The sequence below is a fragment of the Schistocerca piceifrons genome, chromosome 6 (genome assembly GCF_021461385.2).
Source record: "Schistocerca piceifrons isolate TAMUIC-IGC-003096 chromosome 6, iqSchPice1.1, whole genome shotgun sequence".
Lineage (NCBI taxonomy): Eukaryota > Metazoa > Arthropoda > Insecta > Orthoptera > Acrididae > Schistocerca > Schistocerca piceifrons.
The window spans coordinates 56019754-57173186 of NC_060143.1; the positions used below are offsets into that span (position 1 = coordinate 56019754).

At 42.7% G+C, this 1153433-nt stretch overlaps 1 protein-coding gene, 1 non-coding gene and 1 pseudogene across 2 annotated transcripts; 1 reads left to right on the forward strand and 2 right to left on the reverse strand.

Moving 5' to 3' along the window:
* Positions 1-338087: 338087 nt before the first annotated feature.
* On the reverse strand, positions 338088-820109 carry LOC124803139 (neuropeptide FF receptor 2-like). Its single transcript, XM_047264319.1, has 2 exons — positions 820020-820109; positions 338088-339540 (listed from the first exon to the last, which is right to left on the reverse strand). The coding sequence occupies exon 2, from the start codon at positions 338664-338666 to the stop codon at positions 338088-338090; it is 579 nt and encodes a 192-aa protein (XP_047120275.1). The 5' UTR covers positions 338667-339540; positions 820020-820109.
* Positions 485240-485313, forward strand: Trnas-cga. The gene has a single exon. It is a non-coding gene; the product is annotated as a tRNA-Ser (tRNA).
* Positions 820110-912027: 91918 nt separating the features above from the next.
* LOC124803558 lies at positions 912028-912145 on the reverse strand (annotated as a pseudogene).
* Positions 912146-1153433: the final 241288 nt, after the last annotated feature.

Below are 1153433 nucleotides of genomic sequence, written 5' to 3' on the forward strand. Positions count from 1 at the left end.
TTACTGTTACCATATTTGCTCATCCAACGACCCAAGGCTTTCCTTTGTCTGAGAAAGCAATTTTAGATTCTTACACTTTTATCGGAGACAGCAGACGATGAAATGTGGCACTGTTTCTCGTCGGTGGATTCGGATTCTCCACTATCGAGTCCTTCCTTACAAGAAGCATGCATTATGTAAATTCCGTGTAAAAGATTAACTACAATGTCACACTTTACATACCCTTCACGTGTGTTTTCTATTGATGGCCTCTGTTCATGGCTGTTGACCATTTCCACAACAATTACATTTACGTTGTTTCCCGTCAGTTACGCGGCGAGAATGAAGAGAGGGAATAACTTTTGGGGTTCTAACTACTGTTAGGTACTATATTTCCATACATTTACTAGAAATTAAAAGGAACAACTAGAAAAAAATAATACAAGTTTTTTATTTCGAACGAAGCTTTGAAACGAGATTCCCCTTGAATGAGTGACACGCCGATAATAAGACGGCAGCACTTATTTTCCTCAACAAGGGCACTACGTTTACCGCAAACAACAGCTGACCACATATAGTGGCATGCTTCTGTTACATGAGAATTATTCCAGTTTTAATGGCTAAAACTGAATTTAAATGATTTTCTATCTGCTCTGCCCGCCATAAATGTCACTTATCAGTGAAATTCGACATTTGCGTACAATCAATGTTTCAATGTTTTCGCAACGAGAATGTTACGTTAAAGATACTGCAACAATCGACAACCAAACACTTCCTACTTCTGGCTGTGTATAACTTCAGACAATGAAAACCCCGTGGTGGAAGACCTGCTGTTATTGTACTGTTGCAGACTGACAAACCGTAGGTCACGTCACATGCCCGATGTTACATTACTTTTCTTCAATCCGCGACCTACGACCAGATTTCTGTATAGAGATACAAACCTGTGTTAAGATGTGCGCATTGAAGATCTAGTTACGAAATTAATATTCCTGTCACAACAAATGTAAATTCGATTACTGTGGCTTTTAAAACAGGACTACCGCAGTTGAACGCGTCTGAAATTTTGTGGAACAGGTAGTCAAGATTTTTTAGCTACCGCCCACTTTCTTTATCTCTGTTAGCTGCAAAATTTTTAACCGCCCACTTGCTCCATGGTACGGTGATTTATAAAGAAGGAATTAACTTCACTTTCCAAAATTTATAAATAAAAATTACAGCAGGTTAAAGTAACAACAAATACGTTTTGTTAAAATTTTATGAAAGTCTAATAAAAGTGGTTTTAAAACCCCTAGAGCCCACTGCCACCACGAAAGCTGGAACGCCCTGTAGTGGGCTGTAGGGACCGGGCTGACTAGCACATGTGCTTATCAAGTACGAATAATGTTCTATTACACAGTACTTTTAATGACCTCACTGAAACTCTGCATTTCGATTTCGATGATCAAAAGAATCATTTTGAGGTTACCTGGTGTCCAATTCAGTCATTCAGATATTTTGTAGTGTTTTACTGTACTTCCATATAACGTATGAGAAAGCATGAAGTAAAATCTTATTTCCTCGATTTACTCTCTGTCATATACTATTCACTTTGATCTTAGAACTTTAGGGTACTCTGCATAACAATTACGATAAATATGAGTCAGGAAACAAAAACGAACCTTGACAGTTAACGCTTTTTTGCTCCCTTCGCACATCAAGGATAAAAAAAAACACTGTTTAGACAAGTAAACAGTTGAATACTGTTTCTGTTTTGTGTCTCTGCTCAACAACAAAATTATCACCCCGCTGCCGTATCTACGGAGTAACGTGTCAGAACTATTAGGTCGTCTCAGTGGGATAACAGGTAGTCCCGAGCCGCTTCTGCTGGTCAGCCTCAATGCTGTTTTCATCCGCACTCGTCTAGGAACAGGTAGACTTGATAAGAGATTCCACCTCCTTTAATGGTTCACATAAACAGGAAGTATAATTTAACTGCACGTCTGCGTTAGAAGACTACTACAGGTTAGGTTAGTGTTGTTTAACGTCCCGTCGACAACGAGGTCATTAGAGACGGAGCGCAAGCTCGAGTTAGGGAAGGATGGGGAAGGAAATCGGCCTTGCCCTTTCAAAGGAACCATCTCGGCATTTGCCTGAAACGATTTAGGGAAATCACGGAAAACCTAAATCAGGATGGCTGGAGACGGGATTGAACCGTCGTCCTCCCGAATGCTAGTCCAATAAGACTACTACACACATAGAGAAGTAGTACATCGGGTGTGCAATTTGTGCCATTTGTCTCAGTGCTGCGAAAAGCAATTCGTTCCTCATCCTACCTACTATCCTCCCACCCTCTCCAATAAATCCTATTCTGACCCTAATGTTTCCATAAGGTAGTATGTTTAACAAAATAAGCAACTATATAGAAACCTTGGGTAACACAAGAAATAATTTAATTGATCGACAAAAGGACTTACAAAAATTCTCAGTAAAAGGTGTGAACACAGAAATATACGAGGGTTACTCGGAAAGTAAGGAACGATCGGTCGCGAAATGGAAAATACAATTAAAAATTTAATAAAGCTTTGCACAGATGCGTTGGGAACTGTGTCTCATCCTACTACTCAGTAGTGATTCTCCAGCAAAAGAGGTTCCTACTCAATGGTCTGAAGATGACCACAGTAGTGGTCGAAACCGGTCACCTTAATAAATAAATCGTGATCAAGACAGTTTTTAATAGTAAATATTTTTAACTCATTGATCACTGCTACTCCCATAATGTATTCAAAAGTATCTAAGACAAATGTCTAAGTCTGAGCGGCGACTGTGTAGAGAAGTAGCTGGAAGGTGTAGCTAACCGTTGCAAATTAAACAGTTTTGATTTTCACTGTGGTTACCATTTCGCAACCTATCGTTTCTTACTTTCCAAATAGCCCTCGTAATTAACTTATAAATAAAATTAAAGTGCAGGGAACCTAGAGTGAAATGGCTGCAGGCAAAATGTTTATGAGTAGAGGAACAACTACAACTGGTTACTAGCACAGATTCAGCACATAGGGAAGGCGAAACATCCTTCGGTGAAATTAAACGCAAGGGTGGCAATGTTAAAAGTGCAAAAGGAAGTCCACTATAAAAAGCTAATATCAAGAAAGAGCACAGTGAAGGCTTCTGTGAGGGAACAGAACTTGCTGATAACAAGAATGAAGAAGAAGCGGGAGTCTGAGAAAGACATAGGTGAAACAGTATTAGAGTTTGGTAGTATTTTGGAATACTTACGATCAAATATGGTGTTAAGTATAGACTACATCTCTGCGGAATTTCAGAAGCCATTGGAGGAAGCGGCAATCAAGCGATTATTAAAGTTAAGTGTGTAGAACATATGAGACTTTCTCATACTTTCGGGAAAATATCATCAACTCAATTCCAGAGATAACAAGAAGAGATAACTACGACAGTGAACATGGTATCAAGAGGCTATTATCAGTGTGGATTGCCGCGAAACCATGCTTTTACACATATCGTAAACACAACATGACACCTTATGTATTAAAGTTACCAACAGCAGTAACAGACGCAGAAGAGTGGGAAAGAAAACTGAGGATTGTTAAGTAAGAATCCGTTTTCCTTCAAGCAAACGTAAAGGTGGCGGAGAGGGGGTTCTGATGTTCACAGGATTTAGATTTATAAAAATCGTTCGGCAATTTAAACGGTGCAAGATGATCGAAATTCTCATTAAAAAGAGGTACGGTAAAGATAAAGATGGGTAGGAGACAGTCACATTAATGTTACCACCTTTCAAAGGCCTGAATAACCTACCTTTTGCAACTCTGACTGCTGTGAGACATGGAGGAAGAGAGTCAGTGAGATTCTGGACAGTACTGAGAGGGATGTGGACCCGTGCAGACTCCAGTACCGTGTTCAGCTGCCCTAGGTTTATCGCTTGAGGATCCACGGCACGAACAGCCCGACGGAAGTGGTCCCACAGAGTCTCTATTAGGTTTCAATGTGGGGAGACAGGTGATCAGGAGAATATAGCGAACTCATGCTGGTGCTCTTGGAACCACGCACGTACACTGCGAGCTATGTGACACGTTGCAGTATCATGTTGGTAAATACCATTGTGCCGAGGAAAAACAAACTGCATGTAAGGGTGAGCATGTTAACAAGGATAGAGGCATACTTGCGTTGATCCATTCTGCCTTCCCGAATCACGAAATCACCCAGATCATCCAACGAAAAGATTCCCTGCACAAAGCGCTCCCTCCTCCTGCCAGGATCCTTGTAAGATTGTTTCATGATGTTTCCTTTCAGACGCTTCACGTCAATGTCAACGCCGAACTGTCCTTGTCGCCGCTCGTAGATGTCCAGTTATAATACTGGCTTGCAGATTCTAGCCTTCGTTGGCAATGAAACCCAGTTGGCATAGGTGCATGAACCAAGCTCCTGCTGCAGAGGCCTTTATGTGTCAACTTTCGCTGAACTTCCGTTGAGGAGACACTGTTGGTAGTCCCTTGTTCGTCTGGGTGGCTAGCTGCTCAACAGTTGCAAGTCTATTCGCCCGTACACATCCCCGCAGCTGCCATTCGCCCCTGCCGTCTGTGGCTCGTGGTTCACTACAGTTGTTCTGCGCTATCCGTTTTACTAGGCGTGGTACACTTTAACCAAGGCGGCATGCAAACCGTTTACAATCTTAGCCGTTTTCGAAACGCTTCAACTCTTGGCTCGAAAGCGAATGATCATGCCCTTCATATCAGCACACATTCCGCTGCAGAGTGAAAATCTCACTATGGAGAAGTAACTTCCATTGTCCTCGAGGAAGCGGTAAGGGGTAATATATACAAGGAAAGACAGAAATTAGAATATGCCCAAACAATAGTAGAGGGCTTTGGGTGGAAGTGTTTGAGACTAAGAGGCTGGCACAGGAAAGGAATTCGTGGGAGGCCGCAACATACCAATTTATGTAGCTCCTTATTATTGTCAGTGGGTACTCAGTTGAACATTGTTACACCTACTGATGCTAAAGTTACTGGTTACTTAAACAAACAGTAAAAACAAAAGTCATCTAACTTTGTTTCTTTCTTTCGCTACCGTCTTTATCCCACATTGTGCACAGGTTCGGCATGGTTAAGTACGGATTTGGCATAGTTAATTGTAAGGGATGGCCGGATGCCCTTCCTGCTGCCACCCCATACCCCCCGGGACGGAATGAGTGTACCCTAGCTGTCTGCGTCTAGTGTAAATCGTGAAATAGTGGGAATGTGTTTCAAATGCCTGCGAGTCGTGTAACTGAGGCGGGACGTGGGAACCAGCCCAGTATTCACCTAGTAGGGTGTGAAAAACCGCCTAATCACCACATCCAGGCTGGCCGGCACACCAGCCGTCGTCGTTAATCCGCCGGGCGGATTCGATCCGGGGCCAGCGCGCCTACCCGAGTCCAGGGAGCAGCGCGTTAGCGCTCTCGGCTACCCTGGCGGGTAAAAATAAAAATAATCTAACTATTCGAAATAAAATCACTTGCCTGTCAAGCAGGTCTCTCTCTCTGTTAACCTCGTTGCACAATGATTTCCGCCTTAACGAAATACGTATACCGACCGTTCTCGTCGGGCCATTGTGCCAGTTAACCAACCTTTCTCTTGTCGGATTCATACAACACAAAGGCAATGAGACGAAAAGTTTCCTAAGTCAAAATGCGTCACAGTCTTTTCACGAAAGTGAACTGATTTGTTGAAATTTTAAAATGCACTCATGTTTTATCCAAGAAGACATATTGAGAAACGCACCTCCAGAATGTTCGGCAAAATCTTCCAACAAAACGCTGTTTAATATCAGCAAAAGAATACAAATATTCATTGTTTGCGGCGTACTGACTCATCGGAGATGAAAACGTTTAACATGAATGAAACCTAGAATCTAGAGATTCGATGGGAGAGACTGAACAAGGTGATGTATCTGACAGGGTTAAATATTAAACTTTGCATGAAAATTTTACAGATATGCGTTGAAACATGATACACTAACGTATTTTAAGTGCACGATTACAAAGAGGAAGCATAAAAGCGTATCTGCGAAAGCAGGGCTAAGTGAACTATTTTATTACGCCTCTTAATTCGAACTGAAAGCCGTCAAAATTTAGGAGTATCCTGGTTGATTGTTTCGCTTAGTGGAAAACGTCGCTTGAGTGTATCAACAAATCATTTTCAGGGGAGCAAACATGAAAATAATCTCTGTCGGTAATACCGCGGCCGCTAGTTTGTAATAATGTATAGCAAACCATATTAAAGCAAAGTATGTAAATATAAATATTTTGCAAACTTTTAATGCATACAATCTGGTTTAATAAAGCAGCATTACGATTAATGTAGTCTTCCAAACATGAAACCGCTCAGACACTTGTTGTATGACTTATAGTACTTCAAAAAAAAAAAAAATACTGCCAATGACGATCACATGATCCTGAAAATCGTCATTTTCAAAATCAATACCGCTGATGCTTAATTTTCACACTAAACAAATGCAGTATGGCTGCAGATTCGCTGACAACGTCGGGGCCGTACCAAGTGCTGTGTACCACATGCTGAAACCGCCTCTAATGGCAAGTAACGGCAGAGCAGACGACAGCAGATAAACTTCTACTTTAGCAAGTATGACTCTGTCATTACTGTGTGTGTTAGTGTGTACTGACTGAAGCAAATATTTAGGCGTAGATGTTTCTTACATAATTCCTCAAGCTTTACTCTTTTGAATCTGCTAGTCATAACTGTGCATGACACATTTTGTTCCTTCAACAGCACGATCTTCAGTTGTCATATTTGCTAAGCTCCAAACACCGACTGTTTGCAGATGCAAGAGATTGCCTAGTAAGGTGACGTCACACCACCTCCACTCTCCTCCTTCCCCCTCCCTCCCACCTCATCCACTTCACAAGGAAAATAGATAATTTTCCGCAAAGTCACTCCCCATCGTCCACCGCTAAACAAACGCAGTAATAGTTTGTAGAAATTCAGAACGGGTATTGAATTACAGCAAGTGTACCTACAGTTATACCAGTCCTACGTGAAACCTCAAACCGATTTCGTAACACTTTTAAACCTACATCAGTTCCGAACCGTTTCCACAGCTCACATCATGTGTACTTATTTGAGCAGATACGCAGTTTTAAGAATGATTGACACTGATGAGTGGTTGAACAGACAGATCTCCATATTTTACATACTTTTCTTCGGTGTTCCCGTTAAAAGTCTGGTACGACCCCGTGTTCGTTCCAAGAGCCAGATCAGTAGTTACCTCTTGCCTTTATATATCATAAGTAACTTCTTGCGAATATTGGTAACTGCAATTTCCCAAGTGGGTTTTAAGTGACTTTTACTACTAGAAAAACAATAGGCTTCGAAATGGTAAGTTTGACCTTTTCCTTCTTACAAGTAGACCATCCGACAATCGGGTTTTTGTCAAATGGTGCAAATGGCTCTGAGCACTATGGGACTTAACTTCTGAGGTCATTAGTCCCCTAGAACTTAGAACTACTAAAAACCTAACTAACCTAAGGACATCACACACATGCATGCCCGAGGCAGGATTCGAACCTGCGACCGTAGTCGTCGCGCGGTTCCAGACTGTAGCGCCTACAACCGCTCGGCCACCCCAGCCGGCGGGTTTTTGTCATTTTTAGTATTTATGGTAGGGGAAATTGAGAACTAAAATACCAGTTTTCGAAATCAGTATGATGGAACCCCCCCCCCCCCCCCCCCCAACATTCTGAAAAAAAAATCGACTTTTAAGTTTTGAAGTTTTTCGTGCCACTTCCATAAAATATAGGCCATTTTTCCCGACAGGTAGCGAGGGTCGCTAGGTGCTCCGGCACACATTCAGAAGGCACAAGGGACAACGTGCACAGCGGCTAGGCCTCGAGATACGACTCCTGCCCGCGCTGCCTGACAAACCAAAAGCGACAGTGCGAAAAAATTTAAAAAATAAAACAAAAATAAAGTGTGGTGAACGAAATGCAGATTCGCCGATGTTAGAGTTGAGTTCACGGTAAACTTTCATTTTTCAGTTAAAGCATCATATTGTATCTCCACAATGCGCAATCTTGGTTATTTCTTTCTGTTACTGTTACCTTCAATTAGAATTGAGACATAGCATGAAGTCTTACAAAAGACGTAAACTAAACGACAAAAAGGAGTAGTGTTGGAGAATGGTAATCAGATGATGAATGAAGCGCTGGTTCACGTTACGGTACGGTTCTTTTTCGTTTTTTCTTCGTTACATTAGAATATCCACATACACCATTTACATACAGCAAGTACATACTAACTGACAAATATCTAATAATTATTCTTATGACAAATGCACTTCTTGTCGTTCCTACTTCAACATAACACTAAAATTCCATTTGTATAAGAACTTTTATAAAATATCGATAATTAAGAGCTTATATTTGCAATGAAAAGTTGAATTTTGGCTTCGATATGCAATTAGAAGCAAGATGACGTGCGTTTTTCATAGAAATTTATGTTAATTAGCAAATGTTTGATGAATTTTGTAATAGCGTAGGTATTTGAAATTAACGAAAAAATAAAATGATTAATGGAACACTATAGTGAGATTCGAACCAGCGGTACTTCTCTTATCTGGTTACCACTGACTAACGCCACCACATCAAATCGACTACATTTCAGGAAATTAAAGTGCCTGTAGTTCCTCTGGAAATTTCGAAGTTGATTTTCTCGAGAATATTTGAGAGTAGCATCGAAAGGCTTTGACATATTTACATTTGCGTCTGAACGCCATATGTCACAAATACAAAAAATTACAAAAGTCCGATTGCTGGGCGGTCTACTTGTGAGTGCATGGACTCCTCACTCAGCCAGTGGCGCTGTCGCCTTGTGGTTATACTACCTCCTACGCAAGGCGTTCCGTTTGACATTCGGCATTGGAAGTGAACGAGAGACTTGTCTGTCGATAAGCGCGAGTGTCGTCTCCTCGAAAAAGGGCTCAGAGTGTGGCTGGAGAGGAGACAGATTTTAAAGGGGTCCGTTGAAAGGCTCCTCAAGTTGTTAAAGACGGCCTCTAGAAGGAGTACCGCACTCTGCGAGGAAAAAGAAACTCTTTGATGCAGTCACAACTGGAAATGGAGCGCTCAGTTGACTTCCTGTTGTAAGTAGGCTGTTTATGTTTTCTCTATGTAAGTAGGCTGTTTATGTTTTCTCTATGTAAGTAGGCTGTTTAGGTTTTTTATTGGTAACGCCACCTCTGTATGACAATCACTGGCTGTGCTGTGGGCAGTCTGTGTCTGCTTTGCATTGTTGTAATACTCGCCATTGTAGTGTTAGGCAGCTGGCTGTGAACAGCGCGTAGCGTTGCGCAGTTGGAGGTGAGCCGCCAGCAGTGGTGGATGTGGGGAGAGAGATGGCGGAGTTTTGTAATTTTTCATGAACTGATATATTTACATATGATGATATCAAGGTAAATACATTGTTTGTTCTCTATTAATATCTTTCATTTGCTAACTATCCCTATCAGTAGTTAGTGCCTTCAGTAGTTTGAATCTTTTATTTAGCTGGCAGTAGTGGCGCTCGCTGTATTGCAGTAGCTTGAGCAGCGAAGATTTTTGTGAGGTAAGTGATTTGTGAAAGGTATAGTTTAATGTTTGTCAGGGCCATTCTTTAGTAGGAAATTTTGAAAGTCAGATTGCGTTGCGCTAAAAATATTGTGTGTCAGGTTAAGCACAGTCTTGTATAATTGTTGAAAGGGGACGTTTCATATGTCGACCCTTAGCCTAGGATACCTCACTGGAATCTTCTGATTTTTTTCTTGTAGTTTGTGTATTTAGTGTAGCTTTTGTTTATTGCTAGCGCGTAATTGTAGAGAGAATCTCCTTTGTAGTTGTAGTTTTCATTATTGTAGAGTAAAACAGTTGTGGCATGCATGTAGATTTGCACCAAGTATTTCGCAGCTGCAATTAACTAGACATTATTTCCATTGCTACGTTATTTTATTTTGCTCTTCAAATTGTGTTTTTCTGTGTTGTCGTGTGAAATACTGTGACAATAATGGCGTGTGAAAAACGTAATACTAGGCTCCAAAGTAAACTGAGAAATGACAGTGAAGACGAAGGCAGTGTGTTAGCGCCGCAGAGTAATGAATTAACTGATGTTCAAAGTAGTAATTTGGTAATCGTGCATAGGGAAATGGAGCGGGCGGCAAACAATGGCACGGACAGTGAAACAATTAGTGAAGAGGGAAGCATTATCGATCGATCGGTCGGCAACAGCTCGCCTCAGGAATCCGAAATGACAGGACACAATTTCGCAAATACTGTAGATTCAGGTTTTGGGTTATCACCGTTTTCTCAAATAAGTCAAGACGCATTTTCTGCTTGTCAAAATGTGAATGTTGCCGGTGCAAATGCACTGCCGAAAAGCATAGAGAAACAGATTCCAGACACTAATACATTATTATTGCAATTAATGCAACAAATGGAACAAAATCAGAGACAAACACAGCAAAAGCTTCAAAAGTTAGACACAATGGAACAAAATCAGAGACAAACACAGCAAAAGTTAGACACAGTGGAACAAAATCTTCAAAAGTTAGACACAATGGAACAACACCAGAGACAAACACAGCAACAGTTAGACGCAATGGAACAAAATCTTCACACCACGCTTGAACAAACACGTGAAGATTTAACTACTGAGTTACATAACATTGAATCGAAATGTCAAAAAGTCTGTAATGACGTAAAAACACAAATTTGTGAGCATTTTCAACCTATTTTTTCGCGGCATGAAAATGCATTACAGAATCACGAAGCAGCCATAAAAGAACTGCAAGCCATTGTTCATGAAAATCATGAGACCTTGTGGGCTAAAATTGACTCAGTTGCATCTACCGATTCGGTTACGCAACTTGCAATAACTCAGGAAAACTTAAAGGACACAGTAGATACGATTTCAACACAAATGGACACTCTGAAACTTGGTTCAGAAAAACACACTGAGGAAATGTGTTCACTATCGGAGAAAGTAGCCGAACTTTCGGATCAGGTCACTAACTTATCTACAAAGGTAGATGATGATCTGAATGACGCAAGACCTGTAGCCTTCACTGACACTGAAGAGTGCGAACAAATTAGGAAATTCAAACAAAATCAGAATCAGATTAATACGCAACACCAAAGAGAAATCCGGGAAGTACAAGATCAGCTGACACAGTTAATACAAGAATTACGTATTTCAGAGGATACTTGCGCCCCAATACGGGAAGAGGGACTTAGAAATACGGAACAACCACAAAATAATAACACAGGACACTTCGGAAGTTATGAAAGAAATTGGCAAGGTGCACCGAATTTTGAAATGGAACCGCCGAAACGACATAACAATGACCGATATGCGACTCGCCGACATGATGACTTTGACTATAAGCTGTTCATTACTACACGTAAATTCAAAACATTTAAGAATTCTGGGAACGACATTCATCCACAAGCATGGCTCCATCAATTCTCTCATTGTTTTCCTCCCAACTGGTCATTAGAGCACAGATTAGAATTTATGTGTGGCTACTTAGAGAATGAACCAGCTGTAAGAATGCGGTCGGTCATTCACGATTGCCACAGTGAAGGAGAATTTTACCATGCCTTCCTCTCAGCATATTGGTCTCAAGCCACACAAGACCAGGTAAAACATGGTATCATAATGATGAAACATTTCGAACAATCTGAATTCTCCAGTCTTGTGAAATATTTTGAAGACATGTTGCACAAGAATCAGTACCTGTCAAACCCATACAGCCCCTCAGAACTCATCCGCATTTGCTTAATCAAATTACCTGAACATTTACGACATATTATTTTGGCAGGACGTTGCAAAGACGACATTGAAGCTTTTCAGGGACTGTTACAAGAATTGGAAATTGACACTGACAATCGCGGAATGCGGAAAGAGGAACACAACAATTACAGGTCACATCCGTCGCAATTCCGCGATGAAAGAAGTAATAACTGGACACGACAAGGCTATTCTCACAGCACATATCGTGACCAAAACAGACACCACCCGTATGACAAGCGTTGGCAGAGTAGTAATAACTACAGGGAAAGATCACCTCTCCGTGGTAATGACTATCACAGAGACAATCAGAGAAACAGACAATATGGGAACCAAAATAAATATTATCAGGGGAGACAGAATAACTTTAGACGCAACGGTCCAGCGCGCAGTTTCGATTCAGGGAGAAATTCTCCACCACGTGACCGACAAGAAAGAAACTATGGCATCTACCGACATGACGACAGACGATATGATCGTAACGATAGACCTGAACTGCATCAGAACTGGCGGGATTCAAACAGAGCAGGGCCCTCTCGTCACGGTGAATTTGTAGAAGTTAGGTCTCCAAATCCCAATAACGACGCGCGCCAACAAAGAGACAATAGGCAATGACTCACACCGATGGCAGCCACAAAACGTTCTTATGACACTAACGACGCAGCTGCCGTAGCTAGTAATTACGTAAAAATGGAAGACATTAGGGACATCTTACTCCAGGAACACGACATAAAACATAACAATATTGCATATCCTGTGATTCACATTACAGTAAATGACGTAAAATTTACGGCAGTACTTGACTCTGGCAGTCCCATCTCAGTAATTAGTGAAACAGCCTTTAGCAAATGTAACAAATCGAACGATTGCCCTACACTTCCGTTACGTAAGATTAAATTACAAGGTGCAATTTTTGGAAAAAGTGTAGATGTACGCCAGCAAACCAATTTAGAATTCTTTTGTCAAAGCCACAGCTTCTCTATAAACTTTCTTATTGTTCCATTATTGTCGACGGAAATTATATTGGGAGTAGACTTTTTGAATGAATACAAAGCAATCTTAAGCTTTCACGATGCTGAAATAAGTTTAGAGAAAGAAGGTAAGTCAATAGCTTTGAAATTTGAAGACTGGCTCTCAAACCATGACGAGGAAATTAATCGGCTTTACCTTCTGTTAGACAACAGTTCGGACTTTTCTACGGAACTAGACACTAACAATCACTCTGCAAGTACTGACAGGGATGATATCGACGGCGCATTTGGCATTAATAAGTTAATTCAGAATAAAATTCAAACAATTGAGAATTGTAATGACACTGATAGGCAGGACCTTTTTGAGATTTTACAAGCACATTCCACAGTTTTTACTCATAAAACAGGAACAATCAAGGGATTTCAATACCAATTTCGTGTTCGTGAGCATACTAAATTTTGTGTTAGACCATATGTAATTCCAGCACATTATAGGGACCGTGTTAGAACAGAAATACAATCTATGCTTGACGAGGGCATTATTGAGCCTGCAGTAAGCTCATACAACAATCCATTACATGTTGTTGAAAAGAAAAATGGATCGATCAGACTTGTCTTAGATTCGAGACAAATCAATACTATCATTATTCCTGAAACAGACAGGCCGCAGACGATGGAAGAACTTCTTCAAAATTTTAATGGTGTAAAAGTGTTGTCTTCCATTGATCTCAGATCCAGCTTTTATCAGATCGAACTTCATCCAGAATGCAGAAAATACACAGCTTTCCTTTGTTTCGGCGTTTGTTATCAGTTTCGGAAACTTCCCTTTGGTTTGAACATTTCTTCAGCAGCATTCATTCGCGGGCTAAATTCCATATTACCTGAGTTCTTAAAACGTCACATCACCTTATATGTGGACGATATTCTGATAGCAGAAGCCTCATGGGAACAACACAATCGCATCCTCAACAGCGTGTTACATATTTTTGCAGAATCTGGAATTACAGTTAACTTGGAAAAGTCTGAATTCGGTAGGACAAAGGTGAAGTTTTTGGGACATATTATTTCTTCTGAAGGCATTCAGCCGGATCCTGAAAAGTTAGAAGCAATCAGAGCCATTCCAGTTCCATCCACAAAAAGACAAGTCCGCAGTTTTCTAGGTCTCGTAAATTTTTACCGTCGTTTTCTGAATATGCAAATTCTTGTTACACCAAAACTTTGTTCTCTCACTGGAAAAAATACTATTTGGAACTGGGACGAACAAGCACAGTTGGAATTCAATTCTTTGAAAGAATCGCTACTTAACGCGCCAATACTAGCTCATCCAGATTTGTCACAAGATTTCTGCCTTAGCACGGATTCTTCTAAAGTCGGTCTTGGTGCCCATTTATTTCAAGAAGCCATAGAAAATGACACTACCGTTCAGAAAACCATTGCTTTTGCTAGCCGAGTGCTAACAAAATCTGAAAAAAATTATTCCGTTACTGAATTAGAAGCTTTAGCTATCGTTTGGGCATTTAACAAATTCCGTTTCTTTCTTTCTGGTAAGCACGTAAAAGTATACAGTGATCATCGTGCATTACAATTTCTTATGTCTTCAAAATTAAATCATGACAGGTTAAAACGTTGGGCATTGTTTCTGCAAGAATTCCGCTTCACAATAGTCTACATTCCCGGCAAGGAGAACATTGTTGCGGACGCACTGTCACGCGCACCGGCTGGGCTTGAGAAAAGTACCACAGAAGGCAACCTCGAGAAAAATTTCAGTATTCTTTACATTCAGAAAGTCGCCTTTGAAAACTTCATCACCACATCTTTAAAGGACATTGCTCATGAACAAGATAAAGATCCGATTTGGAAAGACATCAAGAGCAAATGGCATGAAAAGACACACACACAGATTCGGCATTATTACCTGGTTAGAAACAACATACTCTTCAAACGCTGCACTGTTGATGACAAGCTATGGGTACTTTGCATTCCAGACGATTTTGTTAATAAGCTCATTTGGTACATTCATTTCAGCTACGCACATTTTGGTCCACGAAAATGTTATCATATTCTTCGAACGACTTGTTATTTTAACAATATGGAAAAAAGAATTCGAAGAGTCTTGTCTATTTGTAAACTTTGTCAAAAGGCGAAACCATCTACTGTCTCACATCGTGCTCCGTTGTTTCCTATTATTCCTTCTAAATTAAAAGAATTTGCTGCTGTTGATCTCTTGGGACCGCTTGTCAGAACATCCAATGGATTTTCGTACGTTCTAGTCGCTGTTGAACTTACTTCAAAATTTGTTTCTTTCACACCGTTACGTAAAGCCACTGGACGGTCTGTATCCAACGCCTTTGTTAAAAATTTCTTACGTGAAGTCGGCCACGTTGCTAAAGTCATTTCAGATAACGGACCGCAATTTAGATCTGCTGTTTGGTCACGCATGCTTCGCAACCATAAAATCAAACCTGTTTTTATTTCATTGTACTCACCACATTGTAACCCCTCCGAACGGATTATGAAAGAAATCAATAAGCTTTGCAGGCTTTATTGTCACAGAAAGCATCAGCATTGGGACAGATATTTACACTTATTTCAAAACGTGCTGAATGAAATGCCTCATGATTCCACTGCTTTACCACCTACTCTTGTATTGAAGAATGAAGAACCACCGAACAGAATCAGAGAGCTTGTACCTTTCCCAAATACACGTAAACTTCGATACAAAGACATAATTGATTTGGCTCTTAAAAATATAAAATCTGCAGCAGACAAAAGGAGAAAACTACACGGTAAAGCAAATGCAAAGAAATTGTATATTGGTCAGAAGGTTCTCATTAAAGCTCATTCATTGTCACATAAGAAGAAACACTTGAGTCACAAATTCTTTCTAGTTTACAATGGACCTTACAGAATCCGACGTATACCACATGATAATTGCGTTGAAGTTGAAACTCTGCGTACTAGGAAGAGTAAAGGTTTACACCACATTTCTCATGTAAAACCATTTATTGACAAATAATCTGCCTTTTAACTTTGTCTTTGCCATAAAACGTTTCACTTCACGTTACTAGTATGCTTTAGAAACTGTTACCATGCAACAATGTTTGAAGTTAAATATCCAATCAAGAACCAAGAGAACTTATTTAAACAGAAATGACGAATGCATTGTTATAGTAAACAGACGTCACAGTGTTATTGTGTGTGTACATTCTTGCTTGTTTGTTGCACGATTACGTAACGACTATAAGGCTCACATACTTAGAACATTTACCAGTACTGCTAATGAGATTTTAATGCAACATTTTGGTTTATTTGAAAATACATTCTGAATTTAAAGTGCTTTCTGAGAGATACCAGATGACACAGAGGTTAGTTTATGTGACAGCTACACGATTTTTATCACGACGCTACTAATGAGTGACAATTTACAATGTTGCTTTTGCGGTGTATCTGTTTTATATCTGCACAGTTTTCTGAATTCTTCTGGAAAGAAAAACATGTTTTAGTAGTAACTTTTGTGGTATAGCAACAATGAGACAGCCTTTTTCGTGGCACAACATTACGTTACTGTACAGTACTTTCTTCATCACGCCAATAAGCATAATAACTACGACATCTATACGCAAAGCATTTCACTTTTGTTTATCATGTGGTAAGTACATTGACTTCTGCAGAACTTAGCTTTCGGAGGACGATAACTACGACACCTCCACAGAGATTATGTTGCGACAAGATGCACAGTTTAGCGCTACAGTACACGCATTTGAGTGATTAATCTTATACTTAAAACACTTATTTTTAAAGATTTTTTTTTAATTACAAAGAAAGTTTTCCGTGATACATTTCATTCCATTGCGGTAATTTGTAACACCTGGGAGTATAATTACATTAATCCTCAGGGGGGTACACGCTTACTTTGTGTACCATGTGTTTGGCAAGCACAAGGAGCCCTAGCTAATATGGTATTTGCTTATACAACTTTACACATCGGTACCATATTTCTCTAACACACAAATTACACAGCTATCTGATCATTTAACTGAGAGATAAACATTTTTTTTACTACATCAGTGACACATGTTTACGCAATTACACAGTTGGATAACTTCACACTTATGAAATTGTATTTTGTCTGTACTTTGTGAACTGTTCATATTTTTTCGGAATCATTGTGATACTATGAGAGCTTTGAATGATGTATTTGGTATGAGATCATTATTTTTAAAGTACGTTTGAGGCAGCTGACACTTTTGACATGAGCAGAGAATTTTTTTAGGCTTAGAAATTATTGGAGGATGTTACGACGATTTTGAGATTTGACTGAAGTGTTATGATGTTATTATTACGACGACGATGTGTATTATGTTGTTGAGGAATGTTTATTATGCTACGTATTTCTCATGATGAAATATTGAAGAAGTGTCGACGAATATGTATATATATAATGAGGTAAGGAATAATGAGTAGTGTTTAGGGACTCTGATTTATGAAAAGGATGTTGGAAACCAAGAAACGTACTTTAAGAGTTATGAAATGTGTGACTGTATCACAATGCTGACGAATATTTTTTTTGGACACTTATATTTATAGGATTTTGTTTCTACAGATTTGCAACGCTAATTCTTGACCTGTGAAATATTGTTAAATGAGACTGCAACGGTAGCAGAAACTGCTGTCGTAAATATTTCCGTACGAAAGTTAAGTGACCACCTGCACGTAATTCGTCGCGGGCACCCAGCTGTGTCAGACGCCTGGAGAAAAAGCCATTATTGCGAGCCCTTTTCAGCGGCACAGGTAGAAAAAAAAAAGGGGACGTGGGACGTGTCAAACACCTGGAGAACAAGCCATTAGGGTGTGCCTTTCATCGCTAATGCGGCACCCTCGTTACTTGAAAACATATGATTACTCGCACTTTGTGCTAATTACTGAAATGCTTATGAATTGATGGGAAATATTCGTACATCTGCACACCTGATTACGACAAGCGTCTTTCTACGAGAGTTGAGAGCTACTAACTTATGAAATGTCACATGACTACTGAATGATATTTTTATGCTTTGCTTTTCATAGTTGCTTATTTCATTTGACATCTGTTTTCCAGCTGTGTTGCAGCATTGCTTTTATAAAATAAAATGCATTTGCTCATGTGAACACTTTCTGTCAACAGATCTATTAAATAATTATTTTATGATCCACATTCTTTAAAAAAGGAGCACTTGGAAAAGGAAAGAACAATAAGAAGGAACTAGTAACTGCATTCATAATTTTCTTTTCAAGTAATTGGTAACTTTTTGGTAGAATAACTTCTTGTGGTGCACCACTTTAATTACTTAGACATTAAGATGTGATTATACATTTCCCTTATCTGCATTGTTGTTTTTACTGTAATATTTTTTCTGCTTGAGCTATGTCATGTTTAGATATAAGTTATTACATTTACTGCTGCTGGCTTTGCCATTTTGCATTCTTTTCATTGCTGTTTGTATTAATTGTTTTGTGCTGCTGCATTGCCTCGTCCCTTAGTTTAGCATCTGAGCTCAGTAGATTTAAGTTAGCTTAAGAGGGGGTAGCCTCTAAGAGAATAAGTTGCGATGAATTGGAAGAAATGCATTGAGAAAACAGGTTTAGGTAGGATTTTCTTGGAAATAAATGTTGAGGTAAGAAATGTATGAACATATAAATACAGAAAGCATGCTTAGGTAGAATTTTTTTGGTGGAAACAAAGGATGAAATAAGAGGAAAGATATATGAAGTTTTGGGTTGGACTGCAGTACCACATGTTACACTGAAAACGAACCCTGTCCTTTCCTATTGGTGTTATCCCACTATGTGTTTGTGTACCCTTGTGTATTTGTTTTCTTCCTGTCTCTGTGTACTGTTTCATAGAATTTTTTTCTCTTCTAATACTAAGCTATATTCACTATGAGGAGGAATACTGTTATCCTCAAATATAAGTTGCATTAATAATATGTTATTTTCTTTGTAAAGTTCTTTACAATTCTGTTCTGTTTCAATGTTCATGTGTGAAATTAATGTTTCGAAAACTATTCTCATTATTTTATGTATGTACTTATGTCACTATTTTTGTAACACTGATGTATATGTTTATTTCTATTCTTTTGTAAAGCCTGTACTACAAATGTTATCTGTATTATTATGTTTTTAATGATGTATTTTGTACCTTTGTAATTGTATTCTTATGTTATAAAATTGTAATTGTCACCAGTTCATGACATTATTAACTTGTTAGTTACATTTCACTGCACACGTTTCTGTTGGTCATAGTATGTGGACAATATGTGAGAAGTAGGGACTGTTAGTGTTTGCACGTGTGTTAATAACTCAGCAAGGGACTGGATAACAGCATTGCTGGTTCTAAGGACAATTTCAAAAACTTTGTGAGTGCACAAGTGGTGGTTTATAGACTTGCTATATTCTCCGCAAGACTCTTCGATGGTGAATGTGCACCTGCACAATCGCAACAGATGGCTGCTGGCCATCTCTACAAGGACTACAGTGGGTCTGCATCTCTGGTGGCCCACCAATACCATTACCTCTACAAGGACTACAGTGGGTCTGCACCTCTGGTGGCCCACCAACGCCATTATTTCTACAAGGACTACAGTGGGTCTGCATCTATGATGACCCACCAACGCCATTATTTCTACAAGGACTGCAGTGGGTCTGCACCTCTGGTGGCCCACCAATACCACAATCTCTACCAGGACTCCAGTGGGTCTGCTCTGTGATGACCTACCTACCAATATTCTTCCAAACTTCGAATGACTCTGCTGTGGGTTTGCTCTGTTGTGGCCCATTACCTGTCTGCATGTCGAGAGTCAGCACTGTCTTTCCGTTGGAAGGTCAACACTACTTCTTCAAGACTGCATGGAAATCCACTACTTCTATGTGCATTTTCTTTTACTGCTTGGACTTTGAGAAAAGCTCTGCATTTTTACTGTGATGAACAATGTGGACTGTCTTTATGGACTGTGAGAAATTTTGATCTTTTGACCAACATAATATTAATAAGTGTGTGCATTTTATATCTTTGTTACTGTAATTGTGAAAAATTTTTGTCAAATCTGTATTGGCCAGTGCCCAACACCATTTGTAAAAATTTTTGTGGGGAGCATGGGGGCTATGTAAGTAGGCTGTTTATGTTTTCTCTATGTAAGTAGGCTGTTTATGTTTTCTCTATGTAAGTAGGCTGTTTAGGTTTTTTATTGGTAACGCCACCTCTGTATGACAATCACTGGCTGTGCTGTGGGCAGTCTGTGTCTGCTTTGCATTGTTGTAATACTCGCCATTGTAGTGTTAGGCAGCTGGCTGTGAACAGCGCGTAGCGTTGCGCAGTTGGAGGTGAGCCGCCAGCAGTGGTGGATGTGGGGAGAGAGATGGCGGAGTTTTGTAATTTTTCATGAACTGATATATTTACATATGATGATATCAAGGTAAATACATTGTTTGTTCTCTATTAATATCTTTCATTTGCTAACTATCCCTATCAGTAGTTAGTGCCTTCAGTAGTTTGAATCTTTTATTTAGCTGGCAGTAGTGGCGCTCGCTGTATTGCAGTAGCTTGAGCAGCGAAGATTTTTGTGAGGTAAGTGATTTGTGAAAGGTATAGTTTAATGTTTGTCAGGGCCATTCTTTAGTAGGAAATTTTGAAAGTCAGATTGCGTTGCGCTAAAAATATTGTGTGTCAGGTTAAGCACAGTCTTGTATAATTGTTGAAAGGGGACGTTTCACTGTCAAACCCGATGGTATCGTCTCCATCACTACAGTTGGTACGCTTATATTAGTGCCTTCTTTCCTTTCGCGGACGGTTACCTCGGGAAGTTTTCACAAACAGCCTTTCGTCTGGGAAGAAGGCAAAGCAGAAATTATGGTAGCTGCGGAATTTTCTTCTATTGCTTCTGACGTTTCAAACTGTTAACCACGTTAATATAAGTAACATTTGAAAATAAGACAGTGAGTTAACGTAGCTCAAATTGCGTATAGCATGTGATTAATTTCTAGCCTGTGGAAGTTTCGTTCAATAGTTCAAATATTCTGACACTGCCGTAGTGGCTATAGTATTAAACTAGACACAGGCCAGAAAAATAGGAGTCCACCCTCCTCATCAGACATTATGAGGTTGAGCTGGATTGTTTATCGAGTATTTTAATTTTCTCGAGTTGAATGTACAGAGTAATTCGTTGAATTGGTTTTCCATTTACTAGGACTTGTAGTAAATTGATGTTTTTAACTGTTGGTGAATTTTCCGGGTTGTATGGCAGTAGTCTTCATGGTTGCTCCTGGTCGTGATGAGTCTTGCCAAGGTGGGAAATTCAGAAGCAATTAACACATCCAGGCACGAAAGCCTTCATGGAAGGAAGTAAAATTTGGTGCATTTGTAACATCACAACGTGATCCGATTATCAGTTAAACATATGTAATATTTTTCATCATAAAGATTTTTAAAATAGACGTTTTGTTTGTCTTTAGTTCATTGTGGATACAGGACTCCGCCGTTGTAGTTCTATATGGTGTGGGCAGTGTAGTCTCCAAAAGAATCTCACTCAAGAAATGGGCATCTGTATTGAAAATTTATTGACGACTATATTGTTTATATTCCTGCCGCCGAAGATAACAGTTATGTTCACAAGGTTCCACGCATATGCTATTTGTGTGAGGAACATCTAGGAACCTTGTCGTCGAGTATACGACGGCCCAAAGAAGCACCGATCTCGCAGTGTAATTAAAGAAATGCCAGATAAACTTGAGGGTTAATTTTTCAACTATAAGGCTTTGCGTTATTCGATACCTCGATATCAGACACTACCGACTTTAAAAGGGGAATTTTCTACGTATTACTGGGATCATTCATGCTACAGAAGTTTCTATGGTTCTAGAACATTGTGGTAGCATAAGGTTTCCCGCGCACTGGTTATTCAAACCCCTTCCGGGCACATGTGCTAACGACAGGCTTGCTGCCCGTAGCGACCTATCGCCTTCTCTGTGTGGAATTCCGTGCATGACTATTACTCATCTCGCTATGTTCCACGCAACTCTCTTCATGCAAAAAGTGAAAGAGATTTATTTGCATGTCTACAATATTGCTAATAGAAATAAGTCACTTTTAATCAAAGTCATTTCAACAATTTATGGAAGGGGGAAAACATTTATGTAATACTGGTGTTACGCATAGTTGCTAAGCCATGAATCAATATGGAAACGACGAAGTCCTATTATCCATACACCAAAAGAAAAATGGTTCAAATGGCTCTTAGCACTATGGGACTTAACTTCTGAGGTCATCAGTCCCCTAGAACTTAGAACTACTTAAACCTAACTAACCTAAGGACATCACACACATCCATGCCCGAGGCAGGATTCGAACCTGCGATCGTAGCGGACGCTCGGCTCCAGACTGTAGCGCCTAGAACCGCACGGCCACTCCGGCCAGCTATCCATACACAAATCATAACTGAGAGAGTATTGTCTTCTTGATCAAGGAATGATACCTGTGAAATTCCTACTAAACGAATTTCACACTGATACTACTAAGTAAAGATGAAAGTTACTACAGGGGACAGAGGTGTAGAAATAAAGTTGCAACTTTCTGAACGTAAGTATGCGGACGTCAGCATAGCTCTGAATAACAAGACGAAAAACGCGCTCCAGAAGAGAAACATAAAATAATAGCGGTATATGTTTTAACATAAGGAAGTGAGATGTGGATCTTCTACTCGTAACAGAAAGACCTGACAATATCAAAGTGGTGATAATGACGTTTGTAAGAAAACAAAAGAACTTTGAGTTTGAGTAGCATGAGCAATTATGCGGCACAAACACAAATACCGTTAAAATTTCTAATAAAAATAGATGAACACAGTAAGTGATAGAATAATAAAACCAACAGAATTGACAAGAGATACCTTCCCAACGATTAAACGACAAGGATATGGAGGAGACAATGATAAATGTATGTACATCTCTCTGGATGAAGACAGAACACACATTTGCCTGCACCATCAAATGAAGGAAAAAAGGGGTTACTAAAAAATACACAGACAGAAAAAAATCGCTGCACCAAGATAGGAGTTGCGCGACGTAAACGATAGTTGGAGGCCTGTTTCTACATCGGAAACTTATGTCTAGTCAAATTTCGCGCCAGTCACGTATGAGTGGCGCTACTAGCTCGACACGTGAATGCAAATCAGGTTTTCTTTATATACACGCTGTATCGGTCGTCATCGTTAGTCGCCTTCGACAATGGAGGTGGTGAGATGATGTTAGTCAAGAATGCCTTTAAGGTGACAAAGACACCATTATTAACACCTCGATGACTTCCAACGGGCAAGTATAACAGGGCTGTAAGAATGTGTATGTTTCTTCCAGCATACTGCAGAAAGACTTGACAAGAGTGTAAGCAGTGTTCGTGATTGCTCGCAGCGGTGGTCATGAGAACGGGCGCATGGCACTACGGAAAGGGAAGACCATCGTGTTCGGCGTCCGTCTCTGACACATCGTACTGCATCTGCAGCAGCAACCTGAGCAGTAGTTTGCACCTCAGCGAGACAAAGAACTGTTACAAATAGGTTAGTTCAAAGACAGCACTAAGCCATACGCTCTGTAGCATGAATTCCACTGACACCAAACCACCGGTATTTGTGTCTTCAGTGGAGTTAAGTGAGAGCTCATTGCAGAGCACGTTGGAGGTCTGTTGTGTTTTCTGATGAAAGCTGTGATGGCAGTGTGCTGATTACAAGGAATCCAGTTAAGGGCCTGCTAGAAACAATGGACCTACACCTTTACAGCTTTACACCTTTACAGCAACTGCCGCGCCACAGCGCAGCAACTGCAAAGCCTATATATATATATATATATATATATATATATATATATATATATATATATATATAAATGAAATGATATTATGGGATAAAAAGGGAAGAGATAAGGAATGGAACTTTATTCAATTCCTTTATATCCCATCATTTCTTTCTTTCTTCCTTTCTTTCTTTTTTTTTATATTCATTTGGCAGTTGGTGCGCTGTGGCGCGGCATAAGTTGTGCGGGTTGCTGTAGTGGCCCCTGCAGACCACCTCTTGTTGCAACAAGGCGGCCGCAACTCTAAATTCAAAACTTCCAGCGTATAGTGACATTATTGGTTACATACTTTTCAAATAAGTGACGCAAAGTCATGTTTTATGACACCAACTGCTATGGTTCTACGCACAAGGAAACATCGTAAAATAAGTGAAAGGGAGTCTGCCTGTGTGTATGTTAAAGGCGGAGGAAATTGTGCCAAAATTAGACTTGTACTTGTTGGTGATATTACACATTATTATAAAAATCGAATAAAGTTCCATTCCTTATCTCCTTCCTTTATATCCCATCACTTCATTCTTTTTTATTTTTCTTTTCTTTTTTTATATTCATTTGGGATGTGTAGTTGCTCCGGTCTGGCGCGGCAGTTGCTGCCCTGTGACGCGACAGATGTTGTGCGGGTTGCTGTAGTGGCCCCTGCAGGCCACCTCTAGTTACAAGACGGGGGCCGCAACTCTAAATTCAAAACTTCCTGCCGCGCCCACTGATAAGGGCTTCCGGCCAGCGCTGGGGTGCGATTACGTAGTGCAGCAGGATCACTCTCGTCGTTGTCCCACGCACCCTGACTGAAAATTTGTAGTTCATATTGGTGATACGACCTGCTGTGTTCCCATTCCTGACCAGCGTTCCAGAAGGTGTTTCCGAACAGGGTAACCCTTTTCCACATACCGCTGCTGTAACCCAGCATACTCTACAGAATTTCTACATGTTGCCTTGGCAAGGTCGATCACCAGATCTGTCTCAAATCGAGCAGATATGGCACATAATCGGACTACAATTCCAGCGTCATCCACAAACACCATTAACCGTCAGCGTATTGGTCGACCAAGTCCCACGGCATGGAACTCCATCCCCACACACTGACATCTTGCACCTGCACAACACAATGCATGCACGTTTGCACTCCTGCATTCAACATACTGACGGTCACATCCATTATCATGGTACCAGCATTTCACATTTGTAATAGCTTATCTCCTGCTTACACTAACCTGTGCTCTTGCAATGATGAGCACTTAGACATGTTACTTAGGTAAATGTATTTCCGAAATTTCTTTTCTTTTCTTCTCTCTCTCTCTCTCTCTCTCTCTCTCTCTCTCTCTCTCTCTCTCCCTCCCCCTCCCCTTCTCTCTCACCCTCTCTCTCCCTCCCTCTATATCTATGTATGAAGTGCCAAAGAAACTGTTATAGGAATGCGTATTCAAATACAGAGATATGTAAAAAGGCAGAATACGGCGCTGCCTGGCGCAGTTGTTACATCGGTTACTGCCGCTACAATGGCAAGTTATCAAGATTTAAGTGAGTTTGAACGTGGTGAACACAGTCGGTGCACGAGGGGTAGGACACAGCATCTCGGAGGTAGCAATGAAGTGGTGACTTTTCCTGTACGACCATTTCACGAGTGGACCATGAATACCAGGAATCCAGTAAAACATCAAATCTCCGACATCGCTGCGGCCGGAAAAGGATCCTGCGAGAATGGAACAAACGACGACTGAAGAGCATCGTTCAGTGTGACAGAAGTGCAACCCTTCCACAAGATGCTGCAGATTTCAACGCTGGGCCATCAACAAGCGCCACCGTACCAACCATTCAACGAAACATCGTCAACATCGGTTTTCGGTGCCAAAGACCCTCTTATGACCCCTTGATGATTGCACGACACAAAGATTTACGCCTCACCTGGGCTCGTGAACACCGGAATTGGGCTGCTGATGATTGGAAACGTATTGCCTAGTCGGACGAGTCTCGTTTCAATTTGTATCCAGCAGATGGACGTGTACATGAGACAACCTCATGGATCCATGTCAGCGGGAGAATTGTTCAACCTCATGGAGGCTCTGTAATGATGTGGGGCACATGCAGTTGGAATGGTGTGGGACCTCTGATACGTCTAGATACGACTCTGACAGGTGACACGTACGTAAACATCCTGTCTGATCACCTGCATCCATTCATGAGCGTTTTGCATTCCAACGGACGTAGTCAATTCCAGCAGCACAATGCGACACCCCACAATTCCAGAATTGCTACAGAGTGGCTCCAGGAACACCTTTCTGAGTTTAAATACTTCCACTGGCCACCAAACTCCCCAGACATGAACATTATTGAGCATATATGGGATGCCTTGTAACATGCTGTTGAGTGGAGATCTCCATCCCTCGCACTTATGGACAGCCCTGCAGGAATCGTGGTGTAGTTCCGCCCAGCAATACTTCAGACATCGTGTTGCGGCACTTCTGCGTGATCGCAGGGACTTACACAATATTAGGCAGGTGTACCAGTTATATTTGGTGTTGTGATCTTTACCATCAACGTACGACAATAGTAAAGTACAAGAGCAAATGCCTGTAATACGAAATGAGAGTCATGTTGGTAAATGTTTCTAGCTATTCACATTAATAACTCTATTTTATACGTGCTTACCTCGAAATCCAAAAATGACTAGAACAGCGTGATGGTTATTGGAATGTGGAATGGTAAACCACTGTACTGTCACTGAGCGATTCATAGCAGAGTCGTATTTCCGTCTCATTTGGCTGTTGGCGTCGTAACTGGTGTTGCCCTCCGCCGGGGCAGAGTGTGCTGTCAGTAACATGGAAACTGCGACTCGCAGCAACATGGTGAGGCATGAAGCAGCGTGCTGCCACAGTAAGAGCATGTGTGGGAGTGGTGAGTCAATATCAACTTGGTGCCACCGTCAGTTGGTCCGTAGACAGTGACAGGGAAGGTTTTGTTTTAAGCGCTGGGGTTTGGAAGCGCGCCACTCAAGTTCGCGTACGAACGTGGTTGACCAGTATGTGTCTGCGGGTGACAGCGGTCCAGGGCATATGGATGGCAGTGTAGCTAGTCGCTGGCGCCTTCAAAGGAATCCGCTGCGGAGACAGCTGTATCAAGACAGCCAGCTAGAAAGCAAACACAGCTGGCAATGTCCAATGAGCGCAGTCGACTGGGCTTGGTGAAGCAGGAAGTCGTGGAGCAAAGCTGCAGGGCAACATGATGGACTTCAGGATGGCGGTGGTTTCCTGCCGCACAAGGCATCTTACCATTCAGGAGCAGTGAATGGTGTTTAGCTTTATGGATCCAGGGAACGCACGGCGACCAGGAGTCTAGCGTAGCTGCAGTGTGTTTTCGGCTACGATGGTTAAAGGAAAACATGCCGGTTATGATCTGTGCAGTCTTACAGCGCAGACGAGTGTTTCTGGGTTGGCAAAACTAATTTACTAGGACGTCGCAAGTTTCAATTACGCCGAGGCTGCTGTATGCCCTAGTATTAAACTGGAGTGTTTTATTTTATTATTGTTGTGCTCAGTGTAATTTTAATCTATACTTGTTGCTGACATTTGAACCATGTTAGATGAGATTTCCGCTGGGATTGGTTGACTGATTTGTCTTCATAGTATGTCTGTGGGTGATAAGGGCCGGCCACTGTGGCCGAGCGGTTCTAGAGGCTTCAGTCCGGAACCACGCGGCTGCTGCGGTCGCAGGTTCGAATCCTGCCTCAGGCTTGGATGTGTGTGATGTCCTTAGGTTGGTTGGATTTAAGTAGTTCTAAGTTCTAGGTCACTGATGACCTCAGATGTTAAGTCCCATAGTGCTCAGAGCCATTTGAACCATTTGGATGATAAAGATGAGGCGTGCTAGGCCAGCGAGTGGGAGGGTGCGCGTGGGCATGAAAGAGAATTGGCTCTGCGCACGGAGGAAGAGTTTGCGAGCGTAACAGCTGGCGGGTGGGCGACTATGGTGAGGCAGCTGGGAGCAGAGGAGCGTGTGTGTGTTAAGGGAGGCACATGCTCAGACTTTCGCTAGTGTGCAGGAAGAAGACTGTATACCAAGGTAACCATCTTGTGTATATTGACGGTATGGAACGATATGGAACTTCTGAACTCTTTTGATAATTGGAAACAAGAGGACTGGTTTTCGTTTCACACGATGAAAGGTCTTGTTCTAGAACCTCGTAAAACTGTGTCGTGAAGCTGATCTACTAAGAGGGGTATAAATTTGGGCAGCACTTCTAAAGAATAAGTTAATTTGGTTTAGGGGAAATAAGGCACGAACTATAGCCTGCTGTACTGGTCTAGAAGGACCTGCTGTTCTGGTAGTCAGGCCTGAGAATTGTGGCATGGGTAGTATGAAGGCACTACCAGTGCAAGGGGTGGGTAGATATTACGTAGTTTTAAGTAAGTACATGGTACTTTGATAATAGATTGTCTATGTTATTGTAACCTCTCACTGTTTGCGTTTAACAGTACACTGGAATTTTTCTTGTTTGATGACTGCATGTATTGGCACCGTGTAATAATTAACGGAATTAGTGGAGAGCTCCCAGGTTAAAAATTTGGTAACTGTTCTTGGTGAACTGAATTTTATACGAGGGTGGGAAGTTAAATAGTGGTAACTACTTATTCACAACCGATACAAATTAGTTACAAGTTTGCACCTGTTACTGTCCTTCAAAGTAGTCACCAGCGTTGTGTAGAACCCGTTGCCAGCGATGTGGAAGGCGTAGTATACCGTTAGCAGAGCCTGTTCTGCTAACCTGTTGATGGTGTGAATGGAGAATCTCTGGAACAGTTCTGAAGCGACTGCCACGAAGTGGTTCGTTCGTCTTGGGAATAAAATCAAAGTTACAAGGACTACACTGTGGCTATGGGTGGGTCGTCGGTATACAAGACGCGCTGCTATCGTTTGCAAGTAGACAAAATCGGGTCTCTTCGGACCGCACTACACGGCTTCATTTAGCTACTGGCCAGTTCATGTGTTTTTTCGTCCACTCAAGACGTGTAGCTTTGCGTACCGCTCTGAGGACCGCCCTTTTTGAGGTACGCAACTCTGTGTGCTCATGCGCAGTTTCAATTCATAAATTGGTTCGTGGCTATTCATATTATTGTATTTATGTGATTTCATCAGCATCTTCACTAGAAGTGACTTCACCAATAATTTTAAAGTAAATACTTTCCTGTTACTGAAATTACTGATATTAATGAGAGGGGTAATCACAGTACATTACGAAATCAATTCCCTTCGCATAATGATATATACAGACTTGTTTGCATTCCTAGAGTAAATACCAAACTATGTAAAATTTATATAATTATTTCTTGTACTGTGAGAAGTTCCACAATAAAAAAGGGAGTGCTAGAGTATCATTGCGAAACGAGAGGGGATAACTAATGCATGCGACACAAGCGTCGATGATGCAATATTCGAGGTTCTGTAGATAATTTTAAAAGAACTATATATTAAAGCAAGCTATAGCATAAGGTGAATTGAGTGATGATCGAAATTTAGCTACAGGCAGGTCTGCGCTAGTGTTTCATACCCGTTAATCATAGGCCTGTAGTAGATAATACCAGTTGTAGGGGACGATTTACTTACTTCGTTGGTTGAATCTCGTTGTCCTCGATGGCGAGTGGTTCATCAGAGACAAGGGTACCGTGTAGAGTGCCCCAGGGAAGTGTGACAGAACGGCTCTTACACTTGAATGAACATGGAGACCGACAATCAGCGGCTGTTTGTTGATGATTCCGTAGTGTACGGAGAGGTGTCATTGTTGAGTGACTATAGATGGATATAGGTTGACGTAGGTCAAATTTCTAGCCGGTGTGATGAATGGCAGCTTTCTATAAACGTAGGGTAGGAAAAACAATCCCATAACGTTCGAATGTAACATTAGTAATGTTCTGTCAAGTGATTGAATGTCTAGACGTAACATTCCAGAGCGATATGAAAGGGAACGAACACGTAAGGGCTGTAGGACAGAAGACGAATGGTCGGTTTAAGTTTGTTGCGAGAACTTAATTGTGGTTCATCTGTGAAGGAGACCACGCACAGAACACTAGTGCGCCCCATTCTCGGATACTGCTTGAGTGTTTGGGACCCCGAAGACGTCGGATTAAAAGAAGACATCAAAGCAATCCAGATTTGTTACCGGTAAGTTCGACAACCACGTGAGTATTACGAAGATTCTTCGTGAACTCTTGGCGATCCTCGGAGAGAAGGCGTTGTTTTCGCGGAACAATGTTGAGAAAATTTAGAGAACTGACATTTGAAGCTGGATGCAGAACGATTCTACTGCTGTCAACGTGCTTTTCACGTGAGGACCACAAAGATCTTATAAGAGAAATTAGGGCATGTAGCGTGCCATATGGACAGTCCTTTTTCACTCGCTCTTTTTGCGAGTGGAACAAGAAAGAAAATAACTAGTAGTGGTGCAGGTACCCGCCTCCACGCACTATATGAAGGCTTGCGGTGTGTGTGGGTAAACGCAGAAATAAAATTTCTTGAATTGAAGGACCGAAGAAAAAGTAGCATCAATCCCTGGGAGTGTTTTATGGGTCGAAGAATCACGTTCCTACTTGTATGTTACTGATGCGATACCCCCTATACCTCATAAACCTCAGCGAACGGCCCGAAAGAGCTCCGTTTACGTGTAGGCGCAAACCGAAAGAGACTGTTAGGTATTCTGTGGACGTTTAAACTACATAAAAGCGGAACATTTGGTTTTAGTGTAATGGAACACTATACGACATTGCCGTTGCCAGTTTGTACAAGTAGATCCGAACATTACTGAACTTATATTGAAATTACTCGCTTTATTAGTCTCGTTAATCCGCATTGTGTTCGCGACATTTCGCTTTACGCTAAGAGCCGGTGTGTCTTAGTTCAAGTCCTTATGTGTGTATCGGAAATCCAGTAATAGCCGCTCCAGAACCACATAACGACGACATCACCGCAAGTTTACGGTGGGTCGTTTTTCACTTATATACATCACTGATTCACGATATGCACGAGACTTCACGTCATTCCTTATTGCTTCTAACGCAGGGTATCATGCTGTTCTGGGGAAATATCCGCTAAACCGATTAACGATAATCATGGACACTAATTTTTCGAGTAACTCATCAGTCACACTTTTTCTAGCAAGTAGATTTCTGATGTCCGCAGATTACAGGTAGTGAGGGTAGATTCTGACAGTTACGCAGGCTGTGCTGTCTTTGTTCTCTTTGTTGAGGGCTCTCAGAGTCATTCTGTAATCATTGGCAGAAAAAATCTCGTTCAAACAATCCAGGACCATATATGGGTTGCTATTTCCATGACATTGCGAGAGAATATCGCTGTGCTGGAAGATACAGGTCCATATCGATGCGTTTCCCTTCTACCCTATGTCCCAGAGCGACACAGAGTTTCCTTTCTGCATGAATATCCTGATAAGAGAGACAGAAGATCTCTTCAATAACTGTAGTGAATTTATTGATTCCCGATTTATCTGTTTTAAATGACAAGGAATCATTCAAAGTCAGTCTGTGATAGCGCTTTGCTGGGATTGTAGACTTTCGAGCAGGGTCTTCAAATTACTCTCTTGAGAACAAGGAAGGAGGGAAGATTGGATTTAACGTCGCATCGACATCGAGGTGATTAGAGACGGAGCACAAGATCCGATGGTGCTAAGGATGCGGAAGGAAATCGGCCGTGCATTTTCAAAGGATCCATCCCGGCATTTGCCTGAAACGATTTAGGGAAATAACGGAAAACCTAACTCTGGATTGCCGGTGGCGGGTTTGAACCGTTGTCCTCCCGGATACGAGTGTGCTATCCACTGTGCCACTTCGCTCGGTTCCTTTGAGAAGAATGCTAGTATAGACGAGACCCTTAGCCAATTGGAACCATTTCTGCTTCTTCATAACATGCACATCGGACAAAATATGGTCACTTTTCCAGAAGACACGTCTCCTTCCGTGTAACACCGCCTCAAATCTTGAGGGTAACTCAGTCCGCTGAGAAAGAAAGTCCTCAATTCTCTACGGGTGTGCCGTATTCATCAGAAGCCACAGTTCATGTTAGATCCCACAGACCTCTTAAATGATTTCTGCTTTTCGCCCGCTTTTCCAATCAATCTCAGACCCTTGTTTTGGGTTTAAGGCTGGGAGCTTCAAAGGGCCAGTCCAGGTGCTATAGCATGTCTGAATGTTCTTCGAACGTAGGAGTGAGTACTTGTGAGAATGGCTGCTATTGTCCTGGAAAAGGAGAGTGCATACAACATACAGTTCATTAAGATCGAAAGAAAGGACTACACTCTGTCACAGACAATCCAAACTAACAATAAATATCTAAAACCGTTGTCTCTGTCTGTTTGTCGTTAAACATCTACTGGACCAATTTTCATGGGGTTTTCGCAGGTAATTTGAACATAGTTTGAGGCACTGTACAGGCTTTAGCTCATCAAAATCGGATCACGGAAAAAAAGATGTCGTGATTTAAAATTTTATTAAATCTCTCTTCTCTGTCTTTCTGCCTGTCTGAATACTAGACTAATTTTTACGAAGTTTTCACTGGTAACTTCAGCATAGCTAGTGCCACCGTGTAGGCTAAATTTAATGAAAATCGGATCACGAGTGTGTGTGTGTGTGTGTGTGTGTGTGTGTGTGTGTGTGTGTGTGTGTCTTTTCCATATCTCCTCTGAAACCACTGGACCGATTTCAGTCATCCACATCGCTTACTGTCTGAAAAGAATCGCAATGGGGGATAGAACCACCACCTATCTAATGGATAGGGTGGGGATGAAAAAGAAATGTAGATGGACGCAGAGGGGGGCAGGAGGGAATGGACGGAGAGAGCGGACGGAGGAGTTGGCCAGAGAGAAGACGGAGTAGGAGATGGACACAGAGAGGAGGAAGGAGGAGACTTATTAATACAGTTGACAGAAAAACATAGCCGTACAACGCTGGGTTCTCAGCGGATTTTCAAATGATTATCCTGATTTATGTTCACAGTAACGTGAATGAGCAAACCGAAGTCATGGGATGGAGTAAGCGGCACCTTCCATACACAGCTAGTGGAACGACTTACTGGGCCATTGGTGCACCCTGAGCCTTGCATAATTCGAAAAGATACATAATCTCGCCTCGTCTGACAACAATGCAAAACTCCGATTATCTACTATCTACATTTTGTGTTTATTGGTACTTTGTAGACATGCAGCTTTATATGCCTCTATTAACAATCGCTTTTTGCAAAGTACTCAACCTGAAATGTTCCTTCGCAATGCTCGCTCAAAAAATGGTTGAGGTGGGACAGAATTCAAGGACGTCAGCGTTTCCTGTCGTGTTCCAGACCGATTGTTATCACTAACAAGGCGTGGCGTCTGCGTTCCCCGTCAGTGAAGGTCATTTTAAAAACTGCTCTTACGACATATTACATGGCTACGATGTGCTGAAACTTTAGAGACCTCCAGGAGAAACGAGTTTTTTGCTGTAGTAAATTCATTCCGATACGCTACGTTCAATGAATAATGATCTCGGTTTTATGGTGAATACTTCGAAGAACGGTCGCACACGACCCTTTATGCTGTGTAGTGTGCTTACTCCGTGTTATTGTCAGTAAAACGTTACACGAATTGATTGGGCAATGCAACTCCCAGTACTAATAAAAGAATGCAGTTACTGCAAAATACATTCAGTCCCTTAGACACTGAATCATCTCGCCCTCTTCAAAACTGATAACTTTGCTCCCTCTGCACATAACAAATAAATTAAACTGTCTCACCTCTAAAGCAGCAACGGTGGAATGCGATGTATTCCGGCCTCCCAGTTTGCAATGCTGGCCATAATACTTGAAATGCACTTGAAGTCGTTTTGGCTGATAAATGTAAACATTTATGAAAATCCAACTTCTCTGAAAAATATATGACCTGTATGACCTGGACAGTGAAGCGGTACTGATTATGGTGAATTACTAACACTCATTGTTTTAGCAAAATTATATTGCAAGTTAGGTTCGTCTCTTCAAAACATCTGACAATTGAAGTTACATTACTCACAACTGAATCACAAACAATGACATTTAAACAGAAAGTATTATTTAACTTCATTAATCCGACATAGATGGAAAGCAACAAATTACACATAGCTCTGTTAACAAATCTTAAAAGCATAAAAAAACGAAATATCTAACTAGCCGTTTTATAAAAACTGTTTACGCACATTTTAGGGTAATTCATCAATTATAAATTATCAGTCAACTCATCTATACTAACGCGCTGGCAAAAACAGGAATCATAGTTATTTAAGTCTTTACCTTGCTTACAAGAAGACTTCTTCTTCCAAGTTCAACAATATTGACATACCTAAATTAATCTAACTCTTGGTCGCTTCAGACAGCACACCACAAAAACTGACTACTCCATCATCTTTGCCTCACAGGCAGCTACCTACAACTGTGAGCCAAGTGCTCTCTTACTCCAACAAAGCAGTACAGTATCTTTGGCTCTGTGGTCGCGCACAATCTGCGATCCGCATTATCGAGCCCATAAGAGACATTCATCGTTTACAGTATTCTAGTTTCATTTTAATTTATTAATATTCTTTTCTTATTCTGGTGCCACATACAAGTATGCCCCAGCATACTCCTTTCAATCTGTATTGGCACAACTTTTCGGTTTGACACTGGGAGGTGCAGTAGATTTGCTAATTTATGCAGCGTGTAGCTTAATTCTCTTTACAGACTTTGAGGACAGGCTCTTTGCACCAAAACAAGAAAAGTCCAGTAAACATGGTCTGTAAAACGCAAATCTTAACAGTAATGAGATATGATGACTTGTTCATCGTCGCTACTGAGAGACATGTGTTTCACAGTAATGCACAGTAGCGACGATGAACAAGTCATCATATCCCATTACTGTTAGGATTTGCGTTTTACAGACCATGTTTACTGGACACATGTCTCTTCTACTGAACAAGAGCACAAAGCTAGGTATGCGTTTTAAAGCCCATGTTAACGGGACATTTTTTCTTATTTTAATCCATGCTACTTCGTCCCAGAGTATGGTAAGCGAAGAGCTTGCAGTAAAAGAGGTGTGTTACATTATATCGAAGGTGAACAAGTATTCATAGCTCTTCCGGTATCTGTTTTAGGGCCCGAGACTACTATTCTTTTTTTTTGTTTCCGCCTAAGGAACCTGTCCTCGGAGTCTGTAAAGGGATGTTTCAGCAAAGCGGTTACAAATTTTCAGGACAGATAAGTGCACCTAAACGATGAAAAACCACGTATAAAAGCATTCAGAGACATCTTCCTGTTGTGATATTGACAACAAAAACACAACAAAGGAAATCCACAAAAACGGTGAGAAAATATTTTTACTATACTTAGTACAGCAGAAGCCAAGAAGTGCGAACAAAGACAATCATCGTCTTCAAAGTAGGTGTTCGGAATTACGACCCCGCGTCGTAATGAAGACCTCAAATCTCTGGCGTGTGGAAGATTTGACTTTGAAAATAACCGGTCTTGTCTTGGTCTTCCCCAGCAGTCAGCTCGATGCGTGCAACTCCTTTGATGACGATTGTTCTCTGTTTTCGTTTTTATACCTTGGTTTCTACTGTATTAACCATCATAAATATCTTTTCTCACCCAGTTCACATCCTTGCTTTCGTGTGCTTTGTGACACCACTGCCACACCAGGAAATCGTATCCGACTATTACAATTCCTAAGTGATTTTCCATCGTCTGCGTCTACTCTATCTCTATTGAAAGTCTGCCACCGATGGGGTGGAACACCCTGTATAATGTGTATGTGATCCACCGAAACCGTGCCCCGTAAGGTGGAACACTTTTAATAATTTTCTAACACCCTTCTGGCTGGCAACCTGTGTCAGTCTACTCATCTAGGAGTAGCACTTTCACCCGTTACATCATATGATAGCTGAGAACTCGAAGTTGCCCTGCATGTCTTGTTCCAGTTCATTTCCTCCTTCCGCTCCCACCCTCCCCACCTCTCTCTTCCTCTGCCACCCTTCTCTGCCCATATTTTCTCCTCCTTCTCTCTGACCGTCTGCCCCACCCCCTCAATCTGTACCCACCTCCTCCTCCATCTCCTCCTCTTCCTTTTCTTTGCCTGTCTCCACTTCCCTCTCTCCCTCTCCATCTGATCCTCTTCCCTCTCTCTGTCCACCGCCTCCTTTCCTAGTATCTCCTCAACTACGTGCTGTACAATGACATAATTTTGTACGCACATTCAGCGGAATATGTGGATGTTGTATGCTAAATGTGTTGTGGATATAGTTAGCAGCTAAGAAGTAATGAATTTAAACGTCATGACGTCGTGCCTGATGCTTGTTCTACTGCACGTACAGTGAAAATGTTTCCAGAACTAAATTTTCACTCTGCAGTGGAGTGAGCGCTGATATGAAACTCGGGTTGTAAGTCGTTTTTGGGTAACTCAGTTGGTCGAGCACTTGCTCGCGAAGGTTGAGTGTCGGTCCGGCACATAGTTTTAATCTGCCATGAAGTTTCACTGAAAAAGTTGTAAGCCATAAACGTTTTTCCTTTTATATTTTGAGGGGACTGGAAATAAGAAAAAATTTCCTAAAGATTTAAAATTATCTGGTAAGTTTCTTGCTAGTCACTAAGTGCGCTCTTTCTCAAATACTGGATAGCACACATAGTAGCTATAAATCATGCAACGTGTGCATTATGCAACAAATAGTGTGGTAGTATTGATTAAATCCATTAAAGATTATATAAGCATTGTATTCATCACTTCGAATCGTCTCACGTTGCACATATTAAGCAAGAAAATCATTTTCACAAATATGTAAATATTCAAAACTCAAGGATTAAATAGCCGTTTCAAAGAATAAATATTTTTCCCCAATTCACGTAATATTTTCATATCTTGTACTATACACGCTCTGCAGTAGCCTGCTGTTCTTCCTCAGCGCTCAAGCTACCTCGTTACGAAATTTCATTAAAATCAATTGAATGGGTTGGTAATAATAAATTTAGTTGTCATACATGATGCGGCAGTTTTTCACGCATGTCAGCGTTTACATCATATATCCTGAACTATGTGTCGTAAAATTATATAATTTTGTTGGTATATTTAATGCTTTGTGTGAATACTGTCCGAAAATGTGTCACGAACAGAGTTAGCAGTAAAGGAGTAATAAATTAAAATGTTATGTCTGTGCGAAAATAAACAGCGAAAATGTAGTAAGCGATCAGCTTTTTACGTTTCATCATTAGTTTTGGAGATTAGGATTTTCCAAGAACAACAGACACCACATCCCAATCGCTCCAGTTTTCTTCTTTTTTGGTACATGAATCACTTCCATATAATTCCGTAGGCCTGCTCAGTATTGTTTTCTTAGGTAGTTCTAAATCAAAGACATTAGAAGACATTTTAGGGAGAAATACCGTCACGGTTTGTGCTAGTCTGCGTCGTATACTATTCTCCTGTTATTTTACTTCCAAGGCAGTGTAATTTCTTAGATTCGGCTACTACGTGGTCCCCTGTTTTTCCTTTAGCTCTGCTTCTCGTCTCATTTCTGCTACTTTGCATTACTTTCGTCTTCCTCCCATTTCCTCTCAATCTGTATATTGTGCGCAATTGTTCGTTTCATTTCACATGCCCTGTGATGCTTCTATCCCTTAACCGATGATAAAAATGTTATCAACGAATCTTATCGTTCATATCCGATGACACTGAATTTTAACCCCATTTCTGAACCTTTATTTCCTTCACAGAGGTTGAGCGGTGTAGGAGGAAGAATGCATTTCCACCTTACGCTGTATATCCGAACTATTTTTCGTGGTCTGCCATTCTTATTGTCCTTGACTGGTTCTTGCGAATTTCTAATTTTCTGGAGATGTCATCCATCTTGCATCATTCAAAATTGTCCAATACTTCTACTTTGTCGGTAAGTCGTATGAAGGTGTCTTTCTTTTCCATTTTCCAGTGCAGAGTCATAACTACCTCACTGGTGCCTTACATTGTAAAAAAAGCCCACGGTTTCTTTATTTGCGACTGAGCTGCAATACCTATCGTACTCTATGTACAGAAGGCCTGGATGTGGTTTTTAGGCGGCTTTCCACATCCGCCTAGGTGAATTCAGGGCTGGTCCCCACGTCGAGCCTCAGTCACACGGCTCGCAGACATCTGAACACATTCGCACTGATCCATGGCTCGCACCAGTCGCAGATTGTTGGGGGTACATTACTTCTATCTTTGGGGCGGGGAGTGGGGAGTGGGGGCATCCAGCCACCCTTTAAAAACTAACATTGCCATATCCGATTTTAACCATGCCGACCCTGCGTAACCGCAGAAGTGAAAGAAAGAGTGACATCATCTACTGAAGTGAGAGAACATCGAAATCATAAGCACCTTCAAACAGTACCTGTCACCTACGAAATTAGATACCATGTTTGTCTATTACTATCAGTAAGTAACAAAACATTGTTTAAGGTGAAGGAACAAAATCTAAATCGAGACATAAAACCAGTTAAAACTTTAGCTGATTGTGCTGTCCACATTCTTCTATTGACGTAAATTCTCATTTATCAGCACCAGATGGCTACTAGGACTACCATTTGGTTCCAATGTTTCAAATGGCTCTGAGCACTATGGGACTTAACTTCTGAGGTCATCAGTCCCCGAAAACTTAGAACCACTTAAACCTAACTAACCTAAGGACATCACACACATCCATGCCCGAGGCAGGATCCGAACCTGCGACCGTAGCGGTCGCGCGGTTCCAGACTGCAGCGCCTAGAACCGCTCGACCACTCCGGCCGGCATCTACCATTTGCCTACACCACTTTAGCTGCCAGGACGGCGTGTAGATCTGTTACTGCAATTTAGTGTAATATTCAGTTTCCAGGCACTCAGTCGTAGAATTTGTACCGAGCACTTGCCGCAGGAGCTTCTTGTAGCAAACAGGACCGCAGCAGCGATGCACATGTGACACAAGGAGTTTAGCTTGTGGTTGTGAATGTCGTCTCACAAAAAGTGTATCCTGCTTTGTCCACGAAAGCGATCCGATTTCTGTCGTTATCGGGATACCGCTATTTCAATGGTCGTCTCCGTGTGGGAGAAAGGGCTGGACACAGTCCAACTTTCTACGTACAACACCTGCTTGAGGGCAGAGCAAGCTGCAAACACCTCTTCTCAATCGAAATAGATCAGGCAATACCAGATTTAAAACAGTCAAATACCTATGAGTAACGGTTTCTAACACAAGAATACAGCAAAAGTTGCAACCGTTGTCCCAACAAAGCGTTTAGGAGATGGTTTGCTCAGTTCGCTATTACCACTCGTCTACGTCACACAAATGCTCCATAAGTCATAGACTGGACAGAAAATACCTCTAGTTACGTGTAAGAGTAATGAACTACGCGCGTTATAGTCTCGCAAACGTCAGAGAGACCGTGGGCGAGGTCCGTATTAGCACTGATATGAGCGCTGCCCGGCGCAGTTAACGATATCTACAGTCCAGGTCAGAGCTATGGTCATGTGACAAGCACAGAGTCGACCACTACAAAGCGACATTTTTCAGTGGCTTGATAGCAGCCCGCTTCAGAGAGCATCATGTTTCAGAAGGCCACTCAAACCTAGCAAATCCTGTTTAGTGGAAGTTTCTCTGAGGCGGGACAGTTAAGTTACAATTGCCTTATTGAGAGTTGCTTTTGATACTCGGACAACCTATTTAACCAAAAGACCATTGTAGAGAGAATCGTCGTACGCTTTTAAGTCTGATGGTCTCCCTTCTTCCTTTGAACCCACACAACAAAGACCAGCTGACCACTTTTCTGAGTAACTAGGAAACAGGCAAATGATTGTCTACAAAGTACTGTACACTTTCTGAAATCTCAGCTACAGCACTGAAAAATATTTATCTTTTGGTTTAGGAACATGGAAAAGACGTGCATTTAAATCTGCATTAAGGTGACGAAATGTCTTGATCTGAATTACTGAAATAACTCCTTCTTGTAAAAATAATTGTTTACGGAATCCTAATTTACCACATTTTGTGACACCCTTTCATATATGTTTCCCAACAGTACATTGCAAAGGAGTTTGCTTCAGCTCATGTCAGAGTTTAAAACCTCCGGACATGTGTACATGTCAACGTCAGGACGTTCGAAGAGTGCAAAAGTTACCAATGTTAACATCCTGAACACAAATCGCTATAAATCAATGTTTTGACACACTCTTTACACTAAAACTGTCACGACCGAATTGTTCGCCGTTACTATACTTCCTATTCCTTGTTCGACTTTGTTTCTTGATGTGTCTGAAATTTTGGTGTTCGATTCCCTCCTGGGTCGTCTCTTTTATTTCGCACTTTATCAGATATTATACACAAATGTACGCGCTTGCGCGTCCCCAGCCACCCTCCCCCCCCCCCCCCCCCCCCCGCTCCCACACACACACGTACATAACGATGCAACTTTCCTGGACAGCACTAATTAAACACTAATGGATCGTTTCGCACAAGAAGCGATTCGGCGTCAGGTGTACGATTACTATTATCACAGAAATTGGCCTAGATCAGGTAAACTTATTACGTGAAAGTGAATTTTCTGAAGGCAACAAATCATCGTTGTGAATGGTTGTGGAAGGTAGTAAATTGTAGAAGCGTGACTCAGGATGGTGGTGTAGCGTAATGGTTAAGATAACATTCCTGACCTGGAGAAGTTCGTAGGCATGAATTTCGTCACATGTTTTGAAATTATTTATTTCTAGGGCTTGTCAAAATGACTTTGGTTCCTATTTTTATCAATAAATTACTTTGTATGTTTTAATTTCAAATACTTTGTGACTCATTTTCATCATCGCACTGACTTCTTTTAATCCTCTCATTCTTCTTTCGTTTGAAATCTGCGTGTGTAACCTATATCCTATGACCAGGAATGCACATCGGTTGGTAACACGACTGCTCGTGTAGCCTGTATGAGGACAGTTCCAGACATTCAATGAAAGTGATAAATTACAGTTCAGTTTTAGAGCTCATACTGAAATTTTTCCCTTTTCAGTTTTCTCGTAGAAGGTAGCTTTAATCGCCGTGAACAAAGCGAGCGTGAATAATAGTTCTGCCGCCGATTGCTGACCACCTATTCTCGAATACATTGCACATCACGAGGTTGTGGCTAGTTTAGGACATGATTTTAAATTCTGGGCCACAAAATGCATCATCTACCGCAGTTCAGCGCTTAAAATCAGCTATCGATAGAGCGTCTCGCGTTCCCGTCATATCTCAAGGCGGCCGCTTGCAAAATCCCTTTGTTTTACACACTACGTAACAGCACTTGTCAAATGATACGTCATGTTTGTCCGTCGGCTCTAACCGAGCGCTAGCGGCTAATTGATGGGGCCTCGCTGTAGCGGCAAGTGACTCACAATTGGGCTATAGCTATGAGGGGAGGTCTACGACAGACTACGCGTAAAAATGGGTCATCAAGCTGTTGCCACCAGACTGTCTTCACGAGCTGCAGGCCAGCTATCTGGACTTTCTGGATGCGGCTGGCCTGGTCCCTTCCAACCGGCAGACTATAAGCCGGGAGTCTACTATGGTGGTCCAAGGTTAGTGCTCAGACGATACAGCTGCCCAAATGTCAATATCTGCGTTGTCGCCCTATGTGCCCAACCTCTGTTACTGTCTGCCATCGTCTGTGCGAGCACAAGTCACTGCTGTGAGCCCCTCGGATTCACCGTTTGATCCTTCACGCCAGGCTCATCTTTAACCAAGCAGTACATTGGCGCCAGATAGGCGCAGCTGCCTACGGTCGCCGCCGCTTGCTGTTGAGCTGGTCCCTGTCCTGTCCTGAGTCAGTGCCACCACTGCAGTGCTGCCTACATTAGCTCACCCAGTCGCGTGTCCGCAGCTCGTGGTCTAGTGGCTAGCGTTGCAGCCTCTAGATCATGGGGTCCCGGGTTCGATTCCCGGCCGGGTTGGCGACTTTTCTCTGCCGGGGGGACTAGGTGCTTGTGTTGTCCTAGTCTTTCATCATCATCGCAATCATCATTCGCGACGGTGGCTAGATTGGACTGTGTACAAATTGGACTGTGTAGAACTTGGCACTTTGTACGGGTGCTAATGACCGCGCAGTTGAGCGCGCCCCCCCAAACTGAACATCACAATCACCCATCCGCTACCCGGGTGGACGCCAAACGCCGGCTGTAGGACAGTCTGACGCTAGGCACACTTCACTGACCAAATCTATCCTGTGTCTTGAGGAAGTTGGGCGCCGTGTGGAAACACGACGACTATTGTTATTTTGACATGGAATAAGAGGAGTATTCAGTACTACTGTTTCTATGATGGTACATCAGATAACCAAAATGATATCTACGAACTTCCAACATGCTTACAGCATGCTACTTTAAAAATTTCTCTTATTGTTTTCTGCACGGTTTCACATTCAACGATTTTTCGTGCGAACATGGCATACAGTTTTGTAATACGCTCCGCATGTGGCGCTGCTGTGTATTTCTGGTCAGTGATTGAAGGTATTTGACTCTTATTGGTAAAGGTTTTAAAAAAGTTCTCCTGTTGCTTTGTTTTCTTTCAATACTATTGTTGTTATTCACATGGTTTTTACGTGCATACAACTTTGTAATAAGTGCATACAACTTCGTAATACGTGCCGTAGGTGGTGCTGTTTTGGTTTCACTGTTCAGCGGTTTTGAATAGTTGATTTTTTTTGTAATGGATTAAAAAGTTATAATTTTATTGTTTACTAGCACGATTTCACACTTAATGTTTTTGACGTGCCAAAATGGCATACATCTTTTTAACGTGTCGTATGTGCCGCTACTGTGTATTACTAGTCAATATGTCTAATTATTTGACTCTTTTTGGTAAATATTTTAAACAAGTATTAATTTTATTGTGGACTTGTATGGTTATTGTTTGTACTGTTCTATTCTTGATGCTTCGGAAAAATTTTAATAAATGAAAAGGCTTCCTATATACTGATAGAGCGTCCCCTTTGAGAGATTTCCTTACGACAGCGGAGGGTAAAACTGCCAGTGATCTATATGCACAGTAAATGTTCAATGCACATTTCTGACATCTTCGAAAATGCCATTTTCGACTTTGTTATGTAAATTTAAAACGATGTGCTTTGTATATTTGGCATATGCTTAAGAATTTGGTAATAAATGTGTTATGTATGAGTGTAAATTTGGTTTTCTGCCTTGTAGGATGATTTGGAAATGGATCTCGGTGTGAAACTAGTCATAGAATAAATAAAAAGTTAAAATTTGCAACTCGGACTGGTTTTCCGTTCTATCAAAATGATGTCCGTTACCCACAACACTGCAACAACACCTAGGGTGTGAGTAAAATTTCTAGTTCGTGTGACGAATGGCAGTTTGCTCTAAATGTAGAAAAATGCAAGTCAGTGCAGATGAGTAGGAATGAGTCACGTAATATTCGGATACAGCATTAGTAGTCTATTGGCGTGACGCAGTCAAGTCGATTATATATACACTCCTGGAAATGGAAAAAAGAACACATTGACACCGGTGTGTCAGACCCACCATACTTGCTCCGGACACTGCGAGAGGGCTGTACAAGCAATGATCACACGCACGGCACAGCGGACACACCAGGAACTGCGGTGTTGGCCGTCGAATGGCGCTAGCTGCGCAGCATTTGTCCACCGCCGCCGTCAGTGTCAGCCAGTTTGCCGTGGCATACGGAGCTCCATCGCAGTCTTTGACACTGGTAGCATGCCGCGACAGCGTGGACGTGAACCGTATGTGCAGTTGACGGACTTTGAGCGAGGGCGTTTAGTGGGCATGCGGGAGGCCGGGTGGACGTACCGCCGAATTGCTCAACACGTGGGGCGTGAGGTCTCCACAGTACATCGATGTTGTCGCCAGTGGTCGGCGGAAGGTGCACGTGCCCGTCGACCTGGGACCGGACCGCAGCGACGCACGGATGCACGCCAAGACCGTAGGATCCTACGCAGTGCCGTAGGGGACCGCACCGCCACTTCCCAGCAAATTAGGGACACTGTTGCTCCTGGGGCATCGGCGAGGACCATTCTCAACCGTCTCCATGAAGCTGGGCTACGGTCCCGCACACCGTTAGGCCGTCTTCCACTCACGCCCCAACATCGTGCAGCCCGCCTCCAGTGGTGTCACGACAGGCGTAAATGGAGGGACGAATGGAGACGTGTCGTCTTCAGCGATGAGAGTCGCTTCTGCCTTGGTGCCAATGATAGTCGTATGCGTGTTTGACGCCGTGCAGGTGAGCGCCACAATCAGGACTGCATACGACCGAGGCACACAGGGCCAACACCCGGCATCATGGTGTGGGGAGCGATCTCCTACACTGGCCGTACACCACTGGTGATCGTCGAGGGGACACTGAATAGTGCACGGTACATCCAAACCGTCATCGAACCCATCGTTCTACCATTCCTAGACCGGCAAGGGAACTTGCTGTTCCAACAGGACAATGCACGTCCGCATGTATCCCGTGCCACCCAACGTGCTCTAGAAGGTGTAAGTCAACTACCCTGGCCAGCAGGATCTCCGGATCTGTCCCCCATTGAGCATGTTTGGGACTGGATGAAGCGTCGTCTCACGCGGTCAGCACGTCCAGCACGAGCGCTGGTCCAACTGAGGCGCCAGGTGGAAATGGCATGGTAAGCCGTTCCACAGGACTACATCCAGCATCTCTACGATCGTCTCCATGGGAGAATAGCAGCCTGAATTGCTGCGAAAGGTGGATATACACTGTACTAGTGCCGACATTGTGCATGCTCTGTTGCCTGTGTCTATGTGCCTGTGGTTCTGTCAGTGTGATCATGTGATGTATCTGACCCCAGGAATGTGTCAATAAAGTTTCCCCTTCCTGGGACAGTGAATTCACGGTGTTCTTATTTCAATTTCCAGGAGTGTATATAGATGTAGCGTTTAAACCGATATTAAACGGAACGAGCACCTAAAGACGGCAGTTGAGAAAGGGAATGGTCGATTTTGGTTTACTGTGAGAATTTTGGGAAATTGTCGTTGATCTGTGGTTCAAATGGCTCTGAGCACTATGCGACTTAACGTCTGAGGTCATCAGTCGTCTAGAACTTAGAACTAATTAAACCTAGCTAACCTAAGGACATCACACACATCCATGCCCGAGGCAGGATTTGAACCTGCGACCGTAACGGTCGCTCGGCTCCAGACTGTAGCGCCTAGAACCGCACGGCCACACCGGCCGGCCGTTCATCTGTAAAGGAGATGGCATATGCAACATTAGTTCGACCCATTCTTGAGTACGGCTCTAGCGTTTGGGACCCCCTACCATGTCTGATTGAAGGAAGACATCGAAGTAATTCATAGGTGGGCAGATAGATTTATTACAGGTAAATTCAATCATAAGGAGAGTTCTACGGAGATGCTTCGGCGCCTCAAGTGGGAAGCCCCAGAGCGAAGACATTCTTTTTGTAGAGGACTACCAAGAGAATTTAGGGAACAGGCTTTCGAAGCTGACTGCACAACGATTCTACTGGTGCCAAAGTACGTTTCGCATAACGACAACTAAGACAAGATAAGAGGAATTAGTGCTCTTATGCTTCGTGTGTGAGTGGAGCAGGAAACAAAATGAGAAGTAGTGGTACAAAGTACACTACGTCGCGCACCATACGGTGGCTTACACTGTGGGTATGCAGGTGTAGAATAGGTATAGAACTTCAGGCCATTCTGACCGCCATCAGTCCAGTTGCATCACCTACCGCGCGGGTCATACACCCGATTCTACAATATTGTTATTACATTCAGTGGACTATTAACATAAAATTTTTAGATATTTCACTATTCATAAGGCAATCAAAATAATATTCCACGTACAATATCCGGTAACAAAGGTAAAACATCAGGATCTGTACAATGGTGAAGAAATGCATTTCTTTTAGATGGTACACTACAAGTGTGGCGACAAGTAATAAAAAATATAATACTCATTTCACCGACGCACTTGCGTTTGAATGTGGCTCACTCTGTATAATGTAATGAAGTACGTGTGTACAAAAAAAAATTTGATGACCTCTGATGGACATAAAAACGGTTTTTGCTATCAGAAACTACTTCAAGGCTGTGGATAGACAAACGAGGAAGCTAACTACCAATCATAAATAATTTTAACGAATGCTGTACAACGTTTTGAAGTTTATCTTCTTTTTACCTTACTTAGCCTATTGATACACCTATACAACAACACTAAGTTAGAGGATTGCTTTTATGATAGAAATATTAATAATTATTACTCATCTAATACATGGGTCCCCCCCATGAACCATGGACCTTGCCGTTGTTGGGGAGGCTTGCGTGCCTCAGCGATACAGATGGTCGTACCGTAGGTGCAACCACAATGGAGGGGTATCTGTTGAGAGGCCAGACAAACGTGTGGTTCCTGAAGAGGGGCAGCTGCCTTTTCAGTAGTTGCAGGGGCAACAGTGTGGATGATTGACTGATCTGACCATGTAACACTAACCAACACGGCCTTGCTGTGCTGGTACTGCGAACGGCTGAAAGCAAGGGGAAACTACAGCCGTAATTCTTCCCGAGGGCATGCAGCTTTACTGTATGGTTAAATGATGATGGCGTCCTTTTGGATAAAATGTCCCGGAGGTAAAATAGACCCCCATTCGGATCTCCGGGCGGGGACTACTGAGGAGGACGTCGTTATCAGGAGAAATAAAACTGGCATCCTATGGATCGGAGCGTGGAATGTCAGATTCATTAATCGGGCAGGTAGGTTAGAAAATTTAAAAAGGGAATGGATAGGTTAAAGTTAGATATAGTGGGAATTAGTGAAGTTCGGTGGCAGGAAGAACAAGACTTCTGGTCAGGTGAATACAGGGTTATAAATTCAAAATCAAATAGGCGTAATACAGGAGTAGGTTTAATAATGAATAAAAAAATAGGAGCTCGGGTAATCTACTACAAACAATATAGTGAACGCATTATTGTGGCCACGATAGACACGAAGCCCACGCCTACTACAGTAGTACAAGTTTATAGGCAAACTAGCTCTGCAGATGATGAAGAAATTGATGAAATGTATGATGAGATAAAAGAAATTATTCAGGTAGTGAAGGGTGACGAAAATTTAATAGTCATGGGTGACTGGAATTCGAGAGTAGGAAAAGGGAGAGAAAGAAACATATTAGGTGAATATGGATTGGGGCTAAGAAATGAAAGGGGAAACCGTCTGGTAGAATTCTGCACAGAGCATAATCATAGTTAACACTTGGTTCAAAAATCATGAAAGAAGGTTGTATACATGGAAGAATCTTGGAGTTACTAGAAGGTATCAGATAGATTATATAATGGTAAGACAGAGATTTAGGAACCAGGTTTTAAATTGTAAGACATTTCCAGGGGCAGATGTGGACTCTGACCACAATCTACTGGTTATGAACTGTTGATTAAAACTGAAGAAACTGCAAAAAGGTGGCAATTTAAGGAGATGGGAGCTGTATAAACTGACTAAACCAGAGATTGTACAGAGTTTCAGGGAGAGCATAAGGGAACAATTGACAGGAATGGGGGAAAGAAATAGAGTAGAAGAAGAATGGGTAGCTCTGAAGGATGAAGTAGTGAAGGCAGCAGAGAATCAAGTAGGTAAAAAGACGAGGGCTAATAGAAATCCTTGGGTACCAGAAGAGATATTGAATTTAATTGATGAAATGACAAAATATAAAAACTCAGTAAATGAAGCAGGCAAAAAGGAATACAAACGTCTCAAAAATGAGATCGACGGGAAGTGCAAAATGGCTAAGCAGGGATGGCTAGAGGACATATGTAAGGATTTAGAGGCTTATGTCACTAGAGGTTAGATAGATACTGCCTACAGGAAAATTAAAGAAAAGAGAACCACTTGTATGAATATCAAGAGCTCAGATTGGAACCCAGTTCTAAGCAAAGAAGGGAAAGCAGAAAGGTGGAAGGAGTATATAGAGGGTCCATACACGGGCAATGTACTTGAGGACAATATTATGGAAATGGAAGAGGATGTAGATGAAGATGAAATGGGAGATACGATACTGCTTGAAGAGTTTGACAGAGCACTAAAAGACCTAATTCGAAACAAGGCCCCGGGAGTAGACAATATTCCATTGGTACTACTGACGGCCTTGGGAGAGTCACTCGTGACAAAACTCTACCATCTGGTGAGCAAGATGAATGAGACAGGCGAAATACCCTCAGACTTCAAGAAGAATATAATAATTCCAATCCCAAGGAAAGCAGGTGTTGACAGATGTGAAAATTACCGAACTATCAGTTTAATAAGTCACGGCTGCAAAATACTAACGCGAATTCTTTACAGACGAATGGAAAAACTGGTAGAAGCCGACCTCAGGGAAGATCAGTTTGGATTCCGTAGAAATGTTGGAACACGTGAGGCAATACTGACCCTACGACTTATCTTAGAAAATAGACAAGGAAAGGCAAACATACGTTTCTAGCATTTGTAGACTTAGAGAAAGCTTTTGACAATTTCGACTGGAATACACTCTTTCAAATTCTGGAGGTGGCAGGAGTAAAATACAGGGACGAAAGGCTATTTACAATTTGTACAGAAACAAGAGGGTAGTTATAAGAGTCGGGGGCATGAAAGGGGAGCAGCGGTTGGGAAGGGAGTGAGACAGGGTTGTAGCCCTTCCGCGATGTTATTCAACCTGTATATTGAGCAAGCAGTAAAGGAAACAGAAGAAAAATTCGGAATAGTATTAAAATCCATGGAGAAGAAATAAAAACTTTGAGGTTCGCCGATGACATTGTAATTCTATCAGAGACAGCAAAGGACTTGGAAACACAGTTGAACGGAATGGATAGTGTCTTGAAAGGAGAATGTAAGATGAACATCAACAAAAGCAAAACGAGGATAATGGAATGTAGTCTAATTACGTCGGGTGATGCTGAGAGAATTAGATTAGGAAATGAGACTCTTAAAGTAGTAAAGGAGTTTTGCTATTTGGGGGAGCAAAATAACTGACGATTGTCGAAGTAGAGAGGATATAAAATGTAGACTGGCAATGGCAAGGAAAGCGTTTCTGAAGAAGAGAAATTTGCTAACATGGAGTATAGATTTAAGTGTCAGGAAGTCGTTTCTGAAAGTAGTTGTATGTATTGTAGCCATGTATGGAAGTGAAACATAGACGATAAATCGTTTGGACAAGAAGAGAATAGAAGCTTTCGAAATGTGGTACTACAGAAGAATGCTGAAGATTAGATGGGTAGATCACATAACTAATGAGGAGGTATTGAATAGAATTGGGCAGAAGAGGAGTTCGTGGCACAACTTGACAAGAAGAAGGGACCGATTGGTAGGACATGTTCTGAGGCATCAAGGGATCACAAATTTAGCATTGGAGGGCAATGTGGAAGGTAAAAATCGTAGAGGGAGACCAAGAGTCGAAAGATGTAGGTTGCAGTAGGTACTGGAAGATGAAGAAGCTTGCACAGGATAGAGTAGCATGGAGAGCTGCATCGAACCATTCTTAGGACTGAAGACCACTACAACAACAACAACAACAAAACTTGTGTAATTTAGGACACGGTATTTCCGAAACACAATAATCAAAATACACCCAGGCATATGCATTAATACACATATACATACACAGACATTCACTAGTGATAATTTAATTCCAAATTTTACCAAGCTTTTAGCTTGAGGAAGAGTGGCTTCATTGTTTCCAGGAGTATATACTTAAGGATCTCTTGTTTCATCTGAACAAGGCACTTAAGTTGTCGGACCGATTCCTTTCAATGTTCATGTCAGCGTTTGATTTGTACGCGGAGATCTCACGTATACATGCGGCATGGTCGGTAATATCGGGAATCACAGAATTTACATAAAAGTCCTTCTGTAAAATGTATGTCCCTTTATTTTATTCATGCCGATCACAACCATATCCGTCACCGGTACACTTTTCATAGCATACGTCGAGCGTTCCGGCTCACATTGTGTCAGACGAACATAGTTCGTCCTCAGACGAATCGGTACATGTATAGTTCACACAAAGCTAATCAAAAGAATCCGATAACCTAAATATTTTAGTACTAATTAAAGTTGAGGAAGAAGAAATAAAAACTTTGAAGTTTGCCAGTGATAGTGAAATTCTGTCAGAAGCAGCAAAAGACTTGCAAGAGCAGTTGAAGGGAATGGACAGAGGTTATAAGATCAACGAAACCCAAATAAAGGAAAATGGGATGTGGCGTAATTCGGTGATGCCGAGGGAACTACATTAGGAAACAACACAATGAAAGTAGTAGACGACTTCTGTTACTTTGGCAGCAAAATAACTGATGATTGCCGAAGTAGGGAGAATATCAAATGTAAACTGACAATGGGATGAAAGGCGTTTCTGATGAAGAGAAATTTGTAAACATCTAATGTACATTTATGTGACCGTAATTGTTTTCTTGAGCTATTTGTCTGGGGTGTTGCCATATATGGAAGTGAAACATGGACGATAAGTAGTTTACACATGAAGAGAATAGAGGCTTTTGAAATGTGGAGCAACTGAAGAATGGCTCAAAATGGTTCAAATGGCTCTGAGGACTATGGGACTTAACAGATGAGGTCATCAGTCCCTTAGAACTTAGAACTACTTAAACCTAACTAACCTAAGGACATCACACACATTCATGCCCGAGCCAGGATTCGAACCTGCGACCGTAGCGGTCGCTCGGTTCCTGACTGTAGCGCCTAGAACCGCACGGCCACTCCGCCCGGCAACTGAAGAATGCAGAAGATTAGATATCGCGTGATTAATGATGAGGTACTGAACAGAACTGAGGACACCAGAAATCTGTGGCACGACATGATTAGAAGAACGGATAGGTTGTTAGGACACAGTCTGAGACATCAAGGAATAACCACTTTAGTACTGGAGGGAAGTGTGGAGATTAAAATCGTAGAGGGTCACCGAGAAATGAATACAGTAAGCAGATTCAGAAGCATGCAGGCTGCAGCTGTTATTCGGAGCTTAGGAGGTGAAGAAATTCTTCTGTGAGAACACTTTCAGCAAAACGTTAATTTATTATTTTACTTTCACCCACAGCCATTTCAGTACAGTGAAGCTATAATTATGTATGGTGTGGATAACACAAGAAATGTTTCTCATTTTCACTGAAAATTTACAAAGTGAATACTCATTTCCGAATCCGATTTTCCTACTCACTTTCGCCTATTTTTGTTGCAAGTTATTCTCACTGCAGTTTATCATACAGAAGTAAGAGTGCTTTAATGCGTTTCTGTAACAAAATTTTGACCTACAAATGAAGTTGCGAACACCAATTATACGAAACATTTTGCGTGATAAATTTATTAATTGCCTCTTAGCTAGTGTAACTGTTACTAAGATTTCGTATGATGCCTCTCGTTTCCAGATGCGACCATTTAACTTGTGGTTTTGCAATCAAAAGTCAGTTACAGGTGTCTTCCTGTCCATATGTTAGAAAGATTTTACTTCATGTAGAATCTGTATTTATTCTGATCGAAAAGAGCACTTTACAGTTTCTGTTTATTCTTATTTCTCAGTGCTCGTTGCCTTGGTGGTGTCTTTTAAACGAATGTCAAGAGTACAAAAGCGCTTTAATGTATTTGCGTTGTAGTCAGTTGTTTCGACACACTTTTTTTTTCTTTTTTTCTTTTCTGCCAGGCAGCGGTTTCGAAATGTTCTCAAAACAGAAATGAGTTAAAGTAAGATTTTCTTAGCTGCAAATGACGAATGTTAGAAAAATAACAACAGTACCAAAAAAGACACTCCATAACGAGAGCAGTTACGGAACTAATATATAGCATCATCACCCTCGTCAACGTTACTGTCTTCCCTCAGGACCATGAACAGTTATGACAGTTCTTTGACCATGCACTTGATTCCGATCATAGCTTTTATAACGGACTCTTTTTAAAACATTCGCCTTCTTGCATCAGTTGTCGATTTGTGTAAGTCATCGACGCTCATCTTTTTGTCTACCCGGAGCTTCTCTAACAATGTTAGGTACTTATGTGAACTCTTAGAAAGACTTTTCTTTAATTTCAGTTATATTCATTCTGCCACAGGTATATTTCACCATATCGTATAATCGTTCGTTTACTTTACAGTCTTAAAAGCCCGATATTCCACTTTCAAATACTGTTTACCATCTTTCCTTTGAAAAAATAAAAAAAAACATCTGCGGTAACTGTATTTCAAAAATAGACGGTATAATTACATTTTGTGTATTATTTTGCCTCTCAAGGTGTTCTACAAATTTTCTGTAAATTTGCTGAGGCTCTAGATTTCCGACTCATGGAGCTACTCAATCCACACGTAATAATTGAAAAATTTTATCTTCAGCTCAGTATTAATCTTCTTAACCAGCATAGAGACTCTTTGACCATGCAAGTACTACAACAAGTACGCGAAACAACTTGTCCCCCTTCTAACAGCCGTGTACCGCAAGTCTCTAGAGGAACGGAGGGTTCCAAATGATTGGAAAAGAGCACAGATAGTCCCAGTCTTCAAGAAGGGTCGTCGAGCAGATGCGCAAAACTATAGACCTATATCTCTGACGTCGATCTGTTGTAGAATTTTAGAACATGTTTTTTGCTCGAGTATCATGTCGTTTTTGGAAACCCAGAATCTACTATGTAGGAATCAACATGGATTCCGGAAACAGCGATCGTGTGAGACCCAACTCGCTTTATTTGTTCATGAGACCCAGAAAATATTAGATACAGGCTCCCAGGTAGATGCTATTTTTCTTGACTTCCGGAAGGCGTTCGATACAGTTCCGCACTGTCGCCTGATAAACAAAGTAAGAGCCTACGGAATATCAGACCAGCTGTGTGGCTGGATTGAAGAGTTTTTAGCAAACAGAACACAGCATGTTGTTATCAATGGAGAGACGTCTACAGGCGTTAAAGTAACCTCTGGCGTGCCACAGAGGAGTGTTATGGGACCATTGCTTTTCACAATATATATAAATGACCTAGTAGATAGTGTCGGAAGTTCCATGCGGCTTTTCGCGGATGATGCTGTAGTATACAGAGAAGTTGCAGCATTAGAAAATTGTAGCGAAATGCAGGAAGATCTGCAGCGGATAGGCACTTGGTGCAGGGAGTGGCAACTGTCCCTTAACATAGACAAATGTAATGTATTGCGAATACATAGAAAGAAGGATCCTTTATTGTATGATTATATGATAGCGGAACAAACACTGGTAGCAGTTACTTCTGTAAAATATCTGGGAGTATGCGTGCGGAACGATTTGAAGTGGAATGATCATATAAAATTAATTGTTGGTAAGGCGGGTGCCAGGTTGAGATTCATTGGGAGAGTGCTTAGAAAATGTAGTCCATCAACAAAGGAGGTGGCTTACAAAACACTCGTTCGACCTATACTTGAGTATTGGTCATCAGTGTGGGATCCGTACCAGATCGGTCTGACGGAGGAGATAGAGAAGATCCAAAGAAGAGCGGCGCGTTTCGTCACAGGGTTATTTGGTAACCGTGATAGTGTTACGGAGATGTTTAATAAACTCAAGTGGCAGACTCTGCAAGAGAGGCGCTCTGCATCGCGGTGTAGCTTGCTCGCCAGGTTTCGAGAGGGTGCGTTTCTGGATGAGGTATCGAATATATTGCTTCCCCCTACTTATACCTCCCGAGGAGATCACGAATGTAAAATTAGAGAGATTCGAGAGCGCGCGGTGGCTTTCAGACAGTCGTTCTTCCCGCGAACCATACGCGACTGGAACAGGAAAGGGAGGTAATGACAGTGGCACGTAAAGTGCCCTCCGCCACACACCGTTGGGTGGCTTGCGGAGTATAAATGTAGATGTAGATGTAGATGTAGATGTAGATGTTTCAGTGGTGCAGTAAGTGGTTCTTGAAATGAGACCTGAAAGACATTTGAATCCTTTAACATAACTCTTACTTGTTTAGAGCTGTTATAGCGGACTTGTGATTTCATAAGCATACTAATTTCAAGCCATATTCCTTAACAACCTTAGGTACCTACGTAAACTCTTTGAAAGACTTTTCATTGATTTCATTTATAAGCATTGTGACGTAGGTATATTGCACCACATTAATGAATCGTCATTGTCCATCTACTTTACAAACTAAAAATGCCGCAATGCCTTTTTGAAGTAGTCTCCATATGTTTTAAACAGATAGGAAACATACAAGAGGGTTGTCAGACTCTCATCCCAGTTTTAACACTTTTGATTTCTCCGTCATTGGGCGTAAATTTGCTTTGTGATTTAGTTTAAACTATAAATCAGTATTCGATCTCTCGTGGATGTCAAAGTTTGGTTTGGTGTTACAAAGAGTACGGGGAAAGTCACATAGTTAAAAGTTTTGTCACTCATTGAAAAGGAAAATATAGTTTCTCATATTTGTTAAACCCATGTAAAATCACACTCAGCAAAGGTTAAGGTGTATCTCCTATCCGTTATTCTTTCCTCACTCCGAAGTTTTGTTTGAAATATTTTGAAATAAGTGCAGTAATCTTCCTCGTGACTGAAATTAGACTATCTAGTAATGTCTGCATCTCTTTGGTCTTTTTTTTCGCTGGCAATGTTATATGTGTTTTCTGTATGAAAGTATTTGACCATTGCCCACTTTTGAATGTATACTGTTTTTAAGTGCAGGCAATATGTTTACTTCATGATCCTATAAATCCTTTGGTAAATCATTTTGTAACTAACTCTTACTACTTCACTCATTATAATTTGTGTGCTTTCTTGTCCGTGAGTGTTCAGCTGCAAAGCGCACCGTATACCACGAGCAATGTTTATGCCCACCTAGTGCCGAGAGATCAGCCATGCCACAACACGTTTTAAAAACTGGACACCGAGTCCATTCGACGATGCCACTGTCGTTACGAGGGCGAAGATTTACTGACATGGCATAAAACGAAGTAATAGAATATAGTATCGCGGAAAACAGACACAGTTAAGTCGGTAGCCTGTAACTTAGCGTAGCGTGGCATCCGCCTATTGCTACGTTAAAGAAGCGCGGCAAACGCATTATTTTGCGATGAACTGAGGAACAGTGCCGTCACAGCCGGCAGTTGGTCTACGTGAGGAGAAGTCATCGATGGCGCTACTATTATTTACCAATTGATAACGTCTGTGGAATATTCGGCCCAAAGCGTGGATGGCCGCGGTTGGTAGCCCAATAAGATTTATATTGGTTGAAATCGACGTGGGACAAGGCTTTCGAATACAGGGTGCTCCACAAAGGCGTATATAATTAATACCTACAACAAAAATAACAAAAACTATGAACTTGTGAATCACATCGATGGCCACGAAATTACTAATGACGTTTTACTGTAAGATGTTCAAAACTCCTCCACCGGTAGCAATACAGCGTCTGCAACGCTGTGGAACAGATGGACACATACGTGTTATGGTTACTATTGGATTGGATCACAGTCACTACTCTTGATGAACTGTGGTATCGTGTTGCAGCTGCATGGGCAGCTGTACCTGTACACGCCATCTAAGCTCTGTTTGACTCAATACCCAGGCGTATCAAGGCCGTTATTACGGCCAGATGTGGTTGTTCTGGGTACTGATTTCTCAGGAACTTTGCACCCAAATTGAATTAAAATGTAATCACATGTCAGTTCTAGTATAATATATTTGTCCAATGAATACCCGTTTATCATCAGCATTTCTTCTTGGTATAGCAATTTTAATGGCCAGTAGTGTATTTAAGACTTGAGTCTTGTCGTTAATAAATCCTGTTACACCAGAGGCTTCCACGACGATGTTAAGGAGTGACGAATGACATCCTTGCCACAACCTCTGAGATATAGCGGACTTTCAGTCACTGAGGTCCTTTTCTAGATTAAAAGAGCTGGCGTTATTACGACTTCCGGAAGCAATATCCGCGCTACTGTGACAGGTTCGTTGACTCTGACTTCGCGAACGAGATCCTCGAAGTTATTACTGAGTAACTGTGCCAACGGTGGAAGCACTTACCACTGACCTTATCGAGAAACTGCCGGTCCAGCAACGAAGACTCGGGAAAAACCAGGAATGTGGGTAGAAGACCGATCTAAGCCGAGAGTTTTCGGTTGTGACAGCAGCACTTCTTTATCGTCATCCACAGCAGTGAAACGATTGTTCATATGTCTGTTAGCGAGATAATATGTCCACAAAAATTCCCTGGATCTTCTTCAGCAGTATCGGATATTACATGCGTCAACTTATCTCCACTGTTCTGTCGCTCTGTAGTTAATAACCTATCGTGAATAAAGATCACACAACTGTATAATTCATGTAGTTTCATAAAATCTACAGAATGTTTGAGATTTCAAAATACGTGCACAAATTGAAGAAACGGCTCCAGTGTACACAAAAGGAAAAAAACCAACAGTGTAACGGTTGAAGACTCACGGGGATAAATATTAAAACAGTCTTACGTAGACGTTTGCACATTTTAACACTGAAAACTATTAAAACAAGTCCATACAAAAATCTATACTTCCATTGCATCAACTATCAACCGAGACCAATTCATACTGCACGAAGCTTGTATTGTAAGTGGAGTGTATAGTATATAGGGAATGGAATATTTTTACGTAAAATGTGCCCATATTTTTAAATGTCGCGGCACTATACCAAATTTCTCGAGTGACTTATTTCCATACCTGATGTTTATATCTAGAAAGTCTACGAAATAAGAAACTACGGATCCCATAGCGCGTTCGGCGGAAATAAATGAAGATTTGGATTTTTCAAAGAAATCATCAAGGTAATTGTCTTACAGTTATAGTATCTACGTAAAGCTACGGAGGACTCATGGGTATCTTAGTTGCGCAATAAAACCGCAGGCAGGAAGATCCGTTGAATAAGAACAATGTTCCACCAAGTTAGTTCTTCAAACATCTTAGCTTGGCCATTGTGAAAGTATCTTCTGGAGAACCAAAATTGTCCTCATGTTGTGCAGTCTAGTGCTTATGTTTTTCTTTCACTCAGTTCGTCCAGAAGAGTGACTAATTTATTCTCATCGTGTGATTTTTAAGCTCTATAGCAGTCTTGTTTGCAGGCTAAATTATATGAATTCGTCTGTTACACTAGTAACTATTTAAATCCGAAACGCATTTCAGCACCTTGGTTCTCTCATTAATGGGTACTTTTATTCAGCTCTGTAAAAAGTAAACATGTTTTGAATAATTTGTAATTACAGTTTGCCTGTTGTGATTGTTACCATTCTTTGTAACCTGTCCATTTCTATAGGACTATCTCTACTCGTACATTATTGTGTACCCGTAGCAAGTATTTTGCAACTAAATTATTTGTTAACTAATCAACCACCTCACAACAACATCACTAAATCGATAAACGCTGTTCTGTAGAGTGAAAATATTTCGCGACCAAATTTTTTTGCGATTACCTATTGTAATATTTATTAGTATATGTCCTCACCTGCGCACACGTCCCTTGCGTAATCGTACGTTGGAATACAACACTGTGAACTTACACTTGGGAATATGACAATTTATGTTCCCGCAGTGTGGTTAGTCCCTGTGGAAGTTCACCTGTTTTCATACTCAGTTTGGAGCCAAATATTTGAACTTTTCGTTCTCCATGTGTGTGTGTGTGTGTGTGTGTGTGTGTGTGTGTGTGTGTTTGCGTGTACGTGTTCAACTCTTTTTTTTACTGTCTGTGTCCTCTTTCCTGAATAGTTCTTTCAATGCGTTAAATAATGTGTCATGCATGCCATAATGTGGTAGAGATGTTTATAACCTGTTAACCTTCTGTTAACGCGTTCTGTATGTGTGACGCTTTCTCTAGTGTAAGTTTGTGGATAAGCTGTGGCTGAATTTTAATATTTTTAATCCATGCACATTTCATGTAGTATGTAATTGTGAGCCAACTATCTGCAAATATGCTACGGCAGCTATTACTTATGAGGTATCTGAGGCCTTCTGAATATCTTCAGAATTTAAAATTTCTGCATATCTGCCCTACGTATATATAAGGTAGTATATGCCTCATTCGTTGAATTTTTCTGTGAGTGTTTCTGTGTTCCGAGTTGAGACTCATGCTCCACACATTTAACGGAACAACCATAAACAAAACTACATACAGGACGTAAAGACAATAAAACAAATAGCATTGGAGGATCTTTAAGACAGAGAGACTAAACTATAAGATATGCAGATGAGTGGAGGGTGAAGATCTTAGATATACACAAAAGCCACTGCACAACAACAAAGAACACAGAACACAATATGGCAAGAATTCACACAATTTTGGTGTGTAAGTGCAAGGATCTAAGATTTTCAAGAGCAAATTGTTCATCCGATTTGGTCGCCTCAACTTCATTGGCGGTCCACTGTAGGTGAAACAGAGTCTAACAATTGCGTTAAATACAGATCTATGTGTGTTGTGTGTTTCTTATCTGTCTTTGTTTTACAATGTCGTAGTAGTGGAGGCAATGTAATGTAGTCGAATAGTGAAGAGAAGATGGTTTGTGGCAAAGCGGAACCCAGAATAGCACGGACAAACAACGGCGCAACTCTCCACACCAGCATTAGCGGGCAGCAGCAAATAATAATATCTTGATTGTTAATGGTAGAGGAAGAAGCTGTTCATTTGCTTGGTAAATGGCGGTCTTTGGTTGAGAGATAAGTAGCTTAGTTTTGGCTAGATAGTCAATCGTTCGGAAGTAGTAGCGGGCAGTCGAGAGTTGACCGCAAGAATTGTGGTAGCACGCCGACTATATGCTGAAAGCAGCATTGCTCATTCGTTAAGTCATGTGAGACGCATAACATGCTGGTCAGTAAAGAGTTTAAGTTTCAGCCTATCAGCATAGGATGGTGTTAACAGTTTTCCGTGAGAGAGGTTATTTACATGGATGTGCATCGGAAGACGTGTCGAGATGAGGGACAATAAAAGCTTCATTTGAGAGGAATCTATTGTGATTTAATTCGGCAACTCTGCATGCATTGTGACTGGTGTTTGCCTGTTACGCCTTCGAAGAGGTTAAATTGATTTGTTGCGTAATATTTTGTTAGGCTCGGAGATGCGACTGTTTCTGAGTAATGAAAGTAGTGTGTCTGTCTAGCACGCTAGAAGTTAATTGAGTCGAAGCTTCTGAATATATTGTATTACTTTTGTGAATTTGTGGGCCCTATCTGAGAGTGTAGCTCCATTGTTTAGTTCGCCGACTTTTTGACAGACACTTCATACAAGTAGGCGGAACGTTATAACTGCCGTTGATGATTGATTTCATTTTGCGGCTCACATTTCAAGGTTTAATTTTGTCCTCACTGGAAGTGAGTAAGTAGCCACAGAACCGTTTGACTGAGCAAATACAGCTGGCCCATCCACTTAGAATACAAAGATGCGAGTGGCTTAAATTAGTGTCGGCAGTTTGCGCCATATATTGGCCCAACGCCCAAAGTAATTCTGCAGCCTAACTTGTTAAATGTCAGTTTAAATGACGTTGGCCCTTACCGGTTTATTTTAATTTATTTTGTTGATACTTATTCCGCTCTTCAGGTACTTGCCAGCCCTCTTAACATATCAACGAACAACTATGTTGTGAAACAGAAATAAATTATAGTTGTTTAAAGAAAAAAAATACGAACCTATCAATAAACTGAAACCCTTTCTACTGGCCGTTGATGTAAAGAAAGGGAAATAAATGATTAAAGAAAGCAATAACCTTAACAAAGTTTATTACTAAAAGGTAACTGAGGTTTGCCAAAACAGTTAGAAGCTTTTGAGCGTGTGGAATAACCAAATCATTAAGAAGGTGTTAGTAATAACAAAATGAAATAATTTGCAAATAACAGTGCAGAAAGTCATATGAAGTAATTCTGAGGGAAAGAGCCCGAATATTGTAAAAGAGGCATAAGATTGCGAACACTTGATATAATGAAACATTCTGTAATATAGTAAAGAAAGAGATTATCAGTAGTCAGTGTCAATGATCCCTATACTACGTGGATGTAGGTCTCTGGTATCAGAGAGCGGCATTTAGGCTGCCAGCAATTCTTGTCATTTGTATATTTCGCCATGTTTCAGATACGTTAAAAAATTTCCACCTGTCTCTACTTGATTAAGAAATAGTTACTTATTTGTGACTTCGAACATTATACCGATATGCGATGTATTAGGCTGATGTCGGAGCAGAATAGAAAAGTATTTTCATGTTACGTTTCCGTAACTTTTCCAGGCAGCCATGTTGTGATTAGGCAAGATACGAAATATGGGCGTCTTCGGACGGCACGTTCAGAAATCTGGCGTTTGACAACCAGATAGTATAGAGACCGCTGCCCAGTCTGTCAAGGGTTTTATCGCTGTCATGCGATTACATTAATCTCTGACTTTAAGCACTCTTTAAATGAGAACATGTAACCTTGAATTGTCGTATGAACAAGGGAATAAAAATGTCTCACTTGCTCTTTTAAAGTCCATTACTTTTATGGTGTAATATTTTGTGAGTATTTAATCCGAGTTTCGGTAAGTTATATGAAGTGAATCAACAACTATGTAATTCTGAGAGGATTAAAATGACGCGGTTGACAGCCATTTAAGTTTCACTTACAGTTAATTACGAAAATCTGGGATTGTTGGCTATATCTAGTCCCAAGACGGGTTCATATAGGAAACTGGTATTATTTAGGAGATAATACTGTATCATACCATGTAAACTTGCATTAACAGAATACGTTATCTACAAATTGTTATTTCATTTGTTTGGAAAATATAAGATTAATTTTTCACTCGTATGTCAGCATTCTCTAACTTTTTCAGAAGTTATTAACTGAACTGTGTATGTGTTGAAGCGCGTAATTAGCCTTGGAGGTTACGCACAGACAAATGTAAAGTCAAAGTGACCTCGGCCATTGAAATAGATGGACTGTAGGAGCCATAGCATGCCAAGGTCCTGCGATTTTCTAATAGAAAAGCAGTCAGTACAAGATTAGAGTTTCGTCCTTACGGAAGTACTACTTGCGCGTGCTCCATTTGAAATTGGCGCGGTAAGTACTCCTGTGCAGCACTGTATGATTGTAGCTGCCTCAATTGACACAAACTTGAATGAAAAGAACTTTATCGAAACACGACCTCTTGTAAAGCTCTGTTCGTTGTCATTAACTTAAGTTCACTCGCCTAGTTGAAACGAAGTGACTTAAGTAATCCAAGATACCAATTACGTACGCCGAAATGCTACACCCAACGTAGACGAGCTGTTCATTACGCTTTATTATGGGGGAAGTTGTTTTCTTAAATTAGTGTTTGTGATCAGCAAACATTGTTTCGTGCTACATTCGGTAGAAGTGTTGTCTGGTGAAGACGCATACCCACCATAATGCGCTACACATCGCATGCAGGTGTATAGCGTTCCTGTTTGCCTGTTAAAACACTGACCCAGCAACGACTCAAACGAAAATCAGCAGGTATTCAGTGAGACTTCTTAACGTGGCCACAGGACGAAAGATGAACAGTGATATTTACCGGATGTCCGACTACATTGTGCTCACATTTTTAGCGATTCATTTTCTTATCTAAAAGTGGCATAGTAGATCAGCCTCACATATCGAAAATAAAATTACGCAGCTAGATACTTGGTAACACGACATAAAAATTAAGAATTCCATTTAATTTTGAAGCCCATGGCTCTCCATCAAAATTATCTGATATGTCATCTAGGGCCGAGTCAGGGCTCATATAAGACCACTCTATAATCTAGAACCCGCATCTTGACAGTACTCCGTTCATAACACCCAGGAACTCAAATAAGGGCGTCAGGAGGTATTCATTCGTGCGTCAGTGTACTGGCATCCTCTCACGCCATCATTCTGAACCGAAGAAGAGAAGATATGAGGTTGGCACCACTGAAGGAAACTGTCTGAAAGTTTGTCCATCATACTAGCGTTAGTGATTATGAGAATCTGAGTTGTAACAAGTTACAGTTAATAGTGGAATCTGGTGGAGCAGTGTCCTAAGGCCAAGGAATCCAGTAAACCAAGGCTGACAAGGGTAGTTTCATGGAGGATCCAGTAATGGAAACAATCTTCTTTTTTTATATATATGAAATGTATACGCAGCTGCGAATACGAACAACCATCAGCTGGATAAGGGAATGACGACAACGAAAATTTGTACCGGACCGGGATTCAAACCCGTATTTCCCGCATTACGCGAGCGGTCGCCTCAACAGCTTTGGCTATCCGTGTAGCCCTCAGAGCCAAACCCAAACTTACACGTGTCGTCGTTCCTGCGCCACTGTCTGGGCTCGTACACACATTATGTAATTCCTGTACAGGGGAGGGTGGGAGGACATTTTAACTGAAAATCGTTGCCTAGTAGCGGCGGATTAATACGATATTGCAATGTCTGTGTTGTTAAGAAGAACGACGTAATGTTGTTTCGGACTGTTACATGTACCAAATTTTTACACACAACTCATTCTACACTGTCAACTGCACCATCGAAAGGCCTGGATACAACACGATATTTAAAGATTAGTGCTATACTGCTGGCCATTAAAATTGCAATACCGTGAAGAACGAACAATCGATGTGGCATTAAGTACACTACTATATCCGCGGGCAATCGGATATCGTTGCGCACGTCGGAGCTACAGAAAAAAACGGAGAAACAGAGGAAGCGGGAGAGCCACCGACGGAAGAGTAACCCAGACTAATGGTAAGCGAGCAAAACTCGTCCGACCCACTGCGAGGAAACAAAAGGCCAGGACAAGGACAAACAACCTAGACAACAACGAGCCCCTAAGTGAAGCCTTCGCCAAACGATGACGAAAAGGCCCCGAGCAACGGAAAGACAAATCGAAGACGTGACGGAACAGAGTAATCGGGTGACAAGCAAGGTAGTTATCAAGCAGTCCTCGTACAGCAAAGATAAATCTGACTGTATGCTTTTTTTTCATTTTCACATGCCATTTCAAGGGAAGAAAATCTTTCAAACGCTTTTACATAAACTAGAGACTTGGTTCTTACTCATCTGCAGGACATTTCATTTACATTCTTCAGTGAATCATATCAGCATGTGAACAGGAACAAAAGAAAATAATAAAACTACCTTTATGTAGCAGTTTACACAATGACATTAACAATTTTCTTATATAAAGCTTAACAGTACAACAATAAATCAAAATGATATAAAACTAACATTGTAATAAAGTAGTATACTTAGGAAAGTTAAATAAACATAAGAAATTGAAACACCACAACAAACTGTACTTCAACGTTTAATGAATATATTTCAGGTATTAAATCAAATTCTATTACATATACAACAGTTAAGTTGCATTTCGGTAACAATCACTTCATTTTCGTATAGTAAATAATATTTCTGTATCACTCGAAATACTTGATATATAAACTTAATACCACTCTCCCATAACAGAAACACGCAACATAATTCGAGAATAGTTCCCTCCCCCCCCCCTCCCGCTTTTTTTTTCTTCCAGGAATGCCATCTCCTAACCATATGGTATTCATCGATTCTTATCTTCTGTTAAGTGGTTAATGATGTAACTTCTGGTACCATGGACGCTCCAACTATTCGGCCTGTCTTGAAAAGCACTCCATAGTAAATTAAACAAATACTGTCGGAATACAGAATTGCTCACGATCTTCAAACATCGTTCCTGTCCAAAAGTCCACTACATTCTTTGGCCCATCTCTGAACAGTGTACTGTCTGACCTCGAAGTCAGTTCACTGTATTTATTTTACTACGTGGATTCTACGTCTCGTCCTGGAAGAATGCAATCCCCACTCCAATGCTGTGTTGTCCCATTTGAAGGAAGAATGCTGTCATTTGTGTCACCAAACCCACACTTCTGCTGAGGGACCACATATGTGAGGCGGTATTCATCCTCATCCAGTGTTTGGCACTGAGGGCATACTGGTGAATCCGTCATGTGAAACCCATGGAGTCTGGATCGGGTGACACTTTCACCATTAACTGTTGGCTAACACGTTGCACGTGCCTCTGTGTCTAACAAAACATGGTGTATCGATCGCCACACTACCTGTCAATTGATATGTAGATGACTCCTTTCGATAGGAGTGCTACATAGTTTGGTCGTTAGTATCCGGCAGATGTCGCACGTCACAGCTGGTAACTCGATTAAAAAGGAGATAAAAGTATGTATATGTTGATGTGACTGGGAAACGTGCTGGACCGCCACTAGCGCCCTCCGAGAAACTGGTGCTAGTTCATCTGTTAAGTTTCCTGTCAGACTTGTCTGATGTCGTCTGTACAGTTTTAACATTGTGCTGGTATATAGCACCATGTGAACATGCGAAAGACCCAACCAACCCATACCAAGAGGGAGGGTAAGGGCGTAGTATCTTACTTTAAATGGTAGCCCTGCACTCGCGAAGGAACCGAACGCTGCCAGTACGCGTTGTGCTATCATCGGTAGTACTTGAGTAAAGCGTGAAATTCGTGATTATAGGTAGGTGTTAACGTATGTGACCTGCTGGATCATGTCTAATGCCCTTGTGATGTTCCCTTCGATGCCTGTCCGGACTCACTGTAGTAGTCTCTTATAGCTGTATGCTGCTGTGCGACGTACGGTATAATTCCTAGGCATTTCAGGGTGTCTCTGAGCCGTAAAGGTGTTGTACGTTCTTCTGTTAATATACACCAATCTTCATTGCTACAGATTTGTTCACATTACGCGGCTGCCAGTAGCCATTCCATACTTGTGGATCCAAAGCCACACGCATATCACTTTCATTTCGCACTATCAGCACCAGGGTATCTTCATATGCCTTGCACTTAAATGTGTATCCTGGCAGAGTTAATCCGTCAAGCAATGACGAACGCCGCAGAGTAACTGGTCGAGGACCAGAGCATGTAAACCGTAGATAAGGGACATCCTTTTCTGACTTCATATGCTGAGAGATTTCATCGTCCGTCCATTTACGAGATCTTTGGAGGAGACATTGCGGAGTAATCGCATTACGACAGTGATAAATGGTCGTGGAAACGACGTGTGTGTCAGGACTTTTGCAAAATACGTATGGCTCACTCTATCAAGGGCCTAACCAAAATCGATCGAAGTTAATGCTCCATGGAGGCGGTATGTCTTCGCTAGAGCTATCAAATCACGATATTCACCAGCAGTCCTCTTGTCTCTGCCGGGCGACGTTTATTCGAATGAGATCACTTGCCGCAGTACTCTTCGGAGCGAGCTGCTAATAGCCCGGTGAATATTTTGAAATCGCTGTTAAGGAGCGTAAGTGGTCGGTAGTCCCGTATCCGTGTGCCACCCGAGGATTTATGTATCAGGACAATCAGCCCCTCCATAAAAGCCGCCAATAAAGGCACGTCAGGAGGCATTAATTCGTGGCAGACAGCATTCCCTTGGGGTGCCAACGCATAGCTAAAGCTCGTATTGAATTTCAACTGGAAGCTATCTGGTCCTGGCCATTAAATCGCGGCAGACAGCATTCCATCGGAGTGCCATCATCTAGCTAGAGGTCCTATAGAATTCCAAAGGTAAGCCGTCTGGCCCTGGCCATTAATTCACCGCTCCCTTAAAAATGGCCTTCATCACTTCGTCCTCTATAACCTTCACCTGTTGTACTTACGATTTTCGTGACCACTGCACCGCAAGATTATGTGTAACTTCACTAACGGCAGCCACATCCATCACCGCTTCAGTGTAAAAATGACTGTAATGTTTTCCAAACGCACTGCCTATTTGTTACTGCGCTGTTAGGTGTCAATCACCATCCGCATCCACGGCATATCCTAGGGCTCTTCATCATCTTTTGGTCGTTCTCCTATGACCCCGTCTAATGTCCGTTCCCTGGCCACTGCACCTTCGTGATGGCGTGACGAGATGAATATGATTTTGGCCCTAATTTGTTGTACCGCTCCTTGCTGCTAGGTCGGTGCATTCCCGTAGCACCGTGAAAGGTCTGACGTCGCCACACAGCCTCCTTACTACTAAGTGTCCTCATTGCACGGTGTAGCGCCAGTTTGGCGCAATCCACCCAGAAACGTAGGATCGTGAGATACGTCCGAAGGACGTCGTTCTCCAGATCTCCAAAGATATTCAATGGCGTCTCGATAATCTTGGCCTCCCAGGTGGCGAGTAATTGTCCAAGAACTGCGGCTACGACACACCTCCTGCCGTCCGAGGGCCCTGTGGTCTGTGTAGGGTGTAGGCCGCAATTCCACTTCAAGGACGTCGGCGTCAAGACTGCGTGAAACAACTGCGTGTAACATATATTCGATCGAGACGACTAGCGGAATGACTCGTACTACGGGTGAATCCAGGACGGAGGCCATGGTCATTCTCCCAGGCGTCAACCAAATGCATATTCTGCACCAACATTCGTAGTTGGGAGCACGGTGTATATCGAGGAAATTGATCTTTAGGTGCATATATACAATTAAAGTAGGTGTCGCCGTGGTCTAGGGGTAGCGTCTTTGATTCATTATCAAAACGTCTTCGGTCCCGGGTGCGATCCGCGCCACTGCCAAAATTTTGATAATCAGCATTGGCGGCCGAAGACTTCCGGCATAAGAAGTCAGCCTCATTTTGCCAATGGCCTTGTCAAAGAGGGCGGAGGAGCGGATGGAGGTTCAGGGCACTCTCTTGTCCTAGGGGTGGGAAATTGCCCCTAAAGGCGGAAGAATCAGCAATGATCAACGACATGAGAATGCAGAAGGCAATGGAAACCACTGCATTAAAGACACGTAACGTCTATCCACAGGAAATGTGGCCTGTAATTTATGAAGTATCATGATGATCTCTCCATTGGCAAAAGATTCCGGAATAGTCCCCCATTCGGATCTCCGGGAGGGGACTGCCAAGGGGGAGGTTGCCATGAGAAAAAGATTGAATAATCAACGAAAGGATAACGTTCTACGAGTCGGGGCGTGGAATGTCAGAAGCTTGAACGTGGTAGGGAAACTAGAAAATCTGGAAAGCGAAATGCATAGGCTCAATCTAGATATAGTAGGGGTCAGTGAAGTGAAGTGGAAGGAAGACAAGGATTTCTGGTCAGATGAGTATCGGGTAATATCAACAGCAGCAGAAAATGGTATAACAGGTGTAGGATTCGTTATGAATAGGAAGGTAGGGCAGAGGGTGTGTTACTGTGAACAGTTCAGTGACCGGGTTGTTCTAACCAGAATCGACAGCAGACCAACACCGACAACGATAGTTCAGGTATACATGCCGACGTCGCAAGCTGAAGATGAACAGATAGAGTAAGTGTATGAGGATATTGAAAGGGTAATGCAGTATGTAAAGGGGGACGAAATTCTAATAGTTATGGGCGACTGGAATGCAGTTGTAGGGGAGGGAGTAGAAGAAAAGGTTACAGGAGAATATGGGCTTGGGACAAGCAATGAAAGAGGAGAAAGACTAATTGAGTTCTGTAACAAGTTTCAGCTAGTAACAGCGAATACCCTGTTCAAGAATCACAAGAGGAGGAGGTATACTTGGAAAAGGCCGTGAGATACGGGAAGATTTCAATTAGATTACATCATGGTTACACAGAGATTCCGAAATCTGATACTGGATTGTAAGGCGTACCCAGGAGCAGATATAGACTCAGATCACAATATAGTAGTGATGAAGTGTAGGCTGAAGTTCAAGACATTAGTCAGGTAGAATCAATCGGCAAAGAAGTGGGATACGGAAGTACTAAGGAATGACGAGATACGTTTGAAGTTCTCTAACGCTATAGATACAGCAATAACGAATAGCGCAGTAGGCAGTACAGTTGAAGAGGATTGGACATCTCTAAAAAAGGGACATCACAGATGTTGGGAAGGGAAACATAGGTACAAAGAAGGTAGCTGCAAAGAAACCATGGGTAACAGAAGAAATACTTCAGTTGATTGATGAAAGGAGGAAGTACAAACATGTTCCGGGAAAATCAAGAATACAGAAATACAAGTCGCTGAGGAATTAAATAAATAGGAAGTGCAGGGAAGCTAAGACGAAATGGCTGCAGGAAAAATGTGAAGACATCGAAAAAGATATGATTGTCGGAAGGACAGACTCAGCATACAGGAAAGTCAAAACAACCTTTGGTGACATTAAAAGCAACGGTGGTAACATTAAGAGTGCAACGGGAATTCCAGTGTTAAATGCAGAGGAGAGAGCAGATAGGTGGAAAGAATACATTGAAAGCCTCTATGAGGGTGAAGATTTGTCTGATGTGATAGAAGAAGAAACAGGAGTCGATTTAGAAGAAATAGGGGATCCAGTATTAGAATCGGAATTTAAAAGAGCTTTGGAGGACTTACGGTCAAATAAGGCAGACGGGATAGATAACATTCCATCAGAATTTCTAAAATCATTGGGGGAAGTGGCAACAAAACGGCTATTCACGTTGGTGTGTAGAATATATGAGTCTGGCGACATACCATCTGACTTTCGGAAAAGCATCATCCACACAATTCCGAGGACGGCAAGAGCTGACAAGTGCGAGAATTATCGCACAATCAGCTTAACAGCTCATGCATCGACGCTACTTACAAAAATAATATACAGAAGAATGGAAAAGAAAATTGAGAATGCGCTAGGTGACGATCAGTTTGGCTTTAGGAAAAGTAAAGGGACGAGAGAGGCAATTCTGACGTTACGGCTAATAATGGAAGCACGGCTAAAGAAAAATCAAGACACTTTCATAGGATTTGTCGACCTGGAAAAAGCGTTCGACAATATAAAATGGTGCAAGCTGTTCGAGATTCTGAAAAAAGTGGGGGTAAGCTATAGGGAGAGACGGGTCATATACAATATGTACAACAACCAAGAGGGAATAATAAGAGTGGACGATCAAGAACGAAGTGCTCGTATTAAGAAGGGTGTAAGACAAGGCTGTAGCCTTTCGCCCCTACTCTTCAATCTGTACATCGGGGAAGCAATTATGGAAGTAAAAGAAAGGTTCAGGAGTGGAATTAAAATACAAGGTGAAACGATATCAATGATACGATTCGCTGATATTGCTATCCTGAGCGAAAGTGAAGAAGAATTAAATGATCTGTTGAACGGAATGAACAGTCTAATGAGTACACAGTATGGTTTGAGAGTAAATCGGAGAAAGACGAAGGTAATGAGAACAGCGAGAAACTTAACATCAGGATTGATGGTCACGAAGTCAGTGAAGTTAAGGAATTCTGCTACCAAGGCAGTAAAATAGCCAATGACGGACGGAGGAAGGAGGACATCAAAAGCAGACTCGCTATGGCAAAAAAGGCACTTCTGGCCAAGAGAAGTCTACTAATATCAAATACCGGCCTTAATTTGAGGAAGAAATTTCTGAGGATGTACGTCTGGAGTACAGCATTGTATGGTAGTGAAACATGGACTGTGGGAAAACCGGAACAGAAGAGAATCGAAGCATTTGAGATGTGGTGCTATAGACGAATGTTGAAAATTAGGTGGACTGATAAGGTAAGGAATGAGGAGGTTCTACGCAGAATAGGAGAGGAAAGGAATATGTGGTAAACACCGATAAGGAGAAGGGACAGGATGATAACACATCTGCTAAGACATGAGGGAATGACTTCCATGGTACTAGAGGGAGCTGTAGAGGGCAACAACTGTAGAGGAAGACAGAGATTGGCATACGTCAAGCAAATAATTGAGGACGTAGGTTGCAAGTGCTACTCTGAGATGCAGAGGTTAGCACAGGAAAGGAATTCGTGGCGGGCCGCATCAAACCAGTTAGTAGACTGATGACAAAAAAATACAATTAAAACCGCCGCCGAAGATAGAATGGATCGTGTCAATCTTGGAAGAGCGGGTCAATTTTCTCTGCGAACAAGCGGGAACGCTTTTGTCTCCTGCCTATACTGGACGTTGCATAGATGTTGATAAGTCGTATATGAAGCACTATCAACGCAGCTTCCCATGCCGTCGGTAGGTAGACTACATCCTCTGTCGTGATGCCTTCTCTGAGAAGTATTTTTATACCGTTGACTGATTCGGAAGCGTGTGATACGTGGGATTCGTACCCGTACGTGACAGGAAATTGTATACTTTCTGTAGGAGGGCGATGTCAGTGACGCCGCTTGTATCATATCTTTGAGTAAAGACTTCCTAATATGCTACTAATTGGTGTTGATATTGATAGACGCAAGCGGATATGCTTCTCTTCGTCCCGTCGCCTGTGTATGGGCCATGGGAGTTTACGACATCTGTTGTAGTAATGTTACGTTATGTGGTTCCACCCCGTCCGCCGTCGTTGGTTATATGTCTAGTTTGGGTGGCGGCTTCCCTATCGTATCGCCTGTTGCGACCGTCTGTTAGGCCTCTTCACAAACATCAGTCCAGTCTCCTTGCGATAAGTTTGCCGTTGGTCGGGTCCCTGCAGCTCTGTGTCGCCTCTTCTACTACCTTGGACTGGCAGCAGACTGCTGTTAGCTCTGCAGTGTCAAGCGTTTCCGGTCGCTCTTGACGTATACTGCTGTCGAGGCGGTGTTGTCGTGGATGCAACGTCTCGGTACCCTCTGTAAGGTTGCCATCCTCTTCGTCCTTTTCTTGATCGTTGAACTGCGTACATTTCAAGCAGTCGTCCGACGGTGTGAGGCGTCGTTTCTTGTGACGTTTCTGGGGTCACTGCTTACGCATGTTCGTTTCTCTTTCCAAATGTCGTCGTTTTTAGTGCCGTTCTGGGGATCGTTTTTACGTCTGTGCGTTTCTGTGCCCGGATGTCGGCATGTGCCTCTGTCGCCATTGCAGTCTGGTACGAAGGCAGCCGTTGGCACTATCACGGTTGTCGATGACCATTTTCTCTTCCGATCTCTGCATCGATCGCCGGTGGTTGGTGGGTGAGTCGGCGCTGCCGTCGTGATCGTGTCGTCATCCGCCGTTGTCAGCTTTTCGAAGGGTGAGGTCATTTTTCAGTGAGCCGTCTTTCCGGAACACATTTACATGCATCAGAGGGAGGGATGTCGCCATAGGTGTTGCTACATCTTCACCGGTCCGTTGGAGACATGCTGAGCTGACCTGGGCTTCCTGACCACAACCAGTGCAATTTTTCGGCTGACCATCGTAAATATCGTTCTGCAGCCTCTAATTGTGAGATACGACGGCACATGTTTTGACGGCTCGATCTGTATTTGTCGCATCCCCTTAATACCGGGTACGTCATGAAGGTTACCCATTTTTCTGCAATGTGACTGAGCACCCAACCACTGGGTTTCTGCGCAGCAAATACGACGTCAGCTGGAACTTCAGATGGTAGCTCGAATACTGTGACAGTTCTTAATTCAAGACAAACACATGATCAATAGCCGATCAGTAGCTACTGCGACGGCTTGGGCGTCATAATCTTTACATTTAAGTCCGTCTTTGTGGTCGCATGTGATCTTGTCACACACCCTGTCACTGATCAGTTTGACGTAGACTACACTACTTGTTGTAGAAAAGTAGATTCCAGTCATATCCTGCCGGTCAATTTTAGTTTCTTCTCGTATAAATCGTCCAAATTCCTTTGGCCGTGCTAATTTATTATTAAGGCTGATATTGCTCCTACACTTTCGGAAGGAATGAGCCGTTCTAGATCGAAAGTGCAAGCACTAGCGAAGACTAACAGGAAGTAAACAACCGCGTGAACGCAAATCTCTGGGCAGGGACGTGAAGATGTCCGACCTGGACGACTACGGACTACGGAAAGCAGACTTAATCAAGCGCAAGCACTGAACTGACCGGCTGTGTGCTGGGCGGCCGCCTACATACCGGTCACCGCCTACATACCGCCGCCGTACTCAAGTGGCGCGAGACCGTGGCTTTATCGCGTGCGAGCACAGAACTACCAGGCTGCGATGCACCCTAACGGCCATTAAGTCCACCTCCAACTGCTGGGCACTCAAACTCCGCAGCGCTCGCTACTAGATATTCTCCTACTACTTGATTTCAGTGGTTAACATTTCAGCTCAACAGCACGAAGTATTACATGTAAAGACATCAGCAGCCGGTTACAAAGAAAAATTACATAGGTTTCTCATTAAAAAATCACATATGAATGTTGCTTGTTTGTGACAAGGTCGCGTTACACACCTTGTGTAACAAGCAGAAACATCTACGAGCAAATTTCGGAATTCGACACCGGCTGCATAATGGGCTGTCGAAACCGTTTACCATTTCGTGATATTGCTCCTCACTTAGACCGAGAACCCACGAGTATAACGCGAACATTGAACCGATAGGTTCAGAATGGCCACACTCAACACCACGGAGGATTTCAACCGTCCCACGTGACTAACGCTTGACATATTGCTCAGTCGTCCGTGCAGGATCGTACAGTCGTGTCACGTACTTTCAGCCAGGAACTGGTCTCGCCGGCAACATTTATGAAGAATCCACACGGTCACTGTGATAAATGCAGGAGCACCAGGATATCACAACATAGCGACTCCTATTGTAGCTTCCGTTGACGCGCCAGTAGAGAGAAGCACACCTAATGTGGTGAATCCACTGTTGAACCAGAACATTATGACCACTGACCTATCGATATAAACCCGTCCATGTGATAGCAGCGTCACCTACCGAGGAATGACTGCTAGTCAGATATACGCACTGTGCATGTAGTGCCAGTGAGCGTGTTATCCATGTGCAGAATGGGGAAGGCGTGCTATCTATCTGAGTTTGACCAAGGGGAGATTGTAAACGCCCAGAGGTACGCTACGAGCATTTCGAAAACTGCACGACTTGTCGGGTGTAGAGGGGTGCTGTGAGCAGTGTACCCAACACGCGGCGAAACCAAGGAGAAACCACAGCCAGACGTCGGGGGGCTGGGTGGCCACCTCTCATTAGAAGTGTCAGACGTCATAGGATGGGTACATTGGGAAAACAGGACAGGAAGCGGACTTTGGTGGAACTCAGATCAGACTTTAATGCTATGCATAGTTCAAGAGTGTCTGAAAACACAGTACACCGAACACTTCTAACATTGGGTCTCCGCAACCGATGACCCGTGCACGTGCCAGTGTTAATCGGCAACTAAAACTGAAATGGGCACATGAACATCGAAACTGGACGCTGGCGCAGTGCCAGAGTGTTGCACGGTCTGATCAATCTAGATACCTTGTTCAAAATGCCAAAGGGAGGGCGCAAATCCGTCGTCTTCCAGTGTAAAAGTTCAATTACACCTGTACTGCTGGGTGGAGATAAGCTGGCGGCAGCTCCATTAAGCTCTGGGAAACACTTGGGCATCCATGGAACTCGTGCAAGACACCATGACGCCCAAGGAGTACCTTGCACTGGTTGCAGACCGTGTGCACCCCTTCGTGAAGACCTTGTCTCCCGACAGCAGTAGCATTTTTCAGCAAGATAATGCGCCATGTCACAAGTCCAGAACGTGATGGAGTGGTTCGAGGAACACAGTGGCGAGTACCAATTGATATACTGGCCTCCCGTCTCACAATATCTGAAACTGATCTAAAACATCTGGAAAGTGATTTAAGGTGGCGTCAGAGCTCTCGCTCCGTCCCCGGAATTTACGAAAATTAGATGACATGTGTGTGCAGATATAGTGCGAACTCCCTCCAGACCCTTCTTTGCTTCCGTGTCACGACGCGTCACCACTGTTATCCGTGCCAAATGTGGACATACCACCTGCTGTAGCTGGTCATAATATTCTGGCTGATCTGTTTATAGGTCAATAGGAGACACGTCGCCGTCATTTCAGACCCGGTTCGGTGACGCGACTATCATGATGGTCACATCCATGTGTCAAAGCTCTGTGCAGAACAAAAATGGCCACACTGAGTTTATCGTCGTCATGTGGACCCAGCACCTACAGTATGGGTGTGTGGCACGGTAAGCAACGGCACAAGTTGTGATTCGCATAGCCTGCAATTTGGACAGAAGGCTTTACGTTTCTCAAATGTTGAAGTCAGGTCTGCACCCTATCTCCGTGACGTTATCTTTCAACAAGTTAACGCAAGACCGCATGCTACCAGGGCCGTCTGATCTTTTTTTTTTTTTGGTCATCAGTCTACTGACTGGTTTGATGGGGCCCGCCACGAATTCCTTTCCTGTGCTAACCTCTTCATCTCAGAGTAGCACTTGCAACCTACGTCCTCAATTATATGCTTGACGTATTCCAATCTCTGTCTTCCTCTACAGTTTTTGCCCTCTACAGCTCCCTCTAGTACCATGCAAGTCATTCCCTCATGTCTTAGCAGATGTCCTGTCCCTTCTCCTTGTCAGTGTTTTCCACATAATCCTTTCCTCTCCGAACCTGCGTAGAACCTCCTCATTCCTTACCTTATCAGTCCACCTAATTTTCAACATTCGTCTATAGCACCACATCTCAAATGCTTCGATTCTCTTCTGTTCCGGTTTTCCCACAGTCCATGTTTCAATACCATACAATGCTGTACTCCAGACGTACATCCTCAGAAATTTCTTCCTCAAATTAAGGCCGGTATTTGATATTAGTAGACTTCTCTTGGCCAGAAATGCCTTTTTTGCCACAGCGAGTCTGCTTTTGATGTCCTCCTTGCTCCGTCCGCCATTGGTTATTTTGCTGCCTAGGTAGCAGAATTCCTTAACTTCATTGACTTCGTGACCATCAATCCTGATGTTAAGTTTCCTGATGTTCTCATTTCTACTACTTCTCATTTCCTTCGTCTATCTCCGATTTACTCTCAACCCATACTGTGTACTCATTAGACTGTTCATTCCGTTCAGCAGATCATTTAATTCTTCTTCACTTTCACTCAGGATAGCAATGTCATCAGCGAATCGTATCATTGATATCGTTTCACCTTGTATTATAATTCCACTCCTGAACCTTTCTTTTATTTCCATGCTATGTTGTACATATTGTGTATGACCCGTCTCTCCCTGTAGCTTACCTCCACTTTTTTCAGCATCTCGAACAGCTTGCACCATTTTATATTGTCGAACGCTTTTTCCAGGTCGACAAATCCTATGAAAGTGTCTTGATTATTCTTTAGCCTTGCTTCCATTATTAGCCGTAACGTCAGAATTGCCTCTCTCGTCCCTTTACTTTTCCTAATGCCAAACTGATCGTCACCTAACGCATTCTCAATTTTCTTTTCCATTCTTCTGTATATTATTCTTGTAACCAGCTGCGATGAATTAGCTGTTGTGCTGATTTTGCGATAATTCTCGCACTCGTCAGCTCTTGCCATCTTCGGAATTGTGTGGATGATGCTTTTCCGAAAGTCAGATGGTATGTCGCCAGACTCATATATTCTACACACCAACGTGAATAGTCGCTTTGTTGCCACTTCCCCCAATGATTTTAGAAATTCTGATGGAATGTTATCTATCCCTTCTGCCTTATTTGACCGTAAGTCCTCCAAAGCTCTTTTACATTCCGATTCTAATACTGGATCCCCTATCTCTTCTAAATCGACTTCTGTTTCTTCTTCTATCACATCAGACAACTCTTCACCCTCATAGAGGCTTTCAATGTATTCTTTCCACCTATCTGCTCTCTCCTCTGCATTTAACAGTGGAATTCCCGTTTCACTCTTAATGTTACCACCGTTGGCTTTAATGTCACCAAAGGTTGTTTTGACTTTCTTGTATGCTGAGTCTGTCCTTCCGACAATCATATCTTTTTCGATGTCTTCACATTTTTCCTGCTGCCATTTCGTCTTAGCTTCCCTGCACTTCCTATTTATTTCATTCCTCAGCGACTTATATTTCTGTATTCCTGATTTTCCCGGAACATGTTTGTACTTCCTCCTTTCATCAATCAACTGAAGTATTTCTTCTGTTACCCATGGTTTCTTCATAGCTACCTTCTTTGTACCTATGTTTTCCTTCCCAACTTCTGTGATGTCCTTTTTTAGAGATGTCCATTCCTCTTCAACTGTACTGCCTGCTGGGCTATTCGTTATTCCTGTATCTATAGCGTTAGAGAACTTCAAACGTATCTCGTCATTTCTTAGTACTTCCGTATCCCACTTCTTTGCGGATTGATTCTTCCTGACTAATGTCTTGAACTTCAGCCTACTCTTCATCACTACTATATTGTGATCTAAGTCTACATCTGCTCCTGGGTACGCCTTAGAATCCAGTATCTGATTTCGGTATCTCTGTCTGACCATGATATAATCTAATTGAAATCTTCCCGTATCTCCCGGCCTTTTCCAAGTATACCTTCTCCTCTTGTGATTCTTGAACAGGGTATTCGCTATTGCTAGCTGAAACTTGTTACAGAACTCAATTAGTCTTTCCCCTCTTTCATTTCTTGTCCCAAGCCCATATTCCCCTGTAACCTTTTCTTCTACTCCTTCCCTTACAACTGCATTCCAGTCGCCCATGACAAATAGAATTTCGTCGCCCTTTACATACTGTATTACCCTTTCAATATCCTCATACACTTTCTCTATCTGTTCATCTTCAGCTTGCGACGTCGGAATGTATACCTGAACTATCGTTGTCGGTGTTGGTCTGCTGTCGATTCTGATTAGAACAACCCGGTCACTGAACTGTTCACAGTAACACACCCTCTGCCCTACCTTCCTATTCATAACGAATCCTACACCTGTTATACCATTTTCTGTTGCTGTTGATATTACCCGATACTCATCTGACCATAAATCCCTGTCCTCCTTCCACTTCACTTCACTGACCCCTACTATATCTAGATTGAGCCTATGCATTTCCCTTTTCAGATTTTCTAGTTTCCCTACCACGTTCAAGCTTCTGACATTCCAAGCCCCGACTCGTAGAACGTTATCCTTTCGTTGATTATTCAATCTTTTTCTCATGGTAACCTCCCCGTTGGCAGTCCCCTCCCGGAGATCCGAATGGGGTACTATTCCGGAATCTTTTGCCAATGGAGAGATCATCATGACACTTCTTTAATTACAGGCCACATGTCCTGTGGATACGCGTTACGTGTCTTGAATGCAGTGGTTTCCATTGCCTTCTGCATTCTCATGTCGTTGATCATCGCTGATTCTTCCGCCTTTAGGGGCAATTTCCCACCCCTAGGACAAGAGAGTGCCCTGAATCTCTGTCCGCTCCTCCGCCTTCTTTGACAAGGCCGTTGGCAGAATGAGGCTGACTTCTTATGCCGGAAGTCTTCGGCCGCCAATGCTGATTATTTATCAAAATTTGGGCAGTGGCGGTGATCGAACCCGGGACCGAAGACGTTTTGATAATGAATCAAAGACGCTACCCCTAGACCACGGGTCTGATCTATCCTACAGCAAATATCTCACACACCGAAAATATCTGTTCATGGATTTCCGAGAGTCTGGCACGCTACTACTTGCCATCTACTACGGTTGATGAGCTCTGGGATAGAAGCGAAATGTAATGTCGTACCTACATTCGACACTCAGTCTCACTCCAATTCTATGCCAAGCCGGTTTAAAAGCGTTTGTTCCCGCCAGGTATGGCAATTCTGTGTACTAAATTAGAGAGCCCTGTATACTCTCAAATCACCTACAAATTTTTTCATATATTCTTCCTAATTTATTGCAAACGCACGACTAGTATAATTTAGTCATTTACTAGCCATCCTCATGATTTAATTTTAATGTTTAAGTGTATACCAGCTGATTATATACAGTATGTGCAGCTACTCACTGAGATCAAGTGGCTAGTGATTACCGTATGGCATCGACACGTTGTCGATATTCTACTGCATTAATGCGGACCCGGTTTACGCATGATTAAATGAGTTCCAGTTTTGGTCAACAAGTACAAAACTGGCAGTGCGAGCACAAGAAATACATGTAGAAATGTTTCCATACGTAACAGATTGGAAAAGAAACTTGGGCAGAAAAGGTCAGTAAGTGAGAAAGGCGTAAGGTTGATTTTATTATTATTCGCCGCCTATACCATCTGTTCAGTGAGAGCACCAGCCTGAGACGTTGACGTGATGGTATAGAAAGCCAGATTTGCACCTGGCGGCCAACAAAGATACTAATTTTTTCCTGTGTAAATCGGTTCCGAATTAACGAATTAGCATATCTACCATATTTTGCTGCCCATACTGGGCCTCAACGAATAGCTGTACTTTAATCACACGGAGGTGACAAGAGCTATGGGATAAAAATTGGCACATATGCAGATGTCGGTAGTATCATCGCGTACACGGTGTATAAAATGGCAGAGCATTGACAGACCAGTCAATTGTACTCAGGTGATTCAAGTGGAATAGGTTTCCGACATGATTATGTCCGCGCGACGGGAAATAACGGACTTTGAACGCAGAACAGTAGCTGCAGAAAGACACATGGGATATTCCATTCCGGAAATCGTTACGGAATTCAATATTCCGAGATCCACAGTGTCAAGGGTGTGCCGAGAATACCAAATGTCAGGCATTACCTCTCACCACGGAGAACGCAGTGGCCGACGGCCTGCTCACCTTCAGTTAAAGACCGAGTTCAGCGGCGTTTGCGTAGAGTTGAAGTGCTAATAGACAACCAAGTCTGCGTGAAGTAACCGTAGAAATCAATGTGGGATGTACGACGAACGTATCCGTTTGGACAGTCTTGAAATCTGGCATTAATGGACTATACCAGCAGACGATCGACGGGAGTGCCTTTGCAAACAGCCCGGTATCGCCCACAGCGCCCTGGGCTAGAGACCGTATTAGTTGGGCGGCTGACAATTGGAAAACCGTGGCCTGGTCAGATGAGTCGCAGTTTCAGTTGGTAAGACCTGCTGATAGGGTTCGAGAGTGGCGCAGACCCAACGAAGCCATGGACAAAATATGACAACGAGGCACTCTGCAAGTTGGGGCTCCATAATGGTGTGAACCCTGTTTACATAGATCACTGAATGGAAATGGTTATGTTCGGTTACTTCGAGAGCATTGGCAGCCACTGATGGACTTCATGCTCCCAAAACAACTATAGAATTTTTTTGTCGCCGGGCCAAAAATGTTCGCGATTGGTTTAACATTCTGGACAGTTCGAACAAACGATTTGGTTTCCCAGTATTCTCAACATAAATCCCATTGAACATTTATCGGACGTAATCAAGAGGTCAGTGAAAAAAAAAAAAAAGAAAAAGCACTCCGTCTTCAGGCCACGAGTGGCCTACCGGGACCATCCGACTGCCGTGTCATCCTCAATGGAGGATGCGGATAGGAGGGGTGTGGGGTCAGCACACCGCTCCCCCGGTCGTTATGATGGTATTCTTCACCGAAGCCGCTACTAATCGGTCGAGTAGCTCCTCAATTGCCATCACGAGACTGAGTGCACCCCGAAAAGTGGCAACAGCGCATGGTGGCCTGGATGGTCACTCATCGAAGTGCCGACCACGCCCGACAGCGCTTAACAATCAAGAGGTCAGTTAATACACAAAACCCTGCACCGTCAAATTTTTATAATATGGCTGGCTGTAGAGACAGCATGGCTCACGATTACTGATGCGGACTCTGAAATTTGTTGAGTCCATGCCCCATCTATTTGTTGCGCTTCGCCAGCTAAAAGCAGGTCTGACACGATTTTGGAGATACCACATGACTTTGTGACCACAATTTATAACCACCGGGTACTTATCTTTGGTGCCGTTCATAGTACAGGGTTCCATGTCAAAGTTGGTACCTCCCTACGGAGAGTTGCCGGCCGTTGTGGCCGAGCGGTTCTAGGCGCTTCAGTCCGGAACCGCGCTGCTGCTACGGTCGCAGGTTCGAATCCTGCCTCGGGCATGGATGTGTGTGATGTCCTTAGTAGTTAGGTTTAAGTAGTTCTAAGTCTAGGGGACTGATGACCTCAGATGTTAAGTCCCATAGTGCTTAGAGCCATTAGAATTAAGGAGAGTTGCTGCCTGACACAGGAAAGAATGAGACTCGTCGGCGCAGACACGCCCTAAGGACGTTCCAGACGCACTTACGTCAGAGAGCAGTGCTGCTCAGCTTCAGACTGCTGTCATTGCTTACGATGACAGTATCATCTTACATCAGACCCAGCAGCGCGAGTTGTATTAGAACTGTATCGAAGTTTATAGTCAGTTCAAAATGGCTCTGAGTACTATGGGACTTAACTACTGTGGTCATCAGTCCCCTAGAACTTAGAACTACTTAAACCTAACTAACCTAAGGACATCACACACATCCATGCCCGAGGCAGGATTCGAACCTGCGACCGTAGCGGTCACGCGGTTCCAGACTGTAGCGCCTATAACCGCACGGCCACTCCGGCAGGCTTTATAGTCAGTTGTACACCGAAACGATACTATCATTCGGTAAGTTGTAGAGTTCAGCGAGAGGAACAAATACATTTTGCCATCCTGTAGAGATCGATAGTTTACAAGTTAAATACTCTGTTTTGTTCAAGTTTTAATGAAGTCAAATAGTACATAGTGTGTGTTGTAGCAAGCACTCGACCTCCTTCAGAAGTAAATCTAGGTTTGCCAGAAACCATTACAGTGCCGCTACGCGGATGTCTAAAGTGTTTTGTTTCATTTCTTTTTATCTTTTTTCTTTCCTTTTTTTCGTCCGTCGCTACATTACCGACACGATAGTGGTGAACGTCGTTTTACCGTGACGCTGCTCATAAATGCACGTCCAGCGATATTGAGCCTGACGATACAGCAGACCAGGTGGAAGCCGTGTAACTACACAGGCCCCCTCTCAACGACCATGCAGCAGCCACTCGTTCCACCCGTCGCACTGAATGACGCCCCCTAGCCACAGCCGGGTATAAAAGCCGCTCCACTTCTCTCTGCTCGTGGTACTGTACGGTGTTATACTATCGACGAACTTCTGGTTCGATCTTCCCACGACGACCAACGCCCTATTCGGCTACTGGCTACAGGCTGTATTCGTCGGAATTGTGTTTGCGCTGTTACTGGACTTTCACTTTGCCTCTCGACATTCTTCAGGCAGTTTCTTGCACTGTGCCACACTATTTTCAGTGTTGTAACTTAGACTCTCTGACTTCTAATTCACGGTCACTGCATTTAATAAATATCTGTGAACTCCTGCTATTGCTACTTGTGGGGGGGGGAGAGAGTTGTTGTGGTTTTTGTGTTCACGGTTTATCATCGGATGCTCAAGGTCAACACGAGATCATTCTACTACAAGGATACTATGTCACGGAAATAAAAGGATTTTGTGGCCGCATTGCTACTCCTTGATTACCTTGATTAACCAATTCTGCAATTTTTGATAGAGAAGGTCTAACAAATTTTGTGCTGCGTAGAATCTGGACGATATACTTGAAGAGATACCATGCTAAATGAGCTAAAGTAAAATAAAATAAAATAAAATAAAATGAACGCTGTAGATTATTATACAAATAATGTGAACATAAATCTGCACTAATTCCTCATTAACATTAGCTCTTTGAGTTTACGAAAGCAAGTTACAGCCAAAAAATAGCAACTAAAATCTGAATTTTCTAAATAAATTTCCAGTGAAATGCTAAACGGCTTAAGTTCACCAAAAAAGTTTCGAAATAAAAACCTCTGGTTTTATCGTTCAGTCTTGGCACAATTCCTTGTAAAACTGTACGTGCACGTCACGTAGGTATTCCATCATATTTGTGACGTCTCCTTTCTTTTATGAAGACAATCTTTTTACATCAGCTTCCTCACTGACTGTGCTCGTTTCGAAATTTTCACTTTGCAACACTCGTGTCATTTCCCATCCCTATACTATGTCTTTTTTTACCTGAAAACCCCTGGCTTGGATTTTAATCAATGGGGCAGAAATTATATGAACCTTAGTTCTGCTAATGATATCAGGTAATTGCTCAGGTCCGAAAAGCAACTCTCGTCCGAACAACTTTTCCTCATTGTGTATTGTTGCTATGGTGGTTCCTCATCTTTCTCTTTTTTGCAATAATTGACCGATTTTGAAGTTGTCAGTTTTTGTGTTACTTACCTTTGCTTAATTATTCATAGCGTTTTCAGTATCCATTGTCCCATCATTGAAGATATGCAAGAGACAAACTACTAAACGGCTAGAGCAGTACAGCAACTCATGGAACACATTCTGTACTCATCCATTTAGAATGAACAAGTCATAGGAGTTACTTCTCAGGCCATCTACTGCATCAACCGTCATTGGAGATAGTCCTTTTACTATGTAAAATTCCTGTCCCCATACAACATAACGTAGTAGAAAACACAATTTATGCAAAACTGGTGCTTGCCCCTGTAGCGCAATAATCCTTCCATTATACCCAATTTTTTAATAGTAATTGCTCTATCAAATATTCTTCAGTGTTCTTATATCTTAGAAATTCCTTATGTAAAGCCAGTAAACTGATAAAGAAGTGACATATTATAGTGTCAATGAAATAATAGTTTCGAGACAGTTTGAGACACACGTCGAACAAAAATATAGTCTGTAGGTCCCTTATGTTTTATCTGACAGGCACAATGTAAGTCATCGATAAAAGTTTCGAAATAAAAAAATGTTTCATTATGCTTCACCATCTCACTGTCTGCAAGCCTTCAATCTACAAAGCAGCACTTTTTCGTATACATTATAGCAAATATTTCTTTTCTTTTTCAAACAGCCGACCTAATGTTTCCTATTGCAGTACGTAGGTTAAAACAAGGTCAGTCATACTGTAAATTTTTGTTTTTTGTTTTTTGTTTTTGTGGTCTTCAGTCCTGAGACTGGTTTGATGCAGCTCTCCATGCTACTCTATCCTGTGCAAGCTTTTTCATCTCCCAATACCTACTGCAACCTATATCCTTCTGAATCTGCTTAGTGTATTCAACTCTTGGTCTCCCTCTACGATTTTTACCCTCCACGCTGCCCTCCAATACTAAATTGGTGATCCCTTGATGCCTCAGAACGTGTCCTACCAACCGATCCCTTCTTCTGGTCAAGTTGTGCCACAAACTTCTCTTCTCCCCAATCCTATTCAATACTTCCTCATTAGTTTTGTGATCTACCCATCTAATCTTCAGCATTCTTCTGTAGCACCACATTTCAAAAGCTTCTATTCTCTTCTTGTCCAAACTATTTATCGTCCATGTTTCACTTCCATACGTGGCTACACTCCATACGAATACTTTCAGAAATGATTTCCTGACACTTAAATCAATACTGGATGTTAACAAATTTCTCTTCTTCAGAAACGCTTTCCTTGCCATTGCCAGCCTACATTTTATATCCTCTCTACTTCGACCATCATCAGTTATTTTGCTCCCCAAATAGCAAAACTCCTTTACTACTTTAAGTGCCTCATTTCCTAATCTTATTCCCTCAGCATCACCCGACGTAATTAGACTACATTCCATTATCCTTGTTTTGCTTTTGTTGATGTTCATCTTATATCCTCCTTTCAAGACACTGTCCATTCCATTCAACTGCGCTTCCAAATCCTTTGCTGTCTCTGACAGAATTACAATGTCATCGGCGAACCACAAAGTTTTTATTTCTTCTCCATGAATTTTAATACCTACTCCGAATTTTTTGTTTGTTTCCTTTACTGCTTGCTCAATATACAGATTGAACAACATCGGGGAGAGGCTACAACCCTGTCTTACTCCCTGTAAATAGCTTTCAAAAAATGCAGTACAGAGAAAGAAAGGGATCAGTCCATATGTAACAGGGGAATAAATGGCTTAGTCCATTAAGTGTTTATTGCCGCCCAGATAAGGAGTTGTTGTCAAACATTCTTGTAAACATGTGCATTGTTGGTGTATTAAGCTGTTCTGTGCAAGTCTTTGTACAGTGCACTAAAGCGTCTGCAATTTTCCGACAATACGGATATGGAACGTGAGCCATTAAGTGATGCCTGTAGCGAAAGTATAGAAGAAGGAAAGCAACTAACAAAGAAAAGAAAAAAATCATGACTGCTTATCTGAGGTAAGCAAAAAGGTTAATTTAGTAACTCATAAGAAGGGAGAAAACTGCTATTGAAGGCTACAGTGCCGCGACAACGTGCCTGAAGAGACCAGACAATCTATTTTAAAGAATTCAACTTTATGGAATCTGTAGATTTGCAGAATGATTACCAATGTGGTCTCATTCCTGTTTTCTTCCAATACAGCGTAGAAGACCTACGAAAGACGAGTGTGAAGCATGATTTAAGAATGCAGCCTACAAGTATAGAGTTCTGGAACAAATAGGGGGTGGGGTGAAAGAAACTGTATTCAGTATGTAGTGTCTAGTCTTCGTACTACTAAGAATTAAGTGATGAAACAGTGAATATCATTAAGCAGCATACTGCCTCCTTTCCTATTAGAAACAGTTATTAGGGGCTAAAAGATACAGGTAAAGTATACCTCTTTGAGGAACTAGGTGCAAATAAAATTATTATTCAAAGTGGCTTGCCCAACAGTTAAGGCACTTATGAAAAGTATAGACATGTTTAATACGAACCTCAATATTTCCTTTCGGTATCCCCGCACAGTTACATGTAGTATCTGTGACGAATATACAGCCAAAGTGAAATGCCTCGTACTGGAAAAACAAAAGTGCACTGAAGTAGTAGAAGTAAACGAATTGAGACTCAATTGAAGAATTTCGAAACTTAATGCGATTGTCACAAACTGCAATCCAACATCTTTTATGAGAGGAAAAAAAAGCTAAGAAGGAATGTCGAAACATTATGGAAAAGGAATCCATATGTATGGATTTTTGAAAGAATGTGCCTCTGCCTAACATTACAACTAGCGTTGTTACTATAAACGGCAGTTATCTATGTATGCTTTCAACATACACTGTTTATCAAATGCAAAGAGTAAATTTATCGTGTACAATGAGTGTGTTGCCAAAAAAATGTAGTGGTGAAGTCTGCTCAATGACTGACACATTTTGTTAATATTCCCTTGGCATGGCCGTGAAATATCTGGACATATTTTGTGGTTCATGTTCTGGCCAAAATAAGAACTACACACATACTCGATTTTTCCACAATTTAGCTACAACAGAGGAAAGATTTGACAGTGTAAAATATACGCTTCCAGTGATAGGAAATACATATTAGTAATGTGATAAAAACATGCGACCTATAAATGAGAAAGCTCGTACAGAAGTTCTCAAAGATTAGGCAGAGGTGTTCATATCAGCACCGTCAAAGCTTTCTCTACTTAACGTTGTTAAAGTAGCATCTGGAACTTTTCGCCAGTGGGCAGTATTCCTGATGCTCTTGTACAAGCAAAAGTGTCCTTCTCCTACACATCCTGTTAAAAAACTCCTCATTGGCAGAGCTCACCCAATGTTTGTATAATTCAGAACGACTAGAATGAGGCATAGGTGACCCCTGCTATCAAAAAACGGCACAACTAGTTGAAGGATCCAATAGACTAGAGTTTAATTTACCTGGGTTTTCTTATACCAGTCAGACTGTAAGATAATCTCAAAGCCTTTTGATTATTGTTACTATGATATAATTTGAAAGTATAAAATGTTCTACCTTTTTTCAGACCAACTACCCATATTTCATGAGAAGCACCTAGACCTGGAGATTTTTGAAATTTTTCTGTAGAACAGTAGCACGAGAATATTATGACAGTCTTCCTGTTGCTTGTAGTTCCCACAATCAGAACAGGCAATCTTGATTTGTTTTTTAAATATAGTTTGATTCTTACAAATACTAAAGAAATATGCAATGCTAATGCTTTGTTGAATGGATGGACTCAGCTCCTTCGTTCATTGAATAAGTTACCCTTACTCAACTTTCTAACATGTAGCAACTGACGTTTGAATAAATGTGTTATAGTACTGTCGTATATTCACAGAATATTACTCAGGGTTTGTAATTTTCTAAGGTAAGTGTATATTGTTACATAAATATACGAAGAAGAAAACATTTAAACAGAAATATTAATGTCCTACAAAATTTATAAAACTCATTCATATCCTGGACCCTCCATTTGTCTAGTGTGTAGTCAAGGACAGAAGTGAAACGTGAACGATAAACAGTTTAAACAAGAGCAGCAGGTTTTGAAATGTGGCGCTATAGAAGAATGCTGATTATTAGATGGGTAGATCACGTAACTAATGAGGAGATACTAAACAGAATTGGGGAGAAAAGAAATCTGTGGCACAATCTCATTAAAGGAAGTGATCAGTTGACAGGACACATTCGTAGACATCAAGGGATAACCAATTTAGTACTGGAGGAAAGTGTGTGTGTGTGTGTGTGTGTGTGTGTGTGTGTGTGTGTGTGTGTTGGAGGAGGGAATAAAAATAGAGGTAGATCAAGAGAAGGATACAGTAAAGAGATTCAGATGGATGTAGGTTCTTCAGATTGAAGATCACAACTTAACAAATGGTATTGTAATCAGAAGAGCACAGAGATGGTGTTCTAAATCTGTTAGGATGAAAATAATGTGGATAAGTAAATAAATAAATCGCAACACCTAATTTTTCTATGTATTTGTTTCTGAGGCGATAAGAATGAAATTTTCTGTACCACCGCAACGGCAAGAGCTCTAGATTTTGAATTACACGTTTGTCTGTCAGATAACGTAAGCGCCGTCCACAGGATCTACTGGGCCCAACGGTGGCAGAGGTCTAGGGGGTCAACACAACGCTCTCCCGGCCGTCGTCTGTTTACGTGACCTGCATGATGCTGATGTTTGGTTTGTGGGGCGCTCAACTGCGCGGTTATCAGCGCCCGTACAAATTCCCAACCTTTGCTAAGTCCAAACTCGCCACTTTCATAAATGAGGATGAAGTGATGAGGACAATACAAACAGCCAGTCATCTCGAGGCAGGTAAAAATCCCTGACTCCGCAGGGAATCGAACCCGGGATCCCGTGCTCGGGAAGCGAGATCGCGACCGCGAGACCACGAGCTGCGGACTACGTGACCTTACTTGGCCTCACAAGGCTAAGTGCACAGCGTACAAGTCCTCTCACCAAGGAAGAATCCCTGGCAGTACCTGGAATCGAACCCGAATCCTTCAACATCGCAGTCAGCCACTCTGTCTACTCAGTTATGGAAGCGGACGTATGTGCATCCACTCTAACGTAACTAATCACAAAGAACTAGGAATCTTCTCATGTAAGTCGCCTTATTAAAAAAGAGAAAAGTTAGTAAATATTTCATCTTCAGTGCATAGCGATTTGAGTCTTAATGACCCTGTCAGGGATGTGAAAAATAACAGCCGTTTCCTGTACGTCCAGTGTGAGGAAAATCGGGAATTATCTGGCGCGGCTTATTTGTCTACGAAACAGTTTGGCAGTCTTCGTCCTTCAGCTAACTTACCCGTTCTCGACAGCACGTCTGTAGAAACTGCAACGCCTTCGATCACCACTGAGAATTAAGTCTGCGCGAAGTTGCGAGAAAATAGGCATCAGATGACGAAAGTTGCCAGTGTCTCTCCTTGTGGAGACTCTTGGGGTGAACTTCAGTCGATTTTTTCTGGAGTACGGGTGTGGGAGGAAGTTTCGCCAATTCGGGTGGAGCGGAACCTCCGAGAAAGAAACACAAACACTTAGCACTTCGCGACGGGCTTTTCCGCCGCCGAGTTTCGAGTTCTTGGTCCTTGCACGCAGCTTACCAAAGACCGATGTAGTTTTCAAAAGATAATTCACATGATTAAGCCAACAACCATTATGTAGATTATTCGTTGCTATAAAATTTAAAGTTCTCGATTTTTCTACTACAATAAATTCAATCTTTCAAACTGAATACTACAAGGTTTCTTCAGTATAATTTTTGTATTGCTTTTTTTTGCTGTAACTTCAAGCTGTGCTCGTTTACATCATGTCTTTAACTTTCTTAATTACTGCAAAGCACAAGATGCCACTTCCTGCCTGACAAAACATTGTTGAAAATTAGTGTGCCTCTTGCTGTGACTTCTCATTACATAATCAGATAATTTTATTTCAATTTTTTCCTTGTAGAGTTACGGCGTTTTCATGATCTTCGTTCTTCTACAAGTCCTTGATTCTTCTGCCCAAACTTCGCTTTCCATGTTCATACTGGACGCAGTTTTTATTTTCATAAAGTTTTGTTATGCTATGTCCCCTTCCGTAATTCAGATAATACAGGACGTTTCAAAAATAGGTTTAGAAACTTTGGGCACAGGTTCCGTAGACCAAAACATGAATAAATTTTGTAGAAATCAAGGGCTCTAAAATGCATACCTTAAGAACTATGAACACTTGTTCATCGTCTATACACTATGAAACACAACTCCACTAGTGGAAAAGTTTAGAGCTCACGTTACTAGCCTTTTTTTCTTATTTTAGTATAATGTATCTGTACCCAGAGATTGTAGAAGTATTTTCGAAATACCCTGTATATTCAGCTAAAACTAAATGTTAATTTGATTGTTCACCTGCAGTTTCTGAATTGGATGTTTCGTGAACATTTATAATTTTGCTGCCCCATATGTCAATTTTTTTTCCCTCGTTATACAGGTACGCGCACGTTACCACTGGCTAAAGAAAGTGACAACTGAGCCGTCCCTTGTCACTCATATCTGTACGTTCGGTTACTTTTATACATAATGCCTCTGCAAATAGTATACTCGTCAGTTGAACTTATTTTCAATTTTAGACCCATATATTCAGTTCTGTCGTTCTCTACCATAATTTGGTAGGTGGCCTATTGATAGAAAACGAATGCGGTGAGAACAACATGTGTTAAAGTTTCACGTAGGGGTGTTCAGTATAGCAAACTGTTCATTCACACTGCATCTCTACAACACTCATACTACGCGGCTGCGACGATTCCGTTAGAGATTGTCCATGCGTGCAATAATGGTAAGAAGCAAGAAGAAAAATAAACGCAGGATTGAAAAATTCATCACGAAGCACCAAGACACGCACACAGAGGTGTATATTATCAAAAACAGTACCAGAATTCCGGGCTGTTAGTTATTCTCACAGTTTACTGTACTGCAACGCGGAATTAATCCAGAGCCAGCTGAATGTGTCAGCCATTCGAGGGTTGGATTCCCTCTCTTCTTCATCGAAGAGTTTCACTGCCTGGGCTACTCTCAGGGTGCGCCTTCGACGTGGAAGATCCCTGCCGTGTCGTCTGTTTGCCGCCGCCGCCGCTTGGTCGCCGCCTTCCGGTCCTTGCAGCCGCCGCCGCCGTCGCCGCCTGCCGGGGCTCGCCGCCCCCGCCTGGTCGCCGCCTGCCGGGGCTCGCCGCCCCCGCCTGGTCGCCGCCTGCCGGTGCTCGCCGCCTGCCGGTGCTCGCCGCCGCCGCCGCCGGTGCCCGCCGCCGCCGCCGCCGCCGCCATCCGGTGCCGCCTGGTCGCCACCATCGCCGCCGTCCTGACCCTGGTCTACGGCCGTCTTCGTCTTCATCCGTCTTCGTCTTTGTCTGTCCCCGGTTTCTGTCCTCTCCTCTTCGTTCTGTTCGTTCTTGTTTCTCTCTCCCGTCATGTCCGCCCCCACCACCACTGTCACTACTACCACCACCGCCATTGTCTATACCTCCCCTTCCGCCGCCTCCACCACTATAACTTGGTGTGCCCAGTCCCACCTCCCTCCTTCCATTCCACCTCTCCTCACTCTCCCTTCACCCTCTATCTTTGTCGCCCCCTCTCCCGCTTCTTCCTCCCGCTCCTCTCGTTCTGATCCCTTCCTCCCACTCCCCCAGCCTGTCACTGCAGCTCCAGCTCGGGTGGTGGCCCGTCGGACCACTGCCCACGCCCAGCTCTCCCCGTCACCTTCGCCATCACCGCCGCCACTGCCACCGTCATCGTCATCGTCGCCTTCACCGTCACCGTCACCATCTCCGGCGCCGACTCCGGCCCCGGGACCTGCCCCTCCCCGCCACATTCCCGTTGTTCCCATCCCCCACACCTCCTCCACCGCCGTCAAGCGCCCCGGTGGCACCCCTGCTTCCTCTGCTTCCAAAAAGGCTGCGCCTCGTCCTCCTTCCCCCACCCATGATGCCATGGAAGTCTCCCCGCCTGTCCCTGCCCCCTCATCCTCCTCCTCTCCCCCTTCCTCCTACCGCTACCTCCTCTCCCGTCCTGATCCCTCTCTCCTTGAAGCCCGGAACCTCACCCTCTTCCTTCGCCAGCATTGTCCTGGTGCCCCCATCTCCCTCCTCACTCCTCGCCGAGATTCTGTTCTCATCTCCTCCCCCAGCCCAACCCTCCATACTGACATCCTCTCCCGTCTCCCCATCACCCGTTTTGGTCCCAACGCCTCCCTTACCCCTGCTCCTTCTCCATCTCCTACCCGCCAACCCCAACCCCCGCGTCGCCCGCCGACCCTCACCGCCGTGATCACGCGGCTCAGTCCGTCGATCACGGAGGAGGAGGTGTTGGCGGAGCTCCAGGCCCATCCCACGCTGAAGGTGCGGGCGGTCCGCCGCATTTTCAACTCGGCCGGCCCCACCCGCCTTATGCGGGTTTTCTCTGAGGACGCCCCCTCCATTGACCGTCTCCTGAAGGAGGGTGCCCTCCTCTTCCACCAGCGGTACAAGGTCGACCCTTCCCGTTCCCCTCCTCAATCCCTGCGCTGCCAGAGGTGTCTGCACTATAATGCGCACCCCACAGCTGAGTGCCGCGAGGCCCACACCTGCCCGCATTGTCGGCAGGCGCACTTCCTCCGGCAGTGCCCTAACCTCCAATCCCCTCCCTCCTGTAATACCTGCAATCTCCCTCATCCCACCTACTCCCAAAAGTGTAAAGCCCGACCCCCTCCAACCACTCCTGAACTCACCGTACCTGTCCATCCTCTGGACGCCCCCACCCCTCCTGGCAATTCCCTTCGTCCCCCACCCACCGCTGAGGACATCATCAGGTTCCTCACCATCGTCCTCCAGAATGTTCATCCCTTTCAGCGCCCTCACACCCTCCAGCAGATCTCCCTTGCTGCCCGTTCCATCTTCCAACTCAAGATGTACGCCACCTACTCCAACAACCAGGCCCATTTTACCTTCTCCCGTCTTGACACCCTCGTTTAAATCCCAGTCATGGCGCGACAGCAACGTATCCTTTTCAACAACATACGCTCCCTTCCCGCCAACAAAAACCTGTTCCTGCACACCCTTGCCACCCACCGCGTGGATGCCTTCCTCCTCAATGAAACCTTCCTGCAACCCCAACTCACAGTCCACACTTCGCCCTACCTCCTCCACCGCTCCGATAATCCCCTCCCGATTGCGCGTGGCGGAGTTGCCATTGGTCACCACCGCCAGATCCCCGTTCGGCTCCAACCTCTCCTTCCCGACCCCACCGAACACCTAATCCTTAGTCTCTTCTTCCCCGGCCTTACCGTTACCCGTGCCACCATCTATGTCCGCCCCAATGCTCCTATTCCCTTCGACTTCCTCTCCCACGTCGATCGTCCCTTTTCCTCCTACGTGATCGCCGCCGACCTCAACATCCATAGTCGTTCCGCTGCCCAGTTACGGCGATGGCATCGGTTCCTCTCCACCCTTCAAGGTGACCTCGTCCCCATCCCCCGGCATACCCGTCCTGAATCCAACTCCACTCCTGATGTTATCCTCTCCTCCCCCAACCTCCTTGGCCGCATCACGGTGGATGTCCTGGAGCCTATTGGTAGCGACCATCTCCCTGTCCTCCTCACCGTTTCAGACGGTCGTCGCCCTCGCCCCGACCCTCGTACTGACCCTCCCCCTAAGTATGTCCACGACTATTCCCGAGCCGACTGGAATGCCTACCGGGATACCCTTTCCACCCATGTCGATAGCCACCCTCTCACCTACCACCACCCTGACGATGTCACCCATGCCGCCTCCTTCCTCCAGCGGACCTTGTCTGAGGCCGTAGAGGCCCACGTTCCTACTGTCGCCATCCACCCCCACCGTCCTACCTTACCCCCACAGGCCGTTCTCCTCCTCTGCGAATCCCGTCGTCTCTACCGTGCCTTCCTCCGCACGCGTGACCCGGACACACTACGACGCCACCGGCAACTCCAGCGACACGTTCGTAATTTGCTCGTGGCTAAGAAACGCCGGGACTGGCGACAGACATGCACCCGTTTAAATGCAACCCTACCAATCAACTCGTCCAAGTTCTGGTCGGCCTTCCGTCGCCTTACCAGAACTAAACCCTCCCCCTATTATCCTCTTCTCCATGATGATCACCCTTTCCCTGACTCCCTTAGTAAGGCCAATCACTTTGCCTCCTACCTCTCCGATGTATTTTCTGTCCCCGATGATCCCCAGTTCGATTACTCCCTCTTCTCCGATATCCGTGATCGAACTGACACCTCTTCCCCTCCCCTCGCTCCTGGCTTCCAGTACTTGGACAACATTACACACACGGAACTCAATGCCCCTATCACTACACAGGATCTCATTGATACACTCCGCACAAAACGCAACACCGCTCCTGGTCACGATCGTGCCACCTACCGTCACCTTCGTGAAGCTCCTGTCTCTTTCCTCTCCACCCTGGCCAGGCTCTACAATGTAGTCCTGTCCACCGGTTACTACCCCAACCTGTGGAAAACCTCCCGTATCCTCATGTTCCTTAAACCTGGCAAACCGCCGTTCGCCGTCTCCTCCTACCGTCCCATCAGCCTTACCTCGGTCTTCAGCAAGGTCCTAGAATCTATCCTCACCCGCCGCATCCACCAGCATCTCCGCCAGCACCGCCTCCTTCCCGTCACCCAGTGTGGCTTTCGGCCATCCTTCTCTTCCGACGATCTTCTCCTTCACCTCACTCATCTCCTTTCCGAACAGCTTAATTCCCGTCGCTCCGCCATCTTCCTCTCACTTGACCTCGAACGCGCTTATGACCGCGTCTGGCATTCCGGTCTCCTCTTCAAGCTCCAAACCTTTGCCCTTCCCATTAACTACGTCCGTCTGATCGGTTCCTTTCTCTCCCGCCGTCCTTCCTATGTCACCATCCATAACACCGATTCCTACACCTTTTTCCCCTCCGCCGGTGTGCCCCAAGGCTCCGTCCTCTCCCCCCTTCTGTACCTTTTGTACACGGCGGACATGCCGCCGCCGTCGCCCCCCGTCCACCTCCTCCAGTTTGCCGATGACACCGCCTTCCTCGCCCTTGCCCCCACCCTGCAACGCTCCCAACGCCTTCTCCAATCCCATCTTGACCGGTTCACCGCTTGGTGCAACCAGTGGTTGCTCAAGGTCAATCCCTCCAAAACCCAGGCGATCATTGTAGGCAAAACCACCCCTTCCTTCCGCCTCCTTGATTTCTATCTCACCGTCTATGGCCGTCCTATCGCCCTCACTCCCACCCTTAAGTACCTTGGCGTCACCCTCGACCGTCGCCTCTCCTGGACTCCCCATCTCCAGAAAATCCAAGCCAAGGCACGTTCCCGACTCCGTCTCCTCAAGCTCCTTTCCGGCCGCACGTGGGGTCTGGACCCCTCCACAATCCTCCACACCTATAAATCCCTCATCCACCCTATCCTTTGTTACGCCCATCCAGCCTGGATCTCCGCCCCCCCTACCTTCTATAAATCCCTCCAAATCCTTGAACGCCATGCTCTCCGCCTTGCCTATCGCATCCGTCTCCCCTCCCCCACGCGGATCCTGTATGATCTCATCCCCTTCCCCCACCTCCTCCTTTTCCTTGAAAGGATACGTATCCTGTACACCTCACGTAAACTTGATCCTCCTCACCCGCTCGTTTCCCCGCTCCTCTCCCACCCCCGCCCGCTGCCGCGCCTGTATTCGCACGTCCCACCCGGTCTCCATCTCTCCACCCTCCATACCCTCTCCCAAGGTGGCTTCCGCCAGCTCCCTCTCCCTGATGATGTCCTCGTCCCCTCCATCTACCCCTCCTATCAACTTTGACCCTGCCCCACCCCCCACTTCCCGTGTCCTTTCCTTTCGGCACCCTCCCTCCCTTCTCTTCTCTTCCCTTCTTTTTCCATCTCCCTGTCCCCTCCCTTCCCCCTCTTCCCCCGGGCTTCCTCTCCCCCTTCCTCCCTCCCCCCTATCTCCCCTGCCCGTGGCATCTCTGCTCTCCCCTCTCGCTCTCCCACTCCCCTTCCTCCTCCTCCTCTTTTGGCAGGTCCCCGGACTCGCACACGTATAGTGAACATTCGCGCGCCGGAGATCGTCGCCTTTTGTGCTTCGTGTGTGTGACGTCATATAGTGTTTTTGGTGTCCGCCGTCCCACTCCTACGTTCACTTGTGCCGTCGGACTCACCAGTGTTTTGTGCGCCGTGCCAACGTGTTTTCAGTGTTGTTATCGTCCCATGTGAACGACTCCGTGTTTTTTTATGTCTCTGTGACCTCTCTCTTTTGCCCGTCACTTTGTTCATTGTCATTCACCATGTTTTATACTCTTGTAAAACGCTATGGCTGAAGAGCGGCGTAGTGTGCCGCTGCCAGCCTACCTGACTTGTACAGGTTTTAAAATAACAATAAAGTTAAAAAAAAAAAAAAAAAAAAAAATGTGTCAGCGGAAGGTGCAGTATCATAACTTTCTGCGACTGCCTTCATTCTCAAAAATATAAAAACATAATAAAAGTGGCAATAAAGCTTTTTATGGCAGCAGAAAGCAATGTGGAACTGTTATGGAAGAACAGAAACGGAATACGTAACGGAAACGTAATGACGTTTCGTATGCACGTTTTATTTCAATACTTAATTCTTGATAAAGATAATGAGTACTGTTCATAAAAATAAGGAGCATAACCTAAGTCCAACAACAGGATGTCTTCAACTATACTAACAATAAAACTGTAATATCGGAGGTAACTTGAGCGCAGCTTGCTGTAACATATAAGCTTTATTTCATCCGAATCTAATTACGAAAGGATTTTTTCCCTTTATTGTTATTTATCCCCCTCGCCCCATATGGGCAGGGGATGGGCTGTCGGCGGTACAGTATTTCGCTCTTAAACCAGGAGAATTAAAAAATATAGAAGAGAAAACAAAATTTGTGGCTATTGTTCGATTTTAAATTAAAAATCAAAGACAGGCAACTAAAAAACGCAAATATATACATTTCAAAAATACGTCTCAGGAGGGTGAAATTCGTCTGAAGGAAAAAGAGCACCGAAGAACTGCACTTGTACTTAAAATCTGAAGGACTTCCACTGGGTGAGAGGTTCTGTAAGAGGAAAGAATGTGTTCCATTGAGGTTAATGGATGTGGGTAAAGAGAAAAGGGTCTGTTACATAGAGAAACTATGGAGATGATACATAGTAGGTGAAGGGGGAGTGGGAACTTAGACGCAGGGAAAGATAGCGTTTGAGGAGAGGTAATGGTGTGCAGGGGGCAGTGGTCCAAGAAGAAAATGGTAGGGGTGGGTGGAGAGGGACAAAGAGAGAAGAGCCGTGATGTGGAGCTGTATCACGGAAGAAAAAATAGATATCGTAATTTAAAATATTGTTTAAAAGCGTTTTGTATGTCTATTTGTCGGTTTTAACTCGGTGATCTCCAAAACTACTAGGCGAATTTTCATGGGATTTTCACACAAAACTTGAGTGTAGCTTGGGGAAATTTCAACATTATCGCAACACAGGTACAAAAGATATCGTAATTTAAAGTTTTTTCTAAAATCGTCAACTCAGCTTAATAATTCAGATGTATAATCATGGCGTAGTAAACCAAAAAACTAATAGATAGCACTTCTAGTTTCGTAGTACACCAAAGAACTAGTAGATTTTGCTGTTAGTTGAACTGAATGACAGATACATTTTCGGAAGTTTACGTCAGTGACAGAATTAAGCCTCTCTATCTCATCTTCACGAATACAAACAATCATTTAAATTATTTACCTAGGATATACGTATTAGCTGATTTCGCTTTGTGTACTAAAAACTTAAAGACAATGCTTTGCTTCTTGTAATAGGCTTTATTTATATTATTTGCTAGGAAAAACAAATTCATTATATTTGCTTTGTGATAAGGGTAACTACTCATCACATTCTGATTCAGTTTTACGAATAAAATGCCTAGGAATCGATCGAGTCTTTCTGACTACATCAGAACGGCTAAAATACTTACGACTATGCGGTCTCAATAACCCCATGAAGATCGTGAGACGAGACTTCCCGAAGCTCTAGACTATCAAGCTCTTTGAGAACTCCCTTCGAATTCACGGTGGAACGCGGAACTCTGAACCAGAATATCATGCATTATCTCGCTCCTGAGAACCCTTAACTCAAAGAGGCTTGAAGTTACTTCTTTCCAAAGTAACATCATACAAGCGGCAGGCGAGCAAGTTCTCATACCCCACTTATTCTAACAATTTAGCATTTCGCTTTAAACATGCACAATTCACTGTTGACTTATGTTATTCCATGACTATAAACAAATCATAAGGACAGACGCTGCTTGTTGTGGAGGGTGTACCTTAGTGTCAATTGTTTTTCACATGGCCAGCTCTGCGTGGCTCCCTTCCATGTTAGTGAGGCAAACAAGTTCTTCGCGCATGTTTCAATTTATACTACTTCAGACGTTGTATACACAGGAGTTTTATAAGTCGAAACAAACTGCACTCTTATGAAGTCCTAGGCACATCTATGCTGAAGAGCCACAGGAACTGGAAGAGGCATGCTTATTCAAATACAGAGATATGTAAACAGATAGAATACAGCACAGCGGTCAGCAACGCCTATATTAGACAGCATGTGGCTGGCACAGTTGTTAGATCTGTTACTGCAGCTACAATGGCAGATTATCAAGATTTATGTGAGTTTGAACATGGTGTTACAGTCGGCGCACGAGTGATGGGAGACAGCATCTCCGAGGTGGCGATGAAGTGGAGATTTTCCCGTACGACCATTTCACAAGTGTACCGTGAATATCAGGCATCTTGTAAAATACTAAATCTCCGACAACACTGCTGCCAGAAAACAGATCCTGCAAGAACGGGACCAACGAAGACTGATTAGAATCGTTCGCACTGCAAATTGCTGCAGATTTCAGTGCTGGTCCATCACTAAGTGTCAGCGTGCGAACCATTCAACGAAACATCATCGATATGGGCTTTCCGAGCCGAAGGCCCACTCGTGCACCGTTGACGACTGTACGACACAAAGCTTTACGTCTCACCTGGGCCCATCAACACCGACATAGCACTGTTGATGAGTAGAAACATGTGGCCTGGTCGGAGGAGTCTCTTTTTCAAATTGTATCGAGCGGATGGACGCGTACGGGTATGGAGACAACCGCATGAATCATTGGACCCAGAATGTCGTCAGGGATTGTTCAACCTGGTGGAAGCTCTGTAATGGTATGAGGCGTGTGCAGCTGGAGTGATACGGCTAGATACGACTGTGACAGGTGACAAGCACGTAATCAAATGTTTTTTATTCTAGTCTTTGATCACAATATGAATTCCTTCGACGATGACCGGTTTTAGTCAGTAATGACCATCTTCAGAGCTGTTCTACACCAAGTCCTAATATGAGAAGGTCGTAATGGCACCGTCAAAACATAAAAATATACTCAGCACAGCATCGTCAAGAGTTGTGCTGAGTATATTTATGTGTTTTGACGATTGCCATTACGGCCTTATCACATTAGGACATGGTGTAGAACAGATCTGAAAATGGTCATTACTGACTGAAACCGGTCAAAGGAATTTATATTGTGACTGGAATAAAAAACATTTGACAGTATTAGATCACTGTTCATACTCGTGACTATGTCGCAGCTGGTGAAGTACGTAATCACCTATCTGACCACCTGCATCCATTCATGTCCATTGTGCATCCCGAAGGACTTGGACAATTCCAGCAAGACAATGCAACACCCCATACGTCCACAATTCCTACAGAGTGAGTCCAACAACACTCTTCTGAGTTTAAACACTTCCACTTGACCATATCTGGGTTGCCGTGCAACGTTCTGTTCAGAAGAGATTTCCACAGCCTCGTACTCTTACGGGTTTATGGAATGCCCTGAAAGGTTCATGGTGTCAATTCCCTCCAACGAGGCATTCCATGCCATGTGCTCGTAAGGGCGCTACAGGATATTAGGCAGGTGTACCATTTCCCTTGCGCCTTCACTGTATGAATAAATACCTAGGCAATGCCGGCTTTCTCACCTAGTGTACAGAATACACAAAACGAAACGCATCGCACTGCTCGCTTGTTTTTCAATACATTGAGGTGAGTCGAAAAATTCGTAGTGTTGGTCGTATTGTTATTCGATAAGGATAATAAATACATGAATTACTCAGCAGACTTTGTAGTCGAGGCAGCCACAGCCCGGACGCATAATTTTGAAAATTCCTATATTTATAGGAACGATCGGTTTTGCAGCAGTTTACGTAATCTCATAGATGATCATATACGGTCTGTACGTTGATGAGTAGTTCGGTATACTGGGACCCTGTTAGCTATCCAGATACTGTAATTCACGGTGAGAGGATTTTGTTAGTATTTTACCTACGTGATAGTATTTTATTAGGAATTATTTCTTGTTAACTTTCATTTCTAGGTATCACGGGAGCGTTCTACATTATTTCATGTTAGACGCCCGCTACATAGAGAAAAACTGCTACGAGCGCTGGGTCATCCTATTCTATTTTATCGATTGTAATATGACTTAAATTTGTGAGTATGTTCAGCCTACGTCTACTTTTAATTTGGTTATGTTTTCTTGTCTTACGTGAGTCTTTGTATATCAGTTTGTACACACTGCACCTGATGCTGCTGCTAAAATGCAGTGAATTCGTTTGTGCCTCTAAATAAAGGACTTACAGCTAAAGCGGTCTTATCTTTTTAAAATATATAAATTACCAGAATAAACAACAGCAAAGCATGTTTCCTGAAGCCTGATTTACACCGCAGCGGTCACGCGCGAACGAGCATTAGCGAACGGGATTTACCTCTCTTGTAAACGGTAGGCGAGAGCGAGCGAACTGCATTGTCGTGTTCGATTCGCATTCGCTGGTGTTCGCTTGTGTTCCGATGGTTGCCGGACTTTTAGCGAACTATCAAAGAAAGTTCACCTTTTTTCTGTTTTGCTGCTAGCAGTTCAGAAAGCTTTCGTCTATCGTGTTATCCTTACTGATGGCATAAGTTGCTTTACCGATGGAATGATCTGAGGAAACTGTACAGTTGCTTATAGAAGAATATAGAAATGACAGAAGCTTCTCGGATCCGAGAGATTCACAGCACAAATGCCGAAGGAAAAGAAATATGTTTGGTAGAAAATGGTCATAGCACTCAACGACGTAACAAAGACGATATATTCACCATATACTTGTATAAGGCAAGAACAAAGTGAATAAACACAAGCTTTGTAGTTACACTTGTTGAAAAGGAAAACCAGAATAAATTTCCATGAAAGTAAATGTTGTGACTTGGCAAGACAGCCAAGCCACTAGGACAGGAAGCCGAAAGGCACGCGTTTAAGCTTATGCAGGCTGGCGTGAGGTCTGGAACAGTTAAAGGAGTTGAGTCTAGTAAAAAAAGTACGTAGCTTCTGGAATACTTACCTTTAATCCATAATTGGTGAACTTCGGTCTGACGGTACATGCATTACAAGACAAATAGCAATTGATAATGGCGCCTTGCTAGGTCGTAGCAAATGACGTAGCTGAAGGCTATGCTAACTATCGTCTCGGCAAATGAGAGCGTATTTTGTCAGTGAACCATCGCTAGCAAAGTCGGCTGTACAACTGGGGCGAGTGCTAGGACGTCTCTCTAGACCTGCCGTGTAGCGGCGCTCGGTCTGCAATCACTGATAGTGGCGACACGCGGGACCGACGTATACTAGCGGACCGCGGCCGATTTAAAGGCTACCACCTAGCAAGTGCGGTGTCTGGCGGTGACACCACAGTAAACAAGTGTGAGAATGTATCTGTTATGTTGAATAAAATTAAAAGTGTACGAGTACTAAAGACCTGATCATCCATGTTGCTTACGGTCAAAGTATCTGTTATTGCACGGCTGATGGGTCACTGCATTTCAGATATTTTTGATGGTTGAATAAAAATGGTTTACCCGGAGTCACGTTATCTGCCGTCTACCAAAGTAATAGCAGATTCTATCAAGTAGACCATGCTACAGGTCATATGTACATTTCACATTTCATTTCTCATATGTTATTGAAAGTACATTTGTTATATACACTCTGTGATCAAAGATTTACGGACACTCCCAAAAACATAAGTTTTTCATATTAGGTGTACTGTGCTGCCACCAACTGCCAAGTACTCCATATCAGCGGCCTCAGTAGTCATTACACATCGTGAGAGAGAGCGGAAGGGGGCGCTCCGCGTACCTACCTCACGGACTTCGAACGTGGTCAGGTGATTGCGTGTCACTTGTGTAATACTTCTGTACGCGAGATTTCCACACTCCTAAACATCCCTGTGTCCACTGTTTCCGAGGAGATATTGAAGTGGAAACATGAAAGGACACGTACAGCTCTAAAGCGTACAAGCCGACCTCGTCTGTCTACTGACAGAGACCGCCGACAGTGAAAAGTGTCGTAATGTGTAATAGGCAGACATCTATCCAGATCATAACACAGGAATTCCAGACTGCATCAGGATCCACTGCAAGTACTATGAAAGTTCGGCGAAAGGTAAGAAAACTGGGATTTCATGGTCGAGCGGCTGCTCATAAGCCACACATCACGCCGGTAAATGCCAAAAGAGGCCTCGCCTGGTGTAAGGAGTGTAAACATTGGGCAATTGAACAGTGTAAAAACATTGTATGGAGTGACGAATTACGGTACACAATGTGGCGATGAGATGGCAGGTTGTGAGTATGGCTAATTCCCGGCGAACGACATCTGCCAGCGTGTGTAGTGCCAACAGTAAAATTGTGAAGTGGTAGTGTTACGGTGTGATAGTGTTTTTCATGAAGGGGTCTTGCACCCCTTGTTGTTTTGCATAGCACTATTGCAGCACAGGCCTATATTAATGTTGTAAGCACCTTCTTGCTTCCCACTTTTGAAGAACAGTTCGGGATGGCGTCTGTATCTGTCGACACTATCGAGCATCTATTCATAATGAGCGGTCCGTGGCGGAGTGGTTACACGGCAATAACATGGACTGGCCTGCACGGAGTCTTTACCTGAAACCTGTAGAACACCTTTGGGATGTTTCTGAATGCCGACTTCGTGCCAGGCCTCACCGACCGACATCGATACCTCTCCTCAGTGCAGCTCTCCGTGAAGAAAGGCCTGCCATTCCCCAAGAAACCTTCCTGCAACTAATAGAACGTGTGCCTGTGAGACTGGAAGCAATCATCAAGGTTAAGGGTGGGAAACACCATATTGAATTCCAGCATTACCGGTGGATTGCGTCACGAACTTGTAAGCCATTTTCAGCCAGGTGTCCGGGTACTTTTGATCACAAAGTGTAAAGAAGTAGTCCCATACTTGGGTATGAGATTATGGTAGCACATAAAGTAACCTTGCACCACCGCTCATGGCGAGGAGGTTGTTTTTGTCCTCAGATTCTCAAGTGTCATTTTAGAGCCTTCTTTTATGTTCTCCGTCCATCTTCTCCTTCGTTTTCGTCTACAGCTTCGACCTTCGGGTCTCCCGAGCATTACAACTTTTTACCTCTCATGCAACTCTCTACACTGATATGTCTAAAGTATCTTAATTTTATCTGGTGTATTTTTGGCCTCCACTGATGATTTTTTTTAGTCATCAGTCTTCTGACTGGCTTCATGCGGCACGCCATGAATTTTTCTCCTGTACCAATCTCTTCGTCTCAGAGTCGCACTTGCAACTTACGTCCTCAATTATCTGCTGGATGTATTCCAATTTCTGTCTTTCTCTACTGTTTTTGCTCTCTTCAGCTACCTCTAGTACCATGGAAGTCAGTCCCTGATGTCTTAACGGACGTCCTAACATCCTGTCCCTTGTCCTTATCAGTGTTTCCCACATATTCCTTTCCTCTCCGATTCTCCGCAGAATTTCCTCATTCCTTATCTTACCAGTCTACCTAATTTTCAACATTCGTCTGTAGCACCACATCGCAAATGCTTCGATTCTCATCTGTTACGGTTTTCCCACAGACCATGTTACACTACCATACAATGCTGTACTCGTACAATTTCTTCCTCAAATTGAGGCCGATATTTGATATTAGTAGACTTTTCTTGGCCAGAAATGCCCTTTTTGGCTTTGCTAGTCCGCTTTTGATGTCCTCCTTGCTCCGTCCATCATTGGTTATTGTACTGTGCCTAGGCAGCAGAATTCCTTAAATTCATCTACACTACTGGCCATTAAAATTGCTACACCAAGAAGAAATGCAGATGATAAACGGGTTGGACAAATATATTATACTAGAACTGACATGTGATTATATTTTCATGCAATTTGGGTGCATACATCCTGAGAAATCAGTACCCAGAATAAGCACCTCTGGCCGTAACAACGGCCTTGATACGTCTGTGCATTGAGTCAAACAGAGCTTGGATGGCGTGTACAGGTACAGCTGCCCATGCAGCTTCAACACGATACCATAGTTCATCAAGAGTAGTGACTGACGTATTGTGACGAGCCAGTTGCTCGGCCACCATTGACCAGACGTTTTCAATTGGTGAGAGATCTGGAGAGTGAGAGGCCAGGGCAGCAGGCGAACATTTTCAGTATCCAGAAAGGCCCGTACAGGACCTGCAACATGCGGTCGTGCATTATCCTGCTGAAATGTAGGGTTTCGCGGGGATCGAATGACGGGTAGAGCCACGGGTCGTAACACATCTTAAATGTAACGTCTAGTGTTCAAAGTGCCGTCATTGCGAAAAAGAGGTGACCGAGACGTGTAACCAGTGGCACCCCATACCATTACGCCAGGTGATACACCAGTATGGCGATGACAAATACACGCTTCCAATGTGCGTTCACCGTGATGTCGTCAAAGACGGCTGCGACCATCGTGATGCTGTAAACAGAACCTGGATTCATCCGAAAAAAATGACGTTCTGCCATTCGTGCACCCAGGTTCGTCGTTGAGTACATCATCGCAGGCGCTCCTGTCTGTGATGCAGCGTCAAGGGTAACAGCAGCCATGGTCTCCGAGCTGATAGTCCATGTTGCTGCAAAACGTCGTCGAACTGTTCGTGCAGATGGTTGTTGTCTTGCAATCGTCCCCATCTGCTGACTAAGGGATCGAGACGTGGCTGCACGATCCGTTAGAGCCATGCGGATAAGATGCCAGTCATCTCGACTGCTAGTGATACGAGGCCGTTGGGATCCACCACGGCGTTCCGTATTACCCTCCTAAACCCACTGATTCCATATTCTGTTAACAGTCATTGGATGTCGACCAACGCGAGCAGCAATGTCGCGATACTATAAACCGCAATCGCGATAGGCTAGAATCCGACCTTTATCAAAGTTGGAAACGTGATGGTACGCATTTCTCTTCCTTACACGAGGCATCACAACAACGTTTCACCAGGCAACGGCGGTCAACTGCTGTTTGTGTATGAGAAATCTGTTGGAAACGTTCCTTATGTTAGCACGTTGTCGGTGTCGCCACCGGCGCCAACCTTGTGTAAATGTTCTGAAAAGCTAATTATTTGCATATTACAGCATCTTCTTCCTGTCGATTAAATTTCGCGTCTGTAGCACGTCATCTTCGTGGTGTAGCAATTTTAATGGCCAATAGTGTACTTCGTGACCATCAATCCTGATGTTAAGTTTGTCGCTGTTCTCATTTCTACTACTTCTCATTACCTTTGTATTTCTTCGATTTACCCTCAATCCAAACTTTGTACTCATTAGACCATTCCGTTCAGCAGATCACGTAATTCTTCCTCACTTTTACTTAGGGTGGCAATGTCATCAGCGAATCGTATCATTGAAATCCTTTCACCTTGAATTTTAATTCCACTCCTGAAACGGTTCAAATGGCTTTGAGCACTATGAGACTTAACAGCTATGGTCATCAGTCCCCTAAAACTTAGAACTACTTAAACCTAACTAACCTAAGGACATCACACAACACCCAGTCATCACGAGGCAGAGAAAATCCCTGACCCCGCCGGGAATCGGACCCGGGAACCCGGGCGCTACTCCTGATTATTTTATTTCTATCATTGAATCTTCGATGTACAGATTGAACAGTCTTAATCCGAGTATTTCGTTCTCGGTCGTCCACTCTTATTATTCTCTCTTAACTCTTGTAGATGGTGGATGTTACCCGTCTCTCCCTATAGCTTACCACTATTTTACACATAATTTCGAAAATCTTGCACCATTTTACACTGTCGAACGGTTTTTCTAGGTAGAATAAATCCTATGAACTTGTCTTGAATTTTCTTTAGTCTTGCTTTTATTATTAACATCAACGTCAGAATTGCCTCACTGGTGACTTTATCCTTTCTAAAGCCAAACTGATCGTCACCTAACGCATCCTCTATTTTCTTTTCCATTCTTCTACGTATTATTCTTGTGAGCAATTTGGATGCACGAGCTGTTAAGCTGGTTGTGCGATAATTCTTCCACTAATCAGGTCTTGTGCTCTTCGGAACTGTGTGGATGATATTTTGCCGAAAGTCAGACGGTATATTGCCAGACTCATACATTCTACACACCATCGTGAGCAGTCATTTTGTTGCCAGTTCCCCTAAAGATTTTAGATATGTAATTCCGGTTGACTCTTAATTTTATCACCCTTGCCTTTAATTTCACCGAAGGGCGTTTTGACATTCCTGTAAGCTGAGTCACTCCTTCCGAGTATCATTTCTTTTCGATTTCTTCGCTTTCTTCACACAGCCATTTCAACTTAGCTTCCCTGCACTTCCTATTTAGTTCATTCCTCAGGGACTTGCATTTCCCTATTCCTCAATTTCCCTGAACATTTTTTTACTTCCTTCTTTCATCGATCAGCTGAAGTATTTCTTCTGTTACCCACGCTTTCCTTGCAGTTATGTTGTTTGTACCTATGTTTTTCCTTCCAACTTCCGTGATTGCCCTTTTTAGAGCCTTAGAGAACTTCAAACGTATCTCGTCATTCTTTAGTACTTCCAAATCCCACTTCTTCGCGTATTGATTCTTCCTGACTAATGTCTTAAACTTCAGCCTATGCTTCATCACTACTACATTGTGATCTGAGTCCATATCTGCTCTTGGGTACACCTTACAGTCAAGTATCTGATTTCGGAATCTCTGTCTGACCATGATGTAAGCTAATTGGAATCTTCCCGCATCACCCGGCCTTTTCAAGTATACCTATTCCTCTTGTGATTCTTGAACAGAGTATTCGCTATTACCAACTGAAGTTTTTAACAGAACTCAGTCTTTCTCCGCTCTGATTCCTTGTCTCATATCCTCCTGTACCGTTTTCTTCTGCTCCTTTCCCTAAAACTGCATTAAGGTTCCCCATGAATATTAGATATTCGTGTGGTGTTACATTCTCAATTTCGTCATATACTTTCTCTATCCCTTCATCTTCAGCTTGCAACATCTGAAGGTATACTTGAAGTATAGTTGTCGGTGTTGGTTTGCTGTCGATTGTGATAAGAACAACTCTATCACTGGCCTTTTCACAGTAACACACTCTCTGCCCCACCTTCCTATTCATAACGAATCCTACCCCCGTTACCCGTTAAACCATTTTCTGCTGCTCTTGATATTACCGTATACTCGTCCGACCAGAAATCTTTGTCTTCTTTCAATTTCATTTCAGTGACCCCTACTATGTCTATATTGAGCCTTTGCATTTCCCTTTTCTGATTTTCTAGCTTCCCTATCATATTCAAGCTTCTGACATTTCACGCCCCGATTCATAGTACGTTATCCATTCGTTGACTATTCAGTCTTTCTCTCATGGTCACCTTCCACTTGGCAGTCCCCGCCCGGAGATCCGAAGATTATTCTGGAATTTTTGCCAATGGTGAGATCATCATGTCCTCTTTCAATTACAGGCCGCATGTCCTGTGGATACGCATTATGTGTCTTTAATGCAGTTGTTTCCATTGCCTTTTGCATCCTCATGCCGTGGATCATTGCTCATTCTTCCGCCTTTAGGGACAGTTTCCAACCACAAGGGCAAAAGAGCGCCCTGAACGTGTGTCGGCTGGAGAAGCCGACACAGGTTCAGGGCACTCTTTGACGGAATGAGGGTGACTTATTATGCCGGAAGGGTTATGCCGTCAAAGCTGATTATTAATAAAAATTTAAGCGGTAGTGGGTTCAAAAAACTGGATAGAGAACGTTTTGATTATGAATCAAACAGCTACTGATGATTTAGATTCTATTTTTTCATGAATCTTTGTTTTTAGTTTGCTTTTTTCGTCCATGAGATCCTAAGGGTTAGTCTCCAAATCCACTTTTCAAAAGATTAGACGTCATTGTCCGCGATTCACATCCGCACAAAACTATGAGAAACAAAAGTTACAGCCATTTTATTTTGTTTAGTAGTGACAGCTTCCTTCCCTTTAGAAATTTTCCAATCTCATTGCAGGCGATTTTTCAAGTTTTACCCTTCTTCTTACTTCTTTAACGCACGAGCTACTTCTTGTAACAGTAAATCCTAAAAATTTATACTTATCAATGCTCAACGATTCATCCTCCTGTCTCCACACTAGCCTTCATTTCTGTTGTCAAATTTTTTTTCCTCAAATTTAGCTCGAGATCACCTGTTCTAAATTCTTCTCGTGTTTGTCCCAGCAAACATTTAGTGTCTTCTTCATTGCTTGATATAGGTGTTTTGTCATCTGCATATCTTAAACTGCTGATCAAATGTCCCTGAACCCTCTTCTCCTGTTTTACTTCCAGTTTCCATTTCTCTTTTGTAGCTTGCTGCTTGCTTTGAGATGCCCTTCTGGGCTAAGCACCAGAACATCTGTCTTTCTCTTCCAAATTTAGTGACCTTTATGAAAACCATGGCGTTCTGATTCGCTTTTACTTTTGGAGTAGTTGTCTCAGCTGCTGTTTAAATTGTTTTCTCAATACATTCTGACAAATCATTAACATCACAGTCAGAGGATTCAAGTACTTTGAATTTATTTCTTGTTCCCACAGCGAAATTTTCTGAAGTATGTTCAGTATCGCACGCTAGCGGTTGTATCCCACATTTTCTTTTAATATCAGCTTTATCAAAATTTAGGCTACTAATAGTTGGTGGCCTGAGTTGCAGTCTGTGTCTGGTAATGTTTCTTCTGATTGTAAGGAACATTTTCACCTCTCTTGTCCTTACACGTAATTAATTCCATTCATGTAATGACCGTTTTGAAAGATCCACTTGTACAGTTAGCGTTTATGTTGTTTGAAGTATGAGTTGGCAACACAGAGAACATTGTCCATATAGGGGAGTAAAAAGCTTTCTCCTAATGAATTCCGTTGACATAAATCAAATTTCTCTGCAAGTCTTGTTTTTAGTGTATCTTCAACTATAGCATTTCAGTCTCCCATAAAGTCAAATATTTCTTTTGCTTTAAGTCCAGAGCTTCGTGCGGATTATTTTAGAAGTTTTCGCAGTCTCTGATATTGGCATCTGTTGTGGAAGCATACACATGGGCTACTCGTAAATTTATTTGTGCTTGTGTTATTCGGATTGATAGTACTCCGTCACACACGCGGTTATATCAGAGAACTGCGCTCCATATATTTTTCCTATGATGAATGCTACCTCAATCTTGCTTTTTGCTTCGTTGCGCGGGTAGTATGCTACAATGTCTTTTGATTTGAAGAGACTGAGGTCAGTTTTCCTTAATTCACTTAAGCCTGAAATATCTAATTGGAGTCTTCTCATTTCCTTGTATAATATCCAGCTTCCCTTTACTCATGCTCCTTAAATTCATTGTGACGAAAAATTGGGATTTCCTGATAAAGTTCCTGATTTCCTTTTCACTGTCGCTATCTTCGATCTTCGCGTCGTACATCGCAGCGCCGATCGGGATCGCCCTTCACTCTTGCCTAGTCGATATTGATGTCTTTCGTGGCCTGGGGTCACATCATCTTGTGCTATACATTTATCTTGTTCATCTTCATCAAATTTTCTTAGCAAATACGGAAATGGTATGCTGTTGCCCTCTTCTGCCATTTTATATCTTCGACACATAAGTCACTGGCTGCTCTTAACATAAAGACAAGACGGCGTTGAAACCATCCCTAACGTGGAGTACAGACGCTGCTGAAGACAGCACATCCACTATTGTGGGTACAACCTCCTCCAGCTTCCAGTACTTTGACTGCCGTACTTGTAACCCTAAGCAGCGACTCACGCGGGGTACTACAGAGTGATTCAAAAAGAATACCACAACTTTAGGAATTTAAAACTCTGCAACGACAAAAGGCAGAGCTAAGCACTATCTGTCGGCGAATTAAGGGAGCTATAAAGTTTCATTTAGTTGTACATTTGTTCGCCATTTCAGCCAATAAAGTTTTTGGTCCCTTTTTCTTTGAAGGTGCTACTGTAACTGGACTACAGCATCTGGAGATGTTAGAGAATTGGCTGTTCCCTCAGCTCGAACAAGAAGCACAACAATTCATATTTCAGCAGGATGGAGAGCCACCACATTGGCACTTATCTGTCCGTAACTACCTGAACGTCAACTACCCGAGGCGATGGATCGGCCGCCAGGCAGCCCGTGACAGAGCACTTCGTCACTGGCCTCCAAGAAGCCCTGATCTTACCCCCTGCGATTTTTTCTTATGGGGGTATGTTAAGGATATGGTGTTTCGGCCACCTCTCCCAGACACCATTGATGATTTGAAACGAGAAATAACAGCAGCTATCCAAACTGTTACGCCTGATATGCTACAGAGAGTGTGGAACGAGTTGGAGTATCGGGTTGATATTACTCGAGTGCCTGGAGGGGGCCATATATTGAACATCTCTGAACTTGTTTTTGAGTGAAAAAAATTTTTTTTTAATACTCTTTGTAATGATGTATAACAGAAGGTTATATTATGTTTCTTTCATTAAATACACATTTTTAAAGTTGTGGTATTCTTTTTGAATCACCCTGTACATTGTCCAGTCACATTAATGTGACCACCTGTCAAGTCTGAAAAACCACCTTTTACGGTGTGATGTAGGGATATGTGCAAGACGTGAGGTAGTGGAAGGTACCAGTAGGGATGTGGAGCTATGTAGACTCCAGTGCTGTGGCCAGCTGCGTTAGGTTCCTAGGCTGACGGTCCATGACGCGAACAGCCCTATTGATGTCATTTAGATTGGGCTTCAATCCGGGGGGTCCTGGTGGCCAGGGGTTGAATAAACTCATTATGGTGCCCTTCGAATCATGCACTTATATTGTGAGCTGTGTGAGAAGTTACATTCTCCTGCAGGTAGCTGCCGTTGTTCCCAGGGGTAGTATACAGTATAGAGGGGTGGACATGGTCCCCAAGGATAGATGCATACTAGTATTGATTCATTGCGTGGATTGCCATGAAAACAATCCCCAGACCACAACGCTCCGACATTCGGATTGGACCCTACCGACGATTGTTGCAACGTGTTTTCTTCCAGGCGTTCGACAACGCATCCACCAACGACCATGTGTCCGATTGAGTATAAAACTTGATTTATCTGAAATATTTTCTAGTTCAGGAACAGCAAAGTGCTAACGCTGTGTAGCGCCTGTCACGCGGTCATGGACATTTATCATTACCGAAAACCCTACAAGTGTGCCTGTAAGACGAGAAAAGCTAGACAAATTGGTTTACGAGTCGGCACATAGAATGTTAGATATCTATAATTGGAGAACATTAATAAAAGCGACAAACTGCTGGGACAGATCGTCGACTGGAAATGGAGAAAAAATGTCCTATGAATATGTGTCGCGATATGGACGGTGTGCGTGCAACGACAACAAATCGTCTCGGAACGCAGTACAGAGCTGCAGCGCATCCACGTCACAACACCCCCTACGTTGACCAGGTCTGTTCGTTTTATTTGTAGGTGTGGTGTTGGGTATTTTTGTACCTTGAGCCTTGCTTGCATCAGGAAAAAGGGACTGATGACCCTGTAGTTTGGTCCCTTTATACCTCAAACTAACCAGCCAACCGTTTCTTCCTGATTGATGGCTTTTTATCTCCTATAATTTTCATTTCTGCTAGACTTACAGTCTGTCACTAGATATTTCCATTGCTCATGAAGACTTCTTTCATCACCCGATTTGATGCCAGGACTTCAAATTTGTTATGTACCTTGATGTTATACTGGTGACGCCACCCTGGATCGTTAAGCTTCTCAACATCAAACTATCAATCGACCATGTTGTTCCTCTTTCTTTTAAAACACAGCTGTTGTTGCTTTGCTGATTTTGGCCAAATTGTGGTGTCAGAGTTGGAGGAATACAAAGTTGATGTCAATGCACTACAAGGAACTACATGGTGTGAAGAAGGGATTTTTCTTGGGAGTAAATCATTAATCCTTTGTGGAGGCTGCGAAAAAAATTGAAGGTATAACGTGGAACAGGATTTGTGGTGAGTGACCGTTTGTCAGGGCAAGTGAAGTGCTTCAAAAATGGTTCAAGTGGCTCTGAGCACTATGGGACTTAACATCTATGGTCATCAGTCCCCTAGAGCTTAGAACTACTTAAACCTAACTAACCTAAGGACATCACACATATCCATACCCGAGGCAGGATTCGAACCTGCGACCGTAGCGGTCACGCGGTTCCAAACTGAAAAAGAGAGGGAAAATTAATATTTAACAGCAGAAAAATGTTTCAAATGCAAGGACCGGCTAAAGAATTGAGGAGCTAGCTATCACTGATAAGGATGAAAATATACTAACGGGAAAACAAAAAAATTCTTGACAAGTAGAGGGAATATTTTGAGCAGTTTCCTGATGCTGAAGGTCCTAGGTAGAGGAAGAAGGAACTGAAGTAACTCAACAGGATGTAGATAGAGCAATTAAGTAAGAGATTAACAAGACACCACGAAAAGATAGGGAAACATCACAAATCTTGAAGACAGGGTGTGGAATATTTCAGAAAAAAATATACAATCTCGTAAGTGAACTGTGGACAAAGGAGGAAATCCCAAAAGAGTGCAAGTCAGCTATCGTTGTCCCAATGCACAAAAAGAACAATAAAAGGAACAGTAGTGATAATACAGGTGTTTCTCTTGTATCATCCAAAGTCATTAATACGAGAAGCTAAGGCATCGTGCCGAAGGTATGGTTAGAAAGTAGCAGGCAGATTTTCTGGCAGGGAGATCGACCATGGATCAAATTTTCACGCTGAAAAAACCTGGGAGAGGTGCTCGGAATTCAACCATTCGCTCCTGGTAAAATCTGTAGATTTCCCAAAGGCGCACGATAGTATATAGACAATTTAAGTATGTACAACATCCTGAGGGAGCTTGACATACCAAGGAAGTTGGTTAAGTTGGTGAAGGTGTGTACAGTAGAGACAAAAGCCCAGGTGAAGTACCATGGGGAGTTATCCATGTAATTCAGCATCAGAACAGGTGTGAGAAAAGGTGATGCCATTTCACCACTGATTTTTTGTTTGGCCCTGAAGTAAGTGATTCGGGAAATGAAAAGAGAAGGTCAAGGGGTAAAGATTAATGGAAAAACACAGCTGCTGGAATATGCAGACGATATTGCAGCCATATTGGAGTAAAGGAAGAGATGGTAGGAACCATAGAGGACTTAGCAAAGAATGGCACTAAGCCTGTACTGAGGATTAATACGGACAAGACTGAAATAATAGAAGTAAAAAGAGAATCCCCTAATAATTACCCTTCAAAGGGTAGAATATGGAATATAGCGAGTGTATAGTCGGTTGGTCTAAATCTTATGTCAGTCTGAAACGATGACAGCACATAGAATAAGGCTGGCAGGTCACACTGTCTGGACGCTGGGAGTATGTGGTTATGGGAAAACCGATGGAACTCGTCCCTTTGGGAGAACAAAGAAGCGATGGGAAGATGAAGTGCAGAAAGACGTTCAGCAGTTGCGTGTCCATGAGAACGAGATCCAAAGTTCGCAGGATCGCCGTCTGTAGAGGAACAGCCGACCAGAGTGGCCGAGCGGTTCCAGGCGCTACAGTCCGGAACCGCGAGACCGATACTGTCGCAGGTTCGAATCTTGTCACGGGCATGGCTGTGTGTGGTGTCCTTAGGTTAGTTAGGTTTGAGTAGTTCTAAGTTCTAGGGGACTGATGACCTCAGAAGTTAAGTCCCATAGTGCTCAGAGCCATTTTTTTTTTTAATGGAGGAACAGCGTAAGATAGGCGTTTGATCTTCAGATTTCTTGATCCCCAATACGTATACAATTGATGGTGTTCAATTTGATTGTGAAATTATTGATTTTGAGACATCTACCGTTAGTTTCAGATTTACCTGTTCAAATCAAAGAACTACAATACACACGTAATATTATAGAACTACTAAGTGATTGAGTGTCAAGGAAGCTAATAACACGTAATAAGCAATACAATTTCATTGTATATACACTGGGTTACTACAATTATTTAATGTGAGCAGTTAGGTCTGAAGCTGAGGCTAAAACCCTCAACATCGATCATGTTACAGTAAAACTGAAGATTTTTCAATAGCAGTCCCAGGTAAATTGAATCTTAGCCTCAATTTATCATACGGCTGCATTCCCGAGGTTCGGTCAACGATTGAAAGCCTTTGGTATAATTGGTTTATTGTTTTTGGTGATAGCCTTCTTATATCTGGACTTTGTGATCAAAAGTGTTTGCACATCTATTAGTGGACAGTAATATGAAGTGTAAGTCTTAAGATTCGGAAATTGGAAATTTGTGGTAAGGTCCTATGGGACCAAACTGCTGAAGACATCGGTCCCTAATCTTACGCACTACTTAAACTAACTTACGATAAGGACAACACACACACTCATGCCCGAGGGAGGACTTGAACCTCCGACGGGGGAGCCGCGCGGGCCGTGACAAGACGCCTGAGACCGCGCGGCTACCCCGGGCGGCTGAAGATTCGCTTAGCCGTTGTCACCGAAGGGAAAAATCTTCTAGGTTGTTAAGCTGTGTCATATTTCTTCTATACGATCGACGTTTCGACCCCTCTGTTCGGATTATCTTCAGGATTTTGTGGTATACAAGGCTTTTCCTGAAGAAGATCCAAACAGAGGGGTCGAAACGACGATCATGTACATGAAATACCACACAGCCTAACAACGCACAAGATTTTTATCCTCAATATGGGATGAGTCCAACTTTAGCCTTTCTGAGAGCCTATAATCTGCTAAGGACATATTTCAAAGAGGTGGCTGAATTTCGTTCTCAAGAGTCGAAACCAGAAGCGATAGTGGTGTTAGATGCCAGGATCTGGAGCAAAGTCGACGTTCTAGCTGTTCCCAAAGCCATTCCATTGGGTTCAGTTCGGGACTCTGGGCAGGCCAGTCAAATTCAGGAATGTTATTATTCACAAATCGTTACCATATTGATAGCTTTACGACATTCTGCTTATGATAATGCCGATACTAACATCGTCTGCTAATTCTTCCTCTACTGTGTGCAGTACACAATTTTGTAAAATGTGTTTATATTCTATCGTACTTAGGTTTGTCTTAAGCGCAGTAAGAGGACCATACTCTAATCACGAAATACATCCCCATATCCTAACAGAACACTCTCCGTACTTTATCGTTGGCATTACACGTGGTGGCAGGTAACGTTCACGAGGTTTTCGCCAAACCCAAACCTTTAAGTCGGATGGCCAAAGAGTATTGCGCGAGACAGCACTCCACATTACTAGTCTCCAGTCATCCATTGCCCAGAGGCGCCGCTATTTACACCAAGCGTCGCTTAGAACTGACGAGAGAAATGTGTGGACAATGCGGGGCTGCTCGGCCAATATACCACATTCTGTTTCACATTCCACGCACAGTCGTTGTGGAAGCTGGACTCCTGATAACACTTAGCTACTCATGAGCGATTCCTTTTGCCGATTTGATTTGTTTTTATTACGTTTTAATTGTAGTGTTATAGTTCCGCCGCTTTTATACACATTTCTCTCATACAAAGTTAGTACAGACGTTAAAGACCTTGATTTTGTACGACCTAAGCATCACAGTCACCATACCACCGACAGTCCAGTATGACTTTTGACTGCTTTTCCATGTATTTCGTATAAAAGGCAAAAGCTCTGTGTCTACGAGAGGCTAGTCCAGTCACATAGCGCGACTATTGACCTGTATCGAATAACAGGTTCGCATCTCTGGGTACCGTATGTTTTCCTACCACTCCAGAGCGTCTGCAGCCGGCGCTGCAGCGGCAATTACTGCCCGCAGAGCGGTCTTCGGATGCCGCGCATGGTTGTACCGCTTAATCGACCCGAGCAGACGTCTCGCTACAATAGGCTGCAGGACAGCGACAGACCGTTTGAGCAAAGTCGACGTTCTAGCTGTTCCCAGAGCCATTCCATTGGGTTCAGTTCGGGACTCTGGACAGGCCAGTCAAATTCAGGAATGTTATTTTTCACAAATCGTTACCATATTTATTGCTTTACGACATTCTGCTTTTGATAATGCCGATACTAACATCGTCTCAGCAGTCGATGTAGGCAGGCTGCGCGTATCTATAAGTCAGTCGCAATAAATTTCCAGAAACATTTGGAAGAAAGAAGTATGAGAAACGTTTAGTTGCAGAGGAATTGAGCCACAACAGTCAGCTCCAGGAAGAATTAAGGAACTTCGTCAGCTAATTTTTTAGTTTTCAAGGAAGAGCTGTGCTGATTTTCTCCCCCAAAAGCTGCTGTAACGTTGGACAAATATGAATAGCACTTAAAAGCATGTTTAAATGTACTAAGGTACTCGTAACAAACCCATTTGAGACAGCTTTAGCTTAAACCAAAATGTAGTAATGTCACTCGTTATTTATACCATTATTGCTAACAGAGTTTATTTGTTGATATTTTCACGTTTCTTCTTCCCACATAAATGCCATACATGCTGACGAAGCTTAGCACACGCTAATGATTCCAATGTATTAAGGCGATGCCCTGATCCAGAACAAATTAGCACGAAAGCCACTGCTTGAAAAAATAGGCATCAAGTCTTGTCAAAGAGATACCTGCCATGAGTAACTAAATATTCTTCATGAAATTAACATTTACTAACATTAAAAAAACGAATGATATCGCACAGTGCAAAAGGTGTCCTGTTGTGATGAATGTGTACCCATCTGGCTTTCCTCTGATGCAAATTTACATACACGTGTGATCTTCTGTGAAGCAAGAGAAAAACTTGTACACACCTTGGAAACAGGGAAACATGGTAGCAATCTTGCAACTAAGCGAATATTTTTCGTTACATAGAGTTTGTGGTATCACTTGCCGATACCACCCAAAGAATGTCTTTGAGTTAACAACGGAATTGCAGGTTTTCCGTCAGACGCCGACATGGTTGTGGGTCATGTGGTGGACCCAATGGTGTATGCCCGCTCAGCCACATCTCAAAAACAGATCTGTATTACGAGCACCCTCTGTCGCCGCAATATAGTATGGCCAGTGGCGGCAACACGCCCCACTCACGCTTGGAGCCTCTTAGTCACCATCGATGGTGCTTAGTTCAGAGAGCCTCATTGTTGATGATGTTGTGATAGCTAGAATTACACTATGTGATCAAAAGTATCCGGACACCCCAAAACATACGTTTTTTATATTAGGTGCATTTTGCTGCCACCTACTGCCAGGTACTCCATATCAGCGACCTCAGTAGTCATCAGACATAGTGAGAGAGCAGAGTAGGGCGCTCCGCAGAACTCACGGACTTCGAATGTGGTCTTGTTAATCCGTGTCACTTGTGTCATACGCGTGTAAGCGAGATTTCCACACTCCTAAACATCCCCAGGTCCACTGTTTCCGATGTGATAGTGAAGTGGAAACGTGAAGTGACACGTACAGCACAAAAGTGTACATGTCGACCTTGTCTGTTGACTGAAAGAGACCGCCGACGGTTGAAGAGGGTCGTAACGTGTAATACATCTACATCTACATTTATACTCCGCAAGCCACCCAACGGTGTGTGGCGGAGGGCACTTTACGTGCCACTGTCATTACCTCCCTTTCCTGTTCCAGTCGCGTATGGTTCACGGGAAGAACGACTGTCTGAAAGCCTCTGTGCGCGCTCAAATCTCTCTGATTCTACATTCGTGATCTCCTCAGGAGGTATAAGCAGGGGGAAGCAATATATTCGATACCTCATCCAGAAACGCACCCTCTCGAAACCTGGCGAGCAAGCTACACCGCGATGCAGGGCGCCTGTCTTGCAGAGTCTGCCACTTGAGTTTGTTAAACATCTCCGTAACGCTATCACGGTTACCAAATAACCCTGTGACGAAACGCGCCGCTCTTCTTTGGATCTTCTCTATCTCCTCCGTCAAACCGATCTGGTACGGATCCCACACTGATGAGCAATACTCAAGTATAGGTCGAACGAGTGTTTTGTAAGCCACCTCCTTTGTTGATGGACTACATTTTCTAAGCACTCTCCCAATGAATCTCAACCTGGTACCCGCCTTACCAACAATTAATTTTATATGATCATTCCACTTCAAATCGTTCCGCTCGCATACTCCCAGATATTTTACAGAAGTAACTGCTACCAGTGTTTGTTCCGCTATCATATAATCATACAATAAAGGATCCTTCTTTCTATAGGCAGACATCTATCCACACCATGACATAGGAATTCCAAACTGCATTAGAATTCATTGCAGGTACTATGACTGTTAGGCGGGAGATGAGAAAACCTGGATTTCATGGTCGAGCGGCTGCCCATAAGACACACATCACCCCGGTAAATGCCAAACGACGCCTCGCTTGGTGTAAGGAGCGTAAACATTGGACGATTGAACAGTGGAAAAACGTTCTGTGGAGTGACGAATTACGGTACACAATGTGGGGATCCGATGGCAGAGTGTGGGTATGGCGAAAGCTCAGTGAACGTCAACTGCCAAATCTTTCAGTGCCAACAGTAAAATTCGTAGGCGGTGGGGTAATGGTGTGGTCGTGTTTTTCATGGAGGGGACTTGCACCCCTTGTTGTTTTGCGTAGCACTATAACAGCACAGGTCTACAATGATGTTTTAAGCATCTTCTTGCTACCCACTGTTGAAGAGCAATTCGGGGATGGCGACTGCATCTTTCAACACGATCGAGCACCTGTTCATAATGCACGACCTGTGGCGGAGTGCTTCCGTGACAATAACATCCCTTTAATGGACTGGCCTGCCCTGAACCCTATAAAACACCTTTGGGATGTTTTGGAACGCCGACTTCGTGCCAGGCCTCACCGACCGACATCGATACCTCACCTCAGAGTAGCACTCCATTAAGAATGAGGTGCCATTCTCCAAGAAACCTTCACGATGGAACATATGCCTGTGAGAGTAGAAGCTGTCATCAAGGTTAAGGGTGGGCCAACGCCATAATACCGACGGAGGGCGCCACGAACTTGTAAGTCGTTTTCAGCCAGGTGTTCAAAAATTCAAATGGCTCTAAGCACTATGGGATTTAACATCTGAGGTCATCAGTACCCTAGACTTAGAACTACTTAAACCTAACTAACCTAAGGACATCTCACACATGAATTCCCGTGGCAGGATTCGAACCTGCGATAGTAGCAGCAGCGCGGTTCCGGACTGAAGCGCCTAGAACCGCACGGCCACCGCGGCCGGCCCAGAGAAGAGTCAGTCCTCAGCTCTTTAAACTCAGATTTAATACACAAAATGACATTTCAAAAATGTTACCACCCTCATTAGCGCCTGAGTCAATTAATACTTGTAATCCTGTCCTATAAATCTTTCAGTAATTCGTAGTCGAAACAGTTTTTTACGAAAAAGAACTACGCAAGAGTATTTAGATTTCCACAGACATGTGATGATTCGAAGTACTGTTGCCCTCTAAAGGGTCCTACAATCTCTTATTACCCGTCGATCGCTTGGCGATTGATGTTGCATAAACTGGTTAAAGAACTAACCATTTTATAAAACAGTGATTAACAGTGTCAAACGCTGTGTGAAAAACTCATCAACAGGATATCACTAGTAATTTCATTCTACTTATGATGGCACGAAGATCTACGGGCTGTTAGAGTCTCACCTGTCATCCTTGTTATCTAGTAAAAAGTGACACTAAGTACCTGTGATAACCATTAGTAGTTATTGTGCACATATTTCCGATTTAAGAGGCACGCTGAACTGTTATGTTATGGATATGAATTCAAACTCAGCACCTATAGCCAATGGTAATGAAGCAAAATGTTTTATCCGATCCATACTGTAATACCAGCACCGAACGTCATTGCTGAATAGGCTTCAAGAGACGTGAGACACCTAATTTGTGGCCTGTGTTTGGTGGCAAGCCTCAATTTAACGTGTCCACAGTTCGTGGTCTCGCTATCGCGTTCTCGCTTCCCGAACACGGGGTCCCGGGTTCGATTACCGGCGGGTCAGGGATTTTCACCTGCCTGGGTGTCTGTGTTGACTTCATCATTTCATCATCATCATGAAAGTGGCGAGACTGGGCTGAGCAAAGGTTCGGAATTTGTACGGGCGCTGATAACCGCGCAGTTCAGCGCCCCACAAACCAAACATCACCATCATCAAATTAGCATCACATAAAAATATTCGTACCGTACCGGGCTCATTTCCAGCCGCTGTTAAATAAGACATCATTCACAAGTAAAAAAACGTGAACATGTTTACATAGAAAATGATAAAACATCAAGATCTGTGTCACGGATTTTTGAACAGCGCACCTAATCGAATTGTTATCTGAGCACAGTCAACTCTTAGCTACCGAATTTTCTCACCAGTAACGAGTTATTCGAACTTGATATGACGTGATGAATTTTATTACCGTACTAGGATCCGAACGCCGTGCACATCACCATTATTTTCTCGTCTTAAATGAACAGACGTTACATGCTGGTTTCTTTAACAGGGAGCGATATGAGTGCATATTTGAAGAAGAAATAATGTGACGAAAAGTACTGTGCCGACTGGGAGTCGAAACATGAACGTATCGTCTTTTTTACACACGAAGAGACGTTAACCATTCAATTTTTTTTCCCACCATTACCCAGGAGTGACTTGTGTTAGCGTGAAATAATGAGATGAAAAGTTCTGTGGCTGACTGAGTCGAAATGGCTCCTATTGTTAGTGCTTACAGCTCATGAAGAGACGTTAAAAACACAAACAGTTAACAGCTAGAGCTTGAGACGACAAGATAAAAATCATTAGAGTGTGATAACCCTGATACGCATTTTCGTGGAGACCTTTAGAAGTTTGGAACCTTTGGGAAAAAACGAAATGATGCTAGTAAATCGTCCTGAAAGTGTCAAATACTGCGAAAGAGGATATCAGAGTTCGAATTACAGTCTGCAGTGGCGCGGTACCGTTCTGTCCTTAAGCCAGCACCTACCTGTGATCTTGTCGCAGCAGATCGCCGGAGGAAAGCCGAGCAGAAACCTACCGTACTGCGACTCGCACCAGACTGCATAGAACGTAACTAATCTATAAATCGGGAGAAATTCTAAATTTTGAAGGAGAGGTGGAAATACTGGCTAAATATAGGTGTATTCTGAAGTTTAGAATTACTAGTTCACTGCCAAGCCCGTGCTAATCTTAACACAGTCGTGCACAAACCCTTTCATTCACGTTAGCAAGTGTATGGTAACGTATTTCCCGAAATCTGAACAGCTACTAAACACGGATTGTTCTTAAATGAAAATGCTCGCAATACTATTATGTTTATCGGTTTCTAATGCTCTCAAGTTTTTGGTCACCGATCTGCTCAGAATGCAACGCCGAATTACTGTCTTTTTTCGTACATAAAATTACTTTAAAAATTCTTACTTTGTTAAAAACACCCCGGAATAAATTTGTCTTTACTAAAAGCACTCTTGAGACATGTAGCATAGCTAAAACCGGCAAACTATAACTTCCTTCGGAGCACATACTACATACGACCGTACCACTGAAAGGGTGGGCTCCGACTCTTTAGACTGCTGTAAGCATTCTCTAAGAGAAAAGACGCGCGAAGAACACTACGTTCTGATTGGTCAGTTTTCTTTAACGCCAATAGAAAAGTATTATTCACCCGCGTTAGTCCATGCTTTTCATGACCAATCAACGAATAACACACTTTCGAATTGTCCTTTCATGCGAAATAAATATTTAACATACTGATATTTTATTTATTCTTTAGGTTATCAACTATTTTCATTTGCTCTCGAATTAGCTTTCACTTTACCATAAACTTAATTAACATATTACGATACAAAATTCTCCGTCGTCTGCATTCACACTGTCTTAAAAATTTCTAACGCTATTTCGTACAGCATTGGTAGTATAACAATGTAAATATGTATTTACCTTCGACTACAAGAAAATGGTCAAATGTGGGTGAAATCTTATGGGACTTAACTGCTAAGGTCATCAGTCCCTAAAGTTACACACTACGTAACCTAAATTATCCTAAAGACAAACACACACACACACACACACACACACACACACACACACACACACACACACCCATGCACGAGGTAGGACTCGAACCTCCGCCGGGACCAGCCGCACAGTCCATAACTGCAGCCCCTTAGACCGCTTATTTATTTATTTTACATGATTACATTTAGGAAACGTGTACAAATGAGAATTTTATTAACTAAATGTCACAGCAACAAAGGTGGCATTCAAAAAGTAAACAAAAAATAAAAATGTAAATCACTGTTGCAATTCTAGCTAAAACGTTCTTCAATAAATGTAAGTGGTTCCACTTGGTGCTTCGCCATCCTTATCTGATATCTCCAACAGCGCCTTTGAAGGGTATCTGCAACGGAGGAATTCTGCTTCGCTAGTGCCTCAAGGAAAACAGCTACCCTTGCAGTTGCCTGTCTCTTGCTTCTCTCATGGATGACAAGGCAGGACGTAGGACCGTTAGTGTGATGCGGCACAGAACGCTAACCGCAGCTTGGCACTCCTCAGCTGAGTGCGGGGTTAACGAAAACGCCGCGTAAATAATTTTCGAAGTTCGGACGGTATTTCGGTGTGCGTTCGAGGGCATTGTGAGCATTTTACAGGAACCACCAGTAATCAAGCTGGTCTTTTTCTCCGTCGCTAAAGATATAGGCGACGGTAATTCCTTTGAACCATGTAAGCGCATGATATTTTGTGGCGGGAAAGTAAGATTCATCTGGACAGAGTAGGGTCTGAGGGTCAATCAAATCAGGTGTGACCGGGAGGTAACAAGCCAATATCTTCTGTGTTAATCGCCAAACTCCTGAGGATGATGCGCATGTAAAGCGATGTTCATCGGTATCCAAGAGGTGACAATCTGGGCAATAAGGTGAATCTGCCAGTCCAATACCGTGAAGTCGCTGTCGTGTGGCATATTTTTTGTTGGCGATCTGATACCACTTCGAACGCACCGTGGATGACAGAAAGTTGTGGTGTTTCGTTTTCCACACTTTTGGCCAGTGCATCGTCGACCGCTCGGCTAATCCCGCGCGGCCTTTAGACTACATTCACGCATCATTGACACTACTAAAAACATATACAAAACCGTACAAACGTAAGTAAACAAAAAAGCCTTAAAGAAATAAACGTCGGCGCTCTGGCCGAGCGGTTCTAGGCGCTTCAGTCCGGAACCGCGCGACTGCTACGGTCGCAGGTTCGAATTCTGCCTCGGGCATGGATGTGTGTGGTGTCCTTAGGTTAGTTAGGTTTAAGTAGTTCTAAGTTCTGGGAGACTGATGACCTCAGTTGTTAAGGCCCATAGTGCTCAGAGCCATTTGATCCATTTTGAACCAAGAAATAAACAGAACAATTCACAAAAACATTCTCTTGGCCTGTTTCTTGAATGTCTCTGTCGGATACTGTACTGTGGTGAATGAAAAATAGAACTACGTACTAGACTGAACCCGCTTCAGACCATCTGCCACTGTGCACTGTTCTCCCGATACACAGGCTTCAGACAGGAGGGATATACAAGCGCCACGCCTCAAACCCATTGCCAATATCTTCAACATCTTAAATTAAAATACGAAATAAGTGGCCCGTGACTTTCACGACAGTTTAATGATTAAGCGAAATAAAGTATCTGAACAAGGAAACTTGTTGATGACAGTCTTTGTAGTACTTGGATACACTTTCACCTCTGTCATGACTCAGCTTAAACCGAATCTGCTTCATTAGGTAGAGAAAAACATATTTAGCGTTGATTTCAAATGTTTAAGGCTGAAAAATAATGTATCTGAAGTATTGCAAACAAGCTAAAATCGGAGAATCTGCTAGCATTCCAATTACACATTCAAGGAAACTTACTACATTTGAATATTGTTGTTATTATATTTCCATGTTTAATTTAATTATTATAGTGTCATCATTTTATCGACCTCTATGCTTTGACTGGCTAAATAAATTATCAGTTCATTCAACTTTTGTATCGCCTGCATCAGTTGTTCCGTATAATAACACTTTTTTCTTTATTATTTTATTATTTGTTTTATTATAAATTGTGTTTTTATTTAAACATTCGCATTACATGCCAATGATTCGATAATGAGACTGAAGGATCATAAATTACAACTATTATATGCTGCAACGTTCGCTGCTGGGTATGAAGGCTAATATATAAGGATCGACACTATGACCGTAATCAGCCACAATGCAATGCAATGCGGTGGAATGCATTTCCCACTATATCTAGTTCTTAACCTCAGAGATTCTATTTAGTAAACAGCGTTAAGGGAAAAAATTTGGTCAAATGGCTCTGAGCACTATGGGACTTAACATTTGAGGTCATCAGTCCCCTAGAACTTAGAACTACTTAAACCTAACTAACCTAAGGACATCACACACAACGATGCCCGAGGCAGGATTCGAACCTGCGACCGTAGTGGTCACGCGGTTCCTGACTGAAGCGTCTAGAACCGCTCAGCCACATCCGCCGGCCTACTTTATTCGCTAAATTATTTATGGACTTTGTTTCGGTTGAAATGAGCATCATCTGGCCGAAAATATCACTAATTCATACAATGGTGTTAGATATATTATCTCAAAATCAGGTTGCCATGTCAGCATGTGGTCACGAGTCAGATCTTCAGAGATATGTGGTACTCATATGAATGCAACACATTGTAGCACATAATGTTATACAGTACTAATGTACCCTTGTTCTATATGTTATTATGAGTGATCTCGTTTAGTCTCATGCAGTATGTTGGCAAATCATAGGCGCGCACGAAAAGTAAGATAAGAAATTCAGAGAACAATTCATTTTCTTCGAATAAACAACTGAAACTGTTTGTCAGAAAACGCTAGAGCGAGGCTTTCCTCGACATCAAGAACAAATGAATGACGTTCGTTGGAGAATGACGATGGGAACAAATAAAGAGTGGAAACGTGCAACATTCTAAGTGTCGTAGATCCTACTTGTCAGAAGACTCGAAAAACTAGTCTGTCTCCTTTTGCACACAATTATTTGTACCTAAGAAACAGAGGGAAATCTTGAGATACCGGCACTATAGAATTACGCTGCTCAACTCATAACTGCAAAAAATGAAACAGATTGTAAAAAAATTTTGTGAGAACGTGCTGAGTGCCACACCATGGAACTGGTTAGTTTTAAGTGTCAATAACGAAGTTTTTGTTTCAAGTGCCATTAATAGTGAGGCACTACGTTTTATTCATGCTTATACAAGAACAGAAATACAGTAGTAATATTTTAATTTGTAGAACTGTAGTCAACGAAAACTATTTCTCAGGTCTTCTAAAATATTTACAAGAGAACAACATCATAAAATTCAGGAAATAAAGTCTCTTAGCACTCTTCCGACTCAATTCTTGTGACCAGATGTTGCAAAGTTTACTGTAGCATTCACTGTGCTGTTGAGGAAGATATGGCGACATCTTCACCAGCACTTTCCGCTTTGCAACTGATAAACATGGCTGGTAATTCAGATGAAGCACAGCGTGGAATACATCAGCCACGGTCTTTGCTCTTTTGAATACGTTGATATTTTTCCATTCTTCAGTTTCAGAGTGAGGACGTTTAGCAGCTATTTCCAATGTATAATTATGAGATATTTTGATCATAATGCCATTGATGATCTTATTTGTCCGCATTGACAACAATGCTTCAGCTGTGTCTTTGAAATCAAGGACGACACTTACATGAATTTGAATTACGTGGAAAGGTTTGACAGCTTTAGCTGACTCGACTGTCTGTTCTAAATCTAGCGGAACAAAAGTCTTGGTTATCTTTCTTCGTTTTTCTATAATTGTAAAAACTCTGCCGAAGTTCAAAGAGTTGTACCCACTCATTACAAACTCGTGTGTTACCTTCAAACAATCCCAAGCTAAACGGTAGAGACCTTCACTCTGGACGGAAGCATTGCTTGCCACAAAGACCATTGTATCAGAGTCACGATTATTTGAAACATTTTTTCAATGATTTAATACTATGAACAAGTCTAGATACCGGAGACATAACGCCGCAAACACACTAGCACCGAAAACGCCTTTTATTGAAAAATGACACTTTGACGTCTGATTGTTGATGTTTCCTCCCTTCATATATTTCAGAAGGTTGTATCACGTAAGTTACATTCTAACGCAAACACACTTATGGAGCAATTTTTTTTCAATGGTAGGTCACTTGTAAACCAAGGTACCATGTCTATTGACAGACGCATACAAGGTACGTATATATGAATGTCTACGTACGATACTGGCAACGGTTCTTTTTTAATAAAATAAATCAAATTGTTACTACTTTTTGTGCACCCTATACACATTCTGTTCCACACAACAGCCAAAGTTCACCATAATAAATTTGGAGAGTCATCGACAGATGTAGAAGTAGCTTCAGGCGTGCCCAGCGATGTGTGTTGAGACCACTGTTGTGCATGCTCTATTTGTCGACCTAATCACCAACCAGTTGCACAAGAGAAATGTTGTTCCTTTACTGGATTCAGGCACCTAGTGCCCTTCTTCAGTAGATTATAATCGTTACTAGCGTACTTCAGAAGGAAGCAGTTCCATGCAGCATATTGCTGCAGTCTGTTCTGGTGTGATATTTGCACTTGTTTGGTTTCCTTATACCATATTCGTGTAGGCACTATGATCCACATGACTCAGATATATGTTGCATAACCTGCTTAATTTGATGCTCGCTAATAATGTACTAGTTATAGTCATCTGCAGAATCGGAACTAGGTGCCTGAAACCGGTAAAGGAATAAAATTTCTTATGTGCAGCTGGTTGTTGATTATTTGAAAAAATAGAAATATATTTGCTGGAGATGAATGAAATATTTCGTGCTGTATTTTAATTTTTCGGCAAACCATAGTAACAGTAACCCCCGACATTTTGGAGGTGCTGCAGTTTTCTATAATCAGATACTATTTGGAGATCAGCAGCCCAAGTATCGTCATATTGAAATATCAAAATGGTGTAACTAATAGCAAATTGCCGTATACGTTGAGAGAGAAACAATTTTTCACTTTGGAAAAAGCAGAAAGGTGGTATCCTATGTTTACAGTACCAATGAGTCACAACTGCAGTTAGTCAACCCATACAAATTCCTATATGTTGAAAATTTTATGTACACAAGTGATTTGTGAACAATTTCAACTGTAGAATGATTACTATTTCACTGTACTCTGCCAGTCAACTGAACTCTGCCACAGGGCTTCTCTACAACTGACCATATGCGATCATTCAATTTTCTTCTTACGATATTGCTCAAGTGTGTGGGTCCTGCACAATAAGGGGAATATTGAAAATATTCAAAATAGGACGATACTCTTCATAGCATTGTTTCATTCTCTGAAGAGCGTCACGGGAATACTGAAAAATTTAAATCGGCAGATGCTTGAAGACAGATAAGAACCATCCCACAAAACCTAGTTATTAAGTTTCAAGAACCAGTATTAAATGAGGAATGTAGAAGTATTCTTCGGTTACTGATTCAGCTGGCTCCACCTATGGGTTTTACGCAACATGCTACTCCTTCGAAAAACAGACGCAGGATATTTATATACTCTCTATCACTATATGCAAACTATTAGTCCTACAGGAAAAATGAACAGTACTTTTGTCAGGAAATTTTATGTAGTTGAAATTTGTACTGTAATACGTTTTCCGCGGAGACCACTGTTTTCTAGTTGTTCAAGAGAAATGTACAAAAGTTAGCTTAGATGCGTTTTTCTTGAAAACTCGAGTACCGTGGCCTCTGGTGTAAACTTATCCCAGTACAAAATTTAGCTACATTACATCTCCTAAAAAAAGATCTTGTTCATTTTTTTGTAGTACCAATACTTTGCATATAGCGAGCGAGTTTATATGAAAATCTTGGGCATGGAGATTGAATGCGTTGTGGGTTGCATAAAACCCATAGGTAGGGGCAGCTAAATCACGTTGTTTGCTGCTCCTACCTTCAAGCGCCAAAGAAACCGGTATAGGCAGGCATATTCAAATACAGAGATATGTAACCAGGCAGAATACGGCGATGAGGCCTCCAAGGCCTATATAAGACAAAAAGTGTCTGGCGCAGTTGACACATCGGTTACTGCTGCTACAGTGGCAGGTTATCAAGATTTAAGCGAATTTTAACGTGGCGTTATAGTCGGCGCAAGAACGGTGGGGCACAGCATTTCTGATGTAGTGATGAAGTGGGAATTTTCCCTTACGATCATTTCACAAGTGTACCGTGAACATCAGGAATTCAGTAAAACATCAAAGCTCCGACATCGCTGCGGCCGGAAGAAGATCCTGCAAGAACGGGACCAACGACGACTGAAGAAAATCGTTCAACGTGAGAGAAGTGCAACCCTTCCGCAAATTTCTGCTTATTTCAATACTGGGCCATCAACAAGTGTCAGCGTGCGAACCATCATCGATATGGGCTTTCGGAGCTGAAGGCCCGTTCGTGTACAATCAATGACTGGGCCTGTCAATATTGACGTTGGACTGTTGATGACTGGAAACATGTTGCCTGGTCCTACGGGTCTCGTTTCCGATTGTATAGAGCAGATGTACCGGTATGGAGACAATCTCATGAATCCATGGACCCTGCATGTAACAAGGGACTGTTCAAGCTGGTGGAGGTTCTGTGATGGTGTGGGGCATGTGCATTTGGAGTGATGTGGGACCCCTGATACGTCTAGATACGACTCTAACAGGTGACATGTACGTAAGCGTCTTGATCTGATCACCTGCATCGAATCTTGTCCATTGTGTATTCCGACGGACTTGGCCGATTCCAGCAGGACAAAGCGACACCACACACGTCCAAAATTGCTACACAGTGGCTCCAGGAACACTCTCCTGTGTTTAAACACTTCCGTTGTCCACCGTGTCCCAAGATATGAACATTATTGAGCATATCTGGGATGCCTTGCAATGGGCTGTTCAGGAGAGCTCTCCACCCCCTCCCACTGTTACGGATTTACGGTCATCTCTGCAGGATTCATAGTGTCAGTTCCCTCCAGCACTACTTCAAACATTATTCGAGTCCATGGCACGTTGTGTTGCGGCACTTCTGCTTGATTGCGGGGGCCCTACGCGATATTAGGCCGGTGTAACAGTTTACATCTACATACATACTCCGCAATCCACCATACGGCGCGTGGCGGAGGGTACCTCGTACTACAACTAGCATCTTCTCTTCCAGTCCCAAACAGAACGAGGGAAAAATGACTGCCTATATGCCTCTGTACGACCCCTAATCTCTCTTATCTTATCTTTGTAGTCTTTACGCGAAATGTAAGTTGGCGGCAGTAAAATTGTACTGCAGTCAGCCTCAAATGCTGGTTCTCTAAATTTCCTCAGTAGCGATTCACGAAAAGAACGCCTCCTGTCCTCTAGAGACTCCCACCCGAGTTCCTGAAGCATTTCCGTAACACTCGCGTGATGATCAAACATCTTTGGCTCTTCAGTGTATATGGACTATGAAGACAAGATTAGATTAATTTCAGTATGCACAGAAATACTGAAACAATCAATATTTCCTCTGTTATACACATCACAGTGTTTTGCAAAGTATGTACGTAGACGTAAATTAGTTGTCCTTGGAGTCTTTCGCGACGGCGTACACGTATAAAACGTTCTTGGTTTTCAAGCCGCGTCAGTTCGAATAAAATCCTTGAGCTTCCGATGACCATCTCCACCATCGTCGTCAGGAGTTCACTGACTGCCGGGGCTGCTACAGTTTCTCGCTTATATAGGCATGATGACGTCATCAGCAGCCAATCAGATAGTCCAATGTGGGACCTATCTGATTGGCTGCTGATGATGTCACCATGCCTATACAGGCGAGAAACCGTAGCAGCCCCGGCAGTCAGTGAACTCCTGACGACGATGGTGGAGATGGTCATCGAAAGCTCGAGGATTTTATTCGAACTGACGCGGCTTGAAAACCGAGAACGTTTTATTCACGTAAATTATTCGACAAAATAGCATGTAGTTTCCTTTAAAGCAACAGCCTCATCAAAAACGATATTACATGATTCGAAGTAAGTTTAAAGTGATTTTATCAAATACGCGTGAATGGCAGAGCTCGGACGTGCACGGTATGAGGGAAGCATTGAGCTGCTGCCGCAGTGAACGCCTTCCCTTACGGCCAGTGCTTGCGATCCGCTTTTCTGGCGGGCGTTGTACAAACCGGAGAGCAATTTCCGCAGTAAACGACCGTGCTGCAGCGGGTGGGGAAGCGTAAACGGTGCGGCGTTCGCCGTAATTGTAAGCTTGTGCCCTGATTTGACCGGAGGAACTGACCGCCATTACCTCGCCACCGCGAAGCACACCAACACTGGCGCCCGCACAGCTAGAGGGAAAGCCGTGCTTTAGCAGAACCTCTGCTGGATAAATATTTGGGTCGAAACAGGAGCAAAATAAGAAGCGTATCTGAAAGACTTTTACTTGTTTTCCTGTGGGGTACAGTGGCAGATTCGTTACTTATTTATTTACTGAGCTCAAACTCTAGCTCCTCATGGAGGTATCAGATTTTTTCAAGCAAGCCAAATGGTAACTAGATTCCGCCACCATGGCTCTGATGTCAGCTTAGAGACATAATGTGACATGAAACAATATTTGTTTTCAGAAAACATTCCGACCGTCTGCTTGATAATGGAAGCAAGTCTCACACAAATCGAGACAGATTCTTAAGATCAATCCACCTATAAATGTTTGCGGCTGTCTAATTTGGTGCCAAATATTCCAAATTCTCAGGAGGACAAGTTTCTCTGTAAGCACAGACGGGTAATCTACAATATGTACGAGAACCAAGAGGGAGCACAGAGAATGGAAGACGACAAACACAGTACTTGAATTACACAGGGGTGTATTTTTAACCTCCACTGTTCAATCGATACCTCAAAGTATTTTTAAAGCAAATGAAATTTTCTGGAATGGGATAAAAATTCAGAGTAAAAGTATTATCAATGATGACTTTGCCATTCTCAGTGAAAGTGAGTTAGAATTTCAGAACCCTTGTGATAGAATGATTAATCTGAGAGTGTAACTAAAGGAACATCAAAGTAATTAAATCAGAAATGACTTTAGAGAAAAACTTAACATCAAACTCGCAACCACGCAACAAACAATTCGGAAATAAAATAACACATGACGGACGAATCGAGGAGGACTTAAAAAGCAGATTATAATAGACAACGATGGAATTCCTGGCCAAAATAAGGCTAATAGTATCAAATATCGGCTTTAATTCCTATGACTGTACATTTGGAGCACAGCATTGTATGGATGTGGATCGGAGACTGTGGGAAAGCAGGGAAAGATGAGAACTGAAGCATTTGAGATGCGGTGCTATAGGAGAATTTTAAAAATTAGGTGGACTGATAAGGGACGGAATGAAAAGGTTCTTTGCAGAATCGTCGACATCAGGAACGAAATATTGACAAGGAGAAAGATCAGGGTGATAGGATATACGTTAAGACATCAAGGAAAAACTTGTATCGTACTTGACGGAGATGTAGAGCATAGAAGCTGTAGGGGAAGACTGAAATAGAAATGTATCCATCAAATAATTGAGGGTGATGGCTGCAAGAGCTTTTCTGAGATGAAGATGTTAACACACGAGTAGAATTCGTATCGGGCAATATGAGACCTGTCACAAGACTGATGACGCTTGCCTCCAACCCCTACCGTCCATCCCCACGCCCCCAGAAAACGTATTGTGTGTGTAACGAGTCAATGTATGCCGTGATCCGTACTAAGGAATGATTGAGCAATGTAGCACTAACTATTTACAATTTGAAACATCTTCTTTGTAAAACAGTCAATTATGTTAATGTGTAATACGCGAATTGGAGACAGTTTGATAAGCAAATTAACTGAACTTCAGTTAAACCCAATCGAAATCAGGCAGACTGCGGAATCGCAAGCTTATGTCCAATTGCAATACAACACCCAGTGACTGCTGAGGTGTTTGGTGTCATTGGCCGGGAGGCCCCTTACGGGGCAGGTCCGGCTGCTTTGGTGCAGGTCTTATTACATTCGACGCCATAATGGGCGACCTGCTCGTCGGACGGGGATGATATGATGATAAAGACAACACAACACCCAGTACCCAGGCGGAGAAAATCCCCGACCCACGCGGGAATCGAACCCGGGCCCCTTAGGACGGCAGTCCGTCACGCTGACCAATCAGCTATCGGGGCGGACCAGGAATACGAGAGCGCGCCAGTCTGCCGGTATAGTACAATGCCGATGGGCCCTGAGCTGTCCATTCAATACTGGCAAATTCCTATAGAGACGGTGTGAGTCAGACGCTCCCCATATAAGTTTTACTACTACATCCCGCCAAATTTTTCTCTGGTAAAATGATAACTAAACACCACGTCAATTTTTTGAGCCATTCTTAAGAGGTATTTTCTAGTAGAGATACGGATCTTGAAAACTTTATGGAAAGACACGAGCAACCTCTGGAAATAATGCTTACAAGTTTTCGTCGCCAGTTCGGCGCACAGCACAATTTTTTTTTTACTTCCAGTAGTAAGACATACAGGTACAAGTCGCAAATAAAGCGTATTGCATATCAACCTCTGACATGGATAGTCCTTATGGACTAAGTACGTTTAGAAGTGGTTTTAACGTTTCAACTTACATTCGCTGCATTGAAGATGACTACACGGTGACGGAAATCTGGATGTGCTATCAACATTGTTTGTGAATGATTTCTGTAACCTTCACGACTTGAAATAAATACCAACTGGTTCCCCAGCGAATCAAACCTGACTTTCTAAAAATTTCTTTTCCAATGGTAGAAAACAGTGTGCCATAGGGGATAAAAATATGACATTCAGAATAGCTGGAGCATGATGACGTAACATTGTTTAGATGAAAGTTTGTGGAAATAGGGCATCACTACACTTGATTGGGATGGCCCCATTTTCCCTACGTTGGTGAGACTACAGCGGCATCAGCGAGATAGGGGCAGCGATTATCACGCTGGACTCGCATTCGGGAGGGCGACGGATCACATTAGACCACTCAGATTTAGGTTTTCCGTGTTTTCCTTAAATCACTTAAGGCAAATGCCAGGATGGTTCCTTTCAAAGGGCACGGGGGATTTCCCTCTCCATCCTACCCCTGTTCGAGCATGTGCACCGTCTTTAATTTCCTCGTTGCCGAAGGGACGTTAAACACCATTATTCTCTTCTCTCCTCCTCAGGTGGAGACCTCACTCTGAAGACATCTTGTTGAGACCTCGTCCGAGGACGATGCAACAGCTGTATGCCTGCAGGCGCACCTAGAGAGCCATCAGCACCATCCATAGAGAGTAACACTTCGATGGTGAGATTTTTTAGCAGCACTGGCAGTAGAGGTTGCTAAGAATATAGTAACCCTTCATAATTTCACTGTTAGGTTCAACTTGGCTACTGGGACAGGCACTGTTGTACAACAGCACATCTATTTCGAGGATGATAAGCAACCACTGTTGTTGAGGCGCGGATTTTGGTCAGCTAAAGATTATGTTAGGGAGCCGAACGTACCATCTCGTACTTCCCGTTCCTAAACTATGGCAACCATAGGTCATTCAAATTTGTTTCTCTTTGTTTGCTATTAGAGCTTATCACATCTTTAGTAAGCTTTTTACTGAAATGTTTCACAACGTCTAATCAGCTGTTGTTAATAAACTTTGGCATTTATTTTACCTTTGCATTTCATTTCACAGTTAGTCACCCCTCACTCATTGGTCTTGCTGTGCCGAAAATTAGCGATTACTGTTTCTTTTGCACAAAATTTAATTACCATGGTTCTTGGGCAGAGATCTATGTAGGCAAGTAGCTAGCATCATTAGTATCTCTTTATCGCTATTTCTATTGAAAAGTGATCGGTTTTAATGCCTCTTACACCATCATCATGTATAAAATGCTTGACTGCAAGTAGTATGTTAGTGTGAAACCAGTCATACGTTGATAAAAATGCTTTTACGTCGAGACAAAAAACTCTTATATTTCTAAATGCATTATACTTTGTAGCTAGATTACGGAGCAATTGTTGTATTTACAATGCGTAGTTCGAATATTAATTTTAAGCACTTCTCGATGCTAGTCCATCCTGTGCAAATTCTTTATCTTAACAATCCACTTCTGCTTTAAACTGCATACGTTAGTCAAGCTTTAGTGAGCCTGTACAGTTTTTAAACCCACACTTCCATCCGCTATCTAAATCTTTATAGCTCAAAATGTATCCTATCAAACTATCCCTTCCTTTAGTCAAGTTTTGTAATAAACTTATTTTCTCCCCCGTTCGTTTCAGTAGTTTCTCTGATGTTACAAGGCAGGTTATTCCACGGCGCTTGCATTGTAAAATGATTTGTTGTGGGGAGAACACAGAGTGTAATTTATGGTGAGCATAAACATGTTTGAAAATGAAAATGTGCGATTCTAGTTAATGAAAAGACGATAGCGCATAGCAGTTCTGGCTTCGGTAATAGAACACAGGTGTTTGCAAGCCCTGAAACTGCGTTCAGACACTTTGCGCTTCTGTAAATATGAAGTCTTGAATGTCGCTCCAGTGCATGAGAACAGTCGGAGTATGACAACCGGAAGTACGCTAAGATTTCTGAAGTACCGCAAGATATTTCTATGCAGAAGGAATGTGACTGAGCACGGTGGTAGCGTGATTAACACACTGACATTATCTGTAGGAGCGAGGTTCACATACAGGGTGACCATAATTAAAGTTACAGTTACAAAAAACAGAAACACTGCTAAGAATGACGTCAGATTTCAGTGGGGTATTATCGAGGAAGGGGAAAACGTTATGAAAAAGAATTACCACTGGCGGCAGAAAATGCAAAATACAAGATACGGGTTGCATGGCTGTTCCTCAGTTTGCATCTCAATGCAGGAATGCGCACTGCTGGTAAAGCTGTTTTACAAGAACGCTGGCTGTAGGCCAGTATCTCCCCAGAAGCTACAGACACTGAACAGTACGAAAAAAGGCCTTGCCAAGGCTCTGGAGCCTATGATTATCAAATTATAAAAGTTAGATTCATTTGAAGTGCATTATGGCAGAGGGAGGGAAACAATAATTTATCCGCCTTCAGTAGAAGATGTGGCCACAAATTTGCAGGAGTGGCCTCTTGCACCATCATCATGTATAAAATGCTAAATTCTACGAAACACTGCTATCCATACAATATAACCCACTTTCAGGAGTTGCTTCATGGTGACCTTGCCCGCACAGAGGTGGACAATAAATGGTCATGGAACATTCTGTGTACGAGGTGCATTCAAGTTCTAAGGCCTCCAATTTTTTTTCTCCTGACTGGAAAGAGATAGAAACATGCGGCCGCGTTCATTGTCAATACGTCCCAGAGATGTCAGCACCATACGGCAGATGGAATTTTACCGCCAGCGGCGAGAATGAGAACTGTTTTAAATACTTAAAATGGCGACGTTTTCCTTACTTGAACAGCGTGCAATCATTCGTTTTCTGAATTTGCGTGGTGTGAAACCAATTGAAATTCATCGACAGTTGAAGGAAACATGTGGTGATGGAGTTATGGATGTGTCGAAAGTGCGTTCGTGGGTGCGACAGTTTAATGAAGGCAGAACATCGTGTGATAACAAACCGAAACAACCTCGGGCTCGCACAAGCCGGTTTGACGACATGATCGAGAAAGTGGAGAGAACTGTTTTGGGGGATCGCCGAATGACTGTTGAACAGATCGCCTCCAGAGCTGGCATTTCTGTGGGTTCTGTGCACACAATCCTGCATGACGACCTGAAAATGCGAAAAGTGTCATCCAGGTGGGTGCCACGATTGCCGACGGACGACCACATGGCTGCCCGTGTGGCATGTTGCCAAGCAATGTTGACGCGCAACGACAGCATGAATGGGACTTTCTTTTCGTCAACTGTGACAATGGATGAGACGTGGATGCCATTTTTCAATCCAGAAACAAAGCGCCAGTCAGCTCAATGGAAGCACACAGATTCACCACCACCAAAAAAATTTCGGGTAACCGCCAGTGCTGAAAAAATGATGGTGTCCATGTTCTGGGACAGCGAGGGCGTAATCCTTACCCATTGCGTTCCAAAGGGCACTACGGTAACAGGTGCATCCTACGAAAATGTTTTGAAGAACAAATTCCTTCCTGCACTGCAACAAAAACGTCCGGGAACGGCTGCGCGCGTGCTGTTTCACCAAGACAACGCTCCCGCACATCGAGCTAACGTTACGCAACAGTTTCTTCGTGATAACAACTTTGAAGTGATTCCTCATGCTCCCTACTCACCTGACCTGGCTCCTAGTGACTTTTGGCTTTTTCCAACAATGAAAGACACTCTCCGTGGCCGCACATTCACCAGCCGTGCTGCTATTGCCTCAGCGATTTTCCAGTGGTCAAAACAGACTCCTAAAGAAGCCTTCGCCGCTGCCATGGAATCATGGCGTCAGCGTTGTGAAAAATGTGTACGTCTGCAGGGCGATTACGTCGAGAAGTAACGCCAGTTTCATCGATTTCGGGTGAGTAGTTAATTAAAAAAGAAATCGGAGGCCTTAGAACTTGAATGCATCTCGTACAGAAGGAGTCTATTTCCATCTCCAAGATCATGTCAATAAAGAGAATCGCGAAGTATGGGTAGCGGAAAGTCCGCTTGCACATCAGCCGGTACTGCTTCATTTGGCCAAGGTAACTCTGAGGAACGCTCGAGAAATGTAGATCCCGTCTGGTGAATGAACTTCTTATTTTTCAGTACACTAAAGACAGACAGGAATATGTGGGTTGGTCATGTCGCTCGAAGAAAAGAGAGCAAGTGGTCAAAACAATTAGTTGATTGGAGCTCAATTTACCAAAAAGGAACAAAGCGGTAGACCACCGGACAGGTGGGACAGAGTGTTGAAAAAGACTGCCGGACTGAACTGGGAACGGGAACTTCAAGATCAGCAGAAATGGTAGAATCTGCAGAGTTACTACGTTGCACGCACACACAAAGGCGCCACACCACCAAGCCATCGAATTGGCTCATAATGATGATGATCATGATAATGAGGACAGGAAAATACAAATAACTGTGACAGTTACTGTTTTATGATGCATGTTTTGCAATCTGTGCCTCTGAATATTATTGGTAAGTACCTTCTAGTCTTTAAACCTTTTTACAGAAATGTTAATAAGACTGACACATACTTGGGGTATTCCGGCGCACGAGGAACTCATCCAGCTAGTAGTATAACTGAATCTTAGCAATAACGCAGAATATGTTTGGCAGCTCTGTGGTCGACAAGTTACTTCCTGGTTAACACAGAATTATGTTGCTAAATTCAGTTGATTCTTCGTAGCTTTGCCATTGAATAATCTGAGTGATTATCACTTAAAGTGTGAGGTAATGTTATCATTTATGTTACACGTGGAAACTGCAACTAATCGCGTCTTTCATATGGCGGTTTGTCTGTCAAATGCATCACTGGACAATATGGGAGAGCGAATACTGTAGCACTTTGCTGGGTAACGTGGTCGCCTGTAAAGTAAAGGCTGCCCTGCTCGTGGCTACAGTTCCGTTAGAAGCCAGAATTTTAGCCTTTTTGTGACAAAGCTACATGCAGCCAGACCGAAATCTTAAGACTTTTTCTTCGCCAAAATTCGTCTCGCTACTCCTAGTAACCTACATAGTAAGCGCGAAAAACTCATCATACCGAACAACTGATAACGCTTGTTTTCGCTTCTACTGACATAATTACTGGTAACCGTGAACACATAATTTTGTACACTGAATGCCACATTTTCATTCTCCTTGCGTGTGACACAAGATAGTAAATATACACCGTTTTACACGCCAAAATGAGTAATACCTTAGTAATTCGTGCTGATATAGTCCTGCCCATGTTACAGATATCATACTTTATTCAAATAGAATTTCTTCATAAGGCATCGCGGTAAGTTTCATTTCATTTGTATTAGCACGGTGCGTATTTTAATAACGTTCTCCGCCGGCCGCGGTGGTCTCGCGGTTAAGGCGCTCAGTCCGGAACCGCGCGACTGTTACGGTCGCAGGTTCGAATCCTGCCTCGGGCATGGATGTGTGTGATGTCCTTAGGTTAGTTAGGTTTAAGTAGTTCTAAGTTCTAGGGGACTGATGACCACAGAAGTTAAGTCCCATAGTGCTCAGAGCCATTTGAACCATTTGAATAACGTTCTCCATTAGTTCATTGAACGCAACAGTAAACACCATAGACAAATTAATCATAGCCCATATGTGGCGTCACAAGAAGAATCGTCAGTATTGGATATGGGAGGAACAATCATTATAAACAAAAAATTCTAGTGAACATGGCTACCTCAAGAGCTAAAGAACACTTCTTCAGCCTCGATACCGTGAAATAAATTCTTTCTACTGCAGGTTCCTTGCTTTCCATATTTTGAAAGGCGCTAGTGGGTACCAGAACAAGAGAAAAATGCCTAGTAAACATGGGCTCTGAAGTGCATACCGTAAGAGCTATGATCACTCGTTCATCTTCGTTTCTGTGAAACAAATGCCTCCTACTGAACAAGTGCTCACAGCTCTTAAGGTATTCATTTTAGATGCCATATTTACTTCTCAATTTTTTCATGTTTTGGTCCATACTACCTCCTCCCCATATATGGAAAGCAAAGGGCTTACAGTATAAGAGATTTGTTGTACAGTATCGAAGATGAAGAAGTGTTCATAGCCCTTTAGGTATGAATTCCAGAGGCGGTGTTTACTGAACCTTTCGCATCGAATGGAAGGTCCTGTCATGTCCCTCACTACTGACCGTTCCTCAGAGTACACCCTGTGCATTCTTTCACATTATCTAAAAGGGTATGACAATGCCCAAGTAGGTTGTGGGTTCCACTGATTCTGAGTTAAGGCTGTCGTCAAATCGCTTTTGAACTGCATTTTCTTGCGGGAATGAGTTTTGTTAACGGTTTTACGATTTCTTGATAAGGAGTAGCAGTGTGAAACATTTCGGTACATCAGATTAGAAGAATAAGTGTATGAGGAATGAGTCCCAAACCTGGATAGTTTTGTTTGCGAAATCAGCAGAATACGTTATCGTGTAGTAACAACACTTGATACAGTTTTTTCGGTCGTTTTTCTTGCATTGCGACCAACACGTGTGTCAGTTGTTGGCAACAAATAACAGCAGCGACGGACACATCGCTGTGGAGGAGTTCGTAGTCGACAACACCCTTTTTGAGACACCAGATAAAAAATATGTCTTCATAAGAAGTTAGCATAAACGCATCACAACTCGTCAATAGTAAAAATGTTGCTTAGGAAAGCTCAGTGAGCAACTATCAACATTCAACCAATTATGCATCAACATTCAAATCTTTATGTTTTGTTGCTTTGGATTAAATCATGCAGTTCTCCTACACCCGACATATTCCCTATTGAACGCAAATGTCGCACGGCTGTTAAGAGGTCGCAGTTCATCACATATATCAGTTAGCGATACTTACTGAATGTTGAAAATAATTCATGCCAGAACGATACTTCTTGAAACAAGAAAATCCTTTTCTCATGTGTTTTGTCTGAAAGTACTAGCCCCAGTACAAAGGAATCGAACTGCCACCGCTAACTTCACACTTTATTAAAACCAAAGCGAACAATATGTCGCAAATGATGGACTTTTTCCCTCTTCCGACTTCATTTAACAGCGTTTAAGAAACCTTCGTAAGTTTCGAATATGCAAAATCCCGTAACTTCAAGATAAATTCTAAGGCTTCAGGCAAGAAAACGATACGTAATTACCTGCCATTGCCAGAGCAAAGAGCAGGTTATCAACATAAATACACCTGACAACAGTGTGTATGCTCTACTTGATATATTTGACACATTGCATTACCCATAGATTTATGGATTTTATTTTAGTGTACTTAGTGTTGCATGGAAGTGTCATTCAATGAGTTAACTTCCACCTTTTCAATGGCCAGATGGCAAAGTACCACTTGTCGTGGCTTCATAATTCACGTATCAGATGACCTGAAGATGGCAATATAACTTAGCCGAAACTAGTAATCAACATGAGAATCAACTTCGATCTGTGCAATAGACCTGGTTTCGAAGCTTTTTCATAAAGAAAATGACAGTTGACTCTCACATCTGCTTGGACGGCGCTGGATGTGAGGCAGCGAGTGGACGTAGTAGGACGTGGAAAATCTCGAGCGTAAACTGTTCTGATCTGGACACAGCCACGAGCCTTATCGCGGAACTGTTTCTGGACATTTTTGCTGTTCTTGGTGTGTTAGAAAGCGAAGTGATTTATGTTTGAGTTTCCCTCATATTGATAACTTTATCAGAGCCAAAACGCGGTTTTAAACGCAGGGGAATGGGTGGACTCGAACTCGTTACTTTGCTTCATATATTTTGACGTTTACTATTAATCCATGAGTTCTTACAGCACCGTAACTTCTCTATAAGGAGGCAGCTTTTCCTCCAGACACTTCCACATCCTACAGCGTTGCCAAATCGTGCATATGGCCGGACTTGAAATTTTGAGAGGCAGTCGGTTTCATTGACCACCTTGAATGAACGACTCGGACTTCGTCTCTGCAGCAGCCAGCGATCAGGTTTTATACCTGTCTTTATGTTAACACTAATACCGCTAGCGTTGTATGCTGTCATAATGTTGTCAATGATCAAGGTGCAGACACATATGATAAAGGAAAAGTATTATGATTAAAGTCTGATTTTAATTCTGTAAATTTGAAAGACAAAGGTACAATTAAGTTTTATTTCTCCCAGAACAATATGTCTTCTTGCCATTAAGCTCTTTTGTTTATATAGGCCGACATAAGTATATTGGCATTCATCTCTCTAGAATAGATTTCCTCTCGCATTTATACTTAGTACGCTAGAGATCCTTTTGTTTTTGGGAATTTAAAATATGGCATCTTTGACAACACAGGGCTATCGGAACACCTACAATTCACAGTAAAATGTAATTACGGAAGTTCTCTAGAGGCCAGTAGCAAACGAAGTTAAACTTGCTTTTTATATACACTCCTGGAAATGGAAAAAAGAACACATTGACACCGGTGTGTCAGACCCACCATACTTGCTCCGGACACTGCGAGAGGGCTGTACAAGCAATGATCACACGCACGGCACAGCGGACACACCAGGAACCGCGGTGTTGGCCGTCGAATGGCGCTAGCTGCGCAGCATTTGTGCACCGCCGCCGTCAGTGTCAGCCAGTTTGCCGTGGCATACGTAGCTCCATCGCAGTCTTTAACACTGGTAGCATGCCGCGACAGCGTGGACGTGAACCGTATGTGCAGTTGACGGACTTTGAGCGAGGGCGTATAGTGGGCATGCGGGAGGCCAGGTGGACGTACCGCCGAATTGCTCAACACGTGGGGCGTGAGGTCTCCACAGTACATCGATGTTGTCGCCAGTGGTCGGCGGAAGGTGCACGTGCCCGTCGACCTGGGACCGGACCGCAGCGACGCACGGATGCACGCCAAGACCGTAGGATCCTACGCAGTGCCGTAGGGGACCGCACCACCACTTCCCAGCAAATTAGGGACACTGTTGCTCCTGGGGTATCGGCGAGGACCATTCGCAACCGTCTCCATGAAGCTGGGCTACGGTCCCGTTAGGCCGTCTTCCGCTCACGCCCCAACATCGTGCAGCCCGCCTCCCGTGGTGTCGCGACAGGCGTGAATGGAGGGACGAATGGAGACGTGTCGTCTTCAGCGATGAGAGTCGCTTCTGCCTTGGTGCCAATGATGGTCGTATGCGTGTTTGGCGGCGTGCAGGTGAGCGCCACAATCAGGACTGCATACGACCGAGGCACACAGGGCCAACACCCGGCATCATGGTGTGGGGAGCGATCTCCTACACTAGCCGTACACCACTGGTGATCGTCGAGGGGACACTGAATAGTGCACGGTACATCCAAACCGTCATCGAACCCATCGTTCTACCATTCCTAGACCTGCAAGAGTCTTTCTAAACTGCAGTCGAATGAAGCAGGAAAAGATCCCTACCTCGAAGAGAAATAAACCACTCAGTATCGTTTTGCTGCGCCCCCAAGACATGTAGTTTTCATTTTTTATAGGGAAGTTATTTGCAAATATTTTTTCACCACAGAGAATCCCTACATTTAACCACATGTGTAGAGGAGAAGTAAATCTGTATTCTCAGTCCGGTTCTAACAAAAGTCTTGCATGTATTATAACTTATGACAACTAAGGTTGTCAGCAGTGGAAGCTGCTCGCCGAACTAGTGTACATCACAATGCCGTCAGACTAACATAAAACTGCTTCTACAAACGCTGATTAACATACGTATGATCTTATGAACTATCAATCTAAATTCCTGACTATATTGCAAATTTCTTGGTATTGAGGGTACAGTACATTATCGTGAATGGAGAGCCATAAATAAATCTAAAAGTTACTGCAGGCATGTCCCAGGAAAGACTCTTGTCACCATTGTAGGTCGTTTATTAATGACTGGCAGACAATATTAGTAGTAACATGAGGTGTCTTACAGATAACGTAGTTAGCTGAAATGAAGTACTTCAAACTGGATGTTCGCGGCCAAAGGAACTCTAGGAAAGGAACCAAATGGAAGAACTGGGCCCCAGGGGCTCTTTTTTCAACAACATTCACCGTTTTACCAAAAATACAAATACAACTTCATAATACCAAAAAACATATTGCGTAAATAAATATGACATTAAATAACTTAAAAGTACACTAATAACAATTAACTGGGCTAAACTCATTAATAAAGAAGATCTTAAGAGCATCTAAACATTGCAGATACACACTCTCCTTTAAAGTAAAGACAGAAGCGTGAATTTGTTACTCAACTTGGAATTAAGCTAAGACATTGAAAAATGAATAAATAAATAAATCTGTCCTTAACAATAGAAAGTTACAGCTCTGAAATTGTGAGTGAGGCTCATTTGGACTTACTTTTTCTGTAAGATGCAATAATTTGTTACAGAAGGTTACCAGGTATCCAGAGTAAAAGATCACAACAGTAATTATAGCCGCCACTGTTAATTCCCCCAAGGCTCTCAAAGATCAAGTCTCACTTAAAGATAAAAGAAAAATACAATTAACATGAATACGCAGATCAGACAGTTAGCCAAGTTAAGTTTCCTTTAGAGGCCGCAGATTAGAAGTATTAGGCCCTAATTGCAGAATACGGACCCCTTGCCACCGTTATAGTACATCGCCTGACACTTTCAATGTGTGGGTTGCCTATTCGGGTATCAACGCGCTGGTGTAAATGATGGATGACTTCGGAAGGCAGTGGTGCTTACCCATGCGGCTGCAAGGCCCGGCTTGGCCAAACATGCGACCGACGAGATTTTACCAAGCTGTCTTTACAACTATGACAGGTGCACTTGAAGTACAGACTGACTTATTAGTTGAAGTAAGAATATCGCATGCGCGCCTGAGGACTCAGTAGCCAAGGTGCAAGTTTTGATTACGAACAATTGCCCAGATTAGCCGCAAGGATCGAAAATATATATTTCACAGCAGCTGTCTATGTGCAATGACGCTGTAGCAACATTCCGTGCATAACGCTTAAGGCCAACCTAACACGGACGCCAATAAATGGGTCTAAGTACAAATGCGCCTTCAATTTAGGAGTTATAGTGGAAGGCAGATTGAATGTGCGTTGCGCTATCGAGCAACTGTGCATCGGGTTACTGATGAGACTACTGAGTCGACACCTAAGTCCACTGCCCTTTTGCCTTACGCAGGAAGCACTTCCAACAAGATCGGTCGTGTTTTATGAAAATACGATGGGTAATGTGTTTTCCGACCTCCATTTAAAACTAGAGTGCTTTTGGGCTCTGTTAAGGATGATCTTGGTTTGCACAAGGCGGGTGTATATCGCATTCCTTTTAACTGTGTCATGGTATACATTGGTCAGACTATCAGGAACGTGTACTGAGCATAAACGGCCGAACATTGTTTCGATACTGGTCACCCTATATTTTATAACAATACTGAGATACTGGCATGTACGTCCAGCTACTGGAACAGTATTATTAAGGAAGCTGTTGAGATTAAATTAGCGAGAAATCTTGTAAACAGGGATGGAGGTTTTTGTTTAAACTCCTGCTCTCTCCCTTGTCACTTGCTAGTTCGTAGTCTTTCACTATCGATACCTATGACTTTGATCACCCTTGGTGGCATTAGTGTTCAGTGTGTGTGTGTGTGTGTGTGTGTTATCTTTCTTGAATTACTCCAAGAACCGAGGTTTTAAATTTGCTTTTACATCGCCTGTCCGTCGCAGTTTGCGGCTTGAAAATGGCGGGGTGTACTCACGCCGAAATATGAGCGGTCGCTGTAAATATTTTCTGGCTTAATTCCCGTAAGTTGTTTGAAATTTGTGCAGTCTTGACTCCACTCTACCGACTGCCGAACACCTTTCTCTCTGCGACCTCGCTCTTCTCGCTTCGGCCGAGAGCCACATAGCTTCCTCCTTCGGCAGCCGACCAAAGACAATACATGACTGCGAACAGTATCATCAGGCCTCTAATGATCTGGGCAATAATGAATTGATATGAGATCTAAAACTAACAGTAACATACTAACAACGTTGCCATATATGCTGTGTTTTAATGATGTCTTAATCAATCCTAAAACAATAGGCGATAATGTTTTTTACTTAATCAGTGAAATATAGGCTAAGAGAAGTGAATGGAAATTGTATCACCAGTCAGTAACTTCCTTTATCGTTCTGTGGTGCAATATGGGGCAATTGGCACTTATTCTTAGCAAGAGTAACTCTATCACGGTACTTTGTATCAACTGTATACTGGTTAGCGCAAGGTTTGCGGTTTACACTATTGTATTCAGTTTGTGATGTAGATATGTTTCTAATTGTGTTCTCCTCGTTTTGCAGCCAGATCCTCTGACAATGTCGAAATACTGAAACACGTAACGAAATAATGAATATTGTGTGATGAGAGTTTCGCTGTAATTGGAGTACATTACTGGCACGTCTCATATAGCTTTCATGGAATATGTATCCAAGAGGTTATATGTTATTATGCCGGCTGCATGTCCGGATGAAGTAGGTTTTTATTATTCGGTTATTTACTATGGGTTTATGCTCATCTATCCCTAACAAGATGTAACCAGGTGTCACAATACTAAAAAGATTGGCAACTTATCTCTCACAGGAAATGCTGCCATTCTGAGCTGCAATATACAGCTTTTCCTACCCATATTATGAATAACGTTTGTTTCTTTTTTACCTACATAAGTCAAAAAAAATTTTAAGACTATGAGCTACAGCCAATACTCGCGATCAGTGCTATGAGTGGAACAAGTGAAAATTGACAAATGAACACAAATATAATAAATTTCCCAATTGTGAACTCTTACTGCTATTATATTGTTGCTGATACTTAAGTATCATGTACTGATATATTGATGAAAGTCGCCAAAACCAGTACATATTATTCGAAAACGTCATACTGCTCTGATGGCTGGAAATCATTTTTTTACTTCATCGCATTCGCAAGTGACCACGAATGACCTAACTATAACTGTTATCTTCCTTGGTTTAGCTGTCAAATCCGTTGGATTTCAACGTGGTACACGACTCATTCCCATAATATATAACCTGAACTTATATTGTACAACTGCAAAAACTAATATTGTTTGACAATGACATAAATATTGAATATAACAAAATAAGTGCAACATTAAATCGTTCAAAGAAGAGAGTGAATAATATCATCCACAAAATTAAACCAAAATTCCTTGTAAGTTTGTAGACAAGGAGGAACAATATAAATTCTACCTGTTTTTTGCAAACGCTTCGCAGTATCTCGTACTCACAGCGAATTAATGGCCCATGAACAGCTATAATCATTTAAGGAAGCATTTGCAGTCAGAGTTAAATGCGAGAGATAAAGCTTCTATAGCGGCAAATTTCAGGCCTAACTTCTCTATTCCTGAGTTACGAGATTGTAGTGTCCGAATGCGCGGAAGTGTAAAAACGCAGAATGTGTACTAACCCCCTTAAGATCTCCACTGTAATATACACGTCTGTCTCCCTCCTACCTTCTCCGCAGTCGATACCATTCAAGTACCATGTAAATACATATCGAATAGTGCAGTCGAGACACCGAAGTAGCAAACACTATCTCTGAAGTGATGTTTACAGTAATGCTTCACAGGGAAGTTTTAATTTTTTGGGAATAGGAACATACGAAATTGGCAAGTTGCTACAGATTATGGGGATAGAAAGATGATCACTGTCTAGGAGAGCAAATTCGCGATTTATAACAAATAGAACAGTCACGGTGTTTGGTTGCACACCTGCATTAAGCAAGAATGTGAGAAAAACAACAGTCAGATGTTCCAGTTATCTTCGTATATGTTGTTTTACACTGAATATCTATCAGCAGCACTGTTTGCCGCTAGTTGAATTATTACACCCTTTTGTAAGGTGTAGCCATTTATAAGTGTATAGTACAGTTCGTCAAATTGACATATTTATGTTACAGTCGCTGCATTCTGACAATATACGACTGGACGATGTTTTTGCTCTAGTGAAATATCTCCGATTTACGCTTGAAAACACCTCCACAGTACAAGCGGGACAGTACACAGTAATACAAAGTAAATAATATTTTAATACAGATAACCACTGCCAGTACGGTAAATGGTTGTCGTACAGAATCATAGTAATGTCGACATAAGGATAGCTTTTACAAGAAGCAAGTTACCTCTCACAATATATGCGTAGTTTGTGCAATTGAGAATGGAAGACCAAGAACGAAATGCTCGGATTAGAAGACCGGGATATAGTCTTTAGCCTCTAGTTGTCAGTATATACATGGAAGACAGTGCAACGGACATAAAACAACGGTTCAAGAGTGGGATTGAAATTCAGGTTGAGAGGAAACATTGGTGAAATATCGTGATGCCATTGCTGTTGTTGGTGAAAGTGGAATAAACTGCAGAATCTGTTAAACGGTGTTAACATTCTAATGGGCTTGCACTATGGATTTACAGTAAACCAAAGCAAAGGAAAAACAATGAGTAGTAGCAGGAATGGTCCTGGCGATAAACTCATTATAATGTGGGACCACGAAGCAGACGAAGTGAAGGAATTCTGCTAGCACGGAAACAAAGTAACACGCGACGGACGAAGCATGGATGATATAATAAGCAGACTAGCAGAGACAGAAAGGACGTTCCTGGCCAAATGAAGTGTGCTAGTATCAAACATCGGCCATAATTTGAAGAAGAAATTTTCTATATTGTACGTTTGGAACACAGTATTGTATGGTAGTGAAGCATGGACAGTGGGAAAACCGGAGTAGAAGAGAATCGAAGCATTTGAGATGTGGTGGGTACAGAAGAATGTTGAAAATATGGTGTACTGATAATGTAAAGAATACAGCGATTTTCCACACAATCAGCAAAGAACGGAACACATCGGTAACACAGACAACAGGGAGGGACAAAATGATAGGACATGTGTTAACACATCGGGGAATAACCTTCATGATACTATAGGTAGCTGCAGAGGATAAAAACAATAGGGGGAGACAGAAACTGGAATAAATCCCACAAATAATTGAGACTGTAGGGTGCAGGTGATAATCTGAGGTGAAGAGATGGGCACTGGACGGAAATTCAAGGCGGTCCAGCAGCTGTTAATTAGGCATTTAGAATTAACAGTTCAGAGAACTTGGAGTTATCCAAAAATCTATGACGTCTGTGAACACAGCATTGAAAATAATCGAAATTGAATACTTATAGTTAAACTTTTGGTACTATTATAGTGGTAGATGCACTACCCTATGACATATCAATGCTATGATGGAGGTGTAGCTGGCTGTGGCCTTTGTAGAAATGATAAGTCTCCCATACTAGTGAAATACTGAGAGACAGATGAAGACTTCACGGACCCTTCAAACGCAGACATTGAAAACAAACGTTAGAAGAATTACGTTAGTCCACTGGGCAATATCGTGCTTCGACTTCCGACACTCAGCTTTGATTAATCTTAATAATTCGTGGCTTCTGATTCTGCGACAGGGCGCCAAGTTTGGCACACCGCCATCTCAGTGAAAGGGAGGAATGTTATCCTCTTTTTCTGTCTGAAGAAGAGACCGCATTTTTCGTTTTCGTATTTAGTTATTGGTGATTCCTCTACAGATAGGAAACGGAAGATATGCCACGTCCATCTCTGTGGTCGAGAAACTGTCTTGAAGCCATATCCCCAGCGTCACTATGTATGTGGGTAAGGAGTCAGAATCTCTTTTTTACCTTGTAAATTCCACTACATTATGATCTTCAGGGTATTATTCACCTAGCGTGTAGGGAAAGACATACGTAACATACCTAACATTATTTAAATGTTTCATTGAATGGAACAGCAGAAAAGATTTTAATATTCAAATACTTGAAGTAATTTTCGCTCTGTATAATAACACTTTTAATATCGAAGTCAAGTCACAGCCAGCATAAAGCCAATTGCGCCGGTGACATAGTGACAGGTATAGGGGAATGGACAAGGTGAGTCAGCTGCAGAAAAAGTTAAAAGCCTATGGCTGATCGAGAGAAGTGACGTCTGCAGAAGGTTAGGTATTTACGACGTGTCTTAGCGGCGTGGAAATGCCTTTGCATTGTGCGTTGTAACATACTTGGTGTTTCTTTTTGTTGTCCATATGACGTTTGATATGTTACTGCTCAAGGCAGCCCAACGCAACGACAGAAGACCTACTGGGGTCATACACAGTGTGAGTAGGGGTTCTGCAAGTTTCAACTGCTCTCAAGCATATGCAGTCAAAACCTGCTCTGAAATATTTTATGCAGGAAGAGTACACTGAAAGAAGCACGACATCAAAATTTTGGCTGCTAAGACACACTGCAAGTATTTTTGACAAATATTGAAAATTTTCAAACTCGTAGCTCGCCACGCGGCTGGATTAATGTTCACCAATGGCGTAGCTGTGGCAGACAGCGCATGTGCAACATAGCGCGCACATATCCTTGGCTGAAGGCACAACGGGACAACGCGATCGTAATTTGTAAAGCGAACTCCAGTTGCCATTGACAGTTTCTCTGAAAAAATTATTCATAGTTGCTGTTCGCTCAAATCTACCACAATAATTATCAATGATTGCTATCAGCACCTGTCTTTGTACAGGTTACGATTTTCACAGGTTATGGAATCCAATTAATGTTTTAAAGCTTGCAAAGATGGCATAAAAAGAAGGTGGAATGCAGTAAAAAAGCACCTACTTCCCCTGAATACCTATATATGTATTATTTATTACTTATTTTCGTGGACATGAACTCGAATTATGGCTACATTTCGCTAGAAATTGTGGCAACGAGGAAATAACTCATACGATTAGATGAAGCGTGTTTTAAACAATGACTGCTGTGCTAATTAAAGGTCAAAACAAGAATAGTGTACCTTCCAAGCCTGATGAAAACATGTACAATAACAGCTCTCAGTGTCAAAGAAAAGGCTGTACATTTTTTCATGGAATGAAGGAGGGAAAAAAATGCTTAAACTTAAGCAGTGTGCCAAGTCAGTTTCGTTTCTTAAAATCTGAACAAGAATTATATAATTGGAAGAAAGATTTACACGAAGTAAGAAATATGAGCCGATATGAAACTCGCAAAAATGTGAAAGAAAAACTATTCTAAAGACATAGAACTGCTCGTGAGCGTCAGTGTACCGCTGCTGAGGATGATCTAAGAGACCGGGAGCTCTGAAGTGCGATGAAAATTACTGGTTTCCAGGCTTCTTTGACCTGGTTAAACAGATTCTGGAAACTATACGGAAAAGGAAGTTGCAAAATTGCAAAGTTTACACCAAGTAAAGATGTAGAGCTGGTTTAATTAACAGTTAATACTCTAAGGAAATTCGAGCTGACGTGCAGACGAAAGTTCTTGTCGTCCCCTAAAATGTTGCGTATAAAGCCAATACATCAGGTTTCGTGCAAACTGCGCTTTGTCATTTCAAGCGAAGTAACACAGAGTCGCTCGTGCAGTCGATGAATGCTGTGGGACATCTTTCTATCACAATTCCTGTGATAAGTATCAGCAGATTATTATTTTCTGTAGCTTTATACGTATATTCAGGAATGTCATGGCAAATTAGGAAAAAAATTTAAAAAATACCTGTTTACTTACAAAAAATCTTGTAATCTATGTAGCAAGATGAAACGTGGGACTTAGGGAAAAGCAGGAAAGGTGTGGACGGGGCCTAATCAGTTACCCTTGGTTGCACAGAAAACATATACACCTTATCTCTAAAAAGCAAACCTCTCAACAATCATTTTTAAAAGATTTTACTATACTGGCAGCTGAAAGCCTTATTCAAAAGAATTACTAGTTCTTGTCGGCTGAAGGCCACAAGCAATGTTACACACAATCAGCAGCTGAAGGCCTGATTAAGAAGGTTCAAAATTATTCGCCGGGTGAAGGCCAGAAGCAATTTCAAAAATACACAACGGCTGAAGGCCTGAATTACCAATAAGGTGGACAATTACACGCTAAAAATACCAGAAACCCTTTTAACAATCTTAATATATGTAACAAGTTAAAGTGACGGCTGAAGGCCTTATCAATACAGAATTGAAACTATTTGTCAGCTGAAAGAAACGGGCAGTGTTACAAACAATTAATGGCTGAAGGTCTGATTAAGAATGGATTCAAAATTATTGGGGCTGTAGGCCACAAGCAATTTTCAGAATACTCAACGGCTAAAGGCCTGAATTACAAGAAAGGAAGGCACTTGCATGTCAAAATACTAAAACCTTTCTAAAACAATCTTAATGAAAAGTAACAGCCTATAGTGAAGCCTGCAGTCCATATTAAGAGAAAATTGAAAATAATTTGTCAGCTGAAGGCCACAAGCAGTGTTACAGAAAATTAATGGCTGAAGGCCGGAATTATAAGTGGGGAAGGCAAGAACATGTTAAAAAATTAGGGTAAATTTTAAACAATTATGACAACTTGTCCGAATAAGATGGAGTGATCCACAGATTGTATTGTATTGTATCTATTGTATGTTAAGGGGGGACCTAGAAACCACGGAGAGGTCCCGTCCCTGCCGCAGCCGCAGTGGTCCACAACCCCACGACGACTACCGCAGTCCACTTCACCCCTCCGCCGCCCCACAACGAACCCAGGGTTATTGTGCGGTTCGGCTCCCGGTGGACCCCCCCAGGGAACGTCTCATACCAGACGAGTGTAACCCCTATGTTTGCGTGGTAGAGATATAGTGGTGTACGCGTGCGTGGAGAACTTGTTTTCGCAGCTATCGCCGACATAGTGCAACTGAGGCGGAATAAGGGGAACCATCCCGCATTCGCGGAGGCAGATGGAAAACCGCCTAAAAACCATCCACAGACTGGCCAGCTCACCGGTCCTCGACACAAATCCGCCGGGCGGATTCGTGCCTGGGACCAGGCGCTCCTTCCTGCCCGGAAAGCCGTGCGTTAGACCGCACGGCCAACCAGGATGGCTGATCCACAGGTAGTGCTACCTGGATCGACCTGAGGAAGCTGTGTAAGCGATGAGACAGGTAGCCAAGAGTTGTACTCACGTAACAGGACGGAAACTCACACTAGAGGTAGCTTAAGCGCCGAGCGACCGACTAAACAATCCGCCTAACGTCCGACCACAGGTACAACGATGGAATATTTTTAGGCAAGGGCGAAGAGACGGACAGCACTACTCCTTCAGGAAAACACCCAAGGCCCAAGGAAACACTAGAACCAAGGTAGACCTCCCAGAAACATATGCACAGTACAATTTATGAGGCTGTCGAACTACACGCCGTGTCAGACGCGTCAAAACGACGAGGGAAGGTACACTGTCGGAAAGCCAACCTCCAGGGCAGGTAACTGGGGCGTTAGTGGCCACAAGGCAGAAAAATACCGCTGGTTGCAGTTCACTAATAAGAATAATACTAAATCCAAACTAACATCAAGGAGTAGAAGGCGGCTAATAGCTTCTTCCAACTTAACAAAATGGTTCAAATGGCTCGGAGCACTATGGGACTCAACTGCTGAGGTCATTAGTCCCCTAGAACTTAGAACTAGTTAAACCTAACTAACCTAAGGACATCACAAACATCCATGCCCGAGGCAGGATTCGTACCTGCGACCGTAGCGGTCTTGCGGTTCCAGGCTGCAGCGCCTTTAACCGCACGGCCACTTCGGCCGGCTCCAACTTAACAGACTCCACTTGTTGCGGTAGGTCTCACTGAGCCTGGGAGCAGCAACATGCAAGCGACAGCGAGACCTCAAACAGTGGAGGTTTCAGTACTGGATATGGTTCACTCAACTTCAAACGTCCTGGGTTCGGTCGTCGGCTACAGCCCCTCGCTCGGACAGTGCCTGCAAGCCGCCAGCGGTCCTCGCCTGCCCGCGCACAGTGGACCTCCTCTCTGCTTCGCCCGAAGCCCAGAACTGCCTGACACACACACGACGACCAAGAATGCAGACAGCATACAAATAAATGCACATTTAAAACCACACAAAATACACAAGGATCGGTGAAGACAATTCCACGTCTCAGACAATATTAAAACCAGTCACTGTGGAACAACACGGACGAATTTTAAGTCGGCAAAAACACAGAGAAGACAGAAGCGGCCGGAAAACGAGATGCACATCGTCCGCTGCGACGACCGACCGAACGACCAACCAACGCTCGTCCCCACTCAAGTCAGGCACGGAAAAGATCCCTGTATAATTCGTCAATTGACAACTTATTGCCTTGAGGACACACACACGCACACGCAGGCGAAAGTAGCACTACTCGAATATCACGGTCCATTCAACTAAAATTCGCTGAATCCAATACGTGACGTGGTCGTGCACTCTCACGACCACATCCTTCCGTCGGACAGTGCATGTGTGTCGCCAGCGGTCGGGGGAGAACTGGCTTATTTATTATTTTATTTACTCGTTCGGCATCACAGAGGCATAATTTGCAATATTCTTATCACTATATACTAAAACAGAAAACAATATAATTCTACACTATATTAGATATGTTTTTGAGCCACTCTATGGCTGAGTCACTGAGTCTATGTATGTCCATGAGTTCACCACCATGGCCATACACTTTGCACACGAGTAGATGATCCATTGTCTGTATTTCACCGCACTCACATACAGCCCTGTCTGCCAGGCCCCACTTGTTCATCAGCTGTTTACATCTCCCAACACTCGTTCTGACCCGGTTTAGAGCTGTCCACACTCTTCTTGGTAGGTTGAAGCCATCAATCTTCTTGTTCGGATCGTGTACTAAATTTTTGTTCTTAAATTCACTTGCCGACCATACTTCGTTCCAGGCCGTTCTCGGCTCAAAGGCTTGTAGTTCTTCACCGATTTTCCAAAAGGGTGATCTGGATTTAAGCCTGTTTGTCGGTGTCAGATCTTGGTGGATAGGGAGGTCCAGGTTGTCTATAATTTTCCTGTAGGTTTTTAGGGCTAGCTGTGATCGCCTAATTTCTGGAGGCTCTATGTTCTCTGGTACAGGAAGCCATGCACAGGGGGTGGCCCTGAGTGTTCCCGGGATTATTCGTATTGTCTCCCTCAGCTGGACGTCCACTTTAGATACGTGTGCACTTCTCCTCCAGACTGGTGAACAGTATTCAGCTATACTGTAGACAAGGGCTAGTGCTGAAGTTCTCAAAGTGCTCGCTCCACATCCCCATGTTGTTCCAGCCAGTTTTGAAAGGATAGCATTGCGGGATTTTAGTTTTTGCTTTGTGTCTTCGAGGTGTGAGCTGTACGTTAGGGTCCGGTCTAGTTTCACTCCCAAATATTTAGGCTTATCCTCATGTCTTATGCTTTGGCCATTCGGAAAGATCTGTAATTTTCTGTGTGTCTCTCTGTTGTTGAGGTGCATTATAGTGCTGGTTGTTTTGTTGGGGTTGGGAAGTAGGTGCCACTTGGAATAATAGGTGTTCAGGACTTCAAGGTCTGCATTCAGTGTTTCGTCGAGATCGTTGTAGTTTTTACTCTGATATGCGATGGCCAGGTCATCTGCATATGCAAATTTGCGTGATTTAGTTTCTGGCAAGTCAGCTATATATAGATTGAAGAGAGCGGCTGCTAGTGCCGAACCCTGTGGCAGACCATTATTCAGAACCATGCTCTTACTGTTCGTGCCATGGAGTGAGACCTTGAATTTCCTGTTCGTTAGTATGCTCTTGAGTAGTTTGTAAGTCTGCTTGCAATTTATGATTCTAGTACTGGCTGTCCGGACCTCACCGCTTCTCTGTCCCAACTCAACTCCCTGGACACACGACGACCCTGAAATACTAGAGGCCGCTCCAAAGATGCTATCACAGTACGCTCTATCGATAAGCACTGCTGCTGCCACTCACGGACAGACAAGGTGAGCAAACGTAGCGGCACCAGTGAACACACTAAGAAAACGAGACGCCACTATCGCTATTACAAGATGCCAAGCTATGAACGGCCTCAACGCGAGCCGCACACGGCTCACAAGAACCTCAAAAAATGGCAAAATATAACTTCCAGTGTTACATTCGAAACGTCTTCTTACCATTTGCAGATAATGATTTATTGCTTCTGCTAGATTCCTGTTCTGGACATTACGACAGCACTGTATTTAGTAACGCGACAAGAAAGACTATTAATATAATTTGTAAAGCATTTTTCAGAAAATTGTCGAACAATGCAGTTTTCGACAGCTCTTACCTATTTCATATTTATCTTCGAAACAGTATTGCTAAACTTCAGTCATTTCTGCATTATCACCACATTTTACGAATTTGATCAGGTATGTCTGGTACGTAGCACAAAATGCAGAAAAACCGCAACGACAGCTTCTTACTCCATTGCAGTTCTACGTAAATGAAGCTAGTAAACACTGAGAAATGGCTTAATGCATTAACTTTTGTTTTATCGCGTCTGCCTGGTGTAAGGAAAGCGTTTGTTTTCGTCAGCCAGTACGCCTCGCATTTTTGTGACGACTACAGGCAATAAGCAAGGAACTGTTTTATTGCTAGCTAAATAAACAGTTATTCAAAAACAATCATAAGAACAGTGCTACATGAATTGTTATAAAACATTTAATTTCAACAATTTTAAAGTCCCATTTGATGGTAGTCTTCAAAATGGTTCAAATGGCTCTGAGCACTATGGGACTTAACATCTGTGGTCATCAGTCCCCTAGAACTTAGAACTAATTAAACCTAACTAACCTAAGGACATCACACGCATCCATGCCCGAGGCAGGATTCGAACCTGCGACCGTAGCGGCCACGCGGTTCCAGACTGAAGCGCCTTTAACCGCACGGCCACACCGGCCGGCGAAGTAGTCTTCTGTAATGTAACATCATATACTGCGTTGACGTTCATTTCCCTGCTGGTCACTTCATTAACAACTACATCTCCAACAGTTTAGCTCTCCATATGAACTGCACTGCGTTGATGTTCATTTCTCTGCTAGTAACTTGATTAACAACTACATCTCCAACAGTTTAGCTCTCCATATGAACTGAAAGTTATTCAAAAAATTAATGAACTGAGATATTTTTCTTATGGTTTAAGTATACACACACATCAAAAAAAAATTTCGATCACCCGGTTCCCAGAATTCCTGAAGATGATTGTGGATATTGTATCACAGATACAGTCCATTTGACTGTTTAGAGATGTTACTAAGCCCGTCCAAAGATGTAAACAACCATGCATGAGCAGCGACTTTATTAGACAGAGGGGGTTCGACAGCCGATCAGTTCCAGTCATTCCACCAGGAAGGAGGTACACGGCTCGTGTTGTCTGTGTACAACCATTCCCAGACGATAAATATCGCGGTTCGATCGTGTACGGATTGTTACTTTGTGCCAGAAAGGGCTCTCAACAAGGGACGTGTCCAGAGGTCTCAGAGTGAACCAAAGCGATGTTGTTCGGACATGGAGGAGATACAGAGAGACAGGAACTGTCGATGACATGTCTCTCTCAGGCCGCTCAAGGGCTAATACTGCAGTGGATGACCGCTACCCACGGATAATGGCTCGGGCGAACTCTGCAGAAACGCCACCATGTTGAATAACGCTTTTCGTGCAGTCACAGGTGGAGGTTCCCTGCTGTTTTGCGATGGATTATGTGGGGCCGACGAACGCCGTTGGTGGTCATGGAAGGTGCCGTAACGGTGTGCGATACATGAATACCATCCTCCGACCGATAGTGCAACTATATCGGCAGCATATTCGCGAGGCAGTCGTCTTCATGGACGACAGTTCGCGCCCCCATCGTGCACATCTTGTGAATGACTTCCTTCAGGATAACGACATCGCTCCACTAGAGTGGCCAGCATGTACTCCAGACATGAACCCTATTGAACACGCCTGGGATAGGTTGAAAAGTTCTGTTTATGGACGACGTGACCCATCAACCACTCCGACGGATCTACGCCGAATCACCTTTGAGGAGTGGGACAATCTGGACAAAAAGTGCCTTGATGAACTTGTGGGTAGTATGCCACGCTGAATAAAGGCATACACCTGTGCAACAGGACCTGCTACTGGGTATTAGAGGTACCGGTGTGTACAGCAATCTGGACCACCACCTCTGAAGGCCTTCCTGTATGGTGGTACAACATGAAATGTGTGATTTTCATGAGCAATAAAAAGGGTGGAAATGATGTTTATGTTGAGCTTTCTTCCAATGCGGCTAAAATAAGTAACTTTGCCATTTATAAAACATACTTACAGCGCGCCTTATCAGCTAAAATTTTGGCAGTGTATTTCTTTCTTTCGTATTTTCTTCTTGTATGAAAAATTTCAGGGTAGATTTGTATTGGACCACTTCCCTATCAGGTGAGATAATACAACAGGTCATTCCATTTGACTGATTTGTAGCTCCAGGAATAAAGTTTTCACGAGATGGATGCGGTACACTCGTACATTATCGTCAGGAATGCGAATTCATCATCGGAATATTGACTGTAGGGCCGAAAAATACAGGTGGCTGGCGGACTCGGTGCCGCTGTCAACACTGTTTACTCTCATGTAAACCACCAAAGTAATGATAGGGATGCGACGGTGTGCGGGGCTCCAAATTCCTCGCACTGTCCATGTAATTGTCTCGCTGCAAACACGACAATTTAATGTCATACGGTACCATCCTGCGCGGCCGAGCAGGATGCTCCTCATAGCGCTAAATATGGCGCTCATGAACACAGCGATTCCGTAACCACAGTCATGCGGTAGCGTTCTCGCTTCCCACGCCCGGGTTCCCGGGTTCGATTCCCGGCGGGGTCAGGGATTTTCTCTGCCTCGTGATGGCTGGGTGTTGTGTGCTGTCCTTAGGTTAGTTAGGTTTAGGTAGTTCTAAGTTCTAGGGGACTGATGACCATAGATGTTAAGTCCCATAGTGCTCAGAGTGTAACGCCGGAAATGCATATCCTCCTATTTCCATCTATTGTACTATTATTTTTTTCCTTGTTTTGTTACCTCAAGATATGACATTTCTGTCTCTTTATATATTGTAATTGTTTTACTGTTTGTATATATATATTTATGCACTCATGTCGATGTATAATTGGTTTGTTTCGTAAATATTATTTGTATTTTTACGCTGGGTCTTGCCTAGGGAAAACTGCTATCGAACGATTACATCGATGGGTCGTGTGAAGAATCAAAGTGTGTAGGATCTTTGGTAGTGTGAACTCTGCCGCGTGAAGCGCGGGCAGAACAGTGAGAGTCTGGCGGGAGTAGCGAGTGGAGCAGGTGTTGTGTGACGCTCCCGCGAGTTGCCGCGCTTTCGGGGTTTGGCAGCATGTAATTGCGCTCGACTCGCGATGATAGTTTCTGACATGGTGTCGCGGACGGGAAGCATTAGCTGGGCACATCAAGAGCCCGTTTCGCCTGGTGACCGTGTCGAGAAGAAGGCGCGCCAACATCCAGCTTCTGCAACAGCGACGGCCGACAATGAGTGACTGTCGCCACCTCCTCGACCGACGGCTTCAAACCTTCAATCAACCGACAAGGAAGACTGGACGCACGTAAAGTTTTAGAACTGTATGGCAGACCTCAGCTTTTAATCTTGTTCCATTTGCCTCGCAAAATTACAGCAACTTAGCATCAACCTTTGTTGCTCATTGTCCCAATTGCATTACCAAGCAGGGTCCCTTCCTTTTCCGAAATGAACCCGAGTGTCGTTGAAATTCAAACGCCAGCATTAAAGTAATATAGCTAACTCGTTTTCACTGCTTTAATTTCAAAGTTCAATTATGGCATTAATAGCTGGCTACAATATTCAGATTACACAAGCACGAATTAAGAGTGCGAGCTTTGTTACCGTATTTTAGCTTACCTGTGACTGCAGCTCAGCTTGGTACGTACTAAATTTTACTATTGTTAATTGTTCAGAATCATTTAATTCAAGTTCAAAGTTAAATCTCTTATTTCTAAATTGCGTAGATTCAAGTAGTTTTTGAAATGATTGTTGAGGTAGTCCAAGACTAACTGTATGTTACTGAATTTCGATGTGCTTCAGAAAGAAAGCTCACTATTAACTTCAGTCACTAAATTAACTTTCGATTTTCCGGTTTTATTAATTCTTTTGCTAAATTAAGTCAGGGTGTAGCGAAATCTATTACTTCTGACAAACTTTCAGTTTTCACACTACACGTGTCAACCTTCAGTTGCCACGCTTCTAGTGCTAATTATATGTGTAATAACCTTTCTTTTTCAGTTACTATAGTAATTGTCCTTAGGACTGGCGACCGTGATTTCCCCAAATCTCAAATACCTAATTACCGCTAGTTAATTGTTAATGTAACGGCTGCACATTTACTTTCTTTATTAACTTTACCCCTTTTCAAAATTAATTTCCACCAGTTTCATTAGCACATTTCCTTTCATTTAGATGTAACCCTTTCCTCCCTCTTTACCGACTGGTTAACTTCGGTGACGATTGCTTTTCCAAAACTCCCATTAGGTACACGCGGTTTCATTTTTCACTGTCATTAAGGTCGGTAAGTGGGGGGGAGGTTACACGTGGCGACCTGGTGACAGGACAATCTTTGGATTTGAGGTTGTTCTGGACACGAATTTGGCATTGTGCAAATCTCGTAACAAAGTACTGGTTACGTACAGGCCGTTACGTCAGCGAGAATAAGTAGTGGGAGTAATCCTAATTATATTTGAGATTTGTCAGTTATATTGAAAATTATTAAAATGAGTGAAGGCAACAATTGCCAAAATTTGGTAGACTTGGATACGGAACAGTCGGTCGAACAGTGGGAAACGCGCACGGCGGTTCCCATTGTTCAGGGGCAGGCGGCCAGCATGAAAGACGCGACCGCCGAAACGCAACAAAGAGCAGAAATGGAATTCCAAACTTTAGAAAATGTTTCGGAATCGGAAACGAAAATCAAATCTGTACCCCTTGATGATGAATACGGGGGAACATGTATAGAGGAACCAGCTACGGAAGTAAAACCGGTAGTCTCCGGGAATTTAACTGATTTATTGAATGTTTTGATTAATGAAATCAAGAGTCAATCGGCAGAAATTATAGCTCTGTCTGCCAAGCAAGAAGCTCAGTCTGAAAAGATTGAACGAAAGCTAGACAATCAGAACAAAGCTATTAATGTTGTTAACAACAATGTTGGAGTTGTTAATACAAAAGTTGATAAAATCAAAGAAGATATTGTTGTAATTAATACCGAAATCGGTAATCTTAAACAGGAAATGATGGGCGTTCAGGCGGAAATTGCGAGCATAAATACTCGTTTTGATTCCGAAATTAGCAGAATCGAGAAAAGGGTAGGAGACGCAGTTGCTCCGATCATCGAGAATAAGGTGACGGAACAAATTCAATTAGTGAAAAAAGAGGATCGACAGAAGGTGGAAACTTTAAAGGCTTTAGTGTCCGAAGTAGATACCAAAGTGACGAAGCAGGCTAATACCTGCGAAGAGAAAAAGAGGGAAGTGGAAACGCTTGCGACAACGACTTGCCAAGTAATTACGAGAGTGTCGGAATTAGAAAAGAAACTTGACGAAAAACAGAGCTATGTGCCAATCTATGCACATAGTTCGGAATTGTTGACGAAAGAGGAGCGGTTCGACCCCTTGAAAAAAGGCGGTATACACGCGACGGATTTCATTAAGAATTGTGAAAGAGTTTTACCCAGATCATGGACTAATGAGAGAAAAATTAATGCGGTTATTGATGTGCTGGCTGGTGATGCCAAGCGTTGGGGCTTAAACCTCAGCATTACGAACCTGACTTTTGACGAGTTTAAAAATTTGTTTCTGGCTGAATACTGGTCAGAGCAAAAACAGCAAAGTGTCTGGCGCGAATTTGTCGTATCGAGGCCTTTCGATGCGAATTCGCGCGGTTCGATGAGGGAGTTTTGTGAGGGCTGGATCCGCAAGTTGGAATATTTGCGTGATCGCCGCACGGAATCCGAAATAGTCTGGGAACTCTACAAGAAGCTTCCAGATGATGCAAAACGCTACGTAGGAAGCAATTATAGGACAGTCAATGATTTCCTGGAAAGAGTTGAGGACGAGGACAATTGGCGCAATAATCGCGACAGTGGTAGAGGCCGTGGTAACAACAACGGGTACCACCCCAACCATAACAACGATAACCATGGGAATAATGCATACCGCAGTAATAACAATAATGGTTCGGGCCGTAATAACAATCGGTACAATGCAAATGGTAACAGGAATGACAGAAACCAGTATCATACTAACGTGATACGGGCTTCACAGAATAGTAATAACGCCAGAGGGTGTGATCAGCCGCCTCAGCAGCATCCGGGGAGCGTATCTGCTGGGACGAGACAGGGAAACCATTAGCCGCGCCGGTGAGGGGCCGAGCGGGCGTGGAGAAATTTTGGCGGCCCAATAACAGGAGAAAACCCAGGTATCGTCATTATGAAAATTCCGTATGGAATAATCAACGGCGGGAGAGTGTGCCAGTGTTAAGAGAAAAGAGTGCGCCCACAAGTAGTAGATCAGCTGTATACACGGCAGTAGAAAATACATTCGCTGTCAGTGAGAACAATTTAAGTAGTGTTCCGGAAATCGATCATAAAGTGGCAGCTGTAATACCCACAGCGGAACTGGAGATTGAGTTTAAGAATGATTCGCAATTGTTGAGAGAAGATCAGATGTCGGATAAAACGTCCGTCATTGAGCGAGGGGATGCAGAGAGGGATGAGGTCTGGTTAAGGCAGTTCGGTCGCTTATACGACGAACTAAGAGATTATAGGGGTCTGTATGGGAGAAGTGTTTATGGGGAGCGCGTGCAGTATTTGCCGCGTCTCGTCCCACAGGAAGATAGTATTTGTGAAGTGATTGAAAGTTCTGGCCCTAACCGGCAGACTTTACCAGAAATAGTTGATGTTAATGGGCAGCACGAGCAAGATTCGTCGTGTTTCGTCCCGCAGGAGTTAGATGTTGAAGGAGTAACGGAAAGTTCTGGCCCTAACCGGCAGACTTTACCGAAAGTTATAGTGGTAGAAGTAGCCGACCCATCCGACGCAAACCTCCAGTTTAAACATTGCGAGAGTATTAAGGGGAAAGATTACGAAAATTTTAGTGATAGCCGGACACAATTGGTAGAAAAGCACATAGATTACAGCGTGTATGAGGTTAGAGCTGACATTATACAGTCAGACGATAGCAGTGTGGGTTGCGCAGATCCAGAGGAAGTAATTTCAGATGCTACTGGGCACATTCCTCCAGGTAGATTGGCAGATGAGATCAATCTGACCAAAGTGGAATCAACGAAGGTGACAATTAGTGAATTGATAGCAAAGCAACACTCACTAGTTGACGAGTTACAGGAAAAGGTTTCGGTATTAGAGGCGAAGCTACAGACTAAGCCTCAGGACAAACGCGTTAAAATTAAAACTGTATGTAAAGAGAGGCTGAAAAAGCCGCCAGATAAATCGGATTTAGGATCAAAGCCGGATGGTTTTTACTGGAATGACCTGGATATAGACGAGGATTTACTGTGGGAAAATAACGAAACAGTCGAGGACAAGTGTAGACAGATAGTAGTGTCTGTTAATACGCACGACCTACAACTAAACGTGTTGATTGACACCGGTGCAGAATTGAGTGCTGTATCTGGGAAAATATTTGAGTTACTGAAGGACAGACCTGGCATCGTAGTTATGCCAGTAACAGGAGTGAAAATTATCGGTGCTACTGGGAAGGCCAGTAAACCGGTCACAAAACAGATTTTTGTCAACTTCGAGATATGTGGGGCACGATTTGAACAAGAGTTTGTCGTCGTGCCAGACTTAACTGCGGAAGTAATTATCGGGTTAGATTGGCTATTAAAGTACCGTGCAGTGATTAATTGCGAAAGCAAAACTTTGACATGTACGTCCCAAGATAAAACAATAGTAGTTAGTTTTGACGAGGCAGGAGACGGTGTGCATAGGCAATACCAGCCTATACACATTGTTAACTGGCCGGATGGTATTGATGTAGGTATGAATTTGAACTGCCATAACATGAGGAATTTCGGCATTGACAAAAGTGTAGAAAGTGAATTGGAAGAGATAATCAAATTCCCTCCACGGATTAACATTAGTATTGGTGTGAAAAAAGATCGTTTGCGAGAAGTAATGAAGCTAAAAGCCGATGCTCGCATACGTCGTCATGACGCTAAAGCGCGTTTTGCTAAGTTTGCAATCGGAGACTTAGTACTTGTAAAAGCTCATGAGAAATCGAGCGAGATAGACCATGAAAACTCTAAATTTAAGTTTGTTTATAATGGACCATATAAAGTCATTGGTATGCCTCACACAAATGCTTACGGAATATTGTAGACTTGAAATTGTACCAACCTAGGATCGATTAATACCACACAATGGGTAATTTATACAGTATGTAAAATAGAGTGTAAGATTTAACGATTTGCTAGATTGCCATGCTTTTGCCTGACCTAGAGGTCATTAAAGAAGTTGTAATTAATAAGTAATTTATGTTGATTAAATGATTTAAGAGTTACTGAATATTAATCAATTTAAAAATCCAAGCTGCTAGTTTAAGTTTTCAGCTGAGTCACAGTAGATTAAGCAATGTAAATATGATTTTGTAACTAGCTGTAAGATTCCATAAATATGTGATTTACTAGTCATTGCCGATGTACTTAGACGCTGTTTTAAGTTTCAGGCTAGTACATGCGTGTGATGATGGACAGTGTTGAGTTATCCACTGTGATAGTGTTTATGGACTCCTTGAGATTACTCGGGAGTGAGTTTTTCCGAAAGAATTCAATGAAACGGACGTTCTGGAAACGCCGTCACAAGGGCGAGTGAGATCAAGCGTGCCGCACACGCGGGCGCAACAATACCGGCGAGGCGAGCCGCTGTCGGCTCTTGTGCCGCTGTTGGCTCTTGTGCCGCTGTCGGCATTCTTTGTACTTGCGAGTACGGAAGGCGGAATTGTTTTTCTTCCTGGACAGCTGAAAGAATTCTACTGTCAATATTTATGTTTTTTTCGATCTGATGTGTGTTATTTTCTTGTTTAGCGTTTAATGGACTCCCATGACGAGAATATTAATTATGAAAGGGTTATGTAAAAATGTGTATTCTATGTAATTAATTATTAGTTTGCGTATTTTGGTCTACTTGTTTTTATGACCATGTACTCTGATTAATTTTGTAAATAGTATTCCATTTCTTGATACTGTTGGGAATTTTGACAATTTTAGAATAGCTAAACCATTTTCTATGTTTTCTATGAATTTTAATATGTTGTCAACCTGTTTTATTTTGTGCAAGATGACAGAGTGGAATAAGATTAGGAGTGTCTCCACTCAATTATTATGGTCTAAAAATTGATTTATGATTAATTAGACGAATGCTAAATTTTGTTGATGTTTTGAGCATATGCATTTCCGCTGTTTCTTTTTTTGGGACATTTTCTGAGTCTGTTTACGTTACACGAACATCCTCAGACAATGTGGGGCACGTGTAACGCCGGAAATGCATATCCTCCTATTTCCATCTATTGTACTATTATTTTTTTCCTTGTTTTGTTACCTCAAGATATGACATTTCTGTCTCTTTATATATTGTAATTGTTTTACTGTTTGTATATATATATTTATGCACTCATGTCGATGTATAATTGGTTTGTTTCGTAAATATTATTTGTATTTTTACGCTGGGTCTTGCCTAGGGAAAACTGCTATCGAACGATTACATCGATGGGTCGTGTGAAGAATCAAAGTGTGTAGGATCTTTGGTAGTGTGAACTCTGCCGCGTGAAGCGCGGGCAGAACAGTGAGAGTCTGGCGGGAGTAGCGAGTGGAGCAGGTGTTGTGTGACGCTCCCGCGAGTTGCCGCGCTTTCGGGGTTTGGCAGCATGTAATTGCGCTCGACTCGCGATGATAGTTTCTGACATGGTGTCGCGGACGGGAAGCATTAGCTGGGCACATCAAGAGCCCGTTTCGCCTGGTGACCGTGTCGAGAAGAAGGCGCGCCAACATCCAGCTTCTGCAACAGCGACGGCCGACAATGAGTGACTGTCGCCACCTCCTCGACCGACGGCTTCAAACCTTCAATCAACCGACAAGGAAGACTGGACGCACGTAAAGTTTTAGAACTGTATGGCAGACCTCAGCTTTTAATCTTGTTCCATTTGCCTCGCAAAATTACAGCAACTTAGCATCAACCTTTGTTGCTCATTGTCCCAATTGCATTACCAAGCAGGGTCCCTTCCTTTTCCGAAATGAACCCGAGTGTCGTTGAAATTCAAACGCCAGCATTAAAGTAATATAGCTAACTCGTTTTCACTGCTTTAATTTCAAAGTTCAATTATGGCATTAATAGCTGGCTACAATATTCAGATTACACAAGCACGAATTAAGAGTGCGAGCTTTGTTACCGTATTTTAGCTTACCTGTGACTGCAGCTCAGCTTGGTACGTACTAAATTTTACTATTGTTAATTGTTCAGAATCATTTAATTCAAGTTCAAAGTTAAATCTCTTATTTCTAAATTGCGTAGATTCAAGTAGTTTTTGAAATGATTGTTGAGGTAGTCCAAGACTAACTGTATGTTACTGAATTTCGATGTGCTTCAGAAAGAAAGCTCACTATTAACTTCAGTCACTAAATTAACTTTCGATTTTCCGGTTTTATTAATTCTTTTGCTAAATTAAGTCAGGGTGTAGCGAAATCTATTACTTCTGACAAACTTTCAGTTTTCACACTACACGTGTCAACCTTCAGTTGCCACGCTTCTAGTGCTAATTATATGTGTAATAACCTTTCTTTTTCAGTTACTATAGTAATTGTCCTTAGGACTGGCGACCGTGATTTCCCCAAATCTCAAATACCTAATTACCGCTAGTTAATTGTTAATGTAACGGCTGCACATTTACTTTCTTTATTAACTTTACCCCTTTTCAAAATTAATTTCCACCAGTTTCATTAGCACATTTCCTTTCATTTAGATGTAACCCTTTCCTCCCTCTTTACCGACTGGTTAACTTCGGTGACGATTGCTTTTCCAAAACTCCCATTAGGTACACGCGGTTTCATTTTTCACTGTCATTAAGGTCGGTAAGTGAGGGGGAGGTTACAAGAGCCATTTGCACCATTTTTGAACCGTAACCACAAACCGAGCGAAGTGGCGCAATGGTTAGCACACTGGGCTTACATACGGAAGGACGACAGTTCAAACATGCGTTCGACCAGCGAGACTTAGGTTTTCCTTGATTTCCCTAAATCGCTAAAGGCAAATGTCGGAATGGTTGCTTTGAAAGGGCACGGCCAATTTCCTACCCTATCCTTGACACAATCCGAGCTTGTGCGCTATCTCTAATGACCTCGATGTCAACGGGAAGTGAAAACAAATCTTACGTCCTTCCTACTATATCTACAAGATAGTCGTGAATTCCTGCCCAACTACAGCAACGATATAGCCGGGGCGAATGAATTTAGGGGTTACTTTTCTGAAAGCTTGTCATTCCCTCCTTCCTAACTCAGGAGTCTGAAATTTTGCTCAAAGATGCCTGCACCCATCTTCTGTAAGAAAGCTAAAGCATGGCGCCCTGCGCCGTGGCCCTCCGTCTCGGCGACATTGCAGGAAAGAAGCTGTCGAGGTTATACTGAGTTGATGTGATATACGCACCAAATTTCACAAAAAATTTGCCCAACGCCATCGTGGTCGTGCCAGTGTGTCTGAAGGAGTCATAAGGGGCGTCAAAGAAACTACTTTGGGAAGCTCACTTGAACACATTTCGCTGTCGAAAACGACAGTCTGCAGTGCGTTGTGAAAGAAAACTACATATCTGACAACCTTTCACGTTGCCGAGATGCCTGATGATTCACCCCATCCCTAAAGACATGATGTGGCTACAACCCCACTGAACAGGATCTGGCACCATTGGGGTGTAGCGCGACTGGAATTTTTACTCTGGCTTGGAGGGGCCGTTCGGAACCATTAGACAGAATTTGATCGTGATCCGAAGCAGCAAGGGTGTTTTCGCTTTTTCAACCCCCACCGCCTCGCGCTCTCGTGTGGTAAAGGAAAGAGGTGAGGTGTGATGAAAGTTGGTGCCAATGAGACCTCATTAATCCACCTGACAGCTCATGAAGACGTCTGAGATCTGACCTCCATTTAAACGTATCTACACATTGCTGTTTGAAACATCGCTGAGCCGGAATGAGCCGTCGATGGTCGCCATGTTTTTCCACCATTAAAGAGGAAGTGTGTATGAAACTTTCAGCCCAATTTCACATTCCTTTGTCGCAATGGGGGGAGAATTAAGCTGTTTCAAAGAAGTAAATCTTTAATTCTTTTGTGCAGTTTACTTATCTTGCATTTATTGCTAATATCTCACCAACCGGAAGTCTCAAGCGACGGGAAAAATGAGCAGCAGTCTCATGACTAGGAGGGATAAGAGAGCGGAGCTGCAGAATTACAGAGCAATATCAATAACGTCGGTATCTGCGGTATTTTTCAGCATACGCTGAATTAGCACGGATTTAGAGATCATCGCTCGAGCATAAAACAGCTCACCCTTTTCTCGCACTCTGTTCCGCGAACAGTGAATGAAGGGCAACAGACAGATTACATATTCCTAGATTTCCGGAGAGTGTTTGACACAGTACCAAACCGCAGGCTGTTATCAAAGATCCGAGCACACAGAATAGGTTGTCAGATTTGCAAATGCCTCTTTTTTAAGTACAGAGTTCAGTACGTTCTTCAGATGGGATGTATTCATCTGAAAGAAAGTCGTCATCAGGAGCGTCCCAGAAAAGTGTGACAGAGCGAGATACAAAGATCAGCCAGAATATGATGACCAGCGACACACTATTGATATAAACTAGTCGAGATGATCGCAGCCTCACCTGTCGAGGAACGACTGCTAGTCAGACATACGCACGGTGCCTGTAGTATTAGTGATCTTGCCGTCCGTGTGTAGAATGGGTAAGGCGCGAGATCTGAGTTTCACCGAGAGCAGACTGTGATGGCCTAGAAGCTCGGCTCGAGTATTTCGGAAACTGCATGACTTGGGTATTCGAGGGGTGCTGTGATGAGTGTCTTCAACACGTGGCGAGATGAAAGTGAAACCACATTCAGACGTCGTGAGGTGGGCCGCCACAACTTATTACAGACGTCGAATGTCTTAGGCTGGGAAGACTAATACAACAGGATAGGTGGCAAACTGTGGCGAAACTAATATCAGACTTTAATATTGGGCAAAGTAAAAGTGTGTCTGAACGCACAGTGCACCGAACAGTCCTAACGACGGTCCTTCGCATCCAGCGACCCTTGCAAGTGCCAATGTCAACACCACGACATCGTCAACTACGACTGAAACGGTCACATGACGGTCGGCATGGTCTGATGAATCCGGATACCTTCTTCATCACGGCGGTGGGAGGGCTCGAATCTGTCGCCTTCCAGAGAAACAGCTCCTTGGCATCTGTACTGTGGGAAGGAGATAAGCTAGCGGTCGCCTCACTAAGCTCTGGGGAACATTTACGGGGGCAACCACGGGTCCAGTGGATCTCGTGCTAGGTACCATGATGGCCAAGAAGTATTGCACACTGGTTGCAGACGATCATTTTCCCAACTGCAGTGGCATTTTTCAACAGGATAATATGTCGTGTCACAAGGCCAGGAGTGTGATGGAGTGGTTCGAGGCACAGAGCGGCGAGTTGCAGTTGATATGCTGACCCTCAACTCGCCAGAACTGTACCTGCTTGAACATGATGTGATTAAACGTGGTGTCAAAACTCATAGCTCCCCTTCTCGGAATTCATGGGAATTAGGTGAGTTGTGTGTGCAGATGTGGTTCCATCTCGCTCCAGCGACCTACTAATGCATAACGGCTGTTAGCTATGATAGAGGTGGATATACCGGCTATTAGGAAGGTGGTCATAATGTTCTGGCAGATCAGTGTATATATAAACTATGTAACGAACAGACTGAACATCGATCTCCTACAGTTTTCTGATGATGCTGTAGTGTTAGTGAAAGTGTCGTCGCTGAATGCAGGAGGCTACAATGACTTTCATTAAGTTTTTGTTTGTGATAATTGTTATATCCTAGCCAGTAATGCCACCCGAGCCCGCTGCCAAAAGGTTGGCAGCATCAAAGTCCGGACGCCATCCGCATAAGCAGTGCCAGCGAGACAGGAAATCGCCGCAAGTCTGCGCGCGCCACCGCTGGCTTCTGGTTTCTTAAGCGCTGGAGTCGCGAGAGCTAGGACAGTTCTGTATTCGCCGCTCGGTTGTATACTGTACCGAATTGTGTACTTGCTAGTCAGTTGTGTGTTCATCGCAGCCGAGTTGTTGTTTGTCGTCAGCCGACGCTGACCTAGCCGCTCCGACTCGAACTAGACAGATTTCTGTAGACACGGAGTTCACTACTGTGTTACTGTATCTTCGTTAATAAAGATAAGTACCGACTTTTATTTAATCAGAGTGTTTGGGTTTTCATCTTTCTGTTCACTGTTCCAGCGGACCGGTCGGCCCGCTATTAAAAGTGTGGCGGTGACTTCGTAAGCCGTTTCTACAGCGAATTGCTTGTCGCTACGAACGCCGCCACAAAACTGGCGACGAGGACTTCCGAACTCGTGTGCAGGGCTGGTTCAACTTGTTTCTGGTTATACTAATTATAGCGATAAAATTTTGGGGGCTGGTTTAATTTGTGTTCACTATGTCTGCAGACTTACAACAGTTGATCTTGTTACAGAGTCAGCAAATACAAAGTCTGGTGGAAGCAATCGCCAAACAAGCGGCTAATCCTCCAACACAAAAGGAACAAGCACAGGCAGCACCACCTTTCCGTGCTTTTGATGCATCAAGAGAAGAATGGCGAGAATATTTCGCGCAGTTGCAGGCGCACATGACAGTCTACAAAATCACGGGTACTGAGCGGCAGCTTTATTTAATTTCCACTGCAGGCGTGGAAGTCTATCGACTACTTTGTAAGTTGTTCCCGGAATCCAAGCCAGAAGCTTTAGACTATGACGTTGTTGTTAACAAGCTTGCTGAGTATTTTGAGTCGCGAGTTCATGTGGCAGCAGCCAGATTCAAGTTCTTCAGATTAAAGAAACTGCCACATCAGTCTAATAAACAGTGGTTAACAGATTTACGGGGCCTCACCCGTCAGTGCCGATTTAATTGTGTGTGTGGAGCTTCCTACAGTGATGTCATGTTACGAGACGCTATTACTCAAAACATTGCAGATTCTCGTATTCGTGCTGCTATCTTAAAGTTGCCTGACCCGTCATTAGAGACTGTGATGAACATCATTGAAGCCCAAGATACTTTTGACTATGCTGAGTGTGAGTTAGATCAGCCATGTATTTCTCACATTGCCTGTGCTAAGCAAGTTATGTCACGCCCGCGGCCCCACCGGCAGAGTCAGACTGGAAACACTAGCCGGCCGCGTCATGTTAAACACATTCGTCAGCCGCGTGTGCAAAATGATAGAGTTAAGTCTTGCCCTAAGTGTGTTCTTGCTCATCCTCGTGAACGTTGCCCGTTAAGAAACGCGGTTTGTCACTTTTGTCAAAGGAAAGGACACATCCAGACTGTTTGTTTGCGTAAACGCAAGAACAATTCTAGTGCTGCCCAGCCCATGGATATTCATGTTCTTCAAAGCCAGCCCGCCCAGAAGGTCGCGTTTAAAGACTCTTCCACGGTTCGTGTGGGTAATAAACTTGTTCGCAATAAGCCACCCACCCAGCCCTCTGCTATGCGACCCAAGCGTAATTCAAACGCTGTAAAACGTAATGTACAGACTGCAAGTGAAGCGGGAGTTGTTGTTCCACCCGCCCAACCCACGAGTTGTCGTAAGCAGCGAACACGCGCTAAACGCGCTGATTTTGTGTCTTCCGCCTCCACTGCACTGATCCAGAGACAGTGTAATAAACTATTTGTGAAGCTACGCATCCAGGATAAGACCTTCAATTTTCAATTAGACACTGGTGCGTCTGTGACTCTCATAAATAGTGCTACGTATGCGGCTATCGGCCGCCCTAAACTTTCAGCGGCAAAACATTCTTTGGCTACTTATAGTGGAGAACAAATTCCTGTGTTAGGTGCATGTAGCGTGCCAGCCACATTCCGTGGCAATACAAAAACAGTTTCATTCACAGTGCTCCGCGCTACAGACAGTGTAAACATTTTCGGATTAGACTGTTGTGACTTGTTTGGCCTGTCTATCCAAGACAATGTGTTGCAAATTAATTCTGTTGTTGTTCCTCAAGACAGCATAACCGATTTGTGTAAACAATACAGTGACATATTTAAAGACGAACTAGGTTGTGCTGCGAACTTTGCCGCTCATATTACGTTAAAAGATAATGCTCAGCCTCGATTTTTTTCGTGCTCGTCCAGTGCCTCACGCCCTCCGGGCACCTGTAGCAGATGAACTTCGTCGTTGGCAAAACAACGGTGTTATTCAACCCGTTTCAGCGAGCCAGTGGGCTTCTCCCTTAGTTATTATAAAGAAACCGTCTGGCAAGTTACGTTTGTGTGCTGATTTTAAGTCGACAGTTAATCCTCAGACTGTCATTGATTCTTTTCCTTTGCCTAGACCGGACGAGCTGATGGATAAGTTAGGGGAAGCTCGTTTCTTTTCCAAAATTGATCTCCGTGAAGCATATTTGCAATTGCCCCTCGACGAGCAATCACAACAGTATTTTGTCATAAACACGTCGTTGGGGTTGTTCCGTTTTCTGCGTTTGCCTTTTGGTTGTGCGTCAGCTCCAGCTGTTTTTCAGCGTTTTTTGTCACAACTTCTGGCTAATGTGCCATCGTGTTGCAACTATTTAGACGATATTGTTGTGTCCGGTCGGACGCCTGCTGAACATTTCCGTAATTTGGAGTGTTTGTTTACAGTGTTGTCTCAGGCAGGCCTACGTTGCAACATCGATAAATGTTCATTTTTCCTTACGGAGTTGGAGTATCTGGGACATGTTATTAATGCTCAAGGCATTCATCCCTCCCAGTCACATTTAGCAGCTATTCGTGATTTGCCCGCCCCTCGCGATCTGCAGGAATTGCAAGCAGTTCTTGGCAAATTGACATATTATATTAGGTTTATACCTAATGCATCACAGATTGCTGCACCGTTGCATCGTCTCCGCCGTAAGAATGTTCCGTTTGTGTGGTCAGCTGATTGCCAATCAGCAATTCAGCAGCTTAAAGAGGCTTTATTGAATGATCGTTGTCTGGTGCATTACGACCCTAACAAGCCTCTGGTGTTAGCTTGTGATGCCTCTTCTTTCGGCCTCGGTGCTGTGTTGTCTCACCGAGTCGGTAACACCGAACGTCCTATTGCGTTCGCATCTAAATTGCTAAACAAAGCTCAGTGTAATTATAGCCAATTGGACAAGGAAGCGTTGGCTATTGTGTTCGGTGTCACAAAATTCCATCACTACCTCTATGGTAGACCATTCTATTTAGTAACAGATCACAAGCCCCTGACGTCACTGTTTCATCCGTCTAAACCAGTTCCTCAGCGCACAGCTCAGAGACCACAACGTTGAGCTCTTTTGTTATCACAATACCAGTATGAGATACTGTATCGCCCTACAGCTCAGCATGCAAACGCTGACGCGCTTTCTAGATTGCCGATTGCTGCGGATGATGTCTTCGATTCCTCTGAAGACTCTTGCCATCAGATTGACGCCTATGAGCATCAATCCCTCCGGGATTTTCCGACTGATTATCGTCAGGTGGCACGTGAGACGGCTACGGATCCTCATCTGAGTTTACTATTACGTTTTGTTCAACGTGGTTGGCCGTCCAAGGCAAAGGACATATCGGATCCTGTGGTTCGTCGCTATGATCCGCAACGTCATCTGTTGTCTGTTTCGCACGGAGTTTTGCTGTTACGCACCGAGAATGACCAGCTTCGTGTAGTGGTTCCCCAAGTGCTCCAATCCAAGGTCCTCGACTTGTTGCATCAAGGTCATTGGGGAGTGGTCCGCACCAAGCAGCTTGCCCGCCGTCATTGTACATGGATCGGCATTGATAAGCAGATTACGCAGATGTCTACAGATTGTTCGACTTGTGCCGAACACCAAGCTGCTCCGCCTCAACGCTATTTTGAGTGGGCACGCCCTGTCGGTCCCTGGCAGCGAGTACATATTGATTTCGCTGCTCCATATTGGAATTCTCGTTGGCTCATCGTGATGGATGCATTTAGTAATTTTCCATTTGTTGTGCCCATGCAGTCTACAACGTCTGCACATACTATACAGGCGTTGACTTCAATTTTTTGTATTGAGGGTCTTCCAGAAGTTTTAGTGTCTGACAATGGTCCACAATTTACCTCTGCTGAATTTGAAAGTTTTTGTTCTGCCAATGGCATTCGCCATGTTCTTACTCCGCCGTTCCACCCTCAATCGAATGGTGCAGCGGAACGTTTTGTACGCACATTCAAGGATCATATGGACCGCCTTCGTGCTACGCACTCTCGTCAGCAGGCCCTCATCACGTTCCTGTCGTCGTACCGGACCACGCCACGCGACAGCCCTTCGCCTGCGGAGCTTCTCCACGGCCGTCGTCATCGCACCCTACTACGGTTGTTGCACCCCCCGGATCGACCCGCCGCTTCTGAGCATCGCACGCGTTTTCAGCGCAACGACGCCGTTTTTTTTTCAGAGTTTATCACGGTCGCCGTCGTTGGGAACGTGGTACCGTGATAAGTGTCCAGGGTCGCGGTTTTTATACTGTTCAAGGTGCTACTGGGGTGCACAGGAGGCATCAGAACCAGTTGCGCCGCGCTGGCCGCCCGGATTCTGCCGCTCGTTCTTTGTCCACAGATTTGGTCCGCGGCGGGTTCCAGCCGCGCCTTCCGACTTCGCTGCCGCCCCCAGGGCAGCAGCAGCAGCCGTCGCCGCTACCACGCCGACAGACCGTCCCGTTGATGCCTCCCGCGCAGCTTCATCCGGGAGCGCCCCAGGTGGTCGCTCCGTCGCCTGCGGTCCCTCTTCAGTCGCCACCGCCTTCGGAGCTGATGGACGTCGACCCCTCAGCCGGGCCGCCTTCCCAAGCGGTGGCTGTGCAGCCTGTCCTGCAGCCGCTTTCCTTGGGCACCCCCAAGGAGTCTGACACCGCAGCGCCTTGTCCGACGCCCACTCAGCAGCCGTCGACGCAGCGTCAGGAGACGCTGCCTCTCTTCGTGGGTCCCGACGCCCCGTCGCGTCCAGTACCAGAAGCTGCGCCCGTGGTCACAGGCGTGCACCCTGACCTCGGTTTTCAGTCGGTGTTTCCCGAGGCCCCGCGCAGCCAATGCTGGGGTGCGGACCGGGGACTGCCACCGACAACAGTCTCCGCCTCGGTCTCTTCTGCTACGCCTGCGGCCAGACCCCTCCCCCGCCGTCGACGCTCGCCACGTTATTATTCAACGACGGTGCGGCGATTTGGGGGGGAGGAGTGTTATATCCTAGCCAGTAATGCCACCCGAGCCCGCTGCCAAAAGGTTGGCAGCATCAAGGTCCGGACGCCATCCGCATAAGCAGCGCCAGCGAGACAGGAAATCGCCGCAAGTCTGCGCGCGCCACCGCTGCTTCTGGTTTCTTAAGCGCTGGAGTCGCGAGCGCTAGGACAGTTCTGTATTCGCCGCTCAGTTGTATACTCGCCACCGAATTGTGTACTTGCTAGTCAGTTGTGTTTTCATCGCAGCCGAGTTGTTGTTTGTCGTCAGCCGACGCTGACCTAGCCGCTCCGACTCGAACTAGACAGATTTCTGTAGACACGGAGTTTACTACTGTGTTACTGTATCTTCGTTAATAAAGATAAGTACCGACTTTTATTTAATCAGAGTGTTTGGGTTTTCATCTTTCTGTTCACTGTTCCAGCGGACCGGTCGGCCCGCTATTAAAAGTGTGGCGGTGACTTCGTAAGCCGTTTCTACAGCGAATTGCTTGTCGCTACGAACTCCGCCACAAAAATAATAACTGACACTTTTCTCTAAATTTCGAAAAATGTAAGTTAATGGAGATAACTAGAAAGAACTCCTAATATTAAACTACAGTGTCATTGGTGTGCTGCTTGACCTAGACACGTCGATTGAATATCTAGGGATAATGTTACTTAACAAATGGAAAAAGCACGTAAGATCAATTGTAGAGAAGACGATTGGTCGACTTCTGTTTACGGGGAAAAGTCCAGGAAAGTGTACCTCAAATATAAAGAGCACTGTAGAAAAGTGTAACTCATATACAAAGCGTATGTAGCATTTGTGCGACTCATTCTTCAGTACTGCACAATGCTTTGATATCACCAGCACGTAGGTTTACTGGAAGAGGAAGACATCTAAACATCTCAGTGGCATGCTGCAAGGTCTGTTGCCGATTAACACGCGAATGTTACGGAAATGTTGCATGAACTCAATTGGTTTTTTTTCCTTTTTGTATTTTCCTTTTATACAAAGGTAGGCCGGCAGCGGCATACAGATGCCGCTCTTCGGCCAACAGGAAAACTTATAGCTAACATGGAGACATAGAAACAGAAATACATGAATATTAAAAACAGAAGAGATACACAAGAATAAAAACGAAGGCGTTCGTCGGAAGGCTCTGGGTTCATAAACAAGGTCCACAGTGCACACAAACAAAGGTAGTCAGATTTACACTTGAACGAAGGAGCATACCAAAGATAACATTGCCGCACAGAAATGAAGAAAACACGATTGCACTAAACACTGGTGATGATCTTTGGCACAGAAAACACTGAACACACGTGATGAGATGGGGGGGGGCTGCCACTGGGTGTAGGAGACAGGCAGGGTGGGCGAAGGAGGAGGAGGGTGGAAAGAAGGCAGTGGGAGAAAAGAAAGGAGAGGAGAAGGTAGGGTTAGGTGTGGAAGCCTGGGGAGGGGGAGAGGAGGAAGTGGGAATAATGGGTGAGAGGAGAGGGAAGGAAGAAAGGATGGTGAGAAAGAAGAGAGAGGGAGCGCTGGAGGAAAGGGGGGAAGGGGGAGAGGAGGATTAGATCTGGTAGGAGGGGTAAATGGAAGGAACGAGGACATTAGCAGGGAGGGGGAGTTGGCAGAAGCCACCTTGGGAAATGGTATGGAGACTGTGAAGACAGAGAACAGGTGGGATGCAACGGTACAGGCATGGCAGCAGGGTGGGGTGGGAGAGGATGGGAGAGACAAGCAGGTGGGGAGGATAAGCTTGCGGGAGGTGTAAGGGATCCGTATCCATTTGAGGAATATGATGAGGTGTGGGAAGGGAAGCAGGTCATATAGGATCCGTGTGGGGGATGGGAGACGGATGTGACAGGTGAGGCGGAGCACATGGCGTTACAGGATTTGGACTTGTAGTAGGTGGGAGGAAATCCAGATGATGTAGGCACAGCAAAGGATGGGGCGGATGAGGCATTTATAAGTGTGGCGGATGGTGGAGGGGTCAGACCCCATGTGCGGCCAGACAGGAGTTAAGGAGGCGGAATCAGATACGTGCCTCGGCTCGGACTGTCTGGAGATGGGGATCCAGGAAAGGAGGCAGTCAAAGGTGACACCAAGGCGCTGGAGGGTGGAGGTGAGGGTAATGGGGCAGCCATATATGGCAAGGTAAAAATCCAGGAGGTGGAAGGGATGGTGTTGCCTACGATGATTGCCTGACTCAAGTGGGAATCCTCTGAGGGTATAAGACGTTGTTTTCGAGAAACACTGTTGAGAAAGTTTAGAGAATCGGCATTGCGACATACTGCAGAACATTTATCTCTCGTAAGGCCCACGAAGACATGATGAAGGAAATCAGGGATCATTCAAATATGATGTACGTACACTATGTGAGCAAAAGTACCCGGGCACCCCCAAAACATACGTTTTTCACATTAGGTGCATTGTACTGCCACCTACTGCCAGGTACTCCATATCAGCTACCTCAGTAGTCATTAGACATCGTGAGAGAGCGTAATAGGGCACTCTGAGGAACTCACGGACTTCGAACATGGTCATGTGATTGGGTGTCACTTCTGTCATACGTCTGTACGTGAGTTTTCTTCACTCCTAAACATCCCTAGGTCCACTGTTTCCGATGTTACAGTGAAGTGGAAACCTGAATGGTCACGTATAGCACAAAAGCGTACAGGCCGACCGCGCCTGTTGACTGACAGAGACCATTTGAAGAAGGTCGTAATGTGTAATAGGCAGACATCTATCCAGACCATCACACAGGAATTCCTTACTGCATCAGGATCCAATGCAAGTACTATGACAGTTAGGCGGGAGGTGGGAACACTTGAATTTCATGGCCGAGCGGCTGCTCATAAGCCATACATCACGCCAATAAATACTAAACGACGCCTCCCTTGGTGTAACGAGCGTAAACATTGGATGCTTGGACAGTGGAAAATCGTTGTGTGGAGTGACGAATCATGGTACACAATGTGGCGAACCGATTGCTGGGTGTGGGTATGGCTAATGATGGGTGAACGTCATCTGCCAGCGTGTGTAGTGTCAACAGTACAATTCGGAGGCGGTGGTGTTATGGTGTGATCGTGTTTTTCATGAAAGGAGGTTTGCACCCCTTGTTGTTTTGCGTGGCACTATCATACCACAGGACTTCGTTGATGTTTTAAGCACCTTCTTGCTTCCGACTATTGAAGAACAATTCGGGGATGGCGATTGCATCTTTCACCACGATAGAACACCTGTTCATAATGCACGGCCTGTGGCGGAGTGGTTACATGACAATAACATCCCTGTAATGGACTGGCCTGCACAGAATCCTGAGCTGAATCCTGCAGAACGCCTTTGGCATGGTTCAAAATTGGTTCAAATGGCTCTAAGCACTATGGCACTTAACATCTGAGGTCATCAATCCCCTAGACTTGGAACTAACTAACCTAAGGATATCACACACATCCATCCCCGAGATAGGATTCGAACCTGCGACCGCAGCAGCAGCACGGTTCCGGAATGAACCGCCTAGAACCGCTCGGCCACAGTGGCCGGCTCTTTAGGATGTTCTGGAACGTCGACTTCGTGCCAGGCCTCACCGACCGACGTCGATACCTCTCCGCAGTGCAGCACTCCATGAAGAAAATTTTGTTGTTGAGCTGTTTGGGGGAAGAGACCAAACAGCGAGGTCATCAGTCTCATCGGATTAGGGAAGGACGGGGAAGGAAGTCGGCCGTGCCCTTTCAAAGGAATCATCCCGGCACTTGCCTGGAGCGGAGCGATTTAGAGAAATCACGGAAAACCTGAATCAGGATGGCCGGACGCGTGATTGAACTGTCGTCCTCCGGAATGCGAGTCCAGTGTGCTAACCACTGAGCCACCTCGCTCGGTCATGAAGAAACGCACCTGATTGGATATGCCTGCGAAAGTGGAAGCTGTCATCAAGGCTAAGGGTGGGCCAACACGATGTTGAATTCCAGCATTATCGATGGAGGGTGCCATAAGCTTGTATTTTCAGCCATGTGTCCGAATACTTTTGATCACATAGTGTATAACGAACCAGCTGCGTACGTTTTCCTTACTAGTACAATATGCGTTAGATGAGTATGTGCCAAGCAAGATCGTAAGAGATGGAAAAGAGCCACCGTGGTACAACAACCGAGTTAGAAAACGGCTGCGGAAGCAAAGGGAACTTCACAGCAAACATAAACATAGCCAAAGACTTGCAGCCAAGCAAAAATTACGCGAAGCGAAATGTAGTGTGAGGAGGGCCATGCGAGAGGCGTTCATTGAATTCGAAAGTAACGTTCTATGTACTGACTTGGCAGAAAATCCTAAAAAATTTTGGTCTTATGTCAAAGCGGTAGGTGGATCAAAACAAAATGTCCAGACACTCTGTGACCAAAATGGTACTGAAACAGAGGATGACAGACTAAAGGCCGAAATACTAAATGTCTTTTTCCAAAGCTGTTTCACAGAGGAAGACTGCACTGTAGTTCCTTCTCTAGATTGTCGCACAGATGACAAAATGGTACATATCGAAATAGACGACAGAGGGATAGAGAAACAATTAAAATCCCTCAAAAGAGGAAAGGCCGCTGGACCTGATGGGATACCAGTTCGATTTTACACAGAGTACGCGAAGGAACTTGCCCCCCTTCTTGCAGCGGTGTACCGTAGGTCTCTAGAAGAGCGTAGCGTTTCAAAGGATTGGAAAAGGGCACAGGTCATTCCCGTTTTCAAGAAGGGACGTCGAACAGATGTGCAGAACTATAGACCTATATCTCTAACGTCGATCAGTTGTAGAATTTTGGAACACGTATTATGTTCGAGCATAATTACTTTTCTGGAGACTAGAAATCTACTCTGTAGGAATCAGCATGGGTTTCGAAAAAGACGGTCGTGTGAAATCCAGCTCGCGCTATTCGTCCACGAGACTCAGAGGGCCATAGACACGGGTTCACAGGTAGATGCCGTGATTCTTGACTTCCGCAAGGCGTTCGATACAGATCCCCACAGTCGTTTAATGAACAAAGTAAGAGGATATGGACCATCAGACCAATTGTGTGATTGGATTTAAGAGTTCCTAGATAACAGAACGCAGCATGTCATTCTCAATAGAGAGAAGTCTTCCGAAGTAAGAGTGATTTCACGTGTGCCGCAGGGGAGTGTCATAGGACCGTTGCTATTCACAATATACATAAATGACCTTGTGGATGACATCGGAAGTTCACTGAGGCTTTTTGCAGATGATGCTGTGGTGTATCGAGAGGTTGTAACAATGGAAAATTGTACTGAAATGCAGGAGGATCTGCAGCGAATTGACGCATGGTGCTGGGAATGGAAATTCAATCTCAATGTAGACAGGTGTAATGTGCTGCGAATACATAGAAAGATAGATCCCTTATCATTTAGCTACAAAATAGCAGGTCAGCAACTGGAAGGAGTTAATTCCATAAATTACTTGGGAGTACGCATTAGGAGTGATTTAAAATGGAATGATCATATAAAGTTGATCGCCGGTAAAGCAGATGACAGACTGAGATTCATTGGAAGAATCCTAAGGAAATGCAATCCGAACACAAAGGAAGTAGGTTACAGTACGCTTGTTCGCCCACTGCTTGAATACTGCTCAACAGTGTGGGATCCGTACCAGATAGGGTTGATAGTAGAGATAGAGAAGATCCAACGGAGAGCAGCGCGCTTCGTTACAGGATCATTTAGTAATCGCGAAAGCGTTACGGAGATGATAAATAAACTACAGTGGAAGACTCTGCAGGAGAGACGCTCAGTAGCTCGGTATGGGCTTTTGTTAAAGTTTCGAGAACATACCTTCACCGAAGAGTCATGCAGTATATTGCTCCCTCCTACGTATATCTCGCGAAGAGACCATGAGGATAATATCAGAGAGATTAGAGCCCACACAGATTCATACCGACAATCCTTCTTTCCACGAACAATACGAGACTGGAATAGAAGGGAGAATCGATAGAGATACTCAGGTTACCCTCCGCCACACACCGTCAGGTGGCTTGCGGAGTATGGATGTAGATGTAGATGTAGTATGTATCGAAAAAGGCTTTACAACTTTGAAAAATTTTATTGATTTATCCATTTAACACGAGTGCATAAAAATCCTTTGTTAAGATCGCCAAAATTACTTTAGTGACTATTTGTTTCAGCTCAGATCAATAAAAATAATTACTTAATTCAATGTGTATGAGCCACCAGGCACTATAAATCGTCAGAATGTATTGAGTTGAATCGCTTTTGTTCTCATGTACATACTCAACTAGGTTGTCGTCGTTACTTATAAGGCTAACGTTCTTAATTATGTAACCATGACGACCCACTTCAGTGTGTAAATGACAACAAGAACGATGCAGCTCAAGAAATTATGTGGATGTGTAATGCCTGGTGGTTGATGCATACTGAATTCAGTAATAACTTTTATTGATATGACGATAGCTGAAACTAGTTATCAATAAAGGAATTATAGCGATCTTGACGTAGGATTTTTATCCACACATTTTGTCATAACAGATGACCTGTCTCCCGCTTTGACGACGTCAAACAACAACTTATTCATTTAACCTAGAGACATAGTTTCTGCGCAAAAGATGGCACACATCCCTTCTGAAATCGATTTTTTGCCAAATTCGCTGCAGCATATTAGGTCTGACTTTTTCAGTTGCAATGTATATTCTAGTTTTGAGCTCCGATAGGGAAGCTGGTAAGGGCTGAACAAACACGGCAACCCTGATAACCCGCCAAAATAAAAAGTTAAGAGATGTCTAATGACGTTAGGGCCCAAGCAATCAATGCGTCCCAGCCCATTAACTCACCTAGAATGCCGACGTTTAGGAAATCCCGCAAGTTTAACCAACCAGTCAAAACTAGATCTATTTTCCTTTAAAATGATACCAAGACTAAGTCTGCAAGTCGTATGAATAAGTTTATACGAATTTTCAAAGATGTAAAGTCCGCTTTGATAGGCCATATATGCAGGATGCAGATGGAGTTACTCCTTACACTACTTTTACATAATGCGGTAGGCATGTTTCACGAATCCTGCGGCACATTTTTGAGCGAGCTTGAAACTAGTGTCTCAAAGAGCTTTTTACCACGCGTGAAATGAAAGACTGTAAACCCTTTTATTAAATGAAGTGCTGCACCGAGCCGCTCTTGCTTCATTACTACAACTCGTAATAGCCCCATATCTGCCTGGATGCGTGTGTAAACGAACTTTCCTCGGTACTATGTTGCCTTAATCTTCTGCATGAAGTCTCTTACGCCTCCGCTGCTGCTGGCAAGTTTCGAGCCGCACTAACTCGCTGCGGCTTCGCCAGAAACTGCCTCTCCCTCGTTTGTTGGGACAGTGTAAGTTCTTGTAACAACTGTAGTTTGTACTAGAAGCAATCTCTCCCATTATATGTAGTAGCACGTTTCATTATCGAAAGTAACAGCTCGTAAGATTAGATATATCATAATGCAAATCTCTTTCGAAATTTAAGTTCAATAAATAAATATGATCTCGATTCCAGTCACAAATACAAGTCAACTGCGATTACGGTTCCGCATCAGCTGCAGAATATTTCAGAAAAAATGTAAATGTCTGCCGGACCGCTCGCGACTAGCGAGAAATCCGGATTCGAATCCCCGCCCTGCTGAAATTTGCATTTGTTCTGAAATATTCTACAGGTGACATAACCGCAATTTGTGCGTTCATTCCTAACTGAATGCGGATGTTGATCATCAACACAGTCTATCAATGCACTGCACTACAGCGCTTTATGCCGTAGCAAGGCAATGACGAGAGTAAACCGTTTCTGACCTGGTGCGAGAACCACGGTGATACAGTTCGAGCACAGGGGGAGTAGATACCATGACAAATGGAGATTAGGGCCGCTCCTGGAAACGTGCTAGGATTATCGAAGTGGTTAAGGCGACCGCTTGCGACACGTGTCAGTTCCGGATTTGTTATGAAATATTCTACAGTTCATGGTGAAACGTAATTGCAATTTACGAGTTCATTCGTAATAAATTAAATAAGTTACTTTGTAGAAAACTACTCCAGATAAATATACGAGTTATATAATGCATACAAGTACTTTTCTATAAATCGTCTGAATTGGATAACAACCGAATCATTCACGTAAATTACTCCTTCTTGACGACAAGTGTTGTCCATTTAGCACAGAAGGCTACGGTGCTGAAGTTGACATACCTTTTCTAAACCATGACCACTATTCAAGTACGATGGAGCGTGGAGTCATAAAGCTATATCAGATATCATCGAGGTGTTTTCCCCATCTTTACTTTAGTCTTAAGTTAGTGTCTATTTACATACAACTTCCACAATATACGAAAAAGTATAAGAATAAAAGGGGCAAGGAAACTTCTGCCCACCCAATTCATCGAAGGGAAGAGACAACGTAGCGGATGCTCATGGGCGACTCGGAGCGCACCACACTCGGAACAAGTCATATCGAAGTGCCCTTCCAAAACATAGAGTACCTTCCAGACATGTCAAGGCTGGCCACGCCGCAAACCACGTGGCAACTGCCGTTGCCCGTTGCAGTGCAGATTCAAGTCATTTTAATGCAAACTGAGGGTTTCGAAACACGCAAAGATCCTAGATGCTCCCAGAGAAAGGAGGCCTCCTTATACCTACCATCTCACCACACTAATTTTTGTGCAAGCAATTGTTTTTCAAGAGGCCGCAGTTACATGTTGGCACAAAATGACCAATAGAAGACTAACGATCTGTGTTTCGTCACATAGAGTTCGGGGAGCAGTTCAAAATGCCATAGAACAAACGCGACATCTCGCGGTACTATGCCCTCAAGTTCGGGAATCTGCATTCTCATGGGGTACTGTGGTGGTAAATGGAGCACCAGCTTCAAGTTTCGGCACAAAGCGCATAGGAGCTGGCCAGACTTTTTGGTGTAAGTCACCCGTTTGTATGATGACAGCACTGTAGACTGTATTAATATCGCTGACAGCGCTTTGCGCCACTGGCAAGAGATTCTGTGTTTGGTCGGACTAGCAGTTAGCGAGCGGATAGAGAAGGGTTTTGGCATGATTTCTTAGTGGAGTTAGCGAGTGGACAGAGAAATGTTTGGACATGATTTTCTTAGTGGATAGTGGAGACTCAGTGTTGGTAGGACATGCATTCTAAAGTGAGGATGGATGCAGTTGGTTATATTTGGATAGTGGAATTATTGACAACTATATAATTTTTGGAGCTGGATGTCCCTGAACAAGGTAAAATTTTCTAAATGCATTGTTTGCTCTTCAAAAAAATCTTTTTTTTTTTTTTGCTAACCCTATGCCTCCTAGTAGATGGAGTCTATAGTAGTTAGAATCATTTTATTTAGCAGGCTGTAGTAGCTGCTTGCTGTAATTGCTATTGTTCGTGTTACGAAGATTTTCTGTGAGGTAAGCGACTTACGGAAAAGTAGACTCTTCTAGACTCTTCTTCTCCCCACGAACTGAGGACCTCTCTGAGGTGGGGTGGCTTGAGTGCGACAGCAAAATGGTTGAAAAGGTTCTGAGCACTATGGAACTTAACTTCTAAGGTCATCAGTCCCCTAGAACTTAGAACTACTGAAACCTAACTAACCTAAGGACATCACACACATCCATGCCCGAGGCGGGATTCGAACCAGCGACCGTAGCGGTCGCGCGGTTCCAGACTGTAGCGCCTAGAACCGCTTAGCCACCCCGTCCGGCAGTGCGACAGCGATATAGACAGCCGTGCCATACCTGCAACCACTACAGAAGGGTATCTGTGGAGGGATCAAACTAATCCGAGGTTCCTGAAGAGCTGTAACAGCTTTTGCAATAGTTACAGGAGCGATACTTTGGGTGATTGTTGTGGCGTTGTAACGTTAGCTAAATATGCCCTTGCTTTGCTGGTCCTGGTATACTACTGTTTTACTGTCATATTATTAATATTTAAAGTTAATCACCATCTTTTTATGGATGGTCTTGAAAAAGAGCCCTTGAATCAACGGAAAGGAAATGCTGCTTTTAGACGTAAGTGGATGATATTTTTATCGCCTGGTGAAATTATGTATATCTTCATCATCTAAACTCTTTTCATCTTACTCAATTTACTACGGAGGCTGGGGCACATTCTTGCTCACTCTTTCTTCACGTGTGGGTCGGGAGAAAAGAAGACGGAGGGCAAACAACAAACCCCACATTGTGTTTCCCTTGAATCTGACCGACTGTTGTCGCAATATTCCTCACAAATCTTTTCTCATACATACTCACAGGCTTCTGTCGAGCCAGACAGTTTTGCAATTTGAGTGCAGCATGATCTGAGTTTTTCACAAAATATAAAGTGCTAAAAGACAGATGCTTTCAGAGGGAGCATTTAGTGCAAGGAATAATTTGATTTGATGAGAAACCGGGGGCGATAAAATGGTTCAAATAGCTCTGAGCACTATGCGACTTAACTTCTGAGGTCATCAGTCGCCTTGAACTTAGAACTAATTAAACCTAACTAACCTAAGGATATCACACACATCCATGCCCGAGGCAGGATTCGAACCTGCGACCGTAGCGGTCGCCCGGCTCCAGACTATAGCGCCTAGAACCGCACTGCCACTCCGGCCGGCCGGAAGCGATAGTAGATCCTAAAATGCGGAAAATAATTTAATACTTCCAATTACTTTTAATATATTGTATTACACTGTAATGTATACGTGTATTCCCTTCACGTGTTTAGGCCAAGTATTACGCACATTTATGCGATCGGGAATGCTCAGTAGCAGGGAGGCTACACCAACATTTGACAATTATCCGTCAGCAAGGAGCATTAGTGATAAAATCACAGAAGGCAATGTTGTGCAGCCTTACTAGAGACTAGATCCGACTATTCGGGAGTAGGATCTTACAATCTGAGACAGTGTTCCGAGACAAACTTCCGTCACAATGTCCGCAAACGTGACATCAGATCCGCAGAGCAACAGCGATCTGAACGCCTATTGGCTGGAAGTAGAGATGAGCGAAGTGTCCTTACTGGCTGAGGGAAAAAGGTGGGGTCTCTCTAGTCCTTCGGGAAGACTGGGCGAGTTAGCAGCGAGGCGCCACTGAAAACGAACGGTCGATTAACCGGGGCAGCTCTGAAAGAGCGGTCGCGAGTAAATATTCCAGTTGTTAAACATTAGACAGAGTGAAGGTTAGTTATCAATGAATCCCACGTGTCGTGGGTAACGTATATCACGAGTATGGAAAGTGACGAATGTGTTAATGTGTTGTAAAGGGTTGAATATAACGGCGGAGCTCAGAGCCACCATACTACAAATTCTGTGACGTGTGTGTCAAAGTATTTTCTGTATTAAAACGAGTATCGTACAAAACGTTGTTGACATTTAACAACTGGCATCCCGAAACACTCCACTTCAGCAGGATCAGAAAACCTACACTGAACATGGCGCCTGAGCGCTACTCCTGTGCGACGAGGGACTACCGAAACAGCAAGACACCAGGTTAGTGATACAGAAACCAGAGGAGTAAGGCAGAGTCGCTTCCTTCTCGCTCCTACAATGCTACAGAGGGCATTGTAACACGGCGCCTTCCCCCCCTCCCCCCTCCCCCCCCCCCTCCCGCCACTCACCGTCTACCGTCTTCCCAAGGTTTGTTAGTGTTACCCATTGTTTTAACAACGGAGTTTACGATAGGTTATTGGTTCAATGAAAGGTTTCGTGTATAGAAATTTATCTGATCTTTTCCCGTCGTGCTTTACTGATGGAAAATGACCTACAGGTAATAGTTTTGTAAGTAGCCTCTTTGTATGTTGGCAGCGCTATAGACTGTATTAATATCGCTGACAGCGCTCTGCACCCTCGGCAAGAGATTCTGTGGTTGGACAGACTCGCAACTAGCGAGGGGATAGAGAATGGTTTGGACATGATTTCTTAGTGGAGACTTGATAGGACATGCATTGAAAAATGAAAAATGAGGATGGATGTTGATGGTAATGTGATGTAATCAGCTGTGGTCCTGTCGAGAGATCCATTCCATAATTCTACTTCTGTGCTTTTGAGAAACCACTGAAAAACTACGTAAACATGCATGCCTACTCATCCAGAATAAAAATGTCATTTACAGGATGCTTCTCATTATATTAAAACGGCCTATTGACAACTGGAACTGGATGTCACATGGATAAGGTAAAATGTTCTAAATACATTGTTTGCTCTTCAACAAATCTTTTTTTTTGCTAGCTGTATGCCTCCTAGTTGTTAGAATCTATAGAAGTTACAATATTTTCATTTAAATGGCTGTAGCTGCTGCTTGCTGTAATTGCTGTAGTTCGTGTTATGAAGATTTTCTGTGAGGTAAGCGACTTATGAAAAAATATCGGTTATTGTTAGGATTTCGTGGAATTCAGGGCCATTCTCTCATGCTAATTATTTGAAGTCATGTTGTCACTGTATAGCAGTCTGATTGCTCTGGGCTTGTATATTGTGTGTGACTGTATAGCAGTGAGATTGGTTGGGCTTGTATATGGTGGGTAATCAATGAATAGGATAAGTTTGAGGTGTCTTTGTCAGGGAATTTTTTTTTTGTAGCCCAGTGTTTAAAATGAGAAAAATAAGGAGAGAGACAGTAGTTTCACATACTCAGTAGTTTCTGCTTCATCATAAACTGGAGAATTATTTCGAACTAGACAGGGGAAAGTATGTAATCAGCTGTGGTCTTGTTGAGAGATCCATTCCATAATTCTCCTGTGCTTTAGACAGACCACAGATAATCTACGTAAGCATGCATACCCACTCATCCAGAATGAAAATGATGTTTACAGGATCTTCTAAATTGGTTCAAATGGCTCTGAGCACTATGGGACTTAACATCTGAGGTCATCAGACCCCTAGAACTTAGAACTACTTAAACCTAACTAACCTAAGGATATCACACACATCCATGCCCGAGGCAGGATTCGAACCTGCGACCGCAGTAGTCGCGCGGTTCCGGACTGAAGCGCCAAGAACCGCTCGGCCACAGTGGCCGGCCCAGAAACTTCTCATTATATTAAAACAGCCTGCAGTTATACAGACAACTGAAATGGAGGTACAAAATAAAAAAAAAATGTATGTTATGTTCAATTATAGTGCAAATACTCTGAAAAGAAACTGTCTTGACTGGAAACGTTCCATAGTTTCTTGTGACCTAGTTGAAAAATATTACGTTACGGAAAAAGAACGTTGGCGACACTGATTAGCGATGCAAGTTGATGGGGACGGGAGGACCCTCTTTGCATTTGAAGCTAAGCTGTGTTTTTAGTCGACTTTTCGTTTTGAAAACAGTAGATTCGGGGAGAGGGTTGGGAGAGGGTTGCGCGGAAGCGAGGAGGGCAGAGAATGGGCGGTTCGAGCGCTGCGAGGGAGATAGGAAAGAAAGTTTTTGCAGGCTACTTCCACATACAAAAGACTGGCTGGGTACCGCCACACCTAATTAGAAGTGAAGATGAAGGCCTCCATCAATTCCGCAAGGAATAAATCTGTATGCGTGCTCCGTTGCAACTGTCTCCTGTGAACAAATAACCCTGTTGATATTCAGTCGTTACGCCAGGAAGTGGTAGTGAAGTGACGTGTTTTGCGATCACAGCAACCAGAGCCGGATAACTGCTTCCTTTCCGACAGACGAGAATCAAACCATTCTGGAGTGGAGGCTACCACTTGTGTTGGCACTCTTCGTACATTTTCATTTGCAGTAATGTCAAAAATTTTATCGATGATCACAGGACCAAAATGAAAGAGGTAAGACGCGGGATTGGAATATACGAGGATCAGTTTAAAAATTTTGATCTGACGAGCAACAAACTTCTTCCTCCCCCCCCCCCCCAATCCACCCCCGACCTCCCGCCACAGTGTTACAGACCATGCTAACAACAAGCTGGAACGGATGTTTACTGTTTAAGAACCTTCAACAGCGCAGCTCGTCAGCAATCGTTGGTTAATATATTAAAAAACTAAAAACCCGCCTCGATTGCGAAATAAGCACCTAGTGTTAAGTGTTAACCCAGGTTTCGGCGTGGATAACTACACCTTCTTCAGAACAAGAATAAAACCCGCAAATGCCTAAGAAGACCTTTGTCAATGATTAAAAGAACACCATAGCTATACATTTATAAACGAAAAAGAAAAGGAAAACACAAACAGTACATATGTACGAAGTCAAAACCACTACTTAACTTAACGGTGTACGCTCCACCTCATACTGGCCTATGTTCTATGGGTCATGACCCGCCATAAACTGCAGCTACAAACGGTCGCTCACTTGTTCTATCCATTTCATTTTTTGATATACGTTGATCCACGGTTGGGAATATATTGGCTATTTAGCCCCAACCCATGTAAAACTTTCTCGCATTTGTATGCTCATGCGCATTCAAGTAACTTCCCTTGTCTTGCGCATGTGCATACATGGCAGGTCAGGCTTGTAAGTGAGCGACCGTTTGTAGCTGCAGTTTATGGCGGGTCATGGCCAATCGAACATAGGCCGGTGTGAGGTGGAGCGTACACCATTAAGTTAAGTAGAGGTCTTGACTTTGTACATATGTACTGTTTGTGGTTTCCTTTTCTTTTTCGTTTATAAATGTATAGCTATGGTGTTCTTTTAATCAATGACTAAGGTCTTCTTAGGCACTTGCGGGTTTTATTGTTGTTCTGAAGAAGGTGTAGTTATCTAGGCAGAAACCTGGGTTAACACTTAACACTAGGTGCTTTTTTCACAATCGAGGCGGGTTTTTAGTTTTTTAATAGTTTACTGTTTACTCGTGCGTTTTGAAAATGTGTGACAAAATTAACGCACCCGCCCAATGTGATGTTCTTAGGGTAATAGGCTTCAGAATTCAAAAAAGTCAATCCTGATTAAATTCACAGAAGTTTATGAAAATGTGTTGACATAATAAAATAAGAGATGGTATTGTACAATAATGCTGCCATAATCATTAATTGCAGTTCATTAGCAATAGGCCTATTCCGACATTATCATCATCACCAGGCTATTTCCATATTGCATCGTGGCGATGTTGCTGTCTTATAATCTTATTGTTGCATAGGTCGTTTTCAACTGCAGCCAGGTTTTTAAATATTTATGTTGATCTCTTTTCATTGGTGTTGTTCGCAGATATAAGCTTCGTCTTTGTCCCGCTTCTATACAGGGTGTAAATTTTAAGTTGACAAACCAGAATAACCCGAAAAATAAGCTTCACATGAAAAAATGTGTAGAATCCAAAGGGGGACATCTGCTGGTGCTAAAATTAGCCCGCCACCCCTGCCCCCTTGGGTGGGGCTGGAGGCAACCTTAAAATTTCAAATGGTAAGCCCCATTTTTTATTACAGAATCAGATTCTACATAAAAAAAACTACGTACATTTTATCTTAAACATTTGTTTTGAATCCTGGTAAGTTGGCGCTGTAATTCAAGAAAATCCCTCATTTTTGCGTGATAAATAAAAAATACTTATTTACTTCGTAAATTTTGATTCGCTAAAACTAATACTCTCCCTCTCTCCCCACAGGGTGGGGGTAGAGAGAGAGGAATTAGAGTTTTACAAATGTTGACCCAAATATTAAATTTTTCCGCAGATTCGGATAAGTTTTGTTTGTTTCGTGGTCATGAGGCCACACAACTTTTAATTATGAAATAAATCATCTGACTAGCTAACTACCTAACACAACATCCTACTTACTAACGAGTAAACTCATTTTTTATTTATCCGTAACCATTTGCCACGCAAAAATGAGAACATCGATTTTCTTGAATTACAGCGCCAACTACCAAGAATCAAAACGAAAGTTTAAGACAAAATGTACGTAATTTTTATGAAGAATGTGATTCTGCATTAAAAAAATCGGGATTCCCACTTGAAATTTTTAAGTTGCCTCCCGCCCCACCCCCAGGGGGCTGGGGTGGCGGGCTAATTTTAGCACCAACAGATGTCCCCCTCGAAAATAATCATCTTTGGATTCTACACATTTTTTCGTGTGAAGCTTATTTTTCGAGGTATTCTGGTTTGTCAACTTAAAATTTTCACCCTGTATTTTTTTGTGGTTTTGACAGCTACGGTTGACAGCTACTCCAGCGATGCTGTAGGCAACCATATATCAACGAACTACAGCAATTAATAGAGAACAAGATAAGTATTGGCTACAGTCGAAAACGACCTATGCAACAGTAAGATTATGAGAGAGCGATAGCACCGCTATGCAGTATGGAAACAGCCTGATGACGACGATAATGCCAAAATAAGCCTATCGCTAATATAATTGCAATTAACAATGATAAGGACATTCTGGTACTTAACCATGCTGCAGGCCTAAGAGAAAATACATTGGAAATGTACTGAATGAAACTTACAATGGTGCATCATGTTTAACTGCCGACGATCGAATATTGCTGAAGAAGAACGGTCAGGTCGACTTAAATTGTAACTGATGGCTTCAAATCAAGGACTGAGAAAAACATTCAACAGGATAAACTTTTTTATATATGAAGTCTTGACGGGTTGTCAGCTGAGCAGCATCGTCGTTTCGCATTCCATCGAAACGAGACGACGATGCTACTCGGTTGACAACCCGTGAAGACTTCATATATGAAATTCGCCGAGAGAGCCCGCACTCGCATATAGGATAAACTTTTTATTACTGACTGACTGCATCATTTCTTGATCAGATATTTGTGGTGTTTCGGGCTACAGAAAAATAGTGTGTGCTAGTTGGTCTGACGAACGCTAAAAACAACGAATGGATGCTGCAATGACTCCTCTCACGCGGCGAGGAGTTATTGAACCACATTGTTACTTATGACAAAATCTGGATTCCGCATAAAAGTCAAGAGACAAAGAGCTAGTCAGTTGTATTGCATCGTTCACGATCCCAAACATAACAAAGTGTGGCGGAACAAAAAATGTTGTGGCCACAGAATTTTGGGATCTCATTCACGTTATATCTTGAGGAGAAACCATAAATGAAGCGTTCAACTGTTACACCATTCACCGACTGCCCCGCACCAATCATGCAAACGGCGTGGATAGTTGTCCAGCTGCACCGGATTGTTCCACGATAACACTCTCCAGCATTCTGTTGCGTTTTAGGGAGATCAAGTGGGTTGTTTCTGACCATCCACTTCATAGTCCATATTTGGCCCTCGGGTATTATCGTTTTTTTGCTTTTTTTTCAAACTGTAGGATATTTTGCACAGAGAGCACAATAGAAATGACAACAGTCCGAAAGAAGACGTTAGTGACTGGTTCATGATCTGGGTATCGACTGAGCGTGGATAATGCTTGTGAAACACTGCGGCAAATGTTTAAATTTGAACGACGACTACATATAAGATGTAAAAATATCTCAAAAATAAGTTTTCTTTTATAATATTGAATAAAAATGTCTGGAGAAATAAACGATGTCTTGTTTTAAAATGACGCTCCTGGAAGAGTACGTTCGGCTAGTGTCGAAATGATGTGTCTGTTCTTTATGACTCTATTTTAGGGTCTTGGTCAACTTACTTAACTTCATGAAGACGCATACTGAGTATGTTCAGAATCGTCAGGCTCGATGAAGGAGAATGGAACCCAATCTCAGCAGCGTTTAAAGTGCCATGAAAGGTTTTGGAACGGTTCAGAGACACGGTAAACAATGCGAAACTTAGCGTCAGATAAAATCTTCGTGCCCTACCAATGCCTTTCTCACGCAAAATTTTTATCGAGGTGTTAGGATTACCTCACGGTGTTACTTCACAACTTCAATGGCGTCGTTATCCCTCCCCTTCTTCTCTTATTTCAGAAAAGCATATCAAGCGGAAGAGATTCCTTCCGTGAAGCGTGAAGAGTAGGCCTACTATAGAGGTAACGGCAGAATTAAAGCTGCGGACACGAATCTTGAGTTTTGTGTGGCTTTTCCATGAATGGGAAGGCTCCTGAATACAATAAAACAGAGTTTCTATTAAATATTGTCCCTAGTTTGGGTTCCCTTAAAAATAAGTTCATTACCTCAGCTACACAGTGCTTGAGTTTATGAACCAATACAACGACGTAAAGGTGGAGAGTGTTTCAGCTGCCAATGCTGTTACCAACATCTCCACAAATCTACGACAATTCAACAGCAGTACAGCAACCTCAGCGATTCTTGCTGGACAACCGTCTTCATCCTTCACCGCCCCTTGTCTCAAACCACTTACTGCAATCCCCCTTGGCACTCTCAGGAATAATATTCTCGACAAAGACCCTCTGTGTTTGTCGTTTCGATCAGTTTTTGATGAGGAATCAGCTACCGGAGGTTTTGTCGGATTTCTACAGGGAGAGGCTAACGTAGAGAGTTGTTCAACTTTCATAGTTATTTCGTTTATACTTTAAAAAAACTTTCTAGCTGGTACATATTATGCAAGTCAGGTATCAACTTACGCTTCCTTACGCAAATTTTTAAAATAGACGTGTTTCGTAAATTTCGGTCAAACTTATAGACTGCAATGGTTTTCTATCACAAAAATCTTGAACGGTTAATAGAGAACAGAAAATCGTCCAAGACGTTGGAGATTAATAAGAATTCAAACTTCTTCAATTTGAACACGTAACAGATGAAAGAGAAAAACTGAATGTTTTCGAAAGAAAAGTAACGAGAAAAATGTGGAGACCTATGTTGGAGAATGGTGTATGGAGATTTTGAAAGAACAATGAAATTTACCTCGGCTAATGAAGCAACCTACTGTAATTAAGAAATTAAAAAGTAGGAGACTGCAATGGGCTGGACATGTGGCTAGTATGGAAACAACAAAATCACCAAAAATGCATTTGAAAGAAGTCTACAGGCAACAAGACCATTGGGCCAACCTCGTGCAAGGTGAAAAGTTGACATAGAGAAGGACATCGAAGCTTTAGGAATTTCCACATGGTGGAGAGAGACTGCGAGAGATAGAAGGCGGTGGAAGCAGATAGTTGATGCAGCGCGTGGTCTACAGGAACTGTGATCGCTGAGGAGAAGAACAACAAAAAGGAGAAGACGAAGCAGACGGGTAGATGAATACATATGTGCCGTTCTTCTCTTCAGAGTAATTCATGGGGTGGAATCCAAGATGGAAACATCGATAAAGAGCGCGATATTACACTAACCATGTATCAACGGAATGTGAAATAGCTGACGCTAAAGGAATATCCGAGGAAACAGTAAATTTCACATGATGCATTGACGTAAGCATGTTTGTGCAGGATGGATGGTGTGTCCGTTGAGAGAACACCAAAGCAAATGAGAAAACTACTATTCTAGTATTCATGGACTCTTTTCAAAGGAATCCAAACTATATGCTCCAATCTGATGTTGTAAACGGGACGATGTCCTACGATTTCAGACTGGAAACAAAACACCAAATTGTTGGTGCTCGTATGGTGGTGTGCTTCAAGAGGTATCGTATCGAAGATTTATAGTGCATACATAGATGGCGGAAAAACATCATCCGCTAAGCAACGACACAGACCAAAGTGCGGCGGGAGCGATCGTCAAAGAGCATAACTGAAGAGGACTGTGACGAAAAATATGAGGACGACAATTGCAAATCCCACTGCAGAAATGAATGTCGCACTAGGATAAAAAAAATAAAAATAATAAAAATAAAAAAATCTGTTCGATAGGCTTCCTTCTGAGAATTCCAGAGTGAAAAGAAATTACCGCACACCAGTTATTAAAATCCTTTAACAGAGAAACGTAGTGGACTGTGAAGCAATGGAAGGAAGACATTTGCTCGGATGAGACTTGTTTCGAACCGTGTCCAACTTCGGGCCGAGTTTGTGTCTCAAGAGTGAAATATAGGAAGGGTTCGATAATGATTTGGGCAGCTAAAGCATGGTATTCCATGAGCACTATGGGTAGTCTGCAAGTCGCATTAGGATCATGTGACCATTCTGGCTGATCGTGTCCACGCTATGATACAGTTAGTATCGCAACTGTTATGCTGCGTTCCAGGACGACAGGGCTGCTGTTCACACAGCTCGCATTGTCCAGAACTGGTTTTGCAAGCACGAAGATGAGCTGCCGCACCCCGCTGGCCCCCACCTGTTCTCAGTATTACTGAGCCTGTGTGCTCTATGTTGCAGAGAAGAGTGCGTGATAGCTATCCATCTCAGTATGGGTACCTGACCTTGCTACTATTTTGCGTGAAGACTGGTGTAAAATTCCCTTGAAAATCATTCATTGCCTGTATTTATCCTTTATAAGACAATTGAAAGCTGTTTCGAATGCCAACTGTTTTCACACTCCACATTGGTCATGGTAATGTTTTGTGTTTTTGGTGTTTACATACCTTTGTCCACCCTCCGTATAAGGGGCCATGTGTTCACAAACTCGTCGTCAGCCATTAAATTTCAGGAGTTGCGATGACAGGGAAACGTAAATACGTGGATAAATGTTGCGAAATTTTAGACGAGAGAGGGGTGTCTGTTCCGTGAGCAAATAACATTCATCTGATTTCACAGGTCTTCTACATGAATGAACATTTAAGAGACACGGGGGTAGTTACATGACTCTTTTTTTTTCGGAAACGGAATCGTAACATATGTAAAGACTCATTCAGATGGAATACTTAAGCAACACCGAAAAATGTTACGTAACTCTACTAGTCATTATCAGTAGCTGACTAACTTTTATACTCTTCAACGTGGTTGCAAAGATGGACCTCGCCAGGAGCGTCGGGAGAGAAGTTGCGCAACATGCAGCCTATTGCGCACAGTTTGAGTTGTAACATGACGTCCTGTGGCCATACGAAAAGCATTGATCAACATATTGGCGTTCCCCATGTGTCTGTCTATGGTGTTTTGCAGCGTTATTTCTGTTCAAACCATTAAGGGTACAGTTGCGACAACCTCTTTATTAAGGTCGTCGATTTCAGCAGCTGCAATCAAGCTAAAACTACATGGCTTCTTTTCCGTCAAGAATACGGCAATGCGCCTCTTCAGCTCATACCATTCGGCTATGGCAACAGCATTTCCAAGACACTTGTCTTTTGTGCAAGGGAAAATTCGCACGTCACTTCCGTGCGCTCGTTCAAGACGTACAGCGCATTCAACAATTTAGCACAAGGTCCCTAGAAACCTACTAGTCGTGCTAGACGGAACATAGCCCAACGTTTCGTCTCCGACTGCGGGAATCACCTCAGAATTCATCAACCGACCACGGCATAACAGCCCGGATAATTATAATGGACATGATATTTCCGGCCGTGAAAGTTTACATTTTAGTATCAGACGCCTCTACGGGGAGGAGATGTCAAGAGAAGTGCGACGCCTGGAAGGACTCCAGAAGAAGAGAGTGCAGCTTTTGTGTTCCCTCACATTCCTGTCTCGTTGCAGAGCCGTCGGCGTTATACCGAAGTTTCTGAAGATAAAGCGACTGCTCTATTCGGGAAAGGCACAACGCATTTTCAAACGGACTGAGGAGGCCTTACTGCGAGAGCGCATTCAGAAGACCCGACGGGACTTGGCAAGCACAAACTGTAAGTTAATGTCTCTCCATATTACGATCAGTAATAAACTGTGCAGCGGTGACTGGGATAAAATTGATAGACTACTGCATGATACCATGGGGAAGCGTATGTTGACGACGTCTAGTAGACAGAAGAAGAAGTTTGGTAATTTGCATTTAGACGTTTCCCGGACCGTTATCAATTTGTCCAAACGTTCGTTATCTGACGATGAGACATCTGTGCTTGCCAAGGAAGGAAATTTTGCTGTTAGTCCGCGTTTTGTGCCCACGGAAGAAATTATAGCCAATGTAGAAGCAGGAATTCGCAGTGTAGATTCTGTAAGAGCTGAAGAAATCCGTATAGAAACAGTGAGAATATTAGCCAATGAAAAACCGCCGAAAAGTAATATAACTGTGGGTGAGAGAAGAGCTTTAAAACTCCTGAATGACGGCGATAGTATTTTGGTTCTCTCAGCTGACAAAGGAAGCGCGACGGTGGTTATGGATGTGGCCGACTATCAGAGAAAAATTACGGATCTACTGGATCCGCAAGCATGTAGGAAGCTGAATAAGGACCCCACCAACAACGTTCTCAGAACTGTGTCGCGGTTAATAAAAAAGTCCTCCATTGAAGAGAGTGTACAGAAAGGTCTCTGCAGTTCGGTTGCGCTACCACCGAGGCTTTATGGATTGCCCAAAATTCATAAAGAAAATGTTCCGTTAAGACCGATACTAAGTGCCATTGGTTCGCCCACCTACTCGTTTGCCAAGTTTTTGACTACGCTGTTAAAACCACATGTGGGCCGTTCGGACTCGTATATAAAGAATTCGACACATTTCATCAGCAGATTGAATGGCATAGTGGTCCAGCCGGAGAACATATTGGTCAGCTTCGATGTGGTATCGCTGTTTACCATGGTTCCACTTAATGTATTGGAACAGCTGGATCGAATTTTTCCTGCCGATATTTTAGAGCTGTTTAAGTGTTGTTTGACGACCACATACTTCAAGTGGAATGAACAGTTTTATGAGCAAACGGATGGCGTGGCTATGGGAAGCCCCCTAAGTCCCGTAATTGCAAACTTCTTTATGGAGAAATTCGAAGAACAGGCCTTAGGTACTGCCAGCAAGAAACCAAATGTATGGTTCCGATACGTGAATGACACGTTTGTGTTGTGGAGACATGGTAGGGAGGAACTAAGCCGGTTCCACGAACATCTGAGCAGTATAAACTCAAGAATTCAGTTTACTATGGAGGAGGAGGTAGACGGCAAACTACATTTCCTCGATGTGCTTGTGTTTAGAAACGAAAATGCTAGTTTGGGCCACTCAGTGTACCGCAAACCCACGCACACGGACCGTTATTAGCACCGGGATTCGAACCACCACCCACAACAGAAGCGGGGTGTTATCCAGACGTTAGCGGACAGAGCTAGAAATATTTGTGCACCTGAGTTGCTCGACGCTGAGATGGAACATCTCCACAATGCACTAACGTAGAACGGATACTCGTCTGCCGAAATAAAACGTGCGTTGAGGCAGCCACGCAGAAATCAGGCTACTGCAAAATCTAAGGTTTTCCTGCGTTTGTTAAAAATGTAACGGAAAGAATAGGGAGGATCTTGACGAAGCGGAATATTACCGTAATTTACAAGCCCACCAGGAAGATACAGGAATGCCTTAGGCCTGCCAAGGACGCTCGCAAACCATTGGAAAAATCTGGAGTGTATAGGATCCCATGCAGCTGTAGTGATGTTTGTGTGGGTACCACCAAAAGAACTGTTTCTAAACGTTTGGAAGAGCACAAGGGAAATTGTAGAAGAGGAGAAACGGAACGATCAGCTGTTGCGGAGCATGCTTTCCAGCCAGGGAACCACAATATTCGTTTCGAGGAGACGCAAGTACTAGCGGCCACGAGCGGATACTACGAAAGGCTCTACAGAGAGGCAATCGAAATCGCTAAACACCCAAATAATTTCAACCGAAAGGAGGAGGGCGTCAAATTAAACGGTATATGGATGCCGGTGTTAAAGAAGATGTGTACCACTCGTCCACTACTGGGTGATGGCAACGGCGATCGACGGCGACGGACAGCGGCCAATTGCACTGACGTTTTCAAAACACGTGACGTCACGCCGCGGCGCGGGGGCGCGCGGACACGGAATTTAGCGGCAGTCAGTAGCGAGCCAGTGTGTGTGTTGGACCTTCCATCTAGCTACGGACCCCCTTGAAGATGTCTCCCGCAGTCGGAGACGAAACGTTGGGAATCACCTCAGAATTCATCAACCGACCACGGCATAACAGCCCGGATAATTATAATGGACATGATATTTCCGGCCGTGAAAGTTTAAATTTTAGTATGTTGCTCCTTTTTCACCACTAAGGCGTGAAAGTTATGAAAAGCGTTATTGTAATCACTCAAACCGCCATTAAAAGATGTTAATCAACAGATACTATAAAAATAAATGTACAATGTGCGTGCCGCTAAAACTCAGAAACGAGTCCCAGTGCGTTCAAGGGAGTTATATGATGTTGTAGTCCTCCATCCCCCATCCATGAAAAGATTTCCGGATTCTACCTGAAGGGCGTGCTTTTGAAGTTATAAGGGCTGGGAATTTACGCTCTCTAGAAATCTCTAGAACATTCCAGAACGTTCAAGGGTCTCTAGAACATTCAGGAACATTCGAGAGTGTACCACAACAGTCCGGATTGTTCTGGAATGTTCCACAACGATCCGGGATGTTCTGGAATATTCGGAAATAGTCGGAGCATTCGGGAAGATTCCATAATATTCGTAAACATCCTGGAACACTCCAGACACTGTGTAACATTCCAGAACATTCTCGAATGTTATGGAATTTTCCGAAACATTGTTCACCATTCGAAGCCTTTCTGGTAAGTTCTGGAATTTGTCACTGGTGTGGCTGTCCAGTGGTAGGGATATATAAGGCAAGACCCGTCATGGGGTCGAACGTCAGTTTCTTATCAGTGACGAAGGGAGGAAATGAACAATTTGTGCAGTGAGTGAATAAAAAATAAAATTTACTGAATATAAATCAAAAATAAAGTGTGAAAATTGTGTAAAGTGAATTTAATGCGTTTGTAAAGCCGTCAGAGAATCGCATGAGGCGTAACATTATAACTTATTATTTCTTTACTACTAACTCTATTCCGCGACCATGTTGCAGGCAGAATTCACATGTACCACTGAATGTAACTCCAACATTATATCATTATACGACAGAGTTTAGAAGATATGACGCCATAAACGCAGAGATGTGTGAAAAACTGCCGCATCGTGCATGGCTTTCAAATTCATTACTAATTCGCTACTATCTGTGGTGGCAATAAATCTTGTAGACAGTATCCACATTTGTCTCTGAATGTACCTATAGTATACAGGATGGTCCATTGATCGTGACCAGCCCAAATATCTCACGAAATAAGCGTGAAACGAATAAACTACAGAGAACGAAACTTGTCTAGCTTGAAGGGGGAAACCACATGGCGCTATGGTTGGCTCACTAGGTGGCACTGGCATAGATCAAATGGATATCAACTGTGTTTTCTTAAATAGGAACCCCCATTCTTTTACATATTCGTGTAGTACGTAAAGAAATATGAATGTTTTAGTTGTACCACTTTTGTCGCTTTGTGATAGATGGCGCTGTAACAGTCACAAATATATGGCTCACAATTGTAGACGAGCAGTTGGTAACAGGTAGGTTTTTTAGATTAAAATACAGAACGTAGGTACGTTTCAACATTTTATTTCAGTTGTTTCAATGTGACACATGTACCTTTGTGAACGTATCATTTCTGAGAACGCATGCTGTTATAGCGTGATAACCTATAAATACCACACTAATGCAATAAATGCTCGAAATGATGTCCGTCAACCTCATGCATACGTGTAACGACATTCCTCTCAACAGCGAGTAGTTCGCCTTCCGTAATGTTGGCACATGCATTGACAATCCGCTGACGCATGTTGTCAGGCGTTGTCGGTGGATACGACAGCAAATATACTTCAACTTTCCCCAGAGAAAGAAATCCGGGACGTCAGATCCGGTGAACTTGCGGGCTATGGTATGGTGGTTCGATGAGCAATCCACCTGTCATGAAATATGCTATTCAATACCGCTTCAACGGCATGCGAGCTATGTGCCGGACGTCCATCATGTTGGAAGTACATCGCCATTCTGTCATGCAGTGAAACATCTTCTAGTAACATCGGTAGAACATTACGTAGGAAATCAGCATACATTGCACCATTTAGATTGCCATCGATATATAGGGGTCCAATTATCCTTCTTCCCATAATGCCGCACCATACATTAACCCGCTAAGGTCGCTGATGTTCCACTTGTCACAGCCATCGTGGATTTCCCGTTGCCCAATAGTGCATATTATGCCGGTTCGTAAACCGCTGCAGGTGAATGACGCTTCGTCGCTAAATAGAACGCGTGCAAAATATCTTTCATCGTCCCTTAATTTCTCTTGTGCCCAGTGGCAGAACTGTACACGACGTTCAAAGTCGTCGCCATGCAATTCCTGGTGCATGGAAATATGGTACGGGTGCAATCGATGTTGTTGTAGAATTCTCTGGCGTCTTTGAGATTCCCGATTCTCGCACAATTTGTCTGCTACTGATGTGCGCATTAGCCGCGAAAGCAGCTAAAACACCTACTTAGGCATCATCATTTGTTGCAGGTCGTGGTTGACATTTCACATGTGGCTGAACACTTCCTGTTTCCTTAAATAACGTAACTATCCGGCGAACGGTCCAGACACTTGTATGATGTCGTCCAGGATACCGAGCAGCATACATAGCACACGTCATTTTGATCACAAGAGCCATACATTAACACGATATCGACCTTTCCCGCAATTGGTAAACGGTCCATTTTAGCACGGGTAATGTATCACGAAGCAAATACCGTCAGCACTGGCGGAATGTTACTTGATACCATGTACTTACACGTTTGTGATTATTACAGCGTCATCTGTCACAAAGCGCAAAAAGTGGTCCAACTACAATATTCATGTTTCTTTACGTACTACACGAATATGTAACGAAAAATGGGGGTTACTACTTTAAAAAAATTGCTGTTGATATCCGTTTGACTTATGACAGCGACATCTAGCGGGCCAGCCATAGCGCCATCTGGTTTCCCCCTTCAAACTAGACGAAGTTCGTTCTTTGTAGTTTTTCCGTTTGACGCTTATTTCGTGAGATATTTGGCCCAGTCACTATCAATGGACCACCCTGCATATCGTTGTACTGCGTATAGTTCAGGATATATCACGTCATAAACAATGAGATGTGTGGAAAAGCTGCCGGATCATGCATGACGTTTAAATTTATTACTTAGTTGCTACTACCTCAATTCGCAACACATTGTACAGGCAGTATTCACACATGCCGCTCAATGTACCTACAAAATTATACGACACACAGCTGTAAATAAATTCCCGGGCAATGCCGGATTTCCCTGCTACTTATTCGTAAAATCAGGAACATAATATCTGAAAAGTTATTATCGTTTTATGCTCCTATTTGGTTGTATACATGGAAGAAGCCTGGAGATACTGACAGGTTTCAGATAGATTATATAATGGTAACACAGAGATTTAGGAACCAGGTTTTAAATTGTAAGACATTTCCAGGGGCAGATGTGGACTCTGACCACAATCTATTGGTTATGAACTGTAGATTAAAACTGATGAAACTGCAAAAAGGTGGGAAATTACGGAGATGGGATCTGGATAAAGTGACTAAACCAGAGGTTGTACAGAGTTTCAGGGAGAGCGTAAGGGAACAAATGGCAGGAATGGGGGAAAGAAATACAGTAGAAGACGAATGGGTAGCTTTGAGGGATGAAGTAGTGAAGGCAGCAGAGGATCAAGTAGGTTAAAAGACGAGGGCTAGTAGAAATCCTTCGGTAACAGAAGAAATATTTAATTTAATTGATGAAAGGAGAAAATATAAAAACGCAGTAAATGAAGCAGGCAAAAAGGAATACAAACGTCTCAAAAATCAGATCGACAGGAAGTGCAAAATGGCTAAGCAAGGATGGTTAGAGGATAAATGTAAGGATGTAGAGGCTTATCTCACTAGGGGTAAGATAGATACTGCCTACAGGAAAATTAAAGAGACCTTTGGAGATAAGAGAACGACTTGTAAGAATATTAAGAGCTCAGATGGAAACCAAGTTCTAAGCAAAGAAGGGAAAGCAGAAAGGTGGAAGGAGTATATAGAGGTTCTATACAAGGGAGATGTACTTGAGGACAATATTATGGAAATGAAGAGGATGTAGATGAAGATGAAATGGGAGATATGATACTGCGTGAAGAGTTTGACAGAGCACTGAAAGACCTGAGTCGAAACAAGGCCCCGGGAGTAGACAACATTCCGTTAGAACTACTGTCGGCCTTGGGAGAGCCAGTCTTGACAAAGCTCTACCATCTGGTGAGCAAGATGTGTGAGGCAGGCGAAATACCCTCAGACTTCAAGGGGAATATAATAATTCCAATCCCAAAGAAAGTGTTGACAGATGTGAAAATTACCGAACTATCAGTTTAATAAGTCACGGCTGCAAAATACTAACGCGAATTCTTTACAGACGAATGGAAAATCTAGTAGAAGCCGACCTCGGGGAAGATCAGTTTGGATTCCGTAGAAATATTGGAACACGTGAGGCAATACTGACCCTACGACTTATCTTAGAAGCTAGATTAAGGAAAGGCAAACCTACGTTTCTAGCATTTGTAGACTTAGAGAAATGTTTTGACAATGTTGACTGGAATACTCTCTTTCAAATTCTGAAGCTGGCAGGGGTAAAATTTAGGGAGCGAAAGGCTATTTACAATTTGTACAGAGACCAGATCGCAGTTATAAGAGTCGAGGGACATCAAAGGGAAGCAGTGGTTGTGAAGGGAATGAGACAGGGTTGTAGCCTCTCCCCGATGTTATTCAATCTCTATACTGAGCAAGCAGTGAAGGAAACAAAAGAAAAATTCGGAGTAGGTATTAAAATCCATGGAGAAGAAATAAAAACTTTGATGTTCGCCGATGACATTGTAATTCTGTCAGAGACAGCAAAGGACTCGGAAGAGCAGTTGAACGGAATGGACAGTGGCTTGAAAGGAGGATATAAGATGAACTTCAACAAAAGCAAAACGAGGATAATGGAATGCAGTCGAATGAAATCGGGTGATGCTGAGGGTATTAGATTAGGAAATGAGACACTTCAAGTAGTAAAGGAGTTTTGCTATTTGGGGAGCAAAATAACTGATGATGGTCGAAGTAGAGAGGATATCAAATGTAGATTGGCAATGGCAAGGAAAGCGTTTCTGAAGAAGAGAAATTTGTTAACATCGAGTATAGATTTAAGTATCAGGAAGTCATTTCTGAAAGTATTTGTATGGAGTGTAGCCATGTATGGAAGTGAACCATGGACGATAAATAGTTTGGACAAGAAGAGAATAGGAGCTTTCGAAATGTGGTGCTACAGAAGAATGCTGAAGATTAGATGGGACGATCACATAACTAATGAGGAGGTATTGAACAGAATTGGGGAGAAGAGGAGTTTGTGGCACAACTTGACTATAAGAAGGGATCGATTGGTAGGACATGTTTTGAGACGTCAAGGGATCACCAATTTAGGATTGGACGGCAGCGTGGAGGGTAAAAATCGTAGAGGGAGACTAAGAGATGAATACACCAAGCAGATTCAGAAGGATGTAGGTTGCAGTAGGTACTGGGAGATGAAGAAGTTTGCACAGGATAGAGTAGCATAGAGGGCTGCATCAGACCAGTCTCAGGACTGAAGACCACAACAACAAGAGCTCCTATTTGGAACAAGAGCGAAAGCCTCAGGGAGTGGTCGTGCGGTTAGAGGTGCCATGTCAGTAATTACGCGACACCTCCCGCCTGCGATTTGAGTGCTCCATCGGGCATCAGGGCGTGTGTTTTGTTCTTAGCGTAAGTTAGTTGAAGTGGTGTGGAAGGCTAAGGTCCGCTGATTCCAGCAGTTTGGTCCATTAGAAATTCGCACACACCTGAACATTTTGAACAAGAGGAAACCGTATATATAATAGCCTCACTCCATCGCAGTGCGACTAAATGAAATATTTCTCGAGCGCTCACATTCTCCTGGGAGAATATCTTCCATTTGTCCACCGGCGCTGGAAATCACACCCAGGCAAGAATTCGTGTCACTGAATCTGAACGCTGTGTACGCTCCATCGAAGACAAGTGGAATCATTTGGCAGCATACCGCCTCTAACCTATATCGTTTTTCGTGTTTTATATTCCCTTGTGGCTTTGCTGCTCCTCTTCCCGGAACTGTGGAGACGCGGCGGCAAGATAAAAACGTAGACGGCGGTAGGGGACGTGAAACGTCACGTACGGCCCCGGCGATCGGTGCGCAGTTCTTGCCGCGAGGTTGGCGGCGCTGCTCGGCGCGGCGCGGCGCGGCGGGCTCTTCTGCGCCAGTGGTCCCAACCCAGCCGCAGCCCTGAAGAAATAGCGCGCGCTCCGGCGCCGAGATTGCCGCCGAGCTGTCGTGCGCCGCATACCGCCGTCCCGACGGCCCGCCGCTCCTCAGAAGTACGGTCACTAAAAAGGAGCGCGCGTGCCAAGGCGGCGACCGCGGGCCCTTCCCACCTCCTTGCAGATAACAGCATACGAAGCAAAAGTTCTACCCTTCGTTATTTTAATGCTCGTGCATCTGCAGAAGCACGAGCATTATGGAAATCTTCTTTTGGGTAACCGGCTTTCTGCTTGTTTGGTAAGAACATAATAAAAGCAGTTGGACAGCTCATTTAGATAATTTTTCAACTGGGAATGTCTGGCTTAAATTGAATGTCCTGTATGAAAATTTTAAAGAAAGGTACAAAGAGCTAGAAAAGTCCGAAATTTATGTTTGTGACAGACGTATGTGCGATCTATAACTACGTCCAGAGCTCGAAGAATATAAAGGGTATATCAGGGCAGATATTTTTGTGTGTGTTGCAGTAATAGGGTATATGCATACACATCCGTGTGTTGGTTATTTTTTCTCTGTGTCGAACAGTCTTGTGAAAACACGTCCCATAATTTACTACCATAAACCAGGTACACTTTGACCGATTTTTTGATTCAGGTGTGTTTATCATGAGCCGGCCGTGGTGGCCAAGCGGTTAAAGGCGCTACAGCCTGGAACCGCACGGCCGCTACGGTCGCAGGTTCGAATCCTGCCTCGGGCATGGATGTGTGTGATGTCCTTAGGTTAGTTAGGTTTAAGTAGTTCTAAGTTCTAGGGAACTGATGACCTTAGAAGTTAAGTCCCATAGTGCTCAGAGCCAATTTTGTTTATCATGAGTGTTTTTAACGCCTGTGATATTTATGTTAGTTAACATAGCTGACAAGTGCGAGAATTATCGCAGAATCAGCTTAACAGCTCATGCATCGAAGCTGCTTACAAGAATAATATACAGAAGAATGGAAAAGAAAATTGAGAATGCGCTAGGTGACGATCAGTTTGGCTTTAGGAAAAGTAAAGGGACGAGAGAGGCAACTCTGACGTTACGGCTAATAATGGAAGCAAGGCTAAAGAAAAATCAAGACACTTTCATAGGATTTGTCGACCTGGAAAAAGCTTTCGACAATATAAAATGGTGCAAGCTGTTCGAGATTCTGAAAAAAGTAGGGGTAAGCTATAGGGAGAGACGGGTCATATACAATATGTACAACAACCAAGAGGGAATAATAAGAGTGGACGATCAAGAACGAAGTGCTCATATTAAGAAGGGTGTAAGACAAGGCTGTAGCCTTTCGCCCCTTCTCTTCAATCTGTACATCGAGGAAGCAATGATGGAAATAAAAGAAAGGTTCAGGAGTGGAATTAAAACACAAGGTGAAAGGATATCAATGATACGATTCGCTGATGACATTGCTATCCTGAGTGAAAGTGAAGAAGAATTAAATGAACTGCTGAACGGAATGAACAGTCTAATGAGTACACAGTATGGTTTGAGAGTAAATCGGAGAAAGACGAAGGTAATGAGAAGTACTAGAAATGAGAACAGCGGGAAACTTAACGTCTGGACTGATGGTCACGAAGTCAGTGAAGTTAAGGAATTCTGCTACCTAGGAAGTAAAATAACCAATGACGGACGGAGCAAGGAGGACATCAAAAGCAGACTCGCTATGGCAAAAAAGGCATTTCTGGCCAAGAGAAGTCTACTAATATCAAATACCGGCCTTAATTTGAGGAAGAAATTTCTGAGGATGTACGTCTGGAGTACAGCATTGTATGGTAGTGAAACATGGGCTGTGGGAAAACCGGAACAGAAGAGAATCGAAGCATTTGAGATTTGGTGCTATAGACGAATGTTGAAAATTAGGTGGACTGATAAGGTAAGGAATGAGGAGGTTCTACGCAGAATCGGAGAGGAAAGGAATATGTGGAAAACACTGATAAGGAGAAGGGACAGGATGATAGGACATCTGCTAAGACATGAGGGAATGACTTCCATGGTACTAGAGGGAGCTGTAGAGGGCAAAAACTGTAGAGGAAGACAGAGATTGGAATATGTCAATCAAATAATTGAGAATTGAGGATGTAGGTTGCAAGTGCTACTCTGAGATGAAGAGGTTAGCACAGGAAAGGCCGCATCAAACCAGTCAGTAGGCTGATGACCAAAAAAAAAAATTATTTCGATTTCGTACAACACGGTTTCTAAAATTCACAGGAAGAAATGCAAAAAAGGAATTGTAGGTGGTCAGAGGTGGCATAGATTATGGGATACACCGACCGGCCAATACTTCCACCATAACTGTCAACTATCATACAATTTGTGATCAATATTTCGAAAACATAATGAAATTTTGATCACCCCGAAATAAATACATCGATTTAAAGCTTTCTTATGTGGTTTATTAAGTCTCATAAAAGATAAAAAACCTAAATGGTACATAAATCAAATAGCATGGTCCATAATGATAATTATGAAATTGTAAATTTGTAGTAAGTTATATGGGACTAAACTTCTGAGGTCATTAGTCCCTAGGATTACACACTACTTAACCCAAATTATACTAACTTAGGCAAACGACAACACGGACACACCCATGCCCAAGGGAGGACTCGAACCTCCGACTTAGACCGCACGGCTACACCACGCGGCCAAAATTATAAATGTGGTGAAAGTTACTAGAATGAAGTACCGCACATACAGCTCGAAATTTACTTGAGGAGTATACCTTCAATTTCATCCACCTTTGACATACGAGGGAAAGTAAGAAATTACATACATTTTTGTCATAACGTTTGTTACATTGCGAACGTCGTCTTCTGCCCTCGCACATGTTATTTTTATACTGTTGTGGTAATGCCGTGACAGTTTCATCATATTTGCGCCATTGTTCTTCCTTCTGTTGCAGATATAGCACGGCCGCTCTACTAGAAGTGTGCACCAAAGAGGAACAACGGGCGGTGATCCGATTCCTCTGGTCAGAGGGTGTCAAAGAGGCAGACATTCATCGCAGAGTATCATCGCAATATGGGAGAAGTGGACCATCACGTAAAACTGTGTTTTTGTGGATAGAGATGTTTAAAAGTGGTCGAACAAGTGTAACGCATGAAGAGGGAGCGGGGCGGCCATCAACCTCCACTACAGATGACAACATCCAGCAAGCTCGAGAGATGGTTCTGACGAATAGGCGAATCACTATCTATGAGGTCGCATCCGCTTTGAACATCAGCCATGGCTCCGCCCATCACATCATCCACGACGAGCTCTGTTTCCATAAGGTCTGTGCACGGCGGTTACCAAGAATGCTTACCGACGGCCGTAAGCTCACCCGTCAACGTGTCTGTCAACACTTACTCACTCGCTTCAACAACGATGGTGATGCATGTTTGAGCAGGTCACCGGGGATGAAACATGGGTGCACCAGTACGAACCTGAGTCAAAACGCGGGAGTATACTGTGAAAGCACCCTGGATCGCCGACGAGGAAAAGATTCAAGACGGGGCCACTCGCAGGAAAGGTTGTATTAACTGTGTTTTTGGACTCACAGGAGCCCATACTCGCAGAGTTCATGGAAAAAGGAACGACTATCAACAGAGCGGGGTATAGTGAATTGTTGGAAAAGAAGCAAACGTCGAGGTTTGTTGTCGAAGAAGGTGTTGGTGTTACACGACAATGCACCGCCACACACGGCCAGTCACACTATTAAAACCATCGACAAGATGAAATCTGAGGTATTGGAACACCCTCCCTACAGCCCAACCCTTGCACTAAGTGACTTTCACTTGTTTGGGCCACTCAAGGATGATTTGCATGGTCGCCAATTTGCTTCAGATGTGGACGTGCGAAATGCTGTGCAAAAGTGGCTTCACGACCAACCGAAAACCTTTTATTTGAAACGAATACGTAAGCTCGTTGACCGTTGGGCCAAGTGAATTGAGAAGGAGGGAGATTACGTAGAAAAATGATGTGCATTGCATACCCCTTGCTTTATGTAAATAAACGATAGAATAAAAAGTGTAGATAATTTTTGACTTTCCCTCGTAAATACTCATTTCGAAACACCCAGCGCAGTTACAACTAAGTTTATCTGTTCTTCATGTGTTGAACCAATATCTGGCACTTTTGTCCAAACTTCATTCCTGTTTCCGGAGACATTTGACATCATACACGTGTGTTAAACCCGGATCAGTGCCAGGACCACAACAGCTTCCAGTTTCAGCAATATTTGACGGACATTTCTTTACCTTAGTTGTAGCCACATCAATAATTACCAATGAGCATTCATCTATACACCGATTGTTAATGTATGTATTCCTTAGTTCCACACTGCCATTGGTATCAACACTGTTCAACAAACTGTGTATCTGTTATTCTGAGGCAACAATGACCAGTGGTCATAGTAACACGAAAACAGAGAAATCGTGCACATGAGCTCAGAAATCGTAATATACTGGCCGATGTATACATGTGAATAAAAAACTAATCACTGATCTGTTTTGAGGATTAATCGAAGAAAATACCTGATGTACTTTTAGAAACCGATGGCTTAGTCTGTCGTTTAAGATTGGACGAATTTTAAGGAATTTTAACATTAAGAGTGTGTTCCGCCCACCTTCTAAGATAAGGGCACTACTCGGCTCTGTGAAAGATGATCTGGGGTTTGGGAAACCCGGTGTATCCAAAATTAGGTGTCAATGTGGGAAGGCTTACATTGGCCGTTCAATTCCCACAGTGCATGACAGGTGTGTGGAACATCGCCGTCATACGAGGCTACAACAGCCGGAAAAATCGGCAGTAGCAGAAGACTGCTTAAACGAGGGACACAGTATGAAATTTGATGAAACTGTGGTATTTGTCATCATTTCCGGTATTTGGAACAGTGTCTATAAAGAGGCGATTGAAATTAGGTTGGCGGATAATTTAATCAACAGAGACAATGGGTATCCTCTTAGCAAGTCGTGGAATCCTGTATTATCTCGCATCAAAACTGAACGCTCTTAGATGCTGCCCTGAGTGCGATATATCGTTGCCAGCAGTGTTCTACTAAGGGCGGCGCCTCCTCCCTGTCTTGGAGGGCAGCAACCGTGATGGGCGGCGCATGCGCCGTGTACTGAACGGTGGCCTATATAGGACGTCAATTTGCAGCCTGGCGTCAGTTCTTAGAGGGACTCATCAGCAGAAGCAGCGTTCTCCTGAAGATTGGATCGCCGAAATATCGAGTCAAGTTGATTTTCGGATCCAGCAGCAAACCCGAAAAGACTTTCAAGATTTATTACGCCGGGAAAGCCTACATAGATATATGCTAACCGTTTTGTGTCCATGCATCCACACTTCAATACCTGACTTGCTGCCCAGGGGAAAATAAGCATTAATGGCTTGCTCGTGCCACATGTACTTCAAGGTACTAACCAAGCTAAAAACATACTACTCCTAATAGTTATAGTTGTTCGTATTGAAATGAAAAAAAAAACACTGATGCAATTTTTCTGAATACACTGTTCTCAAGGCACCAATAAAATTGATCTGTGCTTAATCCCATTAAACCCTACAAACACTCCAGTGACAAATATAAAAGTTTACCAGTGTCACACTAATATTTGCAGTAATTATTGCACAACAGTACCAACCAATGTATATACACGCACACTGCACATACATTCTTAACAATTGTGAGTTGCCATACAACATACAAGTGCTATTTTGTTCATCTTCTAATCTGTTGCAAAATGGAAACCACAGCGAAAACAAAAAAAAATTATTTCTAACAATTAGCTACACCTTCCTGCTACTTCTCTACAAGGTCACCGCTCCGAGCAAGACATTTTTTGTCGCGTTTTACCAACTTTCCAGAAGCTTGTTGTTGGAAGCAGACACCTGTACTTTCTGCCCATTACCTGCGCTGGTCTGCAGCTCGTTGTCTGTGTCAAAATTCCGTCCTTATAGGCAGTGTTTCATGTGAGCAAAGAGATGAAAATCGAAGAATCAACGTCCAGGACGTTTATCGGGTGACCACACTTCCCATCAAAAACGCTGCAGGAGTGTATCTCTGGCAGCTGCAGTGAGTTCTTTTAACACTGGCCCACTTTGTTGTTGTGCGTGGGAGTTACGTTATGTGTGTTGCGTGAAATCAGGCGGAAACGCTTAATGGATGACAAAATGCACTTCACACTTGGCAGGGAACTCTGTTGTTCTAGGCATCTTTATTTGCTCAGTGTGCACTCAGAACTGAAAAGAGTTGACGTGATACAATCAGCGGCCATGCTTGAGATGCATCACCATGGTTTTAATTTCGCGACATCGGAGGTTAAAAAAAAATGGACCTTGTAGCTGTGTAAAGTTCCTACTGCAACATGATGCGCACCTTTTTTTTCTCTCTCAGACACACACACACACACACACACATACACACACACACACACACACACACACACATATATATATATATATATATATATATATATATATATATATATATATATATAAAACTCATATGTAATTGTGTTCTGTCCCCTCCCTATCTCTGCACATGCACACAAAGTGCGATCTTTGATAACACGAACAAATAAAGTAAATGAGTCATCTACAGGACAAAATAATGCCTGTTGCAAAGTAAGATATCTGTTACATACTGAAATTACATTTTTGTCCTGACATATGTAATTTGACTGGCTCGCAATACATTTATTATCCTCTTTGGTCATACCCATCAGCAGATCAAACTAACATCTGAAACATATATTACGTTAACAACTGTACTCTATGTTACAGTAACAAGCTGCTTTTCCACACAGATATAGTAATCTGTACAGAGAAAATTTCGATCATTGTCCCATAATCAGTCAATAACAGACATGAGTCGACATTGTAGTTAATGGACAAGAATCGGGGATAGCATCATAAGAGAACTGAAAACTTGTTTTTCAGCGTGACAAGCGAAACAACAAACTTTAAGAGACCCATGAGGCAGGATCACTGTGTGCGATGCACTGTGCTACAGGAGCTTTACACCAGTGACGCACTGCATGACGTCTTCTACACACCATCCCAACATCTTACGTTTTCCCACAGTACAAGAGTAGGCAATGTATGGAAGCTGGCGAAAGCTTGCTTTGGTCTAGAGCGGGTAGTATGAGAGATAGCATGCTATTTACTCAAGTATTATAGTTATTTTTGCTCGGAAGGCCTATCTCAAACTGTCTAAGAAAAAGGGGTCTCAGTTTTTTACGATCTAAAGTGTTCTTCGACAAGATGGGTAGACATTACAACCCCTCCAACTTTTTACAGGCTTTTATTGACCTCAGCTATTTGTCGTTTTGGTTGTAAGTTTTCATTCATCGCTTGATGTATTTTATGTTATCTATCGGAACTGAAATTTTGTATCTATGTATGAGATTTATGAAACTGCTGGATGAAAATATAGGACAGAATATCAAAGATTTGAGGCTAACTATAACATTCAAGAATCAACATTTTCAGCAACGATATCTGAATGTTTTCAGATCTACAGTGCATCAACTGCTGAACATTTAAACTAAATGCTTGTTTCTCTTAAGATATTCATTTCAACTTTTCTTTTGAAGTGTTCGTATTACAAGTTTCTTTTTCTGCGTTTATAAGTATATGGATGCATGTGTAAACTGTTACGTAGTTCAGAGAAAAAAATATTTTAAGAAGTTGCATTATAGCTGCAGTTGTTAGAAGACTCGAGAATATATGCTAGAATCACATAAATTTGACCCAAGATTTCATTTACTTTACCGAATAAAATGTATTCACTTGATTCTTTTGTTTCCCAGAACAGTGTTTCGCATAACGTTGAGTGTTCTCGAAATAGCTACCCACAGTTACGGTTTGAGTGTTACAGATTTTTTTATGAAAGTACGGAGAAGAATTATATTTCTGCATTATATTAAAGTTCCAAAAAAATGGTTCAAATAGCTCAGAGCACTATGGGACTTAAATTCTGAGGTCATCAGTCTCCTAGAACTTAGAACTACTTAAACCTAACTAACCTAAGGACATCACACACATCCATGCCCGAGGCAGGATTCGAATCCGCGACCGTAGCAGTCGCGCGGTTCCAGACTGTAGCGCCTAGAACCGCTCGGCCACCCCGGCCGGCATTAAAGTTCCATTCCTTCTTGAAAGCCAGTCACCAAACCACCCACAACTTTTGGGGCATTACAGTTCTCAGTTCTACACGATTCAGCATTAAGAAATATCAACAATAACAAGCAAAAGAAAAAATAATCGAATTAAGCCACTCAGAACCATCTAAAGGCAATGGATATTTGCTACTGTCCCAGAGGAACTGGTACATGTCAGAGAGCAGACTTGTCCCTGATGTTAGGAGGTAATCAGCAATCAAATCCAAAGACTGGCATCAGTGCCACTTTTGAAGGAGTGTGTTGCTGATCTGTTGTTGTGACCTTCAGTTCGGAGTTTGACTTGGCACCTCAACACGCTAGTCCATCCTGCCTAAGCATCTTCCACTCATGCCCGTTGGAACCACATCCACTTGTACTTGCTTACTGTAACCATTCTTTAGTGTCCATCTACAATTTTTGCCCTCTATACTTCCTTCCAATTTAACGATTCTTTGACGACTCCTTTCAGTCAAGCCGTGTCACTCACTTCCTTTCTCCCTGATTCGATTTACAAATTCTTCTTCTTCTCACTTAATCTACAGCATTCTTCTCTAGTACCTCACTTCGAAAGCCTCAATTTTCTTTCTGCTGTACCGTTCATCGCCCACGATGCTCTTCCACACAAAACTATAGATCTGAAAAATATTTTCAAAAGGACTTCCTAATATATAAATTTACGTTAGATGTTAAAAATCTTCCATTTTCAGAAAATCCAGCAATCGTGTATCTGAATTTGTATATTCTGCACCTATGGTCTAGTGACAGCATCCCTGGCTGATGGTCGAAACGTTGTGGCTCAGGGGATCCAACGCAGTCACTATTTACGTTTTCGATAAAATTCAACAGCAATGTCAGGCGAAGATTACAGGTAGTCATCCCCGTCCTGCCAGTGGCATTGCCAAAGAGGGTCGAGGAGCGGACAGAGATTAACGCGACCTTCTTGACCGTATGGTGTGAACCTGCTATTAGAAGTAAGAAGAAGCAGCACTTATAAATGCCACGAGGACGCAGAAAGCAATGGAAACCACTGTAGTATAATCGCCGAATGTGTATCAGCAGGACTTGCGCCTAGTACCTGAAAAATTGTCTTGATATTTTCTCCTTCGGCAAAACACTGTGGCTGGGAAGTTACAAAATCTGAAAAAAGGAATGCAAGGGGCGATATAGGTATATAAGGGGCCACTGAAGTGCAGATGATAAAAATTTCTGGTAAACGATCATAGTGTAATGGTAAAAATATGAGAAAATTGTATAACTGGAAAGCAATGGTCAATGTAGGTATATAAGGGGCCACTGGAGTAAAGATATGTAGATAAAAAAATTCTGGTGAACGAAAAATGGTAAACTAGAGTGGGTTTCGTTATGAATTTGAAAGCAGGGCAGTAATAGGGCTGTTCTCATCGAAATCGACAGCCAGCGAACGCCAATAACGATAGTTCAGGTATACATGTCGACGTAGCAAGCTGAAGATGAAGCAATAGAGAAAATATAAATTCAGCGGATAATTAATGTAAAGGGGTGTGATAATCTAACAATGATGGGGGATGTGAACATGACATTAATGGAACAGATATATAGTTAAGGGTAAATATGGGCTTGATAGTCGTACTGAGACTAACAGAGTTCTTAAATAAATTTCAGCTAGTAACAATATCTACATTGGGTGTGATAATCTAACAATGATGGGGGATGTGAACATGACATTAATGGAACAGAATATATAGTTAAGGGTAAATATGGGCTTGATAGTCGTACTGAGACTAACAGAGTTCTTAAATAAATTTCAGCTAGTAACAATATCTACATTGTTCAAAAATCACAAGACGAGAAAATATACACGTTCCAGTGAGAGTAATAAGAGCACCCCCTATGTTCGACGTCAACTTGGAGGAATAACCACTCACAAACAGCAAGTGACAGCACTAGCGGTGGAGGGAATATAATGCAGTTGCGGGAGTCACAGGAAGCAGTATAGTCGTTGTCGTAATGCGGAAACGGAGCGAATTATGACTTCCAAAACGTCACGATCATTGGCTTTCGGACCAACGATAGCAGCATTTCCGAAACAGCTAAATTTGTAAACTGATCGCATGCCGTCGTGGTTACGGTACTCCGTGCATCCCAAAAATGGCGCTATCCGAAACCAGCGGCGAGGCAAATGTGGCGCATCACGGGCGATGGATGACAGGGGTGAACGAGGACTGTGGTAATGAGTATGGGCGAACAGTGCAATTGCTGGGCAACTGACCGCCAAGAAGAACCTAAGGGCTACTAACAGCGACTCTTCAAGGACCGTTTAGCGAACTTTGGTGCGTATGGGCTTCTGCAGCAGGTGCTTGCTTCATGCACCCATGCTGATTGCGGTTCATCAGCGACTAAGCCTGGATTTGCACGCTAATATTTCAATTGGACGTCCGCTGAGAGTTGATAGGTGGCTTTTTCCGTTGACTCACGTTTTATGTTCCACCGGACAGATGGCCGCTAGCATGTTCGGAGTTAAACGTCTGAAAGCAAACACACTGCATCAATCGTGGGAAGTGTCGAGGACGGAGCGGGAAGCGTTATGGCCTGGGGAATGTTTTCGTCGCATTCCATGGGTGATATCGTCATTGTGGCCACGGTGGATGAATCTAAGTACGCATCTGTCCTCAAGGACATGTGCATCCCTACATGCAGTGGGCTTTCCATGGCATGTAGGTATCTAACAGCAGGAAAATGCAACGTGTCAAACAACTAGCAGTCTACGTTCGTGGTTCGATGGTCACCAGAATGAGTTTACCCTACATCCCTGGCTGCCAAAGACTGTGAATTTAAAACCAACCAAGGGCCTGTAGGACCATCTATATCAGGCTGTTCGCGTCAAGGATCCTCAACCGAGGAATGTAGTGCAGCTGGTTATGGCACGAGAGTCGGCATGGCTTCTCATCCTTCGCTGACTTTTCCTCCATGCCTCGAAGCGGTTCGCATTGCAACAGGTTGTTTTCTGGATTATGACAGGTGGTCAGATTTATATGGCTGGACAGTGTAGTTGGATAAGGCTGTAGATTCTCCGATGATAAATACCACAGTATGCAGCTCAACTGAAGACTTATTGATGTCTTTATAAAGAGCAATCACAGATGTGGAAAGACAAAAATTTGTATTAGGAAGATCACTGCAAAGGAAACCTCGGTAATGGAACAAATACTTCAGATGAGCAAACAAAGACAAGAACGTCCAGGAACAGACAGAAAAATAGCAATGAAACATGGTAGCTAGGGAGAGGCAAGATTCGGTTTGGACAGGGCCTGCCGACCGTTGTGGCCGTGCGGTTCTAGGCACTTCAGTCTGGAACCGCATGACCGCTACGGTAGCAGGTTCGAATCTTGCCTCGGGCATGGATGTGTCTGATGTCCTTAGGTTAGTTAGGTTTAAGTAGTTCTAAGTTCTAGGGGACTGATGACCACAGATATTAAGTCCCATAGTGCTCAGAGCCATTTGAACCATTTGGACAGGGCCTTGCATAGTTACCCTCGGTTGTTCAGATTTTTTTTTTATTAGATCACATACACTTTATTTGGAACCAACTGCAAATGACGTTGACAATAAGGAGCAGTTATCAAATTTGACTATTAAGACACAATGTCCAATAAAAAAATTCTTAAGCAAGTTGTACTCACGGCTGAAGGCCTTATTGACCAAAAATTCAAATTATTTGATGGCTGAAGACCCAAATAGTAATAAGTCAAAAACAATTTGAAGGCTGAAGGCCTGGATAGAAAATTCTTAAAAATAGTAAAACTTCTCCAAGAGATACTAAAATATTTTAAAGAAAAAACAATCATCAAAATTTTACTATTAAAAGACAATATCTAATTCTTAAGACAAATTGCATTCACGGCTGAAGACCTTATCGACAAGAGATTCAAATTAAATGTCGGCTGAAAACCCCAATAGTAATAACTCAAAATTAAAATATTTGAAAAAAAAAGTATTTACAATCTGATCAAACCAAGAGAGAAGTGGGCCTCAGACAGTGCTCCAAGAATCAGCCTGGGAAAGTCGCTCAACTTCGCAACCGATGAGACAGGCTGCCAAGAGTTTTATACACTTGACGGGATGGCAACTCAAATTAGGGACAGTTTAAACATATACCAACATTCTTACAAAATTTACCCAACGTCTGATAACCAACACTATGATGGAATAACCCAGGCAAAGTGGAACCAGCAGACAGCACTGCATCTTCAGAATCCAGTGTTTAGAACATCCAGAAGCAGAAGGAACCACTATGACCAAAGCAGTCCAACAGTAACAACATATCCAAAGCACAATCAGGAAGGTTGTCTAGCTCCACGCCTTACCGGACAGGACTGGCAAGGCGAGGGAAGGTACACTGCTGCAAAACAACACTAACCTCCAGGGCAGGTAACTGGGACGTTAGCGTCCACTTGGCAGGAAAATAGCACTGTTTGAACTCCATCAATAAACGCAAGGAATTCAATGATTAATAGTGAGAAGTGGAGGATGGCTAACTAATTTCGCCAACTCCAAACACTACACTCGTTGTTCTTCATCTCAGCCACCCTGCGAGCAGCAACACGCGAAGAAATAGTGTGATCTCACAATAGTGGAGGTTTCACCACTGGGTTAATGTTCACTCAACTCAAACGTCCCGAGTCCAGTGGAGAACAAGATTGTAGCACTCGCAACTAAAGTCCCTCGATCCGGCAGTGCCTGCGTGTTGCCAGCAGTCCCGGCATGTCCTCGCGCTCCCGAACCCCACTGCTGCTCCGTCCCAACTGAACTCTCTGACACACTTCGACCCAGAAAACGCTTGACTCCTCTCCAAAGATAGTACCACGTTACTAGATATCGCTAACCGCTGCTGTTGCTACTAATGAACAGACAATGCTAGCAAATGTAGTGGCGCCAGTAAACACAAGAAAAAAAACGAGATGCCACTATCCCTGTTACACGATGGGATGCAGTGTTGGAGTAAAGTATCTAAAAGAGCTATGGAAGACTTAGTTTCACACAATGCAGAACCGATAGTTGAAATTCCAACGGAATTTCTTAAACAGTTGATAGAAGTGACAGTCAAATGACTATTCAAGTTAATGTGTAGAGCGTTTGAGAATTGAAACATACCATCACTCTTTCGGAAAACAGCACACACACATATCCGAAGATAGCAAGGAGATTCAAATAATTTTAAAATAGATATACAAAACTGACTGACAATCCATATAGTCATATATGGTCAGTCGTAAAGGAAGTTGCTGGTCTGCAGAGTCAGGTCGAGGATATAGAATCAGTGCATAGTGGGAATGTCCGTGTTACTGATAAGTCGCATATATGTACAGTATTTAATAATCACTTTCTGAATATAGCAGGTGAACTAAATAGAAACCTAGTCCCAACAGGGAATCAAATAGCGCTCTTAGAAAAAAGTGTTCCGAGACTGTTACCTGAAATGCTCCTCCATGATACTGACAAGAGGGAGATTGAGTTAATAATTAAATCACTAAAGACCAAGAACTCTCATGGATATGACGGGGTATCTAGCAGAATACTGAAGTATTGTTCTATGTATGTTAGCCCAGTTGTCAGCCATATCTGTAACTTTTCCTTTAGGAGTGGTCGATTTCCTGACCGATTAAAGTACTCGGTAGTGAAACCACTTTATAAAAAGGGAGACATTGATAATGTTGACAATTTTAGACCTATTTCTATGCCATCGGTGTTTGCTAAAGTTATCGAGAAGGTTGTATGTACAAGGTTACTGGAGCATTTAAATTCACATAATTTGCTGTCAAATGTTCAGTTTGGTTTTAGAAATGGTTTAACAACTGAAAATGCTATATTCTCTTTTCTCTGTGAGGTTTTGGACGGATTAAATAAAAGGTTGCGAACGCTAGGTGTTTCCTTTGATTTAACGAAGGCTTTTGAATGTGTTGACCACAAAATATTACTGCAGAAGTTGGACCATTATGGAGTAAGGGGAGTAGCTTACAATTGGTTCGCCTCTTACTTTAAGAACAGAAAGCAGAGGGTAATTCTCCGCAATATTGAGAGTGGTAGTGATGTTCAGTCCCAATGGGGCACTGTTAAGTGGGGCGTCCCCCATGGGTCGGTGCTGGGGCCACTGCTGTTTCTTATTTATATAAATAATATGCCTTCTAGTATCACAGGTGATTCAAAAATATTTCTGTTTGCTGATGACACCAGCTTGATAGTGAAGGATCTTGTGTGTACTATTGAAACAGTAACAGATAATGTAGTTCATGAAATAAGTTCGTGGTTTGTGGAAAATAATTTGATGCTAAATCACAGTAAGACTCAGTTTTTACAGTTTCTAACTCACAATTCAACAAGAACCGATATTTTGATCAGACAGAATAGGCATATTATAAGCGAGACAGAACAGTTCAAGTTCCTAGGCGTTCGGATAGATAGTAAGCTGTTGTGGAAAGCCCATGTCCAGGATCTTGTTCAGAAGCTAAATGCTGCTTTATTTACCATTAGAACAGTATCGGAAATAAGTGACACTTCAACACGAAAAGTAGTCTACTTCGCATATTTTCATACGCTTATGTCGTATGGTATTATTTTTTGGGGTAACTCTTCTGATTCAAAAAGGGTATTTTTGGCTCAAAAACGGGCTGTTCAAGCTATATGTGGTGTAAGTTCGAGAACCTCTTGTCGACCCTTATTCAAAAATCTCGGTATTCTGACATTGCCCTCACAGTACATATTTTCTTTAATGTCGTTTGTTGCTAGCAATATTAGCCTATTCCCAAGAGTTAGCAGCTTTCACTCAGTTAATACTAGGCAGAAATCAAATCTGCATGTAGAATGCACTTCCTTGACTCTTGTGCAGAAAGGAGTGCAGTATTCTGCTGCATCCATTTTCAATAAGCTACCACAAGAACTCAAAAATCTTAGCAGTAGCCCAAACTCTTTTAAGTCTAAACTGAAGAGTTTCCTCATGGCTCACTCCTTCTATTCTGTCGAGGAGCTCCTGGAAGAGCTAAAAAATTAAGCAAATTCCAGTGTTACATTGTTGATTTTCTTCATTTAAGCTTACGACTTGTCACCAGAATATGTTTTTTTATATTTCATTTTATCTGTTTCTAATGTCGTGTTATAATTTCATGTATTGACTCGTTCCATGACCATGGAGACTTCTCCTTAATTTGGTCCCACGGAACAATAAATAAATAAATAAATAAAATAAATAATACAACAGATCCTTAAATACAAGTGTTAAAAATATTATAATGTAAAACTGAATGAAAATGCCAATAGTCCACTGCAAACGGACTTATTTATTTACTTAAGTTGTTTAAATCCCACACAACTGGTTTCGCAGCTTTCAAGTTGCAACTTCTGATGTATATAAATTCTATATCACGTGGTATAGGGAGTTACAGAATGAGTGGCTACACAAAATTCTCAGCCCTCCTCAACTGATAAAAATTATCATCAGTGATGAATGTTTAGTCATGTTAAAATAACGAACTGTCATCAATTTGCACATTATAATATGTTCCTGTCGGCGTATGACACGCAACAGATAGTACCCGTCATAAATGATACCCAGGAAAGTAATGGTTTGTTTGTCATCATCATAATAATAATCGTCGTAGCTGACAACAGAAACTACGAGGTGTCCTCTGTGTTTTCGGAGCGTTTGCGATGCCTGCTGTCTGGATACTGACATGGAGACGTCTCACTTTTATATTTTAATAGTTTCAACAGCAGTATTTAAACATCTGGTGTATCAGTTGTTAGTCAAATACACACATCAAGGTCAGGTAAGTGCGAGATCTATCGTACAATCAGATTTACAGCTCAGCCATCCAATTTACCGACAAAAATAATTTGCGAAAGAACTGGAAAGAATATTGAGGAACTGTTGAATGATGATCAGTTCGGCTTTAGCAAAAACAGAGGCAGTTCTAACGTTGCAGTTAATAAATCAAGTAAGAACGTAGGACAATCAAGACGCTCTCATCGGATTTGTCTATCTAGAAAATGCTTTTGCCAATGTGAAATGGTGCAAGATATTGAAAAATTATGAGAACTATAGTAGTAAACTGAAGGATAAAATGGGTATTATATAATACGTACAAGATCAAAGAGGGAACAACAAGACTGGAAGACCAAGAACGAAGTGCTCATATTAAAAATCTCGTAAGATTGGAAAGCAGTTATTCGTCACAACTGCTGAATATATATGTAGAAGGTGCAACGATGGAAACAAAAGAAAGTTTTGTAAGTAGGCTGTTTAGGTTTTTTTTTTTTTTGGTAACGCCACCTCTGTATGAAAATCACTGGCTGTGCTGTGTGCAGTCTGTGGCTGCTTTGCGTTGTTGTAATACTCGCCATTGTAGTGTTAGGCAGCTGGCTGTGAACAGCGCGTAGCGTTGCACAGTTGGAGGTGAGCCGCCAGCAGTGGTGGATGTGGGGAGAGAGATGGCTGAGATTTGTAAATTGTCATGAACTGCTATATTTATATATGATGATATCAAGGTAAATACATTGTTTGTTCTCTACTAATATCTTTCATTTGCTAACTATCCCTATCAGTAGTTAGTGCCTTCCATAGTTTGAATCTTTTATGTAGCTGGCAGTAGTGGCGCTTGCTGTATTGCAGTAGCTTGAGCAGCGAAGATTTTTGTGAGGTAAGTGATTTGTGAAAGGTATAGTTCAATGTTAGTCAGGGCCATTCTTTTGTAGGGAATTGTGAAAGTCAGATTGCGTTGCGCTAACAAAGTATTGTGTGTCAGGTTAAGCACAGTCTCGTGTAGAATTGTTCAAAGGGGACGTTTCATATGGCGACCCTGCCAGGATACCTCACTGGAATCTTCTGATTTTTCTTGTAGTTTGTGTAATTAGTGTAGATTTTGTTTATTGCTAATTATAGAGAGAATTTCCTTTGTAGTTGCAGTCTTTCATTGTTGTATAGTAAAACAGTTGTGGCATGCATGTAGATTTGCACTAAGTATTTCGCAGCTGCGCTTGCAATTAACTAGATATTATTTTCAGTGCTATGTTAATGTGTTCTCTTATTTTTGATCTTCAAATTGTGTTTTTCTGTGTTGTCGTGTGAAATACTGTGACAATAATGGCGTGTGAAAAACGTAACACTAGGCTCCAAAGTAAACTGAGAAATGACAGTGAAAATGAAAGCAGTGTGTTAGCGCCACCGAGTAATGAATTAACTTATGTTCAAAGTAGTAATTTGGTAATCGTGCATAGGGAAATGGAGCGGGCGGCAAACAATGGCATGGACAGTGAAACAATTAGTGAAGAGGGAAGCATTATCGATCGATCGGTCGGCAACAGCTCGCCTCAGGAATCCGAAATGACAGGACACAATTTTGCAAATACTGTAGATTCAGGTTTTGCGTCCTCACCGTTTTCTCAAATGAGTCAAGACATATTTTCCGCTTGTCAAAATGTGAATGTTGCCGGTGCAAATTCACTGCCGAAAAGCACTGAGGAACATGTTTCAGACACCAGTGCATTGTTATTACAGTTAATGCAACAAATGGGACAAAAGCTTGAAAAGTTAGACACAATGGAACAAAATCTTCAAAAGTTAGACACAATGGAACAACACCAGAGACAAACACAGCAACAGTTAGACGCAATGGGACAAAATCTTCAAAAGTTAGACACTACACTTGAACAAACACGTGAAGATTTAACCACTGAGTTACATAACATCGAATCGAAATGTCAAAAGGTCTGTAATGACGTAAAAACTCAAATTTGTGAGCATTTTCAACCTATTTTTTCGCGGCATGAAAATGCATTACGGAATCACGAAGCAGCCATAAAAGAACTGCAAACTATTGTTCATGAAAATCATGAGACCTTGCAAGCTAAATTTGACTCAGTTGCATCTACCGATTCGGTTACGCAACTTGCAAAAACTCAGGAAAACTTAAAGGACACAGTAGATACTCTGAAACTTGGTTCAGAAAAACACACTGAGGAAATAAGTACACTATCTGATAAGGTAGCCGAACTTTCAGATCAGTTCACTAACTTATCTACAAAGGTAGATGATGATCTGAATGACACAACACCTGTAGCCTTCACTGACACAGAAGAGTATGAACAAATTAGGAAATTCAAACAAAATCAGAATCAAATTAATACGCAACACCAAAGAGAAATCCGGGAAGTACAAGATCAGCTGACACAGGTAATACAAGAATTACGTATTTCAGAGGACACTCGCGCCCCAACACGGGAAGAGGGACTTAGAAATACGGAAAAGACGCAAAATAATAACACAGGGCATTTCGGAAGTTATGAAAGAAACTGGCAATGTGCACCGAATTTCGAGATGGAACGGCCGACACGACCTAACAATGACCGATATGCGACTCGCCGACATGATGATTTTGACTATAAGCTGTTCATTACTACACGTAAATTCAAAACATTTAAGAATTCAGGCAACGACATTCATCCACAAGCATGGCTCCATCAATTCTCTCATTGTTTTCCTCCCAACTGGTCGTTAGAACACAGATTAGAATTTATGTGTGGCTACTTAGAGAATGAACCAGCTGTAAGAATGCGATCGGTCATTCACGATTGTCACAGTGAAGGAGAATTTTATCATGCCTTCCTCTCAGCATATTGGTCTCAAGCCACACAAGACCGCGTAAAACATGGCATCATAATGATGAAACATTTCGAACAATCTGAATTCTCCAGTCTTGTGAAATATTTTGAAGACATGTTGCACAAGAATCAATACCTTTCAAACCCATACAGCCCCTCAGAACTCATCCGCATTTGCTTACTCAAATTGCCTGAACATTTACGACATATTATTTTAGCAGGACGTTGCAAAGATGACATTGAAGCATTTCAGGGTCTGTTACAAGAATTGGAAATTGACACTGACAATCAGGGAACGCGGAAACAGGAGCACAACAATTACAGGTCACATCTGTCACAATTCCACGATGAAAGAAGTAATAACTGGACACGACAAGGCTATTCTCACAACACATATCGTGACCAAAACAGACACCACCCGTATGACAACCGTTGGCAGAGTAGTAATAACTACAGGGAAAGATCACCTCTCCGTGGTAATGACTATCACAGACACAATCAGAGAAACAGACAATACGGGAACCAAAACAATCATTATCAAGGGAGACAGAATAACTTTAGACGCAACGGTCCAGCGCGCAGTTACGATTCAGGGAGAAATTCTCCACCACTTAACCGACAAGAAAGAAACTACAGGAACTATCGACATGACGACAGACGATGTGATCGTAACGACAGACCCGAATTGCATCAGAACTGGCGGGATTTAAACAGGGCAGGGCCCTCTCGTCACGGTGAATTTGTAGAAGTTAGGTCTCCAAATCCCAATAACGACGCTCGCCAACAAAGAGACAATAGGCAATGACTCACACCGCTGGGAGCCACAAAACGTTCTTATGACACTAACGACGCAGCTGCCGTAGCTAGTAATTACGTAAAAATGGAAGACATTAGGGACATCTTACTCCAAGAACACGACGTAAAACATAACAACATTGCATATCCTGTGATTCACATTACAGTAAATGACGTAAAATTTACGGCAGTACTTGACTCTGGCAGTCCCATTTCAGTAATCAGCGAAACAGCCTTTAGCAAATGCAACAAATCGAACGATTGCCCCACACTTCCGTTACGTAAGATTAAATTGCAAGGTGCAATCTTTGGAAAAAGTGTAGATGTACGCCAACAAACCAACCTAGAATTCTTTTGTCAAAGCCACAGCTTCTCTATGAACTTTCTTATTGTTCCATTATTGTCGACGGAAATTATACTGGGAGTAGACTTTTTAAATGAATACAAAGCAATCTTAAGCTTTCACGATGCTGAAATTAGTTTAGAAAAAGAAGGTAAGTCAGTAGCTTTGAAATTTGAAGATTGGCTCTCAAACCATGACGAGGAAATTAATCGGCTTTACCTTCTGTTAGACAACAGTTCGGAATTTTCGACGGAACTTGACACTAACAATCACTCTGCAAGTACTGACAGGGATGACATCGACGGCATATTTGAAATTAATGAGTTAATTCAGAATAAAATTCAAGCAATTGAGAATTGTAATGACACTGATAGGCAGGACCTTTTTGAAATTTTACAAGCACATTTCACAGTTTTTACTCACAAAACAGGAACAATCAAGGGATTTCAATACCAATTTCGTGTTCGTGAGCATACTAAATTTTGTGTTAGACCATACGTAATTCCGGCGCATTATAGGGACCGTGTTAGAACAGAAATACAATCTATGCTTGACGAGGGCATTATTGAGCCTGCAGTAAGCTCATACAACAATCCGTTACATGTTGTTGAGAAGAAAAATGGATCGATCAGGCTTGTCTTAGATTCGAGACAAATCAATACGATCATTATTCCTGAAACAGACAGGCCGCAAACGTTGGAAGAACTTCTTCAAAATTTTAATGGTGTAAAAGTGTTGTCTTCCATTGATCTCAGATCCAGCTTTTATCAGATCGAACTTCATCCAGAATGTAGAAAATACACAGCTTTCCTTTGTTTCGGCGTTTGTTATCAGTTTCGGAAACTTCCCTTTGGTTTGAACATTTCTTCGGCAGCATTCATTCGTGGGTTAAATTCCATATTACCTGAGTTCTTAAAACGTCACATCACCTTATATGTGGACGATATTCTGATAGCAGAAGCTTCATGGGAACAACATAATCGCATTCTCAACAGTTTGTTACATATTTTTGCAGAATCTGGAATTACAGTTAACTTGGAAAAGTCTGAATTCGGTAGGTCAAAGGTGAGGTTTTTGGGACATATTATTTCTTCTGAAGGCATTCAGCCGGATCCTGAAAAGTTAGAAGCAATCAGAGCCATTCCAGTTCCATCCACAAAAAGACAAGTTCGCAGTTTTCTAGGTCTCGTAAATTTTTACCGTCGTTTTCTGAATATGCAAATTCTTGTTACACCAAAACTTTGTTCTCTCACTGGAAAAAATACTATTTGGAACTGGGACGAACAAGCACAGTTGGAATTCGATTCTTTAAAAGAAGCGTTACTTCATGCGCCAATATTAGCTCATCCAGATCTATCACAAGATTTCTGCCTTAGCACGGATTCTTCTAAAGTCGGTCTTGGTGCCCATTTATTTCAAGAAGCCATAGAAAATGACATTACTGTTCAGAAAACCATTGCTTTTGCTAGCCGAGTGCTAACAAAATCTGAAAAAAATTATTCCGTTACTGAATTAGAAGCTTTAGCAATCGTTTGGGCATTTAACAAATTCCGTTTCTTTCTTTCTGGTAAGCACGTAAAAGTATACAGTGATCATCGTGCATTACAATTTCTTATGTCTTCAAAATTAAATCATGACAGGTTAAAACGTTGGGCATTGTTTCTGCAAGAATTCCGCTTCACAATAGTCTACATTCCCGGCAAGGAGAACATTGTTGCGGACGCACTGTCACGCGCACCGGCTGGGCTTGAGAAAAGTACCACAGAAGGCAACCTCGAGAAAAATTTCAGTATTTTTTACATTCAGAAAGTCGCCTTTGAAAACTTCATCACCACATCTTTAAAGGACATTGCTCATGAACAAGATAAAGATCCGATTTGGAAAGACATCAAGAGCAAATGGCATGAAAAGACACACACTCAGATTCGGCATTATTACCTGGTTAGAAACAACATACTCTTCAAACGCTGCACTGTTGATGACAAGCTATGGGTACTTTGCATTCCTGACGATTTTGTTAATAAGCTCATTTGGTACATTCATTTCAGCTATGCACATTTTGGCCCAAGAAAATGTTATCATATTCTTCGAACGACTTGTTATTTTAACAATATGGAAAAGAGAATTCGAAGAGTCTTGTCTATTTGTAAACTTTGTCAAAAGGCGAAACCATCTACTATCTCCCATAGTGCTCCGCTGTTTCCTATCATTCCTTCTAAATTAAAAGAATTTGCTGCTGTTGATCTCTTGGGACCACTTGTCAGAACATCTAATGGATTTTCGTACGTTCTAGTTGCTGTTGAACTTACTTCAAAATTTGTTTCTTTCACACCGTTACGTAAAGCCACTGGACGGTCTGTATCCAACGCCTTTGTTAAAAATTTCTTACGTGAAGTTGGACACGTTAGTAAAGTCATTTCAGATAACGGACCGCAATTCAGATCTGCTGTTTGGTCACGCATGCTTCGCAACCATAAAATCAAACCTGTTTTTATTTCATTGTACTCACAACATTGTAACCCCTCTGAACGGATTATGAAAGAAATCAATAAGCTTTGCAGGCTTTATTGTCACAGAAAGCATCAGCATTGGGACAGATATTTACACTTATTTCAAAATGTGCTGAATGAAATGCCTCATGATTCCACTGCTTTACCACCTACTCTTGTACTGAAGAATGAAGAACCACCGAACAGAATCAGAGAGCTTGTACCTTTCCCGAATACATGTAAACTTCGACACAAAGACATAATTGATTTGGCTCTTAAAAATATAAAATCTGCAGCAGACAAAAGGAGAAAACTACACGGTAAAGCAAATGCAAAGAAGTTGTATATTGGTCAGAAAGTTCTCATTAAAGCTCATTCATTGTCACATAAGAAGAAACACTTGAGTCACAAATTCTTTCTAGTTTACAATGGACCTTACAGAATCCGACGTATACCACATGATAATTGCGTTGAAGTTGAAACTCTGCGTACTAGGAAGAGTAAAGGTTTACACCACATTTCACATGTAAAACCGTTTATTGAAAGATAATCTGCTTTTTAACTTAGTCTTTGTCATAAAATTTTTCGCTTCACATTACTAATATGCTTTGTCAGATTTAGAATCTGTTAACATGTAACAATGTTTGAAGTGAAATATCCAGTCAAGAATCAAGAGAACTTATTTAAACAGAAATGACGAATGCATTGTTATAATGAACAGACGACACAGTGTTGTTAATTGTACATTCTTGCTTGTTAGTTGCACGATTACGTAACGACTATCAGGCTTACGTACTTAGGACACATACTGGTACTGCTAATGAGATTTTAATGCAACTTTTCGTTTACTTGAAAATACATTCTGGGTTTAAAGTGCTTTCTGAGAGATACCAGATGACACAGAGGTTAGTTTATGTGACAGCTACACGATTCTTATCACGACGCTACTAATGAGTGACAATTTACAATGTTGCTTTTGCGGTGTATCTGTTTTATATCTGCACAGTTTTCTGAATTCTTCTGGAAAGAAAAACATGTTTTAGTAGTAACTTTTGTGGTATAGCAACAATGAGACAGCCTTTTTCGTGGCACAACATTACGTTACAGTACAGTACTTTCTTCATCACGGCAATAAGCGTAATAACTAAGACATTTATACGCAAAGCATTTCACTTTTGTGTATTATGAGGTAAGTACATTGACTTCTGCAGAACTTAGCTTTCGGAGGACGATAACTACGACACTTCCACAGAGATTATGTTGCAACGAGACGCACATTTAGGGCTACAGGACACGCATTTGAGTGATTAATTTTGTACTTTAAAAATTTATTTTTTAAGATATTTGAAGTACAATGATACAAAGTTTTTCCATGATACATTTCATTCCATTGCTGTAATCTGTAACACCTGAGGGTACAATTACATTAATCCTCAGGGGGGTACACGCTTGCTTTGTGTACCATGTGTTTGGCAAGCACAAGGAGCCCTAGCTAATATGGTATTTGCTTATACAACTTTACACATCGGTACCATATTTCTCTAACACACAATTACACAGCTATCTGATTATTTGACAGAGAAACAAACATTCTTTTTACTATGTCAGTGACACATGTTTACGCAATTACACAGTTGGATAACTTCACACTTATGAAATTGTATTTTGTCTGTACTTTGTGAAATGCTCATATTTTTTCGGAACCATTGTGATACTATGAGAGCTTTGAATGATGTATTTGGTATGGGATCATGATTTTTAAAGTACGTTTGAGGCAGATGACACTTTTGACATGAGCAGAGAATTTTTTTAGGTTTTGAAATTATAGCAGAAAGCTACGACGTTTTTGAGATTTGACTGAGGTGTTATGATATTTTTTACGACGACGATGTGTATTTTGCTGCTGAGGTATGTTTATGATTAATAAGCTGGTGCTATATAAGGAATTTGGTTATGCTATGTATTTATTATGATGAAATATTGAAGTGTCGTCGCAAGGTTGACGTGTCGACGAATATAAATATGTGTAATAAGGTAAGGAGTAATGAATAGTGATTAGGGACTCTGACTTATGGAAAAGGATGTTGGAAACCAAGAATCGTACTTTAGAATTATGAAATGTGTGTACATGTGTGAATCATGTGTGAATGTATCACAATGCCACTGAAAATTTTTTTGGACACTGTTATATTCATAGGATTTTGTTTCTACACATTTGCAAAGTAAATTCTCGACCTGTGAAATTTTGTATATATGACTGTTACTGTAGCGGAAACTGCTGTCGTAAATATTTCCGTACGAAAGTTAAGTGACCACCTGCACATAATGCGTCGTGGGCACCCAGGTGTGTCAGACACCTGGAGAACAAGCCATTAGTGTGAGTGCCTCGTCAGAAGCACAGGTAGAAAAAAAAAAGAAAGGGAAGGCCATTGTCCGCGCTACTGACATCTCCTTGTTGAAAGCATACTGTGGAGCTCGTAATTTATGATATTTACTGAAATGCCTAATGAAACGATGAGAAACATTTCACAGCTATTGCCTTGCTAGTTAAGAAAAATGCCATATGGCTTGCTTTATGTATTTATTTACACATTTTGTTTAATATCAAGTTTCTAGCTGCACTGCAGCATTGGTTAAAATAAAATTTTATAGATGTACTAATATAAATATTTTCTGTCTACAGATCGAGTATATAATAATTTTTTTCAAAAAAATGAGGGAGCACAAAGCGACATTTACATTCACAGGAACTGCATTCATAATTTTCTTTTCAAGTACTTGGTAATTTCTTTTGTAGAATAAATTGTGATGCATCACTCTAATGTTAAGATGTGACATAGGTATTAGACATGGCCATTTTAGTGTAATATGTTTTCTGCTTGCGCTATGTCATGTTTAGGTATAAGTTGCTGCTGTTTGCCAGGCATAGTGTTATTGAATTTGACTTTTGCTAATTTATACTGTAGCTTGCTTTGCAATTTTCCATTTTTTTCATTGCTGTTTATAATAATTGTTTTACGTGCTGCTGCACTGCCTCGTCCCTTAGTTTAGCATCTGAGCTCAGTAGATTTAAGTTAGCTTAAGAGGGGGTAGACTATATGAGAAACTGACTATGGAGAATAGGTAAAGAATGCATTGCGAAGTTATATAAAAAGGATTTGGGCCCAAATGAGTATTGTACAATCAGAAATAATTATTTTGAAAGAAATATGAACAGAATACAGAAAGCATGCTTGGATAAGATTTTTTTGGTGGAAGCAAAGGTTGAAATAAGACGAAAGATCTATGGAATGAAGTTTTGGGATGGACTGCAGTACCAAATGTTACACTGAAAACGAACCCTGTCCTTTCCTTTTGTGTTATCCCAGTATGTGTTTGTGTACCCTTGTGTATTTGTTTTCTTCCTGTCTCTGTGTAGTTTCATAGAATTTTTTTCTCTTTTAATATTAAGCTACATTCACTATGATGAGGAATACTGTTATCCTCAAATATAATTGGCATTAATAATATGTTATTTACTTTGTAAAGATGTTAGACATTATTCATTCTGTTTAAGTGCTCATGTATAAAGTTGATGTTCCAACAGTTATTCTGATATTTTATGTATCTACTTATGTCATAATTCCTGTAACACTGATGTATATGTCTATTTCTATTCTTTTGTAAAGCCTGTTTTGCTACAAATGTTATCTGTATTGTTATGTTCTTTAATGATGTATTCTGTACCTTTGTTATTGTATTCTCATGTTATAAAATTGTAATTGACACCAGTTTATCAAACTAAGTAACATGTAAGCATTCATTTCACTGCACACATTTCCGTTGGTCATAGTATATGGACAATATGTGAGAAGTAGGGACTGTTAGTGTTTGCACGTGTGTTACTAATTCAGCAAGGGACTGGATAACAGCATTGCTGGTTCTAAGGACAATTTCAAAAACTTTGTGAGTGCACAAGTGGTAGCTTATGGACTTGCTATATTATCCGCAAGACTCTTCAACGGTGATTGTGCACCTGCACAGCCACAACAGATGGCTGCTGGCTATCTCTCCAAGGACTACAGTGGGTCTGCATCTTTGATGACCCACCAGTACCATTATCTCTACAAGGACTACAGTGGGTCTGCATCTATGATGACCCAACATGCCATTATTTTTACAAGGACTGCAGTGGGTCTGCACCTCTGGTGGCCCACCAATATCGTAATCTCTACCAGGACTACAGTGGGTCTGCTCTGTGATGACCTACCAATATTCATCAAAACTTCGACTGACTCTGCAGTGGGTTTGCTCTGTTGTGACCCAATACTTGTCTGCATGTCGAGAGTCAGCACTGTCTTTCCGTTGGAAGGACAACACTACTTCTTCAAGACTGCATGGAAATCCACTACTTCTGTGTGCATTTTCTTCTACTGCTCGGACTTTGAGAAAAACACTATATTTTACCGTAATGAATGATCAGGACTGTCTTTATGGACTGTGACAAAATTTTACCTTTTGACCAACATTGTATCAATAAGTGTGTGCATTTCATTTCTTTGTTACTGTAATTGTGAAAAATTTTTGTCAAATCTGTATTGGCCAGTGCCCAACAACATTTGTAAAAATTTTTTGTGGGGAGCATGGGGGCTATGTAAGTAGGCTGTTTAGGTTTTTTTTTTGGTAACGCCACCTCTGTATGAAAATCACTGGCTGTGCTGTGTGCAGTCTGTGGCTGCTTTGCATTGTTGTAATACTTGCCATTGTAGTGTTAGGCAGCTGGCTGTGAACAGCGCGTAGCGTTGCACAGTTGGAGGTGAGCCGCCAGCAGTGGTGGATGTGGGGAGAGAGATGGCTGAGATTTGTAAATTGTCATGAACTGCTATATTTATATATGATGATATCAAGGTAAATACATTGTTTGTTCTCTACTAATATCTTTCATTTGCTAACTATCCCTATCAGTAGTTAGTGCCTTCCATAGTTTGAATCTTTTATTTAGCTGGCAGTAGTGGCGCTCGCTGTATTGCAGTAGCTTGAGCAGCGAAGATTTTTGTGAGGTAAGTGATTTGTGAAAGGTATAGTTCAATGTTAGTCAGGGCCATTCTTTTGTAGGGAATTGTGAAAGTCAGATTGCATTGCGCTAACAAAGTATTGTGTGTCAGGTTAAGCACAGTCTCGTGTAGAATTGTTCAAAGGGGACGTTTCAGTTTCAAGAGTGGTGTAAGTAGGCTGTTTAGGTTTTTATGTTGGTAACGTCACGTAGCGCTCTGTATGAAAATCACTGACTGTGCTGTGTGCAGTCTCTGGCTGGTTTCCATTGTTGGAATTTGCTATTGTGGTGTTGGGCAGTTAGCTGTTAAAAGCGCACAGTTGGAGGTGAGCCGCCAGCAGTGGTGGATGTGGGGAGAGAGATGGCGGAGTTTTGTGAGCGGATGATCTGGACGTGTGTCCATCAGAGACAGTAAATTTGTAAGACTGCATGTCATGAACTGATATATATATTATGACTTTTGAACAGTATTAAGGTAAATACATTGTTTGTTCTCTATCAAAATCTTTCATTTGCTAACTATGCCTATCAGTAGTTAGTGTGTTCAGTAGTTAGAATCTTTTATTCAGCTGGCAGTATTGGCGCACTCTGTATTGCAGTAGTTTGAGTAACGAAGATTTTTGTGAGGTAAGTGATTCATGAAAGTATAGGTTGTTGTTAGTCATGGCCATTCTTTTTTAGGGATTTTTGAAAGTCAGATTGCGTTGCGCTAAAAATATTGTGTGTCAGTTTAAGAACAGCCATATATAATTTTTTCTAAGGGGACGTTTCAGTGGAATCAGAGTTCAAGGTGAAAGGATATCAGTTATAAGATTCGGTGATAACACTGCAGTCAGCTGCGAAAGAGAAGAACTGCAGCATTTTTTGAATGGAATGAACAGTCTAACGGGTATAGAATATGGGCCGAGAATAAATCAAAGTAAGGTGAAAGTAATGCGAAGAAGCAGAAATGAGTACAGCAAGAAACATTAACATCAGAATTGGTGGTCATGAAGTACATGAAGTTAAGGAATTATGCTACCAAAGCAGCCAGAAGTCCATGATGGACAGAGCAAGGAGGTCAAAGCAGGGTAGCACTGGTCAAGAGGAACTCTTAATTTTAGGAGAAACTTTCTGAGAATGTATGCCTGGAGCAGTGAAACATGGATTGTCAAAGAACCGGAACAAAATAAAATAGAAGAATCTGAGATGTGATGCTACAGAAGAATGTTGAAAATTAGATGGACTTATAAGGAATGAGCAGGTTCTCCATAGAATGTAGAAAGCATAAAAAGCATTGACAAAGAAAGAGAGACGGAAACACGACACGTGTTATTAAGATTTGAAGGACTCATCTCCATGGAACTAGAAGGACCTGTAGAGGTTAAAAACCTTGCGGCTAGACAGAGTTTGGTATACATCTATCAAATAACTGTCAACGTAGGCTGCAAGCGCTACTCTGAGATCAAGACGTTAGCACAGGAGAGGAATTCTGGGAGGGATGCATAAAACCAGCGCTACGACTGATAACCCAAAAAAATTTCTTCATTTCGTTCAACTAATGTTCCAAGTCATTTCCTGTCACTTACGAAATTATCACGTCGTTGGCAAACCTCAACACTTTTCATTTCGTCTGGTTAAATTTTCCAAATATCTTCAGGTTTCTTTTATTGTTTAGATTGAAAAACATCGCGGATATACTACCACCGTACCTCACTCTCCATTACTGCCTCACTTCCGTGCTCTTCGATTGTTATACCTCCAATCTGATTTCTGCACAAATTGTAGATTAGTTTTCGCTTTAGTTAGCATGTGTGAGTATATGTCATATAAAACAATAAAGAAACTTTTGACGAAATATATTTGTGCATGAAAGAAATTGTTTAATGTGAGTTAACAATTTCCTGCGCATCTCAGTTCACACTCAAAACTCGGAGTTGATCTAAAACGACTGTGGCTGTTTCGGACGTGCCAGCGCCTTTCCATATCTGACAAACGCCACTTATCTGCTAAAATCCATTAGGAACAACTCCAGTAATCCCGAAAAATCCACTAAGTAAGCATCACTTACAAGCTTACAACAGTTAACTTACGCTAATTCTCTGAATTACTTACTTGCACAGTGAAATAGAATATCATATAAGTCTAGGTCCAAACTAAAAGCTGGTTGCGCTACAAGTAACCTCAACCTCCTATCAGAAAATCCCCGCACTTTCTCCTGCATACTAAGTGTCGTGTGAAAATGTCTCTGGAAGGCAACTTGGACGAGAAACGATAGGTAGTTTGTTGAGCACTAACTTTGTACTATGGTCAAGTTACCGGATTGAAATGGTTCAAATGGCTCTGAGCACTATGGGACTTAACATCCGAGGTCATCAGTCCTCTAGACTTAGAACTACGTAAACCTAAGGACATCACACACATCCATGCCCGAGGCAGGATTCGAATCTGCGACCGTAGCAGCAGCACGGTTCCGGACTGAAGCGTCTAGAACTGCTCGGTCACAGCGGTCGGCTACTGTATTCATTATCAGTCATTATTGTCACACATTTCCACTTACTTATAATTCTCCGTGAATCCGACTAACCGGAGAAAATGTAATTAGAGGGACATAGTTTACGTTGTACAGCTATGAGTAACATGTCTTTTTCCATGCTTAAGTAAGATGATGGTTTTATGGTTTTAAAACTGGTTGCAAATAAAATGTGTTTGGGCGTCAGTGTGAAAATCAGGAAAATATTAAGCCTCGTGTTGTGAAACAGAAGCCTGGAATGTAATTACCTCATTTGCCAATACTGTGTTTGAAGAGGTTGGTAGTTTGATTTGAAGAGTCTTCGTCCGACGGAAGAATTAGATATTTTTGGTGAAACTGGAGTACTGAAATACTCCGATAACATATGGAATGTTATATCAGCTGACAAAGATCAATGCCTACGCTGCGTAATGATAGGCCACATGATGACATTACACATACACATGAGTGTAATTAAATGATATTTACACAATACGAAGTCAACATATAAACTAATTAACTAAGTACACGCAGACAATCAGAGAGACAGAGAGAGAGAACTGAAGGGGGGGGGGACATTATCTATTCCATTTACGAAATTCGTGTATGTGGTAGGGCTCTTTAAACCAAAGTTATATGAATATTCGTTTATTTATTTGTATGTACATTTACTTCACTAGGATAAGTCTAATATTGTTCACTTCTTTAATTTATCTCATTATTGCTCAAAAGTTAGGTAAATAATTTCTACAGCAGGTTAGTCGATGTACGCCATATAATGCTTAATTATTTTTAGTATAATCGAACGTTGTGCATACAGGGTGACAATTATTGAAATATATGAAATAAAATCGTCGTAACTTCTGAACGGTTTCCGTTAGGACGTTCAAACTGCAAGATCGGCCGCAGGGCATGATGGGAATTAGCATGCGCATGCGTGGTTTGGTTTAGCGGTGAAGCCCATGTTCATTTGGATGGGTTCATCAACAAGCAACATTGGCGCTTTTGGGGGGCTGAGAATGCGCTTTTAGCGATCGAGAAGTCTCTCCAGCCGCACCGGGTGACAGTGTGGTGCGCAGTGTCCTGTCACGGAATAATCGGCGCGACACTCCTTCATGGCATGTTCAGTACCCAACGCTACGCAAAGCTTTTAGAAGACGATTTCATGCTTATTATTAAAAGTGACCCCGATTTCGACTAAATGTGGTTCATGCAACACGGAGCTCGACTCCATCGAAGCAGGAGAGTGTTTGCTGTTCTGGAGAAGCACTTTGGAGATCGCATTCCGGCTCTGAGGTATCCAGAGGCCACTGCAATTGGCCTCGATAGGCTAACCTATTCTCAGGATCTGAACACATGCGACTCCTTTTTGTGGAGCTATATTAAAGATAAGGTGTACAGCAACAACCTCAAAATCATTGCTGAGCTGAAAACACCCATTCAGGAAGTCATCAACAGCATTGGTGTTCCTACATTTCAGTGGGTCGTGCAGAATTTCGCTATTCATCTCCGCCACATCATCGCCAATGATGGCAGACGTATCGAAGATACCATAACCTAAATCCGAACATCTGCAGTGCCATTTACATGCTGAATGAAGTGTGTGCACACCGTAGTTTGTAATTAATTTACGCGTTTTTTTCATGTAGATCAATAACTGTCTTCACCGATACGGTAAAGCTGAAAAGTCACAGAAAATATAGCTTTTTCTAAGAGACCTGAATCTTCTACATCGCGTATTATATTGATGTATCTGCCAACGCAACTGCGCAAGCATCGTATTATGACGGACGAATGAAAGAAGAAACGTATTTTCACATGAACGTAAAGTTCGTAACTCACAGAATGTACAGCTTTTCCTAAGAGTATTTATTACTCCGAATTCCGCGGAGTTTTGCTCGCACACTGATCCACTCCACGCACCACGACCGAACTCCCTTACTATCTGCATGAGACCAAGGGCTATCTATCACCACAACCACAAGTGGATCGCAGTTAGTGGTCATGGTGAAAAATCTGCCACTATGCATACACAAAAACTAAAAAACGAGCCATTTCTCTTGGTCGCGTCACATTTAACTACCGCCTCCACCAGGATTATCATGGAGACTGCTACGAGACCCTTGCCATCCTCTACGCAGGTAATTTCCCAGAACTGTGGAAAACATGTGAATCTCTACTCCTTCATAAACCTGATGTAACACCTTAAAAGACCACATTCTAGCGACTCATCAGACTCACGATAGATTTCAGCAAGTTACTTGAACTCATCCTTACCTAACGGATACATTAGCAACATTCAAGCCACTTGCCTATCCTCAACACCCAATGTTTCTTTCGCTCAAACAATTCGATCGACGATCTACTTCTATAGATTATCCACATTATCTACCATCAATTAAATAAACGAAAATCCGCGATATTTCTCCCTTGATATCCAGAAACCCTTTGACTAGGTGTGGCCTTCTGGACTGATCTTCAGCTATCTACTTCGCTAATAGCACGCTTCCTTCCCCACTGTCCCTAGATATATCCAGCTTTCCAAGGTTAGTCTTACAACCTTCGTAAGTGGCTTTAGTGTCCCACCCCCTGCCGTGGCGAGAAGCTAGCTTCAGTCGAAGCTTAATGGGAAGCGACATCACAATGACAAGCACTTGTCCAGCACTTTTTCCGAGTACTACAAAAAGTTGTGGAAAGCGAGCACCCAAGTGTTATTGCTGCCCGTTCGACTCGTAGCAACACAATCTTTCTTTTTTAATCGCTCTCAAGTCACAAAATCGAGAGAAAGTTCTCTTACATATAAATGCAATGACATCGAATATTTGATAACACACTTCAATTAAATTAACAGGAACCTAGCAGAATCTTCTAGAAATCCAAAGATGAGTAGAAAATAAATATACCAGGACGTGAAACTACTTCTTTAGGATCCCTTATTCCAGGTCTGTAACTGCTACTCTAGAGTGAACACATACAGTTTTCAGCAACAGGGCTTTTAATTTCAGGTTCTCATTGTAATGTCAACGCCGATATTTTGTGTCACCAGGTATGCGACAGTGCTCAAGATTTATGAAGCGATGAATATTTTCCTAGAAATAACTTTTAAGCCTATATATGAAAACTGATAAAAGATTTATTATTATATTGTGAAATGTAAATAATTTTCAACAACAATATATTTTATTATATTTATAAACAGTTTTCTACAATGAATAATCATATAACAAAAGATAATACCACTAAACGAATATAATGGTATGGTATTGTCTGTGAATTTTTTTTCCTTCTGTTGTTCTCTTTGATGTATGAAGCGGCTGAGATCAAAGATTAAGCTAAATTCTTCCAATTATTGTAAAACGTAATCGTGTTGTGTGAGGTACAAGTAATCCAAAATATAATGTACAATTTACTAAATGGAATTCTAATGTACGGACTTTTATTTGTATCTAGATAACCTACAATGAAAGTTTTAAATTTTGTGCCCGTAGCAAACAGGAAAGACGTCATTAGCGCCTGTTAAGGCGATTCTGAATTTTTGGCAACTGATGAATAATATTGATATTGTGAACAGACAGAACGGTGTAGGATTCTGACTTAAATGCAGTATAAAGATAAAGGCTGATTTAATGATTTTCTACGAAAAACTACGTTGGTACGAATACCCAATTGCGACTGTTTTGATGCCACCATTACGTGAGCATACGGAGCAGCAATTTCAAACTGCAGAAATAATCAGACTTAATTCTTTCGTTCTATATTACAATATTTGGACTCCCAGGACAAGGAAATAATCAGAATTAATTCTTTCGTTCGATATTACAATATTTGGACTCCGAGGACAAGAACCCACACGAATTTATTATTTTGAAAATAACGTTCAGTAGAACAATGTTAGATTTTACGTAAATGAAATAACTTTTGTGGCTGGTGCGTAAGACTAATTTTTCTCGGAGTACATCATCAGTGACTTTAAAAAAATATTTACGACACCAGTGTTGTTATGGGAAGAGGTTGTGGTGTGGTATATTAATTATTTGGTGCATACATTTTAATGTCACTTACTGAATTCATGAAACAGCATTTCTATATTTATTTGTAGTGATAATGTATGACAAAATAATTCATTATAGTCGGGCTCAGTAGTACATAACTAAGAATAATCAGAGATTATTTATTTCTTTTAAATAATACAGTTTTTCTTGCTGCTATGGTTTCATATGTTTTACAATAACACGTACACATCACCACAACAACTTTAAACAAACAGAACAAAACCCATCACATAATGAAAGCTTTTACTGCCGTTGTTAACAGACATGTAATTACAACAAATAGTACCAATAGTGATGTGTCTGTGACAAATTTCCAGTGCACTATTGCTCTGAAACTGTATACTGTCACAAAAAGCGAGTTATGATAGGAAAACAATTAGTATCACAAAAATCCAATATGGCGCCTCCGAAGTTCTTCATTTGTTGCCTGCTATCAAGTTATGTAAATTTTCGAGCGACACTAGCGTCTCCCCTTAGCTCCCAAAATCCTAAACAAGTATCAGATGGCAATATTTGGTGAGGCGGCGGCCTGTTTGAGGCCCTTATCGTCACATTTTATCCTATTTGCATACTAAATTTGCATACGAGACACTCTTTCTTCATTTACTTTCAGATTAGTTTCATTTGTCGACTTTCCCGCTGTACTACGTGTAGTTTGCATGAGTGACTAGGGGTTAGCAACTGTACTGCGTGTAGTTTGAGTGAGCGACTAGGGGTTAGCATTGTAGGTAACCAACTTTCTTGTCAGAGGGTGGGTTCAGCCTTGTAATAGTTTTTACCATTAAATGAATCTGTTCTTAACCAAAGAACTCCTTTTCGCTGCGTCGAAAACAGGAGCAACTTTCGCAAGTTCTGGAAGACCTGTAGGGCATTTAGAGTGCAGGGCCTCGCGCTAGTGGGCCGCATGGACGGGCTGACCACCTTTGCAGTGATTATGCTCCCGGATAAGCTATCGTGAACAATGGGTGGCAGAACAGAAGACCGATATCCTAAATAGAAGAATGGAAAGCCACTGGCGGAAGTGGTGAGAACTCTGCCTTGTTAGTAAACTCCGGACAGAGTCCTCAGCACACTGCTAGCCGTTATGCTCTTGTGTGTGGTCTCCACACACGTTTCCTCAAGCAAAATAAATAGCCACTCCTGTAACTGCATATATCCAAACTTCGCACTTACCGCGGGAACCGTGTGCGAAGCCCAACAAAATTTCCTGAATTTCCGCGTTAGAAATCTGGACGTGGGACGGAACAATACTCGTTGGGTTGCTTTGGGGAAGGAGACCAGACAGCGAGGTCATCGGTCTCATCGGATTAGAGAAAGATGGGGAAGGAATTCGGCCGTGCCCTTTCAAAGGAACCATCCCGGCATTTGCCTGGAGCGATTTAGGAAAATCACGGAAAACCTAAATCAGGTTGGCCGGACGCGGGATTGAACCGTCGTCCTACCGAATGCGAGTCCAGTGTCTAACCACTGCGCCACCTCGCTCGGTAACAATACTCGTCTCCCGTTTCATACACACGTGCTTAGTTGGCGGATACATTTTAACTTTATGGTGGGAGCCTCCAGATCCCTTACTGGAAGAGCACTAGGGGCCCCTTATGGGACTGGCTAGAAAACATTGGGCAGGGTGCCTTTCCTAGTTCTGAAGGAAGACTGCCATAAACTGGGCGAGGCATTTGTAGCCATATTCCTATGAGTATTCTGGTTCGAACTTTTACTTGGTGCTGCTACTCTCGATTCCGCGCACGTACTTATTTTTATTGACTTCGGCCGTGTGCCAAGTCTTCGAAGTAGTCAGAAGGATGATGGGATCCACAATTCGCAGTCATATCACATCGGCTCAGTCCAGCAACAACAAGCAGCCGACGCAGTTCGGCGCACACCGACTTGTCGGCAACCACCTCAATAGTACTCGCGGTAACAACGCATTTTCAATGGACGCTCTCCCGCCTTCGAAAATCGCGATATGTTGATTGAAGAGGGGTTAATTCCTGGTTTACCATTTTTAGTCTTCCTAACTTGAACTACGCACTTCGTGCACTTGCATGCAAGCTTTCTCTGCAGTTTGATTCTTGCTTGAAAGGGGAGTTTTCTCGTAACTACTTCTGTTTTGTTTCGATGTCTGGTTGAGAGTTGGCAATACTCTCTTGGGATTTAAAGGCTGGCTACAGCGCGCATACACAAGCTCTGGAATCTAAGATATTGTTGTCACGCTTCGCAGCGCATGGATTAATTAGTGACAGTTTGGAAGCCAGTGTAGGAGCCCACCTGCTGTGGTGCGCACGTGTGTTGGGCGAGGGGTCGTCGCCGAGCTGCCGTACTGCCGTGTCCGCCAGCAGCGACACAGGATTTGGTATTGAGTTCATATTTTTTATAATTTGCAGAGCGCTTATTAATTTAAAGAAAAGGGTTTGTGTATGTGCGTAGCAGCAGACGGTAATTTTGCTAATGATAGGAGTTGAATTCTTAAAGGAAACCATTGTTAGGCGAATAGATTAAGTATTAATTTTTGTCATTGATTTCTTTTGTAACTGTCAGGGAACTGTTTCACTATGTATTTAATTGATAAGTATTTCAGTCTGTCTCAAGAGTTTGATTAATTTGTAATATTGCTTTAATGCCACTGTAGGCAGATTTACATACGAAGCGATTGTTCAAAGAGCTTCTAGCGTTTTGTTAATTGAATGAGAAAGAATCGCTTTCAGAATACAGTTTTTGAAATAAGGAATTACTTGTTTGAGTTATGATTTATCGAGTTTAGATTTGACCAAACCCTTTCTTTTGAATTAAATGTAGTTGTAGTAAGCAGCAGCAGCCGCAGCAACAGCAGGAGCCGCCATACAGAACATGCGATGCACTCAGCATGAATAATAGGTTTTTGTATGTTTTTGTTAAATAATGGAATGCAGCAGATCAAGCAGTGGCAGCAGAAAGACCAAGTAAGTTATTTGTTGCGCACAGGATCAGTTAAAAAAAAGTTTAGGCGATCTCTGTAATAGTAAAGTTAACAAGATTACAAGCTCGAGATTTTCAGCAGAAAACTCGAGATACGAGGATAGAGCTCGCAACTTTCATGGTTAACTTACTGGAATTCACCCACCTAGTGGCGTTTCTTCCCGATTCTTCCTTAATTCACTGACGTGTTGTATGATCTGTTCAAATTCATACCATATTTTTATGTAATTTTATATTGTTTCAACCACAATTTAAAGCGTAACTTGTGTCGTATGTGTCTAGACACCATCTCAAGCGTAATTACCCAGCATCATGCCTGTGGCGGCCCTAACAACTGCTCATTTTTGTTCTGGAGTAACCACAAGCGCCGGAACGAAGACGAAGAACGCAAGACCAGAGAAGGCGGTGAAACGACGTCAGCCAATGGTGCACGGAACAGTGCCGCACCAAGACAGGAGCGCCCTCTGCAAGAAGTGAATATAAGCGCCGCTCCTGCCAGCCTCGACCGCTCAGATCGGTTCAGTATACGGACAATAGTGGACCGTTGTAGACCGGCACTCGCAGAACAGATTGTAATGGTCCGTACCAAGTGCTTACTTGGACTTTGCCTATTGCGAAGATCATTTCCTGTTTGCATGTCGCCTGTCGCATGCGACACCTATCTACATTAAAGTGAAGTACTGTCAACCTGCTTTACAGAAATAAAACTACAAATGTTACTTGCATGAACTGTTATATAGCATTCCGAGAACGCAGCATCCCTCAGGCACGCTCTATGCGAGAGGAGTGGACAAGACCCAACAATTTTCTTATCAATGTTCTATTTCAACTACGTAAATTAATACGCAAATTGTTTTATATCCTCGACGTTTATTGTCCTGCGTAATTTTTATTCACTGTCTGTATAAATATTATTTTAGGAGATCAGATTCAGCTGTGAAGCAACGATCAAAGTAAATTATTTAACTGAAATGCCCGGGTCCTCTAGCAATAACCTATAGGCGAGGCCCCTGATGAGTTCGGGAACTCTTCAAATAACCTTTTCCGATGTGCGCGGCGGTTGGCATTTCAAGTTTCTTGATGGGGGTAATTTATCACTTTATATGACCTGCGGTGATAGATTCAGCACCACTCTAATCTGCATACCCACGGACCAATTGATAAGCAAGAGGTCGTGTTCATAGCACACCTGTATTCCGACAATTTTGAGTGCAGTCTTTTTTTACCACGTTACAATATGAGGTGTAATTAACTGACATTGATTATATACAGAGTGAGTAACATGAGTTCTTACGTATACTACTGGCCATTAAAACTGCTACACCAAGAAGAAATGCAGATGATAAACGGGTATTCATTGGACAAATATATTATACTAGAACTGACATGTGATTACATTCTCACGCAATTTTGGTGCATAGATGCTATGAAATCGGTACCCAGAACAACCACCTCTGGCCGTAGTAAAAGGCCTTGATACGCCTAGGCATTGAGTCAAACAGAGCTTGGATGGCGTGTACAGGTACAGCTGCCCATGCAGCTTCAACACGATTTCACACTTCATCAAGAGTAGTGACTGGCATATTGGGAAGAGCCAGTTGCTCGGCCACCATTGACCAGACGTTTCGAATTGGTCAGAGATCTGGAGAATGTTCTGGCCAGGGAAGCAGTCGAACATTTTCTGTAACCAGAAAGGCCCATACAGGACCTGCAACATGCGGTCGTGCATAATCCTGCTGAAATGTAGAGTTTCGCAGGGATAGAATGAAGGGTAGAGCCACGGGTCGTAACACATTTGAAATGTAACGTCCACTGTTCAATGTGCCGTCAATGCGAACAAGAGGTGACCGAGATGTGTAACCAATGGCACCACATACCACAACGCCGGGTGATATGCTAGTATGGCGATGACGAATACACGCTTCCAATGTGCGTTCACCGCGATGTCACCAAACGCGAATGCGACCTCATGATGCTGTAAACAGAATCCGAAAAAATGATGTTTTGCCATTCGTGCACCCAGGTTCGTCGTTGATTACACAGTCACAGGCGCTCCTGTCTGTGATGCAGCGTCAAGGGTAACCGCAGCCATGGTCTCCGAGCTGATAGTACATGCTGCTGAAACGTCGTCGAACTGTTCGTGCAGATGGTTGTTGTCTTGCAAACATCCCCATCTGTTGACTCAGGGACAGAGACGTGGCTGCACGATCCGTTACAGCCGTGCGGATAAGATGCCTGTCATCTCGACTCCTAGTGATACGAGGCCGTTGGGATCCAGCACGGCGTTCCGTATTACCTTCATGAACCCACCGGTTCCACATTCTACTAACAGTCATTGGATATCGACCAACGCGAGCAGCGATGTCGCGATACGATAAACCGCAATCGCGATAGGCTACAATCCGACCTTTATCAAAGTCGGAAACGTGATGGTAAGCATTTCTCCTCCCTACACGAGGCATCACAACAACGTTTCACCAGGCAACGCCGGTCAACTGCTGTTTGTGTATGAGAAATCGGTTGGAAACTTTCCTCATGTCAGCACGTTGTAGGTGTCGCCACTGGCGCCAACCTTGTGTGAATGCTCTGAAAAGCTAATCATTTGCATATCACACCATCTTCTTCCTGTGGGTTATATTTCGCGTCTGTAGCACGTCATCTTCGTGGTGTAGCAATTTTAATGGACAGCAGTGTATCACGTCAAAGCTGCTAGTGGATTAACCAAATCTAAAGATGGCAATCAATTGCAGAGAACGGTAATCTGAGCACTGTAGTTATTTAGCTGCCTTACAATAACAATGATTATATATATTTCTTCGAAGTTCGGTTACGGTTATTGTCGGCGTTTCTTTAAAGTTTCCACAGAACGGTAGAAAAAGGTTGGCTTGAATATCACAGTACTATACTGGGCATGGCACTACGGGAGGTACTGAGCCCTTGGATTTCTATCATTTTTGAACTGACACACCGAATAAGTCATATAGCGTTTAGTGGTATCGTAAACAGTTATTGCTAGAAATGTGAAACAATTCATTACTTAATATGAAGGATGTGTCGCAAGTTCGAAGAGAGGACAAATGCCCCACCCTCCCCTCCTAGCAGACCCATTTCCACACACCTCTACTGATTTAGTTAGGTTCCACCATGAATGCTCATGCAAATTCAAGCAGCTTCTTAACATACCTCTACGCTTTGGAATAACGAAATATGAAGTATGCCGATTATCACTCATTGCGGCAAAAGCTAAAGTTTATCAAAATAATGTTGTGATTTATAAATAAAATGCCCTACTCATATTTCAGAGAATTCCAAATGGTGGTTTAGTGCCATGAAATGTTTTTTTGTGTTACACGTGATATGAGAAATAATATTGCCAACGGACAGGTCATCTTGAATTCCAAATTATAGCTAACTGCTAAGATTTTAAGCTTTCTCTGTGCCTGGAATTTACTGAAGATTCTGCTGTACAACTCCACCCGTGTCTGTTGCCGAACTCAGTTCAGTGAAAGAGGTTCTACTTTAAAGCCTGTAGGATGTCGCAGTCGAAACGTTTCGTTTGAAACAGTTATCGCCAATGGCAAAAAAGAAAAATCACTGAAAATTCCATCTTCAATGCATTAGAAATGTACAGCCAGCTAGCTGAAAATTATAGGTTCATTAACATTAACCACGGTTTCGACGGTTTTAAAATCGTCTTCTTCAGGAGATGTATGACCTATTAAGAAGATTAGAACATTTTGCATGGAACAAAAATAGTAACATTACAATAAGCAAAATTACAGGAAATGTTCCAAAAAAGGATTTTAGAGAAGCATACTCAAGTAAACTCACATTATCGATAATCAATGTAGGAGTCGTTGACTCTGTCTACTCCAGGTCATTCATTGAATCACAATTTAAGTACAGTACACAGAAGTAGTAGCTGTCTACTGTATGGCTTTGTCTTGGAACTATTAAATTTTTTAAAAAAATATGGCATATATGACTAAGGACACAATATGAACACTAAGAGCATGCCACTTCGTAGATAGGCCGACTGGCTGAAGAACAGAGGCACTAGCTTTAAGTCAAATAGCTGAAAACAAGGAGAGGAGAGGTTAGGAGGGGGCGCCGGGGAGGGGGGGGGGGTATAAAATTTTTCAATAAACTCATATGGCTTATAAAGATTCCGCAGGCTCTCAGGTAAACAGCGTATACTCTTTACAAAATGTGCAAATCGCCTGAGAAGCACTTGTGCGTGAAAACGCAACCATGAAAGTATCATGCTAAGAGGAATGGTCGTACTCATGAAGCGTGCTATGTGAACAAATGCACTGGGTGGGGAGGGGGGTGTTATAAAATAACCAGTAAAATAGCAAACGAAGCCCGATTAACCACTGTATATGCCTACAAACTACGATGTTATAGGTAGAATAAAAACACACTAAAAATAAAAACGGTAGAGGAGGGAAAAGGTTTAAAATGGTACAGTGCACAATATCGTAAGCTTGTTAATATGTCCTAAATTTTTTGAAGAAGACGGTTTTAAAGCCGGAAAACCCATGGTCAAGATTAAATAAACCTGTAATTTGCAATTGATGGGGTGTCATTTCAAATGCACTGAAGCTCTTGCATTCACAGTTTCTGAAAGCCTACTATGTTCAAAATCTAACAGATTATATTTAGAACAGATTATATCTAACAAAATAGTGCCAAATAGGTACAACATCCTCTTCTTCATTAGACATATGGATGATATCTTGTGCCTGATATATGAACCAAACAATAAAACTGACCTGTTACACACACACATAAATTCTGTTCATGATAAGATACATTTTCCGATAGAGAAAGAGCAAAATAGGTAGTTAAATTTCTTGGACATCGCCATAAAGATTCATTTTCATGTACCGAAAACCGACAACAACAGACACAGTTATACTGAGACATCACAACATCCCAATTCTCAAAAGCAAGCAGCACTTAGATACGGGCTCCACAGCCACAAACAAAGAATAGAAAGAGAACTTAGTAACAAAGCTGAACAATAAAATCAAGAAAGAGAAAAGAAGGAGCACCCAACTGTCACCAACACAAGGACAAAATCAGACACAAACAAATACACAAAATACAGGAATAGAAACAACACAAAGTGAGAAAGAAACAGAAAGTAAAAGATGGTACACAATGACATACAACCACAAATACACACACACACACACACACAGTATATCCAATAATTTCAAAAAACAAAGTATAAAAATAGCACATCAAACCAACCACTCAATTCAGAAATACTTCCCAAAACCAAAAGGAAAAATTAATCTGTATCAGAAATCTGCTTGACAGATCGTAGGGGAACGATGCTGGAGACCTGCACTGCCTTGTAGGCAAGGTCCTAGTGGAAGTGGTTTGCCATTGCCTTCCTCCTACTGTAATGGGGATGAATGATGATGATAACGACACAACAACACCAAGTCATCTCGAGGCACGTGAAACTCCCTGACGCCGCCGGGAACTGAACCCGGACCCACATGCTCTGGAAGCGAGAACGCTACCGCGAGACCACGAGCGGCGGAGGAAATTATAATAGTTATAAATTATTCAAAGAACTGTGACCGCGCCCCCCCCCCCCCAAACAACAGGGATTTACATGCACTGAGAATAAAAAATAGCGCATCGAAAATGGCTAGCTACTAACCGAAATCCGGATTTGCATAATAAAATCTAAAAAGGACGACTGATTGCTGCGCTCTATAATTTATAAGTCACATACAGTCGCTGAGTGCATCCACTTTCCGAATGGAAGGTAACCTGATGAATTATAATACTTCCAACCGCTGTTATGTACAGGATAATCGTAACACATTACAGGAAATACTGGTATCTGTATGCTTAAATTATTAAAGGATAGGTCTTCTGTGCATGAGGTTATTCGTTCGATTCTTGCTAACTATACTTTTACTCCATTTTAGCATCCGTTATTAAATAAACATGATAGTTAAACAATGAGGTAAAGATGCGTTCTGTCCATAGAAGGTCCAATAGGCTCCGACTGACTGCCGTACCATCCTCTGCCTACGGTGTCTTCGGATGGTGAGTGGAGGAACACACCTCTCACCAAGTTGCGTTGCCTTTCTTGACTTCTGAACCACTGCCACTCATTGAGTAGCTCCTCAGTTGGCTGAGCGCACCACGCACCAGTCCTCCCACCAAGGAAAAATCCCTGGCAATACCGGGAATCGAACCATGTGTCCTTCGCATGGAATCAGCCGCACTGACCACACATCTACGGAATCGGGCAATTAAATAAAAATGGCACGCAATATTTTTTTAAAAAAGATAACGTTTTTATGCTTAATCACTAATTGCATGAAAGTAAATTAAAATTAAAATGGTTCAAATGGCTCTGAGCACTATGGGACTTAACATCTGAGGTCATCAGTCCCTTAGAACTACTTAAACGTAACTAACCTAAGGACATCACACACATCCATTTCATAGGCAGGATTCGAACCTGCGACCGTAGCGGTCGCGCGGCTCCAGACTGAAGCGCCTAGAACCGCTCGGCCACACCGGCCGGCAAAGTAAATTAACATTTGATACAGACATGCAAAAAGTTGAGTTTGTTGTTAAACGAGAAAATATATAAACATGATTAGTACTGTTCAGTCTCCAGAAATATGAGAAATATTTTATTTTATATTTGATGTTTCGCATGTTTGTACAAAATTTCTATTTATTTTGAACACTCGCATTTCCCTGCGATAGTAATAAAAAATATATAGATTTTTTTAAAAAAATAATGATTTAATATTTTTATCACTGAAGATTTTCGTTTTATAATAAATATACCATCGATAAATAAAAGTAAAAAATTTCCTACTAGATGGAATAGCTCCAAGGACCTCGTGATTATAGGACTTTTACGCTATGAGTTTTTCAAATTTTTTCACACAATTTATTATGCTCCAAGAAAATAAATTCGTTTCTGTTTTATTACAGGCTTTCAGATATCAGCGGTTGTTTTAATTTGGTATACTGCAATATTTTATAATACACCTCAAGTGAGCATAAAAATCAAAGAAAACACAAATCTAAATTTCCCGTCACTTTTGGTGTACGTATCAGCTACTCTGAGCACACTCAGTATGCAACCTGTGTCTCCCGCATGTACTGTTTTGCCACTGCAACGACGAAGTCTAACGTTGTAGCTGTTCTGCAGTACTATTATAACTAGTGTACTAAGGCAACCAAACCTTCCAGTAGCCATGAAACCGTACAGTAACATATACCCTACACAACAGACACGCACAAATCTTGCACAAAAAATTTTACTTTCTGTCCGAGACGATAAATGACATTGTCTCGGAAATGAAATGTAGTAGTTCCAGTCCCCGAATTCCAACTCAGATTTCTGGGAAGTTTTCATTGATTGTCGGGTAAATATCGGAAGTGGTAAGCCGTTCCCAATTTAATTACTGCCAAAACCGCTAAATTCGCAAGCATTTCGCTTACACAGGGTGATTAACAAAGACAGATTTAAATTGTTTATTACAGACAAACTGTGAAAGATAGAAACACATTGCGCGAGTCACTGGACAGCGAAACGTTCAGAGCTGTATGTTGGTACAGGCGCTGTATGTGCCATACACTCAACGTGAGCACCATTCGGTAATCCATTTCATTCCACAAACAAATGAACAGGTCCCTATGTATTGAATCGACAGCTTCAACAATTCGATTTATCAGCTCCATAAGAGTACATGCCATGGATGGGACAAAGCTCCTGTCTCGTAACCTGGAAGGCCAAAGGTAAGGAACAAAATGATGTTATTCACCTCTTCCGACCCTATGTTGTGGTAAACAAATGAACAGGTCCCTATGTATTGAATCGACAGCTTCAACAATTCGATTTATCAGCTCCAGAAGAGTACATGCCATGGATGAGACAAAGATCCTGTCTCGTAACCTGGAAGGCCAAAGGTAAGGAACAAAATGATGTTATTCACCTCTTCCGACCCTATGTTGTGGTATGGTGTTATTAGAATAACGCCAAACCCAAGATGAAAGATAGGGGGCCGTCATTCTGATTGCTGATTGTTGCTTCTCACTATTTCTGCAATAGAATACGAAGTATGCTGATGGGAAAAATATAAAATATCGAAATCTCTACGAGTACAGCAGCAGAACCTACAACATTCTCAGCTTTTTTTTATTTACTAACATAAGTTTTTAGTAATATATTACACTTTATACCCTCACACAATGTAATACCTTCTTGTCTGAAACTTTCTTTTAGACACTGCTGCCGTTACTGCCTCATAACTGCTGGTACGTCAACTATTTTGGTCACGGGTCGTATAGCTAACTTACAACGCAATTCGTTCGCTTCTTTCAGCCTTGGTGGAAGCCCAGCGACGCGGCTTTCGCTAACCATAAACTCCGGCAGCTGTTTTCGCCACCACATGCCGTCCCTCGCGCCACATAACTTAGGTCCGTACAAAGATGAAAGTCGAGCACGCCTTGTTTATGTAAGCCACAGTCTTGCGTTTGTGTGTTTTTGCATTTCCCCAGCATGTACGTTGAGAACAGCTAGCGTAGCTTACCGTGCTGCGCTCTGGATTGGCAAACGCCGAGATGACACATAGTTGGTCACCCGGGTACGTCGGGCGCCTATAATAAGGTTTTTAGATGGTTTCCATTAGTGTCCACAAGGGGAACGGGAGCAAGAGGGGGCAGTTGTTCCCATTCCCAGGCGTCTTATTACGACTGCTGGCACTCTTCTTCATTAAAGAATTCTCGTAGGCTTGTACGAAGACCGCCTATGGTTGAATAGCATGCCATGAACGACCACAATGTAAAATGCTACGCATTTAGCAATCGCTGTATAACTTAATTCCATGGAAAACTGAGACGTTATTTACGTTATGGTACAGCTGAAGTCAATTTAGTTTCGCAATTTTTGAATCAAATTTCTTAATATATATATATATATATATATATATATATATATATATATATATATATATATATATATATATATTGCGTAACGGTACCGACATCACAACCGTATCTACTTAGTTTCCAGTCAAATAATTATAGCTGTAAGAAGTGGATTGCCTTTATGACGTGATTGCAGGAAGACTGTTCGATGCTTCAGATTCGTCGTGCACATTGTCGTCGGCAGCAGACCCAACACGTGCAGACCACGCACTATTACACTGCGTATTGTTGGAGTGGCTCTAGAAGAACGCGTTCGCGTTATGAAAGAGATTTGATTCTTTCAGTCGCAGCAAAGCCTCTACGCCGAATCGTCAGCCGTCGAAAAGGCACCGTATGGTTTGTGAAACATTAATTAAAATTACTTTTGAATACATTACGGGAAAGGCAGTGATCAATGTCTTATAAATATTTACTATTAAAAACGGTCTTGATCACGATTTATTTATCAAGGTGACCGGTTTCGACCACTACTGTGGTCATCTTCAGACCATTGAGTAGGAACCTCTTTCTCCAACAGAAAGAGGTTCCTACTCAATGGTCTGAAGATGACCACAGTAGTGGTCGATACCGGTCACCTTGATAAATAAATCGTGATCAAGACTGTTTTTAAATAGTAAATTAATTAAAATATCTTTATTTTGCTAATAATCGTTAGTACGTGCTACATCAGTGGCAGGCATCCAACCTGGTCCCCACTGTCCACTAACATACTTTTTAAAGAGGTGTTGATGTGTAATTAAGGTTCAGAACCTGGAAATATCTGTCAATACACTCGTAACAATACCAATATATCTTTAATAACGTGGACTTCCAAGAAGGGATGCTTTATGACCATCACGAAAAGGTTGTAAAATACAAATTTCGTTAATTGTTGTTGACGTTTACTGACGACATACTTTCAAAGTAATAATGATATGTAAGTAAGGTTTGAACATGAAATTATTGAATATGACATTCACTGGGAAAAAAGATATCTACTACTAAGATTTAAAATTTTGGCTTAGCAAATAAGTCAATAACAGAAAAATTTAAAACATTTATAGAAGATGGTAGATGACGTTTTTAAAAATAATTTTTTGTTAATTTCAAAGCATAAGGCATAAGTTACTAGGCTACAGTATTTTCGGCAGATGGGCATAAGGTAGACCCCCCCCTGGTAACGCGAGGGTTAAGTGTATGTGAGCAGTGTAGATGAATGCAGTGATTGAGTGTGTATAGTCTCCTGTTTGTGTCGGATAATGAGAGAAGGGCGAGGGTGAAACCCGGTACCAGCATATAGATCACTCCTCTTGAACAGCACCAGTAACTGCAGCAAATTAAAGCATTATGGTAGCTTTTTGGTGACATATGAAAACAAATAATATAAGGAGTTATTGTAAGCTCCCTCACAGGAATTCGATTAGAGTTCAACAAATTTAGGCATTCTACGATTCAATGATAGCCGCGCATTGAGCGATAGAATACGGAGTACATACGTAGACGTACATGTACAGTGATTCACATCCATTAATCACATTTGTACGTAACAATGTCACATGTGAAGTAAATAAATCACCGTTTATATCCAAAAGCAAGATACCATACTTTTTTATTGGGAGATATGAAATGAAAAATAATTTGATATGGTTTTTGGAAACCGATTTGGCTCATGTCTCGCCACACTGTTAGAAGAAAGCCAGAACATATAATGGATATTTAGCAGTAGGAAGTGTCCTCAGAGAAATCTGCCCATACAAGTTAAATGGATATGATTGTGAAATTTCGGCTTCAGTAACTTTATACATTCAATTGGAGATCTTTTTGTACGCGATACCATCGAATGTAAAACTATACTTGGAATATGGTAGATACAGTATTTGCTTGTTGTTAAACATTACTTGCTGAACGCAAAAGTTTAAAAATCTCAAAGACTCTACAGGACGTTCCAAAACGATCTTCACATTTTTGGTGACATGCATCTCAGAAATGGGGATAGGTAGAAACGTGCAGTCCGCGGCGTAACATTAACACATACCTAAAGTTTTACTAGGCGTTTAATAAAGTTCATTGTGTGCCTCATCTGAACCACGCGGGAACTCTAAGCGCAATTTCAGTTCCTGCTGTGTCTGGCCTAGCATTAACATGTGCGATTGTGAACTCACGGTCCCTGCAGATCCGATACTGGAGTTTGGTAGACAGCGTCTCTTCCCAAAACTCCAAAGAAAAAATTGTAATAGAGATATGTTTGGAGACAATGGGGCCAGGAAATGAGTCCTCTTCTGCCAATTCAGCGACCTGCAAATAAGTCGTCCAAAGCCTTCCTAACGATTGATGCTCAGTGACGCAGTGCACCAGTTTGGTGCAGTAAAATTTCAGGATGCAGTCCTTCGACCTACAGAAACGCAAACCGTTCCCACATTTCCACATAAACAGTCTAGGTTAGGGACGAGTCTGCCAAGACAAACAGACCCATGCCAAGATCATGAAGCAGACTACACCACCCGTTTATCTTCTAATTGTCGTGCACAGTTCGTCTTTAGAAGTGTGGGTTCTCAATTTCTGTCAGTTTACCTACCCAGACACATGAAAGCAAGCTTCGTACTTGAATATCACCTTTTTTCTCTTAGACAGGGTCATCGTTGATACGACTCAGAATCTCAACTGCAAATACTGTAAGACGTCGTGGTCTCCTGACCTTCATTGCTTACATATTCCGCCCTCACAATCATATTCCGCACATCAAGACACTTCATTCGAACCCAAACTCGATAAGATAAAGTCAATGTTGTATGAATTCATGTAAACAATACACAAATAACAAGTGCGCACCGGGGTTGAAATACTTGAGGCTGGCGTACACACATACATTCCAGACACGACGGTCACAGGAGCTTTTAGTTCGGGAGAGCAACTGCACGGCAGGAGGCCGGTCTCAACCTATCTACGGCCGCCGGTGAGCGGACAGCGTTTGCCTGAGTGGAAAGGAAGGATGACCCCGTGTTCGGCTTAAAAGCAAATTCCGCTAAATTGTGTGGGAGCGCCCAGCCTACGCATTCTTTACAAATATAGCACGCAGTTACAGAGATTTTCACAGCAAACGCCAAACGCCGATGCTACAAATTTCCGGATTGGTCGCCTTAAACGAAACGTCATTCTCCCGTTTTAGAAGAGCAATGCTGATTGGCAGACGATATTCCTGAAGCCTTGAGCTGAAGGAGTAATGGAAGTGACCCAAAGATATACCCCTTCACGTCTGGCATGGAGAGGGGATGTTCCACTGTCGCTCTTGGAGCGAGAATATGTAACGAGAGCGTGCACGCTCGTACGTGTACTCAAAGAGCGAGGAACAAGTCTCTCCTCAGTACTTCACTGGGAGAACACCTGTGTCGAGAGCGAATCGGAGTGCGACTCTATATTGAGTCCTTGTGATTAAGCGTTGTTCACTGTGTTGGCCGCCACACTTATTGTGCAGTGTGAACGGACAGAGTTATAGTTAAACGCCTGCGAGCGAATTTTTTGAGTGGTATCGTGGTGGACTGGTTATCTGACCGGTGTACCACGCCAATAGTTAGACTAGGGGGTATAGGAGTCGTTGACTTCATCGAGGCATAGGAAGAGTTTGATTGGCGAAGGTCAATCCAGATAGAAGGAGAGTTATCTTATCTGTCAGCAGCGAGCGGCGCAGACAGCAGTCATCGCAGCTTACGGTATTGTGTGCTACAGCTCTTGCGAGCCGTTATTTCCTCCACAACAGTACACTTCACTGCATTTCACATGCGACAGCCTCAACTGTACCTAGCAACATTCTAACGGATAATTATTCAAGTTGAGTAGGCGCGGCTCTCAGCCATTCTGCCAAGTCAATAACAATCTTAAACTTTGTATAGAAATTTCATTAGCGAGAGATAACTTCGCATTCCGAAAAGAACCAGGAAATAACATGTTCAGTTCATAACTAAAAGTGCCATTGTGATTTCTCAGAATTTTTGCAAAATAAATAATAATTTCCGTTAGTTTCATGTTTTTCTTACACTAACTAGCACTACTCCAGTACCCAAGTATCCCACTAGTTACGTAAGAAATTTTGTAAATTTTTTTCTCTTTTCCTTACAGCAGACGACTTCAGAAGATATTTATTGCTGAAAGTTTTTCAGGCATTTCTCTTTAGAACGTTAGGAGCGTATGTCTGACTTCTGTGGTAGTGTGGGGTGGAAATTGCGTCTTGCAGGAGCCACAGGGTAAAGGGTACATCTCAGATTAATCCGTTGCACAGAGTGACAGAGTAGCATCCCCACGCTCACAATACTTTACGTTTTGGCCTTTCATCAGCATGAAGCTTAAGTCCCCTGTGCACGGTGGTTCGCAGCAGCTGCAACTGCCAAGACGATTGATGGATTGATTTGGATGAACTCCATACAAATGCCTGTTCCACCCACTCTTCATCTGTATCATTCATGCGTATACACTCGCAACTCGTGCTCTTCGTGACACTTCGGCTTCCTTGAACCTCGTATACCGCTATCTGGTGATCGGATGTGATGGGGATGTGCTTCACTAACGTGTCCAATCGTTCAGTTGGACCTTGGTTTCATATTTGATCTCTATCGACCGTTCCATATACTGTGGGGTCTGCTGGGGAGAAGTGGGGGCTTTTTCTTCAATAAGTAAGGTGCAAAACGGAAAAAGAGAGAGGAGCTTTAGGTGTATGTGAGGATTTTGCCTCAAACAGCACTTTTCTACCTATCACAATTTCTGAACTATACGTGATCAAAGTTGCAAATATCGCTTTGTAACACCCTATATTCCTTCTTGGCTAAGCGCATTTTAGGTAGTAGGCACACAGTGATTAATGATCAGAGTTTGTAAGCAGTTTCGAGTATCAGTTTTGTAAGGAATTGTGCTGCGTTTTCTTCATCCGTCTCTCCTCCATGATACAAATATGATTTGCTCTCTCGCTATTGCAGATATTATGTACGTTCTGTTCTTCAAATTATGTATTCCAGGAAGCAAGATTTCAGAATATCCTCGACGATCAAAAGTACTAAGACAATGTAAACCTGGATTAACTAATTCTAAAATTATTGCAAGAAAACTCTCTCTTCACAATTCTCAATACTATTCGCGTCAATGAAATACAACGGGCCCTTTTTCCTAGCATCTTTAGGAATCTCAGGTTGTTGTGGACGGTCATCTACATAAACTCTAGAAATATAAACACTCTTGGAGGACTGCTATTCAAATCCCTGTCCAGTTACGCATATTTGTTGTACCGTGGATTCGCTTAATTGCTCTCAGGCAAATGCTGGAACAGTTCCTTTGAAAGGGACACAGCCGATAGCCTTTGGTATCCTTCCCCAGTATGAGTTGCTGCTCCTTCTCTAATGACATCGTCGTCGACGGGATGTTAAGCCCACTCGTTCTTTCCTCTCCTATGGGTTGATACGAGGAAATTTTTTTTTGCTAAGGAGAGCAGTAATTTCGGTTAAATCTGGAAAAAATAGTAGGTGGAAGACTCGGGACTAATTCGTATTGTTCGGAAATGCAAAGACGAGTACTTATTGAAACGTAAAAGCTTGGTATCATTTGGCAAGAGGACTACATCTTCACTTCTGGTGTCAGTCATGTCACACAAATTTTGCGAAAGATAATAGCGGACATGAGAAGTGTAGTTGTATGTGAAGCAACGATACGACAAATAGCAGCTTATCTATAAAGGAGATTGTATACAAAACGCTTGTACGACTACTATTTGAACACAACTCATATATCGGTCGAACGGGGCACACGAAAAAGATCGGTAAGAAGAACGGAGATCTGTAAGACTGGAGAGAGGCTTAACACAAACGTTGAAACACAGTCGCTGAGGGATGCCGTACACTCTATGCTTAAAACAACCAAGAATTATCATTTGGGATAGAAACTATGTCTTTTATCCCCTACGTTTCTATCAAGTAGCGATCAAGCTGATCAAATTGGGCGAATAACAGCCCGCATAGAGGCGTAGAAGAATTCGCCCGCTGTGAATGGAGTGAGTACAAAGCGTACAAACATTCCAACAGTGAAAGAATAGGAAAGAAGTAACATACGCTACAGTACGTAGGGCCTTCCGCCACGCAGTCCACAGTGAATGACGTAGTAATATATTGTATACATTACGGTACTACTAGGAACTTTCTTTCCGTGTATGATTCACATCTGTGTAAACCATTCATAGACAGTTCAACAGGAAATCACATGTATTACTCTGTCGCAATGATGTGCCTCATTCGAATTACGTCATTGTTGCGTCTGTGGTTCACGTGTATTGACGTTCCCTATTTTAATGGCGTCTCTCTTTCATTTAGTGTACTTGAGTAATCGGAATAAAATACAAATGGATCTCGTTCTCTTGAGCAAGCACCCTCTGCTCGTGTGGACAGGAAATACGTGGAGAGAGCCCATTGTTGCTATAAGCGTATCCACTCTGTTTTCACACAAAACTCTGTGTCAGGGTTTGGATACCAGTTATTCAACTTCATGAATTTTCCTGGCTGAGCTCACCTATACAGTACATAATTCTGTTTCCCAGTTGAACAATTACAAACAATTCGTGATGTCGTACTTCTTTATTCGTCGCTTCAATCAGACTACATACTTCCTGTAAATTTCTCCAGGATTTTCGGTCAGTGTTGGTTCAGGTCCACTAACCTTTTGCTAGTGCCATCTCTTCAGTATCTCCGATTACATTCCTTTTCTATCACATTCGAGTCCTGACTCGTTTCCTACCACTGACCACTTGTTGGTACGCATGCGACAGTATACGTACATAATAAATTCCAAAATACGGCTTATGAAAACGGGATTTTCTGGTGATCATACGTCTGTTTCTGCTGGTGATAAAAAGACAGAGACAAGTGTTTTGGGTAACCCTTGCGCAAGGGAACATTTGTTTAACCAACGAAGAGATCGTATTAGTGTCTCTGGTCTACAGTACAGGGTCAAAGTATGAATATTACACACTTCCTCCTGCTTCGGCAAATGGAGCAGATCTGTTGGTTCTTTTTGCATTTGATGTTGTCTACGGCGAGCTTGATGAGACTTATGGAGGCACCATTAGGTCATCGGCAGTTCCTCGGTAAAACCCACAAAAAGAGACTTTTTATTGTGTTTTCGGTGTCACTAGCGGACCAAAAACCAGCCTACGACGGCTATGGACATCAAATGGCCAAAATTTTTAAGATATGTTCCTAAGATCCCGACATCGGTCATTTTTGAAAATTTTCTTGATATCTTTATCCAAGATATAGAGGTTCAAATTTATCCTACTTCTGCGCGTAAAAACTCTTATGAGACGAGATCCAAAAAATAATTTCTCAAATTGTAACGGGGTATTCAAAGTTACAGTACTTGTACACGTAAAATCCATAGTGAGGCGACAGAGCAGTTTACATTGTGTTGTAGCATGGAGATACATGCTGTAAAGTGTCTCGCTTATCGCCTGGGAACCGCATGTTGTACTATTGAAGCCAATGCAAAATTCTTTGCATTTAAAATCCGGTCTGAGGTGTAAAACTAATTTTTCGTTATTTCAATTTCACATAAGTAAACTACCTAAATTTTACAGACTAATGCATCTCTTTTTATATGAGTCACGTGCCTTGCTGCAACATGAAAAAGGAGGAAACCAGTGGAAAAATGCTTTCATCGGAGCACAAAAAATGCGAATATGTTCCTGTTTATTTCAAAGACCGGCTGAAAAATGGGGTGGCAGCGGCCTCTTTCTACCTTCCTGAGCAACTTTAAGAATTTCCCCAAAAATGTTGGCATGTGAACATGTTCGCGCTTTTTTTTATTCTGATGATGGTCGAAGTAGAGAGGATATAAAATGTAGACTGGCAATGGCAAGGAAAGCTTTTCTGAAGAAGAGAAATTTGTTAACATCGAGTATAGATTTAAGTGTCAGGAAGTCATTTCCGAAAGTATTTGTATGGAATGTAGCCATGTATGGGAGTGAAACATGGACGATAAATAGTTTGGACAAGAAGAGAATAGAAGCATTCGAAATGTGGTGCTACAGAAGAATGCTGAAGATTAGATGGGTAGATCACATAACTAATGAGGAAGTATTGAACAGGATTGGGGAGAAGAGGAGTTTGTGGCACAACTTGACCAGAAGACGGGATCGGTTGGTAGGACATGTTCTGAGGCATCAAGGGATCACCAATTAAGTATTGGAGGGCAGCGTGGAGGGTAAAAATCGTAGAGGGAGACCAAGAGATGAATACACTAAGCAGATTCAGAAGGATGTAGATTACAGTAGGTATTGGAAGATGAAGAAGCTTGCACAGGATAGAGTAGCATGGAGAGCTGCATCAAACCAGTCTCAGGACTGAAGACCACAACAACAACAACAGGGAGAAGGGGACAATGTCAATGGCAAAGAGACAGAAAAGTGATAAATACTGCAAGATAGTAGACAGTATTTGTATACAGAGGTATAGAAAGAGCGAAGGAGGCAATGCCAGTGTGAGAGAAAGAGAGGGACACAGTGACAATGAAACATAGTTGGCAGTGAGAGAACAGTGCAAGAAATAGAGTGAAGGGCCATGGAAGGGGGGAGGAAGGGAGGAATAAAGGGAAAGAGAAAGTTGAAGTGAGTGAGAGCCAGTGATAATGAGAGACAGAAATTATGACAATGACAACGAGGAAGAGAGAAATAGTGACAATGAGGAGACACAGCAGCAGTAGGAAGTGATCGAATGAGATGTCAACAGTAAGAGAGAGTAAGAGGGAGAAAGTGACAATGAGAGGAGGACAGAACGAGGGGGCTATGGCTGTAACACAGGAGACACAAAGAAATAATGAATTGGCCTAAATGAGTTAGTTAGAAAGAGTAACTGGTCGTGGATAGTAATGAGCGGCTTACAGTGATGGACTTGTGTGTGTGAGTGAGTCACAGTTAGGGAAGCTTGCAGACGTTTTAAGTGAGTTACCTGTTAAAAGAAGCGCGAATATGTTCGCATGGGAAAATTTCATGGGATTTTTAAGGATGCTGAGGAAGGTAGAATGAGGCAGCCGGTACTCCACTTTTCAGCCAGTGCCTTTCAAATAAATAGTAGCACATCTGCATTTTTTCTCCTCCAATAGGAGCACTTTTCCACTGGAGAGATAATTATTATGAATTGAATTTACCCCGTGATACAAATACAGATTAACAGTTTTATAAATTTTTCCGTTGGTTGTACTCTGAAACCACTCTTTCTACCAAATTTCACGATTCTTTAAGACCGTGTAGCACCAGGGTCTCTTTATGTTCGCCAGGAAGAAAAATACAAACGTATTATCCAGATTTTTTTCGCTTCCCATATAAAAATGAAACAACATCTAAACTTGAAAAGAAACGATGGATTGCCATTATGAAAGTGCCAACATGATAAAAGATTATACCCACGTCCATCTGAGTACACACAATCATGAGAGCTAGAAATATTCGCCTAAAACTTTAGGTAGATTTCACTTTGAGCCTTTGAATGTTTCGTCGACGTTGCTATTTTGAATGTCTTCGGAGGTAGAATGGCTTTCCGACAGCCTCTGTACGTGTCTTGTTAGCACTATTTATATTTCTTTACATGCTGCGATTAGATTAGTGATCCTACAGCTCTTTGAATTTAAATCTTTTCTTTCCTATCGGGCCTACCTTTCTGAATATTAATATCTTATTTGCATCTTGGGCAACTACACACTGAATCACTACTATATAAATATAATGCCTGAGTCAACTGATCCACTCTGAAGCATATGCAATAGACTTACATATGCTCCACTCGCTGCTGATAATTTTTCCCTAACTTCAGAGTCACAAATACTGTGATCATTGAAAATGTTTTCCTGGTATGTCAGGTTGTCTCTTCTTTTGAATGTCAAGTAATTACCTACTAGCGGTGCCTTTCCATTTTCGTTGATGACCAAATATTATTTTTCTCTGACTGATTTGCAGTTCAGCTTTCAACGCCATATGAATGCGGTTTTCATTTATTAGAAAGCGACATTTTCAGGGGTAAGGTTGGTTAAATTTACTGCTCCTGTTCTAATTTCTCTTGGCTGACATTTTTAGAATTCTGTGGCTATGCATTCTAGTGCTAGAGTGAATAGAAGTGGGTTCAAATGGTTCAAATGGCTCTGAGCACTATAGGACTTAACATCTATGGGCATCAGTCCCCTAGAACTTAGAACTACTGAAACCTAACTAACCTAAGGACATCACACAACACCCAGCCATCACGAGGCAGAGAAAATCCCTGGGTTCAAATGGCTCTGAGCACTATGGGACTCAACTGCTGAGGTCATTACTCCCCTAGAACTTAGAACTAGTTAAACCTAACTAACCTAAACACATCACACACATCCATGCCCGAAGCAGGATCCGAACCTGCGACCGTAGCGGTCTCACGGTTCCAGACTGCAGCGCCAGAACCGCGCGGCCACTTCGGCCGGCCGAGAAAATCCCTGACCCCCCCGGGAACCCGGGCGTGGGAAGCGAGAACGCTACCGCACGACCACGAGATGCGGGCAATAGAAGTGGGACTGATGCCTCTCATATCTGATATCATTAGCAATGTTGAACAGTTCAGAATTTGTTTATCATAGCTAACGTTGAAATATGTATTTTGGAAGTACAACCAGATTCATCGATTATCTTAGGGTAGATTTGAAATTCTCGAAATAATTTTAGTGGGGGTGGTGTGAAATTGCTGTCGCATAGTTAACTGACATTTATAAAGATTCTATGAATGTCGCTGGCCAGGGTGGCGGAGAGGTTCTAGCCGCTACAGACTGGAACCGCGCTACCGCTACGGTTGCAGGTTAGAATCCTGCCTCGGGCGTGGATGTGTGTGATGTCCTTAGGTTAGTTAGGTTTAAGTAGTTCTAAGTTCTAGGGGACTGATGACCTCAGAAGTTAAGTCCCATGGTGCTCAGAGCCATTTGAACCATTTTTTTCTATGAATATCAATAATCCATTCCCGGTTTCGTAATTAAGTTGATTCCTTGCACACAGATGGGCAACCTTGGGTATGTTCCCCCAGATTAGGACTGGCATTTTCTTACATTGTCATCAGCTGTTGATACTATCGAGTTCAAAAATTTTATAGCCGGTATCCAGTAGGGCCAGAAATGAGAGGTTCCTCTCCACATATTTACTTTATGAAAATGTGGTAAACAGCTATTATCTGTACACAAGTATCAGAGACTGTTGAGTCCTCACATCGAGGAAGAAAGCTATGTATCATGGAGATGAGGTCTATTCGGAGACATAACAAGATGACAGAAATTTCATTCTTCAGCAGCATGAACAGTGATTTGAAACTTATTGACAGATTAAAACTGAATACTGGAGCAGGAATCGAACCTGGAACCTTTGCCTCTCGCAGGCAAATATAGCACCTACTGTGCACGACTCACGATATTCCCTTACACGCTGTCACGCCCATGGAGAGTAATTTGATGAAACTGCAGTTTCGGGACAGAATCATCAAATACGTACTTAATAACTGTGTGTCCATCCGCATTTGGTACGCAGTACAGTAACGATCCTGTGCGGGATGGATTTGCGGCCACGTCCTTGGTAGATTTCCGGAGTGCTATCGACAGGGGATAACAAATTGATTCCATATTTCTGGATTTCAAAAAGACTTTAGAAAGCATTCCCCACAAGCGACTTATCAAGATGCGTGCCTATAGAGATCGTCTCAGTTGTGCTACTGGATTCATGGTTTCCTATCGGAAAGATCACAGTTCGAAGTAACTGACGGACTGTCTCTGACTAAAATGGAAGTGATATCTGGGGTATCCCAAGCAAGTTTTACACGGCCTCTTCTGTTCCTGATGCATATAAACGAGTTTGGGGATGATTTGAGCAGCACTCTTAGATTGTTTGCAGATGATGCTATCATTTATCGTTGAGTAAAATCATCAGAAGATCAAAACCAATTGCAAAATGACTTAGACACAATATCCATACGATAAGGAAAGTGGTAATTGACTCTAACCAATGAGAAGTATGGAGACATCCACTTGAGTAATAAAAGGAATCAAATGGCTCTGAGCACTATGAGACTCAACTGCTGTGGTCATCAGTCCCCTAGAACTTAGAACTACTTAAACCTAACTAACCTAAGGACATCACACTCATCCATGCCCGAGGCAGGATTCGAACCTGCGACTGTAGCAGTCGCACGGTTCCGGACTGCGCGCCTAGAACCGCGAGACCACCGCGGCCGGCAATAATAAAAGGAATCCTTTTAATTTTTAGTTACTTGATAAATTACACAAATGTAAAGGCTGTAAATTCAACCAAATACCTATGCATCACAATTATGAACGACTCAAATTTGAAAGATTGCATAGATAATATTGTTGTGAAGGTAAAGCAAAATTGGAAGAACACCGAAACGATTCAACAGGTCTACTGACAGACTGTCTGCACAAAGCCTTGAAACGTCCTCTTAGAAAAATTATAAATGACTGTGCTTAAACTGACACACAATATTTTTAGCGCAACGCAATCTGACTTTTAATAATCCCTACAAAAGAATGGCCCTGACTAACAATAACCTATACCTTTCATGAATTCTTACCTCACAAATCTTCGTTACTCGAACTACTGCAATACAGCGAGCGCCAATACTGCCAGCTAAATAAAAGATTCTAACTACTGAAGTCACTAACTACTGATAGGCATAGTTAGCCAATGAAAGATTTTGATAAAGAACAAACAATGTATTTATCTTAATAGTGTTCAAAAGTCATTATATATATATCAGTTCATGACACCCAGTCTTACAAATCAACTGTCTCTGTCCAGGTCATCCGCTCTCAAAACTCCTCCATCTCAATCCCCACATCCACCACTGCTGGCGGCTCACCTCCAACTGCGCAATGCTATGCGCTGTTAACAGCCAACTGCCCAACACTACAATAGCCAACAACAATGCAAACCAGCCACAGACTGCACGCAGCACAGACAGTGATTTTCATACAGAGTGCTACGTGGCGTTACCAATAAAAAAAACTTATACAGCCTACTTACAGCCTGTCCGTCCTCTGCAAGAGTACTATTGTGCGGTGTGCGATCCTCATCATGTAGGATTGACAGAGAACATCGAAAAAGAGGCAGCTTCTTTTATATTATGGCTAAAAAGGGGAGAGTGTGTTACAGAAATGATCCGTTACTTGTGACGGCAATCTTTAAAACTTGCGTTTCGTTGCAGCGCAATTTTTTCACTAAATTTCAATCACGAGCGATCTCCTCCGAAGGCGAAGATATTTTGTTGACACCCAACTCCATATGGAGAAATGATCATTGGAATAAAATAAGAGAAATCAGAGATTGCATGGAAAGATTTCAGTGTTGGTTTCTCCCGCGTGCTGTTGGAGGAATGGTAGAAAAATACTCTGAAAGTGGATCGATGGACCATCTTCCTGGCACTTCAGTGTAAATTCCACAGTAATGGTTTGGATGTAGATCAGGTATATAGCACCGGATGTCTCCGCACTTCCACCAGGCAAATTAAGTGTCCAACACACCACCATGAATTCTCTAACGTACTTCTTAAACAACTGTAGCATGAATCTTGCGTTGTTACATAGAGAGCTAACCCGATGGATTATGCCAGCGCCTTCAGAGAAGACATCAGGTATGAAGGTATGGTGTGGAATAATGTTCACATCATCCACAGTTCTCATGATGCCTTCGATTACCACCTCACATCCTAAGAATCCTATGGTGAAATTTCCCTGTAGCATAAGTGAGCCGTACTTCGTCTCGCGTTTGTGCCGTTGGCAGGAGGCGTCGTGTATTCGGATTGTGACCTCTCGTTTTCTTCGTGCCTTCACTGGCACCACTACGTTTGCTCGCTCTGTTTGTCCGTGAGTGGCAGCAGCGGCGTTTATCGACAGCGAGTACTGTGGTACTGTCTTTGGAGTGCCCTCTAGTATTTCCAGGTCGTCGTGAGTCGGGGTAGGTTGAGTTGGAAGGGAGCAGCAGCGAGGTCCGCACAGCACCAGTACCCGCTGGGACAGCTGGCGATACATGCACTGCCCGATGGAAGGATGTGGTCGCGAGAGTTCACGACCACGTTGAGGTTCGGATTCAGCAAATTTAAGCTGAATGGATCGTTATATTCGAGTAGTGAAACCTTCACTGATTTGTGGGTGTGTCCGTCCGTCGAAGTGACCTCATGGAATAAGCTGTCAGTCGTCGATTCTCAAAATGCGTTTGCCTTGTCTGACTTGATCGAGAGCGACCGTTGGTTGGTCGTTCGGTCGGTCGTCTCAACGGACGACGTGTATTTGGTCTTCAGACCGCTTCTGGATTCTCTGTGTTCGTGTCGACTCGTAACTCGTCCTTGTTGCTTCACAGTGACTGATTTTAGTATTGTTTGAGTTGTTTGTGGAATTTTTTTTTGCGCATTCGTGTGTATCTAGTGTGGTTTTGAATGAGCAGTCAGTTTAAAGCTGTCTGCGTACTGGATTCGTGGAGGTAACTTGTTGTGATTATCTCGGATTATTCTTGCGTTTGAACATGTTCTCTTGTATAATGTTTGTCTTTTTACGATGTCAAGAATGTACTCCGCATATCTGCCTGGCATGGGTTATTCTGTCGTGTATTGGGCATCGGACGTTAGGTTGATATTGCGAGAGCATTGGTCTTGCGTTTAACTGTGGCTGGTTTGAGTTGCCATCCTATTAAGTGAGTATAACACTGGGCTGCCTGTCTCACCTTACTTACGTTTGAGGGACTTTCCCAGGTCGATCCTTGGAGCACTGTCAGTGGATCACTCCCGCCTTTATTTGGTCTGATTGCGTCAATTGCTTAAAAATAATATTTCGTTTAAATTATTCCTATTGCTCGTGGCCTTCAGCCGACAAATAATTTGAATTCTTCTTAATAAGGCCTTCAGCCTTCAGTGTAGATCGTGTTGTAGTCAATTTTTTATTTGGTTGTTTTAAAAATTATTTTGGTATTTTTAACGTCTTATTGTCTTACTCATTTGTAATTAATTCAGGCCTTCAGCTGCCAGTTGTTCTGAAGTATTGCTTGTGGTCTTCAGCTGACAAATAATTTGAATTCTTTCTTCAGCCGGAAGTGTAGCTTGTGTTACAGTCAATTTTTTTTAAAATTATTGTTTAAAAAAATTATTTCCTTAAATAAAGTGTACGTGTTTATTGATCAACCTACGGTAGCTGAGTAAGGTCCCGTCCACACGTTTTCCTGCCTTCCTAAGTCCCACGTGTCAATAAGACTGCCCCCACGGACCTGTGCAGGTAACTTAATGCTTGTTTGCGCACCACTATGCCTGAATAACAGAGTATGCGGAAACGACCGTCGACAAGGTGTTACGAAAAACGTAATCCGACCAGGCGACACTTTCCATTAATACACAGTCCCATCCCCATGATCCAGTGACCTGTACAGTTTTAAATGGAGATCTACGTATGTGAACATTGGGTGAACGTGGAGACACATCGGGTATTCTCATACTGAAGTCCGTTTTCATCCAGGTTCGTTGGAAATTATTGTTATTAATATGATGATTATTATTTTTATTATTAGTAGTATTGTCTTTTTATTAATTATTCTCCACTCCTAGGCCTGGAGTATTCTGGTCGGCATCCGGCCCATTAATGATCGCAGTTCTATTCAGCCATTATCAGACAAGATGATACTGGGGAAAATGGGGGATCCCAATTGTAAATAAATGGGAGGCCTTTCCAGTTCCGTCATACGTCTTACAATCAAGGGAAACTTTCTGAAAACCTTGGACAGAACCTCAGGTTTGGGACCATACTAATTTACTACTGGGATATCTTTCTTCACTGAGGATGATATTCCAGTCAAAAATCAATATGTTGTGTAAGTATGAGATGTGTAAATGTTTTACGTCTTGTGTATGTGTTATTGAGCAGTGTGAAGCGTGTGGCACGTTGCTAAACACTTGTGAACTCGTTATGTCGTTTTCTTACCGCGACCGGAACGTTCAGTCCGGCTTGGTCAGTGCTCATATTCTTTTCTCTCATCGGTGTAAGTTCCCCTGTATACACTGCGCGAATAGTACTGCGGGAAGAAACGATATTGTGGAGAAATGGATCACCAACATCTTAGGAGATTTTATTTTCGAGCCAAGAACTGCCAACGTCTAAAGGTTACGCAGTCAATTGTAGTCTCCAGTTCCGACTATCAGAGTGCAGATATGTTCGCACTGTCGCGACTCTCCGGACCTGTCCAATGATCGAGTTCTGTGCACCATAATGATGTACGTACGGATGTGTATTGTTCATTTGTGATTCAGTTTCCTAGGATTTTGTTATTCCCCTTTTTCTTTCTTTTTAAAAGGAAACATTTATGATTATGTGACTTGAGGCTCGAAAATATGTAACAAAAAATAATTCATGTAATTAATTTACTATAATGAGGAAGTTTTAAAGGAACATAATGTGCTTTCCAGTGTTTCGCATGTATCAGTATGCACTATGGATCGCCTGTTAAGGCGACAGCGGAAATATTGCACTGCGTAATTATATACCCCAACAAAAAAAGGAAGGAAAAAAGAGAGACGCGCCACGAAAGAATTAACCGAATGGGACGGAAATCGTAGATGTGATGAACATGTATAAACAAATGATCATAATTTTCGAAAAACTGGATGATTTATTTAAGCGAAGGGCCATCATAAGTACAGCAAGTCAATAAAGCATTGGTCCACCTCCGGCCCTTACGTAAGCAGTTACTCCGCCTGGCATTGGGTGGAAGACTTATTGGTTGTCCCCCTGAGGGATATCATGCCAAATTCTAACCAACTGGCGCTTTATTCAGAAACTTGTTGGCCCATCTCTGACCATAATGTCAGCAGTTATTTGCCTTGGTATTGATTGATAGAATTGCTGGATGTCCTTCTGACGATTATCGTGCCAAAATGTGTCCAACTGACGCGTTAGATCGTCAAAATCTCAGATGTTGGGGAGGGGGGGGGACGTGTCCAAACTTTTTCAGTTGTGGAGAGATCCGATGATCTTGCTGGCAAAGGTGGTGTTTGGCAATGACGAAGACAAGCAAATAGAAGTACTTTTCGTGTGCGGGCGGGCATTATCTTGCTTAAATGTAAGCCCAGGATGGCTCACCATGAAAGGCAACAAAACGGGTTCGTCGAAATACCGCTGTGTTAAAAGGGTGCTTCTGATGACAACCATTGTTGCGAAGAGAATAATGAGGCAATTTCAGATCTACTGCTGGGAGAACTACCGAAAACTTGGAGGAGGCTTTCTCACAAGATATTTAAGCCTATGTGATGTATGTGTGGAAATTGTTGTTAGTATAGACGCGTGGTACAAAGTACATGTGTAGTGGGGTGGTTTATGGGAGGGTGTGTTGCTCATAAATTCGTTTCACAAGCTGTAATCTCCACTATACTGTGCCACGCTTTAATTCTATAATTCTAAAAAAAAGTAATTATGGGTATCTTGCGTAATCAATATTACAGTCTTACGAAATAGTCATACAGTCGAACCCTCTTGCTCTTTCCCCTTCAAAAAATTACATTCTACCGGTCAGGTGGTCATTACCTCCAGGCTGGAAATCACTGGTCTACAGTAATGTCATCCGCCACAGAGGTCGTGATGCCTGGAGCTGCTTTCCTCTTCCCCAAAATATGGCGCAGATGGACATCATTCATCAGGTCGCGGATAAATGGCGATACACCGCTCACATTCGAATGTTGCAGCTCGTGATCCAGATCGCCAGTTGCGGTTCATCAGTTCCGGTCTACAGTTATCTCCAGTCGACGCAGTGCTGCATTCGCCGCCGTTACAGCCAGCCTGTAATAACGAGTGATCTTCGGCCAGTAAACGCCATGCGTCTATTTGATATTCAGATCAGGGCCAGACTTACAAACTGTCAGATACAACAGTCTAGACTGAACTACCCTGCACTAGATAGCTGTCTTTCAATATAGCGTGTAGCACTTTCACAGCAAAGTCATGTATCATTCAACATTGAAAGCTGATTAGTGTCCACAAATTCCTTTGGTAACTGTTAAACGACAATATTATTTATGTAGTAGATGCTTCGTTCCCTGGTATCTTGAAGGTTGTTTTGATGAGTGGTACTAATTCCAATAAAATATCTGCCCGTTTTTTTATTAGTTACTTCCCAAACAAATACTCGCAAAAGCTTTCAAGCAATTAAACTGAAAGTTAATTTTTAAAAATTTCACCTCAGACCAAGATGCACTTTCGTGTGCTCTTAAGGCTGTGAAACGTTTCCTTTTATTCTTCTCATCTTCTTACTACCTAACTAATGTCCATAATGAGAAACCTTTCTAGACGGTGTCTTATTCAGAGACTGGAGGTAACGCAACAGTCGCCAAGTGTAGCTCTTTTGAGCGTTTCCATTACAAAAACAGTACGCAAATAAAGTGTCCGCATACTGAGCATTTGTAGATACCGGGTGATCAAAAAGTCAGTATAAATTTCAAAACTTAATAAACCACGGAATAATGTAGATAGAGAGGTAAAAATTGAGACACGTGCTTGTGATGCCATGGGGTTTTCTTAGAACCAAAAAACAAAGAAAGTATTGCTAGACGCGTGAAAGATCTCTTGCGCGCGTCGTGTGGTGATGATCGTGTGCTCAGCCGCCACTGTCGTCATGCTTGGCCTCCCAGGTCCCCAGACCTCAGTCCGTGCGATTATTGGCTTTGGGGTTACCTGAAGTCGCAAGTTTATCGTGATCGACCGACATCTATACGGATGCTGAAAGAAAACATCCGACGCCAATGCCTCACCATAACTCCGGACATGCTTTACAGTGCTGTTCACAACATTATTCCTCGACTACAGCTATTGTTGAGCAATGATGGTGGACATATTGGGCATTTCCTGTAAAGAACATCACCTTTGCTTTGTCTTACTTTGTTACGCTAATTATTGCTGTTCTGATCAGATGAAGCGCCATCTGTCGGACATTTTTTGAACTTTTGTATTTTTTTGGTTCTAATAAACCCCCATGTCATTCCAAGCATGTGTGTCAATTTGTACCTCTCTACCTACATTATTACGTGATTTATTCAGTTTTCAAATTTATACTGACTTGAAACTTCCTGGTAGATCAAAACTGTGTGCCCGACCGAGACTCGAACTCGGGACCTTTGCCTTTCGCTGGCAGGTGCTCTACCATCTGAGCTACCGAAGCACGACTCACGCCCGGTCCTCACAGCTTTACTTCTGTCAATATCTCGTCTCCTACCTTCCAAACTTTACAGAAGCTCTCCTGCAAACCTTGCAGGACTAGCACTCCTGAAAGAAAGGATACTCACGGGCGTGAGTCGTGCTTCGGTAGCTCAGATGGTAGAGCACCTGCCCGCGAAAGGCAAAGGTCCCGAGTTCGAGTCTCGGTCGGGCACACAGTTTTGATCTGCCAGGAAGTTTCATATCAGCGCACACTCCGCTGCAGAGTGAAAATCTCATTCTGGTTAGACTGACTTTTTGATCACCCGGTATATGTGGCATGCACGAATGATGCAGCAGCCTTGGACAACAAATTACAGTTACAATCACAGTTTAACATTAAATTATGTAAACTCACAAAACAAATCAGGTTCGATAAATAAACCTATATCTGCAACAGGAATACCTACACGAAAAATGATTCCCTCTGTAACTGGCTTGGCATCTGTAACCAGCTTTCTCTCTGTAGCTAGTCACAATGCTATACATGTTACACGAAATGCGTTATGTGATTTAGTCGATAGCACTAACTTCGAAAATATTCGTCATTCTTCCTGAAACATACTGTACAGACTGATGTAACCTTTACGCTGGACCGCCCGGCGTTTCGACAGTGACGCTCACTGGCGCATTGAGCTAATCCGTGAGCAGGAACGACGCCCTTCAAGCGTTCTCCCTTACGGTGCTGGCAGCCACCCCATCTGCGGTTCGGTCAGGGTTGAGCGACGTCTGGGATTGCGTGCCTCCGGCATTCGACCCGCTGCCCGCATTGTGATGGCGCTGGCAGTCGAGCGGTGCTGCGCGGCCAGAGAGTGAATCTGTCTGCGCCTGCGACCCATCTCACCACTGGGGCCTTACTTCCCTCACGAGGAGAACATTGGAGAGCCATAATCCGATTTATCAGAATCTTAGTTCAGTGGAAGAGGAGTCAAAATAAGCGAACACAGTTTCGGCTTAGTCGTAGACACTCGACGGTTTCTAAGGAAGTTTTCGGGGTACTTTACTTGATTTTTTATCGATAAATCGTTCAGCCGAAATGGTGGCTAGCGTCGCGGTTTAACACTCCTGTACCCAGTGTTCAAAACCCAATTATTACCTTTACTTCTGCCTTTCACTGTTCTACCCATATCCCTAGAAGATTACTACCCGAACGTTTTCCAGTGTATATTGAAATAACGTTGTCCTTATTTGTCTACTATTTGTATGCCTGGTGAATTAATTACAACAAAATAAATGATCGAGAAAATTATTTGAAATTCCTCTAGTGTATCTTTATTCATAATCAATTGCAAGCGGCAGTTTTCAGCAAACTCATCCTTTAAGTGTGGCTAGCCTCGACATTATTACCAGCGAGTTAAATCTTCCACAGTGCTATCGATGTCGCTTTTCCTGAATCAAATTCAAACGAAGAAACGCCAAAGTGTCAAACCCGCATTTGTGTGATCCTTATAGTGTTCGAATGTCTCTACGATCGGTATCTTCCAAGGAGTCTGGAACCACGCGACTGCTACGGTCGCAGTTTCGACTCCTGCCTTGGGCATAGATGTGTGTGACGTCCTTAGCTTAGTTAGGTTTAAGTAGTTCTAAGTTTTAGGGGACTGATGACCTCAGCAGTTAAGCCCCATAGTGCTCAGAGCCATTTGAACCATTTTTGAAATGCACAAAATCTTATGGAGAAGAAACATAAGGATAAAATATAGGAATAAGAATAAGTTATGAGAGTTTAACAGAACTGTAACCCCTAAAAATAAATCTATAGCACTTGCTTTGAAACTCAATTGTAATCCTACAATTTATATAATGCCGTTGTATTCCCTAACTTAATATGGAATACTGGTGTAATAATCTTCTACGGACATGTGTAGATAAATGAATAATAATAAAAATACAATAAATTACCGGTCCTAAGCCCTTGGCCCGGCTAGCAAGTGATGAGGAAGGATGGGGTGGAGTAATAACCTCATTAAAAACCCTGGGTCCATCTGGCTCCAAAAATATAAAAATAAGGCATTACTACGCAATAGTTTAGATGAAACAAGCGCAGTATCTTTGTAAGAGGTACAGAGGCGAGGGGATGTGTCGGGGCTTAAACCAGTTCACTAGTACTGCCGCCACGTCATCGTAACGCGCCAGTGCGTAGCATACAAAGGATTTCACCCTAATCTAAGAGTGAAACTAAAAACTAAAATAACTTTTCCATGCTTTGTCAGTGTTTCTTTCAGTATATTAATGTTAACATTGTTAAGTCTCACAATCTTCAACTGGATCATTTCACTAAATATATTATTTTGAGAAAAAATAGGTGGCGCTAAATAACGAAGCTAGGTAGCTAAAAACTGTTCAGAATGTGGAAATGTATGTCACAATTATTAGTTACAAGCCTCTACTTGTTCAGAACAATATTTTTGGCCAAAAATTGGGAAATGGGAAAATTGAAGGAACTAAATATGTCAGATTTTTAAAAGAACCTTTCATTATTTTTTAAGTTATCTACTAAAAACCAAATTTGGAACGAAAAGATCGTTATTCACATTAGATTGAGTATCATTTGTATATGTTATAGAAAGTTCTAACTCCAGCACTTAATTATATTCATTCAACAATACAGCTGTACCACGTTTCGAGGCTTTATTAGAAATAACAGTCATTACAAGGAATCTTAAAGAGGCCGTCAGAGATCATGTTCTCCTGTATGTTCCATTCTAAAACGTCTAGCCGTCAAATGGCTGGCTCTGAGCACTATGGGACTTAACATCTAAGGTCATCAGTCCCCTAGAACTTAGAACTACTTAAACCTAACTAACCTAAGGACATCACACACATCCATGCCCGAGGCAGGATTCGAACCTGCGACCGTAGCGGCCGCGCGGTTCCAGACTGTAGCGCCTTTAACCGCTTGGCCTCCACGGCCGGCTCTAGCCGTCAAAATTTAAATGCAATCGAGCTGAAACTTTTTCAGTAACTAAAACCAACTTAACTGTGTTGATGCAAAAATTAGGAATATAGCAAATTGTTAAAGAATAAAGTTTCATTAATACGTATCCTAGAAAAGGGTCCATTTAGATGCTGTTGCCTGTGCCTAACGTGGTTAATATCAAATGTTCCGTTCGGCAGTCCGCTGCGCCCACATATAAATACAGCCAGAGAAGCAGTGAGAAGAGACACTTCGCACCGAGATATCAATCTGCCTATGTCAGTCAAACGCCTGCGTGCCCTGTGCCTCAGATAACGTCAGAGCTAAGCACCTACCAAAAGTGTTTTGGTAAAAGTAGTAAGCGAACTCGCGAGGACTGTACAGCATCGTGGATCGCTTAGATATCATGGAAGTAACTGTTTGTCTCCCGCCTGTTGTGTTGAGAAAAACGCGTGGCAAGTGGTGAGATTATTTTCCGATTTTAAGACGAGCAATTAACTTTGGTGATTAGACATCAGGGCTTCCCACAGAGGTCGTCTCTCAGCTGTCAATAGTACCGTTTCTGATAGGGACATTATTAATAGGAATTCTACTATATTTTCTGCGTGTGAAATTTTACTGAATATATCAATCAGTTGAAAGTCAAAACTTTTATTTATAGTCACTGATCTTAATGCTGCTGAGTAAATAGAAAGTAGGAACATTTTCTGTCACTGAGCACAATGACTAACGTGGACTTGCAGACTGTAAATTAGGATCAGTATGTTCTCCAACGCTTTCCGGCTGACCGCAAAAATAGCTTTCAGACTCTTGTAAACAGCGAAGGCACGTGAAAACCATGCACAGACAATCTGAAAATGTTTTCATTAATTACATAACAAAAAATAGAGAAAAGTTAGATTATTTACCTGCCGCCTCACATAGTGCAGCAAGAATACCCACATGCAAGCGGATCCCTGGTGCTCAACTATAATTTAGATAAATCATGAGTACTACAGAGGTGAATTATAGGAGAAAAAATAGAACCACAAAAAAATATGACAACAAAACACAGCGGAAGGATTGAAAACTATGAAGTAATGCTAAAATAAACCAGAATATGGAAACTATTTCAAAAGTAATGGGAAGAAGAGGACTCATGGTTTTTGCAGATTTATTTCGAAAGCAACGCAGATGATTAACTAAAAAGAATTTCTAATAATTGTGGGGTAAGAATTCCACAACAAGCTGGGTTAATGAAGAACAAAAGGCTTTAGAAAGAAACGGTATAAGAACAGAAGATACAAATAACGAGAAGCCTTTCTGGAAAAATTGTTGAAAAGGGAAGGTTTCCAATGGCGGGTGGCTAAAATGACTCATTAAAAATGGTCTGAAGACAGAAAGAAGAAGCATATTGAACAGGTGAAAGAATACTGGAAGAAAAGAAAAGAACAAAGACTGAACAAAAATTCGAACGTGGTCCTCAGATGACATACTCGTAGTGAAATAAATAAAATAATCGGGTTTCTAAAAAGGGGCGCAAATGTGAGAGCCTGCGACAGTAGCCACTGTGCCACCATTTCATCTGAGATTAGCAAGTAGTAAAAGGCAAGTAAATTACGTCGAAAACTTAGCTTATCCCTGTTTTTTCCCAGAATTTCCAACATCTGGCACCATTTTACATTTTCGAACGTATTTTTCGGGTCGACAGATCCTATGCATGCGTCTTGATTTTTTTTTTTCAGTCTCGTTTCCATTATCAGCCACAACGTCATAATTGCCTCTCTGGTGCATTTATCTTTCCTAAGGTCACACTGATAGTCATCTAACACATCCTCAATTTTCTGTTCCATTCTTCTGTATATTATTCTTGTCAGAAACTTGGATGAATGGGCTGTTAAGCTGATAGTGCGATGATTATCATACTTGTCAGCTCTTGCAATCTTCCAAATTATGCTGATGATACCACACATTATACACAACAGTGTGAATAGTTGTTTTGTCACCACTTCCTCCCATGATTTTAGGATTTCAGGTGGAATACTATCTATCCATTCTGCCTTATTTCAATTCTGGTTCTAATACTATATACCACTCTCAGAAGTATCAGAACGCCTTTTTGCTTGTAACTTTTGACTCGATCTTTTCTAGATCAGGATCCCTTATCTCAAATTGATACAGATACCGTTTCCGTCATTCCTGAGAGTTTGTAACATCATCACGGAATCGCCCTGTGTGTGTTACTAGGAACTCCCCCGCCTTCGCACGGGTAGCAGTATCTATGGCCGGACGGCTTGTCTCGCGTAGCAGTAATGTCGTTTATGAGCCACTCCGTAGAATTATGTATCAGATTCGGAGAAAAACGTTAGGCATATGAGTATTAACTCCAAATTGTAGTAAAATTTAAACGATTTAAGCAGCGTACGGCAGGGCAGTTCTCAGAAGGTAAGACGTAAACGAGAAACGCACCTAGTCCAGCCAGTTTACATGGGATATTTGCAAATTATACACAGAAATCATTTTTTGAATCATCCTACCTGTGACTGAAAACCGGATCAAAATCCCTGCACAGATTATCCCGAACACACAGTCAGAAAAACGTGGTGACGAAATTTTATTCGCAATAAGTGTAGAAGTAGATAAACATAGATTTCTGTGAAAAATTAGGGGATGATACGCAGTGGTCGATGTATAAAACTATTTCTGAGGTTTCGTTCCCAATTGCCAGAGACAACGTCTGAGATTGTGAACTGCGACTTTTTCAGGAGGTAGAAATGAAACTGATTGCAGTCCTCGAAGATGTGGCAGAATACTATGGTAATACTATCTAAAGCTCAATCCATCCAAAACAAAGATTTTCATGTGAGAAGTAGACAAGCTAGGAAGAACTGGAGGCCACTTGAAGGGCAAAGCAGATTTAACACTGGAATACGCCTACATACCTTGGCGTAGAGCTCGACTGCACACTTACTTCCAAAGACCATTGTGTGAACATGAAGATCAAAGTTTGTAATCCAAATAATATTCGTATTACAAGCGAGCACCCTAACAGCACATAGGACGGCCCAGGGATAGGGTGGGAGGCGAATGGATCGGGGTGCAACCAAATGTTCAACGTACGTGTCAGCGTTTGCTCTAAGTTTCTCTTCGGCAGAATATGGAACACCTGTCTGGCAGAACTTCGCACAAAGCACGCAAGTAGACATCGCTCTTAACGTCTTGATGCAATAATTTACCAACACTCGTATATATTGTAGAAATTTATTTTATTTTATTAACTTCTATGTGCTACCACTTTTGGCATTACATTGATGCCATCTTCAGGCCAGACTCGTCATAGTCGTAAAATCGTTATACATGGAAGGAGCCATATAACTGGATCCGTGAATCAATCGTTCTGCAACAGTTCTTAGTGGCCAGGCGGTCATGCCCCATTGTAACTAGTTACGTGCGACCAACTCCAACTGACCACTACCTTATAGATATAGCACCTCCGGATATAAGACGAATAATAGCGGCACAGGTTTAAGGAAAAACAAAGAAAAAAAACAGGAAAATGATTCCAGGTATCCCACGTCTGGAAGCGAAGCATCGTGTCCTAGAGTGAAGTCGAGAAAGAGTTTTCTTCGAACGACAGAAGTGTCAATTTTCACTCATCGAATAGAAGTATGGCGTAACAAGGCAACTGGAAGCAATAACCGAAGCCTAAAGAAAAATCCCGCTGTCAGTTTTCTGCTACGTCGAAGACTCTGAACAGGCTACGAATAGCAGTGACGCGGTGCAAATACATTCTGTAGCAGTGGGGCTACACTACTAGAGATGCAACCTGCGGGTGTGGAGAACTTCGAGGTGCTGAACACCACTTGGACTGAAACTTCGTGGCAGATTAAAACTGTGCCAGTACCTCGTCTCCTACCTTCCAAACTTTACAGAAGCTCTCCTGCGAAACTGTGAGGACGGGGCGTGAGTCGTGCTTGGGTAGCTCAGTTGGTAGAGCACTTGCCCGCGAAAGACAAAGGTCCAGAGTTCGAGTCTCGGTCCGGCACACAGTTTTAATCTGTGCCAGGAAGTTTCATATCAGCGCACACTCTGCTGCAGAGTGAAAATCTCATTCTGGAACCACTTGGACTGCTCGAAGTTACCTGAAGTCTGCTCGCTGGAGGACCTGGTTTCAACAAATGTTCCAGAAATCAAGAGTGCCAGATTCTGGACCTCAAGTTCAATTTGACTTCTACAGAGTCTTGTGTACATACTACAGATATTTTCTGAATTTGCAGATAACGGTACTGTGCTGTCCCGGACACGAAAACAATAATAATTACCGCGCCAATGGCTGACGGGGCCCGAATTTATAAACGAATTATATACGGTAGATTTTGAATTGTGCACACGACACCACCGTCCTTCACATAACGCTGAATGCATGCGGTAACTTCCGACAGGCGACCTCATTGTCACTCAGAAATAGTAGATTGTTAGAATTACCCTTTTGGTGCAAAGTCAGTACTAAATTGTTTCATTTTACTCCTACTTCCTTTAGGTTAAAATTCTTACATCTACATCTGCATGGATACTCTGCAAATCACATTCTTCGAACCACCTTCACGATTCTGTATTATTCTAACCTCGCATAGCGCGCGCAAAGAATGAACACCTATATCTTTCCGTACGAGCTCTGATTTCCCTTATTTTATCGTGGCGATCGTTCCTCCCTATGTAGGTCGGTGTCAACAAAATATTTTCGCATTCGAAGGAGAAAGTTAGTGATTGGAATTTCGTGAGAAGATTCCGTCACAACGAAAACCTCTTTCTTTTAATGATTTCCAGCCCAAATCCTGTATCATTTCTGTGACACTCTCTCCCATATTTCGCGATAATACAAAACGTGCTACCTTTCTTTGAACTTTTTCGATGTACTCCGTCAGTCCTATCTGGTAAGGGTCTCACACCGAGCAGCATTATTCTAAAAGAGGACGGACAAGCGAAGTGTAGGCAGTCTCCTTAGTAGGTCTGTTACATTTTCTACCTGTCCTGCCAATAAAACACAGTCTTTGGTTAGTCTTCCTCACAACATTTTCTATGTGTTCCTTCCAATTTAAGTTGTTCGTGATTGTAATACCTAGGTATTTAGTTGAATTTACGGCTTTTAGATTAGACTGATTTATGGTGTAACCGAAGTTTAACAAGTTCCTTTTAGCTCTCATGTGGATGACCTAACACTTTTCGCTATTTAGGGTCAACTTTCACTCTTTGCACCATTCAGATATCTTTTCTGAATCGTTTTGCAGCTTGTTTTGATCTTCTCATGACTTTATTGGATGATAAACGACAGCGTCATCTGCAAACAACTGAAGACGGCTGCTCAGATTGTGTCCAATATCGTTCTTTATACAGATGTCTTGCATCCCAGTTCAAACTGCATAATAATGTTTTGCAATGGTTAGAACGCTATGACTCCAAACGATAACACTATGGCCTAATTCTCAATATCCAAACAGGGACAGCTGCTCAAGCGTTCCGCTAAGCAGGACCATTACATTTTATACGTACAAGTTTTTGTTAGTGGATGGCGTTCATTTTTTTCAGTTCTAAGGTATTCACTTATTTTTCTGTTGAGCACAAATATGGTTTGACCGCGTGGAGGTCAAAACTTCATCGATGCGAGCAATACTCTTGTTCACAAATAAGGGCAAAGCTTTCCACATGGGCAGCTGCTGTTCCTCTTTCGTCGAGGATTTTTTTTTTCTTCTTGCTCATACTGCTTGTTCCCCCTCCTTACTGAAGAAGACATTTTTCTTAAGAACCGATTGTAAATAATCTTCTTATAAGTGAAGTGAGTGACATATTTTATTTGTTCTGTCCATCAAAGTCTTAATTTTGGTTACATTCCTTATGGAGATATCTATATCTGTATATGCTACTTTTTACACACTTTATATCCCAAAGTTCCGTACAATCGTTTGATTACTGATACATCCAGGAAATTAAGCTGCCCATTGCTCACTTTCTCTAGAATAAACTGAATTTTTAGGCTAATGCTATTGAGATACACTAAAAAGAATCCAACTTACATTCGTTATGTCTCCGTACTAAAAACGCGTAATCCACATTGTGACATCAGTTAGCTAGAAGTTTGTAGACTGACATCCCTTTGTCGTCTAAAAGGGTGGTCTATGGCAACCCCACGAATTTTCTCGTAAATTTTACTGTTGTACTGGAGACAGATTGTAGTAATAACATGTCCACACAAATCTACTATATCCACCAGGAAAAAGATACCTTCTAAATGTCAAATAGCTTCATCTGCAGAAGTAATCGTAAATAAGAAGACAATATTGAAGTTAACAAAACCTGCACGTGAATGTACGTCATACCTTTCAATTTCTCAATTAAATTCGCCGGCTTTTAACATAACAGTAAGGTGTATCAACCTGACAACCACGGGAACCTCTTGAGAATCTTAGTCGAAATAGCTACAGGGGAACAGTTCATAATTTTTTGTGACACAGTGTTTTATTGATTATTTAACTGGAGCCACAGAATCTTTTTGGAGTATATATGCCAATTAACCCACCCTTACTGTTAGAGTAATATGTTGAGATCTATTTCATTTGCTCGAAATGTTCACACAGATGTCTAATGGCAAAAGTTTGGTTCTGTCTCTAGTGCACAATTCTCTATTATCTCTCTGTCTGTCGTCGCTCATATTTCACGTTGCAGTTTTGTGGAAGTTTGAAAAGAAGAACTCCATAGTATGAAATAAGCCTTCGTACATAAGTTTGGCTGAATTTTCGACTCGCAGCCGCTATTAACAACAGTAAAAGTTTTAATTAATATAATGTCCTTCAGTAAAGCAGTGAAATGTTTCCAGCTACTGAATTTAATTATGTAGCAGCGCCACTTTATTTAAACAAACACATCTAGCACAAAGCAAACAAAGCATACTCTAGTACTGTGTAATGAAATCAGAACACGCGCTATTTTCGCAGTAGAATTGTGCCGTCCTCATTTAGTAATTCTAGAGTCATGCTCCACTAAATTTTACATAAACTGCGAATCCTGAAACAATGCGTCACATGAATACCATGTATCAGTACTAAATGTGATGTCACTCATGCCGTGTTCTGCTTCCTTTCAACTCTCTCCTTCCATTTCTTACAAAGAATTAACTTCCTGATCAAAGACCAAAATCCCCTTTGTGCTCATTCTGAATTTTGTAATAATAGATTATACACCCATTGTAAACAGAACTGCAATGTATTTGATATTTACGCAAAACGATTTCATTAGATACGTAGGATATATGATATATGCAGATATTGCACTGAATACCCACACCTTCCTCCAAAATTTTCTGTGTAGTACTAGACATCATTGTACCAAACTGATTGTCAAATATAATGGCTATAAAAACGCCGCTAAAAATGCTTACTGTCACTTTAAAGGGGCGCAACAACAGTGGCAGAAGAAATAGACCCAAGTTAATGAGATGCAGGAGGCAATACAAAAATGAGTGATACAGTCAGGTCAAACAAGAGATACCAGCGAAAACTAGCACCACTAACGTAGCAACCTGACAGTAACACACGCAGCTATATCTACAAGTATCTCGACGAGACGTAACGAAAGAGAAAGTGAGATGATTCGTGTCACGAACAGCTTTTAAGAACAAGGATACACAGCCACGAAAATCAGTTTCAGGACCTTTTTTCATATTAATAAAGGATCTAGCAACATCTGTGGAAACTGTCGAGCACAACAGTTTGATAGTGCCATGCGTGCTTTCACCGCCGATATTAACTTCACTTAAAGCTTCCAGTGTGGCAGGCCGTGGTCGACGTGTAAAACTTTCCCATAACGTTTCTCTCCGGCTGTGGAGACAACCTCAGAGGTGAAGCGGCGAAGTAAAAGCATAACTCGATTATATAATCGGTATAGAGGGCACCACAGTCCATCACGTGACGCAGGCTTTTATGCTATCACTGGTAGTGCCACAATACTCAAATGAAATTCATCGACCGTCATTCTATCGATGCAGAGTCGACGACTACATTTTATCTAACTTTAACCCTTCCTCTTTTCTGTCAAAAGTATTACGGTGTTCATAAATCTCAATAGCCTCCACACACACGTGCGCATGATAATGAGATGTTTTCGATATGACGCTCGTGTCACTGAATTTCATTTCATGGTTATCCTTTTGGTAAACATGTTCTCCTAGGGACGATTTATCGGTATATCCCAGACGGCAATTCTTATATTCAAGCAGACGGGTGTTCACACTTCTTTTCATGGTAGCAATATATACGAGACCACACTTCAAGGAATTTTATATGCACCCGATGTAGCCAAAGAATATATATTTTGCCGTTAAGAGCAGACTCGGCTATGTATAGGAAGGCTATTCAGCTTTATAAACACGGTAATAATTTTAGCAAAAAGGGGAAGTTTTCAAATTAGACAAAATTGGATGTCGACTTTGCACCGACAGAATGACGATCGATTACTCTCAGTCGAGTATGTTGGCACTACCAGAGATAGCCTCGTACCCGGCGTCAAGTCATGGACTGTCGCTCTCTCTATCCTGCCTGTATACCCGGCGCACCCTCGAATGTTGCTTGCACTTCACCGCTTCACAGCCGACGATGTCTCCCGCAGCCGGAGACGAAACTTTAGCGGAAAGTTTTCAAAAATGGTTCAAATGGCTCTGAGCACTATGGGACTCAACTGCTGTGGTCATCAGTCCCCTAGGACATAGAACTAATTAAACCTAACTAACCTAAGGACATCACACACATCCACGACCAAGGTAGGATTCGAACCTGCGACCGTAGCAGCACCGCGGCTCCGGACTGGAGCGCCTGGAACCGCACGATCACCGCGGCCGGCGAAAGTTTTCATATATCAATCATGGCCTGTCGGCCCGAAAGTTTTAAGTGAAGACAACGACAGCTTTTATTTTTTCTTATGTGATTAGCCCGCGAGCCGAACCTGCAGGGAACCCGTATTCCTGGTGCAAGTCCTTTTAGTTGACGCTCTTTCGGCAACTTGCATGTCGATGATGATGAAACGATGATGAAGACAACACAACACCCAGCCTCGAGCGGAGGAAGCCTCCGACTCTGCCGAGATTTGAATCCAGGCCCCTTACATGCCATTCTTCGAGCTGACGCTCAGCTATGGAAGCGGATTTTTTTATCCTAAAATGCCTACGTTTATGATAAAGTGTTTCAGTCTGAAGTGTAATGCTGGCAGATTAAAACTGTGTATCATATTTAATATCACACGGGATACTTTGCAAGTGACTTCGCTATGTGAACAGTTGTGCTGGAATGTCACGAATCCAGTTCGGACTAAGTCGTCAAAAATGACAAACGTTTTGGAAACTCTGGGTCAACAAGCAACCAGAAACGGCAGTCAAGTACATCGTGACCTTGACAACAAGAGTGTAACTACAAAGCGAGGATCATGTTCGGCAATGCTGAACGTAACCTCATATGTCGAGAGGCGCGAACACGTAATGCACCCAGTAGCAATGTCGAACATGACACTGCAGTCCTATTCCCTGCACTTTTTTTCAGCTGTACATTCGAACCGAACTTCATATTTGTGAATGACAAAATGCGGCAGCATCACACTGCACTGGTCCAAGAGCTTTTGGAACGACAGTACATTCAGTGAATAGGCCTGGCCAGCTCCTCGTCCCTCCCCCCCCCCCCCCAACCAAAACCTTCCAAGCCAACCAACTTAAATCTCATCGAGGGCGTGTGGGCTGCATTTGAGGGAGTTCCTCTAGCGCATCCGTATGCACCGACGACCATCTCGCAGCTCTCAGCTGACCTGGTAGAGAAATGGAATGCCCAACCGCAAGAAATTTAAGCACGTTTAAGATCATGCACTGCCGTCTGTGGTGATCACTAACTCCAAAAACAACTGCATTATGCGATCAAAAGTATCCGGACACCCCCAAAAACATACGTTTTTCATATTAGGTGCAGTGTGCTGCCACCTACTGCCATGTACCCCATATCGGTGACCTCAGTGGTCATTAAATATTGGGAGAGAGCAGAATGGGGAGCTCTGCAGATCTCACGGACGTCGAACGTGGTCAGGTGATTGGGTGTCACTTGTGTCATACGTCCGTACGCGAGATTTCCACACTCCTAAATATCCCTAGGTCCGCTGTTTCCGATGTGTTAGCGAAGTGGAAACGTGAAGGGTCATGTACGGCACAAAGGCGTACAGGCCGACCTCATCCGTTGACTGACAGAGACCGCCGACATTTGAAGAGGATCGTAATGTGTAATAGGCAGACCATCACACAGGAATTCCAAACTGCATCAGAATCCACTGCAAGTACTAGGACAGTTAGGCGGGAGGTTAGAAAACTTGGATTTAAAGGTCGAGCGGCTGCTCATAAGCCACACATCACGCCGGTAAACGCCAAACGACACTCGGATTGGTGTCAGGAGCGTAAACATTGGACGACTGAACAGCGTAAAAACGTTGTGTGGAGTGACGAGTCACGGTACACAATGTGGCGATCCGATGGTAAGGTGTGGGTATGGCGAATGCCCGGTGAACGTCATCTGCCAGCGTGTGTAGTGCCATCAGTAAAATTCGGAGGCGGTGGTGTTACTGTGTGTTTTTCATGAAGAGGGCTTGCACCACTTCTTGTTTTGCGTGGCACTATCACAGCACAGGCCTACATTGATGTTTTGGTCCAAATGACTCTGAGCACTATGGGACTTAACATCTGTGGTCATCCGTCCCCTAGAACTTAGAACTATTTAAACCTAACTAACCCTAAGACATCACACACCTCCATGCCCGAGGCAGGATTCGAACGTGCGACCGTAGCGGTGGCGTGGTTACAGACTAAAGCGTCTAGAACCGCTCGGCCACAGCGACCGGCTTACATTGAAGTTTTAAGCACCTCCTTGCTTCCCACTTTTGAAGAGCAATTCGGGGATAGCGATTGCGTCTATCAACACAATCGAGCATCTGTTCATGATGCACGGCCTGTGGAGGAGTGGTTACACGACAATAATATCCCTGTAACGGACTGGCCTGCACAGAGTCCTGACCTGCATCCTATCGAATACGATGTTTTGGAACGCCGATTTCATGCCAGGCCTCACCGACGGACGTCGATACCTCTCCTCAGTGCAGCAGTCCGTGAAGAATGGGCTTCCATTCTCGAAGAAACCTTCCAGCACCTGATCAACATATGCCTGCGATAGTGTAAGCCGTCACCACGGCTAAGGGTGGGCCAACACCATATTGGTTTCCAGCATTACCGATGGAGAGCGCCACGAACTTAAGTCATTTTCAGCCAGGTGTCCGGATACTTTTGATCACGTAGTGTATGTCCAACCTATTGCCGGCCGAAGTGGCCGTGCGGTTAAAGGCGCTGCAGTCTGGAACCGCAAGACCGCTACGGTCGCAGGTTCGAATCCTGCCTCGGGCATGGATGTTTGTGATGTCCTTAGGTTAGTTAGGTTTAACTAGTTCTAAGTTCTAGGGGACTAATGACCTCAGCAGTTGAGTCCCATAGTGCTCAGAGCCATTTGAACCATTTTGTCCAACCTATTGTAATGTGGAAGGAACAACCGTGATTCGCGATTTCTGTGCAGTGATGGAGCTCTCCATGCTACTTTATCATGTGCTAACTTCCTCATTTCCCAATAACTACCTCTATCTACATCCTTCAGCATCTGTTGATTGTGTTCACCTCTTGTTCTTCCTCTACGATTTTTTCCACCTGCCCCCTACAGTTCCCCCCAATATTAAATTGATGACACCATGATGTTTCACAATGTGTCATATCAAGCGATCCCTCTTTCTAATCAGGTTGTGCCACAAATTTCTTTTCTCTACATTTCTGTTCAGTAACTTCTCATTAGTTACGTGATCTATCCATGTAATCTTCATTCTTCTGTAGCAACACATTCCAGACACTAGTATCCTCTTCTTTTCTAAACTGTTTGTCGTCCACATATGGCTACAATCCATAAAATTACTTTCGGGAGGGACTTCCTAACATTTAAATGTATATTATATGTTAAAAAATTTCTCTTCTTCAGAAAAGGTTTCTTGCCATTACCAGCCTACATGTTATACTCTCTCTACTTCAGCCATTATCCGTTAATTTGTTCCCCAAGTAGTAAACTCATCTACTACTTTAATTGTACCGTTTTCTAATCTAGTTCTCGTAGCATACCTTGATTTAATTCGATTACATTCTACTTTTTTTGTCTTGCTTTTGTTGCTGATCATCTTGTATTCTCCGATCAAGACACTATCTATTCCGTTCAACTGCTCTTCCCCAAGTCCTAGGCTGTTTCTGACAGAATTACAATGTCACAGACAAACCTCAATGCATTTTATTTCTTCTGCGTGGACTTGAATTCCCATTCCAAATTGTTCTTAGGTTTCCTTCGCATCGAATCGCATCGGGGATAGGCTACAGCCCTGTCTCACTTCCTTCTCAACGACTGCTTCCCTTCCATGCCCGTCAACTCTCAAAAAAGCCGTCTGTTTTCTGTACAAGATGTAAACAACCTTTTACTCCCTGTATTTTTTGCCCGCTGTCTTCAGAATTTCAGAGAGAATCTTCCCGTAAACATTGTCACAAGCTTCTCTAAGTCTTCAAATATTATAAACGTAGGTTTGTCTTCCCTTAACTGATCTTCTAAGATAAATCGTATGGTCCGTATGGCCTGGCATGTTCCTGCTTTTCTCCGGAATCCAAACCGATCTTCTACGATGGCGGCTTCTACTACTGTTTCCATTCTTCTGTAACTAATTCGTGTTAGTATTTTTCAACCGTGACTTCTAAGACTAAGATTTCGGTAATATTCTCACCTGTCAGCATCAGTTTTCTTTGGAATTGGGATTATGATTTTTTTTTTAAAGTTTATTTCGCCCGTGTCAAACATTTTGCACGCCAGATGGAAGTGTTTTGTCTTGGCTGACTCTAACAAGGCTGTTCTGACGGAACGTCGTCTACTCAATAAAACTGACATTTCTGTTTGTCTCGTTGCGTTCTGTACTATAGTATAGAAGTTCGGCCTATGCATGGTCCAAGTTTCCTGGAGGTATATTACTTGGCAGTGACACATCACGAGCAAATTAATTTCATCGATATGTTTTGCACACCTGTCTGTAGAATGGCCAACGACATTCACTGATACGAATTCCATCGGACATCTTGTCACCAGTTGAAACTGCCAGTCAAGGAGAGCTGCAGTTGAAGCCCGTGTCATCCTTTATCTGCAGTGTCAGGTCCATGTTGTTACAGCATGCCAAAGACGATTTGACCAGTTTACAATCCTCAGGGTGGAGATGCAAGATACTGAACATTACGTGGTGCTAGATTTTGATTTCACGGATGTACATGAAGTGCACTTTCGATCATTAGCCCTTATTTTGTCTGTCTTTGTCTGTTAAAGTAACTTTTTTCTTCAGTTTCACAGGGCTTATTCTTCAATTCCCTGCTCCCAGTGAACCAACGTGTACAAAAATTGGTTGTCGTACAGGCTGTGTAAAACTTTCCTCAGCAGTTTAGGAACACAGAAAAGCTCATTTCTCCAGGCACTGACATCTAGGGAGACGTGTAGCTACGTTACATTTTCCCTCAGAATCTCATTCTGCATTAGCATCTCATTTAGAAGCGCGAACTTTCTCTAGCGGACTACGCCCTGATGTGACCTGAAATAAGATGGCGCCGTCAAATCTTGTTTGCCGCGGCGGGCACATATTCTCCGCCACGGACGTGCGCTAGACGCCGACGCCGGCGCTGGATGCCGACGCCGTGGCGACCTTATTTTAAAGCAGATATGACCACTCGTACTGCACGAACTTTCTCTTTGTACGGTCCCCAAAATGAAATTCCGCACACCTGTCTAGAAAACATTGATACATTATTCTCTGTATGTGAAGGACCCCGCCTCAGCAGTGTCAGCCTACGTTACGGATTGCCTTTCCTCGTCAACGGTACATCACTAACACTTCTGCGAAAGGGCGTAGCTAGACTGATGTGTGCGACAAAACGTCTGGTGATTTACGCTCTCGTCTGTCTGAACACTTCACGGACGAGGGAAAACTGCGCCCGCGATCTGTATCGAATGAACCCCTCGATATGCAGAGCGTCACCCTACGACTCAGATGTGACAAATTGTGCTTAACAGAAACGGTTGGGAATTTAATGGCCCTGACCCATAAGTCGTGGATGTCTTAGTAATAAATGGAGCTGTAAAGCTCATCTAACTAGTTATATCAAAGATAGGTCCACTTTGGCCAACAGCTGTTGTTATAAAATTTAGAAGACAAATCAAGATATGAATTATAAATGAGATAGTGACTTCTCAAAACCAAAAATAAAATTAGGTATACAAATGTGTACAATGCATCCAACTACCATAAAAACAGCACTGAGTGGCAAAGTTCGCAGGAAAACGAATGAAAATGAATCTGGTATTAAACTAGCGCTACACCGGAATACATTAAACACACGATTCCGAATCGAAAGAGATGTTTGCATCGATCATTGTGCAGAGAAGGTAAACACATGCTCGAACCACAGACATCTGGACACAAAATAGTTAAAGACATTAGCTGCCAGTGGGTACTGATTAATATCAATGGGGAAAGTTTAAAAGTTTTGTTGCACTGGGATTATAAACCGATTGTCTTGCTTACTAGGCAGAAGCTCTGACTACTACGCCATCTGGACACAATCATCACCAAAACCACACGGTCTACTCTAGCACTCCTTCCGTCAGACCCCAATTCTCAACTTACCCCACACACTACTGATGGTGAGACCCTGCTCAATAGCCTCACTAACCGCGGAATTTCGCCGATTCCTGTAGGTGTTCGCCGGCCGGTGTGGCCGAGCGGTTCTAGGCGCCTCAGTCTGGAACCGCGCGACCGCTGCGGTCGCAGGTTCGAATCCTGCCTCGGGCATGGATGTGTGTGATGTCCTTAGGTTAGTTAGGTTTAAGTAGTTCTAAGTTCTAGGGGACTGATGACCTCAGACGTTAAGTCCCATAGTGCTCAGAGCCATTTGAACCATTTTTGAACCTGTAGGTGTTCGAGCTAGGTGTGCATCTGCACTGAAGGGATTATTGGCCGTCATCGCCTTAATTATATATGTGTTGTCTTGTATGAATACATGGTTTCGCGGCGATATGAATTAATAAAATTTTTTCTCGGGCTTCCAGAAGCGTCAGGTGGTTAAAATCCCACGAGCTTTCGACCGAGCTCTCCCCGCCCATTGTCAAGTGGTAAGACACTGCTGTGTCACCCTGGCCACGTCCTTATATAGCCGAACTGGTGTCTGTGACGTCACTGGTGCTCTCTTCCTCGCCATATACGATAATGTTGTCATCTGCGTCCGTAGCGTCCGTTTTAACATCGCGATAGCCGTGTCCCAGGCTGTGCTGAGCTGCAAACCGCCATCCTTGTTGATGGTGTTTTCAAAGGTTCAAAAAATGGTTCAAATGGCACTGAGCACTATGGGACTTAACTTCTGAGGTCATCAGTCCCCTAGAACTTAGAACTACTTAAACCTAACTAACCTAAGGACATCACACACATCCAAGCCCGAGACAGTATTTGAACCTGCGACCGTAGCGGTAGTGCGTATCCAGACTGTAGCGCCTAGAACCGCTCGGCCAATTCGGCCGGCTTTTCAGAGGTTTTTATTTCAATAGCTTCTTTTATGATGTTATCCCAAAAGTCCTTCGACTTCATAGCGACAGATGTTTCGTTGAATAGAATTCGGTGTCCATTTTCTAAGGCGTGTTCTGCCACAGCTGATTTTTCTGGATAGCGCCGGCGTAAGTACCTCTCGTGTTCCGTCCGGCGTTGCTCCACAGTGCGTACCGTTTGGCCGACGTAGTAACAGCCACACTGCATTGGTATCTTGTACACTCCAGGCGTTCTAAGCCGTAGATCGTCCTTCACAGGCCTCATGAGCTGACGAATTTTTGCTGGGGGCCTGAACGCCGATGAAATGTTATACAGGGTGTTACAAAAAGGTACGGCCAAACTTTCAGGAAACATTCCTCACACACAAGTAAAGAAAAGATGTTATGTGGACATGTGTCCGGAAACGCTTAATTTCCATGTTAGAGCTCATTTTAGTTTCGTCAGTATGTACTGTACTTCCTCGATTCACCGCCAGATGGCCCAATTGAAGGAAGGTAATGTTGACTTCGGTGCTTGTGTTGACATGCGACTCATTGCTCTACATTACTAGCATCAAGCCCATCAGTACGTAGCATCAACAGGTTAGTGTTCATCCCGAACGTGGTTTTGCAGTCAGTGCAATGTTTACAAATGCGGAGTTGGCAGATGCCCATTTGATGTATGGATTAGCACGGGGCAATAGCCGTGGCGCGGTACGTTTGTATCGAGACAGATTTCCAGAACGAAGTTGTCTCGACAGGAAGACGTTCGAAGCAATTGATCGGCGTCTTAGGGAGCACGGAACATTCCAGCCTATGACTCGCGACTGGGGAAGACCTAGAAAGACGAGGACACCTGCAATGGACGAGGCAATTCTTCGAGCAGTTGACGATAATCCTAATGTCAGCGTCAGAGAAGTTGCTGCTGTACAAGGTAACGTTGACCAAGTCACTGTATGGAGAGTGCTACGGGAGAACCAGTTGGTTCCGTACCATGTACAGCGTGTGCAGGCACTATCAGCAGCTGATTGGCCTCCACGGGTACACTTCTGCGGATGGTTCATCCAACATTTTGTCAATCCTCATTTCAGTGCAAATGTTCTCTTTAGGGATGAGGCTTCATTCCAAAGTGATCAAATCGTAAATTTTCACAATCAACATGTGTGGGCTGACGAGAACCCGCACGCAATTGTGCAATCACGTCATCAACACAGATTTTCTGTGAACGTTGGGCAGGCATTGTTGGTGATGTCTTGATTGGGCGCCATGTCCTTCCACCTACGCTCAATGGAGCACGTTATCATGATTTCATATGGGATACTCTACCTTTGCTGCTAGAACATGTGCCTTTACAAGTACGACACAACATGTGGTTCATGCACGATGGAGCTCCTGCACATTTCAGTCGAAGTGTTCGTACGCTTCTCAACAACAGATTCGGTGACCGTGGATTGGTAGAGGCGGACCAATTCCATGGCCTCCACGCTCTCCTGACCTCAACCCTCTTGACTTTCATTTATGGGGACATTTGAAAGCTCTTGTCTACGCAACCCCGGTACCAAATGTGGAGACTCTTCGTGCTCGTGTTGTGGACGGCTGTGATACAATACGCCATTCTCCAGGGCTGCATAAGCGCATCAGGGATTCCATGCGACGGAGGGTGGATGCATGTATCCTCGCTAACGGAGGACATTTTGAACATTTCCTGTAACAAAGTGTTTGAAGTCACGCTGGTACGTTCTGTTGCTGTGTGTTTCCATTCTATGATTAATGTGATTTGAAGAGAAGTAGTAAAATGAGCTCTAACATGGAAAGTAAGCGTTTCCGAACACATGTCCACATAACATATTTTCTATCTTTGTGTGTGAGGAATGTTTCCTGATAGTTTGGCCGTAACTTTTTGTAACACCCTGTATACCTTCAGGAGCCGGCTAATCTTTCCCGACACTGTACAACAGAAAGGCAAAAACACAAGTTTCTTGCTTTCTTCTTCGGTGGTGTTCTCTTCCCTGTTTGTGTGTTTCTTGCGTGTCACATCAGATATAGACTGTGACACCGGTCCTTGGCTGTACCCGTTTTCCCGGTAGACTTTTCGGAGGTGGCTCAGTTCTAGTGGCAGACTTTCTGCGTCTGAGACGACGTTAGCACGATGGACTAGGGTATTCAGAACGCCTCGTTTTTGTGCGAGATGGTGGTGGCTGAAAGCGTGCAGATACCGATCTGTGTGTGTCGGTTTCCTATAGACACTGTGGCTGAGATGCCCGTTGGTTTTCCGTCGAACGAGGACGTCAAGGAAGGGCAATGCACCATCTCTCTCGACTCCCATCGTAAACGTGATGTGGCCATGAATGCTGTTCAGCTGTTCTAAAAATTCTCCTAGTTTTTCACGAACATGGGGCCAGATGATAAAAGTGTCATCGACTTAACGATAAAAGCAATTTGGCTTAGCTGGATCCGTGTCCAAGGCGATGTCTTCAAATTTTTCCATCAAAGGTTGGCTATGGACGGAGCTAATGGGCTTCCCATAGCCACGCCGTCCAACTGGTCGAAATACTGGCCGCCATGTAGGAAGTACGACGATGTCATATTATATCTCCTTGAATAAGACGCAGTTAATTCTGTTGATAAATTCGTCAGTGTTCTTGATTTGTTGCACACAACGAACTACATGCGGTGCAAGGAGGCTGGCCAGGTGTTTTTCCACTCTATAAGTGAGTGACCCAATGGTGTTCACAATGGGACGAAGAGGAGAACCCGGTTTGTGGATTTTTTGTAGTCCATAAAGCCTAGGTGGTCTCGGCGTCTGAGGGAGGAGATTCTTAATAACGCCCTTTTTCCAGTGTTGACTGTTTTAGAAGCTCTGACGTCTTCCTCATTATTCTTGACGTCGGGTCCCGTGGCAGTTTCCAGTATGTATCCTCTTCAAGAATCAACTGAATTTTGGCGTCGTCGTCAGCTTTATTTAGAATGACGGATGCATTGCAATTGTCAGCTGGCAGAACCACGATGAGGGGGTCGCTGCGGATTGGGTGAAGACCATTTCGTTCAACCCTAGTCAAGTTCGACCTCGGTGGTTTGGATTTTGAAATGATGCGACACGTTTCGCGACGAATGTCGTCAGCACTCTCGCTAGGCATCTTACGGATTGCTTGTTTAACCCCCCTTATAATATCTCAGATAGGGATGCTCCGAGGCGCTGGTGCGATGTTAAGATCTTTCTTAAGCGCCAAAATGGCACGCGCTAGAAGTCCGAGAAAATTTTATTAATGTCTGTTGTCTGTTCTTTTGGACCAATCTAGTGTTTTCTGTTCCGTACTAGAGGACATGTCCGAAAGAACAGACACACATACAGAGATACCTGAATAACAATCGAGTCATCAAGCACAACCTAACTCCTGACAGAATCCCCTCAACTCTGGAAAAACCGCGTTTAAGCTGCAGCTACATCTACATGGATACTCTGCAAATCACATTTAAGTGCCTGGCAAGGGCTTCATCGAACCACCTTCACAATTCTCTATTATTCGAGTCTCGTATAGCACGCGGAAAGAATGAACACCTATATCTTTCGTAACGAGCTCTGATTTTCCTTATTTAATCGTGGTGATCGTTTCTCCCTATGTAGGTCGGTGTCAACAAAATATTTTCGCATTCGGAGGAGAAAGTTGGTGATTCAAATTTCGTGAGACAATTTCGTCGCAACGAAAAACGCATTTCTTTTAATGATTACCAGCCCAAATCCCGTATCATTTCAGTGACACTCTCTCCCATATTTTGCGATAATACAAAACGTGCCATCTTTCTTTGAACTTTTTCGATGTATTCCGTCAGTCCTATCTGGTAAGGATCCCACACCGCGCAGCAATATTCTAAAAGAGGACGGACAAGCGTAGTGTAGGCAGTCTCCTTAGTAGATCTGTTACATTTTCTACCTGTCCTGCTAATAAAACCCAGTCTTTGGTTAGTCTTCCCAACAACATTTTCTATGTGTTCGTTCCAGTTTAAGTTGGTCGTAATTGTAATTCCTAGGTATTTTGTTGGATTTACGGCCTTTAGATTTGGCTGATTTTTCGTGTAACCGAAGTTTAACGAATTTCTTTTAGCACTCATGTGGATGACCTCATACTTTTCGTTATTAGGGTCAACTGCCAATTTTCGCACCATTCACATATCTTTTCTAAATAGTTTTGCGATATGTTTTGATATTCTGATGACTTTAGCGTCATCTGCAAAAAACCTAAGACGGCCGCCCAGAGTGTCTCCCAAATCGTTTATATAGATAAGGAACTGTAACACTACCTTGGGGAACGCCAGAAATCACTTCTCTTTTACTCGATGACTTTCCGTCAACTACTACGAACTGTGATCTCTCTTACAGGAAATCACAAATGCAGTCGCATAACTGAGACGATATTCCATAAGCACGAAATTTCACTACAAGCCGCTTGTGTTGTACAGTGTCAAAAGCCTTCTGGAAACCCGGAAGTACGGAACTGATCTGAAATATCTTGTCAATAGCACTCAACACTTCATGCGAATAAAGAGCTGGTTGTCTTTCGCCTACCGGAGTGGCCGAGCGGTTCTAGGCGCTTCAGTCTGGAACCGCTTGACGCAACGGTCGCAGGTTCGAATCCTGCCTCAGGCATGGATGTGTGTCTTGTCCTTAGGTTAGTTAGGTTTAATTAGTTCTAGGGGACTGATGACCTCAGAAGTTAAGTCCCATAGTGCTCAGAGCGCTTTTCTACGTTACCCATGTTGGCAGCTGTTCTTGATTCGAATTGTGGAATATTTACTTTGTCATCTTTTGCGAAGGCATTTCGGAAGGCTGTGTTTAGTAACTGTGCTTTAGCAGCTCTGTCTTCGGCAGTATCTCCATTGCTATCGCGCAGAGGAGGCGTTGATTGTTTCTTGCCTCTAATATACTTCACATACGATCGGAATCTCTTTGAATTTTCTGCCAGGTTTCCAGACAAAATTTCGTTTGGAAACTATTAAAAGCATCTACCATTGAAGTCCGCGAGCTGACACGACACTTTCAACCCGCAGTCACACTTGCAGTGGAATCCCACCACATTGTTGCGGTATGAGAAGATGGACTGCACCCTAATTAGTCGCAGAGGTCGAAGTTGGCATAGCTAATGAAGAAGTCCCTTCGTAGAAGTGCCTGCCGGTGAGTAGAATCTGTTGAAGATGTCCTGAAGAAGAGAGAGGAAGAAAAATCCTCTCCTCATTGCTCTGTGCAAAGAAACCGCCAATCCGCCAGTTCTAAAAACCAGCTACCAATGGGGTGCTGTGTAACAGACCTTCCTCTCTCCTCCGATAAGTTTACATACCCGCTAGTCAATCTCTAAATTTTAAGAGTTAAACAAAATATTACAATTTTGGTACTCGACTTTCACTCTAAAACTGGTTGCATCTCAGACCAATGCAGCCAGACCCACACATCCTTTCATTGAAAAAAGATGTCTTTAATCCCACTCTAATTTTTTAGGCTCTGACCTATCATAATGCCTTCCGCTCTGTATGACAGGTGGCAGTTCAACAGTCCCCACGTCCTGGCGTCAGAAAAACGTACCGGCACTTTTTCAAAATACGAGCCGAACATTCGCAAGTCGCACACTCCCATCGATCTGAAGACGTTGTCTGCTCGCAGGCTGTTTCTTTATGACTGGCGTTTGGCATGTGGCCAACGAACACTCCGGGGTCATTTTTGATGAATGGGACAGAATGGAAAGAAACACACGGGTCCCGTGCAGTTCCAGCTATTCCTTTATTCCACACCGGCGCAGATATTTTGTGTGGACTGTCTGCCAGGCACCTGTCCAGCTTCCGTGAAAAAAATCTCCCTCCGTTGCCAAAGTAGCGCTCTGAACACAGAGCGTAGCGGGCCTGTGACTGTCCACTGTTGGTAAGCTGTCCTCTGCTGCGGAAGAGCTGTTAGAACTGAGAATGTCGGGCCGTAGGGGGGCTATACTTTCCAGTCAACGGAAAAGCTCACCGAGACCCAGTACAACACGTAAACTCAATGCAAAATTAATCTTAATACCATTCTTAGAGGAATGTTATGATCTCTGCACTCATCTGTGTTCCAACCAGCATATAAAATCCACCATCGCTTACTCATTGAAAAGAAGAATATGAGTATGAATGGTGGGCTCCATGTGGTTCCCAAGTTGTGCAGCGACCGCAAACCATAAAATTACCAAATATGCAGCAACCAGTCATGTTTTATTTATTCAGTTTTGCAAATCGATTTCAACTGATTTTGCGACTGGTTGCTGCATATTTGGTAAGAATATAAGTATTGCATGATCAAAGAGGGAATAATAATAATAAGAACGAAATGATAGGCTGACTATAGCCTCACACGTTCCAAGCTAATTGCATTTGCGTGCGTGAGCGAAACGCAGTTAAAAGCGCAATGGTTCAAATGGCTCTGAGCACTATGGGACTCAACTTCTGAGGTCATTAGTCCCCTAGAACTTAGAACTAGTTAAACCTAACTAACCTAAGGACATCACAAACATCCATGCCCGAGGCAGGATTCGAACCTGCGACCGTAGCTGTCGTGCGGTTCCAGACTGCAGCGCCTTTAACCGCACGGCCACTTCGGCCGGCCTAAAAGCGCAATAGCCGCGCGGGTAGCCGCGTGGTGTGAGGCGCCTTGCACGGTTCACGTGGCGCCCCAAGTCGGAGGTTCTAGTCCTCTCTCGGGCGTAAGTTAGTTTAAGTAGTGCGTCGGCCTAGGGACCGATGACTTCAGCAGTTTGGTCCCGCAGGAACTTACCACAAATTTCCAAAAAAGCACACTATGTGCGGTTTCTAAGAACTGCAACTGTGCAAGTGATTCGCATGGTAAAATAAACTCACTAGAGAAAAAAATAGTCACCCCTAGAGAAATTATTGTCGGCATCATTTAATACAGTGAAATTCCTCCCCTGCACTCGATTACCGCCTGGTTTCGGTTAGGAAGTGTGTCCACAAGATTACATCTCATCCATGTTAAGCCACTCGCTGAGAATTTGATAGCGCAGTTCCACCAAATTGTGGAGATGCTGATGTCGGCGTTTCACCCACTGTTATAATACAGGGTGATTAAAAAAGAATACCACAACTTTAGGAATTTAAAACTCTGCAACGACAAGAGCCAGAGCTAAGCACTATCTGTCGGCGAATTAAGGGAGCTACAAAGTTTCATTTAGTTGTACATTTGTTCGCTTGAGGCGCTGTTGACTAGGTGTCAGCGTCAGTTGATGCTAAGATGGCGACCGCTCAGCAGAAAGCTTTTTGTGTTATTGAGCACGGCAGAAATGAATCGACGACAGTTGTTCAGCGTGCATTTCGAACGAAGTATGGTGTTAAACCTCCTGATAGGTGGTGTATTAAACGTTTGTATAAACAGTTTACAGAGAATGGGGGACAGAGCACTTCATCACTGGCCTCCAAGAAGCCCTGATCTTACCCCCTGCTATTTTTTCTTATAGGGGTATGTTAAGGATATGGTGTTTCGGCCACCTCTCCCAGCCACCATTGATGATTTGAAACGAGAAATAACAGCAGCTATCCAAACTGTTAGGCATGATATGCTACAGAGAGTGTGGAACGAGTTGGAGTATCGGGTTGATATTGCTCGAGTGTCTGGAGGGGGCCATATTGAACATCTCTGAACTTGTTTTTAAGTGAAAGAAAACCTTTTTAAATACCCTTTGTAATGATGTATAACAGAAGGTTATATTATGATTCTTTCATTAAATACACATTTTTAAAGTTGTGGTATTCTTTTTGAATCACCCTATATTTCTCGCTAACAGGTTCGGGTGGACCTTAATTCACTTCCTGCTGCAGTTTTTGTAGGGTTTGGTAGTAATTTTGATTCGTAAGGCGTTTAACGCCTCTCCGGTCCCTCTCTGTAAGAACCTTGATCCGATCACAATTCTGACAATGTGTTTCGTGGCCACGTGGAACATTCTCTCATGATACACCAACAAATTCAGCAACTTGGGCGTACGGCACGAGTATTGTCAAACGCAATTGCCACTTATTGCCATTCTGTCACGTCTTTACATCGACCCATGCTTACACAAAATGTTTGCTGGAAAAAAGTCTCAATGATTGCTAGTGTCTTATGCTCATGCTGAGACAGTGCGTACGTGATTGAGCACGTGACTCGATTGCTGCGCCATCTGGGAAGGGTTAACGATTCATACGTGTGTGCACTCTGGGGTGAATAATTGTTTGTGCTATGACTTTATTTAAGACCCACGAATCTGCTACTGAGTGCAAAAGAAAGATCTGTTTCATAGTGCAACTGTCTCAACAATACTGAGTAGCCCGTCAGTACCAGCCGAGCATTCAACAGCCTCTCGGTCTCCGGACTTTTTTGCCATATTTCACACAATTAGTTGATTTCGATGGGGTGCCATTTTCAGATGCTTACTCGCATCCTCGTAAGTTTACACGATCTCCCATTGTTTGTCATGAAAGTCATCCCTTTTCTGACTAGTTTGATGTGGCCCACCCCGAACCAGTTCAGAGCAACACATGCATTTAACGTCCTCGATAATCTGTTGGATGTATTCCAATCTCAATCCACACCTACACTTTCTATACCCCATAGCTTCCAGTAGCAGCACGAAAATATATCCTTGACGTGGAACACATGTTCTTTTATCCTGTCCCTTCTTGTCGTAACCTAGCAGATTCTGCAGAGAACATCCTCTTTTACCATCTTTATCAGTCTACCTGATATTCAACATCAATCCATAGAGCCCACTATTATTTCCAGACAGAATTAAAATCGTCCAGGAATAAATGTCGATTCTCTGATTGCTCTGGCAGAGGACTGAGCAAACTAGAACACATGGGATATTAGTTCACTTTATTACATAAACGAACAAAGTATTTACTTAGCTTTGATACACATTTTTGCCCTGAAGTACTGGATAATTTACAACTCTCATGTACTAGCAAAGCGTGACTTGGTGCACTAATTAAATAACTGTTCCCTTGAGGTACAATGTTCAACATTCTGTAAAGTACAAGTTCATTAGAAACGTTAACAACTCGTTGATCCTACACTATGTTGCCGACTCCTTCAGATCAGGTCACGAACTGTGTGGAGCACCTACCTGCTCTGCTCTATACTGACCTCAGTACGAGGACGCTGCGTTGGGGAGAGGGGAGAAGTGGTCATCTGGAGTTCTTACAATTGATTGTTAGGGATTTCAGTGAGCCCTCGCTAGTGTCTGTTGTATATCGACTTTTGTGTAGCACCACGATCTCTGGACGATACAACACCCACCACAGCTCGAACGTTTCTGTTGTTTTCTGCTTTTCTTTCAGTACTTGAATCACTTCCACTGAATACTGTGTTCAAAATGGACATTCTCAGAATGTTGTTTCTGAAATTAATGCCCATCTTTGATATAAGTAGATTTCTTTCGGCCAAGAACGTCCTCTTTGCCTGTGCTAATCTATTTTTTGTGTCTTCATTCCTCCATCGATCACGTGTTATTTACTTTCAAAGGCGCAAATTTTTTCACTTCGTGGTCTCCGATATTGAATACTGTCTGTCGTTTATCTCATTTTTGCTTCTCGTCAATTCCAAATATGTGCTCACTGCACTGTTCATTTCATTCAAAGCTCCTGTAACTTTTCCTCACACAAATTCAGGATACCAGTGTATCACCATATCTTAACACTGGTATCCTTTCCTTCTGTACTCACTTACAACAGATATTGCGATGTTCACTGGAGATATCTGCTGTCCCTACAAGATTCTAGTGCTACAATTCACATGTTATTATGCAGTTCTCCTACATGTCACAATAGACGGGTTAATCTTGAAGAAATCAAGAGATTTCTCCTAAGAAAGGACAGATGAAAAACTAACTGCACTTTGAGCACATTGCCGTGGACACGGCTCCTGCGAAGCTTAGCTGCTTTTGACGTTACGTCGACGACATTTTCGTTGCCTGGTCTCATGGAGGTGGAAATCTGGGAGAATTCTTGCATCACATCAGCAGTATCCACGACAAAATCAAGTTCACGACGGAGGCAGAGACTGATAGTACCTAGACGTTCCTTGACGTCCTCGTCCCCCGCGCAGTAAATGGACGTCTCAGCCACAGTGTTACAAGAATCAACAAACACAGACTGATATTTGCATTCTAGTAGCTGCCACTACCCGTCGCAGAAACGCTGTGTTCTAAGGATCTTGGTGTATCGCTTGGAAGGCGTCTTAATTGCAGAAAACCTACCAAAGCAACTGAGCCGCTTACTGAAGGTAGTCAAGAAAGATGCCTACAAAAACCGACAAAACTCGCCAATCACGTGGATTTTAAACCACTTTAGGCGGCTGGAAGCTAAAGAGAAAATTTATTGGTTTGGTTGTTGAGTCAAATTTGAGTAAAATCTCGAACTATGGAAGGAACCGTCTACCGTTTCGTGACGAAAAGTAGATCTTGGTGGCACTTAATTGTGCATGGCGGCTGGCAGCATAACGTACACTGCCAACCAAAACCTTATATGGGATATAAATGGTCGCCATAACAGAAAATACGATAATCACTTGTTCCTGACGAAGACGGTGGAGGATTTCGTCAAAAGCTCAAAATTCTTCTCACATACGACGCAATAGGTGAACCGAGATTGTTTTTTAAATCTGTACTACTTCCCAGTGATTGCAGCTCAAATGGTTCAAAAAAAAATGTTCAAATGGCTCTGAGCACTATGGGACTCAACATCTTAGGTCATAAGTCCCCTAGAACTTAGAACTACTTAAACCTAACTAACCTAAGGACGTCACACACACCCATGCCCGAGGCAGGATTCGAACCTGCGACCGTAGCAGTCCCGCGGTTCCGGACTGCAGCGCCAGAACCGCTAGACCACCGCGGCCGGCTTCAAATGGTTCAAATGGCTCTGAGCACTATGGGACTTAACATCTTAGGTCATCAGTCCCCTAGAACTTAGAACTACTTAAACCTAACTAACCTAAGGACATCAACCACATCCATGCCTGAGGCAGGATTCGAACCTGCGACCGTAGCGGTCGCGCGGTGCCAGAGTGAAGCGCCTAGAACCGCTCGGCCACATGGCCGGCAGTGATAGCGGTGTATGAGTATTATACTGTTTGAAACTACGTGTCATACCACTCTCTATAAACATTTACCGAATAACATCAGCTTTTATGCCAGTTCTACTTACATGTGTAACAGGTACATGGTCTTATAGCTACGAAAACTGCAGTGTCGGTTTGTTTTACTCTTCTATTCCGCTTGTGTGTCATTCGTAGGTATATTTGTTTTATTGATATTCTGGAAGAGCAATGAAAAGACAATGAATGTGCTCCGTCTAAGAATTTTCTACGGTCTGTGGAGTCTCCTCCATATACTGTGAAAATATCATACAAAACTGCACTTGGGCTGAGTAGCTTCGCCCACGAAGACCAACTACAGTTTGCTGACGTGCGATTCTATCAGATCTCGTCTTTCTAGCCACAGAAATATAGTGACAAAAATTAGAGCGCACTTCTAGTACACTCAAAGAAGATCGCATCGCTCATTTCATGTCTTATATCCCTGGAAATTTAATGAAAAGGTTTTATGTGTAGCTGGCACAAGATGTTTCTAGCAACTTTTATGAAGATCTGAAAATGGTAAATTAATTTTACCGAAACCGGTTATCTACAGTAAAGTTTTTTTTCGAAGTGACCCGCAATGAATTTCTCTCCTGTGTCAACCTCTTCATCATCTCAGCGTTGCACTTGCAGCCTACGATCTCAATTACTTGCCGAATGTACCCCAATCTCAGTCCTCCTCTACAGTTTTCTCTCCTCTACAGCTCCCTCTAGTACCACGGAATTCATTCCCTGGTGTCTTAACAGATATCTTATCATCCTGTCCCTTTCCCTTGTCAGTGTTTTCCACGTATTTCTGTCCTCTCCGATTCTGTGAGGGACCTCCTCATTCCTCACCTTATCATTCCACTTAATTTCCCACATTCGTCTGTAGCAGTAAATCTCAAATTCTAAGATTCTCTTCTGTTCCAGTTTTCCCACAGTCTATGTTTCACTTCCATTAACCGCTGTGCACATTCTCAGAAATTTCTTCCTCAAATCGAGGCCTATGTTTGATACTACTAGACTTCTCTTAGCCAGGAACGCTCTTTTTACCAGTAATAGGTTGTTTTTGATGCCCTCCTTGTTCCGTCCGCCATTAATTATTTTGATGCCTGGGTAACAGAATTCCGTAACTTCATTCTGATGTTAAGTTTCTCATTACTTTCGTCTTTATTCGATTTACTCTGAATCCATCTTATGTACTCATAAGACTGTTCATTCCATTCAGCAGAACATCTAATTCTTCTTCACTTTCACTCACGATAGCAAAGTCATCAGCGAATCCTGTCATTGATATCCTATCACCTTGAATTTTAATTCCACTCCTGAATATTTCTTTCATTTCGTCGTTGCTTCTTTGATGTGTAGATTGAGTAGCAAGGGCGAGAGACTACATTCCTATCTCACTCCCTTTTTGATCCGGGCACGTCGTTCTTGGTCTTACACTCCCATTATTCCTTCTTAGCTCTTGTATGTATTATACATTACCCGTCTTTCCCTAGAGCTTACCCCTAATTTCCTCAAGATTTCGAACATTTTGCCCCATTTGACTTTATCGAATGCCTTTTCCAGTTCAACAAATCCTATGAACGTTTCTTGATATTCCCTTAGTAGTGCTTCCTTTATCAATTGCAACGACAGAACTACCTCTCTGGTGCCTTTACTTTCCCTAAAGCGAAACTGATCATCTAGAACTTCCTCGGTTTTCTTTTCCATTCTCCTAGGCACTGTTCTTGTCAGCTACTTGAATGCGTAAGCTGTTAAGCTGATTGTGCCATATTTCTCGCACTTGTCGGCTCTTGCAATCTTAGGAATTGTGTGGATGATGTTTTTCCGAAAGGCAGATGGTATATCGCCGTTCTCATACTTTCTACACACCAATATGAATAATTTTTTTGTTGCAACTTCACCCAAAGGTTTTGGTAATTCAGATGGAATGTCATCCCTTCTTCCTTATTCGATTTTAAGTATTCCAAAGTTATTTTAAATTTTGATTTTCTTGGCCAGGAACGCTCCTCGGCTCCTCTGTCTTCTTCTATCATGACATCAGACAACTCTTCCCTCTCATAGAGATCCTCAATGTACTCTTTCCACCTGTCCGTTCTCTCTCCTGCATTTAACAATGGAATTCTCGTTTCACTCTTAATGTTACCGCTCTTGCTTTTAATTTCACACAAGGTGGTTTTGACTTCCAGTCCTCCCGACAATCATTTCTTTTTCGATTTCTTCCCTTTTTCCGTGTAGCCATTTCGTCTTAGCTTCCCTGCACTTCCTTTCATTCCTCAGCGACTTGTACTTCTGTATTCCTAAATTTCGCTGAACATTTTTGTACTTCCACATTTCATCGATCAAATGTTGTACTTCTTCTGTTACCCATCGCAATCACCTTCTTTGTACGTGTGTTGTTCTTTCCAAATTCTGTGATGGCCCTTTTTAGAGATGTCCATTCCTCTTCAACTGTACTGCCTACTCAAATGTTCCTCATTGCCGTGTCTATAGCCTTAGAGGACTTCAAGCCTATCTCGTCATTCCTTACTATTTTGGTAGCCCACCTCTTGCGTATTGATGCTTCCTGATTAATCTTTTAAACTTCAACCTACTCTGCATCCTACTACATTGTGATCTCTGACTATATCCGCTCCTGGGTACGCCAGGCACTCTAGTATCTGATTTCGGAATCTCTGCCTGACCATGATGTAATCTAACTGAAGTCTTCCCATATCATCCGGCCCTTTCCGAATATACCTCCTTCTCTTGTGACTCGCGAATACAGTATTCGCTTTACTGGCTCAAATTTATTTCAGAATTCAGTTAGTGTTTTTTCTCTCCCATTCATTGTCCGAAGCCCACCTTCTCCTGTAACATTTTCTTCTGCTCCTTCCCCTGCAACTGCATTCCAGTCTCCTATAAGATTTTCATTTCCTTTTGCGTACTGTATTAACCTTTCAGTATCCACATATACGTTCTCTCTCTCTTCATCATTCGACGTCGGTGTGTATACCGCAACTATTGTTGACGGTTTGCTGTCGATTCTGATAAGAAGAGCCCTAGCACCGAACTCTTCACTGTAACATACTCTCTGCCCGACCTTCCTATTCATAACGCTATATCATTTTCTGCTGTTATTGGCGTTACCCTATACTCGTCTGACCCAGATATCCTTGTCTGTTTCCATTTCACTTCACTGACCCCTGCTACATGTAGATTGAGCATTTGCATTTCCCTTTTCAGATTTTCTAGCTTCCTGTCCGCGTTCTAACTTCTGACATCTCACGCCCAGACTCGTAGAACATCATCGTTTCGTTGGTTCTTCAATCTCTTTCTCATGATCACCTTCTCCTTGGCAATCCCCTTCCGGAGATCCGAATGGGGGCTATTCCGGAATCTTTTTCCAGAAGAGAGGCCATCATGACACTTTTTCAATTATAGGCCAGATGTCCTGTGGATACACGTTACGTGTCTTTAATGCAGTGGTTTCCATTGCCTTCTGCATGCTCATGCCGTTGGTCATTATTCCGCGTTTAAGACCAGTTTCACACCCCAAGGACAAGAGAGTGCCCCGAACTGCTGTCCGCTTTCCGCCGTCTTTGACAAGATCGTTGGCAAAATGAGGGTGACTTCTTACGCAGGAAGTCTTCGCCCGCCAAAGCTGATTTTTAATCAAAATTTAAGCGGGGGTGGGTTTCGAGCCTGAGACCGAGGACGTTTTGATTGGTTTGATTATTTGATTTTTAACTACCGCTGTACAAAAATGTGTGACTACATGATTTTTCCCTACAGTTTTTCTTCGTTGGCTGGACCATTCTTCCAGTCCACCGTTGTCGTTGTGTGATGACAGTCTAAGACGATCCAAGGAAGCAGACGACATTTCGATGCCGGAATCATTGGTGCAATATTTCAGTTATTTTATGGCACCATGCCGGCCGCGGTGGTCTAGCGGTTCTAGGCGCGCAGTCCGGAACCGCGCGACTGCTACGGTCGCAGGTTCGAATCCTGCCTCGGGCATGGATGTGTGTGATGTCCTTAGGTTAGTTAGGTTTAAGTAGTTCTGAGTTCTAGGGGACTGATGACCACAGATGTTAAGTCCCAAAGTGCTCAGAACCATTTGAACCATTTTTCCTGGCACCATTTTCTCCGATACAACTGAAAGGAATATGAGAAGCATCGTGAAAATCTTAAGAAACAATATAATGTTAATATAATGTATGATATACGTTCAGACGATACAACAAAAATTAAGACGCTTTTCACGGCAAAACAGTCGTATGCAGGAACACTTCTCATAACAGCTAGTTGATGTGTAATCTCACTTGTTTTAGTAAAGTTGTTTACAATCCTACTGCGTTTTGTACAGACTGCGCAAACATTCCTTCCGTCATTTTATAGACGCTAGCTCCATGCTTCTTTTGTTCACAATGCTGGAATAGTCGTTACTTTTGCGACTTTACGCCGGAGAGAAAAATAAAAGTTAATTCCAAAGCGTTATGGAACTTGTGAAAAGGAAATATCGCACGTCTATAATCGAGTTTGTCATTCTCTTTAAAAGGCTGCGCCAGCTGCTTTTATGAGAGGAGATGAAAAGCTATCGCTCGCTTCGAAGCGACACTGTAACGCTGCCGTTGTGCATGGTGGAAAGACGCATTCATGGCGCAAATCTCCCGGAGGAAAAACTGCAAATCAAATCTCGGCGTCAATGTATTTGGCGAAATTGGTCCTCGCGGACACGAAAGCACTGAATTGGCTTTTAAAAATATTTTTTACTTCTTTCTGCAAAGCTCTAATTGTTGGAGAAATAAAGGATAATGGCAGCCAGTTCTGTAAGAGATGAGAGGTAGCAAACTGCTAAATAACTTAAGCATGCAGCAAAAAAGTACTCAATGTTACCGAATCAGGGTAATTATTTTCAGATTGCCATTATTTCTTTTACAGTTTAATTTGTTTACTTCACACCTAATGATACGTTATCTGTAGCACGTACAAAGGGAGAAAAATTTCGGTTCAGGTAAATGGAATTTTTTTTAAAAAACTCCTGCTTATTATTTTACGGTTTGATGTGGTGATTTCAAAAATAATCATAGATATAATCTTTAGCTTGTGGGAATTTCTGATGAATTAGTCACGAAATGTCGGTAAGAAACTGTTGTCATGCTGTTCTTATCAGTATATAACCCACATCACTAAAGTTTCAGGATATTCCCGAAGTTATTTAAAAACTTTTGATTCCTGTTTTTGAAGTTTTCATGATTTTATTTAAAAAAAATCGTTTTTAAAAAAGTTTCTTAATCACTGGACCAACGAAGATATATTATTTCAGTTTTTAGTCTATAATGTTGCAAATATCTCACAGATACATTTAAAACGTACCTTTACAAATTGTTTCATTACGACTATATTAAGGCGAAGTGGAGAAAGGAGAAATTTTTTCATGTCATCTAAACTACTGTGAATTATATTTCTGCTTCCTTGTGCCGGAGAACTTTCTTCGGGTCAATCAATTTCGAACAATATTTTTGTCTCCAGGTTCATCCCGGGAGATCATTCCTTTTTAATCCAGTGCTGATGTGTATCAATGCTGTCCTGTTTATAAAAATATGTTATATTTTGTAATAAGTGTTAAAATAGTTTTTACTTAAGCGTAAATGATCCATTCATTATTATTATTCCATTCCTGTATAGTAACAACAAATTCTACATTTACATAGAATTCCCCCCGAAACACAGAGTACAGTAACTCTTATCTGTGTTCTTTACTTTACTTCACTCCCCTACTGATGGTATCCTGCTATTCAGATTTACTACGGAGTAAAACTGCATTCGCAATGCGCAAATGAGGTTCTCGCTTATTCAGAACATTGGGCACCAGCATACTTCATAAAATTTGTATCTTCTAACTAATATTGTAATATTGCTTGTCATTAATTAGTTTAACATAGGTTCCAAAATATTTTATATGTTTACCTTCCACTAGCTACAAGTATTGTGGATGTTGTCTATTATGATTTTTAGTTTTTAAACACTTATGCTGCTGCACAATCCAATGAGTATATCAAATGTCGAATTAATTTTTCCTGTGAGATTGCTTCTAAACAAATGATTCTGTTTTTGCTACAAAAGAGAAGGAAGTCTTTAATCTCTATATTGGTAGAAAATAAAAGTACTTCTTAAACTTTGAATGACTGTGTGACATTGTTTTTTTTGTTCGATATTGCTTTTAGTTCTTTCCGATGCCCACAGATACGTGAAAAGAGGTCTTCCCTACCTCGTGACTTAAAAAGAAGGCAGATGATACTGTACTCACCATATTCGCTGAAGTTGGTAAGGTAGAGAGGCACTTTCCTCGATTTTATAGTAATATATTCGTATATTAAAATAATGGGTGATGTTCTTGTGTAAAATATTGGTTTGCATCTAACAGCTTTCCTAGAAAGTACAAATAAATTCTTTGTAGCATGAGAAGCCAATATCCAGGTGGGACTAATATTTTCAACCTATTCACAATCACCGATTTTCCGTCATATTTGATCGCAACTCCCGATTGATTGTTTTAGGGAAGAGTTCTTTCATTAAACAGAAAATACACATGAAGCAATTATAAGTTCTGTGCTTTCAGGAAAAATTTTATTTTGGTTATCAATCACCGATCTACATTCTTCTGTCGTTTGCAACTCAGGCATATCTTGTCCATTCACATAAATCACCTGCAGAATGTGAATAACTTAACTACTACGAATGACATGTTATTTATTCTACCTTTATGCAGGGTGTACATCAATCGAACCAACAAACGCAAGGACGGATTCCTGACTGAAATCGAGGGAATAACATCCTACGAACATGTCTCTGGGAATGGACGGCGTGCGTGCAACGACAACAAATCGTCCCGGCACACTGTAAAGAGCTGCATAGCAACCAGGTCACAAGACACGTTCAAAGGGGCCTCCATGATACGCAATGCACGCTTTTACACGTCGCATCGTGGATCGTCGCACACTTTCACATATCCCGGGCTCTCTCCGAATAGAGCACGGGCGTCGTAAACACACTGTTGAAGGGTCTGCAAATCAGGAATTGGTTCAGCGTACACATCGCTTTTCAGATGCCCGCAGAGATGAAATTCCGGAGGGTTTAAGTTTAGTGATGTAACAGGCGTTACTAGAGTGGCAGGTGATGGTTGAAGTGTGCACTGTAGTAAATATCTACTAATACCAGTATTGCTGGCCTGTTTTGATCACAGCCGAGATAGATTCTTCCTGCACGTCGGTCAGGGGCCTGAAGGATGGTGTAGTAAAACGCTGAAACTGGCAGCCAAATAAAATACTGTTGGAAACTGAAGGGTTTTTAATTTCACATCCCCTGTCGAACAGGCGAGTCCCGCAACCATCTCTAAAAAGATGGATATACCGAGAGTTTTGGTAAAGTTTGCTTCTTTGGGAAAGAAGACTGATGATAGAAATCCGTTAACTGTTATAGTTTGGTGCAAAAACCATCGACAAAATCCTTCCCATAGAGGGAAATCCTTGCACTCGTTGCCTGTGATAGGGAGAGTAGAAGTTGTCATGCAGGATACACATAACCGTGCTTTGGCTTACACCATGTTGGCGGGCCACTTTCCTGGAGCTTGTACTATGGTTAGGATCAATATCTTTCAGATCCTGGTCCCCCGAAATCTCGTGTGCGCACAGTCTGCTGCCTCCCTGGACCTTCGTCTGTGTGATATGACCCATGATCACACAAACGTCCAAAAAGACTTGAAATGTTGTGAGATGTGATTGCTGTCTGGGAGGGTATTTGCTTTGGTATAGCCGTGCTGCCCCTGGAGCGTTTCCATCTGCTTGGCTGTACATAAACACTATCTCGGCTTTTTCTTGACTTGAATACCAGACCATTCTGCGCTTACAGTACGCTGATTCTATCACACAGCCAGCAACGGAACACACGGCACGTAGTCAGAGGGCGGACAAGTCTAGTGTAAGCAGACACTTTAGTAGATATGTTTTGCAAATAAATCGCAATCTTTTCACCACAGTATTGTCTTTATGGTCGTTCTAATTTAAGTTATACATAATTGTCATCCCTAAGTATTTAGTTAAATTTACAGCCTTTAGATTCGTGTGATTTATCGTGTAACTGAAATTTAGCGGATGAGGTGAATGAGTTATCACTTCCCATTATTTAGAATCAACATATCTTTCCATAACTACTCACTGTCCTTCAGTTCCTGCTCCTCTGACTTTATATATTAATCTTGACAGACGTAACACCAATAAAACATAAACAGCATGTGAAATTTCTGGGCAGATTAAAACTGTGTGCGCCCGCATCTCATGGTCGTGCGGTAGCGTTCTCGCTTCTCACGCCCGGGTTCCCGGGTTCGATTCCCGGCGGGGTCAGGGATTTTCTTTGCCTCGTGATGGCTGAGTGTTGTGTGCTGTCCTTAGGTTAGTTAGGTTTAAGTAGTTCTAAGTTCTAGGGGACTTATGACCACAGCAGTTGAGTCCCATAGTGCTCAGAGCCATTTGAACAATTTTTATTGAAAACTGTGTGCCGGACCGAGACTCGAACTCGGGACCTTTGACTTTCGCGGACAAGTGCTCTACCATCTGAGCTACCAACGCACGACTCACGCCCCTTCCTCACAGCTTTACTTCTGCCAGTTTTATAAACAACATGTGTACATCACTTGCATATACCTACAAGTATACGTATTTCACGTAACATAATGAAATGAAATGATCGTATGGCATTGTTGGCCAGGAGGCCCCATGCGGGGTAGTTCGGCCGCCGTATTGCAAGTCCTTTTTAGTTGACGCCACTTCGGCGACTTGCAAGTCCATGATGAAGAAATGATGATGGAGAACACACAACACCCAGTCATCACGAGGTAGAGAAAATCCCTGACCCCGCCGGGAATCGAACCCGGGACCCCGTGCGCAAAGCGAGAACGCTACCGCAAGACCACGAGCTGCGGACCACGTAACATAAATTTGACGTAAGGGAAAAGAAAGAAAAAAAAAAGGAAAGAAACATCCAAGCAAAATTCCGTGACATTACCATGGGATATTGATGCATACCTCTTGCCAGTTGCCGGCCGAAGTGGCGGTGCGGTTAAAGGCGCTGCAGTCTGGAACCGCAAGACCGCTACGGTCGCAGGTTCGAATCCTGCCTCGGGCATGGATGTTTGTGATGTCCTTAGGTTAGTTAGGTTTAACTAGTTCTAAGTTCTAGGGGACTAATGACCTCAGCAGTTGAGTCCCATAGTGCTCAGAGCCATTTGAACCATTTGAGCGTCTTGCCAGTTGCCCTTCTTTTTAATGAGTTACGGAAGGGTTCCAGTTGTTAACTTGGTAATGTACCGTATGTTAATTGTTCCTAACAATCCAGGTGTGTCGCTACGGTATTGTATTGCATTGTATTGTATGTTAACCAGGGGCCTAGAAACGACGGAGAGGCTCCGTCCCCGCCGCAGGCGTAGTGGTCCACAACCCCACGACGACTACCGCAGTCCACTTCACCCCTCCACCGCCCACCACACCGAACCGAGGGTTATTGTGCGGTTCGGCCCCCGGTGGACCCCCCCCCCCCCCCCCCCCAGGGAACGTCTCACACCAGACGAGTGTAACTCCTATGTTTGCGTGGTAGAGTAATGGTGGTGTAAGCGTACGTGGAGGACTCGTTTGCGCAGCAATCGCCGACGTAGTATAGCTGAGGCGGAATAAGGGGAACCAGCCCACATTCGTCGTGGCACATGGAAAACGGCCTGAAAACCATCCACACACTGGCCGGCTCACCGGACGTCGACACAAGTCCGCCGGGCGGATTCGTGCCGGGGACCAGGCGCTCCTTCCCGCCCGGAAGTCACTACAGTAAGTTCCATAAAGCTCTGTAGAGAAACAATGGGTGACTTATTCTTCTCTCCTCTAACACGAAACTGAGTTCCAGTAGCACATATTTTCTTTTCAGTTAACTTAAAGGATAATAGATCGGACAGACGTTTGGAAACACCCAAGTCTATGATTAATTAATTTAGTTCAACTTGTTTGAATAACTCGAGTTCAACTCTGTATACAATATCTTTAAAGTCTTGATCAGAATCCGACCCATTTCTCTTACAGAATGTGGGGTTTCTACTGAAGATTCAGTTACGTATCTGGCAACGGAGGTGAAGAGCCGATGGCAGATACTGATAACAAATTGCTCTTCGTTTTTAATGTTGAAGCCACATATACAGTTAAAGTTGCAGTTTGAAAACGCGGTACAAAAAAAGGATCGCCACTGAGAATGATTTCATATTTCAACGGATGGTTATCGAAGAAGGGAGAAGCGTTATGAAAGCAAAAAAAGGGATTAACGAAAATTTTCCTGCTGGATGGTTCTGCAAGCATCATAACATAAATGCGCTTGGCTATGGTTATGCTGCGATTAGACGTTGAACCACCGGTACTGTGCAAAGTACAGGACCGCACAAGTTTGGCATTGAGCCGTCGTGTCTCAGTTAGTTAGGTAAGCCCATCCACCAAGGTGAAGGCGTAGCACACCGTATGGAGAAAAATAGATTAGTAGCTGAGGCCACAAACCACATAAAAAGCAACACACTGACACTTATCTTGAGGCCAAAAACTGCTTAAAAACCAACAATAACACCGGCTTCTAATTTTTCTCATGTCTAAGACCGCATAATAAACAACAGTGAAATCGGTTGTTAATTGTCCTGAGGCCAAAATCTTCACAAAAATTAACAATGAAACTGGTCTTATACTGTCGTGCAACTAGCCCGTCCATCTAGCGTAAGATACTCAATATGATGTCCTCCGTTTTCTGTCGCAAGTTTAACTAGAAAAACAGCACGTTCCAAGACAGTGTGCAGTGTCTCTGGGGCAACGTTCAGAATGCATGACGTAATGCCTGCCTTCAACTGAGCTACGTTTATAATCGGAGCACTGCCTACCTTTCAGATAACAAGACAGCCAGAAGCCACACGGATTACCATCAGGTGATATGGACGGGCAGGCTGTAGTGAAATGACGGCTGATAAATCTAGCATTTATGAAATGCCTCTGGAGCAGTTGTTTCACTAGCTGTGCAAAGTGCGAAAGAAGGCTAATTTCCATAAAAATGGTTCTGCCCACACATCCGCGCTGTTGACGGGATAGCATTGACGTCCGGGACATTTCCAGAGACGTCTTCAGCATGGAATTTCACTGACTGGAAAAAAATTGTCTTCAGTGATGATCCAAGCTTCGAACAAAGCCCCGATTACAAGTGCAGACGTGTCTGGAGACGCCCCAGACAGTGGATGGATTCCAACCTGACTGTCGTCCGCTGCACGGCCTGACAACCAGGAGACCAGGAGCAATCGTCAGGGACACCGTTTCTATTCCGAGCGGAACCCCTTTGATTGTCATCCGCGGCGCCAGCCGGGATGACCGAGCGGTTCTAGGCGCTACAGTCTGGACCGCGCGACCACTACTGTCTCAGGTTCGAATCCTGCCTCGGGCATTGATGTGTGTGATGTCCTTAGGTTAGTTAGGTTTAAGTGGTTCTAAGCTATAGGGAACTGATGACCTCAGAAGATAAGTCCTGGGCTTACATTTCAGGAAGACAATGCCGACCTGCACACTATAAGAATTTCTCCTGCTTGTCTTTTTGCAAGCCGCAACCAAGATTGACCAGCAAGGTTGCCGCATCTCACCCCAGTTGAGACCGTTTGAAGCATTACGATCAGTTCCCTCCAACCACCTCGGGATTTTGACAGCCTAATGCGCCAAATGGACACAAACCTGACATCCCTCAGCAGGATATGCGCTCAAGTAATGCCAAGCCCAACAACTGCTTGCCTAACGGCCAGAAGCTGATCAACGTATTATTAACTTGTTCAGTTTGTAAAGCTCTTTGCCGGCCGCGGTGGTCTCGCGGTTCTAGGCGCGCAGTCCGGAACCGCCCGACTGCTACGGTCGCAGGTTCGAATCCTGCCTCGGGCATGGATGTGTGTGATGTCCTTAGGTTAGTTAGGTTTAAGTAGTTCTAAGTTCTAGGGGACTGATGACCACAGCTGTTTCATAGTGCTCAGAGCCATTTGAACCATTTGTAAAGCTCTTTCTCTTGAATAAATCATCCAATTTCTCTGAAACTGTGATTCTCTGTTGTATGCACATATACATCACATCAACTGATTCCGTCCCATTCGGATAATTCCTTCGTGATGCGTCATTCTTATTTTTGTTAATTAATTTATTTACATTTAATTCCATATTCGTTTTATTTATATGTAAAACACGAAGAATAAACAGCAATACAGCAGTGATAGCAATTACCACATGTTACAGGTATGCGGAGTGAAAGACCAGCTTTCACAGGAAGAGGCGAAAATGTACACTGGTGTCATGCCGGCCGGAGTGGCCGTGCGGTTCTAGGCGCTACAGTCTGGAGCCGAGCGACCGCTACGGTCGCTGGTTCGAATCCTGCCTCGGGCATTGATGTGTGTGCTGTCCTTAGGTTAGTTAGGTTTAATTAGTTCTAAGTTCTAGGCGACTGATGACCTCAGAAGTTAAGTCGCATAGTACTCAGAGCCATTTGTACTGGTGTCATGTCCCTAGATTCAGCTTACCTGGTTCGAACCATGGTAGTTTTCAGCTAAGAGGAACAGGTATGTTTGTGTACATTTCCGGATCATGAGAACACGATGCAGCAATGTTCGGACTTAAATCAACAAATTCGGCGTATTGGCCTGAAGTTAGGTCCGATAGTACATCAGTGGAATGCTGACACTAAATTCATCACTGCCACTGGAGGTAAACCAGCCTATGTTGAAGCACGAGTTTTGTCTTTCTCTCTCCCCCTCGTATGTAAATACGTTAACATAATATCCATGCAGTCTACACAGTGAATGCAACGTTGGTACGTTAATGAGGAAAGGCGCCAAGTGAAAAACGAAATGACACATTTCCACCAAAACACTGAACCTTCCCGTAGGGCAACAAAACCCTAATTTTTCAACGTGTAACGTCTCGCTATTTCGTTCCGATTTCGTGTAATGGATGAAATATTCACACGACGATCTGTCTGCAAAGTAAAATCTTTTATTAATCATGTGGAAGAGATACGGATACCGCGGTACCAAGGAATGAATAAATACGCTTGAAGCTTACTAAGGCTACAGGTACTGCGATAGTTCAGTAAGCAGTTCAGTTCAAGAGAAATGGACATCTCTAAGAAGCGCAATCATAGAAGTTGGACAGAAAAACCTAGTTACTGCGAAGAAACCATGGGTAACAGAAAAAATACTTCAGTTGATCGATGAAAGAAGTAAGTACAAAAATGTTCAGGAAAATTCAGAAATACTGTCATAAAAGGCAATTAGGAATGACATAAACAGGAAGTGCAGAGAAGCTAAGGCGAAATGTTTGCATGAAAAATGTGAAGAAATCGAAAAAGAAATTATTTTCCGGAGGACTGAAGTAGCATATAGAAATTCAAAACATCATTTGGTGTAAATTAAAAGCACGAGTGGTAACATGAAGAGTGCAATGGGAATTCTACCGTCAAACACAGAGGAGAGAGCGTGTAGGTGGAAAGAGTACGTTGATGGCCTCTATGGGGGGAAGAGTAAAATGATGACGTGATAGACGAAGATAGAGCAGCCGACGTAGTAGAGATAGAGGATCCTGTATTATAAGCAAAATTTAGAAGAGCTTTCGAAGACATGATACTGAATAACGAAGAAGAAACAACATTCCATCATAATTTCTAAAATCTTTGGGTGGAATTGCATCGAAACGACTATTCATATTGGTGTGTAGAATGTATGAGCCTGGCGATATCATCTGACTTCAGGAAAAACACCATCCACACAATTCCGAAAATTACAAGAGCCGACAAGTGCGAGAATAAACAAACAATTAGCTTAACAGCTCAGCATACAAGTAGCTGACAAGGATAATATACAGAAGAATGGAAAATAAAATTGAGGATGTGTTAGATGATGATCAGTTTCGCATTGGGAAAGGTAGAGGCATCATAGAGGCAATTCTGACGCTGCACTGATAAGGGAAGCAAGACTAAAGAAAAATCAAGACATGTACATAGGCCGCGCGACTGCTATAGTCGCAGGTTCGAATCCTACCTGAGCAATGGATGTGTGTGGTGTCCTTAGGTTAGTTAGGTGTATGTCATTCTACGTTCCAGGGGACTGATGACCTCAGATGTTAAGTCCCATAGTTCTCAGAGGCATTTCAACGATCTGAACCATGTACATAGGATATGTCGACCTGTAAAAGGCGTTTGACAATTTGAAATGATGCAAAATCTTCGAAATAGGGAAAATGTGCAATGTACAATATATACAAGAGCCAAGAAGTAACAATCACTGTGTAAGACCAAGAACAAAATGCTCGGATCAAATAAGGTGTAAGATAGGCATGTAATCTTTCGCTCTTGCTGCTCAATCTACACACTGAAGAAGCCAAGAAGGAAATGAAAGAAAGATGCAAGAGTGGAATTACAATTTATGGTGAATGGATATAAACGATAAGAGTCGCTGATGACATTACTATTCTTAGTGAAAGTGAAGAAGAATTACAGGATCCTTTGATCGGAATGAAGGGTGTAACGAGCGCAAAATATGCGTTGAGAGTAAACCGAAGAGAGACGAAAGCAATGCGAAGTGCCAGAAATGAGAACAGGGAGAAACGTAACTTCAGGATCGGTGATCACAAGGGGATGAGTTAAGGACTTCTGCTGCCCAGGCAGCAAAATAACCTAAGACGGACGGGGCAAGGAGGACATAAGAAGCAGACTAACACTTGCAAAAAGGGTATTCCTGGCCAGGAGAAGTCTACTGGTATGAAACATAGGCCTTAATATGAGGAAGAAATTTCTGAGAATGTAAATATGGAGCACAGCATTGTGTTGTAGTGAAACATGTTCTATGGGAAGACCGGAAAAGAAAAGAATCGAAGCAACAGAGATGTGATGCTACCGACGAATTTTGAAAATTAGTTATATTGATAATGTAAAAAATTGAGGAGTTCTTCGTAGAATTGGAGAAGAAAGTAATGAGTGGAAAACATTGACAAGAAGAAGGGACAAGATGGTACGGTATCTGTTAAGACATCACGGGATAATTTCCATGATAGTAGAGGAAGCTGTAGAGGATAAAAACTATAGAGAAAGGCAGAGATTGAAACACATCCAGCAAATAACTGAGGACGTAAGTTGCAAGTGCTACTCTGAGATCATGAGCTGGCACAGGAGAGGAATTCGTGACGGGCTGCATCAAAGCAGTCAGAAGACTGAAAGACTGATGACTCAGAAAAAAATGGGAGTGTTGTACAAATATGAACACCCAAAGCAGAACCTTGCGTGTTTTAGATGACATGCATCAGCGCCCATGTATATCTTAGGGCATGGATAACCAACAGGAACGTTTTATCGAAATGTGTCACAGCTGTCTGGCCAAATACGTGCAGGTACTGGGTGGATAAGTCGATCTCATCACCTACAGGACTCAAGGAAAATCCGACCTCAGGCATATCGGGTGCACCATAAATTCTTTTTCGCTTTAGGATTGTGGCAGAAGGTAGTTGTACTCGTATGTTGTTGGCAACTCTAGTGCCTCTTCATTGTGCTTATTCGTGGGATCTAAGGTATTCAGAAGCGATTGCAGTATCTAGAATTTGGGAGTAATCTCCAGAGATTCCATGAAAGCTCTCATCGTCGAGGTTTGCGCAGCTTTGGGATTACGGCGCGCCTGTATCGGGTTAAACCGCAAGGTCAGTTACGATCAGCATGGCAAAACAGGAACACTACGTGCGGCTTAGGTAGCGCAATAATACGTCGATTACAGAACATCAACGTGACTGTCAACAACCCGTAACGTTCCAGAAAGCTAAAGAGCAACTCAGACAACCGTGGATGCGCCACCATGACATACAAGAGGTGATCGAAACTTGAATATCAGAAGGCAACTGTGGTCTCTAGGACGTCCGCTGAATGGTCGTGCCAGTCTAAACAGTCTGTATCCGAAGAATTCGTGTCGCATTTTAGTGTCTAAGGTAGAAACTAAACTTTCATCAACATGAAAGTTTATTTGAAGTGCATAGCTTTCTGCTAGCTATGATACTAATGAAGATGGCATGCAGCTGCTTTCCTCCAAACTTCTAGCTCACTCTTAGCCAGTCAGTTATAATTGGAGCCTACAGTTCGTTGCGGCCTAATATTAAACAAATTACTAAATTATTTGTAATTTTTCCTTAAAGAATGGTCAGTTACTTGAACGATTAAAGCACTCGGTAGTAAAGCCGCTTTATAAGAAGGGAGAAAGGGATAATAACGTTCACAATTTCAGACCTATTTCTATCCTATCAGTGTTGTTTGCTAAAGCTATTGAAAAAGCTGTGTATGCAAGGATAATTGATCATTTTATTTCATATAATTTGCTATCAAATCTACAGTTCGGCTTTAGAAGTGGTTTAACAATTAAAATGCTATATTCCCTTTCTCTGTGAGGACTGGATGGATTAAACAGAAGGTTTCGAACGCTAGGCATCTTTTTCAAATACGGCGTTTGATTGTGTTGATCACGAAAAATTGCTCCAGAAGTTGGAGCATTGTGGAATACGGGGAGTAGTTCACAAGTGGTTCATCTCTTACTTTAACAACGCACACAATAGGGTCACTATTCACAGTGTGGGGAATGGCTGTGATGTGGGGTCCTATGGAGGCTTGATAGAAATGGGGGAGGGGGGGGGGTTGCCCCAGGGGTCAGTACTGGGACCACTTCTCTTCCTTATTTGTGTAAATGATGTAATCTCTAGTATTACGGATAATTCTGAAATATTTCTGTTTGCGGATGACTCTAGCTTGATAGTAAAGGATGTTGTGTGCGACGGTGGCTCTGTTTCAAATAGTGCAGTTCATGCCATAAGTTCATGGCTTGTAGAAAATAAACTAATGCAAAATCACAGTACGACTCAGTTTTTCTAGTTTCTATCACACAATTCAACAAAAACAGACGTCTTCATTTCGTAGAATGGGCATATGATTCGTGAAAATGAACAGTTCTAATTGCTGGGTGTTCAGATATTTAGCTGTCATGGAAAGCCCTCGTTCATGATCTTGTTCAAGGACTCAATACTGCCGTTTTTACTATTCGAACGGTATCTGAAGTAAGTGATGGTTCGACACGAAAATTAGTCTACTTTGCTTATTTTCATTCGCTTATGTCATATGGTATTATATTTTGGGATACTCTTTCCATTGTCAAAGGATATTTTTGGTTCATAAACGGACAGTTCGGGCAATAAGTGGTGGAAGTTTGCGAACCTCTTATCGACCCCTGTTCACTAGTGTGGGTATTCTGACATTGGCCTCTCAATATATACATTCTTTACTGTCGTTTGCCGGCCGCTAGTGGCCGTGCGGTTCTAGGCGCTTCAGTCTGGAACAGCGTGACCGCTACGGTCGCAGGTTCGAATCCTGCCTCGGGCATCGATGTGTGTGATGTCCTTAGGTTAGTTAGGTTTAAGTAGTTCTAAGTTCTAGGGGACTAATGACATCAGATGTTAAGTCCCATAGTGCTCAGAGCCATTTGAACCATTTTACAGTCGTTTCTTGTTAACAATATCAGCTTATTCCCAAGAATTGGCAGCTTTCTCTCAGTTAATACTAGGCAGAGATACAATCTGCATTTAGATCGCACTTCTTTAACTCTTGTGCAAAAAGGTGTGTAGTACACTGCTGCTTCGATTTTCAGTAAGCTACCACAAGAATTATAAAATCTTTGCAGCAATCCACGCGCTTTCAAATCGAAACTGCAGAGTTTCCTCATGGGTCACTCCTTCTATTCTGTCGTGGAGTTCCTTGAAAAATTAAGCTAATTCCTATGTTATATTGTTGACTGCGTTTACTTGAACTTATCGCTTGAACTTTTTTGGTTTCATAAACATTTTATTTCATCTGTTATTTCTTTATGTTTTAATTTCGTGTACTGACACGTTCCATGACCTTCGAGATTTGCTCCTTAATTTGATCGTACGGAACTAGACTTGTAAATAAATAAACAAATAAATAAATAAACCAAGGCTGAAAGAGGCGACAGAGGTAGATAAAAAGCTTGTCGTTGACTACCAGTTATCAGCCAGCTTGAAAATCAAGGAATAGCTTCCAATATAGCCTGACCTTCTATCCAACAAAGTGGTAAAATTTTAGGGTCAATTAAAACAGAATCTTGGGGACCGGCATTACAACACTGACAGGAGGGGAAATCAGCTCAACAGACAACGTTTCAGCCATCAGCTTAGAAGATGAGTTACACTGGGTAGGAGAAACTGACAAATACTATTGGCAAAATGAGAATAAGAAACAATATCATCCATAAATTGTACGGCAATGCTTGAGGCCCTATAGGAGATACACTCCGCACATCAGCAACTGGACTTGTCTCCTCAATGGCGGAATACTCCGCTCCAGTATGGATTAAAGACCGTACACATACAGAACTGATGTATTTAACGACACCATGCGCATCGTCAGCGGCACAATAAATTCCTCATCCACCGTATGGCTGCCATCTCTGAGCCATATACCACCACCAGAGATACGGTGGAAATTTCTCAGAGAATACAACAAGGTAATTAATACCTCCCAGCTGCCCATACATAATGCTACAGCTGACCTGGAGCGCAGAAGACTTAAATCGAGAAGACCTCCACTACTCATTGCTAAAAAGTTGACGACCTCCAACTTTGACATCAACAATCTCCTGAGACAATACTGACGAGAACACTGTCCACCGACATGGCAGAGCTCCACGATAAATGAGAAGCCGTCCTGCTTCAGTCAGTTACGCAAAGTGCGGACAACTTTAAATCACATACGCATTGGTCATCTAAAAAGTTCTGACACCCTCTACATATGGTGGAAGATACCAGCTCCAAACTGCGACTGCGGTGCCGAGAAACAAACAATCCAGTTCGAGCCCACAAGGGAATCTTCATCGACTTCCTAGCTGTAACAGAGGAGGCTTTCGGTTATATTCAGTGTCTGGATGTCAGTTTGCAGTTAAAGTGTTTAAGAATAGTGATATATGCCATACGATAAATAACTAAATAAAATGTGGACACTTCGCTTTGTAGCGCTGTAGTTGGTGCACAACAAGTGCCAGGTGACCGTACGATACTCCACAGCGGACTTGAGTCCATAAAGTTCCAAGTATTATTTTATTCCCGGCGTATAAGTGACGTCGGCACAGTAACTACTCTGGCAGCTTACACTAACAAATGTAAACAGCAGATGTGCATTCGACCAGTTAGCTGTGAGCAGGTAGTGTTACACAGTGCCTCCCAGTTCCGTTCGGAGTGCTTGTGTGATATTCAAAATTGCAGTGTCTTCTGGTGGCGAGCTGCGGCATTACGAATCTTGAATTTTTAACAACAGCCGTGTAGAAGGTCAAAGCGCCACTAGCATCACTCCAGCCGGCGTCGTAGCCGCGAATGTTATATTACGTGTACGACATTCGACCTACAATGGTGGAGTAGCAAGGTAAGATTGAGTTATGTTATAATTTTAGAGGCGCCGCAAGTCGTATGTAACCTTTTCTTTATTTTACATGTTTCCCCGACCAACGTCAGCATCTTCAATAATTCCGTGGCCGAGGGCCACTGGCTGGGATACTGGACTGTGCATAGCACCGCCGTCATATGTAACGAGCGGTCGTCGGCCAAGGAATTTCTGAAGATTCTCGTGTTCCAAGAGCGTTTCAGCCGGTTCAGGTAAATGCCTGTCAGCACCGCCGATATTATTTTGTGTGTAGGGCAGGTGAGATTGAGGCCTTACAATTTTCAGTTTTTTAATATTCTGGTCATTGAGGGGTAGATTTTCCTGCGATTCAAATTGAATTGCTACCTATAAGTATCAAAATACCACCTCTGTTTGATTATTAATTATAGAAATATTTACAGTTTAGCTAAAATAAAAATTGAGTGTTTTTAACTCACAAAATGGGATAAACATGTATAAAAATGGATTGTTGCGCCGTAAAAGCTCTTGAAATAACCCCTTGTAACATTGTTGTGATGTAGCCAAGTTAACCATCGCAATATTGAACTGTAATGTCTCTTATGCTTAAAAACACTTGCACCAAAATAATGGTTCAAATGGCTCTGAGCACTATGGAACTTAACATCTATGGTCATCAGTCCCCTAGAACTTAGAACTACTTAAACCTAACTAACCTAAGGACATCACACAACACCCAGTCATCACGAGGCAGAGAAAATCCCTGACCCCGCCGGGAATCGAACCCGCGAACCCGGGCGCGTGAAGCGAGAACGCTACCGCACGACCACGCATAACTAACACGTTCTTCTTCTCGAAAGAACTGTTAGTGGTGTAACCTGAAAGAGTTCAGTTACTGAAGATAAGCTTTCTAGGTACCTAGTTAATAGAGTATTTTGTTCGGTCCTCTGATTCTATCTTGCAGTCCCAGGCTCATGGTTTTCTTCTTCTTCGGATACTTCTTCGCCAAAGATGGAATCTGAGCTACTGTTATGGTGTGAGAAGTCTGAATCACTCTCTGAAGAATAATCAGCTGGCTGTTTTATCTGTTTTTTTTTCCTTTTTTCCTCTGGCTGTGATGCAATGAAACCTAGCTCATATCGTTTTATTACTATAGCAGGCTCCTTTCTTTCTTTGCCACGCCTTTCCTGCTCAACAGAAACAATTTCTTTCCCCACACATTCTTCTTCCATTCGTTCTTTATTTTGTGTTAAAATTAGAAGCACAGGTTTCAAAGCTTTTCCTGAGAGTTTCACCTCAATCTTTATTTTAGACAGTGGAACTCTATCTTCAGGTGATATAATAAAATGTAGAGTAGTTGAAATGTCATCTTGAGTGGAGGTTATTATTGAAGAACTATCGTCACATGTTGTAAATGCGGGGATTTACCCAAAAACGCCTACAGGGATTTGCCCCATTTCGCCATCTTCTGATAAACGCGCCATTTTTTATTTTGGGGAGCAATTGCAACAATCACTCGTATTCCCATGCGAATGTGAAGCTTAAATGCAGTAGCGTCAACGAATAATCCACTGGTTCTTTTTTTTAACCATACGTTATATAATTTGCAAGTGAAACATCGTAACATTTATGTGTAAATAGCAAGAAACAGACTTGCCTCATTTTCTCAACTCTGGAAAGACCTGCAGGGACTAACAGTCATGGAACAATAAGTGACAAAAAGACAAACCTGCCACCTGGTGGTCAACTCATCCAAGTCTCAAATTCAGTTTTTCCGTTACGTAGGGCTGAGAAACGAATCGTTGAATGATTGCCACATTTCCTAAAAGAGACAGAATGAAACTGTGATTCTATTCACATCACAAACATTCACTCAGGCATACACGTCATTAACTGGCTACGTAACTAAATCTCGGTTACGCTGCGCAGTTAATAAATACAAGGGTGGGTTACGTTATCAGTGGAAAGTAGAGCGAAGGAAGAAGAGAATCACTTTCCTTAGAAAAATTTTATAGTTATTTCCTCTGTGTGGAACAAAAGTGTGACATGACCCTTTTTATTAAGAAAAAACAAAAAAAGGGGGGGGGGGGGGGGACGAGAAAAATTAGCTATTCTAGTCCATTTGGGTATACGAGGGTTGTCCAGAAAGTAAGTTCCGATCGGTCGCGAAATGGAAACCACTGGGAAAATCCGATAAAGCTTTGCACAGATGTGTTGGGCAGTGTCTCTAGTACGCCCGTCGATCGTGTCGCTTCGCTCTTTTCTGTTTTGAGTGAACAGTGAGCACGTAAAGATGCGTAGGGAATAGCGTCTCCCGGCAAGTATGAGGGCCTGGTTAAAGATTTCGCCCACACAACACAACTGTCGAGCAGTTTCTTCATGCCAATTCTCGGTCGCACCCTGCAGGGGCAATGAAGACGCTCCTGCAGCATTTCCAATGCGAAGTGTTTGACCACCCACAATACAGTCTGTAACTGGCCTCCCCGTGAGTCTCATCTCTGCTCACAAGAATCGCTGACTATGAAGACAAAATTTTTCCACAAACAACGAGCTGCAAACCAGTGAAGATAACTGGCGGAAAGCTCAGGCGACTGCATTCTATGACGAGAATATTGGAAAGTTGACGCAACACTACTATAACACTCGAAGCTGGAGCGGCGACTATGTAAAGAAGTAGATGGAAGGTGTACCTAACTGTTTCAAATAAAACGTTTCTGGTTTCCATTTCTCGACCGACCTGGACTTACTTCCCGGACAGACCTCGTACTTCAACGTATACTGACACTTGGCAATTATATAATCTGTCCCTTCATGTAGGAGGGAAAATAAATCTTGCTTAGCACCAACTTTCCAAACAAAAAAATTCAGAGCTTCGATGAAATCAATTATTTTGAGTCCCTTCCTAAACCGTTCAGCCACATTCATTGCCGTCACTTTTATGATCTTCCATTCTCCGTTTCTTGGGGTTAATGGTCTCCCTTTCTGTACCGAGCATACAAGCGATTGAATTGAAGACTGTAAGAAACAGAACTCATTACGCAGTTCTTAATCGAAAGACACCAACAGAATGAAATTAGGCTTCTTGTGCACCTCAAGCTAATGTGGCAGGGTTACGTCTGTTCACAAAATGCATAAATGACTTTTGTTCGGGTGTTAGGTGATGTTCTCATTCTCAAATACTCTATTAATATATTCTGAGGTATTTACGTGCCGTGAGTTACGCTTTCTCCAGACACATACAGAGTTTCTTAATTTGACACTTGGCTTATTGCAATAAACCTTTGACGTGAGATTACACCTTCTAATTAGAAGGTTAACGTAGTACTTTAATTTCTTAAATTCAGTCAGTAATTACATGCAACACTGAAAAGAAAATTTTTATTGCTCCTGAAAGCCATTAGATACGCAACTTGCAGATGGGACTAGGTAATCGTTTTAGCTGTTTAGTGATACAGATAGTGTGCGATATTCTAAAAACATTTTCATAGACGACGTTATATTAGTATTGTAACTGGGACTAAGTTGACGAGGTTCCAGTGACGTGTGGTGTCTGTATGCACGGTCCACTAGAGTTAGTCTTTCGAAAGAACACCGCAGATATTGATTTTTAAAAAATCTGTGTGACCATAAATGAGGACGACGAAGTCTAGTGGTTAGGCAGTATTACTCAAATTGCTAGTTACACCGATCATGAGCAGCCATTTGGTGGGAGGGAGCGGAGGAAAGCAGATTCCCCGCTTCCTCCCAGTCCCTAACTCGACCCTCACCCATCACCCATCGCAGGCGTTCTTCTCAGCGGCCTGCTCTATTGGTCATCAGTCGGTGACCCTTGCCAAACTGGATTCGCGGGATTGCCATAAATCTTGAATCAAGAGCTGCACGATTTGTCAAAAATTTGTTTAGTCAGGGTGCAGGTTTCAAAAGGTGACAGTGGGAGGCATTACAAGAAAAACATTGTGCATCCCTAAGAGTGTTAGTCAAGCAATTTGGAGGGCCGATATTCCAGAATGAATCAGGCAACGTCTTACTTCCTAACAGTGGAACTCGCTTAATAGCCACGACCCTAGCTTCGGACAAAATTAGAGATTTTGGGATCATACAGAACGATGCCGACAATTGTTCTTTCCGTGAATTATCTGCGTATGAAGTAGGAAGACAGCGAAATTACTCCCCCACAGACCGTACGTTGGCTTGTGGATTACAAGCGTTGATGCAGTATCGCAATGCTATTGTTCTCTTTCAGTTACAGCTTAATCTTACTTTTTTCGCAGATGCTGTTTACTAGCATTACTATTGGGTGTTGTTTTACAAGAGCGTTAATGTTTCTGTCTGCCATAGTACTGTAACGGCCTGTCACTTACGTCCAAAAGGATCAGAGGACGAGAAAGCTCTGTCGGCGCCTGCTCTTTCATGTCTATGTCATCCGTCCATAAAGTTCTGAGACTGAAAATATTACTGGTTAAAAGCGACATCAGCACAGTTACTATGGTGGAAGATAGAACTAACAACTCTATGTAACAGATGTGCGCTTTTGGGCCGTCAAACCTCCCTCTCCATTTTTTATTAGCGCACGGATTTAGAACTACACTACTTTGAAACGTCTCAGGCCGTATAGCCATTAATAGAATTAGTGCCTCGATTTAGAACGAATAGGAGGTGTACGCCAAAAACAAGTCGACGACATACGTTACAACGAGCTGTCTGTAGCTGTAAGTAGAGTAATAACAAAGATACATTACTGAGCGGTAACAGACCTACATTCTGTTTCTTGGTTCTCCATAATCATACTCCACCGGTACGTCCTCTGTCTGTTAAAAGCTGTCTGCTCGTAACTAGTGTGCAGTAGTTCTTATGCTGTCTTCCAACTGGTGTGGCGTAGTTATATTTGCATTAAACGAACACCACTCAGGAAGACGGTCGTACACCTCCAAATAAATAACAACACGCCAAATAAATAAGAACACGCCACTCTGATAAAATCACAGTATTTTGATGGGGCCCTGTATCTTCCCATTAGCTAAGTGTACAGTAGTAGTAAGACAAGTGCAAAGATACAACTGCCATGCAGCAGAATTCCCAGCACCTATTTCGACTGACAAGGAACAGTTTTGAATTTAACTCACCAGCAACTCCCATCTGAGCCAAGCAGGACACTGACGAACACATGCCTTGATAGTTCTGAAACTGCTTGGCAACTATTCATCACTTTCTCCAAAGCGATAAAAATTTATTCCCACACTCACGACGAAAACGTCATCAGAAACTATGTAACACAAGTTTGATAATGTTCAGAAAAGGATAATACGCGTTGTCCTACTTATCATCAGCAAAATGAGAGATGACATAGCGGCAAGACATAGACATTGTTCATCTCGGTTGTAGGTATTGATACCGGAAAAAACATAACTTCAAAACATCAGTACAAGTCACTTCTAAGCAACTGTTCATATTCTGACTTAGTCAACGTAAGCTGAACGATCAAAAAGCTTATTTCGCCACTGAGGTGCAACTGCCATCTGCTATATGTCCGTGCCCGACTATAAAGCACCATGTTTTGCCTCGAACAAGGGACTGCTACCTCTGTTTATCACTTTTTCACAGCAAATGCCGTTAGACACTTCACTTTTCCCAATATGTGCACATTGGATTGAGACTGGTTCCTACAGTACCAACTCTCTAGCAGCACTGTCTGAAATAATTTTACGATCGTGCTATCTCCTCAACACCTATTTTTCTGTATGAACTACGTTTGCTTCTCCTAGCCTTGAATATTTAAGAAGAGTCCAACTACCTGTTGCTAATGGTTGTCTGCCACCGCAAGCTACGTCTGGCTTTTAACTTTTTTCCCATTACGTCCTTGCGTCAAGGCTTAAAAATCAGCGTAGCACTTCATTAAGGCGCAGCCGTGAGCGACTTTAGGTTTTATTAGGAGCTCGGTGGCTCTCAGCTTTGCAGTGGTTGGACAAAGCCGTAACGCATTCCAGCGAACTTTGATACAATCACTCAATTAGAATTCAAATATCTACCAATTCTAAGGTCACATTACATGCGGTTAACACCAATACATAGCAAATGAAACAGAGCACATGCTGGGGATATGTTCTACTATCATTCCTTCTCTTACTCCACTCACTCGGTTACTTAATGTTAGTTTTAGAAAATGAGCGTGCTCAGTGTGACAGCAGATTACTGCCACGTCTCAGTTCGACTAATCATTTCTGAACGGGCGGTGATAAGTAGTGGGCCTGTGGCCATTGTGTCTCGCGGTTTCACAATTCACAATAGAACAACAAACTGAACAATTGTACATCAAGTCTACAAGACGTTCCCTAGAACGCTTCATAGAATGAAAATTGTGTGCAATATTTGTCCTGTACACCTTGACTCGCAAACAAAAATGCCATGTCGGTGCCAGCCATCACTTGCTTGACGTGAAAAGTGTGGAAAGTTGTTTATGGAAACATTCAACACGAGTGATGAGATTTTAGAGTTATCAATAGGACACCACAACAGAACGACGAAGAGCAGAATGGGTCTCTAATGGTTCAGCAAGACCGAAGAAAGTGCGAACGTGAAGCATGAGTCCAATAACCTCCCAAAGAAGAACTTTTTTACTACTGTGATATGGTTTTATGAACGTTTTGTGGCAATAATTTCTCTATTTTTGTAATTACTCTAGCCTATAGTTTTTGGCTGATGAGGTGTGCCGCACCAGCTACTCTTAGGTTATGTAGCCACGGAAGATGCTTACAGTGAGCTCTTGCTGACCATCACATATTTCGACACCTCACGTCTACTAAAAACGACCTGTCTACGGGAAGCAGGCATTGATTCTCATCTGTTGGGATGACGTCGTCGAAAAGAAATGGGCCCCAGTGGTCTGGCTGTGTGGGAACGTACTAGCACTACGATGGTCTTATTTTGTATACAATACTAGTTATTCGACAAAAAAGCGAAGCACCCAGAAGGGAATGAAACAGAATGAAACTTCCTGGATTACTGATGTTATTTCAATGATTACAAAATCGAATGAAATTTACAAAGAATTTTGCAGTATAAGCCCACTTATCAGAATGATGCTGCACCGATGTAGTTGAGAAGAATGTCAGAAAGAAGTTATATTCTCTCGGACGTAAGATGATCATCAGTTGTAGTAACTGATCCTTGATATCCTGGTACTCGCATTGGGACATTGTTGACATACGAAAGTGTCACACATATACTCTCTCTGGGCGTGGTGTGACGATTTTTCTGCACACAGGAAGAACGTATATCCAGGAACCATTGGTACACTACTGGCCATTAAAATTGCTACACCAAGAAGAAATGCAGATGATAAATGGGTATTAATTGGACAAATATATTATACTAGAACTGACACGTGGTTACATTTTCACGCAGTTTGGGTGCATAGATCCTGAGAAATCAATACCCATAACAACCACCTCTGGAAATAATAACGGCCTTGATACGCCTGGCCATTGAGTCACACAGAGCTTGGATGGCATGTACAGGTACAGCTGCCCATACAGCTTCAACACGATACCACAGTTCATCAAGAGTAGTGACTGGCATATTGTGTCGAGCCAGTTGCTCTGCCACTATTCACCAGACGTTTTCAATTGGTGAGAGATCTGGAGAATGTGCTGGCCAGGGCAGTAGTCGAACATTTTCTGTATCCAAAAAGGCCTGAATAGGACCTGCAACATTCGGTCGTGCATAATCCTGCTGAAATGTAGGGTTTCGCAGGGATCGAATGAAGGGTAGAGCCATGGATCGTAACACATCTGAAATGTAACGTCCACTGTTCAAAGTGCCGTCAATGCGAACAAGAGGTGACCGAGATGTGTAACCAATGGCACCTCATACCATCACACCGGATGATACACCAATATGGCGATGACGAATACACACTTCCAATGTGCGTTCATCGCGATGTCGCCAAACACATATGCGACCATCATGATGCTGTAAACAGAACCTGGATTCATCCGAAAAAATGACGTTTTGCCATCCATGCACCCAGGTTTGTCATCGTGCACACTATCGCAGGTGCTCCTGTCTGTGATGCAGCATCAAGGGTAACTGCAGCCATGGTCTCCAAGCTGATAGTCCATGCTGCTACAAACGTCGTCGAACTGTTCGTGCAGATGGTTGTCATCTTGCAAACGTCCCCATCTGTTGGCTCAGGGATTGAGACATGGCTGCACAATCCGTTACAGCCAAGCAGATAAGATGCCTGGCATCTCGACTGCTAGTGATACTAGGCCATTGGGATCCAGCACAGCATTCTATATTACCCTCCTGAATCCACCAATTCCATATTCTGCTAACAGTCATTGGATCTCGACCAACGCGAGCAGCAATGTCATGATACGATAAACCGCAATTGCGCTAGGCTACAAGCCAACCTTCATAAAAATCGGAAACATGATGGTACACATTTCTCCTCTTTACACAAAGCATCACAACAACATTTCACCAGGCAATGCCAGTCAACTGCTGTTTGTGTATGAGAAATCGGTTGGAAACTTTCCTCATGTCAGCACGTTGTAGGTGTTGCCACTGGGGCCAACCTTGTGTGAATGCTCTGAAAAGCTAATTATTTGCATATCACAGCATCTGCTTCCTGTTGGTTAAATTTCGCGTCTGTAGCACATCATCTTCATGGTGTAAAAATTTTAATGGTCAGGAGTGTATAACAGCTGTAAATTGTCGTAGCTGTGTTGGGAAAGCATCAGAGCTCCCAGCGCTAATTGAAAGCACTGATGCTCAAATCGTTATAGGCACTAAAAACTGGCTGAAGCCCGAGATAAGTTCAGCCAAATTTTTTGCGAAGGACTTAATGGTGTTCAGTAAAGGTAAGCTAAAAGCAGTTGGTGGTGCAGTGTTTGTTGCTGTTAGATGTAGTTTATCTTGTAGCAAAACTGAAGTGGTAGTTCCTGTGAGCCAGCCGTTGTGCCCGAGCGGTTCTAGGCGCTTCAGTCCGGAGCCCCGCTGCTGCTGCGGTCGCAGGTTCGAATTCTGCCTCGGGCATTGATGTGTGTAATGTCCTTAGGTTAGTTAGGTTTAAGTAGTTCTAAGTCTAGGGGACTGATGACCTCAGATGTCATGCCCCAGAGTGCTTAGAGCCATTTTGATTTCCTGTGAGTTAGTATGCGCAGAAGTCATTCTTGGTAACTGAAATATAATAATAATTGGATCCTTTTACCGACCTCGCAACTCAGATGATACAATTTCTGAAAGTTTCAAAGAAAATTTGAGCCTAACTTCAAAAACATACCCGACTTATGCAATTATAGTTAATAGTTGGTGGTGACTAGTGTACTCTCAATATGTTATCGAAAATACGTGTTTAAATCCGAAGGTACGCATAAAACATCATTCAAATCAGTGCTAAACCCATTCTCTGAAAATTATTTCGAGCAGTTAGTTCATGAGCCCATGCGAGTAGTAAACGCTTGTGTTAACACACTTGACCCCTTAGCAACAAATAATCCTGAGCTAATAGCGAGCATCAAAACGTATATAGGGATTAAGGAGACAGGGTTGTCATAGCGAGGCTGAATATTGTAACCCTCAAATCCTCCAAAAATAAACGAAAAATATACCTGTTGAAAAAAGCAGAAAAAATTCACTTGAAGCCTTCCTAAGAGACACCTTCCACACCTTCCAAATTATCAATGTAAGTGTAGACCAGATGTGGCTGGAATTCAAAGAAATAATATCGACAGCAGTTAAGACATTTATACCAAATATAACTGACAAGCGACGGAGCTGATCCCCCTTGGTACACAAAACGGGTCAGAAGACTGTTGTAGAAACTACGAAAAAAGCATGACAAATATAAACGAAAGCAAAATCTGCAAATTGGTGATCTTTTAAAGAAGCTCGAAATTTAGCGCGGACTTAAATGCCAGATGCTTATAATAGTTTCCACAAAGAAAGTTGGTCTCGAAACCTGGCAGAAAATCCAAAGAGACTCTGGTCGTACGTAAAGTATGTTAGTGGCAAGACATAATCTATGCTTTCTCTGCGAGATAGCAACGGAAATACTATCGATGACAGTGGTACTAAAGCACAATTACAAAACATAGCCTTCTGAAATTCCTACACGAAAGAAGACAAAGTAAATATTTAAGAATTCGAATCAGGAACAGCTGCTACCATGATAACTTTAGGTGTAAATATCCTCGGAATAGAGAAGCAGCTTAAATCACTTCAGAGTAGGCTGATACAGTAGCTCCATACTTAACAATCGTATACAACCGCTCACCACAGTAAATATCCGCAGCCAAAGTGTGGAAAGTTAAGCCAATATTCAAGAAATGTAGTTGGAGTAATCCACTTAATTATAGGCACATATTAACGTGAATATTCAGCGGGATTTTGGAACACATATTGTGTTCAAACATTACGAATTACCTCAAAGACAACGATCTCTTGATACACAGTCAACACTAATTTAGAAAACGTTCTTGTGAAACACAACTAGCTGTTTGCTCGCAAGAAGTGTTGAGAGCTATCGACTAGGGAATTCTAATTGATTCCATACTTGAAGCTTTCCAGGCAGATTTCGACACAGTACCTCACAAGCGGCTTGTAATCAAATTGCGTGCTTATGGAACATTGTTTCAGCTATGCGTCCGGATTCGTGGTTTCCTGTCAGAGATGTCACAGTTAACTGACGGGAAGTCATTGAGGAAAACAGAAGTGATTTCCAGCTTTCCCCAAGGTAGTGTTACAGGCCCATTGCTGTTCCCTCTGCTGTTCCTTATCTATATAAACGATTTAGAAGACAATGTGAGCAGTCGTCTTAGGTTGTTGGCTGTCGTTTATCGTATAGTGAAGTCATCGAAAGACGAAAACAAACTGCAAAACGATTTAGAAAAGATATCTGTATGGTGCAAAAACTGGCAATTGACCCTAAATAATGAAAAGTGTGAGGTGATTCACATGACTTCTAAAAGGAATCCGTTAAACTCTGGTAACACGATAAATCAATCAAATCTGAAGGCCGTAAATTCAACTAAATACCTGGGAATTACAATTACGAACAACTCAAATTGGAAAGAAAACATAGAAAACGTTGTGGAGAAGGCAAACCAGAGACGGCGTTTTGTTGACAGAACATTTAGGAAATGTGTCAGATCTACTAGAATACCTAGACTACGCTTGTCCGCCCTCTTTTGAAGTACTGCTGCACGGTCTGGGATCCTTACCAGATAGCATTAACGAAGTACATCGAGAAATTCAAAGAAGAGCAGCAAGTTTTGTGTTATAGCAAATAGGGGAGAGGGTGTATCTGACATGATAAGGATTTGGGCTGGACACATTTAAAACAATGACGTTTTTCCTTGCGGCGAAAATTTCAATCACCAACTTTCTCCTCTGAATGTGTAAATATTGTTTTCAGGTCGACCTACATAGAGAGAACTTGTTGTTGTTGTTGTTGTTGTTGTGGTCTTCAGTCCTGAGACTGGTTTGATGCAGCTCTCCATGCTACTCTATCCTGTGCAAGCTTCTTCATCTCCCAGTACCTACTGCAACCTATATCCTTCTGATACTGTTTAGTGTATTCATTTCTTGGTCTCCCTCTACGATTTTTACCCTCCACACTGCTCTCCAATACTAAATTGGTGATCCCTCGATGTCTCAGAACATGTCCTACCAACCGATCCCTTCTTCTAGTCAAGTTGTGCCACAAGCTCCTCTTCTCCCCAGTTCTATTCAATACCTCCTCATTAGTTATGTGATCAACCCATCTAATCTTCTGCACTCTTCTGTAGCACCACATTTCGAAAGCTTCTATTCTCTTCTTGTCTAAGCTATTTATCGTCCACGTTTCACTTCCATACATGGCTACACTCCATACAAATACTTTCAGAAACGACTTCCTGACACTTAAATCAATACTCGATGTTAACAAATTTCTCTTCTTAAGAAACGCTTTCCTTGCCATTGCCAGTCTACATTTCATATCCTCTCTACTTCGACCATCATTAGTTATTTTGCTCCCCAAACAGCAAAATTCCTTTACTACTTTAAGTGTCTCATTTCCTAATCTAATTCCCTCATCATCACCCAACTTAATTCGATTACATTCCATTATCCTCGCTTTGCTTTTGTTGATGCTCATCTTATACCCTCCTTTCAAGACACTGGCCATTCCGTTCAACTGCTCTTCCAAGTCCTTTGCTGCTTCTGACAGAATTACAATGTCATCGGCGAACCTCAACGTTTTTATTTCTTCTCCATGGATTTTAATACCTACTCCGAGCTTTTCTTTTGTTTCCTTTATCGCTTGCTCAACATACAGGTTGAATAACATCGGGGAGAGGCTACAACCCTGTCTCACTCCCTTCTCAACCACTGCTTCCCTTTCATACCCCTCGACTGTTATAACTGCCATCTGCTTTCTGTACGAATTGTAAATAGCCTTTCGCTCTCTGTATTTTATCCTTGCCATCTTCAGAATTTGAAAGAGAGTATTCCAATCAACGTTGTCAAAAACTTGCTCTAAGTCTACAAATGCTAGAAACGTAGGTTTGCCTTTCCTTAATCTTTCTTCTAAGATAAGTCGTAGAGTCAGTATTGCCTCACGTGTTTCAACTTTTCTACGGAATCCAAACTGATCTTCCCCGAGGTCGGCTTCTATCAATTTTTTAATTCGTCTGTAAATAATTCGCGTTAGTATTTTGCAGCTGTGACTTATTAAACGGATAGTTCGGTAACACCTGTCAACACCTGCTTTCTTTGGGATTGGGATTATTATATTCTTCTTGAAGTCTGAGGGTATTTCGCCCGTCTCATACATCTTGCTCACCAGATTGTAGAGTCTTGACAGGACTGGCTCTCCCAAGGTTGTCAGTAGTTCTAATGGAATGATGTCTATTCCCAGGGCCTTGTTTCGACTTAGGTATTTCAGTGCTCTGTCAAACTCTTCACGCAATATCATATCTCCCATTTCATCTTCATCTACATCCTCTTCCATTTCCATAATATTGTCCTCAAGTACATCGCCCTTGTATAGGCCCTCTATATACTCCTTTCACCTTTCTGCTTTCCCTTCTTTGCTTAGAACTGGTTTTCCATCAAAGCTCTTGATATTCATGCAAGTAGTTCTCTTTCTCCATAGGTCTCTTTAATTTTCCTGTAAGCGTTATCTATCTTACCCCTAGTGAGATAAGCACCTACATCCTTACATTTGTCCTCTAGCCATCCCTGCTTAGCCATTTAGCACTTCCTGTCAATATCATTTTTGAGACGTTTGTATTCCTTTTTGCCTGCTTCATTTACTGCATTTTTATATTTTCTCCTTTCATCAATTAAATTCAATATTTCTTCTGTTACCCAAGGATTTCTACTAACCCTCGTCTTTTTGCCTATTTGATCCTCTGCTGCCTTCACTACCTCATCCCTCAAAGCTACCCATTCTTCTTCTACTGTATTTCTTTCCCCAATTCCTGTCAATTTTTCCCTTATGCTCTCCCTGAAACTCTGTACAATCTCTCGTTTAGTTAGTTTATCCAGGCCCCATCTCCTTAAATTCCCACCTTTTTGCAGTTTCTTCAGTTTTAATCTACAGTTCATAACCAATAGATTGTGGTCAGAGTCCACATCTGCCCCTGGAAATGTCTTACAATTTAAAACTTGGTTCCTAAATCTCTGTCTTACCATTATGTAATCTATCTGATACCTTTTAGTATCTCCAGGGTTCTTCCATGTATACAGCCTTCTTTTATGATTCTTATACCAAGTATTAGCTATGATTAAGTTATGCTCTGCGGAAAATTCTACCAGGCGGCTTCCTCTTTCATTTCGTAGCCCCAATCCGTATTCACCTACTCTGTTTCCTTCTCTCCCTTTTCCTACTGATGAATTCCAGTCACCCATGACTATTAAATTTTCGTCTCCCTTCACTACCTGAATAATTTCTTTTATCTCATCATACATTTCATCAATTTCTTCATCATCTGCAGAGCTAGTTGGCATATAAACTTGTACTACTGTAGTAGGTGTGGGCTTCGTATCTATCTTGGCCACAATAATGCGTTCACTATGCTGTTTGAAGTAGCTTACCCGTTCACCTACTTTTTTATTCATTATTAAACCTACTCCTGCATTACCCCTATTTGATTTTGTATTTATAACCCTGTACTCACCTGACCAGAAGTCCTGTTCCTCCTGCCACAGAACTTCACTAATTCAGGGAGAACTTATCATCGTAATAAAATAAGGGAATCACAGCTCGCACGGGAAGATATAGGGGTTCGCACGCTGTTCGAGATAAGGAATAATAGTGAATTATTGTTAAGGTGATTCGATGAACTCTCTGCCAGGCACTTACGCGAGATTTGGAGAGTATCCATGTAGATGTAGATGTAGACCCCCAGGAGTACCTCAACATCACGCAGATCGCTCATACAGACACCAGCCATGAGTGGACCAATGAAAAATCACATCATGGATCTATCGCATATGATAGTACGTGAGGATGTAGGATAAGTAACGTTGTGCCTTCAAAGTTTCCTCAGTCACTACCATCCGTGACCTGAAGTCATGCCAGGGCCTCTCATCACAATAATGCCTGGGGTAACATTGCTGTGCCGATTTAAAACAGAAGAAGAATGGAACCTCGCCCCAGCTCGTCGCAGTACTCATTGATTATGGTCATCCAGGATATTACGGAAAAGTATGTGTCCCCATTCTTTAACAGTACATGCTTCCCAATCAAAACACCACTCCCGATGCCACCATATGTGTTAAAGGCAATGTACACATGGGATGATAATTCCCTTGTTGTGTATCTGACATGATAAGGATTTGGGCTGGACACAATTAAAACAATGACGTTTTTCCTTGCGGCGAAAATTTCAATCACCAATTTTCTCCTCTGAATGTGAAAATACTGTTTTCAGGTCGACCTACATAGGGAGAGCTTATCATCGTAATAAAATAAGGTAAATCACAGCTGGGCTACCCCATTAAACTAACCATGCCATGCCAAATGGATATTAACCAGATTCAGCCCATGGAACCCGACCACCTAGCAGCCAGCAAAACTCAGACGTGGACACCGGGCCAAAATTGTTGCCACCATCTAATGCAGCATCTCAGTGTAATTAGAGGACCAAAATACGCTGATACGAGCCGAATAAAGACCGTCGGGTCTAGAGTAGGTTGTCCTTCATGAAACATCACGATCTACGCGACAAGAAACAGTGCGCAAAGCAGAATATAACTTCACTTGCTTACAAGAACTTCTGACCAAATCCCAAGCCTAATTACCGTACTGAAATAACAGTTAAGCTTTCAGCTTGTAATTAAATATATTTCCGTATTTTGTTTTTAAGTACATAATTTAACCAACATGCCCGGGTAGTCACGAGCGGTACAGTGCCGCATAACGACGAGGGTTGGTGCGCCGGTGAGCCTGGATGTTGTATTTAGGCGGCCTTCCACATCTCGCTAGGTGAATACAGGGCTGGTACCCATGATTCGCAAATACTTAGAAAATTTTCGCTCACTTTCACAAGACTAATACTACATGCGGACAGTTGAGATATTCATATTCCGTCCCAGGGGGTAACGGAGTGGCGACAGGAAAACGTTCTGCTACCCCATTAAACTAACCATGCCAAGTGCGTTAGTCATCATTTTGACCCCGCGGCGATGCCGGACAAATGCCGGGGGGGGGGGGGGGGGAAATGAGGGAGGAGTGGAAGAAAAAGTAATATGCAATTTAATGTATTCATCTTGTTTACCAATGTCTTCCTGTATCATACCTAAAGTGGGATCTAGTTGTGTGTCGAATAAGTATTTACCCTTTACTATGTAATCCCTGGTCTCTGTTTTCTGAAGTGAGATGCCAGCAACGACAGACCCTCCTGATTTGCGACTATCGATAATACGCTTGCCCTAAATTTTCATTACCGAGAAATATACGGATCTCCTCACTAAATGCTAAAATTTTCGCAACGTTCTCTAATTAATGTTTGTAGCTCTAGGATCAATATTCATTCAACATGCATGTAGCGGAAGAAATATATGACCCATGTGTTGAGAACAAAAACGGTATCGAATGGTAATGTCGCCCTTGAGATAACTTCTTCTATATCTATGGCACCCCATTTCAGCATATTCTAGACGATGATAGTTTTTACGTAAAGAAAAGCGTTCTTATTGCCGGTAATACCTTTATTAAGTCCCAAGCGGTTTCGGATTTCACATTCAGGCTATTTACAAGTGAAACTCGAATTAACAACACATTAAATAATGAACATATAACAGGAAAGGGAAAAAATAGTTTGATTATGTGGAGTGTAAGTATACAAAGAATATATACTTACATTGTTCCACATGGAAGCAACGTTAATTGATAAAAAAGCTTTACAATTTGATATATTAAAAATGATGGCTTGCTTTAACTTTAAGAAGAGTAATGTTCAGACATATTCCAAATTTGCACTCTGAGAAACGTAACTTTATACTCGACTTGGACGCTCCGTGCAGTGCAACTATTTTTACACATTTATTAAATCTAAATATCCCTATTGGCATTTTATTCGTAAAGCATATAACATGTAGGAATATAAATCTATATATAATTCTTAAAGCTACACCATGCCAATACTTTTAGTGTATCACAGTGTACTCTTTTTGTAATCTTAATACTCCTATTTCTCTCTCGATGTAATAGAGCACTCAACATTTTTAATCCACCTGACCTTTATTACAATTTTCATCAATTGACGCTGCTTCTTTACAGTTACGTATTTAATTGTGCAAACCTAGAAACGTTGTGGACTTGATAAAGCACTTCGAACCAACTGGAGGGTTGCAAATGACATGATTTCAGTTTTTCTGGAGGAAAATGAGATCAAATTCTCTATCCTAGTGCTGACTAATTTGATTGCTGTAGATGCCCACAGACTGCCATACATAGGGTTACATCTTATCCTCATTCCTTTCATTGTCGATTTAAGTGCTCATTCTCCGTGGCTCTAGCATTAAAAAAGTTTTAAACACTGACGTAAGACGAGAGAAGAAGCAAACGGATAAGCACAAAATTTTCTTGGCCACCCTAATTTTGAAACGGAAACATACTCATATCAGAAACAGTGAAAATCCGTGTAGAGCTCAACTGCATCAAAACGATTTTCCTGCTGTGACGTTTGGCCAGAGAACGATGCCCATCCACTGCATTATTAAATTAATGCTCGAAAAGGTCACATTTACTGACTTTACAAAACATCTGAATATTGACATTTGATCCTTTGGCGGTACGATCTTGTGCCTATAGCATTGACTTCCTGTGGCTGCGAGCTTCCTAATGAAGAAATACAGTGCTTAAATTCTCTACCTTTGTACTGTGTACCAACTCGTCTGAAGTCCGTGAAATACCATTTGGCCTTAGCCCTTTTTCCTATCCCAAGGACAAAAAGCACAACGAAAATATAACTACCGGACATCAGATCAGGGACTGAATTTCACTAAAAGCTTCCAAGTAATTCTCTCTCACAGGGTACATGATGTCAGGGATCACAGAAGGAAGGATGGCATGCCGTTATGCACATTGGTGAAAATTTAACATCCTAAACTGATGAACAGAGCATACAAAAGGGAGCGTAGTCCTGAACCTGAACATAGAACACGTGGAAAAATTCTAACACTGTGATTCCGTAGGGATAAACTGTATTAATCACAATTATTCAGCAGGACTTAGGCGTGGTGAGGAGTGTAAAATGAACGCACATACGCTCACACGCAAAGTCTCAGTCATTCATAGAATTACCGAATATAATTTTCTAGCCATATTTGAGCCGTCAAAACTGGTTGTGTCTCATAGCGGAAAGGAAAGACGAACATAATCAGGATCACAAGGCGTGAGTTGGACCGTGACTGTGTAAAGAGAAAGTTCTACCTCATCTTAAATTAGTGAAACGATAGAACCCCATAACGCTTTTAGTAAATGACTTTAAGGTTACAGAGAGTTTATATTTGTTTGCAGGTGGGAATATTTAGACGCCAGATAATTGTTAAAATTCAAATGGTGAAACCTTCAGATGTCACTTATTTTGCACAATTCGCTACTACCTTCGGTCAATGACCGTTATCAAGCTTAGCTGGCATAAACGGCATCAAAGTTATACCATAATTTTAACAAAAGTATTTTGCTCTTATAAGCTCACCATAGTACGTATAAAATTGCTCGCAATGATAAGAGTGTACGATAATTTTCGTCAGGAAGTACGAGGTCCACATCGACAGCTAGTTCAGTGTGTTACTAGCTGTCGATGTGGACTTGCTTCTTGACGAAAATTATAGTACACAGTTATTATTGTGAGAAATTTTATACGTACTATGGTGAGCTTATAAGAGCAAAATAGTTTTGTCAAAATTATGGTATAACTTTCCTGCCATTTATGCCAGTTAAACTCGATAATGACGATAATTAAAAAACAGTCTTGATCGCAAATTTGTTTTAATAGGAGTGACCGGTTTCAATCCTTAAGGATCATCTTCAGACTCCAGAACGGCAGGTTGACTTCCATGGAGCAGGCTGCGCCGATCCACGACGCTGAACTGGCTGCTCTACACTACCGCGACTGGGTCGGGCTGACGTGAGAGCCGTATGGGTCGGACTGCGAGAAAGAGCGACGGATTGGAGTTAATAGCTGTCTTACTCCACTTGTGAGGTTGCATAGTCAGTTTTTTCACAATATTACTCCTTATGTCCCTGGGGCAGTAGCGTTGTATGTTGGTCCATACAGACGTGTCACAAGTGATTAAGTGGTTCCAACAAGTTCAGAATAGGATACAAACGTCGATGAATGAGCAAAGACGTAGCTCAAGACTGCTCGTGTATTCGGTGTTATAAACATATCAAACCAACTGGCAATGAAATGGGTTGGTTTGAATTTTTTATTGAGGCAGCGGATCCACAAAGACAAATTACTGTGTAATTTTAATCATTTTAAATCACAGAATGACTATGACTGTTTTTTATCAGACGGAATTACAATGGCTCATGAGGAACAGAGCAGACCACGAAACGGTGATTAAATGGCTCAGTTCCACGATGTGAGTTACGGATACAGCATCTGGGCTGTTGATGTCGCCGAAATGAAAAGAAATATACCTGCTGTGGCTAAAGAGTTTTGCTCCAACCATGACACTAAGAAGAACAAGAGCATGTACCAAAGGAGCTCAACCGTACTGATTTAAATTGATGTAATGTAAGCTCACCGTCAGGACATTACAAAAACATTTAATAAGAATCAACACACTAATATATTGGAGTAACGCATTTTACTTACCTTGTTCGTTTTCAGCTAACTTACCTGGTTATTTCAAATCCCTTCTGATTTCAGAGACAAAAGACTCCCCATTACGATTTATTACTATTTATTATACAGGGTGTCTTAGGAGGCATAGTCAGTATTCAGGGATAAGACACGAGCGCTCATTTGTAGCAAAACACTTCACTGGGACACTCGCCATATTCCCAATGATTTCCATGGTAGAGCACAACTAATGTACATTTGTTTATGAGCTAGTGGCACGTACATATGTATCATACCCATCCTGACTCTTCGATGTTTTATTGCAGTCCAGCCTACCTCGTTGTTCTCAGCCTCTTTGCTCGGAATGTCTTCCTGTCACTAAACAAACACGTTGAACGCGCAGTTGTCGGTGGAATGTGTGAGTGAAGTAATGTGAGGAATTGCGAGTGCATCGGTTAACTGTGTTCGTGCACGCGCTGGTTAAAATGCCACATATCGACACTAACGAAGGATATGCAGATATGGCGTATTTTTCGGCTTCTGCAATGGTAGTGCTCCTGGTGGTGTGGGAGAATACCGTCGGCGCTTTCCGACACGTCGAATTCCTGATTGTAGAGTGTTTACCAGTGTTTCCAGCACATTGCGTGGAACATGTATTTTTCCAAGTTTCCATTTTTCATCTAACCGTCTACTTCAATAGTCTGTGCAGGAACGGCAACACATTATTTAAATGGTTCAGCTTAATCCTACCATCAGTACAAGGTGACTTCCTATACGAATCATTTTCCCATGAACATGTTTATGGCGGACTTTAGATGCGGAAAACTTGTACCCATTTCAGATACAGTGAGTTCACAATATCCACTTTGTGGACGACACCACGTTCCTAGAATTTTGTCACTGGTTAAACGAAAATCGTTATTTGCTTCCAGTAATACTCGTCACAAAGCCACGTTTACACGCAATAGAATCAACAACACACGTAATAATCAGCGATGGTTGCAGGAAAAACCACACGCTACATTGGAAACCACTTCCCACGTTCGTTTTTCGGCCAGTGTTTGGTGCGGCATATTCGGTAACATTTTGATAGGTCCAATTAACTTAGACGAGCGAATGACGGGACGGATTACTTGCATTTTCTGGAAAATTCTTATGTTGAACACCCTGAGGAGCTCCTTTGTTCTCGTGGACTACAGTGTGCTTCCAACATGACGGCGCACATCCACATTCTTACCAGATGTGTGGGAGATCATCTCAACCGCACTCACAGTAATCGCTTGATTGTTGGTTTTAGTACAGTTAACTGGACACTGAGGTCGCCAGACCATACGATATTACACTTTTGTTTACAGGGTCGGATGAAGTCTCAGGTGTACAAACGAAAGGTGAATACGCGAGATGAACTGCTTGGCATTATGGACGCTGCTATACTCGTTAGGGAACATGCACAAGCATCCAGACAAGCAACACTCTATGTTCTCACAAGAGCGCAAAACTGCAATGAAGCTGACTGTGGGATATTCGAATATTTGTGAACTGTACAGGTATTGTAACATAAGGTGTAAGGCAACCCTTAGAGGTGAATGTGCTACATATACGTATTTTTCAAATCATACTTTGTAAAATGGATGTTGTAATTTTTACAAACTCTTTTACATATGTTAACATGACAGTGTATTACATAAATAGAAAAAAAGGCGGTGTACGTTAAATATGTTCCATTACGGAAACTATTCGAATAGCGCATATGTTCATATGAAGTTGTTTGCTTCAGATGGTCTTTTCTGTCATACCCCTCAATATAGCAATTCCTCCTGGGACACCTTGCAAACATTCGCTCACTCCATATCTTGTCTCACTGCAGTTTTATACTACTTACCACATAAAGTTTTGATTCCTTTCTCCTTAACCCTTCATATCAGTTTAAAATAACGGAATAGTTCTCAAAACGTAGCGGCATGAATGATCGCACAATTACTAGAGGAGTAGGGTTGTTGTTGTTGTTGTGGTCTTCAGTCCTGAGACTGGTTAGCTGCAGCTCTCCATGCTACTATATCCTGTGCAAGCTTCTTCATCTCCCAGTACTTACTGCAACCTACATCCTTCTGAATCTGCTTAGTGTATTCATCTCTTGGTCTCCCTCTACGATTTTTACCCTCCACACTGCCCTCCAACGCCAAATTTGTGATCCCTTGATGTCTCAGAACATGTCCTACCAACCGGTCCCTCCTTTTTGTCAAGTTGTGCCACAAACTCCCCTTCTCCCCAGTTCTATTCAATACCTCCTCATTAGTTACGTGATCTACCCATCTAATCTTCAGCATTCTTCTGTAGCACCACATTTCGAAAGCTTCTATTCTCTTCTTGTCTAAACCATTTATTGTCCACGTTTCACTGGATGTTAACAAATTTCTCTTCTTCAGAAACGCTTTCCTTGCCATTGCCAGCCTACATTTTATATCCTCTCTACTTCGACCATCATCAGTTAGTTTGCTCCCTAAATAGCAAAACTCCTTTACAGGAGTAGGGTAGATATTGAGAAATTTCAACAAACAGATACTCGAAATATAATCGTTGCGTATCTTGCAGAAATCTACTTATAAAATGTTAACACTCAGTTTTTAGGATGAAGGGAGGGTATACTCTTCAGACATAAATGTAATGTTTCCTGTACATGTGGGAAAAAGAAATTCTTCCAGAGCTCCATCCGGTAAGGTAACAAGAAGAAACAGAATAAAAAGCACTCTTTGCCATGCACTTTATACAGATGTAGGAGTAGAGCTGCTGGAACAGGAAAGAGAACGCCTTACCTGCAAGTAGAGCACGACTTTGCAGAGGCCTGTCCCCATGAACCACGTCTCGGTGACGTCCCAGAGCACGGTGGGCGGCAGGCAGAAGAGGATCACCATGAAGTCGGCGACCGCGAGGTTCACGATGAAGTAGTTGGTGACGGTACGCATGGCGTGGTTCCGGTACACCGCGAGGCACACGAGCGCGTTGCCCACCAGCCCCGCCACGAAGACGAGCGAGTGCATCGCGATCAGGATCCACTCGTAGTCCTTGGGGTACACGTGCTGGTACACCATGTTCCAGTAGTCGATGTCTGGGATGCAGTAGTCGTTGGTGCAGTTCTGCCCCTCGGTGGCGTTGCCATCCTCGTCCAGAGAGAAGTCTGGAGTGGAGGCGTTGACCACCAGCGTCGTCGCTGTGACATTAGAGGACGATGACAGTGTCCACCAGGCCAGGTACAGTGGTGACGATGTAGTTGCCTCCGACGTATTGCTCTCGTTCAGACTGCTTTCCCATTGGCTGTAGTAGCCTGTTTCGTTCTCTGTCATTCTGCAGAAATATCTATCGACAGTTTTACAAGTCTCTACGGAAATGGTGGTACTTTCTCCAGAGTACGCCAGTAAAAACCTTTAAGTCACAGACGACCCGCTACAAAAATGTTTCTAGTTATCTCTTATTGATATGGAAGTTACTCGTATTTGGATGTACTGTGGGGAGAAGACGCCTTGGAAGAGGTAATAAGTTTTCAAATGACAAGTCTCCAGTTGCTAAGTTTCAGAATACTGACGAGTGCCTCAGTTGTACAGTGTACATACTTACTTGGAAGACATTTCAGCAGATATGTACATAATCCTACCTACTGCATGATATGCCAAACGGAGTAATATTATCTTCCTCAAAGTATAGCTTCATTTCCTCGCAAGCTGTGGAATAACATTGAGATCTTCATCACTTGGAGGACGTAAGACTTACAACAGTACGACTCATCCTCTATGAAAATATGTCTTCTTGTTGCCATTCTGTACAATATCATTTCTGCAGTCCAAGTTACTTGTGGAGAGATATTTTTTTACATTATAATGATATATAGTACCAAAAACAATTTCTTTCTGTGACATTCAATTACGGGGCATATAGAGCTCTTAAATTCACTACATTTGTCCACCTGATGACTTCGGTACAGAATATAATCTCGTTGCTTAAGTTATTTGCTTTCTCGTAACTTCAGTAAACTGTCGTATGCTGTCTACATTCAGACTGCAATGACTTCACTTTTATCGTTTCACTATGATGACAAATACACGAGAAAAACAGAATACGGAGGAATGTTTGGTAAACACATCTCTGAGTTAACGTGTTCTGGCTTCTTCAGTCAAGGCGTGATGATGCCGAGATGTTCCAGCCTCTGTAATCAGACTGCACCTGCAAATAAAACAAAACATATGTATTAAAATACTGAACAGAGGGCAAAAAATTAAAGCATATCTTACATTTGTTTCCAAAAACCGTAAGTTAGTATCATTAATACTCTGCTGCATTAGAGTCACAGGAATGAAATGAGTGTATGATGGGGATGAAAATCATACCTTTTAGCGAAAACAGATCAGCAATGCTGTACATGCAACGTAATGAATCTGTTGTGCCTAAAGAAAATTTGTACCATCGAACGACTCGTATATTTTCCGTTGCTTGTCAGCAGCCGCTTTAACTTTTGGGCTATGTGAGCACACCTAGTGGCATCCATTCATTTCATTTCGTGAATCTAATTCAGACGACGCATGGTAAGCCATGTTCCCCCAGCGTCTCAGCTCTTCCAGCGGTGTTATTAACACAAATCTCATGCAATGAACTATTGGTAGCCGTATTTGGAAACTGTGTGTGGGAAAGCTGCAGATAATGAGAGTTTCAGTTAGCCGTAGGGAAGAGCTTTTGGTTAAAGAGACTGCTGATGAAAAACAGGAAATCCAGGTCGTAGTCACAGCGTACTCTTTACACTGACAGTAATAATTAGAAAAAAATATTTAAAAATTTTAATGTTTAACGAAAACCACCAACACTGCATTACAACACATTTATTGCGGTACGCTCTAAATGTGTAATGATACTTCTGAGTCGGTTTTATTAATCATAAAAAATAGTGTCAATTCATCTGCGATGCTCAACATGACCGAGATTATACAGGATGTAAAATGTAAGTTGACAAACAAGAATAACTCGTAAAATAAACTTCACACGAAAAGTATGTAGAATCCAAAGTTGATTATTTTCGAGGGGGCATCTTGCTGGTGCTTAAATTAGCCCGCTACCCCAGCCAGCCCCCTGGGCGTGGTATGAGAGGCAATTTTAAAATTTCAAATAGGAACCCCCATTTTTTATTGCAGAATCAGATTCTACATAAAAAAAACTACGTACACTTTTACGTGGAAAACGGTTACGGATAAATAAAAAAACTTATTTACTTCGTAAATTTTGATTCGCTAAAACGAAAACCCTACCCTCTCCCCATAGGGTGGGGTTTCAGAGAGAGGGATTAGTTTTGCAAATGTTGACCAACATATTAATTTTTTCCACAGATTCGTATAAGTTTTGTTTGTTTCGTGGTCCTCTGTTTCAAACCCCACCCTATTGGGAGAGAGAGAGAGAGAGAGAGAGTTTTAGTTTTAGCGAATCAAAATTTACAAAGTAAATAAGTATTTTTTATTTATCCGTAACCATTTTCCACGCAAAAATGAGAACATGGATTTTCTTGAACTACAGTGCCAACTACCAAGAATCAAAACAAATGTTTAAGACAGAATGTACGTAGTTTTTTTTATGTAGAATCTGATTCTGCAATAAAAAAATATAAATTTTAAAGTTGCCTCCCACACCAACCCAGGGGGCTGGGGTGACGGGCTAATTTTAGCACCAGAGATGTCCTCCTCGAAAATAATCAACTTAGGATTCTACCCATTTTTTCGTGTAAAGCTTATTTTTCGAGTTATTCTGCTGAGTCAACTTAAAATTTACGCTCTGTATAGCAATAGTTGCAAAATACGTTAAGTTCTCGAATAGTGCTATATAAAACAGACACGCGCAAATCTAGGTGCTAAAATCTGCTTCTGTTATTGGTACCTGCGAATAACTATATGTCTAAGGCATATGTTGCTGCTACATCAATAACGGCGAGGGCTAGGAAAAAATTTGGTGAACTGCATATCGGGTCCTGCTGGCGTCAAAGCAAACGAACCTAAGCATCCTCCAAAATTGCCAATGATGTTAACGTTTAAATAATCCCGGAGCTGTGTGTCGATAGTTGCAGAAGTTATGTCGTACTTATACAAGTGAAGAAACCATGTGTTACTTACAGGTGTTTATTAGTTTCTAAGTTGGAGTATGCCAAGAATTAACGTATGGTAATAAAATTTCTCTTAAGTGGTCAATTCAAGATCAAGCGGGTGCAAGCGTCAGATAAAGTACTGGGAAACAATAAGGTAAAGATTTAGATGTGAAGAAAGTAGGAATATTCTCTGTAATGAAGTGACGCTTGCTGCTTTCGTTGCAGTTTCATGCATTATGGGAATATAACTCGTGCGTGAAGAAATGGTGAAGAAATTTCTTGTCACTCATTCAATATTTGTATAATGAATGACTCACCAGACCAGAAATTCCTCCACCATCTTTGGTCAAATACACTCCTGGAAATTGAAATAAGAACACCGTGAATTCATTGTCCCAGGAAGGGGAAACTTTATTGACACATTCCTGGGGTCAGATACATCATATGATCACATTGACAGAACCACAGGCACATAGACACAGGCAACAGAGCATGCACAATGTCGGCACTAGTACAGTGTATATCCACCTTTCGCAGCAATGCAGGCTGCTATTCTCCCATGGAGACGATCGCAGAGATGCTGGATGTAGTCCTGTGGAACGGCTTGCCATGCCATTTCCACCTGGTGCTTCAGTTGGACCAGCGTTCGTGCTGGACGTGCAGACCGCGTGAGACGACGCTTCATCCAGTCCCAAACATGCTCAATGGGGGACAGATCCGGAGATCTTGCTGGCCAGGGTAGTTGACTTACACCTTCTAGAGCACGTTGGGTGGCACGGGATACATGCGGACGTGCATTGGGTGTTGGCCCTGTGTGCCTCGGTCGTATGCAGTCCTGATTGTGGCGCTCACCTGCACGGCGCCAAACACGCATACGACCATCATTGGCACCAAGGCAGAAGCGACTCTCATCGCTGAAGACGACACGTCTCCATTCGTCCCTCCATTCACGCCTGTCGCGACACCACTGGAGGCGGGCTGCACGATGTTGGGGCGTGAGCGGAAGACGGCCTAACGGTGTGCAGGACCGTAGCCCAGCTTCATGGAGACGGTTGCGAATGGTCCTCGCCGATACCCCAGGATCAACAGTGTCCCTAATTTGCTGGGAAGTGGCGGTGCGGTCCCCTACGGCACTGCGTAGGATCCTACGGTCTTGGCGTGCATCCGTGCGTCGCTGCGGTCCGGTCCCAGGTCGACGGGCACGTACACCTTCCGCCGACCACTGGCGACAACATCGATGTACTGTGGAGACCTCACGCCCCACGTGTTGAGCAATTCGGCGGTACGTCCACCCGGCCTCCCGCATGCCCACTATACGCCCTCGCTCAAAGTCCGTCAACTGCACATACGGTTCACGTCCACGCTGTCGCGGCATGCTACCAGTGTTAAAGACTGCGATGGAGCTCAGTATGCCACGGCAAACTGGCTGACACTGACGGCGGCGGTGCACAAATGCTGCGCAGCTAGCGCCATTCGACGGCCAACACCGCGGTTCCTGGTGTGTCCGCTGTGCCGTGCGTGTGATCATTGCTTGTACAGCCCTCTCGCAGTGTCCGGAGCAAGTATGGTGGGTCTGACACACCGGTGTCAATGTGTTCTTTTTTCCATTTCCAGGAGTGTATTTGAGCGGAGCGCAGAAAGACGCAAGTTACACAATGGATTTTTCTCCGAACTTTCAGAGCCAAATGAAAAGTGGGAATGGACAATTGCGCTATAAAACTGATCAGAGTGAGATATGCACCTGAAAAAAAAATTATTGAGATTTATCTGCGTAATTAATAAAACTTTATTAGTAATTCGATGAAAAGTTAGTCTCTCAATTTTCCTAGGCAAACGAAGAGTGGGAAATGGACAAATTACGTCGTTTTCAAAGGTAAGTCTTAATGATATTACTATGAGTCAGCAGAAACTTGTCCAAATGGATACAAAGTATCTGATCGACATGCCTTCACAACAAGTTTGCACTAGCTTGTTGCAAAGAGAAGTTGCCCAAATACTATGTATCCTTTTGGACTACTTTTTACTGATTCATAGCAATGACATTAAACATTTGTCTTTGAAAATGACGTAACACTGAAAACCGTGGTACATCAGATAACTGCGTGGAGAATTAACTAGGTAAACTCTTAAATTTGATAAATTTAACATAAAGAAAATAAAAATGTTGGGGTACCCGTTGAACAGTAACTTCTTATAGACGCGTTTTTCCAAGCTATTCCTGAGAGGATGAGATTAAGTGCTATTGTCCGCAGAACACTAACAGCGCTCTTCTTTGTTCCCGGTTCGATGCATTCGCTACTTCTCCATTCCTAGCACGCCCCCGGGTCGCACGCGCAATTCCCGTCTTGTGCGGCTATTAATCCCACTAACTGCGGATCCTCTAAGGCTATTCAACATGTCGATAACCAATGGATTCCTCGTTACACCACGAGAACCAATAAAAGCTATAATGGTCGCCAGAAAAAATACTGCTTCCCTCGCGCTAACTTTACCGTCGAGGTGAGCGTGATACAATGCTCGGAGTAACTAATCCCCATCGCCATAACTAGAATGTTCGCAGTAACTAAATCTCCATTCCCGTAATTTCTACAAGTCAACTATAGTTTTCGTTAACTGCTATCTCATGTTTAAAATTTGTGTTCCTAAAGAAGTAGGTCATGTTTTCTAGATAATGTTCTCACTCTAAAGTCGGGTTCGAATATAGTGTGCTTTGGATTTCCGTACGCCAGTCTTGATAAATATTTCGATTAGGTTTTATAAAACCGTTCAGGGGAACATCACAATCACATCTTTCAATAGACCGCGGCCGATTTTCTTCCCAAATTATTGTGTAGGGTAACAATCTGCTACGGCACGAGTCATAACATCATCGGCAGGGAGTGTCGATATGTTTCCTTCTTTTCTTAAATATAAGTCAGATAAAGCACTGTTGTTTATTTACAGCACGCTCCATTACAAAAATGGTTCAAATGGCTCTGAGCGCTATGGGACTTAACTTCTGAGGTCATCAGTCCCCTAGAACTTAGAACTAATTAAACCTGACTAATCTAAGGGTATCACACACATCCATGCCCGAGGTAGGATTCGAACGTGCGATCGTAGCGGAAGCGCGGTTCCAGGCAGTAGCGCCTAGAACCGCTCGGCCACCGCGGTCGGCGAAGCCTCTGCCACTTCCAATGAGCGGTCACCACATATTGGTGAAAAACGAGGGGGTCCGGATCGTTGTCACACCCGACTACATTGTCAGTGCCCGAGGAACCGTACGTATCTCATTATTCTTCGTCCGTGGTAAGACACAGAAGAAGTTCTACCGAGAAAGCAGCTTCAGCAGAGTATACCTGTCGGCGAATCCAGTCTTCAAGAGACAAGCCTGTGTGGTAACGTGTCAGGTTGATAACATTGTCACAAAGATCAGTCGCACTACGACAAATTCGATGGAGGCGTTCATTGGTCGGGATCAGATTGTCAACGACCCTATACGACGACGAGGCGACTTTCATCAAATGGTTGAAATGGCACTGAGCACTATGGGACTTAACATCTGAGGTCATCAGTCCCCTAGAACTACTTAAACCTAACTAACCTAAGGACATCAAACACACCCATGCCGGAGGCAGGATTCGAACCTGCGACCGAAGCGGTCGCGCGGTTCCATACTGAAGCCCATAGAACCGCTCGGCCACAGCGGCCGGCCAGCTTTCACCGGGAGGATAGGAAGACTAACGTGAAGCCACACTATTTTCCAGGATGTCAACTTCACGGCCATTTCAACTGCGGAGAAAGCAGAAATCTAGTGGTAAAGTGTTTCATCGATAAAATGTCAGCTCCCAGAAAATTTATTATAGTACAAAATTCACGTAAGTGCCGAAATTTAGAACTGATCCGGCCAACATCGGCAGGGGGAGTCAGAGTGGCCGGTCGAAGACAACTTAAACAAGAGCTATGTGATAGAATGACTTGCTCGAGTAGCCGTTAAAACGTTGCGCCGTATAAACAATATTTAAGCTGTCACTTTGATATTGGGAAGTCCCAATCTTCCAAGGATACGGTGTCTCGCAACTACTTCATATCGAAATCGAAAAATGTGACTTTTCCAAAGGAAACGACCGGAAAACTGCATCGATTTGCTTGCCATAGTCTCGGGGAGCGAGAACAATTGTGAAATATAGGCACACTTTGCTGAAAATATAGGATATGAGATCCGCACTTTGTGAAGAAGACTAGGGGAACGGCGTTCGTGTTTACGAACGGCCCCTTGAATTCTGTTCATCACCTCCTGCCAACTGAGTGCAGCCAGTTTCATCGGGCAGCGAGCCACGATAATCCCCTACGATTTCTGTCGAGCAACCACCGCTGCCCACGGAATGAAAACGTATTGAAAACCCTACAGGAGTAATAGGATACATTTCTGTTCGCTACTGCGGACCGCAGAGTGAGAACAAAAGGAAATCCAATATGTCCTTGAGCAAGCATACGTCATCGACATGGCGTAGCAATAGCATAACATTATCCGCGTACGCTCGTATCGAGAATTTTTCTCCTAATATCTTCCAGCCAAATAATTGATCAGAAATACGGCGTAGCGGAGGTTCTAAGTACAAGCCACATGGAGGTTCTAAGTACAAGCCAGGGGGCTCCCTGGCCATAAGCCCTATCGGATGGTGATCTCTGGAGTAAGTTGTCCATTCACTACGGCAAATGCGTGAATACCAGATTGGATAATACCTGCCATGCTGAATGACTGAGACCGTTCGCCTTAAGCACCTGCATCAAGAAACCGGGACTGACCCGGTCAAATGCCTTATTAAAACCAATAATAAGCAGGACTCCAGAGACGGAGTACTCTGCATCCACCAAGACAACTTCCTGGCATTAGACTATGTAAGGCGTCTGGATTTTACGGAGCTTACATATGCTTGATCCATAACGACAGGACAATACACAATACAATGAGATCCTCAGAAAATAATGATTATATCAACAAAAGGCAATTTCAATTAATTTCATGAACCGAAAACTAACAAAGCTATGTGGACAATGGCATGCAACTATCAAGTTAAAGTGAAACGCATTTTGGAGACGAACCGAGCAGGTGGTTAATGATATCGTAGAACTCCCATTTAGCAAGAGAACGGCGACATTCAGAGCAGAAAGTGATAAGCACAGAACAATACACTATTCCTTTTAGCGCAAATAAGGCGCAGACCGAGGGTAAGTGGCTGCACATCACGAACAGGGCTAGGCTGCGCCCCAGCAAGAAAAATAAAAATGTCTATTCACCTCTAGCGAGATGGTGATTGGCTGAAGCCATACTTGGCGACGCAGACGCAATATGGAGGGGAGACCCCCATTATATAAAACCATTTTGAGACCTAAAATATATATATATATATATATATATATATATATATATATATATATATATATATATATATATCATCTCACGGCAGACCGCACAAATGTGTGGAAATAAGTGAGGGCGTTGAGAGCTTTGCTTTCCGCAAAGTGAGGACGATACGCTTCACGTGTCGTGGCGACAGGCAGCAAATGGCTCTGAGCACTACGGGACTTAACATCTGAGGTCATCAGTCCCCTAGAACGTAGAACCTAAGTAACCTAAGGACATCACACACATCCATGCCCGAGGCAGGATTCGAACCTGCGACCGTACCAGTCGCGCGGTTCCGTCCTGAAGCGCCTAGAACCGCTCGGTCACCGCGGCCGACGACAGACAGCAAAGCAGAAGTTAATTATTCCTTTGGGAATTTTAGCAGGCAAAGAAATTGCGCACGTTGCTCCAACCCATAGCGAGTGTGCAATAGCTGTTATTTCGACTAGGGAAAGAGTAACGTTCTACAGAACTCGGGAAAGTTGCGACTGAGTGAATTCAGTCAAGGCCAGAGTAGGGAATTAGCGTTTCAGATCCAGCACGGAGACAACGCCATTGCAGATGCCGCTTGGAAAATAACCATCACGCATTAGGTCACAGTAAATGTTGAGTCCAGAGTTTCCTCACTCCAACTTGCGTACGCATTGACCATTGAATAGCAAAAGCTTGGATACTAACCTACCCTCACATTGTGTACATGAAAGATTTTTTTCATCGATTCAAAAAGTAAATTTATGCTCCACGAACTCAGTGCATTGAACAGCTATGACAACGTAGATTCAAATGAGCTAATGAGGGTTTCTAATAGTCATTCTTTCCTGTGATCAAAATTTTCATATGTAGAGATAACGATCTTAATAATCGTCATTTAAATATATTCAAGACTTAAATATCTTGTTAGTGAGTGTGAAAAGTAATTGAACATGGTTGTTGTTTATCACTTGCCCCTTGAAAGCAACAGTTGATAAATTATATGTAGAATAAAAAGTGAATAGCTGTTTTCTCTTTCTAGAATAGACCCCAAACTTCCACTTCTATTAATTCATACATTCTGGGTACGCGACAGCAGCATTTCTAATTATTTTTGTTGCAACCCGCACCTGATGTTAGCTGCCTTACAGGGCCAGGGTCATATTTATTTAGAATGTCTGTCTGGCACCCTGGGCTTGAGAAGACAGTTCAGATGTTTTGTCCGTTTGCGCGCTAAGTGGTAAGCTAAGCTGTCATACGTTAGTACACTCGCTGTGTAGATACAAAATTCTGACGTATGACAACAAAAGAAATCAGAATCGTGCGTCCAGGCACACAGCTTTGGTGAACAGCCAGTATTGTCTTCAGAAGTATCGAAAAACGCCTGTTAACCGCCCTGGCGACGGTTTTGCAATCGAAATTAAGTAGTGTGATCAATGTCTGGACGTCCGGTCATGTTCGGAATTAGAACCATTTTACCAATCTTGAATGGGTCAGTAATCAAGTCCCCCGAATCACCTAATTTACAATGGTATTACCTATAAGAGGCCAGAAATGTACATAAAATTCCTTAGGAATACAGTCTAGTCCCGCCGATTTTTCCGATGGCGAACCAACAATACGGCGATATGTATCATCGAGCATAAAGTCACTTATAAATTCATCATTTAATGCGTGAGTAACTACGCAATCCAGGAGAGGAGGAAATGCATCTCGGACAACCGTATCAGTAGCAGGAACGTCATAAAGGTCGGTAAAGTAATTTTAGATCGCTCTGGAAATGTCACGTTGGGATGTCAGTACGTGACGATCGGTGTGCTGAAGGGATGTGATACATGCTCTTTTTCGACGTGTTCAATGTGCAGGAAGGAGTAGGATTTTGACCGCACCCTGAGTCTTCCCATTTGTTGTCTCCTTAACTAAGAAGCTTCGCCTAAATATGGGGTACACGCATAGTTCGTAAGAAAACGTGTCTATCCCTGTCGTAAACTGTCGCAGGAATAAAATTTCTGGGTCCGAAGGAGATCCCTCGGGCTCTCAGCTCCGTAACGCATTAACTCTTTCAGGAGAAAAGGTTTGACGTGCCCTGACCAGCATTCCGTAACAGAAGGATAACGGCCCTACGAACGCAAGCTGTGGGCGCAAACCTCTCTAACGTTAATATTGATGGAAGGCTCCTTTAAAATGGATGTGTTTAACATCCGGGACAGGCGATATAGTTTTACTGGTTGCGGCACATGATTAAAAGTTGTAGCACAGTGCTCACTGAAACAAGTGTGTATGACTTCTATCGCTACCAGCTGTCCACATAAAGAATGAGTGGAATAGACAGATTCACTCACCGCGTATTTGGGAAGAAAACACCAAATCGTCTAGTTCCTCACTGAAATTAATATCAGGGATCTGATCCACAGGACGTAAAACACAATTAAAATCTCCGCCTCTGCGGAGTTTGACGGGAAAAAAAACCGCATGGTTGAGGAACGTCCAAATCCTGAAGGGGCTTACAGAAGAATTAAAGTAAGTTTACAAAAAGTTCAGCCTGTTCCTCGGCCGTTATCAAGAGCTTCGAAACTAGTACCATTCGGTATTTCCAACCTCTAAAAAACATTCCAATTCGAGAAAGAACAATGTAGTTAAATACAAAAAATTAAGCCAGACAGAAATATAGGAGTTGATTGAAGTATCACAATTTATAATACAGTTACTTCAAATACAAAGACGAAATATATTCTCAATCAAATGGGGTTTCTATTTGGGGAGGGGGGGGGGGGGCTGTCTATCAGCTAAGCATGAACGTTTTTTTAGAAAATGTAAGTAGATATCTAATAAAGTACTATATTACCTTCTTATGTGAATGACACCTTGGTGTCACTGGATGGAACCCAAAACGATGTTACCGAAAAGGAATCTCGAACTAATAGCTTAAATAATGGGATTAAATTTACAGCGTAAAATGTGACCAACGAAAGTACAAGTTTCACAGATGTTAAAATTACGACTGTTTGTCAACTACACAAATTTGGTATTTATAGTAAGCGAAGTACACCTCATGCCATAATCCATAATAAAGTCGTGTCACACAAACATGCACAGAAAGTAGCATTTTCAGTTCGTATTGCATCAGGCGATTGCCGGTCCATTTGAAAGCCATGAGATAGATAAGTACTGGGAATTTCACAGATAAATCAAAGTAGAGCGTCATATGGCACGGAAATTACTCTGGCTATAATACTAGCTACCGATAAATTCTGAACAGAACTCATTTTTTCTTAAAAGCCTAAAGCAAAAATCGTCTTCTGTACTGACAGGGGAGCATTTCCAGGCCTAAATAAATGATATTGATGAAAGGTGGCATATACGTTAAGGGATCAAAATAATGGATTATGTACGTCTTTGTTTTCACACAATTTCACTTTTAAGGCATAAAACAGACCACATAATATAATTTGCAATATTAAGTTTAGACAGACTATCGTTGGAACTATGATATATAAAGAATGTGTCTCATATGTAAATTGAATTGTAATTAACGTTCTTCAAAACTGTATAATCAACTTTTTGCAATAATTCTAAATCTTGGAAAATACCCCACGATCATTAATTATTTTTGAAAAATAAAATCTTTTGTTACAACATAAATTAAAAGAGCTATCATGACACAGTTATCGACGTGTAATAAAGGCTGTGTCTGCAAAACCACTTTGGAAAATGAGCTGTACAAAATGAGCTGTCAGAGTAATTTCAACATAATTGATCAAAATATGTCAAAAATATATTATATTGTAATTATTTACTTTAATTTTTTGTTTCATATTGAAATAGTTATTTTGCATTTTACATTCAGTTTTCTTTCTTTCTTTTTTTGGTTTACCGTTTCACATATATATATTTCATCAACTGAAAATAATAAAATGATACAAAATCATTTACGTTATTGTAACCAATAAAGAAGTGTTTAAACATAACGTTTCTTTACACTATGCATACAAAATAAACTAAATTTCTTGACATAAAACACACAAAACATAACAAAACATAAAATAAAATGGAGGTTGATTCGTAAACTGCCGTTGGATAATCCTCTAAATACCTTGATCGGGGAACCTCGGTGAACAGAAGTGGTGTACTAATGACAGCAGCTATTTTGTTTATCAGGTGGAGACTGCTATCATAAACATTCGGCAGAACTCAATCCGAAAATCTCACAACTTCCTTCCAACATAGGATGCCACATACATCTGGAGGATGCACCTATCCTACGCAGCCTTTTGGGATTGCCAGATTAACAAGTTCCTGGTCATCATGTATGTCACTCAAAACGGTTCTTTTACGTAACCCACCCCAAGAATCTAACAATAATACTGATTTTTTCTCCTTTACTGGGAGTGAAAACTTCTGTCAAAAACCTTTAACGAGGTGAGCTGTTGTTGTTGTTCTTGTTGTTGTTGTCTCCAGTCCTGGGACTGATTTGATGCAGCTCTCCATGCTACTTTATCCTGTGCAAGCTTCTTCACCTCCCAGTACTTACTGCAACCTACATCCTTCTGAATCTGCTTAGTGTATTCATCTCTTGGTCTCCCTCTACGATTTTTACCCTCCATGCTGCCCTCTAACGCTAAATTTGTGATCCCTTGATGCCTCAGAACATGTCCTACCAACCGGTCCCTTCTTCTTGTCAAGTTGTGCCACAAACTCCCCTTCTCCCCAATTCTATTCAATACCTCCTCATTAGTTATGTGATCTACTCATCTAGTCTTCAGCATTCTTCTGTAGCAGGTGAGCTGTTAGTTTACCAGATTTTGATGCCATCACAAGAACAACTGGGGTTTCAAAAGAGATTCTCAAATTATCATTTTAAATTGTCCATTACTTTCCGTTGAAACTATGAAAGAGTATGCGGTCAGTGTGAAAAAAAAAAATTTACCATCACTCATGAAGACAAGGAACTTGTTCATCTGGTGATTCCAAAAGGCTCAGCAGGAAAGGTTCAATAATGTATCATATACACCTTTCCATGTACGAACAACTTCATGCAAAGATTTTCAGATCTAGTTCTGCTGAACGATTATGATGTCAATCTCCACTAGTAGTAGCAGTATAGTATGGTATTCTGCGTTACTGCACGTCTTGCCATGGGTTAAGCCGCTTTCACTTTTGTCTGTCCATAGCCAAACTTTTCATTTCTGAATATTTGTCTCCTTTGATATTTTCGAGAATATGAGATCTTCTTTTTCCACTTCCCCTTTTTCCCTCCACCATCCTATTCCTTCCTTCAGTAAACAGTCCCTCCTCAAACAATGTCCAGTCCAGTTCCGTTTTCTCTTTCTGATGACTTTCATCATGTTTCTTTCTTCTCCAACTCTTCTTAATACTTCTTCATTCCTTACTCGGTCTTCCCATTTGACTTTTTTCATTCTTCTTCATATCCAAGTCTCTAGTGCTTCCAATCTTCTTTCTCCTTCCTTCCTCAATGTCCAGGTCTCCACACCATACAGTGCATCACCACTTGTGAAACAATATAAATAAGAGCTGCGGTCACTAGTTCACCAAAGTTTTACGGTGTACTGAAATACACCTGATACAAATAAGGACATTTAGAGGATCACTTGCCACAGTTTGAAACCTTGCTGAGTTTTGTTCTATGTGTGTTGTCTATTGTGCATATTATGTGAAGAAATTTCGTTTCTATTACGGGCATGGTGTAAAAAATGTTAGGTGTGAAACATTTCTTTGCAGGTTATCTTTAGTGTAATGATTTTGTATGATAATAATGAGTTACTTATTATTTTCAATTGAAAAAATACAAATGTGTGAAACAGTAAGCTAAAAAACAAGAAAGATACGTGAATACAAAACTGTAAAATAGCAGTTTTAACACACAACAAAAATAACTAAAATAAACTATTGGGACAGTGTTTTATGATTGTATATTTTAATTAATTACATTGAAAACACTCAAACAAGCTCTATTACACATGGAAAGCTTGTTTAATTTATGTTATAGCAAAATTAATTAATGGTATTGGATTATTTTGCAAGATTTAGAATTATTATAAAAGTTGATGATACAGTTCTGAAGGACATTAATTACAACTCCACTACTTTATGAACACGCTTCACATATATAATGGTTTTGAAAATTGTCCCTCCAAACCTAACATACCCAATTACCTTTTGAGGTGTGCTATACTCTTGCATTATTTTGACCTCTCTACACATGCAGCAAGTTTTGTCAAGGTCTTTCATTTCCACCAGGAAATATTCGCTTGATAACGCACACAGGATAGGTGCATATGGCACACTAACAACAAACTAGACATCTTGTCAAGGTCTGGGGACCAGAAGTTTTGTATGGGTCAGACAACACGTAATTTCAACACCAGATTTAAGGAACACACTAGGCTGAGTCAGAGCAATAGTTCCAGCCTCGTAACAAATTTGAAAGAGACTTCCCACACTCTCAGTGGCCAGCAAAACATTACATATACTGAATATAAGCTAGAAAGCAACAGTTATGGAACGCACTCAAGGAAGCAGAGATATACGTAGATGCTAAAAGATAGCGAGTTTATATAATGAATGTAAAGTACCGTAAGGTTTTTCTATAATTGAAACCGAATATGTGATAAAATAGAGCGGTACGAGTGAAGGAAGCGAGTGTCCAGATAATCTTTAATTACATACAACCTACAACTTCGCCAAGTTTATGAAAGATTTAAAATTCACAGCATTAAAATGTTTGTTTTCAAAAGTTTGTCTTCATTCTTATAAACTGACTTACCATATCAACTGATGTAACCCTGAACGTATTTATGTATGCGAGGTTAAATACATATACGATGATGGTTTTAAACTCTCTTAGAAATACGTGAGCCTGATGCACCATGTCGCCAGCAAATATCGAAAGATGCGATCAACTGGGCAGTGGTGGCTCTTCGTCGGTATATCTTTTAACTGTTAACTGTAGACGGGTCAGAGTTGAATCAATTTGTGCAGAGCATTGTTCTGTAGTACGTACTGTGAACTTTTACTTTCATGTACGTATGCCACTTCAGCAATAATGGTTTTTAAATTATTGATGAGTAGCAAATGTTCCGACTGTTCTACGGCATGACAGCGTTTACGTTTTAAAATGATAGACCCTCACTGATGTACATCTACACAGGTAGGCGGTGTATGATTACCAAAATATCAGCAGTACTTGAAAATGACACAGCGCTGATATCATCTAATCGCGTGATACAAATAACAGTGATTGGGTAACAGCCAAAGTGGAAAATCGAGTAGCCTTTTAACAAATCTGTGTCTGTGGCACTCTATATGAGAAAATGGTTTGTGTATTGAAGAAAGAAATGCCTCAATCTCATAGTAGTCCTACGGCATCTGGAGAAGAATTAACCCAGAAGATCATCTGCATATCCTCAGAAATTTATTCACTATGCTTTTATCAGATAGGCTTTAAATGTAATTATAGCAAATGTAGTGCGTTTCCGGAAAAGGTACATGGGGTGTTCAAAGAAAGGTGATTTACCGTCATCCAGAGGCGGATTCACTTATGTGTTTACTGTTATTGCACTGTTTATACACGCTAATGGTGTAGTGCATTTACATTTTCTCTCTTCCACCACTTGTTGGCACTGGAATCCTACTACACGACAAGTGAAATGGCGGATACGATATTCTGCTATAGTTTAGCAAATGGACATAGTCTGCAAGCCCGTAACTTCTACTCTGAAAAGTATCCGCAACACAGAATGTCCTCTGATAAGCTGAGGTCATCTGCTCCTCATATCATCGCACCTACCGTCCTTATGCCCCATTTCCAAGTCCATCTTAACTAAAGACAAAATCACTTGTTATTTAGAATTCCACGTTGGCTCTACCTAACAAACGTGTCTTTTCAAGGTTGGCCAAAGGCGTAGCAAGAACAATTACGGCGCCAATTGAATGACAGAGCTTGTGATTGTCCATTAGGGTCAGGAGAAGTAGAAATCCTGACCTCTGCTGCTACAAACTCGAATGGAAAATTACTAGGTACCACCAGAGAGAGATTGACGATAGTGGAAAAGAGAGAGCGAGCGCCTGTTTGTGCTCCAAAAACCTGGTGCCGAACTTGTCGGAGGAATTCAGCCTGTTCTTAGAACACACCTTTCGCTGGAACTACAAAGATTGTCTCTCCTCCCATTACATAAGTCGAGACACGTCCAAGAGCTTATTTGATTTAAAGTTATTTGTTTTGCACCACCCCCTCCTGGCACCAATGGACGATACTGAACGGAATGCTCCCACGGTTAGTGAACACAGAGAAAATGGACAAAGACAATGCTTAACTGTTGTCTGGCGGCTTGTCAAAGTGACGTCAAAAGATTTCTCTTTCACTATCGACTGGAACCACCTTTGGTAGGTGTAACTAGTGCCTATTATTGTCCCAGAGAGGTGCCCTGCCCCAGGAGTATACAGTGGGACGGAGATGTCTCCCGTGTCCGATGCGCCCTTCGCAAAGAACTCACGACAGCCGGACCCCCCTCCAAATTTACGAAATTTATAAGCTCTATATCGAATAAAAAAATTAAAGAGTGCCGCTCATACTCTGTCTAGGCAAGAAATTCCTCTGCATTTAAAATCAGTGCACAGGAAAGGAGACCTTCATGCACTGATCTTTCTGCTTCCGATAAATGTAATCTTCTCGCCCAGTTAGAGAAGGCGGCAACTAAATAAATCGCATAAATAGTGACGGCTCTCAATACAACGATCCAACTGGCAATTTAGTGGGATCCTTACAAAATTATTAGATACGTTTTCCTGTTTATGCAGCAAATGACTGAAAATGGTGCAAGTTGGGAGGATAGAAAATGCAGTCCGACAACACCAAGAAAAGTGTTCCTGAAAAAGAAATATTTGCTTACATTAATGACAAAGTATTAGTATGACTTTGATGAAAGTTTTGTATTTATGTGGAGTGTATGAATTGTGTTGCTACAGAAGTTATTGAAGAATAAATGGGTAGATCGGATAACTAATGGAGAAGTACTGAACAAAATGGAGAAAAAAAATTATATTACAATTCGGCAAAAAGAAGGGGTAGGTCGTTAGGACACATCCTGATGCGACAAAGAATTGTCAACTTGATAAAAGAAGTAGACGCGCGGGGTAACAATTAAACAGAGAGCCCAAGGTTGGACTACAATAAACACGTTCAGGGTGATATAGGTTACAATATGCAGAGGCGAAGAGTGTTGCATATGATAGACTACTGTGGAAAGCTGCATCAAACCACAACTTGGCGCAACAGCAACAACCATCGAAAAAACATGTACTCCTTCACTGTCATTCAATTTGCGTGTGCCTGCTAACCACCTGGGAAGACAGAAATTGTGGTGGGATATAGGTATATGGTAAAGAGAGAAACATTTCAATAAATAACGTGCTCAAAGCTGCTTCTTCATCTGTTGTGCAGGATCGTGAAGATGTATTTCCATATTTCTTCTTTGCAGAGTGATGAGGACAAGAAGAGTTTCTACAGAATTTTAAGTAACTGCAGCTCAAACAAATAGATAGACGACAGCTCAAACAAATAGACAGACGACAGACCCACGTGAGGCTTACACGCCATAAAATTTCTTCTTTAAGATGCTGATAGGCAGGAAACGATAATGTATCATAATGAAATAATCAGATGGTATTATAGGCCAGGACACATCATCTGAGGTTTTCGGTCGCCTACTAAGTCTTTCTATTTGACACCACTTCTGCATCGGAGAAGATGAGATGAGATGAAATTATTAATGCCCAGTTGCAGAGTGAAGAAAATCGCCGACCCAACAGGGAATCAAACACGAGACTCGGCAATTTAGAGGCAGCGACTCAACCACTACACAACAAGCTACGGACAAGTATCATCATTTCCGACTAAGTAACTCCGATCCATTTGGCTTTGTAACTCTTGAACCAGAGAGTACCGAAACTTCTTTTTCAGTACGATACGCTTTTGGACGGGAGAGTATTCTACCGTTTTTACGAGGATGACCCCAGTGGCAATTACTAAATGAGCTCTGCTGAGCGCTATAACAAGGCTCCTGGGTAAAAAGGGTTGGCCATAGAAGAACGTGAACTGAATTTCGCAGCTGCCGAAGCGGCGGAGCACGATTCTGTGTGGTGGCGGAGTAATTGAGTGTGCGCTGGGGTAACGCGCCGTAATGATGACACGTTCCTGGAATTTGCCTTACTTGGTTCTTATTTCACGTTTCTTATTTCTGATTCAGCTGTAACGGTAGCGCCAGCTCATAAGCTACGTCATTTGTCATATCTCGTAATGCTGTGTGCATCGGTGGCTCGCACAGTGGTGGGAAAATCTGCTACGCTAGGTAAGTTCCGCTCACGCGCGAGAAGTACCGCAGAAGAAGAAATGTAGTTTTTTTTTTTTCCTTCTCCTTCTGTCCATCCTCTTTACTATTTCATTCGCTTCTGCTCTGAGGTATAAAGTCACGCTCTGCTAGGGCACCGCGAGGAAACCTACAAAAATTCTCGGGAGGTGCATATACGTATAGGAGAGTCTGCAGCGAGGAGACCGACGACCGCTTCCGTACGTCACCTTCCGCATGCTTCCTGGGCATTCGAGCTGCGCAACGTTGTGTAAGCAACGCATATAAGCAGCGATGAGAGAACTGCTGCTATGTCTGTGGTTGCAAGTCCGTTTAGGTTCTTTCGAGTCATCAGTCTTCTCACCAGTATCAATTAGTCCGCCACGAATTCCTTTCCCGTGCCAGCCTTTTCATCTCAGAGTAACACTTGCAACAACATCCTAAATTATTTGCTGGATGTATTCTCATCTCTGTCTTCCCCTACAGTTTTTCCCCTCTGCAGCTAACTCTATCACTATGGAAGCTATAGCCTCATTTCTTAAAACATGTCCGATCATCCTATCAGTGTATTCCATATATTCTTTTGCTGGTCGTTTCTAAGGAGAACCTCCTCATTCCTAACCTTATCAGTCCACCTGATTATCAACATCCTTATCCTCTGTTGTGGCTCTCCCACTGTCCTTTCTTAATGCCTCTAAGCACTATGGGACTTAATTTCTGAGGTCATCAGTCCCCTAGAACTTAGAACTACTTAAACCTAATTAACCTAAGGACATCACAAACATCCATGTCCGAGGCAGGATTCGAACCTGCGACCGTAGCGGTCGTGCGCTTCCAGACTGTAGCGCCTAGAACCGCTCAGCCACCCCGGCCGGCATGTGCTTTTTTCACTACCATACAACGCTATGCTCCAAACGTATATTTCAGAAATTTCTTGTTCAAATCAAGACCTAAGTTTGATACTAGTGTACTTCTCTTAGCCAAGAATGTCCTTTTGCCAGTGATAGTCCGCTTTCTGTGTCCTTCAACAGGGCTTGTATATATTCATTAGTTTCGCTGAGGACAGCAATGTCAAAAGCGAATCTTAACATTGATGTCCATTTGCCTTGAAATTTAATCACACTCTTGAACGTTTCTTTTATTTCCATCATTGCTTCTTTGATATAGAGATTGAGCAGTGGGGGTGAAAAATCCTACACCTTTTTTAATACAAGCACTTCGTTCTTCAATTCTTATTGTTCCCCCTGGGTTTATGCACATATTGCGTATTACTCGTCCCTCTCTCTACCTTATCTCTATTTTTCTCAGAATTTTGAACATCTTGCACAATTTTACATCGTCGAACGCTTTTTCCTGGTTGACTTATCCTATGAACGCGCCTTTAATTTTTTTTTTCGGTCTTGCTAGCATTATCAACCAAAACGTCAGAACTGGCACTCTGGTGCCTTTACCTTCCCTAAAGCCAAACTGAATGCCATCTAACACGTCCTTCAGGTTTCTTTTCCATTCCTCTGTATGTTATTAATGTCAGCAACTTACACTACTGGCCATTAAAATTGCTACATCAAGAAGAAATGCAGATGATAAACGAGTAGTCACTGGGCAAATATATTATACTAGAACTGACATGTAACGCCCACTGTTCAAAGTGCCGTAAATGTGAACAAGAGGTGACCGAGACGTGTAACCAATGGCACCCCATACCATCACGCCGGGTGATACGCCAGTATGGCGATGACGAATACACGCTTCCAATGTGCGTTCACCGCGATGTCGTCAAACACGGATCCGACTAGCGTGATGCTGTAAACAGAACCTGGATTCATCCGAAAAAATGACGTTTTGCCATTCGTGCACCCAGGTTCGTCGTTGAGTACATCATTACAGGCGCTCCTGTCTGTGGTGCAGCGTCAAGGGTAACCGCAGGCATGGTCTCCGAGCTGATAGTCCATGCTGCTGCAAACGTCGTGGAACTGTTCGTGCAGATGGTTGTTGTCTTGCAAACGTCCCCATCTGTTGTCTCAGGGATCGAGACGTGGCTGCACGACTTGTTACAGCCATGCGGATAAGATGCCTATCATCTCGACTGCTAGTGATACGAGGCCGTTGGGATCCAGAACCCACAAATTCCATATTCTGCTAACAGTCATTGGCTCTCAACCAACGCGAGCAGCAATGTGGCGATACAGTAACCTGCAATCGCGATAGGCTACAATCCGACCTTCATCAAAGTCGGAAACGTGATGGTACGCATTTCTCCTCCTTATACGAGGCATCACAACAACGTTTCACCAGGCAACGCCGGTCAACAGCTGTTTGTGTATGAGAAATCGGTTGGAAATTTTCCTCATGTTAGTACGTTGTCGGTGTCGCCACCGGCGCCAACCTTGTGTGAATGCTCTGAAAAGATAATCATATGCATATCACAGCATCTTCTTCCTGTTGGTTAAATTTCGCGTCTTCAGCACGTCATCTTCTTGGTGTAGCAATTTTAATGGCCAGTAGTGTAGATTAATGAACTGTTAAGCTGATTGTGCGATAATTCTCGCACTTGGCGACTCTTGCTATCTTAGGAATTGTGTGGATTCCAGTAACGCCTGATGTTTTAACACTTTTATAATCACTTTTTTAATCTCTGCATTAAAGACAGATAATGTGTATCCACTGGACTTGCGGCCTGTACTTGAAAAAGTGTCATGATAAATTCTCCACTGGCAAAAGATTCCGGAATATTCTCCCCTTCGTATCAACAGGAGGGGACTGCCAGGCGGAGGTGAGCATGAGAAGAAGCCTGAATAACTAGGGGAGTGGCGTGTCAGAAGCTTGAAGCTGGTAAGGAAGCTAGAGAATCTGAAAAGGGAAATGCAAAGACTTAATTTAGAATATTGTGGGTCAATGAAGTTTAATGGAAAGAAGACAAGGATTTCTGCTCAGATGAGTATAATGTAATATCAACAGAAGCAGGAAATAGTGTAACAGGTGTAGGATTCGTTATGAATACGACGATAGGGCAGTGACTGTGTGAACAGTTCAGTGACAAGGTTGCTCCCTTCAGAATCGACAGCAAACCACCACCGATAACGATAGTTCAGGTATAAAAGCCGATGTCACAAGGTAAAAAAGAAGAGGTAGAGAAGGTGTGTGAGGATATTGAATGGATAACGCAGTACATGAAACTCTGATAGTCATGGGGGACTGGAATACAGTTGTAGAAGAAGGAGTAGAAGAAATGGTTATGGGATAATGTTGTGGGCTTCGTACTAGGAATAAGCGAGGAGAATGACTAATTGAGTCCTGTAATAAATTTCAGCTAACAGTAGTGAATACTCTGTTCAAGAATCACAAGAGGGGGAGGTATACTTGGAAAAGGCCGGGAGATATAGGAAGATTCCCGTTAGACTAAATCATGATCAGATAGAGATTCCGAAATCAGATACTGGATTGAAAGGCGTACCCAGGAGCAGATATGGACTCATATCACAATGTTGTAGTGATGGAAAGTGGGATGAAGTTAGAGATTAGTCAGAAAGAAGCTGTAACGTCGCGAGTTAATGCGCGATAACATTCGTTGCTATATATACCGCTGTGTTGGAACTGAGGAAGCTGCAAAGTTGTGTCGTATCAGTGAGTCATGTGCACCTGCTGCTACGGAGCGTGAGAACTGCTCCTGTGTCACTTCGAGCGACTGAATACTCATGCCACCTATGAACCTAAATAAACTATATTAAATATTATTCAATCTTTTAAAAATCGGAACACTGTTATTCAGGAGAAGATTGTATAAAAATTTTAACGTTGTAACTATCATAGTTTCGGAGATAAATAAAATTACCTAAAGAGTCAAAAACCGACACTTAGGGAATTAAATTCAGTTAGGAACTCTAGCAGTTTATCTTTTGGTATAATTTGAAAACATAAACATAACTCTCAGTGCGCAGAATTAATTAATTAATTAATTCAGATTGTCACATTAAAACTTTAATTATTTTTCATTTTCGTAATATAAAATACAGGCATAATTATTATTTGTGTCTTATGTCGTTGTGGAAGTAAATGAGAGCGAGGAGATCATTACGTGATCATAGCATGGGAAAGATGTTTGTTTCCACTTTGCTGATGACGTATGTGTAAGTGTACTTGTTTTTGTAAGGAGGCTGGCAGAGTAACCGTTTTCAGAGCAATATGTTTCTAAATTTATTTCAAGTTTAGTTTTCCTTTCGTTTGGTTTTGCGCCTGAGCGGGTTGTTTGTTACTCGTCGCTCGCCGTACTGTTCACATTTAAAGTCCATCTACCTCAGTACGGCGTCAGCTCACTGTCCCTTTAATCTGCATGAAATAAACATTATTTAAATATTATACGTATTAGTATTTGCATGTTGAAATGTTGTAAATGCAACTGGGAATAGTGATTGGCACAGGCCAGTTTTGGGGCGAGAATGATCTCGAATGATGATGCTGATTGGCCATTCAAACGAATCAACCAATCAGAATTAAGCAGTTACCGCGCACTACTAGGTAGTTATACTGGGAGAGAAGGAGACAGAAGAGTAGCTAATCAGCTATCGGACGTGGAGGTCATGTTGAATGCTTCCGTCTGTATTATGTGTAAAATGAAGAAATAGTTGGCTTCTCGCGTCCAAATTGTGTGGCCGTAATAGCAGTTGCATTTACAGACAGTTTTGGGAAGTTTGGAAGTTAGGAATTGTTTTGTTGGAAAGTTAGCAGCGTGTAAACTTTCGGCCTGTGTGAAAATTCTACTTGGCGTATTCTGTATTAATTATAGAATATTTGGCGAGCATCTTTTCTTATAAAGACTACTGAAAAACACTGAATGTAAAACTCAGAGTAGCGGATCAGTGACTGTGAGACCGCGTAGTCAATCAGGTCGGACTTGTGCAAAATTCTGGCCGGCCGCGGTGGTCTCGCGGTTCTAGGCGCTGAGTCCGGAACCGCGCAACTGCTACGGTCGCAGGTTCGAATCCTGCCTCGGGCATGGATGTGTGTGATGTCCTTAGGTTAGTTAGGTTTAAGTAGTTCTAAGTTCTAGGGGACTGATGACCACAGATGTTAAGTCCCATAGTGCTCAGAGCCATTTGAACCATTTTTTTGCAAAATTCTGGCTGCTTTTCGTGTGAAGTTTGTGGTTTGACTGAGAATTGAAAATGAAAGGATAGTTTTTCAATAAATAAGGACTTGGTAGCGCCTAAATTTGTGTTATTCACTAATAAACATTACTAGTCTGAAAATATTAGGACACTTATTTCAGTCGAAATGCACCACATTACGACCAGAAATTATGTTGAATCAAAATATAGGAACTGCTACGAGAGTTATCGCGGACTTTCCAGGACAGACATTAGGCAACGTCTTTCTTCAATGTTGCTTTTGCGTCGTCTTGTAAGAACCTACGCACGGAGAGTAAAGGGACAGTGAGCTGACGCCGTACTGAGGTAGGTGGACTTTAAATGTGAACAGTACGACGAGCGACGAGTAACAGACAACCCGCCCCATCGCAAAGAAATGCGCAAAGGATATGGCAATACCAAGGAATGAAGAGATACGTTTGACGTTCTCTAAGGCCATAGGTACTGTGAAAAGCACAATAGGCACTTCGTTTAAGAGGGTAGGATATCTCTAAAAATGGCAATAACATATGTCGGAAAGAAGAATATAGTTACAAAGAAGGTAACTGCGAAGAAACCACATATAGCAAAACAAATACTTCAGTTGATGGATGACAGAAGGAAGTACCAAATGTTCAGAAAAATTCATAAATACAGACATACAAGTCGCTGAGGAATGAAATAAACATGGAGTGCAGGAAGCTAAGACGAAATGGCTGCATGAAAAATGTGAGGAAATCGAAGAAGAAATGATCGTCGGATGTGCTGACTCAGCATACAGGAAAGTCAGAACAACCTTTGGTGACATTAAAAGCAAGGGTGGTGGCATTGTGTGCAACGGGAATTCCACTATTAAATGAAGAGGAGAGAGCGGATCGGTGTGAAGAGTACGCTGAAGGCCTCTATGAAGGAAAATATTTGTCTGGTGCGATAGAAGAAACAGGAATTGATAGGAAAGAGGTAGGAGATCCAATACTAGAATCCGAATACCAGAGGACTTTGCAACACATAAGATCAAAGGAACGGATAGACAACTTTCCATGTTAAAATAATTGGGGAAAGTGGCATCAAAACAACTAAAAAAAACGTTGATGTGAAGAATTTGTGGGTCTGGCGATATACCATCTAACTATCAGAAAAATATCATCTACTCAATTCCGAAGACTGCAAAATCGGGTAAATGCGAGAATTATCGCACAGTCAGCTTAACAGCGTATGCATCCAAGTTGCTGACAAGGATGATATACAGAAGAATGGAAAGAAAATTGAGGATTTGTTAGATGACGGTCAGTTTGGCTTTAGAAACAGTAAAGGCACGAGATAGGTAATTCTGACGTTGTAGCTAATAATGGAAGCAAGACTAAAGAATACTCAAGACATTTTCATAGGATTTCTCGACCTGGAAAAAGCTTTCGGCAGTGTAAGACTTTCGAAGTTCTGAGAAAAATAAGGGTAAGCTATACAGAGATACAGGTAATATAGAACATGTACCAGTTCCAAAAAGGAACAATAAGAATGGAAGACCAAGAACGAAGTACTCGGATTAAAAAGGGTGTAAGACAGGGATGTAGTCTTTCAGCCCCACTGCAATGATGGAAATAAAAGAAAGGTCTGCCAGGCAGACTACACTCAAGACACCCCTGTGTACCATATAACACACACAAGCACTTGCGGGCGCAACCAAGAGGAAAACAATTCTCCAAAATAAGCAGAACTTGCTAGAGACTAATGCGAACCTTTTTCTGCAGAGGTCGCCTCACAGACACAGGGAAAGTTGGTGTACTCCGCCGACCTCCGCCGGCTTTATAAGGCCAGCGCAGCAGCACTACAGCCAGTTCCTCGCCGAGCTAGGACCAGCTCCAACGGACATCACCGACGCTCTTGATGAATAGTCGTCTACATGTTATTTGTTTTCTTTGTGTGTATATAGTGATCGTTCGAGAAGTTTAGTTCAGTTTCAATAAACGACATTATACTGATTGTTCTACAATACTGAGTATTCTTCAGATATCAATAATATTTATTGCTCGTGACGTTTCTATGCTCTGTGAAAGTGAAAAAGAATCCCTGAAATGCTGCATGGAATGAACACGCTAATGAGTACTTAATTTGGATTGAGAGTAAATCGAAGAAAGACGAAAGTAATGAGTAGCAGTAGAAATGAGAACAGCGAGAAACTTAACACCAGGATTAATCACAAAGTAGATGAAATTAAGGAATTCTACTACCTAAGCAACAAAATAACCAATGACGGACCATTGAAGGACATCAAAAGCAAACTAGCAGTGGCGAAAAGGGCGTTCCTGGCCGAGAGAATTCTACTAGTATCAAACATAAACTTGATTAAGGAAGAAATTTCTGAGAATGTATGTTTGGGGCACAGCATTGTATGATGGTGAAACATGGACTGTGGGATCGCCCGAACAGAAGAAAATCGAAGCATTTGAGATATGGTGCTGCAGACAAATGTTGAAAATTAAGTGGACTGATAAGGTAGGGCAAGAGGAGCTTCTGCACAGAATCGTAAGGGAAAGGTATATGTGGGAAACTCTGACAAGAAGAACTGACAAGATGATAGGACATCTGTTAAGACGTCATGAATTTACGTCCATGGTACTAGAGAGAGACGTACAGAGTAAAAACTGTAGAAGAAGACAATTGGAACAAAGCCGCAAATAATTGATGACGTAGGTGGAAAGTGCTATTCTGAGATGAGGAGGTTAGCGCAGGAGAGAAATTCTTGACAGGCAGTCTCAAATCAGTCATAAGACGGATTCAAAATAAGTAGGGGCGTAAGCAGAAAAAGTTATCGCTTCTCTTTAGGGAAAGAAAGTTTTTATATTAATCTGATAATAACACCTAGATTTATCTTCGACTGCGAGTGACAATTTACAACAATTACGAGACAATGCTATTAAATGACAATTCAGTAAAATCTCTGAGACAGCTGTATGGACGAAGTTCATATAGCCGATTTTATTGTTCCTACATTTGCAAAACTGACTGAAAGACGCATTCATTTATGTGATACTAAAGGACGAATTCCTCATTATCTCGCTGTCATTCAAAGAAGTCATTCACACACTCCCACATTATCAAATAATTTTAGATACAGCTCTGAATGCATATATGTGAGTAGTATTCCCTCCTGCTCTCCGTCCGAACAGGCTTCGGCAAGCCCAACGGTACCGACTTACCGCCGTGTCATCCTCAGCCGATAGGCGTCACTGGATGCCAAGATGGAGTGATATATGGTCAGTACACGATCTCCTTGGCGTTGTCAGTTTTAATGACCAGAGCCGCTACTTCTCAATCAAGTAGTTCCTCAATTGCCTGGGTGCACTCCGCTTGCCAACGGCGCTTGGCAGTCTAGGATAGCGCCCCACTCAAGTTCTAACCAAGCCTGAGAGCGGTGATCCGACGGGAACCGGTTTTACCACTGCGACTTGGCCGTTGACTGAGCAGTACTGGTATTAACTACAGGTATATTATGCCAAACAGCTCATTAACAAATGTGATTCTTGCTTCCCCACGATAACCACTTACCTAAGTCAAGAATGAATTCCCACCACGCTACATCTGCCCTTCTAAAGGTAAGGAGTTCTGCAGTACGGCATCAGAATGGTACTGATAAATTCACTGAACAATAGACATGAATTAGTTTACACATAATCGGTCGCAGTAAAGCCAAGAATATGAAACGCACAGAAATCCATCAGAAGTGTGAAGTGTCAAGTAATAACTTTTCAAGAGGGGTAGTTAAGTTTTTCTGTGAATCCTTTTGAATGAAGACTTTTTTTCGACTTCTTGTTGTGAGAGAGCGGTATCACAGCACGGCACGTGTCATCCAGCAATTCAGGTCAGTGCAGGTCGTGCATTCCATTCGCGCCCCCCCCAGAGTGCGTGAACATCGGCGAGCAGGTGGGTGCACCGCCGCGCCGAGGTTAGCTGTGGCTTTGCGATACAGCAAAAGACAGTTGTGAGTATGAAACTGGGGCGCCAACTTGGACTGGGAGCTTTGCAGGGCCACTGTGGGCAGCAGCGAACAAGTATCAGTTTAGTGCAGGAGCCTTGCTTCGTACGCCGGCTGAACTTGTTTTGTGTCACCATCGCCGGTTCATGGAGCTGGTTAACGGAATCAGCCACTTCTTCTGGGAGCCAGTGCTGCGTCAACATAGGAAGCAGCAGACAAATATACGATGTCTCCCCAGGAACCAGGCATCAGCAAAATAGCTGTGCTTGTTTGGTAACGGCGGGGCTTGCCCATGGTGTTGCGTATGAGAGAGGACTGGTGACCACAGGTTGGCGTGAGGCAGATATGGTGGAACAGCCAGTTGGGGTCTGCGAGTAAAAGCGAAAACTCCCTGACGGAAGCTCAAGAGTGTCTTTTGGAGTTGGAGCAGATAGCATGGCTGTGCAGCGATGCATTGTCGACAGGCAAGACTGGGTGTAGCCTCCTGTCAACAAGAAGCATCGCTGAATGCAGCAATGAGTGGTGTTAGTCTCCGTATATCCAGAAGGTATGGCAGCGAGGAAGGCAGTGCATATCACCATTTCTGTGGTGATAATGGTTGAGTCTGTGCTGGCATTTTTAAACTGTCAAGGTCTGAGTTCATGACACGTGGCGGAGAGGCTGCTGGGTCAATAATCTGTGGATCAATGCGTTGTACGATTGAACTTCATTTTGATGAAACACAATAAGGCCACTGTGAATTCTGAGAAGTGATTTATCTGATAAATTTCATGGTAAGGATAATCGATCTTGTGGTTCAAGTTTTTTTTTATGTCTTGTTAGATATACGCTTGATTAAAGTGTTACTGTTGGCTTCATATGTCTGTGTTGTCTGCGTAGTATTTGCTTAAGCTATCAGCCTTAACTGAGTCTCCTTCTGGTTGTTATTATGGTCCATAATTTGTGCAGCTTTGTACAGTTCATTGCTGTGCTTTCAACCATTATATTGGGTTAAGGTTTGCTGATTATATATTCATTCGTGATCCTTCGAAGATTCTACTAATTTTCTTTGGTCAAGAGTTTTTTTATTGAACATTATCTTTTTACATCAAATGTCAAAGCCATTTAATTAAACCGAGCACTCGTTCCAGGTTATGCTCTTACATATTGTTAGTAAAATTAATTTGCATTGGTTCAGCGTTGACGCTCACACAACCCCACAATCCCCTGGCATACTCCGCCCCCTCTGAACTCCTGTTCCGTAACCTTCCTACACTACAAATAATGTAAAATTACTCTGCCTGCATTATGGTGAGGGGGAAAAGATATTCAGATGTGCAAAATACGAAAACGTCTCTAAATATGGTATCTCTGCGGAACCTAAGAGAAAACGAAGTTTCCTAAAACTGTGTACAAATCTTTCAGATACACAGAAGTTCTGAAACTACATAAAGAAACTGAAGATCTTAAAGTTTACGGAACGTTCTCATTACTTTGAATTTGGTACAAATTATTAGAGACAGATGGGGTTGAATAGGGAAACAGAATGCTAACAGAGGCGTCATTTAGAAATTTCACAGCTGCATACAATATGAATTCGCCACAAACTGCTGTTGTTGGAGGTCTGTGAAATGGTTAGGATTTAATCTAAAACTCCATCAAAAATCTAGAGTCCCATGTTGAGTTTTAGAAGGAACGAATAAGGTGAAGCCATAAATAAAATGGCTTACAACATAGTCGTGTGCTCGACCCATTTTTATTTACTGCCTACACCAACGTTCCTACATTTGCAAAACAGACTGAAAGACGCTTTCATTTACGTGCTCCCAGTGATACAGCTAGATCTTAGGTTACGATAGGGCAACCTTTCCACGAGGAAATGCGTTTGAACAGGTGGAAGAAAATATTTCCAAAGCAATTACACTCATGGGATAATATTTCATTACAAATCGACCCACAAAATGCAAGGTTCCTGTTTCCGTCTCCATAAGAGGAAGTCTCAAGGAAACTAAGAGGGGGAATGGTAGGACGTTGTAAAAACCCTAATTACTTGCTGTTACTCAAGATAGAGAGCTAACTTTTAGAAAACTTTGTTCCAACTCAGAAACAAAATGAAACAGCAAGAAACAAACGGTAGACGTTTGCCGCACAACTTTTGGACTCAAACTGTCAGTCGTACAAGTTACTCCTTGGGAATTTTGTTCTACACAGGAGCCTTCGAGATGTTGTCAACTGTCGATTGTAGCTTAAACTACAATCTGATTAACTGCCTACCAAAGATTAATCCCAACATAACAGCGTTACTACCAGACTGACATTAGAACACAATAGGTTTTCTATTGGGAAATAACATGTCGCTCGTACACGACAGCTTCGTGACTTACAGTTCTCCACTCAGTGAGTAAAGTCCCATCTGAGTTCAGTTGTACGCGTCGAGCAACTTAGGGAGTGAAAAGGCGGCTAAAATCGATAGGTCATCATTTCATTCAGTCATAAGAAGAGTTCACAGCTAGATACAGAGAGAGAGAGAGAGAGAGAGAGAGAGAGGGAGAGAGCACGTTCACATGAGAGGACAAGTTCAAATGAGAGGACAAGTTCAAATGAGAGGACAAGTTCAAATGAGAGAGACTGAACCGACTTCGACGCTGTTTTATTAGGTCAAAAGGAAGTCTGCAAAACTCCGCTTCCTTCTAAGCACCAAGGTCTTGAATGTGGGGAAACACAAAAACAGTTTACGCATTGTGACATCCTTGGTGACAATGGTTCATTTCAGATTATTTTTGAGTCTGTATACAAGACATTTGTTATTGGGAAGACATAATTCAGTTTCGAACTACAATATTTTAGTTTCTGGGGAGAGGAGAGGGGAGGAGTGTGGTGTACGATGCAGTTTTGTTGGAAAAGTTGCCAGATGTGACGGGAAATAGTGCGGATTTACAATAACAGTATATAGATTACAAGGCAGTTGGCTAGCAGGAGGACGCAATCGAAGCCGAAGCAAAGACCACCACACAAGTAAGTGAGGTAGGCATGATATGGCTTTGTTATCACTGAATGAGAGTATGAATTAAACACGTAAAAGTTAAAACATCTCCGTAATGAGGGACAAGGCACACATCATTCCCTTTCTAAATTTCTACTTAATTTTCTTTACTGCTTGTTCATTGTATTCTTTGAATATCATGGAGGATAGGCTACAACCCTTGTCGCACTCCCTTCTCAATTTCTGCGTCCCACCCTCTCCTTTCACGTCCTTCGAATCTTACACCTGCATCAACTGAAGACATAATGTCTGCAAACGACCCGCGATTGTGCAGTGTGGTTTCCGTACAAGTTATAGATAACCATACGAAACCTATATTTTATACCAGAGTGCTTCATAATTCTAGAAAGCCGTCGGCATTAACAGTTTCACAATAGTCCCCTACTGATTATCATTTATGTACTTCTAGAATACAAATGACTCTGTAAGTTCTCACCTTTGAAATTTAACATCGAAATGTATCCGTTTACTGTGTCTCCTCATTTATGATCGTGTATATAGCTTATTAAAATAGATAACCACAGTCCTTGCAACGTAACCAACTGCCCTGTGTACGAAAGTCCCATAAACAAGTAATTTTAGTTAGACGCTTGGTAGCTCACTTCCTGCTTTGTCATTCTTGCACCTAAACATTGTAGAACAAGGAGAGATGTGGTTACACACAATAAAATCATGCGTTTCATGCTGGAACATCTTCTGCTCAAGGACCACCAAACATAAATTATCGATCAAGGCACGTAAAGTCTAAACAACTGCGTCATTTAAAGAAATTATTCAGAGATTTAGGGAAACACTAAGTGTATACTTCATATACAGCGCATTAGATATGTTTTATTTTGTTATACTGCTTGTGTCACTATCCTTTTTTTATTGTCCCTCCTCTGTTTCAGAACGTATTTCATTCCCTGTCTTACCCCATTAATTGACTATCTCAGCGTCATGTGTCGTGGGGTACGAGGCGTCCTGTGGCAGTTGTGTTTCTCATGTCGGTACTGGCCTATGTCCTACTTCGTCGCCTACACCAACAGATGGCGCTGGGTAGTTAGTCCATGCTTACGTTTTGTTTGTTAGGCTTCTTGTTACTATTTTTTTTATCATTCTTATGTAATTTTGTTAGCTCCTTGAACGTTATAAATCGGTATATTATTACTATTACCTGAAGCTACTGCCGTAGTTTCTTGGCACCACATATTGTCACTTATCCATTGCCTTTTTAACAATAAAAATCATTTCAATTACTTATTTTGACGTATTTCTTTGTTTCAAGCAACGACCTATAATATATTTCGTTTCCAGAATATATTTTGACCTCATTGGACGTTTTTCACTTTCTCTTACCCACATATTTCTCAGCTATGTGTAATGTGCCCACACCTGCCCAGATCGTGTAACAACAAGTTTTTCGTGTCGTAAGTGCTTTCAGTTTGCTGAGGACACCAACGACGTTCACATTATGAGTCTCCCGGAAATGTGGCCTGGCCTTCTCTGTATTACTGTACCTATTAGACGTATTAAACCATGTCATATCTTTCGACTGTGTTTCTTTGGATAGATCGTATATTATTGTAAACTGTAAAATGTGTTGTTGTTGTGGTCATCAGCCCAGAGACTAGTTTAATGTACCTTTCCATGCTACTCTATCCTGTGCAAGACTCTTCATCTCCGAATAACTACTGCAACCTACATCCTTCTGAATCCGCTTAGTGTATTCATCCGTAGGACACCCTCTACGATTTTTACCCTCCACGCTTCCCTCTAATACTAAAGTGGTGACCTCTTGATATCTCAGTACATATCCTACAAACTGATTCCTCCTTCGAGTCCAGTTGTGCCACAAATTACTTTTCTCCCCATTTCTGTTTAGTACCTTGTCATTAGTTACGTGATCTATCCATCTAATCTTCAGCATTCTTCCGTAGCACCGTATTTCTAAAGCTTCTATTCTCCTCTTATCTGCACAGATAATCGTCCATGTATCACTTCCATACAGGGGTAGATTCCATACTAATACTTTCACATAGGACTTTCTGACACTTAAGCCTGTACTCGACGTTAACATTCTCTTCTTCAGAAACGCTTTCCTTGCCATAGCTAGTCTACATTTTGTATCCTCTCTACTTAGACAATCATGAGTTACTATGCTCCTCAAACAGCAAAACTCATTTACTAGTTTAAGCGTCTCATTTCCTAATCTAATTCCCTCAGCATCACCCGATTTAATTCGACTACATTCCATTAACCTCGTTTTGCTTTTGTTGATGTTCATCTCATATCCTCCTTTCAAGACACCGTCCACTCCGTTCAGCTGTTCTTCCAGGTCCTTTGCTGTCTCTGACAGAATTACAATGGCGCTGGCAAACGTCGAAGTTTTTATTTCTTCACATGGATTTTAATTCCCACTCCAAATCTTTCCTCTGTTTCCTTTACTGCTTCTTCAATATACAGACTGAATAACTTCGGGGATAGGTTACAACGCTGTCTCATGTCCTTCTAAACCACTACTTCCCTTTCATGTCCCCTCGACTCTTGTAACTGCCATTTGATTTCTGTACATATTGTAGACAACCTTTCGCGTCCTGTATTTTACACCTGCCACCTTCAGAACTTGAAAGAGAGTATTGCATTAAACATTGTCAAAAGCTCTTTATAAGTTTACAAATGCTAGAAACGTAGGTTTGCCTTTCCTTAACCTATCTTCTAAGATAAGTCGTAGGGTCAGTGTTGCCTCGCGTGCTCCAACATTTCTACGCAATTCAAACTGATCTTCCGCGAGGTCGGCTTTACCAGTTTTCCCAATCCTTTGTAAAGAATTTGTGTTAGTATTTTGCAACCATGACTTATTAAAGTCATAGCTCAGTAATTTTCACATCTGTCAACACCTGCTTTCCTTGGGACTGGAATTATTATATTCTTCTTGAAGTCTGAGGGTATTTCGCGTGTCTCCTACATCTTGCTCACCAGATGGTAGAGTTTTGTCGTGGCTGGCTCGCAAGGCTATCAGTAGTTCTAATGGATTGTTGTCTACTCCCGGGGCCTTGTGTCGTCTTAGGTCCTTCAGTGTTCTGTCAAATTCTTCTCGCAGTATCATATCTCCCGTTTCGTCTTCATCTACGGCCTCTTCCATTTCCATAATATTGCCTTCGAGTACATCGCCCTTGTATAGACCCTCCATGTACTCCTTCCACCTTTCTGCTTTCCCTTCTTTGCTTAGGACAGGTTTCCCAACTGAGCTCTTGATATTCGTGCTGGTGGTTCTCTTTTGTCCAAAGGTCTCTTTAATTTTCATGTAGGAAGTATCTCTCTTACCCTTAGTGATATATGATTCTACATCCTTACATTTGTCCTCTAGCCATCCCTGCTTGTATTCTTTTTCATCACCTTCGTTTTCTGTGTTTTTATATTTTTTCCTATCATGAATTAAATTCAATGTCTCTTCCGTTACCCAAGGATTTCTACTAGCCCTTGTCTTTTTTACTTATTTGATCCTCTGTTGCCTTCACTATTTCATCTCTCAAAGCTACCCATTCTTCTGCTACTGTATTTCTTTCCCGCGTTCTTGTCAATCGTTCCCCTATGCTCTCTCTGACTATCTCTACAACCTCTGGTTCTTTGAGTTTATCCAGAACCCACCTCCTTAAATTGCTACCTTTTTGCAGTTTCTTCAGTTTTAATCTACACTTCATAACCAATAAACTGTGATCACAGTCCACATCTACCCCTGGAAACGTCTTATAATTTAAGACCTGGCTCCTACATCTCTATCTTACCGTTGTATAATCTGTTTGGAACCTTCCAATGTCTCCAGGCGTCTTCCACATACACAACCTTTATTCATGATTCTTAAACCAAGTATTAGCTATGATTAAGTTATGCTCTGTGCAAAATTTACCAGGAAGTTTCCTCTTTCATTCCTTACGCCTAGTCCACTATTTTTCTTAGTCTGCTATTTTTCCTTCTCCTTCTTTTCCTACTATCAAATTCCAGTCCCCATGACTATTAAATTTTTATCCCACTTCATTATCTGAATAATTTCTTTTATTGCATTATACGTTTCATCAACCTCTTCATCTCCGGAGCTAGGGGCATATAAACTTGTATTATTGTGGTAGGCTGGGATTGGTGCCTACTTGGCCACAATAATGCGTTCACTATGCTGTTTGTAGTAGCTTATCCGCATTCCTATTTTTTTTATTCATTATTAAACCTACTCCTTCACTGCCGTTATTTGATTATGTATTCATAACCCTGTATTCACCTGACCAAAAGTCTTTTTCCTCCTGCCACTGAACGGCTGTAGTTTCCCCTTGCTTTCAGCCATTCGCAGTACAAGCACAGGAAGGAAGTTTTGGTTCATGTTACATGGCCAAATCAGTCAATCATCCAGACTGTTGCTCCTGTAACTACTGAAAAGTAGGAATCACGTTTGTCTGTTCTCTCAACAGATACCCCTCCGTTGTGGTTGCACCTACGTACGTCTATCTATAGCACTGAGGCACGCAAGCCTCCCCACCAACGGCAAGGTCCATGGTTCATGGGGGGAAACTATAAAATATGTATAAAAATTAGTTATTCTATAATTTATTGTTTAGAGGATGTCTAATATCCAGCAGCTGGATGTATTTTGTTTCCTTTGTCTTGGTAGATCCGATCGTGATCATTATATATAAACAAATGCGTCGGTATGTTTCCCGTTTAAAAAAAAAAAAAATTAAATCGAGATCTTACGTGCCCATTCGATAGACCACATATCGGTAAAAAGAATATCGTACTACACTTATCTGGGGCAGCTCTGCCAAATAGGGACGGGAAATTTCACTTTAAAAATCATTTTGCTTGTAACGGGAAACAAACCGACGCTTTAAATCGAAGCTGGGTCTTGCTTGAAAAAGCACCAAAAACAAAATTGGAAATAGCAAATTTCTGCTGAAACGCCAAAGACAATGAGCCTAATGAGTCATAATAATGAAAGTCACTTGCAACATTGAGCGAAAAGTTGGTTTTTACAACAACGTGGCGAGACAAAGCTTTCTTTAAAAGGGCGCAGTCTTCTCAAATTCAGACACTCGGTAATTAAGTTGAATAAGTAGCTGCATAACCTTCCGGATCATTAGACAGACTGCAGGGGATATGTAATGTTTGTGTAGGCTTTACCGCCGCCTATTGTAGTAGAGGATGTAGAAATGTTTAAATATGTGTGAATTCCGAAGGAACCAAACTGCTGAGGTCATAGGTCCCTAGCCGGCCGGTGTGGCCGAGCGGTTCTAGGCGCTTCAGTCTGGCACCACGCGACCGCTACGGTCGCAGGTTCGAATCCTGCCTCGGGCATGGATGTGTGTGATGTCCTTAGGTTAGTTAGGTTTAAGTAGTTCTAAGTTCTAGGGGACTGATGACCTTAGATGTTAAGTCCCATAGTGCTCACAGCCATTTGAACCATAGGTCCCTACACTTACACACTACATAAACTAACTTATGCCAAGAGCAACACACACATCCATGCGCGAGGGAGGACTCGAATCTCCGGCCGAAGGGGCCGTGCAATCCGTGGCCTAAGTTCCCAATAGTAATCTAAGAATGCTTTTGCGGCTGACAGAATTTGGTCAAATTTCTAAAAAACGTTGTTGCTGGCGTAGATCCCGAAATCTGTAGCACAAGAAGGAAAGCCCAATGTTTACGTTTTCGTAGTAGCGTACCTGCAGTTTTTTCGATACTCCTTTTCATAATTTGCTGACGTGTTTCTGAGAACACATAAATCACTGACCTCGATATGAGCATCTAACGTGTTTGATAGACGTTTCCCGGCAAAGTTGTAGTATAATGGGCTGTATTCACCTTCCAGAAAAAAATATTGCCGATCGTCAGGATATGTAAATATGTAGCAGGTGAACTATAGAATCGGGTAGTGAGAGAATACGTGTAGCGGAAAGAATAACGCTTGATGCAAGGAGTGGCAATTGACCAACAACATAAGCAAATGTAACGCATTGCGAATACATAGACAAGAAGATCCTTTATTGTGTGATTACCACGATTACCGAACAGCCGTTAGAAGTAGTTGTTGCCATCAATGTTCTAGGAGTACACGTATGGACCGATCTGAACTGGAAGGACCACATAAAACTAATCGCGGGTGTGGGAGACGTCAGATAGATTGACTGGAATCATATTCAGAAAAAGTAGTTCATCAAGAAAAGAAGTACCTTACAAAACACTCGTTCGAATGGTACTTGAACATACCTCGTCAGTGTGGGTTCCGCATCAGATAGGACTGATAGAGGAAACAGAGAACTTCTAAATCTACATCTACCTGGTTACTCTGCAATTCAGAGTTAAGTGCCTGGCAGACGGTTCATCGAACCATTTTCATACTACTTCTCCATCATTCAACTCTCGAATGGCGCGTGGGAAAAAGGAACACCTAAAGCCTTCCGTCCGTGTTCTGTTTTCCCTTACTTTATTATGATGATAATTTCTCCCTACGTAGGTGGATGTCAACAAAATATTTTCACATGCGGAAGAGAAAGTTGGTGATTGAAATTTCGTAAATAGGTCTCGCCGCAAAGAAAACCGCCTTTGTTTCAGCGACTGCCACCCCAACTCGCGTATCACATCGCGTATCTCTCGCCCTTACTGTGCGATAACAAGAAACGAGCTGCCCTTCTTTGCACTTTTTCGATGTCCTCCGTCAATCCTATCTGGTGAGTATCCCACACCGCGCAGCAATATTCCAGCACAGGACGGACAAGTGTGATGTAGGCTGTCTCTTTAGTGGGTTTGTCGCATCTTCTAAGTGTTCTGCCAACAAAGCGCAGCCTTCGTTTCGCCTTCCCCACAATATTATCTATGTGGTCTTTCCAATTTAAGTTGCTCGTAATTGTAATTCCTAGGTATTTAGTCGAACTGACACCCCTTAGATTTGTGCGATTTATCGTATACCCAAAAGTTATCGGATTTTTTTAGTACCCATTTGGATGACCGTGCAGTTTTCTTTGTTTAGTGCCAATTGCCACTTTGCCAAGGTCTAAAGAAGAGCATCACGTTTCGTTGGAGGTTCATCTGGCAAGCGCCTAAGCGTCAGTGAGACGCTCAGCTAACTCCAGTGGCAGACGCTTGCAGAAGAGGCTATCTGTGTCACTGTATGGTTTATTGTTAAGTTCCGAGAGTGTACGTTCCTAGAACAGTCAACCAACACATTGCTTCGTCCTACATTTACCTCGCGAGAAGGGCAAGGAGTTAAAAGTAGACTCGAGCCCATACGAAGTCTTATCATGGTTCTTCCTGCGAGCACTTTGCAGCTCAAACAGGAAAAGAGAGAAGTAACACAAGAACACGAAGTACCCTCTGTCGCACTTCGTAAAATAGCTTGGGGAGTATCGAGGTAGATGCTGATATAGAAAAGTCTTTATTTTATTTACAGTTGAATACCGAGACGTTCTTTTCTCTTCCTACGTTCTCTTCCGCCTTGAACGCTAATTTCCCTTTTCCGTCTTGCAAGACAGAGTCACAAAAATACACCGACCGAGGTGGTATAGTGGTTACGACACTGAACTCGAATTTGGGAGTACGCTGGTTCATTTTCCGATCAAGCATTCAGATGTTTTGAGATTTGCCAAAATTTATTAAGGTAGATTTTGAATTTATTGGTTTTATATTCTTCCCCATTTCGAACACGTGCTCTGATTCTCACTCTTTCGTGTTCGATGGGGCCCTCATATTTCTTTGGTCAGAAATAAAGAATACTCTGTTGTCTATTTTTATGTTCATAGTTTATTTGTAGTTTTTGGGAGATGAAGAGGCTCGCACACGCTAGAGGAGCATGGACAGTTGCATCAAACGAGTCTTCGGACTGAAGACAACAGGAACAACGGCAACAGTTTATTCTTCAGGATACAGGATCCATTCAGTCAGAGAAAAAGCTGTGTACTCTTTCATTTATTTGAGACTCTTATTTTCTAAGTGATAACATTAAAAATTAAACACACAGCACTGATATATTATTAGCTGATGAGAAAAGTGTGTAGAGACTTGTCATCTGTGATGCACCGTTTCGTATCAAACAAACTATTATCATAATTATAAATTTAAATCACTGCTCGCACTAGAGGAACACCAAATCCGTATAGTATTTTGTATAATAATAGGAGATTTCCATTCAGTTAGGATGCAAATAATTGTCAGATAACCTGTCATTAAAAAAAAGATGAGCACTATGGTACTTAACTGCTGAGGTCATCAGTCCCCTAGAACTTAGAACTACTTAAACCTAACTAACCTAAGGACATCACACACATCCATGCCCGAGGCAGGATTCGAACCTGCGACCGCAGCGGTCGCGCGGCTCCAGACTGTAGCGCCTAGAACCGCTCGGCCGCTCCAGCCGGCACCTGTCATCCTATTCATGTGTATGCAGTGCAAAATTCTGTGTTCTCCTTGTAGCACAGTGGTTATCACAAAGGAAATTGCCGAGTCCATTTGCTCAATTCGTTATCCATTCGTACTGATCATTCGGCTCATCGAAGCATTACAGGCTGTGTCATCCCATCCGATGATGGTGCTATATGCCAGCAGAATGCGAAATGCATACAGATGACTGCAATCAAGTGAAAGCTAGGCAACATGAGAATTGGTTTTGTCGCTCATACAGCTCTCGCAGTGAAATTGTGGAGACATACAGCTGTACCAGACAGGAATCTAATAAGCGATAAGTGGTTCGCAGCCTCTTTTCATGTCCAAATATTTTATATACCGTTTGTAACTGAACAACAATTCGATATATAGTGACAGATTTATAAATGAATGCTAATTGTGAGAAGATTTATTCGATCTGACATAGAGTGTTTGCAAACGGTACAGTGATGAAACTCCTTTTGTGTTTAAGAACGGGAATGTGTACTGATTACCCACAATATTACATGCCAATACTGTAGCATATCTTAAAGCATAATCTATTTGTAAGTAGAACATCTTTTATAAACTCAAGCAAATCGCTTTTCCGCAATATCGTCTACTGGTCAATTGAAAATCATTAGTCCCTTTTTTATTGGTGGGACCGTAAATAGCGGCAAGTGCAAAAAATCCCTAACACATATGGTGCCACAGTTACTGGAATCACATCCCTCTGTACATAAGACAACACATGTGGTACCAACATGACAGAGATGTTTGCAGATCTCCAAAACATGACATTTAAAAATCGTTTGATCGGTGTGTTTTTGCTTTCGTCTTGCAAAAGATAACTTTTTGGTAGTCAATAAAAGTGTGCCACTATCCAAACCCATTCACATTACAGCTCGAACTTCACGTTTTACTGAACAAAGCATACAATCGTCTTTCAGAATCATTTTGAAATGTAAGCGCTATGTTGAATTTTGGTGCAATAATATCGCTTGGCGACACTGAAGCAGGAAACTTGGTGCAAACGTGACAATTTTACCGAACTAAAATTTCATATTTTTCTCAAATATTTCAGATCGTGCGTATTTCATTTTGTTTCGTATATTGTTAAACTGTCCAAGCGCTGTAGCACTAAGCTACGAGGCCTCCGACATCGAAATTATTACAAATTATTCCATGGCTTGCTGTCTTTAGAGTGGTTTGTAAAGAATTGGGGAGTGGAATCCAGCTGACAGTTATTAATTATTTTTAGAGTAATTGAAAATGAAGTGTCCCTATTCAAAGCAACCAGCGAGTTAGTCAATGTTGAACAATAATGATGAGGAAGAGACGCTTAGACAAGCCCTGGCTCCGTTCTATGCAGACGGAGAGTTCCGTCTTTCATATCTTCAAACGAGTGACAGAGGGAAACCTTTTGATTTCTCTACAGTGTCCCATGACAATTTAGCTTCAGTCTGGAACCGCGCTGCTGTTACGGTCGCAGGTTCGAATCCTGCCTCGGGCATGGATGTGTGTGATGTCCTTAGGTTAGTTAGGTTTAAGTACTTCTAAGTATAGGGGACTGATGACCTCAGATGTCAAGTCCCATAGTGCTTAGAGCCATTTGAACCATGACAATTTACTCAACGTGCAGGACGCTGTGCGTGCACTTTGTTCCCCTTACAATGAAATCTGGAACAAATTTGTCTTTTCTGATGAACAGAATTTTCTTTAAACTCTGGTCTTTCTGGCGTTTACGTGGAAATGCTATAAAAAGGAGAAAATTGCCATTCGCCATATATTGGACATGCTGAGTCGCAGACAGGTACAAAAAGACTGATAAATCAGTAAACTTTCGGCCTAAAAGCTTTCTTCTGGATTTGACAAACGACACACACGCATTCACGTAAAGACATAACCATTGTCGCAGGCCGAGACAGTGGTCGAGTGCGTGTGAGTTGTGTTTGGGCTCGGCAGTCAGAGACAGTGCTCATGTATGTGTGTTGCGTTTGCATGAATGTGTGTGTGTGTGTGTGCGTGTGTGTGTGTGTGTTTGTGTGTGTGTTTATCTTATCTAATTCAGAAGAACGCCTTTTGGCTGAAAGGCTGTTTCTTTGTCTTTTTGTTGTGCTTGTGTAGAACTCAACATCAACACTATATAGATTAGCAGTCTGTCCTGTTAATAATATTCTCATTACTCAATCCTAAATTTTCTTCTGTTTGAGTATTTATGTGTTCACATTTCTCACAATTTAAATATTCTTTTCTCTCTTAATTTTTGATGATATATACTTTTTTAAATCAGTTGGAAAGTTTCTTCATTAACTGCATTGCCTCCTCGCAGTTTATTAATGTACAAACGTTTCTTAATTTGTTATGTTTCCTCAAAGTGTGATGCCAGATACCAAGTTAAATTGTTATGGGGGCTTTGAAGCTTTCTGCTACATATCATATAACACGGCAGTTAAAACAAATCCGCGCGGGATTAGCCGAGCGGTCTCAGGCGCTGCAGTCATAGACTGTGCGGCTGGTCCCGGCGGGGGTTCGAGTCCTCCCTCGGGTATGAGTGTGTGTGTTTGTCCTTGGAATAATTTAGGTCAAGTAGTGTGTAAGCTTAGGGACTGATGACCTAGAGCAGTGAAGTCCCATAAAATTCCGCACACATTTGATATTTTTAAAGCAAAGAATAACGTTGCAGAGTAGACCCTGTCAAAGGTACACCAGTAAATGAATTACATTTTCTAGCATAACTTAGCAAAACCTGCACCTTGGCGTATTTACTTGTTCTGAATACTTATGTGGTTGCCAGTCTTAGCTGCCTCGCCTTGAATACCACAAAGCAGAGTCTTGTACTGGAGTTATGAGGTGAATGTGTGTCGTCACAGCGGAAGCAGTCTGCTCTGTACTTTGCTCGAATCCACAGCTGTCCGAAGTCTGAATCATATTACTACAGAATGGCAGAGCAGGGTCTTTTAGTGGTTTCACATCCTAGCAATGGGACTGCAAGATTCCATCTAACACTGATAGCGGTACACGGGATCTTCCGCTGAGCCATACGTTCAGCAGCTCTGGAATACGAGCGCCCTCTGTCTTCACAATATAGGACAGCCGGTGGCAGCCGCTCAGCCAAATAGCGCTTGTAGCCTTATCGCACTGACGCCTTACTTCATGTCTAGTGCAGCGAGTTTCATTCCTGTTGACATTGTGATACGTAGACTCTGCTTCTCGCTGTGTTATTCTGTAATAAATCTTCGTACGTTTGGAGAAACAAAAGTAAATGATGTATTTATTGCGTTAAAATGGTTCGAATGACTCTGAGCACTATAGGAATTAACGTCTGTGGTCATCAGTCCCCTAGAACTTAGAAGTACTTAAACCTAACTAAGCTAAGGACATCACACACATCCATGCCCGAGGTAGAATTCGAACCTGCGACTGTAGCGGTCAGGCGGTTCCGGACTGAAGCGCCTAGAACCGCACGGCCACAACCGGCCGGCTATTGTGTTAACTTGTGGCGCGGGATTAGCCGAGCTGTCTCAGGCGCTGCAGTCATGGACTGTGCGGCTGGTCCCGCCGGAGGTTCGAGTCCTCTCTCGGGCATGGGTGTGTGTGTTTGTCCATAGGATAATTTATGTTAAGTAGTGTGTAAGCTTAGGGACTGATGACCTTCGCAGTTAAGTCCCATAAGATTTCACACATATTTGAACATTTTGTTAATTTCTGGAAAAAGATAAGTTAAGTAATTTTTTTGTTTGTTGTGTTCATCTGTGCGTTAATTGTTTCTACTCCTGCCCGGCTTTCTTGCGACGACAGCTGCTGCAAAACTCTGTAGTCCACCTCTTCTTACCACTGTCCATTGTGTACTTAGTGTGTGAACGTGTGTGTGGTGTGTGTGTGTGTGTGTGTGTGTGTGTGTGTGGAAACCTTGCACAGCTGTCCAGTACCAACAGCCTGAGACACTTGTTCCCTCCAGTCTGCCTTGGTTATTGCGGCCTCCGGCGCTTGCTCTCCTGGCTCCACGGAAAACGAAACCGCAAGCACTGCGCTGCTTCGCGGCCCGCCGCCTGCACACAGTACGACCGCACCATAGCCGCCGCTTGGCGGCGCTCCAGAGTCCGGGCAGTGACGATGCGACACTCGTTATTCCGGGCACATCATCCTGCGGTGACCTGCTGTGACCATTTGGCCCTTCCACCTCACCTACAGTTTATGTGGTTTGAAATTTGTTACACAGGATGAACCACAATTCGCACATTCGGATGCCACACCGCCGCTCCTCTCGCACAACGCGCAAATGACGACAGGCAAGAGTTAGTAGAAGTTCGTGCGTCTGTGAAAAGACCTACGCGCGAAGCTTACAACAACTACCACCAACACATCTTAGCAAATGTTCTGGCCGAGAACCCGAGACAATTCCGGTTCTAAGTGAAATCGCTTAGTGGGTGTATGGCTTCCATCTGGTCACTCGTTGACCACTTGAAGATAACAAAACAGAAGCTGAAGTTTTAAATTTCACATTTAAGAAATCATTCACGAACGAGAATTGTACACACACACCACCGTTAATCATCGAACGGACTCCTGTATGGACAACATAAGAGACCGGGTTACATGCATTTGCATGTTTGGCTTCCTTTCACCGGTTATTTGCATACCCGTGTTTTAACTAAAAACTGGTGACGATGCATATGTTTGCAACATTTTAAAAATTTAGACGGGCGATCTCGAGCCTGATCTAGTTTTGATGTCTCGCAGATTGACCGCGACCTATGCAATCGCTAACAGCTCCCCCCCCCCCCCCCCCATGCCACCAACCCCAATTACCATCCGCCCCAGTACACAGTGGCACAGATACTGGACTCGCGAAAATGCACAGATGCCCTGTCAGACACGCCTCTCCCATCATGACTATGCTTACTGCCATACAGGAAGCTGCTCAGCTGTCTCCACCTCCTCTGCACCTCCATCATTGCTGCTTCCATCTCTGCCATGGACCTGTCACCACCCAGGAAGCCATGAGCTGCAAATGGCATGCATGCTTGCACCCTTCTGGCCATTAGGACGCCAACACCAACTAGGTCTGGGATAGGAGTTGCCAGTATGGTCCTTCCTCCCACATGGTAACCATCTCTGCATACCACATGATCCTTTTGGTCTGATGCATTAAGTCAGGGGGCTCCACTTCACTACCAATGACCTCACAAAGATGATGCACCATTCTGAATACCTGTTCGCCCCTCCTTGCAGCCAACTTCACCACAGGATGGTCGCAGTCCACTGCTAATAGCAATAGTAATAGTGATCCTTTGGCTAGCAACAGTTTTCTGTCCCATCCTATTAGTGACAGACACCAGGTCAGAAACGCAATGCCTCAATTAAAGTGATTGCAGATGCATTTGAGGAGCGGATCTCATTTACTTGCATAGAGAACCGAGCAGCAGGACGTAGAAATCCAACTAGCTTCTTGAAAACCTGCCTTTCAGTTCTGAAAATACAGCTCCTCAAATTGTTAACTATCCATAGTATCCCTCCACAACGTGTAGTGAATGCTATGTTCTGAGCTCACACACTCTCATTGAATATCTTTAGGAGAAATACGGCGTGGTAACGCAGAGCAGTTCATTCACTAAGTAGTTTCATGAATTCACCTTGACTGCTATATTGACCAAGTTCTGAGATGCAACTGAGAGGATCAGGCAATGCACTCCGCCGAGTACTACACCTCGATGTACATTCACATGTCTTTGATCCCATAAATGGAGAGTCCAGCTGTATCTCACTTCCTGAGGTATAGCCGCCAAGAAGGCCTATATTAAAGTCCAAAATAAAAACGACAAACAGTTTTGGATGTCGCTGAGCAACAGTCATACAATAATTTTTAAACGAACACACTGCCATTTGGCTGTATCGTCCTTTACCTATCACCCAGGTTTCGGCCTTTTATGCCATTTTCAAGTGACTGAGTCTATAACGAACCCCAAGCCAAAAATTGGCTGTAAATTAAGAAAAATACTCGTTCACCTCCAAATGCCAGATGTAAAATCATCATCTTGTAAAAAGATCAGTAACTAATAGCGGGAGCACGTCACATTCAATAAGAAAATGGCTCTGAGCACTATGCGACTTAACTTCTGAGGTCATCAGTCGCCTAGAACTTAGAACTAATTAAACCTAACTAACCTAAGGACATCACACACATCCATGCCTGAGGCAGGATTCGAACCTGCGACCGTAGCGGGTGTTCGGCTCCAGACTGTAGCGCCTAGAACCGCACGGCCACACCGGCCGGCATTTAATAATAACGGGTTTACTTTGGTATATAAACGATGAACACATGTCCTTGAGTTGTAATGATATGACCTGCTCCCACTAATATATACTGATCTTTTTTACAAGATGATAATGATACATCTGGCTTTTTTATTAATTTATGGCCAATTTTGATCTTGATTTCCTGCAAAATATGTTAATGACACAAGCTCAATCACTTTATAATGGCATAAAAGATTGATTCCTGGAACATAATCAAACAAAAAACAATACAATCAAATGGTCGCATGTTCGTTTAAAAAAAAAATTAAAAAGTAGAGTTTTGTTTTGCATGGTCACTCCTGGCTTGCAAGAGAAGTTACTGCATTGTTCTTCACTATCTGTTTTGGGATTCCGGAATATTTCTGACTCAACTAAAATATATCAAAGCTCACACGGCGATCAAAACAGAAATATCACCGAATTTGATCCTGGTTTTCCTCGGCAACATTGTCAAATATGAACATGGTCTTTCGCTTTTTTTTCTGGTGGAGACATATCACTGCCTTCCGTGAATCTTTTGTATGTCACATCATCGATACCTTGTTTGGGCTGAAACAGTGTTTTTGAAAATGCATATACATGCTCGGATAGGACAACATCCAGGTGAGTTAGCAGTGATATGAGAATTTTTCTTGGCACACTTGGATGGACCCACAATTATCGCTTGTATATTATCAAGAAGGAGTATACCATTCTTTTCCTTCTTCAGGTTTCCATACCAACACATGGCCAGGCATTTACAACGAAGTCCTTGTGACGAGGATGCTTCACCCACCTTGGCATGATACCAGCTACATCAGGTAGTGGCGTGCAATGGGCTTTTATAGAAATAAACACTTGTAATAATATGTGTAGCTACTATAGCACAATCAGTAACTTGCACCTTACCGACTGAGCTACATTAGCTACTTATCTGTACATTACAATGACGGGATTATGAAGCAAGAAAAACAAAAGTTTTATGACAATACATTATTTCTTTATTAACACATCGTCAATGGTACATAGGCTGCATTACATCAGCAAAATCTACTGGTTCATTTTTCACAGCAGCATAGTATTTCCCGAATTTTTCTCTTATTTCCTTCAAACTAAAGGAACATCACAAAACTCGGGTATTCCATCCATAAATTTCGCGTGGATGGACTCCATACCTATTGGAGCAATAGTAACTGGCTTTGGCACAGCATTGTTTCTTGAACTGAAGCACTGCTCTAAATCATTCACATGTACACTACACACATGAAGACTGTTCACAGTGTCACTGTATACACCTTGAATATATTGTAGCCAATGGCCCAGTCTCTCTGACAGCGCCATGATTAGTCCAAACAAGTTCGTAACAGTCTTTCTTTCTTTCTTTCTATCGTTTGCTTGTGCCGTTTTTCCCGCTGATACGCAGGGTCGGCATCGTTAATCGGATGTGGCACTGTTAGTTGAAGGGGTGGAAACAAGTTGGTAACAGTAGAGTCATATAAATAAATGCATAGGTCCTCAGATTTCACCCGGCTGCATCATCGTACATTGACGTAATAGATAGTATCAGACCAGCACAGTAATAGTCCAAGGGAGAAAGAGATGGATTACACTCTGCAATCATTTGAGCATTGATGTATGGCATTGCACAACATACTGACTGAGTAAACCACACTTTAACACCCTTCATCACATTCTGTCTCATCACCACATCAGTCACCATTTGCTTCTGTGCCTATATTCAGGTGCTTTGATCAACTAACAGTTGCATTATGTGGAAATAATAGTAGTGCACTGAGAACAAATGGTATCTTCTTATCCACTTCATCTACACTTCGTTCTTGCTGTATCACTGGAATGTTCTGTGGTTCAATGTATGGTGCATATGTTGGAGTCCAGTACCGACCGGCACCACACTGTCTGAGAGCCCTGGGGCACTTCTGCAAGTTATGGGAAGGTAAATCCGTGCTCTGTTTTTGGGTGTATCCATCACACAAATCGATAAATGGTACAGACTATAGCAGATACTTGTCCTCTTCCACAGACATCGCTGACACTGCTACTGATCTTGACAACATAGAGGTCATCTCTGGAGATACCGACAAGCTGGAGATCAACGCTGCAGACCTCAACAAGCTGGAGGCCGCCACCGCTGCTAAACAATGAAGAAGAAGAACCATTACATGTGATAATAGTAGCAACTACAGACAGACATGTAACATTATTAACCAGGAGTTACTTACTCTTCTTTATATTCTACTGGAAGGTGCTGAATGAACTCGACTGCTGCTGTCGATGCTACATGGTCCTTCCAACTGACTGACTTCAACTGAGAGCAGTGCCTACCCCACCCACCTTGTATCCTCAACATCACGACAACGTGACTGGATGTGGTGTTGCCAGATCGCGTTTCCCGTCCTCTGGTTGTGGTATTGTGAACTAGGTCAGTCTGTGTGGGGCTGTAAAAAAGGACAAGTTTGCTTCTTGCACTGTGAAAGAGACTGTGGTGTCACTGCCAGACACCACACTTGCTAGGTGGTAGCCTTTAAATCGGCCGCGGTCCGTCAGAATACGTCGGACCCGCGTGTCGCCACTGTCAGTGATTGCAAACCGAGCGCCGCCACACGGCAGGTCTAGAGAGACGTCCTAGCACTCGCCCCAGTTGTACAGCCGACTTTGCTAGCGATGGTTCACTGACAAATTACGCTCTCATTTGCCGAGACGATATTTACCATAGCCTTCAGCTACATTTGCTACGACCTAGCAAGGCGCCATTATCATTTGCTATTTATCTTGTGATGCACGTACCGTCCGACCGATGTTCACCAATTATGGATTAAAGTTAAGTATTCCAGCAGCTATGTACCTTTTTTACTAGACTCAACTCCTTTAACTGTTCCAGACCTCACGCCAGCCTGCGTGAGCTTAAACGCGTGCCTTTCGGCTACCTCCTAGTGGCTTCGCTGTCTCGCCAAGTCACAACAGAGACAGACTGACTCGTTTCGTCCACAGATGACTCTGAGCAGTGGCTGTGAGTGGAAATGCTGCTGTTGGTGCTGACAGCAGTCCAACTGCCAAATGTGTGTGCTCTGTCATACGTTCGACGCTCGTATATGCACATGGGTACATTTAATGCCCCTCTTTCAGAAGGTGCAGGTGGATATCTTTTCGCGATATACAGATTCCATTATCAGTGTGTAGGGTGTGGGTTTATGATCTGTAGGTGAAGTTTAGCAGTGTCTAAACGAGGTTTTTAGCTGCGCTGAGGTACTGTTTCACAATCTTTGTGATGTGTACATGATCTGTAGCTGTTAATATAGATGTTTATGATTTTCCAACTGACCTGGACAGATAATCTGTAGCAGTGTAATTATGTAATCATGGCATATAGTTGTTGGATTTCTTCCAACAGCGCAATGCCTTGCGCCTTGCTGAGCTTCTTCTCGCCGATATCTCGCAGTATTGTGAACAAGACCACACATAAGAAATAACACCTGCACATCGCAAATATGAGGAAATGAAGAGATCCTTCCAATCAACAGCTGAGCACAAACTGCGCACTTCCCACCAATTCACAGGTGGCCGCGTGGGAGAGGTGCAATTTGCATGGTAGTAGGAGAACCACCAACGATAAAGAAAGCAGTTACAGACGAAGAAGGAGAGGGGTGGAGTCAGCTTAAAAAAAGAAAAAAAGGGCAGGGGGTATAACTGAAGAACAGGAAAGTAATGCTGGCAGCGAGACGGACAGTATGGATAGTGTATTGCTTGGAAGGAGGCAAAATACATCTTTAAAAGTAGCAAACAAAAACGATAATACTTTCATTACCGAGTTGGTAATAAACAACAGAACGTACAATTCTTGTTTAAAATCTAGCAAGCATCCTAAAATTTGAAAAAAAACTACACCTACACTCCGGATCTAAGTCGAGAATTCTAATTTAAAATTCTAGCCACTGCTCTTGCTAGGCAGAACAGTTTCACAGAATTGAATTAAGGTACTTCTCCTGTATTTAGCTACAGTACCGTCAAATTTTCCTGCCGAAAATATGGACGAGACAGTTTTATTAGAGATATTGTACTGTTACTATGCTCGGATTCTCGCTGTCTATCCGACTGCGCGAGCTTCGATTCAAATACGTAAACTCAGTGGTACTGTTCGTCTACAACATTTACCATAATACCATACTAACGGTTGATTCCATGTTTCCAGAATTCCAGAGAGCCCTCAAACCCCTCTGCATCTGCTTATAGGGGACAGTCGGATGGAAACGATACACATGGACAAAACTCAAGTAAACCTTTTATTACTTCAAAAGTATACGCCATGACTGTTAATACGTCACTGCGAGAATAAACGGTCAATGGCTTCACGCCAAAATGCTTGCGTTTGCCTATGGCAGCAAATGGACGGCCACTAATATCTTTCTTCAGGGCTTCAAAATTATGGAAATTACACAGGGAGAGATCGGGCCTACATGGAGAACGTGTAAGGTCTTCCCAGTGAAACTTCTGCAGCGCAGGCGTAAGTCGTTGCCAAGATTGTTTCCACTACGCTGCAGAAGCTTCACTGCGAAGTCCTTACATGTTCTCCATACAGTCTCGACAGCTTCGCAAGCGATTCCCGTATTTTCCGAGCCATGAATTCCTGAAGAAAGACATTCGCGGCCGCCGATTTGCTTCGGATGAAGAGGTGCACCCCACGGTAAAATTATGGTACCGTAAACGTTTTCCCACGAAGGCATTAAATGCCTTCTCTCACAGTAGAATAAATGTAATAGCATTTATGGCGGTTGCTTTTGAAATAAAAGAGTTTATTTGATTTTATTCCCTGTGTACAGGTTTAATTTCACTGCCCCCAATACATACTCCGCAAGACAGAGTATGGTGTATGGCGGTGGGCACCTCGTACCAGTATAGACATTTCATTTACTGCCCGACACGCACACAGAGCGAGGAAAAACGATTCTATCGCCCATATGAGCCCTAACCTACCTCGCTTCGTGGTCCTTGCACGAAATGTGTTCAGAAGCCTGTGCTCCGCGAATAGAACGTGGTCTCCATTTCATGGACTCTCATTTGAGTTCACGAAGGATCTCCGTAATACTCGCGTACTGCTCGAACCTACCGGTGACAAATCTCCTAGCTCAATTCTGAACTGCTTCGATGTCTTCCCTTTATCCGACCTGTCGGCGATCCCAAACGTACGACCAGCACTCAAGAATGGGTGCCACTGGTCTCCTATAAGTGGCCTCCTTTACTTTCTTAAAATTTTCCCAATAAGCAGAAGGCAACCATTCGCCTTTGATACCACAGTCTTTAATTGCTCGTTCTATTTCATATCGCTTTTCAATGTTACTGCTTGATGTTTAATCGCCGTGAGTGTGTCAAGCAGCGCACGACTAATGCAGTATTTGAACATTACGGGAGTGCTTTCCTACTTGATTCCGTTAATACAAGCTTCCATGTTTTCAGTAAGTTGCCATTCATCGCACCAACTAGAAAATTTGTCTAATTATATTGTACACTCATGCTGTCGCTCAGTGACGATTCCTTCCCGTGCGTGGGGTACTCTTGACTGTACCCTTCTCTTTGATATACATTTGCCATCGAGGACAACGTACTGAGTTCAATTACTTAAGAAGATTTTGAGCCATTCACATATTGGAGAATTGATTCATCACGCTTCTACCTTCATTAACAGTCCGCAGTGGGACACCATGTCGAACGCTTTACTAAACTCTAGAAATACGGGATCTGTTTTCTGTCCTTCGTCCATGATTCGCAGGATACCATGAGAGAAAAGAGCAAGCTGACTTCCGTACATAGTTTCTAAAAGCTATGCAGTACAGTCTTAGTTGCCGGCCGGGGTGGCCGAGCGGTTCTAGGTGCTACAGTCTGGAACCCCGTGACCGCTACGGTCGCAGGTTCGAATCCTGCCGCGGGCATGGATGTGTGTGATGTCCTTAGGTTAGTTAGGTTTAAGTAGTTCTAAGTTCTAGGGGACTGATGACCTCAGCAGTTAAGTCCCATAGTGCTCAGAGCCATTTGAACCATTTTTACAGTCTTAGTTATGCTTCTGCAATTTCGTCAGAAAGGTGACAGTTCGTAGAAACTGACTAGAAGTCATCTAGCGAAACCAAAGTTATATCCGTTGTTGCATTATATCTAATGTTACATGGTCTCTGTTGTCCATAATTCAACTTCAGAAAATAAGTCACACATTATTCTGTCAGGCCAAGTAATTCTTATAGAGTGCTGCACTTCGAAGTGATATATGACACTATTTTTTCAACATAATCACCAAGTCTTTGTAAACAACGGATCAATTCCTTGGCGAAAGAAGTCCGCTTCTTGGTCACAGAGCCATACTAGAACAGCTACCAGATCACCTACATCTGTGCGGCCTTGGTCAGACTGTTGGCACTATTTCACTACGTTTGACGCGACATTGCAGTTAGTTAATATACCACCAAACTTCACGGTGAATCTGTGAGAAATTTAGGCATTTTTCCCCTCAAGAAGGGTACTGTTCAGTGTGCTTCAACTTTGGAGTACATTTCCGGTTGCTGAATCACTTCAATCACTCGTTGTGATCCAACTGTTGTACGTATCGTAGCAGAACTCTGGTGTACCGCAATATGTAGCCCACTGTCTTCCGACAATACGCCATCTCGTTGTGCAATTGTCTCAGCGTTGGACGACATGTGTGCATTACCTTTTGAAGTCACTACGTACCTAGGGATTACAGTTACATAAATTACACCATTATATAGAAAATGTTGTGGGGAAGGCGAACCGAAGTCTGCGTTTTATTGTTCCGCACCCTTAAGGTGCCATAGACCTACAGAGACTGAGGGCGCTACGCTTGTGCGTCCTCTTCTGGAGTAGTGGTCCGAGGTATGGGACTCTTATCAAATAGGACTGACTGAGGACATCGACAAGTTTAATGAAGTGAAGCTCGTTTTGTACTATCACAACAGAAGGGGGAAAGTATCAAGCATATGATACGGTAGTCGGGACGGCAATCATGAAAAGACACATTATTAGGTGCGGCTAAATATTTTCACGAAATTTCAATCAAGAACTTTCTAATCTGAATAGTAACACATTCTGTTGACCGCCACCTGTGTGGAGAGAGGTGACTATCGTTCTGTAGATGGAGAAGTCAGAGCACATAAGGAAACATTCCCAAGTGCTATTCGAGAGTTGGGCGGTATAGAAATGGTCTAAACTCCTTGTTTAACACTTAAGTGTAAATTGTATAGCAATTATGTAGATGTAGATCTAGATTGTAAACTTTTACCATAGGCCTTAATGTCCGTTTCATTTGTGTCCGCCTACTATGCAAACAAGTTTTCCTTTCAACGTCCAAACTCTTTCCGACACATTCGTGCCACCATCAGTCAGAACTCTTTTTTAAATCTGCAAATTGCACATGTGTTTTAGGTATGCACGATCCGTCCAAAGGGTTGCGAGAATGATGTATTCCTACGATATTACATAGCTTGTGTTATTCTGATTACGATGCAAAGTTTCTTTGGACACTCATGCATGTGCATTGGAACTTTTCATTGTAACTCAGGCACTGCAATATCGTATTTATCTGCCGATAACTGGCAAGCGAGTTTCAAGAAAAATGTTTGACATTTACAGGAATATTCATAATGGATGTACGAGTACAGATCGTAGATGCATGGTTGACGACGTATGGAGGTTTGGGTGTGACCTTAAAGCCGGAACGATAGCTCACCGTATTCGGGCGGAGGGTTAGCTGCTCTCTGTAATAAAAAATGAGTTACCGGATCAAAGATGAACTTGAAGGGGTGTCACATGGACGTCCGCCCCGAACAAAATGCAACAAACATTTATGAACAAAATGAAATCAACAAAAAAAGTCGGGCACGGAAAGCCAAATGGTAAGACGACTGCTCGCAATAAGCGGGAAATGCGGCTTCGTGTCCCGGTCCGGTACAATTTTCATTGTCATCATTCCATTCAACAGCTGATGGTAGTCCTTGTTCGCAATTGCGAATTAATTTGATGTTTTTTCTTTACGGGCGTATGACGTCAGTTCGGTAACTACGGCTGCAGCCAGAGCAAACAACTGTATCTCGCGGTTCTAGGCGCTCAGTCCGGAACCGCGCGACTGCTACGGTCGCAGGTTCGAATCTTGCCTCGGGCATGGATGTGTGTGATGTCCTTAGGTTGGTTAGGTTTAAGTAGTTCTAAGTTCTAGGGGACTGATGACCACAGATGTTAAGTCCCATAGTGCTCAGAGCCATTTGGACCATTTTTTGAAACAACTGTAAACAGGTGACGTGCATTTGACCAGTCAGTTGTGAGTAGATAGTTTTAACTAGCGGACTTGCGACTACAGTGTGTCAGCATTACCGTCTTACGAATCGTAATGGAGTAGAGCCTCTCAGTCAAGTTTTGAAGTCATTCTGCAGAATGTTTTGAAGAAGAGGAAAGTGTGTGTAAAATTTGTCCAACATACCTTAACTACCAGATGAAAAACACTTTACAGAAATGTAAACACGAACAATATTTTTCTGGAAAAAATCATCACAACTGACGACACTTGTTGCTAGCAGTACTAACCTGCCACAAAACGAAAGAGTGGAGAACTGCACATGAACTCTCACCGGTTTCTCGAAATAAACGACACAGAAGCCAACTTAGGGTTCTAGTTGAATAACATCCTAAAGACTTTTCTGACAGTTTTACGTGATTGCATGGACGTTCTGTGTGTTGTACTCAAGGGGCCAGAGACCGTGTAGAACAGCTGAAGCATTAAAACCACCTTATTTACATCTACATCTCTACTTGGCAAGCCGTCTAACAGTGTGTGGTGGGGGATACTTTCTGTTGCTCCCCTCCCCCTCCACTCCATTCCTGTTCCAGTCGTGAATGACTGGCGGAATGAACTGTTGCCGGTAAGCCTCCGTGTGGCCCCAAATCTCACTCATTTTATCTTCATGGTCTTTTCGCAAGACACACGTAGGGGAAATCAATATATTGGTTCACTCTTCCAGGAACATACGCCCTCGGAACTTAAACAGTAAACCACACTGCGATGCACAACGCCTCTCCTGCAGTGTCTGCCAGTGGAGTTGAATGATCATCTTCGTGACGCTTTCGCACTTACTAAATGAACATTTAACATAATGTGCTGCTCTTCTTTGGCTCTTCTCTGTTTCCTCTACCAATACTGTCTAGTATGGACACCATACTGACGAGAAATATTAGAGTATTGACCGGAAGAGTATCGTGGAAGCAACTTCCTTTACAACGGACTACATCTGCTGAGAGTTTTTCCACTGAATCTCAATCTGGTATCTGCCTTTCCTGCGATTAGTTTTATGTGGTCTTTCCACTTTATATTGCTCCTCAGACGTACTTGTAGTAACTGCTTGCAGTGTAATCATACAATAATGGATCTTTCTGTCTACGTACGCAATACGTCACATTTGCTTAAGTTGAGCGTCAATCACCATTCCCTGCACGAACCGTCGATCCTCCTGCATTGAGCTACACTTTTCTACCGTTGCGACTTCTCTGTATACCACAGCAGCATCCGCAAAAAAGAGTCTTGGAACTATCAGTGTTATCTGCTAGGTCATTTTTGTACACTGCGGAAGGTAATGGACCCATAACACTCCCTCGGGGTACGCCTGATATTACTGAAGTCTGAAGACTTCTCTCCGTTGACAGTGACATGCTGTGTTCTGTTTACTGTTTCTTATTAATCCAGCCTAGAAACTTTTTGTACTGACGTGGTAAGTCTGTCGGCTTTCGTAGCCCTTGACATTAGTAATAAAATAGTATGAATTGTTAGGCCGCGTCATATTTATCTTCAAAACTACAAAATACATTATGTTTCGATCCCTATACTGGAATTTTAATCATTTTTCTTGGGCCCACGGGCACACCAGAATAGCCTTGAATCATGAAGAAGAGTCGGCCGCGGTGGCCGTGCGGTTCTGGCGCTGCAGTCCGGAACCGCGGGGCTGCTACGGTCGCAGGTTCGAATCCTGCCTCGGGCATGGGTGTGTGTGATGTCCTTAGGTTAGTTAGGTTTAAGTAGTTCTAAGTTCTAGGGGACTTATGACCTAAGATGTTGAGTCCCATAGTGCTCAGAGCCATTTGAACCATTTTTCATGAAGAAGACTGCATCCTAGGAAACGAAATCTCAAGAACTTGATAATTTTGAAGAGGTATATGAGGGGACCCAACGAATTACATTTTACCTCCATTGCTTCAAGTAACGATTACTGAAACAAATTAAACTTAGAAACACTTCATATCTGCTGTGATTATTACCTTATTCTGTAGAATGTTAGTTTCAGTAGCTTCTATTCTGCGACGAAATGGCGTTATTCTGAAATTAGTTGTGAAGTTAACAAATCTCGCTACCTACAAACGCAATTCTGGTCCACGAATATATTTCATGACCCTATTTTGCTATCACTTACTGTGAGACGACCTCAAACGAGTTCAATAAATTTGATCACTTGTCCGAGAAAACTAAGCTGGGTTTAGTATGCAAGGTGATCCGAACAGAGGGAATCCACAGAGGGTATCGGGCAGATAACACTTTCCAATGCAGCTGGACTGTATTTGGTTCTTCTCAGGCTGGTCCAACACGCCAGGAAGTAGCACACACGACCCCTCGCCAACGGTGCCGATGGTCGAAGTAAACTGAATAATGTCCGCTCCCCCCCCCCCCCCCCCCCCCGAGATAGCTGAGTGGTATTTCTTGCAGCAAGCCCACAGTCAGGTTCATAGATGGTCACACTATCGGAAAACCTTTGCCAACTATCTTCAGGCAGTCTTCCTCGACCCACCATGCAGTTGGGATGTGCCGGATGCAGTCGGTGTGCACATTTGACAGCTGATATTGAACCTCACGCTTCTCTCACCACTCAACATATAATGCATATACTATACCATGAAATGATCTAACAGAGTGATCTTTATTGAAAATAAATAAATAAAAAGTGGTCAGCGTGACAGAATGTCAATCGATTTCCGGCTGTGTCGGAGATTTTCTCCGCTCAGGGGCTGGGTGTTGTCCTAATCAAGATTATTTCATCCCCATCGACGCGCAAGTCGCCGAAGTGGCGTCAAATCGAAGGACTTGCACCCGGCGAACGGTCTACCTGAGGGCAGGCCCTAGTCACACGACATTTATATTTCTTTAACGGAATAATAGGGAACTTTCCAACACTCGTAGTAGAAGAATCTCAAGTCCAATTTTGAGAGATAATCAGACGCTAAGGCGATCACAAGTCGACTTAAGGGTCCAGTGGAATGCATGGCCATGTGCACCAAGAGTCAATTAAGAATGCATGGCCATGTGCACCAAGAGTCAATTAAGAATGCATGGCCATGTGCACCAAGAGTCAATTAAGAAGGATATAAAGAAGTCATGTAGCGGTGAGTAGAGTGAGTATTTAGTTTCGGTATGGAGCATCCAGAGGGCAATGACGCTCCGCAGCTGCATGTGATCTAGTAGTAAATGCTTGTACTACGAGACGACGGTGATAGACTCTGGTGGACACACAGTAACTGCAAACTCAGAAACGTTTTACATTATTCATTGGAATAGTGCTGAACTGAGACTATCTGCCTCTAAGAGTTTGAATAGCGGAATTTCAGTGAATAGCATTAACAAGTCACTGCTTAGTACTTGTCTCTTGTTCGGCAGGCAAAGTGGATTGCGAGTACTAGCGAAGTAGTTCACAATTCTGATGACTGATTAGTTGGACTAAATATTAGCAGACCGAATGACAGTCTATCACTCCTCGCTGATAGAGATCCTTTGTAGTTATTGAAATCATCTGACGTTCTCATTACTAAGTAAAGAAGCAAAGGTGTTTGTTAGAATAATAAATTGACTAAGGAAATGCTAATAAATTTCTACGAACAAGTCCTGCAAACTCCACGAGACTTATCACTTACCAATCTTCTGTAACCTGACAACCCCCCCCCCCCCCCCCCGACCAAGGAGCTTTTCACCCTCTCTAATCCGCGATGAAAGTTTATAACAAAGCAAACTAAACCCACAATATCGTTAACGGCCTGATTAAGCAACGCAGGGCTAGGGAACCTGTCCTGGGACGCGACGGCTGTTATTTTCATAATAACTGTTTTCATCAGTTGCAAAAACACACAGAGACACATGGTACACATTTTTTTACTGGTCCACACTCACAAGCTAAAACTTGGAACTTTATTTATTTATATTTGTTGATGGTCATCTGTTTTCATGCTCGTTCTGTTTGTTTACTTCCCCTCGCTTCATCAAAAACATGTAATCTGTAATAATACAGCCGGTAACGGTACAACAAAATAAAAGTGCACAGTGTAGTTCCATTACGCATCCCTTCATTTCTCAACCGCTTCACAAATCTCTCTCTCTCTCTCTCTCTCTCTCTTCGTGCGTGTGTGTGTGTGTGTGTGTGTTCTTTCCCTGGGTTTTCCTTATGCATCTCAATACGAAATATGCACTATTTTCCAGTAAGAATGTAATATTATTTTCAAAGCAAAAGCAACAGCAATTTCTGAATGTCCAAAATCGTTCTGTCTATTGTAGTATATGACATAAAATCATGAAACACTTGATACAAGTTATTTTCAGTATTCCTCTGTTCATTTCCGACTGTAGGAAGTACAGATTACAATATTATATGACCAGTTATAGAATCATTAAATGTAATCAATCCCAGTTTTGTTTAAAATATTTTGACGTACAGTATATCAAAATACTAACTACTTGTATTCTTGGTAGCAACAGAAAGGTATATGTACAATGCATCATTCTGTGAAGTTGTGATCTACAGATTCATTGCATACAAAACAGTACGTCCGCAGTTTATGTCAATTACTAACATGAGAGAAAAATATAACCCAATACCATCTGCAAGCGCCAAAATATGACCCACAGATGAATTGAAAATTAAAATAACCTATACGTTTTAACATTGTTTCATACCTCAACTCAAACGCCAATAGATAAGAAATTTTACCGCTTTTATGTGAACGCAGATGTAATCTGAATATTTGACAATAAGACGAACAATATAAAATTTGTTTTAAACATTAGACATGATATTTTCTTTAATTTTTCGAAGATAAATATATACGTCGAAAAATCAAGAGAATACCGGTGACAAGAAGAGGATAATAGGACATTGTTCATTACTTTAGTCCTTTTCACGTTGCTATGGCGTATTAGCTTTTTCCCTTTACGCTTCCCTTTACTATGTTGTCATCATGATAGCCGGAATCATAAATAAATTATACCAGCATGGTGGAACGTATCGCTCGTCCAAATTCGGAATCTTTTAAATTAAAGTATGCTCTAAATCTTAAATGGAGCGTGTACGAAAATGAAATCGTTAGACACCCATTCTTACAACGTTTCTGTTTTCTTAAACCTTGTAACGGTATTGATATTTATACATAAGTGTACAGTTTCCACGGTATTTGTAAAAGGGTTCAAGGAAATGGTGAAATGTACATAGTTGTTGCAGAATCTCGGAATGGTGGTTCATACTATCAGTACGTTATACTTCTAACCTTAAGAACATCCGAGGTATTTATGCAGTTCAAAAGAAGTAGTCTACATAGTGTTGCTATCACCATTGCTATCAAAAGTTCAGGTTCCGCCGTACAAAACTAACTTTCACTTTCTCCTTTAACACCGCGTAACTTATCATTTTCACTGTCCACTCAATCAACCGACAACGCGTGGAAGTTTCAGTAGACTCCCGATCCCGTCATTCACGGAGTACGATTACTTCCGGTTTTAAATACGAATCTACGTTTATTTACGTATTCTATCAGTCTTGATCGTGTTCTAAGGTCCTGTGTTACTAAAAAGGTTTAAAAATGGCCGGTGTTCTGAGAAGCAGCAAGGTTTACGTTCGCAAGAGTCAACGTGTTAAGAGCTCTAGAAACTCTTTGTAGCAGCCATTGATTATACTACGAGAGCTGCTTCCAACTTCGCCTTTTAACACTCGCAAAATGCTTTCATTTAAAGAATATGCAAAAGAGAAGAAATGGAGAGAGCAATAATAGCTTGGAGATTGCATGTAGGAAGTTCGCATTTTTTTTCTTTCTTTTTTTTTTTTTTTTTTGTTGTATCTGAATGTTCACATGCTCTCGCAATATGTAATAAGACAAACTTTGAATAACTTCGATCCTCTCTGGAAAATAAGATTAGAAGATGACAAATGCGCGCAGACTGTGGAAGCTACTGCGATTCAGTGTGTCTCGACATGAGGACCATTTCTTCACGCAATCCAGCATTTACGGAGACGTCGCTTCTTTTCCGTAGCTCACAAACAGCATAGTGAAATAACATAAAACTTATTACTTAGCACATAAAATAATCACATTTTATAGACTTCCTTGAAACTGCTTCGTCCAAGCGAAGCACGTTGGTCGAAAAATTTACGAAAATTTGGGTAGCGAAACAAACGGAGTGTCGTAACTTTGGAAACATATACTTTTTATGGACTTCACTGTCAATGCTACTTGATGAGTGTCGCCTGCCGAATTACCCACGCTGTTCCCTTTACGAATCAATGGTGTGTTGACAACACGATCCAGGACATCTTCCTCCATGCAGATACTTGTCCTGAGAAGCACATGTGTCTGCATAGTTGGGTCCGGGGGAGAATATCGGTCGGCGATTTTTCCTGGCCTAAGTCCACAGCCTTGGTTAAGGAACTGCCCATGAATCTAGTTTTGGGGTGTGATTTCAGCAATAAAACCAGTTTGGTCTTGGATTATTCCGGACACACCTTTTCCTTTTAGTTCGCTCCTGAAGAGAAGTTTGGCCTTTGCGAATGCGCCAAACCTATTGTGCATCGAACGGTCGGGGCTTTGGCCATTGAGGCCGTAGCTAACGAGTTTGATCTGGTCCATTTCTTGCCCCATCAGGCTTCCCAGTTACGAGACTTGTTTACATTTTCCCCAGCTTCTTAGTGATAACCTGTGTGTTACTAACGTTCAACGAATGTAAAATTAAAGAGATTCGAGCGCGCACGGAGTCTTTCCGGCAGTCGTTCTTCCCGCGAACCATACGCGACTGGAACAGGAAAGGGAGGTAATGACAGTGGCACGTAAAGTGCCCTCCGCCACACACCGTTGGGTGGCTTGCGGAGTATAAATGTAGATGTAGATGTTCTTGATTACCATATCCGCCTGTCCGACGATATTCCAGTTAGGCAGTCCCCATACCACCTCTCATCCCCTAAGGTGAAGATCCTTAAGGCTAAGAAATCTCAGATGCTCCAACAAGGAGTTATTAGGCCTTCTACATCTGCTTATGCTTCCCCAATATTTCTTGCGCCTAAAGATCAGGGACTTGATTCAGACCTGTGCTTGACTACTGCCGTTTAAACGCTAATTTTGTCCTTGAATCGATACCCCTACCTGATCTCCATAATTCTTTCACTTGGTTTGCTGGCGCTAATTGGTTCTCGCTTCTTGATTTGAATCAGGCCTATTATCAGATTTCATTGGCTGAAGAGTGTAAACATGTTACTGCATTTTGTACTAATTGGAACTTGTTCAACAGAGTCTCTTTTGGTTTAGAAACTGGAGCGGCTGTGCTTACTCGTTTGTTGGATAATATCCTTGGCGATTGAAGTTAGTCTGCGTCTATAATTATTTGGACGACTTGGTTATCTATAGTTGTTCGTTTGAGGATCATTTGGATCATATTCAGCAAGTTCTTTTGAGATTCCAGGGAGCCGGGCTGACCGTTAAGCCTAGTAAGATCACGTTAGCCAAGCAGCAGGTATCTTTCTTAGGTCATATAGCGTCTGGTCAGAGTATTCGCATTGACCAAAAGTGAACTAAAGCCTTACGGGCTTTGCCTCCACCTACTCATAAGCGGGGGATTGTTAATTCATTGGCGAGGCAAATTGTTTCAGGCGTTTCGTTCCCAATATCGCTCAGTTGGCAGCACCCTTACATCAGTATCGCCGGAAGGCCGCCAGTTTTGAATGGGGACCCGCCCAGGAGGCTGCCTTTGAGCATATTAAGGCAGCGATAGCCAATCCTCCGGTCCCTGGGGTACCAGATTTTAATATTAGGTTTATTGTTCAAACTGATGCTTCTAATGCTCGGGTTTCAGGTGTTCTCTTCCAGGAGTTTGAGGGATAGAGACAGCCATTAGCCCACGCATCTGGGCAGTTAACTGATGCCGAACTCAAGTACTCCGTCTACGAGTGGGAGGCTTTGGCCGTTTTGTTTGCATTAGAGAAGTACCGCTTCTACTTTGAACATCGGGTTTTCGAATTAGAAACCGACAATCAGGTTTTGAGCTGGATGTTGGCTAGGCAGCGTAAAACTGACCGTATTGCCAAATTTGTGGTACGCAATTCGGCATTTCAGTTTTAAGTTAAAAATTTGAAGGTCTCTGAAAATATCCTTGCGGATGTCCTCAGCCGGATGTTCACCGAAACTACACATAGTAAGAAAAACCAACAGATAGAACGAGAAAGTCTTAATTGCATGGTGTTGGGTGAAACTCCCTTCTTGTTTGAAGATGTGGGTCAGCATCAGAATTAGGGCCCTGTTTGGGCCCCCATTAAGCAAAGTGTTTGTAGAAGAGCTGCCGGATGAGTATGTTGTTAAGAGTGGTATTCGGTGCAAGAGGGTGGGCGAGGACAAGCAGTGCAAGAACTGTTTGACTGTAACTTTGGTGCGCCCTGTTTCTCGTTATTTTCATGATTCGTTGGTCGGTGGCCATTTGGGTACTTATACGACTCTCCAGAAAATCAAGGAGCACTTAAATTGGTCCTCCGTGGGCCAGGATATCAGAGAAATGATACCCGAATGCCGTTTATGTAATGTAGCCAAGCCCAAGAATGTTCTTCAACATGGTTTGTTGAGTTCTGAACGATAGTCGTGTACTATGCACAAGCTCTATATTGTGAGACCTGAGTTTCTCTGGCGTATACAACTTTCAAATAATTTCCGGGAATTCAGCCAGGTAACACTTTCAGCGACCGCCGATATTTCGGCGGGAGAACACCCCGCCATTTTCAAGGCAAACTGCAACGGGCAGGTGGCGTACATGCAAATTTAAAACCTCGGTTCTCGGACAGAATCAGGAAAGATAACACACACACACACACTGAACACTAGTGCCACCAAAGATGACCAAAGTCAGAGCTATCGATAGTGAGACTATGAATTCGCAGGTGAGGTAGCATTGACTCTGTCCCTCTGTTTTTTGACAAGTGAGAGAGCCGGATTCCAAACAGAGTTCAAACAGAAACCTCCATCCCTATTAACGAGGTTGCTCGCTAATTTAATCTCAACTGCCTCCCTAATAACACTGTCCCAATAGCTGGACGTGAATGCCAATATCTCAGTGTTATTATATAACATGGGGCGACCAGTATCCAAGCAATGTTCGGCAATAGCAGATCTATTTGGCTGCTGTAATCGTGTGTGCCGTTTAGGCTCAGTACATCGGTCCTCCACGGTCCTGATAGTTTGACCAATATATGCCATGCCGCAGCTACAAGGAACACGATATACACCCGCCTTACGCAGTCCAAGATCATCCTTAACGGAACTCAAAAGTGCTCTAATTTTAGATGGAGGTCGGAAAACACATTTCACATCGTATTTCCGTAAAATACGACCGATCTTGTTGGGCGTGTTTCCTACGTAAGGCAAAAAGGCAGTAGACTTAGGTGTTGACTCAGAATTATCATCAATCACCCGATGTACAGTAAGTCGATAGCGCAACGCACGTTCAATCTGTCTATCACTATAACCATTTTGACGAAATGTAACTTCAAGATGGGACAGCTCAGCTGGCAATGTCTCAGCGTCAGAAACGACATGTGCCCTGTGTACCAAGGTACGAAGTACCCCTTCACGCTGAGCTGGATGGTGACAACTATTAGCCTGTAAGTACGAGTCGGTGTGAGTACGTTTCCTGTAGACTGCATGTCCCAATGATCCGTCATCCTTTCTCCCAACCAACACGTCAAGAAAGGGAAGGCAACCTTCCTCTTCCACCTCCATCGTAAAACGAATGTTCGGGTGGATCTAGTTCAGATGTTCTAAAAAGACATTCAAATTCTCCCTACCATGAGGCCAAACAACGAAGGTGTCGTCAACGTATCTAAAGAAAGAGGCGGGTTTCAAAGGCGCCGACTCCAATGCACGTTCCTCGAAGTCTTCCATAAATAAATTCGCGATCACAAGAGACAACGGACTACCCATCGCAACTCCATCTGTCTGCTCGTAATACTGGTCATTAAATAGAAAGTAAGTGGATGTCAACACATACCTAAAGAGATTAGTTAATTCAGCACCAAACCTGGCCTCAATTAACCGCAACGAATCAGACAGAGGAACACGAGTGAAGAGAGAGAGCACATCGAAACTCACTAAAATATCAGAGTCATTCAACCTCAGTCCCTCCAAACGACGTAAAAAATCAGCTGAGTTCCTGATATGATGTTCACACCGACCTACTTGTGGACTCAACAGAGAAGCAAGATGCTTGGATACACGATATGTCGGAGCGCCGATGTTACTCACTATAGGGCGGAAAGGAACCCCTTCCTTGTGAACCTTGGGAAGGCCATATAACCTAGGGGGAACCGCACTATAGGTATTAAGACTCTTGATAGTGTCCTGTGACAAACCACTTTTCTTCAGGAGGCTGTTGGTCTTTCTCTCAACACTTTTTGCAGGGTCAGCATCGATTCTGCGATACGCTGAATCCGATAGTAAACGTTGCATCTTTTGTACATAATCATGTTTATTTAAAATAACGGTGGCATTGCCCTTGTCAGCAGGTAAAATAACAATACTAGGATCAACTTTGAGAGAGCGTAACGCAGCCCTCTCTGCTGCTGTTACATTACTCTTGGGTGGACGAGCCCTAGTCAAAACACGGCATGCCTCCCTCCTAGCCTCCTCTGCAGCGTCAGGAGGTAGTTTGCAAACTGCCTCTTCAATTGAACTAATAAAATCAACTACCGGCAAATTCTTCGGAGTGGGTGCAAAATTTAAACCCTACCCTAGCACGGATAAGGTTGCGTCGTCAAAAGATTTCTCTGTGAGATTTATCACAGAACGTCGAGATATAACATCCGACTCCACGCGATGAAAACGTTCAAACTTAGCCAAGTGCCGGGCAGTGACGGAGTTGTATTCCCAGTCAGCTTGGGTCCATGAGGCACCGTCCAACCAACCACCAAGGGAAATTAGACACTTCAGATGCAACCATTAAATGAAAACGATACAATTCTTTGGAAACAGAATCCAAACGTCGACGAGTAAATCGAATCTGCCTCTTTCTTTAGATACATTGACGACGTCTTCGTTGTTTGGCCTCATGGTAGGGAGAATTTGAATGTCTTTTTAGAACAGCTGGACTCGATCCACCCGAACATTCGTTTTACGATGGAGGTGGAAGAGGAAGGTTGCCTTCCCTTTCTTGACGTGTTGGTTAGGAGAAAAGATGATGTATCATTGGGACATGTAGTCTACAGGAAACGTACTCACACCGACTCGTACTTACAGGCTAATAGTTGTCACCATCCGGCTCAGCGTGAAGGGGTACTTCGTACCTTGGTACACAGGGCACATGTCGTTTCTGACGCTGAGACATTGCCAGCTGAGCTGTCCCATCTTGAAGTTACATTTCGTCAAAATGGTTATAGTGATAGACAGATTGAGCGTGCGTTGCGCTATCGACTTACTCTACATCGGATGATCGATGATAATTCTGAGTCAACACCTAAGTCTACTGCCTTTTTGCCTTACGTAGGAAACACGTCCAATAAGATCGGTCGTATTTTACGGAAATACGATGTGAAATGTGTTTCCCGACCTCCATCTAAAATTAGAGCACTCTTGAGTTCCGTTAAGGATGATCTTGGACTGCGTAAGGCGGGTGTATATCGTATTCCTTGTAGCTGCGGCATGGCATATATTGGTCAAACTATCAGGACCGTGGAGGACCGATGTACTGAGCCTAAACGGCACACACGATTACAGCAGCCAAATAGATCTGCTATTGCCGAACATTGCTTGGTTACTGGTCACCCCATGTTATATAATAACACCGAGATATTGGTATTCACGTGCAGCTATTGGGACAGTGTCATTAGGGAGGCAGTTGAGATTAAATTAGCGAGCAACCTCGTTAACAGGGATGGAGGTTTCTGTTTAAACTCTGTTGGAATCCGGCTCTCTCCCTTGTCAAAAAACAGAGGCACAGAGTCAATGCTACCTCACCTGCGAATTCATAGTCTCACTATCGATAGCTCTGACTTTGGTCATCTTTGGTGGCACTAGTTTTCAGTGTGTGTGTGTTATCTTTCCTGCTTCTGTCCGAGAACCGAGGTTTTAAATTTGCATGTACGCCGCCTGTCCGTTGCAGTTTGCCTTGAAAATGGCGGGGTGTTCTCCCGCCGAAATATGGGCGGTCGCTGAAAGTGTTACCTGTCTGAATTCCCTGAAGTTATTTGAAAGCTCTATATTGATTATTTAGGACCTTTACCTCGTACTAAGAAGGTTCATCGATATGTACTAGTTATTAACGATGTGTTCTCCTGATTTACTTGGTTCCTCCCGACTCGTAACGTTACCGCTGCCACCACTATTTATCATTAACTAATATTTTCAACATTTTTGGCCCACCCAAGCAGCTTGTTAGCGATAATGCTCCTGTTTTTCTTTCGGGTCCTTTCAAGACCTTCTATTTTCAGAACGGTGTCAAGCATATCACAACCACCCCGTGTTATCCCCAGGGGTCCTTTGCGGAGAGAGTTAACCGAAGTGCTAAGTCCGCGTTGATTATTTATCATCAGAAAACCTCTAGTAAATGGGACTCCAGTCTTCCCTGGCTTAGTTTTGCCTTTTACACCGCCAGTCATGAAGACTTGAGAGCTACGACCGCCTCCTTGATCCTTTCCTATCCGGTTAATCTCCCTCTTTCTAACTTGTGGGGAATTCAAGACCTTATTCCACTCGATATTAGTTCTCGTGTTATCAAGGAAGACTGGAACCGGGCCAGGTGTAATATACTGAAAGCCCATAATAAACAAGCTGAGCGTTATAATCGTAATCTAGAGACCTTTAAGGCCAGGCCAGGGGATCAAGTTTATGCCCGCAATAGCCCGGGAAGGCAGGTGCGTCGCGGGAATGTTAGTAAATTTAATACTAGTTTTCTGGGGCCTTGCACTATCGTGAGCATTTTAGGCCATGTAAAGCTGTTGGTGAAGGAGAACAGTTCAGGTAAGCATTATCGGGTTCACGGTAGCCAAGTTAAGTTCAGGTAGCCCAGGGATTGAAACACCCCCTACCTGTATTAAGTTTGAGGGTGGGAGGGTTGAGCCATGGCTGGCTCATGTTATGTGTTGGATTAAACCTTGCTTGCTATTCTGTGTTTAGTTTCCCGCTTTTATCGCGTTTATGCTGTTATCCTCTCTCTCCGCGAGTGGCAGCAGCGGTGTATATCGACATTCGCGCCTTGTACTATCTGTGGCCTGGTGCTTATAGTTCCTGGCAGCGCTGTGTGCGAACAGTTGGTCGGTGAGCGTGGAGCAGCGAGAAAATCTCCGCAACGCATAGTATGGCCGGGGCCACCTGCGCCGTCTACGCGTGGTCAGTGTGTGGTGCTGTTCCCATTGCTACGAGGTCGGTGGCTCACCGATCCTGGACACGAAAGTTGAGCCTTGACTTAATCTACCAGCAAGTCACGACTGTTCACACTGTGTCGTTTGGCTTTCGTTGTCGGCTGTTGGGACATTCCCACGACCAACAACGTGTGTTTTCAAGTTGGCCAATTTTAGCCACCATCCGGTGGAGTTCAACTGTACTTGGTTATTTTGAACTGAGGTGCACCTGCGGAATCTTCTGTATTTAGCCGTTAACTTTCTGGTTACCTGCCCTGGTCGTTGATGTAAATTCAGGCAGTGTATTTTCCTCATCGTGTTGTCGCTGTCCAGCACGGTGTGTAGATTGACAGCTCAATGTATAATTGATTATGGGTGGCAATACCTTCTACGGTGTTCCATTGAACTCCCTGTTGTGTGCTGGTCGGGTGGAGCAGAAGTTATCTCGTCGGTAGGTTCTCGCGTCCGTCGGCCGTCGTAATTTAATATATATATTATTATTGTTATTATTATTTTTTGATTGTTGCCGACTTACGTGGTGGGCCTTAATAAAAATGATATTTAAGTTGAACAATGTAATAAACTTTTCATATTAATTTCCTCGGCTAGTCAGTTCACTTTAAAGCAAAAGATCTTTAGTTATTAATTACAATTGCGGCCCACACACGCGCGAGAGTATTTTTCTTACCTCCGTTAACCATTGTATTGTAGTCAGAGTCCTGGCTCTGGCTCTCGGCTATGGTACTGAAAATAAGAATCTTAAAGCTAAGTATTTCTGCAACATCGTGCGGCTGTGGAGACAAATTAATATTATGCTAATAGCGGGCGAGTTTTCCGCTTCCGCTAATTTTTCATAAGTTAATATCGCCACGTAATAGCGTCGTTGGCTGCATCGGCCGCTGCGATTGTTGAACTGTAAATTACTTGAATGCAGGTTAATTCAAGGAAGGCGGACATGAAATAGGGATCACCTCTTACAAATTAAAAGTGCACAATAATATTAAATCGGTATATTATATACTTAACTCATACAAATATGCTTACATTTGCCAGCACTCGCAAGATGTTGTACGTACACAATAAAGACAAGAGAAGAAGTGAAGTCGACTAAAAAATTAACAAAAGAGCGTATCTTGTCGTCTCTTTAGATCATTCTGTCATAAATTATTTCTTTGCAATCTAAACCTACACAGAGAAATTATTATTTTACGGCTACATGATAAAAATTTAGCACTGGGGACGCTATAAGGTCCATTGACTGTCTGTCGGTTGGGTTGGCGTTGGATCGAGAATGGTTAGGCCGACTGCCTGTCTCATCTAAGCAAGCGTTAGTGTTTGAATTCCAGGCCGACCCTCAGAAACTTCTGAGCGCCATTGGGTGTACTGCCTCTTCTTATTTGTTCTTGTTGTTTGTATTTGTACGGCTTCTAGCTGATTTTTAAATTAAGGTTGTTTTGCTCTTTAGGTGTCACATTGTTTGGTCCTTCAGCCTAATTGAAAGAACTGATTTAAGATAAGGCCTTCTGCCTTTTAAATTTCCGATTTAGGTTTCAGTTTAAGTTATTGACCTTCAGCCGATTTTAAATTGAAGTGGTCTTGCCCTAAAGGCATGAGATTGTATGGCATATTCAGCCAGTTATTAAGTTGCAAAAATTAATTCTGTGTTCTTTTTGTTACATTTTCTTGGCTCTTGTAATGTTTGGTCAAATAAATAAGATTGTATGTTCGAATGTAACTGACAGCAGCTTATTTTGGCCCCTTTCCGCAATTTAAACTACCTGTCCTGTCATGCGGGTTTAGCAGAGAGTCTCACTAGAGATCACAACATTTTGGCGCCCAACATGGGGCGGCCTGATTGGTAATTTTCTTGGTATCTGAAGGCACAAAATAATTTTTCGAAGTCACTATACTGAGCTCTAGATAAATTTCTGCAAGTGAACTCAAAACCAAGGCATTAGGCAGACCCCTAAAAGATAAATGTCAACTAGTTAACAAGACGGTTTATCCAAGGGGTTTACACCAAAAAATTTAAAACACAGTTTAGAATAAAGTTACATTATGTATTAAACAGAACGATAAGATTAAAGAGAAAAATCCCTACGCGAAGACAAGCCAATTAATCAGGTAAAGGCCTCTTGACCAATAGCAAAATTTCATTTACTGTGCAAGTCAGATAACGTAAGGTACTCAACTTGAGCACAGACAATCAGGACACGAGACTGCAAACAAATAGCAAGCAGGACTAGGAAATTCTCGAGAGCTATCTACACGGCTAAAAGCAAGCCACGCCCATGCGGCAAGAAGCTGCCGATATGGAATGCTCTCCCGGTAACTTATTTGGCGCTCCCAACAAACACCGAGAATAAATTTTTCACTGAATTCCTCTACAACTAGAAGTTATTGTTCGATCATGATTGCACTTATAGAAACTTTCCAATAAGGTCATATGCCTGGGAAGTAATCCTCACTAAAAACGTAATGTGTGGAGAGAACCACGCAAAGTGTGCTGTACATTCTGCCAGGAAGGAATATAAAGAAAAACGCTAAGGTCGAAACACACAAAAGTTAGAGGTCTGGATAGAAATAATATCTGAGAACACACCGGCTTCTAAAATGTACTGAAAACAAAATTCAGAAACAGTCTGTTCTCTCAGATAAAACGTTTGAAAACTAACTCAAAATAAAAAAACTACATAATTCATAGGTTACTGATATAATTATGCGTGAAAACTGGACACTGCGAGCTAACACTTTAAAAAATCCAATCCTGTTCCAACACTCTGCAAGATTCTGCTTTCTCAATTAACACGTTCCAAATTCCTATCCCGGACGAGCCCCCAGTTGCGAGCTAACATCCCATAGACGTTCGGACTCACATGCGGTTCCTCATTGTCGAAATTTCTTGTCTCATATACGTCTATGGGTTGAGCAGCACGTGTCGCATTACACGCCCTAAATTAGCCACTTGTGACCCTTTGGTTAAATTGTCTGGATAATGGCAAGATTGCGAAATACAAAGTAAACATAAGTTATAATAACAGTAATAATAATATCGGGAACTAAATTAACGACTCATAAATGATGTAGGCGACACAGTTGCGATCTGGTTAGAATAATATTTATTCAGAAAGCAAACTAACAGCGAAAGTGGTCGTATTTAGAGCTACTGTTAAACTCGAGTCATATCCTTTTGACACATTTCGATCATTCACAATCTCATCGCGAAATACAAGTATCTACGCGAAAAGTTAAGAGTTCACACCAGGCGCGCGGCTACTCACCGCTCAGAGACTAAGTCCCGCGATACCACACAACGCTACTTCCTAGCTACATAAAGGCCGTTCGCTTTCACGTCTCCACCAGCAGTGTACCCTTTGGTGTCTAGACTTACTGTACTGTCCGCTTTCGCGTCTGCACCAGCACTGTTAGAGAGATTCGAGCGCACGGAGGCTTTCCGGCAGTCGTTCTTCCCGCGAACCATACGCGACTGGAACAGGAAAGGGAGGTAATGACAGTGGCACGTAAAGTGCCCTCCGCCACACACCGGTGGGTGGCTTGCGGAGTATAAATGTAGATGTAGATGTTCCCTCTGCCGGTCCCTGGCCGCGTTTCCCGCACGCCGAACATCCTAGCTCAACTGACTAGGGCAGTTCCCTTTACTGAAGCCGTCCATCTCATTGGCTGCAGCTTATTCTACATTATTTTATATTTTAACAAATTTAAATAATCAAAGCTTGACTACTTTCACGTTCTAAATAAAGTAACAATAATATCCATTGCATAATAAATGCTAAATTATTTTACATAAAACCAATACAATTTCCTCCTTAACTTTGAATGTCACGGCCAGTAGCCTTGCACCAGTGTACGTTCTGATGAATAAATAAAGAACAAAAGTAACTATTATGCACTAATCATTACAACAAATATTCCATTACCTAATGATTCAATAAGGTATCATGCTGTCATCGTTCAATGTGTTTTGTGTGGAGGAAATGATGATCTGATGCTTAACTGAAAATACTGATAATATAAATTTACTATATCTTTTAAACAAACGAAGTTACAGAGTTGATATTTACAACATTTGTCATTTTAATGATGCGCTTCTATATGAAATATCGATCGTTAAGGTCGACTAAAGCGTTCAGATTTTAGCCTTCAGGTTTTTGTTACTGTTGTGTACATAGTTCTGCGTAGTCAGCGCATACACAACTTTCCCACTAGAGCACGCCTCGCTAAGCACAACAGCGCAGGCGTGGCGCTCGTCCGTCTCTGCACTACTAGATGGCGCTGCCTTAGAGATGGACCAAATTCTGCTTCCGCGTATTAATATGTAACACAGCCAATGAGATTGCAGCTAACGTAGAACCTTTTCTCCTCGCGGATCACACTCGCGCAGTGATACCTGAACTCGCGAGGTATTATAACGAGTCTTCATTTGTCTGCACCAGCCTGTGCCAGTCTATAGTCAAGTTTCAGTCTGCGCCTAATAAGATTACCATAATCCTGTACTTAGCCATGAAGATAAGTGTATAGACACTTTGTCAAGTATCAGAGATATGTGAGAATAAGATTAACATACCAAGACCAAAGGAACTTCAGACTGTCAATCGTAAATAGCATCCAGAATCAAGTTAAGTAATGTTTATGCTTGTTATTATTTTAATAAATGTGTGTGAAAATTAATCAAGTTCTGTTTAAAGTTGGTCACCGTCAATCTGCTACTCTAAGCGTGCAAGCAGCATTTCTATCGTCTGACCTAACGGCAGAAGATAAACACGCCACGACAAGACCACGAGACATATTGCTGACACTCGCCTACTTCGTTAGAGCGACAAGTCAAATAATCTGATGGTGTGTGTACCAAAGGTCTTACAGTACGTGCACCACAGTTACCAAACTTGTTAATTTCACTTTAACAGTAAATCGTAAACTATTATAGATATGATCAATATTCAAGTTTTATTGGGATCACCATGAAAATTTATGAAGAATGGCAGAACAAAATTACTGTGGCTTGATTCGCTGCATTGCTACAGAATTAAATAGTTTTCATAAATGTTTCCCTTTGTGGCTGATCTTAGGTCCGCTATAGTTAACACTGCTACGTCTTCTTGGCCCAAACGGCTTCTACTGGGTTTCCCTATGACGTAGATTCTCGTCTGTCTCACTCTCACACTACAGCGCTTGGGTCTCAATAGACAATAGATGACTGTGAGTTTCCCCATCTCTTGGGGAATCTGCGCCTTTTGTGGCACGTAGTCCAGGACGACAGGGTTCGTTTCACAATTCCTATAGGCTGACTCTTTCGGCCATATATTTAAATGAAAGCCAAATACTAGTTAACTCACAACACATGAGATAGTAATACCAATCGCGATGACAACGTTAACTAAAGCAAATTGCTAGGGAGAACCCTGGTCAGCAGATTAACAAGTCACTGGAAAAACACACAGAGCAGACGGGACAATAAATTTGTCCTAGAACCCCACAGGGTCAAATAAAAAAGGCGTGCATGACTACTTAATGAATATAAACACGAATATCCGTGCCAACAGCTTGCGGTGCGGGGAAATGGTGCACAGAGGCGAACAACCAGATACTCAAGGCATAGGCGAACCAAACCTTTTGCTTTCTACCTAGTCCTGGCGAAGGAGACTGAACTATGACCTGGAGAAGACGTCATGCCGATCCGCGCCGCGTGTCCGTTGCTCCAAGCACTCCTGCTGGTCCCAGCCCCACGCTGCGTGAAGACTATACTTAAACTGTCTACAATGCACTGTTCGGAGGCCTCTCTCGACGCTTTTTGTCGTGTCCCTCAATATTGACCATTCCTCCTGGGACACCCTCAAGCAGGAATGCTTTTAAGTTACTTGACGCCACAGCATTAATGCTACGTTGTGGGCACAAAATGGAGTGAATATGTAGACCACACAGCGTTTCATGGGCAGTTAAGTGGTAATTAAAATAAATTTGCAGGAAAAGTATTCATAGTTTCTGATATGGTTAACCATCAGCTGTGCAATGGACTCAAAAACAGATTTCTCGATTATCGTGAGCGGTCGCTTTACCGTAGGGCTACTCTAACACGACGACGGCCAGACCCGAACCTCTGTACATCGTCAAACATTTGTCTACAAACTTCACTCATACATTCATTATGTACACTACTGGCCATTAAAATTGCTACACCACGAAGATGACGTGCTACAGACGCGAAATTTAACCGACAGGGAGAAGATGCTGTGATATGCAAATGCGTAGCTTTTCAGAGTATTAACACAAGCTTGGCGCCGGTGGCGACACCTACAACGTGCTGACATGAGGAAAGTTTCCAGCCGATTTCTCATACACAAACAGCAGCTGACCGGCGTTGCCTGGTGAAACGTTGTTGTGATGCCTCGTGTAAGGAGGAGAAATGCTTACCATCACGTTTCCGACTTTGGTAAATGTCGGATTGTAGCCTATCGCGATTGCGGTTTATCGTATCGCGACATTGCTTACCCCGTTGGTCGAGATCCAATGACTGTTCGCAAAATATGGAATCTGTGTATTCAGGAAGGCAATATGGAACTCCGTGCTGGATGCCAACGGCCTCGTATCAGTAGCAGCCGAGATGACAGGCATCTTATCCGTATGGCTGTAACGGATCGTGCAGCCACGTCTCAAACCCTGAGTCAACAGATGGGGACGTTTGCAAGACAACAACCATCGGCACGAACAGTTCTATGACGTTTGCAGCAGCATGGACTATCAGCTCGGAGACCATGGCTGCCGTTACCCTTCACGCTGCTTTACAGACAGGAGCGCCTGCGATGGTGTACTCAACGACGAACCTGGGTGAAAGAATGGCAAAACGTCATTTTTTCGGATGAATCCAGGTTTTGTTTACAGCATCATGATGGTCGTATCCGTGTTTGGCGACATCGCGGTGAACCCACATTGGAAGCGTGTATTCGTCATCGCCATACTTGCGTTATCACCCGGCGTGCTGGTGTGGGGTGCCATTAGTTACATGGCTCGGTCACCTCTTGTTCGAACAGACGGCACTTTGAACAGCGGACGTTACATTTCAGATGTGTTACGACCCGTGGCTCCACCCTTCATTCGATCCCTGCGAATCCCTACATTTCAGCAGGATAATGCACGACCGCATGTTGCAGGTCCTGTACGGGCCTTTCTGGATACAGAAAATGTTCACCTGCTGCCCTGGCTAGCACATTCTCCAGATCTCTCACCAATTGAAAATCTGGTGAATGGTGGCCGAGAAACTGACTCGTCACAATACGCCAGTCACTACTCTTGATGAACTGTGGTATCGTATCGAAGCTGCATGGGCACCTGTACCTGTACACGCTATCCAAGCTCTGTTTGACTCAATGCCCAGGCGTATCAAGGCCATTATTACGGCCAGAGGTGGTTGTTCTGGGTACTGATTTCTCAGGGTCTGCGCACCCAAATTTCGTGAAAATGTAATCACATGTCAGTTCTAATATAATATATTTGTCCAATGAATACCCGTTTATCATCTGCATTTCTTCCTGGTGTAGCAATTTTAATGGCCAGTATTGTATATTCCTGTACGGAGGGAGACATTTTAATTGAGAAGCGCTTGGCCGTTGTCGGTGGATAAATACTATATTACACTGCCTTTGTTTTCAGAAATACGATGCAAAGTTTCTTCGGACATGCATGCATATCACTACTATTCGTTTCCTTTCCTATTCGACTCGCAAACATAGCGAGAGGAAAACGACTATCAATATGCCTCCGTACGATCATTAATTTCTCTTACCTTTGTAGTCCTTACGCGAAACGTACTTTGACAGCAGTACAATCGTTCTGCAGTCAATTTCAAAGGCCGGTCCATCAGTAGTGCTTCACGAGTAGAACGTCGTCTTCCTTCCAAGGAGTCCCATTTGAGCTCGCGAACCATCTCCATAATGCTCGCGTGTTGATCGAATCTCCCGGTAACAAATCCACCAACTGGCCTCTGAACTTCTTCGGTGTCGTCTTTCAGTCTGACGTGGTGGGGAAGCCATCGGTGCGAGCAGCACTCAAGAGTGGGTCATACCAGTGTTCTTCACGCTGTCTCGTTTTCAGATGAACCGCAGTTTCCTAAAAATCTCTCAGTAAAGCAAATTCAACCTTCCTTAGTACCGTTCTCGCACGTGCTTTCCATCTTGCATCGCTTTGTAAAATTACGCCTAAATATTTCATCGATTTTACTAACGCTGCTTTTACTGGACTGTTTTTCCTACTCATCTGCAGTAACTTATATTTTTCTAGAATTAGAGTAGTCTGCCATTCATAATACCAGCTATAAATTGTACCTCTACCGGACGTGAAATCAATTTATTATGCTTAAATCAAGCTTTACATGGTATTGCGTTTACTCATAGTCATAAGCAAACATTAACCTAATAACATTTTCTAACAAAAAAAAAAAAAAACAATACTTCTGTTCATAGTAGCAGAACGCACATACCAAGGTACAGAAATCGGCATTCCAAGAAATGGGAAAACAAAGACCAAATATTTTCTCACTGACACTCCCTATAAATTAATGAAAGGAAAATGTATACCGTTTCCTGCATTTTCGCTGTAATGCAGTTAAACTCCCGCATCAGACATGACGATTTAATTTATTACTTCTTTACTGCTAACTCCATTCGTAACTCGTATATCACTGTAGGAAACACAATTCAGGATATCTGACGTTATTCACATTGAAATAGGTGAAAAACTAGCTTTTGCTCGAAATGGAGCGTAAATTAGCAGACTAAATTCTTCCAGTGTTTGGTAATTAGGGCAGTTAGCGACTTCCAACAAACTTTAAAGAGAATTTCAAACATTTGCTACACTTCCTCAAGCTTACACCCTTAACGTCAAATATTTAACTCATTAACTCACTTGCAAAGTAATCAGAAATTTGAAGCTGCTTATTTAAACATGAGATTGCGGAAGGGGGGAGGGGAGGGAGGCGGTGTTCTACAATACACCCAATTGATGTTAGGCGTAACATCCTCGTGGTGTCAGACAGATAGCCGTCGGCCGGCCATAGTGGCCGAGCGGTTCTAGGCACTACAGTCTGGAACCGCACGTCCGCTACGGTCGCAGGTTCGAATCCTGCCCCGGGTATGGATGTGTGTGATGTCCTTAGGTTAGTTAGGTGTAAGTAGTTCTAAGTTCTAGGGGACTTATGACCTCAGCAGTTGAGTCCCATAGTGCTCAGAGCCATTAGATAGCCGTCATGACTGATCAAAAATAGAGACACTGTGAAAATACGTTTGTAAGTAATACAGTCTGGAACGTCTTTGACGTAGTTGCCACTCAAACAGTACGCAATGCTTACACAAACCTGTGTCTGCGACTTCACACTGAAGCTGACACCTCAGCGAGCGGCAGTAGACTACGCACAAAAAAGTAACTGACATCAAAGTGATAAACTCGAAGGCCATAATAGGGACACCAGAGGTTACCCTCCTGTGCTAGTTACGTCTTTGGTGGTACATAAAGAACAGAATTGTAGTAAGAGGACCTTATCTGAAATACTTAAATACCGTGCAAAGGAAATTTTATTGCATGTTTTAGAATTGCAGATTTCGCCTGAATAAAATTCTAATGATGCAAGTGTCTTACAAGTAAATGGGCATATGATTTAATTCTACGTCCACCTACTTGGTGGAAATTAAGTATGTCTTACATGCAAATGACAGCTCTCATTCAGTTCAGGAACAACGTCGCATTGAAAGGATAAACTACCAGCCGTGCTGGAAAGTCGCGGTTTGGCAGTAGAGATGTAATAGCATAAAGCGGGACACAAGGCTATTAAAGACATTATCTGACAGTAGGCACTGGTTTTTTACATGGTATCAGTGGGGCTAGCTGAAAATTAGTGCCGGACCGTAATTCCAAAAAAAAAGGTTCAAATGGCTCTGAGCACTATGGGACTGAACTTCTCAGGTCATTAGTCCCCTAGAAATTAGAACTAGTTAAACCTAACCAACCTATGTACATGACCCACATCCATGCCCGAGCCAGGATTCGAACCTGCGACCGTAGCAGTCTCGCGGTTCCAGACTGCAGCGCCTAGAACCGCCCGACCAATTCGGCCGGCCCGTGATTCCAACCCAAGTATCTTGCTTGCTAGGGAGATGCGTTGACAACTACGCCATCTGGGCACTGTGGTTACAACCACTTGTAACGGGACATCCTCCTCTAGCACTACTTCCTCAATAGTGGTTGTCGATTCCAAGTTTTATTTTTAGAATTTTGGACAGGTCAGTATTATTTCGGCCGCTTTTCTGAAAACTTTCATATAATTTCATACACAGTGTGCTATATTTCAAGGTAAAATTTATGAAAAGGAATTACTTTACAAAATATTTTGGTTTCCATGTTGTCATCGCTAAGTACTAGTTTTGAATGTACAGTCGAAATTATTTTTTAGAAACATTTGAAATTACGATTTATTTCCACACTATAAAATTTATACTATTAATTACACAATCCTGTACTGTTCACTATGTTTATTTCTAGATTCTTTTATGAAATAATAATCGAAATTAATAATGTAACTAAAACTAGTAGGAATTCATTTGTTAAGAAAAATTGTAAACCATTTGTGATATTGTTATTTCGGCAGAGTGAGAGAGTCGTAAGCTTACCTCCAGTGTGATCGGACGTATTTTTGTATAACAGGTGCGAACAATGTAATTTCGGCTTTGTTAATGTGAAAAATCAATATACTGTATGATACACTAAAATATGAGAAAATCAGCGAACAACATATTTACATAAAAAATTCTGCAACAACACTCTTCCAATTTATTTAGTTCAAACCAACCATGAGAACCTCATGTCAGATTTTCAGCTTCAGGAATCAGACACCTAGACAAGAAGAACTGGAACCATCTCAGCATGACAAGCTAAGTAAACCTGAAAGTTTATTGTAATCTTCGCTCCTCTCAAACCATCACAAAAGACTTATTAATTTTCATTTTAATAATGAACAGCCTCAGTTGCACCGTTTACCTAGAATTAACTAGATTTCAGTCGGGATAACCCAACCTTCTTCAGAATAACAGTATCTATCGTTTGTCCATAGTGGACATCGTCAATCTAAAACTACAAACTCTTGTCAGACTGTAAAACTTACCTGGTACTGCCTTGGCCCCACTTCGCGACCGCGATGCGATAGCCACGAGTGCTGTACTGGAACTTTGAGCAGTGCCAGGTAAGTTTTACAGTCTGACGATAATGTATGGATTTGTAGTTTTAGCTTGACGATGTCCACTATGGACAAACGATGGATACTGTTATTCTGAAGAAGGTTGGGTTATCCCGACTGAAATCTATGTAAATTCTAGGTAAACGGTGCGACTGAGGCTGTTCATTATTAAAGTTGAAATTAATATTTATACAGCTGCTGACAAGGCCGCGAAATGTTGAAGATATTTACTTTGCTTATTTATGACTTGGACTGGGCATTAGATGGAGGAAGAAAAAAGGGGAGAGATTACACAATGCACGGACTACCCTAGCACACCAACTGTCAGACCCAAATTCTCAGCTTATATCACACATCACTTATGTAGTGCTCCTGCTAATAAGACTCTTTACTCGCAGCATCTAGCTCATCTGAACTGAAGGAATCGTTGGCCATTATCACCTTAATTATACATGAAGTGTCTTTTTTTTTTTTGGACGTCTCTCAAAGAGCAGACATCATTTTTCCCATGCAACCACTGTGAATTAAGGCACAAAGCAATTAAAAACGTTAGCTGCCAGTGGACACTGATTTGTCAATGAGACAATATTTGCGCCGGACGGCATTCTAATCCAGGTCTCCTGCTTACTACGCAGATACGCTGGCTACTATGCCATCCCAGTGTATGTGGATGGCTTGATGGTCAGTTACTAGGCAGTAAACACACGACCTGTGTTGGAATCACGGTCTGGCATAAATTTTCAACTAGCCGCACTGATATAAATCAATGTCCACTGACAGCTAACACCTTTATCTCCCTTGTGTATTGATTCATATTGGCTGCAGATTCGGAATGGTGTCTATTCTTCCGGATGTGTCCGAAAGAACAGCTACTAGATTTATAATAACATGAAGGTCTTACTTTGATACACATAACTTGACGCTATGCCCATATACTTAATTGAATCAAGGTCGAAAATAATTCTAAAGAAAGAATTATTCATCCAGCTCTTCGAGGTTGGTAGGATGACGCCTCAATTTTGTGCTGTTGGGCAAATAATCAGTCTTTTGTGGCTGAGTAATGTGTTCTCCTCTGAGCTAGTGCAAGATTCAGTAATAGGAAATAAATGTATCTTTCCTTCTTCAGGTGTTCTACCTAGGGACATCACTCTTGTTTTCACTGTACGAAAATATCTTTACAATGCTTTCGCATCCGAAACAAAATTTTCGACCTTCCAGTCCACTCGACGACTCTCCTCGTAATTGCCAAATGTTCCGAGTACTGGAGAGAGATGGGCGACTCTGCGTACGTGCTACTGCTGCAGCGGAAATCGATGAATTACAGTAGCGGATCCATTTCGATTCTTTGTAACGACGGTTCGGTCCGCTCTTCGGCACGCAAATGGCGCACTTGACGCGCTAGACGGCGGACAGGCAATTCCCAGCGGCAAACCTCCGGGCAATTCCGCGGTTTTAATGGAATTAGCAAGTCGGCGGCTTCAGCCGGACCGAACCGTGGAATTACCAGCGCCGTGACGCCGGCGCAGACGCAGACGTCGACGCCGGCGCCGGCGCAGCTGACCGACGTTATTGGCTGCGGCCGCCGAATTAAGACCTTGCGCGCGAAGGTTAGTCCGGCAGTATATTAACTTTTTGCCTCGGCAGTGTCCAGGCCGCGCAATAAATTCACGGGTGCGCGTGTCTACGGCTGTGTGACCGTAAAACTTGGTAGTCTTTTAATGGTGTCACGCTTTGTGGCCTTCGTGTTTATAATGCCTGACGTTATTCTTCAGCGATTCGTTGGGGTGGAGCGGACATTAAATTCAGTAATTGCACCAGTCATGGAATTTCGTTATTAAACTGCGTATTTTGCTCTGTGTTGACAAGAGCTTTCAAGCCAGCTTACGAGCCAGCCAGAACTTTTCACTGATTACCTTCACGATTACCTTTTTACGGCCTTCATCATCGCTTCAAGACAATATCACTGAACTCTCTTCACTAATATACAAATTTCATTACTCTCCAGCTTGGAATTCTTAGTACTTTGTTTGAGGCACTTAGCACTGGACTTCAGTTCTTCCAGTATCATATGGATACACACTGTTTGAGAAAGATTCATCAAATTTCACAATACTTTATCCGAACTTTACATGAAGAAAGAAACTTGAGGTGAAATTTTATCTACGTATACAACTGCAAAAAAATTATTTTCAAAAGACCCATCCCATATTTTTCATGCTTGCATACATAACTTTGGACTCCGTTTAAAGTAAACCTCCACCGGATGAACTGCAATAGTTAGACGATGGTTAAACGCATGACTTACTTTTTGTGTTAGCAGAAGAGCCAACACCGTGTTACGAGTGGAGGCCGAAATGCACGCGTTTTAGCTCAAGCAGGCTAGCATGAGGAGGGAAGAACTATACTGACGTGAGGTCTGGAACATGACAAGGAATGAGAATTCAGAAAGCGGACGTAATTACTTTCATACTTAACTTTAATCCATTAATGATGAACGTCGCTCTTGACGGTACATGATTCACAATATTATGTGTTCAGAATACATTCTTGAAGATTGTACTTATAGTAACTGAATATGGCGCCTTGCTAGGTCGTAGCAAATGACGTAGCTGAAGGCTATGCTAACTATCGTCTCGGCAAAAGAGAGCGTATTTTGTCAGTGAACCATCGCTAGCAAAGTCGGCCGTACAACGGGGGCGAGTGCTAGGAAGACTCTCTAGACCTGCCGTGTGGCGGCGCTCGGTCTGAAGTTACTGATAGTGGCGACACGCGGGTCCGACGTATATTAACGGACCGCGGCCGATTTAAGGGCTACCACCTAGCAAGTGTGGTGTCTGGCGGTGACACCACATTACTTATATGAGCATATTTGGAGCTCCCAGCATGAATTTTCACTCTGCAGCGGAGCGTGAGCTGTTTTGAAACTTCCTGGCAGATTAAAAGTTTTAGTGAATCGGGACTCGAACCTGCGTCCTTCTTCCTATAACTGTGACACGTTTTATTTTAGACACAGAGGAATACAAAGAATATTACATAGATTCAGAACAATTTTAGATTTGCTAAGCCATAGCTGACTAATTAATTTAAGTCTAAATCATATATATACATTCCCTCACTTACTCACTTCCTTGTAACTACCGCGAATAAAGCTCAGTCTTTACACATTATTTTATTCCTATACCTCAACAGAATCCTTAACATTTACTTAATGAAACAGCAGAACTGAGCTTAGAAACACGAATAATCTGTAACCAAACTGATCTAAAAAGTAATAGCCACTGATCTTCAAAATGGAGATGAAATCACAAAACATATGAATGAAGAAAAACACTTCACAAGTGACTTGTTAATGATTGCAACACGTGATCTATATCTAGAGAAATGGTTATCTAGCAGTACACTTCATACTGTTTAGGCTGAAATGCAGCTAGTTTAGCTTAGAAGAAAGCTCCATCACCAACTGCTGTCTACCGACTGATTTCACGATGGCGTTTCTTGTTCACAATCTGCTCCAAGACCTTTCCTCGTGTCAGCCAGTATCTGCCAATTGCTTCATTAGGTACTCGACCCACGATACCGCTTTCTTTTAGCACCCTTCTTTCTTCATTTGTCCCACAGATCTACAACTGGTCTATGAAATCATGTCAACAGAAGGCAAGGTGTTGGCTGCATCGTCTGGCAGAATTGGTCCAACGATTTCTTCATCCTTGCTTAGCTTCTTTTCCTTTTTCTTTTACTTCTTCCTCTTCCTCTTCTCCTTCTCTCTCCCTCTCTTCCTTTTTTTTCTCCGCTTGTTTTCTTTTCTCCTTCACAGACAATGAACTTGTAATTACTGATAAATCAGTAACTAATGATACGAAGTCCGATCATGTTTCATGTTTATTTTTTCTATGTTTTTCGGTCCTATATTATTTCCTTTTCGTGAACCATTTTTTACATTAGGTGACTTTTTATTTTCTTTTAAAACAGCGTAACTTCATTTGGCGCCTCTGCTTCACTTTTAGTTTCAGAATTATTTTCACCACTCATAATACAAACTTGTTTATATACAAACATTGTGAACTGAATTGCTCCACGACAACTCATTTCTTGGTACATATATACCATTCATCCGGTAATTCGACGAAACTGAGATATCCAAGTAGGATTCACCTGCCACCTCAAAAGCTGTATTTCCTCTAGTACCTCATCTCATATCTTCGACCCTCCTCAGAAGCTCTCCTGGATAAAACATGAGACAAGCAAACAACAAACTTGTATAATTCTCGAGCGTCGACCAGGTCACTTCATAAATTTCCCTCAATATTTCTAGAAACAAGCTCGTTGCCATCATCAGATGATTTCTGAAGATAGTCATTAAGAACGACCTCAATATGGTCACAAGGCTGTTTGTAGAAATATTGTGGAGAACTTATGGTACGGTCCTGGTGGACGCACGAAAATCCTACAAGTTAGAAATGTGCCAGGAAACCATCAGATTGCAAACAGCCAAGTGTTTTTAGCGTGTTCACAAAATTGTTTGTGATGTTTAACATGTCTCAGTTTCTGCGCAAGTGGACCCCAAAAAACCTAGAGGCACCAGGACAATAAAGAAAAACGAAAATTAGTTCCCGTAACGCGACGTGGAATACATGAGTAAAAGGAAAATCTTGGGTCGCAGCAGAATTTAATAAATAAACTCATCGTTTTTACAGTCGCACTCTTCTATCAAGGATCTCTTATAAATAAAATTTATAAAACGGACAATAGTATTGCGCCACGTATGCATTAGTGGTAATTGAATCCTAGCATTTACTCTATGTAAAAATTTGGTTCCATCTTTACCACATTGGTTTTTTTGGAGTGGGAGAGTTCGAATATCGAACTTTTAGGTTATCTTTTACACAAGACAGATTTTCTTCTTTTTTTTGCAACAATTTTTTCCTAGAGTCTGTGAGTTTTACCTCCTTTTTTAACGCGTTTTTTTTGCTTTGAAGTATCTACTGATAATGCGTATTGCCATATAGATTCATAATGTTACTCCCTCTGCACATACCGTATTAGTTAAGTATGAATAAAAAACTTGTCAGTTATTTTCCAATGTTATTTGAATTTCTCGTTTGATGTGAAACTCACGGTCCTGTCAATGCTGCATTCTTAACACAAAGCACGTAGCATCCGACTCATAAGAGCTGCTTGTATTTACTGGTGACACATATGTCATGCGAATTGCTTTAGACGTCTATGATAGACTCGTCTAGCAACAGTTGTCAGTATCTAACGGCACTCTATTTGTCGTAAGGCTCTAAGACAGATTTAGTAAAGTAATGCCGTAACAGATAACCCGACTTCGCTTCGGAATTTATTCCACGTCTCGGTCTTACTCTGCAGTTGGGCGACTATAGCTTGGCCACACGCGGCCGGCCACTTTCACTAAGCTGCTTACGAGCTTTTCTTTGACCCCGACAGCGCCACTCGACGCAGCACAAATCCGCGTTTCAAAATAACGTGACATTCAACCTTAAAATCGCAGTGGAGTCCTGCAACCAAACTAAGCCGATCCATCATGCAAGAGCGAAGCGAGATTACGTAATGCACCGTAATTCTCGTTGTTACCGCAGGGATTACCTCCGAAAGTGCAGTGCGGTGTCTCAGCCTCGGAATTTACTCTCTCTCCCCCCCCCCTTTCCCCCTCCTCCCCCTCATCACCCTCCTCCCCCTCCTCCGCACTCCCCTTCACTCTCCTAATTTCGTTTTTCTTCACTCTCGAATTTCTTACACTCCAGTTTACATTGCTTTGTTGAGTATTGCTCTGCACACTGAACAACATAAATACGGGAATGTTCTACGGCGCTGTATATCAACAGGTGGAAATTTTCTGTTACAATCCATTAATCCTGCATGTGAAATATGTGCTCTACGTTTTCGATATTTCCTTCGTGGAGAAGAGAATAAATGTAACTGCGGACCGTACTATTTCACGTATACAAACAGCTGAAAATTTTGTGTTAGAATCCATTAATCCTCCACGCGAAGTATGAACGCAATGTTTCCATTGTTTCCTTCCTGGTGAAGAGAATAATACCAACTGTGAAACATAATATTTCATATGTAATCACGGCAAAATGGTTCAAATGGCTCTGAGCACTATGGGACTTAACTACTGTGATCATCAGTCCCCTAGAACTTAGAACTACTTAAACCTAACTAACCTAAGGACATCACACACATCCATGCCCGAGACAGGATTCGAACCTGCGACCGTAGTAATCACGGCACAAAACTTACTTTATAATTTTATGAAAAGCAGTGTACACATTTTTTATTCAACTACAATTACTGGTTTCGACCGAATTAATCCACATCAGAAGAAAATCTAAAGAAGAGAAGAGCAGGTGCTATTACTGACATCAGTGGGTGCCGCACCGTTACAAGTAAGCTTTGCAATAATCTCTTTTACTTCAGGTGGGGTGCTGAAGATGATCTTATTCGGCCGAAAGCAATAATTACAGTTCAGTAAAAAATCATGATTTTAAGTGTTTTGTTCATAAAATAATGTTTTGTCACTTCTTCTACATACACCAAAAATTTTTTGCATCGATTCCGAGAGTTCCGGGACCTGTACAGAAAATTGGAATAGAGATCAACGTCTACATCATTTCTGCCCTTTTTAGTGCTCATGAAAACCACACATTGCATGTTGTGCCACCATACAGCGAGACCTTCAGAAGTGGTTTCCAGATTGCTGTACACAGCGGTACCTCTAATACCCAGCAGCACGTCCTCTTGTATTGATGGATGCCTGTACTCGTCGTGGCATAATATCCCCAAGTTCATCAAGGCACTGTTGGTCCAGATTGTCCAACTCCACAACAGCGATTCGCCGTAGATCCCTAAGAGTGGTTGGTGGGTCACGTCGTCCATAAACACCTATTTCCAGTCTGTCCCAGGCATGTTAGATAGGGTTCATGTCTGGAGAACATGCTGGCCACTCTATTCGAGTGATGTCATTATCCTGAAAGAAGTCATTCACAAGATGTGCACAATAGGGCTCGAATTGTCGTCCATGAAGACGAATGCCTCGCCAATACGCAGCTGATATGGTTGCACTATCCGTCGGAGGAGGGCATTCACGTATCGTACACCATTAAGGCGCCTTGCATGACCAACAGCGGCGTTCGTCGGTTCCACATAATGCCACCCCAAAACAGCAGGTAACCTCCATCCTGCTGCACTCGCTGGACAGTGTGTCTAAGGCCTGACCGGGTTGCCTCCAAACATGTCTCCGACGATTGTCTGGTTGATGGCATATGCGACCCTCATCGGTGAAGATAGCGTGATGCCAATCCTCAGGCATGTTGTTGGGCGCATCTGTGCCGCGCTGCATGGTGTCGCGGTTGCAAAGATAGATCTCGCCGTGGACGTCGGGAGTGAAGCTGCACTTCATGCAGCCTATCGCGCACAGTTTGAGTCGTAACACGACATCCTGTGGCTGCACGAAAAGCATTATTCAACATGGTGGCGTTGCTGTCAGGGTTCCTCCGTACCATAATCCGTAGGTAGCCGTCATCCACTGCCGTAGTAGCCCTTGGATGGTTTGAGCGAGGCATGTCGATGACAGTTCCTGTCTCTCGGTATCTCCTCCATGTCCGAACAACATAACTTTGGTTCACTCCGAGACGCCTGGACACTCCCCTTGTTGAGAGCCCTCCCTGGGACAAAGCAACAAAGCAGATGGAATCGAACCGCGGTAGTGACCGTTTAGGCATGGTTGAACTACAGACAACACGAGCCGTGTACCTCCTTCCTAGTGGAATGACTGGAAATGAGCGGCTGTCGGATCCCCTCAGTCTAATAGGCGCTTCTCATGCTACATCTTTGGGCGGGTTTAGGGACACGTCTGAACAGTCAAAGGGACTTTTTTGTGATACAATATCCACAGTCAACGTCTGTCTTCAGGAGTTCTGGGAACCGGGATGATGGCAACAGTTCGCTAACAAATGAAGTCGTTACACCCAAAATCATTGCACATCGTCTTCAGACGCTCGTGGTAAAGCATATACACTATCTGATCAGAAGTATCCGGAAACGGCTGCGTAACGCAAAATTGACCACTAGATGTCACGAGAGACGCACCCGCCAGTATAAAAAAAAAGGGCTGGGAGTAGTTTGTTGTGAGCAGAGAAACAGGAACGGCTGAACTGTTCGCTAGAGGGAGAGCTCAGTGATTTCGAACGTGGGTTAGTCATTGGATGTCATCTCGGTAACAAATCCATCAGGAACATTATCCTTTTAAAGTTACCAAAGTCGTCTGTGTGTGACTGTGTGTGAAGTAGATATCCGAAAGAACAGCCACAGCTAAACAGAGTGGTGCCACAGACTTATGAGGGGGGTTATTGTGAAGGACAGCATGAAAGAATCGCTCTCTCTCTCTCTCTCTCTCTCTCTCTCATATAGACTAGATTCCGGAATAGTCCACCATTAGGATCTCCGGGAGGGGATTAACAAGCGGGAGGTTACTGTGAGAAAAGAAGGAATAATCAACGAAAGGATAACTTTCTTACAAGTCGGGGCGTGGAATGTCAGAAGCTTGGACGTGGTAGGGAAACTAGAAAATCTTAAAAGGAAAATGCAAAGCCACAATCTAGATACAGTAGGGCTCAGTGAAGTGAAGTCGAAAAGAAGACAAGGATTTCTGGTCAGATGAGTATAGGGTGATATCAACAGCAGCAGAAAATGGTATAACGGGAATAGGTTTCGTTATGAATAGGAAGGTAGGGGCAGAGAGTGTGTTACTGTGAACAGTTCAGTGACAGGGTCGTTTTTATCAGAATCGACAGCAAACCAAAACCGATAACGATAGTTCAGGTATACATGCTGACGTCGCAGGCCAAAGATGAAGAGATAGAGAAAGTATGTGAGGATGTTGAAAGGGTAATACAGTACGTAAACGCAGACGAAAATCTAATAGTCATGGCATACTGGAATACAGTTGTAGGGGAAGGAGTAGAAGAAACGGTTACAGGAGAATATGGGCTTGGGGCAAGGAATGAGAAAGGAGAAAGACCGAGTTTTGTAACAAGTTTCAGCTGGTAATAGCCAACAGTCTGTTCAAGAATCACAAGAGGAGGAGATATATTTGGGAAAGGCCGTGTGATACGGGAAGATTTCAGTTGTATTACATCATGGTCAGACAGAGATTCCGAAATCAGATAGAGGATTGTAAAGCGTACGCAGGAGCAGATACAGACTCAGATCACAATATAGTAGTGACGAAGAGTAGGCTGAAGTTTAAGACATTAGTCAGGAAGAAGCAATACGCAAAGAAGTAGCATACAGAAGTACTAAGGAGTGACGAGATACGCTTGAAGTTCTCTAAGACTGTAGATACAGCAATAAGGAATAGCTCAGCAGGAAAAACAGTTGAAAAGGAATGAACATCTCTGAAAAGGGCCATCACAGAAGTTGAGAAGGAAACAGAGGTACAAAGAAGGTAACTGCGAAGAAACCACGAGTAAAAGAAGAAATACTTCAATTGATCGATGAAAGTAGGAAGTACAAAAATGTTCCGGGAAACTCAGGAATACAGAAATACAAGTCACTAAGGAATGAAACAAATAGGAAGTGGAGGGAAGCTAAGACGAAATGGCTACAATAAAAATGTGAAGACATCGAAAAAGAAATGATTGTCGGAACGACAGAATCAGCATAGAGGAAAGTCAAAACAACCTTCGGTGAGAGCGGATAGGCGGGTAGGCGGAAAGAATACATTGAAAGCCTCTATGAGGGGAAAGATTTTTCTGATGTGATAGAAGAAGAAACAAGAGTCGATTTATAAGAGATATAGGATCCAGTATTAGAATCGAATTTAAAAGAGCTTTGGAGGGCTTAAGATCAAATAAGGCAGAAAGGATACATAACATTCCATTAGAATTTCTAAAATCATTGGGTTGGGGGTGGGGAAGTGGCAACAAAACAATTATTCACGTTGGTGTGTAGAATGTATGAGTGTAGCGACATACCATCTGACTTTCGGAAAAGCATCATACACACAATCCAGAGGATGGTAAGAGCTGACAAGTGCGAGTATTACCGCACAATCAGTTTAACAGCTCATGCATCCAAGTTGCTTACACGATAGTACACAGAAGCATGGAAAAGAAAATTGAGGATGCGCTAGATGACGATCAGTTTGGATTTAGAAAAGGTAAAGGCAAAAGAGAGGCAATTCTGACGTTGTGGTTAATAATGAAAGCAAGTTAAAGAAAAATCAAGACACGTTCATAGGTTTTGTCGACCTGGAAAAAGCCTTCGACAATGTGAAATAGTGCAAGATTTTCGAAACTCTGAGAAAAGTAGGGGTAAGCTTTAGAGAGAGACGGGCCATATACAATATGTACAACAGCCAAGAGGGAATAATAAGAGTGGACGACCAAAAACCAAGTGCTCGTATTAAAAAGGGCGTAAGACAAGGATGTAGCCTTTCGCCCCTACTCTTCAATCTGTACATCGAGGAAGCAATGATGGCAATTAAGGAAAGATTCGGGAGTGGAATTAAAATTCAAAGTGAAAAGATATTAGTGGTACGATCTGCTGATGACATTGCTATCTTGAGTGGAAGTGAAGAAGAATTACGTGATTTGCTGAACGGAATGAAGAGTACAGAGTATGGATTGAGAGTAAATCGAAGAAAGACGAAGGTAATGAGAAGTAGTAGAAATGATAACAGCGAGAAACTTAACAACAGGATTGATGGTCACGAAGTAGATGAAGTTAAGGGATTCTGCTATCTAGGCAGTAAAATAACCAATGACGGACGGAGCAAGGAGGACATTAAAAGCAGACTGGCAATGGCAAAAAGGGCATTCCTGTCCAAGAGAAGTCTACTATTGTCAGATATCGGCCTTAATTTGAGGAAGAAATTTCCGAGAATGTACGTCTGGAGTACAGCATTGTATTGTATGGTAGTGAAACATGGACTAAAATGTAAACCTTTACGGCCGGAAATATCAAGTCCATTATAATTATCCGGGCTGTTATGCCGTGGTCGGTTGATGAATTCTGAGGTGATTCCCAACGTTTCCTCTCCGACTGCGGGAGACATCTTCAAGGGGGTCCGTAGCTCGATGGAAGGTCCAACACACCCACTGGCTCGCTACTGACTGCCGCTAAATTCCGTGTCCGCGCGCCCCCGCGCCGCGGCGTGACGTCACGTGTTTTGAAAACGTCAGTGCAATTGGCCGCTGTCCGTCGCCGTCGATCGCCGTTGCCATCACCCAGTAGTGGACGAGTGGTACACATCTTCTTTAACACCGGCATCCATATACCGTTTAATTTGACGCCCTCCTCCTTTCGGTTGAAATTATTTGGGTGTTTAGCGATTTCGATTGCCTCCCTGTAGAGCCTTTCGTAGTATCCGCTCGTGGCCGCTAGTACTTGCGTCTCCTCGAAACGAATATTGTGGTTCCCTGGCTGGAAAGCATGCTCCGCAACAGCTGATCGTTCCGTTTCTCCTCTTCTACAATTTCCCTTGTGCTCTTCCAATCGTTTAGAAACAGTTCTTTTGGTGGTAACCACATAAACATCACCACAGCTGCATGGGATCCTATACACTCCAGATTTTTCCAATGGTTTGCGAGCGTCCTTGGCAGGCCTAAGGTATTCCTGTATCTTCCTGGTGGGCTTGTAAATTACGGTGATATTCCGCTTCGTCAAGATCCTCCCTATTCTTTCCGTTACATTTTTAACAAACGGCAGGAAAACCTTAGATTTTGCAGTAGCCTGTACGTCAGTATGATTTCTGCGTGGCTGCCTCAACGCACGTTTTATTTCGGCGGACGAATATCCGTTCTTCATTAGAGCGTTGTGGAGATGTTCCATCTCAGCGTCGAGCAACTCAGGTTCACCAATATTTCTAGCTCTGTCCGCTAACGTCTTGATAACACCCCGCTTCTGTTGTGGGTGGTGGTTCGAATCCCGGTGCAAATAACGGTCCGTGTGCGTGGGTTTGCGGTACACTGAGTGGCCCAAACTACCATTTTCGTTTCTAAACACAAGCACATCGAGGAAATGTAGTTTGCCGTCTACCTCCTCCTCCATAGTAAACTGAATTCTTGAGTTTATATTGTTCAGATGTTCGTGGAACCGGCTTAGTTCCTCCCTACCATGTCTCCACAACACAAACGTGTCATCCACGTATCGGAACCATACATTTGGTTTCTTGCTGGCAGTACCTAAGGCTTGTTCTTCGAATTTCTCCAAGCCACGCCATCCGTTTGCTCATAAAACTGTTCATTCCACTTGAAGTATGTGGTCGTCAAACAACACTTAAACAGCTCTAAAATATCGGCAGGAAAAATTCGATCCAGCTGTTCCAATACATCATTAAGTGGAACCATGGTAAACAGCGATACCACATCGAAGCTGACCAATATGTCCTCCGGCTGGACCACTATGCCATTCAATCTGCTGATGAAATGTGTCGAATTCTTTATATACGAGTCCAAACGGCCCACATGTGGTTTTAACAGCGTAGTCAAAAACTTGGCTAACGAGTAGGTGGGCGAACCAATGGCACTTAGTATCGGTCTTAACGGAACATTTTCTTTATGAATTTTGGGCAATCCATAAAGCCTCGGTGGTAGCGCAACCGAACTGCTGAGACCTTTCTGTACACTCTCTTCAATGGAGGACTTTTTTATTAACCGCGACACAGTTCTGAGAACGTTGTTAGTGGGGTCCTTATTCAGCTTCCTATATGCTTGCGGATCCAGTAGATCCGTAATTTTTCTCTGATAGTCGGCCACATCCATAACCACCGTTGCGCTTCCTTTGTCAGCTGGGAGAATCAAAATACTATCGTCGTCATTCAGGAGTTTTAAAGCTCTTCAGTCACCCACAGTTATATTACTTTTCGGCGGTTTTGCATTGGCTAATATTCTCACTGTTTCTATACGGATTTCTTCAGCTGTTACAGAATCTACACTGCGAATTCCTGCTTCTACATTGGCTATAATTTCTTCCGTGGGCACAAAACGCGGACTAACAGCAAAATTTCCTCCCTTGGCAAGCACGGATGTCTCATCGTCAGATAACGAACGTTTGGACAAACTGATAACGGTCCGGAAAACGTCTAAATGCCGAACAGTCTGATTAGGTAGCAAATTATCAACCTTCTTCTTCTGTCTATGGGAAGCCCCCTAAGTCCCGCAATTGCAAACTTCTTTATGGAGAAATTCGAAGAACAGGCCTTAGGTACCGCCAGCAAGAAACCAAATGTATGGTTCCGATACGTGGATGACACGTTTGTGTTGTGGAGACATGGTAGGGAGGAACTAAGCCGGTTCCACGAACATCTGAACAATATAAACTCAAGAATTCAGTTTACTATGGAGGAGGAGGTAGACGGCAAACTACATTTCCTCGATGTGCTTGTGTTTAGAAACGAAAATGGTAGTTTGGGCCACTCAGTGTACCGCAAACCCACGCACACGGACCGTTATTTGCACCGGGATTCGAACCACCACCCACAACAGAAGCGGGGTGTTATCAAGACGTTAGCGGACAGAGCTAGAAATATTGGTGAACCTGAGTTGCTCGACGCTGAGATGGAACATCTCCACAATGCACTAACGTAGAACGGATACTCGTCTGCCGAAATAAAACGTGCGTTGAGGCAGCCACGCAGAAATCAGGCTACTGCAAAATCTAAGGTTTTCCTGCGTTTGTTAAAAATGTAACGGAAAGAATAGGGAGGATCTTGACGAAGCGGAATATCACCGTAATTTACAAGCCCACCAGGAAGATACAGGAATACCTTAGGCCTGCCAAGGACGCTCGAAAACCACTGGAAAAATCTGGAGTGTATAGGATCCCATGCAGCTGTGGTGATGTTTATGTGGTTACCACCAAAAGAACTGTTTCTAAACGTTTGGAAGAGCACAAGGGAAATTGTAGAAGAGGAGAAACGGAACGATCAGCTGTTGCGGAGCATGCTTTCCAGCCAGGGAACCACAATATTCGTTTCGAGGAGACGCAAGTACTAGCGGCCACGAGCGGATACTACGAAAGGCTCTACAGGGAGGCAATCGAAATCGCTAAACACCCAAATAATTTCAACCGAAAGGAGGAGGGCGTCAAATTAAACGGTATATGGATGCCGGTGTTAAAGAAGATGTGTACCACTCGTCCACTACTGGGTGATGGCAACGGCGATCGACGGCGACGGACAGCGGCCAATTGCACTGACGTTTTCAAAACACGTGACGTCACGCCGCGGCGCGGGGGCGCGCGGACACGGAATTTAGCGGCAGTCAGTAGCGAGCCAGTGAATGTTTTGGACCTTCCATCAAGCTACGGACCCCCTTGAAGATGTCTCCCGCAGTCGGAGACGAAACATTGGGAATCACCTCAAAATTCATCAACCGATCACGGCATAACAGCCCGGATAATTATAATGGACGAAACGTGGACTGTGGGAAAACCGGAAAAGAAGAGAAACGAAGCATTTGAGATGTAGTTCTACAGACGAATGTCGAAAATTAGGTGGACTGATAAGGTAAGGAATGTGGAGGTTCTGCGCAGAATCGGAAGGGAAAGGAACATGTGGAAAATACTCATAAGGAGAACGGACAGAATTGGAGGACATCAGTTAAGATATGAGGGAATGACTACCATTGTACTAGAGGGAGCTGTAGAAGGCAAGAACTGTAAAGGAAGACAGAGAGTGGAATACATCCAGCCGATAACTGAGGACGTAGGTTGCAAGTGCTACTCTGATGTGAAGAGATTAGCACAGGGGAGGAATTCGTAGCGGGCAGCATCAAACCAGTCAGAAAACTGTTGACCATCAAAAAAAAAATCCTGTTGGCGCCATGCTTACATCGGACTACATGCGAAATGTAATGGGCTGTTAAGAAGTACCTCCAGAGACTCAGTTGGCGATTGCATGGAAACTGCAGGAGTTGCAGGACATATCCACATAGCAGAGTAGCTCTCAAAATTTTAAATCATTTCACATGTGCTCGGTATGAGCACCATTTGTGACACGGCAAAGAGTAATACGTGCATGCAGTTCATTGAAGTCTCCCACACTAATTTCCCAGGAAGGTGCGGCAGCAGCCCACTTTGGAAATCTGTTCAGTGGGTTGCATGTCTGTAGGCACAAACCAGTTTGATGCAGCAATAGAGAGCGGATGGTTTTTCTACATGCCCTAACAGTCTTGGCCACAGGTGCACCTACGTACAGCGGGCGTTACAAATCTTAACTTGGAGAGATGCTTTATCCTGTCATTTCTTTCAGATTTCTGTATGTCCTGTAGTTTCCGCACACTCACCTTCTAAGACGACGGATGTACTTATCAATAACTCTGTACAGTTATCTAGTGCCGCAACGTGAAATGACTGTAAGAAGAGATGGATTTGACGCCCCCACAACATCACTTTTCTTGAAAGGTTCAAGCTAACGTTTATACTATACGCCAATACAGTGAGGGGACACATGGGAGTCCGCAACTCGTGGTCGTGCGGTAGCGTTCTCGCTTCCCACGCCCGGGTTCCCGGGTTCGATTCCCGGCGGGGTCAGGGATTTTCTCTGCCTCGTGATGACTGGGTGTTGTGTGACGTCCTTAGGTTAGTTAGGTTTAAGTAGTTCTAAGTTCTAGGGGACTGATGACCATAGATGCTAAGTCCCATAGTGGTCAGAGCCATTTGATACATGGGATACCTTCTAATATCGTGTAGCATCTCCTTTATACTGGTGTGGTGCAGCAGTTCGACATGGCATAGACTCAACAAGGATTTGGAAGCCCCCTGCAGAAAGCCATGGAGCCGTTATAGCCGTCCATAAATGCGAAAGTGTCGCGAGTGCAGGAGTTCATGCATGAATTTACCTTTCGATTATGTCCCACAAATTTCTATAGGATTCATCTCGAGCGATCTGTGTGTCCAAATCATTCGCCGGAATTTTCCAGAATGTTGAACCGCTCACAAACAAGTGTGACACGGTGACACGGCGTCATCGATAAAATTTCCGTCGTTTTGTCCAAACATGCAGTCCATGAATGGCTGCAGATCGTCTCCAAGATGCCGAACATAAGTATTTCCCGTCACGGAGCCAGTACACTCCATGTAAACGGCCCACAACACTATGGAGCCAACGCCAGCTTGCACAGTGCCTTGTTGATAAGTTGGGTCCACGGTTTTGTGGGGGCTGCGGTTCTCTTGAATCAGACTATCAGCCCATTGTGACTCGTCTGACCAGGCCACGGTTTTCCAGTCATCTAGGATCCAACAGATATGGTCACGAGGCCAGGAGAGGCGTTGCAAGCGACGTCGTGCTGTTGGCAAAGACACTCTACTCTTGTGTATCTTGAAGTTTTCCCGGCGTGTTGATTGGTCCATCAAATTTCGTGCTTGCAGCCGGATCGCGTTGACATCTTGGAACGATATTTCTGCTAACAAACATGCAGCCATCTTCAGGTGAGTACGAGACTGAAGATTAATGGTTTTTTTTTTTCCTTATTGTGATTTTAAACACCTTATACAAAGGCGGGCTGTCAGCAGCACAATACGCCGCTCTTCAGCCTCGAGTTTGACAACAAGTAGTACATAAAGGTGGCACAGAGAAGACAGTCAAAACGGTGGGCAAAAAATGTAGACACTAAAAATCGAAAAAACATGGAGCCGTTCACGCTGGACGAGAAACAGCACTAATACTAGGGGACACGGTGCACAGAACATGGATGATGGCGACGGCATGTGAACGGTGGTGGCGTGACGGCGAACAACACTACACACAAACGAAGGCACACATACGAAACACTGACGGCGACGATCTCCGGCGCGCGAATGTTCACTGAGCGTGTTAGAGTCCGGGGACCTGCCAAGAGTGGAGGTGGAGGAGGAGGGGAATGGGAGAGGGGAGAGCAGAGATGCCATGGGCAGAGGAGAGAGGGGGAGGGAGGAAGGGGGAGGGGAAGCCCAGGGGAAGAGGGGATTAGGAAGGGGGGAAAGGAAAGAGAAGGGAAGGGAAGGGTGGGAGGGAGGGAGGGAGGGTGCCTAAAGGAAAGGACACAGGAAGGGAGGGAGGATCAAAGTTGATAGGAGGGGTAGATGGAGGGGAGGAGGACATCATCAGGGAGGGGGAGCTGGCGGAAGCCACCTTGGGAGAGGGTAAGGAGGATGGAGAGATGGAGACCGGGTGGGACGTGGGAATACAGGCGCGGCAGCGGGCGGGGGTGGGAGAGGATCGGGGAGACTAGTGGGAGAGGAGGATCGAGTTTACGGGAGGTGTACAGGATCCGTACCCTTTCAAGGAAAAGGAGGAGGTGGGGGAAGGGGATGAGATCATACAGGATCCGCGTGGGGGAGGGGAGACGGATGCGATAGGCGAGGCGGAGAGCATGGCGTTCACGGATTTGGTGGGATTTGTAAAAGGTAGGGGGGGGGGCGGAGATCCAAGCTGGATGGGCATAACAAAGGAGAAGATTAATGGTGCGCGTCGTTCTATATATACCGAAAATTGGCGCGACGGCGCCTGCGCAGTGGAGAAGGCTAATACCGCGGCCCCTATCTAATTTGGCGCGCTCTGCAGCAGAAGCGGGCCGCGCATGCGTAGTGGTGTACCTACATTTACGCTATCTGTCGTAAAGTTGACGGTGTTGCCATGGGCAGTCCTTGGCCCCCTCTGGTAGCAAACCTTTTTATGGAAGACTTTGAGGAGAAGGCACTCGTGTCGGCTGAATTTAAACCGAAAGTCTTCTGACGTTACGTGGATGACACATTTGTAGTTTGGCCTCATGGAGAAGAAAAACTGGCAGGATTCTTAAAACATCTGAATTCCATTCACAAGAATATTCAGTTTACCATGGAGGTCGAAAAAGATAGATATCTGCCGTTTCTGGATGTCCTTGTGAATCGTAGAACCGATGGATCTTTGGGGCACTCCGTCTACCGGAAGCCCACACACACAGATTTGTATTTGCAGGCGACAAGCTGCCACCACCCTGCACAAACCATGGGTTTGCTGCGTACTCTGGTGCACCGGGCACATGTGGTATCTGATGAGGACAGCCTTCCTAAAGAATTAGAACATTTGCAATCCGTCTTCAGGGAGAATGGATATTCTACACGCCAAATCCGCGCAGCTGTAACAAAGAAGAAATGTAAAGAGAAACAAGAAGAAGAAAACAAAGAGGTGGTCAGGTCCAGGGCGTTTCTTCCGTATGTGGGTAACCTCTCCTCTAAAACAGGAAGGATTTTAAAGAATCATTGTGTTAAAGTGACCTTCCGACCACCTATGAAAATATCGGCTTTGCTTGGCTCTGTGAAGGACGATCTGGGTCTGAGGAAGGCGGGTATTTATAAGATCCCTTGTCAATGTGGCAAATCCTACATTGGCCAAACTACTCGCACAGTACGGGAAAGATGCGTGGAGCATGAGCGCCACGCACGTCTACTACAGCCCAACAAATCAGCCATAGCAGAACACTGTATTTCGACGTGACACTCCGTGGATTATTGTGGAACAAAAATTTTAGCGACAACTAGATCTTTTTGGGAATCCATTATCAAGGAGTCCGTGGAGATACGATTGGCAAAAGATCTTATTAATCGAGACGGCGGCTTTCAGATGGATAAAGCATGGGATCCTGTAATTTCTTTAATCGCTTCACAGAGACATGGGTTTGCATCTAGTGCGACGGCTGACGAAAATTGATTTTATACTTTCGACTACCGCGCCTCAGCTGCGCGAAGGCGCTTTACGACAGATAGCGAAAATGTAGCTACACCACTACGCATGCGCGGCCCGCTTCTGCTGCAGAGCGCGCCAAATTAGATAGGGGGCGCGGTATTAGCCTTCTCCACTGCGCAGGCGCCGCCGCGCCAATTTTCGGTATATATAGAACGACGCGCCCCAGTAATCTTCAGTCTCGTACTCACCTGAAGATGGCTGCATGTTTGTTAGCCGAAATATCGTGCCAAGATGTCAACGTGATCCGGCTGCAAGCCCGAAATATGATGGACCACACTCTACTCTTGTCGGTCGCCTGCTACCATAGCCTATTAACGCCAATTTCACGGATACGTTCGTCGTACGTCCCTGGTTGATTTATACATTTCATGGAGTGTTGCTTGTCTGCTAGTAACAGACAACTCTACGAAAACTAGGCTGATCTAACCGAAGGCCGTCGGCCACTGCGTTGTCTGTGGTGAGCGGTGATGCCTGAAATCTGGTATTCTCGGCACACTCCTGACACTGTAGATCTCGAAATATTGAAGTCCCTAATGATTTCCGAAATGGAATGTCCCATGCACCTGGCTCCTACTACCATGCCATGTTCAGAGTCTATTAATTCCTATCGTGTGACCATAATTACGCCAGAAAACTTTTCACATCAATCACTTCAGTACAAATGACAGCTCCACCAATGCACTGCCCCTTTACACCTTGTGTAAATGATACTACCGCCATCTGCATACGTGCATATCGCTATCCCATGGCTTACATCGCCGCAGTGTGCATTTAAACATGTCAACAGCTGATAACAAGTGTGAATGTTCGACAAATGGTAGAATTAGTGAAAGATTTGCCACATAACACTGTATAGTGTGTGCTACACTCATACATAATGACACAGTGAAGTACTCGGCACAGAGAATAAGAGAGGCACATGCACAGACATCAAGATCAATACTGGGATTATTATGGCTTGAGTTCACGGAAACGCTCCTACGTCGATATAAAGTCTACTCAGAGATCATGAACAAACACATTTTCCTGGCCACCTCAAACGCCGACTCCTCTCTCTGTCTGGAGTCATTACAAGGAATACGTACCAAACGGTGGAATATTTTTAATTTTTGACTTGACTTGAGCACGTCCGCTCGTAATTTTGACTGTTGCCTGCTCGTAATGTAACTTTAAGATTGCGAAAGGATCCTATAGTCCCCTCTCCTCATCATTTTATTTGCTTTCCAGCACTTTGCATCCTACAGAACAATTCGGGTGTTTTGGTTGCTAAATTTTGCACCAGAAAAGATTGAGCTATGATTCAATCTATCTGTAGCCTATTTCTTTCTACGATTTGCAAGCACCATATAGCTGTTATGTTGGTTCTTTTCAGACTTGCGAATGAGTCTATAACGCCATTATAATTCTTCCATGTTTTTATATGTAACCCAACTCACGACTAAGATTCCATAAAATGTTTATCCCTCGTTCTCCTATTCCAAAGCTCTCTGGCATGCGTGAGTGAATGAATGTAGGTGAGTTTCATTTACAGAATGGCCAACCCACCATTGTAGTTTTCAGGTAGACAAAGAGGTTTGTTCCCTTTGGAAGTTACTGGTGCTAGGTCGGTGGCGTAAACCTCATCTCTGGGTTTTCCTCGCCACAGGATTGTGTGGGAGAAGTACAGGGTGATTCAAAAAGAATACCACAACTTTAGGAATTTAAAACTCTGTAACGACAAAAGGCAGAGCTAAGCACTATCTGTCGGCGAATTAAGGGAGCTATAAAGTTCCATTTAGTTGTACATTTGTTCGCTTGAGGCGCTGTTGACTAGGCGTCAGCGTCAGTTGATGCTAAGATGGCGACCGTTCAACAGAAAGCGTTTTGTGTTATTGAGTACGGCAGAAGTGAATCGACGACAGTTGTTCAGCGTGCATTTCGAACGAAGTATGGTGTTAAACCTCCTGATAGGTGGTGTATTAAACGTTGGTATAAACAGTTTACAGAGAATGGGTGTTTGTGCAAAGGGAAAAGTTCTGGACGGCCGAGAACGAGTGATGAAAATGTAGCATGCATCCAGCAAGCATTTGTTCGCAGCCCGGGAAAATCGACTCGCAGAGCTAGCAGAGAGCTGCAAATTCCACAATCAACTGTATGGAGAGTCCTACGAAAAAGGTTAGTTATGAAACCTTATCGTCTGAAATTGGTTCAAGCACTGTCTGCAGCTGATAAGATTAAAAGAATCGATTTCTGTGATTTTATCCTTGCTCAAATGGAAACAGATGAATCTTTCGTTTCAAAGATTGTGTTTAGTGATGAAGCAACTTTCCACACTAACGGGAAAGTCAACCGTCACAATGTCTGTATATGGGGCACTGAGAATCCGCGGGAAACAACTCAGTATGAACGTGACTCGCCTAAGGTGAACGTTTTCTGTGCCATTTCAGCCAATAAAGTTTTTGGTCCATTTTTCTTCGAAGGTGCTACTGTAACTGGACTACAGTATCTGGAGATGTTAGAGAATTGGCTGTTCCCTCAGCTCGAACAAGAAGCACAACAATTCGTATTTCAGCAGGATGGAGCGCCACCACATTGGCACTTATCTGTCCGTAACTACCTGAACGTCAACTACCCGAGGCGATGGATCGGCCGCCAGGCAGCCCGTGACAGAGCACTTCATCACTGGCCTCCAAGAAGCCCTGATCTTACCCCCTGCGATTTTTTCTTGTGGGGGTATGTTAAGGATATGGTGTTTCGGCCACCTCTCCCAGCCACCATTGATGATTTGAAACGAGAAATAACAGCAGCTATACAAACTGTTACGCCTGATATGCTACAGAGAGTGTGGAACGAGTTGGAGTATCGGGTTGATATTGCTCGAGTGTCTGGAAGGGACCATATTGAACATCTCTGAACTTCTTTTTGATTGAAAAAAAAACTTTTTAAATACTCTTTGTAATGATGTATAACAGAAGGTTATATTATGTTTCTTTCATTAAATACACATTTTTAAAGTTGTGGTATTCTTTTTGAATCACCCTGTATTAGTGTGAGATGGGCCGTCTGGTTCCAGCTCTCTGAGGGTCTGCAGCCGAGATGTTAAGTGGGCGCAACATCGCCTGGCCGCCTAGTGAACCTTTTCATCAGAAAGTACGGGACTTGCAGCAACGGCAGGTGTTGTGGAGCCTTGCTATCAACTGCGAGCTAGTGGTGTCACGAGCGGTCACGGCTGTTCCACGCCAGAGGGGAGGGGACGCTGGGTTTCCCCCAACCCTAGACTGTCGGGCAGCACAGACGGTGTGGTGCGGCAGTGCATCACCCTTGTCGCTGATCTGGGCCAGGCGCAGGCGCACGGCGCTGGGTTAGCGTGACACAGAGGAGCATCGCTCGTGCACACACGAGCGAGATTTGGGCAGTGCCCGAGGCACGACTCAAAGACATTAATACGATCTAACGACGGCATGGCTCCTGGTCTACTGACACGCAACCATCTCAGGAAAATCGTTTCACTGAGTTTCAAGGCACGGGGCGCGCCCATGCTGACTGCTACAGAACTGCACCTGAAGTGGACATTCCCTGCTTGCACGAAGAAGAGCTTATTAGTGCCTTCCCCGAGCGGGAATGTTCTGACGAACACTGCATGGCTCTACCAACCGAGCTCTGCGCAAACTATGATGATGATGATAGTGGTATGAAGACTGAAGTGATATACCCTGACATAAAGAAGAAATGCAGTCGTGGTCAACGTTCCTTGATTGCCGAGGGCGTTGCAAACGGAAGAGACATTTTTTGCCTCCCTCGGGCGGGAACGTCAAACGACCATGGTGTGCTACGACGTCCTAGCAGAATTGACACCGGCCACGATGAAGTATGTCTGTGAGGTTGAGAACTGCCGAGTAGCCATGGCGCATGGACAGTGATGCGTACCACCTAGGCGTACCACCTATGATGTCCCTCATTCTGTGGGACTACGGCGTGCACTCTAGTGGATTCGGGGGTTGTCACTGCACAGTCAGTGAAGTGCAAGTGATTTTTTCTCGTGTTGTTCGCCGCACAATATGGATGTGTGTTGTCTTGAGATAATCTATCGAGGCGTGAAACTAGCTATGATAGTAAATAAAGTGTCGACGAAAGTAGCGATGTCACGCTTACAAAGCACAGACGTAATATCTTCTTGTCTAACTGTGCACTCATGAGTTTAATCTCGTAATATTGTGATTTTTTTTTTTGTAAACCTGTATATTTTGAGTACCTTTTATGTATATTTCTTTGTTAAATTATGATTTTGTGTTGAATATCGTTAACCATTTTAATTTCAAATGTCTGCTCTGATGGCCAACTGTGGTCAGTTTTGTTACATACATTTCATGTTTTTCTCTAAAACTTTATTTGGAATGCTTATAATTTGGCTCTTGTTTTGAGCAAAACAGTGTATCACACAAGTGACAGCCACTTTGTTCTAGTGTCAGATATGATTAACGATTTAATTTCAAATGTTTGCTTTGATGACCGACAGATGTCTGATCTGTGACATACATCATGTTTTCTCTTTAAAATCTTATTTGAAATGCTTTTAATTTGGCTCTTGCATTGAGCATAATGATCAGGACGCAAGCACTGATCAGTTTATAATAATCACTTTTAATAACTGCTTAAAGTAATATTTAAGTTGATATCTCATGTTTGTTATTGCAATGAGTTGGATGATATGATGTCAACTTCCAATGTCATACATTTCATTTATCTTTAATTGTTTAATGGTAAACTAACTGTTTGCTTTGCGGACCACATGAGGTCACAACTACTGACTAAAGTCATCCAAAATCAATTTAAATGTTATAGATTAGTCGTTTCTTTTGAGCTGCTGTTTGCCTGTTGCAATAACTGTTTCTTAAGTTATGTTTGTTTCGAAGACTGTTGGCGAATCTCCTAGCATAGCTAGAAAATTCACAGCATATTCTTCTCCGGGACGTTTGGGATGATGAAAGGGCCCTACAGTCCCCTTTCATTATCGTTTTATTTGCTTTCCAGTGCACTTTGCATCCTACAGAACAATTCTGGTGTTTTCGTTGCTAAATTTCGTACCAGAAAAGACTGAGCTATGATTCAGTCTAGCCGTATCCTATTTCTTTCTACAATTTCCAAGCATCATATGGCTGTTATGTTGGTCCTTTCTAGACTTGCAAATGCGTCCATAACGCCATTATAAGTCTTCCATGTTTTTATATGTAACCCAACTCACGACTATGATTCCATGAAATGTTTATCCCTTGTTCTCCTATTCCAAAACTGTCTGGCATACGTGAGTGAATGAATGTGGGTGTGTTACATTTTGCTGTAGGGTGATTTAGTCTGCTGCAGAGAATCAGCATTTGTCTTTCAGAATGGCCAACCCTTGTAGTATTCAGGTAGCCAAAGAGGTTTGTTCCCTTTTTGTGAAAGTTACCGGTGTTAGGTTGGTGGCGGAAGCCTCATCTCTGGGTTTTCCTGGCCACGGGCTTGTGTAGAAGTTTTAGTGTGAGATGGGCAGTCTGCTTCCAGCTCTCCGAAGGTCTGCGGCTGAGGTCCCTTCGAAGAGGGGTGAGCTAATTTAACCGCGTGGTACTATGTCCCCTAGCGAGAGGGGAGCTTTTTGTAATTCAGTCTCACTGAACTTGCACCATGTGAAGCTTTTGGCCTCGCGTTTTAGCTTATAAAGGTTGTATTGCTGGCTCGCAGTAAGGATGCAGACTTTCAGTTTGATTCCTAATGCTGACTCTTGTCCGTAAGAAGAATGGCGCACCCGTAAGAAGAACGTAGCACAAAGGTGTTGCATATGTTGAAGCTATATGACGTAGGAAAAGCATCCTCGGATCAATGTGAGCGTTTGTGTGTTCAGACTGTGTGTTTACATTCTAATTTTTTCGGTATCTTGACAATTTTTGCCTCTTTGTGAATTTTCTTTCCTTCATTACTATATGTCCGTTGGAAACCATCCACGTGCATTTATATTGGAGTTTGTTGGCTCTCTGCCATTACCCTTCGTCTATTCAAATGTGTACTCTGTAAAATGTCAATTGATCGAAGTTGCGTGGTTTAATGTTGCTAAAATTTGGCCGCAGTATGTAGAAATTCTGTCTCCACGAACCACATGGCAATACAACTGTGAGCCTAAATTTCCTGTGGGCTCCTGTCTCTGTCCTAGAGTTTTGCTCAGATTTTGGAATATTAAATATATTCTGTCCGGATTATTCAATTGTATTTGTGGTTTGTGATTTCATGTTAAGCGCATAAGCGTGTATGTGTGGCCGTCGTTGAGGCGGTTTCTCCAAACCGAGGTCCAACTTTAAATGCAACCTTGATATTCAGATCTACGCTTTAATTTAATCATTTCTCAACATAGCGGAACAAACCTCCTACTTCGTTGCATATTGTTGCTGGGGCCGTCCTTGCTGTTTTTTGAGTGAATGTTGGTCTGAATGCGACCATACACATTTCTCATTTCCCTCTAATTAAGACCGCGAATCTAAATTAAGAGATTCTGTTGTGAATTGCATAGCGTCTCACAAGCAATCGTACGTAGTTTCTAGGCAGCAACAGGTATATAGATGTCTTATATCAGTGTCTTAAGAAATAAATAATTTTGTTTCAAGTCTTATACAGTGTACTGATGTTACGTCTCCTTTAACTACATCAATCACCTTGTAGTTGCCTTGTTAGCCCATCCACAGTGTTCCCATGCGCACAGGTCCAATAATCAGTGTTCCCTTTATATTTAACACAAATTCTTTTGAATATATCTTGTTTTCAGGAATGTTGCTGCAAGCTGCTCTTATTCACAGTGTTCACACACTTTTTACGTTTTTTTAAATATTTGTTTCATGTGAATAATCCCTGGATCATATTACTAATGGCATCCCATTTTCTATGAGTAAAATTGCAATGAATGTTCTTTTTTGAGCTTTTTCGTATGACTAAACTAATTAATTTTCAAACTCAGTCGAACCTCCTGCTTGTCGTGTGGCTGCAGTTGGTGGCGACCCAATCTTTAACTTTGCTTTAATGTCGGATACCATTTCCATTTGCGTGTGGCTCTTTTAGCCATCAGCACATAGCTCAGGGCTCCACTCGTTTCATAAACACCACTTAAGTGCACGTCACTTACAATATCATTCCGATGAAAACATCCGTAGAGGTGTCGAATCCTAGGTCAGTGTATTAAAAATTATTTTCAGCCGGTTAGCCGTGGTATTTCTCCTTTGAAACCTGTGAGACAGCCATGTTCAAATGGCTCTGAGCACTATGCAACTTAACTTCTGAGGTCATCAGTCGCCTAGAACTTCGAACTAATTAAACCTAACTAACTTAAGGACATCACACACATCCATGCCCGAGGCAGGATTCGAACGAGAGACCGTAGTGGTCGCTCGCTTCCAGACTGTAGCGCCTAAAACCGCAAGGGCCACTCCGGCCGGCCCCAGCCATGTTCAAAACTGTAATTATGTACTACATCAACTACGAAAATGCAACGACACTGCTGTGATAATTCGTTGAATAGTGGTATTAAATAAACATTGCAGATGCACTTTTCGTACTATAGGCAGACACACTCCCGTTTAATGTATTAATCTATTTTTAGGAATTTTCATTCGTAAATCTTAATTCAGATGATGAAATTAGGAGAATTTTGATTGAAATGAGGCAATTTTGCTATTAGACTTAGTCCTTTTGATATGTACATATGACAGGTAGGAGTTGGAACAGTAAATAAAATGCGGAGCAGCAGGGACACATTGAGGGAAGTAGCATTGTACATAAAACAGTAACGTAAAAACATTGGCCTGATGGATAAAATGGAAAACTGGGCTCTCTATTCGTGATCTAAACCCAAAATCTCTCTTACAGAATGGACATAGTTGTGCTAGGAAAATTACAAGGGCCGATGAAATATTTTCCATTCGAAGTCCGTACAGTCCATAATCGGTATGCCAGTCAGTTAAAATAGCGATGAGCATTGACGCAATCATCTCACTGAAGCACCAAGTTGAAGATATCCGTTTGATAAAACACTGTACTTTGCTGCGTGAAGAAGTCCGTAACTGCCTGTTACACATCCTCGTCCATTAGGAATTGTTAACCCCTCAAGGCATTTTCTTAAGAGACTCAAGGAGTGCTAATCGCATAGGGAGAGATCAAGAGTATAGAGAGGGTCTTCGAGTGTCTCCCATTTGAACTGACATAATTTCAGTGTTGCAACATTTGCGATATGGGAATGTGCATTATCATGGAACAGCAGCACACCTTGTCCCATCATTCCACAACAGTGTGTTTCGACAGACTTGTTGCCCCATGCACATTCTTCATTTTCCGATGGATGTCTACCGGATTAGCGGAACAAGCTTCATTCAGATGCAATTTGTTAGTGCCGGTTGCCTACATCAGGGGCAAGTATGCACTCAGGCGCTAACCAGTTGTTCTCCTTTGATTGACAGGTACTTAATGTATTGTTCTCCTTTGATTGACAGGTACTTAACGTAATGTTCTCCTTTGATTAACAGGTACTTAACCTATTGTTCTGCTAAAAAGATCGATCCTGTTCATTTACAGGCACTTAAGCTATTGTTCCACCATCCCCTCCCCCTCCCCCACCCAACCCTCAGGAAACCTCGCCCCTCACTGCTACAGGTACACTTTCACGTTTGAGTTATTGGAATAGACACTCTCACTCTTATCAATTTGATTGACTACTTAATTAAATGGGGACTGATGACCATAGATGTCAAGTCCCATAGTGCTCAGAGAGACTTAATTAACTTGATCAATTAATTAACCTCTCCCCCTCTGATAAACCCCTCCCCTCCCACACTCCCTCCTAGAAATTAACTGGAAAAAGACCCAGTTGATCGGTCATTTGGAGGGTATTTGGTTGCAGTGTGTGGAATATTGTTTAAACACTTTAGACAATGTATAGAATATTATTGAATTATTTCTGGCAGTGTATGGAATATAATTTATTTATTTAGTTACAGAATTTGTCTGGAAATCGAATGCTGTGTATGGAATATTGTTTAAACAATTATGAAAATGTGTGGAACGTTGTTTATTTAAACAATTGATAGGATTCAAGGCAGTTTAACCTATTGTTCTGTTAAGTGGTATTCCATGTTACACCCATTTCCTTAAACTGTTGTACCACCATTGATACCAAATTAAATAATTAGTTATGTCCTCCCACCATTTTCTGGTAGACTTCTAGAATTTCACATGCTTTTGAACGCCATTTCTGGTGCATTCTTCTTAGTCACCCACCCCCTTAAACTACTGTACTGTATTTTACATAAAAATTATGACAATTAACCTACTGTTTTGCACTTAACCTGCTGTTCTGCTCCATGTCACTCATACACACACACCCTCCCCCTTACTATTGTACCACTTATACCACATTGATACAAAAATTTATGTAAATTAATTAAATCGGTATTCCTTACATGTATGGGGTAGTTTTTTTTTTTAATTCACAGCATCCTATTGGTTGGTGAAATCGATGAAATACATTTTAAACTAAAGATTGCTAATAAAAAACACGTCTCAACACTCGACACGGATGACTCCGTACGCGACCCCAGGAGTTGGAGTGCACCAGCAGCCCTGCAAAGTGATGACAAAGATATAAGCTGCCGAGCCACGAACAGGCGTCAGTTCAGGTACCGCAAGCATGAGGCAGCGGCATCCATTTCATACTTGACACCTGAGAAATTCCTGCTGAAATACACTCCTGGAAATGGAAAAAAGAACACATTGACACCGGTGTGTCAGACCCACCATACTTGCTCCGGACACTGCGAGAGGGCTGTACAAGCAATGATCACACGCACGGCACAGCGGACACACCAGGAACCGAGGTGTTGGCCGTCGAATGGCGCTAGCTGCGCAGCATTTGTGCACCGCCACCGTCAGTGTCAGCCAGTTTGCCGTGGCATACGGAGCTCCATCGCAGTCTTTAACACTGGTAGCATGCCGCGACAGCGTGGACGTGAACCGTATGTGCAGCTGACGGACTTTGAGCGAGGGCGTATAGTGGGCATGCGGGAGGCCGGGTGGACGTACCGCCGAATTGCTCAACACGTGGGGCGTGAGGTCTCCACAGTACATCGATGTTGTCGCCAGTGGTCGGCGGAAGGTGCACGTGCCCGTCGACCTGGGACCGGACCGCAGCGACGCACGGATGCACGCCAAGACCGTAGGATCCTACGCAGTGCCGTAGGGGACCGCACCGCCACTTCCCAGCAAATTAGGGACACTGTTGCTCCTGGGGTATCGGCGAGGACCATTCGCAACCGTCTCCATGAAGCTGGGCTACGGTCCCGCACACCGTTAGGCCGTCTTCCGCTCACGCCCCAACATCGTGCAGCCCGCCTCCAGTGGTGTCGCGACAGGCGTGAATGGAGGGACGAATGGCGACGTGTCGTCTTCAGCGATGAGAGTCGCTTCTGCCTTGGTGCCAATGATGGTCGTATGCGTGTTTGGCGCCGTGCAGGTGAGCGCCACAATCAGGACTGCATACGACCGAGGCACACAGGGCCAACACCCGGCATCATGGTGTGGGGAGCGATCTCCTACACTGGCCGTACACCACTGGTGATCGTCGAGGGGACACTGAATAGTGCACGGTACATCCAAACCGTCATCGAACCCATCGTTCTACCATTCCTAGACCGGCAAGGGAACTTGCTGTTCCATCAGGACAATGCACGTCCGCATGTATCCCGTGCCACCCAACGTGCTCTAGAAGGTGTAAGTCAACTACCCTGGCCAGCAAGATCTCCGGATCTGTCCCCTATTGAGCATGTTTGGGACTGGATGAAGCGTCGTCTCACGCGGTCTGCACGTCCAGCACGAACGCTGGTCCAACTGAGGCGCCAGGTGGAAATGGCATGGCAAGCCGTTTCACAGGACTACATCCAGCATCTCTACGATCGTCTCCATGGGAGAATAGCAGCCTGCATTGCTGCGAAAGGTGGATATACACTGTACTAGTGCCGACATTGTGCATGCTCTGTTGCCTGTGTCTATGTGCCTGTGGTTCTGTCAGTGTGATCATGTGATGTATCTGACCCCAGGAATGTGTCAATAAAGTTTCCCCTTCCTGGGACAATGAATTCACGGTGTTCTTATTTCAATTTCCAGGAGTGTATGTGTTCACCTAGGCAGCGTTGCTGACATGATGATGCATAGCTGTGGTGTGGATCCAGCACTGAGAGATGTTTGCATAGCAGCTACAAGGTTCCCAGTGTTTTACTGATGTCACATTCAAAATTGTGTCCACCAGTGGCAGGACCCGGTCCTGGGAGTCGTCTGTGACACATGCACATACACAAACATAAAGAAAACAGAGCAAACGCACTGCAGATGTGGAATATGTGGGTGGAGACGACTGGATGCAGTCGAGTACAATACTTTACTACGCCTCCTGATCAGTGCATTTGCGCTGGGTGTTGATAGCTCTACTACATTTACAAGGAATTTTAGAACACAGAACGAGAGGTGGTGTCATGATCGCATGAGTAGAAGAGAGATAAAAAAATCGATAGAATTTCGAAAAATGCCGGAAAATACCTGTAAACTGATATAAAACACACTGAAATGTGGGGAAATTGAGGGAGCACTTTAGTGTCTCCTGGTTGGCGCAGAAGAATTCTTGTACTTGGGAACGACTATTTGACATCAAGAGGAATACAAGAAAATGTTGATATGGAAGCATCGGGAACCAGGGAAACAGTCACTTTTTCGCGTTTAGGCAGCATTCTACTGTATGCCTTCTGAAGTAATAGTGATACACATGAGTTAACTGCTGTCTTCGATGCTTTCCTGGAAAACACAGAAGCATCTGCCTCTAAACTTATTTGCATCTGTGTTAAAGAGTGACACAGAGAGGACAGGGTGGTCAGTTGAGGTGGAGTTGTAATGGAGTACAATTTAACGGTAGACTGATGATGCATTCCAGAAAGACAGAGGGAGAAGTTGCTGCAGGTCAATTTTTCCACTGTTCTGTCAGGATGCAACAGTCGCGTGACATAGCCTGCATTCGACTTGTATTTAACTGTGCGTTCTATATGGGTCTTAGAGCAGTGCCTACTTGCGATCGTTAACAGTAAACTTCTCGGTCATCAGCGGACTCATCTCATGTGTGATGAAACGTGACACAGTCCCATATCGCAATTTGGATCGTTAACAGTAAACTTCTCGGTCATCAGCGGACTCATCCCATGTGTGATGAAACGTGACACAGTCCCATATCGCAATTTGGATATACAATCAAGACTTCAGTTTCATAACTAAGATCATTCTAAGTTAGCTATAGGTGTTTGTGAAGCACTGCAATCCCTGTGTATGCATTTGCCAGACAGATGTCCTTACGGAGTTACTGGTGGCACTTCCTGTAATTTCACATGTCAAACACTTCTGCTATGCGTTTATCTGTTTCCTTCTAAGAGGTATTCTCGGTTGCTAAAGATCATTTTATATAGGACTGATGCGGGCATAGTGTAATTTCTGAACCAGGATTGGATGTGAACAGTAGATGCTATACATCTCTGGAAAGCTATTTTGTGCGCATATCACACAGAATCGATATTTTAAGGAACCAGTTTTTTCTTTTTATGATTTGCTACCATGGTTTATCGTAGACAAACCGGCAAGAAGGACTTATGTCACAAACTGGAGATATATTTCTTACATTGGAATATTAACAGTGTTGCATTCCATATGACTAATATGTCGGAAACTGGAGCGATCTAACATTATAGCCTGTTTTAAGTTGAGGACCTTGTAGCCTTATGTGTGTGTTTGTGTTCTCTCTTACCAATACCTTCCAGGTACTGATCCCAAACTATAGAGCAATAGTTTAGAGTTGATAACATGGTTGATTTGCTTAAAAATGCTTCAAATTCCATCTGCCTGGAGCTCCAACATGCACAACAAACAGCCGTTTCTTATTCTTCTTAACTCTCTGCTGTTACATCACAACACTTTCAAATCTATTACTATACAATGATCAGGGGTGCAACCTCCTCGACATGGACACATCTGGAGAAATCTTGTGTACTGGGATGGAGAGGACTCAGCTAGGTACATTCATTCATGAGGCGTGGAATGTAGCGGTCTACTTCTGGAGTCAGCTGCAGATCAGATCGACAATGGTGCTGCAGGGCAGGCTGGTCAAAGACAGTGTGAGGTGGTCTTTCAATCTCTAGTTTTATCCTAAGACTGCTACAATGCTCTGTGACTCCCATCCACATAGAGTTACATTGTAAATTATGCACTATGCTCAAGGTGCTATAAATATGTAGAGTACTGTCTGGTATATTCTGCTATACGCCTGACAACATGCATCAGCGCATTGTCAATGCATGTGCGACCATTACGGAAGGCGAACTATTCGCTGCTGAGAGGGATGTCATTACACGTATTGCCAAATGCATTGAGGTTGACAGACATCATTTTGAGCATTAATTGCATTAATGTGTTATTTACAGGTAAGCACGCTGTAACATCATGCGTTCTCAGAAATGATAAGTTCACAATGGTACATGTATCACATTGGAACAGCCGAAACAAAATGTTCAAACATACCTACGTTCTGTATTTTAATTTAAAAAACCTACCTGTTACCAACTGTACGTCTAAAATTGTGAGCCATATGTTTGTGAGTATTACAGCGCCAGATATCAGAAAGCGAAAAAAGTGGTCCAACCAAAACATTCATATTTCTTTACGTACTACACGTATATGTAATAAAAAAATCTGAGTTCCTATTTTAAAAAACGCCCACTAGATGGCAACGCCATCTAGTAGGCCAACCATAGCACCATCTGGTTTCCCCCTTCAAGCTAGACGAGTTTTGTTCTTTGTAGTTTTTTCGTTTGACACTTATTTCATGAGATATTTGGCCCAGTCACTATCAAAGGACCATCCTGTTTGTTCCTGGTTCCCAATATTCTTGTGAGTCTTGTACGTGTTTGTTGATCTGTAGACAATTTTTGCAGGGTTTATCTACAGAAAGTTCTGAGTGTAAGGTGATGTATTTTTTGTTCATTTATTCAAAGACAAGTCGAAGCAGACCATTCATCTCTGGTGTGATGCTGTCCCTCAACCTACATTGTGGTATTAGGACATCTCCAGACCAGTAGCTGTAGGTCACCGAAAATTCCAGCCATGCTACGCACACATCTCATGGCGATGCGCCAGCCCCTTGGGCAGGTAAACAAATGGTTCAAAATGGTTCAAATGGCTCTGAGCACTATGGGACTCAACATCTTAGGTCATAAGTCCCCTAGAACTTAGAACTACTTAAACCTAACTAACCTAAGGACATCAAACACATCCATGCCCGAGGCAGGATTCGAACCTGCAACCGTAGCAGTCCCGCGGTTCCGGACTGTAGCGCCAGAACCGCACGGCCACCGCGGGCGGCAGGTAAACAAATGTGCATGGCTGATGCGTCTCTTGTGTCCCATTAGGACTGCTAGAAACAATGCACTCTGAGATATTCTGGGAAGCATTGGAAGAGATTTCTATAGTGCCGGACCTGTAGCTCTGCCTCGTCGCGCCAACAACAGTAGCTAGGTGAACACGTATTTCGACGGGAATTTCTCAGGTGTCAAGTATGAAAGGGATGCCGCTGCCTCATGCTTGCTGGACCTGGACAGGCACCTGTGTGTGGCTCAGCAGCTGACCGCCGCGTCGTCACTTTGCACGGCCGCCGGTGCACCCTGACTCCTGGGGTCGCATGCGGAGTCATCAATGTCGGGTGTCAAGATGTGTTTTTTATTAGCGATCTTTTGTTTAAGCTATATTCCATCGATTTCACTGCCCAATACGATGCTGTCAATTAAAAAAAAAAACTACCCCATACATGTAAAGAATACCGATTTAATTAATTTGCATAAATTTTTATATCAATGTGGTCTTAGCGGTACAATAGTTAAGGGGAGGGTGTGTGTGTATGAGTGACATGGAGCAGAACAGCAGGTTAAGTGCAAAACAGTAGGTTAATTTGCATATTTTTTATGTAAAATGCAGTACAATAGTTTAAGGGGGTGAATGACAAAGAAGACTGCACCATAAATGGCTTTCAAAAGCATGTGAAATTCGAGAAGTGTACCAGGAAATGGTGGGAGGACATAACTAATTATTTAATTTGGTATCAATGGTGGTACAACAGTTTAAGGAAATGGGTGTAACATGGAATACCACTTAACAGAACAATAGGTTAAGTGCTGGCAGAGGGGCAAACATTAAGTTAAGACACCCAGAGGACAGTGCCGAACATTAGGTTATGCAACATGTTTGCCCCATGTAATTACTTCTACATGTTTCCAAATAGCAGAGAAGGATGAAACAGAGAAATCCAACCCCCACAAACAGATTTTTTTATAAATAAGCAATATACCCTTGAATTTTCTTTCTACAATTTCCAAGCATCATATGGCTGTTATGTTGGTCCTTTCCAGACTTGCAAATGCGTCCATAACGCCATTATAAGTCTTCCATGTTTTTATATGTAACCCAACTCACGACTACGATTCCATGAAATGTTTATCCCTTGTTCTCCTATTCCAAAACTGTCTGGCATAGGTGAGTGAATGAATGTGGGTGTGTTACATTTTGCTGTAGGGTGGTTTAGTCTGCTGCAGAGAATCAGCAGTTGTCTTTCAGAATGGCCAACCTTTGTAGTCTTCAGGTAGGCAAAGAGGTTTGTTCCCTTTGTGTGAAAGTTACCGGTGTTAGGTTGGTGACGGAAGCCTCATCTCTGGGTTTTCCTGGCCACGGGCTTGTGTAGAAGTTTTAGTGTGAGATGGGCAGTCTGCTTCCAGCTCTCCGAAGGTCTGCAGCTGAGGTCTCTTCGAAGAAGGGTGAGCTGATTTAAGCGCGTGGTGCTACGTCCCCTAGCGAGAGGGGAGCTTTTTGTAATTCAGTCTCAGTGAACTTGCACCATGTGAAGCTTTTGGCCTCGCGTTTTAGCTTATAAAGGTTGTATTGCTGGGTCGCAGTAAGGATGCAGACTTTCAGTTTGATTGCTAATGCTGACTCTTGTCCGTAAGAAGAATGTCGCACCCGTAAGAAGAACGTAGCACTAAGGTGTTGCATATGTTGAAGCTATATGGCGTAGGAAAAGCATCCTCGGATCAATGTGAGCGTTTGTGTGTCTCAGACTGTATGTGTTTACATTCTAATTTTTTCGGTATCTTGATAATTTTTGCCTCTTTGTGAATTTTCTTTGCTTCATTACTATATGTCCGTTGGAAACCATCCACGTGGATTTATATTAAAGTTTGTTGGTTCTCTGCCATTACCCTTTGTCTATTCAAATGTGTCCTCTGTAAATTGTCAATTGTTCGAAGTTGCGTGGTTTAATGTTGCTAAAATTTGGTCACAGTACGTAGAAATTCTGTATCCACGAACCACATGGCAACACAAGTGTCTTTTATTAGCGAGCTTTTGTTTAAACTATATTCCATCGATTTCACTGCCCAATACGACGCTGTCAATTAAAAAAAACTACCCCATACATGTAAAGAATACCGATTTAATTAATTTGCATAAATTTTTATATCAATGTGGTGTTAGCGGTACAATAGTTAAGGGGGGGCGGGGGGTGTATGAGTGACATGGAGCAGAACAGCAGGTTAAGTGCAAAACAGTAGGTTAATTTGCATATTTTTATGTAAAATACAGTACAATAGTTTAAGGGGGTGCGTGACAAAGAAGACTGCACCATAAATGGCGTTTAAAAGCATGTGAAATTCAAGAAGTGTACCAGAAAATGGTGGGAGAACATAACTAATTATTTAATTTGGTATCAAAGGTGGTACAATAATTTAAGGAAATAGGGGTGACATGGAATACCACGTAACAGAACAATAGGTTAAGTGCCAACAAAGGGCCAAACATTAGGTTAAAGCACCCAGAGAACAGTACCAAACATTAGGTCATGCAACATGTTTGCCCCATGTAATTACTTCTTACAAGACTGACATGTTTCCAAACAGCAGAGAATGAAGAGCAAGAGAAATCCAACCCTTACAAACTGATTTTTTTTATAAATAAACTATATACCCTTGAAATTCCTGTCATGAGATCCTTCCTCTCCACCAAAAAGCCACCAAGTTCCATATATTCTATACATTGCCTTGAATCCCCTCAATTGTTCAAATAAACAATATTCCACACATTTTATAAACTGATTAGGCGATATTCCATACACAGCATTCGATTTCCCGACAAATTCTGTAACTCAATAAATTTACTGCATTTCATACATTGGCATAAATAATTAAATAATATTCTATACATTTTCAGAAGTGAATAAATAATATTCCACACACTGCAACCGGAATTTCTCCAAATGACCGCTCAACTGAGTCTTTTTCGTGTCAACTTCTGGGAGGGAGAGTGGGAGGGGAGGGGGCTGACCAGAAGGGGAGAGGTTAATTAATTGATCAATTTAATTAACTAGTCAATCTAATTGATAAGAGTGAGAGTGTCTATTCCAATAACTCAGATCTGAAGTTGTACCTGTAGCAGTGAGGTGGGAGGCCTTCTAAGGGTTGGGGAAGGGAGAGGGAGGGGACAGAAGAACAGTAGATTAGATGCCTATCAATCAAAAGGATGGATCCTTTTAGCAGAACAATAGGCTAAGTAAATGTCAATCAAAGGACAACAATAGGTTAAGTACCTGTCAAAGGAGAACAGTAGGTTTGCCCCTGAGTGCATACCTGCCCCTGATATAAGCAACTCATACTAACAAAAAGCACCACAACAGCTTGTTCCACTACCTACCGTTGTTTCCTCTTCGACAGCCAATGAAATAATAAGAGCATGTTGATTTCTTCGGTAATAACATCGCCGTAGTCCATGTTTCCGCATTAACTGCATACACCTCCGAAAGACACGTATGACACACTAATCCGTTTCCTACGTGTCGGTGCTTATATACCTGCATCTGAGTCGCGCTAAGTTATATACACATTGCAGCAACGCCCCAAAACGGAAGCTTTTTTGTCATTCCTTATATTCACCTACTTCAGAATTAAAATAGCATGCCTAAAGTTAACATACAAAGATAATAGAACATTGCGACCGTTCCGAAATCCATTAAGGAAGAAACAAGTTATCATAAATGTAATGGATTCGACACTACTAGAATTCAAAAATTTTTCACCAAGCAACGCTTCGAGTATTCATCCTACAAGAGCAGATTTTTGTACACATTACAAACAACTGAGACTCCATATACTTAATACCGGAATTGCAAACTTAAAAACAGTCTAAACTCAGTGAGTATTTTACTTAATAGTCAACATATTCAATTTGACAAATTTGCGTATTTCGCTTTGAACCACGCAGAAAGAGAAGTTTTATGAAAGTAAAGTGACATTAATAACACTTATCAGTAGCGTAATTCACATACGCCGACTCACTAAATTGTACAAAATTCACTGCATCTCATTATGGCTGGACACGATGTACTGCAGAGATAACAGATAACGTGCAGCACGTACAGCAGGGTGGAACGTGCGAAGTTGCGAGTTAGCAGATTCGAGCGCTAATAAAGGGGAATTATTCATCGTATACGAGTATGCCTGCACGGAGTTAGGTATGCACGATACGCTCCAAATAAATTGTTATAGTACTGCAATGCTGGTACGGAACACCCCTTATTATCGTTACGAGCCTCTCGTTCATGTCAAACATTAATTCATAGTTCCATTCCGTTGGCGGTCTGTGAGTGAACTATTGCGGAATACAACGGTAACAAACGTTTTGTGCGCTGCTGAATGCTGAATTACGAGGCAGTCAACAGTCATTTTTAGGTTTCCGTAGCTCAGTCGGTAAAAACGGAACCTTTATTGGATCACTTTGTTGTCTGTCTGTCAGTTTTTCTCTCTGTCCAATTTTAAGGGGAGTTGGACGCCCTATCCCGATAATGTTAAATTTAATGACTTGGCTTCCCCGTATTTCAGGAAACACTGTAGCCATTGACATGAAACTTTTACAGGACATTTAACTGTATTTTCTGATTCTACTGAACAACAATAATTGCATTTCACGCACTGCTTTCGGAAATACAGTTTTTTAATTACGCGGTTAAATTTTTTTCTACTTTTTTGTACATTATCCGAAATAATTTTATTCCTAAGTAATTTTAATTATACATAACATTATGTTCTTCTTTTATTTCAATAGACTCAGGATGTGTATTTTATTACTCCCTGAAAATTTGAATATATTCGGAGTGGTTTCTGAGATTTAGAGAAAAATGCAACAGAAAATGTAAATTTTCAGGAACGCCTTCTAAAGTTTCAAAAGACTGTAACTCAATATATGTTTAATGTTTTTATTTTTACTCACTAAGAAGCACCCTGCACCATACTGTATATCATCCTCTTGATCTTTTTCCAAGCTTTATCTTCTTTTCTTCTTTCTGGACTCCTTAGTGGCCAACTGTGCTGCATACTCTGCTTCATCAATGCGAACCTTGTCCATCCGTTCAAGTTCTGTGATACAGTTTGCTCCAGGAGTAATTACCACATACTGTAGCACTTTCACCCTACCAATGTTGCCATCATTTAAAGCAATAACAGCATTACTGAACCCCCACTTAAGTGTCTTCATCCCAGCAAAAACATTTTTTGGTAAGTGAGTCCATACAAGATTATTGAACGACTCATTGGGATTTTGAGTCTAACCATGCAGACACTTCTTCAGTATTTCAGGATTTGCCAGGTCTCTGTAAATAGATTTTATGATGTACATGACTGTTGCTGGGATGGAGTCTTATGGGTGTACGAACTGTTTGAGTACTGGGCATTGCAGTAATTTCACCATGAATCAGGTCCAAGAGGGCTAAGGTGGTGTACCGGTTTTTCATCAGTTAACAGTCTGTGGAAGACGGTAGCCCATACTGCCTGCTTCATTTTCAACAAATCCTAAGTATTATTTCTAATGACCATCTTATAATACTGCTGTAGTTCATCAATTATTTTGTTTGTCAGCCTACCACTTATGGTTTTACCATCAGAAAGTTTCTTGTCTCTTAAACTTTATTTCAACTTCCTTAACCTGGTGCCCATCCTCTTCTGGACATGATCAACACATTCCAGTTTTGTGATAATCTTCTCACGATAAGGCTGATCGTCTACTACACTGCTATAAGGTTTTGAGTCTCCATCACTTAAGAACTTAGTGTAACACACTCCCCTTTCATTCACAGATCTACTAAAAATTTCAGCAGCTACACAGGCCTCCACAACACCACTAGTTCCTCCATAATGTATGTCACAGATACGCCCCTCTTCATTCCCTGATTTACACTTGTAACAATGTTTGCTTAAAATCTGGAAACCTATTACCTTTCCAGTTTCCACACTGCTCGATAGCAACAGAATCCTGAGAACTGCAGCTTTGCTTCTGCTAAGTGCCATCAAAAATTACTGGTATGTCAGTCATACCATCATTTATTTCAACAGCTTCGTTTGCAGCACCCTTCATTGACTCACATGCAACAGATTCCACAACAGCTCCAATACATCCTCCATACTTGTCGATTTTACAAGGTGTGTGTGGCATATTCATCACGGCAGACATTGCTTCTGCTGCAGTGTGTCCTTTGCCAATAGCTCTCAATCCATAGAACCACCTAACATTTACTTTACACTTACCAGACTTCCAAAATGAATGAGTACTTTTACAACTGGCACAATTAATTATAAGTTTCCTGGCTAGTCGATTTGATACCTCACTGTCTTCACGTAAACTAAATGGCCCTCCACATATTTCACAACACAAACATTCACTTAACACCCTTGTTAGGATGTGTAAATCTATCAGAATATAGCCTAACTTACCATTTACATCACTTTCGTTTTGAGAAAACTGTGTATCACAAATTTTTATTTTAATCTTCGAAGCACTAATGCGTGTCTCTCTAGATACTGACGAGTTTGCCTGTATTTCATTGTCTGTAACTTCACACGCCACATGTTAAACAAAGTGTTTCCTTTTATTCGAAAATCTACTGCCATGAAACCAACGTTTCTCAAAAACACTTCGTTTTGGCGTCATACTTTACTTTTTGAGAGATTTATCAATCTATTCCTCACTTCTCCTAGGATAAACGTTATCACTTCGACATGCAACGCGTGTTTATATTATGAAACGATACGATACTGTTTTTGACAGTGCTACCAATACAAACACCTAATTTAATCTTTATAACAAAGCAATCCACAGCCGCCGGCCGCGGTGGCCAAGCGGTTCTAGGCGCGTCAGTCCGGAACCACGCGACTGCTACGGTCGCAGGTTCGAATCCTGCCTCGGGCATGGATGTGTGTGATGTCCCTAGGTTAGTTAGGTTTAAGTAGTTCTAAGTTCTAGGGGACTGATGACCTCAGATGTTAAGTCCCATAGTGCTCAGAGCCATTTCAACCATTTGAGCCAATTCACAGCCTTCCATATAAAAAACTACCGATTTTATTAGATCTTGAAGTAACGCAAGTAAAAATTTTAACAATTTCAACTGGTGTAGATTATATTTAAAAAAAAATACTTCTCATGTGAGTTTATCAGTGATATATATATATATATATATATATATATATATATATATATATCATTTTAGTCGTAAAAGTGCAAATATTATAATGAGATAAAAATCTTAAAATGTGAAAAAAATTCCCTTCTAACTCCCCTTAATAACCTCTTTTCTCAGGAACAAACAGACTTACCGAGTTGAAATTTATGACACGTACTAAAATCTAAGGTCTCTTGGCACGTAGAATATTAAAGTTTCTAAGATGATGTAATCAAAATACACGGCCATTTATATTATATATTTCTATACTCTATAACTCACTCATCAAAGCCTGTTGAGTACATCCCTTTGACCTAAAATTATGAAATTTCTCTGGCAAGGTTTCACAGTACAAGGAAAGGAACAAAAAATCGTAAAAAAATTTGTTCTTCATAACACGACTGTCCGTCCGTCTGTTTAGATCCCTTTTCTCAGGAAAGTTTAGCTGCTTGCTAAATTTTATGATTCCAAATCAGCAGGAAGCACCCTTTATGTTCTGGCGATTGACTTCTCGAGTTCAAAATATATGATACAAATAGCAGTATCTTTTAACTGCATTGACTCACAAGCTTACGTTACTACACCACAAAGGCCTATAGACATTAGTGTGTGACATAAATTTCAACGACTAAACGTTCCTGAGAAAAGGTATCTTAACAGACGGACGACAGATAGACAGTCGGAACACAAAGAACAAATTTTTTTTCGTCTGACATAATTACAAATTAACGATTGTCAGATTTTTTCCTTTACTTGTACTGTTAAAAATTACGTCCAAAGAACGTTTAGTCGTATCGTTGAAACTTATGTCACATACTAAGGGCTATAGCCCGTTGCTGGTGTAGTAAACGTAAGCTTGCAAGTCAATGCAATCAAAAGATACTGCCATTTGTATCACATACTTTGACTCGAGAACTCACTCGCTAAAACCTATAGGGTACTTTCTGTTGACAATCATGAAATTTGGCAAGGAAAAATGCGAGTATTGTTAATTTCTAATTCTACTACTTAATTCTTTTACGACTGTCTACTGTTCGTCAGTTAAAGCCCCTTTTTCTCGTGAACAGGTAAATTTATCAAGTTGAAATTTATGTTACATAGTGAGGTCTAGGATCTCTTGGTGGTGTAAACACTTTAAGCTAGTAATTCAATGCAGTGAGAAGGTAGGGCCATTTATGTCATTCATTGAAACATATTGGGTACTGTTCCTTGACATAGAATCATGAAAACATAAAAAGTTTTCTGAATATCGTACCGCGTTGTAACGTAAAAAATACACTGACAGTTTCTCTCTTGTAGTTTTTTACATCATGACGTGGTACTATACTCAGATAACTTTTGTGTCAACCGACCCTGGCAGCACAAGCCTACGCAATAATAATAGAATTACGGAATTTGGTTGGAAGCAAGATTTCGCATTAAAGTAAAGGAAAAAGGCGAAAATTGCTAGTTTATAATTAAATCGCTCAAAAAATATTTCTTTCGTCTTTTGCTATCCGTGTTCAGACTTAAAATTAGAACATTCTTCAAAGTCTTGCAATTCCAGGGTCTGATATCTTGCCAGTATCACTATCCGTAACAGGCAAAAATCGTCGAAATTTTCGATTCTCGGGATGGAAAAACTGTCTGCAGACATAATTTAGTATGTAAGGAACCTTCAGAGAGCGGGCCCCACTCTCACCTGGCCAGTTTTTGTACTTGCATCCATGATTAATATAATTTTCTCTAATTAAGACATTTTTTAGAACTACTTGATTAACAGACAACAGTGTGTTGTCGGAATGAAACGTCGTGGTGGTGTTCTCTCAGGAACGCCAAAGGGATCGTTCGTGGGTCCATTATTATGTTTGCGTGATAATATTTCGTCAGTACTGTCCCAATTACATACTATTTTTATGCCGACAAGTGAAGGAATCTGTACCACAATCGTCCAGATGAATTACGATTTGTCCTCAGTGTTCAGCTGGTCGCACAACCTGAAAGTAAATACGGAAAAGTCCTACGTAATCTCTGTATCTTATCATAAATTAGTTAGGTCTGAGTACCTCGAACGATTGCCTCTTATTACCCTTGACAGTATCACAGTGAAGAACTTGAGTTTCACTCTGGATGCGTTCCTCAAATGGGCAGAAAATTCTGTTGCCACTTGTATGAAACCTTCCACTTTCATCTAAGTTCTCCAGAAGTTTCGGAACGTATTTCCAGCCGGCCATTGTGGCCGTGCGGTTCTAGGCGCTTCAGTCCGGAACCGCGCGACTGCTACGGTAGAAGGTTCGAATCCTGCCTCGGGCATGGATGTGTGTGATGTCCTTAGGTTCGTTAGGTTTAAGTAGTTCTAAGTTCTAGGGGACTGATGATCTCAGATGTTAAGTCCCATAGTGTTCAGAGCCGTTTGAACCATTTGAACGTATTTCCAGAAGATGTGAAACGCAGACTTGTGAAATTGTTCATACTGCCAAATTCCACTATTTTGATGTAAGATAAAATGCATCAAGTCATGAAAACTATAGACGAGTTCAACTATACGATAATGTTTGTGTTGCGTTAAATCTGCAAACCCGTTTTACCATTTAGTGCATCATGTGTCCTCATAGGGTTGTTGAGCCTAACAAGTTATGTGACTATCACACACTGCGTCTACTCCATACGCTCCTGAATGCACGGGCAGTAACTCGCATCAGAGACAGTGTAGCTGCCATCTCATTATAATCGCAGTGCGAAGCCTCACTCACCAAGTATCCTGTGCCATCATGTGATGTTATAAGGCCAGTACTATGTTTCCTCTTGTAAAAATCACATTTCAGTTTTGATTGAGGAAATTTTGGAATAATTTAGCAACCTAACTTTAAGCATTTGTGACAGTGACCTAACAGTTAAAGGGGCTTGTTTTTGGCACCGGAGATGTTACAACTAATTCTGGCTGCTTAATAACGCTACACTCAAGATTAATAGATCTTGCGACAATCAAGGTCATTGTTCCCAGAATGAGATTTTCACTCTGCAGCGGAGTGTGCGCTGATATGAAACTTCCTGGCAGATTAAAACTGTGTGCCCGACCGAGACTCGAACTCGGGACCTTTGCCTTTCGCGGGCAAGTGCTCTACCAACTGAGCTACCGAAGCTCGACTCACATCCGGTACCCACAGCTTTACTTCTGCCAGTATCTCGTCTCCTACCTTCCAAACTTTACAGAAGCTCTTCTGCGAACCATGCAGAACTAGCACTCCTGAAAGAAAGGATATAGCGGAGACATGGCTTAGCCACAGCCTGGGGGATGTTTCCAGAATGAGATTTTCACTCTGCAGCGGAGTGTGCGCTGATATGAAACTTCCTGGCAGATTAAAACTGTGTGCCCGACCGAGACTCGAACTCGGGACCTTTGCCTATCGCGGCTTCGGTAGCTCAGTTGGTTGAGCACTTGCCCGCGAAAGGCAAAGGTCCCGAGTTCGAGTCTCGGTCGGGCACACAGTTTTAATCTGCCAGGAAGTTTCAAGGTCATTGTTATTTGCTCGTGTAAAGTAACACGGGGTTCGGTCAAAAATATGGAAGCGCCGCGAGAAATACAAGCTTGAACATGATTGCAAATTTTATCAAAGCCTGCAGACGGCGCTGTTGTGTCTGAAATGCACCTGTGCAATTCCCTCGATACGTTGCAAGGGTCTGTGTTGGTCGGAACATTCTCTGTGCCTAGCTGTAAGTGCATTATGTCGGAGCTAAGTGAATTCGAATGTGGCCAAATTGCTGGTGGTCTAATGGTGGGTGCTGCCGTAACCAGGCTAGCCGAAGTGTTTGGCGTTTCAAGAGACACCGAATCGATGATTTTTACTGCAGGAACATCATCATTAAGGCGCAACGCGAACGAAAGTGTGTTGAGGTATCGTGTCAGACGGTCATTGAAGATGATTGTGACGACAGGGAAGAGGACTACACCCGCAAAACTCAGTGCAGAACTGAACGTCGCACTTGCGACCCTACCAGTTACAAACCAAGTGAAGGTAGCTTCATAAACTGGGAACTGCAGCGCGAGTTTGGATTCCGAAACCACATCTCAGTGAATCAAATGCCCGTAACACGAAAACGAGGTACCGCAGCCATAAAACCTGGACTATGGCGCAATGTAAGAAAGTCATTTGGTCGAATGAGTCCTATTTCACTCCAAACCTTTTATCTCTCTCGGACACACGCTTTTCCATATTGGAAGACCCCACTCCTCTTTCTCTCTCTTCTTCCAGTTCTCTTTCACACACACACACACACACATCAAAATAAACGTGAAACGTGAGTGAAACACTAAAATTGTAGATGAAAAATTATCCAAACTCATTTTTAATAGATTTTGTAAATAGCACATGTCAAGATCGTAATGTAAATGTATGTTATTTCTTCAATAATGAATATAACATAAATAAATTTATACTTAATATCACCAATGTGCATTGAAAGTGTAGGAAAAGAAGCTCTCTGCTCCTAGAACGTAACTATGACCGTACTCTTTGGGTTATTTACGTTTTGTAAGGCATTTGTAAGTCATTACCTGTGGCTCCAATTCAAAAATGGTTCAAATGGCTCCGAGCACTATGGGACTTAAGAGCTATGGTCATCAGTCCCCTAGAACTTAGAACTACTTAAACCTAACTAACCTAAGGACATCACACAACACCCAGTCATCACGAGGCAGAGAAAATCCCTGACCCCGCCGGGAACCAAACCCGGGAACCCGGGCGCGGGAAGCGAGAACGCTGCCGCACGACCACGAGCTGCGGACGTGGCTCCAATTAAATCGATCTCATAATGTGAATAATTCTCGCCACATTCAATGGTTACACGTTTCATTTATATATTTTGCCACAGCTAAACGATCCACACAACGCTAAAACACGATGCAGCAACATGCAATGCATATGTTCCATCTTGAGGATGAATCACTGGGCAACTCGAAACTGGTAAGAGGAAATAAAAATTGAATAACAAAACATAAGGCAAATGTTTGCAGTAATTTGTGGAAATCTTTTTCACACTGGCCGAGTTTACGTCCCAAGAGTGAATCATGCTGGTGATTCGGAATGACGTCGGCAGCCATATCGTGGTATTCCGTGGGTATTATCGCCAAGGATTATGTGGCCATTTTGGCTCATCGCGTCCGTCCCATGTGTGACCCTTACACATGGTACAATATTTGTTTGCCAATGGTGATGCTGTTTTTCAAGACGAGTAGGCTCCTGTCCAGGCAGCTCACATCTTCCAGGGCTGGTTTTGAGAACACGAAGATAATTTCTTGCATCTCCCCTGGTCACCATAGTCACTAGATCTCAGTATCATCAAGCCTTTGTGGTCCACTTCGGAGAGAAGGATGCCTGCTCGCTACCTATCATTGCTAGGAGAGAAGTGTGCCTGATCGCTGCCTATCACTGTTACTTGAATTTGCCCTAATTTGCAGGAAGAATGTTATAAGACTCTCATGCAAACCATTCATTCAGAGACGACTGGGAGATACACTCCTGGAAATTGAAATAAGAACACCGTGAATTCATTGTCCCAGGAAGGGGAAACTTTATTGACACATTCCTGGGGTCAGATACATCACATGATCACACTGACAGAACCACAGGCACATAGACACAGGCAACAGAGCATGCACAATGTCGGCACTAGTACAGTGTATATCCACCTTTCGCAGCAATGCAGGCTGCTATTCTCTCATGGAGACGATCGTAGAGATGCTGGATGTAGTCCTGTGGAACGGCTTGCCATGCCATTTCCACCTGGCGCCTCAGTTGGACCAGCGTTCGTGCTGGACGTGCAGACCGCGTGAGACGACGCTGCATCCAGTCCCAAACATGCTCAATGGGGGACAGATCCGGAGATCTTGCTGGCCAGGGTAGTTGACTTACACCTTCTAGAGCACGTTGGGTGGCACGGGATACATGCGGACGTGCATTGTCCTGTTGGAACAGCAAGTTCCCTTGCCGGTCTAGGAATGGTAGAACGATGGGTTCGATGACGGTTTGGATGTACCGTGCACTATTCAGTGTCCCCTCGACGATCACCAGTGGTGTACGGCCAGTGTAGGAGATCGCTCCCCACACCATGATGCCGGGTGTTGGCCCTGTGTGCCTCGGTCGTATGCAGTCCTGATTGTGGCGCTCACCTGCACGGCTCCAAACACGCATACGACCATCATTGGCACCAAGGCAGAAGCGACTCTCATCGCTGAAGACGACACGTCTCCATTCGTCCCTCCATTCACGCCTGTCGCGACACCACTGGAGGCGGGCTGCGCGATGTTGGGGCGTGAGCGGAAGACGGCCTAACGGTGTGTGGGACCGTAGCCCAGCTTCATGGAGACGGTTGCGAATGGTCCTCGCCGATACCCCAGGAGCAACAGTGTCCCTAATTTGCTGGGAAGTGGCGGTGCGGTCCCCTACGGCACTGCGTAGGATCCTACGGTCTTGGCGTGCATCCGTGCGTCGCTGCGGCCCGGTCCCAGGCCGACGGGCACGTGCACCTTCCGCCGACCACTGGCGACAACATCGATGTACTGTGGAGACCTCACACCCCATGTGTAGAGCAATTCGGCGGTACGTCCACCCGGCCTCCCGCATGCCCACTATACGCCCTCGCTCAAAGTCCGTCAGCTGCACATACGGTTCACGTCCACGCTGTCGCGGCATGCTACCAGTGTTAAAGACTGCGATGGAGCTCCGTATGCCACGGCAAACTGGCTGACACTGACGGCGGCGGTGCACAAATGCTGCGCAGCTAGCGCCATTCGACGGCCAACACCGCGGTTCCTGGTGTGTCCGCTGTGCCGTGCGTGTGATCATTGCTTGTACAGCCCTCTCGCAGTGTCCTGAGCAAGTATGGTGGGTCTGACACACCGGTGTCAATGTGTTCTTTTTTCCATTTCCAGGAGTGTATTTTGAACGTCTTGCTCCCTACACCGTATTAGGGATGGTAATATGTTGCGGTTTTGGTATTTTCCTTTTTTTTTGTACACCTCCCGGAAGTCTCAGTAACACATTTACGCATTTATTCTGGACTAACCTCAACACAGGTCCAATACGTAGAAATGTCGTTACTCTCCTCTATAGTGATGCAGGAACTTTGTTCATATTGCAACCCAATGGCCGGCGCTGTCTATGCAGGTGGCACTGACAACAATCGGCCCTCTTTATTTTGATCTTCATAACGATTTACTAAGGGTCTTTCCAAGGCGATGGGGACAAACTCAGTCGCTACCATGTCCATCCATCACGTTCCGCCACGCGATCACAACAACGACATCCCACACACAATGAGCGACAACAGTATCATTGAGGGCTTCTCGAGACTCAACGATTGATCCTTTTACCTATCCGTGGCATGTCTCGCGAATATCTCTGAGTAATGGAGGGCGAATTCCTTGCACTCTATCAAACACAGCAGGAAATTCAATCGTGCTTTCCCAGATAAAACTCATTTCCTTGTCATTTCTCAGTTAGTCACGCCACTTCCTCTTCTCCTATTTTTTGTTTCTCACATTCCTCCTATTCACCGTCTTTCCACTCTTCTCTCATGTCCACTGCTACTAGTGCTCATATCTCGAAACTACCTGCCCGTAATTTTGTCTTTACTGTTCTACTCTACGTAAGAAAATACAAACAGTGTTTTTCTGCCATAAATACAAGACGGTTTTTCTGCAGTTTACGTAACTTTAATTTATAAATGTAGGATTATATACTCGACGAATCTTAAAACATCCTTAAAACACCTAGGCACGCCAGTCCACAACAGCTCCCGAGCCGGCACAGTGCGACAGCATACTTGGTAGCTATGGGACGGCCATCGACTTGTGTCAACAACTTCAATGTAAGACGAGGACCCACAGTCCAATATACTTTTAATTCTGTTTTACTCTATGGACTTCCCAACTATTTATGATGGTATTTTGTCTTTTTAGTCCGTTTAGTTTCATGACATAGACTTTACAACCTGATGATGAGAGCATTGTCTCGTGAAACGCGTTGTTAAAATATATGTATAAGAATCGCGGTTGAATGCTAACAGTGATAACCATTAAAACATCCTTGCTCGTAATGAATGTAATTTCAAGCATGTAGAATGACTGGTTCTGTGTGAGACCTCAGTCTTGCCAGGATAAATAAATCAATTTCTTCCGCGAGACACTGCTTTTTTTTTTTCAAATGGTAATACACTTGTCTTGGTTGCCAAAATAATTACATTTGTCGTCATATCATGACTTGTTTCGGGAAAACCTCATTATCAGATATGTCAAAATCGCTACAAAGTATCTTCTCGTTTCCTACTCCATGGGTACCACCATCAGTACCTTTTATCGATAAGCGTCTTTATAATCTCAAATTTATCTGATATTCCCTGCCTGTTTATTTCTTGATATGGATGTAGGAGGAAGTAATATGAGGTCTAGATCTACTTGGAACATCGCCTGTTTGAATTTTAAGACAGACACTCTCGTGTGATATACTGCTCTTATTGCGTTAGTCACCTGAGTTCGATGCGCATCTGCTTTGCCCACTTGCGCTTACTCAGCGAACATTAGACAAAAGCCGTCCTCTTCTTATATATCTTCTCTCTCTTGTCTATCTGTTACGGGTTCCACACTGACAACTATCCCAGACATGGTGCACAAAAATTTGGTCAGTTCACGTGTTCGTGAATACATTTACTTATTTTCAATCCTCTTCCAATGCCCCGCATTCTAGCTTCTGTCTTTCCTTCAACTAGTTTTATGTCGCTCCCAACGGATACTCATAGATGGTTTACGGTTGCGACCACTGTTTCTTTCCTCTACGTTACCTGAGGTCTAAAATGTTGCTTTCATATGTAACAGTTAAGGGTAATTTTTGCAAAGAAAGTAAAGTAAAATGAATCCGTTTCTCAAGAATCTATTTTAATCGAACCTCATAGGTTATAGTCGGTAGTTCTCACTCTATTAGTATAGTTTTGTCAAGAAATTTATGCACAACATTTTAGAAGTTTACAGGTTCTCTCTGAATCTTTCCTAACGTAACTGATCTACACTCCTGGAAATGGAAAAAAGAACACATTGACACCGGTGTGTCAGACCCACCATACTTGCTCCGGACACTGCGAGAGGGCTGTACAAGCAATGATCACACGCACGGCACAGCGGACACACCAGGAACCGCGGTGTTGGCCGTCGAATGGCGCTAGCTGCGCAGCATTTGTGCACCGCCGCCGTCAGTGCCAGCCAGTTTGCCGTGGCATACGGAGCTCCATCACAGTCTTTAACACTGGTAGCATGCCGCGACAGCGTGGACGTGAACCGTATGTGCAGATGACGGACTTCGAGCGAGGGCGTATAGTGGGCATGCGGGAGGCCGGGTGGACGTACCGCCGAATTGCTCAACACGTGGGGCGTGAGGTCTCCACAGTACATCGATGTTGTCGCCAGTGGTCGGCGGAAGGTGCACGTGCCCGTCGACCTGGGACCGGACCGCAGCGACGCACGGATGCACGCCAAGACCGTAGGATCCTACGCAGTGCCATAGGGGACCGCACCGCCACTTCCCAGCAAATTAGGGACACTGTTGCTCCTGGGGTATCGGCGAGGACCATTCGCAACCGTCTCCATGAAGCTGGGCTACGGTCCCGCACACCGTTAGGCCGTCTTCCGCTCACGCCCCAACATCGTGCAGCCCGCCTCCAGTGGTGTCGCGACAGGCGTGAATGGAGGGACGAATGGAGACGTGCCGTCTTCAGCGATGAGAGTCGCTTCTGCCTTGGTGCCAATGATGGTCGTATGCGTGTTTGGAGCCGTGCAGGTGAGCGCCACAATCAGGACTGCATACGACCGAGGCACACAGGGCCAACACCCGCCATCATGGTGTGGGGAGCGATCTCCTACACTGGCTGTACACCACTGGTGATCGTCGAGGGGACACTGAATAGTGCACGGTACATCCAAACCGTCATCGAACCCATCGTTCTACCATTCCTAGACCGGCAAGGGAACTTGCTGTTCCAACAGGACAATGCACGTCCGCATGTATCCCGTGCCACCCAACGTGCTCTAGAAGGTGTAAGTCAACTACCCTGGCCAGCAAGATCTCCGGATCTGTCCCCCATTGAGCATGTTTGGGACTGGATGAAGCGTCGTCTCACGCGGTCTGCACGTCCAGCACGAACGCTGGTCCAACTGAGGCGCCAGGTGGAAATGGCATGGCAAGCCGTTCCACAGGACTACATCCAGCATCTCTACGATCGTCTCCATGGGAGAATAGCAGCCTGCATTGCTGCGAAAGGTGGACATACACTGTACTAGTGCCGACATTGTGCATGCTCTGTTGCCTGTGTCTATGTGCCTGTGGTTCTGTCAGTGTTATCATGTGATGTATCTGACCCCAGGAATGTGTCAATAAAGTTTCCCCTTCCTGGGACAATGAATTCACGGTGTTCTTATTTCAATTTCCAGGAGTGTATAAAAGCGTCGGATTCCCATGTTGAAACCGCTTTTGACGTTAACTTCATCCTGATAATTTTGGATACGGATTGTACCGTTCCTACTACCGTATGAGTATTAATATCATTAATAAGTGACCCAAATTTTTGGACCTTAACTTGGACTCTCCGTCAGGTGACACGTGTCACATGAGTAACTTTCCTTTCTGACCTGTAGGCATAGTTCTTCCCATCCATGATCAATATGTGTGCTCTAAGCCTCTGTCTTCGAATGTGGCGCTTAATTCATCATCGATATTATACAGGCCTGCTCTAATCGTGCCAGCTGTTACGTAATCTCAACACTAGGGGAAATCGCAAGTTTGTCGCTAAGGAGTAACTAGCTGATATTCACATCGGTCTTCTCGCCAATGATTCGTCAGTACTGTGCTCTGTATAGCCTGGGGTGAGGAGTAACCACCAAGGTCATGGCAACATTAGCTCTGCAGCTCTGTCAGAAGTGTCCCAAAGACGCTGAAGCCACGGTACAGAAGCCTGTCATCCGTGGCCACTGGGTGTTGTGTGCTGTCCTTAGGTTAGTTAGGTTTAAGTAGTTCTAAGTTCTAGGGGACTGATGACCATAGATGTTAAGTCCCATAGTGCTCAGAGCCATTCGAACCATTTGAACCATCCGTGGCCAGTGCCAATTCTATTTTTGGACAGTAGTTAATCACCATTCTATCCATGAAAAATAAGCGCAATTCCTTCGTCACCATTTACAGCTACAGCGCGATTCACTTACACCCGAAGCGGTGTACCACGCACAGCGCGAGAACCAATACCAGCGTGATAGTCTCCCATAGCTGCATGTGATAAGACTCGTACATAGTACTGTGCCAAATGATGAAACGGCTTTATACGAGTTAGGAATAGCCTTGAGAAGAAGTCTGAGGCAACTGTTGAGGCGTCTACTCTTCAGAGACCCATTCTAACTGAAAACCTTCATCGTAAAGGCAACACATAAAATGACCAATTGAGATACTTTTCCTCGCCGTCAGAACTGTCAGAGCACATAACACCAATGCGACTATGACAGCATTTCTAGGATACTCCCTTTATAAAATGCGGCTCATAATACTCTCGTAGACGCAATGGCGGAGTGTGCTCTACCATTTCCCTTGTATGCCGTAAGTTGGCATATCTTTGCTTGTGTTAGAAATTGACACATCTTCGCGGTGCGCATGCTTGTCCGACGCGTGCGCTATCGTGAGGCAGTAGTGCGAGGAGAGGTCGGACACGAATCAGTGAGAGCGATCTGTGAGTAACACACGTGCGACTAGCAGCAGCTGTTGGTACGACATGAGGTACGGCTGTTAAAAGGGCTGCTAGACGATATGCCCTGTGTGTTGGAAGCATTTTATTTATGGCTAAAATCTGTTGATGGTTTGACCGACGGAAATAGTGTTGTTAATGGTTTAAAGTTCCGGTACTGCACAAGTGAGGTGTGCAGCTGGACACGCAGTGGGAACGGCAGGCGTGAGGTTGTTAGTGAACCTTATTGCTGTTTATCGAACCCTGCCAGGCCCTGGTTTCAAATGGCTCTGAGCACTATGGGACTTAACATCTGAGGTCATCAACCCCTAGAACTTAGAACTACTTAAACCTAACTAACCTAAAGACATCACATACATCCATGCCCGAAGCAGGATTCGAACCTGTGTCCGTAGCGGTCGCGAGGTTCCAGACTGAAGCGCCTAGAACCGCTCGGCCACTTTGGCCGGGTGCCAGGAATTGTTAGACGACTTGTGTATTCTTATCGATGCGGAGTCACCGCTCGTAATTTGTGTTGAATTGCATTAGTGTTCATTGTAAGTGGTTTCGGACAGTGGATTTACCCTCTTTACGTTCTTGTATTACGCTAGTTTGTTGAGGCTATCGTGTGCTATTGCTGTGGCGCTTGGAGCTCCGTTGCAGGCCTGTTAAGTGTGTGCACGCAAGCGCTTGGGTGTGGAATGGCTCGAACGAAGCTCATAACGTTATTTGTAGTAAGGCTGAGTGAGTTCACCTGATCATCTGTGGACCATTACATTGTATACAAATGAGGCGACTGTTGGCGCTGATTGTATTGTGGCGGACAATACAGTTGACTTGAGAACATCATAAGATTAATTTGTGTACTGTGTACATAAACACTAATTGTGGTGGCAAGAATTTGACTGGAATGCTTGTTTCACAGTGTTCTGCATTTTTATTTAACTGCTTGGGTGATAAAAATATTTTAAAAGGCCACTCTGAGCTTATTGAACCCAGTTCCTGTTCCACTTCTCAATATGAAACACTTGGCGTAAAATAATCGTGGGTGTTTCCGTTTCTTCTTACTCCTCTGAAACGGTTTATGTAGCAAAACAAGAAAAAAAGTCTAGTAAACAAGGGCTCTAAAATGCATATCTAAAGAGCTTTGAGCACTTCTTCATCTTCGATGCAGTGAAACAAATCTCTTCTACTGGAAGCTCCCTACTTTCCACATTTTCGGAGGGGCTAGTGTGGATGAAAACAAGAAAAAGTTTCTAATCATCATAGTCTCGAATATGTGTACTATGGGAACTATGAGCACTTGTTCACTTTAAGAGAAGTGTTTCACAGTAGCATAGATAAAGAAGTGCTCATAACTCTCAACGTACATATTTTAGAGTCCATATTTACAAGATTTGTGTTCTTGTTCTGGTCCATACTATCACCTCTGAAAGTTTGTTGCCGGCCGCGGTGGTCTCGCGGTTCTAGGCGCGCAGTCCGGAACCGCGCGACCGCTACGGTCGCAGGTTCGAATCCTGCCTCGGGCATGGAAGTGTGTGATGTCCTTAGGTAGGTTAGGTTTAAGTAGTTCTAAGTTCTAGGGGACTGATGACCACAGCTGTTATGTCCCATAGTGCTCAGAGCCATTTGAACCCATTTTGAAAGTTTGTTAATTGAGTTCTGGTTCACCCTGTATAGTTCACACACCTATTAGAAATTATGGTTTGGTGGCAAAACATTTGCCCTTGAATTCGTTTTCTCGAAGACGGTGATTGGAATTCCCGGCTAGCCACTCAGATTTAGATTGTCCGCGGTTTCCTTATCTCGCTTACTGCAAATTTGGGACGAAAAAGATACGGTCTCTTACCTTTCTTATCCAACCTTTTAGTGTTCTGACTCCAATGATTTCGTCATCAGCGGGACAGTAGACCGTAATCTTCATTCCTCCCATTAGTAACTCGCGTTACATTAGTCACCCTTCGCACCCTTGCTTTCACATCATTCACACGCTCGTGATGTAACGTATGAGAACTCCAATGTCACGTACCAAGAAAAAGAGATTTTCAAGATGCAGTACTGACGCTACTTTGCAACATTTGAGTTTAACTTTGTGCAAAGCTCTGGGAGCTGATAGTACTGACACTGACACATTGGTCTGAAGTGCTAAATAGCATTCCGTCTACGCTGAAGCACCAAAGAAACAGGTATAGGTATGCGTATTCAAGTACAGATATATGAAACAGGCAAAATACGGCACTGCTGTCGGGAACGTCTAGATAAGGCGACAAGACTCCGGCGCAGTTGTCAGATCGGTTACTGCTGCTACAATGGCAGGTTATCAAAATTTAAGTGAGTTTGGACGTGGTGCTATAGTCACTACACGGGCGATGGAACACAGCATCTTCGAGGTAGCGATAGATTGGGATTTTCCCGTACGACCACTTCACGAGCGTACAGTGAATACAGGAATCAGCTAAAACATCAAAACTCCGACCTCGCTGCGGCTGGAAAAACATTTTGCAAGAACGGGACCAACGACGACTGAAGAGAATCGTTCAACGTGACAGAGGTGCAACCTTTCCGCGAATTACTGCCGATTTCAATTTTGGGTCATCAACATGTGTCAGCGTGCGAACCATTCAACGAAACGTCATCGATATGGGCTTTTGGAACCGAGGACCCGCTCGTGTACCCTTTATGACTGCGTGACACAAAGCTTTACGTTTCACATGTGTCAGCGTGCGAACCATTCAACGAAACATCATCGATGTGGGCTTTTGGAACCGAGGGCCCGCTCGTGTACCCTTTATGACTGCGTGACACAAAGCTTTACGTTTCACATGTGTCAGCGTGCGAACCATTCAACGAAACATCATCGATATGGCCTTTTGGAACCGAGGGCCCGCTCGTGTACCCTTTATGACTGCGTGACACAGAGCTTTACGTTTCACATGTGTCAGCGTGCGAACCATTCAACGAAACATCATCGATATGGCCTTTTGGAACCGAGGGCCCGCTCGTGTACCCTTTATGACTGCGTGACACAAAGCTTTACGTTTCACATGTGTCAGCATGCGAACCATTCAACGAAGCATCATCGATATGGGCTTTTGGAACCGAGGGCCCGCTCGTGTACCCTTTATGACTGCGTGACACAAAGCTTTACGTTTCACATGTGTCAGCGTGCGAACCATTCAACGAAACATCATCGATATGGGCTTTTGGAACCGAGGGCCCGCTCGTGTACCCTTTATGACTGCGTGACACAGAGCTTTACGTTTCACATGTGTCAGCGTGCGAACCATTCAACGAAACATCATCGATATGGGCTTTTGGAACCGAGGGCCCGCTCGTGTACCCTTTATGACTGCGTGACACAAAGCTTTACGTTTCACATGTGTCAGCGTGCGAACCATTCAACGAAACATCATCGATATAGGCTTTTGGAACCGAGGGCCCGCTCGTGTATCCTTTATGACTGCGTGACACAAAGCTTTACGTTTCACTCGGGGGCGCCAACACCGACGTTGGACTTTTGATGACTGGAAACATGTTGCCTGGTCGGACGAGTCTCGCTTCAAATTAGATGCCTAGAAAATAGTCTATCCCGACAAGTGTGGCACGAGATTTTACCTGATTTCATGCAAACCTAAACATCGTGTCATGCATTTCCTTCTTCGTGACAGTTCTCGGTCGCACACTGCAGAGGCAATGAATACGCTCCCGCTGTGTTTTAGGTGGTAAAGGTTTAATCACCTCCCATACAGCCCCGACTTGGCTCCCTCTGATTTTCATCTCTGCTCAAATGAACCGCAGGCTCTGAAGACAACATTTTGGCACAGACAACGAGGTGTAGTCGAGCGTAGAAGATTGTCGGAAAGCACATGTGGTCACCTTCTATAACGAGTGTGTTGGAAAGTTGGTACAACGCTATGACAGATGTGTAAGTAGGATCGGCTTCTATGTAGAAAAGTAGCTGCAACGTTCAGCTAACTGTTGAAAATAAAACTGTTTCGATTTTTACTGTGGTTTACATTTCGCGACCGATCGTTCCTTGCTTTCCAAATAGTACTCGTAGAATTGTGAAATAGGATGAATATTATTGAAATAAACTGTAGTTCACAACCGTGAGAAGCCGGATTCAGAACCACCGACGACTGAAGAACTACAGAAGGTCATCTCAGAACTTAAAAACAACAAGGCGTCCGGAGAAAATCAAATAGTGGCCGAACTATGGAAAAAGGCTGACAAAAATGCAGTTACATCCCTAAAGTGTGTTTTCGATCAAATCTGGAAAGAAGAAGAGATCCCTGCAGAACGGAGAACAGCTCTCATCCACCCTATCCACAAGAAAGGTTTGAAGACAGACCCCAACAATTACAGAGGAATATCACTGCTGGATATAACGTACAAGATTCTTTCTAAAGTCCTTTTGAACAGGGCAGAGCCGCAATTGGATCCGCAAATCGGGGAATACCAGGGAGGTTTTAGAAAGGGTAAATCATGTTCGGAACAAATACTAAACCTCAGAAACATCATGGCTTACCAAAAACCAAGGGCAAAGACATACGTAATCTCCTTCATTGATTTCAAAAAAGCATATGATTCGATTGATAGAGAATCTCTGTTATCAGTCCTAGAAGAAATGGGTTTGGATAAGAAAACAACTAATATTATAAAAGCGACCCTTACGAATACATTTTCGAAAGTTAAATTTATGGGCCAACTATCGGAACCCTTTGAAATAAAAACGGGAGTGCGACAGGGCGATGGGCTCTCACCGCTGCTGTTCAATTGTGCTCTTGAGAAAGTAGTCAGAGAATGGAACACAAATATTAAGAGTGGTATAAGACTGGGTTGCAAAAAGAAGAACCTTAAAGTAAATTGCATTGCTTTTGCAGATGATATGGCCCTGTTTGCTGAAACAATGAAAGAAGCACGGGAGCAAATCCTTGAACTAAAGAAACAAGCAGCTAAAATTGGTCTTCACATCTCCTCTGAAAAAATTAAGATATTGACAAACATCAAGCACTCATGTAAATACCTCAAAGTTCAAGAACAGAAGATTGAAATAGTAAAAGAATTCAAATATCTCGGAGAATGGATTACTTGGAATGCTGGGGAAAGCAAAGCAATGGAATCCAGAAAAAATAAACTTGAATTGGCTTTCCAACTAACAAAAAATACATACAACAAAAAATCCCTTTCATGGGGGTCCAAAATTACACATTACAAGACAGTGATTAAGCCAGAAGCACTGTATGCAGCAGAAACACTTAACATGAATTTCAAAAGCCAAATGGAGAAACTTGAGATAAAGGAAAGAAAAATTTTAAGAAAAATCATTTTGCCAAAATTTCAAGACAATAAGATTATATACATTAAAAATGAAACTCTCTACAAGAAAATTGAAAAACTTTCAGATTCTATGCGAAAAAGGAGAATAATTTTTATTGTCATCTTCTCAGAATGAATTCCAACAGATTAACTAAACAAATCTTTGACTTCTTCCGTAACCGAAAAACGAAGCCCAACTGGTTTAAAGAAACTGAGAAAGACCTAGTGGAATTAAATATTTCAGAAAATTCACTTATTGATCGAACTGCTAAATTAATTACTAAAGATGAAAACATAAGGTTCCAAGACAAATCCACACAAAAGTCCAAATCCTTCATCTCGGAAGAAGAGAGGAGAAGAAGATCAGAAAGAATGAAGAAATACTGGGCCCTAAGAAAAGAACAACGCACAAAGAAATGATTGATCCAGCGTACCCCAAAGAGGGTGAAACGAAAGAAGAAGAAACTGTAGTTCAAAACAAGTTAAATAAATTTTGTGGAGTGAGATAAAGTGTCAGAATTGCGCAGCAGAGCCACAACGTCGCTTACCAAATTAAAGAATTTGGGGAAATGTAAGACCATATTTCATCAATATTTTTCCTTACGCCCGTATGAATGTGCCAAATGAAATGAACAGTTAGTATGTAAATTTTCGATACTTGTATCCCAGGAGGTTACATCCCTGATAGGTACCGTAGAGGTCACTGTACTGACACGTCCGAAAGGGGGAGTGAATTACGGTGGCATTCGAAGAGACAGTACACCGCCCACATGGCTGCATGCAGCATAATTGGCTGTGGGCATTCGCCGTCAGCAAACATCTCATCATCCGACGTCGAACTGCCGCACTGTTTTGTGTGGGGTTGGCGCGCTGCCAATTAACGCACAGACATGCAGCAGATATTTGCACCGCGCTTAACCGTAAACGACAGGCGTTATCGTGGCCCTATTGATCACGAGTGTGTCGACCCTAGCGTCCAGTACAAAGCCGGCTCATTCTGATACACCTCATATTATCCACGTGGATTGCAATTATAAACACTCTGGTAAAAGTTGCTCCTTTACAAAGCTTATTTTCTGACTTTTCTGTAACTCAGTAATTTTGTATTTCATCGTAACACCATGAAACTAGCAGTGTGTAATTGATGTACTTGCTATAATTCTTAAACAGCTAATTTTGTACTGTGTACCACTCCATACGTAACACATGTACCTTGCGTATATGAAAGCTCCAAATTCTTATACAGTTCGCAGCTAAGGGTCTAGAGCTTGGCTGCTTCTATCTTATGGGGTCTCGGATTCGATTCCCGATCTAGCTGGAGATTTTTTCCTATTGTACTGGGTGTTGCGTTTTCCTTGTCATTATCGACGAGCCCAATTCGCCGAAGTGGTGTCCGACCTACTGAAGATGGAGTCTCGGAGTTTCCTGCCTAATTATGGCATACGGCTATTTCATTTTCCTTACATTAACTAAATTTTTCCAAATTTTAATATTCAGTACGTAATTCACTGTCTAATAATAATAGTACTGAAAATAGCCCATGTAGAATCAATTTCTTCAAAATTGATGTTAACTAAAACCATATCTTTTTCAGAATTCGAACCCACAAGCAACTATCCGTTTAAAGAGTGTTGTACATTATTTCAGAGTCCTCATTCTCTAGTTTCCCGTAAAGTTTCTGTAACTGAAAAGTTTTCGGTATTCAAAAATATTTTGTTAGGATTGAAAAATAACAGCCAAATACTTGCAGAATTAAATGTTTATTAACACTTCACTCTGGTTTCGACAAATATAAAATTGTCTTATTCAGAAGGGAATGATCTCACAGAACCATATACTGAGAGAAACGGTTGTTGAAGCCGTTCTCACATTAAACACCTATCATCATTCCACAACCGCAATACCAGATCGGATACGTCTAGCATCTTGGCTGTACCTTTACATAACACAAAATCTTTCTCCGTGTCATTCTCCATCTCAGCCATACGACTATGGAACGCGCTCCCCTGTGATCTGCGTCTTATCCAAAACCACTCAACATTCAAGAGGGAACTTAAGACTTACATATTAGGGACGGTATAGCCACCACTGTTGTGCCCCCCCTCATCTTTTTCTTTCTCCTCTCCATCATAGCTTCGAATTTTACCATTCTATTTCTCTTCCTCTAACCTATCTACCTCTTCTATATCTCTTTCACCCCATTCCATCGCCTTATGTCTCTGCTTGATGAGAATAACTTACAACCTGCAAGAATATAATGAGAAAATTCCCAACTACCAATAGAACTGACATTCATATAAGAAAAATATGTTTACTTTCATATACATAGTCATTATTATTATTATTATCATCATTATTATTATTATTTTTATTATTCTTGATTGTTATAATTATTTTTTGATTGTTATAATTATCATTGTACTACTTTTATAATCTCTATTTTTTTTTCTTTAACATTAATACTGTATAACATGTTATATGTCCTAATTTTCTGTAGACACTGAAATTTGTTGAATCTGAGTATGCCTGGTTAGGTGTAAGAGAGGGCCTGAAGGCCCTAATCTTGCCAGGTAAAATAAATGCATAAATAAATAAATAAATATGCTCTTGTCTAGTACAGTCTGCCTGTCAACCACAAATATCAACAGTAAAAATGCATAGCTGAAGGTGTTGGCCCAATCCTGTAGGGATTTGTCGTACAACTTTTAAAAATAAAACACAAGTGTCATTGTATCCACCAAAAATTTAGTATGGCTTTGTCGTAAAACTTGTGTCAGCTGAGTGCACTGGCACTTGTGTTTTATTTTTAAAAGTTTTACGACGAATCCGTACAGTATCGGGACAGTATCTTCAATTATGCATTTTAACGTTGACGTTGGTAGTTGACATGCACATTGTACTAGACAAGAGCCCCTTGGCTCCAGCATAGGTTTTTTTTTCTTTTTAAGTATGTCATTTTACGAGTCCACTACCTCCTGAAGAAGACATATTTATATTTGTCGGAACCACGTAAAAGCTTTAATTCAACAACTCATTGGCTGTTATTTTCCATTCCTATCAGCTTTCTACGTGGTCCATTCCTGAAGTACAGCTATGATTTAAAATACCAAAATTCAAAAATTTCTTATATCAGAACGTTCGAAACCATAAATGCAATCGCCGGCCGAAGTGGCCGAGCGGTTCTAGGAGCTACAGTCTGGAACTGCGCGACCGCTACGGTCGCAGGTTCTAATCCTGCCTCGGGCATGGATGTGTGTGATGTCCTTAGGTTAGTTAGGTTTAAGTAGTTCTAAGTTCTAGGGGACTGATGACCTCTGAAGTTAAGTCCCATAGTGCTCAGAGCCATTTGAACCATATAAATGGAATCAATTCCCGAATACAGTCTTGATTTTTCTGTTCCCAAAAAAAAAAAAAAAAAAAAAAAAAAAAAAAAAAAATAAATAAATAAATAAATAAAAAAAAAAAAAAACTGAAATAACCTGTTCGCCAGCGAAATACGTAAATCAGAAAATTTAACTTTGTAGAAAATTTTTGAGGGGCTTTTGTAGGTCCAAGTGTATTCCAAATCTTCCGACTCATAAAATAACACGATTACTTCTACCAATTTAAGAGGATACACCTTTTGGTTATACAAATTTTCTTCACTGCTACCTACCGTGTTTGTGTATTATTTTAACTTACTCTGTCTTTTATGTCAGGATGTGAAATATAGCAGTTATGCCGTGAATTACGGCACGCTGCGTTCATACCCGCTACGAGGGGCGTGCCCAGAGTCAGCCAGACGGCTTGTAGCCCGGAAGTCGACTCCAGTGCGGCAATCGATGGCCAGTGCCGCCACGCTGGATCTGCGAGAAGCCTCAGCGGGAGACGGCAGTGTCCGCAGACAGCGCTGAAGCACAACAAGCGAGCAAGTCCGGCGGGAGTCATCTGTATAGGCAGAGGCCATCGCAAGGCCAGGAGTCAGGGGCAGCGTAGTGGAGTCTGACCCTAAGCTGCGGTGACTTCTTACAAGGGAACCTCCCCATCGCACCCCCCTCAGATTTAGTTATAAGTTGGCACAGTGGATAGGCCTTGAAAAACTGAACACAGCTCAATCGAGAAAACAGGAAGAAGTTGTGTGGAACTATGAAAAAAATAAGCAAAATATACAAACTGAGTAGTCCATGCGCAAGATATGCAACATTAAGTACGATGTGGGCTCAGTTACGCCGTGGACTCGTGGTTAGCGAGAGCAGCTGCGGAACGAAAGGTCCTCGCTTCAAGTCTTCCCATGAGTGAAAATTTTGCCTTCTTTATTTTCGCAAAGTTATGATCTGTCCGTTCGTTCATTGACGTCTCTGTTCACTGTAATAAGTTTAGTGCCCGTATTTTGCGACCGCACCGCAAAACCGTGCGATTAGTAGACGAAAGGACGTGCGTCTCCAATGGGAACCGAAAACATTTGATCGCAAGGTCATAGGTCAACCAGTTCCTCCACAGCAAAACACCTCTGGTATATTCTATACGACACTGGTGACGGCATGTGCGTCACATGATAGGACTATGTTGTCGACCCACCTAACTTGTACACTTGGCGAATGGGTGAAAAGATTCTTCTACCTTGCCCGATTTAGGTTTTCTTATGGATGTGATAATCACTCCCAAAAAAGTGATGAAAATATAAGAGTTTGTCACATAAACTGCAACAAATAAATGCAACAGTTTCACAATCGCACAGTTTTCCCTGTGCTCTGTCAAAACATATGTTTTTAACGTTTTCAAATTCTTCCGCGTGTAGACCGTCAAATCCTGCATACGTCCAAGCAAATCTGAACATGAACTGGAATTTTGGAGAGCGAATTTGATTATGTGTGAGTACCTGAACTTTGATAATTGTCTCAAAATAAAAAATTAAACTTCTCACTCGAGGGAAGATTTGAACCAAGGACCTTTCGTTCAGCAGCTGCTCACGCTAACCACGGGACCACGGCGCTACTAAGCCAAGAGTATACTTGATGTTGCTTATCTTGCGCATGGACAACTCAGTTTGTATATTTTGCTTATTTTTTCATAGTTCCACACAACTTCTTCCTGTTTTCTCGATTGATCTGTGATCAGTTTCTCAAGGCCTATCCACTGTGCCAGCTTATAACTAAATCTGAGGGGGGTGCGATGGGGAGGTTCCCTTGTTAGCAACACAAATCTTCGGCTCTTGTTCCCGGTGAGCGGACGGCACTGCCGTCTTCACTTCAAGGAAGCTCGTACTGACGGCACACGAGCAGATATTAACAGTGGTGTGTGCTTCTGAACAGCATTACACAAGAACAGTGTTGCGGAAGGTACGATCACTGGAAACATTATTATGTCTGTCGGTGTTTTGAACCGTGTCGTTTGCCACGGAGCCTGTTTTTCCCTTGGTTTAGTCCTGTGTGGAGTTTCCGCACTTTCGTAGAGGGCGTTGCAGAGCCTCTGCCCGGTGGCAGGAGGCGCTGTCTGCCGTGCCGAGGGCGGACGAGGCAGCTGAGACGTGTTCGGCCCTGGACGACCGTTCTGCAGCGGGACGCTCGGTCCCTCTATGCTAAGTCTGGATGGGCCCAAAAACCCGGAGCGTGAGGACACAAGAGGCCGTAAATCTGTGGACAACGTTTGGTTTCCGTTCATGGATTGGGGATGCTATGATGTCCGTCTGCGTCTGCCAATAACCTCCGGATGGTGCTTCCGTCACTGAAAGTAAGATTTTTCATCTAGTCAGTGCAACAGCCGTCGTCTGGCGGGGACAGTCTCCCGGTGTTGTGGGAGTTATTAATAACTGTGTGGCAACGTTTCTCTGCGTTGAGTTTGTGACGCGTAATTGCCTTGAGTGTGTGTTACTGCCCCCTTGCATGATCGTGTACTTGTACGCCATACTAAGGCGAGCGTCGTAAAGAAACAAGCCGGCCGAAGTGGCCGTGCGGTTCTAGGCGCTGCAGTCTGGAACCGCGAGACCGCGACGGTCGCAGGTTCGAATCCTGCCTCGGGCATGGATGTGTGTCATGTCCTTAGGTTAGTTAGGTTTAACTAGTTCTAAGTTCTAGGGGACTAATGACCACAGAAGTTGAGTCCCATAGTCCTCAGAGCCAAAGAAACAAAAGAAGGAAAAATGTTTTGGCTGTGTGTAGGGAAGCAGCCTACTCACGCCGTAGTAAATTCACATCAGTCTTTCCATTGTGTGCCAGCCAGTCCGCTGTAACTAGCTCTGACGTCATAAATGTTGTGCAATACTTTTAAAATCAAGCAAATAACCTGAAACGGTTCTAGCATGTCAGGAGTAATACTAAATTAATATATGTTAAATGTCAGTTCAATAACTTTAACTATTTTCGAAATTTGGACGTTTTTCTGTAAAAATCATTGGCGCAACAGAAAAGAGCTAGAGACTTAAAAATTTATATTTAGATTCCTTTTCCATAATAATTTAATAGAAACAGTACTTTGGATCTCACAAACTAAGATTTTAGTTGAAATTCATAATTTTCTGGTTTTTGTCTTAAAAATTAAGGAAGCAATATAGATTAAGTAGGCTAATAAATAAGGCTAGGATGTTTATATTTAAGTAGAATGGAGATCCGCTATAACCATAAAGATGTGAGAAGTTTCATTTGAATAACTATAAAACTATAGCGAATGCGTATCTCCAAAGGGCAAGTTCAGAGCTCGTCTACTGCGTGCAGTGTAATTAAATTAATTCTCTCGCCAAAAATATTTAACTTAGCCACGTCAAACTTTTATTATGATTACTTACCTGTGTGCTGAATGCACATGTAAATTGAGAGCTTCATCGTCCATCAGCAAAAGAAGCTATGATTTATTCAATAACTTAATGTGGCGCATTACTAGCCCAGCGGCTAGTCAGGGGAGCCGATTTGATCAGGCGTTCCCTTAGCCGTCCGCACCGCGGTTTTATATATAAGAACGCTGCGCGAGGAAGCAAGGCCCCAGTTCTCTCCAGACGCTGAATAGCACACCATCTGTGTAGGGAGTCGCGTCGCGTCGGTATCATTGCTATAAACAGCCGCGGATGCCGTATTACGTTACTCGAGATATGCGTAACCGTGAAATCATTTTCGAGTGAAGTGTTAATTCTGGGATGACTTTAATTCTCGATCTTCAGTTTGCGTATGTCGTATTTTCACGTGCCGCCGCGGGACAGACATTCTACCATTATTTAGCGTGGCGTTTGATGAACATTATCATCAAATTATGGCGAGCATTCATTTAAATATTTAATCTGGACAGTTATAGTTGCATCAGCGCATTAGACTCTGAACTGCTCTGTTAGTCAGATTGTGTGGATTTTTTTTTTTTTTCCCCGGCGGGGTCAGGGATTTTCTCTACCTTGTGATGGCTGGGTGTTGTGTGCTGTCCTTAGGTTAGTTACGTTTAAGTAGTTCTAAGTTCTAGGGGACTTATGACCACAGCAGTTGAGTCCCATAGTGCTCAGAGCCATTTGAACCATCTTTTTTTCTTCATCTGTGCCTTTCAGAATATACTCAACTATTTTAGAAAATCGTTTTTGATTATGAATCCCAGACAATCTCAGCTATAAGCTGCAGCTATAAGTGTGTTTCTCAGATAAAGTGGGCACTAGGAATTCTAATTATAGGCTTCACTTTCTGGTTGCCAATATTGTAGTTAGAGAGCCAGTGTTGAGAACGGCAAAACAACAGCATAAATAATAGGAACACTTATATAACAATTAATTCCACCCGCCGCCCCATATATGGTTAATCAGCCGTGAAGTGTTTCAACATTCAAACATTTATACAACAGTAAATTTTCTAACCGCCGCCCCACATGTGGACCTTCAGCAAACCGTTGTTTTCCCATGGACGGTGTAGGTCAATGTTTGAATAAGCACATTGTAAAACGTTAAATAACCTTGTACTGTCTGGCGGAGAGAGAGCTAATTAATTTTATGAATGTTTAAAATGTGAGGTTACATTAATGTTTGCCAATATCTGTTCTGTTTTAGTACGTAGGCATATTTCACTTTAGTCATTATTGTGTATATATTCTTGTGTTAAGGAGTTTAGTCCCCGTGGCATTTAAGTGCTCTATTTAATTATATTTAAGGTAGTGCCAGAGTTTCTATTTGGTAATCCGCCTGGCCACCACTGATGTCGGTTGCTCGGTCTCTCTGAAATGCTAGGCCTAATGGGGAGAGACCGTTGCTGACTTTCTCTCCTCAGTCCCGAAGTCCTGTACTGATATTACGGCGGCAGTTCTGCTGGAATCTCATTTGCAGAGGTTATCAATTCTTGTGAGCACAAATAAAGCTACCTTTGCCTCTAATTTTCGTCCGCTGGCAAGCAAGCTTTGGTTAATGATTAAAAATCGCCGACTGGTCTTCATCCAACCTAGTGGCTCGTGTTAGACGAGTTCCCTTTCCAGTTCGGATAAACGTTTCCTCCTCCTGGTACACCCATCCTCTTTCCCGAGCCACGCTGGGGTAAGAGTTGCCCGAGTGTCTATTGCCGCTCAGTGTTCCAGGAGAATGAAATAAGAGGTTAATTATCTACCTACTTCACCGTTATGCCCAAGAAAGGCGAGTTAGAGTAGCTCTATATAACCTAAGTATTGTACACTATTAAGATAGTTCTAGGTTTGGAGAAGTTGCTGTTTGGTAAAATTTAGCCTTCTATGTCGGTAATCCGGCGTATCCCACGATCCAACATTGTTATATAACTGAAAGATTTGGTTTTGATAAATTTGCTGAGACTTGACTTAATTATTTGCTATTGATGTTAATTGCTTTAAATCAATCTTCTTTAATTTGTGGTTATAATTCTTAATGGGTAATGTCCTTAACGGTGTAACATTTAACGTACGTCTGATTGTCCCCTATGTCACCTACTCACTTCATTCAGAGACTGAAACGGAGATCCTTGCTCAAGTTTATGGGACTTTATTACCATTGATCTTTATTGTTTATGGTCTTACAAATGTTTGTTAAAAAGGACTAATTTTAATTTCCTATTGTTTATTAAGTAAATCTTAAGTTATATAGCAAATATTACGAGTGAAAATAGTCTCTCATTGTTACACTTGCTTGTTCTGTGGTTTACACTGAATGGTGTGGCAATAAATGCGAAATATAAAGTTAAGTGTTGCGGCAAATTAATCCTTTCCCTTATCGTTGCCATTAAAGATAACTGATTGTTTGTCGCTTGTTATTGCAACTGGTGGGAGAATAGTTTTATTGACCCTGTAGAAGGTGTACATCAGTTTCAGCTTAAATTGCACTAGTTCAGGTGTCATAATGGCGTGCCCGCTGCAAGCCAGGCGGTGTTGTGTGAAGTAAGTTTCAGTACGAGTAGATTCTAGACTATGTGATCAAAAATATCCGGACAGCCCCAAAAACATTTTCTTTTTTCATATTAGGTGCATTGTGCTGGCACCTGCTGCGTGGTACTCCATATCAGCAACCTCGGTAGTCATTAGGCATCGTTAGAGAGCAGAATGGGGCGCTCCTCGGAACACACGGACTTCGAGCTTGGTCAGGTGATTGGGTGTCATTTGTGTCATACGTCTGTGCGCGAGATTTCCACTCTCCTAAACATCCCTTGGTCCACTGTTTCCGATGTGATAGTGAAGTAGTAACGTGAAAGGACACGTACAGCAAAAAAGCGTACAGGCCAACCACGTCTGTTGACTGATAAGAAAAAATGGTTCAAATGGCTCTGAGCACTATGGGACTTAACTTCTTAGGTCATCAGTCCCCTAAAACTATTTAAACGTAACTAACCTAAGGACATCACACACATCCATGCCCGAGGCAGGATTCGAAGCTGTGACCGTAGCCGTCGCTCGGCTCCAGACTGTAGAGCCTAGAACCGCACGGCCACTCGAGCCGGCAATTGAAGAGGGTGGTAATGTGTAATAGGCAGACATCTGTCCAGACCATCACGCAGGAATTCCAAACTGCATCAGGATCCACTGCACGTACTATGACTGTTAGGCGGGAGGTGAGAAATCTTGGATTTCTTGGTCGAGAGCTGCTCGTAAGTCACACATCACGCCGGTAAATGCAAACGACGGCTCGCTTGGTGTAAAGAGCGTAAACATTGGACGACTGAACAATGGAAAAACATTGTATGGAGTGACGAATCACGGTAGACAATGCAGCGATCCGATGACAGGGTGTGGGTATGGCGAATGCCCGGTGAACATCATCTGTCGGCGAGTGTAGTGCCAACAGAAAAATTCGGAGGCGGTGGTTTTATGGTGTGATGGGGCTTTCTCCCCTTGTTGTTTTGCATGGCACTATTACAGCACGGGCCTACACTGATATTTTAAGCACATGCTTGCTTCCCACCGTTGAAGAGCAATTCGGGGATTGCGACTGCATCTTTCAACACGTTCGAGCACCTGTTCATAATGCACGGCCTCTGGCGGAGTAGTTGCACGACAATGGGGTGGCCGAGCGGTTCTAGGCGCTACAGTCTGGAACCTCGCGACCACTACGGTCGCAGGCTCGAATTCTCCTTCGCGCATGGATGTGTGCGATGTTCTTAGGTTAGTTAGGTTTAAGTAGTTCTAAGTTCTAGGGGACTGATGACCTCAGAAGTTAAGCCCCATAGTGCTCAGAGCCTTTTTTTTTTTTTTTTTTTTTGCACGGCATAACAGCCCTATAATGCCCTGTTCAGCACAGAGTCCTGACCTGAATCCTATAGAACACCTTTGGGTTGTTTCCAGAATGAGATTTTCACTGAGCAGCGGAGTGTGCGCTGATATTAAACTTCCTGGCAGATTAAAACTGTGTGCTGGACCGAGACTCGAACTCGGGAACTTTGCCTTTCGCGGGCAAGTGCTCTACCAGAGTGAAAATCTCATTCTGGAAACATCTCCTAGGCTGTGGCTTAGCCATGTCTCCGCAATATCTTTTCTTTCAGGAGGGCTAGTTCTGCAAGGTTCGCAGGAGAGCTTCTGTAAAGTTTGGAAGGTAGGAGACGAGGTACTGGCAGAAGTAAAGTTGTGAGGACGAGGCGTGAGTCGTGCTTGGGTAGCTCAGTTGGTAGAGCATTGCCCGCGAAAGGCAAAGGTCCCGAGTTCGAGTCTCGGTCCGGCACACACCTTTGGGATGTTTTGGTACACTGATTTCGTGCCAGGCCTCACCGATAGACACTGGTATCTCAGTGCAGCACTCCGTGGATAATGGGCTGCCATTCCAGAAGAAACCTTCCCGCACCTGATTGAGCGTATGCCGGCGAGAGTGGAAGCTGTCATCCAGGTTAAGGGTGGGCCAACACCATACTGAATTCCAGCATTACCGACAGAGGGCGCAACGAACATGTAAGTCATTTTCAGCCAGGTGTTCGGATGCTTTTGATCACATAGTGTATGTGGATTAGACCCTGAGAGTGCACTTGACGTTGAGGTGACAAAAGTCGTGGGATATCTTCTAATAACGTGTCGGACCTCCTTTTACCAGGCACAGTGCAGCTTCTCGACATGGCATGGACTCAACAAGTCTATGGAAGTCCCCTGCAGCAATACTGAACCGTGCTGCCTCTATAGCCGTCCATAAATGCGAAATTGTGGTTAGGGCAGCATTTTGGGCACCAAGCGACCTCTCGGTTATGTCCAATAAATGTTCGATGAGATTCATGTCGCTCGATATGGGTGGCCAAATCTTTCGCTCTACCGTTCTTGAAAACAGTCGCAAACAATTGTGGCCTGGTGACATGGTGTACCGTTCTTTGGGAACACGTAGTCAGTGAATGGCTGCAAATTGTCTGCAAATAGCTGAACATGACGTTTTCCAGAATTGTCGATTCAGTTGGACCACAGGATCCCATCCATTCCACGTAAACACAGTCCACACCATTCAGCTGCCACCAACGGCGTGCACAGGGCCTTACTGACAACTTGGATCCATTCCTTCGTTGGGTCTGAGCCACACTCGAACCCTGGCATCAACTGAAATCGGGACTCATCTGACCAGGCAACGGTTTTCTAGTCTAGGGTCCAACCGATATGGTCACGAGTCCAGGAGAAGCCGCCAACGGCGTGCACAGTGCCTTACTAACAACTTGGTCCATTCCTTCGTTGGGTCTGAGCCACACTCTAACCATGTCATCAACTGAAATCGGGACTCATCTGACCAGGCAGCGGTTTTCTAGTCGTCTAGGGTCCAACCGATATGGTCACGAGTCCAGGAGAGGCGCTGCAACCGATTTCGTGCTGTCAGCAAAAACACTCGCGTCGGCCGTCTGCTGCCCTAGCCTATTAACGCCAAATTTCGCCTCACTGTCTCAGCTCCTACGTTCGCCGTAAGTCTCACATTTATTTCTGCGTTATTTCTCGCAGAGCTGCTCGTCTACAAGCGCCGCTGTTCTCGGCCGTTAAGACTGCGTTGTCCGAGGTGAGAGGTAATGTCTGAAATTTGGAATTCTCCACACGCTTTGACACTGCGGATCTCGGAATATTGAGTTCCCTAACTATTTCAGAAATGGATTGTGCCATGCATCTAGCTCCATCTACCGTTCCGCGTTCAAAGTCTGTTAATTCCTGTCGTGGGGCCATAGGCACTTCGGAAACCTTTCCACATAAATCATATGAGTACAAATTACAGCTCCGCCCCATGTCTTCTATCACCTCAGTGGATTTTACTGTAAGTTTACCTTCCTGAGATCTAAATTGTTGGCCTTCTTTTTGATTAACGGACCAGTTTTTGTCCTTTTGCTATCATTGTACAGGTTCGTTCCGTGCGGTTAAATTGTCTAATTACTGTGATCTCTTCTTGATTAGCTGGATTTTGTATTAGTCTTGGTGATTTTGTGTGTCGATACGAGCTAGTTTCTTTCGAACTGTTGTGTCCTGAGCTTAGAGCCTAGCCGTTTTGGCTCTGAGCACTATGGGACTTAACATCTGAGATCATCAGTCCCATAGAACTTAGAACTACTTAAACCTAACTAACCTAAGGACATCATACACATCCCTGCCCGAGGCAGGACCGAACCTGCGACCGTAGCGGTCGCGCGGTTCCAAACTGAAGCGCCTAGAACCGCTCGGCCACACAGGCCGACCCTAGCCGTTTTATTTTTCATGTCTTCCTTCCAGCTCGTACAATTATTAGTGGGAGTGTTGCCTATCATTTATGCCCTCCTTCCCATTGTAAATGAACATTTATCTTAAGGGGCAGGAGGCTACTGTCTTGCAATGGTTAGACAAATTAATGTGCATTTGTTAGCATGAGCACTGGCAACTTTTCCTGTTTTTTTTAATCGCTACACACTCTGATCTGCTGAAATAAGTTATTAAGAGATATGTTTAAAAGTTGTTAAATTGTTCTTAGTACCCCAAAAAAGCTGTAGTATTTCTGTGTCCTTGTTCTGTTTTGCTGTTGCTGTTACAGAGATGGCAGTTAGGAACGTGCCAGGAATGAGTTCGCCCAGGAGGTTTCTCTTAGCAGACAGGTAACTACATACAGATACAGTGCCCGAGTTGTCCCAAATGGCTCTGAGCACTATGGGACTTAACATCTGAGATCATCAGTCCCCTAGAACTTAGAACTACTTAAACCTAACTAACCTAAGTACAACACACACATCCATGCCCGAGGCAGGATTCGAACCTGCGACCGTAGCGGTCGCGTGGTTCCCAGACTGTAGCGCTTAGAACCGCTCGGCCACTCTGGCCAGCCGAGTTGTCCCAGCAGCTTCGTCACGTAGTGGTGGAGCCGGCGCGGCGTTCCAGACGACGACACAGTCAGTAGGACGCCATAGTTGTGCCGGACACAGTACATAGAGGTTGATACAAAATTTCTTGTGTTTGGAGTTTTTGCGACATCGGTGTTGAGTCAATATTTCAGCTTAAATGTGAATGGATATTACTGCACTCTTTTATTGTTGTTATTTGTGACGGTATTACCTATAATTATTGATAATGAGGTTCATTTTCCAACGAACGTTGATAGCAAGTGCGTGTTTCTTTGTGCAAGATGGCGAAATTCCTAATATGCGATAGTATGGTGATCCAAATACTAGACAGTGTCGCATATTACGATACCTATCGCATATTTGGGGAACTCGTTCTCTCACGACTTGTTATATGTAATTTACGCAATACGGTAATGAGATAACAATATTTTATCATTTATTGTACTAAAATTTGGCGACTGCGTTTATTTTAATTCGATTAAATTATCATAAACAGATCTTATGATCAGAAACTGCATCGTTTTCGGTAACTTTCTTTCAAGGCAGTATTTTGCTCAGAAGTTGATCAGTATTACTCCAATTTGAAAGTACTCCGTTCACAGTACTTTTAAAAAATAATCTAACAAATACAAGAATTGAAGTTGAAGTTCTTTAAGAAGTATGTCTGATTATTGTATTTATTCTTTGTAGATGGCATTGTATAATAAAGACGCGATGGTTCGTGCCGTTAGATGTGACGGAAATGGCGAGATGGGTTACTTAAAAGCCTCAAAAGCTTTTGCTGTACCAAAATGTAGTTTGGAAAGGTATCTGAAGGATAAAACTCGTACACCCGAGGAGCTTGTAGGTGTTAATCTTGGTAGAAGGCCTCTTCTCTCACCTCAGTTGGAAGATGAACTAGTGAAATACTGCCTTCCAATGCAAGAGCGATTTTATGCTCTTAAATGTAAAGACATATGAAGCATGGCCTTCCAGTTAGGTGTCAGGAATAGGCTGAAGAATTCCTTCAATTCATAAAAGGCTCCAGCAGGAAATAAATGGGTCCGAGCTTTCCGCAAGAGACATCTCATTTTATCAATGAGAACTCCTCAGGGTCTTGCAGCAGCAAGATTGAAAGCTTTCACTACAGAAAATGTGGGGAGATTTTTCGATATTTACGAATCCGTGCTATCTAAAGTCAACCATAACCCGCATCGGGTCTTCAATGTTGACGAAACTGGGGTGACGTCTACGCAGCACAAACACAGCAAGGTTATTGCTATGAAACGGAAGAGACAAGTTGCTGCCTTGACTTCAGCAGAAAGGGGAAATCTCATCACAGTTGCAACGTGTATGAACGCAGTTGGCACTTATGTTCCGCCACTAATCGTCTTCCCAAGGAAGAATATGAAGCAGTAATTGATGGACGGTGCACCTGAAGGATCAATATCAGCTTGTCATCCAAGTGGCTGGGTACAAACTCACATTTTTCCTCAGTGGTTTGATCACTTTGTGAGTCAAGTAAAGCCATCTCAAAATGACCCTGTCATTTTGACTCTTGATGGGCATTATTCCCACACAAGGAATCTCGATACGTTATATAAAGCACGTGAGAGCAATGTTCGTATTGTATGTTTGCCACCTCACTCAACCCATAAAATGCAGTCACGTGACGTCGGATTTATGGGGCCTTTGAACACGTACTATGCCCAAGAGATAGACACGTGGTTGGCAAGTAACCCAGGTCGCGTTATCACTCCTTTATTAATAGCCAGGTTATTTGGGGCAGCTTACAACCTAGCAGCAACAATGGAAGCATCTGTGAATGCCTTCAGAAGAACAGGTCTCATCCCATGCAACAGAAACATCTTTAGGGAACACGAATTTTCAGTTCATCGCCATGCTGGCTCTCTTGAAGAAAGAGATGCCAAAAATAAGAATGAAACTACTGATGGTGATGGTCAAGCTGTCAGCCCGGCAGACATCAGACCTCTCCCACAAATCACAAAACCACCTGGAGATAGTCAAAAAAAGGTCAAACATCGCGTTCGTGCTCTGCTGCGTTACTAACTTCAACTCCTTACGTGAAGCAATTGCAAGATTCTAAACAGAAGGAATCAGAGGCTGAAGCTAAGGAAGCAGCCAAAAAGTTATTTGGGGAGAAGAGTGAAAAATCTTCAAATCGTAGACCTAAAGCAGAAGAATCGTCTAGTGACTCGGCATCCGATGTCCATCTTGATGACAGTGGGGATTCAGACAGCAGTAATGACGATGACGCAGAGTGTCTGGTCTGTTCTGGACTGGGCGCTTTTTTGAAGACAAACACGGGGAGAAATGGGCATAGTGCACGACATGTTATCGCTGGGCTCATGAAGATTGCGGTGTCACAGAAGACAATTTCGTTTGCCCCGGATGTCGTAAATGTAAACCTAAGCAGTGTGAAATGAGTGAAGGATAATAGAAATTAATGAACATGTAAAAATTGTGTATTCATATGTCATTATTCTGTAATAAAATAATTAAAGCAAAATACACTCCTGGAAATTGAAATAAGAACACCGTGAATTCATTGTCCCAGGAAGGGGAAACTTTATTGACACATTCCTGGGGTCAGATACATCACATGATCACACTGACAGAACCACAGGCACATAGACACAGGCAACAGAGCATGCACAATGTCGGCACTAGTACAGTGTATATCCACCTTTCGCAGCAATGCAGGCTGCTATTCTCCCATGGAGACGATCGTAGAGATGCTGGATGTAGTCCTGTGGAACGGCTTGCCATGCCATTTCCACCTGGCGCCTCAGTTGGACCAGAGTTCGTGCTGGACGTGCAGACCGCGTGAGACGACGCTTCATCCAGTCCCAAACATGCTCAATGGGGGACAGATCCGGAGATCTTGCTGGCCAGGGTAGTTGACTTACACCTTTTAGAGCACGTTGGGTGGCACGGGATACATGCGGACGTGCATTGTCCTGTTGGAATAGCAAGTTCCCTTGCCAGTCTAGGAATGGTAGAACGATGGATTCGATGACGGTTTGGATGTACCGTGCACTATTCAGTGTCCCCTCGACGATCACCAGTGGTGTATGGCCAGTGTAGGAGATCGCTCCCCACACCATGATGCCGGGTGTTGGCCCTGTGTGCCTCGGTCGTATGCAGTCCTGATTGTGGCGCTCACCTGCACGGCGCCAAACACGCATACGACCATCATTGGCACCAAGGCAGAAGCGACTCTCATCGCTGAAGACGACACGTCTCCATTCGTCCCTCCATTCACGCCTGTCGCGACACCACTGGAGGCGGGCTGCACGATGTTGGGGCGTGAGCGGAAGACGGCCTAACGGTGTGCGGGACCGTAGCCCAGCTTCATGGAGACGGTTGCGAATGGTCCTCGCCGATACCCCAGGAGCAACAGTGTCCCTAATTTGCTGGGAAGTGGCGGTGCGGTCCCCTACGGCACTGCGTAGGATCCTACGGTCTTGGCGTGCATCCGTGCGTCGCTGCGGTCCGGTCCCAGGTCGACGGGCACGTGCACCTTCCGCCGACCACTGGCGACAACATCGATGTACTGTGGAGACCTCACGCCCCACGTGTTGAGCAATTCGGCGGTACGTCCACCCGGCCTCCCGCATGCCCACTATACGCCCTCGCTCAAAGTCCGTCAACTGCACATACGGTTCACGTCCACGCTGTCGCGGCATGCTACCAGTGTTAAAGACTGCGATGGAGCTCCGTATGCCACGGCAAACTGGCTGACACTGACGGCGGCGGTGCACAAATGCTGCGCAGCTAGCGCCATTCGACGGCCAACACCGCGGTTCCTGGTGTGTCCGCTGTGCCGTGCGTGTGATCATTGCTTGTACAGCCCTCTCGCAGTGTCCGGAGCAAGTATGGTGGGTCTGACACACCGGTGTCAATGTGTTCTTTTTTCCATTTCCAGGTGTGTATTATTACCGTCTCATATTAGGAAACCTTGATCTCATTTCTACGAAATGCCTTATTTGTGAAGATTTAATATGTACTCTGAAAGATTGTTTATTACTGCAAATACGATAATTGTATGATAAAATTAAATAATGAAAGATATTACTACCATCATAAAAAATACAATTACACTTACTTTTAGGTCTTTCAAATCGGTTTACAAAAGTGTGTTTCATATTAGGCACCTTTTCTCTGCATAGCGGATGAGCTATAATACAGTTAGCACTAACTAAAATTGAATTTTTATTGAGTTCTTGGAAGGTGAAGTGCCCTACCAGTCACAAATGAAAAGGTTACATGATAGGGTAACACATTATTTGAATCGACTACTGCACTTAAGGTTTCTAACTACCAATTGAGTAAATAGTGACCTGCTGGAGATGCTACATGTAAAAGTGGTTGCAGACAACTTCTGTACAGCCTAGTGGGGCTAATTTAATCGTGGTGAAGGAAGTCTGTTGTTAAGATGTCTGCCGTTGGCGCCAGCTGTGTGACCGCTCTTTCCAGCGAAGTCATCTTTGACGGCTCGCGCTTGGATGACACTTGCTACTTAAAGAAGAAGTTGCCGTTTACGGGTAGGGGACTTTCGTGGAGAATCACGCGGCGGAGAGTGTGCCGGTGCTATCTGCGAGGGGGCTGTGTCGCTGCAGCCGAGTTGTGACGTCGCTGATGAGTACCGCTGCCGAGTCGGCAGGCAGTTGCGACGCATTCGCCGCAACGTAGCCTGGAGCTCAGCTATTTGGACGGCAGACGCAAGGGGCCTGCCTGACCGTCACCTCACCTGGATCCCTCATCTCCGCTCCATCCAATCCAAAGCCCACAACCGCCTCCGACTCCTCAAACTCCTCTCTGGCCGGACGTGGGGGTTGCACCCCTCTACCATCCTCCACACCTACAAATCCTTAATCCGTCCCATCCTCTGTTATGCCAGTCCTGCCTGGATATCTGCCCCCCCCCAAATTCTATAAGTCCCTCCAGATCCTTGAGCGTCATGCACTCCGCCTCGCCTTCCATATACGCCTCCCGTCCCCCACGCGGATCCTCTATGATCTCATTCCTTTCCCCCCTCTGCTCCTATTCCTCGAACATATCCGCATCCTCTACACCTCCCGCCGTCTTGAACCCCCCACCCCCTGGTTGCTCCTCCTCTCTCCCATGCCCGCCCCCTGCCACGTCTTCACCGTTGTGGCCCCCCTACCCTCCATCTCCACACCCTACATCTCCTTTCCTAAGGTGGCTTCCATCAACTCCCCCTCCCGGACGATGCCCTCTCTCCCTCCATTTATCCCTCCTATCAACTCTGAACCTCACTCCCCCTCCTTTCCTCTGTCCTTTCCCTGGGCTCCCTCTTCCCCCCTTCCGTCCTGTTTTCTCCCCACTAAACCTCTCCCTACCTCCCTTCCCCCCCCCAAGTCCTTTTGTATTCCCCTCCTCTGCCTGCCCCACTCCCTGTCGCGTCCGCCCCCCACCCCTCTTATGGATCATCCTCCATCAGCTCCTTTCCCGGTTCCCCCCTTCACTTTTACTCTCCTTTCCCCCCTTTTTTTGTTTTCCCATCATCTGTCCAGTTTCCCCCCACCTGCTCTCGGCTGTGGTATGTCACGTTTGCCAACTTTTTAGTGCAGTGTTCCAGTGACTATTCAGTGTTGTTCGCCTTTCTCGTGTTGCGAACAGAAACCATGCTGTCGCTAGGTGTGAATTTTATGTCTTTTGCGAACAGAATCCAGACTGTCGCTGTGTTTTTTAATTGTCTGTCTATTGTTTTACCTGTCTGCTTCGTATGTATTTTATTAGCATCATCATCCCTCTGTTCTTTGTTTTAAGTTCCGCGATTTCTTTTCGCCATGTTACTCTTTAAGTCTCCGATTTTATCGCCTGTTTTTATTATTTTATTCTCTTCATCTTTCTCACAAAGTCTGTAGGCTGAAGAGCGGCATACTAAGCTGCTGCCAGCCCGCCCCCTTCGGGGGGAATTGAAATTCAATAAAGAAAAATGGGGCCTGCCTTTTATTGCGGACCTGGGATTAGCAGTGGCCACGGTAGGAGGCGTGCTGCCCGTGGGCTATCGTTGCTACTACACGCAGATACGTCGCCTGCGGCCGTACACCGTGTCTCAGGCCTTCGCAATAACTGCGGTCGCTGGGATTTTTCGAACGGTGAGCATCTCGAGCTTGTACTGCGAGTATAAGACTGCAAAATTGTGTTAGGCATCGGTGACTGCTGATTCACGGTGTCAGTATTAGCAAGCTGTGCGTCATTTGCTCAGGAATGTTCAGACCGAATCCTCATACTACTGTCTCTCCGCGTGTGTGTGTGTGTGTGTGTGTGTGTGTGTGTGTTGCCTTAGGATAATTCTGTTGCCCGAGAAACAGGCACCTATTTACGGAAATGTTTCAAAAAACTTCTTAAGTAACTTCACTACTGCATATTAAACGTTATTTCTGACGAAACTTAAAGGTATCACTGCAAGACTACGAATCCTAATACTGCACAGTCTGTTCTGCGTTGCACTGAGTTGCAGATCAATGCATTTATGCATTCAGATTTCTAGAACCACTTGTTTCCATTTATGAACTTAGTACCCCTTGCTTTAATATCACGAGTAATTATTGGCTTGGAAGGGTTGTTGTCACTGGAGTAGTCGTGAGGCCCTCCTCACTTTTGAGAGGCACACAATGTGGCTTGCACCGCCATAAAATCTTTAGCGTTTTATTAGTGTCAATTTATTCGTTTCTTTTAATAATTGTAAAGATATTGTGTTGGTTTCTCTTAGATCTTATTAAAACTTTTTTGGCCCTTCAGGTTCGGGTGGGTGCAATAGATAAAATTCTACAGCATGTGTTCTCTGAACGAGGTCGAGGGGTTCTAGACGCTTCAGTCCGGAACCACGCGGCAGGTTCGAATCCTGCCTGGGGCATGGATGTGTGTCATGTCCTTAGGTTAGTTAGGCTTAAGTAGTTCTAAGTCTAGGGGACTGACGACCTGAGATGTTAAGTTCCATAGTGCTCAGAGCCATTTGACCCATTTTTGTAAACGTTCTGTGCCCGCATCTCGTGGTCGTGCGGTAGCGTTCTCGCTTCCCACGCCCGGGTTCCCGGGTTCGATTCCCGGCGGGGTCAGGGATTTTCTCTGCCTCGTGATGGCTGGGTGTTGTGTGCTGTCCTTAGGTTAGTTAGGTTTAATTAGTTCTAAGTTCTAGGCGACTGATGACCTCAGCATTTGAGTCGCATAGTGCTCAGAGCCATGTGAACCATGTGAAAACGTTCTGTATTCCACCGCCCTGCCGGTCTTCGAAGTCAAAATCACCGTTCTTAAGGCGTTGAAAACATTCTCTGCAAGTTCTTCCACTAATAGTTCCCTCAGCATTGGTCTTACCCAGCATTTTAAAAGCCACAGCAGGAGATTTTTTCATGTTAAAGCAGAAAATTAAAACTTCCCGCAAACGGCGAGAAATGTGTACGTAAGTAGACGCATTTAATCGAGAATAACATTATGATGCAATCACAAAACGACTAATATTTTTATGGCATTATGTTTACAGATGCCTAAGCTTATTGTATTACACCTATGACCAATCACCTGATCACACTTGACGGTACTGCGGTTTGTTGCAAAACGGCGGAAGACCAGTTGTAGATCAAATATTTTGGAATAAATCGAAATTTTCGCATATGAAACGAAACATACTGACATTATTTTAAATAAAGAAACCACTCTATAAAAAAAATCATCGAAAACGTTTCTAGTATTCTTTAAGGAAAACATATTTCTTCGCTCTGCTAACAAATATGAAACAAATCAGAAGCAACAAAAAATAGTCTTTCAACGCACACCAAAAGTCAACGACAAGTTCGTATGTTATCGTATATAATAGCTTATGCTCACTGTATACGATTGTATAAATCATAAAATTGTATTATTTATTACGTGAATATTGTGACTGGCGTGCGGTAGAAAACATAATGAACAAGGAAAGTCATATTACAATGAACTGAAAAATCACATGTACATAAAACGCTGCTATATGCATTGTAACATAGTAACTCTGTGTCATTTTTAATACAGATGCCGCTGATGGTGGGTAATGTTCGAAACTAATCCAGTGAAATAAATTAATGTCAACAAGCAGCTTATGCTAAACAATTATTAATATGATACGTCGGCTGATACGTCTCACCCACAGTTCAAAACAGTAGCAGATTCTTTCTGTCGGATTAAGATCGACTGATTTAGGGGCCCAACGACGTGGGATAGTGTACGGTCTTCGTCAAACTAGGAAGTGACACTTGTGGCCCTGTGGACACGGTAGTACTCATCTTGGAAGGGTGTCCCCAGCATACTCATCGTTTAGCTTCTGTTTGTCTGAGAGGTTTTGGCTGCGTTTAAACTTGGAGTGAAGCTCTCTTTGCTTTCGTAGTAGTTTCCTAACTTTGTTGTTGCACCACGGTGGGATTTTCCCGTCCCTCACAGTTTTACTCGGCACGTACCTGTCTAAAACGCATTTTACGATTGGTATCATGTCGTTTTTGGAAACCCAGAATCTACTATGTAGGAATCAACATGGATTCCGGAAACAGCGATCGTGCGAGACCCAACTCGCTTTATTTGTTCATGAGACCCAGAAAATATTAGATACAGGCTCCCAGGTAGATGCTATTTTTCTTGACTTCCGGAAGGCGTTCGATACAGTTCCGCACTGTCGCCTGATAAACAAAGTAAGAGCCCACGGAATATCAGACCAGCTGTGTGGCTGGATTGAAGAGTTTTTAGCAAACAGAACACAGCATGTTGTTGTCAATGGAGACGCGTCTACAGACGTTAAAGTAACCTCTGGCGTGCGCCCGCATCTCGTGGTCGTGCGGTAGCGTTCTCGCTTCCCACGCCCGGGTTCCCGGGTTCGATTCCCGGCGGGGTCATGGATTTTCTCTGCCTCGTGATGGCTGGGTGTTGTGTGCTGTCCTTAGGTTAGTTAGGTTTAAGTAGTTCTAAGTTCTAGGGGACTTATGACCACAGCAGTTGAGTCCCGTAGTACTCAGAGCCATTTTTTGAACCTCTGGCGTGCCACAGGGGAGTGTTATGGGACCATTGCTTTTCACAATATATATAAATGACCTAGTAGATAGTGTTGGAAGTCCCATTCAGCTTTTCGCGGATGATGCTGTAGTATACAGAGAAGTTGCAGCATTAGAAAATTGTAGCGAAATGCAGGAAGATCTGCAGCGGATAGGCACTTGGTGCAGGGAGTGGCAACTGACCCTTAACATAGACAAATGTAATGTATTGCGAATACATAGAAAGAAGGATCCTTTATTGTATGAGTATATGATAGCGGAACAAACACTGGTAGCAGTAACTTCTGTAAAATATCTGGGAGTATGCGTGCGGAACGATTTGAAGTGGAATGATCATATAAAATTAATTGTTGGTAAGGCGGGTGCCAGGTTGAGATTCATTGGGAGAGTCCTTAGAAAATGTAGTCCATCAACAAAGGAGGTGGCTTACAAAACACTCGTTCGACCTATACTTGAGTATTGCTCATCAGTGTGGGATCCGTACCAGATCGGGTTGACGGAGGAGATAGAGAAGATCCAAAGAAGAGCGGCGCGTTTCGTCACAGCGTTATTTGGTAACCGTGATAGCGTTACGGAGATGTTTAACAAACTCAATTGGCAGACTCTGCAAGAGAGGCGCTCTGCATCGCGGTGTAGCTTGCTCGCCAGGTTTCGAGAGGGTGCGTTTCTGGATGAGGTATCGAATATATTGCTTCCCCCTACTTATACCTCCCGAGGAGATCACGAATGTAAAATTAGAGAGATTCGAGCGCGCACGGAGTCTTTCAGACAGTCGTTCTTCCCGCGAACCATACGCGACTGGAACAGGAAAGGGAGGTAATGACAGTGGTACGTAAAGTGCCCTCCGGCACACACCGTTGGGTGGCTTGCGGAGAATAAATGTAGATGTAGATGTAGATTTAGATAATGATGTCGAAGAAAGGGCCACTGGTTCGTATTCACAGTAACCCAAATGAGTGGGCGCACGTCACTGAACGAAAAACAGCTACAAAACGTCACAGAACCAACTCTGACTTTGTATATTATCTCCACACTGTGCGGGGTAAACGTCTCGTTCTGCCATTGAAGCGCTCGATGCCTGGCGTCATTTGAGAAATGACAAAATCCGGACTGCGTGGACCGCGCTACACGTCTTCAGCAAGCTACTCACATTTATGCATTGTTCCGCCCACGCGCAACCGTAGGTGCCGCTATGAGCCTTTTACTAGGAACTCAAATCCAAATAGGCCTACCCATTACAATCTTTCTAAATGTATTGTCGGATGCTTGTTGAGACAGACCACCATTCACTACAGCAGCAATTCCTGTCGGTTTTGTAAGCGGTTGTCTTCATCGAAGCGGGAAACTGGTCTCTGTTGGTTAGAATCGTCTCTCTTTTGTGACCATTGTTCTTAACCTGTGTTACATGGATGAGTGATACATCACTCATTGTAAGACACTTAGGACATTTTGCGTTGATACGTCATAAATCTGGTACCTCCATGCACACTATCGTCATGGTCATGTCAAAACACGGTGGCTCCCTTCTGCCATCCTGACATGTCGTCACGTCCATCCACATTTCCTTCGCTAATTCCATACAACCAACTGGTGCAAACACACCACTGGTTTCACGGCGCAAAATGATTACAGCACAGCACACAACAAGCCACAAGTGTCGCTGTTCTGTGTGTGGAAGTGTGATTCAACGTACACATCTGGCACGGTTCTTCTTCAGTCAGACAAGAAATTTTAAATACCATTTATACTGAAGTAATTAAAAAAATAGAAATACTATGATTGCGTAAGGAGACCAGAATTACACTCTAATACAAGAACACAAGCCAGATGCTTTGTTGACTGAACCTGTAATGACGCATTATTTAAGACATTGAAATAATAAAAAGAAAAGGGAACTTTTTTACCTTCATATATATTGACGAAAAGCACTCTGATCATTGCAATATCTCCATTCGAACAACATCTGCTGTCTAGCCCATCAAACAACTGCATAAAACATGGAACAAGTACTCCCTACTACAACATCTAAACACCGACTCACTACTACCACATCTCGATAAGCACTCTCCACCACGACTTCTCGACAAGAACTGCCAGTGGAGGCGGCGGAATAAAACTCTTTGGCGCAATCTCTGGCGCTGTGGCTCAGTGTAGCCACCTTTCACAGTGACAGTCCGTCGTCTTTTATTACGGCATGGGTTACCTATCTATGTCTAACGAATGTGCAGAGAGATGCTAGATGGCCATGGTGTATGGAACGACGTCGCTGGGGACACCCCAGACAGTGACATCAGATAGTGTTTCCGGACGGATCTAGGTTCAGTTTTTTTCGTAAATGATGGCCGAATTTTGGTTCGTCGCATACAGGAAGAGCGGCATGACAGTGACTGCATTCGCATAAGACATGTAGCGCCAATTCAAGGACTTTGGTGTGGGATGCTACTGGGTACAAACACTACCACAGTTGGTACATGTCCAGGGCACTGTGACCAGTGTGACCTAGGTGACTGACTTCCTGCGATTCGTAGCTATAACCTTTCTGCACACCACCCCAGACGTCATTTTTCAGTAAGGCGATGCACGACCACATGTTGCTGCACGAACACTTGCCTTCTTGGTGTCACAGGATGTCAGCCCTATGCCCTGGCTCACCGTCAATCGAAAATGTATGCGATGGGTGCAGCACTGTGGCCCAGTGTCAGAGCCACCACAGGTGAGCCAGATGGGTTGCTGTATCATAGGACGCCAGTCGCGCCTTATTCGAATCGATGCCATCTCGCACAGAACAAGTCATCAAGGCCCACGGCGGGCGCTGTGTCTGCTAGACTACAGGACACATGCTGAACCGCTGACTGAAATGCTAGTAATTTCTGCAGAACATGTCCTGTGGATTTGAAGGTCTTATCTCTAGTCGTCCAAGGTGTTCTAGTTTTTCCTGAACATGAGTGTATACAATTAACACGACTAAACTGGACCTAAAGGCCCTCAGAGTATTCCCCTGGAACGTTCACCACACGCTGCCAGCGATGTGGGAGGCATTGACAGTGGACAGGCAGTGAGGTCACGCTGCAAGACAACCCAAAACCGCATAGAGCAAGTGTGTACAGTGGCAACTGCAACGCTATATTTGGGAAGAATTGGAACATCTACCGTACTCTCACGACCTTTCACCATGCGACTTTCATCTGATGCGAAAGATAAAGGAACCAGCACGCGGTAGGTGGTTTTTGACGTGAGAGGAGATTGCCAATGCGCGACAACAGATGACTCTTTTCAGTCACGGTGCCGCAAATGGTATTCGGCGCATTTTACACCGTTGACAAGGTGTGGGGAACGTTTCAGGGGACCACTTCGATGGCCTTCAGACTCACAAGGGGAGGCCGCCAATTGTGAAATTCAGATTCGATTCATACTGCGCATAATAAAAGCTCATGGCCAGAGGTGTAATGTGGCAAAGCACCAAGATGCACTTCTCAGCCGTTGTCGAGAAAATCGACAGTTAAAAGAAACTGTTGCAGTGAAATACTCTCTACGATTAATAATTTTCCACAGCGTCGTGGCGCAGCGGTAAGCGCTCTGGTTTGTAATCCGAAGGTCGCCGAGTCGAATCTCGCACCATCCAACTTTTTTTTTAGTATTTGTTTTTTGTAATTCAAATGTATATATATATATAAAATTCCCGGCAATAAGTTGCAACAATTATGCACATAATAAGTTGATGAATTTCGTTTGTCGTGGAAAAACTGGCGACTTTGAACATCATTATATTTTCCGCAAACAAAGTTGTATTTCACAAATGTTATTAATTGTCTTCATAATGTTAACCACGTATAGTTAACGGAAGACGTAGAAACGATATTCCGAAACGAATACGTATAGCGTAAGTCAAACGTTGGAATTTGAATAGAGACCCCACGAACACAAATTCGCTGTGGCAGGTATGAAATATAAACTCCGTTACTCGCTCGTTACACTTGAAGGACATATGTTGAATGGGCCGAAACGAGCCGCCGCATAACAGCGTACTTGCCTGCTAACTGCGAAAGAAGGTAGATGCGGTCCCTAGCGCAACTTATAACATCGTCGTAAATCAGTGCGGACGGGAGAGCTTTGGTACACCCTGTTAAAAAAACGGAAAAATGGAGGCGGTACAATTGGAGAGCGATCCGCCTTCACCAACATGCATAAGCAATTCATTTATATATATATATATATATATATATATATATATATATATATATATATATATATATATATATATACATACTCCTGGAAATTGAAATAAGAACACCGTGAATTCATTGTCCCAGGAAGGGGAAACTTTATTGACACATTCCTGGGGTCAGATACATCACATGATCACACTGACAGAACCACAGGCACATAGACACAGGCAACAGAGCATGCACAATGTCGGCACTAGTACAGTGTATATCCACCTTTCGCAGCAATGCAGGCTGCTATTCTCCCATGGAGACGATCGTAGAGATGCTGGATGTAGTCCTGTGGAACGGCTTGCCATGCCATTTCCACCTGGCGCCTCAGTTGGACCAGCGTTCGTGCTGGACGTGCAGACCGCGTGAGACGACGCTTCATCCAGTCCCAAACATGCTCAATGGGGGACAGATCCGGAGATCTTGCTGGCCAGGGTAGTTGACTTACACCTTCTAGAGCACGTTGGGTGGCACGGGATACATGCGGACGTGCATTGTCCTGTTGGAACAGCAAGTTCCCTTGCCGGTCTAGGAATGGTAGAACGATGGGTTCGATGACGGTTTGGATGTACCGTGCACTATTCAGTGTCCCCTCGACGATCACCAGTGGTGTACGGCCAGTGTAGGAGATCGCTCCCCACACCATGATGCCGGGTGTTGGCCCTGTGTGCCTCGGTCGTATGCAGTCCTGATTGTGGCGCTCACCTGCACGGCGCCAAACACGCATACGACCATCATTGGCACCAAGGCAGAAGCGACTCTCATCGCTGAAGACGACACGTCTCCATTCGTCCCTCCATTCACGCCTGTCGCGACACCACTGGAGGCGGGCTGCACGATGTTGGGGCGTGAGCGGAAGACGGCCTAACGATGTGCGGGACCGTAGCCCAGCTTCATGGAGACGGTTGCGAATGGTCCTCGCCGATACCCCAGGAGCAACAGTGTCCCTAATTTGCTGGGAAGTGGCGGTGCGGTCCCCTACAGCACTGCGTAGGATCCTACGGTCTTGGCGTGCATCCGTGCGTCGCTGCGGTCCGGTCCCAGGTCGACGGGCACGTGCACCTTCCGCCGACCACTGGCGACAACATCGATGTACTGTGGAGACCTCACGCCCCACGTGTTGAGCAATTCGGCGGTACGTCCACCCGGCCTCCCGCATGCCCACTATACGATCTCGCTCAAAGTCCGTCAACTGCACATACGGTTCACGTCCACGCTGTCGCGGCATGCTACCAGTGTTAAAGACTGCGATGGAGCTCCGTATGCCACGGCTAACTGGCTGACACTGACGGCGGCGGTGCACAAATGCTGCGCAGCTAGCGCCATTCGACGGCCAACACCGCGGTTCCTGGTGTGTCCGCTGTGCCGTGCGTGTGATCATTGCTTGTACAGTCCTCTCGCAGTGTCCGGAGCAGGTATGGTGGGTCTGACACACCGGTGTCAATGTGTTCTTTTTTCCATTTCCAGGAGTGTATATATATATATATATATATATATATATCTATTTTAATTACAAAAAACTAATAATAAAAGAAATCACATGGCGCGAGATTCGATCCGGCGACCTTCGGATTACGAACCCAAGCGCTTACCGCTGCGCCACGACGCTGTGAAAAATTTTTAATCGTAGAGAGTATTTCACCGCAACGGTTTCTTTTAACTGTCGATTTTCTCGACAACGGCTGGGAAGTGCATCTTGGTGCTTTGCCACATTTGAAACGTCCCCTTTTGAACAATTATACAAGACTGTGCTTAAACTGGCAACGCAATCTGACTTTCAGAAATCCCTACAAAAGAATGGCCCTGACTAACATTAACCTATGCATTTCACAAATCGCTTACCTCACAAAAATCTTGGTTACTCCCACTACTGCAATACACCGAGCGCCACTACTGCCAGCTAAATAAAAGATTCAAACTATGGAAGGCACTAACTAGTGATAGGGATAGTTAGCAAATGAAAGATTTTAATAGAGAACAAACAATGTATTTACCTTAATAGTCATAATATATATAGTAGTTCATGACAAATTACAAAACTCCGCCATCTCTCTCCCCACATCCACCATTGCTGGCGGCTCACCTCCAACTGCGCAACGCTACGCGCTGTTCACATCCAGCTGCCGCTGCCCAACACTACAATGGCAGACAACAATGCAAACTAGCCACAGACTGCACACAGCACTGCCAGTGATTTTCACACAGAGCGCTACGTGGCGTTACCAATAAGAAAACCTAAACAGCCTACTTACATAGCCCCCATGCTCCCCACAAAAAATTTTACAAATTGTTTTGGGCAGTGGCCACTAATGATTTGAAAAATTTTTCATAATTACAATAACAAAGAAATCAAATGCACACACTTATTGATACAATGTTGGTCAAAAGCTAAAATTTTGTCATAGTCCATAAAGACAGTCCTGATCATTCATCATAATAGTAATTACAGTTTTTTTCACAAAGTGTCATTAGTAAAAGAAATTGCACACAGAAGTAGTGGATTTCCATGCAGTCTTGAAGAAGTAGTGTTTCGTGTGAAATATTGTGTCAATAATGGCGTGTGAAAAACGTAATACTAGGCTCCAAAGTAAACTGAGAAATAACAGTGAAGACGAAGGCAGTGTGTTAACGCCACCATGTAATGAATTAACAAATATTCAAAGTAGTAATTTGGTAACTGTGCATAGGGAAATGGAGCGGGCGTCTAATAATGGTGTAGACAGTGAAACAGGTAGTGAACAGGGAAGCATTATCGATCGATCGGTCGGCAACAGCTCGCCTCAGGAATCGGGAATGACAGAACACAATATTGCAAATACTGTAGACTCAGGTTTTGGGTTCTCACCGTTTTCTCAAATGAGTCAAGACACATTTTCCGCTTGTCAAAATGTGAATGTTGCCGGTGCAAATTCACTGCCGAAAAGCACTGAGGAACATGTTTCAGACACCAATGCATTGTTATTACAATTAATACAACAAATGGGACAAACACAGTAAAAGCTTCAAAAGTTAGACACGATGGAACAAAATCAGAGACAAACACAGCAACAGCTTCAAAAGTTAGACACCACGCTTGAACAAACACGTGAAGATTTAACTACTGAGTTACATAACATCGAATCGAAATGTCAAAAAGTCTGTAATGACGTAAAAACACAAATTTGTGAGCATTTCCAACCTATTTTTTCGCGACATGAAAATGCATTACAGAATCACGAAGCAGCCATAAAAGAACTGCAAACTATTGTTCATCAAAATCATGAGACCCTGCAAGCTAAAATAGACTCAGTTGCATCTACCGATTCGGTTACGCAACTTGCAAAAACTCAGGAAAACTTAAAGGACACAGTAGAAAGACACATGGAGGAAATTAGTACATTATCAGAGAAAGTAGTTGAACTTTCGGATCAGGTCACTAACTTATCTACAAAGGTAGATGATGATCTGAATGACACAAGACCTGTAGCCTTCACTGACACAGAAGAGTATGAACAAATTAAGAAATTCACACAAAATCAGAATCAAATTAATACGCAATACAAAAGAGAAATCCGGGAAGTACAAGATCAGTTGGCACAAGTAATACAAAAATTTCATATTTCAGAGGACACTCGCGCTCCAACACGGGAAGAGGAACTTAGAAATACGGAAAAGCCACAAAATAATATCACAGGGCATTTCGGAAGTTATGAAAGAAATTGGCAATGTGCACCGAATATTGAGATGGAACCGCCGACACGACCTAACAATGACCGATATGCGACTCGCCAACATGATGATTTTGACTATAAGCTGTTCATTACTACACGTAAATTCAAAACATTTAAGAATTCTGGCAACGACATTCATCCACAAGCATGGCTCCATCAATTCTCTCATTGTTTTCCTCCCAACTGGTCATTGGAGCACAGGTTAGAATTTATGTGTGGCTACTTGGAGAATGAACTAGCTGTAAGAATGCGATCGGTCATTCACGATTGCCACAGTGAAGGAGATTTTTATCATGCCTTCCTCTCAGCATATTGGTCTCAAGCTACACAAGACCGAGTAAAACATAGCATCATAATGATGAAACATTTCGAACAATCCGAATTTTCCAGTCTTGTGAAATATTTTGAAGACATGTTGCACAAGAATCAGTACCTGACAAACCCATACAGCCCCTCAGAACTCATCCGCATTTGCTTAATCAAATTACCTGAACATTTACTACATATTATTTTAGCAGGACGTTGCAAAGAAGACATTGAGGCTTTTCAGGGACTGTTACAAGAACTGGAAATTGACACTGACAATCGGGGAACGCGGAAACAGGAGCACAACAATTACAGATCACATCCGTCACAATTCCACGATGACAGAAATAATATACGACAAGGCTATTCTTTCAACGTAAATCGTGACCGAAACAGACACCACCCGTATGACAACCGTTGGCAGAGTAGTAATAATTACAGGGAAAGATCACCTCTCCGTGGTAGTGACTATCACAGAGACAATCAGAGCAACAGACAATTTGGGAACCAAAATAATGATTATAAAGGGAGACAGAATAACTTTAGGCGCAACGGTCCAGCGCGCAGTTACGATTCAGGGAGAAATTCTCCACCACGTGACCGACAAGAAAGAAACTATGGCGTCTACCGACATGACGACAGACGATATGATCGTAACGACAGACCTGAATTGTATCAGAACTGGCGGGATTCAAACAGAGCAGGGCCCTCACGAGGAGGTGAATTTGTAGAAGTTAGGTCTCCAAATCCCAATAACGACGCGCGCCAACAAAGAGACAATAAGCAATGACTCATACCGCTGGCAGCCACAAAACGTACGTATGACACTAACGATGCAGCTGCCGTAGCTAGTAATTACGTAAAAATGGAAGACATTAGGGACATCTTACTCCAGGAACACGACGTAAAAAATAACAACATTGCATATCCTGTGATTCACATTACTGTAAATGACGTAAAATTTACGGCAGTACTTGACTCTGGCAGTCCCATTTCAGTAATTAATGAAACAGCTTCTAGCAAATGCAACAAATCGAACGATTGCCCTACACTTCCATCACGTAAGATTAAATTACAAGGTGCAATCTTTGGAAAAAGTGGCCATGAGCTTTTCTTATGCGCAGTATGAATCGAATCTGAATTTCGCAATTGGCGGCCTCCCCTTGTCAGTTTTATCATGTAAACTGTATATGTCCTCCGCCGTAACCATTTTGTATCAAGAAACTAGTATTGTCCTCTAAACCACCTTAATAAGTATGTGAGGCACGATGTTCGTACGTTCGTCACGTACCAACTTGTAGTTCCCTCCTCATCCTTTCATCTGTATATTTCGCATTTTCCGGCCACTTTGGTACCTGCAAGGAAAAAAAAACATAATTTCCATGACTTTTGCCCCAGCCGTCATATTTTGTCCGCGCAGTTTACGTTCCGCAGTCAGAGTACTCTCGAAGTCGATGTCTATCGGTTTCCATTATCAGTATTTCACTTATTATGTATAATTCATTTACTTTCAAGGTTGACGTGTTAACGGTGAAGAAACTCTCTGGTTCACAGTTAGATGTAAGAGTGATTGACCTTTAGCACCCTCTTCAACAGCACCGCCGTGTCTCAGTTTTCGCGACCGACCGTAAGAAACGTGCTTAAGGGCGCTCGTGCAGTCGGCTAATTTACTGCCGAGGCTGGCTGTAATTAAACGTGCCGTCGCTATTAGCTACAAAGGCAAGGAGGAGACCTGGGACTATGATGGGGTGCTTAATGAAAACAGCGTCGGATCAATAGGTTTCTTGTTTAAAGTGGGAAGAACAGTCGTTACAAACCCATGTGAAGTAATATGAAGAGAGTTTCACGTAATTGTATCCGTATACATAATGAAGAGAAGGAAAACGTTGAATAGCCCAATCGGAAAAAATATTGCTGCCGGCCGGAGTGGCCGTGCGGTTCTAGGCGCTACAGTCTAGAACCGAGCGACCGCTGCGGTCGCAGGTTCGAATCCTGCTTCGGGCATGGATGTGTGTGATGTCCTTAGGTTGGTTAGGTTTAATTAGTTCTAAGTTCTAGGCGACTGATGACCTCAGAAGTTAAGTCGCATAGTGCTCAGAGCCATTTTTGAAAAATATTGCTTCTCAGAGACAAGGATGTAGTTTCGAGTTTAATTATGTCAGGAAGTTTCAAAAAGCACACTTTACTAAAGAGTGAAAATTTCAGTGTAAAGAAAGATTACACGGAATTAAAATATAACCTGACATGACACTGATATTAAATTAAATGTGAATTATTCTTAATGTAAAAAATATACTTAACTTTAGACTTTTGTTAGATTTAACAAAAAATCGCACTAACATTAGATAAACACGAGGAATAGCCGTTTTCGATTATGTCGGCCACTGACTGCTCTTACTAGCCAACCGACGATGTGATGGATCCTTTTGAATAAAAGCATATTTTTTGATTCCATGGTGAATTTTATACACTATAATTGAATGACAGATGTGAAGATGCTTCTGGGCAGTGTGAAGCTTTTTCATACTGTAGCACGAACAGGAAACCCTGCCCCCGTTAAGGCTCTTGTTAAAATCATGAACAATTAGTTTTCATCCTGTTAATGGATTTTTGGACAGCTTTTTGGCAGCAAAATTTGGTATATAAAGGAAAAAATTTTGTTTGAATAATATTTTCCGTGAACATCAGCTCTAATGTGTGGTTTGATGCTGATAATGATGACGATGATGCCGCCCTCCGCGTTAATACTTCTCTATTCGAATCTCCTTGGGGAAACTACTCAAGAGGATGTTGTCATCAGAAGAAAGTAAAATCTGGCATTCTGCTAATTCAGAAGTGGAGTGTTAGATATCTTAACAGAGTACGCAGAGAAATTCATTGGTTGCAGTTAGGTATCGTGTGGATTAGAGAATTTTGTTTGCAAGAACATGATTTCAAGTCAAGCTAACACATGTTGACAAACACAAAATCATGTAGGCTAAGTGCAGGAGAAAGTCTGACAATGGAGAAGAAAATATGAACGCTAACCAAATGGCAAGAGTTGAGGGGCATGAAAGGGAAGCAGTGGTTGGGAAGGGAGTGAGACAGGGTTGTAACCTCTCCCCCATGTTATTCAATCTGTATATTGAGCAAGCAGTGAAGGAAACAAAAGAAAAATGCGGGGTAGGTATTAAAATTCATGGAGAAGAAATAAAAACTTTGAGGTTCGCCGATGACATTGTAATTCTGTCAGAGACAGCAAAGGACTTGGAAGAGCAATTGAACAGAATGGATGGTGTCTTGAATGGAGGATATAAGATGAACATCAACAAAAGCAAAACGAGGATAATGGAATGTAGCCGAATTAAGTCGGGCGATGCTGAGGGAATTAGATTAGGAAATGAGACACTTAAAGTAGTAAAGGAGTTTTGCTATTTGGGGAGCAAAATAACTGATGATGGTCGAAGTAGAGAGGATATAAAATGTAGACTGCCAATGCCAAGGAAAGCGTTTCTGAAGAAGAGAATTTGTTAACATCGAGTATTGATTTAAGTGTTAGGAAGTCGTTTCTGAAAGTATTTGTATGGAGTGTAGCCATGTATGGAAGTGAAACGTGGACGATAAATAGTTTGGACAAGAAGAGAATAGAAGCTTTCGAAATGTGGTGCTACAGAAGAATGCTGAAGATTAGATGGGTAGATCACATAACTAATGAGGAGGTGTTGAATAGGATTGGGGAGAAGAGAAGTTTCTGGCACAACATGACTAGAAGAAGGGATCAGATGGTAGGACATGTTCTGAGGCATCATGGGATCACCAATTTAGTATTGGAGGGCAGCGTGGAGGGTAGAAATCGTAGAGGGAGACCAAGAGATGAATACACCAAGCAGAGCAGAAGGATGTAGGTTGCAGTAGGTACTGGGAGATGAAGAAGCTTGCACAGGATAGAGTAGCATGGAGAGCTGCATCAAACCAGTCTCAGGACTGAAGACCACAACGACAACAACAGTGAATATAAACAGTACATGGTACGTATCATCACAACAAGACAGACACAAAGCCACGACCGACTTGGACGATGAGACTGAGACAACGAACGATGAGATGAAACAAATTATTCAGTATATTAATGGATATAAAAATTTAATTATGATTGGGGAGAGAAATTCATTAGTGGAAAAAGGAAGAGAGGGTAAAATAGTGGAAGAACATTGCCTGCGTGGAATATAATGATAGAAGGGGCACCTGGTGAAATTTTACACAATATTGTTATCGCTTGATTTAAGAACAACGAAATGATAAGATAGAAACCAGATTTTAAACTGCTCTACAAACAGATGTGTACGCAGGCCATAATGTATTCGTTATGAAATGAATACAAAAATTAGAAAAATACAAATAGGTAGGAAATTAAGGAGATGGACCCTTTGTAAGTTGACACAACGAGAGACTGGTCAGACGTTCAAACACAGCACCAGGCAATGACAGACTGAAGTACATCTACATCTATCAACAAGTAGGCGAAAGAAATTCAATAGAAAATATCATCTTTCGGAGATGAAATAATGAAGATAGCAGAAAAACAATTAGTCAAAGTAGGTACTTTTGGATAGCTCAAGAGATACTAGACTTAACCGATGAATGGAGAAAGGAATCAGTCAAATCGGAATATAAATGTGTAACAAACAAAGCTGACAAAAAGTGCAGTATTACAAAAGAAATGACTAGAGAAGAAATGCATTGCACTATAAGTATGCACGGTTATAGAAAATGTTACGTGCCGCATTTAGGAATTTTTTTTTAAATTGTAGGAAACACCAGCAGCTTTATGAACATCAAGACATAAGATGGCCAGTACTAAGGAAAAATGGAAAGGAATATGCAGAAATTATATATAAATGAAAGAAATTTGAAGGCAATATCACGGAAAGGGAAGAGCAGCTTGATGAAGACTGAGTTAATAATGCGACACTGTGCAGAACACCTGACTTTTAGCGACTAGCATTTAAATAGGATGAAATTCTACGTGAAGCTTTCGCGCTCACGAAGCGAACCCATGACGAAACGCGCTGCTCTTCTTTGTGTCTATTACTTCTATCAGTTGTACTCAGTAAACGTCCCAGACTGAAAAGCAGTTCTTAAGTGCCGGTCGAACAAAAACTTAGTAAGATACCTCCTGCGTGAGCGGATGACGCTTCCTGAAGATTCTCTCCATGAATATCATCCACAGAAATTTTTCAAAGTTTTCATTGTCCATCAATAATTAAGCAATGGATATCTGAATTCAATCGCGGTCTAGCGTGTACTGAAGGTCATCTGCGAGGAGCACTTTTCAAAACTGCAAGAACAGATGAAAGTATAAAGAAAATGTACAATATGATATTTGGTGATCGATAATAAATAACATACAAAACACGCTACACAGTACACATGAAACAGTCCAGTATTCTTTGCACGAAGATTTGTTACGAAGAAAAGTTGTGCAATGTGGGTGCCACATTTGCTGAATGCAAAGACGGGTAGTTAAGATACATTTCGACACATACATGTTACCAGGGATGGAACGTCTATCTGCAACGGCACGTGGAAATCGGGCACAGCAGCCAAAAGACTGAGAAATGGCGATTACCTCGAACCAAGGTAGATGAAGCCAAAAATGTTACTGTCAGCTTTTCCGTTAGGCAACAAAAATCCTCATCTGTAACAATTGTAAAACAGTATTCAGCGAAAAATACGTCTTCTGTAATAACAAAGGAGGAAAGAAAAATCTTTCTTCAGGACAAGTCACCTTTCCACGTGGATCCTTTGGCAATACTATTTCCTAGCTTCCACGAACCCTGAGTTATGTCTGTGCCTCCGCCTAGAATTTGTGACAAGTGTCCAGTAGAGGTGATACAGTATGAAGGCTGTGAAGCCCCTTTAGTTTCACTGATCAGAAATAGAATGCACTCGCTGAAATGTTGGGAAACGTGCTTTAGCTTCTAAGCGGACTGCAGCGAAAATCAAGTGCAGTACTTCGCATATCATGGGTATTGCACAACATGAGCTAGCCTTCAACACATAGCAATTCATTAATATTACCACCGTTGATGTGGCACACTGAAGACCTTTCATCTTACCCTTGTGATGGGCATCCCTCCCAGGACGTTTCTTGAAAATGGGCATGTTCTGCATCTTTATCACATGGTTTAAATCTGTTTCTTTCTCCAGCACTATGCGATGCATTTATAAAAGGAGCAGTTTCCTTCGCCAGCTATAGAACTGAGCAGGAGTCAACAGGTTCAGATGCGTGCCCTCTGTTGAATTACTTCAGTTATATTTGCGATTCTGTGATTACTGATCACCACGTTTCTCATTTCATAATCCATTCAAGAAACTGTTGCGCTGTCTCCTGTTCAGTTAAAATGTTACCGAAGAAATAATTCAGTATTTATGCCTTCTCTCTGCCAACCTTTATTTCATTTCGGAAATACCATTGCTTTTCAACATTTAAAAAATTGTGAATAAGTATTGAGGAACACTAAAGAAAAATTTCGCTATGAGTAGAAACCTTGTTCGACGCTCACTCACGTTCCTGACTATTGCTGTTTTTACGCAATGCGCTCTGTCCTTCTTCCTTTCTTTTAAAGTTCGAAACTGCACGTTCATTGTTCCTTTTCCTAAGATATCTATTTATCAGGTTCATTCGACTTCTTGCCTTCTTTTAGCTTCGGTTAACATGTGAGATATAAATGTCATTTCATGACAAAACTACATTTGGAGCTACAACGTACTTCTCACGAAGTACTACTTAACACCCATCGCCGTCATTAATACTCCTGTCCGTCACCTGAGATGAATTCGTAGTTTTGTTCAGTCACGATCATGTTCAATTATCTGTTTTATACTGCTATCATTAGCGTTATTTGCTTATTTAAAATACTGCTGCGTGTTTCGAGTATGTTTTGCTCGTCAGGTTTTTTTCATTGCATGCATATTTAAAAAAAAAATTACTGAAATAATAAATAATTAATATTTGATTGTATACAATCTGTGTCTAACGTAAACTTAAGTCAGTCGCTTCTTCTAATATTTGACGGTGACGTCGAATCAGTATATCGGTTCTGTCAGTTGACCTTTGCGAAAAGACGGCTAGCTACTCATTTGTTCACGACTGGCACTACAGGGCTATTACAAATGATTGAAGCGATTTCATAAATTCGCTGTAGCTCCATTCATTGACATATGGTCACGACACACTACAGATACGTGGAAAAACTCATAAAGTTTTGTTCGGCTGAAGCCGCACTTCAGGTTTCTGTCGCCAGAGCGCTCGAGAGCGCAGTGAGACAAAATGGCGACAGGAGCCGAGAAAGCGTATGTCGTGCTTGAAATGCACTCACATCAGTCAGTCATAACAGTGCAACGACACTTCAGGACGAAGTTCAACAAAGATCCACCAACTGCTAACTCCATTCGGCGATGGTATGCGCAGTTTAAAGCTTCTGGATGCCTCTGTAAGGGGAAATCAACGGGTCGGCCTGCAGTGAGCGAAGAAACGGTTGAACGCGTGCGGGCAAGTTTCACGCGTAGCCCGCGGAAGTCGACGAATAAAGCAAGCAGGGAGCTAAACGTACCACAGCCGACGGTTTGGAAAATCTTACGGAAAAGGCTAAAGCAGAAGCCTTACCGTTAACAATTGCTACAAGCCCTGACACCCGATGACAAAGTCAAACGCTTTGAATTTTCGGCGCTGTAGCAACAGCTCATGGAAGAGGATGCGTTCAGTTCGAAACTTGTTTTCAATGATGAAGCAACATTTTTTCTTAATGGTGAAGTGAACAGACACAATGTACGAATCTGGGCGGTAGAGAATCCTCACGCATTCGTGCAGCAAATTCGCAATTCACCAAAAGTTAACGTGTTTAGTGCAATCTCACGGTTTAAAGTTTACAGCCCCTTTTTCTTCTGCAAAAAAAACGTTACAGGACACGTGTATCTGGACATGCTGGGAAATTGGCTCATGCCACAACTGGAGACCGACAGCGCCGACTTCATCTTTCAACAGGATGGTGCTCCACTGCACTTCCATCATGATGTTCGGCATTTCTTAAACAGGAGATTGGAAAACCGATGGTTCGGTCGTGGTGGAGACCATGATCAGCAATTCGTGTCATGGCCTCCACGCTCTCCCGACTTAACCCAATGCGATTTCTTTCTGTGGGGTTATGTGAAAGATTCAGTGTTTAAACCTCCTCTACCAAGAAACGCGCCAGAACTGTGAGCTCGCATCAACGATGCTTTCGAACTCATTGATGGGGACATGCTGCGCCGAGTGTGGGAGGAACTTGATTATCGGCTTAATGTCTGCCGAATCACTAAAGGGGCACATATCGAACATTTTTGAATGCCTAAAAAAACTTTTTGAGTTTTTGTATGTGTGTGCAAAGCATTGTGAAAATATCTCAAATAATAAAGTTATTGTAGAGCTGTGAAATCGCTTCAATCATTTGTAATAACCCTGTACTTATATTTAACGTATTAAACTACGCTTAAAGCTTTCGAGTAATTTTGAGCTTTTAATTTCGCTATTTTATTTAAAGTGCTTATTCGCCCTATTGGAGCAATATTGTGAATGTTTATGTGTAGTAACAAACTGAATTTTGCAGTTAGTTTCAGAAAGTACCGCAGGAAGATTTTTAGTTCACAATGATTCCAGTAGTGAGACACAATTGTGAAATATAATATAGTGGTTCCAAGTGGAAATATCAGACAGATGATGCTTGGAACGCAGCTATCGTAAGTGAGGCCTCTGACATGCAGAGACAGTTTTAAGTATTCATTGCAACATACTGATGCAAAAATACTGTCTTATATCCAACTACGGCAATTCCACAAACAACTAAATGTAGCCCAGTTACAATAGACCTTCTTCTCGCCATCCTCCTACCACCGCAGCCGCCCCCGTTCCCCTTCACCCCAACCACTGTAGTGTCCCTTTTGCGCTGTTTAAGAATAATGCGTGTGAAGTCTGTACAAAAATTTTGAATAAGACCAAACAGACCAAACCGAAAGTCAATTGTAAAAAAATATATATATATAAAATTATTTACAAAAAATATGTTGATACTACGATAGTGAAAGACAATAACAATGATAAACAATATCGCAGTAAAGAATATGGTGAAATAAAATATTTATATCTTTGTGTAACTATAGAAGATGGAAAAGATAAGTTACTACTCGCTCTTTTTGTTCTTTCGACTAGACGATAAAAAAGGTGTGTATCAGGTTATTGATGGAAATATATGTGTAAAAGTGAGTTCATTGTATTATTTCAAGAACGTGCCAGCCACTAATCACAATGTTTTAATTGAAAACAGGGAATAATTAGTATTTTTCAGCTATCAAGAAGACGAAAGCAGTGACTGCTGACTGCCAAAAATTGGCCGCCATTACGTGGCAGTCTTAATATTAACTTTTCTTACAGCTTTCCACAAGAACAGAACTCATAAAATCATTTTAAAACATTATTTAATTTAAATCTGAATAGTTCCATGAGTTAATTTTGCGAGAGTTCTAATACTTTCAGAGATACCATTTGTCGTAGATCTGTGAACTTTGGCCTTGACTGTATTTACATGAAAACCAGTTATGATAATCTTGTAGGGAGACTGACACTCATTTATATTGAAAACAAACATTTATTTTGGCCTCCTATAAGATACTCTGCTTCTAACGGACTCACCTACGTAAAGAAAATAATTAATGCTAACCTCTTATCTTACGTAGTATCAAAAAGCATAAAACCAATATAGAATATTAAAGGAGAACCGTTAGACCACTTTTCTCACAAGAAACGACTGTATTAAGTTTACATTAGGCGTAGTTTGTAAGTTATCAAGTAGTTGACTTAGATTATTGCGCCACCTATTGGTTTTTATATGCATGTAATAAAAGAGCCTCATGAAGAGCAAAACTTGTTCGAAACGCGTTGCAGTATAGTTAATGTGGCTTATAACAGTACCAAAGATATAATTTGTTTATAATAGGTACTGTACAAATACTAAGACTCTGTTTCCACAGTCATGTTACTTACGAGATCAAATTCTGCCGTTTCTGCTGAGTTTAGAACAAGTCATTAGCCATGAAGTTTTCTATCGTTACTTACACCCTTCACAGCATATATTTGGACGGATAAACCGCTCATCTGTGCGAAAGAGACGACACGTAGTGTGTGCGGCTCGGTCGACAGAGCTGTGGCTGGCGTAACAGTTTTGTGTTGGCATTTCTTACTCGGCGGCCTTTATTTTGAGCAGTGCCACACGTTTGGTTTCCGGTCATTGACGCAGCAGTATTTCTGTTACTCAAACACAGAGCACGGACTCCAACGCGAGCACGAGGTCCGGGTAGTGCACTGGCAGCAAGCGACCCGAGCCAGCTCGTAATGACTCAGAGTCGACACTGTAGACGTTCTGATTATTTTACTTCCACGTTTACGTTCGGAGTTATTTCTACCCGCACAGATTCGAACGACGTGCGACAAGTAGGGATATCCGTGTAAATCTAGGGGTTAACCACAGGTTCCTGGAGACCCAGAACACTTAGAATATGCACGTGGGAACAGTTACCCAACTATATTGCCGTGTTGGGAGAGGTGCTTTTGAACGCTCCCACAGTCAGTGATTTATGATTGCTGTAGTTTCCCTACTATAACTTGGGTGAAATTTTTCGTTTAGTTTCATTTTATTTTTCAGTTTCCGAGGAACCAAATCAGCAAAGTTACCTGTCATGAGCGCTTCACTATACGCATAACTCCCACATTCTGACTAAAATAATAGCAATTAAAATGATATTAGCAATTTTCTATCTGTGAAAAAGTCTTAGGCACAATAAAGAGCGAATACAACATACAGGTTTTTTCGAATTTATTTTCTATAATGTTTATTACTCAAATACGTCGATACTGATGGGAGCCTAGTCCTAAGAGAATCTAGTGAATAGTGTATAATTTCTTTGTCTATGGTTCTGTTACTGAATACCACAGTTGCGGGTTATTACTCATGAATGCCAGTCTTCGCGAACTTCGCGATGATTCCGCAGATTTTTGTTACCACTCCTCCCCCCCCCCCCTTCAACCACTCCCTGTCTCCAGTTTCAACTAAAGAATATTCTTTGCTGATGAACCAAATTCCTAAAAGATATGATACCTCGACAGAAATGTGGTAAAGGGAACAATAAAATCAAGCTTTCCCCTATTCGTCCATGAAAAAGAAATTTTACATTGAAACAGGTATCTTTCACCTTCTACACAAGAAGATGAATTTATTACTTCCAATGAAGGTTGTAATCTGGCTCTAATTCAAGAAATTAAAATTCAGGGCTTTACTTACTCTTTCATAATCTTCGGAAGTATTTTGTACCAAAAATTTTATGGTCCGTGTTTCATGGCGACAATCCTTTCCCTGTAAGCCCCCCACTGATGCTACCCATTATCCCAATTGCTAAATCATTCCCATTATATTGAGTGTTATCTCCTAACAGAAATTGCAAGATTGTGTGCAACAATTCTGATGCCTTACTGTGTATCTTATTGCTAACAATAAAATTTGTTTACCTTTTGGCAACTGGGTTCGTAAAAGGAAAACAAAAGGTATTCTTATTTACAAGATGAAGAGCATTTAATTAGCATCTGAGAATGAGTGTCTTGAAATATTATCAAAAACAAGTTCCTCATGACCACATGCAGATGTGGTATGGAGGGGTACGTGGCCAACACACTGGTCTCCCGGCCGTTTTGCAGATTTTCCAGGCTTTATTTGGTCAGTCAGCTACTCAACTGGCATCACGAGGTTGAGCGCACTTGGTACCTGCCTTCCCACCAAGGAAAAGTCCTTGTCACTACCAGGAATCCGCCGGCCGCGGTGGCCGAGCGGTTCTAGACGCTTAGTTCGGAACCGCGAGACTGTTACGGTCGCAGGTTCGAATCCTGCCTTGGGCATGGATGTGTGTGATGTCCTTAGGTTAGTTAGGTTTAAGTAGTTCAAAGTTCTCGGGGACTGATGACCTCAGATGTTAAGTCCCATAGTGCTCAGAGCCATTTGAACCAACCGGGAATCCAAACTAGGTCTTTCGTAGGGCAGCCATCCACGCTGACCACTCAGCTACGGAGGCGGACTAATATAGCATATAAGTGGAATTAAATTTAAAGTATAAACAGAGCCCGAAATACACTGTAAGACAAAAGAAACGACACACCACAAAGGAATTATGCGAATGAGATGAAAATTTGTAGATGTACAGACAAACAAACGATTACTATTCCAGAATAATTGGATGATTTATTCAAGAGAAAGAGTTTCACAAACTGGGTTCAAAATGGCTCTGAGCACTATGGGACTTAACTTCTGAGGTCATCAGTCCCCTAGAACTTAGAACTACTTAAACCTAACTAACCTAAGGACATGTCATCAGTCCCCTTGAACTTAGAACTACTTAAACCTAACTAACCTAAGGACATCTCGAACATCGATGTCCGAGGCAGGATTCGAACCTGCGATCGTAGCGGTCGCACTGTTACAAATTGGGCGTTAGTACTTTTTTGACTCTTATTCAAGCAGTTATTCCACCCGGCACTGATAGACAGAGTCGTTGGATGTCCTCCTGAGCGATTTCGTGTCAAATTCTGTCCCACTTGCGCCTTGGATCGTCAAAATCCCGAGCCGGTTGGAAGCTTCTGCCCTTAATGTTCCCTACTTAACAACTGCAGAGAGACCCGGTGACGTTGCTGCCCAAGGTACAATTTGGTATGCGTGAAGATAAGCAGCAGAAACCCTCACCCTGTGCGGGCGGGCACTATATTGCTGAAACGTAGGCGCAGCATGGTTTGCGATGAAGGGCAACAAAACGGGGCGTAGAATATCGTCGATGTACCAGGGTGCTTTAAGGGTGCTTCGGATGATAATCGAACAGTTCCTGCTATAAAAATAAATGGCATCCCGCACCAATACTCCCGAATATCAGGCCGTATAACAGGTGGCAGTCTGGCTGGTATCCGACCGTTGTCCGGGGCGGCTCCAGACACGTCATTGCTGGTCATCGGGGCTCAATTCGAGGCGTCACTCATAAATGAAGACCATTCTAGTCAATGAGATTCCAGGCCAAACACTTGTCTGGAGGCGCCCCAGACGGCTATGGGATACCAGCCAGACTGTCACCTGTTATATAGTCCGACAACTAGGGATGCCATTTCATTTCATAGCACGACACCTTTGGTTATTATCCACGGCACCCTTACAGCACAGTGGCACGCCGACAATATTCTACGTCTCGTTCCGTTACCCTTCACGGCAAGCCATCCTGGGCTTACTTTACAGCAATACAATGCCCTCCCGCACCCTCCTTCTTTCTTGGCAAACCCTACCTTGGCCAACAACGTCGCCGGATCACTCCCCAACTGAGAATGTTTGCAGCATTTTTCTTACGCCAAGCAGTATAACTGTTTGCGTATGAGCCAAAAGTGAAGAATCCCTTATTGACTTGCTCAGTGTGTAAACCTCTTTCTCTTGAACAGATCATTCAGTTTTTCTGAAACTGTAATCATTTGTTTGTCTGTACATGTATATCACATATATCGATTCCCGCCCCATTCGGTAAATTCCTTCGTTTTTCGTCGCTTCTGAAACCATGTTTAATGGACTTATTTTTCTTGTTCTGATGAGCACTTCTATCTCTCAAAGAAGTCGACATTTCTTTCAACAGTATATATATATATATATATACTCCTGGAAATGGAAAAAAGAACACATTGACACCGGTGTGTCAGACCCACCATACTTGCTCCGGACACTGCGAGAGGGCTGTACAAGCAATGATCACACGCACGGCACAGCGGACACATCAGGAACCGCGGTGTTGGCCGTCGAATGGCGCTAGCTGCGCAGCATTTGTGCACCGCCGCCGTCAGTGTCAGCCAGTTTGCCGTGGCATACGGAGCTCCATCGCAGTCTTTAACACTGGTAGCATGCCGCGACAGCGTGGACGTGAACCGTATGTGCAGTTGACGGACTTTGAGCGAGGCCGTATAGTGGGCATGCGGGAGGCCGGGTGGACGTACCGCCGAATTGCTCAACACGTGGGGCGTGAGGTCTCCACAGTACATCGATGTTGTCGCCAGTGGTCGGCGGAAGGTGCACGTGCCCGTCGACCTGGGACCGGACCGCAGCGACGCACGGATGCACGCCAAGACCGTAGGATCCTACGCAGTGCCGTAGGGGACCGCACCGCCACTTCCCAGCAACTTAGGGACACTGTTGCTCCTGGGGTATCGGCGAGGACCATTCGCAACCGTCTCCATGAAGCTGGGCTACGGTCCCGCACACCGTTAGGCCGTCTCCCGCTCACGCCCCAACATCGTGCAGCCCGCCTCCAGTGGTGTCGCGACAGGCGTGAATGGAGGGACGAATGGAGACGTGTCGTCTTCAGCGATGAGAGTCGCTTCTGCCTTGGTGCCAATGATGGTCGTACGCGTGTTTGGCGCCGTGCAGGTGAGCGCCACAATCAGGACTGCATACGACCGAGGCACACAGGGCCAACACCCGGCATCATGGTGTGGAAGCGATCTCCTACACTGGCCGTACACCACTGGTGATCGTCGAGGGGACACTGAATAGTGCACGGTACATCCAAACCGTCATCGAACCCATCGTTCTACCATTCCTAGACTGGCAAGGGAACTTGCTGTTCCAACAGGACAATGCACATCCGCATGTATCCCGTGCCACCCAACGTGCTCTAGAAGGTGTAAGTCGACTACCCTGGCCAGCAAGATCTTCGGATCTGTCCCCCATTGAGCATGTTTGGGATTGGATGAAGCGTCGTCTCATGCGGTCTGCACGTCCAGCACGAACGCTGGTCCAACTGAGGCGCCAGGTGGAAATGGCATGGCAAGCCGTTCCACAGGACTACATCCAGCATCTCTACGATCGTCTCCATGGGAGAATAGCAGCGTGCATTGCTGCGAAAGGTGGATATACACTGTACTAGTGCAGACATTGTGCATGCTCTGTTGCCTGTGTCTATGTGCCTGTGGTTCTGTCAGTGTGATCATGTGATGTATCTGACCCCAGGAATGTGTCAATAAAGTTTCCCCTTCCTGGGACAATGAATTCACGGTGTTCTTATTTCAATTTCCAGGAGTATATATATATATATATATATATATATATATATATATATGTGTGTGTGTGTGTGTGTGTGTGTGTGTGTGTGTGTGAGTGTGTGTATGTAGAGACAGAAAAATAAAAATTCATGTGCTGTTTGATAGATGGTTATCGGTCTATAAGTTGGATTACAGGCGCTGCCCCGCAGCCCACGTAATAAAAAATGATATACCACTCTAGTTAGGCTTATTAACAAATATCCTTTACTTTACGTCTATGCTCACAAATTTATAAAGCAGATCAGAAGATGGACATTATAGACCGAAACCGGTAGTCTGATGACAAAAAAATTGTGACCATAGACGTAAAGTAAAGGAAATTTATTCTGTATTCGGGTCACTGTTGGATTCGCGACAATGTCGCAGCTTGTGATGTTTATTAACTTCTGAAAATATCAGGAAGAAATGAGCCGTTGAACGGTTTAAAGCAACACAGTCTCGGTAAACGTGTGATAACTTGTGGTCAGAATCAGTCTCAGACTCTTGTAAGACTGTGGGCAGGGGAAATTTTGGAGAGAAATAATTGTTGAGAAGAGAATTCGATACACCGTTTCCGAGTTATTTAACATTGAAGTCGCTGAGGGCCCAGGTGCTTGCAAGCACTAATACGCTGTAATGCACAGCACACTTGTGGGTGCATGAGTTATCACTTGATGAAATCCTCATTACCAGCTAAAATTTGCCAGTTTCGGAAGTGATAAATTTAAGCTATGTGAGCAAAAGCTGCGTTTGTTCACTTTGAGAAAACCAAATGAATAACACGTTTGGCGACTCCGCTTCTAAAGAACTGCTTAAAATTACGGGAGTGACGACCTGATTCACTGACTTCAGTACTAAATAATTTGGAAACAGCGGAACGGATCAGACTTTTCTTAACAATTCTTACTCATCTCAACCTCCACTTGTACACCGTTACACGCGTTTGAAGTCCTTTCTGACCGCCATGAATTCGTATAGCTGGTTTTGACGAACTATGTCTTGTCCTGCGCACCTACGTCACAGATTCAGCAGTGTTTCGAGCGTTCGTATTGTGAATGCCGTACCCATTGTGAGCATTAAACGTGATCGTAACGAATTATTTAGTGAATATCTATTCCATTTGTTGCAAATTGTCATCGCTGACGGTGGTGGCAAGTGACAGCTTCTACATAACAAGTGAGTGTCGGAATTTGCAGGACACAGGCTTTCTCCAAGTGCAAAGCACGCTCATGTGCGTACCGAAACTGTCACTTGGAATAGTTTCCATCCGTGTGTAACCTCCCCCTTACTTATCGACCTTAATGACAGTGAAAAATTAAACCGCGTGTACCTAATGGAAATTTGGGAAAAGCAATCGTCACCGAAGTTAGTCTGTCGGTAAAGAGGGAGGAAAGGGTTACATCTAAATGAAAGGAAAAATGCAAATGAAACTGGTGGAAATTAATTTTGAAAAGGGGTAAAGTTAATAAAGAGTAAATGTGCGGCCGTTACGTTAACAATTAACTAGCGATAATTAGATATTTGAGATTTGAGGGAAATTACGGTCGCCAGTCCTAAGGACAATTACTATAGTAACTGAAAAAGAAAGGTTATTACGCATATAATTAGCACTAGAAGCGTGGCAACTGAAGGTTGACACGTGTAGTGTGAAAACTGAATGTTTGTCAGAAGTAATAAATTTCGCTACACTCTCACTTAATTTAGCAAAAGAATTAATAAAACCGGAAAATCGAAAGTTAATTTAGTGGCTGAAGTTAATAGTGAGCGTTCTTTCTGAGGCACATCGAAATTCAGTAAAATACGCTTAGTCTTGGACTACCTCAACAATCATTTCAAAAGCTACTTGAATCTACGCAATGTAGAAATAAGAGATTTAACTTCGAACTTGAATTAAATGATTCTGAACAATTAGCAACAGTAAAATTTAGTACGTACCAAGCTGAGCTGCAGTCACAGGTAAGCTAAAATACGGTAACAAAACTCGCACTCTTAATTTGTGCTTGTGTAATCTAAATATTGTAGCCAGCTATGAATACCTTAACTGAACTTTGAAATTAAAGCAGTGAAATCGAATGATGCTGGCATTTGAATTTCAACGACACTCGGGTTCATTCCGGAAAAGGAAGGGACCCTGCTTGGTAATGCAATTGGGACAATGAGCAACAAACGTTCATGCTAAGTTGCTGTAATTTTGTGATGCAACAACTTTAAAAGTTTGAAAAGCTGAGGTCTGCCATACAGTTCTAAAACTTTACGTGCTTCTAGTCTTCCTTGTTGGTTGATTGAAGGTTTGAAGCCGTCGATCGACGAGGTGGCGACAGTCACTCATTGTCGGCCGTCGCTGTTGCAGAAGCTGGATGTTGGCGCGCCTTCTTCTCGACACGGTCACCAGACGAAACGGGCTCTTGATGTGCGCCAGCTAATGCTTCCCGTCCGCGACACCATGTCAGAAACTATCATCGCCAGTCGAACGCAATTACATGCTGCCAAACCCCGAAAGCGCGGCAACTCGCGGGAGCTTCACACAACACACCTGCTCCACTGCACCACCCCAGCCAGACTCCCCCTCTGCCCGCGCTCCACGCGACAGAGTTAACACTACCAAAGATCCTAAACACTTTGGTTCTCCACACGACCCATCGATGTATTCGTTCGATAGCATAGTTTTCCCTAGGCCAGACCCAGCGTATAAATACAAATAACATTCACAAAACAAAACAGTAACACAATTACAATATATAAAGAGACAGAAATGTCATATCTTCAGGTGACAAAATAAGGAAAAAAATTTGCAGTGCAATAGATGGAAATAGGAGGATATGCATTTCCGGCGTTACACGTGCTTCGACTTGCACGTACAATCATCTTTCGTGACAAAACGAATCACCATAAAAACTCAAATATCAATGCGCTGAGAATAATGAAACTGACAGTCCACATTAAAATAGAAAATAGCTAGAGAGGACTCCAGAAGACAAAGAAATATAGAGAAACGAAGGCAGCCTAATTTGGCAAAGGGAAAAAAATGGTTCAAATGGCTCTGAGCACTATGGGACTTAACATCTAAGGCCATCAGTCCCCTAGAACTTAGAACTACTTAAACATAACTAACCTAAGGACAAAACACACATCGATGCCCGAGGCAAGATTCGAACCTGCGACCGTAGCGGTCGCGCGGTTCTGGACTGAAGCACCTAGAACCGCTGGGCCACCTTGGCCGGCGCAAAGGGGAAAATAATAATGTGTCTGACGATTTAAAGACAATTAGTTATATATTTACTGTGTGAGAAAACGTATTTGTAACACAAAAATTCCTTTTTTGACAAGAAATGTATTTCCAGGTGAGAATATGGGCAGCCATCAGCTGTGTGATGAAATTACGACAATGAAAATTTGCGCCGGACTCGAACCCGGGTTTCCCTCTCTACACGAGCGGTCGCCTTAACCATTTTGTCTATCCGTGGACGAATCACGGCCAGACCCGAAATTACATATGTCGTCAACCATGTGTCTCCAGCCTGCATGTATGTCAGAAGGAACATTTCATTGTACTTCTGAATGACACGGGCAGTGCAATATCGTATTATTATTTTGTTGTAGCGTTTTATGTTACGTAAAATTAATACCTAAGATCAGTCTTTCTGTCTGGTAAAGTAGTGACATCCGTTATCATCTTAGTTAGCGATCTCTCCTGTGCGTGTTTAATCTTCGGCTGTAGCGGTCACTTGATATCGAAGTTACATGACGAAATAAATTCTTTTGCAGAATTCACATACAGTGTTGATTGTAATTATGTAGATTTGATGGCAGTTCAATTAAGAACTGAATATAAATTACGCATATGCCAGCCCTGAATGACTCTTTCTTCTCGCAATGAAGAGGAATTTGCAGGAAATTTTATTTCACTAACAGTCTTTTTCCACATAAATGCGTTTATTTACTTCAGTTTTCTACGTAGTTATTCATCAGGACTTGGGTCTGAACGTCAAACATGTATCGGTATCTCTTAAGAAAATACTTTAATACGATCAACAAGTGATAGGAGTGGATAGTAAGGCATATCCAGTGTGCAAATACGGTACTTTTGTTTCATAGCAGTTTCATGTAGGTTTTTTTTTTTTTTTTTTTTCACTGGAACTTGTTGAAACTCTGCAGTCCGACGTTAACGGGAAATAACAAGATTGGTGTGGCGGGAAAACATTTTGATTCGAATGCTGTCGCCAGACCTGCTTCGTTAATGTAGGTGGAAAAGGCGAAAGGGTACGTCAGCTACTCGACCTTCTCGGCAGCAGATGTCTGCGTGTGTAAACACACATTAATGGATTTATCTCCACCCGTTACTGTGCTGCTCGCGTTTACGTTCGACGTTCGAAGCTAACTTTTGTTGATGTAATTTCGAACACAGAGACGCGATATTTCATTCTCTTCATTTCTGCCTTTGTCTTGTCGGGCAAGAATCTCTCCATGCCTCCATTCTCATGGATACCACAGAGGCCTGTTACAGAACATGAAGAAGGCTTTGCGAATAGATGAAGTGGAAGGAATAAGGGACGTACTGATTATTTACAAGTAGATTGAAAAATTGCATTTGTCGTAAGTCCTTATCATAATCAGTACCGTGCGTCAGGATACAAGTGGAATGTGGTAAATGATTGTCACCTTGTTTTTTTGGAAGTTAATGGTGTCTACGAAACTACACACACTATCAAACGAAGGGCTCTGAAAACAATTGAAGCTGTTAGACATAACAGCTTCTCAAAATACAATGCGGGACAAAACGTAAGATAACAGAAGCGGCTTTAAAAATAAAGAACAGCGATAACTGTCAAATACTGAAGGCTGAAATTAATACCATCAGCGTTGACAATCATCCCTTAACGAATACTATATTTTCTCGCAGAAACTATTAACTTCGCCACGCTGAAATTCAGCATTTATTTTAATCTTATATTTTTCTTTTAAGTATTTATTTCCAAGACTCTTACACCAGGCATCGACTTAAAGTAGTTGACCTTGAGTACTGTGTGTCAAAGAGTGGTTCTTTCCTTTTTTTGATACTTCTGAGACGGTTTCTCCAAGCAGTCATTTCTTTTACTGCTTCATTGATTTTCGTTTGAGTGCAACTGGTTTTAATCAGCTCTCTTTGTCACCACGAACTACTTCCAAATAAGAGAGCGTCCAACTTCGACATACGTTCAGTAAAGCTTACCACATTCATATATTTAAAAAAGTTTTTACTTTTCGATAATTACAGCTTTACTTCTTCGAAGTTCCTTTACGCTGGAACGACTGGCGAGAGTCATGGTAGTTCTTCATGCAAATATCATAGCGCTTGTGTGTGAATATGTTCCATCGTTATTTTATTTTGGCAGATCAATGTGCTAAAGAACAGAATCCGTCTGTTTCAAATTCCAATTTTAATTAAAACATAGTATGCGTTAGACATTGTCGATTCCATCAATTGCGTGTATTGTCTTTTACTAATAGTGGGGAAACGAACTATTAGAAACCGGTTACTTGAAGGACATTTCCGAGACAGACGCCCCGTAGCGAATATTTCACTAATCTCAAACCACCGACATTTACGACTTTAGTAGTGTCAAGCGAGAGCTCATTGGAGAGCAGGGATGAGGTCTGTTGTGTTTTCTCATGAAATCTGGTGCTGCCTCGGTGCGAATGATAGCTGTGACTTCAGTAGAAGAGGCCAGTTGAGAGACTGCAGCCAAACTATCTGCGAGCTAGACGGACTGGATCTACATCTGGAGTTACGGTCTGCTGGGGTGCGATTTCTTTTCACAGCAGCACTCTAGCGATTATTGCACACACTCTGACTGCAAATTTGTACGTACGTCAGGTGATTCGACCTGTTGTGCTGCCATTCATGAACAGCATTCCAGGGGGTGTTCTCCAACATGATAATGCACACCTACATACCGCTGTTGTAGCCCAGCATGCTCTACAGAGTGCCGACATGTTGCCTTGGCCTGCACGATCACCAGATCTGTCTCCAGTCGTGCACGTATTGAACATCATTGGACGACAACGCCAGCGGAATCCACAAACGGAATTACCTGCCTACTTATTGACCGACCAAGTGCATCAGGCATGGAACTCAAACCCATAAACTGACACCCAGCGCCTGTACAACACAATGCACTCACGTTTTCATCCTTGCATTCAACACTATGGCGGCTACACTGGTTATTAATGTACCAGCATGTCACATTTGCAATGTCTTACCTCGTACATACATTAACATGCACTCTTGCACCTTAATTACTTAAATATATTACCTATACAAATTTATTCCCGAAATCTCATTACTCTATAGTAACTAATTTTTGGTGTTGCGAATTTATTCGTCAGTGTATCTTCCGTAATCGCCCAGGACACTTTATTTAAGAGTTGTTTCAATGTAATCATGTTCGTCTCTACTCTTAAGGGGCTCCGGAAAGGCTCAAAATCATGAAAAGTTCAATTTTTATTTTTTTGCGTTTTCTGAATCTGCAGACTATTACCTTTTAATAGATATATAATTTATTCAATTCCGAAGACTACAACTATTTTTAAATTTTTTTTTGAAATGTGTTCTACATGGGCGTGACCCACTGTGGCGCTGTTAAACTGCTGTCAAATGGTGTTATTATTGACGACCGTGTTCATCAGGTACATTTTAGTGATGTGAGATAAAGTATGTGTTGTGGCTAACCTGTGATGGTTCAATATATATCGCTGGTGTGATTGTCGATTGTTTCATGTTTATTTACTCTGTCGTTATCTCGAAAATATTCGTAATTAATTCTGTTTCTTGAGTCTCTGTTTTGTTGAAGTATAATAATGAGTAAAAGTAAAGTTATTAGAAATCCTCTGAAGGCTTTTAAGAAAAGGAGAAATTTTGGAAAGCCAAAGGTATGTGTTATTACTGTAAACAATAAAGACGATAACCAAGTGAGTGAACCTAACCTCTCAAGTACACCTGCCCATAGCAGTCAAAGTGGGAAAGAAAATACTTCACAGAAGAAGCTTGGTTCAATGAGTGAAAACTATGAATGTTTTATGGGCGAATCGGATGTGAATGAAATATTTGATATGTCGGTTCTCAAAGGAATTTTTTCAAACAGTGTAAGATGTATTCATTGTAGTGAAGTTGGTCTGGAACCCTCCATAATAAAGCACGTAGGACTTGCTAGTGAAATACAACTGAAATGTGATAAGTGTTCATACATGACCACCTTTTGGAACAGTGTTGCAGTAACTGCAACTGAAGAAAATGGTACCAAAATCTACGAACACAACAACGAGCGATGCTTGCTTTAGACAAGGAACGCCTTCGGGCTACAGAGAGGGCTGTAAAGAGTCTAGAAATACAAGCAAGAGTAAACAGGAGGAGGAACAAGTGGAAGCTGGAGAAGGAGTTTGCAGAGGATGAAGATAATCCATCCTATGGACCTGGAATGCACTAAAAAGTTATTCCAATCTTTGTCGCTCGATTCCCAAAACTTTTATTTTCTCATACTAATTACATGTTTTCTAAGGATCTTCCAAACATATTTGTTTCAAACTTTCAGTAAATGTTACACAGTACCTTCTGCATAATTTAACACAGCCTTTTTCCAAAAAACTGTATATTTTTGAATATATAAATAAAAAATTGCAAAAAAATGTTGTGAATTTTCATTACAATTGAAAAAAAATCATCTTTAATAACTGAACTAAAATTTTGTAAAATCCCTGTGTTAAGTTGTAGCCCATATTCCAATAAATAATCTGTAAAAAGTTCAACTTCCTACCTCAAATACTTTGTGAGGAAAGATGTAATTTATAAGCGTTATTTTAACATTGCAAGTATAGGGCGTTCCGGAGCCCCTTAAACTGGTGATACTCGATATCTTGACCATGTTATGATTGCTGGTGTAATGGGATACAGAAAAAATTATTATTCACAAATGAGCATTAGACTTGGTGTCGATAACAGTGTGAGAAACTTCTCCGACGCAGGCTATATGAAGGGCTTGTTTCATTAGTGGTACAAGTCCATTTTTGTTCATATTGAGATACAGAGTCCTAAAGTTAAAAATGAGAGCTGAAACATCTGCAGTTGAGATACCAGAAATATTAAAGTATATGGCTTCTTGTTAGAGATGAACCTTTTTTTCTGTTTGTTTCGCTCATTAATATCAGAAGCATTATAGACACAAAAATGGAGGTAATGGACTTGTACCATTATTAAAATAAGCCCTTCATATGTGTCTGATGCTCTGGTATCATATTTCACATAAAGTAAACTAAACTTTTAAATTGAAACTTGAACGAAATTAACACTAATTACACCGTTTGTTAATAGGCTTAACAGCGTTATGGGTGGTTGTAGCGTCTGTTTTCTAAATATTAACGTTATACAGCTAGGTACAAAAGTTTAGGGCTTTTCGTGGCATTGCATCCTTCTGTCATAATATTGCCATTTTAACGAGCGGTAACGCCGGCGTGGCATTTCAGTAGATTGTAGGAGGCAAGTTTCATTTTCTTACCACAACGAAACTTTTTCTATAAGTAACCTACGTTTGAAGCTGCAATTCTGTACATTCGAAGATACAAAAATACGACTAACAGAATCACTAATGACGAAGCTGTGCTTGAACTTCACAATGGCGAAGTTAAAAAGTGTTCAAAAAAACAATAAGTAGACTTTGTTATTAATTTTTCCATTCACAAATTGGTATTGAAATATATGGATTGTTCTAAATGTGATATGACTGTTAAAGGTCATTTGTCAGAGATGCAACTTTTGTCTTGGTCACGCATATTTTTCCTGGGATCTTGTTAAAAATTTTGAATAGCCCCAGAAGGAAAATATCAACTGATTTAACATATAACATTATACTGTTAGCTACCACAATATTTCGTTTTTCAACCACTACTCAAAAATTAGATAATAAGTTATATATCGTTCATTTTTCCGTCTCAGTTACAATATAACCAATTACAATATACCCAATTTCGATTACATGTGATCAATTACAGATGTATGTAGTTGTGTCGTGTCATGCGGAAACTGTACCTCAGAATAGATGTATAGTTTCTGCAAGACACAACGGGTCGTCTAACCGGTCACATACATCTGACGATAATCAAATGTAATCGAATGTAGTTGTATAATAAAAAATCTTTGCAATTGAAACCGAAAAATAAACTAAACAGCGTTTAATTCTCTCATGATTAATATGTCGGCTATATATCCAAAAATCTTTCTGCGCGCTAAACATGAATACGTTACAACCTACTAAGTAGCCTACCGTAAAATTACAAGCGGTTTCTAAAATGATCACTTCAGTTATTCTTTTACAGCTGAATTTCTGTTCTAGTTCTCCAGATGCGCCTGGAAAGAATAGAATACCATTTTTCTTTCTCATTGTTGCTTCTTCACGGCAGAAAACTAACATAAATTTCGTGCTGGCATTTTTCTCCCAGGCCGCCACCGAGGGAGACGAGGCAGCTAATTCCCTTGAGTCCATTCGCAGTGATTGTGGCGTGTAAGTTCGTGTTGGAGCAACCGCACCAGAGCCACATTTCTGCTGGAGCTTTGCCAGATAACGCCTGCTAGTGCTTCAGTACACTCGCGTTTCCTCCGCTCTACAGAGCAGCACTCGTTGTCCCATCTAGCTCCTACTAGCCTTTTTGTGCTGCAAGTATCAAAGCAAGCGACCTTGTTCATTGTTTTACTGTGCTCGAAATAATAAATTACATACATGAATGGAGACATAAAAGAATTCAGTGTAAAATAATTATGACAAGATACACAAATCACAGCGCCAAGCCTACAAGTATTATAACCGTTAAATGAATGGGTAAACGTAAGGTAATTCTGCTGTTACCTTATTTTGGTTGATTTTATGGCTGCCATATTTCACTACGAGTTACAGATTTCCAAGGAAGAATCGGTCCCTCGAAAAATGGTCTATGGCTCACCAATATGCAAACATTATACACTTTTCTTTCGGCGGGTTTCGCTCTAAAAGGCATTATTGAAAGTAAAACGGTCGCGATGTCTGTGCTGCCAAGTTCTCTTTCTAATGATTTGGGGCTTCTTCCCCATATCAACACTAGTAACCTGAAATAAATGGAAATGTCGTGTGGCTAGGGCCTCCCGTCGGGTAGACCGTTCGCCTGGTGCAGGTCTTTCGATTTGACGCCACTTCGGCGACCTGCGCGTCGATGGGGATGAAATGATGATGATTAGGACAACACAACACCCAGTCCCTGAGCGGAGAAAATTTCCGACGCAGCCGGGAATCGAACCCCGGCCCTTAGGATTGACAGTGAAATGTATTGTGAATGTATTATGAGTTATTCTCATGCGAAATAAATATTTGTCTTTACTCCAATGAATGTCTGCGTCCAATCCATTTATTGTCACATATTCATAAATTAACAAGAATCTTAAGCAGTAAGAAGTGAATTAGTTGTGTCATTTGTAGAGTAAGCAGTGCTGATTTCACCAACTGATCTATGCACATAAATGCCTCTGTGTGACTTCTTGTATTAGACAGGAATTACGCTGAATAGTTAGCAAGGTGGCATTAGTACATGCCATAGCAACTGAGACACCGACTTGTTTTTGTTCGTGCCATGACTGTAATTCTATTGTTGGCAGTTTACGCTATTGTCCAGAAATCGAAAATAAACAGAAAGAACGGAGACAGAATAGGTGTAAAATCACTGGAAGTGGCAAGGCCATCCCACTAATCGAAATGTGAGAGAGGAAAAATGCGTGTTTTAAATAGAAATCTGACTCAAAACTAAGAAAAAGCAGTTTTTTAAACTCTTCATATACAGGCGGAGTCAAAGAAAAATGCCAACAAAAGTGTATGTTTTCAGCCGGTATCTGCTATCTTCAAATCATACATAGAGCTCTGAGGATACCACAATGTCCCCAGCCATTATAGTTAATTGTAGCAGAAATTTTATCTGAATACACCGCTGAACATACAATTTCAACAAATAATTTTACCAGTTACACACTAGTTTGCGTTAAGACAGATATTGCAGTCATTCTGTAAGCAGTGTAAGCAACCGTAACGTATTAGCCTTGTTCAGGCTTTCGATGTGAGGAAACCTTTTGGTGTTTTTACAGCATAACATCACACAGACACTGCGTACATAAAACAAAATTTTATATAGGCATTCAAAATAACTTATTGACAAAACCATTATGTACATCAATCATACTGCTGAATCACTGGAAATTAAAAAGTATCACCTTTCTGAATGAAATTTATTATTTTAGCGTCAAATTTTAATTTACTGAGAGTACTGACTTTTGCATTTGATTACTAATTAAAAATAAAAGTATGTTATTTTTAAAAAATATAGTTCAGTAATTGTTAAATAATGTTTATATTTATTCATTAATATTTAATGTAAATAAATATAAAAAGACTGCAGTATTATCAGGTGTCACCTACTCCATCGCCGCCAACTATGCGGCAAGATGGCTCCACATCTCATCGTTACGAAAGTACGATGCTACAACCTCAGCTGTCGCCTACGACCCAGCCACCAGTCACACAGCAGTGTACCGTAAGTTGCCACCCTTCCAATAAGCCAGCAAAACAAATGCGGAGATCACATCTCAAGTAGCTGCAGCCGTACCAGGTGCACTAGGTCAAAGCTTTCTAGATACAAGGCCTACGCACAGCGGCCATATTGGCACGTGACGTCACAAACTGTTGGCCATCTTATCTTCAGTCGGCAGTCCAGTTGGCGTGTATGTCGTGTTGAAAGTGTGTGACACGTGATAGTGATATATATTTCGTACAGTGTTCGCTTACAGTTCTTCGAAGTATGGGATACAAGTACTGCGTTCCCTTTTGCCACGGAAATTATAAATCCCAAAAAGGCATGAAAGTGCACATGTTTCGATTTCCCAAATGTGTGAAGTTGAGAAATCGCTCGATTGCAGCTATTCGCAGACAGGAATTTGTGTCTACGCATCATTCAAGGGTAAGTCAATGACAAAAAAATTGTAGCGTGTTATTTGTTTCCATTGCACCACATTTGCCAATTGTTTTTAAAAGCAGTTATGTTTCATGAACCAGCATCATTTGTTTCTTAATTCCGGATCATTACTGCGGGGATAATACGAAGCTGGCTGTGAAATGTCTCTCATATTTGCAACTATTGTCACACAGAATAGTTATATTAATTAGTGTGACTCGAAAATGTTTAGTATTCCTTATCATTCCTACCAGAGTATTGAGTTTCCAGTAATTTTATTTGGAAGAGCTACAGAATGATTTTGTTCGGTTTTACATATACAGCTATTCGGAAATTTGCTTTAATGAATACAGTGTTCGACAGGTTAAGCAGTATAGAAAGCAAAATTTCGAGGTAAGTGCATTATCATTAAATTAACAGCACTCTGTAACACGAATTTCAATCAAGGATATAGGAGAAACAATCTTCATGTTCAAGGTTCTAAATTTCTGGAGAAATAGTAAAATAAAATATTTTTTTGGGGTTTTTGATTTATTAAACATTATGTCAAGAGGTGCTCCATTTCGTCGAATGATTAGAGTTTCGTGTGAGATAAGCAAATTTTGAAGTGGAGAGGAAAATTTACGAAAATAACCAGGGAAACAAATTCTTAAATTCTATAGGAGCTGCAACGATTTATTTAAAACCGAAAACGTCTGCTTGTTGTTGCATATTTCCGATTTTTTACTGCAAGAAAGAGTAGCTCCTGAGGTAAAAGACAGAATTTAAAATTTCAGTTTGTATTCAAGCCTAGAAATGCGTATTTAAGGCAAATTGTCAAAATAATTTTACATCTTGAAATAACATAGGGCTGTTTTGTTCAGTTACTTTACGCATTGATATAAATTTCCATACTTTCATTACAAGGACATGTAGAAGAGGAAAGCACGAGAATCTCTCTGCGGTCTCAGCTCTAAAACTCGAAGTTCGTATAGCTGCAGAGTGCTTAACAGGAGCGTTCCAATACAGACCCGGCCATCAGTATGTGACGTCACAAGTGTGCGCGCAGGCCTGTAGTCTAGGTGGTGTTGACTAGGTTCACCATATGCAGCACTGCTATCTCCAACAGTACACTCCAGGCTTCATGCAGGCGACACCCATGGATCACCAGTCGGAGTTTATTGCCTCGCATACCACATCCAAATTGCCAAATAATCGTAAGTGTACCAAATATGTACAACGTCCATTTATAAACATTCCGTGGCTATTACGACGTACCAGGCAACGTCAGGCATTATGCCAGCATAAACGGAGATGGTGCTTACGTTTTAAAAGATTGTTAGTGTGTTTTTTGAAAGAATTAAATAAATTTACAGCTTTCTTTGATTATCTGTGCACATCTATTCATTAGTGTTGCGCATCACCTACTCGGGACACAAAACTATTACTAGCTACATTTGAACCAGTAATCTTAAAAGACTTTAGTACTATACATTCAGCTATCAACAAATATGTTAATAACTCACAAATACTTTGTAGTTGGTAAATTCCAATGAGACCAAACTGCTGAGGTCATCGGTCACATTTTAGTTAACAGTGCAAGGTATTCTAATCGTCAAGGGCGAATTTATAGAGTTCCCTCGAGAACTGCAACGTACTTCTTTAGGAAAGTGATATCCAAGCTCAGAGCTTCACATCCTGTAAATATGTAGAACGTCGAAGGAGGTCACGCTCTGAGGTCCCCTTGGCAGCCTTTGACGACAGCGGAGACAGTCATTGGAATCGATTTGATCAGAATTTATCATGATAAGTTAACCGACAACTTTTATCCGCTATATCCCACTGTTTAAGGAAATTTGCCAGTTTTTAATATTCAACAGTTTGCGTACCTGTAGCGGCAAGTGGGTTAAAGAAGGGGCAACTCAAAGGATATCTGAATTTTCACCAAATCGTGGCTATTGATTGATGCTTGCTGCCCCCTATGTAGAATCTACTTGTTATTAGGTATCACACCAAAAAGCTTTAAATGAAAATGAAAATAATGTATGAAAACTACAAACACTTTTCTGAAGGCTTACATAGTAGTAACTTATAGCATCTATGGGGATAATGTAGCCACCACCCAGCGACTTTTTCATAAAGGTTATTAGCACGCAGCACAGAAAAATCACACTTCTTCGATGTTCCATAACTGTCTCCCATCCCAATGCATAAGTTTCGAATCTGGCTCAAAGGTGCCTGCTATCATCCTCTGTAATGCTGCAAATTCGTGGCGTCCTGCGACGTTACCCTCGGGCCCGGCGGTACTTCAGACAGCAAGGTGTCAACACCAGAGAACAAAAGGAAACAGCACTGAAGTTCGTGTGAGGTGTGAGTTAGTGACGTCACATTGGCACAGTTCTGCCCACAGCTATGGTGGACGACAGCCAGGCCGTCACACATTCTCTTACCCAGTATACATCCTTCTTCTGAAGCATCTGCGATGAAGATTAGAACTACAACACCGAGCTTTGGAATCATGCAGTTTTCTTGTGATTGGCTAGGAAAAGTATTTCAGACAACCGTCACGAGAAACCTTCAGAATATGGTACAAAATGTGTCTCTGAAAGCATCTTCTCACTTGGGGATCTGTTCCCCACACATTTCACTATCGGAAACGGCAGTTCATAGAGCAGTAACCAATAAGACGATCTTCTTGACAATATTCGACACTGTTGACAATCCTCAGACGATTCAATCAGTCTTTAAGTACACTGTAAGGATACAACCCCATTGAACGTAATCTGACCCTTTTGGAATATAGCGCAACCGCAATTTTTGCTCTGGCATACTGAGGACCGTTCAAAACCATTCGACGAAGCTAAGTGATGTCGAAGGGGTTGCCTACCCTCAACCGCTGGCGTAGGCGAGAGGCACCACTCAGCTGAATGGGTATCAGAATCTTTGATGGCTTCATTTTTAACGTACTCAGCTAAGGTGCCTGGGTACCACCGAGGGTTTTGCAGAATGGGGGATGTTAGAGACATCCTTTGCCGTTTTATTCATGCACATGCTTTTCCATCCCCTGCGATCACAGAGCACTAGTGCACTAAACAGGAGGGCTGAAGAAGAGTAAACACCCCATGCTGCTTCGGATTTCGATGGGATTTCTGGTTTTTATCAGACACTGGCAGTTCCACCCTGTGTACCAGAGCGAAAATGGGGTTCGCACTACATTCCAAAGGGGTCCGATTATCACGTTTAAAGTTGTTGCAGCACCACGATGTCCTTACAGTAAGGTTGAATCGTCAAGGACACGTCAGAAATGTCTAACGTCGTCACGTACTTCGTCCTGTTGCTCGTTGCAATGCAGACTGTAGTTTTCGACAGCGAAATGTGCGGAAACCAAAGCCCCAAAGGAGAAGATGCTGTCATTGACACCCTTTACTCCACCTCCTTAAGGCATTTCGTTTGGATTTTTAGAGGCGATGTGTCTGAAATCTCATCGGTCTGTCATAAGAAAACTGTGTGATTTTAACGCTGGGTGTCGTGGTTCTAACCTCAATCGTAGAGGCGTCAAGAGAAGAGGCGAAATATGGGTAAGAGAAGGTGTGACGACCTTCCCATCGTGTGACATTTCCACGATGGTGTTGAGCCGAATTGTGGTGAAATTTGATGCCAATGTGACATCGTTTACTCACATATCACTGAGTTTCAGAGCTGTGGCCTTCTTTTCTCACGCGTCAACATCTTGCTGTTTCAAGCGTTGTCAAGCTCGATGTTAATGTCGGAGAGCGCCACATTTTTCCGCCATCACAGACGAAGGTTGTAGACGAACATAAAATATATGCTTCACAACAGGAGACAATTACGGGGTTTCGAGAAAGTGATATTTTGCGATACTGTATGAAAACGATATGATTTCTGTCAACTGGAATTCTAACAACCGTAGTTAATTCGCTGTAAACCCGTAAAATCGCTTTTTCACCACAATAATTAAGCACCTCTTGTTCCTGTTCTTTACTGAACACACTCCTTAAGCTTCCCTTAATCTCTTTAGCAACTACTGCATCTTTAATTTTTCGTGTAACTTTTCTTTTCGGTGTGTTCCCTGGAACATTAGATTACATTGCTGCTGTAAAAGAAGATGACTTCCACGTTTTTCACCGCCTCAGTCGCATTTTCCATCGCAACAGGGTCTCAACCCACTTGTAAAGAAGTCTAGGTAGCTAGAACCCTTAGCACCCTACCCTCCATTCCTCTCTCCACCCTCTTGGACACATTGCAAACTGTAAGCCAAATTTGTTGTGAAAAACTTTTACCTTTTTCTGTGGCAATTTCGACTAACTTCTCACAAATATGCTCTTGTATGTGTGTTATTATGAATCAAATATGGGTCCGCCTTTGCAAGCACACAATTATTGACGTTAAAATCTTTTCGGTTGTTAGGTCGCATCAATTGACGTTTCTACCCCTCTGCTGTGGTCTTCTTCAGGATATTGTGTGTCAACTGTAGATTGCTCAATCCACAGTGGGCACCTCAAGGTTTTGTAGAAGATCACAGCAGAGGGGTCTAAACGTCGATTGTTCCAAGACATATGACGCCGCCTAACGATCCAGTAGAGTATGACTTCAGTGTCAACAGCCACGAAAGCCTGCAGACTTCCAAACACCGTTATTGTTTTGCTTTAATATCCAAAGACGTTTTACCACAGATCATACATACATACAGATTATTTTTATGTTACGAAATATGTTACATTGGATTTTGTTATTTAGATTAGATATACATATACTTCAACTTTTAGTTTACATTGTGTGCGTTCTGTGGCTGCCAATCGAAATCAGCCACGGATCTAAATTAGTACACCATGCCATATGAAAACAGAAGGGATGTTACGATATTGTCTGCATTGAATTTTTTTGTCTATACTCCAACTTTAATATCCACATTCCGGAAAACTCGTCGAATATGCCCGTTTTTTGCCTTACCTATTGCTGCATGTGACTAGTCCTGAACTGTGTCTGGTGTGTATTTGAGTACGGAACGTATTTCCTGTTGTTGTTGTTGTTGTTGTTGTTGTTGTATAGTTGGACTGACCTGTGGAAAATTTTTGCTAAGCTTTGGTATGGTGAACTATTCAGTGTGGTTTGTTATTCATGGAGCATGTCTCGATTTTGACAATGTTTACTCACGTTTTCTCCTGCTCATTTGCCAGAGATGCGTCTCATTAGGTTGTTAAGGCTTGGGAACACGTTTAACAGATGAATTTACGTTTCCGATGCGCTTTCGACTGTCGTTTGTTCCAGTGTTTTGGTTTGGTTTGACGGCCGCGAACTTTGTTTCATTTGTTATTATTCAGTTTATGGTGTGTACGTACATATATACGAGGGTTGGAACTTAAATAGTGGCACCTACTTATTCATAAACGATACAAAAGAGTTACATATTTGCAGCTGTTACTGTCCTTCAAAGTAGTCACCAGCGTTGTTTAGAACCCGTTGCCAGTGATACGGAAGGCGCAGTATACCGTTAGCAGAGCCTGTTCTGTTGATGATGGTACGAATGGAGCGGTCTACTGCCTGTCGAATCTCTGGAAGAGTTCTGAAGCGAATGCCACAATCAATGCACAGTATTACTGTTCGTTATTGGAGCATAGCCTGCGACCAGCTTTGCGATAGAAGCGGCGACACTTTCTGCGCAGCCCACCCATCATTTTGCACGAAAATGCTCGGGCCCATACAGCGCACGCTGTGGCTGCTCTGTTCGGTCGATGGAACTGGGAAGTACTGTACCATCCACCGTACTCCCCGGACTTAAGTCCTTGTGAGTTTGATTTCATTCCGAAGATGAAGTAAGCACCTCGTGGCATTCGCTTCAGAACAGCTCCATTCGCACCATCAACAGAATAGGCTCTGCTAACGGTATACTACGCCTTCCAGATCGCTGGCAACGGTTTCTACACATCGCTGGTGACTACTTTGAAGGACAGTAACAGGTGAAAACATGTAACTCATTTCTATCGGTTGTGAATAAATAGTTGCCACTATTTAAGTTTCAACCCGTGTGTGTGTGTGTGTGTGTGTGTGTGTGTCTGTGTCTGATAGTGCTGAATTGCGTTTTGTTGCAAAGTCTATTTGTCGCTGATGACTTTTTTGCCCTGTGTGATGGCTTTCTGAATGTTGTAATTTTCTTCTATTGTTAAAAAATGGCATAGCTCGAAATTCCAATATGATATATGTGCTATGTTTAAATTTTAGATACAAGTACGGTGCCTGTATCAACTTAGTATGTGCTTCTTGTTGCCTTCTTATCGCCTGCGAACGGACCGCATGTGGTAAAGATGAACTGACTGTGATTGCTTCTTACGTTGCATTCCCAACGTATTGGAGGCATTTCAACGAATTTCAGTCGTAAAGCTTACCAACATATCTACTCGAGGCTTTCTCTCTGTATCCTACTGTTTGATTGTTACGTTATCCCCTTACTAGTCCAAATTTCTGGGGCCGAGGTTTGATGGGTAACTACTGAGGAGCCCTCATGCTCATGCAGAAAACTAGTACGCGACCAGTAGTCTACAGTTAAATTAGATTTGCAAAAAATGGCTATGAGCACTATGGGACTAAACATCTGAGGTCATCAGACCCCTAGAACTTAGAACTACTTAAACCTAACTAACCTAAGGACGTCACACACATCCACGCCAGAGGCAGGATTCGAACCTGCGACCGTAGCGGTCGCGCGGTTCCAGACTGAAGCGCCTAGAACCGCTCGGCCTTGCAGTCAGCACCAATTGCACACTGAAACTTGTTTACTTTTCCACCATCATTCGTAGTTAACGTATGAGATAATACTGTGGGATAATTCGGTTCCGCACTAAGAGCCTCTTAACCCAAAATCTGTAATGATGACAAACTAAGTAGCGACAGTTATCCTACATGCTAGAAAGGCTTTGCATCACAGTGTGTCTACTCGTTTAGAGATATCTGAGTGGAAATAAGAAACTTTTTGCGGGCTACAAGAACATCCTTTCAGTGAACACAGGGAAGAGAAACGTGCTGCAGGTTCCGAGAATATTTTAGCACTGTTTGAAACTGTCTGGAGCACCCAGAAATATAAATATCACTAGTATTCCACGAAGGGTGTGAAACCCGAGTTAGGGACTGTTTCCAGGTAAAGTTCTAGTGCCTGTAGAAATACTTTAGATTCACCATCTGTGCTGTTGATTTGTAATTCCCTGATGTAATCTAACGGTAATAAGCTAAAATACTTCTAAATGCACAAATACTTTTGCTCCCTCTGACTGTTAATATGAAACTGCCCATACAATGATCCAACAATCTTGAACTATGCTTCCCGTGATTTTTCCAATTCAATCGACTCGACCTGCGGAATGGTTCCTACTAATAGGCTATGACTAAAAGCTTTTCCGTGTCTGTTACTCGAAAGCCAAAACTCCGTCCGAACATGGCTTGGAGGTCCAACGAACTGACCGACCATCGTGTCGTCCTCATCTCACGGGCGTCACTGGAAGCGGGTATGGAGGCGTATGTCGTCATCATACCGCTCTCCATGCCGTTGTCAGTTTACGAGACTGGTTGTCTGTTACACAGTATTGTAAAATGAAGCAAACTGCAAAGCGGTATACGCGGTACTGTTTTTTTGTTCGGGAGAGCCGGCCGGAGTGGCCCAGCGGTTCTAGGCGCTACCGAGCATTTGTAATAGCATACCTAAAACCTTAAGACTTTGCGAGAATTTTTCAATTCATACTACGTTTGTAGTACGATTTTATAAGTAAACTTGGAATTTTGATATATCAAAAAAAAAAAAAGGTTCAAATGGCTCTGAGCACTATGGGACTTAACTTCTAAGGTCATCAGTCCCCTAGAACTTAGAACTACTTAAACCTAACTAACCTAAGGACATCACACACATCCATGCCCGAAGCAGGATTCGAACTTGCGACCGTAGCGGTCGCGCAGTTCCAGACTGAAGCGCCGAGAACCTTTCGGTGACAGCGGCTGGCGAAATAATAAAGTTTCAAGTTTTATTGCATTGATATTTTTGAACTTTTGCACTCGTATATCGTAAAATGTATTCTATGACCTCGTCACATTGAGGCGAAGATCTGATACATTTTTAAAATACGCTAGTAAAAGCAGGGAAGGAACTTCATAAAACCAGTAACAGTCTATAGTGATTGCCAAGAGCCTGGAAGTATTAATGAATGCGAAGAGCAAGTATAAACTTGACAGATGGCCATGCTTCACAACGCAAGGTAAAGACTTTCCTAACTACAACATCGATCCTTTATGGGAATTCAGTTCTGCATTAAGAGTGACTATCTTACCGTGAATAGCGAGCGAGAACAGATGTGGAGAGCCATATCAGAAGCGTCAGCGCAAAAAAACAAGGAATTTCATATTGTGATTTGAGCGCTTCGGCTGCTTAGTGCCGCACATCTTCATCTACCTGTCTCTGCACGTATCGATTAAAGTCCTCTGACCACGAGAAAGAAGACCAATACATGGTGCTGAATGTGAATTGGACAAAACCCAACGCAAATGTTAGTGTACTGTAGCATTTTACTAGGTTATGCTTGTTCTTCGTTGCTATGTAAATTATTTTCGTCTAAGAGGTCTAAATGAACTTCTGTTATTGATTACGTACAAACATACCGTTATTTCACCATCGAACAGACTGCCGTATGGACGACATAGTCGTAAGCATCCCTGGCGATGAGAAACAACAGAAAGAGTTGAAAGCAAATAGGTCACTAGGTCCGAATGGAATACCGATTCCGCTTTGCAAAGAGTACTCTGTGGCATTAGCTTCTTAAGTACCTTGGATTTGTCACGAAACTCACACCCAGTACAAAGTCCCAAGCGACTGGAAGAAAACGGAGGTGCCTCCTGTATACAAGAAAGGCAAACGAAAGGACCAGCAGAATTAGAGTCAAATATCCCTAACATCGGTTAGCTGCAGAATCCTTGAATATATTCTCAGTTTGAACATTGTAAATTTTATTGAGATCGAGAAGCTTAATTTCACGAATCATCTTGGTTTTAGAAAGCATCGTTCGTACGAAATTCGGCTTGCCCTTTTGTCAGATGACATACTGCGAACTATGGATAACGGGCAACAGGCAGATTCAATATTTATAGCTTTTCGGAAAGCATTTGCCACGGCACCCCACTGTTGACGAATGTACGAGCACATGGAATGGGTCCTCAGATATGTGGGTGGCTCGAAGACTTCTGAAGTAATAGAACCCACTTTGTCGACGGCGAGCGTCCATCAGAGGTAAGGGTATCGTCAGGAGCGCCCCAGTGAAGTGAGATAGGACCGCTACTACCCACTACCCATAAATGATTTGGCGGACAGGCTGAGCAAAAATCTTTGATTGTTTGCTGATAATGCTGTGCTGTACAGGAAGGTGTCAAAGTTAAGTAAATGTAGGAGGATAGTAGATGATTTCTGGTTAGTGCGATAAATGGCAGCTAGTTTTTAATGCAGCAAAATATTAATTTTAAGAAAAATAAACCCTTAATGTTCGGATACAGCATTAGCAGCTTTACACAATCACTTCGTTTATATATCATTGCGTAACGTTGCAAAGCGATACGAAATGGGACAATCATGTGAGGATTGTGGCAACGAAGGCGAATGGCCAGTCTCCATTTATTGGGAGAGTTTTACAAAGTGTGGTTCATGTGTAAAGGAGAACATATATAGGACGCTAGCGCCATCTGTTCTTCAGTACTGCTCGAGTGTTTGGGATGCGTACCCGGACGGGTTAAGGGAAGACGTACGAGCACTTTACAAGCACTTCCGAGGCGGGCTGCTAGATTTATTACCGGTAGGTTCGTAAAACATGCAGGTGTTATAGAGATGCATCGAGAACTCAAACGGGAATCCCTGCAGGGAATGCAAAGTTCTTTTCGAGGAACACTCTTGAGAAAATTTTGAGGACTGTTATTTGAAGCTGACTGCAGAGTTATTCTACTTTCGTTAACATACGAGTACATTTCACGTAAACACCACATAGATAAGAGAAATTAGGGCATACATAGACAGTAAATTTTCCCTCGCTCTCTTTGCGAGTGGCACAGGAAACAAAATGACTAGTGATGATAGAGGGTATGCTCCGCCACGCACCGTTCGGTGGCTTGTGAAGTATGTAGATGTGGTTCTCAGTGTCGCGAACTGTGGAAAGGACTACTCAGTTTGCCTCTTATGCATTGTAGTTTGTCTACACTCTTAGCGTCAACTCTACACAATGAATGTTCTACCAAAATTTCATGTTCCAACGGTCAGTCATTTATACAGCTTCGACGCGGTAACAAACCTTTGAAGCCCCTTTCAGTCCCGTTTGGAAATTAAGAAAAATACTTTCTCACCGTGTGTCTCTGACACACATACATTCTCTCTAAATTTCATATCTTCAGATCCACTTGTTTAAGTTGGTAGCACATTCTTAGATTGTGCCACATTGCATCCCCCGAAACTACATTAATGGGAATTTAAGTCGTGTAGGGCCTATATTTCATAAAAGAAAATCCTTCCTCAGTGACAGCCTACGATAAATAAAATAAATAATTCCACTAAATTTCGTGTTTGAAGATCAGTAGTTTACACTGAGCATCAGTTCTGAAAACGGCTTTAAATCATCTTTCACACCCTCAGGGGCTGAAGTTTGAAAAATTCTCTCGTACTAAGCCGCAAAATTAAAACTTTATCCAAATTTCACGTTTCTAGAATCAATTGTGTAGGTTGCGCATCATTAAATTGTCAAACAGATGTACACACATAGCCACGAAATTCGAGCACGTTAATAAAAAGTATAGTTACGATCCTCACTTAGTTGTCATTTATTTCACAGTTGCTCTACCTTTATGATAGTCCATCTTTTGGAATATAGAGCATTACAGCAGAGACTATCTTGCAATTTCTCTAAGTTTCTGCAAGAATCTTATTGTTTTGTATAGAATGATACCATTTTTCTCTATTTTAACTGTTTGTGCCTGAGGGTGAGCGTTATTTCTTGTCAAATACTCTTTCTCGACGACGGTAATGGCAATTTGTAACTCTGGAAACAATTAGCGTTGATAATTTCGTTAGCGAACTTATAAGTACCGCCATTAAGTACATGGATAGTCCTTCTGGAGTTGCCAGCGATTATTACTCAAGGGGAGAGGAAGGAGGGGAAAGTAGAGAGAGACATAATTGAATCTTCACTGTGAGAGCTAACGCAGGAAATATGATTTTTCGTCTGGAGAAATAAAGCTAATGGCCTTAAAATATGACGCGGCCGGCGTCCTTCATGTTACTGAATCAGCCGATTCATCACGGCTATAGTGATGAATTCCGGAAGTGATTTTCTCTTCTGCCTGTGGGAACAAAGTGTCCATTTCATCAACCAACAGAATTCAGACTAAGAAAGTAAAATTCACCGTCGATTCGCTACTATTTTGCTCTACATGTAGAGACCAGTTGCCTCTTTGATGTTCGTGCGTTCTTTTTGTTTCACCTTATAGTGTCCTAGCCCTCACACTTACCCTCTCTCTCCTAAATTTCAATTGGTAACAAATTTAATCAAGTCCATCCTAATTTACTTATTTATAGGGTTAAGCTGGCATGCAGGTTCACTGTGGAAGTTTAAAAGCTGTAATCTTGTTCCTAGACCCCACCTATTTCTCTGTTTGGATTTACCTGCAGTCATGTCACTTGTAAGGGAATAGTTCATTTCACTATTTTCAAAATTTTTTTGGATTTACATGCAGTCATGTTACTTGTAAGAGAACAGTTCATTTTACTATTTTCAAAACAACTTAAGTACGAAATAAGTGGCCGTTTATTCGACAAACCGAATCTCTCAAACATAACAGTTGAAGTCCACAGTCACCTTCCATATAATTGAAATATATTCCTCAATAATCTTTATAGAATGTAGATCAATATTTTTCTTGACTTAAATGTGTACCATTAAACCCCTTGAGATTTAATTTAAACATTATATCTGATTAATTACCATACCATTTCTTACTGCTTCCACCTCAATAGTTTGACTCATTTTCAGTCTCAATCACAATGCTGCTTCTTTATCAGTTCCTATTGCAATCTCTTGCGACGCATAACTGATTAATTTCCATTCCTTACATCACCTTTCCTGCATTACTTATCCGTGCTTACGTATCAGATATTGTTCCATGATACATGTAACAACGCTGCTTGACTCAAACCTATAACTCACAAACTCCAGCCAACTAAAACTGATTGTATAAAGCTAAAAAACCACACGCAATTGAGTGAGAAACTCACATTTTCCAAACGACATTCCCAACGAACGTCGGAATGCTTATAACAAACACAGAGTGTTTCCAAAGGAATGATATGATTTCAAAATTCTATGTTTACTTATAAAACCATACTACAAACGTAGTATGAATTGAAAAATACTCGCCCAGTCTTAAGGTTTTAGGTACGGTATTAAAAATGCTCTGTGTGTGAACCAGCAGCAACACGAACATCTAGACGATAGCTAAACTCGCCACAAGCTTTACACAATGTATCTTCCTTTTCAGAAATTATGGTGGCTCTTATTCTGTTCTTCAGTTGTACGTCTCGGCGTAAAGGAGAAATGAACACACATTTACGTATCCCCAAAAGACAAAATCGCATGAAGCCAAGTCTCGCGATCCTGGAGGCCAAGAATGCATGGCAGTGTGTCTGGGTTGAGCTACCTTCAAATGCTGCGCAACTGTAGGGCTCTGATGACTTAATTTTCGAACAGGATGAAGCTCCACCACAGTGGCACGACAACGTACACCAATTTCACAATGATACACTGTGGGGATATGCGAAGGGAAGTGTTTTAACCTCCGCTTTACTTCGTGACGTGGAAGATGTGAAGAACAGAATAACAGCCGCCATAACTTCCAGCTATATTCCGTAAACTGGGTCAGTGCGGCTCGCATGTCGCGATCGATTCTTATTTTTATATCTTTGGTGTTGTTCTATCTTCACGGTCTTGCGTTCTTGGCCGGTTTTGGTTTTGAAATCTGCGAGAGAACCAGTGAGGAAGGAGCGCTTGGACGGTGGACGGTGATTGGGATTGTGGCAGCGAGCGTGTAAAGAGTGTACCGGGTTGGCGGCCGTTGAGCGCCGCACGTGGGAGCTAGCTGGCCTTCCGTACCGAGTCGCGGCTGTGTCGCGTTAGTTGGCCGCCTTGTGCTCGGGGACGGGCAGTGCTGTACGACACGGAGGGGATTGCTGGTCTTCTGCTGTCATCAGCTGCAGATGTAAAGGTGTAACTCGGGATATTGACTGAGTGTTTGAGGCCGCAACTGTTTGCTGGTACTGTATTGCAGCCCACGGCCGTCTTTGGCGGCTCTGTCTGTTTGAAATCAATCGGCAATTAAACTCGCTAGTTACGTGTTTTGCGTCAGGCATGTAGCTTTGGTGATCCGGTACTGCCTCGACATCTCAGCGTTAATGCTAAGTCACTTTTGTAAAGTTTCAGTCACAAGTTGTCATCAGTTATCAAACCGTGATGTCCTACTTACGGGGAATATTTTATATTACAGGCTAGCCTATTTTTAGTTGAGCAATGATCAGAATTTTGTTTTAATCACTGAGTCGTACGGCTGTTTTCCACCCAAGCTTCAAACTGTCTCTACTGTCTAAAAGCTACTTGTGCACATTTATTGTTATTTTCACTGATAGTTATAAAATAAGTTTAAGCAAGTTATTTTTTATTTACAAGTACAGCAGTTTACAAGTACAGCATTCTTTACAGACGAATGGAAAAACTAGTAGAAGCCAACCTCGGGGAAGATCAGTTTGGATTCCGTAGAAACACTGGAACACGTGAGGCAATACTGACCTTACGACTTATCTTAGAAGAAAGATTAAGGAAAGGCAAACCTACGTTTCTAGCATCTGTAGACTTAGAGAAAGCTTTTGACAATGTTGACTGGAATACTCTCTTTCAAATTCTAAAGGTGGCAGGGGTAAAATACAGGGAGCGAAAGGCTATTTACAATTTGTACAGAAACCAGATGGCAGTTATAAGAGTCGAGGGACATGAAAGGGAAGCAGTGGTTGGGAAGGGAGTAAGACAGGGTTGTAGCCTCTCCCCGATGTTATTCAATCTGTATATTGAGCAAGCAGTAAAGGAAACAAAAGAAAAAATCGGAGTAGGTATTAAAATTCATGGAGAAGAAATAAAAACTTTGAGGTTCGCCGATGACATTGTAATTCTGTCAGAGACAGCAAAGGACTTGGAAGAGCAGTTGAATGGAATGGACAGTGTCTTGAAAGGAGGGTATAAGATGAACATCAACAAAAGCAAAACAAGGATAATGGAATGTAGTCTAAGTCGGGTGATGCTGAGGGAATTAGATTGGGAAATGAGGCACTTAAAGTAGTAAAGGAGTTTTGCTATTTGGGGAGCAAAATAACTGATAATGGTCGAAGTAGAGAGGATATAAAATGTAGGCTGGCAATGGCAAGGAAAGCGTTTCTCAAGAAGAGAAATTTGTTAACATCCAGTATTGATTTAAGTGTCAGGAAGTCATTTCTGAAAGTATTCGTATGGAGTGTAGCCATGTATGGAAGTGAAACATGGACGATAAATAGTTTGGACAAGAAGAGAATAGAAGCTTTCGAAATGTGGTGCTACAGAAGAATGCTGAAGATTAGATGGGTAGATCACATAACTAATGAGGAAGTATTGAATAGGATTGGGGAGAAGAGAAGTTTGTGGCACAACTTGACCAGAAGAAGGGATCGGTTGGTAGGACATGTTCTGAGGCATCAAGGGATCACCAATTTAGTATTGGAGAGCAGCGTGGAGGGTAAAAATCGTAGAGGGAGACCAAGAGATGAATACACTAAGCAGATTCAGAAGGATGTAGGTTGCAGTAGGTACTGGAAGATGAAAAAGCTTGCACAGGATAGAGTAGCATGGAGAGCTGCATCAAACCAGTCTCAGGACTGAAGACCAGAACAACAACAACAACAACAGCAGTTCAAAATATTTTTCTCCTTATTTGCGGAGATCTGTACACATAAATATGCATATACACTGAAGCGCCAAGGGAACTGGTATAGGCTTGCGTATTCAAATTCAGAGGTATATAAACAGGCAGAACGCGGCTGTGCTTTTAGCAAGTGTCTGGCGCAGTTGATAGATTGGTTACTGCTGCTACAATGGCAGGTTATCAAGAGTTAAGTGAGTTTGAACGTGGTGTTAGAGTTGATGCACGAATGGTGGGGCACAGCATCTCGAAGGTAACGATTAAGTGGAGATTTTTCCCGTACGACCATTTCACGAGTGTACCGTGAATATCAGGAATCAGGTAAAACATCAAATCTCGGACACCGCTGTGGCCGGAAAAAGCTCCTGCAACAACGGGACCAAGGACGACTGAAGAGAATCGTTCAGCGTGACAGAAGTGCAAGCCTTCCGCAAATTGTTGCAGACTGCCACGCGGGGCCATCAACAAGTGCCAGTGTGCGAACCATTCAACGAAACATCATCGATATGGGCTTTCAGAGCCGAAGAACCACTTAATGTCTGCACGACACAAAGCCTTACGCCTCACCTGGGCCCGTCAACAACATACTGGATTGTTGATAACTGGAAATATGTTGCCAGGTCGGACGACTCTCGCTTCAAATTGTGTCGAGTCGATGGACGTGTACGGGTATGGAGACAACCTCATGAATCCATGGACCCTGAATGTCAGTAGGGGACGACTCAAGCTGCTAGAGGCTCTGTAATGGTGAGGGGCCTGTATAGTTGAAGTACCATGTGACGCCTGATACGTCTAGATACGACTCTGACATGTAACTTATGTAAGCATTCTTTATGATCACCAGCATCCATTCATGTCCATTGTGTCTTCCGACGGACTTGGACAATTACAGCAGGGCAATGCTGCACCCCACACGAGCAGAACTGCCACCTAGTGACTCCAGGAACACTCTTCTAAGTTTGAACACTTGGCTCTTCAGTGTATTTCCAGCCTGCTTCATTGCTAGTAAATTCTTGTAGGCCATCCTTTATGTATATGCACGTCATGGTGTGTCACTTGGTTACGCATTTGTCTGCGCATTGAATCATCCTTACTGTCATCCGCATAGAGACTAACTGGTGATGTGTAGATGTTACAGAGTTCAACTGTAATTTGGTTTGTGACTGTTTTGGCTCGGCGTTTGTGTGGGAATCCTAGATGGTCTGTCCGTTTTCCCACCCCGGCAGGTCCGCTGCGTGGGTGTGCTCCGGTGGTTGTACCGTACGGTGCGGTCCTCATCTACGCTGGCGGGCTGTTGAATGAACGCTTCTGGACGCACCGCTAAGAGCAGCCTAGTTAAATTATATTATTGACTTGTATTCCCCTCTTATTGTGGTCTTAAACTTTTGCTTGAGTATTAATTGCTGTAGCTACTGGAATTTTTGTTGTTTTTTTTTTCTACGACGGGTGCCCAACTTCATGTTCTCACTTTGATCTATGGCCTTATCCTGAAGATAAAGGTGGCTCCGATCAACAGGAATCGGTTATCTAGTACCTGGTTCTTGTATGGATTTATTTTACTGTTTTAATTTAAACTGTTGCCTGATTAGTATTTTCATTCTGTAATACTTGCCATTGTTAAAACAAGAATTGTACTACAATTGAATGTTCAGTATAGTTATATGAATTTATAACAACTATGTTAATAAAATGTCATGGTAAATTATGTTCTATTAAACCATCTTGGCCATTCCTTCCATGGTTCTTACTTCTCAGGCACAACCATTGTTGGTTCCTGGTGAGCTGTTAATTCTATTGGAGGTTGTACGTTTTTATTTGCGTGCCTCTCTAGGAAAGCGTTACCATAACGGTATCATATAATTTATGACGAATTTAGCTATCACCTAGATGTTGTTCGTTCTACTGTCGGTGTAGACACTGATCATTTGTAACGGCATACTTAAAACATTAAGATTTTGTGTTTTGCGATTTATCCCATGTCTGCAGTATGTTTTTATCAAAAAATATGGAGTTTTGACAACGTCTCGCTCTCTTTGAAACACCCTGTATATCAAGAAACCCACCTCAGCCTATCACAGCTCGTTGACATGACCGAGTTTCATGTCGCTGCTAGGTATATGGGTCGTGTATAGCGAAGGCAGGGAGCAGGGAGAACACAGGATACAACAGACCTCCGCTTTATCAATAAGTCAAGGTGCTGTATGCTATAGAAACCGAAACTGGGCACATACTACACCTGGTGTGAAGCCTGTGTGTCCCATGACAGGGAAAAACAAGGGCAAAAGGATACGGTCTGTTAATCTTGAGCTGTTCCAATGTACGGCGGATAATGACATCTGTTTGGCTACTGTCAGCAGGGTGTACGAAGGATCCCCTTGTTTAGTCTGTAGATGTGCATAGGAACCTTGCTCCACATATTGAAAAGGCTGTTCCAGTGCTCGTCGAAGGGACAGGGTGATACCAGCTGTAGATGGCGCCTCTTGCTGTAGCTAACGATGTCTACCGTATGGGCTTGAACGCCATACTTAGATCATTGCAGCAACTAGTAGAGAAGCTCACAAACTGCTGCGTTGTCTCCAAGACAGATCTTTGGTTTTGTGTCGTGTGGAAGCCTTGAACGACGGGATATACATATACTAACAAAAAAAAACCTCTATACATTTCCAAACTTGACACAGCGTTCGCCACCGGTGATGAGAAGTTCATGGCCAATCGTCGGGTTACGACGCCCACCTACCCCCCTGAGAAACACCGTGTCTACTCTTAAAATAAAACAAAAAAAGTTTGGCCTAAATTTTCAATTCTCGCGGTTACATAGCCGCAGTGCCTTGTTCAGCTGGAAGTCGATTATTTCCTTCCTATCTTTTTCCCATTCAGTTCCTTTCCCATTCGTTTCACCCCAGTTATCCAAATATTCTGTACCTACCGACTGTGTGGTTTTCGTCACCGTCTCGTGAAATTTTTTGATGTGTGCTGAAAGTGCGAAGATTTTGTCCTTTTTGAACTACGACAGTACCATAAGAAATGTGATGAACAAAGAAGAAGCTATGATCATACAATATGAATACAATATGGAGGAATGCAACGAATTGACGCATGGTGCGGGGAATGGCAATTGAATCTTAATGTAGACAAGTGTAATGTGCTGCGAATACATTTATCATTTAGCTACAACATAGCAGGTCAGCAACTGGAAGCAGTTAATTCCATAAATTATCTGGGAGTAGGCATTAGGAGTGATCTAAAATGGAATGACCATATAAAAATTAATCGTCGGTAAATCAGATGCCAGACTGTGATTCAATGCAAGAATCCTAAGGAAATGCAGTCCGCCCACTGCTTAAATACTGCTCACTGGTGTGGGATCCGTACCAGATAGGGCTGATAGAAGAGATAGAGAACATCCAACGGAGAGCAGCGAGCTTCGTTACAGGATCATATACACTCCTGGAAATGGAAAAAAGAACACATTGACACCGGTGTGTCAGGCCCACCATACTTGCTCCGGACACTGCGAGAGGGCTGTACAAGCAATGATCACACGCAGGCACAGCGGACACACCAGGAACCGCGGCGTTGGCCGTCGAATGGCGCTAGCTGCGCAGCATTTGTGCACCGCCGCCGTCAGTGTCAGCCAGTTTGCCGTGGCATACGGAGCTCCATCGCAGTCTTTAACACTGGTAGCATGCCGCGACAGCGTGGACGTGAACCGTATGTGCAGTTGACGGACTTTGAGCGAGGGCGTATAGTGGGCATGCGGGAGGCCGGGTGGACGTACCGCCGAATTGCCCAACACGTGGGGCGTGAGGTCTCCACAGTACATCGATGTTGTCGCCAGCGGTCGGCGGAAGGTGCACGTGGCCGTCGACCTGGGACCGGACCGCAGCGACGCACGGATGTACGCCAAGACCGTAGGATCCTACGCAGTGCCGTAGGGGACCGCACCGCCACTTCCCAGCAAATTAGGGACACTGTTGCTCCTGGGGTATCGGCGAGGACCATTCGCAACCGTCTCCATGAAGCTGGGCCACGGTCCCGCACACTGTTAGGCCGTCTTCTGCTCACGCCCCAACATCGTGCAGCCCGCCTCCAGTGGTGTCGCGACAGGCATGAATGGAGGGACGAATGGAGACGTGTCGTCTTCAGCGATGAGAGTCGCTTCTGCCTTGGTGCCAATGATGGTCGTATGCGTGTTTGGCGCCGTGCAGGTGAGCGCCACAATCAGGACTGCATACGACCGAGGCACACAGGGCCAACACCCGGCATCACGGTGTGGGGAGCGATCTCCTACACTGGCCGTACACCACTGGTGATCGTCGAGGGGACAATGAATAGTGCACGGTACATCCAAACCGTCATCGAACCAATCGTTCCACCATTCCTAGACCGGCAGGGGAACTTGCTGTTCCAACAGGACAATGCACGTCCGCATGTATCCCGTGCCACCCAACGTGCTCTAGAAGGTGTAAGTCAACTACCCTGGCCAGCAAGATCTCCGGATCTGTCCCCCGTTGAGCATGTTTGGGACTGGATGAAGCGTCGTCTCACGCGGTCTGCACGTCCAGCACGAACGCTGGTCCAACTGAGGCGCCAGGTGGAAATGGCATGGCAAGCCGTTCCACAGGACTACATCCAGCATCTCTACGATCGTCTCCATGGGAGAATAGCAGCCTGCATTGCTGCGAAAGGTGGATATACACTGTACTAGTGCCGACATTGTGCATGCTCTGTTGCCTGTGTCTATGTGCCTGTGGTTCTGTCAGTGTGATCATGTGATGTATCTGACCCCAGGAATGTGTCAATAAAGGTTCCCCTTCCTGGGACAATGAATTCACGGTGTTCTTATTTCAATTTCCAGGAGTGTAGTAATCGCGAAAGCGTTACGGAGATGATAGACTCCAGTGGAAGACTCTGCAAGAGAGACGCTCAGTAGCTCGGTACGGGCTTTTGTTGAAGTTTCGAGAACTTACCTTCACCGAGGAGTCAAGCTGTATATTGTTCACTCCTACGTATACCTCGCGAAGAGACCATGAGGATAAAATCAGAGAGACTAGAGCCCACACAGAGGCATACCGACAGTCTTTCTTTCCACGAACAGTATGAGACTGAAATAGAAGAGACAACCGATAGAGTTACTCAAGGTACCCTCTATCACACCCCCAGGTGGCTTGCGGAGTGTAGATGTAGATGCAGATGAGGAATATGAGACAATCCCCGGATTCTGCGCCAATTTAGTGCAATTAAAGGTGCAACATTTTTATAAACATTTCAGTAGTTTATCTGGAAAACAATTCATCCAGGAACGCACTTTAATTTACCACGAAAGAAATCCATATTCATCGTAGAATACTTATATGAAAATGGAATGTTCATTATGTGATATGTCAGTACTTTCAAAATAATGCTGTTTTGATCATTTGTCAATGACGTGTTGATTTAATGAGAAGAGACTGGATCTGTATCCTTCCAGAATTTCGGTGACGGAAAGCAGCAGAGAGACAATGGTGTCACTTTACGTCAAAAACCATGGGTTGTATTAGCCCTCAGACGATGTCACCGACATTTCTTTGTATTTCATCGTTCAGAACAATATCTATCTACAAATAAAGAAGTACACCACATGAAAACTTAACGGAATAACAAAATATGTGGTGTCTGTACTTCCAACATTGAAGAAAACTAAGTAGGCGAGGTCAGTTACAAAATAAAATACGTGGTTACTCATGTGAGATATCAAAATGTCACTAGTCATTCAGGTTTAACAGAAGCAGAAAGAAAAACATTAACTCTTGACATCCTAAACAGAGTTTCATGCCATCAGATATTCGCAAAATAAGGGACATTTTTATCCATTCCAAGCTGGAGCGAATTCAGCTGATCTCAAGATTCATACATAACTGAGCAATACAATAATTAACTTTCCACTGTCACGAGACAAAAAGACGGCGGCACCAGTAGTGAAGCTTGGGTAAACGAAGTTATCCACTCCTGAGACGGAAATTGTGTGTCCTTCTTATTATGAATAGCGCCTAACGTGAAATTCCGAAGATGCATGGCAGTGACTGTATTAGTATCGATGGAACTCATGAAGGTGATGGTTATTGCATTGAGTTAATTACATTTCTTGTGCTTGACAACATGGAAGAAAATTTTCCTTGTGCTTTCCTTATTTCAAACCAGTCTGATCAACATGGGTGATCATTAATTTTTAATGAAATAAAGACTGAAATAGGAAAAATATGTCCACAGGTGCTTATTTCATATTTATCTGACAAGAGGACCATCAGACATGTTAATCACGGATTTTGATGGCTCTTCGGTTTGTTGTAGAGGCACATGTCCTCAGCACCTGGCTAGCAACATGTCTTGCGACGGCCCCTGATTTGCGAGAAAGTCGATGTTGAAATTTTATATATGCCTCTTATTTTACCAAGCAAGCGTAGTGCAGCGGCTGTGTTTCATTGCTACCACACTGGCGGTAGAGATTTTCCAACCCGGTGATGTTTATTGTTACAGATAGATTAGAATTTGCACGAAAAAATTCAAAATACTCCCATCTTCTAAACAGAGAAATCGCTTTGAGGGAAAATTTCATGAAAGTATATTCTCAAATTATGCTCCAATTTAGTGCACCTGCTTTCACGGGAGTGACCAATACGCGTGTCGGCATCGGAATTGATCGAAGAAAGAACAGTCTTTTTGAATTTTAGCGAACTGTTTTCCTTTATCGCTTCCGAAAAATCCGTGTGCCTGCAAGGCAGTAGCTTTCAATAAATGTGCGTCCCACTCTATGAATTAGTGTTTCAGTTGCTTCTACAGTAAATATCTTCCGGAATTCTGCTCTAGCACGACAACAGAGAGCGAGTAAAACGTTTCTTCGATCTATTCTGTAGCAAACAGAATACACGTCTGAAGAAAGCTTGCAGTAATGATTTATTTATTACCGAAATTATTTATTTATTTATTTATTTAACCTGGCAAGATTAGGACCATCAGGCCCTCTCTTACATCTAACCAGGCATTCTACTTATTTTACATTCATACGTTTTAGTAGGCATGTTAAACTACATCTAGTACAAGAAGTGAAATAAACAATTAGAAAGGTACACCTGGAAAAATACATACATATAGAGTTTATATTCGTAGATCATAAGTACTGTTATAATTAGACATTATTGAAGAGACAAATTTTAGATAGGAGTGCTGGCAGCAGGGAGTATGAGGGAGACTCATGGTGAAGGGAGGAGAAGAATAGACATGATGAAACATAATTAAGGAAATATAAAGGAAAAGAAGATTGCCTGGCTAATAGAGATAGATGAAGGGGAAGGCATCTCAGGAGCAAGATAGGAGTTGCTAGCTTTGCTATTTGACAGATGAGAGGATTGGCCTGGTACATTAATTACTATGACGAAAATGAGTACTTTTGAAGAATTTTGCATGGCATACATTATTCGATGATATTCTGTATGGTAAAACTGAATAAAAAGTACAGGCAAGATTTGAAGGCATAATGCCTGCGTGGTATCCGTGAATTATAACGACTGCGCTACACGGCTTAGTTGAAACATAACAAACATTGCAGATATGGAGGCATGCATGAAATTCCAACATCGTTTTTATCGGACACTAGAGGCGGTCGCCATTAAAAGTTGCACACCAGATGCTTAGGACAGTTCCCTCTAAAATGGCCAAGAATTCGGCTCGCGAGCCATGCCCTTGCCCTAGTGCCGTAGCGATCAGACCCGTTGCAAATTTCCACCACCACTGCGTACGGTCTGAGCGCGAGGAGGGGGAAGATAGCGAAACTGCGACCGTGTCCCATTCAAATTGCATTGCAGCTGCACCCTATACGACTTCGTTTTATATTTCACGTTTTGCAACGTCATAGATTCGTATTATTTACTTTTGACACACTGAACATATAATTTTTATCTGGTACTGTCGGTATTAGGGCAGGCGAAGGCAATTTCACAAATTTTCGTACTCAGGTTGCCACATGACTTATTTAGCTTCATATCCGAAGGAAGGTCCTTCATACAATTTGTAGCAATTTTGCTACCTTCTGGAGTCGTGGAAACTCAACCTGAGGAAAGCAATGTAGACGTCCTAGAGCAGGGCTTCACAACATATGTGCTCGCGGAGCAAGCTGTGAGCAGCAAGGCGCGAGCACGGAGCAGCGCGAGCACCCTACCCCCACTACCGGACCAGAGCGGAGAGTGGGGAAAGTCACGTGGGGCACACAACAGCTGCCGCCAGTCAATGAAAATCCGCGGCCACCTGCAGGGATATCACTCACGAATTATTACTGCGACAAATGAAACAAATAAAGGAGAATGTACACATGCCACATAATTTTATTAGCTTAGTGTATGCCTCTACATTCGCATTAATTTGTGAACTGTTACACAATAAAAGGTGTCACTGAAGTGTCGGATTCTCGGTTATCTTGTACTTTTTGCCCTTTACAATTGCGTCTATGTTCGGAGTAATTGTTCTTGTGCATTTTAGGTGCAGCGTGCAGTTTAAATTTCGATCAGACAATGCGTTTCTCAGGCGATTCTTGTTACATTTCATTGTAGAGAACAGTTGTTCACAAACATACGTGGAACCGAACGTTGATATTATTGTAGCCGCCAGTTTGTGCAAACGAGGAAATGTCTGTAGAATTCCAAAATGTTTTTCTTGTTCTGAAATTTGTCTCTGTATTCTCTATCACACTGCAGGTCAATAATTTCTTGCTGCAGCTCAGGACGAATCTCTTAAATATTCGCTGAATATGGAGAGAACAGATCAAAATCACTGTCTAGTGCTGTCAGATCTTGAAAGCGCTGATCAACTAAACTACGTGAATAACGTCCACAGTCTTTGTGAACATCTTGCATGGACGATAATTTAGGAAAATGGGCTAGGTTTCCTGTTTCCAGCTGACTCATCCAAAGTGTCAATTTCATTTTAAAAGCTCGTATTCGATCTATGAAATGAGTAATTAGCAGATCTTTACCTTGTAGTAAAATGTTCAAAGCATTCAGATGGCTAGTTAAATCTGCTAAGAACGCGAGATCACATTCAAACGTGCGCGCGCATTTCCCCTCCCTCCCCTCCCTCCCCTCCCTCCCCTCCCTCCCTACTCCGCGACCTTGCACCTGCTCGCGAGCACGTGCCTGAGCAGACGCGAGTACTCGCGCTCAAAACCGGCCAGTTGTTAAGCCCTGTCCTAGAGTTACTTTGCAAGTCAGTTACATCTTCACCTGCACAGGTTCTCTTGCAACTGAAACAGCAAACGGTCTCGAAAACAGCTCGAAAACAAATTGAAGATCGGCAATGTCAGCAAAACGTAAGGAAGCATTACTTGTAATTCTTTCAAGGTCAACAAGAATTCTTTAAACCTCGCGTTTTCTTTAGCAACAGTAAGGTTAGGGGCTAGACTGCGATAGTCACAATTCGTCCGTTCTGTAAGGCGATTTACTTATTACATGCATCCCCGTCGCATCAGAAAGAAACGGTTTTTCACCTTGCAAGTCTTACTGTGGGCAGTGTGCTGTCAGCTCCACTTAAAATGCAGAGTCTGCAATCCATTTCGGATGTTCTAATTTTCGTTCCTGTACTCATTTTTTTCTTCATAAATTAAAAAAAAGCTACTTTTTAACTGAAAGATCGTTCCAGGCACAGCTCTTCACTTAACTAACGTACTTTGCAGTGATATATAAAGTCTCCATATTCTTCGCTCAGTTCCATCGAAAACTGTTGCAGCTGGCAATGGAACGTGGATGCAACTTCAGAAATTTTACTATTCGTATCACCAATTTCATCACGTGGTGCATGCTAGCAAGTTTAGCATGAAGTGCTTCTTGATGTATAGAAAAATGAATCCCGTCTGTCAAGCATGTAATTTTTTGCTCTTTCATTGTCAACCAAATCTTTAAATTATTTCTTTATGGTATTGTAACACTGTTGCGTAGCAAATATGCGGTACCCATTGCTAATGCGACTGCGTGATAGTTATTGAGAATTCTCACCTTGCCTGAGCCGTGATGCGGCTCGCGTTGGTACTGTTTGTAGATTTCCGCCCTCTGTTGGAAGTCAGACCGTATCCTTTAGTTGGCATGGTTGCAGTTGCTTGTCTTCTTCTCGTCTTGACTGGCGCCACTCGTTCCGCAAGCGTTGCCTGTCCGCTAGTGGCAGCAGCGGCGGTTATCGTCATATAGTAACTGTTGCTCTATCTTTGCGGCGACGTTGTTGTTTTTCTGTGTCGTGTGAGTGGGGGGGGGGGGGGGGGGGGAGGACAGGTCCGCGCTGTGCAACAACACACCGGGACCGCTGGCGACGCGCATGGACTGCCAGATGGAAGGGCTGTGGTCACGAGGGCGTAAGGCCTCGTCGTAAACCAGATCCTGCAGGCTTTAAGATGAATGCATTTCAAATTCAAGTAGAGAAACTTCCACTATTGTGACATCTCGCGATTCTCCAGTGAATTGGGTTCGTGTTGCTGCTCGTGGTGTCGCCGAGGCGAAGAGCATCGAGTGGAGTGCTTTGGGAAAGCGGATCTGATTAGCTTTCCTCGACTTCTTATTATTTACTGCATTCAGCTTCTTACAATTTGTTCAACCAGCGGTATTTTTCCTGCCTGGTGGCCGCTAACGCCCCAGTTACCTGCCCTGGTGGCGGTGAGTGCATGTAACGGCTGTGTGCGTTTCCTCGACTTGCCGCTGCTGTCCGGTGAGGCGTGTACATTCGACAGCTTTCTTGGTTGTAGGCTGTTTGTGATTCTTCTACTCTGGTGGTAGTGATTCCTTTCTCGTTCCGGGTACTGTAAGCACAATATTCTGAGGGCCTAGTGCAGTCTGCCGGTTCCGGCTAGGGCGTGTTGTTCCATTCTTGCATTTGGTTTATTGGACGTCAGGTAGCTTCAGCAAGATTATCATTAGTCATTCGTTGGACTGCCACTAGTCTGAGTTACCATCTTGTGACGTGAATGGAACTCTTAGCTGCCTATCTCAGCGCTTGCGAAAGTGTTTATTGCCAGACCTTCTCAGAGGTCGATTCCTGGGGCACCGTCTGTGACTGGTCCTTGAGGTTTATTATTGTAGTATTTATGCCATACCTTGTAATGTCTACATTAAAGGTTGTGTATGTCTAGTTAATAGATCTGATCGCTTTCTGGAATAAACCTAGCAGTGTAAATATTGTGTTACAAGGTTTACCATCATCTTATTTCACCCATTTGGTGGACAGTTGCTTGTTTCTTTTAATTTACCTTTGCTTGTATTTGCTGAGTTACAGCAAGTTTATAATTTTTTTATATAATTACCGTTCCTGGCGCGTAAGGCCTTCAGCCGTGATTGTGGTCATTTGCTTTGAAAAAAAAATTCGATATTTGTATTTTATCAGTAAGCCTTAAAACCTTATTAATTGCTATTTCTGGCGTCTGATCCCTTTTGCTGTGTTTGTGGCCACATACCTTCTAATATTTCAATACCAGTAAGTTGTAAATTGCAGCCAGTCCTTAAACGTTCTTAATTTATTGCCATTCTCGGCGTGTAAGACCTTCAGCCGTCATCACAGTGTCTTGTTTTTTTAAACATTATTTGAATCTGTATTTTATGGTGATTCGCTAAATTGTAAAGCACTGAAAACGCTATTATTTACACAGTTGTTTATTCCTTTATTAATAACGTGTGGTATTTTTTAATTATTGTTGAGTCTGTAATAACTGTTTTAAAAATAAATGTGTGTAACTGTAAAAGGCAACAATAGTAACCGATTACGGCTCGGTGCACAGTCGTAACCGAATCCTGCCTTCCCTTGACTAACAGGTTACATTGCCCCCCTCTCTCGTTCCAATTCATTTTTAAAGGTCTGTGACGACAGATCGGTAGACTACCTCTTTTTGTGCAAACATCCACTGGACGTATGAACTTCTATCATACCACGAAACAAATAGCGAAGGGCAGGCAGCGCTGACACCTCGATTCCGCCGAAATGAAGAGAACTGTGCCGACCGCAGTACTGAATGAAATGTCGTGCTGTAGCGGGTACTTCGGATACGCAACGACAAAAGATGAGACTGCCCTACAGTATACCTAAAACTTCCCTAAATCCATGATTAACAGGTCTGATGATCCCTTTGTAATCATTTTATGATGAAGGTGGAAGGACTAGTGGGGAGGCAGTATTGTGCCACGGCACGTTGACAAAGTATGGAGACAAAATTATGTTCTGAAATGAAATCGATGGAAATACAAGCTGAAAGACATAAGCTAGTGAAGAGTTCATGGAAGAAGGAGAAACTATAACTTATGAGCGTGTATTACATTTTAACGCCGATGTGACTGATTTCAAATCCTGATACAGCTGAGTTTATTCCACAGACATTACAGAACTAACAGCGGAGTTAATCCAAATACACGCATGTTGGAACAAATCACTGAACAATGAAATACAGGTATTAGCATGATAAGAATGTGAAACGTATCGACATATCTGTTCATGCATTAATGAGGTACGTCAAGAACTATTTATTTGACAGGCTCATTACTCTGACAAAGGGAAAGCTCACAAACACCGGGGTAATCGTAGGAAGCACAAGTGCAGAGGTGATCCATAAATGCGTAGTTGAACAAGGAAGAGCCTGCACGTAATGCTGTAACTCGAAATTCACTTTCATTGCATGTCAAGCCTACATCCACCAACAGACACGCTCTGTATAGGTTCCACCATAAGACGTATCATGTTTACGCATATTCGTTCTTCCTATCTACAAAAAATAATCCATCCATCCAGTTCAGGGAAAGTCAATAACTTTCACGCTCCTAATGACGATATCCACGAAGATACATTACACCTGTGTGAAGAAGGGGAATCGGTAAGTGAGAAGAAAGCGTATTGATCGAACTCAGCCTTCACATTTAATCAACAGAAGGAGGAAATGAAGCAAAGGTTTGTTCATCTCCTTCATGCAATGTCTTCTTTTCAAACGACAATTTTCATACCTGAAAGTAACATCAGTTGCTGTTGACGTCAATACAGGTCTTTATTGTATACAATCTCAGAGACGGCTGGTCCGTACGAAGAGAAGGAGAAAAATAGCGCACCATAAGCACTGCGGGAAACCATGTATAGATGAGGCAAAAGGCTGTTCTGTACCTCTGTTTCCCACCGGAGGTTCGAGTCCTCCCTCGGGCTTGGGTGTGTGTGCTGTTCTTAGCAGAAGTTAGTTTGAGTAGTGTGTAAGACTAGGGACCGATGATCTCAGCAGTTTGGTCCATTAGGAACTCACACACAACAACTGTACCTCTGTTACATGCCAGGCAGTAGATATTGAATTACACACTATCCAAATTTCTCTGACATACTTTTTTGTTTGTAATGTTCCTTAATGTGTTGCAGTTACAATAGCAGTACCATAATCTCTGCTTCCAACAACACCAATCGAAAATGTTTTATAACAGATAATATCCCTGTCGTAGTAAGCCTCCAATCCTTGCAAAGGCTTTTCACTTCCTCTCACCAAAGCAAGTGTCATCCATGAATTGCCTGGAACAACTTCATTTGTGGTACAGGAGAACGTAATTTTACAGCCAACAAATGTTATTGGACCAGACAGTATCTCCTGTTGCGAGACAGGGCTTGGTGTCTCATCAAAACTGAAAACAGTTTTATAAACTGGCATTCTGCTCCTCCTAGTGTATCTCCTACGACGGTACGGCATGGCTGTGTGCTGCGTGCTGCTGCCTGCAGTCGACTGACGCAGAAACAGGAAGCGCACCGAGCGCTCCATTCACTTCCGCCCCTAGTATTACTAGGGCCGCGTCGGGCAAAAATCAAGTTTTATCAGCGGAAGTGACGTATCGATAAGACGCTGGTGAATGGAGCGCTCGGTGCGCTTCCTGTTTCTGCGTCAGTCGACTGCAGGCAGCAGCACGCAGCACACAGCCATGCCGTACCGTCGTAGGAGATATACTAGGAGGAGCAGAATGCCAGTTTATAAAACTGTTTTCAGTTTTGATGAGACACCAAGCCCTGTCTCGCAACAGGAGATACTGTCTCGTCCAATAACATTTGTTGGCTGTAAAATTACGTTCTCCTGTACCACAAATGAAGTTGTTCCAGGCAATTCATGGATGACACTTGCTTTGGTGAGAGGAAGTGAAAAGCCTTTGCAAGGATTGGAGGCTTACTACGACAGGGATATTATCTGTTATAAAACATTTTCGATTGGTGTTGTTGGAAGCAGAGATTATGGTACTGCTATTGTAACTACAGACAAGCCTTTTTTATTGTATACCAGGAACAGAAGAAAGATTAATACCAATGAAAGAGTTAATCTTTTGTGTAAAATAAGTGGTACTTTATCAAAATATATTGTTGTACAAGGAGATGTTACTGTATATTATCATTCTTAATAAATTTTCCTAATTCCTTATCTTTCCTTCATAATTCCTTATCTCCTTTCAAAATCCTTATCTATAAACAAAATCAGCTACTGAAGCATCTTTCTCTTCTGTGGGTTGCAGGGGTCCCGACCCCTGGGGAGGTGGGTGGGTTATTTCTTAATTTCGCTGGTACTACATTTCAGTAAGTGAGTTAAGTATGAATATTTTCGCTTGATAAATTTTAAGAACTTGAATTTATGTAGTGGTGTGTTTCTTCCTCTTTACCGAAAGTTTAAGTTTCTGTTATACTCATGATTAAAACGGTAAACATCAACCATAAGCGGTTCGGGTGCCAGTGATATGGAATAAATCACAAAGGGATTACCATAGGTTTCAGTTTTGAGTCCACTCCTATTCCTTATAATGTAACTTTCAACAAGCAAATTTTTTTTTCAGGGGATAAAATGTTATAATCGAATATAATTTTAAAAAACGAAATCATTGTATGGCATTGATGGCGGGAAATCCCAACCTCGGTATGTTCGGCCTCCGAGTTGCAAGTCTTTTCAGTTGACACCACAGTGGGTGACATGCGTATCGATGAAGACCAAGTGATGATGAGGACAATACAATACCCAGTCGCTGACAGGAGAAAATCTCCGACCCGGCCGGGAGTCGAGCCTGGGAGATGCGCTGACCACTAAGCTAAGAAGAATGTGTTCCGCCTTACGGCAGATCTTGTCGGGAAGAGATTCCAGTGGCGGTTTCCCGTTGCCTTCCACTGACGATGATGACATGATAATGAGGGCAACACAACACCCAGTGCCTGAGCGGAGAAAATCTCCGACCCAGCCGGGAATCGAAGCCGGGCCCCTGGGCGTGACAGACCGCCGCGCTGACCACTCAGCTATCGGGGCGGACAAGCTAAGAAGACGGGCCATGTTATAATATGTCCCATTAGAGAGAAGGCAGCACGAGAGTTGGTAAATGATATTTTCCAAATAATTATTAAACTGTTCTCTGAGAACCGACTCTGTCCCAATTTTGAAAAAAAGGATAGAATGCTCCATGTTTTTTGGTGTACATAATAATTCTGAATACTTGACCTGGAAGATGCGTATTACTGAACTTCTCAAACAATTACTTCATCTACTTTTAGGTCTTGATGTAATTCCTGATATTGCGAACAAACGTATCAAATTGCTGACAAATTTTGCATATATCAACTCAATAATGCTGTAGGGAGTAATTTTCCGGGGTAACTCATCACTTAGAAAGAAAATATTGATTGCACAACAGCGAGCAGTAAGAATTATGCTGCTATTACCTACTGCTAAAGCTGTCAATGGCTTAGAAAGGAGTTCAGTATGAGTTCAGTATGCTGCAACAGGTATTTTTAATCAGTTGCCCAATAGCTTAAAATGTCTGAGAGGTAGCGAAATAAGTTTTTAATCTAATTTATCTAATTTAAAATCATTTCTGCTGTACAGCTCCTTCTATTCCATTGACGATTGGCCTCTGATGAATTGTGTATAATATTGGAGTGAACCCCCGCAGCGACAGTTAAGGCCTGGTGTACTGAAGCGCCGAAACAGGTAGCCATATAATAAATAACATCATAAGGACGGCTGTAGGTGTTCCATTTCATTACATTCCTAAAAAGATGTTTTCTGGACAGTAAGAGGGTTCCTTGTAAATCAAGGAGGCCAGCAGATTCTGAAACAAAGCCCAAACAGGAGTGTCCAGTCCTCATGCAGAGGCAGTGGCTGCTCTCGCAACAGCTTCGGAAAGCGAGGAAATATCTTACGAAAGTGAAATCGTGAGAGAGACGCTAATTCCCTAGTCATAACCAACTGACGCAGGGTAAAGAATTTCCACTCTGCACTAGGACGATCAGTCATTGGGCGGCACTGAAAATTTGGTTCACCAATGACAATGTCCAGAGGAAGAAGATTTCGAAGACGAACTGGCTGAAGGGGATCCGTGGTGAGAGTGCGGTAGCAAGAGCACATGGGGGCTCTTCCATCCATCGCCAGCATCCGCTTTCTAACACCTTCATGTACCTTTGGCCAAGCAGCCCACAACGGACAGACAACGCTGATGTCGTACGTCGGCCTCGCCGCAAAGACACAGGAGCAGGTGGCAGCAGCCGGTTCATCCCGCACATCTCCGACGCGACGTGCCGTACCGACGCAGCGCCTGCCGCCAACAGCGCTATACGACGAATGATGGCGAATAATGATGGTGAGACGACACATCCCCCCCCCCCTTTCAATAACTGAGTCGTGTCCACGCCCAGTCAAATTTACCCTGAGATTTCTAATATCATTTTGGTTTGTTGGGGGGAGGGTGGGGGGGGGGTGTTTGGGGAGGAAACCAGACAGCTAAGTCATCGGTCCCATCGGATTAGGGAAGGACGGGTAAAGAAGTCGGCCGTGCCCTTTCAAAGGAACCATCCCGGCATTTGCCTGTAGTGATTTAGGGAAATAACGGAAAAACCTAAATCAGAATGGCCGGACGCGGGATTGGACCGTCGTCCTTCCGAATACGAGTTCAGTGCGCTAGCCACTGTGCCGCCTTACTCGGTGTGTTTTGGTTTGTGTAAACAGGTTCAAATGGTTCAAATGGCTCTGAGCACTATGGGACTTAACATCTGTGGTCATCAGTCCCCTAGAACTTAGAACTACTTAAACCTAACTAACCTAAGGACATCACACACATCCATGCCCGAGGCAGGATTCGAACCTGCGACCGTAGCAGTCGCGCGGTTCCGGACTGCGCGCCTAGAACCGCTAGACCAACGCGGCCGGCGTGTAAACAGGACTGAAATAAATATTTACTTTTCATATGCTGACCATCTGAGCAATCTTTTACATCCATACATCAACCCCTTAATTTCATAACATTTCTGTGTGATTTCATTTAATTACTGATCCCAGTTTCGGGTGATCTCATTCGTAATTTTCATGTTATGTGATGTCACCAACAATTTCTAGGATTCACTACAGTATCCAGTAAACTGACTCGTTCGACAGCTTTTCGATAAAAGAATAACTCACATGTTCTATGGAACATATAACTAACTAACCGTTGTTGCATGTCAGGTGCAACACACAGTTCGTGGCATACGGCAGCTCTAAGCCTCTCTGTCTTCCGCCTGAAACTACCGCTGTTGGTAGAACTGCCCTAGTATACAAAAGATACTAGCTTCCCTTACGGAACCAGTACTCACCTACGTGAAACACGCACAGAGCATTAAATAACAAGAAAGGGATACATGAAAGACGCTGAATATTGCGAATAAAACGACTCGTTTCCGACCTGAAGGCTTACAACACGGACATCGACTGAAAATATGACCCCGAAAACATCGGACAATCCGACGCCGAGTTATATCTACATTTACGTTCACGCAGTAAAATTATTCCACCTTTATGATCACACACTGGCAGTTGGTAATTAGGATAACATAACTGCTTTGACAGATGGAAGGTTGACATGGAATAGCTAACGATGTGTAACATCGCATCACTGGATCACATAATAATCTAATAACGAAATAACTACATTAATCAATCACGCTATCGCCCACGCACATTAAACGCTATTCAAGGAGTAATCTAAACAACTACTCGGACAGACGAAATAGTGCACTTACTAAACTGAAAGGTTTACTGCAATGGCTGAGAGCACACTCGTAATAAAATTCCATAGTTGAGTGTAAAAATAATTTTTAATGAGTGATTGTGAGGATTGTTGAGAAAAGAAATTAGGTCTTTACACTGGATGTAATTCGAAATTCTGAGAAGGTGAACGCAAATTATTAGTTAGAAACTGGACTTTACAACTAGTATTCGCTTAGCTGGATTGTTGATGTGACGTCACTGTTCAGTGGCAGATAAATAATTCTCATACCCTTCCTTGTTTCCTTTGCTGCTAAGTTGCTGCTTATTGTACAATTTACTTATAAAGCCCTGAGACGCGCGGTTCTCGTAGGTTCGAGTCCTCCCTCAGGCATGAGTGTGTGTGTTGTCCTTAATATAGTTTCAAGTTAGATTAAGTAATGTGTAAGCCTAGGGACCGATGACCTCAGCGGTTTGGCCCCATAGGAACTTACCACCACTTACAAATCCAAGTAATAAACATTTTTCCACACGTATTACACCGATCATCACAGAACTTCGACAGTAACACACAGAACACACGCCATTGCCATAACGAATCGCCTGCGAAAGGCTACTACTCTCAAAGCTCTTACGGTAAAGAAAGACTCTGCCTAGCTAGTGCAGCTCTCGTACAAATACATTGAATGTTTTACGTACTTCATTTCTCGTTAACACGCGTTCTGCTTTTCGGTATAGTTTAACTTTCGAAATAATTGATTACACAAATAATATTCTTTGCAAATAATGAAATGTTCAGGCAGAAATGACTATGTGTGGAAACAGTTTTTCAGTCTACTAACAGATGCTGTTATTGGTTACAATTAGAGAACAGTGGCGCGTTCTTTGAAATCCCAGATCGGATTATGAATAAACTCACAAGCAAAATTTATGCTGTGCTTCTATGCTTCGCAAGTGAGTGAGTTTAATTATATGTTATTGTCTTAACATTGCTGTGTCGCTACGGGATTGCTACCTTCGTAGACAGCCAGCGAATGGTATTGTAAAACAATATTATTGTAAGAGAAGGTAAGTATATGAGATGGACCTTACGGATGCGTGTCAACCTCAGTTTCATTAAACATTCCGTAATACCGTAGAAGAGGCGTTTATTTGTTGATCTTTCGGGTAAACCAAAATCTAACAATTGCTGCATAAAGGAAACAAGAAATGGGAGATTTTATCATAATAATAAAAAGTTCATACATTTATGTAATCACAGAAATACACAAATATGAAACAGAACAACGTGCTATTTAGTAAAACAATTCGAGTACACAGTCAGTGATAAATCAACAGGGTTCAAATTAATAAGAATGACAGTGCAGACATTCCACGGAGCATGATGTGGTAATGGTGGGTGGTAAGAACAGTTACTTGGTAAGTAACAAACAGGGCTCGTACATCCTTCATTGGGCATCCATCTACTCCCCTCTCAATGACCAATACCCAGTAGAGGATTAGGTGAGACCAAGTCCAAACAACCGCGCTGCCATCTAGATTTGAGTTTACCTCGGTTTCCCTAAACGGTTATAGTGTAGGATGGTTTCTTTGAAAGGAGTTAGATGTCCTTTCCGTATATGTACAACCCGAGCATGTGCTTCGTTTTTAACGAAATCAGCGCAACGTTGATCCCTAATTTTTTTACTTCCCTTTCTTTTCTACACGTTATGTCGCCAACTTATCACAAAGCCCTGATCTTAATTCCTTCATAGTGTCCACCTTATCAGCACCATTGATCCACATCATATTGAAAACAAATGGCGATTACTCGTAGCTCCTTGCGCTAAAGTTTGAGGGGTTGGGTGGGTTGTTTTGGGGAGGAGACCAAATAGCGAGGTCATCAGTCTCATCGGATTAGGGAAGGAAGTCGGCCGTGCACTTTCAAAGGAACCATCCTGGAATTTTCCTGGAGCGATTTAAGGAAATCACGGAAAACCTAAATCAGGATGGCCGGACGCGGGATTGAACTGTCGTCCTCCCGAATGCGAGTCCAAGGTTTTGAGGAAACAGGTACATCTAGAGAGATACAAGTGAATGAAGTGAAATTTAGACCATCGATTATGCTCATAATAATACTCGAATAATGCGGTTTCAAAACTTTACATTATGTTTAATTCTGAATATTCTGTCTGATTTGAGACCCACACGTGATGCATTCAGAGTGAGCCGTGTTCACTCCGAACTATGCGTTTCCTTGGTCTATCTGCATTTGGTTCCTGCCGTTGCTGCGGTTATGCCTTGGTTCTTCCTCCTTCTACGTGTGGCAGCAGCAATGTGTATCGATATTTGCACCGTGTACCATCTTTGGTCTTGTGCATATACCGGGTGATCAAAAAGTCAGTATGAATTTGAAAACTTAGTACACCACGGAATAATGTACACACAGAGGTAAAAATTGACACACATGCTTGGAATGACATGGGGTTTTATTAGAACCACCCCATATTGCTAGACGCTTGAAAGATCTCTTGCGAGCGTCGTTTGGTGATGATCGTGTGCTCAGCCGCCATTTTCGTCATGCTTGGCCTCCCAGGTCCCAAGACCTCAGTCCGTGCGATTATTGGCTTTGGGGTTACCTGAAGTCGCAAGTGTATCGTGATCGACCGACATTTCTAGGGATGCTGAAAGACAACATCCGATGCCAATGTCTCACCATAACTCCGGACATGCTTTACAGTTCACAACATTATTCCTCGACTAAAGCTATTGTTGAGGAATGATGGTGGACATATTGAGCATTTCCTGTAAAGAACATCATCTTTGCTTTGCCTTCCTTTGTTATGCTAAATATTGCTATTCTGATCAGATGAAGCGCCATCTGCCGGACATTTTTTTGAACTTTTCTATTTTTTTGGTTCTAATAAAATCCCATGTCATTCCAAGTATGTGTGTCAATTTGTACTTCTCTATCTACATTATTCTGTGATTTATTCAGTTTTCAAATTTATACTGACTTTTTAATCAACCAGTAGTTTCCGCCTAGGGTGCATGCGGGCAGTCTGTCGGTTGGTGCGGACCAGCTGGGATATCTCCGTGCTGCGCGGTCGCCTGGGTTCGCTGGCGGCCCCTGCGCAGTGTCGGAGCGTGTGTGGAGCTGTCAGATTGCTACGAGCTCCGTGGCTCACCGACCCAGGACGTCAAAGTTGAGTGGTGTCTAGTAACCGAGCCACCTCCGTTCATATTGTTTCGTTTGTTTCGGCGGTTCGCTGTTGGGGAGCTTTTCCTGTGAGCAACACCGAGTGTTTGTAGTGGTTAAATCGAGCCACTGTGCGATTGAATTAACTACATTCGTTCAGTACAATTCAATTGCACCAGCGGAATTTGCTGCCTTGTGGCCGTTGGTGTTCTGGTTATCTGCCCTAGCCACTGACGTAAATTGAGCTAGTATTTTTTTTATTTTTTGGTGGAGTTAACTATATTACCTTATTTCAAATTCAAGTGTACCAGAAGAATTTCCTGCCTTGTGGCCGTTAGTTTTCCGGTTACCTGCCCTGGCCACTAACGTAGCTTCAAATAAATGTTCAAATGTGTGTGAAATCTTACGGGACTCAACTACTAAGGTCATCAGTCCCTAAGCTTACACACTACTTAACCTAAATTACCCTAAGGACAAACACACCCACCCATGCCCGAGGGAGGACTCCGCCGGGACCAGCCACACAGTCAATGGCTGCAGCGCCTCAGACCGTTCGGCTAATCCCGCGCGGCTAACTTAATAGCCCATCAGAAATTAATAAGTTCAGATTTCCGCGAACGGCTACCTCCTATTCTGCTCGACGGTACTCCAATACCATATCAGAAAACAGTGAAGAACTTGGTTGTAACTTTGGATGAGCATCTCAACTGGGCGGAGAATACAGTCGCAGTGTGCCGAAAGACGTCTGCTTGTCTCTATGCTCTCAAAAAGTTTCGGAACATATTTCCACAGGACTTGAAACGCCAGCTCGTGCAAGCACTCGTTCTACCGAACCTCCACTATTGTGATGTGATTCAACAAGGCATGAGTAGTGAAAACAAAAGACGGCTAGAGCTAACCATGAATGCCTGTGTGCGTTACACCTGCAACATTCGCCGATATGATCATGTTAGTGCTTCATACTCCGAGCTAGGGTGGCTGCGGCCGGACAAATTGCGTGACTACCACACTCTATGTCTACTCCACCGACTCCTCATCGCTCAAGCACCCCAGTACCTTGCTTCAGAGATTAAAAACCTGTCATGTCATCATAATCGAAACACGAGGTCACTCTTATTTTGTATCCTAACTGTGCCCACTCACAAAACAAAAACTTTTGCAAACTCCTTCTCAGTTGCCGCTGTCCGCCTCTGGAACAAACTGCCCCTTACCTTGCGCAAAATTCGATCTCCTGCTGCTTTTAAGAAGAAGTTAAAGCATTTCCTACTATCATCCTTACAAAGTTCTCCACAAAATTAATGTACAAGGACAATCCCCTCATCTGTCAAATAGCAAAGCTAGCGTCTCCTATCTTGCTCCTGAGATGCCTTCCTCTTCATCTTTCTCTATTAGCCACGCAATCTTCTTTTCCTTTATATTTCCTTAATTATGTTTCATCATGTCTCTATTCTTCTCCTCCCTTCACCATGAGTATCCCTCATACTCCCTGCTGCCGGCACTCCTATCTAAAATCTGTCTCTTCAATAATGTCTAATTATAACAGTACTTGTGACCTAAGAATGTAAACTCTATATGTATGTATTTTTCCAGGTGTACCTTTCAAATTGTTTATTTCACTTTTTGTACTAGATGTAGTTTAACATGCCTACTAAAACATATGAATGTAAAATAAGTAGAATGCCTGGTTAGATGTAAGAGAGGGCCTGATGGCCCTAATCTTGCCAGGTTAAATAAATAAATAAATAAATAAATAAATAATTTCAGGCAGTGTCCTTTCCTCAACTGTTGTCGCTGTCCAACACAGTGTGTAGTTTTGACAGCTTAATACATATTTCATTGTGGATAATCATGTGCGTAACGTTTTGTGTTTGAGTTCTCATGTACAGATTTGTGGCAAGCAAGTCTTTTTGTTGGTCAGTCCGTGACTGTCTCTTGGTTGGGTTACCGACGGATCACTTATAGTTGGGCCCACCATCTGTCTCTCCTAAGTGAACATTAATGTATCGAGGGAAGGCCCACCCCTCCCCCCAGAGGCGTCTGAGTGCCGTTGTCTATACTGTCCTTTTCATAGGTGTTTAATGGTCTGTTGGTAATCTATTGTAGCCAATGCTTTAAAAGAAACTTTTTTATTGTGTTTTATGTAAATCAAGGGCCTACACCCTGTATAAGTAAGTTTGAATTCTGGCAAGTGGATATTTTGCTGAAAGTTACTGTTGTTGTGCTATCTTTTCATTTAGTGCGCTGTCAGCCACTTAAAACTTGAAGGTTTAAGGTATTTTCAATTTCTGAAAAATCAATTGTGGGCCATCAACCGCTTAAAACCTTATTCTTAAATTTAGTTATTGTCATTGCGTTACTTTTTCATTTAGTGAGCTATCGGCTACTTAAAACTTAAAGGTTAAGGTATTTTTTTGAATTTTTGGAAAATCAGCTGTGGACCTTCAGCCACTTAAAGCCTTATTCTCAAAATTTCCCCTTAAGCGAAAACATTGCGGTCTTCTGCCTTAAAATATTATGGTAATATATTTTAAAATTTTGAAATTCAATTTTGGCCTTCATCCGTTTGCATTGCACCTTGTATACGTATGTTCTATCCAGTTTTCCTTGAGGCTTTGCCCGCATCTCGTGGTCGTGCGGTAGCGTTCTCGCTTCCCACGCCCGGGTTCCCGGGTTCGAGTCCCGGCGGGGTCAGGGATTTTCTCTGCCTCGTGATGGCTGGGTGTTGTGTGATGTCCTTAGGTTAGTTAGATTTAAGTAGTTCTAAGTTCTAGGGGACTGATGACCATAGATGTTAAGTCCCATAGTGCTCAGAGCCATTTGAACCAACCTTGAGGCTTTCAGCCTAGCTGTGATATATATTATATTTTAATTATTTTATTTTCAATTTTAACTCCGTGTCTTCAGTCACTTGAAATTTATTCTGTTGATTTTTAAGATTTCTTGTTCGGACGCCTTCAGCCGTGAAAGAATTGGATTTTGAAACTTTTAGTTGCAATGGTTCAGGACGTGCCGTTTTGGTTTAAATGTATTATTAAATTACAATAAATTACAATTTTGAAGTGAAACTGACCGGCACTTTATTTGGCCCTTTCTACAATCCTAATCATCTGTTCTACCCAGCGGGTTTAGCGGGCGTCTCACAGAGCTTTGTAACGGTAACATGATCTTCCAGACCTTTACCATTTTTCTATGAACTCAGAAAGTACTTAGATCTTTGAGTAAGAGAGCGTGACAAGAGAAAGCATTGTCGATGTACTGATCGACAACGAATGTGGGCGCTTCTTATTGAGAGCGCGTTGAAAGTCACACTCGACTGGAAGAGTCAAAAGTAGCTAACAAGGGAACCTCCCCATCGCCCCTCCCTCAGATTCAGTTACAAGATGGCACAGTGCATAGCCCTTGAGAAACTGAACACAGATCAATCGAGAAAACAGGAAGAAGTTGTGTGGAACTATGAAAAAATAAGTAAAATATACAATTTGAGTAGTCCATACGCAAGATAGGCAACATCAAGGACGGCGCGATCTCAGGAGCGCCGTGGTCCCGTGGTTAGCGTGAGCAACTGCGGAACGAGAGGTCCGTGGTTCAAGTCCTGCCTCCAGTGAAAAGTTTAATATTTTATTTTCAGTTTACGTGACAAACTCTTATGCTTTCATCACTTTTTTGGGAGTGATTATCACATCCACAAGAAAACCTAAATCGGGCAAGGTAGAAGAATCTTTTTACCCATTTGCCAAGTGTACAAGTTAGGTGGGTCGACAACATATTCCTGTCATGTGACGCACATGCCTTCACCAGTGTCGTGTAGAATATATCAGACGTGTTTTCCTGTGGAGGAATCGGTTGACCTATGACCTTGCGATCAAATGTTTTCGGTTCCCATTGGAGACGCACGTCCTTTCGTCTACTAATCGCACGGTTTTGCGGTGCGGTCGCAAAACACAGACACTAAACTTACTACAGTGAACAGATATTTTAATGAACGAACGGACAGATCATAACTTTGCGAAAATAAGAAATTGAAATTTTAACTCGAGGGCGGACTTGAACCGTTCACCTATCGTTCCGCAGCTGCTCAAGCTAACCACGGGACCACGGCGCTCGTGAACTCAGACTCTCCTAGATGTTGCCCATGTTGCGCATAGACAACTCAGTTTGTATATTTTGCTTATTTTTTCATAGTTCCATACAACTTCTTGCTGTTTTCTCGATTGATTTGTGTTCAGTTTTTCAAGGCCTATCCACTGTGCCAACTTATAAGTAAATCTGAGGGGGGTGCGATGGGGAGGTTCCCTTGTAAGAAGCACTAAGTCGGCTTTAGGCCTCGGCAGTGTTAGCTGAGAGTTCTACATTTTAACTGTTCAGTAAGTAGTGTGCTTGTACCAGAGAGCCGGCCGGTGTGGCCGAGCGGTTCTAGGCGTTTCAGTCTGGAATCGTGCGACCGCCACGGTCGCAGGTTCGAATCCTGCCTCAGGCATGGAAGTGTGTGATGTCCTTAGGTTAGTTAGGTTTAAGTAGTTCTAAGTTCTAGGGGACTGATGAGCTCACATGTTGAGTCCCATAGGGCTCAGAGCCATTTGAATTTGTACCAAAGAAATAATTAATTGCCAGTTAAGTCTATGTTAATTAAAGGGAAATTAATAAGACCTAAATTATAACTGTAACCGGCAGCAACTGAAATGAAAAAAAAAATTCGATAACCAGATATTCTTGATGTGCAAATTTTGTGAAGAGTCATATTATTTTAGTGGTTTAACTTAAAACAAAGGTTGATATTTGTCAATTTTATTTCGGTAGAGTGGTCGTGTTAGTTATTTTAAACCTGAACAACAGTATAGAGACCTGTGAAGTAGACTATTCTCAACGTAATCTAATGCGCGTTACGCACAAAAAGCTAGATATATCAGAAATTCACTGCAAGACACAAATAAACGAAGCACAACGAATGGATTATCCGTATTGCATGGAAGTCGGTAGCTGTGATGTTCATGTACAAACCAGCAAATGATTACAGTTTCACGACAACTGGATCTTTAATTCAAGAGAACGAGTTTCACAAATTGAGGAAGTCAGTACCATGTTGGTCCAACTCTGGCTATTATGCAAGCAGTTACTCGTTTTGGCATTGATTCATAGAGTTGGTGGATGTCCTCCTGGAGAATATCGTGCCAAATTACGCCCAACTGGAGCATAAGATCGTGAAAATCGCGAGCTGGTTGGAGAGCTCTCCCCATAATGTTCCAAACGTTCTCCATTGGAGAGCGATCCGACGACCTTGTTGGCAAAGGTAGGATTTGACAAACACAAACAGGCAGGCGCTATCTTGTTGAAATGTAAGTCCTGGGATGGCCTGCCATGAAGGGCAGAAAACCGGTGCGTCAAGTATCATTTTGTGCAGTAAGGGTACCGTGGATAACAATTGAAGGGCTCCTGCTATGAGAAAAATGGCACCCTAGACCATCGTTTTCGGTTATCGGACCATATGGCAGACGAAAATCACCTTGGTATCACACCGCTCTCTAGGGTGTCTCCAGACACGTCTTCCCCATGGAATCTCACTGACTGGAGTATAACTGTCTTCAACAATGAGTCTCGCTTCGAATTCAGTCCCGGTAGTCAGCACAGACATCTCTGGAAACGCCCCAGATAGCGGAGGGAGGGGGGGAGGGGGGTACCAACGTGAATCTCTCCCGTTGTACGGCCCTACACCTAGGAGTGGTGGTCTGGGATGTCATTTCATTTCATAGAAGGGCTCCTTTGGTTACCTTGGCCGACAAGGTCGCCGGATCCCTCCCCAAATTGTGAACTTCGAGCATTATGGGCAAGGCCCTCCAACCAGCTCGAGATTTTGGCAATCTAACTCGCCAGTTCGACAGAATTTGGCACGATGTCCCTCAGGAGACCACCTAACAACTCTCTCAATCAACGCCAAGTCGAATAACTGCTTGCATAAGAGACAAAGGTAAACCAACGCCGGCCGCGGTGGTCTCGCGGTTCTAGGGGCTCAGTCCGGAACCGCACGACTGCTACGGTCGCAGGTTCGAATCCTGCCTCGGGCATGGATGTGTGTGAAGTCCTTAGGTTAGTTAGGTTTAAGTAGTTCTAAGTTCTAGGGGACTGATGACCGCAGCTGTTAAGTCCCATAGTGCTCAGAGCCATTTGAACCATTTTTTGAACCAACGCGTTACTGACTTCGTCGATTTGTAAATCTCTCTATCCTGAATAAATCATCCAGTTTTTCTGAAATCGTAATCATTTATTTGTCCGTATGTGTACGGTACATCTACCGATTTCCGTCCCGTTCTGTTAATTGTTAGTTACGCTTTTTTTTAGAGTGTACTAAATGTTACAAACTGTAGGAAAGAGCTTATAGCCTCTTAATGTCGTAATGAACGATTATACGCAGAGTAGCCAGGAAGGAGGGCAGTTCCTCGGTCTCTAAAAAGATGTCCCTGATGGCTGTGCACAGTGTAGTAGCACAGCTCACACAGCAAGACCGTAGTCGCCGTGTTGGCATCCAATCTGAATGGCACTTAGGAGAAAACCTATTTTTCTCACTGAACACAACGATCATATTTATTTACACACAGCATTTCTAAGTCTATGCTTCTGGAAATATGGAGTAAAGTCCATAATGTATGTAACCCGTCCCCGCTACCACCTCTTCTCCCTCTCCCCAGTACACTACACTGTGGTGGGTAGTGAGCCATCGACACTGACACTGGAACGTCCACGCTGGTTACTCTGCTCCAATGATGAGGCAACACTAAGGAGGTTGCTGTAAGATCCATCAGGACAAGGTCACAGTCATGCCTCTTTGTGGGCACATAGCGTTGGCCCTTTTATTTCTAATTGAATTGATAGATTGAAACTGATGTCGCCCTTCTTACATCAACGAGAACCAAAGTAACTTCTTGGCAGATTAAAACTGTGTGCCGGACCGAGACTCGAACTCGGCACCTTTGCCTTCCGCGGGAAAGTGCTCCACCAACTGAGCTACCCAAGCGCGACTCACGCCCCGTCCTCACAGTTTTAATTCCGCCAGTACCTCGTCTCCTACCTTCCAAACTTCACAGAAGCTCTCTTGCGAATCTTGCAGAACTAGAACTCCTGGAAGAAAGGATATTGCGGAGACATGGCTTAGCCACAGCCTGAGGGATGTTTCCAGAATGAAAGGTCCCGAGTTCGAGTCTCGGTCCGGCACACAGTTTTAATCTGCTAGGAAGTTTCATATCAGCGCGCACTCCGCTGTAGAGTGACAATTTCATTCTAGAAACATCCCCCAGGCTGTGGCTAAGCCATGTCTCCGCAATATCCTTTCTTCCAGGAGTGCTAGTTCTGCAAGTTTCGCAGGAGAGCTTCTGTGAAGTCGGAAAGGTAGGAGACGAGGTACTGGCAGAAGTAAAGCTGTGAGGACGGGTCGTGAGTCGTGCTAGGGTAGCTCAGTTGGTGGAGCACTTGCCCGCGAAAGGCAAAGGTCCCGAGTTCGAGTCTCGGTCTGGCACACGGTTTTAATCTGCCAGGAAGTTTCAAATTAGCGCATACTCAGCTGTAGAGTGAAAATTTCATTCTAGAAGCAAAGTAATTTGCTGAGACATCTCTATCTCCTCTTACGGGTTTTAACTGAATGAACTTTGCGTAACACAGATCGACACGATAATGGGGCAAACTTTATCAGCAATGGGTTACTTAGCCTCCCAGACATACATACGAATCCAATATTAGTTTGAAGAAACCCAGAGTATGTACAAGGGGTCGATCCAAAAAGTTTCCGTTCAAATGAAAAACGGTCCAGAATCGGTACGCCAGTCAAGCAAAATCATCGTCGTGAGCATTAAGGCAATCATCCCACAGACGCACAAGACTGAAGTTACCCGTTTGGTAAAATACAGTGTCCTGCTGAGTGGAGTTGTCCGTAACTGCTGCACGTCCTCGTCCAACAGTAATAGTCGACCCTTCAAGACATTTCTTAAGGGACCGAACGCTTGATAACAACATGAGGAGGGATCAGGACTATAAGGCGGGTGCTCGAGTGTGTCCCACTTGAGTTGGATGAGGCTGGCTTCCAACATCGACCGGTGTCTGTTGTCGAATAGCGACCAGCGCGGAACTTGGCGCACTGTTGCTTGGTGGTGGTTTTCGACAAACGTGTTGCCCCATACACACTCTTCATTCTCCGAATGAAGCCTGTCGGTGTTTGTCCATCGGTGTCCAGGAAAAGAATGACAGCACGTTAATCCTGTTGGGACGTATTTGGTGATAACGTCGTCATGGTTCACGCTTCCACATTTACTGCACACACGTCAGAAAGACACGAACGCCACACTAATCCCTTGCTAAATGTCGATGCTTTTAGACCCGCTGCAGCCACGCCCTCATACAGGAGTATTTTAATCGCCCCTTATACGTATATCCCAACCTGTCGTCGTAAATCTCAACATTGTATCACCGTTCGTCGTTATTCTGCTTGCGTGTATGAAGTGTCAGAGGGTCCTGGACTCTATACACTTCAACGCAGTTCGAGATGTTTTCCCTCCTGTTACCAGCCAGTATCAAAAACTGCCAAAAATGCGTAATCAGAGAGTATTACCGTGTAGCTGAAGCTTACCTGGCTCGCAAAAGAGCAATTATCATTACATACAGGAATGTAGCTTTTCTTGACGAATTTCACAGATGCAGTCTACCCGGGTTGCCACCCGACCCGTGCCGTTGTGTTGCCGCAACGTTTCAATGCGTTTCCCAGTTTCAGTATTCAGGCGGACGGAAGGGTTAGTAACCAGCTTACTCCTTTACATTCGCTGGGTTGCAGTCTGCTCTGCCGAGGGACCAACAGATAGTCCAATCACGTGCCGCCTGGAAAGATGTGGGCAATGGGCAATGGTGGTGGGGCCCCTGGTGGGGTGAATGGAGGCCCGGACGTCGAGTCCTTGTCCTGCCTGTCTATTCCGCCCGCCGTCGCCAACACATCCACGTAAGAGTGCTCCTGACACAGTTTTGGTAATGCCTCATTCCATATGGAGTTCAGTTACAAACCACTTGTCCCAGTTGACAAGCGGCCGCTGTGGCCGAGCGGTTCTAGGCGCTTCAGTACACAAGTGCGCTGCTGCTCCGGTCGCAGGTTCGAATCCTGCCCCGGGCATGGATGTGTGTGATGTCCTTAGGTTAGTTAGGTTTAAGTAGTTCTAAGTCTAGGGGACTGATGACCTCAAATGTTAAGTCCCATAGTGCTTACAGCCATTTTAACCGGTTGACAACATAGTCCCTTACTATTATTTCGACTGCCGCTTGTTTGAACAAATAGAACAATTCATTGCCACAGCGCAGCACCACTCCCTGTTCGGAAACAAACACGTGTCCTTAGTAATGGCGCCCTCTACCACTGTACAGCTTGGAATGCATCCAGTAGCTATCCTGCGAGGTTTTGCTGGAGTGGTAAAGATTTGCATACACGTAGCACAGTTCATGTCAGTTTGACGTATGTTGTATATCGCCTACGGGGAGCTGCAGTTTTAATGACAAACAATGTCTTATGTCATGGTTGGGCAGCATTTTTAGGACCAAATAAATAATTTCAAGACATGAAGCAGTATTATGAATACACACAGAAGACAATGTATTTTCTGAAACGCACAATGCTTATTCTAAAGGAGGCACTTAATATAAAACCACGGGACCCGTGCGAAGTTAAGCACTTTTATAGTTTTAGAAAATGACAATATTTGGAATAAGTATATTCGCTGAGATAAGGATAATCGGGGAAATGAAGGGAAAACGTCTTTAAAAAATGAATCGAACGACCTGAAATATAATCTTGTATATACATTTCCATCAATCCAAAAATGTGTTTCACATGCGAAATATCTGTACCAGATTGTATGACGGGCAGAAATCAGCGACTGTAAGTAGGGACAATACTTTCAATTACAGTAAGCACGTTGGCAGTAGCAACAATACTAGGTCTGAACAGGTTTCGAAAGGACAAACGGTAGCGGCCGACCGCCGTGTCATCCTCAGTCGAGAGGCGTCACTGGATCCGGATACATGGGGGAGCATTTGGTCAGCACACCGCTTTCCCAGCCGTTGCCAGTTCGTGATGCCCTCAGAATGGCTGAGTGCACCCCACTTGCCAGCAATGCTAGCCAAGCCCGACATCGCTTAACTTCGGTGATCTGACTAGAACCATTTGCTCATACTGTTTTTTTTGGGGGGGAGGAGGGGGGGGTCACCAGCCTTCTGACTGATTTGATGCGTCCCGCCAACAATTCCTCTCCTGTGCCAACCTCTTCATCTCAGAGTAGCACTTGCAATCTACGTCCTCGATTACTTGCAGGATGTATTCCAGTCTCTGTCTTCCTCTACAGTTTTTGCCCTCTATAGCTCCCTCTAGTACCATGGAAGTCATTCACTCCTGTCTTAACAGATGTCCTATTAACCTGTCCCTTCTCTTTGTCAGTATTTTCCACACATTCCTTTCCTCTCCAATTCTGCAGAGAACCTCCTCATTCCTTACCTTATCAGTCCACCTAACTTTCAACATTCGTCTGTAGCACCACATCCCAAATGCTTCGATTCTCTTCTATTCCGGTTTTCCCACAATCCATGTTTCACTACCATACGATGCTGTACTCCAGACGTACATTTTCAGACATTTCTTCCTCAAATTAAGGCCTGTGTTTGACACTAGTAGACTTCTCTTGGCCATTGCTAGTTTGCTTTTTGATGTCCTCCTTGCTCCGTTCGTCATTGGTTATTTTATTGCCTAGGTAGCAGAATTCCCTAACTTCATCCTCTTCGTGACCATCAATCCTGATGTGAAGTTTCTCGCTGCTCTCATTTCAGTTACTCCTCGTTACTTTCGTCTTTCTTCTATTTACTCTCAATCTGTATTCTGTACTCATTAGATTGTTCATTCCATTCAGCAGATCATGTAATTCTTCTTCACTTTCACTCAGGATACCAATGTCACCAGCGAGTGTATCATTGATGTCCTGTCACCTTGAATTTTGATTCCACTCCTGAACCTTTTAAGCAATACACAAATTACAATTCAAGGTGACAGTGACTACTATGCTTGTCGTTTTGGAAAGTATCAGAGCATTCGTTAATAAAAGTTACTTATACGGCGATCAGAGATAATGGGGCTTCTGCAATGGTCACTGGTATTATCCACTCTATACAAAGTACTCAATTAAAAAAATAAAATTGTATTTTCAATGAGGTGATACGAAAAAGGAGTCTTCTATTTGTGATTACTAAACTACACTACTGGCCATTAAAATTGCTACACCAAGAAGAAATGCAGATAACAAACGGGTATTCTTTGGACAAATATATTATACTAGAACTGACACGTGATTACATTTTCACGCAATTTGTGTGCATAGATCCTCAGAAATCAGTACCCAGAACCACCACCTCTGGCCGTAATAAAAGCCGTGATACGCCTGGGCATTGGGTCAAACACAGCTTGGATGGTATGTACAGGTACAGCTGCCCATGCAGCTTCAACACGATACCACAGTTCATCAAGAGTAGTGACTGTCGTATTGTTACGAGTCAGTTGCTCGGCCACCATTGAGCAGACGTTTTCAATTGGTGAGAGCCGGCCGCGGTGGCCGTGCAGTTCTAGGCGCTGCAGTCCAGAACCGCAGGACTGCTACGGTCGCAGATTCGAATCCTGCCTCGGGAATGGATGTGTGTGATGTCCTTAGGTTGGTTAGGTTTAAGCAGTTCTAAGTTCTAGGGGACTGATGACCTAAGATGTTAAGTCCCATAGTGCTCAGAGCCATTTGAACCATTTTTTTTAAGGGTAGAGCCGCCGGTCGTAGCACATCTGAAATGTAACGCCCACTGTTCAATGTGCCGTCAATGCGAACAAGAGGTGACCGAGACGTGTAACCAGTGGTACCCCATACCATCACGCCAGATGATACGCCAGTATGGCGATGACGAATACACGCTCCCAATGTACGTTCACCGCGATGTCGCCAAACATGGATGCGACCATCATGATGCTGAAAACAGAACCTGAAAAACAAAAAAAATGACGTTTCGCCATTCGTGCACCCAGGTTCGTCCTTGAGTACACCATCGCAGGCGCTCCTGTCTGTGATGCAGCGTCAAGGGTAACCGCAGCCATGGTCTCCGAGCTGATAGTCCATGCTGTTGCAAACGTCGTCGAACTGTTCGTGCAGATTTTTGTTGTCTTTCAAACGTCTCCATCTGTTGACTCAGGGATCGAGACGTGGCTGCACGAGCCGTTACAGCCATGCGGATAATATGCCAATCATCTCGACTGCTAGTGATACGAGGCCGTTGGGATCCAGCACGGTGTTCCGTATTATCCTCCTGAACGCACCGATTCCATATTCTGCTAACAGACATTGGATCCCGACCAACGCGAGCAACAATGTCGCGATACGATAAACCGCAATCGCGATACGCTACAATCGGACCTTCATCAAAGTCGGAAACGTAATGGTACCCATTTCACCTCCTTACACGAGGCATCACAACAACGTTTCACCAGGCAACGCCGGTCAACTACTGTTTGTGTATAAGAAATCGGTTGGAAACTTTCCTCGTGTCAGCACGTCGTAGTTGTCGCCACCGGCGCCAACCTTGTGTGAATGCTCTGAAAAGCTAATCATTTGCATATCACAGCATCGTCTTCCTGTCGGTTAAATTTCACGTCTGTAGCACGTCATCTTCGTGGTGTAGCAATTTTAATGGCCAGTAGCATAGCTTCGTAAAATACGGTACGAGGCAGAGCATTCATGATTATCTCTTTTCTGAGATATTCAAGAGGCTCTTTTATGTTAAAATCGTCCGCCCCGGTAGCTGAGTGGTCAGCGCGACAGAATGTCAATCCTAAGGGCCCAGGTTCGATTGCCGGCCAGTGTGGCCGAGCGGTTCTAGGCGCTACAGTCTGGAACCGCGCGACCGCTAAGGTCGCAGGTTCGAATCCTGCCTCGGGCATGGATGTGTGTGATCTTAGGTTAGTGAGGTTTAAGTAGTTCTAAGTTCTAGGGGACTGAAGACCTCAGCAGTTATGTCCCATAGTGCTCAGAGCCAGGTTCGATTCCTGGCTGGGACGGGGATTTTCTCCAGGGACTGGGTGTTGTGTTGTCCTGATCATCTTCATTTCATCCCCATCTACCCGCAAGTCGGCGAAGTGGCGTCAAATCGAAAGACTTGCACCCGGCGAACGGCCTACCCGACGGGAGGCCCTGGTCACACGACATTTTTTATGTTAATCTTCACAAAAAAGAGTAAGTTTTAGCTCACAATCGGTGAGCGGTGTGAGAAGCCGGTTAAAGACGTTCCTAACGATATCTTACTGATCCCGGTATGTTTTGAATGTATTGAGAAAAGGGGTGATGGCTTGAGAAATAATACACTTTATCGACATTAAATTACGTTTTTGTTGCGGATACTGTAACAGCAGAGAGGGCAATTTGTTGTGGACCTACAGGCCACCTGCGGTCGTGTATTGGATTTCCGCACCACGACCCAGAGGAGATTAAGTACGGAGAGAGAGGAAATGAAGCTACTGGTACTGTGGGCAGGCAGGGAGTGAGGTGGCATTAAATTGCTATCGGAAGGGCAATAATCCGCGAGGCGGTTTCCGCGCCGCCGGAGCGCTCTGACCGGCCGCAGCGATGTGGTGTGGTGTGGTGTGGTGTGGTGTGGTGCGGCGCGAGCCCTGTGCGTGTGTGCGTGGTGGACCGCCCGACCGTGCGTGAGCGGCTGGCGGGCAGTCGCTGGGGGCCCGGCCACACGCCGCGCGAGTGTGCAGCCGCGCCTAAACACTGGGGACGCCAAACATCGCGCCGCGTCGCCACGCCGGGCAGCCTGCCAATTGCAGCCACATTCCTGCCGCCGCTGTTGCCGCCGCCGTCCCTTCTCCCGTCGCCACCACTGTATTCGAGCTGCGCTCTGAAATTTCCACCCGCGGCAGCGACTGGCCAGCGTTCGGTCGACCCTTGAAATGCCTTTGCTGGTACTAGAGTTGCGCTGTACCAAAACTACGGTTCGGCAGTTTGTGGTACACTTCATAAATAACGTAGTTAACGGTAGGACTGCCAGTAGTACATCTACATACATACTAAGCAGTCCACCATACGCTGCGTGGCGGAGGGTACCTCGTACCACAACTAGCATCTTCTCTCCTTATTCCACTCCCAAACTCAACGAGGGAAAAATGACTGCCTATATGCATCTGTACGAGCCCTAATCTCTCTTATCTTATCTTCGTGATCTTTCCGCGAAATGTAAGTTGGCGGCAGTAAAATTGTACTGCAGTCGGCCTCAAATGCTGGTTCTCTAAATTTCCTCACAAGGGAACCTCCCCTCAGATTTAGTTATAAGTTGGCACAGTGGATAGGCCTTGAAAAACTGAACACAGATCAATAGAGAAAACAGGAAGAAGTTGTGTGGAACTATGAAAAAAATAAGCAAAATATACAAGCTGAGTAGTCCATGCGCAAGATAGGCAATATCAAGGAGAGTGTGAACTCAGGAGCGCCGTGGTCCCCTGGTTAGCGTGAGCAGCAGTTAAACGAGAGGTCCTTGGTTGAAGCCTTCCCTCGAGTGAAAAGTTTACTTTCTTTATTTTCCCAAAATTATGATCTGTCCGTTCGTTCCTTTACGTCTCTGTTCACTGTAATAAGTTTAGTGTCTGTGTTTTGCGACCGCACCGCAAAACCGTGCGATTAGTAGACGAAAGGACGTGCCTCTCCAATGGGAACCGAAAACATTTGATCGCAAGGTCATAGGTCAACCGAGTCCTCCACAGGAAAACACGTCTGATATATTCTATATGACACTGGTGACGGCATGTGCGTCACATGACAGGAATATGCTGTCGACCCACCCAACTTGTACACTTGGCGAACGGGTAAAAAGATTCTTCTACCTTGCCCGATTTAGGTTTTCTTGTGGATGTGACGATCACTCCCAAAAAGTGATGAAAACATAATATTATGTCACAAAAATTGCAACAAATGAATGCAACAGTTTCACAGTCGGCGCAGTTACCTCGCATCGGACGTACGGAAGGACAGATAATACTTGTCTGAAAATAAAAATTAAACTTTTCACTCCAGGGAAGATTTGAACCAAGGACCTGTCGATCCGCAGCTGCTCACGCTAACCACGGGACCACGGCGCTCCTGAGCTTACATTATCCTTGATGTTTCCTATCTTGCACATGGACTACTCAGTTTGTACATTTTGCTTATTTTTTACATAGTTCCACACAACCTCTTCCTGTTTTCTCGATTGATCTGTGTTCAGTTTTTCAAGGCCTATCCACTGTACCGACTTATAACTAAATCCGAGGGGGGTGCGATGGAGAGGTTCCCTTGTCAGTAGCGATTCACGAAAAGAACGCCTTCTTTCCTCCAGAGACTCCCATCCGAGTTCCTGAAGCATTTCCGTAACACTCGCGTGATGATCAAACCTACTAGTAACAAATCTAGCAGCCCGCCTCTGAATTGCTTCTCTGTCCTCCCTCAATTCGACCTGACAGGGATCCCAAATGCTCGAGCAGTACTCAAGAATAGGTCGTATTAGTGTTTTATAGACGGTCTCCTTTACAGATGAACCAAATCTTCCCAAAATTCTACCAATGAACCGGAGACGACTATCCGCCTTCCCCACAACTGCCATTACATGCTTGTCCCACTTCATATCGCTCTGCAATGTTACGCCCAAATATTTAATCGACGTGACTGTGTCAAGCGCTACACTACTAATGGAGTATTCAAACATTACAGCATTCTTTTTCCTATTTATCTGCATTAACTTACATTTATCTATATTTAGAGTTATCTGCCATTCTTTACACCAATCACAAATCCTGTCCAAGTCGTTTGTATCCTCCTACAGTCACTCAACGACGACACCTTCCCGTACACCACAGCATCATCAGCAAACAGCCGCACATTACTATCCACCCTATCCAAAAGATCATTCATGTAGATAGAAAACAACAGTGGACCTGCCACACTTCCCTGGGGCACTCCAGATGATACCCTCACCTCCGATGAACACTTAACATCGAGGACAACGTACTGGGTTCTATTACTTAAGAAGTGTTCGAGCCACTCACATATTTGGGAACCAATCCCTTATGCTCGTACCTTAGTTAGTAGTCTGCAAACGCTTTCCGGAAGTCAAGGAATATGGCATCCCTCTGATACCCTTCATCCATGGTTCGCAAGATATCATGCGAAAAAAGGGCGAGTTGCGTTTCGCAGGAGCGATGCTTTCTAAAGCCGTGCTGATGCATGTTACTCCATAGTATATTGTACGGCCGGCCCGTGTGGCCGTGGGGTTCTAGGCGCTTCAGTCTGGAACCGCGTGACCGCTACGGTCACAGGTTCGAAACTTGCCTCGGGCATGGATGTGTGTGATGTCCTTAGGTTAGTTAGGTTTAAGTTGTTCTAACTTCTAGGGGACTGATGACCACAGATGTTAAGTCCCATAGTGGTCAGAGCCATTTTAACCATTTTTTTTTTGTACTGTACGTCTTTGCAGAATATAAATGGAATGTTATGAGTAACAAAAATTAGGTAATCGCATTACTTCTAAGCTTCCATGTAACCAGAGCCAACGTTTTCGATGCAAGTAAAATTTTTGTGCACAAATATAAAACAATATATTTAATAGTTGTTGTCTTTTGTACTCAACAGAACGTTCTTCACCATGATCAATGGCAAGACTTTCCTGATGTTACTGGCAGATATGAACGTTTTTGAGAATAATATATTCAGAACGAAGTACTGGCAGAATTGAAGCTGTGAGGACGGGTCTTGAATCGTGCTTGGTTAGCTCAGATGGCGTCAGTCTGCCGCGGACAGCGCTGCGAGGCGGTCTCACGCTTCAGACAAACCCCAAGCCGTTCGCGACATGACACCAGCAACAAAAAAACGTCAGATTATGAGGAGCTTTCTTGGAGAGTTTTCTAGGACTAATTAATGTATTTTGGCGTTTTATTCACTACAAAACCTTGGACACTCCAAAATTATGTGAATTAACCAGTAAAAATACAAACTGGGCTTGGGATGAGAGCACCCAAAAAGTTCGACACACTTATACAAGCCTTGTTAGATGTACCAGTGTTTTCCCACCCTGACCTTTCTCGTGACTTTTGGATCCCCACAGACAGTTCAAAGACAGCTATTGGTAACATCTTTTTCCAGGAAGTTGAAGAAAACGACATTAAAGTCATTAAAATCATTGCGTTTGCCAGCTGTGTTCTGTCACCAGCAGAACGTAATTATTCCATCACAGCATTAGCAGTCGTTTGGGCTTTCGACGAATTTTGGCACTTTTGCTGGGAAGACGTACCACAGTATATACCGACCATCGCGCAGTACAGTTTATGATGTCTGCAGAATTATTATACTATCGGTTCTGCAAATGGACTTTGTTTCTGCTAGAATTCGGTATCACAGCTGTACACATTCCTGTTACACACAAAATTCTAGCCGAAGCTTTCTCACGGTGACTGGGAGGCTCTCAAGATGTCATTTACAGATTTCTTTCAGTCTAGCTTCAGATTACTATACATCCAGCAGGTAGCTTTCGAAAACTGTTTCTTCAGCCTTACACGACATTGCCACAGAGCAAGACTAAAATGATATATGGAACTATATTAAGAAACAGTAGCGTGAGGAAACTAATACTACCATCTGACACCATTACTTTGTGAGAAACAACATCTTGTTTAAACGACAGAAATCAGACAGCAATACTTGGCTAGTTTGCATACCAGAAGATCTAGTTAGTAAACACATATGGTACTTTCACTTGCGTTACCCTCACTATGGACCACGTAAGTGCTATTACATGAGACAAACTTCTTATTTTTTTTAATATGGGAAAACGTATCAGTCATATTTTAATCAGATCTAAATTTTCCCGGTAAGCTAAATCTGATATTACTTCCCGTTATGCTCAGCTCTTTCCAATCATTCCTGTGAAACTTCGTCATTTAGCAGCTGTCGAGTTATATGGGCCAATAACTACTGTAAGACATGGTTTTCTGTACATTTTTGTGACTGTTGGGCTCACGTCGAAATTTGTCTCTTTTCCATCTCTTCACGAGGCTACTGCCAGAACAGTTTCAGGAGCTCTTGTCATAAAACTTTCTCAATGAAGTGGGTCATTTAGACAAAGTAATTTCGGACAACAGCCCCCAGTTTCGTTCCAGCCATTGGAGTTACCTGCTACTCAGTAGAAAAATTGAACCTATTTTTATCTCAAGCGATCATGCAGCTTCAAATCTGGCAGAAAGGGTCATGAAAGAAATAGGCAAAATATGCAGACTATATTGCCACAGCAAATACTCTGATTGGGACAGATACATAGACATTTTCAAGAGATCATTAATTCCTTACTGATGATTCCACGTTATTTTCCCCACACTATGCAAAAAAGCAAGCAGCCACCTGACAGAATACTTACGGGCACGAACAAATAATTGACATAGACATTGCAAATATCAAAAAGGGAGCTGAAAAAAGGATACGTACGCAGAAGACACCTTGCAAAAACAGTGTATTCAAGATAGGTCAGAAGATTCTCATCAGATCTCATCGCCCTTCTCACAAAACCAAACATAAATTTAAAAAAAATCTTTTTACTATGGAACGATCCTCTTCGGAGTCGCCGTAATGTACATACTAACGCGTTTAGAAACTTTACATACAATGCAGTCCTGTGGATTATACCATGGCACATATGTCAAGCATTTCATTGAATGACCTTTTCTCCGACTATCCAATAACCTACACATTTTTTTTCTCTTTCTTATGATGTTTAGCGTTAAGACTTGTACCAGTTGTTCAGGTTACGCATTTTTTAGCAGAATGTCTGGTGCCATTTTTCATTTTTTTTATTTTCTGCCATATGCCAATCTTGATGTATTAGAGATAACACAAGATGCCATTTTTAAAGTACGTTTTCAATAATAAGACTATGTTTCCTTTATACTTTTCCTTGCACTCTCAAGATACCACTTTCTTTTTGCATATTAACATACGTTTTTAATAAGCCATTGAACTTAGTTTTTCCTATGCAGAACTATAATACAGATCTAACACATAAGAGCGATGTACAAAGATATAAAAAAATGAATAATTTTCACCACCTTTGTGCACCATACCGAAAAAGAATTAATTGCAGGCAAGTTTTTGACGACGTTGATGATGAGCTTCAATTGATTTTAGACAATTTTATGTTCAATTATAATAAAAACAGCATAAAATGTTTTATTTTCAGGTAATTAATTGAACCAGGATGATGACATTGTAAAAATATTTGCAGATAGTCACAGGATCCTTTTTTTCCTTGCAGATATTTATTACTTAAGAGATAAGTGAATGATTGTAGAGGTTTCCGAGATGATGATGATGCTTATAATGATGATGCTAAGAATATTTTGAGATGATTATTTGGTTTTTGAGGATAATGGTATGAGGTTTATGAGGATTTTATGGATCATTTTGGAGGAGTTTTGAGTAAGTGAGTGAAGCGTTACGGATATTGTAGGGACTTCTGCTTCTTTTGCTTATAAGATATCTGTGGAGTTATTTTGGTTTAGTGGATTAATCTGAGGTTAAGATAGAACAGGGGTAGATGTTTGTGGAAGGATACGCTTTGTAGATTGAGATTTTTCTTTTCCTGTGAATGAATGCAAATTTTCTTTGTCTTTACAACACATGATTGATGATTATGACAGCTCAATATAAGTTATGGCTCATTTAAACCTTCTTTACAGCAAATATGGTTCGACCACCGCATTCTTGTTCAGTAACTCATAGTCGTCTAAGCAATTTTTTTCTCATGATGTTCAGTTACAGTTTTTTCAGTTGAAATTTAATTTTTTTCTGTATATTTATCTGCGTATACGTCTAACGTGCTACATTTTCTGATATGTTTCTTTAATTTTTCTGGGTATGCTACATTAAGTTTCTTCATTTTGTGTTTTGACTGACTGACGATGGACATTTTACGACAATTTCCTGTTTTCTTTCTTCACGACATAGGGCCCACATATCATAGTTATGTTGTGTACACTTATTTTTTCGCAGTGAATAGCTGCTATTATACTATGTTGCACTGAAACATAATGATCATTAGTTATGATGCACTTTGCTACACTTTGTTTATTGTGTGTTTTGTAGCATAACACTGCATTTAGCACTGTTACTTTCTTTGGATTAGCCGAGCGGTCTAAGGCGCTGCAGTCATGGACTGCGCGGCTGGTCGCGGCGGAGGTTCAAGTCCTCCCTCGGGCATGGGTGTGTGTGTTTGTCCTTAGGATAATTTAGGTTAAGTAGTGTGTAAGCTTAGGGACTGATGACCTTAGCAGTTAAGTCCCGTAAGATTTCACACACATTTGAACATTTTTACTTTCTTTGCATCGCATTCTGGGTTACCTTTTCTTTACAGCCGTGCGCACGTTTTATAACCTATACTCAGCTTTTACCTTGTCCTCCGGAGTAATTTAATTAGGACTAAATTAGTATCGATGAGCTCAAATAGGTTATTGTAGTTTAAGAGAAATAAAAAGAATACGACGTGCAGTGCTAACTATATAAGAGTAAAGATTGCTGTGATTAATGATCTACACTTAAGACTAGAAATAATGTTCCTATCACAGCATATGCTAGTACGGATTGCAGAATTTTGACGACGAAAGTGAAGTAACTGAAATACGTGAGTGACATTTTACAGAGGTTGAATGGAGAGAGAGAAATGATTTTTTTATGCAATGTGTTGATCAGGAAGCCTTTAATCTTACACATGAGACAACACACACATTTATTCAAAGATTTCAATCCTTTTTTTTCGCTTCCCTAATCCAGTACAATTTGTTTTCCTCGTTTGGCCAAAATTTATTTTCCGTTATTTAGTTTACCATGCAGTTTCATTTCTTGTACTATTATCAGCATGTATGCATTAAATCGTGTTTCATGTATTACCATGTGTTTTCTGTGTCTTGTGCAACTATATTATGATTATTCTAAAGCTGTATTACCACATCATTTTTTCATGTATTACAGTAAAATTACTGTAGCGATAGGTGAACATGTGAAGCAACATCTTAATGTAACTGCTGAAGCCTAGACCCGTCTCAACCCGCTTACTGTGATCAAGCTTTGGTCCCCTTAAACAATTTTAACCCCCAAATTCCCTTCAGTTACCAAATGAACAACTCCTTCATGCTTCAAGATATTTCTTCTTTTTGTCAAGATAAGCCATAAATTTATTTTCTCCACAATTCGTTTCAATGTCTCATTGTCAGTCCATCTATTACGCTGAATTATTCTATTACACCACATTTCAAAATCTTCTATTCTCTTCTTGGCAGAACTGTTTATCGCCCACATCTTACTTGCGTACAAGGTTGCAGTCCAGGCAAGTTCCTTCAGAGTAAAAAAAAAAAAAATTATATTGGCATTCGATGATAGTAAATACCTCTTTTTCAGATTATTTTTCTTATTATACGTCTACAATTTAAATCGACTCTGCTTCATTTATCTCTGCTTCAGTTATTTTGCAGACCAAACAGCAAAATTCGTCTACTACCTTCATTACCTATTTCCTAAGCTAATTTCCTCAACACTCCATAATTTCATTCGACTATATTCCGCTACCTTTATTTTACTCTTGATTTTTTTTTTTATAGCAAATGTATACTAGGGTGACAGGTTTCGGTTGATCAGGCAATCTTCAGGTATAAGGCCTTACATCGTTGCCGGCCAGTGTGGCCGAGCGGTTCAAGGCGCTACAGTCTGGAACCGCGCGACCGCTACGGTCGTAGGTTCGAATCCTGCCTCGGGCATGGATGTGTGTGATGTCCCTAGGTTAGTTAGGTTTAAGTAGTTCTAAGTTCTAGGGGACTGATGACCTCAGAAGTTAAGTCCCATAGTGCTCAGAGCCATTTGAACCACAACCACAGCCGTGTCTGCACTGATTCATCACTATCGAAGTGAAGTACTCGAAAGTGTTGTTTAAAGTTTGGAAAGATAAAAATCGGATGGGGTCAAGTCGGGACTGTATGGAGGATGATTGACAGTGAACCCAAGGTGTCGGGTTGTTGCAGATATCGCAGCGCTCGTGCGTGGTGTGGCGTTGTGACGGTGAAGAGAGGGTGCTGCATGTGTGACATAATCTCTTGGAAGCCGTGCTTTCAGATTTCTGAGGATCTCGCAGTACATCGACATTGTTACGTTACACGCCGTCATGTTACGCGCTACAGCTGGGAGCCCGCTAGCAGCATAGGATTGCAACTCTCTCCGAGAAGTGCGTAACATCTAGTACCACAACCGCACTTGAGAACAGAATAAAATTTCGGAGGCAATACTTTTCAGCACGCACTCGTTAATTTTATTGATCTTGATAACAATAGAGCGTAATAACGACTAGATGATAAAAGGTTCCCGTCAGCTGGCAGTCACCCTCAGCACTATGGGAAGAAGCGTACAAATTTCCTAAAAGTTAATTCAAAAACCTCTAAACAATTTTTAAGAATATACAGTTTTATAAAAGTATAAAGTAAAAAAACTTACACTTTTACCGTGTTATTTGTACCCAAATACTGTGTGAATCACCACATCGCTACTAAGCGTAGCTTTCTAACATCCAGACGCTGTTCAAAGAATAGCTGTTAGTGTATGAAACCAGTTGGAGACTAACAACTGCACCTGCTTGCTCTCGACCACCGTAGTTTGCCAGGTATAGCTTACAAGTGACATACAAGCAGACACAATTACAACTGTGAGAAACAAACAGAAAGGTCCCTCATTACGGTTACGCTTACGAAATTACGGATAAAATTGCAAGAACGCACATTAAATTCGTAATCCCCATATAAATATAAAATTCACAAAACTGTGTTAAAATTACGTTAGAAAAGACTCGTAATTATCAGATGATACCTATTTAAAACAAATAGTAAACCAACAAATGTCATTTCCATATTTGGGAGAAAGCTGACAGAAACGGTGTTTTAATCTAATATCAGAATTATTGTTAATCGCTAGAGGTCGTCCACTGCAGCCATGGCCTCACCTTCCTGCGGGCGTGCTTAGCAAGGCACATTTTGATTCACACTCTAATGACTAAGGTGTGTGTGTGTGTTTGCAATCTCCATGTGGAACACATTCCCGATTCGGATTTTCCTGTCTGCCGGCGCATGATATTAATTTCCTAGATTTTTCGTTGTTTAAATTAGTTCATCATAAATTTTAAAATTATCTGGTTCAACTCACATTACTCGCTGAAGATTACCTCAGGAGAATTTTCCTTATATGATAAATTATCGATTTCACCATCAGACCCTCTCCCAGAACATCTAAACCTATATTCAGCAAGTCACCTTGCGGTACGTGGTGAAGAGTGCTTTGCGCACGACTGTCGTTTCTCCCTTTTCCGATACCAGTCGCGAATGGTTCGCGGGAAGAGCAATTGTCGGTACCCCTTTGTGTGGACTCAGATCTCTCTAATATTATCTTCATGGTTTTTCCGCGAGATTTAGCAGGGGGAACCAATATATTTATTAACTCTTCTAGGAACATACGCTCTCGGAACTGCACCAATGAATCACACCATGATGCAGAACGCCTCAGTTGCAGCGTCTGCCGCTGGAGTTAGCTGAGGATCTCCAAGACTCTTTCGCACTTACTAAATTAACCCGCTCTTCTTTGCATCTTCTTAATTTTCTTTGTCACTTCTGTCTGGTACGGATCACATACTGACGAGCAATATGCAAGCTTTGATAGAACGAAGGTTTTGTAAGCTATCGCCTTTGTTGACGGACTACATTTCCTGCGATTGATTTTATATGGTTTTTTCACTCTAAATTACTTCGCGCGTATTTTTCTGTGTATTTTATGGAAGTAACTGCTTGCAGTGATACACTCGTATTTTGTACATTAAGCTGTAGTGCGGAACAGTATCTAACGCCTTACGGAAGTGAAGAAACACAGCATCTCTGAGCGCCTGTATCTACCGCCTTCTTGGTCTCTTCGACGAACGGTACGAGATGAGTTTCACGCGATAACTGTTTTCGGGAGCCAATGTTGATTCCTATAAAGGAAACTGGTATGCATGCGACAGCATGCGTACGTAATACATTCCAAAACGCCGTGCGTAAAAACGATGTTTTCTGGTGCTGAAACCTCAGGTTCTTTCGGTGATAAAAACAGTAGTGTTAAGGCGCTACAGTCTGGAACCGCGCGACCTCTACGGTCGCAGGTTCGAATCCTGCCTCGGGCATGGATGTGTGTGTGTTGTCCTTAGGTTAGTTAGGTTTAAGTAGTTCTAAGTTCTAGGGGACTTACGACCTCAGCAGTTGAGTCCCATAGTGCTCAGAGCCATTTTTTGAGTAGTGTTAAGGTCTTTGGATAGGGACCATATGTATACCTAACGTAAAGATTCTCTTAGTGTCACTATCCTACAGTACAGCGTCAAAGAGTAAATATTACAAACTTATTCCTGCTTAGGAAAGTGGAGTAAATCGGTTGGTTCTTTTTGCATTTGATGTGATCAACAATGGGCTTGACGGGACTTGCGGAGGCACTATTAGTTCACGAGTGGTTCCTTGTAAAACCAAACAAATACGTTCTTTTTTTTTACTGTTTTTTGATGCCGTTGCGGACCAAAACCCAGTCCAGGATTTCAAGACGACTGTTCAAAGAAAATTACGGAATTTTTTAAGACATATTTCCAAGTGCCTGACGTTGAACAGTCTTGAAAATTTTTTTCATATCTTTATCTTCTTTCGAGGTTCAAAGTTAACCTATTTGTAAACGTAAAATAAGCGCGAAGAAATGTGCTCAAAGTTTCTCCATTGTCATCTGGGAACCCCTTGTTGCAGTAATGAAGCATATGCAGAATATTTCTGCGCGTAAAACACGAACGATGTGTAAAATTAGTATTGCGTTATTTGGTTTCACATAACTAAACTATTTAAATTTTACTGACCAATACATTTCTTTTCACACGAGTTACATGCCCTGCTGAGGGAAAAGAAGAGAACCAGAGGAGAAATGCTCCTATTAGAGCACAAAAAATGCTAATATATTTTGTTTATTTAAAAGGAACTGACTGAAAAGTGGCATACCAGCTGCCTCATTCTACATTCCTCAGTACCTTTAAAAAACTTCCCAAAAACTTCGGCATCCGAACATATTAGAGCTTTTTTACACTGAGAGAGGTGACAGCGGCAGAGGCAAAGAAAGGAAAAGTAATAAATACTGGAAAATAGCAGATAGTGCTTGTGTTCCAAAAAGAGCGAAGGAGAAAATGGCAGCGTCAGGAAAAGAGAGGGACACATTGGAACACAGTTGACGGTACCCGAACAGTGCTAGGAATAGAGTGAAGGAGACAGTGCGGTGGGGGAGGGGGGTCATTGAGTGAGAGTAGGTGAGAGCCAGTGATAATAGGAGACAAAATATATGACAGTGACCACGAGGAAGAGAGAGAGCAGAAGTAGGAAGGTATGAAATAGTAGTTGGACAGACTCCTGTGTCACAGGAGACAATAAAATAGACACACAAAAATAATAACGAGCTGGTCTGTATGAGTGAGTGGATGGGCATGAGCGAGTTACAGCAATGAGTAGTGGAGCCTGTGGGAGTTTCATGTAAACTCCATGTTTAAAAAAGAGTGAATTTGCTAGCACGTCTAAACATTTTTGAGGAAAGCAGAATAAGACAACTAGTATGCCACTTTTCAGTCAGTCTTTTAAATAAACACGAATATATTCGAATTTTTTGTGCTCTGTTAGGAGCATTTCTCCACTGGTGTCGTGATAAACGAGCATAAAACATGTGCCAAAATTCTGTAAGGGACTGGCAAGAGAGACTAGGCATATAGTTTGTTGCGTCTGTTCGACGACACTTTTTGAAATGGCCTGTCTCTTTTCCTATCATCAGGAACACTTCGCTCATTCACATACCTGCGGTACATTGCTGCAAAAAGAGGGGTAAGTTCTTTCGCATACTCTAACTTCTTCTGTGATCCCGTCAGGTCCAGTGTCCTTTCCTCTGCTGACAGATTTCAGTTGCTTTTCTAGTCCATGGTCACTTATTTCGATGTCGTGCGGTGATTTAAAGGAGGTACTACGGTAAGATCTTCTGAAAAACAGTTTTCGAAAAGGACCTTTATCATCTCGGTCTTCTCTTCGTTGCCGTTATGGTCACAGAGTGAACAGATGGCTTCGATCCGTTTACTGATTAATGCAATATCATTTAATACGGACTTATACGGTGAACTGTCCACTCAGTCCTCAGGTCGAAGCTTAACAATCATTATGAAAGGTGAAAATGAAACTACCTTCTAAGCTCTAAGCTCTAACAAATGTAGATGGCACCAAATTCGGTAACGAGATCGGTGAGCGCTTACGTCACCGGCCCAGTCCGACGGCAGGGAAGATTCAGCAGAGTTGCCTTTAGATTGCATGGCTGCCACCAGCTGCATCACGCGCAATCTCGGCTGTTTCGTGTCTGTACGTGAAGGCTGCGTAGGCTCCTTCATTGCGGCGGAACACAGCTTGTTGTGCGAAATACCCGTCTCTATGGCGTCAACGCGCGGAGTGGCGAACCGATTTTGCTTCCAGCTTGCGAGCATAAAGTTCGTAACGGCAGGACTCGATGAACGGTTGTACAGCTGCAGCAAGTCCGTTTGCTCTCTTAGCTCCCTCTCCGTCTGGCCGGTAATAGCGGTGGTGTGGATAGCGCCTGGCGTAGCGAGAGGCAACAAACGCCCACGCGCTGCCTCCTGTAATAGGCAACGACGCCCGGCACAGCTTTCTATAGTAGTGCTGGATGTACAGCGGAGCTGTGTAATACACCCGTTCGTCTCAGTTCTCTACCACTCCTCAAGAGAAGCTGCCGCCAGCAATTTAATCCGAACACGCCCCAGTTTCCAAATCATATGAATCAGTAAATCGACTATTCAACTGCAAAAGCTGTAAGAGCTTGCTAATTAAGTCGATTATTTTTAGATGGTCCCACACCTAAAAACGCTATGTACGAGAAAAACGCAAAAACATATTTTAATATTAAGCTGTTGGTCTCAGATCAACTACCGCTTTCCATCATTAATGAATAGTATTTGCTGTATACCATTTCTTAATACTAAGGATGTTATAAGCTTACGAAGTATGTTAAATAATTGATGTCTCAGAAGAAGAAACCAATATCCACGGATAAGACAGCAACGAACATTTGCAGCAGGAAAAGAGAGCTCTAAATTACTTGCTTAAGAGCTGCAAGCACTTTCTCGTATCAGATGTTGCCAAACAAATCGCTTCTGCTGCAAGCCCGTTGCTTTCCATATTTCCAGAGTAGATGGCGTGGAGAAAAACAAGGAAAAAATGTCTAGTAAACCTTAAGAAAAAAATCGTTGAAATGGCTCTGAGCACTATGGGACTTAACAGGTATGGTCATCAGTCCCCTAGAACTTAGAACTACTTAGACCTAACTAACCTAAGGACAACACACAACACCCAGTCATCACGAGGCAGAGAAAATCCCTGACCCCGCCGGGAATCGAACCCGGGAACCCGGGCGCGGGAAGCGAGAACGCTACCGCACGACCACGAGCTGGGACTAAACCTTAAGAGCTATGAGCATTTGTTCAGTAGAAAAGATGTGTTTCGCAGTAGCGAAGCTAAATAAGTGCTCGCAATTCTTAAGGTATGCACTTTAGAGCCCATGATTGCTGGACTTTGTCCTTGTTTGATCCCTACTATTAACCATTCCTTCTGAGACACCATGTGTATATAGTTTAGCAGTGACTCAAGAACTCCTGGATCGGCCGGCCGGGGTGGCCGAGCGGCTCTAGGTGCTACAGTCTGGAACCGCGTGACCTCTACGGTCGCAGGTTCGAATCCTGCATCGGGCTTGGATGTGTGTGATGTCCTTAGGTTAGTTAGGTTTAAGTAGTTCTAAGTTCTAGGGTACTGATGACCTCAGAAGTTAGGTCCCATAGTGCTCGGAGCCATTTGAACCATTTTTTTTTTTATGGATCGAATTCTTCAGGTTTCGTCTTAAGCAAAACCAGGTAAATGCATGTTGGCTATACAGTGGATATGCAGCTTATACATATTACGACATATAGGATGCGTATTTCATTCTTGAGGATCCTCTTTCCTCGAAGAATGTCATCACCATCTGTCGAAATCAAAAAATTCCTTCATTTTCACATGTATACTGTAAATTTGTTGTTCTTAGCACTGTTATCAACATTGTGCCCTTTCAAACTGTTCTTTGTCCTTCAGAAGCCATGAAAATGTAGTATTCGTATGTCAACACCAGTTGATAGAGAGAGGCGACCAAATCATAAAATTACGTGTACACTCTTGGAAGACTAAAAATCGCAGCAATATTAAAAGCAGATGGCCCTTTCCGACTGAATTTTTACCAATGAAAATCGCCAAACAGCTGTAGATTTTGAGCAGCTATTTTATTTTAATTTGAAAACCAGTTTCGGCATTTCATTATCCCATCTTCAGGTCCTAAATGCACCTCATGTATAGACAATCAGATGTATCGATATTAACATACTGAAGCCTTCAGTACCTGGATACCGTGAATTCGTTATTCAGGGTGCCTTTTTCCACGACAAATCATCGAAGTCGACACCTTCCTCCTGAATGAAACCTTTCTCCAGCCCCACTATACTGTCCATGCCTCTCCCTATATCCTCCACAGGACGTATGCACCTGGCCCCTGAGCGCAGGGTGGAGTCGCCATCGGGCACCTTAAGCACATCTCTGTCCAGCCGCAACCCCTAATCAATAGCCCCAACAAACACCGTACCATCAACGTGTTTTTCTCCTTCCTCACCGTCACCTGCGCCACCATCTATGTCCGCTCCATTGCTCCTATTCCCTATGACTTCATCACCCACGTTGACTACACCTTCTCTACCTATGTGATTGCCGCTCCCCTGCCGCCCGTCGGTGGTAGCATCACGTCTTCCTCACGATCCAAGGTGACCTTGGTCCTCATCCCTAGCACACCTACCCTGAAAGCAACACCACCCCCGATGTTGTCATTGCCTCTGCCAACCTACTTTGGCATATCGCCATAGACATGTTTAAAACCACAGGTAGCGACCACCTCCCTGTCCTTCTCACCATAACGTCTGCTCATCACCCACCTCCGGCTCCCTGCCCTGCACCCCCTCCCAAGGTAGTCCAAGACTACCATCGTGCCAACTGGGATGCCTACCAGGAATCCATTGCCACCCAGGTCAAAAGCCACCCTCTTACCTATCACCATCCAGACGACATCCTCCACACCTCGTCCTTCCTTCAGAAGACCATTACTGACGCCGTGGAGGCCCATGTTCCTACTAAAAACATCCACCCCCCCATGGTCCCACTCTCCCTCCTTGGATTGTCCTCCTCCTCTGCAAATCTCGCCACCACTATCAATCCTCCTTGCCCACGCATGACAGGCTTACACTCTACCACCACCAGCAAATTCAGTACACCTTCGGAACCTCATTACAGCAGATCAATGGCAAGACTGGCGCCAGACCTGTACATGACTCAACGCCACCCTCCCTATAAACTCCTCCAAGCATTGGTCTTCCTTCCATGGTCTTACTGGTTTCCATTCTGTCCCCCATTACCCCCTTCTCCATAACGACTGCCCCCTGCCCAACAACCTCAGTAAGGCCAACCACTTCTTTCCACCTTTCCGAGGCCTTCTACATCACTGATGACACTCACTTTCATTATTCCCTTTTTCCCACCATCATCGAACATGCCAATACCTCGGTCGCTCCACTCGTCCCCGGTCTCCAGTACTTGGGGCAGTTACCCCCCTCTGACGTCAACATTCCAATCGCAGCACAAGGCATTAAACTAATCCTCCAGTCGAAATGCAACATGGGCGCTGGTCACGACTGTGCCACCTACCACCACCTCAGAGGACGCCCCTTCTCCTTCCCGACCGTCCTTGCCGATTTATACAACGTCATTCTCTCCACCAGCTTCTACACTGACCCATGGAGGACTTCCCACAAATTCTTGTCCCAACAAGCCGTCTTTTTATCGCTTCTTCCAATCGTCCCATCTGCCACGCCTCCATCTAAAGAATCCATCCTCCCATTGTATCCATCATCACCTTAGTCAACACCACCTCCACCCCCCTACCCAGTGTGGCTTCCGACCCTCCTTCTTCACCAATTCCTTAAGCTCGTCCACCTTCTCTCCCTCCAACTTAACTCTCGTCCCTCCATCAGTTTTGTTTCCCTGGACAATGCTTACAACTCTGTATGGCATCCCGGTCTCCTCTTTTAACTCCAAATGTACGCCCTGCCTAACTATTTTGCCCATCTGGTCACTTCCTTCCTCTCACACTGTCCTTCCTATGCCACCCTCTACAATACCAATTCCCATATATTTTATCCCACCGCTGTCATCCCACAAGGCTCGTCCTTTCTGCTCTCCTATATCTCCTGTACATGGCTGATATGACCAAGCCACACCCACCTGTACACCTTCTCCAATATGCTGATGACAGCGCCCTCCTGGCTCTCTATCCTACCATTCAACAGTCCCAACACACCCTCCAAACCCACGTTGACCAGTTCACCACTTGGTGCAACCAGTGGTTCATTCACATCAACCCCTCCAAGAACCAGGCAATCACCATCGGATGCATCACCTGCTCCTTCCACCTCCATGAATTCTACCTAACCATTTATGATCATCCCATCCAGCCCACCCCCAACCTTGGCCTCACCCTTGACTGTCACCTCACCTGGACCCCTCGTCTCCTGACCATCCAACAGAAAGCCCATACCCACCTCTGCCTCCTGAAACTTCTGTTCAGCCCGACATGGGGATTGCATAATTCCATCGTTCTCCACAACTACAGATCCCTCATCTGTCCTACCCTCTGTTATGCCAACGTTGCCTGGATCTCCACACCCCCTACTTTTAAAATGCCCTTCAGATCCTAGAACGTCCTATCCTCTGCCTTTCCTTGCATATCCCATCCCCACATGGCTCCTGTAAGACCGCATTCTCTTCCCCCAACTCCTCCTTTTCCTCCACCATATCTGTATCCTTTAAACTGTGTCTGCAGGCTTGATCCCCCCAACACCTGGTGTCCTCCTTCCTCTCCAACCCCCCGCCCCCCCCCCCCCGCCCAATTGCTGTCCATCATCGCTGCATCCCTCACTCTCTCCACCTCCACACCCTCCATCTCCTTAATCAGGACAACTTCCAGCACCTCTCCATCCTGGATGATGTCTGCCCTTCCTACCAACAGTAACCTGACCATGTTCCCCCCCTCCCCAGGGCCCCCCATTTTCCTCTTCTCTCCTTCCCCCAGAGCAGTTTTACCTCCCCCCCCCCCCTCCGAGTCTCTACACCTCTTCCTCAGCTGTTTCCCTCTCCCATCCTTCCCTCCCTGGCCGTCTTCCATGCGCCCCCCACCCTGTGTCCCCCTCCCTCAACCCCCCCCCCCATAGCACTGTCCGTTCATGCCCCCCTTTCTTTCCTTCTCCCTTGTATCCTCCCAGTTTGTTCTTCGTCGTCAGTGTTGTGTTCGTTTGTGTTCGTTACTGTTCTACAGTGACTTCAAGTGCTGTGATTTTAATTGTGTGCTGAACTTGTACATAGTGTTGCTGTCTGTGATTGTTCTGTGATACGCCGACCATCGCAACATTTATGCTCGAGCCGTACTTCGCCTTGTGTTCTTTTAATCGTCACAGTATGTAGTTGTTTGTGTACACTACTTTTTTAGATTTTTATCTCCATTTTTACAGTCACCCCCATTTTTATGCTATCTTCCATTATGTTACTCCGTTTTCATATCTCTGTTTCGCTGTATTTTCTCCTTTATGTTGTTCTAAATGTGTCCCTGTTATGTACTTACTGTCTCTTGGCTGAAGAGCTGCGCCTATGCTGCTGCCAGCCCACCTCAGATGGGGAAGTGAAATTTAATAAACAAAAAGAAAAAAAAAATCATCCTCATTACTCGTGGCATATCGCCAAGCACCGTAACAGTTCGAGAGTGGTCTGCATCTGCACTGAAGTGATCAGTTGGTCGTCCTCACCTTAATTGTACATGTCGTGTCTGTTCTTTCGGAACAGAAGACCCTTGTTCGAATCCCCATCCGGCGCAAATTTTCAAGTTTTCCCATTAATTTACATCAATGCGCAATAGCAGCTAATGTGATCAGTTCCTTTGTATATAGACTTACACTTCGCAGGAATGCCCTCTTTGTCTGTGTTAATCTGCTTTTTAGGTTCTCCTTGCTCCGACTGCTGTGTACTTGTTATTTGCTCGGAAAGTAGCAGATTCCTTTAACTTCATCCATTTTGTGGACACCAACTTTGAAGCCAGCTTCGTCACTTCCCTTGTTTCTGTTACTCCTGAAAGGTGTCTGTTCATTCAGCCCTCTCCCCCTTCCCCCTCACCATATGGACGACGTATTTTTCGCATCGATCATGGAGAGCACTTTGCCTTTGTTTTCCAACGTTGATCGATTTCGATACTTAAAGGTCCCTACACAAGCACCAATTTATCGGCCGTCCAACCAATTTCATGGCAGCCTACACACGTCGAGGCCTGCTGCAGCCAGCAATTACAGCGCCGCCCTGTTGTGATTTTTTTATCTTAGGTGCGCTGAGTTGATGTTCTGCGAGATCCCGCTAGGTTTTATCCAGAAGCAAGAACAGTGGTCTGCCTCGGCTATTTTAAAGGTGATAAGTCCCTAAAAAAAACGAGGGAAATCTGTTGGAAGGAAGTGGCTAATGCAAGGAAAGAAATTTACCCACGTTCTGTTACTTAAGCAATTGGGAGTCAACGGTTTTCGTAAATACCTAAGAGTAGATGAAGCACACTTTTCTGAGCTGCTGAACATTACCAAACCATTCTTAACGGAAATGAATATAGTCGTGAGAGAGGCTGTAAGCTGCGACAAGAGGCTGTTAACCAATGGCAGAAGTTAAGACGAGCTCAAATTCACTGCTGTTGTGTCTCCCAATAATTATTAACTAAAATGATTCCTGAAACCTGCAACGTTGACTGACGAAACACTTCAGTGTTGAGCAAAATAAATAAAACAAAAGAAGTTCACTTAAAAGTTATTAATTTATTTGTGTATGTAGCATGAAAATGACCTATAAGTGTAAGAAACTCACAAAAACTGCACATAGTGATGACACACATCATCTAATAAATACAACAAATTCATAAGAAATGAAGCATTTAACATCTGTTAAAACTGTAAAAAGTGTCCCACACTTTGCTCTTCATACCAGAGGGTTTGGATACAGACTGGACCTTTTTAACGCTTATAACAGTGAAGCAAGTATATTTTATGAATTAATGTCCATTGAATACTAATATTTCTGTTTTTAGATTCCATTTCCGATACGTATCGTAAGTAAAAAAAAATGGCTCTGAGCACTATGGGACTCAACTGCTGAGGTCATTAGTCCCCTAGAACTTAGAACTAGTTAAACCTAACTAACCTAAGGACATCACAAACATCCATGCCCGAGGCAGGATTCGAACCTGCGACCGTAGCGGTCTTGCTGTTCCAGACTGCAGCGCCTTTAACCGCACGGCCACTTCGGCCGGCTTCGGAAGTAAAACCTTAAAAACAGAAATACATAAGATCGACGGGCTTCTATTCTCTTCATGTGCCACACGAAACCATTATGGATTCGTTAAAAAAATGCACAAATTTTTGATTTCTTTCTTCTATATTGCTATACTTCTCAGAGTGCCAACAAAAACCTGCAGTTCTTAAATTTATCGAGAAACTTTTTCTCTGAAGTTTCGTCCGTCTCGCACCCTGTCATGTATATATGAACAACATTTAATCTCGCGCGCAGTGACAAAAGACGAACTTTTGTCGGGCGGTTGGAATGACACCGCTATACATGGCACAACTTGTTGGGTGGGGTCGTGGAGTTCGGCTAACCGTCCGACATCCCGACAAGGAAAGTTCGTCGATCGGTCAGTCAAAGATCCTACACAGGTCCAATGTGTCGGTCTTTAGGCTGGTGCACGTGTAGGAGTCCACAAGTTTCACTTGTGGTTTTTGAAGTCGGTAGGTCGGCCAATGAACTGCTGAGCTGTGGTCATGCCACGTCAGCACAAAGAATCGTGGGGGGGGGAGGGGGAGGGGGGGAGACGGTGGGAGAGACAAAGAGAGGAGGGGGGGCAGTTCTACGGAGTTAGCCAGTGTGATCAGACTTGGGCAGTTCAGTGTGTATTAGTGTCAGTTTGTGCGAAAGTTGTACTGGGAAATAATTGTGCTGGGAAATAATTGTTTTAAAAAAATTGATAAAATTCTAGACTAATGCCACTGCCGTACTTAGTATTTCGTGCAGGAATGTTGTCAGCGCTTGTCGTGGGTACAGAAAGTATCAGTTGTTAGTGTTACTTAGCCAATGAGAGAGCAGCAGGCACACGACGTGCTCCGAAGTAATCCATTCGGAAGTGGTTGTATCAGTCTCAGCTATTTCAAATGTGCTAGTATCGGCAAACCAAGGACACTGTCGCAACTAGTGACATATACGAAAAACAGTGAAATATTTCTCTGTTCTGTGTTACTACGCAACTGATCTGTACAAGCACACTGAGAAGGGTAATCAATATTTTTTAATTAAATCACGGGAGAAGGGAGGTGGATCGATGTTCGTAAATAAAATCATGGAGAAAGGTATTAATAAACACTGATCCACCTACCTTCTCCCAATACTGAATTAAAAAAACATTGATCCACTTACGCAAAGAAGCGGCTTCTGCTACAACTCTAGATGATTCCGCGCACACAAAGCTTTGACTTTCTATAAGTTATTTCACCACCACGTTTCATACATTTTCGTGTCTATGCAATCAATCCATCATACGTGCAGCAACGCACGATGTCGCCGAGTAGAACTGCATCGCATGAGTCAGTCCACTGTATTACATTCGCTGCCATATTCACAAATTATTTCTCTCGAAACTCACTAATACACCGAAAAAAAGGCCAAGAAGACAATAATTTCACTTTCGGAGCTAGAAATACATTGCCTCTGTTCTCGGCTCTCATTGGTTATGGTGAAGAATCATCCCACTGGCTGCGCGAAATTGGCGCGTTGACAACCTACGAGCAGTAGATAAGTATCGTTGCGACTGTTACTGGCCCTGATCTAGAATTTAGGCAAAAATTCGATGCATTGCACCGTTAGTTATGTAGCACTGAAGTTAGCCACCAAGCGTCGTGCACCCAAGTTCAAGCAAGTACAGGCGCTAAAATGTACTGCGCAGCCATCTGTGGGTCCGTGAGTTACCAGTTATTCAAATGTTCATTAAAAATTAATGTGCCTTTTTCGAAGGTAATAAATATAAGAAAGATGTGCAAAAGCTACGTTTGTTCCGTTTGAGGAATCCAAACTAACTCTTTAGCGATACTCTGGCAGACTGCTTGAATCTGTGAGCGCAATGACCTCGCTGACTAATTTCGATGCCAAATGACTTGAAAGCGGTGCAGCGTTTTAATTTCTTACACATTTTTCAGCAAAACCTATCCTGTAACACCTGTACAAGCTTTTCAGACTGTTTATGACCCCTCGGTGTGTACTGGTGGCTGTTTACGTGGGCCTGGAAAGGTGCATGTCTATACAATTATTAGACTAAACCATTAACGGACGCCACACACACTGGCATTACAGAAGTATCCGATTCCACCCTTCTGCTTTGGCCACTGACACCATCAATATGGCGGAAACGGCTACTAGAAGGGTATACAAAATGACGACATTAACGTCACTACATACACATGCCAACAAACAAGAACAAAAACAGAAATGACAATAACGTCAAGCTAATGGGACAACCGCGGAAAACTGGGATTTAGGGCGGGGACAAGCTAAATATGCAACAATAAAAAAAAAACACGGTACCATCCCAAACAAATACAAAAAAAATTAATTCAGAGCATTTCGCTACACCAACAAAACCATTGCCCGAGAGGTCAACGGATGTGTCCGATTCCTGTAGTTTTGTTAGTGTATATGCTGTAAATTAATTTTTTTATATTTGTTTTGGGATAGTGCGGTGTTCTTTTATTGTTGTGCATTTAGCTTGTCCCCGCACTAAACCCTCAATTTTCCGCGGCTGGCCTGTTAGATTCATTTTATTTTTGGAGTAAGACGTGTTAGTTTTTTGGTATCGATAGCTGCAGTTGAGCTAGTTCTTTCTTGCTTTCTTTGAAGATAGTACACTACCAGCATTTTTTCATCACTGATTTTCTTTGCCTTGAATTTTAATCCCGCTCCCGAACTTTTCTTTCATTTTTGTCACTGTTTCTTCGATTACGATGTACAGATTAAACAGCAGTTCGTTCTCGATCTCGTATCTGATTTTCCCCTCCTGGTTTTTGCAAATACGCTATATCCCCTTCCGTCCCTATAGCTTACACGAATTTTCGCGTAAATTTCGTTCATCTTGCATCATTTTACATCTTTGAATACTTTTTATAGGTTGCCAGATCCTTTGAGCGTGTCTTGATTTTTCTTCGGTCTTGCTTACATTATGAAGGTCAACGTCAGAACTACCAGTCTGGTGCCTCACCTTTCCTGAAGCCAAACTGATGATCTAACAAATCCTCAATTTCCTTTCCAAACTTGAATGAATGAGCTGACAAGCTTAATGTGCAGCAATTTTAGCATTCACGTCCCTAACTTCTACAGAATTATATGAATGATATTTTTTCAAAAGTCTGTTAAGTCTTCAGACTCAGATTCCATAAGCCAACCTCAGTAGTCATTTATTTGTTTCTTCCCCCAACGATATTAGAAATTACACAGAATGTTTCATAAGTATTGTAGTGTTCCTGCTAAGCACTCAGTAATGGCTAAAAGACAATCTAATCATGGGATGGAGAAAATTATACAGACATACAGCGTATGCGGAGAAATGCCTCCATTTAATAAATTGTCTGTGGTGGCCATTATTAATAGGATGGACAATAAAATAATTTTACCAGAAATTTGAGAATAGCCTTTCAAGAAATATACAGTTATTTTCTTACCACACGACACAGTTCAGATTTTAGTAAAGTGATGTTCGGACTGTCTGCATAAACATTTGCATCCGTCTTGTTAATGATCAGAACTATTTGCCCTTCAACCGTGACCTACAGAGACAGGAGGCGGTTGGTGAGAGGGGAATTTAGGACCAAAAATTCACACGACCATCAACTCACTGTCAGAGTAACACACGTATTTGACACCGTGTGTTCGCCCCCCCAGGGGTCCACAACACTTTTATGGATATGTGCGTGGCGATCACGGGACCCCGAGCTAGATCAGCTATCTTTCCTTTCTGGGCTGCATACCTCCTCTTCCCACATCCGTCCCTGTCCCTGAACCTTCCCCCTCCCCCTCCCCTCCCCCTTCCCTTCCCTTCCTCTTCTCCCTCTGTTTGAGAGTATGTTTTGTGTCTACATCCGGAGGCACACACTTATGACTGTAAGACGTGGTTTCTCTTCTTTTCTCTCTACACTGGAAAGTCTCTCTCCTCACTTCGTCCTTCTCTTTTCCTTGATTCTTCTCTTAACCTTCTTCTCCGTTGCGGCGTTTGAGACCTCTTCTCTTCTTTCCTTTTCTTTGTTCCTCCCTTTTTCTTTCTTCCCTGTGTGTGTCTGAAGGCTGACCCATGCATTCCCACGCATAGCTGGTGATGGGGTAACGCGTAATTCCTCACCCCGTGTAGACAATAGGACACTTATGTACTCCCTGGTAAAAGCCAGGCCCAGGGAGGGGTAGATTACCCAAGCTGATACCTTCAGAACGTGCCGATTGGTCCCTCCGTCCGTTTCTCAGGAGGTATGACCTGATGTGTGGACAGCGACTTAAGGTGGGAGTGCCCTCAGAGAAGGCCCCCTCAGAAGGAGCGCGGCATCGGAGACGCCAATAATCATGGGGGATACTTTCGCAATGGTTCCCTCTACTTCTTCTGCCCACAAGAGAAATTTAGATCAGTCTGGGACACGGACAATTCTTCTATCAGTGCCAAAGTTGGTAGATGTTTTTCGGTTTGACGAAGGTCAAGACTTCTCCACAGTCAACCCTTTCATTATTCAGATAGTTTCAACGCAATTTCTGGCCCTGTGAAGTCTTGTTCCCACCTCGTTGTTCGAAACAGACACTGCCCTCCAGGCACAAACATAACTTCCAACTACATTGCTACACACCTTCCCTATCTAGGTATAAGAACACCGCACATTAATCCATCACACGGGGTGGTTTTTATAAAATTACTTGACGAATTATCGAATGAGGACATTCAACATTACCTGTCTGATCAGGGCGTAACGGCCGTACATTGCGCCATGAAACATATTGACAAAGAACTGGTACCAACCCGTACTCTCTTCTTGACGTCTGAGTTTAGCTTCCAACATTAAAGCGGGTACGAGATCATTTCAGTTCGCCCTTACAACCCCAACCCTATGTTTTGCTATCGGTGTCAGCGGTTTAATCATACCAAGCAGTTATGTTCCACTACGGTCAAATGCGTTACATGTGTGTGGGATGCCCATGAGGGACATTGTCCACCTCCATCCCTTCGTTGCATCAACTGTATGGCCGTCCACGCTGCTTCCTTTTACAGATTGTCCTATCTTTAAAGATGAACGTATTACTCAGGAAAATCGAGTGAAGGAAAAGGTGTCTCCCTTTGCTGCTCGTAAGTTATTCGACAGTAGAAATCCCACTATGCTCCCAGCGGGTGAATATAGCATTGTCTTCGCCTCTCCCCGACCTACAAAAGAGGTAGCCACAGATACTTTCGATCTTACCTTTAGCGCCACAGTCGTCAGATCAGCCAGCCCAACGATCGCCCGTTCAACCTCTCCACTATCACCAGCTCACTCTAAGGCTCAACCTTCAACGGCTCCTGCTAAATCATGGGCCCCATAATCGGACACCCGGGCTTGCAAAAACGAGCCTACTCGCGAAGATTTCCTACGTACCCAGACCTCACAACCATCGACTCCTCCCTCTCCTCAACGTCCTGCTTCCTAGAATGCTCTTAAGAAACAAAGTTCCTCCCCTTATCCGCCATGGCGTGTCTCTTCTACAGCGCCACCCAGCAGTAGCCACACACGTACGTCTCCCGTTTCACTAAGATGTCAGCCGATCAACCAGCCGATCACTGGTAGCAGGAGCTGCCCACGAACAACCTATCGATCAGGATTTTCTGCCTTTAGCTGAATGCCATTCCGTGCCATCAGCCGCCAGTTCTCAGCAGTCGCTGAGTTGACGGCAACTGTGGTGACATTTTTCTCTTTTCTGTCCACCCTACGTCAATTATCCATTGGAATATCCGCGGAATTTGCTTCAATCGGGATGATTTGTCGATCCTCTTACGATGGTACAACCCGCTCGTCTTCTGTCTTCACGAAACAAAGCTACGTCTCAAAAATCACTTTGTTTTCCCTCATTTTGTTTTCCCTCCGGTTTGATCTCCCCTCTGTTGATGGCACTTTGGCACATGAGGGCTTATGATTCTTCTTCATGATACTATCGATTATCACCCAGTCCCCTTAAACACTTTCTTCCAAGCTGTCAGTGTATGTCTTTCCCTTTCTGGATACACCTTCTCTCTTTGTACCATACATATTCCATCATCCACACCATTGGCAAGAGCCGATCTCCTTCATCTCCTTGGTCAGCTCCCACCCCATCTATTTTCTTGTTGGGGACTTCAATGCCGACCACCTGCTCTGGGGATCTCCGCGTCCTTGTCCGAGAGGCTACCTATTGATTGACCTCTTCCACCAAGCGGATCTAGTTTACCTCAGTACGGGGGAACCTACATTTTTGTATGCCTCCAAGTTAGACTTCTCTCATTTGGACCGTCTGGTTAGAACTGTTCAACTACCTCGACGCTTTGAATGGTTCCCTCTTGCTGATACACACTAGTGACCATTTTCCAAGTGTCCTTCGATTACAGCCACAGTTGTCACCTATGAGCCCAAGCCGCTGGAAGTTTTCCCAAGTCGACTGGGCACTTTTCTCCTCTCTAGCAACGTTTGATGATAGTCCATTTCCTATCATCGACGATCAGCCGCGGAACGTTCCATACCCCGTATCTCCCCTTTGCCCCGGGCGCCCACCAGTTACTTGGTGGAACAAGGCGTGCCGTGATGCAATATGCGAGTGCAGACGTGCTCTTCGCGTTTTCCGCCACCATCCTACGTTCGCGAACTGTATCCGCTGTAAGCAGTTACGTGCGCGATGCTGTCGCATCATCCGCGATAGCAAGAAAGCAAGCTGATACTTCTTTACCAGCTCCTTTAACACATTCGCTCCCTCATCTGTAGTTTGAAGTCGAATTCGACAGTTATCTAGCACATCTAGTTTCTCCCCTATCTCTGGCTAACTGTCGCGCAAGATGCCTTAGTGGACCCAGTCGCAATCTTGCTGAGATTTCGAAATCTTCAAATTACGCGCCAGCCTATCTCCTGAAGAAACCAGCAGCAGAAGTGCGACCTCTTGCTTTCTCCTCTCGAAACCGCGAAAGCTATAATACTGTTTTTTCTATGAGGGAACTGAAATACACACTCTCTTCCTCTCGCTCTTCCGCCCCAGGACCGGATGGCATCCACGTCCAAATGTCGCTGCATTTATCATACCGTAGTCTGAGTTACCTCCTTCGCCTTTGTAATCGAATTTGCACTGACAGTACCTTTTCCAGCAGATGACGTGAAGCTATCGGTATTATTGTTCCGAAACCTGGAAGGGACAAACATCTCCCCTTTAGCTATCGCCCCATCTCTTTCACGAGTAGTGTATGTAAGGTTTTGGAGCGGATGGAAAATTGCCATTTAGGCTGGTGGCTGGAGTCTCGAAACCTTTTAAAACTGTCCAATGCGGTTTTGGATAGCATCGTTCTGCAATTGACCATCTTGTTGCTCTCTCCACTTATATCATGATATCATGAACGATTTTCTCAGGAAACGCCAAACGGTAGCTACATTTTTTGATCTGGAGAGGATATACGATAACTGTTGGAGGACAGGCAACCTCAGCAAACTGTTCTCTTGAGCCTTCCGAGGGCGACTACTCCTTTCCATTCATGAATTTGCGAGACAGCGCACATTTAACGTGCGGGTGAACACTACTCTCTCCCCTACTTTCTCCCAAGACAACAGGGTTTCCCAGGGCTCCATGCTTAGTGTTGTACTTTTTGCCATCGCCATAAATCCGATTATGGGCTGTGTCCTTCCCGATGTCTTGGGCTCCCTCTTTGTCGACGATTTTACAATCTGCTACAGCTCTCAACAGACCAGTCCTCTTGAATGAAGTCTTCAAGGATGTCTCGATCGCCTCCACTCATGGAGCATCGAAACCGGCTTCCGATTTTCTCCCAGTAAGGCCGTCTGTGTAAATTTTTGGCGTCGTACGGAGTTTTATCCGCCTTTTCTACATCTAGGCCCCGTCAACCTTCCATTCGTGGACGTCGCCAAATTCTTGGGAATTGACAGGAATCTGTGCTGGTCTTCCTACATTTCATATGTTTAGACTCGTTGTCTGCGATCTGGCAGCACCCTCCATGTTCTCATTGGTACTTACTGGGAATGGACCACATGGTCCTCCTCAGCCTATATCACGCCTTAGTATGCTCGAAATTGGACTATGGACGCATAGTTTACTCCTCTGCACGGCCGTCTATTCCTCGGCGTCTCGACTCTGCCCACCACTGTGGAAGCATCTGGAGCTTTTTACATCAGCCCTGTGGAGAGCCTTTATGCTTAGACTGCTGAACCTCTGCTGTCCAATGAGCTAGCTGTCCTTCTGAGCCGTTACACTAGTCATCTGACTTCCATGCCTGCTCATTCGGCCCATGTCCTATTTTTCACGTTTCCTTGAATTTAGGGTATGCAGGTCGCCCTTCCTCTCTACTACCATTGGGAGTCAGCTTCTGTCAACTGCTACATTCCCCTTCATTCCAGTTTCCAAGAACTTTCTTGCAAATGGGGGTACGGTGCCACGTTGGCTTCGCCCTCGACCTGCCTTCATGATTTTTGCAAGCTTCCCAAGGATAGTACCCCCCTATAGTTTATCGTCAGGCATTTGCTGCTCTATGCTCACAAATGGAGGATGCCACATTTATTTACACTGACGGCTCAAAGACCACATTTAGTGTTGGGAGTGCTTATATTGTTGGCGACACCCCTATTAGATTACGGCTTCCCGACCAGTGTTTGGTTTTTACTGTGGAGCTTTACGCTGTTCTCCAGGCTGTCCAATACATCCATCGCCATAAGCGGATACAGTATGTTATATGCTCGGATTCACTCTGCTCTCTTCTCAGCCTCCAAGCTCTTTATTCCATCCATACTCTGGTCCACCAGATTCAGCACTGCCTCCACATGTCCCCCTGAGGGCCCAGGAGTTAGAATAGGCCCGAGGTATTCCTGCCTATCGTACGAGGCGACTAAAACGAGTCTCACACCTTTCGGCCTTTATGTGATGGTCCTCTGTTTGACCTCCTTTTTTCAAAATTTTCCCGAAGAGCGAGCCAACTGGGAAAGGGTGCCTTACATCGTGCATTATGACCATCGCGTATTGACATCCTTACTCCACTTCCTCGTCGTGGCATTGCAGTCCCTATCATCCTCCCTTAAGCGAGGACACCTTCCTGGGTGCTTTTTCCTCCACCCACTATGCAGTGTCATTTTCTGCACCGACAATGACTATGGAATCCTTTGCACCTCATATCCAGCACGGTAGCCAGTACACTGCAGTGGGGCCACCATGTACCTTGTTGGTTGTAGCCCTCTGACTACACAGGGATCGCTCTGCTTATGCCTGTGCCATTAACTCCCCACATATGCCAAGGAGTAGATACCCGTTATAGGGACTCCCGGCAATGGCCATCTTGCCAGGTGGCCTTTGCTGCAGTTGTATCGCACCCATGGGGAGAGCCCTTGGTTGGAGTGGGTGGCATCAGGGTGGATGACACACCACAAAGTGTACCACATCATCACTTGTTGGTGATCGAACGCCAGCAGTCTCTAAGTGTTCCAAGTATGAGTACAATGCAAGGATGTATGATCCTAAATCGTTCCCCTCCCTGGCCACACAATGGGAGGAACGCCAGGCTAAGGATGGCAGTGAACCTTATTCACCCCAGTACCTCATATATAAAAGAGCTGATGGGGACTCCTTTGTCTCGAAGTCTCACTTTTTTGTAGAGAATTTACAGGACACGTTTGGGGAGGTGGAGGGCTCGTCCAAAATGCGATCATGGTCAGTCTTGATAAAAACGGCATCCTCTGTCTAGTCACGGGCATTACTCGATTGTGACAATCTGGGGGATGTTTTCATTACCATCACGCCTTATAAGAGCTTAGATAAGGTCCATGGTATTATATTCCACAGGGATCTTCTTTTGTAGCCTGTCGACGAGCTGCGCACCAACTGAGGTGTTCATTTTGTCTGGCGCGTCCATCAGGATCCGAGGGAGAATCAGGTTGCCATTGGTGCATTCATCTTAGCCTTTGAGGGTGACACATTACCGGGGAAGGTCAAGGTGATGGTCTACCACCGTGATGTCAAGCAATATATCACCCCCGTCAATGCGGTGCTTTAGGTGGTGAAAGTTCGGCCATATGTTTTCCCACTATACTTTCAGCATTTTACAGTCAGAAATGAATATCATGGAATACAAGACCCTGGACTGACTGACCTACACTGAGGCCAAGAGGAAATTTGAGTGCCTACATCCTGTGGCTATGACCCTGTCTTGTGCTGCCACTACAAGAATAGTTGTAGCCACGTCAGTTTTGCAAGTTCCAGTGAGCTCACAGAGCTAGAAGACTACATCTGCCCCCTTGATGGGGGTGAGGTACTTCCCTACCTGTTGCTCCTGCACCACCTGCCTTGGGACCAATGTTCTCCCAACAGTCAGGGGCACCAGTCCCCTCTTCTCAGCCAGAAAAGCATAAGTCTTCTTCAGCTCCTATCGATAGGAAGAAGTCCCTTCCTAGGTTTCTGCCCACCAGTGGCTGAAGTGCCCAAAATCAGCTGGTCTTAGGGCTTCACGATCATCCTCAGTCCCAGAGACTGAATCACTGAAACCCACCCAGCCAGACAAACCCAAGGATCAGCGAGATAAATCCCGAAAGAAGACCCCCCAAGACCAAGGGATTTGCGATGGTACCCACACCATAGATGCAAACAAGCTCTGTATCTGAGGATGAGGTGAAGAGTCTGGCGTCCGCTGAGGACCTAGATATCGCCAGACCCTCAGACACAATGGATATAGCCTGTTCTGGAAATACTTCGGTGGCAGCAGGTGACTCTGAGGTACAGACAGCCTCATTGAATGTTTCATGCCTTCCCAATCTCACCATCACGTCATCCGCCAGTGGAACTGCGGCGGTTTTTTTCATCACCTGGTTGAGTTATGGTAACTGTTAAGCTTTACACCTGCTTTCTACATTGCCCTCCAAGAAACCTGGATCCCAGCAATGCGGACCCCAGCCCTTCGTGGCTACAGCGGATATTACAAGAACCATAGCGAATATAATAGGATGCCAGATGGAGTTTGCATTAATGTCCTGAACCCGATAAGTAGTGAACCTGTGCCCCTTCGACCTACTCTTGAAGCTGTGGCTGTCAGGATATGGACGATGCAGCAAATAACTGTCTGCAACATGTATTTCCCTCCAAATGGTGCGGTACCCTTGAACATATTGGCTGCACTGATTGATCAACTCCCTAAACCTTTCCTACTTTTGGGAGATTTTAACACCCATAACCCCCCTGTGGGGTAGCACCATGCTTGCTGGCTGTGGCAGAGATGTCGAAAATGTCCTGTCCCAACTCTACCTCTGCCTCTTAAATACTGCAATATCCACACGTTTCAGTGTGGCTCATGGGAGTTACTCGGCCATTGATTTATCAGTTTGCAGCCCAGGACTTATCCCGTCTATCCACTGGAGAGCACAAGACGACCTGTGTACTTATCCCGTCTATCCACTGGAGAGCACAAGACGACCTGTGTGGTAGTAACCACTTGCTCATCTTCCTGTCACTCCCCTGGCATCATGCCCAGAGACGCCTACCCAGATGGGCTTTAAGCAAGGCAGACTGGGTAGCCTTCACCTCTTCTGTCACCATTGAATCTCCCCCACGTGGTGCCATAAATGTTGTGATTGTGTAGGTCACAAGATAATTTCTGCTGCGGAAAAGGCGGTCCCTCGTTCTCTAGGGTGCCTCCGGCGAAAGACAGTCCCTTGGTGGTCGCCGAAAGTCGCTGAGGCAGTTAAAGAGCTTCGGCGAGCTCTATAACGACATAAGCAGCACCCTTCTGTAGAGCACCTAATAGCCCTTAAGCGGCTCCATGCTCGCGTTCGCCTGCTTATAAAATGATGGAAACAGGAGTGTTGGGAGAGGTAAGTGTCGACCATTGGGTCTGGACGAAGACCAGACGTCTTATAAAATGATGGAAACAGGAGTGTTGGGAGAGGTAAGTGTCGACCATTGGGTCTGGACGAAGACCAGACGTCTTATTTGGTACCAGACCCCAACAGGTTTCCCTGGTATTAACATCATTGACGTGCTCTCTACAGCCGCAAACGCAATTGCCGAGCACTTTACTGTGCCCTATACTGTTGGATAATTACCCTCACCCCCCCCCCCTCCCACTGCAGCCTTTCGCACCTTCAAACAGCAGATGGAAAGGAAAGTCCTCTCGTCCACTAACACCCCATTTATAGAGTGAGAGCTACTCAGTGCGTTGCACATTGCACCAACACTGCTCCTGGACCACACTGGATCCACAGTCAGATGATTAAACACCTCTCATCTGACTACAAGCGACATCTCTTCGTCATCTCCAACTGGATATGGTGCGATGGCATCTTTCCATCGCAATGGCGGGAGAGCACCATCATTCCAGTGCTCAAACTTGGTAAAAAGCCGCTTAATGTGGATAGCTATCGGCCCATCAGCCTCACTAACGTTCTTTGTAGACTGCTGGAACATATGGTGTGTCGGCGGTTGGATGGATCATGATGTCACGTGGCCTACTGGCTCCACATCAGGACGGCTTCCGCCAGGGTCGCTCTACTACTGATAATCTTGTGTCCCTCGAGTCTGCCATCAAAACACCCTTTTCCAGACGCCAACGCCTGGTTGCCATCTTTTTTGATTTATGAAAAGCGTATGACACGACTTGGCGACATCATATCCTTGCCACATTGTATGATTGAGGTCTCCGATGCCCGTTCCCGGTTTTTATCCAAAATTTCCAGTTGCTTCATACTTTCCGTTTCCAATCCGGTACCTCACATAGTTTCCCCAACATCCAGGAGAATGGGGTCCCGCAGGGCTCTGTATTGAGAGTATATTTTTAGTGGGCACTAATGGTCTAGCAGAAGCTCACCATCTCTGTGTGCAGACGACTTCTGAACTTCGTACTGCTCCACCAGTACTGGTGTTGCTGAGAAGCGCCAACAGGGAGCCACCCACAACGCGAGTCATGGGCTCTAGCCCACAGTTTCCAGTTTTCGGCCGCAAAGTCGTGCGTTACGCACTTCTATCAGCATCACACCACTCATCCGGAACCAGAACTTTACCTTAATGACGATCCACTCACTGTAGTGAAGATATATCGATTCTTAGGACTGGTTTTCGACGCCTGATTAACTTGGCTTCGTCACCTTCGTCAACTTAAGCGGAAGTGCTGGCAGCACCACAACGCCCTCTGCTGCCTGAGAAACACCAACTGGGGAGCAGGTCGCTCTACGCTGCTGTAGCTCTACAGAGCTCTTTTTCAATCCCGCCTTGACTATACCAATCTGGTTTAAAGTTCGGTGGTGCCCTCAAAGTTGTGTTTACTAGAACCAGTGCACCACTGCGGCGTTCGCCTAGCGACAGGAGCTTTTAGGACGAGTCCAGTGACCAGCGTCCTGGTGGAGGCCAGAGTCCCTCCATTGCAAGTTAGGTGTGCACAGTTGCTCGCCAGTTACATTGTTTACATTCGTAGTTCTCCTGATCATGCGAATTACTATCTGGTTTTCCCACCCATGGCAGTTCATGTCCCGCATCAGCGGCCCATGTCAGAGCTTCCAATTACAGTTCATGTCCAATCCCTTCTTTCCAAACCGGAGTCCTTGCCTTTACCACCTATACTTGAGGTCCATTCACGTACACCTCCCATAGGGAGCACCTAGGTAGCCGATTCGCCTGGACCTTTCACATGGCCCTAAGGACTCAGTTAACTTCGTGGTTCTCCACTGCCACTTCCTCTCGATTCTTGAGATGTACCGAGGCCATGAAATGGTTTACACCAACGGCTCGATGGCTAATTATCAGTCGGCTTTACGTATGTCCATGGAGGACATAGTGAACAGTATTTCTTGCCCAATGGCTGCAGTGTTTTCTCTGCTGAGCTGGTGGCTATAAATCGTGCTCTTCAGCACTTCCGTTCATGCCCTGGGGAGTCGTTTCTTCTGTGTCCTGGCTCCTTGACCAGCGTACAAGCTATCGACCAATGCTACCCTCGTCATTCTTTGGTAGCCACCATCCAGGAGTCCGCCTATGCCCTGAAACGGTCCAGTAGTTCAGTGGTGTTTGTCTGGACCCCAGGTCACGTCGGAATCGCAGGCTGGCCAAACCCCTGCAAGGTTTTGCGGATTTGGGAGATGGAATGGCATAACCTCAGTACGCACAACAAACTGTGTGCCATTAAGGAGACTACGAATGTGCAGAAGACCTCCACGCAGGCCATGTCAGCTGACAACACCTGATTGGCTAATTTAGTTTTACGTTTTATGTGTGACTGTGGGTTTTATCATTCTACATAAGTTTTCGCACATGTCCTTTGTCACTTTCTGTTCTCCACTCTAATGCTTTCAGGGTGGATGTTTTAATGTGTCGCAGAGTGGCTGGCTTTCCCTTTTTATACTCGTGGTAAGTCAGCCATGGTCATCCGCTCTCTTGTTTTTATCCCTTCTACCTGTTTCTTGCTTCTCTCTGTGGTTTTCTTTTCCTGTTTTGTCCATAGTAGTGTTGGTTTTCCTTCTTTCTTCTGGTTCTTCCTTTCTCCTTTTATTGTGCTATACGACACCTTTCTTTTCTTCTTTCCCTTGTATAATTATTTTACCGGGAACAGGGGAACGATGAAATCGCAGTTTGGTCCCTTCCCCCACCCCCCCACCCCCTCCTTTAAACCAACCAACCAACCAGTTTTCAGCCGTGAAGTCATGTGTCATGCAATTCATCCGAAACCTGAACTTTGTCTTAATGACGATCGACTCACTGCAGTGGAGGTGTATCAGTTCTTAGAACTGATTTTCGACGCCCAATTGACTTGGATACCGCACCTTCGTCAGATTAAGCGGAAGTGCTGGCAGCACCTTAATGCCCTCCGCTGGCTGAGCAACACCAACTGGGATGCAGATCGTTCTACGCTGCGGCAGCGCTACAAAGCCCTTGTTCAATCCTACCTTGGCTATGGGAGTCTTGTTTACGGTTCGGCGGCGCCCTCGACATTGCGTTTACTCGACCCAGTGCATCACTGAGGCGTTCGCCTAGCGACAGGAGCTTTTAGAACGAGTCCAGTGACCATTGTCCTGGTGGAGGCCGGAGTCCCTCCATTGCGGATCCAACGAGCACAACTGCTCGCCAGTTACGCTGCATACATTCGTAGTTCTCCTGAGCATCCGAATTACCGTCTCCTTTTCCCACCCGCGGCAGTTCATCTCCCGCATCGGCGGCCCAGGTCAGGGCTATCGATTGCGGTTCGCGTGCGATCCCTTCTCTCCGAACTGGAGTCCTTCCCTTTACCAGCTCCACTTGAGGTTCATTCACGTACACTTCCATGGTGTGCACCCCAGCCGAAGCTTCATCTGGACCTTTTACATGGCCCTAAGGACTCCATTAACCCTGCCACTCTCCAGTATCACTTTCTCTCCATTATTGACGTGTTCCGGGCCTCTGAAGTTGTTTACACCGACGGCTCGATGGATGATGGTAATGTTGGCTTCGCCTATGTCCACAGAGGCCATATTTAACAGCATTCCTTGCCCGATGGCTGCAGTGCATTCACTGCAGAGCTTGTGGCCATATCTCGTGCGCTTCAGTACTTCCGTTCCGGTTCAGGTGAGTCGTTTCTTCTCTGTTCTGACTCCCTGAGCAGCTTACAAGCTATCGACCAGTGCTACCCTCACCATCCTTTGATAGCGAACATCCAGGTGTCCATCTCTGCCCTGGAACGGTCCAATCGTTCAGTGGTTGATCCCAGGACACGTCTGAATCCCAGGCATCGAACTTGCTGACAGGCTGGTGAAACAGGCTATGCGGAAACCGCTCCTGGAGATGGGCATCTCTGAAAATGACCTGCGTTCTGTCTTACGCCCCAAGGTTTTTCGGCTTTCGGGAGACAGGGTGGCATAACAGTATGCACAACAAACTATGTGTAATTAAGGAGACTGCGAATGTGTGGACGTCTTCCTTGCGAGCGTCTCGTAGGGGATCAGTTGTCCTTTGTTGGCTCTGCACTGGCCATACTTGACTCACATATGGTTACCTCCTCTGTCGCAAGGACCCACCTCAGTGTCGCTGTGTCTCCTAAATGACAGTCGTCCACCTCCTGCTGGACTGCCCACTTTTAGGCGCTCTGCGGCGGACTTTTAACTTTCCCAGCACCCTACCTCTGGTGTTCGGCGACAGTGCCTCAACAGCAGCCTTAGTTTTACGTTTTATTCGTGATGGTGGGTTTTATAGTTTGATCTGCGTTTTAGCACATGTTCTTTGTCCCTCTGCTTTTAGGGTGGAGGTTTTAATGCGTTGCAGAGTGGCTGGCTTCTCATTTTTTCATTCTCATGGTCAACCAGCCATGATAATCTGCTTTCTTGTTTTTAATATCTTCTTCCTGTTTCGTGCCTGTCTCTGTGGTTTTCTTGTCCTGTTTTGTCCATTGTAGTGTTTGTTGTCCTTCTGTCGTTCTTGTGGTTCTTCCTTTCTCCTGTTATTGTGTCATACATCTTCTTTGTTTTCTTCTTTCCCTTGGGTAATTGTTCTACTGGGAACAAGGGACCGATGACCTCTCAGTTTGGTCCCTTCCCCCTCCCCCCCCCCCCCCCACTTTAAACTAACCAACCTCCAAATGCTTCACTTGGGAGGCGTCTCTGTGGCATTCGCCTGGCTCCTAGGACATGTTGGTATCCGCGGAAACGAGGCAGCCGATGTAGCGGCAAAGCTGTAGTCTCTCTCTCCCTTGGCCTGCTGTTCGCATTGTTCCCTTTGCCGATCTACAAAGTGTTTTATGCCGTCGTGTTGCTCCTTTATGGCACACACATTGATCTGCACTTCCCGATAATAAATTACGGGACGTCCTCCCTCCTCCATGAGCTTGGACTTCTTCCTCTCGGCCTCGTCGTGTGGAGGAGGTAATTTTAACTAGAATGCAGATAGGGTACTGTCTTTTTAGCCGTCAACATCTTTTAAGTGGCGATCCTCCCCCGCTTTATTCCCACTGCTCTCAACCATGGACGGTGCAATACCTTTTACTTCAGTGCCCCTATTTTAATCCGCTACGTGCCTATTTACAGTTGTCGCCTGATATATCTTCCCTTTTAGCAGATGACATGCGCTCAGCCGATCGCGTCCTTGAGTTTGAGTGTCAGTGAGATGTCATCGGTCATTTGAAGCTCTTTTTCTGGAAAACCAACCCACCTTCAACAACAGTTTTCTAAGATTTCCTTCCGATTTTAGTTTCCCTCCTTCTCGAAATTCGCTTCCATTGCTGCTCATTTGAAATTCGGTTTTTTATCCTTCACTAAGCCACATCTTGGGCGTTTACGACCGTAGCAGTTTTTGCGCCCTAAAACCAGAACGAAATAAAAAGTTTCTTCCGACCTAGGCCAGACATATATACATCAGTCTGACTGTTATATCATTGGAAGTGCGTCGATAGATAAATCATATTTATCCGGTCCACATGTCAGTCACACCGCTGCTTCCACTAATCTATGTCATCATCATTTGCTTGAACTCTATTCCCTTGGCAATGTGGGTTCGGCCTGGTTACTATTGATTTGACAATGTTAGCTGCAGAGGGTGGCCGGATTCCCTTCCTGCCACCGCCCTGAACCCACCGGGATGGAATTAGTGTACCCCAGCTGTCTGTGTCTAGTGTAAGCCATGGAATAGTGCAAATGGTTTCAAATGTATGCAGGTCGTGTAACTGAGGCGGAATGTGGGGAAAAGCCCAGTATTCTCCTAGTGGGATGTGGAAAACCACCTAAAAACCACATCCAGTCTGGCTGACATACCGGCCCTCGGTGTTTATCCGCCAGGCGGAATCGATCCGGGGCCAGTGCGCCTACCCGAGTCCAGGAAGCAGCGCATTAATGCTCTCGGCTACCATGGTGAGTGTTTCCACTACTCTGTGTAATATCACATAATGGCCCTTCTGCTTACTAGTAGTCAGCGGCAAGCGACATAAATCCAGCTGCGTGCTGACATTTATGCCTGTTGCTGACCCAGCTTAATTACAAAACTGTAAATATTGGATCCATAGTATCACTCACATTCTACGATAGACAGTATTCAAAAAAATTCTCTGTATGTTTGTGTTTGAATGTTTTTCAATCCGAAATATTCCAAGCGACGTAGATGAGGCTGTATTTAAATAGCTCACACAGCGGGCGGCGTTATGCTGAGATGTCTCACGATCCCCGCACATGCCTGTTATCGTAGTGTGCTGGACAGCTTTTCCTCGTGACTTTAGGCTGGCAACATGCTTCATATATTGGTTTGTTTCGCTGTTTATCCGCAAAATAAACACTTCGTAAGTTGAAACTTCCATTAATTATTTGACATTCTACACTGGACTACGCAGTCGATCAATATTATCAGTTGCTTCTCAGCTGGACGTCACCTTTTTTGCCTCCATTGGAGAGATCAGAGCATTTGTGCAACATATTTGACGTCTTCCTGCAGAATTCTGAACCCTTACAAATACTGCCCCCCCCCCCCCACCCCCCCAATCTTACAACTCAAGTTTCCCATTGACTCATCTGACACGAGCACACATCATACTGTCACACTTTGCTGCTTCTAATGCCTACCGAATCACTTACATTTACCACCACAAACAAGACGTGGTTCACAATAGAAAATTGGACACGGGTTTCAATAGCTAAGGTGAAAATCTTCTGCCAGCTTCACGTTTATGACATAGTACACGGCCAATACTTGCTACGAAACTGCTGAAGATGATTTTAAACACGTTTCTGTTTATTGTAGAACTTAATTGTAAGTTTGCGCAATGAAGCACATACCAAGATTGTAATTCAATGGGCATACATCTAAATTCCTGCTCAATGAAGTTGGTGGCAAAATAAAAGTTGATACGGTTTCAGAATAAAAGAAAACATTACGTATGGGATCGGAGTTGCTCTAGGCTTTTCCTCGTCCATGTGTTACCGCGAGTAAATCCACATTGTGCTACGTGACACTGGGAAACTCGTGCGGATCTTTGAGAGAGTGAAATTGAATTTTGAGCCCCCGTCTTCGAATGTCGACATGACCCAAATCATAAATCAAATATCGGGAGACCAGCTTACCGCAGCGGTGAACGACGCCGATTTAGGTTTACAGCGCGGAAAGAGTGTTGTGAACTCTTATGGAAAATACATAAACGCTGTTGTAAAACGAAGGTACTTCAGGAATAAGTAGTTTTTCAGTGAAAAAATAAAAAATAAAAGGAACGCTGAAACACGCCAGCAATCTACTAAGTTACAGAGCAATGGTCTGCGATGCAGTAAAGATATTCGACACGAGAGCTCATACTGCAACAGCTAATCTGTTAAGCTGTATGAGTTTACAATTATCCCGATTTCTGTTTTGGGCGAAGACCATGGATCTTTCATGTATCATTCGGCGGTGAGTTGTACATGTAAGTTTGTACGCGTAACACATATATCAAGTCAACGTGTACCAGTGTGTTGCTCATTCACACTGTAACACCGAAAAAAAGGATAAAATATTTCCTGCACCATCAAAAATTTTTCGCCGCTTAATATCTGTTGGTAACTTGGAATATACTGCTATTTCTGAATCTGTAAGCCTTATTACAGAAACTTAATTTAATGCCTAATGGATGCAATATTGTATTTATTTGTACACATACATAATTGATTGTAATTACATTGTTAATATTGTAAAGTGCTTGGTAATCGCCAACGACGAAATTGCAATAGCTGTGCCGTTGTTTCTCTTTGCGTATGGAGAAAGTGCGCGCAGCTGGCGGAGAGAAGACGCAGCAGCTTCAGTCTTGTTAAAGCGTGGGGAAGGGTTTGTTGGGCGCTCCCGCAGAAGCTGTGTGCAGTCATGGTCTCACCAATGTAGGCGCACCTACTTTACTAAGCAGCGAGTAATGAGAGCAAGGCCGAAGTGGACAGGCGGAGGAAGCTGCAATTCTATCGCCTGTCCCATAATTACCCGTGGCTCTGGAGACGACTCGTGGTTGTCAACCAGCAGCAACAACAGCTGCTCACCATTGTCGTCGGCTACATTGTGCGTCGTTAGCACAGCTACATCTTAAGACTGCTGTTAACTGACAGAGTGTAACTAATATCATACGCGCACAACCCAGTGGCATTTTTCTCACAAACTTGAATGACTAACTTTCTTAAATAATAACCTCAATAATAAAAACTTGTGGGGCACCAATGTTGTCATTGCCCTCAGACCTTATTACCAAGAACATCCCTTTCCTTTTCATGCAGTCACCGAGTCTCGTAAGAACATGAAATTCATTAACTATTTACTGCCAGTTTTATTCGTCTGTTAATGACCAGTTTGTCTAAATTTTACTGCCTCAGTAGCAGTTCATTCTTGCATTCCACATCACAGGCTTAACTGATTTGCAATTTTGAGTATTAACTTCACTCACTTAAAGGAACGTAAAATTTCACTGGCAAAACTAATAACTAAAGATAAAGTACAAATTAAGAGCGCGCAATTTCATTTATTCTGTATTTGGATTAGCGAGTTTCTTCTGTTGCCTTGGTACGTATTTTATTGTTCTTATGTTCAAAGTAAATCATTTGCTCATTTGCTTAAAGTAAATTCAGTTCAATCTTTCAATAATTAACAGTAAGTTGTTTGCCTTTTTCCAAATTTTTCACTACGTTACATTAAGGTTGCTGAGTCAATCTTTACGTAACAGAGTTTGTTACAATCAGTTATTTATTTAACCAGCAACTTCATTTAACGTTGCTTTCAAAATTTAGTATTCCAGACTAAGTAACTGCAAACTCAGTGCTTCCTGATTCACTTATTTTCTCGTGAAACGTTGTGTAGAGTAAAAGTGTAACAATCTTCTGTTGGCACGCCAGTGATTATTTGCTTAGTTTTCTTTGCCATTACCTTTCTTAGGATTTAGGATATTCATTGCCCCAGTGGACTGGCGACCGTTCAAACTACCCATTTTTTGTTAATCCGTATTTTCTGTATTAAATATTAAGTGGTCTCTTATCCCTCCTATGTGTTTCGTGAGCGATAGCACGAAATTCCACCCATTTCAAAATTATCAGTATTTAGATTAGGCATACAATAGATTCTTCCTTCTGAAGGGTTTGCTGTACACGTTCCTCCTACTAACAGGTATTATTTTTCTTCGGTAACGATAATCCTACTCATTGCAAAATTGCATTTGGCGTACGCGATCACCGTCATTTATGCAGCAATCCAATAGGCCGATTAATAATTTCATGGGAAACTCTACGAACTGTGGTTGAAAGCTGTCGTTCTTCAAAGCACCAAGGTGTTAGCTTAAATTTTATTTCTTTTCTGTTAAATTTATTATGCTCAACTAGCTAGTTTCTAACGTGTGCTCATTCTTACGCCCAACTGACTTCGACACGTCATCACCGTAAGTATATAATCACATGCCACGCAAAGCTACATGATGATGGTTGTCAAGGGACCCGACACCGCAATGAGTATCAATTAATAACGCATATACAGGTGTTTGCGGTTCAGCCACTTGAGGATCACCGGAAAACGCCTTCCACAAAAAGAAAGAGGAAAAAAATACTACATCTTGCTGACCCAATGACTCGCGGTGAAGAACGAAGCTCTTTTCGAGGTGGTTCACACAAATTCAACATATACAGGGTGATTCAAAGAGAATACCACAACCTTAAAAATGTGTATTTAATGAAAGAAACATAATATAACCTTCTGTTATACATCATTACAAAGAGTATTTAAAAAGGTTTTTTTCCACTCAAAAACAAGTTCAGGGATGTTCAATATGGCCCCTCCAGACACTCGAGCGATATCAACCCGATACTCCAACTGGTTCCACACTGTCTGTAGCATATCAGGCGTAACAGTTTGGATAGCTGCTGTTATTTCTCGTTTCAAATCATCAATGGTGGCTGGGAGAGGTGGCCGAAACACCATATCCTTAACATACTCCCATAAGAAAAAATCGCAGGGGGTACGATCAGGGCTTCTTGGAGGCCAGTGATGAAGTGCTCTGTCACGGGCTGCCTGGCGGCCGATCCATCGCCTCGGGTAGTTGACGTTCAGGTTTCATAACCAACCTTTTTCGTAGGACTCTCCATACAGTTGATTGTGTAACTTGCAGCTCTCTGCTAGCTCTGCGAGTCGATTTTCCTGGGCTGCGAACAAATGCTTGCTGGATGCGTGCTACATTTTCATCACTTGTTCTCGGCCGTCCAGAACTTTTCCCTTTGCACAAACACCCATTCTCTGTAAACTGTTTATACCAACGTTTAATACACCACCTATCAGGAGGTTTAACACCATACTTCGTTCGAAATGCACGCTGAACAACTGTCGTCGATTCACTTCTGCCGTACTCAATAACACAAAAAGCTTTCTGTTGAGCGGTCGCCATCTTAGCATCAACTGACGCTGACGCCTAGTCAACAGCGCCTCAAGCTAACAAATGTACAACTAAATGAAACTTTATAGCTCCCTTAATTCACCGACAGATAGTGCTTAGCTCTGCCTTTTGTCGTTGCAGAGTTTTAAATTCCTAAAGTTGTGGTATTCTTTTTGAATCACCCTGTATAATTCTGCTAAGCACTGTGAAGTGTATGACAGAGTAATTCTATTTCTACCATGTGTTAGAATTTCTTTCCATTCCATTCGCGTTTAAAGCGCTACAAAAATGACGACTTAAATACCACCGAGCGAGGTGGCGCTGTGGTTACCACAGTAGACTTGTTTTCGGCAGAATGAGTTTAAATAAATGGTTCAAATGTCTCTAAGCACTATGGGACTTAACATCTGAGGTCATCCGTCCCCTAGACTTAGAACTACTTAAACCTAACTAACCTAGGGACTTCACACACATCCATGCCCGAGGCAGGATTCGAACCAGCGACCGTAGCAGCCGCGTGGTTCCGGACTGAAGCGCCTAGAACCCCTCGGCCACAGTGGCCGGCAATGAGTTCAAAGTCCGTTTGGTCACCTAGATGTGGTTTTTCAATCCTTTGGACATGCATGCATGTCCAAAGGAAATTTGCATCGTAATCAGAATAACACAGGCACTGCAATGTCGTATTCATCTGCCGATACCGGGCAAGCAGTTTCACGTACCTGTGCTAGAATCCACATAATGGATGTACGCATGCTTGACGGCATATGGAAGTTTGGAGTCTTGCTTTGAGTCGTGGGGAATTCCTAAGGGACCAAACTGCTGTGGTCATCGGTCCCTAGACTTACACACTACTTAAACTAACTTACGCTAAGGACAACACACACACCCTTGACCGAGGGAGGACTCGAACCTCCAGCGGGAGGGGCCGCGCTGTCCGTGACACGGCACTTCGACCCTCGCGGCCACTCAGCGCAGCTTTTGAGTCGTGCACGATAGCCAAATGGCACGTTGACCGCTCGCGAAGAGCGAGAAATCCGGGTTGAGTCCCGGCCCGGCATAAATTCCATTCTACAGCTGACGGTTGTCCTAATTCGCAGTTGCGAATTCATTTAATGTATTTCATAACGGCTGTAGTAGCCTAGTGCCTGCTCCTTTGGACGCGCATTCATATCCAAAGGAAATCTGTATCGTAATCAGAATAACATAGACACTATAATATCGTATTGGACTGAAAGATTCATCGCCGCCAGGGAAGACATTAAACTGGAAGGCATGCTGGTGGGCAGAAATAATGTTAAAGTTGTCCACTACAGTCGAATCGCAGGTGATCTTTCCCCATACTATAATATTGTCCACGTTGGCCTGGAGCATCTTAAACACCGCCACAAAAAATTTTTCGAACATCTCTTCTTCTGGATGATGACGTATCTGGACATGACCAACGAAATGGTGTGACATAGAACATAATTCATCTGACGAAGTGACCCGTTTCCATTGATCCACGGTCCAACCTCGATTATCCCATGCCTACTGCAACCGTAACTGATTTCTTCGGGTCAACACGTAGAGATCGTCTTCTATGGTGCCGAATGTTCAAAAAGTGCGCTAAACACTATGCTCCGACACAGTAGTATTTCTACCATCATTAAAATATCCCGTAAAAACTGTGACAGGTCTCGCCCTATTCTGTTTTACAGATTGTAAAAGCCGGCGACCTTCACGCTCTGAGAAAAGAAGTGCACGTGCAAAGCGTTACCATCTCTTCCTGGTTTCACCATCCTTTAACTGCCTTCCATACACGTTCACGACAGTAGCATTAGGACACCCGATCAGCTTCGTCGTTACTGATGCGTTCATCCTCAAGCGCCGCTCCATAACAATCTGAACTTCGTCAAAGTCACTTCCTTTGGTGGACTTCCTGATTTGTGTCCCGTATAGTCGCTAGAAAATTGCCAATTCGTGTCCGTTGATCTGATACACGTTCACTACGCGTCAGGTGACTAATCTCTGGCAGGCGGAATTCAGTCTTGCGCCAAACAGTGGCCATAATGTTTCGTCTTATCATAGCAGCTCCTCATTATTTCGAAAACATCTAATTCGCATGCAGTGCCTTACTCAGAAACGAGGATGGAATTCAATGTTGTAATGACAATTCTTTTCGTCTTCGTTATAGGTTTTAAATCAATACGAAATCTTCGCCAGTATGCACGAGGGTCGATTGTAAGCCTCACCGATATTTGAATGCCGACGTAACCCATTCGCACACTATGCTTTTCAAAGGAAAAGAAATAAGTCATTTTTAATATTGCGTCGACGACGAAGTCATTTGTGACCTAGCACAACGTCGTAAAAGAGCCTGGGCATTTGCCTTCGCTGATTTTAAAAAACCGCAAGGACCCTTAATTTCGATATCAGGGCGTGTATCTGAAACCCCGTGGTTCTAGTTCTGAGCACTCATATCGACTATGGCGACAACTCAATCCAGTACAAAAATATCATTTTATTTCTTTTTATTAGCAAAACTAAAACTTGGAGAAGTTATGTATGGTGGGACAATAGCAAATATGATGAAGTAAAACAGCTTGTGAATAACGGTTGGTATGACAACGACGGTCGTCGCTCGGAAACATTTCTACCTGCGCACCTGTGCAACAGTTCGAGCGGGACATCGCCACGGCTGTCGGACCAAGGGCGCGGGATTTCACCTGCCGTGACAGGTGCCAAATTTATGGAAGCGGGATTCCAAAGGTGAAGTGGAAAAAGCCGTTGCGCCCGTATGAGGAGCACTATTTGTGAGTTACGGTCCATAAAAGCATTGAATGCAAATATCTCGGAAGTCGCAACTTCTATACGTTCGGTGTAGGGAAGCAGAATAATGAACTGAAAAGATACACAAATAAAGCGTGTTGGTGCAGTCATGCACATTTAGGCGGGAATTTTTTCTTTGTGTGAGTAGGGTGCTTCAGAAGTGATGGTCAGTATTCAGGGATATCAGAGGAATGATCATTCGAAACAAAACAAAAAAGTAAAGAAAAAGGCATACCTTAAGAGCTATGAGAATTTCTTGATCTTCCATTCGTGAATCATATCTCTGCTACTGTAAGCTCTTCGCTTTCTATATTTTGGGGAGTGGTACTGTGGACCAAATCAAGGAAAAAATTTTCAGAAAACGTTTGCTTTAAAATGCGTATCTTAAGAGCTATGAGCGCTTGTCCCTCTTCGCTCCTTTGAAGCACAACTTTTCTAATGAACAATTTCTCATAATTTTAAAGATTTGCATTTTAGATCACAAGTTTACTGGACGTTTTTCCTTGTTTTGGTCCGTACTACCAGTTCCCAAAGTATGGAAAGCAAAGAACCTACAGCATAAAAGATCTGTTTCATAGTATCGAAATCAAGAATTGCTCATAGCTCTTAAACTTCACATTCCTCTCTTACGTGAGATGTAAGACTCTCTTGACGAAAAGTTTTTTTACTCACTTGTCAGTATGAAATGTGTCGGAGTTACGAAATCTATCTGTGCTAAACTTAACGTTCAATAAAATAAATCATCGGCCGCGGTAGCGGTGAGTAAGGCAGATTGCTAACCGAAGAGTTCCGGGTTCGATTTCTGGCCAGGTCGGAGATTTTCTCCGCTCTGGGACAGGATGTTGCGTTGTCCTTAAGTTCGTATCCTTGTAACTGTCAAGACAGTAGTCTCCAGTACACTCTCGTACCGTTTTTCCAGTACTGAGATGACTGAATGGACACTAACCGAAAGACAATAACCTGAAATTTGAAAAGAAAAGAAAAGAAAAGAAATCTGTAAATTATAGGGGCATTAGCCCAATCGGCACTGTGCGCAAAATACACCTGCAAAATCAGTGTAAGATAGTTAAAGTACTCATATTTGGCGTTCAAATAATTTCTATAAAAGTAAAGAGTTCATTTCTGCGTATGAGGGATAACTAATTCAAAAGCACGTATAAAACAACATGCCAAACGGTATTGCTTATATTGCATATTAAAACTCACATGACATTCTATACAGGGTATAATTATTTCAGATCTTGCAGAACAGAAGTTCCTGCAACATTTAGGGAGAACTCTACAAAGTTTGCACAACAAATCGTTTATCAGAAAAATACGCTATGCATTTGAAGGAAACACAAACAAGACTCTCCTCCATCGCTTACCCTTTTTGTTACTTATACTGACGTCATCGATATATAACAGAAGGTAACTCACAAACGTTTGAAATTAGTTAAGTTTTTGTTTTTATCAGATGATCAGTCAGTTTTAGATGGCCTTCAACAGCCTATGCTCACTGATGGAAACAGCATAGGAGAATAATTCGAATAGCTCCTACAGCAAACACAAAATTTGTGACATTTGGTAGAAAACAGCACAAACTTAGTTAAAGGGCACAGCGTAGTCAGACATGTAGGTTATATTATGTGAACAACCATTTGTACAAACTTGCGTCGTTACACTACACCGTGGCAAGTTTGTATAAATGGTTTTCTTTTGACATATGACCATGTGCAGACTTCGTCACCTACGTCAGTTACAACACACTTCAAAATTATTTAAGTTCTTTTTAAATTGTCTCTAAATGGTTCTTGGACGAAACTGTAATTAAAACATCATCATTTGAGTCGTGTGCGCAGAATTACGTCACTCAATCCAATTGGTTTGCGCAAACGTTTTCAATTTAGATGTCGTTTGTGTCTGCTCAGAAATTATATTAATGAAAGTTATCTGCTTTAATAGATATTGGGACCATATTGAATAAACTTTCAAGATTCAAACTCGTGATGAACGTTGTCAAAAATTAATAATCTTGTCAAATAAATTACGTAACATAATTCTTCATAAATAAATTCTCGGAACAGGTATTTAAACTTTTGTAGCATCCACTAGTTTATTATCTGCCTACATATAGACGTGAACCTGAGCCTTGACAAGACAGAACTGAACATTAACAATATGATTAAACTTTCTATGACGTCATTGTTGGACAAACATTACAAATTTTTTTTTTTTTTTTTTTTAGAAGCACGACGCAACAACTCGGTTTCAGGATCTTCTGTTGCTCTTCGGCTGTCGACGCGCGACGTATAGTGGCCAGCAATTTTCTCTCTGGTCCCGGCAGCGAAGATGCTGTCTCCGTTCGTTGCGCCGCCCTCTCCGCACGTGAAACATAAAAAATAAATACAAAACTGTAGACAATTCACAACCATTACAAATATTACAAAAATATATAAACAAAACAGTAAATTAACTTATATTCACCTGCAAACTGGGCTGACACTGGTGGATGGGTGACGCTTCAATTTCACGTCCCACTACAGCACCCATTCGCTGGTCTGTCCAAACCAATTTGACTCACCAGCTCAATGATACGTGCTGCATATGTCAAACGTCAGACGCCAACTCAGGACTAATTAGTTCACTCTCCTGATAAACGATATTTCTTAGATAATATGCAGTTCCGTTATTGATACAGCTGGATACTGCCACTGGCTCTTAGTCCACCACAAGTCTCAGACCACAAGTCTCACCCACAAGGAAAAGACCTGAAGTTCTCGACCAGAGGAGGACCGAAAGAAGAAGAAAGCAAAGAATCACAATCAATTTCCACCAAGCCTTGGAAAGGAAGTCGAAAGAGCAAAAAAAAAAAAAAAAAAAAAAAAAAAAAGGCTGCACGTTGTACAAAACCAATCGAACTACCTCCCCTCTTGACTATTCTGTTGGCCTGATAGCACCAGATTTTCCACACCGGGTGAGGAAGCCTCCTGTGCATATAGTAAGAGAAGCCAATCAGCGACTCAAAACCTGTCGTCTGAAAAAATATTTTGGATTAGTGAGGCGTCATTCTCACAGTAAGTATGCCCATGTTTTGGCGAAAAACGTCTAACTACATGGGACCAGAGTCCATCATTTACAATGTAAGGTGACTATAATTTCGCACCTTACAAGCACTCATCCATATACTTTGCCATGAACTACAACCACAATTAGATATCATTTGATAGGTTGTACATCGTATATATGAATATTTAAAGGAGACTGACATTGTCATGTATGCCTTGTAAATAATTGTTAACGCTTATTGCATGACGGATTATGTTTATTATCAGAACGGCGTAATGAATGATTTCCTATACTAGTAGAGGTTGGAACGCCAATGGAGATGAAACGGCAGGCAGAACTCAAACTCTGGGTGGAAGGCCCGCACAGGTGTTGGTCCTGCTTAAAAACAGGAACTAGCTAGACGGACGTTGTGGCACCTGAGCTCTGGAGCACAATAGGGTGACGGCTGGCAGCTATTGTAGCAGGACTGGAGGAATAACCGGGAACTCTTCAAATCCTGAACGCAGGTGAAAGGAACGAAGAAGCGGCACCTCGGAAACCACGCAGGCTGGGTTACTTCCAAGGATTTTTACTGAGAAGCGCACCATTGTACGGATATAGAATTTTCCTAGCAAACTTTCCGGGCTGGACGACAAAAGACTAAAATATCGTTGGTCGGCGTTCAGAAGAATCTGTAGAGAGAGAGAATATTCCGTGGTTTCGGGAATGTGATTCGTTTTCGGATTTACGAGGGTGGGGGAGCCGAGCCTAGCTGGGAAGCCAGCGGTGGGAGGGACGAGGTCTTCCGTTGTGAGCGCCCGGGTGTTACAGTCGCTCGGTATCAGCTTTTTTGGTACAGACGGACTGTTGTCTTTGCTCTCAGGAGAGTTTGTAGTTAGAACAGTTAGGCACTGTACTGTTGCGAACCTACACGATTCTGGACTTCACCTCCAGGTTGGAAGTCGTCATTGAGTACGCAGCGTTTAGTAATTGAGGGCACTTCTTCTGCCTATATTTACGTTGAGACGTAACTGAACTCCGTCCTTGTGGCTGGGAGTTCGCGTTTCTTGTCTGTAGAACACAGAGAGGAGAAAACTGTATTAGAGTATATTAGTCAGAGGACCACCTTCTGCCATCCCAGTGTTTGAAAGCGTTTATTTGTGGCTGGAGTTCTTCCATCGTCGCAGACGAGTACGAGAACCATCACTTCGACGCACCAGACGCAGTACATACGGTGATATGGCAAATTGCTTCGGCTTATTAGGGCTGTAAAGTTAAATAGCTGTGATCACGATAGTTTATTTCCGGTGAGGTTCCAGACCACCGTAGATCATCTTTGAAAGTAGTGTCTTCTAGTGTTTGGTACGTAGATGATGTCAGTCATTTCGCGTTAGTTATATTAGACCGCGCAGTCATAATAAGGGGCAGAGTTTGGCACTTGATTAATAATTCTAGTTAGGAAATATACGCAATTGTAATGGTGATTTTATTCTGTAATAAATATATTGAACAACAACGTTTATCATTGAGTAGTATTAGTTGCCTTCATCATTCATTTATGTTTGGATTGTAATTTATATGTAAAAAAGAGCATTAAGAGATCATAAGATCTGCTTCATGGGGTAGTCAGACAGGGCCAAATCATCATTTTAGCGTTTATTATTTTCCGTTGCACATATTCATTTTTACATTCCCCTGGAGTAGCATCTTGGAACAGAGAGATCTAATTTTTCCAGTCCGACCATTTACAGTATCTGATAGAAGGCTGTTAAGCTCCCCAGGTAGGCATACCAATGAAATACATGTTTTTGCCCCTCACTGAAAGAACATGGCGATCTCCAGACGTCAGAGCAGTTACACTAAACACGTGCGCCAATCACTCCGTCCGCATCGTCCCAGCTACTGACATGAGAATGCTCAAAAATTTGTGACCTACCCACCATTTGCACAAAAGCTCAGATAACATCAGTCTCTCTTAAATGGCTTCCCCCATCCACGTTCTGCGAAGTGGCCAGAACCGCGACGGACTGTCGCCTGGGCCAGGTAAAATGTTTCGCAAACCAGCGCCCTCCTCCTCTGACCCTAAGTGGAAAGAGGGGAGTGTCATTGCGTGAAGTCCCTCTGCAGGTACAGTGCTGCTTCCCGGAATCACTCACACAGCCAGGTTGCTGGACTCAGTATTTATGGCCAGCAATCCATCTTTCTCCCCCCGTCGCTTCCACTGTAGCCCATCAGGTACAAGTTCTTTACAGGCTACACATGCAGTTACAGGAACATTCTGCTCACAATTTCCTCGTGTAAAAAAGTTATAAACTACAAGTATCAAATGTAGTACTGGAGAACACCATGATCGTGACATAAAATATTAGTATCAATGTGACTGACAGTGTTATTAAAATGAGAGAGTGGTGTGCCACCTCTCAACTTCACCATAGGTCACAAATCTGTTTAAAATCTCCATCGTCACTGCTACAGGTAAGAAATATTAAAGCATCCCAAATTCGCTTCGCTTTAAGGACATATGTAAGCATTTTAGATACCCAGAGGGAAAACAATTTGCGAAATTTTAAGTGTTTTGTGACAGTCTCATGCCATACTGTTTTTGAAATGTATGGAAACTCATCACAAAGCATTCTTCTTGTGAACGTTTTCACTAATTTTCTCATTCGCTTTCTCATTCAAACTATCGCTGGTAACAGAAGGCCGCACACTCTGTGTTTAGTCATGAACATTGGGTCGTCCATCATTGAATTGTCACCCACCTTTACAGCCTCCCATCAGTCATTTAGTTTTCACCATAAATCTTTAAACGTAGGCCATGTATTTCAGCTGGCTTAACGTTCTTTGCGTTCAAAAAACTTACTACGGAGAGCACTTGACAGTTTGCAGTCTCAGACGTTGTCTTAAACATATTGAACGATAAATTACAAATTTACAACATAACAAAATCATGGTGTAATGGCGGGAGTGGAAAGACAATGAATGAGAGAGAAGAGTGCGAACGTGAGAAACTGCGACACTAGTGGTGTGATGACGGTAGAACGAAACGATACTTACTTTCCAGACACGCCTAGCAAATATCATGGCGGACGGCTCGAGCAGTTCGTGTTTCGTTGCTGAAGCCACATTTCTACCGACGCTCAGAGACAGCTGCAAAATTTTAATTTTAATAACAAACAGCCTCAGTTGCACCGTTTACCTAGAATTTACCTAGGTTTCAGTCGGGATAACCTAACCTTCTTCAGAATAACAGTAACTACGTTTGTCCATAGTGGACATCGTCAAGCGAAAACTACAAAGCCATAAATTATCGTCAGACTGTAAAAACTTATCTGAAGCTGCCCCGGCCCCACATCGCTACCGCGATGCGGCAGCCACGAGTGCTGTATTGGAACTTGTGGCTGCCGCGTCGCGGTCGCGAAGTGGGGCAACGTCAATGGAAATCCTCCACGAATGTTTTAAATTGATATGGCAAACAGTTAGTTTCTCCATCTCGTAGGGGAGAGGCAATTTTGATAACTCTTCTCAAACCAGAAAAGGAGCGCACAAGTCCCAGTAGTTCCAGGAGTTGATGACACGCTGTCAGATAGTTTTGAGCAGGAGAATGGTGTCCCTCAGGGCAGTGTATACTTACTCTGTTTGTCGTAGCCATAAATAGTATCACATCTACTGTAAGCAGTTCTATCCAGCGCTCCTTATTTGTGGACGATTTTGCTGTTTTTTGTTCCTCCTCCAGTGTTACAATAGTGTCCCGTCAGTTGCTGTTTTCTTTTCCTGCTCCAGTGTTCCAACAGTGTCTTCAAATGAAGGGTTTTAACTGTCTGCCGCAATGGATGCTGCACAGGCCCAGAACAATTTTCGATTTTGTGCATTACAGGAGAGACTGCACTCCTGCTTCGGTTTTAATGCGATATTTTTGCACATTTTATATGAACACTACGAATATGCAGCTGCATTTACGGGTGGGTCTAAACAGGCGAACTCCGGCGGTTCTTTTGTTTTCCCAGATCGTGTCCCCAAGGTCAGACTGCCTCAAGACTTTACTGTTTCCGATGCAGACTTATATCCGATCTTGTGGACATTGAAGCAGATGAGATGTTCGCCCAGTGCTGAATTTGTCTGTTCCGTTTCTTGAGTGCCCTTAACTCTCTAAAACGTTTGTACGAAGCAGATAAAGTGGCCCAGAATGTCCAGGATGCTCTCCTCCAAGTACAACTAGTGCGGAAGGAGGTGTTAGGGGAACGAAAGAGCAGGTTTAGCTCCAAAGGAGCAAAGACGTGATCCTCATATATTTCAGTGTGCCATCTCCCTGTATGTTATAGTTCACTGCTGAGATCGACAGTCTTGCGCCAGTGGGAGGATGAGTGACTGGAAATGACAGGCAACAAGTTGCATCTTGTAAAGCCCACATCGGCCGTGCTGTACCTCCTTCCAAAAATCCTCTTTACTCCTTACTCCACTCGCCTACGAGTCATGGCTTCTTGCTCTGGTGAGAGGACCCTCTAATGTGTACTGTTGTTGCGCCACATTTTATTAGACTGTGTCTTATTTTCAGACCAGCGAGCAGCGGTAGATTTGTCGACGGATCTGCCCACTATTTTCAGTGACATCCTAACGAATGTGGTTAGAGTTTTAAAGTTTTGTGAATTGTACCACACTTTTCCCGAGATTATAGGGAGATGGTTTTAATGTGTTAACAGGGTGACTTTCCCACCCATATTTTTTGTCAGTCAGCCAGTGACATTTCTCTGTGCCTTTCTTCTAGTTTCTTTATCGTTTTACCTGCTTTTTTACTCTCATGTATAACTTATTTTACTCCTTTCTCCGTAGTTTTAGCGCATGTGAGATGGAGTGATTGTGTGGTCAGTTTGAGTGAATGAGTGTGCAAAAATTTTAGACGTTTTATTCAAATTCGTTTGTTTTAATGAGTTTAAGGGTGCTGATAACCTCGCCTTTGAGCGCCCATATGCGCCTAACACGCACTAAAGTATGTCGTGCATGGTGAAAACGGACTACGCTAAACCGGCACCTGGCCAGATAAGGTGCTGAGGCGCAACACGGGCCGCAGATGACAGGGGTGAACGACGGCTGCGGAGATGGGCACGGGCTGATACACGTGCAACTCTTGAGCAGCTGACTGCCCGGGTGAAGCAAGGGGCTACGCACAGTGGCTCCTCAACGACGTTGACGCATATAGGCATCCTCAGCAGGTGCCTGATTCGTGTTGCCATGCTGATTGCTGTTTACCGGATGCAAAGGCTGGAATTTTCCGTGCTAATACAGCAACTGGACGTCCACTGAGTGGCGTTCTCAGATGAATCACGTTTTATACTTAATCGGGCAGATGACCCTTGGCGTGTACGGCGTGAAATGTCTAGAAGCAAATACCCTACAACGTCGGAATCGTCGTTGATGGAAGGGGGAGCATTAAGATCAGGGGAATCGTTTTCGTGACATTCCCTGGGTGATCTCGTTATGCTGGAAGGCCCAGAGAATCGACATAAGTGTTGATCGATTTTTGGGGACCATATTCACCCCTATACAGGGTGTTACAAAAAGGTACGGCCAAATTTTCAGGAAACATTCCTCACACACAAATAAAGAAAAGATGTTATCTGGACATGTGTCCGGAAACGCTTAATTTCCATGTTAGAGCTCATTTTAGTTTCGTCAGTATGTACTGTACTTCCTCGATCCACCACCACTTGGCCCAATTGAAGGAAGGTAATGTTGACTTCGGTGCTTGTGTGGACATGCGACTCATTGCTCTACAGTACTAGCATCAAGCACATCAGTACGTAGCATCAACAGGTTAGTGTTCATCCCGAACGTGTTTTGCAGTCAGTGCAATGTTTACAAATGCGGAGTTGGCAGATGCCCATTTGATGTATGGATTAGCACGGGGCAATAGCCGTGGCGCGGTACGTTTGTATCGAGACAGATTTCCAGAACGAAGTTGTCTCGACAGGAAGACGTTCGAAGCAATTGATCGGCGTCTTAGGGAGCACGAAACATTTCAGCCCATGACTCGCGACTGGGGAAGACCTAGAACGACGAGGACACCTGCACTGGACGAGGCAATTCTTCGTGCAGTTGACGATAACCCTAATGTCACTGTATGGAGAATGCTACGGGAGAACCAGTTGTTTCCGTACCATGTACAGCGTGTGCAGGCACTATCAGCAGCTGATTGGCCTCCACGGGTACACTTCTGCGAATGATTCATCCAACAATGCGTCAATCCTCATTTCAGTGCAAATGTTCTCTTTACGGATGAGGCTTCATTCCAATGTGATCAAATTGTAAATTTTCACAATCAACACGTGTGGGCTGACGAGAATCCGCACGCAATTGTGCAATCACGTCATCAACACAGATTTTTTGTGAACGTTTGGGCAGGCATTGTTGGTGATGTCTTGATCGGGCCCCATGTTCTTTGACCTACGCTCAATGGAACACGTTATCATGATTTCATTCGGGATACTCTACCTGTGCTGCTAGAACATGTGCCTTTACAAGTACGACGCAACATGTGGTTCGTGCACGATGGAGCTCCTGCACGTTTCAGTCGAAGTGTTCGTACGCTTCTCAACAACAGATTCAGTGACCGATGGATTGGTAGAGGCGGATCAATTCCGTGGCCCCCACGCTCTCCTGACCTCAACCCTCTTGACTTTCATTTATGGGGGCATTTGAAAGCTCTTGTCTACGCAACCCCGGTACCAACTGTAGAGACTCTTCGTGCTCGTATTGTGGGCGGCTGTGATACAATACGCCATTCTCCAGGGCTGCATCAGCGCATCAGGGATTCCATGCGACGGAGGGTGGATGCATGTATCCTTGCTAACGGAGGACATTTTGAACATTTCCTGTAACCAAGTGTTTGAAGTCACGCTGGTACGTTCTGTTGCTGTGTTTCCATTCCGTGATTAATGTGATTAGAAGAGAAGTAATAAAATGGGCTCTAACATGGAAAGTAAGCGTTTGCGGACACATGTCCACACAACATATTTTATTTCTTTGTGTGTGAGGAATGTTTCCTGAAAGTTTGGCCGTACCATTTTGTAACACCCTGTATACAGTTTGTATTTCCACAGCACGATAGAATATATCAGCAGGACTATGTAACACGTAACACAGTACTCAGTGTACGTGCGTCAGAATTAGTTTCCCATACTCTCCTGTCCACCAAACTCTCCGGATTTAAATCCAATCGAGAGTCTATGGGCCCACCCCCACCTGAGGTGGAGCCTCAGTCGAGATATACATCGCAGCTGGCCACGGCACTAGAGTCGGCGTAGCTGCACTTCCCAGTCTCGCTGACTCTCTTCTTACACGTCTCGCAGCAGTTCGTGCTGCGAAAGGTGGTTACTTAGACTTTCGATAATTCTTCACATTAATCCGACTGGACAGTGTATGACCAGTTACGTAGTTCCTCAGGCGGAAGACATACTCTTACGTGGTCGTGGGCAACATAGTTTCAGCCTCAGAACGTGTCCTACCAACCGACCCCTTCTAGTCAAGTTGTGCCACAAATTCCTCTTTTCCCCAACTCTATTCAGTATTTCCCCATTAGTTACGTAATTTACCCATCTAATCTAGCATTCTTCTGTAGCGCCCCAATTCGAAAGCTTCTAGTCTCTTGCACTGTTTATCGTCCATGTCTGACTTCCATACATGGCTACACTCCATAGAAATACTTCCAGAAAAGACTTCCTGGCACTTAAATCTGCAGTCCATGTTAACAAATTAGTCTTCTTCAGAAGCACTTTCCTTGCCATTGCCAGTCTACATTTTATATCGGCTCTATTTCGACCATCATCAGTTGTTTTGCTCCCCAAATAGCACAATTCACTCACTACTTTAGGTCTCTCATTTCCTAATCTAATTCCGTCAGCATCATCTGATTTAATTCAACTACATTCCATTATCCTCGTTTTGCTTTTGTTGATCTTCATCTCATATCCACCTTTCAAGACTGTCCATTCTGCTCAACTTCTCTTCCAGATCCTCTGCTGTTTCCGACAGAATTACAATGTTTTTTTTTTCATTCCCATGGATTTTGATTCCTACTCCAAATTTTTATTTTGTTTCCTTTACTGCTTGTTCAGTATACAGATTGAATAACATCGGGAATAGGCTACAACCCTGTCTCACTACCTTCCCAACCACTGCTTCTCTTTCATGCCCTTCGACTCTTATAGCTGACATCTGATTTCTCTACAAATTGTAAATAACATTTCGCTTCCTGTATTTTATCTCTGCCACCTTCAAAAATAAAGAGTTAAAGATTATCCTATTTTTGTTTTTGTTTTATGTGGAGAAAAGGACTAATTCAGGTTATAGGTAGATGAAATGATACTCCTTGTTTCAAAAAGACTTCTCTGCATGGTCTTCAAGAGACGTACGCTCGAAGACAAAAGAAACACCTCGACGGAACCACGATGGAATTATCCGAATGCGACGAAAAGGGGTAGATGTGGTGTATAAGTACAGAAAACAAATCATTCCAGTCTCGGAAAATTTGGTTGTTTCATTCAAGTGAAAGAGCGTCACAAACTGAGCAAGTCAATAACGCGTTGGGACACCTCTGGCCCCTTTGAAAGCAGTTTGTCGCTGCTAGAATTTTTGGATGTCCTGAGGGATGTCGTGCCAACTTCTGTCCAACTGTCGCGATAGCTCGTCAAATTCCAAAGAGGTTTGGAGGGTCCTGCCCATAATGTTCCAAACGTTATAAACTGGGGAGAGATCTGGCAACTTTGCTAGCCAGGGTAGGGTTTGGAAGGCACGAAGACAAACAGTACAAAATCGTCGTGTGCGGGCGAGCATTATCTTGCTGAAGTGGAAGCCCAGGAAGACTTATGAAGGACAACAAATCTCGGAGTATAATATCGTCGACGTAGCAGTGTATTGTAAGGGTGCCACGGTTAACAACCAGAGTGGTTCTGCTATGAAAAGAAATGGCAAGCCAGGCCATCACTCGTGGTTGTCGGGGCAAATGGCGGGCAGCAGTCTCGGCGTCTCGAGACACGTCTTCTGCCTGGAATCCCATTGACTATAGCAGATGAGTCCCGCTTCAAACTGAGCCTCGATGACCAGCGACAAGACAAACACGTTACTGACATGGTCTCTTTGTAAAGCTCTTTCTATTGAGAAAAAAATCATTCATTTTTTCTGAAGTTGTAGTCATTTATTTTTTCACGTACGTCACATCTACCGATTTCCATCCCATTTGGATAATTCCTTCGTAGTCTGTCGTTTTTTAGCGTGTTTTGAAATCAGAGGCACTCCTGTGCTTGGAGCCCGAAGAGTCCACTTTTTCTGCTTATCTGTGATGCCATTTTTTGCTTCTCTGGTCTCTCAATGACAAGATTGAAGCTACGTGATTATAGCACATCACTTTTCTTCTGTCGAATTTTTGTTCTCAAAACAGTCCGATAACGACCCGAAGTATTGATTGGTGACTCCATGTTGTCTTGTGCACTACGACCAGATCACAGGTATACTTGAAAAAAGAGACAGCAGTGGTCGTATATTTTTTTACTATTGCAAAATCGATTTTCTGTCACTGAGTGACCATCTTCAGTGCTATATTGTATAACTTAAATTGGGATGCACTGTTGTCACTAAGCTTACGGCAATCACATAGACTGAGGTGATTGCCGTAAGCTTAGTGACAACAGTGCATCCCAATTTAAGTTATACAATATAGCACTGAAGATGGTCACTCAGTGACAGAAAATCGATTTTGCAATAGTAAAAAAATATACGACCAATGCTGTCTCTTTTTTCAAGTAGACCCGAAGTATGTCAACTTACTTATCGCCTTCTCCATACCCATTCTGACCAGGCTGATTTCCATACTCATTTCGACCAGGCTGATCTACATGTGACAGGTAGAGTAGAAACATATCTTTCCTCATCTGTATACTTAATCACAAAACCTCAAGCGGTGTCTGTCAATGCCCAGGGCTATGCTAACTTCAAAGTGTGCTAAGTGTAGCTCTCGTCGCAAGAGCCCTTTATTCGTATAAATTTCAGTCTACCATAGGGCCCTATATCTACTTGCATCAGGACTCGTGTATTTGAGGGTCGGTCTCTCTCTCTCTCTCTCTCTCTCTCTCTCTCTCTCTCTCACACACACACACACACACACACACACACACACACACACACACGCAGGCACACGCACTTTCGTGCGCTCTGCGGATATCATGGGTCTAGCTAATCATTTCAGCACCGTTGCAGGGAAGCTTTCCAATTTATCGGGAAAACTGCCCAGATTCTTCCAGTTACCAAGAGCCATCGGAAAGATGCAAACAACTATATGGTTCTGTCACTGACGTCAGTCTGTTGCAGAATTTTGAAACTCCTTACATCCGAATGGAGACAGAAAGTAACCTCTGCGGAATCCACGTGAATTTCTTCCTAATACGATCGGATGAATCTCCAGCTCGATGTGTCTTTCGTGAGATCAAGGAGGCATCAGATGCCGGCATCCTCGTTCCTTGACTTCCGGAAGGCGTTTGATACAGTTCCTTACTATCAACTAAATAACAAAGTAGGAGCGTGCGGCACTGTGGTTCTATTGCAGAGTTCCTAGCAAAGGGAACTCAGCATACCATTCCTAACGGAGAAAGATTAAAATATAAATGTAGCTTCGAACTTAACCGAAGCCTGTGTTACAGGTCAACTGGTCTTCAAATATCGGATGATACCTGAAGCTACACGAGCGTGATGCTGTTCTGTGTAAAGAAATCGCAAGGCTAGAAAATTACAGCGTAATGTAGGGAGACCTGTAGAAGCTCGACGCTTGAGCACAACATAAAAAACATAATGAATTTCAAATAAGGGGTTAGAAAGACCCGTCATTTGACTATTGCTGAATAATCACTACAGACCGTCACACCAATTAGATATCAGAAAGTACGTATGCATACATAGTAATTTAGAGAGGAACTATCACACAAAACTAATAGTAGAAAAGGCTGATGTCACACTAAGATTCATTTGCAGATTACTTACGAAGTGTAGTGCGTCATATCGACGCGTAGATACGTCGTCAGATCAACATCTGAGGGTTGTCCTTACCCTGGAACAGTAACATAGGGCGGAAGAAAAAAATAGAGAAGATCCAAAGAAGAGCAACTGTTATCATTCCGATAGTGTACTTTGCTACGAACGTCAGCTAATACTTTGCTTTCTCTTTTACAGAGCTTTTCAAACACTAGCGGTGATAGATCTCGTGATGTTTGTACCGTATCCCTGCCCACGTTTGTTACAGTTCTTTGTATGTTTTAATGAGCAGTATAAGAAGATTATGTTACTGGATGCTGTAGGGCAGCTAGAATCGCAAGGCAGACTCACTGAACGACCCGCTACATGATCATAGCGCGTGAGAACGGCCGGTCGAGCTGGAGCAGAGGGAGACGGTAGGGATTCACCTACAACTCTGGACGCCAAGAAACGAATCTTTTATTATCTATATTTGCCGTTTATATATTAGTAGACACGACCCACATTGCTGGTGGCGTTACTTACACTAACAGCTCGTTAATAATAATTTCAGTATCACTCAGTTCATCAGAAAATGATAATTACAAATGTTAGTTACTGTCAGTGTTTATTTATGGAAAGGATGGACCAGTCGCAAGTGCTTCCTAAAGGCGCAGGTTCAGAACTACTGAACGGCCGGCGAGGCCACAGTGGTGTTGTGAGCATAGTATCACTCAATGGCCGGCGATAGCACTTTAGTATCTTTTGCATTCGGTTGTTTTGTTTAGGTAACAATAAGTTACACACGTCAACAAGTTTTTTTGTTTTGTGCCCTTTCGTCATGGCAGACAAAAGAGACGATACGATTATTTAGGATGAATGCGCGGGCGTCTTGTCTGATGTGCGGGATGACTTGGCCGATTAGGAAGAAGGTATTGGATACAAAAAAAAAAAAGAAAGTGAAGCAGTATCGTCGGAAGATACTGAAATTAGTCCAAGAAGAACTCGGCGAATGGCTACGGTTGCCAACTGATTTGGATGAATCAGACGAAGAAGACAGTGCACTGTCGTGAGACTCTGATTTACCGAAGACCAATAATAAATTTGAAGGATCTTCGGGTCCAAACATATTTCCCAAAGATATACAGAGCGTAGAGGATATAGTAGAATTATATACTGGCAACGATCTACTTGAATATATTAGCAACGAAACCAACGAGTACTACAGTCAAAATTGCAATAGTAGGAAACTGGATAAAAAAGTGCCAAATTTGTCGACGTTACAGGACCCGAACATAGAAAATGGTTTTGGCTTGCTATCCTTATTGGAACTGCAAAAAAAGCAATGGTCGATGATTATTGGTCAACGAATCCGTTGACAGGAACACCGTTTTTTTGCAAAACGATGTTCCGCTACCGATTCAGACAAATATTATCATTTTTACACCTTTCCTACAACAACAATAAACCGAATAATGCCGACCGGCTTTTCAGTTGATTATCTTTCCAAAAAGTTTAAATAAACAAATATTTGAAACAAATTTTGTATTTATTTACGTATGTATATTTTCGATATTTCATGAAAGTAGCGGAACAGAGTTGAGAACTTACGACAGTTAACAATGAGATTAGTAAAATTTAGCAATTTGTAATTTCCCGATTATGTCAAGAACTGTAATGCATGAAGTGTTAATGTATGAAGTGCAACTCCATGTGAAGTGCATCTCTACGTAAAGACGGGATTATTATTAAAGTTGCCTCGGAAAACACATGTGTACGATCTCATGTGTATTCTAAGATCGTGTGAAGCATTTTGTAACTTTTGCAGTGTTCGGGAACTGTTGATTAATGACAGGGAATCTTGTTATGAATATTAACGATAGTCTGGCTCTAGAAATAGTTTTACTAATTATATGATTGGATAAATAAAAGAAAATTAGTGGGCATCTTAACATTTTACGATTCTCATTACGCTTAGCATTTAAACCTACTCACTTACTACATTATTGTGTACTGTTTATTGCAGAAGAGTTATAGCTCGCGACCTACTTGAGGCAACATGTACAGATTGTTCCGAGAAGTGCGGAGAGGGAGTGACCAGTATGTGTCGGGGGAGGGGGGGGGGGAGGGGGCGGGTGGGGGGGAGGGGGGGGGGGAAGGAGGTGGACGCACGCACTGGACTTTCGTATGTAAACTACACGTAGTACCACTGCGCGTCCCCGTGCGTGTATTGTGGCAGACGATATCGCCAACATTCATTCTCCTGTCTATTGTGATAGTGTTACAACGTCACGCGGAACAACTTTTGTTGGAGACAAAATGTTCGTTGACCCCTCTTGGCGACGTTAGGCGTCCTTTAATATTTACGAGCAGGGTCTACTAACATCTGTACTGCGTACTATCTACCCCACTAAGCTGGCAGCCATTTTCATCAAGAGAACCTTAATAATGAGTGTCTCTAAGCGGAGAAAGGTATTTTAGAAGAAAATCATAAACTTTAATCTTCTTGAATCTGTTCTGTCATACAGAGTAGATGGCACACGAGTCACGCACATGCCGCAGCCCACAACGCCCTGCCACCTCTCAGAGTCACGACAGAGCGTCAGCCAATGTTTTGTCTCTTACAAAAGTTGATGATATGGGCACGTTAGGCCGTCGAAAATTCGTTCTACAACGATCGATCAATCCGGCTGGATGCCCGAAAGACTTTCAAGCAGCATATTCGCCGGGAAAACCTACAAACATTCAAAAGTTGCTCTCCAAGACGTGATGTATCACCCGTGGAAATATGATGTAAAGAACTGAAAGACCCTGTATATCTCGTGAAAAAAGAGTGAAGATAAAATTACATAGATTTGAGCTTACGTGGGGAGTTACCAACAGTCGTCCGTTCCTCGCATCATACTCCACTGGAAATGGAAATGGTACACGAAGCACGCTCCACTATAATTATAATGCGGCTTGCGGTGTGTGGACGTCGACGTATAACAGGAATGCAACAGGTTTTTAATGAGCAGCAAACTCCAGCTGTGCTACGAATTCAGTGATTTTTGACGTCGGCGAGACATTGAGGGTCTCAATTCATCCTTGCCTTTCGAAATCTATACACACACGCCGTATTTACTTGTTTACACGCAGCCCGTTAATTAACATTCAAGGCTTCTAATTAAATACCCTTCCTGCTTCTTCAGCGAGACTGTGCTAGAGAGACGACCTCACTTTATATGGGCGAAGGCGTACAAGTATAAAGCTGTACAGTTCCATCCTCTGACTTTCGCTGCTTGTGGACTGGTGAACATAAGGTTTCCGCAGCACATCCAATTCAGGCACATTTATATAAAATAAGTCGTATTTTTTTTAATATTTGAAGTCCAAAAACTTTTGTTAACACAGTGCTACTAGTGGCAATGTGACTCTACACGTACAGCATATGAATGAAAGTTATAGTGAAACAAACTTAGTTTCATTCACACAAATGTTAACTTAGAAGTAGTAGATAAAATGCAGCTACAGAAGGTAACTGGGAAAGCAGAAGCATTCTGAAGAGTACTAACATCCCTGCTGGTTTTATTACGTCTGTTTGGAGGACATCTACAGATAAAGATTATAGTAGTCACGTAAAGTTGTTTCTTCAGTCTGTGTCCAATTTTCGGCTTCCTGTGAGCTGGAAGACAAGTAGTCTGGATGAAAAGAGAAAGCTAAACAGATGATTTAGAAAACATTCACGTAATTACATATACAGAAAAAGAATGCTCCAATACGATTTAGAGCGCAATCTGTTCGCGTCAGTATCGCTGCACTATTGTCATATACAGTGCATGTAATGATAATATATTTGTAAATAAAAATTTTATAACACGTAGCAATTTTGTAACAGCTCTTTCTTTTCTTTTCAAGATTTTCTTTTCGAGATGTCTGTTACACTTAAACAATAGAGTGATCCAAATGTACTCTTCCTGGGTTTTCTTCACCAAATCCACATCAACATTCAATACAAAGTTTCTCCTCAAAGAAATAACATTAATTACATCTGCTTCTGATAGAGCTCTTAACATATCAGTTATTTCGTGTCTTTGTACGCTGAATAACATTAAAGTTGTACCGTAGCATAGGATACTAACCCTCTAAAAATTATCTGGAATTTAGCTTCGTATCAGGCATCGTCATGGTGTAAAATCCACATCTATTCCATCTTAGTGAAATTTAGTTTATGTCTTTAGCCTCTTATCGAAGAATTGTTCAACAAACTAGTAATCAGCTAAATGGACGGGCAAAATTGAGAAAGAGTTCAATCTAGGTTGCCGCCATTTCAGACATCGATCGTTATTTCAACTGTTCAGTCCGACAAAGCTGATCTTGCATTACCTCTGTGATTTATGACCCAATTACTTAGAGCGGTTGAGCTATTTGGCTATGGTTTGAACGCCCGAATTCCGCGATGCTTCCAACGACTGAACACATTTCGTGATAAAATATGATGGCTTTCGCAAGTGTTACCAATGGTATTTTATAAATGAGTGTCGATGGGAAAACGCTAATTATGTGGAACTCTGTACATAAATTTCGGCTCAGAAGGTTCTAATTTCCGGTGATCAAATAAGAACTTGTTTTTGCAGTTACAAAAACGTTTCCCAGTGAATAAAGCAAAATCGATCGATAACGGAAATACATAACCGAACACCCACTGGGATATTTTGTGATCTCTCAACGACTTTTGACTGTGTGAATCTCGAAAGTCTTCTAGACCAGCTTAAGTACTGTGGTATGAGTGGCACGTTGCACAAATGGTTCAATTCACATGCAACTGGAAGAATGCAGAACGTTGAAACAAAGAGTACAGATAGTCTGCAAAAATCAGCGGAGTCCTCTAACTGGGAAGGTATCAAGAATTGTGTCCCACAGGGTACAGTCTTCGATCGCTTATTGTTATTCATATGTATTAATGACTTGCCACTCTATATTATGAAAATGAAAAGCTAATTGTTTTTCTAAAGATACAAATACAGCAATCACACCCAACAAACAAGAATTAGCTGAAGAAATTTTAAACTATGTCTTTCAGAAAATTATTACGTCGTTCTCTGCCAATGGATCCTCATTAAATTTTGAGAAAACGCAGCACATACAATTCTGTACAGTAAATAGCATAACACCATTGATAAATACAGACTTTGAACAGAAGTTTGTTGCTAAGGCAGAAGATTCAAAAATTCTGGATGTGTGCGCTGAAGAGAAATTGAATTGGGAGAAACACATTGATAATCTGTTTAAATGGTTGGATTCATCTACTTTTGCTATTATGGTTATTGTAAATTTTGGTGATAAAGATGTCAGTAAATTTCCCTGCTATGCCTATTTTCATTTATTGTTTTCGTATGGCATCATCTTTAGTCATTAAAAGAAAAAGTATTCGTTGTACAAAAGAGTGTAATCAGAGAAATAGCTGGAGCCTACCCAACATCGCCTTGCAGGCATTTATTTAAGGAACTCGAGATGTTCCCAGCATCTTCGCAATACATATATTCAGTTATGAAATTTGTTATTAATAACCCAACAAAATTAAAAAATTATAACGAAGTACATAGCTACAACACTACAAGAAACGTTGTTCTAAATCTGACTCTGCCCCAGGCACAGATAGTGGTGAATTATGCTGCCACAAAAATCTTTGGTCATTTGCCAAATAGCGTTAAGGTATGACAGATACCCAACCAACATTTAAATACAGATTAAAAGAATTTCTGAATGACAACTCCCGATCAGCGGACGAATTTTTAGGTATGAAGTAATAATTACAAAAAAAATATATTGTGTAATGAAAACTTACGTTAAACTGACACATTCCTCATCATTACGAAATGTCGTATTCATGATCTATGGAACAAGTATTAATGTAATGTAATGTAATTTGTTCAATAACCTTAATGGGTGGCCTGAGTAAAGCTGTCTTTATTAATAAATGAACTATTACATATGTGAAGAGAAATGAAAGTTTGATGAGAACAAAGAATAAGGAAATTAGGCTGCAGTCTGCTATTTGGGTAGGATCTATGATGTGTCCCATAAAAAATTCGTTGTCGTAGTGCGGATTTTAACTTCCTGTCAACATTGGATGTGTTTAGAGGATCGGAAATTATTAGCATGACCACAGTAACTTGACGAAGTACTTACAAAGTCAGTAATTAGTATTCAATGATGGAGATGAAAATAGAATGTAAACAATTATTTCACAATTTAGCATAACGTAAAGAAGCTTGAACTCCTAGTTAAGACATAAAACGGAATTTCTTACGAATTTTGATCAAATAAAACTACTCTCAAGTATTCGTATTCATTTATTTATGCTTCCCACGCAGATGAGACTATTTCTACACTTAATATTTATGAAAATATTACAAACGCATTCAGAGTTCAAGAATGTGTAGAAATGTGTGTCGGTAATATGTGACTGCACAGTGGTGACTCACACTTTTTTTTTCTTTAGCCTTGTGGTTATTTTGAAGAGGCACGCCATTTTTTCCTCTCCTGTACCCGTCCCCTCAACTCAGTGTAGTACTAGCTGCCAGTGCCCTAATGATTTGTTGGCTGAACTCCATTCTCTGTCTCCCAGCACAATTGTGTCTCTCTATGCCTGGGGCTATGGATGTTATTCCCTGATGTCCTATCAGCCTTTAGATTTTCCTAGTTAGTGTTGATCACAATTATTTCCGCATTCTTTATGTGAAGACTCACGATTTCTTATCAGTCCACTTAATTTTCAGGACACTGTAACATAAAATCAAACACTTGGATTCCGCTCTTTTCTCTTCGTCCAACAGTCGACAGTTCATTTCAATGGACTGTCGTGTTCCAGATCACTTTTGCAGAAATTTCTTTCTGAACTTAAGCTCTGTAGTAGATACCAGTCGTCTTTCTACCAGCAATATATTTTCCTGAGGTAGTGCGCTTGTTGTATCGTCCTTGCTTCGACCACCGTGTGTTATTTCGCTTTCAAGGCAGTATACGAGTGGGGGACCCAAAAAGAAACGGGAAATTAGGCATAAAGTCTTTATTTCTCAATATTTTTACATCAAATTTTGATCACCTTCAACGCACTTATTCCAAACGATCTTTCAGTTGTTAAAAACAGTTTTTAAATTCACTTATCGAGATGTTCTTTATGCATTCCAGTGATTTTTGTTTTACCTCCTCCACAGTGGCAAAAAGTTTTCCTTCCATGTCTTTCTTGAGCCTGGGGAACAAAAATAAATCAAAGGGCGCTAGATCCGGTGAATACGGGGGTGGTGGGAGGGGGGGGGGGGGGCGAGGTGGAATATCGGTGTCATTCCGTTTTTGGTCAAAAACTGCTTTACGGAGAGGGCGGTGTGTGCCTGCGAGTTGTCATGACGGAAAAACCAGTCGCCTGTGCGCCAAAGACCTACCTTTTTCTTCCGGATACTCTCCCTCAGTCTTTTCAAAATCTGTAACTAGAGCTCTTGGTTGACAGTTTGGCCCTTTCGAACGAACTCCGCGTGCATAACACCTCAACAAACGAAGAAACAAATGAGCATTGTCTTGACGCTTGTCTTCACTTGGCGACCTCTTTTGGTACGAGGAGAGCCACTTGTCTTCCACTGGCTTGATTGCGTCTTTTTTCGGGGTCCTATGCATAGCCCCACGATTCATCGCCAGTACTCACCTTGGAAAAAAATTCAAGATCCTCCGTGAGCTGATTTTGAGCTCAAAACATGCCTGAAGTCGACGCTTCCTTTGCTCGCCTGTGAGAAGGCGAGGGACAACTTTGACTGCAACCTTTCTCGTGTGTAAATCTTTGGATAGAATCCTCTAAATTGAACCCCATAATATTCCAGATATCTCAAAGAGCTGTTCAATGGTTCAGCGACTGTCTTCACGAAAAAGGGCATTGATTTTGTCGAAGTTTTCGTCATTTATTGACGTTCAGGGAAGTTATAAACGGGGTTGGTCTTCAATTGACATTTCTCCATGTTTAAAACGTAAAGACACTAGTTGACTTTCGTTTTACTTAGGACGGCGTCCCCATATGCTGTCTTAAGCATTACAATAGTTTCAGCGGCAGATTTCCCCAACAGGAAACAAAAGTTCACAGCCACTTGTTGCTCTCGACAACCTGCCATCACATTTTCGCCGAAATGGAAAAGTTGTTTTACTAAAAAAAATTCTCGTTGGAGAAACGATGCAGTCACAGCGACACAACTTTGAACACTGACTCAGGTGGCGTGACCGTAACGGACACCAAGTCGAACAATAGGTTCCCCCATTCTCCCATCCCAACGCATCCCACTTCCCGTTACTTTTGGGTCCCCCTCGGAATTCCTTCCCCTTTCTCTAAACCCTTCGATATGGTCTTGTAAGAGCAGTTGGAAAGTAAAGGTGATGCTCTGTAGAAGTATTTTAGAACCTATAATATCGCTATAGAGCATCTTCTTAAGACAATAAGAAATTGAGCCTTCAGTTGCAAGGTAAATGTTTTTATGTTATCTAGGTTCGATGCCAATAATGGTATCTTCTTCAGAACAAAAATTAAATTATTTTGAGGGCCAAGCGTTGGTCATGTCACAGAATTAAAAAAAAATTACCTTGCAACTGAAGGCTGAATTTCTTACTGTCTGAACAATTCACAGTTGCTGAAGCGCTGCGTTATGTTAAAGATTTGCATCTTCTTAACTTTCCAACTAATCATACAGGACCTTAACAGATGTTTTACCTTCCGGACTGAAATGAGTTAGTGATAAACTTTCAGTTAATGATAAACTTAGCATCAAAATTGGGGACAACCTATGGATGTGAATATTGGGAGCTTGCTGCCAAAATTGAAATAAGCTGAGAGGTATAGAAACGAACTGTACCAGAATATCGTGTAGAATATCTGAGTGAAACCATGATTAGGGAAGTGACCCAGGTTCAAGAAAGCCTCACAAATAGGCCGGAAGAAATGGATCTCGCCTGCTTCGAATATACAATGCGAATGATGAATTGTAGATGACAAAAGTCATGCTGATATACCACCCTTTTGGAAAAAGAAGTGAAAGACAGGAAGTTGCCTGGTTAGATGGAATGAAGTGAGATGTGATAAAAACAGAAACAGAAGATGAGGAAATATAATAATATAAAAAAATATGGTAGCAGATATGTGGTATGCGTCGACAGCTTTAGGAACCCCACAAAAGAGAGTTTTGCTACTCCTCATTATTTTCGTTTTCTTCACTTCGTTCTCAATGTGATTCTTTTCAATAGGTCTTGACATTGCTATACTCTATGTATGTAAGAAACGATTATATCAGTGAATCTCCTCACTGATATATCCCCATCCTGAATTTTAATCCTAGTTCTGATCCATTTCTTACTTATTTTATTAAGATAAGGTACATACGTGTGACAAGACGAGAGAAACTAGGGCGCATACGAGGGTGTATAGACGATCGTTCTTTCCTAGCTCCATCTGGGAATATAACAGGACAGAGAATGACCAGTGGCACAACGCACCCTCTGGTATGCATTGTATGGTCGCTTGCGAAGTATGCATGTAGATGAAGTAGTAAGACAGGCTGCTGCAACGCCACACTGAAAACAATTTGAGAATAGTGCACAATACACAACAGACAAATTTTGTCTAACGTTGCAATATAATTGTTCTGGCCGTTTCGTTGTGTGAGTTACATAAAACTATAGGACGTGAAAGCGTCCTGCAGTCACTTATCTTATTGGAGAGCTCATTAGGTAATTTGTGCTTTCAAATCGCATTTCACGTCCTCTGCAGCAATGTTTGAACATACGCCTATGTTATAGCCTCTGCAAATGTTTCCTATAAATTAAAAAAAGCTGCTGTAGACACCTTTATAGCTGTTGAATGCTACTGTGGAAGAGAGAGCAGTGTTAAAAGCTATTAAAAGAAAATTCTCGTCCCGATAACGGTTTTCCAACCCGAATCCCCAGCCCGAATCCTACTCCACCAAAATCCTGCGGTGCAATGAAAATAACAGTTCTCATTAAGTAGTCAAGGATGAAATCTTAATGAAGGTAAAAATTATGTATGTTCGTAAAAAGGGCACTATGTATACATGACGACATATTATGACAATTCTTTGCTGGATTTCCAGCTTAAGGACTTGGTATGCGTCTTGCTAGTAAAAGCTAAATTGCCCCGATGTCCAGTCCTATTATCGTCATCGCTGCCGACAAGATGTTTCCCTTAACGTCCCGTCGGTTCCAGTACTGCACAGACCCTCAGCGCAAATTCCTTCCGCTCTTAACAGCCCATAGCTCAACGCTGCAACATGGAATCTCACGGAAGTGCGAATGGTCTTCCTGAGCTAAACTTGGTGCCTGTCTCACGGTAGCTTTCAAGAGAGCCACTTTCCTTTCCAGCATGGGCAAGCCCACACTATAGTAGCCCGTACCGAAGTCCGAGAGCAGACTACACCGTGAAGAAGATACTGTTTTTACGTGACTTCCGAAGAGGCTGAGTTACACTGTTACCTGGCACTGTGGTTATTGCTACGTTTAACAGCTAGTGCTACAAATAATACTAAAGCATAAGTGCCTGACAGATGCAGTTTCGCAGTATAAACAAAAGTTACAATACGCACAAAAAAACTAACTTTTAAATCAAAAAATATTTCACAACAAGAGGGAAAAAATTGCACAACTTTGAGGCGAAAATGAGTTTTAAACAATATTTTAAATATGGCTCCTCATCACACTGTGTGGCGTCTGAAATGGTGTAATTGTAGGTACATAGCCAGTGAATCTATCAGTACTCCTTTCTCTTAATTTTAGTTCTGAGATTAGTAACCTGGCCGTGAAATGGAATTACGGTGAATTGTACATGACGACGCTGACGATAAAAAGTTTTTTGTGTTCTTTAGTTTGCACTTTAACATGTACGATATGTATGTTACATATTGATAATATCCATGCAGATCTACATCACTAGACAATCTGCAAAACGATACCGAGTGCTTCGTCTGGAAACTACCAACAATAGAAGTCCGAGGCCAGACTGAAGAAGGCAATACATCAGACCTAATGGCTTTCAAAACAGACTTCCGGACGTCTCGGAATGGATAAAGACAGGTCCCGTAGAGAGAGAATCTTGTACCATTCTCCCTGCAAAATAGTGACAAATTAAGGAAAAGATTATATAGATGCAAAGCCATCACGCACCCTTCTCTCCAAAGCAGATCACAAAGGCTCTGTCATACGGAGATCTGGTGGCTGTGGCGACCGGAAGAGATGCGAAAATTGAACACCGGTCCTGGAATAGGGGCCATGTGACTGAGGGACACATAGTACCATGAAACGGACGTCATCAGCCAGAATGGTCATGTAATCCTTGGCAGTAATTCCACCGTGCAGAGTAACCACGGATTCAATGGAAAACCACGATATGCTGCCCAAACCACCGAATACCCACCATATTTCGATCTCAGGACGTAAACTCAGTCGTAAGTTAGAAACAATGTGAAAAAAGAATAATCCGACCAAATGACATTCTTTCATTGGCCCTTACTTTATAGCTTCGGCACCAGTTTCTCCTGTTAAGGACAACTGTATCACTCATGACTGGTTTTGGATTTCCGGCTCGCCCTGCAATTTCTACCTTATGCAAGTCCCTTCGTGTTGTTCTGGTGCTGACAGAGTTCGCGAAAGCGATATTCATTCAATAGCGACTTCTGCAGTTGTCGTCTTATTTGTCGTCAGTCTTCAATATTCGTTCTTCACTATTCATTAACACAGACTTTCGCCGATACACTACTGACAATTAAAATTGCTACACCACGAAGATGACGTGCTACAGACGCGAAATTTAACCGACTGGAAGAAGATGAGTAGCTTTTCAGAGCATTCACACAAGGTTGGCGCCGGTGGCGACACCTACAACGTGCTGACATGAGGAAAGTTCCCTACCGATTTCTCATACACAAACAACAGTTGACCGGCGTTTCCTGGTGAAACGTTGTTGTGCTGCCTCGTGTAAGGAGGAGAAATGCGTACCATCACGTTTCCGACTTTGATAAAGGTCGGTTTGTAGCCTATCACGATTGCGGTTTATCGTATCGCGACATTGCTGCTCGCGTTGGTCGAGATCCAATGACTGTTAGCAGAATATGGAATCGGTGGGTTCAGGGGGGGGGGGGGGGGCGTGATACGGAACGCCGTGCTGGATCCCAACGGCCTCGTGTCACTAGCACTCGAGATGACAGGAATCTTATCAGCATGGCTGTAACGGATCGTGCAGCCACGTCTCGATCCCTGAGTCAACAGATGGGGGGCGTTTGCAAGACAATAACCATCTACACTAACAGTTCGAAGATACTTGCAGCAGCATGGATTATCAGCTCGGAAATCAATGGCGGCGGCTACCCTTGACGTTGCATCGCAGACAGGAGCGCCTGCGATACAGTACTCAACGACGAACCTGGGTACACGAATGGCAAAACGTCATTTTTTCGGATGAATCCAGGTTCTGTTTATAGCATCATGATGGTCGCATCCTTGTTTGGCGACATCGCGGTGAACGCACATTGGAAGCGTGTATTCGTCATCGTCAAACTGGCGTATCACCCAGCGTGATGGTCTGGGGTGCCATTGGTTACACGTCTCGGTCACCTCTTGTTCGCATTGAAGGCACTTTGAACAGTGGACGTTACATTTCAGATGTGTTACGACCCGTGGCTCTACCCTTCATTCGATCCCTGCGAAACCCTACATTTCAGCACGATAATGCACGACCGCATGTTGCAGGTCCTGTACGGGCCTTTCTGGATACAGAAAATGTTCGACTGCTGCCCTGGCCAGCACATTCTCCAGATCTCTCAGCAACTGAAAACTCTGGTCAATGGTGGCCGAGCAACTGGCTCGTCACAATACGCCAGTCACCTTTCTCGATGAACTGTGGTATCGTGTTGAAGCTGCATGGGCAGCTGTACCTGTAGATACCATCCAAGCTCTGTTTGACTCAATGCCCAGGCGTGTCAAGGCCGTTGTTGCGGCCAGAGATAGTTGTTCTGGGTACTGATTTCTCAGGATCTATGCACCCAAATTGCGTGAAAATGTAATCACGTGTCAGTTCTAGTATAATGTATTTCTCCAATGAATACCCATTTATCATCTGAATTTCTTCTTGGTGTAGCAATTTTAATGGCCAGTAGTCTAAGTTATTGGATGATGTTATTCCACTTTCCATATGTGCGGTATAAATCTTCTACATAGTGCCTTTTGTAACACGTAACACTTTGGTTCCGTTGCTTACGGAAACACCCACCATATGAGTACCAAAAATTTGCCCACGTTTTAAGTCACTCGGTTCCGACATACTGCGATCACAACTACACAGCAGAACAATTTTCTATTCACCACTGACGCTGTAAGTAGCGTTAATAAAAGGTCGCTATGCGTAAGAAGCGTGAAGTGCATTTTGAATGTATCCTGATTGCTAAAAGAGCCACGAGCACTTTGAATAAGAGAAAGCTATCTGACATTGAAATCAACGTAAAAGATTGGTTCGCCACCAACTCTAGCCACATGACAAATAAGAGGTTGCTCTGAGTCGGAAAATTACTTAATTTATTCGTAAGAAAAACTCACAAAATATGTCCATTACAATTATCCGGGCTGTTATGCCGTGGTCGGTTGATGAATTCTGTGTCGATTCCCAACGGAGCATGCTTTCCAGCCAGGGAACCACAATATTCGTTTCGAGGAAACGCAAGTACTAGCGGCCACAAGCGGATATTACGAAAGGCTCTACAGGGAGGCAATCGAAACCGCTAAACACCCAAATAATTTCAACCGAAAGGAGGAGGGTGTGAAATTAAGCGGTATACGGATGCCGGTGTTAAAGAAGATGTGTACCACCCGTCCACTACTGGGTGATGGCAACGGCGATCGACGGCGACGGACAGCGGCCAATTGCACTGACGTTTTCAAAACACGTGACGTCACGCCGCGGCGTGGGAGCGCGCGGACACGGAATTTAGCGGCAGTCAGTAGCGAGCCAGTGGGTGTGTTGGACCTTCCATTGAGCTAAGGACCCCCTTGAAGATGTCTCCCGCAGTCGGAGACGAAACGTTGGGAATCTACACAGAATTCATCAACCGACCACGGCATAACAGACCGGATAATTATAATGGACATGATGTTTCCGGCCGTGAAAGTCTACATTTTGGTAACTCACAAAAGAACATTCATTCTAAAGTCAGTGATAAAGAATGGGATGTAATTATTAATATGATCCAGGCATGGTCCACGTGAATCAAATACTGAATAAAGTAAAGAGTGTGTGAACACTGTGCATAAGTGCAGCTTGCAGCAGCATTCCTGAAAACATGATCTATTCCAAAGCATTTGTTTTAAATGAAAAGGGACATTAAGAATTGGTCCTGTGCGCATTGAAACGGTATGGATGGGCTAACAAGGAAAACTACACTCCTGGAAATGTAAAAAAGAACTTATTGACACCGGTGTGTCAGACCCACCATACTTGCTCCGGACACTGCGAGAGGGCTGTACAAGCAATGATCACACGCACGGCACAGCGGACACACCAGGAACCGAGGTGTTGGCCGTCGAATGGCGCTAGCTGCGCAGCATTTGTGCACCGCCGCCGTCAGTGTCAGCCAGTTTGCCGTGGCATACGGAGCTCCATCGCAGTCTTTAACACTGGTAGCATGCCGTATGTGCAGTTGACGGACTTTGAGCGAGGGCGTATAGTGGGCATGCGGGAGGCCGGGTGGACGTACCGCCGAATTGCTCAACACGTGGGGCGTGAGGTCTCCACAGTACATCGATGTTGTCGCCAGTGGTCGGCGGAAGGTGCACATGCCCGTCGACCTGGGACCGGACCGCAGCGACGCACGGATGCACGCCAAGACCGTAGGATCCTACGCAGTGCCGTAGGGGACCGCACCGCCACTTCCCAGCAAATTAGGGACACTGTTGCTCCTGGGGTATCGGCGAGGACCATTCGCAACCGTCTCCATGAAGCTGGGCTACGGTCCCGCACACCGTTAGGCCGTCTTCCGCTCACGCCCCAACATCGTGCAGCCCGCCTCCAGTGGTGTCGCGACAGGCGTGAATGGAGGGACGAATGGAGACGTGTCGTCTTCAGCGATGAGAGTCGCTTCTGCCTTGGTGCCAATGATGGTCGTATGCGTGTTTGGCGCCGTGCAGGTGAGCGCCTCAATCAGGACTGCATACGACCGAGGCACACAGGGCCAACACCCGGCATCATGGTGTGGGGAGCGATCTCCTACACTGGCCGTACACCACTGGTGATCGTCGAGGGGACACTGAATAGTGCACGGTACATCCAAACCGTCATCGAACCCTTCGTTCTACCATTCCTAGACCGGCAAGGGAACTTGCTGTTCCAACAGGACAATGCACGTCCGCATGTATCCCGTGCCACCCAACGTGCTCTAGAAGGTGTAAGTCAACTACCCTGGCCAGCAAGATCTCCGGATCTGTCCCCCATTGAGCATGTTTGGGACTGGATGAAGCGTCGTCTCACGCGGTCTGCACGTCCAGCACGAACGCTGGTCCAACTGAGGCGCCAGGTGGAAATGGCATGGCAAGCCGTTCCACAGGACTACATCCAGCATCTCTACGATCGTCTCCATGGGAGAATAGCAGCCTGCATTGCTGCGAAAGGTGGATATACACTGTACTAGTGCCGACATTGTGCATGCTCTGTTGCCTGTGTCTATGTGCCTGTGGTTCTGTCAGTGTGATCATGTGATGTATCTGACCCCAGGAATGTGTCAATAAAGTTTCCCCTTCCTGGGACAATGAATTCACGGTGTTCTTCTTTCAATTTCCAGGAGTGTAGAAGGTAAATGGCGTAGGTAACGGAGACGTAACATGGGTACACTGGATGAGATTGGAGGTAAAATTATCTTTATTCCTTAAAACATTGATGCAATGCATTTATAGAACTTCTGTTGCCTGGTAACTCAGTACAATTGTTTGTGAAACGCTATACGTTTCACAACAGACTCGTGTGCCCACGTGGTTCGCGGAGACACAATGCCTACGTACCGTGGCCAAATTTTAGTAACATCAAACCACGCAGTCGCGAACAATTAACATTTTACAGAGGACACGTTTGAATAGACAAATGATAATGGCAGAGTACCAACAAACTCTAATATTAACCCATGTGGATGGTGTCCACCGGACATAAAGTAATGAGACAAAGAAAATTCACAAAGAAGCAAAGATCACCTGGATTCGGAAAAGATTAGAATGCATACACACGCAGTTGCAGGCACACAGACATTCACACTGAACCGAGGGATACCTTCTTCTTACGGATCAAAGTCAAGTCTGCATTAGGAATCAAACTGAAAGTATGCAAAAGCCTTGCATTGCTTGCTGTGACCCAGCAAATAAATCTTTATAAGATGAAACGCGAGACCAAAAGCTAAAAGCTCCCCTCTTGCAATGAGACAACGCGCCACGCCGTTAAGTCAACTCACCCTTCTTCGAAGAGACTTCGCCTGCAGACCCTCGGCTAGCTGGAAGCAGGCTAACCGTCTCACACACTCAGACGTCTCCCACGCGACCCTATAGCCAGGAAAACCCAGACAGGAGGCTCCCGCCACCAACCTAACACCGGTAACTTTCACACAAGGGGAGGAAGCCTCTTTGCCTACCTGAAAACTACAAGGGTTGGCCATTCTGTACGACTACCGCTGATTCTCTACAGCAGACTAAACCACTGTATAGCAAAATGAAACACACCCACATTCATCCACTCACGTATGCCAGAGAGTTCTATATCATTGGCAAGCAAACAAAACGACAATGAAAGGGGACTACATGACCCTTTAAACACATTCAAGGTATTGAGGATGTTGCACAGTAATCGTTCGTGGTGAAATAAAACAACGCAAATTACAGGCTTTGTAGGATCTGCATTTACGTTCAGGCACGTAGTTCTCGCGGTGTTTCCATATTTTGCTCCAACCCCTGAGCGACAATGATTACCAATGTAAAAAGAGTATAAAAAAGAAGTAGATTTACATATTCAGTAACGTAGTAGTGTAATATCTAAAGGAAGAACTCGAAAAGTTTAGCTCTGGGCATCGGAACGTAGAGTAACTGCGGTTCAACATTGGAAGGGTAATTGACCACGAATATAGTTCGACTTGTATGTAACAGAAAAATTCGTGTTAGGAGTCTCACTATCTATGGAAATGTTGAAATGTTTTGTAATGAGCTAGATATTTCTAAATAAAACGGTGATTTATCAGAGGTATTGTGACATATGGAGGCTTATCCACAGGCATTATTGCCACAAACTATACACGGTAGTAACAAGAAAGGGAAAAAAAACGATACTGCAACCGGAAGAAACGTTCGCCACATACCGTGTGCTGACTTGCGGAATATGGATACAAATATAGATTTAGATATACACTCCTGGAAATGAAAAAAAGAACACAATGACACCGGTGTGTCAGACCCACCATACTTGCTCCGAACACTGCGAGAGGGCTGTACAAGCAATGATCACACGCACGGCACAGCGGACACACCAGGATCTGCGGTGTTGGCCGTCGAATGGCGCAAGCTGCGCAGCATTTGTGCACCGCCGCCGTCAGTGTCAGCCAGTTTGCCGTGGCATACGGAGCTCCATCGCAGTCTTTAACACTGGTAGCATGCCGCGACAGCGTGGACGTGAACCGTATGTGTAGTTGACGGACTTTGAGCGAGGGCATATAGTGGGCATGCGGGAGGCCGGGTGGACGTACCGCCGACTTGCTCAACACGTGGGGCGTGAGGTCTCCACAGTACATCGATGTTGTCGCCAGTGGTCGGCGGAAGGTGCACGTGCCCGTCGACCTGGGACCGGACCGCAGCGACGCACGGATGCACGCCAAGACCGTAAGATCCTACGAAGTGCCGTAGGGTCCGCACCGCCACTTCCCAGCAAATTAGGGACACTGTTGCTCCTGGGGTATCGGCGAGGACCATTCGCAACCGTCTCCATGAAGCTGGGCTACAGTCCCGCACACCGTTAGGCCGTCTTCCGCTCACGCCCCAACATCGTGCAGCCCGCCTCCAGTGGTGTCGCGACAGGCGTGAATGGAGGGACGAATGGAGACGTGTCGTCTTCAGCGATGAGAGTCGCTTCTGCCTTGGTGCCAATGATGGTCGTATGCGTCTTTGGCGCCGTGCAGGTGAGCGCCACAATCAGGACTGCATACGACCGAGGCACACAGGGCCAACACCCGGCATCATGGTGTGGGGAGCGATCTCCTACACTGGCCGTACACCACTGGTGATCGTCGAGGGGACACTTAATAGTGCACAGTACATCCAAACCGTCATCGAACCCATCGTTCTACCATTCCTAGACCGGCAAGGGAACTTGCTGTTCCAACAGGACAATGCACGTCCGCATGTATCCCGTGCCACCCAACGTGCTCTAGAAGATGTAAGTCAACTACCCTGGTCAGCAAGATGTCCGGATCTGTCCCCCATTGAGCATGTTTGGGATTGGATGAAGCGTCGTCTCACGCGGTCTGCACGTCCAGCACGAACGCTGGTCCAACTGAGGCGCCAGGTGGAAATGGCATGGCAAGCCGTTCCACAGGACTACATCCGGCATCTCTACGATCGTCTCCATGGGAGAATAGCAGCCTGCATTGCTGCGAAAGGTGGATATACACTGTACTAGTGCCGATATTGTGCATGCTCTGTTGCCTGTGTCTATGTGCCTGTTGTTCTGTCAGTGTGATCATGTGATGTATCTGACCCCAGGAATGTGTCAATGGAGTTTCCTCTTCCTGGGACAATGAATTCACGGTGTTCTTATTTCAATTTCCAGGGGTGTATATATGAGGTGAGTCAAATGAAAACCGTAAATATTTTTTTAAGTATTATTTATTGTGCAGAATCGGTACAAAGCTGTATCACTTTTCAACATAATCTCCCCCACGCTCAATGCAAGTCCTCCAGCGCTTACAAAGCGCATAAATTCCTTTACAAAAAAATTCTTTTAGTAGTCTGCGCAACCACTCATGCACCGCGTGTCGTACCTCTTGATCAGAAGGGAACTACATTCCTCCCATTGCGTCTTTGAGTAGTCCAAACATATGGAAATCACTTGGGGCTAGGTCTGGTGAGTATGGTGGATCAGGAAGACATTCAAAATGCAGATCTGTGATTGTTGCAACTGTTGTAAGCGCAGTGTGGGGCCTTGCATTTTCACGTTGCAAAAGTACACCTTCTGACAGCAATACGCGTCGCTTTGGTTTGATTGCAGGCCGTAGATGATTTCTTTAAGAGATCTGTGTCTGATGCACTGGTGACAGTGGTCCCTCTAGCCATGTAATGCTCCAAAATGACGCCTTTTTCGTCCCAAAAGAGTCAGCATAACTTTCCCTGCTGATGGTTCTGTTCGAAACTTCTTTGGTTTTGGTGATGAGGAATGGTGCCATTCCTTGCTCGCTGTCTTCGTTTCCTGTTGTTCCCAGTAATGATTCTTAAAAGGTAGCCATCACCTTCTCGTTCAAAGCGCCGAAGAAGTTTTTCACAAGCATCAACACGTCGTTCTCTCACTTCAGGAGACAGCTGCCGTGGCACCCATCTTGCAGACACTTTGTGAAACTGGAGCACATCATGCACAATGTGATGTGCTGACCCATGACTAAACTGTAAACATGCTGCAATGTCATTCAGTGTCACTCGGCGGTTTTCCTTCACTATGGCTTCAACTGCTGCAATGTTCTGTGGAGTCACAACTCGTTATGCCTGACCTGGATGAGGAGCATCTTCCACTGAAGTCACACCATTTGCGAACTTCCTACTCCATTCGTAGACTTACTGCTGTGACAAACATGCATCACCGTACTGAACCTTCATTCGTCGATGAATTTCAATATGTTTCACACCTTCACTACGCAAAAACCGAATAACAGATCGCTGTTCTTCCCTGGTGCAAGTCGCAAGTGGGGCGGCCATCTTTATACTGATACTGTGACTGTATGTGTGCATCTGCACTATGCTGCCACCTACAGGCCATTCTGCACGCTATTTGTAGCACGCTTACTAACTTAAAGGATAACGGTGCGAAATTTTGATTTGTTATTACAAATTTAAGGTTTTCAAAAAAAAATGGTTCAAATGGCTCTGAGCGCTATGGGACTCAACATCTTATGTCATAAGTCCCCCAGAACTTAGAACTACTTAAACCTAACTAACCGAAGAACATCACACACACCCATGCCCGAGGCAGGATTCGAACCTGCGACCGTAGAATTCCCGCGGTTCCGGACTGCAGCGCCAGAACCGCACGGCCACCGCGGCCGGCATTTAAGGTTTTCATTTGACCCACCCTCATACAAGCAAACGGAAAGCTATATGAAACAATTACCGAGCAAAGTCAATAAGTAAATTTCAGGTTTTCGTAGTTTTGTTTTGTCTGCAACATGATAAAATAATACCGCTTTTTTAAATCGAAAATACGTGTATTCCCGCTCACATAAAGCTAATATTGTAATGGAAGGAGAGCACTCGAGTCAACAGACTGGACAGGTCGTGACGTGTAGCGTTCCTAAGGCAAGGATGTAAATCTGTTGCGTGCTGCAGTTTGTATGTGTGTGTGTGTTCTTTGCTGGGTGGCCTGTAGCTGTGCGCGTTACAGCAGTCGTCTCGAGCGCAGCATTAGGATCCATTTCCAGCGCCGCCTCTGATATCTCACGGAGACAGTTGAAGCTGTCGCCGTAAGTGGCTAACATCATTAGCGCTCCCACTGGAGCCGTGCCATCGCTGCGTACATAATTATGAGGGCCACTCTGTAGAGTTTCTTGCTCCTCGTTCACAAGCAATTATCTCCGCCGGCACTTTACTTTGGTCTTCCGTCCCGTGATTGTGTGTGAGCTAAGTTCTGCTGCACGATGCAACACAGCTTTCAGAGCATCATATTCTTACGCTTTTCTGTTCTTTAAGTGAACATCTCTCGATAAACATTTACTTTTATTTATGTATTTATTTCAGCTAGTAAGAATAGGGCCTTGAAGTCCTCTGTTACAGGTGTTCTCAATCGACTAAAGTTACAATGCGTGTAGTACATCAGCTATCCACAATTATATTAATATTATTAATGGAATAGTAATACTGGTTCATTGTTGGGCAGAAGAAAGACAACTGAGATACGCCGAGATGGTAGCTTCGTCGATGGTTATACACACCTCACCAGAAGTTTGGAATATCCATCTTTTTGATTTGCAGCTTCTTGTATTGGCCGTGTTTGCAGTTAAAATTTTTGGATGTGAGGTCCGCCAGTTATGCAAAACACCGTTTTTCTCAGTACCCAAACATGTTTCGGCACCACTGTCCCATCATCAGTGGGTTTTCGTTTTTATTTATACTGCAATGTGAACATTTTTGTTAAATGATTATAAAATTATGTGCATTTTTAGTTCTTACAACAGATCATTTCTTTTTGTAAATACCTTTACATTCGATGCGCATGAATTTTCTGGACCACTTTTTTTGTGTTAAGTACTACAGGTAGCTTGTCATCTGCAACCAAACGATGTTGATGAGAAAGTTTTTTGCTGGGAGTTAACCTATGTCCTAGAATGTAATTTAATTTTTCGCGCCTATTTTCGTATTTACTTACGTTTTCGTGTGGCAAGCACGTCCATTCTCCGCATCATGCTGAGATGTTGTGGTGAATACGTAACTATAACAAGTATTTTCCACAAATAACGTAGTAAAACACTTTTTCACTACTAAATTATTCACATGATTACTAAAAGAAATCCGGTAAATTTCGATTACGAAATAAGTCACACAAATCTTAAGGCTGTAAATTCAACTAAATACTTAGGGATTACAATTACAAATAACCTTAATTGGAACGATCACATAGATAATGTTGTCGGTAGAGCAAACCAAAGATTGCGATTCATTGCCAGAACTCTTAGAAGATGCAACAGGTTTACTAAATAGACTGCTTACCCCACATTTGTCCGCCCTATTCTTGAGTACTGCAGTACGGTGCGGAACCCTGAAGTGGGATTGACGGATAACATCCAAGAAGTACAAAGAAGGCAGCTCGATTTGTATTATAACGAAATAGGGGAGATAGTGCCACAGCCATGATAGTGGAATTGGGGTGGCAATCAATAAAACAAAGGCGTTTTTCGCCGCGCGGGACTAGCCGAGCAGTCTTGGGCGCTGCACTCAAGGACTGTGCGGCTGGTCGCAGAGGAGGTTAGATCCTCCCTCGGGCGTGGGTGTGTGTGTTTGTCCTTAGGATAATTTACGTTAGGTAGTGTGCAAGCTTAGGGACTGATGACCTCAACAGTTAAATCCCGTAAGATTTCACACACATTTGAACACATTTTTTTCCGAAAGGCGTTTTTCAAAAAATGGTTCAAATGGCTCTGACCACTATGGGACTTAACATCTGAGGTAATCAGTCCCCTAGAACTTAGAACTACTTAAACCTAACTAACCTAAGGACATCACAACATCCACGCCCGAGGCAGGATTCGAACCTGCGACCGCAGCAGTCGCGCGGTTCCAGACTGTAGCGCCTAGAACCGCTAGGCCATCCCGGCCGGCAGGTGTTTTTCGTTGCGACGGGATCTTCTCATGAAATTTCAATCACCAGTTTTCTCCTCCGATAGCGAAAACATTCTTTTGGCACGCACTACTTAGGGAGAAAATATTATCGCGATAAAATAAGAGAAATCAGGGTTCGCACAGAAAAATTTAAGTGCTCATTCCTCCCACGCGTCGTTCGAGAGTGGAACGGTTGAGAGACAGCTTGAAGGTGGTTCATTGAACCCTCTGCAATGCATTTTAATGTGAATAGCAGAGCCGGCCCTGGTAGCCAAGCGGTTCTAGACGCTTCAGTCCGGAACCGTGCGACTCCTACGGTCGCGGGTTCGAATCCTGCCTCGGCCATGGATGTGTGTGATGTCCTTAGATCAGTTAGGTTTAAGTAATTCTAATTTCTAGGGGACTGATGACCTCAGAAGTTAAGTCCCATAGTGCTCAGAGCCATTTGAACCATTTTTTAATAGCAAAGTAATCATGAAAATGTAGGTCTATCACTCCCATTTCCCGTCTCTCTACACTTTCTCCACACCTTAGACACTCCACTTTGAGGGACGTGAAACCGATCGGCAACGCATTGCTGTGTATGACCTGATGAAAGTAAAGTCACTATCCTGACTCTATCAAACTGTTGTACGCCTCTACCCGGCATGCTACTGCAATGCTGGACACGACCTGAATGAAGCTGTTGTTGGTACAGGACTGCTCGCCGAGTGCCGCTGTGGCAGCGGTATGTTTACATGACTGGGAAACGGCCCTAAAGCATGCCAGCAGTAAACACCACCCAGTATATGGGCTGTAGCTGGCTAATGCATGAAGTCCCTAGGTCAATGAGACCTTTAATACCGTACATTACATTTTACGACAGTATTCCAAACTTTCGTTGGGCAGTTTAGTTAGAGCTTTATATGTCTTGGATGAAGTACGGTTTTAGCTCAGTTCCTAGTCAACGGGTACGTTGTTCCAGAATCATACAGCTGAATTACAGAACATTCAGTGTTACGCGTATGTACAGCCAAGATGCTGGACGTAGCAATCCTTTCATTGAAATATGGAAGAATGGTGTTACGCATCTCACACGTGAAGAGTGGTATTGAGGACGTAGTGATTATGAAATCGATGAACACATCAGAGCATGCGAAAACTGCGCTGTGGGGTCGCACCTGTGTTACCAAATCGTTAAAACGGCTAGACTGTTACCAAGTCCAGTTCCGGATCGCCTACCTAATGCTTTCAGGGACAACAAAATTTGATTTTACTATTTCATATTATTACTGACCAAATTTAAAAACTGATAACTCTGTCATAATCTACTCATTAAGAAATATAATCTAACTTTAACGGTTTAACACAATAAGTGCTAAGAAACAGTGTATACGTAGTAAGGTAGCCTGACTCAAGGCGCGCAAATTACCCGCTCTTCATTCAGTCAGCATTTAAGAATGAGAGCACTATGCGACTTACAACAAACATTAAACATATTTTCAAACATTTGCTAAACTTTTTCTCTGTTACAGGTGCACAACACATGACGTTATTTGTCAAGTAATTCGATCCTTGAAGCTGTTTTATATGTACGAGCTAGATTCTTTAAAGTGTGATGTTACTGGTCGACACTTTCGGAGGATGGAACGGACAGACTTGATCAAACAACTTAATGGTGGTGGTGGTGGTGGTGGTTAGTGTTTAACGTCCCGTCGACAACGAGGTCATTAGAGACGGAGCTCAAGCTCGGGTTAGGGAAGGATTGGGAAGGAAATCGGCCGTGCCCTTTCAAAGGAACCATCCCGGCATTTGCCTGAAACGATTTAGGGAAATCACGGAAAACCTAAATCAGGATGGCCGGAGACGGGATTGAACCGTCGTCCTCCCGAATTCGAGTCCAGTGTGCTAACCACTGCGCCACCTCGCTCGGTAAACAACTTAATGCTAAGTACATATCTTAGGCAAGTTCCCATTATTATCTCCATTCGTATATATTTCTCATTATTTCTATCACACTGAACTAAATCATAGTACCAGAGATTCGGTTGGTCTAAGAACTAGGCATTTTTTTTGTTTACTTTATATCAGAAGATAATATTTCACTAAGTTTTTGAATTGCATATGGGTGACAGGGAGGTTATCTGCATGTTCTGACAGTGCGTTCCACTCAGTTGAAATGCTCATCCAAGATTATACGGAGATAGTTTAATGGTGTTTTATAGTGTAGCTGGACGTCATCTAGAAGAGTTGCAAGAATTGTTTCACGAAAACAATTACTGATCAAGTTCCACTGTTTGATGAGAATGAACAGTGATTTCTTAGGGTTTATTTAACGACTGGTTTTGTGCACATCGTGTTACATAACGAAGTTCGTGATTCATAACAGACGCTTCGTCTGCAACACAGTCGCCGGCTTTTAATCTGACCAACCATATTATGCCCTACCACGTCACGCATTGTCAGTAGTCTAGCAAGATATCCAAACACTATTCAAAATTATGAGCAGATGTATACGCAAATGCAGTATTTTACAATTTTATAGTTGTTTAACACGCATTATTACCTTCGCGTCGAGAACCCCGACAACGACCAGGCGATCGGTGTGTTGACTACATGCCCCTCCATACAGCATCCGATGCCGGTGTTGGCAGAAGATAACATGGCGATCGGTCGAGCCCGATTGTCCTGTCTGGGGCCAGAATGCGGAACTTTTCACTGTTACCTTGTTGCTGTAATTTTCTTACCTGTCTCCTGACCTACTACACTCTGCGTGACAAATGCCCAATACATAACATCCTAAATATTTCGGACACTAAATAACTCACAGCTGGCTCCCACCATACACGAAAACAGACAATCTGCAACTCTTCTGAGGATATTGAATGATACAGTGGAAGAAAACTGCCGCTAATTAACTTATCAAACTGCAACTAGCACATCTAATTAACAGGACTTTAACGAATTATCAAGTGTGTAGGTCTAAACTGTATGTTGCTTACCACTGCAATAACGACTATATGTATAATCTGTCCATCCTGTAGAATAACATTTTCGTAAGTTGTGGAGTCTGTAGCGATTACTCGTATTACTGCGTGAGAAGTTTTGGATAAGTAAAAAGACACGAATTTCACAAAGGCGTATTTTAACAAATAAACACTCATACGAACAAGTGAAACTGATGGAAGATATATCCATGTCATAAACCTTGAAACCATATATTCAATTACATTTGGGATGTTAAATTATTTTTCCCCAAATCGCCAGGCTTAAAATTTCGGCCTGTGTCCTTTTTTGTGCCTTTTCCTGTTAACTTTCTTGATAGGAACGAAGAAAGGCTGATTACGTGTTACGCTCCGTCGACGAAGAATCGTCATAGAAGGAGAACAGGTTTTGACGGCACAAGGGCAACAAAGAAATCAGTCGTGGGATTTTCAAAGAATCTTCCCTGATTGTCCATTTCGGTGATTTTTTTTTTTTTTTTTTTTCTTAAGTTGCTACGTAACAGCGATGTGGTGTAATACTGAAGGCAATGGACACACACTCAGTTGTGAACCTGTCACAGTATCAATGTAGCTTTTGGTCAGTCATTTAGTTCAACTCCGTCATTTTGTATAATACCGGGAGCTTATGCTGCAGCAGTGACAGAGCTGGCAGAGCTTAGCGATTGCGAAAATATTGTCTAAAATAAATGAAATTCCCTAAGCTTATCAGCGCAGTTCCAGAGATGAATGAGAGCAGCAGTTCGACAAGTTTCCTGTTCATCTTGAGGGTTAGTACTGTCATGTTCCTGAAGAAACTGGTGATTTATAGACTCTGGGGTGCACTCCGCTTCCGCTTGGAGCAGGAAGGGGGATGGGTTAGAGGGAGAGGGAAAAAGGGAAACCAATCGCATGTCCGTATCGTGCCCGCCCAATTTACTCGTAGCAGGAGAAGGAACAAAGTCATTTGTCCGAACACTGGTAGCTCATGATAGCACCAGAACAGGAAGACGATGAAATAAAGTCTGAAGTACTGTTTTGTGAAAGGCTTCATCAAACAGTTCCATAACACATTTACTATGGTCGTTGCTGAGATGCGAAAAATGTCCTTTATAAAAATAAGTAAGTGCAGGATTCTTCACGGTAAATGATAACAGCCAAACAGTTGCAGGATAAATATTTATTGAAATCCTTGCCCACGGTTTCGATATATCTAAATATATCTTCTTCAGAACTATTGACGACGCCTTTGGCACGATTGTTTTATGCATCTCCACTGCAGGATGTTATTTTAGTGTATTTGGCTGTTATCATTTACCGTGAAGATTTTCAACAGTTGCTGCTTCAACCATGTTTAAAATTTTGAAGTGCAGGATCGAAAATCAGTTCACTGTGCATGATACAGGGCAGGACACTGGACCTAACAGGGTTCATAGTAGATTCTAAAGGTTACCCTGTCTCCTTTTTGTAAAAAGAAAATGTTTCCAGAGAAACACGTTTCAAATAAAACTTATTGCCGAAGAAGGAGTCGCAAGGTAACCAAACTGGTTTCGTGCAGCCTATGAAAATGGGATAAATTTCTGAATATTAGGTCGGTCAAAGCCGTTGTTTGCTTTCCTGAACCCCCTGAGATCGTTGGCTCGCTTTGGCTTTCTCTGTTTAAATTGTAGGCCCCATGTAAAATACCGGAAAGGGCCATTATATTTATAATTAGTTTCCTTCATTATTTACTACAGCTAATTCCTTCTAAATCCTGCTTAAATAAAGCTAAGCAGCACCGTTTACAGATGACTTTTAGTAAAAGTTTGGTTCGGCTGCTTGCGGCATCCTGCATGTTCTAAGCAATTTGGCGTGAAGCTCTCTCGATCTTCACAACTTGTACCTGGTGGTTTTTGATCGGCCATTGAGCCGTAAGGCTCACTGCAGTTCTTCGCCTCACACCCAGTGCCCGCGGAGGCGTGTGTGAATTTAGGCCTAAGGTCCCTTACTGTGGACAGTACATTAGCATTAATATGACAACTAGTCAAAAGCCTGAAAAACCACCTTTCGCAGGACGACGTTCAGGAAGGGAGTCAAGACGGTTCTGGAAAGTACCTTCAGGGACGTGGAGCCATCCCAACTCCAGAGCTATGGTCATATGCAGTAGGTTTCTCGATTAAGGATCCACGGCGTGAACGGCCCCATCGAGGTGGTCCTACGGATTCTCGATTGGGTTAACGACCGGGAAGCTTGGTTGGCAGAGGAGTCCGGTAAAGTCATCATGGCTCTTCGAACCACGTTGCATTGTCCCACTGGCAGGTGACATCGCGCCGAGGAAAAAACAAACGGAATGTAGGAGTAGACATAGTCCCCGAGGATAGATGCACAGTTGTGTTGGTCCATCGTGCTTTCCAGAATGACGATATCACCCTGCAAATGGCATGAAAACATTCCCCAGACCATAATACTCCAGCTTGCAGCCTGGATCGTTACAACGATTGTTAGATGGCCATAAATACCAACGGTCATTTGTCCGACGGAGCATAAAACGTGTTTCATCTGAAAAGGACACCTGTCCCAGTGGACGTCCAGTTGCGGTATTGTCCATCAAATTCCAACCTCCATCAGCAATGAACAGCAGTCAGGATGGGTGCATGAATCAGGCCCATACGCAGTAACAATTGGTTCAAAATGGTTCAAATGGCTCTGAGCACTAGAACTAAGAACTACTTAAACCTAACTAACCTAAGGACATCACACACATCCATGCCCGAGGTAGGATTCGAACCTGCGACCGTAGCGGTCGCGCGGTTCCAGACTGTAGCGCCTAGAACCTCTCGGCCACCCCGGCCGGCAACAATTGGTGAACGGTCCTTGAGGAGAGTCTGTTAGTAGCCGCTTTGTTCATTTACGTGGGCAGTTGCTCAACATCTTCTTGTCTATTCGCCCGTACACATCTACACAGTCGTCATTCAACTAGGGGCCGTCGTGTACCAAGCCACCTCGGAACCGATTTTGGATAGCGCTGTTTTGCCGTGGACAGTATACTTTACCCAAGGCGGCACACAATCATTTTACAGACTTAGCCGTTTCTGAAATGCTTCCACCCCAGGCACGAAAGTCACTGATTATGTCCTTTTGGACGTAAGATAATCATTCCGTTTCTGTGGTTATTGCACGTTCAAATGTACTGGTCACATTAATGTGACCGGATTGTGTAATTACTTACGTATGTTTTATTCTTAACGAAATTTCCTGTGAATCTTAAAGTACCTCCGCCAGTTGTTTGCATGACCGCCTGATCTTGTTTCTTTTATCTTGTATGTATCTTAAATTTTTTTATTGGAGTAGTTTTTTTGAGTAGTACAGTTTTGTTATCTTAAAACTGGTGGGTGTTGCCGTAAGCTGGTCTTTGATGTGTAAAACTTTAGTTGAAAGGGCCTGGATGTTCTCGTTGTTTGTAAAAAAAAATTATCACCTCTATGTATTCATGAATTTCATTTACTGATGTGGTGAGCCTTCGTTCAATTGTCTTGTTTATTAGTCGTCAGTGCTTCCACTAGTAAATTGTGTGTTTTGCTAATAGTAAGGCGTTCAATTGGTTTTGATAATAAACTACTGTTTAAGCATATAAATTTTTATTCAACACGTTACCACTACTCTAACCAGCTGCCTTCTGCCGCAGTGTTTCAAAAGCCACCGTATCGAATATTTATACTGAATACAGCGAAAACGGCAAAACATCATAGGCTAAGTCACAACGCGGACGAGAGTGTGTACTGAGCGAAAGTGACAGACGGCGATTGAAGAGTACTGTGATGAAAAAATAAGGAGACGACAGCTGCAGCAGTCGCTACAGAACTGAATGTCGCACTCTCGAGTCTCGTTACCGCCAAACCAACACGAAGGAAGCTTCATAAGCAGTGAATTGTACGCCGAGCTGGAAATCCAGAACCACTCATCAGCGTCACAGATGTCCGTAACAGGAAAACGTGGTGCCGAAGTCATAAACTCTGAGCTATGGAACAACGGAAGAAAGTCATTTGGACAGATGAGTCTTCTTTCACACTTCTTCCAACTTCTGGCCAAGTTTACGTCCCAAGAGTGAAATATGGGGTGGATTTGGGTAGCCATGTAGCCGTACTTCACCGGTCACATGGTTACTGTGCAGGGTCGCGTTACTGCCAAGTATTACGTGACCATTTTGGTTCAACAAGTCCATTTCATGGTACAACGTTTGTTTCCCCATTCTGAAGATGCGTACGAAGATAACAGAGCACCAGTTAACACGGCTAGCGCAGTCCAGTACTGGTTTTGTGCCAACGAAGATGAATCGCCGAGTCTACCCTAGCCACCACAGTCATAAGATCTCAGTATTATTGAGCCTTTTGTGGGTTAGTTTTGAGAGAAGGATGGGTAATCGCTCTCCACCTTCATCATCGTTACCTGAACGTGCCACTATTTTGTCGGAAGGAAAAATTCCCCTGAAAACCGTACAAGGCATATATTTACCCATTCCGAGACGACTGGAAGCTGTTTTGAATTCCAGAAGGTTTACTACACTGTATTAGATATAGTTTTGGGTTTTTGATGTTTCTATACTTCTGTCTAAGCCCCTCTCCCCCGCTCCGCTACCCCGTGCTCCACCAGCTCATAGTTTCGCACTGTCGTGTAGTAAACAAAAGACGAGCATATGAAATATACCGTGTATTCCTCGTACCTAAAAATAGTGCGTTAGTGCAACGTACCACACTTATCTCCTATTGGTTAATCACTATACCCTGTAATTTACACTTAAATAGATGGGAAAAAGCACCTGTTCTGACACTGAACAGAAATATTTAACTATGGAATACATTTACGAAACAGAAGAGATTTTCTTATATTCTTCGTAACCGCCAGTGCCTTTCATGGGCACAGACATTAATTTCCAGTACACTGAGCTCTTCCCTACCGTCATATTGGCCACAGAAGGAAAGTTTCATTTTCAACATCCATTTCAAGTGCCGATGAACTGGCTAATGTAAAGCGGCCTGGACCGGGACGAAACAAAGGTAAAGAACGGCTGATCTGTAAGAACGCGAGACCATCCACGTCGACGGCGTAGATCAGTAGTCTTCAAACTGCTGCCATAGTAAGCCGTACTTCGTGATAATATGTGCCTAGTAGCTAACACCCGAATCCAAAAATGTCAGCTGCAGTTAAGAGCTTCTTCAGAGTTAAGTTTTCTTGCTCATGCAGAGACAGTCATTTTCAAGACGTGTTTAATTTCAATTGATGTAGATGAATTAGACTGTGAGCTTTTAAGTAGCGTGGCCACTCTGTGGTTAGAGGATGTGAGAGAGTGAGTGTCTTCTACTGTTTGTCTTCTAGCACTGGCAACTCACGGGCGGGCGCTACTCGTACCGAATTGCTGCTATGATTCGTGGCAGCGTTATAAGAAACGACCATCTTGAAATGCGGTACACATTTGCAGCAATGGATATGAAATTAAATCAGAGCTGTTCTAATACAACGCAGTGAGTAGCACAGAAATGACTTTCAGAACATTTGGTAAATACCTGTGATCGGACGCATAATGCATTTAAATACGAGTACAATCTCATCATTGTTATTAACCAAGTAATCATGCACAGACAACACAAAAACAATAATAACACAACAGGTAATTACAGTGTGACAACTTTCGGCTCGCAGACGGCCACAGCTATCTCTTAACGGAGGGCGGGGGACACGGAGCGATCGGAATGGTGCCGACTTTTTAACGATCAGAACTTGGGGGTAGGGATGGGGAAAACCGTCCGGTTAAAACGGATACCAGTACTTCAGTTTTGCGTGATCGGTATTTTTCAGTCTCCGTTTGGTCTCGGTTATATCAGTTTTTTTACGTATTGCTAATAACCGAGTAAATTAACCCAAATATCAATTTTTCATTGCAGCAGTGAAAAAATTTTTCTGTTGTCAACAAAACTTTTTAAAGAAAATGAGTTATTTGTATTCGTATAATTTACATTGGTTGCGTTAATATAGAAAGTTATGAAATATTGCGATATTATAAAAAATGGGGAAAGTAATCAGTGCTATTTTAATAACAATGCCGAGACGAGCAACAAACATGTGGCATAAGAACTGGTGCAGCATTAGTTGAGGCACTACAGTCCCTGTCGCCTTGTCTCATGGCTTCAGCTAATCTCGTACGTGTAATGTGCACGACCTCGTGAGTACGGTAGTTTCTCGCTGTCGTCACCAGACATCCGTTTTACTGCAGAATGGTACCAACCGTAGTTTGAAAATATTTTTACGAAGTAACGAAGCACTGAAGTACAATGCTTCGTTTGCTTCAAAACATTAAAGACTGTTCTGCCATTTCTATGAAATAATAGAAATGAAAATTATGGCAACAGCAATAAATTAAAAACTTGACGATTTATTCACAGTGCACAATAAAATTGGAAAGTAGCTTATATGCTGCCTGCCTCTGCGCAGTATGGCGTTATCTGCTTGTAGCCACTGAAAACGGACGAATTAACGTGAAAAACGGAGTTCTTCGACCTCAGTTATCACCCTTTAGCATCGACTATTTGTAATGCCCAAATAATGGTGTGATCACCGATTAAAACATGGTTTTTGGGGAGAGTTTCAAAAAATTAGAATCAGTAAGAGAACATTGGTGAGCTTTTGTAGTATTCAGCCACTTATGACTTTTAGAGGAAATCAGTGAATGGAAGATAAAGTTCTCTTTCATTTGCCTGTTTTATTCAGTACTTTGATTCTATGTGTCCTGAATATGAGAGAGTGAAAATTTTTCAATCTCCATTCCATTTGTACGCTTATTACAGAAAATAATACAAAAAACCGCAATTCGCTTATTTCAGAAACTGATTCATTTGAGCGGCTTTAGCAGTCAGGATGAACTGGGTTGGGGAAAAAAAACAGTGTAACCGAAAGCCAGTCGTTTCAGTAAAATTGCCATTCCTACTTCGGGGTCGGTGGCCAGCTTACCGCGTCTGTACTATAGATAAACTATTGGATGGCTCATAACATAATAATTTACGTCGGTTACCAATTGCTAGTAAGGTCGGTACATACGCGGACCGAGGTACTGCTCCATAATACCGGCATTGGCTCTTCAGCGAGAAAGTTTGAAGACCACTGGCGTACATGAACCACGAGACTGAATTCAGATATCTTTGGTAGTCGATAAGTATTCTAACTCTATGGTACTGACGTGGTCCATGCAATGTTAGCCGGCCGAAGTGGCCGTGCGGTTAAAGGCGCTGCAATCTGGAACCGCAAGACCGCTACGGTCGCAGGTTCGTATCCTGCCTCGGGCATGGATGTTTGTGATGTCCTTAGGTTAGTTAGGTTTAGCTAGCTCTAAGTTCTATGGGACTAATGACCTCAGCAGTTGAGTCCCATAGTGCTCAGAGCCATTTGAACCATTGCAATGTTAATGGAACCACTGGAAATAAACCTGACAGCAATGTACGGCCAGGCCTCAATCTGTGAGCCTGTTGTTACAAACCAATAGTATTGTTGATGTTGTTCCATTCTGTGGTGAAAACTGGCAGTTTGAGAAGTACCTTATGGTGAACACATTCTTCATGCACAAATCAGTAAATATTTACTTAAAGAACCATTTCGTTGTCGTTTTGAACCTTAGTACATCTTCAATCTTTGTACTAAACTCGGAATGCAACAACGTTAAAGGCAATACTACTTTGAAAAATATTTTTATCGCCAACCAACGTTTGTATCACGTGTCATTTATTTTAATAACCATAAAATTGTTTTTCTTACAACCAACATTTTAATATGAGCTCGTAATTTCATAACATATTTCTTATCACTTTGCAATCAAATTTACCGACAGGTACTACGACATTATGACGGATTTTCACATGAAATGTATGTGACAATACGAGGGTCTAATGAAGGACAAGCTAGGCATTCTTTTTTTTTCTTTTAGTCATAAGTCTTCTGACTAGTTTCATGCACTGAGCCACGAATTCCTCTCCTGCGCCAATCTTTTCATCTCCGAGTAGATACTGCAACCTACGTCCTCTATTATCTGGTGCATGTACTCCACTCTCTGTCTTCCTCCACATTTTTTACCTTCTGCAGCTCCCTCTAGTACCATGGAAGTTATTCCCTGATGTCTTAACAGATGTCCTATCATCCATTGCCTTCCTCTTATCAGCGTTTTCCAAATGTTCCTTTCTTCGCCGATTCTGCGGAGAACTTTCTTACCTTGTTAGTCCACAAAGAATATTAATTATTCTTATATTTACGTTAATCCTAGCGTATAAAATAACAGTAATAACAACTAAATCGCTATCTGTAACCAGGCAAAGGTAAACATTGTAATTAAAGAAACGAAATGAATGCCTTGAATAATGATAGCATTGTTTTGTCTATAATACGTACTAAAGATCAACAAGTATATATAAAAATATTTATATATCCACTGAAATTTGTGCCGGAGATTGCATCTACGAAGAAGATGAGATGGGAAGAGTATCCGCAGCCCTCGAAAGATTCTGTACTCACTGCCAGGCTAATTTGGAACAAAACTGCAGTAACACTCAGTCGCGTATCTTTCATGTACGGAGCGAGGAACCAAGGACCTATGTGAGAATGTGTGTGGGTGAGCTCTGTGACCAAAATATTTTTGGGTGAAGGTGTACAGCGTACACATCGTGGAAAGCAAGGAAGAAAACTAATAACAAGGGGAGTATTATAATAAAACTGATAAATTCAGCATAGAGGACCCAGCAGTTTCACTACAGGAGGGTATGGGAGAGTCCGCTTGTGTAAAAGGTGCTGATGTGTCTGAATCTGGAATAATATGACCTACGACTAAGCGACAGGTAGCAGAGTGGAGTGAGAAATAGATCATGGACGAGGGGAACACAATGCACCACAGAAACACTCCTGTGATTGAACTATCACTTTGTAAAAGGAACCACTCTCGCCTTACCATGTGTAAAGAGTGCTCCACATGCTATAGAGAAAATCTACACGCAAAGATGAACTACCAAAAGAAGTTCGCCGTCGACCGTGCCGTACTTGAAAATCCAATACCAAGAAACAAAATTGAGTATAATGACAGTAAGTGGGAATGTGGCGAAGAGCCGGCCGGAGTGGCCGAGCGGTTCTAGGCGCTACAGTCTGGAACCGCACGACCGCTACAGTCGCAGGTTAGAATCCTGCCTCGGGCATGGATGCATGTGATGTCCTTAGGTCAGTCAGGTTTAAGTAGTTCTAAGTTCTAGAGGATTGATGATCTCAGAAGTTAAGTCCCGTAGTGCTCAGAGCCATTTGAATCTTTTTTTTTTTTTTTTTTTTTTTTTTTTTTTTTGGTGGCGAAGAATAGGCGGATAATTAGTACCCGAAAAGAATGAACTGTTCACAAATCAATAATTAATCCTGGCAAACTAAACGATTGTGCGACACAAGTCGATGAGCGTTGCAATGAGCCTTTATACAGGGTGGTTCAGAGGATACTCAAAATTTATACTTATATTTAGGCCTATTTGAATACTGGTGACCCAACCCCACCTTCGCACGGTAGGCATTAAATATTTACGACCATACCACTAGTGCGTATTTTTTTTTTTTTTGCGCGCCATTTCGTGGATGTACGAATAAATTTCAGAGAACGAAGTTAAGTAACTGAATACCATTAGTTTCATATAACTTACGTGATGTAAGCAACGCAAGGCTAGAAATTTGTCTGAAGGTGTGAATGTTAGGCGTTCCGCGTTCAGGTGGCGTTGGGAGTGACATCTCACGGCAAGGATGGGAGCACATCGTGATGTAAGTAATATGTTTACAACCAACGTAATTACCGCATGAGAATCATGGGTGTATATGTGAGTGATTCAATACGTGTCTGAGACTCACCGAGGTTGTTCAAATAAAAGAAAAAGATAGGAAAAGAACGCACATGGTGTACATGTTTAGCTCATGTTAAAGTACACCTCTTGTGCAGTTTAGTAAGCACTGTGATTCATTGCTGAGATTCATTGCATTTCCTTGACGTGGATTCTTTATGGCAGACTTCTTCGCCGTGTCGAGTCCACGTCTAGGTTTGATTCAAGGAAAGCTGAAAGTTGAGCCAACTGTAGTAGTGCTGAAAGAACGTACTGTATGTAAATGAAGCAATGTTGAAGTAGTGTTTCGGAAGACGTTCTACTTACAGCAATTCTGGATTCGCATGTTTTGTCACTATGCATCTGTTCTCAATCGATTGCAGAGAATGTGGTTATTTTTTCGTTATTGGCTGTATTTGTTACGATGCTTTAATATTGAGCAACTCACTGCCTATTGTTTGCAGAAGCTGCAATAAATACAGAGTGTGAACTGCGACTCCTAATCTGAAAAATCGTCATCATTTTCGAAATGAACATCATTGAGAGATGAATGCTAGGTTAAGAAAAGAAAAAAAAGTGATACAGTCGGTATTCTGTCCCATAACCTTTGTACCGCTAGACCACCACACCACATGCAAATTAGATCCCTTTTGCTGCGTTCTTGTTTACTGCTGCTGTCTCGATTTAAGGAGGTTTTTCGAAAAGAAGCAAGGGCATTGTTTCGGCAGCTTAACTTCAAATCATCGTAATATAGATAATTTGTAGGAATGATTTATAAATTGTGTACCAAAACCTTCCTCGTGAATCAGTGTATCTATTTTAAATGGAAATGAAAATCTAATAGTCATAAGTAATTGGAATCCGGTTGTAAACGAAGGAGCAGAAAAAAGGATTACGGGAGAAAATGGGCTTGGCAGGAGGAATGAGAGAGAAGAAATACTAATGGAGCTTTGCAATAAATTTCAGCTACTAATTGCGAATACCCTGTTCAAGACCCACAAGAGAAGGAGGTACACTTGGAGAGGGCAGTGAGGTACAGAAAGATTTCAGTTACAGTATATCGTGGCCAGGAAGAGACTCCAATATCAAATATTGGATTGAAAAGAGTACCATGCGACAGATATGGACCCAGATCACAATTTGGCAATGATGAACAGTATGCTGAAGTTCAAGAGAATTGTCAGGAAGATACAATGCCAAAGACGTGGGATACTGAAATATTACGGAATGGAGAGTTAAGCTTGCCGTTCTCTGAGGCAACAGATATTGCGATAAGGAGTAGCTGAGTAGCCAGTTCCGTTACAGAGGAATGGGACATCTCTAAAAGGGGCAGTCACAGAAGTTGGAGAGAAAATATAGGTGCAAGGAAGCTAACTATGAGGAAACAAGAGATAACAGAAGAAATACCTCAGCTGGTCGACGAAAGAAGGAAGTCCAAAAATATTCCGGGAAATTCAGGAATACGGAACTTAGGAACGAAATAAATAGGAACTGCAAGGAAACTAAGGCAAAGTGGCTACATACAAAATGTGAAGTAATCGATAAAGAAATGATTGTCGTAAGGACTGACTCAGCATACAGACAAGTCAAAATAATCTTCGGTGGAATTAAAAGCAGGGACTGCAACATTAAGAGTGCAATGGGATTTCCACTGTTAAATGCAGAGGAGTGAGTGATCACGACGTAGATGAAATTAAGGAATTCTGCTAACTAGGCAGCAAAATAACCCAATATTCCAAGAACTTAAAAAGCAGACTAACACTATAAAAAGGGCATTCCTGGCCAAGAGAAGTCTACTAGTATCAAATAAAGGCCTTAATTTGATGAATAAACTTCTGAGAATGTACGTTTGGAGAGCAGCATTGTATGGCAGTGAGACAAGGACTGTGGCGAAATGGGAACGGAAGAGAATAGAAACATTTGAGATCTGGTGCTACAGAAGAATGTTCAAAATTAAGTGGAGTGTTAAGGGAGGAATAACGAGGTTCTCCGTTCTCCGTAGAATCGGCGAGGAAACGAATACAAGGAATTGGAAGTGGTATTCTGAGATGAAAAGTATGGCACAGGAAAGGAATTTGTGGCGGGCAGCATCAAAACAATCAAAAGACTGATGATCCAAAAAAAAAAAAAAAAAAAAAAAGCCGGCACAGATCTTCATCGATCTTGTTGCGCACTTCCGTAATGCGATCTACGAGTTTCACTAGATCTCTAGGATGTTGACTAAGACTTCCTGTGTGAATTATTCCCACAAAACATAATAGCAAGGATTACTGCACGGTCTGTGAGGTGGCCAAATTTAACCATGCTGAGGACGCTGAGGAAATTTGTAAGACAGCATTCTTTCGCTAAACGTTTCGTGTAGAAAGTTGAGAATAACACTGACAGTTCTCGTCAAGTGATCTCAGCTGATCGCTAGCATGAACGACCGATGCTTATATATATATATATCGCTGTAATAGACTGACCATGAAATAAATATCAAATGGTTCAATATCTCCCGCGCCAACCTGTACATAGATTACGCTTCTGTGCTACTGGATTTCGGAAAGTAAAGTAACAGATAGTAGATTTGGGCACAGACGTATCTTCGGTAATTTTTCACTGTCACAAAGCTTTTGTTACTCACCAACTGGTGCAACCATAAATATTATCTGTTTTCATTTCATTTCGAAGACACACCATTCAATCAGAGAAATCCGAACAGCTGATGAAACGACAATAATTACTTTCAGTTCCATCCAACAGACATGTGATCTGTCAATGATACATTAACATGGAAACAGAATGAAATTTCAGAAACCTGGTCAGCCAGTGACTCTCAGATACGACTTATGTTACTCATAATGCCAGTAGAACATGAATACGCGGCTGTGTTCTGTTATAGAGTAGATTGCGAGACACCAACTGCTATTTTAATATTATTTCTATTCAAATAGACATTTAATGAAAACAGAGTTATGAGTCCGTTGGTTTATATTTAAATACATTTATAATATTTTTGCAAATTGTAAAGTAAATTGTAATGAAACAAACCCAATGGTACAGTTTACTAAGCTTCTCTAATTTATGATGAGGAGTCCCTCGGATCAGTTCAAAAAAACGTCCAATCGACAAAGAGGCCGATAGCAGTGCAGCACAAGCTCGCGTTATGAATGAATGGCGAACGAAATCCCTCGTGCCCTTTCAGACGAACCTTCCCGATAATGACATGAGGCGGTTTAGGGAAATAACTGAAAACCGAAATTCGGATGGCCGGGCGCGCATTTGAAGCGTTGTCGTCATGAATGCGAGCCCGGTGAGATAACCATTACGCCACATCGCTCAGTGGGTCAGTTTGAAAGACACTAATCGTGAAAATATTAATTCATTCTCAAGCGAGGCGTTACGTACCAGCACGCAGTATTAAACAAATGTTTCTATGCGTCTATGTTTGTGGTTGTTTTGTTTATAGTTTGTTTTTGTTCCTCGCTTCGTGCCTTGTAGTCGGCTTATTCATTAGGACAGATCAAGTAGAAGGACGGAATGTGTCACATTAACATCGTTGTAGTAATTTCAGCATCCACCTGAAGTTATTTGCAGGAGGGAAAGGAAAACCAAAGCATCATGGTAAACTGAAAAACTTGCATCTTGCTCCTAGTAAACAGACGTTCAGCGTTCTCATAGTCTACTGTCGAGTGATGGGACAATAGACTGTTTTTAACAACCGATTTGTCAGTCGACTGTATTTTCGTTCGTCAGTTTTTTCAGTCAAATGAAACAAGCGAATGAAACTAGTCTCAGCGACCACGTCAGCAACATGCATTTTTCACTCATTCACTGTGTCTCAGTGGGTTCTTTCAGTGCGAGACAACAAGCCTTCATGTGATTTTATTTACATCGTTTAGCAACATTTTCAGTTATACATGAAACATGACTAGGATTGACAACTTTTTTTTGAGACAAATAAAATATCTTATTTCAAGGAGATGTAATAAAAAGTATATTTCTAAAAATAAAGTACATTTAAAATGTAATTATTTACTTACTGAAATACGAATTTTCGTACTCGTGGCGTTAAATACCAATTTTTGGTTTGTTTTAAAACTTTAATATCTGGAGCTACGCTGTAAATTTGTGTATATATAAATGAACAATCACTTTTAACATGTTTTTATTAGATCCATTTCTTGTTTCCTTTTTCGCTACAAATTTTGCAATTGATTTTAAACTAGTTTACCGATAAGCTAGAGACTCGAAACTTTCAACGTAGCTCCGAACTGTATCATACTGTAATGTTAATTCGCTTTCGAGTCTGGTGTGTGGTGGAGGGTACTTTGTTTTTCAGTCTGTCTGTCTCTGTCTGCTCGGTGTAAATTTTGTAACTGATTTTAAACTAAATTCGCAATAACCTGCAGACTTGAAACTTTAAACTTAACTCAGAACTGAATGACAATGCAATATTATTCGCTTTCTTCTCTGATGTGTGGCCGAAAGTAGGTACGTGGTGCACTACTGCCATTTCCCTGATTTTTTGTTCCATCACTAATGTTTCGCTCTTAAGAACGATTGCTGTTAAGCTTCCCTGTCTCCTCGGTTCTCTCTGGTCCTGACATCCGCGGTCTTCTCGCGAGATATGCCTATGAGGAAGTAATATATTGGCTGACTCATTTGAAGAGCAACTGAAATAAACCTGAAGTTTCCCACCTTTCCTGATTGTAATCTCATCAAAATGTTTGAAATCAACTGAAAAATTTCACACACGCAAGACTAGAATGCAGAAAATATCTGTTTAAATAGAAAAACGTTTTTATATAATACGGTTTTAAAAAGGGATAATAAACATTAAATAATCTGTCCTAGCCCCATACAGTTTCCTGACAGCATAAGACAACCATGAAAATTCGTACTTGTGAATTTTTGATAGCGATGACACCACCTGCAGAAGTGAAAACTTGTGGCATACATATGTAGCTAGTGACGTAGTTTTTCTCTACAAAATATTTACCTTCAATACAAATAAATGGTTGAATATTCAAATGCTTTTGCATTTATGGACGTCATGCAAACAGTCGCTAAAACGAGGCAAGGTTCCTTTCTTCTTCATATATATCCTGGAGGAGACCATTGCGCTCACCCTTGCACCCCCAACCAGGACTGAAATACGTCCGAGTTTCCCCGGATTGGTCTCAGTTTTGAGGGCGTACGGAGGCATGCTGGAGAAATTTTTATACAACTGTCCGGGGTACACTTGGATCTTTTTTCGTGTCTGTGGAAACTGGATTGACTTAGCTAAAATTCATTAAGGGCAGACCTAACTATAGATAGTTTCTTTAATCTATTAAAAACGCAGCGGCAAGTAGCAAAACTCATCTACTACGTTAAGTGTCTCATTTTCTAATCTAATTCCCTCAGCATCACCTGATTTAATTTGACTACGTTCCATTACCTTCGTTTTGCTTTTGTTGATGTTCATCTTATATCCTCCTTTCAAAACACTGTCCATCCGTTCAACTGGTCTTCCAGGTCCTTTGCTGTCTCCGACAGCATTACAATGTCATTGGCAAAACTCGAAGTTTTTATTTGTTCTCCGTGGATTTCAATTTCTACTCCAAATTTTTCTTTTGTTTCCTTTAATGTTTGCTCAATATACATATTGAATAACATCGGGGACAGGCTAAAACCCTGTCTCACTCCCTTCCCAACCACTGCTTCCCTTTCATGCCCCTCAACTCTTATAACAGCCATCTGGTTTCTGTACAAATTGTAAATAGCCTTTCGCTCCCTGTATTTTACCCCTACCACCTTCAGAATTTGAAAGAGATTATGTCAGGCAACATTGTCAAAAGCTTTCTCTACGTCGACAAATGCTAGAAAAGTAGGTTTGTCTTTCCTTAATCTATCTTCTAACATGATTCGAAAGGTCGCTAATGCTTCACGTGTTGCAACATTTCTACGGGATCCAAACTGATCTTCCCCGAGGTCGGCTTCTACCAGTTTTTCCATTCGTCTGTAAAGAATTCGTGTCAGTATTTTGCAGCAATGGCTCATTAAACTGATAGATCGGTAATTTTCACTCCTGTCACTACTTGCTTTCTTTGGGATTGGAATTATGATATTCTTCTTGAAGTATGAGGGTACTTCACCTGTCTCATGCAACGTTTTCACCAGATGGAAGAATTTTGTCATGGCTGGTTTTCCAAAGGCTATCAGTAGTTCTAATAGAATGTTGTCTATTCCCGGGGCTTTGTTTCGACTTAGGTCTTTCAGTGCTCTGTCAAATTCTTCACGCAGTAACATATCCCCCATTTCATCTTCATCTACATTCTCTTCCATTTCCTTAATATTGCCCTCAAGTACATCACCCTTATATAGATCCTCTACACACTCCTTCCACCTTTCTGCTTTCCCTTCTTTGGTTAGAACTGGTTTTCCATCTGTGCTCTTGATATTCGTGCAAGTGGCTCTCTTTTCTCCAAAGGTCTGTATAATTTTTCTGTAAGCAGTATCTATCTTACCCCTAGTGATATAAGCCTCTATATTCTTACATTTTTCCTCTAGCCATCCCTGCTTAGCCATTTTGCACTTCCTATCGCTCTCATTTCTGAGACTTTTGTATTCCTTTTTGCCTGCTTCATTTAGTGAATTTTTTTATTTCTCTTTTTATCAATGAAATTCAATACCTCTTCTGTTACCCAAGTGTTTCTATTAGCCCTCGTCTTTTTACCTACTTGATCCTCTGCTGCCTTCACTATTTCATCTCTCAAAGCTATCCATTCTTCTTCTACTGTAGTTCTTTACCCCGTTCTTGTCAGTCGATCCCTAATGCTCTCTCTGAATCTCTCTACAACCTCCGGTTCTTTCAGTTTATACAGGTCCCATCTCCTTAAATTCCCATCTTTTTGCAGTTTCTTCAGCTTTAATCTACAGTTCCTAAACAATAGATTGTGGTCAGAGTCCACATCTGCCCCTGGAAATGGTTTACAATTTAAAACTTGGTTCCTAAATCTCTCTCTTACCACTATATAATCTATCTGAAACATTCCAGTGTCTCCAGGCCTCTTCCACGTACACAACCTTCTTTCATTACACTTAAACGAAGTGTTAGCTATGATTAAGTTATTCCGTGTGCAGAATTCTACCAAGCGGCATCCTTTTTCACTCCTTACCCCCATTCCATATTCACTTACTGCTTTTCCTTTTTTTTCCTACTATTGAATTCCAGTCCTCTATGACTATTAAATTTTCGACTCCCTTCACTATCTGAATAATTTCTTTTTTCTCATCATATATTTCTTCAATCTCTTCGTCATCTGCGGAGCTAGTTGGCATATAACCTTGTACTACTGTGATAGGCGTGGGCATCGTGTCTATATTGGCTACAACAATGCGTTCACTGTTCCGTTAGTAGTAGCTTATCCACATTATTTTTTTCAGTATTCAACCTACTTCTGCATTACCCCTATTTAATATTGTATATATAACCATGTATTTACCTGACCAGAGGTCTTGTTCCTTCTGCCACCGAACTTCACCAATTCGCATTATATCTAACTTCAACCTACCCATTACTCTTTTTAAATTTTCTAACCTAACTACCCGATTAAGAGACCTGACATTCCACGCTCCGATCCGTAGAATGCCAGTTTCGTTTCTCCTGATAACATTATTTAACCACACAGTAAAGCTGCATGTCCTCGGTAAAAATTACGCTTGTAGTTTCCTCTTGCTTTCACCCGTTCGCAGTACCAGCACAGCAGACTGTTGCCCCTGCAACTACTGATAAGGCTGCTGCCCCTCTTCAGGAACCACACGTTTGTCTGGTCTCTCACCAAAAACCCCTCCGTTGTGGTTGCACCTATGGTACGGATATCTTTATCGTTGTGGCACGCAAATCTTCCCACCAACGGCAAGGTCCATGGTTCAGGAGGGGGGGGGGGGCTGTTACAACGTTAGATGTATGTGGACACCATCCCGCAAACCGCGCTTTTCTACCTATCCCAATTTCTGAATCAAAGTTGTAACGATAATTTTGCTCCCTCCATTTACCATGCTTCTTTATTGAGAAAATGAGAAGCCCCCGACAATGGGCGATCGCATACACTGCGACGCCGCTCCGTTCGCCAGACAACTGAATGTCTTAAACATCACTTGCCTTCTGTTCATCGAGCTGTATAAAACTGATTACATTTACGTTGACTTTCCTTACCGAAAATTACTACTACGTCTGAATAGGAACGTTTCTAAAATGCGCTTTCACAAATCATTGTTATTCTCATGCGTAATTTATATCTGCTGATCGGTAGGAGGTGCGTGCCTGCTGGCATTGTTAACACTGAAATGCAAGCGAAGAAACGTTGCCCTTCTCGTGTCCCCACGCCCGCGGAACATCGTAGCCTTTGGCCAACTTTTCGTCTACAGACTGTGTCCGGAAACCAATCAGATTTGACCCCCATGTCCGTGGTTTTTTAAGTACTTGTCTAGGGTCGGCAATTTAAGTGATGGCCGGCCTACCACAGTAATACGACAGGTTAATTAAGCGTTAATGGCACCTGTAACAATTTAATCCACAACAGTACATGAATAAGCTTGAAATTATGAAATGAAAACTTACCCCGTTCAGTTCATAATTACATGACATGTATCCCACTTATTTTAATTTTGGCATACCTCTGAGATACGACTTCACTCATAACCACCGTCTATCAGTGTAATATATTTTTGCTTTAGTTCGGCTAACTCAAATATTGCAGGCTGGTTTCACTCAGAAGAATGAATGGATAGCTCTGTTAGCTAAACACAAAAGAACGGTTTCAGTTAAAGGAATGAGTACATGGTTCATCCGACGGAAAAATTATTGATAGTTTTCACTTGAAAAGAAAGAATGAATAATTCAGTCAATATGCAAAGCAGCCGTGGTGCCGAATCTATTCATTCGATTGCTTCCACTGAATGCTTTCACTCTGAGACAATAAATAAATAATAATCCAACCGTCAGGTAAAACTACAACCGACTGGCACGATTCATTTGGTTGCTCCCACAGACTGGTTTCACTCGAAATAATGAATGAATAATTCAACAGATATGTACAACTACAACCGAATGAATCGGTTGTTTTCACTCCGCTGTTCTCATCACCAGTACTGTCTTGGCTGGTCGACGCGTTCCACGAGCCTTTGTTGGCCATCCGATGCAGAGTGCTTGTGAAGAACGGATTTCCGATCGACAAACGCTCTGCTGTGTACACGTTCACTAATTAAACGCATCAGATTACGTGCAGGTTACAATAGGAAGTACTTCACAAACGTCAATATAACACTTGATCCGGGTATTTACGGGAATTTACTCTCCCACGTGTACAGGAGCTAATGCCCACGCGTTCGTAGGAAAGTGGTCAGCAAAATAAGCCAGACCCATGCAGATGACACAGAAAATGCAGTGAAAAAGAACACGGACAAAAACAGAATGTAATTTTATTTGAGTATGCAGTCTTCCGACAGGTTCTATTCGGCCTCCACAATTTACTGTACTGCGAACCTCTTTATCTCAGAGTAGAAATTGCATATTCTGTTTGCAGTTACTTTCTGGATGTATTCCCATATCTGTCATCCCCTACAGTTTTCACCCTCTGCTGCTACCACGGAATTTATTCCCTGATCTCCTGTCACATGTCATTTCCCTCTGTACCTTCTTCTTGTCAGTGTCCTTTCGTCTCGAAAAACTCTGGATTCCTTGTCCACATGATTTTAAATATTCTTCTACCACACCACATCTCAAACGCTTCGAGTCTCCTCTTTTTCCGGTTTCACACAATCCATGGTTCTCTACAGAGCAATTCTGTGATTGTAATGGACATTCTCGGAAATTTCGTCCTCATTTAAAGCCAATGTTTGATACTGGAAGACTTCCATTGGCTACAATTACCTTCTTTGCCTGTGCTAATCTGCCTTTTATGTTCTACTTATCTTGCTCCCAAGTTAACAAAATTCTTTCACTTCGCCGACTAAATGGTCCCAGTTTTTATGTTCAGCTTGTCGCCAATCTCATTTCTGCTACTCCTTATTACTTTCGTCTTTCTTCGGGTTATGCTTAATCCGTATTATGCACCGCCCCCTCTATTCAACACATGCTGTAATTATTTACTTTCACTGTGAACTGCGACGTCATCAGAGAGTCTAAATATTGATATCCTTTCACCTCGAAATTTAATCGCACCCTTGAGCTTTTCTTTCCGTCATTGCTTCCTATATGTATAGATTAACAGTAGGAAATGAAAGACATGTCTCTTACATCCTTTTTAGACCGACCAGTTCGTTCTTGGTCTTCCATTCTTATTTTTCCTTCCCGCGTTTTGTACACTTGTTTCCCTATAGCTTACTCCTATTTTTAAGAATTTCGAACCTAGGCACCATTTTACACTAGTGAAAGGCGTTGCCCAATCAACAAATCCTATTAGCATGCCTTAATTTTCCTTAAATCTTGCTTTCATTATCTGTCGCAACGTCACAACTGTCACTCTGGTTCCTTTATATGTCCAAAAGCTAGCTGTCTGTCACCGAACAGATACACAATTTTTTTTCCTTTCCCCTGTATGTTATTCTTGCAACAGCTTGGATGCATGAACCTTTAAACTCATTGTAGTATAGTTCTCGGATTTACCTGCCGGTGTTCTCTTCGAGATTGCGTATTTTCCGCCAGTCTGAGTCTGGAGACGTAACTTCAAAGTCCTACGCACCAACCTGAACAGTCGCTTGGTTGCCACTTCCCTCAAAGATTTTAGAAATTCCAAAGGCCTGTTATCTAATTTTTTTCCGCAAGCACGCCATCAGACACGTCCTCCCCCTGGTAGAGATCTTCAGTGTACTCCTTCCAACTGTCCGCACCCCCTTCTGTGTTTAACAGTGGTAGTCTGATTGTATTCTTAATGCTCCCGCCCTTCACTTAATTTTATCAAAAGTTATTCTCACTCTCCTGTATGCTGAATTCGTCCTTGCGATGACAGTTTATTTTACTGTTTCACGTTTTTCCTTCATCCATTTCACTATAGATTCCCTGCACTTCCTATTTACTGCATGCCTAAATAATATATTTTTGTATTCCTGAATTTTTCTATACACTGTTGTATTTTCTTCTTTCGTTGATTAATTAAAGTATTACCTCTGTTACCCAAATATTCTCTGCAGTTATCTCCCCTGGACCTACGTTTGTTTGTCCATATGCTGTGACCGTCGCACTCGTACAAAAACACATACACGAGATCAAATCAACGGACGCTGTGGAGCTGTTTCGCAGCAAAAGATTCAGTTAGTGAAGGCAGAGGTTTCGAATTTAACTTTTCGTTGATGATATGATTGCATCTAACTCCCTGATATCACCTCAGCTGGCAAAATTGTACTAGTACGTTAAGAAATTTCGTGGACAAAAGTGTACAGTCGTTAGAAAATAAAATACTACAAGTAGGGAACAGCTCTGTGGGATGGTAGAATGACAAAAGTAAAGGAAACGAAGAAGAAATGAAAATTAGGTCGACGTCGAGGTCATTAGAGACGGAGCAGAAGCTCAGAACGATGGGGCAGGAAACGAGCCGACTCCTTCTAAAAGGTACCGTCTCGTCGTTTGTCTTCAGTAATTTAGGGAATCCATGGAAATACTGCATTTGGATGTATGCAAGCGCTTTGAACCACCATCCTCCCGAACGTAGCGTTTCGGGAGCTAATGGCCATAGCAGTTTTGCACCCTAAAACCACAAAAAAAAAAGAACGTAGCGTCAGTCGCCCCTTCCGCCCAGTGTCACTGGGTCCTTAGCTGGTCGGAGTTGCTATGAGCTGTCCAACCCACCTTCACGTTCATGAGCTGACCCTCTCTAGAAAGTTCTAGATGCTACGATCGCGCCAAAGCGAAAACTGTGCCATCCTGGGCATCAGCTTTTTTTTTTTTTTTTAATGATGACGATGGAGACAGCGGTGGAAAGCTAGAGTATTTTATTCCAAGTGACATGGCTTGTAGACGGAGGGGATTTTATTCAGGTATGGCACCGCGAAGGTTTCCGAGGACACGAACACTTTCAGTTTTAATTCTGCCCTTCTTTTACGTAGTAATTAAAGTTTTAGTTGTTCATTCTTTCCAAAAAATGTCTTTCGTATTAGAGTATACTGGATTAACAGCCCGACTTCACATTCTTACTCCCGCCAGTACCTCATCTCCTACCATCCAGACTTCACAGAAGCTCTCCTGCGAAACTTACGAGACCAGCACTTTTGGAAGAAGGGATATTCCGGAGAAATGGCTTAGCCATAGCCTGGAGTATGTTTTCAAAATGGGATTGTCATTGCAGCGGAGTGTGTACTGATATAAGCACTTGCCTGCGGCTGGCCGAGTTGGCCGAGCGGTTCTAGGCGCTTCAGCCCGGATCCGCGCGACTGCTACGGTCGCAGGTTCGACTACTGCCTTGGGCATGGATGTGTGTGATGTCCTTAGGTTAGTTAGGCTAAAGTAGTTCTAAGTTCTAGGGGACTGATGACCTCAGATGTTAAGTCCCATAGTGCTCAGAGCCATTTGAACCATTTGAACTTGCCTGCGAGAAACAAAGTTCATGAGCTCGAGGTTTAATCTGCCAGCAGTGATTTGGTTGGGAAGAGTGTCATAAAGCAATTGGATCTTCTCCTGAGGCAAGCTGGACTACTATGGGACGAAGTTAACGTCCGACTCGTTGCACATATATTCTGTCGAGGAGAGATCTGGGAATCTTAACGACCACGAGAGTATCCCAAAGTTATTCACACAGTTCATATAGACTCGTACCACGATACTGGCACACGAGAAGTAACACGTTATGACGCAGGATGTCGGTGGTGTACCGTTGTGTCGTAAGGCTTCAAAAAATGGTTCAAATGGCTCTGAACACTATGGGACTTAACATCTATGGTCATCAGTCCCCTAGAACTTAGAACTACTTAAACCTAACTAACCTAAGCACACCACACACATCTATGCCCGAGGCAGGATTCGAACCTGCGACCGTAGCAGTCGCGCGGTTCCGGACTGAGCGCCTAGAACCGCGAGACCACCGCGGCCGGCCGTAAGGCTTCCCCCGATCACTAACATACCAGAAGTCTTGAAGGTAGGAATAAGACTGAGGCCGGCCGGGGTGGCCGTGCGGTTCTAGGTGCTACAGTCTGGAGCCGAGCGACTGCTACGGTCGCAGGTTCGAATTCTGCCTCGGGCATGGATATGTGTGATGGCGTTAGGTTAGTTAGGTTTAAGTGGTTCTAAATTCTAGGGGACTGATGACCTCAGAAGTTAAGTCGCATAGTGCTCAGAGCCATTTGAACCATTTTTGAATAAGACTGAGGCTCCTCTTCAAAACATCCGAAGAATGGGACCTCCCCCCCCCCCCCCCCATGTCGCCAATATACTCGCCAGCGATGGTCATTGATGCTACTCTGCAACCAATGCTGCGTGATGATGCAGAATGTTGCAGAGACTCCATTGTTTGTTCTCGAGTGGCAGGCGCGGAAGTGACTTGGTTACGAAATGTATGGTACATCGCACGGCGATTTTTCCTTGTGGTGGTCAGACATAGTCGACTGGAACCTTACCGACGAGGGCTACACTCTCTTTCTCTTGCAGTCCAACACTGAACATTCAATGCCCCATAAATGTCGATATTGTACGATTCGACCAGCCGGTCAAATGGAGATCGATAGTGAGGCTCCTGTCAATCTCTGTCGTGTACTGATAACGCTGTCTCACTTGGGAACACGCCACCTCCGTGTTCTCCACGGTGATGACTCAACATCTGACACTGTTATCTACCTTCCCAGGCCAGGTAACAACACTTAACACGAACGTCACTAATATACTCTGTCGGCGGTTCTATCTATAACAGAGAATTGTTTCTGTAATTATATACATACTGGCTCACGGCGTGTACGTGTACGAAGTTACATTGACATCCGACTATGTCTTCCGGGTTATTCACTTTTTTTGTCAGACAGTGTACTATGACTTTCCCGGCGTACTGATTGTTCCATAAAAACACGGGAGAACTGCCGGATATCAGTAACGTCCTGCCACGATATTTCCGCGCAGAGTCTTCTGGCCATCTTCAAGTGAGTGCCACTGTCGTAGTACTACTGTAGTACTACTACAGTGGCATTCACCTGAAGATGGCCACAAGACTCTGCGCGGGAATATCGTGGCAGAACGTTACTGATATCCGGCAGTTCTCCCGTGTTTTTATGGAACAGTGTATTATAATTTATGATTGAAGTAACATAGGGGATCCACGTTTGAAGAAGCCCACGATTAGAAACAGTTTCATAAGAGCCTGGCGTGTAACATTCGTAACCACTGTTAGAGATGCGTACGTTCCGAGCGCTGTTCTCATAACACGATGTCTGTCTTCTGCTGATCTCATACTATGTACGTAAACCTCGTACTGCAATGCGATTTAAGTGTTAAAGCCACATAGAAAATGCAGCCTCTATACATTTACGGCCAGATATTCGCTGTGTCACAACGCAGTATGGTATTTTCCATATGGATCTAATGGTCACCTCTCGTTGCCGTATCACATTTACGTGCTGTGAAGATGGTTTGCGATTCTGTAAGGTTCTGTTATCGCTATTTCTTGGATATACCATAAAGCATCACTCAGCACCGCAGTAGAAAACCCCGAACTTATGACGATCGTTTTTCGAAATATGTTTCATCTGTCCTGACCGGTGCATCTCGAGTGCATCTTCTGTTCTGGTATAGCAAATTAATGATTTTGATGCGTGAACCCAGTTGCGTGTAAGAGATTTTAAAAGTGGATACGAAAGGTAATATAGCAAAGATTAATAATTGGATCGACTTTTCTGACCTGGATTTGCCTTACAAGTATCTGCTCTTTAGCTTATCTTGTGGCACGCTAACTGAGCGTAAAGGTGAGTTGGACAGCTCATAGCAACTCCGACCAGCTAAGGGCCCAGTGACACTGGGCGGAAGGGGCGACTGACGCTACGTTTGAAACTGTTGCTCCTCCTTTCCTGTAATCGTCGATCTTCTATCTTTGCTTTCACTCGATGTCCAGAGCCCAACCCATGCCTTAATAAGTATGTACTCCTGGCCTCTGTTAAAATTGCTGTGATGTATTATAGTCTTGGCCACCCCCTTTGTAACAAACTACCAATTATCTTTTCAAATTCTAGTCTACGTCCGTTTTTCAGGACTTCCATACTGTGGGGGAACGGACAGCTAGATAGGAAGTACGCTGCAGATATGTAGACCAGTGTTCCTGCCTCTCCTAACATTTAAGAAACGTTACGCCTCGTTAGAGACCACATAGCTCTCAAAAAGGCTATGTGTATGGCGCCCCCTTGCAAATAGGTCAGACTATTCTTATTGCTGCTGAATGCTGTGCGGAGCATACGCGACACACAAAAAAAAGGGGGGGGGAGGGAAAGTCTTGAACAGATGTCCGCAGCTGAAAATTGCCTGGAAGATGGACATATAATATGAAAAGGGAAGGATCTTGCCTCATATGTCATCACATACTCTGGTGCTTTTCTCGAAGCGACACTACTTGTAAACCAAGAAGAATCCATTCATAATAGTTTTTAATGGACAAAAGATTAATTCGAGGGCGTGCTGAACAGTAATGCCTCCCAACTTTTTATGTGAAAACTCTTAAATCTTTTTAAATAAAACAAATTTATTAACATTCTACAACTCTATTCTCCATTCATCATCATCATCATCATCATTTATTGTACATAACAGGCCAAAAAAGGCCCATGACAGAAAGCAAAAGAAATATTACAATCCAGAATAACACACTATACAAAGATCAATTACACAATCAGTGGCACATGAAGGAGCATTGTCCTCATCACAGTTGCATGTATTTCCGGCAGCTGTTATTCCACTTCCTTCTGTCCATTGCATGTTCCAGGGATGCTGCTCATTCTACCTTCTGCAACGTCCTCATCACCATAACTTTCCACCTAGTCCTTGGACTCCCTCTTGGACGTCTTCCAGTCAGCTGGGAACTGGAGGGGGGGGGGGGAGAGCTTATGGGAATTTGTTGGCTCTTTATAAATGTCCGAATCACTGAAGTCATCGTCCTCTGATGGTCCTACCAAGGTCAGCTTTCCCAAAACGTTGGCCTCCTTTCCCATCTTCTATTTTCTCTGTTGAATGTAGGCCCATAGATCTTTCTGCCCCCCCCATGAACCATAGACCTTGCCGTTGGTGGGGAGGCTTGCGTGCCTCAGCGATACAGATAGCCGTACCATAGGGGCAACCACAACGGAGGGGTATCTGTTGAGAGGCCAGACAAACGTATGGTTCCTGAAGAGGGGCAGCAGCCTTTTCAGTAGTTGCAAGGGCAACAGTCTGGATGATTGACTGACACTAACCAAAACGGCCTTGCTGTGCTGGTACTGCGAACGACTGAAAGAAAGGGGAAACAACGGCCGTAATTTTTTCTCGATGGCATGCAGCTTTACTGTATGGATAAATGATGATGGCGTCCTCTTGGGTAAAATTTTCCGGAGGTAAAATAGTCCCCGAATCGGAACTCCGGGCGGGGACTACTCAGGAGGACGTCGTTATCAGGAGAAAGAAAACTGGCGTTCTACGGATCTGAGCGTGGAATGTCAGATCCATAAATCGGGCAGGTAGGTTAGAAAATTTAAAAAGGGAAATGGATAGGTTAAAGTTAGATATAGTGGGAATCAGTGAAGTTCGGTGGCAAGAGGAACAAGACTTTTGGTCAGATGAATACAGGGTTATAAATACAAAATCAAATAGGGGTAATGCAGGAGTAGGTTTAATAATCAATAGAGCAATAGGAATGCGTGTAAGCTACTACAAGAAATTATTCAGGTAGTGAAGGGAGACGAAAATTTAATAGTCGTGGGTGACTGGAATTCGATAGTAGGAAAAGGAAGAGAAGGAAACGTAGTAGGTGAATATGGATTGGGGTTAAGAAATGAAAGAGGAAGCCGCCTGGTGGAATTTTGCACGGAGCACAACTTAATCATAGCTAACACTTGGTTCAAGAATCATAGAAGAAGGTTGTATACATGGAAGAAGCCTGGAGATACTGAGAGGTTTCAGATAGATTATATAATGGTAAGACAGAGATTTAGAAACCAGGTTTTAAATTGTAACACATTTCCAGGGGCAGATGTGGACTCTGACCACAGTCTATTGGTTATGAACTGCAGATTAAAACTGAAGAAACTGCAAAAAGGTGGGAATCTAAGGAGATGGAACCTGGATAAACTGAAAGAACCAGAGGTTGTACAGAGTTTCAGGGACAGCATAAGGGAACAATTGACTAGAATGGGGGAAAGAGAAACAGTATAAGAAGAATGGGTAGCTTTGAGGGATGCAGTAGTGAAGGCAGCAGAGGATCAAGTAGATAAAAAGATGAGGTCTAGTAGAAGTTCTTGAGTGACAGAAGAAATATTGAACTTAATTGATAAAAGGAGAAAATATAAAAATGCAGTAAATGAAGCAGGCAAAAAGGAATACAAACGTCTCAAAAATGAGATAGACAGGAAGTGCAAAATGGCTAAGCAGGGATGGTTAGAGCACAAATGTAAGGATGTAGAGGCTTGTCTCACTAGGGGTAAGATAGATACTGCCTACAGGAAAATTAAAGAGACCTTTGGAGAAAAGAGAACCACTTGTATGAATATCGAGAGCTCAGATCGAAACCCAGTTCAATGCAAAGACGGGAAAGCAGAAAGGTGGAAGGGGTATATAAAGGGTCTATACAATGGGTGATGTACTTGAGGGCAATATTATAGAAATGGAAGAGGATGTAGGTGAAGATGAAATGGGAGATATCATACTGCGTGAAGAGTTTGATAGAGCACTGAAAGACCTAAGTCGAAACAAGGCCCCGGGAGTAGACAACATTCCATTAGAACTACTGGCAGCCTTAGAAGAGCCAGTCCTGACAAAACTCTACCATCTGGTGAGCAAAATGTATGAGACAGGCGAAATACCCTCAGACTTCAAGAAGAATATAATAATTCCAATCCCAAAGAAAGCAGGCGTTGACAGATGTGAAAATTACCGAACTATCAGTTTAATAAGTCACGGCTGCAAAACACTAACGCGAATTCTTTACAGACGAATGGAAAAACTGATAGAAGCCGACCTCGGCAAAGATCAGTTTGGATTCCGTAGAAATATGGGAACACGTGAGGCAATACTGACCCTACGACTTATTTTAGAAGCTAGATTAAGAAAAGGCAAACCTACGTTTCTAGCATTTGTAGACTTAGAGAAAGCTTTTGACAGTGAATACTCTCTTTCAAATTCTGAAAGTGGTAGGTGTAAAATATAGGGAGCGAAAGGCTATTTACAATTTGTACAGAAACCAGATGGCAGTTATAAGAGTCGAGGGACATGAAAGGGAAGCAGTGGTTGGGAAGGGAGTGAAACAGGGTTGTAGCCTCTCCCCGATGTTGTTCAATCTGTGTATTGAGCAAGCAGTAAAAGAAACAAAAGAGAAATTCGGAGTAGGTATTAAAATCCACGGAGAAGAAATAAAAACTTTAATGTTCGCCGATGGCATTGTAATTCTGTCAGAGACAGAAAAGGACTTGGAAGAGGAGTTGAACAGAATGGACAGTGTCTTGAAAGGAGGATATAAGATGAACATCAACAAAAGCAAAATGAGAATAATGGAATGTAGTCGAATTAAGTCGGGTGATGCTGAGGGAATTAGATTAGGAAATGAGACACTTAAAGTAGTAAAGGAGTTTTGCTATTTGGGGAGCAAAATAACTGATGATGGTCGAAGTAGAGAGGATATAAAATGTAGACTGGCAATGGCATGGAAAGCGTTTCTGAAGAAGACAAATTTGTTAACTTCAAGTATTGATTTAAGTGTCAGGAAGTCGTTTCTGAAAGTATTTGTGTGGAGTGTAGCCATGTATGGAAGTGAAACATGGACGATAAGTAGTTTGGACAAGAAGAGAATAGAAGCTTTCGAAATGTGGTGCTACAGAAGAATGCTGAAGATTAGATGGATAGATCACATAACTAATGAAGAGGTACTGAATAGAATTGGGGAGAAGGGGAGTTTGTGCACAACTTGACTAGAAGAAGGGATCGGTTGGTAGGACATGTTTTGAGGCATCAAGGGATCACAAATTTAGCATTGGAGGGTAGCGTGGAGGGTAATAATCGTAGAGGGAGACCAAGAGATGAATACACTAAGCACATTCAGAAGGATGTAGGTTGCAGTAGGTACTGGGAGATGAAGAAGCTTGCACAGGATAGAGTAGCATGGAGAGCTGCATCAAACCAGTCTCAGGACTGAAGACCACAACAACAACAACAGATCTTTCTGAGCACTTTCCTTTCAAATGCGCTCTTCAAGTGTTTGTGAAGTCGCCGATGTCTCGCAGCCATATAACAGAATCGGGCTTACCAGTGCCATGATGTAAAGTTTAATCTATATGTTTTGTGAGACCAAGCGTGACTTGAATAAGTTACTGACACTAAATAAGGCACGATTAGAATTAATTATTCTCTCTTGAATCTATTTCTCAACCTCGCCTTTATTACATAGAATCGATCTCAAGTACTTAAATTTCTCTACTCGTTCAAAATTGTGTCCATCCATACTGATAGTGGTAGGGAAACCATGTCAGCGTGAGATGATCATATATTTGGTTTTCTAATCATTAACAACTAATCCCATTTTGCTTGCCTAGGCGCTACAGTCTGGAGCCGAGCGACCGCTACGGTCGCAGGTTCGAATCCTGCCTCGGGTATGGATGTGTGTGATGTCCTTAGGTTAGTTAGGTTTAATTAGCTCTAAGTTCTAGGTGACTGATGACCTCAGAAGTTAAGTCGCATAGTGCTCAGAGCCATTTTTTGCTTGCCTCTTTCATGAACCTAGTGGCGTCAGACACTATCTGATTCAGTGAGTCTCCCATAATCATCATATCATCGGCGAAGTCCAAGAGTGTGTCAGTTCCAACCATATCCATCTCCATGTCATTACCACTATCACGTCGTACCCTTTCCAATGCAATGTTGAACAACACTGGGGACAAATGGTCTCCTTGTCTCAAACCGTGTTGAACAGTGAAAGGCGCTGATATTTTGTTTCCAAACCGTACTTGGTAGCTTGTATCTGTATAACATGCTTCAATCACTTTGATGTGTTTTCTTGTGATGCCCAACTCCTGCATTATCCTCCATAATACCGTCCGATTAATGCTTTCATAGGCCTGTCGGGAGTCTATAAATATGAGGTGTAATTCCCTCTCAAATTCATAGTACTTTCCCATAAGCTGTTGTAGCGTAAACATGTGATCTATGGTTGAGCGCACTGCCACGAATCCACATTGACATGGTCCTAGGATCTCTCGTATAGCAGATTTCAGGTGACTAAGTAACAGGGAGGGTAAGTCTTTGTAACATATCTCAAGTACCGAGATTCCTCGATAATTGCCTACTTTTGTGGCATCTCCTTTTTTTAAAAAGTGGGCATACAGTTGCTCTCTACCATTCAACCGGGATCTCCTCTGATGACCAGATTCTGACAATAAGCTGTCTTAGCGTCTCCAATAAAACTCCCCCTCCGTTTCTAACCAGTTCTGCACTAATACCACTGCCACCTGGCGCTTGATTGATTTTGAGTGACTCCACAGTTGTTCTTATCTCTTCCATTGAAGGTTCAGGTACTTCCTCTTTCTCTGTATTTAACTCCCATTCTTGTTCTGTACTTCCTTCTGGAGTTTATACATTTAACAATTTTCTGAAATGCTTTCCCAACTGATCTGCTTGCTCAATAGGAGGTACCATATTCTCTTCTTCCCGTGTTAGCATTAAAGTTTGCTGTTTATAGTTGCCTCGAGCAAAACCTGCCAACTTGAAAAAGGAGTGCGGTGTTTTCTTCGATTCCTCAACTGCCACCAATAGTTTCTTCCCTTATTCTCTTTTCTCCCTTCTAATGAGCCTGTCTGTCGTCTCACGTCTGAGTATGTTGCTTGTGTATCTTCTGATGGCTGATTTAACCACTCCAATCTGTTCTCCATTGTATCTTTAATAGACGACTTGCATCCGTCATCAAACCATGGTTTGTTTTGGGTTTAGGTTGTCGTATCAGTTCTTCCTTTGCGTTCTGGATATCCACTTCCTTCAATTGTGCCCATATTGCTTCTACATTATCCGGGGCCTCTATCGACAAAAGAGAGCCAGTGACTATCTTGGTATCGCTGTCTTACTTGCTCATTTAAAAGTCTATCCTTATCATGTGGAACTATTCTTTCTCTTTTCGTTTGCCATTTTGTAGAGAGTCAGACAGATATTCAAAACTACTAAGAAGTGGTCTGAATTCATATCAGCACCACGGTTCGTTCGTAATTGCCTGATGCATCCACAATGCCTTCTATCCACCAATGCATGATCAGTCCAGTTTTTCGTCTTACCATTTGGTGATAACCATGTGGCTTTATGTATCTCTTTCCGTGGGAAGTAGGTGCTATTAATGATCATTTTTCTGAGGTCAGCAAAATTTATCAACCTAACACCGTTATCGTTGGTCACTATGTGTAGGCTATTAAGCCCAATTGTAGAACTATATGCATTTTCTTTTCCAATTTGTACATTCCGATAAACCGGGATTAAACGGATCGAATGCCGCGGTAGTCAGTCAATATTGTCCTCCAAATCAGCATAAAGGTTGTTCTTCATCTCATCATCCGTGTCCTCCGATGGTGCATGACAGTTAACAATGCAAATCTTGTACGGTGATGCCTTCAGAATCATCGCACAAATACAACCATTTTTTGAGATCCATTTACTAACCTCTGAGAACACCTTGTTCTGAACAGCAAATCCTACTCCAGAGGTCCAATCCCGCCGTCCCTCATTGCTGTTGTTAAATGTGAAGTGATCTCCGACCTTCATGATTCCTTGGGGGATTCTTGTTTCTCGTATAGCTGCTACAACACGCTTATAGTTGCCTAGTACAGTGTCCAATTGCTTCATTCCTCCTGTCATGACTGATCTAATCAAGTTCCAATTCGCAAACCAAGTATTCCATTAATCATTACATTGTCGTCAACATTTTGATCAGTCCGGTACTTTCTTCTGCCTTTTTCTTTGAATAAAATAGGTTTCCAGCGTATGAGGCTACCGGATTGTTCATCAGAAATCGTAGCACTGGCCAGTTTAAAAATCGGAAAAGTAAGATAAAGAGAACATACTTCTGTCTTGCTTGTGGAACAACATGTAAAAAAATTCGCAAAATATGAAACTCTTCTGCACAGCTGTACCAACGTCAAACTAAATCTCGTAACTGAAATTTCCCACACTTTTAAAATAAATGTGAGGAAAGTAAAAGAAGTGAAAACTTACTATATGAAATACAGACTGGGAGAAAATGGTGGCATGTACATTACAACTATCTTCGATTTTCGGGATCTTCTGCTAAACTGAATAAAATCCTCTCAGATGCAATTATGAACGTTAATATTTTGGAACACATAGCAAGTACAGTACGGTTAAGAGCATAAAAGAAGAAAATTTTGTCCTTAACATACAACGTACGCTTTTTCGTATGAGGCAGTGAACAAATGAGAAGATCGAAAGGTTCAAATATTATAGGAAGCATTTCGAGGAAATGATTTAGCAATGCAGGCCACTAAAGAAACTGTTCAGGTTGTACGTAGACCTTATCCAATGAACAACGTTTACAGTACTGTGCATATTCAGAAAATGCAGGTCACATTGTAATACAGCTCTGAAAGCATATGTCTCAGCATAATAAATTTTTAGCAGTGAATGACCAACTGAATATCAATATTAGGCAGAAGGTCTACTAAGACCCATACAAGTATTGATATTAATATACTGATAAATATATTGACTACTAGAAGAGTACCAGAAAAGAGGAAGCGGAGAATTTTTTTTTTTTTTTTCGAATTACACAATATGAATAGCAACAAGTTCTCGAACAATTAAGTTCACCTGATAAAATGTATCGAAAGCAGCAGAATACCAGTTTTGAAACAATACAAACCCAATCCAATCGAAGAAGGAGAAACCAATTTTAGAATGAAAGGAAGGTAAAGAAGAAGCAGTAGAACAATAGCAAGAAGGACCGCCAGCAAATGTCACAATGATTGCACGAAAAGGAAATAGCAAATGCGAAAAACCTGAAGCTGGAAAATGGACCTTGAGTGAAACTAGCATGCATTTCTTAGTTTCTGCAATTAACAAGGTAACACCGTACATATGCAGGATGAAAAAGAGAGAATTTCTTTTCTTTCATAGTTGAGAAAAGTTAATTTTGATAATAAAAATCCAGTAACCGAACGTTTAATCACGTTGAACAAGCATGGTAATGTGGGTCACTATACAACGCGAGTTTCACTTTCGCATCGTAGAATTCGTCTTAACAAAAAAAATTATGTGTGTACGAGGTGTGGCTAGAAAAAAACCGGACTAGTACTGGTGAAACAATAAAACGAATGCAATAAGGCTGAAAGTCGCGTGGCCTGTCACGTGACTCTCGCTCCGCCTACTGCTCGAGTTTCATCTGCCTCCTCCACTCAGTCTGCCCGTGGCGTCTGTTTTAAGTAGTTGACGTTTTGTCCGTGCGTCGGAAAATGTTGAGTGTACAGAAAGAACAGCGTGTTAGCATCAAATTTTATTTCAAACTAGGAAAATCTGCAAGTGAAACGTTTGTAATGTTACAACAAGTGCACGGCGATGATTGTTTATCGCGTTTATCGCGAACACAAGTGTTTGAGTGGTTTAAACGATTTAAAGATGGCCGCGAAGACACCAGTGATGACACTCGCACTGGCAGACCATTGTCAGCAAAAACTGATGCAAACATTGAAAAAATCGGTAAATCGGTAATCCTTGTCAACTCCTGTTAACTCAGACACTGCTCTGATTGTTAAACGGCGATCTTGTCGAACAAGTTTACCGATTTTTTCAATGTTTGCATCAGTTTTTGCTGACAATGGTCTGCCAGTGCGAGTGTCATCACTGGTGTCTTCGCGGCCATCTTTAAATCGTTTAAACCACTCAAACACTTGTGTTCGCGATAAACAATCATCACCGTACACTTGTTGTAACATTACAAACGCTTCACTTGCAGATTTTCCTAGTTTGAAATAAAATTTGATGTTAACACGCTGTTCTTTCTGTACACTCAACATTTTCCGACGCACGGACAAAACGTCAACTACTTAAAACAGACGCCACGGGCAGACTGAGTGCAGGAGGCAGATGAAACTCGAGCAGTAGGCGGAGCGAGAGTCACGTGACAGGCCACGCGACTTTCAGCCTTATTGCATTCGTTTTATTGTTTCACCAGTACTAGTCCGGTTTTTTTCTAGCCACACCTCGTATAGTAATGGCTGCAACTTTATTCACTTAAAATAACGTAAAACAATGTACCTCTGTTAATTGAAATCAATTATCTGGTGCTAGCAATAAAAAAATACAAATTTAATGCGTTGCTGTATGAAACTGCGACTACGTACTCAGAATTCGCCATAACAGTATATTCTATACTGACTTCAGACGGACCAACGAAATTTTTCACTGGCATTCAGAAGAGAGGACAAGGCCAAGCAGCAAGTTATGTATAAAGCATGGCGTTAAAGAGGCAGCGGAGACCAACCCCTCAGACATAGCAGGGAATCAAGCCGCGATCTAATTAGGTCGTGCACTGCCCATGCTGTTAGCGGGCTATAAAACCTCGCTGCGCTCGTAACATGCAACGCGGCGTGACAACAGTAGTCGTAAAAATGTCCTAATTCACAGTCTCGCCTTTCGTGTTAACAGGTTCCAAACCAGACGTTAGTTTGTTGTTATCAGTGAATGTAGGTCCATCTGGACTGGTTTCCTTGGGAGGTAAAGCGTAAGCAACATACGCTTGGTGACGGGTATCTCGCAGAAGGCCGTTGCTCGCAGCGCAGCTTAAAGCTATGGTCCAAGCACACAGAAACTGGGCAGTGCCTGAGTAGAGGCGCGTAGCTGCTTCGACGTACTGAACTTCACCAATTTTCAATTATGTATGGCGTCGAGAGTATCGAAGGCTAATTTAAGCGTCTGATCCTCAGTGTGTGGAAGGTACAGTTCAGGCTGGAAGTAGCTCTGAGGTGTTTTTCTTATCATTTGGGGCAATTCATTCAGGATATCGTGAACATTCACTAGGGCCTTTATTCCAACATTCTCGGTCACTAAGTGTCGCCCTTTCGAACGCATCATGATGTGTTCACTATGGTCAGGCCTACCTCCTAATATGTGAAGTTTTGTGTTCACAAAAATGCCAGCATATGTTAGTGGTCTGACGAGCAGTAAGCTATCCGATCATACCTCGATGGCCCGCTTTTAATCCGATCCTAATCCTAGAGAAAATTTGAGACTATTTAGAACAGCAGGTAGGACACCCCTGCTGTTTCCTAGCTACAGGGTGTCCAGCGGAGAAGTCCTTGATTTCAGAATTAAATACCTCGAAGACTATGATGCAACAAATCGTATGTTTATTGTGAAAGATGTAAGAAATTTTTAAAGAATTTGTAAGGAAGTCTCGAAATAGTTCGAAAACTGCTAATAAATGGCGCTGTAATCGCAAGTCGTAGTTCCTATGAATAGTGTATCGCAGCTCAGAGCGATCCCTTACACTGTCGAAGTGTAAAAAGGAGGTTAGCGTCCCAAACGAAGAGGTTGATATCGTGTATTAGTTGAATAACGTGTTTTTCTGGTATTGGAGTACCACATGGTAAGTAAACGCCAACAAGTCGCAGTTTTCACACAAGATTTAATAGTCCAAATGAACCCGATGCAAAAACCATCTTCGAGCTCTTCGCCACATTTCAACGGAGAGGTGGCTTGGCTATTGATCTAGCGGGAAATGTTTGTTCCAGGCAAACTGTAGCTACTATTGAAAATGTCGCCACAGTTTCTGGAATTATTCGGCAAAATCCAAGAAAATCTGTCCGAAGAATAGCAGCAGAGACTGGTTTTAAGCGTTCCAACAAGCAGAAAATACTGAAACAGAGCCTACACAGCTTTCCACTCAAACTTCAAAGCCGCCAGTAGGAGCTGTGCTACAGAGATCCGACTTTGCGAACCAGAATCTCACAGTGACTGATAATAAAGTGTCTGATGTTGGCTGCATCTGGTTCAAGATAAAGCAGACTTCCTACTGGATGGAGTGGTGAATAAACAAAATAGGCGATTTCGCGCTTCCGAGAACATCAATCACTATGAAGTAAAATCACTGTAACTTACTGCTTGGGCGACGGAATGCAGCAGAGACGTTGTAGTCAAGTGGTTCAAATGGCTCTGAGCACTATGGGAATTATCATCTGAGGTCCCCTAGAACTTAGAACTATTTAAACCTAACTAACCTAAGGACATCACACACAACCATGCCCATGGCAGGATTTGAACCTGCGACCGCAGCGGCCTCGCGGTTCCGGACCGAAGTGCCTAGAACCGCTCGGTCACAGAGGCCGGCGATTTTAGTCCTCTTTCATGCTACAAACGATCGCTAGTGAACGTTACGGTGCAGTTTTAGAACAGACGCCACACAGCTGCCTTTGCAGGCTCGACCCGGCAACGAGTGGTTCATCCAAGATGAGTAGAGACCACATGGCATCGTCTGACTCCTTGTGAGGACTTTTTGTGGTGCCCATTGACAGGCACTGTCTAGCTGATCCATCCCATGTTGCGTCGCTTGGGTAGTGAATTCAATAAATAGTGTATAACGCATAGAAAATGTGACATTAAAAATTAACAAACAATATTTTAAACGTATAGAAATGAACAAAATCCGATGTAGAAATATTTTGTGTAATTATTTCAGATAGACAATCAAAGAGATGCAAATGCAAGCAGACATATGAGAGTCGCTGCCATTGTAATTAGTGTGTAAACAGCAGCTCACGGTCAGACTCTCTCTCTATAGTAATTTTTATTGTTCGTTTGGTTTCGATCTTGTTGCTCGTGTGTCGCATCGAATTACTTTTGTCTCATTTGTTATAAGAGTGACTGTTCTTATCTGAACATATGGGTGGGTATTGTGGTAAATGCCGCCATTAAGCGGACTTTTTAAATTTCAGTATATTTAAAACCAACAGTGCACTCCGTGGCGCATCAAATGCTTAAAATGTGGAATAAATGATCCTGTTGAGTATTCAAACACAAAACTTTAATTTAAATACCAAAACTTGACGTAAGTAGAAAAGGGCAAAACATACGACCCCAGCTTGACTGTATGAAACTGCGTAAGTAATTGACATTTGATATCCAGCTGTACTGACATCGAGGAGTGAACCATTTTATGACGTTTGTAGAAAATCGTTTTATTGCCTCATAAACCGGTGTATTTTATGGTGGAGATTTTATATATATATATATATATATATATATATATATATATATATATATATATAATATCCAATTCCCCAAGGAAGTGTTATAGGACCTCTATTGTTCCTGATCTATACTAAAGACATAGCAGACAATCTCAGTAGCCTTCTTAGATTGTTTGCAGTTGATGTTGTCATCTACTGTCTTGTGAAGTCATCAGATGAACAAGACGCATTGCAAAATGATTTAGATAAGGTATCTCTGTGGTGCGAAAAGTGGCAATTGACCATAAATAAAGAAAAGTGTGAAGTTATTCACACGCGTACTAAAAGAAATCCGGTAAATTTCGATTACGCGATAAGTCACTTAGGGATTACAATTATAAACACCCTAAATTGGAGCGATCACATAGATAATGTTGTGGGTAGAGCCAACTGAAGATTGCAACAGGTCTACTAAGGAGACTGCTTACACCACTCTTGTCCGACCTGTTCTGGATTATTGCTGTGCGGTGTAGGATCCGCATCAGATGGAACTGATGGATGACCTCGAAAAAGCACAAAGAAGGGCAGCTCGTTTTGTATTATCGCGAAATAGCGGAGATAGTGTCACAAACATGATACGTGAGTTGGAGTAGCAATCATTAAAACAGAGGCGTGTTTCGCTGCGACTGAATCTTCTCATGAAATTTCAATCACCAGTTTTCTCCTCCGATTGCGAAAAAATTCTGTTGGTAACCACCTACATATGGACAAATGATCATCACGATAAAATAAGAGAAATCACGGCTCCCACAGAAAAATGTAAGTGTTCGTTTTTCCCGCGCGCCGTTAGAGAGTGGAACGGTAGAGAAACAGCTTGAAAGTGGTTCATTGAACCCTCTGCCAGACACTTTATTGTGAATAGCAGAGTAATCACGTAACTGTAGATGTACATATATATATATATATATATATATATATATATATGATTTACAGAACCTACGTGAATAAAGGGCAATAGTTAAGCTTATGTGATTTGTTTTGTTAGATACTAACAAACACGAACCATTTAGTCAGCGGAAGTGTTACCTTGGCATTAGTGTAAATATTAACCACTTTCATTGACATTCGTACGAACAAAGCATACAGTTTCGACACTGCGTTTCTATCATCTCAAACATTTTAACATAACATTTTTTTTACCTTATACACCACACCCATCATGGTGGTCGAGCTTAAGTCAGCGATCTGTCGGGCATCTGAATCGTTTTCCAATGAGACACTACAGGATGTGATGGCAAATTTCGTTGTCAATGTGAGCCACTGTCACCTTGCGAGTGGTGGACATTTTGAAACGATTGTGATGAGATTGCAAAGATTGCTTACAGAGGACGAGTTTAATTGTGCATTCTGATGCCGTACACTGTGCGGCTGGTCCCGGCGGAGGTTCGAGTCCTCCCTCGGGCATGGGTGTGTGTGTTTGTACTTAGGATAATTTAGGTTAAGTAGTATGTAAGCTTAGGGACTGATGACCTTAGCAGTTAAGTCCCATAAGATTTCACACACATTTGAACATTTGATACCGTACAAACTGCACAGTGTAGAGCGGCATCTGTTAGCAGCTTTTCAAATTAGCTCGAAATTTCTGTGTATGTTCTGCATGAAATTCTTAAACTTATGAAAACAGACATACTTTCGGATGGTACTCGTCTATCGATCTTAGTTTTCGAAACGTTTAATTCTAATATCAGAGACTCCCTCGCTGGATACCCTATATATGGGATAAATGAAGTACCGTTAACGATAATTTGGATACCGCGCCTCTTGTTATTGCTACTGCAAAGAAAGAGTAAAATATTGGTATCAAAATCGTGCCTTTTGTAATACACTATTAATCAGTACTATTACATAACGTTTCTCGGAAAATTTCACTGATGTAATCTACTCAGGTTATTGGCCGAGTTGCAGCTTTATTATAAAGCAATGCTTCAGCAAGTTTCCTATACGTGTTAAGGCAGGTGTTTTATCCTGGAGATAAGTAAGAAACTCGCTGAAACGTCGCTTCATGACAGTACTGTCACTCAGCTTACAACACCAGCAGACTTCGTCACGATTATACAGTTTTTTATAAAGGCATGATATTCTTCATTTTTCCAATCTGGTGTGTGAAAGAAAACCAAAACGTCTTGTTTATGTACCTGACAAGTTCGACTATCAAGATAACATAGTCGATAGTTTTATGCAACGTAATTTTAAAAGCTACCTCTAAAGAATCGTATTCCACCAAGACGTATTTTTCAGAAATCATACATTTACTTATTCATGCCTAAATAATTTTCATTTGGCGTTGCAATAAATCGTATCACAAGCTACACTACCTATGGTTTAACCAATGGAAAATTAAGACCAAAAACAGCCAAATGTGAATAAACAAATGTTTGATTGTTCATAAATAAAATAAATAAGTAAACTAATTGATGTTTCTAGAAATATGTGAGTGTGAAAAGTAGAATTCAAGTCCCTGATCAAATATTATCCACTCTAGTTTCCAGAAACATTTTTCTGAGAATAATTTTAGTAACAAACTTCAGAAGCAATCGCATAATATTGCATGGCTAGGCATCCTTCCTCTACATATACCAAAATGAACTACAGGTTTGTTTTAGAGTTTTAAATCTTTACTAAAATTCCAGACAGAAGAAAAAACTATCACTTTGTTGACGAGTGTACTTTACTGAAAATATGTGACTAAAAGGAAAGTAAATTAACGGCATCTTGCATCAGGTGAAAATACAGCTTTCTTTCCAATAGATGCATGTGTTACTGAATTTTTCAACTCCACATAGGAAAGACTTTATTTAACGGGAGTACCAATCAGCAGATTCCTCAGACAGTGTTACTATCCTAAAAGTATGTCATCGGTGGACTTCCACACTGCCTAAAACACTGTTCTTCTCTTTTACCAATTTCTACACCACCGTGGTGAATTTTTTTGTTTACTTTGATCAATAAACAAACACCTTTTCTGAAGGATTAATCTGTGATTTTTTTCGTACATCACAGCCAGTGTCGCACCTCCATATTTTCTGCAATAATTTCACATCTGTCAACAATATCGTCTCTGTCAGTATGACGATAGGTCCTAATGGATAGAAGCGTTGATTGAAAATTACTGAATTAGATTCATATTTATTATAACTCGACCTGTTTTTGCTTTTATCAACCACATGAAAATGTTTAGGTTTTGCTTACATTATATCTGGTCAAATGTAATGAATTGTCTTTTAGTTCGTTAAGTAGTCCTTTGCAAGACATTAAACTTCGTCTAATACTGCAGTGCAAAATAAATTTATCTCTACACTCATCACCAGAATTTAGAGATAAAACAGACATATGATGAACGTACCTATTTTCAGTATTTTCGTATCGTCTTGTATTACCTGTTCTCAAAATTCCATTTTTACAACAAATAAATGCTGCCCCATTTAACAACTGTTGAATTACAAAGGACCAACCAATCATGAGAATCGTGAAATATTTTAAATATTCAATGCGTTTAGAAAACAGAGCATATACTCACATTCCAAAGTGAATAATATTAGTATCATACTGAATGTTACTATATGTCACATTCTAGATATGACATACACGAAAAACTTTCGTAGCATCGCCTTCATCTGTATGAACTAACTTGGTAATCTCTATACACAATAACAGTAATTTTAATTTAGACTAGTAAAATTTCGGAGTGGTACTTGGAGTCGAAACCTGATTCCAGAAAAACGTACATGTAATAAGAAACAGTGCTGCAGGCTGCCATCTGTTGACTTGTTACGTTTGATTAAATAAAGCCAACGAGCTCACAGACCACCGACAAATGAGTAAATCTTCCGTAATATTCAGAGGGAACATGGAAAGCATTATAAACAGTCGGGTACAGCAGAACATTTGATTTCCGAATGGGTGTGATAAAGTACGAGAGTGATCAGAAATTGTGTTTATGATCACGATACTAAAAGCCTCAAAAGTTTTGACGTACTGCCAGGGTACACTCTGATGGCTGCACAGACACCAATGCCGGCAAGTCCAGCTCCGAAAATGTGCCCGACCAACTACATATGTGTAAGCCCGCGCTAAACTGAAGAATAACTGTCAATATCGTTTCAGCACATTAACAGATTTGGATCACTGATTATACAGTTCCACAGAGAGTTGCTAGTACATTCATAGTGTATGTGTAAGTCTTGAAAAAACTACGTCGTTCGTTATTTTAAATGAAAACTTAATTTATGTATCCATAAGACTACAAGGCGAAATTTTCTTTGCATGGCAGTTGTTATATAGTTGTTCTAATCGACAAGTTAATTACATAACCAAATACATTATTGTTGTGATACCAGACAGTAATGTTTGTGTGATATAGTTTTTCCACCAAAAACTTTAATTACAAAATTGCAGGCACATTGTACTGAACAGAATTTTTGTTTGTCAGTTCATATTCTAGATCAAATTTAATCTAAAACTCATACTGTTATTCTGGTTCCCGAAAATGCTTTAGTCCATGTACAGATAATTAAATATTTTATATATAATGAAAGAATTTTGTGTCGGCATCGCTAAGATATATTGTGAAACTAGAAGCAAAAAGAATGGCAATTTATTAACAAGTTTTGTAGTGGACAATGTCATTATCTGATTATTTGCAAAATTCAAATTAGATATTTTTAAGGAACACAGTGTCTTTTTATAACATTGATTATTTTCGAAGTCTGTAAATAAAACTTTTTACAGGAAAGTGACGTTTGGCAGGCGTTTATGTATAAAGTTTAATAGTTGTGAGTGATTTACTACACCGTCTGTCCTTTATCATATCTGATTAAAATTTCAAAAACATTGTTAATTGTAAGTAGTAGCTTACATCGTTAATAGGTCATTAGTCATGATATTATTAGCAAATAGAAATTCGTAACTAATTACACAAATTGCTCATATGAAAAATCATTAAGTAATGTAATGTAAAATAGATATGTATATCAAAAAGGTATAATATGACAACAGTGTATATGTGTCAATTAGAATCTCAAGTTTTTTGGTTCGACCTATGCTGAACACCGTCAATAGTCAGACCTCGATTGTGTGAGAAGTGGTTAGTTGCTATTTGCAGTTAGACTGGAGTTAATGGCGAGGCTGTATCCAGAATGATAATGGATCATATGTAGCCTATCAGTAACTGGAACAATAAATTAATTTTGGAATGGAAAACCTAGTTACAACGTCAGTTATTTTCGGTGACCAAAGTTTCGTCTAACTTGAATAGATCATTTATTAGAGTACATAATATTTATCAAAGCAGTTTCCGCTTTTTAAGAATTCAGCAATACGTGTAATGAATCTCATATCTTCACAAAAGATCTACATTCATAAGTTGCAATGTTTCACCAAATTACACTACATTTTTTAGCAGGTAAGAGTCAGAAGCTTTTCTTAATGCACTCCTTTTCCAGTTAAACTATTTCATCACTCTTTTTCTGTATGTAGGTTCTACTCCTGAACTGTAATTCTGGCAGAGCTGCTAGGTACTCTTTAAGTCTCTGGTTCAGAAGAGAACATTTCCCAGTCACAAATTTCTATAGATGAGAGAACATTTGGAAGTTGCAGCATGCAAAACCTCGTAAATGGGATGAATGATCACGAAGTTCTGTAGTTTCTAAACCCTCGCGAGCTGTCATTTAAAAGACTCCTTTATGTATCCAGGAAAGCACTAAATATCTTAGAGAGATGAAACAGACTTCACCCGCTTTGGTGCAGGCGTCTACCCAATGCTATGACAGTGGTTGGTTTCTGGTGCCATTTGATGGACGCAGATGGTATGCACAACCAGAGATCGGTTCACAAAATCAATTCTATTCTTCTAGATACAGTCTAAACGTTCGTTTCGTATTTTCTTCTGGTCACTATTCAAAAAGTGGAGTTTTCATTTTATAAAAAGCGTTTTCATTGCTAACTACATGTATAAATTGCACCGTAATACTCTGGTATGCCTAGAAGTCACTAAATACATTTGTATTCACTTAGCGATCGTCTAATAGTATTCTTTAAACTGTCTAAATGTTTTCATTACTGGTTGTCATTTTGAGACGTTCGCGACATGAATTGTCTTCAAGATAATCATAGGTTACAGAGAATTCGGTTACCGATTTCTCAAATGCTACAAATAAAAGATTAGCCATTATCTACCTTATACACTCGGCGATGAGTCGTTCTAACAACTTCATGCCAAACATGAAAAACAAAGTTTCATTGACATCACCGCTATTTTTATGTAGTGTACAGTGTAATACAACAAAAAGCACTGAGTGAGATGATGTCATCTGTGATCCATTATCTCCAATTCACGTTCTGTTTTCAAGTACGTAACTTGTCCTTATTAACTCCTCTTGCTCACTGTTTCGCGGTGATGTATATAGTCCGCAGAGTTGTAGCAGTCGATAGAACGCAAAAGTACCAGATTTCAACAGAACGTAGCGATGAAACAGAGCAGTATACACTGTTATCATTGGATTAAAGCTCACGAGCAGTAGTCATTAATAGAAGTATGTATCACGGTGTGCGGGCAATAATTAAGTACAGTTACACGGAAAGTTAAGAGTTCGATGCCAACCACAGCTCTTGAATGTTTTGTAAAAGGGCACTCTCCAATTAGCGCTGTAGGTGAGCATACCATAAAACTACATTTATTATAAGCAATTTTTGACACACAAAAATAATTCGTAGCCATGTATTTTTCTTATGCTATGGGAATAAAGTATTAGTGGTAACTCCCATTAAGCTATTAAAATGCTTTGGCTCGCCAGGGTAGTGTTAATACACTTACTATCTAACCGAATCGGGAGCTGTCGTCTTCATCACTATTGTTTTAGACTTGCAGATCAAGTGCGTCTCCAAGTATAGACCTTAGTCATATATATATATATATATATATATAATTTCTCAGAGGCTATGACTAAGGTCTATACTTGGAGACGCACTTGATCTGCAAGTCTAAAACAATAGTGATGAAGACGACAGCTCCAGATTCGGTTAGATAGTAAGTGTATTAACACTACCCCGACGAGCCAAAGCATTTTAATAGCTTAATGGGAGTTACCACTAATACTTTATTCCCATAGCATAAGAAAAATACATGGCTACGAATTATTTTTGTGTGTCAAAAATTGCTTATAATAAATGTAGTTTTATGGTATGCTCACCTACAGCGCTAATTGGAGAGTGCCCTTTTACAAAACATTCAAGAGCTGTGGTTGGCATCGAACTCTTAACTTTCCGTGTAACTGTACTTAATTATTGCCCGCCAATATTTTTATTTAACTTGGTGTATTTTTTTAAATCAACCAGAGGTTACTTTCTGAACGACCCTCGTATACGAGGGCTGTTCAGAAAGTAACCTCTGGTTGATTTAAAAAAATACACCAAGTTAAATAAAAATATTTTAATATATACACCTTACAACTACATCTTTGCACTATTTTTCTACATAGTCTCCATAGCGATTGAGGCACTTATCGTATCTCTTCACAAGCTTTGAAATTCCTTCTGCATAAAAATCACCCGCTTGTGCCTGGAGCCAGCCTGTGACCGCATCTTTGAGCTCTTCGTCGTCATCAAACCGCTGTGACCCGAGCCATTTCTTCAAATGCATGAAGAGGTGATAATCACTTGGTGCCAGGTCTGGGCTGTAAGGTGGATGGTTGATAACGTCCCACTTGAAGGACTCAAGAAGGGCCGTAGTTCTGCGAGCAGAGTGAGGACGGGCGTTATCGTGCAAAAAAACGATACTGGAAGTCACCATACCACGGCGTTTGTTCTGTATAGCCCGTCGTAACTTTTTTATTCTTTCACAGTACACGTCTTGATTAATGGTCGTACCACGTTCCATGAATTCAACCAACAACACCCCTTTGGCATCCCAAAACACCGTTGCCATCAGTTTTCTGGCAGAAAAATCTTGCGAGGCTTTTCTTGGTTTGGTAGGCGAATTTGAATGTGCCCACATCTTTGATTGTTCTTTTGTCTCAGGGTTCACGTACTTAATCCAGGTTTCGTCACCGGTCACGATTCTGTTTAACAATGGTTCTCCTTCGTCCTCATAACGTGACAGAAAGTCTAATGCAGAGGCCATTCTTTGAGTTTTGTGGTGGTCGGCAAGAATTTTGGGCACCCATCATGCACAGAACTTACGGTAACCCAATCTTGCTGTCACTATCTCGTACAAGAGAGTCTTAGAAATCTGTGGAAAACCAGTAGACAACTCCGACATTGAGAAATGTCGATTTTCACGAACTTTTGCATCAACTGTCTGAACGAGTTCGTCAGCCACCAATGATGGTCTACCACTCTTCTCTTCATCATGAACGTTTTCTCGTCCACTTTTAAATAAACGTACCCATTCACGGACAACTCCTTCACTCATAACTCTTGGTCCGTACACGGCACAAAGCTCACGATGAATAGCTGCTGCAGAATATCCTTTGGCTGTAAAAAACCTTATGACAGCACGCACTTCACATTTGGCGGGGTTTTCTATTGCAGCACACATTTCAAACTGCCACAAAAACTAAACTAGCGCAGGTACGACGTTCACTCGACCACGGCTTGATGCCGACTGACCTGTTGACTGCGTGAACGCACAGATGGCGTCGCTACTCCCCCCACAACCCGCACTGTGACCAATCGGAGGTTACTTTCTGAACCGCCCTCGTATATATATATGGTGCAACTGGTTTATTTGTCACTGTCGGTTCGATAACAAGTGGTCCCGTGCCCATTGCAATTGTAACTGACGATTTTGTGGTAGGGGTGGTCTGTTGCGGAGCTCCATGTTCAATCATGTACGACGAACGGTGTACTCTTGTGCGTTCACCAGCATTGTGCTCCTTCAGCGGAGATGCCTCGGATCACGTCTTACTTCTCACAACAAGACAACCCTCCGAACCCTACGTGCTGTGAAGAGTCGTGGACGTCCAACCATAAAGCGTCTAGTGGTACTTTCGCTGTCCTACCTCTTTCCGTATGTGCTCACGTCAGTAGCACGTTAACATTCGACCAGCTTCACCAATTTCGAGATACTCGTTCACGGGGCCTGCGCAATAATAATACAGTGAAGCGCCAAAGAATCTGGGATATGCATGCGAATTCAAATACAGAAATATGTAACCAGGCAGAATACGGCGCTGCAGTCGGCACTGCCTATATAAGATAACAAGTGTCTGGCGCATTTAGACCGGTTACTGCTGCTTCAATGCCAGATTATTAAGATTTAAGTGTGGTTGAACGTGGTGTTATAATCGGCGCACGAGTGATGGGACACAACGTCTCCGAGGTAGCTATGAAGTGGGAATTTTCCCATACGATCAATTCACGAGTGTACCGTGAGTATCAGGAATCCAGTAAAACATCAAATCTCCGACATCGCTGCGGCCGGAAACAGATCCTGCAAGAACGGGACCAACGATGACTGAACAGAATCGTTCAGCGTGACAGAAATGAAACACTACCGCAAATTGCTCCAGATTTCAATGTTGGGCAATCAACAAGGTCAGCGTGCGAACCATTCAACGAAACATCATCGTTATAGGCTTTCGGAGTCGAAGGCCCACTCGTGTACCCTTGATGATTGCACGACACAGTGCTTTACGCCTCAGTTGACCCCTCATCACCAAAATTGGACTGTTGATGACTGGAATCATGTTGCGTGGTCGGACGAGTCTCGTTTCAAACTGTATCGAGGGGATGGACGTGTACGGGTATGGAGACAATCTCTTGGATCCAGGGATCCTGCATTTCAGCAGGGCACTGTTGAAGCTGCTGGAGGCTCTGCAATGGTGTGGGCCATGTGCACTTGGAAAGATATGGGACGCATCATATGTCTAGATACGATTCTGACAGGTGACACGTACGTAAGCATCCTGTTTGGTCCCTTGCATCCATTCATGTCCACTGTGCATTCCCAGGGACTTGGGCAATTCCAGCAGAACAATGCGACACCCCACACATACAGAATTGCCACAGAGTGGCTCCAGGAACAGTCTTCTGAGCGTAAACGCTTCCGCTGCCCACCGAACTCCCCAGACATGAACATTATTGAGGTTATCTTGGATGCCTTGCAACACGCTGTGTTCCACCCCCTCGTATTCTTACGGAATTATGGACATCCCTGCAGCTGTCGTTTCCTTCCAATACTACTTCAGACATTAGTTGAGTCCATGCCACGTCGTGTTGCGAGACTTCTGCGTGTTTGCCGGAGCCCTACACGGTGTTATGCAGGTGTACCTCTTTCTTTGTGTCTTCAGTGTATATACGAGGGCAGTTCAATAAGTAATGCAACACATTTTTTTTCTGAAACAGGGGTTGTTTTATTCAGCATTGAAATACACCAGGTTATTCCCCAATCTTTTAGCTACACAACACTATTTTTCAACGTAATCTCCATTCAATGCTATGGCCTTAGGCCACTTTGAAATGAGGGCCTGTATGCCTGCACGGTACCATTTCACTGGTCGATGTCGGAGCCAACGTCGTACTGCATCAATAACTTCTTCATCATCCGCGTAGTGCCTCCCACGGATTGCGTCCTTCATTGGGCCAAACATATGGAAATCCGACGGTGCGAGATCGGGGCTGTAGGGTGCATGAGGAAGAACAGTCCACTGAAGTTTTGTGAGCTCCTCTCGGGTGCGAAGACTTGTGTGAGGTCTTGCGTTGTCATGAAGAAGGAGAAGTTCGTTCAGATTTTTGTGCCTACGAACACGCTGAAGGCGTTTCTTCAATTTCTGAAGAGTAGCACAATACACTTCAGAGTTGATCGTTTGACCATGGGGAAGGACATCGAACAGAATAACCCCTTCAGCGTCCCAGAAGACTGTAACCATGACTTTACCGGCTGAGGGTATGGCTTTAAACTTTTTCTTGGCAGGGGAGTGGGTGTGGCGCCACTCCATTGATTGCCGTTTTGTTTCAGGTTCGAAGTGATGAACCCATGTTTCATCGCCTGTAACAATCTTTGACAAGAAATTGTCACCCTCAGCCACATGACGAGCAAGCAATTCCGCACAGATGGTTCTCCTTTGCTCTTTATGGTGTTTGGTTAGACAACGAGGGACCCAGCGGGAACAAACCTTTGAATATCCCAACTGGTGAACAATTGAGCACTGAGTTGTTTGATGGTGATCCGTCGATCATCTCGAACGAGTGTGTTCGCACGCTCCGCCATTGCAGGAGTCACAGCTGTGCACGGCCGGCCCGCACGCGGGAGATCAGACAGTCTAGCTTGACCTTGCGGCGATGATGACACACGCTTTGCCCAACGACTCACCGTGCTTTTGTCCACTGCCAGATCACCGTAGACATTCTGCAAGCGCCTATGAATATCTGAGATTCCCTGGTTTTCCGCCAAAAGAAACTCGATCACTGCCCGTTGTTTGCAACGCACATCCGTTACAGACGCCATTTTAACTGCTCCGTACAGCGCTACCACCTGTTGGAAGTCAATGGAACTATACGATACGAAGCGGGAATGTTTGAAAATATTCCACAAGAAATTTCCGGTTTTTTCAACCAAAATTGGCCGAGAAAAAAAATGTGTTGCATTACTTATTGAACTGCCCTCGTACATTGTGGCTATAATTAAACTCTTGTTACTTGAGCCAGTGTAAAAGCAAAACTTTTTACCGTATGGGTACCCAACTTTATAGGTATGACATTAGACTTTGCGCTACAGAGTGTGCGTTGTTAATAGTGTTAGTCACAACTTGTCGTTAGGCGTCGGTACTACTACGCCGACGAAGGATTCAAACACAAGCATCATTGTGCATTACAGTTACAGTCTCGATAAGTTGCACAGGGCTCTACACGTAAAGCCATATTTTCAAAATTACAGCAACAGCGCTGCTGCTCTTCGCAAGAATTAAAGAAATACGGAGAAGTCCTCTTCGAGCACCGGAAGAACGTAACTCGGAATTTCGATTTGGAATTTGCTCACGGCAGAGGCCGACGGCCAAGTGCGCCACAAATTGTTGATGAAGTTACTGCTGCCATTGATGAGAATGCTGGAGGCAATGCACGCAGAGCACGAGCTGCGTCACGACAAATGAACAGTCCATGGTCCAATGTTCGAAGAGTGCTGTGAACAGTTGTGAAACGATATCACTGGTAAGGTCCTAGGCAGTCGTGGATGCAGATGGTCGTTATATTCTACATCTACTACATCTGTATGTACGTGATTGCTCTGCTATTCACATCAAAGTTCAATGAACCAACTTCAAGCTGTCTCTCTAGCCTTGCACTCTCTAACGGCGCGCGGGAAAAACGAGCAATTACATTTTTCTGTGGGGGCCCTGGTTTCTCTTATTTTATCGTGATGATCATTTCTCCTTATGTAGGTGGTTGCCAACAGAATGTTTTCGCAATCGGAGGAGGAAACTGGTGATTGAAATAACATGAGAAGATTCCGTCGCAACGAAAAACGCCTTTGTTTTAAAGATAGTCACTCCAATTCACGTATCATATCTGTGGCACTATCTCCCCTATTTCGCGATAATAGAAAACGAGCTGCCCTCCTTTGTACTTTTTCGATGTCATCCGTCAGTCCCATCTGATGCGGAATCTACACTGCACAGCAATACTCCAGAATAGGGCTGACAAGCGTTTTGTAAACAGTCTCTTTAGTAGACCTGTTGCACCCTCTAAGTGTTCTGCCAATGAAGGGCAATCTTTGGTTGGCACTACCCACAATATTATCTATGTGATCGTTCCAATTTAGGGTATTTGTAATTGTAATCCCTAAGTATTTAGTTGAATTTACAGCCGTCAGATCGAAATTTGGCGGATTTCTTTTAGTACTCAAGTGAATAACTCACACTTTTCTTTATTCAGGGTCAACTGCCACTTTTTGCACCATACACATATCTTATCTAAATCATTTTGCAATTCGTTTTGGTCATCTGACGACTTTACATGGCAGTAAATAATAGCGTCATATGCAAACAGTCTAAGACGGCTACTGAGATTGTCTCCTATGTCGTTAATATAGATCAGAAACAATAGAGGGCCTATAACAATTCCTTGGTGAACGCCGGATATTACTTCTGTTTTAAAATATACCAGTTTATGAGGCAGTAAAACGATTTTATAGAAACGTCGTAAAATGGTTCACTCCTCGATATCAGTACAGCTGGATATCAGATGTCAATTACTTACGAAGTTTCATACAATCAAGCCAGGATCGTATGTTTTGCCCTTTTCTACTTGCGTCAAGTTCTGGTATTTAAATTAAAGTTTTGTGTTTAAATACTCAACAGGATCATTTATTCCACATTTTAAGCATTTATTGCGCCATAGAGTGCACTGTTGGTTTTAAGTATTCTGAAATTTAAGAAGTTCGCGAAATGATGACATTTATCACAGTACTCACCTATAAGTTCAGATAAGAATTGTCACTTTTATAACAAATGAAACAAAAGTAACTCGATGCGACATACGAGCAACAAGGTCGAAACCAGACGAACAATAACGATTACTATAGAGAGAGACTCTAACCGTGAGCTGCTATTTACACACTGATTACAATGGCAGCGACTCTCATATGTCCGCTTGCATCTGCATCTCTTTGACTGTCTTTCATATAATTAGTATCTGACAAAATTACACAAAATATTTCTACATCGGAGTTTGTTCATTTCTATACGTTTAAAAACATTGTTTGTTAATTTTTAATGTCACTTTTTCTATACGTTATGCACTATTTGTTGAATTTACTACCCAAGGGACGCAACTTGGGGCGGTTCCGGTAGACAGAGCCTGTCAATGGGCACCGCAGAAAGTCCTCACAAGAAGTCAGATGATGCGATGTCATCTCGCCTCATCTTGCATGAACCACTCGCTGCGGGTGTCAATTTGACATCCCCCGCCGATAGCACTCATTTCTTCATGAGTATAAAGAGCTAGTTGTGTTTCGCAAGAACGATATTTTCTGAATCCCTGGTACTTCATAATGTTCGAATACAGTATATGTTCCAAAACCCTACTGTAAATCGACTTGAGCAATTTAGCAGTCTTTAGCTACGGATCTTTCTGTGAGCGAGCGGTTGTATATAATTGCTAAATATGGTGAAATATTGAGAATGTTTGTAACTTGGAACGTAAACATGATATGCAGTAACAAAAGTTACCATTTCATGTGGAAAATAAAATGAGCCCTCGATGGTTTGGTCGTAATTTGTCTTCCTCATGTCCTTAAAAAGGTTTTCATAAATTTTCACTTTCCTACGATCACTCTTTTCTCGTGGGAGGCTTCTTGAGTAGCGAAAGCTAGATTAAAACCAGCCTGTATTCGAGTTCCACTTTTGTAATGTTTAAAATAGCTCCCCTTTCTGTCGCTGTTAGAAGAAACACAAGTTTCATTTTTGTCAATTCGTAATGTCATCACTTGTTAATGGAATTCCATGAAACCGAAACAAGTCGTGATTTGTCATCAAAAAAATCAATTGCAGCTGGAGCTGACATCTTCATCGTTATTAAGAACCCTGCTAGACAGACAGGAAACCACCGCAGGTAACTCTTGAGCAGCAGTGGAAGTGATACAGCGTTCTGAGTAAAGAAATGGCATTCGCTGTACTATCAATTCACAGCAATGATTTCGGCCCACTCTTTTTTGTTACTGTCCTGAATTAATTAACATCCTTGCTACTCTAATGCCACACCAGTGGGCTTCTGTTGCCTGCGTATGTTAAATACAGAGATAGCTAATCGTAACAACAGATTTTTTATTCATAGCAGAATCTGAGCATTTTCTACTGCGTCTAGTTATAATTGGGTTGTGTGTAGCCAGTTTTGTATTTCAATAGTACAGTCGTATTCCGTAAAATATCCACCGAGATGCTTTATGCAGCGGCAATAGAGAGCTAAGCAAGCCTTTCAGCCGATCAGACCAAATCATGCTTCCTGTTGCATTTAATTTTTAATGTACACTGTAAAATACATAGTACTTCAAATGTAAGTCCTGTTCCACATGAAAGTTGCGTAGTAAGCATATTCAATCTACTATACCTATATGCACTTTCTACACCCTTAGAAAAATAAAATATCTGATTTGACAGCAGACTGTAATATTGCTGTTTGAAGACTCTTAACGAAGCAGAAAGACAACAAAAAAACTTTTGTCCTGTCGTAGATGAATCTGTTGCAACGGAGTTGAACACCATGTGGTTTGTCGGTATTCACCACAGCCACTTTAAGAAGAACATTGTAGATTATGTGCGTTGAAAGAAAATGTCCCTCAAGTTTTATTGAAACTATTGTCACAAAACTAGGACTGTGTCTAGCAAACACCTCTCTCGGGAAGTTCTCAGTTAGACGCAGTTCGGTTCTATCTAAATTCATACTTTCGATCAACATACAGTAGATAGTAGCTGCTATGGAACCCAAGGTATGAAGAAGACTCGAACACATAGTCCTCTGTGTATTACAGTCGGCGTTCCTCCATGCAACGCTTAAGCGCTTCATAGGCAGTACACAATTAACAATTCGAGCACTTTAATATGTTAATTGTCGCGAAATCATTTTCTTTCCATATATATATCTGGTCTTTCAGCCGAAGAAAGGAGAAAAAGAAATCTCAGGAAATAAATATTATTACGATAAAGGCTTAACAGAAAAAACGCGCAACGTAGCAAGCTTGTCTCTCTAAAATAAATAGCTCACAAAGCAATGACTCGGAAATATTTTGATCTGTTTTGATCACACTTCGAACTTCTTATTTTCTACGACTTGTGGGTTACACCTGATGGTGTCTTAGCATAATTGAATTAACTGCCCTACTTTGGGTGTGCTGCGTCGCTTTTCTTTCGGTCATGGGTCTTTTGACTGGTCTGGCACCTGCCCTCGTGTCATCTTTTTATTTTGGTTCCTATGTGTAGTTACGATACTTCGGTTCCTTGGTATGTTCTTTGTGCCCTTCCTCTCGTCACAGACCATTATCTACTCCCAGAGGTCACATCGTATGTCCTTCTAACCTGTGTGTTCTTCTAGTACCTTCCCCCTACAGAGCGTATCATAAGTAATGGCTTAACGCGTACAGTTGATAGGAAGTGATAATAGAAGCAAAAAATCCCAAAATGGGTCCGCAGGCGAACCGTCTGAGAGATACTTGCGCCTTTTGGTTACCAGACACCACTGACTGGATTCAGTGTAAACCTCATTCCGGTTTGGAAAAGGTAATAATATTGTACAACATTAAGAAAAGTTATGAAGGACACTTTAGTAGCAGCACAGGTGTTCTGTATGAACACAATAATTACGTGACTGGACTCGCAGTTAAAGGAAGTGTTCAAAGTGGCGTTCTTGTACCGGGATGCAGGCCCATACGCGTTTTGCATTGAGTTTCGAAGCCCCTCGGACGCGTCTGGTTTGTTTCGACATTCTTGACAAGCATTGACAAGTCTCTGCTGCAGTTCCTCGACCATGTTAACTGGAGTATCGCACATTAAACCTTTAAGGTGGCCCCAAACACAGAAATCCATAGCGTTCTGATAGTGATTTGGAGGCCACAGTACAGGCACTTCTCGCCCAATCCATCTTGGTCATATCGGCGCTTTAGATGTCGTCTCACCAGAGCAGCAAAATGTGTACGTGCTACATCGTGCATAAATGACATCCTCTGGCGTTTCCCTAAGAGAATATCCTCATACAATCCTGCAAGATGACGCCGCAGAACCAGTAGGTTATTCCGTCCATGTTTGATAACATGGGCGGCCCATTATAACAATCACCTAGTACCCCTAACCACACTTCCAACGAGAAACGTTGCTGATGTGGGGACTCATGCACAGCGTTTGGAGTGCAACATAGATGACTCCAGACGTGAGACTTGTGATAAAACACACATCACGAGTCAACCCTCCTTCGTCTGTAAATAAAATCTTATTGTCAATCTTAGGATTGCCTACAGCTTGTTGTTGGATCCACTGACAGGACATTAGTCTAGGATCAGAGAATGAACTCATAGGAGGTGGTACAGGTACATTCCATTGCGATGCACTATTCTCCGAACACTACTGTGGTCCATTCCAGGAATTTGTATGGCAAGTCTCCTTGTCGAGATTCCTGGAGAGTGTTCGACTGTTTCCAGTACCACGTCTCTGTGCACAGGTATAATTCGCGCTGACCTACCAGCTCCTGCAGCATGTGGAAAGCTTCCAGTTTCTCGGAGACAATGATGCAGCCTTGTAAACGTTCGAGTCTTGGTACGTCTTCATGTAGAGGATACGCGTTGGTACAAACGTTTAGCCTCCAGTACATTACCGATGGCCCTACCATACAATAAGTGCATATCCGCATTAATGTCGCTAGTGTAATGTTCCATGTTTCTCGTACAACACAGCTCTGCAAAAAAAGTGACGTCAGTGGCACTCTCACTCTGCACTGCACGGTTGTATCAATTCTGCTTACAACTCCACGTCTCGAAAATGTAAACAGAGACCACACTACTGACCGGCATGTGGCGTTCACAATGAATCACTTCAGTAGAGACTGGTAACCACAAAGTCGCAATTATCTCGCAAACAGTTCGTTTGCAGATCTACGTTTACTGAGACTTTTTTTGCTTCTAGTATAGCGTGCTTTCAAATGTATGTGTTTATTCCAGTAATTGTGATACATCCTGTATAGAGTCATTTCCTCGCCTACCGTTTGCAGTGCTCCTTAATTTCCGTCTTTTCGCGTCAATTTACTTCTTGGCAGAAGACCATTGGGATGTAGCGAGTGCTTGTTAGCTTCTATAGAGAACTGGGAAGTGCTCGCCTTGCGAGGTTGCGGCGGATGTGTTGTACATTGTAAGACATGACTCGCGCACTTCCTTGCAGCTAGCAGCGCTGCAATCTACTTCCTACTCTTGCGCGTTTCTGACCAAACATTGTCGGTGTGCTACAAAGTGAATTGCCTTTGCTATCACCCATATTACGTCACAGATCTGTCGTAAAGTTGGTACCTCACGACGGAACCATAAGCCAAAGACAGTCGCTTCTAGACGTAGTCACGAATGAGAGATGTCGACGAAGACATGCGTTCCGTACGTACATGTGCACGTAAGATGACTGCGTTGGAGTGCAGCGCCGCTCACAGTGATATTTGACTTCAATGTTGGGATGAAAACATGTTTAGTAGAACAATTATTCAGTACAAGAACTTTAAAGAGTTGCGACAATAGCAGTTTCAGGTAAAGAACAGTATATTATTGTCTTCGCAAACTTTACTACACATTATCGTCTCATTTGTGGCCTTCGGTGTCTTTTAAAGGTACGTGTTGCTAAAGTGCTTTAGTGAAACTTTTCCAACGATATTTAAAAGTAGTAGAAGTTACTCGAACTCCTCCAGAATTAAAACCTTAGAACTGTCGTCTAGGGTTGTTACGACATATAAAAGCATCCATTCATAAATAGGGCATCAGATTCAATGTAAGCAACATATCTATTTCATTGTAACTGTCTTCAGTCCAAAGGCTAGTCGGGTACAGCTCTCCATTCTTGTCTATTCTGAGCAGATCTCTTCGCCTCTGTATAGCAGCTAACATCCTTACTGACTTGCTCACCGTAACCAAGCTATACTATTCTTCTGCTGTTTTTACATCACTCCATTTGACATACCGGGATGTTATCCAATCTACTAATCGAAACTTCGGCATCTTCTGTAGCATCACATCTCAAATCCTTCTGTTGTCTTCTTGTCTTTATTATTTATGGTCTACGTTTCACTTCCATATAGAACAAATGACCTTTTCCATGGATAAGAAGAAATCAGTTCCTTGAAACCCAACTCGAACTCTTAAGACAGGCTGTCGCAAGGGCCATGGTTGAAAGAAATAATGTGGGTTCCGTACTTTAGCATTTTTGATTCAGTAGCTCCGCAACGTTTACTACAGAAAATATGTTTAACGGATATCGTAACAAGTCTGCGACTGAACTGAAAACTACTCGAATGAAGAGACATCCACAGACTGAACTGATGTCTGATGTGCTCCAGATTTGTGCAGTACGGTCATTACTCTTTACTGTTGAGCTGGCACGTGTTTGACAACTGGTAGAGTCTACTAATGAAGCGGTTTAGCAGTTATTTTTATTTTAACTCACCTGCCAGTGCAATCTGCGGTTTTCCTAAGAGAGGAAACCCATGTTGGCCATCTTTCTGTGATTCCTCTGAACTTTGTTCTGTGTGTATTTGAACAGTATGTATTTTACCGTTATGAGGTGAAGGACAGGTCGTAATTTGCCTCAGCAACTATCGAAAACCCCGCAAAAATCCCACTCAAGCTTGCCGTTGCACCGAACTCTGTAGTTTACCTGTTTCTCGGATTCCAACACGGTCGGACTCATTTTCCTATGTGCCGACCCAGGGTAACGCGCGTTTAGCCACACGGGCAAGAAAAATGTCGTCACTGCTCGTGACATAAATTAACGGTTTAAAAGGTAATTCTACACGCATTTTCAGTGTTTCTACAGAAGACTGAGTTATCAACGAGCAAGCAAACGTTTTTCTTGTGGTGTTCTACCCGAAGACCAGTTTTTCTTGCATCTCTCTACGCTCGTCTAACACGTGCAAGGCTCTTCATCACTGAATAACTTCTACAACTTAATCCATTTGAACCTCCTTTGTCTTCTTCCATAATTTTTACACTCCCCACCCCTTACTTCCCTCCATTTTTGAAACTGCTGCAAACGATGTGACCATGTTAAATTTGAAAAATGACGTTCAGCTGATCACGCATAGTCAGTACAAAAATGCAGCGATACACGTGTTTAATAGCGCAGTTGCCTTGGCTTTTTTTTTTTTTTTTTTTTTTTTTTTTTTTTTTTTTTTTTTTTTTTTTTTTTTTTTTTTTTTTTTTCCTCCAGCATTTCTCAGTCTAGAAACAGTGGCTGCTCACCTACGGCGACCTGAGTACTTGAGATCCTTGGACCAGAGGTTCCGGCACCTGGATTATTAAACAGTTTTATTGACAAAGAATAATGATAACGAGTTGCATGTCAAAGAATACCAACATTAGTCATATATAACGTTAATCCGAAACACACAACAATTCGCGACAGCTGTAATGCTATTACATTATAACCCGTCGTACACAGGCTTACCGTTTTGATTTTAAAAGTTTTTACATTTTTTCTGAAGATAATGAATAGACTTTTGGTGTCTATAACATCGACATTAAAGATTTCTTTACACGTTATTCCACAATACACAATTCTCGGTGCACAAATGAGCTTAAAATGTACTAATATCGTGGTCAAAAACTTGATTCCATCAGATTTACTTCTTGCTTCTGCTTTCGAAAACTAATTGACATTATAATCAATAAAAAGCTGCGGTGAAATCGCCTACAAGCGGCTACTGTATCACTGTATCAAAGTATTGTTTGCCAATAAATTGCACTAGTCAAAATGGTTCAAATGGCTCTTAGCACTATGGGGCTTAACATCTGAGGTCATCAGTCCCCTAGAGCTTAGAACTACTTAAACCTAACTAACGTAAGGACATCACACACATCCATGCCCGAGGCGAGATTCGAACCTGCGACCGTAGCGGTCCTGCTGTTCCAGACTGAGGCACCTAGAACCGCTCGGCCACTGCGGCCGGCACGCACTAGTCATTTTATCTTTATATTCGGAAGATAATTGTTAATGGCGGTCGGAACTATTGTTCACATTCCCTCGTTCATCACTGAAATATTAGAAGACAACGACATGGTTTATTCCCATGGAGAGTAAAAGAAACTTTTACACACTGTCGTAAAATCATCAGGGAGAAAATTAAAGTAACGTGATACATAAGTGTGAAAATAGCAAGTTACCTAAATTGGTAAACTGTAAACGCTTCACCTAAGTATTTCATTACATTTAAAATGTGATATGATTGGCGTAGAGGCTGGAAATGACAAATACTGTGCTGAAAAAGTTGTCACGTGTCTTCCCCTTTTCTTTTCCCTTTAACTCGCTTTCCGTTTCATATAACATCCATTTGAAAACCACGTCTTTTCTCTGTGGAGTGCGTTTCTGCTACTCCCACAGGGCAATCGCCTGCTAACCACCGCCTCCCCACCACCAAGAGGACAGACTTAACGATCAACGAAATTCTCTTTGTGCCGTCGCCCACTAAGCAGACTAATGAGATTCTGCGACAGAAGTGAATATCTCGTTTCGAGCTGTGTCTTGTGTTTCGCGGAAGGCAGCAGTATTTTTGTTCGCGTGGCGGTCGGGACGGAAGTTGAAAGCCGCCGGCACTGGTGTGAGCGCAAAACAGTGTGTCTCGCCGGATATTCCCGGAACTGTGTTTAGAGCGACGTCTTGAAGCCGTCATAGCAGCCTCTGTCGAGGAGAGAGAGAGGATCTTAGTCAACGATGACGAAACTCAATCCCACCAGAGCTGGAGTTTACGTCACCCTTTTCCCGAATGTTTGTGGCAGCTTTCCTGATCGGACGCTCAGCTGACAGTGTATCCTTTGCAATGCGGCTTTATAAAGATGCAGTACATTACTGCCTGGTGAAAATCGCCTGACGTACCCGTCATTTAATGACCAGTTGTTACACGCATTTTACAGAAGCTCCCCGAGCTAGGTGCTGCAGCGTTTAAGACACCGGACTCGAATCTGATGGGACAGTGGCACAAATTCACTTCCTGCCTCATAGATTTATGTTATCTATGATTTTTTCCAAATCTCGTAAGGTAACATTTCGTTTCGATTATAGCATGTTTCAAAACCTGCTGCCTATTTTAAAGAGCAGGTCGTACAGTTTATAATTTACATGATACAGTACATTATTCCATATTTCTAACGAAATTTGCTATTAGCAATAAAAAAAAGATTAAAATAATGAGTTAATACTGGTATAAAATTAACTTACTCTGTGGAAAAGAAAACACAAAAAATTTGTTTGTCTAAGAAGAAACTAAAATATGATAGATCAAGTTTTTAATAGGTTTCCTGATTGTTCCAGGTGGGAGTCCCATATGGAACAGCAATTTGCTTAGATTTAAGTACAAATTGTATTACATATTGTTAGCTACAATTTTTCATAACATATAACAAATTACAATACATTTATTATATTAATTTTACTGTTACAACGTGATTTCTAGTAATGTATTATGGAAAATGATCGATTATGGGAAATTTAAAGCTTAGGTAGCATTTGACAGTAATATGGTATTCATGAATAGTTACTGGCAGAGACACAGCTTTTCCTGTGGGAGGGAAGCCTCAGAATTTCATCGAGCCTCGCCTACTCAGAAAATTTTAGCTCAGGGTATTTATATTATGATGATGATGATGATGAAGTCCCACACTCCTTTACAGAGCGTAGGGGAACGATGCGGGAGACCCGCGCCGCCGTACTAGGCAAGGTCCTAGTGGAGGTGGTTTGCCATTGCCTTCCTCCGACCGTGATGGGGATGAATGATGATGATGAAGACGACACACCAAAACCCAGTCATCTAGAGGCAGGTGAAAATCCCTGACCCTGCCGGGAATCGAACCCGGGACCCCGTGCTCGGGAAGCGAGAGCCAACCGCGAGACCACGAGCTGCAGACTCGGGGTATTTAAATAAAGTAAGCCATTATGAAATTAAACTTAGCAATTATTTACGTGTTACTTTTCTGTACCTATAATCCTTTTACATATTCTGTCGTTGGATAATGTTCTATACATACTTTTATTTTTTCAATGTTCCATTATTTGCTATTACATTGTCTTATGTATCCATGTTGTCTAGTTCTGATTTAGTGAGGCATCCGAGGCAGTGGTTGTGCTGTCGTCGGAATTGTTCCATGTGTTCTGTTGTCTTGTAGAGTGATTCTCAATTCTCCGTTTCACGTATGGTCGTTACTGTCTGTATGATGTGTGGAGTGCTTGTGAAATTTTGTCTGTGATGGTGTTTAGCCTTAATCAATCATCCGGTTGTCTTAACCTTTGTCGTATATCATTGTCTTACTGGTGTGATCGCGTCAAAACATGTCGCAATGTAATCTGATGTATCGCTGAGGCGATTTCTCCACATGTGCATATGTCTGTGTCACTCAGTCCAACACGAGGGAGATGTTTTGGGTAAGGTTCTTGACCTGTAAGAAAGTGGACCATACCTCGTGTCGGATTTATATAATTCATGCTCATTCGTTCTCGGATAACCGGGAAGAATGCGTGTTCTGCGTCATCTGTCTGTTGGGTCCCTGTCGGTCTGCCATGTGTCATTTTGCTGTTCATTAATTTTTTTTCTTGTCAGTTATTTTTTGGCCTGTAATTGCCTGTACTTTGTCCTGTCGTCCCTCTTTCATCCATTATGATGCAATATGCTGTAGCATAAGGTAACAGTCTGGATGGTTACTTTAAAAAGCGGTCCATTTCCCCATTCTGAGCATATGCTAAGTTCTTTAATGACCTAGTTTTCGATTGTTCGTTTAACTCTAATCCACTTTGTCTCTAACAAGCGTCTTCAAAGACAGAGCAACAGACACAACAATTTTACAGGTTTATTATTAGTATGGACTAGTAACGATTATCTACAAGTACACGACTATACGAATGAAACTTTTCTAAAAATGTATGTTTGTGGTAATTTTCGAAATCCTTCTTGCCTGTAATCGGTTAATTCCCCGCAACGGCTTTGCATCACGGTGCTTCGACCACCAACAGAGACTGGCCCCACTCGGCAGTTAAGTAGCCTAGCACTGAGACCTTTCTAATGTAGGAAGAAGCAAATGGAGCAAATCACGACAGGCATATATTTTCAGGAAAACTTCATTGGTCATTTACTTGTCTATAGTTATAACGAAAACTACTAAACAGCCAAATAACAATTTAAATGCATAGAAGTTCATACAAGTACAGCTGTTTTTATTTTAGTTATATTACTTTTTAAATATAACATATACGAAATAATATGACCATTGTTGAAACGAAAATTTAAAAAAAAACAATGAGCGGATCTCGATCCAGCGATTCACCGATTACGGGGCTTTTAAAATTATTATTGTTATTATTATTATAACTAAGGAATAGGAGGTGATAACAAGTGACTCTACACAAATGATGTAACAAATGATGGACATAAACTGCTTCTTTCGGTACAAAACAATAGCGGACCGCATCTGTCTTCTTTGTACCTCATGTTGGAGCCGGACGCGTCTTCGCGTGTGATGACGGATCTTCTCTACTGTCCTGCTCCTTTCTTGTTTGGAATCATCTTGTGGAGTGGTTACACTCTTCTATCCAGTACACCAAAACTCAGTGGGAAATCAAGCAAGGCATTACCTAAAAAATTTGCGTGACGTGTTCGACATCTCGGATTTTACAAAATCAGTGTGCGACGTTCTTGTAGTAGGGCCCAAAACTCTTGGGAAATGTACAGTAAAGTCAGGCCCCGAATCCAAGTCAATTCATTGGTCTTCGTTCGGGGAAAGGATCGTATGCGGGAGGCGTAATATTGGTGGTTCAATTTCTTCTGGAGGAACTCTATCATTTTTTGGACCGAACACCACACTGCCATAGATGGCCCGCATATCAGGCGATGTTTATCTCTGTAACATTGTACTCTGGGCACCGTAGTGTGAATTGCAGGTAACGTGGAACGTGTCACATATTTCCCATTTACAACCTGATATCACAGCATACGCGTCTTTGTATCAAGGAGAAGGTGGTGCACTGTATGCCATGCCACAGGGTACGTCACAATTTGTTGCCACCCGTCTATGGCGTTACTCGGCCGCCCTCGAGTCAACATGCTATATACAGTATATCGCAAGCCGTTGCCTTCCTGGTAGTCGGTACTTCCATGTGATCATAACCGTACTCCACGAAAAAAATTCGTACATGGGCAAACGACGGTCAGATGTGAGCTGCCTTTACCAGCGCCAGACGAGAGGACAGTGCCAGCTTTCTATCAACCTGCCACTCAGACTTGTCTGGTGTCGCATCCATATCTTGATCATAGTACTTACATAGATCTCTAATGCTCGTTCGCGGACTTGGACAGGGCGAAGACCTCCACGCCTACTAGAGAGGGAGGGGATTTTATATCCGACTTTAAAAAGTATCCCAATTCCGCTATTATTCGGCGAGAAGTTGGATAAGTGTTGACAAAGGTGACCCGTTGTATCATATCTAGTGACCTTAGCTTGTGACTTCGAATACTCGAAAGAACCATTTTCAGATTATTTTTGTAGCTGAGTGCTGCGGTGTGTCGAACGTAGGTAGTGAAGATAACTCCAGAGCATTTCATCGGTCTGTTGTCTTTATTGGTGCACACTTCCCGTTGAGAGTGTTTCCCAATGTTCATCGATCCCGACGTTACCATATTCGTGCAACTACACGTAGTCATACAGTAGAAATTAATCCAATGCAAAGCTGCTCTCGCCTCGTCGCCCAACTGTGCCAAGACCAACATGTCATCTGTGATTCTTCAGTTTCACACGGCGTATTTCTTGCTCGAACAGCCCACTGGTGTATGCCGGTCCATAGTGTCCAAAGGGCACAATATTTCGGCGATCAGACACGTCGCCATCGTCAGGTGCGCTGACGAACTGAGCTTTTGAGGGTGGGCGGCCCGTTGGACACTATGGACTGGCAGTACATCCGTGGACTGTTCGAACATGTCGTCTGCTTATGTTCTACATATAAACTTGTGGTGCCGTATTGTCATTCCTTGGAGTAGGTTCCGGAGCCAGCAGAACAGAGGCAAAGGTTTCCGCTGATGTACACTTCGGAAATTCCTCCCGTGGTCTAGGGGTAGCGCCTTTGATTCATAATCAAAAACGTCTTCGGTCCCGGGTTCGATCCCCGCCACTGCCTAAATTTTGATAAATAATCAGCATTGGCGGCCGAAGACTTCCGGCATAAGAAGTCAGCCTCATTCTGCCAACGGCCTTGTCAAAGAGGGCGGAGGAGCGGATAGAGGCTCAGGACACTCTCTTGTCCTAGGGGTGGGAAATTGCCCCTAAAGGCGGAAGAATCAGCATTGATCAACGACATGAGGATGCAGAAGGCAATGGAAACCACTGCATTGAAGACACGTAACGTGTATCCACAGGAAATGTGGCCTGTAATTGAAGAAGTGTTATGATGATCTCTCCATTGGCAAAAGATTCCGGAATAGTTCCCAATTCGGATCTCCGGGAGGGGACTGCCAAGGGGGAGGTTACCATGAGAAAAAGATTGAATAACCTACGAAAGGATAAAGTTCTACGAGTCGGGGCGTGGAATGTCAGAAGCTTGAACGTGGTAGGGAAACTAGAAAATCTGAAAAGGGAAATGCAAAGGCTCAATCTAGATATAATAGGGGTCAGTGAAGTGAAGTGGAAGGAAGACGAGGATTTCTGGTCAGATGAATATCGGGTAATATCAACAGCAGCAGAAAATGGTATAACAGGTGTAGGATTCGTTATGAATAGGAAGGTAGGGCAGAGGGTGTGTTACTGTGAACAGTTCAGTGACCGGGTTGTTCTAATCAGAATCGACAGCAGACCAACACCGACAACGATAGTTCAGGTATACATGCCGACGTCGCAAGCTGAAGATGAACAGATAGAGAAAGTGTGTGAGGATATTGAAAGGGCAATGCAGTATGTAAAGGGGGACGAAAATCTAATACTAATGGGCGACTGGAATGCAGTGGTAGGGGAAGGAGTAGAAGAAAAGGTTACAGGAGAATATGGGCTTGGGACAAGGAATGAAAGAGGAGAAAGAGTAATTGAGTTCTGTAACAAGTTTCAGCTAGTAATAGCGAATACCCCGTTCAAGGATCACAAGAGGAGGAGGTATACTTGGAAAAGGCCGGGAGATACGGGAAGATTTCAATTAGATTACATCATGGTCAGACAGAGATTCCGAAATCAGATACTGGATTGTAAGGCGTACCCAGGAGCAGATATAGACTCAGATCACAATATAGTAGTGATGAAGATTAGGCTGAAGTTCCTGACATTAGTCAGGAAGAATCAGTACGCAAAGAAGTGGGATACGGAAGTACTAAGGAATGACGAGATACGTTTGAAGTTCTCTAACGCTATAGATACAGCAATAAGGAATAGCACAGTAGGCAGTACAGTTGAAGAGGAATGGGCATCTCTAAAAAGGGCCATCACAGAAGTTGGGAAGGAAAACATAGGTACAAAGAAGGTAGCTGCGAAGAAACCATGGGCAACAGAAGAAATCAGTTGATTGATCAAAGGAGGAACTACAAACATGTTCCGGGAAAATCAGGAATACAGAAATACAAGTCGCTGAGGAATGAAATAAATAGGAAGTGCAGGGAAGCTAAGACGAAATGGCTGCAGGAAAAATGTGAAGACATCGAAAAAGATATGATTGTCGGAAGCGCAGACTCAGCATACAGGAAAGTCAAAACAACCTTTGGTGACATTAAAAGCAACGTTGGTAACATTAAGAGTGCAACGGGAATTCCACTGTTAAATGCAGAGGAGAGAGCAGATAGGTGGAAAGAATACATTGAAAGCCTCTATGAGGTTGAAGATTTAGAAGAGATAGGGGATCCAGTATTAGAATCGGAATTTAAAAGAGCTTTGGAGGACTTTCGGTCAAGTAAGGCAGAAGGGATAGATAACATTCCATCAGACTTTCTAAAATCATTGGGGGTAGTGGCAACAAAACGACTATTCTCGTTGGTGTGCAGAATATATGAGTCTGGCGAAATACCATCTGACTTTCGGAAAAGCATCATCCACACTATTCCGAAGACGGCAACAGCTGACAAGTGCGAGAATTATCGCACAATCAGCTTAACAGCTCATGCATCGAAGCTGCTTACAAGAATTATATACAGAAGAATGGAATAGAAAATTGAGAATGCGCTTGGTGACGATCAGTTTGGCTTTAGGAAAAGTAAATGGACGAGAGAGGCAATTCTGACGTTACGGCTAATAATGGAAGCAAGGCTAAAGAAAGGGTAAAAAGAACGGTAAGGGTAAAAAGAACGAAGTAAGGGGAGTAGGTAAAACTCCTCAATTTGTTCTTATTCATGGACCTACTTTATTTTGTGGTGCGAAGTTAAATTTTTCTTTAATGAAAGTTTCTTCTTCTTCCAGTTTGGGTAACAGTTGCTTTCGTTGCTTGTAACAATGCAGGGAGAGCCGGTTTGGAATCCTTTGAAACTCGTGAAATCTTGGCTTACCGTTCTATACCTGTTTCTGAGATTATTATTGTTAGTTAGGGTTCCTACCTTTTTCCTCACGGGAAAAATCAAGACACTTTCATAGGATTTATCGACCTGGAAAAAGCGTTCGATAATATAAAATGGTGCAAGCTGTTCGAGATTCTGAAAAAAGTGGGGGTAAGCTATAGGGAGAGACGGGTCATATACAATATGTACAACAACCTAGAGGGAATAATAAGAGTGGGCGATCAAGAACGAAGTGCTCGTATTAAGAAGGGTGTAAGACAAGGCTGTAGCCTTTCGCCCCTACTCTTCAATCTGTACATCGAGGAAGCAATGATGGAAATAAAAGAAAGGTTCAGGAGTGGAATTAAAATACAAGGTGAAAGGATATCAATGATACGATTCGCTGATGACATTGCTATCCTGAGTGAAAGTGAAGAAGAATTAAATGATTTGCTGAACGGAATGAACAGTCTAATGAGTACACAGTATGGTTTGAGAGTAAATCGGAGAAAGACGAAGGTAATGAGAAGTAGTAGAAATGAGAACAGCGAGAAACTTAACATCAGGATTGGTGGTCACGAAGTCAATGAAGTTAAGGAATTCTGCTACCTAGGCAGTAAAATAACCAATGACGGACGGAGCAAGGAGGACATCAAAAGCAGACTCGCTATGGCAAAAAAGGCATTTCTGGCCAAGAGAAGTCTACTAATATCAAATACGGGCCTTAATTTGAGGAAGAAATTTCTGAGGATGTACGTCTGGAGTACAGCATTGTATGGTAGTGAAACATGGACTGTGGGAAATCCGGAACAGAAGAGAATCGAAGCATTTGAGATGTGGTGCTATAGACGAATATTGAAAATTAGATGGACTGATAAGGTAAGGAATGAGGAGGTTCTACGCAGAATCGGAGAGGAAAGGAATATGTGGAAAACACTGATAAGGAGAAGGGACAGGATGATAGGACATCTGCTAAGACACGAGGGAATGACTTCAATGGTACTAGAGGGAGCTGTAGAGGGCAAAAACTGTAGAGGAAGACAGAGATTGGAATATGTCAAGCAAATAATTGAGGGCGTAGGTTGCAAGTCCTACTCTGAGATGAAGAGGTTAGCACAGGAAAGGAATTCGTGGCGGGCCGCATCAAACCAGTCAGTAGACTGATGACCAAAGCAACACTTTGGAGAAGGTGCCGTGGAGTAGTCGCATCATGATGTCGGCAAAACTCTGGGGACTCTCGTGATTGGTTCACGGGCGTCGCCTCGGATAATGTGGAAGCTGCACAATATTTCGACGAGACAACTGCTCGTCATCTTCAGGTGCTTACGACCAATGAAGCAGCTACTACGTCGGGAAAGCCTTGAACAGCAGTTCACGTGAGTCATCACTTCCATAAGGCAGGCGCGGCTCACTCGGTCAAAGACGTGATCTAAATCTATCGACATCAGTACACCCAGGAGACGACCTGTTGTTGCCAGTGCGATCACATCGCAGTAGTCTCTGAGTGCCGTGTGTAAACTGAAGGGCCAACAAAACTGGTAAAGGCATGCGTATTCAAATACAGAGATATGTAAACAGGCAGAGTACGGTGCTGCGATCGGCAATGCCTATATAAGACAACAAGTGTCTGGCGGAGTTGTTAGATCGGTTATTGCTGCTACAATGGAAAGTTATCAGGAGTTAAGTGGGTTTGAACCTGGTGTTACAGTCGGCGCACGAGCGATAGGACACAGCATCTCCGAGGTAGCGATGAAACGGGGATTTTCTCGTATGACCATTTCACGAATGTACCGTGAATATCAGGAGTCCTATAAGACATCAAATATTCGGCATCGCGGTGGCCGGAAAAAGATCCTGCAAAAACTCGTGCAAGTACGAATGAAGAGAATCATTCAACGTAACAGAAATGCAACCCTTCCGCAAACTGCTGCAGATTTAAGTACTGACCCATCAACAAGTGTCAGCGTGGAAACCATAAAACGAAACATCAGCTTTCGGAGCCGAAGGCCCACCCGCGTACCCTTGATGACTGCACAATAGTTTTACGCCACGCCTGGGTCCGTCTACACCGACATTGGAATGTTGATGACTGGAAACATGTTGCTTGCTCGGACGAGTCTCGTTTCAAAGTGTATCGAGCGGATGGACATGTACGGGTACGGAGACAACCTCGTGAATCGATGGACCCTGCATGTCAGCAGGCAACTGTTCAAGTTGATGGAGGCTCTGTTATGGTGTGAGGCGTGTGCAGTTGGAATGATATTGGACTTCTGATACGTATATGAACGACTCTGGCAGGTGAAATGTACGTAAGTAACCTGTCTGATCACTTGCATCCATTCATGTCCATCGTGCGTTTCTACGGACTTGGTCAATTCCAGCAGGACAATGCGACACCCCTTACGTCCAGAATTGCCACATAGTGGCTCCAGAAACGCTCTTCGGAATTCAAACACTTCCGCTGGATACCAGACTCTCCACACATGAACATTATTGAGAATCTCTGGGATGCCTTGCAACGTGCTGTTCAGAAGAGATCTCCATCTCCTCTACCCTTATGGATTCATGCACAGCCCTGCAGGATTCATAGCGCCTTCCAGGACAATTCCGGACATTAGTCGAGGCCATGGAACGTCGTATTGCGGCACTTCTGTGTGCTAGCGGGGGCCTTACACGATATTAGTCAGTGTACCAGTTTCTTTAGCTCTTCAGTGTATACTGCTATTCCCTCTCAGCTGGGTTGATCGAGTGATATCACTGGGCGCAGTACGCGTTTGAAGCGCGCTGTAAATATCGTGGTGTTGATCTTGTAGAGGCGGCAGTGGTCGATATGCCTGTAATCCTGTACCGCCGGATTATTTGAAGACAGGGCTGATCATTACTCCCACAAAGGCGTGTGGAAGTGGCATATTGGGAGACATCAATTTGCGGTACATGGCAGTCCGTCGCGGCGTCATGAGATCTTTAAATGTCCGTTAAAACTCTAATAGAAACCCGTCGGGCCCCAGCGACATGTTCGATGTTCCCCTATCGAGTACTTCCGTTGCGTCGTCCCCGTCAACAACTGCTCGGTCAGCGTCAGTGGGACGTCATGACGTAGTGGTGACCGTATCGTCCCGCAAAGCCGTTGGCTATTTACTTTTGCGATGTCATACGGCGACTGTCCGGCAGTACGACCGCTGTATTAAGGTTCCGCGGCTACGTTGTTTTTCTGTGATAGTGTGGAACATAGACAGCGATTTTCCCGTGGACTCATTCAGAGGCCCTTGCACGGACTGTGGCCCGCTCCAGATGGAGTTGCGTTAAAAGAATTATTTGAGCCTGTGCTCGTTTCGTGGCAGCACTCCGATCTTGTGAAGGCGCTTATACAGAATAGTCGCGGAGCGTCGTGAAATGAAATTCCTCCGAGTGGCGCCTACACACCGTCTGCTCGTTTCCGTATGCAATCAAGACTCGGCGCATTGCAGGTTTAACGTACTCCAGCCAGCGTCGTAACGTCATGTCGGGATGTGTCGTTCAGATATGTGCCAAGGGTCATACTGGTAGATATTGTGATCCGTACTCCTAGCACTGATAGCATCTGTCCTCGCACTGACGGCGAGTACAACACATCTTCGGCTACTGTGCCCTCGCATAGCAACATCGCTGTTACGCTGCCGTCGCCTGTAAGGGGTCTAACGCGTGTATCGTACTGTTATTGACTAAGAAGGATCTTCACTTACTGTAGAAAGACGATGTCAACGTCCGATGCACGAAGTATGTCCCGTAGTAACTGTAACTTGACCGTTGCTCTAATTGTATTAATCTTACCAGACTATTCGATATACTTGCCGCAGCTCTTCAGTGCTTCAAGTGAACATTAACGCCACGCCCGGGTTCCCGGGTTCGATTCCCGGCGGGGTCTGGGATTTTCTCTGCCTCGTGATGGCTGGGTGTTGTGTGCTGTCCTTAGGTTAGTTATGTTTAAGCAGTTCTACGTTCTAGGGGACTGATGACCATAGATGTTAAGTCCGATAGTGCTCAGAGCCATTTTTTGAACATTAACGCTTATGTTAACCTGTGTTCTGCTGCCCGGCGACCTGTTGTTTGCTCGACCGTCTGAATCTTCATGGTCAAAATCAGGTGGATGCCACAGCAGTCGATTTGTTTATCAGCATCACATTCATCGGTCCCTTGCTGAAGATCCACTTCCGGGGTTGGTTCTCCTACCGCCAGTTCGAAGGCAAAGGCGTTACTGTGGTGGATGGAGCGTCTGCTTCCAGTGGATCTCATGCTGGTGCTTCTGCATTCAGACCCCGTTTCATGTGATTCGTTATGTACTGCAGTGAGGGAGGAAGAATCTTAAGTTGCATATCCGAATTCACTGTGTCGTCGTTGCACGCAGCTCTCTCTGTCGTGGTGTTCATTAAGCAGAAGTCCGTCGCTTAGTGCGGCGCTTCCGTGACTGTTGTCTGTGTGTGTGCGCTTCCGTGTCAGAGTACGAAGTGACTTCCGTCGTTGACGGATGAAAGCAGCTATCGGCACTACCATGGGTTCAAGTTCCATCCCTTCTAGCGATCCCCCCGCGTCGAAGAACTACATCGCCGGCGTCGGAGTGGCCGGAGTGGAGGTCGTTTCTTCCCAGGTGGCTGCCCTGCTGCAGGCGGTTGCGTCAAACTGTCAGGAAGGTGGAACTGGTCAGTCTGTTCGGAGAACGTCAACTTCCGTTACTGTCATCGTCGTCGGCGTGGACATAGGCACGGCTTCATCAGCTGTAATTTGCACAATCCTCCACCGCACTCGTTCTGGATCCCAAGTATGTTTTGGGTTGCCTGTTGTAGATGACTATTGCGCTGCATCCGCTGATGAAAAAGGAAAAGGGTACACATTGTATCATTTCTGTTCTGACCTGTCTGATTCCATTGAGAATGGGATAGGGCGTGAAGTTCGACAATTTTTTCTCCACATGGCTAAGCATTCTTCCTTTGGGATACAGTTCATCAGTCGCGAAGACAGAACATAAGCATGGAGTTCGAAAATGTGTAACCTTTGTAACTACAGCCCTACATGTTCCATAGTTATCTCGCCGACATGTCTGTCACATTGACAAAATTTGAATGATTATGTTACACATTGCAGCATTAATTAGTTTTACGTAGACGAGACTGCTCACTACGGAGAGGTGTACTAGAATAATATCGTTGAAATCAAGTTTAGCTTCGTCTTGTAGGAACTGTTAGATTTCATAGACTTTAGGTCGAGCATATTTGTTAGGAATGCAAATTTTTAGAGTCGAACGGGCATTCTATATCGATTGTCTCAAAATCGGTACACACAAAAAATGTGTAAACAACTGCGCATGAACTTCTGCAGCAGAGACGTAAACAGACGTCCATCTCACATCACTGCTGAATACAGACTGGGCTTGTGCGCTACACATACTACCACTGCCATCTCGTGTCCAGGGTCGCAGTCTAATAGTACACCACTGACGTGTAAGACTTCTCTTGCGATTTTCTTGTAAACACATATGTAATACACCATACCACTCACACTTTATCTTCTCCTGGTGGACTACTAAAAGTGTACAAAGTTTGAAGAAAATACATTTTTTGAACGTCGTGGCATTCCTTTGCAGGTTTCCAATTTTATTTAACCCTTACTTACATTCCTTTACTGAGGGCAGGCTTGCAAGGGCCAATTTGCAGCTGCTTAGTCACGCCATTACAAAATTTATAGTTTTAACATAACAAATTTAAGAAGGTAAAATAGTTGCTGATTATGACACGATGATGGTCATATGATGTGGATATTCTTTTCGTTATGAGAATGATATGATCGCAACTCCTGTATCTGTGGGTTGGAACTGGGTTGAGGGGAGTAGGAGAGAACATGTTACATGGGAAAGGGTATTGGATACCTATCTGAGAAGGAACTGTTAAATGAGATATGGGTGTTACGAGATAAGAAAGAAACCTACTGGGAAAAATTGAAAAACTGGATTAATTACATTAAAACAGGTGAGAAGAGGAGCAGATTGCAGGAAAACATCATCTTTGTTAACAGAACAGGACTTTTCTTTTAGAAACATTTGTACATAATCATTTAAAATCTAATACAATTGATTTTGTGAGTAGGTTTGTTTTTATTGATAAAAGGTGAGTCCTAACATTTCACGCTGCAAACGAATTAGAAACATTAAGAATGAGGCGAACCTGGTGGTCATATATCATATGACATAAGTCAATTTCACACGCTGAACAGAACGTCCTTAATTTTCTATGGAAGGCGAAACAGATTCTTCTTTTGATTGCCTTTTCAAAAAACTGGTTGACGCTGTGAATGACCTCTTAATAAGCTGAATCATAAATCCGTGAGAAGAGCCTTCGAATGGCAAAACTGAAATTTTTTTCTTTTACGAAGGTAACGTACCAGCTCAAAAAGACATATAGGCAAGGGAAAAATGGGTTTTAAGTTTTGACTGCTCCAACAGTATCCCAGTTCACCAAATTTGCCACTCTTATTGTTCCACTACACTCAAAAGTAAATAAATTTGCAATTCAATAACGCAATGAGTGTGACAAATACATTGTGTTAACTGTAAATGTTATTTTTGAGTTTCCACAACTTACTTCAGGAATATAATCAACATACTTAGAAACGTTGAAGTAAGAGTCAATGGAAATTAGATGCATTTTGATTACACACGCACACACGCACACACCCGCGCGCGCGCGCGTGCCAACATATGAGCAAGTTTTTGTATATTATCTTTGTTGAAATTTATCATCTCCAGTGCTAGGCAGTTCGTGACAGTTTCTTTTACTTCTCCACAACAATCATGAACTACCTATTTTTCACAATCACTACATCACTTGTTCATAAAGTCTGTCACACTCTCTGATGTTAACTCTCTTTGCATGTCATTGTAAAAGTCCTCAGGTATAAATTTAATTATACAATCAATTTATGAATCATCATACATTCAAAGACACAGTTAGTATTTCACATGAAGTGGACTACCCCATTAGGTTCATTGTCACGAACTTACGCCACCAGTCAAATACTTTTCACATCCAAATACAGGTGGCGTATATTCCTGACCAAAACTATATTACTATAGCAAACAGAAAAGAACAGCAGTTACAGCTTTACCACAATCCTTCTATAGTGGTTACTCTCCGTATGGTCTGTTATTCGATGGTCTTTATGTATTACGTTCACTGACAGGAAGAAGTTCTACAGGTAATAAAACATTGGTATATAAAGCTATAGTTGTATGAAGAAGTCAATGAAATAAGCGTGGAAGATTATACAGCCGCTGCAAAAAGTCTATCCAACAACGGTAAGCTGCTCAGTGTCATCACTCAGTGGCAGTAAGTTTCAAAATGAGAAATTGTAATGTATAGAATCAGAGCACAATACAAAGTTATAAGCGTTCAGAAATGGATCACTATAGACAATTTAAGTAATAGAATCTAGCCACTGTTTCATTATGAGTCATATGTAAGATAACTATGAACTACAGAAAACAGAATAGTGATGTACGATTAGTAATAAATATATGAAACTACATATGATATCAGGCAAGTGAATAAAAATAAGTATATTCTCATTTTCCGTGTGTTTATACATCCAGGGGTATTTTTTAATCTTTGCTGAATAAATATATACAATAAAGTTAAGCTTAAATGACTAGAGTTAAAATTTATTTCAGAGCTCTGTAAATGAAGCTTGTATGTTCAAGGAGCGTTCAATAAGTTATGCAGCACTTTTTTTTAAAAGGAGATTGGTTTCATTCAGGATTCCAGAACACAATATTATTGATCACTCTCTTAGCTACAAAATCCTATTTTTAAACATAATCTCAGTTCAATACGATGTTCTTACACCACCTTACTGGGAAGGTCTGTATGTCCGCATTGTACCACTGTACGGGACGACGTCTGTGCCAACGTCTTGCTGCATCAATAACATTATCCATGTACTGATGCCCGCGGAGCGCATCTTTCATTGGGCCAAACAGGTGGAAGTCGGATGGTGCGAGGTTCTGGCTGTAGGGTGGATGAGAAAGAACGATCCAACGAAGTTTTGTGTGCTCCTCTCGGGTGCACAGACACATGTGACGCCTTGCGTTGTCGTGGAGGAGGAGATGTTCGTTTGCATTTCTCTGGTGTCGAACACGCTGAAGTGGTTTCTTCAGCACAATACACTCCAGAGTTGATTGTTTCACCAGAAGGTCGGACATCAAACAGAATAACCCGCCGCCATAATGTTACTGTCTGAGGGTGAGGCTCTGAACTTTTTCTTTGGAAAAGAGGTGGTCTGGCGCCACTCCATCGATTGCTGGTTTCTTTCCGGTTCGAAATGATGAATCTGTATTTCATACTTTCATCACCTGTGACGGTGTTCGTCAAAAAAAATGCCACGGTCAACTGGGTATAAACACATGGTGACAGTAGAGATAATGACTACCTTACTAAAATTTTACATAATTAATCAGTATCTTCAACAAGGCCAGGAGAGATATCTACACATGTAAAAGTTAAAAACTACAGCATAACTTGGTCGACATGACAGCGACATTTTCGTGAAGGACACAAACGCGAAATCAGCATTGTAGCACAGCAGAGTAGCGGATGAAAGATGGCTTGTCCTTCAAGACGCTATACAAGAACTTGGCCATCATGTCATGAAAAGTCCTTTAGACTCAGCTATCTCAAAAAATCGAGCAGTGCGGCGACAAATACAGACATCATCCTCGCAAACTTGAAAGTCAGTAACCGCATTACAAACTGGAAGGTCTGTGAAGGACTTACAACACGTGATCATAATCTCAGTTATTTTAAAAATACAGGCGCAGATAGTGGCTTAGACGTTAACATCAAGCCCGAGTGATTATATATTCTGTGCAAAGCGAATTGGGAACTTTTAAAGGCAGAATTCAAAATGCAGTCACTCAATCAACGGATCTGAAGTTGACGCCAATGCGGAAGAATTGGTGTAAGCGTTGCAAACGGCGCAAGACAAGGCAATCCGATCATTTGTTAGCAAGTCAAAAGGGCTTAAAATACCCTGGATTCCCTGGAACCCAGCGCTACGGTCCTTACGGCGCAGAGCAAGGTAGGTAAGGGATACTACCAGAAATCATTACGCGAAGCAGAACAACAGAGAAGGCTGAGTTCTATCTAAAAATTAGCCAAAAATGAGAGGCATACATTAAGGACCAAAGGGTAACAAAATTTCTGGGTTTTCCGTACAATTCTGCAACATGCAAGGTTCGATCATTTACTTTATTATCCACCCTGAGACGATCCGATGACAGACTGAGAGACATCAGTGCAGTATCTACTGAGAACTGTGTACAGGACAGTACAACATCGGAAGCCACAGACTATCATAAGCATCCTGGCTCTGATTTTCTAGAGCAGCATGTGAATAATAGTGTTGTGATTCCATTTGTCCAGGAAGAAGTGAGGCTGGCGATGAAGAAGAAGAAGAAGAAGAAGAAGAAGAAAACACCAATTCCTGATAGAGTAGTAGCGGAAGTGCTGCATCGCTAGTGGACCAAATTTTACCATATATAACAGTGTCATTAAACGAATTTCTTTTGCAGAGATGGGTATCCAGAATCTGGAAAATTTCGAATATTATTACATTTAAAAATAAACGGGAAGCAAAGACCCAAGAGAACCGAAATCTTACAGGCCGATCTGTTTGGTAAATACTCTAGCCAAAACACAGGAAGAGCTTCTGTCGGCCGTCTTCGGGATGACTGACATGTTGTAGTTACGAGTCCCGTGAAGTACCGTTTCAGGAAAGGGATATCCACCGAGGATACGATTAATCACGCAATGAATAGTGTTATACCGGAACCAAGGTAGCCCCTGAGGGCCGGCAACCCATATTACACCATAGAGGACGAGGTTGTCTATGTCAAAGGCGTACCAAAAGAACCATGGTAAACAGCGGCTATTTACATGCAAGATAATGGAAGCAGACATTCCGAGCACTACTTTCTTGAGGGGGAGCTCGAGCCACGGCCTGCAGAAAGTATCACTACGCCAAAACCTGATTGGCTGGAAACAGCTATTTAGGGGCTAGAACCAGCCCCGAAGTTCAGTGCACTCTGGATGCCGACCTCGTGTACTTCGACCGTTGAAGATTACATCTTCGTCTCTGAATTGGACTCATACTAGTGTGTGTGTGTGTGTGTGGTGTGTGTGGTGTGTGTGGTGTGTGTGGTGTGTGTGTGGTGTGTGTGTGGTGTGTGTGTGGTGTGTGTGTGGTGTGTGTGTGGTGTGTGTGTGGTGTGTGTGGTGTGTGTGGTGTGTGTGGTGTGTGTGGTGTGTGTGGTGTGTGTGGTGTGTGTGGTACCACGAACCTTTGTGGAGAATTAGAAGTGAACTTTGAACTTCTGTTTGCCTCAATTAGGAGACTTTTACTGGCATCGTTATTGTTACCTTTCGTTGGTTGTGCATCCATCAACCTTGTGAAATACATCAATAAAAGTTGTGTTTGTGGAAATTGCAAATTCTCAGTCACAACAAATAGTGTGAACAATGCAGACGACAAGTATGTTACAGGCATAATGACTGGAATAGCTGGGGAGTTGGGTAATTTGTGGCGGCCTGCCTTCATCAAAAGTCTGAAACAAATGGCCTGTCTCAAGTGTCTTTATTACAGTGTGCGAGATTATTGCACAGACAGGCAGGCAGTTTCAATTATATTTTCCTGGCAAGAAATTGTAGAAGATATCACCGAAGGCTGCCCATTGGGCACCGTTTGTGGCCCAAAGTTTTGGGTTATTGGCATAGATCCATTACTGAACCAGCCTGCACAGCAGATCTGACAATTATAGTGTCTACCAATACAAGGACTGGATTAGAGGAAAAAAGTAGCATAGTTCTTGAAAAACTTAGTAACTGGTGTTTACCAAAGAAACTAACAAAAGCGGCACACAGATCATTTCATACGTTACCAAAGGCAACATTATCAAGAACGATAAACCCCACGATCAGAAAAAATGACCAAGTTGTGAAAGGAAAAGAAGCATATAGGTATCTTGGAATTAACATCTACGAAAAGCAAAACTTCAATACACATCTAGAAATTATTGTCAGAAAGGCATAAGAACTCTCAACAAAATAGCAGCAATTGGCTAAAGAAGTTTTCAGCTGCCACTAAGTGCAATAAGAACGTACCACAAGGCAGTCTTACTCGTTGGTGTGGCCTATGGGTCGAGTGTCTGGGCTCATGGTGCCAGGAAGGTAAGGATAGCATAGGCTCTACGGCGAGCACTACTCCTGTGTCTGACAGGCACGCCACCACTGGGAGAGTCGTGATAATCTGTCCCTTTGACAGCAAGGGCCCGTTGCCCATTGACTTTGTGGAACACGGCGTGATAATTACGCACAGCGGTACGAAGACACTTTGCAAAAATTAAAGCGCGCCATCGAGTGCAGAACCCCAGGAATGTTTAGGGACAGCTGAAGTTCCGCTGGGAAGCTGTCACACATTCTCCATACAGTCCCGATCTCTCTCCATGCGATTTCCAAATCTTTTTAGCCCTGAAGACAAACATTCTTGGCCGTCAATTTCTTTCGGCGAAGAGTTCCGCGCCTGGGTACGATTACGGTTTCATAGGCAATTGCAAACACTTTTCCATGAAGGCACTGACCGTCTTGTCTCACATTGGGATAAATATATTAATACTAACGGTAATTACTTTTGAAATAAGAAACAATGTAATTACTTTTTTCATCTGTCTCGTTTTCATTTGACTGACCCTTATACATGATTATAGGAGCTATCAGAAATTTTGTACATTTTGTTTCTCAGCTTCTGCTAAACATTGAGCGTGAGACTGATGAGGGTGGACCTTGCCTCCATGTTTTTCTCCTTCTTCTAACAAATTCAACTCTGTCAAGAAAGATCAGTAAGAACTCTTGACATGCTTAACACATCCATTTAAAAGTAACACACTTGTGTGACGTGGCCTTTTTGGTGTTCAAATTGTATGACGAGAGCTGTTATGCTCAACTTCTTACGTATGTAATACAAATTTTCATGAAGGATCCCTTAGTTATGAGTCGAAACTACGGTCAATTCGACTATAAAATCCATTGCAACCAGTGGGCTGTCTTTACTATATTAAAAAAATATTTTCACAGTTAAAAAATGGCTTGGCTCTGAGCACTATGGGACTTAACTACTGCGGTCATCAGTCCCCTAGAACTTAGAACTACTTAAACCTAACTAACCTAAGGACATCACACACATCCATGCCCGAGGCAGGATTCGAACCTGCGACCGTAGCAGTCGCGCGGTTCCGGACTGCGCGCCTAGAACCGCTAGACCACTGCGGCCGGCATTTTCACAGTTGCTGCACACAGCTATGTTTAAAGTTGTTTCATACTTTTTTCGCATTTTTGCAGATTTGAAATTCTTCAGTTACTAGGGTGCTACTACTATCATGATTTCTCAATTTAACTATGATTAATTATCGAAACATATATTTGATATACAGTGGGATTTATTCACTTCTGTTAAGAATTCCCTCATGTTACACCATGTTGTGTCGTTAACGACACATGATGTTATGATTTTAAGATGAGCTGTAATGAGGTTCCTACATATCTAGATCATATACTTGCCTTTTCCAATGATGTATCAAGAAGTCAGAGAAGCTTAACACTTGATTTCTCTGTTGTGATTCTAAACTAAAGGTTTTATGTATTTCACTTAAATCATTTTCTAAGCAATCTATTTGTACTTCAATGCTCTCTTATAAACTGCATTTTTCAAGAATAGATGTGTCCGTTCCACTTACATTATCTTAAAATGAAACTTTCTCTTCGAGTGATTCATGGAAATACGTCTTCTAAAAATGTATGTGAAATCTTATGGGACTTAACTGCTAAGCTCATCAGTCCCTAAGCTTACACACTACTTAACCTAAATTATCCTAAGGACAAACACACACACCCATGCCCGAAGGGGGACTCTAACCTCCGCCTGGATCAGCCGCACAGTACATACCTGCAGAGCCTTAGACCGCTCGGCTAATACTGCGCGGCCAAATACGTCTTAGTGGACTAGGAAGGTTTGAGCATGTTTGAGCAATGACCCTTTGCACAAAGTTCTGTTATTAAATTGAATGCAACTGCTTGATAGTACTAGTGTCGGTATGGCAAAGGACCTTCTATTAATTGCTAGCTGAAATTTTAGTACTTATATACATTCATTGATTTAATTACTGTAATTGCTATCCTTAATCACGTGGTTCATAAAGATTGATCATTTGAAACTACGCAAATGTATCACTTGTAGATGGGCCACTTTTACCGTTTTTATCAAATCACAGCAACAGTTTACAGAAATGGCCAGTTTTCTTTTTGATACACAAGTTAATTCTCATCTTTGGTGGTGAGACTTTCATTACTGTATTTCCAGTATTTTTTTGCTGGTAATTCTTATTTCCATTGACCATTTTCTAAGCTTGATTTGCAGCTGGAGCAAATTGAATTTATAATTATGTTGTTAATTTTAAATTTGTATTTTACTTAAGGTTAGCAGCCAGGCAGTTACTGATCTTACTGATTTTTGTTTTCGGTTACAGTTTGAAATACAAAACATTTTTATTGGTCCTTGCCATTTGATAGTGTTCTCTCCTAGAAAAGGCTTAAACATCGCCAAACCACTGGGATGAGTAACTTACTTAACTGAAAGTGAAAAGCTTGGCTGTTAAGAATGTCTTTTCAATTATAGTTAGCTTTTGGCAAAAATAAATAAACTTTGTCATTTCTATAAGCAGCTCCATGGTTGTTCTTTGTGTACTGTATTTCATTTCCTCGTTAGTATACCTGCAAATAAATTTCATTGTAAATTCTTCCGTTAGAATTTCATCCCGAGGACTGCTATTGTGTATTTAATAGAGCAGATCCCATGTACGTATAAAACAGTTGTCTATAAGCTCCCGTACCTCGTTTCGCAGCTCGTAATCTAGTCTACACCGACTGTGTGGCGAGGCATTCCAGTGCTGACTCTGTTATAGAATAGCTTGGTTAAAAATAACTAGCCACCACAACAGACGGTTAAGCAAGCAGTTCTCTGAAGAAGGTCACGCACAGCGCCCCTGCGAAAACAGAACAGTTCCCAGTTTGGAACACTGATCAATACGTTCGTGCATCTGTAGCGATTTCCTACGTCACAATGCAAAAATTGGAACAGATTCAATATTTACACCTGAACATATAGATTCCAAAATAACAAAAATGAACTGTAACTCGTGATGTCCTTCTATCATATGCAGCACTGTTTATCACTGTGAGCAAATGTACTGTTAACTTACCATCGTCTTCATTGTGAAGTGGTAGATGTTGCTCCCTGCGGGTCCAGAGATATGGAGTTTAGTGTCCAATGGCCACATCCAAATATCCTAGGGTGAGACAGCCTTCAACAAGTTCCTGCTATCCTTGTGATATCGACTGTGAAACCGAGACTCCCGACTCCTGTTCTGGAGGATGACGGCTCCAATTCCCGTACGGTTATCTCGATTTAGAAGCTTCCTGGCAAATTGGATCGTAATTCGAATCTGGAACCTTTGTCCTTCACGGGTAAGAGCTCTTTCGACCTGTTTATCCAAGCACCACTCACGACCTTCACTCATAAATATACATCCACCAGTACCTTTCTCCTACCTTCCAAACTTCACTCAAGTTCCAAACCAAAATTGATTCTGGAAACAATTCCCTATGTTGTGATTAGGCCATTTCTTCACTTCTTTCGTTAGTTTGTTAGTTCCAAAGCCGTTTGAACGATTTTTTTCTGTCTAAATGATGCACAAAACAATCCGTTTACAGCATATTTACTCGTGGTAGTTTTACTACATGGCTACAAGAAAATCGGTGTAAGCTCGTCAGCGAGTTCTATGATGTTATCTCCGAACTCGCGTGTCTCCGCCGCTGCCCTTTTAACTGGAAACTCTTACTTCAGTTAGTTTCCCAGTACAAACAAACTCGACTCGCTTAGAAAGAAGAGCGAGAACACGAGTTCCCAAGTACACTAGTGAATTCGTGGCACTGCCACGAAACCGTTGGGCATAACCATTATTAACACCAGTACAATAACTGTGTGTTGTTGTCACCGTTGTCGTCGTCGTCGTCGTTGTTGTTGTTGTAAGTAGGCTGTTTATGTTTTCTCTATGTAAGTAGGCTGTTTATGTTTTCTCTATGTATGTAGGCTGTTTAGGTTTTCTCTATGTATGTAGGCTGTTTAGGTTTTCTCTATGTAAGTAGGCTGTTTAGGTTTTTTATTAGTAACGCCACCTCTAGGCTGTGCTGTGGGCAGTCTGTGGCTGCTTTGCATTGTTGTAATACTCGCCATTGTAGTGTTAGGCAGCTGGCTGTGAACAGCGCGTAGCGTTGCGCAGTTGGAGGTGAGCCGCCAGCAGTGGTGGATGTGGGGAGAGAGATGGCGGAACTTTGCAATTTGTCATGAACTGATATATATATTATGACTTGTGATGATATTAAGGTAAATACATTGTTTGTTCTCTATTAATATCTTTCATTTGCTAACTATCCCTATCAGTAGTTAGTGCCTTTAGTAGTTTGAATCTTTTATTTAGCTGGCAGTAGTGGCGCTTGCTGTATTGCAGTAGCTTGAGCAGCGAAGATTTTTGTGAGGTAAGTGATTTGTGAAAGGTATAGTTTAATGTTAGTCAGGGCCATTCTTTTGTAGGGAATTTTGAAAGTCAGATTGCGTTGCGCTAACAAAGTATTGTGTGTCAGGTTAAGCACAGTCTCGTGTATAATTGTTCAAAGGGGACGTTTCATATGTCGACCCTTAGCCTAGGATACCTCACTGGAATCTTCTGATTTTTTCTTGTAGTTTGTGTATTTAGTGTAGCTTTTGTTTATTGCTAGCGCGTAATTGTAGAGAGAATTTCCTTTGTAGTTGCAGTCTTTCATTGTTGTATAGTAAAACAGTTGTGGCATGCATGTAGATTTGCACCAAGTATTTCGCAGCTGCGCTTGCAATTAACTAGATATTATTTTCAGTGCTATGTTAATGTGTTCTCTTATTTTTGATCTTCAAATTGTGTTTTTCTGTGTTGTCGTGTGAAATACTGTGACAATAATGGCGTGTGAAAAACGTAACACTAGGCTCCAAACTAAACTGAGAAATAATAGTGATGACGAGCGTAGCTTATCAGCGCCGCCGAGTAATGAATTTACTAATGTTCAAAGTAGTAATTTGGTAACTGTGCACAGGGAAATGGAGCGGGCGTCAAACAATGGCGTGGACAGTGAAACAATTAGTGAAGAGGGAAGCATTATCGATCGACCGGTCGGCAATAGCTCGCCTCAGGAAGCCGAAATGACACGACACGATCTCGCAAATACTGTAGATTCAGGTTTTGCGTCCTCACCGTTTTCTCAAAGGAGTCAAGACACATTTTCCGCTTGTCAAACTGTGAATGTTGCCGGTGCAAATTCACTGCCGAAAAGCACTGAGGAACATGTTTCAGACACCAGTGCATTGTTATTACAATTAATGCAACAAATGGGACAAAAGCTTGAAAAGTTAGACACAATGGAACAAAATCAGAGACAAACACAGCAACAGTTAGACACAATGGAACAAAATCAGAGACAAACACAGCAAAAGCTTCAAAAGTTAGACACGACACTTGAACAAACTCGTGAAGATTTAACTACTGAGTTACATAACATTGAATCGAAATGTCAAAAAGTCTGTAATGACGTAAAATCACAAATTTGTGAGCATTTCCAACCTATTTTTTCGCGGCATGAAAATGCATTACAGAATCATGAAGCAGCCATAAAAGAACTGCAAACTATTTTTCATGAAAATCACAACACCTTGCAAGCTAAAATTGACGCAGTTGCATCTACCGATTCGGTTACGCAACTTGCAAAAAGTCAAGAAAACTTAAAGGACACAGTAGATTCGATTTCAACACAAATGGACACTCTGAAACTTGGTTCAGAAAAACACACTGAGGAAATGTGTTCATTATCAGAGAAAGTAGTTGAACTTTCGGATCAGCTAAATAATTTATCTACGAAGGTAGATGATAATCTGAATGACGCAAAACCGGTAGTCTTTAATGACACAGAACAGAGCGAACAAATTAGGAAACTGAAACAAAATCTGAATCAAATTGATACGCAACACCAAAGAGAAATCCGGGAAGTACAAGATCAGCTGACACAGGTAACACAAGAATTACGTATTTCAGAAGACACTCGCGCTCCAACACGGGAAGAGGAACTTAGAAATACGCAAAAGCCACAAAATAATAACACAGGGCATTTCGGTAATTATGAAAGAAATTGGCAAGGTACACCGAATTTTGAGATGGAACGGCCGACACGACCTAACAATGACCGATATGCGACTCGCCGACATGATGATTTTGACTATAAGCTGTTCATTACTACACGTAAATTCAAAACATTTAAGAATTCTGGCAACGACATTCATCCACAAGCATGGCTCCATCAATTCTCTCATTGTTTTCCTCCCAACTGGTCATTGGAGCACAGATTAGAATTTATGTGTGGCTACTTAGAGAATGAACCAGCTGTAAGAATGCGATCGGTCATTCACGATTGCCACAGTGAAGGAGAATTTTACCATGCCTTCCTCTCAGCATATTGGTCTCAAGCCACACAAGACCGCGTAAAACATGGCATCATAATGATGAAACATTTCGAACAATCTGAATTCTCCAGTCTTGTGAAATATTTTGAAGACATGTTGCACAAGAATCAGTACCTGTCAAACCCATACAGCCCCTCAGAACTCATCCGCATTTGCTTAATCAAATTACCTGAACATTTACGACATATTATTTTGGCAGGACGTTGCAAAGACGACATTGAAGCTTTTCAGGGACTGTTACAAGAACTGGAAAGTGACACTGACAATCGCGGAACACAGGAGCACAACAATTACAGATCACATCAGTCGCAATTCCGCGATGAAAGAAATAATAACTGGACACGACAAGGCTATTCCCACAACACATATCGTGACCAAAACAGACACCACCCGTATGACAACCGTTGGCAGAGTAGTAATAATTACAGGGAAAGATCACCTCTCCGTGGTAATGACTATCACAGAGACAATCAGAGAAACAGACAATATGGGAACCAAAACAATTATTATCAAGGGAGACAGAATAACTTTAGACGCAACGGTCCAGCGCGCAGTTACGATTCAGGGAGAAATTCTCCACCACTTAACCGACAAGAAAGAAACTACAGGAGCTATCGACATGGCGACAGACGATGTGATCGTAACGACAGACCTGAATTGCATCAGAACTGGCGGGATTTAAACAGGGCAGGGCCCTCTCGAGGAGGTGAATTTGTAGAAGTTAGTTCTCCAAATCCGAATAACGACGCGCGCCAACAAAGAGACAATAGGCAATGACTCACACCGCTGGCAGCCACAAAACATACTTATGAAACTGACGACGCAGCTGCCGTAGCTAGTAATTACGTAAAAATGGAAGACATTAGGGACATCTTACTCCAGGAACACGACATAAAACATAACAACATTGCATATCCTGTGATTCACATTACTGTAAATGACATAAAATTTACGGCAGTACTTGACTCTGGCAGTCCCATTTCAGTAATCAGTGAAACAGCCTTTAGCAAATGCAACAAATCGAACGATTGCCCCACACTTCCGTTACGTAAGATTAAATTACAAGGTGCAATCTTTGGAAAAGGTGTAGATGTACGCCAACAAACCAATTTAGAATTCTTTTGTCAAAGCCACAGCTTCTCTATGAACTTTCTCATTGTTCCATTATTGTCGACGGAAATTATACTGGGAGTAGACTTTTTAAATGAATACAAAGCAATCTTAAGCTTTCACGATGCTGAAATAAGTTTAGAAAAAGAAGGTAAGTCAGTAGCTTTGAAATTTGAAGATTGGCTCTCAAACCATGACGAGGAAATTAATCGGCTTTACCTTCTGTTAGACAACAGTTCGGACTTTTCTACGGAACTAGACACTAACAATCACTCTGCAAGTACTGACAGGGATGATATCGACGGCGCATTTGACACTAATAAGTTAATTCAGAATAAAATTCAAACAATTGAGAATTGTAATGACACTGATAGGCAGGACCTTTTTGAGATTTTACAAGAACATTCCACAGTTTTTACTCACAAAACAGGAACAATCAAGGGATTTCAATACCAATTTCGTGTTCGTGAGCATACTAAATTTTGTGTTAGACCATATGTAATTCCGGCGCATTATAGGGACCGTGTTAGAACAGAAATACAATCTATGCTTGACGAGGGCATTATTGAGCCTGCAGTAAGCTCATACAACAATCCGTTGCATGTTGTTGAGAAGAAAAATGGATCGATCAGGCTTGTCTTAGATTCGAGACAAATCAATACTATCATTATTCCTGAAACAGACAGGCCGCAGACGATGGAAGAACTTCTTCAAAATTTTAATGGTGTAAAAGTGTTGTCTTCCATTGATCTCAGATCCAGCTTTTATCAGATCGAACTTCATCCAGAATGTAGAAAATACACAGCTTTCCTTTGTTTCGGCGTTTGTTATCAGTTTCGGAAACTTCCCTTTGGTTTGAACATTTCTTCAGCAGCATTCATTCGCGGGCTAAATTCGATATTACCTGAGTTCTTAAAACGTCACATCACCTTATATGTGGACGATATTCTAATAGCAGAAGCTTCATGGGAACTACATAATCGCATCCTCAACAGTTTGTTACGTATTTTTGCAGAATCTGGAATTACAGTTAACTTGGAAAAGTCTGAATTCGGTAGGACAAAGGTGAAGTTTTTGGGACATATTATTTCTTCTGAAGGCATTCAGCCGGATCCTGAAAAGTTAGAAGCAATCAGAGCCATTCCAGTTCCATCCACAAAAAGACAAGTCCGCAGTTTTCTAGGTCTCGTAAATTTTTACCGTCGTTTTCTGAATATGCAAATTCTTGTTACACCAAAACTTTGTTCTCTCACTGGAAAAAATACTATTTGGAACTGGGATGAACAAGCACAGTTGGAATTCAATTCTTTGAAAGAAGCGTTACTTCACGCGCCAATCTTAGCTCATCCAGATCTGTCACAAGATTTCTGCCTTAGCACGGATTCTTCTAAAGTCGGTCTTGGTGCCCATTTATTTCAAGAAGCCACAGAAAATGACACTACTGTTCAGAAAACCATTGCTTTTGCTAGCCGAGTGCTAACAAAATCTGAAAAAAATTATTCCGTTACTGAATTAGAAGCTTTAGCTATCGTTTGGGCATTTAACAAATTCCGTTTCTTTCTTTCTGGTAAGCACGTAAAAGTATACAGTGATCATCGTGCATTACAATTTCTTATGTCTTCAAAATTAAATCATGACAGGTTAAAACGTTGGGCATTGTTTCTGCAAGAATTCCGCTTCACAATAGTCTACATTCCCGGCAAGGAGAACATTGTTGCGGACGCACTGTCACGCGCACCGGCTGGGCTTGAGAAAAGTACCACAGAAGGCAACCTCGAGAAAAATTTCAGTATTCTTTACATTCAGAAAGTCGCCTTTGAAAACTTCATCACCACATCTTTAAAGGACATTGCTCATGAACAAGATAAAGATCCGATTTGGAAAGACATCAAGAGCAAATGGCATGAAAAGACACACACACAGATTCGGCATTATTACCTGGTTAGAAACAACATACTCTTCAAACGCTGCACTGTTGATGACAAGCTATGGGTACTTTGCATTCCAGACGATTTTGTTAATAAGCTCATTTGGTACATTCATTTCAGCTACGCACATTTTGGTCCACGAAAATGTTATCATATTCTTCGAACGACTTGTTATTTTAACAATATGGAAAAAAGAATTCGAAGAGTCTTATCTATTTGTAAACTTTGTCAAAAGGCGAAACCATCTACTGTCTCACATCGTGCTCCGTTGTTTCCTATTATTCCTTCTAAATTAAAAGAATTTGCTGCTGTTGATCTCTTGGGACCGCTTGTCAGAACATCCAATGGATTTTCGTACGTTCTAGTCGCTGTTGAACTTACTTCAAAATTTGTTTCTTTCACACCGTTACGTAAAGCCACCGGACGGTCTGTATCCAACGCATTTGTTAAAAATTTCTTACGTGAAGTTGGCCACGTTGCTAAAGTCATTTCAGATAACGGACCGCAATTTAGATCTGCTGTTTGGTCACGCATGCTTCGCAACCATAAAATCAAACCTGTTTTTATTTCATTGTACTCACCACATTGTAACCCCTCCGAACGGATTATGAAAGAAATCAATAAGCTTTGCAGGCTTTATTGTCACACAAAGCATCAGCATTGGGACAGATATTTACACTTATTTCAAAACGTGCTGAATGAAATGCCTCATGATTCCACTGCTTTACCACCTACTCTTGTACTGAAGAATGAAGAACCACCGAACAGAATCAGAGAGCTTGTACCTTTCCCAAATACACGTAAACTTCGACACAAAGACATAATTGATTTGGCTCTTAAAAATATAAAATCTGCAGCAGACAAAAGGAGAAAACTACACGGTAAAGCAAATGCAAAGAAATTGTATATTGGTCAGAAGGTTCTCATTAAAGCTCATTCATTGTCACATAAGAAGAAACACTTGAGTCAAAAATTCTTTCTAGTTTACAATGGACCATACAGAATCCGACGTATACCACATGATAATTGCGTTGAAGTTGAAACTCTGCGTATTAGGAAGAGTAAAGGTTTACACCACATTTCACATGTAAAACCATTTATTGAAAGATAATCTGCTCTTTAACTTAGTCTTTGTCATAAAATTTTTCGCTTCACATTTCTAGTATGCTTTGTCAGATTTGGAATCTGTTAACATGTAACAATGTTTGAAGTGAAATATCCAGTCAAGAACCAAGAGAACTTATTTAAACAGAAATTACGAATGCATTGTTATAATGAACAGACGACACAGTGTTGTTAGTTGTACATTCTTGCTTGTTAGTTGCACGATTACGTAACGAATATCAGGCTTACATACTTAGGACACATACTGGTACTGCTAATGAGATTTTAATGCAACATTTTGGTTTATTTGAAAATACATTCTGAATTTAAAGTGCTTTCTGAGAGATACCAGATGACACAGAGGTTAGTTTATGTGACAGCTACACGATTTTTATCACGACGCTACTAATGAGTGACAATTTACAATGTTGCTTTTGCAGTGTTTCTGTTTTATATCTGCACAGTTTTTCTGAATTCTTCTGGAAAGTAAAACAGGTTTTAGTAGTAACTTGTGTAGTATAGCTACAATGAGACAGGGTTTTCCGTAGCATAACAATACGTTACTGTACAGTACTTTCTTCATTACAACAATAAGCGTAATAACTACGATATCTATACGCAAAGCATTTCACTTTTGTGTATTATGAGGTAAGTACATTGGCTTCTGCAGAACTTAGCTTTCGGAGGACGATAACTACGACACTTCCACACAGATTATGTTGCAACAAGACGCACATTTAGCGCTACAGTACACGTATTTGAGTGATTAATTTTGTACTTAAAACATTTATTTTTAAAGATTTTTGAATTACAAAGAAAGTTTTCAGTGATACATTTCATTTCATTGCTGTAATCTGTAACACCTGAGGGTATAATTACATTAATCCTCAGGGGGGTACACGCTTACTTTGTGTACCATGTGTGTGGCAACCACAAGGAACCCTAGCTAATATGGTATTTGCTTATACAACTTTACACATCGGTACCATATTTCTCTAACACACAAATTACACAGCTATCTGATCATTTAACTGAGAGATAAACATTTTTTTACCACATCAGTGACACATGTTTACGCAATTACACGGTTGGATAACTTCACACTTATGAAACTGTATTTTGTCTGTACTTTGTAAACTGTTCATATTTTTTCGGAACCATTGTGATACTATGAGAGCTTTGAATGATGTATTTGGTAAAGGGATTATGATTTTTAAAGTACGTTTGAGGCAGATGACACTTTTGACATGAGCAGAGAATTTTTTTTAATTATTGGAGGAAGCTACGACGATTTTGAGATTTGACTGAGGTGTTATGATGTTATTTTTACGACGACGATGTGTATTATGCTGCTGAGGTATGTTTACGATTAATAGGCTGAGGCTACTATATGAGTTATTTGATTATGCTTCATATTTATAATGACGAAATATTGACGAGTGTCGATGGATACGTATATGTGTAATAAGGTAAGGAGTAATGAATAGTGTTTAGGGACTCTTGACTTATGAAAAGGATGTTGGAAACCAAGAAACGTACTTTAAGAGTTATGAAATGTGTGACTGTATCACAATGCTGACGAATATTTTTTTTTGGACACTTATATTTATAGGATTTGTTTTCTACAGATTTGCAACGCTAATTCTTGACCTGTGAAATATTTTTATATGACTGCCACGGTAGAGGAAACTGCTGTCGTAAATATTTCCGTACGAAAGTTAAGTGACCACCTGCACGTAATGCGTCTAATGCGTCGCGGGCACCCAGCTGTGTCAGACGCCTGGAGAAAAAAGCCATTATTGCGAGCCCTTTTCAGCGGCACAGGTAGAAAAAAAAAAGGGGACGTGGGACGTGTCAAACACCTGGAGAACAAGCCATTAGGGTGTGCCTTTCATCGCTAATGTGACACCCTCGTTACTTGAAAACATATGATTACTCGCACTTTGTGCTAATTACTGAAATGCTTATGAATTGATGGGAAATATTCGTACATCTGCAGACCTGATTACGACAAGCGTCTTTCTACGAGAGTTGAGAGAATTTCTACTAACTTATGAAATGTCACATGACTACTGAATGATATTTTTATGCTTTGCTTTTCATAGTTGCTTATTTCATTTGATATCTGGTTTCCAGCTGTGTTGCAGCATTGCTTTTATAAAATGAAATGCATTTGCTAATGTGAACACTTTCTGTCAACAGATCTATTAAATAATTATTTTATGATCCACATTCTTTAAAAAAGGAGCACTTGGAAAGGAAAGAACAATAAGAAGGAACTAGTAACTGCATTCATAATTTTCTTTTCAAGTAATTGGTAACTTTTTGGTAGAATAACTTCTTGTGGTGCACCACTTTAATTACTTAGACATTAAGATGTGATTATACATTTGCCTTATCTGCATTGTTATCTTTAGTGTACTATTTTTTCTGCTTGAGCTATGTCATGTTTAGGTATAAGTTACTGCTGTTTGCCAGGCATAGTGTTACTGAATTTTAATTTGTGTTACTCTGCTAAGCCAGATTTAATTTTTTTGTTTACTGCGCATTGGCTCACATTAGTTGTAATGTTGCATTGCTTGTTAATTTAGATTTGCTGCTGCTTGCTTTGCAAATTGGCATTTTTTTGTCATTGCTGTTTGTGATAATTTGTTTTGTGCTGCTGCATTGCCTCGTCCCTTAGTTTAATATCTGAGCTCAGCAGATTTAAGTTAGCTTAAGATGGGGTAGGCTATATGAGAGAACGAGTTGTGATGAATTGGAAGAAATGCATTGAGAAGCTGTAAGAAAATGGTTTGGCCAAAAAAAAAAAAAAAGAAAAAGTGTTTTGAAAGAGAATATGAACCAAAAAAGTAGGGTTTAGGGACAACAGGTTTAGGTAGGATTTTCTTGGAAATAAATAATGAGGTAAGAAATATGTGAACATATAAATACAGAAAGCATGCTGGGATAGGATTTTTTTGGTGGAAACAAATGTTGAAATAAGAGGAAAGATATATGAAGTTTTGGGTTGGACTGCAGTACCACATGTTACACTGAAAACGAACCCTGTCCTTTCCTATTGGTGTTATCCCACTATGTGTTTGTGTACCCTTGAGTATTTGTTTTCTTCCTGTCTCTGTGTACTGTTTCATAGAATTTTTTTCTCTTCTAATACTAAGCTATATTCACTATGAGGAGGAATACTGTTATCCTCAAATATAAGTTGCATTAATAATATGTTATTTTCTTTGTAAAGTTGTTTACAATTCTGTTCTGTTTCAATGTTCATGTGTGAAATTAATGTTTCGAAAACTATTCTCATTATTTTATGTATGTACTTATGTCACTATTTTTGTAACACTGATGTATATGTTTATTTCTATTCTTTTGTAAAGCCTGTACTACAAATGTTATCTGTATTATTATGTTTTTAATGATGTATTTTGTACCTTTGTAATTGTATTCTTATGTTATAAAATTGTAATTGTCACCAGTTCATGACATTATTAACTTGTTAGTTACATTTCACTGCACACGTTTCTGTTGGTCATAGTATATGGACAATATGTGAGAAGTAGGGACTGATAGTGTTTGCACGTGTGTTGGTAATTCAGCAAGGGACTGGATAACAGCATTGCTGGTTCTAAGGACAATTAAAAGAAAAACTTTCTGAGTGCACAAGTGGTGGTTTATGGACTTGCTATATTCTCTGCAAGAATCTTCGATGGTGATTGTGCACCTGCACAGTCGCAACGGATGGCTGCTGGCCGTCTCTACCAGGACTACAGTGGGTCTGCACCTCTGGTGGCCCACCAATACCATTATCTCTGCAAGGACTACAGTGGGTCTGCATCTATGATGACCTACCAACGCCATTATTTCTACAAGGACTGCAGTGGTTCTGCACCTCTGGTGGCCCACCAATACCACAATCTCTACCAGGACTCCAGTGGGTCTGCTCTGTGATGACCTACCTACCAATATTCTTCCAAACTTCGAATGACTCTGCTGTGGGTTTGCTCTGTTGTGGCCCATTACCTGTCTGCATGTCGAGAGTCAGCACTGTCTTTCCGTTGGAAGGTCAACACTACTTCTTCAAGACTGCATGGAAATCCACTACTTCTATGTGCATTTTCTTTTACTGCTTGGACTTTGAGAAAAACTCTGCATTTTTACTGTGATGAACAATGTGGACTGTCTTTATGGACTGTGAGAAATTTTGATCTTTTGACCAACATAATATTAATAAGTGTGTGCATTTTATATCTTTGTTACTGTAATTGTGAAAAATTTTTGTCAAATCTGTATTGGCCAGTGCCCAACACCATTTGTAAAATTTTTGTGGGGAGCATGGGGGCTATGTAAGTAGGCTGTTTATGTTTTCTCTATGTAAGTAGGCTGTTTATGTTTTCTCTATGTATGTAGGCTGTTTAGGTTTTCTCTATGTATGTAGGCTGTTTAGGTTTTCTCTATGTAAGTAGGCTGTTTAGGTTTTTTATTAGTAACGCCACCTCTAGGCTGTGCTGTGGGCAGTCTGTGGCTGCTTTGCATTGTTGTAATACTCGCCATTGTAGTGTTAGGCAGCTGGCTGTGAACAGCGCGTAGCGTTGCGCAGTTGGAGGTGAGCCGCCAGCAGTGGTGGATGTGGGGAGAGAGATGGCGGAACTTTGCAATTTGTCATGAACTGATATATATATTATGACTTGTGATGATATTAAGGTAAATACATTGTTTGTTCTCTATTAATATCTTTCATTTGCTAACTATCCCTATCAGTAGTTAGTGCCTTTAGTAGTTTGAATCTTTTATTTAGCTGGCAGTAGTGGCGCTTGCTGTATTGCAGTAGCTTGAGCAGCGAAGATTTTTGTGAGGTAAGTGATTTGTGAAAGGTATAGTTTAATGTTAGTCAGGGCCATTCTTTTGTAGGGAATTTTGAAAGTCAGATTGCGTTGCGCTAACAAAGTATTGTGTGTCAGGTTAAGCACAGTCTCGTGTATAATTGTTCAAAGGGGACGTTTCATATGTCACCGTTGTCGTCGTCGTCGTCGTTGTTGTTGTTGTTGTTGTTGCTGTTGTTGTCGTCGTCGTCGTCGTCGTCTTCAGTCCAAAGGATGATTTGATGCATCTCTCCATGCTAATCTGTCTTCAGCAATCACTTGCTTCTCTGAATAACTACAGCAACCTATATCCTTTTCAACTTGCTTTATTGATTTATTGATCTCCTCTAAAATTTGTAGGCCTTCTCCTCCCGCCCATCTCTCTCTCTCTCTCTCTCTCTCTCTCTCTCTCTCTCTCTCTCTCTCTCACACACACACACACACACACACACACACACACACACACACACAACACACACACACTCACTCTTCTATCCCTTGGTGTCTCAGAACATGTCCTTTCAAGTGATCCCTTCGTTAAGTCAAGTTGCGTCACAAATTACTTTTCCACGCAAATTCTATTTACTGCCTTTCATTAATTACATGATTTTCCCATCTAAGCTTCAGCATTATTCTGTAGCACCGGATTTCAAGATTTCAAGGCTACACTCCAAATCAACACCTTCAGCAAAAACTTCCTAATGCTTAAATCTATATTCGATGTTAACAAAATTCAGAAACGCTTTTCTTGCCATTTTCAGGCTACACTTCATACCCTGTCTACTTCGGCCATCATCAGTCATCTTACTCCCCAAATGGCAACACTTATTTGCTACATTTAGTGTCTCTTTTCTTAATCTAATTCCCTCAGCAACTCCTGCTTTAATTCGCCTACATTTCTTTATCCTTGTTTTTCTCTTGTTGATGTTCGTCTTACATCCCCCTTTCAAGACACTGTCCAGTAAATTCAGTTCCTCTTTCAAGTCCTTTGCTGTCTGTGACAGAATTGCGGTGTCGTCGGCGAATCTCAAAGATTCTATTTATTCTCTCTGGGCTTTTAAGCTCTTCCCCATATTTCTATGTTTCTCTTTGGCTTCCTTTACTGCTTGCTCAATGTATAGGTTGAATAACACTCGAATCGGGCAATAACCTATCTCACTCCCTTCTCAGCCACTGCTTCCCTTTCATGCTTCTTACAACTGCCGTCTGATTTCTGTAGAATTTTCGAATAGACCTTTGCTGCTTGTATTTTACGCCTGCTATTCCCAGAATTTAAAACTGTGTATTCTAGTCAACATTGTCAAAAGCTTTCTCTAAGGCGGCAAGTGCTATAAACGATGGTGTGCCTTTCCAAGGGTCATTATTGCCTCGAGTGTTTCTTTATTTCTCTGTAATCCAAACTGTTCTTCCCTGAGGTCGGCTTTTACCAGTTTTTCCATTCTGCTTTCTCTGGAACTGGAATTATTACATTCTTCTAGAAGTCTGGGGCTATTTCGCCTGTCTCAAACACCTGCCGACGATTTGATCAGTTATAACGGAATATCGTCTACTACTGCGACCTTCTGTCGACTTAGGTCTTTCTGTGATCTGTCTAATATTGCATTACAGTTCATTTCTATTGAACAGCGACTCTATATATTTCTTCCACGTTTTAGCTTTCCTTTCTGTGTTTAGTACTGGTCTTCCTTCTGGGCTCTTCGTATTCACGCTCCTATTTCTCTATTCTCCAAAGGCCTTAATAATTTTCCCATAGGCTCTATTTATCCCCCTACTGATACATTCTTGTGTATCCTTAAATTTATCCATTTTTTTATCCAATTGCATATCCTGCCGATCCTTCATTTTAGGCTTTTGTTTCCTTTTTTCCTGATTCATTTGCTGCATTTTCATCTTTCATCAACTAAATTCGATATATCCTTTGATATCTAAGCATTTCTTCTAGTCTATGTCTTTTTAACTATGTGATCGTCTGCTGCCTTCACTACTTCCCCTCTCAAAGTTACCCTTCGTTTTCGCTGCCTAATGGTCCCGGTTCCTCTGAACGTTTAAATAAACTCGGTTCTTTGAACTTCTTCAGACCCCATCTCCATCATTCTCTACCTTTCTGTAATTTCTTGATTCAATCTACAGTTCATTAACATTGTGGCCATGGTCCATATTTGCCCGTTTAAATGTCCTACACTTTAAAATCTGTTTCCGAAATCTACGTCTTACCATTGTATAACCAAACAGAAACTTCCAGTGTCTTCAGGTCTCTTTCATGGTTTTTAGATTATGCTCTATGCAACATTCTACAAGGCAGTTTCGTCTTTCATCCTTTCCCCCTGTCCACATTTAGAAGGAGCTTCTGGACACATCGTTGCCCACATACACATTCAAGACACATACCGCATACATATCGTCCTCACACCTCCCCCTCAACCCATCACTCTGTCCACTTCATCCTCCCACCTCTACCTTCCAGCTCCTCCTTTGCACTCTCTCTCATCATTTCTTCCTCCCCCTCTCTTTATTAATCTCTTGCACCCTCTTTATGATCATATCTTCCTCACCCTTCTGTCAGACCATATATTCTTTCCCTACTCTCTTTCCATCTCTTCTTCACTCTCTACTTTGTGCACTTACTGCACCTTATCCCTCTACACCATCCACCTGTCTCCTACACCTTCTCCTTCCCCTCTGTCTGTCGATCTCTTCTCCCACCTATCCTCTTCTTGCCACTCTCTCTGACAATCTCCTTTGGCACCTCTTTATGTCCATCTTGTCCTTATCCTCAATCTCTGTCCATGTCCTCTACCCATCTCTCTTCGACCATCTCCTCTTCCCTCTCTCTCCATCCATCCTCTCCTGCCCCCTTTCTGTCACTACACTCCATTCCCCTCTCTCCCCATCCATTTCCTCATGTCTCATCTCTCTTTCAGTCTCCTACTGTCCCCTGTCCCTCCACTCCTTCACTGTGTCTCTCTCCACCCCCTCCTCTATCTACCACAACCTTTCTCCAGCCATACCCATCCACACTTGCAGCCATTGCAAAACGAATGTACAAAGAAGGACAATCCTACTCTCATCATATGTCTATACTCTGCCTCTCTCCATCGCCTCCTCTATTTTCTCAACCTTCCCCCAGCCATGCACATCCACACGTGTAGCCACTACAAACAGAATCGACAAAGCAAACCAATACTACTATCATAATATGCCTGTGTGCAGGATAGTCTACAAATCATGATCTGAAAAAATCGTTTCTTGCTCCTGATGTGTAGGCTGTCCTGAAACTCACGTCGTTACAGCAGGCCAGTATCAAACCCACACAACACACTTGTCATGCAAGGCTGCCAATGCGCCAGAGGACGAGAAAACATGTTTTGGCCTCTGTGTGTGATTCTGAAAGAGCTAGGAAACTATAATGCCCACTGTGCCGATATTTGTTTTTTAAGCTGTATGTACACCAAATTTGGTTCAAATTGGGCCAGTAATTATGAGAAGATATATACTGACAGCCATGAAGCCATGAAGCTTGCTGTTTGCATTTGAAATTTGGCTGAAACTTATCCAGATGTACTGTGGGAGATCTCTGACATAAGCAGCACGTGTGTATGAATGTCTGGAACCACCTCCCAAACACACATACCTCACAAGTCCTTTCCTGTGGTTTTGCCTACATACACATTTGACACATATACTCCAAACATCATCTCCTCCTCCTCCTCCTCCTCCTCCTCCTCCTCCTCCTCCTCTCTATGTCCACATTTTTCTCCCCCCTACCCCCATTTTTCTGCCGTCCTCATCCTACCACTTCCTTCTGCCTACATTCTCCTCCTCTTCTCTATGCCCATCTCCACCTTCCCTCTGGCATTTTCACCTGTCCACTACCCCATCCACACCTTCCACCTGCTTTGTGTATGAGCCTCCTCCTATGTCTCTCTGTCCATCTCTTCCTCCTTGCTCTCTCTGTCGCTCACTTCCTTCCCTTAATTCTGTACATCGTCTCCAGACCCCACTCTCTGTCCATTCCTTCTCTCTATCCATCCCCTCCTACCCCCCTCCCTTTTGTATCCATTACCAGCCCTTCCTGTGTCCATCTTCTTCTCCCCCCTTCCTCTGCCGCCATCATCCTTGCATGCCTCTTACAAGCCATACTCAATTGCTCATGTAGCCCCTGAAAGACATGCCAATATTCCCCTCACGCCATGTGTTATACAAGGCAGCCAGAATCTCAGGGACTGGAAAACTGGTTCTTTGCCCTTTTCTCTGCACCTATTCTCACTGTGCTGACTCTTGTAGAGTAAGTAGTACGCATAACAAATTTTTTTGAAGAGATGTTGTATGCACTCTCCCTGGGGCTTTGTCTGCATTCTTTTTTGGCAGATACCCTCGTGCCTCCTTCCCATTTTTTCCCTGGCCATTTCCTCCTTCTACCTGGCTGCCATACTCTTCCTCTCACCTTCCCTGCCCATCCCTTCCTGTCCCCCACTCTCTCTCCGTCTGCTCCTCCTCTACTCCCCCTCTCTCTCTGTCCACCTCTTCTTCCCTTCCTAAACTTCCTATGAAGCTTATGTCCACGAATCGCCATGGTTTTAGAAAGCATTGCTCGTTCAAAACTCGGTTTGCCCTTTTCTCACAGGATATACTGAGAACTATGGATGAAAGGCAATAGGCAGATTCCATATTTCTAGATTTCCGGAAAGCATTTGGCACAGTTCCCGACTGCATGCTGTTAATGACTGAACGACCGTATGTAGTAAGTTCAGAGATGTGTGTGGCTCGAAGACTTCTTAAATAAATAACCCAATATGTTGTCTTCGACGGCGAGTGGTCATTAGAGACAAGGGTATCGTTAGGAGTGACCAGGGAAGTGTGATAGGACTGCTGTTGTTCTCTTTATACATAAATGATTTGGCGGACAATAATCTGCGGTTGTTTGCTGATTATGCTGTGGTTATGGTAAGGTGTCGAAGTTGAGTGGCTGGAGAAAGATACAAGACGACTAGACAAAATTTCTAGTTGATGTGATGAATGGCAGCTAGTCCGAAATGTGGAAAAATGTAAGTTAATGCGGATGAGTAGGAAGAACAAACCTGTAATGTTCGGATACAATAATACTAATATCTTGCTTGACAGTCAAGTCGTTTGATTACCTGGGCGTAAGTTTGCAAAGCGATATTAGCTGGAGCGAGCATGTGAAAACTGTGGTAGGGATTGCAACTGATCAACTTCGGTTTAATGAGAGAATTTTAGGAAAGAGTGGTTCACTTGTAAAGTCGCTAGTGCGACGTGTTCTTGAGTATTGCTCGAGTGTTTGGGAACCGAACCACGTCGGATTGAAGGAAGACATAGAAGCAATTCAGAGGCGGGTGGCTGGATTTCTTACCGGTAAGTTCGAACAACACGTAAACATTACAGAGATGCTTCGGGAACCCAAATAGGAATCCCTGAAGGGAAGGTGACGTTCTTTTCGACAGATGCTATTGAGAAAATTTGGAGAACTGGCATTTGAAGTAGACTGCCGAACGATTCTACTGCCACCAACAGACATCGCGCGTTAGGACCATGAAGATAACGAGAAATTAGGGCTCATACAGATGAGCAGATAGTCGTTTCCCGCTCACTGTATTTGCGATCGGAACTTATACTAGCATGTTCCCCATGGTTTTGCTCATGTACTCGTTAGACATATTGCACACAGTTTCTCCTCCCCTGTCATTTTGTCCACCTCTTCTCACCCTGTCTCTCTGTGCACCGCATTCTCCCATCTCTACTATTTGTCCATCCTTCTTCCCCTCTCTCAGTCAAATTACCTTCTTCCCCCTCTGTGTCTATCCATCACTTGATGCCTATACTACTCACACACATGTGTTGTGCAGAGGACGCCGTCACAGTTGTGAACATCTCCACTGAAATGCTTCAGTGACCTATAAAACACAGCAGGGGCTAGACACGCAACTCCTTCCACCACCCTTCCTTCATAACACTTCTCACTGTGGATGGGCATGCTTGAGAGAAAGAAAGGAGGTGGGAGAAGTCGAACAGAGAAAGAGGTAAAGAGATGATGGACAGAGACAGGAGAAAGGAGGAGATGAACAGAGAAGGAGGGGGAGATAATAGGGAATACAGTGTGTGGAGGAGGATTAGCCTGACAGCGTCAGATGGGCAGAGAGAGGTGCAGCAATCAGTCAAGTGTGGGAAAACTATTTCTTACCCATGTTTCGTGTTCGAACCCTGCCACTACATAAATTTTGAATAAGAATCATCAGTAATTGTAGCCGAAGACTTCCTTCGTGAGAAGTCACCCTTGTTTAACCAATAGCCTTGTTGAGGAGAGAGGAGGAGCAGATGGAGGTTCAGGGCGTTCTTTCCCTTGGGGTGGGAAACTTCGCCTAAGGGGCGGAGAGTCGGCAATGAATACGTGCATGAGGTGTTGAGTGGTACTTAAGATAGGTAAATAAATTAGTGAAATCAATGTGTAGTGAAGTATAAATTAGAAAATAAATGAAAAACGTAGTTTAGTTTAGAAAAATTACACACTGGCAAACAGCGGGCAGAGCAGCAGTGACAGAAGAGCCAATGACCATGGAGTCAGCAAGTTCAGGAGAAGCCATCGCCCTCCCCACATAAGCGGAAGCTGTCGATTCAAGTCGATTCAGCCGTCAGGGCATCGCCCGACCGGCTCACGTGTTTCTCAGTTGTCACATGTGATCAAAGGCCCTCGCCTACATTCCAAGAGCCAATGACCGACGTTAAGAAGATTCTTCGAGAAGCTTTTCAACGTGACAGAAGAGGCAATGACCGTGAAGTCGTTCACATCCAGTGAACTGAAGTGAATAAATACGTGAGACGCAGTGGGCCAAGGAGTAATAGTTTTTCAGTTCAGTTTCGGAGTTGAAGACCATAATGCAGGAAGAGACTACATCATACACAGAAGCACCAACTCCGCGGCTGTAATGGAACAGCAAGCGGTAGCCTCGCCGCCAGAAGACAGAAGTTAAAAGGTATTTGAAGTCTGATTTTTACGTACCTGGGTGACTCGTGAGGATGGGAAGAAGACGGCCTCACATGAACAGTCCTGTCAGCCGAAGACTGGCAAGCTGGAGTCCGTTGTTCGAGTCCAGGACACTGGCCTTCCCCCGCCGCACCGATCCGCTCGCCGATGCACAACACACACGGTCGTATAGAAAGAGAGACAATGGGACGCCACATCCAAGGTATCACTATCCGATTCACGACTTCGCTCTCAATAATTAAACGGGCCACAGCACGATGCGCGTCTCCAGTCAACTGGGCGAGACGGCGACACGAGATACACGCCGCCAGGAGTAATCAGACGCCGCCGCTGCCGCAGCAGAGGCTTCGCAAACGACACAGCTGCCGCTCTCCCAGCCAGAACAATCGACTAAGGAAACAGTGCACAAAACTTTCAATAAAAGTTATCTCATGTAAAAATGCTGTTTCATTCTACCTCACACCCGAGCCAAGGAAGAACCCACCCTCCCAACATGTTGTTAAGAAAGGAGAAGTAATTTATTTAGTGTTTTTCACCCTGACATAATGCTTTAGAATTAAATGTCCTTTGCGGTAATGCTCATCCTGACCCAGTTACATTTAGCGTTAGAAGTGTTACAGAGGATGCACAAGGTGATGGAAAATGTGCATTGAAGACTCGTAATGTGTATCCACAGGACATGTGGCCTGTAGTTGAAACAAGTGTCAAGATGATCTCTCCATTGGCAAAACATAGAAGGGAGAACCGATAGAGGTACTCAGGGTACCCTCCGCCACACACCGTCAGGTGGCTTGCGGAGTATGGATGTAGATGTAGATGTAGATTAGTCCCGCAACCGGCAGTCGGATCAAGGGGGCGAATGTCAAGGGGGAGATGACAACCTGTAGTAGGGAAACGAACCGTGGCGAGGTGCCTCAGAGCTCATCGTTACCCCGTGCGGCCTTAGATAAGTAGATCACGTAACTAATAGGGGGGTACTGAACAGAATTTGAGAGAAGAGAAATTTGTGGTACAACTTTACTGGAAGACGATATCGGTTGGTAGGACACATTCTGAGGCATCAAGGAATCACCAATTTAGTACTTGAGTGAAGTGTTGGGCGTAAAAATCGTAGAGGGAGACCAAGAGATGAATACATTAAGCACAGTCAGATGGATGTAGGTTGCAGTAGTTACTCGGAGATGAAGAGGCTTGCACAGATAAGCGCAGCACAGACAGCTGCATCAAACCAGTCTTTGGACTGAAGACTACAACAACAGCAATATCAGCACAAGTAGAAAATTTTATAATTTGGGCGGGATTTGTTATTAAGAGGGAAGTAAGGCAGAGAGCGACATATTGTGAACAGATCAGTGACAGTATTGTTCTCATTAGATTCCACAGCAAACCAAAGTCGACAACGATAGTTCAAGTATACATACCAACCTCTCACGCAGAAGAGGAAGACAGCGAAAAGCAGGATATTGAACGGGTAATTCAGTGCGCAAAGGAAGATTAAAATCTAGTAACCATGGGTATTTGGGACGCTGTTGTAGGGAAAGGAACAGAAGAAAGAGTCACAGAAGAATGTGGACTCTGCAGCAGGAATAGGAGAGGAGAAACGCTAACTGAGCTCTGCAATAAATTTCATATGGTAATAGCGCAAACTCGGCTTAAGAATTGGAAGAGGAGAACGTATACTTGAAAACGTTCCAGAGACAGGAGAATATTCCAGCTGGACTACATCATTGCCAGACAGATTCCGAAATCAGATAATGGACTGTAAGCCGTACCCCAGATGCAGATAGACTCAGATCACAATTTAATAATGATGAAAAGTAGATCACAGTTTAAGAGAATCGACTGGAAGAATCAGTGTGAAAGGAAGTGGAATACTGAATTACTGAGAAATGATGAGACCCCTTTGAATTTCGCTAAGGATACTTCGATAAGGAATGTCATACTAGGCAGTTAACTTGATCAAGAGTGGACATCTCTAAAAAAAGTAGCCGCAGATGTTGGACAGACAGATATAACGAAGTTTACTGCTCAGCAACCTTGAATAACAGACGAAATACTTCAACTGATCGTGGAAAGAAGAGAATACAGAAATGCTCAGAGAAAAGCAGCAACATACCTCACTTAGGACTGAAATTAACAAGGAGTGCAGGGCGGCCAAGGTGAAATGACTGCAAGAAAAATGTGACAAAATCGAAAAAGAAATGATCGTTGATAGGACTGACTCAGTATATAGGAAAGTCAACAATAGATGAACCTAAAAGCAAGTGCAGCGGGAGTTTCACTGTTTAAAGGCACACAAAAAAGTGGTAAGAGCCTACTGAAGGTCTCTGTGATAGGTAGACTTGTCTGAGGACGTTTTTGAAGGAGGAAATTGAAGTCGATATGGAAGACACAGGGAATCCACTATTACAGTGAGAGGAGCTATAAAATACTTGGGATAAAATATGGCAGAAGCCATAGGTAAAATTCCAGAGGAATTTCTAAAATCATTGGGGGAAGTGGCAACCAAACGATTATTCAATATGGTGTGTATAATCCATAGACAGGCGACGTACCATCAAACTTTCGGAAAAATATTCACGTAATTCCGAAGATGGCAAGAGTGGAAAAGTGCGTGTACTATCGCAGCTCTCGCATCCAAGCTGTTGACAAGGTAAATGTGCAGAAGAATGGAAAAGAAACCTGAGTTCAGTCGGGCTGCAGGAAGGATAAAGGCATCAGAGTGGTTGGTCACATGTTGCCCTTTGTAATGGAAGCAAGGCTGAAGGAAAATCAAGACACGGTTATAGGATTTGTCGACCTAGAAAAAGCGTTCCACAGTGTAAAATGGTGCAAGATGTTCGAAATCCTGAGAAAAATATAAGCTACAGGGATGAGAGGTGATATACAACATGTCAATAACCAAAAGATAACAATAAGATTGGAAGGCCAAGCACGAAGTTCTAGGGTTAAAATGGGTGTAAAGCAGGGGTTAGCCTTTCACCCCTACCGTTCATATTATGCATCTAAGGAACAACGACGGAAATAAAAGAATGATTCAAGAGTGGGGTTAAACACAAGGTGCAAGGTAATCAATGATAAGTTTCAGTGACTACACTGCTGTCCTGAGTGAAAGTGAAGAAGAATTACAAGAGATAATGGAAGCAGTAGAAATGAGAAGATCGAAAAGCTTAAGATTAAAACTGATGATCACGAAGAAGACGTCGCGGAATTCAGATATCCTGGGAGCAAAATAACCCATGATGGACGAAGAAAGGAGGAGGTAAAAAGCAGACTAACAGAGGCAAAGAAAAAATTCCTGGCAAAGCGAAGTGCATCGGTATCATACATAAGCCTTAAATTGAGGAAGACATTTCTAAGAATGTGCGTTTGGAGCACAGCATTGTGTAGTGGTGACTCTTGGACACGGAGCAGAAGGGAGTCGAAGCGAGATACAGAAGAACGTGGAATATTAGGTGGAGCAGTAAGGTAAGGAACGAGGATGTTCTCGGCAGAATCGACGAAGAAAGTTACGTATGATAAATATTAAGTAGAAGACAGGCCAGATGACGGTACATGTGCTAAGACATCGGAGAATAAACTCCTTACTTCTCTTTGGCCATTTGTCACTACGAACGTGGGATTCAAAAAATTACTTTGCCATTCGGAAGAGAAAGCTGGTGATTAAAATTATGTCAAGATGTCTAGCCTCGACGAGAAACGTCATTGTTACAACGATTCCCGCCCCAACTGGCTTATCAGATTGCTTACAAATCTCTCGTGCAATCCATCCTATAAAATTGCTCGACTGTGTGTGGTCCGTACCAGATAGCACTAACAGAGAAATTGAAATATACAGAGAAGGTCAGCACAAATGGTCACCCGAGTTGCAGAGATGTTGAAGACACTCAGATGGCAGGCCCTTGAAGGCAGACGTAAACTACAGCGATAAACACTGCTTACAAAGTTTCAAGAACCAGCTTTAAATAATGATTCTAGGAATATAGCATAGCTTCCTAAACATCGCGCCAATAGCGACCGTGAGGTAAAAATCAGATTAACCACAGCGCTCACAGATGCATTTTGCCATTCTTCACGCGATCCATGCCTGAATGGAACGGGAAGAAGCCCTAATTACTAGTACGATAGAACGTACAATCAGTCATAGACACCACAGTGATTTGAGAAATATGGATGCAGATGAAGATATGGCTATGGTCAGCGACACACATTCCTCTATTTAGCGGTAGTCCAAAATGAGGCGCCCTTCTTTGAACTTTATCGATGTTTTCCGTCAATCCTACATGATAAGCATCCAAATCCAGTGAATAATACTTCAGAAGAAGACGGACAAGTGAAATGCAGTCAGTTTCTTTAGGAATTCGTTGCATCGTCTGAGGGTTCTGACAATAAAACGATTCCTTGGTTCGCTTTCCCCACAACATTCTCTATGTCATGGTTCCAACTTACGTTGTTAGTAACTGCAATCCCTAGGTATTTATTTGAATCTACAACCGTTAAATTTGAGCGATTTGTCTTGTGACTGAAATTTAACAAAACTCTTAGCAATAAGATCTCAAATTTATTATTGTTTAGGTTCAACTGTCGCATTTCGCACCATACAGATGCACTGTATAATTTCTTGTGAATTCATAGCACAGGAATACCGTGATGTACGTACGGAAGCTATGACACACCAGTTGCTCAGATGTGTTATTTATTTGACACAAATAAATTACAAATTTTGACAACCTGTGCGTTACAGTTTCCGTATATGTCTAAACTATTTTGTACTTCGTTTTGATCTTCTGATGATTTTACTAAACCATAACAACAGCATCATTAATATTCTAAGAAGGCTGCTGAGATTGTCTACTAAAGTCCGCGACCTCCGCCTCTGGTTTTTATCGAATTATTGGTGGACAGATATACATAATCAATTCATTCATATTGTAGCAAACAAGCTAGACTTTTCCATAAAGATAATAATGGTTGGCAGATACCGAAACTCGTTAGTTATCAAAAGTTTGTCCTTTATGGCCACTACTGTACAAGGAAAGCAACGTTACTTTTACATACCTAATTTTTAAACTGGTACAGCTCTGAACTTACGTGTGACGTTTCTGATAAAAAAAATTGAAGTCACAAGTTCGTCGGAAAATACAGAGAGCAAGAGAGCCGCGATTAACGCAAATTACTTGTTCGGATAAGTAGGCTTGTTTGTAACTTTAATACCATTCTACTGTTAATTTGCGGAGCTGTTTATCCTAAATTTACGAAATTCATGTTCTTTGTGCATAACTTAAAATCACACAGTGCTGAATGTTTACGAATAAATGTTGAGGTATTCTACCGTGTGCTTCCTAGCTGACTCCGGCCGTCGGAGAGTTACCATATCACGGAAAGTTGAGGTCTCAGGTTCATTAATAATTAGCAGGTTCCGTGCAGCCACAGCGTCCGGTGTCGCTATTAATTCAACACCACATACGCAGCAAATGCTTCTCCACCCTGCGTTAGGTCCTACGGCCTAGGAACTGCTTTATAACCTACTATCTGGAGCATGAAGTTTATTTCAAACTGTTGAGATAGGATAGAAATCGAAAGATCACTTTCAATATTATTTGATACAAATTGCTTATTTCATTGCGAAATGAAAATCAATGAAAAAAGGTGCAGGTTAGAAAAAAAATTTATGCACGTTCCTCAGATGTACGTTTGAAATGAAGTGTGTGAGACTGCTGAAGTCAGATGTTCCAGTTACAGGGCCAGGTAAGAAGTGAAAGACGAAGACAAAATATGTAGAATACTTCAAAACGGTTTCAGGAAAGCCAAACTGTGACACATTTAATCCAGCCACCACGTTAGATGTACCCTGCCAAACAATATCATTCCCATTGACGATTACGTATATACAGTAAATTGGTTGTTAAAGCAACGAAACTAGGCTTCCCACCAAACTCACAGAACTATCAGATAAAGCTGTACGTTAATTCCAAACCACAAAAATGTCAAGTGTATGAACAATGTGGCCGAAAGTGAGAAAGACGGCCAGAGTGGCCGAGCGGCCCTAGGCGCTTCAGTCTGGAACCGCGAGACCGCTACGGTCGCAGGTTCGAATCCTGCCTCGGGCATGGATGTGTGTGATGTCCGTAGGTTGGTTAGTTTCAAGTAATTCTAAGTTCTAGGGGACTGATGACCTCAGAAATTTAGTCCCATAGTGCTCAGAGCCATTTTTTTTTTAAAGCAAGAAGGTTGACCATACACATTTTCACTACACCTGTGAAGGAACCACATAGATAACATAAAAAGAATCAAGACGATTTACAAGTGAAACGTCTCTATATGTGCAAGACAGATTCTGAAAAATCTTTATGTATCATTTATACCTATTAGATGCAGTCAGCCGTATACGAAACGCATCCGTTCTGTCATCATGAATTATTATTATCTTCATAAGCAGCCCCGAATGTGCACATTTCCCTGTTCCAGACAATCCGTCCTTTTCCTTCTTGGTCCTCACTCACTTTCGCTGTTGTTCTTCGTTCCTCACATGCAGCCATCTGTGAAACACAAACGTCTTGGTGTGGCGATCTGTTTATAGCAGATCATTAGTATTTCTTTCCTAGTGTTAGTCCCAGTCTAATCGTGTTGTCTGTTCTTGAAACATTAAGGATATGTTTTCAGTGTCTTTATGAAAGGAAAAGAGATATGCGGCTAATTTAGGAGTGAACGAGTATAGCATCACACTTACGTGTTTATGACAGCCGGCCCTTGTGGCCGATCGGTTCTAGGCCCTTCAGTCCGGAACCGCGCGACCGCTACGGTCGCAGGTTCGAATCCTGCCTCGGGCTCGGATGTGTGTGCTGCCCTTAGGTTAGCTAGGATTAAGTAGTTCTAAGTTCTAGGGGACTGATGACCTCAGATGTTAAGTCCCATAGTGCTCAGAGCCATTTGAACCATTTTGTTTAAGACACCGATATATGTCAGTAAAATGAATTGAAAAAACACTATCAGAATGTGTGACACGCTGCAAAACTTCAGGATACAATAGCAGCGCAATTTGGTGAAGAACACATGCGAGATGACTGTCGTAAAATAATAATTTAATGAGTATTTGAGTAAACTGGAAATTAAGAAGCCGCAGGTATATATAATATAGATCGGCAACGTTGTAACTGACCGTCTGTATACAACATTGGATCATGAGATCCTACACTCATGTTCATAAATTAAGGATAATGCTGATACACGGTGAAACAACGCTCTGGTGGGCGGTTTGCGGGTTTAAATCATATCGGAGTACGACTGTGCGGTGCATTTGACCTACGGTCGTCGCACCGTGGCGCTGGTAGCAGTCCACATATGTAGAGGTGTGTTGGTGCATGTCAGAGAACGGTGCAGCGAGAAAGTGTGCAGACGTTTTCTGACGTGCTAATGGTGACTGTGTGTTGAAAATGGCTCAAATAACACATATTGATGACGGTATGAGGGGTAGAATACTGGGGCGACTGGAGGCTGGTCAAACACAGAAGGTCGTAGCACGGGCCCTCCGTGTGCCACAAAGCGTGGTCTCAAGATTATGGCAACGATTCCAGCAGACAAACGTGTCCAGGCGCGACTGTACGGGACGTCCACAGTGTACAACACAGTGTACGTCCACAATAAGACCGATATCTCACCATCAGTTCCCGCAGAGGGCCACAGAGTACTGCAGGTAGCTTTGCTCGGGACCTTACCGGAGCCGCTGGAACTTATCTCCAGACACACAGTCTACAGACGACTGACCAGGCATGGTTTATTCGCCCGGATACCTGCTAGGTGCATTCGACTGACCCCTGATCACAAGAGTGCCCGTAAACCCTGGTGTCATGAACACAGTACATAATCATTGGAACAGTGGTCCCAAGTTATGCTCACGGACGAGTCCAAGTACAGTCTGAACAGTGATTCTCGCCGGGTTTTCATCTGGTGTGAACCAGGAACCAGATACCAACCCCTTAATATCCTTGAAAGGGACCTGTATGGAGGTCGTGGTTTGATGGTGTGGGTTGGGATTATGATTGGTGCACATACACCCCTGCATGCCTTTGACAGAGGAACTGTAACAGGTCAGGTGTATCGGGACGTTATTTTGCACCAGTATGTGCGCCTTTCAGGGGTGCAGTGGGTCCCACCTACCTCCTGATGGATGATAACGCACGGCCCCACCGAGCTGCCATCGTGGAGGAGTACCTTGAAACAGAAGATGTCAGGCAAATGGAGTGGCCTGCCTGTTCTCCAGACCTAAACCCCATCGAGCACGTCTGGGATACTCTCGCTCGACGTATCGCTGCACGTCTTCAAACCCCTACGACACTTCAGGATCTCCGACAGGCACTGGTGCAAGAGTGGGAGGCTATATCCCAGCAGCTGCTCGACCACCTTATCCAAAATATGCCAACCCGTTGTGCGACCTGTGTAAGTGTGCGTGGTAATCATATCCCATATTGATGTCGGGGTACATGCGCAGGAAACAGTGGCGTTTTGTAGCTCATGGGTTTCGGGACGGTTTTCTCAACTTGTCACCAATACTGTGGACTTACTGATCTGTGTCATGTGTGTTCCCTATGTGCCTATGCTATTAACGCCAGTTTTGTGTAGTGCCACGTTGTGTGGCATCACGTTCAGCAATTATCCTTAATTTATGTGCGTGGGTGTAAATTAATATTAGGTCATTAAAAGCATATAATATTTTTACTAAGTCTAGCTATTTTTATAGAAATATTGAAGTGAACTGCTCACAATAATTTTACCACATGCTCATTACTTGTATAGATACGTGTTTTTCGATCGGAAACCTCTATCTCAAAGAATGAGTTTTTCACTCTGCAGCGGAGTGTGCGCTGATATGAAACTTCCTGGCAGATTAAAACTGTGTGCCCGACCGAGACTCGAACTAGGGACCTTTGTCTTTCGCGGGCAAGTGATCTACCAACTGAGCTACCGAAGCACGACTCACGCCCGGTACTCACAGCTTTACTTCTGCCAGTACCTCGTCTCGTACCTTCCAAAGTTTACAGAAGCTCTCCTGCGAACCTTGCAGAACTAGCACTGTAAAGTTTGGAAGGTAGGAGACGAGGTACTGGGAGAAGTAAAGCTGTGAGTACCGGGCGTGAGTCGTGCTTCGGTCACTCAGTTGGTAGAGCACTTGCCCGCGAAAGGCAATGGTCCCTAGTTCGAGTATCGGTCGGGCACACAGTTTTAATCTGCCAGGAAGTTTCTCTATCTCAAAGTTCTTTGGATTAAACAACTCATTGCGTATAACCAACCGTTTAATGGCGGTAAAGGTATACGATCTATCTAAAGTACCCGGACACCTCTATCTAACCCGGAATTGACCGACTGATGTTAGAGAGGTGGACCTCTCAATATTTAAGGCGACACTAAGAAACAATAATAGCAGAACGCGTCAGCCATTAGAGATAAGTGTCTTCGATTCTGGATTAGTTATTTGACGTCACATAAGTTACAAAACTACCATGTCAACTCTTCTAAAGCTGTTCATTTCGACTGTTAATGATGCGATTGTGCAGTGGCAACGCCGGCCGGAGTGGCCGAGCGCTTCTAGGCGCTACAGTCTTGAACCGCGCGACCGCTGCAGTCGCAGGTTCGAATCCTGCCTCGGGCATGGATGTGTGTGATGTCCTTAGGTTAGTTAGGTTTAAGTAGTTCTAAGTTCTAGGGGACTGGTGACCTCAGCAGTTAAGTCCCATAGTGCTCAGAGCCATTTGAACCATTTTTTTTTATGTGGAAACGCGAAGAAACATCTACATCTAAACCATACCAGGCAGATCTCATGCAGTAATCGTATGGAGATAGAGGAACGAGTCACTCTTTAGATCCAAATTGCTTGCATTAATCCAGCTAGGTCGATAACTATGCGCATGGAATTAAAAAGAATGGGTACAACTGTCGAGCATCTCCTGTTAAGCCGCACATTTTCGTAAAAAATGAGGAGCAACGCTTGAGGTGGTGTACAGAGATATGCCACTCGACAGTGGACGACTGGAAAAGAGTTATCTGGAGTGATTAATCACGCTGTATGCGTGGGTTTGGCAGATATCTGGAGAACCTTACCTGTGTAGTGCCAACAGCGAAGAACAGAGGAGGCGGTGTTATGGTGTGGGAGAGTTTTTCTCTACTGCTATCTCCAACACCTTGGGCCACTGTTTTGCGGAAATTTCGACCTCCACCGACTACCACCCTGCCTTCTCCATCGTAAACGAATGCGTAAGGCTAGGGCCATACCTTTCTCTTCTCAGAATCATCAGTGCTACAATGCTGCCTTTACCATGAGGTAGCCAGATCATACTCACACTTCATCCCAATCCTCTGCTCCAGGGCCGGACGATGTTCACGTTCAGATGTTGCAGAACCTTTCACTTGTGGGCACTTTCATGTGTACAATCGCATCTGGCCGAAGGCACGTTTCACAGACGCTGACATGAAGCCACTGCCACATTCATACCTACGCCCGGCGAAAACAAACACCTTCCTTCTAGTTATTGCCCCATTTCTCTCACCAGCAAGGTGATGGAACGTATGATTCATAGCAGGCTGGTGTGTTCGACGAGTCTCGCAATTTACTAACCACTGCGAAGTGTGGATTTTCAGCGCGCCTTTCTGCAGTTGAACATCTCGTCACTTTGTCCACCCATGTCGTGAATGGTTTTGTACGGATATTCCAGCCTGCGGCCGTATTTTTCGATATGAGAAAGTCTACGACACCAGCTGGAGGATTGGTATCCTGTACTCTCTACACGTGGGGCTGTAGTGGCCGCCTGCCCCGTTTCCTTGAGGAATTTTTCAAAGGTACGTGTGGGTTCTGCCTTGTCGGATACCTTTATCCACAGGGATCCTTACTGACCGTCGTCGTCCTTGCTATCATCAAAAATTGTTCAAATGGCTCTGAGCACTGTGCGACTTAACTTCTGAGGTCATCAGTCGCCTAGAACTTAGAACTAATTAAACCTAACTAACCTAAGGACATCACACACATCCATGCCCGAGGCAGGATTCGAACCTGCGACCGTAGCGGTCACCCGGTTCCAAACTGTAGCTTGCTATCATCATTAGCCCTATAATGGCCTGCCTCTCGCCGAGCATCTCCGACTCCCTATTCTTTGACAATTGTGCCGTCTATTGTAGTTCTCCATGGACCTATCTCTTTGCGCGGCTCTTCAGCGATGTCTCGATCTTTACTCACGGAGCATCGACAATGGCTTTCGTTTTTCCACTAACAAAACCGATTGTATGAATTTCTGCCGAGGCAGTTGGTTTCTTCCACCGCTTTTTCCCTTAGGCCTGTTGCTCTTCTGTTCGTTGAAACTACGAAATTCCTGGGGCTCATGCTCGATAGGAAACTTGGTCCTCCCACGTGTCTTCAAAAATGTTCAAATGTGAAATCTTATGGGACTTAACTGCTAAGGTCATCAGTCCCTAAGCTTACACACTACTTAACCTAAATTATCCTAAGGACAAACACACACACCCATGCCCGAGGGAGGATCAGCCGCACAGTCCAAAACTGCAGCGCCACCGCTCTATGCGGTCCCTCAGTGTCTTACGTGTCCTCCTCAGTGGTACTTCCTGCGGAGCTGATCGGATCACCCTCCTCCGTTTGTACCGGGGGTCCCTTGTCCGTTCGAAACTCGAATGTGAGTGTTTCGTTTATGTATCTGCACGTCCATCCCTCTTACACCGTCTCAATACTATTCACCATCGTGGCCACTGGAGCCTTTTACAGTAGCCCGGTTCAGAGTCTATATGCTGAAACTGCTGAACTTCCACTGTGCTACCGCCGTGACTTTCTCCTCACCATGTATGCACGCCGTTTGTCTGCCATCCTTGACACCCATCCTATGACTCCTCCGTCGATGACTCCTGCGATCGCCAGTATGGCGCTCGTCCCTCCTCTCTGTTACCTCCTGGAGGTCTCTTTCGGCTTTTGCTCGGGTAGCTTAACTTCACGCTACCTGCCACTTTCCCGATGAATGTGAACCCTTCATCACCTAGGCTTCGTGTGGCGGCCCGTGTTCACCCTGGCCTCCATTCGCTTCCTAAGGACATTACTCCAGCCTCGCTTTATCGCCTTTAGTTGCACGACCTCCGCACGGAACTTCGTGATAGTACCTACGTGTACATTGTTGGTTCTCGAACTGACCGTTGTGTCGGGTGCGCCTTCATCATTGGTGCCGACGTTTCATTGTATCGGCTTCTGGAACACTGCTCAGTATTTACAGCAGAGCTCTTCAAAAAATGGTTCAAATGGCTCTGAGCACTATGGGACTCAACTGCTGTGGTCATAAGTCCCCTAGAACTTAGAACTAATTAAACCTAACTAACCTAAGGACAGCACACAACACCCAGCCATCACGAGGCAGAGAAAATCCCTGACCCCGCCGGGAATCGAACCCGGGAACCCGGGCGTGGGAAGCGAGAACGCTACCGCACGACCACGAGATGCGGGCCAGAGCTCTTCGCCCTGTATCGGACGATGTAGTACATCTGGCGAAACAGACTTTTCAATTGCGTCATCTGCTCCGACTCTCTCAGTGCCCTTCAAAGTCTCTGTGTGCTGCACACCGTCCATCTCTTAGTGCAACGGATCCAGGAAAGTTGTCACTCTTGATGGAGCCACTGCGGATTCTTGGCAGGAAACGAGGCTGCTGACGCTGCTGCCAAAGCTGCAGTCCTCGTACCTCAGCCCGCTAGTTCTTACACTCCCTCCGATGATCTCTGTGATCCCGTCTGTCAGCAGGTGGTGTCACTTTGGCATCACCACTGATCCTTCCTTCATGGCCACAAACGCCGCGTTATTAGGTCTCTCTCAACGCCATGGACGACGTCCTCTCGGCCCTCTCGCCGTGACGAGATCATTTTATCTAGGTTGGCCATCGGGCACAGTCTTTTTTAGCCATCGCCATTTGTTAAGTGGTGCTCCACCATCACTTCGTGCTCTTTTCCCTCAACCTTTGACGGTCCGCCATTTCCAGACGGAATGCCGTTTTTTTAACCATTTACGTTCTCATTTGTGTTTCTCGTCTGAGTTATCGGCCGTTTCAGCGAACGGCGCGCGGTCTGTCGACCACTTTTTACTTTTTTTCCGTCGTAGCAATATGGCGAAGGACATCTTTAGTTCAGTATCTCCATTTCTCTGTGGCGTATTTTATAGACCTTTCTCCACGTCCCTGCTTTTAGCTGTCTCCTCTTCCGTCGACTGGGGTTAACGTGTAGTCGTTTTTAACTCGTCTCCTTGTCTTCGAGTTCTACAGTTCTGACATGAGCGGGCATGGCCCTAGTTGATTTTGCGCCCTAAAACAAAAGGAAAAAACAATTAAGGCTCGTAGATTGTCCGAGGAGAACACGAAACATGAGCGCATTGCCTTTTCGGAGACAAGTGGAAGTGATTTACTGTCGTAGATAATATTCAACCGTCTCCAAACGATCAGTTTAGCCTCCGTTCATCAATTTAGTACAGCAACACCAAGTCACCCTAAATCGTTGTGCATGAAGAAGGGGGGTGGGGGGGAGGGGGGAGGGAACAAAGGAAGAACTGGGATGGAACCTAGATCAGTGGCGTCCGATTCTCTTCACCGGTCACGCAATTCTTGTACATTACGGGCCGCTGGTTTATGGGTGCAGACCTGACGCCCAAAAGTGTTTCTTCTATAGTGTTCATATCAGAACGTATTTGATAATCCATCCTTGGGTAGCACAATTCTGACGATATGACACAGTTATCCTGTTGGAAGATGCCAAAAATGCAAGAGTGAAAGGACAGAGTAATGTGTATTCAGTCCCCAGCTTCATTGTGCCCTGCCTTCACTTACAACCACAGGTCCCACAGACGTCCAGGTAAATTTCCTCCCTATCTTGATATTGCCTCTAGCGGCCTGCTTTCGTAGCGAAGTGCATGTCCAGATATGATCATCAACCTGATGTAACAGGAAATGTTATTCATCCGACCATGTAATAAGTTTCCATTGATTCTCGGTCCAATATCGTTGATCTAGCGCTCATTGCAATCTTAATTGACGATGTCTTTAGGTCCGCATGGGAACACACAAGAGTCGTCTGCTGAGCAGACTACGTTCAACAGCTTGGACTGAAAAATGTTGTATTGTTGATTGCGTTTGCTGAAACTTGCTGCTTGACTTTTTCCGGATTCATAAACATTTTATTTTTATCTGTTATTACTTTTATGTTGTAATTTCATGTACTGACACGTTCCATGACCTTGGAGATTTGCTCCTCAATTTGGTCCTATGGAAATTAATGTGAAGATAAATAAACACAAAACACTTGTTACTGCACTCGCACTGTACTCTGTAGTCAGATCAGCCTATTATATAAGGAACTATCAGCCTCGATTGCGGTAACGAAACTCTGGCGTTAAGTCAAGTCTTCGTGTTGACTTAGTATTTAGGCACCGCATTTTTAAAATGTGACTATGCCTGTTCAGGCTGTATTAGTTTTTATTTCTAGCCCTTGCCATCTTAGACAAATTATAGATTCAGGTATATCTTCTGAAGAAGGCTCAATTATTTGTGCTGAAACCTAGGTAAAGGTTGGTTTCATTACCGTAATCGAGGCTGATAGTTTCTTATACTGGGTGTCCCTGCTATCTTGTCCACCCAAAATATCTCTGGAACAATAACAGCTATTGGAAAACGACTTTCACCGGTATCAATGTAGGGCTGGGGGCCCATGAATGTACATATTTGGAAACATTCTAAAACGAAAGCATATGTGATTTTTAACACAAACTTATGTTTTTTTAAGTGGACCTCCTATATGTTTTCTTCAACAATCCATAGCATGACAAAGCACATACACAATGGCGTTGATTGCATCGCAATATTCCCATTACATCCCGAGATATTGAGACGCGATGTTGACGCTTGAAACACCCGACATGTGCTGTTAGCGCACGTCCTGAGGCTCAGGCGTGAACCCCATGCTGCCCGTAATCGCGATGTGATAGACATGTGTAATCACACCTCCATACTTATCAAGAGGTCCGAAACGAATAATACGGTCTGCTGCCATCAACTCTCATAAGCACATAATGGTTTCCCTCTTGCACGTTTTACGTATCTACGTACACCATATGAACCAGTACCGATCGGTGTACACCCGTCAGGTTGTCTTATTTATCCTGCACACCCAAAATAAGGTTTATCTAATGCGTTATATGACCCATTGTGCCTGTCGCGCAGGGCCTGGCTCTACCGAGTCAAGTGTCCAACGTAGTTCCCACTACTGCCACAGTTACCACTTCTCCTTGTTTATGATTTGCGACCCATGCAAACTCCTGTACTCCACCAACCTCCGAGCATCCCATTTGTTGTTGCTTTGGCGTGCAGTTTGCCAGTGTAGTCGTGCATCAGAGTAATCTAGTGACGGCACGGAGGTAGTACACATTGTGAATAAACGTTGTGTTGTGGAACTTATACTGTACAGTATAATGTACACACATGAAGCTATGGTAGAAATGCTGCTGATCTATGGAGAATGTACGTTGACGGGAAATACGTTATGAGATTGCTTGTTTGTTGGTAGTACTGTTAGCGAACATTATGATTATTAAGTTAATATGTCTGTTTTCTACCCTACTCTACATAACTGTACTGTACCCTGTTATAGGTGGACGAAATGCTGTTCAGGCAGAAAGACCGTACAGAAGACGATTCCCTGACAAGCCATCGCCTTCGCGCCGTATGTTTTTTCGTCTCACATCTCGTCTACGTGAAACGGGCAGCTTAAATCCAAGACCTCGACATCGTCCTAGAACACGCACAGATGAACGTGCTGAAGTTGCTGTGCTCGCTACCATAGCTGTGAATCCTCAAATCAGCACACGTCAAATTGACCGTGAAGTTGGTGTGTCGAAATCAAGTGCACAGCGTATTCTTAAACGTCATAAATTTCATCCTTACCATGTTCATTTACACCAGGATCTTCATGGAAATGACTTCCGCAATGGGGTAACATTTTGTCGGTGGGCTCAGCAAAAACTTCTGACTCATCCAGATTTTATTGCAGATGTTCTCTTTACCGACGAGGCATCATTCTCCAACAAAGGAATTGTCAATATGAGGAATATACATTATTGGTCCGCAGACAATCCAAAATGGCTCCGTCAGGTAGAGCATCAACGTCCGTGGAAAGTTAATGTTTGGTGTGGGATTATTGGAGATACCATTATCGGACCTTTCTTTATAAATGGCATCCAAAATGGCAAACAATACTCCAGATTTATACGACACAATCTTCCTGTTCTCTTGGACACCGTACCTCTGAACCGGAGAATGGTCATGTGGTATCAGCATGACGGATGCCCTGCACATAACGCCTAACGAGCACGACGACTTCTGAACCGTAAGTTCCCTAGTAGGTGGATTTGGACGAGGTGGCCCAGTTAGGTGGCCTGCCCGATCTCCGGACCTTACACCGCTGGTTTATTTTCTTTGGGGAGCAGTGAAGGATGCTGTTTACCAACATGAACCAACAACACCAGAGGAGATGAAGCAACGCATTGTTGATGATTGAACAGCCATCAAAGAGGAAACAGTAGCACGAAGTAGGGCATCCTTCATCCGCAGAGTGACCCTATGTATGCAAGCCAATGGGCATCATTTTGAGCATGAGATGTGAACGCTATGTTTAGTATGTAGTGCTGGTATCACAGTGGAAGTTTCTACAAAGGGCCATTTTACCCAGTGATGTTAAGAAATATTTGTTTGCAACAATTTGTCATTTAATGCATTAGATAAACATAACATTGATAATTATGTGATAATGAAACTAATTGGTTAAACATGTTTACATTCATCTTCTATGTCCTACCTGAACTTCCCAAATCAAAACATTTTTACCTAAACAACGGTAAAACTTTTAGTCCACTTGCTCGTTTCACTAAAACCAGCAACATGAATTTTACTATTACGAGTGAATGATTAACTGTCACTTGCGCTAGATCTACAGTAAAGTAAAGTTTTAACGTTGAACGGCATTACCTTTTTAGTAACGGATTAACGATAAGCGAAGTTAACTTTGTGACTAACGTTGCGGTACACAGATATGTTACAGAACCGCATCACCCCTAGCCTATGGGATAAATACCTGCTGGAATGTACGACGTTAATGCAGGATGGCAGCAGACCGTATTATTCGTTTCGGACCTCTTGATAAGTGGAAGTGTGATTACGCATGTCAATCACATCGCGATTACGGGCAGCATGGGGTTCACGCCTGAGCCTCAGGACGTGCGCTAGCAGCGCATGTCGGGTGTTTCAAGCGTCAACTTTGCGTCTTAATATCTCAGGATGTGAATATTACGATGCTTTGTCATGCTATGGATTGCTGAAGAAAAAATATAGGAGGTCCATTTAAAAAAACATAAGTTTGTGTTAAAAAACACATATGCTTTCGTTTTAGAATGTTTCCAAATATGTACATTCATGGGCCCCAGCCCTACATTGATACCGGTGAAAGTCGTTTTCCAATAGCTGTTATTGTTCCAGAGATATTTTGGGTGGACAAGATAGCTGGGACACCCTGTATATTAGATTATCGCAATTGCTGACTGGGCTGCAATGTTGAAAGTACAAAAAGATCTGCCTATCCTTCTTTACACAGAGGGCAAACGCCCGACTTCTAAGTTCTGAGATGATGTGTGGATGTCTGACAGCTTCTCGCCTGCTCGTCGCTTTACCGTCCTGCAATCATATCCCAAGACGCTCACGTCTGTAGCAGGAGAACGGCCGGCCAACTTCGTCAGTTGCGAGATCCCGGTTGCAATGCAGCTACAACCTACCCTTCGTCAGTAGCTCATGCCAGTGTGCTTCCACATTTGCATCCCATACCGTCGATAGAATTATTCGTCTCGCTCCGCTTTTATGCACTAAGCCACATAATTAAAGGATTGCTTTTGCAAAATCCCCTAATTGTCTCCCATACTTCGTTTTAAATTTTGCTAAAAGGTGCCTACAGCCTCCCTCGGTAAATGTGCAAAAGACAGATGACTCGCACGTGACCGTCAGGCTCCGCGAAGAACAGTGAAGTGTCAACACATGCGAAGTAAAGGGCAAAACTCAAATTTCATGTGAGGTGTAAAGTGGTTTAATGGTGTCACATTGGCACCAAATTTCACCACATTTTGCCCAACGCAACCGTGCTTCTATCACACGATGGCAAGCTCGTCGCACTTCCTCTTACCCACATTTCATCTCTTCTTTGACGCTATTGTGGCGATCACAACCGAGATGCCCAGCATTGAAATCGCGCGGTTTTCTTAGAGGTGGCTGAGGAAAACGTTTCAGACACACCATCGCTCAGAGTCCACACGAACAAACCTCTCGGGATGTCATACAGATCTGAGACGAACTGTGCTCTTTGATTTTCATTCAGTATTCTTGGTTCTTGTTATCTGCGCGGGTAACACTCATCTCACAGGATGTCCTGCCGACATAACGTCATTTTGACGTCACTCGCAATATCGACAACCCCAGGATTTTCCATCGAATTTGTAGCAACAAAGAATACGAATATTACTGCTCCTCTTTCCACTCTCATCAATTGAAGTCCTTTTAGGTTCCTGTCTGAACACACACTCGGAAATAGTCACGTATTCGGAAATAAACACCCAAATGTTTATGAGAACGATGGATATGAATTTTATTGCTGTTCGTTTCGGTCGCAACATTTAAAGCTGCCCTGTTCGGTTCCTGCCTAATCACATGCTCAAGAATTGCCGTATGTTCCGATATAAATAGCCAAATATTTATGAGAGGAAAGAACTTGAATATTATTGGTTCGTTTCAGCTGCAGCAATTAAAGCTGTCCTCTAAGATATCTGCCTAATAAAACACTCACAAATCGCCAAATAATTTTTTCACCCTCCATTCTCTAATCAGTCGGAAATGTAAATAACATCGAATATTGCAGAAGATATTTACTACACATTCACTCGGAAGTCCTAAAATGTGTTAACAACGGGAAGGTGAAAAAAAAAGTTTTCATATGTAGTAAGACGCGCACTTTCATTGTTTCGTTCTGTACAACACGACATTATGCATTATGCTAATGCATGGTCTTGTGACTTCAGTCTCATTATTGGTTATTATAGTTTCTCTTGAAGGCTTATATCGGTGATGCGTTACTAACTGACATTTAATGATAACGGTGACGCGTGTGTGATAACTTTCCGGTGTGCCGTTGCTTTGAGACAGCACACTGCAAACTATAATAGGAAACATCTAAATACCCCAAAATGAATATGGCGCATTGATAGCCGATATTGCGTGTGACGCAAAAATGACGTCACGTTTGCAGAAAGTTTTGCGAGATGAGTGTCACCGTTATCTGCGCCCGTTGCGGCGGAACATTATTGAATGCAGTCTGATTCCAATTCTAGGCCCCCAGTTATGACTTTTTGTACTGCTTAATTAATTTTTGCAGGGATTGTTTTATTTAGTCCCCTTATTGCGTTAGTTCACAAGAATAAAATTAAGAGAACTTTAGTGCTCAGCATCTGAGGGCATAAGACTTAATTAAAATTAAGCCTAATGTCATTTTTAAGAAATCGACCCGCCAAACGCTGGTTGGAAGGAAAAATCAGTCACAAAGAGTAATATAGAAGTGACTGGCCCTCTAAAAAATAAAATAAATAAAAATAAAAAACAAATTTCGTGTTATTTAATAATACTGATTCCACGCGATGAAACGCCCTTACGAGACCGACAGACATGTCATACCATTAAAATAAGGACATTGATGCTTGCATTACGTTACATCAGTACACTTCCGACTGACATAACACACGTTACTAGAATGAAAATATTGTAATATTTTAAAAATAACGGCAGATACAACCACTCACTGATGATGAAAGGTGTGAAATGGGCTCTGAAACCGAGAATTGCAGAAATTGGAGGAAACAGAAGCTTCATATCCACAACCGCCATGAATCCTGGAAATACCTACAAAAGAAAATTAACCGAAGTCAAGTCCTTTCTATGTTTCTATACGAGTCACAGCTGTTTTCATAATATTCCTGTAGTAAATACCAATTGTTCCGGCAAAGGCAGTTTTCACGTACATTGTACATGACAATAAAAACGGCAGGATGGCTCTAAAACGGATACGAAAAACTACGCAGGAAGTACTTTCTTCTGTCCACAGATAGCAGCAGAAAGGAGATTTCAACTCCTAGGCTGTGCTTTCATATTTCTAGATGAAACATTCAGAGTTATGCAAGCAATACAATACGCAAAAGCCCTCAGAATCCCTAAGGCTGTAATAATTGCCGACTCCCACAGCGCACTAAAATCAGTTAGTTACATGGATGTGAACGCTCTCGACCTGGCAGATCACTATCATCAAGCAAAGAAAACTGGTCAGCAGAACTGCATCGACTAAATCTCATTCTTGCATTATACACCTTTCTAGCTAGCAGATCTACCAGCGAGAGATGCATTTAGCAGTGAAAGACATATGGATGTAAAACTCCCACACACAAACAACTCCTTGAAGAAGAAGAAGAAGAAGAAGAAAGAGGCGATTCTTTCGTGACAGGAAGTAGGGAACGAAAATAAAAAATTAAAAAAATAAAGAAACGAAAAGGTAAAACCAATGCGAGTATACAGCAGTTGATACCTAGACAGCCACCGTTTGTAAATTCCCGACCTTCAATGACAATAATAGTACCCTTCGGGAGAATCCGTCTCAATCACGGATATCTTCCCCCCCCCCCCCTCCATCTTCCCCGACTTAAATAGAATGGACGTAGCGGAGACATCCTATTGTCAATGTGATGAAGTAACAACTACTGATCTATATCACATCCTGCTTCAGTGCATGTACCATGATAAAGCCAGAATCAAATAGCAATGCATAAAAAAAGGATGAAAAAATCTTCAAAATTTAAAATTTTTTCTTTTCATTTAAACATAGCTGCAATTCAGCAACGGTGCATGTGTAAATACAATAGGATACTAAAATAAATCAACCTGTTGCACAGTTAAAAGTTTATTAACCCTTTACCATTATTTCGACAACTGAATTAGTGTTCTTCAGAAAGAAACGGACCGTCTGAAAAAATTATTGCAAAATATTTACAAATATCATACAAAGAAGGAACCAAATTCAGTAAACAAAAAATACAAAATTTTTATAGACAATCATACTCACTCGTAGAATCATACACTGACAACGACGGATGTTGGAGTCATAAGGCCCTTGTCTGGTACAAAATGCATTTCAGCCACAAATGTCAAGTTAAAATGTGTAATTGAAGGAAGTAGCTTAATACTGCAGAGCTTTGTCGTAAAAAGTTTGAAAATCACTTGACATTGGGTCCAGCAGACATTTAGTATTGCACATATTGTAGGGCTTCGGCATAAAACATTTAAAATAAAACGGACCTGACATTTGATCAAACAGACATTTACCATGGCGTATGCAACGATAGTGTCGTGCACCAAGTGACTGAGGTATGCACATCCTAAGAGTGGATTAACTATGGTAGGTGGGGAATACTGCGAGAACAAATATATTCAAAGCCGCACTGCGCAGCAAATGCCCGATTCCAAGTAAAATGATTAACAGTTGGAATTAGAACAGATTGAACTAACAAGACAGGAAAAAAGAGGGGAAAGGGTGGGAGTGGGGAGACATTAAGGTCATATGGCATGTAAAGAGTGTGGTATCACTTACCGATACCGCCCCAGGAGCGACATAGTAACGGAATTGCAAGTTTCCGTCTGAAGCTGACGGTGGTTGCACGGGATATGGTTGACGCCCGTTGAACCATGCCTCTAGTGCTCTGAACTACGACCGACGGCGGCAGCTGCTCAACCCATTAGCACTTGAAACCTCTGCGCCATGACGCCATCGTTCTTGCTCAGTGCAACGAGCCCCATACTAGTTGCTATCGTATTAGTTGGATTCTAATTCTTGCTGCATTATTTATAATAAATACTCGTAAGCTTAGAGACATACAAATTAGGTAAATCTTCCGTCCTCTGTGCTAACTCGCTCGCTAATCATTTCTGCTCCCCTCCAGCTTTCCTTCAGTTGCCTCACCACTCTGTAGCCAACCTCTTCCTACCATTGTGTACGAAATGGTCCACAACAAAGAGCAAGAAAGCACAGATAAACAGTGCTAATTGTTTTCACATATGTGCATAAAGCAGCACGAGAAGAACTTGTAAATAAATACAGGAATGTGCCAACTATGCGTGTAGACTCACAGAGTAGTATATACGTAACTTGAAAGAACTGAATACTTAAAATAGGTGTGAGCAGACTACAGATAAAGTGAGGAGATAACCATGTGTATAGCATACTGAGACGCCTGGACAGCCGCGCGAGTAAACACGCAGCTTCTGGGATTCGGGGAGTCGCGCGGCCCCAGGTTGAATCCGGCCGGCCGATTAATGTGCAGCATGAATGTGGTTTTTAGGCCGTTTTTCACTTACGAATTGGTGAATTCCGCTTCAGTTACACGATTGGCAAACATTTAGAAAATGTTCGCACTTTTCCAAACTCCAGAACACTCAGGAAGCGAAACGAGTGGCCACAGGAAGGGTATCTGATAACCATCTACTCCTAACGTTGGCAAATACAGTAATTAACATGGCGACCCTGTGAAGATGCGTGATAAAGCCCAGGAAAAGAAGTAGAAGAATAAGAAAGATGTCTGCCGTAGACTGTACTCATTTCAAAATTAATTGCTGTTTCGTTCATGAATAATAACACGCATAAAGTTCAAACTTCCTGACAGATTAAAACTATGTGCCGGACCGAGACTCGAACTCGAGGGACCTTTGCCTTTCGCGGGCAAGTGCTCTACCAACTGAGCTACCCAAGCACGACTCACGCCCCGTCCTCACAGCTTTACTTCTGCCAGTACCTCGTCTCGTACCTTCCAAACTTTACAGAAGCTCTTCTGCGAACCTTGCAGAACCAGCACTCCTGAAAGAAAGGATATTGCGGAGACATGTCTTAGCCACAGCCTGGGGGATGTTTCCAGAATGAGTTGGTAGAGCACTTGCCCGCGATAGGCAAAGGTCCCGAATTCGAGTCTTGGTCCGGCACACAGTTTTAATCTTTCAGGAAGTTTCATATGAGCGCAGACTCCGCTGCAGAGTGAAAATCTCATTCTGGAAACATCCCCCAGGCTGTGGCTAAGCCATGTCTCCGCATTATCCTTTCTTTCAGGAGTGCTAGTTATGCAAGGATCGCAGAAGATCTTCTGTAGTGTTTGGAAGGTACGAGACGAGGTACTGGTAGAAGTAAAGCTGTGAGGATGGGGCGTGAGTCGTGCTCGGGTAGCTCAGTTGACAGAGCACTTGCCCGCGAAAGGCAAAGGTCCCGAGTTCGAGTTTCGGTCCGGCACACAGTTTTGATCTGTCAGGAAGTTTCATATGAGCGCACACTCCGCTGCAGAGTGAAAATCTCATTCCGCATAAAGTTATTTCCTAATCCGTTGTTTGAAGGAAACTAAATTGTGTTTCGCCAACACATTAACGTCCTTCTCAAACTTTCGTAATGTTTAGAATTGCGTCTATGGTCTAATGGAGACAGACACTTTCTGCAAGAATGTAAGAAACGGACGAAAAAATATCGCAGCACCAAGCAGGGGTCATGCTACATAAACGAAAGTTGGTAGGCGTGTTTCTATATCTGAAAGATTATATCTACTCAAATTTATTCAGGATGCAAATTAGGTTTGCTTTAAATACAAGCTGTAACAGTCATGAGCGTTACTTACCGTTGATAATGCACGTGGTGAGTTGATGTCAGTCGAGAACACCTTTAAGGCGACAAACACACCATTACACACACCTCACTGAGTTTCAAAGAGGACGTGTAATAGCGCTACGAGAAGCTGGATGTTCCTTCCGCGATAATGCAGAAAGACTTGGCAGAATTGTAGCCAGTGTACATGACTGCTGGCAGCGGTGGTCACGATACTGTACGGCCGCAAGAAGAGCCGGCTCCGAGCGACCAGGTGGCACTACCGAGAGGGAAGACCATCGTATTCGGCGTATGGCTCTGGCGCATCGTACTGCATCTGCAGCAGCAATTTGAACAGCATCGGGTACCACAGCTAACTGCTAAAAATCGGTTACGTCAACAACAGCTCCGAGCCAGACGCACATTAGCGTGCATTTCATTGACCTCAACCCAAAGCCATTTTCGGCTTCAATGGGGTCAAGCGAGAGCTCACTGGAGGGGCAAGGTAGAGACATGTTGTGTTTTCTGATGAAAGCTGGAACTACCTCGGTGGCTGTGATTGTTGTTGTTGTGGTCTTCAGTCCTGAGACTGGTTTGATGCAGCTCTCCATGCTACTCTATCCTGTGCAAGCTTCTTCATCTCCCAGTACTTAATGCAACCCACATCCTGAATCGGCTTAGTGTATTCATCTCTTGGTCTCCCTCTACGATTTTTACCCTCCACGCTGCCCTCCAATGTTAATTTGTGATCCCTTGATGCCTCAGAACATGTCCTACCAACCGGTCCCTTCTTCTTGTCAAGTTGTGCCACAAGCTCCTCTTCTCCCCAATTCTATTTAATACCTCCTCATTAGTTATGTGATCTACCTATCTAATCTTCAGCATTCTTCTGTAGCACCACATTTCGAAAGCTTATATTCTCTTCTTGTCTAAACTATTTATCGTCCGTGTTTCACTTTCATACATGGCTACACTCCATACAAATACTTTCAGAAACGACTTCCTGACAAATCTATACTCGATGTTAACAAGTGTCTCTTGTTCAGAAACGCTTTCCTTGCCATTGCCAGTCTACATTTTATATCCTCTCTACTTCGACCATCATCAGTGATTTTGCTCCCCAAATAGCAAGATTCCTTTACTAGTTTAAGCGTTTCATTTCCTAATCTAATTCCCTCAGCATCACCCAACTTAATTCGACTACATTCCATTATCCTCGTTTTGCTTTTGTTGATGTTCATCTTATAGGAGGAGGCCAGTTGAGGGTCTGCAATCAACCTTGTCAGCGTGCTAGACAGCTCAATTTGGGGTGCGAACTCGTGTGACGGAGAAAATTCGTATTACAGCAGGACCACTCTCTTGGTTATCCCATGCACCCTGACCGCCCATTTGTGCGTCAATCTGGTGATTCAAAAATGGCTCTGAGCACTATGGGACTCAACTGCTGAGGTCATTAGTCCCCTAGAACTTAGAACTAGTTAAACCTAACTAACCTAAGGACATCACAAACATCCATGCCCGAGGCAGGAATCGAACCTGCGACCGTAGCGGTCCTGCGGTTCAAGACTGCAGCGCCTTTAACCGCACGGCCACTTCGGCCGGCTATCTGGTGATTCGACCTGCTGTGCTGTCATTCACGAACAGCATCCGAGTCGGTCTTTCCGGTAGGATAATGCTCGTCGACATACCCCTGTTGTAACCCTACATTCTCTACAGAGTGCCGACATGTTGCCTTGGCCTGCTCGATCAGCAGATCTGTCTCCAATCGATCACACTCAGCGGACATCATCGGACGATAACTCCAGAGTCATTCGCAAACGCCGGCCGGAGTGGCCGAGCGGTTCTAGGCGCTTCAGTCTGGAACTGCACTACCGCTACGGTCGCAGGTTCGAATCCTGCCTCGGGCACGGTTGTGTGTGATGTCCTTAGGTTAGTTAGGTTTAAGTAGTTCTAGGGCACTAATGACGTCCGATGTTAAGTCCCATAGTGCGCAGAGCCATTTGAACCATTTTTGAACCATTTCATTCGCCAACAGTATTAACCGTCCCTGAATTGACAAGTGCAAAAGGCGTGGAACTCCATCCCACAAAACCGAGCGAGGTGGCGCAGTGGTTAGACACTGGACTCGCATTCGGGAGGACGACGGTTCAATCACGCGTCCGGCCATCCTGATTTAGGTTTTCCGTGATTTCCCTAAATCGCTCCAGGCAAATGTCGGGATGGTTCCTTTCGAAGGGCACGGCCGACTTCTTTCCCCGTCCTTCCCTAATCCGATGAGACCGATGACTTCGCTGTCTGGTCTCCTTCCCCGAAACAACCAACCAATCCATCCCACAATCGGCATCCGGCACCTGTACAACACAAAGACTGCACGTTTGCAGCCTTGCGTTCAACATTCTGGTGGTCAGACCAGCTATTAATGTACCAGAATTTCACATTTGCAATGGCTTACATCGCGCTGTACCTGTGATCTTGCAATATCAGTCACTTAAATATGTTACCTAGACCAATGAATTCCAGAAATTTCGTTACTCTACATTAGTTTGTTTTGGTGCTGCGATTTTTTTTCGGTCAGTGTAAATTCATTGACCGTTTCTATTGCTGTAATTAGTTTTTATTATCGATATCGATAGCTAATTGCTCATATGAAATTAATGCTGTATCAGTGACATCTGTTACACATGCTGACTACAAGGTAGGTGTGTAACGAATACAGAAATATAGTTTGTCTGTGTAAATCAGTCACAAAAAGTAATTATTTCGGTCAAGAACATCAAAATATTCAGTGGACAGTTCTGTAACGAATTCCAGTTTTTAGTATTTGTTTCACTACTTTTGCGCAGTGTTCAGTTTATTGATTAGGAAAAAATATAAACTGTACAGTTTTATTCGTAGTCGGTACAAAAAACTGGACTTGCCAAATACTAGTTTGCGAATACTGATTCAATAAATAGTTACATATTCCGTCCTTTTTCACTTATGTTTGCTCTTCCCTTTGGCAGGTTTATGTATGAGGGAAAAGCATAACAAATCCTCACTGAAAATGTCGCAGAATGGTGTAGTATTCGATGGAGGTAAGTGACTCATTGGAGCAATACGAAATATAAAAAATCAGAATTCGTCTGGGCCCTATAACTCACCAAACTAGTGAAAGTTTTGCGTCCACTCCTTAAATCGTATATAACGATAGAAATCTCTTTACTAACTACGAAAGAATAAGAGTGAGTATTAATTATTTTCGAAGTCTCCCGTTGCAAAACTAACGGGAGATACAAAGAAAAATACTTTCTGAACTGTATGTCAGAAGATAAAACACAGAAGAAAGAAAATTTCTACTCAGTTGTTTGATAAGATTTTATGAAATTTTCTGTTTTTTTTTCCTCTGCCAGTATGTCTAGAAAAAGTAGATCAAGACCCGAAAGTGGAATATGGACTAATGATAAAACTTCCTGGCAGATTAAAACTGTGTGCCGGACCGAGACTCGAGCTCGGGACCTTTGCCTTTCGTGGGCAAGCGCTCTACCAACTGCTCCTCTGCAGAGTGAAAATCTCATTATGGATTAATGATGCCACGTTATATATCAGTCGCCCATGTGATCCACTATGGTGCCAACTACATGCCATATCAACCACATCCATATAGAAAGATACTGATTTAGTTTAGTGGTGAAACCCGGCATTCGTCGGAAGTTATTTAGGGAAGTTGTGGAAAACCCAGATTACAATATTTGGATGGATATTACACTACAGCATTTTTTTTTTATATGTGATGTTGAAGATAGATGTGGCTTCAACTTGCGCGTGACGTGTTGACAATTTGGGATGGACAAAAAGCGTGTCTGGTTTGCCGAGGTGGTTAACGCTACTGTTTTAGAGAAGCTAAGCATGTGCGTTCGAGTTTCAGTCCTGCACAAATTTCCATCCTTCACCATTCTTGTATTTCAAATCCTGTAGGTGGCTAAAGCCCTGATTTTTCTTAATATAACTCCAGCTGCTCCAAATGCGAACGGATTTCCTTAACCGCCGCACCACAGGGTCAGTACATGACTTCGTTCGCAGAATACTTTACAAGAAACAATGGAAACGGGAAAAGAACATCACCCTACATTAAACGTAATACGTAATGGCAGGCTCTTGCTTATCACTTTATGTAACGTTTCTACTGAGCGAGAACGCACTGTATATATTCCCAATCAGTCTGTGGAAAAGCAGATGTTCCAATTCTAGTCGGAGCGTCTAGAATAAAAATTTCCTTGATACCAGTGCACACGCTACTAAGCAAAAGTTGTGAAACTTACAAGATTGTATTTCTTTTTGAGCTTCTCGTCACAACTACACATCTGCTCCATCTTTAAAAAGCAGTATATGAACTTCTTTTGCCAGATGAAAAGTCTGTGTGAGATGAAGTACAAGATGATGCTTATAAGCAAGACCAAAAACGTAAATATGACAATACGAGTGGTGGTAAGCTAGTAGAACTTACTGTTGTGAACTGGCAAGACAGCCAATCCACAGTGACGGGTAGCCGAAAGGCACGCGTTTAAACTCACGCAGGCTGGCGTGAGGTCTGGAACATGTCAGGGATATGAGACTAGCAAAAATAGTACGTATCTGTTGGAATACTTAACTTTAATCCATAATTGGTGAACATCGGTGTGACGGTACATGCATCACAAGATAAATAGCAGTTGATAATGGCGCCTTGCTAGGTCGTAGCAAATGACGTAGCTGAAGGGTATGCTAACTATCGTCTCGGCAAATGAGAGCGTAATTTGTCAGTGAACCATCTTTAGCAAAGTCGGCTGTACAACTGGGGCGAGTGCTAGGACGTCTCTCTAGACCTGCCGTGTGGCGGCGCTCGGTCTGCAATCACTGACAGTGGCGACACGCGGGTCCGACGTATACTACCGGACCGCGGCCGATTTAAAGGCTACCACCTAGCAAGTGTGGTGTCTGGCGGTGACACCACACTTACCATATCGTTTACATACTTAGAAACGATATGCATTGAATCGAAAGGATTAGTAAGGAAGATGAATGGAAAATTTCAAAATAGTTTGAAGGGGTTCTGACAGAACTAGTGCTTCCGTCTCCTATGTCGCCTACAAGAGGCTAGGGCGAGTCTTTTTGGAAACTCGCCCGACTGTTTTCCGTCCTTACATGTGAATCTGGCGGAAGACATCGAAGGAGTTCAGACATATTTTTAGGTTTGTTATATCGCTTTCAGCCACATAAAACTGCAACTTGTCTTTGAACTTGTGTAGCAGCCATTGGAAGAAAGTCGACGTTGTTTCTTTAGCGTAAATTTAGAGGACCGCTAATCGAAGAAGACACCGTAACAGCTCAATTGATTCAATTGTACAGCTTACGTAGGGATCGTGAGTATAATGGTCGTAAATAAATTGTACATTGGACAACCGACATAAAAGTTTTCTGGGTATGGTACCGGGTCATAATGTAAAAAACTATTGCTGCTGCTGAAGAAAAACCAACATTTCGGCCACGGTTGCAGCGGCCTTCTTCTGGGTCTAATGGTGAGTTCTAGCTATGCAGTGTCCTTTATATTTTGTTGTTACTGTTCACTGCGCAAGCCATTACGTCATAATTTTAAAAAGGTAGTTAGTTTATTGGTCACTTAAGGAAGAAGGAGAGGGAACTTTATTTTAATAGGTTATTGCGGTGGAGGGAGAACGTGACCTCTGTTGTCTGTTGGCTCTTGTGTTATGTACCATGGCTGGTGGTCACCGTCAAATGAGAAGTTCGCTGCCGTTTACCAAATGCTGGACGTCGGCCTCGCGGCGGCAGTAATTCGCCGGTAGTGCTCGTACCTCGTGTTGACAGTGCGGTCTGTTGGGCTCTGATTGCTGGCAGCCAAGATGGGGCAAGCCTGAGTCCATCCTCCCTGTTCATGTTGTTAGGGTGTTTAAGTATTTCGATGGCCTCTCTGATTTTGTGTTTCGTCATAATTGGCTGCTTGGCCAACACACAGGCTTCGCTGAATTTTATTTCTTCTCCGCAGTCTTGCTGATGTTCTGCCACTGCGGATTTGTTGTGTTGCCCTAGACGAATATAGCGCTCGTGTTCCGGAATGCGCGTTGCTATTGGCCTACCAGTCTCGCCGATGTATGCCTCTCCATATTCGCATTCCACTTTGTAAACGTCTGCAGTGTGCAATGTATCCACCTTGTCCTTAGTGGAGCCTAGCACGCCCTGGATCCTACGACCACTATAGAAGACAGGCTGCACTCCAACGCGGCGAAGGTGTTTGCCTATTCGATCAGTAAACATTTTTCACATAGGGTAAGCGCACTGTTGGCTGCAGTTTGTCTATTTCGTGCTTATCTTTCTTGCTTGTGTTCGTCGACAAGGCTGTGTTTATCGACTTGTGGCTGTAGCCATTGGGTAGAAAAGTTGTGCGTAACCTTTTAAGCTCAGGTGCGATGCTTTGAGCATCACTTAGGCGCTGCGCACGGATTGCCAAAGAGCGGATGACAGTTCTTCTGCGTTGGGTAGTGGTAGGATTGGTCGTGTAGATACCTGTCAGTATGTGTAGGCTTACGATATACTCTGTGCCCCAGTGTGCCCTCCGTTTTCCTGTACACTTCGACGTCTAGAAATTTGATAGCACCATTCTTTTCTACTTCCAGCGTGAACTGTATCTTCCCGTGCATGTTGTTCAAATATTCGTGAAACTTGTGTAGCTCCGTTTCACCATGAGGCCATATAGCGAACGTGTCGTCCACGTATCTGAACCAGCTACGTGGGCGTAAAGGAGCTGAACCGAGGGCCGTTGCTTCAAAGGCTTCCATGAATATGTCGACTGACTCTGGCCGCGGAAGCCTACGCAATTAAATTGTAGATTGGTTTACCTTTCGCTACATATCGATTTGATTAATAATGGCAAATATTCGTGCAATTCACGATTCGTCATGCATTGTACATCGAGTTGTAATGTAAATACATCTACATACCGACAGAAAACTGCAGCCGTAGACAATATCTCAAAGACGTTGTTCTGTTCTGGTGTTCCACAGTCACTTTGGCTCTGAGCACTATGGGACTTAACTGCTGAGGTCATCAGTCCCCTAGAACTTAGACCTACTTAAACCCAACTAACCTAAGGACATCACACGCATCCATGCCCGAGGCAGGATTCGAACCTGCGACCGTCACAGTCACTTTATCATCACGCGTAACTACTTCTTAACAATAGATATTAGGATCAGTCAGTAATAATAATATTATACCTTCTTCTGGACTGTAAATCATAAGTATTTGGACGTAAACCTAACGGGTTTACACGATAATGGTAAGCTGAAATTACGTATGAGACTTCACTGGTCAACCAGAACATTACGACCACCTATCTAACAGCCGGTATGTCCACCTTTCGCACGGATAACAGCGGCGACGATTCGTGGAATGGAAGCAATGAGGCCTTCGTAGGTCGCTGGAGAGAGTTGGCAGCACATCTGCACACACACACACGTCACCTAATTCCCGTAAATCGCAGGTAGGGTGGAGGTGAGCCCTGACGCCACGTTCAGTCACATCCCAAATCGTTTGGGTCCAGATCCGGTGAGTTGGGGAGCTAGCACGTCAATTGGTACTCGGCACTGCGTTCCACAAACCACTCCCTTACATTCCTGGCCTTGTGACACGCTCATTATCCTGCAGAAAAATGCCACTGTCGTCTCGAAACATGATCGTCATGAAGGGGTGTACGTAGTCTGCAACAAGTGTACGGTACTCCTCGGCCGTCGTGGTGCCTTACATGAGATCCAATGGACCCGTGCATGCCCACGTGATTGTTCCCCAGGGCATAGGTGAGCCGCCACCAGCTTGTCCCCGCCCCACAGTACAGGCGTCAAGGAGCTGTTCCCCTGAAAGTCTACGGATTCGCGCCCTCCCTTTGGCGTGATAAAGAAGGTATCGGGACTCATAAGATCATGCAACACTCTGACTGCCACTGCACTGCCCGCAGCTCGTGGTCGTGCGGTAGCGTTCTCGCTTCCCACGCCCGGGTTCCCGGGTTCGATTCCCGGCGGGGTCAGGGATTTTCTCTGCCTCGTGATGGCTGGGTGTTGTGTGCTGTTCTTAGGTTAGTTAGGTTTAAGTAGTTCTAATTTCTAGGGGACTGATGACCTCAGATGTTGAGTCCCATAGTGCTCACAAGGGAACCTCCCCATCACACCCCCCTCAGATTTAGTTATAAGTTGGCACAGTGGATAGGCCTCGAAAAACTGAACACAGATCAATCGAGAAAACAGGAAGAAGTTGTGTGGAACTACGAAAAAAATAAGCAAAATATACAAACTGAGTTGTCCATGCTGCGGATACGTAACATTAAGGATAGTACTACCTCAGTAGTGCCGTGGTCCTGTCGTTAGCGTGAGCAGCTGTGGAACCAGAGGTCCTTGGTTCGAATCTTCCCCCGAGTGAAAATTTTAATTTTTTATTTTCAGACAATTATCAAAGTTCAGGCACACACACACACACAAAATCAACTTCCTTCTCCAAAATTCCAGGACATGTTCAGATTTGCTTGGACATATGCAGGATTTGACGGTCTACACACGGAAAAATTTGAAAACGTTAAAAACATATGTTTTGACAGAGCACAGGGAAAACTGTGCGACTGTTGCAGTCATTTGTTGCGGTTTTTGTGACAAACTCTTATGTTTTCATCACTTTTTTGGGAGTGATTATCACATCCACAAGGAAACCTAAATCAGGCAAGGTAGAAGAATCTTTTTACCTATTCGCCAAGTGTACAAGTTAGGTGCGTCGACAACATATTCCTGTCATGTGACGCACATGCCGTCACCAGTGTCGTATAGAATATATCAGACGTGTTTTCCTGTGGAGGAATCGGTTGACTTATGACCTTGCGATCAAATGTTTTCGGTTCCCATTGGAGAGGCACGTCCTTTCGTCTACTAATCGCACGGTTTTGCAGTGCGGTCGCAAAACACAGACACTACACTTATTACAGTGAACAAAGACGTCAATGAACGAACGGACAGATCATAACTGCGAAAATAAAGAAATTAAATTTTTCACTCGAGGGAGGACTTGAACCAAGGATCCCTCGTTCCACTGCTGCTCACGCTAACCACGGGACCACGGCGCTCCTATTGTCATACCCTCCTTGATGTTGCATATGTTGCACATAGACTACTCAGTTTGTATATTTTGCTTATTTTTTTCATAGTTCCACACAACTTCTTCCTGTTTTCTTGATTGATCTGTGTTCAGTTTTTCAAGGCCTATCCACTGTGCCAACTTATAACTAAATCTGAGGAGGGTGCGATGGGGAGGTTCCCTTGTCAGAGCCATTTGAACCATTTTTGAACCACTGCACTAATGTCAGGTACCGATGATCATGTGCTCATGTCAGTCATAGTTTCCGATGTCGTGATGTTAACATGCCACATGCATGGGTCGTCGGCTGTGGAGACCTATCGTTAGTTTTCGGTGCACTGTGTGTCAGAGACACTTGTACTCTGCCCAGCGCTATAGTCTGATATTAGTTACGCTATACTTCGCCACCTGTCCTGTTTTACCAGTCTTCCCAGCCTACGACGTCCGACATCTGTAATGATGGGTTACCGTCAAACCCTACGGCATTTTGGTTTCACCTTGGTTTCGCAACGTGTTGAAGACACTCACCACAGCACTCTTCGAATACCCCACAAGCCGTACAGATTCCGATATACAGGGTGATTCAAAAAGAATACTACAACTTTAAAAATGTTTATTTAATGAAAGAAACATAATATAACCTTCTGTTATACATCATTACAAAGAGTATTTAAAAAGGTTTTTTTTCACTCAAAACCAAGTTCAGAGATGTTCAATATGGCCCCCTCCAGACACACGAGCAATATCAACCCGATACTCCAACTCGTTCCACACTCTCTGTAGCATATCAGGCGTAACAGTTTGGATAGCTGCTGTTATTTCTCGTTTCAAATCATCAATGGTGGCTGGGAGAGGTGGCCGAAACACCATATCCTTAACATTTTTTATTTTTTTTTATTTATTTATTGCCAAATTATAGACCTGTTACCTGATGTTTAAAACAGGTCGTACATCTTACAATTTTCGTTTTTCATCTTTTTACAGTTTTCTTTCCTTTTGTTTTATCTACAAAATTTACGAAGAATGATTCAAAATAACAATAATTTGAGGTTGAAATATAAATAAAATTTTGTTATTTTTAAGAAGAATATAAAAAGAAGATAGGATAGATGAGAGATTTGTTGGTACCATCACCGAGTGTGACTGACGGTGAATACCTCGGAATGGTTTCATCGAGCCGTTGACCGCCAGTCACACACACATACACACACACACACACACACACAAATGGTTATTAGTAGAGAAATGTTTCTTATCCTATTTGTTACTAATCCTATGTATTAACTACATTAGGTGCGCATCCATGTACAGCATTTGGTGTTTTCTTGGCTACATTGCCAGCAATTTGCTTATTTACTGTCACATCTCAGCTTCCTCCTCCTGTTCCTCCTAATTGTCACTATTTTCACTGTTACTGTGGGTATCGCTGTCCATTCTCTGGAGATTTCTGTTACGCTGCACATAGGCATGTCCGTGACGTCGTGTCCGCATATACTCTTCATGTGTTGTTTTTGAAATACTGTTTGTCAGTGCGTTTAATTGTGCCCATTGTTCTTCGTCTCTTATTGCTGTGTATATATCTATGTCTGTATCTGTGTAATCTAAGTGTAGTGTATGTCTATTGTTCGCGTATTGCCCGCAGAAAAAGACAGTGTGTTCTGGGGAACCTTCTTCCCCGCATTTGCATGTAGGTGTCTGCCTCAGACTCTCGCGGTTTAAGTGCGTGGCATAAGGTCCGTGCCTGGTTAAGAAATGTACCATACCGCGGCTGGGATCGATATGTCTCATTCTCAACCGCTCCCTTATGCACATAACAATCGAACCCCTCCTACAACTTCTGGATGGGGATGACAGGTCAGACGGAATTGTCGCCTACGCAGATGACCTATTAGTTGTAGTCACTGCAAACAACAGAGCCCAGTTAGAAGAGAAAGCCAGTGGATTACTACAAACAATTACTCAGTGGTGTCACAACAACAAACTCAGGATAGCCGAAAACAAAACAACATACACTTTACTGAAAGGATCACTCCAAAGGAATCCTTCGGTTAAAATTGGGGACACAAACATCAAACGAGCACGCATTGCACGCTATCTTGGGGTACACATAGAAGAAAAATTGAATTTCCGCGAACACATAAGGCTGACAACAGACAAAGCAGAAAAAATACTCCACAAACTGGTGAGGCTAAATTCAAAACGTGGGCCCATAGACTGAACGTGGTCACCAACAAAGCATCCGTCAGACGAGGGCAGAGAAGTGTCCTACTTAGGCTATCTGGAGCCTTCGGTACCACCTCAGCAGATGCACTGTGTGTGGTGCTCGGAATATGCCCCATAGATATCACGATCAAATACAGAGCTGCAAGGTACTGGTTAAAGGTGGGGAGACTAGATAAGGTACACACAATAACCGGTGTGCCCATAGAGACGATACGTCACCTTAGAAGTTGGCGTTTGGATACATGGCAAGGTGAGTGGGATGTAAGTGATAAGGGACGTAGACTCCACAACTTCCTCCCTGACATAAGAGAGCGGTTGAGAATGAGACATATCGATGTCCTTAACATACCCCCATAAGAAAAAATCGCTGGGGGTAAGATCAGGGCTTCTTGGAGGCCAGTGATGAAGTGCTCTGTCACGGGCTGCCTGGCGGCCGATCCATCGCCTCGGGTAGTTGACGTTCAGGTTTCATAACTAACCTTTTTCGTAGGACTCTCCATACAGTTGATTGTGGAATTTGCAGCTCTCTGCTAACTCTGCGAGTCGATTTTCCTGGGCTGCGAACAAATGCTTGCTGGATGCGTGCTACATTTTCATCACTCGTTCTCGGCCGTCCAGAACTTTTCCGTTTGCACAAACACCCATTCTCTGTAAACTGTTTATAACAACGTTTAATACACCACCTATCAGGAGGTTTAACACCACACTTCGTTCGAAATGCACGCTGAACAACTGTCGTCGATTCACTTCTGCCGTACTCAATAACACAAAAAGCTTTCTGTTGAGCGGTCGCCATCTTAGCATCAACTGACGCTGACGCCTAGTCAACAGCGCCTCAAGCGAACAAATGTACAACTAAATGAAACTTTATAGCTCCCTTAATTCGCCGACAGATAGTGCTTAGCTCTGCCTTTTGTCGTTGCAGAGTTTTAAATTCCTAAAGTTGTGGTATTCTTTTTGAATCACCCTGTATTTGTTCGAGTCTCCTGACCATCACAGTCTGTCATCAGTCAAACTCATTTATGTCGCGTGCCTTCCCCATTCTACACATGGATAACACGCTCACTGATACTACACGCACCGTGCCTGTGTCTAACTAGCAGACATTCCTCGCCATGTGGCGCTGCTATCGCCTGGACGGGTTTATATCAATAATAGGTCGGTGGTCATAATGTTCTACCTGATCAGTGTACGTGTCGCAGTTCTTGGTGTATTCTGTACCACAGAAAAACGAAAAGGTCTTCAGCGTAAATTCTGGCCAGTTTTCAACAACACTGGACGTGCCCTTGAAGCGCAGAATATACAGAGGCGTATAGGGGCCTTATAATGGACAATAAATTTTGACTGACACGCCTGTCACAATCTTGTGAAGCAGGATTTACGTGTCATAAGCCTTGAGAGTAATCTAAAAAGCAAGCGCACCTCCACAGAATCTGCTACGTACGCCGTCCATCTACCAAAAGTTCCGAGACCGGTTATTGTTACTGGCGTATAAGCGACGTCAGCGCAATACTTGCGGTGGCAACTTGAACTAACAAAAGTAAACAACAGGTCAGCACTCTCCAGTCTCTTGTGAGCAGGTAGTCTTTAGTGGACAAGCAACCACAGTGTGTCAAAGTTGTTCTGTCACAAATCACAATGGAGCAACATCTGTAAATGAAGTGTTCGAGACGTTGTCCAGAATGGTGTGAAGAAGAGAAAAGTGTGGGCCAAGTTTGTCCTGCACACCTTAACTCCCGAACGAAAACAGCGACCCTTGACCGCCTGCCACGATTTGATTGAAACGCAATACGCGAACAGTTATTTTCTGAAAAAAATTATCGAAAGATGAGACTTGCCATTATCGATGAGAACCTACTACAAAACGATGAAGTTCAGTGGGACACAAGATGGGTCACCGCTTTGACAACACAACAGACATTCACGCTGGTACGACTCAAGAGTTGGCGATCATCCCGAGAAATGATTTTCCTGACAGTTTCAAGTGGTTGTAAGGACGTTCTGTGCGCTGTGCTGAAGTGGAAAAGACTACGTAGAATACCAATACAATAAAACCACCATCTTAATTTTTCTGTTGTTTTTTTTAATTCAGTCTCGAAAAATTGTAGACTGACGCCGTATACTCGTATGTAGAATGGTGCTAAGTAAGGGTTTACAGAGCAGTTTATGTCCTTTGACTATTTAATGACGCAAGCTACTTCCGTTACCTCATATTCATAAAAGTTCTATAGTAAATACTGGTGACATAAATTTCACGAGTACTTCGTGCATTTCATGGTGATTGCTCTAAGATGTGAAGATAACTGAAAGGTCGTTGTATCGACCGGAGAGGGACTGGTTTTTAGTTTTGTTACCTGATGCCTATTATATTCATGTCTGATCCAATTACCAGAGATATCTGAGGTTGTGCCAGTATTTAGTGTATTCTATTAGATACATAGTGTCTAACTTTGATAGTCAGGCACAGTTTTATGTCACTTACTAATATACAGGAGAACCCGGTAAAGCTTCGCAGTTGCTAAATATGTCTGGGAACTGGTTACAGGCCCTAATTTCCTTTTCTCCCTCTCTCCGTTCTTCTTCTCCTCCTCCTCCTCCCCTTCCGCCCCCCTCCTACTATTTGTTCATCTATTTTTCCTCCCCTTCTCTCTGTTACCTACCCCCTCCTCTTTCTGTCCGTCTCATCCTCCCATCCCTCTCCACCATCTCCTCCAATCTCTCTCCATTCACCTCCTCCTTCCCCATACTATGTCCATATCCTCAACACCCTCTCCTCTTCCGACCATCTTCCTGCCCTCTTGCTGACTTCGAGCCTTGTTTATTGTTATTGCCAATAAAACTTTGATGCGAACTGGAGTCGCTTAAAATGAATAGATAAATCTGTTGGGATCACTGGTATACTGGGTATGACAGACCTCTCTTGCTGCTGGATATTTGAGTACTGTAGCTTCAATGACAGTATTTTGCGTAGTTTTAATCTGCAAACGGGCAGGACTACAAAGTTTTAGACGATAAATCATAACAAGATAGGATATAAATACAACTTACCTGTTTACTGCTAAAACCGATTAGGAGAAAGAAAACAAAACAGCTGACAGTTGCATATTTAGTTTCTATTTAAAATTTCATATAAGGATAAAGAATACGTCGGACAAAACAATTTGTTTGGTGGTTTAAATGCACTGCCACCGCAGTTAAAACTGACTATGAGAAAGAAAATGAAACCACATATTCACAGCACAACACTGCTCTCTCGCAGCCGGTTGTAATAGAAAACCTGTACATTGTCGTTTAAAACAATAATAGCCCATGTCCAACTGACTGTTTAGTATCGCATAGAAATTTGAAGTAAATCGGCCAAAAAGTTCTCCAGATTTTTACTAACGGCCTTAAATAACGATTTGTCTTCATGTGATAGCACAGATTTTATTTGTACGTTTGTATACTACAAACACAAAAAATTGTAGCCTATGTCAGTCTAAATGTTCATTAGAGTTTTGCGTAAAAATTTTAAATATATCGGCCAAGAACTTTTAGAGATTTTTGCTAATATATATATATATATATATATATATATATATATATATATATAATGTGTGTATTAAAAAATATGTAGTCTACGTTGTTAGATTATCGTGTAGAAATATGGCGCAAATCTGTCAAGAACTGGTCCAGATTTTTGGTAAAAATGTTAAACAGCGACTTGTCTTTATACAGTAGCATAGATTAATTATTAAACTGAAGAAACAGGAAGTAGATGACGGTAGCAAGAATTTCAGTGTTTTATTTTTGAGCTACAAGTAAAATCAGAATTCGCATTTTATCGTACTGATGGTGCCAAATGATATCACTTTATATTCGGTCGTCGAAGGCACAGACATCTTTTCTGTCGTTGAAATATCAGATACTGTCTCGCGGAGCCGTAATTTCTCTCCTTATAGTTCAGTGGTTGTGCTTTTATTGCTACAGCAACGTATTTTTATACCAGCTGCTGCTGTTTATCCACAGTCAAGAAAAATCTCATCCTGAAAGAGAAATTGTGTGTCTGCCAAAATCGTCATGCTCTGTTCTTCACGACAGCTTAAGCGTGAGTCAAGGAAATACTTGTATGGACATTCCCAAAAGTGCAATAAAGTTAGCAAGAAATTGGCTGTATATTCCTCAGGTAAGCAGTAGGGAAAGAACTAATTTCGCACAAGCTAGATTTACAAGTACTATCCGTGGGCTAAACTATTTTTAATGTTCAGAAATGAAGTAATAGCAGTAGTATGTAGCGCGGGGTAAGGGAATAATTACAAAAGAAAAATTTTGAAATAAGACGAAAAATATACACGAGCCAGGGTAATGGTGTGTCTTCAGCTAGATGGTTGAACGTATTGATTAAATAAAGGTTGATACCTATTTTAACTCAGTAATTACAGAAAAGTGTTCAAATTACGTGAAAGTGATACGTTCAAATTCATCACATTCGTCAATCGAAACAAATGGCACAGCTAGAGCGATTGTGTCTGCTTTGAAACCCTTCTAAAATTATCGAAATCTCAGTATCTCAGCCGCATCCATAATTACAGGAGGAATTTTAAACAGAAAAAAGAAAGCAGTAGTCATTCTTACAGAGAAACTGAAGAGCAGGTTGAAGGAAGAAAGGCTGAATAATTAACTTTAATACAGTAAATAGTTTACGGGAAACAGGGAGAATAATAATAGCAGTGCGAATAAAATAGTAGGAAAAATTGATAATCTTATAACAGTAAATTAACCAAGTGTCAGAATTGTGCAGAGTTAAAGCAAAAATTATACTGACTGACTCATGCTCAGTGTGCAAACAATATTGTTAGTTTCTCGCCAGTTTCATGTCTTCTTAGGTCATTAGTTCCAATGCAGACATGAAATCTTAGAAAAAATGGAAATGAAGTCGTCCCATGCTTCTTGACAGAGCGTAGGGGAACGATGCAGAAGACCTGCACCGCCTTACTAGGGAAGGTCCTAGTGTAGGTGGTTTGCCGTTGTCTTCCTCTGACCGTAATGGGGATAAATGATGATGATGATGATGAAGACAACACCCAGTCATCTCGGGCCAGGTGAAATTCACTGACCCCGCCGGGGATCGAAACCGGGAGCCCGTGCTCGGGAAGCGAAAATGCTACCGCAAGACCACGAGCTGCGGACCACGAAATCAACGGTTATTTTAGTACTGGAAGCACGTTCTTAGTTTTACAAGATTATTTAAGAGAGCCCGGGATGTATCCAGTTAATGCCAGCAATAGTAGAAACAGTCATGCCACTATGAATTAAACTTCAAAGACCTAACGTTTATTTATTGCTACTGAAAAAAAAACACAATCATCTGAGGCATTTGAAAGAAGCACGTTTGTGGAACCTCTTCTCCTGACTGAAGAACAGGAGTTTGCAGCGCTCTTATCTTGACATTATTTGCTCAAGTCCCATACATGCTATTTCGATAAAATTCTCTTAGAAGCTTCTTTCAAATGCTATAGAAAAGTATACACAGTGCCATTAGAAGCAAAAAAAGTCGGTGTCGCAAGTCGGCGATTATAAACAACAAAAATTACTTGCGAACGGTGGGATATTCGTCATATTGTCCGCTATATTTTGGCAAAAACTGACCTCGATATATTTATTTATTCTGGATATGTTCAGGGTGGTGTCTTAGCTGCCACACCCCGTCTATTTTCTGAAGAGGAACTCCTGATTGGAGGCACAACCACAAATAATGCACACAGACAGATTACAGTTTCTCGTTTTTGTATTTTTTTTTTTTTAATTTCTGTCAAGCCTAGCTCTATGTGGTCGGAGCCGAATGTCGATATGGGCAAACAACCGTGGGTATCGACTGCACTCCTGCAACCTCCCGTTAAAAGTCGTAAAGTGTCTTGCAAAACTAGGTGTAAATGTATACTTCTATGGTAACTTTGTCGTAATAGAAGGAACACACATATTTCAGGGCGCCCTCGCAGAATGATAACGATTTAATTTTCTCAGTTGTAGTATACGTGGTTCTTTTATGGTATCTAATATTGCACGTGGTTCACCCGTCATATGCTGAGTTACAACTGGGAAACAGTTGCCGTTTGTTCTGAAAGAGCCAAAATTTACTTGATTTCATTACTTTGTTGCGGGCGAGCTCTCCTTACATTCCTGTTAATGATACTGACGAGAAGAAATAAAAATAAAGTTCTTCTTTTTCTTTTAAGATCATTAATTGATTGGCGTTTTTTTTTTTAATTTAGTTACCATGAATACATTTCCTTCGATGTCGTTCTAACTTCAGTCAGCCCTCTCTCATTTTGAAACACTGGTGCGAGACCTTAATTGCAATTCAAGATACGATCACTGAACTACGTGTAGTATAATATAAATTATAATAAATGGGCAGTCATGTGTACCGACTGCAGAAAAATTAATTCGTCGTCAACATGCGATAGTTCACTGAAATATATCTTCTCCTCATCTCGTGGAAACCATAGGAATCTATATATACACTACTGGCCATTAAAATTGCTCCACCACGAAGATGACGTGCTACAGACGCGAAATATAACCGACAGGAAAAAGATGCTCTGATATGCAAATGATTAGCTTTTCAGAGCATTCACACAAGGTTGGCGCCGGTGGCGACACCTACAACGTGCTGACATGAGGCAAGTTTCCAACCGATTTCTCATACACAAACAGCAGTTGACCGGCGTTGCCTGGTGAAACGTTGTGGTGATGCCTTGTGTAAGGAGGAGAAATGCTTACCATCACGTTACCCGACTTTGATAAAGGTCGGATTGTAGCCTATCGCGATTGCGGTTTATCGTATCGCGACATTACTGCTCGCGTTGGTCGAGATCCAATGACTGTTAGCAGAATATAGAATCCGTGGGTTCAGGAGGGTAATACGGAACGCTGTGCTGGATCTCAGCGGCCTCGTATCACTAACAGTCGAGATGACAGGCATGTAATTCGCATGGCTGTAACGGATCGTGCAGCCGCGTCTCTATCCCTGAGTCAACAGAAGGGGCGTTTGCAAGACAACAACCACCTGCACCAACAGTTCGACGAAGTTTTGCAACAGCATGGACTACCAGCTCGGAGGCCATGGCTGCGGTTACCCTTGACGCTGCATCACAGACAGGAGCGCCTGCGATGGTGTACTCAACGACAAACCTGGGTGCACGAATGGCAAAACGGCATTTTTTCGGATGAATCCAGGTTCTGTTTACAGCATCATGATGGTCGCATCCGTGTTTGGCGACATCGCGGTGAACGCACATTGGAAGCGTGTATTCGTCATCGCCATACTGGCGTATCACCCGGCGTGATGATAGGGGTGCCATTGGTTACGTGTCTCGGTCACCTCTTGTTCGCATTGACGGCACTTTGAACAGTGGACATTACATTTCAGATGTGTCAAGACCCGTGTCTCTACCCATCATTCGATCCCTGCAAAACCCTACATTTCTGCAAGATAATGCACGATCGCATGTTGCAGGTCCTGTATGGGCGTTTCTGGATACAGAAAATGCTCGACTGCTGCCCTGGCCAGTACATTCTCCAGCTCTCTCACCAATTGAAAACGTCTGGCCAATAGTGGCCGAGCAATTGGCTCGTGACGAAACCCCAGTCACTACTCTTGATGAACTGTGGTATCGTGTGCAGCTGTACCTGTACACGCCATCCAAGCTCTGTTTGACTCAATGCCCAGCCGTATCAAGGCCGTTATTACGGCCAGAGGTGGTTGGTCTGCGTACTGATTTGTCAGGATCTATGCACCGAAATTGCGTGAAAATGTAATAACATGTCCGTTCTAGTATAATATATTTGTCCAATGAATACCCGTTTATCATCTGCATTTCTTCTTGGTGTAGCAATTTTAATGGCCAGTAGTGTACTTCTAATAACAAGCCACCTTACGGTGTTTGGCGGCAGGTAGCAGGGGTACCATCGGTTAGACGAACGTCTCTCCATCTTCTTTCCAGTAGTGAACGTTACGCGGATAAATGAACTATACTAATTCCAATCCCAAAGAAATCAGGTGTTGACAGAAGTGAAAATTACCAAACAATCAGTTTAATAAGCCACAGCTGCAAAATACTAACACGAATTCTTTACAGACGAATGGAAAAGCTAGTAGAAGCCGACCTCGGCGAAGATCAGTTTGGATTCCGTAGAAATACTGGAACACGTGAGGCAATACTGACCCTACGACTTATTTTAGAAGCTTGATTAAGGAAAGGCAAACCTACGTTTCTAGCATTTGTAGACTTAGAGAAAGCTTTTGACAATGTTGATTGGAATACTCTCTTTCAAATTCTAAAGGTGGCATGGGTAAAATACAGGGAGCGAAACGCCATTTACAATTTGTACAGAAACCAGATGGCAGTTATAAGAGTCGAGGGACATGAAAGGGAAGCGGTGGTTGGGAAGGGAGTAAGACAGGGTTGTAGCCTCTCCCCGATGTTGTTCAATCTGTATATTGAGCAAGCAGTAAAGGAAACAAAAGAAAAATTCGGAGTAGGTATTAAAATCCATGGAGAAGAAATAAAAACTTTGAGGTTCGCCGATGACATTGTAATTCTGTCAGAGACGGCAAAGGACTTGGAAGAGCAGTTGAATGGAATGGATAGCGTCTTGAAAGGAGGATATAAGATGAACATCAACAAAAGCAAAACGAGGATAATGGAATGTAGTCGAATTAAGTCGGGTGATGCTGAGGGAATTAGATTAGGAAATGACACACTTAAAGTAGTAAAGGAGTTTTGCTATTTGGGGAGCAAAATAACTAATGATGGTCGAAATAGAGAGGATATAAAATGTAGACTGGCAATGGCAAGGAAAGCGTTTCTGAAGAAGAGAAATATGGAAGTGAAATATGGACAAGAAGAGAATAGAAACTTTCGAAATGTGGTGCTACAGAAGAATGCTGAAGATTAGATGGGTAGATCACATAACTAATGAGGAAGTATTGAATATTATTGGGGAGAAGAGAAGTTTGTGGCACAGCTTGACCAGAAGAAAGGATCGGATGGTAGGACATGTTCTGAGGCATCAAAGGAGCACAAATTTAGTATTGGAGGGCGTGGAGGGTAAAAATCGTAGAGGGAGACCAAGAGATGAATAAACTAAGCAAATTCAGGAGGATGTAGGTTGCAGTATGTACTGGGAGATGAAGAAGCTTGCACAGGATAGAGTAGCATGGGGAGCTGCATCAAACCAGTCTCAGGACTGAAGACCACAACAACAACAACACCTCGAATTTCTCGCGAGAGGTGTATGGGAGGTCGTAATACGTTGCAAGACTCTTCGCGGAACGTGCGACATGCGTTCTCAGACGATGAACACTAAACCTGTCCGTGACGCACGCCGCCCGCACCTTCTCCAGTGGACGGCGAATGAGTTTCTGCGCAGTGTCGCTTGCCTAACGAACCACCGCTGATATCTTTTCGGAAGTTCTCGCTTAATGCGTCCTGGAAGAGTCTGCAAACTGACGACCGACACTCAAGAATCAAATGAACCATTATTTTGTAAACTCTATCCTTCTTGGCAGGATTTTTGTTCTGCATCTACCTTCCCTAGTCTCTGCCTTCTAAATTTCACCGGAAGCGATCTTTTCCAAATTTCACAATTCTCAATTTTTCCAATAACTCATTGTCAACAGCTTAATCGAATAGCGATGGATATTTCCACCTATTTATACACTATGTTGATCGACAACAGTAATCCCTTGCTTCCAACGTCTATCTTCTGCATGATTTCCTGCATTTCGCAACAGTTTTTAGGGCTACCACTTCTGTGTGTGCAAAAGCATAATTCACTTTATATCTTAAGGTATTCCGGTATTATCAACCACATAATATATTAATATTGTAAACAGTAAAAATCCTATAATAGTGAATTGTTGAGACGCGCACGCAGTTATTTTCATGTAATTGATGACTTCTTCCTGTTAATAATTACGTGTTGTGTTCTATTTCTTCGTAATTTCTTGAACAAAGCAAGCATAAGATTTCAAAACTTCTAATTTTTTTCAACCGGTGACAATTCCGAATTGTACCTTGTGATTCGACGTCAGAATTGTTCTCGACACGAAACACCTCCCTATGACATCCAGATGTTGCTGATTAATTTGAAAATTAATAATAGCCGTGTTAATCCTATAGAATCTTTCCTGAGCTCTAATTCCACTGCAAAACAAGAAGTAGACGGAATTACAACATAATAATTCTCGTTTAAATTCGTTGGTGTTTCTGAAACGCCCACATATTGAGATGAGAGGTGACTGGTTAATTCTTCGACGTTCTCAGCACTATCATTTTCTGAAAGTAGAGGATCCAATTTCCGTTGAAGCAGAGCGTAATTCTGAGGGTATATATCCTCATGAGTGATATCACAAGGACACTAAATGTAGCCTCCAACCTGAATTGCGACCTATTGGTATTGTTGCTGATAGTAAACTTTTTTAAAAATATTTATATATCGCTTTTTCTGATTTGGTTGTATATTCCAAAACAAATATATCGAAATTTTTGAGTTACAGCCATAAGTGTTACGCAGAAAAGTATTGCAGGAAATCCCCTCCCCAGCCTCCACGGCAAAAAGATGATTTCTAACGGGACCAAAATGTTTATCAGTTTCAACAACAATTTATCCAACATACGGTTAGGGAATTACCGGGAAACAACTACTAGATATGCCCACTATTCTGCGTGTCTTCAATCGATTCGGCAATTCACCATTAATTCGTTGCTGCTGACGAACCTAGTGTTCCGTCACATTTTCTCAGTTAAGTACAGTATGGCACTATGAGAAGGTTTCTCAAATGGTCTGAACTAGATACACAAACGAAGTGCATGTGAGTATAATGTGGAACATGACTTAATTTAATACGTTTAAATGCTTGCAATGAATTTTTCGTTTTAGTTTTTTTCACCTTGGGTGTGGCCAAGGAAAACCTACTTCGATATGGATTGATTCACTGCAAACTTAATTCTCAGTATGATGACTACAGAAAATTAAAGGAAGAGTACTGAAACAAAACAAAAATCATTCTAATGCGTACAAATAAGCGTAAGAATACAGTAAAAGGTTTAACTGATGCGACGAATTCCTGTACAGTACGAAAACAGTGTGTTTTAAAAGGGTCTTCAAACACACATTTGAAAATCTAAGTTTTTTTTATGTTTCACTTTGGTGCAAGCCTACCGAAAAATGAAAACCGTTCGATGAGTGGACACTTTGTTTTACATGATTAAGGGAGTGTTATACCAGCACAAATAATTACCTGTCCAGCACTCAGTGAGTGCTACAGTTTATATTCATGAGTATAATATTATCATTACCATCATCCACAAGTCACGCGAGAGGAGTATACACACAGGGGATGACGTCATCTGAACAACGACCTGCTCGAAGTTCAGGAACTAACTTAACAAGTAGTTATGATCGTCCTTCTCCAGAGGCTAAGAATATTCTTCGTAAGTGAAGAGGGTTTGGCAAGAGTTTCATAGTGATCACAAACCCATTTCAATTTTTCAAATTTATGTGCGATGCACGGAAATAATATGCTTTAAAATACTCGTCTTAGATGCGTCTATTATGTAATATAGTTCCTTTGAATTTAGTAGCTGTTACTGGAAAGTGGCTTACATGGGGCTGGCCTATATCATAATTAATAGCGACAGCTACATGGACGAAAGAATAAGATAACCTACGTAAAAACTTTCCTTGAATGGGTACACCATCAGTAATTTCGTGCACCACGACCACCACACCATTATTAATTATCAAAGAAAGCTCAGCGTAGGTCGTTGATGCAGAAATTTTTATTTCTATTGCGAACTGATTTCGATCACTGCGTGACAGTCATCAGTGCTTAGATAAAACGAAAATAAAACAGTCAGACAGCACTATAACATACTACTACTGTCCAACTATAAAGTCATAACCTACAGAATAAATTGTACATACAGAATAGATTGTTTGCGTCAACATACCTGAACCAAAGCCCTGTGGACACGTAAATACAGGCAGTAAAATTGTATTATCTGCACATATCAATGCAGAGTATTTGTCAGAGCGAAGATACAAACTGTAGTGCTATATTGTAGACTAAGTCTCAACTGCAGTAAAAGGGAGCAATCATTCTTCAGGTTCAAACGCCAAGAGCGCGTTATGGCAGTACATGATGTCTGTGTCACTTTTTACCTAAATATGGTTATGAGAATTTTCTATGCTGGTTTTAAAAGGTTTTAGATGATTGTGTATCTATTTTTATGTCTACGTGGTTTTTTAAACGTCATTCAAAAACCAAAGAGAGTCAAAATTAATGCGAGGGTGTTCGTACAGTCACTCCACCTAAATATGTATAATGACGGATTTATGATTTGGTTTTTTAAAGGTTTTTAGACGGTGTTACGTATTTTTATACCTACATTGTCTGTCATTTAGATATTTAAAATTTGTGAACGTAAAATTAATGTCAAAGGGCATAATAGTTTAGCAAAATTATTTTGGTTTCACTGTAAATGTGTTAATATATTGGCTGCGATACTGTGTTCTAGTAGGGTTCATGCCACACAACGTACGTTGGGATGTGGTTCCTGAAACACACGCCAGATGGCGTAATTATACAGATTTTTACGTTTAAAGTTCTTGATGAATGCCTGGATTACACTGTATTTCTTTATGTCTTCCATGTTCGTCAATAAAAGATGTTCTTACAATGATCATTAAACAGGGCGCTGTTGCATCCGATGCTGGGAGTGACCACAGCTGCATGAGCCCATATAAGCAGCTAGATCAGTTGAATTTGTACTCTTCATCGATATGTGCAAATATTGCGATTTTACTGCTTGTATTTATGAGTCCACGTGGCTCTAGTACGAGGTATGTTGATGCAAACGATCTCTTCGGTTAGTTCTTACTTGTATGGTTAGGTTTACGTAGTATGTTGTTGTATAGTCTGATTATTTTATTTCTGTTTTATGTACAACACTCATAACGGCCACGCATTGATTGAAATCGATTAGAAATAAAGACTTCTACTTCGACGATCAATGCTGAAGCTCCTTTCGTCATTAATTAATAAAAATGTTCCTCTTAACACAAGTCCGCAATCGAGCCGTTTGTGGGATAATTGCGAATCTTTGATTACGATCCTTCACCGACATCAATGCGAAATATTGATCTAAGATGTGTTTGATGTGAAAGCCTTTCGACCGCCACCATATAACTGGACACCACCTACTACCTACCCTAAAAAGAAATACAGTACTTCTTCAGCGAATGGCAATTTATTGTACAATAGTAGAAGAGACTGTTGTAGCTATAGAATAGTGTATCTAGCAACATGTGACGTATTTTCGGACTGTACTTCAGTCTAGTGGCTGATTTTCGAATCACATGAAGAAATGCGAACTAAACACCGCCAAAGCAGTTTCCGCTATTGTTTTACAGTCTTTGTTGCTGTCAGATATGAGGTAGTGTTTTGTGCAGCGTTTGTAAATATTTCCAGCTCTGTGAATTAAGTTCTGCATAAAATATTATCTCAGTGCCCGCTGCTTCACTTGCGTCTGCGTGGTAAATATAACGAAAATAATTTTATAAATATGTGCTAAGCCTGCTAAAAACTTAATGTATTAAAGAGCCGTTTCTTTTTCTATGCAATTCTGACAAAGCCGATTTGTTCTGGTGAATGTTAAATAGCTTTCTTTGATTTAGTTCACGAATTGCAAAACCTTATAAACTTTTCACTCTAATTAAGGTTTTTTAAATTCTACCTTTTGAGGTCTTATAATTATATTTCCTTACGAACTTGGATCCCTTAACATATAATCTATATTTCCGACAGAGAAGCCAAATACCAATTTTCATAGATGTCGCTTTAAAATGCTTTAGTAGTTCTTTAATAACAACCTATTTTCAAAACAAATTGCCCTACTGTTTCACTCCTTAGGGGCTGAATTTCCGCAAACGCTGAAACGTGTATTTTTTAATTTTTTACTAAGAAACAAATTACTGATTTTCGTAGTTCCAGCTTGAAAATTGCCTTAACAGCGTCATATTTTCAATAAACCTTTCGTCCTCTATTTCATCTCCTTAGAGGCGAAATTTCGAAAAATCTCTGCTGTATAAGCTCAACATCCTCTCCAAAGTCCAAGTTTCTATGCTTAGCGGTTTGGGCTAGGCGATGTTGAATCAGCGAATCAGTCATGGCATTTTCTTTTATATATAGAGATTAAAGCTATTTGGAATATACGGTTAATTTCACAGTTACAGATTGCCGTGGGAAGTAAAATCGCCTATTATTTTAAAACTAGTTATACTACGTATGTACGGTTAAGCTATACTTCGTCGGTCTTGTACAGTCGCTTACCTTGAAACCGAAGGAGGTCTTTTACCATGGAACATGTCATGTTCGCAAAATTTCTGTGTTTCGTTATTTTACAAACAATTTTACCTGCCTTAAAAATGAAAATTATATTAGCTCCCAAAAGTTTCAGTTCCAATATTTATCCAATTTCTTACAAGTCTGACAAAACTTCCGCTTCAATTGATTTCTCTTACTCATCATTAGTGTGTAGTAGAGTAATAATGGAACAGAAAGACGACTAAATCCAATATTGACAATATTTTTCTCGGTTACAACACTACTAAATTTCAGTAGAGTATTTGCTCTTCAGTTCATAACTATGTCGTACCTTGATACATGTTTTAACATTTGGAAAAACCTTAATTTTCCGGACTAATTTGCGTAATTTCACAAAAAGACTGCACACATAAAAAGTGAATGCTTGATGAAAAGTAATAGGTCTGAATTTTTTACGTGAAAACAATTAAAGCTTTTTAAATAAAACAAACTTTATTAACCTTCTACATCTTTATTCTTCATACCAACATATTTGCAGCCCTCGACCGTTAGAGAGCTCCGAATTGTTGCCTGTAAGATGACGGTGTTTAACGTAACTATGCCGATGTGACAGAAATTGTGTGCTATAATCAGTTTTCAGATTCAAAGATCACACTCTCCTTCAGCATGACAACACCATACAACATATGAGCGCTGCGACACCTGCGATAAACCGAAGCCTGCAATTGATCATCCTTCATACGGTCTGGACTCGGTCCCATCAAATTTTTATCTGTTACCAAAACTTAGAGGACACCTTCGAAGACTTCACTTTGACAGTGATGAAGCGTACAAGCAGAGGTGAGTTTGTGGCTCCGCCAACAAAGTCAAACATTCTACAACTGACGGTATCAACAAACTGGTCTGTCTTTGTGAGATATGTGTTCGTCACCAGGGTGAAAATGTATAGAATTAAGATACAGAACAGTAATAACGTTTGTTTTTTTAAAAAAGCTTTAAAATTTTACCATAAGAAATCTGGAGACATTACTTTTCAGCACCCCCTAATATTATGTTTCTATTACATGTCTGACTGGAAATGAATGTCTGAAGTGTTCCGCGGTATAACACTCTCCCCTACACATGAGGTGTTACATATTAGTTTCACAAACGTCTATTTCGCTATGATTCATGATACACGCTGTATATGGAGCGAAAGTAGACCTCAAGCTAGGGTGCAGATCGGTCTATTAGCTCAATCTTTATTTTGTACTCACATTTGTTGGCTTCGCTACCTCTCAAATAGATCGTCACATCACAATGTAAGCTAAACCCCAGACAGTGCAAAACATCAGCCTGTCATCACATCAAGTATTTCGAGAGAGAGGGTACGTATCACAGTCTAACCAAAGAATCTCCAGAATATGTAATTCCACCGGGAATAAAAATATTCAAAGTAACTATTACATGAGTGTAATATGTAGCCGACTGTAAGAGTCTTTTCCTAAGTTAAAAAAAAAATCAAGGTCCTTGAGTGGATTGGCCAATTGTGAATACATGTATTTTAAAGAATCTGCGAAATCACAGTGATGATAAAGAAAAATAGAAAGGTAGAATAAAGCTATTCTCAAATTATTTAACAATTTTAGTTACTTACAACGAAAAGTGTCTTATATGTAGAGTAAAAGTAATTTTCGCGCTACATTGTAGTGGTACATTATTTTATATTCACATTACTTGTCTTAGCCGACTTTCAAACAAATCGTCGCTTTCCTGTTTAAGATAGACTTCGGACTAAGTTTCAGATTGGTCTGCACAGCAGTTAATTGTTTCTAGAGGGGGACAGTGCCACACTCGAATAATAGAGTTGCCCAAAGGTAAAATTCCATTGGGTGTAAGAAGTAAAACTACGCAAGCAAATGTTGTACTATGTGATACGTAACTGACTAAGTGATCTTTCAACAACAAAAATTTCTTTTTAAAGCTGTCAGAAAAATAAAATAAAATACTGCAGCCTTCCAAATTCTGTACACGATGAATTCTAAAGTAGCATGGATTGAAGAGATCATTGTGATTACATGTAGTTTAAAGAAGTTGCCTAATGCACAGAGCTAATTTCAACAATAAAATAATAGTAACAAATAAAATATTAAAAATCAGGACAGATTGGACATTTAGAGAACACTTCCAACTTTTTTTCCCACTACATGTAGTCGACATTATTTTCATGCTCTAAAAAGGAGCTGGAAACATAACTAAGGGAGTAGAACAGAAACGAAAATTTCTAGGCGGAACATCTGTCACACTTCGACCATTGACTTCCCTGAAAATGTAATTTCTTTGGGAACAATAAGCGAAACTACGCAAAGTGAATATTGTTCACGAATATAATACGTAGTTGACTGTAAAACGCCTCAGCGACATAGCAAAGAAAACGTTTCTTGGAGGAGCCATAAAACTACATTAAAAAGTATTGCTGCCTTTTAAAGTCCGTACATTCTGCATTAGAATGTAGCTGGGTTTGAAGAGAGAGTAATGATTACATATAGTTCAAAGTAACTTTCCAATGGACAGTGATGAATTCACTAAAAAATAATTGTAATAAGTAAATGAAAAATAAATAATCAGGATAGAGTGGATATTAAGGTAACACTTCCGTCGTTCTGTACCAGCAAATGTTTTAGAGATTTATTTTTATCTGGTATACACCAGCTGTTGCAAGGCCATAGATGCAGCAGAGGAGTCGAGAGAACACCGTCAAATTCTAATAGATTCCCAAATCCTAGTTTCATTTGGTATAATAAGTAAAACTACGCAATAGAAATAATGTTTACAAATGTAATACGTAGCTGACTAAAGGACATCACCCACATAGCAAAGGGAAGTATTGTTTCAGAGAATAGATTTAAAAAAAAAAAAAGGTTGCAAAATATTAATTCCTTTCAATTCCGTACACACTGTGTTACAATGTAGCTCAGGTGGAAGAGACAGTAGTCATTAAAGAAGATGCCCAGTGGACAGTACTCACTAGAGAACGGATAATCAGGGAATATTTTCGATGTTCCATTGCAGTAAATACAATCGAAATTATTTTTCATCTGGTAAGTACGTGATGCCAATATATGTCACGCTTCTGCGGTGTAGAACAGGACTCTAAATTTCGAGGGTGACGCTATCAGACTCCAAACTCAGAGTTGTCCTAAGCTACCATTTCATTGGATATATTAACTGAAACCACGCGATGTAAATATTCTTTAGGAATGTAGTAAGTAGTTGACTGTAAATGAACTATTCAACATAAGAAAAGGAAATATTTTTAAAGTAGCCACAAAAAAGTTAAGATGTCTTGCTGCCATTCAAATTCCGCGTATGATGCATCAGAAAGTAGGTAGATGTAGTGATTACATACAGGGTGATTCAGCTGTCCCCAGCGATGTCGTTTTATTCAAACCGCAATGCTATGTCTGGCCTTCAAAAACCAAGCGCGAGATTTTCATATTCTCTGTCTCGCTGGGCGTGAAGTGTTAGTCCTACAGAAAAAAACTGAACTGGACCATTTTATAGGAAATTTAACGTTATCAAATGTTCTACTGGGAAATATTTTGACTTAGGCATATCATTTTCGAGTTAGTAAAGAAAAATATAAGAAACTGAATTTCAAACGTGCCCGCACTCCCACAAGTCACAATTTCTAGTATGTTGTTCATGGAAGTCCTCCGGCCACTGAAAAATTTATGACTGCACAAACTATTCCCCGCTTTCGAACTTTTTTGGATTCCATTTATTGGCCTTATTACGCCAGAGACTTAGTGAAGCATTTACAAATTGTAAAATTGACGTTTGTGTGAATTTTACCTAACAGTTTAGTGAGTTTTAACAGCATAAAATAAATATATGGTTATATTTGTCAGGCGTGACTACGAAACTACTGTGCTTGTATGGGTCGAATCGTCAGCGTAATTAGTTTTATAGTAACGTTTACAAAAGTACTTTTTATTTCGTTACTCTCAAGAGCACATTAAAGTTATTAATGTTTGCGAAATAGCCGACTATGCTGGTGGCGTAATAGCCCAGTCAGTAGAGCCTGTTGGGAAATTTTTGTGTAGTGGTAGGAGAGAGTGCGACGCACAACACAGTAGAAATCCTGTCTGGTGAAGAATGAGTGTGGGGGTGGAGGTGAGTTTGAAGGTAACTCTTGCACATTTTTCTTGAACAGTTCGAAAACCATGGCCTCCATCAAAAAAGCACCGGCTACAAGATTTAACTACATTAAATTTGCTATAAAGAAGTCCTGTTCATTTTTGCCGCAGGATTACTAATTCGCGAGTAGCTAACGAGAGAATGTGAGATTTTGCGCAAACGTTACAAAGGCTAGATATAACACAGCACGTTTCATAAAACGACATCGATAGGGGCAGCTGAATCAACCTTCATATTTCAAAGACGCTACCGAGAGGACAGTGGTAATTTTTAAAAAAATAGTTAAAAACAACTATATTTTCGACCTTCTGTGCCTGTAAAAGTAATCTAGTTTAATGTTCAAGTGGTAAATACAAGCCAGCAACCGTAGTTGCATCTCTAAGGTTGTGAAAGGGTAAAAATGACCTAACACAAGTGCAAGTGTTAGGACGACTTACGAGAGCAGGCGAGACAGCCGCTGTCAGCCGTGGCGGTTCCGGAGCGTCCGCGCGCGCCGGGCGGCGTCGTGCGCTGGCGGTGTCGGCGGCCCGCTGCCCGCGGCCCCTGTTGCCCTTGGTGCTGGTGGTGATGGGAGCGAGGCGTCGCGACGCTGACTGCCCGCCGCTAGCGCGCCGTTCCTCTGCGGGGACTGGCGCCTCGGCCGCGGTGCGCATGCGCCGCGCGCCGCCAGCCGCCACCGGATGCGTGGTCCACTCCAGCCCGGCCGCAGCCGCCAGCGTCCAGTGGCCGGTTCGTGCCGACTGCCAGCTTCCTTTTATTTTCTGTTTTGTTTGTGTCCGACATCCGGTGAAGAGTCATTCAGTCCGGGCGGGCTGCGTTTAGCTGGCACTTCTCAATTATTCCAGCTGTAACGCGCAGTATGCGAGCCCGTAAGAGAGCTCGAATCCGTGATAGTCTCTGGCGACGAACTATTGGGAAACACAGCCTTCCTCTCCATGTCTTCTTCTGCTCCTTTTTTACATGACCCCTCCTGCATGGTGAACTCTAAATCTGCCGACAACATTTCGGAGGCTGTTGTAAAAGTTTTCCATCAGGGGCGATCAAAAAGTTTCCGTTCGAAGTCCGTACAGTCCAGAATCCTATGCCAGTCAGGCAAAATCGTCGTACTGAGGCTGATATCCGGTTTCGCACTTCAGTTGAAATCCGGTTGCGCAGAACAGAGCGGATCAGGTTGTGGAAAGGAACCGATGTCAATTACTGTTAGTTATACAAGAACACACAATATTCCTCAAACCAAAACAACAAAGATCAATTCACGGCTGAGGGCCCAAGTAACTTCTCCAGAATAAGTTAAACCGATTGCTTTTGAAACACAAGGATTTAGAGTAACGGCTGAAGGCCTTACTTAAGTAAAATTACACTATCTTCTCGACTAAAGGCCGAAATAATATTTCAGATCAACTAAGGAAATTTGACTACGTAGGCTTTCCCGGCGTAATAAGTCTTGAAAGTCTTTTCGGGTTTGCTGCCGGATCCTAAAATCAACTTGACTCGATATTTCGGCGATCCAACTGTTCGCCATCTTCAGGAAATGCTGCTGCTGCCGGATCCTAAAATCAACTTGACTCGATATTTCGGCGATCCAATTGTTCGCCATCTTCAGGAAATGCTGCTTCTGCAGCATTTCCTGAAGTTGGCGAACAGTTGGATCGCCGAAATATCGAGTCAAGTTGATTTTAGGATCCGGCAGCAAACCCGAAAAGACTTTCAAAACTAAGGAAATTCTTAAAAAGCCAAGCATTTACAACTTCCGGCTAAAGGCCACATTAAGGAATAAAATTTCAGATCAGCTAAGGGAATTCTTTAAAAGCCAAGCATTTACAAATTCCGGTTACGGCCATATTAAGGAAAATACAAATTAATTCTTCAGCTGAAAACCCAATAAAAAGTTTCTTTACATAATAAAAGAGAGACTTTAAAGATAAGATACAACAGAAAAACACCTGAAGAAAACCTGAAGTATCTTGTCGGTTGAAGGCCCAAACAATTACTCAAGAACAATTAAAGACAACCTCAGCATAAACATTTACAGAACACGGCTGTAGGCCGTTTCAAGAATTGAAGATTAAAGAGAAACCTTGCAGACAAGGATGTAAATATTAAAGCCACAGATTTAGAAACAAATGCGGCTGAAGGCCTAAAAACATAGCAACAAGAATCTTAAATGAAACACGGCTGAAGGCCTAATCTTAAAATAGTTGACATGAAGTTCGGCTGAAGGATATATATATATATAACATAAAACAGACAATATTAATACGCGGCTGAAGGTGTGGCACAGTACCTGCGACCAAATAAAATGACAATCACAAACAACAAACAGTGGTACTCAGAAGTGTTCCAAGGATCAGCCTGTGGAGGAAACTCCAAGCACAGTTTAGGTGAGACAGGCAGCCAAGCGTAACACTAAACAGTCGGGTGGTAAAACGACCTAGGGACGGCTGAAGAACCAACCAGCAACCTAATCAATTCCCTTCCTCGCTGCTCTGTCGCAACCGACCGACTCGCTACTCCAGTACGCAGACAGCATTCATCTGCTCAGCGGAAATCACAGAAGATACACACAGTTTCACGTAAACGCTTGCACCAAGAACTCCGAGAATCCTAAAACCAATCACCGTGGAACAACAATGAGAAATGACAAGTCACACACACTGAGAGTTTCCATAAGGGGTCGGCGACCAAATACACGTCGTCGGGAGGGACGACCGACCGTGCGACCAACTAAGCTCGTCCCCACTCAAGTTATGAGTGTCGGCGACGGACAGGCGAGTCTTGGCTGTCCGGAGCTCACTGCAGCTCCAACCAGACTCAACTCGATGTCTGTTAGGAACTCGGAGGCACGGCGACCCGGGCACACTGGCTCGGACCCACCCATGCAGAGGGAACACTTGCCCATTGGCCACCCGACATCTCTGCACAAGGAAGGAACCGAAACACGTCTGGCAAGATGACCAACCGACAAGGCCCAGAAACGGTCAAAGACCAAATACACGTCGCCCGATGAGACGACCGACCGAACCACCAACCAACGTTCGTTCCCTCTCCAGTCTCCTTCCGTCGGATAGTGCATTTGTGTCGGAAGCAGTCGGATAGTACTGGCTGTCCGGACCTCACTGGCGCTGCGTCACGACTGCTTCGGACGCACGATGACCCGGAGACACTGGCTCGAACCCAACCATGCAGAGGGAACACTTGCCCATTGGGCACCCGACATCTCTGCACAAGGAAGGAACCGAGCCAAGTCCCGCACGATGATCAATTGAAGGGCCCGGAAGCGATCGGATGACCATATACCCGTGGCCCGACGACCAACCAACGGTCATTCCCGCTCCAGTCTCTTTCCGTCGCATAATGCATGTGTCGCAAGCGGTCGGCGAGCACTGTCTGTCCGCGCCTCGCTGGCGCTCCGTCCCCGACTGCTACTGCGTCCGGACTCCACTCTCGACAGACGACGACCCGCAAATACTAGCGGTCGCTTCACAGATGGTACGACAATGCATTTATCGATAAGCGCTGCTGCTGCCACTCACGGGCAAGCAAACCAGAAATCTAGCGACGCCAGTAAATCGAATTAAGGAAAAAATGAGGAGACAGAACCACCAAAACAAGATGACGAGCAACAAACGGCATGACCGCGAGCCGCGCACGGCTCAGAGGCAGTCAGCCCACCGACGCACCGGGCTGAAGATACCCGTTTGGTAAAACACCGTGTCCTGCTGCCTGAAGAAGTCCATATATACGAGGGTTGCCCAGAAAGCAATGCAACGCATTTTTTTCTGAGCCGAAAACAATGCCACCAGTGTGAAACATTACTTATGTTTTATTGTAAGTCTCCCGAGTGAGCGTGCCAAGTTTCATTCACTTCCGACAGATAGCGTAGCTGCAGGACAGTTTCAAAATGGCATCTGTAGGTGACGTACGTTACAAGCAACGTGCCGGAATTGAATTTCTCACTGCAGAGAAAGAAATCGTAGGCCAGCCGGAGTGGCCGAGATGTTCTAGGCGCTACATTCCGAAATCCTACCTCGGGTATCGATGTGCGTGATGTCCTTAGGTTAGTTAGGTTTCAGTAGTTCTAAGTTCTATGGGACTGATGACCTTACAAATTAAGTGCCATAGTGGTCAGAGCCATTTGAATCATTTTGTAGGAGACTGATGACCTCAGACGTTAAGTCACATAGTGCTTGAAGCCATTTGAACCAATTTGAAAGAAACTGTAGGGAATATTCACAAACGCTTGTGCAAAGTCTATCGAGCATCTGCTGTCGTGCTGTCGACAGAAGTACAGTTAGTCGCTGGGCGCGGAGAGTGAGGTCATCAGAAGACGGTTGGGTGGAGCTCCTCGATTTGCAGCGGTCGTGGAGAGCTTCCACGGCTGTCTCTTCTGACATCCCTGAGCCCCCCCTCTGACTTCCACTTGTTTGAGCCATTAAAGTATGCCATTCGTGGAAGACATTATGAGGAAGATGTGGAGGTGATTCACACAGTGAAGCACTGGCTCCGCTACCAGGACAAGGATTGGTACCGACAGGCCATAGAGTGGGATGGAGATTACCTGGAAATATAGGATGTAGATAAAACACCATTCTTTCGTGTGTGTAATTCTCATTACGTCCAATAAAGAATTGTTGAAGAAAAAAAATGCAGTGCATTACTTGCTGGGCAGCCGTCCTACCTGTAGCACATCTTCGTCCGACAGAAACGTCGTGCTTCAGTGCCTTTTTAAGGCGTAATAATCGCACGGGGAAAAACGAGGAGAAAAAGCGGGGAGGCTCGAGTGTCTCCAAAAAAAAAAATGGTTCAAATGGCTCTCAGGACTATGGGACTTAACATCTGTGGTCATCAGTCCCCTAGAACTTAGAACTACTTAACATCTGTGGTCATCAGTCCCCTAGAACTTAGAACTACTTAAACCTAACTAACCTAAGGACATCACACACATCCATGCCCGAGGCAGGATTCGAACCTGCGACCGTAGCAGTCGCGCGGTTCCGGGCTGCACGCCTACGAGTGTCTCCAGCTTGACAGGGCGTAACGTCTGCGTCACGTCATCTGCGATAGCGCGCGAAAAGAATTAACATCTATATCTTTCCGTACGAGCTCTGATTTCCCTTATTTTAACGTGGTGATCGTTCCTCCCTATGTAAGTCGGTGTCAACAAATTATTTTCGCATTTGAAGGAGAAAGTTGGTGATTGTAATTTCGTGAGAAGATTCCGTCGCAACGAGAAACGCCTTTCTTTTATTGATGTCCGGACCAAATCCTGTATCATTTCTGTGACACACTCTCCCATATTTCGAGGTAATAAAAAACGTGCTGCCTTTCTTTGAACTTTTTCGATGTACTCCGTCAGTCCTATCTTGTAAGGATCCCAGACTGCGCAGCAGTATTCTAAACAAGGACGACAAGCGTAGTATAAGCAGTCTCCTTAACAGGTCTGTTACATTTTCTAAGTGTCCTGCCAATAAAACGCAGTCTTTGGTTAGCCTTCCTCACAACACTTTCTATTTGTTACTTCCAATTTAAGTTGTTCGTTATTGTAATTCCTAGGTATTTAGTTGAATTTACGGCTTGTAGATTAGACTGATTTATCGTGTAACAGACGTTTAACGAGTTCCTTTTAGCACTCATATGGATGATCTCACACTTTTCACTATTCAGTGTCAACTGCCACTTTTCGCACCATTCAGATATCTTTTCTAAATCGTTTTGCAGTTTGTTTTGATCATCTGATGACTTTATTAGCCGATAACCGACAGCGTCATCTGCAAACAACCGAAGACGGCTGCTCAGATTGTCTCCCAAATCGTTTATATAGATAAGGAACAGCAAAGGGCCTATAACACTCCCTTGGGTTGCGCAAGGAATCATTTCTGTTTTACTCGATGACTTTCCGGCAAGTACTACTAACTGTGACCTCTCTGACAGGAAATCACAAATCCAGTCACATAACTGATATTCCTTAAGTACGCAATTTCACTACGAGCCGCTTGTGTGGTACAGTGTCAAAAGCCTTCCGGAAATCCAGAAACGCGGAATCGATCGGAAATCCCTTGTGCCGGCCGGGGTGGCCGAGCGTTTCTAGGCGCTACAGTCTGGAACCGCGCGACCGCCACGGTCGCAGGTTCGAAACCTGCCTCGGCCATGGATGTGTGTGATGTCCTTAGATTATTTAGGTTTAAGTAGTTCTAAGTTCAAGGGGACTGATGACCTCAAATGTTAAGTCCCGTAGTGCTCAGAGCCATTTGGACCATTTTTGAAATCCCTTGCCAATAGCACTCAACACTTCATGTGAATAAAGAGCTAGTTGTGTTTCACGGGAACGATGTTTTCTAAACCCATGTTGACAGTGTGTCAATAGACCGTTTTCTTCGAGGTAATTCATAATGTTCGAACACAATATATGTTCCATAATCCTGCTACATATCGACGTTAACGGTATGGGCCTGTAATTTGGTAGATTACTCCTGCTACCTATCTTGAATATTGGTGTAACCTGTGCAACTTTCCAGTCATCGGGTACGTGTCGAATCGCGACCAGCAAGGAACTAGGCACACCATTCCAGAATAGTGGGTTTCGGCAGACATGCTGTCCCGTACACATTCTTCTTTCTCCGGTGGATGTCTATCGGTGTTTGTCCTTCAGCAACCAAGAAAAGCATAATAGCACGTTGGTCGTGTTTGGCCACATTTGGTTATAACGCCGCCATAGTTCACGTTTCCGAATTCACCTCACGCACGTCGGAGAGACACCAGTCCCTTGCCTACATGTCAGTGCTTGGGTACCCGCATCGGAGTTGCACTACGTTGTATACAGGGTGTTACAAAAAGGTACGGCCAAACTTTCAGGAAACATTCCTCACACACAAATAAAGAAAAGATGTTATGTGGGCATGCGTCCGGAAACGCTTAGTTTCCATGTTAGAGCTCATTTTAGTTTAGTTCTTCCGCCTACGCTCAATGGAGCACGTTATCATGATTTCACACGGGATACTCTACCTGTGCTGTTAGAACATGTGCCTTTACAAGTACGACACAACATGTGGTTCATGTACGATGGAGCTCCTGCACATTTCAGTCGAAGTGATCGTACGCTTCTCAACAACAGATTCGGTGACCGATGGATTGGTAGAGGCGGACCAATTCCATGGCCTCCACGCTCTCCTGACCTCAACCCTCTTGACTTTCATTTATGGGGGCATTTGAAAGCTCTTGTCTACGAAACCGCGGTACCAAATGTAGAGACTCTTCGTGCTCGTATTGTGGACGGCTGTGATACAATTCGCCATTCTCCAGGGCTGCATCAGCGCATCAGGGATTCCATGCGACGGAGGGTGGATGCATGTATCCTCGCTAACGGAGGACATTTTGAACATTTCCTGTAACAAAGTGTTTGAAGTCACGCTGGTACGTTCTGTTGCTGTGTGTTTCCATTCCGCGATTAATGTGATTTGAAGAGAAGTAATAAAATGAGCTCTAACATGGAAAGTAAGCGTTTCCCGCCACATGTCCACATAACATATTTTCTTTCTTTGTGTGTGAGGAATGTTTCCTGAAAGTTTGGCCGTACCTTTTTGTAACACCCTGTATACGCTGTCTGTCGCAACGCCCTCACTCGCTAATCTTTTTGTCTCCGCTTACATTTTGGTAAAAGGGACGCTTGGTGTCTCCGGTCGTTCGATAGAGAGTAACAGTGTTTTTGTGGTTTTTGCGGTTTGACATCCGAATTACCTTTCTTTCTGTGAAAATACCTGGGCTATGTAACCAATAAAACACAGAAGGATCCCGTTCCTCTTGGCGCCTATGAATTAGGGAACACAGATTGTCCTGTCTACAACGAAATCATTACAGACGGAGCTCAGGTTCGGTTTTTTTTTATTTTTTGGATGGGGAAGGAAACTGGCCGTGCCCTTTCAAAGAAACCTTCCTGGCCTTTGACTGGATCCATTTAGTGAAATCAGAGAAAAGCTAAATCTGGACAGCCGGAGCGTATCTGCACCGTCGGCCTTCCGAATGTGAGTGCAGTGTGCTAACAACAGCGTCACCTTGCTTAGTGTGGGCGCCTATGTACAGACACAAAAGTACTGTGACATCCAGACATGCGATAGCGACCTGAAAAGTAATGCGTCTGAATATTTTATGTGAAAACTGTCAAAGCTTTTTAACTAATACAAACGTTGTTAACATTCTGTACCTTTCGTCTTCATGTCTACATATTAATTTCTCTAAACACTAACCCTGGCAACACATTTTTCCCAACGAGAGATTATTACTGTCGAATGTTTGATTTTGTTGACGATGCCACAACCTCGCCTCTGTACCGCTTCCTCACTGGCAAAGTGAAATCCTCGAAATAGTTCTGTAAGTTTTGGAAACAGCTGGAAAACGGATGGCAGGAAGTCGGCACTGTATGGAGGATGGCTGATGACAGTGAAACCAAGGCGTCGGATTGTTGCAGATCAGACTTCGCAGCGCTCGTGTGTGGTCTGACGTTGTCGTGTTGAAACTTTATGTCGGCGTAGTGTTCGAATTCGAAACTGAAGTACAGCATGCAGGTTTTAGCAGAAAGAGACAGGAACGTTAGACAGCGTCATGTTACACACTAAAATTCGGAGCGCTCTACCGCCAGCGGGCCGCAAATATGTAGACATGAAGAATAAAGATGAAGAATTTTTTTTAAAATGTTTTATTTAAAAGGTTTAAGAGTTCGGTGGCATTACTTTTCATCACGCTCTCGTGGCAATGTGGAATAAAACTATTAAACTTCATGATTCGCTGTGAAATTTACCTATTACTGATGACAATAGTATATCTAGTTCATATCGAAACAGTTTGTTCAGAGAAACATTTTACGGTAACTGCAAGAAGCCACGTGCACACCAAAAATCAGTTTTGCTGAAATTTATTTCGAGCTGCTTCTTCTTCCTTGCCTATTTCCGTTTCACTACGGGATCGGCATTGTATGGGTTTTGGCAATGCTAGTGACGACGGCTGGTGGCCGCGGATCCTCTTCCTAACGCCACCACTCTCCCCCCCCCCCCCACCCCCCCCACCCACTCTGACGTATCTGCGACTAGAGTAAACGTTACATTCATGTATGAGAGAGCCTGTGTGTTTACGTAGCGTGTATATGAGGCGAGACGTGAGTACCAGCCCGGTATTTAACTAGCTGTATGTGGGAAATCAACAAAGAACCGCATCCAGGCTGGCCGGCTCACTCGTCCCCATTGTTAATTGGTGAACTCGTGAGGCAGATTCGACCTGGGGCTGATTTACATCCCCGAATCCCGGAGGCGGCGTGATAATGCTAGCTTCTATCCGGGCGGGTCCACGTAGCAAAGGTACATAAACGAGTAAATTGACATCCACACATTATTTCATTCAACTTCATTATTGACAGTCTAATTTACCAATTACTGGCAACAGCAGGATATCTAGTTCATATGGAAACAGTTCATTTAAAAAGGTTTCTGTAATTTACGATATCTGCAAACCATGTGCACGTCAAAATTCAATATGCTAAAAGCTGTTTTCTTTCTCGACTGATACAGCTTATTTAAAATAGTACTCTTTCTTCTCTTCTAAAAAACATTTTAGTTTTCCCGAAAACCTTATATTTCTAAATTCATTTGCACTCAATATTTTCTTGTTCTAGAAAGTTCCAGTATCAAAATGTAATTCTGCCCGAACTGCAGTGTTACAGTTCAGTAACCTTGGCTTTCCACTTTCTGAAAAATATGTACTTTCTCTAGAATAACACGTTAGATTGTAAATTATTAAGTTTAGAAAATTTCATCTCCTGGAAAATACTTGGCGAACTTTGGGAATACCTGTGACCATTAAAACCGCTCTTTCATATGCGTTACCTATAACTTTTGTATTTTCTAACTATGCAGCTTTTGGTTACACAAACTTACTTCTCTGCTTATGTAAATTTCTATCCTCTATACTTTCTGTGTTCTATCTTTGTAATTTCTATAATTCTCCGTCTGTACATATGCCTTGGTTACGTAGCTAGAGTTGGACAGCTTAATCACTGCCATCGATAAACTTCTTTAAACTTCTGTTAATTTGTGTAGCTTACCGATTCGTGTTAAAATACTGAGGTTCCTTCATTTTACGAAGCTGATCACCGAAATGGAACTTACTGCGTTTTATTGGCAGAACACTTACAACATGCCACAGTTCTACTAAAGAGGCTGCCTATACTAAGCTTGTCCGCTCTCTTCTGGAGTACTGTTTTGCGGTGTGGGGTCCTTATCATATAGGACTGACGGAGGACATCGAAAAAGTTCAAAGAAGTTCAGCTCATTTTCTGTTATCTCCAAATAGGGGAAAGAGTTCCACGGATATGATATTCGAGTTGAGCCGGCCGAAGTGGCCGTGCGGTTAAAGGCGCTGCAGTCTGGAACCGCAAGACCGCTACGGTCGCAGGTTCGAATCCTGCCTCGGGCATGGTAGTTTGTGATGTCCTTAGGTTAGTTAGGTTTAACTAGTTCTAAGTTGTAGGAGACTAATGACCTCAGAAGTTGAGTCCCATAGTGCTCAGAGCCATATTCGAGTTGAGGTGGCAATTATTAAAAGAACGGCGTTTTTCTTTGCGGCGAGATTTTTTCTTGAAATTTCAGTCACCAACTTTCTCCTGTGAGTGAAAATATTTTGCTGACGCCAGTGTACATAGCAAGAAATGATCATCAATTAGAGAAATCGAAGCTCGTACAGAAAGATTTAAACGTTAAAAAAGTGGAACATTAATAAGTTCGGTGAACCCTCTGCCAGTCTGCATTTCAGAGTGGTCACGTAGATGTATATGATGTAGATGTAGATGAAGAACTCGAAAAGCAATGTCTGCTGTGTTGTGCGCATTATTTGACAACTCTTCACGAAATCTATAATCGCTAGAGGACAGTTAAAGAAGAAAGTGCGTGAGAGTTAAGAGGTAAAAATCAGAGTGATATTGCTACAATTTGGTTGCCATTTACAGCACAGACACTTTATCCATTAATATAACTATGGTTGTACTGTTATTTACTGTTCATAAACGTATGTTTTTTTCACTGTCTGTAGTAACGATGAAATTTTATGTGAGCTTTATGTAATCATGTTACTGATTTTTCCTTAGGTATCACAGATACGAATTATTGGGGAAGGAAAAGTTGTTGGGAAATCTCTCTCTGTATGAAGATGGTGTCTCTTCTTTTTGACATGTCCGAAAGAACAGATACCATTGGTGACATTGCAGCCCTCTAGAATGGAATGCTAATTAAATCAAGTCCTTATGCTGTCAGCAGGCGTTGATATACATCAACGGGGACAGTTGAAAATGTGTCCCTCGACTGGACTCGAACCCAGGATTTCCTGCTTACACTGCTGTTCTCCTGCTGTGAGTGTGCTCTGAAAAAATAGGTCTTCACTCTCGTCTGGTCTAGTCAGCAACTGTGTCCAGGTGACCACGTATTTTGAGAGGAATTTCTGAGGTACAGAGTATGAATGGGATGTCGCTGCCTCATGATTTCTGGCAGCTGGGCGTGACTTGGCAGCTGATGGTCGCATCACTACGTGAGTAGCCTCCACTGCAGCACCGTGGACAGGGGGATGCGGGCAGTGCTTCCGTGTGTCTGTTGGATTATTTTGCGAGTAGGTCTGTAGGCCGTGCTATGCGTAAATTGGGCAGTTTACGAGTTGATTTCGTGTCTGCACATCAGTGTACTGAATTATTTAGGAGCGGTGGAAAAGTTTTTCTATAGCAGGATCTGTGACATCCATATGCACATCTCTCTCTCTCTCTCTCTCTCTCACACACACACACACACACACACACACACACACACACACACACATCACTAGTGGTGGAACAGCACAATCTGTAACATCAGTATGGTCGTCACACACATCACAAGGGATGGAACAGCACGATTTGTGACATCAGTATCCATGCATCGGAGGTCTCATGAGAGGGATGATAGCGCACTCTGGTGGTGGTGCTGTATACTAGGTCGGTTGGGCCCTGGACCTTGTGGCGAACACACCGGATGGCGGTAGTGGCTCAAATTATTTAAATAAAGACTGGTGCATCATTTCGACAGTTGACAATAAGCAAGCATGTTTGCAGATTCTTTTAGTACTTTGCATGTCTGTAGGCTGTGTGACGTGACCCCAAGCATGTCAGAGTGAGTGTTTTGTATCAGTGTAACAAATATATTCCATGGCTAAATAAATTATTCCAAAATAAATAAAGTACGCTCCTTCCTCCCTCCACCAGCCCACTGGAGGCTGTGTCCTTCTACCACGAATTCCTAGGAGGAGGTGGTGACCAGGTGACTCAGGTTAGTGGAGGTAGTACATGTGTGCTTTCTTTTGCGTCATTTTCTTAGGCTATCTTACCGCCAAAATTCAAACTTGGTGCCAGTTCCTAGGATGAGGTGACAGTCAGATGACTTAGGTTAGTGGAGGTAGTCCAAGTGACCGTTCTTTCACGCCATTTCCTTAACTCAGTAGAGATACACGAATTGACCTTTCTTTGCTATGAAAATTCAAACTTGGCGGCAGTTTCTATTAAGAGGTGGTGGTCGGTAGACTTAGGTTAGTGGGGATAGCCCAAGTGACGTATTTTCCCTCGATTTTCTTAGGTTAGTAGAGATAACCGTGGTTTGGTGCATTATTCTGTTGGAATTTGAACTTCCCGGGCGAGGGGAGGGGAAGGGGTTAGGTTAGTGGAGGTAGCCCAGTTGACCTATCCTCTGGCCAAAATTCAAACTTCCCACCAGAGGGATGTGGCACTTGCATCATCACCTAACGTCATGGGCGCCATCTTGGACGACAGCGCCACCTGGTGGTAACACTGTGTACTAGGTCAGTTTGAGTCCAGACCTCCTGGTAAATACACTGTTTCCCGCAATCTTGGTTTACGTCACAGGTGAGAGCGCCCTCTGGTGGTGGTACTGTGCACCAAGTCAGTTGGAGTTCGGACCTCGTGGTGAACACACTGGATGGCCGTAATGCATGAAATTGTTTAAATAAAGACTTATGTCCAGCACTGGTCGAGTCCTTTTCCCACGAATCCTTAGGAGGAGGTGGCGGTCAGGTGACTGAGGTTAGTGCACGTTGCCATTTCTTTCGCGCCATTTTCTTAGTTTAGTAGAGATACGCGAATTGACCTTTATTTACAGCCAAAATTAAAAAACTTTGCGCCAGTTCATAGGAAGAAGTGGCGATCGGATGACTTAGGTTAGTGGAGGTAGCCCAATTGACCTATCTCCCACGATTTTCTTAGGGTAGTAGAAATAACTGTGGTGTGATGCATTATTTTGTTGGAATTTGAACTTACAGCCATTTTTTTGGGAGAGGGGAGGGGATGGGGGCGTGGAAATTTCTTTCCAAAAGCCGCCATCTTGGAAAACGGTACTTGCGCCATCTGCTGACATCATGGCCGCCATCTTGGAGGATGTCATGCACTGTTGCCAAGTCTACATACCGCCATATTGGATGACGTCATCGTCGCCATCTTGGATACATCTGGCAACAATGCAGAGTGGCAAAGAACGAAATTTGTCTCAATACTGAACACGCTTGAGCAACATTAGTCAACGCCATCATCGCTTCATCATCACAGCCAGGCAGTGCCCTGTTTCATTAGATTTATGAATCAAGAAAAGGCGTGAATTAGTATCCCGTTTGCTGTTGTCTTAATACATTTGTGGAATGTAATATTCGAGTGTTCCAGCACTGTTACTGACCTTAGTCATGTAACCTGTACTAGGACCATGTTCCTAATCGCAAACATTTTAGTAACTGAGCTGTGGCATGCCAGTCCCCTGGCGCTACCACTTGTACAGCCGATATCGAAACTGTCCATATGTCAGGGCTAGGGTCTTTGGTCGACGATTTTGTTGTTGTGTCTGGTGGGTTATGGTACCAGCAGTTAGAGGGAGGCCACGTGGCTGGCGTTTTGGTTTTTGCCGCAATCCTGCTGCCCAGGCATGGAGCATGTGAACCTGCTACTTGTTAAGTTGGTCGCTGCCAAAGTTTGACGGCTCGATTAAGTACTGATAGCGGCGAGCTGCGGGAGGGGCAGCTCACACCGCGTGCAACCTGGTCAGCAAGCACTGGGCCAGTTCTGGAGGCTTAAACATTACGACACATGGATGTCACCGGCACGGATTGGATACAATCTCTGTATTTGAATACGCATACCTATACCAGTTTCTTTAGCGCTTCAGTGTAGTAACATAAGTACAGTGTTATAAGCAACAAACATAACCAGGTGTGCCCTTATAATAATCTGTAGCCCGATGCTTACGTGACTCGGCCGTTGTGGCCGAGCGGTTCTAGGTGCTTCAGTCCGGAACCGCGCTGCTGCTACGGTCGCAGGTTCGAATCCTGCCTCTGGCATGAATGTGTGTGATGTCCTTAGGTTAGTTAGGATTAAGTAGTTCTAAGTCTAGGGGACTGACGACCTCAGATGTTAAGTCCCATAGTGCTTAGAGCCATTTGAACCACTTCGTTAATGTTGAATTAGACTCTCGATGTTCATTACGCCTCTGAATGATTGTGTGGACGATCACCAGCCAGTGTAACTGATTTTAATCTGCTTGTTCCAGATCATATTCATTGCAAGTGTACGAAGACACTCTGTTGAATATTGAGTTGATGTAATTGGGACTGTAATATAGCCTGTGTCGAAGGCAATGCACTGTTAAAGGAGAGTGTGCCATGGGTTTTGGGTTTGCAAGTGGTTGTCGTTACGGTCGTCAATTTCCATGTAACATTAAGGAGCGGCAAACTCATAACTTGTGTGTGTAGTGGTATGTTTAGCCACTTCCGCAATAAGTTAATATTTCCTATATCTTAGATATTGTCGTTTGTATCCTTATTTGGGCAAATTATTGTTCTTTCTGGTGCATGTTGGGAGGGTACTTCTGGCAGCGCGTGCCGCCTTCCTATTTCCTTGGCCTGGAGCAGAGACGTGTTTTTTTCCTTCTCCGGCGACACTTCTTTCGTCGCGCGACGTCTAGGTTTTCCCGCAGCCAGGCTCCTCTCTCAGCTGCCTCGTGTTAGCTCAGTTTAAGTTTATCTGATCGTTTTTGTACGTTCCACGGCGGAGTGTCGCCAAATTAATTTTGAAATCCTTGATGTATTCAAATATTGAGAGTTGAGCAAGCACACAAGCCTCAATGTGTGTTCAGCAAGTCCAAAGTTCCTTGTGACAATATTTGCTCTTTAACAGCTTGTTTAAATCTTCCAGGCTCTATTTTGCTAGTTCTGGAGCGTGTTGAGTTTTAAACGTCTTTACTTATGAGTAGGAACAGTTGAAAAAAAATGGCTCTGAGCACAATGCGACTTAACTTCTAGGGTCATCAATAGCCTAGAACTTAGAACTAATTAAACCTAACTAACCTAAGGACATCACACACATCCATGCCCGAGGCAGGATTTGAACCTGCGACCGTAGCGGTCGCTCGTCTCCAGACTGTAGCGCCTAGAACTGCACGGCCACTCTGGCCGGCATGAACAGTTGAGATCTTTTACCCACAGTCATTAGCTAACTCCATTCATTGTGAAATGTGCGTGGCTGCTGCCAGTTTGCTGTGATAACCGGTTGCTGTGATTTGTCACCTTTCTCGTATTTTGAGGGATTGCATATTTATGGGTGATTATTAATATTTCTGCTGTCATATACCAGCTGGGACTAAAGATTAAATTATCTGCCTACCCTGCCTTGGTGCATTGTGTATTTTATTGCTTAAGGGATTTTCTTAAGGCTTATAAATTGTTAATGGATTTCCAACAGCCACAGTCAGCGGTGTAAGGTGTTATCCTCTCTGCAATTTGGGTAACGTCTATTTCTTTAAAGTTTTAGCCATGCTTGGGAATTGTTAGTACTTTTAGTGGCAGTCGTTTGAAATTCATATTACTGGAAAGATCCAGTTCTTTGAACCACCTTGCCGTCACACCTAGTTGGAATAACTTCATACTGGTATTTGGGGACTTTATATATATTCCAGGTTTTAAGCCCGATTATTAATTGTATTAATTGTTAAAGTTTTTATTTATGAATTGATCCCGTTCAAGTCCTTTAAATTGTGGTGAGCTTTGTTATTCACTTTTTCACAAGGTTTCTAATTTTTAATCATAGTAATTGTTGCCAAGCAGGAAAGTGTATTCGATGAAGTGACAAATGACGAAATTGTTGGGTCCACCTTCCACGTGTTTTTCCTTAAAATTATTCCAATCCTTCTTGTAATGTATTAATGATGAATCTGACTATGAAAGACTATTTGATGTTGTTAATAATGATAATTTCGAGGCCTGTTCAGACAGAGTTTAGTTTTTAAAAGGTGGATCACTGGCAGCGGAAATTAATCATACGAAGCAATTAATTCGATCAAGACCGGCAGTAAATTTAATAGACAGTTCTGCAACTAATTCAAATTTTTTGTATTTGTTTCATCGTCTTTGTTTATTCCTTAATTTGTTAATTACAAAACATCTAAATGGACAGTTTAGTTGGGTCACCTTAATGTGACCACTTGTCAAAAGCCTGAATAATCGCATTTTGCAGCGGCGACAGCTGCGAGACGAGCAGTAAGAGAGTCCTTGAGGTTCTGGAAGGTAGTTACAGAACGTGGATCCATGCGGCTCCAGTGCAGTGGCCAGGTGTCTCGGTTGAGGATGCGTTGACAGTACTGAACGATCGAGGGCATCACACAGATTCTCTATTGGGATGATAACAGCGAACCAGGTGCTCTTCGAACCACGCACGTACACTCAAAGCTGGGTGACGTGTTGCATTGTCCTGCTGGAAGATGCTATCGTACTGAGGAAAAACGAACTGCATGTACGGGTGGATATCGTACCGAAGAATAATGCATATTTGCGTTGATCCATTGTGCCTTAATAATGACGAGACCATCCATGAATGAATGCCACGTAAACATTCCACAGGGAGTAACGCTCTGAAACCTGGTTGGTAGGTACTCAGAGAGCGCACAGGATAAGGTTACTTACGACTGTGGATGGGGCCGTAAACAGTTACTGTGAGTTGCACAATCAAACAACTTTATTTTTCTAAGAACCACTTATTTACAAAAATGGTTCAAATGGCTCTGAGCACTATGCGACTTAACTTCTGAGGTCATCAGTCGCCTAGAACTTAGAACTAATTGAACCTAACTAACCTAAGGACATCACACACATCCATGCCCGAGGCAGGATTCGAACCTGCAACCGTAGCGGTCGCCCGGTTCCAGACTGTAGCGCCTAGAACCGCAAGGCCACTTCGGCCGGCACTTATTTACACATTGCTTTAAAAGATCACAAATGGTTCAAATGGCTCTGAGCACTATGTGAATTAACTTCTGAGGTCATCAGTCGCCTAGAACGTACAACTAATTAAACCTAACTAACCTAAGGACCTCACACACATCCATGCCCGAGGCAGGATTCGAACCTGCGACCGGAGCGGTCCCTCGGCTGCAGACTGTAGTGCCTAGAACCGCACGGCCACTCCGGCTGGCTAAAAGATCACAATTAGACAATGCGGCCGAAGGCCTAGTTAAAGGAAACTTTAGATACTTTCTGGGCTGAAGGCACAAAACCACACCAAAAAGAAGAATAGCTGAAGGCCTTGCTTATAACTCAAAATCAGTTAAAAATAGAAGGGAAAAATAAAAAAATAAAAAAAACATGTAATTGATAGCAGTTAGCATCTGAAGGCCTACGCGACACGTCTGAAGGACAACTATAATTAAAACACATTAATAAACAATTTTTCTAACCAGGAAATTTATTTTTAAACTTACAACAGAAAGGCTGAAAGTCTAATTAAAGAAATATTAACCTATTTCACGGCTGAAGGCTACAAACAAATTTGAAACAAAGGCTGAAGGCCTGAACAACAAGTCAGAGAAATAATTTAAAATAAACCCGTTCCTTGCTATAAAAAAAAGCTCCTTTAAAGAATACATACGGCTAAAGGCCTTATTAAAAAGCGTTCACGTAAATCCTCGGCTGAAGGCCAAATGTAACACATAGAACAACTAACGTCTTAGGGCCTGGATTACAAACCATTTCAGATAGAACAAATTTTAATGAAAAAATTTTTTTAAATAAAATCAATCATCAAAATTTTAATTTAACACGGTTGAAGGCCATTATGTAAAATTTAAAAGAACCCAATTAATACACGGCCGAAGGCCTCGCACAATACTTCAAACTAAAATGAAAGTCATAATCTAAAACAAGCACAAGTGGTCCTCAGAAGTGTTCCAAGGGTCGGCCTGAGAAGGTAGCTCAAACGTAAGGTATGGTGAGACAGGCAACCAGGAGTTGAAGTTAAATAATCGGATAGCAACCAAAACTAGGGACAGACCAAGGACCGACCAACAATTTAACCAATTCCCTTTCGTCCCACCAACGACACAACGATGGAAAATATCGGCGAAGGACGAGGATATGAACAGCATTATGTCTTCAGAAATTGGCTTCTAAAAACAGCTAAGGGAACAATAACCACTCCAATCAGAATATGAACTAGCCAACGTAAGGGCTGTCGAACTATACGCCGTGTCGGACAGCATCAACACGACGAGGAAAGACAAACTGCCAGAAAACTACACTAACGACAAGGACAGGTAAGTGCGGCGTTAACGGTCACAGGGCAGAAAATACCGCTGGTGTACTTCACTGGCAAGTAACAGCCAATTTAATAATTAATCACAATAAAGGAAGGCAGCTGCAAGATTTCACTGACTCCAACGTATCAGCCCGAGCGGCCCAGGGAGCAACAACCCGCAAATGAACCAAGAGATGTCAAAATACACTCCTGGAAATGGAAAAAAGAACACATTGACACCGGTGTGTCAGACCCACCATACTTGCTCCGGACACTGCGAGAGGGCTGTACAAGCAATGATCGCACGCACGGCACAGCGGACACACCAGGAACCGCGGTATTGGCCGTCGAATGGCGCTAGCTGCGCAGCATTTGTGCACCGCCGCCGTCAGTGTCAGCCAGTTTTCCGTGGCATACGGAGCTCCATCGCAGTCTTTAACACTGGTAGCATGCCGCGACAGCGTGGACGTGAACCGTATGTGCAGTTGACGGACTTTGAGCGAGGGCGTATAGTGGGCATGCGGGAGGCCGGGTGGACGTACCGCCGAATTGCTCAACACGTGGGACGTGAGGTCTCCACAGTACATCGATGTTGTCGCCAGTGGTCGGCGGAAGGAGCACGTGCCCGTCGACCTGGGACCGGACCGCAGCGACGCACGGATGCACGCCAAGACCGTAGGATCCTACGCAGTGCCGTAGGGGACCGCACCGCCACTTCCCAGCAAATTAGGGACACTGTTGCTCCTGGGGTATCGGTGAGGACCATTCGCAACCGTCTCCATGAAGCTGGGCTACGGTCCCGCACACCGTTAGGCCGTCTTCCGCTCACGCCCCAACATCGTGCAGCCCGCCTCCAGTGGTGTCGCGACAGGCGTGAATGGAGGGACGAATGGAGACGTGTCGTCTTCAGCGATGAGAGTCGCTTCTGCCTTGGTGCCAATGATGGTCGTATGCGTGTTTGGCGCCGTGCAGGTGAGCGCCACAATCAGGACTGCATACGACCGAGGCACACAGGGCCAACACCCGGCATCATGGTGTGGGGAGCGATCTCCTACACTGGCCGTACACCACTAGTGATCGTCGAGGGGACACTGAATAGTGCACGGTACATCCAAACCGTCATCGAACCCATCGTTCTACCATTCCTAGACCGGCAAGGGAACTTGCTGTTCCAACAGGACAATGCACGTCCGCATGTATCCCGTGCCACCCAACGTGCTCTAGAAGGTGTAAGTCAACTACCCTGGCCAGCAAGATCTCCGGATCTGTCCCCCCTTGAGCATGTTTGGGACTGGATGAAGCGTCGTCTCACGCGGTCTGCACGTCCAGCACGAACGCTGGTCCAACTGAGGCGCCAGGTGGAAATGGCATGGCAAGCCGTTTCACAGGACTACATCCAGCATCTCTACGATCGTCTCCATGGGAGAATAGCAGCCTGCATTGCTGCGAAAGGTGGATATACACTGTACTAGTGCCGACATTGTGCATGCTCTGTTGCCTGTGTCTATGTGCCTGTGGTTCTGTCAGTGTGATCATATGATGTATCTGACCCCAGGAATGTGTCAATAAAGTTTCCCCTTTCTGGGACAATGAATTCACAGTGTTCTTATTTCAATTTCCAGGAGTGTAGTTGAGGTTTTATAACAGGTTAACTGATCACTCAACTTCAGCGTCCGGGTTCGGTGGCCAACAAACTTTGTCGCTCTCGCAGTTAGCGCCTCAAGATCTGACAGCGAGTACATGCCGCCAGCAGTCCTGGCCTGGTCTTGCGCCACGGAGACTTCCTCGCTGCTCCGTCCCAACCATGGAGGTAAGAATAAGGGGAGATGGCGCTACGTATCCCAGCTGTACTACGTTTTGAAGCCATGGGGGCGTGGCTCGCTGCCAGACGCTCTGACCAAAACATTGCCAGTGTGCTATAGCGCTGCGTGTATTACAGTCGCTAATTGAACCATATACGCATGTAACGTCATCAGATTGGTTGTTTCAAAGTTTTTGTTTAAAATAAAATCTCGTAAAGGCGAAATTCCGCGTTTCTTCTGATTAAAAATAGTTTTTAATGTAATATTACGAATAGCTAGCCTTCAATGTAAATTATACAATTTTGTTAATTCAGTGATAAACGTGTATCACAAACTGAATAATAGAAACTGAAAACTAAGTTAGCTATACCCTCCCTCCAAAGCCCCATAAATACATCTTGTTTATAATACGTACTGGGACATTTCAGTTACGTTACACTACTGGGAAACACTGTTCATTACCACCAATATTTACTGAAATACGGTACATAGAATGGCAACTCTACACAGTGTTCTGTTTAGGCCTATACTTTACGCCAGTTAATGTGGTGTTAGCTTTTAATTTGGTACATGATCAAGACAAAGTGAGTTACTCAACACTTCGATTATCGACGATACGTACGTATTATACTGAAACGTGAACTTGAAAACTAAGAATTTAATTCTTTGAATTAACATACCTTTTGCAAATGTTTTGGGTGTGTAGGGAAAACTGATGGTACAGCATTTTCTCGGAGCCTTACTGTTGAAAGGGAAGTTCGGTCTATGTCCTCTTCTCGGAAATGCTGAGAACATATAGTGCTCCATTTAGACGCACGCCAATTCTTCCTCCTCACGGCATTCTCCCACAGAGCTTTCCGACTTTCATTTTTAGGAAATCTAAATTCATACAGGAGAAAAACACGCTCTAGTACAAGTACCGATGTAGCACACGTCCATTCACAATGAAGTTGTAAAATCACACTTAACGAGACAACTTACACATGAAATGTTATTCCCTTCGAGTTCGCATCACAATCAGAACGATTCGTACATCCGAACACCGCACAAGTCACCATAATAGCGCAAAATCCTTCCAAAAGCGAGCGACAAGCCTACGCATACAAGCTTACAGCAGCAATGTTTTGGTCGGATTGAGATGGCTACCCTCGGCTTCACATAGCTTCACAGCTGTGACGTCACGGCGTCTCCCTCTACTCTTACCTCCATGGTCCCAACCGACTGACCACCGCACACACCACCACACCACACCAAAGATAGTACAACAGTACTAGTATCGATAAGCGCTGCTGCTGCCACCCAAGGAGGCGAGCCAGCAACTTGGTTAAGCCGGTAAGTAAGGAAGAAACAAGACGCCACTCGATGTGACAAAATGCCAAAGAACAAACGGCATGAACGCGAGTCGTGCACGGCTCACGCTGCCTCCTCTAACCTGGACCCCTTTCCTTTCAGACTTTCCACACCGCGTACTCAGTGGCTATCTGTGCGATGGAGCATGAACAGTAATTCATGTGAAAAAGCTACCTGTCGCCAGTCAGTCGCACGTCCAGTTGCAGTATTGGTTTGCAAGCTACGGCCTTCGTTGCCGATGAACGGTAATCGGCAGGCACCTGCTGCAGATGCCAATATTTGGCATGCAGCCATTACACTCATCTACCTTCCCCATGTACACGTGCAACACGACTCTCACATACACTACTGGCCATTAAAATTGCTACACCAAGAAGAACTGCAGATGATAAACGGGTATTCATTGGACAAATATATTATACTAGAACTGTCATGTAATTACATTTTCACACAATTTAGGTGCATAGATCCTGAGAAATCAGTACCCAGAACAACCACCTCTGGCCGCAATAATGTCCTTGATACGCCTGGGCACTGTCACGTAGAGTTTGGATGGCGTGTACAGATACAGCTGCCCATGCAGCTTCAACAAGATACCACAGTTCATCAAGTGTAGTGACTGGCGCATCGTGTCGAGCCAGCTACTCGGCCACCATTGACCAGACGTTTTCAATTGCTGAGAGATCTGGAGAATGTGCTAACCAGGGCACCAGTCGAACATTTTGTGTGTCTAGAAAGGCCCGTACAGGACCTGCAACATGCAGTCGTGCATTATCCTGCTGAAATGTAGGGTTTCGCAGGGATCGAATGAAGGGTAGAGCCACGGGTAGTAACACATCTGAAATGTAACGTCCACTGTTCAAAGTGCCGTCAATGCGAACAAGAGGAGACCGAGACGTGTAACCAATGGCATTCCATACCATCACGCCGAGTGATACGCCAGTATGGCGATGACGAATACACGCTTCCAATGTGCATTCACCGCGATGTCGCCAAACACGGGTATGACCATCACGATGCTGTAAACAGAACCTGAATTCATCCGAAAAAATGACGTTTTGCCATTCGTGTACCCAGGTTCGTCGTTGATTACACCATCGCAGGCGTTCCTGTCTGTGATGCAGCGTCAAGGGTAACCGCAGCCATGGTCTCCGAGCTGATAGTCCATGCTGCTGCAAACGTCGTCCAACTGTTCGTGCAGGTGATTGTTGTCTTGCAAACGTTCCCATCTGTTGACTCAGGGTTCGAGACGTGGCTGCACGATCCGTTACAGCCATGCGGATAATATGCCTGTCATCTCGACTGCCAGTGATACGAGGCCGTTGGGATCCAGAACAGCGTTCCGTATTATCCTCCTGAACCCACAGATTCCATATTCTGCTAACAGTCACTGGATCTCGACCAACGCGAGCAGCAATGTCGCGATACGATAAACTGCAATCACGATAGGCTACAATCCGACCTTTATCAAAGTCGGGTAACGTGATGGTACGCATTTCTACTCCTTACACGAGGCCTCACAACAACGTTTCACCAGGCAACGACGGTCAACTGCTGTTTGTGTATGAGAAATCGGTTGGAAACTTTCCTCATGTCAGCTCGTTTTAGGTGTCGCCACCGGCGCCAACCTTGTGTGAATGCTCTGAAAAGCTAATCGTTTGCATATCACAGCAACTTCTTCCTGTCGGTTAAATTTCGCGTCTGTAGCACGTCATCTTCGTGGTGTAGCAATTTTAATGGCCATTAGTATATCTACAAGGCAAGAGGCCAATTCTTCCGCAGGAACAACACCCTTCCGACAAGTACCTGAACCCATCCCGTGGGATATCACGTCCAACGAAGCCGTATGACATTTACGGTTCTTACTAATTAATAACATCACTGGGTCTAATCAGCACATACGTAACTGACACTGCTGCATGACTTTTATATAAAACATTTACATCTACTGTATTAATAGTCATGAAACAGATAAGTACAATAGCAGTCAGATGAATGTTCATTTTAGCCAAATCACGTGGTCTGCTAACAACAACTAGTACAATAAAACGCAAATAGTTTTTAGGTACAATGCGAATATCTGAGAGTTAAAATGTGTTCACTGCACTTGTATCTCGTAGGCTCACTTAGCGTTAAAATCTTTCTCACCCTCGGAAGTTATTGATAACGCCACCGAAGGGTCATATGCCATATCAGATGTATGCTAACAATCGACTACCAACTATTACGCAGCAATACCCCGGACTTACGCGATAGGTGGGACCCGGCGATAACCGAGTAAGTTGAATTTGCGTAAGTCTGGGTCCAGTGTTGCATATAAATACACTCCTGGAAATGGAAAAAAGAACACATTGATACCGGTGAGTCAGACCCACCATACTTGCTCCGGACACTGCGAGAGTGCTGTACAAGCAATGATCACACGCACGGCACAGCGGACACACCAGGAACCGCGGTGTTGGCCGTCGAATGGCGCTAGCTGCGCAGCATTTGTGCACCGCCGCCGTCAGTGTCAGCCAGTTTGCCGTGGCATACGGAGCTCCATCGCAGTCTTTAACACTGGTAGCATGCCGCGACAGCGTGGACGTGAACCGTATGTGCAGTTGACGGACTTTGAGCGAGGGCGTATAGTGGGCATGCGGGAGGCCGGGTGGACGTACCGCCGAATTGCTCAACACGTGGGGCGTGAGGTCTCCACAGTACATCGATGTTGTCGCCAGTGGTCGGCGGAAGGTGCACGTGCCCGTCGACCTGGGACCGGACCGCAGCGACGCACGGATGCACGCCAAGACCGTAGGATCCTACGCAGTGCCGTAGGGGACCGCACCGCCACTTCCCAGCAAATTAGGGACACTGTTGCTCCTGGGGTATCGGCGAGGACCATTCGCAACCGTCTCCATGAAGCTGGGTTACGGTCCCGCACACCGTTAGGCCGTCTTCCGCTCACGCCCCAACATCGTGCAGCCCGCCTCCAATGGTGTCGCGACAGGCGTGAATGGAGGGACGAATGGAGACGTGTCGTCTTCAGCGATGAGAGTCGCTTCTGCCTTGGTGCCAATGATGGTCGTATGCGTGTTTGGCGCCGTGCAGGTGAGCGCCACAATCAGGACTGCATACGACCGAGGCACACAGGGCCAACACCCGGCATCATGGTGTGGGGAGCGATCTCCTACACTGGCTGTACACCACTGGTGATCGTCGAGGGGACACTGAATACTGCACGGTACATCCAAACCGTCATCGAACCTATCGTTCTGCCATTCCTAGACCGGCAAGGGAACTTGCTGTTCCAACAGGACAATGCATGTCCGCATGTATCCCGTGCCACCCAACGTGCTCTAGAAGGTGTAAGTCAACTACCCTGGCCAGCAAGATCTCCTGATCTGTCCCCCATTGAGCATGTTTGGGACTGGATGAAGCGTCGTCTCACGCGGTCTGCACGTCCAGCACGAACGCTGGTCCAACTGAGGCGCCAGGTGGAAATGGCATGGCAAGCCGTTCCACAGGACTACATCCAGCATCTCTACGATCGTCTCCATGGGAGAATAGCAGCCTGCATTGCTGCGAAAGGTGGATATACACTGTACTAGTGCCGACATTGTGCATGCTCTGTTGCCTGTGTCTATGTGCCTGTGGTTCTGTCAGTGTGATCATGTGATGTATCTGACCCCAGGAATGTGTCAATAAAGTTTCCCCTTCCTGGGACAATGAATTCACGGTGTTCTTATTTCAATTTCCAGGAGTGTATATACAAATCATGTTCAGTTGGGACCAGACACTAAAGAAAACGATGTAATTTAGAAGAACAATGTTTAATAAAGTATTCAGCAATACAACATATTATATTGCCGTACTGTGTCACGCAATGTAGCATTGTTAATGGTTATCGTAACGGAGAAGGTGACATAAAATCTAACAATATCGTCTGATGAGTCTTTTTTTATCTTGCACATAAAATTTCTTCGATGCCCGCTAACAAATGTTTTATTCTTCCGTTCTGCAGCACAAATGCACAATGTGTTGGAGCCTATTTCTGCTAAAATTTGCTACCGATTTTCAACTGAACAGTGGCCGCCTGTTAAGTTCGCAACCGTCATTTGGTATTTTGATTTCACTGGGTGTAAAGAGTCAGATTTGTCAACATTTTGCTCTTGCTCACGCAATTCTGCAAGCTCATCAATTGTCAGCTTCTTCTCCTTTTTTCGGTGCCTATCCCGTTCAGATATTGGCGATCATGATGGCTACTCTTCTCTTGTCGTAGCAACACGGAATAGTTCTGTTGAAGATATGTTGAACGAGCATCTAAGCTCCTGATTATGTGTAGCCAGTAGTTCTTGAAAGTCATATCCATCCACCTCTAAATTTAATCCTCTGGCAAGATCGACCTCTTCTTCAATCACATTATCAATTTCAGTAGAATCTGGAGCTGAGTCCCACTGAGTTTCAGTGGTGAGAAAATAGGGACAGCTTTTATAGTCCCCATTTAAAGTTTTTAGCGAAATTTCGTTCCAAGATGGTCCGACAATCCCATGGGATCCAAAACACTGAATTGCCTCCAAGAGCCTTTAACAGAGAGCTCGGTGTTTTATCTCCTCGATTCGTGTAGATGTACAAACGGCTGTCTCGTGTGGCAAGTTTTAAATTTTTAACGGCTCCGCGATCCATCGGTTGAAAGCAAGCTGGCTGTATTCGGTGACGTAAATATAACTGCCCCACAGGGCGTGGCGGAACCGGTTTATAGTATTTCGTGACTTTAATTGCTTGTAAATGATGTTTCAGGTAGATCAAAGAATATATAAAACCAGTTACCTATTGTCAGCGTAACAATTCGTTTGATCTCAAAAATGATTATCCCGGCTAATATTTGTCACTCTGATAAAGAAATCTCTACTTGACGTTGTGTAGAAATGTTGTCTGTAAAGTCGTGTGAGTGGCACTAAATTGCATATCATTTATCAAATTTTACACAACTGTTATTTAAGATGGAAGCACTTTTCTGTAGCAAAAGGCATATTTAGTCACAAAATACTACCCTCGCACAACATTTCATGTAAATCGTCCGAAATAGTTAGGCTTCATGCATCACTGATATTACGTAACGTGCTGTGAGCATTATTTTTAAAGATTTAATCTGAGTTGAATTTTGTCTTTTAAAGTAGATTCGCGGCCACCGGTGCATATTTGCTTCCATCCATTTATATCTAACAACATTTATATTTGTTAAAATTCTCGATTCAAAACTGCAGCGGAGATATTTTTGCTAACATGGCGGCAGACAGATGATAGTCAATTTGTCTATTGTTATTCTCGATTCCTTTTATATCAAGTTAATATATTTAGATAAAAGTCTTTAAGCCTCTATCCTGTAGTATTTAAAATTATTCTCAATGAAAAATGTTTCATATTTTTTATACCAGCTACTAGTAAACTCGGCTGTATGTTACTAGCGCTAATGGCTGCGCTCCAATTTGCGGAGCTGAAAATTAACACTTAAAAACGTTAATTAGATTGAATTACAATTGAAATAAATACAAATCCACGTCTAGACAATAGCGACTCTATTTTTCAAATAATAATTAACAATATAGTTTTAGGTTTTCTCTTTACAGACCTCTCACGTCTCACGTCCGAACAGTTCATCGGCTAGCACAGGAAGGACAACTGAACCACAGATAACAAAAAAGATTATAATTTTCGTTGTCTATGAATGTAGATCTCTGATAATAGTTTTAATTCACACAGAAATTAAATAATTATAGAAATAATTGTCATTTTTATACGATACAGTCTTTTTGCGTAGTTTTGATTATATATTGTCGAAGTTTGTACATTTAGTTCATTTTAACATCTTTTGGCTAGACCATAGTGTCGTGGGTATTACAGGGGGTAGAAATTAGAGTAACAGAAGGATGACCTGCTCTGCTGTCGACCTTAAATGGGATCTGTTTTAATTGGCATAGCATTCGACTTCACGTATGAGGTGAGGACCAAAACAGCCCTCCAAAAGGGAAGCTGTCCCCCAAACTTTAGTCTTCGATTTCCAGCTTTAGATGTATTTATAAAGGTCTTGCATTTGCTGAGCGATAAATAAGAGAGGTTTCAATTTACACCATAGTATTTGCGGCAACCATCACTATCAATCGACCTTCGTGACTTTAAAACCTGGAAGGGTTTTCTCACCAAGCGCCACAAAAATTCTTGTAGGCATATTCTTCCAGAACTGTACTAACCTTAAACATTTCATCTTTGGCACCATCCTCAGATTCTTCTTTCAGACTCTCAAAAATCAACTTAGTTGGAGAGCACACCATTTCCCAATCAGCAGGACAATTTTTCTCTTTTACTTGATAATCATACCATAATTTTAACATTGTTCCCATCTGAGGGATAATACCATGGCGTTTACGAATGATAATTCATTTGAAAGGCCGGGCGTTTTGCACAGCTTACAGAATTTTTCCTTTACCTTTTATAATTTTTCTGACAGTTGATTCCAGTCGATCTACATCTACATGATTACTCTGCTATACACAATAAAGTGCCTGGCAGAGGATTCAATGAACCACCTTCATGCTGTCTCTCTACCGTTCCACTCTCGAACGGCACGCGGGAAAAACGAGCACTTAAATTTTTTCGTGCGAGCCCTGATTTCTCTTATTTTATCGTGATGATCATTTCTCCCTATGTAGGTGGATGCCAACAGAATTTTTTCGCAATCGGAGGAGAAAACTGGTGATTGAAATTTCATGAGAAGATCGCGTCGCAACGAGAAACACCTTTGTTTTAATGATTCACGTATCATGTCTGTGACACTGTCTCCCCTATTTCGCGATAATACAAAACGAGCTGCCCTCCTTTGTACTTTTCGATGTCATCCGTCAGTCCCACCTGATGCGGATCTCAAACTTCTTTGCAAATTCATTAATTTTTGCATCGAAGACTTTGATAATTTAAAGTTTACATTCCAAAGAAATGATTTTCTTTTCTTTTTTGATATAAATGAATTAGTTCTGCTTCTTTTGGATGGCATAGATAGAATCCATCAGTCACGCCAGCTCCGTGGATAAAACAACTCCTCACGAAACTCGTCCAAACTCGTTGTAACGCGTCACAGCGGGTGAATAGAGGTTCGCGGCGCTTAGACTGACTAATCGCGTAAAAGGGCTAGAGTAAATCGGGGTATTAGTGCACTATAATGATAAAAAAGAAAAAACGTAGTACAGCAGCGACTCGACGTTGCATGAACTCCACAAGTCCTCCGTATGTCTTCTGAGGTAGGTGGCACAGGATGTTTGTGCCAAACTAACGCATTTCCACCTAAATTACTTGCCGGTGTTTTGTGGGCGTGGATCTAGCGTGGCCAGAACATCAACATGTTCGCCATCATACTCCTCAAACCACTGTAGCACGATTCTAGCCCTGTGAGACCAACAGTTATCGTGCTGGAAGATACCATCGTCGTCAAGTACACAACAAGCAACAATGTTCACGTAGTCGACTGTTGTCATAGTGCCTTCGATTAGTAGCATAGCTACCACGAAATACTCGGTGAATTTCCACCATAACATAATGCTGTCCTCCACCCGCCTGCGTCAGTGGCCCGGTGCGTGGTTCGAGCAACGATTCACCTTGTACCTGGACTCGGCTATCGACCTGCTGTAACAAGAAAGGCGATTAATGCGACCAGGTGACACGTTTCCTTTGATCCGCTGTCCGATCTCAATTATCCCATACCAACTGCAATCGTAATGGACGATACCGCTGAGTCAGGTGTAGGAGTCATGTACATTGGAATCCGTATTAAATATGTGTCCTGTAAGGTTGCGGCTAAATACTTATGCCCGCACCATCATTGTGTGTGTCGTCAGGTATACCATTGACTATCTGTTCCGCTTTACAGAGCTGGCAAGCTTCTGGCCACTACGTTCTGTGATGAGGCGTGGACGTCCAGGAACCTGTCGCCAGCTCGTGGCTTCACCGTCCATGAACCACTTTGCACAGATGCTCATGACAGCAGCGCGCGAACAATCGGCCAGCTTCGCCGTTTCCCAGACGCTCGTTCCCGGGCGCCGGGTCATAACAGTCTGCCCTTTGTCAAAGTCGCTTATATCAGTGCATTTCCCTATTTTCTGCACGTATCTTTCGTAGAACGATTCCCCATTCGTCTCGGCGCCGATTATATGTTTTGCGTGCCATGTCACGTGCCCGCAACGGCACCGAGCGGCATTCAATTTCGAGGTGGTGCTCCGGTAACACCTCAAATCGTTTCATTTTTGTCAACGCACTGTTCGCCTTGTGCACACATATGGAGATATGTTCCAGACATAGCTTCTCATACATATTTTTCTGCAGTCAAGATATGTATTTTCAGATTTTTACAGGTGTACTTTTTTGAAAAAAGCCTTTTTTTTATTTTAATACATATGAACGAATGTATTATTTTAACTGAACGTAGAGTTTTGATAAAACCTGATAAGCCCATCAGGGTTCGTAACATAAATCAGGACTAGAGACTGAAGTGACTAAAGTCATGTGATAGCGGCAATCTAATATACAGATGGTGGTAGTGTCACATACACAATGTGTAAAAGGGCGGTGCGTTGGCGGAGCTGTCAATTAAACTTAGATGATTCGTATGAAAAGTGTCCAACGTGATTACAACCTCACGTCGGGCATTAACAGACTCTGAACGCGGAATGGTAGTTGGAGCTAGACGCATGAGACATTCCATTTCGGACATAGTTAGGGTTGGGGTTGGGTTGTTTGGGGGAAGAGACCAAACAGCGAGGTCATCGGTCTCATCGGATAAGAGAAGGATGGGGAAGGAAGTCGGCCGTGCCCTTTCAAAGGAACCATCCCAGCATTTGCCTTGACCGATTTAGGGAAATCACGGAAAACCTAAATCAGAATGGCCGGACGCGGGATTGAACCGTCGTCCTCCCGAATGCGAGTCAAGTGCGACATCGTCAGGGAATTCAGTATTCCGAGATCCATAGTGTCAAGAGTGTGCCGAGAATACCTAATTAAAGTCAATACCTCACACCACGGCCAACGTAGTGGCCGACAGCAGCGGCGTTTGCGTCGATTTGACAGTACTAACAGACAAGCAATACTTGTCAAAATAACCGCAGAAATCGATGTGGAACGTAAGACGAACATATAAGTTACAACAGCGAAATTTGTCGTTATAAGGCTATGGCAGCAGACGACGGACGCGAGTACCTATGCTAACAGCACATCACCTGCAGAGCCTCTCCTGGACTCGTGGCCTTATTGGTTGAACCGTGGACGCCTGGAAAACCGTGACCTGGTCAGATAAGTCTCGATTTCAGTTGGTAAGAGCTGATAGTAGGGTTATAATGTGGTGCAGACCCCTCCGAACAATGGACCCAGGTTGTCAACAAGACACTGTGCAATCTGGTGGTGTCTCCATAATTTTGTAGGCTGCGTTACATGGAATGGACGGGGTCCTCTCGTCCAAGTGAACCCAACATTCATTGGAAATGGTTATGTTGGGCTACTTGGCGGCCATTTGCAGCCATTCATGGACTTCATGTTCCGAAAAAACGATGTGTCATGTCACCGAGCCACAATTATTTGCGACTGAAGAACATTCTGGACAATTCGAACGAATGATCTGGACACCCACATCCCCGACATAAATCCCATCTACCATTAACGGAACATAATCTAGAGGTAAGTTCGAGCACAAAATCCTGCAGCGTCTACACTTTCGTAATTATGGACGGCTACAGACGGGAGCATGACTCAATATTTCTGCTGAGGACTTGCAATGAGTTGTTGAGTCTATGCCACGTCAAGTTGCTGCACTGTGCCAGGAAAAAGGAGACCCGACACGATATTAGGAGGTATCTCATGACTCGTCACCCCAGTGTATGATGCGTAAATATACTTGATGAGTAACGTTACACTTGCCCGCGAGAGGCAAAGGTCCCGAGTTCGAGCTCGGTGCGGCTCACAAAATGCCAGTAAGTTCCATACCAGCGTACACTCCGCTGCAGAGTGAAAATTTCATTTTGTAACCGGAGCACCTGCTTAAGTAGTATGTAAAATTACGTCTGGTTAACAAAAGTACTCATTTTCTGGGTGACATGTCGTCAGTCATTCTGAATAAACTGCTTAGTTTGTATAATGTGTTTTCCATATAAATACAATTTCGAGTAGTATTTATAAACACATTTGTCCGACAGCAAGTGGTTTATTTTAAGAAGCATTCAGTCTTCTACAGACAAAGACAGATTATGTTTTTTTTGTCTTGCAAATCTAAGAAAGTTAATAAAAAGTTTCCTTCAGTATGGCTGTCTATCATTATGAATTATCAATGACCGATCTTTCTGTTTCCGCTTTGACAAGTGAGCAGCAACGAGAAAGGTTTAAATGGAAAACGGCCTGACAAAACTGTTTGTTTCCACAAAAACCTGAAAATCTAAACATATTTGAAACAGTTTTCCCAAGTTCCTTTAATGGGCCAGAGTTTGATTATGCTGTAGTTCCACACAAAAAATCATAGCTGACACTGTGTCTCTATCGTTTAGAAAATGGGTTTTAAACTTAGTAGTGCAGGCCTGTCTTGCTCCATATAATGACGCAGTCTCGCATGAGAGCTCTAGCGGTGTTCACACTGCAGTAGCTGACCCTGGCCACATTGATTTCTCATTTTAGTACATTTCTTGGATTCTTTTGCGAAGAGTTTCTACCTCAACAATAACAACCGTTCTGTATTCGTCGTTTTACACGCTTTCTGATACCGTTAAAAACAGTGTATCATTTTATTTCATTGCTTCACTACATCGATCGACACAAGAGTTGAGACAATTTATCACTTACCAGAGTATATGCTGTAGTGTCACCGCCAGACACCACAGTTGCTAGGTGGTAGCCTTTAAATCGGCCGCGGTCCGTTAGTATACGTCGGACCCGCGTGTCGCCACTATCAGTGATTGCAGACCGAGCGGCGCCACACGGCAGGTCTAGAGAGACTTCCTAGCACTCGCCCCAGTTGTACAGCCGACTTTGCTAGCGATGGTTCACTAACAAAATACGCTCTCATTTTCCGAGACAATAGATAGCATAGCCTTCAGCTACGTCATTTGTTACGACCTAGCAAGGCGCCATTACCAGTTACTATTGATGCTGTAAAACATGTACCGTCAAGAGCGATGTTCACCAATTATGGATTAAAGTTAAGTATTCCAACAGCTACGTCCTTTTTTTGCTAAAGTCTAACTTCCTTGTCCTGTTCCAGACCTCACGCCACCCTGCGTGAGCTAAAACACGTGCCTTTCTGCTTCCTCTCATAGTGGGTTGGCTCTCTTGCCAATCCACAACATACGCCCTTTATCTGCAACAGTTAGCTACAGCTTCCAGCCACTGCTCTACATAGTCACCACTCCGACTTAAACATTTGTCGTAGCGTTGTACCAACTTTCCAGTACCCTCGTCATAGAAGACAGCAGCCTGTGCTTCCTGCCAATTCTCTACGCTCATCTATAGCTCGTTATTTTCCGAAAACCTGAAATCATTCATGAAATAAAAGGGGTGTTAACGTCTTGCGTGACTCACCCTGTGTATGCAAGTGCACGTCTAATTTACAGTACGTAGTGTGGTGAGTAACATGTTTTTACCAAATTCCATTGTACATACATACGTACAATTTGTCTAAATTTTGATATAGACTCTGATGGTCATTTCACGCTTTGTAAAAATTCACTTTCAGTTATTTGAAAAAAGCCTCCTCTTGAAGTCCTTAAATAATGTTTACTTATAGATAAAGTATTCTTTCTGTTACTAACTTGCTGCAGTGCGATATAAATCCTTTGCTCTAGTTAGGTAGTTGAGATCTTCGCGCCTTGGAAAATTACTGATATCTTTAAACGAGCTTCTCGCCCAGGTCGTGAAGGCCAAAGGCATGTCTACTGGCTGCCATGTCATCCTCCTCCTTGCGACGTAATGCAGTTGCGGTATGGAGGGGCATGTGATCAGATAACCGCTCTCCTGGCCCTTTTGCACTGCTAACTTTGCTTAGTGCATTATCTTCGCATGGTAAATTGAGACATTACATATAAAGCACATCTCTGAATCTCCAGCTGACATGAACTGCACTCTCCAGTCACATTGATTTGCTAACCTGTCAAAAGCCCGAATAACCACATTTGAAGCGAGGACGTGCAGGAAGTGAGGCAGTGAGGTTCTGGAAGGCACCACCATGGATGTGGAGCCATACCGACTCGAGTGCCACCGCCAGCTGCGCTGGCTTTCTCGGTTGGGGGTCGATGGCACCAACAGCCCGGTCGAGTTGATCCTACAGATTCTCGACCGGTTTCAAAGCAGGGGAGCTTGGTGGCCAGGGTAGTACGGTAGCCTCATCCCGATGCTCTTCGAACCACGCACGTAGACTGCAAGCTGTGTGACGACATATTACATTGTCGTGTTGGTAGACGCCATCGTGCTGAGGAGAAACTGTACTTAGGGGTGAATGTGGTCCCCGTAGACATGCATACACTGTTGACCCATTGTTCCTCCCAGAATGATTCCACGAAAACATTCCTCAGACCATAACGACCCCTCCTATCGAGTGGACCCTTCCGACGATTGTTACAGAGCGGTATACTTCAACGCCCGTCTGTCCGACGGAGCATAACTTACTGTAGACACTCAGTTGGCATCCAGTTGCATTGTCAGCTAGTAAATTCCAGCTTCCTAGCCGACAACCAGCAGTCAGCGTGGGTGTATTAATCAGTCGACTGCTGCAGCATCTCACACAGAGCAATGTTCGCTGAGCAGTCGTTGAGGAGAGACAGTTGGTTCACCGGCAGGTAGCTGCTCAGCACTCGCACGCCTATTCGCCCATACACGTAACCGCAGACATAGTCACCCATGACATCTGAGACTCGTGGTGCATGACTGTTGCCTCGGCGCCAGTTTTGGATGGCGCTATTTTTCCATGTACAGCATACTTTAACCACGGCGGCACGCGAACGGGTTACAAACCTTGCATTTTCGGAACCTCTTCCATCCTTGGCCGAAATGCCAGCTATCATGACCTTTCGATGTCACACAAATCGCTGAGTTTCCATATTGAGATAACGCCTGCACTGTTTACCGCACGCTCCCAAAACGCTTTGTATACCGTCTACTGCTAGTGCTGCAAGCTGTCGTTTTTGAATGGGTACTGGACTTTCACGTCGGAAGTAGGCGGTGGCTACATTGATGTGACTGGGCCATGTACATTGTGTAGCGTTTCTGTGCCATAGTTGTTTGTGTGATTGTGCATCCTCCGAAAGACACATTAGGAAGAAAACGAAACGATATTCGTTAGAAGAAATGTACCCGCATATGACCCACTGACTATTTGTTATCAGTTTTAGCAAATTAGTATATTTTACTCAGTTAATCATGTCATACACACAGCATATAAATAGGCGAGACCATATTCTCGTACAGAGCAGTCAGTGTAATAAAGCAAGTGTGGACATCAGATATTGGGCTTGATAGCCCAAACGAATTTATGGAATAAAATGGTGCTTATTTAAAAATATTTGTTGTTGGTTGCGTTCTCCAACAGTACTCCTTAACTTAAGAGCAACCACTAGGTTAAACAAGATACATCGTCGATAAAAATAACTATTACTTTTGCTTTCGTTGTTTTATTAATAAAAGTATTATTACAATCAGCTGACACACACTCCATTTTATTAAGTGAGCAATTCAGTTGCTATTCACTTTCAGTGACAACTGCTTTGTCATCAGTGAACCATCTAAAGGTGATTCTCTGTCGGCGACAGGCAACCCTCATTGCTTCTTCATTACTCAAATTAAATGTTAGTGCTGACTATGAGCAACCCTCCTTACGCGTGCCTTATTTTTAGCCGCTCCTACCATTTCCTCTGTAATGACTAAACCATTCTACTTTGACTAAAGGTAACGGGTAATGTTTGTGTCCCTTTAATAGATACCACAGCGCTTAAGATAGAGAACCTGTATTCTGTTGTAAATTATCAAAACCTTCCTCAATATCTGCAACTGTGGTATGTGTACAGTTTTGACTAACTCTGCTCTCTGTTATTATTTTTATTATTATTATTACTTCTTGATTGACCCTGCTAATCCTAAATGCAAATTCGTCATCTCTTAATCTACTTTCAATTTTCCCTTTCTTTCTTCAATGAACTGCTCTTGTGAATATTTCTGACGATATGCCGCTGTTGCTTTTTTCGAAACTTTTTAAAAGCTAATGGAACTACGCCAGGTACATATATTTCGTCATGAATGTCTGTAGTTCTTGGGTTTCATTTATGTTTCATCAGTACTGAATATTTGTTGCTTCAGAGTTCGTGGAAAGCTCCTTGAACTCAGAGACGAAAGTATTAATCATTTCAATCACCATCTTGCTTTGTGCCCTTATTTTTGACTAATCACGTATTTTCTGGTCAACTATAAAGCTCCTCCGAGTACAGTTTCCATCTTTGTTTTCTGCTTCCATTACCAACTTACCTTTTTCATCCTACCTCACTGTTTCAGCTAACCGCAAAGAGTGTCCATATATTTCCACACAGATTGTTCGATGTTTGGATGAAGATTCATCAGATACGCCTGAAAATTAATGAAAATGTAATTTGTTTGTATGTATGGCCACCTTCCGCAGTTTATGAACAGTTATTACTGGTGTGGGTGTGTGTGTGTGTGTGTGTGTGTGTGTGTGTGTGTGTGTGTGTGAGAGAGAGAGAGAGAGAGAGAGAGAGAGAGAGAGAGAGAGAGAGAGAGAGTGTATTAGAGATAAATTAGCTGCGATTGAGGGCGGGCGGCTGAGGGGTAGGGGGAGAGACGGTTTTCTCTCTGCCCCCGTGAATCTAATCTCTCTCTCTCTCTCTCTCTCTCTCTCTCTCTCTCTCTCTCCACGAAAAAAATTAATTCTCATATTGGCATGTAACCAGCACGGAAAGCACATGAATAAATATTGACACGGTGTTGAGTGCTGATACGTGTGATTATAGTAAAATGAGTCTGCAGTTTTACAAAGTTGAGGTGAAGTGGTATATGAAAAAATTGAATGAAGAAGGGTAAAAACTGCAGTCAACTTACTTTCGACCTTAAACTCCGGTAACAAAGAAGAAAACAGCAGTATTCCGCAGAACATCTAAATAGCGAAAAATTCCTTGAGTAAATTGTACTTCAGTGTCATGACCAAACACAAATTTTAGTCTATAAATACCGAAAGTACAGAAATATTACGTATCCATTTTTCCAGAATGGCCACACACAATGCTTTATAAACAAAAACGAAAAGCATCTGGTGTAAAATATTGTTTAATTTCACGTATTTTATCCATAATGCAAGCAGCTGAATTGCGTCACTGTTCCTTTATAAGGTGTAGAATAATAACCGCTAACAGTCACAGTAGAAGGTGACTTTATTTAACACATAACCGCTTTCGGGCTTGTGCCGATCTTCAGGTTGTTTTATTCAGGTAGGCCTACGTATTTCCACACTCAGTGTTGGAGACCAATGTTTAAACCAAAACCAAATAATATAATGGTGACTAAAAAGACACAAATGAAAATTTGAAAGTGGCTAAGTGACATTTGTTGCAAAATACTATAGAACTTACACAAAATTGGTGTATCCACGTCGTTTTCAGTTTACACTTATCACATTTTTGTGTAAAAATATTTAGTTTTTTACATGTTGTCGTCCAATCATGTCCCATATGCGCTCAGTTGGAGATAGAACAGGTGATCGAGTAGGCCAAGGCAACTTGTCGACACTCCGTAGGGCAGGTTCGATTACAACAGCGGTATGTGGGCGAACGTTATCCTGTTGAAAAACACCCGCTGGAATGCTGTTCATGAATGGCAGCACAGTAGGTCGAATCACCAGATTGAAGTATAGATTTGCAGTCAGGGTGTGATAACCACGAGAGCGCTCCTGCTGTCATACGAAATCGCACCCCAGTCTGTAACTCCAGGTTTAGGTCCAGTATGTCTAGCAGGTTGGTTGCAGGTCTTCAGTTGATCGCCTTATAATCAACACACGGCCATCACGTACCAAGGCAGAACCAGCTTCCATCAGAAAACTCAACAAACCTCTACCCTGACTTCCGATGAGCTCTCGCTTGACTTCACTGAAATCCCATATGGCAGTGGATTGGGATCAGTGGAATGCACGCTACATGACCTCTGGCTCTGCGCTATCCTTGAAGTAACCGATTAGTGACAGTTTGTTGTGTCATTTTGGTACCAACTGCTGCTCAGATTACGATTACAGCTGCAGTGCGATGCACCAGAGCCATATGCCAAGCGCGACGGTCTTCCCTTTCGTACCGCCAAGTGGCCGTCTGGAGCCCCGTCTTCTTGCGATCCTAGTTTTTCGTGACCACCGCTGCAACCAACCACGTACAGTCCCTAAAACTCTGCCAAGTCGTTCTGCAATATCTCAGCCCGTTACACGACCTCGTTCAGTGAAATTCTCATAATAGCGCCATCGTTGCCTTAAAGGCATTCTTGATTGATATCAACTCACCACGTTCAATCTTTTTTTATTTGTTCCAGTGCTTTATTCTTATTGTCTCTTTGTAGATAATGTCACTACGTGTATTTAAATCAAACGTGATCTGCATTCTCATATTGGTGCTACCAGCGCCACTCTCACGTGATTGGCAAGAAATTTGATAGACATCATCTTTCAGATGTAGAAACAAATCTACCAACTTTCATTTATGTCACACAACTCCTTGATGCTGCGATATTTTCCGTCAATGTAATTGTCATGAGAGTCTTTGTTTTTACATTTGCATTTAGTTTTGTTATCAGTTTTGTTGGATCGTTTTGTTATGTTTCTTGTGTAATGTGTACGAGACGTTACAGAAACTCTTATTTTGCTACAAGTTTTAAGGCCAAATATTCATTCTCTTATGATCAAATGTCACTAACTATATTATGATTAAAGCTGTATTGTTGACATTTCTTGCCTTATGGCCAAATGTGATAAAGTGTATTTTGAGCTCAAATGTTGTGACCAGCAGGGTAAAGTCGCTCTTATAATTATGTGTAATGTTTGGATTTAGTCTAATATTAATAAATGATGAACCGAAACTTGTTCGATAGAACCACCAGCACCTTCCACTCCTACGGTCCTTGCCGTTTGAAGGGCGATAAACAGAAATGGAGAAGTTCATTGATCATCACAGCCTACAAAGTGTTCTCCAAGATTCTCCTGGAAAGACTAGAACCATATTTAAAAGAGACGCGAAAAGAAGGCATTTCAAAATTTTGGGAATACAGCAAAACTACGGTAATAAGCATGCTGATTTTAATAAAGCCTGCAGTAGCGTAGAGGAAAGCTGTGGAGAAGAGTAACACTTTTGGAATACCGAAGAAGGTTACGAATCTTCCCTTGAACTGTCCAAGCCTCGAAAGGAACAGTGAAAACTGAAGCAAAATATTGCACAGCTTTCGGCATAAAAACATCCTAACAATACACAAACAACTGAATGCACTGTAGTATGAATAAAAGTTAATTTACTTGACTTTGCAGATGATGGAGCCTTAATCGCTGAAAATCTAGATGACCTGAAAATACTGACAAGTAAACTAATTTAAAAGAAAGGGCCAGTGGTTTGTAGTGAAATGTCGAGAGAGCAGAATTCATGAGGGTAGATAGAAATAACAAGATGAAAAGATGGGAAACACTGCAGACTGGTAACCTCATTTTGAGGACGTAGGTGAGTTTAACATCTAGGAGCTGTAGTAAAAATCAGAAATTGTGATAAACGAAAAATAGAAGCGAGCATCAAAGCGGCATCCAGAGTGTCATATACACTCAACAAATTTTTGGAAACCCAATTTACATCAATAGGAACTAAAATAAGAATATATTGGGTTGGCTAATACGTTCGGACGATTTTTTTTTGTGTAGGTTTCCACAGAAACAAACAGGAAATGAACAGCAAATCAGTCAGTACTGAATTTGTTGTTTACCACTTCCAGAGTTCAACAAGCTGTTCAGTGCCTCGACGGTAGAAATCACCTGATGTCCACTCGCAGAAGTCGACCACCCAAGCCTTCAGTTCCACGTCATTGCTGAGCGAAACGCCACGCAATGAATTCCAGATGGAGCAGAACAGATAGAAATCCATAGGTGCCAAGTCGGGACAGTACGGAAAATGCGGTAACATGTCGCAGCCAAGATTATGATGGCTTCCTTGGTGAAATGAGAGCGTTATCGTGTTGCAGAAGAACGCCATGTCACCGATCAGGTCGGGTTTGCTAGACAGCGTTGCTGAGTAGTCGCATTTGTTGAACGCAAAGTTCTGAGTTCATTGTTTGGTTCCAGTTAAGCAGTTCGTGGTGGATCATCTATGCCCTCGATCATCATGTATGTCCTGAGTCGCTTAATCCAGTTTTCAGCCATCCCAAGAAGTAGCGTTTCTTCGCCATACACTTCAAATATCTCTCAGCTTCCGTGGCTTTGGCACCTCGATTACACTCAAAAAGCCGGTGTCGGAAATGCCCTTTCGTGTCGACTTGACACTCTATTTAAACACCTGAGAAGACGAGAAACTATGTCAGCATAAAAAAACCAAGCACACAATTTTTTTTATCTCGTAAGTGTCTATCGAATAACCTAAAACGTATTGCCAACACATGTCTTTTTCACGCAAAATTTTCACTTAAAAAGGACCACGGCTTATTGGGCCAAACCAACATACAACTATAATCTGAGCAGTGTGAAGTAGAAATATAGAGGAGAAGTACTAAGAGAAAAAAATTTAAAATAAAATCTGAGAAAGATGTTTGGACCAGTTTGTAAGGAAGGGCAATTGCGAATAAGAAAGAATAGGGAACTCAGGAACATACACAATGGACTAGATGTTATTCCAGAAGCCGAGACTAAGATGTGCCGGCCACGTCTGTAGCAGAGAGGGGGAGAAGATTGAGATATCAGAGAAGAGAGAAGTAGTATAGATGACTGTGTCTTCTGCAAAAACTTTGAAGTTACCATTAATATTCTCCGGCAGGTCATTAATACACGACACGAACAGCTAGGGTCTCAGTACACATCCGCAGGTTTCACTTGAAATTAGGTCAGTTCCTCCACATAGCCGAACATATATAGCAGCTGGCTACAATGCGAACAAGGCAACGTGGACACTATTCTTGGATATCGTAAAGACTTTCGACTGTCTGTGACAAAACGGTCTCATCCGCAGACTGAGCGATGCTAGTTTCCCCAACGTATTCGTACGTCACATACACCCATACTTCAAAAAGAGTTCAATAGTGCATTCAGGGCGAACAGTCGACACGACACGTTATGCAGACTAAAGTAACAAATAGTAGTGTACTGGAGGCACTTCTGTTTAACCTTTACATTAACGACATTCCAACAAACAAATAACATGGTGCCAGCCGCGCAGCTATCTTGTCTGCGACTGGGAACCATGAAACACATACTCACGGTAACAGACTGAATTCACATGGGCAAGGCCTTAGTCATGGCCAACCGAAAGTTCATAAAGCTCAATCGACTCAAAATTTTAAATGGTACACAAGCAACTTGCCAAATGTGAACCAAAAAGATTGGCTGTGTCTGAGGGCTCCTTCTTCTCAGTTCTGTTGAGCCTTCACTAGAAAAAAAATAAAACTGTGAACACGTCCAGTACGTTTGGGTACAGAGTCAGTTACCTCGAAGTATGGCTTGGCTTGGGGGTTGACCATATACAGAACGGTGACCACACGCGAGGCTCAAACAGCTCTGACTACACGATCCAGTCACATTATTGTGACCACCGCATTTGTTCGATGTCAACGTGCAGCAACCACTTGCAGCCGAAAGGTAGCAGCACTGGCAGTGGAGGGTAAATAAAGCATGCCGGGGAGACTTGGGAAACAGTATAGTCGCCGTAAAGTGGAAACGTAGCGATTTATATCACGTCCAAAAAGCATGATCATTGACTTTCAGACCAATGGCGGAAGCGTGTCCGAAACGGCTAAGTCTTTAAACTGTTTGCGTGCCGCCTTAGCTAAAGTATACATGGATGACAAAATGACGCTATCAAAGTCATAGGCTCAGATGCATGCAGTTACAGACACACCAATCTTACCACTTTTTAAAAATAATTTCAAGGCAGAGTTATATATTTTTGTGACTGAAATCGATTTGCTGTAATAAATCACTGCAAACCTCTTACGACTGATGCTCCAGTTTTCTTGTTTACAGTTTTAATATTGCAGTCGTTGAGCAGATGTTCCGAATGGAATCCAACCTCAATAAACATTATTGATTGGCGTCTATAGAGTGCTGTGTGCACAACGACCATATACGTGAAATTAGAAGGAAGGTCGGCGTTGGCCGTAATATTGATGGTTTATTGACAGCAAAATCGATTTTCAATCACATAGTGATCATCTTCAGTGCTGTAGCGTACAAATTGAACTCATGGGCACTGGTGTCAAGTTATTATTGGATATTATTATTATTATTATTATTATTATTATTATTATTATTATATCATTGGAAAATAACTTGACACCAATGCCTATGAGTTTAATTTTTACACTACAGCACTAAAGATGATCACTATGTGATTGAAAATCGATTTTGCTGTCAATAAACTATCAATATTACGGCCGACGGTGACCTTCCTTCTAATCTCAATAAACATACTGCTAGTTTGATTTTGTTTCACAGTACTCATTTATTGTGTTAACCGGTTTTCGACTTACAAGGCCATCGTCAGACATTTAATGACTATTCTCGCCAAAGAAGTTACAATGTTTGTAAACGCACAGTAAACGACATCTTTGACAGTATAGTGGTAATGCAATGTAAAAAGTAAAAAATTTGAAGAATAATTAAATATAAATGGAGTAAACAGGAAAAAACTTCAATACAGAACTGGAAAAGCATGCCTGCATAACAGTTTACATTAATAAACAAAACCAGTAGAATTAAATGAATTTAGTTCTTGAAAAAGCTTCTTCAAGAGGTATAAAACATGGAGAGTGATACACAAGCCAATTAAAAGAAAGGATTACCAATTGTAACAACAGAATATATGAAGAACTTAAGCGCTATCAGCATGATAGACAGAAACGAGTAAATGTGGGAAAACGGAGTAATGAAAGGGAACATACAGTAAATGCCGTTTTTGGGAGTGTGGCGGTACTGAATTTTAAAAAGTAAAAAGTTGAATAATATACAAATACAAAAGGAGCAAACAGAAGAAAGATTAACACATATTCAAGAACTATACCTGTATAGTAGTCTGCATTAAATAAATGAACCTGGTAAAATAAAAATAGCGCTTGATAAGACAGCTTCAAGAGGTGTTAAACATAGAAAGTAATACAAGTACCACGTAAAGGAAAGACGACTATTTTAGCTACAGATTTTATGGACTACATAGCCAGTTTCAATAAAATAAAAGAATTCAATGAATACAGGAAAATGGTGGACAAACACTGTGGAAAGTAATGAAGAACTTAAAGGATTATATGGAATTTAGAAGAGAAGAAGTATTAAGTTGCGTCTGGTCATTTAAGATTACACCTGGACTGTGAGGTAGATGTCTGTTAATTTCCAGGGCTTCCAGCTGATTACGTTCTTGGCCTTTATTTGCTAAATGAAGGACATGGGACTCTGGCTGGTACTTGTGACCCTCACTCAGTACGTGCCCAGCAAATGAGAATTCGGCAACATTCAGCTGCGTTCATGTTCATCTAGTCTAGTAGCTATGTCTTTGCCGACTGACCAATGTAAAACTTGTCGTAATCAGAACAGGTCATTTTCTATAACCCACTGTTGGCTAATAAATGGGTCTTGTTTTTGCTTTGGAAAATTCTCTTAACATAGTAGGAAACCCTTTACTTGCAGCATTTCATTGTTTTTCCTACAAATTGTGACACCTCTCCTATATACAGATATGTACACCACTTCTTGCAGATAGTGGAAGGGGCAACAGATGGAGCACAGAGGAGGGGTATGAATTTATGTTTTTGTTTCCTACGCAAGATATACACAATCAGGACTGGATTGTAGCTGTTGGTTGAGGCAATAAATGTCATTGTCTCTACCTCTCTTTCAAAATCATCTGCAGACATGGGGACAGATATTAGACAGTGTGCCAATGAGTGGAAAGCTGTATATTTGTGGGTTGTGGAGTGTTGTGAGCATACTGTTATTAATTTTAAACAAATATACCAATAGTTATAAATTAGTTATTGAGTAAGCTCTACAAGCATGCCAAAACAGATTTCTCCACATTTACACAAACGATTATACCAGCATCCCATATGATTATACCAGCATCCTATCAACCTATATATTTATTTAATGAGATCTTAGTAGCTGAATGTTTGTAAGATAGCGATGTGACTAGCATAGGACTGCAGCGCAGAGCTGAATAAGGTATCAGGTAAGCTTGTTCCGTCCAGTTCCGTTCGTGGAGTATGAAATTGAATAACGCCAGTGTTTTCTATGTTTAAAATTAAATAATATGGTATGAGGTTGCTAATCAATCAAGGCTACGTGTTCTGTATATTTAAAATGTATAAATGTTATTATATGTCTAATCTCAAGACTGTTGGGCAAGTTGTAAGCTGCTTTACTGAGTAAGGCAGTGAGTCACATGACCAAGTTTTTAAATAAGAATGTAGTGCAGAGTGCTTGGTCTTTCATCTTCGTCTCTTGGTTGGCGATGTTGGCTTAGGTACAAAGTTTGTGGACCAGGGAGTCACTTGAGCTTAAGTGTTACTCGAACTTTGATGTGCACCAGTTCAGGATAACAAAAAATTTCTAAGTCTGACTGCCACTGGACAAAAGCTTATAGTCAGGCTAACAGTTATTGAATATATCAACTGCAGTTAATTTGTTACTGTATAAAAACGTCTAGGCACTGATTGAACTTTGAGATTTCTTTGCAGTTGTACTGGTTTAATGTACAGCTCTATTCCTTGAGTTCACATTCGTTACTGTCAACAACAGTTGCGTTTGCACTGCAGAATTGTTTTGGTTGCTTGTATCTTCACTGTGTTGAGTAACAACCAGTGTGAGAGCACCAGACGAATCAATTTGTGTGTGACTGGAATAAACGAACAATCAACGATTAATCCTTTGTTTGTAGGCCACAGTATTATTCTGTGGGATCATATTCTTAGCGTTTTTCCTTTTAACCAACATAATTAATTTACTGATTCGTTTAATTGTATCAATGATTCTCATTGCTAAATTAAGGTGCCTTATATATTATCAATGCTCCTATACGAGCTTAAAGCAACAGTGCATGAGCTACCCGTTTTGATCAGATAAGCCAATTTCAAATCTATAGTCGCGTACTCACACTCTAGTAACAGGTAGCAACGAACTGAAACTCGATGGCGATTTATTTCTCATCTCTGTCTCCGACTCCCAGTGAGGAATCAAGTGCATGCTCTCTAATAAGTGCAATTGTGCTTTTCGGGACAACCTCTCCAACTGGGTCACAGAGTGCTATAGCCAGCTGGAGTACTGACATCTGGTCAGTCGACGCACTGCCGTTGCCTTGCAAGTCTTTTGTTTGAGCTTGTGCACAGCTTTTCGGTAAATCAATCTGAAGTGTTAAATGGCGCAACATTTTTCTCAGATTTCCTTCCGTGACCGCTGCTAACTAGTCAAGTTCGTTCCCGTTTAGAGAAAACGCACAACTTGCCGTAATGTCCGAGCAATGGGCTGAAGTGTTCTGCGGTGGCTGCAACCTGCCTACGTGGTACTGCTTCCCATACAACTCCGGAAAAAACGCTTCCCTTGCACGTAGAGCACGCAATAGATGAAAGTTTATGTTTGTTAGGAGAACATGTAATTTTTAAAAAAATTGTGAGACATATCAAATCTAAATATACGTGCCACTCGTTTCAACTTATTCAACATGTGCTCTCCGAACAGCATAATGTGGGCAGGAGTTCTGTTCCTCATTCGTACACGTTTTCGTTGGTTATATCTAGAAGACAAATAATTAACCAGTGTAATATGAATCTTGGTCATGTAGCTGAATAGTAGAGGTTACGACGTTTCATTCTCAGTTCCTCCAGGTTACTTCATATAACATCTCATAGTATTCCTTTTTTTTTTTCATTATATGGATCATCACCTGATATGCTACTTTATCCTCAGCAACTTTCTTGGCTTTCGTTTACAACGTTAGGATCCTCAGTTAATGTAGTTTATTCGTAAGTATTGCCTCGGTACTTGCTTACACACTAGAATCCTTTCACCATATTACATATTTTTTTTGATTTTTGGCTCTTTCCTTAATGTAGCCTCCTTAAAAGCATCCAATGTATTTTCGACAATTTCTTTTTGTTTTAAAAAATATTCTGGTATAGCTGTACAGGACGCGAAAAATACAACAGGCCCATAAAATATTTCGTCGTCATCCGCGCAAAGAACGGATGACGCAACCAGGATTCCTTATCTTAAGGTGAACAACATATTTTCCGGGCTATTTTCGTTTTACCCAGGCTGTACAATAATATACACTAAATCTCGAAATTTTTCAGGCTGGGTCCTAGAGGAACCAAGCTGTTTCAGAATTTATTATCCTGTAACTCGACTAAAATTCGTTTCTTGTTAGAGATGATGGATCATATTACATTAGCAAATGGCAGCATTGTACATTATGTCTATTAATTTTCATTTGCTCTTTAAATCACAACTAGGTGAATCCAGGAGGTCGTAGTAATCAATCGAAAAACGGATTTTGTGTGAACCAGGCATACACGGCTTAACAAATGGGTACACGACAATAGGGTTATTGTCCATTCCTCCATAGGTCTTAACAGATCATTAAAAACTTTTAAATTGTCCATAAACAATTATGAATGTTCAAGAAAGTGATGAAAACTTTGAGAAATTCTTGAATAGCTTACTTGGTGTCTTAAATGAAACACTTCCACCTAGACTCTGCACCAATAAAACAAGAAATAAATTATATTGGATTACCCAGGGCATAAAAATTTCCAGTGTAAGGAAAAGGCAATTGCACAGAGAATTAAAAATACTAAAGATAGTGATTTCATTGAATATGTTACACTCTATAAAACCGTATTTAAAAGAGTTATCAAGGCAACAAAACAATTCGTAAATAACAGGATAATTTTAAACCATTAAAATAAGGCAAAGGAAGCCTATAAACAAGAAATTTAAAAAACTGACATTAAAAAAAGTACTATTGTAAGTGTAACTCAAATGTACTTTAATGAATTCTTTGCCAGATTTATAAAGTCTTATGTAAATGTAACAATTTATCACAACAAAGTAAAGACCTGTGGCCTAAATGAAAACTCTGAATACTTTACAAATTTTTTGAAAGTTTCTGTGGAAGATGTAGAAAATGTAACCCCAACATTACAAAACAAAAACTGTAGGTTGGGATGGAATACTCACCACAGTTATTAAAGCAGTACACAATAAAATTGAAAAACCACTAGCTCAAATAATAACTCAATACTTTGAAGAGGGGTGTTTCCCAGAGGTACTGAAATATGCTGAAGTCAAACCACCCTTCAAAAATGGATTAAGAGGGATAATGGGAAATTATTGTCCTATCACAATTCTCTCAGTCATGTGTAAAATGTTTGAAAACCTTGCTGTTGCCCAAATCCAAAACTTCATTGCAAAATATTGTATTAATTCTACATAATTTATTTGGTATTTCAACAGGAGAAAAACACCATAGAAGCTGTGAACAGTTTCATTGAGAAAATAAGTACATCATTACACAACATAAGGAATTTTCTCTGACCTCACAAAAGCCTTTCCTTCTGTAAACTATGCAGTGCTTATTTACAAACTTGAAAAGTATGGCATTAGCAGCAATGCTCTACAATGACACAAATATACTTATCAAACAGAAAACAAAGAGTCAGAATCTCGTTAAATGTTATGTACTTTTTTTTCTGGCTGGAAAAAAAATTACCTCAGCATGTTCCACAAGGCTCCATATTAGGCCCAGTCCTATTTCTCTTCTATGTTAATGACTTACCAATAAATATCAGCTCCCTGTCAGTTCTTTTTGCAGATTATACATCTGTCTTAGTTAAAAATCAGGATCTGGAAGGAATTATCAAATCTGTAACTTGATTTCAGTTAAATGGGTTGAATCTAAACTTGTCTAAGACTCACATGATGCAATTCAAAGCCAAACAGTCAAAATGTGAGCAGATTAAGACTGTTCACCAAGATATAGAAGAAAATGACTCAGCCAAGTTCATAGGTTTACATGTAGATAAAAATTTGAGTTGGCAGGCACAAACTGAATACCTAACAAACAAAGTGAGTAGCTTGGCACTTGCAATGCAAATATTATCAACTGCAACTGATGGATAAACGAAAAATAGCATATACAAGCTGCGTTAGATCCATTAGTAGGTATCTCATTGTTTTTTGAGGTATCTCGACACACATAGTGGGGACACCAGAACACAGAACAAATTCATTTGAAATAAGTGTACTGCAATATAAAGATCCATGTCATCTATTATTTAGAATATATCGACCTATATGTATGGGGAACGAAAAGTTAATAATCTCTCTCTCTCTCTCTCTCTCTCTCTCTCTCTCTCTCTCACACACACACACACACACACACACACACATATATACATATATATATATATATATACACTCCTGGAAATGGAAAAAAGAACACATTGACACCAGTGTGTCAGACCCACCATACTTGCTCCGGACACTGCGAGAGGGCTGTACAAGCAATGATCACACGCACGGCACAGCGGACACACCAGGAACCGCGGTGTTGGCCGTCGAATGGCGCTAGCTGCGCAGCATTTGTGCACCGCCGCCGTCAGTGTCAGCCAGTTTGCCGTGGCATACGGAGCTCCATCGCAGTCTTTAACACTGGTAGCATGCCGCGACAGCGTGGACGTGAACCGTATGTGCAGTTAACGGACTTTGAGCGAGGGCGTATAGTGGGCATGCGGGAGGCCGGGTGGACGTACCGCCGAATTGCTCAACACGTGGGGCGTGAGGTCTCCACAGTACATCGATGTTGTCGCCAGTGGTCGGCGGAAGGTGCACGTGCCCGTCGACCTGGGACCGGACCGCAGCGACGCACGGATGCACTACAAGACCGTAGGATCCTACGCAGTGCCGTAGAGGACCGCACCGCCACTTCCCAGCAAATTAGGGACACTGTTGCTCCTGGGGTATCGGCGACGACCATTCGCAACCGTCTCCATGAAGCTGGGTTACGGTCCCGCACACCGTTAGGCCGTCTTCCGCTCACGCCCCAACATCGTGCAGCCCGCCTCCAGTGGTGTCGCGACAGGCGTGAATGGAGGGACGAATGGAGACGTGTCGTCTTCAGCGATGAGAGTCGCTTCTGCCTTGGTGTCAATGATGGTCGTATGAGTGTTTGGCGCCGTGCAGGTGAGCGCCACAATCAGGACTGCATACGACCGAGGCACACAGGACCAACACCCGGCATCATGGTGTGGGGAGCGATCTCCTACACTGGCCGTACACCACTGGTGATCGTCGAGGAGACACTGAATAGTGCACGGTACATCCAAACCGTCATCGAACCCATCGTTCTACCATTCCTAGACCGGCAAGGGAACTTGCTGTTCCAACAGGACAATGCACGTCTGCATGTATCCCGTGCCACCCATCGTGCTCTAGAAGGTGTAAGTCAACTACCCTGGCCAGCAAGATCTCAGGATCTGTCCCCCATTGAGCATGTTTGGGACTGGATGAAGCGTCGTCTCACGCGGTCTGCACGTCCAGCACGAACGCTGGTCCAACTGAGGAGCCAGGTGGAAATGGCATGGCAAGCCGTTCCACAGGACTACATCCAGCATCTCTACGATCGTCTCCATGGGAGAATAGCAGCCTGCATTGCTGCGAAAGGTGGATATACACTGTACTAGTGCCGACATTGTGCATGCTCTGTTGCCTGTGTCTATGTGCCTGTGGTTCTGTCAGTGTGATCATGTGATGTATCTGACCCCAGGAATGTGTCAATAAAGTTTCCCCTTCCTGGGACAATGAATTCACGGTGTTCTTATTTCAATTTCCAGTGGTATATATATATATATATATATATATATATATATATATATATATATATATATATATATATATATATCTGTGTGTGTGCGTGTGTGTGTGTGTGTGTGTGTGAGAGAGAGAGAGAGAGAGAGAGAGAGAGGGAGAGGGAGAGAGAGAGAGAGAGAGAGAGGGAGATAGAGCTTATTAACTCTTCGTTCCCCATACATGAATTATTTGAAGGAAACCATTTTATTCATTCATGTGATACTAGAAATAAAGAAAATTTTATGCTCCCCTCCCACTGCCTTGAACTGTATACCCAGGGACCTCAGTACATGGGAATGAAAATTTCTCATAACTTAAAATTGACTAGTATATGTATATGAATTTAGATCCACTTAAAAAAAGTTAGAATATATGGGAAACTGAAATGTTATTAGACAGTGGATGACTTCATGTAGGATGAACAAGAAATTTGAGCTGGATACAATGTGTCATACATTCCAAGAAATATCATTATACTGTTATTATTTATCTTAGTGCTGTTATTTATCAATGTAAAAATCATTGAAACTGTAATATAAATTTTTGACATATCTCCTTTAAAAAACCATATGAATTGTAAATGTATGTGATGAGATGAACAAACCACAATTCTACAATTCTTTTCAGTTAAATTTCCGTTGTTTTGGGACATTCCTCAGTATTATGAACTTATGAAGCTACAGATGAATTGAGTAAACGAATACAATAATACCAAAAACATTCATTGTGATGACATTTAATCATAAATGAAACAACATTAATTTGCTCAACTAGCCAAAGAACAAGGGATGTAAACCTGCTGGCTATCACAAAGATTGTAAAATGTTTATACTTTACAAGCACATCCATATCCAAAATGTTGTACACACTATTTCATTGTATGGAAGATAACTTCAGTAACCCTTTTATTCAACATCTTGCTACTGAAAACCAGTGAGCATCAAATGAATTACATTTTAAATATTCGTCAATGGCTACAAGCAATGGCAAAATGCATCTCGAAAGCGTGTCTTGTTAATGTCCAGTCCAATGATAAACATTACTTTACAAATCATCTTTTTTGCAGATGGAGAGAGATAAACTATGAGCCATTACAATTTCTAACTCCATGCGTGATATCTATGAATGATGTACTGAATGCCTTTCATAGACCATTTAATTTCGTCCAGCTGGCACAGTTTTCCAAGAAACTAGGGAAGTGGTCTGTTTGTAAACGCTTGAAAAGACGATTTACGTTTTAACGAAGTTTACCCGCTTCGCTAATTAATGAGGACATTGTCATCAGCCCCCACGTCCGTTTTGTAAGCAGAAGAGGAAAGAAAGAAGGTTAGAGTTTCACGTCTCGTCGACATCGAAGTCATTAGCGACGGCGCCTTTAGGAGAACGGGGGTAAATCGACCATGCCCTTGCAGAGGAAGCCATCCATGAATTCACTAACACTGAAAATTCTAATTGAGAATCTGAAATCAATTGCACCCATACAGAGTTTCATTCACATCTCTTTTCCAAAGTAAAGCTACATAATTGTAGCTTTTGAATACATTCTTGGTAAATGCTTGATAATAGCTAATCGCTGGTGACTCTTTTACGTAAGTCTACTTTTTTATTCAGCCTTGTTAATCAATTTATGAAGTTTAGGAAAGCACTGTCAGATTTTCAAGAACAAATGAGGGACAAAGACGAAGAAAACAAAACTTTTAACTACAAAATCTTTAAGGGCAATAAGAATAAGGACAGTGATATCATTACTGGGTACAGTTTCTACGTTCATAAAAGCATTAGAGGGAATCAGACGGAATTTAAATATCTCTTGCAGACTGTCTGTCCTAACAGTTAAATATAAAACCAAAAATTACAGATTTATTAATACTGATGGATCGATATAGAAAGACATCAGCAAGAATCCAGAAAAAAGGAAAAACAGAAAAATCTTTGAATGTTTTAGAAACCGAGGTATCAAAAATACCGAAGAAAGACACCATATTACTTTTGCAGTGTTCAGATAGAGAAAATAAATTTGGGCTATACTAGGGCTTTACCCAGGCCACAAAAGAAACCAACGCAAGCGGTGTGAAACTGATCAGTCTACTTTAAGCCTCGCGCCCGAAACGAATGGGTTCTTCAGAAGGTTTCCAAGACAAGCCAAAACTTGAATATCTCCCTCCCCAGTGTTGTGATCATTTCATTTAACTCGTGCAGCTGTTTCTAAAAAAGTACTAAGGAAATTATAAACGTGAAAGTAATATGGAATGGTGAATCTGATTCTGATCATTACCTCTACAGAATTAAATATCAATGTCTAGATGACAATATTCGAAGAAAATCGCAAAAACTAAGGTTTACGGTAACAAAAGAATTAATTCGCAAATATCAAGACGAAATTCAGATAACTTCACGTGGTAACTGGTGCGAGCTATCTAAGGAAGTTAATAATTCTGTACGCAAAACTTCTGGGTCAATCAAAAATGAAAATCATATAACGGTGAATGAAATTTGCAAAGAAGATTTAACATATTGCCAAAAAATGGAAAAATGGAAATGCTCAATGGAAATTGAAGACTATGATCTATTTAAACAACAAAAAAAGGAAACAACAACGATAATTAAAAGTATTAAAAGATATTTTGAAAAGAGGAAAGTTTTTGAATGGAGGACTACTTTTATAAATGTTGTGGCTTTGCCTGGCTTAGCGGAAGGGTCCTGTGACCCATTTTTCATTAAATCCTCACTGGCAGAGGGCACTCTCGTGTTCTTGGGCTAGAAGCCATATTTAGACTAAGCTGAACCTGCAGAAGTCGTCAACTACGTCTTCTGGAACACCAAGGATCTGCACCAGAGGTGGGCACAAATCAGCTCAAGGAGCAGCGCTCCATCTCGGGATGGAAAAAAAGCAGTGTTTGTACTCTGGCAGAAGTTAACCATTACTTTGACGTCTGATAACTAAATTCCCCTTTGACTGCAACCTATAGTCATGAAGATAAAGTAAGCTAAAACAGAAGCTTATTTAGAATATAGCATAACCAAGGACCGACAAATTAATCTAGGCTAAGCACAGAAATAAATGAATAAATATTATTCACCGTCACCAAAACATAGGCTTATCTGTTCTAGTATATCTGAAATGTCATTCAGCAGAAGATGTGGAGGTGAAGAAGACGAGTTATATATGATGCGATTGATCTGGCACTTGCAATTCGCAGAACTTCCGTGAGATGTGCGTCAATCAGAGCTGCTTTTCGTGGATATTTATGTTTCTTCATCAAATAGAACAGTTTTTCACAAACATATGTTGAGCCGAACAGTGACAGCAGTTTGGCAGCCATTTTTTGCATATTTGGGAGACCTATCTGCGAAAAAAGTTCTTAAAAATCTGATAAGCTTGTTCGTAATTCATACTCAGTCTTCAGTTCACTACCACGTCGAATTATGAGCAACTCGCGCTGTAGAGAAGACAGAACGTCTTCAGTTATTACAGCAGCTGAAAAAGGCGCAGAAAACGCTTTCAGATCCAGACTACTAAATCGAATGGAAAATTCCGTACAAGACTCGGAAGAGTACCTGAAAAGGCTGCAATTGAGTTAAACTAGATTTCCGCATCAACAATTTGGCAAATAGGCTAACTCACTTTTCAACATCTGACACTGTCAAAGCTCCAACAGTTTCTTGAAAGCAGTAATGCTGTCTACAAAAAGGATGTTGCTCCCATGCAACTTAAGATTTGTGAGATATGCTAACTCATTAATTCATTTAGGATCAGTGAGTTCATGGATGGGACGATCATTCGTTTCAATAAATAAAACTATTTCGTCCAATAAATTAAACAACCGATTTAACGTATTACCTATGCTGAGCCAACGAACTTCAAAAAATGGCTCTGAGCACTATGGGACTTAACTTCTGAGGTCATCAGTCCCCTAGAACTTAGAACTACTTAAACCTAACTAACCTAAGGACATCACACACATCCACGCCCGAGGCAGGATTCGAACCTGCGACCGTAGCGGTCGCGCGGTTCCAGACTGTAGCGCCTAGAACCGCTCGACCACCCCAGCCGGCCAACGAACTTCACAGACGTACGCAATATCACCAAATTCACACTCAGTATCCTTCAGAGATCTTTAAATTGTCTATAGTTCAGTCCATGGCTCTTGATAAAATTAGCTGTTGTCACTACTACGGTCATTACATTTGGAATTGTGACGTTTTTTGCGCACGGGTTTTCTTGACAAATCAAACAGTGCAAAGGTATGAACGTCAGTTCGTGTTGCAGTAACTTGCTTCTCACACGACTTAAAAGACTGTCTACATCCGACCATACAGAGTGCTCTATCAGTGGTAACTGAAACTAGCTTTTCCCACGGTAGACCAAACCCGATAAATACATCTTCCACGCAGTTCAGTACGTCACCACCTGTCGTGGTGTCTTTGACATAAATCAAGGAGTTCCTCCCTTACTACTAGGTTTGTATCAACACCTCTAATAAATGTTCCCAGCTTGGCTCTGTCTGATAAGTCGGTACTCTTATGTATTGCAATAGAAAACACCAAGACATTCGAAATGACGTCAATTAATTGTTCCACAATACCACCTAACAAACGTTTGATCTGACAAACTCAAACTTGCGAAAGAATATGATAACTGTGGGTGTAATTCGTCTGCTACGACTTCCAAACTCTGCTTCACAAATTCGCCATCACAAAATAGTCGGGAAAAACTGGCGATCAGGAAACTTATTCTCTAACTAGCACCAACAGCTGCATCGGAACATGAGGCATCACATTCCTGTGTAAGAAATTTACGGAGTTGTCATTTCAAGGGAAAATTTGGTTTATTAGGCACCGTAATTAAGTTGTATAGTATGAAGGTACAACATTATAACTCATAACTCTAGTTTCTTCCTCGCGTAGATTATTAAGAAGATTAAGTCTTATCTCACCCTCCACACTTCCATATTGGTTGATGCGATGCGTTCTGTAATGCCGTTTTAAACTGTACTTCTTTATGCCTATTATTTTACCACATACCAAACACTGTGGACCTCCTTCGCTTTCGGTGAACAAGTAATCACACTTCCAACTAGTGTTGAACTGTAAAACAGAACGCCGCTTTACCGCCATTTCAACAACAGAACGCACTGTACCATAACATAATATACTCAGACAAGTACATTGCCGTGGCTGTGCTTCCGCCTTGACTGCGCATGTCACCATCTAGCCTTTACATGAGAAACTGTTGGATAGACGTCAGCTACTCTCGACTTCTCGGCTCTGCCAGCGCTCATGCAGGTGGCTCCCGGACCGCGGATCTCTCATTGTCCACCAATGTTCTACACTGTCACAGCACAGCCAGAGCTGTGATACTGCTCACACAGCTTTAGACTACGTGACGGGAATGATGGTTGCGCAACGACCACGCTTCTCATCTCGGCCCTGTTGTGGCATAAGGGACAAAAAAGTGATGTCATTTAAAAAAGAGCGACGGTCTGAGTTCACATAAATACCGTCCGTTTTGGGATAAGCAGTGGTGTACCATATACGAACTCTGGACAGAACAATACCTCTCCCATGGCATCGATATAAGGTACCACGTTCTTTGGTACTATGACATCCTAAACCACTGCACCAACTAACGGTAGCTATGGGCTCGTGTAGAGGCCCTATGAAGTTGACACCAAACGCTTATTCACAATAACGTGAACCCAAGCGCCTAATTACCTTCCAACATGAAGTCTGGATCGCCGTCAATGATGGCACTCCGATTAACAGCGAAAAAAAAGCAGTGCCAGTGACTACCTGGAGCCAGCTGTGGGGGAAGAAAGCGATTGCTGGTCATTGTCCCAAAATGGGTCATGAAGCCGTCACTTTTGTAGTCTTTAAAATCTACGGGTCGACCGGCAGGACCAAAGTCCGAATGCTGCTCTTTTGGTGCCTTCCAGACGAAGGGCCAGCTGCCGGCTGACTCCCATCCACTGCAGCAGTCCCTTGTGGGTTTGGGGAACATGTAGACACCGACTCGTCCTATGAGTGCAAACTCTGCTGCTACACGTTACCCCGGTAGCAAGTACTGATGCTGCCGCCCACGCTGGAATCCATAGTTCAACTCTGTGTGCCATGGCACCCTGCGCTCTGAGACGCGTATTACAACAAAAACTGCACGCGTCATTCTGGACGGAGCCACAGCTGTATGCAGGTGGGTCTGGAGTCCTCACTCCGTTGTTTCTCGCCATCATACAGCTGAAGGGTGACAATGCCACTCTGACTTGCTTACGCCTGAGGCCATCCATGCTCGCAGCGATCAGCAACCTTGACGCTCCCCAGGACTAACATCTGACTCCAGTCACCGGCCATTTCATCGTTCCTGCAAACTTATGAATATACGAGGGTTGCCCAGAAAGCAGTGCACCGCATTTTTTGTCAGCCAAAAACAATGCTTCGAATGCGAAACGTTACATATGTATTACGTGAAGTCTCCTGAGTAAGCGTGCCATGTTTCCGTCACTTCCGACAGATATCGTAGCTGCGGGACAGTTTCAAGATGTAGCCTGTAGGTGATGTACGTTACAAGCACAGTGCTGTCGTTGAATTTCTCACAACAGAAAAAGAAACTGTGGGGAATATTCACAAACCCTTGTGCAGAGTCTATGGAGCATCTGTTGTAGACGGAAGTACAGTTAGTCGCTGGGCACCGAAGGAGGGGTCTTCAGAAGGCGGTTCGGCGGAGCTCCACGATTTGCAGCGGTCGGAGAGACCATCCACGGCTGTCACACCTGACATGTTGCAGCTAGCTGTTGTTTGTGCCATTAAAGGATGCCATTCGTGGAAGACATTTTGAGGACGATGAGGAGATGATACACACAGTGAAGCACTGGCTCCGCTCCCAGATTGGTACTGACAGGGCATACACGCCCTTGTTTGGAGCTCGAGGAGGCCGTAGAACTGGATGGAGATTACGTGGAAAAATAGTGTGTGTACATAAAACACCATTCTTTCGTGTGTTCGAGAATGAATTGTTGAAAGTTGTGCATTACTTTCTGGGCAACCCCCGTACTTATGCCAGCCCTACGCTCTTGATTTCCTAGAAGGCATCCACTTGGTTCACAACCGCCACCTCGCTGCAACCACTGGTGGACAGCTGAAAAGCGTCTTGTTTTTAATAGATATACGAGGTGTGGCTAGAAAAAAACCGGACTAATACTGGTGAAACAATAAAACGAATGCAATAAGGCTGAAAGTCGCGTGGCCTGTCACGTGACTCTCGCTCCGCCTACTGCTCGAGTTTCATCTGCCTCCTGCACTCAGTCTGCCCGTGGCGTCTGTTTTAAGTAGTTGACGTTTTGTCTGTGCGTCGGAAAATGTTGAGTGTACAGAAAGAACAGCGTGTTAACATCAAATTTTGTTTCAAACTAGGAAAATCTGCTAGTGAAACGGTTGTAATGTTACAACAAGTGTACGGCGATGATTGTTTATCGCGAACACAAGTGTTTGAGTGGTTTAAACGATTTAAAGATGGCCGCGAAGACACCAGTGATGACACTCGCACTGGCAGACCATTGTCAGCAAAAACTGATGCAAACATTGAAAAAATCGGTAAAGTTGTTCGACAAGACAACAAGTCAACTCCTGTTAACTCAGACACTGCTCTGATTGTTAAACGGCGATCTTGTCGAACAAGTTTACCGATTTTTTTAATGTTTGCATCAGTTTTTGCTGACAATGGTCTGCCAGTGCGAGTGTCATCACTGGTGTCTTCACGGCCATCTTTAAATCGTTTAAACCACTCAAACACTTGTGTTCGCGATAAACAATCATCGCCGTACACTTGTTGTAACATTACAAACGTTTCACTTGCAGATTTTCCTAGTTTGAAACAAAATTTGATGTTAACACGCTGTTCTTTCTGTACACTCAACATTTTCCGACGCACAGACAAAACGTCAACTACTTAAAACAGACGCCACGGGCAGACTGAGTGCAGGAGGCAGATGAAACTCGAGCAGTAGGCGGAGCGAGAGTCACGTGACAGGTCACGCGACTTTCAGCCTTATTGCATTCGTTTTATTGTTTCACCAGTACTATTCCGGTTTTTTTCTAGCCACACCTCGTATGGCTTTAGCACCCATCATAGAGTTCACTCAGCCCCACCTTCTATAAAAAATAATACCTACGATATTCAGCAGACATTTGAGGGCAGATTAAATGGATAACAAACCCCCTGTGTCTGGTACTTAAATGAAAGTGGCAGACTTTTCTTAAATAACACTGAAACTTTCGATATTTTTTAAAAATATTTTGATCATCTTCTTAATTATCCAGAACTAATTCATAAAGTGGAATTCACAAACAAAAATGAAAATCTGTGATTAATATTTACTCTGGCTATCAAACAAACTGTAGAAGGCCGGCCGGAGTGGCCGAGCGGTTAAAGGCGCTACAGTCTGGAACCGCACGACCGCTACGGTCGCAGGTTCGAATCCTGCCTCGGGCATATATGTGTGTGGTGTCCTTAGGTTAGTTAGGTTTAAGTAGTTCTAAGTTCCAGGGGACTTACGACCACAGCAGTTGAGTCCCATAGTGCTCAGAGCCATTTTTTTGAAACTGAAGAAGCAATTTAAATCTTCTAAAACCATAACGCTAGTTGTTTTTAAATGGTCTCTACCAAAAATTTAAATAAACTATTTCTGCAAAATCATGAGAACAGAAAATCAGGATACTGTAAGGTATCCTGGATACAGCCATTGTACAGGGTGATTCAAAAAGAATACCACAACTTTAAAAATGTGTATTTAATGAAGGAAACACAATACAACCTTCTGTTATACATCATTACAAAGAGTATTCAAAAAGGTTATTTTTCACTCATAAACAAGTTCAGAGATGTTCAATATATCCCCCTCCAGACACACAAGCAATATCAACCCGGTACTCCAACTCGTTCCACACTCTCTGTAGCATATCAGGCGTAACAGTTTGAATAGCTGCTGTTATTTCTCGTTTCAAATCATCAATGGTGGCTGGGAGAGGTGGCCGAAACACCATATCCTTAACATACCCCCATAAGAAAAAATCGCAGGGGGTAAGATCAGGGCTTCTTGGAGGCCAGTGATGAAGTGCTCTGTCACGGGCTGCCTGGCGGCCGATCCATCGCCTCGGGTAGTTGACGTTCAGGTAGTTACGGACACATAAGTGCCAATGTGGTGGCGCTCCATCCTGCTGAAATATGAATTGTTGTGCTTCTTGTTCGACCTGAGGGAACAGCCAATTCTCTAACATCTCCAGATACTGTAGTCCAGTTACAGTAGCACCTTCGAAGAAAAAGGGACCAAAAACTTTATTGGCTGAAATGGCACAGAAAACGTTCACCTTAGGCGAGTCACGTTCATACTGAGTTGTTTCCCGCGGATTCTCAGTGCCCCATATACAGACATTGTGACGGTTGACTTTCCCGTTAGTGTGGAAAGTTGCTTCATCACTAAACACAATCTTTGAAACGAAAGATTCATCTGTTTCTATTTGAGCAAGGATAAAATCACAGAAATCGATTCTTTTAATCTTATCACCTGCAGACAGTGCTTGAACCAATTTCAGACGATAAGGTTTCATAACTAACCTTTTTCGTAGGACTCTCCATACAGTTGATTGTGGAATTTGCAGCTCTCTGCTAGCTCTGCGAGTCGATTTTCCTGGGCTGCGAATAAATGCTTGCTGCATGCGTGCTACATTTTCATCACTCGTTCTCGGCCGTCCAGAACTTTTCCCTTTGCACAAACACCCATTCTCCGTAAACTGTTTATACCAACGTTTAATACACCACCTATCGGCAGGTTTAACACCATTCTTCGTTCGAAATGCACGCTGAACAACTGTCGTCGATTCACTTCTGCCGCACTCAATAACACAAAAAGCTTTCTGTTGAGCGGTCGCCATCTTAGCATCAACTGACGCTGTCGCCTAGTCAACAGCGCCTCAAGCGAACAAATGTACAACCAAATGAAACTTTATAGCACCCTTAATTCGCCGACAGATAGTGCTTAGCTCTGCCTTTTGTCGTTGCAGAGTTTTAAATTCCTTAAGTTGTGGTATTCTTTTTTAATCACCCTGTATAACAAACGCAATAAACAAGGCGTTAACAACTATTAAGGAATTTCTTTGCAACCAGTTGCATATAAAAAATTTTCCAATGTTCTTCTAAACAGAGTATAAACAACACTGACTGTCATTTAGGAGTATGTCAAGGCGGTTTTAGGAAGGGCAGATCATGTTCTCAACAAATACTCAATCTGAAGTCAATCATGAGCCAAAGATTGCTGAGTTCAAAAGATATTTTAGTAATGTTTGTTGATTTCAAAAAGGCCTTGATTCGGTTAACAGAGAAACAAGGCACAGAATAATCTGAGAATTTGATGTAACGTCCAAATTAGCAAACGTTATTCGTGAAACACAAATACAGCACCTAAAATGAAATTTATATGAGAAATATCTCAGCTCTTCGAAATAAACAAAGGTGTATGACAAGGCAAGGTGTTGTGTTCTAAAAAAAGCAACGAGAATTGGGAATGAAAAACCGAATGAATATAAGACTTCTCCAATAAGGTTGGAAAGAGGAATTAAGAATGTTGTAATACACTGTCTCGCTTTGGAGATGACTTTAGTATACTTTCTGAGATGTGACATCAATTGTAATGCAAATTAATCTTTTAGACGAAATAGCCAGTAGGGTCAGATTAGGAATCTCTACAGAAAAACCAAGTTTTCAATCAAAATGAAAAATCCAATGAAATTTCTTTCTCTTTAGTACAGTCACACGGTAGTTCTTTGTAAATGGCATGAGGCTTTGGTTGTTCGGTATCGTAATTAAAAATGGTTACATCCAGTTTCTGCTTTTACAAATAATCAGTTCTCATTATTACTGAAACAGAGCATGAATTGGTCTGTGGATGTAATTCAATGAAAATTATTGGGGAAGTAGAAATTACTGCTCGTGCGCGAATATTTAGTAAAGTTGATTTTGGAAGGTAACTGCAGGTCACTAAAAGGGGTTGAAGAGTACGACATCACCCTTCACGCGAAGCGAACACAGGTGAACATCGGCCATGCTCCTAGTGACAGACCATGACCACCTACCTTCTACGTCCATTATTGTGAAATAATATACAGTATGAAGGGAGTATGGAACAGCTTTAGGAAACGTTATAAACTGCACCACGCAACACACAGTTATACTTAGCTATTATTACTTTGACAGCCGATTTCGCTCACAATTCTATCCTCTAGCTTTAGAGTACATATTTAACAGCGAATTCCACAAGTGTAGTAATTATGCCCCAGGACGGAAGGCTAGTGACCGAATCAAACTGTGGAAATAAAAGGAAAGTACAGCTGAGTATTGCATGCTGCTGTTTGTATTCACTATTAAGGTTGGAAAAATGAATCAAGATATATTCTAGTTTTTTATTACTGTTACATAGGCGAAAGCAAGATATTTACATCACTTACACATCTCAGGACATACGTTGCCAATGCCCTGTATCTTAAAATGAAAATTGTTTAAAAATTTTCTTGTCTACGAGGGAATTTTTGAATTAAAATAGGCACTGGGCATCCACATTTACATGAAATTCTCTAGTCCATATTAAAACTGTTCCATCGAAAAACGAATTAAAAACTACATAGAGCAGCGTTATGTTCAGTGAACAATATTCAATTAAGAAATTTCTGTTCAAGCTTTAAAGTTACCTATTTTCATTACCTGCATTAGGATTAGCAAAGATCTGACTGTGACAACACCACATATAGCATAAACGATATAAGCCACTATATACCATACTGCAACAGCAACAGATACAAAATATGTGGACGTTCCTCGCACCGTAAACGTATTTACAAAAACAGAAGGGAAAGGTCTTTGCCCAATGTTTTTGATGATAAGTAATTAACTTTTTAACGGGAACGTGTCAGTTTTATTACATGTAATATTGTTATTTTTAGGGTTCCGTAGCTCAGTCGTTAAAAACGACAGAACCCTTGTACAGTCACATTGTTTTGTTGGTCTGTCTGTCTTTCTGGTTCAAATGGCTCTGAGCACTATGGGACTTAACATCTGAGGTCATCAGTCCCCTAGAACTTAGAACCACTTAAACCTAACTAAGGACATCACACACATCCATGCCCGAGGCAGGATTCGAACCTGCGACCGTAGCAGTCGCGCGGTTCCGGACTGAAGCGCCTAGAACCGTTCGGCCACCGCGGCCGGCCTGTCTTTCTGTTTGACATTCTGTCATCTGTCCACCTGTTAATAACCCTTTTCCTCAGGAATGGGTAGACGTATCAAGTTGAAATTCATGTCCCATACTATGGCCTGTGGTCCCCTGACAGTGTAAAAAAGTTAAGCTTCTAAGTCAATGCAGTCAAAAGATACGGCAGTTTCTGTCATATATTTTGACACCCACAAACTCATTTATTAAAGCCTATGGGGAACTTCCCGTAAACCTAGACTCATGAGATTTCGCAAGCGCAAAGCCTCACAGCACAGGTCAACGAAGAAATCAGAAAATTGTTAATTTATAGCTATAACACGCAAAAATATATTTATTTTGTCACTTGTTATGTGGCTTAAGACTTAAAACATCCTCGAAGCTGTAATGGATATATACGTAAACAAATTTGTACGGAACCCTCGGAGAACGACTCCTACATGCACCTAACCAATTTCATTTCAGTATCATTTTTCAATGTAAAGCCAGCGCTTCGTATATATTCAGAGTGTGAAATCTGACTGAATATTGTGACTGCGTTTATTGCCCAGTGTAGATGACCAGTATCACTTCTGGCAAAAGTACGATTGTATTTTATAATGTGTCAGCACCTGGGCAGGATTGAAGAAAAAATAACAAAGCGTCTTGTCAGACGATGACACATTGTGTGACCCCTACACCAGTCCGCACAATAATATCCATAGAAACAAGTCGCTTGCTTGTTCTTCACATCAAGGCCGATAATTTACACTGACTGAGTTTAACGTAAGAAGGCCTGAAGCCGTAAGACCGTACAGAGATTATAGAGATATCGGGAGATACGACAGACTTAAGCATTATCCAGGCAATTTCACAGAGAACATCTCTTGGCGATTATCCAGTTTTTAGCGTGGGAAAGGGGGCTTTAAGCAACAGCAACGAAAGCTGCTAACAAAGAAGTCGTTCGGCGAAACGAAGAATCTTAGCTAACCAAACAAACATGAGTCTGACGCTCTCACTGCCACAACGCTTTTCTCTGTCGCACAAAATGGACACTGAGCAACAGCCACGCCACTGTCGGTGTTGTTAAGTGTGTTGACCTTCCACCCTCCGAAACATGGACGCGCAGATTTTAATACTTGATGCAGGTGCAGCGACAACTAACGCAGCTGCGCTGTTAGCTGAAACCTATATCTGAAATAAAATACGGGTTACATAGGGACCGATGCTGACCTTCTTTCTGTCCTAAACTGAAGAGGTCTAAGATCAGTCCCCTGTGAACGCACAATGATTATTAGTCGGAATATCCCTGTTGTCGGTCTCGATACCTGAGTGGTCAGCGCGTCAGAATGCCACGCAAATGGGCCCGGGTGCGATTCCCGCCTGGGTCGGAGATTTTCTCGGCTCAGGGACTGGGTGTTGTCTTCATCATCATATCATCCCCACCGACACGCAAGTCGCCAAAGTGGCCTCAACTCAAAAGACCTGCACCAGGCGACCGGTCAATCCGACGGGAGGCCCTAGCCACACGATATTTCGTTTCATTTCATTGCCCTGTTAAAAATATTCGTCTAACTATCACTATTTCAAGTTAAAGTTCGTGCCTAACCACAACCAATAAAATATAACTCAACGCAATTTATGACTTTTCCTAAGAATAATTACTTATCACGTTTTTAAATCTTCCCACATTATGATAATTTCAGCATCTTACAAGGGTTGCGACTTAAATAGTGACAACTACTTATTCACCACCGATACAAAAGAGTTACATGTTTGCACCTGTTACTGTCCCTCAAAGTGGTCACCAGCGTTGTGTAGAACTCGTTGCCAGCGATGTGGAAGGCGTAGTATGCCGTTAGCAGAGCCTGTTCTGTTGATGGTGCGAATGGAGTGGTCTAAAGTTATCGTGATTCTCGTGTACGACTGTGATGGTGTTATCCTAACGCATTACGTTCCTCCACGGCAGACCATCAATGCACAGTATTACTGTTCGCTCCTGGAGCATCACCTACGACCAGCTTTGCGAAAGAAGCGTTGGAACATTCTGCGCATCCTACCCATCATTTTGCATGACAATGCGCGGACGCATACAGCGCAAGCTGTGGCTGCTCTGTTCCGTCGATGGGACTGGAAAGTACTGTACCGTCCACCATACACCCCGGACATAAGTCCTTCTGACTGATTTGATTCCGAAGATGAAGGAACCACTTCGTGGCATTCGCTTCAGAACTCTTCCAGAGATTCGACAGGCATTCGCACCATCAACAGAACAGCTGTGCTAACGATATACTACGCAATCCTCATAGCTGGTAACGGGTTCTACACAATGCTGGTGACCACTTTGAAGGATAGTAACAGGTTCAAACATGTAACTCTTTTGTATCGGTTGTGAATAAGTAGTTGCCACTAAGTTCCAACCCTCGTATATTTAAAATCAATAACAAAAATACGTCATTTCATTTCAATGCACCAACACACTACAAATAAGAAGTCAAGAATCTCTACTGCAAGATAAGATTAACTGTGTTCTCCAAAAACAGTTACAACCAATGCGCCGTAAAATTCCTTAATCAGCGTTAAATCTTCAATTCAGTTCAATAAATACACTTAAGCTGTGGCCAGGCAAATACGTGTTCGGTATACAATTCAACCAAGCAAGTGAAATTGTACAATCATCATTTCAAGGGCTTAATATCGCTGCATTCCCGTCCATCACGCCTTGACAGCTGACATACTGTAAGCCAGCTACAACCACTCACGTTGGCTGTTATCTCTTCCAAGAGTGCACCGGAAAAACGTAGGAAACCAGTAATAGGATTTCAGCACTAACCGCTATGTGATTGATGTAATTATGTGAATCCATCAGAGGGAAAGTCAACATAAACGTGTCCATTTATTATGGATCAAGGGATACTGGTATCTCATGCAACAGGTTGGTGTACCAGCTAGCAAAACAAAGTGTGATTGATGATCAATCTTATTGTGCTTGTACATCACACACAGATTTTGTTGTTAGGGTAAAAAACAAGTCCTTCATGATAGGTCACAGATATGGCAGATCTCATAACGGTACAAAGGGAGACAGTACACCGCAATACAGCCGAGCATTACGGAAAAAAACTTGGTTCTCTCAAACCAAGCGCTCTCGACGTCGTACCATTACTCTGGCGCACATCCTGCTGGGTCACGGCTGTTCCGAGGCCTACGAGAAAGACAGACCGGGGCGCAAACGTCACGGAGGTAGTCCTGCGCTCCCTCGTTCGCTCAAATCAGCAGACAAACTACGTTTCTACACCTGTTAACTCCTAACTAGGCGTGTCCGTACAAACTAAAACTGAATCTTCTACCGAAATCCGCTATTATGAAATCTTACTGTTATTAGTCCTATAATGATGGGAAGTCCATGGGCCTGCTTATAATTTGTTACGGCTGTACTCGCGTACAATAAAATAAAATCATGCTAAAATGATTATCAGTTGCATAAAGCACCACTTCCAGCATGTAATGAATGCTGTTAAGCAGAAGAGACTAAATACTACACTCCTGGAAATGGAAAAAAGAACACATTGACACCGGTGTGTCAGACCCACCATACTTGCTCCGGACACTGCGAGAGGGCTGTACAAGCAATGATCACACGCACGGCACAGCGGACACACCAGGAACCGCGGTGTTGGCCGTCGAATGGCGCTAGCTGCGCAGCATTTGTGCACCGCCGCCGTCAGTGTCAGCCAGTTTGCCGTGGCATACGGAGCTCCATCGCAGTCTTTAACACTGGTAGCATGCCGCGACAGCGTGGACGTGAACCGTATGTGCCGTTGACGGACTTTGAGCGAGGGCGTATAGTGGGCATGCGGGAGGCCGGGTGGACGTACCGCCGAATTGCTCAACACGTGGGGCGTGAGGTCTCCACAGTACATCGATGTTGTCGCCAGTGGTCGGCGGAAGGTGCACGTGCCCGTCGACCTGGGACCTGACCGCAGCGACGCACGGATGCACGCCAAGACCGTAGGATCCTACGCAGTGCCGTAGGGGACCTCACCGCCACTTCCCAGCAAATTAGGGACACTGTTGCTCCTGGGGTATCGGCGAGGACCATTCGCAACCGTCTCCATGAAGCTGGGCTACGGTCCCGCACACCGTTAGGCCGTCTTCCGCTCACGCCCAAACATCGTGCAGCCCGCCTCCAGTGGTGTCGCGACAGGCGTGAATGGAGAGACGAATGGAGACGTATCGTCTTCAGCGATGAGAGTCGCTTCTGCCTTGGTGCCAATGATGGTCGTATGCGTGTTTGGCGCCGTGCAGGTGAGCGCCACAATCAGGACTGCATACGACCGAGGCACACAGGGCCAACACCCGGCATCATGGTGTGGGGAGCGATCTCCTACACTGGCCGTACACCACTGGTGATCGTCGAGGGGACACTGAATAGTGCACGGTACATCCAAACCGTCATCGAACCCATCGTTCTACCATTCCTAGACCGGCAAGGGAACTTGGTGTTCCAACAGGACAATGCACGTCCGCATGTATCCCGTGCCACCCAACGTGCTCTAGAAGGTGTAAGTCAACTACCCTGGCCAGCAAGATCTCCGGATCTGTCCCCCATTGAGCATGTTTGGGACTGGATGAAGCGTCGTCTCACGCGGTCTGCACGTCCAGCACGAACGCTGGTCCAACTGAGGCGCCAGGTGGAAATGGCATGGCAAACCGTTCCACAGGACTACATCCAGCATCTCTACGATCGTCTCCATGGGAGAATAGCAGCCTGCATTGCTGCGAAAGGTGGATATACACTGTACTAGTGCCGACATTGTGCATGCTCTGTTGCCTGTGTCTATGTGCCTGTGGTTCTGTCAGTGTGATCATGTGATGTATCTGACCCCAGGAATGTGTGAATAAAGTTTCCCCTTCCTGGGACAATGAATTCACGGTGTTCTTATTTCAATTTCCAGGAGTGTATAAACAAGCCGTTATACCATTTATATCGTGTATTGATCTTAAATTAAATTTTGCTGTAGTACTGATAATCAGCAAGACTTAATAATAGCAGATTCCCGTGGAAGATGCAATTCTCGTTAGTACTTACACGCCCAGCTGCGAGTTAACAGGTTTAGAAACGCATTTTGTCTGCTGAGCTGAGCGAGCGAGCGAGCTCAGAAACACCTTCGTGACTTACGCGCCGCGGCCTGCCTTTCTCGTGGGCCTCGGCTGTTCACATCTTTATACGATAAAAATTTAGCTATCTTCGTACTGCGAATTCCACCTAATATAATGCTAAGGTGTTCGCGTTATGACAGATAACGCCACAATATTATCAGGGCGTTGATAAGAGCAGGGATTCTCCAACCTACGTCTGTGACGGACCTGTTTCGGCAGCTGTCTACAACTGACTACGGCCGTATTACCCTGTTTCTGCACGAAGTGAATATCTATTTATAAGTCGGGCACAAAGGATCCAGCTTGAGAATTTGTGACGTATGGGTTGTGTTGAATGTGTGATGTATAGAGTGTATCATGAAGTTCAACAGGTATTAATTGTTCAATGCATATACTGTATATACAGTATTGTATACCAGATTTGTAATTTCTCACTCCTCTGGCTAGATGGTTAAAGCCAAAGGCAAATAAATAAAATCTCTTCCAGCTCCTCATGGTGTGTCGTGAAGTTAGTGTAAAAATCTTTCTGCGACATATTTTCCAGGAACATTAACACAAATACATTTCACGCACTCGCAGCAAGCTTGCTCGCTTAGCAGTGGTGATTGTCAAAAAAATCCTACGCTTGCTGGACATTTGAGGGTTAGAATGAATGTTGACGGGCGCACTTGTCGCTGAGTCACAGCAACAAAGACCAATAGCCACTGGATAAACTACGTAGTCTAACCACAAAAACTATAAGGAATTTAGGAAAGCTGCATGGTGGCAGAAAAACAGGTACTATACGCTTCCTAGATCCAATTATTTTATTCATTACGCATCTGGGAGTATGCCTATCTTCAGATGACCTAATAAAAATACAGTAACAAATATAAAGTTACATGGTGTACGTAAAACAGAGGTGTTTTCTTCTGTTATCCATTTTACATTAAAAAATTGCACTGTGTATATGAAAAAAATTCCTTCAATATATCGTTTTCTTTTCTTAATACGTTGGCACTAATAATTCTTAAAATTTATAAACACGTACTTTTTTCATATATCATTTTTAACACTGGCTTTTAATATGATCAAATAAGTAACTGACGATAACGATGAAATTATATTGTATAACAGCGTCGCTATAGTCACGCCATCTATTGATAGTTCATTCATCTAGCAGACACAAGAGGCCGTTCCTATCATTTCAGTGCGAATTTTCGCCGTGTTAGTTTTGATTAACCTCATTGTTTTCATGGCGATTCTTGACGTACTTGTCAAAGTAATATTTAAGAGTTATTTAAAATGACATGCATTCGTCTGTCAAATTGTTGCACAAACACGTTGTTGTTATATTACTTATTTAAGACACCATGTAACTTTATATTTGGTACTGTATTTTTATCAGCTCTTCAAGCTCCAGACCAAAGCTCTTCTCATAAAGTATGTCAGCCTCATCGCCTCTTTCTCTCCAAATGCTCGTCTTATGTCTCCATCAACTCTCGTATCTTCCATGCCATTGCAGATGTGCACCAGGATTCTATCCTCTCTCCTGTCCTACATGTCAATTCCCCTCCTCCTGTTCATGTCCTCCAGTATGCCGATGACACTCCCTTCCTCACGCTTTGTCTTACCCTCCATAAATCCCAACGATCCCGCTAGTTCCATCACGATCAGTTCACCTACTGGAGCAACCAGTAGCTCCTCAAAATCGACCCTACCAAAACGCAGGAATAATTATAGGCCGAAACACCCCCAAGCTTCAGTCTTCACGACTTTCACCTTACCATTTATGACAGTCCTATCCAGTTAACTAATACGCTAAAATATCTCCCTTCACTCCTATAAGTCCTCTTCTATGCAAATGTGGCAAGGACTTCCGCTTCTCCGTCCTTTTATCAGGCCCTGCAGATTCTCTAATACCATGCACACTGCCTAGCCTTTCGAATCCGGTTACTCTTCCCAGCGACATCCTCAACCAATTTATAAGATCTCACTCCCTCCTATTCCATGTTCAACATCTCTGCATATCCTTCGTTAGCCGCAAACTCGACGGGACCCTGCTCACTGCGCCTGACATTCTGCCGCGCCTCTACCACCACACCCTCCACATCCTCTTCCAATGAAACTGTAATCGCCTTCCTTTACATGACTATGAAAATTTCCGTGATATATGCCCATCCTACCATAACACATCTAAAAGAACCCACCCCACTTCCTCCGGTCAGGGCTCCTTTCCCCTCAACTACTCTCCACTCTGATCTTAGTCCTTGGTCCGGAATGGCATCCCTCTTCACAGGTAAGAAAAACCTATTGTGAAGAGCTATAGCAATGACATACTTCAGGGTTATACAAAAAAAATTAACAATTTTTGTGAGCTGTAAACGATGAACTGTCACTGGCAACGAAATTCGTCAACAGCCGTGTATCTTAAGATGTTATTTTATTTTATTTTGAAGGCTACCAGTTTCACCATTTCACTATGCCATCTTTATGCCCAATACGCAACTCTTGAAATAAACGAAAATGTCATGTAGAGCCATATATCTCAGGACGTCGTGAATTCAATCATTACACTAGTGCTTCACTCAAAGACTTGATAGCAAGTGAGTTGTCAACGACGACTGACTGAAAATAATCGTTAAAGTGACAGAAATGCAACCCTTCCACAAACTGTTGCAGATTTCTATGCTGGGCCATCAACAAGTTTCAGCGTGCGAACCATTCAACGAAACATCATCGCTATGGGCTTTCGGAGCCGAAGGTCACTCGTGTACCCTTGGCGATCGCACGATATGAAGCTTTACGCCTCGCCTGGGTCCGTCAACGCCGACATGGGACTGCTGATGATTGGAAACATGTTGCGTGGTCGGTCGAGTCTCGTTTCAAATTGTATCGAGCAGATGGAATTGTATGGGTATGGATGCACCCTCATGGAGCCATGGACCTTGAATGTCAGCAGGGGACTGGGTTCTGTGATTGTGTGGGGCTTGTGCAGTAGGACGGATATGAGACCCCTCATACGTCTAGATACGACTCTGACAGGTGATACGTACGTAAACATCCTGTCTAATCACCTGCATCCATTCACGTCCATTATGCATTCCAATGGACTTGGGCAATTCCAGCAGGGCAGTGGGACACCCCACACGTGCAGAATTGCTACAGAGTGGCCGCAGGAACACCCATCTGAGTTGAATCACACATCTAGGATGTCTTGCAACGTGCTGTTAAGAAGAGATCTCCACCCCCTCGTACTCTTACGGATTTGCGGACAGCCCTGCAGGATTCATGGTGTCAGTTCCCTCCAGCACCACTTTAAAACGTTAGTCGAGTCTATGTCACGTGGTGCTGCGGCACTTCTGGGTACTAGCGAGGGCCCAAAACGATATTACGAAGGTGTACCGCTTTCTTTGACTTTACAGTGTACATACTTCTGTCCCCTCTACATTAGTGTTCCCGAGAGAAAGCATTAACCGCACAAGAAGTGAATTCTTTTCCGTGCAGTTAACCATTTTATCAGGGTCATTAGACATACAGTCGGTTTCTAAGGGAGTGAGTCAATATACATCAGCAGTCAAGGGCACATTTCAAATATTCTTCTTTGACCTGTTCGTCAAATAGTCTATTGTCTTGTCCCCACACGCCAACATAATGTTTGTATGGGTGAACCCATGTCGGAAATAATTTTTTATAGTAGGGCTATTTATTTTATTGATACAGTCACACTCTAGAGTAGACAAATGTTATCAGTTTCGACCAATAATTTTTCTTGATCAGAAGATACTACATCAAGGAGCATACTACTATATTCTGTATGTGTATAAGTCACGTATTGTCATTGAATGACAGCAAATTGCTTCCGAAAAAAGGTTTAGTAAAGCTGATTCGTACTCAGTGCATGAAAGACAACGATGGGTCGGACCGGGCAGAAGGTTAAGGCCAATGGGTTTATTCAAAAAATGGTTGAAATGGCTCTGAGCAGTATGGGACTTAACATCTGAGGTCATCAGTCCCCTAGAACTTAGAACTACGTAAACATAACTAACCTAAGGACATCACACACATCCAAGCCCCAGGCAGGATTCGAACCTGCGACCGTAGCGGTCACGCGGTTCCAGACTGAAGCGCCTAGAACCGCACGGTCACACCGGCCGGCTGGGTTTATTCAATCAGTCAAATAAATACGAGAACTGTGGTGTCACCGCCAGACACCACACTTGCTAGGTGGTAGCCTTTAAATCGGCCGCGGTCCGTTAGTATACGTCGGACCCGCGTATCGCCACTATCAGTGATTGCAGAACGAGCGCCGCCACATGGCAGGTCTAGTCGAGAGAGGCTTCCTAGCACTCGCCCAGTTTTACAGCCGACTTTGCTAGCGGTGGTTCACTGACTACATGCGCTCTCAATTTCAGAGACGACAGTTTAGCAAAGCCTTCAGCTACGTCATTTGCTACGACCTAGCAAGGCGCCACATTCTTCAAGAATGTATTCTGAAATGATAATATTGTGAATCATGTACCGTCAAGAGCGACGTTCATCATTAATGGATCAAAGTTAAGTATCTAACTAATTACGTCCGCTTTCTGAATTCTCATTCCTTGTCATGTTCCAGACCTCACGTCAGTATAGTTCTTCCCTCTTCACGCCAACCTGCGTGAGTTAAAACGCGTGCATTTCGGCCTCCAGTCGTAACACAATGTTGGCTCTTCTGCCAACACAACAAGAACTATAAAAGTTCCTGAAAGTGAAAGGCACGCCAGCTTACACGCTACTGAATTTCCTCGTAACAAATTTTTGCATCGTTTACAAGTGCCAATATTTTAATTCTACACCATTCGAACGTTCCGCATTATAAACATGATAAATCATAAACTTTCAGGGTGTAAATCATATTTAATTACTAGTTCTGTGTGGTTTTGTCTCGCCTGCCGGGACCCAGGCTGATGATTTATGCTCTCGTGATTGCGCTTGGGACAAGAGTCGCAATAGAGCAGATGCAATGTACACATAAAATGCTCGTTATGTACCGTAATAATGTCAAAGCACTAGTACGTCATCACTGTAAAGTACAACAACGTGCTCACTAAGTTGCTACTGGCGCTAACGAACGACAGCATGGATGGTAAATCGTAATGGAGAGTTCATTTCAGAGTAACTGAGTCTACTGCAGAAGCAATGTAGTTAGTTGTACAACACACGGTCATCATAGGGCGTCGATTATCCTCATCGCATGGGGACTCTGAAAATGAACAGTCACAATTCATACTATATCTTTCTGGTTATTCCTATAAAAAACAATGGGAGAAATCGATTTTTGACTAAAACGGTCTTGGTTACTAAAGTGTTGTTTTAATTACGTGTTTTGCCTTTGTAGGGTATCATCAGATTATCTACAGAGATACTAAAGGGGAAATAATAGTTACCGTATGGTACTATCATAAACGGCTGCAATAAAAAATCTAAGGATTTTTTTACGAACAGTGGATTCAGATACGCTCGTAGAACTAATACGTTGTGAAATAAGCATACGTTAAGATTTAGATAACCGGGGCATGTGCCTAGACAATGATCACCAAATGATATGCAAATCTTAGAAAGAAAAAGATAGTAAACGACGTACTCTTAAGTCAAAATGTTAAAATACAAAACAATACCTCCGATACAGTCATGAAAGCAGGTACAGTGACCCAGCGATTGTACCTCACTTGCAGAATTGCACACATCTTGCTTCACTAAACGTAGTGCAATGAGAAGCATTTATCACTGTAGAAGACATCGAGCAAGCATGCAATGGAGCATGAGACTAAGAGCCGTGTAAGTAACTGTAACACATGCAGGCGACACTTGCACACGTTTTTCACGCCATGGCTAAGATTCGCAATACAAATTCCAAAACTAAGCTGCAAAACTGCTGATGACCCCTTTGCACAGGATGGAAGGACAAGGAAGCATGAGGGGGGCCAACGCACAGTAGTAATGTAACTTGTAGTTTGATTACATTTATTAAAATAACAACAAACCATATGAAACACAGTAATAATCACAGTACCTCTTAACCAATAACAATCAGTAATTTCATAAAGGACAAGTTATTTCATAGTAACATTAACAGTTCCTTATACCAAGAAAAGAAGCGAATATACTGTTAAAGCAGAATATTTCCTCCCCCTTTTTTTCTAAAAACACTAAAGTGCCTCTAGAGGATCCAAGGTGAAAGCAGTAAGGTGGCAGTTCAGGCTGAAGTCAGTTAAAAGGAACGCCAAATAAACTATGAATCCCTAATGGTTGAGAGAAAACGGGTACAGTAAAAGTACTTACATCTAAAACTCTATTAAGCAAGATGATGTGAGGGAAAGGGTACAATTCTGAATAACAACATAGGGCGTAAAATACACAAGAGAACTTAAGTTGCTTATTTTAACAGACAGCCTGAATCAATGTGCTTAGGCCATTCCCCGCGCCACGAGGCAAGGTAACAAACACCAAGGCGGCGCGTAACATCGACACGTCCCCGAGCACGTGAGGCGTAGAGAAGTCGCCCACAAGCTGAGGCTACTTAGCGTTGTTAACAAAAGGCACTAAGTAAGTCAGGGCCAAAGAAGAGATTTAACAGTTATAAATGAAGCCCTTACAAGAACATACCAAAGAGTAGCAACTTATCTTTCACACTCGTAACAAAGATCTCTATTCAAGGAAGGAAAACGTCAGAATTAAAGGCATCCTCAAGTTTTAATCAACTGGCTAGTCACAATAATAATCAGGGACTCAGCGGCAAATACAGATGATAACAGTGAGGCCATCAAGCCGTTTGTTGGCGTACATTACAATAAGGCAAGAAGGAACGAGCCTACCTCTACAGAACTGGAATTAAAGAGATTCTCATGGCCATTAGCTACTTAATCAATGCTTTAAGCAAGGAAATCTATAACACAGTTTTCATAGATATTAGACATACAAGGTTAAAAAGACAGTAAAAAGGTTACAGACAAAATAAGCTGCAGCAGAAGATACAACTAGTAAATTTAATTGACTTTGGATTCAGGTGTTCATATGCCTAATTAAACATTTCACTTAAATCAGAATTTCACCATGGCCATCCATAAGAAAACTCAAACCCAGTTACACCACAAAATTGTTTAAAGAATACTAAAGGACCAAATTTCAGTTAACAACGTTCTTATTTAAAATAAATGGTCCCCGTCAACATTTAAATAAAACAAGGCAAATCTCAAAGTAATCACCTATACAATAAAAGGATAAATACCGTTAGTTAATTAACTGCCTCTGGCCATGATAACTGTACTTAAGTGCCCAAATTACACGTGGAATAAATAACGCGGAAGGCCACCCTTAGAGAAGCACTGAAAGGCACAAATACATAATTAATAAAAAAAATTACCAAAAAATAAGAAAAAGGGGTCCAATCAGTAATAACATTAAATTGAATTCAGCCCTTCAGGAAGCCATCAAGACCGGACAAAACCAGAAGCTCTCGTAGTATGACAATTGAAAGGTATAAAAGGGGGGAGGGGACTGCCAAGGGGGAGGTTACCATGAGAAAAAGATTGAATAATCAACGAAAGGATAAGGTTCTACGAGTTGGGGCGTGGAATGTCAGAAGCTTGAACGTGGTAGGGAAACTAGGAAATCTGAAAAGGGAAATGCAAAGGCTCAATCTAGATATAGTAGGGGTCAGTGAAGTGAAATGGAAGGAAGACAAGGATTTCTGATCAGATGAGTGTCGGGTAATATCAACAGCAGCAGAAAATGGTATAACAGTTGTAGGATTCGTTATGAATAGGAAGGTAGGGCAGAGGGTGTGTTACTGTCAACATTTCAGTGACCGGGTTGTTCTAATCAGAATCGACAGCAGACCAACACCGACAACGATAGTTCAGGTATACATGCCGACGTCGCAAGCTGAAGATGAACAGATAGAGAAAGTGTATGGGGATATTGAAAGGGTAATGCAGTATGTAAAGGGGGACGAAAATCTAATAGTCATGGGCGACTGGAATGCAGTTGTAGGGGAAGGAGTATAAGAAAAGGTTACAGAAGAATATGGGCTTGGGACAAGGAATGAAAGAGTAGAAAGACTAATTGAGTTTTATAACAAGTTTCAGCTAGTAATAGCGAATACCCTGTTCAAGAATCCGAAAAGGAGGAGGTATACTTGGAAAAGGCCGGGAGATACGGGAAGATTTCAGTTAGATTACATCATGGTCAGACAGAGATTCCGAAATCAGATAGTGGATTGTAAGGCGTACCCAGGAGCAGATATAGACTCAGATCACAATATAGTAGTGATGAAGAGTAGGCTGAAGTTCAAGACATTAGTCAGGAAGAATCAATACGAAAAGAAGTGGGATACGGAAGTACTAAGGAATGACGAGTTACGTTTGAAGTTCTCTAACGCTATAGACACAGCAATAAGGAATAGCGCAGTAGGCAGTACAGTTGAAGAGGAATGGACATCTCTAAAAAGGGCCATCACAGAAGTTGGGAAGGAAAACGTAGGTACAAAGAAGGTAGCTGCGAAGAAACCATGGGTAACAGAAGAAGTACTTCAGTTGACTGATGAAAGGAGGAAGTACAAACATGTTCCGGGAAAATCAGGAATACAGAAATACAAGTCGCTGAGGAATGAAATAAATAGGAAGTGCAGGGAAGCTAAGACGAAATGGCTGCAGGAAAACTGTGAAGACATCGAAAAAGATATGATTGTCGGAAGGACAGACTCAGCATACAGGAAAGTCAAAACAACCTTTGGTGACATTAAAAGCAACGGTGGTAACATTAAGAGTGCAACGGGAATTCCACTGTTAAATGCAGAGGAGAGAGCAGATAGGTGGAAAGAATACATTGAAAGCCTCTGTAAGGGTGAAGATTTGTCTGATGTGATAGAAGAAGAAACAGGAGTCGATTTAGAAGAGATAGGGGATCCAGTATTAGAATCGGAATATAAAAGAGCTTTGGAGGACTTACGGTCAAATAAGGCAGAAGGGATAGATAACATTCCATCAGAATTTCTAAAATCATTGGGGAAAGTGGCAACAAAACGACTATTCACGTTGGTGTGTAGAATATATGAGTCTGGCGACATACCATCTGACTTTCGGAAAAGCATCATCCACTCAATTCCGAAGACGGCAAGAGCTGACAAGTGCGAGAATTATCGCACAATCAGCTTAACAGCTCATTCATCGAAGCTGCTTACAAGAATAATAAACAGAAGAATGGAAAAGAAAATTGAGAATGCGCTAGGTGACGATCAGTTTGGCTTTAGGAAAAGTAAAGGGACAAGAGAGGCAATTCTGACGTTACGGCTAATAATGGAAGCAAGGCTAAAGAAAAATCAAGACACTTTCATAGGATTTGTTGACCTGGAAAAAGCGTTCGACAATATAAAATGGTGCAAGCTGTTCGAGATTCTGAAAAAAGTAGGGAGAGACCGGTCATATACAATATGTACAACAACCAAGAGGGAATAATAAGAGTGGACGATCAAGAACGAAGTGCTCGTATTAAGAAGGATGTAAGACAAGGCTGTAGCCTTTCGCCCCTACTCTTCAATCTGTACATCGAGGAAGCAATGATGAAAATAAAAGAAAGGTTCAGGAGTGGAATAAAAATACAAGGTGAAAGGATATCAATGATACGATTCGCTGATGACATTGCTATCCTGAGTGAAATTGAAGAAGAATTAAATGATCTGCTGAACGGAATGAACAGTCTAATGAGTACACAGTACGGTTTGAGAGTAAATCGGAGAAAGACGAAGGTAATGAGAAGTAGTAGAAATGAGAACAGCGAGAAATTTAACATCAGGATTGATGGTCACGAAGTCAATGAAGTTAAGGAATTCTGCTACCTAGGCAGTAAAATAACCAATGACGGACGGAGCAAGGAGGACATCAAAAGCAGACTCGCTATGGCAAAAAAGGCATTTCTGGCCAAGAGAAGTCTACTAATATCAAATACCGGCCTTAATTTGAGGAAGAAATTTCTGAGGATGTACGTCTGGAGTACAGCATTGTATGGTAGTGAAACATGGACTGTGGGAAAACCGGAACAGAAGAGAATCGAAGCATTTGAGATGTGGTGCTATAGACGAATGTTGAAAATTAGGTGGACTGATAAGGTAAGGAATGAGGAGGTTCTGCGCAGAATCGAAGAGGAAAGGAATATGTGGAAAACACTGATAAGGAGAATGGACAGGATGATAGGACATATGCTAAGACATGAGGGAATGACTTCCATGGTACTAGAGGGAGCTGTAGAGGGCAAAAACTGTAGAGGAAGACAGAGATTGGAATACGTCAAGCAAATAATTGAGGACGTAGGCTGCAAGTGCTACTCTGAGATGATGAGGTTAGCACAGGAAAGGAATTCGTGGTGGGCCGCATCAAACCAGTCAGTAGACTGATGACCAAAAAAACACTTTGAAGAAGGTGCCGTGGAGTAGTCGCATCATGACGTCGGCAAAACTCTGGGGACTCTCATGATTGGTTCACGGGCGTCGCCTCGGATAATGTGGAAGCTGCACAATATTTCGACGAGACAGCTGCTCGTCATCTTCAGGTGCTTACCACCAATGAAGCAGCTACTACGTCGGGAAAGTCTTGAACAGCAGTTCACGTGAGTCATCACTTCCATAAAAAAAAAAAAAAAAAAAAAAAAAAAAAAAACAGGTGTAGGCCGAGTTGGATATTGTCAGGGAAGCATTAAATATCCAGTCGCACACAGCACAGAATCGCCGGAATCAGTAACTAAGGGATGTCAAGACGAATGGAACTCATACAACCGGAAACCGTCCCCTCAAAAATTGCAGCAGGCGCGAAACGCTAAAGCCATGACCAAAAAAAGCACTCGAGAAATATAGCTGCCGCTGGTAGTTCAAATGGCTCTGAGCACTATGGGACTTAACATCTGAGGTCATCAGTCGCCTAGAACTTAGAACTACTTAAACCTAACTAACCTAAGGACATCACACACATCCATGCCCGAGGCAGGATTCGAACCTGCGACCGTAGCGGTCGCGCGGTTCCAGACTGAAGCGCCTAGAACCGCTCGGCCACATCGGCTGGTAGCCCAGGCCGCTGCTCGTCCTGGTCCCCCGTCTCTTATCTCTTCGCTTGCCCTCGTCCTGCTGGCTCCCTCAGAGTTCCGCCGCCTCCTCAATGCACCGCCAGAGATGTTGCTTCACAAGGAGAATCGATACATACAGGGAAATGAGGCGACATAGACGCGTACGTCTGTAGAAGGCAGGGAAGTATCGATAAGGAGCTATCGCCACGGCTCAACAATAAAGAAAACAATAAAGAAACAATGAGTGCGACAGTACGTACTCTAAAGACGAAAAGAATTTGAAAGAAACAAATATTCCTGACCTTGTTCGATTTTATGTGGGACGTCAGCCGTAAAGGAGCTGAAGAACAAAAAAGGGTTCAAATGGCTCTGAGCACTATGGGACTTAACGTCTATGGTCGTCAGTCCCCTAGAACTTAGAACTACTTAAACCTAACAAACCTAGGGACATCACACAACACCCAGTCATCACGAGGCAGAGAAAATCCCTGACCCCGCCGGGAATCGAACCAGGGAAGCTGAAGAACAACTCTCAGACGGTGGTAATACAGGCGGACAAGGGAAATGCCACCGTAGTGTTGGACATAGTAGTTTACAACAAGCGAATGGAGGATCTTTTGAGTGAACCCATTTACCATAAACATATTGGTGATCCGACAGCCAAGATATTGAAATCGAGGCAAGCATTGCTGAAGCGAACTAGGATTAACTTTGACACGGCCCGAAGACTCATTCCACCAAGAATATATGGTGTACCAAAGGTCCGCAAAGAAGTCTTTCCTTTACGGCTGATAGTGAGTAGTATTAAATCACCGGCCTACAAAGTAGCGAAAGAACTGGCTCCGAAGCTTAGCCATCTAGTATTCCACACAGATTCATTCGTCAAGGAGTCCACCCACTTTGTAGCTCTTTTGAAAGAAAAGCGTGTCTCGGGTACGAATCAGATGGTCAGTTTTGACGTGAAGTCTTTGTTCACGAATGTACCGATGACGGACACCGTGAACATCTTGGAGGAACGCATGGCACCTGATATCTGCGCGCTAGTGCGCCACTGTATGACGACCGCTTATTTCAGGTGGAAAGGGGATTTCTACAAGCAGACGGTGTAGCTATGGGTCCCCCTCTATCGCCTGTCGCAGAAAACATTTTTATACAAGGGTTCGAGGAAACAGCACTCTAGTCCGCACCATTACGCCCAGAATACTGGCTACAGTATGTATATGACACCTTTGTCATCTGCCCACACGGAAAAGAAGAGCTTCAGAACTCCCAACAACATCCGAATCAGCAGCACAGCAAAATTCACTTGACCATGGAGACAGAAAAAAGCGTGGTATTGTCTTTTCTCGACGTGGAAGTTTACCGTAAGCCTGATGGGAAGCTTGGACACACAGTTTATAGAAATCTCACCAACACGGACAGGTACCTGCATGCATCCTCCCACCACCATCCTACGCAAACGTATTCGGCCCTACAAACTTTAACTAAGAGAGCCTACAGGATCAGTGATGAACACAATCTCAAAGCTGACCTACAGAACCTCAGGTCCATTTCTGGTGCTAATGGCTGCGACATGAGGACGATACATAAAACTATGGAGTCAAAGGAGGAGGGCAATAGGGAAACACAGAACGAAGCACGGAACACCGTCCTGCTACCATACGTACAATGGCTTACTGAACGTCTGGGCAAAATTCTCCGTCGGGTAGGTAATAAGCCGATTTTTCGTAGCAGCAACAAAATAAAAGACGTTCTGGGCTCGACGAAAGATACAATTGACAAGTTTCATGCAGCCTGAATTTATGATATCAGGTCCGACTGTGGACTGGTGTATGTAGGTGAAACTGCGTGTTCAATAAGCACAAGACTATCTGAATACGAGAGGCGCATCCGTCTCAAGAAATACAACAAATCAGCGGTGTCAAACACCAGGAACAGTGCAGGACGAAGCTCGAATTTCGAGAGGCCCGCATACTGGCGAAATAGCCGTTTAGTTTGAGGGGGAAGATTATAGAACTAGCCAAGCCCCCACAACAACATGAATAGCGAAGCCGGGCATCGACTTCCAGCGTCTTGGCCGCCAGTAGTGAAAGCTCTGCGGAAGGACAGCTCTCGCAAAGCAACAGGCGCGCGGTAGGCCGCAGCGGCGGTGGGCACACTGAGTGCTGATACGGCCTGGTCGATACTAGGCTGCTTGTAAACAACACTACGCTGCCGTCACCGCTCAGTTTCCTATTCTTCCATTTCCACCAGTAGCAAGCAATAAAGAAACTCCAGTATAAAATGCTTATTTCCGCCAATGATAACACTCAATGCAAAGACCAATAAAAAAGAACACCTAATACCCTTCCTCCTAGCCGGCCGGTGTGGCCGAGCGGTTCTAGGCACTTCAGTCTGGAACCGCGCGTCCGCAACGGTTGTTGTTGTTGTTGTTGTGGTCTCCAGTCCTGAGACTGGTTTGATGCAACTCTCCATGCTACTCTATCCTGTGCAAGCTTCTTCATCTCCCAGTACCTACTGCAACCTACATCCTTCTGAATCTGCTTAGTGTATTCATCTCTAGGTCTCCCTCTACGATTTTTACCCTCCACGCTGCCCTCCAATGCTAAATTGGTGATTCCTTGATGCCTCAAAACATGTCCTACCAACCGATCCCTTCTTCTAGTCAAGTTGTGCCACAACCTTCTCTTCTCCCCAATCCTATTCAATACCTCCTCATTAGTTACGTGATCTACCCACCTTATCTTCAGCATTCTTCTGTACCACCAAATTTCGAAAGCTTCTATTCTCTTCTTGTCCAAACTAGTTATCGTCCATGTTTCACTTCCATGCATGGCTACACTCCATACAAATACTTTCAGAAACGACTTCCTGACACTTAAATCTATACTCGATGTTAACAAATTTCTCTTCTTCAGAAACGATTTCCTTGCCATTGCCAGTCTACATTTTATATCTTCTCTACTTCGACCATCATCAGTTATTTTGCTCCCCAAATAGCAAAACTCCTTTACTACTTTAAGTGTCTCATTTCCTAATCTAATTCCCTCAGCATCACCCGATTTAATGTGACTACATTCCATTACCCTCGTTTTGCTTTTGTTGATGTCCATCTTATATCCTCCTTTCAAGATACTGTCCATTCCGTTCAACTGCTCTTCCAAGTCCTTTGCTGTCTCTGACAGAATTACAATGTCATCGGTGAACCTCAAAGTTTTTACTTCTTCTCCATGAATTTTCATACCTACTCCGTAACGGTAGCAGGATCGAATCCTGCCTCGGGCATGGATGTGTGTGATGTCCTTAGGTTAGTTAGGTTTAAGTGGTTCTAAGTTCTAGGGGACTGATGACCTTAGAAGTTAAGTCCCATAGTGCTCAGAGCCATTTGAACCAACCCTTCCTCCTCACCCTCATACCCAATACACCCTGAGGAAGGCATCTTGCAGGAGTCGCCGGAACGTTGACATAGCGGCCCCAAACCCAGAAGAATTGTATTGAATGTCACAAAGGCCGCGGATGCCTACGTTTACATAAAGCGAGAGTCACAGAGGCGGGCATATCACATCGCTAGCGATACCAAGCATTACTACACCAAGAAGTCGTTATTCCTTGATTTCAGCTCAATGCAAAACGTAAGCATCCAAAAGCGCACAGCATCGACGTGAAGGAAGACAATTCAGCCGGGGCACACTGAATGGGGTGGTGAAAACTTCGATGCAACCACTAGCGGTACAACCGCAGATGACCAATCTCCGCACAACCCAGTACCAATGGCCCACACAACCGACGGACCGTCCACAGTCCCTGCTGGCCGCATGCCACGTACGCTGACACTCCCCTCTCGACACATTCCGGCGTGTTTTCAAGAGTTCGCGCCAGCGATAACACACAAGAAACTAAGGGTAATTCCTGCCACCTAGCGGAGGGCCAGCAAATGGACGGTGAAAAAACCATGAAATGAAGCCGTCACGGTTCTTTAGCCACACCTTCCAGCTATTTCTCTACATGCTCGCCGCTTCAACTTAGACATCTGTCGTAGCGTTGTATTAACTTTCCAGTACACTTGTCGTAGAACGTAGCCTCCTGTACTTCCCGCAATTTTCTATCTTGGGCTGCAGCTCGTTTTATGCGCCAAAATGTCTTCCTCATTGCCACTGGCTCATTCAAGCGGAGATGCAATTCAGAGGGAACCAAGTCCGGGCTATATGGTGGCTGATCAAACACTCCCCATCGAAAACGCTTCAGAAGCGTCATCATTGCGCCTGCAATGTGTGGCAGAGAACTGTCATAGAGACAAAACTGCATGACACTTATGTTTATGGGGTTGCATGAAATCATGCGAAATCTCTCAGCAGGCAGCCATACATGGCTGTAGAATGAAAATCTCATTCTGGAAATATCCCCCAGGCTGCGGGTAAGCCATGTCTGCACAATATCCTTTCTTCCAGGAGTGCTAGTACTGCAGGGTTCGCAGAAGAGCTTCTGTGGAATTTGGAAGATAGGAGACGGGGAGTATTGAAGATAGGAGACAAGGTACTGGCAGAACTGAAACTGTGGGGACGGGTCGTGAGTCGTACTTGGGTAGCTCAGATGGTAGAGCGCTTGCCCGCAAAAGGCAGCGTTCGAGTCTCAGTCCGGCATACAGTTTCAATCTGCTAAGAAAGTTTTATATATGTTATATTGTGTGAAGCACTAACGTTTCCGGCCGAAACATCTTCTAATAACCCGCGGGCACTGTGACCTATTTTCAGCCATATTCAAGAACGGCTCAGCTCAAGACGAAATGACTCACGTGTTTTCCAAGTTAAACTAACGACATACAGATATTAGTTTCGCGTTTTTCGAAGATAACAACGTTTTTTTGGGTCCAGAATAACACGAGACAAATTCATACATTATCACTACTCATATATAAAAAAAAATACAAAAAAATGCGTTTAAGATTTAGATTTTCTTTGCTTTAGCAGTCCACCGTAAAATTCTTCAGCAAGACTGAAAATACGTGATGAATTATGTAATGTTCCTTTTAAAGCTTGAATGAAGCGCTATGGAACTGTTGTATTGTGTTGTGTTGTGGCGTCAAACACATTAATTTGGCACGAAGAGAACCCCTGCCACCAAAGTAGTAGTTGTTACGAAATGGCTTTCTTGTAAACAAAACTGTACAGGCTGTCACAGGTCCAAATAAGGTTAGACAAAATTTATGGCAAAAACAGATAGAAACGTGTAAGTGGTAGTCCATTGATACTGACCGGACCGAATATCTCACGAAATAAGCATCAAACGAAAAAACTACAAAGAACTAAACTCGTCTAGCTTGAAGGGGGAAACCAGATGGCCCGCTAGATGGCGCTGCCATAGGTCAAACGAATATCAACTGTTGGTTTTTTTAAATTGGAACCCCCATTTTTATTACATATTCGTGTAGTACGTAAAGAAATATTTATGTTTTAGTTGGACCACTTTTTTCGCTTTGTGATAGATGGCGCTGTAATAGTGACAAACGTATAAGCACGTGGTATCACGTAACATTCCGCCAGTGCGAAGGGTATTTGCTTCGTGATACATTACACGTGTTAAAATGGACCGTTTACCAATTGCGGAAAAGGTCGATATCGTGTTGATGTGATCAAAATGCCCAACAGGCGTGTGATATGTATGCTGCTCGGTATCCTGGACCACATCATCCAAGTGTCCGGACCGTTCGCCGGATAGTTACGTTATTTAAGGAAACAGGAAGTGTTCAGCCACATTTGAAACGTCAGCACGACCTGCAACAAATGATGATGCCCAAGCAGGTGTTTTAGCTGCTGTCATGGCTAATCCGCACATCAGTAGCAGACACATTGCGCCAGAATCGGGAATCCCAAAAACGTCGGTGTTGAGAATGCTACATCAACATCGACTGCGCCCGTACCATATTTATGTGCACATGGAATTGCATGGCGACAACTTTGAACGTCGTGTACAGTTCTCCCACTGGGCACAAGAGAAATTACGGGACAATGACGGATTTTTTCCACACCTTCTATTTAGCGACGAAGCGTCATTCACCAACAGCAGTAACGTAAACAGGCATAATATGCACTATTGGGCAACAGAAAATCCACGATGGCTGCGACAAGTGGAACATCGGCGACCTTGGCGGGTAATGTATGGTGCGGCATTATGGTAGGAAGGATAATTGGCCCCCATTTTATCGATGGCAATCTAAATGGTGCAGTGTATGCTGAATTCCTACGAAATGTTCTACGGATGTTACTACAAGATGTTTCACTGCATGACAGAATGGGGATGTACTTCCAACATGATGGATGACCGGCACATAGCTCACGTGCGGTTAAAGCGGTATTGAATAGCGTATTTCATGACAGGTGGATTGGTCGTCGAAGCAGCATACCATGGCCGCCACGTTCACCGGATTTGACGTCCCCGGATTTCTTTCTGTGGGGAAAGTTGAAGGATATTTGCTATCGTGATCCACCGACAACGCCTAACAACATGCGTCAGCACATTGTCAATGCATGTGCGAACATTACGGAAGGCGAACTGCTCGCTGTTGAGAGGAATATCGTTACACGTATTGCCTGATGCATTGAGGTTGACGGACATCATTTTCAGTATTTATTGCATCAATGTGGTATTTACAGGTAATCACGATGTAACAGCACGCGTTCTCAGAAATGATAAGTTCACAACGGTACATGTATCACGTTGGAACAACCGGAATAACATGTTTAAACGTACCTACGTTCTGTATTTTAATGTAAAAAACCTACCTGTTACCAACTGTTCGTCTAAAATTGTGAGCCATATGTTTGCGATTATTACAGCGCCATCTATCACAAAGCGAAAAAAGTGGTCCAACTGAAACATTCATATTTTTTACGTGCTACACGAATATGTAATAAAAAATGGGTGTTCCTATTTTAAAGAACGCAGTTGATATCCGTTTGAACTATGGCAGCGCCATCTAGCGGGCCAACCATAGCGCCATCTGGTTTCCCCCTTCAAGCTAGACAAGTTTCGTTCTTCGTAGTGTTTTCATTTGACGCTTATTTCCTGAGATATTTGGCCCGGCCACGATCAATGGACCACCATATATATATAGTGTGTCTAGCACCTCCGATCAATTTCAACCAAATGGCACGCGAACAGCAGGCCTCACATGTATCTGTTGGTGAAGGTTTTATAACGTGTTTTTTCCTGACCGTGGCTTATAGGCTGCCTTTCATGACAGGCATTTTGTGCGAGTAGTGTCGGCATGCTTTATTGAATTGTATTGAAGGGAGTGCATCATTCAAGCAGTATGGCTGGGAAGAGTTTGAGATGGATAAAGGACGGTTTTTCGGTCACGAAACGAAATTATTTTTTAAAGATCTTTACGGCTATCACAATTCTGATTGACTGTAATATTGATTATACGAGTTACCAATTATTACATTTTCTTTTCAGAGTCCAGCAGTAACGCATGACGCAGTGGGGTGTGGGTTACAGATTGTGAAAAGAATGTATGAGCATCTTGTTCGTGTAGTCCACTTGTTACACATACTTTGCGTCATACATCTCTAACAGTAAAACTGAAACATATATATCACTTATGTTTAAGTACCTGATGAAAATTTCTTCTAAAGTTGTAGGTAGTTCCAAAAAATAGACCAAAAATGTATCCAGTATTCACTTTGCTACTATAAATAAAGTAACTGACAGCACAAGAGAAATTATGTAATGCCCACTACATTGCTACAGGACCTACGCTGATTATTGTTAATTTTTTTTGATCGATGTTTAGTTTTGTAGGTATTTCAGTGTTTTCAATTAAAAATGAACACCGTGTACGTATGACTGTAGCTCGAACATGTAAACATATCACAATGGAAAGGTTTGGGCAACGAATAATGTTGAAAACCATAGCAAATAATGGTGTACAACAAATATGTACTACGTTGTATAAAATTTTTATGTAAAATAAAGAAGATGGTAGTCTTGGTAGAGCTATGTTTAGGTGAGGACGATGACAAAGTACTCTGATGAAGTATAGAAATATTTTGTATAAAAGTTTACGAAGAATCATACCTACCCCCCCCCCCCCCCCCATGAACCATGGACCCCCCCCCCCCATGAACCATGGAACTTACCGTTGGTGGGGAGGCTTGCGTGCCTCAGCGATACAGATGGCCGTACCGTAGGTGCAACCACAACGGAGGGGTATCTGTTGAGAGGCCAGACAAACATGTGGTTCCTGAAGAGGGGCAGCAGCCTTTTCAGCAGTTGCAGGGGCAACAGTCTGGATGATTGACTGATCTGGCCTTGTAACATTAACCAAAACGGCCTTGCTGTGCTGGTACTGCGAACGGCTGAAAGCAAGGGGAAACTACAGCCGTAATTTTTCCCGAGGACATGCAGCTTTACTGTATGAGTAGCATGGAGAGCTGCATCAAACCAGTCTCAGGACTGAAGACCACAACAACAACAACAACATTAAAAGTAGAAAAGATTTGTTCTTTAATATACTTTACTTATTTATTACCATATTGTAAATTGTTTATAAACATTTATTCATAACTTACTGTCTAGTCTTCTACAAGACACTTTTTACACCTAACTTTCATAGTATTAAATCCCTGTAGCAGCTGGACGGCGAGTCACGTAAACATCGGGCTACAGATTATTATATAAGGGCACACCTGGTTACGTTTGTTGGTTATAACACTGCACTTACGCTACTACACTGAAGCGCCAAAGAAACTGGTATAGGCATGCATATTCAAATACAGAGATATGTTAACTAGCAGAATACGTCTCTGCGGTCAGCAATGCCAATATAAGACAACAAGTGCGTTGCGCAGTTGATAGATCGGTTACTCCCGCTGCAATGGAAGGTTATCAAGATTTAAGTGAGTTTGAACGTGGTGTTATAATCGGCCCACGAGTTATGCGACACAGCATCTCCGGTGTAGCAGTGAAGTGGGGATTTTCGAGTACGACCATTTCAAGCGTGTACCGCGAATGTCAGGAATCCGGTAGAACATCAAATCTCCGACATCGGTGCGGCCGTTAAAAGATCCTGCAAGAACGGGACCAACGACGACTGAAGATAATCGGCCATCGTGACAGAAGTGCTACCCCTCCGCAAATTGCTGCAGATTTCAGTGCTGGGCCATCAACAAGTGCCAGGGTGCGAACCATTCAATGAAACATCATCGATATGGGCTTTCGAAGCCGAAGGCTCACTCGTGTACCCTTGATGACTACACGACACAAAGTTTTGCGCCTTGTCAGGGCCCGCCAACACCGACATTAGACTGTTGATGACTGGAAATATGTTGCCCGGTCGGACGAGTCTCGTTCCAAATTATATCGAGCGGATGGACGTGTACGGGTATGGAGACAACTTCATGAATTCATGGATCCACCATGTCAGCAAGGGGCTGTTCAAGCTGGCGGAGGTTCTGTGATGGTGTGGTGCATTCGTAAGTATCCTGTCTGATCACCCGCATCCATTCACGTCCATTGTGCATTCCGACAGACTTGGGCCATTCCAGCAGGACAATGCGACACCTCACACACCCACAATTGCTACAGAGTGGCTCCAAAAACACTCTTGTGAGTTTGAACACTTTCGCTGGCCACCAAACTCCCCAGGCATGAAAATTATTGAGCATATCTTGTATGCCTAGTAACGTTCTGTTCAGAAGAGATCTCCACCCTCTCGTACGCTTACGGATTTATTGACTGCCCTGCAGGATTCATGGTGTCAGTTCCCTCCAGCACTATTTCAGACATTAGTCGCTACCATGTCACGTCGTGTTGCGGCCCTTCTGCGAGCTCGCGGGGCGCTCCACGATATTAGGCAGGTGTGCCAGTTTGTTGGGCTCTGGACCCTTCAGTGTATATTGCAGATTGTTTATATACACTTGTTCATTACTTATATTCCGGTCTCATCCTAGAAGCATATTATACCAAACCAGACGTCGAGCACCATGTTACAGTAGCGCCTAGACCTAGTGTCGTATTATGCATATCTTGTTACAGGACTGCATTTATTTATTTATTTATTTTTGTCAACTGAACACTGTAATGCCGAACATGTTGCCGGTATACTTCACATTATTGATATATCTCCCTGTGCCAATGGCACGATATATATTTTACACCCAGGACTCGAGCTAATATAATCTTTTATATTCGTTTGTAATATCAGAATCTAATTCATCATAGTTACTTTCATATAGTACTTATCTCACTACATTACAAATTATTAACATACACTTATTCATTACTTAATTTCTGGTCCGATACTAGATGCTTATTACACCATGACTTTGAACGCTACATTACGTTAGCACCTATACATTGTGTTGTACTGACGTTGGACTATAATACTGTGATTTGTATGTGGTATTTTAAGAAAGCAATATTTTAATTGTTGACGAAAAAGTTCACGAGTGAAGTTTCCTCATGAAGTACGCTGGGAGAAATTGAAGGATCAGATTTTAATTGTTACTTACACATATTATGACATGTACTTTGTCCAGTGATTCTATATTATTGTTATTATTATACTTCGAGTGATCTTCTGTAAGCTTATTCAATGGTGATATAATTTCCACCTTGTACTTCCCTTATAACTGTTTTGAGTACATACCTATAGTAGACACGTGATATGTAAGACGTGTTCTTCGAAAAAAATTAATTTTTAAAAAGTAATTTTTTATTCCAGTGCACTCAGGTTTAGATTACTTGCGTTATATAACTACATACTGTAATGCATATATTTTATTGTTTTGTCGACTCCTTGGCTATAATTTTCTTGTGCTTTACATATTATGATCGTATTTCTATATGTTTAATACTACAGTGCCACCTGCTGCTAGTTCGTAACATCTTGGCTTTGACTTGTGAGCGTCAGCCTTCCTTCATCTGTTGCGTGAATATGAGTTGAGCAGGCGGTGAAATATGCATGGTATTTTACGTAAATCTTCTATTATTATTGACATGCCAATATATCACTTACTTCATGTTGCTGGAATGACTTGTTATGACCTGACACGATGTATTGTATATACGATGGAGGTATACTGAGTTGTAATTGCATAAAGTAGATTGTATATATTCATAATGTCCTTCATCGAAGCTTGATGGTTTTCCTTAATGTAGCGAATACTTGATACTGAAACGATTTTACTTGAAAAGAAAAAACTCTTTTCTGATGAGATTTCTCCCTTGCACTACCCCATACACGACACAAATGTTTCCATATGCCTCCGCTGCCTGCAAACTCTGTATTAAGTCCAAATAGATCAAAACTATGTAAATATTCGACTTTTTGCGTTTCAGACTGCGGTTCATAACCCGTAAGCAACGATCCTCATAACTTTCAAAAGTGCAAGATGCAATAAGGTTGGAACCACAACTAAAAACTGACGACTGATAAATGTAGCTATAACAACCTACATGACAACACAATAAACAAATTCTCCGCTAAATTTTCCTAGTAATGGTAAATTACATACTTCAATATGTTGCATCAACATTAATCACAATGCTGTTCTGTGAGACAAAATGCCATTTAACATGCAAAGAGAGCAGCGTGCTAGATATCTAGGCTTTGCATTTAAATTATGAAAAATTTATTACTAGACCATACATACATACTACGTCACAACAGCTCAAGTGGAAAGGAACACTTTCTTGTGAAATTTCCTCATCTAACAGAGTTGCCAGTTCGTGCAGAACACCGTTGCATTAGTTTATTTCAGTAACTAGAAAAACAAGTCGAAAGTATATAGTGGGTAGCCGATGTAGCTGGTAAAAATGTTGCGGATGAGAAAGGAAATGAATATGTGGAACAGGCTGCAACCCAACTCCAGGGAATGAGAATTCTTATTCAGTGCGGAGCGTCCTTCCGTACTACAAAACCAAGAATCAGCTGTATGTTGTCTTTTTATGCTTCAGATCTCACAAGGAACGCCTTGAGTGAGAGGACAAAAGTTTTTCAGTAAGGCTCATTTGAAAGTGTTGTGTTTACAATTACGAGAGGAAAGGTATTAGCTGCTAATGACTCACTGCACCATCAACACCGAATGAAAAATGGCGCGTCACAGTGATCACAAAGCCTTGGGCGCTACAAACCGCGCAGGACGTTCACCTAGGCATCTACTCTTAAAGAATGCGTATAGCATCGTATTGGTGTAACGCAGTGAGAACTGTGGAAAGTGAGACTGCATGCAACCGAAAGCGAAACAATCTGTCATGGAGTTCGTCGTGAAACTGGCGATCCCTTAAGGCTTAGCTGCAAATAGTGCTATAATATGGTCGGTATATGCATCACCAGACCAAGTGCCAGACTGTCATGAGTGGAATAATGGATCTCAAATTTTCCATTCCCTGAAAAATGTATTTAGTGTTCAGCTTTCCCAATTTTTTGTACCAAAGAATGGTTATTATTGTTTAACTTAGTAGTGGAAGCTCAACGTAATTAAATTCTAAACAACACGAGAAGATGCCAAAAATAATCTTCAGCCTACTTAAGTTTAGTTGCCGCTCATGAGCTTTGTTATGTATCAACAGACTAAAGGACTTGAAAGACCTTTGGACACATTATGCATAAATGAACAGTATATTATATCTAATATATCAATGGAGCTTTAGTAAACCACATGCCTTTCATAGTCTGATACAACTTTATGTAGTCACTTTATTGGAAACGAAGCATGAATAATAGCAAATTATATTTGCAAAGTTAAACATTGTTGAAAAACATGCTGAAGGTAACAAAACTGTCGTTATTGTATCATGGACGTATCTCTTCTCGATTGTTATGAAACACAAAACAGTTGCAACAATGCAAATAGCACTGAGGATTTATATTTGTTGAATTTCTTCGTGCTTTCAATTACCTCTTGTACAACGACATCAGTAGTTTCATTTTTTCCATTACATGCTCCACGAAAATTGCGAACGCCTTCAAGGCATTTCTTATCTTGCAAAGCGTTTTTCACTCTTTACAGCTTGACATCTTCAATGTCTGCACAAGAACATTTTGGATTCTAACATTCCGCACAGTTCGTATAAACTACTAAAATTTCTTTTGCTTGGTGTTTTCAGTCTTTCCCGTTTTGTTTCAAAGTCATAAACCACTGAGCAAATCAATGCACGCTGGCCATCATGGGAATCAACACTATAAAATTTGTCAAATTCTTTCCTAGCATTGTCCTCTCATACTTTTTCCAAGTATTTGCAGGGGCAGAGATAATGTCGATACACTTCAGCTCCTTTGAAGACATTTCTTTGAGTAAAACTGCCCTTGTTTCCGATGCAACATTTTTTCCTAGTCGCGCTGTCTTGGTTTTCGTACTTACGTTTCCGTCTAATTTTTGGCCTCCCTTTCAATAACTGATTCCTATCTGGTTCAGGAATGTTACTTTGTACGTAATTAGTACACATATTCTGTTGTCTGATCTCTCTACTTACGTTTATTTGCCTCTCATCATTGTCAACGTTGTTATTACCAGATCTGCAGTTCTCATCTTCATTAAAGTATGGAGGAAGAACGGAATGGGTAAGGTCTTTTTGGAGTAGTTTTGAAATTAGTCTCCAAAAGAAACTTACGTTTTTGTATATTTAAAACTCCAGATCCATTCGACATCCGTGTTACACTTTCATTAATACGTTGTGTTCTGGTTTTGAAAGCATCCATTATCGCAACTGGTAATCATAACAATCATGACGTTACAACAGTGAACCTACTATTAGGTCCATAAACACCACACAGCTCATAGAGCGAGGAAAGAAGACGTCTTGCTTGGTCTCTTCACACAGCCAATGTCGTGAACCAGCGTTGTCACTTGTTACCGTCTACCATCATTAGTACCAAACTAAGCTAAACTAAACTCCTCCCGAATGGGCCATGAAGGTCCAACGGTACTGACCAGACGTCGTGTCATCCTCAGCTCATAGGCATCACTGGATGCGGATACGGAGGGGCATGTGGTCAGCACATCGCTCTCCCGGCCGTATGTCAGTTTCCGACACCGGAGCCGCTACTTTTCAATCAAGTAGCTCCTCAGTTTGCCTCACAAGGGCTGAGTGCACCCCACTTGCCAACAGCGCTCGGCAGACCGAATGGTGACCCATCCAAGTGCTAGCCCAGCCCGACAGCGCTTAACTTCAGTGATCTGACGGGAACCGGTGTTACCACTGCGGCAAGGCCGTTGGCAAAGTGGCGCTTGGTCTACTGTTACAAAAATACAACTGGGGTTGTGGCTTGTGGATCTGTGATGCAAAACTGAGCATCAAACATAGGCGAAGTGGCACTTAGACTTTTCCAGTATTTCATGGTAACCGTTGCAACGATAGCAACTGTGTTTTTCCCCCTTAATAGATTATGTTATTTCCCAACAGAATACGCCCACATCATAAAATTTAAAGGGACGTTGCTTGGTCTAGTGATGCATAACACGGTCCACATGTTTTACAAGACAAAAATCTAGAGGCTGAATTTGTCCAGTGGTTCCAGATGGTATAAACTGCAATGTCACACGGTTTTTAGCAGGGATAAATTCCTCTAAAAGAGCTTTATTTTTATATGCAGGCCAGGAATCAGCCAAAAGCAAGATATTCTGACGAGCTATTGGCCAAAAGCAGTGCTCGTACCGTAGTTGTAGTTCACTTACGCCCGTTATCTCACTCTTACTTGGTGTGATGTAAATATTCCCTACTGCCCTTGAGAAAGAATCGTAGGAGGCAGAGCACCTCCGACTTCCCGCAGTTCAATAATTAACTTTCCAGCTAGTTTACCACCACTTTCATAGTCGGCATAATTGTATACGAATGCATTGAGGCATTGGTGTTTATTCATCTTGATACAACTCTCTTTGTACCTCTAATTTCCAGGGTTCCTCCCATAGACACTTCCTCTCTCAAATCCCGATTGGTCGGAATTGAAACAAATTCCTTTCTGAACGCCAGGATAAGTTAATTTACTTTATCTACAAATTTTCTGCCCGATTCCGCAGTTTGCTGTGCATCGTCAAGTTAACGCTTTGCTCGAAATTTCGTTATCCTACGTTTTCCAATTCTGTAGCACTATTTGAAGTTAGGCAACCATACACTGCTCGCCTTGAATAAATGCATTTTATGTCGCGCGCAATTTGATGTGTGTAACATAGTAGGTCACTATCATGCAAGTCCTATCAATTGTATCGAGAGGTATTGTAACAAGTGCGCCTATCCCTCTCTTGAATACCCGTAGTTTTCCTTATAAACGACATAGTCTTATTGCTGCAGACTTATTCGACATCTGTTCAGAATTGTTTTTACTACGCCGTGGATGATCTTTCATGTACGTAATTATGTTTAGTACCCGCTCCTTGGACAACCATTGTCCTATACTACGTTTCATTGGAGACAGGAATTGTGGCTTCCTGTGACAAGGATGAAGAGCTACATGGCTCGACACCTGTTTCAGTATCACTTTCACTTGTTAACCATCTATCGTCATCATCGTACTTCTTATGTACATTGTCTGTACAGTCGAGCGTATACGTCATCACACATTCCTCTGACTAATCTTGCAGAGACGCCAATATTTCATCTGCTACTTCTTTCTCACTTTACGAATTTACTTGGGTTCCTTTCTGGAGAACTGTCAGCTTCGGCAACTGTTATTGTAGATATAATGAAATGTATGCTTTCTTCGTCGTTGCCATTGTTCTGCTTTGTATCAACACAGCTAGCACTGTAGCACTGTTGTGGGTTACTCGTCGACTAGGCAGTCCAACTACGCTCCGTAGTCTCAAGCCGTGCTCACAGCTGTGTGCCTCCAGTCCCACCCTCTGTTCTCATTAGCAGACAATATTGTGGTTGCGTGGTAGGCAATACGTGGGGCGTCGAATGTCATGAACATAATTGGCCTTTTGTGACCTCGCACTCAAGTAGTTCCTCGTCAGTTCGATTCGCATTTAGGGCCATCATTTTCAACAAACATAAGAAGACCTTTGTCACCTCTGGTAACGCCAACTGAACAATGCAGGGCTGCGCAATGGTGCCAAACCCACATTAAACATAACAGTCCTTCGCCACAACCTGCAGAGAGCATGTGGCGGTTAGTAGAACTGTGGCACCTGTAACCTTTCTTTCATCATAAATTTTATATTATTAATGAACCGATCATTATACAAGGGCGCAGGCCGCTTATTTCTTTTTGTATTTAATCTTGAAACACCAAAAATATTGAAACTGGATTGAAATTAGAAATGAGATCTCCATTTTCACACGATTTGACCCTTCGGGACGATATAGTTCCCCCATTTCCTTGTTTCTTAAGATTCCAAACTTTTCAGTATCTCCAGGAAAGGCCTCTGTCTCAGTTCCAATTCTAACTTGGAAAAATATTTTCATTATATCATTTCAATCTGTAGCATGTGCACGCCACTAAATGTGAATAATAATTACGACTTGTATGTCTCTTCATGCTTGTAAGTAGGCTGTTTAGGTTTTTATGTTGATAACTCCACGTAGCGCTGTGTATGAAAATCACTGGCTGTGCTGTGTGCAGTCTGTGGCTGGTTTGCATTCTTGGAATATTTTCTATTGTAGTGTTGGGCAGTTGGACGTGAACAGCGCGTAGTATTGCGCAGTTGGAGGTGAGCCGCCAGCAGTGGTGGATGTGGGGAGAGAGATGGCGGAGTTTTGAGAGCGGATGATCTGGACGTGTGTCCATCAGAAAGAGTAAATTTGTAAGACTGGATGTCATGAACTGATATATATATTATGACTTTTGAACACTATTAAGGTAAATACATTGTTTATTCTCTATCAAAATCTTTCACTTGCTAACTATGTTTATCAGTAGTTAGTGCCTTCAGTAGTTAGAATCTTTTATTTAGCTGGCAGTATTGGCGCTCGCTGTATTGCAGTAGTTCGAGTAACGAAGATTTTTGTGAGGTAAGTGATTCATGAAAGGTATAGGTTATTGTTAGTCAGGGCCATTATTTTGTAGGGATTATTTAAAGTCAGATTGCGTTGCGCTAAAAATATTGTGTCAGTTTAGTGATGACCAGAATAAGTAAAGAGAGAAATGTTTGAGTACGTTCAGTTTTGCTCATCTGTTTGAAAATCAAATAACGAAAGAGGTTTACCAGCACTGTCATTTATAATTTTTCTAAGGGGACGTTTGTCAACAATAGCAATATGTACCTGATTCGACTTGCAGTTAGACAGAGAACTTTGTGAGATCCTTTCGGATTCAAACATACCATATCTAGTTACTGATGAAAAAGAATTTGAAAGTTAATATCTCTTCGGGTGTAGTCAACAACGATTACATGTATGATTTCGATGCACAGTCAGCATAGAACATTTCGTCTAACATTTCCAGTTCAGATATGCGCATATCTCACTACTGTCGAAGTAAATCGATATTTCACGTTTGTTCGTGGCTAGAAAACGATGACGAGACGTGATAAGTTCGAATCCCAGTAGGGGAAACCTTCTCTTCTCGCAACTTCAGTCCCAGTTATCTTGGCACTGGTGATGGAATTCGATATCTAATATTTGATTACACTTATTTAACAGTCAGATTAGTTGCCGGGTTCGAATCCCAGTCCAACATAAACTTTATGTCAAGTCATATCAATTTTAAATATGAGCACACTTCATTACTCTCGGCGGAAGCCGTGTGTAAAATGTTTCGTGGTTAGTTAACAGGAATATTAGTTGCTCGATAGGAGTTCAAGGCTTGGTCCAGTACAATAATTTTCCTCATGTAATTTCTAGTTGAAATTTGCCTTCGAAACATTTACTATAATAAATTTGAGATTACAAGCGTCAAAGTCTGTGACAGCTCTAATAACATATTTCCTGATATTTTCAGTATCATGGTATTAATTTTCAGCTGCCCTGATAGCCATGATGAGTAGTGCTACGTAGTGGTCTTGTCGTAACCATTTTCTATAGTCAACAACTGTACCAAAAAGGTATTACAGAACTTGCAAGGAAGTTAAGTTTTTGTGGCGGAAAGCAATTGGTGTCGTTCCAACAGTTTTTAGCTTGATACTACATGTACACCTGAAAATTATCATTAGGTCGAAATTGGCCAGTAGCGGCAAATAAAACATCTTATCCGAATAACGTGCATCCTCGTGAAACAACGGTTTCTTTTAAATAATTTAAAATTAATTAACGAAACGTTTGCTACTTAAAAGCTTAAGTTACCATCAGGATCAAGATATTTAGACCTAATTTATTATATTAACTCCTCGTTCTGAAAGAACAAATTGCCTGTTAAGAAATACCATAAAGTGATTGGTGAAATAATGAGGCTGCTATCAAACGATGTCGAATCGCACACTGATAATTGAGTTACTGGGACGAAGACATCTGTGAAGGTAACAGGAGGCTAAATTGTACAAAATTACACAACTGTGAGTGAAATCTCAAATCAAAGCACGAGGGTTTCTTCTTTTACAGACTGATTCATGTCATCTGTATTCGCAGTTTGGGGAGCTTTCGTAGTGCCATCACATGGCCGGTTGAGTGCATTGGTTTCGCTGTCTCTTCTTCGACCTTCACCTTCTCCGTCCTTGAGGATGCTTGGGAAAAGGGAAAGGGCGGCGGCAAGAATCTCGTAAAAGAAAAACCAGCTTCTCCTGGAGCGGCTGATAGCGCACCCATAACGCCTGCGTCTGAGATAGGCGCGAAAACCGATGAACAGCTCACAGGCGGAGAAAGCTGATCCAAGCCGCGGGGGAGGCGGCAGAAGAATACGGCCTTACGAAGAGATGGCCTCCTATCCTGTATCACAGTTAATGCTGCTGTGTATGAAAAGCGGGGTTGTCCCCATAATTATGCTATATTCTTTCATCCAATGAAGTGTTAAAAACGATGTAAACTGTATTGCGGTTTCACATTTATGGAAATTCTTTGAGGAACATAGCCCTAGCAAAAATTTAAATACAGACTATCGAGGTTCCAGTATAATATTTATAATTCTTTGTCTGAAGGTAGCACACAAAGCTAAAGCCGATGCACAACGAGCAATAAAATAGCATTACTATGGAACAGTAATGCTGGATATTTTTATTATTATTCTGTCCATATCAAATATTTACCTGAAAGCTTGAATCCTCCCATGATTCACCTGACTTACGGGACAGATTCAGACTTCAAGAAGGATATAATAATTCGAATCCCAAATAAAGCAGGTGTTGACAGATGTGAAAATTACAGAACTATCAGTTTAATAAGTCACGGCTGCAAAATATTAACGCGAATTCTTTACTGTCGAATGGAAAAACTGGCAGAAGCCAACCTCGGGGAAGATCAGTTTGGATTCCGTAGAAACGTGGAACACGTGAGCCAAAACTGACCCTTCGACTTATCTTACAAGGTAGATTAAGGAAGGGCAAACCTATATTTCTAGCATTTTTAGACTTAGAGAAAGCTTCTGACAATGTTGACTGGAATACTCTCTTTCAAATTCTGAAGGTGGCAGGGGTAAAAGACAGGAGGCGAAAGGCTATTTACAATTTATACAGAAACCAGATGGCAGTTGTAAAGAGTCGAGGGGCTTGAAAGGGAAGCAGCGGTTGGGAAGGGACTGAGACAGGGTTGTAGCCTCTCCCCGCTGTTATTCTATCTGTATATTGAGCAAGCAGTAAAGGAAACAAGATAAAAATTCGGAATAGGATTTAAAATCCATGGAGAAGAAATAAAAACTTTAAGGTTCGCCAGATGACATTGTAATTCTGTCAGAGACAGCAAAGGACCTGGATGAGCAGTTGAACGCAATGGAGAGTGTCTTGAAAGGCGGATATAAGATGAACATGAAGGAAAGCAAAACGAGGATAATGAAATGTAGTCGAATTAACTCTGGTGACGCTGAGGGAATTATATTAGGAAATGAGACACTTAAAGTAGTAAAGGAGTTTTGCTATTTGGGGATCAAAATAACTGATGATGGTCGAAGTACAGAGGATATAAAATGTAGACTGGGAATGGCAAGTAAAGAGTTTCTGAAGAAGAGAAATTTGTTAACATCGAGTATAGATTTAGATGTCAGAAAGTCGATTCTGAAATTATTTGTATGGAGTGTAGCCATGTATGGAAGTGAAACGTGGACGATAAATAGTTTGGACAAGAAGAGAATAGAAGCTTTCGAAATCTGGTGCTACAGAATAATGCTGAAGATTAGATGGTTAGATCACATATCTAATGAGGAGGTATTGCATAGACTTTGGAAGAAGAGAAATTTGTGGCACAATTTGACTAGAAGAAGGGATCGGTTGGTAGGACATATTCTGAGGCATCAAGGGATCACCAGTTTATTATTGGAGGGCAGCGTGGAGGGCAAAAATCGTAGAGGGAGTACAAGAGATGAATACGCTAAGCAGATTCCGTAGGATGTAGGTTGCAGTAGGTACTGGGAGATGAAGAAGCTTGCACAGGATAGAGTAGCATGGAGAGCTTTATCAAGCCAGTCTCTGGACTGAAGATCACAACAACAACAACAACTTGGGACAGATACCATCGAAGGACTGTCTTAAAGACAATTAGTTCGACAGGCTAAAGAAGATAAACGTGCCTCAGATGAGTGCGTTTAACGCAATGTGAAACATCTCTGTTTGTGTATCTGTGCACACAAGCACTTAAATATAGTTAGACTAATTTCTTTTCTGTTAATATCTAATCGTCAGTCCAACAGGATCCTAAAAGGGCTCTCCGCATTGGTTCAGAAACATCCTCCATCTCTCTTTCTGTCTGACACACACACTCATACGTGCCTATGCACACACACACACACACACACACACGTACACACACACACACACACACACACACACACACAAGCGCGAGTCTGTTGAAATAAAAAAAGCTACATGTATAGGCAGCAACCGCTGAAACGGATTCCACATTTATCTGGCTGTTTAAAATGTCAAATACATGGTCAAAGCAGTCTAAACAATTTAAAGAGTGTACACTAAATCTGTACTGAGCGACGAAACGCAGAAGTTAGTTGTTGTATCCAGGCGGGAGCACAGAATACGTCCTAATGGAGTTCACAAGTGAATCGCGCCTACTCGTCATTGTCTGTTTCCTTCAGATTTATAGTATATGTAGAGTCTGGTCAGAACTGAAAATAAAAGAAGTGGAAACTCCAGATGACCGAGCGTTTACAAAAAGTAGCTCTTTGGCGCGAGTAGGTGGAGGCATGAGCCTTTTATGTTAGCGAAATTTCCTGCCAGCGGTTGGAGCAGTGGAAAGGTTAGGTTAGGTTAGTGGTGTTTAACGTCCCGTCGACAACGAGGTCATTAGAGACGGAGCGCAAGCTCGGGTTAGGGAAGGATGGGGAAGGAAATCGGCCGTGCCCTTTCAAAGGAACCATCCCGGCATTTGCCTGAAACGATTTAGGGAAATCACAGAAAACCTAAATCAGGATGGTCGGAGACGGGATTGAACTGTCGTCCTCCCGAATGCGAGTCCAGTGTGCTAACCACTGCGCCACCTCGCTCGGTGCAGTGGAAAGATTTCAGAACGATAATCAGAGGGGTGTGACTTCTAGTCCGTGTACGGAAACTTTTTTTTCTTATTTTCAGTTTTTACGTTACCTGCACAGGAAGCAAACTGTTGTGTACATAGTTCCACGTAGTCAGCGCGTACACAACTTTCCCACTAGAGGGCACCCCGCTAAGCACAACGGCGCAGGCACAGTGCTCGTCCATCTCCGCACTGCGAGATGGCGCTGTCTTAGAGACGGACCAAATTCTGCTTCCGCCGATCCGCGTATTAATATGTAACGCAGCCAATGAGATTGCTGCTAACGTAGAACCTTTTCTCCTAGCGGATCACACTCACGCAGTGATACCTGAACACATGAGGTATTATAATGAGTGTACAGACCTCCGATTAGTCAGTCTGCATTACTCTGCATTAATCTGCACCTGTGTGTACCAGTCTACATTAGTCTGTACCAGTCTATAGTTAAGTTTCAGTCTGCGCCTAATAAGATTATCATATTCCTGTACATACCCATGAAGAGAAATGTATAGACACTTTGTCAAGCAACAGAGATATGTGAGAATAAGATTAACGTACCAAGACCCAAGGAACTTCACATTGTCAATTGTAAATAGCATCCAGAACCAAGTTAAGTCATTTTTATGCATGTTATTATTTGAATAAATGTGTGTGAAAATTAATCAAGTTCTGTTTAAAGTTGGTCACCGTCAATCTGCTACTCTAAGCATGCAAGTGGCATTTCTATCGTCTGACCTAACGGCAGAAGATAAACACGCCACGATAAGACCACGAGACATATTGCTGACACTCGCCTACTTCGTTAGAGCGACAAGTCAAATAATCTGATGGCGTGTGTACCGAAGGTCTTACAGTATGCACACCACACAAACCGCTGTACCAAGAAAATAACCCAACCATATACCGTCTAATATGCTATAACCCATTCTTGAAAACCTGCCAATAGCCTATGAACGCCAACAAGAAAGTCCTGCCTGTTCTGAACCGAGGATTCATAAACCGGTCGTTGGGTTCACGGCAGTATAGAGGAATATCGTCATTACATCGTAAAAATCTGGGAAACTTACGACATCTAACAAAGGAAACTTTTTGACTGATTTGATGAAGCCCTAGTGCAGGAGGACATACTTCTTCTGTTAACTGAGCCATGGGAAAGACAAACAAACCCACGAGATGACATAATATGAAGAAGTATTTCCATCGTACAGTATTAATATGCAAACCTGCCTTGTCTATTTTTATCGTCAGCCAAAGAATTTTATCAAAAAGCTTCATATATTCTCTTACTTCATCAAGAAATAAAAATCAATCACATCCTGAGAATACTGCATCTAAATACATTCCACCGTACATCAACCAGCTGTTGCTGTTGTTGTGGTCTTCAGTCCTGAGACTGGTTTGATGCAGCTCTCTATGCTACTCTGTCCTGTGCAAGCTTCTTCATCTCCCAGTACCTTCAATCTGCTTAGTGTATTCATCTCTTGTCACCCCTCTACGATTTTTACCCTCCACGCTGCCCTCCAATGCTAAATTGATGATCCCTTGAGGCCTCAGAACATGTCCTACCAACCGATCCCTTCTTCTTGTCAAGTTATGCCACAAACTCCTCTTCTCCCCAATTCTATTCAATACCTGCTCATTAGTTATGTGATCTACCCATCTAATCTTCAGCATTCTTCTGTAGCACCACATTTCGAAAGCTTCTATTCTCTTCTTGTCCAAACAATTTATCGTCCATGTTTCACTTCCATACATGGCTACACTCCACACAAATACTTTCAGTAACGACTTTGTGACACTTAAATCTATACTCGATGTTAACAAATTTCTCTTCTTCAGAAACGCTTTCCTTGCCATTGCCAGTCTACATTTTATATCCTCTCTACTTCGACCATCTTCAGTTATTTTGCTCCCCAAGTAGCAAAACTCCTTTACCACTTTAAGTGTCTCATTTCCTAATATAATTCCCTCAGCATCACCAGACTTAATTTGACAACATTCCATTATCCTCGTTTTGCTTTTGTTGATGTTCATCTTATATCCTCCTTTCAAGACACTGTCCATTCCATTCAACAGCTCTTCAAAGTCCTTTGCTGTCTCTGACAGAATTACAATGTCGTCGGCGAACCTCAAAGTTTTTATTTCTTCTCCATGGATTTTAATACCTACTCGAAATTTTTCTTTTGTTTCCTTTACTGCTTGCTCAATATACAGATTGAATAACACCGGGGAGAGGCTACAACCCTGTCTCAGTCCCTTCCCAACCGCTGCTTCCCTTTCATGCCATCTGGTTTCTGTACAAATTGTAAATAGCCTTTCGCTCCCTGTATTTTACCCCTGCCACCTTCAGAATTTGAAAGAGAGTATTCCAATCAACATTTTCAAAAGCTTTCTCTAAGTCTACAAATGCTAGAAATGTAGGTTTGACTCTCACTAATCTATTTTCTAAGATAAGTCGTAGGGTCAGTACTGCCTCACGTGTTCCCATATTTCTACGGAATCCAAACTGATCTTCCCCGAGGTCCGCTTCTACCAGTTTTTCCATTCGTCTGTAAAGAATTCGTGTTAGTAATTTGCAGCTGTGACTTATTAAACTGATAGTTCTGTAATTTTCACATCTGTCAACACCTGCTTTCTTTGGGATTGGAAATATTATATTCTTCTTGACGTCTGAGGGTATTTCGCCTGTTTCATACATCTTGCTCACCAGATGGTAGAGTTTTGTCAGGACTGGCCCTCCCAAGGCCGTAAGTAGTTCCAATGGAATGTTGTCTACTCCCGTGGCCTTGTTTCGACTCAGGTCTTTCAGTGCTCTGTCAAACTCTTCACACAGTATCAACTAGCTATCCACCCCAAAATTTGGTGAAATGATGTATTACGCGTGGTTTGGTGCCAAAATGTGCGATGTGAGCGAAACGTTTATGAAAGTAAACCAAGTTTGTTTTCCTATAAAATTTTTAAAGCAATCACATAACTGTAAAATGCGGCGTTTATGACGTGTGCAAGATGCCAAGGAAATTACTGCCTCCCCGGTTACTACGTTGAGTGTAACCCCGGCACATGTAAATCATCAACTGTAAAATAGGAGAAATGTCTAATTTTATTTACGAAGTTCTCACGTACGGCTTATAATAATCCCTTCCTGGTAATTTATTTCCAATCCAAAATTTTCCTTTACATTTTCTTTTCGTGCCTTTCATGAAAATATTAATAAATTCAATATATGGCCGTTTATTTGCAGTGTAAGTAACGTAAAATTCGATAATAAGAAATTTCTGTATAGGGACTCAGACGCCACGACCCTTCGATGACCGTTCTATACTCTTTCCGCTACACCAGCCACTGTCTAGAAACCACGTTAACATAAATAGCTGATGCCTCATCGGTACCGAGCCAAAAATGCTATTTTTTTCTAAACGCGTGGCCATCTGGAGCTTCCACTTCTGCCATTTTCATTTCCAGCCAAGCCCTGCACTTACCGTAACCTTCGACGAAATCGGCGATGACAAGTAGACGCGGTCCCCTTGTCAGCTGTTCTCTCAAGGTCAGTCAGTGTTTCCTAGTATCGTGAAGAAGAAATGCAGGAGATAAGGAATGACTTACGCATCGCTAATCAGAAAAGCGTCCACTCAAATGGAACGAATTATTTTTGCAATAAGGAAAAATATCAGAAGTTTCCAAAAATACTTCTGAGTTCTTTATGGAGAACTTTTCTTGTTAACGATCTACAGTTTCGTCCACTGTACAGAGTGAGTCAAAAAACACCAAATTCATTCGTACGACAAGCACCTACAACACACTGTCGTTGTTTTGGGTGAAACAGAGGGAAGGTAACTTTTTAATGAGAACTTTTTACTGTATATTCGTGTTTTACAAGAAAAATAAGTTCGCATTGATACTTTTTTTTTTCAAGTCAGGAACGAAGCCGACGTTACATGTACAACCCAGAAGGCCTGTACGGAATGTAAGGGGAAGTTTACGGCTGCTGTACCAACACTACCCAAGGGATAAATATTAGTCTGAGAAGAACTTTATAAAAAATTGTCCTACTGAGTGTGGATTTTGTCAGTTCTGCGGGACGATGTCTTTTTGTTGATGAAATTTCCTGTGCATTCATTATGCATATAGTATTTTCACTTCACTGGTACAGCAAAAAAACTTGTGGACCAAAGACTGACCCCTGAGGGACCATGTTTCCATGACGATTTCTCCACTACACACACGATCCGTTTATATCCGTCGAATCACAGTGGTAAAAAAATATGTCGAATGTTTGTTTTATTCAAAAAGTTTTGAAAATTTTTACTTAAAGAATTCAGACACATTACTTTCCAGCACGCCCTAGTACTTTGACTGACCATTAGGAGGTGCATAAGCTGGAAAATGGGATAACTGAGACAATCTAAGAGTCTTGTGCAGCTAAAGAAGTCCTTGTGTCGTGATAACTGATAGTACATTTCTTAACAAAATCCCTCAATTTTAAGGTCGTTCGAGAGTGCACTGGTACGGTATTAGACGCAATATCTCACAAGGGGAAGCCCGCAGACACAGCCAACCGATTCGGCTCATATTCGCAGGCTGCTTATGTACTCCCGAAAACGGCAGACTCTAAAACACTTTGATTCATTAACCTCCGTGTTTGAGAGGCTCCCCCTAAAGTTCATGACTCGCAATCGACTCAGAATTAAGAGAATCAATAGATAATTCAAAGCTGAGCATTTTCAATCTAAATGTTTGGGGTCCGGAATGGCGTATTTTCCTAGAAATTGAGGAAGAAACTTGTTTGACTGCCTCTTATTTAGACCTGCCCATACGGTAAGAGCTGTTCAACGAAAGCGCCGATGACGTAGCGACCAAGGCAACTAGCTTCGGAACGGAGAACCTGCCTTCGATACTATGTTGCATTTTGCATTATTTCTTTTACTTGTATTCTGTTCTGTTTCGAAGTTGATAGGCATAGGAGAGTTAATGAGGTACGTAAACCAATAGGTAATAATAACAAGGTAGGCAAATAAATTTCTCAAACGACTTGGTCATTCTACAAGGAGCCTTTCACTCACCCAGCTACGTGTCTTCAAATTCCTTCGAACAGCTGGATGGGTGATATTTGTTGCATTAACAACCGTGCAAGTCAGTTGACTCTCGTCATCTATAAACATGCCATCATATATGACGACGTAAGTTTCTCCACACCAGGAATCCAACATCAGACAAAACTTGTCATCAGCAGTGTATGGCTTTAAAGTGTTGTCAAGATATGTTTTGTGAATAGAATACTTCTTCTCCCGGATTTGGAGCTAGTGGAGAAACATTTTTTAACAAGTCTGTTAAACGTTTGATGTTTTCTATACACGAGGAGAGAATTAATCATTAGTGTCTTATAAGAACGGAAAAAATTTTGACAGCATTTTTCCAGACGCTGTGATGGAATACTGCGCAGTGTGCAAATGCATTATTTTACCTACTCTACAAACCGCGACGACTGCCACTTTTTCGCCGTTTTTGCAGTAGCTTGCGCCTAATGCTCGTCTTCGCAACATTCTTACTCGGAATTATTTTTCATACAACAACGCTTTACGTTTTAGTTCTATACTAGTCCAAATCATTTGAGAATTTTACTTGCATAATTTCTCGTTATTCCTTATTGATCTACTTGCGTAATTAAGCCTCCTTTTAATACCAGTCTTGATGTGGCAAAAAATACAAATGAATAAAAACTGCAGAATGCAACTAGGAATCGAACACCGGTTCACTGCTTCCGATCCAAATGCCTCGGTCACTACGCCAGCGGTGCTTCCGTTTAATAGTGCAGAACAGCTTTGCCGTTGAGGCCTCCGTGCCTCGGTGATGCAGATAGCCACATCGTAGGTGCAACAGCAATGGAGAGGTATCTGCAGAGAGGCCATAAAAACATGTGTTGCCTGAAGAGGGGCAGCAGTCTGTTCAGTAGTTCCTGAGGCAACAGACTGAATGATTGACTGATCTTACCTTGAAACCAGACTGAATGATTGACTGATCTTACCTTGAAACATCAACAAAAACGGCCTTGCTGTCCTGGTACTGCAGACGACTGAAACCGAGAGGTAACAACAGCCGTACTTCTTCTCGAGGGCATACAGCACTACTGCTTGGTTAAACGATGATGCTACCCTCTTGGATAGAATATCCTGGAGGTAAAATAATCCCGAACTAGGGAAGATCAGTGGCAGACGGAACAGGGCTTCTGGTCAAGTGAACACAGGGTTATAAATTCAGAATCAGATAGGGGCAATGCAGGAATAGGTTTAATAATGAATAAGAAAACAGGAAAGAGAGTAAGTTACGAAACAGCATAGTGAACACATTATCGTAGATAGACACTAAACCCGCACCCACCGCCGGCCGGAGTGGCCACGCGGTTCTAGGCGCTACAGTCTGGAACCGAGCGACCGCGCCGTGGTGGTCTCGCGGTTCTAGGCGCTCAGTCCGGAACCGCGCGACTGCTACGGTCGCAGGTTCGAATCCTGCCTCGGGCATTGATGTGTGTGATGTCTTTAGGTTAGTTAGGTTTAAGTAGTTCTAAGTTCTAGGGGACTGATGACCACAGCTGTTAAGTCCCATAGTGCTCAGAGCCATTCGAGCGACCGCTACGCTCGCAGGTTCGAATCCTGCCACGGGCATGGATGTGTGTGATGTCCTTAGGTTAGTTAGGTTTAATTAGTTATAAGTTCTAGGCGACTGATGACCTCAGATGTTAAGTCGCATAGTGCTCAGAGCTATTTAAACCATTTAACCCACACCCACCACAGTAGTTCAAGTTTATATGCCAAATAACTCCACAAATTAAGAGATTTAAGAAATGCATGAGGATATAAAATAAGTTATTGAGACAGTTGAAGAAGACAAAAAATTGATTATGATATGGGACTGGAGTTCGATAGTAGGAAAAGGAAGAGAACGAAAAATGGTAGGTGAATATTGTGAGGTAAAAGGCGAATTATGGCGCCCTGAAGACATTCTAAGTCGACGTGGCCGCACATGGCGCTCGTCAAAGCCGGGGTCCGGGAGCAAACACGTGGTGGCAAACGTTAGCCGGAGGAGACGGGCAGCCCCAGCGCGTGGTCCAGCCGCGTGGCTGGGAAGTCCGCTGTGACGAGGACGGTGCTTTGTGACAATGAAGGAGGCACGCCGGTAGTGCCAAAGATGGCGGACGTAAAGGCATACATTTCACAGTTCGTATAGAAATTAATAGTAGCCAGAATAATCATGATACTGCAAAAAGAAACACGCACATTACCATTAATTGCACAACGATTCTGTTGGTGTAATCAGATTTTCAATATCTATTTCCAAAATTTAAACGCTTCATCCGATTTCGTCGATCGACGTGTCTTTAGAGAGCTATCAGTGTAAACCTAAATTGGTATGAATTACAGGCATGTAACTTGAATAGTACATGAGTTATTGGAGGTCAAAGTGGCCGATTACTATCGATCACGTCAGGCCGTAGGTACTCCACAGTTACACGAAAAAAGGGTAGTAGCATGATTATAAAAATATTTATTCATCTATGTCTTTGTTTATATGCCATACATTCTATTCATGCAGAGATTGGTTAAGTACAGGACTATTACAAATGATAGAAGCGATTTCATAAATTCACTGTAGCTCCATTCATTGACATATGGTCACGACACACTACAGATACGTAGAAAAACTCATAAAGTTTTGTTCGGCTGAAGCCGCACTTCAGGTTTCTGCCGCCAAAGAGCTCGAGTGCGCAGTGAGACAAAATGGCGACAGGAGCCGAGAAAGCGTATGTCGTGCTTGAAATGCACTCGCATCAGTCAGTCATAACAGTGCAACGACACTTCAGGACGAAGTTCAACAAAGATCCACCAACTGCTAACTCCATTCGGCGTTGGTATGCGCAGTTTAAAGCTTCTGGATGCCTCTGTAAGGGGAAATCAACGGGTCGGCCTGCAGTGAGCGAAGAAACGGTTGAACGCGTGCGGGCAAGTTTCACGCGTAGCCCGCGGAAGTCGACGAATAAAGCAAGCGGGCAGCTAAACGTACCACAGCCGACGGTTTGGAAAATCTTACGGAAAAGGCTAAAGCAGAAGTCTTACCGTTTACAATTGCTACAAGCCCTGACACCCGATGACAAAGTCAAACGCTTTGAATTTTCGGCGCGGTTGCAACAGCACATGGAAGAGGATGCGTTCAGTGCGAAACTTGTTTTCAGTGATGAAGCAACATTTTTTCTTAATGGTGAAGTGAACAAACACAATGTGCGAACCTGGGCGGTAGAGAATCCTCACGCATTCGTGCAGCAAATTCGCAATTCACCAAAAGTTAACGTGTTTTGTGCAATCTCACCGTTTAAAGTTTACGGCTCCTTTTTCTTCTGCGAAAAAAAAAAAACGTTACAGGACACGTGTATCTGGACATGCTGGAAAATTGGCTCATGCCGCAACTGGAGACCGACAGCGCCGACTTCATCTTTCAACAGGATGGTGCTCCACCGCACTTCCATCATGATGTTCGGCATTTCTTAAACAGGAGATTGGAAAACCGATGGATCGGTCGTGGTGGAGATCATAATCAGCAATTCATGTCATGGTCTCCACACTCTCCCGACTTAAACTCATGCGATTTCTTTCTGTGGGGTTATGTGAAAGATTCAGTGTTTAAACCTCCTCTACCAAGAAACGTGCCAGAACTGCGAGCTCGCATCAACGATTTTTTCGAACTCATTGATGGGGACATGCTGCGCCGAGTGTGGGAGGAACTTGATTATCGGCTTGATGTCTGCCGAATCTCTAAAGGGGCATATATCGAACATTTGTGAATGCCTAAAAAAACTTTTTGAGTTTTTGTATGTGTGTGCAAAGCATTGTGAAAATATCTCAAATAATAAAGTTATTGTAGAGCTGTGAAATCGCTTCAATCATTTGTAATAACCCTGTATTTACTGTGTTTAGAAAGCACAGAGACATTAGGCTACTGGTCTACCTTTTGTTCTATTCCTTTGATATATGTTTATTTAATTTGTTTATATATCTAATAATGCGTGTTAGAGCGTGTTTATGGTCCAGCCGTAGGAATATTCATTTACTTTCTAGTATTTAAATGTAAATCCAGTATTTCGTATGTGCTTAAATATGAGTGTGGGTGCGTTGGTTTGGGGACACGTCGCGAGCGCTCTAGCCAATCACAGCGATCGTGAATGGGGAGACTGGATGGGAGTATCGTTTCGAGAGAGGACACGAGGAGAGTTCTGGCAGTGCGGGGAAGTTATGGGGGTACGGCACAGGACAGTACGGTGACGGACACACAGTCGCGGGAAAGACTTGGAGTGGACCAGTTTGCGCGTGATCGTGAGAGATAGAGATACTTCGGAGTGCCGACTTGTGTGTTTGTGAGAATTCCGCGGTTTCTGCAGTGAAGACGAAGTACGCATTTGGAAGTGAATATCTCGTGAGCTATGCTGTTGTTCATAACTAATTACGTGAAGTAGGAATCTATTGTCCCCCTGTTATTCAGCTCATATTTTATTTAATTACTGGACCATCGACACCAATAAGTGTTTTACAGAAGTATACCGCATTCTCTAAAGTACTTCTACTATCGTACTCATCATTTAAAGTCGTTAAGATAGTACCTGCAGATTTTATTTAATTGCAATCTTTCATTTATAAATTTATATGTTACTTTCATAGTTCGCAATAGCCGAGTGATAGAAAGCTTCGAACATTCGATTCATGTGCGTATTCTTATCGTATACTGAAGACTCAGCAGTATTTCGCCTGTAATGCGGCAACTACGTATCCCAGCCCCTAGACAACGAAACCAGCCAAAACTCTTAATATTACAATCTTGAGTCAGATGATGAGTACTTATTTTCAGAGCCCGCAATATGGACTTCGGAAAAGGAATGAAATGGGAAGGCGAGTGGTACAATTTTGCATAGAGCATAATTTAGTCATCGCTAATACGTGGTTCAATAATCCTGAAAGAAAACAATGTGAGTGGAAGAGACGTGAAGACACGAAAAGATTTCAGACTGATAATATCATGGTTAGACAGAGATTTCGGAACCAAGTTTTAAACTGTAAGACATTTAGAGAGAAAGATACGGATTTTACCAACAATTTATTGATTAAAATTAAATAAACTGCGAGAAGGTAGAAAATTAAGGAGATCTGACTTGGAAAGCTGGAACACCGAGAGGTTGTTGAGAGTTTCGGAGCGAGCATTAGCCCGCATCTCGTGGTCGTGCGGTAGCGTTCTCGCTTCCCACGCCCGGGTTCCCGGGTTCGATTCCCGGCGGGGTCAGGGATTTTCTCTGCCTCGTGATGGCTGGGTGTTGGGTGTTGTGTGATGTCCTTAGGTTAGTTAGGTTTAAGTAGTTCTAAGTTCTAGGGGACTGATGACCATAGATGTTAAGTCCCATACTGCTCAGAGCCATTTGAACAAGAGCGAGCATTAGGCAAGGATTAATTAGAGAAAGGGAAAAAAATACAGTACAAGATGAATGGGTAACTTTGAGAGACGAAATAGTGAAGGCAGCAGAGAATCAAATAGTTAAGAAGACAAGGTTTAGTAAAAGTTTTTCGATAACAGAAAAGATACTGAACGTAACTGATGAATGGAGAAAATATAAAAATGCAGCAGATCAAGTAGGCGAAAGGGAATACAAACGTCTAAAAAATACGATTGACAGGAAATGCAAAATGGTTAAGCAGGAATGGCTAGAGGACAAATGTAAGGATTTTGAAGCAAATTTCACTAGGAGAAAGTTATATATCGCCTACAGGAAAATCAAAGAGGCCTTTCGGGAAAAGAGAAGCAGCTGTATGGATATCAAGAGCTCAGATGGAGGGAAAGGTGGATGGAGTATATAGAAGGTATATACGAGTGAGATGAACTTGAAGGCAATATTATAGAAGTGAGGAGGACGTAGATGAATGTGAAATGGGAGACATGCGAGAAAATTCTGACAGAGCATTGAAAGATCTAGGTCGAAACAAGGCCTTGCGAGTAGACACCATATCGTCAGCACTATTATCAGCCTCAGCCATGACAAAACTCTTCCATCTGGTGTGCAAAATGTATAAGACAGGCGAAATACCCTCAGACTTCAAGAACAATAGAATAATTCCAATTCCAAAGTAATCAAATGCTGATAGATGTGAATATTACCTAACTATCAGTTTAATAAGTCATGATCGTAATACACAACCACTAACTCTACACAGAAGAACGGCAAAACAGGTAGAAGCCGATCTCGGGGTAAATTAGTTTGGATTCCTGATAAATGTACGAACACGCGAGGTAGTACTGACCCGACAACTTATCTTAGAAAAGAGGTTAAGGAAAGGCAAACCAACGTAGACTTAGAGAAAGCTTTTGACGACGTTGACTGGAATACTCTCCTTCTAATTCTGAAGGTAGCAGGGGTAAAATACTGGGAGCGAAAGGCAATTTACAACTTGTACGGATACCAGGCGGAGATTATAAGAGTCGAGTGGCATGAAAGGGAAGCAGTGGTTGAGAAAGTGAAAAGGTTTACAGCCTATCGCCGATGTTATTCAGCCTGTACGATAAGCAAACCTTAAAGAAAACAATATAAAAATTTGGTTGGTTGGTTGGTTGGTTTGGGGAAAGAGACCAGACAGCGAGGTCATCGGTCTCATCGGATTAGGGAAGGACGAGGAAGGAAGGCGGCCGTGCCCTTTGAAAGGAACCATCCCGGCATTTGCCTGGAGCGATTTAGGGAAATCACGGAAAACCTAAATCAGGGTGGCCGGACGCGGGATTGAACCGTCGTCCTCCCGAATGCGAGTCCAGTGTCTAAAAATTTGGAATAGGAATTAAAGATCAAGGAGAAGAAATAAAAACTTTGAGATTTGCCGATGTCATTGTAATTCTGTCAGAGACGGCAAAGGACTTGGAAGATGAAGAGAATGGACAGTTTCCAGAATGAGATTTTCACTCTGCAGCGTAGTGTGTGCTGATATGATTCTGTAAAGTTTGGAAGGTAGGAGACGAGATACTGGCAGAAGTAAAGCTGTGAGGACCGGGCATGAGTCGTGCTTCGGTAGCTCAGATGGTAGAGCACTTGCCTGCGCAAGGCAAAGGTCCCGAGTTCGAGTCTCGGGCGGGCACACCAGTTTTAATCTGCCAGGAAGTTTCAGAATGGACAGTGTTTGGAGAGGAGGAAATTAACGAAAAGAATGATAACGGCATGTAGTTGAATTAAACCAGGCGATGCAGAGAGAATTAGATTAAGAAACTGGACACTTAAAGTAGTTGATTAGTTTTGCTATTTGGGCAGTAAACAACGGATGATGGCCCAAGTGAGGAGGATACATAATGTACACGGGAACTGGCAAGAAAAGCGTTTCTGGAGAAGAGATATTTGTTAACGTCCAATAAAGATTTTAGTGTTAGGAAGTCTTCTCTGAAAGTGTTTGTGTTGAGTGTAGGCAGGTATGGAAGTGAAACATGGACGATAAGCACTTTAGACAAAAAGATACTTGAGGTTTTTGAAATGCGGTGCTACAGAAGAATGCTGAAGATTAGATATCAAGTTGCCAATGTGGAGATACTGAATAGTATTTGGGAGAAAAATTTATGGGATAACTTGACTAAAGAAGGGGTAGGCCTATAGACATTTGGAGGTATCAAGGGATCGCCAAGTTAAGTACAGTAGAGAAGTGTGGGGGTAGAGGGAGACCAACAGTAAGCACGTTATAAAGGACGTAGGTTGCAATTGTTATTCGGAGATGAAGAGTCTTGCACAGGATGGAGTGACATGAAGAGCTGCATTAAAGCAGTCTTCGGACTAAAGACCACAACAATAATATCTTATGGGTATACAAGCGGAACTCGAAAAATTTTCTTATTTCCACTTCCATGAAAATATGCGTTTGTATACCGAATAAGTGATGATGAAATACACTCGATTTTCAATCATCTATCGATCTGTTCAATTCTGTGTCGATCACGCGTCATGAATTCTCGGGTCAGTTTTCCCAAAAACGGAAGGGGGCGGGGGGTGTTTTGAGCTAAAATATCTTAAAGTTATTCATCTTTGCTCGTACACAGGCGACCTGGCACATATGAGCTGAATCAGTTGACCGTGTCTGACGCGTTCCCCTTGTCAGCCAGGCTATTGCCGTGTGTGTGTGTGTGTGTGTGTGTGTGTGTGTGTGTTGGGTTCCGCCTAGTTTCGTAGCAGTGCGAAGCAGTAATTGTGGAAGCGGTGTTCCGGCCCTGCCCTGGGCGCCAGAGGGCGCAGCAGTTTCCGGCGCAGCGGCCCACATTCCTCGGCTGGCGCGCCTTTGAGCCTCATAACTGACGGACCGCAAGTATGCCACGTGTTGTGCTTTAATCGCAACGAACGTTGTTTCCCGCTGAGCATTCTCTCTGCTAAGGGGAGCACATTAATTTTGATCTGCGCTGGACAAGGCAACCCGAATATGCCGAGACACTGCAGTACCGTTACGAATTTACAACGCTTAAAGCTGACCTCTTTGCCCTGGCACTTCGACTTTATGTTACAGTTACGACTATCCGTCGTGTTGTGCGCCTCCCTCTCGTAGTATGTGAAACTGTTTACTTGAGTTGTAGTTTCCTTTGGAAATAAACCTGTAAGTGATACGAAATCGTATATTAAGATAAACAAATTAAGCTTTGATTTATTGACACGACGCCTAATTGTGGATATATTCATGACCCAATAATCTCTTTGGCAGTGCAGTGTGAATTCTAAAATAAGAAAAGGAAATAGTCACAGCATACTGTGTGACTGCAATTGCCCTATCTCAGATGGCTACTTATTTTCAGCGTTCCACCAAAAAAGTTGATTGATGATGTGAATCGGAAGACGAAGGCTGTATACAGGGTGGGCCATTGATACTGACCGGGCCAAATATCTCAGGAAATAAGCATCAAATGAAAAAACTACAAAGAAGGAAACTCATCTAGCTTGAAGAGGGAAACCAGATGGCGCTATGGTTGGCCCGCTAGGTGGCGCTGCCATTGGTCAAACGGCTATCAACTTCGTTTTTTAAATAGGAACCCCAATTTTTATTACATATTCGTGTAGTACGTAAAGAAATATGAATGTTTTAGTTGGACCACTTTTTTCGCTTTGTGGTAGATGGCGCTGTAGTAGTCGTAAACGGACAACTACGTGGTATCACGTAACATTCCGCCAGTGCGGACGGTATTTGCTTCGTGATACATTACCCGTGTTAAAATGTTGCGGAAAAGGTCGATATCATGTTGATGTATGGCTATTGTGATCAAAATGCCCAACGGGCGTGTGCTATGTATGCTGCTCGGTATCCTGGACCACATCATCCAAGTGTCCGGACCGTTCGCCGGATAGTTACTTTATTTAAGGATACAGGAAGTGTTCAGCCACATGTGAAACGTCAGCCACGACCTGCAACAAATGAGGATGCCCAAGTAGGTGTTTTAGCTGCTGTCGCGGCTAATCTGGACATCAGTAGCAGGAAAACTGTGCGAGAGTCGGGAATCTCAAAAACGTCGGTGTTGAGAATGCTACATCAACATCGACTGCACCCGTAATATATTTCTATGCACCAGGAATTGCACGGCGACGACTTTGAACGTCGTGTACAGTTCTTTCACTGGGTACAAGAGAAATTACGGGACGAAGACAGATTTTTTTCACGCTTTCTATTTAGCGACGAAGCGTCATTCACCAACAGCGGTAACGTAAACCGGCATAATATGCACTATTGGGCAACGGAAAATCAACGATGGCTGCGACAAGTGGAACATCAGTGACCTTGGCGGGTTAATGTATGGTGTGGCATTATGGGAGGAAGGATAAATGGCAGCCATTTTATCGAAGGCAATCTAAATGGTGCACTGTATGCTGATTTCCTACGTAAGTTCTACCGATGTTACTACAAGATGTTTCACTGCCTGACAGAATAGCGATGTACCTCCAACACGATGGATGTCTGGCACATAGCACGCGGGTAGTTGAAGCGGTATTGAATAGCATATTTCATGACAGGTGGACTGGTGGTCGAAGCACCATACCATGGCCCGCACGTTCACCGTATTTGACGTCCCCGGATTTCTTTCCGTGGGGGAAGTTCAAGGATATCTGCTATCGTGGTCCACCGACAACGCCTGACAACATGCGTCAGCGCCTTGTCAATGCATGTGCGAACATTACGGAAGGCGAACTACTCGCTGTTGAGAGGAATGTCGTTACATGTATTGCCAAAAGCATTGTGGTTGACGGACATCATTTTGAGAATTTATTATATTAATGTGGTATTTACTCGAAATCACGCTATAACAGCATGCGTTCTGAGAAATGATAAGTTCACAAAGGTAGATGTATCACATTGGAACAACGAAATAAAATGTTCAAACGTACCTATGTTCTGTATTTTAATTAAAAAAACCTACCTGTTACCAACTGTTCGTGTAAAATTGTGAGCCATACGTTTGTGACTATTACAGCGCCATCTATCACAAAGCGAAAAAAGTGGTCCAACTAAAACATTCATATTTCTTTACGTACTACACGAATGTGTTATAAAAATAGGGCTTACTATTTAAAAAAACGCAGTCGGTATCCGTTTGATGGCAGCGCCATCTAGCGGGCCAACCATAGCGCCATCTGGTTTCTCCCTTCAAGCTAAATAAGTTTCGTTCTTTGTAGGTTTTTCGTTTGACGCTTATTTCGTTAGATATTTGGGCCGGTCACGAACAATGGACCACCCTGTATAATACTAAGAGTTGTTTATGATATTAATATAATGCTACGCAAGGTAATCTGCAACAGCAATACTGGAACCAGTGACCAAATCCTACCTCCCATAGCCTGGAAATCGTGCATACAACAGAGGGAGATATTCAACACTTTTAATGTGTGAGAACTGTGTATAAGCTGAAGTATTTCATTGTCTGCACTATGGTCACTCCTTGACCACAGTCTGGACGAAAGGGGCTTCTCATAACGTGTATGAGCAGGATGGCGTCACACGATGTAGCGATCACAATTAAGTACGAGAATTCAATAAACGGCTTGGGAAAGCGGAAATGAGTAACGGAAAAATTGAATTATTATTTTATATTCACTTCAGATGAATCAAATATCGGGCATTTTCCACGTGGGTGTCACAGCACACGTGAAACATGAGTCGAAATTCTAGCAATCACAAAGATATGTATTCGCTGCACAGCATCGAATAATGCACCGCATAACATGAAGTACAGGACGGAATTACGAAACTGAGTGCATAATTATTCGGACTGAATACCTATGATCCGATTCTGTAATCAGTTTCCAACTTAACGAAAAACCAGCGAGCCCTGAACATCTGTAATTTCTCACGTCTAAACCCAAAACAGATTCGCTATTCGTTGCAAATTAAACAAGAGAAAAGATCATAAAATAATTGCACGAAAACAAATAGGCGCACGAGTGGCCGTCCGCTCTGACCGAGAGGTTCTGGGCACTTCACTCCGGAACCACGCGGCTACTACGCTTGCAGGTTCGAATCCTGCCTCGGGCATGGATGTGTGTGATGTCCTTAGGTTAGTTAGGTTTAAGTAGTACTAAGTTCTAGGAGACTAATAAGTCACAGCTGCAAAATACTAACGCGAATTCTTTACAGACGAATGGAAAAACCGATAGAAGCTGACCTCGGGGAAGATCAGTTTGGATTCCGTAGAAATGTTGGAACACATGAGGCAATACTGACCCTACGACTTATCTTAAAAGAAAGATTAAGGAAAGGCAAACCTACGTTTCTAGCATTTGTAGACTTAGAGAAAGCTTTTGACAATGTTGATTGGAATACTCTCTTTCAAATTCTGAAGGTGGCAGGGGTAAAATACAGGGAGCGAAAGGCTATTTACAATTTGTACAGAAAGCAGATGGCAGTTATAAGAGTCGAGGGGTATGAAAGGGAAGCAGTGGTTGGGAAGGGAGTGAGACATGGTTGTAGCCTATCTCCGATGTGATTCAATCTGTATATTGAGCAAGCAATAAAGGAAACAACAGAAAAGTTCGGAGTAGGTATTAAAATACATGGAGAAGAAATAAAAATTTTGAGGTTCGCCGATGACATTGGAATTCTGTCAGAGACAGCAAAGGACTTGGAAGAGCAGTTGAACGGAATGGACAGTGTCTTGAAAGGAGGATATAAGATGAACATCAACAAAAGCAAAACGAGGATAATGGAATGTAGTCGAATTAAATCGGGTGATGCTGAGGGAATTAGATTAGGAAATGAGACACTTAAAGTAGTAAAGGAGTTTTGCTATTTGAGGAGAAAAATAACTGCTGATTGTCGAAGTAGAGAGGATACAAAATGTAGAATGGCAATGGCAAGGAAAGCGTTTCTGAAGAAGAAAAATTTGCTAACATCGAGTATAGATTTAAATGTCAGGAAGTCGTTTCTGAAAGTATTTGTATGGAGTGTAGCCATGTATGGAAGTGAAACATGGACGATAAATAGTTTAGGCAAGAAGAGAATAGAAGCCTTCGAAATGTGGTGCTACAGAAGAATGCTGAAGATTAGATGGCTAGATCACGTACCTAATGAGGAGGTATTGAATAGAATTGGGGAGAAGAGGAGCTTGTGGCACAATTGACTAGAAGAAGGGATCGGTTGGTAGGACATGTTCGGAGACATCGAGGGATCACAAATTTCGTATTGGAGGGCAGCGTGGAGGGTAAAAATCGTAGAGGGAGACCAAGAGATGAATACACTAAGCAGATTCAGAAGGATGTAGGCTGTAGTAGGTGCTGGGAGATGAAGAAGCTTGCACAGGATAGAGTAGCATGGAGAGCTGTATCAAACCAGTCTCAGGACTGAAGACCACAACAACAACAACAACAACAATCTACGGGACTGATGACCCCAGATGTTGAGTCCCACAGTGCTCAGAGCCATTTGAACCAATTTTGAACGCACGAGTGAAATGACTGAAATCATTGCCTATTAAACAACCACGGCAAATGACTGTAACGATGCTACCAATGCTCCAATTGTAGCTGTCACTTTCGAAATGCAACGACCTCTCGCCTCAGCGACCCTGGAACACATTGTGTGTTCAATCCCACTCGCCACCTTGAGTCTGTTCTGATATGCTGAAAGCAACCGGACCTCGCCGAGGTCCATCCGTTAACATGTCATGACCCCAATCAAAGAACTCAAGGCGGCCCGTGTGGCCGAGCGGTTCTAGGCGCTACAGTCTGGGACTGCGCGACCGCTACGGTCGCAGGTTCGAATCCTGCCTCGGGCATGGATGTGTGTGATGTCCTTAGAATAGTTAGGTTTAAGTAGTTCTAAGTTCTAGGGGACTGATGACCTCAGAAGTTAAGTCCTATAGTGCTCAGAGCCGTTTGAACCATTTGAACAGAACTCGAAGAGTCTTCATAATATAATCGATGCTGACTAGAGGACGTCTCCGCGAAAAGTTTGCAAAACCTAGTTTCGCGAGTTAAAAGAAATGAAATGTAGCGGAAATGGAAGTGTTTTAACAGGATATTGTTGTTGTGCATTAGCTTTCTTTTTTTTCTTAGCACTATCTTTTCATCTGTTGTTTGTTTTGACATATAACTGCTGCTTTTTGTTATTTTATTTTTCCCTTTATATCATCTTCTCCAGAACTGCCATTGTCCAGCCATTTGAATTGTAATTACACTTTATCCGCCCCTCGTGACTTGATACTGCCTGGAAAATATATCAGGGAAAATACAACATCTTATTGCAGAAGATTTACGATTTATTTTATTACATTTGTGAATTTATGAGCAGTTAGGGAAGGTTCTGCACTGGCCCGTGCAGTGCTCCGATATGAGATCGAAAGCGGCATATAAGCTCTGTACCTGAGTCGTTATCCAGTGCCCCCTTTGCGTCCCGCCAGGGGATATACACACTCTTTGCGGTTGTAGTTACACTTGGCGTTTGTAACTGGCAGCCGTGGCGGGAGAACGCACCGAAGCACTCGGACGAAAGCAACAGCAGTGGTGTAGTATTTCGAATTGTTTCGAATACAGTGCAGTGCTCTCTATATTTTCCGGAATGTACACTCCTGGAAATTGAAATAAGAACACAGTGAATTCATTGTCCCAGGAAGGGAAAACTTTATTGACACATTCCTGGGGTCAGACACATCACATGATCACACTGACAGAACCACAGGCACATAGACACAGGCAACAGAGCATGCACAATGTCGGCACTAGTACAGTGTATATCCACCTTTCGCAGCAATGCAGGATGCTATTCTCCCATGGAGACGATCGTAGAGATGCTGGATGTAGTCCTGTGGAACGGCTTGTCATGCCATTTCCACCTGGCGCCTCAGTTGGACCAGCGTTCGTGCTGGACGTGCAGACCGCGTGAGACGACGCTTCATCCAGTCCCAAACATGCTCAATGGGGGACAGATCCGGAGATCTTGCTGGCCAGGGTAGTTGACTTACACCTTCTAGAGCACGTTGGGTGGCACGGGATACATGCGGACGTGCATTGTCCTGTTGGAACAGCAATTTCCCTTGCCGGTCTAGGAATGGTAGAACGATGGGTTCGATGACGGTTTGGATGTACCGTGCACTATTCAGTGTCCCCTCGACGATCACCAGTGGTGTACGGCCAGTGTAGGAGATCGCTTCCCACACCATGAATCCGGGTGTTGGCCCTGTGTGCCTCGGTCGTATGCAGTCCTGATTGTGGCGCTCACCTGCACGGCGCCAAACACGCATACGACCATCATTGGCACCAAGGCAGAAGCGACTCTCAACGCTGAAGACGACACGTCTCCATTCGTCCCTCCATTCACGCCTGTCACGACACCACTGGAGGCGGGCTGCACGATGTTGGGGCGTGAGCGGAAGACGCCCTAACGGTGTGCGGGACCGTAGCCCAGCTTCATGGAGACGGTTGCGAATGGTCCTCGCCGATACCCCAGGAGCAACAGTGTCCCTAATTTGCTGGGAAGTGGCGGTGCGGTCCCCTACGGCACTGCGTAGGATCCTACGGTCTTGGCGTGCATCCGTGCGTCGCTGCGGTCCGGTCCCAGGTCGACGGGCACGTGCACCTTCCGCCGACCACTGGCGACAACATCGATGTACTGTGGAGACCTCACGCCCCACGTGTTGAGCAATTCGGCGGTACGTCCACCCGGCCTCCCGCATGCCCACTATACGCCCTCGCTCAAAGTCCGTCAACGGCACATACGGTTCACGTCCACGCTGTCGCGGCATGCTACCAGTGTTAAAGACTGCGATGGAGCTCCGTATGCCACGGCAAACTGGCTGACACTGACGGCGGCGGTGCACAAATGCTGCGCAGCTAGCGCCATTCGACGGCCAACACCGCGGTTCCTGGTGTGTCCGCTGTGCCGTGCGTGTGATCATTGCTTGTACAGCCCTCTCGGAGTGTCCGGAGCAAGTATGGTGGGTCTGACTCACCGGTGTCAATGTGTTCTTTTTTCCATTTCCAGGAGTGCATCTGTTTAACATTTTTGTTGTAAATATCGTGTTTTTTAGAGTTTTCGTTCGTTTCATGTCTTCCCTGTTTCTAAACGGACTCTAAGCGGAAATCGGTGGCGTATTTTCGAGCTTCTATTCACCGTACAATCGTTAAGTTCTGTCTAGTATCGATTGTAGTGCTTTAATTAACTCATAACTTCCTGTTAGCATCGGTTTAAGATCGTTGTCAGAAAATATCGTGATTTTATAGCTTTCATTCACTTCGGGTCTGGTGCAACCCACGTTCAACGATCTTCGATCGTGTTATTCTAAGACTGCCTGACGTCTGGAAGTTAGTTGCAAAGCTCACCGGAAGATAAAATTTTACTGATTAGTACGTTATTAGAATTTAAGCGTGTAGTAGTGCTCATTAGTTTACTGTAAAAGTGGCATCATGTGTGACAAAAGTGGACTTCATATATGTTAACTGATATGGGAGGAATATGTGAAGACTGTGGATTGCTGTTTCACTGGGGAGAATTCAGCGATGAAGATAAAGTGTCAGATGAGGCTCTTCCGTGGAGTTGTAGACTATGTTGTCGAGACTAGACATGGCAGATAGAATTTTGACCCCCGGGCAGAACAAAAAACGGGATATTTTGAATTACATAAGTTAAAGGCGGATACTCAAAGTGAGAGCTGTGGGAAGGTGACAAGGAATAGGTAAAAGGATAAAACCTTAGAAATCACTTTTCAAATACTGATTAGCAACCACTTTGACTTGTTACCTAAAGAGGGAATGAATCTCAACGAATTTTTGAACTTAGCCCTTTCATGGTGAAAATTTATTTTGTACACAAAGGATTTATAGACACTGGTTGCGATCGGGCATTGATTGGAATCAGTGGGGAAAGTTGCAGATTTGTACCGGATCGGAATATGAACCCAGGTTTCCTGCTTATCAGCCAGTGGCTCTGACCACTGAACCATTACCACACCGTGGTCATTGTAACTGCTCTGACTACCCTAGCACACCGCCAGTCAGACCATTATTCTCAGCTTATCCATACACTACACGCTGCTAGTACCGAAGATTATTAGCAAGGGGCAAGGGGCACTACATCAGTAGTATATGGATAAACAGAGTTTGGGTCTGACGGGTGGTGTGGTAGGGTAGTCCATGATATTTTAAGACCACTGTGTCTGGAAGGCTCAATGCTGAGAGCATCTGCCTATTAAGCAGGCGATCCCGCTTCGAATCTTGGTCCAGCACAAATTTTCGACTTTCCCCATTGATTTCAGTCAACATCCGATCAGAGCCAACGTCTATAATTCTTTTATATCTTAATTCATAATGGCAGCAGGACCAAAATGGTGTGTTTTTTTCAGACATGTCCAAAAGAACAGACACCACTTATATATTTATTTCCTTATATCTGAAAAATAAAACACCTAATCTGTCTCCCTTTCTGATGAATAATACACATTCACTACAAAAAAAAAAGAAATGAAAATCGGTGCAGTGGGACCAATGAGCCCCATGAACCTAACTAAATCCATTGTTTCGTGTGAACCTAAGATTTTCACAGTTAAATTTTTAGTTTTAGAATTATTTTATCATGATGGCAACTATGCAAATAAAATTAAATGAATATCAAAACATATCTATTCTTCCGACAATTAAGAACATGAAATACCATACACAACTTTTCGACATAACACTTGATGAAGGTTTTGCAATACCACACACTAACTTTTCCTACATTCTATGAAGTTTTCCTGGAGGTACATGTCCCACAACGTGCATGTGAAGTAAAAAGCAGCAGAGTTACTGAGGTGTTAGTAACGTTTCAAAACAATGCCTATGATGTCTAAGAAACCACAGTTAGTAAATTCAGACATTCTTGGACTGCAGAAGATCATGATTTTCGTGAAACAGATTCACTGTGCCACTGATAAACACGCGCCTCCGCATTTGAGCGGTCACAGCCTTCTATATACCCACCCCATAGCTCACAGCCTTCTATATACCTACCCCATTGTCTGTAGTAGTTTTCTCCAAGTTACGAAGACACCTCGCACCATGCTGGCGCTAGACGGATAGGAGATATAGACGTCGCGACGTTAAGAACGGCGTAGTACTTTAGCGGGACATATGTATCGCATTGTCCACGAAAGGGTTAATAGGGCACAGCAGACTCTTAGAAACGACTCTAAGGCTAAGTTTGTAGGAAACCCACGTAGAAGGAAAAGAAGAAGAGGTGTAGGAAAATTGCTACAATAACAGCTACGAGCAGAATACCACCTCACGAAACACAAAGTCAAAAATATTGAAAAAGTAGTTTTTGTATTTATCACAACTTAGAAACATGTGTTTGCGAGTTGTTACTGCAGAATACTTTTCTGGTAATTATAACTGTCCCATTTACCTTGAATACCCTAAATAAGAGCACAAAGGAAATTGTAGAAGAGGAGAAACGGAACGATCAGCTGTTGCGGAGCATGCTTTCCAGCCAGGGAACCACAATATTCGTTTCGAGGAGACGCAAGTACTAGCGGCCACGAGCGGATACTACGAAAGGCTCTACAGGGAGGCAATCGAAATCGCTAAACACCCAAATAATTTCAACCGAAAGGAGGAGGGCGTCAAATTAAACGGTATATGGATGCCGGTGTTAAAGAAGATGTGTACCACTCGTCCACTACTGGGTGATGGCAACGGCGATCGACGGCGACGGACAGCGGCAAATTGCACTGACGTTTTCAAAACACGTGACGTCACGCCGCGGTGCGGGGGCGCGCGGACACGGAATTTAGCGGCAGTTAGTAGCGAGCCAGTGGGTGTGTTGGACCTTCCATCGAGCTACGGACCCCCTTGAAGATGTCTCCCGCAGTCGGAGACGAAACGTTGGGAATCACCACAGAATTTGTGATCCCAGGCTCAAAGTTAATGTTGTGTTACGTAATTAGTAACGTTGTTCAAATGGTTCAAATGGCTCATAACCACTATGCGACTTAACATTTGAGGTCATCAGTCCCCTAGACTTAGAACTACTTAAACCTAACTAACCTAAGGACATCGCACACATCCAGGCAGGATTCGAACCTGTGACCATAGCAGCCGAACTGAAAAGGTTGGAACCACTCGGCCACAGCGGCCGGCAATAACGTTGTGTTTCAGTGAATGGTACATTGCGATACATTTTCGAATAGGTCTTTAGTAGAGGAAATGAATTACCGAATAAAAATACAAGGTGCTATTTAAAAATGTCATATTGCTGTTCATATCTTCGTAAAGAACAAAGCTAAAACGATGGCAATCATGCTGATTTATGTCCCCCTGAAGGCTAAAGTACATTTGCTTGAAACATTTTGTAATTTGCATCTGAACAAACAGTTATTTAGGGTGGTCAAGATAAATGGGACACCCTGTATAGATGCCCTCTAGGAAACTTTCACCTGTTTATGAGTCATCTAGCTGCATTATTGATCTACCTGTCAGACAAGAGGAAACGGTTAGCAGATTGTGGAGATTTCAATACAGATTTCTTAAAAGACACAGACAAGAAAAATGAAGTAGAATTACGATTTGAGTGTACCAATCTAATTTCAGTAGTCAGTTTTCCAACTCGTGTGCAGAAAAATAGCAGGACACTGATTGATAAAATGTTTATAGACATTGCTCAGGTTGAAACGATTAATGTGTACGTAATCGCTAATGTACTATCTGATCATGATGCACCATTAATGGAAATAAACACTAAGGCACCTTACAACCCTGAGATAGGTTCTTATGAAGCAGTGAAGTTTATTAATCAGAACAGGATACAATGTTTTAAGAGTGAGCTAAAAAAGGGTGTCATTGGAGAGGTATATCCAGTAACTATGCTAATGTCAAATTCAATTTATTACTTAGTAAATTTGTGCCAATATTCGAATGTTGCTTTCCTAAAAAATTATACAATATATCCAATACAATAAAAAAACCTAAGTTGTAGATAATTAAGGTAATTAAAATCTCATGTAAGTGGAAGAAGAAAATTTATGTAAAGGCAATAGTGAATCAGTATCCAACATTACTTGCATACTACAAAAAATACATAGTATTTTAAGAAATTGTTAAAATGTCCAGAAGTGTGTATCTCCTTACAGAAATAAATAATGCCAACAGTAAGAGCAAAACTAAATGGCACACTGTCAAGTGGGAGATAGGACAGCCCGTCACTGTACCAGATTCCATTACAACCAAACTAATGACAATGTTGTGACTGACAATTTGCAAGTTGCAAGTACTTTGAACAATGACTTTCTATATGTAGCAACAAATGTAGAATTAAATGGTTCACTTGAAAAAGCAAGAGAATATATTAAAAATGTTATTCGAGATAAGTTTAAGCAACCATATGTAACAAAAACATCCTTCACTCAAATTAATACAAGCAAAAAATTATAAAAATCAAGAGATTATGTAGAGTAATGAAATTAAGGACACAATTCTGCAAATTTATGACTTATTAAGTAATGTCCCTTATATATATATATATATATATATATATATATATATATATATATATATAATATAGCACTGGCACAAGAAATCTTTCCAGAAAGGTTAAAATCCACCTATCAGACCAATTCATATGAAAGAAGACAAGACAGGCTGAAACATTTATTGTACAGTTTCCTTACTGAGAACTTTTTCCAAACTATTCGAAAAAATTGCATACTAAACAATAGTCGCATACTTAAGAGGAAGCATTTTAGTTAGCATATCACAGTTTGGATTCCAGAGGGGTTGCTCTACTGGATGTTACTTATACATTCACTCATCAAATACTGCAAGCCTTAAATAATAGTATACTGCTAGTTGGTGTTTTTGTGATCATTCCAAGATGTTTGATTGTATAGATTATGACACTCCTTTAGAAAAACTAAAGTTTTATAGAATTAATGGCTTCATTCACAGCTGGTTTGAATTGTACTCAACAAACAGAATGCAAAATGTTTTGCTGAATAATTCAGACAATGTTGGAAACGCAGAAAACTTTAATGATAGGGAAAAACTCACAAAGGAAGTTCCACAGGGTTCAACTTTGGCTCCACTCCTATTCCCTATATTTGTGAATGACCTTCCGCTTAACGTTCAGCAAGCAAAATTGATGCTTTTTGCAGATGATGTAATGAGTGCCATTGGAGAGAAAGCATCAGAAGAGCTCGTAAATGTTATTTTCCAAATGATTAAGTGGTTCTGAAAATGGTGTCTCCCTAAATTAGAATTTAGAATTAAAGACTTTTCTGTCGATAGTCAAGCTTAAAAGTTGCGCTATAATGTTTGGACAACTAAATAAAGTGTTATGTTTGAGTGTAACTGACAGCCGCTCATCCTGGCCCCCTTCCACAATTCCTACTATTTGTCCTGTCCTGAGGGTTTAGCAGGGCGTCCCGTACGTACTTGACTGGAGACAGATCTGGTGATTCAACAGGCCAGGGCCAAATGTCGACACCTTGTAGAGCATAGTGGAATATACAGTGGTATGTAGGCGAGAGTCATCCTGTTGGAAAACACCCCTGAATGTTGTTTATGGATGGTAGCACTGTAAGTCGAATCACCACACTGACGCACAATTTTGCAATCAAGATGCGTTTGATAACCAAGAGAACGCTCTTGCTCTCATACGAAATAGCACACCAAAAGATAACTCCAGTTGTATGTTCAGTATATCTAGCATGCAGACAGGTTGATTATAGGTCCTCAATTGGCCTCCCCCTAGCCAACACACAGCCATCATTGGCAACGAGACAGAACCAACTTCCATCAGAAAATAAAACAGACGTTCACCCTGCCCTCCAATGAGCTATCGCTTGTTACCACCGAAGTCGAAATTGGCTGTCGTTTGGGGTCAATGGAATGCAAGCTACAGGACGTCTGGTTCAAATGGCTCTGAGCACTATGGGACTCAACTGCTGTGGTCATAAGTCCCCTAGAACTTAGAACTACTTAAACCTAACTAACCTAAGGACATCACACACATCCATGACAGAGGATTCGAACCTGCGGCCGTAGCGGTCGTGCGGTTCCAGACTGTAGCGCCTTTAACCGCTCGGCCACTCTGGCCGGCCAGGACGTCTGGCTCGGAGTTGTTCCTAAGTAACCAATTTGTAACAGTTGCTTGTGTCGTGCTGCCAACTGCTGCCCAAATTGTTGCTGCAGACACAGTGTGATGCGCCAGAGCCATACGCCGAACGCTACGGTCTTACTTGTGGGTAGAGCCAGGTGGCCGTCCGGATTCCTTTCGGTTTGCGACAATACATTCCCGTGACCATCGCTGTCAACTAACACGTGCAGAGGCTGCTTCCCTGCCAAATCTGCATGCAATATCGCATATGGAACTATCAGCTTCTCGTAGTCCTATTACACGGTCTCGTTGAAACGTTATAAACCGGCAATAACGGAACACCTCCGTGACTGGGGACAGCTTACCTTTTTGCAGAAAGCCCTTGTGCTGGCTAATGATTTGTCGACACGCGAACGCAAATTGTAGAGGCGACTGAAATTATGTATTTAGCAGCCAGACAACATCTGCAAAAAGGGCGGATACAAACTTCCGGCGTCCTGGCTGCCGGCTATCCCTGTCCAACGAGCTGCGAGCGCTCGCGGCACAGAAGCCGCACCGGGAAACGAAGCGACAGCCTAAACAAACTGCTCCGAGCACACCAGGAAGCAAACGTGGCCACCAGAAGCCAAGCGCTGATTTGCATTCTGTCACCAATCAATGACAAGCATGTGCTTTCCTACCTGAGACACGCGTACCTCCCTCCAGTATTTCAACGAAGGCTTAATCAGTCTTATATCAAACAATTAAATATTATATGCAGAGATAGGAAATCACGGGTACAACTGAAATAGCGCAACACTTCACTGCAATTTGCATTTATTGTAACAAATGGTTCAAATAGCTCTGAGCACTATGGGACTTAACATCTGTGGCCATCCGTCCTCTAGAACTTAGAAATACTTAAACCTAACTAACCTAAGGACATCGCACACATCCATGCCCGAGGCAGGATTCGAACCTGCGACCGTAGCAGTCACGCGGTTCCGGACTGAAGGCGCGTTAAAGAACTGGTTATGAAACAGTCACTTATAACATCAAGACAGGCACACTCCACTTAAACGGAAAATAATAGCAAGTTTACACATTGACTAGAACATGAAGGTGAATAACCGGGAAGTACATCGCCCACAACACCTTACAGCGACAGTTAACTTCGAATAAGTTCCTTTCTTTACAATATGACATTAAGTACAGCTCAATAGTAATAAAAACAAACATTTAAATTCTACCGATATATATATATATATATATATATATATATATATATATATATGATGTTGCAGCATGAAGTACAAACTCCAGAGCCCGAATATAGCCTTAACCCAAGGCACGATTAAAAACAGGTGGAAAAACAATAAATTGGAAATTGACAAATCTGTACTCAAAGGAGGCGTATTCCATCTAAACACCCAAAAAATGGCAACTTAATGGCTACCTAGAGCAACAAAATTAAGAACAGCATGCTTATAAAGTAACTAGACTAAAGGAATAAATAAGACATACGCGGCTTCTGACGGCCGACGGACTGTTTTCGGCTATTGAGCAGTAATTAATTTAAGCTAGCTACAACATACGCCAACCAGGTTGGCGGCGTATTTAAAGATAAGCGTCGAGCAAGAAATCTGGTCAGAAGGTAATGGAGCCAGTACTAATTTACAACTAACTACAGCATTGAAATCAACTGATGACAGGTTGACCATTACCGATGTGGCATACGATGGACAGTCAACAGACTGAACACTCAGCTGAAACCCACGTATAATGCTGAGGGGCGGAACGCCCAGCCCAAAGCATGTTTAGCGCACATACCTAGTTTGAGAGCAAAACAACCCTGACAACACGATGATGTTGCAGCATGAAGTACAAACTCCAGAGCCCGAATATAGCCTTAACCCAAGGCAAGACTATAGCATACTAGTTTCTCTCTCAACTAAAGTTTCCAAAACAATCAAAACTAGCGGGATTCCCTTACACGGCAGACGTGCCAACACTTTCGTACATAGCCCAGAATCAACTAGCGCAACATAAATCGTTGGCACATATCAGATAATATTTTAAAACACATACTTAAATACATTCTTTTTTACCACAAGCCTTAGTTAACAGGTTAGGCTCTGTTATTAATGCCACGCGCATAGTGTACCAAGTTAAGGTCTACAGCTTGCCATTTAACACGCGTCGTGACGAGGAAAGAAAGAACCCGGCTAATTAATGTAAAGTCACTACTTGGATTCAGTACTTGACGATGCGCTCAAAACCAACAGACAAAGGTGAGAGTCGAGTTTACACTCGCAAGCAGCACACGCAGAACACGAGCATAAGGTGAACATAAAATAAACTGTAAGCGTAGGCTTCCGCGGCCGTTGTCTTCTTCAATAAAATTCTTCAGGGTATCAGACCGCATCGTCATAATTTAAAATGCGCCAACGTTTCGGCCAGCGTTGCAGCTAGCCTTCATCAGGGCCTTACGTTAACTGCTAAATGAAGGGAGAAGACTAATAGGGAAGAGGAGAAGGAGGCACAGAGCATTGCTGTGTTACCATATGTACAAGAGGTCACCGAACGTACTGGCAAAATTCTACGAAAATCCGACATCAAACCAATTTTCCGAAGCAGAAACAAAATATCAGACATGCTCGGTTCTACCAAGGATGCAGTTGACAAACTACACAGAGCTGGCGTGTATGAAATTGGTTGTGTGTGTGGATTAGTCTACATAGGTGAGACGGGACGTCCGATTAGCACAAGGCTCTCGGAACATGAAAGATATATCCCACTGAAACAACACACTAAGTCAGCAGTGGCGGAACACCGAGACGAGTGCGGGAAACCAATATTTTTTCAGGAAGCCCGCGTCCTGGCGAAACAGCCTCTCACTTTCAAAAGGAAGATTAGAGAGGCGATAGAAATAGCCAAAAGACCCGCCAACATGAATAGAGCGGACGGGTACAAGCTTCCGAGGTCTTGGCTGCCTGCAATAGCAGGGCTACGGAGCGGCGGCAGAGCCGTGGCGGCCCAAGCAGACACGCGGAGAGCCGCAGTAGTGGTCGCGAGCACACAAAGCAATGGCACGCCGCAGCCGGCTTCTGGACAGCATGGAAACAGTGTGACGTCACAGCCATCACCTATTCGCTATTCGTCCGTCTCCTCCAATGGGGTGGATTAATATAAAGACCAATAGAAAACAGCTATTTCAGCCCATGACAGATAATAAAGGAAACACCAATAGAGCATACCTTTCACCCCTCCTCCTCCTCCTTTTACAGCCAATCAAGTAACGACACGGTTTTCTCGTGCAGCTATTTAAGGAACCAAGTGTGTTCATTTAGCAGTTAACGTAAGGCCCTGATGAAGGCTAGCTGCAACGCTGGCCGAAACGTTGGCGCATTTTAAATTATGACGATGCGGTCTGATACCCTGAAGAATTTTATTGAAGATTAAATAAACTGCTCCTTGTTCAATCATTTACACACCGACGAAACAAATAATCTTTGCCGAATTACTGCAGACGCCGGAATCCCCAGTCGCTTGCAGATGACTCAGATAATTGTCTAAACGTCTTACTTTAAGTCCGATGACATTCGTAGGATGGGAGTTTCAATGGACAACCAGACCTCATCCCCTTGGATCCACCAGCGACCAAGGCAGAAACACTGGCTGCTGTCACGGCTTCAACGATGCATCACTTCAACGATGCATCACACCTGCCACGAGTCACGCCAAACCATCAACAAAACGGCGTGGCCTCCTGTACGCTCCCAGACGTACGCAATCAGATTTTCTCCTGCCTACCGACGCTCTCCCGCAGACACGGCAAGCAGCCGGCCGCAGCTAGAGAACCTATATAGTGGGAGAGTGGCCAACCGGACGATAAGGCGGCCATTTTTCTGCCGAACTGCGGGCGGCACTTTTGAATGGCCAGTAGTGGAGTACACACTCACCGAATCAAAAGCACAAGACAATATGGCGAAATCATTCGTTAAATGCCTTTCTTTACAGCTATAATATACTCATAGTAGCCTACTACGTACAGCACAGGAAAATTTGATGCAGTGGCTGCAAAAATTATTCGTTGCTTTCATTGCAGCTTAGCAAAATTCTTACACATTAGATATACTATCCCATTTTAATTCTATGTTTCTAAGAATAATGTGTTATAATAATTTTTACACAGCCAATTTACAAGTCTGTTTTCAAATTTAACAATGTATATTGCAAGTTGTTTTATATGTAGTAAAATGCAAAAACTACTTACTTCGCATAGATAAGAGTACTTGGTTGGTTTCCACAAGGCTCCTGTTTGATTTATGTCAGCCCTGTTGACTGCGACTGTCCACTGCTTTCGTCTTTCTTCATTGCGTGGAAACGCTAACATGCGAAATCCACTTTCGCCTCTATTGGAACAACCAAATGCAGCACAACCTGGCATCGTTTACGAACGTCTGCAGAACGAATTGCAGATGTCAAAAACAATACTGTACAATTACTAACGTGTTTACTTCAAACATGTAGGCCTACCAACTTCATCACAAAACGCTTCATTATTTGAACTCGTGTTTAAGTTCGCAAACGCTAATTACGTACTAAAAACGATATACAACTAAATCGAACATGCATTCACAACGCATAACAAGTCTCTCAATAATTCAAATACCTTTTAATCGTTTCCAAAAGTCCTCTGAACTTCAATTTAACTCAAAAGCACGGAGTACATAGGAAGTGCGGGAGACGTTTGGCGCCGTTTTTCTGCCAAAGCTAATCAACCAGTCACGGGCAACTTCAACTATGGCCACTCTCTCCCTATACAGGCTCTCTAGCCGCAGCAACGCCACAGCGCCCTCTGGTTAGGGTAAGGAAACTGCAGAGGGCGGAGCGGGAATTTCAAAAGGAACGCGCTACAGACAAGGAGGAAAGGCAGAGAAGCAACCGTGACATATCGTCGCGGTGCACTACCCTCCGCCCTCCACCATGACTAGCTTATTATATTTAGAGCCAATAAAGTTTCAAAAAATATGAGATATCGACACAGATGGTTTGCAATAAATAGAGCCGCCTTTCCTCCACCAAAATTAGTCTAGCCCTGAGGGAGGCCGTTGTAAAACTGTCGAAACGTTGGTTTTTCATTTATAATGAAAATATTTTGCACAGTCACTTGATACAACAAACACAACAACTTTAATCGTCATACAGGGAGGCAGATGGCCTGGCCTGTACTTGGCCCTAGCCCAGTACAGCCGACCGTCACTCATAATCGACGAAAATAAATGAAACCTAGCTTTTGGAAACTTGTTCATTCATCAGGAAGGAGAGAGAAAGGAGGGAAAAATGGCAGAAGGAGAGAAAGTTGTTGCAGATCATCGACAACCTAGGGATAACAGGGGGAAGGTAAGCAAAAATGGACTAAAGCGTGTCAAAGGGAAGTGAAAGATGGTACATCGTAAGTACTCTCCCAGATTCAAAGCAAAAATGAGTGACTCAGAAGGAAAGAGGTATATGTGAGGTAAATAAGATGAATAATACTAAGTAAGAAGAGAAATAAAACAAATTAAATAATGAAAAATGATAAGAAATGAAGAACAGAAAATGAAAAGTGAAAAGAAGGTTAACTACACACATGAAAGAAAGTGTGTAAAACAAATAAATAAGCAAAGGACAAATGAGAAGAGAGGAGTAGACGTTAACACAGGTTGAGTTCAGGGAAGGTGGCGGGATGAAGGGATATATTGGAAGGCAAGTTCCCATCTGTGCAGTTCCCAGGGGCTGGTGTTGGGTGGGAGGATCCAAATAGCTACTGTGGTATTGCAGTTGCTTAGGTCCCTACAGATATATTGGAAGACATGCTCCACCACTGAGTATTGGGCTTCCCTCAGGCGGACAGTTCGCTCGTGACCATTCATGTGCTCAGCCAGTATGGCAGTTTGGTAGTTGTCATACCAATTTAAGATCCCCGGACACCAAAATTAGTCAGTACCTAGAAATATCACTATAAGCATTATTCAATATCGTATAATTCCGCCCCTGGAGGTGATGAATGTCTGTATTCGGTTAGGAAGTGTGTCAACGAGGTTGCACAGATACGTCATATCCTTTTAAGCCACTTGTTGAAAATCTATTCGCGCAATGCCACCTGACTACGACGTTTTGCCTGCTGTTCCAACGTGTCACACAAATTTTCTGTGGAATGCAAGACAGGTGATTTTGCAGGCCAGTGGAGATGGAAGAGTTTTCAGAAAAACAGTCACAAATCCTTTCGACCCCCTGTTGTCGTCCTAAAAAATAAGAGTGTCAATAGCATATTTATCATGCAGGTGTTATCTTAAAGTCAGTATGTGATCATTCAGAATGCTGAAATAAAAATGCTACTTCATGTTAATGGTCACCTTAGTGAGAGGTCCTAAGAAAAGAAAAACACGCCCAAAACATGGCACACCAACTTCCGGCTTGAACCTGACATTCCACACTTCCAGGATGAAATACTTCATTTGGCCTTCGGTCCATTCCACGACGCGCGTCATTTGAATTGTACCTAAAAACGTGATTCGTCAGACCACATTACGTTCCAGCAGTGAGCTTCTGCCCATGTTCGATGATCTCTTGCCCAGCTTTATGTTCCTGCGTGAGCAATGGCAGCTTGCGAGTGACCGACTCCAAATGTTCATTGTATGCAGTTCCCGTAAGAATGTTCTGACGTTAACGGGTATGGATTGACCTCACTGCTTGCAGTAACTGCTATCACCATGGAAGCGACTTTGATTCATAAGGCGTGAAGTGCGTCTCTGGTATCTCTCATACAGAATCTTTTTCCGACCACAATTCTGACGTCGTATTTCGTGACCACCACTGCTTTTATATACATTGAACAGTCCGCAGGACACACCAACAAATCCAGCAACTTCGTACACAGTATGGCCATGAGCACGGCCAAACACTATTGCCCCTTTTTCCCATCCTTTCACGTTTTTACATTTACCCATGTTTAGGTACAATGTCGGCTTGAAACATAAATGTATGCTCACGTAGAGACAGTGTGCGAGCGACTGAGCACCTGATTCGATCGCTGCATCTGTAAAGGCATAACGATTTGTTTTTGCATGCGTGCTTGGGGGGGGGGGGGGGCGACTATTCTTTCTCTGGAGAGCTTACATCAAACTGATAAATGACATGTGTTGTTTCACATGTTGTCCTGATTCGAAGAGGCTCGTACTGTTAGCCAAAGAACAGGTACTTAGAAACTGTACTTTTTGTGCAAACATAGACTTTTTCCGCGGAACAGTGCCTATTGACATTTACAAACGAAGTTATATTAGAATGTCAGAGGTGTTTGCTGTAGGATTCTATGCGAGTGGTTTACGAGGTATCGAATTTTGAAAAGTTCTCACACCAACACTTGGACAATACCTGTGGTAGTACACACTAAAGAACAACAAAAGCGCATGCACAAGTTTTCTGGCTCATGACAAGTAACGAAAAATTGAACATCACAGATAGTGTTCAAAATGACCGCCGGCGGCTGTGGCCGAGCTGTTCTATGCGCTTCGGTCCGGGACCGCGCTGCTGTTACGGTCGCAGGTTCGAATCCTGCCTCGGGCGTGGATGTGTGTTATGTCCTGAGGTTAGTTAGGTTTAAGTAGTTCTAGGTCTAGGGGCTGATGACTTCAGTTGTTAAGTCCCCGCTTAGACCAATTTGAACCATTTCAACCAAAATGTCCATTGGTAGCAGCAATACACGCTTTCAATCGGGTATGTAACGACTGCTGCACATTTGCTAGCATTTCAGCAAAGGTGTCCGAGCAGGCTCCAGCAATACGTCGTTGCATAACATCGCGTGTAGTTGACATGTTCTTGTAGAAGGTATCTCTTCAGCTTTCCTCACAGTAAAAAGTCTACAGGCGTCCAATCCAACGGTTTGGGAACAATTCGTGAAGACTTGCTGTAGTACTTCGTGCAATACGGGCTGGACAGCCATCATGTTCGTACCTCAGATTTTTCTTAGTCTGCAGAGGAACGTCTTCTAGCATACGTGGAAGGTGGTCTCTTGGGAGGATACAATACTTGTGCACGTTCAGCGTTCCGTCTATGAATAACGGTCCTATGAGTTGACGGTTCACTATCGCCACACCAGAAGCTTACACTCCATCGACGCTGATGTTACTCCTGACGAAGCCAACGGCGATTGTCAACAGACCAATTGCATATTTCGACAGTTTACGTGGCTATGATTGGTAAACGTGGCTTCATCGGTGAACAAGATACAAAATACATCTGGAGAGTCCTGTCGTAATGGCCATGTACAGAAGTTAACACGATTCTCGTAATCGTTTCCACGCAGCTCTTGATGGAGAGAGATGTGATAGGGGTGGAAACTATGTCGATGGAGGATACGTAGAACACTTACATTACACATCCCACTTCCTCGAGCGATTGCTTGAGAGCTAGCGTGCGGATCAAATGCAACAGCACATGACATTAATTTCACCCTCATCTGTCGTCACGTGTTTCCCTTGTTACGTTGTCTGTGTGTTACACTACCACTTTCACGTAACTGGTTGAAGAAGTTGATAAATAATTTCCGATGTAGTGTCTTAATGGAAAATATTAGTTTTTTTGTTATTTAGTTAGTGTCTTTTGGAAGGAGAAATTATTAAAGTCGTGGACACAAAATGTTTTTGCAAGTGCTGTACGTTGTAAATGAATGGACACAAAATGTTACTGCAAGAGGTGCGTTATAAATGTTTAAAGGTTGTAAGTATTTAAGATAAGAAAGTCTAATACTTCGTCTATAAACGTGAAAGTAATTACGTGGGTTCTTGTAAGTACACTTTTTCACTATACGTAGACCGCAGAAATAATATCTATCCACTTTTATACTCGGTATTTTATATATTAAAAGTAACTGGAGATTAAATCTTTAAAAGTATTTCGGTACAAGTGAAAATAATTAAGTCTGTCTGTGCAAGAAAAACAATCTCGCGACGTTCAGCGTCTGTGTATACGTGCGCATAAAGTATGAATTAGACACCACAAAACACAGTTTCAGTACTGCAAAATATCCTCCATAAATCAGTAACGCTGTTAAGGTTGAATATCTTCCACTTTTACACCAGTATAAACTGAAAATTAATTATTTCGCCTTATGCGTTGAGCCGTTGTCGATTCTGGACTTTCAACTCACATCAGTTCTATAACTTTTGTAGAAAAATATTTGTGGTAGTCATATCTCAGAACTCCTGTGGAACAGTAATATAACTATAATAATATTTTCACTCTGCAGAGGAGTGTGCGCTGTTATGAAACTTCCTGGCAGATTAAAACCGTGTGCTGGACTGAGACTCGAACTCGGGACCTTTGCCTTTCGCAGGCAAGTGCTCTACCATCTGAGTTCCCCAAGCACGACTCACCACCCCTCCTCACAGCCTCAATTCTGCCAGTATCTCGTCTCCTACCTTCCAAACATCACAGAAGCTCTCCTGCGAACCTTGCAGAACTAGCACTCCTGGAGGAAGGATATTGCGGAGACATGGCTTAGCCACAGCCTGGGGAGATGTTTCCAGAATGAGATTTTCACTCTGCAGCAGAGTGTGCGCTGTTATGAAACTTCTTGGCAGATTAAAACTGTGTGCCGGACCGAGACTCGAACTGTCTGTGTGCTTTAGACTGCACCGGCGTTAAGTTCGTCTCCGCAGCAGCGTGTGCTAAAAATGCTGAAAATTCAAGAATGTGGCAAACGGGACTTACAGTTCTACAAATGTAAACATGTAATCACATTTACTGCTAAGTCTCTATTTCATAATAAATCAAATTTAACAGAATAACAGATCTGTGTACAGAAATTCTGTACAACTCACATCGAGTACATCAGATCAATAGCAAGCGAACAAAACGCCTAGATAATAGCAAGAGACAGAAAACCGAACAGAACCCAGCATCATAATCCTATCGCACGATTATATATATTAAATTATAGCAGCCAACACCTACATGTTGGATTCTTCTATACATATCCTTTTCATAGTCTTTAGCAATCACAATCTAAATATTTACTAAATGTTCAAAGTTATAGATTTCACCACCGTTTCTGGTATCAGAATAATAATGCACTATTAACAAAAATCCATAAAATTTGTATATTTTATATTCAGTTACCAAAAGTGTACATGGGGACACTATACCGAGATAGAAATATCGTGTCGCATACACCATACAAGCAAACTGCATTCTTTCTACACTCTTCATGGGCCATGAGAAGGTCGGCCTTTTCCACATTCGTGCGGTAGCGTTCTCGCTTCCCGCGCCCGGGTTCCCGGGTTCGATTCCCAGCGGGGTCAGGGATTTTCTCTGCCTCGTGATGACTGGGTGTTGTGTGATGTCCTTAGGTTAGTTAGGTTTAAGTAGTTCTAAGTTCTAGGGGACTGATGACCATAGATGTTAAGTCCCATAGTGCTCAGAGCCAGCCATTTTTTTCCACATTCGTATATCGTACCGTACCGTTACGACCTACTGCCTGGATCGTCACACACGAACTGATTAGCAAATCGCAGTGCATTCAAGAAACACACAATTACACTGTACACAAACATAACATCGTACCTAGCAACTAAGCAGGTTGAATAGCACAACCAAGTATCGATGTGCAAAATTCGCACAATATGATATCTCGTAAATGACTCGTGCTAGACTTCTGCAACAAATACCACCGACGTTCTAATTTAGCCCACTTGTGGTTTGTTAATGTCAATAGGCTTTGTTCCACTCAGAAAAGTGTACGTTTGCACAAAAAATACATTGTCTATTGGCTAACAATACGAACTGTTGACTACCAATCCATTCTATGAAAACTGCTCATCAATAGCATCGTTTTAGGTGACTCATCCTGTATGTATACGTGTGACATATTTGTGTGTGTGCACGTGTGTGTGTGTGTGTTTTTGTGTGTGTGTGTGCGCCCCTTTTCACTTCCCATTTTCATTTTTTTCATTTTCATTTCTCATTAGCTTTCATTATTTATTTATTTATTTATTTCGTTATCCTTCTCTTACTTAGTATTATTCGTCTCCTTCATCTTACATATACATCTTTACTTCTCAGTCTATTTTCTTTGCTCTGAAGCTAGCACAATACTTATGATGCACTGTCTTTAATCCCCTTTGACACCCTTTACGTCATCTTTACTTACCTTCAGCTTGTTACCTCATTAAATAGGCAGATTACTTCAGGTGTCTTTTCATTTCAGTAAGTTATTTCATTTTGTGGTTCGGCTTGAACCAGCAGGTTATGAAAAAGAGTGAAATGAAGTAGCTCCACTCCCTGCATAGCAGACCGTATCAACACCAATCGCCTCGCGTGTGGTGTCTAGCTGCCAACCGTAAGGCAGACAAGGTGTAACACACGTCACATATTTTCTCGAGATTGAAAAGAGATACGTCTCCCCTTCCATCACTAAAAGCAATTTAGATCTATTAATTTTATACGCAGCAATGTATTCCATAAAATGCACCAAATGTAACTGGCCCATGACAACGTTTTCCACTGCAAATTAAGATATTCGCTGTGCTTTACTTTACTTTGAAGTTTCACAAGAACTATGGGCAATAACGAAATGAAAACCAGTTCACTGTGAAGCTGTGATGTCAGACTATAAGTTCAAGAAAACCAGTTTATTGCCAAATGTTCTCCACAAAGTCGAAAGAGAAAGACTGCGCAGGGAAGAACACGTGCGAATCCCAAAGCAGTGGATTTTAATGTTCAGTGTGATGAGTAAACTACAGAGATGGAAACAGGTTTTCTTCATCTATACACACACATCAAAAAAAGTTTTGCATCACCCTGGTTCCCAAAAACCCCTGAAGACAGACGTTGACTGTGGATATTGTATCACAGAGGCAGTCCCTTTGACTGTTCAGAGATGTCACTAAACCCGCCCCCAAAGATGTAAACAACCATGCATGAGCAGCGTCTATTAGGCGGAGGGGGTCCGACAGCCGATCAGTTCCAGTCATTCCACCAGGAAGGCGGTACATGGCTCGAGATGTCTGTAGTTCAACCATGCCTAGACGGTCAATACCGCGGTTCGATAGCGTCCGCATTGTTACTTTGTGCCAGGATGGGCTCTCAACAAGGAAAGAGTCCTGGCGTCTCGGAGTGAACCAAAGCGATGTTGTTCGGACATGGAGCAGATACAGAGAGACAGGAACTGTCGATGACATACCTCGCTCAGGCCGCCCAAGGGCTATTACTGCAGTGGATGACCGCTACCTACGCATTATGGCTTGGAGGAACCCTGACAGCAACGCCACCATGTTGAATATTGCTTCTCGTGCACAGGACGTCGTGTTACGACTCACACTGTGCACAATGGGCTGCATGATGAGCACCTTCACTCGCGACGTCCATGGCGAGTTCCATCTTTCCAACCACTAGACCATGCAGCGCAGTACACATGGGCCCAACAACATGCCGAATGGAACGCTCAGGATTGGTATCACGATGAGTGTCGCATATTCCAGCCAGAAAATCGTCGGAACTTGTTTGGAGCCAACGCAGTGAGGCTAACCGCCTTAGACACTGTCCAGCGAGTGCAGCAAAGTGGAGGTTCGCTGCTGTTTTGGGGTGGCATTATGTGGGGCCGACGTACGCCGCTCCGCTGGTGGTCATGGAAGGCGCCATAACGGCTGTACGATACGTGAATGCTATCCACCGACCGATGGGGCAACCATTTGGGCAGCATATTGTCGGGGCATTCATCTTCATGGACGACAATTCACGCCCCCATCGTGCACATCTTGTGAATGACTTCTTCAGGATAACAACATCGCTCGACTAGAGTGGCCAGCATGTTCTCCAGACATGAACCCTACCGAACACGCCTGGAATTGATTGAAAAGGGCTGTTTATGGACGGTGTGACCCACTAACCACTCTGGGGGATCTACGCCGAATCGCCGTTGAGGAGTTGGACAATCTGGACCAACAGTGCCTTGATGAACTTGTGGGTAGTATGCCACGACGAATATAGGCATGTATCAATGCAAGCGGACGTGCTACTGGCTATTAGAGGTACAGGTGTGCACAGCAGTCTGGACCATCACCTCTGAAGGTCTCGATATATGGTGGTACAACATGCAATACGTGGATTTCATGAGCAATAAAAGAGGCTGAAATGATGTTTATGTTGATCTCTATTCCAATTTTCTGTACAGGTTCCGGAACTCTCTGAACCGAGGTGATGCAAAACCTTTTTTTGATGTGTGTTTAACAACTCTTTTGAGCCACATTAAATGACTTGAGATTTGCTTCCCTATATATCATATGACACAAATTGCGTGGATCAAGCAGCAGTGTATGTCACGTCAAGCGATACGGCATAGCTACGTGTTGATTTTGTATCGCTGTCGTCCCAGGACGAAGCAGTTATATCGCTTCCACTACATTTCTACGCACGTCGCTTCTGCATCGTACCGCAAGCTGTATCGTGAATCGTATCGCATATTGAACATCATGTCACCTCAGTGAGAGCCCTACAGAAGTCGGTGTCCTACTGCAACACTGACGCCAGTTCGTGGATTAAGATCCACCTTCCAGCCGGCCCCGGATGAAACGACGCTATATTTTCAGTTGCTCTGCATATTTTTACATAACACTTAAAAACTAATCTCTACTGGTAGGCATATGCCGGCTATCTAAATTTGTAGCATGACTGATTCTGTTTTCTGTTCATCATTGAATGTACTTGGAAAAACTTCGTATTTCCTGCACAAGGTTTATTTCCTCAGACCATTGGCCACCTGTTTGATTTCTCATAAAGCTTTAACTATATCATCTAATAAGCCCCTTTGAACTCAATATTTCTCACTCTCTTCCGTGATTGTCTGGCTTTTCCTACGGCTTCCTTCATGTTATTCTCATGCAATTTACATTCTAATTCCTCAATTTTTTGCCTGTTAAAGAAAAAAATATCAAAAAATTAATTTCTATGCTATCAGTACTGTCCAGTACATCACATTGCTCTAACCAAAATAGGTACCACTGTGCTAGGTTAATATTCTCATTGTTATTACTTGCGTTAGACATTGTCACAGTCTACAATATGTATAGTACATAAAGACTGGGACGGTCACCCCGTCACTCAGTGTCAGTTGCAGGCTGCCTATCTAAAATCTCCCAGGGGCAACAAAAATATGAATGTCAGTACCTCATAGATTTATTGACCGAATTTAAAATTGTTGTCATGATCTACTCATTACGAAGTACTATCTTACGTTAAATTGTAGGTCGTAAATCTACTGTTGTTGAGTTACGGCCGTACAACAATAACCTATCAGCGACAACCAAGAGGAAGTTTGTGCAGTAAGTGAACGTGTTTGAGTGTGTGTAACAGTTCGGTTTGTTCTTACTAAGCTGTTGCTGTGCTCTGCAATTGATTGTTGATGATGGTAACAACCAAATGCGAAGAAATGCGAAGAATCAACTCATTCGGTTGTTGGAAAACAATTGTCTCATTGGGTCGTAGTTTCACGTATCGGCTGAATTATTCATTCATTCTGTTGAATGAAACTTGTCTCTGAGAGCAACCGAATAAAAATAAACGATTCTGTCGGTTGTAGTTTTATGTATGAGTTGGACTATTTTTCTTTTACTTCTTTTGAATGAAATCAGTTTGTGAGGTCAGCCGAATGAATAGAGTCGACACAGTGCATTGTAATTTTGCAAACTGACTGGATTATTCATTCTTCCCTTTCAAGTGAACACAGAGCACAGAGTATAATTCCTCTGTCGGTTGAGTAATGCATTCGTTCTTTCTACTGAAGCCAGTCTGCAGTGTTTTAGCTGACTCAGCAATTCATTCATTCTTCTGACACCAGTCTATAGTGATTGCATGGGCGAAACTAAAGCAGTCGTATTCAACTGGGGTCCACATACCCGTGGCTTGTAGCCCTAACCCCAGTGATACGTCTAAGACATCGCAGGGGGAATGTCAGACTTAAGTGTTGTACACATTCAGTTACTTAGTGAATAGATTAGTTCTTCATTCATCATTTAAAACTAATATATCACTATGGAGTAAGTTATTCCAGATACAATTAACATGTAACTAGTTAAACTGACGGATCATTCGGGGTACAAAGGTGAGCATAAGTGTTCCCTTATGAAGATGAAAATTGCAAAATTTTAGTGACTGTTTTCATCTTGTATTTCCACTAATTAAAAAACATTCGAATCTAGCGCTGAAGCACTTATTCAGCCATTTATTTGTGTGGAAGGTAAATATATTGCACAAAAAATTACATTACGAATTACGTAAGTACAAATCACACCCTTGCACACGGACCTGGAGAGTAGCAGGCATAAAGTATTATTCAAAATCACACACTGGTACTTCAGTTTCACATTTCAATCGACCTCTGGTCATATCTGTAAAAGTCTGTAACCACGTTTACACCTCTCTGGACCAGTGGGAGGGACAAATGGAGTTACCTGACACCCTGTGCATTCAGTTCTGATTTGAGAGGAAACATTCAAACATGCTGGCATTTAAATCATTATCGCTGACTGCACTCTGTTATCGCCTGTCGTTACTGTTACTGTCATTCGATATTTGCTTTTCATCGAGTGCCAGTAAGTAGCTTCTTGTTCGGTTTTTCGTCCACGTTTGTGGATAGGTGTTTGCTTAAAAGTGAACTTTGTGTCTGGATCAAAGAGCCCAAACGCTCTCCGGTATCGGAATGGAAGAAATATTTGGCTGGATAAAAAGCGATCCTCCACAAAATTCAATGCTACGTACAGAATCTGCTAAGACAACTGATATTCTGAAACTATTTTTATTCAAACGAATTGAGGGAAGATTTAACTAACATGACAAATATTTCTCGCAAAAAGAAACCTCATACAAGTGACATCACGTACTTGAAGAACACATAATTAAGTGGCCAAAGATCTAAAAAATTACATCTTATATGGTTTCTGTTCACGTCACCTCAACATTTGCCGAAAGAGAGTTATCCGTAATAGGCGCAAACCAGCAGCTGGAGAGACAGAGCTTCAACAAACCAGAATAAATCAGTAACTGTTCATTTATTTAAGCATAAATTTATAATTTGGCACCAGTTACCGACCTTCTAAAACCGACCAAAAATACGTATTCAATACCTGAGGTAGCGAAAATTCGTATTTATGTACATAATTCGATAAATTTTGAAAATATCTCGTTATTAGGTACTTTATACTCTCCTTGAAATAAGATATTTATTTCGAACAAGTTGACAACCTAGTCATGGTTTGTGTATAACGACAAAGCTGAAGAAGTATGAAAGTGAAATCACACAAAACCCAAAGACTGCATACTTTTGCCAGTCGGTTGTCCTGCTTTAACTGCAACCAATTAAAATAGGAGAGTGGGTGAAAAAATTCATATAGATGACGTGGCCGAGGAGACTAATTTCATTCGAATGAAACTACATTGTTCCAGAGACCTTTCCGAATCTCAAACGTCTATGATGTGTATTTGCAGACTGAAGCGACGAATGAAAATTTGTACTAATGCTGGTATTCCAACCCGAGTCTCCTGCTCACGAGGCACATGTGCTAACCACTACGTCACCCTGGCACAGTGGCTTTGCACAACTGCACAAACTTCCACAGCACACCTCCCTCAACATTTCGTTCGATGCCGAGATGCTATTCATATGCAATGTAAGAGCCTATGTAACGCTGCTGGAGTTTTGGGGAATACCAAGTCGAGCGAGGCGTGAATGGGATTTGCACTGAGGGAGGAGGCGTCCTAGGGCAGTCCGTGCAGTTGTGTAAAACGACTGTGCCAGTATCGCATAGTGTTTAGTGCATCTGCGAAGCGAGAAAGAGACCCGCGCTCAAATCCCGAGCACAAATTTTCATTTGCCGCTTCAGTCAGCACATATACATTATTCCATTCGATTTTTACAGTGAACTAAAAAAAACGACAGAAAATTGGAAGGCCTTACACACGGCGAAACGATGCGGCACATATATGGCAGGTCGCTTGTGTACAGCCTAAAATTAGAGTTACTGACAGCCTTGGGAGAGCCAGGCCTAACAAAACTCTATGAGACAGGTGAAATACCCTCAGACATCAAGAAGAATATAATAATTCCATTCCCAAAGAAAGCAGGTGGTGACAGATGTGAAAATTATCGAACTATCGGTTTAATAAGCCACGGCTGCAAAATACTATCACGAATTCTTCACAGAAGAATGGAAAAGTGGTAGAAGCCGACCTCGGGGAAGATCAGTTTGGATTCCGTGGAAACACTGGAACACGTGAGGCAATACTGACTCTACGATTTATCTTAGAAGAAAGATTAAGGAAAGGCAAACCTACGTTTCTAGCATTTGTAGACTTAGAGAAAGCTTTTGACAGTGTTGACTGGAATACTCTCTTTCAAATTCTGAAGGTGGCAGGGGTAAAATACAGGAAGCGAAAGGCCATTTACAATTTGTACAGAAGCCAGATGACAGTTATAAAGAGTCGGGGAGCATGAAAGGGAAGGCAGTACTGACCCTACGACGTATCTTAGAAAATACACTCCTGGAAATTGAAATAAGAACACCGTGAATTCATTGTCCCAGGAAGGGGAAACTTTATTGACACATTCCTGGGGTCAGATACATCACATGATCACACTGACAGAACCACAGGCACATAGACACAGGCAACAGAGCATGCACAATGTCGGCACTAGTACAGTGTATATCCACCTTTCGCAGCAATGCAGGCTGCTATTCCCCCATGGAGACGATCGTAGAGATGCTGGATGTAGTCCTGTGGAACGGCTTGCCATGCCATTTCCACCTGGCGCCTCAGTTGGACCAGCGTTCGTGCTGGACGTGCAGACCGCGTGAGACGACGCTTCATCCAGTCCCAAACATGCTCAATGGGGGACAGATCCGGAGATCTTGCTGGCCAGGGTAGTTGACTTACACCTTCTAGAGCACGTTGGGTGGCACGAGATACATGCGGACGTGCATTGTCCTGTTGGAACAGCACGTTCCCTTGCCGGTCTAGGAATGGTAGAACGATGGGTTCGATGACGGTTTGGATGTACCGTGCACTATTCAGTGTCCCCTCGACGATCACCAGTGGTGTACGGCCAGTGTAGGAGATCGCTCCCCACACCATGATGCCGGCTGTTGGCCCTGTGTGCCTCGGTCGTATGCAGTCCTGATTGTGGCGCTCACCTGCACGGCGCCAAACACGCATACGACCATCATTGGCACCAAGGCAGAAGCCACTCATCGTTGAAGACGACACGTCTCCATTCGTCCCTCCATTCACGCCTGTCGCGACACCACTAGAGGCGGGCTGCACGATGTTGGGGCGTGAGCGGAAGACGGCCTAACGGTGTGCGGGACCGTAGCCCAGCTTCATGGAGACGGTTGCAAATGGTCCTTGCCGATACCCCAGGAGCAACAGTGTCCCTAATTTGCTGGGAAGTGGCGGTGCAGTCCCCTACGGCACTGCGTAGGATCCTACGGTCTTGGCGTGCATCCGTGCGTCGCTGCGGTCCGGTCCCAGGTCGACGGGCACGTGCACCTTCCGCCGACCACTGGCGACAACATCGATGTACTGTGGAGACCTCACGCCCCACGTGTTGAGCAATTCGGCGGTACGTCCACCCGGCCTCCCGCATGCCCACTATACGCCCTCGCTCAAAGTCCGTCATCTGCACATACAGTTCACGTCCACGCTGTCGCGGCATGCTACCAGCGTTAAAGACTGCGATGGAGCTCCGTATGCCACGGCAAACTGGCTGACACTGACGGCGGCGGTGCACAAATGCTGCGCAGCTAGCGCCATTCGACGGCCAACACCGCGGTTCCTGGTGTGTCCGCTGTGCCGTGCGTGTGATCATTGCTTGTACAGCCCTCTCGCAGTGTCCGGAGCAAGTATGGTGGGTCTGACACACCGGTGTCAATGTGTTCTTTTTTCCATTTCCAGGAGTGTAGATTAAGGATAGGCAAACCTACATTTCTAGCATTTCTTTGACTTAGAGAAAGCTTTTGACAATGTTGACTGGAATAGTCGAATGTTATTCAATCTGTATATTGAGCAAGCAGTAAAGGAAACAAAACAAAAATTTGGAGTTGGAATTAAAATCCAACGATAAAAAATAAAAACTTTGAGGTTCGCCGATGACATTGTAAATCTGTCAGAGTCACCAAACGACCTGGAAGAGCAGCTGAACGGAACGGACAGTGTCTTGAAAGGAAGATATAAGACGAACATCAACAAAAGCAAAACGAGGATAATGGAATGTAGTCGAATTAAATCGGGTGATGCTGCGGGAATTAGATTACGAAATGAGACGCTTAAAGTAGTAAACGAATTTTGCTATTTGAGGAGCAAAATAACTCTTGATGGTCGAAGTGGAGAGGATATAAAATGTAGACTGGCAATGGCAAGGAAAGCGTTTCTGAAGAAGAGAAATTTGTTAACATCGAGTATAGATTCAAGCGTCAGGAAATCGTTTCTGAGAGTACACTACTCGCCATTAAAATTGATACACCACGAAGATGACGTGCTACAAACGCGAAATTTAACCGACAGGAAGAAGATGCTGTGATGTGCAAATGATTAGCTTTTCAGAGCATTCACACAAGGCTGGTGCCGATGGCGAAACCTACAACGTGCTGACATGAGGAAAGTTTCCAACCGATTTCTCAAACACAAACAGCAGATGACCGGCATTGCCTGATGAAATGTTGTTGTGATGCCTCGTGTAAGGAAGAGAAATGCCTACCATCACGTTTCCGACTTTGATGAAGGTCGGATTGTAGCCTACCGCGATTGCGGTTTATCGTATCGCGACATTTCTGCTCGCGTTGGTCGAGATCCAATGACTGTTAGCAGAAAATGGAATCGGTGAGTTCAGGAGGGTAATACGAAACGCCGTGCTGGATCCCAACAGTCTCTTATCACTAGCAGTCTAGATGACGGGCATCTTATCCGCATGGCTGTAATGGCTTGTGCAGCCCCGTCTCGATCCCTAAGTCAAGAGAAGGGGCCATTTGCAAGAAAACAACCATCTGCACGAATAGTTCGACGACGTTTGCAGCAGCATGGACTATCAGCTCGGAGACTATGGCTGCGGTTACCCTTGACGCTGCATCACAGACAGGAGCGCCTGCGATGGTGTACAATCGACGAACCTGGGTGCACGAATGGCAAAATGTCATTTTTTCGGATGAATCCAGGTTCTGTTTGCGGCATCATGATGGTCGCATCCGTGTTTGGTGACATAGCGGTGAATGCACATTGGAAGCGTGTAATCGTCATCGCCATACTGGCATATCACCCGGCGTAATGGTATGGGGTGCCATTGGTTACATGTCTCGGTCACCTCTTGTTCGCATTGACGGCACTTTGAACAGTGGACGTTACATTTCACATGTGTTACGACCCGTGGCTCTACCCTTCATTCGATCCCTGCGAAACCCTACCTTTCAGCAGAATAATGAACGACCGAATGTTTCAGGTCCTGTACGGGCCTTTCTGTATACAGAATATGTTAGTCTGCTGCCCTGGCCAGCACATTCTCCAGATCTCAAACGTCTGGTCAACATTGGCCAAGTATCTGGCTCGTCACAATACACCAGTCACTACTGTTGATGAACTGTGGTATCATGTTAAGGCTGCATGGGCAGCTGTACCTGTAAACGTCATCCAAGCTCTGTTTGACTCAACACCCAGGCGTATCAACGCCGTTATTACGGCCAGAGGTGGTTGTTCTGGGTACTGATTTCTCAGGATCTATGCACCCAAATTGCGTGAAAATGTAATCACATGTCAGTTCTAGTAAATATATTTTCCCAATGATTACCCGTTTATCATCTGCATTTCTTCTTGGTGTAGCAAGTTTAATGGCCAGTAGTGTATATGTATGGGGTGTAGCCATGTATGGAAGTGAAACACGGCCGATAAATAGATTAGACAAGAAGAGAATAGAAGCTTTATAAATGTGGTGCTACAGAAGAATGCTGAAGATTAGATGGGTAGATCACGTAACTAATGAGGAGGTATTGAATAGAATTGGAGAGTAAGAGAAATTTATGGCATAACTTGACTAGAAGGAGGGATCGGTTGGTAGGGCATATTCTGAGGCATCAAGGGATCACCAATTTAGTATTGGAGGACAGCGTGGAGGGTAAAAATCGTAGACGGAGACCAAGAGATCAATACACTAAGCATATTCAGAAGGATGTAGGTTGCAGTACGTACTGGGAGATGAAGTACCTTGCACAGGATAGAGTATCATGGAGAGCTGCATCAAACCAGTCTCAGGACTGAAGACCACAACAACAACAACAGCATTTTGACTGAAAACGCCTCTGCCCTCCCGACCCTCTCCCCAACTTTTTGGAGAAAAACATTCCTAAATTTCATGCGCAATCGACTCAAAATCGACGAGATCGGTCCCTCATTAAACACTGAGCAATCATAGTATACGGGGTCAGCAAACGTATATTTTCCTAGAAATAGTGGAAAGAAATTTTTTGACTTCCCCTTACGTACCCACAAAGTAAACACCGTACAATGGAATGCGCCGCTCCCCTTGTGACCAATGCATTGGGCTCATAAGCAGAGAACTTGTGTTCCATTCACAAGGATATTATTAGTTTATTTTCATTTGTCTTTTTTCCCGTTTCGAACTTGTTACAAATAGGATGGTCAACTGGGTAAGTAAATCAGTAAGGAATAATAATAGGCATATAAATTTCAAACGACGTGGATTAGTAAGCAATTAAATTTTTATGCCTCGTTATATCAAAACACTTCCGAGTAAGAGCGCTTCGAACACGAGCACTCGATGAATTTTATCGCGTAAAGGAAAAAAACTTAAGCCTTGTCGCACTTAGTAGGATACATAAAATAACACATAGCCTCTGGAAAATTGTTGCCTGATGTTCTACTGTGTTTACAAAGAACAAATGATTAATTTAGTTCTCGGCGTATAGAAGATGACAAACGTTTAACCGATTTGTTAAAAAAAGTGATTACGTTACTTGCTCCAGATCCTGTTACTGACAAATTAAATCTACAAAACATATCTTGCTAATAATAAGCTTTGTCCGATGTTGGATTCCGAGGCTGACAAACTAATACTGTCATGTGTGACAGCTTGTTTGTAGATGGCACGGATTAACTGAGCTGCAAGGTAAAAGTACACTACTGGTCATTAAAATAGCTACGCCAAGAAGAAATGCAGATGATAAACGGGTATTCATTAGACAAATACATTATACTAGAACTGACATGTGATTACATTTTCATGCAATTTGGGTGCATAGATCCTGAGAAATCAGTACCCAGAACAACCACCTCTGGCCATAATAACGGCCTTGATACGCCTGGGCATTAAGTCAAACAGAGCTTGGATGGCGTGTATAGGTACAGCTGCCCATGCAGCTTCAACACGATACCACAGTTCATCAACAGTAGTGACTGGCGCATTGTGACGAGCCAGTAGCTCGGCCACCATTGACCAGACGTTTTCAGTTGGTGAGAGATCTGGAGAATGTGCTGGCCAGGACAGCAGTCGAACATTTTCTGTATCCAGAAAGGCCCGTACAGGACCTGCAACATGTGGTCGTGCATTATCCTGCTGAAATGTAGGGTTTCGCAGGGGTCAAATGAAGGGTAGAGTCGCTGGTCGTAACACATCTGAAATGTAACGCCCACCGTTCAAAGCACCGTCAGTACGAACAAGAGGTGGCCGAGACGTGTACCAATGGCACCCCATACCATCACGCCGGGTGATACGCCCGTATGGCGATGACGATTACACGCTTCCAATGTGCGTTCACCGCGATGTCGCCAAACACGGATGCGACCATCATGATGCTGTAAACAGAACCTGGATTCATCCGAAAAAATTACATTTTGCCATTCGTGCACCCAGGTTCGTAGTTGAGTACACCTTCGCAGGCGCTCCTGTCCGTGATGCAGCGTCAAGGGTAACCGCAACCATGGTCACCGAGCTGATAGTCCATGCTGCTGGAAACGTCGTCGAACTGTTCGTGCAGATGGCTGTTGTCTTGCAAACGTCCCCACCTCTTGACTCAGGGTCGAGACGTGGCTGCACGATCCGTTTCAGCCATGTAGGTAAGATGCCTGTCACCTCGACTGCTAGTGATACGGAGCCGTTGGGATCCAGCACGGTGTTCCGTATTACCCTCTTAAACCCACCGATTCCATGTTCTGCTAACAGTCATTGGATCTCGACCAACGCGAGCAGCAATGTCGCGATACGATAAACCATAGTCGCGATAGGCTACAATCCGACCTTTATCAAAGTCGGAAACGTGATGGTACACATTTCTCCTCCTTAAACGAGGCCTCACAACAACGTTTCACCAGGCAACGCCAGTCAATTGCTGTCTGTCTGTGTATGAGAAATCGGTTGGAAACTTTCGTCATGTCAGCACGTTGTAGGTATCACCGGCGCCAGCCTTGTGTGAATGCTCTGAAAAACTAATCATTTACATATCACAGCATCTTCTTCCTGGCGATTAAATTTCGCGTCTGTAGCACGTCATCTTCGTGGTGTAGCAATTTTAATAGCCAGTAGTGTATTATCGCGTAGTTTGTGTGCTAGCTGTGTGATGTTTATTTTTATCGCCAAGTAAAAAACTTCATTTCGAGGCTTCAAAATTGTAATCTTCCTCTGTATATACATACCGGGAATTGCACAACCGCGCAGCGCAATAACTATTCACAACGTAATTTGTGATTACCTTTACCTGCTCGGCCATAATTGCACTACTAAGTGGGCTACGTGTCAGTCTTGCCACATGTACCGGAAGATACTAACCAACCTAAAACCATATTATTCCTAATAGCTATACTTATTTGTCTGCAAATGACGCAAATACTGATTTAATCTTACTCAGTACACCGTTCTCAGTTACCAATAGAAATATTTGCAGTTATACCCGTTACACCCCGAATATACGTTAGCTGGCGTTATTACATTTCAGTGCGAATGCACAACAGTATACGAACCCTTCCAAAAACACAGTTAAACTGCAAGCAAGTGGATTAATGGATAGCGGACATGGCTCTGTAGCGTGCGACAGATTTGGGTCGGACGGGGGACGTGGTTACAGCGACCACTTGCGTAAAGTAAGAAATCTGGGTTCGGTTCCCGGTTCGTCATGACTCTTCATCTGTCGCCGTAGAGTTCGCTTAATAACCCATTGCAGCTAAATGTCGGATATTTCTTTCGTCATCTGCTGTACTTGTTAGAGTAAAAGTTCATTTATGTTCTGTGTTCATTAGCAAAAATTGGAACGTATGGCTTTGGATTCTGTTATTAACAACATTCCACTTTTCAGTACCACACGCCAACTATGTGGTTGCAGTGCTGTTTCTGCTGCACAGCTTGTTATCATAACAAACAAATGCTATCACAGTGCTTTTAGCGTTGTAATCGAGCTTTACCTAGTAAACGTTACAGAAAATTCGCGTCTTATGTAAGCAGTCGCGTGAAGGAATTTAGTTTGCCCAGCTTTGGCGGTACAACTGAAAGGATTATCTTCAGCTATGTTAATTAGCAACTATGATCTATAGTATGACAGTTATTAGCTGTTGGCTGTAGTTATATGGTCGTAGTTATACAACAAAGCCTTTCCGAGCTGTGGCTACATGGCAAATTTTGCTCCATTCGTCATCACGTACTCTGCTCTGGTTGTTTTTGTCCAGTTTTGTATACGTAGGTGTAAGTACAGAGGACAAACAAATGAAATAAAAAGCTGTTGTACAGCAAAATAATTTGATCATGGGGCTACGCGATCGTTAGATGACATTACTAGCAGCAACTTTTGTCTCCTTAGCTGAATGGACCCGGGTTCGGTCCCCAGCACTTCTAGCTATTTTTCGTTGGCGGAAGGACAGGAACGAGGTGGACTCAGCCTCTTGATGCCAACTGAGGAGCTATTTCACAGACCGGTAGTGATGCTAGGTCAAGAAAACGGACGGTGGCCGGTAGAGAAGTGTGTTTACCCCACAGCACTCTGTACCACATGCAATCACACCATTAGCAGAGAATGACACGGCGGTCGGACGGTACCAAGACACCCGTCAAAGCTTATGGACGGAGTTTACGTTTACCAGTTGCATCATCAATACATTTTCAACATCGCTGTCTTAAATGTCCTGGCATCTACTTATTATGTCAGTAATCTATGCAGAAAATAATACTGGAATCAATATTTTTATTAATGCTTGCTAAAATTCGCAAAGTTCGTGATGTGTTCCCTACCACACTGCCAGTTAGCTGCCAGAAGTTTCAATACGGAAATGAAAATTTGAAAAAAACTAAAGATTCGTTTTATTATTAAGTTTATTCGTATTTTTCTTTTCTGTCTAATAGTGAACTCAGCCAAACAAAATTTCGCTACATTATAGCGCAAGGGGATCGTTCTTCATTTGAAAATTAAAATATTTTTTCACCATTCCTCTGTCTCTCATTCTGTCCCTCCTCATTTTATGATGCGTAAAAGACTTTATTTATTTATTTTATTTTTTACGTAATAAGGCGTAGCGTAGAACGCGCAGGAATGTGGAATTAATGAAGCAGATTCCTCTCACAAACTACGTCGTACAGCCTTGAGAGTCAATGCGACTTACGCTTAAATTCTGGTATCTTCGTCGCACCTCCATTCACAAGTTCTTCAAGGCTGCCCAATAAAAGTTAACCTTACTTTACGACCGGTCTTGGGGACGAACTTTCTCGCGCACATTGCCTCTGTCATGGAAAGTAAAGAGAGCTGTTTTATTGCGCTTAGTACTCTGCGTGCTACCTTACGCACTCTTAATTCAAGGTTCTTGCTCCACGCTATCTATTGATCTACCTCAAAAAATAACATTTTTATTCTATCTATATGGAGAGTTGCGGCTGTTGCTTATGGAGCAATGTAGTTGCTACACTATACTTTCCTCAACTATTATGCTTTCATATTTAGTTTACCTGGCCACGAAAAATACCATTTCCCTGTATTACTCAAAGCTATTCCGTTCCGTATACACACATCAAAAAAAGTTTTGCATCACCTCGGTCCCAAGAGTTTCGGAACCTGTACAGAGAATGGAATAGAGATCAAAATAAACTTCATTTCCGCCCTTTTATTGCTCATCAAAACCACGCATTGCATGTTGTACCACCATACAGTGAGACCTTCAGAGGTAGGTACCCAGCCTTCTGTGCACAGCAGTACCTCTAATACCCAGTAGCACGTCCCCTTGCATTGATGCATGCCTGTATTCGTCGTGGCATACTATCTACAAGTTCATCAAGGCGCTGTTGGTCCAGATTGGCCCACTTCTCACCAGCGATTCGGCGTAGATCCCTCAGAGTGGTTGGTGGGTCACGTCGCCCGTAAACAAAAATGATTCAAAAGGTTCTAAGCACTATGGGACTTAACATCTGAGGTCATCAGTCCCCTACACTTAGAACTACTTAAACCTAACTAACCTAAGGACATTACACACATCCACGCGGGATTCGAACCTGCGACCGTAGCAGCAGCTCGGTTCCGGACTGAAGCGCCTATAACCGCGTCTATAAACAGCCCTTTTCACTCTATCTCAGACATGTTCGATAGGGTTCATGTATGGAGAACATGCTGGCCACTCTAGTCGAGCGATGTCGTTATCCTGAAGGAAGTCATTCATAATATGTGCACAATGGGGGTGCGAGTTGTCGTCCATGAAGACAAATGCCTCGCCAACATGCTGTTGATATGGTTGCACTATCGGTTCGAGGATGGCATTCACGTATCGTACGGCCGTTACGGTGCCTTCCAAGACCACGAGTAGTGTACTCCGGCCCCACATAATGCCACTCCAAAACAGCAGGGAACCTCCACCTTGCTGCACTCGCTGGACAGTATGTCTAAGGCATTCAGCCTGACCAGGTTGCCTCCAAACTTGTTTCCGACCACTGTCTTGGTGAAGGCATATGCAACACTCATCGGTGAAGAGGTGATGCCAATCCTGAGCGGTCCATTCGGCATGTTGTTGGGCCCATCTATACCATGCTGCGTGATGTTGTGGCTGGAAATATGGACCTGGTCATGGACGTCAGGAGTGAAGTTGCGCATCATGTAGCCTAAGGCACACTGTTTCAGTCTTAACACGACGTCCTGTGGCTGCACGAAAAGCATTAGCGTTGCTGTCAGTGTTCCTCCGAGCCATAAACCGTAGGTAGTGGTCATTCACTGCAGTAGTAGCCCTCGGGCGGCCTGAGCGGGGCATATCAATGACGTTTCCTTTCTCTCTGTATCACCTCCTTGTCGGAACAACATCGCTTTGGTTCACTCCGAGACGCCTGGACACTTCCCTTGTTGAGAGCCCTTCCTGGCACAAAGAAACAATGCGGACGCGGTCGATTCGCGGTATTGGCCGTCTCGGCATGGTTGAACTACAGACAACACGGCCTGTGTACGTCCTTCCTGGTGGAATGACTGGAACTGATCGGCTGTCGGACCCCCTCCGTCTAGTAGGTGCTGCTTGTGCATGGTTGTTTACATCTTTTGGCGGGTTTAGTGACATCTCTGGACAGTCAAACGGACTGTGTCTCTGTTACAATATCCACACTCAACGTCTGCTTCGAGGGGTAGTCGTGCGGTCTTATGCGCTTTGCCACAGCTCACGCGGCTCCTCCGTCGGAGGTTCGAGTCCTCCCTTGGGTATGGGTGTGTGTGTGTTGTCCTTAGCGAAAGTTAGTTTAAGTTAGATTAAGTAGTTTGTAAGCCTAGGGACCGATTACCCCAGCAGTTTGTTCCCTTAGTCCTTACCACAAATTTCCAACGTCTATCTTCAGGAGTTCTGGGAACTGAGGTGATGCAAAACTTTTGTTGATGTGTGTATGATCGAGATCCTCGTTCTTTCACATCCATACATTATCAACAACAATTTACGCTAAAACAGGATGGCGAGACGTCTTCTTTTCAGAACTAATTTGTTTCTTTTATGGTAAAACATTTTTTCTTATTAATAAATCAGCGGTTTTCCACTAAGCCGTCTACCCTATTACGTGTAACGGTCGCCTGATAACTGCAACTACAGATCATAAAACGATTTATCAAATTTCGCGTAAGATGCACATAAAAGGATACATTTCTTCAGTCTGGCTTTGGACACGTTTTTGATATTTACACTGTCCAGTCACCAACTATCAAAAGCCTGTATGATCACTTTTTGTAGCGGGGACCGCTGCGAGGCGTGCAGGAAGAGAGCCAGCGAGGTTCTGGAAGGTATCGACAGGGATATGGAGCCTTACCGACTCCAGTGTCGTGGCCAGCTGCGCTAGGTTTCTCAGCTGAGGACCACAACCCTATCAACGTGGTCCCATAGTTTCTCGAGCCAAACACGTACATTGCGAGCTGTGTGACAAGCTGCATTCTGTTGCCGGTAGATACCACTGAGCCGAGGAAAACTAAAGTGCACGCAAGGGTAGGCGTGGTATCCAAGGATAGATGCATACTTGTACACTTGACAGCAAAAAAAGTGGGTCACTGCCGAATACAACCAACATAACGTAGCTGTGTTGCAGGTCCTCTAAACACCAAAACCCCGTGGGGTACAGTCGTTTGACTACACACAATAGGTACCGCAAGAGACTACTAAGAGACCAAAGGTCTTTATGGCAGTCAGTCTAAGCGTCAACTAATATCGTCATACAAAACATATTAGAAAACACATTCTTAGTGATGAGACACCCCATAATACTCATAAAATAACTTTAATTACAACAAGTGACATTCGAAAAGTTATGAGAAAACGGGTTATTTTACATATATAGTACAGTAATCCTTAGTCAAAATTAAATACTTGAGACAATATATGGAGTTACAAAGCTGTAAGGCAATTGGAAAAAAGTTTTTCGCTCTCTGAAAGGTTTTCCATCCACGTGCTGAAGGTCGCTCAACGGCGAGTGGCTCTGGAAACCGGATGTAGGACGAACCAGTAGAAAAAGGCGATTAACGGCAACAAGCACTCTAAGGAAATCTCAACATTAACAGCGAATCACCAGTAATATCATTGTTCTCGCAATACATCAACAGCTATGTGTACACAAATTTGAACTTTAAATGACATGACCAACGCCGTCGTTCTGGACCTGGATTCAAACCCAGCACCTATAGCCATTGCTAACTAAGCTAAGCTTTGTTTGTGCCTTATTGAGACCGGATCACTAGGCATAAAGAGACGTGAAGTATAGACGTTAGCACCAGTATCAGTTATCAATTCAGATCCTGAAAATAAATGACGAAAATGTTTGTACTGAACTGGGAATCCTGTCATAACAGTTACCGTCCTGAGAACTACCCCCAACGACGTTTAATATGGTGTCATTCACAAGGAACAAGGTATGCACATGTTTAAAATTGAAATGCCATCATATAAAGCTTGTGACAGGGATGCGAACCCAACACCTAATCGGATTGTTAACGAAGTACAGTCATGCTCAAAAGTATCCGAACGACCTGGATTGCATTTCGCCTGATTCCTATGCAACCCACATAACGCAGCTGTCTAGCAGGTCCTCTAATCGCTCCTTGGTACAGTCGTTTGACTTTTGAAAATGGTTCCAAGAAGTCACCACTAGAAAACACTGCTCTGTATCGCAATAACTCAGGATGTAAAGCAATACCACGATACTAAAAATATCAGGGAACACCTCATCATAAATAAGACTGTCTTTAAGGCTTGTAAGCTCACATTTATTGCAATAACTGACATGCCTGAAATGTTAGCACTCTCATTAATATGTTAGATAGGTAATGCACGTTGTAAGTTCGTCGTATTCATGATTTCCTCTTCAAAGTAACATACCATACTTGTTATTCAACACAAAATGTTATTAAAAATTTACGTTATTCACGAGCATCTAGTTGATAATATGTATGAACTTCAAATGACACGACGAACCGACTCGTTCTGCATATGGATTCAAGCCCAGGTCATGCAGGCTAGGCCGCGGTGGCCGTGCGGTTCTAGGCACTACAATCCGGAACCGCGTGACTGCTACGGTCGCAGGTTCGAATCATGTATCGGGCATCGATGTGTGTGATCTCCTTAGGTTAGTTAGGTTTAAACAGTTCTAGGCTCTAGGGGGCTGATGACCTCAGATGTTGAGTCCCATAGTGCTCAGAGCCATTTGAACCAATCATGCAGGCTAAGATTTCGTGGCCGACGGAAATTAAGTCATTCCTGACTAGGCATAAAGAGAATGATATACCTCGATTTTAGACAGTATCAGTTAACAAATATCAACTTTAAATTACATAACGTAAACATTTTTAACGGTCGCGAATTCCTACCTAGCATCTATTGTCCCTGTTAACGAACTACGAGAGATGTTAAATATTGCTGCTTCACAAGTAACTTACTTGAAATTCAGTGAGGTAAAGCTTTGTGTTGCACAGGGATTCGAACCCAGAACCTAATCGGATTGTTATCGAAGCACAATCAACATCGACATATCGGATTTTCGCGGCAGTAGCTAGATGTATTAAATGAAATGACGAGACGAAACATTAATTTCTCATTCCCAGGACTCCAACAAGGCACGTATCGCTGTTATATTCTAGAGAAAAGGAACGTTAAGTATGGGTTTGTTACACCAGTAGCGACATGTGAGCATGTTTGAACTAGAAGTAATATTACGAAGTGTTCAGTGCTGACTGAGAATCGAACACCAAACATATCGTTGTTGACTACACACAAAGATACGACACTTACCGAATTTTTCTCCACCAACAGCTCGGAATAACATCCTTGAACTCACAGTGATCTCGCAAATAGTTCTGTGCCTCACTGGGAGACAAAATCGTCAGATATCGTTAGTGTTGACAACGAATGAAAATTCATTAAAAATAAAAATTATTATCCACCAGCAGATAGGTGTTCTCATGCCAGAGCTTGATAATACATAGTGAAAAGTTTAGTGCTGGACCAGGATTCCAACCTATTCTTGCGCAATATGTGGAGATGTTGAGTAATCTGCAGTCTTGAACAAACAACAAGTTGTAGTCGTGCTGTATTGTCACGAAGGGATCAAATTCCGCGTTAAGGCCGATCTGAGTTGCATTCCCAGTTCAGAACCAATTTTCTCGACATACGGAAGCTCAAATAAAAGACAGAATAAGTGTCCTGTGACCATACACAGGGTTTGTTTCGTCACTAGAAATAAGTAACTAGTATAAGAAAGGTTACTGGTGATAGAGTTTCTACATGTCGCCACTCCTTACTATATTGTGGTTCCACCTAACGTCTACTTGGTAGAGAAGGAATATCATGTTTAATGTGATTTTCAGACCACAATGCCATTATACCTTCTTCACTTGACGTAGCCAGAAGAGAGTAGAATCTGCCTCTCCCTATCAAAATACATCGGCAGAAGTTGGAATCGAACCAAGACCACCATCATATGAAACTATGATGCATGACCTGGGTTTGAATCCATATGCAGAACGAGTTGGTTCGTCGTGTCATTTGAAGTTCATACATATTATCAACTAGCTGCTCGTGAATAACGTAAATTTTTAATGACATTTTGTGTTAAGTAACAAGTATGGTATGTTACTTTGAAGAGGAAATCATGAATACGACGGACTTACTACGTGCATTACCTATCTAACATATTAATGAGAGTGCTAACATTTCGGGTATGTCATTTATTGCAATAAATGTGAGCTTACAAGCCTTAAAGACAGTCTTATCTGTATGAGGTGTTCCCTGATATTTGTAGAATCTTGAGTTATTGCGATACAGAGCAGTGTTTTCTAGTGGTGATTTGTTGGAACCATTTTCAATAGTCAAACGACTGTTCGGATACTTTTGAGCACGGCTGTACATAAAATCAGAAGTTAAATATCAAATGTTTTCACCAATAGCGAAATGCTGGAACCTTAATTGATGATAGAATTGTTTTTGCCTGACTGGGATTCGAGCCAAGCATCTAGCACCGTCGTTTCCTAGCCAGGAGCAGACGATAAATAACTATTGTTGGTTCACCAGTAGCGAGATGGGCGCATGTTTAGCTTGACATCAGGAGACGAAAAGTTCTGTGCTGAATGGAATTCAAACCCCGCACACGTAGTCATGAAGAAACTTTATCAAATTCTTTTCCAATAATAGCTAGGAATGGCATGTTTGTACTTTCAATGATGTGATGGAAAATACTCTGCTGGCTAGAAGTTGAATTCACAATATGTCGTTGGTGATCACAACGAACACAACGTCAAACCCAAATCCGTTTTCACCAGTAGGATGGAGAGGAATGTTTGAACTTGCAAAGATGTAAGGAAACGTTTGATCTTGTAATGTTGTGATAAAAAGCTCATCGTGTGGCTGTGAGTTGAAACGAACACGTTACAGCTGGCAACGCACGAAGAGACGTTGAAAATGCAACTATTTTTCACCAGTATTTCGGAGTGCACCTGCTAGGGCTTGAAATGAAATAATGAATATTTTGTGCTGATCAGGATTCGAAAGCAGATAGGTGCCTTTCGAGGACGCCTAGAAGAGTTTGCAATTTTCGGGAACACAGTGAAATCGAATTCTAATCCCAGTCCAGCACCACAGTTTTCAACGTCTCAGTTTCAAATAAAGTAAGATCCTTGTGAACGTACATGGCCATTGGTTCATTAAATGAAATACGTTTTCTGGTTTACGACGGCTTGCTGGTGACATAGTCTCTGCCTTATGGGGTTTCTCCATCTGTCACAGCTCAAACGAATGCCCAGTCGGCAGCGAAAGGATGTTATCTTTACTGCAGATATTGAACTACGGAGCTTACTGCCGTTCTGCACTTGGCGTTACTAGGGGTGAACTAGAGCTACTTGTGTGTGTTAAAAATCTACGCCTGACGTGAGATGTGAATCTACAATTTTTATACATCAATACAAGATTAATCCACCAGACCACAGAACCCCCTGCCATGCACATAATTATGAATTGCAGAGTATTCATTTAGATGTAGATGCAGATGTCAAGGGACGCGTAACAGGAAGGAGGGCGGGATCTGGGAATGGATAGCAGTACAGAAGTGCAAAATATAAGCGTGAAATGCTAGCAAAGTTTTGCTTACTTAGATGTGTGCCACAGTTCGTTTCATCTTAGGACCGAGAGATAAGGAAGGACTGTTCTCAGAACGAAGAATGGGTTATAGGGAAGGGGAGATTAAAGAATACGGTTTCAAAAAATGGTTCAAATGGCTCTGAGCGCTATGGGACTTAACATCTGAGGACATCAGTCCCCCAGAACTTAGAACTACTTAAACCTAACTAACCTAAGGACATCACACACATCCATGCCCGAGGCAGGATTAGATCCTGCGACCGTAGCAGTGGCGCGGTTCCGGACTGCGCGCCTATAACCGCTAGACCACCGCGGCCGGCGAATACGGTTTCATAAGTGGTGAGAGGAATGATAGAGAGTAAAGACAGCAGCAATTAAAAGAGAAAATGTAGCGTCATTGGAAACCGCTAGATTTGTTTACAAAGTTTTGGGCGAGTGTAATAGAAGGGCACTTGCGGCGATAGTGTCAGAGAGAGGGAGTGTGAGAGAGAATAGAAGAGATATTAACAAAGAGTAAACATAAATGTTCAAATGTGTGTGAAATCTTATGGGACTTAACTGCTAAGGTCATCAGTCCCTAATCTTACACACTACTTAACCTAAATTATTCTAAGGACAAACATACACACCCATGCCCGAGGGAGGTCTCGAACCTCCGCCGGGGCCAGCCTCACAATCCATGATTACAGCGCCCTAGACCGCTTTTTTTATTTTTTTATTTTTTTATTTTTTTTTATTTTTTTTATTTGTTATCCGACTTCAGAGTATCCAAATTCAGCTCCTCGAAAGTCTTGGAATTCCCAGGATCGATATCTTGCCAATATCAATGTCGATAACTGGCAAGAATCATTGAGATTCTCGATTCCAGGGGTTGTTGAACTGTCTATATACATAATTAGGTTTGCACAGAACAGTCAGTGTTGGAGTCCTACTCACACCTGTCTAATGTTTTCTAAGATTCTCACGTAAGTCTCCTCTGCGTCTTTATTACTTTACTTTCCGCGTCGAGTGTGCATTCAGTCTTCTGTCTCAAGTAAAAAATGGAAATGTCGTGTGGCTAGGACCTCCCGTCGGGTAGACCGTTCGCCTAGTGCAGGTCTTTCGATTTGACGCCACTTCGGCGACCTGCGCGTCGATGGGGATGAAATGATGATGATTAGGACAACACAACACCCAGTCCCTGAGCGGAGAAAAATCTCCGACCCAGCCGGGAATCGAACCCGGCCCCGTAGGATTGACAGTCTGTCACGCTGGCAACCTTTTTTTTTTTACTTGCGGGACCAGGTCGTTTCGACCTTTTTTCTTTTTTTTTGTCACGCTGACCACTTCTTTTTTGTTATATATAAGAAATTAATTTTTTTTTTACAAACACTAAATGAAATACATCCTCTGCAAAAACAAAAAAATAAATAAAAAATCATTGTAAAACAAATCACAAATGTAAAGGAACAGGGACACAGGGATGTTATTTTTATGTATTTATTTATTTATTTTTCATAAAGATCACTCTGTTAAAAGGATCATGTAGATCATTTCATGGTATAGTTTGTGCATTATATATGGAGCGGTGAGAGAAACGTGAGGTTCATTATCAGCTGTCAAATGTGCACACCGACTGCACCCGGCACTTCCCAACTGCGTGGGGGGTCGAGGAAGACTGCCTGAAGATAATTGGCAAAGGTTTTCCGATAGTGAGACCATCTATGAACCTCATTGAGGGCTTGCTGCAAGAAATACCAAAAGTCGAGTCGCGACTTGGCAGCATCCCCATAGAGGTACGCGATCGTCCAACCTTTGACCCAGATGATCGAGTGTGATTTAGTCTCCGGAAAGTAGTCACTCTCCGGATGTAAGAAGGAAGCAGGTGTAATATGTTGCGGGGTCACACGGAGGTAGCAAGCCACCATTACAGAGTCCATCTACGCTGATTAGTTTGTAAGTATGTAGACAGGGTATAAATGAAATCAAAATAGAATACTTAACAAACTGTATATTCAAAAGAAACACTCTTGAATTAAAAGGGCAACTCAAAGGAAAGCTAACCCATATTGTATCTTTTCTGTTGCCACGCGACCTTCCACTAGCTCCCAATGAGGAAAAATAACGAAAAAGAAGACATAACAAAACATTTGAAGAACTCTAATATTTTATCCAGATTCCTTCATTGTTTTGTACTTCTATCATGCATCTTGGCGTAGAATGTACAAGCCGTCGGACGTAATAGCCTGAAGAAGCAACTTCCTCCCAGGCTTCCAGGACGCAGTCCCAATGAGCGTCCGCAGTAGTTGGTTGGTTTCGTGGCCAGTTCTCTGTTAATGTTCTGGTGACCTCAGCCCACATGTTTTCCATGGGGTTCATATCAGCACCCCGTGGCGGCCAGTCCATGACGTTGACGCCAATCGTGGAGAGCCGCTGCTGAACAAATGCAGACTTGTGGATGGGAGAATGGTCCTCTTCCAATGTGACGTCCCCTTCTTCGTAAAGCATTCGCACTGACGGAAGCATCACATTTTCCAATATGTGGGCATACTGCGCGCTGTCCAGAGTTCCTTCTATCCTGTGAAGAACTCCCGCCCCACTCGCAGAATTCCAACCCCATCAAGTAACAGATAGCCGCCACTTCTTCTCGTCGTGGTTCCATACTCGCGTCGATGGCGAGTCCCTTGCGGCATGTAAACGATTCGTGGAGTGTCGTTATTGGTGGAAAACACATTCTCATCAGTGAAAATGACGTTGTTCGACGACGCCCTCAGATGGAGCTCCGCAAATGCTAGCCGGTATAAAACGTTGTCTTCGCTGAGCTCTTGTTTCACGGCGGATCGTCGTGCATGCAGTCCAGCCTCCCTCAGCCTTCGGCGAATCGTGTCACTGGAGCCGGGGAAGTTGGTCTCCCGCCGCAACTGCTTCGCGTTCAGAAAGGGATTTTCTCTGATCCTAGACACTAGGCCCCTGTCTTCCTGCTGTGTGATCACTCTCTTCCTGCCTGAGCCAGGAGCCCTGTTCGTGGTGCCAGGAGCCCTGTTTCAAGGCAGATCCTCCACCATCTCGTTGCAGTGGTATGTGGTACGCCATACTTTCTGCAAGCTTCTCTGATGGAACATCCTCCTTCCTCAATGAGAGCGACGACTCTACCTCGGCCGGCCGGAGTGGCCGAGTGGTTCTAGGCGCTACAGTCTGGAACCGCGCGTCCGCTACAGTCGCAGGTTCGAATCCTGCCTCGGGCATGGATGTGGGTGATGTCTTTAGGTTAGTTAGGTTTAAGTAGTTCTAAGTTCTAGGGGACTCATGTCCTCAGATGTTAAGTCTCATAGTGCTCAGAGCCATTTGAACCATTTTTTGACTCTACCTCGAATAGACCTCTCCCAGTAAGCCATTAGGCAGACAGCCTGATGTGTATTTCTGCTTGCCGCTCTTATACTGATTCCAGGAGAGGAGATAAACATATTTACGTCAAACGGAGCGGCAGAGGCAGAGGCATGCGGCGCAGCCGTGCTGGCTCGTCCGGGGCTGTTGGCCCACCAACGCCACCGCCATCTCGCTCACTTGTGTCTCGCCTTGGCCAACCTGGTTGGCCCGTAGCTCGCGAGCCGCGGCTAGTACAGACACCTACAGTTGACGATTTATTCAAATATTTGACGAACAATACTTTCAAAAATACCTTCATTTTAAACATAGCTACCACAAAATATTTCACCTAGCTAGCAATAGCATGACGCAAAAAACTATACTTTCTTGTAAGCGCTGTGCATTACATGTAGCCTTAAGAAAACCTGTATTCTACCACGACAACTAAGCGGAATGACGGCAGCTTCTCCAAATAATAGTATATACTTAGTATATAATACACGTTTTGTGCACTTATAACATGTACTCAGTGTCTCTGAAACAATACGTGCTGCACGACGGAAATTACTTTCTGCTGAGGCACTTCATTTACATCTCAATGATACACGACTACTAGAGAACATTGTTCTTTACGGCGCTCAATCCATTTGTAAATTAACATCATGATATCGCAGATATTAGGCAACACGTTACTAGGGATGAGTAAGGCCTTAAGGTTTGCAACTAAACGTGCTACTCCTAGTTACTACTGAATATGAAGTTGATTATTAACGTGTCTTCATAACCATGTGTGCGGCGTTCGACTCTCAGTCAGCATAGACGTTTTCGTCACCTTATTTCTAGTTAAACGTGTGCACATCTCGCTGATGGTGGACCAACATTGGACATTTCTCGCCTGTTCCCGGTTAGACAACGACGGCGGTAGGCGCCGGGTTCGAATCCCGGTCAGGCGATACAACTTCAGTCGTCATTTAAGGTTCCAACCCCACTACTGGTGACAAACTGTAATATCTACATTCTGATTTTACGTACTTATTCAACAATCCGATTAGGTGCTGGGTTCGCATCCTTGTCCCCAGCATTACATGATGGCATTTTAATTTTAAACATGTGCATCCTTTATTCCTAGACAATGCAACACTATACAACGTCTTTCGAGGTTAATTACCAAGAAGGTAATTGTCATGTTAGGGTTCCTGCTTTCGTACAAACATTATCGTCATTTACGTTCAAGTTCAGAATTGATAACTGATACTGGTGCAAACGTCAATATTTGACGTCTCTTTCTGCCTAGTGATCGAGTCTCGATAAGGCACAAAGCTTTGTTTCGTTAACAATGGCTTTACGTTCTAGGTTTGCATCCAGATCCAGAACGAAGACGTTGGTCATGTCATTTAAAGTACAACTTCGTGTACAAGTAACTGTTGATGAGTAATGTGGACAATGATATTACTTGAGATTCTCTGTTAATGATGGGATTTCCGTAGAGTGGTTGCCACCGTTAATCACGTTTTCTTTTAACCGCTTAGTATTACATAAAGTTGATGCGAAACCACTCCCCGTTGAACGTTGAACGACGTTCAGCATGTGATGGGTAAACCTTTTAGACAGCAAAGAACTTGTTTCCAATTGCCATACAACTTTATAAATCCATATACTGTCTCAAATATTTAATTTTGCCTAAGGATTACTGAACGATTTATGTGACAAAACTAGTTGTCCCATAACATTTGAAATGTCACTTATTGTAATTAAGTTTAGTTTACAAACGTTAAGGACTGCCTGATCTCTTCTGTACTATACTGGTGTTATTTTACATCTGGACGGACTGTCATAATGACCGGTGTTCTATAGTAGTCTCTAGCGGTACCCATTGTGTATCTTACAACGACTGTACTGTGGAGGGTTGCGACTATGTGCAACACAGATATGCTATGTTGGTTGCATACATTCAGGTGCAGCCTACACGTTGAAATTCAGGGGCGACCCACTTTTTTTGCTGTCGAGTGTACATTCCAGTGTTGACCCACTGTACCTTCCAGAACGACTAGACCACCAGCGGAGTGACACAAAAACATCCCCCAGACCATAACTGTTCAAAGATTGTTGCAGGGTGTTAAATTTCAGAAGTTTAACCCCGTACATGACACTGGCCATTACGGCCAACATTCCGGTTGAGCATAAAAGGCCACCTGCCGCCCTCAGTGGACGTCCAGTGGGCTTTCAAATTCCAACCTTCGCCACCGATGAACAGCAGTCAGCATTGGTGCATCAATCAGGCGCCTGCTGTGACGGCCCATGTGCAGCAACGTTCGCTGAACGTTCGTTAAAGAGACACTGCCGGTAGCCCCTTGGTCCATCTGGGTGGTCGGTTGCTCAACAGCTGCACTTCTATTCTCCCGTTCACATCTCCTTAGCCATCGTTCACCCACGTCATCTACGGCCCAAGGTGCATCACAGTTGCCTCGGCGCCGGCATGCCCCTTTGGACGTCAAACAAATCGCTGCGTTTCCGCATTACGGCAAAGAATGCACTGATTTCCGCGTCCCTCGACACGATATATATATGTCCTCCATTGCTAGTGCTGCCACCTGCCGTCTGTGAGTGGTTACTGGACGTCGACATCAGACATAGTCGGTCGTCACCTTAATGTTACTGGCCCGTGTAAAACAGCGAGGGGCTACATCTTTGGCGTTTAATCAAAACCTCTATTCACGGAAAATATGCATCTGACTGTTCCCGTAGACTTCAGATGTCATAACTGGTTCAAATGGCTCTAAGCACAATGGGACTTAACACCTGAGGTCATCAGTCCCCTAGAACTTAGAACTACTTAATCCTAACTAACCTAAGAACATCAAACACATCCTTTCCCGAGGCAGGATTCGAACCTGCGGCTGTAGCGGTCACGCGGTTCCAGACTGAAGCGCCTAGAACCGCTCGGCCACTTCGCCCGGCGGAACAAATGTCGTCATTCTCTCTTACTACTATGAAATGTTTTATATTTATTTAGCTTCCTACTTCACTTGCATTTTAAGCGAAACGTGATTTCTAATATGTCGAAGACATTTACTTGCCTCAAGAACTCACTTCAGCGGCGCCGGTGAAGATGTGTTTTTCGTGGTGAGCGTGGCGTTTCACGAAAGTGTGGCATCCCTCGATCATTGTCACGAGTGCAGGAGCGCCACTTACTAGAGGTAACTTAAAGCTAGTGCCTCCACTCTTCAGTCAGTCGGTGCATATCACTAGCCATCAACAGAACGTATCGAGTCTTTGTAGGATATGATGCCATGTTTTATATTTAAATGTCAGTTTTTTACAAATCTTTCAAGTGGCATACTATATATTGTTGTATCCTCCGTCAAATGTGTGATATTAAAAAAAGTTTAAGTTTTAAGACAAAGCCTGTCAGCAGGTGGCTTCTACTTTTATATAATGTATTTTCATGATGATTAAGTGGATAATATGTGATAGACAGAGTCAAAGACTCCCACTTTGAGTGTAGATAATGTGCTTTTGTGTGAATACGCTTTTCTAAAAAAAATTCTGTTACATTTCCTGTAGTTGCTTATTGCTTTTTGTAATGTCACTATTTTTGTTCCATACACAATGTCGTAATCTTGTTAACAGATCCTACATCTTCTGAAGAAGACGATTTTAAAACCGTCGACACAATGGTCAATGTTTAATAAAACTGTATTTTGCAACTGGTTGGCTGTCATTTAGAATGGACCGATCTCTTCTATCCACAATTGCCGTAGCGCATCCATGTCCATAATATTTCCGTGAAATATTACTTCTGTGGGGCCACCTTCTTACGGATCTCTTCACAGTGACGTCTACAGCTAGGAATCTATCCAACGTTAAACCAAGATGGGTTGTTTTATCTGTATGTTCCAATGTGGTATCACTCTAGGTAACACTGAGCTTTCGTTTTGCCGAGATCAGCGTTGGAAAGAGTTTCTTTGAGTCATCGAACGATTAGATTTAAGGGAGTTACTGAGATAGTATTCTGACAAGATTGTGGGTGCTTCCTCCAGCTTCTGCTCTACCTGCTCGAATGTCCTCCCCTGAGCTGCGATTTCCAGGTCGTTTGCATATAGGAAACGCCTAGTAATATTAGGTGCTGATTGATCGTTAGCGTATAGGCTAAAAATGGAGGAGCGAGAACGCTTCCCTGGTGCCAATCCATTTCTTTGGTTTCTCCATAGGCTCTTCTTTCCATCGAGAACGATGTAAAATTGTCTATTTTGTAGGAGAGACTCAATGACCTTGAGAAAATAGTAAACTCTCCTTCTTTATGGAGTTTCTGGAAGAGCAGCCTATCACTGTGTCATATCAGAGCTCAGGTCGATCAGTCGAATGCAGTCTTTTTATTTTAGTACCCTTCTTCTATAATTTCTGTCAGGCACAGAATTTGGCTGGAGCGTGATCTGCCAAATTAAAACCAACTTGTTGAGAGATAAATTTCAGATCTATATAGTCCGCCATGCGGTTTAAAATGAGTCTGTCGAAAAGTTTGAACAGGTGACAAAGAAGTGATACAGGTCGATAGTTCTTCGGCGAGTCTGGTTCCTTTCCATGCTTCAGCAGCGCCTCTGCCCTTGCATTTCTGCACGTTTTGTGGATCTTATAAGTTTTGCAACAATGGCTGAAGTGTTGCGGAATCCACATTTTGGCACCAGAACCAACATGTTTTATCTACTGCGTGCACATATCATCCACCCCAGCACCCTACTGAATTTCATAGTACTGAGGTCCTGGTTGCGTTCTTTTGTAGTGAAAGGCGCTGAGAGCGTATAGGTTTCCAATTGTAGGCCCCTATTGATTTTTACTTTTTGGTGCCTTGCATTGAGCTTCTCATTCAAGAGCAATTGGTGGGCCACTTGGTTGGGTGTTACCTCAGCAGGCTGTCTGGACCCTTTTGGATAACCACCGAGCTTTTTGATAAGATTCAAGGCTATTTTGCCGTGTGTTTCATGTCCATCTTCTGTAGAGTCTCGATCCATCTATTTTGCCTCGTTCACTTGGCATTTCCATCGCTGCGGTATATCGAGTTCCCCGCCCCGACACAAAACAACAAGCGACTTACAGCAAATAGCCACACTTAAATTGGTGATTAAATCAGAATTAATTACAATATCCACACACTTTCATTGAAGGAATTCTTGTACTTTCATTAACAGAATCAGTTTTCAACTATTTAATCACACAATAACAACTGGCCTCTCAATAACTCGTAAGAATTTATGAAACTACTCATTTATAATTAGACACGTCTCTCAGACACGCTATTACTTCAGATAGGAAAGTAACAGTAATGTTATTGCAATTCACGGCAAAATATACCCAGGGAAAATTTTATCCATGTGTATCTATAGCAATTGGCCAGCTTAACTCCGTCGTGTGATATTGTGGTGTGCGTACTGTAAGACCTTCGGTACACACACCATCAGATTATTTGACCTGTCGCTCTAACGAAGTAGGCGAGTGTCAGCAGTATGTCTCGTGCTCTTATCGTGGCGTGTTTATCTCCTGCCGTTAGGTCACACGATAGAAATGCCACTTACACGCTTAGAGTAGCAGATTGACGGTAACCAACTTTAAACAGAACTTGATTAATTTTCACACACATTTACTAAAATAATAAAAATCATAGAGGCCGGCCGAAGTGGCCGCGCGGTTCTGGCGCTGAAGTCTGGAACCGCGAGACCGCTACGGTCGCAGGTTCGAATCCTGCCTCGGGCATGGATGTGTGTGATGTCCTTAGGTTAGTTAGCTTTAACTAGTTCTAAGTTCTAGGGGACTAATGACCTCAGCAGTTGAGTCCCATAGTGCTCAGAGCCATTTGAACCATTTGAACCAAAAATCATAGATATTACGTAACTTGATTCCGGATGCTGTTTACAATTGACAATCTGAAGTTCCTTTGGTCTTGGTACGTTAATCTTATTCTCACATATCTTTGATGCTTGACAAAGTGTCTATACATTTCTCTTCATGGCTATGTACAGGAATATGATAATCTTATTAGGTGCAGACTGAAACTTGACTACAGACTAATGCAGACCGGTGCAGAGTGACTAATCGGAGTTCTGAACACTCGTTATAATACCTCGAGCGTTCAGGTATCACTGCGCGAGTGTGATCCGCGAGGAGAAAAGGTTCTACGTTAGCAGCAATCTCATTGGCTGCGTTACATATTAATACGCGGATCGGCGGAAGCAGAATTTGGTCCGTCTCTAAGACAGCGCTGCGCCTGCGCTGTTGTGTTTAGCGGAGCGCGCTCTATTGGGGAAGTTGTGTACGCGCTGACTACGCAGAACTATGTACACAACAGATATAAATACAATAACCTGGCGGCACTTAGACAAGGACCAGCAAAATTGTTTTCAGTGACGGCTAAACACTGATAGTAGCAACCTACAAACAGAATGTTTCAGCACTCCAGACCCTCGTAAATGTTAGTCATCACATCACATACTGCTCTCACTAGAACATTGCGTACTAAGCAAGTTGAAATGAAACACATTCGAGGACAGACTCAGCAGGAGAAGCAACGGCCGACCAAGAAAATGAAGCCAACAGCACAGAACCCAATACTCGATTCCAGTCACAATTTACGGCACAAGCAACGCCCTTACCCTCTTGCTTGTTCGACGAAGCCAGCCACCGCAGCCCCTGGTGCCAAGAGGCATACAGCAAGCGAAATACACCAACGGCTTCCCAGTAACGTGATTTCTTTCACTCCGGAGATATTTCCTAAGGCGTCTTCAGCCGGGTAAACAGCCCCTTTTAGATGTGCTCTTCCTGCTCCCTCGCACGGCACCTGTACTGTCCGCCAGACTTCGCAAACAACGTTACTGTTAGGCGTCCCAAAGCAGAATTCGACGCTACTTGCTGGAGCTTACCGCTCGCTCCCCCATAGGTGGCGCCACCGCGCGCTCAGCGCACACCACCCGGAAGATCACCCATACTGGCGGCGGGAATATCACTGATCGAGCCACGCGGCTCAACATATACTGGCTATCTAAATTTTTAATATGGTCTATTATCATGCAGCTTTACTGTATGATTACATGATGATGGCGTCCTCTTGGGTAAAATATTCCGGAGGTAAAATAGTCCCCCATTCGGATCTCCGGGCGGGGACTACTCAAGAGGATGTCGTTATCAGGAGAAAGAAAACTGGCGTTCTACGGATCGGAGCGTGGAATGTCAGATCCCTTAATCGGGCAGGTAGGTTAGAAAATTTAAAAAGGGAAATGGATAGGTTGAAGTTAGATATAGTGGGAATTAGTGAATTTCGGCGGCAGGAGGAACAAGACTTCTGGTCAGGTGACTACAGGGTTATAAACACAAAATCAAATAGGGGTAATGCAGGAGTAGGTTTAATAATGAATAGGAAAATAGGAATGCGGGTAAGCTACTACAAACAGCATAGTGAACGCATTATTGTGGCCAAGATAGATACGAAGCCCACGCCTACTAGAGTAGTACAAGTTTATATGCCAACTAGCTCTGCAGATGACGAAGAAATTGAAGAAATGTATGATGAAATAAAAGAAATTATTCAGATTGTGAAGGGAGACGAAAATTTAATAGTCATGGGTGACTGGAATTCGAGTGTAGGAAAACGGAGAGAAGGAAACATAGTAGGTGAATATGGATTGGGGGACAGAAATGAAAGAGGAAGCCGCCTGGTCGAATTTTGCACAGAGCACAACATAATCATAACTAACACTTGGTTTAAGAATCATGAAAGAAGGTTGTATACATGGAAGAACCCTGGCGATACTAAAAGGTATCAGATAGATTATATAATGGTAAGACAGAGATTTAGGAACCAGGTTTTAAATTGTAAGACATTTCCAGGGGCAGATGTGGACTCTGACCACAATCTATTGGTTATGACCTGTAGATTAAAACTGAAGAAACTGCAAAAAGGTGGGAATTTAAGGATATGGGACCTGGATAAACTAAAAGAACCAGAGGTTGTACAGAGATTCAGGGAGAGCATAAGGGAGCAATTGACAGGAATGGGGGAAATAAATACAGTAGAAGAAGAATGGGTAGCTTTGAGGGATGAAGTAGTGAAGGCAGCAGAGGATCAAGTAGGTAAAAAGACGAGGGCTAGTAGAAATCCTTGGGTAACAGAAGAAATATTGAATTTAATTGATGAAAGGAGAAAATATAAAAATGCAGTAAATGAAACAGGCAAAAAGGAATACAAACGTCTCAAAAATGAGATCGACAGGAAGTGCAAAATGGCTAAGCAGGGATGGCTAGAGGACAAATGTAAGGATGTAGAGGCCTATCTCACTAGGGGTAAGATAGATACCGCCTACAGGAAAATTAAAGAGACCTTTGGAGATAAGAGAACGACTTGTATGAATATCAAGACCTCAGATGGAAACCCAGTTCAAAGCAAAGAAGGGAAAGCAGAAAGGTGGAAGGAGTATATAGAGGGTCTATACAAGGGCGATGTACTTGAGGACAATATTATGGAAATGGAAGAGGATGTAGATGAAGATGAAATGGGAGATATGATACTGCGTGAAGAGTTTGACAGAGCACTGAAAGACCTGAGTCGAAACAAGGCCCCCGGAGTAGACAATATTCCATTGGAACTACTGACGGCTGTGGGAGAGCCATTCCTGACAAAACTCTACCATCTGGTGAGCAAGATGTATGAAACAGGCGAAATACCCTCAGACTTCAAGAAGAATATAATAATTCCAATCCCAAAGAAAGCAGGTGTTGACAGATGCGAAAATTACCGAACTATCAGCTTAATAAGTCACAGCTGCAAAATACTAACACGAACTCTTTACAGACGAATGGAAAAACTAGTAGAAGCCAACCTCGGGGAAGATCAGTTTGGATTCCGTAGAAACACTGGAACACGTGAGGCAATACTGACCTTACGACTTATCTTAGAAGAAAGATTAAGGAAAGGCAAACCTACGTTTCTAGCATTTGTAGATTTAGAGAAAGCTTTTGACAATGTTGACTGGAATACTCTCTTTCAAATTCTAAAGGTGGCAGGGGTAAAATACAGGGAGCGAAAGGCTATTTACAATTTGTACAGAAACCAGATGGCAGTTATAAGAGTCGAGGGACATGAAAGGGAAGCAGTGGTTGGGAAGGGAGTAAGACAGGGTTGTAGCCTCTCCCCGATGTTGTTCAATCTGTATATTGAGCAAGCAGTAAAGGAAACAAAAGAAAAATTCGGAGTAGGTATTAAAATTCATGGAGAAGAAATAAAAACTTTGAGGTTCGCCGATGACATTGTAATTCTGTCAGAGACAGCAAAGGACTTGGAAGAGCAGTTGAATGGAATGGACAGTGTCTTGAAAGGAGGATATAAGATGAACATCAACAAAAGCAAAACAAGGATAATGGAATGTAGTCTAATTAAGTTGGGTGATGCTGAGGGAATTAGATTAGGAAATGAGGCACTTAAAGTAGTAAAGGAGTTTTGCTATTTGGGGAGCAAAATAACTGATGATGGTCGAAGTAGAGAGGATATAAAATGTAGGCTGGCAATGGCAAGGAAAGCGTTTCTGAAAAAGAGAAGTTTGTTAACATCGAGTATAGATTTAAATGTCAGGAAGTCATTTCTGAAAGTATTCGTATGGAGTGTTGCCATGTATGGAAGTGAAACATGGACGATAAATAGTTTGGACAAGAAGAGAATAGAAGCTTTCGAAATGTGGTGCTACAGAAGAATGCTGAAGATTAGATGGGTAGATCACATAACTAATGAGGAAGTATTGAATAGGATTGGGGAGAAGAGAAGTTTGTGGCACAACTTGACTAGAAGAAGGGATCGGTTGGTAGGACATGTTTTGAGGCATCAAGGGATCACAAATTTAGCATTGGAGGGCAGCGTGGAGGGTAAAAATCGTAGAGGGAGACCAAGAGATGAATACACTAAGCAGATTCAGAAGGATGTAGGTTGCAGTAGGTACTGGGAGATGAAAAAGCTTGCACAGGATAGAGTAGCATGGAGAGCTGCATCAAACCAGTCTCAGGACTGAAGACAACAACAACGACAACAACAATATTATGTTTGTTGCTCATTAATGAATGTCTCAGAAAGCATTATTATTTCCTAAAGCAGGGTCATTGTTCAGCTCTTTGATTTTTCATAAAGCTTTAAGTATGTCACATAAAGTGCTTCTTGAAACAGCATATTTCTTACTAGCTTCCCTGACTGTCTTTTTCAACGACTTCCTTCATGTTAATTACATCCCATGTAAGTTCTTACTTCTGCTTCTTTACCTGTTGAAGATCTAGTTCTACTTGAAACTGCTTTGTCCGATACGACTATGATGTACCGCTGTGCGAATTTAACATTCCCATTGTTATTATTTACATTAAACATTGTCACAGCCTATAATATCTGTATTACATATAGACCAAAAAATTTCTGGTTGCAGAATACGTACGTAACCGGTTTCTAGATACAACAAAAATTTGCTTTTCAGTACTTAGCATAGTGGTTGACCGAATTGACAGTTTAAAAAAATCTGTTATAAACTACTCATCAAAAGGTATAATCTTACCTTAAAAGTAAGATACTATGAGACAAGTATTAAATCTAGAAACTGCGTTTACATGAACATGTAAAGCGGTTACCACTTTTTTGGTTTATTCATTTTGGTTTTGATTTTTCATTCGTCTACGGCTTCATAAGCCGAATGAAACTAACAAATTCGGGTGGTCAATAAAATACTTCTGGCCTGTTGACCGCATTGTCAATACATACAATAGTCCGACGTTTCGGCCACTATTGCAAGTGGCCTTACAATAGTGACCGCATCGTCGGACAATTTTATGATATGACAATGCGATTAACAGCCCAGAAGATTTTGTTGACAGTGATAACGGCCGCCGAAGCCTACGCTTACATACAATCAGGGTTTTGTGTCTTCAGTCATAAACGTTTTATATGCTTAACATTTATCATGTTAACTCGTCTGAAAAGTAATCGAACGTCTGAAGCTGTCTGATATGTGGGAATTCATCTGTTGTGAAGCCATCCTACAGTTGTCTCATATTTCAGTGCTGAGAATGTTATGCACCAGTTATCAAATGTATGATATACTTACCGCAAATAAACATTTCGCGGATATGGCAACTTGGGTGTACCATTCTGAAAACTCATATAGGAGCTAGGTTCTTTAAATATTTGGGGGTAGGTGGTGGTGAGAGCGAGGGGAAGGGAGGGTTGCTGGTAGAAAACACTACCAGCTGTCATTTAAGACACACACAACAGTCTGAACTTCAGTTCGGGTGCCGAAAAAACTCAATAGAAAAAAAAACGTGCTGCCAGTCCTAATCTAACTGTTGTTTTAATGCAAAATCACCTGAGTGCTGTTCCTCTATACTTCACACTGTATTGTTACAACAGGTGCTGTCACTTACAGTGGAGTTACGAAACAGCTCTTTCCGATACAATCCGCTGTCCAATTAGTCTAGTTGCTCTGTTGGTGTCTCTGTCTGCTCCCACTATTTTCCCCTCTAGAACTCCTTCCAGCGTCATGCAAACTATTCCGGATATCTTAGCAGATGTTCCACTGATCGGTTCCTTCTTCTAGTATGGATACAGTTTTAGATTTTTTCCATTCTTACTTAATTGCTTAGCTTCTAAAATGCCTGGTTAAATCCGCAGGACAGAACAGGTACTTGGAATTGTGGAAAGGGGCCAAAAATGAGCGGCTGTCAGTTACACTCCAACACATATAACTTTATTTAGTTGCCCAAACATTACAGCGCAAATTTCCGACCTTAACTATCGACTCAACATGTCACACAATCTTATGGCTTAAGGGCACAACCTCTTTAATTTTTAAAACGGCTGAAGGCCCATGATTTAAAACACAACTACAATAAATTTTCAAAAGGCAGAAAGCACAAGGTTTTATCCTTAAACAATATTTCAAATTAGGCTGAAGGCCCAAACAATCTAAGACTTGACAAGGAATTTTAATTTTAAAATGGCTGAAGGCCCATGATTTAAAAACACAACTACAATAAATTTTCAAAGGAAGACGGCCCAAAGCTTTATCCGTAAGTAATTTTTAAAAAAGGAGGTTGAAGGCCCAAACAATGCAAGACTTGACAAGTAAAGCACTTTCAATTTTAAAACGGCTGAAAGCCCATTATTTAAAACCCAACTGAAAGTATGCAAATTCAAACCATCGGCTATGAGCCATTAAAATACACAATCAAACACCAATAAGAAAAGGCGGTACAGCCAGCGGCGCTCAGAAGTTTCCGAGGATCGATCTACACTTGAAATATTAAGGTTCGCATAGAGGAGACAAGTAGTCGGCCCAGCTACATCCGATCCGCCGGCAACGCGACCAAGAAACAGTTAACGCACCCACCGACAAGACGACTTGCTTTCCACCCAACCAGTACACAAGGAACTCCAAATACAAAACGTAAAAGGCGTAGCCGCCCACAACAAAGTATACACAAGCTGTCAAAACTACACACGCGTGTTGAACAGCGACAACATGGTAAGGAAAAGACACTGCCTGATTTTTACGTCAGCGGCCAGGGCAGGTAACCGGAACGCTAACGGCCACAAGGCAGAAAATTCCGCTGGTGCACTTGGACTTCCAATAACCAAAATACAGTTAAGTTGGTGGCCAAACTTTCGCCAACTCGAACACCCTCTGTTGCTCGCGGGAATACCCACAACAGCCAGCCATGAAAACCAACGGCACAATGTGAGCAGTCTGGTTTCGGTAATTAAATCATCACTCAACTTTGATGTCCTGGGTCGGTGATCCACGAACCTCGTAACAATCAGCTCCCACACACTCCGACACTGTGTAGAGGCCGCCAGCGGGGCTAGCCCACTGCGCCGCTCGATTTCCTGGCTTATCCACACCAACCGACCGACTGCCGCACACCGGCTAGCCGGCAACTATCAGCACCAGACCAAAGATAGTACAAGGTGCGAATATCGATACACACCGCTGCTGCCGTACGTAGAAAGAAGAAGAACCACGGCATAACCGCAATAACCGCGGGAAACCAAACGCAGAGTAACAGTCAAGGTTTAAACCAACGCATAAGCCGGGGCCAGCATGGCTCAGCTTCATTTTTAATATTCTATAATAGCAACGTATTTAAGCCGGCCATAGTGGCCGTGCGGTTCTAGGCGCTTCAGTTTGGAACCGCGTGACCGCTGCGGTCGCAGGTTCGAATCCTGCCTCGGGCATGGATGTGTGTGATGTCCTTAGGTTAGTTAGTTTTTAAGTAGTTCTAAGTTCCAGGGGACTGATGACCACAGATGTTAAGTCCCATAGTGCTCAGAGCCATTTGAACCATTCTGAACGTATTTAAGACGTGTCCGAAGTTTTCTTCTCCGAATTTTTTGATGGTCGATGTTTGTTTCATGAAATGCTTTTTCCTTGACGTATTCACTATCAAATTAAAACTATCTGAACACCACTATGTAATGTAGAATTGATTACTATATGTCACGACAGGCGCACCAGCCAGTATAAAAGGAGACGGAGCGTAATTTGTAGTCAGCAGAGAAACAGTAACAACAGAACTGGTCAGTTGAGAGAGCTCAGTGACTTCGAACACGGATATCACAGGAGTAACAGATCCATCAAACCCTTCTAAAGTTGCGCAAGTCGACTGCTTGTAATGTGAGTGCGAAGTGGAAATGCAAAGAAACAGCCACAGCCAAACCATGATCAGGCAGGCCTCATGCATGTACTGACGGATAGGGACCGTCAAGCATTGGTGTGTATACGTAGGTTGGAACTTAAACAGTGACAACACTGCTGTGGAGACACTATGCAATGGAATCTACTATTGTCGCTGATAGCACACGTTGTTGACACCCCCACCTTACCTCCGAGCAAATGGACTCGCCCGTCCCACGTCACCGGCGTGCGCATACTCGAAGTAAACTCTGTCACTTGCGAGCGAGCAGTCTAACGCAACGGTGTCACTGTGTTTTCGAAACAGGAACAACGGAGTTGGATCAAGATTGAATGTGCTAGGGATCGTACAGCAAGGTCTTCAAGAGGCGTGCGGGGAATCAGCCTTCAACGAAAGTCGGCAAACTGTGGCTGATATGCATCGGGTAGGACGTCCTAGCGTCTCTGAAGAAGAAGTGCATGCTGTTGCCGCATTAGTGGACAGTGATCGACACCAAACGATTCGTGAGCTCGCCCACGAAACCGGATTAGCGCATGCGACTGTGCTTCGCATCCTGAAGGAACTCCGCGGAATGCGAAAAATGGCATCACGATTGGTTCCTCATGACTTGGCAAAAATGCAGAAATGGATGCGTTACGACGCTGCTCAGACGCAATTGGTGCGCTATGAGCGCGGAGGAGAGGCCTTCTTACGCCGTATCGTAACACTGAATGAGCCATGGGCCACATCGTACGAGCCAAAACTGAAACGCCAATCCAACGAATGGCGTCATTATAGGACGCCGCGAAAGTCAAAAGTGCGTCAGAGCCTTAGCGTGGTGATTCTCGTGTACGACTGTGATGGTGTTAATCTAACGCATTACGTTCTTCCACGGCAGACCGTCAGTGCACAGTATTACTGTTCGTTTTTGGAGCATCCCCTGCTACCAGCTTTGCGAAAGAAGCGGCGACACCTCTGCGAGAACCACCCTCATTTTGCACGGCTGCTCTGTCCGGTTGATGGGACTGGGAAGTACTGTACCATCCACCATACTCCCCGGACTTAAGTCCTTGTGACTTTTATTTGATTACGAAGATGAAGGAACCACTTGGTTGCATTCGCTTCAGAACTGTTCCAGAGGTTCGACAGGCAGTAGACCACTCCATTCGCACCATCAACAGAACAGACTCTGCGAACGGTATACTACGCCTTCCACATCGCTGGCAATGGGTTCTACACAACGCTGGTAACTACTCTGAAGGACAGTTACAGGTGCAAACATGTAACTCTTTTGTATCGGTTGTGAATAAATAGTTGCCACTATTTAGGTTCCAACCCTTTGTGTGTGTGTGTGTGTGTGTGTGTGTGTGTGTGTGTGTGTGTGTATTCCATCCTCAGAACCTAGAATCTCAATGTTTTTTTCCTGTTATCGATGTCCATGCTGGCAAGAAATTGGTCCCAGTAATCCCAAGACCGTATCAAAATCTCTATGGTAGATCCTCAGACTAGCCGGGACACACAAAAATAAGTGAGCAGGACACTTCAGTTTGTGTATACAGATGCAGACGATATAATAAGCCACTTTTATTTGCTTACTAAAAGTACAACTTATATTTTATGTTTTCATGCAGAAATTTTCGTCTATTTGACGGCTGATGAATGCGATGTATATTCTAGAGGCAAAAAGTTATTTTTATGTGATGTAATTGAAATTGCACTATTTCCAGACTTTGTTTTACTTTACTTGTATCGCGAAACCTTACTTCACGCCTGATTTCATGATTCATGAAGTGCCCTTTAGATTTTGATGAGTGAGTTTGCGAGTATTACAATATGTGACATAAATGACCGAATCTTTTGACTGAACTGACTTAGAAGCTTAAAGGTTTTACTCAACCAATGGATCATAGACGTTAATATGTGAGGTAACTTTGAACGCGGTGCGACAATCTGTTCCAGAGGGAAAGGGGTCTTAACAGACGGACAGGCAGGTAGATGGATAAAAAATCATAAAAAATACTCTTTTCGTGTGATACAACAACTAATTATCTATTGTCGGATTTTTTCCGATAGTTATAGGCTGAAACTGGGCATCTTTGCAAATTTCATGACTCTAGGTCAACTGGAAGTACCCTATAGGTTTTGATGACTCTTCAGTATAAAAATATGTGACATACATGGTTGTTTTTTATGATTGCATTGACTTGGAAGTTTAAAATTTTTACACCGTAAAGGAACCATAGATCTTAATATGTGACACAGATTTACTTGATATGCCTCACCTGACTGTTCCAGAGAAAAACGGGGCTTAACAGACGGACAGACAAAGAAAACAGATTAATAAAAAATGACAAAAAAGTACTTTTCATTTTATACAGGGCTATTCGTTTTAAAGTTTCAAAACCGCCAAAGCGACACAGAAGACGCTGAGATACGGAATTTGATATAAGGCACATGAGGCCGCAAATGTCGGGAGATACCCCAAATGTGGACGAAAAATGTTGAACATGTGACATCACCAGATGACGTACCTCGCCACACGCGCAGCATTTGGGTTTGTCGATCCTACCCTCGCCGTTAGTGGGCAATGCTACACGTCGCTCCTCTAGGGTACTCTTGAATCGGTTTACATTTAGGGAAACAGAGTAGCCTAGTGGAGCGACGTGTAGCATTGCCCACTAACGGCGAGGGTAGGATCGACAAACCCGAATGCTGCGAGTGTGGCGAGATGCGTCATCTGGTGACGTCACATGTTCAACGTTTATCGTCCACATTTGGGGTGTTTCCGAACATTTGCGGCCGCATGTTCCTTATATTAAATTCGGTATCTGAGCGTCATCTCTGACACTCTGGCGGTTTTCAATTGTCAATAAGAATCACTCTGTATAATTTCAGATAAACAATTTTCGAGTTTTTTTCTTGATTTGAACTGCGAAGCATTGCTTCTTGCTTAATTTCATGATGCTAGGTTAACAGGAAGTACCCTATAAGTTTTGATGAGCGAGTTTGCGAGTGTTAAAATATGTTACGTAAATGGCCGAATCTTTCGACTGAACTGGCTTAGAAGCTGACTGACATCGCCAAGGGTTCATAGACATTAATGGGTGACTAACTTCGACCTTGGTACAACAGTTCGTTCCAGAGGAGAAGGGGTCTTAATAGTCGGACAGACAGACAGACGGTCAACGAGGGGATCGAACATGGGTTTCGTTTTTAGGCTTTAAGGCACGGAACCCTAAAATTGCGTGGAATCAGCGAAAAGAATCACTGGTGGGTTCCAAAGTGCTGTCAACAGTCCAGCTAGCACAATGTGCGTAGACAGTTAAAAAAACTGGAGTAAAACGTTCGCAGCTCCTCATAGGCTATGCCGCCCATTTCTGTAGTCGATAGTAAGAGACGCTTCGGGTGGTGTAAAGAGTGGATGGCTGAAAACGAGGCTTTTGGACTGATGGGTCATGCTGTACTCTGTGGCAATCCGATGGAAGGTGGTGGATTTCGCCAATGCCTGGAGATCGTATACTGAAGTGTACGGAGGAAACACCGTTACATTACGGTAGCGTTTTCCGTGGTTAGGGTGTGGTCCCATTATTGTGTTTAAGAAAATCCTAAACAGGGAAGGATATGAACACATTTTACAACATTAGGCACTGCGTACAGTAGAAGAAGAGTTCAGGGACGATGTTTATAACAATGGCAGTGCATCTTGTCATACAGCAGCATCTGTGACGCAATTAGCTATAGACTATAATATTCCTGGAACTGGCCAGCGCAGAGTCCCGACGTGAACTCAATGGAAGACCTTTAGGATGAGTTAGAACGTCGATTTCGGTGTAGACCCCAGCATCCAACATCACTACCTTTTCTGGTTTCGGCTCTTGTCTGTTATTCCTCAGCCGCGCGGAATTAGCCGAGCGGTCTCGGGTGCTGCAGTCATGGACTGTGCGGCTGGTCCCGGCGGAGGTTCGAGTCCTCCCTCGGGCATGGGTGTATGTGTTTGTCTGTAGGATAATTTAGGTTAAGTAGTGTGTAAGCTTAGGGACTGATGACCTTAGCAGTTAAGTCCCATAATATTTCACACACATTTGAACATTTTGTTATTCCTCCATAGGCATTCAGACCCCTAAGTGAATGTGTCCCCAATAGAGGTCAAGCCGTCATAAAGGTGAAAGGTGCTCACAGCCCTTATTAATGTCCAGTAACATGTGTCCGGACACTTTTGATTGCGTAGTACACATTCAGGGATTCTTCTTCATATCCATGTGACTACCTGATACCAGGAAAGCTTTTTAATGAAGGCACCTTTCTTCTCATGTTCCAGTCTACTTCTTATAACTTCCTCGAGTTGATCATCAAATGCGCGACCGCTACGGTCGCAGGTTCGAATCCTGCCTCGGGCATGGATGTGTGTGATGTCCTTAGGTTAGTGAGGTTTAAGTAGTTCTAAGTTTTAGGGGACTTATGACCTCAGCAGTTGAGTCCCATAGTGCTCAGAGCCATTTTGATCATCAAATGTAATCTTGCTTCGTAGGAAGCGGAATTCAATCACTTCCTCCGCTAATGTTTATTTCTCAATTTTGATGTTAATCAAGTCGTCACTCCCCATTCAATATGTTTTCATAATTTTCGACTTTTCTTCGTTTAACCTGAAGTCGTATCCTGTGCTAAGTATGCTGTACATTCCTTACATCAGGTTAAACCCACCGCCATATTCCTCTTTTGTTCTTTTGTTCCATTTCTTTCACTGCTTCTTCGACGCATGAGCTCAACAACAGTGATGAAAAGCTGCAAACACTTGTAGCGGTCCAGTGACGTATGTTTTTTATTCCCCGCTATACATTGCGACACGACAGGCTGCTATCTGAACAGTTTTGATGGACTGGGTAGGTAGTGGCGCGCGATCTGCGCCGAAGAGACCAGCCAGAGACGCTAGAGAAAGCTCCCTGTGCTGAGGTGTGGTTTCCCCAGTTCGGTGGATGAGCGCTGACATGCAAACGGGCCACACGCCCCCGTTAAAAATTCAGACGAGCGAATGTGATAGTTCCACCGCAAGTGCTCACAACTACCTTTTGCGTATTGGTTGCATTTGCGCGCATACAGCGCAAACCGTAACAGTTACAGTGAAGGACGATACGTCTTATTAAAGAGGGAAGCACCATGATTCTGCCAGAGTGCAGGTATTAATTATATTCAGAATGCGTAAAAAGACGCACCACGGAAAAGTCTTTTTCAGCCACAAATCAGCAAATGAATTACATTATATTGTTTAATGTACAAAGGAGCCTGAGTACTCGAATTATAGCTCCGGGTGGAGTGCTTCGATTGATGTGTTGATATGATTTGTAGCACAGTCAAATAAGCCCTGCGACTCATTTTGATTGGATTTTAATTGAAAATTGATATATAAATTGTAACAAGACAAGTACACATTCAGCAAGGAATCATTGGTTACAAACAATGTTCAACCTTCAGTTCTTAAGATTCATATTTTTTGTCGTGTGTTTCTATTATTTGTTTATAAATTTACGCAGTTTCGCCCGTAGCTTGAGAACTGTCACAGATATGAACAGTGAATTGGGAATAGGAGTAAAAACCCGTTAAGAAACCGGTGCTTACATCTGTAATTCTTGTCATATTTGACGGCGCGCAGAGTTTGAGCTGTTTCCAAGCAATGCAACCAAAATTTTGCAATTGTTTAAGCTTAAATACTGGACGTACTATTGCACGTAGAACTGAATGTAAGATATCGATTTGGATTAGAGTTTTAGGGCGGTTCTAATGGTGCAGTCAGAATTTCAATCCTGCTTATGTATCGAAAGATATAAATCAGGCTACCGAAACTATGAAACTCGTTGGGCGACGCAGACGTTGAATTTTCAATGATGAACTGAAGGTCAGTGGTGATGGCAGTTGGAGCTTAACAGCCAGCAGTGATGGACGTTAGATGTGAGTAGTCAGCAGTGATGGCAAAGGCTTCACCGTTTGGCCACAAGGCCTGCCACTCGCACGATACTGTGATTACGTGATCCGCACGCCGCGGCCGACACCTGTCGGAGTTCGCTGAGACAACATCAACAACTTCCGAGGACGCGACACAGTGACGCCGCTGGCCAGGGCGCCAACACAGAAGAGGATATGCGGCTGCAAATTTTAGCCAGTAAATTCTTGTCCCCCTAATGTTACGCCATTCGCGTCCACCCAGCGGACTGATCTGCACCACCGGACTCCACACTCCATCATTCTGACAATAGTAGAAACCACAACGCCGGCCAGTACGGTATATATATTTCTGATTTAAATGAACAACTGCACCAGTTTCTAATTTTTCATGCTTAGCACCGTATCGAGAATTTATTCTCATTTTCAAATGAATTGTCACTTTTTGTGGTATAATAATGAATTAAGGATGGATCCGCTCTTTTGCAAGTACACAAATTATTGTCTTGTTTTATCATCCAAACAGGTTTCATCACAGTTGTGTCATCCTCAGTGGGTTCTTTATCATTTTACTCATGTTTTACATTTCGTGTGAGCTGTGGCTGCCAACCAAAATCAACCACAGGTCTCAACTACACAAAAGCAGGAGAAAACGTTCAACTCAACTACACAAAAACATCTTTGGTACATAAAAACAAATTTGTCAAAGCTAAGAACTAGAAAACTACTACAGTGATGACTCAGTGTACTACTTAAGACATGTGGCATATTTCAGCTATTTTGGTTGGCAGGCACATGACATACACAATGTGAAATAAAAAGAAAATAATAACATAACTGTGGTGAAACATGTTTGGGTGATAAAACAAAACAATAATTTGTGTACCTGCAAAAAGGCAGACACATCCTTAATTCATTATTACTTTTCTGCAAGCACAGGAACTGAGCTCAAAACTGCGGTGTGATATTTTTGTGACATTTGCATGTGTGATTTGCTGCCTCTCTTGCTTTGTAGTAGTCTCCCTGAGATTGTAGTACAACCGAAAAATCGGACAAAATTAATCTTGGAATTTTTTTGTATGTCAACGTCAGAGATGGCGTTTTTGTTTGTCTACGTGGGCATTAAGCAGAATATCACACGCAGACAAGTCATCACTTACACTCTGTTTTGCAAACAAAACATGCTTCAGAAATATTATAGCACTATGGAGTCATAGAGTTTGAACGCAGTCAGAGATGATAGGTCTTCTGTGGATTATATTATGTATACAAAGTTGCCAATTGTAAAATTCATTTTAACGTTACTGACTATCGAATTATCGATTTACGTTACCGTATGCAGGAGAAGCATTTGAAAAAAATTAACTGATTCGCTATATAGTTTGCCTTTGATGGTGTCTTCTCCTTTCTTCTTGAGGTGCAGCTTTTCATCATTTTAGTCATGAATGGCATAGTTGCAGGCGTTCCAAAAACAGCGACCATGATTAATTAAATTAGAATATGTATTTTAACTCAAACGTTTCAGATGCTTATTCTTTCTACCTGTAACTTTCATATATTCTATGATTGTAGCCTACACTTCAAATGGTTCAAATGGCTCTTAGCACTATGGGACTTAACATCGGAGGTCATCAGTCCCCTAGAACAGATCTACTTAAACCTCACTAACCTAAGGACATCACACGCATTTATGCCCGACGCAGGATTCGAACCCGCGACCGTAGCAGCAGCGAGGGTCGAGACTAAAGCGCCTAGAACCGCTCGGCCACAAAAGCCGGCACCCACACCTCGCTGGATGCTATACCCTATATTCATTTACCCATTTTAAGATCTTGAAATGTTTTACACACGTGGCCCCGACATACGGGCTGTTATCGAGAATCAACATGATGACATCAGGTTTCATTTTTAAGTTAGGGTCGGAACTTGTGAAAAGTACAATGCATATTTTAATTAGAGGGTATATTGGAAAATATTCCCGCGATTAGTTGCACACAAACCGACAGCCATTGTGAACAGTCGCTAACACTACATGTGCATATTTTATTTAATAAATTATTTAGCATCGTAAGTTTTAGGAGTAATTCTTAATATTCCATGTTATGAAACCCGTTCTTAATGTTCACAAGTTGTCATTTTTTATTGTAAACTAGAATACATGAACGTTATTATAATGTCTGACATCATGTCAAATATTGTCCTATATTTGAGATAAAAACAGTCATCGTTGCAAATTTTCTTTTATTAACAACACATTTCCATTTCATGGGACATCTTCAGATTATCTGTAGGGATAACAAGCAAAAATTAGGGTATGATCCTAGCACCCACGATTCTAATCGTAATAATGAATTGTTACTGAGCATAAAATTTTCATTTAACAACGTTTTAAAAACCATAAAACGGCTCTGAACTATACTGAAGCACGCGTCAAATCCGACGAAACCGCGGAGACCTAGTCAAAAACAACTAATGTAATATCATGTAACTGCGGTATAGATTCTACAGTTATACTCGTAATATAACGACGGGAGGTAGAGTAACACGGTATTGTATTGGTAGTTTATGACTAGACCTCTGCGGGTTTGACGTGTACCTCACTCTAGCACAGAGCCGTTTTATGGTTTTTCAAAATTTGTGAAAGTAAAATTTTAAGGATAAGAACAGTTCCTTATTCACATTTAGCATCGCCGTGCTATGTTCATACTCTAACTTTTCTTATTTTTTCGTCCCTAGAGATAATGCCCCACGAAGTCGAAACACGTTGTTAACAAACGGATAAGTTGCAACCAAGATTGTTTTTAACTCAAATATTCGACTGTATTTATAGCTGCTGTAGCAGAGGGCCTAATGGAGGGGAAGACTTTTGTCGTCGTACACTTTTCGATCTATTTGTCCTATAATCTACCACCTTATACTGTGGTGTCTAAATACTCAATCCGAAAAATATTGTAAAGTCACGTTATTATTTATATATCATACACGTTTTTCCGAAATATTATCTACCAGAAGTTATAATTAAGCTATCTAGTTCTCTGTATGTGCAGTTCTGTTACATAGTGACTCTACATTTTATATTTTTCTGTATGAAATATTACACCGTTTTTAATTTCGCAAGACATCGAATACTTTCACGTAGCACACTTGTATACGTATTATTCTATATAAGAAAATTTTTGTGTAATTAAGGCTGTCACCTGGTGGGAGACTCAAGCACTTTGACATTATTGCAAGCTGTATGCCAGTCTTCCTTCAGCTGTTAACATGGACGTGGTATCTAACACGGTAGTGGTTAAATGTATTTCCTTTCAACGACTTGTAACATTTTATGTATATTCTATTCCTCTAATTACAATGGAACTTTATTTAGTGCTACTTTCACTGTGAGGAAAATCAGTTACGAACACATTTTGTAGTATTTTACATATGATTGTGGATATTTTTCTACATAGCCACCTATTTTTTATCTTAAAGTAACATTTTTATCGATTATGACGAACTGTCTACCTGGAATAGTCGACGCTACAGCGTGTGCGAATGTAGTATGTAATTCTCTTGTTCGTTTCTCTGTTTTGTTATGTTACATTCTGAAGTCGAATATTCACCTGTAGCTTACATTTCACGCATTTTCAGATTTGAAAATGAAAGTTCAAAATGGTTCAAATGGCTCTGAGCACTATCGGACTTAACTACTGAGGTCAGCAGTCCCCTAGAACTTAGAACTACTTAAACCAAACTAACCTAAGGACATCACACACATCCATGCCCGAGGCGGGATTCGAACCTGCGACCGTAGCGGTCACGCGGTTCCAAACTGACGCGCTTAGAACCGCACGGCCACACCGGCTGGCGAAAATGACAGTTCAAATTTTTAGAAAGTAGTCATCACCGAATGTCAAATAAAATGTTCGTAAACTTCATCATTTACAATTACAGATCTCCACCTGCAAGACAGTGTCAGGTAATCAAAACGTTAGCCTTCGATGGCAGCTCATGTTTCCACAGCTGTTACCAATCGTAGATTATTGAGTGATATTTCGACAACAGTTTACTTACAGATTCCGTGATATTTTGAGGGGGTCTTGTAATATCTGACAGACAAGGCAGACAGACACAAACAGGGGTTGGACAAAAATACGGACACATTACCATGCCTAATACGATGTAGGAAACCCCCTGGCATTTAAAACGCTTTCACTCCTCTCGGAATAGATAAATACAGGGTTATTACAAATGATTGAAGCGATTTCACAGCTCTACAATAACTTTATTATTTGAGATATTTTCACAATGCTTTGCACACACATACAAAAACTCAAAAAGTATTTTTAGGCATTCACAAATGTTCGATATGTGCCCCTTTAGTGATTCGGCAGACATCAAGCCGATAATCAAGTTCCTCCCACACTCGGCGCAGCATGTCCCCATCAATGAGTTCGAAAGCATCGTTGATGCGAGCTCGCAGTTCTGGCACGTTTCTTGGTAGAGGAGGTTTAAACACTGAATCTTTCACATAACCCCACAGAAAGAAATCGCATGGGGTTAAGTCGGGAGAGCGCGGAGGCCATGACATGAATTGCTGATCATGATCTCCACCACGACCGATCCATCGGTTTTCCAATTTCCTGTTTAAGAAATGCCGAACAACATGATGGAAGTGCGGTGGAGCACCATCCTGTTGAAAGATGAAGTCGGCGCTATCGGTCTCCAGTTGTGGCATGAGCCAATTTTCCAGCATGTCCAGATACACGTATCCTGTAACGTTTTTTTCGCAGAAGAAAGAGGGGCCGTAAACTTTAAACCGTGAGATTGCACAAAACACGTTAACTTCTGGTGAATTGCGAATTTGCTGCACGAATGCGTTAGGATCCTCTACCGCCCAGATTCGCACATTGTGTCTGTTCACTTCACCATTAAGAAAAAATGTTGCTTCATCACTGAAAACAAGTTTCGCACTGAACGCATCCTCTTCCATGAGCTGTTGCAACCGCGCCGAAAATTCAAAGCGTTTGACTTTGTCATCGGGTGTCAGGGCTTGTAGCAATTGTAAACGGTAAGGCATCTTCTTTAGCCTTTTCCGTAAGATTTTCCAAACCGTCGGCTGTGGTACGTTTAGCTCCCTGCTTGCTTTATTCGTCGACTTCCGCGGGCTACGCGTGAAACTTGCCCGCACGCGTTCAACCGTTTCTTCGCTCACTGCAGGCCGACACGTTGATTTCCCCTTACAGAGGCATCCAGAAGCTTTAAACTGCGCATACCATCGCCGAATGGGGTTAGCAGTTGGTGGATCTTTGTTGAACTTCGTCCTGAAGTGTCGTTGCACTGTTATGACTGACTGATGTGAGTGCATTTCAAGCACGACATACGCTTTCTCGGCTCCTGTCGCCATTTTGTCTCACTGCGCTCTCGAGCGCTCTGGCGGCAGAAACCTGAAGTGCAGCTTCAGCCGAACAAAACTTTATGAGTTTTTCTACGTATCTGTAGTGTGTCGTGACCATATGTCAATGAATGGAGCTACAGTGAATTTATGAAATCGCTTCAATCATTTGTAAGAGCCCTGTATAGGTCCCGTATGGTTTTCATGGGAATCTTTCACCATTCTTCCTGTAAAATAGTGACAAGTTCAGGAAAATTTGATGCAGATGGATAAGGATCACGCACCCTACTCTCCAAAGTAGAATAGAAAGGCTGAATAACACTGAGATCTGGTGACTGTTGTGGCAAGGGAAGATGCGACAATTCATCCACCTGATCACAAAACCAGTCTTGCACAGTACGATCTGTTTGAACAGGGGCCCCGTAGTCTTGGAACACATCATCGCCACTGGGGAACAAACATTGTACCACTGGGTGGACCTGGTCAGCCAGAATCGTCACGTAATGCTTGGCAGTAATGCGACCTTGTAGAATAACCATGGGGCCCATGGAATACCACGATAGAACTGCCCAAATCATAACTGAACCCACGCGTGTTACACTATCGGGACGTAGGTTTGGTCAGAAGCAGAAAATAATGTGAAACAAAATTCATTCGACCAAATGACTTTCTTCCATTGCTTCAAAGTCCGTGGTTTATGGCTGCGGCACCAAGTTTCCCTGCTACGGCCATTTTCATCACCGATGAGTTTTTTTGTAATTACAGCTCGTCCTACAATGCCGTGTTCGTGTTAATTCGGTGCTGGCAGCATTCACGAGCGTGAAATTCAGTTCTGCAGTGACTTTTGCAGCTGTTGTCCACTTACTTTTCATCACAACCCTCTTCAATGACCGACCGTCACTATCTCTCAGCACAGAGTTTTGTCCGAGTTGTAACTTAGCGGATGACGTTTTTCCCCTTTCCCTGTGTGCGTTATACGAGTACGGTACCTCTTGAAACACCAAACACCTCGGCTCCCTCAGTTACAGAGGCACACACCGTACGAGAACCAACAATTTGCCTGTGTTTGAATTCACATAGCTCCGACATAAGGCACTCACAAATTCACAGAACACTGTTCTGACGTCGACTGTGACTTGAAACGCACTGAGCACATTGCACGGGTGCCGTTCGTGGTCGTTTATTACGGCTCTACCTGCGGCTTTTATCTGCATTTACAGGGTGTTTCAAAAATGACCGGTATATTTGAAACGGCAATAAAAACTAAACGAGCAGCGATAGAAATACACCGTTTGTTGCAATATGCTTGGGACAACAGTACATTTTCAGGCAGACAAACTTTCGAAATTACAGTAGTTACAATTTTCAACAACAGATGGCGCTGCGGTCTGGGAAACTCTATAGTACGATATTTTCCACATATCCACCATGCGTAGCAATTGTATGAATGAAATTACCCGAAACCTTTGACAACGTGTCTGGCGGAATGGCTTCACATGCAGATGAGATGTACTGCTTCAGCTGTTCAATTGTTTCTGGATTCTGGCGGTACACCTGGTCTTTCAAGTGTCCCCACAGAAAGAAGTCACAGGGGTTCATGTCTGGCGAATAGGGAGGCCAATCCACGCCGCCTCCTGTATGTTTCGGATAGCCCAAAGCAATCACACGATCATCGAAATATTCATTCAGGAAATTAAAGACGTCGGCCGTGCGATGTGGCCGCGCACCATCTTGCATAAACCACGAGGTGTTCGCAGTGTCGTCTAAGGCAGTTTGTACCACCACAAATTCACGAAGAATGTCCAGATAGCGTGATGCAGTAATCGTTTCGGATCTGAAAAATGGGCCAATGATTCCTTTGGAAGAAATGGCGGCCCAGACCAGTACTTTTTGAGGATGCAGGGACGATGGGACTGCAACATGGGGCTTTTTGGTTCCCCATATGCGCCAGTTCTGTTTATTGACGAAGCCGTCCAGGTAAAAATAAGCTTCGTCAGTAAACCAAATGCTGCCCACATGCATATCGCCGTCATCAATCCTGTGCACTATATCATTAGCGAATGTCTCTCGTACAGCAATGGTAGCGGCGCTGAGGGGTTACTGCGTTTGAATTTTGTATGGATAGAGGTGTAAACTCTGGCGCATGAGACGATACGTGGACGTTGGCGTCATTTGGACCGCAGCTGCAACACGGCGAACGGAAACCCGAGACCGCTGTTGGATCACCTGCTGCACTAGCTGCGCGTTGCCCTCTGTGGTTGCCGTACGCGGTCGCCCTACCTTTCCAGCACGTTCATCCGTCACGTTCCCAGTCCGTTGAAATTTTTCAAACAGATCCTTTATTGTATCGCTTTTCGGTCCTTTGGTTACATTAAACCTCCGTTGAAAACTTCGTCTTGTTGCAACAACACTGTGTTCTAGGCGGTGGAATTCCAACACCAGAAAAATCCTCTGTTCTAAGGAATAAACCATGTTGTCTACAGCACACTTGCACGTTGTGAACAGCACACGCTTACAGCAGAAAGACGACGTACAGAATGGCGCACCCACAGACTGCGTTGTCTTCTATATCTTTCACATCACTTGCAGCGCCATCTGTTGTTGAAAATTGTAACTACTGTAATTTCGAAAGTTTGTCCGCCTGAAAATGTACTGTTGTCCCATGCATATTGCAACAAACGGTGTATTTCTATCGCTGCTCGTTTAGTTTTTATTGCCGTTTCAAATATACCGGTCATTTTTGAAACACCCTGTATGGTAACGAATCCTCTCCATGTTTCCATGTTTTTGTCCACTCTTGTATTTAACACACAATGAAAGTTGTTTCCAACGTCCTATTTACATTTCATTCATTCAGCTAATTTCCTCTCATCTGCACCGACTTGGCGTAAATCCGCTTATAAATTGATAGGTACAACCGATTATCCAGTTTCTCATTAAGGGTCGATCAACGAAGCCCATATTCATGTTTTCGTATTTTAGGCGCATATTAAAAGCACTAAAACCAGAAACAATAATCGAAACGTTATTAAATGACCACATGTAGCGAAGGACGGAATGTTCCATTAATAACTGATGACCGTCGTGTCGTTTATGAGCAGGTGTCCTAATGCTATACTTCCTACACTGGAATAGAAGTACATTGCATTTACAATCGTCCTGATTTCTCCCTCCTTAGGTTATACACTTCATTTATTACATCGAGATAGCTATACATATACGAACTGAGCAAGTCCATTTTTAAGACAAACAAAGAACATAGCTTTGACACACATCTTTCATAGACAAGATGATATTAAAAGTGAACTGAAAACGTACAAGATAGCAGAAATGTTATTTGGAATTATAACAGGAACCAAACAATACGTACAAAACGTAGGAACATAGCAATATATTCTACTCTTTTTTGTTCAAAAATAAGTCAAAGAGTGAATCAATGCAGATGCAGATATCTTATATAACTTGTTAGCTTACAAAATTGACTTTTGACCTGCGTCAATTTAAAATGCTGTCTTTATTTTACAATACAGGAAAATTTCCTCACACAACGAGTACTTGCAGTTAACAGGGAAGTAATAAAAAGGTAAAACTAATGTAAATGACAACTCACTGATCATATTTGCCACTAAAACAATTTAATCGACATGTAGAACATAACCAGATTAAATCTGATCACTGATGCTTCACCTAAAAAAAAAATAATCGCCCCACATAACATCCTTTTCACCAAAGCGTTCCCCACCCAACACAATAATACTCGCACTTGTATAACAGACAGACGAATATCAATCTGTATTCAGGAAAAACAACACTATAAACAGAAAACACACAGAACCAACACACATCTTTAAATAACACACTCTGATGGTAAAGTGTTTAGCTGAATTGTGATCGCAGACGCCTAAAACCGGACATCCTATTGTTCACAGGGCAACAACATATAGGTCCAGAGCGACACATACGAAAGGGAGCTCAAAATTATTTGACTTTGTAAGCAAAAAATGCTGATATACGTTTGAAAAAAAATTATTTTCTCAGCATATTCCCCCTTGAGCTCAACACATTCATGTAAACAAGCTTTCGATTGTGCTGCAAAGCACTCGTCCGCAGTCTTCCTGGCTTCCTCAGTGATCAAAAACAGTCTTTTCGTGAGATTTTTCTTGAGGTTTAGGAACAGATAATAGACTATGAGGGAAAAATCAGGTGAACAGAGTCGATCTTTGAGGAGTTCGAAGTAAAGATCTGCCTTTATTTGCTGCCTGACGGCCGCCTTTTGAAGAGGACATTCTCTTTCAGAAGCAAGATTCCTTCCCGTAGATTTCCTCGGCGTTTGTTGCTTCATTGTGTCGTAACGTTCAGCACTATTTTGGCGTGATGGTTCTACCAGTTTTTAAGTAAATAAGTAAGATTCCATTTTATCCGAAAAAATGGAAGCGAGCAACTTGTCTGCTGATCTTTGTGTTTTGGACAACTTTGAACGTGGAGATGAACTGTGTCTCCTTTCTTTGGACTATTCTTTGTCTCCATTCTTTGGACTTCTTTAGTCTGTGGTTCATAAGCGTATATCCAAGTTTCATCCACGGTGACGAGACGATGCAAAAATCCCATAGTCTGCATTGAACCATTTGACCCTTAAGCCGAGAGCTTTTCCATGTCCATATCTCGTGAATAGTATGACCCGCACGTTCTCGGAATATGGCCAGGGTCTCTGCTATTTTTCTCAGCAGTTATCCTCCGACCATCCAGGATCAGGGAACGAACAGCACCCACGGTTTCTGTAACTGTAACTCGAGTTGGCCTTCCTGGTTGCTCTTCCATCTTCAATGCTGAAATGTCCTGTTTTTAATTCAGCAATCCAGTTCCTCGTAGTAAAGTATACCAGACATATCATCAAAAATTTGTTTGGTCATGTTCTCTTTAAAAAAAGATACTTGTTATCTTTCATTGTGAGTTCTCTACGTGCTTATGAGATGTTTACTTCAAACCTGAGCAGAAAGATAAAAACCAGCGTTATACTGGTACACAATTACTATCAGATATAATGTAAAGAACAAAATTTAATGACAAACATCAGAATTATTCTGTTTTAACTACTAGAAAAAGCCAAGGACTTACCAATACCCCCCCCCCCCTGTTATATGACAACAAGCGTGTCCGGATATGCGTATATGGACACATGCACTCACCGGAGATTTTTTTTTGGTACAGCCGGTTCAAAGATGGATCTACAAGTTCCAAAATAACAGATGTCGGGCACCCTGCTCCTCCTCACTTCTCGGTCGCTAATGAATTACTCGTGTAATCTGTTTATGTATTCACTGTCCATATTGCACTTGTTACTTTTCAATCTGTGATCGAGTACTTAAGTGTCAAGATTTGCAAAAAGAAGCAATAAATGACGGCGCAGTTTGTTGAGTGTTGTAGAAATGGACCATCGCAATGATACGGAAGGAACGAAGTAAAAAAAAAAAAAAAGCCCATGTTTCGTCGCTGCCACCAGTAACGAGTAAAGGGTTTAAAAAATAAAAAATAAATGTCATAAAATATACGGAAATTGTGTTTTTCCTAGGTGGTTTTCTTACTTACTGTAAATTCAGGATATAATGGGTATAACTACAGATATTTCTATTGGTGACTGAGCACGGTGTGCTGAACAACAAAATGGCTCTGAGCACTATGCGACTTAACTTCTGAGGTCATCATTCGCCTAGAACTTAGAACTAATTAAACCTAACTAACCTAAGGACATGACACACATCCATGCCCGAGGCAGGATTCGAACCTGCGACCGTAGCGGTCGCTCGGTTCCAGACTGTAGCGCCTAGAACCGCACGGCCACTCCGGCCGGCGCTGAACAACATAACACCAGTATTTACGTTACTTGTAAATTAATAATTGTAGCTAATACAGGTTCTATGTTTCTAGGTGATATAGTACCTCCAAGAACATGTAGCAAGAGGAAGTCATTAATGCTGATTTTGCCCTGATTAGAAGGCAAGGTGTTGAAGTGTGGATGCATCGACGCGAAACGGCTAGTCTATACTGAGAACCGTAGTCCTCGTAGTGCTGGAGTTATGGACAAGCAGAAAACACCAGGTCGTAAAGTTTGTGGGAAGACTATTCCCCAGAGAAAAAACAACTAAAACATTTATGTGTGCACATACTATTTAAAAATATCTTCAGGTATACCAGTTACACCAGGAATATCCTTAAAGTGGACTATAACCGTTTTTTTAAGGTTTATTTTTCGGCGTCCATAAGAATCGCTTAAATGGTTGCATACAGTTTGTTAATCTCGGTCTGACATGAATTATAGTTACGCTTATAACTCATGGGCAGATTTCTGAAACTAAAGTCTTACCTAGCATGTCAGACAAGACGAAAGAGTCGTTACTACCACGAATTGCTACCAAGAAATGCATGGTGTTATTTAACACGAAAAAGGCAAATTCTTCAAATTAAAGTCCATGTTTTCTAGCCGAAAGCGCTGTTTGGCCTCAGTATATACCTCAAATAAGATTATTTGCATCCACGTATGTCCTTGTATTACACATTTAAAACAAGATAAAAACTACTTCCTCAAATTTCATTACTTAAACAGTATTTTAACTTTTAACTACAATATGTCTTTGCAATAATAATTATATTTAACAGTTGGTAATGTGGCTAGTAAATGATTCTCTGGAAGTTGCTTTCATTTTAAACACTGAAACACAGTTTTAGCTTGTCGAACTACATCACAGCAGATTCCACATTACAGATACCTAACACTGTTTCCATTTTGAACAGAATACTGTTTTTATTCACTGAAGCGCCAGAGAAACTGGAATAGGCATGCGTATTCAAATAGAGAAACATATAAACTGGCAGAGTGCGGCGCAGTGGCTGGCAGCGCCTATACAAGACAGTAAGTGTCTGTCGCAATTGTTAGATCAGTTACTGCTGCTACTATGACGGGTTATCAAGATTTAAGTGAGTTAAAACGTGGTTTTATAATCAGCGCACGACTGATGGGACACAGCATCTCAGAGGTAGCGATTAAGTGGGGACTTTCCAGCAACACCATTTCACACTTGTACCGTGAATATCAGGAATCCGGTAAAACATCTGACTTCCGACATAGCTGCGGCCGGAGAAAGATCCTGCAAGAACGGGATCAACGACGACTGAAGAGACTCGTTCAACGTGACATCCCCAAATTGCTGCAGATTTCAATGCTGGGCCATCAACAAGAGTCTACCTGCGGATCATTCAACCAAACCATCGATAAGGACCTTCGGAGCCGAAGGTCCACTCGTGTACCCTTGATGACTGTGAAACGTCCCCTTTGAACAATTGTATACGTGACTGGGCTTAAACTGACACACAATATTTTTTTTTTAGCGCAACGCAATCTGACTTTCAAAAATCTCTACAAAAGAATGGCCCTGACTAACATTAACTTATACCTTTCACAAATCACTTACCTCACAAAAATCTTCGTTACTCAAGCTACTGCAATACAGCGAGCGCCACTACTGCCAGCTAAATAAAAGATTCAAACTACGGAAGGCACTAACTACTGATAGGCATAGTTAGCAAATGAAATATTTTAAAAGAGAACAAACAATGTGTTTACCTTAATAGTGTTGAAAACTCATAATATACATAGCAGTTCATGACATCCAGTCTTACAAATTTCAAAACTCCGCCATCTCTCTCCCCACATCCACCACTGCTGGCGGCTCACCTCCAACTGCGCAACGCTACGCGCTGTTAACATCCAGCTGCCCAACACTACAATGGCAGACAACAATGCAAACTAGCCACAGACTGCACACAGCACAGCCAGTGATTTTCATACAGAGCGCTACGTGGCGTTACCAATAAGAAAACCTAAACAGCCTACTTACAACTGCACGACGCAGAGCTTTACGCCTCGCCTGGGCCCGTCAATACCGACGTTGGACTGTTGATGATTGGAAACATGTTGCTTCGTCGAACGAGACTCGTTTCAAATTGTATCGAGCGGATGGATGAGTACGGGTATGGACACAGTCTCATGAATCGATGGACCCTGCATGTCAGCAGGGGACTGTTCAGGGTGGTGAAGGCTCTGTAATGGTGTGGGGCGTGTCCAGTTGGAGTGATATGTGACACCTGATACGTCTAGATACGACTTTGACAGGTGACACGTGCGTAAGCATCCTGTCTGATCACCTGCACCCATTCATGTCATGTGCATTCCGACGGACTTGGGCAGTTTCAATAGGACAATGTGACACTCCACATTTCCAGAATCGCTACAGAATGGCTCCGGGAACACTCTTCCCCGTTTAAGCACTTCCGCTGGCCACCAAACTCCCCAGACATGGACATTATTGAGCATATCGGGGATGCCTTGCGACGTGCTGTTCAAAAGCGATCGCCACACGCTTGTACTCTTACGGATTTATGGGCAAGCATGCAGAATTCATAGTGTCAATTCCCTCCAGTACTTCGGACATTAGTCGAGTCCATGCCACGTCGTGCTGCGGCACTTCTGCGTGCTCGTGAGGTCAGTTATACCAATTTCTTTGGCTTTTCAGTGTACAATAAGTGGCATTCTGTTAAACAAACATTATCTCGAAATTATCACCAGTGCTTAAGCAATCTGGAATCCAGCTGTAGCTATACTTAGTTACGTGCTAATCAAACTCCAAATCCGTATAAAAAATGATTCAAATGGCTCTGAGCACTATGGGACTTAACAGCTGAGGTCATCAGTTCCCTAGAACATAGAACTACTTAAACCTAACTAACCTAAGGACATCACACACGTCCATGCCCGAGGCAGGATTCGAACCTGCAACCGTAGCGGTCGTGCGGTTTCAGACTGAAGCGCCTAGAACCGCTCGGCCACTCCGGCCGGCTTCAAATGGCTCTGAGCACTATGCGACTTAACTTCTGAGGTCATCAGTCGCCTAGAACTTAGAACTAATTAAACCTAACTAGCCTAAGGACATCACACACATCCATGCCCGAGGCAGGATTCGAACCTGCAACCGTAGCGGTCGCTCGGCTCCAGACTGTAGCGCCTAGAACCGCACGGCCACTCCGGCCGGCAAATCCGTATATATTTAAGATTTTTGTCCCTGTTTGTTTATATTTTCATATTACTCTGTAGCAGCGTTGATATTCATGCCATACGAAATAATAATCACAAAACACAAAAAAATATGTTTTTACTTTTCTTTAATTAACTAAAAACATTATTACCCGGCAGATATATTTGTTTTGCTGGTTTTCATGACAGCTGCGCTACTGGCTTTTGCTGATATTACAACATTTAACATCACTCAAATCGAGCTTCCTCTCACCAGAAATTTCTGTAACTTGTAACCTTATTACGACTGCGACTTCCTCTCTGATTATCACGTTTTCTTTCTCTGTTCTGTATCTGGGCATATTTAATAAATTTAGATAAACCGCAATGCACATTGTATTTTATTGTGCAAATTAACATGGATAACGTCGTTTTTTATCAGACATTCACGTATCCACGCATTTCATTTTGTTATTGTTTTTTACAGTCATAGATAACAAAATAATCAAACGCTTAATAGTTCTTCAACATCTCGGCTTCTAGAAATCACGTTACTAAATGAAAATACTGACTTAATTATTAACGGTGTGATGGTGGCTTCAGTGTACTAAAGAACTGACAGTATAGTATTGTGAATAAATGCTGAACGTATGGTGGCCCGTTACTTACGTGTCGGGAAAGATGCGGACACGACGGCCTGAAAGAGGGGATTTGGGGGCATCGCCAGCTCAGGGAAGGCCTTCCTTCCTCCCGAGGAATCGTTGCCCAAACTAGCTGGCAAAGAAGTCTCAGCAAATCCTGCTGTCCGCACATCTCCATATCTGCGTATTTGCAGCATTATTAACAGTAACCAAAAGTAGAAACAAATATTTATTTAACATCACGAAACATGCGCCCGTTGTTTCTAACAGTAAGATGATAACGAAAAAACTAGTACAGTAATATATTACTGGTACCTTGCAGTGGTAAACGGCATCAAGTAGTATCAAATGATGCTGATAATAGCAATGATGATAATGTCATTTGGTTTGTGGGACGCTCACCCCCCGCGGATAGCAGCACTGTTACAAATTCCCAATCTTTGCACTGTCCAGACTCACTGCCTTCCCGAATAATTATGAAATGATGACACAAATACCCAGACCCCAGGAGGAGAAAATCTCCGACACGGCCGGGGATCGAGCCCGGGACCCCCTGGTCCGGAGGCAATAACCCTAGCCACAAGACCACGAACTGCGGTCGGAGATGATAGCAATGAAAACGTTTTTCACCTACAAACGAAGAATACGTAACTCCTGTACGCCAGTGATTTCATGTCGGTCAACTCCACACTGATCATCTGCTTTAAAAGATTGCTCATACATTTACTAAAATACTCCCTAAGACAAAAAAGCGCACACGACGAAAGATGTATCCAAATGCCAAGTAAATCGGTAGATACGATGTACATGTGCAAGCAAACAAATGATACATTTTCAGAAAAATTGGACGGTTTATCCAAGAGAAAGAGCTCGACAAGTTGACGAAGCCAGTAACACGGTGGTCCACCCTTGGCCGCTATGCAAACAGTTATTCGGCATGACATTCATTGAAAGAGTTGTTGGATGTCCTCCTGAGGAATTTCGTACCAAATTCTGGCCAACTGGCGCTTTATACTATCGAACCCACGGTCTAGGGGTAGTGTTTTTGACCAGTAAATCAAACATATTTTTGAATAAAATTCATGAGCAATGGCGTCCGAAGACTTCTGGCATAAGAAGTTACCCTCTTTCCGTCAACGGTCCTGTCAAAGAGGGCGGAGGAGACGACGGAGTTACGGGCACTTTCTGCCTTTGGGGTGGGAAACTGCCCCTAAAAGGCGGAAGAATCATCAGAGATCAACGGCATGAGGATGCAGAAGACAACGAAAATCACTGCATTAAAGACACATAATGTGCGTCCACAGATCATGTGGTCTGTAACTGAAAGAGCGTCGTGATGATCTCTCCATTGGCAAAAGATTCTCGACTAGTCCACCATCGGATCACCCGGAGGGGACTTCCAAGGGGGAGGTGGCCATGAGAAAAAGATTCAGTAATCAAGAAAAGGCTAACGTTCAACGAATCGGGGTGTGGAATGTCAGAGTTTTGGGTCAACAGAAGCGTCCGATCCCACGCGTCGGCTTTGACCCGTGACGTAAGGGTGTTGTCGTGTGTGACGTCATGACGGGGCGGAGTTTGGTTTGAGTGTGGCTGTCTCCAGTTCTGTTTTATCTTATTTTATTTACTTTTCTGATCTGTTCGTTCTATCTCGTGAGTTTTTTTAAAATTTAAAAACACTTATTACTTATTTTAATTATCTGTTTCCTCCAATTTCTGTTTTAGTTTATTATATTTATCTTTCTGATCTGTTCGTTCTATCCCGTGAGATTTTTTTTTAAAAAGACAAAAAACACTAATCAGCTACTGAAGCATCTTTATCTTCTATAGGTTGCAGGGGTTACGACCCCTGGGGAGGTGGGTGGGTATTCATGCATGGCTGTCTTCACTTACACGTTGTAGCTACGCAAGGCGTCTAAATTTGTTTATATTTAGTTTGCCACCACCCAAAACACCCCATTTCCCGCGCTTGTCCCGTTAGTGTCATTAGGCTTCTTGTGGAAAGTGTGTGTGTTTGTTTTTGTTTCCGCCATATTTGTGACGTCATGGGTCAAAGCAGACGGGCGGGATCGGACGCTTCCGTATTTCCAGAGTTTTTAACGTGGTAGGGAAGCTAGAAAATCTGAAAGGGAAATGTTAAGTACATATTTCCGACGGATATGTGCCCGACAGACCAGACACCACTCGTGAAGCAGCTGGTGCATATGTTTATATGAAATAGAAAACAGTGACAGAAAGGGAAGGAGGTGGGTGGGATTTCGTGAGTTCCATCCACACAGGACATTGTGGTAACGCAATGGTGGAAGCTGAAATTTGTGGCGGTCAGGGGCTCGAACTCGGATTTACCGCTTCTCAAGAGCAGTTACATTAACCTCTTCAGCCAACTGGACACAGTCCTTGACTGATTCAAATCTCCAAGACATGTCCGACAGAAAAGACACCAGTCACATAATAGAGCGCGTCTTCTTGACGTTTGTTTCAGTACGGATGCACTAATATCGTCCGAACTCGTACATGAAGCAATGTTTTGCGCATAAGGGTTTAATGGACGAGGGACGTTGCAATACAGCGTGCGCTAACTTGGAAATGTAATGCTCAGAAAGCTTGGAAGACTATGAAAGTGGACACTGTAAAATCAGCTGATGATAGCACTTTCCTTGCCTTTTCTTTTGATTTAGGAAAGTCTCTTTTCTTTCCTAGCTCTTTCCTAGCTTATTACAAAGTAATTAATGTTTGTTTTTTTTCATTTTGGGTTGCTACGAGCTGTGATCGAAATTAGGATTCGCATACTGCTGGGATGAAGTGAAGCGGTCTCAAGGTTTCCTAGAAATTGGTGCTTGTTTGCTCGAACAGATCGGAAAAAAACCGCTATATGAAAAACATGGTAGGTATGCACTGAAGTGACATTGACCATGTGAAAGCGTAAATTTCAGTTTGAAGATGGAAAATAGCATTATTAAACTAAATTTATTTCCCGAAAATGGTTCAAATGGCTCTGAGCACTATGGGACTCAACTGCTGAGGTCATTAGTCCCCTAGAACTTAGAACTAGTTAAACCTAACTAACCTAAGGACATCACAAACATCCATGCCCGAGGCAGGATTCGAACCTGCGACCGTAGTGGTCTTGCGGTTCCAGACTGCAGCGCCTTTAACCGCACGCCACTTCGGGCGGCATTTATTTCCCACTTCCACAGATTCCACATTATTTCTAGGAATAACTACTGATTCTCTGTTGAAGTGGTGTCAACACACGAAGATATTTACAGAGTGTCATCATCATGTTATGCCCTTACGGTATTGTGATCAGTGTCTATCAGTCACTGTCTTTTAGTTACATACTACTCAGACTGTTCTGTAGCAGAATAATTTAATTTTGCAGACTTAAAAACTTCTGACAGGAAAGTTCGGAACAGACAATTTAGCACTGGGTTGATGTGTCAGTCAATAAGACAACAAGACGTACAACAAATCCAGCAAATCACGCAGCAGGGCAGACAGAAATGCTGTTGTGCTATTTAACGTGGCATTGTGAGGTAAGACTACGTAACTTCACCAGCCGAGCACTAGTTCAAAATTAAACGTAGACAGGAAAGAACCTAGCACGGCAAACCAGTATTATTATTGTATTATCACAGTGACGCAAGGAGTGCTGACGGATCCGATAAATTAGAACAAATGCTCTCGTACACTCAGAGCCATAGTGCCAGAGGTGTAGATTCCCCAGTGGCTTTCTGAGCCCAGAATGCTTTCTGCAATACTGCCATTCTGTTCGTGGCCGGCTTAGTGGCCGAGCGGTTCTAGGCGCTACAGTCAGGACCGCGTGACCGCTACGGTCGCAGGTTCGAATCCTGCCTCGGGCATGGATGTGTGTGATGTCCTTAGGTTAGTTAGGTTTAAGTAGTTCTAAGTTCCAGGGGACTGATGACCACAGCAGTTGAGTCCCATAGTGCTCAGAGCCATTTGAACCATTTGAGCCATTCTGTTCGTGATGCTAGAAACAGAGAGAATGACACACTATGAGTTTCAGTGAAAACACGACCAGGTGATCCATGATGGTGAGCCTGCTACTTCCTCGGTGACTTGAACACCGAGAGGCAGCCAACCTGATGCGTACCACAATCATGGTCTGTCTTTACTGTCACCGTGGATAGGAAAGGCCGGTGAGCGACCATCCCTCCTCCACCTCTGGGTAATTGGGGATGATCTTCAAGCTTCCACATTCGCAATGCTGGACTCGCATTCGGGAGGACGACGGTTCAATCCCGCGTCCGGCCATCCTGATTTAGGTTTTCCGTGATTTCCCTAAATCGCTCCAGGCAAATGCCGGGATGGTTCCTTTCAAAGGGCACGGCCGACTTCCTTCCCCGTCCTTCCCTAATCCGATGAGACCGATGACCTCGCTGTCTGGTCTCCTTCCCCAAAACAACCAACCATTCGCAATGACCAGGCAAGACGCGTCCGTGCAATCTGCTGACGGACATGTGAGCATGGCTGCGGCCATCCCACCTCAAGTCTATTACAAGTTCTACATGTGAGTGGCACAGCCTTGGCGTATGGCAACTCATGAGCAGACAGGTTACAAAACTTACACCGAACTGGGGTTAAATACAGTGTGAAATTATTGAACTATATGAAAAAAAACGTAACTTAGGTATAAACTGCGGCGTACACACACTTAACTCAATATGTAAACGTCACTACAGATGTTCTGATTTAGGTTATGACATGTTCTATTTGGCTGCCATCATTGGCGATGATGTGGCGCAGACGAAGAGCGAAATTCTGCATGACCCGCTGAAGTGTCGGAACATCGATGCTGTCGATGACCTCCTGGACGGCTGTTTTCAGCTCAGCAGTGGTTTTGAGGATATTGCTGTAGACCTTTAATACAGAGTCGCACTTGTTCAGAACCGGAGAATATGGCGGCCAATCGAGGCCCATGCCAGTGGCTCTGGATACCCGAGAGCCAGAATGCGGTCCCCAAAGTGCTCCTTCAGGATATCAAACACTCTCCTGTTTCGATGGGATCGAGCTCCGTCTTTCATGAACCACATCTTGTCGAAATCAGGGTCACTTCGGATAATGGTGATGAAATCATCTTCCAGAATCGTCACGTACCGTTCGGTAGTCACCGTGCTATCAAGGAATATCGCTCCGATTATGCCGTGACTGGACATTTCACACCACATAGTCACCCGTTGAGGGTGAAGAGACTTCTCGGTCGCGAAATGCGGATTCTCACTCCCCCAAATGCGCCAGTTTTGCTTATTGACGAACCAATATACACTCCTGGAAATTGAAATAAGAACACTGTGAATTCATTGTCCCAGGAAGGGGAAACTTTATTGACACATTCCTGGGGTCAGATACACCACATGATCACACTGACAGAACCACAGGCACATAGACACAGGCAACAGAGCATGCACAATGTCGGCACTAGTACAGTGTATATCCACCTTTCGCAGCAATGCACGCTGCTATTCTCCCATGGAGACGATCGTAGAGATGCTGGATGTAGTCCTGTGGAACGGCTTGCCATGCCATTTCCACCTGACGCCTCAGTTGGACCAGCGTTCGTGCTGGACGTGCAGACCGCGTGAGACGACGCTTCATCCAGTCCCAAACATGCTCAATGGGGGGACAGATCCGGAGATCTTGCTGGCCAGGGTAGTTGACTTACACCTTCTAGAGCTCGTTGGGTGGCACGGGATACATGCGGACGTGCATTGTCCTGTTGGAACAGCAAGTTCCCTTGCCGGTCTAGGAATGGTAGAACGATGGGTTCGATGACGATTTGGATGTACCGTGCACTATTCAGTGTCCCCTCGACGATCACCAGTGGTGTACGGCCAGTGTAGGAGATCGCTCCCCACACCATGATGCCGGGTGTTGGCCCTGTGTGCCTCGGTCGTATGCAGTCCTGACTGTGGCGCTCACCTGCACGGCGCCAAACACGCATACGACCATCATTGGCACCAAGGCAGAAGCGACTCTCATCGCTGAAGACGACACGTCTCCATTCGTCCCTCCATTCACGCCTGTCGCGACACCACTGGAGGCGGGCTGCACGATGTTGGGGCGTGAGCGGAAGACGGCCTAACGGTGTGCGGGACCGTAGCCCAGCTTCATGGAGACGGTTGCGAATGGTCCTCGCCGATACCCCAGGAGCAACAGTGTCCCTAATTTGCTGGGAAGTGGCGGTGCGGTCCCCTACGGCACTGCGTAGGATCCTACGGTCTTGGCGTGCATCCGTGCGTCGCTGCTGTCCGGTCCCAGGTCGACGGGCACGTGCACCTTCCGCCGACCACTGGCGACAACATCGATGTACTGTGGAGACCTCACGCCCCACGTGTTGAGCAATTCGGCGGTACGTCCAGCTGGCCTCCCGCATGCCCACTATACGCCCTCGCTCAAAGTCCGTCAACTGCACATACGGTTCACGTCCACGCTGTCGCGGCATGCTACCAGTGTTAAAGACTGCGATGGAGCTCCGTATGCCACGGCAAACTGGCTGACACTGACGGCGGCGGTGCACAAATGCTGCGCAGCTAGCGCCATTCGACGGCCAACACCGCGGTACCTGGTGTGTCCGCTGTGCCGTGCGTGTGATCATTGCTTGTACAGCCCTCTCGAAGTGTCCGGAGCAAGTATGGTGGGTCTGAAACACCGGTGTCAATGTGTTCTTTTTTCCATTTCCAGGAGTGTAAATGAAAATGGGGCTTCGTCGCTAAAGCAATCCATGCGCATTTGTATACTAATACTCATCATGCCCAACGGCCAACCGTGCAGTCTGAACGTCCTAATGCAAACCTTCCAGAAGTTATGACGATTTTATTCCATTTAGTTCAATAATTGTCACCCTGTATGTTTCCCTAACATTCGCTCTAAAAATGGGCAAATCCACAGGTTTCTGACAAATGACACCTTAAGGGTGCTACTGATGTCTCTCCGAACTGATATGGCTCAAAATAAATAGACAAAAACATTTCAAAGGTCTTCACTGAAGAAAGATTTTTCACTTGACACAACACATTGTGCTGGTACTGCTAGACGGTACTGTAGACGTAGCTTCACTTCAACCGAAGTGATGAGGTGACAGATAATTCTGACACCAGTATTACAACCCATGTGCTGAGGTCGAGTTTTGATTGAGAGATTGAGTGTAGACTGAGAGTGAGTGGTCCAGTGCACGTTCTGGTCGGCCGCCGTGGATCGACTACAGTTGCAGTGCATACTCACGAATCAGCCAGGAAGCTGCGCAGATGCGCCTCGGCTCGTCAGTGCAGGTCATGTGCGATGATCCGCCTTGACCCAGTATGGTGGAGGACTGATGCACATGTGAGCCGCAGCTGTTTCTGGGAAAAACAAAAGCAACGGAATGCCGGAAAGAAATATTGGCACCACGACCCCATTTTCAAAAGACAGTAGCACAATGCGTATACTTTGCACCAGAAACTGTAATCATGAACTGCTAAGGCAAGGAAAATCTCAGAGAAAGCTGAAGTTCATGTACTATGGCTGTGGCATTCTTGAGAATGGTATGACTGGTGAGATAGCCGGGATGAGCTTCCGCCTCCCAGCTACACTCACTGGTATGACTGTACTCCAATACACAGAGTAGAGAAACCATTTGAAGTACTGCCAACCACAGTTGCTCGACAGCAACACGTCGGTGATGGTGCATAAGAATCATGTATAAAATGTCTTCTTTTTTTAAAAAAAAAAGGCAGTACCGCCATTAGACTTTTGTTTATTTGCAGGACAATGTGTCTAATAGCGTATTTAAAATGCGACAGTATGCCATCTTAGGCACTGTATGACACTTAAAACACTTGATGATGGCACTTTGAAGCCGAAATCATGATCGTGTAAGTGTAAATGTAACACTGCAAATAAACAACAGTCTAATGGCCGTACTGACTTTAAAGAAATATATTATAACTGTGGCCCCGCATTAGAAAAAATTATTAAATGTATAAAATGAGCTGTAGTTGGACAGGGAAACAGATCATCTCTAGCCTGGATGGTAAACACATGCTGGAAGGTATCACTTTTACGTAGGATGGTGACTAAACGTATTGTTGGTGAGTGACGGCCAACATATTCAGTATTTGTTATAAAGAACTTCTTCTTTGCTAAAACTCAATTGTTATGACAGTTGCTGCTTTTGTATCATATGAAGCGCCTTCTTTTGACGTTTTGTTCACTTTTTTGGGTTTCAATAAAATCTCATGTCATTTCAAGCATGTGTGGCAAGTTTTACTTCTCTCCCCACATTATTCCATGAAGTGTTCAGTCTTCAAATATTAACGGACTTCTGGGTCATCCTGTACTTGATGGGTGTTGAGTGGCGAGTGATGGTGTTGTTGAGCAAACATCTTTGTTTGTTTTAGCGAGTCAAATTTGCGATGATGATGCAGACTTTCTAGTACAGCTTAACAAATGTGAAGTACACTTCTCTTGCCACCACCTGTAACAGCCCCAATCAGGCTCTAAGATGAGAAAATTGTGGTACGATGTGTACAGTAAGACGAGGCGGAGTTATTGAGAAACTGTCTGTCCCCGTGGTCTAGCGGCAGCGTCTTTGACTAGCAATCAAAACGTCCTCAGTCCCGGATTCGATGTCCTCTGCTGCTTAAATTTCTTATAAAAATCATAAATGGCGGCTGAATATTTCCGGTATAATAGGTCACACTCATTCTGCCAACGGCCTTGTCAAAGAGGGTGCCGGCCGCGGTGGCCGAGCGGTTCTAGGCCCTGCAGTCCGGAACCGCGGGGCTGCTACGGTCGCAGGTTCGAATCCTGCCTTAGTTAGGTTTAAGTAGTTCTAAGTTCTAGGGGACTGATGACCTAAGATGTTGAGTCCCATAGTGCTCAGAGCCATTTGAACCAAAGAGGAGGGGCGGACAGATGTTCAGGGCACTCTATTGTGATTGCCCTTGGGGTGGGGAAAGGCCCCTAAAAGGTGGAAGAATCAGTAACGATCAACGACAGGAGTATCCATAAGGCAATAGAAATCACTGCGTTAAAGATGTATTATGTGTATCTGCATGACACGTGGCCTGTAATAGAATAAGTGTCATGATGATCTCTCCATTCGCAAAAATTCCAGACTAGTCTCCTACTAGGGTCTCTGAGAGGGGCCTGCCAAGGGAGAGGTAGCCATGAAAAAGAGATTGAATAACCAACGAAAGAATAACATTCTAGTTGTTGAGGTGCAGAATCTAAGTAGTTCGTGCGTGGTAGGGAAGCTAGAAAATCTTAAAAGGGAAATACAGAAGTTCAATGTAAGAAGACAAAGATTTCTGGTCGGATGAGTGTAGGTAATATCAACAGCAGCATAAAATGGTATAACGGGGGTAGGATTCGTTATGAACAGGAAGGTAGGGCAGAGAGTGAGTTATTGTGATCAGTTGAGGTATATAGTTGTTCTGATCAGAATCGGCAGCAAACCGACAACAATAGTTCAGGTATACATGCTGACGTAGAAGGCAGAGACTGAAGAGTCAGAGAAAGTATATGACGATACTAAACGGGTGGTTCAGTACGTATAGGGAGATGAAAATCTAATAGTCACGGGGGACTGTAATGCAATGGTAGACGAAGGAGTAGAAGAAAGTGTTGCGGGAGAAGATGGGCTTGGTAGTAGGTACGAGAGAGGAGAAAGATTAATAGAGTTCTGAAAGAAATATCAGTTACTAATAGCAATACTCTGCGCAAGAAATACAAAAGGAGTAAGTACACATGGAGATGGCCGGGACAAGAATATTTCAATTAGATTACATCATGGTGAGGTAGAGATTCCGAAATCAAATATTGGATTGTAAGGTTTACTCAGGAGGAAATATAGACTCAGATAACAATTTAGAAATGCTGAAAAATAGGCTAAAGTTTATGAGACTAGTCAGGAACAATGAACAAGAAAGTGGGATACGGAAGTACTAAGTAATGAAGAGACACGCTTGAAGTTCTCTGAGGAAATAGGTATTTCGATAAGGAATATCTTACAGGCAGTTCATTTGAAGAAGACTGGACATTTCCTAAACAGGTAATAAAGGAATCTGGAAAGAAAGACATACGCACAAAGAAGTTAACTGCGAGGAAGCCATGCGAAACACAATAAATACTTCAGTTTATCGACGAAAGAAGGAAGTGCAAAAATGTTCATGAAAATTCGGAAATACAGAAATACAAGTCACTTTGGAATGAAATAAACAGGAAGTGCAAGGAAGCTGAGGTGAAATGACAACATGGGTAACGCGAAAAAATCGAAAAAGAAATGGTTGAAGGAAGAACAACTCAGCATATAGAAAAGACTAAAAAACCTTCGGCGAAATTAAAGTAATGGCGGTAACATTAAGAGTGCAATGGGATTTCTACTCCTAACTACAAAGGAGAGAGCGGTTATCAGGAAAGAGTACATTAATGGCCTATGCGAGGGAAGGGAGAGGGGGGGGGGGGGGAGAGACTTGTCTGATGACGTGATAGAAGAAGAAACAAGAAAGGCCAGGAAGGAGATTGGGGGAAGTGGCTATAAAACAATTAGAACCCATGAGACTGGCTATACACATTCAGATCTTTGGAAAAACATCATCGACACAATTTCGAAGTTAGTAGGACTCGACAAGTGCCAGTATTACCGCACAGACAGCTTAACAGCACATGTATCCCAGTTACTGACAAGAATAATATACAGAAAAATGGGAAATAAAATTGAGGATCTGTTACATGACGATCAATTTGGCTTTAGGGAAGGTAAAGGTACCAGACGTTGCGGTTGATAATGGAAGTAGGACTGAATACAAAAGGAAGACACGTTCATATGACTTGTTGATCAGGAAAAAGCATGCAAGGGGGGTAAGCTACAGGAAAATACGTTTATATGCTATATTTACAAAAACCAACAGGAAAGAATAACACCTGAAGACCAAGAACGAAGTGGTCGAATTAAAAAGGGTGTGAGGCAGCGATGTAGTCTCTCACCCCTGATGTTCAAAATGTACATCGAAGATGCGATGACGGAAATAAAAGAGAGGTTCAAGAGTAGGATTAGAATTCAGGGTGAAAGAATATCAATCATAAGATACACTGCTTACATTGCTGTCCTGAATGAAAGTGAAGAAGAATAACAGGGTCTGTTGAATGGAATGAACAACCTAATGAGTACAGAATATAGATTGAGAGTAAATCGAAGAAAGATGAAATTAATAAGAAGTGGCGGATATGCAAACAGAGAGCAACTTAATATCAAATTGGTGATCACGAAGTAGATGAAATTAAGAAACTCTGCTACATGGGAAACAAAATAACCCATGGCATAAGAAGCAATTCGGGCATAAAAAGTTATTCCTGGCGAGGAGAAGACTACTAGTATTATACATTGGCCGTAATTTGAGGAAGAAATTTCTGATAATGTACGTTTGGAGCTTACTTATCATGGTCTACGACAGCCTACGGTATTTTTACCACTCCGGTAGCCTACGGTAATTTTACAACTCCAAATCTGATTATATGCTTTAGCCAGGAACCGGTACATGGGGAAATGTCCACAGAGGATAAAAAGTCCTTAAAGTTTAAGAACGCCGGCCACCAGGAGCGCTGTTCTTTATACACTGACTTTGAGAACTTAGTAGTTCCTGTGACACGCTGTTAGTGTTCCCGTTGCCTTTCACACCACTTCCACAGAACGACAAGTATAATATGTAGCAGAGTATGACGTTTGAAGTTGTGTCCTAATACGATTCCAGTCGTAACAAATTTGAATCATACCTGGGGGATAATCCTGTGAGATGGTTGCTTTCTGAGTTTGAAGAACATGATCAGGAGACTCATGCCTTATACAAGCAGACAATTAAATGACATGTTTGTGTGGAAGTACTAAAGGGGAAGTACTGCATTGCAGCTTACAATGCATGAAACTTGAAATACAAACTGCCGCAACACATACCCCTCCTCTTCCATAATTTAAGGGAGTATGAAGCTCACTTTCTTGTTTAGCACTTGGGTGATTCTAGGTTGCAGAAAGGTAAGGTCAGCATTATTCCTGATAATGTAGAAAATTACATTTCATTCTCCAAGCCGGCCGTTGTGGCCGAGCGGTTCTAGGCGCTTCAGTCCGGAACCGCGCTGCTGCTACGGTCGCAGGTTCGAATGCTGCCTCGGGCATGGATGTGTGTGATGTCCTTAGGTTAGTTAGGTTTAAGTAGTTCTAAGTCTAGTGGACTGATGACCTCAGATGTTAAGTCCCATAGTGCTCAGAGCCATTTGAACCATTTTTTTCTTTTTTTTCATTCTCCAAACAGATCACACCAAGAACGGCGTTCCGATTCGTGGATTCCTTACAGTTCGTGCACATATCCCTTTCGGGACTGATTGAGACAAAGCTTCGAGAGGATATGCGTATCACCAGAGCCGCATACGCCGAAGATGCCAAGTTTCAGCTTGTAACGAAGAAGGGAGTCTTCCCATACGAATTCCTGGATATGATGGAGAGACTGTGAAATCGCGTTGCCTTCTATATCCGCATTCAGCAGCAAACACACACGCACTGCCCTAACAGATGCGGAATATAGGTACGCGGTGAACGTTTGGCATGGAGACAGATGTACGCTTGCTCCCAGACGTTCGTGAGAAATTCTGGAGTGTATACCCGTGGACGTAGATTATAAATCCTGTTACACCACGTCAGGGCTTCCGTTGGACGTGATGTTAAAAAAGACATGTACTAAGATCGAACTTTTGATTGACGTTGATATCTTGCTTCTTTTTGGAGCACGGGGTTTGCGGAAGACTTTGTCAGTGTATCCACAAGTTCGTCAACATAAATAACACGAAACTGAGTGAGGAGGAGTACAGGCCATCTGACGATTTGAGTTACATCTTATACTTGGATGTAAACTACCTCTAGAGACAGACTTTGCAACAAATTCTGCCGTTTAGAGTGTTTTAATGGCTATCCAAAGATGGACCTGACGGGATACCAATTCGATTCTACACAGAGTACGCGAAAGAACTTGCCCCCCTTCTAACAGCCGTGTACCGCAAGTCTCTAGAGGAACGGAAGTTTCCAAATGATTGGAAAAGAGCACAGGTAGTCCCAGTCTTCAAGAAGGGTCGTCGAGCAGATGCGCAAAACTATAGACCTATATCTCTGACGTCGATCTGTTGTAGAATTTTAGAACATGTTTTTTGCTCGAGTATCATGTCGTTTTTGGAAACCCAGAATCTACTATGTAGGAATCAACATGGATTCCGGAAACAGAAATCGTGTGAGACCCAACTCGCTTTATTTGTTCATGAGACCCAGAAAATATTAGATACAGGCTCCCAGGTAGATGCTATTTTTCTTGACTTCCGGAAGGCGTTCGATACAGTTCCGCACTGTCGCCTGATAAACAAAGTAAGAGCCTACGGAATATCAGACCAGCTGTGTGGCTGGACTGAAGAATTTTTAGCAAACAGAACATAGCATGTTGTTATCAATGGAGAGACGTCTATAGACGTTAAAGTAACCTCGGGCGTGCCACAGGGGAGTGTTATGGGACCATTGCTTTTCACAATATATATAAATGACCTATTAGATAGTGTCGGAAGTCCCATGCGGCTTTTCGCAGATGATGCTGTAGTATACAGAGAAGTTGCAGCATTAGAAAATTGTAGCGAAATGCAGGAAGATCTGCAGCGGATAGGCACTTGGTGCAGGGAGTGGCAACTGACCCTTAACATAGATAAATGTAATGTATTGCGAATACATAGAAAGAAGGAACCTTTATTGTATGATTATATGATAGCGGAACAAACACTGGTAGCAGTTACTTCTGTAAAATATCTGGGAGTATGCGTGCGGAACGATTTGAAGTGGAATGATCATATAAAATTAATTGTTGGTAAGGCGGGTACCAGGTTGAGATTCATTGGGAGAGTCCTTAGAAAATGTAGTCCATCAACAAAGGAGGTGGCTTACAAAACACTCGTTCGACCTATACTTGAGTATTGCTCATCAGTGTGGGATCCGTACCATATCGGGTTGACGGAGGAGATAGAGAAGATCCAAAGAAGAGCGGCGCGTTTCGTCACAGGGTTATTTGGTAACCGTGATAGCGTTACGGAGATGTTTAACAAACTCAAGTGCAGACTCTGCAAGAGAGGTGCTCTGCATCGCGGTGTAGCTTGCTCGCCAGGTTTCGAGAGGGTGCGTTTCTGGATGAGGTATCGAATATATTGCTTCCCCCTACTTATACCTCCCGAGGAGATCACGAATGTAAAATTAGAGAGATTAGAGCGCGCACGGAGGCTTTCAGACAGTCGTTCTTCCCGCGAACCATACGCGACTGGAACAGAAAAGGGAGGTAATGACAGTGGCACGTAAAGTGCCCTCCGCCACACACCGTTGGGTGGCTTGCGGAGTATAAATGTAGATGTAGATGTAGATGAAAATGTCAGACTGGAGAATGAGATCCCACATGCGGCTGCTGGTAGGTATATCTCCTGGAGCAAGACTTGGAATACAGCACCAATCTGAATGACGATCACAGCGACTTGCCGCTGTTTCCGGATCACCTAGTCACGCGAGACTTTTCTGTCGCCAAGCTGTTGACAACGCTGGGTAACAAACAGAGATACACTTGACACTGTAGAAACTTCCAAAAGTATCTCTGGTTGACGATGCAACATCTTAGAATCACCCAAGGCATCTATTTCGATCAGCATCCCTGGTTGATGTGCGCTGATGTTAATACAGAAAAGGGCTCCTGCGATGTAAGTTATCGAAACACATTGTGCCACGCGCAGAGTTCGATAGGTCACGCCTGGCGAGAAGAGTACCTTCTTTGCCAATTAGAGGGTCTTTAGTTTTCTCTCTGGTGGAAGAAAGGAAATATATTGTAAGAATATTTTTTTATTGTTTCGTTTATTGTATAATGTTTAGTGTACTTGGAAAGTATTCGCTCCCGGTTATTGTTTCAGGTGCCCTACGCAACATGGACGCTATTGCCGTGACCGGAGTAGGGACCTTCAAGAAGGACTTGTGACTACGGGGGCAAAGCGATAACGGTGACATCACTGAGTTACGCACCCGTGTCTAAATTCAACGGTCACGCTTCCCGTGCTCGTCACGGAGGGGCGTATAGGACAGGTTAGTACCGCGCTAGTGAGATGCTCTTCTTCCTTGATAGATTTAGACAAAAATGTCGAATTCTTGTCCGATACTATTCCCTCTTGATCGCAAATTTATTGCTTCCAAGCGCAGCCACTACTATTTTGGGAATTTGGTCAAAGAAAAATTTTGAAATTTTGTGGCATACTGAGGGCCCTTATGCTAACCATTTCTCGGAAAGGTGGTCATTAATATTTGCTTAATTTGTTTGTTTGGCCTATGTTTCACCTAAGTAGTGTTTAACGTCCCTACTTAGTCTTCTGAGCTTCGCAGCGGGCCTGTCCAGCGGCTGGGATCGCGGGGGTTTGTTGCTATTACGCACCGCCTTGGTGTTTATTGGCTGCCTATGAGGCACGTCCCCGATTGCCTTAGTGTGCTGGTTTAGGCCGTCTGTTAATAAATTTTGAGTTAAGTAATTTAATGTTCTGATCTATGGAACCATATTCAAAGTTTTACTTAAAGCTGTACATCTCCTTTGGATTATACTTGTGTTGCCCATGTTATGAATTTTGGGTAGCTTAGTTTTTTCTAGACTTGTTTAAGCACAAGGTACTGTCTTGGTTATTATCTTACGCGAATATTCCCGAATGATTTAACCGTAATTTCTAGATGGAGCCTAAACCGGGACTGTACTTGCCTTACGTGTGGACCACCTTCATCTGTTTTGCTGTTTTGACACTTGTTAAAAATTTTCTGTAAGTTTTATACTGATTTATACGGTTTTTTAGGTTACATGGCCTTGGGCAAGTACAGAAAGGGCAACAGCCTCAACGTGTGCGGGGCAAAGTCAGGACATGCGGGGACCAAGCAGCAATCGGTATTGTAATTGTCAACTGTCGAAGCTGCGTTGGTAAAGTACCAGAACTTCAAGCGCTGATAGAAAGCACCGAAGCTGAAATCGTTATAGGGACAGAAAGCTGGCTTAAGCCAGAGATAAATTCTGCCGAAATTTTTACAAAGGTACAGACGGTGTTTAGAAAGGATAGATTGCATGCAACCGTTGGTGGAGTGTTCGTCGCTGTTAGTAGTAGTTTATCCTGTAGTGAAGTAGAAGTGGATAGTTCCTGTGAATTATTATGGGTGGAGGTTACACTCAACAACCGAGCTAGGTTAATAATTGGCTCCTTTTACCGACCTCCCGACTCAGCAGCGTTAGTGGCAGAACAACTGAGAGAAAATTTGGAATACATTTCACATAAATTTTCTCAGCATGTTATAGTCTTAGGTGGAGATTTCAATTTACCAGATATAGACTGGGACACTCAGATGTTTAGGACGGGTGGTAGGGACAGAGCATCGAGTGACATTATACTGAGTGCACTATCCGAAAATTACCTCGAGCAATTAAACAGAGAACCGACTCGTGGAGATAACATCTTGGACCTACTGATAACAAACAGACCGGAACTTTTCGACTCTTTAAGTGCAAAACAGGGAATCAGTGATCATAAGGCCGTTGCAGCATCCCTGAATATGGAAATTAATAGGAATATAAAAAAAGGGAGGAAATTTTATCTGTTTAGCAAAAGTAATAGAAGGCAGATTTCAGACTACCTAACAGATCAAAACGAAAATTTCTGTTCCGACACTGACAATGTTGAGTGTTTATGGAAAAAGTTCAAGGCAATCGTAAAATGCGTTTTAGCAAAAGTAATAGAAGGCAGATTTCAGACTACCTAACAGATCAAAACGAAAATTTCTGTTCCGACACTGACAATGTTGAGTGTTTATGGAAAAAGTTCAAGGCAATCGTAAAATGCGTTTTAGACAGGTACGTGCAGAGTAAAACTGTGAGGGACGGGAAAAACCCACCGTGGTACAACAACAAAGTTAGGAAACTACTGCGAAAGCAAAGAGAGCTTCACTCCAAGTTTAAACGCAGCCAAAACCTCTCAGACAAACAGAAGCTAAACGATGTCAAAGTTAGCGTAAGGAGGGCTATGCGTGAAGCGTTCAGTGAATTCGAAAGTAAAATTCTATGTACCGACTTTGACAGAAAATCCTAGGAAGTTCTGGTCTTACGTTAAATCAGTAAGTGGCTCGAAACAGCATATCCAGACACTCCGGGATGATGATGGCATTGAAACAGAGGATGACACGCGTAAAGCTGAAATACTAATCACCTTTTTCCAAACCTGTTTCACAGAGGAAGACCGCACTGCAGTTCCTTCTCTAAATCCTCGCACAAACTAAAAAATGGCTGACATCGAAATAAGTGTCCAAGGAATAGAAAAGCAACTGGAATCACTCAATAGAGGAAAGTCCACTGGACCTGACGGGATATCAATTCGATTCTACACAGAGTACGCGAAAGAACTTGCCCCCCTTCTAACAGCCGTGTACCGCAAGTCTCTAGAGGAACGGAGGGTTCCAAATCATTGGAAAAGAGCACAGGTAGTCCCAGTCTTCAAGAAGGGTCGTCGAGCAGATGCGCAAAACTATAGACCTATATCTCTGACGTCGATCTGTTGTAGAATTTTAGAACATGTTTTTTGCTCGAGTATCATGTCGTTTTTGGAAACCCAGAATCTACTATGTAGGAATCAACATGGATTCCGGAAACAGCGATCGTGTGAGACCCAACTCGCTTTATTTGTTCATGAGACCCAGAAAATATTATATACAGGCTCCCAGGTAGATGCTATTTTTCTTGACTTCCGGAAGGCGTTCGATACAGTTCTGCACTGTCGCCTGATAAACAAAGTAAGAGCCTATGGAATATCAGACCAGCTGTGTGGCTGGATTGAAGAGTTTTTAGCAAACAGAACATAGCATGTTGTAATCAATGGAGAGACGTCTATAGACGTTAAAGTAACCTCGGGCGTGCCACAGGGGAGTGTTATGGGACCATTGCTTTTCACAATATATTTAAATGACCTATTAGATGGTGTCGGAAGTCCCATGGGGCTTTTCGCGGATGATGCTGTAGTATACAGAGAAGTTGCAGCATTAGAAAATTGTAGCGAAATGCAGGAAGATCTGCAGCGGATAGGCACTTGGTGCAGGGAGTGGCAACTGACCCTTAACATAGACAAATGTAATGTATTGCGAATACATAGAAAGAAGGAACCTTTATTGTATGATTATATGATAGCGGAACAAACACTGGTAGCAGTTACTTCTGTAAAATATCTGGGAGTATGCGTGCGGAACGATTTGAAGTGGAATGATCATATAAAATTAATTGTTGGTAAGGCGGGTACCAGGTTGAGATTCATTGGGAGAGTCCTTAGAAAATGTAGTCCATCAACAAAGGAGGTGGCTTACAAAACACTCGTTCGACCTATACTTGAGTATTGCTCATCAGTGTGGGATCCGTACCAGGTCGGGTTGACGGAGGAGATAGAGAAGATCCAAAGAAGAGCGGCGCGTTTCGTCACTGGGTTATTTGGTAACCGTGATAGCGTTACGGAGATGTTTAATAAACTCAAGTGGCAGACTCTGCAAGAGAGGCGCTCTGCATCGCGGTGTAGCTTGCTCGCCAGGTTTCGAGAGGGTGCGTTTCTGGATGAGGTATCGAATATATTGCTTCCCCCTACTTATACTTCCCGAGGAGATCACGAATGTAAAATTAGAGAGATTAGAGCGCGCACGGAGGCTTTCAGACAGTCGTTCTTCCCGCGAACCATACGCGACTAGAACAGGAAAGGGAGGTAATGACAGTGGCACGTAAAGTGCCCTCCGCCACACACCGTTGGGTGGCTTGCGGAGTATAAATGTAGATGTAGATGTAGATTTTAGCAGTGTGCTTGCCCTCTTGTGTGCTAAGGGGAGTCACATCGCCCAAAATGATAAAAGTTAACATTGTTACTTTTATGCAGATTATAAAAACATGGATATTTGTGTTTAATTGCACGAATTTATGCATTTAAGCTCTCAGTAAAGCACCTAGGGGGCAATGGAAAAGTCATTACTGAGCCTTATGTTTGAGTCTAATGAAGCTGTATGACTGTTCGACCAGGTACTTACGGTTAGTGCGATCTTGGCGGAGGTCTGTTTGTTGTTGTTTGGAGTTGTTTGGTGATCTTGCACAACAACAAGATTCCAACCCAGGGTCGTTATATAATAAACAGCGTCTAAAATCTGGGGAGAAAATGGCTCTGAGCACTATGGGACTCAACTGCTGAGGTGCAGGGGGCGCTTTCTTGCGTTTTGTATGGTTGATGCCAAGCATGGGGTTAGCCACAGGGGCCGCCACTCACCATCTTAGTAAAATTATTAATTTTTTTGGTCCTCCTGTCACGCTTGTCAGCGATAACGTCCCAGCCTGTACGTCTGACGAATCTGTGGGTTGGCATCCGTCACGTAACTACCACCCCTGTTACCCTCAACCGCCTTTTATGGAAAGTGTAAACAATAACTTAGAGTCTGCTCTCGTTACTTACCACTCGGAGGCGCCGTCGAAATGGGACTGTTGCTTCCAACGGTTGAATCTTGTCTGTAATGCGACAAATCATGTAGCTCATCAAGCTGTGGCGTCATCCTTAATGTTCGTCCACCCTGTAAATTTGGGAAATAGCGGACTTGCTTCCCGATCGTGCCAATTCAGGAGTTCTATGGGATGACTGGCCGAGGGTGAAAGCAAACATTGCCAGGGACCATCAAAAGGACATGACGTGCTACAACTGTGGATGCCGGGCTGCCAATTTCAAGATAGGCGACACTGTTTACATTCGCAATCTTAGGGATCATGACGAGGCAAGGTTCCCAATAATTTCATGCCACGTTTTGAGGATCTGTGGGGTATCATGAAGGCCCAAGTTCCGGTCTCGTTGCTGGTGAAGGACGAGGCATCCGACCATGTGCAAAGCCAGGTTAAACCTGCTATTACTGAATGATTTGTTTTGGTTTGCTGTATACTGACCTATCTACCTCCCCGGGAGTTCAGTTAACTGCGGGGGGAGGGGGGGAGGGGGTAAGGCTGCATACTGCGCCGAGATCGATAGCTCACGCCCGGCGTGTTTAGCACCGTCCTTTCCTGTTAAAGGATCTTTGGTTTTCTCTCTGGTGTGAAGCTGTTTGTGCGAGAAGGAAGGGGGCAGTCGGGAACTAGGCTATTACGGTGGATAGTGCGTCCGGTGGAACGTAGGAACTTTCTGGAGAACATTTGGTCAGCATTCCCGGCGCACCGTTTTTCTGATACGAGCGTACGCTGTCGGCGCATTCTCCGTTCACGGCGATGCGGCTGTTGACATGCCGTGCTTCGCCAACCCACTCTTGCTCTGGTTGTACTTGTTCGCTACAGTACCCGGGTTCCTCCCGGATAATTTGGGGCGATTAGGCGAAGCTCACCGGTCCTGTCCAATTCTGCACTAGATGCCTTCGCCACAGGATTTTGACGGGCACCAAGTCAACGTGTTCTTCAGGTTCCTCGCTCGAGGACTAATCCCAGTTCCGTTTCCTTATATTTATGGTGAGCGTCATTTGTATGTTCTCCAGAGACTTGTCTCCGGTGCCTGCCATTGGTTGTGCTTGATGCGGTTTGGCGCTGGTCCTGCGCTTAGGTTTTTCAATTTTTTGTTGTGCTGCGCCCTCCCATTTTTATCTAATGTGATTTTGAAAGGGTTTGCAGACGTGCTCAGTCCTCTTTCCCGTGAGAAAATTGGTTTATGTTTAGAGGAAATGTGCAGACCGTTGTTTTGGTGATGCTTAAATGATGCTTGCTGCTTTCCTCTGTTAAACCTAAAACTGTTCTAAACACAAATCCAATGAGGACAATTGAAGTTCTTGAGAACATCTTATTTGATCATTAAGCTAATAATAGGCCATTGATATACAGGGTGATTCAAAAAGAATACCCCAACTTTAGGAATTTAAAACTCTGCAACGACAAAAGGCAGAGCTAAGGACTATCTGTCGGCGAATTAAGGGAGCTATAAAGTTTCATTTAGTTGTACATTTGTTCGCTTGAGGCGCTATTGACTAGGCGTCAGCGTCAGTTGATGCTAAGATGGCGACCGCTCAACAGAAAGCTTTTTGTGTTATTGAGTACGGCAGAAGTGAATCGACGACAGTTGTTCAGCGTGCATTTCGAACGAAGTATGGTGTTAAACCTCCTGATAGGTGGTGTATTAAACGTTGGTATAAACAGTTTACAGAGAATGGGTGTTTGTGCAAAGGGAAAAGTTCTGGACGGCCGAGAACGAGTGATGAAAATGTAGCACGCATCCAGCAAGCATTTGTTCGCAGCCCAGGAAAAATCGACTCGCAGCGCTAGCAGAGCGCTGCAAATTCCACAATCAACTGTATGGAGAGTCCTACGAAAAAGGTTAGTTATGAAACCTTATCGTCTGAAATTGGTTCAAGCACTGTCTGCAGCTGCCGCCAGGCAGCCCGTGACAGAGCACTTCTTCACTGGCCTCCAAGAAGCCCTGATCTTACCCCCTGCGATATTTTCTTATGGGTGTATGTTAAGGATATGGTGTTTCGGCCACCTCTCCCAGCCACCATTGATGATTTGAAACGAGAAATAACAGCAGCTATCCAAACTGTTACGCCTGATATGCTACAGAGAGTGTGGAACGAGTTGGAGTATCGGGTTGATATTGCTCGAGTGTCTGGAGGGGGCCATATTGAACATCTCTGAACTTGTTTTTGAGTGAAAAAAACCTTTTTAAATACTCTTTGTAATGATGTATAACAGAAGGTTATATTATGTTTCTTTCATTAAATACACATTTTTAAAGTTGTGGTATTCTTTTTGAATCACCGTGTATATTAGGTTGTGGATGCTAGTTTGAAAGCTGCTTCTGCATTTATTGAGACTGTGGTGATATTGTTTCTACATTTAAGATAAATGCAGTTTCGATCCTTGTCGGGTAGCAGTTCCAAATTTAAGGCTGTATCTCACTCGAACCTGTTGTCTTTGTTAACTTTAACTAGTATCACGAGGCGAGTTAACTTAATATCAGCTGTTGAAATTCTTTTAGAGCTGGGATGAATGTTTCGTTTCATTTAACCTGTTCACTGCTTAAGAGAGCTTTGCTGTGTATGTTGTAGTGCTCTACCCATCAGCCTTTCGCTGGGGGAGGGGGTGGGGAGAGGGGGGGGGGGGGAGGAACGGCCTGGGTTCCAATGTCTACGTCTGGGGTCTGTTTTGTCGGCTGTGGGCTTGTACCCTGATGTGACGTGGGGCCACTCCATTACCATACTGTTAATTTTCACGTTTGGTGTGCTTCGACATGACTTTCAATGTTAATTATAAAGTTTAATGTTTTGATAAATTTTAGTGAGAAATCTTTAAACAACATCTAAATTGTTTGCTTCTGGTGTTTCATATTTAATGCCCTTTTTTAAGGATGAAAGCTCGGGTTTAATCTTTAATGCATCTTTTTAATTGAGCCTTCTATTGTTAATTAATATACTGTTTTAAAGAGTGTTTGGTAACAAATAATGTTCAGTAGTTTTCCCCAGCCCTTCCTGTAGGACCTGTTGCTTGTTGACGACCTAAGACACAAGCTCTTGTTGCTTGTGTCAAGATTTTTATAAATTAATGATTAATTTAATTTTGGGAAAAACCATGGTGAATATTAGAACCCATCGTGAAATAAATTTATTTTTTCGTTGGGACGACGTTGAGATGCAAGAGATTTTAAGCAGTCCACCATTTTCGGTGAAGTACTGGTCGCTGTAGAGGTGACTGGTACGAAGTGGCGTTCACAAAGCCCGACTACATCAGTATGTGTGTTCTGGACATATCTAAACTCCACATGTACTGATTACGCTACGAGTTTTCAAACATAAACTTCGCTGATATCAGGCTGCTCTATATGGACACAAATAGATTCATGTATTGGGTGAGAGGCTGCGCTCCATATGCAGTAATTAGGTACAGTTCTGAGAAATTCGACATATCAGGATCTGTGACCAACACTCCTTATCATGTAACACCTCAGAACAAGAGGGTTATCAGCCTGATGAATGACGAAGCCAATGGCTCCCCAACTGTGTTCATCTCTTTATCTTCCTCTACGATTTTTACCCAACGCTTCCCTCCAGTACTAAATTGGCGATCCCTTGATGTCTCAGAATGTGTCCTACCAACCGATCCCCTCTTCTGGTTAGGTTGTGCCACAATTTTTTTTCTCCCCAATTCTATTCAGTACCTTCTTGTTAGTTATGCGATATACCCATCTAACTTTCAGCATTCTTCTGTAGCACCACATTTCAAAGGTTTCTATTCTCTTCTTGTCTAAACTGTTTATCATCAATGTTTCACTTCTATACATGGCTACACTCCATGCAAATACTTTCAGAAAGGACTTCCTGAACCTAAATCTCTACTCAATATTAACAAATTTCTCTTCTTAACAAATGCTTTTCTTACCATTGCCAGTCCACATTTTATATCCTCTCTATTTCTGTGGCTCCTCCTCCCTTTTGTAGTCTTGCGTGGGTGCCACAGTTGACTTTATTAAGTCGGCAGGCAACGATGTCTTCAGTCTCCTGGGTCGTGATCAGTTTATTTTTATTTAAAGCTCGGAAGACAAGTCATAATCTTCATTAAAATCCCTTGAAACAGTAACATCGGACATAATGTAGCTTGGCAACGTCGTAAATTGTTTATTCACAAGCTGTGTTATTAAGCAAGCTCAGTCTAATTCGGTGAACAAACACTATTTGTTTTTAATTAAAATTAATTTTAAGCATTCAGAATTGAAAACAAATGTCGTGACACCTTATATTCGTTGTAGTTTTCACGTTAGATTGCACACTGTGAAGTCAGAGAGGTTGTTGCAATGTAGACGGTGAGATTCTTCAAATAAATGACAGTCAGCCGAGCGCTTTGTGCTGTGATCGGAAGTTAACTTTTTCATGAACATTTTTTAACTCCTGTTGAATTGAGACTCACTTCAAAATTATATTAAGGGTAGTCTGGTATTTTTAAACCAATCAGCCTCAGATATAAAATCGTAACACTTCAATGATTGCATATATTAAAACCACAAATAACGAAGTTGAACTAGAGAATACTTTTGATTCTGTATAATTTGTAACTCGTACGAAACGAAACGAAACTTCGCAAACATAAATGTAACCGAGAACTGAGAGAGAGCTAACAGAACAGAATTCTAAAACATATCCTTATACTAGTAAAAACAAAACCTTGAATAATGCGTAAGGTGTCAGGCAAATCAGACACCTTCCATGAAAACCCTGACATGATAGCAAATCCGGCAATATGTCACATAGCTCTGAATAAATCCTGACATTAAATTAACCAAAGTAATACAATCAATGAGTGAGCAAATGGAATACCACAGACTAACACAAGAACGCCTAAATGCATGTCATACCTTCCCATCGTGAAACAGATGCAGTTCCGAGGGGAGAAACGAGAACAGAAGCCGAGAGCAGAGCCGTGTAAGCTAGAAGGCCCTATGATAAGGGACACCCACATCGCCGGCCGACCGCCAGATAGACACCTCCAGAAGAACAGTATAGATCTTATGATAACACTAAAAGGGCCACACCAGCTGCAAGTTTCAACGTGAGACTATACGCGTCTCTGTTACGTAGAAAACATTAAAAACATTGCCCCACCACGAAAAGTATAACGTTTCTCATTGGATAGACAGAATTTTTTTAGGTGGAGCTTAAGGTTAACATTGAGACGGTGATTGGTCAGCTGAAAACACAGCCAGATACCTTTTTCTTAAATCAACTTCGGTAAATTGTAGTAAGGAGAAGTTCGAGAGAGTTGCTACCGAGATGGCGAGGTGTGTGGAGCTGCGCTGCCCGCCGCCCCCTGACGCTGCCTAACCACCGACAAGGTAATGAACGCGCACGATGCCGCATAAGAGTGCATAAGGCTTCAGTCAGAGCTGCAGAAGTCTCATCTGTTGCATCCCCTTTTTGCGTAATACTAGTGTCGATCGTCAATTAAACTTCGTGTTGTTCACATTTACTGCTTGAAGTTAAAATCTGAAACGCGATGATTTTTCTGTTATATAATTACTGAGAAGCCACATCAGCCACTGTAATTTGCGACAAGATAAATAAGTAATTAAAGATACCTGAGGGTCACTGTAGACCATTTTTGATAGTTTTCTCTTTTATGAAACTTAATTTAATCCTAGATTATAGATGTGATATGGCATAGGTCATCCTTCGATCCATTATAGAACTTGGTAACCCATTCAGGGAATATCCGTTCACATTTATGTTGAACGCAGCTGGTTTTTATCATCCTGTATTAAAATATTTCCTTTTACCAATAGTGCAATTTATAAACAATGTTTTGTGAGTAGAATAAAAATTCCAATGGTAAGCTTAACTGCTTTTTCGACGTTATTTTACCAGCTAACTAAAAACAGGAAAGCCTTGAACCCCTTCCACTAAATTTAGTTAGTATTAAGATTCTTTAACAGGGAGTGCAGTGGAGCTGACGCTGAAATCATTAAGTATTTGATTATATCATCGCTAGTCTCACTGAACTCTTCTGAACTCTACATGTCATGTGTGGTCTGGCGTCTCCTTACCAGCAACAGGTCCCAGGTTCAAACTAGTCAATTCCCTAAAAAACACTCTCAGAGCGTCGTTGCGCGAAAGTGGTAGGGAGACACGACTTGGAACAAACAGACACCACACAAAATGTTAGAAATGTAGTACCTACTTGTCATTTTGAAGCGTTTAGCTTCCTTGAAAGTCTAAATTATTTTATTATATTAATAAACATATAAATTTCAAACAAAGATTGACATAATATATTCTAAATAACTCAAATTAAATAATAAATATTTCAATTATTATACTATGAAAGAGTTCCTTCACTTCGACCATCATGAGTTATTTTGCTGCCCAAATAGCACATCTCATCTACTGCTTTAAGAAAATCATATCCTAATCTAATTCCCTCAGTATCACTTGATTTCGTTTGACTACATTCCGTTATCCTTGGTTTGCTTTTGCTGATTTTCATCACATACACTCCTTTCAAGACACTGTCCATTCCAAGTCTTTTGCTGTCTCTGACATAATTACAATGTCATCGCCAAACCTTACAGTTTATATTTCTACTCCCTGGACTGTAATTCCTACTCCAGATTTTTCTTTTGTTTCCTTTAGTGCTTGCTCATTATACAGGTTGAATAACATTGGGGATAGCTTAAAAATCTGCCTCGCTCCTTTCTCAACCACTGCTTCATTTTCATGCCCCTCGACTCATAACTTCCGTCTGATTCGCTCCCTGAAAGAGTATTCCAATCAACATTATCAAAAGCTTTCTCTAAGTTTGCAAATGCTAGAAACGTAGGTGTGCCTTTCCTCAACATATGTTCTATGAAAAGTCGAAGTGTTCCTACATTTCTCCGGGATCCAAGCTGATCTTCGCCTGAGATCGGCTTCCACAAGCTTTTCCATTCGTCTTTTGGTATCAATATTTTATAATCGTGGCTTATTAAACTCATAGCTTGGTAATTTCCTAGATTGTCAGGACCTGCTTTCTCTGGAAGTCTGAGGGTATTTCGCCTGTCTCGTACATCTTGTTCACCAAATGGAACAGTTTTATCATGGATGGTTTTCCCAAGGCTATCAGTAGTTCTAACGGAATGTTGTCTACTCCCAGGGCCTTGTTTCGGCTTAGATTTTAATGCCCTGTCAAATTTTACTCGCAGTATCATATCTCTCATCTCATCTTCATCTACGTCCTCTTCCATTTCCGTAATACTGCCCGCAAGTAAATCTCCCTTATATAGACACTCTATACACTCCTTCCACCCGTCTGCTTTCCCATCTTTGCTTGGGACTGCTTTTCCATCTGAGCTCTTGATATTCATACAGGTTATTCTCTTTTTTCCGAAGGTCTTTTTAATTTTCCTGTAGGCATCATCTATCTTTCTCTTAGTGATATAAGTATTTAAATCCTTACGTTTCTCCTCTAGTCATTCCTGCTTAGCCATTTTGCACTTCCTGTCAGTCTCACTTTCTAGACTTTTGTATTCCCTTTCGCTTTCTTCATTTACTGCATTTTTATATTTTCTGCTTTCATCAATTATATTTAATATTTTTTGTGTTACCCAAGGATTTTTACTATCCCTCGTCTTTGTACTTACTTGATCTTCTGCTGCCTTCACTAATTCATCTCTCAAAGCTGCCCATTCTTCTCTTACTGTATTCCCCTCCTCTGTTCTTGCCAATCGTTCGCTAATGCTCCCTCTGAATCTCTCTACAACCTTTCGTTCTTTCAGTTTATCCATGTCCCATCTCTCTAAATTCCTACCTTTTTGTAATTTCTTCAGTTTTAACCTGCAGTTTATAACTAGTCAATTGTGCTCAGAGTCCACATTTGCACCTCGATGTACTCTTTATTATGCTACATGCCTGTATTTTGCGTGTGTGTGTTGTATGATGATGATGAGAGAACGGGGCCGCCACATAGCCTACTCCTTGTGAACACCACGAAGTGGGACGCCAGGCTTAACATCCTCATCCGACTGACGGATCACTGTCAACAATGCCACATGCCCTCACATGATGAGTCACTGCGGAGAGTTTTTGTATTTAAACCAGGACACTGGCGCCAGGTCTCGTAATCAGAAACTTGCCTCCATCATTCAACGTGACAGAAGTGCAACCTTTCAGCAAATTGCCGCGGATTTCAATGCTGGGCCATCAACAAGCGTCAGCGTGCGAACCATTCAACGAAACATCGATATGGGCTTTCGGAGCCGAGGGCCCACTCGTGTACCCTTGACGCCTGCACGACACAAAACTTTACGCCTCTCTTGGACCAGTCAACACCGACATTGGACTGGAAACATTTTGGCTCGTCGGACGAGTCTCGTTTCAAATTGCATCGAGCGAATGGACATGTACGGGTATGGAGATAACCTCATGAATTGATGGACCCTGCATGTCAGCAGGGGACTGTTCAGGCCGGTGGAGGCTCTGTAATGGTGTGGGGCCTGAACAGTTAGAGTGGTATGGGCCCTTTGATACGACTCTGACAGGTGATACGTGCGTAAGGATCCTGTGTGATCACCTGCATCCATTCAAGTCCACTGTGCATTCCGACGGACTTGGGCAATTCCAGCAGGACAATGCGACATCCGACACGCCCAGAATTGCTGCATAGTGGCTCCAGGAACACTCTTCTAAGTTTAAACAGTTCCGCTGGCCACCAAACTCCCCAGCCCTGGACATTATTGAGCATATCTGGGATGCCTTGCAACGTGCTGTTCAGAACAGATCTCCACTCCCTCGTACTCTTAAGGATTTGTGGACAGCCCTGCCGGATTCATGGTGTCAGTTCCCTCCAGAACCACTTAAGACATTAGTCGAGTCCATGCCACGTCGTGATGCATCACTTCTGAATGCTCGTGGAGGTCCTACATGATATTAGGCAGGTATACCAGTTTCTACAGCTGTTCAGTGTAAAATGTAATGCAGTTCGGTACAACTGCGACAAGAACTGTGGGATTGAAATTTGGACATACCATGTAGTTCATGACATGTACTGTAATCTGTTATCGTAATATAAAATAAACAATAAAAATCATAAAAGCATGGCAACCTTAAGGGTCAGTTCAACGTAAATCCAAAGTATTAAAAAAGCATAACGTTAAAAAATGAAGCATATCTATAAAACAGAAAGACTCAGAACAAATAGTATGAGGCCACGCTATAGATGAAAGAGAATGGAAATAAGAAATGTATAAAAACTGACATAACATCTTTTTAAAATTTTGCAGGACATATCTGTATTTCAAACCCTTCTGTTCATTTAAGTTGCACTCGGGATGTTTATTAAAAGCGGCACAAATTTCCATCTCTTCATAAAACTTCATTAATCTACACTTACTAGTGACGTGTAAAACTTCCATTGACTTAAGGCTGTTAGCATTATGTGTACAAGGACGTAAGTGATTGCTAAACGAAAATTTCTTACTGATAATAATTTTCCGACATTCCCTCAGCCGAGTTCCAAAGCTTCTCCCTGTTTGTCTTACAGAATACTTTTCACAGTCATCACAGCTAACTTCGTAAATACCTGATTGTTTCATTACATCTGCCTTGTAGGTGCTCAGGCGTAAGTATCTGCCTGCCTGAGTTCGTGTACCGAGACATATCTGCACATTCGTACTACGGAACGCTCTGGCTATCATATTACAAATACGCCCATAGTATGGTAACGTTGCATACTTCACTTTGTCTCTAAGCTGCTCCCTTCTTAGTGTGATACTGTCACCGTTTTTTTTCTTTGGAGATATGTTGTTTCTTAATATGCATAGCTGAAAACATTGTACTGTCATAACCATTTCTGCGAGCTATCTCTTTCAATGTGTGTAGCTCTTTACCCACTTCTCCGGTATGAAAAGGAATGTTGGTCATCCTACTTGTCATTGCCTGAGAAAAGGCACGTTTATGTGCATGAGGATGACATGAATCGTTACGGATAACCGTATCAGTTGTCGTTGGGTTACGGTAAATTCCAAATTTATGTGTGCCCCTAATATTGATTATTTTTAAATCTGAGAAACTAATGGTTCCATCATTTTCAAGTCACATTGTGAAATTCATTTTGGGGTGTAAGCTACTTTGGTGAAAGAGCAGATTATTATTTCTTCCACTACACTATCGAAAAACACCAAAGTACCTTTTGTAATAAATTATTTTACTCGCTGTGTCTTGATAACTTGCTAATCCTTCTGTTTGTGAATAACCCGAATAACCAAACGTAAAACAGTTATAAGAAACAATAACTGTAGAAGGTCAAAATCTCCTGCAGTTCTTGTGAACTATAATTCCTTATAATTCAGCAAATTGTTACTAATTAAGACAGTCACACCATATCTGGCAGATGTGACAGACAAACTCACAAAGTTTTGTTTGTTTGTGTTCGAGGCTGTCGTGAGTGAAGCACAATGACAACGGTTTAAGAAGGGTTCGGTGTGTTGGTTCTTTTTTTTTTCAGACCAAATCGGACACGCAAGTTCAAAGTAGACACAGTATAAGAAGCAAGCATCCTCGTGGGTCTCGATACGCCGGTGGTACAGGAATTTTATGCGGACTGGAAACCTTGATCTGAAACGTCACACTGGTGAACCTGGAATAAGTGAAGCTACGGTTGGCTTTCCAACGCTCACCACGTAGAACTGTTCGGAGGGCGTTGCAGGAGCTGCAGAGTCCTAGGGTGACCGTGCACAGGGTCCTTCAGAAACGTTTACAGATGTATACATAACTGTTACACGCATTGAAAGTAGACAATTTCTGCAGTTCGCTTTGGACGTTCTTCGCCTTTTATAGGAGGGTAGAACTTTTCCAAACAGCCTAAAATTTTTTTGATGAAGCAATGTTCCACGAGTGTGGTAAGGTAAAGAAACACGATGTTCGCGTCTGGAGCACAAAAAATTCGCATTTTGTGTCGCAAGAAGTACATGACAGCCTGAAAGTGAATGTGTGGTGTTTTTTGATGGTTGATTGCATTATGGGACCATTTTTTGTCTCAGAAAAAAAACAGTCAATACTAACCCCATTACATTGATATGCGTCGGCCGATGTGATCGAGCGGTTCTAGGCGCTTCAGTCTGGGACTGATGACCTCAGATGTTAAGTCCCATAGTGCTCAGAGCCATTTGAACCTGGATATGCTGGAGGTGATTGCGTCACAGCAGGCTGACCGCAAAGACACAGTCGTTTTCCAACAAGATGGTGCACCGCCATATTGGGCTCAGACTGCGCGAGGTGTTCTCGACCAGGTGTTCGATGGACTGGCAGGGGTGATCCAGTTTCCTGGCCCTCTATGTCGCCTGGCACTACTCCGACGGACTTCTATCTATGGGAGTATGTCAATGACAGAATCCATCAAATGCCTGTCAACCACATCGATGATTTAAAGAACAAAATGGCTCTTGCCATTGCCACAGTTGATGTGGATATGTTACGCCGAGTGTGGATAGAACTTGAGCACGTACTGCATGTTGTACATTCCACCAAAAGCACAAAAGCTTCGTGAAATATTGTGTCGGATAAGCCATACATGGTGTGAGTATCTTAATAGTTTGAATGCTATAATACGTTGCAGTTGTTCCGTACCTTCTGAGACACACTGTATAGCTTTACGTGGAAGAGGAAAATACCACCACCTAAGTCCCAAAAAGAGACTACTTTTCAAAAAAATTTAACTTTGCCATTTGAAAAATAATCAGTAATTGTTTGCCACGATAAAAATTTCAAAGGGCCAAAGTTGAGGTGGCAAGAATCGTTGCCACATCGGAGCGCCTGTACTGTAAAGTGAACAGGAAGATAAATCCATGCCGGCCGATATGCCCGAGCGGTTCTAGGTGCTTCAGTCCGGAACCGCGCTGCTGCTACGGTCGCAGGTTCGAATCCTGCCTCGGGCATGGATGTGTGTGACATCGTTAGATTAGATAGGTTAAGTAGTTCTAAGTCTAGGGGACTGATGGCCTCAGATGCTAAGTCCCATAGTGCTTAGAGCCATTAGAACCATTAGATAAATCCATTGTCATATAGAAGTGATACACTGGCAGAAAATATATCGCAACACAAAGTAGCAGTTGTGCGATATTCAACGAATGTTGTTAGGCGTGTTTCTGCATCTGAAATGTCTTGTCTGTTCATATTTCATGCTATCCGCTTAAGAGTGAGCTAGTAGCAGTTACTACGAGAATACAAATCAGGTTTGCTTTGAACGCACGCTCTTGTGCGACAATTAGCTTTGAGACTGTACGCCGTGAGTTGACGTTAAGAATGCATTTAAGGCGACAAAGACGCTATTATCAGCATGACATTGAGTTTGGACCAGGTTGTGTAATAGGGCTACAAGAAGCTGGATGTTCCTTCTACAATACTGTAGAAAGACTCGGCAGGAAAGTAACCACTGTACATGATTCCTGGTAGCGGTGGTAACGAGGTGATGTACTGTCTGAAGAAGACCGGACTCCAGACAGCCACTTAGCTCCACCAAGAGAGAAGACCTTCACGTTCGGCGTGTGGCTCTGGCGCATCACACTGCATCTGCAGCAGCAGTAGAAGCAGCAGTTGACATTACACTGATACAGAGAACAGTTACGACTTCAAGGACAGCTACGATCGAGACACCCTGTAGCGTGCATTCCACTGTCCCCAAACCACCACCATTTTTAACTTCAATTGTCTCAAGCGAGAGTTCATTGGAGGGCAGGGTGAAGGTCTGTTGTGTTTTCTGACGAAAGTTGGTTCTGCCTCGGCGCCAGGGTTATAACCGTCTGTTAGTAGAAGACCAGCTCATCGCCTGCAAACAAGCTGTCTGGTTGCTAGACACACTCAGACTGGACTTACACCTGGACATATGGTCTGGGGTGAGATTCCATATGACAGCAAGACCACTTACGTAGATACCCCACGCACTCTTACGGCAGATATGTACGTCAGTATGTTCCGCTTCCATTGAACAACATTAATCCGGGGGGTGTTTTCCAACAGGATAACACTCTACCGGTGGTACCCGTGGTCTACGTGTAGCGTCTTTGTTTCATAATCAAAACGTCTTCGGTCCCGGGTTCGATCCCCGCCACTGCCTAAATTTCGATAAATAATCAGCATTGGCGGCCGAAGACTTCCGGAATAAGAAGTCAGCCTCATTCTGCCAACGGCCTTGTCAAAGAGGGCGGAGGAGCGGATGGAGATTAAGGGCACTCTCTTGTCCTAGGGGTGGGAAATTGCCCCTAAAGGCGGAAGAATCAGCAATGATCAACGACATGAGGATGCAGAAGGCAATGGAAACCACTGCATTAAAGACACGTAGCGTGTATCCACAGGACATGTGGCCTGTAATTGAAGAAGTGTCATGATGATCTCTCCATTGGCAAAAGATTCCGGAATAGTCCCCCATTCGGATCTCCGGGAGGGGACTGCCAAGGGGGAGGTTACTATGAGAAAAAGATTGAATAATCAACGAAAGGATAACGTTCTACGAGTCGGGGCGTGGAATGTCAGAAGCTTGAACGTGGTAGGGAAACTAGAAAATCTGAAAAGGGAAATGCAAAGGCTCAATCTAGATATAGTAGGGGTCAGTGAAGTGAAGTGGAAGGAAGACAAGGATTTCTGGTCAGATGAGTATCGGGTAATATCAACAGAAGCAGAAAATGGTATAACAGGTGTAGGATTCATTATGAATAGGAAGGTAGGGCAGAGGGTGTGTTACTGTGAACAGTTCAGTGACCGGGTTGTTCCAATCAGAATCGACAGCAGACCAACATCGACAACGATAGTTCAGGTATACATGCCGACGTCGCAAGCTGAAGATGAACAGATAGAGAAAGTGTATGAAGATATTGAAAGGGTAATGCAGTATGTAAAGGGGGACGAAAATATAATAGTCATGGGCGACTGGAATGCAATTGTAGGGGAAGGAGTAGAAGAAAAGGTTACAGGAGAATATGAGCTTGGGACAAGGAATGAAAGAGGAGAAAGACTAATTGTGTTCTGTAACAAGTTTCAGCTGGTAATAGCGAATACCCTGTTCAAGAATCACAAGAGGAGGAGGTATACTTGGAAAAGGCCGGGAGATACGGGAAGATTTCAATTAGATTACATCATGGTCAGACAGAGATTCCGAAATCAGATACTGGATTGTAAGGCGTACCCAGGAGCAGATGTAGACTCAGATCACAATATAGTAGTGATGAAGAGTAGGCTGAAGTTCAAGACATTAGTCAGGAAGAATCAATACGCAAAGAAGTGGGATATGGAAGTACTAAGGAATGACGAGATACGTTTGAAGATCTCTAACACTATAGATACAGCAATAAGGAATAGCGCAATAGACAGTACAGTTGAAGATGAATGGACATCTCTAAAAAGGGCCATCACAGAAGTTGGGAAGGAAAACATAGGTACAAAGAAGGTATCTGCGAAGAAACCATGGGTAACAGAAGAAAAACTTCAGTTGATTGATGAAAGGAGGAAGTACAAACATGTTCCGGGAAAATCAGGAATACAGAAATACAAGTCGCTGAGGAATGAAATAAATAGGAATTGCAGGGAAGCTAAGACGAAATGGCTGCAGGAAAAATGTGAAGACATCGAAAAAGATATGATTGTCGGAATGACAGACTCAGCATACAGGAAAGTCAAAACAACCTTTGGTGACATTAAAAGCAACAGTGGTAACATTAAGAGTGCAACGGGAATTCCACTGTTAAATGCAAAGAAGAGAGCAGATAGGTGGAAAGAATACATTGAAAGCCTCTCTGAGGGGGAAGATTTGTCTGATGTGATAGAAGAAGAAACAGGAGTCGATTTAGAAGATACAGGGCATCCAGTATTAGAATCGGAATTTAAAAGAGCTTTGGAGGACTTACGGTCAAATAAGGCAGCAGGGATAGATAACATTCCATCATAATTTCTAAAATCATTGGGGGAAGTGGCAACAAAACGACTATTCACGTTGGTATGTAGAATATATGAGTCTGGCGACATACCATCTGACTTTCGCAAAAGCATCACCCACACAATTCCGAAGACGGCAAGAGCTGACAAGTGCGAGAATTATCGCACAATCAGCTTAACAGCTCATTCATCGAAGCTGCTTACAAGAATAATATACAGAAGAATGGAAAAGAAAATTGAGAATGCGCTAGGTGACGATCAGTTTGGCTTTAGGAAAAGTAAAGGGACGAGAGAGGCAATTCTGACGTTACGGCTAATAATGGAAGCAAGGCTAAAGAAAAATCAACACACTTTGATAGGATTTGTCGACCTGGAAAAAGCGTTCGACAATATAAAATGGTGCAAGCTGTTCGAGATTCTGAAAAAAGTAGGGGTAAGCTATAGGGAGAGACGGGTCATATACAATATGTACAACAACCAAGAGGGAATATTAAGAGTGGACGATCAAGAACGAAGTGCTCGTATTAAGAAGGGTGTAAGACAAGGCTGTAGCCTTTCGCCCCTACTCTTCAACCTGTACATCGAGGAAGCAATGATGGAAATAAAAGAAAGGTTCAGGAGCGGAATTAAAATACAAGGTGAAAGGATATCAATGATACGATTCGCTGATGACATTGCTATCCTGAGTGAAAGTGAAGAAGAATTAAATGATCTGCTGAATGGAATGAACAGTGTAATGAGTACACAGTATGGTTTGAGAGTAAATCGGAGAAAGACGAAGGTAATGAGAAGTAATAGAAATGAGAACAGCGAGAAACTTAACATTAGGTTTGATGGTCACGAAGTCAGTGAAGTTACGGAATTCTGCTACCTAGGCAGTAAAATAACCAATGGCGGACGGAGCAAGGAGGACATCAAAAGCAGACTCGCTATGGCAAAGAAGGCATTTCTGGCCAAGAGAAGTCTACTAATGTCAAATACCGGCCTCAATTTGAGGAAGAAATTTCTGAGGATGTACGTCTGGAGTACAGCATTGTATGGTAGTGAAACATGGACTGTGGGAAAACCTGAACAGAAGAGAATCGAAGCATTTGAGATGTGGTGCTATAGACGAATGTTGAAAAGTAGGTGGACTGATAAGGTAAGGAATGAGGAGGTTCTACGCAGAATCGGAGAGGAAAGGAATATGTGGAAAACACTGATAAGGAGAAGGGACAGGATGATAGGACATCTGCTAAGACATGAGGGAATGACTTCCATGGTACTAGAGGGAGCTGTAGAGGGCAAAAACTGTAGAGGAAGACAGAGATTGGAATACGTCAAGCAAATAATTGAGGACTTAGGTTGCAAGTGCTACTCTGAGATGAAGAGGTTAGCACAGGAAAGGAATTAGTGGCGGGCCCGCATCAAACCAGTCAGTAGACTGATGACCCAAAAAAAAAAAAAAAAAAAAAAAACACTCTACCACGTTCAGCTGTTGTAACCCTACATGCTCTACAGAGGGTCGATAACCTGCCGTGGCGTGCTAGATCACCAGATCTGTCTCCAGTCCGGCACATATGGAACATCATCGGATGGCAACTCAGTGTCATCGACAACCATCATTAATCGCCTCTATATTGACCGATCAAGTGCAGCAGGCATGAAACTCCATCCCACAAACTGACATCTGACACCTGTACAACACAATGCGCGCAAGTTTGCATGCTTACATTCAACATCCTGCAGGTTACAGCAGTTATTATTGTACCAGCATTTCACATTTCCAGTGTCTTTTCTCGCGCATACATTAACTTGTGATCTTGCAAAGTTAATCAATGAAGTATATCACCTACACAAATGTATTCCCAAAATTTCATTACTCTAGTTTATTTTTTGGTGTTGCGATTTTCTTCCCGTCAGTGTATTTAGTTTCTTACTTTTATTTCATCATTGAAAGAACTTTTTATACCGTTAATGGTCAAGGAAGCACTTAATTTTGTACTTCAGATGTACTACTATTATGCTGATTTCCTTCTGTCGCTGGTATTTCTAGTCTCACACCTCCTTTCTCGTTGTATTTATGATGGAGGCGTTGAAATAACGTGGCATGATCGGTGCACGGTGTTGGTTGCCCTTCCGTAGCAGCTTTGCATCATCTACGCTGCAGCCATTCAGAATCAACCAAACAAATACTCCGGACAGCCATAACGTCGCCGCGTTTACACTCCGGTCTGGAACGGCTTACCGTGAACTGTCCTAGGCGTCCAGCTGCCAGCGTTGCGTACTGCCATAGCAGTCGCACAAATATTTGTCACTTTATGGTCCTCTGAGTTGACGTCACCCCCACGGTCGCTGCCCCGTCTAAAAATACTTGGGTGCACTGTCAACTGTGAAGTTTCGTTCTTGCAGTCACTGTTCACGGGGGTCATTCGGCTACATAACATTTTCTAGAAAGACTGCACTCGCGCGCTTAGTTGGTAGTTATGGGAGCTTCCACAGTACATCATCTCTACCCGAAGCTGAAAATATATTGAGACACGAACTACTCCACAAGATGGGGCAACCATAGCTAAAATAGTACATGACTGATGGAACTGGAACTTTCAAACCATAATATTTCACAAGGCATTATTAGCAAATTAGAACTAAAATTGATGAAAGTCCATATGACCTCATTAGCCGTTTTTTGTAGCCCATTCAAAGACGCACGATCGGATTCGCACCTAAAGCTACATCGTCAGGTATATTACTGTATAAAAGAATTACAGTCCTTGTATGATACAAAATCATTACTGAATTGTTTTTTTAAAAAATCTTTAAAAAACATTCACCACAAATTGTATGCTGTACAGTTACTATTACAAGTCACTGTGTCAAATAAACATTAAATAACTTTTGTTTTAACTTTTATAAACATATTCCACTTCAAACCTGATGAGTATTACGATGTTCCAAAGATCGGCTATAAACGAAAGTAAGTGATCCCTCAACGACTATCATCAAACAAAAAGGCTGTCAGACACCGATGGCGGGCGTTCTAAATAAAAAGCGTAAGCTGAGACAATGATGCATGAAGTGATTACTTGTAAGTAAGTTCACTTTCTGGCAAGACAGACATGAAAGTGTCACATGGTACTCCGCTTCGCAATCGTATTATTTCACCTTTGAATTGAACGAGAATCTTTCGTTGTTCATTTTTTATTCTGTTTAAACAAATTGCTACTGCTACATGGAAGAAAGTGATAATATATTTTATGTATATACACTGAACCGGCGAGTCAAAATTTGTACCAAGGCCGTGAATCGAAGCCGGATCTCCTATTTACTAAGTAGTGCGTTATCCAGTACGCCATCTTCGCACAGCGGTTCACACAACTGCCCGGATTACCGTGGCACGCCTCCCTCCTCGGTGCAAATTCTCACTGCCGGCCCAGTCTACTTTAAATTCCCCCTTACACATAAACAGAATTAACCTACTGAGAGTCTCCATGCTCAGGTACCAAATGAACAGAATTACTGACGGTCTCCATGCTCAGTAATAGTATCTGTACGTGTGTAACGGGGAATTTAAAATAGACTGTGGCGGCAGTGAGAATTTGGATACAGGAGGGAGGTGTGCCAAGGCAATCCTAGCAGTTGTGAGAACTGCTGTGCAAAGATGGCTTAGTGGCTAACGCGCCTGCCTAGCAAACAGGTTTGACTCCTCGCCTGAGTACAAATGTTCTCTCTTCCCTTCGGTTTATATGCATAAAATCATATCCGTATGAAATCAGTTAAGTCTAGGCGCTATAGTCTGGAACCGCGCGACCGCTACGATTGCAGGTTCGAATCCTGCCTCGGGCATGGATGTGTGTGATGTCCTTAGGTTATTTAGGTTTAAGTAGTTCTAAATTCTAGGGGACTGATGACCTCAGAAGTTAAGTCCCATATGGCTCAGAGCCACTTGAGCCATCAGTAAAGTCTCTGAATCTGTGTTATTTGGAAGTGAAAATAAGTAACTTTCTTCTGTACGGCCCCAGCCGCATCCTTCTACGGGACTACTATATATAACTATTCCGTGTACATTTCTATTGGTATTCTTTCTTCCAGTTTCATATTATCCATGGTGTTTAAGTAAAGTGACAGTTATTCTTTCAGGAGATAATAATGCTAAAACTAGAAAGAAAATTCTTTAAATAAGTCAGGTAGCAAATGGGTAGATCACATAACTAATGAGGAGGTATTGAATAGAATTGGGGAGAAGAGGAGTTTGTGGCGCAGCTTGACAAGAAGAAGCGACCGGTTGGTGGGACATGTTCTGAGACATCAAGGGATCACAAATTCAGCATTGGAGGGCAGCGTGGAGGGTAAAAACCGTAGGAGACCAGGAGATGAACACACTAAGCAGATTCAGAAGGATGTAGGTTGCTGTACGTACTGGGAGATGAAGAAGCTTGCACAGGATAGCGTAGCATGGAGAGCTGCTTTAAACCAGTCTCAGGACGGAAGACCACAACAACAACAACAACAAATTCTTGTTAATATACGGATCATTCTGTCCAAAGACAGCTGTCTGTTATCACTGCAAGAGGTGCTCAGAGCGGTTTCCACTGTTTTATAAACCCCTTAGCCCAAGTTTTCAAAGAACCAAGAACTTGTGTGAACACACTGGACTGTTCTCGGATTTTGTCACACGCGTGGACATATACTCCTGCAACGTGTGAACATTGCCGACGAGAGTGGAATACATCAATGCTTTTAAGAATTGCCGTACCCAGAAATCCGCCATAACGCATTAGACGTTTAAGTTCTGTATTGTAGTACGAAAAAAAAATGATGGTAGCCCGTCGTGCGTAAACCGCATCCATTGCTACTTGGAGGGGCCTCGCTCTCCAACAGCGAAGCTAATTTACCAGCAGAAATTGGTGATCGACAGCATCTACATCTACATCCATACTCCGAATGCTACCTGACGGTGTGTGGCGGAGGGTATCTTCAGTACCTCTATCGGTTCTCCCTTCTATTCCAGTCTCGTATTGTTCGTGGAAAGAAAGATTGTCGGTATGCCTCTGTGTGGGCTCTAATCTCTCTGATTTTATCCGCATGGTCTCTTCGCGAGATATAGGTAGGAGAGAGCAATACACTGCTTGACCCCTCGGTGAAGGTATGTTCTCGAAACTTCAACAAAAGCCCTTACCGAGCTACTGAGCGTCTCTCTTTCAGAGTCTTCCACTGGAGTTTACCTATCATCTCCGTAACGCTTTCGCGATTACTAAATGATCCTGTAACGAAGCACGCTGCTCTCCGTTGGATCTTCTCTATCTCTTCTGTCAACCCTATCTGGTACAGATCCCACACCGGTGAGCAGTATTCAAGCAGTGGGCGAACAAGTGTACTGTTAATTTGGGCAGTAAAGCTTATGGACCATCACTCATGAGCGCTACGAGTCTGTCGCCCAGATGTCCTGTCCACACACTGGTATTGAAGCAAACCTGATCCCTTTCCCTGATCGCTCAAAGATCTGCATCCGCCCACATATCTTTGTTCTGGTAATTTAATACATCTGCGTGAATTTCGTCTCAGCCGTAAATAAACTTCAAGGTGTGAACTACGTATATTGACCGCTCTATCTCACAATCGATTGGCAGAATTGCAATCTGGCACGTCCGTGTGGCGTGAGAGCTCGCGCATGCTGTAGGCGATATGCATGAAGTGTATATGCAGAACTCTTGAAAGTTCGTGTTCCGCGGCAGATACATCACACACAGTTACAGAAAACGGGGACAGATTAAACTGAATCAGTTCTTGCATCATTAAGGAGTACAGACTGCCATAGGTAGGATTATGAATATCAGTCCACCATGTACTAGTTCTGTAGTCAGTCACGAGTGCATCATGTCTTCCACGTGTAGTCAATTTCCTCTTTAATGAAACCACTTTCTAAAAAGAGTGAAAGATATAATGTAGACAATTACCTGCCAGGTTTCTTTAGAACCAATGTTTTTAGAAGCTTTTTGGTTTTTTTCTTTTTCAGAGAAACATTTCAGTACATATGCAGGATGATGCAGGACCTCACCGACAAACATTGAGTTGTGACAGTGAGAGCTGGTTTCTCAGGATGGGGCAGGCTAAGGTTACGAATGTGGATGGGGCAGTAATCAGTTACTCTTGGTTGCACAACAAATTCGTAAACTTTATGTAAAGAAATTAAAATTTTACAATTTCTTAATAAAAAAGAAAAAAAAAACAGAATTGACCGTATGACGGCTGAAGGCCTTATCATAGGACAAAAATTCCCCAATTTTAGAGCCGAAGGCAACCAACAACAACTTCAAACAACCAACGGCTGAAGACCTGAATTAAGCGACAGAAGAACAATTCCAAATAGCACATATTAAGATAAATACTTCGTTTTAGAACAAACTGTAACATGGCCGAAGGCCTTATTATAAGAGAAGTGAAATTATTGATCGGCTGAAGGCCACACACAACTTCAAATAACAAACGGCTGAAGGCCTGAATTAGAAGTCAGAAGAACACTTCCAAATCTTTCAGAACACATCTTGATGACGTTATGAGGGGTAGAATACCATGGCGACTGGTGGCTGGTCAAACACAGCAGGTTGTAGCACGAGGCCTCCGTGTGCCACAAGGTGTGATTATGGCAACGATTCCAGCAGACAGGAAACGTGTCCAGGCGCTACAGTACGGGACGTCCACAGTGTACAACACCACAAGACGACCGATATCTCACCATCAGAGCCCGCAGACGGCCACGGAATACTGAAGGTAGTCTTGCTCGGGACCTTACCGCAGCCACTGGAACAGTTGTCTCCAGACAGTCTACAGACGACTGAACAGACAAGGTTTATTCGCCCGGAGACCTGCAAGGTGCATTCCACTTAGCACTTTTAAAATAAATACCTTGCTTTTAAAACAAGTTTACTTACAAAAACCTACTGTAACATGGCTGTAGGCCTTATCACCAAAGAAGTGAAATGATTGCTCTGCTGAAGGCCACACCAACAACAATTAGAAAATTACAAATATCCTTAAGACAAACATCATAACCTAAGGAATCAGGACAAGCGGTTCCTAGCAAGTGTTCCAAGGGTCGGCCTGGGAAGGTAACTTTAACATAATGTGAGACAGGCAGCCAAGAGTTGTACTCACGCAACAGGATGGCAGCTCAAACTAGGGGCAACTTAAGAGCCGACCGACCGACCGACTAACCAATCCACCTAACGTCCGATCACCGGTACAACGATGGAATATTTTTAGGCTAGGGCGAAGAGATAGACAGCACTACATCTTCAGAAAACACCCAAGGCCGAAGGAAACACTAGAACCAAGGTATACCTCCCAAAAAATATGCACACTACAATACAAAAGGCTGTCGAACTACACGCCGCGACGGACAGCATCAACACGACGAGGAAAGGTACACTGCCAGAAAGTACACTAACGTCCAGGGCAGATAACTGGGGCGTTAGCGGCCCACAAGGCAGAAAATACCGCTGGTTCCACTTCACTAACAAGAATAATACTAAATTCAATGATGAATACAAATAGAGTGTGGTGTCACCGCCAGACACCACACTTGCTAGGTGGTAGTTTTAAATCGGCCGCGGTCCATTAGTACATGTCGGACCCGCGTGTCGCCACTGTGTGATCGCAGACCGAGCGCCACCACAAGGCAGGTCTCGAGATACGGAATAGCACTCGCCCCAGTTGTACGGACGACGTAGCTAGCGACTATACTGACGAAGCCTCGCTCATTTGCCGAGCAGATAGTAGAATAGCCTTCAGCTAAGTCAATGGCTACGACCTAGCAAGGCGCCATTAGTAACATTGCATGTATCTAAAGAGTCTCACTTGTATCGCCACAATCTCCAGATGTACCAAAAGGATGGATTAAAGTTAAGTATTCCAGAAGCTACGTACTTTTCTTTATAGCATTCATTACGTATCCTGTTTCAGACCTCACGCCATACTGCTTTAGCTTAGAGCGTGCCTTTAGGCTTCCTCTCATTGTGTCTAGGCTGTCTTGTCTAGACACAACATAGAGAAACACGGCTGCAATATTTCACCGTCTCGAAACACTTCACTCGTTGCTGCCAGGCTCAGCGACCCTGGGAGCAACAATCCGCCGACCAAGGATAGTCGAGGTTGCATTAGCAGTTAACTCTTCACTCAAACGTCCAGGGTATGGTGTGCAACGAATTCGTCGCTCTTGCAGCTACCGCTCATCGATCCGGCAGTGGCAGCATGCCGCCAGCGGCCCCAACTTGCCCTAGCGCTGCACGGACCTGCTCGCTGCTCCACCCCCAACCGACCTGATGTTCATTCGCAACCTCTCACCAAATCCAGTACGCAGACAGCATTAAAATAACTGCTCATTCAAAACCACAAGACGCACACGGATCCGGGTAAAAAGTTCCACCAACAACTCACAATACTAAAACCTGTGACTGTGAAACAACACGGACGAATTATTAGTCGGCACAAACACAGAGAAGCCAGAAGTGGTTGGAAGACCAAATGCATGTCGTCCGCTGCGACGACCGACCGAACGACCAGCCAGTGGTCGTCCCCAGTCAAGTCAGACACGGGAAAGATCCCAGTATAAATCGTCGACTGACAACTTATTGCCATGAGGTCACTTCGACAGACGGACACACACACACAAGTGAAAGTTGCACTACTCGAATACCACCGTCCATTCAACTAAAACTTGCTGAATCCGGTCCTTGACGAGATCGTGCACTCTCGCAACCACATCCTTCCCTCGGACAGCGCATGTGTGTCGCCAGTGGTCGGGCGAGTACTGGCTGTCCGAACCTCACCGCTGCTCCGTCCCCAACTCCCCTCGCTGACACACGACGACCTGGAAATACTAGAGGCCGCTCCAAAGATGGTACCACAGTACGCGCTATCAATAAGCGCTGGTGCCGCCACTCACGGACAGACAAGGCAAGTCAGTGAACACACTAAGGAAACGAGACGCCACTATCGCTTTTACAAGATGCCAAGCTATGGACGGCATCAACGCGAGCCGCACACGGCTCAGAGAGGTCACACAAAGAGAATCCTTCTGTTAAGGAACATGGGGTCTTAAACGCGACCTTGAGGTTATCATAATGAATTATCACAAAAATTACCCTTTATTGTTATTACTAGGCATGTCTGGATAGCGATTTACATTACTAGTTCAAACCATCCGCCCTGTGCTTCAATGCGTGCTGCATATCTCCGCATCAATGCCCATCCAACTCTGGAGTGCACGTCGGGATTCTGTCGGATTTGGTGGAATGCACCAGTGATTCGGACTACCAGCTCAGCTCTAGTGGTGATTGGAGTAACGTAAACCATACTTTTGACGTATTTTTTGCCTGTCTTTGTGGAAGACGGTCATTGGAACCTCGGCTGGTAAATTTTAAGTAAACAGAAGTACACCTTCAGCTGCAAGTTTCTAGCTCTATTTTAAGCTACCGGTTTAGATGTTATACTATATCGTCTCCAGGCTGCTTGACATAAGTGGATGGGACAAGATCCAGTTACTTGTAGTCATTGTAGGAGCCACAACAAGATCACCGATATCCTCAGATACCTGATACAAACGACGTGATCACTCCTTACATCTACTGAGACTCCTACAACGACTACACGCAACTGGATGTTAACCAGTCTACTTTAGTCAAGCGGCCTGATGACGATACTGTGTAGTATCGAAACCGGTAGCGTAAAAAGAGTTTGAAACTCACGGCTTAAGGTGTACAGTAGTTAGCTTCAAACTCTTGATATGTTCCGAGAAAAAGAAATCAAGGGGCGCCAAGTTAGCCAAACAGGCTGGCCACGCAACAGGTCCTCCTCGTCCTGTCCAGTGTTCCACAGAATCGACAGCTGTGTCCGCGCATCAACACTAAAGTGTACTGGGACTCCGTCACGCTGGAATCGGAGGCCTCTGCGCACAGCAAATGGTGGACTACAAAACTGTTAAGGCTTTCGTGCCCACTTGTTGACAAACTGCCTATTGGCTTCTGTCTCGGGTACTTCGGCCGACGTTCATCTAACGATTTTTCTGACGTTTCGCCAGCACGAGTGGCTGGCATTGTCTAAGCTTCACCCTCCATTGCCGGTGGTGAACTGGAGCCGAGCTCGCGGCCGCAGACTATATGTACCTGGCGCGCCAACGTCCGAGGGCTTCTCCGCGGTCATTTCCGGTGCGGTTCTCCTCTTGCTACCTGCGACGGTCGTTCGCTGCAGTACGAGAAGCCAGGATCCGTTTACCTTAAGGCTTTCCTCTTTCTTGTTGAAACTGTTCGCGTGTTTTTGTATTTCTACATCTTCTCTAAACAAGCGCGTGTGATAGTGCTTCTCTACTGCCAGAACTTCCGTGTCGGCGAATTTTATTACGTGGTCGGTCTCATTCAGTGCGTGCTCTGCCACGGCCGATTTCTCCACCTGCCCCAACCTGCAATGTCGCTTACGCTCTTTGATCCTGGTGTTAATGGATCGTCCAGTCATTCCGACATAAACTTTTCCGTATCTGCATGGTATACGGTATATTCCCGACATTGCAAGTGGGTCTCTTTTCTCCTTCGCCGATCTAAGACACTCTTTGATCTTCCTTGTCGGTTTGAAATCGTCTTTACGCCATGTTTGCGCAATAAACGGCCGATTCTGTCCGTCACTCTGGGAATGTATGGCAGAAAGGCCGTATCCGACATTTCTTTTTCTGGTTCCCTACTTCGCCGAGTGTTTGGCTCTGTTACACTTCTAATGTAATTTGTGGAGTACCCATTGCTCCTCAGAACAGTTTCCAGGTGTTGCATTTCTCGTTTGAGTTGTTGCGGCTCACATATTCGTTCTGCTCTCGTTACGAGCGTTCTAATCATGCCTCTTTTCTGGCTCGGGTGGTGGTTTGACAGTTTGTGCAGGTATCGGTCCGTGTGTGTCGGTTTTCGATACACGCTGTGTCTCAGGTTTTCGCCTTCCCTTGTGATCAGCACATCTAGAAATGGGAGTTTCTTGTCGGCCAAAGTACCCGAGACAGAAGCCAATAGGCAGTTTGTCAAATGGTGGACTGTTCAGCAGTTCTGGAAATGTGGTCTGCAGGAACTGTGAGTAAGTTGCTGCAGTTAACATAGGTGCCAGGTCCTAGAGGATGATTATCCACAAATCCCTCCCGAATATTTACGGAGAACCTTCGCAGTATCACGACATCATGAGCTAACTGACAGATCTGGGAAGACTCCATAAAGTAACAACCTCATTGGGAGCAGGTTACTAGGTGGTGGTGCACATCACGAGCATGCACAAGACACGTGAACTATGGACCAAAACCTGTATGCACCCTGACGGGAAAATGATCTTTGTGTGACTTATGATACCTCAAAGTCTGTAGGTGTGGTCCTGAAAAAGTCTGTAATTTGCTGCCAGGAAAGAAGGAATATCGACAGAAAAGATGAAGTTTGAAAGCTTTCACGACCGGATGACATATCTTCTGGTAAACCTTCCGGGATGTAAGGTCGTGGTTCATGAAACTCTCCAGCTCCTAACGTTTCGTCCAGAGCTGCGCTGGACATCTTCAGAGGGGTGTTTCTCCTCCGGTGAGTGTGTGATGGTTAAATGATAGGTTTAGTACTGTAGGTATTTTCTTCGAATTTCATGAAAGCTTTTAGTTTTGTGGGCCATTCATATCTTTTGAATAAGTTGGAACATCATGAGATTAGGGAAAAAGCTAAACAATGATTCACTTAATATCTGGAAACCAGGTAGCAAAAGGTTGTTATTTAGTGACAATAAACAGGGAAGAGGATTCGGTCTGACTGCAATACTGTGGTGGAGGGAAGTGTAAGAGGGTTCTGTTCTGGGTGTATTGCTTTTCTTGATATACCGTATGTAACGGGTACAGGAATACAGAATACAGAAATAGAAATCGCTGAAGCTAAGATGAAATGGCTGCATGAAAAATCTGGAGAAATCGACAAAGAAATGATTGTCGGAAGAACAGACGCCACATACAGTAAAGTCAAAACAACCTTCGGTGATATTAAAAGCAAGGGTGGTAACATTTAAGGATGCAACAGGAGTTACACTGTTAAATGCAGAGGAGAGAGCGGATAGGTGGAAAGAATACACTGAAAGCCGCTATGATGGGGAAGATTTGTATGATGTCATAGAAGAAGAAACAGGATTTAGAAGACATAGGGAATCCAGTACTACAATCAGAATTTAAATGAGCTTTGGAGGACTTAAGAACAAATAAAGCAGAAGGGATGAATAATATTCCATCAGAATTACTCATATCATTGGGGGAAGTAGCAAAAAACGACTATTCACGTTGGTATGTAGAATGTATGAGTCTGGCGACCTATCATCTGATTTTCGGAAAAATATCATCCACACAATTCCGAAGACTGCAGGAGGTAACAAGTGCAAGAATTATCGCATATCAGCTTAACAGTTCATGAGTCCAAGTTGCTGACAAGAATAATATACAGAACAATGGAAAAGTAAACTGAGTATGTGCTACATGACGATTAGTTTGGTTTCAGAAAAGGTAGAGGTACGAGAGAGAGAATTCTGACGTTGCGGTTGATAGTGGAAGCAAGACTAATTAAAAATCAAGACACGTTCATAGGATTTGCTACCTGGAAAAAGCATTCGACTATGTAAAAGGACGCAAGATGTTCGAAATTCTGAGAAAAATAGGGGTAAGCTTTAGGGAGAGATAGGAATACGCAGTATTTACAAGAGCCAAGAGGGAATAATAAGAGTGGATGACCAAGAACGAAGTGCTCAGATTAAAAATGGTGTGAGACAGGGATGTAGTCTTTCCCCCCTACTGTATTCTGTACATCGAAGAAGGAATGATGGAAATAAAAGAAAGGTTCAGGAGTGGAATTAAAATTCAATGTGAAAGGATATCAGTGATACGATTCACTGATAACATTGTTATCCTGAGTGAAGCGAAGAAGAATTACACGATCTTCTGAACGGAATGAACAATCTAATGAGTACAGAATATGGATTGAGAGTAAATCGAAGAAAGACGAAAGTAATGAGAAGTAGCAGAAATGAGAACAGAAAGAAAGTTAACGTTGGGACTGATGGCCACGAAGTAGATTAAGTTAAGTATTCGTCTACCTAGGCAATAAAATAACTAATGACGGACGGAGCAAGGAGGACATCAAAAGCAGACTATCAATGGCAAAAAGGGTATTCCTGGCCAAAAGAAGTCTACTAGTTTCAAACATAGGCCTTCATTGAGGAAGAAATTTCTGAAAACGTACGTCTGGAGTACAGCATTGAATGGTAGTGAACATGCTGGAAAACCGGAACAGAAGAGAATCTGTGGTAATGAAACATGGACTGTGGGAAACCTGGAACACAAGGGAATCGAAGCATTTGAGATGTGGTGCAACAGACAAATGTTGAAAATTAGGTGGACTGATAAGGTAAGGAATGAGGAATTTCTTCACATGAGAGGAAAGGAATATGTGGAAAACACTGATAAGGAGAAGGGACAGGATGATACGACATCTGTTAAGGCATGAGGGAATGACTTCCATGGTACTAGAGGAAACTGTAGAGGGAAAACAGTGTACAGGAATACATCCAGCAAATAATGGAGGACGTAGGGTGCAAGCGCTACTCTGAGATGATGTTGGCACAGGAGAGGAATTCGTGGCGGGCTGCACCAAACCAGTCAGAAGACTGACGACAAAAAAACAAGCAAGAGCTGGTGCAGGTCCAGATATTTTTATATGTGGTACCTTGATAGACACATACGTCAGTGTGTTCGTTGTTTTCTTCTCTGCACCGAGCGAGGTGGCGCAGTGGTTAGCACACTGGACTCGCATTCGGGAGGATGACGGTTCAATCCCGTCTGCAGCCATCCTGATTTAGGATTTCCGTGATTTTCCTAAATCGTTTCAGGCAAATGCCGGGATGGTTCCTTTGAAAGGGCACGGCCGATTTCCTTCCCAATCCTTCCCTAACCCGAGCTTGCGCTCCGTCTCTAATGACCTCGTTGTCGACGGGACGTTAAACACTAACCACCGCCACCTTTTCTTCTCTGCTCAAATAGTCTTCCCACAAACACGTCTCAAACTTTATGACCTGATGTTTTCTGCACGATCGTACTGCACCATTAAGTGGATTATGCTTGTCATTATAAACCAACCGTTTTGCGTCAACATGTCCACATCCCTACACCCAACCTGCTGCTGAGGGGAAAATAAGCATTAACAGCTTTGTCTTGTCACATGTACTTGGAGGTACTAACCAACCTAAAAACATACTTCTGATTTCTATAATTATTAGTCTGCACATAATGTAAGTACTGATTTAATGTTGTTCAGTACACCGTCCTCACTCAACAACAGAAATATCTACCCTTATACCTGTTATACCTTGCATGTCATAGATCTGTCATGTTTGACATATGGCTCAAAAATGTTTATTTTTACACGTTATTATGAAAGACGTGGAATGTAACACAATCAGCGTAGCTAATAGAGTACTCAGTGTCATCATCTCTTCACTTTGAGGAAAAAGATTAACATTTCTGGAACCTGAATTTCTTCCAGTGTATAAAGTTTCCAAATAATTTACGGGAATCCGGCCAGGTGACGTTATCGGCAAGCACCGATATTTCGACAGGTGCGCACCCTGTTTTTGCTTTTAAAAAAAAAAAAAAAAAAAAAAAAAAAAAAAAAAAAAAAAAAAAAAAAAAAAGGAAAGCACAAGTGCAACGTGCAACGGGAGACCACCGGGCACGGAAATTTAAAAACGCTATTTGTGTGGCATATGCTGAAAGACGACACACACACACATACACAGACACATACAAACTGTAAACACTAGCGGCATAAATTGTCAATGGGTGAAGTAAAATTGACTCTGTCCCTCTGTTGTTTGGCCAGGGAGAGAGCAAGATTACATGCAGAATTTAAGCAAAATCCTCGATCTCTATTCATAACGTCACTTGCTAATTTTATCTCAACTGCTGTGTTAATAACACTGTCCCAATAGATGGAAGTGCATGCCACAATCTACGTGATGTTATTTTCCATGACAGGTGCCAAGGCAATGTTCTGCAGTAACAGATTTTCTCAAATATTGTAAGCGTGTGTCACCCTCATGCTCAGTAGACACGTCGTTCACGGTTCTGATGGTCTGACAAACGTTTGACACACATTGTTCAGACCCTAAGAGATCCACTTAGACATATGTTTTATTGAGTGACACTGAATGTCGTTTTGATCTAATGATGACGTTATACAAGGTCCCATCACATTAATCTGACAAACTGTCAAAAGCCCACCTTTGAAGGTACCGACACTGACGTAGAACCTGACGACTCCACTGTCCTGACCATCTGTACTAGGTTTCATGGTTAAGGATACATGGCACAATAAAACCTGATCGAGGCGGTTGCTCAGATCCTTGATTGGATTTAAAAATGGGGTTGTTTAGTGGTCAGGGGAGTGTGGTAAGCTCATCAGGGTGCTCTTCAAACCACACATTCACACTGAAAGCAGTGTGACATGTTGCATTGTCTTGCTAGTAGATGCCACCATGCCAATGAAACACAAACTGCATGTAGGGTTGGACATGGTCCCCGAGGTTAGATGCCTATTAGATACGTACTTCTGTTGATCCATTGCACCTTCCAAAATGACAGTATCACCCAGGGAATGCAACGAAAATATTCCCTATAATGCTCCCTCCTCCAGCCTGGATCCTTCAACGATTATTGCAGTGCCACGCAGGCCAATGGCTATCTATCCGATGCAGCATAAAACGTCATTCATGTGAAAAGGCCACCTGTTGCTACTCAGTCGACGCCCAGATGCGGTACTGACCCACGAAATTCTGGCCTTCATCATCGGTTAACAGCAGTTGGCATGGGTGCAAGAGCCAGGGACCTGCTGTGGAGTCCCATACACAGCACTGTTAGCTGATCGGTCGTTGAGCAGACATTATTGGTAGCCTCTTGGTTCACCTGGGCTGTCAGTTGCAGGTCTATTCGCTTCTGTAACTATCGTTCAACCATCATCTACTGCCCATGGTGCACCACAGTTGTGGCGGCGTCAGTTTTGGCTAGCGACATATTGTCGTGTCAACCGAGGTGTCATGCGAACAGTTTACAAACTTAACTGTTTCGGAAATGCTTCCACACATGACCTGAAAGCAAATGATAGCGTTCTTCTGGATGTTAGACAAATTGCTCCGTTTCCACATTACGACAACGATATTTACGTATCCCCCCCAACATGCGTTGTATGCTCTTCACTGCTACTGCTGCCACCTGCCGTCTGTGAGTGGTTATGGCGTCCATCATAGACGGTGGTCACATTATGGTGGCTGGACTGTGTATGTGCTTGATGAGTTCTATTACTCCCTGGCAGCTGAATTTTATGCAGAGGGACTGTAAACTCATCAAGAGAGAAATGCATTATTCTGAATCATGATTACGTAGCTAAGAAATAAGTTCATGGGGCAAACTAAGTCATCCTCTTAAAAGAGCACAGCGGTCGTTTTGGAGGTCTGTAAATTGTACTGTACTGGAATTTAGTCACTACGTCAGGGGCGGGCAGGAATTCTGCACGTGTGCGGTGCACATGCACGTGTGCAGTTAACAGGTGTTCTGCGTGCACACAGGGGCAAGCTGGCCACCCGCTTCTCACCCCTCCCCACCACATCGTCTCTCCGCTTCTTCTCTGTAATGCGTTTTGTTTCCTGGCCTGCTTTATTAAATGAAGGAATAAGGTTAGTAGGAGTGCTTGACAGAAATCATGGTTTGAAAGAGTACCAATTACCTACGATACGTTTTATTTAATTATCACAGGTGGTGTTTACAATACGTTTAATGTCTGGAACAAAATTTCTACATACAGACAAACGCAAACAGTTACGTAAATTTTCATTACTGATGTTTGCTCTTAACCGAGACTTATTAATTTTCATAACAGAAAAAAATCTCTCACAAAAGTATGTCAAGCCCAACCAACATTGAGTATCTTCATGGCTTCACGATGGAGACGTGGAAACTCTTGCTGTGGAAAGTCGTGATAAAAATCTATTACACGTCTTGCCAAAAGGAACGTGTCTCTCAGACGAGAATTACACTGTAGATCTATTAATTCCATTTGCAAACAGATGAATATCATCTACAGAAACCAGATTCTCTCGAGAACTATTCAAAACCTTGGGATAAGTAAGATATATCCCCAAATCGCTTGAGAAATTCCTCTTTTAATGAACTAAAAACGGCAACATACTGAAATTTATTATAATGCCGTTCAATATTAAACTTCCGCTCACCAGCGACAATACTGTCACATATTATACATTTCCAATTTTCACGTTTTTCCACAGAGAACAAATGATTCTCCCATTCCTTTTTAAAAGATAGCAAATCTCCAATTCTCCGTTTCCTTGATTCACTTTGCATTTTCCGGTTATTGAAATACAACGTTCACTACGTAGTGGTCGCTTCGCTTCAACGTCCGCAGCTTAGCCTGGCACTACACTGCCGCAACCTGCCAGCTGTCACCACTGTCCCATTCGACGATTGCACGCGAGCAGCACACGTGCAGCGCTGTGTGCTCGTGAGCCACGTGCAGCGTTTGCCCGCCCCTGCACTACGTGATCCTCCTCCAATGATGGTGAAGTGGTGCATGTGTTCAGTCTGTTGATAACCTTGAATCAAAGCAGCAAGAACTGTCAAGATGAAGACATGTCAGAATGACGGTAAGGAGCTTTTGTGTTTGGCACTGGCGTTATCACAGTAGTAACACCGGTTCTCGCCACATCACCAAAGAGCTGTTGGGCTTGGCTAGCACTTGGATGGGCCAGTGTCCGGGTCTGCCGAGCGCTGTTGGCAGTTGGGGTGCACTCAGTCCTTATGAGGCCAATTGACAAGCAAACTGTCTCAGAAGTAGCTGTTCCAGTCAAGAAAGCTGACAACGGCTGGGAGAACAGTGTGATGAACACGTCTCTCCATATCTGCATCCTGTGGCGGTAAGACTGGCTCTATGATGGTGAGTTCGTGAGCGCAGATCGAAGAGAGCACACGTGCACCTTGTGCCTCTCCCTGCTGCTGCAATCTTTTTGGTCGGTTTTTGCGGTAGTTGTGTTATTAAAATGAAATTCCTCAATTCTAGGTACATGTGTTGCATTATTGTTTACGAGTGCTGGTTTGATCACAACAATTTCGATGTGTAATTAGAGCATAGAAGTATTTTTCATCAGTTGTGTTAGCGTGTATTGGTCTTCTTAACACTCCAGTGATGTGCTGCCCTATTCCTTCGTAATATGTAGAAGCTACATGGCAGATATACCAAGATGACCTGTCAGGGGCAGCGGAATACGATGAAGGAGGAATAAAGAAACCATTTATTTGAACTTCGAGCACCAGGGTGTTTGTCTAACAATGCAGCGGGAGGCTTATGTAGAAATTCGTCGACGAACAGCTATAGACACAGTCCGCAGCTATATGCTTACGGGTAACACATTTACTAAACTCTATCCAACATCATCTCGTCATTTGAACACATTTTCTTCCTCTACATCTACGTGGATAATCTGCAAATCACATTTAAGTGCCTGGCAAAGGGTTCATCGAACCACCTTCACAATTCCTGCCAAAAATAAATATAATACCTTCCACTCCAGCCTTTCTCCTGGCAGCTAGTAGGTGAAGGTATCATCCTATGTAGAGTTTATTTTGAGTACATCTGCCTATAGTTTGGAGCCGTATTGCGAAATTTGAGCTGTGTTGCCAATTTAGGCGCTTCTTGTGTAGCGCTTGCATATAGATGTGTAATTAGGCTTGATTTTTACAATTAATTACGTAATTAGGAGCGATCCTTACATCGTTTCCCAGGTAAAATAAACAAAGTACACTAACCGAACATCCGTCTCCTGCAGGGGACAGTCTCCCTGGGTAGGGGAGTGAACTTGGGTTTTCCATCCAGAAGGACCGGGATTTGAGTCCTAGAAAGGACACCACCATTTTAAATTTGCCGCCTATTCCAGGGTGAAGGATCGAGTGGGACGTAAGTAAAGACTTGATACAGAGAAATGACCAACATTTTTGAAATTTCCACTGTTTTTTGTATTTCCCGCTGAAATTCGAAATTCCAACCAAGAAGATATGTGGGGGAGGGGGGAAAGGGATGGGGCGGGGACCCATGAGCCCGCTGGGAAAAATCCATGACATCATCCGGGATGGAGGTAATTAATTGATCATTTAATTAATTTGACACCAAATTTGATATCAGAACGCACAGGAACCCCATTACCCTACTAACGCCAAACTGCAGCCATCCACTACATCATCCACATGTGAGACTAGTCTATTGTATAGGATTCTGGATAAAAACTAAAACAGCACATTCAACAAAGATATCCCTGTGTAGTTACAGCAGCATGCCCTGTCCGCTTTCTTACGTATGCACTGCCAATCTACTAGAACTATTTTTTTAGTGCAGATTAGACAGATAAGTTTATGTACCCATTTGCGTAAAGTAATGTCTCCTTTCGTCAGCAGTTCCGCAACGCAATTATCCATCATTTCCCGCACTCTTATTTGTGAAAAAATTACAAAATTTTTATTTTTAACGGGCGATGGTCGGAACTACATGATGCGCGTACTGACAGCCAGTCGGGGCGACGCTTTTAGCGGACGGCCAACCATCGCTTTTGGTCTCCTTTCATGCCACCATTCTTGATGTAATTATAACTTAAACCAAAGAATATTACACACAAAATCTGTACGAATTTCACTCTTGTAACGTTTAATCTTCATGTTTTATCTGATACCAAAAGGTTACTGTCCTGTAACTTTGTAAAGCTGTGTAACATTGGAAACGATAGATTTCGTAATTGTGAAGTTATGTGAATGTAAAGTGTGAAAATATATATTTTACTGAGGAGTGTAAATAAAATATGTTGTCTTAATAGAATAATTTGACAGTTTTTCTACATTTCATGGCAAGCTTTAAAAGACGAATTAATCAACTAAATTTTTAATAGAGTTTTGAGATAAGAAGCAAGCAAAGATAGTATATCGCTGTACCATTAATATGGATATGTTTAAGTCAGATAGTGCGAATACCTCTCAGAATGGAGATCTCCATGCCAACAAATATTAAAACAATAAGGGAGAAAAACTTTAAAATTAATTGTTTAGAAATATATTACTTACATGAAGCGGATTATAAGCCTTCTAACAGATACTGAATTTTTCGTTTGAAACAGCTGTATTTTTAAAATTTAATTGTAGTCTGTAACATGAGAAACTATAATGGTCATATTATTTGCTTCAAAAAGCCTATAAAATTAATTTTAAAGTACCTACCTCATACAAGATGTGCAAGCTTTCAAAATATTAAAAGTTTGTCTAATAGAAAGCAAGGAACTGTGTACAAATACTGAATGTTCTATATCGAGCTTATGGACAATAATTAACATGTAGTCTAACTTAAATTGTTCCTCAATCGTCCAATAGCAGTAAAATTTGTGTAGTTGACTCTCTAGCATGGAATGAGTTAAAAAGTTTCGTCTCTTTTCTTCAACATAGTTTTATACAGCCAACCGGTTGCAGATTTCTGTTTGATACATTGAACTAGGTTTCTACACCTACTAAGGGTGTCGTCATAAGAATGAAATTTTGATAAGCCGTAAAATTACATTGCGAAAAAGTAATAGTCCGAATTTACAGCAACTATGCTTAAGTCAAAAATAAAATAAGCCTCTGCCACGTGTGCCTAGCTAGGAACATCCTCATTGTTGTTTCCCAATGGAATTTTACGGTTAAGCAAAATTTCATTCTGATTAAGATAACCTTAGTAGGTTCTCGAAACGCTTGCTGAATAACAGCCATGTTTAAAACTGTATTAATCCCTCACTGTTAACTTAAATCGCCGAGCAGCTTACTTGGATACTAAGAATACATATTCTCGGTAAAACAGTAAGAACGTGGGACTTCCAACGGCGATTTATTTTCAAATAATGCTACCTGAAATACGATGTTCGCGGCACGCAAGTGCATCGTCACATAACGATGTGTGATGGCAAGGTGTATCAGTAAGAACTACCCAACGTATCTGCAAGAACAAGGTGTACATCTCAGAGCTATGGATCACGGCATAACGACAACGGTCTTAAAGAGTTCCTAACCGACAGGGAGGGAGATGGGCGTCTAGCACTGTCATTGGCACTTGCTTCCAAACACGACAGGAAGTTTATAAAATAAAACATAGCCTGCTGTAGGCTGTAATGTAAACATTCATTACTGAAATAGTGTGATTGGCTAATTTCGAACATATGTTCTTTTCAAGCGCTTCGGTATCACCTTTTTTCTCAGACACCTCTTATTGTACCGTACACACTCATTCAACTTCAGCATCTTTATTCAGATAAGTTGGTATTTAATTATATTATCGCATGCTGTACTAGGCAAAGTCATTAACTTTTTTTTCTGTGAGGATCCAACCTCCAAATCTCTATAAGCAAAAGACAGTCTCCCAACGGACACTCACTAACTATCTCATCATCGTCATGTCATAAATTACTAAAGATAGAAACTAGAAATCTGCAGAGGGCGTTGATCTTGTATTGTAGGCGTCATTTCAGAAGGATCTTTTCGATATTCCATCCCTAAGGGGGTGAAATAGGGGTGAAAGGCTTTGTGAAAATATGTCGCTGTTAAGGCTAGGACTACGAAAATTTGTATTTGGTTTCTTCGTCAGAACTGCTTATTTCGACAGTTTTTGGAAAGGTTTCTGAAAATAAATCATTATTAAAGAGCAATGACGGTCTTTTTAAAGCTGCATCAACGAAGACTGGTATTTGTCTTCTCGGTTACAAATAAAAAATAACGTGTTTCAGAGTTTTTGGAAATTCAACTCCTAAGGGGGTAAAGTGAGGGATGAAAATTTTTGTGGAAGTATTTTATTTTTGAAGCTAAATCTACGAAAATTTGTATTTGGCTTCTCTGTTAGAAATGAAAAAAATACACATTTCATTGTTTTTGGAAATGTGTGAAATGTGGTGAAATAGGGGTTGAAATATCTTATGGAAATATTTCATTGTGAAAGCATTTTTAGAGCTAAATCTTTGAAAATTGGTATTTGGCTCCTCGGTTGGAAATTAAAAGTAAGTGTTCACTGTTTTTGAAAATTCAGCCTCTAAGGGTGTGAAATAGCGAATGAAAATTTTTAAGAAAATGCTGCATCGTATTTAAAAAGGTTTAAACCTAAATCTATGACAAATGGCAATATGTGTTAGGGGATGAAAGTCTATGGAAATGTCACCACAAGACTGTAAAAGGCATTATAACAAACACTTCGGACTCGCTTTGTGGTCAGAAGTATACTTGGAGAAGACAATGCATCTATGGCGTTAATTGGTGTGGAAAGTTTAGAAGGTGTTGCAATTTATGAACAACTTAAAAATTCGATTAAAGGGAAACAAAAAACTCTGTGCAGACCATACAGTCTACGCGAATGAATCAGCAGGCACTTAGCTACTACTTTGTACAAGAAAATATTGCCCGCTGTAGGCTCTAATGCAAACGTTCTTTATTTAAATCGTGTGATTAGCTAATTTCAGCCATAATTCGTTTTGAAGAAACTTGTATCACCCACCTTTTGCTCACCCACCTTTTGCTCACACTTTTTATTCAGCCACTTACATTCATTCACCTACAGCAATTTTATCCACATACGTAGGTATTTAATTACTGTTCTGGCGTAAAGTCAAGCGCCGGTACGCCAGCCTGGAACGAGAGAGCAGAGGGGACTATGAAGAAAATGTCAGCCATCTGGACACTGACCGACGCCTTTCTAGGACGACAACACAATAGCAGCGGCCTCTAGGCGAAGAGAACATGAGCGCTGTTCCCGACTGGTCACGGCAACTTGGACAGCAACATCAGAAATAGGCACTTCAAGACCAGCGTCTTAGGAATTGTGTATACTGAAGAGATTTCTTATTTGCATGTTGCCCTTTGCTTACGACACTTGCATGTTATTGTCAAAGTTAAGTGTTGTCGCTGTTCATTTCGTAATAAAACTCATTAATATGATTTGCTTGAATTGTTGTCTAGCGATCCGAGAAAGCAAGTTTCCTACACACTCCATATTCGACGAGTAAACAGGATACAGCAATTACAATAATCCATTCTGTCCTAGGCGAAATGATTAAAATTTAGTGTCCCTGAGGACCCACAAGCTCTAAACACTCGTAAAAAAATCGTAGTCCGTTGTAGACTTAATGTAAACATTCTTTATTTAAATCGTGTGATTAGCTAATTTCGGCCATAATTAATTTTTATGCATCTTGTCTCACCTACTATTGTATACATTCCATATTGAACCACATTTATTCATTGAACTTCAGAAACTTTATCTGAATACGTTTATATTTCATTACGCTATCCCATGCCCTACAACACAAAGCAATTAAAATTTTATTTCTGTTATAATCTATCTGTTAGGATTCATTAATGAGAGCGTTTAGATTGCAGCCTACAAACGGATCATGTTTTCTTTTATAAAGTGTGTAGAGACTGTTGATCCTCACAGAAACAAAATTTTTATGACTTTTTTCTTTGATAAAGCATTTATGGGATGTAGTTTTGCCTAGTATAGTACAGGATAATGTAATTAATATCAACGCATGTGGAAAAGATGCTAACGTTGTTATATACAGTTATATAAGATGTTACATAGGACGTGTCTGCAAAAGAAGATATAAATTACTTATGGTCTGAATTATGTAATAGCATGATGTAAATGAAGAACGTTTACATTGCAGTCTACAAAGGACCATTTTTTCTTTTTTTTTTTAAGAAGCTACTTAGAGTATGCGAATTCTCAAGCGAAAAAAATTTTTAATCATTTCGCCTAGTACGGCATGGGATAATTTAATTAAACACTTAAGTGTTCGGATAAATATGTTGAATTTGAATGAATGTATACGGTTCAATAAGAAATCTGTGAAATAAGGGGATACAGCGGTGCTTGAAAATAGCTTATGGTCTAAATTAGTTAATCGCGCGATCTAAATAAATAATATTTACATTCCAGCAACAACGGACCATGCTTTCTTTTTTAAGGCTTTTAGAGGCTATGGATCCTCACAGAAACAACATTTTACCGACAGGAAGACATAATGTCAGTGCATAGAAATTCATTTCAGCCATTCTCCGATATCCGATAGAACACTGAGAAACAAACCATATGCAGTGGACGTTTGGAGTCGGATGCCTAACAAAACGCCATTGTTTACAGCGACACATAAATCTGTACTTCTTCAGTGAACCAAAGAATACACAAACTTAACATTAGGAGTGTAGTATGATACGGCGAGTCACCAGCTTGTCTCTTGTGAAGTGATGCCTGGCAACGAATGCCTCGACTGCTCAGTGATGATTTTACCATCATGTGTGTGTGCGCGTGTGCGTGTGCGCGTGTGCGTGTGTGTGTGTGTGTGTGTGTGTGTGTGTGTGTCTGCTGTAGCGTTTTGGGGATGTTTTATTGAACTGCAAATGGGGCCAACTCGTTCAGGTCACAGTGAAAATGAAACAGGATGATGCTTTCAAGTTACTCGGTTATCAAGTGTTGTCCTTTCTTCCATTTCTAATTATGAGTATGCCGTGGACACACACACACCTTCCAAAATGAGAAGAGCTGAGTTCACAGGGCTGCCCGCAGACGTTCTGGTTTCACAAACAGTCAGGCACCGTTCGCACCCTGATTGGCCCACTAAATGACCCGATCTTAATCCAACAGTAAATGTCTGTGTTGTCAAAATTAATCGCATAAAAATATGTGAAAAGTCAGAATAGCTGGAGAAACGTAGCAGTTAACATCTCGTAATTTGGTGTATTTATTGCATGTATTTCAATGATGGCTTCATCCGAATCAGACATCCCTTAAGAAATTTGAGGATCTTTTTCATCGCCGAACTGAGGTCATCACCAAGGAGTGATATCTCCCAGGGCTTTTTGTAAGGCGTGCTTAGAAACACATAATTTTCGGATTTTTCTAATGTAGCTTGATTTGACTATTTCACTATTGTATTTGTAGCTCAACACATTACTTTTTGGATAACTCTCATAGGCAAATAAATGCCTGCGATTTTATCTCTGCATATATATAAATATACAGCTCCAAGTTACTGCGGTGACGGATCGAAGCCTCCTTTTATAATACTACATTCATATCATAAACATATTGAAATGTGGGTTGAATTTACAGGTGACAGTCAATGGATGTACACCTCGAAATAATGGAAATAAAAGGAAAATTGGATCATTGATGAAGGAGCTTCAGTATGTTTCTGTCATATTCTTCGGAACCTACAGACCGTTGTCTAACGTGACAGGTACGAAATAACCATTTGTACAGCCTGTGTATTTCTCAGATCGTTAGCAAATGGTTCAAATGGCTCTGAGCACTATGGGACTTAACATCTTAGGTCATCAGTCCCCTAGAACTTAGAACTACTTAAACCTAACTAACCTAAGGACATCACATACATCCATGCCCGAGGCAGGATTCGAACCTGCGACCGTAGCAGTCGCTCGGTTCCGGACTGCACGCCTAGAACCGCTAGACACCGCGGCCGGCAGACCGTTAGCATGTCGGTTATTGCCTTTGTGACCAACTACATCATTGGATCACTTTGCAGACGTCCCTGACAAAAAAGAGGTATTCCAAAAACGTCTGCTGGAATTCTGCGAAAGCATTCGATAGCAAACTGGGAGGTTCGAAACAGCGACGGTACGTGCTGAGAGGCATGTATGAGTATGTGCTGGCAAACGGAGGAGATTTCGAACATTTGTAATTCGTTTATATGCAAACTATTGATTCATTAATAGCCAAAATCCAATATTATTGACTGTATGTTTAAGGTTTTTTATTGTTTTTTAGTGATGAGTCAGTTCCAAAATTGGAAGTATTTCCCATACACCAGTCTAAAGAGAAAAAGCTGCCTCTTCTGGTAATGGATGATAATGATTTCAAGCTTGTGGCCAAATCAAATCGCGCCTGCTCTCTAACTTAACCTGAGAAGAGAAACTAGCTGCTCCAACGATCAGGAGTCCAGTGTACACCTTGGTGTGCCCACTGGAAACGCTCCTTCGACGATTGGAGGGCACTACACATCAGCTGCACATCTCGCACACCAACCGCCCCTCGCATTCGGGAGGACGACGTTTCAATCCCGCGTCCGGCGATCCTGATTTAGGTTTTCCATGATTTCCCTAAATCGCTCCAGGCAAATGCCGGAATGGTTCCTTCGAGAGGGCACGGCCGACTTCCTTCCCCATCCTTTCCTAATCCGATGAGACCGATGACCTCGCTGTCTGGTCTCCTCCCCCAAAAACAGCCAACCAACCGCCCTAACAAACCGCACTGCGCTCGGTCCTCAACGATGAAGTTACTTCCGATAGCCGCCGCAAGGTCGAGCAGTACATGCGATGGGATCGCCGTCCTATTCCGAACTCCCGGCAAATATCGGTTATCGCCGTTCAGTGCTGTTCACGTACATCGCCAAGCTGTTCGGACTCTGATGCACCACGGGTAGCGTTATCGAAGAAGCTATAGCCATGCGACAGTTCTAGAGACGTTGGAAATACAGCCCGACTGACGCAGTACTGGGGAAACTTGGGTACGATACCGCAAATGACAGAGGTCATACTTTATTAGTATCTTCCGGTTCGTCCTTTGAAAGTAAACATACAAACCTATTATTCTAGGACTTAGATTGTTTATCCCAATCGACACAGCCGACAGAAAATACTAGCTTACAAATTAATAATGAAGTCATAAAATTAGCTGATAGCTTTCTTTTTAGGTCAGATGAAGACAATTATTGGGTGTATAAGGGTACCATTATCGATGCACTATTAAAATGTTCGAAATCGGCGGCTCATTTTCTTACGGTATTGATGGTTCTAGAAGGCCTGATGCAATGACTTCACAAGGATAAGACATGATATCTCGCTCTAACTGTACGGTTAGAGCGAACAGTCATTTCTTGTCTTTGTGTGGTCATGGGGTCTCCCATAAACATTTCTATTTTATACATACGAGGTTTGGAACTTTAATAGCGACAACTATTTATTTACGGCTCGTACAAAATAGACACATGTTTCCAAGTTTTACTGACCTTCAAAGTAGCCACCAGAATTGTGTATAACCCGCTGCCAGCGATGTGGAAGTTTTAGGATACTCTTAGCAGTGCCAGTTGTGTTGATAGTTCGAGCGATGCGGTCCGTTGCCCGACGAATTTGTAGCAGTTGTGAAGCGAATGCCGTGAAGTGTTTCCTTCAGTTTAGAAATCGCGTTGAACTTACAAGGGCATAAGTCAGGGAAGTGCAGTAGGTGGTGTAGCAGCTTAGCAGCCCCATCAGTCAAACAAATCAGTAACAGCTTGCACTGTACGTGCTTGAGCATTGTGCTGCAAAATGATGGTCACGTACTGCAGAAAGTGTCATCACTTCTGTCTTTAAGCTGGTCGTAGGTTGTCTTCCAAAAATGAACAGCATAGAGAAAGAAGTGGTGACAACTTTTGCAGGATCTGAACATCATTTTAAGAACATGTTCAAATGTGTGTGAAATCTTATGGGACTTAAATGCTAAGGTCATCAGTCCCTAAGCTTACACACTACTTAACCTAAATTATCCTAAGGACTCCCAAGGGTGGACTCGAACCTCCGCCGGGACCAGCTGGAACATCATTTTACAGGACAGTGTGCGGATGCAAGCTGTTACTGATTTGTTTGACTGATGGGCCTGCTAACTCGATTTCTAAACTGAAGACAACTCTTCACGGCATTCGCTTCAGAACTGCTACAAATTCGTCGGGCAATAGACCGCGCCGCCCGAACTGTCAACACAACTGGCACTACTAAGAGTATCCTACGACTTCCACATCACTTGCAACGGGTTATACACAATGCTGGTGACTACTTTGAAGTTCAGTAAAACTTTGAAACACGTATCTCTTTTGTACGACCTGTAAATAAATATTTGCCACTATAAAGTTCCAAACCTCGTAAAATAATAGTTATGACTATTGCATATATGTGCACTGGGGTAAATATATGTTAATGTTTACAACGATAGCTACAGTTTGAGAGTGGACAATATAGTCCGAAACCAGTCATCATAAACAAAATTTTTGAATGCAGCTGTGACAGAAACTGGAAAAATTAAAAAATAGTGTATCTGATTATTTTCCACAGAATTACAGCAACGAGTTATAATATTCTAAATACACCATTTTTTCTGTCATGTAGCTAACGTGTTTAAATCAGCTGTGTACAAATCATTTTATGTTAAATTTCTCTCAATTTTACTCAGGAAGACAAAAATGTTCAATATTTTAGAGGCGGATGCAACGTACTGTAACATAAGTACCTGCGTCACGTGCTGCCCTGGTGGCGGAATGCTCATTTAAGCGAAATATTCAAATGAGTGCAACTCTTCCTGAAATCACAATTGTAGGAATCCTCCAAACGAACTGCGTACAAGAAGTAAAGTTGCTATTGTCACAGAGCGACAAGTTTCGCCATAGCGTATTAGAAGGCACATTGAGTTGCGCATTCAGGAAGCGGGCAACCCTTTGAGGGCCTCAGATAAACATTCCACCGCCATAACTCCCATATTAACACAGCCAGTTGTGTACCTCACGTTGCATCCAACTCTGTAATTTTGAAGGTTTCTAGTTCGTTAGCTAAAATTGATATAAATGTAATATAAATTAATTCGTACACATCTGTTTAAGTACGTCAGGGACAAGAAAGAAAAAAGTGTTCTATTTAAAAATTATACCTTGTTGCCGTAACTCTCTGGAATATAACTAAATAAACTGTATTCAAAATCCTGCAGAAAGAGTCATGTTATTGACGTGTTCCTTTCACTTATTATTCTATTAGTTACAGAGAAAAATACGTTACCTGAAACATCTTGCATACCTGAAACAAGGTGTTTTAAAAAGTAATATTTGGAATATTCAGAATTCAACAGCAAAGTTCATAGGTTTCTTTTATAAATAAGTGAAAACCAAGACCTTTATCAGAAATTTACAACATAATTGTCACTGAATAACAAAATCCCTGCGCCTCCACAGCAACTTACTTATCTTTACTTCAGAAAATAGGACATGAGTCAACGTTTTTCTCATTTTCAACCGTCTCGACTTCATAAATAAAAGTATGAATCGCAGTAGTTCAGTCACATGGATTTATCAAGAAAAACACAGCGGTAAACACAATTACATACTATGACCTTTTATACCTCTACGTACCTCTACGTATATATAAAGATAATAGGGCCTCACAAAATACACACACACACACACACACACACACACACACATGAAGTGCACTACCACCGTAAGTGCTCTTTCCTAAGTACAAAGCGAACCACTTTGTTCAGCTAGTATGTATTTGAAAGCCTCCTCGTTTAGATACCGCTGTTACTGAAACAGTCATATCACAAATATTTGTTTTTAATTTCTATATTAAATATAGAGATGAATTTTTAGTCCCATTCCGGGCCCTGATGATACATTCAAAGAAGTGTAAAATTTCTTTTTCAAGGTTTACTGCACCAAAATTTATCTGCAGTTACGCGTGAGTTCGGTACAACCAGAGATATGAGGATCATCTATACCTACGTGCGTTGGTTCCGCCTGGTAAACAGTGCTTCGTTTTAATGAAGACAGCAGGACAGGAACTCCATTAAAAATAATGGCGTTCGAATTGTCTGATGAGCTGAGACAAGCACAGCTTGAATTCTCCGTATGCCATTAGAATCGATCACAGAGCCTCCAGCGCTGCCATTTCCTGTCACGGTCTTTCCTGCTGGAGGTGGCCTCGTTTTCTGGAAAAAGATACGACTGCGAGGTGAAAATCGGATATCTCAGTCTGTACAACAATAATCGTACCTATCACATGCGGGAAAAACTACAGATTAAAAATGGTTCAAATGGCTCTGAGCCTGCGACCGCAGCGATCGCGTGGTTCCAGACTGTAGCGCCTAGAACCGCTCGGCCACTTCGGCCGACGCTACAGATTAAAATGATATCCTACAGAACACATTCCCCTTATTACACTCTTGTGAGATTTGCATTGAATGTCACTGAATGACAGATCAGGCCTGCAGGCCGCTGGTTGCCCACCCATGGTGAGTGGCACGCTGTATGACTTCCATTAATTCTGCCATTTCCACCTGAGCATTTCCATATGGTATTGGCTACCGACTAAAGTAGCCTCGCTATCGAATCCAACTGGGTCTGTATAGGCCCTGGGTCACAGTCCACCATGTCAACAGTTGTCCTTCCATAGTTCGTTAGTCCAGTGGCCAACTTGCCAATGCCCAGCCACAAAATATTTCTGACATTGTGGCTGATGGCACTACCTCTGGAAAAGCTGTGCACGCTCACACTTACAACATCTTTCGTCAGTAGATAAATTACCTCGCCCACAAAGCTATATTTTCTCTTGCTCTGTAGCTATCCTAAAGACAGCGTTCAAATCTTCTGAAGTACCTGCCCGAAATCTCCCCGACATATCAAGAGGCAAGCCCCTCATGAAAGTGTCCAAGCTCTATGCTGTGCTTCCTGTAGGATAACGTCATTCGCATCATCACCTCTCATTAGCTTGTGAGTATGCCCATCGTCCTTTCTTTCCTATCACTGAAACTTTATACTGACTGATTGTGCTTCTGTACCATTCCACTCAAGTGCCCCTGAAAAATCTTCGCATTCTTCTGTTTCCTATAGCATTGCTTGATCACTTCTCCAAAAACTCAAATGTCAGTGCATTTTTCAAATTCTCATTATACCTCTCAAATACTTTTCCCTACCCCATCATTGTAAGATGTAAAACTCAAACTTTGGTGTTACCTCGGTATCATCATTTTCAGATGGCTTGTCAGAAAAGGCAATAATCAAACTAATGGCTGCTTATCCATCCACACAGTAGATGACACCCCACCTTCTTTCATGGCACTCATTTGCATGTGCATCTGTGCCATATCCGCCAACAACTGCACTGCCTCATTTATTAACAGCTTAATCGACTCCTATCTGGAAACATTCTGCGATCTGGATTCTGTCACTATCATGTCTTTATCCTCAATACGCAATAAAGTACAATATACAAAGATCACCAGGGCAATACCCACTCGCAACTCGCAGTCACAAGCTACTACCCTACATCTAAGCATGAGTATTGGGGCAAGGGTTGTACGGGGCCACTCTGCATTGTTGCCAGGTGTATCCAATATGGCGACTATTACGTCATCCAACATGGCGTCGTGTAGACTTGGCAACAGCGCATCACATCATCCAAGATGATGGCGATGACGTCATTCAAGATGGCGGATTTTTGTGGGAAATTTGATTTTAGCAGGAAAGTGCCACGCCCCCCACCCCCAGGAAAATAGCAGAAAGTTCAAATTCCAACAGGATAATGCAGCACACCACGGTTATCTGTACTGAGCAAAGAAAATTGCGGGAAGGTAGCTCACTTGGCCTACCTCCACTAACCTGTCACCTGACCGCCACTTCCTCCTATTAACTGGTGCCAATTTTGAATTTTGGCAGTAAACAAAGGTCACTTGGGATTCCACTGCTAATCTAAGAAAATAGCTTGAAAGAAAGGACACGTGTACTATCTTCAGTCACCTGACCACCACCTCCTCCTAAGGCTAATGCATCATACCACGGTTATCTCTACTAAGCTAAGAAAATTGCGGGAAGATAGTTCACTTGGCCTTCCTCCACTAACCCAAGTCACCCAACCGACACTTCTTCCAGTGAACTAGCACCCAGTTTGAATTTTGGTGGTAAACAAAGGTCAATACAAATATCTGTACTAAGCTAAGAAAGTGGCGTGGAAGAAAGGACACTTGTACTAACCTCAGCCACCTGACCGCCACCTCCTCCCAAGTATTTGTGGGGAAAGGACTTGGAATAAGTCTTTATTTAATCATATTCATGCAGTACAGCCATCCAGTGTGTTCACCACGAGTTCCAGACACCAGCTCACTTAGTACACAGCGCCACCACCAGAGGGCGCTCTCATCTGTGGTGAAATCCAAGATGGTGGCATACATTGTGTTCACCATGAGGCCTAGTACATATTGACACCGCCAGAGAGCGCTACCATGGACTTGGAATGAATTTTCACGAATGCCACGCCCACCTCGACTTGGAAGGGAATAGTTAGTCTCCACAATGATCCTCAACCAACTACCACGTCCCCTTACCAACACATGTTGTTGGCCTAACATACACTAACATGCACTAACGTACACTAACATGTACTAACATGCACAGTGCATGATGTCATCCAAGATGGTGGGGGGAAATGGTGGCAAAACGACTCTGCCTATGTTGGACATAAGTTTTTATTTTGCAAACAATGACTCCACCACAAGATATAGTCTCCAACTGACTTAGTACACATTACTACCACCAGAGGGTACTGTCATCCCTCCTGTGACCTAATCCCAGATGGTGGTCTGTAGGCAGCTAGTGTGGCCGAGCAGTTCTAGGCGCTTCAGTCTGGAACCACACTGCTGCTACAGTTGCAGGTTCGAATCCTGCCTCGGGCATGGATGGGTGTGATGTCCTTAGGTTAGTTAGGTTTAAGTAGTTCTAAGTTCTAGGGGACTGATGACCTCAGATGTTAAGTCCCATAGTGCACAGAGCCATTTGAGCCATTTTGGTCTGTAGGGGGAAAATGGTGTGAAAATGACTCAGGCTGTGCTGGGCTGCTGGAAGCTGTGGCCGAGCGGTTCTAGGCACTTCAGTCTGGAACCACATTGCTGCTACAGTTGCAGATTCGAATCCTGCCTTGCGCATGGACGTGTGAGATGTCCTTAGGTTAGCTACGTTTAAGTAGTTCTAAGTTCTAGGGGACTGATGACCTCAGATGTTAAGTCCCATAGTGCACAGAGCCATTTGAGCCATTTTGGTGTGTAGGTGGAAAATGGTGTGAAAATGACTCCGGCTGTGCTGGGCTGCTGGAAGCTGTGGCCGAGTGGTTCTATGCACTTCAGTCTGGAACCACACTGCTGCTACAGTTGCAGGTTCGAATCCTGCCTTGCGCATGGATGTGTGAGATGTCCTTAGGTTAGTTAGGTTTAAGTAGTTCTAAGTTCTAGGGGACTGATGACCTCAGAAGTTAAGTCCAATAGTGCTCAGAGCCATTTGAACCAATGCAGCACAGTGATGTGTAGACACACTCAGTACTCGTAAACTGTCCAAATAGCACATGGCACAGCCTGCAGGCCCACTCGCAAAATAATGCAATCAACACGTGCAAGTACCGTCCCCTCACAGACTGTCCACTCGACCGCGAAGTCACACAGTCATCAGCTGTAAAACTACCCCTTTCATACTTGATTCCTGAGAAATTCCTATCCAAATACATGTTCACCTAGACGCAGGGGCTGATGTGATCTGGCGGGAGCGCGGCCGCAAGCCGCCACCAAACGCTAGTGAAGGTTGCATCTATTTTCAGGTATACAGCCACTTTTATACTGATGTCACAGAACTCCGGACAGCACTTGTGTTTACTGTTGATGACAGAGTAGCTACAAACCTTCGCAAAACCATCTAACAATGTTCTCAATCATATACTCATGTCACATGACTATGTAAAAAACAAGAACTTAGTTGACGTCGTGGAAATTGTATAGTGTCTCAGAAATAGTTAATGCTCGCTTTCTTGATGTCTCAGCTTCTCTGCACGAAAATTCTTACCCAAACAGAACCTTTTTACGAAAATAATGCGGAATAACCCATTCCATCACAGATTACCCTTCCTGCTTTCAACATACGCAAATGTTCTCACCGCTATGTAGAGACTCCTATATCCCAGCACAAAGGATGTGAATGAATCGACCATTATGATTGGCTCTTATCAAATTTACCCATCGAATTACTGATACCACCGATATCGGAGCGCTGTCTGCCTTTGTTTCCTTTTGCAGACGAGAATTTACACAGATCGCCATACTGCACTGACAATTAAATCATCCAAACTATCATACATATCGTCAAATACAGAAAGACTCTTACTCATTTACACGGCTCTCCCACTGAGGACAGGAGTTGAATATTAATCAGCGAAACTGATCTCCAACACAGCAATATATCACTGCGTACCCTGTCGATGTTGTAAACATACAATTCATATCCTCCGGCATACAAAATATTCCCTTTTACATCAGAGTACGCTCGTCTGACCCAAGTCACTCTCAGAACTGTTCTACAAATTCGAGATCTTTTTCCCTTGCCACAAACGCGTTACTGTTTCTGATCCGAACCTGATCGTTTCTCTACAGACATCCCTAGACTCAGGAATTTCAAGAACCATTTTCGCGGTGCTTCTCGATATCAAGAACTAGGCAACATCCTGCCAATGGCTAGCGCAACTTAATTCCAAAGATATAGACTAGAAATTATCTCTCTGCAAACCCCAAACCTCAGCAAGGTGCAACGTGCTGTAAACCACTGAGTAACTAGAAACAAATAGAGAAGAGTGATATTTCCGCTCTCGAATACCATTGTCTGTGATGTAACAGATTCCAAATCATTCCTATAATTTACAAGCCAACTAAGGTCTTTCCCATCTCTAGAGAACAGGCAAACGTGTCTTTCACATGCTAGATGCACACACCACAATCGATCTTCTCTCGACTAAATAAAGGCGCGAAATATGTAGATGCAGTCAACCAAACAATTTACATGGGATGGAATAACAGTCCAGCACAAATGCACCTCCATACACAATCTTCTCAAATTTCCACTTGATCACGAATGCCACCCAACACATACTAAGTATAAGTTCGCTATTCGGTCGTCTAGAGGATGCAAAAGTTAACTCAGATACATTCCTACACTCCAACACGCCTATGCATTCGGACGGTTGCTGCCGTTAATGGGAAACATGAATCATTCCCACCACAGGCCATGCATACACGGAGTTATTCCACAAACCCGGTCACATATATGTTTTGTCATTCTACTTACAATTAAATGTTATGATCGCGGTCTCAATTGAACGGCATTCAACAATGATCGAAGTATCGGAAATACATCATCTTGACGGCTGTGGCTTTGGAAATTTAAATATCTTTACTGGACATACTGGACAAGTCTGAAAGTATTTGTATGGAGTGTAGCCATGTATGGAAGTGAAAAATGGACGATAAATAGTTTGGACAAGAAGAGAATAGAAGCATTCGAAATGTGGTGCTACAGAAGAATGCTGAAGATCAGATGGGTAGATCACATAACTAATGAGGAAGTATTGAACAGGATTGGGGAGAAGAGAAGTTTGTGGCACAACTTGACCAGAAGACGGGATCGGTTGGTAGGACATGTTCTGAGGCATCAAGGGATCACCAATTTAGTATTGGAGGTCAGCGTGGAGGGTAAAAATCGTAGAGGGAGACCAAGAGATGAATACACTAAGCAGATTCAGAAGGATGTAGATTGCAGTAGGTACTGGGAGATGAAGAAGCTTGCACAGGATAGAGTAGCATGGAGAGCTGCATCAAACCAGTCTCAGGGCTGAAGACCACAACAACAACAACAACAATACTGGACATAGTCATTTCCTTTACACAAACGCAAACATTATAAACGTGATGATCAAATGCGAACATATCACGCACCCACCACTACTACTAAGTATAATACTTCTTCAATAACTGATTGCCTACGATACAAAATAATACAGACCGAAAATCAACGATGGATGTGCATGTCTCTCAGGTTTTTATTGCAAGTGTTACCACTGTGTCTTAGAAAGAGAGACATAACCGGCCATATATTAAAGAAAAAACCCGATCCCAACAACTACTGCCTGTTACTGTTACCAGCAATCTTGGTTCTGCAGGTGCACACAAGTATCCAGGTTAAAAGCTACATCCGCTTTACATATTGAGGTACGACATTACCTCTGAATGAGGTTTCTTTTTATTTTTCGGGAAAATACTGTAACGGTGATCATAGAAATGTGTATTATCAGCCCACAATACAGCCTCAGGACAAAATTACTGCATTTTGAAAGTGACTCAGCTAAGGAACATAGTATGTAAGCGGTATTTGCAACTCCCTCACACCGCTCCCAACTAGATAATTCTATAGTATTTGTAGCGCAGTCTGTCCTGATACCATATCAGAGGTCCTGCAGTATATCCACTGAGCTATAGGCGATGACTGATTGAGGGAACACAAACAGCAGTAGTAGATGATGTGCTGATTGAGGTCATAAGAAGAAAAATGTACACTAGCTTCTCTGATCCCTAGTGTTACGCTATCCAGTAGAAATTTTGCCCATGATTTGGAATCAGGTCTTTCCATTCAAGCACATACCTGCGTTGGATTCCATTGACAATTTCCTTAATGATTACAACCACTACTCAGTCATATTTCTGGCGCTCTCATATCTCGAAATGAGTCACCTTCCTCGAACCTGTCTGCTACAGTATAATTATAACCTGGTTTTAGCCAGTGCCTACACATCTTGCAGCCGCGCCCATTTCTTTAGCTTCAAACATGTGATCGTTCCATTTTAAGTCGGAACTGAGCAGAAGTCGGAGAAAGACACATCCACCACCTTCTCCAACCTGTGCAGAAACAGAGCAACCTGGGTTAGTGCGACACGAGCATGTTTTGACCGTTCGATGGAAATGCCCACATTTTGGTATGTCTCCAACGTAGGTACAGATACTATAGATCTGCGTTCATTCAAATCTATCATCCCAACATGCTATCATCGTCATTCTCTACCCCCAAAACAGAGAAAAATTACGAACTATAGAAGCTCATCTGATATAGAAGTCACCTAGGCGCCAATGCTCGTGCGATGACGCATAGCTGTGGTGAGATCTAGTGCAGAGAAAGAGATTTCTCAATGCTTCCCCAGAATAGCGAAGCGTTCAGCCCTCCAAGCATTCCTGACGGTATACCCAGTCGATCACCGATTTCACATCTCAAACTGCTGCTGCTACTACCGCCTCTGTGGCACAATCAAAAATGGTTCAAATGGCTCTGAGCACTATGGGACTTAACATCTTTTGGTCATCAGTCCCCTAGAACTTAGAACTACTTAAACCTAACTAACCTAAGGACATCACACACATCCATGCCCGAGGCAGGATTCGAACCTGCGACCGTAGCGGTCGCGCGGCTCCGGACTGAGCGCCTAGAACCGCGAGACCACCGCGGCCGGCTCTGTGGCACAATCCTATTAAATATACAGGCACTGCAGAGGCGACTTTAAAGGTTGATCACCTATACACTAGGCAAATGATCGTATTCCACAGACCATACTAAATCGCATGAGATGCCCCCTCTGGTCCTGCTTAGTTGTTTGAAATACTGTTTTCTAAGACGCTTTTGTACAATACCAAACATGTCGTTTTTCTGACATGACTTCGAGGCCTGTGCCAAGTCAGACAGTAGTAGCCGACCGCGACAGACGCAGCAACAGATAAGTAAACCGCTTTTGTGACATTTACGAGTTCCTAACTGGGAGCGAGTTTTATTATATCATCTGTGTGCTTTAATAGTTTAGTTTCTTGAGTTTCTGCGTGTAAATTTAAAATGTAATAGCCACAGTTCTCGCATTTTCGTTTGCGTCAGAAAGTAAACTGATGTTGTGATATACTAAAAGTTCCTTGTCAGGGGAAAATTAGTTTCACCTGAGTGCTTCGGTAGTTAGGTTCTTGAATATCTGCGTATTACTAGACACAGTTCGTGCGTTTTCGTCAGGGTCTACATTAGACTTGCGCAACACGTGCCGATAGTCCATTTATCTGCATAGTTTGGTTTTCTACGGTCTTTGTTATGGACAGGGACTGCAATTGTTGTGTGCGGATGCGAGCCGGGTTGGTGAAACTTCACTCTCAGCTTCAGGCTGTGATGGCTTCGGTTACACAGCTTGAGGCTGCAGTGGATGGGCACCACTGTTGTGGGCCTGCCGCGGGGATCCAACCGACGTCCAGCGCATCAGAGTCCTCCGATCGGTCCTCACCGGTGGCCAACCCAGTTACTGCCCGCACTGAGGCTGACCCCTCACCTGTGGTCGAGTGGGAGTCATTCCAGATGTGGAAAGCGTCCTCCCAGATGCCATGAAGAGCACAAGGTGCAGCCAACTCCAGGTGGTTGCTCACGTCGGTACCAATGATGTGTGTCGCTTTGGATCAGAAGACTTTCTATCCGGTTTCGATCGGCTAACAGAAGTGGTAAAGGTTGCCAGTCTTGCTTCCAAGATGAAAGCAGAGCTGACCATTTGCAGCATAGTCAACAGGACCGATTGCGGACCTCTGGTACAGAGCCGAGTGGAGGGCCTGAATCAGAGGGTCAGGCGGTTCTGCGACCATGTAGGCTGCAGATTCCCGGACTTGCGCCAAAGGGTGGTTAGGTTTCGGGTTCCGCTGAATAGCTCACGTGTCCACTATACGCAGGAGGCGGCTACACGGGTAGCAGGGGCTGTGTGGCGTGGACTGGGCTGTTTTTAAGATTAGAGGGTCTCGGGAAAACACAAGATGGGCTTCAGTCACAAAGGGGGCAGGCTGAACACAGGAAGAACATAGATACAGGAACCATTGGTATAACAGTTGTAAATTGTCGTAGCTGTGTTGGAAAAGTACCAGAGCTCCAAGCGCTAATAGAAAGCACTGATGCTCAATTCGTTATAGGCACTGAAACCTGGCTAAAGCCGGATATCAGCTCAGCCGAAATTTTTACGAAGAACCTATCGGTGTTCCAAAAAGATAGGCTAAACACGGTTGGCGGTGGCGTGTTTGTTGCTGTTAGAAGTAGTTTAACTTGTCGCGAAGTAGTTGCTTCTTGTGAGTTAGTATGGGCAGAGGTCATTGTTGGCAACCGGAATAAAATAATAATTGGATCCTTTTACCGACCTCCCAGTTCAGATAATACAGTTGCTGAAAGGATCAAAGAAAACTTGAGTTTGATTTCAAACACGTACCCGACTCATACGATAATAGTTGGTGGTGACTTTAATTTACCCTCGATATGTTGGGGAAAATACATTTTTAATTCCGGAGGTACGCAGAAAATATCATCCGAAATTGTGCTAAATGGGTCCCCTAAAAATTATTTCGAACAGTTAGTTCACAGTAAACGGTTGTGAAAATACACTTGACCTCTTAGCAACAAATAATGATGAGTTAATAACCAGCATTAAAACCGATATAGGGGTTAGTGAACACAGGGTTTTCGTAGCGAGATTGAATATTGTAATCCCCAAATCCTCGAAAAATAAGCGAAAAATATACCTATTCAAAAAAGCAGATAAAAATTCACTTGACGCCTTCCTGAGAGACAATCTCTACTCATTCCAAATTAATAATATAAGTGTAGACCAGATGTGGCTTAAATTCAAAGAAATAGTATCGGCAGCAATTGATAGGTTTATACCAAATAAACTAACAATCGACGGAGTTGATCCTCCTTGGTACACAAAAAGGGTTCGAACACTGTTGCAGAAACAACGAAACAAACATGCCAAATTTAAACAGACGCAAAATCCCCAAGATTGTCGATCCTTTACAGAAGCTCGAAACTTAGCGCGGAGTTCAATGCGAGACGCCTATATCAGTTTCCACAACGAAACTTCGTCTCGAAACCTGGCAGAAAATCCAAAGAGATTCTGCTCGTATATGAAGTATGTTAGCGGCTAGAAACAATTAATGCCTTCTCTGCGCGATAACAATGGAGATACTATCGAAGACAGTGCTGCCAAAGCAGATTTACTAAACACAGCCTTCCGAAATGCCTTCACAAAAGAAGACGAAGTAAATATTCCAGAATTCGAATCGAGAACAGCTGCAAACATGAGTAACGTAGAAGTAAATATCCTCGGAGTAGTGAAGCAACTCAAATCACTTAATAGAAGCAAGTCTTCTGGTCCAGACGGTATACCAGTTAGGTTCCTTCCGGAGTATGCCGATGTATTAGCTCCATGCTTAACAATCATATACAACCGTTCGCTCGACGAAAGATCCGCACCCAAGGACTGGAAAGTTGCACAGGTCACACCAATATTCAAGAAGGGTAGTAGGAATAATCCACTAAATTACAGGCCCATATCATTAACGTCGATATGTAGCAGGATTTTAGAACATGTATTGTGTTCGAACATTATGACTTAACCTCGAAGGAACTGGTCTATTGACACACAGTCAACATGGGTTTAGAAAACATCGTTCCTGTGAAACACAACTAGCTCTCTATTCACATGAAGTGCTGAGTGCTATTGACCAGGGATTTCAGATCGACTCCGCATTCCTGGATTTCCGGAAGGCTTTTGACACTATACCACACAAGTGGCTCGTAGTAAAATTGCGTGCTTATGCAATATCGTCTCAATTATGTGACTGGATTTGCGATTTCCTGTCAGAGAGGTCACAGTTCGTAGTAACTGACGGAAAGTCATCGAGTAAAACAAACGTGATTTCTGGCGTTCCCCAAGGTAGTGTTATAGGCCCTTTCCTGTTCCTTATCTGTATAAGCGATTTGGGAGACGACCTGAGCAACCGTCTTCGGTTGTTTGCAGATGACGCTCTCGTCTATCGACTAATAAAGTTATCAGAAGATCAAAAAAACTGCAAAACGATTTAGAAAAAATATCTGAATGGTGCGAAAAGTGGCAGTTGACCCTAAATAATGAAAAGTGTGAAGACATTCACGTGAGTGCTAAAAGGAACTCGTTAAACTTCTGTTACACGATAAATCAGTCTAATCTAAAAGCCGTAAATTCAACTAAATACCTTGGTATTACAATTACAAACAACTTAAATTGGAAAGAACACATAGAAAATGTGGGGGGAAGGCTAACCAAAGGCTGCGTTATATTGGCAGGGCACTTAGAAAATGTAACAGACCTACTAAGGTCTTTTAGAATACTGCTGCGCCGTGTGGGATCCTTACCAGGTAGGACACACGGAGTACATCGTAAAAGTTCAGAGAAAGGCAGCACGTTTTGTATTATCGCGAAATATGGGAGAGAGAGTCTCAGAAATGATACAGGATTTGGGCTGGAAATCATTAAAAGAAAGGGTTTTTCGTTGCAGCGGAATCTTCTCACGAAATTCTAATCACCAACTTTCTCTTCCGAATGCGAAAATATTTTGTTGACACCGACCTACATAGGGCGGAACGATCACCACGATAAAATAAGGGAAATCAGAGCTCGTAAGGAAAAATATAGGTGTTCATTCTTTCCGTGCGCTATACGAGATTGGAATAATAGAGAGTTGTGAAGGTAGTTCCATGAACGCTCTGCCAGGCACTTAAATGTGATTTGCAGAGTATCCATGCAGATGTAGATGTAGAAGTTCTAAACTGATAGTAAGAAGTTCTGATACATGGCCTTTCGCAGGAAACTACACGTTGCACGATGTGAATCATATTCTTACGGCGAATGGCATAACATGCTACACATCGGCTTATTTTAAATAAAAGACAGTTACAACATAAGCAAATTGGAAGAGTTTGACGGCATTAGCGTAGGTTTCCAAACCACAGTCCGATGGTGATTCACGAGCTCTACATTCAGACTCGTCTCTCACATTGATGGAATAGCTAATGGCTCTGCATTCCCTTTCGACTGATTCCTCATATCGCACTCATTTATGCGATCAGTGTTTTGGTGCTATCCATTGCAGAAGGTGCTGTCCATCCACCAAAACTCTTTCCCCAACTCAAACAAGCGATATCAGTCAATCATTATGTGGTAACCAACAGCATACTAGTGCACAGATGGGATGGAAAAGACACCATCGATGTATTCTGATAATAAGTATCACACTTGAGTAGTAAAAATGTGCGAATTGACCTTTCGTTTCCACCAAAATTCCAACTTGGTGCCAGTTCATAGGAAGAAGTGGCGGTCAGGTGACTTAGGTCAGTGGAGGTAGGCCAAGTGAGCTGTTGTTGTTGTTGTGTTCTTCAGTCCTGAGACTGGTTTGATGCAGCTCTCCATGCCACTCTATCCTGTGCAAGCTTTTTCATCTCCCAGTACCTACTGCAACCTACATCCTTCTGAATCTGCTTAGTGTATTCATCTCTTGGTCTCCCTCTACGATTTTTACCCTCCACGCTGCCCTCCAATACTAAATTGGTGATCCCTTGATGCCTCAGAACATGTCCTACCAACCGATCCCTTCTTCTGGTCAAGTTGTGCCACAAACTTCTCTTCTCCCCAATCCTATTCAATACTTCCTCATTAGTTATGTGATCTACCCATCTAATCTTCAGCATTCTTCTGTAGCACCACATTTCGAAAGCTTCTATTCTCTTCTTGTCCAAACTATTTATCGTCCATGTTTCACTTCCATACATGGCTACACTCCATACGAATACTTTCAGAAATGACTTCCTGACACTTAAATCAATACTGGATGTTAACAAATTTCTCTTCTTCAGAAACGCTTTCCTTGCCATTGCCAGCCTACATTTTATATCCTCTCTACTTCGACCATCATCAGTTATTTTGCTCCCCAAATAGCAAAACTCCTTTACTACTTTAAGTGCCTCATTTCCTAATCTAATTCCCTCAGCATCACCCGACTTAATTAGACTACATTCCATTATCCTTGTTTTGCTTTTGTTGATGTACATCTTATATCCTCCTTTCAAGACACTGTCCATTCCATTCAATTGCTCTTCCAAGTCCTTTGCTGTCTCTGACAGAATTACAATGTCATCGGCGAACCTCAAGGTTTTTATTTCCTCTCCATGAATTTTAATACCTACTCCGAATTTTTCTTTTGTTTCCTTTACTGCTTGCTCAATATACAGATTGAACAACATCGGGGAGAGGCTACAACCCTGTCTTACTCCCTTCCCAACCACTGCTTCCCTTTCATGTCCCTCGACTCTTATAAGTGAGCTATCTCCCTGCAATTTTCTTAGCTTGGTAAAGATAACCAAGGTGTGATGCATTATCCTTAGGAGGAGGTGGCGGTCGGGTGACTGAGGTTAGTACATGTGTCCTTTCTTTCGAGCCACTTTTTAGAGTAGCAGCGAAACCCCAAGTGACCTTTGTTTACCGCTAAAATTTAAATTTGGCGCCAGTTCATAGGAGGAAGTGGCGGTCGGGTGACTTAGGTTAGTGAAGGTAGGCCAAGTGAGCTATCTTCCTGCGATTTTTTTTTTGCTTAGTAGATCTCACCTTGGTGTGATGCATTATCCTGTTGGCATTTGAACTTCCCACCATTTTTCTGGGGGAGGGGGACGTGGCATTATCCTGCCAAAATTGAAACATCCCGCCAAAATCCGCCATCTTGAATGACGTCATCGCCGCCATCTTGGATGACGTCATGCACTGTTGCCAAGTATAGACGATGCCACCTTGGATGATGTCATTGCCGCCATATTGGATACATCTGGCGACATGCAGAGTGGCCCCATACTGCCCTTGCCCCAATACTATCATGAACCACATTAACTCAGTAAAGCACCTAAAAGTTTGCCCATAACAGTGTCAATACTAATACTGACTCAGCACATGACGCATTGTGCTCTAATAGGGTACACAGTGACAACTTAAATGGGTCTGGATAGTGCTCCCTGGGATTGCCGCAAAATTGGGACAAACCAACCAGTTGCTCTGGCTTCATAAATATTATTCTCAAGTTACAAAAATAGTCCTGTCTAAAGCCCATTTCCACACACCAAAGGAGAAAAATACAGCAAAACAGTTTGTCTGCTCATTCGACTATTACTAACAGTGGGCACTATGTGATGCTAGATCTGCCTGCCAATGTCCATCTCGTAGTTGCTTCCAACACATAATTGTAGAGACCTGCGCTAGGTGCCTTCTAGAGTTACACATTTTATTGGACTCAAAGCAACAGTCTTCACAGCAACGTCCAACAGAAGCAACACGCCCTCTGCATGTGCCAACAGTAGTGAAATCGCTGGTGGTGATACAACAGGTGGGCAGCAGCCAGTTGGCAGTTCAGCCAGAATGCTGATGCATGTCATCCACAGCACCACATACACTATCTTGGCATTACTCTGCGATTCAGGGCAGGGTGGGCCACAGACCTGGAAGCCCACCATGATTCTTACAGAGGAAGACAGCCCCAAGTGGTGGTGTCTGTGTCTGTGATCTGAGTTGTACAGCGTCAGTTTGCCTGCACAAGTACAGGTGGTTCGGTGGCTGCACCATTTTGGGCATAAATGGCTGCCCTCCAAGGCAAATGTCCAGCTGCAACTACACTGAGCCCAGAAGTAGCTCACCCACTGGAAGGCGCCATAGTAATGGAATTAGAACCAGGTGTTGGAACGTCTGTGGTGGAGTCTACGTTTCGTGGTGGCAATCTGCAAAACCATGTCGCCCCACTGCCTCACTTGGACCACAACACATGACAGGTGCTGCTGGGACTGAGAAGTGTTTGGCTAATAATGATTGTTTTTGATTCTGCTTTGGTGCCCACTTGTGCAGAGGCACCACTTCCAACCACATTCACCAAAGCATGGTGGTGGCCAGAAGACGAGGTAACTGGCCTGCCATTCAACTATTGGCGTACCTTCATGCTGCATCATTAGTAGTGTGAGTAATAGCCCCTGGACGCCGTTTGGAGACTAGCTGACAGTATCTGCTGCTTCTGATGCAACCATGTTTTGTCAGTTCTGCGCCTAATAGCATCCACAGAAAGGCTACAACAGCTGTGGCAGTGCTACTGTTTTACATACAAGAGGAAGGCCTTAGACACAGCCAACCAATTCGTTTCATATTTGTCAGGTCACCTGTGTACAAACTAAACAGCCCCGCTTTTTTTCAGAAATCCACCCCTAAATTTCATGACACTTAACAGACTCAAAATTGATGGAATCTACAGCTGCTTTAACATGGAGCATTTTTAACGATTATACATTGAGGTGACAAAATTCGTGGGATACCTCCCAACATCGTGTCGGGCCTCCTTTTTGCCAGCCTAGTGCATCAGCTCTACGTGGCACGGACTCTACAAATTATTAGAAGTTGTCTACAGAAATAATGAATCACGCTGCCTCTATGGCCGTCTATAACTGTGAAAGTGTTTCCAGAGCTGATTATGTCTCATAAATGTTCGATAGATTTCACGTCGGGCGATCTTGGTGGCCAAACGATTCCCTCGAATCGTCCATAACGTTTTTCAAACCAATCGCGTCCAGCATTGGTGCCCCAGTAACATGACCTCGTTATTTGACAACATGAAGTCCGTGAATGGCTGCAAATGATTGGTTGGTAGGTTGATTTAGGGAAACAGAGCAAATAGCAAGGTCATCGGTCCCATACGATTTCGGAAGGATGGGAAAGGAAGTCAGGCGTGCCCTTTCAAAGGAAACATTCCAGCACTTGCCTGAAGTGATTTAGCGAAATCATGGGTGTCCGGAAGCAGCTTTGAACCGTAGTCCTCCCGAATGCGAGTCCAGTGTGCCACTGCGCCACCTCGCTCGGTCCTGCAAATGGTCTCCAAGTAGCCGAACCTAGCCATTTCCAGTTAATGATCGGTCCAGTTGAATCAGAGACAGTCCATTCCATGTAAACATAGCTCAAATCGTTATTGAGCCACCACCAGCTTGCAACTTGGGTCCCCGGCTTCGTGGGGTCTGCGCCACACTAGAACCCTACCATCAGCTCTTAATTACTGAAATCGGGACTCATCTGATCAGGTACGGCTTGCCAGTCATCTAGGGTCCAATCGCTATGGCCATGACATCAGGAGAGGTGCTGTAGGTGATGACGTGCTCTTAGCAAAGGCACTGGCGTCGGTCGTCCACTGGCATAGCCCATTAATGCCACATTTCATCTTATTGTCCTAACGGATACTTTCGTCGTTCATCCCACATCGATTTTTGCGGTTATTTCAACAGTGTTGCTTGTCTGTTAGCACTGGCAACACTGCGCAAACGTCGTTGCTCTCAGTCGCTAAGCGGAGACCGTCGGTCACTATGTTGCCTGTGATGAGAGGAAATGCCTGGCACTTTCAGCACTCTCTTGACACTGTGTATCTCCGAATATTAAATTCCCTAATTATTGCCGACATGTAATGTCCCATGCGTCGAGTTCCAACTACTATTCGGTGTTCAAGGTCCGTTAATTCCCGTCAAGCGACCACAATCACGTCGGAAACTTTTTCACATAAATCACCTAAGTGCAAACGACAGCTCCGCCAAGGAACTGCCCTTTAACAGTACCGCCGTTTGCACTTTGCATCACTTTTGCCAATTCAGTACACATGGGGTCCGCTAACATATATTTTGCTAGAAATCGAAGAAAGAAAATTTTACCAGCGCCGCTTATGTACCCACAAGGTAAACACAGGCCAAAGCCAGCGCGGCTAGCGTAGAGACCAAGCCATGTGGCGGGGAAGCAGAGAAACCGGGTTTGATTGCCGAACACGTTCTGCAATTTTTTGTATTGCTTTCAAAGCAAAATTGGCTGGAATAGGAGGACTTAAAAAGGTAAGTGAATCAATAAGTAATACTGATGAATATATAAATATCTGTCCACTTTGCTTAGTAAAGAATTAAATTTTTAAGTCTACTTGTATGAAAACAATTCCAAGTAAGACTGCTGCGAATTCGTCACAAGGGATCACAGACAATCAAACAGGCAACACTTGTTTACAATCAGGCGAGGGACAGAATTTTACTCCGAGGCGTCAAAATTGCAATGTGTTCCTGGAAACCTGGCAGGAATTGCCCAGCCACGAGGGTGCAGTAACGATTCATAGTATAAATTATGATAAAGTGACAGCACAGATTTTTCAGGTGAAGTTATTGCACCTGTCGTATGCACCAAAATTGATTATCGAAAAAGAAATATTTTATTGTAAGCCAAGAGTGTTTACGCTAAATCTTCGGAAGGAAGAACGTAGTGGCACAAAGACTGCACAGTATTCATTAGATGTTCTTGATACCGGGAGTATATTTGCTTCGAGTATTTATTCGATAAGTACAATTCCTATAGTTTTTCCAGATTAGGTGAGGACATGTAACAGTGTGAGTTGTACGGTGAAAAAGATCAAATCATACTCTTTATTTATCAAATTCATTTAAGAAATTTATTTAACTATGTTGCTATTATTCCTTATTGTTTTATATACCAAATTAACACTCCCATTCCTACCAAATTCGATACGGTAAAAGACACGAATGAAAGAAAAAAATTCACAAGGTGTTCGGGAATCTAAACCGGATTCTCTGTTTCCGAGGCAAAAGCCTTGATGTATACGCTAGCGGTGCTTCCGTTGACCAGTGGCTACCTTGTGGGCAAATAAGTAGCATTTGTTTTCCCCAATTCTAGGAAAATATGCGTTAGCAGACCCAGTACATAATGATGAAAAATGTTCAGTTTTAAATTATCTGTTGATTCCGCCAATTATAAGTCGACTGCGCTTCATGATATTTAGAGGTGGTTTTCTAAAAACAACGGAGGTGTTGAGCCAAACTATCTTAGAGTTTATCATTTTAGATTGTACATAAACGACCTGTCAGATAAGAGCCGAATCGGTTGGCCGTACCTGATAGCTTCCCCTTCTTAGTAACACCAAAAAGATAGTGGCAGCACAGCACATCAGAGAAACCAATTGTTTAAACGAATCGAATAGTAAATATGGGAAGTGGAATGTTCGAAATATCTGCTGTAAAGTGCCGAAGCGTTCACTGTTAAACCCTAGAACTCAAATCACTCGCTAAGAGTATTCGCCCAGTAACATATTAGGACACGGTTGTTGGCCGAAAAAGTAAAAAGTAGTCAAATTTTCAACAACACGTGAAATGTAATCAGGAAGGTAGACTCATCATGAGGTGGAATGTTTATAACAACAAGCAGAAATACAAGGTCTTGCAAATGCTAAAAAGGTCCCGCAAACTCATATCGAGAAGTATAACTTGGATTGATAGGCTTGTTTCCGCTAGCCACTATAATTTTACTGTTATAAAATGGGAGAAAAAGCCTGTATGTTGGTGATAAACAGTCTAGCGAAGTAACGCCTTTACACATTGTCAAGTAACTGCGATTTAGCAGTACAGCTCTGTAGGAACATCCTCAATCCACGTGGTTTTCACTCAGCTGCGGAGTGCGAGTGGGCAATAATCTTCGCACAACTTGGCGAAGATGACTGACACTATCTGGATTAATAACACAGTCACACGCATTACTTGGACAGTAAGGCAGAACTCACACGGATGCGCAACGGCCGCTAAGTTGCTGTGTACGCAGTTTCCACGCTCTTTTGTCAACGCCTCATGCTGCATTGTGATATAGCTAACCGCCACGTTTCCTTAGTCAAGCGTAAGAGATCACTTGCCTGCTGAGACGCATTTGGCGAGTACTCGCCCGCGTGAAAGCGAGTGAGACCAAACTGGTTGCAGTGCTCTCCACTCTGACAGCTTAAACACTAGAGAAATACACTGTCCAATCACGCTGTGAGACCACTTGTCAAAAGCCAGATTAACCACGTTTTATTGAGCGCACCGCTGTCAGACGTGCTGGAAGAGTCAATAAGGTTCTACAAAGAATTCTACAACTTACCGACAGGGATTTGGAGCCATGCCCAGTTTCGAGGCCTAGCCAGCTGTGCAAGGTTTCTCGATTGACATTCCGCAGCCCGAAGAGCCCGATCGACGTGGTCCCACAGATTCTACATTGAATTGAAACCCAAGCAGTTTGGTGGCCAGGTGAGTACGTGAAACTCATCCTGTTCGTGTTCGAAGCACTCACGCACACAGCGAGCAGTGTGACACGTTGCACTGTCCTGCTACTGATGTCATCGTGCCGACCAAAAACAAGCTGCAAGTCGGGGGCAGACATATTCTGCAGGGGACTATACAGGGTTATTACAAATGATTGAAGCGATTTCACAGCTCTACAATAACTTTATTATTTGAGATATTTTCACAATGCTTTGCACACACATACAAAAACTCAAAAAAATTTTTTAGGCATTCACAAACGTTCGATATGTGCCCCTTTAGTGATTCGGCAGACATCAAGCCGATAATCAAGTTCCTCCCAGACTCTGCGCAGCATGTCCCCGTCAATGAGTTCGAAAGCATCGTTGATGCGAGCTCGCAGTTCTGGCACGTTTCTTGGTAGAGGAGGTTTAAACACTGAATCTTTCACATAACCCCACAGAAAGAAATCGCATGGGGTTAAGTCGGGAGAGCGTGGAGGCCATGACATGAATTGCTGATCGTGATCTCCACCACGACCGATCCATCGGTTTTCCAATCTCCTGTTTAAGAAATGCCGAACATCATGATGGAAGTGCGGTGGAGCACCATCCTGTTGAAAGATGAAAATAGCTCCCTGCTTGCTTTATTCGTTGACTTCCGCGGGCTACGCGTGAAACTTGCCCGCACGCGTTCAACCGTTTCTTCGCTCACTGCAGGCCGACCCGTTGATTTCCCCTTACGGAGGCATCCAGAAGCTTTAAACTGCGCATACCATCTCCGAATGGAGTTAGCAGTTGGTGGATCTTCGTTGAACTTCGTCCTGAAGTGTCGTTGCACTGTTATGACTGACTGATGTGAGTGCATTTCAAGCACGACATACGCTTTCTCGGCTCCTGTCGCCATTTTGTCTCACTGCGCTCTCGAGCGCTCTGGCGGCAGAAACCTAAAGTGCGGCTTCAGCCGAACAAAACTTTATGAGTTTTTCTACGTATCTGTAGTGTGTCGTGACCATATGTCAATGAATGGAGCTACAGTGAATTTATGAAATCGCTTCAATCATTTGTAATAGCCCTGTACTTTTATTGTACCATTGTGCCTTCCAGAATGATACGATCACCCAGGGATTGCCACGAAAACATTCTCCAAACTATAACGTACCCTCCTCCGGTATGGACCCTTCCGACGATTGTACGCTCTCGGAAGTTTCACGCCGTATACGCCAACGACGCCAACGGTCATCTGTCTGATGGAGCATAAAAGGTGATTGGTCTCAAATGGCCAGCTGCCCTCACTCAGTGGACGACCAGTTTCCGTACTGCATGCACATTCCAGCCTTCGTCGCCGATGGACAGCAGTCAGCACGGGTGCATGACCAGCAGTCTGTTGTGGAGGCCCGCAGCGTTCGTTGAACGCTCGTTGAGGGTGTAACACTACGCTCGGGCGCACGATACCCTTTAAAGCCTGTACTATGGTAAGTTGACGGGCTTCACCTTACAAGAAAGGATTTTGGTATATACAGGGTGAGTCACCTAACGTTACCGCTGGACATATTTCGTAAACCACATCAAATACTGACGAATCGATTCCACAGACCGAACGTGAGGAGAGGGGCTAGTGTAATTGGTTAATACAAACCATAAAAAATGCACAAAAGTATGTTTTTTAACACAAACCTACGTTTTTTTAAATGGAACTCCGTTAGTTTTGTTAGCACATCTGAACATATAAACAAATACGTAATCAGTGCCGTTTGTTGCATTGTAAAATGTTAATTACATCCGGAAATATTGTAACCTAAAGTTGACGCTTGAGTACCACTCCTCCGCTGGTCGATCGTGTGTATCGGAGAGCACCGAATTACGTAGGGGTCCAAAGGGAACGGTGATGGACCTTAGGTACAGAAGAGACTGGAACAGCACATAACGTCCACATGCTAACACCTTTTTATTGGTCTTTTTCACTGACGCACATGTATATTACCATGAGGGGCGAGGTACACGTACACACTTGGTTTCCGTTTTCAATTACGGAATGGAATAGAGTGTGTCCCGACATGTCAGGCCAATAGATGCTCAATGTGGTGGCCATCATTTGCTGCACACAATTGCAATCTCTGGCGTAATGAATGTCGTACACGCCGCAGTACATCTGTGTAATGTCGCCGCAGGCTGCCACAATACGTTGTTTCATATCCTCTGGGGTTGTAGGCACATCACGGTACACATTCCCCTTTGACGTACCCCACAGAAAGAAGCCCAGAGGTGTAAGATCAGGAGAACGGGCTGGCCAATTTATGCGTCCTCCACGTCCTATGAAACGCCCGTCGAACGTGTACCTCACCTCTCATGGTAATGTACATGTGCGTCAGTGAAAAAGACCAATAGAAAGGTGTTAGCATGTGGACGTAATGTGCTGTTCCAGTCTCTTCTGTACCTAAGGTCCATCACCGTTCCCTTTGGATCCCTACGTAATTCGGTGCTCTCCGATACACACGATCGACCAGCGGAGGAGTGGTACTCAAGCGTCAACTTTAGGTTACAATATTTCCAGATGTAATTAACATTTTACAATGCAACAAACGGCACTGATTACGTATTTGTTTATATGTTCAGATGTGCTGACAAAACTAACGGAGTTCCATTTAAAAAAACGTAGGTTTGTGTTAAAAAACATACTTTGTGCATTTTTTTATGGTTTGTATTAACCAATTACACTAGCCCCTCTCCTCATGTTCGGTCTGTGGAATCGATTCGTCAGTATTTGATGTGGTTTACGAAATATATCCAGCGGTAATGTTAGGTGACTCACCCTGTATATTGACCGCGTGTACCTGAATGGAGGCAAAATCAGACTTACACCCACTCAGTAACAACAATGATACGTCAAGCAAGTCTGAAGTGCCACTACACGTTAGGACGGACAAGAAACAACACAGCAGATGCTACTAATTGTTAATAATACGGTCGCCAGCCTAATTAGGCATTAACTGAGTTTCTTCCCTGTACAAGCGGATGTACGTTCAAGCATAACAACACGTAGTAACACGGCATTATATGGTAAATTTTAGAACCGGAAAATCTACTGAACTGATAATTTCACTTTCTGTACCAATATGGATAAACCATAAATACATTACATTACACTATAATGTTTACTACCAACTTCGTACTGTCTATTGATCTGATTAAAATCGGGCATAGGTTACCCTAGAAATAGCACTTTCGAAACACACATACAATGTCAATTTTGAATGAAAAAGGTAAAACACTGATAAATTTTGGTTTTATATTGACTTTAACTTTGCTGGTCAAATCAGTTCAGTACACTTCAGAATTCAAATGTATATAAAAGAAAAGGGGGGGGGGGGGACCCTGAAACTGTTATGATCACTGTATTGAAATTTTGATTAATGAAATCATTAAGCACTCAAGATTTCCAATATATGAGTTACTACTCTTTTTGTCTTATTTCCTGCTCATTTAACAACCATTATTTCTGTCTCAAAATAATTAAACTTTATTACTAATTCAATTTCAAAAATTATCGTCCAACTTTGTCAGACCTTTGTTATTTACCTATATATTCATTAACAACAAAGTTCTTTAAACATCATTCTAACATGGATAGGTCTGCAGGTAATTATTATTAACATAAACTTTAAATCTTCATTTCGGGACACTCGAATTGCACAACGTGTGGAAAGGACCCGGTCTAGGTTAGTTGTGAGGATAATTAACTGATAGGACAGTTCTGGTAAAATTTAAGTTGTTATTGAACAGTATGGAACAAAAGTAACACTGGTCCACACGAATACAGTACTAAAAGTTTCAACCTGTTCGTATCGATGCGGCGGTCGGCGCGCGGCGAGATGGCGAGGCACCGAGCACACATACAATCACAGCTATGGCTCTTGATGTATCGGCACTTTGCTTCTTCACAGCGTCGCAATACTTTTCCATTTAGTGCCTATGTAATATTGTCATGCTGTATAGGCGTCGGAAACGGCACATCCGAGGCTTAACGAAATCACGTTTTCCAGGAGATCCTCCTCGATTCAGAACGTGTTTCTCAGACCGATGCCCAATTCCGACTACTACTACTGCCGAGCCCGTTATGCCGTGCCGCGCCCGTGTGCATTTTCCCGCGCTCGCCTGCCATCCACCTTTTACCGCTCCCCTACAGACAGGGTATTCACCCGAGGTTTTGCATTCTACATATCCTAATACATTACCTACGTATGGACCAGACGCACAATTACAACTTTAACATCTTACAATAGTTTCAACGTTTCTTACATTTCAATTCTGTTATAATATTGCTTGAAATTTGGCATAAACATTAATATTCACATCGAAAATTGTTTACAGTTTCTTTAACATAATGACATGAAACAAAAAAAGAAATGAAATCAGAACATCGATTACACCAATTTATCGGAAATCAGAAGAAAAAATTATTATATGTACAATAGTACAGCGTTGTTGTTGTCACAAGGGGACACTGGTGGTAGCCCCTTGGTTCATCGGAGTACTCAGTTCCTCAACAACTGCACGTCCATTGGCCCGTACATATCTCCACAGCAGTCATTCACCCCTGGTGCACCACAGCTGCCTGGCGCTAGTTTTTGATAGTGGCCTTTTGCCATGCAAGGTATAATTCAACCAAGGCGGCACCCGAACAGTTTACAAACTTAGCCGTTTCGGAAATGCGTCCACCCGTAACCCGAAAGCCAATTATCATGCTCTTTTGGACGTCAGGTATTTGAGTTCAAACAGTCGATTTTTCAAAAATACCTTTTTCTTAATCTACAAAGGTCTTCACTTTGTTAAAAGCGCTGGTGGTCAGGCCGCGCTTCTGCATTACTCAGAATGCTCGATAGTCTGTCGCACGTCAGAGAAACTGATTACGCATGTGCCCCAGCCATCTCTCCAAAAAAAAAGGTCGTTGCCTTGGGCGTAGTGCGCCGGGAGCTGGTCAATATGTCCACGGTGCTGGCAGCTCACCACTCAAGGTCATCGGCATTGTGAGAGGCCTCACTGACCGAACCAGAGTCTGGCAGGCAGTATGTGTACTTGGGGAATCTACATGTCGTTGTGGTCTTCAGTCCTGAGACTGGTTTGATGCAGCTCTCCATGCTACTCTATCCTGTGCAAGCATCTTCATCTCCCAGTACCTACTGCAACGCTCTCCATGCTACTCTATCCTGTGCAAGCTTCTTCATCTCCCAGTACCTACTGAAGCCTACATCCTTCTGAATCTGCTTAGTGTATTCATCTCTTTGTCTCCCTCTACGATTTTTACCCTCCACGCTGCCCTCCAATGCTAAATTTGTGATCCCTTGATGCCTCAGAACATGTCCTACCAACCGATCCCTTCTTCTAGTCAAGTTTTGCCACAAACTCCTCTTCTCCCCAATCCTGTTCAGTACCTCCACATTAGCTACGTGATCTACCCACCTTATCTTCAGCATTCTTCTGTAGCACCACATTTCCAAAGCTTCTATTCTCTTCTTGTCTAAACTATTTATCGTCCATGTTTCAGTTCCATAAATGGCTACACTCTATACAAATACTTACAGAAACGACTTCCTGACACTTAAATCTATACTCGATGTTAACAAATTTCTCTTCTTCAGAAACGAATTCCTTGTCATTGCCAGTCTACATTTTATATCCACTCTACTTCGACCATCATCAGTTATTTTACTCCCTAAATATCAAAACTCCTTTACTACTTTAAGTGTCTCATTTCCTAATCTAGTTCCCTCAGCATCACCCGATTTAATTTGACTACATTCCATTATCCTCGTCTTGCTTTTGTTGATGTTCATCTTATATCCTCCTTTCAAGACACTGTCCATTCCGTTCAACTGCTCTTCCAAGTCCTTTGCTGTCTCTGACAGAATTACAATGTCATCGGCGAACCTCAAAGTCTTTACTTCTTCTCCATGAATTTTAATACCTACTCCAAATTTTTCTTTTGTTTCCTTTACTGCTTGCTCAATATACAGATTGAATAACATCGGGGAGAGGCTGCAACCCTGTCTCACTCCCTTCCCAACCACTGCTTCCCTTTCATGTCCCTCCACTCTTATAACTGCCATCTGGTTTCTGTACAAATTGTAAATAGCCTTTCGCTCCCTGTATTTTACCCCTTCCACCTTCAGACTTTGAATCAGAGTATTCCAGTTAACATTGTCAAAAGCTTTCTCTAAGTTTACAAATGCTAGAAACGTAGGTTTGCCTTTTCTTAATCTTTCTTCTAAGATAAGTCCTAAGGTTAGTATTGCCTCACGTGTTCCAACATTTCTACGGAATCCAAACTGATCTTCCCCGAGGTCCGCTTCTACCAGTTTTTCCATTCGTCTGTAAAGAATTTGCGTTAGTGTTTTGCAGCTGTGACTTATTAAACTGATAGTTCGGTAATTTTCACATCTGTCAACACCTGCTTTCTTTGGGATTTGAATTATTATATTCTTCTTGAAGTCTGAGGGTATTTCGCCTGTCTCATACATTTTGCTCACCAGATGGTAGAGTTCTGTCATGACTGGCTCTCCCAAGGCCGTCAGTAGTTCTAATGGAATGTTGTCTACTCCCAGGGCCTTGTTTCGACTCAGGTCATTCAGTGCTCTGTCAAACTCTTCACGCAGAATCTTATCTCCCATTTCGTCTTCATCTACATCCTCTTCCATTTCCATAATATCGTCCTCAAGTACATCGCCCTTGTATAAACCCTCTGTATACTCCTTCCACCTTTCTGCCTTCCCTTCTTTGCTTAGAACTGGGTTGGCATCTGAGCTCTTGATATTCATACAAGTGGTTCTCTTCTCTCCAAAGGTCTCTTTAATTTTCCTGTAGGCAGTATCTATCTTACCCCTAGTGAGACAAGCCTCTACATCCTTACATTTGTCCTCTAGCCATCCCTGCTTAGCCATTTTGCACTTCCTGTCGATCTCATTTTTGAGACGGTTGTATTCCTTTTTGCCTGCTTCGTTTACTGCATTTTTATATTTTCTCCTTTCATCAGTTAAATTCAATATTTCTTCTGTTACCCAAGCATTTCTATTAGCCCTCGTCTTTTTACCAACTTGATCGTCTGCTGCCTTCACTACTCCATCCCTCATAGCTACCCATTCTTCTTCTACTGTATTTCTTTCCCCCATTCCTGTCAATTGTTCCCTTATGCTCTCCCTGAAACGCTCTACAACCTCTGGTTCTTTCAGTTTATCCAGGTCCCATCTCCTTAAATTCCCACCTTTTTGCAGTTTCTTCAGTTTCAATCTACAGTTCATAACCAATAGATTGTGATCAGAATCCACATCTGCCCCTGGAAATGTCTTACAATTTAAAACCTGGTTCCTAAATCTCTGTCTTACCATTATATAATCTATCTGATACCTTTTAGTATCTCCAGGATTCTTCCAGGTATACAACCTTCTTTTATGATTCTTGAACCAAGTGTTAGCTATGATTAAGTTATAATCTACATACCTGTGGCTAAACCTAACCTGTAGCACCCACGGCGCTGGATACTGGCCGACGATATCACTTCTCTGTGTCAGCTGCGATTACAAAATTTGTCCATACGATAACTGCACAAATTTACAATTCGTAATACACAATACTCATTTGTAATTTTATAAAACGGAAAAAGAAGATGTATAATCTTAATCTAACAAGTACAAGAATGGATTGTCCATAGTGACTTTACTGTGTAGGCTTTAAAATAAGAAAAAAACATCAGTTATTCTCACAAGGAATCGCTTGAGTGTGAGGTTGCAAGTTCAGTCTATAGTACGGCCCATTTGGAAAAGTTGACAGTAATGACAGGTAAAATGTTAACTGCTAATGACTCACCATGTGCATCAGGAGGGCGACAGATAATGAGTGGCCAGGAGGAACAGAGATCAATCTTTGGCATGTATGCGTTACACTTCATAAAATGAACGTCCTCGACATTCAAGAAATGTTCAAAACGAACCATTAACTAGCATTATCAACACCGAATGAAAAACGGGGCACCACAGTGACCACGAAGGGTCGCTCCAACAAGGTCGAAGGCGAACTCCTTGGGGATTACAAACCGTGTAGGACACTCAGCTAGGTATCCACTCTTAACGAATGCACATAGAGCCGTATTGGTGGTACGGAGTGATGAGAACTGATGGAATGTGATGACACGCAGCCGAATGCGAAACGCTCTGCCTCGGAGCTTATCGTGAAACTGCTTTTCTTCACGGTGTAGTTGCAGACCATGCAATAGTATCTTTTATAGGCACAGAAAATACAAACATCCGGAGGATAAATTTGTCCAGTGGTTCCAGGTAGTATGAATTGGAATGTCACACACTTTTCAGGACGGACGGTTTGCTCTAAAGGAGTATGATTTTTATACGGAGACCAGAAATCAAGAAAAAGCAAGTTATTTTGACTCACTATTCGCTAAAAGCAGTGCTTACGCCGTAGTTTTTGTACTCTTACGACCATTTTCCAACACTTGCTTCCTGTGACGTAAATATTCCTCACTACCTTTGCGAGATCATGCACATGAGAAAGAATTGTGGGGTGCGAGCATCTCCATATTCTCTCAGCAAAATAAATAACTTCCCAGCCAATTTACCATCCAGATTAACAGTCGGCATAGTTGTACACGAATGTTTTAAGACTTTGATGTTAGTTGATCTTCATAAAACTATCTTGGTATCTCTAATTTTCAGAGTTCCTTTCATATGCATTTCCTCATCAGATCCCAATTAGTCGGAGTCGAAAACAAATTCCTTATTGAGCGATGAGATAAGTTTGTCTATATTCACAAATCGTCAAGTTGATACCGCAGTTTGCCATGCGTCGTCAAGTTGACACTATGTTTGAAATTTCGTTATCTTACATCTTCCAACACTGTAGTACCGTTTGAAGTTACGCGGCCATCCACTGCTTCCCTTTAAATCACTGTAGCATTTGCCGCGCGCAGTTTGATGTGCATAACGTAGTACGAGGTGTGGCTAGAAAAAAACCGGACTAGTACTGGTGAAACAATAAAACGAATGCAATAAGGCTGAAAGTCGCGTGGCCTGTCACGTGACTCTCGCTCCGCCTACTGCTCGAGTTTCATCTGCCTCCTGCACTCAGTCTGCCCGTGGCGTCTGTTTTAAGTAGTTGACGTTTTGTCTGTGCGTCGGAAAATGTTGAGTGTACAGAAAGAACAGATTGTTAACATCAAATTTTGTTTCAAACTAGGAAAATCTGCAAGTGAAACGTTTGTAATGTTACAACAAGTGTACAGCGATGATTGTTTATCGCGAACACAAGTGTTTGAGTGGTTTAAACGATTTAAAGATGGCCGCGAGGACACCAGTGATGACACTCGCACTGGCAGACCATCGTCAGCAAAAACTGATGCAAACATTGAAAAAAATCGGTAAATTTGTTCGACAAGATCGCCGTTTAACAATCAGAGCAGTGTCTGAGTTAACAGGAGTTGACAAGGAAAGTGTTAGCCAGATTCTTCATGAAAGTTTCAACATGAACAAAGTGTGTTCAAAAATGGTTCCAAAGTGTCTCACAATTGAACAGAAGGAACGCCGAAGAATGATTTGTTCTGACATCCTGGAACACATTGAAAGTGATCCCACCCTCTTACAAAATGTTATTACTGGCGATGAATCGTGGTTTTTTACTTACGATCCTGAAACTAAACGCCAATCGATGCATTGGAAAACTCCTGGTTCTCCACGACAAAAAAAAGCACGAATGTCAAAATCGAAATTCAAGGCAATGATGATTGTTTTTTTTTTTTGACATCAAAGGGATTGTGCACATTGATTGGGTACCAGAGGGACAAACAGTGAATCAGCATTACTACATTAGCGTCCTGGCTACCCTACGTGAGCGAGTACGGAGAAAACGGAACGATTTGTGGAGAAAAAAGTCATGGATCCTTCACCAAGACAATTCCCCAGCTCACAGTGCGTTGTCAGTGAAGACGTTTTTGGCAAAACGCAACATTCCCATCTTAGATCATCCACCCTACTCACCTGATTTGGCCCCCTGTGACTTTTTTCTTTTCCCTAAAGTCAAGTCAGCTTTGAAAGGAACTAGATTTGAGACTGTTGAAGCAGTAAAAGAAAAAGCGACGGAAGTAATGTATGGACTTACTGAAAATGATCTGCAGCATTGCTATGAACAGTGGAAAATTCGTATGGAGCGGTGTAGAGACCGAGAAGGAGAGTACATTGAAGGAGATAACATGAAATTGTAAATAATTGTAAATAAATGTTTTTTCCAGCATCAGTCCGGTTTTTTTCTAGCCGCACCTCGTAAGTCACTATCATGCACATCGTGTAAATTATATTATCGAGCATCCTTGAAAAACGCTAACACCAGTTTTTGTAACAAGTGCGCATTGTCCTCCCTTGAATATCTGTAGTTTCTCTTATGCACTACACAATCATATTGCTATTGCTGCGGACTAAATCAAAATGTTCAGTACCCGCTCCTTGGACAACCACCATCGTTTACTAGGGTTTACTGGAGACGGGATTTGTGGCTCCCTGTCCGACAAGGATGATGAACTGCATGGCTCGACACCTCTTTCAGTATCACTTCGACTTGATAAGCACGTATCTTCATCAGTGCACTCCACAATACATTGTCCGCAGTGTCGAGCGTTTACAACACGACACATTCCACTGACCCATCTTGCAGAAATGCTGATATTTCATCTGCCACTTCTGTTTCATTATGCGACATTCCTTGGGTTCCTTTCTGGTGAAATGTCAAGTTGGGTAGCAGTTGTTGTAGATATGATTCAATGATGGCAATGTTTATCGTTGCCACTGCTCTGATTTGTATCAATGCCGTTAGCACTGTAGCACTCTTCTGAGTTTCTCGTCCACTAAGCAGTTAAACTACGCTCCGTAGCCTCATGCTGTTTTCATCATTGGATTCTCCCAGTCCCTTCCCCTGTTGCCATTAGCAGCCACTACTGTGATTGCATTGTAGACAATATGTGGGGCGTCGAATGCTGTAAATATCAATGGACTTTTGCGACCTCACAATCAAGGGGTTCTTTATCACTTAAAAGAAAAATAATACAAGGAAAAATTAAATGGACTTTGACAATTAAGAATTAAATATGCCCACATCACAGGTGTGGTGTGTCTGAAATGAAACAAATCGTCTTGAAGTTACTTGAAATTTCTGTATATAAGATCATTGGCAATGATCATTTAATATATGGCAAATAAGTATGATTATTCTTTGTTCAGGTTGGGATAAGAAGAGTACAGGGTTAGTGTTACCCTTATTTACCCACATACAAGCTGTCTGTTCTACCACTAACTACCCTTAATAGTGCAGGTTGCATCACTACCACATAGTCTTTCCAAATATATACTTTATACCACGGCTGTATTGTCCTTTGCTTGGCTGCTCTTCCTGAAACTCTTGGTACATGCCTATGAGGAGACTTCACTTGAACATATATGGTTAAAACAATGGTTATTTACATATATCATGTAATGCACCTGAAAGGAACTTATTAAATTGTACCCATACATAAGGTATACACATTATAAGGAAGATAATAAGACACAAAGAAAAAATCACGTTAAATCCACCTACTGACAATCAGGAAAACAATTAAATACACAAGATAGCAACGTTGCATCATCTCGGCACCTCCGTCATCTGTTGGGATCCTGCTTACTCAACCAGGCCTTCACATCTGAGATATGCTGCAGACCCTTCGGATTCCGCTATAGGAAGTTTCTAACAAGCGGGTTCGGATCGGCAATGTGCCTTACCCAATCTGAACCAGTCATGAAACGTCGGGTCTGTTGTCCTGCGTTCAGTTGTTTGTAAGTTGTGAGCGTTTAATGTCGTTTGTGTGAGTGGAGCGCACAGGAAGTTAGTTTCAAGACTGCGGTACGTTTATGAGGTGAGTAATTGCGTGTTTATTTTAACTGTACTGTAGACATTCAAGATATCGTGTGTTAAACAATAGGCAATCGGTATCGTTTGTATTTCGTGATCGTCTACACTACCGGCCGGCTCGATGTCGTCCAGTACCTACCAGTCAGAACGTTAGGGAAATAATAATAACAACTCTTTCTCTTCACTTTTCAGAATGAAATGGCTGAGAATAAGGGGAAATGAAGGGAACATGCAGTGAAGGAAAAATGAATATGGCAATAAATTCTGTAATATCGAAGACAATAACAGCAAGGCAGGCAGCTCAGTGTTTTCATGTCCCGAGGAGCACTTTAGGCGACTGAATAAAGAGCAGAGAAAAGGAAGTCAGGTCCAGCACTCAATAGAGAAACGTCAGATGCATCTAACAGAAGTAAACAAGTATTTCATATAGTCATGCAACAAACAAGAAGGGTCTAAGGAAGCTCGAATTTGGTGGGCCACTCTAACACGGACAAGAGCACAGTATGTGCAATATGCTGCGAGTCGCTTGAAGAAGAATGAGTACAATGCACTAAATCTAAACAACGGGCACATGTTGGTTGTGCAGACCAAGAGACTATACTGTATTTCAGTTGTGGTCATTGCAATAAGGAACAATGGTTTTTTGAAATAAGTGAATTTTGTTCATATAATAATGTGTTTACGGTTTTCTTTACTGGTGTAATGTTATTTTCCAATACACCCTGAAAATCTTCCTATAGGGGCACTGGCCGGTACTGGAAGACAATTTTTGCACAGACTGAAAAACCATCTGTTTTTATTTCTATATGACCTGCCACATTTGTAACGTTTCAGGGAAATCATATATGTACATTCATAAGGCATTAGTTTAAGTACCAGATTTTTGTATTAAATTAATATATTTTAAATATTTCGTATTTTACAAATGAAAGGTGGCAAGTACTGTAGGACTCCCCCTACCTCTGTTATTCTGAAGGCTTACAGAAGCTCATCAAGATTCTAAATTACCATGCTCGCCCCTACACAATGATGTTCGCTAGCCAAATCACAACAGCTGAGTAGCTGAATGTCTGTGCACACTTATTAACCAACGAATCACCCAGGTAAACTGAAGACACAAAATAGGTCACTTCTCCTGCCAGTCTAACAACAGTCAATTAATTTCACATGGTCGACTTTCACAGTCAAGTAGAATTTTTAAAGGACATAATATTCGCCATTGACTGTAGTGTAGAGGGTATGTTGAGCGAGACTCGAAACTGTCAGGATGCGCCGTATTAAAACTCGTCTGAGTTCCCCAAGTGATTTATTATTTCCAGCTACAGTACCTCCATTCCTCTCGGTCTGCATCGTCGGGTCCCGCAATGCTGAGGACACCACTTCACTGTCTTCGAAATGGCTTGGTGCAGAATGGCTGCCTCAGCGACCTATGCAGCGCACTGCTGTGTGAGTCCTTGTATGGCCGCGGAGTTGCAATGACATCATGCTGCGACCGCAGTCGACTCAGCGGTCTCCATCCCCATTACCTTAGCGCTGCTCGAAGGCAGCTGCAGGGCGGCCCGCTGCATGCTTCTTCGCCATTGTGGTTAGGATCATGGTGACAACAAGCGTCCACGATCCAGCGTCCGAATCTACAGCCCTCACCTCGAGATGCCTCCGGCGTGTGTTGGGAGCCAACAAGACTGCCCACAGTAGCAAGCCATCGAATGGCCCGCCGCCGGCTGGCTGCGGATCCCGCATTGGCCTCAGAGCGTCGATCGAACCAGCGACCTGCCATGGACTGGAACACTGGCACCCCATCTGCTGCTGTGTGTACCCGGTGGTGTGACATGCCCTGCCATCCAAGAGAACTGTCACACTTCAATGCCTTGTTAGTGAACCAGCACCTATTTGTATGCGGCTGTGCGCCTCTGTTCTGCTAACGCGCCATTCCGAGTCATGTACTCATAACACCTGGGTTGGGCCAGTGGGTCCCTTCCGCCTGTAACTTGCGCCATGCAAACCGCTGTGTTTACTCTTTTCAGCAGGTCTATGGCCCTATGGCCTCCATTCTGCATCGCAGCCGCTGGTAGCATATCTAACTGTCAACAGGCCTGTGCCTGGATGTACCTTGTGCGCTCCGAAATATTTCACCAAAGCCAATGTTTTCCCATCTTAAACGGTGGCGCCGCTATAGTAGAAATTATTTATTTATCCATTGTAATCTCGACCTTTGGGCTATTTTGAGGGGATATTGCAAAATATTTTGCTACAGCATTTGTCAGACTTTCAAATCCTTTGCAATGACACGCATCATACATGTTGGAGGATTTTTAAAGTCTGGCATCTGCTGTAGCAAAATCTTTCACAGTACCTCAAAGGCAGTAATGAAACAAGTAATTTCTACAATCAAAGCGAATATGATGTCCTCCACAAAACGGGAACTAACGACAACCGAATTACTTACGCAGAGGGACAAACTTCTTTGCCTTAGAAAAGCTTCCCATCGTTGAGCATTCTATCATTTGAGTGTTCTATCATCACAGCACATGTAATACGCTACACCGCTAACAACATTGGAAATGCAAAGCAGACATGCATATTCACTCACTATTTCATGTAAGAGGGGATGGGAAGGGAACATATGAATATAAGGTAGAGCTAGTATAAAACAGAGGTGTAGGTTATTTGGAAAACAATGGATAATAGTTAAACATACATAAACATATTTTGAACCGATGCAGAACACATGTTGTTTGCAACATAACGTTAACTTTCGTTAAAATGATTATTCAACTGGTGAGTCTCCTCCTTAGTTAAGTTACGAAGCGCTCTGAAAATCAGAGGTGCCAATATGAGATGCAACGACAAGGTAAACTGAGCAAAATATGATGAAATAGTTCTTACTGAGGCAATATTGCAGAGGTCCAAGTTCACAGGGAAACCTACCAACAATCTTTCTTACCATGCAAAGTTCGCAACAGGCGAAAAGGGGAGGAAGTGGGGGGGGAAGAGGGGCTGGGGGTGGGGGGAGGGGGAGGGTGTGACTGTGCGACTGTGGTACCCGAAATTCCCTACGGCCACGTACCTTACAGTGACCTGCAGAGAACAGATGTAGATATACAAAGAAAAATGATACGAACTTTATGCGGAAGTATGTGCTATCAGATACCAAAACACTATCATTGGTGATCACATGTGTTGAATATTTACAAATTAACATTAACAACACGACAAAATCTTTGTATTCGAGTGACAGACTGTTACCAGGTGCTCAAAGAGCAAGATTATCTAACAGTTATTTGCCAGAAATTCAGTAAAGCATGTGGTTATCGAGTACTGGCCTATTGCAGGGAGAGGCTGTAGAAGATCAAATGATCACCAAGCCGAGCACAGCTGAAACTGCGGGTCGGCTGGCGCAGCAGGTGGTCCTCACGTGAAGAGCGAGGTGCGGTGAGTATCGGGTCGTCAGGATGTGACGACCTACGAGGCCTCAGCAACTGACCCTGCAGGTTGAGATCGTAGCACAGCAAGCCTAGAGAACAGGTACATGCAGCTTATCGACTTCTTACGGATTTTGAGAAAGGTCGAATCATACCGACCGATGGTTCAGATATTCACACGGACAAAACACATTAATGTGCGTACCACCTATGTTCGACGTCAACGGGGGTGGGAGTGCTGGATGTGGAAGGTATACAGAACGCATCAGGGAGATGCAAAAACCTGTGCAGTAGTTGTCATTATGCGGAAATGGAGCAATTTTTCTGACGTCTAATAGTGCATGAGCATTGGCTTTCGGGGCAAAGGTGGAAGCATTTCCAAAACGGCTAAGTTTTTATACAGTTTGTTTGCTGCTGTGGGTAAAGTATACAGTGCACGGAAAAACACCGCCGAGACAACAGTGCCGCACCACGGACTATACATGACAGAAGTGAACGACAGCTGCGGAGATATTTACGGGCAACTAACAACCCAGATGAATCTAGCGGCTAGCAGCTGTGTCTCCTCAACAACTGTTCAGTGATCGTTGCTGCGTACGGGTCTCTGCAGCAGGAGGCTGGTCCATGCACCCATGATGACAATGGCTGCAATTTGCGCGGCAGAGCCGTAGCTGGATGTCGACTGAGTGACTACATGTCGCCTTTTCAGGTAACAAATGGTTCAAATGGCTCTGAGCACTATGGGACCTTCGACCATAAATATAATAGACTGGCCCTGAGGTCATTTTCGTGGCTCCAACATCTCTGGGCTGAAGTCACGTGAATGTTGGCAAAACATGGTTGTTTCGTGTTGCGCTTATGGCTGTACTCAGCGTTTTGTCGGGGAAATGGCATTACATTTCACGTGTAAGTGTTTCTATGATAGTGCAGATGCGTTTATTGAAATCCGCTGAAGTGACTTTTATATGTTTTTTACACTTGAAATAGAGTATCACGTAAATTAAAGTGTTGAAAGTGATGCCTGTAAAGTCAGACTCATATTACATTTTGGAAAGTATCTGTGATAATTCGGTTACTGAAGTAAGTATAATCGTTTCTCGTTCCTACTCATAGGTTCCGTAAGGATGAAAACCGAAGGCAGCTTTGGATACAGGCCCTGAAACGGAAAAACTTTAAGCCATTTGCACATACGCGCCTTTGCTCGAAGCACTTCGCGGAGAAGTGTTTTGATAGGTTAGTTATTATTTACAATGTATATCTATAATTTGTATTTACAGTGTCTGTCATTTTTAAACCTAGGCTCCAAAATTATTTTCTGAAACTGCAAAGTCTCACATTTCATCTAAAATGACTTTTTTTTTTAAACTGATAGTTTAAACTTTTGTAAAAATAGTGGGAACTGAACCTTTGAAGTGTACCTAAAATTGATACTCTAAAATGGACCTGCTCCTAAAGTAAACAATTTTGACACCTATAGTTGACATAATTCCCATAGCCCATTTTCTTTTATAAGTGACTAGAACTCGAAACGTGGGGAATACAATGTTTAAAGTTTTGACACGAGCCCACTCTTACTGTTTAAAAGAATTTTAACGACATTTTACTATAATTGATAGTTTATAGTAATTTCGTCCCGCTGCCCACAAGAGTGGCGTTCGATGTATTTGTTAGATTTTATAAATGGTACTTTGAACAAATCCAGGTCAAATGTAGTTCTGGCATAATTTTTCACAAATAAAAAAGTAGTTTTTGTTGGAAGCGTTTGGCAGTCAATTGAGGAATGGGGGAAAATCCGATACAAACATAGGATGGCAGGCCGCTGATTTGAAATCCCGCCACGTTTTGCCAACAGTCACGTGGTTTACGTTGGAGCCACACTAGCTCCATAGCTTCTGCACAGCAAAGCCAGTCTACTAGTATCTATGGTCGAAGTATGGGACTTAACACCTGAGGTCATCAGTCCCCTAGAACTTAGAACTACTTAAACCTAACTAACCTAAGGACATGACACACACCCATGCCCGAGGCAGGATTCGAACCTGCGACTGTACCAGTCAAGCGGTTCCGGACTGATGCGCCTAGAACCGCACGGCCACCGCGGCCGGCTTTTCCAGGTAACAGATGGCCGTTGACGTGTGCGGCGTGAAACGTCCGAACATGCTGTAACAATTGTCAGAAGTGTCCACACCGGAGGAAGGAGCGTTATGATCTTGGGAACGGTTTTCGTGGCGTTCCCTGGACAGTCTCGTCTTTCTGGAAGACACATGTATGCATCTACCCTTGCGGACTATGTCCACCCCTACATGCAGTTTGTTTTCCCTAGGCACGTGGCATCTGCCAGCAGAACAATGCAACGTATTACACATCTCGGTGTGTTCAGAGAACACCATGATCAGTTTACCATACTCCCCTGGGCACCAGACACCCTAGGTTCAAACCCATTCTTGAATCTTCGGGACCACCTCGATCTTGCTGTTCGTAAATGGATCCTCAGCTGCAAAACCTAGAGTAGCTAACAACGACAATGGAGTCGGCTCCACATCCCAGTCGGTATCTTACAGTCGGTATCTTACAGAACCTCATAGATTCCCTTCTTGCACGTTCGCGGTGCGAAAGAGGGTTATTCAGGCTTCTGACAGGTGGTCACATTAATGTGACTGAATTATGCAGTTATAATGGAATGACTGTGGAATATTTGGCTGTCCGAATAACGTAGGACTGGAGTGTGATAAGAATAGTCACAAGTCCTTCGAGAAGGACTACATCATGAGAATAACACAAATTGGTCCGCTGGCTCTGTCGAGTAGACCAATAGATAATAGCTGATAGCAGGGTAGAACTTACAGAGCTTCATCACGAATACTGGGGAACAGATTACTGGAAGCTTGATTTTTCATCTCGAGTTGCCATGAGTCGTTTACTGCCGTCTTTCTACCACAGAGAACAGAGACGAAAATGGTCTCCGTACGGGATCAACTGGGACAATGAATGGCATTCTGGGGTGGTCATCAGTGAATCTCACCTCTGTTTATGGCGGCCAAATCGTCGCCAGCGTATCCGTAGATGGCCTTCTGAAAGGTCACGGCATGCAACTCTCGAGAACCGTGCCTACCCAACTCCAGGAATTATACGTGTTGCTGTAGGTGTCTGTTCTATCGGACATGTCCGAAAGAACAGACACCACATGTACAATTAAGGTGATGACGGCTTGTGATCCCTTCAATGCAGATGCTCTTACAGAAATCGGCGAAATGTCGCGAGTAATGAAGCTAATGCGAAGGGGTACTAAATCAGTATCGTGTGGTGTAAGTTGAGAATTTAAGCCTGACAGAAGGAGTGCTGGGATAATCCGTATGGTGGTAATGACCAATGTGTCAGGATGGAGTAGTGGTCAGCGCATCTGCCCAGTAAGCAGCAGATCTCGGTTCAAATCCCGATCCGGCACAAATTTTCAACTTGTTCCATTGATATAAATCAATGCTCTCTGGCAGTTAATGTCTTTAATTCTCCAGTGTCTTGATTCAGGAATTATGGTGTGAGGAGTTAATGAATGTGCGAACAGGAGTGTTTCGATAATTGTTGAAGGAAGACTGAATGCTCACCTGGATGTAGCTAGAATGTTAAACATTCTTTTTATACACGCATAGGGCTTTGTTAACAGAACAGCTCCATTAGATTGGAAATATCCACCTCATTTTTGACTTTGTGTTATTATAAACATGACCAGTTATATTCCCACCTTCAGGTGTACAAATTCATTTAAAGAATGGAGCATATGAGCGTAAGTCCGCGTAGTATACATGGAATTGTAAAAAAGTAATTGCCGATGGTAACTCCTTACGAGCAAAACCGAAAATGTGCGATCGGGTTAGTCAGTTTGGAAAAGAGGGAACAAGGGAAACGGAAACGAGAGAATGAAAAACCGAGCAGAAGTTGAAAGCACTAAAATCGAACAATAGATGGAGGAACTCAAGTTAGTCAGCTGCGAGGTGAGCACCAGACTGCACACTGGAACAGACGGATGTGACGGTGTGGTACGGAGCTATGCGAGAGGGCGGCTAGCCGTGAGAGGTAAACTAGCGACTGGCATGACAGCAGGGAAGGAAGATCAGTTACGTGGCGGGACAGGAACATGAAGAACTACGACAGTTGACTAGCCCGAACACCACAAACAGTTAAAAGTAAAAATTAAAACTGAAATTTGGGTGAAATTATGAAAGATAGTAAATCTATGGTTCCATAATGAATGAACTGATAGTACAAAAACTAGTAATTGTGCTAAATTGGAAGTAGGCCTGCATGGTGGTAAACTGCCTATAAATTAATATTACTAATGCCATACAGGTACAAATACACTCCTGGAAATGGAAAAAAGAACACATTGACACCGGTGTGTCAGACCCACCATACTTGCTCCGGACACTGCGAGTGGGCTGTACAAGCAATGATCACACGCATGGCACAGCGGACACACCAGGAACCGCGGTGTTGGCCGTCGAATGGCGCTAGCTGCGCAGCATTTGTGCACCGCCGCCGTCAGTGTCAGCCAGTTTGCCGTGGCATACGGAGCTCCATCGCAGTCTTTAACACTGGTAGCATGCCGCGACAGCGTGGACGTGAACCGTATGTGCAGTTGACGGACTTTGAGCGAGGGCGTATAGTGGGCATGCGGGAGGCCGGGTGGACGTACCGCCGAATTGCTCAACACGTGGGGCGTGAGGTCTCCACAGTACATCGATGTTGTCGCCAGTGGTCGGCGGAAGGTGCACGTGCCCGTCGACCTGGGACCGGACCGCAGCGACGCACGGATGCACGCCAAGACCGTAGGATCCTACGCAGTGCCGTAGGGGACCGCACCGCCACTTCCCAGCAAATTAGGGACACTGTTGCTCCTGGGGTATCGGCGAGGACCATTCGCAACCGTCTCCATGAAGCTGGGCTACGGTCCCGCACACCGTTAGGCCGTCTTCCGCTCACGCCCCAACATCGTGCAGCCCGCCTCCAGTGGTGTCGCGACAGGCGTGAATGGAGGGACGAATGGAGACGTGTCGTCTTCAGCGATGACAGTCGCTTCTGCCTTGGTGCCAATGATGGTCGTATGCGTGTTTGGCGCCGTGCAGGTGAGCGCCACAATCAGGACTGCATACGACGGAGGCACACAGGGCCAACACCCGGCATCATGGTGTGGGGAGCGATCTCCTACACTGGCCGTACACCACTGGTGATCGTCGAGGGGACACTGAATAGTGCACGGTACATCCAAACCGTCATCGAACCCATCGTTCTACCATTCCTAGACCGGCAAGAGAACTTGCTGTTCCAACAGGACAATGCACGTCCGCATGTATCCCGTGCCACCCAACGTGCTCTAGAAGGTGTAAGTCAACTACCCTGGCCAGCAAGATCTCCGGATATGTCCCCCATTGAGCATGTTTGGGACTGGATGAAGCGTCGTCTCACGCGGTCTGCACCTCCAGCACGAACGCTGGTCCAACTGAGGCGCCAGGTGGAAATGGCATGGCAAGCCGTTTCACAGGACTACATCCAGCATCTCTACGATCGTCTCCATGGGAGAATAGCAGCCTGCATTGCTGCGAAAGGTGGATATACACTGTACTAGTGCCGACATTGTGCATACTCTGTTGCCTGTGTCTATGTGCCTATGGTTCTGTCAGTGTGATCATGTGATGTATCTGACCCCAGAAATGTGTCAATAAAGTTTCCCCTTCCTGGGACAATGAATTCACGGTGTTCTTATTTCAATTTCCAGGAGTGTAGTTATAATAATGCTTAGTAGAAAAATAATTCCCGTAAAAATACCTCAGTGGAAAAACAATTTTCTTAAAATCGGTTATAAAACGTCTTTAGGGGGAAGTTAAATAAAAATTCAGTGGTACTAATGCAGCGGTGTGTAAATATGGTGGTTCTTGATGAATGAAACAATATTCGTAAAAAACTGTTATGAACGACACTACTAACAGTGATTAGAAAGGACAAGCATTCAAGAGAACTAAATGAAAATGAAAGGGAAAAAGGGGCAGTGGGAAGGAAGGTGGGGGTGGGGGAATTAGTAACAATATTCCGTACAGCTGTGATCTAAATGAATGAACAATAATAAAAAGGAAACCGAAAACAAAAATAATTTGGGTGACATACGAGTAGGAGGGAGATACGTAGAGGAATGGGGATGTCGTAATACATCCACATTCCTCTATACATTTCTCTCCTACGAGGGAAGGAAGGTGTGAGACCTGAAGATGGGAATATTATTTTTCCGAAAAAGGTCACGTTTATAATAAAACAAATTCACAGCTGTCAGGATATTGCAAGACCCTACATCGCAGTTTACAACATAAATGCATTGAGAAACGCATGGATCCCTGACCGGCTTGGCCGTCCAATAATTTGTCACTCACATGGTGAATCTTGGATGTGATGGGTAGACGCACACTTTCATATCAGACGCCAGCTAACAGTCTCATGCACTGACACAACATGCATTTCAGGCTTGGCAAAAAGTTGTCAACATCACATTCTTAGACTGTTTGGTTCCACGCATCCATTTTATTCCATCAGTCTTTTGTCTGGTTTCATGCGGCCGCCACGAATTTCTCTCCTGTGCCAACCTCTTCACCTCGCAGTACTTACAACATATGTCTTCAGTTATTTGCTGGATGTATTCCAGTCTCTGTTTTCATCTACAGTAGTTACCCTGTACAGCTCCTCCAGAACCCTGGAAGTTATTCCGTGACGCCTTGATAGATGTCCTACCATCCTGTCCCTTCTTGTTGTCATTGTTTTCCATATACTCCTTTCCTCGCCGTTTCTAAGGACTTCATAATTGCTTACCGTATCAGTCCATAACGAATACAAGGATTCCAGAATGAGATTTTCACTCTGCAGCGGAGTGTGCGCTGATATGAAACTTCCTGGCAGATTAAAACTGTGTGCCCGACCGAGACTCGAACTCGGGACCTTTGCCTTTCGCGGGCAAGTGCTCTACCAACTGAGCTACCGAAGCACGACTCACGCCCGGTACTCACAGCTTTACTTCTGCCAGTACCTCGTCTCCTACCTTCCAAACTATACAGAAGCTCTCCTGCGAACCTTGCAGAACTAGCACTCCTGAAAGAAAGGATATTGCGGAGACATGGCTTAGACACAGCCTGGGGGATGTTTCCAGAATGAGATTTTCACTCTGCAGCGGAGTGTGCGCTGATATGAAACTTCCTGGCAGATTAAAACTCGAGTCTCGGTCGGGCACACAGTTTTAATCTGCCAGGAAGTTTCGAATACAAGGATGTATTCGTGCCCTGGGACTCTCACCTCATACTGATGTTGATGATGGATGTTGCAAATGGAGTGGAAGTTCAATCATATAATACCCGCTTTGCGATGAACTTGTGCGCGAAGTATGATAAATATCGGGTTACCGTTTCATGGCGTAATAGTTTCAATTTCCGTCAGCGTTTTAATGGTATCGGCGTTACATGTCATACCGTTTTTTTTTGGATTATCTGTAGTTTATCATACACTCTGATACTCTGATAAACAGATTATCTTTAATAAAAACCTCCAGAGGCTGATAAAATGAGTATATCCTGTTGGTTTTTTCTACGAACAACAATTTGTCTCTGTCGCTTCTTGTATGACAGATTGACTCTAGAGGAGCTTGTTAAGGGAAATTTACTTGTCTCGTACATAAGATCTTGCCTCTCGACGTGCGGAAAGAGTCGTACGTCATCATGTCGGTACATTTAGGTTCGAAGCAGGAAATAACAACCCCCGGCTAGCAGCTGCACTAGTTCCCGCTGCAATTTATCCTTGTCTGACCGCTAAATCGGAAAGGGTGTACGCCGCGAGCGAGAGAAAAATGAGCTCTTGCACTGGCCGTGAATCAAGGTATGCACGCAAGCCTCGCCATCAACCAAGTGCGGTGTTCACTCTGATGTAGGCGTCGCGCTTGTAAGGCGCTCTGAAATAATGCCAGTGTTCTGACGGTACGGTAATAGAGTGGTATTCTGGTAGTCGACGTGTGTCGAAGTCGTGCTAGTGCACAGACTGTTTATTTTTCATACGTGTCGCACCTACATTTTGCCACAGAAAAGTTCAGCCACTATGCGGAACAGAGGGCTGTTGATTGCGTATTATGTCGCTGAAAACGTTGCCTTATAAATGATAATTCTAGATGGACTTACAGCTCACGGGTTAGTAAGATATTAATTACATACATATCAGCTGCTGCCCCGAAATAGCAAAGTGTTTTACCTAAGTGAAATGCATACAATCTGGTCACTCCCATGTACAGATACGGCACTATTGTGAACACGAATGCTTCACATCTTCTTAGCTGAAACGTTGAATGCATTGGTAGACTCCTTGCCGAGAAAGAAAATGAAACTCTGAAGGAGGTTTATGATTGGTCAATAAGTAATAAAGTGACATTGAACGTAAAGAAAACTAATGCCTTGAATTGTAGTTTGAAGAGGAAAAATGACAATGTTAAATTAAATGTAGATGGCACCTCTATAGACTGCGTAACAAATGCAAAATTTCTAGGAATGAATATTGATTCTCAGTTGAAGTGGTGTGAACACACAACGGTACTTTCAAACAGAATGTCATTAGCACGTTATGCCCTTAGAATCCTGCCATCAGTGTGTTACATGCAGTGTCTTTTAGTTATATTTTATTCATATGTACACTCAGTTCTTAGCTATGGCATTCTTTTTTGGGGAACAAATGCACAAAATACGAACACAATTTTCAAATTACAGAAAAGAGTCATAAGAATAATAACCAAAAATACTCGTCGAACTCATTGTAAAGATCTGTTCAGAACAACGGGGATTTTAACTGCTCCATTTGAATACATTTGCCAGTAAGTTGTTCACATAAAAAATAACATGGGTAATTACTGCACAAACAGCTCTGTTAATGACCATGCAACAAGAGATAGACTCAACTTACATTTACCAATGCCGGCCGCGGTGGTCTAGCGGTTCTAGGCGAGCAGTCCGGAACCGCGCGACTGCTACGGTCGCAGGTTCGAATCCTGCCTTGGGCATGGATGTGTGTGATGTCATTCGGTTAGTTAGGTTTAAGTAGTTCTAAGTTCTAGGGGACTGATGACCACAGATGTTAAGTCCCATAGTGCTCAGAGCCATTTGAACCATTTTTTACATTTACCAAGAAAAATTAAACACAAAACTGAAAACAGCATTTTCTACCAAGGAATAAAACTGTACAATAAATAACCAAAAGAGATTAAAGAAACTGCGAAAATACACTTATATAAAAAGGCAGATAAAAAGTACCTGTTATGTAATACATTTTATACATTGAACGATTACTTAGATAAAACAGAGTAGGAGTTGGGTAAAATAATGTTATACAAATAAATAATAATAGTAATTGTAAAACATCCAACATCCCACATAACACCTTCACACTATGTTTTTTCCTTCTTTTTTCCTTTTCTAGAAAAACAAACCCCCAAGCTACGCACAGCACAATACTAACACCTCTTCCTCTTTCTGAGCTCAACATCTCATTCGTTATGGAGGGACGCGGTTTTTCAGGATAGCAAATGGGAAGTTGCGGTATAGAAAACTGGTCCAGAGATCACCAGTGTGTGTGTGTGTGTGTGTGAGTGTGTGTGTGTGTGTTTAGTGAGTGAAGTGTTATGAAACAACGTGTGTATAGTACGTGCAGTGACTGATAGTGAGATATGAGTGAACAGTGTGGCAGTACATTATTTAATAAGGCATTTGTAAAAGAAGTATTGTATACCAGAAGTAAGTCTAATGATTGTCTCTAACTAGAAGTCTGTCAATATATGTGTATACGAATTAGCTTATTTTAAATTGATCTTAATTTGTAAATACTTTGATATGTCCTATACCTTGTAAAAAGAGATGAATAAAGCTACTACCACTACTAATACTACTACTACTACTACTTCGTTCCTTTTTTGCAGTACTATCTTTCATGTTTATAGTCCTCATGACATGAAGGAAAAATATAACACATTCATGAACAATGTCAGTACCATGTTTGAAAACTGTTTTCCTCTAAAAGTTACTCAAATTAAACAGAAGTCTACAATAAAACCATGAATCACACAAGGAATAAAGATTTCCTGTAAGACAAAAAGGAAAATGTATCTGTCGACCAAGAATAGCTCCAATACTGATGATTTAGCTAAATATAAGGAATACTGTAAAATATCAAAAAAAAATTAATTCAGACATCTAAACAAATGCACTACGAGAAGAAGATAGCAATGTCAGGGAACAAAATAAAAACAATATGGGATATAGTGAAAGAGGAGACTGGTAGAACCAGAAAGGAACTGGAGCAAATAACACTAAGGGTAGATGACACATTAATAACCGATGGGCATAGTGTGGCAAATCTATTTAACAAGTACTTTATAGCCGTTACTGATAGAATGGGATTGTCAGGATCAGTAAATAATGCCCTTGAATATCTGAAACTAGCCTTTACAAATAGCTTCAGGTACATGAATATGTCACTCACTTCACCAAAAGAAATAACTTCCATAATAAAATCTTTAAAAACAAAGCATTCTAGTGGTTACGATGAAATATCAACAAAGTTAATTAAGGCATGTTCTTGTGAGTTTAGTACAATTCTAAGTTACTTGCGTAACCAGTCAATTATCACTGGGACATTTCCTGACTGGCTGAAATACGCAGATGTTAAGCCTCTATTCAAGAAAGGGGATAAAGAGATACCATCAAACTACAGACCGATTTCACTTTTGCCAGAATTTTCAAAAATTTTAGAAAAAGTAATGTACAGGTAGCTTCTCAACCATCTGACCACAAATAACATATTATCAAGAACACAGTTTGGATTTCTGAAGGGTTCTGATATCGAAAAGGCTATTTACACCTACAGTGAAAATGTACTTAACTCATTAAATAACAAGTTACAAGCAGCAGGTATTTCCTGTGATTTGTCAAAGGCATTCGATTGTGTAAACCACAACATCCTTTTAAATAAATTCGAATTCTATGGCGTCACGGGCAGTGCTGCAAAATGGTACAAGTCATATGTAGCTAACAGGAAATAAATGGTGTCAGTTCAAGGCACTAGTGAATTAAGTCATCTGTCATCATCAGAATGGGAAGAAATTACATGTGGTGTCCCACAAGGATCCACCTGAGGGCCATTGCTTTTTCTTGTGTACATTAATGATCTCTCATCAGTTACACTGCCAGAAGCAGAGTTCGTTTTGTTTGCAGATGCCACAAGTATTGCAATAAATAGTATGTCGAGTGTAGTTCTAGAAAGATCTGCTAATGATATTTTCATGGATATTAATAAATGGTTTAAAGCCAACTCACTGACATTAAACTTCGAAAAGACTCACTATATGTAATTCAGGACCTGTAAGAGGTTTCCACCCAGCATATGCATAAAGTACGAAGAAGAGCAGATAGAAGAGGTTGACAGTCTTAAATTCCTGGGATTACAACTTGATAATAAATTAAGTTGGGAGGAGCACACCACACAACTGCAGAAACCCCTTAACAAATCGGTATTTGCAATTCGAGTGTTAGCAGACATAGGCGACATAAAAGTGAAAAAACTTGCATACTTTGCCTACTTTCATTCCATAATGTCATATGGTATAATATTTTGAGGTAACTCTTCAAGTCAAACAAAAGTTTTCAAAGTCCAGAAGCGTGTAATACGTATTATTTGTGGAGTAAACTCACGGACGTCTTGTAGAAACCTCTTCAAAGAACTGGGTATACTAACTACTGCCTCTCAGTATATTCATTCCTTAATTAAATTTGTCCTAAATAATATATCTCTTTTTCCAACAAACAGCTCAGTTCGTACAAACAATACCAGGAACAAAAATGATCTGCACAAGGACTTAAAAGCACTTGCTTTAGTTCAAAAAGGGGTCCACTACTCAGGAACACTTATCTTCAATAATTTTCCAACAAACATAAAAAATTTAGTTACAAATAAAGATCAGTTTAAAAGGAGCCTGAAAGACTTGCTAGTGGCCAACTCGTTCTACTCCATTGACGAATTTTTTAATAGAAACAAATGATGTATTGCATATATTTATACTATTAGTATTGTTATTTCAGCTATAAAAAAAAAGAAAAAAAAATAAGTGACATGTTCCACATCCACGAGGATCTCCTCAACACGGATCTATGGAACGAAAAACTAACCTAATCTAATCTAATCTATTGGCACTCGCATCTTTCGCATGGAGGCAACCTACAAATCGATATCACCTGCCAAACGACCAAAGCGAATGACCAAATCCAATGCCTACTACCTGCGACGTGCCTGCCACATAAAATTAAGGACTGGTGGTGGCAAAGATACCCTGAGTAAAAGATGATCTATAGTCAATTCATTTGTCTTCAAACAGCAGTATGTTATTACCTAAATCCTTCTCATGGATATACACTGTCCAGTCACATTAATGGAACCAACTGTTCAAAGCCCGAGCAACCAACCACTGTAGCGCGAACTGCTGCGAAACGTGCAGGAAGAGAATCAACGAGGGTCTGGAAAGAACCGACAGGGATATAAAGCCATGTCAACTCCAGTGCCGTCCCCATCTGCACTAGATTTCTCGATTGAGGATCCATGGCATGCTAATCCGATCAAGGTCGCGCTACAGATTTTCTACCAGCTTTAACTCCGGGTACTTCAGTGGCCAGCGGACTATGGTAAAGTCCTTCTAGACCTCTTCGAACCACGCACGTACACTGCGAGTTGTGTGACACGCTGCATAGTCCGCCTGGTAGATGTCATCGAGCCGAGGAAAAAGAAAAAGCATGTAGGGGTGTACATGGTCCCCAAAGATAGATACATACATATGTTGATCCCTTGCGTCTTCAGAATGACGAGGTCACCCAAGGAATGGGACGGAAACATTACCCAGACCACAAAGCTCCCTCCTCCAGCCTGGATCCATCGGATCATTGCTGCAGGGTGTACCCTTTCGGACTTTTCACGCCGTACAAGCCAATGGCCATCTGCATGTTGGAGCATAAAACATGATTCATCTGAGAAGGCCGCTTCAAGCCACTCAGAGGACGTCCAGCTGTGATATTGGCATGCAAATTCAATCCTTCGTCGCCGATGAACGGCAGTCAGCATGGTGGCATAAACCAGGTGCTGCTGCGGAGGTCCGTATGCAGCAACGTTCGCTTAATGGTCGTTGAGGAAGCACTGTTGGTTCAAAATGGTTCAAATGGTTCCGAGCACTATGGGACTTAACATCTGAGCTCATCAGTCCCCTAGAACTTAGAATTACTTAAACCTAACTAACCTGAGGACATCACACACAGCCATGCCCGAGGCAGGATTCGAACCTGCGACCGTAGCAGGCGCGCGGTTCTGGACCGAAGCCCCTAGAACCGCTCGGACACGGTGTCCGTCTCACTGTCGGTAGTCCCATGCTCCATCTGGGCGACCAGTTGCCCAAAATGTGTGCGTCCATTCACCCGTACATATGTACAAAGCCGTCGCTCACCCTATGGTGCACCACAGTTACCTTGGTGCCGATTTTGTATAATATCATTTTGCCATGCACGGTTTACTTTAACCACGGCGGCACGCGAACAGTTTACAGACTTACCCGTTTCGGAAATGCTTCCATCGTTGGCCAGAAACCCAACGAACATGCCGTCCTCAAACAAATCGCTTCGTTTCCGTATTACGACTGCACTATTTCTGCATACCTTCGACACACTCTATGTACCTTCACCTGCTAGGTCTGCCACGGTGGCGTCTCCGAGTTGTTATAAATGTTGACGTCGGACATAGACGATGATCACTTTGATGTTACTGGACCGAGTAATTCACTAACTAAAATCCGTTTATTCAAGAAAAGTTGCTGTGTGTTAACGTTGGTTCAGTACGAATCTCAACTCGGCCGACTTCAACCTGCAGCTCCCAAACCACTAATGACACCGCTTGCTCGCTACTACAAGTATCAACAACGCGACACGATAATGCCCCAGCCGCCAGAAAAGACTCGCAAAAACGAAAAAATACTATAAGAATTGCTCAGTGGCTTGAGAAAGCTAAGCCAAAAAATAAAAGCGTCAACTACACTGTGCTCTTACAGCATTCAGCATACATACGAATACATAGAAAGAAGGATCCTTTATTGTATGATTATATGATAGCGGAACAAACACTGGTAGCAGTTACTTCTGTAAAATATCTGGGAGTATGCGTGCAGAACGATTTGAAGTGGAATGATCATATAAAATTAATTGTTGGTAAGGCGGGTACCAGGTTGAGATTCATTGGGAGAGTGCTTAGAAAATGTAGTCCATCAACAAAGGAGGTGGCTTACAAAACACTCGTTCGACCTATACTTGAGTATTGCTCATCAGTGTGGGATCCGTACCAGATCGGTCTGACGGAGGAGATAGAGAAGATCCAAAGAAGAGCGGCGCGTTTCGTCACAGGGTTATTTGGTAACCGTGATAGCGTTACGGAGATGTTTAATAAACTCAAGTGGCAGACTCTGCAAGAGAGGCGCTCTGCATCGCGGTGTAGCTTGCTCGCCAGGTTTCGAGAGGGTGCGTTTCTGGATGAGGTATCGAATATATTGCTTCCCCCTACTTATACCTCCCGAGGAGATCACGAATGTAAAATTAGAGAGATTAGAGCGCGCACGGAGGCTTTCAGACAGTCGTTCTTAACGCGAACCATACGCGACTGGAACAGGAAAGGGAGGTAATGACAGTGGCACGTAAAGTGCCCTCCACCACACACCGTTGGGTGGCTTGCGGAGTATAAATGTAGATGTAGATGTAGATGCCTCCCCATTGATTTTTTTTTCATTTAATTTCTTTCAAAAAACCTGTTACCAAGTACAGTTTAAAAAGTCATATTATTTTACGACTTTAATCGTATAAACTCATAAGGTGTTCCATATTACAAACACAAATGGTTTCCATAAAAGCTTATTATACCAATAAAATTTTCTTATTCTTTTTCTCGTCCCTTTGTCCCGCACTGGTGCAAGATCGACATGGTTGTTAATGGATTCGGAACGGTTAGTTTAAGGAGTGGCCTTTTGCCCTGCCTGTCGCCACCTTATTACCCACCAGTACGGAAAATATGGACCCAACAGTATGTGTGCAGTGTTACTCACGAGCGAAAGGTTTTCTAAATGTTTTCGAATCGTGTAACTGAGGCGGGACTTCGGTACCAGCCTTATATTCAGCTAGTTACTCCTCCGGTAGGACTCGCTCCGGAGCCTGTGCACCTCCCCGTCCCGGAAGCGGCGCTTTAACACGTACGGCTATCCGGGGAGTGTTATGTTTATTGAAGTAACAATATCGAATTGCACAGAAAATTTCACGAATTGTGAATTGCAAATTAGTTAAAGGAAACGGAAGGTATTAACAACTGTCAACATTTCACGAAGGAAAAGAAAGAGGATAGAAGAGTGTAAGAGGAAACTGGGTAGTCTCGTTAGCACCGCCAGCAAGAGATGCAGAACTTGGAACGTAACATCTAATTCTAGCATCTGCGAGCTTCTTATTGTAATTCAGCGGTCCTCCACAATGACGGTAATTTTCCGAGCAGCCAGTACTGTCATAAATCCCGCCTAGAGTCTGCACTCTTAGTAACTGATGTGGTATTTTTATAGTAGACTTGAGTTTTATGAGCAAGTTCGTTTTAAATTTGTATTTATTTTATGTTAACGTTAATCTGCACTATTTACACTTTTAACGTGATTTACACGATTACAGTAACCAGCAGCGATCTGTAGGAGGACGGTGGATGTTACTGCCACCCTAACGTTTCGCGATTTTTTTGTCCAAGTTTCAGTCAATCTAAGAACTTCAAAATTAAAGCTTGTACAGTCAGGCTCTTCTCCTACCATACCGGTTTTTGCATTACCGTTGGACAAAAGCAAATAACCTAAAAATTAATAGTCTGAAAAATGCCAGAGTGTCCTTTGTGCCCGAAGTAGTAGTGCTTAATGACCACATAGTTAAAAAACTGCCAAATAAATTGAGGAAACCCGATATAACATTGAAAAGGTGTATCGAGAGAAAAAAACTTATTTGTAGCACAAATTACATGCTAACAGTAAAAAAAATTCATATTATAACTTCATTTTTTCAAGAAAAAAAACATTATTACTACCTAGATAAAGTAAAAAGATTCAAGAAGTTTCAGGCACAGATTTTGTACAAATAGACATTTTCGTTCTCATCAATAGTCGCGCGCTGTTCGTGAGTCAATGTTTTATGTCCTGAGCACTTGCTCACAACGTCAGTGTTCGAAACCTTTTCCAGAAACCACCAGTGCCTTCCATCCAGCCATTCTAGTCTGATCTTACCATAAATTTAATAACATCATTCATCTAGGCCAATTGAAATGCCGCGAATCGTAAACCCTTAACTGTAATGCCGAAAAATATTGTTTCAAACAACAGGAGAGCGTCGTAAATTTCATTTTCTTGTTTTGAGATATAAATGACAAACTGACCAGCGTGTAACGCCTCCAAATGGTGTTAGAGACTTCTCTACAAAATCATGGTTAATGAATACTGCACTGGACAGTCATCATTATTAGCTTTATGATTTTTATGATTGATCTAGTATCAGTCAACTCTATAATATCTTCTATCGCCGATAAATGGCTACCGCCGACTATCGTTCACTTCTGTTTGGTATCTTAAGCCAAACACGTAAGCATCTGCTTTCATCCACCGACTAATTTCATTAGTTGCACAGTAATTAATTCAGATAATAATTTATTTTATTTAAGGGAGTTTGAAACTGTATCCTACTGATGAATGTTAACAAAAATCTCTTAATAACTCATCAGAATTTGGAAGCATTACGTTGACTAGAACATACGGTCAGACGTTAACAGCCAGAGAACGATTCTTCGTAAAGTATAAATATTTTTCTAAAGTGAATTTACTTTTTATGCAGAGATAAGAGTCCGATCTTTTCTAAGCCAATGTTTATTCAGGGCGGCAGTTTAAATTTCCCGCGCCTAGTCAATTATTGACGTACTGCTAATATGTTTTACGTCCGACCAGTAATAGCTGGATAAAAATTATATAGTTTTCATTGTAACTTTCAATGAAAATAATCAGTTGAGGAATCATTTCAAATTTTAGCATTTCTGTATCTGACTGAAGGCAAACTCCGTACTCCGAAGCTATTTAACGGGCCTGCTAATTATAACGTTTATGCCTCCTGTATCTTAAATACAAATTCAAACTTTAATCAAAGGAAACTTTGTTTCCCCGTCCTCCTATTTACGGAAGCGGTATAGGTATTCAGTGTTTGTTCACAAAAGTAATAGACGAAAGCGAACAAAAAAGTTTTAATTCACGGCAAGTAAATCGACCATTGGGTGGCTATTGTGCCCGCCAAGACTCCTTTCTACAAAAGTCGAGTTTAGTTGCAGACGGCCTCCGATGAAGAAACAGTCGATATGGGGATTTTACGCTAAGTAACCGTGTTTCAACATAGTTATGTTAGAATAATCTTTCTTGTTTTGCAGATCTGTGAGAATTACATGAAGTGAGATCAAAAAGTTTAGAGTGAAACCTTTACGCAGTTTCCGTAAAATTACAACGTTACGCGGACTCACAGATTCAAACACATGTTATGCCCGTCATTCTCTTATTTACCTTGCAGACTTTTAATGTGACTAGTGGCAATAACAGCCTGCCACGATCTGCTCTACGAGTGTGTAATGAATAAGTGAGTTCTTGAAGTGTAACAGTGACATCAGTCTACTACATTCCGTAAAAATCAGATACACTCCTGGAAATGGAAAAAAGAACACATTGACACCGGTGTGTCAGACCCACCATACTTGCTCCGGACACTGCGAGAGGGCTGTACAAGCAATGATCACACGCACGGCACAGCGGACACACCAGGAACCGCGGTGTTGGCCGTCGAATGGCGCTAGCTGCGCAGCATTTGTGCACCGCCGCCGTCAGTGTCAGCCAGTTTGCCGTGGCATACGGAGCTCCATCGCAGTCTTTAACACTGGTAGCATGCCGCGACAGCGTGGACGTGAACCGTATGTGCAGTTGACGGACTTTGAGCGAGGGCGTATAGTGGGCATGCGGGAGGCCGGGTGGACGTACCGCCGAATTGCTCAACACGTGGGGCGTGAGGTCTCCACAGTACATCGATGTTGTCGCCAGTGGTCGGCGGAAGGTGCACGTGCCCGTCGACCTGGGACCGGACCGCAGCGACGCACGGATGCACGCCAAGACCGTAGGATCCTACGCAGTGCCGTAGGGGACCGCACCGCCACTTCCCAGCAAATTAGGGACACTGTTGCTCCTGGGGTATCGGCGAAGACCATTCGCAACCGTCTCCATGAAGCTGGGCTACGGTCCCGCACACCGTTAGGCCGTCTTCCGCTCACGCCCCAACATCGTGCAGCCCGCCTCCAGTGGTGTCGCGACAGGCGTGAATGGAGGGACGAATGGAGACGTGTCATCTTCAGCGATGAGAGTCGCTTCTGCCTTGGTGCCAATGATGGTCGTATGCGTGTTTGGCGCCGTGCAGGTGAGCACCACAATCAGGACAGCATACGACCGAGGCACACAGGGCCAACACCCGGCATCATGGTGTGGGGAGCAATCTCCTACACTGGCCGTACACCACTGGTGATCGTCGAGGGGACACTGAATAGTGCACGGTACATCCAAACCGTCATCGAACCCATCGTTCTACCATTCCTAGACCGGCAAGGTAACTTGCTGTTCCAACAGGACAATGCACGTCCGCATGTATCCCGTGCCACCCAACGTGCTCTAGAAGGTGTAAGTCAACTACCCTGGCCAGCAAGATCTCCGGATCTGTCCCCCATTGAGCATGTTTGGGACTGGATGAAGCGTCGTCTCACGCGGTCTGCACGTCCAGCACGAACGCTGGTCCAACTGAGGCGCCAGGTGGAAATGGCATGGCAAGCCGTTCCACAGGACTACATCCAGCATCTCTACGATCGTCTCCATGGGAGAATAGCAGCCTGCATTGCTGCGAAAGGTGGATATACACTGTACTAGTGCCGACATTGTGCATGCTCTGTTGCCTGTGTCTATGTGCCTGTGGTTCTGTCAGTGTGATCATGTGATGTATCTGACCCCAGGAATGTGTCAATAAAGTTTCCCCTTCCTGGGACAATGAATTCACGGTGTTCCTATTTCAATTTCCAGGAGTGTAGTAGGCAAAGAAGCCGATTTTGTTGCCACAATTCATACATTCTTTACCATAACTTTAACTTCTGCCTGTGTGAAAAATTCGGTGGTTAAAATTGTAATAAGCTTCAACATGCAGATTTTATGAAGTCCGTGCCTCATATCCTGTGAGGAAGGATGGGGTAGAATAATCTCGTCTGATAAGACGCTTCTATGTCCTGTTGCGGAAGCTGACTGTAAACAAGACTGTTACCAAAGCAATATACAAACACGAACAATCATTGCTGAGTGAAGTATCGCCACTTAACGCTACTTCCCAGAGAGGTTTGTTTAAAAAAATGGTTCAAATGGCTCTGAGCACTATGGGACTTAACAGCTGTGGTTATCAGTCCCCTAGAACTTAGAACTACTTAAACCTAACTAACCTAAGGACATCACACACATCCATGCCCGAGGCAGGATTCGAACCTGCGACCGTAGCAGTCACGCAATTCCGGACTGCGCGCCTAGAAGGTTTGTTTATTTTCGAAAATAGATGGCATTTATTATCTATCTGTAAATATAATTATACCCAGGAGTAACCACTTAACACGAATATATATAAATTTGTTTCCCAGCCTGTAACTATCTACCCATCTACAAATTTAGCAGTGGTTTCTACAAATTGTGTCAAGGTACACATACATGGACCCCGTGAATGATGATTTTGCTTAATTGAGACGAACTGCAGGAAAGCGACCCCTGAGTCGAGAAGTAGCAAAAAAGATCATGTAGACATACGAACGGAAATGTGTTACAAGGGAGGCACACCCACGTGAAGTTGGAGGTAAAACATCTTTGACAGCGCAGGTTTCAGTAACAGAAATCGTACATGAAAACACACTAGACAAGTGGAAATGTTTCGTCTGCACGAGGGATTTGACTCCACACTCAAAAGAGCAGTGAGCAGAGCACCGTAATGTGGCAGCCACATTACCCTTTGTACCACCAAAGGCTAGCTTCCCAACAGGGAATGCAAGACCAGTGGCAGAAAGGGTAGATATGCCTCGCCCACTGTCGAAGGGTGACTGGTCCCACAAGGTGGTCGCCAATAGGGCCTGCCCACACTTTGAGGCTGAAATTGTGCTGATGTTTCACTACCACCATACCATGGGGATTACACAGGGAGGGTGTACTGAAGGTTGACGATAGCGTCCTTTGTAAAAGCAGCCTCATCTGTAAACAGGATACACGACAGAAATCCCAGCACTGTGGGGGCCTGTGCGGCAACACCATTGTGCGAAATTCATGCAAATGTTGGTGAAGGGTAATGTAATGATTCAAACTGAAATAAATTAGCAATATTGTACAAAGAAATTCATCTGGAAGGAAAACTGGAATGAAACATATTAACCATGTAATACACTGACAGAAAGATGGTGTCTGACCAGATTTCAGGCCAGTCGGGTAAGAGTGGAGCTAGTAGCCCCACTATGAGGATTGAAATCTGGTTTTGCTGTAATTACACGGTTTAACGGTCGTGAGCGTTGGTGTTAGTCAAGAACACCTTTAAGGCGACAAAGGCGCTCTTGTCAACACCTCACTGAGATCGAACAAGGTCGTGTTATAGGGCTATGAGGAGATCGACGTTCCTTCTGTGATATTGCAAAAAGACTTGGCAGGAATGTAATCACTGTATATGACTGCTGGCAACAGTGATCATGAGAATGTACCTTGCAAGAAGATCGGGCTCCAGATGGGCACGTGGCACTACTGAGAGGGAAGGCTATCGTGTTCAGTGTATGGTTCTGGTGCATCGTGCTGCAACTGCAGCAGCAATTTGAGAAGCAATTGGCACCACGGTGACTCAGTGAACTATTAAAAATTGGAAGGACAGTTCCAAGTGAGATCCCCTGTAGCGTTCATTCCACTGACCCCAGACCACCGCCATTTGTGACTTCAGTGTGTGGCGAAACAAGTGCTGTATCATTTGAGAGGTACAGAGGCGAGCGTGTGTGCCGGGACTTCACTCGAGTTCACTGCTACTAGCGCCACGTCACCATAACACGCCTGTGCGTACCACTCAAGTATTGCACCATAATTAAAAAAGAAATTAAAAGTTAGTTGCTTTTTTAAACTTTGTCAACATAGGCTTCAGAGTAGTAATGTTTAAACTGTCAAATCTTAGAATAATTAAATGAACATCCTTCCCTAAATACATCATTTTAGAGAAAAAAGTAGCGCTAAATAATAAAGCTATAAACCCCAAAATTGGTCATAATATGCTCATGTAAGTCAAAATTAACTTGTGCAAGTCTCAATCTGATTAAACAAAAATTTTGGTCAGAATCTGGCTTTTTAAGAAAAATTTTACGAGCTAAATATTAGACTTAGAAATGTGAAAAATGGTATGAAGCTTCAGTTTAGTATAAAAACATAAATTATGTAATCCCCTTGAGCTACCTCTAATAGTTTTCGAGTAATTTGCAGAAAACTAAATTTGGAGCTGAAATATTAATGCTAGAAAGTCTTGGTTGCAGCACGTGATAAAACCTGTTAAATAATAGAACTATAACACGTTTCAAGGCGAGCGGTTCTAGGCGCTACAGTCTGGAACCGCGCGACCGCTACGGTCGCAGGTTCGAATCCTGCCACGGGCATGGATGTGTGTGATGTCCTTAGGTTAGTTAGGTTTAAGTAGTTCTAAGTTCTAGGGGACTGATGACCTCAGCAGTTAAGTCCCATGGTGCTCAGAGCCATTTGAACCAACCATTTGAACCACGTTTCAAGGCCTGTATGTAAATAATAACAAATACAAGGTCTCTTAAAGTTGTAGTTCAGAAGTCACGTTCCACTGTCAGTTCCGTTCTAAGAATTCTGGAAGGCAAAATTTTAATGCAGGCGAGCTAAAACTTTTTCTGTGTTTTTAACCAACTTACCCACATGCATGCAAAAATTACGGAGATTCTAAATTGATTATTGTCATTAAATATTGTGTGTCCCAGAAAGTGACCGTTTAGAGAGTGATGCTGTGGGCAAAGGGCGGATGACAACAGGTGTTGCCTGGCCGTTTGCTGCGCCACTTATATAAATACAGCCCGAGAGGCAAGACTAGGCTTCATTCGCACCCAGCCACCGGAAGATCCGCGTCAGTCAAACGCCGGAGTGCGCGCTGCCTAGGATGATATCAGAGACGGGCTGTTACAAAACGGTTATTTTCAGTAATAATGGAAATTGAACTCCTGAGAACTGTACACCGTCCTGGACTGCTTAGATTTCGCAAAAGTAACTGTTAGTGTGCCGCCTGTAATGTTAATAAATCCGCGTGGCACGTGGTGACAATTATTTTCCAGGTTTGTGGCGAGCATTTATTTTGATTATCAGTAGTCAGGGCGAAAGACAATTTAGTAATAACTTACCGCAGGGGTCGCCTTTGAACTGATCATACTGCTTTATGGTATAGAGAGATTTACTCAGTCTGAACATAATGAATATTACAATGTCGTGCGTATGAAACTTTATCAAATATATGTATCAATTAGAACTCAGAACCTTCACTTATAATCATACTCCTGATCCTGCTGAGCGGCCAGTATGTTCTCCATCGCTTTTTGGCTGACCACAGAAATAGTTACCAGGTTCTTCTAAAAGACAGCGAACAATATTTACAGCGACGAAATAAATCGCGGGTGAACAGCCTGATATGTGAGTGCATATGACACAATATTTCGGCAATCGACCACGTTTCCATCATCAGGTGTTTTTACAACAATTCCGAATTTCTCCTATGACTCTATACTATCATTATAATTTTTTAACTCACCGTTCCACATACGGTGCACATCATCCGGGAAACTGGACAGTGAAAGTGATCGGTAGAAAACAACGAAATTGGTAGGCACTTACAGGATACCGAAGTGAAATGGGCAGAAACCAGTACGAGAGCAATTTACTCACGAGTGTGGTACATAAACAGTAACCTTGATCGTGACGGAAGGAGGGAAGAAGACGATACTGGATCGCGGCTGCCACCAGCGCTGAGGTTAGAAGAAGACGATGCGTCATCACGGAGCTGCGTAGTCCTGCGAGACACCTGCAAGCTGCTGCGCGCGCTCACCGGTGCCCAGCCCCCTCCTGGAGCTACTGCAGTAGGCGATACCCGCCGCCAACCTCACAGCCACAGCTGATGCTGCTGCCTGCATTACGTCGCGACGCGTCGCATCACGTTTGCTGGTACACTGCGCCAGCACCATTCGTCGAGGTCGAGCAATTAAGTTAAATCAAGAATATTTAAATTATTTGTTAGTTGATGCTATCAGGGTACTAAAAACGGATACCTATGTGAAAGTCAAGATGGAACCTGTCTCTGACAATGAGTCCTAAGAATTAGAAACTGAATTTAATGAGGATGGTTTGTAAAAAGTAGAGTCGCATTTGAATTTGAATGATACTGCAAAGTTAGAGCCTTTTGATGATGACGAAGTAATTGAAGTAGAGGTCAAAAAGGAGAAGATAGAATGAATAACGTTATCAGATCAGGAAACTGAGCTCTATATGTCTCAAATTCAACCAAATCAGGGAATGCTAGAAACTCCTTTAAAATCAGTGGAAACACCAAGTGGCAATGTAGAGGCCCCAAATTGGATGCAGTTGCTGTTTGATAAACTTGAATCACATGTTAAAGAACTACGGGATAGTAATAAAGAAATGAAGGATAGTAACAAAGAACTGAAAAGTAGGATTGAGTCTAGTAACAGACAACTAAACTATAAAATGGAATCCAATAGTTAAGTAAGATTGAGTCTGGTAATTAATCATTGAAGGATGAAATGACCTCAAAACTGCGTAATTTAAATTATAAAATTGATGCTATCCACTATGATCTACAAGTCAAACAAGGGTAACAGCTAAACAAACTTTCAAAAGCGAAATTGACGAAGTTCGCACAAATTTCAAAGACACGGATGGACTTTTGGAAGGGAGGTTGTCAGATATAATAGTCATCGAATCCAAACTTTGCTCTAATCGATCTGAGGAAGTAAATATTAAAGTAAATGCTTGTCAGAAAGATATTAATCAAGTAAAATCTGACTGTCTAAAATTTTGTGAAGATGTTGGTAAAAGTTTCTCTGACAGGTTGGAAGCAATAGAATTACAAGTTGAGGAACTAAATACTAATATTACTAACATAGTAAATAGAGTAAACTCTGGCAATTCGTGTATTACTGTACATCATGTGGCTTCATGTTGTCAGTTTTTACGTTTTGATCCAGACAAACAAATTCATCCATTACAGTTCTGGAATGATTTTGAGGATGTTTTGCCTAGTGCATGGCCAGCCCGAGAGAAAATTTCTTTCATAAGAAGTCAGTTGTCAGGAGATGCTTTGCGGTGATCAGCTGGCGTGATGATAAGATGCAAAACTCTCTCTGAATTTAAATCTGCATTTCTCAATGAATACTGGTCACACAACAAACAAAACGACGTTTTAAGAGGATTTTGGAGTGGTAAAAAGTTTGCTCCAGGACATAAGTCAGTAAAAGAGTTCTCTAGGAAGTGGGTTTCACGGCTGTCACATCTGACAGAAAAGATGAAACCGGAAATTATTGTCAAGGGACTAGAAGGTAAGCTGCCTTTGTACTCGCAGAAGAGAATTATTTCAGCACGTAGGGATAATGTGGATAGGTTCATCGAATATTTAGAGCGAGTAGAAAGAGCAGCTGCTGCTGAGAAGCAGGTGTAAAATAATAATAGATCTTCTAACAATCACATAAACAATAGAAAATAATGACAGTGGGAACGTGCACGTTAGAAGTGTGGAGATTCGGAATACGGGGTCTAATTGTCAATCAAGGCTGTGATAGAGGAAGAGGGGGCAGAAAGTCACCACACTTTCGCAACAGTTATTATGACGAAAGCAGAAATGTAAATAATGACCCATTGAGTCAAGACGGAGAGCAAAATGCTACCCTATCTGATTCTGTATCATATGAATATAACAGGGTGCTTGTGGGAAACAACATCCCTTCTATGAGGAAACTGGCGCTCACAAGGCGGTAACAGTAACACAGCCAGTAACAAAAACACAGACCACAGTCATCCAGCACACTCAAACAGAAAACAGGGATGATAAAATGGAAACATATAGTACCAGTGATGTGTTAAACCATTCTCATAATATAGTTGAAAGCATTTTGGATATTTTAGAAAAACGGGTCAAGGAAGAAAAAGAAAACGCTATAGTTAACAGGGTTTGAGTCTGATATGGACGAGGATGTAAAAGCTTAATCTTCGACAATGATGGCAATCTGAAGGCTAAAGTTGCGGTAGAGGAAGTAGAGTCAGTTTTGCAAAGTTTTAAAGCGGAGGCATTAATGAATGAAGGGGGTATCGATAATAATGAAGTCAAGGAAACTGATAGCTCTATTGACTTGCCACAAACAGTAAAAGCCGACGACAGTATTATAGGTAGCAATGTTGCGCAGGGACGCAGTTTCTCAGAGGGAGAGAATAGTTTAGCTGACGTGCAGCATACGGAAGAAGAGGGAGTCGTGAAGTGCTTTGATTTAAAACTGGTGGACAGGTTGGAAAAGGCAGCTAAAAAATGTAGAGTTTGATGAACCTCAGCATCTAAGTGTGAATGTACTTACAACTGTACAAAACTAGCTGGAAACAATTGAGAAGGATTTATTAGAAGTTGTTTAAGAGAAACCTGTTCAGTGTAAAATAACTCATCCTATTATCAAAACGAACATCTCGGGAGTAACAGTGCGTTGTCTTCTTGACAGTGGCAGTGAAGCAAGTGCTTTGCCCCAAGCATTTTTTTCATTCTGTTCCTAATGAGAATGAACTAGCTAACTTGAAAGGAAGTGGTTGAAGAATAGTAGGTGCTACTGGAAAAGTTTCTAGCCAGTACAGCACGAGGCTTTGATACCAGTTGATATAGATAATGTAACAATAGATCAGATTCCAGGAGCGCCGTGGTCCCGTAGTTAGCGTGAGCAGCTGCGGAACGAGAGGTGCTTGGTTAAAGGCTTCCCCATTAGCCATTAGATCAGATTCCGGATAAACAGAGAGGCAGTAATAATAAAGCATGGGAACTGCCTGTTACAGTAATGAGGAATAACGGATGTTTCCACGAATATGCTCAATGAGGTAGTAAGGTGCAAGATGCTAAGGTAGAAGAGAACAATGTCCTAAAAGAAATAGATGATAAGATACAGCCAACAAATCAAATATCGAATAAACGGGTTTCTTACAGAAAAAGAAGGCAGGTTGCAGGAGCTTCCTCTACCAGTTTTAGCACTGATAAACTAGTAGCAGTCAAAACTAAAGAAAGATGTAAAACCAAGAAGTTTATGCAAGGGCATCAAGGACTATTTAGGAGGACAACAAAGCATTTTAAAAATAACAGTAACTAGTTACTGTAGGGAGTCTGCCACTCTTCGGCGGATACACGGTTTGGCGTACTGTGCGGTCCGAGCTGGAAGAAACTTTATTTCCCTTTCCAGTTTTATTCCCTTGTCCTGTCCTATCGTAGTAAGTAAGGAACATATGTATTCTTGTTGTATGTAGGCTATTAGTTTGTAATATCTACCTAGTGAATGTACGTGTAGTGCTTTGTCCTCACTTAGGTTTAAGTTGATAACAGAAGCTTAGGCTATGTTATCTGTTTCTCAGGAGCATGGAGGCTTCATGAAAGGCAACGTACAAGCTGTAGTGGAAAAGGAAGCAAGGACGACATGAGCTTCAGTGAATCATCCCCTTTCCTTTTCCTAATAAATTCACTAATAAAATATTATGGAGAAATGATTTCCCACACTTATTTCTAATGATTTAGTGTGCTGGCCGCGGTGGCCGAGCGGTACTAGGCGCTTCAGTCCGGAACCGCGCGACTGCTACGGTCGCAGGTTCGAATCCTGCCTCGGGCATGGATGTGTCTGATGTCCTTAGGTTAGGTTTCAGTAGTTCTAAGTTCTAGGGGACTGATGACCTCAGAAGTTAAGTCCCATAGTGCTCAGAGCCATTTTTAATGATTTAGTGAAAGTGTCGTACGGACACTCACATTGTGCCTACGATTGTGATCAAAGATGTGAGTACCGAAAAGTAGTATTTCATTTCATGTTTCTATGTAATTTATGTACACGACTTGTAAAAGTCCATTATGTCATTCAACAAGGGATGTTATTATAGCTGACCTCTTTTGTACGAAGTGTTTTTTAGCAGAATTCCTTAACACTACACAAAGCTTAAAAAAGTAACTTTAACTTTTAATTTCATTCTCAATTATGGTGCAATACTTGAGTGCTACGCACAGACGCCTTATGGTGACGTGGCGATACTAGCAGTGAACTGGGGTAAGTTCCGGCACAGTCGCTCGCTTCTGTATCACACAAACTATACAGAGATTGTTTCGCCACATCAACCCCTATTTAGTTTTGTGAAACATTTATTTTTGAACAAAATTAAATATTAGAAACAAGCATTTATTTTAATTACCAATAGTCAGGGCGAAAGACAATGTAGCGGAAACTTACCGTAGAGGTCGCCTCTGGAGCGCTCATAGTGCTGTATAGGATAGAGATTTAGTGTCAGCATGAACATAATGTTGTGCGTATGAAACTTTATCAAATATATAAATCAATTAGAACTCAAAATCTTCATTTATAGTCATAGTTAAAAAAAATGGTTCAAATAGCTCTGAGCACTATGGGACTCAACTGCTGAGGTCATTAGTCCCCTAGAACTTAGAACTAGTTAAACCTAACTAACCTAAGGACATCACAAACATCCATGCCCGAGGCAGGATTCGAACCTGCGACCGTAGCGGTCTTGCGGTTCCAGACTGCAGCGCCTTTAACCGCACGGCCACTTTTTTTTAACCTTTTTTCCTTTATTAAAACAACCGTATATAAGCACAAAAACAAATTATTGAAGTGCTGGAATTGATTCAACACGAATTGTATCCTACAATAGACTGAATAACACATTTCAATATAGTGCCATTTGTAAGCTTGCAAAATAGAACGTAAATAGTAACCTGACAATAGCCTCTTCAGTCCGGACAGAGACATAGATCCGAAACACAAACATATATGTAATTGATTGTCTTAACTGGAGTGACAGGTCTGTCATTTGATTCATTTATAACACCCAGCCATCTCGAGGCAGGAAAATCCACTTCGGCCGGCTATAGTCATAGTCCTGATGCCGCTGACCAAATAGAGAATAGAAACATTTCTTTCAGTGGGCTGGACAAAAATGTGGACTTGCAGACTAGAAACTATGGTCAGTATGTTCTCCATCGCTTTCTTGATGACCACAGAAACAGTTGCCAGCTTCTCGTAAAAGACGGCGAATAATATTTACAACACTTCCAAATTCCAAATTCCTGCTATAACTACACATTACCATTATAATTTTTTTAACCCGCCGCCCCGCAAGTGGTCTCCAGCGAGAGTTAATTGAAGGTCAGGGTGGAGGTTTGTTGTGTTTTCTTATGAAAACTGATTCTGCCTCGGTGTCAGTGCTGGCCGTGTGGTGGTTAGAAGGGGGCCAATTGAGGGCCTGCAACGAGCCTGTGTTCGTGCTAGACGCACTTGACCTGGTGTGGAGTCCGATTTCGTTTGACAGCAGGAGCTCTCTCGTGATTATCCCACGCACCTTGACTGTAATTTGTCCGTCAATCAGACGGTTCGGTATGTTGTGCTGCTATTTATGAACAGCATTCCAGGGGGTGTTTTCTTACAGGATAACGCTTGCCAGCGTACCGCTGTCGTAACCCAACATGCTCTACACAGCGTCGACATGTTGTTTTGGCCTTCTCGACCACAGTTATCTGTCTGCAATCGAGCACATACGGGACATTATCGGATGACAACTACAGCATCATTCACAACCAGCGTTAAATTACAAATGAATTAAGATTTATTTAACTGTAATATAAGAATGTAGAGTCTCACAGCGATAACACTAAACAAAATATTCTCGGACTTCCAGCTGCTTCAGGTAGTTACAATGTCACGACTTTCAGCCAAGCACTCCTTGGCCGTTGTCAAGTGATACAACCGCCAGTAGGCTCCTGGTTACGTATTATGTATCCTAACTGCCGCTTGTGACGTCTCTGGCGCTCAAGACATCGCCATGACTCGACGTTCGCTATGCCAGCATCTGCCTCACAATCTCTGAATCCCACAACGCGCTGAGGCTGCAGGCCTCCGTCTCTATTAAGGGGCTCCGGAAAGGCTCAAAATCACGAAAAGTTCAATTTTTACTTTTTTGCGTTTTCTGAATCTGCACACTATTACCTTTTAATAGATATATAATTTATTCAATTCCAAAGACTACAACTATTTTAAATTTTTTTTTGAAATGTTTTCTACATGGGCGTGACCCACTGTGGCGCTGTTAAACTGCAGTCAAATGGTGTTATTATTAACGTCCGTGTTCATCAGGTACATTTTAGTGATGTGAGATAACGTATGTGTTGTGGCTAACCTGTGATGGTTCAATATATATCGCTGGTGTGATTGTCGATTGTTTCATGTTTATTTACTCTGTCGTTATCTCGAAAATATTCGTAATTAATTCTGTTTCTTGAGTCTCTGTTTTGTTGAAGTATAATAATGAGTAAAAGTAAAGTTATTAGAAATCCTCTGAAGGCTTTTAAGAAAAGGAGAAATGTTGGAAAGCCAAAGGTATGTGTTATTACTGTAAACAATAAAGACGATAACCAAGTGAGTGAACCTAACCTCTCAAGTACACCTGCCCATAGCAGTCAAAGTGGGAAAGAAAATACTTCACAGAAGAAGCTTGGTTCAATGAGTGAAAACTATGAATGTTTTATGGGCGAATCGGATGTGAATGAAATATTTGATATGTCAGTTCTCAAAGGATTTTTTTCAAACTGTGTAAGATGTATTCATTGTAGTGAAGTTGGTCTGGAACTCTCCATAATAAAGCACGTAGGACTTGCTAGTGAAATACAACTGAAATGTGATAAGTGTTCATACATGACCACCTTTTGGAACACTGTTGGAGTAACAGCAACTGAAGAAAATGGTAGCAAAATCTACGAACACAACAACGAGCGATGCTTGTTTTAGACAAGGAACGCCTTCGGGCTGCAGACAGGGCTGTAAAGAGTCTAGAAATACAAGCAAGAGTAAACAGGAGGAGGAACAAGAGGAAGCTGGAGGAGGAGTTTGCAGAGGATGAAGATAATCCATCCTATGGACCTGGAATGCACTAAAAAGTTAATCCAATCTTTGTCGCTCGATTCCCAAAACTTTTATTTTCTCATACTAATTACATGTTTTCTAAGGATCTTCCAAACATATTTGTTTCAAACTTTCAGTATATGTTACACAGTACCTTCTGCATAATTTAACACAGCCTTTTTCCAAAAAACTGTATATTTTTGAATATATAAATAAAAAATTGCAAAAAAATGTTGTGAATTTTCATTACAATTGAAAAAAATCATCTTTAATAACTGAACTAAAATTTTGTAAAATCCCTGTGTTAAGTTGTAGCCCATATTCCAATAAATAATCTGTAAAAAGTTCAACTTCCTACCTCAAATACTTTGTGAGGAAATACGTAATTTATAAGCGTTATTTTAACATTGCAAGTATAGGGCGTTCCGGAGCCCCTTAAGAATTATACTGGCGAATTTTTTACGGCTTCTTTAATGACGCAGTCAAAGAAGCTGTTAGAGCGAAACAGGACACTTTTACACGGGTATCTAGAGGCGTATGTCGGAAAACTGTACCAAGGTGCAACATTCTACCCTACATACCATATGGTCCTTGGCGGAGGGCACCTTGTACCACTGCTCATCATTCCATTGCCTGTTTCACTCGCAAGCGGAGCGAGGGAAAAAACATCGTCTATGTTCCTCCGCACGAGCCCTAATTCCTCTTATCGCCGTCCTTAGGTGAAATGTATGTGGGTGCAGTAGGATTGTTCGGCAGTCGACTGTAAATGCCAGTAATCTAGATTTTTCTCAACAGTGATTCGTGAAAATAATGTCCGTCTTCCTTCCAGTGATTCACGAAGTATCTCCACAATACTCGCATGTTGATTTAGTGTGGTGGTAACATATTTAACAGCACGTATCTGAACTGTTTCAACGTTTTCTCTTAATACGACCTAGTAGGGATCCCAAACACTCGAGCAGTACTCAAATATGGCTCACACTCGTGTTTTAAATAATCCCGCTCGCTTTCCTGCGAATAAACCGAATCACCGAAATCCTAAGATGCGACGTTACATTTACAAACGATAATGATACTTTCTGGCAAATTCTTCCGACCATTATGCGCCACACAACAACACGATATCCCGCCATATGTTACCCCAACAGTGACTCCGACCACATACATTTGGCCCGTGACCAGTAGCATTTGGCCATTGTTGACGATAAAATAGCAAGACAATGCCCTCCAGGAAAAAAGCGTGCTCAGCTCCGAAAATTCCAGAAGACAGCGATAAGTAAGGAGAAAGATATCACTACGTTATAAACTCAAAGATAGCAGTATTGTTACACTGTTAGACGATGCTAAGCTAACTTTGTTTGTATCTTATTACGCTGCCACTTTGGCTTAATCATATTAGGCTTCTTCTGTTTTAATCATGAAAGTTATCCTAACATGGGACGCCACAGTGAAAGTTTACACTGTAAGGACTATATAAAAATGATTGAGAATGTATGTAAAATCTGGTTTACTGACAACGTTTATTTTCCCAAAACAAAGACATAAATTACGCTAAAACAACTAACAGGTGGTTTAAGACCACAATGGACAAGGATCCTGGGTGGCATAAGTGAGACAAGTACTCTGGCCCTAAAAAGGTGGATAATGCAATCTGAATTGATCCGACGGCGAGCAGACTTTGATTGTTCAAACCTACAGTAGTTAATATACAGGGTGTTTCAAAAATGACCGGTATATTTGAAACGGCAATAAAAACTAAACGAGCAGCGATAGAAATACACCGTTTGTTGCAATATGCTTGGGACAACAGTACATTTTCAGGCAGACAAACTTTCGAAATTACTGCTTTGACGGCAGAAAACTCGTTGATCATATCTTCATAGTTCAAACGCTTATCAGCTAGGAGGTCAGCTTCGGCGTGAAGAATGGACAAGGCGTTCAATCTCTCCTCAGACAACGTAGAATGTAGATACGATTTCATTCTTTTAAGAGCCGAAAACCAGCGTTCTGCTGAATAATTTGTAAGTCCACACATAGAAATATACAAAGAGCTATGTCAACAGTCGGAAACACGGACTGTAACCTCCCTTTTCGCAAAAATTTACTCATTTCGAGAGGTATATCACTAATCTCTGAATATTTTAAAAGTTCTGGCAAATGTACACATTCACTAGAGAAGGAAAGCTCTAAATCTGTGTCATATGACGCTTGGAATTTTGCTGCAAGTTCAGCAATATCGTCAGGTGAACTGTTCATAAGGTTACTGAAAACTGTGAAAGAGTCTAACAGTGTTCTATAGCTTTTCTTCCTCCTCACTAATTTGGTCTACAAGGTGTCGAGTACTGGGAGAAATGTTTCGTCTCTAAATTTTTCCCTTCCAGTCAGAGAAACTTCTTCAGAGTCCGCTTCTTCGTCATCATGAAGTTTACGTTTTCCTGATCTTTTGTAGGTGCTTTCATAGTCTACATCAGTGACAATCTCCATGGATTTATTTTCGTAATAGTCGAACATGCCACGAATAGAGGCAACAAATTCTACAAGTGATTCATATAATTGATGCACTATTTTTGTATCTATATTTACAGCTTGCAATTTTATATTTATGCTATTAAATCTCTGGAGTATGCAAACTGTCATCATGAATACTGCTTCTAGTCTGCTGAGTTGATTCAGTAAAACTAAAGCCTCATTTCGCACAAGTGGTTTTTCAAACGTATTATTGGCAATATGTGTGAGGGCATTGATAACGCCCTCCCAGTTTTCATATAGACTTACACATGCTTCCTCTCTTGCTGACTAACGTATTTTTGATAAACGTTTCACCGTTTTTCTTCCTGGTTTCATGAAAGAAAAAAGTTTATCCCCGCGCTCTCTAGAAGCAGAGAAAAATTTATAAATGTTTGACACTAGATTGAAAAATGAACATGCTTCCCGACAGCAACTTGCAACACTATTGCCGACTAAATTCAAAGAACGAGCTGCACAAGGCACATAATGCGCTTTCGGATTTCGTTCTTTAATGCGTGCCTGCAAACCAGAGTAGGTTCCTGACATATTGCTTGCGTAGTCAAATGACTGGCCTCTACAATCAGTAATATCAATGGAATTTGTAGACAAGACTTTTAGTACCACCTCAGCTAAATTTTCGGACTTGTGTCACGGTTTTGGTAAAAACGGAAGGAAACGTTCAACAGTTTCACCATTCTCGTTCACACATCTTAATATGAAAGATACTTGATCGATATGTGAAATGTCCGCAGTAGAATCTAATATTACGGAGAAATATTTCATTTATGGTAATTTTTTTTATTCGTTAAGAAATAAGCTCTATTATTTCAACACAGGATGTTGAAGAAAGATAATTTATATGTCCCTGCCCTGGATTTCCATATCGTTCAATGTGCTCTGCGAGAAAAAGATCAAACTTGGCTGTAAGTTCAAGAGACATCATAAATTGAGTATTATGTAATGAATGGAATCTTTCAACGTGTCCATGTAGGGGAAGTCCACGGCTTGTCAGTTTCTTCACTACTACAAAAACCTTTCTCAACACAGTGCGCCAGTACATTTTTTCCTGTTTCAACATATGACTCAAAATGGTTATCTATTGTTCCAAGTCACTTTTTTCTTGTTAAGTGTGATAACTCAAAACTTTGTGTTCAAGTAAATTCTCACAACAAAATAAAGTATTAGAAATATTTTTCCAATCTGCAGTATCACTGGTAGCAATCGCGGCCTTACCTCCGAACAATTTACATGGTGCACAAAAAACAGCACCGGTGTTACGGGAGTATACTAGAAAATCACGCAAAGTTGATTCACCATACAAAAAGTTACAGTAAAATATATTTTTGTTCAAATATCTGGCTTTATCGCCTATTGATCTTCTTGAATTAGAAAAATCACCGTTACAATTTTGATTAATGCCACGTTAATAGAGAATGTCGATTGTTGATTCATTGACACACCATTCTGCAGGACCATCACTAAAGAGCTTATTTCTTTTTGTAGTGTCTCACTCGACACTTAGTTTTTCGTGAAACTCGAAATCAGGAACAAGTTGCTTTTCTTCATTTTTAACTTTTGTTATGTATGTATTTACTTCTTTTAGAACAGCCGCAGTGCCAGAAATATCATCCGTACTACTTGAACCAGCAACATTTTTTGCGAAAAATTTGTTTATTGTCACAAGGGCTTGATACCATTGGTTTCTCGTTCTCGGCTTTCCTTTGATAATTTCCGGAATGTCGTCCCACTTAATTTTGCACGTTTGCTTTTTTCACTGTTATTCATGTTAAGGTACTTACAAAATTGTCAACCAACAGTCGAAACAAAAGAAAAAATTTGTAAAAGGAAAGAGAGAAAGGCTGTATGCAGTTCCGATCGTACTACATCCCACCTGAGCACAAGGCTTTTTACTTTAAAAACGACACACGAGCACAAATATTTTTCCTTTGAACACAGAGCGATGAACTGACCAACTCGGATTACTCAGCGTAACTGTGCTATGAAAGAACGTCAACGCAGAATAATTTAATTTCGTTGTCGCCTGTTTCTCTGTTGTCAGTGAACAGTAGAAACACACCCGCCAGCTGGAATTCGTCTCATAAAGAAAACGGGACAGTCCCTCTTTTGGCTTCTGTTTCCCGCGTCGCCGGAATTTTAGCTGGGATGCAAATATGTTCTATATATTCTTGACACTGTCTTTCTAATTTAAAACGCAAATAATTTTTGCCATTTCTTGCAGTGAGGTACGCTGGATCGATTCTTATCCCACTTATTCTTATAGCATTTTAGCGGTCTCTGTGGGCAGAGAAGACAGACTACAAAGTTTAAGTAGGCTTGTGGGCAGTTGACGTATGTGTTGCCATTTGTGTGAACACTGCTGTTATGTCTACACGCAAATGCACCTTTTGTTCCAACATAAAATAAAAGTAGCCTTTCCTCGAAGAAAAAAATCTTAGTTAAGAAGTTCAATATAAAATTTGCAATGCCACGTACTATTCGATTGCATAAAGTGGGAACTTTGATATCGTGCAGACTGCAGCACAATAAATGAGACAAACGAAAGTTGGTTTCTTCTTCTTTTTTCGGCAAAAAAAGTAACTAAGTAAACAAATAAATAAAATTTTTAAACTGTTGTGAAGTGTATTTTGCACATTATTAGATATTCTGCTCACGTTCTTTTCGTATAATCATGTGTTTAAAAATGTAAAACATTCCCAGTATCAACATGTTTTGTTAAACTGGTGTCACTAATTCAAATCTCAGATATTTTAGACCACAGAGCTTTCACATTAATTACAGTACTAGAGGGCTGACTTGATACTTCCCCGTAATTTCTACAAGAAAATTAAGTAGTGTCGGGTTTTACATACTGAGGCCCACACATGTTACACTATTTAAGAAACTGCTGATTAGTTTATCACAGCTTTTCAGGGCTCCCGGTATTTTCAAAGGGAAAATATGGTAGGGTTAAGTAGAAACCGACAACATTCTCGGAATAATAACGTTTCAAACATTGTATTGTAGACTGCCGTCCAGACAGCTTACTTCAAAATATTTTGAACAATCATGAAGATGATACCAGACAGAAACCCAATGTTAAATTTCCATTCAGTCACCAAGTAAACTATGTATATTTCCAAGCTTGTATTGTCGAAATTCGTTGTTAAAGCTTATTTAAACTAGCAAGTTGTTTAACAATTTTAACAAATTTTGTCGTTTGTAAGCGCAGTTATTTTAAAACGTAAAAGGTTCAAATGAGTACAACGTAAAAATTGCCGCCCCCCTTAAGGTTCCACCCCTAGGCCCGTGCCTAGTGGGTCTCTACGTAGATCCGCCATTGCTAGCAGCGGCGCTGTTGTCGCATCGTCTGACAGCTCAGTCACTAGTAGCTCCCTTGTTATTAGTCGTGGTGTTCAACTTCCTTTGTTCGCTCATTGGTTTTGCTTTTTTAATGTTTCTTTGTCACGATGATGGGGAAGGAAATGTATGTATGTGATCAGGCAACGACGAATTGAAATTTGGATGTTTATCGGTTATATGGGGGCCTGAGGGCCTGCTCACATGTGGGCAAAATTGTTTCGAGTACGCTGCACAAGTTAGGCTGGAAAGCCCTTACACGTCCTCGGTACGGTCCGAAATTCTCCCGTTGCAATATCCGTATTTTTGGAGCCATGAAGAAAGACATTCGTGCCCATTGATTTGCTTCGGGCGTAGAGGTGCCTTCCTGGGAACAATCATGGTTCCATAGGCAACTGCAAATATTTTTATATGAAATTATTAACAGTCTTGTCTCAAGGGAAAAATCTATTAAGACTTATATCGATTAATTTTGAAATAATGAACTGTTTACTTCGATTACTACTCACCAAATGGCGGAGATGCTGAGTCGCAGATAGGCACAAGAAAAAGACTGTCTAACAAGTATCCTTTCGACCAAACAGACCTCGTCGGTATCAGGCAACATACATACACACACACACACACACACACACACACACACACTCACTCACGCAAAAGCTACTCGCTCTCACATAATCACAGTCTGAAAAAGTTTCTTCTAGATGGGTCATGAGTAGGTTGACATAGGCTGGTGCCATGCATTGCCTATTGCCATACCCTGGATTTGTTTGTAGGTAATGCCTTCAAAGGAGTAGTTGTGAGTGAGGATATAGTTAGTCATGGCGAGTAGGATGGAGGTTGCTGGTTTGGAATCCGTCCGTCGTTGGGAAAAGTAGCGTTCAATGATGGCAATGCCATGGGCGTTAGGGATGTTAGTATAAATGGTTTGAGGAGCAGAGCAACATGCGATAAACGGAAACAGTGGAGCGGCAGTGGAGGTAGTGGTTGGTATCTTTTGTATAGGAGAGTAGGTAGTAGGCAAAGGCTGAAGGTGTTGGTCTACAAAAGCAGAGATTCTGTCAGTGCGGACACATTAAGCTGCCACAGTGGGGCATTCTCTGTCGTTGGATTTGGACTTTAGGAAAGATGTAAAAGGTAGGAGTGTGGGGAGTGGTAGGGGTGAGGAGACAGATACACTCCAGGAAGAGGTTCTGGGGTGAGCCTAAGGATTTGAGGAAAGACTGATGATCCTGCTGGATTTATGGAATGGGATCACTCTGACAGGGTTTGTGGGTGGATGGATCTGACAGCTGGCGAAGTCCTTCTGCCAGGTAATCTTTGTGGTTCAAGATAACTGTGGTGGAGCCTTTGTCATCACATAGGATTATCAGGTTGGGC

Bases quoted from the DNA above. Each gene is read 5' to 3' on its own strand.
- LOC124803139 (XM_047264319.1), bottom strand. From the start codon at position 338,666: ATGACAGAGAACGAAACAGGCTACTACAGCCAATGGGAAAGCAGTCTG.